Source organism: Dasypus novemcinctus, chromosome 13, assembly GCF_030445035.2.
Source record: "Dasypus novemcinctus isolate mDasNov1 chromosome 13, mDasNov1.1.hap2, whole genome shotgun sequence".
NCBI classification, from domain to species: Eukaryota; Metazoa; Chordata; class Mammalia; order Cingulata; family Dasypodidae; genus Dasypus; species Dasypus novemcinctus.
In genome coordinates this window covers 5,013,196-6,166,628 of record NC_080685.1, presented here as the reverse complement: position 1 = coordinate 6,166,628, position 1,153,433 = coordinate 5,013,196, and the positions used below count along the sequence as shown (strand labels likewise).

Genomic DNA, 1,153,433 nt, shown 5'->3' with positions numbered 1-1,153,433 from the left:
TGGGGGAGCTACCCACAGGGCCAGACCCCTCTCCAAAGCAAGGCCAGGCGAGGACGCGCCTGGGAGGCGTGAGGAACCTGCAGAGGATGGAGCTTGCATCTTTCCCCAGTGACTGGAGGGCATGTCAATGCGGAACCTGATTTCCCGCGCGGGTGTCTTGAAGGTGACGAGCCAGCTTCTGGGCTGAGCAACGCAGGCGGCCTCGAGGCCACTGCGTGTGCCTTGGTGGGAACTGGCCCCGGTGGCCGCCGCGCCGCCGCCCAGCCCAGCACCTGCTTCACGGGCACCCGCATTCCCGCGCACGGGTGTTCGGCTCATTGGCCAGAGGATAGCCTCGGCTTCACGGATAGCACAGGCTAGCCCATTTTCAGCGACACCACATCGCTTCCTGAGAAGAGGGGGAGTCCGCTGAGAACAGAGCCCTGAAGACAGGTGCTTGTGCTTGCTGCCCCGGCAAGCTACTTCGCTATATTCCAGAGCTGGCCTCTTTTTATACCCAACTCCGTGCTGATGCCCAAACGCCAAAAGCCTGCGCCTTCAGGGAAGGGAGCCCTCCCGGCCCAGCTGCCCGTCAGGGGCAACCCTAGGCTACTCGCTTTTATTTTTCTTCCCTCACCCCTCTTGGATGACACCGTGTGTATCGAAGGTGCTTTAATGTTTAGCCAAATATTAAAAATGTGACCTAATGATATATAAATTAGCCTGCTTTGTCTATTTATCATGTAAATGATAAGATGGACTTATTTTATATGGAATGAAAAGAGAGAAGGAAAGGACATTATTGAGTATAAAATAATGTTTCAGAATAATACATGCAGAATGACGATATTTTTAAAAAGAAAAGCACACACCAATAATATATATCCATATGCATAGAAAAATATCATGGGCAGACGTCAGATTTAAAACAGTGATTGTTTCTAGGGAGTTGGAGAAGGCACTTAAATATTTACATAAAACTTTATCTTTATTTTTAATGCTTGACTTTATTATAAGAAGAATTGATTCATATATTATCTGGGTAATTAATTTTGAAAGGGGCAGAAAATTATAGCAACCAGGACATTTAAGCTAATTTAAAAATCACAATTTTTTAAATTATTTTTTAAAATATTACATTCAAAAAATATGAGGTCCCATTCAACCCCACCGCCCCCACCCCCCACTCCCCCCACAGCAACACTCTCTCCCATCATCATGACACATCCATTGCATTTGATAAGTACATCTCTGAACATCACTGCACCCCATAGTTAATGGTCCACATCATAGCCCACACTCTCCCACATTCCATCCAGTGGGCCCTGGGGGGATCTACAATGTCCCGTAATTGACCGTGAAGCACCACCCAGGACAACTCCACGTCCGGAAAACGCCTCCCCATCTCATCTCTTCCTCCCATTCCGCACCCAGCAGCCACCATGGCCACCCTTCCCACACCCATGCCACATTTTCTCTGTGGACATTGGATTGGTTGTGTCCATTGCACATCTATGTCAAGTGGGGGCTTAGATTCCACATGGATACTGGATGCACTCCTCCTGCTTTCAGTAATCACAATATTTTAAAGGATACCTTTTAGCTATGGGGAAACATCACTTGCTATGATCAGTCTATTTCCTAAAAGGAAAAAAAATCATAAATAATCATAATTGAACCTTAATTCAGTTCACCAGTAGGTATTGAAAGAACTCATATATGCTTGTGAAACATAAAGAGTTTATCAATTCTTTATGGGTCCTGGTTGACTGAAATTAAAGTGGAAAACAAATTTTAGAGTTGACAATGGAAAAAGATAAGCAGGACAAGAGTTAATTAAAATTGATTTGGTGTCATTTTCCTTACTATTAGCCAATGTCTCTTTACTAGTGATCCCAGGGTTGACATTCATTGTAGGAGGAGCTTCAATCAGCTTTGGAGGACTTTATTTTTAGCTAATCAAAAATTTTAGCCTAAAGTTTAATATGGTAAGTCCACATTAAGGTCTTTATGAGCCTCCCTGTTTCATGCTTACTTTTGACAATAATCATGTGATCAAATTTGACATCCACTCAGAAAGGTTTTTTGGACTTCTTTTATAATTTCTACAGAACTGTACCTTTATGGCCCACATGCTCCCAAATAAATGCTCTCTTTTGCTAGAAAGGATCACTTAATGATTAGGCTTAGAAAAGATGTGTTTTCCTGTTCAAATCTAACTGGTTAATTGTACTTTATATTCTTTCTCTGAATGCATAATCTACAAAAATTTTTCAGTGAAATAATAAACTCAATATGCAGGATTCAAGCTTTTATCCTAATTTTGTGTTAAAATAAATTCATATATATATAATTTATATGCCCAAGACTAAAAAATACAACAATGTCATCAATGAAGAATTATAGGTATAGGGGTGAGAAGATTATTTTAAAATCTGGTACAACAAGTATGAATGACACAGACAATCAAAAAATTATTTGGGAAGCAGTATTTTTTGTAGTAGAGGTAAACACCTAGTTATACTTAGTAGAAAGTAGGATTTGCTCTGACCTGTTTGATAAGAATGTAGTGACACTGGGAATAGCTTTAATCCATGGACTGTATCATCTCTAAGTAGAAGTTTTTGTGAGACTACAAATGTGCTTGAGTTTTTTATACCATCACAGGGTGACAATCCAACACTTGGATCAGGGTTTAAAGTTGGCTAATGTATTTCCCTGAAAAATATTTCCCTTATTGTGTTGGAGTTCAAATTATAAAACTAATCCAACTTCATATATCCTATTTGTCTCCCACTCACCCCCTACCAATTCTTGGCAACCCAATCCCTGATGTAGAAGGGAGCATCTTTCCAAGCCAATAGAGCCAGCTCTAACTTGTTACTCTTTTGTGACTTGGGCTTTTTAGAACGGAATTTTCTCCTCAGGTCTATCTCTTATACATCTATCTCATACAGGTCTTATACAATCAGGTCTATCTCATACAACAAAGTATGAGACATTTGATAGCATAATCTCCTCAGGTCTATCTCTTATACATCTATCTCATACAGGTCTTATACATACAGGTCTATCTCATACAACAAAGTATGAGACACTTGATAGCATAATCTTTAAGGTCATTCCTAGAGTTTGCCGGGGTCCCATTAATACTGGAGTAGTGGATTATATGATAATTACCTGCTTGATTTATTTACTTAGTTAAGAATTTTGCACAAAGCTTTTCAAATAATTGAAATGATTGAAAATATGTTTCTTAGCTTTTAAGCTCAGATGTGGTCAAACAAATGGTTATTTCTTGTTTATATGCAGTAAACAGATTAATTGAAAACTGTTGAGTGCTTCCTATTGTTTCTAGAGATCTATTTTCCCCGTATCAAAATGTGGATACTTGGTTACCCTTATTTGTGGACAAATTTGTTGATTCAACCATACAAATTGAATACCTACAAGGGGGAAGTTTCTATTTCAGGTACCAGATAAAGAACGTGTTGTCATGGAGCCAGCATTCCATCAGGAGATACAGACAATTGTCACACAAATCAATAAAATAATTCCAGCTAATGATAAAATTATGAAGGAGATAAAACAGGGAAATGGTGCAAGAGTTGGAGCTTTGTCAAGTAAGTGCGGTAGGGGGAGAGAAAGGACCTGAAAATATTTACGAAAGAAGAGTTATAATACTGGACCATGGAATTTAAACTGGTTTAGCAGAAGCCGCTAGCCATTCAACAAATCCATGTCCATATCTTATTCCCCCAAATCCAGCTAGACCTTGGGGAAAAACCATCCCAGTTTTCCAGGGACTGGGGCATTTTCTGGCATGCAGCGCTTGTAGTGCTAAAACGGGGAGAGTTCCATGCAAAGCAGGGTGAATTGGTCATCCTGGAACTGTATTTCCCAGCCTTCTTTGCAGATTCGTAGGGCCATGCTACCGAGATCTTGCCAAGGGGATGGAAATGGAAACAAGGGCTCCCACTTGCAGGCCTGACTGATAAGAACTCACCACACGCCCTCTTCCAGGCACCTTCCCTCCCAGTTAGTCGGGATAGGGACAGCTACGGTAACCTTAGGGGCATGCGTTGCCCATGGCAAAGTGTCTGCCAGCCTGAGTTCCAGAAGAGCTCTGTGGATGAGTGCAGCCCCTGTTAACCAGTGACGTCCTGCCTTGGATCATTACATAGTAGAGATATCCCTCCATGGTGTTGTGAGAGCACGCATTTTTCAGTAAATTAGTTATTGGAGCTAGCTGGGAAATAAAGGAAGAGAGGATTTGCGAAGAGTGGTAGACAGCAAAAAGGTGGTTAAAATAATTGAGTTTCTACTGTGGTCAAAAGACAGCTGGACTCTTGAGGGATCTTGAACAAGGGGGTGTCCTGGCAATAGAACGAGGACTTTGAAAGATTTCTCAGTTGGAGCAGTTGTTGGTCAGTATGGGGTTTTCTGTGTGACTGTGAAAAAGGTGAGCGAGGTGGGTATACAGGCAAGCTCATGGAGCTGAGGAAGACAAGGAACCGAGAGATTGTCTAGGTGGATGGATGCTGAAGTCAAAAAGAGTAACAGCACGGGAGATGGGAGAGAGAAACCCAGGAGGAGAGGCCATGACAGTTGATGAGAAGGAAGAATCGGCAAGTGGTAAAACCTGATTACAGGCACTCACACACTTCCAAGGAGGTCATCCTTTTCTTGTGACGTCTTTGATTCCAGGCAAAGCAGCAGAGGATCCTCCAATGAAATCCTGTAGCGTCATCAACTTGGAAGGTCGTTTAGAGAGTTGGATTAAAATTTTCATCTGCAGAGGTCCAAGTCTATCTAGAGAAGCCGGAATCTTCATGTCAGTCCTGAAATCAACACAGTGAGAAAACAGTCCCTCCACCGGGCTGGAATTCTCCGAGTCCCTAACCTACTGACTTACACACGTTGACATGCCCCTGGTACCGCGTCTTGTAGAAGACCCTCATTACAAATTTACTGCTTCTGTTACGCTTGCCAGGAGCACACGGCCTTTTCTGCCCACACGACGAGTAGTATTCTGGATGTGAACAACTCTTACGAGTAGTCACTGGGGGCACAAGAAGAAAAGCAGGAACTTTTCTATCTACGGAATATAAAAAATAATTTAAAAAATCTTGCTAGTATTTTCTATGTGCACAGACAGTGGCTATGTTACACAGTTTCTTTTACCCCAAAGACAAGTATTTCAAATGTTTAACCATTTTGTGATGTTAGTGGTGTGCTATCCCCCCAAAAAAATCATTGAAAAAATAAAGGCAATTTATTTGTCTCTTCAATATAAAGGTGACTTTGGATAAAGAGTAAGAAAAACTAATTTTCAAGAGAAAAATCTTACACTATGATGAGAGCATTTGAAAACTGATATTTGGAAACATTTCCATTGTTATAAAATTTTGTTACTAAAAACCATGTATGTCACTTACAAGGTCTCTCGTTTCTGCACACTTAAATGTGGAAACCACATCTTCCACCTGTTAAAAACAACCTTCCAAATGAAGCATTTCAGTGACTTTTGAATTTATTGGTTAGAAATATCGTAACATAGTACCTTCCAGTGCAACACCTTCCAATTAGTTAGCTTGAACAACTGATTGACATATGGGAAGATGGAAATTTACGAGGTGAGTTTCAAGAAAAACATACATAATTAAAGGATTTGATTGAAAATAAGTTTCATGATTTAGTACATTCATCTACTGATGCCCTGCTTCTTTTTGAATCTAGGAATCTGTTCAGTATCTTCTCTAGCCATTATTATCGAGCATTGAAATAAAGTGAACTTAGGATAATGTCTACCAATTGCTACAGAAGAAAATGTATAACACAAGATTTTCAAGTATAATAAAGCAAAACCACATTGCCTTCCCTAAAAGTGTGATTAATCATAAATAAAACTAATTTTAATTTTAAATATTTAATTTTTATCTCATCTTTCAAAACAGCACGCATCACATATCAGTAGAATAGTATATGCAGATAATTTGTAAATAAATATATGTATACATTTTTTTTCACTACTAGATATTTGTGATCACAAACGTTTGGTGACTTCAGTATTAGAACGCTTTTCTTTTTCCACTCAGGACTCAACCCAATAAAAAATAGTGATAATTGCACTTTAATATGCCCTTTCATAGTTTAGAAAAACACTTTACATAGATCATTTCATTTAGATCTCCTTACTATGTTTGAGAAAGGTCAACTGGTTATCATTAAGCCAAGTTTATAGATAAGAAACAGACTTGAAAAATAAGATGTTAGTACGTGGTAGAGCCAGAATTTGAATTTTGGTCTTCTGACATTTTGTAAAGCCTTTCCCCCGCCAAACTTCCGCCCAAGCCAAACGTCTCTTCACAGCCCCACCCTTTCGTCTAAATGACCCCATCTATCTGGCATGGGACACAATGACTCGAGCTGGGCGCCCATCTTCGTCTTCTGACTGTTGAGGTAACGAAAACACCTCAGATTTTTCAGACCAAACCAAGGCTATTCTCAGAGCCCAGTGTTTGCAGGAGGCAATCAAGAGCACCAGGCTTGTCCACAGGTAGCATTGCTAGGTCTGGTTTTCCTATTTGGACTCTCCGGGCTCAGTTGAACCCCTTACGAATTGCCTCTTCATCTTCTCCAACTCCCAAGGCAAGGAGAACTCTCTCCCTGAGGTAGAGAAGCCAAATTCTCTCCTGGTGCTCCTTCCTGTTCCAGCCCCAGGCCTGCAGGCCAGACCAGGTGAGCCCTCTCGCCTCCGCACCTGGCGGGGGCTCTGGCACCCAACCTTCTGAGTAGGACACAGGGACGGTCCAGGTGCTGGGCTGGCTCTGAGGAAGCCGCGTATGGATTGTGCCACCTCGAAGGAAATGCCAAGCTCGGGAGTTTCCTCAGGGAGGAAGCACCCCCAGGTGTACCTTTCAGCAGCATCACCTGGTTCATTTATGTCCCCTGGTCCTCAGCAAGAGCACATCAACAGAAGCAGCCCCCCTGCTGAAAAGGCCTTGTTGGGCAAACTCTGACGTTGCTTGGCCTTCACCTGGGCCTACAGTCAAGGGGCAAAGCGAAAGCAGATGGAGTCCTGGGTTGGAGCCCAAGCTCAGAATCAAGGTCAGTGGCTTCAAAGCGAGTGCCGGAGGGCCCCTGTGCTAATATCCCTCCCACACTACAGGCGGTTCTTCTCCCTGCAGAAAAGTCCTCTCTGCTCTGTCTATACAAAAGAGAGACCCACACAAAAGGTAGGCACCAACCAGGAGAGAGAAAAGAAAGGCACTACTGAATTGAACGGAAATTTTAAAACAGACAAGTTTCCTTTACCCCAAGATTCAATCGATGCTTTAATAAACGAGCTATCACTTTTGGGGGAAAAAAGCATCTTGCTTCCTCTGAACCTAATTGCCAAGATTTGTTGGCTCTTCTACAAAACCGGGTTTTGCCTCAACTGACCTTACTTCAGATCTTCTTAAAGGGTTGGCTGCTGAGTGGCCGCAGGCTTAGCAGCACCTCTCCTGGGTTGAATTCTACCTTAATTTCTAAAGTGGTCTGCGTATTATCCTCTCCACACCTCTCTGAAGCCAGGGGATAATTATGGAGGAAAACCATGGAGAAGGTTAAGTCCAGTCTCCTCCTGAGGGTCCCTCGTTTTCCTGACCTCTGTCCTGCATAGGGTTCACCAGATTGCTAAGAAAAAAAGCTGATTTTAGTTCATCGCCCACTGCCCCATTCGCTGCTCCTTCGGGGACCCCGGCTATGATCCAGAAGCATAAAATAGAACATATTCAGATGTTCATCTTTGCATCCCCTCTCCCCCCAATTTGCTGGTGCTTAAAAAATAGCTAGAATATGCTAGAAATAGCTAAAAATAGCCAGAATAGCTATAATCCAGACTTCGTGGCAATGTTCCAAAATGTGTTTATCAATTGCAATGAATGCACCACACTGATGAAAGGTGTTGCTCATGTGGGAAAATGTGGGATGTGTGGGGGGGAGGGCCATATGGGAATCCCCTATCTATTCTCTGTAACGTTTATGTAATTGAAGTATCTTTTCAAAAATTAAAAAAAAGTGAAAAAAAGCAGCCAGAATATGGTCCCTAACGATTTCATGTAACTCACAGAGTTACCATAGTAAGCTTAGCAATAGAAGGGAGAAGCAATAAAAGAATGCGCTAATTTATGCGCTCTGTGTAACAGCATTGGCAACTAATGGTCTAGAATTCTGCCCAATTTGTTGATTACTCTGATTCGTTCCCCCCAAGAGGTGAGAGTAGCTGTTCCTGCAGGGGGCAGGGCCAGCCCAAGGCTTCCCTGCCAGCCCCCCGCAGCCCCCTCCACGCGCATCGTGTGCTTCAGCCCAGGCTGAATGCTCTTGTGCCTTTCCTTCAAAGCCAAGTCCCTCGCCAGCTCCTCATTTCCCACCTCCTGCCGGTGAGCCCAGCACCCACTTGCTATTTGTGCCTAAAACGGTCACAGGTGCCTGCCTTTCTTCATGTCCTCCAGGGTGGCCGTTAGCCGCTGGAACAGCTATTTACTAACAGGCCTCGTTTCAGTCATCTCTTTTGAGATGTCTCTGCACAGTCCCATGGAAAGACAGAAGGAATGCCGTGACAAATAAGTTTTATTTAGCGCATGCCATCAGATCCTCCTATCTGTGAGCAGTACACTTACGGAATGGGGGAATGGCACAAAGAAAGCCGAAGCAGTGTAGATGGGGAAATCACCATGTAGTTGTTTCAAAGTGAGGTGCAGCTACTGGGGTGGTGGGATGAATGGAACTCTCTTTTGAGCAAAAGCTGCAAGCAAAAAAACTCACAGCAGGGAAGACTGTGGTCAGGCTGGCCTGGCAAACTCCTCTGCGGGAGTTCAAGAGAGAGTTCGTGCTGCTGGTGTGGACGAAATACAGCAGGGGAGTGAGAAAGGTTTCGTGTAGAAATTAAAAGTCCTAGGGTATAAACCAAAAGGCACAGCCTAAGACAGAGGTTCAGTGATGAGGCTTTTATCCCCAATTCTGGCTCTGATTTGAGATCTTTCTTCTCTTACCTAATCATTTTCAAAATCCTACCACTCATCTTTCAAGGACCAGGCACAGTTCTTCCCCTGGCCAGCCTTCCTTTACTGCCACCACTGAAAACCAGAGCATGCATTCCTTTTCTTTAATTAGAGAAATTGTAGGGTTCTGGAAAAACCATGCAGAAAATGCACGGTTTCTATATACTCACACCCCCCTGTTATTAGCACCATGCATTATTGTGGTACATTTGTTACAACTGATGAAACAAATTTTTTCAGTCCATGGTGTATATTAGGTTTCATTGTTTATGTTGTGTCCTTTGTTTTTTAAGTTTTTATTTTAGTGACATATATGCAACCTAAAATGGTCATATGCATTTTTCTTAATTATTCATTTCGTTCTTCTCTCAATATAATGTGTTCTTGCTATGTGTATATATACATAACCCATGCTTAAATAGATAGGCATATCTATCTTATTCATTCATTTGTTTGATCCATAAATATTTTGAATATCTGTTATACATAATGTTGAAGACACAATAGAAAATAATATTTGCCCTCAGTGAGAGAGTCAGAAAAGGAAATAAACAATTTCAATACAGTATGAAAAATGATCTGAAAAGATAAAGACAAAATTCCATGGGGAACACAACTTCCTAAAAGAATCTAGTCTAAAAGGATCTGAAAATGCTTTCTGGGACAGGTGAAATGTATGCTAAAACTTGCATTGTCCAGTGAGAGAGCATTTATCCCTTCTAAAAGACTAGGTCACCTTGACCCACCACTAATTCTCTCATCCCACATGCCGAGCATCTCCTTTTTGCCTCACCCAGTGCTTTCCTGAACTCAGCCATTACCATGTAGTCAAGAGTTTCTGCATCTCTTCTAGGAAACCCTAGGTAACTATCACCTTTAATTCTCCACTGAGAATTTGTTACATTAAATCGTGTAGGCATAAAACTCTTTCTGTACAATCAGCATGATATCAAATTACATATTTTTGGTACTGTCCAAGTTTATTAAGATGACAACTCTGGGGGCTCTGTCGTGGTCCCTAGGGGAGCAGTGGCAGTCCCCCAGGTGCAACGATAAGAACCAGTGGGTTCCTGATACTAATGACTATGCTTGTGAGCCTATATGCCTGAAATAAGAACACGGCCTAGAGCAGCATTGTGCCTGGGAGTTTCCTCCTAACAGCCTTCATGTTACTCAAATGTGGCCAGTCTCGAAGCCAAACTCAGCATGTAGATGCAGTGCATTCCCCCCAGCATGGGACATGACACCCGGGGATGAGCCTCCCTGGCACCAAGGGATCACTACCAAATACCAGCTGAAGATGCAACTAGAAAATGACCTTGAATTAAAGGTTCAATGCAGATCAGCAGAATATCCCTGTCTACAAATAATAACATGACTTTAAAATGCTGTTTGACCTAATGTAAGGGGGAAATGGAAAGGAGAAATGAGTTTATATGGCTACGAGTCTCTAAAAAAGAGTCTGGAGGTTGTCAGAAGGATTGCCCTTATGCACAACTGAGCAGAGTCTAAGAGACAGATAAAGTAGATACAACCCCAGGTATTGGTTCTTTTGAGGGATAAAGAGACCCACGGGTTCTATGGTCATGGCAGATGGGGTTCACTGCCATGTCAGATGGCCCTTCTTTGGAGCTGGTGTTTCTGCGTGATGGAACTGGACTCAGATGGGATCTCTTTTCACAAGACTTTCATGCTACTTTACTGGAATTGTAGTTGGTGTTGGGGTTTAAGATATATTTAAGGGATTTGAATCTCTGGGCTGACAATATGATAGCCAGGCCCTGAGCCTCAACAGACTTCAGCTCCTATGCTCTGATTTATTGGACTTACCCCACTCAGCTAACATGGAGTTGAAGAAGGTCAACCACCACACCATGGAGCCTAGAGTGCCTACAACTGAAAGTAGGAGGATTGCATCCAGTATCCATGTGGAATCTAAGCCCCCATTGACATAGATGTGCAATGGACACAACCAATCCAAGGTCCACAGAGAAAATGTGGCACTGGTGTGGGAAGGGTGGGCATGGTGGCTGCTGGGTGTGGGGAATGGGAGGAAGATATGAGATGGGGAGGCATTTTCAGGACTTGGAGTTGTCCTGGGTGGTGCTTCACAGACAACTACAGACATTGTAGATCCCCCCAGGGCCCACTGGATGGAATGTGGGAGAGTGTGGGCTATGATGTGGACTATTGACTATGGGGTGCATCGATGCCCAGAGATGTACTTACCAGGTGCAATGGATGTGTCATGATGATGGGAGAGAGTGTTGCTGTGGGGGGAGTGGGGGGTGGGGGCGGTGGGGTTGAATGGGACCTCATATTTTTTGAATGTAATATTTTTTTTAAAAAATGAATTAAAAAAAAAAAAGATGACAACTCTGGCTATCCCTTCATTTGTTTGCTTCCTTATGGTTTTTAAAGTAAAGAGTCTGCTACATAGGAAGTGAAACCCATCAGTAGGCTCTTGGATTCCTTCCAGCAAAGAAGCTTTCAACAATTCTTTCTACCCTAGGGGCTCATTTTGAAAGGACAAGAGAGATCATCAGTGTCTTCAGATTTTGTTGCTAGATTCATAAATTTGGAATTGGATCCTAAAATAGAATACTCCATTTGTTCAAAGCATATTCATATTTTCTTTTAAAAGTCAATATTTAAATAAAATGCTAATGCAAATATACAGTGTATTCAAATAGATTAATCAAAAACAAATTTATGTGTTAGGACCTTAGATAAAATATATGTGGGCTATAATCAAGCCTCGGTGGAAAATATCTGATAGTCAACAGAGACCTGTATTTTCAGAAACTCGCATGGATCTGTCCTATACTTATTAAATTCCCTGAAGGATGTAATTAATGTGGAAACGCCCTCGGCTTGAGCCTCTGCCTTCCATAAGCCAAATTCATTGGTACACGTATGCTGTTTCATGTGTGGATTGATTCTTCCTCTAGGAATGGATTCTGAGAATCGATCATCGTTTAAAATGTGAGAACAGGAAAACACTTAGCGTACAAATATACCTGATTAGATGTTCTAAAAAAAGATACATACCAGGTTCTGCACACAAATGGGTCTACAAATCAGCACTGTGGTTGAGAAATCAGATTCTAGTCTGAGTTGTATCACTGTGTGACTGTGGCAAATTACTTAATGCCTCTGAGCCTCAGATTATTTATCTATATAAGAAGCATTTGAACTGGAACTCCACAACATTTAACAGGTCTTTGAACTAAAACCAAGGTGTTTTTCTATGACTGTTTTCCTTTATTTACTACCTTTGTTGCCTCCTTGTTCCATTTCTTCCATAAAAGGTAAAACGAGAGAAAAATTATATACAGGGCTAAATAATTTTGAAATTTAGCAGCAGTATCAATATATGTATCATTTATTGTCTGGCCCTTTGCCTGAGTGTATTGCCATCTTTCTGGGCATAATATACTCAAGAAGAGGTGAAAATTCATGGGAAATCAACAAGTATTTATTATGTCTCTATTATGTCAGGCCCTTTTCCAGCAGTGAACAAAACAAACCTGAAATTCTCCTCTCACAAAGCTTATATTCTGGCAATGGAGAAAATTGTTCAGGCTTGAGCAATTGGATTGCAACATTTACTGAGAAGGGGGAAAAAGAGGTGAGGGGGGAATGCAAGTTGGTAGAAGGCAGACTCAATTATTCCATTTTGGGAATATTAACTTTGAGGAGCCGATTAAGGATGAGTTAGACAAATGAATCTGAACTTCAGGAGAGAAGGTAAGGATGGTACTTCAATTTGGAAATCCTCAGCCTCGAGGTGGATTTTAGAGCATTGTGTCTAGAGAGAGTATAGACTGCCAGGAGGGTTCTGGTGAGGCACTCTACTATTTAGAGGTCAGGTAGAAGACACGGAGTGAGCATAGAAGACTGAAAATGATCAGCCAAAAATATAAGAAAATTGGAGAGTGTGGAAGAGAGGAGAGTGCTAGAAGGAGTAAATGTTCAACTGTGTAAAATCCTGCCGGAGTGAGTGAGAAGGCTAGAAAGGTGTCCACTAGATTTGGCAATGTGAGAATCACTAGAAACTTCCCTCGCAGAATTTCAGTTGAGTGGTGGGGAAGAAACCAAACTGGATTGACGTGAAGAGTGAATGGAAAAACTAGAAATGGAGACTTATAATCTAGTCAACTTCTTCAAGAAGTTTTGTTGAGAGGGTCAGGGAAAAAAAGGTACAGCAGATAAAGAAGGATGAGATGCCACAAGAGACTTTCTCTTTGAGACACTGGAGGGTGTTTACATACTAAAAGGAATAATCCAGTAGAAGGACTGATTTATGCAGAAAAAATTTAGAACCACTGATCCAAGACCCTTTGAAGGCAAACAGGGATGGATTTCAGAGCCCACATGGAAGAGTTCTTCCATAGTAAGAGGAGAGGAGTAAAGAAGATGTATAGATGTGCAAATAGTTTTTGCACTTGAAGGTAAAAAGATAGTTTCAAGGTCTTATGTTTTTTTTCAGTCAAGTGTGAAGCCAGATCACCAGCAGAGATCTAGTGGGAGAGAAGGAGTGCAGAATGTTTGAGAAGACAATATATGTTATGAAAAAGTCTTCTCAGAAAATAAGAACACAAACGAATGAGGGAAACAAGATTGGCTGACAAAGTGGCTCACCTGTGGAAGTTTGTCATCATAAATTGCAAGAGAAACCAGCAAAGAGAGGGCTGTTACTTCCCATACCAGCACTCCATTCCACGGAGAAAGAGGAAAGTTCAGGTAACAAAGCTGGTGTTTCCCAAGGTGAGGATGATGGTGAAAATGATATAACAACAGATAATGGATTCTAAGCGGAGAAAAGAGGAGAATAAAGTAAAAGAAAGAGGGATGGCTCACTACATTGATGAGCGCAATGGGATTGCAGTGGATGTTGGAGAGTAACTTCTGGGCCAGAAGAAGAGGTGATGGTCAGAGAACAGGATGTTTGAAATGAAGCTGGTGCATTTAATGATGGTCACACAGTCCAAGGCAGTGGGTGCTAAGTTTGTGAGTAGAGAGAAAAAATTAAATCAAAGTGAAAAAATCAAGGGCCAGGTAAGGTGGGGCCATCCCAGGTAGGCACTGAATTCACCTCGAAGAGGACAGTCATAGGGCTAGGGAAGTGCCCTGTGAGCTCAGAGTTAGTCACCCTTGAATAAAAGAGAAGGGACAGGAAGTCAGAGATGACAGTAATGGAGAGGGTGCATGAGTCTCCAGGGGATGAGGGTTTGGGGGGAGGAAGAACCAAAACATTGGAAAGAGGTATGAGGACTGCAAGGACAAAGAGCCTCCAGGTGAGAAGGCAGTAGGTTAAGTGGTGGCATTGAGGCTTCAGTTACACGCTGGGTTCAAGGAAAAGTTCACGTATGTCCTGGAAGGTCCCACACGGTATATGGAGAATCCAGTTGCAGAACTCTGGTCTTCAGACTCCAATCCAGGGCATTTTCTACTTTGTCCCGATTACTGACCAGTAAATAGAATTTTTTTCTTTTAGATTACTTTTGAGATTTTGGTGATGTTTCTTGACAAACGTGGAAAATCACTGAAGATGGCCCTGAAATAGGTATATAAAATATGAGATTTAGATCTTGATTGCTTTCTGGCAATGTATACATTTATGTTCTCTCTTTATAAAAAGAAATAAGCTAACATAGGAATAATTAAAACCGTTTTTTATGAGCCTGATTCTGATTTAGTGAAAAAGTGTCTACAAGGTCAAACATTTGCACCTTTCCCGTTTCTTTCCTCATTTAATCACGTTACCCCTCTGCTTAGACATTGATATATGAATCCTCTCCGACTCCATCAACTGTCCTTTTACTTGCCCTGAAATCCTTTTTCCTTGAGCCCTTATTGTATTCCTTTTCACAACATCTGTGACAGATCCTCCTGATATGATACATTATTAGGGATTTAACAGGCCAAAGTAGTGGAGATATATGTTCTGTCTGCCGCTCTCTCTCTCTCACAAATGCACATACAGACAAGTCCAGGTTTTGCCACTTACTAGCTATGTGAACTTGGCCTAATTTCTCAACTGTTCTATAAAATGAAAATGATAAAAGTACCTGTACCATAGGATAGTTATGGGAACTAAATAGGGAAGCAGACATAGAGGTTGGTCCAGAGTGTGGGCCCCAGTGAGAACTCAACACCTGCTAGTCCTGATGTGTATCACCTGGAGCTGCCTATGTAAATTCACACATGAACACACACCTAATGAGAAAGATAGACTTCTGAATTACAGATGTGTAAGTGAAGGCTCTTCCTATGAACTTTTCTGTCTTCCTTCAAAACAGTATTCACAATGAGTCACACTCTGGAGATGTACAGCATCTAATCATATGTGGTTTCCCACACTCAGGACAATCCATCATTTCCTTGACTCCTTTTTCCAAATTTTTTTCAAAATCTCTTTTTCCTTCCATTCCTCTAATCCTTAGTTAGGGTTTTTGCTCCTAGATTCTTAACTATTTGAAATCCTAATTGAAAAGATAGGCTATAACTAATGTGATAAAAGAAAAAGCAGAGTTTACTACTGATACTTAATACATTTCTTTACAATGAATCATTTATTAATAATACTTCCACCAAGATTGAAAATTAATTTCTCTGTTGGTGTTTCCTTCTGACACCTCCTGGTGAAAACAGTCATCTAATTCCATGCATCCTTCTCACTCACATGCCTTGCACTAAGGCTCAGATAGGAAATGAATAGATTCTGGGTGGAAATAAAACTTGAACTCTAAGAACACTTCAAAGACGACATGACCATCCTAGAGCTCCCATCCTAGGAAGTTGCCAACCTTAAATTAAACTCTTAATTCACTGGTCTTACATTTATCCCTGTGAAAACAGCATACTCTTACCAGAAACTGTCAACGATGCTCAGATAACGTACATAGTCCATTAAACCGGAGGCATCGGTAAGTGACTGGTATCTGAATGGTAAACCGAAGTTAACCACCTAGAACTTGATACTTAGGTGAGTTTTAAATTGGTCAAAGTGAGGTGATTTAAAGTACTTTTGTCAGAGGGGAGTTGGAATTCCTCTCATTCTAACTTCTCCCCAAAGAATACACCCCCAAAATCAGTAGTACTGCTTGCCATGCCCAATGAAGGTCTTCAGGTAAAGCAATTGCTGCAGACTGAGCCTGTAGAGAAGATATTGACCTAGAGATCAGAAACCTGATTCAGACAAAAGAAGGGAAGGGACAGTTGAGGGCAAAAGTCAAACATTTGACCTCCTAGACATGCTTTTCCTAAATCAAAATCAGGTGAATCAAAAATGAATGTAATTCTACCTGTTTTAGAATCTTTCTATGCATCATGCTAAATGGAGTGTATAAATGTGTATCACAGCCAAATGCAGTGAAGATCTGGGTTCTACTCCCAGCAATACTGTGATGTTGTGACTTAAAATAGTACTGAGATTCAGTTCTGTTACCTATCATCGTATCTATTTCTTCTTTATGAAAAATTGAGATAATAAGAACTGACCCAACAACTTCACTGAGTTGTGAGAATCAAAGGAGATAATGAATGTGAAATAACTTTACAAACCACAAAATATTAGTCAAATGGAAACACTTCTTATTATTGTTCTAAGTCACAGAAGAGTTAAGTAGGTTGTCTAATAGGACACCGTGAGTACGTGGTACCTCTTCATTTCCCAAAGAGAGCCCAGCTCATAATAGAAGCTCATAAAATATTTCTGAATAAATGAATATGTGAGCTGGGATTTGAGTGCAGGCTGCTGGCCAGAAGCTGGAAGTTTAACCAGCATGCCCCCCATACCATATCTGCCTATAAAGATCATTGAAGGTAGCACTGGAGATGAAATGAAGCAATTCTACAGGATTAGGACTGATTTAATTCAGCGCAGTGGAAGCAGAGGGCACCACAATAGATAAACCCTGAGGCACTATTCTACTAGAGAGACACTTCATAATGGGAGTAAATTTAATGGGTTGAATACTTTTGAGTTGGGCACTTGTAAAACATTCTCATGCTTAAGCTATTGTAGCACAGTAATGTTCTTCCTCTCTCCTAGGAAAGGGAAAATATAGAGATTAAACTGTAATTATTTCCTCAAATGCTCTAACCCATCCCTGAGGAGGTAGTATATTTACAGGAAGGAAAACAATGCCAGGGTCTGTGCCCCAGAAAAGAGAGGTCGAGGTAACAGCGGAGCTCGATAAAGAACAATTAAAGGATGTTCCAGTTCATCCGACTCCCAAAGCTCATACCAAAGATGCTGAAAAGACCAACATGATCCTCGTTCTCCTCCGGTACTGCTTACGCACACAGTCTGCTCCTGTGCCAATGGCATAAGATACTGAAAGTTGACCTCCCCACCAGGAGTCAGCCAATAGCCTTTAATCCAGTCCAGACTAAACCACTTGCGCCCTAAAGTTTTCTAGCAACTTAACTCTTCTTTAGCCTCTTAAATATACTTTACTAAAGCATTATTTTTTAAAATAACATGTCTTTTTACTGATCGTTAAAGTAAAGCATTGCTGACAATTTTTAACCTCTAGAATGTATCTTCATCACTTGAGTCAATCACTCTGGTGCATTTCTTTCCTATGTGTATGTATATGTGCATAATCCCAATTCATATTCAAAATGTGTGTATCGTACTTGTATATGTTTCACATATTTAAAAAGCATAATTGTGACTTTATTGTTTAAGATAATACCTTTTAAAATTAATATTACACTGGTGCCACATTCCTATGTGATGAAATATTATTTTAAAACAGGATTTTTAGGAACTCTTCAGACTGAAATAGAGTAGATTATATTAAACCAATGAATAAAAATACTGGAATTACAGCTGCATGAAGGCATTGGAGACTAATGCAGCCAGGTCTTGAGGAACCTGAATCCTAGACTGAAGGAGAGCTGGGAATTCTCTCTCTAGATGCTGAAATCACTGCCCCTTTTAAGGCCTTCAACTGATTGGATGAGATGTCATTCATTGCTGATGGCAGTCTCTTTATTTGATGGTAGATGTAACCAGCCATCTATGCAATCAACTCACTGATGATTAAAGTCCATGAAATGCCCTTGTATTACAATTAGCCCAGTGCTTGCTTGACCAGACAACTGGGCACCATTACCTGGCTAAGTTGACACATTAGCCTAACCAGCACATTCTAATACACAAGTGAGTAGAGTCCCAGGATGAGAGTAAAAGAAGAATGGGTAAGTGATATTCCAAGCAATAGAGGACAAGAATTTTCAAAATTGATGAAAGATATCAAACTAGATACCTAGAAGTAGCATTATAAATACCAAGGATCATAAATACAAAGAAAACCAAATCAAAGTATTTTATAGTAATACAGTTAAAACTGAATAACGAAAAGGAAAAGATGTATTTTTGCCAATAATAATAATAATAAGACCGAGGCTGAATTCTCAGCAATGATAAATGGAAGCCAGAAGAAAATTGGGTATTATCTTTAAAGTACTAAATTAAAGGCACTGTCTTCCTAAAATTTGATATCCAGAGAAAATATTCTACATAAGTCAAAGTGAAATAAAGACAGTTCAGACAAACAAAAACTAAGAAAATATATTGCTGGTGAACTAGTTTTTTTTAAAAAATGCTACAGGGATGTCTTCAGGCAGATGGAAAAACTGATTCTATATTGAATTTTTTTTTTAATTTTTTTAAACTGAAATGGTAAAAATGTCAATAAGAATAAAGTAATAATGACTTGATAAATACTAGTAATGTTTTGTAGGGTTTTACATGTCCATAGAAATAATGACAAAAACAATAAAAATGGAAAGAAGAAGATAAATAAAAATAAAATGTTCTAATGTTCTTTCATTTTCTGGAAAATGATAAAAATGCTAATTTATTGTGATTAAATTAACATGAAGATGTATGTTTTAAGCTTAAGGGTAACCATTTGAAGAAAATGGAATAATAAAAATATTACTAACCCAATAGAAGCCCAAAAAAGGAGGAAAAGAGAAAATAAAACAGATTAGCCAAATAGAAAACAAATATTAATAGTAATGTGGTAGGTGTGAAGACAAACAATTATATCAGTAATTGCACAATGCCAATGAACCACCTACTTCAGGTAAAAAGACTTAGAGAAACCGACTGGATTAAAAAAGAATACAATACTTTATACTGCTTTCAATAGACACACATTAAATATAAGTATACAGAGAAGTTGAAAGTCAAAGGGTAGAGAAAATATACCATGTAAACGCTGACCGAAAGGAAAGAGTTAGCTATATTGAAATCAACAAAGAAGACGTTAAGAGAAGAAGCATTAGCAGGGGTAACAGGGACATTTTAGAGTGCTAAAACGTTCACATCAATAGGAAGATATAACAATCCTATGTTGTTATGCATTTAATAATATTGTCTGAAAATACTTAAGTGAAACCCTATATAGCTAAAAGGGAAATAAATAATCCATGCTCAAAGTAAGAGATATTGAAGTACCCTCCTAACTATTAGAGAAAACAGCCAAAAAATCAGCAGAAATATAGAAAAGTTGAAAAACATAATTTTAATTGGCATAATTCACACACATGGCATGCACATAAAATACTAGGCGCTGGTAATGTTCTATTTTTTAAATCTGGGTGGCAGCTCCATGGGTATCCTCACTTTGTTAAAATTCATAAAACTGAACAATTATGATTTGCGCAATTTTCTTTTTTCTGTTTTTAAAGTTCACTTAAAAACATGTTTTTCAGGACTATATAATATTTCATCATATTGGATATTCATTGTTTATATAAACTTCTCTGTCTTTTCTGTTAAGATGTTTTCTATATTTTACTATTATAAACAATACTTCATTTTGTTTACAAAGGACATATTTTACTTTTGTGATCCAAATCTCTGACAATTTTCTGAAGATAAATTCCTAGAACTAGAAATCATGGGTCAAAGGGCAGACACATTTAAAGACATTGATTACCTATTGGCAAATTGCCTTACAGAAAGTTCATCTCACTATTACAGCACGGAAAATCATTCTGATTCAAGACAGACTTAAATGTTCATAGCCCTTATCCTGCTTGATTTTTACTATATTTGACACTGTCAACCACTCATTCTTTCATAAAATGTTATTTTGCTTTGCCTTTGTTGCCCCTTCTATACCATTCTTTTCTTCCTCTTCCTTGTGCCCAAATGCACCCCAAATTTGAGGTCCTAGCTCTTTATTTCTCTTTCTTCTTTAAAGGACCTAGCAGTATCTTGTGTTTTTATTGTCACCTCCATGTTTGATTCACCCATTCCAGTTTCAACCTTATATTTTGTGCTGCATTTTCAACAGCCGAATCTTATCTGTTTCCACCTTGATCACTATCTCAAATGTAATTAACAACGGTTTATGAGTTATTAAATATTGAAAGGGTAGAAAGAATGAGCGATAATATTCTGAATCTCAAAGATCACATGAATTGTTGGACCTGTTCTCAAGTGAGCATTCCCGTTGACACCAAATGACATGACTCTCTTCCTCTTTTCTCCCTCTCCTTTTTCTCTACTTTTTCACTGCTTTCTTAAAATCTCTTACCGTTCTTTGCTCATGCCATCATGGTTTTTTTCTTCCATTTTATTGTCTCTCCGTACTGAATTGTACCAAATATACCTGATTTTTATATTTTAATTTCCTTTTAGAGTAAAGTTGTATGATCCTGTTTTTTTCCAATTAAGAATCACTAAAAGGATTGTGGGAAGATGGCAATGGATTAACAGGCAGAGCTGAATGCTCTCACAAAAACAACAGAGAAAGAGCTAAAAGCTGTCTGAGGGACCTGCTTTGGGGTCAGCAGACCAGGGAAGTGCTACACAACTCCCAGGAGGGCAAGGGACCGAGAGATGAAGAAGTCGAAACAATAAACCTGAGTTACCAAGCCCCTGTGGTGGCCAGGAAGGGCTTCCCTTCTTCACCCCCAAGATATTAAGCTGGGGTAAAACCCCTGGCTCTCTGCAGCTGACTGGGAGGGGAGCAGACATCGTCATTGCTGTGAGCTGTTTCAAGGGAAAAGGGAGGGGGAGTCAGGGGCTTTTCTTCAATGAATTCAGCCTGTAGAGACTGCTTTGAATCTCTGCTCTGGAGATTCAACACAGGAACAAAAGAAAGTCCAGAATGAAATACCTCCATAGAAAGGTGCACTGACGATTGTCATTTGCTGACCAGTCTAGAAATTGCGTGGACAAAAACTGTTCTCTGTTCTATCTATATCCTAACCTCTGGGAGAAAAATCTGTGCCACTTTAGTGAGTCCCTGAACCAATTTTGATTAACTTAAACTGGGCAATTTTAAAGATGTAGAATAAGTTGAACCAAATATCAAAGAAGAGCTGTGAAAAAAAATAAGGGAGAGAAAATGGCCACCAGAGTAAATTCACCAACATAGTGAGATGCCTAGACATCAGCAAAAAATTACAGGCCATAATAGGAAAAAGGAAGAGATGGCCCAGCCAAAAGAACTAACCAAATATCCTGAAGAGATACATGATTTAGGACAATTAATCAGTAATAATCATGCAACTCTCCAAATCACTCCAAAGAATTGAAAGAAAATATGACTACAGAAATAAAGGACATTTCATTGGGTGAGCATAAAGAACAATTTGAAAAGCATGCAAAGAAAAGTAACAGACTCTATGGGAATGAAAGACATGATGGATGATATTAAAAATATATTAGATGCACATAAGAGCAGATTCAAATTGTTTAAAGACTGAATTAGTGATTTCAAAAACAGAAAATTTGAAATAGAAAGACAGGAGAACAGAAAGAGAAGAAAAAGAAAAAATGGAACAGGGCCTCAGGAAACTGAATGGCAATGTGAAATGCACAAACATTTGCATTATTGTTGTCCCAGAAGAAGAAGAACGGAAAGGGGGCAGGAAGAATATCTGAGGAAATAATGACTGAAAAGGAGATAGCCCTCAGCAGTGAGGGAAGTTTCCTCATCCAAACATTTGGAAATCTTAAAAACCCAAACTAAGGAGTCCAGAAGTCAGAAAGAAGATTTCATGTCTCTCTTTTAGCCACCAATCTACTGGGCAGTTCAACTTCACCTTCATTGGAGTTTCCAACATGTGGCCTCCCCTATGGAATTCAGACTTGCCATTCCTCCCTGTCACATGAACCAATTCTATAATAAATCTCTTAATATTTCCATATAAACATAAACATACACATCCTCTCTCTGGCTCACTCTTTTTTTACATTTATATGTATGCATATCTCCTGTTGGTTCTGTTTCTCTGGAGAACCCTGACTAACACAGGGTTCTACAGTTGGAAATTGGAGATGGAAGAAGAGTGGTTATGCCAATTGTTTGTTTTCTAGACTGCTTAAAGCAAAAACCGTGAGATAGGTTGGCTTTAAACACGGGGGATTTATTAGCCTACAGTTGAGGCTGTGAGAATGTCCAAATCAAGGCATCACTAAGGAGATGCTTTCTTCCCTAAGACAGGTTGCCAGCAATCCTTGTTCCTCTGCCACATGACAAAAAACATGGTGGTATCTTCTGTCTCTTCCTTCTCTTCCAAGTTTCATTTATTTCAACTTCTTGCTTCCATGTCTTTCTCTGTTTTTCTGAATTTCATTCTCCTATAAAGGACTTCAATAAGAAGATTAAGACTCACCCTGGGCCATGCCTTAACTGAAGAACCTCATTAAAAGGCCCTACTTACCATAGGTTCACACCCACAGGAATGGATCAGCTTTAAGAACATGATTTTCTAGGGTACAAACAGGTCCAAAACACACAACAATATTTCCCCAGATCTCCAATAGTTGGAAAGTATAGTTAATATACAGGATCATAGCTTGTTTATTGCACTTAACAGAATGGTAATTATTCGTTTATATTTCCTACTAGCAAGTGGTAGACCTATAGGCAGATTCTTTGCTTTGTTCACACTTTTACCCTGTCACCTAATTGAAAACTGGAACAGAGAAGATGCACAGTGTCGGCCAAATGAATACATGTAGGTGGAAAATGAGTCTCATCCATGAGCCACTGAGACAAGTCAAACTCCTTAGTGTTATTTTCCCTACAGAGAAAACAAAATAGTAATTTTAAGCTCTTCGTGGGTGCCACAACACCCTTTCCAGTTAGGGCTTCTCTTTTACCCCATACAGAGAGTTTATAACATGGCCCAAAGTTCCCTGCTCAGTGCTGCTACACTGCACATCCCAGCTGGGTCCCTGGGAAATTTACTGAACAACTGGCAAGCTGTTAGCATTGTGAACACCTTCCAGAATGCAGTCTCCGGGGGAAATGATGACTATGAATTATGTCCAGATTCTGTTTTCTTAACTGGCTCACAGACATAAACATTTTGGAGTTAGTGGTACATTTCTTTGAAATGCTGTATCAGAGCAGAGTACAGCTGAAAACAAAGCAGCCGTTCATTTATCTGTGCCACAGAGCTGAACTGGAGCCAAGGCTCTCAGATGGCTGGTACCACACTTCTGCTATTGATCGAAAAGACTTTCTTGCAAAAAAAAAGGCAAAAGAAGACAGGACTGGAATATTTAAACCTAATTCCCTTAAGAGTATGCCTTCATAATCAAAGGTTGTTATTGCTTTCCTCTGAGGCCCCAACTCCTGCAGGGAAGCTTGCTTTCATACTTTCCTTTTAAATTTCAAACCAAAAAGCAGTTTCTGGACTGACAGGTAAGCCACGGAGCAAGAGAGTAGGGGAAGCCGAGGAAGTTCGTGTCTTAAGACTTAATCCTGTAAGACCAAGAGGGCATGCATTTGACTGCATCTCGCAGCAAGAGTAGAAAGGAGAAGACCTCCAGCCTGCGCCGTTCCTGCAGCATTCCGTGGGGGACGCAATACCGGTCCTGCACCCCAACAGGCAGGGCAAGCAGCTGTTTAACCAACCCCTAAGCAGATTTGGGGAGCAGAAATGGAGCCTAGGAGGGGGATAGGCTGGGATAGCCCAAAATGCGAAGGGGGAAGGATGTTGGGAACCCAGGAGAGGACTTGGGCAAAATTTAAATTTGGTGAAACCCCAAGCCTTGCTTTGTGCTCAGTGTTCCTCCTCACCCCACTCATGTCCAGCCTGCTCTCAGGAAAGACCGACTCAGTCACTGTCCTCTCAGAACTTAAGCCAAAGCCTTCCCTTGGCATTTGAACCCTGTCTTCTAATTGTGGATTATGACTCTGACTCCTTCATAAAGAGATGTAAGCTGTCAGGCAGAAGGTAAGAGAGACTTTGGTGCCACCTCCCCCAGCCAGGGTAGGCAATGGCTCTGACACAAGATGGTCTTTCCACTAAAAGGTCATCCTCTCTCATGTCTACCCCAGGATGACTTCAGGGCAGGTTCTTCAACTGTCTCTTGTAAAACTGCTTTCTCAGATTACAATTAGTTACAACAATAGATGCAAAATCAAGTGTTCTTTGAATGATCCATGAACACCTTGCCAAACACTTCAGGTAAGAAAAATGCTTCATTCACTCATTCATTTACTAGATATTTACTGAGGACATTAACTACAAGCTATTAACTATTAAGTACTGGACTAGATACTGGAAACTGATACTTGCCATCACTTACAGATTTAGTGGTACCTTGCTTTTTAGCAGACTAAATGTTTAGTAAGGATGAAGTACTCATTGTGATCTGGTTCAATCTTAAACTGTCATATTGCTTTATTCAGGCATTCAAACATTTAGCAAGTTGCTACCATGTGCCAGTCACACGGAAAGTGATTAAACAGCCCAGGCAGTCTTGCTCTGGAATCTACTACAGGCTCTCCAGGTTTAAGCCTGACTTTTCCACTTACTAGCTGTTATTTATTTATTTTTTAAAGATTTATTTTTTATTTATCTCTCCCCCCCCCTCATCCCCCCCTCCCCCCCCCCCCCCCCCCCCCGAGTTGTCTGCTCTGTGTCCATTCACTGCGTGTTCTTCTGTGACTGCTTCTATCCTTATCAGCGGCACCGGGAATCTGTGTTTCTTTTTGTTGCATCATCTTACCGTGTCAGCTCTCCATGTGTGTGGCGCCATTCCTGGGCAGGCTGTACTTTCTTTGGCGCTGGGCGACTCTCCTTATGGGGTGCACTCCTTGCACATGGGGCTCCCCTACACGGGGGGCACCCTGCGTCTCACAGCACTCCTTGTGCACATCAGCATTGCGTGTGGGCCAGCTCATCACATGGATCAGGAGGCCCAGGGTTTGAACCACGGACCTCCCATGTGGTAGGCGGATGCCCTATCCATTGGGCCAAGTCTGCTTCCCTATTAGCTGTTATTTAAACCCTTGATTTCCTTACCTTTCAATCAGACATATTAATAGTATTTATTTCATAGGTCTGTGTTAAGTATTTAATGAGATAATCCAAGTAGAACGCTTAGCACAGGATCAGTGCTCAATAAACATCAGCCCTTTAGCTGAATGTAACAAATGATGCCTGTAGGTATTTGGAAGAACAACCCTGGAATTCAATTTATGTGTCAGGTCTAAGGGATATTGCAACAAAAAGAGTAACCATTGGAGGCCCATGCACTTAGAGAAACAGAAGGTGAACTCCACTCCATCAGCTGTAATTGATCCTCAGGGACACTTGGCAACAGTGGCACTGTGCCCAGGAGAACGATCATCATCCCACCATCACCTCAACCACCACCACGTCTGCTCTCACCAACCAATGCCGCCACCACCACCTTCACCATCACTACACCATCAGCATCACCGCTACTATTACCACTCCCAGCTGCACTCCACCAACCTCTACCATCAACACCGCCAAGGTCACCTCCACTGTCTCCAGCTACTGCCCTCACCACCACCGCCTGTGCCATTCCCAACATTGCCGTTATCACAACCATGCATCCCAGTATTTCTCCAAGATGGTTGGTTCATCACCACCTGATTCAGAATCCCCTGGACTTCTTATTAAAATTAGGACCACTGTGTCTTACCACAGGCTTACTGAATCAGAACCAGTGGGCACTCTCTAGAAACTGGCATTTCAAACATGTTCCCAGGTTATTTGCAGGGATCTAAGCTTGGAGGATCACTGTTTTTGAGGGTATAGGACTCCAGTGATCCAGGTACACAACCGGGGATCCTTTAAGCCTCTACTGGGTGTTTACTTGATGAGGGCCTGAGGTGTGTTAAAAATTAGGGCAAAGGGAAGTGGATTTGGCTCAATGGATAGAGTGTCTGCCTACCACATGGGAGGTCCAGGGTTCAAACCCAGGGCCTCCTGACCCGTGCGATGAGCTGGCCCATACGCAGCACTGATGCACACAAGGAGTGCCGTGCCACACAGGGGTGTCCCCACATAGGGGAGCCCCACACACAAGGAGTGCACCCCATAAGGAGAGCCGCCCAGCACGAAAGAAGTGTAGCTGCACAGGAGTAGCTCCGCACACCCAGCGAGCTGACACAGCAAGATGACACAACAAAGAGACATGGATTCCCCATGCCACTGACAAGAATACAAGCAGACACAGAAGAACACACAGCAAATGGACACAGAGAGCAGACAACTGAGGGGGGGGGGCAGGGAAGAGGGGAGAAATTATTATTATTTTTAATCCAAAAAAAAAATTAGGACAAAATTAAGTGCATGAGTAAAGGCTAAATTGTGGTAAGACAAGGGTTCAAGCATTCCAGGGAGCTGTAGCTGAACTTCATTTCTCTAGCCTTCAGAGCCTTGACTTATAAAATGAGGACATGCCCGAAGTCATGAGGTTGCTCATGGCCGAATCATGACTAGAAGCCGTATTTTCTGACTCCTGGTCTGGTATGGTTGGTTTTTCAAGAAACTGCTTTAGGGGAAAGGGAGGCAAAGAAAATAGTAGTAAAATCAGATTGTTTAGGGGCCACCTGAGGCTCAGCCCACGGGCAAGATCTAGTGTGTAAGTGAAGGTGGTAATGGTGTGTAAGCAGGCACCGGCCTGCGTGGGAAACAGAGAGGAGAAAGTTGTCTCTGGACATTTAATTTCTCTCTTCCATTTTCTCCTTTTCCTTTCATCCTCCTCCTCACTCTCTCCCCTGGTTTTAGGTACCTGAGCTGCCATCACACAGCCACACCACAGGTTGAGCTAGGAACCTAAACCACAGGAACGTGTGGCTTAGATTGTGAAGGCTGGAAGCCAGCTTCCTCGCCAGCTCAGGAGTCTTCTGGTGCTGGCTTGCCACAACCCTCAAGGTTCCTGGGCTTGCAGCTCTTCCCTCTGTCACACGGGGATGTCCTCCTTTCTCCTGTGACTTCCAGGTTCCCTGTATAAGACCTCCAGTAATCCAGATTCATTCATTTCGGCCACACCTTAATTAAAAGTACCATCTTCCAAGAGCTCCCATTTACCATGAGTTCACTCCCGCAGGGACATGGATTAAGAGCAGGTCGACACTGGGGTACGTAATTCAACCTACTGCACGCCCCTTCTCTCCAACACCCACAGGCTAGTTTCGTCAGCGCCTACCCTCCCATCCAGACCGGATGCGTTGTCCTACGCGCTCTTCTCTCGAGCACCCCGCAAACCTGTGTCGCCCCCCTTCCCTGCACCCTGCTCCCGGCCCCGCTGGACTCCTTCCCGTATTCCTGGGCCACATGGGGCCCTTCCCACGTCAGGGCCTTCCACCCCCTGGCTGTTCTGCCGAGAGAGCTGCCGGTCTCTGTCCCTCACGTCCTTTCAGTGTCTGTTCAAACGACACCTTACAGAGCTCTTTCCTGACACTGTGAGAAACTAGTAATACCCCACCCTCGTCCCCCTGTCCTTTTACCCTGCCTCAGTTTTCAACGTCCAGCACATTATGTAAATACTTGTTAGCATGTTTCTCTCTCTTCCCACACCAGAATGTGAACTTTCGAGAGCAGGGGATTAAGGTCTGTTTTACTCAAAGAGCGCCTGACACCTCCATAGTAGACGCTCAGTTAATATTATTTAAATAAATGATTCTCGCACGGATAACTTAAGGAATCCCCATTCTGCTGGGGTGCCGAGCTCCACGAACACGTGCAATGGTTGATACCTTACCCCTTTCAGGCAATACATTGTGCTCGGCCAGGACTTTCAGGAGAAAATGCTTCAGTCCAAAGAAACCATTCTAGTGGTAGGTACTGCAACATTCGGGTCAGTCCAGAAGTTGAAGTTTTGAAGCACACTCAGCCCCCCTAAAATTACCCTAAATCACTGTTCATCGCTGTGAACCCAGCACCTGCTAGCCCAGGGCCGTTGTTCAGTAAGCGCCTGCTGAGCTCACGTGGGAGGCTGCCTTGCCCACACAGGGCCCGCCCGCTGAGTAACAGTCCAGTCGTCGCTTCCAAGAGGCTTTCTCATTTATTGCCGCTACCCCTTTTGCTTATAAAACTGTACTTTCCCAGCTGCCCTGAGAGCTGGGCACAAATTAAGACCCTGCTTCTCTTTTTGCTGAGGACCCCGTGGTCTGTTATTGTGGTTTTAGTACGGGTAACCTATAGACAAGCCAAGAGATAATCTCGCAAGGAACAGAGACTTTCTTTAGGGAGCAAATCATTACCGAGGTTCACGGGCCTTCAGGAAGTCTGGGATCAAAGGGCATGTCTTTCTCCAGACTTAAAGAGTACACTGGTGTTTCCCTGGGGAAAAAGAAAACAGCTGTGCCAAGCAATCGTGCCTCAACCCATCTTGCAACTCAAGGATTCCGTTTTTAATCAGTGCTAAATTTATCAGATCTCCCCTGAATTTGCAATAGAACAGCTGCCAAGCACACCGTGAAGGAACAGAATGTGTCAACATTCAGCAGAAACCGGCAAGGAAATCCTCCCTAATCAAAACCGGCCGTCACCCACCGTCAAAACTAGCATATCCTGAGCCATTGCCTCTGACAAATGGGACTCCCTGCACCCAAAGCTTCTGCAAAGCACGCCAAACTCATGGCCAGGAGCAATTTTTCACCTATACCAAAGAATTTCCATTCTTTAGGGGGAAAAAAAAATGCCATCATGGGGAATCCATTTCGTGCCTGCATCTAAAGTCCTTTCAGTAGTTAACTCACTCTTGCCTATAAGGTTTTCCCATTAGAAAGTCTTGTTTTCAAGACCTTGTCCATTTTCTCAATTACCTCATTTAATGAATATCTCTGGTGACCCAATTTAAATGTTTAAGCCCCTCAATACTCTCTATCCACCTTTCTCATTTAATTGCCCTTCTGAGAAGTTAGTGTGATCTAACATACTATTTTTTACCTACTTATTTTATTTAGTATCTATATCCTACAATCCACTCCCCCCAACCGAACTGTGAATTTCACAAGGACAGGGATATTTGTCTGTTTTGCTTACTTAGAACATGTCTGACCTAAAAGCAGTGCTTAATAAATATCTTTGAATGAATGAATCAATGAATGAACAAATGAACAGTGGTTAAGAATGTTGACTTCAGAATCAGACAATCTAGGTGTAAACCCAGGCTCTACCACGTGAGGGGGATGTTTAAACTTTTTAAACCCTAGTTTTCTCCTCTGCAGAACAGGAATGATGATGATGATGACCACCATCATCACTATATTAGTCAACCAAAAGAGGCTGATGGAAAATACCAGGAATCTGTTGGCTTTTATAAAGGTATTTATTTGGGGTAGGAGCTTACAGTTACCAGGCCATAAAGCATAAGTTACTTCCCTCACCAAAGTCTGTTGCCATGTGTTGGAGCAAGATGGCGGCCAATGTTCAGCCTTCATCTTCCTCTTAAGGCTCCATGGTCCCAGCTTCTTCCAATATCAGCTATAGGCTAGGATAAGTCTCTTTTCTCTCTTGGGGCTCTGGTCTCCCCACATGGTCAACTGTAGATTATCAGGTAAATGGCTCATCTCTCTTCGCGAGGCCTCTACTGTGTCCAGTTGGGCCTTCTCTCCTTCCTCTTCCTGCCTCTCCGTGTCTTTATTTCCCAGGCTCTAGGATCAAAACTCCAACTCTCTTCTCTGCCGTGTGATTTTTCTCTGTGAGTCCCCTGTGTGTCCCCACCCACCATCCTACTGACATGGCCCAATCAAAGACTTAATCATTATTTATTCATGTAAAAGTGAAAACTCTGAATCCAATATAATCTAATATGCCCAGAGGAACAAACCAGTTCACAAGCATAATCTAATATCTATTTTTGGAATTCATGAATATCAAACTGTGATTCTCATCATCATCTCATAGTGTTACGAGAAGAAAGGAAGGTTACCTGTGAAAAATTAGCAATGTTCTCTGCACAGAGGATGCCTCTGGTAGAGGTGGCTGCTCTTCATGATTTTTGTGCTCCACTGTGCCAAGGGGAATCTACCTGGAGGCCTTGGGGTTGAAGTCCCATGCCCCATACAAACCTGTTTAAAACTCTATTTTTAAAATTTTTCATTTCCTTTTAATTTGTTTCTAATTCCAGGTAAGATTTCATTTGAACAAAATGTGTTCTACACTTAGAAAAAGTTTGAGGTCTCTTGTCATCAATAATTACAAGAGAGAAAATCCTTTCAGCAAACATTCAGCTTCCACTTTCTAGGATTGGGAGTTCATGTTTTGGATTATGACTTTGCATCTGTCTAATGGGTGCTGTTGTCCATTACAGTCTGGAGGACAGAAGGTATTTGAAAAGCAGTTTGCATCGAGAAGGAAAGAGAGTAAAGTGAGTTGGTTTATGTTTCTTGCCAAGTACAATTCCAGGAAGGTAACAGGTATTCAGGAGACAGCAGTTCCCATCTCTTTCCTTAGGGTTGCATAAGGGAGCTGACAGACTAACATCCCAAAGATGAGCAACCTTTCTCCCAGTTTCATTGCGAGGAATACCTGTCGTTTTGGATCACTCATAGCCTAGCTCCCATGCATAGTGAGAGCTAATAAATGCTTCGTGATTTCTTGAAAACTATCAGGAACCTAAGTCTGATCCTCCCCTTTTCACTTGTTTTATCTGTATTAACTGCTAGAACCAACAGAGTTCCCATAGAAGCAGGTGCTCATCTGCCAGCCCCATAGCCAGAGGCAACTCTGACCTTATCCCCAGAAGAGCCTGCACCTGCTAGCACCTTAATCATCATTGGGAAGACAGCTGGCTCACCCCTGAGACTCCTTCCTAAATAAGTGCTTCACCACAAAGACGAAATTCGGATGTAAATACGTTTGCCATAGAAAGCCCCCCTCCTAGAATCAACAGCCACGCCCATTAATGCCTTTGCATAGCTGTGATCAGCCATCTCAGGAAATTAAGGTTCCAGCGCCAGGTTGGATCTCTCCCTGGTTGCCTCCTCATTGCCATATTCTGAGGTTCCAGTGAAACAGAAACTTGACAAACAGCACAGGGAGGAAGGAATAAGCATGGGGCCAGCACACTGCAACTGGGAGCAGGGCGTGGAGAGACTGACCTGAGGATTAGGCAACCACGGGCTTTGGGACACAGGTTCTGTGTCTGGTTGACAAAGAATGAGATCCAGGAAGTAACTCAGGGCTCCTTCCCACCACGAGGCTAATTCAGAACTGGCAGAAGGGAGCATGGAGGGCGTCTGAAAATGAGAGTAATGAAGAAAGGGGTGGAGAGAGCAGGGAGGAAGGTGGGCCATGAGATATCTTGGACAAGGAAAAGCAGAAGCAACGATGAAGAACCTGAATCCTGAAGCTCAAGTCACAGATTTACCTTTGCCAGACTTAAATCTCTGAGCCCCAAACTTGGCCTGATGCTAACCCTGTGTTCACGCCGAGTCTCGCTTTGAACACGGCTCAGTCCTTTGGTGCCCACTGACGCCCACCACGAACCCCACCAAGGTGCTGTCCACACGTGTGCTTATACCAGTGCCTCCCAGGGCTGAGCTCCCAGGCGGAGCTCCTGGCGCTGCCCCCCGTCGCGAGGCTTCCTGCCTTCCTCCGGCCTCAGTCCGCCTCCCTTCCTCCTTCCCTCCATTCCTGCCTCTTGTCCTTTAAATTGTATTTACTGAGACCAGTAGGCCAGAAATTGTGCTAGGAACGCAGCCAGGAATAAGATTCTATCACACATTCCAGGTTTTGACTTAGTGCAGTGTTTTCTTAAAAAACTTTTATAATTCAATTCATAGTCACAAATATATTTTACATCATGAGTCAATGAACACATGCGGAAATATACTTATACATTATTTATTCATGTGTAAAAAACAAAACAGTTACGATTTCACAAAACAGTACTTAGGAAAGAGCCATCAATGAGATTAGAGCAGAGGTAATTGAAATAGAGAAGAGAAAAACAATGGACTCAACAAGACCGAAAGATGGTTTTTTTGGAAAAGATCAATAAAATCAACAAATCTTTAGAAAGACTGACAAACAAAAAGAGAGGACATAAATAAAATCAGAAATGAAAGTGGAGACATTCCTACTTCCTTACAGAAATAAAATAAGAGGGTGCTGTGAACAATTATATGTCTGAGAAGATGTTTTCAGTCCAGACCTCAGCTTCCATGATTCTGCCTTTGAAGTTATTTTTCTTCAATCAGCTCCTTTTCTGTCCCTTTTTGTCCAGGCTGGCAGGGGTTCCATTGATACAGATTTTGCAAAAAGTTTGTCAGTTTTGCACATAGTACACAGGGGTCCAAACATAAGCCAGTAGGGCTTTCCACATATCCCCCTGGATAACTGTACCTCCAATCCTGACATGCACTGAAATGGCTAACTGGGTCCACGTTCAGTTAAACCCTCACACAGATTAGTATTCTCTGGGGATTCACTCTCTGGAAGCTCAAAATATTCTAAGCCATCAGTTTCTGGTTTCCTTTTGCCCAGGCACTCAGTTCTCAGCTTATACCTTTCCTCCAGAATCTTACTACGAGCTGCAAGGAGAAACCAGGCTGCACTTTCTGCACTTAACTTGGACATCTCCTCAGCTAAATAGCCAAGCTCGCTGCATTCAAATTCCACCTTCCATCGGACATCAGAACTAAATTTTGCCAAGTTCTCTGCCACTTAAAAACTATGATTTTCTTTCAGTTTCCAGTAACACTTTCATCACTTCTTTCTAAGGCCTCATCAAAACTACTTTTAGTGTCCATATTTCTACCAACAGTCTCCTCAGAGTAATCTATGCCTTTTCTATCAAAGAGTCCACAATTCTCCCAGCCTCTACCCATTAACGAATTCCAAAGCTGTTTCCACATTTTTGGTATTTCCAATAGCAGCACCCCACTCTCCTGATACCAAACTCTGTTTTAGCTTCCTAGGCTGCTGAAAGCAATACCGTGGGTTGGTTCAGCTGAAGCAATGAGAATTTAATTGCTTATGGTTAGAGTCTGGGGAAATGTCCACATCAAGTCATCATCAGGGCGATGCTTTCTTCCTTAAGACTGGCTGCCGGTGAGCCTTGGCTTCTTTGCCATGTCATAAGGCACATGGAGCATCTCCTGGTCTCTTCCCTCTTTTCTATGTTTTGTTGATTTCAGCTTCTTACTTCTGTGGCTCTCTCTCTCTCTCTGTATTCATGCTGATTACAAAGGACTTCAATAATAGGATTAAGACCCATTCCGAATGAGGTGTGTCACCCCTTAACAGAAGTAGTTACATCAAAAGGTCCTATTTATGGTTTACATCCACAGGAATGAATTAGATTTGAGACATGTTTTTCTGGGATACGCATGACTTCTATCCACCACAGTCACAGTGTATAATCCTTTTAATATACTGTTGGTTTGGTTTGGCAGTATTTTGTGAGCATTTTTGCATCTGTATTCCTAAAGTATATTGGTCTGTATTTCTCTTTTCTTTTGCTATCTTTATCTGGCTTTGGTAACAAGGTTTGCTTCATAAATGAATTAGGAAGTAATCCCTCCTCTTCTAGTTTTTGGAAGAGTTTGAGAATTAATTCCTCTTTAATTCCTCTTTAAATATTTGCAGAATTCATCAGTGAAACCATCTTGTCCTGAACTTTCTTTGTTGGGAAGTTTTTGATTACAAATACAATCTCTTTACTTGTTATAGGTCTGCTGAGATTTTCTATTTCTTCTTATATCAGACTGGGTACTTTTTTTGTTTCTAGGAATTTGTCCATTTCATCTAGGTTATCTCATTTATTGACATATAATTGTTCATGGTACCCTTTTATAATTCTTTTTTTTAAAATTTCTGTAAGGTAGTAGTAATGTCCCCACTTTCATTTCTAATTTTAGGTAATGTCCTCTTTTTTTGTCATCTGTCTAAAGATTTCTTGATTTTATTGATCTCTACAAAAACACAATTTTTGGTTTTGTTGACTCTATTGTTTTTCTCTTCTCTACTTCATTTATTTCTTCTCTAATATTTACTATTTATTTTCTGTGGGTTTAGTTTGCTCTTCTTGTTCTAGTTTCTTTAGGTGTGAAGTTAGGTTGTTACTTTGTGATTCTTTCTTTCTTTCTTTCTTTCTTTCTTTCATTTTATTTATTTATTTAATTCCACCCCCCCACTCCCCCTCCCCCCCTCCCCCCCTCCCCCACCACCGGTTGTCTGTTCTCTGTGTTTATTTCCTGTGTCTTGTTTCTTTGTCCGCAGCACGGGAAGTGTGGGCGGCGCCATTCCTGGGCAGGCTGCTCTTTCTTTCGCGCTGGGCAGCTCTCCTTACGGGGCGCACTCCTTGCGCGTGGGGCTCCCCCATGCGGGGACACCCCTGCTTGGCACGGCACTCATTGCACGCATCAGCACTGCACATGGGCCAGCTCCACACGGGTCAAGGAGGCCCGGGGTTTGAACCACGGACCTCCCATGTGGTAGACAGGTGCCCTAACCACTGGGCCAAGTCCATTTCCCGTGTGATCTTCTTTTTAATGTAAGCATATAGAGCTATAAATGTCACTCTGAGCACTGCCTTCAGTGTATCTCATAAGTTTCAGTAGATTGTGTTTTTGTTTTCATTTGTTTCAATACTGTTCTTAATTTCCCTTATGATTTCTTTCTTGACCCATTGGTTGTTTAATATTGTGTTGTTCGATTTCTACATATTTGTAAATTTTCCAGTTTTCCTTCTGTAATTGGTTTCTAGTTTCATTCCATTGTGGTCCAAGAAGATACTTTGCATGATTTCAATAATTTTTATTTTATTAAGATTTTATTAGTAGCCTAACATGTGGTCTGTAGCAGTTTGCTATGGTTATGAATTCCAAAAATAGATATTGGATTATGTTTGTAAACTGGTCTGTACCTGGGTGTGATTGAGTTATGATTAAGGATTTGCTTGGGCCACGTCATTAGGGCACTGTGTCTCTGCCCCTTGGTGGGTGGGGACTCACAGATAAAAGGCATGGCAAAGGACAGAGTTGGAGCTTTTGATGTTAGGGTTTTTAATGTTGGAGTTTTGATGTTGGAATTTGATGCTGAAGTCTTAAGCTGGAGCCCTGGGGAAAGAGACAGAGCTATTCACCTAATAGTCTGCAGCTGGCCTTATGGAGAGAAGCAAAGTCTAGAGAGCCTCATAGTCTACAGCTGACCTTGTGGAGAAAACAGAGGAGCTGAGCCCAGAGGAACCCAGGAAGTCCAAACCCTGGCAGACATTGGCAGCCATCTTGCTCCCACATGTGAAAATAGACTGGTGAGGAAAGTAACTTATGCTTTATGGCCTGGTATCTGTAAGCAACCCTTTATAAAAACCAATCAGGCAGCAGACTTGTCCCAGTGATTAGTGCATCCATCTACCACAAGGGAGGTCCGCGGTTCAAACCCCAGGCCTCCCTGACCCATGTGGAGCTGGCCCATGTGCAGTGCTGATGCGTGCAGCGAGTGCCGTGCCATGCAGGGGTGTCCCCGCATGGGGGAGCCCCACGTGCAAGGAGTGCTCCCCGTAAGGAGAGTCACCCAGTGTGAAAGAAAGTGCAGCCTGCCCAGGAATGGTGGTGCACACACGGAGAGCTGACACAACAAGATGACGCAACAAAAAGAAACACAGATTCCCGTGCCGCTGACAACAACAGAAACGGACAAAGAAGACTCAACAAATAGACACAGAGAACAGACAACTGGGGTGGGGGGAGTAAGGGGAGAGAAATAAATAAATAAAATAAATCTTAAAAAACAACAGCAATCAATTTCTGGTATTTTGCATCAGCACCACTTTGGCTGACTAATACATGGTCTATCCTGGAAAACATGCCATGTGCACTTGAGAAGTATATGCATTCTGTTGTTGTTGGGTGGAGGGTCTAATTGGTTAATAGTATTGTTCAAGTCTTCTATTTACTTATTTTATCTTCTGTTAGATATCCAAATGATTATTTAAAATGATTTATTGAAGTATCCAACTATTAATGTAGAACCATCTATTTCTCCCTTCAAATCTGTCGATTTTTGCTTCACATATTTTTGGTCATTGTTATAAGGTTCATAGTATTTATAATCTTTATATCTTCTTGCTGGATTGAAACTTTTGTCAATATATAATACCCTTTGTCTCATGTAAACTTTTTGACTTAAAGTCTTTTTGTCTGCCAAGCAGAATAGACTAAGAGACCTATAAAAAGACACATTATAGCAAAATTATCAAAGTCTAAGGACAGAAGATTTTGAAAGCAGCAAGAGAGAAGCAACTTGTCACATACAAGGAAGCAATATTAACAGTGGATTTCTCATCAGAAACCATGGAGGCCAGAAGACAGTGGGAAGGCATCTTTAAAGTCCTTAAAGAAAAAAAACCCTATTAATCAAGAATTCTATATCCAGCAAAATTATCTTTTAAAATAAAGAAGAAATTAAGACATTTATAGATATACAAAATCTGAGGGATTTCGTTATCCAAAGACCTGTCCTATAAGAATTGTTAAAGGAGCCCTTTAGGCTGAAATAAAAGGACACTAGGCAGTAACTTCCAGCCATAAGAAGAAACAAAGAATATTGATACAGGTGATTACATTGATAAATAGAAAATCCTGTATTATTGTACTTTTGATTTGTAACTACTTTTCCCCCTTCTATGACTTTATAGATGAATGTATAAAATAACATTATAAATCTATGGTAGTAGACATACAATGTATAAAGATGTACTTTGAGGCAATCATGATATAAAGGAGTCAGATGGAGATATATAGGAATAGAGAGTTTGTTTTCTACTGAACTAAGTTGGTACTAGCCAAACTAGATTGTAACTAGTTCAGGATGTTCATTGCATTTACACAAGTAAAGACTAAGAAAACAACTAAAAATATAGAGAAAAGAAAAGAAGAAATGCAATCAAAATGGTACACTACAAAAAAAAATTTAACTATAAAAAAAATCCAAAATGGAGTAATTGATGAATGAACACATACAAGACATACAGAAAACAAATAGCTAAGTGGCAGAAGTAAATGATTTCTTCTCAGTCATTACCTTAAATATCAATGGATTAAAATCTCCTATTAAAAGGCAGAATTTGGAAGATCAAATAAAAAAGCATGATCCAGCTGTAGGCTGTCTACAACAGACTCATTTTAGGTACAAAGACACAAAGAGGTTCAAAGGAAAAGGGTAGTGAAAGATATTCCATGCAAGCATTAATCAAAAGAGAACTGAGGTGACTATATTATTTTCAATATGGTATTTATTAGAAGGGGAGATAAAATAGAATCAAAAGACTAAGATGGAACAATGATTTGGCAAGTTTCTGTTTTCTACTCTTCAGCCTTATATTCTAGTTTCAGGCTTCTGGAATAGAATGAATTCCAGACTAGAAGCCCTCTTGAGGTCCACTTGGGAAAAGTGAGGGCAGAGGGAAAGTGAGTGTGCCAAGGTCACCTGGTAAGGAGGCAATTACATAGCAGGACATTTTTGTGTCTAAATGTACCTCAGAATTTGTGATATTCAACATGGTAGTCACTAGAGCCTTGTGGCAATTTCAATTCAAATTTAATTTATTAGAGAAGATATAGCTCCGTGATTGAGTGCCTGCTTTGCATTGTACAAGGTCTCAGGTTCAATCCCTGATACCTCCTTAAAAAATTAAAATAAAATAAACTTAATTTAAATGAAATTTTTAGTAATTTATTTCTTCACCCATACTGACCATCTTTCAAGAGTTCAATTGCCACATGTATCAGGTATAGTATTAATAACATTTTCATCATCATATAAACTTCTGTTGGATATTACTGCCTTCGATAGTTTCTTTCAGTCATATGTCAGATCCCTCATCATATCTCACTACTTACATACTCTAATGCAAACTGGAGTTAGTGGGCCATCCTTGTAGAACAGTCTCATGTCTGCTTCACTCCAAATTGTTTCCAGTGATTTTTGGCAATCTTATGTTTGAACCCATCTCCCAAGGCTCATGTACTTTCTTTATTCTCTCATTTTCTATTGTCTCCTTCCCCATCTCTCTCTCTCTCTCTCACACACACACACACAAACTCACAAATACACACACACAAATCTTGTATTGCAGATTGAGATTTTTTCTCTAAAAAAAAAAGTGATAATCCAGGCCATAACAAGTGTGAAGAGGGTTTGGGATGCTCTTCCCTTTACCAACAATTTATAAGGATAAAATCAGGTTAAAGTGAAAATTCAAGGCATCCTTGATCAACTGACCCTTCCGAGACTCAAAATTAAGAACAATACTCATTAGAAAGACATGTTACAGAGGGACAGTATCACAAAAGAGGAGCAAAATGCCAAAGGGGGCAGAATGCTGTTTCCAATTACACTTTCCATGACTGGATTTGTCAGTGTTCCCCTAATGCTTGCTCAGAGGACTAATTCGCTCAGCTGGGAAGGTTTGTGAGCTTTTCCTGGCCTCTCCAAAACAGACAGCACATCAAACTCATGGGACCCACCATTACACTGTGCGGGTCCCTCCTCAACCACACCTGGAGAAGCTGAACTAGAGTTTGTCACTGGATTCCAGTTATTGAACATGTTTCACAGATGAGGGAATTATGGAAGGGAAATGGTTTGTTAAAGACTGCATGTTAGAAGGAATAGGAACCATCATATAGTGTTGGTGGGAATGTAAAATGCTGCTGCCACTGTGAAAAAAGTTGAGGTGGTTCCTTAAAAAGTTAAACATAGCTTTACCATACAACCCTGCAATTCCACTCCTAGGTATATACTCCAGTGAATTAAATCAGAGACTCCAACTTGTACGCCAATGTTCATACAACATTACACACAATAGCCAAAATGTAGAAACAGCCTGTGTCCATCAACAGATGAATGGATAAACAAAATGTAATATATATACACACACACACGTACATAATGGAATATTTTTCATCCATAAAAAGACTGAAATTCTGGTACATATTACAACATGGATGAACCTTGAAAACATGCAGAGTGAAATAAGACAGACACGAAAGAACAAATATTGTATGATTCCACTTACCTGAAATATCTAGAATAGGCAAATTCATAGCAAGAGAAAGTAGATTAGAGGTTATGAGTAGGCTGGGAGGGGGAGGGGTGCTGCTTAATGTGTATAGAGTTGCTGTTTGGAGTGGCGAAAACTCTTTGGAAATATATACAACGATATGAATATAATTAATGCCACTGAATTGTTCACTTAAAAATGGTTACAATGGCAAGTTTTATGATATATGTGTGTACTACCACACTAATTTTTTTGAGTTGCTTGCTTAATAATGGCAAGGCAGGGCCCGGCATGCGGGGCAGCCAGATAGCCAGTGCAGTGCTTTTCCTGTGGATGCCACAATGCTTCTCATCTTATAAAATTATGCACACTATTAACTTAGAAGAAAGGTTTCTTTTCTTCAGGGACAAAAAGAGAACAAGTAAAGTGCCACTTGAGAAATACACACATAATCACAATTAACGCGTATTTCTGCTATGCAGTGAACAAATTGCACCTATGAAAGTCCTCTTACCGTGTTTTAGAGGCATTGGTTAACTGGCTGTGTGGGCTAAGAGTAAGGCCATGCTTCCCTTGGTGACCCTGTGGTGGAATTGAGAGAAAGAGAGAATTTTATATTCAGACTGACCTGGGTTCAAATCCAGACTTGTCCATTTTTTAACTGGGGCAAAATAAATTTTAGTAAAATGTGTGTGTATGTGTGTGTGTGTGTATATGAGAAAGCACCTATGGGGCAAATTTATAATAAATAATGCAGGTCCAACAAGAGAACACTATAAATTAGTTGTTTTCTCCACTTTGAAAAACTCATATCCATTCATCATTAGTATCTCCCATGAGTGATAAAATATGAAAACATGTCTGTTTTGCATTAAAAAGCTGCACAAGGTGGCTACCACCTTCTCTGCCCAGTGAGATGGCACTTGTCCCACAGAACAGTTTCTTAGACTGGATGAAAAAGATGTTCTGAGCCCTGAAAGAATGAGAGAAGGCCATAGGCAGATGGGATGGACAGTTCAAGATTTTACCAAATACTGCAACAACTTAGAAATCCTTATAGTAGCAAAATAGAGAAAAGAAAAATCTGCACTGAAAGAATATCTGTTTACTCTAACAATCTAGCCTGTTACAAGGAGCATAAAATGGAATACCTGAAGAAAAGAGAAGAATTCAGAAAGAAACAGAATTCCTACCTAGAAAAGGTGAAGGAAGCTTCCCACCAGCAGGTAGACCCATATGCAAATAACACGCAGGAAATCTAAGATCATTCACAGAAGCGCCATCACCTGAAATAATGGAAGCAAAATAAGGAAGTGCCTTTGCTTTTTCTTAAATTATGGAGATGTCAATTTTATCTGAAATAAAGATAGAGCTTTTTTAAAAAAAAGCTATACAATGCACCCTTAAGACACAAGTCCCCTGATCTCATCGTTGTTCCTTCACATGAATATTCTATGCTTTTGTCAGATTTCTTACGTTGCAGGCAGCACTGACTGATTCCACAGCCCTGCTGTTCTTACACTAACCGAAGCACCAAAGGTGTGAGTTAGGCTGGGAGGGATGAAATGTTTACACCCTGAAGGCTGCAGCCACAGCTTCCAGCTACGTGTGCAGTAGGATCTGAGCAGGAGGAAGCAGCGAGATGAAATTGCAAGCTGCTTCTGGGCACTGCCTGGCCCCAGCCGCCAGAGCTCTAATGACGCACTTGTGTTTCCCAGAGAGGGAGGAGAGAGGGAGGGTGCTGGTGACAGCGGAGCAGCAAGGGGATTTTGCCTCCAGAGAGCCTCTCCAGGCAGGCTCCCAGCTTCTCTTCTCCCAGGAAAGGGTATCCAGGCCATGGAACGAGGTGACAGAAATCCATGCCCGTGCTCTGGGTGCGTTGCGGTCCTGCAAAACAGGAGCAAGCACCTTTGCCAGCCTTAACAACAGCGCCAGATTGCTGCCGCTCCTAAAACTCAAAGTAAAAGCAAATAAAGTCTTCTGGTCTTAAAGGGCAAGGCTAGGAGAGCAAACATCTTGACTTTCTCCAATGCACTACCCACTACCACTGCAGCTCGCTTTATTTTCTAGCATCTTATTAAGATCTCCTCACTCTGTTCACAGGTTTCCATTTATTGTGCAGGCTGTGATGTCCACAGCATATAGGGTTTTCTGTCATTTCTGAGACATAAACACGATTTTAGATTTTTCCGTTTGCCGTGACAGTTTGAAGTAAACGAATAGAACCAGGGTGTGATTTATCTTTTGGATGGATAGATGGCAGGCCAAAGAACACGCGGATGCCTTGGCTTCAACCTGCCCCTGGCAAGGGATGGAAATGACAGGGGGAACCGAAGCTCGCTCCGGCCTTCTCTGTCCCCTAGCGTCGCTGCTAACCCCAGCAAGATGTTCCAGAAACGCCCACCTTCTGGACTTTCTATGAAGATGGAAAATTTAAACAAACAAAAAAGAGCAAAAAGCATTTACCTACTTCTAGGCAGTCTTTTTCAGAATTTTGAGCTCCCTGCTAACATCTGTATGAAAACAGATGAAACATTTCCCACTCATTAAAATATGCAGAAAGACGGCAAGGAGCAGCATTTTAATACCAGCGCCAGGCTCTTCTGCGCGCACTTGCTTCTGCGAGCCGCAGGCACACGAATCTAAAGCAGCGTCCACTTCCCCGCAGCCTGAGGTTCTCGCTGATGCCCCACAAGCCCAGGCCCCGCCTGGAGGGTAGAGCAGGGATCACGTGGGCTGTGGCGTATTGACTTTCCCTGCCTGGAGATAAGGAGCTCGTTGTGCTGTGGAAGGGTGCAGAGGGTCGCAGAAGAGAGCTTCTGAGAGTGCATGCCTTGTTCACCAAGGGCCTTGGGATCTTCTCAAACAAGTTCATTCAGAACTTCAGATACGAATGGACGATGGCCAGGTGCCCCTGGGGGAAGGACTGCAGCTGGGGAGTGGGGGACCTGGTGAGCAAGCACCCTTCTGCCCGTTCTACCTGCTCTTTGGGCAAAAGTGCATCTATCAGGTGCTCCGTGAGTCATCGGCCACCGCAGTGATCTGGGACTTAAGAGGCCGTTCCTTCCTTTATGTTTTTTAGGAGTCCGGGCCCTCTTTCTAATCGCTTGCTCTGTGGTCCGACACTGGCGTCTGCTGGGGTGGCCTCCCTCTGCCTCTGATCTGTTGGTCTGGGCCAGTCTTCGTCCCAGGGTTCGAGTTTTCTTCCCTAACCACAGTGCCCTAAGGAACCCCAGGGTGAGCATGAGGCGCCGTGGGATGGACGCCACTGCCCTAAGAAGGACATTTCTCCACTGAGTTTCCCATTGAAGACACAAGGTAAGCAGCTTAGGTCTAGAAGTCTGCTGCTCCCACAGCCCAAAGAAGGAGAAACACGCAGTCCATTCTGGACAGGTCAAGGGCACTGAGCGCCTTTTACAATAGCAGTGGAGGAGTGAAAGAGCAGTTGGAATGGGCAGTTCTGTTGCCCTCGACTGGAGCTGTAAGATTTAGCATTTTTTAAAAAATGACACATATGGGACACACTTATACTAAAAAATGATTTGTTGCTCATCTGAAATTCAAATTTAGCCGGGCAACCTAAATTTTATCTGGCTGCCCTATCCCCAACACCTCCTGCCCTCTGCCTCCCACTGCAGCTGCTCTACTATTATCTATTTCATCAATTGAGGTTCTATTCTACGAAATATCTTTTTTAAAAGGGTTCTGATGTTTTGAAAAAATCAAGGAGGAAATTACTGAAAAATCACCAATACACTGCAGCAAACAGATTTTATCTCTGTGCATAAAAGACAAGAATAGAGTGTTCATATGCTGTAGCATCATGGTGAGAATTTTTAAATTTTATTTTGTTAACATTTGACATATTCCGACAGAAGCCACATGTTTTAGATTGGATTATTGGCTTCAATTCTTCACCCTTTCCTTGTACCCATTCCCTTGGCAGCTCCTACCACAAGAGGCAGAACATATTTCCCTGCTATTTGACTTTGGACTCTGCCACATGTCTGCTTTGGCCAGTGGGATATTAGCAGATACCTTGATTAGGCTTGACCTTTTGCACCCTGCCATTACTGAGAAGAACATACCTTGGGGTTTGTCCAATTGTCCCAGAAAAATGAGACACTTGGAGCAGATTTAAACTGAACACATGGCCTAGAGCCAAGTCCAAGCTGAGCACAGCCAAGATGACTTACATATTCATGAGTTAGAAATAAATGTTTTTTGTTGTATGCCCTGAATATTTGAGGGTGGTTTGTTACGCAGCATTACTGTGGCAAAAACTGATTGATACACTCCACCTCATTACCCTCAGGGTGCTCTCAAGGCTGCCAATTCCTTCGAGAGCTCCAATTCACACTAATACACATGACACAGACTTTTCCATTTAAATAATCAATTTTGGAGCAGAAAGTTTAGAGGCAATGAATTCCCAGGATTTCCCAAAATTCACAGAGAGGCCACCCACTAAATGAAAATTACCACCCAGATTGCTAATATTATCATCTGCTCAACTTAAAAACCAAATATTCTTTCCAAGATTTTTAAAGCATTTCAACGACGGGAATGTAGACCAACCACCATGAGAAATTATAAAACTGAACAGCTGGGCTGCCAACTAATTTATTAGAGTAAACATTTAACTAGGCAGAGTGGTGATTGTTAATTTCCCTTCAAGGTATTTTATATTCCAGATATATCTTTCATTAAACTTGTTCTTTAAAAAATAAATTCACTAGGTAACATATGAGAAAGTTAGAGAATGAATTTTTTAAATTTTAGTCAGTGTTTTGGTTTTTTTCTAGAAATGCTTGCCACTTGTATTAGTCAGCCAAAGGGGTGCTGATGCAAAATATCAGAAATAGGTTGGTTTTTATAAAGGCTATTTATTTAAGGTAGGAGCTTACAGATACCAGGCCATAAAGCATAAGTTACTTCCTTCACCAAAGTCTATTTCCATGTGTTGGAGCAAGATGGCTGCCAGTGTCTGCCAGGGTTCAGGCTTCCTGGGTTCCTCTCTTCCCAGGTCTCACTTCTCTTTCCTCACAACCAAGCTCCTCCATGTACTTACTTTCCAGGGCTCCAGCTCAAGACTCCAGCATCAAACTCCAGCTCTGTCCTTTGCCATGTCTTTTATCTGAGTCCCCATCGTCCAAGGGGCGCGGACTCAACACCCTACTGATTACAATTTAATCACGCCCAGGTCCAGACCAGTTTACAAGTGTAATCTAATATCTATTTTTGGAATTCACGAACCATTTCAAACTGCTACACCACCCAATCTTCTCCCTCTAGTCCCTTCTTTGAAAAATATGTCAAAACTCCATCTCAATTTCTATGCTTTGATAAATCCAAATATTTGTACTAATATTTCTAAACACTGTTAAAGGGGCAGAAATCTTTAAAAAAATCACACCATAAACTGCATTATGCAATCGGCTTACTTTTTTTTTTAAGATTTACTTATTTTTTATTTCTCTCCCCTTCCCCGCCCCCCCAGTTGTCTGTTCTCAGCATCCATTCACTGTGTGTTCTTCTGTGTCTGCTTCTATTCTTGTCAGCGGCACCCGGAATCTGTGTCTCTTTGTTGCGTCATCTTGCTGTGTCAGCTCTCTGTGTGTGCTGCACCACTCCTGGGCAGGCTGAACTTTGTTTTGTGCTGGGCAGCTCTCTTTATGGGGTGCACTCCTTGCACATGGGGCTTCCCTATGCGGGGGACCCCTGCGTGGCAGGGCACTCCTTGCGCACATCAGCACTGTGCGTGGGCCAGCTCCACACGGGTCAAGGAGGCCCTGGATTTGAACCATGGACCTCCCATGTGGTAGGCGGATGCTCTATCCATTGAGCCAAGTCCAATTCCCCTGCTTAAATTTTGAAATCAAATTGAATTCTTAAATGGGAGACTGAGAAGGGAATTCTAATCAAGTACCCACTGCAAGAAGGCAGCTCCATAATTTTTTAGCACGAACAGTAAAATCTATGCACTGAGAAAGAACATCAAGCTAAATTAACCGAAAACACAATGTGGTTTCAGAAACACAATGTGGTTTTCAAGAGTTAGTGCACAGGAACTAGAAATCTTGCTGGGACATGATAACGCTCATTCTCAATTATAGTGCCAAGTACAGGATGGCAGATTATTGAATTAAAGTTGTGTTTCTCAAACATTTTTACCAAAAAAATTCCTCAGGCACAAGGCAGAGAGCCTTAAATGGATCTGATGGCAGCTTAGCCTAAAATGGCTTACTGAAAGCTAGATGCTTATCTTCACAATACATATGAATTTCATTGTCTACCTCACAACTTCTCCATGTTGCTCAACATAAAAATAACATTTCCAATTGCCATCAGGTAAAACAAGTTTTTTCAAGGCTCATTGGTTAATAAGGAAAGCTCCTGTGATCCTGCATTTTTCAAACTTGGAAAACTGGGCTGCATTCAAGAGCCTTAAATATGTATAATGGTTAATCCATGTGGCTGTCTTTTAAAGTATCCCTGGTTTAGTGTTACAAGATTTTGAGAATTCAGAATCACATAAATATTGAGATACAAATAAGAACAGTGCCTTCACTCCCTTAAAAATCTGTTGTGGCGAGAAACGGCTGATTGGCCTCAAGCACTCATGCCCTTGCCCCCTCCCTTGAAATCCCCCGACTCAGTAGAGACCTAGGGAGTCTGCGCCTTCTCATCGCATTTCCCTCCAAACAGGAAGCATTGACTTCAAGAGTCGTTCGGTGGGAGGCTAACTGTGGCGCTGGTGCCTGCGGCCCTCAGCCCTCTTCTTTCCCTAACCAGGAATGACTCACGAATGAGGTGTGGCCTTCAGTCAGAGGGCAGGACCAAGACCTAAGAAAAGAAAAAGAGAAAATGTGTCCATAGTAACCCCAAATTGAAAACGTTTTTCTCATACAATTTTTAAATTGAGATATAATTTACATACCACTGAAATCATTCTTCTAAAATGTACAATTCTGGGGTTTTCAGTCTTAAGTAAAATGCAATAGACACTTCTGGGAGAAGACCCCTTTCCAAGAAGGGTTTTTCCAAAAGAGAAAACAATTGACCTGCAGGAGTTTTTCCAGAAAATGGAACATACTCTTCAGGGTTGCTGATAAGCAATACCTGGTAGTTTTGGCTCAGTGGAGACAGATTATCAGAATGGAGAAGCATGCCATGCTAATTAAAGTGCATCTGTCTCCCACTTTCTAAGACCCTCCTATGTAAGATGGAAACAATGCCAGCCAACCAGGACATTTTCTCACTGGCTTGTGTTCACCTTATGTGAGTGCCCTTTCCCACTTGCTGGGCAGAGGTCTTTTCTATTTTCCAAATGGGATGCTGCCCGAGCAATGAATTTCTCAATAAAGCTGTGAGATCCTAAACTGCACGAAAAGTTGTCCTTTTATCATTAGTATTTCAATCATCACCACGATTGAATTCCAGAATATTTTCATCACCCCCAAAAGAAACTGGCACCTATTAGCAGTCACTCCCTCTTTCCCTATCTCCCAGTCCCTAGCATTCACAAATCTACTTTCCATCTCCATGGATTTGCCTACTTTGAACATGTCTTATAAATAAATCATATAATACAGGCCCTTTTGTGCCTGCTTCTTTCACTTGCGTAACATTTTCAAGGGCCATCCATGTTGTAGCATGTATCAGCATCTCAATCAATTTTATGGCTGAGTAATATTCCATTTTATGGTTTTGCCACATTTGGTTTATCCATTCATTAATTGATGGACATTTGGATTATTTCTATTGTTTGGCTGTTATGGGTAATGTTCCTATAAATATTTGTGTACAAGTTTTCGTGTGGCCATATGCTTACAGTTCTTCTAGAGTCTTTATTTACAAGTAGAATCTCTGGGTCACAGGGAATTGAGGAATTGCCAAACTGTTTCCCACAGTGCCTGTACCATTTTACATCCCCACAGCAATGTATGAGCGCTATGATTTATCCACATCCTTGCCAAATCTTGTTTTCATCTTTCTTAAATTTTTTTTTATAGCCATCCTAGTGGGTGTGGTTTTGACATGATTTTCCCTAATGACTAATGATGCGTAGCACCTTTTTATGCACTTATAGGACATTTATGTATCTTCTTTGTAGAAATGGCTGTTCAAATCCTACACCAATTTTTAGATTGGACTATGTTTCTTTTTGTTGTTGAGTTATTTATATATCTTTATCAGATATATGATTTGCAAATATTTTTCCCATCCTGTGGGTTTTCTTTTCATTTTCTTGATGGTGTTCTTTGAAGCATAAAAGTTTTTAATTAGATGAAATCCAATTTAACTATTTTTATTTTTGTTTTATTTTTGTGCGTTTGATATCCTATCTAGGAAACCATTGCTATAAATGTTTTCTTCCAAGAGTTATGTAACTTTAGCTTTTAAATTTAGATTTTTTATTCATTTTGAATTAAATTTATATATGGTGTGAGGTAGAGGTGCAACTTCATTCTTTACATGCGGAGGCCTAGTAGTCCCAGCACCGTTTATTTAAAATACTATTCTTTCCTTATTTAATTTGCTTGGCAGCCTTGATGAAACCCAATTAGCCATTCTATTGATGTATAAGTCAATCCTTATGTCAATACCCCACAATTTCATTACTGTAGCTCTGTAGTATGTTTTGAAATAATGAAGTTTGAATATTCCAATGTTGTCCTTTTTCAAAATTGTTTTGACTATTCTGGGCTCCTTGCATTACACTTTTTCATAAGCCTGACAATTTCTGCAAAAAAAAATTTTGAAAGACAGCTGAAATTTTGATAGAGATTGCATCGAATATGTAGAACAGTTTGGGGAACATTACCATCTTAAGAATATTGAGTCTTCCAGTCCATTAACGTGGGATGGCTTATCATATATTTAAATCTTCTTTAATTTCTTTCAATGATATTTCCATTGTACACAATTTTCACTTCTTTTGTTAAGTTTATTATTTAGCTTTTTATTTTTTTTTGTTACTACTGAACATGGAATTGTTTTTTTTTTATTTCATTTCCATAGTGTTCATTTCTAAAGTATTGTGGCAGCTTGGTGTAGTTTATGAATTCCAAAAATAGATATTGGATTGTGTTTGTAAATTGGTCTGTTCCTCTTGGTGTATTAGATTGTATTAGATTCAGAGGTTTCATTTTTACTTTATTAAATCAAGATTAGGGCTTTTATTTGACCATGTCATTAGGGCATGTAGGGTTGAGTCCCCATCTCCTTGGTGGGGATAAAACAGACTTTCACATGGCAGTAAATACACGGAGAAGGAGAACACAGAGAGTTTAGTTTTGATACTGGAGCCCCAGGAAGAGAGTTGAGCCGTTTGCCTGATAGTCTACAGCTGACCTTGTGAAGAGAGCAGAATAGCTGAGCCCAGAAAGAAATGAGCCCAGGAAAGAGAGATGAGCCTTATGTCAGCCTAGAGCTGAGATCAGAAGAAGCTTGGACCAGACATGGAGCCTTAAGAGGAAGGAGGAAGGCTGAATCCTCACAGAGATCGCCCGCCATCTTGTGTCAACACTTGGCAACAGACTTTGGGTGAGAAAGTACGTCTTACGGTACCTCGAGGTGGACTTTTTAAGGCCTGGTAACTGTAACCTTCCACCCCAAATGAATACCCTTTATAAAAGCCAACAGAGTTCTAATACTTTGCATCCGCACCCCTTGGGCCAACTAATACATGCTTAGAAATGTAGTTAATTTTATATATTGTTATAAATATATAAATATATAGCTTTTTATTGTGGTTTCCTTAGTGTTTTCTAGATTCAAGATCATGTCATCTGCAAGTAGTTTTGTGATGGATTGAACTTTATACCCCAATTTAAACATATTCTAGGTCATGATCCACACTCTTGTGAGTGTGAACCCATTGTAGTAGGATCTCTTGAAGTGTTATTTTAGTTATGGTGTGGCCCAAATGAATGAGGTCGGGCCTTATTCCAGACCACTAGAGTCCTTTAGAAGTGGAAGAAATTCAGACAGAGAGAGAAAAAATCACAGGGAGGTGCTGGAAGCTGGAAGTCCATGGAACTTGGAAGAGAGAGGAGACATTATCATGTGATGGGAAAGCCAGGGAATCCAAGGATTGCTAGCCAGACAGACTTGATGACCAACCACAAGAGGAACGGGCCTTCTACCTCTGAAACTGTGAACCAATAAATTCCTATTGTTTAAGCTAGCTCATTGTGTGGCATTTGTTATAGCAGCCTGGGAAACTATGACCATTTTCTTTTTCCTTTCCACTGGAGGCTTTTTCTTCCATTTTTTGGGTAAATTGTGCTGACTAGGGCATCCAATACAATAATACACATATTTGTCTTGTTTCTGATCTTAGGAGAAAGCTTTTAATCCTTCCCCATTAAGTATAATGCTAGCTGTGGGTTTTTCATAGGTGCCTTTTATTGAGTTGAGAAAGTTCCATTTTATTCCTACTTTGAATGTTATTATGAATGGATTGTGAATTTTGTCAAATGCTCTTTCTGTGTCTATGGGAATGATCAAATGGTTTTTGTCCTTATGCCTGGTAATAAGGATATTACATTGATTGATTTTAAGATGTTGAAACAACCTTGTATTGCTGTGATAAAATTCCACTTGGGCATATTATATACTCCTTTTTGTATGTTGTTGGATTCAGTTTGCTAGTATTTTGTTAAGGAATTTTGCATCTATATTCATAAGCACTATTGGTCTTAGTTTTCCTTTCTTGTGATGTCTTTGCCTGGTTTTTGTATTAGAGTAATATTACTCTCACTGAATGAGCTGGGTGTGTTCCCTCATCTTCTATATCTTTTGGAAGAATAGAATCAATTTTTTAAAGGTAAGAAAATAATTAAAAGATACAGAAAATATAGAGCATCTTGAAATGAAAAGTAAGATTGTAGAAAAACTCCAAGTATATCAATAATCAAGAGAAATATAAATTGATGAAACTCTTTTCTTAAAAGAAAGAACTTGTTAGGTTACATCTAAAAAATAATCATCTTTAATCTGTTTGCAAAGGCTGAAAGAAAAAGGATGTAAAAGATACAGCAGGAAAACTCATCCTCAATAAAAACTGGTTTTGCAATATTTATATTAAAAATATAGACTTTCAGACAAAAAGCACTATTTGAGATAGAGTCAGAATATAATGAAAAATCTTTAACTCATTAAAAAAATATCAATTCCCAGCATGTAACTATAATACAAAATAGTAAATAAAATAGTAATATAACCACAGGGAAAAAATGGCAAGTCCAAAAGAAGGAACACTGAACTTCTTCTCCAGGAAAATGGAGTAGTTATACATTTTCCTATTCCTTACACAAAGTACAGATAAAAGTCCTGGGCATTATATATATATGAAGCATAAGAAGATTCTGAGACAGACTGGCAGGGAATCTCAGGATCCAAGGAATGAAAAGATGGTAAGTTCCCTGGGCTTTCCTTTTGTCCCATACCTCTCCTATTTGGAGTTTAAAAAATGTGACAACCTGGAAATGCCAATAGAAATAGACAAAACTAGCCCCAGCAAAGGCCTAATCTATCTAATGGACTAGAAAAACAGCCATGTACAAAGGCAAAAGTACTTTGGACAATAACTACTCTATTCCACCAAGACACACAAGTTCCCACCCATACCAGGAAAGTCCTCTTTAGGCTGTACATAGGCTTTCAATCCCCTGCTAGAGAAGAGCAAATATGAAGCTGAGGCTTTTGACCTTGCAAGATGGTAACAAGCCCCATCTCCACATCCACAGTGCTCCCAGAGACCTTGTAGGGATCCTGGACTCCCATGTCTACCTGACAGTAACATGGCGACCCTTCCCCAAACTCCTGCGGACGTGTCAGCCAAGGCCGATGGGGAGGTAGAACTCCTACCACCCAGCAGTGCCAAGAAACACCCTCCCTCAGGTGGCAATGGAGACTGAATGGGAAACTTAAACTCTTACCCCCATCTGGTAGTAGCAAGGTGGTGCTTCTCCTTCCCCTGCCAGGGCAATGTTAGAGGATGCTGAAAGAGGTGTCTAAATATGATCCAGAAACTCATAACACAATACCCACCATATCCAGGCTTCAGCTGGAAATGAAATTTTTGTCATACCTAGAACCAAGAAGATCTCAAACTGAATGAAAATAGACAATCAATAGATGCCAACACTGAGATAACAGTATGTTAGAATTTTGACAAAAATTTTAAAGCTACTATCATAAAAATACTTTAATGAGCACTTTCAAAAATGCCTGAAACATGTGAAAAAATAGAAAGTCTCAGAAAATAGAGGATATAAAGAAAAAATAAGTGGAAATTTTAGAAGTGAAAATTACAGTAATCAAAATAAACTCAATGTATGAGGAAAATAGCAAAATGGAGGAGACAGAAAAAAGAATCAGTGAATTTGAAGACAGAACAATAGAAATTACCCAGCCTGAACAGAAAAGGGGGAAAATTGACTGAATGGAAAAATGAGCAGAACCTCAGACACCTGTGGCTCAATAATCAAAGATCTAAAATTTGTCTCAGCAGTGTTCAGAAGAGAGAACAGAGACAGAGCTGAAAACAATGCTCAAAGAAATAAAGATTGAATACTTCCAAATTTGGCAAAAGACATGAACCTATATAAATTCCAGTAAGATTTTTTGTTGATTGAGATGAGATTATTCTAAAATTCATACAGTATGGCAAGGGAAATAGAATAGCTGCAAAAAAAATTTTTTTGAAAAGGAAGTGTGATGGTTTGAAGCTGTATGTACCCCAAAAAACACGTTCTTAAATTCAATCCATTCCTGTGGGTGTGAACCATTGTAAATAGGACCTTTTGATGAGGCTACTTCAGTTAAGGTGTGGTCCACCTCAATCTGGATGGGTCTTAAGCCTATTATTCAAGTCCTTTATAAGAGATGGCATTCAAACAAAGAGTAAGAAAGCCACAGGCAGTGAGAAGTTGAAACAGAACCCAGAGGAGAAAGAAGAGACCAAGAGATGCTGCCATGTGCCTTGCCATGTGACAGAGGAACCAAGGATCACTGGCAGCCAACCCAAGAGCGCCATGGTCTTTGGGGAGAAAGCATCACCTTGATGGTGCCTTGGATTGGATATTTTCCTGTCCTCAAAACCATGAGCAAATAAATTTCCTTTGTTTAAGCTGAAACATTTCATGATATATTTGATTGAGGCAGGCTAGAAAACTAAAACAGTTAAGAAAGAAGAAAGAATACATACACAACATTTCGAGACTGATTATATAGTTCCATTAATTAAGACTATGGTGTTAGCAAAGAAGCATATTAATATCTATCAGTGAAACTGAACAGAGAAACCAGAAATAAACCCACACAAATACGCCCCACTAGTTTTTGACAAAGATTCAAAAACAGTTCAATAAAGGAAAGATAGCCTTTCAACAAATTGTACTGGAGCAACTGGACAGTCCTAAGTCACAAAAGGGGACTTTTGTAAGTCTCACACCTTACACGAAAGGTAACTCAAAATGGATCATGGACTTAAATTTAAAATATACAACTGTAAAACCTCTAGAAAAAGACACAGGAGAAATTCTTCAGAATCTAGGGCGAGGCAAAATGTTCTTAGACTTAACACTAAAATCATGATCCATAAAAGGAAATCGAGAAATTGAACTTCATCAAAATTGGAGATCCCAGAAAAGATCATGTTCTTGGAGCTGGTCCATTCCCCCAAAGCGTCAATATAAAATGCACCCAATGGCTAAAATTAAAAAGACCAGTAATAGGGAAGCAGATGTGGCTCAAGTGATTGGGTTCCCATCTACCTCATCTCCTGGTGAGGGCAAGCTGGCCCATGCCCTCAGAGAGCTGGCGCAGCAAGATGACACAACAAAGGGAGAGAAGCAGACACAGAAGGACACACAGTGAATGGACACAGAGAGCAGACAGCAAGCAAGTGGCAGGGGTGTGTGATAAATAAATAAAATAAATCTTTAAAAAAATTAAAAAAGACCAACAATATCAAATATTGTTGAGCATGTGGGGAAACTGACTCTCTCATACTATGCAGGTTGGGGTGTAAAATGATACAACCCATTTGGAAACTGTTTGACAGTTTCTGCTAAAGTGAAATTTATACACGCTGAGATCTCCCATTTCTATGTATATACCAAAAGAAATGAGTACACATGCCCACTAATAGACATGTATATTATTATTCTTAGCAACCTTCTACACACTAGCCCCCAAATGGAAACAACCCAAGCGCCCATCAACAAAAGAACAAACAAATAAATAATTTTGTATTTCTACAATGAAATACAATACGGCAGTACAAATGAATAAGCAGGCAACAGATGTGACGTGAGTGATTGGGCACCTGCCTCCCACAAGGGAGGTCCCTGGTTTGGTTCCTAGTGCCTCCTAAAGAAGATGGGCAGACAACAAGCAGACCCAATGAGCAGACACAATGAGCACACAACAAGCAGACAGACAAGGGAGCCATCTCAGAGGCATAAAAAAATGAACAAGTGATGGGTACATGTAACAGCAGTGATAATCTCTTAGCTTATATTAAGTGAATGAAGCCAAACAGAAAGGAAAACATAAGAGATTCAAAACGAAATTTTATTGATGATGATAGACATCCAAACAGTGCTTACATCTCAGGGGCTGGGGGCCAGCAAATAAACATGGAAAGGGCCAAAAGGAAGTTTTTTGGGTAACAGAAATATTCTGTAATTGAATAGGCATGCTGGTTACACGGGTGAAGATATATGTTAAAAAGCATTGAACTGTAGCCTTAAGATCACTGCACCTTATGTACTATATGAATGCTATCCCTTGGTTAAAAATTTTTTTTAATTATTTTTAAAAATCTATAGTAATTAAGATACTCTGTTCTTGCTTCAGAGATAGACAGGTTGACCAACTGAGACAGATTTAAGAGTCCAGAAACAGTCTGTGGATAACTTTTATTTATATTCAAAAAAATTGGCATGGAAGACACTTCAATAAATGAAACTGGGGAGAAATGGTTATCCATAAGGGAGGAAAAAGAGAAATTGGATTCTTATTTTATACCAGTAATGAAATCATCTCCAGATGGAGTAAAGGTCAAAATAAAAACTAACTCATTAGTAGAGATACAGGTAAATATTTTCTGACTTTGGAATAAGGAAATACTGATAAGGCAAAGCACAAAAACTTAGAGAGTTCATCTATATTATTGCAGAACATGAAAAGATACTAAATTTAATTAGTAATCAGAGAAATAAAAATCAAAACAAGAATTCCCGGATTGGCAAAAATCAATAAGTTTCCTCATACCAAATACTGAAAGGGATATGCATCAGCAAGACTCACATTGCTGTGGGAAGGTAAATTGATTCAACCACTCTCTTTTTTTTGGATTTTTTATTTTTATTTATTTCCCTCTCCTCCTCCACCCTCCCTACCCCCTGCCCCCCAGCCCCAGTTGTCTGCTCTCTGTGTCCACTTCGCTGTGTGTTCTTCAGTGTCTGTTTATATTCTTGTCAGAGGCACCAGGAATCTTTGTCTCTTTTGTTACATCATCTTGCTGTGTCAGCTCTCCGTTTGTGTAGCACCACTCCTGGGCAGGCTGCACCTTTCTCATGCTGGGTGACTTTCCTTACGGGGCGCACTCCTTGCGTGTGGGGCTCCCCTATGCAGGGGACATCCCTGAGTGGCACGGCACTCCTCGTACACATTAGCACTGCACGTGGGTCAGCTCCATACGGGTCAAGGAGGCCCTGGGTTTGAACCATGGACTTCCCATGTAGTAGGCCGACGCTCTATCCGTTGAGCCAAATCTGCTTCCTGATTCAACCACTCTTGAAAATAATTTGGCATTATCTTCTGTTAAACATTTGCAGATCCCTCAACCCCAGTTATACCACCCTTGGGTACAAACCCAAGAAAAATTTTTGCACCCATACACTAGGCATTTGTTTATAGCATTCTTCCAACTCCACAATGCACATCAAGAGCTGCCTAGGTAAGTAAATGGAAGTATATTCAAACGGTGAAATATTATATTGTAACAAAATCGAACTCTTGCTACCTGAAACAGAATGGAAGCTTCTTCATCATATGGTGAGTGCAAAAAGCAAGTACCAGGATGACTGCATAGAGCCCAAAAGCCTTTTAATACATTTTTACAAATAAAACAAAAAAATATGTTTTAGGTGTGCAGGTATATGCTTCCATTTTCTAAAAAGCAGGGAAGCAATAAGCACAAAATCCAGTGTTAAGGAGGAACCAGGAGATGTGATAGAGAAAAGCTCATTTGAAGATGTAGGTTGTAACTAATGTTCTGTTCTTGGATTGGGTGATAAATTCATGGGTATACATCCTATTATTTAAAATACTTTAAATAAATAATAGAAGAGCTTTATGAGTAGATTAAAGATGGCGGTATAACTTGAAATGGCTGATGATTCACCAATATTGTGCTCCTGAGTTCCAATGAGGGAAACAAAACACATTCTGGCAAACACGTCTGCATAGCTAAGCTGCTCACATCTGCGCAGTACCTTCAGCTTTCAGAGGTATTTCTGGGTTTCTGCTAAATTTGATTTTAAAAGATGAAAATTTTAAGCAATGGATCTTTAGGAAAGTAATTTAATTTATGTTAAATTGAACATCCCCATTGAGCACACTGAAAGAGCAGCACACTTTCTGAGGTGAGATGTAAAATGGCTGCCGGCTGTGTGGTAACAGTCTTGGGATGGGCTCTTGCTCTCCTCAGCTTTGCCCTTCACAGATTTAGCTCCATCTGTGCACATGGCCATGCATTTTTAAATTGACACAGTGCCTGCTAAATACCTCACACATCTTGTTGAAAATGTCTTCACCAGATATTTTGCCAAAAGTCCATTTTTAAGTTAACATCTTCACTGACAACATCGTTATAAATGTGGTAACCCAAGGCCAATAAAACAAGCATCTTATTCATATCCATGCCTTCAGCCATCTGTAATGGAAAGAATCGGCTCAACTCCAGCCCCTCGGCCAGATGTTTAAATATATGTCTTATGAGCCCATTGAAGTGCATCATTTAAAAGTCATTTAATAATCGCCTCCTTCTGTTTATCAGCCATTTTAGACCCAAAATGGATTCAAGGTTTCACCAAAAGATTTCAAGTGAGGGGAACCTAGAGAAAACTCCTGCACCTGACCACAGAGGAGACTTCACAACACTTCCTCTTAAAAATGATTTGCTTCCTAGTAGTACGTCTCATTGTGTGGTATCAACCAAGACTTTTTTCAATTGCAGGTATTTTTTTTTTTTACATAATATTACTACTTTTTAACGAGGGGTTTTATGCGGCTAGTGCTATAGGCTTTCTTTTTAAATTTTTTTTATTTTTAAAGAAGCTTTAGATTACATAAATGTTACATAAAAAATATAAGGAACTCCCTATGTTTTTCACATTTTCCCCTATTAATAACGTCTTTCATTTGTATGGTGTATTTGTTACAATTGTTGAACACAAACTGAAGCATTGCTGCTAACCAAGGACTGTCATTTACATTACAGTTTATACTTCGCACTGCACAGTGTTATTGGTTGACAAAATATATAATGGCCTGTATCCGTCATTGCAATATCATGCAGAACAATTCCAATGTCCCCAAAATGCCCCTTGTTGCACCTATTCTTCCTCCTCCTTCCCCTGCTAAAGAAGAACAAATATGCCCCGTGCTCTGTCCATCACGACCTTGAGCATTTCCTCCGGGTCCAAGCTAAGGCTTCAGACTTCCTGGTTGGGGCCACAGTTTTGTGTCCCTAATTGAAAATATAATGTGGAAAGCTATTTCCCTTTTAAATGATAAAAAGTGCCACAAATTTCTGAGAAAAGCAAACTTTGGGGCTGAGATAGTACTGGCAAAGTCAATGTGTTAGGAAGTAGTCTGGCTTATAGTTGCAAGCTTGTCAACCAAACCAACAGTTTATTGTAATCCAGGAAGGAAAGTTGGACTGACATATGGTAGCTGATGGCTTTTAGTGCACTTCTATGTTTTTAAGAAATCATTTATTTGTGTAGTAAAAACTCATTAAAACAAACATGAAAAAACCAAAGCCTAGTGTTCCAACTTCCAGTGTCTCTCTCTGGGAGAGCTGATATCCTAGCCCTTTCCTTTTGAAAGCACAGCAGCTTGCACTAGCAAAGATCATTTGTCTTCATAGCTCTTTTATTACCAGCAGGGTTAAGAGTACCAGATCACCCAAGGATCCACATCAACCAAATTCACACTCACTGCTCTGTATGATTTGGTCAAAATGTGGTCAACAGTATGCTGAATTTCCTTCCAGATGCATGTTTCCAAATATTTTAAGGTCATAAGAATTCAAATCTTTGTTTTCCCAAAATTTCAGGTAAAATTAATTCTCCAAGAATATGTACCATGTCCATCTGGTGCTTCTGCTTACCCTTAGCTTAACCAATATGTGATGCATAAGATTAAAGGACTGGCATATATAACTGCACACTCTTTCTAAAAATCATCTTGAAAATGGATAAAATAGAAATTTCCAAAGAAGCAATATTTTCAAAAACTCTGAAAATCCTAAAGTTTAGAACTTAAGATAATTACACCTCACTTTATATCATACATGCTGTTCTGATATATTTCAAAGTTAATTTTGATAAATAAGAACATTTTTTAAATGTCCTGGAGAGGTGATTTTTAAAACAATGAAATCCTGTGGCAAATAAAAAAGACTCCAACATACTCACTGTACTAATTATCTAAAACAGTATTACTACAAACTTAGCAGTTTAACACAACACACATTTATTATCTCAATTTCTATGGATCAGGAGTATGGACATAGTTTAACTGGTATTTTAGTTTGCTAGGCTGCTCAAAGGAGATACCATGAAATGGGTTGACTGAAATAATGGAAATTTATTGGATTACAGTTTCATGCTGAAGAAATGTCCAAAGCAAGACATCGTCAAGGTGATGATTTCTTCCTGAAGACCAGCTGCCAGCGATCCTTGGCTCCTCTACCAAATGATAAGACACAGCGCAGCATCTGCTGGTCTCTCCCTTCTCTTGGGAGTTTTGTTGCTTTCAGCTTCTTGCTCATATGGCTCTTTTCTCTCTTTGTATTCATTCTGTTCATAAAGAACGCCAGTAAGAGAATTAAGACCCATCCTGAATGAAGTGCATCCCTACTTACAATAGGTTCACACCCATAGGAATGGATTCAACTTAAGAACATGTTTTTCAGGGGTATATCCTGTCCCAAACCAGCATAGCTGGGCCTCCTACTTCAAGGTCCCACAAAGCTGTAAACAAGATGTCATCAGGGCTGTGATCTCATCAGAGAGTTGCAAAGTGGCCAGATCATATATTCCTGAAATAATATGTCTGAAACTAAACTTCTGCTCTCCCCCCACCCCCCAATCAAACACTCTTCCTGTGTCTTCCCCATCACAGTTAATGGCAGTTCCATTCTTCAAATAACTCAGACCAAGAATGTTGGAGTCCTCCTTAGTTCCTCCTTCTGTTACCATAAGACTCTATTTTGAAAATGTACCCAACTGCTGGCCACTGCTCACAACCTCCACTGCTACTATCCCAGTCCAAGCCACCGTCATCTCTCATGGAAATTATTGCAACAGTATTCTAAATATCTCCCTGCATCTGAACATGTTCCCTTCCTTCTATTGTTAGTATAAAGGCATTATTTCTGCTCAAAACCTACTAATATCTTGTCACTGCATTCATATCAAAAGCCAAAGCTCTCAGTATGGCTACAATGCCCCACAGTTTCCATCTCCCATTGCTTCCCTGACCTATTACCTCTGACCTTAACTCCTACAACTCTCTCTGCTGCTCACTCCACTGGGACACACCAACCTCCTGGCTATTTCTTGACCACATCGCAGTCCCACTCCCATATCAGGACACTTTCATTGGATAACCCTCTGCCTGGAGTACCCTTCCCCTCGGATAGCTTCATGGCTGGGCCCACTCCTCCTTTTCAGATGCTACTTTCACCCCCTTCTCAGGGAAGTCTTTCTGCATCATCTTATTTACAATTTCACCATGACTATGCCCAGGAAGTCCTTTCCCCTTTGTGTGCTTTATTTCCCTCTACAGCATTTATCATGTCCAACATCCCATAATGTTCTACTTAACTATTTTTTAATTATCTGCCTTATTCACTAGAATGCAAACCTCATAAGGAAATGCTTTTAATTTGTGTTCAGTAATCTTACCCCAATAACAAAAATAGTATCTGTCTCATATTATGTACTCAATATTCTGTTGAATGATAAATAAATGTAGAACCTCTCAGGGCATGGTATGGTGTTTGAATTGTTAACTAATTGAACCAAGAAGTCAACAAAGGGTCTTAACTACTCAAGGAAATGACAGTATTAAATTTATGCTTTAACAAGATTTTTGTGACTGTTTTGTGGAGACTTGTTCAAAGGAGCAAAGACTAGAAGTAGAGGAAACAGGCATCTATTTCAGTGGCCCAGGTGAGAGATGATGGTGGCTTGATCTAAGTTTGTAGCAATATGGATGGTAAGAGGCTGGATTCAGGATGTATGTTGAGGTAATGCTGACCCAAACTTGCTAACAGATATGCTATTGGGTATGAGAGAAATGTGGTATTAAAGTTGACTTCTAGATTTTTGACCAACCAAGGACACTAAAGAAGAGAAATGTGTGAGATAGATGGAGAACCAGAAAAATATGTAGCCTCAAGAAAAAAAGCACTTAAAGAATATGGGAGTGATCAACTCTATCACCTATGTCAAATGAGATATTGTATAAGGAAAGAACAGAGAATTGACATTGGGCTCTGTTATGATGGAAGTCTTCGGTCTTTGATAAATGGAATTTCAGTGAAATGGTGATTGGAGTTCACAGCTCTATTGGAATGGAATGAGTAAGGAATATGAAAAAGATGAGATTATTTGGTCACCTTCCATAAAACGTTTTATTATGAGCAGAAAAAAGTGAAAACACATGGGTTCAAAGAAGCTTTTTCAACAGGAGATACGAAGACATGTTTATATGCTTATAGAAATGATCAAGAAGAAAGAAAAAGAACTGATAGTGCAGAAAGGAGATTGTGGAGGAAATGCAGTAATACAGGTCTTGAGAATGGAATGCTAAAAGGAATTCAAAGTGCAAACTGGAGAGGTTGGCTTTTGATAGAAACAGAATAGATCACCCAAGGTAGCAAGTGTGAAAGTAAAACAGGAGTGTACTGATGCAGGTGAACTGCTGAAATATTTGGTGGAAAGATAAGGGATTTCTCATATGAGTGCTTCTATTTTGAGAGTTACAGGAGAGGCTCAGCGATTTAAGGAGAGAAAAAGTGTGAAATAGTAAGGAGAATGAGAGGGATGGAGGATTTTCAGGCAGTATTGAATACCCATAGGAGATTTATGATCGTCAATTATAATTTGACCAGTCAGTCTGGTTTTGTGATTGTCTTCAGAAATATCCAGCTACTCAGCTGTAGGTACTAGGTAGGGAGAAGGTTAGACAAAACCAGAATCAGAATTTTTCAAAGAAAGTAAAATGGAGAGGAAAAGATTCAGGGGAATAGAAAATAGATGCCAGGGACTGATATTGCTGAGTCATGGTATCTTGCAGGTGGAAGAAGTGATGTAAGGACGTGAGGGGAGAGAAGAACTGAGCAAAAAACAAGGGTCAATGGACTGGAGGTTGCTGTGGCTTGAAAAATATCTGGGGAAGGGATTTTAGAGGATGAGTGCAGAATGGTTAAGTGGTGGAAGCCAGAAGGATGCTTCATATTATGATAACTCACCTGGAGAGTCTCTTAAAAATAATACCCTTGGAGAATCAGATTCTGTAGACCTGAGATGTGGCCTGATCATCTGTGTTTTTCATAAGTGACCAAGGCGATTCTAACACTGTCTGTCCAAAGAAAGATATGTGGGAAACCCTGAAACATCATAAATATGAGAGTGCCCATGAAAAGGTATTATCACAAAGGGCCCAGGTGTGAAGAAAAAAACATTCACAGAAGAGGTGGGACTTGAGAAGTCACTGACATATTTACTGATCCACTCTTGTAGTCCATGGTAAACTCAAGTGGACAATTTCCCTGGAAATAAGATCCTTGGCTATTGGATTACACAAATTTCTTCAGGCCCAGAGAAAGAGAACAAGGCCCAGAGAAAGAGAACATTCAGAACAATCCCTAGAAGGCTAAGAAAATTGATCCAATTCCCATGGACACAAAAAAATATTAAATGATTCACCCAGACTCCCCAACAGAGAAGACAATTACCGCTTCAAGGGTATTGTACAGGAGTCAGAATATCTCAGGTGGGCCTTGGCATTTGTTCCAACCTGAGATTCTGTTGAAAGGTGGAGACAAATGCTTTTCTCTCTGTGAAGCAATTTCCTCCCTTTGTGTTCGGATGTCATGAAACTTTTCCCGGGCCCACGGCTGCTCTGCCTTACACGGAGCTTATTGTTGGCAGTGAATGCTGATACAGGACACGTGAATGCTGATACAGGACACGGGAGGAGAGAAGATAAGCAGCTTTTCACTCCCTGCCAGCTGAAGTTGGAAAGTGTGGTTTTTTCCTGACTGTAAGTATACACTTAAAAAGAACTGCCAGGTTTATCAGAAGGGCCAGGCCAATTTAAGAAAATTGTTTGGTGCAGAGTGTTGACTTAATAGTGTCTAAAAGAAGAAAGCAGCATGCCAGCAGAGTTTGAGAGAAATAAACAGGTGTTGCCACTACAGGAACACATTAACCCTGGAGTTATCAATATTGGCCATTTCCCAGTATTATAAATGGATGCACAAAATTCTAGAAGGATTAGAAAATACAAGTGACACAAAAGAAAGTGAATATCATTTATAGATGGGTCTAACCCACGTTTCCCTAAACTGTGGCTAGTGCACAAAATTTTCCAGTGATAATAGGGGCAGATTGTGACAAGGGGGGCAGTAAAATATGGTAAAGAACTCAGATTTTCTGGGTTCAGTTCAGACTTTGTCACTAAGTAGCCTTATAAACTTGAGCAAATTATCTAACCAGTTTTCTTATCTGAAAAATACGTTGATAAAATAATATTTAGCCCATAGGATTATTTTGAGAATTAATTGAGCTAATCCATGGAAGGTTCTTAGCACTGTATCTGGCTGATAGCAAATGTTCAATATATGCTAAATATTATGAGGTTATTTTTCAGTTTAGTGTCAATCTCACAAATTCATCCCAAGCATGTCATAGCAAATTTTAACATCAACATGCTGCATTAACATGAGAGAAGCAAGGACGTGTACAGAAACAGTTTACTCAACTCTTCAAGAGGAATGTTGTATGACCTGGAAGTCAGCAAGACTGAGACAAGAAGCTTAAATAGCCTGCAATGCAGGAAAGAGAAGGATTTTTAAAATGACGAAATGAGAACAAAATAAACACCAGGCTTTTTGATTCAGGAAGTGTCTAGATCACTTACTATAGATCCACAATTTAGAGTTCCCACAAACAGAGGCCCATCTTATCATCTACTTCAATTTGGCAAGCATTTTCCCACTCTGTCTAAGTTACTTTGTAAAAATTGCAGAGGACATCACAACAATGAGGGGAACATGAGTATAATAAAAGAATACAACAGAATGAGGTGGTCGAGAGCATATCCAGTGGATTCTGGGATTATATTGAAATTGTGCAAGTTGACCTAAGTCTCCATTTCCCCATCTACAAAATGACAATAATAATAGTGCTTATCTCGGTATCACGGTTTTATGACTAAATAAGATGAGAAATACAATGCATTTGCTACAGTGGGGTTATTATCATCAATGGTGATAAATAAACAGTGCCTGCCTGGAAGTTGGGGTATGTATAATTGGAGGATCGAAGATAAGGAAAACCAGCTTGCAAACAGCCACAACATTAATTTATTCAACAAGCATTATTGTTTTAGAAGCTGTTGGTGTGATGGTAAGTAAAACAATCCCCCAAAGTAGCCTAAAGACTAGTGGGAAGGATAGATCAGTCAATGGGACAATATGATAGGGTTCATCGTGGGGTACTATGGGAGCATTTAGGAGGAGCCCCTAACCAGTTATTATGGAAACCTAAATAAGGTTCAAATTAAAGCTGAAAAGCAGGAGAGAGAAAGCAAAGTCCCCCGATAGTGTATGAAAGACTGGAAATGAGGCTTCAAGCAAAAGAAAGAGAAAAATTTTATATGTAATGATCAGAAATTAATGGACACGCCACTGTCATTTCTAATGGAAAAATTTAATAAATGATCCATAGGATGATATTATTAACTTTCGATAAAGAACATCTATTTCAAACCAGGAAATAACATCAAAATTAATAGAAAGAGATGCCCACCAGCAGATTCCTCCAGAAGTTCCATCCAGTATCACCAGGTATGGAAAAAAACAGAGAAAATGGCGAATTATTATCTGCAGAGATGCTATGTTATTTACCAGCTGTGCAGGTTAGGCTATTGTGTCAACTTGGCCAGGTACTTGTGCCCAGTTGTTTGGTCAAGCAAGCACTGGGCTCACTGTAAAACAAAGGCATTTATGGACTTTAGTCACCATTGACTTTACTACAGTGGTAAATCATAGATAGCTGATTATAGCTACATCAATCAGGGAGATTGCCATCTGCGGCAAGTGATGCTTAACCCAATCAGTTGAACGTCTTAAAAGTGAAGTGATTCCAGTATTGAATGAGAATTTCCCATCTTGTCTTTGGACAGCCAGCATCTCCCAGAACTCATCAAGAACCTTCACTGGACTTTCATTGCAGCCCTGGGTGCAGCCTGCCTGCAGAACCTGGACTTGTGCCTCCCCTCAGTCACATGAGAGACTCTTATAAAATCACATGTTATTGACAGATATCTCTTGTTGTTTCTGTTTCCCTAGAGAACCCTGACTAATACACCAGGGAAACAAGAAGTAGCCTAGAAAAATTACTGGATTTGATGGCATCAGTAAAGTGACTGGATAAAAGACAAGTCTCCTATACCTCCCTTAAAAATTCACTTTTTCACGTATTTTCCTTTGTCTTTAAATCTGCCATACCCCTTCCTCACCACCTACCTGATGACTCACAGCCTGCTTCCTTGATGGCATACAGGCAATCACACGAGTACGCCTTCATGTTCCCAATAAACCCGGCAAGCCGCCCTTGTCTGTAGCCACCCACTCCACCTTCCTCCTGCCACAAGGAAGTAACTGTCCTGCCCCTTGCCAGTTGTGCTCTGCACACTTAGCTCTCATCTGCTCAGAGTCTGTTCTTCCAAAGATCCCTTGCTCTAGCCTGTCCCATCTGTTTCTTCTTGCCTACAGGACAATTCCCATTATTCCATTAGCATATCAACAGACTTATTGACACTCATCTTTTCAAAAATTTAAAATTAAATAAAAGCTCTCTGTGGACTCTGTGTCTCCCTCTAGCTACCACTTCATTTCTCTGTTTCCTTTAGGAGAAAAATTACTTGAAATTGTTTATTACACTCAAGCTCCACTTCCTCATTTTCCACTCTCTCTTCAACTTCTAACTACATTTTTTGTCACCCCCCTCCTTTTTTAAAGCAGTTTCATTCACACATCATACAGTTCATCCAAAGAGTACAATCAATGGCTCTCAGTATAATCACAGAGTTGCACATTCATCACCACAATCAATTTTAGAATATATTCATTGCTCAAAGAAACAAACCCACAAAAAACCCCACACCCATTATCCTCTTCTGATGACACTTAGCATTGGTGGGGTAGCTTTGCTACTATCGATAAAAGAGTATTAAAATATTATTCTTAACTCTAGTCCATAGTTTGCATTAGGTGTATTTGTGTCATCCCCTTTTGTCCCACCCCCAACTCCCACTGAAATAGTCATTTTCAAGGTCACCAGCAAGCTCCATCCAAACGGAACCTGTGGTCAGTTCTCTGCGACCACTGACAGGCTGCTGACTCCCTTCTCATGGAACATTTCTCCAACTTCCTCTCCAACTTCCTCAACTTCTTCTCCAACCCTGCGACTCTCCCTCTCCCCATTTTCTTTCCAACTTGCTGGTTGCTCCATCTCTTCCTCCTTGGCTGGATATTCTTTACTCACGCTCTCTCTAGATGATCACATTCAGCCCCACGGTTTTTAAATACTGTCCGTATCTATTCATGCTCTCTAGACGATTGCATTTAGCCCCATAATTTTAAATACTGACCATATGGTATTGGCTCCCAAATCTAAGTCTCTAGTCCTGACAGGACAGCAAACAATAAGAGAGCACAAATGAATAATCAAGGCAGGATAAAGGGGACATAATATGGAGCCTTCCAAGATTAAAAAGATAAAATAAGAATATTATGAACAACCAGATGAAACTTAGTTGAAATAGACAGATTTCAAGAAAAATACAACTTTTCGATCCCTTACCTTAGTGTAACATAGAAACATTGCATTTTCTTTGTGTCCCAGGACAACAGCTCCACGTGTGAACGTGATGAATCTCGTAAACATAATGTTGAGGGAAAAAAGCAAGTTGCTGAAGTGCACAAACAGTATGGTATCACATACATAAAATTCAGAAAACAGGCAAAAGGTATCATTTTAAAGGTAATAAAATATAAAGATGTGAAAGAGGAAAATATACTTAAAATGCACAAGAAAGATTGCTGGAAACAGAGAAAGGGACAATGTTTGGGAGGAAGAAGGAGTGCTGATAACTGTTGACATGCCACAGTGCTAGCTGCATTTTGTTTCTCAATCAGGGGGATGGGGAGAGAATGGTTTGCTTAATTATCATCCTTTATAAAGAATATTTATTAATATTTAGTATATCCCATGTTGCTTACTTTTTAGGAGTAACCTATATAGCAAAGTATACAAATTTTAAGTGTATACCTTAGGAAGTTTTTACATGTATATGATGTGTATGTATACTTGTCATATTCTTTTTATATGAAAGATTTCATAATACAAATGATTTTTTTAAAAAAGAGTACTTCTGAAGTGTATCTGTATTTTGGACATATTTAGGTTTGTTTATTTTTTACCAAGGTCACTAAGAATAAATCCAATGCCACTTTATTCTTTGTTCTAAGGAAATCACTGACCTAAAAAGAGCTCTAATTTAAATTCCTATTAAAATTCCAGTGTCACTAAGAGCTATGAGCTCAAAAGTGACTTCCTCAGAAAGGAACCCTTTTTCATGCTAAAATTAAAAGTTGTCTACAAATATGTCTTTTTATAAATGGTCTTTCTCCAAGATTGATGTGGAACGTGCTGTAGGAAGGTCTCCCAGACTCCCTAAGGAAGAGCCTTTGAGCAGCGGAACTCTCCGGTTTTTGCAAGGGCTACAGAATTTCAAATTCCCCCCACACGCTTCCCATACCCGCTGCGTTTGGGCAGGCAGGCTTTCTAAATCGCATACACCTTCTTAGTCAATCACGTAACCATTTTAAAAATGAACTGTTATTTACGGCAGGGAAAGCATAGAGAGGGTGAGAGGTAATGAGTTTGGTTGGTTGGTTTTGTTTTTTATTATTACTATTATTACTGGAATAATGAAAATACTCTAATAAGGATCGAAGTGACAAATGCACAACTATGTGATTAAAGCAAATACCATTTCTTGTATACTTTGGGTGGATTTATGCTTTATTAATATGTATCAATAAAATAGATTTGTTTGAAAATTTGGTTACCCTTTCAAAGTATACTGAATGTAATACAAAACTCAATTTTTAACATAATGTCCTGTGTGTTTCCTGAGGAAACCTTAACACAACTTTACCCCAAATTGTCCGTCTATATTAAACTTGGATTGCATAATTATCACAATTGTACACAGCTGGAAAAGGGGGGGCATAATTTAGGCAATCTGACAGCCAATAAGACTTGAGGTAAGAAGAGATGAGCAATGAGGAGTCTCTGGAGGCCATACCATGTAGAGAATCAGTAGAAAGAGAGAATGAGTTATTTTTATGCTGACATTATTGTCCTCGTGTGTCAATTGCTTCTGTTATACATATCCCATCCAGCCTTGGACATTTTTATAATGGGGAAAAAGACATTTTTGTTCACATGCAGAAGAATAAAGCATGTCTCCTTTCTTGCTATGTTGGAATGAGGGTAGAACTCCTGGGAACTTCCAGATCATGTGCTGCTCACGCCTTTAATTTAGGAAAATTTTCTACATAACCTAGTCCTGTGAAATTAACTACTTTCATATGCTTAAATTGTAACTTGCTAATACCTTTAGTTAAAGCCCATATTTCTTTGTATCCTCCGCAACACATAGAAAAGTATTTCTTACATAATGGAAGTTTAATACATATCTTGTTGAGGCATTAGAATACAGCTCTTACAAAAGATGTCTGCTGAGGGATAACAGGGTGGTCCCATGTTGTCCCAAGAATGAAAGCAAAGGGCAAAAGTGTTAGGTGGAAGGAAAAGCAGCTGACTCGCACATCATCACCAGGCACCGTATCAGACAATTAAATGTTCTTTGCAATTAATTCATACAAACACTAGGTGAGGTGGGAATTGTCCCATTTGCTATGGTTATCATAGCTGTTGTTCTTATTTTAACTGATTGGTGAACAGGAATTCAGGGAGGTTAAGTTAATTGTTTGAAATCACACAGTCACTTGGCAGAATTCAAACCACGAATTTCTGGCTCCAAATCTTATGACTTGACTTGGTTTCGATTCTCATTAAAATTCTGTTTCCCTATTTGTTGTCTGTTTTTATCAGAGTCTGCATGAGACAAAATCAAATTCCATTGTGCTCTGGTTTCACGCAGATAGACTGAGAGTGGGACATGGTGCATTTTTATTGCTGGGTCATGGTACCTCTACATGGCAGAGTCTTCCAAATAAAATTGCAAATAACGACTTCATGCAACTCCAAACAGCCAGGACTCAGAGACTTGATGACGAGATCTGCTTTGTCTGAGAATATCGAGGGAGGAAAATGTATACATTTTGGATGGGGTTCAGTTCCACAATGATGGATTTTGCCAAGATAATGAGAATAGCTATTAAGACAGAGGTCTCGTTTTATCTACCTCTTTGCCAGGGTTGAAAATGATGTTGATCATTAAAACATGAGTCAAAGCATGGAAAAGGCATTAATTAGCCCAGGATCACAGAATCTTGTCCATTAGAATTGATCTGCTTAGTAATGCATCTGGCTTACATGAAGTTGTCAAAGATGTCAGAAAGTGCTTGGAAGTAGTGAACGGTCTAAAGAATTTGTTCAAGGATTAAGCTACATGTGATTAAATCCAAAGTGCAAATCAGTCTCAGGAAGGTCACATAGGGTCTCCTAACTTCAAATGATGGGATTTCCTTGAAAGTCCTGCTACTCCTTTCCTTTACTGATTTAAGAATTTATAGTATTAGAGCCTCATCTGACTGAATCAGGTTCTATCTTTTCCCAGTAGGTCTGGATTAAGTATAATTATCTTAGGAGAGATTGTACACTAAGTTCCTTGTAACATGAGGCTGTGTTTGTCAAGCCTTTATCCTGACTGGAGGGAAATTCCTAGTTCTAAATTGTTAAAAATGGGAAATAGGATGGGCGAGAGTGGTGCTGTAAGTTGAATAGGTCATTTCCTAAAGAAAGACTTAACAGTACTTATAGATCTAACAAATTAAGGAGAGGATCTCTATGCCGATTACTATAAAACAGTGATGAAAGAAAACAATGAGGAACTAAGTAAGTGGTGAGACAGATCATGTAAACAGATTGGAAGCTTCACTTCTCACCACGTTGGGCTACAGATGTAATACAATCCAATCAAAATCCCAGAAGGATTTATTGTAGATATCAACAAGTCGATTCTAAAATTTACATGGAAAAGCAAAGAATCTAGAACAGCCAAAGTAATTTTATAATAGAACCAAGTTAGAGGACTCAGACTACCTGATATTATTACTTCAGAACTACTGTAATCAAGATAGTGTGGTGTTTGCTAAATATAAACATACAAATCAATAAAAAAAATTATAATAGAGAAATTGTCACACCCTTCCATAACTGACAATTGTTATATTTTTTTCTTTTAATTAGAGAACATTCAGAGTTGGCTAGACATGGAAACAATTGAAGCTCAGGTTGTCTATTTTCCTTGTGTGGCCAGGGGCAGAGGAAGATTCCCAATTTCAGCCTAAGCAGCATTATCCCGAGTAGAGGGCTGAAGTTATCCCATTACCAAACCAGTAATCAAAGTTATTCTTGTAAGTCCCACACAGAGCCTGTTTCCCCAACCCGTCAATGATTTTGAGCCATATAAATTATGTAGAAGAGGTATGAATTCTGGGTTTAGTGAGGTAGCAGTGTGGGAGTGCGTTTATTGTATTTAGACGTCTTACCTATTCTTTGACTATGCTCCTCAAAGGCACCAGAAGATGCTCCACTCTTCCGCAGTCTGGAAGGACATAGAGGCAGAGAAGGGCAATTTCCCTGCAAAGTACTTTAGTGACTGTTCTCTGGAGGTTGTCTATAAAGGTTGCCGACGTTACCTTTGAAATGAGCTCCCTAAGTTAAAATAAGAGAGAGTCCTGGGGTGGCCAAAATCACTTCACAGCACTTAATTGCCAGTAGCAAGAAGGGCTGGTCTCTGCAACAGGCAGGAGGGCCAGAGTGATAATCACAACTGGTTGTGTGTGCATGTGTGTGTGTATGATCTTGTTAAGAAATAAATGCTCATAGGATCACCCGGACAAAAATAGATGAGAATTCCACTACTACCTGACTTCGGGCCCTGTGGGCCAAATCTGCCCCTGCTCACAACTTGGCCCATTTGCTTCCAGGTTGCCTTTCTGTACCGCATGGGAAGAAAGAAGTCATTGCAACAGAAACTGCAGCCCTGCAAAGTCTAAAAATATTTACTACCTGGAACTGTGCAGAAGTCTGATGATCTCTGCCCTAAGTCATGGTACTCAAAAACTCCAGGTGAGGGCAGAGCAGCTTGGCTTGAGCCACCACACCTAAGTCACAGACCTAAATGGATTCACAGGCTCAGAGCCTCAGAATGAAAGGGACAAATTATGCACCCTTGGGAAAGACCCCTGAAATGCTATTTCAAGCATGTAATGTCAATCTTTTGCCACCTTTCCCTAAAGGTATTGTACTCATTTCCAAGGGTAATTATTAATTGGAGAAATGGAAATGTCTAGGCATTTCGGGAATTAGGGCTTTGAGCTCATTCTCATCCCTGGTGGCCTAGGATGTCATTGGGCTATTGGTGGAGGGGTTACATTGGTCATGTGATTAGTAGAAATTTGACCTGAGTATCTCTCACATTTGGGTATGCAGCCTCAGCTTCTGATAATTTCCTCAGTTTCCAGCAACCAGCAGTATATCCACTTTAACTCCCTGATCCATAGAAGGAAGGTTCTTATGGTAGGAAGTTCTAAGTAGAAGCCCCTATACCTCCCACTTCCTACAAAAAATTGTACCAAAAATTGTAGATCAATAATATTACTGCATGCCTGGGGGAATTTCAGAGATTAACGCAAGATGTGGGGGTGGTGAGCCCCACCAAAATAGTGAGCCAGGCCTTGGCCAAGGAGAATGGTGTTTGGGAGGATGACTATAGATTAGCTACATAAATTTAACCCTGGAGTAACTGCAGCCACGGGTCCTGATGTGTACTCTACCTAAGCAAATCACCATAGCTCCTGATAACCAGAATACAGCTATTGATGGAGACAGTGCTTCATTATGTCTCCAATAGACAGACACCCAGAAACTGCTTGCTTTCACTTAGCAGGACTATAACTATACCTTCACTGTCTAGAGTCAGGCTCTGTTTACTTTCTATTGAGATTTAATTTGGTTTGGGGAGACTGTATCAGTCAGCCAAAGGGATACTGATGCAAAATCATTGGTTTTCATGAAGGGTATTTATCTGGGGCAGAAGTTTAGTTACCAGGCCATAAAGCATAAGGTACTTGCCTTGCCAAAGTCCATTGCCACCTGCTGGAGCAAGATGGTTGCCAACGTCTGCCAGGGTTCAGGCTTCCTGGGTTCCTCTCTTCCCTGGTCTTGCTTCTCTTTCCTCACAACCAAGCTCTTCTGTGTGCTTACTTCCCAGGGCTCCAGCTCAAGACCCCAACTCCCTTTTCTGTAGTGCAGTTTCTCTGTGTGTCTTTGGCCCTACTGACATGGCCCAATCAAAGCCTTAATCATTACTTAATCAAGTAAAAGTAAAGCCTCTGACTCCAATACACTCTAATACACCCAGAGGAAAAGACCAATTTACAAACTTAATCTAATATTTCTTTTTGGAATTGATCAATAATATCAAACTGCTACAGTGGCCTTGTGTTTTCCAGCCACAGGACATCATGTTGGTATGCTACACTGATGCTGTGGTGGATTGAACTGTGAACCCTAATTTGGGCGTGTGCTTGGTCCCACATTCTGGAAGTGTGGACCCATTGTAAACGAGAGCTTTTCAAGGAGTTTCTTCAGTTGAGATGAGGCCCAGCTGAATCAGATTAGGCTTTATTCCAGCCTAACATGGACTTTTATAAACAGAGTGAAAGTGAGATAAAAGAGAGAAGCCACTGGGAGCTGCCAGGAGATGGAAGTCAATGGAACCAGAAGAGAAGGGAGAAGACACCACCATGTGCATTGCCATGGGACAAAAAAACCAAGAAACCCAAAGAATGCTGGCCAGTCAGAAGATACCAAGCCTCATGAAGCAAGACTTCTAGCTTCTGAAACTGTGAGCCAATAAATTCCTGTTGTATTATTATTTGTTTTAGCAGCTAAGAAGCCAAAACAAATGGTATCATGAAATGGAAACTGAAAAGTAGCAGAAACCTGCATACTCAAATAAGTCACATATGAGGGGATGGGAGATAACTTCCTAAAAACTCAGAGGCCTGTATGCCCAATGAAATTTCTTGTGGTTTAATGATCAGGGACATTTTAGGATATTACCTCCAAGGTACAAGCCAAACTGCTCTTCCTTGCACCCACAAATTGAGCAGTATAACAGTGGCTAAGAGTGTGCGCTCTAAAATCAGAATCCTTGTACTCATGCCTAAGCCCCACGCATACTCACTGCAAATCCTTAGGCAAGTTTCTTACTCTTGGTGCCTCAGTTTCCTCATCTATAAAAATGATAGTTTTACTGATACTTACCCTCATAGCATGTGTTCCTTTTAAAGGTATTTTATAACTCAGACTCTAATATAACCTGATATAGTACTTCCTTGAAAAAAGAAAAGGGAATCTTAACTGTTTTACAAAATCAAATTATTAAAAGTAAGACTGTATTGGCAAATATACCTAACCAAATTATAAAAGCATATTATTATTTTAAAAGAATAGGAATGAAACTGAACTTCTTAAAAGCAACTGAAATAATTTATGTCTTAGGACAGCAGTTCTCCAAGTGTGGTCCAGGGAACCCCAAAGCCCTTCCAGAGGTCCATGATAATACTCATTTCATAATAATACTAAAACATTATTTTTCTTTTTCACACGTTGACATTTGCACTGATGGTACAAATTCAGTGATGTTTCAGACTGCTGACATCTTAGCATCAATCAAGAGAGATGCATTAGCAGGTAGCATGTTCTTCATTACCATGCACTAACGGAAAAAGAAAAGTCAGTGTCATATAACAATATCCTTGAAGGAGTGGTAAAAATTCAGTTTCTGAACTTATAAGTACATTGTTTTCAATATTTTGTCTGGTGAAAAGGGAAGTAGAAATAAAAGACTATTCTGCATACTTAAATTTAATTGTCTTAAAAAGCACTTGTGTGAATTCTCAAGCTGTGAGTTGATCTATCCACTTTTCTCATGGAACACCACTTATATTTGAAAGATTGATATAGACTGTGGTTGTTCAGACTTGGCTATTTGGCAGACTTTTTTTTGAAAATAAAAAGGGAGTCAGCAACTTCAAGGAAGACAACTGACAGTATTTGTTGCCAATGATAAAATTCAATTTCTCAAGTGAAAAGTTAATTTTGGAAAACTTGTCCACCACTGTAAACTTGGCAACTTCTAAATAATTAAAGACTTTCCTGACGAGATTGGTGGTAATGTTATTAAAATGTGATTTTTTAAAAAAAATTGTATATTATATGTATCAATGTTTAGAAGATCTGCACAACTCAGTGAACTAGTATTTTTTTCCCAAGTGACCCAACACAGGATGTTATAAGACAATGCATGGATAAAAGATCCATCCAGATTGCAAGACAGAAGAATGGATTTTCATTTAAGACAGTTTCATTGACATGGTTTCATATTCCACATTGCAACTAACCATTAAGAAGCTTCCACTTATGGAGTTTTAGTTTAGTATCAAAGACAAATATCTACATTTAGTAAAAGAAAAGGCTATTTTTAATGAAAATACTTCTCCCTTTTCCTACTAGAAACTTTCATATGCTTTAACCAAACCAAAAGATGAAATGCAGAAGCAGTCATGAGAATTCTGCTGTCTTACATTAAGCCAAACATTAAAGAATTTTGCAAAATGTAAAACTCTACATTTCTCACTGATTTTTTGGCAAATATAGTTTTTCTCATCAAAATGTTATTTTTTAAAACACAGAATGGATTTATTATTGCTATCTTAAAGTTAATAAATAAATATTTTTAAAACTTTTTGTTTTAAATTTCAGATGGGATAAAATATTAATTGATAAAACACATATACAAAAGCTCATTGGATCTTCAATAATTTTCAAGATGAAAAAAGGAATTCTAAACCCAAATGTTTATGAATCACCATCTAAGAAGGCTATGGGTATAGAAGGGAAAGTTACTGGAAATAGGGACAATCAGGGACACTTTTGGAAGAACAGGACACAAGTATGTGGTTTTCTTCTCTCTTTTTGTTTTTTGACCAAAGAAATCAGGCAGATAAGTAGAAGCTTGAGGCAGCTTTTGCTAGCTGGCTGTGTTCCAAAGAGGCTTGAGGCAGATGTTGCTAGCTGGCTGTGGACCCTAAATCCTGGTTTTATCCTGGTGACAGTGTGCCCAGCGCCAGGAACTAAATCATATTTATCTAAACCATCCATTGTGATCCCATTGTCCTCTGGCAGAAATCTGCTTCCCCAGCCTCCACTATAGCTAAGAGGGGTTATGGGACATGAACCTTGTCAAAGAGACATTTCTGGAAGTCTACTGAGGAGCTTCTGAGAAATATTTTGTTTCTTGTTAAGAAAGTCCAGCCTGTAAGAAGAATTTGCTAGCGAAGCAATCCCCTGCTTCCTGCCTTCAATGTGGTGGGAGGATGTGATGTCTGGGACCATGTCCACCTTCTTGCAACCACAGGGAACAAGTTTGAAGCTGAAGAACCAGCCTGCCGAGGGTGGCAGAGTAGAAAGCTCAAAAGAGTGCAGTCCTTGAAGATAACGCTGAGAGTTGCCACTGACCTCTTGCCTTCTTGTTATGTTACTGAATTAAATATCTTTATTAGTTAAAGCACTTTTATTTTTCAACTTTGACACTGATATGGCCCTTGATATCAAAGAGCTAAAAGCTAGTACTAAGAAGTAACACCCTGTGGCCACTCTCTAAGCAAAACTCAGCTTATAAATGTATTACCCTCCCCCCAGCACGGGACATAACTCCTGGGGATGAGCCTCCCCAGTGCCCAGTGCCAAGGGATTGCTGCCAAGCACTGGCTGATGATGCAACTGGAAAAAGGCCTTGAACAAAAGGGGGAAATGGTAAAGACAAAGGAGTTTATATGGCTAAAAGACTTCAAATTGACTTGGGAGGTCATCAGAGGGGTTACATTTATGCAAACCTTAGCAGAATCCCAGAGACAGTCAAAGTAGTTACAACCTCAGGTACTGGTGCTCCTGAGGGCTACAGAGACACCCATGTTCTATGGTCATGGCAGATGGCTCTGGAGTTCAGTGCCCTGCCAGTGGGCCCTTCTTTGGAATTTGTGCTCCTGAGTGTGATGGAGTTGGACTCTACACATACCTCCTCTGTCTCTTTTATTGAAACTATGGTTTGCGCTGGGGTTGGAGTGTGCCCGGGAGACTTGAAGCTCTGGGCTGTCTGTGTGCCACGGGGCCCGGAGCCTCAGCGGAGTTGCATCACCTCCTCTCCAGTTCGTTGGACTTACCCAGGTCAGCTGACAGGGAGGTGAGGATGGACAACCACCACACCAAGGAACTGAGAGAGTCCACAACTGTGGACAGGAGAGTCCTATCCATCAGCCATGTGGGATCAAAGGCCCCTCTCAGTTGAAAGGTGGAGTGGGCATCGCAATCCCAGAGTCCTCAGGATGGGGGAATAAAATATGGATTAGAGTGGACTTACCGGTTTTCTATTATAAAATTATTGTGACTCTAGCAATGGAAATAATTTTATCATTGATGTGGAGACAGTGGTTACAGGAGTTGCTGAAGGCAGGGAGAGGGAAAAGGAGGTGTGATATGGGGCATTTTGGGAACTTGGAGTTGTCCTGAATGATATTGCAGGGACAGATGCTGGACATTATATATCCTGCCATAACCCACTGAATGGACTGGGAGAGAGTGTAAACTACAATGTAAGCTATAATCCATGCTGTGCAGCAGTGCTCTAAAATGTATTCATCAAATGCAATGAATGTACCACTAATGAAAGAAATTGTTGATGTGGGAAAAGTCGAGGATATGGAAAGTGGGGTATATGGGAACCCCTCATAACTTTTATTGTAACATTTTGTGTGATCTCTGTATCTTTTAAAAATAAATTAAAAATGTATTTTTTAAAAAGTAACACCCTCACCTCTGAGAAGTCAAAATCAGATACATACATATTTTTGTAAGGGATCAAAAACTAGGGAAAAGTTACTTGGAAGCACTGATGACAAGTGTCTTTAAAATCTTGAAGAGTCACTTCTAGGCCCTTCCATTAGGCTTTTAATGTTCAACAAAGTTGAAGGTAAGTTATTCTCTCTCAAGCCTGGCAATAAAACCATCAGCAAATGAAGAACATTGGCATTTTGGTAAGCTGCCCACTTAGCTTCAGTTCTTTTTTTCCCATCTCCTCTTGGCCGAAGCAATAATTCTGTGCAAGCAGACCATGAAGACGTGCTAATAATGAAAATTACCAACCGGTATATTTCCTGACAAAAGCGTTTGCTGGGCCCTGGCCTCAAGAGTAAGAGAAAACTCAGGGGAACTGGTCCTGAGTATCATCTGAATTAAGAAGGGACAACAGGCATCACAGCCTTCAGACTGAGTGGGGAGATCACGAAAGGAATTATTGCTCAGATTGGCAATAGTTCAACTTGAGTGGAATTTTGGAAGGCCAGAATTGGCTAGGGTTGAAGAAATTGCGTTTGTTGATAAGAATAATTGTGTTTAAACTAAAGGCTGTAAGACTCTTAGCTCGGTTGTCTTCTTTGTGTGAAGAAGGATGTTTGTGTGAAACACTCTGGGGAAAGAGGAGAAACGAGCAGTTCAGAACATTTCTTTCTTGCCTTGCAAACTCAGATCTTGACAATCCTTCCACTCAGAAAAGCTATCTACATTTCTATTCCTTTCATTGGTGTTTCTACGTGTACAATAGCTCATCTGTGAAAACCAATCCCTCTTACCCTTCACCGTCTGCTTCACATTTCCTAATCCCCCTTCTGAACCAGCTCCACATCTCTTTCTGGAAGTCTACCCTAACCCCCCAGAGTAAGCCACATCTCCTACAGAGGTCCTCACAGTACCCTGCGTGTTGCCTTCACAGCATAGGATATTTGTAATGACACATTTAATTCTGTAATTTGTTGCTTAATGTCTGAATCTCCAAAGAATACAAGTGCTGGGAGTCCAAGGATCCTGTCTATCTCCTTTATCACTAAATCTTATTATCTTGTACTTAACAGACACAATAATTACTTAATAAATGCTTAGTAAAATGTCGAGTGTGAATCCAGGCTCTCAATGAAGCTAAAATCTGTATGTGAATTATTCAGGCCACAGACAAGAATATGGTGAATCCTCAATAAATATAAGTTTACTGCATTTTTGAGCCTCATGCTAACCCTGGGATACAGGTAGGGCAGATATCATATTATATAACATCCTCATATTTCCAGTAAGGAAAAGTACTCAGAGGGGATGTGACTTGCTCAAGCTCACAGAGCTTAGAACAAGGAGAGCCTGACTCAGCCCGAAGCCATCTCAATCCCTGCCCCAAGCCCTTTCCATTGAACTGAATTTTAAAGAAAGTACACCTGGGTGACTAACGGCACCCATATTTCTATCACCTACTCACTGAAAAAATCCATTTCAAGCGTCCTCAGTGTCCAGCCCAGAAGCAGATATGGATGCAACTTTGTCCCTTCCTCACTGTGGCAGAGGTTGCTCATTCCCATCTGTATTAGTCAGCCAAAGGGGTGCTGACACTAAAGACCAGAAATTGGTTGGTTTTTATGAAGGGTATTTATTTGGGATAGGAGCTTACAGATACGAGGCCATTAAGCATAAATTACTTCCCTCACCATTGTCTATTTTCACGTGCTGCTGACGTCTGCGAGGGCTCAGGCTTCCTGGGTTCCTCTGGACTCAGCTCCTCTGGTTTTCCACAAAGTCAGCTGTAGACTATGAGGCTCCCTAGACTTTGTCTTTCTCCACAAGGTCAGCTGTAGACTATCAGGCGAACGGCTCTGTCTCTCTCACTGGGGCTCCAGCTTTAGCATCCAACTCCAACATCAAAACTCCAACATTAAAAACCCTGAGCTCTGTCCCTTGCCATGCCACCAAAGGGTGGGGACTCAACACCCTACTGGCACAAGAGGTTTACATAATTACTTAATCAAGTAAGCCTATGAATCTGATGTAATCTAATATGCCCAGAGGAAAAGATCAGTTTACAAACATAATCCAGTATTTATTTTTGGAATTCGTCAGTAATATCAAACTGCTACACCATCCAGTGCCCATTCTCCCTGTCCTTAAGAGAGAATTATAGGGAAGCGGACTTGGTCCAGTGGTTAGGGCATCCGTCTACCACATGGGTGGTCCGCGGTTCAAACCCCAGGCCTCCTGGACCCGTGTGCAGCTGGCCCATGCGCAGTGCTGATGCGTGCAAGGAGTGCCGTGCCACGCAGGGGTGTCCCCGCATAGGCGCAAGGAGTGCGCACCATAAGGAGAGCCACCCCATGCGAAAGAAAGTGCAGCCTGCCCAGGAATGGCGACGCCCACACGGAGAGCTGACTCAATAAGATGACACAACAAAAAGAGACACAGATTCCCGGGACCTCTGATAAGGATAGAAGCGGTCACAGATGAACACACAGTGAACGGACGCAGAGAGCAGACAACTGGGGGGCGAGGGGGGAAGGGGAGAGAAATAAAAATAACTCTTTAAAAAAAAGAGAGAGAGAATTACAATTTTCATTTAAGACAGAGGCACTCAGATAAGAAATCTATTTTTCCCAGCCTCCCTTGTTTCTAGGTGAAGCCATGTCACTCAGTTCTGGCCAAGGAGATACAAGTGCAGGAGATATGCGGGTATTCAGGAAAGCTGCCTACAGAAGTTGCCTCACCTGGGAAGAATGCCCTTTTGTCCCCAAAGACCCACATAAGTAAAAAAAAGGCCACCCATAATGACGGGCAACCCAGCAGTCCCACTGGACAATGAAGTGACTTTGAGATTGGAAATGATAATCTGTAGATGATGAAAAAGAACCAGAGGCGCCTGGCTGCTTGCTCACTGCACCTGCCACCCCAGCCTGAACCGCCTACCTAGGATCTCTTTTGTGGAAGAGAGAAATACAGTGCTAACTTATTTAGGCTTCTATTATTATTTTTTATGCAGCCAGATGTAATCCTAACTGATATGGTCACTTTCCAAGCTTTGAAGAAAAGTGGCGGTTGGGCCCATTGTTATATTTTGAGTCTCCAGTTGAAAACTGCTGAAAATACATACTTTATGAGCTGTATTTTAAAGCAAGCCTCTCAGATTTTGAGTTGCAAATATTTCAAGGTGTCACCTCAGTCTGTGTGAAGTATGCCATTTTGGAACTCATTAGAGTAAGACTTATGAGATAATTTGGGGTCACATTTGTCTGTTTCAAGCTTTTAATCAGCTGCATTTTTGGCACAGATTCTTTAGGCAAACAGTAAGAGAATTTCAAAGCAGCTACTTCATTTGTAAAAGCTGTAAATATAGTATTTTAAGGCAAAAAAGAACCAAGAAATAACCTACTCTGCTTATTTTAGAGGTAAGTGAACTGAGGAATAGTTATTATAAGAAGATTTCTACAACCTTCTCCCTGTTTGCTTTAACTGCCACTCACCCAACATTTATATAGAAGGAAAACCCACCAATTTAATTATCAAGGCTTTCAGTGTGGCTCCTTCACTAATGGATGGTATCGTGAGGTGCTGAATGTCACTGCCTGCCTCTTCTGTGTATGTCAGTGGTAAAGTACACCAGGCCTGGTCCCGTGGGCAGGAGAATGGAGCATCTCTTCCTTTCTCTTCTTTGACTTCTCTTTCTTTTGTGTGTTAATGAAATAGAGGCTGCTTTCAACTTTGGGTGGCGGGGACTGCATGCTCCCTGAGTGCTGGTGTGTAAGCCGTGCCTCTACCACAGGGGTCCCCTGAAGGTGGGAAGGTCCTAGAGCTTCAATTCAGGCTCAGGGTCACGTGGGCTGCCAGTCTGCGCTTCATCCTCTAACCGAGCTTTTACCAGTCCACACTGAAGCACCTTGCTTAGCACCTTGCTTCTCACTTGCTTCTGCTCCTTGAGTTCCACTCCTCAGGCACTGGGGTTGTACCTGGGTGGGACTAATCAGGGGAGGGAGCAACAATGAATAGTTGGCCAAGATTTGGGCATTTCAGGGTCCCTCAATATCACGGAACATTGTCGAAATTCTAATATCACCCCCCAAATTAGGGTCAGCTCAGCTACCTGCTGATATTTGATCACTGGAATAGGTCAGTGTAGATGCGACTGAAATGGAATCATCCTTTAAAAGGCGCATATTTTCATCTCCCTTATTCTATCTACCTCTTCCCCCAAATAATGCAGAGATGAATAAGACAAACCAGCCAGAGTCAAGGATGCCCTTCAACAGTCACCTCTTTTCTTCCTCATCCTCATTTCCTTTTCCCATTCACCGCTCTGTCCTCTGTCCCTTGCCCTCCCCAACTCATGCTCTTGGCCTCCCATTAGGATTCCAGAGAAATCCTCTGAGCTAATAGCATTGCTGGACCTCGGTAGATGGTCATGAAGCTTCAAAGCCAGATACCCACTGTCCTCTCCCCACCACCCTCCTCAAACCTCCTTTGACTCAAGAGGCTAAGCCCTGGCTGCCACATGCCACCACCCACCACAACCTATCTCAAGAGCACAGGTAAGCTGTTAGGGGGTGGGCAGGGGTCAGGTGGTCATCCACACCGTCCTCCCCCTTCTCCACCCTCATGCAAGGGATAATTCAAAAACTTCAGCAACCTTTTATGAGTAGATATTTTAGGCTCTGCCTGCCATCCAGTCTCTGACTTAACCACCCTACTCTGGCATTGTAGCATGAAAGCAGCCATAGACAATATGTAAATGAATGAGCAGGGCAGGGTTCCAATAAAACTTTATTTATGGACACTGACATTTGATTTGCATATAATTTACATGTGTCACAGCGTATTGTTTTTCCCCTTAAAACCATTTTAAAATGTAAAAGTCATTTTTTGCTTACAGGCTGTGCATAAGGAGGCAGTGGGCTGGTCTTGGCCCATCGGCCATAGTTTGCTGACCTCTGATACACATCATATTCATTTGCAGTCTCTTCCAAATGCATTTTTTGTTATCTGCTTGCCTTAGAAATTCAGGTACTCATACTATATTGTCAAATAATTCAATAGCCTTATAAGCCAGCTCAAATCAAGCCTGGAACAAAAGGGAGTAGAAATAAAATAATCTAAATAGACTCATTTTTGTGAAGAAGAGCTACTAAATTTCTAATTCCACCGTGTAAATTTTGTACACAAATATTCCTCTTGGGGATTTCAGTCAAGGCACATGGTGCTAAGCGCAGCACTGGCCTGCTCTCCATAAATGCCAGTCCATATAGTAGCTCTTTAGATCTCTTTAAAATGCCTTTTGAATTCTGGCATGTCATAATCTTTATGGGCCTAAATATTTCCCTTCCCACCTTCTTCCTAGTAGTAAAGCAATGCTAAAACAATGCTCAGGGCCCTGAGGAGAAACGTCCTGTGGAAACAGATTGTATGATAGACTACCGGAATTCATTAGGAATACTTCCCAAGCCCTTAAATATCCCAAATACATAAATACCACCACAGGATACATTTTTCCCATAAAATGTAATAAAATACAGCTGAAAACTCTAAGTAACACATTCAGGTACTCTACACAGAATAAATATAGGGCTAAGGAAATGAACAAAGCTGTTCACTCCTTTCATGAGAATTACTGTGAACACTAAGGGGAGAAACATCAAAAGTGAATGCTGGTTTCCTGAACGGGTCCACTTACCAGCCAAGTGGCTCAATTCTACACACCGGTCTAGCAGAAGACATTACTCAAGTGAATGTCCTGGCAAAATCATGAGTTAGGCCATTTCCTGAAACTTTGAGGACTGTGGTGAAGTTGTCTGTGCTAAAGTAATGAATGTCGGGTGCTTCTGTATTGGAGCAGCCAGGAAAGACGGCGTGCCTGCAGTAGGTTGGGCTACAGAGGGGTTGATTTCAGACCAATCTGAAGAAGTGACAGCGAGAGCTGGAAGGGGCCGCCTGGGAAGGGTGTGAACTTGTTCCCAAAGGGCTGAGCAGGAGCATGAGTGAGCGAGAGGATCCAGAAGCCAGAGGGCTGGGAGAGCCAAGAGTTTCTCAAAAAGGAAACCCCTTTTTAAAAATCCTGGATGAAATCCTAGAGTCACACCAGGGTTTCTAAGACTCCGGAATAGGTGGTCTATAATGCCCCTCCAGCTCTTAGATGGTATGACTGATATTATTTGGCTGTAAATGAGAAGAATCAGTTCAAAAGGCAGCGACTAATCCAGAGCAGAGCGGCTTTAGATGCCCCTCACTCTCCACCCCTGTCCCCACCCCAGGGTGGGACACAGACAATCCAGCGCTGGTCCTCAGCAAAAGGGAGCGAGGTGAAGTCGGTGCGGCCAGCCCTGGGCACTTCAGCTTTTACTTCTAAATAAGATGTGGCCTAACACCAGCATGTCTTCTGGCAGCTGCAAGATTTTGGAAAGGTTAAGTGCGAAGCGGGGAAGCTGCCCTGACACCTCCAAGTGGCATCCCACTCGCATGGAGCACTTCATCTCGCCCCGATGGACTTGCGGTCACCACCACAGGACATCGGCCCTGGGAATGTGCCTTTGTTTGAAATAGGGTCTGCAGGTGTGTTCAAGGCACCATGAGGTCAGACATGCCAGGGTGACTTGTGTCCTCCTCAGAGGAGGGAAGGAGAGACAGGCGCGGAGCCTCCAGAATGCAAGAGAAGTCTCTTCTTTTGAAAGCCACCAAATTGGGAGATTCGTTACGCAGCACTAGGAATCCACTAACGCCCCCAGGCACTTCATGGCCCAGAGGAGCATCCACTCAGAACTCCATGAATACTTTCCAGAGGGCTTTTGGTAATGGGCTGGGGTGGGGGGAGGCAAAATGGCACAGCCTCCCTACAATTTTTTAATGCTAATATTTAATATTAGACAGTCGTTGTCTTTAACTTCCTCAGCCATAACCTCCACCAAGCAATCATTTTCTGGTCGCCCCTGAATGCTACTCTATTGTTGGGTCATTCTTTTACCTCAATGTACATGTCAGAATACATTTCAAAAAGTAGAAAATGCATTGGCCAGGTTCTTGAATTACTGGACACTAAAATCAGTATAGGAAAGCTTAGGAGGAAAAAAGTATCCCCTTGGAAATTTATAATTATCCCCAAAATAAATGAGAACTAAAAGAAGAAATTAGGTGCTATTTAGATATCTCATGGAAAGTAGCCAAAGAAACATTCACAGGAATAATTATGACCATAAAATGAATTTTTTAGAACCTATGATAAAGATAACTAAACTGGCATTTAAAAATGAAAAACAAAATAAACTTAAGGAAAGTAGAATAAGGAATCTGTAAAACTAAAATAAGAGATTAATGAACTTTCTCAAAAAAAAATAAGTAAAAGCAAACTTGTTTTTCTGAAAAGTCCACTAAAATAAAAAAGTTTCTGATATATCTGTTTAAGGAAAAGAGAGAAAATACAAATAAGCAGGATTAGAAAGGAGAAAAAAAGCCTGAACTACAAGTAGGAAGAAATTTTTTAAGTGGAAGAGAATACTGGGTACAAATTTATAACAGCATAGTTGACAATAGGCATGAAATGGACAATTTGCTATGAACACATAAATAGTCAAGCTTACTCAAGAGGCAAGAAAACTTAAATACACAAATATTTCTGGAAAAATCATAACTTATACAAAAACCTCTCTTATTAAAACAAAGAGCAACAAATAATAAAAATAAAACACCAGAGAACCAGCAAGATGGTGGCAGAATAAGCAGCTCCTAGAGTCAGCTCCTGCTACAGGGCAGTTAGTAAACACCCAGAGCTCTCTGAGCTAACTGAAGCACCTATTTGGGAGCTCCAGGAGACCAGAAGAGCATCCTGCCATTCCTTGAAGGAGTGGAAAGAGGAGACTGCCCACCTGCAGAGAAGACTCGTGAGTAGAGGCTCCACGCCCTAGAGGCAGGTGCCCATCCTCCACTGGAGGCACAAGCCACCTCAGGAGCTGTTCTGCAGCTAGAATTGAAAGCTACACTTCCCAAAAATGGGGAAGGAAGAGACACTGGGCACCAGTTTCAGCAACTGATGAGTAAATTGAGCGGTCTAAAATATAATCCTGAGAAGGGCTAAAGTTTGAGCCTGTCCAGGTCAGAGGGAGGCCGGGAGCCACCATCTTAAATCCACACCTGGCATGAGGGGAAGTGGGGTGGACTGAAAATGCCATTGCTGGTGGAGTCAGGCTTCTTTCCATCCAGGTCAGATTGCAGCTCTAACCTAGACCCCAGCACCACCTCCAGCATGGAGAAAGATGGGGGGACCTGTGCCAGTCTCTCTAGGAAATTACCAGCCAAGCTATGGAGGCCAGTGATTATCCTACTCTGGCAGTACAAGCTGCCCCAGGAGCTGTTCTGTGGCTGGAAATGGAAGCTCCGTTTCTCAAAAACAGGGAAGGAGAAGATGGTTGTCTGCTGATTTTGGCTACTGATTGGTAGACTCAGCTGGCTAAGATAAAACCCTGGGAACAGCTGGGGTGTGAATCTGCCCAAGTCAGAAAGAGGCCTGTGGCTGCCATTTTGACTCCACCCCCAGCCTGCGGGAAGCCAGGATCAAAAATCACAGTGATGGTAGGAACCAGTTTCTTTCACCCAGATGAGCCTGCAGCCCTAGCCTTGGCTTCAGCCCTGCCTTAGGCAGGGAGGAGACTGGTGGGCCCTGTACCAGCCTATCCAGGTAACTGCAGATAACTTTGGCTGACACAGACTGAAAATTGGAAGTCTACTGGAGCAACTGCAGTCATCTTGGACCCACATTGCATAAATTGCTGCCCACACCTGCAGCTCCATCCCCACCCCTGGCAGGGGAGAAAGAGGCGTGAAGCTTCATCAGTCTTTCTGGGCAACTACAGTCTAGGCCTGCATGACTTGGATTATTCCACACAACTGTGGCTCTGTCCCTACCCCTGGCAAAGGAGAAAGTTGGAAGAAGCTTCATTGGTCCCTGGCATAATGAGGGCAGCTTGAGCCTCCACAGCTTACTGCACATGCTTGGCTCCTACTGCACAACCAGCAAAGGAGAAAGAGTAGGAAGCCCTAAACTAAAGAGAAAAACTGTACTCAGAATAAATACTCTAGTAAGCCAGATGCCAAGACATCAACAAAAAATTACAGTCCACACCAAGAAATAGGAAGCTATGGTCCAGTTAAAGGAATAAGATAAGTCTCCAAATGACATAAAGGAGGTGAGACAACTAATCAAGATGTTCAAACAAATCTCCTTAATAAATTCAGTGAGATGGCTAAAGAGATTAAGGATATTAAGAAGACACTGGATGAGCACAAAGAAGAATTTGAAAGCATACATAGAAAAATACCACATCTTATGGGAATGAAAGGTGCAAACAATGAAATTTTAAAAACATTGGAATCATATAATTGCAGATTTGAGGAGGCAGAAGAAAGGATTGGTGAGCTTGAAGAAATGGCCTCTGAAAGTGAACATACAAAAGAACAGATGAATAATAGAATGGAAAATATTAAACAAGATCTCAGGGAACTAAATGACAGCAAAAGGCATGCAAACATATATGTCATGGGTGTCCCAGAAGGAGAAGAGAAAAGAAAAGGGGGAGAAGAAATATTTGAAGAATAATGGTAGAAAACTTCCCAACCCTATTGAAGGACATGGATATCCATATCCAAGAAGCACAACATACTCCCATCTGAAAAATCTGAATAGACCAACTCCAAGACACATACTCATCAGAATGCCAAATGCCAAAGACAAAGAGAGAATTCTGAGAACAGCAAGAGAAAAGCAATGCATAACATATAAGGGTTATCCAATAAGATTAAGTGCTGATTTCTCACCAGAAACCATGGAGGCAAGAAGACAGCGGTCTGGTATATTTAAGATACTACAAGAGAAAAACTTCCAGCCAAGAATCTTATATCCAGCAAGACTGTCTTTCAAAAATGAGGGCAAGATTAGAATATTCACAGATAAACAGAAACTGAGAAAATTTCTAAGCAAGAGACCAGAATTTCAGGAAATACTAAAGGGTGAGCTAGAGCCTGAAAAGAAAAGACATGAGAGAGAGGGCCTGGAAGAGAGTCTAGAAATGAAGATTATGTCAATAAAAGTGATTAATAGTGTCAAAAGAGTGGTGTAAATAAAATGTGATGATAAAAATCGGTCAGGAATAAACTTAACCAATGATGTAAAGCACTTGTATTCTGAAAACTGCAACTCAGTATTAAATCAAAAAAGCCCTAAATAACTGGGAGAACATTCCAAGCTCATGGATTAGAAGACTAAATATCATTAAGATGTCAATTCTACTCAAATTGATAAACAGATTCAATGCAATCTCGATAAAAATTCTATCAGCATTAAAGAAAAAATTGAAAACATGATCACCAAATTTATTTGGAAGGGTAAGTGGTCCTGAATAGCCAGAAACATCATAAAAAGGAAAAGTGAACCCTCATCTCCAGACTTTAAGTCATATTACCTAGCTATAATGGTAAAAACAGCATGGTGGCACTGGTCTAAAGACAGACACATAGAACAATGGAATCAAATTTATGGTTCAGAAACAGATCCTCACATGTATGGTCAAGTGATTTTTGCCTAGTCTGTCAAACCCATGCAGCTCAGGCAGAACAATCTATCAAAAAATGGTACTGAAAGAATTGAATATCCATAGCTGAAAAAAGGAAAGAGGACACCTATTTCACACCTTATCCAAAAATGAATTCAAAATGGATCAAAACCTAAAAATAAAAGCAAGAACCATAAAACTTCTAGAAGAGATTGTAGGAAAATATCTTTAGGACCTGGTGGTAGGTAGTGGATCCTTAAAGGAAGTAAGAGGAAGATTGAGTAGACTACTGATGTTTAATGTATGTAGAAGTTTTAATTAGCTTTACTGTAAAAGTGTGGAAATGTATAGAGTGGATGGTAACACATAGTAACAGCTAGTTTATAAATGGGGATGTGACTGAAAAGAGTAGTCTAGGTATGTAAATGTCAGTTGACCAAATGCTAGAGAATAATCTAGGAACGGAACAGCACAAGGGTGGATGATAATTGTGGTTGATGGTACAGAAGCAAGAGTGTCCTTTGTTAGCTAGAGTAAATGTACAGCACTACTGCATGGTGTTGGGAATGTAGAGAAGCATGGGAAAAATACAGCTGGAGTGACGTATGGACTGTGGTTAGTAGTAATAATATAATACTTTTGCATCTATGCAAAAGATATACTGTGTTGATACTGAGGCAGTATGGAAAATGTGAGACAAATGTACACTATGGACATGGAAACAATCAGATGATATTATCTTATTTGTAGCAAATATTCCACCACAGTGTGATGTGTTGATGGAGGGGTGTTGTTTGGGAATTCTGCACATGTGCATGATTGTTTTATAAGTTTACAACTTCTGTCATAAAAAATATATTTAAAAAAATAATAGGGTGGGTTGGGGAAAAAACACACCTAATGTAAGATAAGGACTATGATTAGTAGTAAGATTTTGACAATATTCTTTCATAATTTGTAACAAACATCTCATGACAATGTAAGGTGTTGGCTGAAGGTTGATGTATGGGACCCATGTATGATGTTATGCATATTTGCTTTGTAAGTTCACAATTTATACTATACACTTAATTGTTCATGTATGTTCATATATAAATGATAAAAAGATAATAATAATAGGCTGGTTGGGGAAAAATACTTTGGTTAGTCGTAATATTTTGACAATGCTCTTTAATCATTAATTTAAAAGGTTTAACAACAATGCAAGTTATTGGTGGTAGGGTGAGTTATTAGAGTCCTGTATGATGTTATATATGTTTGTTTTGTAAGTTCACAACAATTATTATACACTTATTGTTTATGTATGAGTGATATACTTCAATAAATTAATTTTAAAATAAACAAAATAAAAAAATTAATGAAACACCAGACCCAAGCAAATTCTATCAATTCAACTAGAAAAATTTTTTTCTACATAATGTAAACTTTTCCAAAATATAAAAAAAGATAGAAAACTTCAAACAGCACAAAAATATGCATGTAAAAATTATTTTTATAATTGGCAGTTCAATATAACACTGCACAGTGTATTCATCCCAGGAATTCAAGAATTGCTCATTCTTTTGATAGGCATGATTTTTCTCCTGTTGAGAATGAATCTTTTTCACCTGCACCCTTCCTACCTTCTTTTGGTCAAAGTTCCACATTCCTTTAAAGAGTTCTTCACACTCCACAACAGCCCTATCACCCCTTCTCTACAATGGAGTAGACATGTGACCAGGTAGATTCTCTCTCTGCTTAAACTCCAGTTCTTAAAAAAAGGTGAAAGATGCAGAGGCAGTTGGGGTGAAGTTACACGCTGGCACAGAAGCAGGAAATAGTCCAGCAGTTTCTGTTGCTCCTGGGGTCAGCCCTGGTTGCTGCCCTTCTTGAGCTCTAATCATTCGGCTCCTCCTTTGCTTCGGTGAAATAACCCCACTATATCTCCAGCACATGCTTTTTGATTGCTATTGCATGGCTATTCGTCATTGCTCCCCACCAGAAAAATTCAGCTAGAATAATTAAAGTATCGATAAATACAATTTATGATGTTAATAGAAAACTGAGCTGGGAAGTGGGTGTGGCTCAAGCAACTGGCTCCCACCTACCACTTGAGTTCAGTTCCCGGTGCCTCCTAAAGAAGACAGCGAGCTGGTGTGACAGGCAGGCATGGCAAGCTGACGCAACAAGAGACACAAGAAGAAAAACATAATGAGACACACAACAAAGCTGGGAGCAGAAGTTCCTGGTATTCGAGCTGGTGAGACAAGATGATGTAACAAGAGACACAGAGGGAAAGCATAATGAGAGACAAAACAAAGCAGTGAACAGAGGTAGCTAAAGTGATTATGTGCCTCCCTCCCAATCAGAGTTCCCAGGTTTGGTTCCCAGAGCCTCCTAAAGAAACAAAGAAGATGAACAAAAAAGATGCACTTTTTTGCAAGTGCAAAAAACAATGAGGGGGTGAGGAGAGATAAATAAATAAAATTAATCTCTAGAAAAACTGAGCTATCAAAAGAAGCTACAAGAAAAGCACTTACAAAATTCAAGCCTTACTTCCTAAAATTAAAATTAAAAAACCTAATAATTGAAAAACAGAAGGGAATTTTTTCAACTTAATGAATACATCTGACAGAAAATAACAGAAAACATCATAATGTGATGGTGAAACATTAAAAAGATAAGGCAGTGCTCCTCCTATCAGCACTATTTTTAGCACTGTCTTCGAGGCTCTAGCCAGCACACTAAGATAAGACAATTAGATAGAGAGGCGAAATTATTTGAGATTATTTGAAATTATTACAATGACCTTGTCACTAGAGTAGAGCCTTTATTTGTGACGAGTGGTATTAAATTAGAGCCCAGGAAGAAACCACACACCTCGTCCACCCAGGGACCACCAAGGCCTCGGGCCAAAAGCCAGCCAGGTGAAGGGTGCCATTTCCTTGGGGTGTCACCTCAGCACTGGACCCTTAGATTCCAGGAATTTGGCGACAGTGATCCTCAGGACACCTCCCAGATAGAATAGCTCGAAGGCACTTCCCCTAGGATGAGAAATAGAAGTTGAGCGCCTGATTTCGGGTTAGCCTGGACTTTGGCCACCTGGGTCAGCCAAGTCGCTTCCCAGGCTTCGCCCCTGGGGCTGCAGGACGTCAACGGGAGCCCTGGCAAGCGCATCCTAGGGAGCATGCTGCTTGCTGCCCGGCTGACGAGGATGAGAGCCTGCAAGGCTCTATCAGCATTAGAAGAGAAGCTTGTCACGTGCAGTTTATCTCTGCCAATTGTCTTACCTGTTTTCTTCCCCGCAGTTGAGAGAAAAGTATCTAACCTCTTCAAACCCACTGTAGCTCAATAGATGGGACTGAACCACCAAGGCAGGAAGACCTTATCTTCTCCAGGTTATCTGAGGATCCTTGTGCCCTTATATTTTATACACGTGGTGTGTGGAAAAGTACAACTTTTCATTTTGAAATAATTAAAGACTCAAGAAGTTGCAAAAATTGTAGACAGAGTCCTGTGTGTCCTTCAGCCAATTTCCCTGAGTAGTGACTTTGTAAATAACCATAGTACAGTTAGGATTTCCAGACATAATGCGAGCTGCTCAAACCTGAGCTTCAGGTAACCAACAAATAATTAGGTATAAGCATGTCCCCAAATTATCTGTTATTTAGGCCTCCTGTATTTTTATTTGCTGAGTCCAACAACCACAAATACGATATCAAAACCAGGAAATGGACATAGGTCCCGAACTGATACCTAGACTGCAGGCATCATTCAGTTTCCACCATTTTTACATGTATTCATTTGTATGTGTGGATGTAGTTAATAAGGCTTTTCGATATTTTCAAAAATAACCTAAAGCATCTGAGACCCTTGCACTGCAGTCGCCACAGCTGCGCCTGACCACTGCCTGATCTGCCACGGCAATGGGTGACCCTCCAGGAGCCTGGAAAATGAGCTCCTGCCAGCAGCAGGGCTAGCAGAAACCAACAGGTTTGGTTTTGCCCTCGTCTAACTCAATTAGCGTTCCACCTGCCTGGAGAAGGTCGTCCACTTGAATGCCCCTTGCTTATTGTCCCTAGACCACGATTTCCTGTGTGAATAGCCATGTCCGTGCTTTATAACAAGAGGAAGAACCAAATTCCCTTCTTCCTGGGATATAGATTATGTGCTGCTCCCAGGGATTTGATATTCAGTCCCTTGGATGAGTAACTTTATTTTCCCTGTGAACGGTGGTACTGAAAATAAGAAAGGAAATTGATGCAGGGAAAACAAATCAGACCTCACCCGCGTCAGCCATGCCGATGAGGCAGCTTTCACAAAGGGCTGCTGGGTAGCGCTGGCAGCAAGGACGACCAGAGCTTGCTCCATTTAGAGACTCACACCCCCTTGAAGGAGCTACGTCAGGCTAGCTCAGCACCCCATAGCCCCTCAGAAACAGGCATACTTTAAATTCATGGGGTATCACTTGCCTTTCGAAGAGTTAGAGAAATTTTTATAAAAAATATATTTCACTAAAATGGTACCCTGAAACACAGGGAAAGAAATATGCAGGAACTTTATCTTATAGCTGGGGAGACCAGCTATGGCAGTACCTGCCTAGATGCTTGCCCTGTGTGGAAAAGAATCCTTATGGTTCTCAAAAGTTATTCCTCAAACTTGTACAAGCTAATGATCAAATTTTCACAGGTTCCCATAGAAAAGAAACAAGGGAAAGTAGAATTCTATAGTCTGATGTTCATAGAGTTAAATGTTTCAACTGACTCTAAATCAGTGCTTCTTAACCTTTTTTGTTCCATGGACCCTTTTGCCAGTCAGGTGAAAACCATGGACCCCTTACCAAGTCCACATCGTAATGTGTATTATTTAACAAATACATCACACCAGCACCAATATGTCCCCACAAGATTAATGTGTGTGTGTGTATGTTTTTTATCTAAATTCAAGGCCATTGACCCTTTGTTAAGAACACTTGGTCTAAATTATATTCTTCCTGCTTTTTCCTAATAAGAATTTCTGCCTGGTATAAGATGATGGTAATAATAAGTGAGAGGTTTACCCTTTGCTGTTCTTGCTTGGCAAATAAAATAAAATGTTGTGTGTCTATCCATTAGAGCCACAATAATTGTACACAACACACTACCCAAAACTCAATGACATGCAACAATATGCATTTACCTCTTGTTCACACATCTATGGACTGAATTGGCTGGGGCAGCTCTGCTCTGCATTCCTCTCCTCCTCCTGGGACTGAAGGGCTCTCAGGGCAGGTGCTACAAATGGCAAAGGCAGAGGAGCAAGAGGGCATGGCCAAGCATTCCTTTGGCCAAAGCAAGTCACATGGTTGAGCCCAAAGTCAAAGGGTGGAGACCCATGCTTCACCCTCCCTCAAGTCATGGTTGTGCGTGCGTAAACAAAGGAGCGGAAAATTGCAAGTAATCGTTCAGTCTACTACCTGTGGGTAATAATTTCGGCCCCATTTTATCCCCAGTATGTGCTGAGATGAGGAATTCAACAATTTGAGAAGCTCGGGTTCAAAGTATATCTGACAGGAAAAAAACAAAGACAGAAAAACAAAACCTAACAATAAAAGGTGGATTAGGAAGATCAGGTGACAGAGACGTAAGACTGGAACTTCTCTTCAACCCTCTACTGGCCTTCATTGGCCATTGATTCTCCAGCTGTGGATGGGCTGTTCATTTTGTGAGAAATGATACTAACCTGGGGCAATTTTCAGTGACTGTCCTGTGCCTGCCACATTTTTAAGGTATCTGTAGCAGTTTGATATGGTTGATGAACTGCAAAAGTAGACACTGGATTATGTTTATAAACTGGTCTTTTCCTCTGAGCATATTAGAGTGTATTGGATTCAGAAGTTTCACTTTTACTTGATAAAATAATGATTAAGGCTTTGATTGGGCCTTAGTAGGGTGTTGAGTCCCCACCCACCAAGGGGGCTCCTAGAAAAACTGCACCACAGAGAAGGAGGTTGGAGTTTTGAGCTGGAGCCCAGGGAAGTAAGCACACAGAGGAGCTTGGTTGTGAGGAAGGAGAGAAGGTCCTGGGAAGGGAAACAAGCTGATCACCAAAGAGTCTATGGTTAGTCTTGTGGAGATAATAGAGCAGTGAGCCCTGAGAGAGGCAAGACCTGGGAAGAGAGGAACCCAGGAAGCCTGAACCCTTGCAGACGTCAGCAGCCATCTTACTCCAACATGTGACAATAGACTTTGGTGAGGAAGTAACTTAGGCTTTATGGTCTGGTCACTGTAGGCTTCTACTCCAAATAAATACCCTTTATAAAAGCCAACAGATTTCTGGTATTTTGCATCAGCACCCCTTTGGCTGACTAATACAGTATCTTTGATATAGCATTTAGTGTTTTGTTTCCTTTTCTTATGACCATTGGAAATAAACCAGAAATCTGTGTGAGACCATAAGCAATCAATTCACCTTGCCAAACCCTCCCTGTGCATGCACCATGGCTCCAATTTCCATCCTAGGACCTTAATATCATTAGTTCATTGTTAGTTCAACATCCAAATTGCCCCTTTATGATGGAATTTACTCTAATTTTCAAGCTTATTCAGGTTCACCTTTGCTGATGATATGCTCAGTGCTTTTTTAAAATTTTTATTTCCTAATTTAAAAATGTGCCCTGGAAATCCATAAACATATCCCTAAGTCAGAACATTTGATAAAGAAATAGAAAATTTCAAGACATGCTCAGAGCATTTTCAAAAATAATCTGCTCACTGATACTGCCTTCCTATGAGACCTAGGGTCTCTAGGAGAATCAACTAAGACAAATGGTTCCAACTTTGTTCAAGATCTTTCTCTGACTTGCTGAGTTATAGTCGGTATATTAATTATTTTATATTTAATTTCTCCACTCCTTTAGTCCTACCCTTACAAAAATAGAGGTGGGATTTAAATATGCGTTTGGTTGTGTTTCAAAAGTTCTTTAGGAAAAAATGATGTAATATCTAGAAATCACCTCATAGTCTTAGAACAGTGTTGCTAAAACCTTAGCACAAAGTCAGGGCAAAGCAACACCGCCCTCCCCCAACTTAGCAGGGACAAAAACCCACTCTTCTTTCTCAAAAGAAACCACTGCACAGTTACCTGCTTCCCAGCCTGAATGCTGAGTGCAATCATGTAAGGAGGAGATAAAGGCCTTTTGTTTTCCAACCAGCTGCATTTGTCCACAGGTCCGTCAGAGGTCTGCAAAACAGTGTGTGCCGTATAGTCCCATGGTACTCAGCTGGGCTCCCTAGCGCCTCGGTTTCACAATGTCCAGAAGTTCCTGTCTCCTTTAAGAAAATGTCATTTGGATATAATATTCTCAACCTTTACCATGGACCAATCCAAAGAGACTTTGGTCAGTTTGCATCAAGTGCAAAGAACTTTTGAGAGAAGAGTAAGCAGTGTGGAAGGAAGGGGGGAGTCCTGAGCTTGGAGAGTCTCTGGGGCTCATAAACCAGGGGATTGAGTTCTTCCCATTAGGTGAGGGTGGTATCTTACACAGCATCAGATAGCTTAGGTGCTCAGCTGACAAACCCCGGTAGAAGGGCAAGCCTAGAAGCCACAGGAGTCCATGAAGCTCTCCAGGATCTCAGGAATTGGCAGTTCTGAATATGTCTAGAAGTGTGGTGACTGTGGAGCTGAATCAAGAGGACTGGACAGAGGTCTCTTAGCAAAAACTAGAACCACAGATATCCTCCCAGCTCTACCCCTACCTGAACCAAGCAGTGCCCCTGCCTGAACCTGGCAAGAAGACTTTGTTCTCTGATAGAGTAGAGAGAGGCATGGCTGAGGGCACCAAGTCCTGCTGCAGGTTAGAGGTGCTCCAGTCCAAACAGAGGCCTTAGGTAACAACCATCTTACATTTCTATTTTGAAACCTCCTCCAACACCATCCTTTACCCCACAATATTCCTCACCTTCTTGAAAAGGCTAGCAATTAGATTGACATCCTCTAGGCAGGATACTAGAAGTGTTGTAGAATTTGAGAGAAGTTCAATTATTTGAGTATAGAGAGGCCAGGACTCAGCAATGATTTTGAGAAGGAAAAATGGTTTTTTGAGAAGGAAAAATGGTTTATTGACCGCCGGCCGAACTCGGGAACTTCTGTTTGAATCCCGAGCCCCGAACAAGATTTTCAAACGTCTTTTATACAGAGAGGAAAGGCCAAATGGTCCCTTTGTTTCATTTCTCAATAGGCTTCAATTAGCATATATATCTTCCACATCTTAGGTAAGCTTTTAGCATGGACTCCAGATATTCTAGATAAGCTTTTAGCATATTTACTTTTTGCATTTCCCCTAAATACTTAAAGTTTATAGCCCTTGCATTGTTAAACTGTTTCCTGGGACTGGAGCCTGTTGTCATTGTTCCTAAGGGCAGGACTGCAGCCTCTTACCGTTCCACACCCACAGCCTTCAGCTTAGGTTATCTCTGAAGAGACAAAGAGCCCTCCACCCATAGCCCACATCAGAAGGGCCTCCTGGGAAGAATCTGATCCTTTAAAGGAAAAGACTCTAAGGTACTGACTTTGAAGATTGCCGATTAAACAGACTGCTCAGATCATCCCACAATGCACTCATAAGTAGGCAAACTCTACCATATGCACAGAGCTTCCATCAGCTTTCTAGTGGGACAATCTTAAAATTACAAGCTCAAGGTACTCACAGACATTTGAGTGAAACTTCTACTAAAAAAGGCAAAAGCCAAAATATACCAAAAGAAAAAAGCAATTTGGAAAAAGCAACAAGTAAGCTCAGAAAGGAAATAAACCTTGCAAACTATTATTTTTTCACAATCAATGGGGAAAGGATGGACTGTTTAGTTGACTGGGGGGGAGGGGAGAACTGTTTTTACAATTTTGAGAAGTTGGTTCCCAACACAATGCCACAAACAAGGGAGGATTCTAGAAGGATTAAAGGCCTAAAATTGAAAGGCAAAGCTCTAAAATTAAAATAGCAAGAGGACAGGAACCCCAAAAGAAAATAAATGGACAGGAAATATGAATAAACAATTTATAGAACAGGAAACCCAAAAATGTGTACAAATACATGGAAAAAATGTTCAAAATCATTAATAATTAGAAAAAGCAAATTAAAACAACAAGATAACATCCTCAACCTATTAGGCAAAAATTAGAATGCTATAAGATAAAGTATTGCAAGGAACTGGGAATACTAAAACATTCATGAATGCCATGGACATGAAAGCTTGTACAACTGTTCTTTTTAACAATATATATTTAACAATATATATTTAAGACAAGTTAAATATATGGATTTTCCCTGAGCTGTAGTAATTCCCGTCTTGGATATATGTCCTAGGAGAATTTTCACACAGTTGTATGGGGCAGCATGTATGAGAATGCTCATTGCAGGGTTGTTTTTGGGGAGAAGCAGCAGTCAAGGTGCCCATCGCTGGGACGTGGAGAGGTGAAATAGCACGGATGCATGCTGTGAACAGTTATACAACAATTTGAAGCCTAAATTTGATTAATTCATAACAACATGGATGAATATTTAAAATATACTGCTGCTGAATTTTTAAGAAGAAACAGACATTGGTATGTGACACAATAACATTTTCATAAATTTTAAACATGTGCATGCAAAACTACAATGCTCAATATGTAAGAAACAATCACAAGAAAATATATACATTAAATATAACAGAATGGTTGTTTATAGCTATAGAAGGAGAACTGCAGTGGATCCAAGGATAAAAGGAATAATCAAAATTTTAAAACTATCATTTTTATTACATACATAAAATAAAAACATATTTCTTTAATTCAGAAAGAAAAAGAAGAGCTTTGGACATCAAAAATATGACAGCAGATATATATGAAAGTCTTAGTAGAAAGGTTGGAATAAAAAGTTGATGGGATTGTCCAGAAAGAAGAGAAAAAGAGGGATGGAAAATAGGAACAGATTAAATGATAATTACAGGGTCATTCCAGAAGGGCCAATCTCCACGTAACAGGAATACAAGAGAAGGGAAATCACCATAGGAAGGAAATCACCAAGGAAACAATTCAAGAAAATTTCACAGTATTGAACATTTAAATTACCATACAAGAGCGGCTATTAGCTGCCCAGCACAAGGGATAAAAATAGACCCACATTGAGTCACAAAATCATGAAATTTGAGAAAATTAGGAAGAAAGAGAAGATACTAAAAGTTTCGAGAGAGAGAGAGAGACTAAAATAAATGGGATTCGTACAAAAGGACGAGAATCAGAATGGCTAGACTTGTCCACTTTAATGTTGGAATCTAGAAAACAGTGGAGCAATGGCTTCACAACTGTGAAGAGAGAAGTTTTGGAATTCTATACTCAGTTGATCTATCAATCAAATGTGAGAGTGATGTGGGCTATGGGTGGAAGGTTCTTTGTCTCTTCAGAGATAACCTAAGCTGAAGGCTGTGGGTGTGGAACGGTAAGAGGCTGCAGTCCTGCCCTTAGGGACAATGACAACAGGCTCCAGTCCCAGGAAACAGTTTAACAATGCAAGGGCTATAAACTTTAAGTATTTAGGGGAAATGCAAAAAGTAAATATGCTAAAAGCTTATCTAGAATATCTGGAGTCCATGCTAAAAGCTTACCTAAGATGTGGAAGATATATATGCTAATTGAAGCCTATTGAGAAATGAAACAAAGGGACCATTTGGCCTTTCCTCTCTGTATAAAAGACGTTTGAAAATCTTGTTCGGGGCTCGGGATTCAAACAGAAGTTCCCGAGTCCGGCCGTCCGTCAATAAACCATTTTTCCTTCTCAAAATCATTCCTGAGTCCTGGCCTCTCTATACTCAAATAATTGAACTTCTCTCAAATTCTACAACAAGAGTAGATGTGCAAGTGTGCTTCAGGGAACAAGGGACCCAACACAAAAGAGAGGCCAAAAGAATCCCCAGGGTAACAAGGAGAGGAAATTTACAACAGGCCCAATCCAGATTAGAGTAGGCTGGAAGGCTTTGGGAGAGACATTATCGAAAAGATGAATGATGCAAAAATGCTTAATGTATTTGAACTTTTTGGAAAGTTTATATTACTGGAATAGAAATAAATATAAATTAGTGAAAAGCACCAGAAAGCTAAGAAAATACACAGAGGACAATCACTAAATTTAGGGAAGACAAGTTGTCTAGAAAGAAAAATAACCAAAATATACCACACACATAACCACACTAGGAGGACACAAGTCCTGAGATGTGCGTGGTGGAGGCAGAGGACCTTGTGTGTGAAAGCACTAAACCTTCACCCTCCACAGATGCAAGTGAGGTTGAAAGAAGGCCTAAAATTCAAACATCAAGAACTAGAAGTATGAATGTATTATTTAGTGAAAATACCAACATAATTAGATAAGAGTTGAAAGTGCTCTCAGCTCCTGTCACAATTCCATGTGATTTCAACATCTACATAGATGCCCTTCACAGAGCACCAATATTGGTTCAACCAAACTTTCCTCTTGTTAGATACCCACACTCATGACAAGCTGAATGCCACTGGAGAGAAGCACACAACCTCATGGCTCATCTCACTTTTCACTAATGAACAGGAATCTAAGTGTTCCCTTAGAGCCACCTGGCAATCAAAAAGTACCACCCTCATCCAGTCACACTTGCACACTTCCCGCCAACCTCAAACAGCTCTTCCCACACCCACATCCTCAGCTGATGACACTGCTTCATTTTCCACTACGAAAATTGAATGGATCCGGAAAGAACTTGAATAGCCTCCTGCCACTTGCCGCTATCTGTGTCAGTGTGCCTACTCTCCACGTTCCTCTCCGTCCTTTGGATGAACTGCCAGTGCTCCTGAAGATCTTCCCCTTCACTTGTGAAGTAGACCCCATATCCTCTCACTTACTCCAGGACATCTCTGCAGTGAACGTACACTTTCTCTCCTGCACTATCACTGTTTCCATCTCTACTGTATCATTCCCATCAGCAAATACCCCCAAACACTTTTTTCCATTTTAAAAGCACCCTCTCTTGACCCCACTTCAACCTAACTTCTCTGCTCCCCCTCACAGAAACACCTTTCAAAACAGTTACCTAGACTCCCTGTTGCCAATTCCTCTCATTCTCTTTCTAAATTTTTAGCATGTAATATTTGATTAATACAACTGAACATACATGTTATGAAACATAATATAAAATGAACACAAATGAACTTTCTAACTCACTTCAAAATGAGAAAATCATCAATTTCATTGCATCGACCTATGTGTTCCTTTCCTATTCCATCACTCTGCCCTTTTCCCCCAAATGGAAAAGCTGCTACCTTACATTCTGTTTTCATAATTCCCTTCCATTTTATCATGCTTTATCACACATTTGTATTCCTAGAAAAAATATACGTATTAAGATATGAGGAGTGCAGAGTCACTATATCTTCTCTTTCTCTTCCAGGCATACACAAACTATCAATAAATCCTGTTGGCCCTACCTTCAAAATATACTCAGACTCCAACCACTTCTTACATCTATGCTTTCACCCTGGTCCAAGCCACCATCATTTCTGAACACAATTCATAAAAGATACAAGTAACTGCATCCCTGTTTTTGCTCTTGTCACCCTACCCTGATATCTAACACAGCAACCAGAAGGAGTACTTAAAAATCCAAGGCATACTGCATTACTCTTCAAGTTACCACTGTGCAATGACGTTTACCTCAAGAAGAATAAACATTCCGAAGGTCCTCCATGCTCTGGAACACACCCACTCCCCTCACACAACTTTGCAGCCTTCCTGTCCTACAGTCTCCCTGAGGTCCACTCCTTTTCCACATTCTGGCTTCCTTGAACAAACAGGCATCCTCCTGTCTCAGGACCTTTGCCCATGCTACCCCTCTGCCTGGAAGGCTCTTTCCCTGGATATGCCTCTGCCCAGATGGCTCATTCTTCCTCACCTCCTTCGCTCCTTAAGTGCCACCATATCAGCGAAGCATTCCTGCACCACTCTATTTTAAGTAGCATGCTTATTCCCACCAGCACACCTTATCCCCCCTGCCTGCTTTATTTTTCTCCCTAAAACTTACCATATTCTGAGAGACCATATTGTTTGCTTGCTTCTCTGTTGCCTCCCTGAAGGCAGGGATTTTGTCTGTTTTGTTTGCTGCTCTATCCTGTTGGGAGCAGTCAAAATAAAGTACATGCCGAACTCAGCAGAGCCAGCAGCATGGCTGCCAGAGAGGAGCCAACTTTCTCATTTGAGTAAACTATAATTAGTTCACCACAACATGGCGGGTCCCACATCATGGCAGAACTCAAATCTGCCCTGTCACTTCCTTGTTCTTCTCCCTCCCTGCTCCTTTGTTCTCCATTTCCCGCCACTGCCCAGACTGATAAGATAGTGCGCAGGTGCAAGACGTGAAACTGAAGTCCGCCTTCTACCTCAGCAACAGAAGTAGCCAATCCCTAGCTTCCACCTCCACCCACCACCCTTCCCCTTCCCAAGAGTATATATGCTTTGTTCCCTCAATAAAATTCGCAGCTTGATCAGAACCCTGTCTTGCTGTCGTTCTTTGTGTCTCTTGTCCCACCATTCTTTCTCGGCAGGTTTCGAGCCCTCGTTGCCGTCCCGCAGGTCGGGGCAGTCTGGCGCCTGATGTGGGGCTCGACGATTCCCTGTAATCGAGAAAAGAACGCCACTTCACCCAGGAAGGGAGTACTCCCAGCATATCAGCTGATGAAAGGCTCCCAGCAGCGGAAAGGGAACAGCTCTGCACCAACCCGTAAATCCTTCAGTCATTGGCAGTGGCCAAGCGGGTAAGTGAAATACTCTATTTCACTTCAATTCTTTATAATCATGGGACAAGCAGAATCTTCGCATTTATTGTTTATTTGCCAGGTAAAAGAGGCACTCAAGACACGAGGAGTTAAGGTTAAAAAGAAAAGTTTAACTGAGTTTTTCAAGTTTATTATCAAAACCTGTCCATGGTTTCCCGAGGAGGGCACAATAGATGCAAAGTGTTGGAGTAGAGTAGGTGACTGTTTAACTGACTATTATAAGACTTTTGGACCTGAAAGGGTCCCCGTCACCGCCTTTAGCTACTGGCGGCTAGTACAAGATGTACTAGGAATCACCCCCCAACCTCCTGATATAAAGAATTTAGTTACAGAAGGGGAGACTGCTTTAAAATTAAGTTCTCAACCCTCTTCGGGCTGCAGTAAAAAGTCCGAACCTCACTCGCAACCCCACCCCTCGCGCCCGGGCTCGCCTCTTAGCCTAATCTCCCTCCACGATGTAGATACTGAGCACCTAAGCCCTGCCATGCCTTCTGCTCCCTCTCCTGAAGATGGAAATGGCGAACACAACCCAAAGACTCTTGATAAGAACATGGAATGCAACCTTGAGCCGCTCCCACTCCCGCCCTTTAAACCCCCCCCCCATATGGAATCTCTTCCAATCTAAATCCTCCATTTTTATATCCTTTGGCTTTAATGCCTTCTCTTACAAACCTCAAGCAACCTCCCGCTCTTTCAGGTTCTTCTGAAATTAGCAAACTTTGCACCGAAATGTGCAGCATTCGAGAGCTCACCCAGACTCTCATAAGTGTTTCGCTTCCTAAAACCAGGGACAAAAACCCTCAGCTCGCCTTCCCCATTCTGGCCAGAATAACCCTTTTCAAAGTTTGTAGGCAAATTGTGCACGGCTGCAGAAAAACTGTTTGGCGATACCAACACAGAAACAGACTTTGTTAAGCAAATTGCCTTTGTAAATGCAAATGCGGCTTATCAGGCCCCAGTTAGACCTTACAGAAAGTAGGAGAACTTGTCTGGTTACATCAGGCTTTGTTCTGAAATTGGCCCTGCCTATCAACAAAGCCAGCCTCAAGCCCCAAAATCCAAACAAGCTTATAAGGCAATCAACTCTGTTCCAGCAAACTGCCCACCCCTTTCACAACTCCTCGGGCTCCCTACTATCTACATGACAATGTAGCTCTGGGCTAGTGAAGGCTAATACAGTTAATCCACTGGTATGAGAGAAAAACGTGGCAACATTTGTGTTTTGTTTTATTTCCATGCTAATTCTGATTGGGCTTATTTAACCAAGATAATAAAATGAGTACAAAATTTTTATCAAGGTCTAAAAGGAATTTTCAGTTTTAAATCAATAATTATCTCCAGAACTTAAAGTCTCAGTATAGTCTTATAGTAATTATCCAAAAATGTGTGCTAATGGTCTGCCTAACTGCTGCTCAAGTTATTTTAACTGATTGCTAATAACTAATAAAAATGTTTCCAAGCACAAGCTTTCATATTACAGGCAACATGAATTCCAGAAGAAATCTTGAAGGGTATAATCTATGATATGCTATATAACAGAGGATTTAAAAGCAGCTATACCAAGAAAGTAAAGAATTATGAGTCGATTGTAAATAAATTGTATGTTTCTGTTAATGTGTTGTAATTGTTTTGTGTTTGTCTGTTCATTCAATGTCACTGTATATTGTGATACCTCCGGATGGTAATATAAATTAGTAAAAAAAAAAAAAAAAAAAAAGAGCTCTATTCGAATGGCCAAAAATTAAATAAGCGCTTATATTAATACTTAAGTTTATTATATTAATACATAAGTTTAAATGTTAATAAGATATCTACAATGATAAAAATTGTAAGTCTTGATTAACAAAATTACTATGCCTTTTCATAAAAAATGGTTCTTGCCTAGATTGAAATGAATAACTTATTTTTCTTCACAGGATAATATGAAGGATATAAAACTTAAATGAATATTTGGTTAAAAGTTTGTGAAAATGCTAACTGAAATTTAATAAGTCTTTGCAAAAAGGTGTTTTGTCCTAAAATAGGATGGCTAATTTTTCATAAACTCATGGAACTTAATTTGCATGTGGCGAGTTGTAGAAGGTATTGTGGTAACTTTAAGTAAGGGAATGTGTTCTGTGAAGGTAAAAGATGTCTTAAAATAATATGGTCTATATGGTTATGGATAATTATAAGAAGTTTAATGAAGCATTGTTTAAGGTATTTAAATGGCTAATGCCAAAAAGTCATTATTAAATATATATAAAACTGAATTGATGATGATAAATAATAAAAGGTAATTTTATAACAGTAAAACTTGTTGGTGGCTAGTCTTCCCTGCAAACTGGCTTCTAGGGGACTGTTTCTGGTATTACATGCTACTAAGTATTTAAAGTGAAGAAAAGTTCATTATTTTAACAAGCTCATTTAGTGTTGATGGCAGTGATATGTTGTAAGACGTTTGCCTGGTAACTTAGAATGTGGGAAATATGGAATGTGTTTTTATTACTAAGGAAACAGGAGATGATTTCATCCTGAAATAAAATGATTGATTATTGAGAAAGAGTAAAATGTGGGACAAATGAATACTGAAAGTGTAGAAGGTTTGTGGAAAGAAAATTTTATGGTTAAAGTTAAGTAAGATTTGATGGGTCTGTCTATAAAGTTTGAAAAAGCCTTAGTATCAAGTAGTATGTATCAAAGTTAAAAATATTGTTCTTTTTCAAAGTCTCTGAAATCATTAGTCTGTTTTTGTGAAAGTTTATGGAAAGTTTATATCCTGAATAATTAGTATACAAAGAGTCTGTTTTATCAAAACAGCTTCTTATGCTTTAACCTCATCATTTCCTCAGTGTTCAAGGAAGAAAGGGTCTTATCTCTTTTAAAGGAAATAATGTTTAAACCTGCTTTCTAAAAATCAGATCCTGAAAAGCAGCTTTTTATTTCAAACTAATTACAAGAGGTTTGTTCTTTTACCTTGAAAGAAAAAAGTTAAGTTCACTTAATATGTTATAAGTTGAGAGTGTTTAAAAGTGTTATAAAATTAAAAGGATTTTTTAACCCTCTGTTAAAGTTGTATGAGTAAAAGATTCCTATGAATGCTTAAGAGTGTATAAAGTTACCAATATTTCAGCATAATATTTAAAGAAAAGTACAATGTGATTGATTATGGTTTTAATTATTATAAAAGAGTATATGTCACAAAAATAACCTCTTATCATAGATTAAAGTAACAACACTAGTATGCAGCAATCCCAAATACTGCTAGTTTGTTGCAAAAAGTCAAAGTCCAGCTGTATTGCTATCACTTTGTTTTAAAACTTGCTGAGACTCTCTTTAGTGTCTTCTTAGACAAATCAAGCCAGCTGCATTCCTCTATCTGTAAAAAACCCAACAGTAAACTTTTGCAGTGCTTTTCAAGGCTGTGTGCATAGCCCAACCATCCTGTACAGTATTTACTGATAGTAATAGTAATGGAAAAGCAGCATACGTTACTTCTCAAAAAGAACAGGTTTAGCCAACTCCTTATTCATCTGCTCAATGCACAGAGCTTTAAGCCATCATTAAGGTTTTACAAATGTTTTAAGAGCCCTTGAACATTGTCTCTGACTCTAAATATGTAAGTCTTACTGTCAAGCATATTAAAACAGCTCATATCTTTGCTACTGATGAGTTATCTCAACTTTGCGCTGACTTGCAACATCTCATTAGGTTAAAACCTATTTACATTATTCATATATCTCTCATGCCTCTTTGCCTAGTCCTATGACATCAAATAATGCTCGAGCTGATTTATTAGTAAGGTGTTTACAAAGTGCCTGTAATTGCCATGCTTTAACTCATATTAATGCTAAAGGCCTGTGAAATATCAAAAGTTAACAAAACTACAGGCACAAGGAATTATCTGTACCTGTCCCACCTGTGGACCCTTAACTACAGTGTCTTTTCAGGCTGGAACTAATCCCAGAGGCCTGACTCCTAATCAATTAAGGTAGATGGATGTTACTCACATATCATCCTTTGGTAAACTACAATATGTTCATGTTTATATTGACACTTATTCTCATTTTATGTGGGCTACTGCTCAAAGTGGGGAACGGTTTCATCATGTTCACTCACACCTCTGTTCTGCTTTTGCTGTAATGGGATGCCCTCTGAAAATTAAAACTGATAATGGACCTTCTTACATTAGTAAATCCTTTGAATCTTTCTGTTTAAAATATGGTATTGAACATGATACCAGCATTCCTTATGATCCTACAGGTCAAGCCATAATTGAATGCAGCCATCATACCCTAAAAACTATGCTTTTAAAACAAAAAGGGGGAGATGATGGTATTATAACACCAAAAGATCAATTAGCTAAAACTTTATTTACTTTACATTTTCTTAATGTTTATAATTCATTAACACCTGCGGAATGTCACTCTGGAAAATGTCAAACATCTACAGTAGATACAGGAAATGAAGATCAACCAATATTCTGGAAAGATATTTTAAGCAATGTATGGAAAAAAGGCAGGATTATAGTAAGGGGGTGAGGCTATGCTTTTATCATTTCAGAAAATGGAGAACAAATTTAGTTATCTGCAAAAAGGATTAAACCCCAGAATGAAGAGATGGAGTCTTCTACAACTTCTGATGATGGTGATCGTAAGTAATAAGGAAGCTGCCAGTAATTACACTTATTAGGCCTATATACCTAACCCCTCATTACTTAGAGTGTTAACCTGGAAAAGCCCATTCTTTCATATATATCTGAATAAAACCCATATATTCCCTATACCAATTGATAATCGATTGCCAATTAAACCCTATTAAGAAAAAGAATCGATAATCTCATATTACCATTTGATTATCAATGCTTATGCATTGGTAATCATCCTTCCTGTATGTATGTTAAAAATCGGGCCATAGCTATCTTCAAAAATAATAATACTCAGTTTATTGTGACTTTATTTCCCTCTTACGATTTAATCATGACTAAAAATCCTACTTATGATTGTCCACAAAAAGACAGTAGGGATAAAGAAGGATGGCAAGAATGCCATATAGGAAGAAAATCTGTCATTTTTAATGATTCCTATGGAATAGTGTGGGAAAGTGCCCCTATGGGGAGTCCCATTGAATATAATGACAGATTTATTTGGCACGGTCTAAATAGTAAAGGACAACAAAAAATAATTTTTACTAAAAATAATAGTGTTTGGAAACAGAAAGGGAAATGGATCCCTTCTCCATGGTGTAATATCACATCTATACACAAGCAGAAGTATCTGTGAAAAGTTTTTCTAGGAATAGCTCCTACTCTAGAATGGATTGGGAATAATAGTAAGAATAGTCAATATCTGCATTTAAATCAAATTCATCTTCAGGCATGTGTAAGAGATCCTTATGTGTTTGTGGTTGGAAAATTACTATAACCCAAAAATGTACTATTCTATAAAAATGAGGCCTTGCATCCTAGTAGCCATTACCCCACAACTAACATACTATGGAGAAGGCAAACTAAAAAATTTTACTATCCCCATCTGTGTCAAAGAGAGCCGCCTTCCTCCCTATAATGGTAAAAAATTAGCCTCACAGGTTCAGTCGCTGCAGCTGCCACAGCACGTGGTGCTCTTGGTCATGGCCTCATCAGCTTGCAATACTTTGAACAACAACGACAAATTAGCCTAGAATCCAGTGCGCAGTCTCTTAACTCTATGCAGCAGCAACTAACATCCCTCGCCCAAGTAGCTTTACAAAACCACAAGGCCCTTGACTTACAGCTGAAAAAGGGGGAATCTGCCTTTTCCCCAGGAAGAATGTTGCTACTATATAAATCTGGTATTGTTGAGCAAAATGTTAAAATACGAGAATCGCGGGAAGGGATACTGCCCTCCCAGTCATCCTCCTCCCCGATGTTAGTGTTATTAATGGAACTGAACCTGTACCTATCCCCAGCATGAACTACATTGCCGGCCACTCTAGAAGAGCTGTGCAACTTACCCCACTTTTTGTTACCTTAGGCATTTCTGGAGCCCTAGCCACTGGTACTGCGGGGTTAGGACTCGCTTTTACCCAATATACAAAATTATCTAAGTAATTAATGATGTCCAGGCTTTGTTGAGCACTATACAAGGTATTCAAGATCAAATAGACTCTCTAGCTGAGGTAGTGTTACAGAACAGAAGAGGGTTAAAGCTGTTTACAGCAGAACGTGAAGGAATATGTCTAGCTCTGCAGGAACAGTGCTGCTTTTATGCCAACAAGTCTGGCATTGTTCGAAATAAAGTTAAAAGGCTTCAAGTGCAACATTCTTAATACCCCATAATAATACAAAATGGCTGTGTTCCTCCACCGGCCTCACCCCACGTCTTAGCGTCCAAGCCCTCACCACCACCCGTGAAACCTGCGTGCTCGCTATTATACTCCCCTGCATTTATTTTTATAATGATAACCACTTCTTTAACTCCTGGCAGCGCCACCTCCTACCAGCCTATGTACAAAAAAGAGAAATCATCACTGCCATCACAATCGCTTCACTTTTAGGTCTCGCTGGAGCCGGCACTGGAGTAGCAGCCCTAACTACACAACAAACTTCTTTCTCCTCTATCAGGTGAGCCGTCGATGAAGATATAGCCCGCATCGAAACCTCCATTTCCCATCTAGAAAAGTCCCTAAATTCATTATCTGAGGTTGTCCTCCAAAACCGCAAAGGGCTAGACCTCCTCTTCCTTAAGGAGGGAGGGATTTGTGCAGCATTAGAAGAGGAATGCTGCTTTTATGCTAATCATTCCGGCCTTATTAGAGATAACATGGCTCAGCTCAGAAATGGACTAGCAAAGCGTAAAAGAGAAAGGGAAGCCCAGGGAAACTTCTCCTGGGGATTCAATGGAATCCTTCCTTACATCCTCCCTATACGAGGCCCATTAATAACCATACTTCTCATACTGTCTCTCGGACCTTGGGCCATAAAAAGAATTATTCAGCTGATTAAAAACCAAATTGCCTCCGCTCTTGGCAAGCCCATACAGTGCATTACCACCAGCTCCACCTTGCTGATCAGGGTATGGCTCCACCTTGCTGATCAGGGTATGGCTCCACCTTGCTGATCAGGGTATATCCATGGACCATCCAGACTGCCTCCCCTACTAAACCAACTCTCCCCACCAGTGAGCAGCTGAGTGCCAGGCACAGCACTGCAAGAGACAGTCAAAAGGTAAGCACAACCTAACTGTTCTCTGAGAAGCACGCCTCATTCTTATAGGGGTTCGCTCTGCTTTTAAGGGTCGCTAAGCAAAATGCTTCTCCAGCTGGCAGCCAAAGACGGGTAAGATTTCCCGGGAGACAACCTAAGACAGGCGCAGCTGTATGGCTCAAACCAAGTTCAGTTGGCAGCCAAAAATAGGTAATAAGACCTAGAAGGCAACCAAAAACAGGCACAAACTCGTATCACATTGTGTCTGTACAGGGTGCTGAAGGCAGCCTACAGGCGCAACTGTGGGGCCAAAGAGAATACCGCATTTACCTATGCAAACCCCCCATAAAATCCCTTCCCGAAAAAATCAGAGCCGTCTACATCAGGGAAATGAGGCCTCTACTTCCCTCAGCTAGCCGTACTGTGCTAATAAAAGAAAAAGGGAGGAGATGTTGGGAGCAGTCAAAATAAAGTACATGCTGAACTCAGCAGAGCCAGTAGCACGGCTGCCAGAGAGGAGCCAACTTTCTCATTTGAGTAAACTATAATTAGTTCACCACAACATGGCGGGTCCCACATCATGGCAGAACTCAAATCTGCCCTGTCACTTCCTTGTTCTTCTCCCTCCCTGCTCCTTTGTTCTCCATTTCCCGCCACTGCCCAGACTGATAAAGTGCGCAGGTGCAAGACGTGAAACTGAAGTCCGCCTTCTACCTCAGCAACAGAAGTAGCCAATCCCTAGCTTCCACCTCCACCCACCACCCTTCCCCTTCCCAAGAGTATATATGCTTTGTTCCCTCAATAAAATTCGCAGCTTGATCAGAACCCTGTCTTGCTGTCGTTCTTTGTGTCTCTTGTCCCACCATTCTTTCTCGGCAGGTTTCGAGCCCTCGTTGCCATCCCGCGGGCCGGGGCACTATCCCAGCAATACCTAGTGCATATTAGGTCTCAATAAATACTTTTGAATGAATGAATGAATGACTATACTCTTCTCACTTCCTTCTTGTCTTTTACCAGTTATACATATCCCATCCCAACCCCATATCACTTGTCCTTACATACCCACAACCCAACCCAAGTCCAAATTAAAATGGTGGTTACCCCAGCCTCAGGAATTTTTAGATGGCAATTAAAGATTTCTCTCTCCCACCTCTTGGAGGCTTAGGACATGTGCCCCACAATTTTTGCCTCTTTCTCCTCCCGTATCCCTGAAGACTGAGTCATAGAATTGGAAACTTCTGAATGTATTCTTCCACAACTAAAGGTAAAATGCTGTTTTTCCACATAACCTATTTGTCTTCCAGCACTGACATAGGTCCATTGTTTATTATAAGGATATTAAAGCCGGCAGCCTAAGGCCTATGGGTGAAACATCCAATTTTTCAGTTTTATTTTGCTTTTAAAAAGCAGTGTGGCATATTTGGATTTACTGTTACCCTTAGGAAAATGAAAAGAGAAAGACCAGATTCCTTTTACCCTACATCCTTCCTCTTTCTCAAAAAATCTTACACCAGAAGAAACTAAATTGCATGAAGCTAACAAAATTAATTGCCTCGTGAATAAATGGATTTATTATACAACATGCTGGGAAGTATATTTTATTATTCAGTAACCTTGGAATAAAATATTTGAAATGTGGGATGAAATATTTTCAAGCCGTTTCACAAAAATCAGGTGTACTAAAAAGAACACTTACACATTAACATAAAACATTCATTAGGAGGTCTACCAGTAGCCTGGAAGGGAAATTACTACATTTTTATCATTAATAATTACTAATAAATGTGTGGTTTCCAGCCATTTTTACTATATTATGCTCTGGAACTTACCTTGCATAATGGGAGCTATCTTCAGAAGTCTTATAAACTATCCACTGAAGAAGTAAAATCTTAACGGAAATGCTCTTAATAATTGGAAAGATTTGAATGGCCAGACAGCTTAAAACATCAATAGGTGTTTTGTTTAAGAATTGAAGTTCAATATTTCTATAACCCACAAGCTTTGAACAAATATAGCAAGGGAGAAAAACTGTTTTCAATTTTTAATTATCTTGCTCAATTCATATTTCCTGGCTTATCTCTGAGCTCTCCTCATCTCCTCCCTTAGAGCCTGGCATTGTATGAAGCAGTGTTTTATCAAGGTCAAATTCCAAAGGCAAATCATCTGCTTCAGCATTTGTCTCATAACATTTTCAATAAATGTTGGACCCTTAGGGTCGTAAAGCAAAGCAAGATATATATTTTAAAGTTTTCTTTGGAGGATAATAACAAGAGTTTCAAGTATCAATGAATTTAAAGCAAAGTATTACAAAGAAGAAAGAAACTTAGAATAATAGAATCTTCCCACTTGAAGAAACTTCCTTTTATAAGTAAATACAGAGGAGTGAAATGATTTTCCTAGTATCAAAGAGCCAGTTAGTTGCAACCTTGGAATTGGAACCCAGTTCCCTGACACAGAACCCTGAATTTTTATTCTCTTTTGACATCATGGTCTGAATAAGTCACTTATATCTTCCTTGTCTCTGAATTCAGTCAAACAAAAAAATCCCATCTTTCAACCTCAGAAATTTCTCTATTTTCTAGAGAGGATCGTGGGAAGATAACAAAGTAGGAAGTTCTAGAATTCACTCCTTACCCATCACAACTATTAGGTAGGCAGGAACTGTCTACAACAACTACGTAGAAGTTTCAGAGGCCAGAAGAACAAGGTACAGCATCCAGGGAAGAATGGGAGGAAGAGGCTGATAAATTATGGCAAAGACTAGTAAATTGCTCTCTCCATCCAGGGAATACCACCTCCCATCCTCCACTCATGTCAAGCCACCATGCGTGGCATAAAGGGAGAAAAAAATCCTTTTCCCCATGAACAGGGGTGGGCACAGACCGTCACTGCTCACAGCTTTTGACTAGTGACTTCAGATTGCTGGGGACCTGGTTCTGAGGGTGGTCATTGTTCCAACCTGCCCCAGACGGAGGAGACAGAGGAGACTTACAGATACTTTGCTTCCTCAGGGCTGTGGGGGATAGTTAGTTGCAGGGCTGCCTTTGCTGGGCAGGCCAGGAAAGATCAGCTTTGGGAACCACGGAAGAAGTTCCTGGAGCCCTTCTGTTCCCCTCCCCAGGGCACTTTGGAGCTAGTCTGTACTCACTTCATGGTTCCCTGGCCCTATTTGGGTTGAGAAAGTCTGATTTGGGAAACTCCTCTCCAGAGTACACCCCTTCCCAGGATTTGTCCTCCAAGTAAAAGCAGAGCTTGAGACAATGAAAAGAGTGTAAGAAACTATAGCGGTGGACAGTCTGGAATAAAGGTTGGCCTGCTTTAAACAGCCAGGAGAGGGAGGTCTGTGTCCTGGGAAATAAAAGAGCACTCAAACTACTGTAAACAGGGGAACTCCAAAACAATTAACAAGCAAGCTCCCAGGATAAGACACAGACCCAGAAAATACAGGGGAAAGCCTGCACACTGCATTGACCTTGGGCAGACCTTCCTGATAGGAGAGCTAAAGCTCCAGAAAACCCCTCTCTTAGCACTACTTGGTTACAAAATCAAGAAACAGACAGTTCAAGGAATAAATCCCAAAGTTAACATGTTAAAATATTAAAATTGTGTGTAACAAAAGAGTACAAGACAAAGAAATAGGAAAGGGTGGCCCATCCAAAGGAAGAAGATAAAAATCCAGAAAACATCAATAAAGAAGAACAAATGGGGATATACCAAACTTAAAAAATGAGCTTAAAAAATTCTCAAGGAGACAGATAAAATACAGAGAAAGAACTAAAGGATATCAGGAAAACAATGAATGAGCAATATGAGAATCTTAGAAAAGAGATAGAAATTTTTAAAAAGGAACCAAACAGAACCACTGGAGTTGCAGTCCACAAAAACTGAAATGAAAAATACTCAGGAGGGTTACAACAGCAGATTGGAGCTAGCAGAAGAAAGACTCAGTGAACTCAAGACAAGACAACTGAAATGAGTCAGGTGGAAGAGCAAAAAGAAAAAAGAATTATAAAAACAAAAATAGCCAGAGACACCATCAAGCATGCCAATATACACATTATAGGAATCCCAAAAGGAGAAGAAAGAAAGGGGCAGAATAAAGAGTCAAAGAAATAATGACAGAGAATTTCCCAAACTTAGAAGAAAGATGTAAATATGCACTTCCAAGAAGCTCAGAGAATACCAAACAGGATAAACATGATGAAGAATATGCCTCATCATAAATTGATTACAATATTGAATGCAAAGGACAAGAAGAGATTTCTGAAAGCCACAAGAGAAAAGCAGTGTATTATGTACAAAAGGGCCCCAATTAGATTGAGTGTCAATTTCTCATCAGAAACCAGGAAGGTAAGAAGGCAGTGGGTTGAAATTCTTAAAGTCTGAAAGAAAACAACTGCCAACCAAGAATTTTATATCCAGTGAGATTTTATTTCAAAAGTGAGAAGTAGATCAAGGCATTCTCAGATAAACAAAACCTGAGGGAGTCCAGCACCACTAGACCTGCCCTACAAACAATGCTAAAGGGAATTCTTCAGACTGAAAAGAAAGGACACGAGACAGTGGTTCAAAGTGGCAAGAAGGAATAGAGATTGCTCTCAGTCAGATGGAGCATGGAGATGCTTCCGGAAGAACCACATGATGGCTGCCTAAGGAGAACCCCAATTAGTTTAAATTGTATTGGTTGGTGATGGTGGTACTGGAAAAACTACTTTCATAAAAATTCATTTGGATGGTGAATTTGAGAAAAAGTATGTAGCTACCTTGGGTGTTGAGGTCCATCCCCTCATGTTCCATATCAACAGAGGACCTATTAAATTCAATGTGTGGGATACAGCTGGTCAGGAGACATTCAGTGGATTGAGAGATGACTATTATATTCAAGCCCAATGTGCCATTATAATGTATGATGTTACTTACAAGAATGTGCCTAATAGGCATAGAGATCTGGTATGATTGCCCAAAAATATCCCCACCGTGTTGTGTGGCAACAAAGTGAATATTAAGGACAGGAAAATTAAGGTGATACCCATCGTCTTCCACCAAAAGAAGAATCTTCAGTACTATGACATTTCTGCCAAAAGAAACTACTACTTTGAAAAGCCCTTCCTTTGGATTGCTAGAACACTGACCCTAACTAGGAGTTTGTAGCTATATCTACTCTTGCCTCACCAGAGGTTGGTCATGGACCTGGCTTTGGCAGTAGAGTATGAACATGACTTTGTCAGATGAGAATGACAACCTGTGAGAAAATGAAGCTGGAGCCCAGTGTCAGATCTAGTTTTATAGGTGACTATCCTGTGATGCCAGTGGTGCATGGTGTTTGCTACTTTATTATATAGCTAGGAAGAACATGTGTTTAATCTTTGGGATAGGAGATGAATGGACTTTGGAGTGAATGTAGCAGTTAAAAAAAAACCCTGATATTCAAATAAGTTAATAGCAAACCAGATATGATTGTTATATATTTAGAATGTTAAATTTTAAATTCCATGTTAATCACAAGGAAAATATATGAAAAACATGTCCAGATAGAAAAGACAGGGCACTCAATATGGTACAACCCAAAAAATCAAATAAATATAAAAGTAGGCACTAACAGAAAAATTAAGAAACAATAAAGATGTAAGACTTATGCAGGCTAAGTAGAAAAAAAGGCAGAAGAAAGGTCAGCATTATCAGTTGTGACTTTAAGTGTAAATGGATTAAATCCCCCAGTCAAAGGGCAGAGATTGACAGAATGGATCAAAAAAAACATGACTCAAATAAATGCTGTTTAGAAGAGGCTCACCTGGGAACCGATGTGGCTCAGTGGTTGAACACTAGCTTCCCACATATGAGGTCCTGGGTTCAATCCCTAGCCCTGGTACTTCAAAAAAAGAAAAGAAGAAGAAGAAGAAGAAGTACAACCTTAAATTTAAAGGTACAAGGAGGTTGAAAGTGAAAGGATGCAAAAATATATACCATGCAATTAGTAACCAAAAGAGAGCTAGGGTAGCTATACTAATATTGGATAAAATAGACTAAGTCAAAAACATTTACTAGGGAAATACATTGTCATTTTATACTGATAAATAGATCAATTCAACAAGAAGATGTAACAATTAAAGATACATATGCATCTAACAGCAGAACACCAAAGTATATGAAGCAAATAGTGGCAGATTTAAAGGGAGAAGTACAGTTCTACATTAATATTAGGATACTTTCATATACCACTTTCAATAATGGACAGAACATCTAGTCAGAGCTCATTAAGGAAATAGAACACTTAAGCAATACTCTAAGCCAACTAGACCTGACAGACATATATAGAACATTTCACCCAACAACAAGAGAATACAAATGGATCATTTGCCAGGACAGACCATATTTTAGGTAACAAAACAACTCTCAAAATTTAAAAATATTGAAATCATACAATATTTCTTTGACTGCCCGAGAAAGAAACTAGAAATCAATGAAAGAGGGAAAAATGGGAAAATCACAAGTGTGTGGAAATTAAACAACATACTTTTTAAAACAATTATTAAAGAGGAAACCACAAGGGAAATTAGGATATATCTTGATGTGAGTGAAAATGGAAATACAACATACCAAAATTTATGGGCTGCAATGAATGCAGTGCTAAGAGGCAAATTTATAGCTCTAAATGCTGATATTAAAAAAGAAGACTTCAAATCATAGAAAAGCCTTAAAACTGGAAGAACTAGTAAAAGGGGAGCAAGCTGAACCCAAATCAGGCAGAAAGAAGGAAGTAAAACTTTAAGTGCAGACAAATGAAATAGAGAAAAAAGAGCCAATCGAATTAACAAAACCAACAGTTGGTTCTTTGAAAAGATAAATAAAATTGACAAACATTTAGCTAGACAGAAAAAGAAATAACAACTGTATGCCAATAGATTAGATAACCTAGATGACCTGGAAATGCTTAGAAACACTGAAAACTACCTACAAGGACTCAAGAAGAAATAGAAAATCTCAACAAACCAGTTACTAATAAAAAGATTGAATCAGTAATCATAAGCTTCCCAAGAAAGAAAAGCTCAGGACCAGATGGCCTCACAGGGGAATTTTACCAAACATTCCAAGAAGACTTAAATCCAACTCAGCTTAAACTCTTCCAAAAAATTGAAAAGGAGGGAACATTCCTTAATTCATTCTAGGAACCCAACATTGTCTACATACCATACCCAGAAAAAGATACCACAATAAAAGAAAATTACAAATCAGTATCTCTTATGAATTTAAATGCAAAAGTCTTCAACAAAATCTAGGAACTGAATCAAACAGCACATTAAAATATTTATACACAATGATTAATTAGCCAAGAAGAAATAACTATACTAAATATTTATGCACCTAACCTGAGTGCTCCAAGATACACAAGGCACACATTGGCAAAACTGAAGGGAGAAAGAGATGTCTCTACAATAATAGTTGGAGACTTCAATATACCACTCTCAAAATTGGCTAGAACATCTGGACAGAAGATAAATAAAAAGAAACAGAGAGCTGGAATAATATGATAAATGAAGTAGATCTAACAGACATCTATAGAGCATTGTACCCCAAAACAGCAGGATATACATTCTTTTCAAGTGTTCCTGGGTCCTTCTCCAAGATAGACCATACATTGGGCCACAAGACAAGTCTCAATAAATTTTAAAAGATTGAAATTATACAAAACATTTTCTCTGATCATAACAGAATGAAGCTGAAAAGTAATAATGGGAAGAAAAAGGGAAAATTCATAAATATATGGAGATTAAATAATCAGTGGATCAAAGAAGAAATTGCAAGGAAATTCAGCAAATATCTGGAGACAAATGAAAATGAGAACACAGCATATCAAAACCCATGGGACACTGCAAAGGCAATACTGAGAGGGAAATTTATAGCCCTCAATGCTTCTTTAAAAAAAAAGAAAGAAAGAAAGCACTAAAATTGAAGCTCTAACTGCACACCTGGAGGAACTACAAAAAAAAAAAAATGCTAACTAATCCCAAATCAAGCTGAAGGAAAGAAATAGTAAAGATCAGAGCAGAAATAAATGAAATTGAGAACAAAAATCAATAGAGAAAATAGAGAAAATCAACAAAACCAAAGGTTGGTTTTTTGAGAAGATCAACAAAATCCACCAACCCTTAGCTAGGCTGTCAAAGAAAAAAAGAGAGAAGATGGAAACAAGTAAAATCAGAAATGAGAGGTGGAACATTACCACTGTCCCCACAGAAATAAGAGAGATCATAAGAGGATGCTATGAACAACTATATGCCAAAAAAACAGACACTGTAGATGAGATGGACAAAGTCCTAGAAACACACGAACAACCTACACTGACCCTTGAAGAAATAGAAGAGCTCAACAAACCAATCATAAGTGAAGAGATTGAATAGTCATCAAATCCTCACAAAGACAAAAAGGCCAGGACCAGATGGATTCACAGGTAAATTCTACTAAACATTCAAAGATAATCTGATACCAATCTTGATCAAGTGCTTTCAAAAAATTGAACAGGAAAGAACACTACCAAACTCATTCTATGAAGCCAACATCACCCTAATACTGATACAAGATAAAGGTACTATGAAAAGAGAAAATTACAACAATATCCCTAATGAATATAGATGCAAAAGTCCTCAACAAAATACTTGCAAACAGAATCCAAAAGTACATTAAAAGAAGTATACACCACAATCACATGGGTTTTATCCCAGGTATGCAAGGGTGGTTTAACACAAGAAAATCCACTAGTGCAATAAACCACATTGATAAATGGAAGAAGAAAAATCACACGATCCTCTTGATTGATGCAGAAAAGGAGTTTGACAAAGTAAAGTATCCTTTTTTGAGAAAGACTCCAAAAGATAGAAATGGAAGCCTTCTCCATATGGCAAAGTGCATGTATGAAAAACCCACAGCTAACATTGTACTCAATAGTGAAAGACTGAAAATTTTCCTGCTGAGATCAAGAACAAGACAAGGATGTCCACTGTCACCATTGTTATTTAATATTGTGGTAGAAATTTTAGCTAGAGCAATTAAGCAAGAAAACGACGTAAAGGCACCCAAATAGGAAAGGAAGAGGTAAAACTTGCACTATTCGCTGATGATATGATCCTACACCTAGAAAATCCTGAAAATTCAAAACAAAGTTACTAGAACTAATAGTAGATGAGTTCAGCAAAGTGGCAGATACAAGATTCACACAAAAACATCAAGAGCATTTCTAATATGCTACTGATGTACAATTTGAGGAGGAAATCAGAAAAAAAATCCATTTATAATAGCAACTAAAAGAACCAGCTATTTAGGAGTAAACTTAACCAAGGACATAAAGGACCTGCATTCAGAAAACTACAAAACATTGTTAAAAGAAACCAAAGAAGACCTAAATAAATGGAAGGACATTTTGTGTCCATAGATTGGAAGACTAAATATTGTTAAGATGTCAGTTCTACCCAATCTGATTTACAGATTCAACACAATCCCAATAAAAATCCCAATAGACTTTTTTCCAGAAATGGAAAAGCCAATTATCAAATTTATTTGGAAGGATAATAAGCCCTGAATAGCCGAAAATGTCTTTAAAAAGAATGAAGTTGGAGGACTCTCACTTCCTGACTTTAAAGTCTACGACTTAGCTACTGTGGTAAAAAACAAACAAACAAACAAACAAAAAAACAGCATGGTAGTGGCATAAAGACAGACAGATTGACCAAAGGAACCAAATTGAGAACTCAGAAATAGACTCTCAAATCAATAGTCAAGTGATTTTTGACAAGGCTGTCAAGCCCTCCCAGCTGGTCCAGAACAGTCTATAGACAAATGGTGCTGGGAGAATTAGACAGCTATATTAAAAAGAAAGAAAGAGGACCCCTATCTCACACCTGATACAAAAATTAACTCAAAATGGATCAAGCACTTAAATATAAAAATGGCAACGAGAAAACTAGAAGAAAATGTAAGAAAACATCTTCAAGATCTTATTTAGGCACTCTTGTGGTAGACTTTACACCCAAAGCCTGAGCAACAAAAGAAAAAATAGATAAATGGGACTCCTCAAAACTAAACACTTTTGCACCTCAAAGGACTTTGTGAAAATGATACGAAGGCAGCTGACTCAATGGGAGAAAACATTTGGCAATCACATATTTGATAACAGTTTAATATCTATGATATATGAAGAGATCATTCAATTTAACAATGAAAAGACAAACTACCCGATTAAAAATTGATCTCCCACCTACTACATGAGAGGTCCTGGGTTCAGCTCCCAGTGCCTCCTAAAGAAGACAAGCAAGACAGTGAAGTGACATGACAGGCTGGCGCAGTGAACTGATGCAACAAGATGATGAAATACGAGACACAAGGAGGAAAACATAATGAAAGACATAACAAAGCAGGGCACACAGGTGGTTCACGCAATTAGGCACCTCCCTCCCACATGGGAAGTCCCAGGTTCAGTTCCCGGTGCCTCCTAAAAAAGGAAAATGAGCACACAATAAACAGATCCAGTGAGTGTGAAAAACAAGGTGTGGGGGGTGAAATAAATAAAATAAAATCTTAAAAAAAAATACATTAATACTTAAAAATAAAAAAATAGGCAAAAGACTTGAAAAGATAATTGACCAAAGAAGCAATACAAATAAAGAAAAACATGAAAAAATGTTCAGCATCACTAGTGATTAGGGAAATACAAATCAAAATTATAATGAAATACCATTTCATACTTGTTAGATTGACCACTATTAAAAAGTCGGAAAACTTAAGTGTTGGAGAAGTTGTGGAGAGATAGGAATACTTATTCGCTGGTACCATTCCACATTCTCACCAACAGTTCCTGTTTGGCAGTTCCTAAGGAAGTTGATTGTACACTTTCCATGAGACCCGGTAATACAAATAGTAGGTATAAACCCAGAAGAACTGAGAGCAGAGATATGAACAGACATCTGCACACCAATATTCAAAGTGGCATTATTCATGACAGCCAAAAGTTGGAAACAACCCAGATGTCCATCTATCGATGTAGTATATACACATGATGGCGTATTAAGCAGCTGGAAGAAGAAATGAAGTTGTGATGCAGATGATGACGTGGATGAACCTGGAAGACATTAGGTTGAGTGAAGCAAGACAGGCACAAAAAGACACATACTGTATGGTTGCGCTATTATGAATTAAATATGTTGTGTAAACCTGTGGAGTTAATAATTAGAATATAGGTCACCAGAAATTAGAATGAGGGTAGAGTGGAAAGCCAAGGGTTAATCTGTTCAGAATTGGTTAAAAAAAGAAAAGCTTGTAAATCTTTGGAAATGAATAACAATGGCAAAAGCACATTTTAGTGTTTGTAACTAGCAGAGCTATTATATGAGTATGACAGTTGTTGAAAAGGTAGGCCTAAGGACAGTATAGTACTAGGAGGAAATCTAAAGAATGTAACATGGGACTGTCTGACATGGTGAAGCCTCATGTGAAATACAAATATGGGTGATATTGCATATATAAGACTGTTTTTATGAAATATAAACACAAACAAACTAGAGAGACGGAAACAGAATAGCAGCTATGTGTGGCAGGGTGATGATTTTGTTTATTAGTTTGTTTCTTGTTTTTCATTTTTATTGGAATAATGAAAATGCGGTAAAAGTGATTTGTGATGAATGTACAACTATGTGATTATACTGAATACCATTGATTGTACACTTTGGATAGATTTATGCTTTACTAATATGTATCAATAAAATTGATTTGTTTTTTAAAATAGATAAGTAGGATCTCATCCAAATTAAAAACATTTGTGCCTCAAAGGACTTTATTGTGAAAGAAAAATGACAGTCTACACAATGGGAGAAAATATTTGGAAACCACATACCTGATAAAAGCTTAATATGCAGAATATATTTTAAAATCCTTCAATTTAACAATAAAAAGACAACCCAGTTTTAAAATGGGCAAAGACTTGAGTAGACATCTCTTCAAAGAAGATATACAAATGGTCAAAAGCACACAAAAAAATGCTCAACATCATCCGTTATCAGAGAAATGCAAATCAAAACTATAATGAGACACCATTTCACACCCATTAGAATGACTGCTATTAAAAAAAAAGAAAATTACAAGTGTTGGAGAGGATTCAGAGAGATGGTAACTCTTATTCATTGCTGCTGGCAATTTATTACGTAAAGTGTGCAGCTGCTGTGGAAGATGGTTTGGCAGTTCCTCAGAAAGCTAAATACAGGATTATCATATGACTTGGCAACCCCACTGCTGGGTATGTACCCAAGAGAGCTGAAAGCAAGGAACTTGAACCGATATTTGCACCAATGTTCCTCGCGACATTTTTCACAATTGCCAAAAGATGGAAACGACCCAAGTGTACATCAACCCATGAGTTAATAAATGAAATGTGGGTTATACCTGCAATGAAATATCATTCAGTCATGACAAGAAATGTAGTTCCGACACATGCAAAATGTGGATGAGCCTTGACAACATGGTGTTGAGTGAAAGAAGTCATACACAAAAGGCCAAATATTTTTTTTAGTGGTCCCTTGCCACTTGTTTGCTGTCTGCTCTCTGTGTCCATTCCCTGCGTGTTCTTCTGTGTCTGCCTGTCTCCTTTGTTGTGTCATCTTGCTGCACGGGCTCTCGGCAGGTGCAGGCCTTCAGCGCTCCGTGGCACCGGCCAGCTTGCCTTCACAAGCTGCACTGCACAAACCCTTGCCTGGGTTCGGTTCCCAGGGCCTCCCATGTGATAGACAGGAACCCAACCACTTGAGCCACATCCACTTCCTGGAAAGGCCAAATATTTTAATGCCTGCATTAAAAAAGAAAGAAGACTTCAGATTAGAGAACTAACCTCATAACTGGATGAGCTAGGAGAAAAAAGAGCAAACTAAACCCAGAGGGAAGAGTGCCAATTTCTCATCAAAAAGAAATAACATGCATACAATGGAATATTATTCAGCCGTAAAAAGGAATGAAGTTCTGATACATGTGACAACGTGGATGAAACTACAAGACATTAAGCTAAGTGAAATAAGCTAGACACAAAAGGACAGATATTATATGATCTTACCTGTATGAAATAATTAAAATAATCAAACTCATAGTGTCAGAATCTAGAATATAGGTTATCAGGGGCAAAGTGGGGATAGGGAATGGGAAGTCAAGGCTTAAAACGGTCAGGGGTTCCTGTCTGGAGTGATGGAAATGTTTTGGTAATGGATAACGGTGGAAGGCAGCACAACATTGTGAACATAATTAACAGCCCTGAAATATATGTCTAAATGTGGTTAAAAGTGGAAATATTAGGTTGTATGTATGAAAACAGAAAAAAAATTTTTAACTCCAGAGAGCTGCCTGCACAAACCCTAGTTAAGCAATGGACTATAGTTAATAGCACAATTATTAAAATGTGCTTTTATCAATTGTAGCAAATATTTCACACAATGCAAGCATTCATAATAGAAGTTCTGTATTTTAAGCATGATTGTCCTTTAAACCCACAACTTCTTATAAAAGAAAAGACCCTTTAAAAAGTCTTTATTTTCTGCCCCTCTCCCCATCCCTCCCCACTGCTTTACTGCACCCGCTCCTGCCTGGACCACTGCAGGAGCCTTCAGCCCAGCTGGGCTGTCACGGGCTCCCCTCACACCAGCGCACACTTGTTCTTTGTGGTGCCATGAAATCCCTCCTAAAATAACAGCTCTGATCATGCCATGTTTCTATTAAAAAAACAACAACAACGACTTCATTTGGCTTCCTATTGTCTCTGAAATGAAATCCAAGCTCTTTAATGTCGTTCACAAAGTTCTCTGCAATTGGGGGAGCCCTGGTTCGCCCAGTTCCATCCTCATGAACTCTACTTTAGTCCCAGTGCATATCTCGTGTCCGTTTCCTCTGCCCAAAATGAGTTTTGACATTCCTTACCCACCTGGCAATAAACCCTGTCGGTTTGATTACGTGATTCGTGGGAAACTCCGAATCATCAGATGGCACTTCCTCTCAGCCGCTGTAGCACCTTGTGAAAGGGTCCGTCTCCCTTCAGTCTCTTAGTAACTGCCCAGCCCCCAAGCCCTCCCTGCAGCATTGCTCACCAGCCACTTCAGCAGTTCAAGCCTTGCTCTAGCTCTAGCTTCCCCAGTTGACTCCCCACTTACTCTCTCCTCCTGCTCTGCCCCTCTTCAGGACACAGACCGTTTCACTGCTTCCTTCTCATGGCTGCCGTTTGTTCTGAGATAGGGCCTCCACAACTAATCGAGCATGTATTATGACCCCTCCCCTATTTGCACCTGAGACCCCTGACCATATGCACTCCACACTGGTTTCTTCCCCCAAAAGCACTCACAGCAGGCATGGCCGGGTACCAGGCAGTACAAGATTTACAGAGTTCTCCCTGCAATGCCCTAAGTAACCCACATGCTTGTCTACCCCGTAGATTGTGAGCTGCTTAGTGTCTGGGGCTCCCTTATCTTTTCCAATGCCTAGGAATGTTCCCATATATAGCAGGCATTCAATAGCCATGAATTGGCAAGGATAATAATACAGCACAAGGAAACGAGCAGAAAATTTAGAGGGGTTCATTACAGTATAGATTCCCTTCAATCTGAAGAATGAAAGGTTTGGATAATATCGTGATTTGGATAACAGAAGTTGGAATAAGAAGCTAATTTCTTTTATTTTTATGATAGAATACAGTCAGCTTGCTCTATTTTTCAGGACTAGCTAAGTTATGCTGTAACAAAAAATTCCAAATCTCAATGAGTCAAAATGGCAAGGATTTACCCCTCCCTCTGCATGCCCCATGCGGATGGATAAAGGATCTCTTCGTCAATGTCACTCTGCTCTGTGACTTAGTCTGATGGAGACTTTATCTCATAAAGTGCTTTCAGGATAGCTGGAAAGTCTTGGGCCAATAATTAAAGCACATCATTTCCACCTAAATCCATTTGTTAGCATCAGTCACATGACTATTCAAAGGGACACAGACAATCCTAGCATGCACCTGGAAGGAAAAGGAAAAAGTGCTGATATCTACCACACTCCACTCCTCGGGTCACCACATATTCAATTCCATCTTCTTCCCTCATATAGAACTACTCTCCATTGTTGCAGTGATATGTACTGACTATCTGTGTGTGTGTTGCAGGAGGGGGTGGGCGATAACACTTCATTTAAGCATTATTACATATCATGCAGAGGTCATGGATTTTGAGCTCAGTGCCATGACCAGGCAGGACTTTTGTGTTGACCTCCTAGGGAAGGGCGTTTATTTGCATGGGTGAAAGACAGTGAACCAAACATTTGGTGTCTAGAACAGGGCATATGGTAGACATCAGTGCTCCTGACCAATATTTCCCAGTTATCTTCCATCTAATCAAACAGTCAAATTATACCTCCCTACACCCAAGAAACTAGGTGGGACCACTTGTATTTAAGAGTCAAACCACAATTCTCCACCTTTCCTTTATGTGCTGTGTTTAAAGCAGCTTTCCAGATGGCAAAATTTCTGAAATGAAGATCTTGGAGTGAAGACAACATAAAGAATCCTGCTACGTTGACCCATACTTGGCATGCAGCACAAGTAATAAATAAACGAATCTTTGTTATATTAAGCCACTGAGTTGAACATTGAACATGTATATACTCTATGATCCAGCAATTTCACCATATATAAAAATTCTGGTACATCTTCTCCGGGGCAATAGATTCAAATATTTTTAGCAGCATTGTTTGAGTGAAAATCCAATCCAAATGTTCATTAATTGTAGATTCAAATAAGAAGTTGTATTATACCCTTGAAGAAAATACTATGTAGCAATGAAAATAAACACTAATAATGAAAAGAAATTCATTACAGCTATAAAAATCAATATAGATAAATTTTAAGAATATAACTTTAAGCAATCATGGGAAAATGCATAGGTTTAATTCCAATCATATAATACAATCAAAATTAGTCAATACATTTTTTAGGAATACAAAATTATGTAGTGACAACAATGCTTTTGATTTACTTTTATAAAGACAAGGCTGGTTTAGATGTATTTACAGGATTAATGATTTCTCTGCTCACATACCTCTTACACTAAAAAAAATTTTCCTAGATTCTTTGACTTCTTCCTGAAGCGTTCTTTTTAAGTTCTTTTAGTGAGGGTCTATTGGTGGTAAACTCAACACATTTTTCTTCTTGCTAAAATATCTTTATTTTGCAATAGTTCCTAAAACAGAATTTTTTCAATATATAATTCCTGCCTAATAGTTATTTTCTCTAAGCAAATAAAAAAATTATCCCTCTCTTTTTAAGACTCCATTGCTACTGTGCAGAATTCTGCCAGTCTACTTGCAGTTTCTATTCAGGTCATCTCTCTTTCTTTTTACCTGTTTTTATGCTCTTCTCTTTGTGTTTCATGATGATTTATGGATTTTTTTATTTCTTCTGTTGTATAGACATTGCTCTAGGAAATTTTCAGCCATGATGTTTTCAAATATTGCCCCTACATCATTATCATTATTTTCTCTTCTGCAACTTCAATTAGATGTTTGTTAGATCTCCCCACTCTGTCCTCTATAGCTTTTAATCTCTCTTTCAAAAAATCTTCAATTCTATTTCTCTATCTGCTGCATTCTGGGTAAGTCCTTCAGAACTGTCTTTGTCTCACTGATTTTTTAAAAATTGCATCTAATGTGCTACTTAATTGAGCTTTACTAATTTCAACATTTGCTCTTTTTTTTTTAATCTATTCATTTATTTCTTTCTACATCCCCCCCATCCCAGTTGTCTGTTCTCTGTGTCTATTTGCTGCAACTTCTTTGTCCACTTCTGTCATTGTCAGTGGCACGGGAATCTGTGTTTCTTTTTTTCTTTTTTTTTTTTAAATTTATTTATTTTTTTATTGACTTTGTAATAATATTACATTAAAAATATATATATATGAGGTCCCATTAAACCCCACCACCCCCACCCCACCTCTCCCCCCCCAACAACACTCATTCCCATCATCATGACACATCCATTGCATTTGGTAAGTACATCTTTGGGCACCTCTGCACCTCATGGTCAATGGTCCACATCATGGCCCATACTCTCCCCCATTCCATCCAGTGGGCCCTGTGAGGATTTGCAATGTCCGGTGATTGCCCCTGAAGCACCATCCAGGGCAGCTCCATGTCCCAAAGACGCCTCCACTTCTCATCTCTTCCTGCCTTTCCCCATACCCATCAGCCACCATGTCCACTTTTCCCAATCCAATGCCACCTTTTCTATGTGGACATTGGATTGGTTGTGTCCATTGCACCTCTATGTCAAGAGGAGGCACAGATTCCACATGGATGCTGGATGCAATCCTCCCACTTTCAGTTGTAAGCACTCTAGGCTCCATGGTGTGGTGGTTGTCCTTCTTCAACTCCATCTTAGCTGAGTGTGGTGAGTCCAATAAATCAGATTGTAGGTGCTGGAGTCTGTTGAGGCTCAGGGCCTGGCTATCACATTGTCAGTCCAGAGATTCAAATCCCCTAAATATATCTTAAACCCCAACACTAACTGCAACTCCAGCACATTAGCATGAAAGTCTTATGAAGAGAGATCCCATCTGAGTCCAGATTCATCACACATAAACACCAGTTCCAAAGAGGGGCCATCTGACCTGGTAGTTAACCCCATCTGCCATGACCATAACTCCCACGGGTCTCTTTAGCCCTCAAAGGAACCAATACCTGAGGGTTGTATCTGCTTTATCTGTCTCTTAGACTCTGCTCAGTTGTGCATAAGGGCAATCCTTCTGACAACCTCCAGACTCTTTTTTAGAGACTCGTAGCCATATAAACTCATTTCTCCTTTCCATTTCCCCCTTACATTAGGTCAAACAGCATTTTAAAGTCATGTTATTTTATGTAGACAGGGATATTCTGCTGATCCGCATTGAACCTTCCGTACAAGGTCATTTCCCAGTTGCATCATCAGTTGGTAGTTGATAGTGATCCCTCGGTGCCAGGGAGGCTCATCCCTGGGTGTCATGTCCCACGCTGGGGGGAATGCATTGCATTTACATGCTGAGTTTGGCTTCAAGACTGGCCACATTTGAGTAACATGAAGGCTGACAGGAGGAAATTCCCAGGCACAATGCTGTTTTAGGCCTTGTTCTTATTTTAGGCTTATCTGCTCACAAGCATAGTCATTAGCGTCAGGGGCTCACTGTTGAACCCTCACTCCCTCCCGGTCCCCGCCACTGCACCTGGGAGACTGTTGCTGCTCCCCTAGGGACCACAACAGAGCACCACTGGCCAGGAACCCAGTACCCCCCCTGCTGTGGTTTTTAATTGTTGCCACTATGAGTATATCCAAACATTACCATGCACCCTGGACATATGTTCTGTACAGCTCCCTGTCAGCCATATATCACCTATCAATGGTATCCCATACCAGTATCCCTCCATTGCCATTGTTGAACCACTCTGTGATCCAGCACTCCCTGAAATTTGAAGCCCAATATAATGTCAGGGTCCCTTACTAGGAAATGGCATATAGCGATGAGTTTAAAGGTTAGATAAAGAATACGTGTTGACTTGGAAAAAATTCTACATCCTATCTTTTTCTTTTTTTTTTTTTTTCCCCCTAATTATTGAACTTCTCTTCACAGGAGCCCTAGACCACAGCAATGCATATATATAATATACAGCACTCCCATACATCCACCACAAAACCTTTTCCCTTCCACAGCAATACTCTTACACCCTATTCACATCATATTTACTTAACGTGATGTACAGAGTCTGAGACAATAGCTTTCAAACAAGGTGACATCTGTGCTTACATTGTGGTGCATACTTTAGGATACACAGTTTTCTAAATTCTTAGTTATCCTATGTTTTACATTATGGTTTACATTATCAGTCTGTCATCTCCAATATGTTATGGTGTAATATTACATGTTTTATATCCATCCTTGTGTACTCTCAAGAAACTCCTCTCTTACCCCCCATTTACTTTGGTTCCACACATTTAACGTCCATTTTCCCTTCCACCTTGGTGCCCACAGGGACAGCCAACCTCCGTTTCCCAAGGAGCCACGTCCAGAGATAGATGGAGTAGTGTTCAGGGCCTAACTTGCTCAACTGCCCCAATGCCCTGGGAGCCACCCTTTCTCTCGAGGGATACAGTTCCCTCTATTTGATGGCATTAGTCCTCCCCAGGATGTGGGTCCACCCCCACTCTCACTACTTGGGTTTCTACCCCATGGTGTCACCCACTCTGGCAGAATGAGCATTTAGACATTCCCCAGGAGCCCGTACCGCATCAGACCATCCCCTCCGAGCATTCTAAACAGAAAACCCTCTTAATTATATTTTGATATGATTTTCTCGGCATTTTACTCTCCACCAACACCTGACACTCTCCTATGTTCGTATGCTACCCCTCCCTCCCCCCACTTTTGGGCAATATTACCCATCCGCCCATCCCCAGCCACCCTCAAACCTGCAAAGCCCCAACCAAAGGCAACCCCTTGCCCCCATTTTATCTCTTCTTTGTGTTCATACTTACCACCATCTCGTCATAAATTCCACCCCTGCAGACATCGGCTCACATCCTTCCTCCACCCTCCGATTTCCTGTAAGCCTATCGTTCAGTCTCTTGCTATCTAGGGCAGCTTGGTTATTTCATATCATTGAGGTCATGTAGTATTTGTCCTTCAATGTCTGGGTTGCTTCACTCAACATAAGGCTCTCAAGATTCATCCATGTTATCACATGTGTTTGTAGTGTATTTGTTCTTAAAGCCGAGTAGTATTCCATTGTGTGTATATACCACATTTTATTGATCCACTCATCTGTTGATGAGCATTTGGGTTGATTCCAACTTTTGGCGATAGTGTACAATGCTGCTATGAACATTGGTGTACATATATTGGTTTGTGTCCTTGTTTTCAGTTCTGCTGGGTATATACCCAGCAGTGGTATTGCTGGGTCATATGGCAAATCTATGGCTAGTTTTTTGAGAAACCGCCATACTGTCCTCCAGAATGGTTGGATCCTTCTGCATTCCCACCAGCAGTGTGTTTCTTTTTGCTGCGTCATCTTGTTGTGTCATTTCTCTTTGTGGGCGGCACCATTCTTAGGCAGGCTGCACTTTCTTTTGTGCTGGGTGACTCTCCTTACTGGGCATACTCCTTGCGCATGGGACTCCCCTACGCGGGGGACACCCCTGCCTGGCGTGGCACTCTTTGTATGCATCAGCACTGCGCATGGGCCAGCTCCACACGGGTCAAGGAGACCAGGGGTTTGAACCGTGGACCTCCCATGTGGTAGACGGACGCCCTAACCACTGGGCCAAGTCTGCTGCCCAACATTTGCTCTTTTCATTTCCAAAATTCTATTTGGTTTTATTCTAGTCTGACTAGGCATTTTTTAAAAAATCTTTTGTTGCTTGCTTGTTTTTGTAAACCCATTTTTAATTTCTATAAACTTCTTATCCATAAATACTTTATATTTTGTATTTGGTAGTTCCAATATCCAAAGTCATTGGGATCTAAATGATTTCTGTTCTACTTATTCTCTTTCCCTATGTGCTTACTGATGGATTGTGAGTTAGTATTCCGTTGATCTCCATCCACAGGAATCTTTTCTTCCAGAAGGATTCATGTTTTCTTTGTCTAGATTCAGGAGACAGCACTGGCAGATGCCACCTTAATCCTTCTTACAGGGACCCAGGATTAATGGGGATTCTCTGGCCCTGCTCTCCCACTCTGCTGGTGGCCCAGTCACAAGGATGATGCTGAAATTTGCTCTCAAAGAAAGTCCACCTTTCTTGTTTGTTATTTACTCCATATCCCTCCTTCCTCTGGTTAATTCATGTTTTGGTGGGGAAAATTGGAGGCTGAAGAGATTTCTTTATGTTTTGTAAGCCTAGCAATGCATTATTTTAGCCCAATGGCTCATATAGTATAGGTTATTTCACTATACTGTCCTCTAAATGTGTTCAGTTAGTCTTACTCTCATCTCTGAAAAATAAAAGGGTAAGTTAGTTTACTTTGCTTTCTTTGAAAGTATAAGAAGAGCTCCCAAGTTTCTTGGGGTTTATATTCAGGTGGGCTTTAAGTCCAACAGTGTTGGATTCTTCAGGGGCTATTTAACACCTGATCTTTGACCCCTTGGATAATTAGTCTGTTGAACAATTTTCCAAGGGTACAGAAGTAGCAGGGACCAGAGGTCCATTAATTTTGGATAAATAGAACATACTGATGTGGTTTCAATTTCTTGCTATTTTAAGTATTATGGCTACCTATTTTTCTGTCACAAACTGCAGATATTCAGACCTTAAACACTAAAATGTTTAAAGTCTTTCCTGCTGGGCCTCTCTGCTATAAATTCTCTCTCCAATATTAAGTTGTAACTTAATTGCAAAATCTATCTTAAAACACCACTTCTGAATTAGGGCTCAAGTGAATTCTTAACTGAGAAAAAATATCTAGGCTTCTCTGATTAGTTATGTACATTATACTTATTTCACCTATAATAAGTCATCCAGATCTTTTCCCAATGACTTACAACCCAATCTTAAAGAGAATAAAAATGGGATCTCTTCCTTCTCTGAGTCATGTTTAGGTGAATTCTCTGGAATGTTTTGGTTCTACCAAATGCACCCACCATCTTCACTCTGCATTTTAAGAATCACTTTTTATGCCCCTCTTTCCTAAATCGAAATCCTTCTTGTTCTTCATGTCTGCCTCAAAATGCACTAGATTTGCCACATTACTTGGTGGCTTTATTTTTTTCTTCTTTTAAATATGATTTTTTATTTTTATTTGTTAAAGAAACTTAGATTACACAAATGTTACGCAAAAAATATAGGGGATCCCCATATGCCCTGCTCCCTAGCCCTCCCACATTTGTCCACATTACCAACATCCTTCATTAGTGTGACACATCTGTCACAATTGATGAACACATCTTGGAGCCTTGCCACTAAGCTCGTATTATAGTTTACAATAGAGTTTGTACTCTCTTCCATACATTTTTGCAAGTTATTACATGATATACAATAGCCTGTTACTGTCATTGAAATGTCATTCACAATCGTTCCCAAGTCCCAAAAATGTCCCTAAATTACACCTACTTTTCCTTCTCCTTCCCCTAAGAATCTCTGGTGATCACTGCCTCCATATCCATGAAAAAGTTCTTTCATTGTTAGTAACATAAGTCTACAGTAGAAAAACTGTTAAGTCTACTCTAGTCCATCATCCATTCCCCAATCCTGAAGATTCCATGATGGTGATGGTGATTTCCACTCCACTTCTAATTAAGATGGGGTTTAGGTCCCATGGGGCAGATGGATGGGACTTTCTTGCTTGCAGATTCCCTCTGTTCCCCGAGATGGTCATTGTCAGCCATAATCTCCTTTTTGGTTGTCCTGGGAGAGTCCAATGCACTAGAGAATAGATCTGTTGAGATTCAGGGCCCAACTGGCACATGAACAGCCCAAAGGTTTAAGTCTCTTGGACATAGAACAATCAACTTTAATACTAACAATAGGTTCAAATAGAAGGGCAGCAGAGCCCTGTGTAGGGAAACCACAACTGAGTCCAACTTTATCACACTAGGGAGCATAAATTCCAAAGTAGGGCCCACTCACAGATTGCCAAACTCCTGAGCTGTCTGCCCTACGTATAGTGTCTGGATGTCTCCAGTGTCCTCAGGGGCCCCACTATTTGAGGTAATATTTACTTTGGCAGTCGATGAATTCCTGCTGAGATGTGCATAAGCACAACCTCTGAAATGACCTCCTGACTCGCTTTGAAGTCTTAGCCATATAAACTCAATTGTCTTTATCCTTTCCCCCTTTTGGTCTAGATCTTTTTCCAGTTGCATCACTGGTTGGTGCTTGGTAGTAATACCTCAGTGCCAGAGAGGATCATCCCCAGGAGTTATGTCCCACACAGAGGAGAAGGTAAATGCATTTATATGCTGAGTTTTGGCTTAGAGAGAGGCCACATTGAACAACAAGGAGGCTCTCAGGAGGTAATGCTTAGGCACCCTATAATACTAGGCTAAGTTTCAATTTCAAAAGTAAAATTTCATAAGCACAGTCATCAATATCAGGAACCTATCACTGGTCCATCCTCCTTAACTAATCTTTGCCCCTGTGCTCAGGGGATTCTTGCTGTCACATTAGCTAATGCAAATTCTCTAATGGGAATTCAATATTTCTTTGGTTATTGTGTGGATTTCCACTCACTGTGACAATGCCCTTTGAACACTTGAGCACATCCATATGCTTATAGGTATGCTCCAGGTGAACCTCCTCCTGTGCAGCCTCCTCTCTGACACTCTGCACCAATGACCTTCCCCTGCCACAGTTGAAACTCTTCTGTGATCGAAAATTTCTTCAAAAGTAAAGCCAACAAAATAACCAAATGCAATAGGGAAATTCTATAATAATGCTGATTTTTAAAATAACAACTAAAATAGAAAAAAATTTTTTAACTTTGAAATGATGAAAAAATAAAGATAAAAAATTTTAACATTATGTCTTTCATCACTGTAACATCTGTTGTCTTGCTTGTACAGTGACACTTGTTTCCATTTATTTGCCCAGAGACTAGTTTTTCATGTTGTTCAAAGAAGCTTTGGGTTACAAAAAAGTCACGTACAGAATATAAATGATTCCCATATACCCAACATCCTCTACTTTTTCCCCTTTCCCTTAATAATAACATTTTACATGTGGATGGCACATTTGTTAAAATTGATGTACAAATATTGAAACACTGGTACTAACCATGGTCAATGATTTACACTATGGTTTACATTTGGACCACACATTTTATAGATTTTGATGAAGTTTGATGTGGCCTGTATCCATCCTTGCAAGAGCATGTAGAACAATTGCATCACCCCAAAAATGCCCCATTTTCCATCAATGTTATTCCTCCCTCCCTCTCCCCTTGGCACCTACAGTAACTACCAAGATTACCTCATTGTTGGAGAGGAAATTGCAGACATATGCAAAAAGATAACAGATATGATGGTGATTAACACCACAGTTCAAGAAATCAAAAATACACTCTCAGCAAATAGCAGCAGATTAGAAGAGGCAGAGGAGAGAATTAGCGACATGGAAGACAGTACATCTGAAATCAAACAGATAGTAGAACTGATCAATAAAAAGATAGAAAAAAATCCAGCTGGGACTTAGGGACCTGAATGACAATGCAAAATGCACAAACGTACTATAGGCATCCCAGAAGGAGAAGAGAAGGGAAAGGGGACAGAAGGGATGTTGGAGGAAATAATGGCTGAAAACTTCCCAAATCTACTGAGAGAGATGGATGTACATGTCCAGGAAGCACAATGCACCCAAAACACAATAAAACCCAACAGGCCCACCCAAGACATATACTTGTCAAATTATCCAATGCTCAAGGCAAAGAGAAAATTCTAAAAGCAGCAAGAGAAAAGAGAACCATCACATACAAGGGAGGCTCCATAAGATTAAGTGCTGATTTCTCATCTGAAACCATGGAGGCAAGAAGGCAGTGGTATGATATAGTCAAGGCACTAAAAGAAAAAAATTTCCAACCAAGAATATACTACCCAGCTAAACTAGCATTCAAAAATGATGGAGAGCTCAAAATATTCACAGATAAGCAGAAATTAAAAGAGTATGCCAACAAGAACCCTGCCCTTCAAGAAACACTAAGGGTAGTTCTGCAGGAAGAAAGAAAAAAACAGGAGAGGCAGAGATGGTGGAGAATGTAAAAGCAACAAAAAAGACAAAAAGAGAAGGAAAAAAACAAACAAACAAAATATGACAAACAAAATAATTCCAAACAAAATATGGCTAACATAAATAATTCCTTGAAAATAATAACACTGAATGTCAATGGATTAAAATCACCTGTCAAAAGATTCAGACTGGAAGGTAAGATAAGGAAATATGACCCATTTATATGCTGTCTACAAGAAACACATGTTAGACCCAGGGATTCATAGAGGTTGAAAGTGAATGGCTGGAAAACAATCTTACAAGCAAACAACAACCAAAAAAAGGCAGGAGTAGCTATATTAATATCAGACAAAATAGACTTTAAATGCAAAACAATTGTGAGAGACAAAGAAGGATACTACATATTAGTGAAAGGGATAATCTTTCAAGAAGAATGAACAATCATATATATGCTCCTAACAAGGGTGCCTCCAAATACATGAGGCAAACACTGGAAAAACTAAGTGAAAGAATAGATGCCTATACAATTATAGTGGGAGACTTTAATACACCACTATTAACTTTGGACAGAACATCTCAAAAGAGAATCAATAAAGAAACAAAAACTTTGAACAGTATATTAAAGGGGCTGGATCTAATAGACATATACAGATCATTACACCCAAATACAGCAGGATATACATTTTTCTCAAGTGCACATGGATCATTCTCCAAGACAGACCATATGCTAGGCCACAAAGAAAGGCTCAATGAATTCAGAAATATCGAAATCATACAAAATAATATCTCTGACCACAGTGGAGTGAAGCTGGAAATCTGCAAGGGCCAGAGGCCCAGATTTCACACCAAGATATGGAAATTAAACAGCACACTCTTAGAAAAACAGTGGGTCAAAGAGGAAATCTCAAAAGAAATCAATGACTACCTTGAAACAAATGATAATGATAAGACAACATACCAAAATTTATGGGATGCAGCAAAAGCAGTACTGAGAAGGAAATTTATAGCCATAAATGCATACATCAAAAAAGAAGAAAGAGCAAAAATTGAAGAACTAACTGCACATTTGGAGGAATTAGTAAAAAAACAACAAAGTAACCCCATAGGAAGAAGAAATAAATAAATAACAAAGATAAGAGCAGAACTAAATGAAATAGAAGAAAAGAAAGCACTTGAAAAGATAAACAAAACCAAGAGCTGGTTCTTTGAGAAGATCAATAAAATTGACAAACCCTTAGCTAGACTAACAAAGGAAAAAAGAGAGAAGATGCAAATACACAAAATAAGGAATGAGAAAGAAGATATCACCACTGACCCCACAGAAATAAAGACTATCATAAGAGGATTCTTTGAAAAACTATATTCCAACAAAAATGACAATTCAGAGGAAATGGACAAATTCCTAGAAACACATAAGCAGCCTATATTGATGAAAGAAGAAATTGATGATCTCAAAAAACCAATCACAAGTAAAGAGATAGAATCAGTCATTAAAAACCTCCCAACTAAGAAGAGCCCAGGGCCAGATGGCTTCACAGGTGAATTCTACAAAACATTCCAGAAAGAACTAACACCAATCCTGCTGAAACTCTTCCAAAAAATTGAAACAGAAGGAACATTGCCTAACTCACTCTATGATGCCAACATTACCCTGGTACCAAAGCCAAACAAAGACACCACAAGAAAGGAAAATCACAGACCAACTTCTCTAATGAACCTAGACACAAAAATCCTCAACAAAATACTTGTTAACCATATTCAGCAACACATTAAACAAATTATACACCATGACCAAGTGGGATTCATTCTGGGTATGCAAGGATGGTTCAACATAAGAAAATCAATCAATGTAATACACCATATAAACAGACTGAAGGAAAAAAAATCACATGATTATATCTATAGATGCAGAAAAAGCATTTGACAAAATACAGCACACTTTCTTGATAAAAACACTACAAAAGATAGGAATACAAGGAAATTTTTTGAACATGGTAAGGAGTATATATGAAAAACCCACAGCCAACATCGTTTACAATAGAGAAATCCTGAAATCCTTCCCTCTAAATTCAGGAACAAGACAAAGAGGCCCACTATCACGTCTTCTATTTAACATTGTCTTAGAAGTACTTGCTCGAGCACTGAGGCAAGAACCAGATATAAAAGGCATTTGCGGTCACCCCTCGGGCTGAAGTGTGGTTTGCTGGCCTGGCGGGGGAGCAGCCGCGGCAGGCCAAGCCGCTGCCCCCATAATAGGGTGGCTGGTCGGACTCACCGCCACCCCTGAAGGGAGCTCGGCATGGGCGCAGAGTGCCCTCGGGTCTCCCCTTCTCAGCAGCCATGCTTCCGCGGCCGCCCCTCCTCCCAGGTGGCGCCACACGATGCCTGTGGGGCAGTACCCTTCTTCTTCCTTCTCCCTGCGCAGGCGCAGGGCGGAAAATTCCAGTCTGCCCTTTTCCCCTCCCCCGACAGCAGCAACAGCCAGGCGTGGGCGGAAAAATCCAGTCTGCCCTTTTCCCCTCCCCCGACAGCAGCAACAGCCAGGCGTGGGCGGGAAACTCAAGTCTGCCCTCCACCCCAGCAACAGCAGCCACCAATCCCTAAACCCTGTCCCTTCCCCCAGCAACAGCGACAGCCAATCCCTAACCACCACCCCTCCCCCGTCCAGTACCGCCCACTGACCTTTCACCGGCAACCAATCAGAACAGGGCGTGGCTTCGACCAATCCGCCTTCCCCAGCCCCTATAAAACTGTTGCCTCTCCCTCAATAAAGTGGACTTGCGTGTTTACCTTGTCTCCGCGGTAGTTCTTCTGCCGTGCGCCCCCCAGTCCTGAGAGCCCCCGACAAGGGCCTGGCCTCCCTTGTCCCCAGTTCGTCGCCTGCTTCTCCGGGCGACCCCTTCATCGCCGGCTTCGCCGGGCGACCCCGTCAGCCGAACCGCGCAACCCCTTGTGAGACCAATCCCTCGTCTGCTGCCGGACCGACCCCTCGTCCCAGGTGGGACCGACTCCTCATCCCAAGCGGGACCGACCCCTCGTCCAGAGCTGGACCGACCCCTCGTCCGCAGCCAGACCCCACCTCTACCGACCGAGCAAGCCGCCGCAGTTGGCGCCCAACGTGGGGCAAGGCAACTCCACCACAGCCTCACTCCATAACCTGGCGGCCCCTCCCCCCCCTCCTCCCTTCTCACCGTGGGGCTTCTCTCGTGCAACATTGCTGCTACCTGAGCCTTGGCTACCTCATACGATCCACGGCGGTCTGGGAGAATCACTGGATGGCTTTCTCCTTCCATGTCGGGGGCTTATACCGACCCGCTATGATTAAGAGGAGCCTTGGATTTCTCGGGAGCGCGCGCTTGCACGTCTGAAGTAATCCTACCACAGCCCTACGCCCTCCTCTCTTCTCACCTTGGGACTTCTCTCGTGCAACATTGCTGCTACCTGAGCCTTGGCTACCTCATACGATCCACGGCGGTCTGGGAGAATCGCTGGATGGCTTTCTCCTTCCATGTCGGGGGCTTATACCGACCCGCTATGATTAAGAGGAGCCTTGGATTTCTCGGGAGCACGCGCTTGCATGTCTGAAGTAACCCTACCATAGCCCTACGCTCTCCTCTCTTCTCACCCCTATCTTTTCGCTCTGCATTGCTGCTCCTGAACCTTGGTGACCTCATACGATCCACGGCGGTCTGGGAGAATCGCTGGATGGCTTTCTCCTTCCATGTCGGGGGCTTATACCGACCCGCTATGATTAAGAGGCGCCAATAAAACTCTCAGGAGCACGTGCCTGAGCATCTCCACCCCTGCCTTCACCTCTGCCTCCTCCCCTCCACGCTTGCTCCCCTTTGCCTTGCTCCACTGCTTGTCGTCCCGCCCTCCCCTCGTCGGGGCCTTCTTTTGGCCCGCGACCACCGTCGGAGTCCCATCGGCTCCGACCCCTCGTCTCACCGCGCACCTCGGCTCCCATCGCCGTGCTCTCAAGGTAAGGGCCCCTTTTCTTATCGGCTCCAAAAGGCCATTAGCAATGGGTAACATCCTATCTGCTAAGCAAGCCCCGCAAGTTCGGGCCCTCGCCGGTCTCCTAGACACTCACCGGTGTAAGATCTCTTTGAAACAGCTCCGAGTATATTGGGACCTTCTTCTCCCCTTTAATCTGTGGCTTACCACGTGTCAGCTTTGGGACCCGGACACCTATACTCGCCTTATAGATAGGGTCACTTTTGCTGTGGAGCAGGAAGGTAAAAGATTCCCTCCTGGCTTATTACAGGCAACATGAAGTCCAGAAGAAATCTTGAAGGGTATAATCTATGATATGCTATATAAAAAAGGATTTAAAAGCAGCTATACCAAGAAAGTAAGAATTATGAGTCAACTGTAAATAAATTATATATTTCTGTTAATGTGTTGTAATTGTTCTGTGTTTGCCTGTCTGTTCGTTCAATGTCAACATATATTGTGATACCTCCGGATGGTAAATATAAATTACTAGAAATCTTTAAAAGAGCTCTATTCAAATGGCCAAAAATTAAATAAGCGCTTATATTAATACTTAAGTTTATTATATTAATACATAAGTTTAAATGTTAATAAGATATCTACAATTTAAAAAATTGTAAGTCTTAATTAACAAAATTAACTGTACGTCTTCATAAAAAGTTGTTCTTGCCTAGATTAAAATGAATAACTTATTTTTCTTCACAGGATAATATAAAGAATGTAAAACTTATATGAATATTAAAAAGGTTAAAAGTTTATAAAAATGCTAACGGAAATGTAATAAGTTTTGCAAAAAACGTATTTTGTCCTAAAGTAAGATGGCTAATTTTTCATAAACTCTTGAAATTTAATTTGCATGCGGCAAGTGTAAAAGGTATTGTGATAACTTTACGTAAGGGAATGTGTTCTGTAAAGATAAAATTTATCTTCAATAGTTTACATTAAGGTATTAAATGGCTAATTCCAAAAGGTCATTCTTAAATATATATATATAAAACTAAATTAATGATAATAATAAAAGGTAATTTTATAACAGGAAAGATTAACAGCAACCAAGCTCCCCTGCCAACTTGTTTTTAGGAAACGGTTTCTAATATTGCATGCTACTAAGTATTTAAAGAAAAGTTATTCTTAAGGAAACAGAAGATGATTTTGTTTTCGCAGCCATTGTCTATTTAGCAACACCCCTCGCTATCGGCCTAGCCACTGTTGCGCCGGACGATTGGAACCTTAAACAAAGACTCCTCCTCACTGTCATCTTCCTATCTATCGTTACTATATTTACTGCCCTCATTCTCCTTCGTTTATAAAGCAGTCTCCTACAAACCACAAAGCTTCTGTCTTAAACATACCATTCTCAACCCTATCCTCTAAATGATCTTCTCACTTCCCCCACAGCCTTTAATACTTTATTTCTTCCTCATAACCTTTGCTTTCTTGATAATATTTTCCGCCATCTGTCTAGCCGCTACCGCCCCAGAAGATTGGAACCTCAGCCAACGAATTCTACTCTCCATCGCCTTTCTGTTTATTATCCTCTTTTATGCTTTACTCCTTATCTTCCTCCCATAATGACTTCACCAAGCCTCCTCTTGTCCAAAACCATCACCCTTCTTTTCCTCACCCTCCCCATTGCACTCACCAACCCCAGCCATCAGCCTTTTAATTGGACAGTAAGCCTCTGGCAGGAAAAAGTAATCCTCTCCTACAATGTCTTCGCTGCCAAGGAGAGATCAACTACCTGCAACGCGCTGTCATCCTGGACTTTTAACAACAGATGGATCTTATAGCCGCCGAGATCAACAAGAATTGGACATTGGCCACCCTTGCTTGCAATGGCAAGATACCACCCCCTAAATTGTACATTTATATCCCCATCATACTCACCTCCCTCTTCAGCCCCGCTTCCCTCATTGCTTACTGCCTCTTGGGCCTCGGCTACTTGTTGCTGCTGCCATCCTGGTCCTTATTTGAAAAGAAGGGGGAAATGCGGTCACCCCTCGGGCTGAAGTGTGGTTTGCTGGCCTGGCGGGGGAGCAGCCGCGGCAGGCCAAGCCGCTGCCCCCATAATAGGGTGGCTGGTCGGACTCACCGCCACCCCTGAAGGGAGCTCGGCATGGGCGCAGAGTGCCCTCGGGTCTCCCCTTCTCGGCAGCCATGCTTCCGTGGCTGCCCCTCCTCCCGGGTGGCGCCACACGATGCCTGTGGGGCAGTACCCTTCTTCTTCCTTTTCCCTGCGCAGGCGCAGGGCGGAAAATTCCAGTCTGCCCTTTTCCCCTCCCCCGACAGCAGCAACAGCCAGGCGTGGGCGGAAAAATCCAGTCTGCCCTTTTCCCCTCCCCCGACAGCAGCAACAGCCAGGCGTGGGCGGGAAACTCAAGTCTGCCCTCCACCCCAGCAACAGCAGCCACCAATCCCTAAACCCTGTCCCTTCCCCCAGCAACAGCGACAGCCAATCCCTAACCACCACCCCTCCCCCGTCCAGTACCGCCCACTGACCTTTCACCGGCAACCAATCAGAACAGGGCGTGGCTTCGACCAATCCGCCTTCCCCAGCCCCTATAAAACTGTTGCCTCTCCCTCAATAAAGTGGACTTGCATGTTTACCTTGTCTCCGCGGTAGTTCTTCTGCCGTGCGCCCCCCAGTCCTGAGAGCCCCCGACAAGGGCCTGGCCTCCCTTGTCCCCAGTTCATCGCCTGCTTCTCCGGGTGACCCCTTCGTCGCCTGCTTCTCCGGGCGACCCCTTCGTCGCCGGCTTCGCCGGGCGACCCCGTCAGCCGAACCGCGCAACCCCTTGTGAGACCGATCCCTCGTCTGCTGCCGGACCGACCCCTCATCCCAGGTGGGACCGACCCTTCGTCCCAAGTGGGACCGACCCCTCGTCCAGAGCTGGACCGACCCCTCGTCCGCAGCCAGACCCCACCTCTACCGACCGAGCAAACCGTCGCAGGCATTCAAATTGGAAAGGAAGAAGTCAAAATTTCATTACTTGCAGATGACATGATCCTATATATAGAAAACCCTGAGAGGTCTACAACGAAGCTTCTAGAACTCATAAATGAGTTTAGTAAAGTCGCAGGTTATAAGATCAATGTGCAAAAATCAGTAGCATTTCTGTGCACCAATAATGAGCAAGCTCAGGAAGAAATCAAGAAACAAATACCATTTACAATAGTCAATTAAAAAATCAAATACCTAGGAATAAATTTAACTAAAGATGTAAAAAACTTATACACAGATAACTACACAAGACTGTTCAAGGAAATCAAAGAAGACCTAAATAAATGGAAGGATATTCCCTGTTCATGGATAGGAAGACTAAATGTTATTAAGATGTCTATCCTACCAAAACTGATCACACATTCAATGCAATCCCAATAAAAATCAACACAGCATTCTTTAAGGAACTAGAAAAACTAGCTATGAAATTTATTTGGAAAGGAAAGAGGCCCCAAATAGCCAAAGACATATTGAAAAAGAAAAATGAAATTGGAGGAATCACACTACCTGACTTCAAAACATACTACAAAGCTACAGTAGTGAAAACAGCATGGTATTGGCACAAGGAGAGACACACAGACCAATGGAACCAAATTGAGAGTTCTGATATAGATCCTCATATATATGTCATATAATATTCGATAAAGCCACCAAACCCTCTCAACTGGGAGAGAATGGCCTATTCAACAAATGGTGCCTGGAGAACTGGATATCCATATGTAAAAGAATGAAAGAAGATTACCATCTCACACCTTACACAAAAATCAACTTAAGATGGATCAAAGACCTAAATATAAGAGCCAAGACTATAAAGACTTTGGAAAGCAGTGTAGGGAAGCATATACAAGACTTTGTAATAGGAAATGGTTTCATGAACTTCACAACAAAAGCACAAGCAACAAAAGAACAAATAGATAAATGGGACTTCCTCAAAATTAAAGCCTTTTGCACCTCAAAGGAGTTTGTCAAGAAAGTGAAAAGAGAGCCTACACAATGGGAGAAAATATTTGGTAACCATATATCTTATAGGAGACTTATAACTTGCATATATAAAGAACTCCTATATCTTGAAAATAAAAAGACAAACAACCCATTTTAAAAATGGGAAAAAGATTTAAACAGACATTTCTCCAAACAAGAAATACAAATGGCTAAAAAGCACATGAAAAAATGCTCAAAATCTCTAGCTCAGGGAAATGCAAATCAAAACTACAATGAGATACCATCTTACTCCACAAGAGTGGCAGCTATGAAAAAAACAGAAGGCTACAAATGCTGGAGAGGATGTGGAGGAATGGGAACACTCATCCAGTGCTGGTGGGAATGCAGAAGGATCCAGCCATTCTGGCGGACAGTTTGGCGGTTTCTCAAAAAACTAGCCATAGATTTGCCATATGACCTAGCAATTTCACTGCTGGGTATATACCCAGTACAACTGAAAACAAGGACCCAAATCGATACATGCACACCAATGTTCATAGCAGCATTGTTCACTATTGCCAAAAGTTGGAATCAATCCAAATGCCCATCAACAGATGAATGAATAAATAAAATGTGGTATATACATACAATGGAATACTACTCAGCTTTAAGAATGAATACCCTACAAACACACGTGATAACATGGATGAATCTTGAGAAACTTATGTTGAGTGACGCAACCCAGGCACTGAAAGACAAATACTACATGAACTCAATGATATGAAATAAGTAAACCAAGCTGCCTCAGAGAGCTAGAGACTGGATGATAGGCTTAAAGGAAATTGAGGGGTAGAGGAAGGATGTAAGCTGACACCTACCTGGGTGAAATCTATGATAAGCTGGAGGTAAGTATTTGTACAAGGAAGGGATAAAATGGGGGCATAGAGTTACCTTTGGGTGGGGCTTTGTGGGCTTGAGGGGGACTAGGAATGGGAGGATGGGTAATATTGCCCAAGAAATTGGGGGGAGGGTTGGGCAACATAGGAACATAGGAGATTGTCAGGTATTTGGTTGAGAGTATACTGCTGAGAAAACTTTTGCAAAATTATAACATCTTCTGAGGGCTACAGAGACCCACAGGTTCTATAGTCATGGCAGATGGAATTCAGTGCCATGTCAGTTGGCCCTACTTTGTAGTTTGTGTTTCTGTGTGATGGAGCTGGACTCAGATGTGATCTTTGTTCACAAGCCTCTTTTACCAGATCTGTAGTTGGTGCTGGGGTTTAGTGTATACCCAGGGGACCTGAATCTCTGGACTGACCATGTGGTAGCCAGGCCATGAGCCTCAACAGACTTGCAACTCCTACACTCTGGTTTCTTGGACTTACCCCACTCAGCTAACATGGAGGAGAAGAAGGTCAACCACCACACCATGGAGCCAAGAGTGCCTACAACTGAAAGCAGGAGGATTGCATCCAGCATCCATGTGGAATCTAAGCCCCCTCTTGATATAGATGTGGAGTGGACACAACCATTCAAAGGTCCACAGGATGGAGGAATAGAGTGTGGATTAGAGTGGACTTACTGATATTCTATTCATGAACTATTGTGATTAGTAATCAAAGAAAATGTGGCATTGGTGTGGAGAAAGTGGCCATGGTGACTGCTGGGGGTAGGGAGTGGGAGGAAGAGATGAGATGTGGGGATGTTTTCAGGACTTGGTATTGTTCTGGGTGGTGCTGCAGGGACAGTTACCGGACATTGTATGTCCTCCCATGGCCCACTGGGTGGAACGTGGGAGAGTGTGGGCTATGGTGTGGACCATTGACCATGAGGTGCAGCGGTGCTCAGAGATGTATTCACCAAATGTAGTGAATGTCCCATGATGATGGAGGTGATTGTTGTTACGGGGGGAGGAGTAGGGTGGAGGGGGCGGAGGGTATATGGGGACCTCATATTTTTTTAATGTAATATTAAAAAAATAAAGACCAAAAAAAAGATTACCTCATTGAAGGACAAGATTCATAGTTACTTGCAACAACATTGAGAGCTTGACATTCTGACCTGTCCTCCCCTCTTAGGCACTGCCCATGCTCTCAAGAGACTCCTGACTGCCTATTTGAGATCATAGCAGGACTCCCCAGGATAGGAGTCTAAAACCTTCCTGCCATTATGTGAGTCTTCATCCCTAATACAGCACACTGTGACAAGATGGATGCTACAATTCCCTAGAAGCCTGCCCCAAGTACGACCTGTCCTATGTGTGTCCCAATTCCAACACCTAAAACCAGTAACTCTCCCCTGATGTATTTGCCAAAAGAACATTCCCAACATTGTAATTTCAACAACATACTCAAATTCCAAGAATTCACATGCCCCCTCCCCCAACTCTCCCCCTAATTCCATAGACAGTTCAACCCAGTGGATGAGGGTTCCCATTCCTCCACATCCTCTCCAACACTTGTAGTCCTGTTTTTTTAGCAGCTGCCCCTCTAATGTGTGTAAGATGATATCTCCTTATAGTTTTGATTTGCGTTTCCCTAAGATCTCGTGATGTTGAGCATCTTTTCCTGTGCTTTTTAGCCATTTGTATTTCTTCTTTGAAGAAGTGTGTATTCAAATCTCTTGCCTATTTTTTAAATGGATTGTTCATCTTTTTATTTGTATTTTATTTATTATGTAGGATTTTTTATATATGCTGGATATTAGGCTCCTCTCAGATATATGGTTACCAAATATGTTCTCCAATCGAGTAACTGCCCTTTCACTTTCTTCATAAACTCCATTGAGGTGCAAAAGTTTTTTATTTTGAGAAGGTCCTAATTCTCTTTTTTTTTCCTTTCTCATTGCTCATGCTTTGGGTGTAAAGTTCATGAAACCATTTCCTAATACAAGATCCTGTAGATCCTTCCCTATATTATCTTCTAGGACCTTTATGGTCTTGGCTCTTATATTTAGATCTTTGATCCATCATGAGTTAATTTTTGTATAAAGTGTGATATGGTATTCCTCTCTCATTCTTTTGGATATGAATATCCAGTTCTCCAAGCACCATTTGTTGAAGAAACCATTCTCTCCCAGTTGAGTGGGCTTGGTAGACTTGTCAAATATGAAGTGACAGTGTATGTGGGGATCTATATTAGAATTCTCAGTTTGGTTCCATTGGTCAGTATGTCTATCCTTATTCCAATACCATGCAATTTTGACCACTGTAGCCTTGTAGTATGCTTTAAAGCTGGTAGTGTGATTCCTCTGATTTCATTTTTCTTTTTCAATATATCTTTTGCTATTCAGGGGCCCTACCTTTCCAAATAAATTTCATAGTTAGCTTTTCCAATTCAGTAAAAACTGCTCTGATAACTTTTCTTAGGATTGGGTTAAATCTGTAAATCAGTTTGGGTGGGATAGACATCTTAATGATGCTTAGTCTTCCTGTCCAAGAACAGGGAATATTCTTCCATTTATTTAATTCTTCTTTGATTTCTTTTAACAGTGTTGTGGAGTTTTCTGCATACAAGTCATTTACATCTTTAGTTATATTTATTACTAGGTATTTGATTCTTTTAGTTGCTATTGTAAATGGGTCTTATTTTCTTGATTTCCTCCTCAGATTGTTCATTATTGGTGTACAGAAAAGCTACTGATTTTTGCACATTGATCTTATAACCTGTCACTTTACTGAACTCATTTATAAGCTCTAGAAGCTTTGTTGGAGATTTCTCAGGGCTTTCTATGTACAGGATCATGTTGTCTGCATTAGTGAAATTTTCACTTCTTCCCTTTCAATTTGGATGCCTTTTGTATCTTTTTACTCACCTAAGTGCTTGAGCAAGTACTTCTAACACAATGTTATATAAGAGCAATGACAGTGGGCATCCTTGTCTTTTTCCCTCTCTTAGAGGGAAAGTTTTAGGATTTCACCATTGAATATGATGTTAGCTGTGGGTTTTTCATATATACCCTTTATCATGTTGAGGAAGTTTCCTTCTATTCCTGTCTTTTGTAGTGTTTTTATTAGGAAAGAGTGGTGTATTTTGTCAATGCTTTTTCTGTATCTATAGAAATAATCACGTGTTTTCTTTCTATCTATCTGTTTTTGTGGTATATTACATTGATTCTTATGTTGAACCATCTTTGCATACCAGGGATGAAACTGACTTGGTCACACTGTGCAATTCATTTGATGTATTGTTGAATACAATTAGCAAGTATTTTGTTGAGGACTTTAGCACTGGGGTCATTAGAGAGATTGGTCTATAGTTTTCCTTTCTCGTAGCATCTTTGTTTGGCTTTGGTATTAGGGTGATAATGGCTTCAAAGAATGAGTTAGGCAATGGTCCCTCCATTTATACTTTTTGGAAGAGTTTAAGTAGAATAGGTGTTAGTTCTTTCCAGAATGTTTGGTAGAACTCAACTGCAAAGCTGTCTGGTCCTGGGTTCTTCTTAGTTAGGAGGTTTTTGATAATATATTCAATCTCATTACTTGTGATTGGTCTGTTGAGTTCATCAATTTCTTCTTTCATCAATGTAGGCTGTTTGTGTGTTTCTAGAATTTGTCCCTTTCCTCTAAGTTATCTATCTTGTTGGCATATAATTTTTCAAAGTATCCTCTTATGATACTCTTTATTTCTATGGGGTCTGTGGTGATATCCCCGTCCTCATTTCTTACTTTATGTGTTTTCATCTTCTCTCTCTTTTCCTTTTTTAGTCTAGCTAAGGGTTTGTCAATTTTATTAATCTTCTTGAAAAACAGTTTTTGGTTTTATTTTTTCTAGTGCTTTCTTATTTTCAATTTCATTTAGCTCTGCTCTAATTTTTTAAAAAATTTCTTTCTACATCCTTTGGGGTTAGTTTCTTGTTCTTTTCCTAAATCCTCCAGGTGTGCAGTTAGGTTTTTGGTTTTAGCTCATTCTTCTTTTTTAATATAAGCATTTGTGTCTATGAATTTCCCTCTCAGCATAGCTTTTGCTGCATCCCACAGGGTTTTTTTTTTCCTAAACAAAAAAGATTACTTTTGTTACATAATTTAACTTAGTTTACTCACTAAAACCCACTTCAAAATCTGCAATGAGAAAGCTGCAGGATAATTGATAAACACCTTCAGCCTGACAAGCTCCACAGAGGCTTCAGAGGGAAGTCAGGTTTTTCTTTTTCTTTTTCTTTTTTTTCATTTCATTTTCTTTTTTTATTAAATTGTCTTTTTTTAAGGTATGTAGATCACAAAAAAAAGTTACATTAAAAAATATAAGAGGTTCCCACATACCCCACACCTCAGCCCCTACTCCTCCCACATCCCGGGGTTCACAGGATGGAGGAATATAATATGAATTAGAGCAAACATATTGGTATTCTACTATATAACTGTTGTGACTAGTAATGGAAAAAACTGTAGCATTGATCTGGAGAAAGTGGTCTCAGTATTTGCTGAGGGCAGGGAGAGGGAAGAAAAAGATGTGATGTGGGGGCATTTTTGGGACTTGGAGTTGTCCTAAATGATATTGCAGGGACAGATGCTGGACATTATATATCCTGCCATAACCCACTGAATGGACTGGGTGCAAACTACAATGTGCAAACTACAATGTGAACTATAATCCATGCAGTGCAGCAGTGCTCCTAAATGTATTCATCAAAGGCAATGAAAGTGCCCAGAGGTTTTGATATGTTGAGTTTTCATTTTCATTCATTTCAAGGTAGTTACTGATTTCTTTTGTGATTTCCTCCTTGACCCACTGTTTGTCTAAGAGTGTGTTGTTTAACTTCTACATCTTTGTGTCTAATCTGGTTCTCTGCCCCTTACTGATTTCCAGCTTTATTCCATTGTGGTCAGAGAAATTAGTTTGTATAATTTCAATCTTTCTGAATTTCTTGACAGTTGTTCTGTGGCCTAGCATGTGGGCTATCCTGGAAAATGATCCATAGGCACTTGAGAAGAAGGCCTTCATATCCCACTGTATTTGGGTATAATGTTTTATATATGTTTATTAGGTCCAGATCCCCTAATATATTACTCAAAGTCTTTGTTTCTTTATTGATTCTCTGTCAAGATAGTCTGTCTAATGGTGATAATGGTGTAGTAAAGTTCCTCACTATAATTGTAGAGGCATCTATTTCTCCACTTATTATTTCCAGTGTTTGCCTCATGTATTTTGAGGCACCCTGCTTATGTGCATAAATATTTATGATTGTTCTTTCTTCTTGATAGATTATCCCTTTTATTAATATATAGTGGCCTCCTTTGTCTCTTACAATAATTTTGCATTTAAAGGCTATTTTCCCCAATATTAGGATAGCTACTCCTACCTTGTTTTGGTTATTGTTTGTTTGTGAAATTGTTTTCCAACCATTCACTTGCAGCTTCCTTGCATCCCTGGATCTAAGGTGGGTTTCTTGTTGACAGCATGTAGATGGTTCATATTTCCTTAGCCATTCTGCCAATCTGTGTCTCTTGACTTGTGAGTTAAATCCATTAACATTCAACGTCATTAGTGTCAAGGAATTACTAATCAGTCACATTTTTTCAGGTTTATGTATGCCACAAGTTGTTTTTATTTCTCTTTTTATCTCTTTAGTTGTACTTACACTATTCTCCAACTGTCTTGTCTCCTGTTTTCTCCTTTTGACTTGCAGAATTCCCTTTGGTATTTCTTGAAGGGCACGTTTCTTATTGACAAACTCTTAATTTCTGTTTATCTGTGAATATTTTGAATTCTCCCTCATTTTTGAATGTCAGCTTTGCTGGATAGAGAATTCTTGGCTGGAGGTTTTTTTTTTTTCTTTTAGCACCTTAGCTATGTCATACCACTGCCTTCTTGCCTCCATGGTTTGAAATGAAAAATCAGCACTTAATCTTATCAAGCTTCCTTTGTATGTGATGGATCATTTTTCTCTTGCTGTTTTCAGTATTCTCCCTTTGTTTTGAGCATTGAACAATTTGACAAGTATATGTCTTGCAGCAGGCCTGTTGGGATTTATACGGCTTGGGGTTCACTGCACTTCCTGGACATGTACGTCCATCTCCCTCAATAGGTTAGGGAAATTTTCAGCCATTATTTCCTCCAACAGCCCTTCTGTCCCCTTTCCATTCTTTTTCCTCTGGAATGCCTATAATGAATAATATGTTTGTGTGTTTTGTGTTGTCATTCAAATCTCAAGTCCCTGTTGGATTTTTAAAATCTTTTTATCAGTCTGTTCTATTATCTGCTTGATTTCAGATGTACTGTCTTTCACATCACTGATTTTTTCCTCCGTCTGTTCAAATGTGTTTCCAGTGTGTTTTTGATTTCTTGCATTGTGCCATTCATCACCATCATATCCATTATCTTTTATATATGTTTAGAGTATGTTCTCCCAGTGTCTCCTTAATATTCTTAATCTCTTTCTTCACTTCATTAAGTTGTTTCATGGTATTTGTGAGGACATCTTTAATTAGTTGTTCCATGTTCTGCATCTCCTCCTGGTTTTTAATTTATTCATTGGACTGAGCTATGCCTTCCTGTTTCTTAGTATGGCTTGTAATTTTTTTGTTGGTATCTAGGCATCTGTTTATCTTGATGGGTTTATTCAATCCATTAACTTCTCTCTCTAATCTAGGGTTTAATTTGTTGTTGTTTGTGTGTGTGTGGCAAGGTTTCACTTTGACACTTCATTCCTCTTATTCTATTCCCTTTCTGTTGTCTATGTTCCCTTGAAAAAAAATTAGGGCCAGAGAAAAGGAAAGATATAGGAAGAGAAAAAGTGAAAGGTATGAAAGTGACCATATAAGATATAGGAAAATGAATGATTAGTATGAGTAAGAAGTACTGAGGAATAAGATTTAATAAGTGGGATAGAAACAATTAAACAAGAAACAGAATAGAGAAAAATACATAGACTGAATTAAAAGGCCAGAATAATGGGAAGAGAGGAAAAGAATAAAGAAAAGAGAGAAAGAAAAAAGTTTTAAAAGAAAGAAAGCAAAGAAAAAAGGAGCAAGAGAGAAATAAAAACAAGAATAACTGAAGACCAAACAAAAAGAGGTGGAATGAAAGAACAACAATAGAAAACAGAAGACAGAAAGATGAAGGAGAGAAAAGAAATAGTCTAAGTAGAAAAATTTGCTAAATGAAAATGAAAATTAAAAAAAACACAAGGAAACAAAGGAAGGGGAAACACAACAAACAGGAAACAATACAGCAGCAACTCATTTTTGAAAAGGAGAAAGAAAGGAAAAAAAGAACAAAAGAACAAAAATAAATACAGAAAAACAGCCCTCCCTTTTAGACCCTGAGACTGTCCTCTCAGGCTGCTGGTGTTGATCAATCAATCACCCTGCAGCCAGCCCTCTGCAGGTTTTGAACTAGGTTTTAATGAGTAAAATAAGGAAAACTTTTTAAAGGAACATTAAAAATAATAATAATAATAGATCCAAGAAAAGCTAATATAAAGAGAATGTTTGTATGTTCCCTGTCGTAAAGTTTCAGCTGGATGCCTGATAAGACAGTGGATCACTTCTCTAAGAAGAGTTGTCCTAAATGTCCTAAATGATATTGCAGGGACAGATGCTGGACATTATAGATCCTGCTATAACCCACTGAATGGACTGAGTGTAAACTACAATGTAAGCTATGATCCATGCGGTGCGGCAGTGCTCCAAAATGTATGCACCAAATGCAATGAATGTGCCACAGTGATGAAAGAGGTTGTTGACATGGGAGGAGTGGGGGGGGGGGGGGGAGAGGTATATGGGAACCTCTTATATTTTTTAATGTAACATTTTTTGTGATCTATGTATCTTCAAAAAAATAAAAAATAAAAATAAAAAATAAATAAAGAAGAGATGGAAATCAAACCAGAGGCCTTGTAAATGTAAGGCAGGAATTCTTCCTCGGAGCTAACCTGCCTCTCCAGGTTAGTTAGCTTTTCAGAAGGCTATCTGCCCCCTTTCCCTTGGGTAGGTTAGATTCCCTGCAGTTTACCATAGCCCTGCTTATTTGGTGCCTGTCGCTGCCTCCTCTCTAATAGCTGAGTGTGACAGCCTGCCAGAGGAGAGTGCCCTTCTCTCTCCCTGTCGAGTCAGGTCAGGATCCCTTCCGATATACAAAAGGGGCTCAGCTGGCCAAACTCACCACAAAGAAACCACTTTCCACTGTCCCAGACCCTTGTCCCCCCAGGGAATTAGCGCTCACCCGCCTTGGGCCAGGGAGCCAGCCTTTCCACCCGGGCTACTTGGCCTGAGGATGGACATACATGCCTCTTCCAGCCAGAGGTGAGCAACTCACAGTTTTCCTTTGGCTTTTTTTCTTCCCATCACCCGCCTAGATGACTCAGCGCCCCTTCCTGTTCTATATATATCCAAAGCAGCTGGCAAGGAGGAAGACATCTGCTCTCCTTTTAGTTAGACACAATTCGCCAGGGGTTTCACCCTCGCTTTATAACTCAAGGGTGGAGGAGGGGGCCCTTCCTGGTGGCCAGGAGGTTTGGTAACTCACTCTTTGCTGCTTTTGTTCCTTCATCTCTCTGTCCCTCACTCTCCTGGGCATTGTGAAGCACTGTCCTGTTTACTGTACCACAAAGCAGGTCCCCAAGTCAGTCTTTGGCTCTTTCTCCATCATTTTAGTGAGAGTTGAGCCTTACCTGCATAACCCGATGGTCATGTTCCCACGCACTTGGTGGCTTTAGCTTTTATTATCCTGTGGGCAGAATAAGACTTCAGGGATTCAATGGCATGTTCAAAGCTGACTCCAGGCAAGTTTTTATTGTAGTTCAAGTTTGTCTTTCAGATTTCCCATCCCTCCCTGGAACTCCTTTCTTCCTTCATCCTCACTAGACCCAACAATGCAGGAAATAGGTCCATCAATGGGCTAAAGACTCTCCCCAAGTACTATACATGTTCCAAAAATCTTTTTTATTCTTCTCAACCAAATTCTCATTCTTTCAGTGATGTTAACCATGAAGAAAGTGGAAAGGAAAATTACTTAGCAGCTAAGTTACACTAATGTGGAAATAATTAATAACTTCTAAGTTCTCAGGAGTTTTTGAATTATAAAACTGGGTACTTTTTAGACTAAAGTATTCATTTATTGGTAGGATTTTAGGATGTATAGATAAAATATTTTGCTTTTTCATACCTTCATTTCCTTCCCCATTACCCTGTTTCACAAGAAGATTGATGTAGAGAGATTTATGGGTAGATGGATAGTTGGATGGATAGATACATGATAGATAGGTAGTTAGATAAAGAGAAGAGAAAAGAAAAGGCATAGTGAAAATAAGATGATTAGGAAGAACAATAATACCATAACTTAGAATAGAGCTTAGAAAATAAGAAGCAATCAGCAGATGCCTGATGGATGATAGTAAGTGTATAAGCTAAAATGTAAACAAAATTTAGAAAATTGTACCATCTAAAATATAAACCATAATGTAAACCAAAATGGAACCATGTTTAGTAGCTATGTTTCAGTACCTGTACATCAGCTGCAGCAAATATAACATGAACATGTAAAAAGATCATTGCTGGGGAAGGGGGGAAAGGGTTTGATATTAGATATATGGGAGTCCCCTATGTTGTATATGTGACTTTACTGTGATCTAAAACTTTTTGAAAACAAAATTAAAAATTTTAAAAAAAGGATGTAGACACTGAGAAAGGAATGAAAGAAATTGCTTTGCCACTGTACACACAGAGCAACACCTATTAGAATGATGAAAGGCAAAGCATCCAAAACAAAGTGTTATGATATTTTTCATATTTTAATAACTGAATTTATTATTTATTTTAGTTTTTCTGAATTAGTATATATTCTATTTCTAATCTTTAAACCTATCATTACTATGTCATTTTCCTACTAATAGAATTTGGTAATATACTAGGCTTCATTTTTTAAGAAGTTTTAGAACACAGAGAGGTTCAGGTATGGCAAGGGAGGAACACTGGTGTGGGGTGTTATTGATGGGGGACCCATGGTTGGGAAGGAGTTTTCCAGGGCATGTATATAGGATATATAAAAATGTTCCGATATTGGTTGGGTATTTTCATAGTAGTTGCAATTACAAACAACTACTGAGAGAGTGCTGAATTCCTAGGCAGGGGAGCACTGACACATTCCACAATAGAACAGCAACAATCCCCCAAGAGCAAGGGCAAAGACCAGTGAAGGATGGCCCAATAATGAGCCCTTGATACTTATGACTATGCTTACGAGCCTGTGTGTCTGAAATTTCAACTAGGCCTAGAGCTGCCAGGGTGTCTAAGAGGCTCATGTGAGCCTCCATGTTGCTCAAATGTGGCTACTCTCAAAGCCAAACTCAGCATATAAATGCATTGCCTTCCTCCCAGCATGGGACAAGATGTTGGAGATTTGGACCTGAAAGGTATCGGGAATGAAAGAAAGAGAAAAGGGAGAGTGAAAGAAAGAGAAAGAAAGAACAAGAGAGCTGGAATCAGGGGGTCTGCGAATAGAGACTCATCAGACAACTTTATTGTTTACAAGGGGCTCTCTATATACCCCAGTCTACCTGTCAATAAGCAGCAACCTGTAGCCTACAGGACAACAAGCAGCAACAAGCAGTTAACTATCTGCATTACTAAGGAACTCTAAGGAACTAAAAAAATCTTATCTCAAGGTACAAAGTCTAAGTGTTCTATTTACTACAAAAGATATGTGCTCATCTTTTCTTTCAGCCTTTAACAGCTTCATCCCATTTGCCAGGAACTCTTAATTACTGCATTCCTTAGGTTGCAAGCGTAGCCATGGAGACAGCACGTCTCTCCTTGTGAGGCCACTGTGCCTCAGTTTCCAACAACATGACTCCTGGGGATGGGTCTCCCTGGTGCCGAGGGATTACTACCAATCACCAGCTGGTGATGCAACTAGGAAAAGACCTTGAATAAAAGGGGGAAATGGTAAAGACAATGAATTTATATGGCTAAGAGTCTTCAAAAAAGAGTCGGGAAGTCATCAGAGGGGTCGCACTTATGCACGTCTCAGCAGGATTCCAGAGACAGCCAAAATAGATACAACCCTGGGTACTGGTGCTCCAGTGGGCTACAGAGATACACAGGTTCTATGGTCATGGCAGATGGCTCTGGAGTTCAGTGCTTTGTCAGTAGTTCCCACAGTGGAATTTGTGTTCCTGAGTGTGATGGAGTTGGACTCAGATGTGACCTTTCTACACATGCCTCTTCTGTCACTTTTATTGAACCTGTGGTTGGTGCTCGGATGGGTGTATACTCAGGAGACTGGTGTATACTCTCTGGACTGGCCATGTACCGGCTGGGCCCTGAGCCTCAGCAGAGTTGCAACTCCTACTCTCCAGTTCATTGGACTTACCCAGGTCAGCTAACAGGGAGGTGAAGATGGTCAACCACCACACCAGGGAACCAAGAGTGCCTACAACTGCAAGCAGGAGAATCACATCCATCAACCATGTGGGATCTAAGCCCCCTCTCGATTTAGAGGTGGAGTGGACATCACCATCCCAGGGTCCACTGGTTGGAGGAATAAAATATGGATCAGAGCAGACTTATGGGTACTCTACTATGGAACAATTGTGACTAGCAATGGAGGAAACTGTAGCATTGATGTGGAGAAAGTGACCATGGTAGTTGCTGAGGTCAGGAAGAGGGAAGAAGAGATGTGATGTGGGGGCATTTTTGGAACTTGGAGTTGTCCTAAATGATATTACAGGGACAGATGCTAGACATTAAATATCCTCCCTTAACCCACTGAATGTACTGAGGGAGAGTGTAAACTGCAATGTAAACTATAATCCATGTGGTGCAGCAGTGCTCCAAAATGTATGCACCAAATGCAATGAATGTGCCACAATGATGAAAGAGGTTGTTGATGTGGGAGGAGTGGGGCGGGGTGCGGTGTAGGGTATATGGGAACCTCTTATATTTTTTAATGTAACATTTTTTGTAATCTATGTGTCTTTAGAAAAATACAATTAAATTTTAAAATATTTTTAAATGAAAAAAAATACAATGGGGGGTAGGGGAGAAGGACTAAAGCAGTAAGCTAGGATAGAACTTGCATACCAGCTTATAAATGATTTTCAGTCCACTCTCTCCCCTCATTTGGAGGCTCTTCTTGTGCTGAGAAATTCATACATTGTATTTCTGCACTCATTCTGACTCTATGACCTTTAGAATCAGAATGATCCATCAGAGGTCTCTGGGGAGAAGGTGCTAGGATAAAAGAACATTACTTATTAAGCGGAAAGAGGTGAAAGCAAAATAAACTCATTCTTTAAAAAGTACCATTTAAAAAGAGCAAGTTCAACATGGAATCATGTACTTTTGTTTATAATAGAATATAAAATTGAGATCAGCTGAAATGCCCTTCAGTGGGGATTAATTAAATAAACTATAGGGTTTCCCAACAATGAATCATTTTACCTCCATTAAAAAGAAAGTTAGAACTATATGCATTCATATGTGAGATTTCCACAACACTAAGCTCAAAGAACAGCTTATAGTAACATAATTCCAAACATAAAAAAATTATAAAAAGAGAGAATGTTCTCCAACTCCTTTCATGGTGCTGGTATATATCTTCGATACTAAATTCAGACAAGATCAGCACAAAAAAGAAAAGTTACAGACCAATGATATTCATGAAAATACATGTCAAAAATCCCATACAAAATAAAAGATATTACATGGTTAACAAGTTTAAGTGATTAAGAGAGGAAAACAGCATGATTATTTCAATAGAAGTGGAGGGGTGGGCATGTAATACTCTGCAAGCATTCATGATGGGAATAAAAGAAAATAAAACTCATTAACTTGGGAATTTATGGGAATCCCTAAACCTAATAAAGGATCTCTACTGAAAACCTGCAACAAAGGTCGTACTTAAATGTAAAGTGTTCAAAGCAATCCTGGAAATAAATAAATAAATAAGCAAAGCCAAAGGTGCCCTCTTCAACAAAATGCCAGGGATCCTAGTCAGCACAGTAATAAGAATTTAATTAAGATTAAAGCTATTAGGATTGGAATGAAGCAAAACTGTAATTATTTGCAGATGATGGCCTATGCAGGAAATCCTAAAATCAACAAAGAAATTATTAAAATTAATAACAAAATTTAGCTAGGGTATTAAGATGGGTCACATGGATTTGACACCAGGATTTGAACCCAGTCAGTTTGACACAGAGTCTGGGCTCTTAATAAATACATTATGCTATGGTTCATGTGTTGATTTTTAAATTCTTTCTGTGTACTTTTCTGAAGTGTGTTTTGTCATAAGCACATTCTACAATTAAAATCAGATATTAACTTATTCCATTTTCAAAAGCAAAGACTTGGCATTCACATAAAAAGCCAATATACGCTTATTCTTCATTATATCATTTATACTTTAGTATTTGGCTCTTTATATTTAAAAGCTCCAAATGATGGTGCTTCTACAGCTTACTTCTCTTTTGTTGCACTTCTATCCTGGTTCTTCCTGAGATCACATCTGGAGCAAGGGACCTAGTTAAACCTTTTATTGTGTAGAATATCTTTCTTCCCTTCTAATGTTGGTATTTTCCAGCAGAACTGTCCTATTTCTCTACAAGGAACAAATAAATTGGCTACAGCTCTAAATCTTCAGTGTGTTAAATTCTTCCAAAGTCACCTAAATGCCAAGTCATGGGATAGGTAATTTTAAATCCTAATTGAACAGCTCTACAGATGAGCCAGAGAGTCCCCAGAGTTAGATCGTGACTCAGTGTTGTTAGAGAAATGGATGCCTCCTGCTGTCTTGTATTAGTTCATTTCAACACACACACATCTATATCTATATATATATATTTGATTATTGGTTTCTAGTTTAATTTCATTCCATTTAGAGAATACATTGAGTTTGATCAGTCCCTTTTTTTAATTTTTAATTTTTAATTTTTTATTGAAGTGTATCATTCATACACGATCAACACTTACTTTAATGAGCATCTATGGTGTGCCAAAGACTGTTCTAAGCACTAAGAATACAGCGGCAAACAACCACATGTCCTGTTCTCAACAGAAGGAGAACTTCAATCTGCTAATTATGGGATTGCAAACTCAAATGCCTACCAAGGCTAGGCAGGTGGCATGAGTAGGATGTAAGTGGAGAAGCAACAGCTGGAAAGAGAGAAAAGGGGTTGCCATTAGCCATCTCTAGCAAATCATTTCCATGATGAAAGGTGATACCAGTTTCCACATCTCTAATTTTTCAAAAGAAACCAGATATTCATGCTTTTATAATAAATACCCTGTTATGTAGTATAAAGCTATTCAAAGTTGTTTTTAAAATAATCACATGCAACTTAAACAAAATGCATCTTAAGGGCAGATAGGCCACACAGACTGATTTTGCATCTTTTGCCACATAACTTTCTCATCTTTCACCATAGAGCCTGATATGCCTCCCTGGGTTCAAATCTGAATGCTATACCCAAAGCAAACTGGGTCAAACTGCCAGGTTTCGGGGCTACCAGGCAGAGTTTCCAGAGGTGACAGGCCAATGCTGTTACCTTGTCCTCATTTCAAATGCACACACACAGCCCATCCCTTGTCGACAAGACCCTGTATAATCCAGCCATCTCAATGGCCTTGACTTTTAACATTTTCCCTATTTACTCTTTGCCCTCCAGCCAAAGAAGCCACGCTTGTGCCAGCCCATAGCCTTTGTATAAGATATTCTTCTACCCAAGATACTACCTTTCCTCTGTGCCTGGTTAATTCCTACTCTTCCTTCGAATCTCAGCTCAAATGTCTGTTCTTTCAATACTTTTCCTGTAACAAAATATTAAACTTTCCTTCCAGAGGAGTCCTGTTACTTTCTCAAATAAGATGGCAGAAAAGCTCTGGAATATACAAGTCTTCCCTAAAACAGGAAAACAGACCAGTAAGCCAAGTCCTTGATTTTAAAGCTTGCACCTATGAACCTTATTCCCATAATAATGAAACTAAGCCTAAGTATAATTAATGCCTAAGATTTATCTCCTGAAAACCTCCTTGTTACTCAATTGCAGCCTCTCTCTAAGCCAAACTCTGCAATTAAACTCACTTCCCCCAGTGTGGGACATCACTCCCTCTCTGGCACCAAGGGATTAGTACCAAGTGTCAACCAGTGATGAATTGAAAGAAAGAACAAAAAGGGGAAAATATTAAATAAAATAGAGTTTTTACGGCTAAGAGATTTCAAAGTGAGTTAGGAGGTCCCTATAGAGGTGGCACTTATGCAGGTCTCAGCCAGACTTCACAAACTGGCACAGTAAACGAAGCCTCAACCGAGTGCTCCTGTGGGCCCTAGGGCTGTCGGGACACCATCGGCAAGCTGCACGAACCTATGAAATCAACACCCCCTCTACAGGCCTCATCTGGGGATATATGAAAATCTGTTTCCCCAGTATAGCATAAGTATACTCATTTAAATTCTCCTTATCATGATTATTCTACTCCTTTTATCTGAACCTCTAATTTTCAATGTGCCTGTGAAGGATAGTTCTCAGAGACTTGACGTCTTCAGATTGTTCCTATGCTGGTGGAGCCCTGACACCTAGCAGAAATGCAGCCAAGTCCTATTGTCCAGTTCCTAGGGCCTGCCCTGGACAACCAGCAAAATGATGACGATGAGTCAGCCCCACCCCAAAAGCAAGGAGTATCTTCAACTGCAAGCAAAGCAATTCCATTCCGCTCTCCCGTAATATCTGCATGCCTTCTTAGGCTGAAGCAGCCAAAGTGGACATTGTCCCAAATCCCTCAAAATTGAGGAATGAATGAATATGGGGAGGAGGGGAGCATAACCACTAACCAAAGCAATTTTGACATTGTAATTGCTATCTTGTGTTAACTGCATATCTTGTAATATTGATATAAAAAATAAAATTTTACTTAAAAAAAAAACTTTTCTAGCTCTCAGCCTAGATCATTGTATTAGTTTCCTGTGAAGGCTGTAACAAATGAGTAGACTTGGTAGAAATTTATTCTCTCTCTGTTCTGGAGGCTAGAAGCGCAAAATCTAAGTGTGGACAGGACCATGTCCCCTCTGAATGCTCTAGAGAGGATCCTTCTGCGCCTCATCCAGCTTCTGGTGGCTCCAGCATTCCTTGGCCTGTGACTGCACCACTCCTGTTTCCACCTCCATCGTTGCATGGCCTTCTTTGTGTCTGTGTTTTCTCTCTTCTGTCTTTCATAAAGATACTTCTCATTGGATTTAGGGCCAACCTGGAAAATCCAGGATGGTCTCATCTCAAGATCTTCAACTTAATTCTCCTCGTGCTTCTGTCTTCTGTCTTTTATAAACACAATTCTGGTTGGATTTGGGACCCAACAGAATAATCCAGGAAGATCTCGTCTTAAGATGCTTGATTTAATTATGTCTCCAAAGATCCTTTTTCCAAATAAAGCCACATTCACAATTCTGGGGTCAGGACATGGACATATCATTTGAGGGGTAACAATTCAACACACTATAGCCATGTTGCCATATTATACAACTCATGGCAGTGGGCAAGGCCATCCAGCCACTGGTGAGTATAGGCGTGCTTGTTGTGATCAAAGACTGTAGACTTATTTCTTTGTAAATAATAAAGAGCCCAGATTTATGAAAATCTCTATGTAGAGTCACTTAGCCAGTACCAACCTAAGGCAGCCAAATACATGTTCACAGAAAGGCATGAGACTCCAAAGCCAAACGCCACTCAGAATTTCAGTGAAGATGAACTACTTCACAAAATAGGGTTCTACTTCAACTAGTCCAAACCCTTCATTTTATAGAGGAGGCAACCAAAGCTTATTTCAGACAGATGACAAAGAGAAGATTCTAACAAAAGCATGAAGTTACTTCAAAGAGAAGGGGCATACTTCTCTCTGCTCCAAAGAGTTGCTCCAAGTAGATCAGGAAAGAAACTGGCTACCCTTCTTAGTGCCTAAAATGATGCGCACCAAATAAATTTTAGATCCAGGACTAGAGAGGAAAAGTAAGCCTTAGGCTACCTCAAAAACTGAGACTAATTTGAACAATTTGGTCTTTACAGTTATAAGGGAAAACACACACACACACACACACACACACACTGCTGCCATAACAAATTACCAAAAACTTGGTGGCCTAAAACCATAGAACTTTATTTCCTTACAGGTCTGGAGGCCAGAAATCAGAAACCAAGTTGTCATCAGAGCCACGTCCCCTGCAGAGGCTCTGGGGCAGAAGCCTTCCTTGCCTCTTCCCCTGGCGGCTCCAGGTGTTCCCTGGCTTATGACAGCATAATTCCAACCCCTGCATTCATCTTCACATGGTCTTCTCACCTCTGTGTCTTAGTCTCAAAAATCCCTTTGCCTCTCTCTTATAAAGACACTATCTTTGGCTTGAAGCTCACCAAATCTCATCTCAACATTGTTAACTTAATTATATCTGCAAAGACACTTTTCCAAATAAGGTCACATTCACAGGTTTGGAGGTTAGGATGTGAGGATATCTTTTGGGGGCCACCGTTCAACCTAGTACACATACCAAGGAATTTTATTTTCCTTCTGTTTTGCTCCCCAGTTTTATAGTGTTCACTTACCAAATAGCCAAGCTTCACACACTGTACCTCCTGCAGTCCCCAAGATAGCAACACTGAATCACCAGGAGGCAGTGACTAGAATTCAGGACCATTCGGGGAGCAGCTAATGCCCCCAAGTTTCCAGCATCTCAGTGGGGGTGGCCATCTTTCTTGGACCACTGGTTGTCTCTGCCTATTCTCTTTATTTCCTGAAGCAGTGGTTCTTAAAACTTAATGTGCATCAGAATCAGATGGGAGCTTATTAAATGTGCCATCCCCTAGGCTCTGTGGACTCTGATGCAGGAGGTTTGAGAGCTCTACCTTGAGAACGACTGGCCTAAAGCATGACTGGAGTCAACCCTTTCCCTCATCATCACATGGTCAGACTCTGGAGCTTGTGCTGGGCTCACCTCTAAGGAGAAGAGGTTTGTAGGAAGAGTAACCAAGTGTATTAGTCAACCAAAGTGGTGCTGATGCAAAGGACCAGAAATCTGTTGGCTTTTATAAAGGGTATTTATGTGGGGTAAAAGTTTATAGTTACAAGGCCCTAAAGAGTCCAACTCAAGGTTGCTTTCTCACCAAAGTCAGTTGCCACATGCTGAAGCCAAATGGCAGGTGAGCTCTGCCTGGTCTCTCCAGCCTTCTCAGCTTCTCAGCTTTCAGCTACAAACTATCAGGCAAATGGCTCGTCTCTCTTCCCAGGGCTCTTGCTGTTTGAGCTCTCTCCTTTCTGTCTCATGGCAGGACTGAAATGACCAAGTTCTCTCTTCTTCTGTGTGTCTTCTTGAGTGAGTGTCCACTTATATAGGCCCATCAAAGGGGTGGGGACACAACCGTAGTCATGCCTTACTGACATGGTCAAATCAAAGCCCTAATCTTAGCAGGTAATTTAATCAAGACATGTCAGCTGAATCTAACACATTCAAAGGGTATCACACCCAGAGGATTAGATTTGTTAACAAACATAATCTTTCCCTTCTTTGGGATTCAAAAAATAATTTCATACTGTCACACCAAGGTTGCAGTCTCAAGTATAGCTCTGAGGGAAACTGTTGTACCAAACTCAAAAGTTGTGTGGCAGCTGGTGTAAATACCTGGTATGGTTTTACTCTATGTCACCAGAGTGCCACTGGATGGACTTTTCTCTTATAATATGACTGCAGATCATGCAAGCTAGAAGCTAAGCATCTACTCAGCAATAATTCATAATAATCTGTGTTGCCTGGGAAATTTATGAATTATTAATCCAGAGGAATCTAAAATTTCTCTTCCATAAAAAGATAATAAGGATTTTAGGGTTATTTTACTTTTTACCTTTTAAACCTTCCTTTCAAACTCTTTAAAATGAGTGAGGGATAATCCAGTGAAAGATAAATCAGAAGACCTTGGCCAATATATCCTTACAGTATCACCCAAGTCTTGATTGTTTCCTATCCTATTATGTTCTCTGTGAGGCAATATCAACTAAAAAAATGTCAATGAAAAAATACGTTATTATTTGCAAAATGATGTATCTCTTACCAACCAAACCAATCATGCATTTACCTACTTTAAGTCCTACAGACAACTACATAGCGAGGAGGAAAGGCCTTCTTAAGTAGTTAAGGCATGGCTCAGTCCTAATTTAACTCCTCTTGTATTCTTCTACCCTGAGCTAGCTATGTGGACTCCTGCCCTCAAAAATCTTGTTTTCATTTTAAAATCATAAATGTGGCATTCATCTCCTCTATAAAAAAGTATGAGGACACACAAGCATTTATTCCTTTCTTACCTAACTGATCACAACTGTTCTTTAATCTGGGAGAAAAAACTGTGGTACATAAGAGAATGGTAGAAGACATGAACTGAATGTGCTAAGGAACTCTTCAGGTCCAGGAAAAACAGACACGCATTTAGAGTTAGTCAAATCATAAATGGGAAAATAAGAATAAAGTGGTTTCTAAATCACCAAATGTTGTGGGGCTTTTTGCATTTCACTACAAGCTTTCTTTCAGCATCTCTTTTCTAAGGTGCAAATCACTAAACAATGTGATATTAATTAGATGCAATCATAGACCAGAGAGTGGATTTCCATTTCCTTGTTATCAAGCAGGCATTATCTTCTGTGGGCAGTAAGGCATCCACCCCAACATATCATTAGGTTCATCATTTCAGTGAATCAGCTCTGGCTAATAGCTAAAAATTGGTTAAATGGGATGTTCTCTGATATGCAGCCCTGGGAGTGATGAGAAAATAATGGGTCTCTTCTTTAGGCAAAAGAATAATTAGCAATAAGGAGTTGCCCAAATCCAATTAATTAATGATTTTCCAACACAGTGAGTGACACATTAGAATACAGAGAATCTAGTTCAGTCTAGATCTGAAGCAAAATGAATAAGCAAACCCAGACACAAGGGTACGCATACACTGTTTATTCTTTCTGTCTTTAATCCAACCTCAAGGCATTTGCCAATCAAATATCTTACCTACCTTAGAGAGCAAAAATGAAGATATTCTACTGTCTAAAGATGTGGGTCTTTAGGCAACAGCTCAGGTCTTTGAAGAGTTTGCAAATCTCATAGATTTATTAGTGACTCCCAAAATATTTTATCAGTAAAGCTCATCCTATAAACACTGTATTAGGAGACATCCTAATCAATCTAGAACAGCAGGAAAATATCAGGTGTATTTTTAATAAGATCTCAAGTTAGCTGGCAAAGCTATTTCCCTAGTTAGAGGATTCCTTCCACCAAGACCAGAACTGACTTACTGGAAGTCCAAAGAGTTGACCAAAAACACCTAATCACACCCACCTGAGCATGTCAACGTTTCCATTTCCTTTGTGTGTGTGGAGATACAGCCTCCTTATGCTACCAGATTCCCTCTAGGGTCCTGGCTATGTTACATAACTGCATTTAAGAACATGCCGGTTTAGTTAGACCAGTAGTTCATTAAGCAAATAAAAGAAGAGAATAGACATGGGGAATAATTGCAAAGAGGTGTACTTGCAGGCTGGTCCAGGCAGAAAAGGGAAAACGGGATGCTTTTGCCTCCGTGCGTGCTTTTTTAACCATTAATTCTTGCTCCCACTTGCTAATGTTCAGGGGAGGAGTCCCAGTTGTTGCTGTTTTGACTGATTACCCCATTCATCAATTCCCCTGGGAGTGGCCCAGTGATAAGGACCCTTGAGAATATCTGGGACTTTTCCTTGATCTCAGACGATCAAGGAAAATTCTCATGGGTTCTTCCAGCTGGTTCCTGGTGGGTGTCTTTTTCTCAGGGGATTTCCAGGTAGAATTCCAAGGCCACGTGTTTCACAGCCCTGTTTTTCTACCAGGTCCCAGATTCATCTTTTCATTCCCTAAACAAGCCTGCCTCGCTTATTTTCTACGGGAGCAAGAAATAGGTGAAATATGCTGTTTTGTAGATTAATCATAGCACCTATACCAAATATTTGGTCTTCTCAGAAGAAAGATGCTCTAGGATCAGGTCAATTGTCCCTAAATCTGACTCATCAGTAGGAACAGCTGGGAAGCTTCTTAAAAATAAATTCTCCAGGCCAGGGCTGCACGAGCTTTAATATCACGCATAATAAGCCCCCTGGGGACAGTTATTAAACTGCACACTCTGGTCCTATGGGTCTGGGTTGGAGTCTTAATTCTTCATTTCTGACAAGCTCCCAGTGGTGCAGCTGATGCTGCTTCACAGCTTGGGAATCACTACTGTAGGCATTGCTTTAAAATGAAATAATTCTTGTGAATGCACTTTGGAAATGCTAAAGCATTACATAAACTGAACTGTACCAATTTACATAAAGTAATAAACAGGGATTGTGTTATTTAAATGACAATGTTGCCACCCATTTTAGATATGCTGTAATGTGAGCTGCAAAATGTTTCCTTTTATCTATTAATTGCTTAGTGCTTTTACATTCAATCATTTAGCAAATTCTGTCAGTGCTTCATTCTGTGACTTGCTCCTTTCACTCAACATCAGCATTGTAAGACTCATTCAGTTGTGCATGAGTTCATGTTGTGCACACAAAAATTTTATCTTGATATAAAAAACATAAATTTAGATTCCAGCCTCACACCCTACTTGTATTAGTCAGGGTTCTCTAGGGAAATAGAATCAACAAGAGATATCTGTCAATAGTTGTGATTCTATAAGAGTCTCTCACACAGCTGTGGGGATGCACAAGTCCAGGTTCCGCAGCAACCAGGGGCTGCAATGAAAGTCTAGTGAAGGTTCTTGATGAGTTCTGGGAGATGTTGGCTGTCCAAAGACCAGCTGGGAAGTTCTCTCTCAATGCTGGAATCACTTCCCTTTTTAAGGCAGTCAACTGATTGGGTTAAGCATCATTCATTGCTGATAGCAAGCTCCCTGAATGATGTAACTATAACCAGCTATCTATGATTTCCCACTGCAGTAAAGTCAATGGTTACTTAAGTCCATGAATGCCCTTGTATTTCAGTTACCCCAGTGCTTGCTTGACCAAGCAACTGGGCACAATTACCTGGCCGAGGTGACACAATAGCCTCACCATCACAGTCCACCCCTTGTCAACTCAGCAACCATACACATTACCTTCAACCATACTTAGTCTCTAAGTAAAAACAATAACAGACATGCATATATATATATATATTTCTGCCTAACAGTGTTCAACTGTCCTGTGAGCAATAGGAAACAAATTAATTCCATACAGAATAGGGTGCAAGTTCTTGGGTAATTTTCACTCTCAAACTTGACATCCTCAAATATTATGACATGAAAGAGATACAACTTGTTATACGATAAGGGGAAAGTTTGGGGAAGAAGACAAAGAAATTCATTTTGTGTACATATACAATCATCATCATAATGAAACAAGGAAGAAAGGTTTGTGACCATGATAGTCCTCTTTTCTGTACCTGGTCATGTGGTCAAAGTTCATATTTATCACTACCTTCTTGCACTACCCATTCCACGTTGCCATTACCCTTAGCAAGCACTTCAGCTGGCCATGGTTCTTTGCCTGGTAGAGTGACCCAAACTTTCATCTCTGAAGATTCTGGGCCATTGTTAGTCCTGCTTGGATTGGGTTGTGGCAATTTTCCATTGACTTTAATCATAGGACATGACAGTACTAGGAGATGTCCTAGAGGTCTCTTATATTCCAGGCAAACTCTTCTTTACCCCCATTATGTAGATGCAGTCCTATTTCCCCTCAATAGTCAGGATCTATCACCCCAGCCAGTACAGTAATTCCCTTCTTTGGCTGTTGATTCAGAGCTAAGAGGAACCCAAAGTGGCCAGGGGGCAGTTTTAACTTCTTATTCAGTGGAATCATTGTTGTGTTCCCTGGTAACAGCACTCCTCCTTTAGAGACTAAAACCTGTAGACCAGCAAAGTGTGAGGTTGCAGGGATGGGAAGCAAAAATTTTCCTAGTGGGACACTAGGGGAAATAGTGAGTGGTGCCACTCCCATTTCTACCCCTTGATTCTTGGACCCATGGATCCTGGTTATGGAAGAAACAGCACCACAGAGTGGACTCTGATTTAAAGCAAGTTTAAAGCCTCCTGGAGAACATTGCCCCAGCCCTGCAAGGTATTGCCACCTAGTTGGCACCATAATTGAGTCTTCAAAAGGCCATTCCACCAGTAATAGGGAACATGGTAGCATTCTCATGCAAATGCAGTGGATTTCATGGGCATGTGCCCATTCCCACACATCATTTGCTATGAAATGGGTTCCTTGATTGAAGCAATGCTCTGTGGAATGCCATGGAGTAGATAAGACATTCGGTAAGTCCATGAATGGTAGTTTTGGAAGAAGCATTGCATGCAGGAAATGCAAACCCATATCCGTCGTATGTGTCTATTCCAGTTAAAACAAATTGCTGCCCCTTCCATGGTGGAAGTGGTGCAATGTAGTCAACCTGCCACCAGGTAGCAGCCTGGTCACCTCAAGGAATGGTGCCATATCAGGGTCTCCGCTGCGGGCAGATTGAGCACTCATCAGTTGCTGTAGCCAAGTCAGCCTTGGCAAGGGGAAGGCCATGTTGCTAAGCCTATGAATAACCTCCATCCCTACCTCCATGGCTATTTTGTGCATGAGCCCACTGGACAATGACAGGAGTGACTGGGAAAGAGCCTGAGCATTAGACACAGAGCAGGTCTTCTTATCCATTTGATTATTAAACTCTTCCTTTGCTGAATTTACCTTCTGGTGAGCATTCATGTGGGAAACAAAAATTTTCATGATTTTTGCCCACTCAAAAAGGTCAATCCATATACTTCTTCCCCAGACCTCTTCGTCACCAATTTTCCAATGATGTTCCTCCAAGTACCTGACCATCCAGCCAAACCATTGGCAACAGCCCATGAATCAGTGTACAAACACATCTCTGGCCATTTCTTCTTCCAAGCAAAATAAACAACCATGTACACTGCTCAAAGTTCTGCCCACTGGGAGGATTTGCCCTCACCACTGTCCTTCAGCGATGTCCCAGAAAGGGGCTCCAGTGCTGCAGCTGTACACTTTCTGGTGGCGTATCATGCAGAACCATCTGCAAACCAGGCCTGAGTTTTCTCTTCCTCAGTCAACTGATTGTAAGGGACTCCCCAAGAGGCCAAAGCTGTGGGCTGTGAAAGAGAAGGTAACATGGCAGGGGTGGTGACCATGGACATTTGGGCTACTTCCTCATGTAATTTACTCATACCTTCAGGACCAGCTTGAGCCCTATCTCATGTATACCACTTCCACTTTATTATGGAGTGCTGCTGTGCATGCCCAACTTTATGGTTTGGTGGATCAGACAATACCAAACTCATGATAGGCAACTCAGGTCTCATGGTAACTTGATGGCCCATAGTTAAGCATTCAGTCTCTACTAAAGCCCAGTAGCAGGCCAAAAGCTGTTTCTCAAACTGGGAGTAGTTATCTGCAGAGGATGGTAGGGCTTTACTCCAAAATCCTAAGGGTATAAGTTGTAATTCTCTTATAGGGGCCTGCCAAAGGCTCTAGACAGCAAATCAATTTGCCACTGAAACTTGCAGTACCATTGGATCTACTGGATCATATGGCCCAAGTGATAGTGCAGCTTTCATAGCAGCCTTGACCTGATGTGGAGCCTCTTCTTGTTCTGGTCCCCAATCAAAACTAGCAGCTTTTCTGGTCACCTGGTAAATGGGCTGAAATAGCACACCCAAATGAAGGATGTGTTGTCTTCAAAATTCCAAGAGACCAACTAAGTGTTGTGCCTCTTTTTTGGTCATAGGAGGGACCACATGCAACAGCTTATCCTTCACTTTAGAAGGGATATCTCAACATGTCCCACACCACTGGTCACCTAGAAATTTCACTGAGGTGGAAGGACCTTGTATTTTAGTTGGATTTATCTCGCATCCTCTCTCATGCAAATGCCTTACTAACAAGTCTAGAGTCTTTGCAACTTCTTGCTCACTCATTCCTATCAAATGGTATCATCAGTATAATGTACCAGTGTGATGTCTTGTGGGAGGAGAGACAATCAAGATCCCTGTGGACAATATTATGACATAGGGCTAGAGAGTTGATATACCCCTGAGGCAGGACAGTGAAGGTATACTGCTGGCCTTGCCAGCTGAAAGAAAACTGTTTCTGGTGGTCCTTACTAAGAGCAATTGAAAGAAAAGCATTTGCCACATCCTCAGCTGCATACCAGGTACCAGGGGATGTGTTGATTTGCTCAAGCAATGATACCACATCTGGGTCAGCAGCTGCAATTGGAGTCAGCACCTGGTTAAGGTTACAATAATCTACTGTCATCCTCCAAGATCCATCTGTTTTCTGAACAGACCAAATAGGAGAGTTGAATGGGGATGTGGTGGGAATCACCACCCCTGCATCCTTCAAATCCTTGATGGTGGCACTAATTTCTGCAGTCCCTCCAGGAATCCAGTATTGCTTATGGTTTCCTATTTTGCTAGGTAGGGGCAGTTCTAGTGGCTTTCACTTGACCTTTCCAACCATAATAGCCCTCACTCCACAAGTCAGGGGTCCAATGTGGGGATTTTGCCAGTTGCTGAGTATGTCTATTCCAATTATGCACTGGGGAAATAACCACAGAATGGGTCTGGGGACTCACTGGTCCAACTGTTAGACAGACCTGAGCTAAAACTCCATTCATCACCTGACCTCCATAAGCCCCTACTCTGACTGGTGAGCCACAGTGATGTTTGTATCTCCTGGAATTAATGTCACTTATGAGCCAGTGTCTAATGATCCCCAAAATGTCTGATCATTTCCCTTTCCCCAATGCATACTCTGGTAAAAGGCCATAGAACTCCTTGGGGAAAGGTGGGAGGAAGATTAAGAGTATAAATATTGGACAGTTTAACAAGATCCTTCCCCAAGGAGACCTGACCTCCTCATCATTCAAGGGGCTCTGGGTCTGTAAACTGTCTCAGGTCTGGGAATTGATTAAGGGGCCATGATTCTCTGCATCTGAAATTTGAGTTAGGGCTTTGTTCACTTGACCTAGAACTCTTCTGTTTATACAGATCCAGAAGAAATTTAGTAGACGCCCCCCCCCCCCCATCTATTTCACTGCTAGGTACCCATGATGTATCAGCCAATGCCATAACTCTACATGACTCAGACTACTTTGAGTGCTTTTCTGAATCTGCCTTTCATTGCAGTAGCCACGCCCACCTTGACTTTGGCGATTAACTGCTGATGCTTGATTTTTACCAGGCTGACCTCCAATCATCCCCATAATGTTTAAGGATTCTAATTCCATCACAGCCCTCCCTACAGTAATATCTGGACTGCAGAGAAGAGCAACCACAGAGCTCTTCAGGGAAGATGGAGTTAGTCTTACAAATTTATTCCTCACAGTCCTGGTTAAAGGTGTGTCCTCTGGACATTCCTGGGGTGGGTGGGCAGCTCTCAAATGGTAAATCCATTCTAGCACTCCAATCTCCATAAGCCTTTGAATTCCCTCTTCTACTGTGTACCAGGGCAAATCGGGCATCTCAGCCTCAGACATGCTAGGTCATCTTTTGGCCTATGTTTTAATCAACCACCCAAACAAAGGGTTAGAGCCCTTTCTAACCCCTCGAGCTACAGCGTTGAATCCAGAATTTCTGCTTAGTGGGCCCATATCAATAAATTCAGCCTGATCCAACTTTATATTCCTTCCACCATTATCCCATACACTTAGTATCCATTCTCACACATATTCCCCTGATACTGGTCTATAATAAGTTGCAAAACTCACGTAGTTCTTTCTGAATATACCTTACTTCGTCATGGGTCACACTTTGTATTTCACCTCTCAGACTTGTGATCTTAGTCTAGTAATAGGTCTCAAAGACAAGAGGGGTGGTGGAAGTGGGTAAGGAGATGGATTAGAAATGCCTTGCAAGCTACTGACATCAGGGCATTCCCTTGCATTTTCTTCTGATGAGACAGGATTAATCTCTTTAGGCAGGGGTTGGAAAGCAGTTTCCTCAGGGCAGACTGGAGGCTTGGCAGTGCATGCTGTAGTTTGGCTGGTACGTGCCTCAGGGCTGGGAGGAGGTCCAGACTCCCTGGGGCAGGCTGGAGGCTGGGAAGGGCAGGCTTCATTTTGGCTGGTACCCACCTCAGTGTTGGAAGTTGTTTCAGACTCCCAGGGGCAAAATGAAGGCTGGATCATACAAGGTTGACTAAGTGTGGTCTAGACAGGGCAGGCCATGGCAGGCTTATGCAGTAAAGTCTCAGCAGTATTCAGGGTTCCGATGTCTCCATCAATATCATCATCATCCCATATGTCTCAATCCCAGTTCTCTGGATTCCACTCTTTTCCAATCAATGCCTTCACTGCGGAAACCCTGTGGGGTTGAGATTTTAGTTCCCTTTGTAACTCAGGTACTCATACGATGAGAGTCTGAATTTGGTTCTCAGATATTTCGAGCCTGTGGCTACAGGAAACAAGATTTTCTTTCAGAGCACACATAGAAACTTTGCATCATCGATTCAGTGTTTAAGTTTCAAATTTGAAGCCTTTAACTCATCTCTTTCTTTTGTAACAGCATCCAGAGTATCTAGGAGGAGCCAGCCAACAGCATTATACAGTTTGACTCCACATATCTTTGTGAAGGTGTTGAAAACACTCTCACCCAGATCCTTGCTTCTTATAAGCAAGGAAGTAGGGGAATCCAGTGATGCTATTTTGTATATCTCTATTGCCAACTCATGCCATGGACTGTTAGCAGCCTCTTCGTTAATGGAAAGGGAGTTGTCAGTACTCTTGAGTCCAATTAGAGTAGAGAGACAATTGCAAAACTCCCAGGACCACCTCAGACACTCCAAGTTTAAGATTTTGTTCCTTAAGAACCATCCCCGGTACCAAGCTGTGTTAGTCAGGGTTCTCTAGGGAAACAGAAAAAACAAGAGATATCTGTCAATAGTATATGATTCTATAAGAGTCTCTCATGCAGCTGTGGGGATGCACAAGTCTAGGTTCTGCAGGCAGGCTGCAACCAGGGGCTGCAATGAAAGTCCAATGAAGGTTCTTGATGAGTTCTGAGAGATGTTGGCTGTCCAAAGATGAGCTGGGAAATTCTCTCTCAATGCTGCAATTACTTCCCTTTTTAAGGGATTCAACTGATTGGGTTAAGCATCACTCATTGCTGATGGCAATCTCCCTGATTGATGTAATTAAAACTAGGTATCTATGATTTCCCACTGCAGTAAAGGCAATGATGACTCAAGTCCATAAATGCACTTGTGTTACAGTTAGCCCAGTGCTTGCTTGACCAAACAACTGGGCACAATTACCTGGCTGAGTTGACACAATAGCCTAACCATTGCACTACTCAAAAACAATCTCTAGATCAGTTTTTAAAAAGCAAATTTGTGGAAAGTAGAAAATAAAGCAGAATACGTTTATAACTCCAAAATAGGAGAGGGTTTCTTAAGACCAAAAAGTACAAATCATAAAGATAAACACCGATCAAATTAATGACATAATTTATGTTGTCAGCTATGAGTTTTACAAATTGACACAAGTGACAATAGTTATAGCATATATAACAAAAGATTAATATCCAGAATTCACAAAGAACTCTTATAATTTCATAAGAAAATGATAAATTACACAATAGAGAAATGGGTCAAGAATATTAATAGGCAAGTCACATGGGATGAAAAGTAAATAGTTAATAAACAGCAAAGATGATTGCCCACACTGGGATAATCAGATAGCATTAGTTGAAACATTAAGATATCATTTCATATGCATAGGATTGGCAAAAATTAAAAGTCTGACAATGTTTTAGTTTGCCCAAGGCTGCCAATGCAAAATTACCAGAAATGGATTGGTTTTTGTAAGGGGATTTATTTAGGATAAAAGGTTTGGTTCTGAGGCTGTGAAAATGCCCAAATCAAGGCACAGTCAGAGATGCCATCTCACCAAAGGTCAGCAGCTAGCAGATCCTGGAGGCCTACCACGTGATGAGGCAAAATGGCTGGTCTGCCGGGCTCACCCTGCTTTCTCCTTGAGCTCAGCTGTGGGCGATCAGGCATCTCTCCTTGAGCCTTGTCTCCTTGAGCCTCTTGGGGCTTCTCTGCTTTCTGCAGCTGTAGGTGAACCTGGAGTCCTCTCTCTCACATGGCAGGGTCAATATGGCTGAGCTACCTTTTCTGTGCACCTCCCTCTAATTTCTCCTCCAATTTATCTTATATTAGTCCCAGCAAGAGGGCAACCATTCAATCTAGTCCAGGTCTCACTTATGTAGTCCAATGGAAAACCCAAAAGGGATCTAATCAGTGCTCTAACCAAAGGTCCTTTAACTGAATTTAACACAATCAAAGGGCCCCACATCCACAGGAATGGCTTAGTGCAACATAATTTTTTCTGGGAGTCACAAAATTCAAACTGTCACAGACTCTAAAATGTGTTAGTAAGAACAACACTAGTAAGTGGTATGGCTACAAATGGGTAATACTGTTTTGGAGAGCAATCTTGACATTTCTAGTAAAGTTTCATTCCCTTTGGCCCTAAAATGCTACTTCTAGGTAAGAAAACATGCAAATGATTATTCATTGCAGGATTGTTTGTATCAAAGGAAAGACAATTAGCACCATGGTGACCAATGAGGAGCTTATTTACATGCCAGGTAAGGGAAAACACACAGTCAAGAAATTCACTGAGAGGTTCTCTAAGTGGAAAAAGAGAGAGGTTTCATGAAAGCTGTGCTGATTATAGATTGAAGCTTGTGCCCTAGATAAGGTAAATGACTCTATTTCCATGCAGTTGATGAAAATCAGACAGCAGAAAATGTTGAAGGAGAAGAACATCACTGAGTACCTGGAACCAAGGGACAGTTAATACTGGTAAGACACAGTCTCATTAAACTCATCTCATATATAAGATGATAAGATATGAGATAACTTTATATAAGCTCATCTCATATATAAGGTTCTTCACCAAGTGTTTACCTTGGGTAGTGTTGGCCATAGAGACAGGAGCAGGTTGATGTTGCTCTAAGAAGCATGGGTTGTGTTGGCTACAGAAGCACATTTGGTGTTCACTGTAAAGGAGGAATGGAAACATAAGCCTCAGAAGTACAGTAACTGGAGTGAAACCAATGCCCGTTGGCCAACTTCTAAACCCGGAGGCTGCCACTGATTGGCTGGCTTTCATCCAAGCTGGAGTGAGTTACCAGAATGCTGAGTTTTAATATCATTTCTACTGTTTACTTGTTAGATGGCTATTGTAGCAGTTTGATTTATTTATGAATTCCAAAAAGAAGGATTATGTTTATAAACTAGTCTGTTCCTCTGGGTATGAGACCCTTTGAATGCATTAAATTCAGCTGAGATATTTTTTATTAAATTACCTGTTAAGATTAGGGCTTTGATTTTATCATGTCAGTAGGATGTGACTCGGGAGTGAGTCCCTACCCCTTTGGTGGGCTGATATAAACAGACACTCATTCAAGAAGACACCCAGAAGAAGGCACAGGAAGAAAAAGATCTCCATAGACACAAAAGAGGACAGAAATTTCATCCTGCAGCCCTGGGGAAAGAGATGAGCTCCACGTCAGCCAGGAGTTGAGATCAGAGAAGCTGGGACCACAGAGCCTTAAGGAGAAGAAGGAAGGAGAGCCCAGGCAGAGATCGCCCGCCATCTTGCTTCAACATGTGGCAACTGACTTGGGTGAGAAAGTATGTCTTATGGTACCTTGAGTTAGACTCTTTGGGTCTTATCATTGTAAGCATTTACCTCAAATAAATACCCTTTTAAAAAAGTCAACGGATTTCTGGTACTTTGCATCAGTACCCCTTTGGCTGACTAATACAGTTGTAGATCTATCATTGATTGAATAAATAGGTTTAAAACCAGTTCTGCTACTACTTATTACTTGTGGAGATTGTTTTTAATACTATCAGAAGGATTTACTCTTCAGTTAGGTCTCTGAGAGTCTGATGGACCTAAATCACTCCAAGTTTATGGTCCCCAATTAGCTTTAGATGGTTAGCAGCAGGCGTAGTGATACACAGCATTTAGTTTGATATTTTCTAAGCAGGGGTTGCAGCAAGTGTAAAAGATTTTATATATTTTTAGTAGGCAAAAATTGAAGATCAAATACACATATCAATAGAAGAATGGATAAATTGTGGCATATTCATATTATTAAATACACTACAGCTGTTAAAATAAATGCAATAGATTCTCATGTATCAATATGTATCAATATTTAAAACAGAACATTTGGTGAAGAAAGAAAACAGCAGAATATTACATGCTATTTAGTAGTTGTGTGGTGGGGAAGGAAACCCAAAGACTTTGAAGCAAATGTTAGTATTTGTTTATTTAGAGTGATTTGTTTTTTATGTTTCTGTATATCCCACATGAATTTAAAATAAAATAAAAATAAAGAAAACATGAGACTTGAGTAATCATTCTGCTTCTTCTCTTCAGCCACTGCACAGACAAAAATCAAAAGAAAAATTTGCTAAAACTACAATTTGTTCTGCTTCAATATAAACACAAAGCTGGGGCTGACTCTGCACCACTGCTATAAAACTACAGAAAAGGGAAGTTTTAAGTAGCGTGATGACCACTTGCCCCTTGTATTATATTTTAGTTCAGTCAAATTCTGACTGATGTCTCTCTCCTCAGTTTCTAGGATCACCACGTTAATAGAGATAAATACAGCCTTCTTTGAAGTTTCCCTGCTGGATTTCTCTAGGAAAAGACAGAAGACACTAGAGGCAAAAGAAGAGTAGAATAAAAATAATCTCCCCCACTTTTATTGAAATTTTTATTGATCTAACTGAACATCACATACAGTTGTAAGAAATAATGCAGAGAACCCATGTACATTTTACCCAATTTCCTCAATGGTAACATTTTGCAAAACCATAGTATAATATCACAGTGATGATAATGACATTAACGCAATTCACTGATCTTATTCAGACTTCCTATTTTACTTGCATGGCACCATTAAGTCACACATGTGAGCTTGTTCATATATTCCCCACCACAGGAAAGACACTCAACAGTATTCTAAAATTTTGTCTTTTCAAAAGCTATAAAAATCCTAAGGTAAGAGTCTGTGATCTTTGAGGGTTAACTTTTGTCACTCAGCATAATTCCCTGGAGATCCATCCAAGTCGACAGTCAGTTTCTTTTTCTTGCTGAGCAGTATAGCGCGGTGTGGCTGTACCACCATTGGCTAAGTGTTCACCCACTGGAGGACATCTGGCTATTTCCAGTTCAGGGCCATTGTACATGAAGCAGCTATTTGTAGGTTTTTGTGTGAACCTAAATTGTCGTTTCTCTGAGATGAATGCCGAGGAGTACAGTCACTGAATCACATAGCAGTCGTGTCTTTAGTTGTATGAGAAACTGTCAAATTTTCCAGAGTATCTGAACCATCTTACATTCCCATCAGCTATGTAAGAGCTCCAGTTTCTCCATATCCTCACCAGGTTTGGAGTCGTCACTACTTTTCGTTTTAGCCATTTCATGTGTAGTGCTGTCTCATTGTGGTTTTTATTTGCACTTCTCAAGTGGCTAATGATGTTGAAGATCTTTTCATGTGCTTATTTGCCATCTGTATATCCTCTTTGGTGAAAGGGCTGTTCATGTCTTTTGATTGTTTGTTTCATTAATGTTGAATTTTGAGAGTTCTTTATATATCCCAGACACTATTCCAAAGCAGGCTAGTAAAACAGGGAATTGATTGACAGATCTGGAACCCGGCAAAAAGTCCACATGGACATCAATACCCCCAAGACGGCTGCTGCAAGCCCTCAGGAGATTCTGCCATTCAGAAGATTTCCCCCGGAAGCCAGGAGAAGTGCCGGGTATCCTCCAGGGGCCTTACCATTGGGCCCTCCTGGGGGATTGACGGGTGGGGTAACCAATCAAAACAGCAAATAGCTGGAGCCCCTCCCCTGCCATTAGCAAAGGGGCAGAATAATTGATGGTTAAAAAACAAGCCCAGAGGCTGCGCTTGCTCTTGACTTTGCTCTGTCCCTGTGCCTGTTTGTGCTTTATTCTGGCTTCTTTTATCCTACCTGGATCAACACATGAGTAAAACCTGGGCATTTATAATCTATAATGGGGAATTGTAGCCTGTAAACCAGCCCACTTTATCACTCTTCAGCTCCTTCCTCTCTACCTGGGACCCATAATCTATCATTTTCTCCCTTCTCTCTTCCCTCCCTACCTGAATAAATTACTGGCCTAAGTAACCCTACGTGCTCTTGAAATTCATTTCTCATAGCATAGTCAAGAACCTAGACAAAATCTGGCAACTATTATGTACATGGATATGTGATTTACAAATATTTTCTCTATCAGTAGCCTGTCTTTGCTTCTTCTTCACATGGGCTTTCAAGGAGAAAAATATTTTAACTTTAATGAGGTCCAATTTATCATTTTTTTTCTTTTTAAAGAGCATGTTTTTGGTGTCAACACAAAGAACTCTCTGCCTAGCCCTAGATCCGAAAGATGTTCTCCTATTTTTCCTAAAAGTTTTAGAGTTGTACATTTACATTTAAGTTTGTGATCCATTTTGAGTTACTTTTTTAATAATGTGTGATGTTTAGGTCAAGATTACCTTTTTAAAAAACTAAATTTTCCCTACACACATACACATACACTAAAACCTTAAATTTAAATAGAAGATTTAACTCAATCAAAGGAGCAAAGGGTCAAACAGTTGTTTGTCGTTGTAGAGACGAAACTACCAGGTGATAAGTGGCGCTGCTCACTCTTCCTCCAGTTCTGACATCCTGGGACATCATCCTCCAAGGGGAAATTGAACATATAATGGCAGCGCTCTGGCCTCCCACTTTCCCATGCCATACGGATTCAGGGTCTTCTCTTTCTTAGGACCATACACCTGAACTCTAGTGAGAACCCAGCGGTCATGTATTTCTTCCACAAGAACATCCAGGACATTTCCTTTCCCGGGCACTGAGCTGGCTCTTGGGAATACAGAGGTGAAAATTCAGCTTCTGGTTTCAAGTCTCTCACATGGCTGGAAAGCAGTGAGTTCTCTGACAGAAGCGAGTATAAGATATTGAGAAGTCAAGAAAGGAGCGCCCGGGGAAACAGACGTGGCTCAACTGATAGGGCGTCCGCCTACCACATGGGAGGGTCTGGGGTTCAAACCCCGGGCCTCCTTGACCCACGTGGAGCTGGCCCATGCGCAGTGCTGATGCACGCAAGGAGTGCCCTGCCACGCAGGAGGTGTCCCCCACGTAGGGGAGCCCCACACGCAAGGAGTGCGCCCCACAAGGAGAGCCGCCCCACGTGAAAAAATGCACAGCCTGACCAGGAGTGGCGCTGCACACACGGAGAGCTGACGTAGCAAGATGATGCAACAAAAAAGAGATGCAGTTTCCCGGTGCCGTGGAGAGTGCAAGCGGACACAGAAGAACACACAATGAGTAGTAACAGAGAGAAGACAAAGGAGCAGGGGAGGGAGAAATAAATAAAATAAATCTTTTAAAAAAAGAAGGGAGCACCTGGCTCCTTGGGATGGTGTGGGAAGTTTCCCCAGGCAGGGGGTGGTGAACTTTCAGCTGGGACGTGAGAGAGAAGCATCAACGTAGAGTGTGAGGCGGAGGGGACAAAAGTTGAGGACAGTTTTGGAAGGGGATGTCAGAGCTGGGAGAGTGGTTTTAAAATGGCAAGAAAATGGCACTGTAGAGGTTGTGAGTGGAAAGTGATATAGACAGGTAGTATGAGCAGCTGTTACGCTTTCTCTAGCCTCAATTAACTTAAAAGCTCCAGTCCCACTTTTTTATTATTGTTGCCTTATTCATTCTAATTAAAACAACAACAAAAAATGTGTTTGAAATTTTTAGAAATGAGGTGGGTATGCTAATGTAGACTACAATTGCATTCATAATAGATTAGAAACTCCATATGGGGACTCTGGAAACCAAGGCTGTACCCCCAGCTTAGCAACCAACCTGAGGAAAGTCTAGCAGATCACAGCTTCAGGATTTGTCTGTGCTCTTTACAGATGGGATTAAATTGCCTCAAAGGGTGAGTCTTCATTAATAACCTTTTTTTAAAAAGATTTATTTTTTATTTATTTCTTTCCCCACTCCCACCCCCCAGTTGTCTGCTCTCTGTGTCAATTCGCTGTATGTTCTTCTGTGACCGCTTCTATCCTTATCAGTGGCACTGGGAATCTGTTTCGTTTTGTTGCGTCATCTTGTTGTGTCAGCTCTAAGTGTGTGCGGCGCCACTCCTGGTCAGGTTGTGCTTTTTTCCACGCGGGGTGGCTCTCCTTGCAGGGCGCACTCCTTGTGCGTGGAGCTTCCCTACACGGGAGACACCCCTGCGTGGCACGGCACTCCTTGCTTACATCAGCACTGCGCACTGGCCAGCTCCACACGGGTCAAGGAGGCCCGGGGTTTGCACTGCGGACCTCCCATGTTGTAGGCGGACACCCTATCCATTGGGCCAAGTCCACTTCCCTTCATTAATAATTAAATGGGGGAGAAGGAAAGAAATTCTTCTGATCACCCAATTATCAAAAATAAATACAAAGAAAATGTCAACAATATGATAATTAAACAGATACAGATAAATGGGTATGTTGAATATTTCAGAATATTCTTTCACTTGTATTTTTAATCCAATAAACAGGATTTGGGTTTACAGCCTAGCCTGCGAAGCAGTGGAGCTCAGATTTTTGGGAGTATCAGCCAGCCTTGTGCTGCTTCACTCCAGGTTCTTTTCTTTCCTCTGATGATTGTTTTTGTTTTGTTTTGTTTTGTTTAATTCTGATTAAATATCACAGGAGTTTGTTAACCTTTAGCTTATACTCGCGCTGTTTTGAGCTGAATAGTTGATTCTTTGTGAAACAGAGTTGCCAACAGCCCTGAAGAAGTCACCTACAAAGTGTGATTTGAGGCTTTCTGGCAGGGTCCACCCCTCCCAAATCTGTCCATAAGCTTTTACCATGCCCCAGCCCAACACGAGGGCCCTGGCCCAAGGGCAACGTGCTTCCAGAGGCCCTGAGTCAAGCTGCTCCTGGTCTGAGCCAGAGTGCCAGCATATCTGAGTCCCTTAGTGCCCCTTAAAGCTGAGGAAGTTTACATTGGAGGAAACACTGGAGTCCTAAGAAGAAGGCTAAAGAGCTCCAAAGCAAATGTTCTTACTTCGGATTGGGTTGAGAGCCAACCGTGAGGATCAAATCAATTCACAAATATTGACTAAGCAATGTGTCCACCAGATTTACCTAAACACTGAGATTCCAAAGGTGGATTTGACATGCGCCCAGTCCTCCATGGAGACCCTGATTCAGATCTCCACACCGCCATTTCACAGCTACACGCAAATAACGTTTTCTTTTTGTACTCTTTCCTCATCAGGGAAATGAAGATAATAGCAGAACCTGCCTCATGGGGATGGGGAGGATAAAATAAGATCGTGTTTTAAATAAGGTTTCTGACACACAGTAGAGGATCAGGACACAGCCTGAGCCAGATTAGAAGAATCAGGGAAGACTCCCCGGAGGAAGTGATGCCTACACTGAGCCTTGAATTCTAAAGCAGCGTCATGCACATGAATGGGGACAGGAGGAGGGATGCTAAAGGAACAGAATACACTGAGCCTCAACAGGGAGAGAGGACAAAACGTGGATGTGGGAAGGAAGAGGGAGCCTAGGAAAGGGAAAGGGGAGACTGAAGGAAGGATGTTCAACATGTTTGGAGCAGAGAGCATGATGGGAAAATGATAAGAGATGGTGCAGCACTGGGCTGAGCTCCATGCAGGTAGGACAAAGAAGTTTGAACTTTGCCCCTAAGGGTGTGTGGGGAGTCACCTCAGGATTTTAAAGTAAGGGAGCAAGATAATCAGATTTCCTCTTAGAATTATTACCAGGCAGCCATGTGGGAATGAATGAGAAGGGCAAGCCGAGGCAGAAGTCTCAGTCGGGAGTGATGGAAGTGGATGTGGCTCAAGCAGATGGGCCACCATCTACCACATAGGAGGTCCAGGGTTCAATGCCCAGGGCCTCCTGGTGAAGGCAAGCTGGCCCACGTGGAGTGCCGGCCCACGCAGGAGTGCCAGCCAACACGGAGAACTGGCCCAGCAAGATGACCCAACGAAAAGAGACACAGAGGAAAGACAATAACAGACGCAGCAGACCAGGGAGCTGAGGTGGCGCAAGACAGTGATCGCCTCTCTCCCACTCCGGAAGGTCCCAGGATCAGTACCTGGAGCGCCTAATGAGAATGCAAGCCGACACAGAAGACCACGTAACAAATGGACACAGAGAGCAGACAACGGGGGGGGGGGGGGGACAGGGAGGGAAAAAAAAGAACACGCACTTCCAGATACCTGGTTTATATGACTAAGTAGATGGTGTGATCAACTGAAACTAAGAACATAAGAGGACAGTAGGTTTGGGGTCAGAGAAGGAAGCAGCAGTGAATTAATTTTGGTCTATGCTTGGTTTGCAGAACCAGCAAAACATACCAGTGAAGCTGTCCAGCAGAAAGTCAAATAGAAGGGTCTGAAGCTTCAGACAGCAATTTAGGAATGTAGAATTCTGACACCATGAAAGGTCACTCCAAGAGAATGCATCAAATGGGCAGACCACCTGGGAATATCAACACAGAAAAAGACAGTCCAAAACACTGGAGCGCAAGGAGAATGAGAACCAATCCATTGAGCTGGAGGTGATGAATTATTTTAGATGCTGGCAATCACAAATAAAAGCACCAGATATTGATACAGATTTAAAGATATAGAGATATTTCCACACATATTGGCAGCAAATATTAACATCATCCCAGGTTAGTGATGAAAGAGGAGGAAACTAATAGCTGGCAAACTCAGAAAATAGTAAGACTAAATGTAACAGTTATGTGGTATGAATCACCAATGTGTCCATTTTCTGGGATTTGCAACTTGAAGAGCGTACTCTATGTAAGGTTTTGGATGAGTAGCCCTAGAGTGTCAACACTGCATCCAGTTCACGCTGCCTACACATGCCCAGTGCTGATAAAGTCTGGGAGGTCCAGTGAACTCTAAACTCTACCCCATTTCCTAAGAGGGGACACTGTTTCCAAAAGCAGTGGATGCTTTTACAACGGTGAGCCTCAGAATGCAAGGAGAACACTCCATTGAGCTGCAAGGGGAGGCACACCTTGTCCTGTAGCATCGAAGTGGGTGGCAGGCTGAGAATCTGTTGGATAATCAAATGTCAACTGCACAGGGAAGGAGGACATTATATGCTTCTGTTATTCCTGGCAAATTAGCCTGTTTAGGTTTTCTGAAAATCATTTAGAAGGGAGGCCAAATAGAATGATTAAGAACATGAGTTTTAAAATCAAACACACTCAGGTTTGAAGTCCTGGCTCTACCTCTTAGCATTCACTGATGTTTACGGAGTGCTTTCTAGGGGGCAGGTACTTTAACAGTTAGAATTATTTGTATTAAGTTATTAAATTCTTACAGCAAAGATGAGAAGACTGAGACAGAGAATGATTACGTAAATTGCCCAAGGTCACACACTTAGGAAGTGGCCAAGCAGGCATTTGCGCCCAGACAGTCTAATTCCAGCGCTCGTGCTCATTACCCACTACGTTTTTCCACCACGTTATCCATGGGACTGGGAAGTCACAAACGTTCCAAGACTCCTTTTCTTCAATTCTGAATTGAATACACTAGTACCTACCTTGTTCAGTTATATTGAACAGAAATGAAATGATGTAGCAAAAAATTACCATAGTACCTAGAGTATAGTAAACTATGCTTCACTCAATTATAATTTCCTAAAGAAAAAAAGTACACTTGATATTAAAAAGGGGAGGCTAAGGCAAGTGAGGCTAAGCCAGGTCAAATTCAGATCTCTGCCACAAGCCTAGTAGGGACAACATGCCAGGTTTCTCAATACCTCAGGGTTTTAGATGAACAGATACGTTATGTTCCCATCCCTTGAACACCTTGCTTTATCCATCAAAACCTGGCAGGCAGATTAACTGAGTGTGAATGATCTATAACAAGCAGAATCCATCAAGGTGGGAGCAGTAGAGATGGTGAGAAGTAGTTGGACTCTGCACATATATTGAAGGTAGAACCACAGTACTTTCTAATTAATTGGTGTAGAAGGTGAGGAAAAAAGAGTTCAACAACCAAGGTTGTCAATTCCATCAACTAGAAGAATGGGGTTGCCATTATCTGAAATGGCAAAGGCTTATAAGAAAAAAAAACCAGAAGCTGGACTTTGAACATGATAAATCTGAAATACCTATTAGACATCCAAGGATATGTCTAACGTGCAATGGGGTATATGAGTCTGGAATTCAAAGAGAAGTCTGAGCTACAGGTAAAAAGCGAGGCTTCATCATTATGTAGATGGTATTTAAAGTCATGAGACTGAATGAGCTCATCAAGGTAATTAGTTTAGATACAGAGGAGAAAATAAGTACATGAACTAAGTTCTAGACCCAAATATATATTAACGTGTACCTGAGTTTTTATAATTGTACTCTAATTGCCTGGAATATTGAGTGCCTATTGAGTCCATGCTCAATAAATATTTATTAAATGAATGAATGAAAGTATATTGGGTTTCTGCCTAAGTTTTCATTAGAAGAAAATGGTTTAATCAAAATGGTTTAATCATTTTTTTTTTTAAGTTTTAAAGCCACTGTACTTAGGGATTATATGTTAAGGGGAACTTCAGTTTTTTTGAAGAGTTCTAATATTATAAAACTTTACTCATTTATTAGGTGTCTATTAGAACTAAAAATATGTTGAAAAGAAAATGAAATACCATATAACATGAGCACCATATCAAAATAAGGAATGGTTAACATGCCAAATGTCACAGAGTTTTAAAAAAAATGACTGAAAAAATTCTCTTGAATTAGATAATTAGAAGGTCATTGATGACCTCAGAAAGAACTATTTCAATGAAATAAATGAGTAAATTAAAACTGGAAAATCTTGACTGTGAGTGGAAAGAGAAACATCAGCTGCTGGCTTAAATATGGTAAGGTAAAGATCATGTCTATATGCTGATGGGAATGAAAGAGAAGAGAGGGAGAGGCTAGGGCTACAAGAGAGGGAATAACCGATATAATTTAGAGCCTGTCGTTATGAAGATAGAGCCTTAGTCTAACTGGCATAACTTGCCTTCCATCAGAGTAGGAAATAATGAATTTTAAATGCAGGCTCAAGGACATTTTTTAGGGGGATGGTCAAGAAATTAGGTCACATTTTCTGTATAAAGTAAAAAGTATGTCAGAAAGAAGGAGCAGGAGAGGGGATTTGAAAAGGGAGATTTAAACAGACAGTATAAGGAACCGTCAAGAAACTCCCCTGAGGCTGGTAAGGCATCATGCAGGGTTTGCCTGGGATCAGACACAATGACATCCTAATGACACCAATTCACATCGTTTTGTGATGTTCCTCAGAAATCCTCTGCAACTCGGCACCTCAGGAGGGATGGCCAGATTGATCCTCAGGATCGGGGTCAAGGCAAGGGTGCTGGAAGATCGAAGAAGAGTGGCTGAACCAATAAGCCACTGGATCTAGAAAAATGTGACAGTTTAAAACTGTTTGCTAACTGGAAGAAAAATATGAGATTAAGTAACTAAAATTGGCCTGAGATCGGAGAGCAGATATAATAGGAAATGAGATTGGGAGAGCTGGAAATTTGTGAAATTGTCATCAGAAAATATGATGTTACAGTTCAAAGTGATTTAAAGTTCTGGGCAATGACAGAATCCAGGGAGTGCCCAAGTGAGTTAGTATGGATTAGAGATGAAGGAGGTTGTTGTTGAAGAGCTCACGTATCTGCAAGGATGTTTGATGGGTCATTTAGTTCCAACAGCCATGTCCACGTGGAGGGCTAGAGGGAAGGGCAAAATTCTTGCTAGACAGGACAAGAGTGGAAGAGAGAGTCTGAGATCAATTTTCGAGCTCTTTGGGAATGCCTGTACAGAAAGAAGTTTGCAATGTCTGAAGGGGCCAGAAACATAAGGACTATTGGGTTAACTGGCCTCAAAGATCAGAATTGAATCTGGGATGCTGATGTGACTCAACAGATAGAGAGCGTCCACCTGCTATATAGGAGGTTCAAGGGTTCGATACCCAGCCTCCTGGCTCATGTGGTGAGCTGACCCATGCACAGTGCTGCTGCACACAAGGAGTACCGGCCCCCGTGTAAGGGAGTCCCCCACGCAAGGAGTGGCCCCTGTGCATGAAGAGCCGCCCCGCGTGAAAGTGCAGCCCGCCCAGGAGTAGTGCCACACACACAGAGAGCTGATGCAGCAAGATGACACAACAAAAAGAGTCACAGATCTCCAGTGCCGCCTGATGAGAATACAAGTGGACACAGAAGAAAAACACGGCGAAAGGGCACAGAGAACAGACAATGGGGGGTGGGGGAGAGAAAGAAAGAAAGAAATCTTTAAAAAAAAAAAGAATTGAATCTGATGTAATGTTGTCCATTACTCATAGATGTGGAAGTCCAGGCATCTGCCAGATGACCAGTGTAGCAGTTTGATACAACTGATGAATTCCAAAAAGAAATATTGGATTATGCTTATAATCTGATCTGTACCTGGGCATGACTGAGTTAGGATTAGAGCATTGGTGGGTGGGGACTCACAGATAAAAGGCATGGTGAAGAACAGAGGTCGGAATTTCTCATGTGAGAGTTTGATGCTGAAGACCCGGGAAGTCAGCTCCCAGAGGAAAGAGAAGCCAGCCCCAGGAAGAAGGAAACGTGAACCCAGAGAGAAACAAGCCCTAGGAACGTAGGAACCCAGGAAGCCTGAACCCTCACCGACGCCGGCAGCCATCGCTCCAAATAGACTTTGGTGAGGGAAGTAACTTATGGTTATGGCCTGGTATCTGTAAGCTCCTACCCCAAATAAATACTCTTTATAAAAACCAACCGATTTCTGGTATTTTGCATCAGCACCCCTTTGGCTGACTAATACACCCTGTGATATTTGCCTAAGCTTCTAAATGGAATAGGTATCAAAAGGCGTCTCGTGGCCTCTGCAAAGGGCCAGTGACTGGTAGGAAAATATAAGAGAAAGGAAGTCAGAGCACCCTCTGTGTGCCAGGCTCTGTGTTAAGCATTTTACATCAGTTAGCTCATTTAGTCCTCACAGCAATCCTTCTATAACTTTATTGGTATTATTATTATCATCATCATTGTTATTTTACTAGAGCTCGGTGGCCTTCTGGTCCTGGTTTGCATAGTCCTTGAGATTCCCTCCTTTGTGTCACATGGAGACATCTCTCCTTTCTCTTCTTGTGCATTGATTTCTGCCTTCTGGCTCTTCCCTTTTGTTTTCTTTCTCTCTGGCTTCAGGGTTCTTCTCTTTATAAGGCCTCCAGGAGTAAGATTAAGACCTATCCTGATTTACTTGGCCACACCTTAACTAAAATAACACTCACAGGAATGGAATTAAGATGAAGAACGGGTTTTTACTGAGGTGCATAACTAAATCTGCCACAGGAAGCAAAAGCTAGTAGCATTTATGTGACTCACAAGGTCCACACAGCTCTTAGGTGTTTAAGATGAGGGATGAACCAAGGTCTTTTTATTCCAAAGACTAATGCTTTTTCCACCGCCCAATTTAAGAAGTACCCATTGGAGGAGCCGACCCCACCCCCACATCCAGAATGGGCCCTGATTGACTAAGGCCAATGTCATAGTGCCCTCACCCCAGCCAAAGCGATTGGCTCAGGAATTGGCATATGATCCAAGGGAGGCCAGCAAAGACTACTAAGATGCAGTTCCAGGATTAAGCTTGCGGGTTTCCTGCATCCTTCTGGACACAATCCAGGAAGATTGTGGCTCCAGAAACTCTGGGCAGGAATCTTGGGACCACAAAGGAGGAATCCACCTTGAGCTAAACACTGGGAAGTGGACCTGGAAGTGAAGGGGCGAGGAGGCCTTGGCCTGTGTGCACCGAGTCGCGGGGGCGCCAGGCTTTCTCACAGTGCCTGTTCTGTTCCGTGAGCCAATCATTTCCTCTTTGGGGTAAGCCGGTGGCAGCTTGAAGCATTTTGTGGACCCCAGTGAAGAGCATGTTTTGGAGCTAAGCCAGTCCAGCAGGTGCGGGGCCCTTTGCCTGCAGCGGAGTCGGGCGGCAGCCTTTGATTGGGTGGCTTCCGTGAGCCATGACCCAGGGTGAGTCTTGGTCCTCTTGCTGGAACCCTTTCTAAGTGGGAAGCAGAGACACACGGAGAAAAGAGAGAAACCCCCAGAGGCTGGAAGACAAGAGGCCGGCGAAGAGGGCAGAGATGAGCCATGTGCCTGCTGCCCACAGCCGAGCTCGGGGAAGCGGTGCTCCTGGCCCAGACCGGGGAGCTGCCTTGTGGAGCCCAGGCCACCAGCCGCCGGCCTTGCATGAGGCGGCTCCTCTGCCGATGCCTTGATCAGGACGTTTTCACAGTCCCAGCACGGTAAGCTTCTACCCTGGTAAATCCCCATTATAAAAGCCACCCCAGTTCCCGTGTGTCGTTTCTAGCAGCTTTTAGCAAACCAAGACAGTTCCGACCTGATTGAAAGCCGAAATATGAAATATAAGCATTTGCGAGCCAACCCAAGCCTTAAAGAAATATGTAGAGAGCAAAATTTGCTTTGAGTATGGTGATCCCTCCCTTTCAGCAGCCCCCATGTCCTCTGATGATATTTAAAGAGTTTAGAGGTAGTCCTATTATTTTTTCAGGAACAGGGATCTTAGACACAAAACCTAGCAGTCTCCTCTTCTGCCTCTTTCTGGGCCTTCCTCTCTGAACACTCGTGATGGTTTCCGTCACAGCCAAGGTGAATTCAGAAGCAGTTTCTTCTCAGTCCTGAGTTGACATCCTGCCAGCAGATCCGTCTGTCTGTGAAGCTTGAGTTTCTCACACCTTCTTGGAGTGGCTTGTTTAGAATAAGTTGAGACAGTAATAAAGCTAATACACGAGCTGGTGTTTGAGTGCTAAGATTTAGCTTCACTAGGTGCTAACGTGTGTTTAAATGTACTTTGTAAGTACTGCATTTAAAGGAGAGGGGCAAGAAAAAGAAATGGACTTTTCTCCAGAGGAAGAATTCTTTTGATTTGGGGAGAGATTTCCAGAGATATTAACTAAAGGAGTTATATTTAGAAATTATAAATATACAACCACGTTTGAAAATACCTGTAAATACACTTATCAAAAATTTAGATTTTGGGGAAAGCAATCCAAAAGCTGGTTCAGTATTTGTTACAGTTTGTGGTCTTACTTGTCAGGCAGTCAGAACGTGCTTGCTGTGTTCTGGCCACTGAGTTTATGGGTCGAGAGAGAGGCCTTCTCCTGAACTTAAACTACCTATAAACTTTAGGAATCCTGAAAGCAAAGAGAATTATAAGGTGAGTCAGGAATTGCAGGAGAGATGGAGAGGCAGAGATCATTTAATCTTAAGAAGGTTAAACTTGAGCTAATACTTAAAGGAGAGGGGTGCAACGTGACAAACAGAAAGAAACATCTGAGGAATCTATGAACTTGAGAGTACAGCACGCTCTGGAGCCAGAGGCACAAGTCGGGCTTGCTCCCCAGCCTTCCCGGTGCCTCTTGTACTTGGTGCTCGTTTTGCCTCTCTCCTCCGCCGTGGGACATCTCCTTCTAAGGCCCAGATGACCGCTGTGAACTCCATACCAGCTCCTGGCCATTCTGTGATCTGAGTCACGTGAGCAGCCTCACTGCCGCTGGAGCAAGCCTCACCAAGGCCGCAAATTACCCCCCAAGACAGAACCCTGAATGATATATAAGCGTTTACGCAGCTAATAAGGATAGAGATGTACTCGTCTAGATAACGCCGTGCCTGGTGGGAATGAAGGAAGGGGCCCCTCAGGCCCCCAAGCCACAGAGGTCCAGCAGGCGGCAGCAGCCGCTGCCCGCCGCGGCCTGCTCAGGAGCTGGCTATTTTTATCATCCACTACCATCTATAGTTGGCAATGGCTTGCTACCGTGTGGGAGTTTCCTCACAGAATTCAGATGAGTCATTTTTCCCCAGCCACAATTCCGGAACAAACATTCTCCTACACACTTGCGCGGCACAGGAATTTCATCAGGAGTCTATCCTCTGGGTGTGTGCTTTGGCCCGCCGCCCCTTGCGGGCTCCGGTCTGGAGTCAGAACCCTGGGGTCTGGTTCCTGCGGCCTCTCAGACCAGCTGATGAAAACAGCTGCATCCCTTCTCTCTCTCCCCTGTCGAGAGCAGGTGTCGCTCAGAAGAGTGTCAACAGATCTAGAAAACGGTAACTGCATTGCTCTCTAATCACATCTATCTCTCTAATGACAAGTATATATTGTACAGGTTTAGATATTTATAAACCCACAAAGCAAAACAGACGTAAGTCCAGGAAAACATCACTTATACCCTGGCTGTTTACTTCCATTCCTTGCCTGGAGGATATGTTATGTGTTTTGAGCCTGTAAGGGAAATTTGGTTAAATTCACAAAGTATTTTTAAGCTTCTGATGATTTTTCTTGCTTTAAGCTGAAGTACAGGCTCTGTAAGACATCTACTACCCTAGAAGACTAGAGAAAAGCACACAAAATCATTTATTCTTTTATTTAAGTGTTTATTAACACTTAACCATCTGCATAAAATGCCTTCAAAGCATTTTCTGAGTGCTCCACATGAGCGGATTTCTATCCTCTTATTACCGATGAGATGCCTCTTCGCAGAGCAGTCAAGATGGGCTGGCCCAGTTCCTATGCCAATTTCTTGACCAAAATCCTCAACAAAGCCCAGATGGAGATCCAGACTTTGTTATAGAAAATAGTCCTGATTGTCCCAGAAAAAGCCGCAGCCTCAAAAACACAAAGACCTTTTGTTCCCTAAGGACCATGCCACTTTTGTTTTCCAGGTTTACAGGACGAACAGACCTAATATTCTCAAAGGTACAAGACAGCTCGGGGTAGGAATGTAGATTAGGGTTAGATACAGATGCACATGCACAGGAAAAAGAGAAAGAAGATACAGCAACATAGTGATCACTGCATTCTCACTGGGGTATCTCTGGATGTTGAGGTCAGTTGTTTTCTTCCCTTTTTTTCTATTTTTGCATATTTTCAGGAAACTTTTATAATAAGAAAGGCCAAAAGTGCTTCTCCTGCTCCCCTTCCCCCCTGAACCCCTGATGCCTGGAGCCACCTGGCAGGGCCCAGCAAGGCGGGCAGAGAGCAGTGGGAGCAGCCACAGACGCTCACTTGGGCAGGGCACAGCCTCTGGTAGGATGATGTCCGGGGCATGTGGGGCCCAAGCAACGCAAGGATGGGCCCATGAGATGTCAGCTCCCAGGAGAACTGAGAGCAGAAGCTCTGTGGTGGAGCCCAGGCTCCAGAGTCCAAGCCCCTACTGAGGGGCACAAGGGGTCATCAGGCAAAGGGAAGGAGATGACTTGGGGAAGAGGACATCTGCACCAGGGGGCGGCCGGCATGGAGCGTGGGAAACCATGGGTGGGTGCAACCAGTTCAAGAGATTAAAGCCCGAGGGGCGAGCGCCGTGTCCAGATGAGCAATGGGGTAGGGGGCAATGGTCAAGAACAAGGGGTCAGAAACCAGGTGGCAGGAGGAGAGCAGGTCGTCGGAGCCGAGGACCCGGGCAGAGAGGCACTTCAGCAGGGGGAGTCTGAGCATGAGTAGAATGAGGGGCGGGTGCAGCTGGTCTTAGGTGCTGGAGCCCTGGCTGTGTCCTAGCAGGGGATTGAGAGCCTGAGCAGGGCGAGGGGACCTCGGAATGGAAGAGGACATGGCTGAGACGGGAGATGGATTATAACAGAGGACAGATCAACGAAGGAGAGGAGGGGAAGAAATGAGGAGCTATGTTTCTCACTGTTGGAGGGAGGAATTGCAAATGCTGAGGGAGAAAAACAGTATGAATGATATTGGATTTAATTTGGAAAGGTTGGTGAGAACACATGGCCTGAATGTATATATAGACACATAAAGAATAAATTCAGGGAAGCAGAAGTGGCTCAACTGAAAAGAGTGTCTGCCTGCCATATAGAAGGTCCAGAGTTCGATCCCCAGGGCCTCCTGACCCGCGTGGAGCTGGCCCACGCACAGTCCTGCTGCATGCAAGGAGTGCCGTGCCACGCAGGGTGTCCCCCACATAGCGGAGCCCCACGCACAAGGAGTGCACCCCACAAGGAGAGCCTCCCTGTGCAGAAAAAGCGCGGCCTGCCCGGGAGTGGTGCCGCACACAAGAACAGCCGACATGGCAAGATGATGTGACAAAAAAGAGACACAGATTCCTGGTGCCACCGAGAATGCAAGTGGACACAGAAGAACACACAGCAAATGGAGATAGAGAGCAGACAACTGTGGGGAGGGAGGAAGGGGAGAGAAATAAAAAAAAAATAAAATGAAAAAGAATAAATACAGGTATAAATATTGTCTGTGTGTATATATGCATATATAGAGATATATACAGGTATATGTTGTGTGTCTCTGTGTGTGTGTGTGTGTGTGTATTCTCTAACTCTGTCTACTGGGAGAGACTGGAAGTAGAGACACTCCAATAACAACGAGCACACTTAGTGGCCGAATAGTGGCTTTTAATTACCATTCTCCATTAAAAGTTCTCCTTGGAGAATTGCCTGATTCCAGGTCTGGGTTAGGGGGGAAAAAAAGACAAGCCTGGAATATGTTGCTATGCAAGAAAGCAAGGACATGCTCACAGAATGATGGGGACATGTCAGTAGGACTTGGGAGCCAGCTTGAAGAGCTCTCCCTAGACAAACTAGACACAACTAAGCTCGAAATTAACAATGGTAGTATCAGATCGAATAAAGTAAGAAACCGCAAGTCTATACAGGTATAAATAAATGAATAAACTGAAAGTTTAATAAAGAATGGATTATTAAATAGTTTCAAAGTACTTCCTGACAAAATATTTATTAACTGAAAAGCAAAGAGTAACTTTACAGAGAAGCCTGGCAGAGAGCACTTTAGTCAAGGGAGCAGAGTTAATGTCAACAGTAATGGGGAATAATCAAAATGACAAGCCCCCGAGTTGGATGCAAAGAGAAGAATACAGCTCTAGAATTCTATGATATCCCTGCCCAACATGCATAGCCCTAATCTAATCATAAGGATACATGTAGACCCAAACTGACATTCTGAAAAAATAACTGACCCATAATCTCCCAAAGTATCAAGGCAACGAAAGTCAAGAAAATAATAAAGAACTATTTCAGACTGAAAGAGCATGTAGACATAGCAATTACATGCAATTTGTGATTCCAAACTGGATCCTTTTGCTAGTAAGAAGAATATTAGGACAAGAGGCAAACTACATTGGAGGCTGAAAGTTGAAAGGTAGTAACACACCAGTGATGATTATCTGATTTGGATGTTAGTTTTGTGGATATGAAGAGATATCCTGGTTTGTAGGAAATAAAGACAAAGTCTTAGTGGACAGCGAGGCATCAGCTTGGCAACTAACCATCAAATGCTACAGAAACAACAGTCCCTTGAAATTTACGTAAATCTTTTCTTAAAGTTTGTGATTCCTTCAAAATAGAAAAAATGATAATGAAATTAAAAACCATACTACAGCAGCACTTAAAGGGAAATATATAGCTTTAATCATTTATACTAGAAAGGAAGAAACATCTAAACTCAATAATCCAAGTTTTCACTTTAAGAAGTTAGTAAAAGGAGAGCAAATAAACCCAAAGTAAGTAGAAGAAAGAAAATAATAAAATCAGAATATAAACCAATGAAATAGAAAACAGAAAAACAATAGAGAAATAAAAAAACAAAAGTTGGTTCTTTGAAAAGATCAATAAAATTGCTAAAACCTTAAGTTAGACTGAACAAGAAAAAAGAGAGTGTAAGAAAACACAAATTACCAAAATCATGATTAAAGACCCTACATAGATTTAAAGGATTACAAGGGAATACTATGAACATTTTTTTGCCAATAAATTCAACAACTTAGATAACATAGACAAATTCTTAGAAACAATTGGCACAAGAATAAATAGAAAAATCTGAATAATATTATATCAAGTAAAGACATTGAATTAGTCATTTTAAACCTTCCCACAAAGAAAAATTCAAGCCCAGATGTCTTGTCTGAAGAATTCTGTCCAACACTTAAGGAAGAAAAAAATACCAATTCTATACAAACTGTTTCAGAAAATAGAGAAGGGAACATTTCCAAATTCCTTTTATAAGGCAGAATTACTCTGTACTGGAGCAAAACAAAACTATCACAAGAAAACGACAGACCTACAGCACACATGGACATGGACCAGTGGTGTTCTAGTACATGTTTAATAATCAGCTCTCTGCAGGGGGGCAGCGTTGAGGCAGGGGGTGATGGGGAACCCTGATGTGTAGCATCTGCCAGTGACCATGTGTAACTCCTCCAGCAGAGCTTATTTCAACCTGCCGACCGATGTCACAGACCGTGGACTTGAGGACAGATGTGCTTCATTTCCGCCCACGAGTTGGTGCAAGCCAGTTCTGAACACTGCTGTTGAAGATGCAAATGTCACCAACTATTCGCAAGTTAATCCCAGTACTGGATTTTACTCCATATCAAGTAGGGCTTAGCCCAGGAATGTAAAGTTGATTTAACACCTGAAAATCAAAATCGAGTAATGTAATGTAATTAATAGGAAAAAGGACAAAAACCATATGATCATCTCAACATATGCAGAAAAAGCACCTGAAATCCAACATCCCTCCTCCTCCTCCTCCTCCTCCTCCCCTCCACCTGTACCTCCTCACTCTTATTCTTCACTGTACCTCTTGGCAAACTAGAAGTAGAAAGGAGCTTCCGCAAAAGGGTTAAACATTTTTACAGAAACTGTAGCCACCATGAGAGATAATAGTGAAAAACGCACTACTTGCCCCGACATCTGGGAACAAGGTAAAGTTCTTCACTCTCACCATTTCTAGTCAACATTTTTCTGGAGATTCTAGCCAGTGCGTGAAATAAGAAAAAGAAAGTAAAGGTATAAAGACTGGAAAGGATAACAAATAAAAACTGTTTTGGTTTTTTTTCCCCGGAGGTACCGGGGTTGAACCCAGGACCTCATACCTGGGAAGCAGGCACTCAACTACTGCTCCTCTAAAACTGTTTTTATACAAAGATAACATAATTTTGAATATAGAAAATGCTAAAGAAATCCACAAGAAAAATTACTTGGACTAAAAGGCAGGTTTATCAAGGCCTTAAGATACGAAATTGATAGTGAAAAATTAATTGTATTTGTATATACTATCAGTAATGAATCAAAAATGAGATTAAGAATCAAATTCCATTCAGATAGCATCAAAAAGAATAAAATCCTTAAGAATAAATAAAACAAAAAGAGTACAAGACTCATGCCCCGAGGCCCTGTGTGTTAAAGTGGGCTTAATCGCTCTGATTATTCCCAGGGAGGTGGTATCACTTTTGATTTCCTGTGTTACGAGATGACTGCTCCGGGGGTTTCCACTCAACCCTTCTGGCCGCGGCAGTCCTCACACCACTAACCAGCATTCCATACGGGGCTCCTCCCTGGGCTCATCACACCTTTTCAAGCTCTGTATAAGGGGTTGGGGCGTAGCCACAGGGCCCCATTTTCACCTAAGAGACCTGGCAGTCTTAAACCTCAACAGCTGCGGAAATAAGGCTTTCCTCCTCAATATGGCATGCATATATTTCAACTCTTTTTCTAATTTTCTCTCTCTTTCATCATTATTTCTCGTTAGGCCATGTTGCTGGTGATTTATCTTCAATTGAAGTCCATAAAGCTTACATAATATCAAAGCAGGTTCATCATAGCAAAGTACTACTCCCAGTGATCTTAGGCTTGTTGTTTGAGGCAGAAATTAATTACATTTGAAGTGCCAATTTCTGGTTTTACAGAAGAATTTTTACATTATGTTGGGGGAGGCATGTGTTATATTAGAGGTGCAAATTTTGAAAGAGTGTGTATTGATCTTAGGTACCCAAAAATGTGGACTACGGTAAGCATTCGTCTTTTTCCTTTCTCCTTCCTTCCTTTCTAATTTTCTTCTTTCTCCCTTCTTTCCTTCCTCCTTCCCCCTACCCTCCCTCCCTTTTTTGTTCCTTCCTTTCTATCTACCTTTTGTTTATTTCTTCCTTTTTCATTTTTGGCTATCATCTTCTAAACCTGTGTCCTGTGGCTGGAGAATCCGTCTTGTTGGGAGGCAGCATTTGCCTCCCATTAGAGAAATTTAAAACAGCAGATAGTTATTTCTAGGCACCCTTACAAGTGGAACAGAGATATGTGACCTAGACTATGCCAGTTTGACAACCCACCCTCAGTTTTGAATCATCATTATCATCATCGTAACATTAATAAAAACAGTTAACATTTTTTTTAATTGACTTTGTAATAATATTACATTAAAAATATATATGTGAGGTCCCATTCAACCCCACCCCCCCACCCCCCCCTCTCCCCCCCCCCCAACAACACTCGTTCCCATCATCATGACACATCCATTGGATTTGGTAAGTACATCTTTGGGCACCTCTGCACCTCATAGACAATGGTTCACATCATGGCCCATACTCTCCTCCATTCCATCCAGTGGGCCCTGTGAGGATTTACAATGTCCGGTGATTACCTCTGAAGCACCATCCAGGGCAGCTCCATGTCCCAAAGACGCCTCCACCTCTCATCTCTTCCTGCCTTTCCCCATACCCATCGTCCACCATGTCCACTTTTCCCAATCCAATGCCACCTCTTCTATGTGGACATTGGATTGGTAAAAACAGTTAACATTTATAGAGTGTTTATTTGTGCCTGACATGCTTCTAAGTACTCTGTCTGTATTTACATGTAATCCTCACAATTCTATGGGATGAGTATTAACATTACTGCATTCTACAAATGAGGACTCTGAGGCACAGAAAGATTAAATAATTTGTCCAAGATTACACAGCTCAGAAATGGAATCAGAACCCCATATTGCCTCTCCAAGAAGGAGGGAGAAAAGAGAACCAATTCTGGTGTCAGAAGGTCCCGGCAGTGGCAGCCAAGGCAGCACGTCACTTCCAAGGGCAGCAAGGGCAGCTGGATAGGGCAGCATCCAGTGTCTAGTGCCAGAAGTCCTGACAGTGCCCTAGGAGCTCAGTGGTGCCCTCACTGGACCAGGTCTGAGCTGTGATTTTGGCTGCAGCCCTAACTACATAACCTCCAAACCTAGTTCTCTTGCCTTCTTTGTAATTCTGTCATCTGAACATCCTTTCAGTTAATTCCTTGTCTCTTTATGTTAGTCAGAGTCAGCTTCTATTGCTTGTGACTAAGAAGACTGACCAGTATCACATCCAAATTCCATCTTCCCAAATGGACCTGGGGGCCCAGAATCAGCACAAAACATCCTCTAGCAGACCACTCAGTTTAGTTCAACTCACATCAAACTGCAAATACTCCTTGAGACCTCTGTGGTAGGCACTGAGGTTACAGTGAGGAAGGAGCAAAGCTGATTCCTGCCCTCGGGGGCTTATTCTGAAAAAGGAAATGACCATGTGAGTACAGGACATGGCACTCGAGTGGGGACAGAACACTGGGGGCACGTCACCCTGCTTTAGGAGCCAGAGAAGTGTTCCCAGAGGAGCAGATGTCTGATTTAGGGTGATAAGTAGGACTTAGCCAAGCAGAGGTGTGGGAGGAGACAGGAGGCTCGGGGCAGCAGGCGGCCGAGCGTCCTAGGTGGTGGGTTTAGTTGTGCCTAATGGTCTAGAGGCAGCAAGCAGATTTGAGGAAGTGAAGCGCACTCTGTAAAGCAAGGACGTGGGGTACAATGGGGGAAAAGGCAGGACATCAAGTTGAGATGGGAGCAGGGCCAGGTCTGGAAAGGCTTTCAGAGCAGGTTGGAGAGTTTGAACTTTAAGAGCAAGGGGAAGCATGGGGCGATGCGATCATGTTTTGATGGGGCAAGATGGCTCTGCTGGGAGTGCTAAGAACAAGTTACAAGGGAGACGAAGACAAAACTGGGGAAGGACTGTAAGGAGACGCCGGTGGCCTTGACCACGTGGTTCCTGTGGGGGTGGAGAGAACGCAGCATTTCAGGGCTCTCTCTTCTCTGGCCACACTGTAAAATCAGCAGGATGTGGCAAAGGATGCACCATGGAGACCACTGTGTCCTCATACAGGAATGCCTCCCATAAACTAGACACTCGGCAAATATCTTTGAACGAATATGCAAACTTATAGCAATAAGCGTGTACCGACATTGCAAAATCATAAAGTCTATCCCCACATGCAAGAAGTTCCCCTTACACACGCACGTGCATGTGCCATTTGCATGGATCCTGTTTATTTTAACTCAACTAAGTCCTGAAAACCTACATATGCTAAAAGCTTAAGCACTTCCCAAATCAGCCAGGATTCCATCCAGCACTCAGTGGCTTGATAGTTAGGGTCCAATCATCGTTAGGGGCCCTGAGAGAGGAGAGATGTGCTGTGACCTTCAGCTAGAATTCCTGGGGCCATGATAGTTTTAATCATCAGTCCCATTTGTCCCTAGAAATCATACAAACATCTTGACAATGCTAATACATCAACATCCAAATTATATCTCCCCCAAAAAGAGAGCAATGAAGTAGATTTGGGTTAATGTCAACATGACATTGAAAAATAAGAAAATCTGCAGTAGAAGTCATTTCATCCTAAAAACTTTTCAAGTTGTTTCCCAATAAAGGTCTGTCACTTTTCATCTGGTTTTTTGGTCACAGTCTCTTCCTTTTCTCCCTGGGCTTGAAGTAAAGCCTCGTCAGCCGTGAGATGAGGTTTGTGAGCTCATGTGTGCCACACTCTGCATTCATACTGAGGCAGAACAAAGGCCATTTGATGCCTGGCTCACCCCACAGGGCTCTGATAAAAGAAGCAGGCCTTGGAAAAATCCAGCAAACCCAAGACAAACGTGCCATCCCACCTTGACTCCCCTGCCCACAACAAGTGCCAAGAATTGGACAAATACTCTTTCCCGCCAATGGCCCAGAACTGTTTTCAACCCAGGTCTCCAATTGGCTTTTACCAATCAGTAGAAGCTGTGACAGAAGATAACTTAGACTTGCAACCTTGATATAAAAATAATGGAAATTCTTGCTTAACATGAGCTACATTTTATATTTAGGAAATGAAAGCACACCAAAAGAGCAAAGAAGAGAAGGGCTGGAGGCAGCGAACTTGGCCCAGAGGTTAGGGCATCCATCTACCACATGGGAGGTCCACAGTTCAAACCCCGGGCCTCCTTGACCCGTGTAGAGCTGGCCCATGCGCAGTGCTGATGTGCGCAAGGAGTGCCCTGCCACGCAGGGGTGTCCCCCGTATAGGGAGGTGCCACACGGAGAGCTGACACAACAAGATGACGCAACAAAGAGAAACACAGATTCCCATGCGGCTGACAACAACAGAAGCGGACAAAGAAGACGCAGCAGATAGACACAGAGAACAGACAACCAACCGGGGTGGGGGGGGAAAGGGGAAGAAATAAATAAATAAATCTTTAAAAAAAAAAAAGGAAGAGAAGGGCTAACAACAACTATGAAAACATTTTAAAATCACAGAATTTGTCAGGTGCAATTCCTGACAAACTAGACATCAGTCCTACCCAGCACCAAGGAATGCTGTTAAGTGCCTGTTTGGTTTACACTGGAGGAATGAAAGAATCACAGGGATCGGAATCATCTGAGTTTCCCGGTCACGTCAAAAGCGAAGCCCACGCCACTTCCCCCGAGACACATTGGCCTTTTCTAAAACCAGTGGTTGTACAGCCAGGCAGCATCCGGGAGGCAGCTCCTCTGAGCACCACCATCTGTCTCAAAGCCCCAGGCGCAGAGGAACACCGAGGGCTGGCGAGGGAGGAAAACAAGAACACGTCAGGATGGTCCTCTTTGTGAACTGACGAGAATATCTATTAATGGTATGCAAACTTTTAGTAACAATAGTAATAGCTATCATTCATGGAGAAGGTATATACAGTTTGGACACAGTGCTAACTACTTGAGGGGCATTATCTCATTTAATACTCTTTGGCTAAGGAGGTAGCTACTGTTTTTATTTCTATTTTACAAATAATCCACTATGGCTTAAAGGGGTGAGTAATTTGCTCAAAGTCATGCGGCACTAGGAATCAAACTCTGCCTGACTTGCAAGCACGGGTCCTTAACACTATGAAAAATTGCCCCTCCACCCCATACAAAAATTGCAGTGAAGAGAAGGCAGATGCAGATGACATCTGGGATATTAAAGCTCCATTGCTCAAAAAACCGGCGTTTGCTTGGCAGGTATTTATCTTCCATTGGAAATTAAATATTAATTTATGTGAGACTGCTGAGCAAAATAGAATGATAAACACTGTCTTCAACAAGGTAAATGTCTTTATACAGGGAATGGGAAGGGTTTGAAGGTAATTATCTCCTCTGAAAGGTAAGGTAAACAAAGCAAGCTTCATAATCCCACTGCAAAGCTCTGTTGACTTTTGGCAAGCAGAATTGTAAACAGATATCCCCAGAGCTGGAGGGAAGTAGCCAACACTGGTTCTTCAACTAGCTTATAACTAGCCAGACGGATCATGGAGAGGGTGAAATACAACTGCACGTTGAGAGGAACAGAGAAATAAATAGCACTAGAAGCCTAATGCAAGTTTTGAAGACTGCAGGGGAGAGACACAATCAGGTATGATGTGAAAACCAGTGGTTCCAAAAGGAGGATTTGAGTGGGATATGTTCTAGGACAGACTTTAAAAAAGATTGCAGAGGAAAAGACAAGCATGGGGGAGAGGAATAAACTAGCAAGGGCATGAACAAAGATTCAGAGGTATTCAAATGAATAGTTGGAAATATAGAATTATTTCCCCCTCTTTTATTTATGTGAACCAGGACAACAATAACACAGAGGCAGAGAGAGGATAAGTGGAATTTAACTGTTCTAAGACTATTGCATTGCTTAGAAAGTGGTAAAAATATTAATTGAAAATTTATGGAATTAAGTGAAAGATGCAAGTTGTAATCTACAGTAACCACTAAAAGATTATGAAAAGATGTCATTTAAAAGATTATAAATGAGACAAAAACAAATATTTAAAAGTTGTTTATGCCAAACAAAGATACAAAAGGAGAAACAAAGGAACAAGAACAGATGTGACAAATGAAAAACAAATAGCAATGTGGTAGACCTAAATACATCTACATAAGTCATTACATTTAAATTACATTCACATGGCCTCAAGACTCCAATTAAAAATCAAAAATTTTTCAGGCTGAACAAGAAACAACAAACCCCAATTATATTTTATTTACAAGATACTCTTTAATTGTAGGGATGTATAGGTTGAAAATAAAAGAATGGAAACATATATACCATAAATACATTAGCAAAAGACTGCTGCTATGACCATACTGATGACAAAGTCTACTTAAGCCAAGAGGTACAATATAGATAAAGAAGGATATCTCACAGTGATAAACGGATCATGAAGGAAGGTAGTCCTGAAACTGTATGCACCTAATAATATAGCTTCCAAATATGTAAAGTAAAAATTGGCTGGCAAATAAAGAGAAAGAGATAAATCCACAATGATATTTGGAAATGTTAGCATACCTCTCTCAGAAACTCATAGAAATAGACACAATGTCAATAAGGACATAAAAGATTTCAACAACTCAAAAAATCAAATTGACCTAAGTAAATTTTTTTTTAAGATTTATTTTTTATTTATTTCTCTCCCCTTCTTTCCCCCTCCCCCAGTTGTCTGCTCTCTGTGTCCATTCACTGTGTGTTCTTTGACCACGTCTATCCTTATCAGAGGCACTGGGAATCTGTGTTTCTTTTTCTTGCATCATCTTATTGCAGGCTCTCCGTGTGTGTAGCGCCATTCTTGGGCAGGCTGCACTTTCTTTCACGCTGGGTGGCTCTCCTTACAGGGTGCACTCCTAGTACGTGTGGCTCCCATACGCAGGAGACACCCCTGCATGGCATGGCACTCCTTGCACGCATCAACACTGCACATGGGCCAGCTCCACATGGGTCAAGGAGGCCTGGGGTTTGAACAGTGGACCTTCCATGTGGTAGGTGGATGCCCTATCCATTGGGCCAAGTCCACTTCCCAGATCTAAGTAAATTTTATAAAACCTTATATCCAATAGTAGCAGAATGCATGTAGTTTCAAATCCATGAGGAACACGTACATATATGTATGTATATGTAGTCTCATAAATGTGCATTTATATGCATACATGCACACACATACAAGGTCTTGTATCCAGAACTCTTTTAAGTTGACAAAGAAAAGACAACCCAATTTTAAAAAATGGGCAAAGACTTGGACAGGAACATCACAAAAGAGGAAATCCCAATGGCAACCATATGAAAAGGATCAGTCTTCATTAGGGAAATGCAGACCAAAACCATGAAGATATAAGCCTGTCTCCCCATCAGAACGTCAGCAATGAAAAAGACAAAAAACATCAAATTTGAGGAGAATGTGAAGCAACTGGGTCTCTCAACATTGTCGGTGAAAATTGGTTCAACCACTTTGGAAAATAATTTGCATTATCTACTATAGTTAAACATATGCCTACTCAGCAATTACATTTCTAGATACATACCTGAGAAAAGAGTGCCTACACTCATCAAAAGAATGCTCATACAAGCTGTGTTCACATAAGAGCCCAAAAATTGAAACAAAGCAAATGTCCATCAACAGGAGAATAGATAAATAGATTGTGGTACACTCATTGAATAGAATGCCACTCAGCAATTAAAATATAAATAAAATGATGAACGACTGATAAATGTATCAGCATGGCTGCATCTCACAGACATAGTGATGAGTTAAGGAAACCATCTACACAAGACTGCATAATGTATACTTACATTGCTACAAAAGTCAAAAATAGTGAAAACTACTAGATAGTGATAGACATCAGAAAAGGGGGTACCCCTGGGTATGTGATACCGACTGGGAAGTATCATGAGGGAACCTTCTAGAGCTCTGAAAATGCCCTACATCTTCATGTAGGAAGTGACTGCATCTGTGTGTGTGAAAAACTCATTAATTGAATAGTCAAATATTTTCATACCCCACTAAACATGGAATTCCTTAGTTTAAAAAAGGTGAGAAAAAGCAGTCAATTGAGTGTCTTCGATGTACTGAACTTCTCATTTATCTCCCTTTACCCCTTCTTTAAAGTTACTTGCTCCACACCCCTTGGAGTGCTTATTATTCTAAAGATAAATCTTTTCCTTATGAAAACTTCGTAGTGAAATAAATTCTGACCACAGTCACTGGGGGTTATGGGAAGAATGTTTCCTTCCATGTGGAGGGATTTTGATGATACTTCTAATCTCTCCCTGCCTCTCATTTAGCTGATTAGTGGGTTTGGGAAGAGATACTGGGAATGGTTGAGCTAGCTCCTCTCTCCTCTTCTTCTTGGGAGCTGCTCCCACAGGAAGCACAGGTTCTCTCTGCTCCTCTAGGAACTGACTCTGCCCCTGACAGGGATTTCTGCCTCTGAGTGCATGGGAAAGCCTGTAGATCTTGCATTCAGCATTGGAAACCTGCATTCCCCAAAGTTGCCTTTATCCATAAAAATTACATTTTGGTTTCCCATTTGCCTTACTCTTTAATTTTTTTATTTCTCCATCAAAACAGGATTCAGGAAAGGAAGAAAGATGCTCTTTTTTGGGGCCACTTTGAAACCCAAAGCCTTTAAATCCCTCTGATCCTCTCATTGTCCTATTGGAATTTTAATTCTTACTTCCAACTATGGAATGGAAGGCTTAGCCACATGCCTTAGCTTGCCAGGGCTACTATACAAATGCCACAAACAGGGTGGCTGAAGTGCAGCAGGAATTCCTTGTCTCACAGTTTTGGAGGCTAGAAGTCCAAAATCAAGGTATGGGCAAGCCACACTTCTCCAAGGTCTGTAGCATTATGGAGGTGGCCGGCTGGCAGCCCTCAGCCCTGTGACAGTCTGTCCCCTCTGTCTCCTCGCACCTCCTGCTCCTACCACAGTGTTCAAATTCTATTTGTACGCAAGGACTCCCATCCTACAGGATTCACTTGGTCTCATCTTAGCAGCACCTTTTTTTTTTCGTCTTTGTTTTTTAATGTTACATTAAAAATATATGAGGTCACCATATAGCCCCCACCCCCCTCACCCTACTCCTCCCCCCATAACAACAACCTCCTCCATCATCATGAGACATTCATTGCATTTGGTGAATACATCTCTGAGCACCACTGCACCTCATGGTCAATGGTCCACACCATAGTCCACACTCTCCCACAGTCCATCCAGTGGGCCATGGGAGGACATACAATGTCCAACAACTGTCCCTGCAGCACCACCCAGGACAACTCCAACCCCCGAAAATGCCCCCACATCACATCTCTTCCTCCCACTCCCTACCCCCAGCAGCCACCACAGCCACTTTCTCCACACCAAGGCCATGTTTTCTTCGATTACTAATCACAATAGTTCTTGAATAGAATATCAGTAAGTCCACTCTAATCCATATTCTATTCCTCCATCCTGTGGACCTTAAAATGGTTGTGTCCACTCCACATCTATATCAAGAGGGGACTTAGATTCCACATGGATGATGGATGCAATTCTCCTGCTTTCAGTTGTAGGCACTCTTGGCTCCCTGGTGTGGTGGTTGACCTTCTTCACCTCCATGTTAGATGAGTGGGGTAAGTCCAATAAACCAGAGTGTAGAAGCTGCAAGTCTGTTGAGGCTCAGGGCCTGGCTACCACATGGTCAGCCCAGAGATTCAGGTCCCCTGAGTATACACTTAACCCCAGCACCAAATACAGATTAGTTAAAAGTAACAGGAGAGGCTTGTGGACAAAGATCACATCTGAGTCCAGCTCCATCACACAGAAACACAAACTACAATGTAGGGCCAACTGACATGGCACTGAACTCCATCTACCATGACCATAGAACCTGTGGGTCTCTGTAGCCCTCAGAAGAACCAATACTTGGGGTTGTATCTACTTTATCTGTCTCTGGGACTCTGCTCAAGTGTGTATAAGGGCAACCCCTCTGATAACCTCCCAGCTTTTTTGGAGGCTCATAGCCATATAAACTCATTTGTCCTTTCCATTTCCCCCTTTTATTCAGATCAAAAAGCATTTTTAACTCCTGGTATTATATGTAGACTGAGATATTCTACTGGTATGAGTTGACCATTTTATTCAAGGTCATTTTCTAGTTACATCATCAGCTGGTACTTGGTAGTAATCCCTCAGTGCCAGGGAGGCTCATCCCCAGGATTCATGTCCCATGCTGGGATGGAAGAAAACACATTTACATGCTGAATTTGGCTTCGAGACTGACCACATTTGAGCAACATGGAGGCTCTCAGGAGGTAACTCTTAGGCACCCTGCAGCTCTAGGCCTTGTTCTTATTCCAGGTGCACAGGCTTACAAGCATAGTCATTAGTATCTAGGGCTCATTGCTGAACCTTCCTTCTTTTTTGGTCTTTGCCATTGCATGTGGGGGATTGTTGCCGCTCCTTTAGAGCACCCTGGCTAGGAACTCAGCACTCCCTCAGTTGTTGTTTTTAAATTTGTAACCACTATGAAAATACTCAAACATTTTTATGTACCCTGGATATATGCTCTGGAGAACTCCCTGCCAACCATGTGTCCCCTGTCAATAACATCCCTCACCAGTATTCCTCCCCTGCCATTGTTGAGCCTCTCTGTGATCCAAATGTTCTTCAAAAATGAAGCCCAATATATTGCTAGGTTCCATTAATAGTAAAATGGAATATAGTGATGAGGTTAAAGGTTAGATATAGAATACATATTAATTTACAAAAATTAAGGTAAAAATAAATTGGGGTATCAAAAAATTTAAAAATGCAAAAGCTTTTTTTAATAACATAGGTTATTTTTTTTTTAAGATTTATTTCTCTCCCCTTCCCCCCTCCCTCCTGCCCCAATTGTCTGTTCTCTGTGTCCATTTTCTGAGTGTTCTTCTTTTTGTCTGCTTCTGTTGTCAGTAGCATGGGAATCTGTGTTTCTTTTTGTTGCATCATCTTGCTGCATCAGCTCTCCGTGTGTGAGGCGCCATTTCTGGGCACCTTCTTTCATGCTGGGTGTCTCTTCTTATGGGGCACCCTCTTTGCGTGTGTGGCTCCCCTATGTGGGGGACACCCCTGCATGGCATGGCACTCCTTGCATGCATCAGCACTGTGCATGGGCCAGCTCCACACGGGTCAAGGAGGCCTGGGGTTTGAACTGCGGACCACCCATGTGGTAGATGGATGCCCTAATCACTGGGCCACATCCGCTTCCAAAGCTTTGTTTTTGATGTTTTGCCTTCCATCACTGCAATAAGTGTTGCCCTGTATGCATATTGGCAAGGCAACTTCTTCCGTCTTTTCCTCAGTGTCTACATCCTTTCTTTTTCTTTTTCTTTTTTCCTAATTATTAAGCTTATTTTCACAAAAGTTTTAGATCACAGTAATTCATATATATAATATACAGTACTCCCACATATCCAATATAAAACCCTTTTCCCTTCCACAGCAATAATCTTTTTACAAGTTCATACTATATTTACTGAAACTGAAGTACAGATATTGAGACAATACTTTTCAAATAAGGTAACATTTGGGTTTACATTGTGTTTTATATTATAGACTATACAATTTTCTAAATTTTTAGTTATCTTATGTTTTACATTATGTTTTACATTTTAGCCTATCAGCCCCTATACATTTTTGGTGTAATTTAACATGTCTTATATCCATCCTTGCATAATCTTGTGGAACATTTCTATTTCCCACACAGTTACGTTGATTCCATCTATTCAATACTTCTTTCCCCCTCCCCTCAGGGCCCACAGTAACAATCCATCTTCATTGTTTGAAGGGCCATGTTCAGAGATACTTGCAACAGTGTTGAGGGCTTGACATGCGCAACTGCCCTAATGCGTTGGGAGCCCATTTCTCTCGAGAGATACAGTTCCCTCTATTTGAGAACATCAGTCCTCCCCAGGATGTGGGTATACCTTCACTCTCATTATATGGGTCTCTATCCAATGATATAACCCACTATGGCAAAATGAGCACTCACACACTCCCTAGAAGCCTGTCCTGTGTCAGATTATCCCCTTTAAGTGTCTTAAACAGGTAACCTTCCTTATTATATTTTTGAAAAAATTTTCTCAGCATTATACTCTCAACCAAATACATGAAAATCTCCTATGTTCGTATTTTCCCTCCCCTTCCCCCAATTTCTTGGGCAATATTACCCATCCTCCCATCCCTAGCCCCCCTCAAGCTCACAAAGTCCCACTCAAAGGTAATCCTATGCCCCCATTCTATCCCTTCCTTGTACAAATACTTACCTCCAGCTTATCATAGATTTCACCCAGGTAGGTGTCAGCTTACATCCTTCCTCTACCCTCCAATTTCTTTTAAGCCTATCATCCAGTCTCTAGCTCTCTGAGGCAGCTTGGTTTACTTATTTCATATCATTGAGTTCATGTAGTATTTGTCCTTCAATGCCTGGGTTGCTTCACTCAACTTAAGATTCTCAAGATTCATCCATGTTATCATGTGTGTTTGTAGTGTATTCATTCTTAAAGCCGAGTAGTATTCCGTTGTATGTATAGACCACATTTTATTTATCCATTCATCTGTTGATGGGCATTTGAGTTGATTCCAACTTTTGGCAATAGTGAGCAATGCTGCTATGAACATTGGTGTGCATATATCGGTTTGGGTCATTGTTTTCAGTTCTGCTGGGTATACCCAGCAGTGGAATTGCTGGGTCATATGGCAAATTTATAGCTAGTTTTTTGAGAAACTGCCAAACCATCTCCCAGAATGGCTGGATCCTTCTGCATTCCCACCAGCACTGGATGAGTGTTCCCATTCCTCCACATCCTCTCCAGCATTTGTAGTCTTCTGTTATTTTCATAGCTGCCAGTCTTATGGGAGTAAGATGGTATCTCATTGTAGTTTTGATTTGCATTTCCCTGATAGCTAGAGATTTGGAGCATTTTTTCATGTGCTTTTTAGCCATTTGTATTTCTTCTTTGGAGAAGTGTCTGTTTAAATCTTTTTCCCATTCTTTAAATGGTTGTTTGTCTTTTTATTTTCGAGATATAGGAGTTCTTTGTATATGCAGGTTATAAGTCTCCTATCAGATATATGGTTACCAAATATTTTCTCCCATTGGGTAGGCTCTCTTTTCACTTTCTTGACAAACTCCTTTGAGGTGCAGAAGGCTTTAATTTTGAGGAAGTCCCATTTATCTATTTGTGCTTTTGATGTGAAGTTCATGAAGCCATTTCCTATTACAAGGTCCTATAGATGCTTCCCTAAACTATTTTCCAAAGTCTTTATGGTCTTGGCTCTTATATTTAGGTCTTTGATCCATCTTGAGTTGATTTTTGTGTAAGGTGTGAGTTGATAATCCTCTTTCATTCTTTTACATATGGATATCCAGTTCTCCAGGCACCATTTGTTGAATAGGCCATTCTCTCCCAGTTTAGAGGGTTTGGTGGCTTTATCGATTATTATATAACTATATATATGAGGATCTATATCAGAACTCTCAATTTGGTTCCATTGGTCTGTGTGTCTCTCCTTGTGCCAATACCATGCTGTTTTCACTACTGTAGCTTTGTAGTATGTTTTGAAGTCAGATAGTGTGATTCCTCCAATTTCGTTTTTCTTTTTCAATATGTCTTTGGCTATTTGGGGCCTCTTTCCTTTCCAAATAAACTTCATAGCTAGTTTTCCTAGTTCCTTAAAGAATGCTGTGTTGATTTTTATTGGGATTGTTTTGAATGTGTAGATCAGTTTTGGTAGCATAGACATCTTAATAATATTTAGTCTTCCTATCCATGAACAGGGAATATCCTTCCATTTATTTAGGTCTTCTTTGATTTCCTTGAACAGTGTTGTGTAGTTCTCTGTGTATAAGTTTTTTACATCTTTAGTTAAATTTATTCCTAGGTATTTGATTTTTTAATTGACTATTGTAAATGGTATTTGTTTCTTGATTTCTTCCTGAGCTTGCTCATTATTGGTGTACAGAAATGCTACTGATTTTTGCACATTGATCTTATAACCTGCAACTTTACTAAATTCATTTATGAATTCTAGAATTTTGTTGTAGACCTCTCAGGGTTTTCTATGTATAGGATCATGTCATCTGCAAATAATGAAATTTTGACTTCTTCCTTTCCAATTTGAATGCCTTTTATATCTGGTTCTTGCCTCAGTGCTCGAGCAAGTACTTCTAAGACAATGTTAAATAAAAGAGGTGATAGTGGGCCTCCTTTTCTTGTTCCTGATCTTAGAGGGAAAGATTTTAGGATTTCTCCATTGTAAACGATGCTAGCTGTGGGTTTTTCATATATACTCTTTATCATGTTCAGAAAATTTCCTTGTATTCCAATCTTTTGCAGTGTTTTTATCTTTTTATCAAGAAAGTGTGCTGTATTTTGTCAAATGCTTTTTCTGCATCTATAGATATAATCATGTGATTTTTTTCCTTCAATCTGTTTATATCATGTGTTACATTGATTGATTTTCTTATGTTGAACCATCCTTGCATACCCAGAACAAATCCCACTTGGTCATGGTGTATAATTCGTTTAATGTGTTGTTGAATATGGTTAGCAAGTATTTTGTTGAGAATTTTTTCATTTAGGTTCATTAGAGAAATTGGTCTGTATTTCCCTTCTTGTGGTGTCTTTATTTGGCTTTGGTACTACGGTAATGTTGGCATTGTAGAATGAGTTAGGTAATGTTCCTTCTGTTTCAGTTTTTTGGAAGAGTTTCAGCAAGATTGGCATTAGTTCTTTCCGGAATGTTTTGTAGAATTCACCTGTGAAGCCATCTGGCCCTGGGCTCTTCTTAGTTGGGAGGTTTTTAATGACTGATTCTATCTCTTTACTTGTGATTGGTTTGTTGAGATTATCACTTTCTTCTTTCATCAATATAGGCTGCTTATAGGAATTTGTCCTATAATTTGTGTTTCTAGGAATTTGTCCGTGTCCTCTGAATTGTCATTTTTGTTGGAATATAGTTTTTCAAAGTATCCTCTTATGATAGTCTTTATTTCTGTGGGGTCAGTGGTGATATCTTCTTTCTCATTCCTTATTTTGTGTATTTGCATCTTCTCTCTTTTTTCCTTTGTTAGTCTAGCTAAGGGTTTGTCAATTTTATTGATCTTCTCAAAGAACCAGCTCTTGGTTTTGTTTATCTTTTCAAGTGCTTTCTTATTTTCTATTTCATTTAGTTCTGCTCTTATCTTTGTTATTTCTTTATTTCTTCTTCCTATGGGATTACTTTGTTGTTTTTTTACTAATTCCTCCAAATGTGCAGTTAGTTCTTCAATTTTTGCTCTTTCTTCTTTTTTGATGTATGCTATATGGCTATAAATTTCCCTCTCAGTACTGCTTTTGTTGTGTCCCATAAATTTTGGTATGTTGTGTTATCATTTTCATTAGTTTCAAGGTAGTTATTAATTTCTTTTGAGATTTCCTCTTTGACCAACTGTTTTTCTAAGAGAGTGCTGTTTGATTTCCATATCTTGGTGTGAAATCTGGGCCTCTGGCCCTTGCAGATTTCCAGCTTCATTCCACTGTGGTCAGACATATTATTTTGTATGATTCCGATCTTTCTGAATCCATTGAGACTTTCTTTGTGGCCTATCTTGGAGAATAATCCATGTGCACTTGAGAAAAATGTATGCAAACAGATAGTAGAACTGATCAATAAAAAGACAGAAAAAATCCAGCTGGGACTTAGGGACCTGAATGACAATGCAAAACACACAAACATACATATTATAGGCATCCCAGAAGGAGAAGAGAAGGGAAAGGGGACAGAAGGGGTGTTGGAGGAAATAATGGCTGAAAACTTCCCAAATCTACTGAGGGAGATGGATGTACATGTCCAGGAAGCACAACACACCCCAAACACCATAAATCCCAACAGGCTGACCCCAAAATATATACTTGTCAAACTATCCAATGCTCAAGACAAAGAGAAAATTCTAAAAGTAGCAAGAGAAAAGAGAACCATCACATACAAGGGAGGCTCCATAAGATTAAATGCTGATTTCTCATCTGGAACCATGGAGGCAAGAAGGCAGTGGTATGATATGGTCAAGGTATTAAAAGAAAAAAATTTCCAACCAAGAATACTCTATCCAGCTAAGCTAGCATTCAAAAATGATGGAGAGTTCAAAACATTCACAGATAAACAGAAATTAAAAGAGTACGCCAACAAGAACCCTGCCCTTCAAGAAATACTAAAGGGAGTTCTGCAGGAAGAAAGAAAAAAAACAGGAGAGGCAGAGCTGGAAAAGAGTGTGAGAGCAACAAAAAAGACTAAATGAGAAGGAAAAAAATGAACAAAATATAACAAACACAAGTCCAAACAAAATATGGCTAACATAAATAATTCCTTGAAAGTAATAACACTGAATGTCAATGGATTAAACTCACCTGTCAAAAGATTCAGACTGGAAGATTGGATAAGGAAATATGACCTATCTATATGCTGTCTACAGGAAACACATCTTAGACCCAGGGATTCAAGGAGGTTGAAAGTGAATGCTGGAAAACAATCTTACAAGCAAACAATAACCAAAAAAAGGCAGGAGTAGCTATATTAATATCAGACAAAATAGACTTTAAATGTGAAACAATTGTGAGAGACAAAGATGGATACTACATATTAGTGAAAGGGATAATCTTTCAAGTAAAACAAACAATCATAAATATTTATGCTCCTAACAAGGGTGCCTCCAAATATGTGAGGCAAATACTGGAAAAACTAAGTGAAAGAATAGATGCCTCTACACTTATAGTGGGGGACTTTAATATACCACTATCAACTTTGGACCAAACATCTCAAAAGAGAATCACTAAAGAAAAAAACTTTGAACAGTGTATTAGAGGAGCTTGACCTATTAGACATACACAGATCATTATGCTCAAATACAGCACCTTTGAAGACCCCATTTACTAATGAGTTCCCACCCACAGGACCAGGCTGACAACTTGAGCATGGCTTTGTGGGGGACATGAGTCAACCAGCCACACCTCCACTGAAGCCATCTTATGACTCTTTTTTTTTTTTAAATTTTTTTATTTTTTATTGACTTTGTAATAATATTACATTAAAAATATATATGTGAGGTCCCATTCAACCCCACCCCCCCACCCCCCCTCTCCCCCCCCCCAACAACACTCGTTCCCATCATCATGACACATCCATTGGATTTGGTAAGTACATCTTTGGGCACCTCTGCACCTCATATACATTGGTTCACATCATGGCCCATACTCTCCTCTATTCCATCAAGTGGGCCCTGTGAGGATTTACAATGTCCGGTGATTACCTCTGAAGCACCATCCAGGGCAGCTCCATGTCCCAAAGACGCCTCCACCTCTCATCTCTTCCTGCCTTTCCCCATACCCTTTGTCCATTATGTCCACTTTTCCCAATCCAATGCCACCTCTTCTATGTGGACATTGGATTGGTTGTGTCCATTGCACCTCTATGTCAAGAGGAGGGTCAGATTCCACCTGGATGCTGGATGCAATCCTCCCATTTTCAGTTGTAATCACTCTAGGCTCCATGGTGTGGTGGTTGTCCTTCTTCAACTCCATCTTAGCTGAGTGTGGTAAGTCCAATAAATCAGATTGTAGGTGCTGGATTATGACTCTTTTAGAGGTGGTAGAGTCTTTAGGGCATCTTTACATCCATACGTCATGAGACAGGTTTGCCTGGAAACAGACTCTGAGAGGGAGATTTGTACACAAGATGTTGATTGGCATGCACTCAGGATCAACACTTTGTTGGCAGGGTGGGAAAGGGAGGGAGGAGGGAGTGAAGGAATCAGAAATCAGTTTCGGTCAGAGGAGGATGCTAAACTGGATGCAGTGTAACAGAGACCTAAGTTTACCCCACAAGGAACTCCAGAACTGAAGGGAACCTTAAAAGTTGATGCAAATTGAGATTAGGGGATCAGCTATGTTACTCCAACATCAACTCCTCATTGGATATGAGTTGGCCTTAGAAATGCTGTGCCTCAAGGCCAGGTGGCTCTTTTCAGCCAAAGGGAATTTCCTGAGTGGGACTCAGCTGAACATTGTCCAAGCAGCTGAGGAATAAGACCTTCAGTTTTGAAGGGAAGATCTGGGCGGTAGACCGCAGCTTTCATTATGCCCTGCCTAGTCAGAATAACAAAGTGTGGCCCTCAGACTACAAGCTATCCCCAGAAAATCCTGAAAATCTATCAAGTTGTTTAGAGGTGGTTTAGCAGTTTTAGAGAAAAGAAATTATGAAATAACTTTATTGTGTATATATTTTATATTAGAAATATAAAAATTGATTATGATGTTCACAAAAATCTTTTGTTTTTAATAATTAATATATTCTTAAATTATATGTCTATGTTAAAAGGGCTGAGTGAATCAGATAATTTTGATTAACATTTGACTAATAGGTCCTGGGCATCTTGGCTAATGTATGTTCATGTTACTGGCATGTAATACTTTCTTCATTTAATTTATGCTTTTCTTATTATTATTTTGATGCATTACATCCCTAAATGACAAAAGGGGATTGCTGGCTCAAAAACTGTACTTTAATGCATAAAGTAGTGGTGAAACTAGAGCCTAAATACAACATCTCAAAATAATGTATCAAATATGAAGAGGGAAAAGGATTCCAGAGAATTCTGAGACACGAAGATTTTGTAACAGCTGATAAAGAAAATCATAAGAAGGAAATACATATCAAATATATGAAGACTGGATGTTACTGCTTATCTGCTTCTAGTATGCTGTCTGTAATGGTGCTTTCTCAAATATTGGTAGAAGGTCACTGGAGAATTGTGTATCATTTGAAAAGACAGTACCCTGTCTAGTAAACCAATGGGTTTGTCCTGGAACAACCGCAAAATAATTGCTTTCAGTACAAAATTAATGAGTTTAGTCACTAGAAGTGAAGAAGAGACCAAAACCACAAAGTCATCATTCAAAGTTGCATTCCTCATAGCAAAAAATAGACTAAGCTACATAATTGCCAAAAATCCTACAAAGTAGGAGAAAAGTTGATGAAATTTTGCTATTGGCACAAATTCCTTCTGAAATGAATCTTTAAGCAAAGTAATGGCCATCAATGTGGAAGAATCGTTATTATCAGGTGTGTGTGCCAGGAAATTGTTTGCTTTAGTGATGAACAGGGCTGCTAACATACAAAGCATGAATCAGCTCTTGGCAAATGTACAGTCAAGAGAGAGACTTTTATCAGTGAGATAGAGAAGAGAGCTAGATAGATAATATTTCGTTCTTCACTCTAAAGAGATACTTTGCGTGGAGCCAGTAGTGGCACAAATCCATATCAAGAAGAAAGCATATCACCTCAATAAGGGGATTAGAAACTCTGTAATTGGTACTCAGGCTTCACTTCTTTCATGGCCATACAGGATTCTACAATTTCCAATCCCTGGGACAATGAGATGTGAGCAGAGGTATTGTGTATCGCTTCTGCGCTGAGGAAATGCAAACTCCCTGCAAAGACCTTCAAGTTGTTTTGTTTTGTTTTCTGCTCTCATGGTGACCAAGAAGGCCATCTATTGAGGTTTCAGTGTATCCATCAGCCTGGGTCCCTGAGGCACTCTATAAGGAACATTGAACATGCAGTATGAACAAGAAATTACCTATTACCATGTGAAGAAACAAATTTGAGATTTATTTTGTTACTACAGTTTCCCCTAGCCTATCTTAACTAATATATGTCTAGTTGTCATCATTTATGGAGAAAATATATAACCACATTTTCAAAAATATGCTACCAACACTCCTCCATCCTCTTCTTGATCCAAAAATTAAAATCAGTCTCTAATATATAAACCAAGAGCCCATATTTTATTTATTCTGGAACAAAATGTTGCTTTATTCTAACTTACGACTTCTTTAAAAATCTACAGGTATGATGAAGGCCTACCTTTCCCGAAAGATCATCTGCCATGGAATCACTTTTCTGATGCTTGGTTTGAAATTCTCTGAATTTTAGTTTCCTTGTCTATAATACAGAGATAGAAATATGTAAATATTACCCAAGAGAGCATGGCACAGACCTTAAGCCTTGTCATCAGACAGATGACAGACTCATTTCAAATATAAGTTCATAAGTTCACTCATGGTTGTTCAAGCACAATGAATCATTTAGAATGTGCCATCCACTGTGCTGGGATGATACAGAACAAAAAGACACGGTCCCAGCTGCTCTCCACAAGCTCATAGCCAGATAGCTGAGCCCTTTTACATTCTACCTTCTTACCCTACTCCTTCCTCCTTTGGAAAGGCCAATCCCTATTCATCTGTAATGTCACAGCATAAATTCACTTGCAAAAGGAACCTTTGCATAATCTCATGGTGGAATAGGTGTCCCTGCTATGTGCTCTTTCATAAACGCAATAGGAAGTCCTTTTAAGTTCACTGCTACATCTGCCCACCTATCTCCATCACACTGGTCCACAGGATCATCATCTCTTGCCCAGCCTTCTTTGACAGCCTGCTTTTTGCTCCTTTTCCTCTATTGCTCCTCAAATCCAATTGGTACCCTGCAGCCATAGAGTACTTTTCAAAAATCAAGTAAAAACTCAAAGGTTATTCAATGTGCTATGACCCACACTCACCGTAAAATCTTTCAGTGCCTTCCCATCGCCCTAAGGATGGAGATAAAAAGCCGTGCTGTGGCCCGATGTCTGACTTTTACCTGTCCTCTCCCTATGTGCTCCAGCCACACCAGCTCTATTCTTCAACCTGCCTGGCTCCCTCATGTAAGGCACCTTGCTCAACAGTGTTCAGTCTGCCTGGAAGACTCTGACACACCCTACCTCTTCACCTGGTATATCATCACTTCCTGGAGGGGGGCCTTATCTAAGGGGTCAGTTCTCCTAGCACTCTGCATCCTTCCTTAATGTTTATCACCGTTCTAATTTTACCCTTTGTTTTTAAAAGTGGCTTGATTTCCTGAGGAATGGCTTTCCTCCCCCCACCTCCATACTCGCCTTCCAGCCCCAGAGCAAGGGCTGGGATTGGTTTACTCCTGCTCCTGACAGAAGAGGGCTCAGTAAGCACCTGACTAAATCAAGAGAAGGAATTGAAGTGTTTTAGGTGGCGCTGGTGGGGAGGGCTTGGAGCACAGCACGGAGAGAAGGGAGACCAGTGAGGACATCATTACAATCGGACGTGGAAGATTATGGTAGCTTGTTTGGAGGATGATAGTGGCAATGGGTGAAATGTATGGATTTGATAGCTATTTAGGAATCAAAATTGACAAGCCAAGGTAATGACTTGGCTATTAGAGAGGACGGTATAAAGGACGATTCACTGGACTCTGACTGAGCGATTCAATGAGAAAAGTGTCAATCATTAAGACAGAAAACCTTGGAAGAGGTCCAGGGTGGAGATATTTCTCTAGGGAGGGGGCCTCGAGGAAGCTGCTTAGGTTTCTATGTGTCCATACTGAGGACTTCAGTAGTCAGGTTTAAGGTTGTAGAAGACATCATTTTTTAGTCCCAGCATGAGGGGACTAAAAATTCCTTGTGAGGTAACTTTCTGTTGTTTTTAAACTCATGGTGGTTTGCAAAACTGCCAAGAATCTTGGAATACAGTGAAAATAGCCTTCAGCACAAAGTGCCAGCATTTATTGCCTTAACTTTTTCACAGAAATTGGTAATTGAAACATATTAACCTCACACCAATTTATTTGAACTGCCTGCTGTCAAGGGCTGTTTTCCCAACTCATTCCTCAATTCCTGGAATACTGGATAATTAAGAAGTGTTTGATCCTCTGTTCCCTTGGTGTCCTGACAATAACAGTAACCATAAAGTCTGCTTTGGAAAAGAATAAACTAAGGTGACCTTCCTTATACTGTGACCCAACTGATTTTTTTCCTAATAATCCCTGAGAAGTTCTCACTTGATTTTCTCATTGGTTCTCCCAGTTCTACATTTTAGACCAAAAAAAAAAAAAAACAAAAACCCACTGGTATTTGATGTGTTGTGGTTATAAGGAATGTATCACATACTCTTAGAAGAATTTGAAAATAAAGCTCCAACTTAGAGTGACGCTAATAAAAACTTCCTCTGACAAATGAGGTTATTGATTGATAAGGATAATTCCAGCGATGAGCTGTCAGTATGCAACTGACACAGTTTGGGAACACTGAAAATTCCCTTCTCAGTGGCCAGGGACTGAAGCTTAGCAAGCCACAGGTAACTGACTATCTCCTAGTGCCCTGTCAGGAGAAGGCCTCTGTGAGCACATCAGAATTCAGCCTAGAGCCTTGAGGGAAGGCCAGTCAGAGAGGAAACATTTGTTATTGGGGCAGGGAGGGAGTCTATGTCAGAGGAAAACAAGGACCATTTTCTAACTTTGTAAACAGCGGACCCTTATTTTTCTAAATGAAGTCTTTAAAAGAACCCCAGTGAAGAAAACAAATACAAGCAGAGATGTAGAGTAGGACCTTAAGTGGAGGCTTCCTCTCACCCACCTTCTCCTAATTCTTTGGTAGGTGTATTTAATGACAGTGGAATCAGAAGCAAAAGCTCTTGTAGAATGTGATGCTAACCATTATACTCTCCAGTTAACTCCCCTTCCTCTGAGTCACCAAGAAATTTCCTGGTTATATTCTGTATTTCCCTATAAAATTCCCTTCAGGGAGAGATTGTTTTGTTAAGAAGATTCAAGGGCTAGGCCACTCAACACCCATCTTTCTAGATAAAATATCGTGTATTGATGTTCCACTTTGCACCTCAATTCCTTCTGAGTTCGTCTCTCGTACAGTCAGTGCCCCAGAGCCCTTTCAATTCTTGGTGCCTTGGCCAGATGGGGACTCAGGGACAACTCAGCTGAGAAGCATACCCTAAGGTGGTCATGAGGTGACGGCCACCCAGGAGGCCTGGCTTCAGTGGCCGTCAGGACTCTGACCTCTGCCTGATCCCCACCAGCTGCCTGAGTACTGGAATTTATGTGCTAGAGGCTTCCCAATAGCTGCTCCAGAGCCCTGGCATTTTTTGTTTCAAACTCCCACTGTTCTAAATCAGGGTCTCTCAACTTCTGCACTATTCGTATCTTGGCTAGACAATTTGTCAGGAGGGGAATTTTCTGTGTATCACAGGGTATTTAGCAGCATTCTTAGCCTTTGCTTACTAGATGACAGTGACACTCCTCCAAGTTGTGACAACAAAAAACGTGTCCAGACTTTGCCAAATGTTCCTGGAGGGGGGTAAGACTGTGGGAAGACTCCGGAGCCAGAGAAATTTTTACTTACACTCCGTCCAAAAGAGGTGGTAGGTCAAAGGAGAATTGGCAGAGTCCTAGCATGGAGTACTTCTTAGCAGGACATTTTTCCAAGTAGTTTTAATCCTGTGAAGGATTTCACCTCACTGAAGGTAAGGTAAATATCTCCTGAAAATGTTGCAACATTTCCAAGAGCACTGGAATCTAAAAACACTATATTCCCTGATCTGAAGTTCCTCTACTTATGATAGGCTTCCCAGAGGAAGTTCCATTTGAAGTGGATTTTGAAGGATGAAACTTGCCAGAAAAGGGGATTCTAATCAGAAGGAAGAGATGATGTAAAATATGGGGGCCTGAATTTTAACTGCTTACGGAGACAATTTGATTACTCCTGCTGATTTCAAACAATTCATTCAATTGACTTTTTAATAGAATTAACAAATGAATTCCATCGAAAAGGCATGACCCATCTAAGCCCGCGCTCTTTCTATGCAAAGTGGGAGAGGACAGGCATTACAGGAGGTGTACGAGATAGCAACCATGAGCACTGGCTCATCTGCACAGACGAGAGCTGCCTCTATATTACTATTGATGCTACTTCTTGGGCCTCAGAAGGTTACATTTTCAATAGCTTTATATAATGCTGGCTAAGTTTTCTTCCCTAATCTATCTGGCCTCACTGCTTATTAAATGCATTAGAAGGTATTTATTGTGATCCCGGGATGGCATAAGGAAATCTCATTACCTTTCTGCAATAAAAATCTTAAGTCAGGAGCAAATGAGTTTTCCCCTGCAGTTTTAATAAAATAGAAGGCAAAAAAGGTCGGTTTCTGTACTAACGTATGCTTGAGGAGCTGGCAATCAAAACGGGACTTACGAAACTGATTTTAGTAGCAACTGTGAGCAAGTAAAACTGCGGACGAGCTGTCTTTCTAGAGCAGGAGCTTTAACAGGAGCAGAAAGAGCCCAAGCACCATAGTGCCATGCCGAAAAGGTCTTAGGTTCCTTAACTCCATGTTCAAGCTTGAAGAGATACTTTGTAGTCTCCATATAGTTCACAAGATAAATAATATTTAATTTCACTGAAATTAAAGGGAAACCGTAAAACTCAAACTCCATTAGTATTCAGTGGTGGCACAAAGGCTTCTGAGAATGCAATAATGACATGTGAGGTTCTTTTTTTTTTTTTAAGATTTTTTTTCCTCTCCCCTCCCTCCCCACCCTGGTTGTCTGTTCTCAGTGTCTCTTTGCTGCGTCTTGTTTCTTCATCTGCTTCTGTTGTTGGCCCAGGAATCTGTGTCTCTTTTTGTTGCATCATCTTGTTGTGTCAGCTCTCCGTGTGTGCAGCACCATTCCTGGGCAGGCTGCACTTTCTTTCGCGCTGGGCAGCTCTCCTTACGGGGCGCACTCCTTGCACGTGGGGCTCCCCTACGTGGGGGACACCCCTGCGTGGCCCGGCACTCCTTGCACGCATCAGCACTGCGCCTGGGCCAGCTCCACACGGGTCAAGGAGGCCCGGGGTTTGAACCACGGACCTCCCATGTGGTAGGTGGACGCCCTAACCACTGGGCCAAGTCCGTTTCCCAGTGTGGCTCTTTCTCATACAGGTAGGGTGGGAGCGTTCTTTCCAGAGCGAGCTTAGTGAGAAAATGCTCAGGATCAACTGGAGAGAGAAAGAAGCTTGGCTGCAGTCACAGCTCTGAAGGATGGCACGTGGTTCATGGTAAGGCATAAAGCTATGCTATGTCTTCCCAGCACCAACACACCAACTACTTCAGACAAAGCACTGAAAACTCGGTACTTTCTGCATGATGTAAACTTTCAATTTCTCTAATAAAATTTTATTAATTTTTAAAAGTCAAACAGATTATTCCATTCCTTGCAGACTGCATTAGTCAGCCAAAGGGATGCGGAGGCAAATTACCAGAAATCTGTTGGCTTTTATAAGGGGTATTTTTGGGGGTAGAAACTTACAGTCACAAGGCCCTAAAGAGCCCAACTCAAGGCACTGTAAGAGGTACTTCCTCATCCAAAGTCTTTTGCCACATGTTGAAGCAAGATGGCAGGCGATGTCTGCGAGGGTTCAGCCTTCCCCTTTCTCCTAAGGCTCCGTGGTCTCAGCTTCTTCCAATCACAGCTGTAGGCTGGCATAGGGCTTGTCTCTCTCCCCAGGGCTTGCTTCTTTCCAGGTTCAGCTCCTCTGTTCTCTTCACAAGGTCAGTTGTAGACTACAAAGCTCATCTCTCTTCCCAGAGTCTCTGCTATGTCTAATGAGCTGTCTCTCTTCCTCTGCCACGTCTTTTTCTGTGTGTCTACCCACCAAGGGGGTGGGGACTCAATGCCCTATTGATGTGGCTGAATCAAAGCCCTAATCTTAATTTAATCAAGTAAACTGAATCTTTGAATTTAATACAACCAAAGGGTATCATGCCCAGAGGAACAGACCAGTTTACAAACACAATTAATATTTCTTTTTGGAATTCATAAATAAAATCAAACTGCCACATAAACAGAATAACTAGCTCACTGAATTTTTCCTAGTAGCCTGTAGCAGATACAGTGTTCTATACTTGGACCCTCAATAGATTTTCTGATGCTCTTGATGTTGTCTAGCGTACTTTGTTTTATCCCCTTCAAGCCTTCCCTAATGATAAAGACTTTTCTGACATTCAGCACCTGACAGATTGGTTTCCAGTTCCAAATTCAAGACACAACCTATCCTTCTTTGAATCCCACTGTGCATTCAAATGGCTCATTCAGTGTATGCTCACCTCTCTTCTACTAAGAATTTAATTGATCCAGATGCTCAGAGTATTTTGACTAATTTAATATGCTGATTCACTCTGGATTGGCCAGAGAATTCTTTTTGTTTCAACCTGTGTGGTTAAAAACATAGCTAAACAGTGTTCACATTTTTGCTTAAGTATTAAGAAATATTTTAAAAAGAAATACAAAAGCTCTCTCCTGGAAATAACCTTTCTTTCTGGTATTCCAGAAAGAAGTTTCCATTTAGGTTTCAGTAGGTGTACCATTTTCTGAATCCCCCCCCCCTTTTTTTTTAATTAGGGAGCTGTCCGGTGCTGACCTTTAGAAAGCAGCTGGCCCAAGGCTTTAATCTGTTTTTTTAACCCGTCTGCTTTTCTTCCCTCCCTTGTTGTCTGCTTTGTTTTTTCTTTAGGAGGCACCGGGAACTGAACCCAGGACCTTCCATCTGGGAGGTGGGTGCTCAACTGCTTGAGCCATATCTGCTCCCCATTTAATCAGTTTTAAATACAGGCCTAAAGTTTATTTATTCAATCTCCCCACCCCCACCCCAGTGTTGCACTCTGACCACCTTTAAATTATTGTCTCTTCTGGTCTGAAGTAATGTCTACATGGAAAAATCAAATAAGACAAATCTGACCTTTTCCGAGTTTTTTTGGTTTTTGTTTTGGTTTGTCTGTGTATACTGTTCATAAACCTAGGCTTCGGTTTATCAAGCTGTGTGTAAGTGATAGAGTGGAGTTTACTGAAGGTCAGATGGAGACATACTCTTCTAATTATTTTAAATGGAGAATAAATAACTGGGTAAGACAATTAGACTGGGAAGTAGGAGACACAGTTTCTTGTCCCCACTACTTATTAGGTTGAGATTAAGAAGTTTTCTCTCTATCTCTAAGCTTCCTGACTTACAGAAGGTAAGGGGTTTTATGATTATATTGCTGTAACATTTTATGAACCCATGAACTTCAGCAACAGTCAATCAACTGGGAAAATATTGATTGCTGATTAAGACACGTTTCCAGGAAGGATTTCAATCTTTGCAAAAACTAATGTCTCATCCTACTCATAGAACATATTATGACTTTTATTTATTCCTCTGTTAAAATTTTACATCAGCCAGTGACATCTTGTCAAATAACCTTTATGATACTTTTTTTTTAGCAGCAGTCCTTGGTTAGAGGGAGAAACCCCACAAATCCTAGTGATCAGAGAGATAATTATTTCATAAAGCAAAATTTGGATCATTTTATTCCTCACATATTAAAAATTCCATAAATTTGACAAAAGCATAATTGCATTTAAAAGTAGCCTATTTGGCAGATTCAAGTGAGTGCTGAACTGAGGACATGGAATCATTTATACGCTATCTGCTGTCAGAGTTCGGAAGAATCAGTAGACAAATGAAGGTTCCATTTTTAAGCAACCAATGGACAAAGAATATTAGGAACTATTCTGGGGCAAAGATAGGAAGTTACTATTTTCAATCCTACTCACAACTTTATAAAAATTATGAAGTCATGAAAAAATAAGAAAAGGCATTTTTATATACCTGATCATTACTCAGTGTTGTGACCATTTCATATATATATTCCTTGAGGAAAATATATTTTACAATTATTTTATCTTCATATTCCTGAATTCAAGGTGGTGACGTGTTATTAATTAACTACAATATAAAGACACCAAGTGAATATCTCTGCAATCATGATTTTTCTGGTGAGTTTCTTGGGGTTTCTTTGGTTTTGATCCCCACATTTGGTAGGGTTGGGGCATATGTCATGTTCACAGTGTAATACAATGATTTGTTGACTAGAATTCATCATTATACTCTTACTGTTATTAATTTTTAAAAAAAACTCCTGAAATAAAACCTTGCCTTAATGCCTAATCTCTCTCACACACACATGCAGGCAGGCAGGCACGCAAGCAGTTAATAACTCCTGCATCTACCCTTCCATATCTGAGTTTATGACTAAGTAAAGATGAAGTTTTCCACCAGAACCATATTACTGGACTATCATTTCAAGTCACTCCACCAAGCAGGAGCAGGGACAGAAAAAGCATGAATTGTCTTTCAGGTGACCTTAATTTATATTCAGTCTTCTTCCTTGGAATATTGCACATCTTCTCGTTTTGTTTTGCAATTCCTTTAATATCTTTTAAAATGAAGAAGCTCAAATCTCATTTTTCCATTAATAGCTATTTCTTCATTTAGATATCTGCCTGTTTTTTTCTTCACCCTCAAACATGTTCTTTTATGTATAAAAATGGGTCACAGAAAACTGTTACTGTCAAGCCATTTGTTATCTATTAATTCACTTTTTAGGGCTTAAGAAGCAATATCTGACATTACCAGGAAGTAATTTCAGGTATTCTAGAATATTTCCCTAAGGAAATATCTCTTTTAGTAGAAACTGGGTAATTTTAACTATTGCACTTGTTTTCAATGGCTTAAAAACCCTGAAATTTTAGGCTCAAAAGATTAAACAAAAATTAAACTTAATTATTTTATGTGTTACCTGATGAACAATTTTGCAAATGAGTGTTTAAAAATGCTTCAGACCCAGAGCAGTGTGAGGAAACACCACAAGCACTGAGTTCAGAATCAGAAAATCTAGATTCTACCCCTGAATCTGCAACCAATACGCCATGCCAGTCACATACTTTATTCACTGCATTTTCCTCTTTGCACTTAGCTCTCACCTTCTTACTACACACATTGTACATCTATACACACACACATACATGCTCACGCCATCTCCTTACCATAAAATGGCAATTTTCAGTCCTATCCAGTTATCCAACACCCATCATATTCTAACCTCACATGGCTAAAACATATCTGTTTGAAAGGCCAAATTCTTTGGTATGAACTGGCAGTAAGAAACATGACTGAAAGCCCTCCATCATAACTATAGAGAAGCAAGCCATTTAAAAGCTATGTCCAGTTGTAGGGGAAAAGGGAAAGCTATTTCAGATAACCATGTCTAGAAGAACATGGCCTTCTTGCACTAAAATGACCCTACCATTTTTAATGTCTAATATTTTCTGAAATTTAAATAGCAGATCCTTATTGTTTCAGTCTAAAGTATTACTCCCTGAGTCAAAAGGTAAACCTTCATGGTGAAGGTTATATGCTGTGCCTTTTCCAACCTTTAGCTGTTTGGTGTGAATTAACTTATCCAATTATATTTTCTAGCTAATTGAGAGCAAAGTGCAGCAGGAATTGTCCAAACTTTTTTTGGTATAAGTGGGGACTTTGGGTGCTGTGGTGGTTTGAAGCTGCACGTACTGGAGGAAAATATGTTCTTAAGTCTAATCCATTCCTGTGGATGTAAACCCATTGTAAACCTTTCAATGAGGTTACTTTAGTTAAGGTGTGACCCACCTCATTCAGGATGGGACTTAATCTTAACTGGAGTCCCTAATAGATGGAATGAATAGAGGAAAAAAGAGAAAGCCATGGAAGCAAGAAGCTGACATCAACAAAACCTGGAAGAGAAGGGAGAGACCAGCAGGCGCCGCCATGTGCCTTGCCATGGGACAGAAGATCAAGGATCACTGGCAGCCAGTGTTTGGGAACAAAGCATGGCCATAATGATGCTTTGATTTGGACATAAATCAGATAAGCCAATAAATCCCCGTTGTTTATGCAGAACCATTTCATGCATCTGCTTGAAGCAGTCTAAGAAACGAAAATACGTGTTAATCCTGGCAGAGGTTCTGCAAGCGGCCTGGGCTTAGGACTGGACTAGGCTGAGGGCTTGGAGGGTGGTGGCCAAGGTTAGAAATAGGAGATAATATCTAGAGGCAAGGGGCAGTTCAATATGTTAGTGTAAGTCAAAAATGGACTTCTGCTGCACTACAGTGTCATTCAAGAATGACTCTGAAAGATCATGATGGGCAGATCTTCAGAAGATGCATCTAGTGACTCTTTTTTGCTGAAAGAAAGAAAGAATTTACATAGGTTACAGCCTGCTGGTGAAATGATTACCTGATTTGCCATAGGGCTGTAAGGAGCATGATTTCAAGATCAGAGACAAGGAGGCGTGGGAAAGAAATATGCAGATGGGAGTGAGCACAAAGTGCGAGTCTCTTAGCACTGCACATAAATGCCTACTGGACATGTCCATTATAGAAGAGGCACTAAATAACCAGGTGGATGGGATGACTCATTGAGTAAACATCAGCCAGTCTCAGTCTTTGGCTTCCCCAGTGCTTGCAAAATTGGCCAACAAATAGATTAGTATATTTATGCTATGCACTGGCCCAATACCAAAGGTCCTTCCCCAAAAAGCTTATACAGACACTACTGCATATCCAACCTGTAGCAGGACAAATCAACACTAATATGGGAGACCAACCAGCCAAGGTGGCAAGTCGATTTCATGGGAACTCTTAAGCCCTAGAAAAGACAACAATTTGTCCCCACTGGGACATAGGTCTGATATAGGTCAGTCTTTTCTGCTCTTACTGACTCAGTATTCAGTATAGTACTATACAAAGTCTCACAATGTCCAGTTGCCAGGCAGGGATCCTGAATATCATCACCTCAAACCAAACGACCCACTTTTCAGCAAAGGACAATGCAACAATAGACACCGGTCATGTATTCCGTGGTCCACACATACTGTGGACCATGGCAACATTTTGGACAACAATTTACTGCACCACACAGAAGGCAGAAGGTGGCTGCCTGAGAGCAATGCAACAGCCTTGGAAGGTACAGCCAAGGCACTGGTCTGGAGATGATATCCTGCAACAATGAGGCACTGTCCTTCAGGATGCAATCCCTGCCATGAACCAGTGGTCCTCAAATGGTTATGTGTACTTACTGTGCAGAATACATGAGCAAGCGAGGGGTGGAACTAGAAGTGGCCCTATTCATCACTATTCCCAGTAGCCCACCAAAGGAATCTGTGCTTCTTGTCCTCAAAACTTCAGGGTCTGAGGATTTAGACTACCTTGTTCCCAGAAGAGGAATAGCTCTACCATGTGACACAGCAAGAATCCCTCTCCTCCTAAATCTCTGCCTGCAGTCTGATCATTGCATGTTTTCTTTGTGGTAGACCAGCAGGCAAAGAAGTCATGATATTGGCAGGGGTAATAGAACATGATGATTCGGTGGGTTTAGGGTTGCTGCTACATAATGGAGCATAGAGGAATGTTTTTGGAACTCAGGGTGTTCAGTTGTGCATATTTTGGCATTCTCATGCCCAGTTTTAACTGTTTCAACAAGCAATTAAAACAACCTGACAAGGTTATGGTAACCAGGGGCTCAGGTCTGTCAGGGATAAAGAGCTAGGCCACCTCACCAGGCAAGTTATTAGACCAGTGCAAGTGCGGGGAACCTGGGATGGGTGGTAGATGAGAGAAGTTACAAATATCGATTACGGCCATGGAAAGAACTGTAGTAGTAATAGCAACTGCATCAGCTTGTCCTGTAAACACTTCTTTTGTAAAATGTTCCCCAGAAATTGTGCCCAAATGCCTTCTTAACACACCTGTGACAAGATGGAATGAACTTGCTGACGTGCGGCTGTATCTGACAGTACAAGAGGCGGACAGTGATGGACAATGTCGATGCTCCACCCATGGCCCCCTTGTGCTCCTTGTTGCTGATTTTGTGCACCCACCCTCCTCCGGCTTCAGTGTGTTTTTGTTTCCAACATCTACTACCTTCGGTCTCTGGAGGACTGCTCTCAGCTCTGCTCACCCAAGCAGGGAGCTTGGAAATTTTCTCCCGCACTCCACACCTCATGTGTTAGGTGGTTACTAGGGACTGTAAGTGAACCCCATGTCTCTGGAAGAGAACAGGGAAGCCCTGGCCCCACACGTGGAACCTGAGCTGACGGTCCCCTTCACCTAGTTAGCCATCCAAACAGGCGACAGTCCAAGGGCGCGAAATGCAAGCTACTGTTTCCTTTGAAAATTATATGCCCCAAAAGAAAACTTTTCACCAGAGTACATTGATATATCAATATAACTTCTGTGTTTCTGCCAAAGAGGATGATTAGCCAAAAAATATCCCTTTTTTGGAAGATTTAGATGTCAAAGACCACGAGGTAAATGTAGCACATGCAATGATAGGTTTTTGCTTGATTGATCGAAATAAAAAACAAAAGGGGACATGGGCACCCCGTTTATGTCAGATGGAAAAAAGCAGACCCTCTTTTTCCCAGCAAAATCTGTGTTTCAAATCTCTCATTTTCAGTGCCAAGAGCCTATGTGCTCTCTATAATCGTTGATCTAGTTCTGTGGAAGTTCTAGCGTTTATCTCCAATTTGGTCACTTCTCTTTCCTCAAAATCTTTCAGTTTCCTTATCTCTAAAATAACCCACTCTGATTATTTTCTATTTTGGGGGTAGGAGGAGGAAAGATGGCTTATCTCTATTTATTTAAAGATTTATCTACTGTGTGCTTCCAGGACCTGGGACCAGCTCACAGTTTTAACTCGTAGCACAAAGGCACGATAGAACAGTAAACCTGGAGCAAATAAGGAAAGGAAAGGAAAGAGTTGGTGCTACTAGACGCCACACACCGAACACATTTGGGCAGTGGTTGTGGGTTTATTTTTCTAGGCACTGCAGGCAAAAAGAGAAACCTGTCTTGGTTCCCTGGCTTTAGTTTCATCACCCCATTAAGCTCATAAATTTCTCTTCAGAAAAGCAATTATCCTTGAAACCACAGAGAGCCCTCTGGAAAACAACGTTAGTGCTTTTGAAGTCCTGTGAATGTGAAAGCTCCTCGGCATCATTTCCACGGTGTGGGCTGGGTGTTAGCCCATCCTCCCTTCACTGTCTCACAACACCTAGGCCCCCAGGGGCAGAAGACAGACATTGTTCACTGCGGAAGGACCGTCTCCAGACACCAAAAGAGCCAGAGGACTGTGGCCCAGAATCAAAGAAGGGAGAGTGCCTGGGAGAGCGGCGGTAGAGCAGAAGCACTGCAGTGCAGGCACTGGCTTCCTCCATGGAGCCAACCTGCTCTTTTCTCATCCAGGGGGTAGCCAGATGCCATGCTTGAAGTTCTGCCCTTTATGAGAGTTTTCTCTCACCGCTGTCTCTCAAGCCCACCTTGGAGGCACACTGTAGGGCCACTGCTGTTTATTTTGGCCTGTGCCTACATACTGGGCGTTTTCTTCTTCTTGCAGCTGGTCATAAGGAATTCCTCAAACATCTGTAGATGCAAGTCAAGCGAGAGGTGCTGGTACAACAGTGATGGATCATGGAGCCCGGGTTACTTGCTCACGCCGCTTGCTTGTGCCCTTTGGTCCTGCTTAGGCTGATTCAAGATGCAGCACTCTATCTTGGAATAGACTGTTGCTGGGACCTCTTGACTTGATGAGTCTGTGGGGATCCAGATGATGGTGAGCAACTCCAGCCACGTTTCCTTTGTTGTTCATGGTCAGGGCCATTTTCTGGTTTGTCTATCTCTACCAGGGCTCAGCAGCATGCCAGGAATTTGTTTTTCAGAATTCTCTACTTCAGATGGCACAGCTTTGCTCCAGAACTCCAAGGGCCTGCGTTGTGATTCTGCTATGGGGACTTGCCACAAACTCCACGCGGCATCTTTTTCCACCCCTGGCACTTCGATGGCCCCATCATCAGGGCGTCTTGTCACACAGCTTGGACCTGCCATGGAGGTCTTCCCACCCCAAAGCTGCCAGCCTTAGCTTCATCCAGGGTAGTATGGAGCACGCTGCCTTCAGGACACAAAGAGGTCCACCAGGCTTGGTGCTCCCTCCTCAATAGAAGGTACTAGATCCATTTATTTGTCTTTTAGTTTGGAGGGGATTTCCCAGCATGCCTGTGATCCCTGAGCCCCTAAAACTTTAACAAATCTCCTTCCCTCCTCTGGCATATATGTATTTTCCTGAGGATCCCAGCTTGCTCACCTTCTCTTGCTTGTCCAGACTGATCAGCACAATTGTTGAGATGTGATGGATGTCCAGGTGATCGAGAGCTCTTCAGACTTCACCAGCAGAGGACAGGAGAGTTCACAAGGCTCTGCACCAAACGGACATATATATTGTCCATTCTATTTGATTCGAAAATGTTTCTGTTCCTTTTTTCTCACGGAGATAGAAAGGAATGTGTCAGCCATAGCAATTGTAGCAAAGACACTACAGTAGAATGGCAGCTGGGATTGAAGCTATGATTTAGTTGAGCTTGCAGGAGCCATCCAGTTTCTGCAGGGGCCAGACAGATGAATTAAACCAAGATAGAAAGAGGACACCACCCCTGCCTCCTTTATATCCTTAAGGTTGTTACTAATCTCCGCCATTCCCTCCAGGATGTGATCTAATTTTTATTTACTAGCAGAGTCAGGGACAATAGTTTCAAAGGTCTCCATTTGACTTTCTGCCCTAAAACAGCACTCACTTCCTAGACCAATGACCCAAAACGGAGGACATGCCAGGCGCCAAGTATACCACTCCCACTTACACATTTAGGAACTAGCAAAATATCACCAAGTGAATCCGTGGATTCTATGGACACCCTGTCAGCTGGGCCTTGGTCAGGAATCCATCTATTCAACCTGGTCCAATATGGCCCACTCGAATGGGGTGGGTGGGTATGATGACACCTCAAGTGTCTTGTTATTGATGTCAAAGCAGACATTATATCTAACACACTCCAGATGTCTGTGTGTTCTCTTTCTCCCAGGGCAGTTATTTAAGCAAATGGCCATAGGTCCCTTTGGCAAGGACTGAAGAATCATCATTTATAATGTCGATGGTAGTACCAGCTACTTCCCCTGGGGCCTTGGCCACCTCATCAGTCAATAGATTCTGGGAATGAAAGCCAGCTCAGTTCCAGAAACAGGGCAAACGATGGTGCCATTGTATTGGGGTAACCACAGCTAGCCTTCCAGTCATCTATCCTTGGTATGAGCTGTCCATCTATTTTGCCCCTGGGGACACTGTTTGATCACCCAGGACCCTGGACATAGAAGACCTCCGTTGGTGGGGTATTTCTTAACCTTTGAAGTTCTACTACTCTGCTAAGCTTGCTCTTCTGTGTTCTATGCCCCCTGCTGCAGGAGAAGGAGGCTTCTTCATATGCAACCAAAAAGTCTCTGGACTTCACACCTGGATTTGAAATTCCTGTTACCTTCCCCAGTTGCTCATAATCCTTTTGGAGCACATCAGTAATCAGCAATGGTCATCTCAGGCCATTCTCTTATAGCTAATATTCCCTGCATGTATCTCAATTGCCTGGTACATTATGCGCACTAGTGCATGGTCTCACACTCCCAATTTACCAACAGTGCGAGTGTCCACAGCTCTGCACCAGCATTGTGTCCTGGACACTACCTGCACCTCACCTACCATCCACGACAGGGGCCAGTGGGAAGCAGTGGTTCAAAATCCCATCTTATGACCTGCTAAAGGGCTACGTTTCATACCAAATGTTGCAGAATGGCATCTCTGGATTAAGATGCTTAGGGGATGCTTAGGATACAAAGTGTGTATTAAGGATCCAGACTTGTGGAAGTTCCAGGGAGGTCTCAGCCAAGCCACGGGGATCTCAGGAACCAGTGATGCCATCAGAATAGTCCCACGTGGGACAAAATGGCCCAGGATATTCAGTCATCAAATGCTGGCTGCCTTGGGAAGGGGGTAACCTCAGGCACGGCAAGTCTCCACAGCAGAGGCTGACTGGGAAGGGGCTGACTGCTGGGGGCTGCAAACCACACTCCCTCCAGCCAGGACAAATCTGGCTTGAAAGGGTACCTGGACAGAGCAGATCCCTGCCTCCAACAGGTACCAGGAGCCAAGTCCACCTCCCAGGCAGGACAGTGCCCAACCTCATTCCAACAGTTGCTAAAGCCACTGGAATCAGCAGCGATCCTTGTCTGAGCCCTTATTATGAATCAGGCAGTGTGTGTGAGCCATTTCATTTGGAGGCAATGAGGAAAGTGAGGCTTTCAGAGGTGAAATAAGTTGGCCACAGTTCCACAACCAATGAATGGTAGCTCCAGGGCATATTTATTCTTTCTAATCTGTAGCATCTTGTAAAATAGCTAAGATTTAGCTGCAATGCCAAAACTACGTGAACAAATGCGTGGTGATGTAGGAAATAACTACATTGCTTTGCATTTGCTCCCCGATTGATAATGTGAAGAACTGGGTCTGCTTTGTCATTTCATTATCAGTTAATTATTCTTCATGCTTTAATTCTAATGTAGGAGAATGGCCCTGAATCTTTTTTATTCCCTTTATTTAATTAGAAACTACACCGTGGTTTCTATCCTCTGGTAAATCCTGGAGTGGTGTCACATGAGCCCCGTGTGAATGGGGATAAGTCAATCTCTTATTCTCAATATACAAAAAGCAGGGGAAATAGGCTGTGCCTTCATTTTTCCCCCACAAAGTTCAAAATGGCATCTCTCCCAGCTCATTATATCCCTAGGAAGAAGACTACCAAAGAGTTTTCCTGTTTCAGAGTGAAAGGAAAGTTAGTGGATGGAAAGAGGAGTAATGGAAAATGCAGGAAGAGCTCTTATTAGAAACAAGGTGTCTGCCAGTGAGGAAGCTAAAATAAGATCTTAATCCAAGTCGGATAAGGAGAAGATTTTTCTTTTGGGGGACAAGTGGGAAAGGGCATGCAAAAGATACTTTGATCCAATATTACGGTGAAACAGTATTAAAGTTCCAGGAATCCCATCTAATTCTATAATACTTTTATACACTTTCCATTCAACTTACAACATATTAAATGAACTCAATTATTTCGTTACTTTACTTTTTTTTTCAAGGTAAAAGAACAAATCTTTTGAAATAGTTTGAAATGAAAAGATACTTCTCAGGATCTGACTTTGAGAAAGCAGGTTTGAACATTTTGTTCCTTTAAAAGTGATAAGGCTTGCTTCTTCTAAAAAAAACCAAGGAAACGATAAGGTTAAAGTACAAGAAGCTATTTTGATAAATCAGACTTTTTTTCTTTAAATACTGATTATTCAGGAAAAAGCTCTTTATAAACTTCTACTAAAACAGACCAATGACATTAGGGAAAACTTGTTTTTAATCTACAGAGAAGAATTTGCGGATACCTGGATGTTTGTTAAATTATTATCTGTGCCTTCCTGTATTTTTAGCAAAATCAAAAGAAAATAAAATCAGAAAGAGAGGGGAGGAGAGGGGAAGGGAGGGGAGGGGGGAAAACATGATTTCTACACATTCTAAACACAGATATCTCTTCATCCTAAAAGAAAAGAAAAAATCCTTTGGATCGATTTATGAAATTGTGGAGGAAGCTTTTCCTCCGCTACTACCTCCCAAATGTAAAAGCAAACGTGGAAAGCATCCCCATTCTGCATAGTCCGAGCTCCTGGGTCTGTTTTGTTCTCTCTCTGACCTGGTGGTCCCTGAAGCAGCTCGAGGAGGCTTCCAAGCCCTCCAGACTCCTGGGGTGTGGGACCCCATTGCCGGTAAACAAAAGGCGGGTAGTGAGGGGCAAGAGGGACACGCACGGGGCGTTTCCACAGACAGGAAATGAGAAGGAAAAAGCAACCCTCTGCCAGTGTAGTGAGAGGCCGCCTCGCCCAGGGTTTAGGGCAGCACAAATGGGTTCTCCTTCATTTTTCATAGTCTGCTGGTAGAAGGTTTGCCTGAACAGAATGGGAAAGAAAGCGCCCCAATATGCGAAGGGAGGATAGCAAGACGAATGCTAGGTATGAACCAGCACAGCCATGCTCCTGAAGAAAGGGGAACAGCTTTGCCAGCATGCTTCCTTGAGGGACCCCCTTGGCGACGAACGGCCTCTACTATCCGTGGAAAGGAGAAAAGCAACCCCACCTAGAGCGGATTCCTGCTCCATGGGTGCTACTCATTCCTCACTGACTTGCAAGCTGAGCGCAGGTGTCGCAAACTGGCTGCCAAACCCTCGTCCAAGATGAGCCCAAACCTTTCTTCCAACCAAGATCCTCTTCCCAAGACTAGATTAAGGAGCAATATTACTTACCTCTAAAATACCCTGTCATTTTTCTTCATTGACACTATGCAATTTCTTGTGCAATTATTTGTTTGATGTGCGTTTAACCAACATGCTGGTTTTTATTTCTTTAAAATAAATAATAAATTGATTTCATTTTCCACTCACTGTGCCTTTAACTGTATTCTCTTGGGGTCTTTTTCTTCCCCCACCCCCGAATGAAAACTCCCTTAGCCTCCGTGTCCTAACAAAAGCTCCCCTGGGGATCAATTGAAACGCTGTATTGAAAACGTCTCCACACCCAGGTGTCTGCCCACCTCCGGGCTGCAGCAGGCAGGAAGGTTGCCCTTGCGGATGCTTCTCTCTGCCCTCCTTCTAGCCCTCCGTCCTCTTAATAATCTGTTTCCAGCTCCACCAGTGTGGGAGCTTGGGGAGAGAGAAGAGATATGGGGAACAGAAAAGACCCTGGTTGGACGGCCCTTTTGGACCCAGGCACGACTTGAGTGACAGCCTCTTGGGGAGAACACGTTCCTCTGGCTGGTTGGTTGCCACCTCTCTGCAAGTGTTGTCCGGGGAGCCTGCAAGGTCAAAACTGTTAATAATTGTGATCCAGGTAATTGTCCCCAGTTATTTGGTCAAGCAAGCACTGGGCTAACTGAAATGGGTGTTTATGGACTTTAGTCATGATTGACATTACTGTAGTGGTAAATCATAGATAGCTGGTTATAATTACATCAGTCAGGGAGATTGTCATTAGCAATGAGTGGTGCTTAACCCAATCAGTTGAATGCCTTAAAAGGGGAAGGGATTTCAGCATTGAGTGAGAATTTCCCAGCTCTTTCGACAGCCAACATATCCCAGAACTTGTCAAGAACCTTCTTTGGGGAGCTCTATCACAGTCCCTAAAGGAACAGCAACAATCCCCCAAGTGCAACGGCAGAGACCAAAAAAGAATGAAGGTCCAACAATGATACTAATGACTATGCCTGTGAGCCTGTGCACCTGAAATAAGAACAAGGCCTAGAGCTGCAGGGTGCCTAAGAGTTACCTTCTGAGAGCCTCCATGTTGCTCAAATGTGGCCAGTCTCGAAGCCAACTCAGATGTAAATGCGTTGCCTTCCCGCCAGCATGCGACATGACTCCCAGGGAGCCTCCCTGGTGCCAAGGGATTACTACCAACTACCAGCTGGTGATGTGACTAGAAAATGACCTTGAATAAAAGGGTCAACTCGGACCAGCAGAATATCTCAGTCTACATATAATATCAGGAGTTAAAGTTGCTTTTTTACCTGAATCAAGGGGGAAATGAAAAGGACAAATGAGTTTATATGGCTATGAGTCTCCAAAATGAGCCAGGAGGTTATCAGAGGGGTTGCCCTTATGCACACCTGAGCAGAGTCCCAGACACAGATAAAGTAGATACAACACCAGGTATTGGTTCTTCTGAGGGCTACAGAGACCCAAAGGTTCTATGGTCATGGCAGATGGAGTTCAGTGCCATGTCAGTTGGCCCTTCTTTGGAGTTTGTGTTTCTATGTGATGGAGCTGGACTCAGATGTGATCTTTGTCCACAAGCCTCTCCTGTTACTTTTAAGGGACCTGTAGTTGGTGCTGGGGTTTAGTGTATACTCAGGGGACCTGAATCTCTGGGCTAACCACGTGGTAGCCAGGCCCTGAGCCTCAACAGACTTCAGCTCCTACACTCTGGTTTATTGGACTTACCCCACTCAACTAACTTGGAGTTGAAGAAAGTCAACCACCACACCAGGGAGCCAAGAGTGCCTACAACTGAAAGCAGGAGGATTGCATCCAGCATCCATGTGGAATCTAAGTCCCCTCTTGATATAGATGTGGAGTGGACACAACCATTCCAAGGACCACGGGATGGAGGAATAGAATATGGATTAGAGTGGACTTACTGATTTCTATTCATGAACTATTGTGATTAGTAAGCGAAGAAAATGTGGCATTGGTGTGGAGAAAGTGGCCATGGTGGCTGCTGGGGGTAGGGAGTGGGAGGAAGAGATGAGATGTGGAGGCGTTTTCGGGACTTGAAGTTGTCCTGGGTGATGCTGGGACAGTTGTTGGACATTGTATGTCCTCCCATGGCCCACTGGGTGGAACGTGGGAGAGTGTGAGCTATGATGTGGACCATTGACCATGAGGTGCAGCGGTGCTTAGAGATATATTCACCAAATACAATGAATGTCTCATGATGATGGAGGAAATTGTTGCTATGGGGGGAGGAGTGGGGTGAGGGGGGTGGGGGGTTATGGGGACCTCATATTTTTTTAATGTAATATTAAAAAAATAAACAAAGACAAAAAAAAAAACAACAATCTTTTTTGGACTTTCATTGCAGCCCTTGGTTGCAGCCTGCCTGCGGAACCTGGACTTGTGCATCCCCACGGCTTTTTGAGAGACTCTTACAAAATCACATACTATTGACAGATATCTCTTGTTAATTCTGTTTTCCTAGAGAACCCTGACTAATACAATAATAATAAGATACAATGTGGGGTTTTTTTTCACTTTCTTTCTCTCACGCATGTACAATGGAGTTTACCAAGGGTTGCATGCCATATCCACAAAAACTGAAAAGTCTATTGAAATACTCCTCCCTTCCAACCTATACACCTGTGTGAGGCCAGACTTTCTTCCTGAACTTCAATGAACACAATATATTGCAACAGATTGAATGCAGACGCAGATATTAGAATCCGGCTGTCATCTAGGAACCCCAGCATTAAAGAGGTTTGCCAAAATATAAAATGTCATTCTTCTTACTATTTCTAAGTTTTAGAAAATTAGTTGTTTTTCTATTAAAAATGTTATTTATTTTAATATATAGTAAGTTTGTTACTATTTTTAAATGAATTGATAGACATTTTTATGTTTTTCAAATTTAATTTGTAATACAGTAAGTATTGATACCTATAACCAATTTTTTAGAAAAAGCTCTTTGGGATCCTCAATTATTCTTAAAGGTGTAAATGGGTCCTGATACCAAAAAATTTAGGAGCCACTTCTCTAGCCCTAGACTTGTAGCACATTCAAATTTTTTCTTTAACAGAACATAAGAAAACTTCATGTCAGCTCCCTTGCATGGCCCATACCCTGCCCATGGAAAATTCCTGGCTTCAGCAAATCAGTAATTCAGGTCGTACTCACCCATTTTCCTTTTCTCAGCAGCTGCAGGGAAGCCAGCTTGCCTCTGAGGTCTTCATCATTTATCTGTCATCTGTCCCTTTAGATTTCTTCTAGATTATTGGTAAGGAAAGTGAAGCAATGCTACAGGAAAGTTCAAGCAGATTGTGCCAGCAGTCAGAGGCCAAGCTTCACGGTCCACATGGGATTCTTGAACGAGGTTTTGGTGGTGTAGGCTGATCCAGGGGAGGTCACTACAAGGCCAAGGCAAGTTACTGATCACACCCCAGGAACAGGGACACATTTATCTCCCATTATGCATAAGGTGTGTGCAGTCACAGAATCATTGACCATTTGTGTAAAAAGAAACTTCAGGCATCTTCTGGTCCAACCACTCATTTGCTTGGGTCCATTGAGTCAACTAATGATGTATTTTATTTTTGTTCATATTATTTTGTGTTTTCTTTGATATTTACTTCTTTAGAATTTTGAAACATTTATAGCCTGTGTTGAGTTGTCCTTGGGTTTAGCCTTACACTTTAAGTAAAATGCTTGAAGCTACATTACTCAGCACCTCAACTTCCAACATAGCAAGGAAATAGTCAACACAAAACTCAGGAGAGTGATTTTCTTTGAGGGGTAGGCAGCAGAATGGAAGAAGTATGGTGCATCCAGGTAAAGGCAAATTATGGGTATTTTTTTCACACTCCTGGGTTGAATGGTAGACACCAGACATGAATTGTATTTTTATGCTGAATAACTTACGTAAATGCTATTTATATTCTCATGTAAATACCAAATATTATTTTTAAATGGAAATCTAATTATCTAAAAATCATGGCTATTGATTTCCTTGACCCCCTTCCCTGTTATTTCCCTATCAGAACCCCCTCCCTAATTCTCAGCACACCAGTGTTTATTGTTACTCTCTTGACTTTTTGTCTTATCTGTTTTAAGTAAACTACTATTTAGATACTATGTGGCTTCTAGTTAAAGAATACCAAAACTAAAATGACATGGACAAGAGGATTGCAATGATACTAAAAAATACTTAAAATGCTTGTAAACTGGGTAAAAGATAAGATATAAAAATGAAAATATTTTATGTGATTGTTGTGGAATTAAGTATGACAATTTTTCCCTGGAAAAATTGGTACATCATTATTTGAATTAAAATGTCAGAAAGAAACAATAAATATAACAGTATAGTCTTCTGACATATGCAGTGATGAAAATATACTATAATTTTTTAAAATTCTGTGAATTATGTTACTCAAAAGTATTTTAAGTTTTCAAGAGAAAGTAGAAACAGTCTCTTCAAATGAGGCTTTAGATTATAAAAGCCTAAATTATTGCCAAACTTGCACCTAAATAAAGTAATTTGATGCTAATTAGCTATTTAAAAATGCAGAAGAAAAGTGAAGTGAGAAAAGGGGATAGAGGAGAAGATCAAATGTGTCTAAATTGCAACAACACACAAGAATAACAGAAGATCTCAGAGTGATGGAATTAAACCATTGCTCCATCTCAGCCCAGAACTTGGACCACAGAGGGGTTCAACTATGGCAGGGAGGAACACTGCTGTGGGGTGTTACTGATGGGGGAGACATGGTTGGGAGGGTGTTCTCCAGGGCATGTATATAGGGTATATAAAAATGTTCAGATATTCATTGGTGTTTTCAGAGTAGTTACAGTTACAAACAACAACTGAGGGAGTGCTGAGTTTCTAGCCAGGGAGCACTCTCATTCCCCAATGGAATAGCAACAATCCCCCAGGTGCAAAGGCAAAGACCAGTGAAGAAGGATGGTCCAGTGATGAGCCCTTGATACTGATGACTATGCTTATGAGCCTGTGTGCCTGAAATTTCAACTAGGCCTAGAGCTGCAGTGTGCCTAAGAGTTACCTCCTGAGAGCCTCCATGTTGCTCAAATGTGGCCACTCTCTAAGGCAAACTCAGCATGTAAATGCATTACCTTCCCCCTGCCATGGGACATGACTCCCACAGATGAGCCTCCCTGACACCGAGGGATTCCTACCAATCACTAACTGGTGAGGCAATTAGAAAAAGACCTTGAATAAAAGGGGGAAATGGTAAAGACAAATGAGTTTATATAGCTAAGAGTCTTCAAAAAAGAGCCAGGAGATCAGCAGGATCCCAGAGACAGCCAAAGTAGATACAATCCCAGGTAATGTTGCTCCTGAGGGCTACAGAGACGCACAGGTTCTATGGTCATAGCAGATGGCTCTGGAGTTCAGTGCCTTGTCAGTGGGCCCCACTTTGGAATATGTGTTCCTGAATGTGATGGAGTTGGACTCAGATGTGACCTTTGTACACATGCCTCTTCTGACGCTTTTACTGAACCTATGATTGGCGCTGGGGTTGGTATATGCCCAGGAGACTTGAATCTCTGGACTGGCCATGTGCCAGCTGGGCCCTGAGCCTCAAAAGAGTTGCAACTCCTACTCTCTGGTTCATTGGACTTACCCAGGTCAGCTAACAGGGGGATGAAGTGGGTCAACCACCACAACAGGAAACCAAGACTGCCTACAACTGCAAACAGGCAAATTGCATCCATCAACTATGTGGGATCTAAGCCCCCTCTTGATATTGAGGTGGAGTGGACATCACAATCCCAGGATCCATGGGATGGAGGAATAAAATATAGATTAGAGTTGACTTACTGGTATTCTATAATAGAACTATTGTGACTAGTAATGGAAGAAACTGTAGCACTGATATGGAGAAAGTGACCACGGTAGTTGCTGAGGGCAGGGAGAGGGAAGAAGAGATGTGATGTGGGGGCATTTTTGGGACTTGGAGTTGTCCTAAGTGACATTTCAGGGACAGATGCTGGACATTATATATCCTGCTATAACCCACTGAATGTATTGGGGAGAGTGTAAACTACAATGTGAACTATAATCCATGTGGTACAGCAGTGCTCCAAGATGTATTCACCAAATGCAATGGATTTGCCACAGTGATGAAGGAGGTTGTTGATGTGGGAGGAGTGGGGGGTTGGGATATGGGCTATGTGGGAACCTCTTGTATTTTTTAATGTAACATTTTTTGTGATCTATATATCTTTAAAAAATACAACAAAAAAATGGAAAAAAAAACAGGCTGAGGTCTCTGTGCAATTCTGTAAAAGCTTATCTGCTAAACGAATTGCATTTTAGAAATTCTTTCACATGTACAATCAGCTTCAAATTAGCATATGAGTCCTCCTACTTGGAGGGGACCCAATTCCAGTCTAACATGAAAACGCCTGACGTTTTAGTTAGCCCTGGCAGCCTTGTCGTGGAAAAAGGTATCATTTCCTTTGAGATTTCTGAGGCGAGCAAAAGTGCCCTGGTCTCACAGCCCAAGGTTAGAATGAGAGGTGAGGATGGACTTGGCAGATCAAACTTCCTTCAGCAGGAGTGAGTATCACCTAGACTTTGAGGCTCCTGGGAAAGCCCAGTGCATGAAACTGGTGACATTTTTAACCCTACTCTCCCCTCCAAATACCAGTGGCCCTCTGGAAGTTGTCAAAATAATTTACGAGCTCTTTATAGAGAAACTTGGGGTCACTTTTGTCAATGTCTTCAACCTGAGAAATGGAGAACCCTCTGTCCTGCCAGGCTTCTTGGAGTCATCATCATTCTCTTCCTCGATTAAGCCCGGTCCATAGCAGAGTGGAAGAGGAGCCTGGCATTTGGGGGGTGCCTCTCAATCTGGCGCCTGTGAGCAGAACCTCTGCTTGGCTCCTGACGTCCTGCCCTGACTCCTAGGCTCTGCCACTTAAGGGCCTTCCGCGCTGCCCCCGTGGCTGCTAGAACCACGCACGTTGGCGCCATTTGTTCAACCTGCCTTAGTGAGCCCCAGGGATACAAGGCACGGTGCTAGGTCTCCAGAGGATTTTAAGGAGAATCTTAACTGTTATACTTTGGCTAAGGCACTTGCCCCTGTGCTGGCCTTTGGGCTTTCCAATTCTGGGGCACCAATTCCACCAGAACCCAAACCCACATCTGCCGCCACCACCCACACCACCCCAGGCCACACCCAAGACCCGCAGCTGGTCCCAAATGAAAAGCCACCCCTCCCCACCAACATCGGACCCCCAGGCCCCTTCCCTTATCAGACATGTTTGCTTTTAAACTAACCAATTCTTGACTCCTGTAGGAAAGCTACTATCCTGCACCCCAACACCACAACCCAGGCACAAGCCTGTGGGTGTCCCTCCCTCTGCTTGTGTGCTCCCCACCTGCTGCTTGAGCCACCCAAGCCACCCAAGCCAGTCATACCTCCCTATGACCCCATGGCACCCCTCTTTCTAGATGAGGAACAAACCAATTTTTTCGTGTGTTATAGCTTGGGTCTCCCATTGTGTCACACCTGACCTCCACCCTGACCCAAATTTAAATCCAACTTTACTAATCCGGAATAAGATAAAATAAGTAAAAAATCCCAGCACACACTAACTAGTGAGGAGAGGATTAACGAGAGTACTTTGGGTATATGGGAGCAGGAAAAGATAGTTTTGGGGGGAAATAGGGCATATGCCTTGTAGGAAGTTGTATTTTAGAATGGGCAGAACTCAGAGAAAATGTTGGTGGATGTTGCTCAAGGAGAGGGAACAGCAGGTAAGGATTAAAAGTCATATAATACTGAGAATGCTCAGTATGTGGTTGGTGAAGAAGGGGTTGCCCAATTTAGCTAAACTGTAGGGGGCTCTACGGGAAAGAAAATAGGGCAGGTGTAGCATATATTATGCAGTAGTAAATGTTTTAGGTTTCCCAAGGTATATTTAGGAAGTTGGTCCCATGGAAGTTCAAAGTTACCTCCCCCCTTCATTTTAACAGTGCTACTTGCCCAGGGTCTAATTTTGATTCTTCTCTTTGAAATAAGTAAGTGTGGAAATGACCAGTCAGTTTGTAAGGGCCCTGCACGACTTTCTCAATGGACTCAGTGTAATTTGATTTAGTGCAATTTTCCATGGCCATTCTCCAGCTCTGATGGATTAAAATGACCTTTAACAGGAGATAATGCAGCTGGCAGGGCTGTACTCCAGAATGATGATATTATTAACTGCCATCGCAATCACAATCAAAAGACAATGCAGTCAGGAGGAGGAACTGCAGTGCAAGGTGGCCTGTGGAAACATTCAACGCGCATAAGGATGGACCGTGGTTTCACGTGCTGGCCAGTTACGTGCGAAAGACCGGTGGCCCTCCTCCAACTGTGAAGCTAGAGAGAGCAGCCAGGGAAAGGGAAGACAACGGCGGTTTTGGGATCCACTCTCAGAAATGGGGACTGGACGGTGATAAGAAAATGACCAGCAATAAAAGTGGCTGTTTGAGATGTGTTAGGAAAGATGAGGATAGTTTAACATGAGCTACGTGAACATGCAGCAAATCTACAAGTATCTAAGCAGGAGAAAAATGTGCTTTGTGATAACTGTCCTATAGAAATGGAAGTAGGGGATTTTTAACATCATCAAAAAATGTTTTTCAAGAAACTACATGTGTTACATTAATTCTATTTCTTTTTCTTAAAAAGTATTATAGAAACTGACCAAACTCTGTTCAGGTATTCATATTTTGTATTTAGAAAGTATTAATAATAAATAGTACAACTTATTTTTTCATTTCCTCTAAAGGAAGATAAGAACTGATGACAGCTTTTTACAAATGTTTTCCTGTAGTACAGATGGTGATGACTCATTTATTCACTTATTCATTCCACAGGGATTTATTGAGAACACATTTTGCTAGGCATTAAAAACATTAAACTAAGTTAAAAATGTCCCTTCCCTCCAGTACTGTGTGAAACACATAAACAAAGACAGGTCTGAGGTGGCATGATAAAGGGGTGTAGGAGAGGCTCTGAGAGCATAACAAATATCTAATATGGGGTGGAGAAAAACTGGGGCAATGAGGCTTCCAGATGAGATTTGCCCAAGGCCAAGTCTAAAATAGGTGTGCAACAAAGACAAACTTTGCCTTCGATGCCAAATAAACGGTCGGGATTCAAATCCAGGTTTGACCACTGATTGGCCGTGTCAACTTGAGTGTGGTAGGTTGAATCATGAACCCCAGGAAAGACAAACTCTTACCTTAACCCTCATTCCCGTGGGGCTCATTGCGCAAAGGCCCAGCTGAGCCCGGTGTCTTCACCCGTATTACCAGAGGCCCTAGAAAGCAATGTCAGGAAAAAGCCAGAGAGAGGCAGAAACCGGAAACCAGCGAAGCCAGCAGAGCAGACACGAGGAGAGATAGGCGGCCACGGCACTGGAGACACCACCGCAAGCAAAGGAACCCCGAGGACTGCGGGAAGCCAGCCCCAGAACGCCACGGACCCCTGGGGGAAAGTGCGGCCACGGCCATGCCTCGCTGTGGACCTAGAGCCTCTGAAACCTTGCCAGCCCGGCGTGTAGCATCTGTCATAGCAGCGGGGTAAACCAAGACATTTAACTTGGGGGCGAAAATAACCTCGGAGGTCCCATTCCAAACTCAGATTTACAGCTGAGCTTCTGGCTTCAGCATCCCCCTGACAGGAAGGAATTCATTCTGTCAACAAATATTGAGAGCCCACCAGCCGCAGGTAGCGATCCGGGAGCGGGGCATTCCACAGAGATGGAGAGTCCAGGCCCTCGCAGAGCTTACAGTCTAACAGGCAAGATCATGAGAAACTGGTGGACGGGCTCAGGCGTGGCCGGGGGTGCTGGGTCCTGTGAGAAAGGGCGATGGCGTGCTAGGGAGAGCCGGAGTGGAAAGCTACGCAGAGACGCAGAGGGAGAGGGACGGAGCCAGCAGGGCCTAAGCTTCCTGGCTGCCTTAACAGTACCCCAGACAGGGGGCCAAAAACAACAGAAGCGACTGTCTCACAGCTCTGGAGGCCGGAAGTCCAAAGTCAGAACGTTGGCAGGCCCTGCTCCCTCGGAACCCTCCCTGGCCCCTCGCTAGAGTCTGGCAGCCCCCCGGGTCATTCCTTGGCTTCACCTGGACCACTTCGGTCCCTGGTTCCACATGGCCTCCTTTCCCCATGTCTGCCTGCGTCTCTTCTCTCTCCTTAAGAGGACGTGTGGGGAAGCAGACTTGGCCCAGTGGATAGGGCGTCCGCCTACCACATGGGAGGTCCGCGGTTCAAACCCTGGGCCTCCTTGACCCATGTGCAGCTGGCACACGTGCGGTGCTGATGCGCGCAAGGAGTGCCCTGCCACTCAGGGGTGTCCCCCTGCAGGGGAGCCCCACGTGCAAGGAGTGCACCCCGTAAGGAATGCTGCCCAGCGCGAAAGAAAGTGCAGCCTGCCCAGGAATGGTGCTGCCCACATGGAGAGCTGACACCACAAGATGACGCAACAAAAAGAAACAGATTCCTGTGCCGCTGATAAGGATAGAAGCGGTCACAGAAGAACACACAGCAAATGGACACAGAGAGCAGACAACTGAGGAGGGGGAAGGGTAGAGAAATAAATAAATAATAAATAAATAAATAAATAAATAAATAAATAAATAAATAAATAAAAAGGATGCGTTATCCTGGAGTCAGAGCCCACCCTAGTCCAGTATCACCTCCTTGTAGCGTCACTAATTCCACCTGTAAGGACCTTATTTCCAAAGGAGACCACATTCCTTGGGACCAGGGGGAGGACTTAAACACGTCTTTTAAAAGGGTGAGACACTGTCCTAAACTCTACTTGGAAAAAGTCTCCCAATCCTCATAAAAATCCCATGGAATAGGTGCTGTGATGATCCTCACTTTACAGATAGAGCTAAATAATATGCCAAAGTAACCTCTCTAGTAAGTGGCGGGCATGGGGTTTGAACCCAGGCAAGCCGGCCCGAGCTCACACACCTACTTGCTTACCCACAGCTTCTCCGAGGCTGGGACCCTTGAGGTGGAGGAACCCAGCTTTAAGGCATCGGCCCTGCAAGCAGAGGTCTGAGGAGGCCGCAGGGCCAGATCCTGCAGGGACCTGAAGGCCACCGGTGGACTCTCGGTTATTCTGAGTGACAGCATGACCAATGGAGGGTTTTGAACAGAGGAGAAACATGATCTGCCCAGGATTTTCAAAATTTCCATCTGGTTGTTGGGTGGAAAATAGTTCTTACGTTGAGTATATTAGTTTCCTATGCTACAACAACAAATGACCGTGCATTTGGTGACTTACTGCAATTTATCATTTTACTGCTCTGTGGGTTAAAAGACCAATACCCTCTCAATGGGCCAAAATGAGAGTGTTGGCAGGGCTGCAGCTTCTTCTGAAGTCTCTAAGGAAGACCCTGTTTTCTGGCCTTTTCTGACTTTTAGAGGCTGCCCACATTCCGTGGCCTGTGGCCAACTCCCACCACTGACAAAGCCGGCCGTGGTAGGTCTGGTTCTTGCCATATCTCAATACTCTGACCTCCTCTTCTGCGTCCTTCCTCCACTTTCAAGGACCCATAAGGCAGCAATGGGCCCTCCTGAGTAGCCCAGGATAATCTTCCCATCTCAATGACCTTAACCACGTCTCAAAGTCCCTTTGCCATGGGAGACAACATATTCACTAGTCTCCAGGGATCACAGTGTGGGTGTTCTCAGGGGTGACTCTGCCTTCTACTGTGGGCAAGAGTGGAAGTTGAAGGCCAATTAGGAAGCTATTGCAGACATTTGTTCTTGACTGAATGCATGGCATGCACTAACATATGTTACTTCATTTAAATCTTGTAACAGAAGTGCCAGGTAGGTATTAACATCATCCCAGCTTTACAGATGAAACAGATGGGAATTACAGCTTGTCCAAAATCACAGAGCTCATGTGCGACCATGCTGGGCAAGGACATGGGCTTGCTTGCCTCCCTACTCCCATGCCTCCTCTACTGTACCACACTAGTGCGATAATAGATGCGAGGACAAATGGTAATCAAAACCATCTTTGTACAACAAAGCTACAGGAGCTAATAAACAAGTTCAACCAAGTGGCAGCATACAAGATTAATATGCAAAAATCAGTAGCATTTCTGTACATAAATAATGAGCAAACTGAGGAGGAAGTCAGGGAAAAAATCCATTTACAATAGAGACTAAAAAAAATATCAAATATTTAGGAAAAAACTTAACCAAGGACAGAAGAACCTTGGATTCAGAAAACTATAAAACAATGCTAAAAGGAACCAATGAAGATCTAAATAAATGGAAGGACATTCTGTGTTCATGGATTGTAAGAGTAAATGTCATTAAGACATCAATTCTACCCAAATTGATTTACAGATTCAATGCAATCCCAATAAAATTTCCAACAGGCTTTTTTTTTGCAGAAATGGAAAAGTCAGCTATTAAATTTATTTAGAAGGGTAAGAGACCTCAAATAACCAAATATATCTTAAAAAAAAAAAAAGAAAGAAGTTGGAGAACACTTACTTCCTGACATCAAAGCATATTTCTTGGCTACATTAGTAAAAAAACAAACAAACAAACAAACAAAAAAAAACAAAAAAAAAAAAACAGCATGGTCCTGGCATAAAAATAGACATTTTGACTAATTGATTGTTCAGAAACAGACCCTCACATCAATGGTCAAGTGGTTTTTGAAAAGACTGTCCAGCCTACCCAGCTGGGCGAGAACAATCTAATCAACAAATGATGCTGGGAGAACTGGATACCCATCACCAAAAGAAAGAAAGAAGACCCCTATCTCATACCTTATATAAAAATTAACTCAAAGTGGATCAAAAACCTAAATATAAAAGCAAGTTCCATAAATCTCCTAGAAGAAAATGTTGGGGAACATCTTCAAGATCTTGTGGTAGGCAGTGGTTTCTTAAATCTTACACCCAAAGCATGAGCAACAAAAGAAAAAAGATAAATTAGACCTCTTCAAAATTAAACACTCTTGTATTTTGAAAGAATTTGTCAAGAAGGTAAAAAGGCAGCCAACTCAAGGGGAGAAAATATTTGGAAACCACATATTGATAAGGGTTTGATTCCCATGTTATGTGAAGAGATTATACAACTCAACGATAAAAAGACAAGCAATCCAGTTAAAAAATGGGCAAAAACCTTGAAGAGACATTTTTCCAAAGGGGTAATGCAAATGGCCAAAAAGCACATGAAAAAATTTTCTATGTTACTAGTTATTAGGGAAATGCTGATCAAAACTACCATGAGATATCATGTCACACCTTATAAAATGGCCATTATTTTAAAAACAGATAATTACAGGTGCTGGAGAGGATGTGGAGAAATGGGAACACTCTTTCACTGTTGGTGAGAATGTAGAATGGTACAGCTTCTGTAGAAGACAGTTTAGTGATTCCTCAAAAAGCTAAATATAGAACTGCCATATGATCAAGCAATGCCACTACTAGGAATATATTAGGAAGAACTGAAAGCAAGGACTGATATATGCACACTGATGTTCATAGCAGCATTATTCACAATTGTCAAAAGATGGAAAAAACCCAAGTGTCCATCAACTGATGAATGGATAAACAAAATATGGTATATGCTTATGATGGCATACCATTCAGCTGTAAGAAGAAATGAAGTTGTGATGTATATGACAACATGGATGAACCTTGAGGACATTATGTTGAATGAAATAAGCCAGACACCAAAGGACAAATAATGTACAGACCCACTAATATGAACTAAATACAGTGAGTAAACTCAGGTAGTTAAACCCTAGAGTATAAGCTACTAAGAGATAGGATGAGGGTTGAGAAGGGGCAGCTTATGTCTAATGTATGCAGAACTTTTAATAAGCTCAACTGTAAAGGTGTAGAAATGGAGAGAATAGGGAAGTGGACTTAGCCCAATGGATAGGGCGTCCGCCTACCACGTGGGAGGTCTGCGGTTCAAACCCCGGGCCTCCTTGACCCGTGTGGAGCTGGCCCACGCCCAGTGCTGATGTGCACAAGGAGTGCCATGCCATGCAGGGGTGTCCCCCGCATAGGGGAGCCCCACGCGCAAGGAGTGCGCCCCGGAAGGAGAGCCGCCCAGCACGAAAGAAAGTGCAGCCTGCCCAGGAATGGCGCTGCCCACATGGAAAGCTGACACAACAAGATGACGCAACTAGAAGAGACACAGATTCCCGTGCCGCTGATAAGGATAGAAGCAGACACAGAAGAACACACAGCGAATGGGCACAGAGAGCAGACAACTGGGGGGGAAGGGGAGAGAAAGAAATAAAATATAAATCTTTATTAAAAAAAAGAAATGGAGAGAATAGGTGTAACACATTATAGTATCACTAACATTGTACATTTAAAATTCGATTGTGTTTGAAAGGGGTAATCTAGGGAAGTAAATGTCATTTGAAAGAAAGCTAGAGGATAAAATAGGAGCTGTATAACAGTGAACTCAGTGGCGGATGAGGTTTGTGGTTAATAGTACAAATACAAGAATGTTCTTCTATGAACCAGAACAAATGTACATCATTAATACAAATTGTTAAGAATGTGGTGATACATGGGAAAAATACAACTAACGTAACTTATGGAATATAGTTAACAGTAATATTGTGATATTCTTGCATCAGTGGCAAAGAAGGTCCTTTGTTAATGCTAAGGGTCAACAATCAAGGTATGGGACATTTCCTTTTGGAGTAATGAAAATGTTCTAATATCACTGAGGTGATGACAGCACAACTCTGTGATGAAACTGAGAACCACTGAGGGTGCACTCTGCATGGAATGTATCAGTGAACGCTGTGGTTAACAGGACAAATACGAGAGCGTTCTCTCATGAATGATGACAAACATACAATACTAATACATGGTGTTAATAATGGGGTGGTTTATGGAAAAAATACACTAAATGTAAGCTATAGACTAGACAGCAGGAATATTTTGATAATGTTGTTTAATCGTGTGTAACATATTGTCCACAACAACACAAGGTGCTGGTGGGGGGGTGGTGTATGGGGAGTCCTATATGTTATGCATGATTGCTTTGTAAGCTCACAACTTCTCTAATTAAAAATAAAATGCAATGAAATCTTTGTTAACTTGGAGGGTATGGGAGGTACGCATAGTAAGAGATGGAAGAGCCTAGAAATCTTCATGGGTGAATTGATTTTTAAGCAGGGATTTGAAGAACAGTGTCAGGAGCCCTGCAAAGAAATCAGCCTGACTTCCCAGCACACCACACTTCCAGACAATTCTGTCATGTTGAAAGCCATTATCTGCGAGCGTCATTGTTATTTGTGTTAATGCTCTAATGCTAAGAGACCACAGAATTAAAGCTTTCTGGACAGCACACCGGATGCAAAGGATGGATGGAGAGTGAATATATATAGATTTTTCCCTTGACCTAATTCTAACAAGGCATCTATTGGATATTTCAATAGAAAACTCATTAAGGATTTTCTTCCCCCAAAGACCTTTTCCATTTCTTCCTCTCTGCCTAACCCGCCCCGTTGCTCTAATTCACCGTTGTTAAATATGTTCAGGCTTTAGACTGTACAGCTACCCAAATCAGATCAAATAATGCCTCAGTCACTCATTTTTGGAGCCGTCCTAATTAGGACACTTATCTCCTCTCCACAGAAATGCACCATTAGTGCGCTTGTTTCTTTTCCCATCAAGGAAGCCCTAGAGGTGACTGTGGGCAATCTGGCCACAATTCCTGTTGTGTGTGGAAAGCAGTGCTGTTGTAGAAGACTAGGAGGGGGCAGCAGTTTGTTTGGCTGCACAATATTGCTTCTGCTGTGGGCATGGATAGATCAAAGGGTGTAAGTCCCACCTGATGCTGCTCTTCATTTACATATTTCTACCCCCAAGGGGCTTGGCGAGGAGATGGCTCCACTGAATCTCAGGGGCAAGGACTCTCTGGTTTAAACAAATGACTGCAGATGATTTAGAAAGCCTTCAACTCCTGCTATAGAGTAATTCTCATTCTTCAAAACTAGAGTCCAACCTGACTAAATCATGGCGGGTGGGAGCTCTTTGAGGATCTCTTTGGGCAGCATAATTCATCTTCTCTCTGGTGCTCCCATGGAAAGTCTGAATGGCAGGGTTTCCCTGACCCAAAGAACTAGACATCGCATTCCCAGAACTAGCCTGGAGTGGCCAGGCTGAAGTCTGCTGCTTTGTCTCCCTGGGTTGCTCCTTTCCTTGGCCATAGAAGACATCTCTGAAGCGCAACGTGGGTGGGTGCCTTCAAGCTCACTATCTTCTTCCCCCAGTCTTGGGGTTGAGTTCAGTCTTCCAAGTTCGGCTCAGACCAAACTAGAAACAATCCCTTCCAAAAGCTCTCTGCTTTCAGTTCTAAGAAAATTGAGAACTACAATCTAATCCAGAAATCCAGGAGACAGAGAAGCTCAATTTTATATGTCTTAAAAGCAGCCAGGGGAAGCGGATTTGGTTCAATGGATAGAGCATCCGCCTACCACATGGGAGGTCCAGGGTTCAAACCCAGGGCTTCCTGACCCATGTGATGAGCTGGCCCATGCGCAGTGCTGATGCACGCAAGGAGTGCCATGCCACGCAGGGGTGTCCCCTGCATAGGGGAGCCCCACGTGTAAGGAGTGCACCCCATAAGGAGAGCCTCCCAGTGCGAAAAAGGTAGAAGCCTGCCCAGAAGTGGCGCCACACACACACAGAGCTGACGCAACAAGATGATGCAACAAAAAGAAACACAGATTATCGGGGCCACTGACAAGAATACAAGCAGACACAGAAAAACACACAGTGAATGGACACAGAGAGCAGAAAACTGGGGGGGAGGGGCATGCAGGAAAGGGGAGAGAAATAAATTTTTAAAAATAAATCTTTAAAAAAAAAAAAGCAGCCAGATGCTCACACACATTGGACTACAATGGGTAGTTTTTAATTTGTCACGTCTTGTTTGCTGGGCCACGAGAGTGAAAAGAAAAGGTCATTGCTTACAGAAGCCTGTGCTTCAAAGACAGAGCCATGTCAGCGTAGGTAAGGCAGGCTGCATCTATTAACATATTTTAGTTGAAGGAGATTCCTTCCTGGAGGAAGAACCGGTAGAAAGGTGTTTCAACTTTTCATTTTAATATATTACCAGTTTCCATGGAGACCAAGGTAAAGCTGCTGCACAGATTTTCCCTGTAGAAGCCCGAATGGCAGCATTCTGCCTGAGGAGGCACCTGTGCCTCTGTCGTCCTGCCTCCTCTTCAAGCTACTGCCCCTCGTCGTGCCCCTCTCAGGGAAGGGGCCCTGGGTTGAAAGCTCACAAACTCCGTAATTTTCAGAACCTGGTGCTACATGAAAAGGCGGGGCCCCTTGTTCAAAACACAGGACAGAAAGTGCCATTAGAGGAGCTGAAATATAAAGATTTTTCCTCTCCTCCACAGTCACTCTCTTAAATCACCATGGTGCTTTTTATTTGCTTTTTAATGTTCTAAGTAAAGAAGAATTAAACTGTTAGATGTAACAGTTTACAGTAATGAATTTTACTGTTCACCTTTAGGTAGTTCATTGTTATAAAGCCAGTATTAAATGTAAATAATGCAGAAACACCACACTTACACAATTCATACTTTATAGCTTGCACATGCATATGTATTTTGTTCTTACCTGAATAGTGGAAATGCTGCAAAAAGTAGTTCAGCTGTCTTTTTTATTTTCACTTCTTGATGTGTGTACATTCTACCAACCCTCTCCAACTTCCACTTACTGATGAGAAGGAAGCACTGAAGGAAAAGAATCTATGGGTTGTCCTAGCTTCCTCTTTCTTTTTATGGCCTCATTTTTAGCAAAAGTGGGTGGTTAATACAGGGAAGTAACACAAGCAAGAAAGGACATGGTAGGGCTCCTTGGTCACGGGTGCTTCTGAAAAGGTCATTTCCTTCTTTCTGTGTTCAAAGCAAGTTCTGGTTCAAATAGAAAGTGTGGCATCTCCGGGCTCTCATCACCCCTGCTCGCTCAGTCATGGACCAAACATACTTACCTTGAGGCTCATGAATGCATTGTGGATCCACCCGAATTCTGTAGTCATGGGACATCAGGACTATGATGAGTGACGGTGGTGGCAAAGAACAGTGGACATGCGACTTCTCTCCTCTGCTCACACCCATGCTCCCTGTCGCAAAGCATGAGTTCAGAGATAAAAGGGCTCAGGATTTCAGGACAGAATCAGCCGAGCGTTGAACCAGGAAGCTGGCCCTGAGTCAAGTGATCTGGGTGTAAGTTTTATTCTTCCTCGTAGGCTTCATACAGACAAGCCAAGTACCTACTGAAGCTTCCCAGCTTTCCTCTACCAGCTGGGAGCAAAGCCTTAGCTCCTAGGTGACATCCGACATAAACATTTTCTGCTTCTGGGATGATGTTAACCCCAGCCCTGGAAACTGCTTTAGATGGCCCAGAACACACGATTTGAGGGAGCCACTGCCTAGACATAGCTTTGAGCAGTTTTGCTGGCTAGACATTGAGGCTTTTGATTCCTCTTCCCACAATCCAATTCCCATTACAGTTCTGTTTTCCTAACTTGCCTGGCATAAGACACTCTGGAATATTTGTTTAAAATAGAATTCTGAGGCCCTTCCCTAGGTCACATGCACTAGAAGAAGGGCGATTCTTATCATCAGTCAAGTTTGAGAAATCTGTCCTCTAGTTAAAAGATTTAAGCAGTGGTGTTTTAGTTTCCCAGGCTGCTTAAAGTAGATACCGTGAAATGGGTCAGTTTTTAACAATGGGAATTTTTTTTTAAATTTAATTTAATTTTTTAATTATCTTTTAAAAAAGTTAATAGATGACAGAAACGTTACATTAAAAAACATGAGGTTCCCATATACTCCAGTCCCCACCCCCCAATCCCATCAATTTTTTAACTGTATTTTTTTTAATATACATAGATCACAAAAAATGTTACATTCAAAAATATAAGAGGTTCCCATGTACCCCCACCCCCCTCACCCCACTCCTCCCACATCAAAACCTCTTTCATCACTGTGGCACATTCATTACATTTAGTGAATACATTTTGGAGCACTGCTGCACCGCATGGGTTATAGTTTACATTGTAGTTTACACTCTTTCCCAGTTCATTCAGTGGGTTATGGCAGGATATATAATGTCCAGCATCTGTCCCTACAATATCATTTAGGACAACTCCAAGTCCCGAAAATGCCCCCACATCACATCTCTTCTTCCTTCTCCCTGCCCTCAGGAACTCCCGTGGCCACTTTCTCCACATCAATTGTACAATTTTTTCCACTACTAGTCACAACAGTTCTATAGTAGAATACCAGTAAGTCCCCTCTAATCCATATTTTATTCCTCCATCCTGTGGACCCTGGGATGGTGATGTCCATCCACCTCTATATCAAGAGGGGGCTTAAATTCCATGTTGATGATGGATGCAGTTCTCCTGCTTGCAGGTGTAGGCGCTCTCAGTTCACTGGTGTGGTGGTTGACCACCTTCACCTTTATTAGCCTGCAGTCTGAGGCTGTGAGAATGTCCATATCAAGGCTTCACTGAGGTGATGTTTTCCTCCCGAAGACCAGCTGCCAGCAATCCTTGGCTCCTCTGCCATATGGCAAGGCACATGGCAGCATCTGGTGGTCTCTCCCTTCTCTTCCAGTTTTTGGGGTTTTCAGCTCCTTGCTTCATTCCACTTATAAAGGTCTCCATCTAGCAATGGGAAGAAATTATATCATTCACATGGAGACAGTGGCCACGGGAGTCGCTGAGGTCAGGGAGAGGGAAGAAGAGATGTGATGTGAGGGCATTTTCGGGACTTGGAGTTGTCTTTAATGATATTGCAGGGACAGATGCAGGACATTATATATCCTGCCACAACCCACTGAATGTACTGGGAGAAAGTGTAAACCACAATGTAAACTATAATCCATGCTGTGTAGCAGTGCTCCAAAATGAATTCACCAAATGCAATGAATGTACCACACTAATGAAAGAAGTTGTTGATGTGGGAAAAGTGGTGGGTATGGGGAGTGGGGTATGTGGGAATCCTCTATATTTTTTTTAAGATTTATTTTTTATTTATTCCCCCCCCCCCAGTTGTCTGCTCTGTGTCCTTTCGCTGTGTGTTCTTCTGTGTCTGCTTGTATTCTTGTCAGAAGCACCAGGAATCTGTCTCTCTTTTTGTTGTGTCATCTTGTTGCATCAGCTCTCCATGCGTGCAGTTCCACTCCTGGGCAGGGTGCACTTCTTTTGTGCTAGGCGGCACTCCTTATGTGGTGCACTCCTTGCACGTGGGGCTTCCCTATGTGGGGGACTCCCCTGCATGGCACAGCACTCCTTGCGTGCATCAGCACTGTGCATGGGCCAGCTCACCACATGGATCAGGAGGCCCTGGGTTTGAACCCTGGACCTCCTATGTGATAGGTGGACGCTCTATCAGTTGAGCCAAATCTGCTTCCTTGTATTTTTTACTGTAACATTTTGTATGATCTATGTATCTTTTTTAAATAAATAAAAATAAAAATAAAGGACTCCAGTAAGAGGATAAAGACCCATCCCAAATGAAGTAGCCTCATCAAAAGATCCTACTGACAATGGGTCCATGCCCACAGGAATGGATTAACTTTAAGAACATGCTATTCTGAGGTACATACAGTTTTAAATTGCCACAAACAAGCAATAGAAAATACATTAAAAGGTGCCTATTTTAGCTAAAATCTGACATCTCACCTAATAAAAAGACTGATATTTCAGTTTAACATTCACAAGTCTCCTACAGTCTGTGGGATAGAGGCTACAAACAGGAGAGAGGCTCTGGGTAGGCAAATGCCCTGTGGTAGAAATGAGCATGACTTATTAGCAGGACAGGAAGAGAGGCTTAAGAGTTGCAAGGTTAAAGCTGGCCTCAGTCTGTGGCTCACAAAGAAAATAGAAGATGATATTCTCAAGTGCTTCCAGTTGACCAGTATGGTAGCTTAGGGTGTTCCAGGGTACCATTACCCCACAGAGTCTTTGAAGAACTAACAAAACCTGACAGAGCCATCTTCCTCAAAATGCCAGAAAACAGTTCAAGGGTTGCAATAACTGGGCAAGAGTCATTTGTTAAAAAGCAGCTTTAAAAAATGTAGGAGAAGCTTATGGTGCCCTAGCTCGTCTCTCTCCCAACCTCTCCCAAGCATGGTGTTAAGATAGACTGTTCTACCATTGTGGGCCCCTGGCCCTGTTCTAGAAAGAGCAGAAAAACCCCTAAGTGCACAAGGGGGGGGTGCCTGTATGACAGTGCCAATCTATCAGATAGCAGCCTGAAAGACTGAACCAGCAGACTCCTCTGTGCACTCTAGGGTATTTGTACATCAGCACCAATTTATTCAGGCAGCAGCCTGGAAGACTGAACCAGGAAACTCCTCTGTACATTCTAGGGTGTTTGTACATCAGTGCTGGTCTATCAGGTAGCAGCTTGAAAGACTGAACCAAGAAATTTGTCTCTGGCTCACCCTCCCAGAACAGGCAGAAGCATTTCACATTCATCTTGGGCTGATCTTTTCTTTATTTCTCTCCCCTGCCCCGCCCCCCCATTTTTTTGCTCTCTGTGTCCATTAATTGTGTGTTCTTCTGTGACTGCTTCTATCCTTATCAGTGGCACTAGGAATCTGCATTTCCTTTTGTTGCGTCTTCTTGTTGTGTCAGCTCTCGGTGTGTGTGGTGCCATTCCTGGGCAGGCTGCACTTTCTTTTGTGCTGGGCAGCTCTCCTTATGGGGCGTACTCCTTGCGCATAGGGCTCCCTTACACAGGGGACACCCCTGCATGGCATGGCACTCCTTGCTTGCATCAGCACTGCAAATGGGCCAGCTCCGCACAGGTCAAGGAGGCCCGGGGTTTGAACTGCGGACCTCCCATGTGGTAGGCGGACGCCCTAACCACTGGGCCAAGTCCACTTCCCTTGAGCTGATCTTTTTGATAGGAAGTCTCAACTCTGAAGGACTGCACCAATCAATGCAGAACAAATTGCAAAGACTGTGAAAGGTGTTTTTACATTGGAAAAAATCAATTTGTTTATTTTTGTTAGCACGAGGCACTCAAGGAAATTTCTGATGTATGACTAGCTGATTACAAATTTAAGGAGCACACAGCTCAGGGACTAATCCCATAGTTAAAATTTCAAAATATTAAAATGTACAGTGTGCAAAAAAAGATTATGACACAAAAAAATAGGAAATGATAACCATTCCAAAGGAACAAGGAAAAATCCAGAAACCATCAACAAAAAGGAGGAAACTTTGGACATACTGGACAAAGACTTTTAAAATAAGTTTCACAATATGTTCAAGATAAAGGAAAATACAGAAGGAGAACTAAGAGGTACCAGGAAATCAATGAATGAACAATATGAAAATCTCAATAAAAGAGATCAAAATTTTAAAAAGGAGCCAACAAAATTACCAGATTTGAAGACCACTTAACTGAAATGAAAAGTTCCCAACAGCAAACTGGAGCTGATGGAAGATCAATCAGTGACTTCAAAAACAAGACAATTGAAATTATTCAGGCTGAGGAGGAGAAATAAAAATGAATTTTTTAAAAAAAGAGAACAGAGCCTAAGAGACTTGTAGGGTACCATCAAGCATACCAATATATGCATTATGGGAGCCCCAGAAGGATAAAAAGAAGAGAAAGGGGCAGAAATACTATTCAAAAAAGTTATGGCATAAAGTTCCCAAGTTTAATGAAATATATGAATATGCACCATCAAGAATCCCAATGAACCCCAAACAGAATAAACTCAAAGGGAACCATGCCCAAACACGGTCAAACTATTGAATGCCAACAACAAGGAGAAAATTCTGAAAGCTACAAGAGAAAAGCAACATGTTATGTTGAAGGGAGTCTCAATAAGACTAAATGCTGATTTCTCAACAGAAACCATGGCAGCAAGAAGGCTGTGGGATGAAATATTTAACATGCTGAAAGAAAACAATTGCCAACCAAGAATTTTATATATAGTGATACTCTATTTCAAAAATGAAGAGAAGAGTAAGACATTCCCAGATAAACAAAAGCTGAAAGAATTATTCACCACGAGACAGGTCCAACAAGCAATGCTAAAGGGAGCTTTTCAGACTGAAAGGAAAGGAAACTAGATGGTAGATCAAAGTGTCATAAAGAAATCTAGACCTCTAGTAAAGGTAACTATAAGAGTAATTATAAATACCAGTACCATTTTATTGACTCTTTTGGTATGTAACTCCACTTTTTCATTCTTACAGGTTCTAAAATGCAAATGCATAAAAAGAAACAATAAATCTATGGTTTGGGGCATACAATTAATAAAGATAAACTTTGTAAAAAAGTACAAAAAAAGTTAGGGGAACAGAGGAGTATAAGGACATTGTAAGTGTATGCTATTAAAGTTAATTTGGTACCAAATTGAACTTGATTGTTGTAGATTTAGGATGTTGAATTTAAAGCACATGGTAACCAGAAAGACAATATATGAAAAATATATTCAGAAATAAATGAGGAGAAATTCAAAATGGTACAATACAAAAAATCAAATAAATGTGAAAGTAGGCATTAATGGAAGAATTGAGAGGTAAAAAGATATAAGAATTATGAAGACCAGATAGCAAAATGGCAGAAGAAATTCACACATTATCAGTAGTTACTGTAAGTCTAAATTGATTAAACTCTCCAGTCAAAAGTCAGAGATTGGCAGGATGAATTAAAAACAAACAACAATTAAAAGACAAACTATCTGATTTTAAAATGGGCAAAAGACTTGAAAAGACAACTATCCAAAGAAGAAATACAAATGGTGAAGAAATACACAAAAAAATGTTCAAAATCACTAGCAATTAGGGAAATGCAAATCAAAACTACAATGAGATGTCATTTCCCACCAATTTGGCTGCTGTTAAAAAGTCAAAAAACTGTAAATGTTGGAGAGGATGTGGAGCAATAGGCATGCTTATTCACTGTTGGTGGGAATGTGAAACGGTACAGCCACTGTGGAGGACTGTTTGGCATTTCCTACGGAAGTTGAATATAGACTTGTGATGGAACCCAGCAATACTATTGCTAGGTGTATACCCAGAAGAACTGAGAGCAGTGACACAAATAAATATCTGCATGCCAATGTTCTTAGCAGCATTATTCACAATAGCCAAAAGCTGGAAACAGCCCAGGTGTCTTTCACTTGATGAATGGATAAGCAAATTGTGCAGTATATACATGATGGAATATTATTCAGCTGTAAGAAGAAATTAAGTCATAAAACATATGACAACATGGAAGAAAAGGAAGAACATTATGTTGAGTGAAGCAAGCCAGACAAAGGAAAAATACTGTATGATTTCTCTATTATGAACTAAATATATTATGTGAAATATAAATACATTGTGTGAAATGTGAACATGGGTAAAACTGCATATATAAGACTGTTTTTCTTTGAAGCTGAACAAATACAGGTTAATACTATCAAATGTTAATATCAGACAAAAAATATATACTAAGTGAAGGAGACCAGACACAGAGTACTACATACTGTATGATTTCATTTATATAAAATGTAAATATGAATCAATTTATAAAGATGAAATTTGATTAGTAGTTATGTAGGGCTGGGGAAGGAATGCTAAGGGCATAGAGTGTTTCTTTTTGGAGTAATAAAATTGTTCTAAAACTTTTGAGATGATGAATATACAACATTATGATTATACTAAATGCCATTGATCATACATTTTGGATAAATTGTATAGTATATGAATATATCTTTTTAAAAAACTGCTTAATAAACAAATAAATAATTGTGTAAGAATAGCCAGAAATAGCAGCTATGTACAGGAGGGAAACCATAGAGAGATTGAGAGGTAAGGAATTTTCTCGTTAGTTTGACTGGTTTCTTTTGTTTATTATTATTACTGAAATAATGAAAATGCTTGAATAATGATTGAAGTAATGAACTCATAACTATGTGATTATACTAAATACCATTTATTGTACACTTTGGATGAATTGTATGCATTATTAATATGATCAATAAAATTGATCTGTTTTTTTAAAAAATGACTCAACTATTTGCTGTTTGTAAGAGGTGAACCTTACATTCAAAGACACAGGTAGGTTTGGTAATAAGTAAACCATGCAAATAGTAATCAAAAGTAGGCTGGGTTAACTACACTAATATCTGATAAAATAAACTTTAACTCAAAAACTGTTGCAGAGGACATTGAATGTTAGTATATAGTGATTCAATTCAATTAGAAGACAGTAACATTATAAATGTATATGCACATTATGGCAGAGCCCCAAAACATATGTGGCCAATATTAACAGACCTGGAGAAAAAGTTCTACATCAGTAGTAGGCAATTTCAATACATCTCTTGCAATAATGGATAAAACATACAGAAAGAAGATCAGTAAGGAAATAGAAGACGTGAACAATACTCTAAATCAACTAGACCTAACAGACAAAAATAGAAGACTGCACCCAACAGCAGCAGAATACACATTCTTCTCTAGTGCACGTGGGTCATTCTCCAGAAAGACCATAATTTAAGTCACAAAACAAGTCTCAATAAATTAAAAAATATTGAAATCATAAATGTATCTGCTCTGATCACAATTAAATGAAACTAGTAATCAATAACAGGGAACTGGGAAATTCACAAATATGTGGAAATTAAACAACACACTCTTACATAACTGATGGGTCAAAGAAGAAATTGCAAGGGAAATTAGGAAATCTCTTGAGGTGAATGAAAATGAAAACACACCAAAACTTATAGAATGAAGCAAAGGTAGTGCTGAGAGAGAAATATATAGCTCTAAAGGCTTACATTAAAAAGAGGGTAGACTTCAAATCAGGGACTTAACCACTTAATTAATGAATCTAGAAAAAGAAGAGCAGAAAAGGCATTTGAAAAACTCTAGCACATCTTCTTGATGAAAACACTTAGAAAATTAGGACTAGAAGGATCTTCCTCAACATTACAAAGGGCATATGTGTAAATCCCATAGATAACATCCCACTCAACGGTAAAAGACTGAAAACTTTCCCTCTAAGATCAGGAAAAAGACAAGGATGCCCACTGTTGCTAGTGTTATTCAAAATTGTACTGGAAGTTCTAGCCAGAGCAGTAAGACAAGAAAAAAAAATTTAAAACATCCAAATTAGAAGAAAAGAGTAAAACTTTCCCTATTTGTAGATGATGACATAATCCTATACACAGAGGTCCTGAAAAATCCACAAGAAAGTTCCTAGAACTAATAAATGAATTCAGCAAAGTAGCAGGATACAAGATCAACACCTAAAAACAGTAGTGTTTCTATTCTACTATAAGCAATGAACAATCAGAAGAAGAAATTCTTTAAAATTCCATTTGCAAGAGCAATTAAAAGAATCAAATATCTAGGAATAAATCTAACCAAGAATGTAAAGGAGCTGTATGCAGAAAACTACAAAACATTGCTAGAAGAAATCAAAGAAGACCTAAATTACTGGAAGGATATTTCTGTGTTCATGGATTAGAAAATGAAATACTAAGATGTTAATCCTACCCAAAATGATGTATAGGTTCAATGCAATCCCAATCAAACACCAGCAAACTTATTTGCAGAAATGGAAAAGCCAATCATCAATTTTATTTAGAGAAGTGTAAGGGGCCTGAATAGCCAAAGCCATCTTGAAAAAAGGAATGAACTCGGAGGACTCACAATTCCTGAACTTAAAAGTTATTACAAAGCTATAGTAATCAAAGCACCATAATGTAAACCATAATGTAACCAAAAATTTATAAAAGTGTGCAGCCTAAAATATAAACCATAATGTAAACCGTTAAAAAAAAAAAACCAGCATGGTACTGGCATAAGGGATAAACATATAGAACAATGAAATTGAACTGAAAATAAACCCTAATTTCTATGGCAAATTTCATTTTTGACAAGTGTGCCAATTCTACTCAATGAGGGAAAGAATAGTCTCTGCAACAAATGGTGCTGGGAAAACTGGATATCTATATGTGAAAGAATGAAGTGGACCCCGACCTCACACCAGATACAAAAATCAACTTAAAATGACTCAAAAAACTAAATATATATAAACTATAAGACTCCTAGAAGAAATTGTGGAAAAGCATCTTGAAGACCTTATGTTAGGGAATGGATTCTTAGGCTGTACATCAAAAGCCCAAGCAACAAAACAAAGAAACAGATAAATGTAATTTCATCAAAATGGAAACTTTTGAGCATCAAAGGACTTCATCATGAAAGAAAAAGGACAAGCTACAGAATGTGAGAAAATATTTAGAAATCACATATCTGATAAGGGTTTAATATTCAGACTATATATAGAAACTCTAGAACTCAACAATAACAAAAATAAACAACCCAATTAAAGAATGGGCAAAACCTCTCCTGTCCCTTTTATTTGAACCTATAGTTGGTGCTGGAGTTGGTAGCTGTACATCCAAATGACTTTCTCTGGGCTGTCCATGTGCCAGCTGGGCTCTGAGCCTCAGTGGAGTTGCAACACTTACTCTCCAGCTCATTGAACTCACCCAGGACAACAAAAAAGGAGGTGAGGATGGACAACCATCGTACCAAGGAACTGAGAGAGTCTGCAACTGCAAGCAGGAAAGTCCCCTCCATCAGCCATATGGGATCAAAGACCCCTCTCAATTGGAGGGGGAGTAGGCATCACCATCTCCCAGAATCCTCAGAATTGGGGAATAGAATATGGACTAGAGTGCATTTGCTGGTATTCTACTGTAGACTTATTGTGATTTTAGCAATGAAGAAAATTGCATTATTGATGTGAAAACAGTGGCCACTGGAGGTGCTGAAGACAGGAGAGGGAAAAAGGGGTGTAATATAGGGGCATTTTCGGGACTTGGAGTTTTCCTGAATGGCATGCCATGACAGATATAGACCATTATATATCCTGCCATAACCTACAGAGTTGAGTGGGAGACAGTATAAGCTACAATGGAAACTATGGTCCATGCTTGGTAGCAATGCTCCAAAATATGTTCATCAATTGCCGTGAATGTACAACACTGATGAGAGAGGTTGTTAATGTGGGGAGGGGTGGGAGGTGTGGGGGATGGAGCATGTGGGAGTCCTTTGTATTTTTTGTGTGTAACATTTTGTGTAATCTAAGTATCTTTTAAAAATAAATATTAAAAAAATTAAAAAATAAAAACAGAGGAAAAATTACAAAAAAAAAGAATGGGCAAAAGATGTCCACAGACCTTTGTCCAAGGAAGATACACAAATGGTCAATAAATACATGAAATGATGCTCAATGCCATGAGACATGAGGGAAATGCAAATCAACACCACAATGAGATACTACTTCACACCCACTAGAATGGCTACTATTTCAAAAACAGAAAATAAGTGTTAGAGAGGATGTGGAGAAAGAGGAACGTTAATTCATTGCTGGTGGGAATGTAAAATGGTGCAGCCACTATGGAAAATAGTTTGGCAATTCCTCAAAAAGTTAAACATGAAATTACTATATGTCCCAGGAATCCTACTTCTAGGTATATACCCAAAAGAATTAAAAGGAGAGATTCAAGTAAATATTTACACGCTGATGTTCATAGCAGCATTATTCACAATAGACAAAAGGTAAAAGTAATTCAAGTGTCAATGGGTGAATGGGTAAACAAAATGTTGTATATACAAACAATGGGATATTGTTCAGCCATACAAAGGAATGGAGTTCTCATATATGCAACAACATGGACAAACCTTGAAGACATCATGTTGAGTGAAATAAGCCAGCTTTTTCACTCACAAATATTTTATGAAAATGTGGTATATACACACAATGGAATACTACTCGGCTGTAAGAACAAACACACTACAAACACATGTGATAACATGGATGAATCTTGAGAACCTTATGTTGAGTGAAGCAACCCAGACATTGAAGGACAAATACTACATGACCTCAATGATATGAAATAAACAAGCTGCCCTAGATAGCAAGAGACTGAACGATAGGCTTACAGGAAATCGGAGGGTGGAGGAAGGATATGAGCCGATGTCTGCAGGGGTGGAATTTAAGACGAGATGGTGGTAAGTATAAACACAAAGAAGAGATAAAAGGGGGGCAAGGGGTTGCCTTTGGTTGGGGCTTTGCGGGTTTGAGGGTGGCTGGGGAGGGACGGATGGGTAACGTTGCCCAAAAGTGGGGGGAGGGAGGGGTAGCATACGAACACAGGAGAGGGTCAGGTGTTGGTGGAGAGTAAAATGCCGAGAAAATCATATCAAAATATAATAAAGAGGGTTACCTGTTTAGAATGCTCGGAGGGGAGGGTCTGATGCAGGACGGGCTCCTGGGGAATGTCTAAATGCTCATTCTGCCAGAGTGGGTGACACCATGGGGTAGAAACCCAAGTAGTGAGAGTGGGGGTGGACCCACATCCTGGGGAGGACTAATGCCATCAAATAGAGGGAACGGTATCCCTCGAGAGAAAGGGTGGCTCCCAGGGCATTGGGGCAGTTGAGCAAGTTAGGCCCTGAACACTATTCTATCTATCTCTGGAAGTGGCTCCTCAGGAAACGGAGGTTGGCTATCACTGAGGGCACCAAGGTGGAAGGGAAAATGGACGTTAAATGTGTGGAACCAAAGTAAATAGGGGGTAAGAGAGGAGTTTCTTGAGAGTACACAAGGATGGTTATAAAACATGTAATATTACACCATAACATATAGGAGATGACAGACTGATAATGTAAACCATAATGTAAAACATAGGATAACTAAAAATGTAAAGAACTGTGTATCCTAAAGTATGCACCATAATGTAAGCACAGATGTCACCTTGTTAGAAAGCTAATGTCTCAGACTCTGTACATCACTTTAAGTAAATATGATATGAATAGGGCGTAAGAGTATCACTGTGGAAGGGAAAAGGTTTTCTGGTGGATGTGTGGGAGTGCTGTATATTATATATATACATTGCTGTGGTCTAGGACTCCTTTGAAGAAAAGCTGAATAATTAGGGGGGGGGGGGGAAGAAAAAGAAAAAGATAGGACGTGGAATTTTTTCAAGTCAACATTCTTTATCTAAGTTCTTTATCTAACTTTATCCAAGTTCTTTATCTATCCTTTAAACCCATCGCTATATGCCATTCCCTAGTAAGGGACCATGACATTATATTGGGCTTCAAATTTCGGGGAGTTCTGGATCACAGAGTGTTTCAACAATGGCAATGGAGGGATACTGGTATGGGATACCAATGACAGGTGATATATGGCTGACAGGGAGCTGTACAGAACATATGTCCAGGGTGCATGGTAATGTTTGGATATACTCATAGTGGCAACAATTAAAAACCACAGTAGGGGGGGTACTGGGTTCCTGGCCAGTGGTGCTCTGTCGTGGTCCCTAGGGGAGCAGCGACAGTCTCCCAGGTACAGTGGCGGGGACCGGGAGGGAGTGAGGGTTCAACAGTGAGCCCCTGATGCTAATGACTATGCTTGTGAGCTGATAAACCTAAAATAAGAACAAGGCCTAGAGCAACATTGTGCCTGGGAATTTCCTCCTGTCAGCCTTCATGTTACTCAAATGTGGCCAGTCTCGAAGCCAAACTCAGCATGTAAATGCAATGCCTTCCCCCCAGCGTGGGACATGACACCCGGGGATGAGCCTCCCTGGCAACGAGGGACCACTATCAACTACCAACTGATGATGCAACTGGAAAATGACCTTATACGGAAGGTTCAATGCGGATCAGCAGAATATCCATGTCTACATAAAATACCATGACTTTAAAATGCTGTTTGACCTAAAGTAAGGGGGAAATGGAAAGGAGAAATGAGTCTATATGGCTACGAGTTTCTAAAAAAGAGTCTGGAGGCTGGCAGAAGGATTGCCCTCATGCACAACTGAGAAGAGTCAGAGAGACAGATAAAGCAGATACAACCCCCAGATATTGGTTCCTTTGAGGGCTAAAGAGACCCATGGGAGTTATGGTCATGGCCGATGGGGTTAACTACCAGGGCAGATGGCCCCTCTTTGGAAATGGTGTTTATGTGTGATGAATCTGGACTCAGATGGGATCTCCCTTCATAAGACTTTCATGCTAATGTGCTGGAGGTGCAGTTAATGTTGGGGTTTAAGATATATTTAGGGGATTTGAATCTCTGGACTGACAATGTGATAGCCAGGTCCTGAGCCTCAACAGACTCCAGCACCTACAATCTGATCTATTGGACTTACCACACTCAGCTAAGATGGAGTTGAAGAAGGACAACTACCACACCATGGAGCCTAGAGTGATTACAACTGAAAATGGGAGGATTGCATCCAGCATCCATGTGGAATCTGAGCCTCCTCTTGACATAGAGGTGCAATGGACACAACCAATCCAATGTCCACATAGAAGAGGTGGCATTGGATTGGGAAAAGTGGACATGGTGGACGATGGGTATGGGGAAAGGCAGGAAGAGATGAGAGGTGGAGGCGTCTTTGGGACATGGAGCTGCCCTGGATGGTGCTTCAGAGGTAATCACCGGACATTGTAAATCCTCACAGGGCCCACTGGATGGAATGGAGGAGAGTATGGGCCATGATGTGAACCATTGTCTATGAGGTGCAGAGGTGCCCAAAGATGTACTTACCAAATCCAATGGATGTGTCATGATGATGGGAACGAGTGTTGTTGGGGGGGGGGGGGTGGGGTTGAATGGGACCTCACATATATATTTTTAATGTAATATTATTACAAAGTCAATAAAAAAAAAAAAGAAAAAAAAAACAAAAACAAATATTTTATGATGTCACTGATATGAAATAACTAGAAAAAACAAATTCATAGGGTTAGAAACTATAAGATTAGTTACCAGGGGCCAGGATGTGGGTAGGGAGTAGGGAGTTAATGATTAATTAATACAAAAATTTCTGTTTGGGGTGATGGAAAAGTTTTGGCAATGGATGTTCATGATAGTAGCACAACATTTTAAATGTAATTAACAGCACTGAATTATAGATTTAAATGTGGCTAAAAGGGGGAATTTCAAGTGGTACATATGCTACTAGAATAAAAACGTTTTAAAGCATAAGGTTTGTTTCAGTGAGCCAAAGGGGTGCTTATGCAAAGTACCAGAAATCCGTTGGCTTTTATAAAGGGTATTTATTTGGGGTAAAAGTTTACAGTCACAAGGCCCTAAAGAATACAACTCAAAGCTGCTTTTTCACCAAGTCTGTTGCCATGTGTTGAAACAAGATGGCGGGCGATCTCTGCCTGGTCTCTCCTTCCTTCTTCCTCTTAGGCTCCATGGGCCCAGCTTCTTCCAATATCAGCTGTAGGCTGGCCCAGCACTCGTCTCTCAGGGCTTCCTGTGTCAGTCTGGCATAGGGCTCATTTCTTTCCAGTCCTTATTAGCTGCTCAGCTGCCAACCATCAGGCAAACATCTCATCTCTCTTCCTGGGATCACAGGATCAAAGTCCTCTCCTCTTCCATGCCTATGGAGCTCTCTCTCTTCCCGTGTGTCCTCTTGAGTGAGTGTCCATTTCTATGAGCCCACCAAGTGGACGGGACTCAACTTGAGTCATGCCCTACTGACATGGTCGAATCAAAGCCCTAATCTTCACAGGCGATTTAATCAAGGCCTGTCCCTGAATCTCATGCAGTCAGGGCCACACCCAGAGGAACAGACCAGTTTACAAACATAATCTTAAAACATCATTTTTTGGACTTCATAAATAATATCAAACTGCGACAGGGCTGAACATTACAGTGAACCTTAATGTAAACCACAGACTATATAATAGTGCAATTATAGAAATATTCTTTCATCTATTGTAACAAAGTTACAATGCTAATAACGAGTTGCTAATAGGGAAAACTGTGTGAGTGAGAGGGAATATATGGGAACGCTGTATTTTCTGCATGGTTTTCCTATAAGCCTACAACTTCCATGATATAAAATAAATTTGGAAATTAAAACCAAACTGGCTTCTGGCATTAGCAGCATAAGAACTTGAAGGTTTATTACTTTCAATCAAAACAAAACTCAAGCGAAGTTTCTTACAGGTAAACATATTTCTTACAGGCAAACAATCCAATTGTCCAACGCCTTTTCTTCTCTTTCCTTGATTTGCCTGGTAGGCAAAACCTACCCTGTCTAGTGTCAATTCCAGCAAAATTCAAGCTTTCTAGAGGAGCAAGTACAGTAAAGTGGGTTACTTGTTCCCACTTCTAGAAATGGAGGCCCATTGATTGAATGTTTCACTTAGAACCAGTTGTAGAGACCTCATGTAGACACAGCTTCATATTGTTCTTTGCTAATGCCTCTTCTCAGCTGGTAACGCCACCAGAATACTGAAACCTATTTCCAAGAAATCAATATTGAAAAATGAAAAGAACAGCGATAGAGTAGAATGTATTAAAGTAGAAAGTACTCTACTTACACAGTTCCTGAACAAAGGACAGACAGACTAGAAACTTGATGAGTATTTTAGACAGGATCTTTGGCCACCCAGCTTCGCCAGGTAATGATTCTCTATGAAGTCATGTCAGAGAACTTGCTGTAAGAATACGTCTTACCGGTTTGGAAATAGTGATGGTGTTTGTTTCTTAAGGGAAAAACAGCTATGCCGACTGTGCATGGGTGTGTCATTTCATCAAGGACAGAACGGATGGGTCATAAAGAATGGTTGCAGATGGGAGATAAAAAGCAAACCCGCAGGCAAATTTCTTTTGTGCTTTGTGAAGATAAAACTCCGGTCTTTGACTGAAGATAAAATTCACCCGTGGAATCCCAAACACAACTTGACCTTTGTCAGTCAGAAGTAGAGACACCCAAAGGGATACCAACCCACTCCAACACAGGTATCAGGATTGTCGGTAGAATGACTCACAATAGAATGGCCCACACAGCACTGGAGACAACAACGTTCTCCTCACGTAGAGAAGAGATGGAGCACAGCCAGCCTCCCCAACGGGGCTGTTCCCCACAGCCAGCGGCTCTCGATCCGTGGCCCAGGCGAGGAGATGCTCCACACGCGGCTGTGCACTTGTGGGCTGCCGCATGCAGAAGCCCATTCCCTTCCTACCAGGGACAGACACACCGCAGGGGCGTGAGCGGGACATCATAAAGCATGCCCAGCAGGGTCGTGTTTCCACATGGTCGGGACAGTGGGGGAAGGAAGGTTCCAGCAGTGGCCTCGTCTGCTAGGGGCATGTCCTCCATCCTGCGAGGGTCCTGAGCACAGGAGGTATTTGTGGGCTCCGGGGAGAGGCTCGAGGACTGTCCCCACCACAAGCCTTGTCAAAGAATCCTGACTCCTTTTGCACCTCTCTCTTTGTTCTTAGAGAAGAAAAAACTCAGTAGTTACAGATATCAACAATATAGCAATAACTGTGCTCATTTGTGCTTTAAGATCTGACCTCTTTTGCCTAGCTACAAACTTGGAGCTGAAATTTATGGGAAACAGAAACTCGCAATAAAAAGAGAGGCTTATTTTTATCACTTGGTTTTACTATATTACCCAAGGAATGAAAGTTATCTCAATAAATTTCTACAGTTTGGCTTTTGTATTAAATAGTAAATCAATATTATGAATTTACAAATACTGACTTTGGCATAAAACTTCCACAGCCTGGTACTTGGCTTAGCGTCAAATCTGCTGATTTTGCTATGACTTTGTGCTTTTGGAGAATAACAGTACATTCCTGCGTTTACTCTATCTGGGGACCTGTCATAGCAGCTTAAATCCTTAAAATAATTAAATTTCAAGGTACCCTTCCAAAGAGCTGGAGAATTATTTCACCTGCTCAATACTTGAATTTCACTATAAATTCTAACCCAGTTTCCTATCCCTGCCACTGCTCATCTTTGAAAAGGTAAATGTTGGGAAGTAGACGTGACTCAACCAGTTGGGCACCCACCTACCACATGGGAGGTCCTGGGTTCGGGTCCTGATGCCTCCTAAAAAAGATGAGCAGACGCCTGCACCTGCTGCAACATGCTAGATGCCGCACCCTGCCACAATGAGCAGATGCCTAAACCAGCAGATGCCACAACCTGCTGGGAGTGGATGCGGCTCAGCCCATTAGGCACTGGCCCCCAGTGTTGGAGGCCCCGGGTTCGGTTCCCCATGCCTCCTGGAGAAGGTGAGCAAACAATGAGCAGAGAGACGAGAGAACCAGCTGGGGGAAGGAGAAGATAAAAAAAACACAAATGTGGAGGACCTACTATGTGGCAGCTGCTATTTTAAAGACTGCAGGAGCATCAAGGATGAACAAATCAGATAAAGTCCATTACAATCTAGTGAAGGGAGACAAAATTAGCAATTACACCAACTGGTTAATTTCAGGTAGTCATAAATGCTATGGAAAAATAAGAGAGGGTGACACCTGCAGTGCCTCCCACGACACACTTGCATTATGACGTGCATAGAAATAAATTATCTCCGCAGGCCACTGGAGGAAACAGACAAGGCCAGGCATCGTCGAAGGCCACCTGTGGACTCTGCACGCCCAGGCCTTCCCGGGGATCGAGGGGTCACTGCCACAGCACGCTTTAAATCCATGAGCAATGCACCGCTGCGGTGGATGGTGACGAGCGCCCCTTGCAAGGAAAGAGCACGTGCAAAAGCCGAGGCAGACGTACCTGTTTGGTCTGGTCACGTGCCGGGTGAGCCCTGAATCGCAGCAGCGCTGCAGCCAACCCCTCCCCTCCAGGTCATCGGACTCACCCAGGACAGTAACAGAAGGATGATGACGGACAACGGCCATCCCAGAAAACAGAGTATCTACAGCTGCAAGCAAGACAGGGCCACCCACCTGCCCCAGGGCATCTAATCCCCTCTCGATCAGGTGCAGAGTGGCCATCACCGTCCTAAAATCCTCAAGATTGAGGAATGAACAAACATAAGGGGGGGATGCAGCTACGGACTAAAGTAGACTTATGATTATTCCAGCAGCGGAAGAGCTAGTGATACTGATATGAGGACAGTGGTCACCAGAGGCTCTGAGGGAAGGAAGAAGGAAAAATAAGGATAACATGGGGCATTTGGGGAACATGGGAATTGTCCTGCATGACATTGCAGTGGTGGATACAAGCCATTACACATTTCACCAAAACCTATAAAACTGCGCAGTACAAAATGTAAACTGCACTATTCACTACAGGCCATGCTTAGTCACGATGCCTCAGAATGTGTTCATCAGTCATAACAAAGGTACCACATTAAGGAAAGATGTTAATGGGGGAAAGTGCGGGCGGGGAAGAGGGTGGGGTATATGGGAATCCCCTATATTTTCAATGTAGTGTGCAATCTAAAGCTCCTCTAAAAATAAACAACCCTGAGGCCAAAAAAGAGCGTGGCACATTTGGGAGACAAAGACCAACGGTGCCAGTGGGTAGTGGTCAAGAGGGAGAAAGGCAGGTGGGAGAGGGAGGCAGAGGCCAACAGAGACCCATGCGCTCAGGAAGTGGGGAGCCCTTGCAAGGACCTGGTAGGGCTCCAAGCAGCAGAGTGACAGGATCTGATTTACATTTCTGGAAGGTCTCTCTTGCTACTGTATGGAGACTAGATTGAAGAAGGGCAAGTGTGGAAACCCGGAGGCCAGTTAGGAAAAGATTACCTAGAATCCTGTCTCCTCTGCTAAATTTCCCAAGATATTTAATGACTATGTGTTCGTTTTACAAACTATAAAATGAGGCTAACAACAAGTAACTTACCAATCTACAATAGGTATTATTAGAATCAAATGAAATCATGTGAGAGGACTTTGAAAAATACCAAGGGTGGTGGTTTGAAGCGATATGGGCCCCAGAAAAGTCTGTTCTTAAAGTTAATCCAGGGAAGCAGTTGTGGCTCAACTGATAGAGCATCTGTCTACCATACAGAGGGTCCAGAGTTCAAACCCAGGGCCTCCTTGACCCGTGTGGTGAGCTGGCCCATGCACAGTGCTGATGCGCACAAGGAGTGCCCTGCCATGCAGGGGTGTCCCCCGCGTAGGGGAGCCCCATGCAAAAGGAGTGCGCCCCATAAGGAGAGCCGCCCTGTGCGAAAAAGTGCAGCCTGCACAGGAGTGGCGCCGCACACACGGAGAGCTGACGCCGCACACACGGAGAGCTGACGCAGCAAGATGATGCAACAGAAAAAAAGAGACACAGATTCCTGGTACTGCTGACAAGAATGCAAGTGGACCCAGAAGAACACACAGCGAATGGACACAAAGAGCAGACAATGGGGGGGAAGGGGAGAGAAATAAATAAAAATAAATATTAAAAAAATAAAGTTAATCCATTCCTATGGGTGTGGACCCATTGTAAGAAGGATCTTTGGTGAGTAGGATCTTTTTTATTTTCATTTTCAAACGTCTTTAAATTTAATTTTATTTCTTAATTATCTTTTTTTTAAGTTAATAGATCACACAAAACGTTACATTAAAAAACATAAGCTGTTCCCATATACCCCACTCCCCACCCCCAACCCCATCATTTTTTTATTGTATTTTTTTGAAGATACATAGATCACAAAAAATGTTACATTAAAAAATATAAGAGGTTAAGTAAGATGTGACCCAGCTCATTCAGAATGGGACTTAATCCTCTAACTGGAGTCCTTTATAAGAGAATGAAATTCAGACAGAGAGAGAGAAAGCCAAGGAAGCAAGAGCTAGAAGCAAGAAAACCTGGAAGAGAAAGGAGAGACCAGCAGACACTATCATGTGCTGTGACATGTGACAGAAGAGTCCACGATTGCCGGCAGCCAGTCTTCGGGAAGAAAGCATCGCCTGATGATGCCTTAACTTAGACATTTTTCTCAGCCTCGAAACTGTGAGCTAATAAATTCCCAGTGTTAAAGCCAACCCATGTTACGATATCTGCTCTCGCAGCTAGCAGACTAGCACACAAAGCAGTTTGCGCACCCAAGGGTTACTAATCTCCAGCCAGCTGCCCTGTAGCCCCACAGCTGATCCCACTTCTGCCCCTTTTATCCCCAGTCCACTAAGGTGTATTCTTTTGGAGCAGAATGATGTGCTGCAATAGAAAACATAGTTTATTTTGTAAACTGTTTTGATGGAAATACAGAATTGTAAAGCATAGTCTCAATTTGCACTGCTTGAATTATATGCCTCTGTCAAGAATGTTTTCAGCAAAGTTAGCATTTGATGACCTCTCCTCCACATAGAGACTGGATGACGCCCAAACACTGTTTTTAGCCGTGAACTATGGGAAACACATACACACACACCATTCGTACACACATTCCACGTAAAGAGATTTCTTAGAGCTCCAGAAAAGTAAACATTTCTTTAATAATTCAGATAAGTGGCCTCCTTACAACCAAAACAGAACTGTCTAAAGAAATGGTCACTATCAGAAAGAAGTCCATAATGGCTTAGCCTAGTTGTCACTAAGGGAAGCTCAAGGCTCACTCATCTGCAAATTCATTCATTCAATCAACATTGAATTCTGTGCCCACTTTGCCTAGTGTTTTCTCACACAACACTGCGCCTTGTCATTTCCCCAAATGTCTGAAGGCTTAGAGAGGACAAATGACTTGTCAAAAGTACACTACTGGGAAGTGGCTGTGGCGCAATCAGTTGGGCTCCCGTCTAGCATACGGGAGGTCCTGGGTTCGCGTCCCGGGGCCTCCTTGTGAAGGCAGGCTCGCCCACACGCCGCAGAGAGCGGCCAGCCAGCAAGCACCACGGAGAGCCGCCCCACCCGCAGACACCATGGGGTGCCGCCCGCCCACAAGCACCACGGAGAGCCGCCCCACCCGCAGACACCATGGGGTGCCGCCCGCCCACAAGCTCCGTGGAGAGCCGCCCCACCCGCAGACACCATGGGGTGCCGCCCGCCAGCAAGCTCCGTGGAGAGCCGCCCCACCCGCAGACACCATGGGGTGCCGCCCGCCAGCAAGCTCCGTGGAGAGCCGCCCCACCCGCAGACACCATGGGGTGCCGCCAGCCAGCAAGCTCCGTGGAGAGCCGCCCCACCCGCAGACACCATGGGGTGCCGCCCGCCAGCAAGCTCCGTGGAGAGCCGCCCCACCCGCAGACACCATGGGGTGCCGCCCGCCAGCAAGCTCCGTGGAGAGCCGCCCCACCCGCAGACACCATGGGGTGCCGCCAGCCAGCAAGCTCCGTGGAGAGCCGCCCCACCCGCAGACACCATGGGGTGCCGCCCGCCCACAAGCACCGTGGAGAGCCGCCCCACCCGCAGACACCATGGGGTGCCGCCCGCCCACAAGCACCGTGGAAAGCCGACTCAGCAAGGTGACACAACCAAAAATAAAGCGGGGGAGACAAGCAAAAAAAAACAGAGACGAGCACGCAGCGAATGGACACAGAGAGCAGACAGCACACAAAAAGCCACAAAGGGGGGGATAAAAATAAAAGTACCCCACTAGTAGTGGGAGCACCGAGAACCAAGCTCAGGTCCCCCAGCCACACTCCGTTTGTATTCATGTACGCTGTCTAAGCTCTGCTTCAGCTGCCTGTCACTGCTGGTGGGGGGGGGAGGAGGAGGTGGAGGGAAACCCAAACTGAATTTCAAAGCGAAGGAAAAATCCAGGCCAGAGGAAAAGCAAGAAAAAAGAATTCGTCTTTCAGATAGGCTGTTGTGCGTTTCTCCTTCAATGTGCACAGGTAACTGGAAGAATCTGAAAATGAATGAACCACAGTTACGCAGCTGTAAAGAAAATGTAATTTATTTCACATTGGCCACAGTCTCCTTTTAAAGTAAGTAGGCACGGACAGAAGCTTGGGGAAACAATACCGTACAAAATCGTGGGTGGATTTTAACACAAGCCTCTCAGGATGGAGGGACTGGCCCAGCATAACCCGGCACCTCTTACCCGGAGAGCCTCACGCTGCTCGGCCTTCTTCAAACGTCCAGCGCGAAGCCCACAGGCCCAGCACCCAGGCCAAAGCCAAGTCCGCCTTCCACAACCCTGCCCCCTGCCTTGGGTCCTCCTCCCTCTCCCGGGGACATTCTTACGGCTCAAACCATGAGACCCCCACAAACGTCTTCTCCCAGTGGCCTTCTGCGCTCTCTGGAGGCAGAGCTTTAAAGGAATTACCTTGCTTGACCAGTGAGAGGAAGAAGGATGGCGCAGCGCGGCCGAAGCCTGAGGAACCCGTGAGAGCCTTCGCTGTAAGCAGCGACCCCTGCGAGTCACCAGAGCGCCATCCCGCCTCCTTTCCAGCAGGCAAGTCCCTGAGGACTCGCCCTCACAGTCCTCGCTCATCCGCCTAAATCCACCGTCGAGGGCCCGCCCTCCGTCCTTCCTGAAAACAGAACAATTCTCTCTCTTCCCTCTCTCTCACACACACCCATAAATACCACAGTTGTTTCAAGGCCCTCAATCGATCCTTCTCCAAGCCAAGACGCCTCATTAAATTTCTCCACAGAAGAGGAGAACACAGTAAGCCACGGCCTCGCCATGGGGCGAGCAGGATGGCCTAAACCTTCATCACTCAGCGACGACAGAGCGTAGAACGCACAGGCCGTCTTGGGCAGCATCCGTCACTCTGAGTTATTTCAGCCAAAGGCTAGGTCAAAACTGCCTTCTAAAGTTCACCACCCTAAGTTCTTGTTTGTGACCCACCTTTGATCACTAGGAGTTAAAGAGGCAAAGAAAAGTAGTAAAAGTAACTCTAAAGACCTCAGGGATTGATATTTTGGCAATTTTACAGCCATCTAGTGGCCTCAAGTCTCAATTTCTCTATGTTTTGCCCAGGCCTTTTAAAAAGATACAGGACATATCCCTTAATGACAAAAACTGCCATTAGTCATGTCACTTGAGAAAAGTGTGCAGGGACAGTCCTGAGAATCTCTTTCCCTTGTGTAACAAGCATTTCTGGATAATGGCATGCTGCCCACCATTCCCTCTTACCCTCTCCCATTCCATTCCAGCACAGAACAGCTCTTCTGTTTATTGTTTCCAGGGGGCTTCCGTCACTTTCCTTGGCATATAGGAGCCCAATTTGGCTGTACATGCTTTCTCCCTCCTCTCAATTCAAAAGGCCAGTTTTCAAGATAAGGCTTTATGCAGGACAATACACGCATGGCTCCTCTTGGCTACTGCTCAGTCCTGCTCCCCACCTTCACCTCCAGCCTGCTGAGCCAGCCCTTCATTCACTCCTTCAGTCGTTCCGGAAAGCACTCAATGGGCCCTCGCCTGTGGCAGAGGCCTGGCTGTGGCTGTGCAGATGGATCATCTGTGCCCACCGGAAGCTCGGCGCTAGCTTAGGAGATGGACACGAAACTACCGCGACAACCACACAACACGATGGGAAAGACAGACATTTCCAGGGATGCTATGGGAACCCAGACGAAGAGAAATTAAAACCATCCGGGTGAGTCAAGAAAGTTCTCAGAGAGACGCTAGTAAGAGAGGGCGGTGTTTGTCTGGGGCTGAAGAAAGAAGGCACATTTACCAGGTGGAAATGGGAGAGGGGAAGGGACGTTGAGGGACAGCTGCTGGCCGCCAAGCACTGGGCATGCCGCACACGGAGATTCATTGATCTGTCCTTTCAGAAAACCCCTCATTTAAGCAGGAAATGGCTGTTTATTTGCAAGGCCATTAGGGTGTTCGTGGGTTTTTTGTTCTCTCCCTCTCCACTCCAAAATAAAACAAATTTGTTCTGAGAGCAACCCTATTCTTTAAAGTATCCCCTGCTGAAAGAAGAGCAGCCAAACATCAAACATTTGTGGAATACAAGAGAAACACCATCTCAGCAATTGGCGTGTGTGCTGGCTTAGAACTGCAGACCCCAGAAAAACACGTTCTTAACCTGCATCCCCTCGTGTGGGTGTGAGCCCTTGTAGACAGGACCTTCTGGTGAGGTGACTTCAGTTCAAGTGGGGCCCAGATGAATCAGGATGCGTCTTAGTCCTATTACTAGAAGCCTTATAGGGAAGGCCACAGAAAGAGAAGAAGCCAGCAGCTGGAAGTCATTGGAGCCAAGAAACCAGGAGGGGCCGCCATGTGCTCTGCTGTGTGACAGAGGAGCCAGTACCAAGGCTCACAAGCAGCCAGCCCTGGAATGCCATGGTCTTACAGGAGAAAGCATCACCTTGGTGACATCTTGATTTTGGATTTCTCATAAGCTCAAAACCTTTCCATTGTTTAAGCCAACCCATTGCAAGGTATTTGCTTTAGCAGCCAGGAAACTAAAGCAGTATGTAAGCCATTAATCTTATATCATAAATCACACCAGCACAGGCCGAAATAAGTAAAATTTGAATGCAAAAGTATGGGTGTTTTTTTCAGAATCACTAGTATGTACCCAGTAGTGAACTAGTATCACTTAGGAAACTATAGCCTAGAACATGCTCCCCATGGCCAGAGAGCTGGGGTCTAGGACGGCAGGTCTCAACCAACTCCAATGAGAAGCCCCGGGGAGCTCTTTCTAACAGGGCAATGGAAACCAGAGTCTGGAGGGGGCCTGTGACTCCCCCCGGCAGTTGGGAGCCCTTGGCCTTAGAGAACGCTGGCCCCAGAGTGAGAAGGAAGAGATGTACTGCTCTTGGATTGCCAGGGAGAAGGTCACTCTTCTCCACTGAGCACTGGTTTCCTGGTCTGTGATTTGAGAAGGATACCTGATGACCTCACAAGGTGTTGTCTGAATCATGAGACATAGTTTAGGTAGCAATCGTGGTGGGGGGCAGTCCTAGGACAGCCTCCGCTTTTCCCTGGGACCCACAAATACATGCCGTGCTCAGGACCGGGTGGGCTGGCCTTGTGGGATGAAACACACTCCCCTAGTAGACGAGGGGACTGCCAGACCTTCCTTCCCTTAGTGTCCCCAGCATAAGGAGACATTCACTGGCTCCCCTCGGACTGTGTGGGACCATGTTTTAGGACATCCCGCCCACCCCATGGTGTAGCTCTCTCTGGTGGGGAGGGAGCAGGGCTCCTCCACCACAGCACGCACCACACACGAGAGAAGAACTGCGTGTGGAACAGCTCCCTGCATCTGCCAAGGATGGAGACCCGCTGGCTCTCGGGAGACACCCGCTACTGAAGCTGGCTGTGCTCTGTCTCTTCTCTGTGTGGGTAAAATGCTGTTCCATCCAGGGCTGTGTGAGTCATGCTTCTGTTGGAAAACCGTGGAGCGGATGGCTTCCTCTAGGGCTGAGTTCCTGGTAGGAGGCATTGGTATGCTCTTGCCACCTCCGTGTGGTGAGACTCAGCCCCTGGAGGTGATAATAGGTGTTTTTCTTTTTGACCAACAGAAGTACTTTAAAATTTTCAAGAATACCTTTTATTTAAAAAAAAAAAAAAAGTAGCTCTGTTAGTTAGTAGTAGCTATTTAATTTCTCTATTGGGTTATGGGGACATGAATTTTCAAGTTGCTATCTGTGTATTAGTTTACCTCAAACATTTTGAAGCATCTGGTGCATTAATTAAAGTAACCAAAAGAGAGGAGCATGTTTCTGTGGGGAAGTTACTGTAGTAGATTGAATTATGTGAGAAAAACCTGTCTTTAATCTCAATCCCATTCCTATGGGTGTGAGCGCATTGTAAACTGGATCTTTTGAAGGTGATCTTTTTAGTTAAGATGTGGCCACCTGACTCAGGAGGGGTCCTAATCCTGTTATGGTTGGACTTATAGGAGAAAGCCAGGGAGAGCCGCCAAAGCAGGACGTCACAGGGAACCAGAAGACAAAGGAGAGGACATGACCACGTGATGAGGAGGCCAAGGAACCCCGGGACTGACAGCCCACCAGAACGCCACTGAGCCCGGGAAGAAGCAGACCTTCTAGCCTCTGAAACCATGAGCCAATAAATTCCTGTTGTTAAGCCAACCCATTGGGTGGTATTTGTCTTAAGACAGTTATCAATTTAAATTTTCACCTGTTAATTTTGAGATACAAATATATAGGCAACCGGGCAGTTTGGAAAAGCAGACCAGAGATTGACAGAGATTAGGGCTAAACATATAGATCGGGTAATAACCTGTGTGGAACTCAGATAAGACTGTTACCTGTAGCCCACATGTCTGCTGCGTAAATGTCTTGCAAGTCTTCTAGCCTTTTCTTTAATATTTAAATAAAATGAGTAAGGTTGCCAATGCATATACTAGGGGAAACCTACTGTGCTCACCAAGATTTCTCTAGCTTCCCAAGGAATGGGGAAGGGAGGAGTGTGAGTTTACATCCTCATTGTACCTTTTCCTTCAGCTGAATTTTCTATGACCCTCCCTTCTGCTGTGTCTTCACTTCCCAAAGCACCACTAACACAAGACTATAGTGTGTCTCACACTTTTACTGAGGAATGGTGGTAATGGAGGAAAATAAAGCTAAGATAACAACTTAACCTCGTATTGGACATCCCCACCCCACCACAGAGAATTTCTCCCTTCGGTCCTTGTTTGGTTCACTGCTGCTTGATCTCTCTCCTCACTTCCACATTCTACTCATGCTCTGAAATTCTCTGAACTTTCTGCTTTTCTTTCCATTCCTTCTTCTTGGATTGCCCACTGAAACTCAAAATTCCTCTGCCTTTGCTATGCAGATAAATTCAGTTCTATCTTGTACTTAACCTCATCCAAACAGGCTGTGCCAAGAGAGCTTCACTTTTCTGCCCATAAAATGTCCCTCAAGCTCCACCAAGGCATATTCTAAACAACAGAAATATCTGCCCATAAGATCAACTAGGCCTCTCCTGTATATGGCAACAGCAGCTACCATTATCTTTTAAAAGACATATTTTCTTCTAGTTTCATAGAGAAAGAAAAGAAGAAGGATTATTAGCGATTATTTTAGCCATCATTTTTAAGTACATTAAATATGCTTAGCTAGGTACCATAATTGTCTTATATGCACTCCATTGTTTGAGCCTCACAAAAAAAGCATTTTACAGAAGAGGAAACTAAGGGATGGATAGACTAGGCATGATGCCCCAGATGGCAGAGTTGGTGCACAGAGCTGCAATCTGCTATGTTGCTCTCCCGTGCTTGGACCCTTAGCACTGCACTTGGTGGTGGGCTGGCAATGTTCAACAATTAGCTCCACAGGAGGGAAACTCCTGGTTTGTAGAGTTTATCAACTTCCATGATGAAAATAGTCCCACCAAGTGTTACGGTATCTCTCTGGATTCTGGGCTTCTAGGTTCTGGGCTTATGTCACATAAAAGAATTTAAGGACACACCATAGGGTAGGCAAGGGAGTAAAGAGTTTATTAAGAGACGAGAAAGTGAGAAAAGCACATGGTATGAGGTGTGGACTGCAGGCATGCTGCAGAATGAGGCACATGCAAGGGGCCCTAGATCAGGTCTTTTCTACATATATATATATATATGTATATTTTATTTATGTTTAGAAAATACATAGATCACAAAAAATGTTACATTAAAAACTATATGAGATTTCCATATGCCCCACTCCCCACATCCCCACTCCTCCACATCAACTTCTTTCATTAGTGTGGTACATTCATTGCATTTGATTAATACATTTTGGAGCACTGCTGCACAGCATGGATTATAGTTTACATTGTAGTTCACACTCTCTCCCAGTCCATTCAGTGGGTTATGGCAGGATATATAATGTCCTGCATCTGTCCTTGCAATATCATTCACGACAACTCCAAGTCCCAAAAATGCCCCCATATCACACCTCTTCTTCCCTCTCCCTGCCCTCAGCAACTTCTGTGGCCACTGTCTCCACATCAATGATATAATTTCTTCCATTGCTAGAGTCATAATAATTCTATAGAATACCAGTAAATCCACTCTAATCCATATTTTATTCCTCCATCCTGAAGCCCTGGGGTGGCGATGCCCACTCCACCTCTCAATTGAGAGGGGGCTTTGGTCCCACATGGCTGGTGGATGGAATGCTCGTGCCCGCAGCTGTAGACTCTCTGGGTTCCTTGGTGTGTAGTTGTTCATCCTCACCTCCCTGCCATCTGACCTGGATAAGTCCAACTCCTTGCCAGTGGGCCCTACTTCAGAATTTGTGCTCCTGAGTGTGATGGAGTTGGACTCAGATCAGGTCTTTTTAAAGTCTTTCCTCCTCCCCCTTTATAATGTTGGGGTAGAGGCCCCAGCTATTTGCTGTTCTGATTGGTTGCCCTACCAGCCAGTGTTCAGGGGGTCAAGGATGAGGCCTTTTGAGGGTATTTGGAGCCTTCCCTTGACCCCAAATGGGATTCTCATGGCCCGAATCTTGTGGGATCCCTGAGGAGGTTTCCAGGCGGGGTCTCATGGCCATGTGGTCTGCCGGCCAGGTTGTCTGCTGGCCATGTTGTCTGTCGGCCATGTTGTCTGTCAGTCATGTTGTCTGCTGGCCATGTTGTCTGCTGGGCTTTAGCTGCCTTCCCCTTTTCACTGTACTAACCTGCCTCACAAGGCTGATTTCAAGCTACCAACATGACACCACTGAATGGAGAGTTGGGAAGAAATGCACAGTAGAACACCATTATGTAGTACTTCCACCAAACGACACAATAAATTCAAGAGCATAGATCATAGTAAAATGTATTAAATAATTAGGAAGTGATGAGTCTTACATGTTGCCTTTGTTTTTCTATAATTAATTCAATAGTAAGTTTACATAATTTTAATTTTTAATAATGGCTGTGTTTAGAAACTAACTTTCAAAATTCCTGAAATTCTAGCAAATGGCTCTAAAAAGCCGGTGTAAGCTAGTTCTAGCATACTGTGGACCATACTCGACACAGCTACTTGAAAGAAATCTTAAACAAAATCCAGACTCAAGAGGAAATAGGAAAGGAAATAGCATCAAGCTAGAAAGAAAATCAGAAACATCTTTTATCAGGAAGGCAAAATAAATCAAAGAAACTGAGGCTGGAGACTGAGAGAGAAAACATTTGCCGTTAAACAATATGACACTCGGACACCGTGGTCATGAGTTTTAGAATTTGGTTCAATGGACAAAATGATTAGGAGAAACCATAAGGCTGCTTGTTTATTGCTAATTGTAAAGTTATACGTAAAATGTGAGCCTAATGACTTCTCACAAAAGGAAAAAAGTTCATGGAATAATAGGCAATGTCACTGCTTTGGGTTTAGGAAAGGTATGGCTTGGTTTGGGCAAATAGAAAGATATCAGGGAAGTGGGCTTGGCCCAATGAATAGGGCATCTGCCTACCACATGGGAGGTCCAGGGTTCAAACCCTGGGGCCTTCTTGACCCGTGTGGAGCTGGCCCACGCGCAGAGCTGATGCGTGCAAGGAGTGCCGAGCCACGCAGGGATGTCCCCCACGTAGGGGAGCCCCACGCACAAGGAGTGCACCCTGTAAGGAGAGACTCCCAGCGCGAAAGAAAGTGCAGCCTGCCCAGGAATGGTGCCGCACACACGGAGAGCTGACACAACAAGATGACGCAACAAAAAGAAACACAGATTCCCGGTGCCGCTGACAAGGATAGAAGCAGTCACAGAAGAACACACAGCGAATGGACACAGAGAGCAGACAACTGGGGGGGTAAGGAGGGGAAGGGAGAGAGAAATAATAAAAATTAAATCATTTTAAAAAAAAAAGAAAGATATCACATCCACATATCTTTGGATTCACCATCTATTTTTTATTAGGTACCTGGGGCCAGGGAATGAACTAGGAACCTTGACTGTGGGAAGCCGGCATTCAACCACTGAGGCACATCAGCTCCCCTACTGGTTTTTTCACTTGTTTTGCCTGTTGTTTGTTTGTTTTTCTTTTAGCAGGCGCCAGGAACCAAACCCAGGACCTCTCACGTGGGAAGCAGGCACCCAAACGCTTGAACCACATCCATTCCCCCACCATCCATTTTTAAATATTTTCATATCACAACATTCATACGAGGATTTCATAGTTTCTACAGAGAGCAATTCCCCAAAACTTTGCGTATCAGTTCCTTCCTGGTGTGGAGAATCAGAGAAAAGGGCCACGTATGCAATTCAGCTGTCATACCTAGAAAACTCAAACCAAGAGGAGCTAATGCTGCCTTATAGAATCAGGACAGGCTCAGACACACAAGCCCTGGGTTCCAGCCTCTGTTTTTTTCCCCTTACTGGATTTTTAACTTTTGGACATTTTCCTGCCTCAGTGTGCATGCCCCCAAAATACTGAAAACCATACCTGCCCTATCTGGCTGCTTAGCACTACGATAGTTGTTACAGTGATAACAGAAGCCAAAGGAATCCAACCCACCTTGAGAAGCACTGATTGAGCACATAGCTTTTACTGTGGTGCTGGGATCACACTAGGAAGCCGGACAGATGAGGTCCTGTCTGCAAGGAACTTGTAGACTACCAGCCAATCAAAGGCTGTCTAGAGAAGTAAAAAATCTATATACAATGTATTAATTCTATTGTTGTCTCCTGTTCAAGAAAGTGGAGAATTGAAAAGAAGCCATGGGCATTCTAGAACTTGCAGGAAAATCTTCACTCCTGAAATCCATTCAGCATTACACCATCAGGCTGGAAGAGCTCTGTTTATGTAATTAAAAGAAAAGGACAGAGTTACACTGAGATAATGAGTTTCGTAATAAAAAAGACCCATCATTAGCACAAGACCCAAAGCCAAGATAACTTCTACTTCTTGAAAGCTTTTTTTTTGTTATTTTAAGAAACTAAATAGACGGTTCCATTACAAAAAGACAGCATACAGAAGATAATTACATGGTGAATAAAAAAGCCAAGATGAATGCCTAAAAACCTTTTCCATACCTTCTTACATGGCTAATATTGGCGACAACATCAGATTTAAGCTGGATTCAGAGTATTTAACCTTGAATGTCTGGGTTTCATTTGCATAACAATAAGTTCTGGTTACTGTATACTCTGTCCAAAAATCTAAAAATCTGTTATTACTTGGCTTAATGGCCTGTGTAACCTAATTTAAAATGGGAAAAGTGAACTTCAGGGTTTCTCTCTTCAGTTTACCGTGAAGTTGGTATTAGCATATCGTTGTCGTCTTGGCCTTCGGTTAGCTTTTATGGTTTCTTAAGGGGAGAAGAACCTGCTGCTTCATGGTGTTTGGTTCAAAGGTAGCTGGTGAGACTTACCCAGGGAAGACAGGGGAGCACGGTAAAGCTAGAGTCAGAGGGGGTGGGCTCTTAAAGGCACCGAATTCTACATTTTAATCCAGGTTCTATGCCTTGCTCCTGACTCACAGTGACCTTGAGCACTTAATAGGGTTGACCTTCATTTGCCTTGCTGCTAAAATAAGTATAGTGATTACAGTCGACAGCTTCTGCTGAGGCTGCCTTCTCTGCAAACACAGCGACGTGTGTCCCCATGGACCTCACCAGGACTGTACACCACGACTGTGTCACATAATTCCCCGCCCCTGCCATAACCGACTCATGCTAAGGCCACCGCCGGCTCAGTCTAAGGGTCTTTCCTGGCCACTGGATGTACGGACAGCGGCACGCAAATCCGGGAGTCTAGACACAGCAGTAAAGTAAACACAGCTAGGGTGTGATGGGCCAGCCACCGTCCTAAGCCCCCTCTCAGGGATACGTCATCTGCAGCCTCAGAACCCATCCGTGAACTAGGTCCTAGGAAGCACGATCACCTCCATTTAACAGATGAGGAAACTGAGGCCCGGCGCTGGAGTCGAAGTCACATGAGCGGAGTCATTGGGGTCCTGATGGCTACCCAGGTCCCACCCTTTCTGGGTCTTTGTGGCCCGAGTCTTTGGACTCCACAGGAAGTCTCAATGTCCCTTGAAAAATTCCACCTTTCCCTAAAGTTGGTCAGAGTCAGTTTGTTTGCAAACATAAATGGTTGTTAGCAAGTATAACAATAAAATCTTCATTAATGGGATACTCACCATTAGGGTTGTTAGAAATAGTTTATATTAACAGTTAACAAAGTGCCCAGCACAGTTACAAGAGAAGTTCTGAAAGGATTTTGCCCGTGAACCATCTCAACTCTCCAGGGTCCTCTACAGCCCCACACCCCTCAGGCTATGGCTACAATACCATGAAGAGTTGAAGTCATTGACAGGTTGTCCCCTGACCGGCCTTGTCTCATGGGGGCCTCAAAGGCCTCTGGGAAGGAAGAACTTTCCTGGAGAAAGCAGTCCTGGTTCTTTTCACAGCCTCCTTTCTGCCCCTTCCTCCCCACTGCAGGTGAGTGTGTTTTCTTTTTTAAAAAACTTCGCCTTACTAGCTGGAGACTCTTACAGGAGCTGACCAGTATTAGCAGAAGAAAAGTCAGCTTGACTTGTAGTTGCTGCAAATTACAGAATGTAAGCGCCCTGAGACCAGGCCTATCTACAGAAGCTGGAACCCCTGGTGCCCCCCGAAGCGAGCTGGGGCCCTGGGAGCGGGGGGAGGCGAAGGAAAGAGATGGGGGGGTTGGGTTCCCCCCGACAGCACACAGTAAGGAAGTCACCTAGATGCCCGGCCAGAAGCCACAATGGCTTCCTCTCTGCCACGGATGACCAGAGCTTCGAGAGGCAGACGAGGGTTCCGCCAGACGAGGAGACTGGTGAGAGAGGGCAAGGCATTCGCTCACAGGCACACAGCTAGAGCGGTCGAGCCAGCACTGGAGCCCGGGCTGATTCCTGAGGCTCTCCAGGATACACCTTCTTTCACGACATGGAACGACCGGTCGTGCTGGGCTCTGTACCTGGGGCTTTCCTCGACCTGGGTTTGCTCACACCAGTTCCCAAAATCTCTTTGCAGTCTGGCTCAGTCTTCGAGGCCAGGTTCAAATGGCAGCTTTGTGGGGTTCAGCCTTTCCCAGAGCCCCCGACCTCAGCCACCCTCTCTCTTTCTGACCCCCACAGCACCTCATCTCTCGGATGGTCTAAAATGGACTCTGCCAGGCAGCAGGCCTGGGTGGATGTGTCCAGTCTCCTGGAACGGAGGTCCTCAAGGGCAGAGGTGGTTGGCACAGGCTCCCTGCGTCCCCCCACCCACCCAACACACAGCCCGCAGCCACCAGCAGGGCAGGGCCTTACAACGCCCCCAGGAACAATTAATCGAAGGGGGCTGGCGTTCAGAGGCTTCAGACAACACCGACACACCCCGACCTCAGAGAACGTTCCAGAGGCGAGCCTTTTCTTCAGCTCCACCCCGCAGGCTACGAGGCCAGCCTCACTCTTGGAGTCAGTGGGTTTCAGGAAGCTTCTTCCAAACATGGGATACGGCAGCTTAGGAATGTCATCAACTCAGCTTAGGAATGTCATCAGCTCGCATTCATTCATTTGACCTCTAATTTGAATGCACAGAAAAAACCTGAAGGTAGACGGGACTTTTGCTCCCCTGGTGGAGCCCAGGGACGTTCCCACGTTTCCTCTGCTCATTTCCCTGCTGCCCGGTTGGCGCAGGCGAGGATCTCCAGGCAGCCCGGCCCAGCGGGAGCAGCGCCCCCTCCAGGTGAGCAGCGGGCCGGGAGGGCCCACCTGGTGTGGAAGGTCAAGTCTCTCACAGCAGCGTGGGAGGAAGGGGGGCACTAAGCAGGGACCCCTCAGGCCACCACCACCAGGGTCCGCGAGTGTGCTCTGGTGAAAAACAAGCCCAAATAAAATAAATACAAAATAAATACAAAAACATAAATTGAAAACAAGCCAACAGCCGGCTGCCAGCTGCAGTTTTCACCTTTCCTAACCATGCTGCTAAATTCACACGCCCATTTCCGGGGTAGTGATTGCAAAGCAAGAGAGAAACCGAGACGCAGTGGGAGCCTTTCTCCCTGTGGGCCTTTGCGGTAAAGTCTGGACTTTCAGAAGAAGCTGAGCTCAGAGTAGATTCCTCCTCCTTGCTCCAAGCCCGCGCGACCCACCGCCTGAACGCAGAATACCTGCTGCTGTGGGTGTTGTTTTCTAAAAGCTCGCTGAAACGTTTATGCGCTCAAAGCTCTTGAACTGGATCAAGTTCTTTCCGTTTTCTCCCACTTACCTGACGTGGGGTTGATGCAGGCTTCTGCAGAGAGGAGCCTGCCTCACCTTTTTAGGTCCTTGGAGATTTCAGGAAGTAAACTGGCCTCTTCAAGGCACACGTTTTCAGTCTGTGGCTAACCTACAGGTGCCAAGTATACCGGCTCTCTAATTCCTTTCTTTTGAAAACAAACAAAAATCCCCAAGTCCAGTAGCTGGGATTTGCCTTCCATGAAAGAGCTTTCTTATAACCCTTTCTCATCATCTCAAAACTCACTTCTCCAAACCTAGGATTATCTATTTGCATCATTTCGGAGAAAACGTCATTCCTCCCTACCTTGTGTGAGCTCTCTGCCAGGGAGAAGGCAGGCAAATGCAGGTGCCGTGACGGTGATTCACAAGTTATGGAAGGATTACTTTTAAAAAATTTTGTCGAGGCACAGTTTATCTTATTTAATCGTAAAAACAAACTCAAATTTTCCCAGTGTTCAAAAAGATTAATGAGCACAGATTGGTTAAATGATAAGATTATGGTCTCCTTGTTAATGAAGACAAAAAAATGCTTGATCATATTCATATCTCATAAAACTAAATTCCATATTCTTTTTTTACCTATAGCATTGATACAATACCTTCTTTGTCTTTTCTACAAAAATATTACAATATTTCTCTTACCTATAGTATAGACTTAATGTATAAATTACATTAGTTGTATTTCATTTCATCTTTTCATTTACTCTATTTTCAAGGAGATTTCATCATCATTTTCTTCCTATCCCCTCTACTGAGATGATGACTGTTTTGGTTTGCTTTGTTTCATCATAGCTCTCAGTTCTTTTATGTCCCAAGATCTTTTGGTTTTCCGAAAGTACCTTTTTTAGAGGATTGTTTCCCTGATTCATGGACATAATATCCTCTTTTATCTTTTTAGGGAAATTAATAATAGAGAAGATTTGTTTTTACATTTTCTTTTCCTGATTAGAAATCTCTTGTCTCTTTCCTCCGTGCTTCTTTGTTCTGTTTGTGTAGTTTTATTGGGGGGTGGGGGGTGTTGCATTCTGTCTTTTATATTGCATATTATAATATGAAATATTTAACCCAAATAACCGACAACCTTGACTGCAAATATTTCAAGGGGATCCTGAAGAGCTAGTTAGAAGCTCTTGTACATACACAAGACTTCCTGTCCATAAGCTTCCCCACAAGGTAATCTATCTGGGCCATTTCCTTGGAAACCCCAGGTCAGTATCATCTCTTTTCTCAAACCAGTGAAATTTCTCAAGAGAGAGCTTTTCCAGTGTCCTGCCTGGAGACTATAAGTTTGGCTGTCAAATATTGGAGAACTCAGTGGAGTCCCAACATACTGTATGTAAACTTTCACTTACCCCCATTTTCATTCGTCCCTTCCTTCAGATGTGCCAGTTGTTCCTTTAGTCTTTACCGTCTCCAGAGAATCAACCCCCACCCCCTGCAGAGGTCAGGGAGAGCAGTCACCAGCTACATGGAATGGGGGATTCCGTTTGAAGGTTTATTTGTTTATTAAACACACTTCCAATATTTTTTCTGTTTTCTGGTGACTTCTGAGCCATTGCCAGGTGGGGCTGAGGACAGGAGGGGTGCCTGCAGCTTAAACCAGATGTCTCTCCACTTCCCCCAGTGCCAGCCTAGAAGTCAACTTTTTCTCATGTCAAGTCAAATATCACTCATCCAGCTGCGTTCCAGCATCCAAATTTGTGTCATTGTCATCTTTTCTGCCACTTTCATTATACTGATGGGTTTTTGCCCTTTTATTTAAAGTTTTTTAGTTGTTTTAGTGGGTTGCTTAGAAGGAAACACAGATTAATGGGTAAGCTCAATCTGCCATTATTTTAGAAGTTCTACAATTAATTCTTTACACACCACCCAAAGTGATCTTTTGAAAATGCAAATTGGATCATGTTTTGAACCTATGTCCTACGATGGTTTTTTAAATCACCATTATAATAAAATCCAACCTCCTTTTTCTGGCTTAGAGTTTTCAAAAATGGACCCTGCCATATCTTTGACCCTATCCTCAATCCCCTTGCCCTTGGTCCCTAAGTTCTAGTCATACTGGCCTTTTCATTACTCCTGCCGTGCTCAGCCCCACCTCAGGGCTTTGCACTTGCTATTCCTTCTGTTCAGACAGCTTTCCTGCCCCCAGATTTTAAGGCAGGATCCTTCTGTCATTCATGTCTCAAGTGAAGTGTCACTTCTTTAGAAAGACCTTCCCTGACCATCCAATAGACAGTCACCTACTACATCAGTCCATTTCAATTCTCTGCACAGCAATGATCGTTATTTGGCATATTTCTTGTTCACTTGTTTCTTTGCTTTGTTTATTATCTGTCTCTTTCAACAAGAACACAAGGTCAGTGAGAGAAGGATCCTCATTTTCTTACTCACCCCTTTATCTTGGTCCCTAGAGCAATGCCTGATATCCCATAAGAATTAGATAATATTTGTTGAAAGAACCAATAAAAAAAGAAATTCTCTCATTTGTGGACTAGCCGAGATAGACCCTATTCAGATGTTCAGTAACTGAAAGTCAGTAAAGACTGGCTTCTTGGCCCCCCTCCTGACCCACTGACATGCTGCTTCTACCAAGAATCCCCAACTGCTTGCAAATTTTGCTCTGCCTCTGCTTGGCCTCATGCCTAAGACCATTGCTCTCCCAGGTTCACAGCCCTTGCCTTGGCCCTGCCACCATCATAAACGCTTGATAACTTGCTCCAGAGCCTGGCTTAATTGTGGGTGCCAGTTTCAGCTGAGTAATCTCCTGCCCAAGCTAGGCATGGTCCATGGAGCTGGAGAACAGCTAATGGAGGGAGGGTTTGGTTTTCCTGAGTTTCAGAAGGGGCCTCATTTAGTTTTATCAGGGATGGAAGGAAACCTTCTGAGCACGGGAGGTTTAAAATGATCAGAAGTGATACTTCCATGCTACTGTGGACCACAGCATGACCTTGAAAAGTCCACCCTTACAGCTCTTCCTGAAATTATTGCCATAATCATCTATCCTCCATGATCAGAGAAGTCTCTGGTTGGCAGGGCAATTCCCATGATGCTTTCTAAAAAATGTGTCACACATCAGTTCCTTTTTTCCAGGATACATTTATGGAACTCCAGCTCCTATGGCTGTGTGTGGACTGATCAAAGCAGTATCATCTAGTGATAGTGATATTTTAGAAGAAATAAAAAATCATATGCAGCTGCAAGATCATAACTCTTTAGTTTGGCAGGATGCTGTATTAGCATTCTCCAGGGAAACAGAATTTAGAGGAGATATCTGTAAATAGTATGAGATTTTATAAAATTGTATTATACAACCATGGGGATGCACAAGTCCAAATTCCACAGGGCAGGTTGAAAACCAGGGGCTCCAGTGAAGGTCCTAAGGAGTTCCCCCAGAGACTCTGGCTGTCCAAAGTAGAGATGAGAATTTTCTTTCTGAATGTTGAGAACATTTCCCCTTTTAAAGCTTTCAACTAATTGGATGAGGTGTCACTCATTGCTGAAGGCAATCTCCTCAGTTGATTGTAGATGTAACCAGTCATCTATACAATCAACTCACTGATGAAATGTCCTTGTATTAAAATTAGCACAGTGCTTGCTTGACCATTCAACTAGGCACCATTACCTAGCTGAGTCAAAACATTAGCCCAACCATGGCTGTCCACCCCTTGCCAACTTGGCAGCCAGACACATCACCTTTAACCATACTAAGTCTCTAAATTAAAACAATAACAGAGACAGAGTTCTTCCTAACACTACTCAACCGTCCTGCATACAACTGGAAGGAAACACAGTAAATCCTTCCAGAATAGGATGCAAGTCCTTATGTAATATTCTTTTTTTAATCTTGCACAGTAATTTATTTATTTTTTCAGCAGTTTTATTGAGATATATTCACATACCATACAATCTATCCAAAGTGTATAATCAATGGCCATTAGTATAATCACAATGTTGTACATTCAACATCACAAAAAATTTTAGAACCATTTCATGACTCCAAAAAGAAAAACTCCACACTCCTCAGCATGCCATCTGCAGCCCTAATAACCACTAATCTAATTTCATCTTTATAAATTTATTTATTCTTATATTTTATGTGAATGGAATCATACTATATGTTACACAGTCTATTTGGTTTATAGTAGTGCAATCATATAGTATTTGTCCTTTTATGTCTGGCTTGTTTCACTCACCACAATGTCCTCCATTTCACGATGTGGTCACATGCTTTATGACTTCATTTCTTTTTTCAGCTGTATAACAGTCCATCATGTGAATACACCACAGTTTGTTTATCCATTCATCAGTTGTTTCCAATTTGGGGCAATTGTCAATAACGCTGCTATTAACGTCAGTGTGCAGATGTCTGTTTGTGTCACTCTTTTCAGTTCTTCTGGGTATATACCCAGTACTGGTATTGCAGGTCACACGTCAAATCTATATTCAACTTCTTTAGGAACTGCCAAACAGTCCTCCACAGTGGCTGTACCATTCTACATTCCCACCAACAGTGAATAAGTGTTCCTATCTCTCCACATCTTCTTCAACACTTGTAGTTCTCTGTCTTTTTAATATTGGCCATTCTGATGGGTGTGAAATGATATCTCATTGTAGTTTGATAGGCAGTTTCCTAATCATTAGGGATGTTGAACATGTTTTCATGTGGTTTTTTGCCATTTATATTTCTTCTTTGGACAAATGTCTATTCAAGGCTTTTGCCCAGTTTATAATTGGGTAATTTGTCTTTTTATTGTTGAGTTGTAATATCCCTTTATATATCATGGATATTAAACCCTCATCAGACATGTGATTTCCAAATATTTTCTCCCATTGAGTTTTCACTCTTTTGACAAAGTCCTGTGAGGTGCAAAAGTGTTTAATTTTGAGGAGCTCTCATTTAACTATTTTTTCTTTTGTTGCTCGTGCTTTGGGTATAAGGCCCAAGAAACCACCACCTACCACATGGTCTTTAAGATGTTTCCCTACATTTTTTTCTAGTAGTTTTATGTCTTTATGTCTTTAATCCATTTTGAGTTGATTCTGGTATCAGGAGTGAGATAGGGATCCTTTTTCATTTTTTTAGTTATGGATATCTAGTTTTCCCAGCACCATTTGTTGAAGAGACTGTTTTGTCCCATTAACATAGCTTTGGCAGTTTTGTTGAAAAACAATTGACTATATAGGTGTGGATTTATTTCTGGGTTCCTAATTCTATACTACTGATTGATGTGTCTATCTTTATGCCAGTATAATGCTGTTCTGACCACTGTAGCTTTGTAATATGTTTCAAAGTCAGGCAGTGAAATTCTTCCCATGTTGTTCTTCATGTTTAGAAAGCTTTTAGCTATTCAGGGGCACTTTCTCTTCCAAACGAATTTGGTAATTGCCTTTTCTATTTCTGTAAAGTAGGCTGTTGGAATTTTGCAGTGAATCTATAAATCAGTTTGGGTAGGATTGAAATTTTCATGATATTTAGTCTTCCCATCCATGAATGTGGACTGTCTTTCCATTTGTTTAGGTCTTCTTTGATTTCTTTTTGCAGTGTTTTGTCATTTTCTGCATATAGGTCCTTTACTTCTTTAGTTAAATTGATTCCTCGGTACTTGAGTCTTTTTGCTGTTATTGTAAATGGAATTTTTTCCCTCATTTCCTCCTCAGATTATTTGGTCCTAGCATTACTGATTTTTGCATGTTGATCTTGTATCCTGGCATTTTGCTTAACTCATTTATTAACTCAAGTAGCTTTGTCATATTTCAGAATGTTCTAAATACAGAATCGTATCATTTGCAAACAGTGAGAGTCTTACTTCCTCTTTTCCTATTTGGATGCCTTTTTTTTTTTTTCTTGTCTAACTGCTCTAGCTAGAATTTCTAGTACAATATTGAATAACAACAGTGACAGTGGATATCCTTGTCTTGTTCCAGATCTTACCAAGGAAAGCTTTTAACCTTTCTCCATTGAGTACAATGTTGACTGTGTGTTTTTCATATACGCCTTTTATAATATTGAGGAATTTTCCTTCTATTCCTATTTTTCAAAGTGTTTCTATCTAGAAAGGATGCTGGATTTTGCCAAATGCCTTTTCTTCATTGATTGAGATAATCATGTGGTTTTTCCCTTTAATTTGTTAAGGTGGTGTATTACATTGACTGATTTTCTTACGTTGAACTAGCCTTGCATACCAGGAATAAATTCCATTTCGTCATGATGTATAAGTCTTTTGATATGCTGTTGGATTTGATATGCTGGTATTTTGTTGAGAATTTTTGCATCCTATTCTGGAAGGATTTACTGTGTTTCCTTCCAGTTGTATGCAGGACAGTTGAGTAGTGAAATGGAGGACATTATGTTAAGTGAAACAAGCCAGACATAAAAGGACAAATACTCTATGATTGCACTACTATGAACCAAATAGACTGTGTAACATATAGTATGATTCCATTCACATAAAATATAAGTATAAATCAACAAAATCAACAAAATAGAGATTGGTCTGTAATTTTCTTTTCTTGTAGTATCTTTATCTGATTTTGTTATTAGGGTGATGTTGGCATTATAAAATGTGTTGGGAATTTTCACTCTTCAATTTTTTGGAAGAGTTTGAACAGGATTGGTGTGAATTCTTTTTTAAATGCTTGGTAGAATTCATCTATGAAGTCATCTGGTCCCAGACTTTTCTTTGTTGGGATATTTTTTTTTCTTTTTTTTCTTTGTTGGGATATTTTAATGTAATATTAAAAAAATATGAGGTCCCCATATAGCCCCCATCCACCTAACCCCACTCCTCCCCCCATAACAACAATCTCCTCCATCATCATGAGACATTCATTGCATTTTGTGAATACATCTCTGAGCACTGCTGCATCTCATGGTCAATGGTCCACATCATAGCCCTCACTCTCCCGCATTCCACTCAGTGGGCCATGGGAGGACATACAATGTCCGGTAACTGTCCCTGCAGCACCACCCAGGACAACTCCAAGTCCCGAAAATGCCCCCACATCTCATCTCTTCCTCTCACTCCCTACCCCCAGCAGCCACCGTGGCCACTTTCTCCACACCAATGCCACATTTTCTTCGCTTACTAATCACAAGAGTTCATGAATAGAATATCAGTAAGTCCACTCTAATCCACACTCTATTCCTCCATCCTGTGGACCTTCGAATGGTTGTGTCCACTCCACATCTATATCAAGAGGGGGCTTAGATTCCACATGGATGCTGGATGCAGTCCTCCTGCTTTCAGTTGTAGGCACTCTTGGCTCCCTGGTGTGGTGGTTGACCTTCTTCAACTCCATGTTAGCTGAGTGGGGTAAGTCCAATAAATCAGAGTATAGGAGTTGCAAGTCTGTTGAGGCCTGGCTATCACATGGTCAGTCCAGAGATTCGGTCCCCTGGGTAAATATTAAACCCCAGCACCAACTACAGTTCTGGTAAAAGCAACAGGAGAGACTTGTGAAAAAAGATCACATCTGAGTCCAGCTCCATCACACAGAAACACAAACTCCAAAGTAGGGCCAACTGACATGGCACTGAACTCCATCTGCCATGACCATAGAAACTGTGAGTCTCTGTAGCCCTCAGAAGAACCAGTACCCAGGGTTGTATCTACTTTATCTGTCTCTGGGATTCTGCTGAGTTGTGCATATATGTTTGGTTTGTTGAATTCTTGTATTTCTCGTTGAGTCAATGTAGGTTGTTTGTGCTTTTCTAGGTATTCATCCATTTCATTTAGGTTGTCTAGTTTGTTTCTCATAATACAGTTTCTTATAATATCCTCTAATGTTCTTTTTTATTCTGTGGACTCAGCCATAACTTCCCCCCTTTCATTTCTGATTATATTTATTTGCATCTCCTCTCTTTTTTTCTTTGTTAGTCTAGCCAGGGGGTTGTCAATTGTATTGATCTTCTCAAAGAACCAGTTCTTGGTTTTTGTTGGTTTTCTCTATTGTTTATTTTTTCTCAATTTCATTTATTTCTTCTCTAATCTTTATTATTTCCTTCTGCTTGCTTTGGAATTGGTTTGATGTTCTTTTTCTAGTTTCTCCAGTTGTGTAGTTAGATATTTTATTTTTGCTCTTTCTTCTTTTTTTAAAAGCATTTAGAGATATAAATTCCCCTTTCAAGACTGCTTTCACTGTATCCTATGAATTTTGATAAGGTGTGTTCTCATTTTCATTTGTCTCAAAATATTTACTGATTTCACTTGCAATTTCTTCTTTGACCCACTGATTGTTTAGGAGTATGTTGTTTAACCTCCACACATTTGCAAATTTACCTCTTTCCTGTCTATTATTGATTTCCAGTTTCATTCCATTGTGATCTGAGAAGGTGCTTTGTATAATTTCAATCTTTTTATATTTATTGAGAGCTGTATTGTGACATACATGTGGTCTATCCTGGAGAAAGATCCATTTGCACTTGAGAAGAATGTATAATCCACTGAGTTTGGATGCAACTTTCTGTATATGTCTGTTACATCTAACTCGTTTATCATATTGTTCAAGTTCTCTATTTCCTTGCTGATCTTCTGTCTAGTTGTTCTGTTTAATAATGTGAGTAACTATTTTTTGAGATGTCTATTTTTCCCTTCAGTTTTGCCAGAGTATTTTGGGGGACCCTGGTTAGGTGCATAGATACTTATGTTATATCTTCCTGGTGGAAGCACTCCTCCTTTTCATACTAAGACCTGTAGACCAGCAGAGCTTAAGGTTGCAGGAATAAGCAGCAAAAATTTTCCTAGTGGATCACTTGGGTTAATAGGGAGTGGTGCCACTTCCATTTCCACCCCTTGATGCCTGGATCCATGAATCCTGACTCTGTGAGAAACAGCACCAGAGAATGGATGCTGATTTAGAACATACACAGCCTTCTGGAGAACATTACCACAGCCCTGCAGGGTATTGCCACCTAGTTGGTGCCAAAATTGAATCTTCAAAAGGCCATACCACCATTCTGTCAATCCAGCTGCTACAGAATGAGGGACAAGATAAGACCAGTGAATTCCATGGGCATGTACCCATTCCCACACAACATTTGCTGTGAAGTGAGTTCCTCGACCACAAGCAATGCTGTGTGGAATAACATGGCAGTGGTTAAGATATCCAGTAAGTCCACAGATGGTAGTTTTGGAAGAAGCATTGCATACAGGGAAGACAAACCCCTATCCAGACCATGTGTCTATCCCCATTAGAACAAATCACTGCCCCTTCCACGATGGAAGTGGTCTAATATAGTAAATCTGCCACCATGTAGCAGGCAGGTCACCTCAAGGAATGGTGCCAAAGTGGGGGCTAAGTGTGGGTCTCTGCTGCTGGCAGTTTGGGCACTCTGCAGTGGCCGTAGCCAAGTCAGCCTTGGTAAGGGGAAGTCTGTGTTGCTGAGCCCAAGCATAACCCCCATCCCTATCTCCATGGCCACTTCATTCATGAGTCCACTGGGCAATAACAGAAGTGGCTGGGGAAAGAGGCTCAGCATTAGCCACAGAGTGGGTCATCTTATCCACTTGATTATTAAAATCTTCCTCTGCTGAAGTCACCCTCCGGTGAGCATTCACATGGGACACAAATATTTTAATGTTTTTGCCCAATCAGAAAGGTCTATCCATATACCTCTTCCGCAGACCTCTTTGTCACCAATTTCTAAATCCCTGACCATCCAGATAAACCATTGGCAACAGCCCATTAATCAGTGTACAAACACATCTCTGGCCATTTCTCCTTCTAAGCAAAATGAACAACCAGGTGCTCTGCTTGAATTTCTGCACACTGGAAGGATGTGCCCTCTGTCCCTCAGGAATATCCCAGAAAGGGGCTGAAGTGCTGCAGCTGTCCACTTTCATGTGGTATCTGCATATCATGCAGATCTATCTGTAAACCAGGCACAAGTTTTCTCTTCCTCAGTCTACTGATTGTAAGGGACTCCCCAAGAGGCCAAAGCTGTGAGCTGGGAAAGAGAAGGTAACATGGCAGGGGTGGTGCCCAAGGGCATTTGGGCCACTTACTCATACAACATACTTTGCCTTCAGGACCTGCTCAAGCCCTATCTCAGATATACTACTTCCACTTGGTGATGAAATGCTGCTGCGCATGCCCAATTTTATAGTTTGGTGGGTCAGACAATAAGCAGCTCGTCATAAGCAACTCAGGTCTCATGTAATTTGATGGCCCATGGTTAAGTGTTCTGTCTCTAGTAAGGCCCAGTAGCAGGCCAAAAGCTGTTTCTCAAAAGGAGAGTAATCTGCAAAGGATGGCAGGGCTTTGTTCCAAAATCCTAAGGGTCTGCGTTGTGATTCTCCTATAGGGACCTGCCAAAGGCTCCAGATGACATCTCTATTTGCCACTGACATTTCCAGCACCATTGGATCTGCTGGATCATATGGCCCAAGTGGCAGTGCAGCTTGCACAGCAGCCTGGACCTGTCATAGAGCCTCCTCTTATTCTAGTCCCCACTAGAAACTGGCAGCTTTCTAGTCACTCAGTAAATGGGCCAGAGTAACACACCCAAATGAGGAATATGTTTATCCCCAAAATCCAAAGAGACCAACTAAGCATTGTGCTTCTTTTTTGGTCATAAGAGGAGCCAGATGCAACAGCTTATCCCTCACTTTAGAAGGGATATCTCGACATGCCCCACACCACTGGACACCTAGAAATTTCACCAAGGTGGACGGTACCTGCATTTTTGTTGGATTTATCTCTCATCCTCTCTCCTGCAAGTGCCTTACCAATAAGTCTAGAGTAATTGCTTTGTGCTCACTGGGTCCAATTGGCATATCATCAGTGTAATGGACCACTGTGCTGTCTTAGAGTGAGAGATGACCAAGTCCCTGCAGACAATATTATGACATATTATATGACATAATATGACATAGGGCTGGAGAGTTGATATACCCCTGAGGCAGGACAACGAAGGTATATTGCTGGCCTTGCCAGCTGAAAGCAAACTGTTTCTAGCAATTGAAAAAAAAAGGCATATCCCAGATCAATAGGTACATATCATATACCAGGGGATGTGTTGATTTGCTCAAGCAATGATACCACATCTCAGACAGCAGATGCAATTGGAGTCATCACTTGGTTAAGTTTATGACAATTTAATGTCATCCTCCGAGATCCATCTGTTTTCTTCAGAGGCCAAACAGGAGAATTGAATGGGGATGTGGTGATCACCACCCCTACATTCTTCAAATCCCTCCAGGAACCTGGTATGGCTATTGATTTACTGTTTTTCTAAGTAAGGGCAGTTCTAGTGGCTTCTACTTGGTCTTTCCAACCATAATAACCCTCACTCCACAAGTCAGGGATCCAATTTTGCATTCTGGAACTGAGGAAATAACCACAAAATGGGACCTGGGACCCACTGAACCCACCATGAGACAGACATGAGCTAAAACTCCATCAATCACCTGACCTCTATAAGTCCTTATTTTGGTGGACCACAGTGATATTTTAGGTCTCCTGGAATTAATGTCACTTCTGAGCCAGTGTTTAATAATCCCTGAAATGTCCAATCACTTCCCTTCCCCAATGCATAGTTACTCTGGTAAAATGCCATAGGTCTCCTTGGGGAAAGCTGGAAGGAAGATGAGCAGTATAAATTTTTGGCAGTGTAACTGGATTCTTCCCCAAGGGGACCTGACCATCCGCTATTTCAGGGCTTTGGGTCTATAAACTGTCTCAAGTCTGGGAATTGATTAAGGGGCTGTGACTCCCTATTTCTATAATTAAAGGTAGGGTTTTGTTCACTCAACCTAGAACTCTTTTGCTTATACAGATCAAATAGGAATTTAGTAGACTGCCCATGTTTTTTTTTTTAAAGATTTATTTATTTATTTATTTCTCTCCCCTACCTCCCCCCCACCCCGGTTGTCTGTTCTCTGTGTCTATTTGCTGCATCTTCTTTGTCCACTTCTGTTGCTGTCAGTGGCATGGGAATCTGTGTTTCTTTTTGTTGTGTCATCTTGTTGTGTTAGCTCTCCGTGTGTGCGGCACCATTCCTGGGCAGGCTGCACTTTCCTTCGCACTGGGAGGCTCTCCTTACAGGTGCACTCCTTGTGTGGGGGGCTCCCCTACGCGGGGAATACCCCCGCGTGGCAGGGCACTCCTTGCGCGCATCAGCACTGTGTGTGGGCCAGCTCCACACGGGTCAAGGAGGCCTGGGGTTTGAACCGCGGACCTCTCATGTGGTAGACAGATGCCCTAACCACTGGGCCAAGTCCGCCGCCGCCATGCTCATGTACTTTACTTCTAAGTACCCCATGATCTATTAGCCAACACCACAGGTCTATGCAACTCAGACTCTTGATTGCTGCTTTGAGTCTGTCTTTCATTGTGGTAGCCACACCCACCATGTCTTTGCCAGTTAAATGCTCCTGCTTGGCTTCTGCCAGCACAGGATCCAATCATCCCCATAGTGTTTAAGGATTCTCGTTCTATGACAGCAGTTCCCACAGGAATATCTGGACTACAGAGAAGAGCAACCACAGAGCTCTTCAGGGAAAGTGGAGTTAGTCTCACAAATTTATTCCTCACAGTCCTGGTTAAAGGTATGTTCTCTGGACATCCCTGGCATGGGTGGGCAGTCCTTAAATGGTGAATCCATTCTAGCATTCCAATCTCTCTAAGCCATTGAATCCCTTCATCTACAATATACCAGGGTAAATCAAGCATCTTGGCCTCAGACATGCTAGGCCATCTTTTGGTCCATGTTTCAGTCAGCCCCGGAACAAACCACTAAAGCCCTTTCTAACCCCTGGAGCTATAACATTGAATCCAGAATCTCTGCTTAGTGGGCCCATGTCAATGAATTCTGCTGGATCCAACTTTATATTCCTTCCACCATTATCCCATACTCTTAGTTTCCATTCCTACACATATTCCTCTGCCTTCTGTCTATATAAATTGGAAAATTCATGCAGCTCTTTTATTTTTTTTTATTTTTTTTGGGGGGGGGGGTTGTCTTTATTTATTTTTTTAATATTACATTCAAAAAATATGAGGTCCCCATATACCCCGCACCCCCCCCACCTCCCCCCATAGCAACAATCTCCTCCGTCATCATGAGACAGTCATTGCATTTGGTGAATACATCTCTGAGCACCGCTGCACCTCATGGTTAATGGTCCACGTTATAGCCCACACTCTTCCACCTTCCATCCAGTGGGCCATGGGAGGACATACAATGTCCAGTAACTGTCCCTGCAGCATCACCCAGGACAACTGCAAGTCCCGAAAACACCTCCACATCTCATCTCTTCCTCCCATTCCCCACACCCAGCAGCCACCACGGCCACTTTATCCATATCAATGCCACATTTTCTTCGATTACTAGTCACAATAGTTCATGAATAGAATATGAGTCAGTCCACTCTAATCCATATGCTATTTCTCCATACTGTGGACCTTGGAATAGTTGTGTCCACTCCACATCTATATCAAGAGGGGGCTTAGATTCCACATGGATGCTGGATGCAATCCTCCTGCTTTCAGTTGTAGGCACTCTTGGCTCCATGGTGTGGTGGTTGACCTTCTTCAACTCCATGTTAGCTGAGTGGGGTAAGTCCAATAAACAGAGTGTAGGAGCTGAAGTCTGTTGAGGCTCAGGACCTGGCTATCATATGGTAGTCCAGAGATTCAGATCCCCTGGGTATATATTAAATCCCAGCACCAACTACAGTTCTGGTAAAAGTAACAGGAGAGGCTTGTGAACAAAGATCACATCTGAGTCCAGTTCTATCACACAGAAACACAAACTCCAAAGAAGGGCCAACTGACATGGCACTGAACTCCATCTGCCATGACCATAGGACCTGTGGGTCTCTGTAGCCCTCAGAAGAACCAATACCCGGGGTTGTATCTACTTTATCTGTCTCTGGGACTCTGCTGAGGTGTGCATAAGGGCTCTTTTTTGGAGATGCATAGCCATATAAACTCATTTGTCCTTTCCATTTCCCCCTTGATTCAGGTCAAAAAGCGTTTTTAACTCCTGGTATTATATGTAGACTGAGATATTCTGCTGTTCTGAGTTGACCCTTTTATTCAAGGTCATTTTCTAGTTACATTATCAGCTGATACTTGGTAGTAATCCCTCGGCACCAGGGAGGCTCATCCCCGGGAGTCATGTCCTATGCTGGGGGGAAGGCAATGCATTTACATGCTGAGTTTGGCTTCGAGACTGGCCATATTTGAGCTCTTTTAGAGTATATCATACTTCCTCATGGGTCATACTTAGTACTGAATCTTTAGGGGCTTATTGTGACTTTAGTCTAGTCATAGGTCTAGAAGAGAAGAGAAGTCATGGGGGTGGGTAAGGAGAAGCATTAGAAGTGTCTTGCAAGCCAATTACCTCAGGGAATTCCCTTGTAGTTTCATCTGGTGAGACACTATTAATCTCTTCAGGTGGGGGTTGGATGACAGACTCCTCAGGGCAGGGTGGAGATTGGGTAGTGTGGATTTGAGGTTGGGTGGTACCCTCCTCAGAGCAGGGAAGAGGTCTGGACTCCTTGGGACAGGCTGGCAATTGGGTGATGCAAGCATGACGTTGGGTGGTCTCCTCAAGGCAGACCATTAAGGATTTATCTGGCAAAGTCTCAGCACAATTTAGGGTTTCAGTGTCCCAATTCTACCACCATCAACCCATATGTCTCTATTCCAATCCTCAGGATTCCACTCTTTTCCAATCAATGCCATACTTTAACAGCAGATACTCTACAAGTTTGAAATTTTAGTTTCTGTTGTAACTCTGCTACTCATACAATGAGTCTGTTTTTCAGAGATCTCAAGTCTGCAGCTCCACAAAATAGGATTTTCTTTCACCACACGCATAGAAACTTTCACATCATTCATGCAGTACTTAAGTTGCAAATTTGAAGGCTTCAGCCCATCCCTTTCTTTTGTAACTCTATCCAGCATATTTAGGAATAGCCAGTCAACATTGTTGTAATGTTTAACTCCACAAAACTGTTTAAGGGTTAAAAATACTCTCACCCAGATCCTTGCCTCTTATAAGCAGGGAAGTAGTTGTATCTAGATGATATTTTACATATCTCTATTGCCAGCTCATGTGAGAGCCTGTCAGTGGCCTCTTCATTATTGTAAACAGAATCATTAGTGCCGTTGAATCTAATCAGAGTAGAGAGTCAATTGCAAAAATCCCAGACCAATTCAGAAATTCCATTTTTAAGATTCTGTTTCTCAAGAACAGCCCCCCTTCTAGTACCAAATTGTATTAGTCAGGGTTCTCTAGAGAAACAGAACTTATAGGAGATATCTGTAAATAGTATGAGATTTTATAAAATTGTCTCATATAATCATGGGGATGCACAAGTCCAAATTCCATAGTGCAGGTTGCAAATCAGGGGCTCCAATGAAGGTCCTCAGGGGTTCCCCAGGAGATGCTGGCTGTCCAAAGTAGAGATGGGAATCCTCTCTCTTAATGCTGAAATCACATCCCCTTTTAAGACCTTTGACTGATTGGATGAGGCATCATTCATGTTAAAGGCAATCTCTTCAGTTGATTGTAGATGTAACTAGTCATCTATACAATCAACTCCTGATGATTAAAGTTCATGAAATGCCCTTGTATTACAGTTAGTCCAGTGCTTGCTTGTTCAAACAACTGGGCACCATTACCTGGCCGAGTTGTCACATTAGCCTGACCATCACAGTCCACCCTTTGCCAACTTGGCAGCCATGCACATCACCTTTAACCATACTTAGTCTCTAACTAAAAACAATAACAGACATATATATACATATATATATACATATTTCCTCCTAACAACTCTCAGTTGTCCTGCATACAACCAGAAACACTGTAAATCCCTCCAAAATAGGGTGCAAGTCATTGGGTAATATTCACTCTTAAACTTGACATCCTTAAATACTACGACATGAAACTAATACAACTTACATCATATGACAAGGGAAAAGGTTAGAAGAGAAGAAAACAAAAATATTCATTTTATGCACATACTCAAACATACTCATAGTAAAACAAGGAAGAAATACTTGTGACTAATACAGTCCTCATTTCTGTAACTGGTCATGTGGTGGAAGCTCATATTTATTACTACCCATTCCATGTACACTTTACCCTTAGCAAGCCCCTCAGCTGGCCGTGGTTCTTTGCCTTGTGGGGTGACCCAGACTTTCATTCCTGAAAATTATGGGCCATTGTTAGTCCTGCCTGATTAGGTTGTTGCAGTTTTCCATTGACTTTAATCACAGGGCATGGTAGCACTAAGAGATGCCCTATCGACTTATTGTGATTCTAGCAAGGGAACAACTGTTATTATTGATGTGGAGACAGTGGCCACTGGAGGTTCTCGGGGGAGGGAGAAGGAAAAATAGGTGTAACATGGGGGTATTTTCAATTTGGGAATTGTCCTGAATGACATTGCAATGACAGATACAGACCAGTATATATCTTGTCATAATTTACAAAATTATGTGGAAGAGAGTGTAAACTACATGTAAACCATAATCCATGCTTAGTGGCAATGCTCCAAAATGTGTTCAATTGTAACAAATGTACCACACTAATGAAGGATGTTGTTAAGGTGGGAAAATGTGTGAGGGGGAGGGAGGAGGGATATGGGAGTACCCCCTATTTTTTATGTAATATTTAGGTAATCTAGGTATCTTTTTAAAAAATTTTTAAGTACGTTATTAAGAAAAAAGCGATGCTGTAGGGGATCTCTTCCTACCTTTCCCCACCTAACCTCCCCCAGCATAAACCAGTTAGAAGAGATAGTGCTTACCTTGGCAACCAGCAGACATTGTACAATGATTGTAGTGTACCTTGTGCTTACGGTTGCTCATATCCCACTGAAGATAGAATAAATCAGTGTGCAACCCCTCCCCTACAACTTAAAATTCAGAATACACTTTGCTCACTTTCCAGAAGTAGTCACGTTTTTTATTTTAAAAATATAGTTTCTTCTTTCAGAATCTTCACATTTCACAAGGAAATTGCTGATAGTCATTCAAAAAGAATACCCTATTCTCCAGCTCCTTATTTCCTACAGCACCTACTTTTTCAAAGCTGAAAGTCAAGGCCATTCATTTATAAGATGCATATCCAATCAAGTTCCAAATTTTTGAGCATGTGAGAAAAATGCAGTTAGGGGCTTAGATCCACCCTCTCTCTTGAGCCTGGAGTTTACAAACATATAGACTCTTATCTCGTTGAGGCAGCTGAGAAGTTTCAAAGGAATTTTTTAACTTCCTAGGCAGTCTGCACTTGTGAATCCTGTCCGTAAGAGAGTCCCTTTTGGATTGGAGATAACACTTTGCTTTCTATTTTGACAAGAAAGCAAGACTACTAAACTTGAACTTAAGCGTGATGGCATAGACTTCCAGCTCAGAAAGTCATCTTCAGTCATGCATGCCTTCTAAAGTTAGCTAAGGCCAAATAACATGCAGTTCAACTTACAAAGAACAGACGTAGAACCTTTCAGTGAGTAAGAGTTTCCGTGGGAGAAATCAGTGGGCTAGGGGCCCGTGGCAGCCCACGCTCACGGGGGAAGTTGGACTTCTCAGTCTTGCTGCCTGTGGCTGCTTTTAATGATCTGTGCACGTAAAGCAGAAGGACAGCCACAGATACTTTATTTAAAACCCTGCCCTTTCTCAATTCGTGCTCTCCAGAACATTTCACCTTGCTATGACTCAGCACAATTCGCGGTTCTTTCCCTCTTCCTTAACTCAGTTGCTAACAGATTGAAAAATAGCCAGAGGAGGGGAAAATGGAGGGAAAGGGAGTTCAAATGAGAGTAGCTGGCTACTTGCCCCTCGAAAAAGAAGCTATTCTCTCAATGAGTGTAAATGCAAATGACTTTGAACTCATTAACTGTACCTTACCTGGCTTCTTCCCTCAGATAACTGACATGTCAAGCTGTGATAGCCACAATCTGTGTACAGGTAATTCAAGGGTTCCTACTGCTTCCCTCCCTCAGAGAAAGACACCAAGATGGGAAGATTTAGAGAGAGAGGGCAGATCAGAAAACGATCTTCAAGCAAGCAAATCTTCTAAAAGCCAGCCTAGCTAGTCCCAGAGTAGATTTCAGCTTTGTCTGAAATTTTCTTACTAACTTAGAATGGAGGAAAGGGTGTTAGCAGGGAAAGCAGAAGAAATTCTGCCTCCTCTATTTACGTGAAATTAGAGCACTAACCTCTTCCACTCTTGTGCAGAGGTATCCAAAATGCCAGGAAGCTCCCAGGAGGAGCTGGTTGGCAGAAAGACAAACTTACCTTGGCCAAGAGCGAAGGAGAGTTCTCTTTGCAGAACTTGCAATTTCAAAGCTAATTCTGTGCTTAATACACAGAGGACAATCACTCAATAAATGCTATTGACTACCAAATAACCCAAAAAGTAGGCTAGATGCTCCTGAAATTAGTGGTTGCTTGACTCCTTTCAAACTGTCCCAGGGCTGGAACTTGAAGCAGCACCCCTGCTCCTCGGGATCTGTCTTTAGAAGAACTTAGTGGGGCCTTGGTGGCCTCTTTAAGGCCTTTGAGGTGACTTATAATTCGTTGACCTCAAAGGCTGGGGTGAGCCCACCTGAGGTCACTAATGAGAATGTGGGAGGCATGCCTTCTAAGCTCGAAAGCAATCCTCCTTCCAACAGAGCTGACTGTCTTTGAGTACCCAGGGCACTAAGCCTTCCTTTCGCTATTTCTAACCAGGCTGTCCTTGGTAAGTAGCAGTTTCCGAAAATCCCCGAGTGACGCCCACCTTCTCTTCCCACAAGTGCTGCTACCACCAGTCTAATCCTCCCACCTGTAATCTTCACATGAGTTAAGCTGTGTGTCCAGAAAAATAACATTACAGCCTCTTCTCTCCTCTTCTTCCTACTAAAGTTAATCCTGTCTTTGTGAGCATTTTTTGGTTGTAGAGAAATAGGACAAGGAGTGAGAGGGAGAAGTGGCTGAATTGATTTACATTGGAAATGGCAGAGAGTTATTGGCCAGAGTGTAGACCAGACACAGAAGATGAGCTAGGAGGGGCAAAACAACAGGAAAGAGGCATGTTTTCTCGTGCAGGGAGAGGGGCATGGGGGAGAGTACTGGTAAGAGAAGGGAGAGCTATCAGGACAGCTGTCATGTCCTTGAGTTGCTGGGAAAAAGGCAAGTGAGGAAAAGATTTTAATAAGCTCTTCTCTATCTTAAGAATGGTTTGGGGAAGCATTCACAATATTGAAATTGATTTCAAATATTTTTGTGGGATATAAGGTTGACGTTCCTTCAAATGCCTCCCTGTGCCAAATTTGGACCTGCAGGGAGCTGTGCTTTATAGGAGCTCCTGGGGGAATCACAGCCCTGCTCAAGTCTAATCTACCAGCTGGGAAGGTATTTAAATGCATCATGTCTTTTTACCTGACTCAACATTGGCTAATAAGAAACTCCTCCTTAGAAGTTAGGTCCATAGCCTCTGAGTGCTGGATGGGACGTTAGAGTAAATCTAATCCAATGAACTTGATTTTTTTTCAATGAAGGTGCAACCTTCTGTGATTTTTGGAGGCTTTATTGATTGATTTTAGAATCTGGAGCAGGACTTTATATGTCTATTTCCTATACAATAGACTCTATTCAAATCCCAAAACTCTCCAAGTATTCATTCTTTTTTTTTTTTTCATAACAACTTTATTTATTTAGTTGTCCCAGCATCATTTATTGAGAAGTTTGTTCTTTCCCCATGGAATTTTCTTGGCACCCTTGTGAAAAACTCACCTGATCGTGAGTGTTTATCTCTGGACTCCCTATTCTATTAATACCTCATGGACCCCTACGCCTACCCTTATGCCAGACCCTCACTGTCTTGATACAGCTGAGTTATGATATTGAGAAGTATGAGCCCTCCAACTTCATTCTCTTCCAAGATTGCTTTGCCCATTCAGTCCCTTGACTTTCCATTGGAATGTTAGTATCGGCTTACCAATTACTACAAAGAAGCCCTGGGACTGTGATAGGGATTGTACTGACTCTGTGGATCAATTTGGGGATCATTGCCTTCTTCACAATAAGTCTTTCGATTCATGAACAAAGGATTACTTTCCTTTCCATTTACTTTGGTCTTCTTTGATTTCTCTCAATAATTTTTTTGTAGTTTTCAGAGTACAAGTTTTGCATTCCTTTTGTTACATTCATTCCAAAATATTCTTTCTGGTGCTATTGTAAATGGAATTGTTTTCTTAGTTTCCTTTTCAGATTGTTCCTTTTAAGTGCATATTGATTTGTATATGTTCATCTTGAATCCTGCAACCTGGTTGAACTCATTTATCAGTTCTAAAAGATTTTTTAAATAGATTCCTTAGGATTTCCTACTTTCAAGATCATGCCATCCGCAAGCAGAGAGTTTAATTTCTTCCTTTCCAATCTGGATGTTTTTTCTTTCTTTCTTTCTTTATTTTTTATTAATCCCTCCGCTCCCCCCACCCCTCCATCTGCTCTCTGTGTCTCTTCGCTGAGTGTTCTTCTGTGTCCACTTGCATTCTTGTCAGCCACACTGGGAATCTGTGTCTCTTTTTGTTGCATCATCCTGCTGGGTCAGCTCTCCACGTGTGTGGTGCCACTCCTGGGCAGGCTGCACTTTTTTTGTGTGGGGCAGCTCTCCTTGCAAGTTGCATTCCTCGTGCGTGTGGTTTCCCTACTCAGGGGACACCCCTGCGTGGCACGGCATTCCTTACGCACATCAACACTGCACATGGGCCAGCTCACCACATGGGTCAGGAGGCCCTGGGTTTGAGCCCTGGACCTCGCATATGGTAGGCGGATGCTCTATCAGTTGAGCCAAATCTGCTTCCCCTGGATGTTTTTTCTTCCCTTTTCTTGCCTGATTGCCACAACTAGATCCTCTGGCGCAATGTTGAAGAGACACAGCGAAGCAGACATCCTTGTCTAGTTCTTGATTGTTGGGGAAAAGCATCCAGACTTTCACCATTAAGGATGAGTTAGCTCTGAGTTTTCCCTAGGTTCCCTTGATCAGGATGAAGTTCTCTTCTGCTGGTTTGTGGAGTTTTTTAAATTATGAAAACCTGTTGGGTTTTGTCAAATGTTCTTTCTTCACCTTTTGAGATGATTATGTGTTTTCTAGTCTTTAGTCTATGGATGTGGTATATTACATTAATTGATTTTCAGACATTAAGCTGATTTTGCATCACTGGGATAAATCCTACTTGGTCATGGAGTATAATCATGGATTCGGTTGGCTAGAATTTTTTAATGTTTTTTTGTGTCTGTTTGCATAAGCTATAATGGTCTGTAGTTTTCTTACGATGTCTTTGACTTTGGTATAAGGTAACACTGGCCTCAGAATGAATTGGAAAATGTGCCCTCATCTTCTACTTAGTGGAAGTTTTATAGAGAATTCATGTTACTTTTTCTTTAACTGCTTGGTGGTGATTCATTGATGTTTTATTCATAAATCTTCATCCAAGTGCGAGCACTGTCCTGGGCTCCGATGCAGAGGTGGGTGAGCTCGGGCCCTCAAGGGCCTAACATTACTGCCAGTTTTGAGAGACTGTATTATTTAGCTGTAAAAAGTGAATATTCCGTTTCTTTGGGTCATTCCCCACTTGAACTTCGGGTTCAACAAGCAACAACCAAAAGCATGCGGGAAGGACACTGGTGATTTCAGTGCTTTGATTTCCGTGTATTCCATTTAGTGTAAAATCGTCTCTCTTGGGCGCATTCTCGATTTTTCTCTCCATCTTTCTCTTGCTCTATCCCTCTCTCCCACTCTCACAGTTTCTTTCTTCCTCTCTCCCCTCTCTCTCTCCCTATCCTTCTTAATTCTAACTTCCCACCCCACCCCCGTTCCCTGCTTCCCTGTAAACACCTACTCCCTCAGTCTAACACAAAATTTTTGAAAACAAGTTTACATTACCTACAATCACCCGTACTACGGTGCTGTTAGCAGATGTGCTGCCTTCTCAGACAGCAGCGCTTCAACATGGGAAGAACTGCAGGGCTGTGTCTCCTGGGAGGTGTGGGGCAGGGGCCAGCAAGGCTCACTTCATCCCTCCAATCCCAGCGTCTTGAGAGTTGCGACTACACGTGTGACTTGTTCCGACCTTGCCTACGCGGCCTCCCCTCCGGGGATTCTAGGAACGCGTTGGTGTTCAAAGCAAGACAGCTGCATCGCTGCCACAGAGCCCGGGCTGGGCAAGGTTACCTGGAACCACGGAGGTGGTGAGCGGCCCTCCGGATGGCCACCCTGACAGGCAGACGTGGTTTGTCCTGCTCCCAAGACAGAGCTGCTCCACCCAAGGCGATCACCCGATCCCCTCTGAGAGGCGGATTTAATGCTCTAGGCCAGACTCCTCCAGACGGTGCGATCATCAGTGTCTGACCACAGTGACAATAAAGGAATCTTTAGAAACGGCCTCCGAGGAGGCGGCACCTCAGCGCTGACCGCTCACAGCTCTCCTGGGCACAGGCTTGGTACTGGTACGACTCAGTCTCTGGTGAGTCTGCCACAGACATTATTGACCAATGACTCTGTATCAAAAACCTGTGAGTAAGAAGAGACTCTGCCCTCCAAGAGTGCAGACTTAGAGGGGAGCTCCCAGGGCAGTGGAGGTGCAGGAGGGCGCACCTGCTACCCCTTTAAACTCCCCACGCCCCAGAAGACTGGGCAAGGAGACCCTGAGGAGGCCTGAAGTTAGGAGATGATGCAATCAAAATGATATAAACAGGAACAGTTCCACGAAGCTTCTATATACCCCAGAATTCCACAATAGACTGAATAAATATCTGCAAGCACCTCCATGCGCCAGGCATTGTGTCAACTGTTAGAAGACAGGGTGGAGTAAGACACAGTTTAGTCCTTCGAACAGGCTAAACGCAGTTCAATAACTCAAGATAGAGCAACTCTGCTAAAAGTGATGGATTTCTAAAAAGCCACAGAAAACTGTAAACCAAAGCAATGACTCTTACAAAAATAAACTAAATCCCGTGTAATGTCAATTTACAAATAAACAGTGTTCCAGAAAGACTCAAGCTCTCCCTCCATCTCCAAACCAAGTGTTGAATTACCCTCTGATTGATCTGTTTCTTTTTTAACCAAAAGCAATTTCCATAGCACAGCTGTTCAATTTTTCTAATAACAAGGAAGAAAACAATGTAAAATGAAACCCCCTGTAGACCAAAAAACTTATTTGTGTTAGTCCATGGCTTTTTCTAACTCAGACCATTAGTCCCAACATTTGCCTTGCAGCCAAAGATGGTACCGCGTGCTCAGTGCTAGGCAAGAGCAAAGAAAACAGCCACATGAGGAAGCTCCAGCGTGGGATCCTGCCCCAAGAATCTTAGTCTAGAGAGGAGTGAAAACATAACCATAAATAAATTTTTAGATAGAAAGTAAGTCCTGATTAAGTTCTGTTAGGGCCAGGAACTCACAAAGGAAGATATGAAGTGTGATCAAAACATTGATTCTTCTACGGTTGTAACTGTATTCTTAGACTTAAGAATCCCATCTCACATGTGAGAAGACTACATGAAATAGAAATAGGACATGCGATCCAAATCCTCAAGGGAACATATACACGTTTCTAGGGCTACTAGAAGGATTGCCCACTTGAGCTTGAGCCAAGCGCAAGCTTGGCAAGAGGGGGACTTGGAAAGGACCCCTGGACCAGAAACCACAACCTCGAAGGAGTGGGTGAAACTAGAGGGGAAAGGTTGTCAGTGAAGAAAGCCTCATCCCTCCCCACCACTCTTCAGCCAACCCTGCATGCTCACTGCCACCCCCCAGCCACACTGGCTTTCTTCCAGTTCCTGGAATGAGACACTCTCAGCCTTTAGGATCTCCACACATGCTGCTCCTTCTAATGGAATATTCTTTCCCTTTCTCTCCCCTGGCTAATCCTTTCAAAACTCCTTTCTCTGAAACTTCATTCTAAACAGAATGCATCTGCTGGTCTCTTCAGGACATTTGATTCATTCCCTTCAGAGCATGTATCACTGCTGTTAGATATTTGTGATTATATATATTCATTCACCTGTCCCCAACACTAGGCAACTTAAACGAGGGCAGGAACCACTTCCATTTACCCGCTGCATGCCTAGTGCCTAGTGCATGGTAGGTTGCGAAAAGATATGTGGTAACTAAATAATAAAGTATAAGAGAAATTAAAGAATTTGCATATACCAGAGCTAAGACCAATGGAAAGAATATGCCAAGGCTATAAATAAGAATTTTTTTATTTCCTTATTATATTTTTTTACTTACATTAATCCATCATAGAAATGAATCGTAACATATTTCCTAAACTATATGTCCTAATCATTGGACTATCTAAGTAAGGAACTTCCTATGTCAATAAGTAATGAGTCTTGGGAAGCAGCTTTGACTCAACCAATAGAGAGTCCACCTACCACATGGGAGGTCCAAGGTTGAAACCTAGGGCCTCCCTGACCATGTGGAGCTGGCCCACGTGCAGTGCTGATGCACACAAGGAGTTCCGTGCCACACAGGGTGTCCCCTGCATAGGGGAGCCCCACACACAAGGAGTGCGCCCCGTCAGGAGAGCCGCCAGCACGAAAAAAGCACAGCCTGTCCAGGAGTGGCGCCGCACACACGGAGAGCTGACGCAGCAAGATGACATAACAAAAAGAAACACAGATTCCCAGTGCCACTGACAAGAACACAGGCGGACCCAGAAGAACACACAGAGAATGGACACAGAGAGCAGACAACTGGGGCAGGGGAAAGTGGAGAGAAATAAATTTAAAAAGTAAATCTTAAAAAAAAAAAAGTAATGGGTCACTAGAAATATTTGAGAGGAAGCAAGCTGATCACTTTGATTCTGAAAACAAGATCGGTTGAGCATCCCCCATATGCCAGGTACATTGCAAGATGTTGAGGATACAGAAATAAATAAGGCTCCTGATCTCAGGAAGCTCATAGTTAAGGAGCATTCTTAGAAAGAGCATTGACATGAAAAGATCCATAGTAATCCCAATAAGAATGTGGTTGTCAGATTACCTTGGCTACGGGGAGACTGACCTCCCAAGACATCCGTTGTGATGGGTGCTGGGAGTCTTCCCTGCTTCCCCAGTGCCTGTAACAGCCTCTGTGACCCAGTGTCAGGCAACAGGCCCCTCTAGACTGAATTAAAGAATAGAAACAGCTTCAGGTGAAGCAGTGCTGTGGGGGAGACCTGGGCGGTCAGAGGGAGCAGAGGTCCCTGGGTGGGGAGAGTGGGGGTGTGAAGAGAGGGTCAGAGGAAGAGAGAAAGCAGAAAGCTGCAGACAAGCTCACATTGTTGGCAGTTTTCGTGTAGCATCAGCTTGGTCCTTCCCCCTTTGTCCTGTCCATATTTAAACAGTGCTACTGCCCAGAAAAGCACAGAACCCCAGAGAAGCACTGAGTCCCACCCCAAGTTCATCAGGGAAGCAGTTCCCAGCAGCCGGTTCATCAACAGAACAACAGAGTACCAGGGCCCACCCCGGACCTCTGAATTAGGAATAACTAGGAGTTACAAGGAACCTGTATTTTTGTGAATCTCCCCAGATATGTCTGAGATCAGTTAGTTTGAGAACTACTACTTCTGACCTTCTGGCAAAATTAAGCAGTTTTCACAGGAATAAAAGGGTGTTGTGCCTTCTCCAATTAACTCATTTTTTTTTCTTTTTTCTTTTCTTTTTTTAAAGATTTATTTATTTATTTAATTCTACCCCCCCCCCCCCGGTTGTTTGTTCTCTGTGTCTATTTGCTGCGTCTTGTTTCTTTGTCCGCTTCTGTTGTTGTCAGCGGCACAGGAAGTGTGGGCGGCGCCATTCCTGGGCAGGCTGCACTTTCTTTCGCGCTGGGCGGTTCTCCTTACGGGGTGCACTCCTTGCGCGGGGGGCTCCCCTACACGGGGGACACCCTTGCGTGGCTCGGCGGCACTCCTTGCGTGCATCAGCACTGTGCATGGGCCAGCTCCACACGGGTCAAGGAGGCCCGGGGTTTGAACCGCGGACCTCCCATGTGGTAGACGGATGCCCTAACCACTGGCCCAAGTCCGTTCCCGTCACTTTTTTTTTTACCCTCAAATAAACTCTGCAGACAAATATAGGTAACATAATCACTTGGAATGAATTAAACTCTGCAGACAAATATAGGTAACATAATCACTTGGAATGAATTTTACCAGTAAGGTTGCAAAAAAGCTTGAGGCAAAGCTAAAAGAATTTACATTCATTCATCCAATCATTTATTATAGTCATCCCCTTATCAATTGTCACTGAGTACTAACTATAGGTCAGGCTTGGACTTGGATGCTGGGGTTGGAGTGATGGACAGGATATGGGCTCTACCTTCAGCCCCATCCCATATGTTTCTGTGCGTAAAGCCACACAGTCTGAGAGGATGCACTGTGATTCTTTAGCTTCTGGCTGCTAGGTTAGGTTGAAATTGGCCCAGTTTGAAAGTCAGCCATAAATCATGCTCTGGTTGACAGTGCCCTTAAGGAATATATTATACCCTGGTCCTTGAGGCTGGATGATGTGCTCAAGAAGGACATTAAGCCAATCCTCCCTGGAATCCCACATCTGGGCAGTGTACAAGCCTTCTGGCTATGAGTGAATATACCAAACTGTCTAAAGGACAGCCCTGGCTCAACATAGCTTTTCCAGGAGATTTTTCAATGTTCTCTGGCATCTGTGGACCTGTTTCCAACTCAGGTCTACGGGTCAACAACAGGCCTGATTAGTTGGCCTGAGAGAAGTAACCATGAGCCTGGTGTGTCTGACTGCAGGTCTCTAGCTCCTTTTTTTTTTTTTTAATATTTATTTTTATTTATTTCTCTTCCCTTCCTCCTCTCCCCCCAGTTGTCTGCTCTCTGTGTCCATTCGCTGTGTGTTCTTCTGTGTCCACTTCTATCCTTATCAGCAGCACTGGGAATCTGTGTCTCCTTTTGTTGCGTCATCTTGCTGTGTCAGCTCTCTATGTGTGTGGCACCATTCTTGGGCAAGCTGCACTTTCTTTCGTGCCGGGTGGCTCTCCTTACGGGGTGCACCTCTTGAGCATGGGGCGCCCCTACTCGGGGGACACCCCTGCGTGGCAGGGCACTCCTTGCGCGCATCAGCACTGCACATGGGCCAGCTCCACATGGGTCAAGGAGGCCCGGGGTTTGAACTGCGGACCTCCCATGTGGTAGGCGGATGCTCTAACCACTGGGCCTAGTCCACTTCCCATCTTAGCTCCTTCCCAGTGGTTGGCAGTTCAGCTCTAATTGTGCCAACAGCAGCAGACATTAAGATCCTCTTGATCCTTAAAGACTCCAAAAGGAGGAAGAGAGCCTGAAACACAAATTGGCCTTCCTGGGATATGCGCTTTAGATGAGCCCCATTAATGAGCTGGGTGGAAACGGATGGCCTTGGGGGTTGAGATTTTTTCATTCCAGTCCAGTTGATGCACACAATTTGGAGATTCTTTGAGATTAAGCAAACATGACTTACTCATTCTTATTTTGGCCCATGTTTATTCCTTAGCTCTTCCCTTGTCTTATGAAGTAGATCTTATTTTTCAACAACTATATTCCAACCTGCCTCTACTTTGGGGTTTGCCAAGCTTTCTCTCCTGCCTTTCTCCACCACTTACAACATTATTTTTCTTGCTTCTCTAACATGTGTATCCCTATAATTTATATGACTAGGTTTAAAAAAATCTATTTAGCCTTCAGTCATTGACTCTAGAGGATCAGAAATTAACACCAGAAATGCTGTTTGTCTTTGCTTTGGCTGAGCGCTCTTTGTTTTTTTGACCCTCAATGGACCAGAGAAAACAAGATTGCCAGTAGAGCCCAAAGAATGTGAGCAGGACGGTAGTTCATTGATGATTAGCTCTCACTGTGTTCTCAATGAGCAATTTGTTCTCCTCTCTCTGCTCCCTGTTTGATTCAAATACTTCCCCCATATCTGGGAAGATAGTTGGGTCCTTGAGATAGGCTGACATATTCAGACATTATCCCACCTAGTACTGACAATGATGTACCATCACACATAAGTCACTTTCAACTCCCACACACTCTCTGCAGATCTCTAATCTCAGTATGAAATTACAGGAATGGAGAGCTGTCCTCTCTAAAGGTATTAAATGAGAGATTATTAACAAGTGGAAAGCATAATTACTAGTTAAATTTATTTTTAATCTGAGTGCTCCTTTCATTATCAAGTGTTTGGGTTCAGGAGACAAAAAGAGTCAAAGAGGTAAAGAGAGGGAAGAGGATAAAACTGGAGAAGGACTCTACCAATGCTGAATCAAAGAAAAAGAGAGAAAACACACACACACACACACAAAGGTAGGAGATCTGCACTCCAGAGCTGCCAGTCCAGACCACCCCCGCCCCCAACCCGGTGGTACACAGCTTGAGTCACACAGGGGCTGTGTGGCCCGGGGACCTCCTGCCAGGGGCGCAGACCACAGAGCCACTCACAGCAGTGCATTAGAACCCCGCACATATCTAAGCCCTGAGGGCAGCACACCAGCAGCTACAAGTGGGTTTATACAAAAAAGCCCCCAGAAATCAGCAATCCCGTGGCAGTTCTGCTGGCAAGAGGAGCACATCCTGGATCCCGTCTCTGACTGCCAGATTACCTGGACAAAAATAAATAAATAATTAAAACCAGACCTTTTTGGGCATCAGGATATCCTAAAGGGAAACTAATCCTCACAGGAAAAAAAAGAAGGGAGGAAACTGAACTGCTGTAAGGCACTGAGTGAGGGAGAGGAGTCAAATCACAGGAGCTGGAGAGAAGATTCTGCACAAAAACAAAACAGATACAGATCAGGATTCACAAAGAAGGAATAGAGGAAGGTAAGCTTTCTCCTGGAGGTGAAACAATTGCACATGAAAGGGGAAATCTTAAAGTTGTCTGCATGTCCAGCATAAGAATTAGATGCAGAAGACCTGATAAAATGGGCGGCTCTAAAGGTCCAGTGTAAGTTGGACCAAGTGTCAAAGAAGAGCCATAACACAGTAAAACCTTAGGCAAGAGTGAGAAACTGACCTTCAGAGTTAGGACATCAACATAATCAGATGCCCAGACATCAGCAAAGAATATCAAGCCATACTAAGAAACAGGAAGTTATGGTTCAGTCAAGGGAGCAAATTAAAGCTTCAGAGGGGACACAAACTTTGGAACAACTAATCAAACAATTCTGAAGATATCTACATCAGTTCAAGAAGATGAAGGAAAATATGGATAGAAATAAACTAAGGGTTTATTTCAGTCAAGGGAGCAAATTAAAGCTTCAGAGGGGACACAAACTTTGGAACAACTAATCAAACAATTCTGAAGATATCTACATCAGTTCAAGAAGATGAAGGAAAATATGGATAGAAATAAACTAAGGGATATAGAGTTGAGGATATTAAGAAGAACGTGTGAGCAAAAAGAAGCATTAGAAAGTTTATAAAGAAACATAATGGAAATTATGGGGATGAAAGGAACAATAACAGAGATTAAAAATACACTAGAGGCATACAATGGCAGATTTGAACAGGCAGAGGAAAGAATATCAAACTAGAAGAAAGAACCATCTAAATCATACAGTCAAGAAAATAGAAGAGAATAGGAAAAACTGAAGAGTGCCTGAGGGACCTGAGTGACAGCATTAAGCATGCCAACATACACATCGTGGGAGACCCAGAAGGAGAAGAGAAGAGAAAAGGAGCAAAAAGAATATTTGAGGAAATAAAGGCTGAATATTTCCTAACTCTTAAAAAGACATAAATATACATGCCCAAGAAGCACAACATACTCTAAATGGAATAAACTTTAATCCACCTACTCCCAGGCACACACTAATCAGAACGTCACATGCCAAAGATAAAAGAGCATTCTGAAAGCAGCAAGAGAAAAGTGATTCATCACGTGCAAGTGATCCTCACTAAGACTAAGTGCTGACTTCTCATCAGAAATCATGGAGGCGTGTCTTGTTTGCCATAGGGCTGCCAATGCAAAGCACCAGACACGGGCTGGCTTTTACAGTGGGGATTTATTAGGCGGAGCTCTTACAGTTCTGAGACTGTGAAATGTCCAAAGCCAGGCATCAGCAGAGATGCTTTCTCACCAAGCATCAGCTACTGGGTGATCCTGGCGTCCTGCCACATGGCAAGGCAAGATGGCAGCTCATCTCAGCAGGGTTCCTCAAGGGTCCCATCTCCCAGAGCTCAGCTGTGGGTGGTCAGGCATATGGCTTTTCTCTTTCCGGGCCTACTTTCTCAGCCTTAGCTTCTCCACTTTCTCCCCGAGCCCAGCAGTGGGCATCAGGATTGGCTCATCTCTTCAGCTTTGAGCTGCTCGGCTGGGCCCAGCCTCTTGGAGGCTTCGTGCTTCAGCTTCAACTGCTAGGGATCCTCCAGTCCTCTCTCACATGGCAAGGTCAAATAGCAGCTTTCTTTTTCTGTGTCTCTTTGTGTGTTCTCAGTTTATATAAGACCCAGCAAGAGGGTGGAGACCCAACCTGAGTCACACCTCACTGACATAGTCCAATCAAAAGTGATCTAATCAAATGATCTAATCAAAGTCACTTAACCAAATCTAATGTAGTCAAAGGCCCCACACCCACAGGAATGGATTAGTTCAAGAACAATCTTTTCTGAGATTCACAAAATTCAAACTGTCACAAGGCAAGAAGGCTATGGTATAATATATTTAAGATGATGAAAGAGAACAACTGTGAACCAAAAATTTTTTATCTGGCAAAACTAGCCTTCAAAAGTAAGGGAGACCCACGTAGGGGAGCCCCACATGCAAGGAGTGCATGCATTGCCCAGCACGAAAGAAAGTGCAGCCTGCCCAAGAACGGCACCGCACACATGGAGAGCTGACACAACGAGATGACGCAACAAAAAGAAACACAGATTTCCAGTACCGCTGATAAGGATAGAAGCGGCCACAGAAGAACACACAGCAAATGGACACAGAGAGCAGACAACTGGGGAGGGGGCGGGGGGAGAAATAAATAAAAAATAAATCTTTAAAAAAAAAGTAAGGGAGAGTTTATAACATTCACCAATAAACAGAAACTGGGAGAATTCATCACCAAAAGATCTTCCCTCCAAGAATTGCTAAAGGGAATTCTTCATATTGAAAGGAAAAGACAGGAGAGAGTGACTTAGAGCAGTATGATGAGGTGAAGATTGTGGCTGCAGGCAATCCTAGGGTCCTCTCTCACATAGCAGGGTAAAATGGCGGCTCCCCTTCTCTGTGTCTCTGCATGTTTCTCTCATTTATAAAAGACTCCAGCAAGAGGACCAAGACCCACCATGGGTCACACCTTACTCTAATCATAGTCCCCCATCTGAATTCAATCCAAAAGAAGGGTCCCAAACCCACAGGAATAGACCAATTTAAGAACATGTGAAAGACTCAAACAAACACAAATGGGGACCCTTATCTTACACCATAAACAAATAGCTGAAAATGAATCAGAGACCTAAACATAAGAACTAAGAGGTCTATAAAACTCTCAGAAGAATATATAGGAAACTTCTTCAGGATCTTGTGTCAGGCAATGGTTCCTTAGAGTTTATACCCAATATAGAAACAACAAAAGAAAAATAGATTAATGGTACCTCCTCAAAATGAAAAACATTTATACCTCAAAGGACTTTATCATAAAAGTGAAAAGAATCATACTCCATGGGAAAACCACATATCTGATTAGGATTTAATATCCAGAATATATAAAGAAATCCCAAAACTCAACAAAAATAAGACAAAAAACCCATTCTAAAAATGAACAAAAGACTTGAATAGACATTTCTCCAAAGAGGGTATATAAATGGCCAAAAAGCACATGAAAAGATGCTCAACATCATTAGCTATTACAGAACTGTAAATCAAAGCCACAGTGACTTACCATTTCACACCCACTAGAATGGCTACCATTTAAAAAAAGAAAATTTCAAGTATTGGAGAGGATGTAGAGAAATAGGAACACTCATTCATTGTTGGTGGGAATGTAAAATGGTACAACCACTGTGGAAGACAATTTGTTAGTTCCTCAGAAATTTAGGTATTGAATTACCATATGACCCAGCAATTCCACTACTAGGTATATACACAAAGAATTTGAAAGCAAGGACTTAAACAGATATTTGTACACCAATGTTCATGGTGGCATTATTCACAATTGCCCATCAACTGATGACTGGGTAAATAAAATGTGGTATATACATACAATGGAATATTACTCATCTGTATAAAGAAATGAAGCTCTGATACATGTGACAACATGGATGAACTTTGAAGACATTAGTTGAGTGGAATAAACCAGACACAAAAGGACAAACATTGTGTTCTCTCATTTCTATGAAATAATTAGAATAAGGAAAGTCATAGAGTCAGAATCTGGAATATAGGTTACCGGGGGATGGAGACTAGTGAGTTAAGGCTTGTACAGAGCTTCTGTTTGGGAGGATAGAAATGTTTCGGTAATGGATGGTGGTGATGGTAGCGCAACATTGTGAACATAATTAACAACTCTGAATTATATATGTGAATGTGGTTAAAAGATGAAATTTTAGGTTGTATCTACATTACGAGAATAAAAAAAAATTTTTTTTAAGGAACAAAGAAAAAGCATGACTGAGATTATATGAACGAGTCTAAGAAGGTAATAAAACAGTGTAATAAACTCCCTCGCATTTAATATTCAGAAGGACAGTTGCAATCTCAAGGATGAAAGAGCTCAGGAAATTTCCTCTGAAGAGTTTGCGAGTGCCCTCAATCAAGAACTGTGGACTTGGGCACTCTTTTGTATTTTATTGTGACATAGGACAGTGTTGCTTATAAATTGAGAAAATATGCCATACTCATAGGTGCCAGCTGCAGAATAAAACTGGGCAAACAAACCAATTTATATTTGCCATTTTACATGAAATGAAAGCTTTCAGGAGAGCAACTGGTTAATTTTTTTGTTTTGTTTTTCTTTAGGCTTTTCTAATCACAAGGAAAAGCAAGAAAGTCCTTGAGGGACAGATCACAAGATCCTCAGGACCATGTTTTTCTTGCATGTGGCCATTTTCACACAACGACACCCTCCTGGATTTGATCTCTGCTAGAAAGTGTAGCCGACCTGGTTACTAACCAGGGAGCATAGAGTGGATGGCTGAGAGCCCGGCCCACCTAGTCTCAAGGCAATCTCTTTCGAGATACTCACTTCTTAGGCGGTCCTCCTAGCTGGGCTGCTGTGAGGCTGATATCTTTTTCCATGAACCATCTCTCAGCCATGGTCACCAAGGGGTAGTGATTTTTAACAGGGATGTTAAGAAGAGGTCCACAGAGACTTCCACTTTTATTTAGGATGCAAAAAGTTGCAAGAAAACATCACTCCCACTCTAACAACCAGAACAAGCCTTAAAGTCTACAAAAATACAATTTTTTTCGAGCATCTCCGAGAGTCAAGTTTGCAAAGTAATCTAAGAGTTAAAATCAATGCCCTTCTGAGGAGAGAGAGGACGGGCATCTATTTCACTTCAGATTGGCAGGCAGAGGGAGGAGGCAACTGTCCTACAGGTGGGAAAAAGAATCCTGCAAGTCTAACCTACATTTCCAAACTCCCCATCTGGATAAGACATTTTTAAAAATTCTATTAGTCATTCAACAATTGTTCACTGATAAGTAGTAACAGTGGCTAATGTTTAGTGCTTGTTCCATACTTTACACATTTCAATCAACTACTACAGTAGATAAAACCTTTTTAATAGATGAGGAAACCAAAGTGAAATAATTTGCCCAGTGGAATCCAGGTCTCCTATTCTAGAAAGCCTTTAGTCAGGGCCACGCCATTCCTCCATTCCAGTTTATAATCAGTGGAAATCAGGGGGTGCTTATAAATTGTCTGAGTATCTAGGACAGATTTTTTTTAAGACCCAAGAAGTCATTGTGACAATCCCAAGAAAATAGAAAAATGTGAAGTCTGTTTAATATAGGCATACTTCCGATTTAACTAAGCCAATTATGTGAATTCTTAAAGGAACTGCACAGAAAAATTAAATATACATGAAGACTAAATATTCCTTGAAAGGAATATTCCGATGCCTAAGCTCATCGTTCCGTAATTACTCTGGACATTTTTTCTGAGGTGGTATATTTCTTAAATTAGTATAAAAGTTAATAAAAACATAGAATTCAAAATGTAAATATTCAGGTCACACAATTTTTCACACAGGAATATAACAAACATTTAAAACAAGAATAATCTATATTAGCAATGGTATTTGATGCACTATTGATAAAGCCTTAATATTTAGGCTCTAACCCAATTCTGATTTGAAGAAACTACATAGGGCAGGGGTTCTTAACTCCTTGGTTCCACGGATCCCTTTGCCAGTCGGGTGAAAACTATTATCCCCTTCTCAAAATGTAGTGGTAGATAGTTTTAGGACACTCAACTAGCCTCGGCTCTAACAAATACCATAATTTTGAAGTATGGATGAGCATAAGTGATTTTTCAAGATATGCAACAACTGTAATGTACTATGAAATGAATACTACTGTAATTTATTGCATACACTCATAAGTGAAGGACAGGATAGATTTCAGTTAGAGGTCAGAGAAAATAAAGATAATAAGTTGTTTTTTTCAACTCAAGCTCACAGACCCCCTGAAATCTTTCCACGGAAGCCTTGGGGGTCCGTGGACCCCTGGTTAAGAACCCCTGACACAGTGTTGTTGCCTGCCCTTTTCACTTGCACAAAACTTTAATTGAGACTGTTCCAAAAAGGGGAAAACCTATTTCCTAATGAGAGACTTGAAGTTAGGCATTATATGCCTCTTTTAAACAGGTGTGCTTGCTTAGCAGCTACCTATTTTCATTGTTGTCATCACCGCTTCCCATTCTTTGCCAGGAAACAAGGACTTCTCCGGGAGTTACTCAGAATGTGAGCTGGCCCTGCCAACTCCACAGTGAGGAAGACGCCATCTTGATGGTGATGAGGTCAAGGCAGATAGCAATGAAATATTCGCTAAGTACTTTACATAGATGATCTCATTTAATCATCACAACAGCTTTGTGAGGAAGATTTTTCCCCAACTTTAAAGGTGAAGAAATAGAGCAAAAAGTACTTAGGTGATTTGCCCCACACACAGCTGGGTAGTGTGTGAGAGGCGAAGCGCAGCCACCGACTCCTGTCGCCCAGCTCCGCAGCCTTCTCTCTCCTCCACCTGTCTCTGAGCCACTAGAACTCCCCAGGCTGCAGAAAATCTCTGGAACTCACTTTCATATTCTGTTAAACAAAGCCTTTGGACTACTGGGTTGAAATTCCAGGATCCTATCAAGTCCCATCCCTGGAAATGAAGTGATGAGTAAGTAGAATGCCTTGTATTCCCCTCACTCATGGGGAATACACGTCCACAAACATCTGTTGCATGACAGCAGCCTCGAGCTGGGTGCTGGGAGGAATGCTCTGAGTTCAAATCTTGAGCATCTGCTTAGAAGTCTTACTACTATTTTGCAAATTAGAAGTTACACGGAGATCCTTTCTGAAGTAAATTTGCGTCTTCAGAAAGACATTCAAACGCTCAGATCTCCAGTGTTAGGAAAGATATTTTTTAAACATAACCTTGTCCTTTAAATCAAAAAAAAAAAAAAGGTTAAGCAGTCATGAACTAATATCTGATCTTGGGTCACACAGCTCTCTACTCCAAACTACCCCACTCGAGATCATTTTTAAGCAAACCCCAGGTACTAAATTAGTTCATTTGTAAACATTCAAACATGATGAGGAGAAAAGAAAAACAGCTAGAATCTCATTATTACTCTTAAAAAGTAAATACTTCCTTAATATTATCAATTAGCATTCAGATTTCTCTGATTGCCTCTTAATTTTTTGGTAGTCTGTTTGAATACCATCGTCTTCTTTACACTTACAGGTCATCATTTTCCCAAGTGTCTTCCCTGAGATACTAAAGATGCTATGAAATTTTTAAAAAATATTTTGTGGGCCAATACATTTAGAAAATCCTGAATTAAAGTTAAACAGATTTCTTTACTACAGGACCTTCCTAAGCCTTCAGTATATTAAGGTGGGATCTGGTTGAACATTTTGATTTTGGGTGTTTGGTGGTTTTGATTTTTTTTTTTTTCCTGAAGCATGCCTTAGAAAATCCTGAGTACATCATTTAATTTTTATCTGTTTTCTTCCCCCTGTGGGAAATACAATGGGGTTTCTTTTGTCCTGCTAGAAATCTTAATGGAATCGGTATCGTCTCTGCAAAGTGTGGATTCTGTTAATTAACTGGCAGTTTCGGAACAAGGATTCCCGACAGAGTCAGCATGAGTAGAGCAATGGCCTCCGTGTTTTTGGAAACAGAATTTCATCAGTGTTGGACTCATCCGTGGTCTGAACCCCTGAGCTAGCAAAAGAGCAGAAAATTTAAAGCAGCCCAGTTCTGGAACCCCGAGCACTGTCAGGCTTTCAGCTCCAACACAGCTGTGCCCTAGCAGGGGAACACCCGTTCTTGCTAGGCAACACCTTCCATGTGTTTAGGGTTTCCTAAAGTTAGTAGAACCCATAAATGGAAAAGGATTTTTGCATTGCAGAACTTGGGGAAAAGCAATCTATAAAATAGAAATTAAATTTTGAAATAAAGGAATATCTGGGACCTTTTATCAGTTTATGGGAACAAGGCAGAATGTCTGAGATGAGGAGTCTGTGGACTTTAAGCACAGAATGGCCTCATGAATTGATCTCACTGAAGCACTTGCTTTCTCATTTCTCCTGAGGTACATGTTATATGTCTAGCACTCACCCCATAATTCAAAAACCAATACCTGTCGAGAAAAAGTGACTCACCTTATATTTCAGCATGAAGAAAGCTCTATTGGCAGAGACAGTTCTTTTCATTTCCTGCTCCTGGGGACAAGGGACGAACGGCAGGCTGAGAACACTAGTATATTAGGAGTGCCCTTAGTTGGCCCAGGTCACCCTCACACTGTTGTTCAACTACCAGGAGGAATGCAGATGTGGCTCAATTGATAGAGTGTCTGCCTACCATATAGGGGGTCCAGGGTTCAAACCCACGACTTCCTAGCCCATGTGGTGAACTGGCCCATACGTAGTGCTGCCGCACGCGAGGAGCGCCCTGCCACGCAGGGTATCCCCTGTGTACAGGAGCCCCACGCACAAGGAGTGCACCCCACAAGGAGAGCTGCCCCATATGAAAAAAGTGCAGCCCACCCAGGAGTGGCGCCGCACACACAGAGAGCAGACGCAGCAAGATGATGCAACAAAAAGAGACACAGAGTCCCGGTGCCACCAAGAATGCGCATAGACACAAAAGAACACACAGCGAATGGACTCAAGAAAGCAGACAACTGGAGGGAGGGGGAAGGGAAGAGAAGTAAAATAAAATAAAATAAATCTTAAAAAAAAAAAACTACCAGGAGCTCGCTCTGCACTTTGCTCCTCTTTGAAAGGCCCCGTTTGTAACGGATGCCACACACCTGCCAGAAAACTTGCCACAAGCCCGGATATTTCAGGACAGTAATAAGACTTGGGTGCTTTGTCTCAGGGTTGGTTTCAGGATTTTACCGGGGCTGGTGGCATCAGCTTTGCCAGAGGCAGCCAGGGACGGGAGCAGTGCTGAGCAGGAAGCAACCTGGGGTGCGATGCTTCCTATTTCCTTTTGCAGGAACTGCTCTGGGAGCAAAGTGGGAACTTGACAGCAGGAACCACCCACCCCTTTCCAAACCAGGGCTGTGAAGAGAAAAGGACGTCAGCATCTTCCTCCATGCCAGGACATTTCTGGAACTTCTAGTCTGCAGACATTTCTCTACGGCCCCTAATGAATGACTCAATACCTAATTTGAGGCATTATCACCAAAACCCCGTGAAGTGCTGGGTATTGCATGTGATACAGAAGCCACAGAGGGGCCTAGAGCTGAGGGACCTGCATACCAGGCTTATTAGAGAGACAAAGCTAAGAGAATAAACCATGGCACTTGCAATCAACTTCCTTTCCTAATTCTGGCTACAAAAACTGTCAATAGGGAGGAAGTCTGAAAGCATAGCACACTGAGCCCCACGTAGCCATCACCTTGCTAAAGACCTGCCTGTGCCATTTGCATTGTCACCATGTGTGTGTGTGCATGTCACATGGAAAGCTGTGCAACTTAAAAGGAAAGTACAGGGATCAGGACACTCAAAATGCCTGAGTAATACAGCCACAACTCCTAAAAAGAACATTCTCCTGTTACCTCCTAAGAGCCTCCATGTTGCTCAAATGTGGCCACTCTCTAAGGCAAACTCAGCATGTAAATGCATTACATTCCCCCAGCGTGGGACATGACTCCCGGGGATGAGCCTCCCAGGCACCAAGGGATTACTAGCAAACACCAGTTGGTCATGTAAATTGAAAAAGACCTTGAATAAAAGGGTCAACTCAGACCAGCAGAATATCTCAGCCCACATGTAGGATCATGTGTTAAAAACTGCTTTTTGGCCTTGAATAAAAGGGGGAAATGGCAAAGTCAAATGAGTTTATATGGCTAAAAGTCTTCAAAAAATAGCCAGGACATCGTCAGAAGGGTCATGCTTACACACTCCTCAGGAGGACCCCAGAAACAGTCATAGTGGCTACAACCCCAGGTACTGGTTCTCCAGAGGGCCGTGGAGACCCACAGGGATATGGACATGGCAGATAGCTCTGAAGCTCAGTACAATGTCAGTGGGCCCTACTTTTTAATTTGTGTCTCTGAGTGTGATAGAGTTGGACTCAGATGTGACCTTTCTACACATGCCTCTTCTGTCACTTTTAATGAACCTTTGGTTTGTGCTAGTGTAGGTATATACACAGGAGAATCTCTCGACTGTCCATGTGCCAACTGGGCCCTGAACCTCAGAAGAGTTGCAATCCTACTCTCTGGTTTGTTGGACTTACACAGGCCAGCTAACAGGGAGGTGAAGATGGTCAATCACCACACCAGGGAACTGAGAGTTGCCTACAACTGCAAGCAGGACAATTGCATCCATCATCCATGTGGAATCTAAGTCCCCTCTCAGTATAGAGGTGGAGTGGACATCACCATCCCAGGCCCGACAGAATGGAGGAGTAAAATATGGATTAGAGTGGACTTACTGATATTCTACTATAAAACTTTTGTGACTACTAATAGAAGAAATTGTATCACTGACAGGGAGAAAGTGGCCACAGTAGTTGCTGAGGGCAGGGAGTAGGAAGTAGGAAGAAGAGATGTGATGAGGGGGCATTTTCGGGACTTGGAGTTGTCTTAAATGATATTGCAGGGTCAGATGCTGGACTTTATATATCCTGCCATAACCCACTGAATGTACCAGGGGAGAATGTGAAATATAGAGTAAACTATTACCAACATGGTGCAGCAGTGCTCCAAAATCTGTTTGCCAAGTGCGATGAGTGTGCCACAGTGATGGGGGAGGTTGTAGGTGTGGGAGGAGTGGAGTAGGGGGATGGGAGGTATACAGGAACCTCTTATGTTTTTTATAATGTAACATTTTTTGTGATGTATGTATCTTCAAAAGAATACAATTTACAAAAATGGTGCAGGTAGGGGAGTGGGGTGTGGGTTATATGGGAACCTCTTATGTTTTTTTAATGTAATGTTCTATGTGATCTATTAACTTTAATTTTAAAAGTTTTATTTAAAAAAATTTTTAAAAAAGAACATTCTCCTATTTAAACACAATGCTAATGCCAAATCTAAGAAAACTTATCATAATTTACTAGTATTCTCTAATATCCAGTGTATGTTCAAATCTCCCAACTCATCCCCAAAATGTCTTTGGAGCTGTTTCAGCTGAGAAGGATCCAATCAAGATGCACACGTTAGATTTGGCTGTTAGGTTTCTTTAGTGTCTTTTAATCCGAAACAGCCACCGTCCCCCTTTCTCCTAGGACTTCCTCTGACTTTATGAAAAGACCAGGCTGTTTATAGAACGGCCCTGTTTCTAGACTTGTCCAATTGCTTCCTCGTGGTGTCCTTGAACTTTGTTCTCTATCAGTGCTTCTTGTCAACTGGAAGTTAGGTCTAAAGACTTAATAGATAAACCTCATGAGGCAAGAAAACTTCATATATTACTGGTAGGAATGTAAAATGGAACAGCTGCTTTGGAAAACAGTTTGATAATTCCTCAAAAGGTTAAGCATAAGGAAATGAAATCCCATTTCCACACAAAACCTTGGGTATGAATGCTCATAGCATGACTGCTCATAACCCAAATGTAGAAACAGCCCAAATGTACGTCAATTGATGGGTAAACAAGTGTGGTATAGCCCTACAGTGGAATATCATTTGACAATAAAAAGGAATGAACTACTATGCAAGGGGAAAAATCTCAACTGGCCTTTTCATCATTATATCCCTAACACCTAGAATATCACCATTACATAATTCTCACTCAGTAAAAATGTACTGAATTGAATCAACAAGTATAAATCTATATGTATATGAGTGTATAAATATGTGTGTGTGTGTTATGAAAAAATAGGGAGGATGGGAAGCAGACATGGTTCAACTGATGGAGCATCTGCCTACCATAGGCATAGGGCCCGGGGTTCGATACCCAGGGCCTCCTAGCCTGTGCGGTGAGCTGGCCCACATGTAGTGCTGCCATGCACAAGGAATGCCCTGCCACACAGGGGTGCCCCCAGTTGGGGGTGCCCCATGCGCAAGGAGTGCGCTCCACAGGGAAAGTTATCCACATGGAAAAAAAAAAAATAAGGGGAGCAAATGTGGCTCAGTGGTTGAGCGCCAACTTCCCACATACAAGATCCCAGAATCAATCCCCAGCCCCTGGTACCTCAAAAAAAAAAATTAGGAAGGCATGTCATTTAGGAGATCTGCTTGCAACCCAACTCAATCTATTTTAAACAAGAAATGGCTTTTATTAATTCACATAACTAGAATCTCACATAAGGGATCCTTTTAAAATTTTTATTTTTTATTTCTTAGGCAGTACCAGGGATTGAACCCAGGACCTTATACATGTGAAGCGGGTGCTCAACCACTTGAGCCACACCCATTCTGTGACTTAACGGTTCACTGATGGGAAGAGCTGAAATTGGCAGATTATTCCAACTCCCAGGGAATTAATGGGAAAATCAGCACCGGGGAGATTTAGAAAAGTCCAAATCACGGGCCCATCAGGGTCTTCTTCCGGAAGACTGGTGCTCTGGGGTCTTCTGCCAGTGCCCCTTGAGCCTTGGCCTTTTGGTCACGTGGCTGTGCACATGGCGGCCCGTCCTGGCCTCTCCCTTCTTTTCCAGGTCCTGTCGGCGTCCGGCTCCTGGCCGCTGCCTCTGTGGCTCTTTGCTCTCCGCACGGCCTTCACTGTGAGGCCTTCAGAACAGGATGAAGACCCAGCTGGGGTCACCCCTGATCTGAAGAAGCCTCATCAAAAGGTCCCATATGCCCAGGTCCACAGCCCCAGGAACGGGCTAAATTTAAGGGCATGTTTTGCTGCGGTCCACAGCTCCAGGCGCCGCCGGCCTTGCCTCCTGCAGCCCCCCGGCTTCCTTCGTTCATGCCGGCATGGAAGGAGGAGCTGCCCTCTTCGCTGAGCCGTGGACAACGCCGCATTTCTGGACCCCTCGGACTACTTGTCTCCACGGTTCAGCATCACCTGAAGCCTCAGCGCAGGTGGCCGGCTGTCGCCCACAGTGCACACCTGGAGGAAACACACAGAGGACAAAAGCGTGGCGCTGACCTTGAGCCACCAGATTTGGCTCTGAAAACGTGCTCCCCGATCTGCTGGTTCTGTACAAATTATCTCAGTTTCCTCATCTGTAAAGTGAAGGTTGTAAGGAAGGGTAAGGAGACAAAGCATGTCAAGTCCTTAGGACAGCGGATATGTGACTTTTTGAAAACAGTCCCTACTATTTTGAGTCACGGATGGCTTACTGTGTTGCTCCCATGAAAGTTATTCTAGCTTTCTTTTGTTGTTTTCTACGCTTCATCTATCTACAACTTATCAACAAGCATATGGCCCAGAAAAGAGAATTTGTAGGGGGAAAAAAATTGAATATTTGATTGCAAGAGGGTCTCTTTGGTGCTTCTAACTATACAATATTAAGCATATATAAATGTGTATGTTACATTTATGATGGGGAAGTATCCGATGGAAAACTCTAAGTTTGGCATATCCTCAGCTAGACATTCCATATCTAATATACTCCTTCTTCACGATGTCCAGGACTTAGTAGGCACTGAGTCAGCAAAGAGAGCTGGTTAGCTGACTGACACTACAATCCATAGTGTGAAAGAAGTGTGGGAAAAATGTCTCCAAGGTATTCTGGAAAAGCATAGTGGTTTTGTTTATACTGGATCTCCAGTGCCTAAAAAAGGGCCTGGTACAAGGAAGGTACTAGATAAACATTGGGAGCTGTGGAGGTTTGAAAATATGTCCACAATTCCTTGATACTCTTCCCTTCAAGAGATGGAGCCTAATTCTCCCCTTGAGTACGAGCTGGATTTAGTGAATTGCTTTCTTTTAAATAACATCAATTCTTATTGATACATATTATTAAAGCATGCAGTTCATCCAAAGTGTACAATCAATGTTACTTGGTATAATCACAGAGTTGTGCATTCATCTCTTCAATTATTATTAGGCCATTGTCATTATTTCAATAATAATAATAATGAACAAAAAACAAACAAGAAAATTCTTTACCCCTCAATATCTCTGTTTCCCCTGCTGCACATAGCTGCTATTTCTATTTATTTGTTTGTTTTAACTAATCTTTATTTATTTGTTTGTTTGTTTGTTTGTTTCTCTCCTCTCCCCCCCCCACCCCCCATTGTCTGCTTTCTGTGTCCATTTGCCATGTGTTCTTCTGTGTCTCCTTGGATTCTTGTCAGCAGCACCAGGAATCTGTGTCTCTTTTTGTTGTGTCATCTTGTGTGTCAGCTCTCCATGTGTGCGGCGCCATTCCTGGGCAGGCTGACCTTTCTTTCATTCTGGGTGGCTCTCCTTACAGGACGCACTCCTTGCACGTGGGACTCCCCTACATGGGGGACATCCCTGCGTGGCACGGCACTCCTTGCGTGCATCAGCACTGCACATGGGCCAGCTCATACACAAGTCAGGAGGCCCTGGGTTTGAACCCTGGACTTCCCATGTGGTAGATGGACGCTCTATCCATTGAGCCAAATCTGCTTCCATATTTATTTGTTTACTAAGCAGTTTTATTGAGATATATCCACATACCGTCCAATCTATCTAAAGTATATAGTCAATGGCTCTTAGTATAATCACAATGGCTTTTAGTATAATCACAATGCTGTGCATTCATCATCACAAAAAGTTTTAGAATGGTTTCACTTCCATGAGCTCTTTTAATGAACAGAATAAACCAGAAGTGTCAGTGTGTGACTTCAGGAACTAAGTCATAAGAAACACGGAGGTTCCGCCTTGCTCACTCTCTCCTGAACGTCTCACTCTGGGTGACATCAGCTCCCATGTCACGAGCAGCCCTACGGCAGGGCCCACGTCATGAGGGCCGAGACGTCCAGCAGCCGTGTGCGCAGCCTTCTTGGCGCAGGTCCTCCGTCGCAGTGAAGCCCTTGGGCAACCGCAGCCCCAGCCGACATCTCTCAACTGCAGCCTCAAGGGAGACTGAGGCAGAACCATCCAGCTGGGCCATTCCTGGATCTTTAGAAACTTTGCGTGGTTGATATCATAAGCCACTTAGATCTGGGGAAAATTGTTATGCAACCATAGGTCACTAATTCAGATGCATAAATGAATGAGTAGAAAATGTGTTGCATGTATAGGTATTTGAGTTAAGTCAATAGCCAGACATCTTTCTTTTTAATTCTCTCAGTTAGAAATTTGGGAATTCTAGCAAACTGGAGGAAAAGCCCTGAGAAATCACCCCTACAAGAGAAAAAGATACTCTTCTGTCTTCGTTTGCTAAAAGCTTCCAGTGCCATTCACCAGCAATGGGTTGGCTTGTGGAATGGGAATTGGGGAGGGTACAAGCTTACAGTTCTGGGGCTGTGAAATGTCAAGGCACCCCAGAGAAGCTGCCCCACCGGAGGCGGCTGGCGAGCCTGGACTCCCGCCACATGGTGAGGCACACGGGCAGCTCTGCTGAAGTCCCTGCCTTCCCTGCAGGCTCCCTCTGTCCCCGAGCTCAGCAGTGGGGCCTCAGGCACATGGTGTGTCCCTGCTCTCTCCAGCTCCCTCTCAGCCTCTCAGGGTTTCTCCACCTCTGCTACTTCTTCTCTGTGTCTGCTTTCAGCCTATGTTTATAATAGACTCCGGCAAGAGGACCAAGACCCACCCTGGGTCATGCCTGCTGGAGCCATCCCTTCAGAGGCCACCTGACTCCAATCCAGCCTAAGGGCCCCACCCCCACGGGACTGGATTAGCTCCAAGAACACGGTGTTTTCTGAGATCCACAAAGTGCTTCAAACTGTCACACCCTTCTTTACCTTTTCTACACTCATACATAAGCTGCCGATCCTTGCCCCCTTCTTTTTTAGAGGGAATAAAGTTGTTTTTCTCTGCGCCTTCCTTTTGGCTTAGAAAAAAAAAACAAGCTGTAGATTTTTTAGTAGCAGCAACCTGCTGGGGAATAAGCCATGTTATCTAAGAGCGACAGGGACTTTTCAATCAGGGCTAAAATGATTTCTTTAAGGATAAGAGCCAAATATATCTCAAATGGAATTTTCCAGGAAAGGAACATATTATGAGTCTAGCTCCCAAGCTAGCTCTCCCGCTAGTAGACAAGAAGTCAGGATCACTCATTTCTCTTTCAGGCTAGCTCGGCTAGTTTGATTGGTTTCAACATGATGTAAATAAATCCAAAGCTCCCAGTTTAGTCATTGCAGCGTTAAAGGTAGCACTCCCTGCATCTCCAACAAAACGATCAACCCCAAAAGGTAAAATGACTCCAACATAGCAGCAGGCTATTGTCCACTTGCTCTGCTGGTGGCTCTTCTGAGACAGGGACTCGGCCCCTTGCACCTTGTGACTCCAGCGTCTTCAGCACACGTCCTTGTCCTCGTTGGCACCAAGCCAAGAGATGGCGAAAGCCCAGGAAGAAGTCCAGGTTGGAGAATTTTATAGGCCAGTCCTTGAAGAGCACGCATCAATTCTGCTCACATTTTCTTGGCTAAACCCCAGCCCCCTGGCCTCCTGACTGCAAGCAGGCCTGGAGTGCCCAGGATGAAAGGGGAGGGAGATTCTTGCACAACTGGGCGGCCAGTCTTTGCCACGGCAGTGGCACCTCTCACCTCTGCACAGCCACAGCTCGCCTCCTCTGCTGAGGCCCACCTGCACCCTACCTGCATCCCCGACTCACACCAGCTTAAGTCCCCTCCCCTCGGCTCCCAGAGAGCCTGGCACCTGTCTTCATCATCTCAATTATCACCCGGTTACCGCCGCTTGTGAATCTATTCTTCTGTTACTCTGTAGTATCCAGAAAGAAGAGAACTTTTCTCTTGTTTGTATGCCCAGCAAAGAATAGGTACCTGTTCCGTGGGACAAATGGATGCATTAATGAATGAATAAAATACTATTCATAATAACGCCAAGCAAGGGAAGGCGGATAGTTACGTGCGGTGACCAGTCTGGAATGTAACGTGAAGAAGATTGTAAGTAGCTCAGCCACGCCATGCTCATCAACAAAGAACAGCTCTTCTGATTCCATAAACTATCCACTGAGTACTTACACATGCCAAGAAAGAAAGCAAGAATCCTGGCATTTACTATAGTCTGATAATGGGCAGTATGAAACTGCACTTCAATATTCATGGTTTAAAAGTATCCAGTATTTACTGCCAGGGGATATGACAGGGAGAAAGTTGGGCCCACAGGGAAAAATTACTGGAAGGAAGACTGGTACAGTTTAAGAAAGGAAAGAGCACTGGAGTAGATGACAGAGGCTCTGTGGTTCTAGTATTTTTCCTGCTTTTAACTTGTGGTACAACCTTGAATAAGTCATTTATTCTTTCCGTGCCTCAGGTGTCTAACCTGTGAACTAGGGAGGACTAAGTGCTCTCTCTGGTTATTTGAAGCCATAGGCACCCCTGAAAATCATTCATGTGGTCGTGAGCCCCTTGTAAGTAGGACCTTTGGATGGGGTTACTGCAGTTAAGGCATGGCCCGGGGTGTGTCTTAATCTTTTTACTGGAGTCCTTTACAAAAGAAAGACATTCAGACAGAGAGAGAAAGCTGTAGAAGCAAGAAGCTGAAGACAACAAAACCTGGAAGAGGAGGGAGGGACCAGCAGACACCGCATGTGCCTCGCCATGTGACGGAGGAGCCCAGGATGGCCGGCAGCCCGTCCTCAGGGAGAAAGCAGCTCCTCGATGATGACTTGAGCTGGACATTTTCCTCAACCTCTAAACTATGTTTGTAAACTAATCAATCCCCATTGTTCAAGCCAATACAGTTCGTGGTCTCTGCCTTCAGCAACCCAGCAAACTAAATCAGCCTCTCACCTCTAGGACACCGAGCACTGGAACGAGAGTTCAAGCTCCTTTTTGAGGTAGCCAGCTTGCCACCCCTGAAGGCGTTTCGCAAGGGCAAGAGGACCTTCATCATAATAAGGGAAGTGGACGTGGCTCAACTGATAAAGTGTCCGTCTACCACGTGGGAGGTCCGCGGTTCAAATCCCGGGCCTCCTTGACCCGTGTGGAGCTGGCCCATGCGCAGTGCTGATGCGCGCAAGGAGTGCCGTGCCACGCAGGGGTATCCCCCGCGTAGGGGAGCCCCACGCGCGAGGAGTGCGCCCCACATTGAGCTGCTCCACACAACAAAAGCGCAGCCCACCCCGGAGTGGCGCCGCACTCACGGAGAGCTGATGCAGCAAGATGATGCAACAAAAAAGAGACACTGATTCCCAGTGCCACCAAGCATGCAAGCGGACACAGAAGAACACACAGCAAATGGTCAGAGATCAGACAGCAGGGGCAGGGAGAGAAGGGGAGAGAAATAAATAAAAATAAATCTTAAAGTAATAATAATAATAGCCCCATGTATGAAATGCTCACCATGTTCCCAGCAGTGTGCTTGGCACGCCTTTGCATATTTCTCCTTAGGAACCCTCGAAGGGAGGTACTGTTAACATCCCTACTTTACAGCTGAGGACACTGATGCTTACGGAAGTCGAGAAACTTACTGAAAGTCATCCTGATGCCACATGGTGGACGCAGGCTAGTGCTCTCCCTCCGCAGGCTGGATTTATGAGCTTGGGTTCAAGGTCTGGATGGACGGGCCCAGGGCTACCTCCTACTTAAAGATTCCAGACACTGAGAAATTGAGTGTCTGACCTTGGAAGGAGCCGAGGGAACCCCCGACCAAAAGCACTTCGAGATTTCAGGATCCTAGGATCGTCACTGCGCTTCAGTTATCAGGCAGGACTATCATGAATCCAGGATGGATTTCTAAGCCAGGAGGAGCAGTCATTCTGCAAATGACAGGAGCTCTGGAAAGTTCTCTGCACAGCAACCGTCTGTGGAACAGCTTGAACTTGATTTAACTCAAGAGAGACCAGCAGAACACTGGCCATGGCTCTGTGTGTTTCAGGGGCCCGTTTAAAGAACTTGCCTTCTAAGGGAGCCACAGGTGACAGAGCAGCTTGCAAGCCAGCACAGCAGTTTTCCTGCCCCGTTTCTGAGCTCTCCAGGGACATGACAATGAGCAAGTGGCCCTCAGGGAGCCAGGAGGGGCCTGGGAAGAGCCCCGGCTCTGGGGCTGGACTGCTGGCCTCCTGTCTCGACGGCGGGCTTAGGACAAGTGCTCACCGCTCAGCACCTCGCCTGGCTCACCTGCAAAGAGGAGCGGTGACGGGGCGCGCTGGGGCTGCGGGGGTGACACGAGTCAGGGCGCGCTGGCACGCAACACGTACTTTCCGTGGCCATTCCATTCGCGTTCCAGCGGTTCAGCTTGGTGAATGGTATCGTGGCCTTTTTTCCCCCCCAACTTGGGACCAAGGAGGTTTGGGGGGAAAATCAACCCACAGTCAGGACGTGACAGAGTGACGGCGTGGCAGGTACACACCGCCTGAGCCGCGCATGCTGCCAGGAAGCCAGGATGACCACAGGGCCCTGGGGTCTCGGCCTCACGCCAGCCCCCGACCTGCCAGGCCTACCCCCGGCTGAACCCCGAAACCAGGATGACCCCTTGCGAGGCGGTTTACAACTCAGCAGGGCCGGGTCTGTGTTTATAGGTGCGCCCGCTGGACAGGCAGCATTGCTGGGGAGCTACAAGGAAGTCTAGGAGCGTGGTAATAAGGACAGGGTGGGCAGGCACGGGGCTATGAAAGAGCGCGGGCACTTCCCGCGCGGGCCCACCGAGGCAGGATCGCAGACTCCTTCCTGGAGGGGGCTGGCCCGCTTGATTGTGTTTACGTAGGCTCAGAAGTTATTTCTCAGGTGAGCGATAAAGTGATGCTTTATTCCATCAGCTAGAACCCAGACACACAGAGGGACCCCGTTTCCCAGAGCAATAAAACCAAATAAACCTTTAGGCAACCAATGGAAACGCCTCCTTTGGGGAGCAGAATCCGGGGCCTCTCAGGAGCGCAGGCTCTGCGCGCTCAGCTCACAGCTCAGTCCCCGAGAGGAATGCAAGGACCAGCTCCCGCAGCTATTTCAAAGCCGGTGGCCTTCTGTTGGTGGTGGTGTGCATGTCATTTTTTTTTTAAATTTTTATTAATTTTTTAATTACATTTTTTGGAAAGTACATAGATCACAAAAAATGTTACATCAAAAAACATAAGAGGTTCCCATGTACCCCTCACCTCATCCCCACTCCTTCCACATCAACAACCTTCTTCATCACGGTGGCACATTCATTGCATTTGATTAATACATTTTGGAGCACTGCTGCACCATATGTGTTATAGTTTACATTGTAGTTTACACTCTCCCCCAGGACATTCAGTGGGTTATGGCAGGATATATAATGTCCAGCATCTGTCCCTGCAATATCATTCAGGACAACTCCAAGTCCCAAAAATGCCCCCAATATCACACCTCTTCTTCCCTCTCCCTGCTCTCAGCAACTTCCGTGGCCACTGTCTCCACATCAATGTGCCAGCCTGGCCCTGGGCCTCAGCAGAGTTGCAGCTGCTACTTTCCGGTTCGTTGGACTTACCCAGGTCAGCTGACAGGGAGGTGGGGATAGACAACCACCGCACCAGGAACCAGGAGAGTCTACAGCTGCAAGCAGGAGAATCCTACCCATCAGCCACATGGTGGCCCTTGAATTCATTAAGAATTAACTGGAAGACTCAAGACAGGCCACGCTGCAGTGACATCACACCCTTAATTCCCTGAAGACACACTGGAGATGATGATTTTGCCGATGGAAACCAAACGTCTCGCTGGCTTGGACAAATGCTAACTCCTGTGCCTGGTGTGGGAGGCCCAAAGCCCCTTCGCCGGTCCCCCTTCCCCGGCAGAGCCAGCTCCTCTCTGGGTACCACTATTCCCGTAGCCAAGAGCCTCCAGAAGGTGGCGGAGTCCTGAGCCCCTTGTATGCTTAGCAGTGGGGCCAGAGCAGCAGTGACCTGACATTTGCCAAAACTCTCCTGGCCTGGCCTCACTGGAATTTTTTCCATTTGTTTTGCAAAGGCCATTGATTCTATTGATTAAAAACACAGTGAGTCCTTTGGTGAGTTAAAGAAAACCGATCATTTCCCTAATGGAACGGGTAGATCTGGACTGGGAGCCCGACCCCTTCCTTATCTCATCACCCAAGCAAAAACAAAATAAAAAACCCACCTCCATGGCCCACATTATGCACGGAATGCAAAGGAGTTTAACATCCACTTCTGGAATCTTCTCGCTGGCTCGGAGGCTCCAGTGTTTTAGTCTGATGGGCATTCTCTGTCAATGCACTTAAAATAATTGAATCAGTAATTTGATGTGCTGCTTTCTGGAAGATTCTAAGGAGCTCCGGTGAGGAACTATACACAGTTGTATTTCCGCCGATGTGGCCCCGTTGTCCACAACCACGCTGGGCTCTCTGGCAAAAGCACCAGAGGTGGTCCCGCTGATGACCCTACATGTCCAGCAGCTCGCGAGGGATGGGTGGGCCTGAATCTGTGGCCCCGTGCCCAGCACCTCAGTGCCTCCAAAGCACCACAGCTGGGGACCCTCCGAGGCCACCCCCACAGAAGAACTGGGATCCCCCACTCTCCCTGACCGCCTGAGTCATCATATCGCCACCCTGAATCCATCCTTCACCCAGCGCTGGGTGCTCCCATCCCAGGAAGATGGGAGATTCCTGGGATGCCAGGCTGTCAGCCCCGTTTTCCAGACTTCTGCTGCCACAGGAAAGGGGTCCATTCCGCGTGTCCCTGGACACAACCTCAGGGGCCCTCGAGGGTTCCAGTCCACGCTCGATCTGCCCCCCCACCCCCACCCTCTGCAGCGAGGCTGGGAAACCTGTCACCTGGTGGAGACAAACCCTTTGCCCTAAACTCCAGGGAAAACATCCACGCTTGGCTCCTCCGGTTCCTTGGAACAGTCGAGCTTCACGCACTGGCAGGCCTGGCCCACTGCACCACTGAAGGCCTAAGCCTGTTCCCAGCCGCCGGCTCCGCAGCTGCTCGCTGGAAGGGAGCTGAAGCCACGTGGCCTTCGCTGGGCACTGCCAGGGAGCGCGGCCACGGCCACGGCCGCCGCAGCCCACTTGCTGGTGGTGCCGGGGCACAGGCCTGATGGTGAGTCGGGGTGGCCCCTCGTTTACCTCTGGGCTGATTACCTTCGCCCGGCGGGGAACACGCCCTGTCCCCGCTCTCTGTGGAAATATGTCTCATCCCCAGATGGGAGAGAAGGGTCACCGCAAGCCCCTCGCCAGGTGGCGTGATGCTGCTGGGCGCCCCCCTGGAATCCCGTCCTGTACCGAGGTAGGCTCCCGGCTGCCGGGGCCCGAACCCGCCCCGGTGGAGGGCGGGTAATCGCGGAAGGCTGTGCGGTGAGCCTGGGGCTGTCGGGTCAGCTTGGCCCTCGGGAGGACACGGGAGCTGGGCGGGCCCAGATACAGGAGCTGGCCCACAGGGCTGCGCCTGCGTCCCAGCAGCCTCTGCGCAGAGAGGCCTAGGTGGACAGTTGCCCTTTGGGGTGGCTCAGCACCCATCCTCCCTCCATCTGGGAGAAGACTCAGTTCTCAGGTGGGGCGCAGCCCTGGCCCCACAGGTCTGCGGGTGCTTGGTGGAGGGAAGCAGGGCCACGCCCGGCTCCAGGAGTGACGTGGCTGAGACCTGGTCCGTCAGAGCCCCCCATTCGCCTGAGCCCTGGGCCCGGCTCATGACGCACACGTGCTCCCATTGGCACAGAGAGATGCCGGGACACGTGGCTGGGCTTGAATTTTCCATACCAGAGCCTGAGAGGGCAGAAGGGCTGGAGCCCCTGGGACCGCTTGGTGAATAAGGCTCAGCCCCGCTGAGGACGGAACCACCGTGGAGAGAGTGCAGCCACGTGTGGAGGCAGAGACAAACGGCCGCCTGCTGGGACAACGTGAGCCCCTGGATCAAGCCATGCCTGAAGGCAGATTTCCCGTTTTACCAAATTCCCTTTTTGCTGAAATCACTCTCGACTGTAAGCAGAAGTGCACCAAAGACAAAAGGGGCCCAAGATGACGAAGACGGTGAGGGGGAGTGTGCAGCCCCGGAGGCCAGGCCACCAGGAGGCCGAGGCGCAGGCAGCATTGCGCGGCGTGTGCCCAGCCTCCAGGCCCTGCTCCGCGGTACTCGATCGCGAACGTGCAGAAGAGCCGTGTGTGGGACTTACGGGCAAGGCGCTCAGCCACTCCCGCAGCCAGTTCCATCATAGGATGGAAGGGGACCCCGGGATCTAGCGCCTAACCGTGTTCACAGCCTGGAGGCAGACGGTGCAGGGAGCACAGTGAGACGCTCCACACGCAGGGCCGGGCGCTAACAGGGCAGAGCCCGCGCCTGGGGTGGGGCAGCAGCCGGAGCAGCGGGAGGAAGCAGGGCCCAGGGAGGGATGCAGGCAGCAGGGCAGGGTCAGGCTGGGGCCGGGCAGCAGGGCAGGGTCAGGCCAGGGCCAGGCAGCAGGGCAGGGCCAGGACAGGGCACCTGGGCAGCAAGGTAGGGCCAGGACGGGGCACCCGGGCAGCAGGGCAGGGCCCAAGATGGGATGCCCGGGCAGCACGGTGGCGTCAGGGCCCACCCATGATCCTGGCACACAGCCAGCCCACAGTGCCAGCAGTGGCTGGGGGGCCAGGGCGCCACGCAGCAGGTTGGACAAGCAGGCACGAAGGCTGACCCGACGTGGGCTGGCGCAGCTCCAGCTCTGCCGCGGGGGTCCCAGCTGCTTCTGCCGCGGCCGGCGAGCCACTGCTGGTCAGGAAACTAGCCACGAGCGTGCCTGCAGTGCCCGCACAAATCGCTGCGTGCCTCCTTGGCCCCGTGGCCTGGACCTGGGGCCCGGTCTGTTGGCGCCAAACCCCACAGTCCTAAAAGAAGTCCTTCTTCAGGCCAAATCGGACCAGCACCAGGGAAGAGGCTGGGTCCCCGTACAGCCACCTGCCCGCGGGGACAGGGAGCAGGGGCAGAGCGGGTGGAGGTCAGGGCAAGGCCATCGGCTGGGGTCCAGGGCATTTCCACGCCGGGGCCCCCTCAGCTCATGGTGACCCGGCACGGGGCGGGCACGAAAGCTCACCAGCCTTTGGGAGAAACGGAGCTCGTGCTCCCTCATCCCTGCACACCAGCACCTGCCAAGCCCCAACTCTGCTCCCGACTCTTCCCTAGAGGAGGAGAGAGTCGGGCTCTGCCCTCGGGGGGTTGGCATGGGGCCCAGGACCCCCCCAGCCCTCAGCAGGGAGACCCCTGCGTGACCAGGCCCTAAGTTCAAGGCTAACAACCTTACGACAGACGGTCTTGTAAGCCACCACCTTCCCAAAGCGGCGACGTCCTTCCTGTGAGTGGGTGTAGTGAAAGTGCCACCACACCCCTGGGCGCTTCACGGGCCGCGCGGAGCTCTGTCCTCATCCCCCGTGGAATGTCCTTGTGCTGAGTTTCCTTCTAGCACCCCTCACCCACCACCTCCATTCTCCGACCCCCGCCATTGCAGAGTTTCTCCTGTCCTTAAGTCCAAACAAAGCTGGCGTCCGACTCGGTGCCAGGTGCGTTCTTCGGGCTCGCAGTGGCCCCAACCCGGGTCCCCCAGGAGGTGGGCTGGAACAGCCGGGAAGCAGCCTGCCCCCCAGCGACACGGTGCAGCGGGAGAGCCGGATTCCGCCCGGTGCCGGGTAGATGCCCAGCTGAACGACAAGTTTTTCTTGAGCACCTACTCCGTGCCCAGCACTGTGCCGGGATGTGGGGTTAGAAGATGAAGGAGAGACGGCTCCTGCCCTGGAAGCGTTTGACTCGGGGAGCATGGAAGAGGGACCACGAGGCAGTGCAGCGAAGTGGGGGGACGCAGGGGGCCAGCAGCCCAGCCAGCAGGTTCCAGAACGTTCCTGAGGCGAAGTCCCCAAGCTGCGAGCAGAAGCCAGTGGAGGAGCCAGAACGAGCACGAGGCTGTGAGGTTAGAGCCGTGCAGGGTCCACCAAGGGCGGCCCCCTCCTTTGGAGGGCAGCCTAGAACCCACCAGCTCCCGCACTCCCGCTGAGACGGGGAGTCGCCCAGCCTGACCTGGGCCCCGCCCCACTGGGGCCTGCCAACGGGGCCCTGCCCGTGTCCACGGAGCTGGGCCCTTGCACATAAGCAAGGAAATGGGGCGCACACCTGTGATAAACTGACCTGAACAGCATTTTCTTTCTCCATTAAAAATAACCCCCCCCCAAAAAAATTAGTACTGAGCCAACATAAGAAGAAGAAAAAAGTCCCTAAATTTCATCACCTCAACTTAGCCATGGTCAGTATTTTGCTTTAAGTCCTTCTAGGTGACTTTTGTTTTAAAAAAAAAAAAAAGTGAACATACTTATTAACATTAAAACATAGCTTTTTAATAAACTGCCTTTTATACTTAACTCTTTATTGTAAACATTTTCCATGTCAAATATATAAATGTAATATCATTTTAATGCTTTAAGAATACTTCATGCACCATCAAGCAATTTCTTATTATTAAATAGACTCTTTCCAGTTTTGTACCACTGTAATCTTTGGATATAGCCTTAATTACACCCCTAGAAATCTTATCTTAAGGTCATATGCAGTGCATATTTGTTAAACTTCTGATCTATATTGGGAAATTGCCTTTCAGAAAGATTGTAACAGTTTTCCCTGGTCTCCAGCAGAGCAAACTCTGTAGGAAGTACCCCGTATCTAATATTTAACTTTGAGAGATATGAACCTCTACCTTCTTTTTCATTCAAAATGTTTTGTCGCTCCCACTTATCAGTGTTTCTTCACACTAAGACAATTGGCAAATGCTAACGCTTCACAGTTTGCAAAGCACTTTTCCGTACTTTTAATCCTCCTAACAGCTGTGAAAGATAAGACTACAATTCTTATCCCCATTGGTAAACGAGGCCCAGGAAGGTGGGGATTTACCGAAGGTTTCACGGCAAGGATCCACTGGCCACAAGGTCGCTTACCTTCCAAGCCAGTTCTCCCTCCATGTGGCAGTTCTGCCCTTTAGAACTCCCCTGGGGAGGCTTTTACCATGCCCCACGTCCAAGTCCCGTCCTCCAGAGGCTCTGATTTAGTTACGTGTGCATGTCTGTGACAGGCGAGCACACCCAGACCTTCTTGGGAATCTGATGAAAATGATGGATCCTCTTCCCAGAAAAAGGCACAGCCTGTGTGCACACAAAGAACTGTATCACAATTTCAGGAGGGAGTTGTCATAGTCAGCCAAAGGAGTGCTGATGCAAAGTACCAGAAATCTGTTGGCTTTTATAAAGGGTCTTTATTTGGAATAGGAACTTACAGTCACCAGGCCATGATGCTTAAGTTATTTCAATCACCAAAATCTGTTGCCACGTGTTGGAGCAAGATGGCAGCCAACATCTGCCAGGGTTCAGGCTTCCTCTTCCTCTGAAGGCTCTGTGCTTCCAGCTTCTTCCAATATCAGCTGTGAGCTGGGATAAGTCTCATCTCTCTCCAGGGCTTGGCCTCTCTCTGGGCTCAGCTGCTCTCCTCTCCCCACAAGCCCAGCTGTAAACTCTCAGGTAAATGGCTCGTCTCTTTTCCCGGGGCCTCTGCGTGTCTAAAGGACTCTGTCTCTCCTTCCTCGCATACCTGCTTCTCCTGTGTGTTCACTTCCCAGGGCTCCAGGATCAAAAATTCCCAGCTCTGTTCTTTGCCATGTCTTTCCTCTATGAGTCCCCACCTACCAAGGGGTGGGGAATCAATGTCCTACTGATGTGGCCCAATCAAAGCCTAATCATAACTTAATCAAGTAAATGTGAAACCTCAGACAGATGAGTTTACAAACATAAAATCCGATATCTATTTTTGGAGTTCATAAACAATATCAAACTGCTACAGGGGTCAAAAACAAGTCCCATAAAGAGGCCCAGGGCCTAAGGACCCAAAGGTAAACGTTACCTGGTAGGTTGTTGGTTCACACTTGAGTTATGTAGTAGGCTGTTGATTCACACTTATGTAGTAGGTTGTTGGTTCACACTTGAGTTATCTGGTAGGTTGTTGGTTGACACTTTCGTGGTAGGCAGGCTTCCAAGATGATAGCCATTGACCCTGGCCCCTGTAACCCCCCTCCCCTCTGAGTGTGTGTGGCTTCTGTGCTCACTCCTTGGATTATGTTATCTTACCTGGCGAAAGAGAGGTTGCCCCGGGAGGGCCTGAGCTAATCATGTGAACCCTGTGCACCTGGGTCTGGAGGTCAAGACCCAGGAAGTCCGAGGGCAAAGCCTGAGAAATTCCACGTGCGAGAAATTCTCCTCCTGGGTTTGAAGATGGACGGGGCCGGAACCTGAGAGCAGCCCTCAGGAGATGAGAGCATGTTTTAGTTTGCTAAATCTGCTGGGAGTAAAATAGCAGAAATGGGTTGGCTTTTACAATATGGATTTATTAGGGTAGACGCTTACAGTTCTGGGCCATGAAAATGTCCAGATCAAAGGAGCAACAGAGATGCTTCCTCTCTAGGGTTGGCTACAGGCAGGATGGAGGCCATTCCCTGCCCCGGGCGCTGCCTTGCCCTCCCGGCTCACTTTCTCCCCAAGCTCAGCCCCTGCCGTCAGGCACGTGGCTCTTCTCTCCCTCCTCCTCGCCGGCTGCCCCGCCATTCCAGCCGCCGCCGCTCTCAGCCCCTTGGGGTCCCTCTGACTTTCTGCAGCCGTAGGTGGTCTTGGCGTCCTTTCCCATGGCAGGGTGAAAGTGGCAGTGGCTCTCTTTTTCTCTGTGTCTCGTTAGGTAAGACTGCAGTAGAAGGATTAAGACTCACCCTTGGGCCCGCAGCTGAAGAGCTCCAGTCAAAAGTGATCTAATCCAAAGGCTCCTTAACTGAGTCTACCCAAGAGGCCCCACATACGATAGGCTCCCCGGCACAGGAATGGGTGAGCTGAAGAACACGATTTTCTGGGGTCCACAGGAAAACTCCAACTAGGACAGAACAACCCGCGGCCGACAGCTGGTAAGAAAGCATGGCCCTCGGTCCTGCAAGCACAGGAGAGCGGATCCTGCCGGCTGGCGGGGAGCTTGAAGGAGAGCACAGCCACGCCTGGATGTCAGCTTTCTGATACCAGAGCAGAGAATCCGCCTCGCCCTGCTGAACTTCCCACCCACTGTGAGCGGACCGATGGGTATTGTGGCACCCACTAAATGTGGGGTCAGGTGCTCCAGAACCAAAGGAAACACATCCAGCTTGATGGAGCCGAGAGCCTCCTGGATGACGGAGTCTCTTACTAGGGATGAGTAGATGCTTTAGAGGCCTTAGACCTTCCGCCCTGCCTCGGTGAGCCCCTTACACACACGTGCACACACATGCACACACTCTCACTGACCTAAGGCAGGCAGCTGCTGAGCGCCGAGCCCCGGACTCCACTCCCTCTCCGTGGGGGGCCCGGGAAAGGAGCGCATCTGACAGCTTCTGCTCTGTGCAAGGCCCTCACAAGCGAGAGGCCTGGGCCTAGCTCTGCGGGAAGCAGAGGTGCAGCCTGGCCTAAAGCAGAGGTGCGGCCTGGCCTGAAGCGTGGGCGTGAAGCAGGGGTGCAGCCTGGGCCTCAAGCAGGGGTGCAGCCTGGCCTGAAGCAGGGGTGAGGCCTGGGCCTCAAGCAGGGGTGCAGCCTGGGCCAGAAGCACAGGTGAGGCCTAGCCTGAAGCAGGGGTGCGGCCTGGGCCTCAAGCAGGGGTGCAGCCTGGCCTGAAGCAGGGGTGAGGCCTGGGCCTCAAGCAGGGGTGCAGCCTGGCCTGAAGCAGGGGTGAGGCCTGGGCCTCAAGCAGGGGTGCAGCCTGGGCCAGAAGCACAGGTGAGGCCTAGCCTGAAGCAGGGGTGCGGCCTGGGCCTCAAGCAGGGGTGCAGCCTGGCCTGAAGCAGGGGTGAGGCCTGGGCCTCAAGCAGGGGTGCAGCCTGGCCTGAAGCAGGGGTGAGGCCTGGGCCTCAAGCAGGGGTGCAGCCTGGGCCAGAAGCACAGGTGAGGCCTAGCCTGAAGCAGGGGTGCGGCCTGGGCCTCAAGCAGGGGTGCAGCCTGGCCTGAAGCAGGGGTGAGGCCTGGGCCTCAAGCAGGGGTGCAGCCTGGCCTGAAGCAGGGGTGCGGCCTGGGCCTCAAGCAGGGGTGCAGCCTGGGCCAGAAGCACAGGTGAGGCCTAGCCTGAAGGAGGGGTGCGGCCTGGGCCAGAAGCAGGGGTGCAGCCTGGCCTGAAGCAGGGGTGTGGCCTGGGCCTCAAGCAGGGGTGCAGCTTGGCCTGAAGCAGGGGTGAGGCCTGGGCCTCAAGCAGGGGTGCAGCCTGGGCCAGAAGCACGGGTGCAGCCTGGGCCAGAAGCAGGGGTGCGGCCTCGCCTGAGGCAGGGGTGTGGCCTGGCCTGAGGCAGGGGTGCAGCCTGGGCCAGAAGCACGGGTGCAGCCTGGCCTGAGGCAGGGGTGTGGCAGGGGCCTGCAGAGCTGCTGGAGGAGGTCCCTTGGGCGCCGCCACCGGGGGAGCAGGCCTGGAGAAGAGGTAACTCAGGGCCTCGCGGGCCCCAGGGCCGGTGGGAGACAGGGAGAAAGCAGGTTGCGGGGGCCGAGCCTCTGAGTGCAGAGTTGACCGCACCCTGGGCAGGGCGCTTTCTCGAGGTGGGCTTCGGGCAGGCTGCAGCTGGGTGGGCAGTGGGGGGACCCCTGCCTCAGCTGATTGGACCAGCTGCTCCAGGCATATCCTGGGGCTTGATGGGGCAGGAGAGGCAGGCCGAGGGCGCCGTGGCGTGGAGGCGGCCCTTCCCACCTCACCCCACCTCTGCTAAGTCCTCTCGGCGTGCAGGGCCGTTCCCAGGAGCCCCCGCCTGTGGCCCCCTTGGCGTCCTCCTGCAGGCCCAGCCCTGCTCCTGCACCCTTCGCCCCGGGCCAGGGCGGCGAGGGGCGTTGAGCTCTCGGCCACAGGCCTCGGCGGGGAGCTACCCCTGCTGGCAGGGCCCTGAGAGCCCCTCTTGTCAGCCCCCTCCAGCACTATCCCCCTGGCTTAGAGAGGGAAGAGCCGCCCTTCAGGGCTCCACCGACAGTGCTCCTGCTGCAGGTTTGGGCTCAGCGCAGCCTCTAGATGTCAGTGCCAGGGAGGGCGGGGACACCTCAGGCAGGGTTGCTGCTGCTTTGGGCAGCCCACCTGTCAAGGGCAGCAGGTCCATGAGCAGACAGAGGAGGGTCCGCCTGAGGTCAAGGTCCTCTACTATTTTTTTTTTAAGATTTTTTTTCTCTACCCCCACTCCCCCCAGTTGTCTGCTCTCTGTGTCCATTCGCTGTGTGTTCTTCTGTGTCTGCTTGTATTCTCGGTGGCACCGGTAATCTGTGTCTATTTTGCTGAGTCATCTTTTTGTGTCAGCTCTCCGTGTGGGCGGCGCCATTCCTGGGCAGGCTGCACTTTCTTTCGTGCTGGGCGGCTCTCCTTACGGGGCGCACTCCTTGCGTGTGGGGCTCCCCTATGCGGGGGACACCCCTGCGTGGCAGGGCACTCCTTGCGCGCATCAGCGCTGCGCATGGGCCAGCTCCACACGGGTCAAGGAGGCCCGGGATTTGAACCGCGGACCTCCCACGTGGTCGGCAGATGCCCTAACCACTGGGCCAAGTCCACTTCCCAAGGTCCTCTACTTAACCCTCCCAGCCTCCTCCAGGGCCGCCCCGCGTGGCGTAAATTGCCCGCTGGATGTTCAAAATGAACGCCGCCACTCGTTTCTGCTCAGCGCGCACCGTCCCGCCCCCTTCGGGCTGGGGGGCCGGGGGAGGGGGCTGCCTATCCTTTCCGAGCCTTGGTTTCCCCCTCCATAAAATGGGAATAAGCTATAACTGAGCCCTGCTGCGCTGCAGGCTCGGCGCCCTCTCCCACTGGAAGGCCGCATCATTGACCATCGCCCGTAAGGCAGGTGGTGTTCACTGCACAGAAGCGCAGGCCTGTGCCTGCTGTATACCAGGCCCTCAGCCCCTGTGTTGGTGGGTTTGTGAGGCCCACCCTCAGCCTCCCGACAGGACAGTGGTGCTCCGCCTGTCTGAACACCGGAGTCACCCGGGAGAGTGTTTTAAATTACTAACGCCCAGTCCCACCCCTTCCCACCCACAACGTTCTGGTTTAACTGGTCTGTGGTGCAGCCGGGGCATCTGGGTTTTTTCGCATCTCCCCAGGTGCCTCCCACGGGCACGCAGGGTTTGAAAGTGCACAGGTGCGGGGGGTAGCAGTGCCACCGGGGGTGACGGGACGGTCAGGCGGGGGTAAGGGGCCTCACCGGACTCCTGGCGTCGGCCTCAGCAGCACCCACCTGGAACCTCGGCCCGTGAGGAGGACCAGGCGCCAGGCCAGGGAGCGCCGCTCGCTCGAGCGGCGAGGGGACACTGAGAAACGGGGACCCAGGCCGGAGCGGGGCTTCAAGGCCGCGCTGCAGGTGCACAGGCCTGGCCTTAGCTCTCTAGATCTTGCCCCCATGGAAACGAGCCACCTCCCTTCCCCCTGCCTCTGCACAGCCTCCCGCCCGGGGGCAGCAAGCCCTGGCCTTCGGTCCTGTTCTCAGAACCAGGGGAACTCCTGACGCAGTGAAACTGAAAAGTGGATATTTAGAGGACCCATTAATGAAGCAACAAGCCAGCAAAAAGTTGGAGTAAGAAGGAAACAGCAAGTGCTTTCCAAAGGGTCGCGTCCCAAAGCGCCTGGAAACGGAGACCTTTCGGCCTCAGGGCTTTGCTGCTTCCTTTGGAGCCGTGTCACCACCCCGGTCCTGCGGCAGGTGAAGCAGCAAGCAAGGAGTGGGCTCAGTTATCAGGTGATGACCGCCAGGCCTCCCCGCTGAGGTCCCGGCTCTGCAGTAGGAACGCTGATGGGGGAGCGTGAACTTGAACGCAGCAAATTCAGGCCAAGGTCATTACGGATGCCATCAAAGTGCACGAATCACTTCCGTTCTCTGCACAGTCGCTGCTCTGAAGCCACCTGGGTGAAACGCCAGCTCCGCCCCACGGCGCTCCCCTCCGTCCCTCCCAGGGCCGGCGATGGGACTCACGCCCTGCGTGTGGCGGCCAGCAGCAGAACCGCTGCCCGTGGCCTTGGCTGCCCCTGCCTCCTCTTCTCTCCGCCAGACGCCAGCACGAGGCACGGCCGAGGTTCCCTCTCCCCCTACTGCTCCAGGCCCCGGGAGGCACCGCCAGGGGCTTGGAGGGCGGGGAGGCAAGGGCAGAGCCCCGGGCAGGAGGCCGCGGCGTGGACGCTGTGTCCCTCGGGCCTGGCTGCCGCCCTAAACGCAGCTCTTGGGCTGCTTCTGCGTCCCTCCCATGGGAGTGTAAGCTCCCTGAGGGCAGGGGCTTCATGGCTTGTCCCAAGGGCCGAGGACATGGTCGGTACTCAGTAAGCGTTTGAGACAGTTAAGAAGGGGGGTCACCGTGTGACCTGCACGGACTGTGGAGCCAGGTCGACTCAGGTTTAAACTCTGTCCTAGCTGCGCAAAGGAGCGTGGATGGCTGATTGGATTTGTCCGGGCCTCTTCTTCATATTACCAGTGACCTGATGGGGCAAGGTAGTACTACATGAAGAGGTGCTGGCACGGGCCTCTTCTTCATATTACCAGTGACCTGATGGGGCAAGGTAGTACTACATGAAGAGGTGCTGGCACCCTCCAAAGCTTGGGCACCAGTGACCGACTTCATAGCAATATTATTATCAATAATAAGTAAAACTCTCCACACTCCTCATAGAGGAACGGGCTTGGCCTCTGTCAGCGCTGGGCTCCGTTCACCGTGCCAAGGTCCTCTGTTTATCCAGCAGGACGCTTTCCTGTTTCCAGTGTAGTGAAAAGCTTCATCTTTCTCTTTACGCTGTGCTGCCTGCTTTGTTTCTCCCACTAGGGGTCCCATCCTTCCTGCCGGCACAGATATTTCAGCAATTTCACCTCTTTCCAGCCCCCAGGACCCACCGGTCCAGGACCCTCTTGTCTGGAAATGAACCTCATGTTCTCCACAACACACCCTGCTTCTGTCCTTTTCACTTCTGACCAGGGCGCTGGATCCAACAATTCTCCCAGAATTTTTCACTCTTTGATTGAATCATCAAAGCATAAAATTTCAGAAAATTGAAGCATACTTCTGAAGCATATACTGAGCACGTGTCAGAAAGCAGAGCACGGTAAGTGTCTTTCAAAGGAGAATTTAAAGAATGAAGATTTCCATAGCCATTCAAGCATGACAGGCTGAAGTAAGTTTGCTAATTTAGAGACTGACTGGTTGATGGGCTGTGGAACAACGAGGGCTCTTTCGGGGCAGTAAGTCTTTGCCTCTTGACCAGACAAAAACCTACAAGCTGATATGGAGGTCTGCAGGGGCTGGTCATTCGTAAATAGTAGGTCAAACCAAAGCCCTTCTCCTAGATAATGAAATCATCTTTAGGTGGGCCTGGTGGGCAATTGTCCAGGAGAGCATTGGAAGGACACGCATTGTCTTCTTTTTTTTAACTTCCAAGTTTTGGATAATTTTTTTAAACAGAACTGACTCACCCTAATGGATACCACCGAAGGATATAAAAATGACTGCTCTGCTTAGAGCCTCCTGCTAGAAACGGGCTGGCCCATACCCTGGCTGCAGGTTTCACATTGCCAGAAGAAGGTATCTGTCCAGATTACGCCATAGAAAGCAGAGGTTGGTAAGTTTCTCTCAAAGGTGAATTTAAAGAGAGGGTGAAGAAGGCACCCATTTCAGTTGCTTTGTCAAAAACTGCCAAGACCCTTTGAAAATGCGTGGTCTGGATTACAGCTGCGGGGTAGAGCTGCTTCTCCAAGAAGGCAAATGGGCTGGGATGAAGCAAAGAGTGGAAAGAAACTACAACAAAGAGGGAGCTGCTTTCCTCCCAGTCGGGGCAAGTGGCCTTGAGAGCGAGCCCCATGTTTGCCCAGCAGGCTGGGTGGGTGGGGAGCCCGGGTTGCTCCTCGCCACTCCTGGGGGTAGGCTGGCCTCCCACCCAGCCCAGCAGAGGGGGTGAGCCCCCCAGGAGAGAACCCCCGCCCCCCGGTGCTGCAGGAACAGATGCACAAGTTCCATAAACCTGTTACTGAAGTCACCGTTTAGAGGGTGACAGAAAAGGGGTATTTCTGGAAAAAGAACAGGGCACGCGGCCTTTTGACAGTCCCCAGTGACCAGCACTTACCAGCAGCCTTTTTATCTTAATGTAACTAATGGGCCTCTTTTGAGTAAGGATACACACACATTCTTTTGGGATTCCAGGAGATAGAGACGTGCAAAGCATAATTACAGATTCACTATCGTCCCCATTACCTCCAATCAGCATATCTTTCTCAGTGACAGTTCCTGGGCTTAATGTTGGGAAAGTGTCATCTCTGCTGCAAACACAAGCCACCGACTCTGCCCCCGACCCCTCAGGACCGTGGAAGCAGGTCATTGTCTAGACCCCGTTGTTCCTGGATGGCCAGAGAGCACCGTTTCCTTCTGTTGATAGGAAGAAACGGAGCCCCTCGAAGATGCTGGCTAGCGCCGTGACTGCGTGCACAAGAAGCGGGTCAGTTCAGGGCCACGGGAAACCTCGTCGACGGGGACGGCTGCTGTGGACACCCCAGACAGCTAGAGCCCCACAAGGATGCCAAGCAGAGGGGAAGGGCCTTTTCATCTCTGACCCGGCACCGTTTAATCCAGACCACGCATTTTTCAAAGGCATTTTTTAATATCCAAGCGTCCAAAAACAGGTGCCGCCTTAGCCCCTTCCTTAGCCCTCTGCTCGACTCAGGCCTCGGTGAGTAGGAAATGGCAGGGAGGAGGAGGTCGTGTGGTGGAAATCAGCAAAGGATTTGGGGTCAGACAAACTCAAGCTCAAAATCTCTCAACTTCTCTGATCTTCACCTTTCCTTATTTGTAAAAATGTCTTGGTAACGGAGGTGGCTTAGGCAGTTGAGTGCCCACCTCCCACATGAGAGGTTCCGGGTTCAGTTCCCAGTGCCTCCTGAGAAAGGAAAACAAACAACGAACAAAACAAATGAAAAAAACAACTCAGGGAAGCCGCCGTGGCTCGGTGGTTGAGCACCAGCTTCCACATATGAGGTCCCAGGTTCAACATCCTGGTACCTAAAAAAAAAAGTCTTCATGGAAGTGTTAGCATGAGGATTAAATGAAATTAAATGGCATGACTCACGTCAAGGATTGAGCAGGAGCTGGTGGAGAATAAGCAGTTAATATGTTGTGGTTATCATTATCGTTAGCCTCCAAGGGGAGAACAAGTGTTCAAGAATGGCAGGGGAGCTGCGTTTCCCCACGTTCTCTGATCCTGAGTGGAGGGAAGGGTGATTAAAAAGTCGGGGAAAGAAAGGAGAGAGTGGGCACAAAGTGCCCCCGGCCCCGCGGATGCTGAGGTCTCCGTGTCTGTGTTCTCCCACACCAATAACTTCAACCTGGACGAGTCATTCTCGCTGCGCTCCCATGGCTCTGCACACGCCACTTCCAGCGCCTGTGAAACGCGCCGTTTATTGGGATGGCCGCGTGTCTCCCCAGGGAGGCGAGAGCCCCTGGAGGAGGGGGACAGAGCCTTATTGTCCCTAGCCCCAGGCCCTGGCTGGTATCTGGACTTACTAGACAGCAAGCGTCTTTTGAGGGCGCGGAAAACGCAAATAGGAAAAGCACATCTGCGGGCCCCTGGGGTTGGAGTGCGAGGCTTTCTCTCTGAGATTAGGCCCACGGGTTTATAAACCCAAATCCCCAGAGAATGCCAGGCTTCCGGCTCTGCAGAGCCCCCGGACACCAGGCTGGCCAGTTCCTTGGGACCCTCCTTTCACGCCCCCGGGTCATACAAGACGGAGCTCCCAAGATGGGCCGCTCCGGCCCTGAATTATCATTTGCTTTTCAGACGTGAACTACTGGAGCGGTGGTGTTCAAATTGTGTCGTCAAGCGGCTAGCGTGCGGAGGGCCCCTCCGTCCCCTCACCTTGGGCAGACAGCACCCATCAGTGGGTCACAAACGACTCATCCTCCTACGACTTCCTCAGAAGAGGACTTAAACACTGAGCCAAAAAGACCGCTCCCTCACACTCTCCAGGCGGCTGAAGACCTCAGTGGCAGGACGCTGGAGCCTCCGCTGCCCTCCCTGGCCACGCACGGCACTTCCTGCCCCGTGGCCTTCACGGCCGCCCGCCAAGGTGGGCGTAAGTAGCTCCGTGCCGCAGATGAGAAAACCAAGCAAAAGAGGGGATGCTTATTCCAGGCTCAAAGGACCTCCCAAGAGCTTAGAGCTGGTGTTTGATCCCAGGTCTAAAACAAAGAGGAATGAGAAAAGGAGAGAAGAGGAACAGAAATTTTGTTGTCTATGAAAATGCTAACTGTTTATGCAGCCCGTGTTTTTGTCAAAATCAAGACCATAAAGACCTTGGGAAACAATGTAGGGAAATAGCTACAGGATCTTGAAATAGGAAATGGCTTCATGAACTTCACACCCAAAGCACCAGCAGCAAAAGAACAAATAGATAAATGGGACTTCCTCAATGTTAAAGCCTTCTGCACCTCAAAGGAGTTTGTCATGAAAGTGAAAAGAGAGCCTACCCAATGGGAGAAAATATTTGGTAACCATATATCTGATAGAAGACTTACATCCTGCATATATAAAGAACTCCTATATCTTGAAAATAAAAAGACAAGCAACCCATTTAAAAAATGGGAAAAAGATTTGAACAGATACTTCTCCAAAGAATTAATACAAATGGCTAAAAAGCACATGAAAAAATGCTCAAAATCACTAGCTATTAGGGAAATGCAAATCAAAACTATAATGAGATACCATCTTACTCCCATAAGACTGGTAGCTATCAAAAAAACAGAAGACTACAAGTGCTGGAGAGGATGTGGAGGAATGGGAACACTCACCCACTGCTGGTGGGAATGTAGAAGGATGCAGCCATTGTGGAGGACAGTTTTGTGGTTCCTCAAAAAACTGGCTATAGATTGGCCATATGACCCAGCAATTCCACTGCTGGGTATATACTCAGTAGAACTGAAAACAAGGACACAAATCGATATATGCACACCAATGTTCATAGCAGCATTATACACTATTGCCAAAAGATGGAATCAACCCAAATGCCCATCAATGGATGAATGGATAAATAAAATGTGGTTTATACATACAAAGGAATACTATGCAGCTATAAGAAGGAATACAATACAAACACATGTGATAACATGGATGAATCTTGAGGACCTTATGTTGAGTGAAGCAAGCCAGGTATTGAAGGACAAACACTACATGACCTCAATGATATGAAACAAGCAAACACAGCTGTCTCAGAGAGCTAAAGACTGAAAGATAGGTTTAAAGGAATTTGGGGGGGGGGAGAGGAAGGTTGTGGGCTGACACCTACATGGGTAAAGTCCATGATAAGCTTGAGGTAAGTATTTGTACCGAGAAGGGATAAGATGGGGGCATAGGGATACCTCTGGGTGGGGCTTTGTGGGCTTGAGGGGGGCTAGGGTTGGGAGGATGGGTCAGATGACCCACAGAATTGGGGGGAGGGCTGGGGAAAACAGTTGAATATGGGAGAATGTCAGGTATATGGTTGAAACTATACTGTTGAGAAAACTCTTTAGAAAATATAAGGAAGAATCACGTGTTTAAGGTGCTTGGAGGGGGGGACATCTGGTATAGGGGCAAGCTTCTAGGGAGTATGAGTGCTCATTTTGTCATAGTGTGTTATATCATTGGGTTATATCCCACATCCTGGGGAGACCTGATTTCCCAAATAGAGGAAATTGTGTCTCTCGAGAGAATTGCTGGCTCCCAATTAGTTAGGGCAGGCTATTATGTCAAGCCCTCAGCATTGCTGCGTATCTGTAAATCTGGTTCCTCAATTAGTGAAGATTGATTGTCATGCTGTGCCCTGAGGGGAGGGGGAGAGAGGTGCAGCATGGATGGACGCAGGGCAACTGGGGGGTGATGGAAGTGCTCCACAAGATCATGCAGTGATGAATATAGGACATGTTAACTTACATCAAAACTGTATAAAAGTCTATAAGCTAAAATGTAAACCATAATGTAAAACATAAGGAAACTAAAAATCTAGAAATTTGTACAGTCTACAATATAAACAATAATGTAAACAAAACTAGAGCCATTTTTGATAGCTATGTTTCAAAATCTGTACATCAGCTGCAGCAAATATAACATGAACATGTAAACATGCTGGGGAAAGGGGAAAAGGGTTTGATGTTGAATATCTGGGAGTCCCCTATATTTTGTATGTGAATTACTGTGATCTAAAACTTTTTTGAAGATAAAATTAAAAATTAAAAGAAAAAAGAAAGAAAGAATGTAGACTGAGGAAGAAATGAAAGAAAGTGCCTTGCCACTGTACATATAGGGCAACACCTATTACAGTGACAAAAGGCAAAATGTTAGAAACCAAGCTTTATAATATTTTTCATTTTATTAATACACCAATTTATTTTTATTTTAGTATTTCTAAATTACTATGTATTCTATTTCTAAACTTTAAACCCATCACTATATTTCAATTTCCTATTAATTGAATTTGGCAATATATTAGGATTCATTCTGGAAGAAGTTCTGGGTCACAGAGAGGTTCAACTATGGCAGGGGAGGAACTCTGGTGTGGGGTGTTATTGATAGGATGCACATAGGTGGGAGGGAGTTCTCCATGGCATGTATATAGGGGACATAAATATGTTATATGTTGGGTATCTTTATAGTAGTTACAGTTATAAACGTCAACTGAGGGAATGCTGAGTTCCCATTCAGGGGAGCTCTGTCACATTCCCCAAAGGAACAACAATAATCCCCCAAGTGCAATGGCAAAGATCAACAAGGAAGGATGATCCAATAATGAGCCCTTGATACTGATGACTGTGCTTATGAGCCTGTGTGCCTAAAATATGAACTAGGCCTAGAGCTGCAGGGTGCCTAAAAGTTACCTCCTGAAAGCCTCCATGTTGCTCAAATGTGGCCACTCTCTAAGCCAAACTCAGCATGTAAATGCATTACCTTCCCCCCAGTGTGGGACGTGACTCCTGGGGATGAGCCTCTCTGGCGCCAAGGGATTACTACCAACAGCAACCTGGTGAAGCAACTAGAAAGAGACCTCGAATAAAAGGGTCAACTCAGACCAGCAGACTATCTCAGCCTACATGTTGGATCAAGTGTTAAAAACTGCTTTTTGACCTTGAATAAAAGGGGGAAATGGCAAAGACAAATGAGTTTATATGGCTAAGAGTCTTCCAAAAAGAGTCGGGAGGTCATCAGAGGAGTCGTGCTTATGCACACCTCAACAGGACCCCAGAAAAAGCCAAAGTAGTGACAACCCTAGGTACTGGTTCTCCTGAAAGCTATGGAGATCCACAGGGTATATGGTCATGGCAGATGGATTTGGAGTTCTGTGCTATTGATGTGGGCTATGGGTGGGAGGCTCTTTGTCTCTTCAGAGATAACCTTAACCTAAACTGTCTGTCCTCACTTGTGGGTGTGGGACAGTAAAAGGCTGCAGTCCTGCCCTTTGTGACCATGGCAATGACTCCAGTCCCAGGAAACAGTTTAGCAATGCAAAGTCTATAAACTTTAAATATTCAGGGAAAATGCAAACCAAATGTGCTAAAAGCTTATCTAGAATGTGTGAAGTCCATGCTAAAAGCTTACCTAGGATGTGGAAGATATATGCTAATTCAAACCTATTGAGAACTGAAACAAAAGGACCATTTGGCCTTTCCTCTCTGTATAAAAGGGACTCAAAAATCTTGTTCAGGGCTCGGGATTGAAACAGAAAGCTCCCAAGTCCAGCCGGCCATCAATAAACCATTTTTCCTTCTCAAAATCATTCCTGAGTCCTGGCCTCTCTATACACAAATAATTGAACCTCTCTCAAATTCTACAACACTATGGCAGAGGGCCCTACTTTGGAATTTGTGCTCCTGAATGTGACAGAACTGGACATGTGATGTGACTTTTCTACACATGCATCTTCTGTCACTTATACTGTTGTGACTTTTCTACACATGCATCTTCTGTCACTTATACTGAATCTGTGGTTGGTGCTAGGGATGGTGCATACTTAGGAGACTTGAACCTCTGGATTTCCCATGTGCCAGCTGGGCCCTGAGCCTCAGCAGAGTGGCAACTCCTACTCTCTGGTTTGTTGGTCTTACCTAGGTCAGCTAACAGGGAGGTGAAGATGGTCAACCACCACACCAGGGAATCAAGAGTGCCTACAACAGCAAGCAGAGGAATTGCCTCCATCATCTGTGTGGAATCTAAGCCCCCTCTTGATCTAGAGGTGGAGAAGGCATCACCACACCAGGATCCACAGAATGAAGGAATAAAATATTGACTAGGGTGGACTTATGACTATTCTACTATAAAACTATTGTGACGAGTAATAGAAGAAAGTTTAGCATCGAGGTGGAGAAAGTGGCCACAGTATTTGCTAAGGGCAGGGAGAGGCAAGAAGAGATGTGATGTGGGGGCATTTTTGGGATTTTGAGTCCTTAATGATATTACAGGTCAGGTGCTGGACTTTATATATCCTGCCATAACCCACTGAATGCACTGGGGGAGAGTGTAAACTACAGGGTAAACTATTATCTATCTAGTGCAGCAGTGTCCCAAAATGCATTCAACGAGTGTGATGAGTGTGCCACAATGATGCAGGAGGTTGTTGGTGTGGGAAGATTGGGGTGGGTGGGCGGGGGGTATACAGGAACCTCTTATATTTTTTAAAGTAACTTTTTTTGTGTGATGTATATATCTTCAAAAAACTACAATTTATAAAAATGATGAGGTGGGGGGTGGGGAGTGGGTTATATAGGAACCTCTTATTCTTTTGTTTTCTTTTATGTTTTTTAATGTAACATTCTTTGTGATCTATTAACTTCTTGGATGCCACTCCAATAAAGGAAGAACTTAAATGAAAACCAGGAGATGGTTTTTGACCCACCATGTGTGTACTTTCTGAGCCAAATAGATTTGCAAAGGAGAACATCAGAAAGAGTCAGCTGGAGGAAACTGACAGGCACGCGGGGCTCAGCTGCAGTGTGCTGACCTCCGATGACAACGCTTTAAGATATTGCCTTCAGCATCACTGTGGCTTAGGGAGGAAGTTGGTTCTCCCTAAACCTTCCCCAGGGCCTAAACAGTAATCGTTACCGTAACTGTGACAGGGAGATTTCTTGAATTCATAATATTCTGACCGCTCCCACTTCAGGATTTCTTAGTAATAGAAGTGCACCACCAGGCAGGACTTTGAACTGGCACGATGGCTGAGAACGGATCCGTAGGAGTGCTCGTTAATGCTCTGACCCCACTCCCCAGACTAAGGTCTATGAACAGTGAGGTTATTTCCCCGTTACAGGACTCAGTCTTTAACTTTGTAAAGGTGTGTTTCTCAGTACACTTTCTGTCGTACTTGTAGTAGACTGAATTATATGCCTCAGTTTAGTCATGGTCTTAATCTAATTCACATTCCTGTGGGTGTGAGCCCACTGTCAATAGGACCTCTTGAAGATGATATTTTTAGTTAAAGTGCAGCTGAAATGAATGAGGGTGGATCTTAATCCTATTACTAAAGTTCTTGTACAGAGAAAGCAATGGAGAGGAGCCAGAATTCCTTCGGAAGTCCACAGAACCACGTGATGTGCGGGACAGAGGCAGGCCAGGCTTCCTAAGGCTTGCAGCAGACCAGCCCCACTGTACAACCGCCCCAGACCCAGAAACTGGGATAATCAATCCCCAGTGTCTAAGCTGAAACCTGTTTACAGTATTTGTGATAGCAGCTCTAGCAAACTAAGACAGTACTTAAATTCTGTCCAGAACTGCACTAAAGGAAAATCCTGTGAGCTAATGAATTCAGGAAACACTGGGCATTAGATATTTGCAATAGCCACTTAGCTTACTACATACTAAGTAGGCACTGCAGTACTAGCTCAGTTTTTGAGCGGTATCTCTTACTATCTCTGAAACGAGTATTCTATGGAATCTACTTTGGGTAAACCTCTCACTAAAAGAAGATTCTGAAGCATGAAATCTATGTACAAAATCCATTCACAAAAATCACACCCAATATCTGAAATGACATCAAAAAGTTTCTAGCAAGAGATGTGATGTGGGGACGTTTTGGGGATTTTGATTTGTCCTTAATGATATTGCAGGGTTAGATGCTGGACTGTATATATCCTGCCATAACCCACTGAATGTACTGGGGATGAGTGCGAACTACAGGGTAAACTGTTATCTGTGTAGTGCAGCAGTGCCCCAAAATGTGTTCACCGAGTACGATGAGTGTCCCGCAATGATGGGGGAGGTTGTTGGTGTGGGGTGGGGAGGTGTGGGGAAGATACAGGAACCTCTTATATTTTTTAGTGTAACTTTTTTTTTGTGATGTATATATCTTCAAAAATATAAAATTTACAAAAATGATGTGGTGGGGGTGGGGAGTGGGTTATATGGGAACCTCTTATGTTTGTTTTTTTTTAATGTTTTTTAATGTAACATTCCTTGTGATCTATTAACTTTAATTAAAAAAAATTTTTTTAAAGAAAAGTAAATAGAATTTAAAAAAAAAAAAAAAGTTTCTAGCAATAGGCTGAATTCCCCGCTTTGGAAATAGGGTGATTCCTTTGTAGTAATGGCCACTGATGAGTGAGCACTTATTTTCTCATGGAATCCTGGGATTACCTCACAAGACAGGTACAATTCTTCTCATTAAGCCGGTGAGGGAGGAGGACCAGAGAGGCTAAGTAACTCACCCAAGGTCACACCACTGGGAAGAGGCAGAACCAAACCAAAAGGCTTCTGGGGCAGACCCGCCCCCACATGGTCCAAACTACAGACCACCCTCAGCAGGGTCCAGCCAGGACTTTGCCTCGGGACAGCTTCAAAGCCAGCCAGGCACAGCCTGGGCAATGCCAGGTCTTCCTGCATCTTTCTCTGCCCGAATCAAAGCACCAAGTACCTTTCCAAGCTTGGCTCCTTCCCCAAGAGGTGCCAATGAGGACGTTTCGAGTGGTGTCCACCCCGTGCTGGGAGTTTGGGGGGTGGAATCAGGCACCCCAACCTAATGCTCTTGGTCTCGGCCTGCGACGCCATGGGGTGTGCCCGTGTGCATGGGCTCTTGAAGAGGTCCTTCAGATAGCGAGTAGCCCCGCTGCATGAGGCTGCACCTTCCTCTGATGACCCAAGTCCTCTACAAGCAGAAGAGGTTCAGACACAGTGAGGAGCCAGAATTCTGACGTCGGGGGACCCAGCAGGAAAGCCAAGGAACCCAAGGATTGCTGCCAGGCAGAAGGCTACCAAGCCCGGGAGGACGCCAGTGCCCTTTAAACCAACCCACAGCGGGTATTGGTCACGGTGTCCTGCGAAACCAAAGCAGGATCAGGTCAACGCGCTTGGGGTAATGTCTCTGGCCGTGTAGTTTTGGTTGTCAGGTCACGGTGGGGCCCTGAGGTCCCAGTTCACACCCTAATTCACAGGCCCTGCCAAGAGCTGCTGAACTCTTCTATGCTCATTGTATTCAGTTCCCCTGTCCTCAGGAGACTCAATACTCATCATCATGTAATAAATCCTTAATGAGTCCCTAATATCAATGAAGCACCACTGTAGGTGCTGAGACTAAGAATGACTGTGGCAGGGGATGTCCCTACCCCGATATGAGCATCCTTTCCCATTGGGGGGCAGTTAATACACAAATGGAGAGTACATGACAATGCCAGCTGGTAACAAACACTTGGAAGAAAACTACAGCAGGTTAAGAGGGAGGGTTGCCGCAGGGCACTCAGGGCAGGCATCTAAAGAAGACCCCTTGTTTAGGCAGAGAGGCGTGAGTCAGGTGATGGATGGAGCAGGAGGCAAAAGACACCTAAAGAGAGAACTTTACACGGGCCCTTCTCGGCAGCGACTAGTACAGCCGACAGGTTGCCTGCCAGTTAGCTGGCTCAGCACAGCCGTCTTGGGGGCTGGCCTAGGCTGGCAGCGAATCTGCGGGAGGGCGGTGGGCTAAAGGCGAGGAGGGAGGAGTGTATTATTGCTTTCTGGCCCACTCGTCTATTGGTTTGGGAGTAAGAAAGGCAGGGAAAGCTAGAGCGTCACGATGGAATCCAGTTGCCGAGGCAGAGCTCCATTTGATGGCCTTTAGCGTTCCGTGTGGTGTAGACCATCTAGACTCTTTTTTGTTGGGTTGGGCTCTAGAGCCGGGTTTTGGGTTCTAGTTGCCCCACTCCCAAGCTTGGCAACCTTGATCATGTCACTTTACCTCTCTTGTCTCAATTCCCTCATTTGCAAAATAAAAAGAGTAGGGTTATTCTGAGGAGTACATGAGCTAATATATGTAAAACATTTAGAAGCAGTGTCTGACACATAAAAAGTGCTGAAACAACACCGGCTTTTTATTAGTCTCCTGTGTCTATGTCTGAGTGTACATGTGGTGGTGGGGGGGGGGTGGATAAGCCAAATGATCTCTAAAGTCTCTTCTGGAAATAACTTGTTTTTCAATCTCATGGTTTTTCCAACATTTCACATTAGGAGCTGTATTGCAGATTATCAGTGAGACCTGTCAGTAGGTCTTATTTCTGTTTTCCCATCACATTTTAGAAGAGAGAAAAGGGAGGCACGGTGTAGGCATACTACTCTCAGGAAATTAATAAGTATGTTGGTAATCACTGCGATTATTTGAAAAGCAGCATCAAGACAAAATTGAAGTCATCTGAAGTACAGACGAGTGATTTGCCACAGTTAAGAAGAAGGTCTCTTTATTTGCTTCTGCTAATTAAAAATTAGAGCTAAAGATACTTAAACACTACAGTTTAAATGGCAGGGCTCTACAGTGGTTTAATGAATTCTCTTATGAAATCAACTCAAAAATGCTCAACATCGTAAATCATGGCAACCTTCCTCGTTCTCTTATGAGATTTTGAGTTAATGTCAAAGATCACAGTGTCTATGTTCCGTTCCATGGGTTGTGCAATGACCTTTAGCCAGAAGAAATAAAATTCTGGATTTCAAACTGGTATGTGTTTGCCCCTTAAACAAAAAGGGAAGTAGGTTTTATTTCCAGTTGACAACTATGGGTGGTCTCGATTTTAGTGTAAGTTCCCTCTGACTCTGACCCTGGGCTAGGGCAGCTACCAGGAGGCAGAGAGAAGAAGGAACCAGGCCACCCACCTGCTCTCTGGATCTGTTCTCTTTTTTTTTTTTTAGCAGGTGCTCAACCACTGAGCTACATCTGCTACCCAATGAGGGTTGGTTTTTTGTTTTGTTTGTTTTCAGGAGGTACCAGGGATCGAATCCGGGACCTTGAACATGGGAAGCAGTCACTCAACCACTGAGCTGCAGCCACTCTCTGAACCTGTTCTTTCATCACGTGGAGCACTCGGGTGTTTCAAATTCCCAGGGTTCCGCAGCGAGCGAGCTTGCTTACCAATGCGCGCACTGTTTGCCTCCACCCCCAGAAGAAACCCTCCCGCCACGAGGCAGCACCCTGAGCCCGGGGCCATTTCTGGGCAGCTCCACGCGTCTCACTGATCCAGGCTCAGGGCAGCAGGTGCAGGTGAGCCTGAGGAAGAAAATAGGTACTTCCCAGAAGCCCCGAGCCCAGAGACGACAACTGTGAGGACCCTGGTGTAATTTCAAGGAACAGCCCGAGGGCGCTCGGCACACAGGGTCTGCTCTGGGCCAGGGCCGGTCACCTTGGGAGCCAAGCCTGCGCAAGATACTCGAGGACAGATCAGGGCAGTGGTGCCAGGGCCGACGTGAGCGCGAGTCACCAGGTCAGCTGTGCTTCTGGCCGAGCATGGGATGGAGGGAGCGGCCGGTTAGTACCCTGCCGGTGGGCGCCCCCCTCCCCCGGAGCCCCAGGGGAAGAATGGCACTGCGCCCCACCTCGCGGCAGCCCGTGTGGCCCGCAGCATGCGGACGGCTACCCAGAGGAGGAGGAGAATGTTTAATAAATGCTGGGAGGGAAGCAGATTGGGCTCAACAGATGGAGCGCCCGCCTACCACATGGGAGGTCCAGGGTTCAAACCCCAGGACTCCTGACCCATATGGTAAGCTGGCCCATGCCAGTGCTGATGCGCGCAAGGAGTGCCGTGCCACGCAGGGGTGTCCCCGCGTAGGGGAGCCCCACGCGCAAGGACTGCGCCCCGGAAGGAGAGCTGCCCCATGCGAAAAAAGCACAGCCCACGCAGGAATGGCTCCACACACACGGAGAGCTGACACAGCAAGATGACACAACAAAAAGAAACAGATTCCCGGTGCCGCTGACAAGAATGCAAGCGGACACAGAAGAACACACAGCGAATGGACAGAGAGAGCAGGCAATGGGGGGGAAGAGGAGAGAAATAAACAAAAACTAAAAAATCAATAAATAAAATAAAAATAAATAAATAAATGCTGGGAGACTGACAGGCCCTAGGAAAACGGAAACTGCAAGAGGGAGAAGCCTCCAGAACCCTGCCGCTGCTCTCGTCCTTGTGCGAGGCCGGTGGTGCCTGGAAACGGAGATTTCCTTGAGGCCGCCGGACGGATGAGGGCGGAAGGCAGCGGCTCTGAAGCCCCCTCGCCCGCGCGCTGGCCGTGGAAGTGGGGGCGGCGCTTCCCAACGTCTCTCCTTTCCCCGTGTTGGGGGATAAAGGCTGGTGATCTCCCTAGTGGCTGCTGGTGTGAGGAGATCGTGCGGGACAGATGCAGGGAACCATCAGGCACCACCACGGTGGGTTATGAAAAGAAATGGCTTTTTCAGCTGAGCAATAAATCAGCTCCAGCGGCCATGCCGCAGGGCACGTCCGGGCCCGGGGCTGCCAAGGCTCACACACCACTGCTAGGATGGAAACAATGCCCCAAGGCCTCGGGTGGCTACCACGGTCAGATCAGCAGCAAGCTGCAGACACAATAGGCAGTCAGTGGGCGCCTTGTGATAGTTTATCTTTTTTCACATTACAGTAGCAGTTATAGGCTCCAGCAGACTCGGAGGGGAATGAGTTTGGTTTTAGATAGTCTCCCTAAAAGAGAAAATAAATTAGCAGACTAGTCCCCAATGAAAGCAAAGCTGCCGACGTGATCGAAATTGCATGGGCTGTTGTGCGTGGGCGTGTATATATTTCTAGGGACCGGGTGGTGAGAAAACAAGAAATAAAGGATAAGGATAAAGTGGCTTGGTCTGAGGCATACCATTTAACAGGCGGTGAACTGGAGGAAACACTCCTGCTCCCTTTAGCCCAAACTGTATTTGAACCCAACACGATATTTTCATAGTGACACCTTGTGCTTGCTTTATGCCACCTTTTATGTTCTTCCTGGACAGTCTCAGAACCAGCAAAAGCTAACCACATGTCCCCAGCTTTCAGGAGTGATGCCATCAGCAAGTTCTGTGTTCTGAATGAAGCTTGGTTATGTTTTGTCAGAGCAACAAAAAAAATCATACCAAATCATGGTTTCATGCTCTATTGACTTGGCCACCAACTTGTTTCCATGCTTAAACAAATTACTATATAATTAAATTAAATTGTATTGAGGCCACAGTTGTTTTAGTCTCAATTATGTTGAAAAGTTGTTTAAATTTTTCCTTTGGCCTACTTATTCAAATATTAACCTTGGTTCTCAGTATTTCTTTTTATTGGGTAGATTGAGTCCATCAGTAAGAATTCCATTGTGTCTACCATGTTAGAGTTGCAAAGTATATCATTTAAAGGAAACTTACCTTTATTTCTTTCCATTTAAGAGCTTCCTGCCTTAACATAGAAAATATAGGAATATAGAAATATAGAAAAGTCAGACAAAGAGGGAATACAGAAAATTCCATGAAACAAGTTCAATGTGTGTACCGTGGTAGTGATTAGCGTACCGGGTACATGCTAGCATTATACTTCTCCATCATCTTTGAAGTGTGGCATGGCCAAATGAAATATGAACAGAATTGATGTTACATTTCCAAGTGAAGCTTTAAGGGCCTTTGGGCTGTTCACACTTTTTTCCACTGCTGTTGAGTGACCATGATGGGCAGGGGTCCCTGTGTTAAGCCATGGATATTTGGGGGCTGTTTGTTTATACAGCATAAAATAGCCCATCCTGACTGATCCTATGTGAAGTGTATAATAAAGAAGTCTGTCAATGCTGAAGGAAAACACAGCAGTTAGGGTGCAAGGTTGCCAGCCCCCAAACTTACTCTGAATATTCGGGATAGATTTTAAAAATCAGGATTTCCTCGAAAGGTTAAGTGGAAAGTCTCCCAGAAGTGAAGGGAAGTTGCAGAACCAGGCTGAGAGAACAGGTCACAGTAAAGGGATCCCCCAAAGAGCTGGGCAGGAGAAAGCACAGCCTTTCAGGGGAGCAGTCTGGTCCACCTATGCCTATGGAACGAGTCTGCCCGTGTCTCATTCACCATTCACAATCCCATAGAGAATGTCCAGGTGGTCAAGACTAAGTCACATGCCTTCACTTACCTCAACAAAGCAGCCCACAGTAAGGAATTTCTGATGAATGGAGATCACTGTGCTAATGGTAATTGTGTGGCTGCTTCAAGGCCAAAAAATGGCAAATATACACGGAAGTTGCTGAAGCAGAAATTCTTGAAGTTGAGCAACTTCTAACACCCAAGTTTCCCAATCTCCTATCATCCCATCTTAATCTAACAGAAGTAATTTTTGAAATGCTTCTTAGATTTATCCCCCCACCCTGAGATGTCTCCCTCATCTGTTTGCTCATTGTTTTTTGCTCATTGTCTGCTTGTTGTTTTTTTCTTTAGGAGGCACTGGGAACCAAACCCTGGACCTCCGTGTGGGAGGCAGGCGCTCAACTGCTGGAGTCACATCTGCTCCCTGCTCATTTGTTTTTGCTCATTGTCTGCTCATTGTTTACTCATTGTCTTGCTCATTGTTTTTGCTTGTTGTCTCCTCATTGTCTGCTTGTTGCATTTTGCTCATTGTCTGCTCATTGTTTGTCTTCTTTAGGAGGCACCAGAAACCGAACCCAGGACCTCCCATGTGGGAGGCCGGCATTCAATTGCTTGAGCCACATCTGCTCCCTCTCTGGATTGTTTCTTAAACCAGGTCTTACCTTCGAAACCGTAGCCTGCCAGGTGACTTCTAGGAGAGACCACTCTCACTTTTATCCTTCCACTATTGCTGCTGACTTATTCTAGCTTCTAAAAATCCTCTTTAACCAAGAACCTCAACTCTAGAAAGGGCAGGCATGGAATTTAGTTTGCTCAAAGCTACCAAAAGCAATCTACCAGAAGTGGGCTGGCTTTCACAACGGGGATTTACGATAAGTGCACTGTTCCGAGGCTGAGAAAAATGCCCAAGTCCAGGCATCAGGTATGCTCTGTCCCCAAAGACCAGCTGGAGTCCTCCTAGACCCAGCTGTCACATGGGGAGACACGCGGTGCTGCCTGCCAGTCTCTGCCTTCTCCTCCAGGCTCCGGTGCTTCCAGCCTCTGCTGCTCCATCTGTGGCTTTCTCTGTTAGTTTCTGGGGGTTCCTCTCTGAGCTTCTGTGTTTTCTCTCTGTATTCATCCCATTTATAAAGGGTTCCAGTAAGAGGATTAAGATCCACCCTGGGCCATGCCCTACTGAAGTGACCTAATCCAAAGACACTCCCCCTACAGCAGGTTCTCACCCATAGGGATGGATTAGCCGTAAGGACACCATCTTTTCTGGGGTTCACAACAGCGTCAAACTACCCCATCTTACAAGTGCTCTCAGGGGGCTGCCTGGGCACAATCAAGAGGCCAGAGGCAACAGAGAGGAAGAGAAGCCTCAGTAATGTTCTAGCAGGGCAAGTTAGGACACCAAGGTTAAGGCCTTCGTAAAATGCGATTTTCTGTTGGCATTCTCTTCTGCACTAGACTCAGTGACATTCAGTAGATATCAATTGACCAATGCAACAGCTAAATGTGATCACTTGACTTCATGAAGAAAGGGACTCCGTAAAAACTGAGGGATGCCCTCTCCCTGTCATTTAATACATCAGAAAATGCCTTCTTTGAAAGAAAGCAGAGCTGCCTTAATTACAATCAGTGTAGGAGAGAGGCACTGATGTCTTAGTGCAAGTTTTTTAAAAAGTGAACTTCAATGGATTTTTGTACATGTGATAAATAATAATCAAGTTTACTTTACTGCATTCAGGGAACAAATTCTCTCAAGACCCTTACAGAAAAATAAAGTGCCACTGTCGTAGCTCCAGTAGTCTTGACAGTACAGTGCTTCTTTTTGTTTTTTAAGAGGTACTAGAATTTAACTTGGGCCCTCGTACACGGGAAGCAGGCACTCAACCACGTGAGCTACATCCACTCCCCAACATGCTTTTATAATCATGCGACAGGTGCCTAAACGATATCATTTAGCCATGGGGATTGTTCCATGCTAAATCTGGAATATAACGCCAAATATTCAACGCTGATGCTTTCAGCCGAGAAGAGCACTTAGCAAATTCATAAATTAGGTGCTTGCTTGCTCTTCATTAGTCAAATATAAACATTTGTTGAAAGATACTTTTCTTTAAAAATGTCTCCCAGGAAATAAAAAAGACCTTGGAACTTCCACCGTGCCTCTTGAATGCCACGCCATTCCCCGATGCCAGGGGCCCCGCCCCGGCCGTAGAGCTCCGTGGAGGAGTACTGATTAATAGCCCACTGAAGCGGGGCTGGGGGTTTTGCTGGAGCCACAGGGCTCTGCGCGCCACCACGCACAGCCCAAGCTTTGATTAGAAAGTGTACAGCGAAGTCAGCCCCGTGCGGGGCTGGTGGGCAGATGGCCGGGGGGCCCTTGGGCAATTCTTGGTCAAGTTCCGGCTCTCAATCCTGTAGCTGCAAAAGTTGATTCATCGACACCTAAGAAGGAGGAGCGTTTTCTGCACCTGCACTCGTCACGGTAACTAAACTCACAGAGTCTAACGTGAAGAGCCAGGGAGCCGAGTTCTCAGACGACGGGGAGGCATTTGCTTTCCCGTGCGCTGGCATATTAGCCTCGTCACACCCAGCACACCCTCTCCCTGCAGGTGGAATTACAGGGGATGCCAGATTATAACCAGGGTAATGCTTAGTGAGCAAGGAACCCCAAGAAGCAGCAGCAGAGCCGCTGAAAGATTACCAGGGGTCAAAAGAAGGGCCCAGGGAAGTTATTTTTCCCCTTTGCGGGACTTGCAGGGCAAGTCACTTGCCCTCCCCCACGCAGGCGGACAGCCCCAGCCCCTCTCAAACGGCATTCTCAGTTCCCTTCTTTCTTTTGGGATCGCTCACACTGCCTTCCTGTCCTGTCCACCACAGCCACCATTTAGTAAGTGCCTATTGCGGGCCAAGCAGGGCCAAGGGCTCTTGCAGATGCTTTTTTTACCTCCCGTGGCATTTGTCAGCCATTCTGCCTGTCTCGTGGAAGAAACGGAGGCTCAGGGGCTCTAAGGAACTTGTCCAAAGTCGCAGGGCTAGTATTTCCAACCAGCTTGAGCTCCTCCGGATTCTGTTTTTCCTCGTGATATTCTACTGCCTCTCCATGGATGGACTTGGAGATGACATCTTCCTAAGACCCGCACACCTGTGGCCGATGGCTGGGGAGGACCGAAGACCACGGCTGGTGGTACCCAGCTCCACGTGCTCTCAGCAGCCTGCCGCGATTAGCGGGCACCCACGAGAAGCACTCCCTGGGGGCGAAAGGGACAGCACTAGAGTTGGGAGGCAAAAAACTAACAATCATGGTTTTACAGGGCAGGATTCGGGAGCTCCCGGGGAAGGCTCGCTGAGCACTTCCTCAGCATCTAGGGGCCCGTGGGGTCCCAGCAGCAAGGTCCCCTCTAAAGGGGTCCAGCGGAGGACAGTTTAGTGAAGGGACCATTTCCAGGGCAGAGAGATCTAACAAGTGGGGGCGCATCCAGAGACCAGCCCGAGCTTGAAGGGGTAAGGGGAGGGGAGGGTGTTACCAGATGGCCGGAGCCGGATCCATGGAAAATGGGGTTCCCAGAAGGAATGGAGGCCAATGGGAGAAGGGCACAGCCACTTGTTGTTTTTAAAGGACCCATATCTCTTTATTCTTCCCCTGAAACTTCTGCCTGGTACCCCCACTGTAGAGAGCAGGGGAACTGGGCAATCAGCAGAGGCCGGTCTCCCAGGCCATCTCCTGGGGGGCGACGGAGAAGAGCTGCACATCCACGCCCATGCAGCCAAGCGACGGGGATGCCGGAAGGCAGGCTAATGCAGTCCCGGGGTCTGTGGTCACGGGGCCTGGGTCTCAGCCCTGCCATCCCCCCACAGACCAGGACACACTGGCGGTCACGTTCAACCACGTTCTCCCCAGAGAAGGAAACTTACAGGCAAGGAGCGTGTGTAGCGGAAGAGAGCTGGTGCGTCACCCCTTACCAAAAGGAGGGTGTTTAGGGTAGAAAAGACAGAGGAAAGACGTGGCTGGATTCCAGCTCGTGTGGAGGTGAACTAGTTGTGGCAATCCAGAAAGCAGGCATTAGACACATGCAAGAGAGTTCTTGGGAAGCAGAATTTATCTCAGGAGAAGCAAGTCAGTTCCTGAGCTCTAGAACTATCCATCAGTGACGAGGATTGCCATGGGAAAGAGCAATCCCCTGCCGCTTACAGGATTCCTGCCAAGACAAGCCTGCCACCTGCTGTTGGGGCCACTGTGGAAGAGTCCCTGCGCTTGGCAGAGCATTGGACGGAGCAGTTCTTTCCCCTTCCGGCCCTAGCATTCTGACTCGGTGACGGGATGCCAGTTCTAAATGCACCAATCCCCACTAAACGAATGACAGTCCTTCCCACTCAGAGCTGTGGAGTCCAGCCTCCAAATTCTGAATCCGGTCAGTTGTTCACAAAGGCACTGAACTATGATCCCTCCATAAACACTCTGAATTCCGTCACTTCTCAGAGAGGCTAAGGGGAGGGTGCAGGACTCTTCTAAATCCTCTCAAACACCAAATACTCGAAAGAGAACAGTTCTGCAGTTCACATTAGACCTCATCTTATGTCTCCTTTCTGGGCAATAACTACAGCCAGAATGGCGCTTTCCAACAGGCAGTGTCAGGCCTGTTGAGTACGGGGTCTGCAGGTAGAGGAGGAGACACCAGATGCTAAAAGGTCATCGTCTTAGACTGCCACAGGGCTGCAGGGGCAAAGGACCAGAAATGGGTTGGTTTTCATCGTGGGAATTCTAGTTAGGGTAAAAGCTTACAGTTCCCAGGCCGGGAAATGTCCAAATCAAGGCACCAGCTGAGATGCTGTATCACCCAAGGCAGCTGCCAGGTGGGGAAGCGAGGAGGTGGGCCAGCTCGGCTGAGGCCCCTACCCCCCCTCCAGGCTCACCTCCTCTAGAAGCTGAGCTTGTCTCTTTCCAGCCTCCTCTCTCAGGCTCGCCTGATCCGCTTTCTTCCCGAGTTCAGCTGTGAGCTACTGTTACCGGATCTTGTCTAGGTTCTAGACTGTGCTGCAGAAATGAATTTCAAGAGCACATCGGGTGAGTTAGGCCAGTCGTTTATTCAGGTAGGGAGGGAAGAGGAATGGGAGAAAATAACAGAGCAGGGGTCCCAGGTAGAGAGGAAGGGGCTGAAGAGTGATAAAGTGGGCTGATTACAGACTACAATTCCCCATGATAGATTATAAATGCCCAGGTTTTACTTGCATAATCCTTGCGTGGGGACACGGTGAGAGCAGAGCACAGAGGGCAAGAACAGGGGTCCAAAGGCAAGAGAGCACAAGAGAGAGCATTCAGCCTTTGTGTTTGCTTTTGAAACCATTAATGATCCCGCCCCTTTGCTAACGGCCTGGGAGAGTTCCAGCAGTTTGCTGTTCTGATTGATTAACCCACCATCAATCCCCCAGGAGGGCCCAATGATAAAGTCCTTGGGGAATGTCCGGGGCTTCTCCTGGCTTCCAGAGGCAGTCTTGTTCTGAATGACCGAATCTTGGGGGTGAGGGGGAGTCTTCCAGCAGCCATCTCGGGGTTATTGACATCCACGTGGACTCTCTGCCAGGTTCCAGATCCATCTGCTGATTCCCTCTCTCACTAGCCGGCTTCACGGTCAGGTCTATTGCGGCGGCTTGCTCGGTCGGTAGAGGTGGGGTCTGGCTGCGGACGAGGGGTCGGTCCAGCTCTGGACGAGGGGTCGGTCCCGCTTGGGACGAGGGGTCGGTCCCACTTGGGACGAGGGGTCGGTCCGGCAGCAGACGAGGGATCGGTCTCACAAGGGGTTGCGCGGTTCGGCTGACGGGGTCGCCCGGCGAAGCCGGCGACAAAGGGGTCGCCCGGAGAAGCAGGCGACGAAGGGGTCACCCGGAGAAGCAGGCGACGAACTGGGGACAAGGGAGGCCAGGCCCTTGTTGGGGGCTCTCAGGACTGGAGGGCGCACGGCAGAAGAACTACCGCGGAGACAAGGTAAACACACAAGTCCCTTTACTGAGGGAGAGGCAACAGTTTTATAGGGGCTGGGGAAGGCTGATTGGTCGAAGCCACGCCCTGTTCTGATTGGTTGCTGGCGAAAGGTCAGTGGGCGGTACTGGACGGGGGAGGGGTGGTGGTTAGGGATTGGCTGTCGCTGTTGCTGGGGGAAGGGGCAGGGTTTAGGGATTGGTGGCTGCTGTTGCTGGGGTGGAGAGCAGACTTGAGTTTCCCGCCCACGCCTGGCTGTTGCTGCTGTCGGGGGAGGGGAAAAGGGCAGACTGGAATTTTCTGCCCTGCGCCTGCGCAGGGAGAAGGAAGAAGAAGGGTGCCGCCCCACAAGGCATCGGGTGGCGCCATCTGGGAGGAGGGGCGGCCGCGGAAGCATGGCTGCCGAGAAGGGGAGACCCGAGGGCACTCTGCGCCCATGCCGAGCTTCCTTCAGGGGTGGCGGTGGGCCCGACCAACCACCCTATTATGGGGGCAGCGGAATTAGGCCTACCGCGGCCACTCCCCTGCCAGGCCAGCAAACCACACTTCAGCCCGAGGGGTGACCGCAGTCTATGGCTGGGCTCACCTCCTGAGCCTTGAGCTGCCCCGTGGGTCCAGCCCCTCGGGGGCCTCTTTCCATGCCTCCGTGCTTTCTGATCCCCGACTCTGGGACCTCTCTCAGCCCTCGGGGCTTCTCTGTTTTCCTGCAGTCCTCTCTCTCATGTGGCAGGATCAATATGGAAGCTTCCTTTCTTGTGTCTCCCCTTGTATCAGACCCAGCAAGAGGGCGGAGACTCAAGCTGGCTCACGCCTCACTGACGTGGTCCAATTAAAAGGGTGTCACACCCACAGGAATGGATTAGTTCAAAAACATCGTCTTTCTCTTTTGGGGGTTCATAAAAGAACTTCAAACTGTCATCGTCTTCAAGGGGGAAATGTGGGGGTAATAACATAAATAACTGTTCATAACATATTCAGTGAATAAACTCATGAAAAAGTATATATAGCCTGGCACTGTGTGTACATGTGCACAGTATTCATAAAGAGTTGAAGTTATATACACCCAAACAAATAATGTTTATCTTTGAGTAGTGGGATTATAGTTTCTTTGTTTGTTTGTGGGGTTTTTTTGGTCCATTTATATCATCTATAAAGAACATTTATTTTTAACAAGGAAAAAACTTTTTCAATTGTGTTTTTTGTTAGTTTGTTTTCTGTTTTGTCTTCCTTGGTTTAAGAGAGAGGGAGCTATGTAGCTACATGGCTGTAGAAATTTAGAAAAAGCTGGCCACTTTGGAAAGTTGTCACATCCCTATTTCTTCCACAGGTTGGATTCTGACTTAGAGGGGACACAAGAACGTTGGCCAGCGCCTCGGCTCGGGTGTACCATTTTCACTGCTGAAGCAGTTTCATGGATCGTGATCTGACAAAGTGACTTCAGCAATAAGAGCAGTGAAAACCAGAAGCACAGGTGATCCCAGACAGAGCGAGAACAAAGCGAGCCAGGAAGGGCAGCGGCCTTTAAAGAGCACAATTAACTTTGAAAATGAAGCTGTCCTCCACGGTGCCCCCAAAGTCCCTTATGCAATCACGCTTAAAAATCTAGAACCAAAGCCCCCAGAGTCCTCCCGTGATGTGCCAAGGATGTGGCAACGGGGGTGATCAGCCCAGGTGGAAGCAATACGGCAGCGTTTGCAGCACATTTAAAAACAATAAGAAATGGAGGCACAGCATGTCTGCTTTGTAAAAATCACTACGCACCCAGCAGCTCTCAACGAATTCACTGCAGAGACAGACCTCTGCCCCACCCTGGGGACCCTGCTGAGAAGATCATAAATGCCCCGGCGGAGAATTAGCGGATGGCACAGGTGACAAAATAGTATTTTGTGCTCTTCCGTCTACACCCGTCTCCTTCTTACTTTTGCATTTCCTTCCCTCTCTTAACTCCTCTTCCCCTTTTTCTTTTTGGACTTTTGGGAATACGTATTCCTTAACTAGAAATAGTGTCAGGGGATCCCCTGTGTCCCAAACCATGGCAAGGGACAGATTTCGAGCTTGGACAATTTCTGTTTGTTACTTTCATTAGCACAACATTCCATCTTAACTGGATTTTAGGATTGTAGTCATTTGATATGGCTATGAATTCCAAAGGTAGATACTGGATTATGTTTGTAATCTGGTCTGTACCTGGGCATAATTGAGTTATGATTAGGGCTTTGATTAGGCCATATCATTAGGGGGTTGAGTCCCCACCCCACAGATAAAAGGCATGGCAAAGGACAGAGTTGGGGGGTTTTGATGTTGGAGTTTGATGCTGAAGCCTTTAGCTGGAGCCCTGGGAAGTAAGCTCACAGAAGAAAGAGAAGCTAGGCAGAGAGGAACCCTGAGCCCAGAAAGAAGCAAGCCCTGGGAAGAGAGGAATCTTGAACCCAGAGAGAAGCAAGACCCTGGAAGGGAGGAACCCAGGAAGCCTGAACCCTGGCAGACGTCGGCAGCCATCTTGCTCCAACACGTGAAAATAGACTTTGGTGAGGGAAGTAACTTATGCTTATGGCCTGGTATCTGTAAGCTCCTATCCCAAATAAATACCCTTTATAAAAACCAACCCATTTCTGGTATTTTGCATCAGCACCCCTTTGGCTGACTAATACAAGGATCATTTTGCATTTTCTCTATTCAGTGACAACATTTGCCCAAAAAAAACTTCCCTTGGTTCTTTGATGAATTCGTTTTCTTTCTGCTTTTATTTCTTCCTGCATTTATATGTACCTCTTCTACAAATGTTGGGGTTTGATCATCCAAGCACAAGCACTTCTGAGGTAAAATTTATTTTTTATATGCTTTACATTGTTTTCCAGGTGTCCAGTAATAGCTTTATGCTAATCAATTCAATAGCATTGTGTTACTAACTTTGTGCCACCACACTGGAATGCTAAGCACTTTCCATACTGTATCTCCAATTGTATAAGAATAACATGCTTGCAGCTTTCACAGGACCTGAACTATCTTTGAAAATGTATGCTCTCTGTTTTTATTCATATAATATTTTTAGTTTTGAAATAATTTTCCGTTAAATGTGACTCCCAGGTACGCGCTGAGCAATTCCATTTTATAATCCTATTGCTCTAGTTCAGCTGGGTTTAACTCGTTTGAGCCACGATGGAATCTAGACAGAAATGAGTATTTTGATTTACTGTAGACTCACACCATCTCCAGCATTCAGACATTTCACAGAGAGCAGCGGGAAAGACCAAGACAGTGAAAATGCTAGTGCATGAATTCCAGTATACATGATCCAGTTGTAACTCACTTGAAAATAAACTTTGAAAGCACTTTTTGTTGCCCCAGCATTCCTTAGCGGTGACGAGCTAGACGCTGCCTGGTGTTTAACGCCTTACCAGGTGTAAAGGGAGGCGACGAAGAGAAGTGCAGTCACCTCGTAGGTCTTTGAGCTTGTCTCGTTCATTTTCACTCCATTCTGAAAACTAGGAACACACAGTAGTACAAAGTAGATGTGTTTTTTAAATGGCGGTCTCCTGGATTAAAAGAAGATCTCATTGTCCACCGAGCACTAGAGTTCACAAACTTCGCATTCTGAGAACTGCTGGTGGTTGCAGTATAGTCAGCCACGAGAGTCTGCACCAAGACTTCTAGAAGTCTTGCCTTGCTTTCGTTATCGGATTTTCATAAGTTGTATATTACTGGCTTGAGGCTTTACTGAAATGTCCATAGAAGAAGGGAATAAATCTTCCACTTTAAGGGGGTTAGAAAACACAACAAGCCCCCCCTACCTGCTCTACGTACACATACACGTGTACGCAAAAAGGAAATCTTTTTAAAAATTACTTGAACCTAAGTATATTATAGTAATTTGGCTTGGGCAGACTCTAATATTTCTTTGTGCTGAAATTATCTTCCCAGGCAACCGTCCATCCTCTCCCTGGAGCCTAGCACTGTCAGAAGGGCAGGGAGCTTTCCCTCAAATAAAAACAGACGCCACCCTATGAGGCCACTCTCCAAGGCCAGCAAACACAGGGCAGGCATTCTATACTTCCCGGCCCAAGACTCAGCCTGACCACTCTCTTCCTAAATTAACGTTCTGAGATGGGCCGGCCTGCAGAGCTGACCTGTTTAAGCCAGTTCCCCTCACACCCTCCACTTGCTCCTGCTCCGAGCACTTGAAGATGCCCTGAGCCGTTCTCACTGGCCAGTGGCTCAAGAAGTCTGAGTTCACGTGGAAAGATGGAGCCCTGCCACGTGTGGATGCTCGTGGCTTTCAGGGAAATCTGAAGTCTATGCCCTTCCTCCAGACTTAGCTGAGGTTTAGTGTCCCTTCCCCATGCTCGCCTCCCACGCACTGGCAGCCATTGGAACCCGGGCCCCGTGCTCGGGCCCCCAGGGTCGTACCAGCACAATGGCAACCACCTGTTCCTGCCATCACATTGATGGCGGGTCTAGAAACATCGGGGTTTTCTTCCTCTGTCCCCGCCTGTCTGATAGGAAATAGGTGAAACTGAGAGGACGGCAAAGGATTGTAGTTCATCTATACCTCCCGCGATTATCACCAGGGCTATACGGCCGTGTAGAGTAATATTACTGTTATTTAGCAACTACTCTGTGCCAAGCACTCCAAATGTGCTTCATATGTGTTACCTAATATAATTTAACCCTCTTTGCAACTCGATGAGATAGATGTTATTATCATTCCCATTTCACAGATGAAAAAACTGAAGCACAAAGAAACTCAGTAGCAAGCCCATTTCATAAGAGGCCAAGTTAAAGCTCCAGAGTTCTTGTTCTCAACCCTCCCCGGGCTCACGGCCATACCACGTGGCAAGTGCTGTAACTGCGTTTGTGTGAAGTCCCATGGGAGTATCAAGGATGATGTGGAAGGCGTAAAATGCTCCCTACGGCCAGGATGCCCACATTCAAATTCCCAGAACCTGTGTGTCTATTGGGCTACATGGCAAGAAAGCATCAAGATTGCAGAAGAAATCAAGGCTGTTTATGAACTGACCCTAAAGGAAAGAGATTATCCTGGATTACCCAGGTGAGGCCAGTGTTATCACAAGGGTCGGAGGAAGACGTGATGATGGGCACAGGTCAGAGAGATGCTAGGTTGCTGGCGTTGAAGGTGGAAGGAGTGAGCCACGAGCCAAGGAGAACAGGCAGCCTCTAGAAACTGGAAAAGGAAGGAAACCAATTTTCCCTGGAGGCTCCAGAAAGGTACACAGCCCTGCCGACGCTTTGCTTTTGGCCCAGTGGGACCCACCAGACTTCTGATCTAGAAAACTGTAAGAGCATAAACTGTGTATTGCTTGAAGCCACTAAGTTTGTGATAATTTGTTGTAGGAGCCACAGAAAACTCCAGATGCCTTGTCCTGGGTGGTGAGGGAAAGAGAGAAGATGACGTCTGAGCAAAGTTGGGAAGGACTTGTAGCAGCTCCTGGGCAGGGAGGAAGTGCAGAGGACATTCTCAGCAGAGGGCAGGGCAGCGCCAAGGCTCAGGGCGGTGGAGAGGGACCGGTGGGTTCCCTGCAGGGCTGGGCCCGGGGCATGTGCAGGAGATGACTCAGTGGGTCTGATGAGCCAGGATACAGGAAAAGTGGAGATTTTCTCTTAACAATAAAAGTGTACCCATTCAAGGATTTTCAAGCAGAGATGTGACATGGACAAATTTTCATTTTACGAGGAGCACTCTGATTACATTGTTCAACAATAGCCATCAGATATTTATTTAATCTAGAGAATGGACTAGAGGGGGGGACGCTTAGAGACTAGGAGAAATATTAGGACACTCTTGCAGTTCTCTGAACAAGAGAAGATGAAGGACAGGGGCAGCAAAGCTAGAGGGCATAGCAGAATTGGAAGATATTCAGGAAGTACAATTCATGGCTTTGGTGCTTTGTTAGACATCAACAAGTTTTATTGCCTGAATATTAAGATTTTATTGCTGTTAGCCAAGATAAGGAGGGAAAAGGATGCAGCCTACATTTGAGAGGAGGAAGCTATTTTGTTTTTGAACATAATAATAATTAAGATGTGTTAAGTGCCTACTATGTGCCAGCCCTGTATATATATACATGATCTCTTATAATACCCACAGTAACACTATTATTATTTCCATGTGTCAGATGGAGAAAGTGAGGCTCAGAAAGGCTAGAAAAAACTTCTCTATGGTCACAAGAGATAATGTTAGAAACAAGACTCAACTCTAGTATAGGAACAAAGCTTTTTCTAATTTTGAACCCAAATTCTTGTTTTCCTCCTACTATTCTCCATGATGCTGACCAAGAGACAATTTAAAATCAAGTCTGGGGGAGCAGATGTAGCTCAGTGGTTGAGCACCAGCTTCCCTCATATGAGATCCCAGGTTCAATCCCTGGCCCTGGTACCTAAAAAAAAATCAAGTCTGAAAGGGAGATCTGGACTGGAGTTTTGAGTTTTGTTTTGTTTTGTTCTGTTTTGTTTTTAATGAGCTGTCTTCAGCACACAAATGATTGTGAAAATCCTGGGCATGGCTGAAATTGCTCAGACTAGGAAGATAATGCAGGAATCCAGGAGAACATCTTGTTTAAGGGATGGACCAAGCCAGGTAAGCCAGTGCACGAGGCCAAGGTGTGCCCTAGACCCAGGAGGAAACCCAGGGCTTAGTGACATCACAGTCACAAGGAGTGTCACCAACGGCATGGCTCCTGCCCCCAAATGTGGATGAGGTGCCTCCAAGAATTTAAGTGAGGCAGAGATTGAAGTAAGATTTGTCTGCTTTGGTTCCGGTTTTTTAAGGCTTAGTGGTCAGAAAGCTAGAGGCTACCATAGGCTGAAGAGTGAACGCATGAGAGGCAGCGAGGACAGCCTGTTGATGGACTTGGTTCAGGAAGAAAACTCGGGGGGGTTAAGGCCTCTGCCGGGGGGATGTAAGGTCTGTGTCGGGGATTTACTAAGTCGGTTCAAGGGAGTGGAAAGGACCCGCTGCAGGGACCAGGAAGGTGGGGGGATGGGTTGTGGTTTCAGAGGAAGGGAAGGCAGGGGAGGTCAAAACCCAGGTAGAGGGGTTCGCCTTGGCCAGGAGGACAGACAGACAGCTCTCCCATTGCGTCCAAGGCATGGGAAACAAAGGAGGAGGAGGAGAACTGGAACAGGCAGGTTTGAAGAAAAGGGTAGAGGAAACTGAGTGTGTTTACATTTCAAGTTCACTGTAGCCTCTAGGAAACTGGAAGCAAAGAGCTTCACTCAGAGTAGGATGGTAGCTCAAGAAATTTCAGGGAAGGTAGTGCAGTCCTGCTGTGGATTGAATTGTGGCCCCAAAAGAGAAGGTGAAGTCCTTATGCCCAGTCCCACTGGTGTGACCTCCTTTGTAAATTGGGTCATTGCAGATAGAATCAGGCAGTCAAAATGAGATGATACTGGAATAAAGTGGGTCCCTAATCCTATGACTGGTGTCCTTAGAAAAGGAAACCTGGACACAGAAAGAGGACGAGAGAGTATCAGGGATTGCTAGCAAACCAGCTGACGCTCGACAAGGCACGGCTTCTTCCCTCTGAACTTCAGTTGGAGAATGGCCCTGCCAACTCCTGCTTTGGGGCTTCTGTCTTCCAGAACTGTGAGGCCCTGCATTTTGGTCATTTTAAACCACCCAGTTTGTGGTACTTTGATACAGAAGCCCTAGCAAACCAAGGCGGATACCTTTAGTTTAAGAGCCAGAGACCTGAGTCCGAGCCCCAAGCTGCCAGCCTAGAGTGATTGTGAGCTAAGGACGTGCTCAACACAACACCTGGCAGTCAGTAAATGGCATGGGAAGAACAAAGACCACCCAGATGAGGACAAGCAGCAGGTATCTAACAAAGCTTGCTATGGCGCGGGAGTTGCCATTGTTTGGCAGAGGCAAGGAGAGGAGTGGGAAAGCTTTATAGTGGAAAAGAGGGAAGACTTGAGGTGTGCCCTGAAGGAAACCTGCTGGCATGGGGAAGCTGGAGGTGGTCTAACTAGAAGCAAGACATCCTACATGATTGGTTAGGGGCGCACACTTGCCTTTCTCCAGGTGGTCCTAAGTTGGAAGTGAGGGCAAACATATGGGACACTGTCAGTCGCTGATCAGCTCCAGACATTTTGGGTGCTACTGAGAGAAGCACTCAAAGTTCAGGCTACGCCTCGAGATCATGGGCAGATGCATATGCCCTTTGGAGCAGTCCCGCCCTGCTTGTATCCTAGGATTCTTCGCAAGCGTGTGGCTCCCTCGCTTTCTGCCACAAAATGGTGGCACCTTGGTCTCCAGTTTTGTGTATGTATCTCTTTTGCTTACGACATATCAAGAAAACCACAGGGAACTTCTACAAATGACAGGCAATTTAGTTAACAGTCAATTTAATTAATTTAACAAATACATTAAATCCAGCAAAATGTCCTTTACACAAAAACACCTGAAGTTCTCTCTCCAGGAAGGAAGTATGCCTTCTAATGCCCAAAGCTTTTATGAAGATTAATAGAAGATGTCTTAAAAGGTGGATATACTCTATATAATATTTTTAGAAATTTATAAAGATTTGCATTAAAGAAGTAATTACTTTGGACCCCCCAAAAATCAAACTCTTCAGCGGCCCTGTTTTACACAGTAGCTACTTACACTAGCCATGTGTGGCTACAGAGAACTTAAAATTTGATTAGTGTTCCTGAGGAAATGAATCTTTTAATTTTGCTTGACTAAAATTTAAATTTAGGGAAGCAGTTGTGGCTCAACTGATGGAGCATCTTCCTACCATATGGAGGGCCCAAGTTTCGATACCCAGGGCCTCCCAACCCGTGTGGAGCTGGCCCACATGCAGTGCTGCTGCATACAAGGAGTGCCATGCCACGCAGGGGTGTCCCCCACATAGGGGAGCCCCACGTGCAAGGAGTGCACCCCGTAAGGAGAGCCGCCCAGTGCGAAAGAAAGTGCAGCCTGCCCAGGAATGGTGCCGCACACACGGAGAGGTGACACACAAGATGACGCAACAAAAAGAGACACAGATTCCCGGTGGCGCCGACAAGAATGCAAGCAGACACAGAAGAACGCACAGTAAATGGACACAGAGTGGATGATGAGGGGAAAAGGGGAGAAAAATAAATAAATAAATAAATAAATAAATAAATAAATAAATAGTAAATTTAAATAGCCACATTTGGCTAGCGGCTGCATATTAGATGATGCAGCTCTAGAATGATGACAAAATAGGAACATTTAATACTTAAAGGCTCAGGCCCATGGGAAGGTCCTAAGAATAACAACAATAATAACACTTATTATAAATATATTTAACATCTAGAGCAGTTTTCCAAAATTGATATTGTAAATAACACTTGTCCCTCAGGAAATATTAATTAGGTCCAAACAGTTTAGGAAAATATCTGATTAAACAAAATTAAATGGACTTGTCAAATCTCTTAGTATTAAAATGCATTATGATAATAAATAAATATTAAAAAAATAAAAATAAAAATAAAATGCATTATGAATATCTTAGTAAGACATAGTATATAGTCTTTTTCAATGTTTCTCCAAAAACTTATTTACTCTCAGAAACACTCTTGTCCACAAATGACACAGAACAAAAGGGGGTTCTTTTCTTCTGATGTGGCTTTAAAGTTGAATTCCTAAGACACGGGGGTTTCAAAGAGAGAGTTTTATTGGTTAGCAAGCAATGATGCACAGTGGCCCTCTGGCCCCCGCTACCTCCCTGGTCTCCAGCAATTCTGGTATTATATACCATCTGGGTGCCAGTGAATGCCCTGGGGTGGAGCTGGACACAGGTTCCTTCCTTAATGAGCATTAAGGGGTTGAACAAGCTGGACCCCAAACCAGGGACAGTTACAGAGTTGCAATTATTTTCAGAGATCAAGGTTCTGAGATAGGAAAGTGCAGAGTTGAGGTCAGTCCCAAGGTTTTCCATATGGATATTAAACAGAGGAGGGTGGAGGGGTTACTATTCCAATAGTGAGCTTGCACACGGGTGTGTTCAATCCAGAATGACCATCCAATAGTGAGCTTGCACACGGGTGTGCTCCATCCAGAATGACCATCCAATAGTGAGCTTGCACACGGGTGTGCTCCATCCAGAATGACCATCCAATAGTGAGCTTGCACACGGGTGTGCTCCATCCAGAATGACCATCCAATAGTGAGCATGCACACGGGTGTGCTCAATCCAGAATGACCATCCAGTAGTGAGCATGCACAGGGGTGTGCTCAATCCAGAATGACCATCCAATAGTGAGCTTGTACACGGGTGTGCTCAATCCAGAATAGTGAGCGTGCACAAGGGTGAGGTTAAGTCTAGAGTCATCTGAATCGAGGGGTGGGACCACTCTAGCCAGCTTCAGTAATTTCAGATATTACCCTTTTGCCATTTTATAATACAAAGCAAGGGTTCTTAATCTTTATTGCTCTACAGACCCCTCTGCCAGTCAGGTGAACACCATGGACCCTTTCTCAGAATGTAGTGTCAGAGTTTTATGACACTCAACATTGGCATGTCTTCAAGTTAAATTTTAGGATTATTCAAAATACGTTTTACAAGTTTCCCATAATTTCAATATCTGATACCCTAACACAATTCAACATCTGTTCAAACAGTCATTTCCGGCAAACTTTCAGGAATTTGAGTTTTCCCACAGCGTCATAAAGCCATCTCCACCATCCTTACCAACTTTTTTGCAGGCAGTTACCCACCGCACTCAGAACACGCTACATCAAAATAAAAACCATAGTGAAGCCGGCTAGTGAGGGACGAAACGGGGTCCCTGTTATGGGACGAGCAGGGTCCCTGTTGCGGGACAAGAGGGGTCCCGTTGTGGGACGAGAGGGGTCCCTGGCGTGGGGAAGAAAGCCTCGTACGGCCGCTGAGGCTTCCCTCGGGGGCTCCAAAGGCGTGGAGGGCACACGACCCAGGAAGGAGTCGCGGAGACAGGCTGATGGCACAAGTCTGGTTTATTGTGGAAAGGGATGCAGATTTATAGGATTGGGGAGTGGTGTGGCGGGTTCTGATTGGCTAGGGCAAATGCTGTTTCCATATAAGGCAATGTTCTGGCATTGGGCTAGTGATTGGCCAGTAGAGTATGTGCTAACTCTTGATAGGCTGACACTGTTACTAAGCTGATAGGTGGTTGTAAGCTGTTGCTGGGCAAACAGTGTACTAAGAGATTAGGTTTAAGGGAGGGGGGAGGGGAAGTGAGAGCTGGGCTAGGCGGGAGATAGGAAGGGGGAGGGCGGTGCCGGCTAGCCGTTAGCAGCAAAGGCCTAGTCAGGCGTGGTCACCTTGTCTAGGCCCAGTGGGCAGCGGCGGTGTCACCTCTTGCCGCACTGTTTGCCACTGAGGCAAGCCGGGTGCCCCTCCTCCCACAGGCTAGTGAGACAGGGAATCAGTAGATGGGTCTGGAACCTGGCAGAGTCCACGTGGTCATCAGTAACCCCCAAGATGGCGGCTGAAGGACCCCCACCCCAAGATCCTGCCATCCAGAACAAGACTTCCTCCAGAAGCCAGGAGAAGCCCCAGTACTCCCCGAGGACTTGATCACTGGGCCCTCCTGGGGGATTGATGGGAGGTAATCAATCACAACAGTGAACACCTGCAACTCTGCCCCTGCCATTAGCAAAGGGGCAGAATAATTAACAGTTCAAAAAGCAGGCGGGAGGCCTGAATTCGCTCTCGCGCCTTTGGGCCCCTGTTCCTGCCCTCTGAGCCCCGCTCTCGCCGTTTTTCCTCGCCATGATGGCCACATAAGTAAAACCTGGGCATTTATAATCTATCCTGGGGAGTTGTAGTCTGTAAATCAGCCTGCTTTATCACTCTTCAGCCCCTTCCTCTCTACCTTGGACCTATGATCTGTTATTTTCTCCCATTTCTCTTTCCTCCCTCCCTGAATAAATTACTGGCCTAACTCACCTGACATGCTCTTGAAATTCATTTCTGCAGCACAGCCAAGAACCTAGACAAGATCTGGTAATGATAGTAAGTCCTCACTATACTGTGTATTATTTAATAAATACATCACACCCACACCAACACGTCCCCACAAGAATAATAATTTTTTGAATCTCAAGTCACGCTCACAGACCCCCTGGAATCTTTCCACAGACCTCCACAGGGAGTTAAGAACCCCTGATATAAGGCAGCTATATAATGATTTAGAAATCAGAATTATTTGTTAATTCTTGCCCCTCAGTTTCACAGAGTGCTTATTTACATCTCCTGAAACTTGTGTTTTGGAAAATCTCTTGAAACAGTTTGAGAAATGCAGGTATGGAGAAAAGAGCCACAGTGAGGCAGGCTGAGGCAGGGACCCCCGGGGCAGGGCGGAGAAGCCACGCAGCCACACCAACGCCACCTGCCAGGAGACTCGGCGACGGCCTGCGGCTGGCACCAGCCACCAACTCCCACAGCAGGTGACAGGGCCACTCACAGCATCGCAGCGGCTGCTGGAGGGGCGCCCCCCACCTCGTACTGTTCCTGGGCAGCAGCCAGAGGGCGATCATCGCCCACAGCAACCCCGAGAGAAGCAAAACCCCCCAGGGAGTCTCCCCCGCTTTGTCCCAAACACGCGATCCACGCAGGCCCTATGCCCTGGGGGCCCCGTAAAAGAGGGGCGCCCGGCACAGGGGGCGCGCCTCCACTTGCGTCCGCTGCACTTGGGTCTGAGTGCTCTGTCTCTACTAAACTCTGGTCTAGGCTTCTCGTAAATGGGGTGCGTCGTGGAATTCTTTCTTATGACCTAACCAAGAACCTGGATGCCAAGTCTGGCTACAGCAGTAAAATTTAAATCTTGAGCCTGCAAATCACTGCTTTCAAAATGGGCATATGTCAGGACACAGCATTAGGACTTAATGCTCTTCATTACTTTGGGGTTGCTGTCCTTTTTCTGTCACTATTTTTTACCTCAGTCCTTGTCCCTCAACTGCCCACCCCTAGATTCTTTCATGACCACCCTAAGAAACAGTTGCCATAATAGAGCCTAGAGGAGTTGTTGTTTTTTAATTTTTTTTAAAGCATAAGAGCACAGTTTTTCCAAAGCAAATTCTTATAGAAAATTCTACAATCTCTCTATATGGCAGAGAAAACACAATCTTATTTCTATAAGTATGTTTAAGCTATATAAATTCATATTGACTTGTCAAGGTAATTAATTAAAATAATAAGAACATTTCAAGATGCAAGGTATGGGCATGAATAGTCATCTTACATCCTTCTCAGCATGTAATTGATTTTTGAGTTTTGTTTTGGTTGTAAAAGTATTTTAAAAATCACGACCTACACATATAAGTAATTGTTGGTGGTAACAGGGTTTTTTGTGTATTTTGTTTTATTCTGGTTTGGTTTTTTTTTTAGTAGCTGACTTGCAGTAACAGGATAATCTTAGGTTAAATAGGCTTAGCAGAACTTCACCGCAAAACCAGTTTACCTGAGATTTCCATTTCCAGCTGAGATGCAGTAACAGGGAGCAGATTTAGCCTTCCAAAACAACTCTAAATCCAGACAAAATCTACAAAACTACAGTTTTCAGACACTGGGTTGAGGAAGATGGAGTCAGCATTGCCCTACCTGCCAAGGTCTCTTTTCCACATCCAGACCTTATTATACCCCAGAATCATGCCTTTTGTTTCTTCTCCCCTCAGTACTTTTCTTCTCCAATGCTGGAGTTTGGGTAGGAGGCATCTGATCAGGCAACTCTATCAGTCAAGGTCACAAAGAGGTTGTAAAACTGAGAGACCCTGTGCAATTGTAGGAGCTGTTAAGCAGTCTTTGAAAGGTTCTGAAGTCTATAGGGCAAGCAGTCGGCAAGAGAAGATGGACGTAAAGTAGGGAGAGCAAGAATCAAGTAGAAGCCATAAGCACAAGCTGGAGCCCAGGGAAATGGGCTGAAATCCCTTTAGATCTGACTTTGACAAGTGTGGGTATCCTGCGGAAACCAAGACTTTCATCCCAGACCTAAACACACAGCCTGGCCCAGGAGTGGGAGCAGCTGAAAGAAGATGCAGGGGAAGGTGGAAGCATCTCAGGTCCACATGCTGCCTCCTGCCAATGAAGTGCTTATGCCCGCAGGTAAGTGACAACATGTGTAAGCTACAAATGGCAGCAGGTACACCTCGGATCTTCCGTAAGAATCTCTCTTGTGGATTCCCCTAACCAGAAGCCAACAGGAAGGTGAGTTCTTGGAAATGTAACTCAACGTAGCTAAATGGACACATTGGAAACCACTACAAGAAACTCAAATAGCATTTGTTTTGATGGCAGAGAATTCCAATTATCCATATTCTCTGGTCCTAATTAGCACTGATAATCACAAGTATGTATGTGGGTGGTCTATCCAAATTTATTGCCTAATGAATCATTTTATAATCACCTTTTACTTTATTTAGAAATTCCGCCAGAACACTGGGATGGATTCAACATGTGCAAGTGGCCCAAGCTATCATTTTAATGAATAAACCACACATTGGATAAAAAGATTTCAAATCCACTAAAGAATGCCAAAGAAAGATCACATCACTAGAGAACTTTCTGAGGTCTCAGAAAAGAAGTGATAGTTTCTGTTCTCAGGAAGGAAGATACTAGTAAACTTCACAAAGAGCCAGGATGGAATTAGCTAATGAACTTGGATCTCAGCTGCCCCTAAAGGGTAATCCTCCAAGCATGAGCTCTAGAGCTTAATTTAGTCTGAGGTGAAAAAGAGCTCAATGGTGGCAAAACAAGTGACAAAATCTTTCCTGGGGATGGCCCAGAGGTCATTTTCCCTGGAGAGGGGAAGATCTAGAAACAGCTTAAGTAGGACTCAAAGGGTTTCCAGGTACTGCAAACTGGTGGGAGCAGCAGCTGAGTTCTTCACATAGTGGCCAAGGGGCTCCTTTAGTGAGAACCAAACAGACTTCATGGGCTCCAGCAGCTGCACCTTGAAAGCAGTGCTTGGCTGCCTGAGAAGGGGCACCCAGCGTCGGGCAGAGGAACATTCGAGTGGCAGCAGGCCCAGCGCGGAGAGCAGCTGGCAGCAGAGGGGGGTGGGCTTCAGGAGCAGGGTGGCTGGGAACCAGCCGGGAAAGCAGGTGTACTCAGAAGGGGCCATGGCGGTGACCATTACCTGCTAAAGGGAGAAGGGAGCAGGGCCCGGCGAGGGCCTCCAGTGCTCAGGGCTGACAACACTTGGCACTTCTCTTTCTGCTTTATTTCCCCTCATTAAGAAGATCATAAATCATAAAGATGGAGCCATCGTCTATGTTAGGTAATTCAAGGACTACCGAGTTCACAGAAGATCCCAAGAGCCTTGGGGGCGGTTTGTGTTATTGGACTGCACCTTTTATGCTCCAAACTCAGATGGTAGATGTGCTTTTCACTTTCTTATTTTTGGGGCATTCAGGAACTCCTATTTCTGCCTCAACTTCCTGATCTTTGTGATACTTATAGAGTACCCTTTTCATCCTTAAGCACTCCTCTGAAGTTTTGGGTTGTCAGGATGTGCAAGCTGATAAGGGCAGCTAAGTGATGGAGACATGCTGAAGATAACTGTGTGGTGGGATGGGAAGAGTTATCAGTCAGCACCAAACAAGGAGCTCAGGAGCCCATCTCCAAAACTTGTATGGGCTGGATGCCTGCACTTAAGATATGCAATGTGCTTTGTGCCTGTTGGCATAATTTGCATCTGCTCAGGAACAACTCATGGTTTCCTCGTATGAGGAGATTGTAGTAAGATGTGAGCAGTCTGTTTGGGGCTAAGAACTGAAGAGTAACAAGGGTTTAGGGCCATTCACCAGGTATTAAATCACAAATGGGTCATTTCTAGACATAACTACGTCAGTGCTTGGAGTTCATGTCCACTCTCCAGGTGCAAGGCCATGGCCAACCACTGCTTTTCAATGCTCAGGCAAATCCCAGAGAATGTGAGCACCAACAATAGTATTTTATTCTCTCTTGCTTGTAACAGTTTGAGATCATTTTTGTGAATCCCAAAAAAAGGAAGATTATGTTTGTGAACTAATCTGTTCCTCTGGGTGTGATACCCTTTGATTGTACTAAATTCAGTGAGAGGCCCCTGATTAAGTTTACTTGATAAAATCAATGAAGGGGGAAGCAGACGTGGATCAACTGATTGGGCTCCCGTTTACCATATGGGAGGCCCTGGGGTCACGTCCCACACACACGGGAGAGCTGGCACAGGAAGATGATGCAACAAAGGGAGACAGGCAGACACAGAAGAACACACAGTGAATGGACACAGAGCAGACAGCAAGCAAGCTGCAAAGGCGGAGATAAATAAATAAAATCTTTTAAAAAAATCAATGTAGGCCTTCTGACTGGGTTATGTCAGTAAGGCGTGCCTCAGGTTGAGTCCCCGCCCCCTTGGTGGGCTGATCTAAATGGACACTCACTCAGGAAGACCCTGGAAGAAGAGAGAACTTTGTCATTTTGATCCTGCCATGTGACAGAAAGAAGAAGGCTCAAACAGCAAAGGCCCTGGGGAGAGATGAGCCACTTGCCTGAGAGCTGACAGCTGACCTTGGGAGGAGAGCCGAGACCGATATAGAAAGCTGGGAAAGAAACAAGCCCTGTGCCAGGAGCAAGAGGAAGCCCTGAGAGAGAAGCCCCGGGCCAGCCTGTACCTGAGAGGGGAAGCCCCTGCAGGGGGGGAGGCTGCGCCCTCGCAGAGGTCAGCGGACGTCTTGCTGCAACACGTGGCAGCTGACCTCAAGCAAGCAGCCCTGAGCTGGACTCATCAGGGACTTGTGACTGTAAGCTTTTACCCCAAATAAATACCCTTTATAAAAGCCAACAGATTTCTGGTACTTTGCATCAGCTCCCCTTTGGCTGACTAATGCACTGCTTAAAACGACTTCTGGCCCTTTGTGTTCTTATATTTGGTTTGTTAATGTTAAGCATGTCAAATGTTATGAATTATTGGCACAGTCTTCATCAGGCACACAAATAGAGTTTATAATTAGTCTTAATTTAGGCATCCCAATGAGTCCACAATATGAGAAATTCACTGTCATGTTGAAACGGTTTGGCCATCCTAGTCCCCCAATTTTGCACTCCAGGATGCATAAACTTTACTTCTGTTCATGAATTCACTAACTGTAGGAGATCAGATTACTGGCCCCAAGTGTTTGTCCCTCCCGAATCTGTACTTTTTGCCATGCCATGTGAATGTCCATTTCCCCAGCCCATAACTTTGGGCTTGGCCGTGAAACTGCCTTTGTCTAACTGAAGGAGGCAGAGGTGGCGGTTTCCAGCTCTGCACATGACCCCTAAGAGGCTGCCTGCATTTTCCACTTCCTACTGGACTCCTGCAGAGGCCCTGAGAACAGGCAGGCTGTCGAGACTTTGAGGATTTTGGAGTTGACCACCAGATGGCAGGAACACACAAACTTTATTCAGGTGGCCTTGGGACAGGTTGCCTGGGAGGCCAGTCCCTCTCAGTGGTGGACCTTCCAGAGGCTGCACATGATGGACTGCCCAGAAGGGGAGACTGACAAGGGGCTCCTGGGGGAGAGGGTAATGGGAGGGGGCTTAGTCGTGTAGATGCTCTCGGCCAGCATGGTGGAGTCTCTGGGTCCGAAAGGCAGAAGTGGCCTGAGGTCTTTGGAGCCCCAGGGATTTATCTTATCTATGGCTAGCGGACGTTAGGTGCAGTTCAAAATGGCTAAAAGTTGCTTATAGCTATTTTTAAAGCAAGAGGATGTGTGAGAATTTGAGTTTTGCACCAGCAGGCTTGAGTCCTGAGCCCACCATGACGAAGGCACCAGGGCACAGTCGACACACAAAGACCATTCCAGGGCTGTGACTGGAAGAAAGAGCAGGGCGGCCAGGGAAACAATACGTCTCTGTACAAATGCTGCAGCAAACAGAAGGCACTGCATGATTTTAGAGGGGCACAGGCAAGCACTATGTGCTTGCAGATGAAATTGTATTTACCGAAATGCAAAGGATATATTTTACAAGGACTTTGGATTTTACAAAAAAATTTGCCATAAGATTCCTCTAAACAGCAGTTTTCCTGATTGAATTAAAATTGTGCAGGAAATGAATGTGGCTCAAGTGATAGGGCCTCCGCCTACCATATGGGAGGACCCGGGTTCAATCCCTGGAGCCCGCTGGTGAAAAAAAAGAAGACAAAGCATGTCTGCGCAGTGATCCAGTGCCCCATGGTGAGCTGAGTGCTTGTGTAGTGAGCTGAGTGCCCGCGCAGTGAGCCGGTGCCTGAGCGAGTGAGTCACGCAGCAAGATGATGATGCAACAAAAGAGAGACAAGGGAGAGTCAAGGTGAAGTGCAGCAGAAACCAGAAACTGAGGTGATGCAACTGACAGGGAAGCTCTCTCCCCATAAGAGGTCCCCAGGATCAAATTCCGGTGAATCCTAGAGGAGAAAGACAAGAAGAGAAGACAAAAAGAGAAATAGATACAGAAGATCACACAGCGAATGGACACAGACAGCCAAAACAGCAGGGCGGGAGGAAGGGGGAAAAAATAAACAAATCTTTAAAAAAAAACTTTTGTGCTTCTAAGGGGTTTGTCAGGAAAGTGAAAAGGCAGCCTACTCAATGGGAAAACATATTTGGTAACCATTTATCTGATAAAGGTCTCCTATCCAGCATATATAGAGAAATCTTACATCTTGAAAATATAAAGAAAAACATCCCATTTAAGAAATAGGCAAGAGATTTGAATAGACACATCTCCAAAGAAGAAATACAAATGGCTAAAAAGCACATGAAAAGATGCTCAACATCACTAGCTCTTAGGGAAATGCAAATCAAAACTACAATGAGATTTCATCTTACACCCATTAGACTGGTAGACAGAGGACTACAAGTATTAGAGAGGATGTGGAGGAATGGGAACCTTCATCCACTGCTGGTGGGAATGTAAAATGGTGCAGCCATTGTGGAGGACAATTTGGCAGTTCCTCAGGAAACTAACTATAGAACTGCCATAAGATCCAGCAATCCACTGCTGGGTATATTCCAGAAGAATTGAAAGCAGAGACACGAACAGATATATGCACACCAATGTTTGTAATGGCATTCTTCACTATTGCCAGAGTTGGAAGCAACCCAAATGTCCATCAATAGACAAATGGATAAGCAAACTCTGATACACACACACACACACACACTGGAATATTACTCAGCTATAAGAAGGAATGCAGTATTAACAGATGGGACAATATGGGTGAATCTTGAAGACCTAATGTTGAGTGGAGCAAGCCAGTCACTGAAGGACAACTATTATATGACCTCACTGTTATGACTTAAGCAAATTGAGCAGACTCACAAGCTAGAGTCTGGAAGAGAGGTTATCAGGAGACAGAAATGGAGTAGAGGGTGGTGAGCTGATGCTCAACACGGGCAAAATCTCTGATAAGGTGGAAGGGGGTGGTTGGGCAGTGGAGAAGAGTGGTAGTGTGCAGGGATGTGACTGCATTCAGTGCTGCTGGTCTGAGAGGGGGAGTTGGGTGGAAGGATTGGGTTGGACTATCCATGGAACTGGGGGGAGGGCTAGAAGAAGGAAGACTGGGTAAACACTGGGGACATGTGGGTCTGTGGTTAAAATAACAATGGTGGGAATGCTCTCTTGGCAAATATGGTAGGAGAGGGTTACTGGTGCAGGGCATCGGGGGTGGGGAGATATGCAGGATAGGGCACACCTGGGGCATGCCTCTATGGAATATGAAAGTGTTCATCTTGTCATAGTGTGTTATCTCAGCAAGTAGAGACCCACACAATAAACAAGAAAATATTAAGCTCCCATCCTGGATAGTCCTGCTTTGTTCTCAACTAGAGGGACAAGAATTTCTCCAGGACATAGGCAGTGCCTAATAAAAGAAAACAGACCAATATGTCAAGCCCTCGATATTATTGCTAGTAACTATGAATCTAATTCTTCAAAAATTGAAACTTAGTGATTACCATAGGTTCTGAGGAGAGGAGGAGAGAAGAATAGAATAGATTCTTCTGTTCTACATGAGTTTGCAATGATGGATCCAGGCCATTATTAATTGTGTCAAAACCTATAAAAGTGTACAGTGCAAAATGTAGACCATAATGTTAACCACTGACCATGGTTAGTAACAATGCTTCAATATTTGTTCATCAATTGTAACAAACGTACCCTACTCATGTAAGATTTTATTAATAAGGGAATATGTGAGAGGTGGAGGGGGTGGGGTATATGGGAATCCACTGTATTTTATATGTGACTTTTCTGCAACCTAAATTCTTTGAATAAAAAGCAAAAAAATAAACAAACACTTGGGGAACACACAAAAGAAATTGTCACTGTACATAAAAGATAACATGTCTTATGGTGATGAAAGACACAATGAAAACTTTTATTATTTTTATATTTATTTATTATTTTGGGGGGTTTTTAATTAATTTTTTTGGTTTGCTTTTTAGGGAAGTTTTAGATGCAGAAGGGTCACAACTGTGTCAGGGGGAGGACCACTGGTGTGGGGTGTCAGTGGTGGGGGGAATTGTGGGGAGGGGCGCATCTGGGGCATGCCTCTGTGGAATATGAATGTGTTCAAGTGTTCATGGGATGTTGTCTCGGTAGGTGAAGATCCACACAATAACCAAAAGAATATTGAATTCCCATCCTGGGGAGTCCTGCCACATTCTCTAATAGAGTAGCAAGAATCCCTAGAGCACATGAGAAGTGCCTAAGCAAAGGAGGACAGTCCAATACATCAGGCCCTTGATATTGTTGGTTGTACTTACAAACCTTGTTCTCATGAAATTGAAACTTAGCCTAGTAATATATATTGCCTAAGAGTTACCTACTGAAAGCCTCCTTGTTGCTCAAATGTGGCCTCTCTCAAAGTCAGACTCAGCATATGAACTCTCTACCTTCCATGGGACATGACTCCTGGGGTTGAGCCTCCCTGGCACAAAGGGATTTTTACCAAGAACTAATGAGCAATGTATTTGGAAAAAACCTTGACCAAAAGGGGAAAATACTAAATGCAAATGAGTTTTTATGGCTAAGAGATTTCAAAGTGAATTGGGAAGTCATTCCAGAGGTTATGCTTATGCACCTCTTGGGGGGCTCTCACTGACTGCCACAGTAAACAGTGCCTCAAACAGTGGGGCTTCTGAGGGCTTTAGAGACATTTAGACACTAGAGGCAGGGCAGACAATCTCAGGAATTTGACATACTGTCAGTGGGCCTTGCCTTGGAACATATGTTCCCCAATGGAACAGAATTAGATTCATTTATAATTTTCCTACACATGACTCTTCTGCCCCTTTTATTTTATTCAAACCTATAATTAGCACTATACTCATTAAATACGTTTCCTAGAGACTTACCTCTTCTGTCTCTTCCTATACCAGTTGAGCCGTGAATCTCAGCAGAGTTGCAGCCAATACCTACCTTCCAGTTCATCAGACTCACCCAGGACAACTAACTAAAGGATGATGATGGATACTGCCCATCCCAATAAACAGAGAGTGTCTACAACAGCAAGCAAGACATTTCCATCCATCTGCCCCATGGGATCTAAGACCCCTCTCAACCAGAAACAGAATGGGCATCACCATCCCCAAATCCTCAAGATTGAGAAATGAAAAAACATAAGGGGGGAATGCAACTATGACCTAAAGTAGACTTATTACTTAGCAATGGAAGAACTTATAACATTGATATAAAGGCAGTCACCACTAGAGGTTCTGAGAGGAGGGAGAGGCAAGAATAGGTATAACATGGGGTATTTTGGGGACATTGGAACTTTTCTGCATGACATTGCAATGACGGATGCAGGCCATTATATATTTTGTCAAAACCTATAAAATTATGTGGTACAAAGTGTAAAACCATAATGCAAACTATAGACCATGGTTAGTAGCAATGCTTCAATATGTGTTCATCAATTTAACAAATGTACACTAATGAAATATGTTAATGAGGAAAAGTGGGGGGAGGGGTGATGTATATGAGAATCCCGTTTTTGTTAAAAAAAAAAAATTTATTTCTACCCCCACCCCTCACCCCCTGTTGTCTGCTGTGTCCATTCACTCTGTGTTCTTCTGTGTCCACTTGTATTCTCATCAGGTGGCACTGGGGATCCGTGTCTCTCTTTGTTGCATCATCTTGCTGTGTCAGCTCTCCATATGTGTGGCTCCACTCCTGGGCAGGCTGTGGTTTTGTGCGGGGCACACTCTCCTTGCGCAGGGGCCACTCCTTGCACGGGGGCACCCTTATGCAGGGGCATCCCTGCATGGACTGGCACTCCTTGTGTGCAGCAGCACTACGCATGGGCCAGCTCACCACACAAGCCAGGAGGCCTTCGGTATCGAACCCTTGGACCTCCTGTATGGTAGGAGGATGCTCTATCTGTTGAGCCACATCTACTTCCTCCCTTATTTATTTATTTTATTCCTGCCCCCCTCCTCCCGCAGCTTGCTTGCCATCTGCTCTCTGTCCATTTTCTGTGTGTTCTTCTGTGTGTCTACTTATTTTTATTTATTCCCGCGCCCTTGTGGCTAGCTTGTTGTCTGCTGTGTCCATTCGCTGTGTGCTCTTCTGTGCTTTTACTTGTCTCCCTTTTTGTTGCATCACCTTACTGAGTCAGCTCTCCACGGTGCTTGCAGGCCGGGCAGCACTCTGAGGTGCTTGTGGGCCACTGGCTCTCCGCTGCGTGCAGGCGAGCCTGCCTTCACAGGGAGGCCCCGGGTCGTGAACCCAGGGCCTCCCATATGATAGACGGGAGCCCAATTGATTGAGCCACAGCCGCTTCCCTTCACCTATGTTTTTGATGAGACATTTGTGTAATCGAAAGCTTCTTTAAAAATAAAGATTTCCATTAAACATGTAATTTGATCTACCACAATTGATTTTACATGAATTTATTGGGTAAAGGATGTCACTTCATAATCTTTTGGTCTCCAAATCTGCATTAAGGGATAATGTAAAGCAGCATCCTAAAAAGGAAGAACTACAGTTTTGGAGGGACCACTAAATAAAGATTAAGATCTTTCTTTCAAGCTGTTGGCTTTTGGGGTGGTTTGTTAAAGAGCAAATCTAACTGATGAAGAATTTATTGAGTTCCCACAAGTATTCCAGACACGGGTTTGGAGCAGTGCATGCAGAGCTACATAAGACATACATCCTTGCCCTCAAGAACGTCCCATCTCACCTCAAGGCTCCTTCAGTCCACAGTGAGACCACTTCTGACCAGAGGCCAACTGCCACCTTCATGGGCAGTATCCTTGTGAACCATGGCGGCCACAGTGCCAGGAGAGAACTAGCTAATGGGGTGTGCGAATTCTTATTAAAGTTTGGACTTAAATTTTAGCAGCTACTTTTCAAAGAATATTTCTTAATTTACAAAAAGAAAATCCACCAAATGGTTCCTTTAAATTTGTGGTTTTCTATAAGCTGAATGAAAATCGCTTTGGAACTTTTATTTTCTTTATAAATGCTCAGGGATTCTGAATCAGTATGTGTGGGATGAAGCACTTAAATAAGCCCTTTATGCCTCCCCCGAGGTCCTTCATCTCATGAAATAATGGTGCAGTGAGTCTAGAGGCCACAGGTTGGGAAGTCCTACTCTAAGGCAACATGAATTTTCATGTACCCTGTCCTAGATTTCTTATCACCCTAGATTTCTGTCCAGTTGCTACATTTCTGCCAGCTTCTTTGCTCCATTAGTCTGATCATCTCACCCTGTCTCCTGATACCTGACTCTTGATCTGATTTCCCCAGACACGGGATATTGCCCTGCACTTAGTAGGTGCTCAACGAGCATTGTTTGAATGAGCCATAAGCTTGCCATCTGCCTGTGCCTCCATGCCCATCTGACTCCTGCGGATGTGAGCACTGGCCTGATCTTCCTTGCCCCTTTCCAGCTGGTTTCAATCAAGATTCTGAATCCTCCCCATGCCTTCCTCCTCCTGGGCTTTCCCTGGTCTGCTCAGGGTCAGGGTGGCCATCTCTGAGCTCCATGTCGTTGAGATGGATAGCCAGTGGAAGACAGAGACCAGACCAGACCCACTGCTATTAGTGAGACTGGTTTGAACAGCCATAGCTTCAACATCTTAAGGGAGACGGCGGGCGAACTTGTTAATACCTATCAATAATGACTGCCACCTGTGAAGAGGCGAAGGGCAAACCAAGTCAAAGGCCTCTCGGGCAATTCTAAGTCATTTAGAATTACTGAACTGCAGTTGAGGGGACTAATAATTCCAGCACATAGTGAAATGAAAGCTCTGTGCTGCCATCTGGAACTTGGTGTTCACGTGCTGATTAGAAACCAGTTACCTGATGTCATTATATTTTCCTCTGCCTATTTTAAAAGAATTTCATGCCATCTGAAGGTATGAAAGAAAAAAATAACCCACGTAAGAGAAAATGAGGTCTGCATGTTTAGGAGGTACTCTCAGAAATAGAACAGGAATTTGTTTTGCTTGGTTTTTGTAAATGGAATTCTTTATTCAGTGGCCCCTCCAAACCTGGAAATTTGCCTTTTTAAGATACTGCTTTATATTAATTATCACTTAAACTCATTGCAAATTTGGGGACAAATAAAAAGAATACGAAGTGACATCCTTTTCCCAATAAATTCATGGCTGAAGAGCTGCATATAGATTCAATTATGGTAGATCAAATTACACTTTAATTCAACCAGGAAGGTTGCCATTTAGAAGAAAGCCATGGCAAATTCTTTTGTAAAACCTAAAGTCCTCTTAAAATATATAAACAATAATTATCTTTTATATCTGGGTAAATGCAAGTTTCATCTGAAAGTACACAGTACTTCCCTCTATCTTTCTAGGATTGTGCATTGCCTTCTATTTGCTCTAGCATTTGTACCTGTATGTAGATAGATCCCAATCTGGCTAGTCTATGCACTCTTCCACCTCCCTAGTATCTAATTCCAGGCACTAGTATCATGCCAGGAGCAAAGTAGGCTCTTGCATTTGCTAAATAATCAATTACTTAGAGGGTACAATTTCTATTCTTTAACAGCAGCCAGAGTAGAGATACCTTGCTTTAGTGCCAAGAGATGGCACCAACTGAAAATGAGAATGAGCTCTGAGAAGGGTTTAGCTATGCTCAAGAATGAAAGATCCATGTATTATGAAAATGACATTGCCCTGCATTTTTGAGGACAGAAACATTTTATCCCATAAAATGTTCCTCAGTGTCATTGTTAGAGGAGTCTGAAACTATGGACAAAAATATTTCAACAAGTGTTTCTTGTGTTTACTAAGCCTCAAAATCATTCATGATTTCATTAGCTACAAGTGCAAATAACCTGTAATTATTTCCTGCAATCTAGAAAACCTGTCCTTTCTCAGTCCATTCACTGCTTTATCATCTAGTATTTTACTTTGTGTTTTGACATTTCCCTTACGGTATATAAATCTTGTATTTTTCTAACTCCTTGAAGCCAGGTACTGCCTTAGGGTTTTTTGGTTTGGTACTATGCTCTTTATTACATGGATTATCATGGTTCTGTGTGCAAAACAGACATTTGAGGGCCAAATTTATGGATTTGGTGAAATTAGCTGAGCATACATCATGGGGATTTAAAAAATTTAATCATTGCATTTACATGACTGGGATTATTTTTTTCAGTGCCATGGATAGTAGCCAGCATTCTGATCTTGATCATATAAAACACCCCTTAACTATTTTTGCAAAGTAGGAAAGACATCAGGTACCACTACAAACATAGAGTCATTGTGAAACTAATGCTTGAACATACAAAAATGGGATACAGCCACAAGGTATTAGTGTTAAGAGAGAATTCTCCACGAGTCTCCTGCATTTGTGCACATCTTGAGCACAGGTACCGTCTGCCTTTTTTTAGACTATCTTTTCAAGGTTGTTTGTGTAGCACTCAGTTTTAGAAGAGAGAGAGAGCATCTCCCTCTGGAGCAAAAGACGACTTTTCTTAAAGCCTTGGAAAACAGAGAGCAGTGGGCCAGCATGCTTATGTCAAGTCTAAAAGACTAGGGTTCCAGAAGCACGGGATTTCCCCTTGTGTGTGCAGGTGCTACCCGGCCCTCTTTGAATTGCCCTGTGGGACCTGAGGTTTGGAAAACCAGCTCAAGAAAATGTCCCTCCTATGCCCATTGCCATTGTGGTAATAAAGTCTTTGCCTCGTAAACTTCCTGCTGGAGTTCAGGGAACTGTGGTGGGCTACCTTCTTCTCGTACAATAGGGTAAAATCTCATCTTCACAGTTCTTGATACTAAGTGGCTAAAAGTTTCTATTTATATCCTGGCCCTGTCTCTTCATAGTTGAGGGACATGGGTGAAGACAATTCACCTCTCTGAGCTGGAGTTTCTCTTAAATAACACGGAGAAAATAATAACAATAGCTATTTTAAAGAACGACAACATGGACGTTTCTTACATGGTCTTTGGTACACTGAAAAGTACATAATGAGTAGTTGCTATTTTCACTTTTCTGAGTCAGCCTTGCTCAGAAAATGCAGTCAAATATGTAGCAGGGGGTGAAGCAGTGCCCTGCAGGTGGGAGTTGAGCAGAAGTGTCAGTAAATGCCTTTTAAACCAGAATGGAAGTCTGCCTGATTTTGTTAAAACCCAAGCAAGCATGAGCAGCAAAAGAACAAATAGATAAATGGGACTTCCTCAAAATTAAAGCCTTCTGCACCTCAAAGGAGTTTGTCAAGAAAGTAAAAAGGGAACCCACACAGTGGGAGAAAATATTTGGCAACCACATATCTGATAAGAGACTTATAACTTGCATATATAAAGAACTCATATATCTTGAAAATAAAAAGATAAACAACCCATTTAAAAAATGGGAAAAAGATTTAAACAGACACTTCTCCAAAGAAGAAACACAAATGGCTAAAAAACACATGAAAAAATGCTCCAAATCTCTAGCTATCAGGGAAATGCAAATCAAAACTACAATGAGATACCATCTTACTCCCATAAGATTGGCAGCTATGAAAAAAACAGAAGAATACAAATGCTGGAGAGGATGTGAAGAAAGGGGAACACTCATCCACTGCTGGTGGGAATGCAGAAGGATCCAACCATTCTGGAGGACAGTTTGGCGGTTTCTCAAAAAACTAACCATAGATTTGCCATATGACCCAGCAATACCACTGCTGGGTATATACCCAGCAGAACTGAAAACAAGGACACAAACCGATATATGCACACCAATGTTCATAGCAGCATTGTTCACTATCGCCAAAAGTTGGAATCAATCCAAATGCCCATCAACAGACGAGTGGATCAATAAAATGTGGTATATATACACAATGGAATACTACTCGGCTGTAAGAACAAATACACTACAAACACACGTGATAACATGGATGAATCTTGAGAACCTTATGTTGAGTGAAGCAACCCATGCATTGAAGGACAAATACTACATGACCTCAATGATATGAAATAAGCAACCTGCCTCAGAGAGCTAGAGACTGGAAAAGAGGCTTACAGGAAATTGGGGGGTGGAGGAAGATGTCAGCCGACGTCTGCAGGGATGGAATCTATGATGAGCTGGCGGTAAGTATGAGCACAAAGAAGGGACAAAATGGGGGCAAGGGGTTGCCTTCGGGTGGGGCTTTGCTGGTTTGACGGGGGCTGGGGATGGGCGGAGGGGTAATATTGCCCAAAAAATTGGGGGGAGGGAGGGGCAACATACGAACATAGGAGAGTGTCAGGTGTTCGTTGAGAGTAAAATGCTGAGAAAATCGTATCAAAATATAATTAGGAGGGTTACCTGTTTAGGATGCTCGGGGGGATGGTCTGATGCGGGACGGACTCTGGGGGAATGGCTGAAGGCTCATTTTTACCAGGGTGGGTTGTATCATTGGGTAGAGACCCAAGAAGTGAGAGTTGGGGTGGACCCACATCCTGGGGAGGACTAATGCCATCAAATAGAGAGAACTGTATCTCTCGTGAGAAAGGGTGGCTCCCAGGGCATTAGGGCAGTTGAGAAAGTCAGGCCCTGAACACTGCTGCAAGTTATCTCTGGACATGGCTTCTCGGGAAATGGAGATTGGCTGGCGCTGTGGGCCCCAAGGGGAGGGGAAAATGGATGTGGAATGGATGGAACCAAGGTAAATGTGGGGGCAAGAGAGGAGTTTCGCGAGAGTACACGAGGATGAATATAAAACATGTAATATTACACCAAAAACATATAGGGGATGACAGACTAATAACGTAAACCATAATGCAAAACATAGGATAACTAAAAAATTTTAAAAACTGTACATCCTAAAGTATGGACCACATTGTAAGCACAGATGTCACCTTGTTTGAAAGCTATTGTTTCGGAATCTGTACATCAGTTTCAGGAAATATGATATGAATAAGTTAAAAGATTATCGCTGTGGAAGGGAAAAGGTTTTATGGTGGATCTGTGGAAGTACTGTATATTGTATATATGAATTACTGTGATCTAAGACTCTTCTGAAGAGAAGCTCAATAATTAGAAAAGAAAAAGATAGGATGTAGAAATTTTTCCAAATCAAAATGTACTCTAGATCTAACCTTTAAACTCATCGCTATATTCCATTTTACTAGTAAGGGAAACTGACATTATGTTGGGATTCACTTTACAGGAAGTTTTGGATCACAGAGTGGTTCAACAATGGCAGTGGAGGAATACTGATATGGGATGTTATTGACAGGCTATATATGGTTGACAGGGAGTTATACAGGGCGTATGTCCAGGGTACATGGTAATGTTTAGATATACTCGCAGTGGAAACAATTAAAAACAACAGCTGGGGGGGGGGGTACTGGGTTCCTGGCCGAGGGGGTCTCTGTCGTGGTCCCTGGGGGAGCAGCGGCAGTTCCCCAGGTGCAACGGTAAGAACCAGGAAGGAATGAGGGCCCAACAGTGGGCTCCTGATACTAATGACTATGCTTGTGAGCCTATACACCTGCAATAAGAACAAGGCCTAGAGTAGCATTGTGCCTGGGAGTTTCCTCCTGACAGCCTTCATGTTACTCAAATGTGGCCACTCTCGAAGCCAAACTCAGCATGTAGATGCAGTGCATTCCCCCCAGCGTGGGACATGACACCCGGGGATGAGCCTCCCTGGCACCGAGGGATCACTCCCAAATACCAGCTGAAGATGCAACTAGAAAATGACCTTGAGTTAAAGGTTCAATGTGGATCAGCAGAATATCCCTGTCTACATATATAATAACATGACTTCAAAATGCTGTTTGACCTAATATAAGGGGGAAATGGAAAGGAGAAATGAGTTTATATGGCTACGAGTCTCTAAAAAAGAGTCTGGAGGTTGTCAGAAGGAATGCCCTTATGCACAACTGAGCAGAGTCTAAGAGACAGATAAAGTAGATACAACCCCAGGTATTGGTTCTTTTGAGGGATAAAGAGACCCACGGGTTCTATGGTCATGGCAGATGGGGTTCACTGCCATGTCAGATGGCCCTTCTTTGGAGCTGGTGTTTCTGCGTGATGGAACTGGACTCAGAGGGGATCTCTTTTCACAAGGCTTTCATGCTACTTTACTGGAATTGTAGTTGGTGCTGGGGTTTAAGATATATTTAAGGGATTTGAATCTCTGGACTGACAATGTGATACCCAGGCCCAGAGCCTCAGCTCCTACACTCTGATTTATTGGACTTACCCCACTCAGCTAACATGGAGTTGAAGAAGGTCAACCACCACACCATGGAGCCTAGAGTGTCTACAACTGAAAGCAGGAGGAGTGCATCCAGTATCCATGTGGAATCTAAGCCCCCACTTGACATAGATGTGCAATGGACACAACCAATCCAATGTCCACAGAGAAAATGTGGCATTGGTGTGGGAAGGGTGGCCATGGTGGCTGCTGGGTGCAGGGAATGAGAGGAAGAGATGAGATGGGGAGGCGTTTTCGGGACCTGGAGTTGTCCTGGGTGGTGCTTCACGGACAATTATGGGACATTGTGGATCCCCCCAGGGCCCACTAGATGGAGCATGGGAGAGTGTGGGCTATGATGTGGACCGTTGACTATGGGGTGCAGTGATGCTCAGAGATGTGCTTGCCAGGTACAGTGGATGTGTCGTGATGGTGGGAGAGAGTGTTGCTGTGGGGGGAGTGGGGGGTGGGGGCGGTGGGGTTGAATGAGATCTCATATTTTTTGAATGTAATATTTAAAAAATAAAAACAAACAAACAAACAAACAAAAAAAAAACCCAAGCACTAGTGTGAGACTAAAAAATGAGCAAATATTAGTGGTTCTGAATGGAGCTATTTTTGCAGTGTGAACTTATTACTCCTTTGATAATAAAAGCATTTGGCACCTCTTTAGAGAGGTCTTTAATTTTGCACCTGAAATGACTTCATTAACACAACTGATGCCTCAGTGGACACACTGAACACCTACCACGGGCTGGCCCCTAGGAGCTCAGATGTAACTCACAGTCTCTGCCCCTGTGGGCTCACATCATGGGGAAGAGAATCAGATAAACATCTAGGCGTGCTGCAAAGTCACAAATCCATAACATTTGCTTTTGGACTTGGTAGGGAAAATTCAGCATGCCTGGCAGCATCAGGAGAAACTGTGAAGAGGGAGCAGTACTTGGTGGAGACCCCGCATGCAGTCGTGGGGGACACGCTGGTTGGTGCAGCGCTTGCGCTTCATTTCTGTGCAACCTCTTCCTGGCTACCATGTTTCTGCTCCGAATGACCCAACTGCTGGCGCTTTCAGGGACTGTCCTCAGACTCCTGGAGCTGCTATGCCTTCACATGCAGAGAGCTGCTAGTCTGCAAGTTCAAGTGCCCCTCAGGGTAGCCCTTAGCCAGTGGCTGATGGAGTCTGCAGGACAATGAAAGTACAGATCCTAGACTTAAAATAGATCAACTGCAGGGCATGATTTATCACCGAGTGCTCACCTGCAGAATCCAGCTGAACTACCTTCTGTGGGGCTTGATCTGAAATCGCACCTTAGCTGGGCTCTTTTCCCTTCCCTCCGGGCTCCTCCGCTCTTAGCAGTTCCTCTTAGGAATGTTTCTTTAATAAATCCCTTGCACACGAATTCTCATTTCTAGGTCTGCTCTGGGCTACTAGCAGAAGGCATGTGGGGAAGAGAACTTTGAGGAGAACACAGATAACATATGAGGATTCCAGGCAGAAGGAACGCCAAGCACAAAGGTTTCCTTGGAGGCATGAGAGAGACAGGATGGTGTTCTGTGACTTGAGCCCAGGCCACACTGTGACATTTGGATAAGACAAGAAAAATGAGCAGAACCCACTTGTGAAGGATCCTGCATGCCATGTTCAGGAGTTTGTGCTTTGGCCTCAAGGCGATGCGAGTCAAGGAGCTTTGCCAGCAGGAGACACCGTAAGGAGTGACCGGTGAAGATCTCAGTTTTAGAAAGACACCGTGTCCTCCTTTCGTTCTTACTAAAAATGCTTTAATGAGCCATGATGTGAGTGAATGTCGTATTCCCTCAAATCTCAGATGCACTTTAAAAAAACTAATGTTCAATCCTCATGGTGCAGGGTGAGCTGAACATACATCTTCCAGATTCTGGTGACTGAAAATTCCTTTAGGTTGAAATGATTGAAATTCAGAGATTGAAGAAAACTACCCTAATTTTTAAATGCAGCTATTTCTGGAGAAATGTGTCCCATTTAAAGGAAGACTGAAGGAGCACTGATTGGAGAGGTCTAAATGAGGCAAAGCTGTTGGTACATTTTCTTACATTGCAGGCCCAGCATTCTAATACAGAAGGAAAATATCTAGTATTATATAAAATATTTTTATTTTGCTGAGCTTTTCTAGTTAAATTTTCAGTTTAAACATAGTAGTTTTCTATGTAATGCTCACAATATTCACGCCAATTTTATACCATTCAAAAATAGGGCTGTACTAGAGAGAGCAGCACAGAAAGACAACCATTACACAAGCACTTTCAATAAAAATGAGTGTGTCAGGGAAGTGGGTGTGGTTCAAGCAGGTGGGCACCTGCCTACCACATGGGAGGTCCTGGGTTTGATTCCCAGTACCTCCTAAAGAAGACAAGCAAGACAGCGAGCTGATGCGACAGGCAAGTGCAGCAAGTCGACACAACAAGATGATGCAGCAAGATGATGCAATGACCAGACACAGTGAGGAAATACAATGAGACACAACAAGCAGGGAATAGAGGTGGCTCAAGTGATTGGGGACCTCTCGCGCACATGGGAGGTCCCAGGTTTGGTTCCCTGTGCCTCCTAAAGAAAAGAAGACAGGCACACAAAGAGCAGTGACTGCAAACAACAAGGAGGACAGGGGTAAAAATAAATAAAAATAAATTTTAAAAACAATGAGTGAAATTACAGTGTGAGGTAGGGAAGTCACAGGCACCTGAAAAGGGCACTGCCCAGATCTCCCCAACCCCATTCCTTCTCTAAGCAGGCCATGCGCACACTCCACGCAGCCATCCTCTGCTCTCCACTCCCCCTCCCCCAATGCAGTTGGCCTTTTTTCCAAATAAGGTCACATTCTGAGGTGTTGGGGGTTAGGATTTCACATATCCTTTTGGGGAATAAAATTCAACCCATAACACAGGTGACGTAGGATGTTAACAGTAAATGAAGCTAGGTAAAGGATATATGGAGTTCTCTGTACTATGAATCGTACATCATTCCAAAAAAGTTCATTTCTTAAAAAGTGGATCAGTAACAAGTACAAATGAAAAAAACACACTATCTCCTCTAGCTGTTGGAAAAGACAAAAACGGTTTTCATTCATCTGTTTCTGCAGTCATTTATTGACTGCCATGTATCAGATGCTGTTATGGGTACTGAGCATACAGCAGTAAGACAGAAATTTTTGTACTCTGGGATCTTGCATTTTAATTGTGGGAGAGTTACAGAAAATAAACTAAAACACAAGCAAATAAGCATATGTCTGGTGATGACATATCACCAGATGATAAATGCTATGAACAAAACTAAGCGGGGACCATCTTGGGGAGTGTGTGGAGAAGGCCTCCTGAGGAAGTGGCATTTGAGCTGGAGGAAAAGCAGCGAGCCAAGTGGACACTCAGGGTGGGACGTTCCGAGTGAAGGGGCAGTGGGAGCAAAGGCTGTCCTGAGTCTAAAGAATCTGTTACATAAGCATAATATACACTTTTTCTTTCATTTAGACAAACATCATTTGATCCTTTGAGGTGTTTCCAATACTGGGCTAGTTGGAGTTCAAAAACTAAGTGGAGGGAAACGGACTTTGGCCCAGTGGTTAGGGCGTCCGTCTACCACATGGGAGGTCCGCGGTTCAAGCCCCGGGCCTCCTTGACCCGTGTGCAGCTGGCCCATGCGCAGTGCTGATGCGCGCAAGGAGTGCCGTGCCACACAGGGGTGTCCCCCGCGTAGGGGAGCCCCACGTGCAAGGAGTGCACCCATAGGGAGAGCCGCCCAGCGCGAAGGAGGGGGCAGCCTGCCAAGGAATGGCGCCGCCCACACTTCCCGTGCCGCTGACAACAACAGAAGCGGACCAAGAAACAAGACGCAGCAAAAAGACACAGAAAACAGACAACCGGGGGAGGGGAGGGGAATTAAATAAATAAAAATAAATCTTTAAAAAAAAAAACAAAAAAAAAACTAAGTGGAGGTCTATATTTCCTTGTCAAAACATTCCATACGCCCCACCCCCCAATTTCTCAATTAAATTTCCTGCCTCCATTTCCTCACTAACTCTTCCCCAACTACAGGCTAAAAAAGCAATCTGGACCAAGTGAAAAAAAAAAGGAAACTATTATTTTTTGTATTTTCACTTTACTATTCTATCAAAGATTAGGCAGACTCTCTAGGCACTGTTGACTAGAAGTTCTGTTTTGAAATTCTCAGTCCTACTCAGGTTCTTCTTTTTTATTCACTTGGTGATATTTTTAATTGCATAAAATATATATCATAGTTAAGTGCTAGCCAATGTGCCAAGGTTTTAGGTATATTATGATTTCATTAATCAGTCTTATGAAGTACATGTTATTAGCTCTATCTTACAGGAAAGAAAATTGAATAACAGATTTCCTAACTTGCTTAAGATTTCATAGCTAGTGAGAGGCAGAAGAGGGATTCAAGCACACGGCTGCCAAATTCTAAACTTTTTCTTCATATTCCCTCTCATCTGTGCTCACAGCTTCCTCTAAGACTCTGTGTGAAATAATTCCACATTATATCGAGGGCTGAACTCCTTCGAGAATTTCCATCATTTTGAACCAGTAAATGCTCACTTTTAAAATGCAGTGTCTAAAAAATATTGTCATCCTCTCAAATTAACTTCTTCCCAATTAGTCTTAATTCTCTCCATGGTATTACCTTCCTAATGACCTGGGCTAAAAACCTGGAGTTCATGTTTGACTCCTCATAACTGTGACAGCACCTGGTACCCGACAGGCCTTCAGTAAATGTCCTAGTGCTTCTCTCCTCCCCCAGTGTACTCTCTTCATAATGTCTTTCATTTCACCACATCCATTCATTCTGTCCTCTCTCACCCTCAGATGGTGATTTTTTTCACAAAGGACTAGACTTACATGTAGGATTTAAAATAATTTTGGAAGAGGTAACACTTAGACCTAATGAAATGAGCGGGTAGTAAGGTACAGTCCCAAAAGTCACTTTTACGTAAGAGGCCACTGAGGGAAAAAACACAGGGGAGGTCTTGAAGAGGGAGTAGAGTACAGAAGGACGATTTGCCCTCTGCTGTTCTTCATTCTTGCTACTAAAACCTGATCTAAGAAACCTATCCTGTTGGGAAGTTCACAGTAAAGCTTTTCTAACACAAAAGGTCCTAATTTCATATCCACCCTAGAGTTTGTTTTAAATTTTAACAAGTAGCACATGAAGATGCTCAGAAAAATGCAAATAAAACCACAGTGAACTCTTAAGGTGGGGATGCAAAATGATGCAGCCCCTTTAAAAAACAGTACGGCGATATCCCATATAATTAAAAATATACTTGCCATGTGACTCATAAATCCCACTCCCAAATATCTCCCAAAGAAATGAAAACAAGTGTCCATAAAAAAACAATTGAAGATAAATAATTGAACATAAATGCTCTATAACATTATTTATATTAGCCAAAATCTATAAACAACCCAAGTGTTCATCAACGGGTGAATACGTAAACAAAATATGGCACACCTATACTTTGATAATAAATAGAAACAATATTACTAACTCAAAAACATGGACCAGTTCAACATTATTGCAGGGAGCAGACATGGCTCAAGTAGTTACTTCCCACACAGGTTGTCCTGGTTTGGATCCCCAGTGCCTCCTAAAAGCAAAAAAAAAAGAAAAAAGCAAAAATAACAAGCAAACAAAAAACCAACTCAGGGAAACCAGTGTGGTTCAGTGGTTGAGCACATTTCCCACATATGAGGTCCTGGGTTCAATCCCTGGCCCAGGTACCTCAAAAGCAAAAAAAAAAAAAAAACAAAAAACAAGAAAAACATTATTAGTAAGTGAAAGAAGTCAAACACAAACGACTCATACTGTATGACCCCATTTATATGACCTTCTAGAAAGGCAGAAGTACAGAGATGGGAAGAGCCGTGGTTGCCTTTGGCTGGGCTGGGGAGGACTAGTCGACTGCATGTGCCATGGCTGGCCGAACCAGAGATGGAAATTCTTCCTGATTGCTGAAACCATCAGTTCTCCCTTTAAGGCCCTCAAGTGGAAGAGACATCTCCCATTGTTGAAGGCAGTCTCTTTAGTTGACTGTAGATGTAATCAGCCATAGATACAGTCAACTGACTGATGATTTGTATCAATAAAGTATCCTCACAGGGGAAGAAGATATAGCTCAAGTGATTGAGCTTCCGCCTACCACATGGGAGGTCCCAGGTTTGGTTCCCAGTGCCTCCTGAAGATGACGAGCATGACAATGAGCTGGCACAATGGGCAGGGGTGGAGAGCTGATGCAACAAGGACACACAAAGAGGAAAGACAATGACACAAAAAAGCAGGGAGCAGAGGTGGCTCAAGCGATTGAGCGCCTCTCTCCCACATGGGAGGTCTCAGGTTTGGTTCCAGGTGCCTCCTAAAGAAAAGAAAAGCACACAGTGAGTGCAAAATGGGGGGTGATAAATAAAAATAAATCTTAAAAAGAACATCCTTACAGTAACAATCAGGCCAGTGCTTGCTCGACCAAATAACTGGACACTGTTATCTAACCAAGTTGACACATGAACTTACCCATCACAGAGAACAACTATGTGAAGGCCACAGAACATACACATTACTATAACAGGGAGATACCTTAGAGATCAACTTGTGTCAATTCCCCTCATTTTACAGATGATTGTGTGCCATAATAAAAGTGACTTTCAGGTGAATTAAGAGATTGTGGGCCACCTAGAGCAAAGAGGAAGAGCCAAGGGGAAAGCGCAGGTTGGAAGCTCAACAAAGAAAATTCTTAAAAACCAGAATAAAAATGTCACTGAACAACAACTATTGAGCAATCTATATTTTCAAGGAACTCAGTATATTAAGAGTGATAATTATGCAAACAATTTACTAGAAGGTAAGTCAAAATATGATCTTTATCTGGCATTATCTATTTAACTAAATTTTTATTATCTACCGCCTATCTCCAGAATCTAAGGTCTGGAGGGCAATGGCCGAATTCTGTTCACAGCCACTAGAATAGTGCCTGACATGTGGAACATATATGTTGACTACACATGATCTGGGATACAGTTAAACACAAGATGTTATAGGAACATGATGAGAGGAGTATTTTATATGACAAAGAATCAGAGAAGGCTTTTGGAAGGAGATGCATTTCATAAAGTTTTAAGCCACTTGGACTGAAAGCAACTTGAAGGCTAATTTAAAATGATTCCCTCATTTTGCCAATGAAAATACAGAAGGATATAGTTTTGGCTAATAAGAATGAACGTAGATCTCCAGTTGTCAAATCTCGTTTCTTTTCTAGAAGTTAGCATCCTGACAGGCAGAGACATGGCAAGCTCATCCAAGGCTAGGCATAGGAAGCAAAACAGCACAGACGTTTCAAAGAACTGGTCTGTCCAGGACACAAAGAACACTTCAGTAGCTAGAAGAGAAGAAACATGTATATGTAAGGCAGAAGGGGAAGGGAGGAGAGGATGCAAGCATGTGGCCTGCCCAGCAAAGTGGGGAGCTTTATGAGAAGGCTGGGGAGTCCTTGAAGAATGGAAGGCATGCCTCAGGAAGGGTGGGGAAGAGGCGGCAAATGTGCTGAAGGGTGAAGAGGCCTAAGGTGCCCAAGAAACTGGTAAATGGAGGTAGGGATTTATTAGGTGCACACATACAGGTAAGAATAGGCCAGATCATGGAAGGCCTCAAATGATCAGGCGCAGAAGTTTATTTTTTTATTTTTTGAGGTACCGGGGGCTGGGGATTGGTATCCAGGACCTCGTATGTGGGCAGCCAGCGCTCAGTGAGCCACACTGGCTCTCCTGAATCGGTTTGTTTTTTGTTTTTTAAGGAGGTCCTGGGTTCAGTGCCTCCCATGTAGGCACTCAACCGCTCGAGCCACGCCCGCTCCCAAGCGGAGAAGTTAAAATGCTGAAGAGTAATGGAAATATTCAAGACTCTTGAGCATGAATAAGATGAAAGAAAATGAGTCCAGACTGACTCAAATTTAAAATGGCCAAGGTAGATTTTAAATCTCTACTTTGCTCCTGAAATATATAAAGCTTTCTGATGATCCAAGGTCAGCTAAACTTAAAGGCCTGGTGTGTGCACATTACATTACAGCATTAAGAGAATTATAGTCACAGTAATTTGCTAAGAAAATACTTCCTTTAATAGTTAAAATTATAATATGGTAAGCAGATGTGGCTCAAGTGATTGGGTTCCCATCTACCATATGGGGGGTCCTGGGTCTGGTTCCTGGGGCCTCCTGGTAAAGGTGAGCTGGCTCGAGATGCAGGGAGCTGGCTTGTGCCACAAGCTGGTGCATCAAAAAAGAGACAGGGGAAAGACAATGAGACACAGAACAAACCAGGGAGATGAGGTGGCTCAAGCGATTGAGTTCCTCTCTCCCATGTCAGTCCTGGAATTGTTTCCCGGTGCCTCCTATAGAGAAGACAAGCAGACACAGAGAGCAGAAAGTGAGCACAGGTGGCAAGAGGATGGGTGGCTGGGGGGAGGGGGCGAGTAAATAAAATAAAATAAATCTTTCAAAAAAAAAATGAGGTTTTACAATGATCACATACTAATTAGAATTGATGGACTGATTCTGACTCTATTTTTTTGGTTAAGTCTTGGAAAATGTCTTATAAATAGCTATTTGGGAAACTGATGGAATACTAGCAATCTGGGTGGTAGAAGAAATAAAATATACAATCACTGTATAAAGTTCCAGAAACACTTTATTTAAAAATGGAGTTGTAAATGCATAACAAAATAACATAAGTAATAAATGTAACAAAAATAAATAAGGAGAATCATGTATTCATACAAAATAAAAATAACATAGTAAAAGGCCAAATGTTTACTACTGAACAAAACTATGTAAACACAAACAATAATGTAAGTAGAGTAGATGCTAACATTTTCCTAAACAACTCCTTACCTTCTACTTCCATGTGGATATAATCAGTACCCAAAAAATTACATAAAAAAGGGAACAATGTGTGACTTTTTGTTCAACTTTTTCTTCGGATGACTTGACCCTGTTTTAATGTTTTATATATTTCTTCAAAGCATTTATAGCTTTCCATTCATGCTCTTTAAAACCTTTTTCAGTCTTCCTTTATTAGACAGAATGGGGAATTTAGCTTTACAAGAAGAAGAGTTCATTTATCTTTCTTTTAGCTTAAAGAAAAATATGAGATCCATTATATAACAGACTTTTGTTTTTATATCTTTACAGTCTTTTGCATCTGATCCAAACAGTCTAGGCTTTTAAAAATCCTGTAATGTTTGAAATGCACAGAATTAGTTTGTTTTTTTAAAACAAATGTAGCACAGGATCACTGCTAAAATATTAAAGACCATTTCATAAAAGTTGCTAAAGTTGAAGTTTTAACCTTCTAGATCAGGGGTAAAATCCAGGTCAACAAATAATATTTAATTGAATTAAGATTTGACCCAAATTATAGTGTTCTGGAAACACAAAGGTAATTACTTTCTTTTAAAACTTATCCAAATGTCAACCTACTGGAAAGAAAAAAACAAGTTTACAGAAGACATTTTTCATAGGCTTCCTGTTTAGTAGCACAGGCCCAAAGCCTTTGTTGTCGTCATCTTCCAGAATCCTTATAATGTCTCTAAGACTGAGACAGGAATTACTATTGAGTCCTACAGGGAGACATATAGAAGCAATTTATTGCTTGGGAGTGAAACTATCAACTAATTTTATGACTACTGGTTCTCCAAGTCTCCTAATGAAGAAAATTTAAACCTCATGATCATTACTTCAAGGGAAATTTTTTTCAATGGTCACAAAAAAACTTGGTAACACAGGACCAATATACATGTTCTTAGTTTTAAAAATATACTCCACCTAAACTATCTGTCTAGTTTAATCTTCCTAGTTATCATTTGACCTAAAATTATAAAGAAAAATCTTATTTCCATTAGAAAACAATGAAAAAAGTGCCAAATTGATCTTTAAGAAAGTGGAGTAAAACACTGTGGGGTTAAAACAAATACGGAATTATCAATCTTCTATGTACAGAAAAGACGATTAGTCCTTACTGATATACAGATATGTCCGCCTACCACTCCCAGCAAATCTTAGTGCAAACATAATAGTTAATCTCCGTAAACTCTAAGACAATTTACGTAGCAACAAAGTTATATAAATCACATATATGTTGGAAAATCTGGGGACACAAAAACGAATGTTTTGAAAGGTATGCTTTACTGTGAAGAGTAACATGTCATTGTATCCAATGGAAATGAATACTAATATAAATCCTATTATTAAGAAGCAAATGTAACTGTTTAACAAATCTGTACAGGTGAAGAGAAGGTCCATTTCAGGGAGCAGCTTGGCACAGGAGACATGGGGTTTCAGAAATGTTGGGTATTTAGTTTGCTTGTAGGTCACGGCATGGCTTAAAAAAAAAACAACAAAGATCTATGAAGGGAAAGGATGTAATTATTTAATTCAATTAGAAAAATCATAAAACCACAAAAAGGCAAAACTGCCACAATCTGCTTTTCCTATATATGCATCAAATGGTTATCTAAATGGCTTGAAAGGATTAATATGACACATTATAGGTAAAAAAAAATAAATAAATAAAATTAAGAAGACAAGGATAACAAACTTGAGTTGACCAAGCTGTCTTGTTTTGTACAAGTCAACACTCTGCTGTTTCCAACAGTCCTAGTCCTTCCACAGGTATTATTTTTTACTAATCAAGAGAAAGTCACTCATGGACTGTAACGTCTTCCTCCTCCCCGTCAGGGTTGAACCTATTGAAATGTATACTGAAATCAGCCTCAGACTCGGCATTCTCAAATTCGGCTGAGGCTGACAGGGCAGCAGCATGAAGAACCCTAGCTTCGGGCGGGCAAAGTGTCGGTGTCTGACCCGGGCTGCCGTGGTTATTCACGGGACTGGACTTCTGTTTTGGCGGAGATGGCAAGATAGCACTGGGAAACCCCATGTTGTTTAGAGCCTCCAACGTTCCATCTGGGTCAATCATAGCATTGATCGCTGAAGGAAAAAGAAAACAAGGAGATTTGGAAAAGGATCTAATTCTAAATGCAGTTAGATTTGGATATGAACATTGCTTATGATTTGGATAACATTTCAACTATTGGCCCTTCTGTGATTTTAAATATAGCTAATCTTTCCAATACAGTATTTAAAATCCCACTCTTAATAATTCTGTGGCTGAGCTATATTATAGATTACACAGTCCCTTGGGCAGGCTTACTTATGGGCATTTCAGAGCCTGTTAGAAGACAGGGGTTGGGAGATGTGGAATTGAAGATAGACCTTTCTGAAATTTGCTTTCCTCATTGTGAGAGGACAGCGAAAATATTGGTTGTGATTTAAATATACACTCCCATCCCTAGTTATCACTCAGATAATTGGTGGTTAGTTACTACCACATGGTTCAGAGTAGCCCGAAGGTCTGCAAGGTGAAGAACATCAGCATACTCTGAACGCTGGCACAGCAGGTTGATGTTCACCTGGTGACAGTGCTAGGACATCAGACATGTGCACCTGCATGTTTACCACTGAGCCACAGGTCCCTCACAGCCTAGACACGAATAATCCAATGGCAGCACTAGCAGGCCAAGCAGACCTTCTACCTCCCTGGGAGGAGAGCTGAAGACTAGCTTTCAATCCAATAGACCTTTGGGTGGACGAGGGAAACGATTTTCAACTTGGCATTGGGCAGAGTAGTGAACTACCATACCAAGGAAACACCATAGATGTAAGATAAGATGAAAGAGTACTTAGGAGGTCCCTTTAAAAGTACATCCCCAGTGTACTTCTACCAGTGAAGAATCAGTGTGCTAGCAAGCCACTTGTACTCATGGTGGTATATCATTGCCTTTAGGTGTGTGGGGCCCCCAAAAAGCTAAGAATCTCTTAGCTAGGCCTCACATATGAAGCCTATTATAATTCAACCAATAAGGACTGAGTACAATTAGCAGGTGGCAGAGTTTTTTTCTCTTCTCTCCTTCCTCCTCTGGTACCTATGACCAATATGTACTCATTTCTTATAGTCCACCCAAGCAACTATTCTTTGGATAAGAATATACGTTCATTTGAACTTAGACCACAACATAAGAATTTTCAAATCAAATAAATATTGCTAATTATCAATATTACAGTAAGACATTAACAACATGTATGTGTTTTTACAAGTAGAGGCAGCAGGCTGGATAAAAGCATTTTCAGCTATATACATATACTTTAATATGTTATTTTACATATATTATATAGTACATAATATATATAATACTGTGAATTAGTTTATAACATCTAGCTGCTTTGCAAATCTAAGCCCTAAAACATGCCTCAAATTTACTATTTTTTAAAATTCTTTATATTGGATTTTAAAACTTGCTTTTAATTAAGAATTTGGATAGGTAGAACTCTATCAAATAATAATATCAAATAATATCCTAATATGCTATCAAATAATATCAAATAGTATCCTAATATGAATATTTTAAGAAATACCACATAGAATACACTTATTCTAAATTGTTAGCTCTTTATCCTTAATTCAGAAATAAATTTACCCTGTAGTTGCTTTTCAACTCTTTTCAGCTCCTGTAAGATAGATGAAATCTCCTGCAGGGAAAACAATAAGAATTTGCTTACTTTAAAGTATTTCTGACAAGCAATGAATCTCATTCTAATTTTATTTGTGACACTTGATATTATCTTCATGTACTACTTTACTAGCAACATGATATGAAATAATTATGCTAGCCAGTAAACAAGATTCAAAGTATAAAATCTTTAATGCTGAAATAAAATAATTTAAAAAATAAGATAGCAGAAGCGGAAAAGTTCAAGGTGATTTACCACCATATGAGCAAAGATTCCAAAAAAACTTTTGATCATCTCTGCAATAACTTTGTAAAAGTGCCTAACAATTTCCTTTGGAAAAAATGTATAAACTGCAATCTCAGCATTAGGATGATTCTCTGAACAACGAAAATTTGTTACAGTTCTTGAGAGGAGACTCTTATTTCAAAATTGCTTACTTATATACCTATGTACAAGAACAAGAATATATAAAAATGAGAAACATAAAAGTTTCTTTCTTCAAATCCTTGTACCTTTGTAGCAATTGACTTTTTTTTTTTTTTAAAGGATGTACCAGGGATTGACCTCAGGACCTCTTACATGGGAAGCAGGCGCTTAACCACTTGAGCTACATTCGCTCCCCTAATTAACATTATAAGCACCTATGAGAGACACTTGCCGACATAAAATTCCCCAAATTTGTGTATTTATACCTACTTTTATAAACATAAGTTAAAAAACAATTAGAAAACAAATATGTTGGCCCTGCCTCAATGAAGATGGTGGAATGAGAAGCTTCAGAGCTCCAAACACCCAGAGGAATTTTGAACAACCAGTAAGAAACTTGCAGGAACATCTTTCTCAAAGGTCTATAAAACATTTAAAGGACTACAGTAATAGGGAGAGCACCCAATCAAGGAAAAGGCCACTTAAAAGCGGTAGGATCTCTGGGCACCTGGCTGGCTCCTCCCCATCCCTCCGGGGCTCAGAGTGGAGCTGGTTCCTGCTCCCAGTGCAGACCCCCGGTCCTGGTTCCAAGGGAGCAGAGTGGCCTCATGCACATACTGGGAGCGTGTCTGCCTGGCCCAATGTGCCTGGCGGTGGCCTGAGGGACCTGCTGTCAAGTAGAAGGCCGCTCACAGAGCTCTCCTACAGAAGACTGTGGGAGAGTAGTCAGGTCTTGCTGCTTGGGGCAAGGGACTGCTGGTATAGGATATGCAATGGAGTGCCTGGGACTGGGAGGAAACTTTCTTAAAAAAGAGGGGGTATTCAGACCTGTGTAAATGGGGGAATTCCTAGGGCCAAACATGCATGCCCAAGACAAGATGCATGTGCAGAAAGGCATATCATTGCATAGATAAGCACTGGAAGGGAACTGGCATAGGTCATTCTAGAAAGATTGGGAAAGTTGTTTTTGCTTTTACCTTCTTTTTTTGTTGTTGTTAGTTCCTAGCATTGAAGGAAAGCTCTGACATAACACTAACTGGATACAAGCTTAAGGAATAGACAACTCGGAGTCCAAATCCAAAAACAACACCTTAAATTTTCAAAATGTCCAGGTTTCAACAAAAGATTACAAACCATACACAGAAACAGGAAGCAATGGCCTAGGCACAGGAGAAAATTAAAAGCATTAGAAACCATCGATAAGTAGGATCAGACCTGGGGCATACCAGACAAGGACTTTTAAAAAACAATCCTAGGACGCGGATGTGGCTTAACCAGTTGGGTGCTTGCCTACCACATTAGAGGTTCCAGGGTTGGGTCCCAGTGCCTCCTACAAGAAGACGAGCAGATGCTGCACCCACTGCAACAAGCAGATGCCTAAATGAGCAGATTCTACAAGCCAGCAGACACCGCAGCCTGTGGGGAATGGATATGCCTCAGGTCATTGGGCACTCCCCTCCCACGTGGGAGGTTCTGGGTTTGGTTCCCAGTGCCCCCTGGAGAAGGAGAGCAAACAATGAGCAGACAGATGAGAGGACCACCTGGGGTGGGGGAGGGGGTAAATAAAGAAAAATAGAGTAAATAAATCTTAAAAAAAAAGATTCTAAGTAAGCTCTAAGAGCTATAGGAAAATATGGACTAAGAAATAGAGGAAACTAGAAAAACAATGGATGAACACAAAGAGAATACAGACTCAGAGATAGAAATTCTGAAAAGGAATCAAACAAAGCTGAAGACCGCAGGAACAGAAATTTAAAACTCTCTAGAGGGAATTCAAAAGTAGATTGGAGCTGCGCAGTGCTGATGTGCGCAAGGAGTACCGTGCCACGCAGGGGTGTCCCCCACGTAGGGGAGTCCCACGTGCAAGAAGTGCGTAAGGAGAACCGCCCAGCGTGAAACAAAGGGCCCAGGAGTGGTGCTGCACACATAGAGAGCTGACGCGACAAAAAAGAGACAATTTCCCAGTGCCGCCGATAAGGACAGAAGCAGTCATAGAAGAACACGCAGCGAATGGACACAGAGAGCAGACAGCTGGTGGGGGTGGGGGTGGGGGGAAGGGGAGAGAAATAAAAAATAAATCTTTAAAAAAAAGTAGATTGGGGCTGGCACAACAAAGAATCAGTGAACATGAAGTCAAAACAATTGAAATTATCCACTCTGAGGAGTCGAAAGAGAAGAAAAGTGAACAGAGGCTGAGAAACCAGTGGGATACCATCAAGTGTACCAATATACAGATTGTTAGAGTATTAGAAGAAGAAAGAGAAAGGAACAGGTGGAATATTCAAGGAGGTAATGGCTGAAAACTTCCCAAACTTAATGAAAGACAGGAATAGATATATCCAAGACGCTCAACAAACTCCAAACAGGATAAACTCAAATAGACCCATACTGTGCCACATTCTAATTAAACTGTTTAATGCCAAAGATAAAGAGTTCTGAAAGTTGCAAGGGAGAAGCAATGTGTCACATTCAAGAGTCTTAAAAAATTAAGTGCTGATTTCTCACTGGAAACCACGTAGGCAGAAAGGCTGTGGGAAGACATACTTTTGCTGAAAGCAAAAACTGCCAATGAAGATTCCTTTATCTGGCAAAACTGTCTTTTAAAAATGGGGGAGGGATTAAGATATTCCCACATAAACAAAAGGCGAGGGATTTCATCACCACTAGACCAGACCTACAAGAAATGCCAAAGGGAGTTCTGCAGGTTAGGAGAGGACACCAGAAAACTTACTGAAGCCATGTGAAGAAATAAAGATCTCTGGTAAAGATGATGACATGGGTAAATACAAATACCAGTACTATTGTATTTCTTAAATGTAACTCTACGTTTTACTTCCTACAGCATCTAAAAGGCAAATGCATAAAATGTAATGATAAATCAAGGGTTTTAGACTTATAATGTGTGAAAAGAACTACACAATGGTGGGGGGACAGAGGGATATGGAAACATTTTATGTAAGCTATTGAAGTTGTTAAATTGATAACAAAAGAAATAAGATTGCTATAGATTTAGGATGTTAAATTTAAGCCCCATGATAATCACAAAAAAATCTCAGAGAATATAAAAACTCATAGAGATGGTAAGTAGCTACTAGGGATTGGGGGCAGGGGCAATGGTGAGTTAATGCAAAATTAGCGTAGGGTTTCTGTTGGGGTGAAGGGAAAGTGATAGTCATGGATGTTGCTGAAAGAAATACAACATTGTGAATGTTGATTAATCCCACTGAATAGCATGCTTGGGAGAGGCTGAGATGGGAAGATTTATATTGTATGCATGTTTCCACAATTTAAAAACAAGATAAACCTGAAGAGAAAATGACAAATGCAGTACATGATGCTGAATAGGATTTAAGATTGGAAGAAAAAGGCTCAAAAGGACATTATTGGGGTATTAGAAAAATTGGATTATAGAATATAAGCCTTATATCAATGTTAAATTTCTTAAACTTGATAACTGCACTTAAGGTAATTACATAAATGAATATTCTTGTTCACAGAAAACATCCATGGAAATACAACCTACTCTGAAATATTCAGAGACAGACAGATGACTGACATAGAGAGAGAGATGATACAAAAAGGTGGCGAAATGTTAAAATTGGTGGGTCTAGGTATCTGGGGTGGAGTGGGATGGGTGTATGCTGGAATTCTCTGTATGGAGGTTGTATTACTTTTGCAATTGTAATGTAAGTTTGAAATTATTTAAAATAAAATAACTATGTTATCTCTCCCTTAACATAAAACCCTGTTATTGAAATGTTTTAATCTTCAAAAAAAATTTCCCATACCATGCTTGAAGTTTTCACAATAGGGACTTCACTTTCAGCTCTTAACTTGCTTTCTATTTCATCCCAATTCCGATCTTTGTCTTTAAATAAAATTCTATAAATCAAGAAATACAAGCATTTTACTTTCTATATTTTAAACATTTATCACATATTTGTTAATGATAATACCAATAACAATGACACTTTAAGAATCTACACAAGCTAATACGGTGTCTTGGATGGGATCCCAAAACAGAAAAAGGACATTAGGTAGAAATTAAGGAAATCTGAATAAAACATGGGCTTTAGTTAATAAGAATTTATCAATATTGGTTCATTAGTCCTGGCAAATATGCCATACTAATGTAAGATGTTAATAATGGGCAAAGCTGGGTATCAAGTATGTGGGAACTCCCTGTCCTATATTCACAACTTTTCTGTAAATTGAGTACTATTTTATTTATTTTAATGCAAGGTTTATAAAAACTGAGGGGGAAAAAAAAAAAAAAAGGATCTACACAAGGGAAAAAAAAATCCAAATCTAACCTTTGCATGAATTGAGAATTAAATACTGGGTCACTGTTACCAATAAACTCATGTATGTGACAGATCTGTACTGAAAAAGTAAATGAATGGTTACTAATATATGCACAAACCTTTATTATTTATCTTTTTAAAAAACCAAATGTAAAACAAACACAGATGACATAATCCAAATTATTTAATATTTTAACACTAAAACCATCACATAATAAAATACAACTTTGTTCAGATAAAATATATGTATTATAAATGCTTAGATTAAATTAAGATGAAAATAGGTTGAATTAGTTATGTACAACTATGTCTCTTAAGACATCTTTATAAAGAAAAGGCATATTGTTGATTGCAAAATACGAATGTTATTTTGAAGGTTGAAAACTGGAATACTCACTATGCTTTTCTTTAAAAAAAAACCCACAACAAAACACACACCTAATTCATGTTAGTACCTTTCTACATAGTAACTTATTAGGAGTTAAGATGTTATCATTTTGATAAAAACAACTGACAATAAAGATTATCTTTATGTTAGAAACTAAATTCAAGTATCTTAACTAGTAAGATAAAGATGTACCACAAAATTTTGATTTGTCTTTCAAATGTGGCATACTTCTCTCCTCAATATTTTAAATACTATAGGCATATCTTGGAGATATTGTGGGTATGGTTCCAGACTACTGTAAAAAAGCAAATATTGTAATAACGTGATTCACACCATTTTCGGTTTCCCAGTATATATAAAAGTTGTGTCTATACTATAGTGTATCAAGTATGCAATAGAATTATGTCTAAAAAGCAATGTACAAACCTTAATTAAAAAATATTCTGTTGCTAAAAAAACTCTAATCATAATTTGAAAGTTCAACAATTTGTAATCTTCTTGCTGGTAGAGGGTCCTGCCTCAATATTGATGACTGTGGCAATTTCTTAAAAGAAGACAGGGCAGTCTGCCATATTGATTGACTCTTCCTTTCACAAAAGATTTCTCTGTAGAATGTGACACTGTTTGATAGCTTTTTACCCATAGTAGAACTTTCAAAATTGAAGTTAACCCTCTCAAATGCTTCTGCTGCTATATCAATCAAGTTGATGTAATAGTCTAAATCCTTAGAAGTCATTTCAACAACATTCACAGCATCTTCACCAGGAGTAGATTCCATTTTAAGAAACCACTTTCTTTGCTCATTCTTAAGAAGCAACTCCTCATCCATTATAGTTTCACCATGAGATAGCAGCAATCTTTAGACTATACTTCTAAGTCTAGTTTTCTTGCTATTTCCATCACATCTATAGTTATTTCCTCCAATGAAGTCTTGAACCCCTCAAAGTCATCCATAAGGGTTGGAATCATCATCTTCCAAACTCCTGTTACTGTTGATCTTTTAATCTCCTCCCATGAATCATAAATGTTGTTAACAGCATCTAGAATAGTGAATCCTTCCCAGAAGGTTTTCAACTTACTTTGGCCAGATCTATTAGAGGAATTACTATCTATGGCCTTATGAAATATATTTCTTAAATAAATAAGACTTGAAAGTTGAAATTATTCCTTGGTCCATGGGCTGGAGAAAGGATGTTGGGTCAGCAGGCATTAAAACAACATTCATCTCACCACCCAAGCTCTTGGGTAACCAGGTGCAATGTCAATGAATAGTAATATTTGAAAGGAATCTTTTTTTCTGAGCAGTAGATCTCAACAGTGGGTTTAAATTATTCAGTAAATCATGTAAACAGATATGCCATCATTTGGGTTTTCTTATTCCATGGACAGAGAACAAGCAGAGCAGATTTAGCATAATTCTTAAGGGCTATGATTTTCAGAATCATAACTGAGCACTGGCTTCAATTTAAAAGTTACCAGCTACATTAGCCCCTAACAAGAGAGTCGGCCTGTCCTCTGAGGTTTTGAAGCCAAGCACTGACTTCTCTCTAGCTAGGCAAGTCCTGGACGGCAACTTCCTCCAACATAAGACTGTTTTATCTACATTGAAAATCTTCATCACCTTCATCAATCATCTTAGCCAGATTTCCTGGATAATGTGTTGCAGTTTCTCCATCAGGACTGGATGCTATTAAATTACAGAGATAGCTTCTTTCCTTAAATCCCATGAACTACCTGTCTGCTAGCTTCAAACTTTTCTTCTGAAGCTTCCTCACCTCTCAGCCTTTATAGAACTGAAGAGATTTAAGGCCTTGTTCTAGACTAGGCTTGGCTTAAGGGAATGTTGTGGCTGGTTTGATCTATCTAGACCACTCAAACTTCCTCCATATTAGCAACAAGGCTGTTTCACTTTCTTATCATGCATGTGTTCACTGAGTAGCACTTTAAATTTCCTTCCAGAACTTCTCCTTTGCATTCACAAGTTGGCTGTTTTGTTGCAAGAGGGCTAGTGTTGGGCCTATCTAGGCTTTTGATATACCTTCCTTACTAAGCTTAATCATTCCTAGCTTTTGATTTAAAATGAGAGACATGTGACTCTACCTTTCACCTGAATACACAGAGCCAGTGCAGGGTTATTATCTGGCCTAATTTCAATATGGTTGTGGTTCAGAGAATAAGGGAAGCCTAAGGAGAGGGAGAGTGATGGGGGAAGGGTCAGTTAGTGGAGTGGTCAGAGCACTACATTTATCAATTAAGCTTACCTCTTACATGGTGCAATTTGTGGCCCCAAAACAATTACAATAGTATCAAAGATCAGAGATCACAGATCACCATAACAGATATAATAATAAAGAAAAAGCTTGAAATATTGTGAAAATTACTAAAATGTGATATGGACACATGAAACAAGCCCACATTGTTGGAAAAGTGGCATTAACTGACTTGTTTGACACAGGGTTGACACAAACCTTCAATTTGAAAAAATGTAATACCTAAGAGGTACAATAAAGTGAAGCATAATAAAATAATTTGTGCCTGTAATCATCCTTTGGACTTTTTTCAATTTTTTCATGGAGTCTGGAAATCTAGTTGAACTACCTTAAACAAACATCAAAACTATAGAACATTAAGAAAGTAAATTATTATTATTGGGAAGCTGATTAATATTTAAGTAGTAAACTAAATTAACATTCTTATTTGTATTTCTTCAAAGGTTAATATAATAGGTTCACCTTGTGGAAAAACATGAAATTCATTAACATCAAATCAAGTCAAATATCTGCAATTACATATAGCCATCTTAAAAAGGCAGTAATGCATCTAGAATCTGATAAAAGAATACTCTTCTAACCTACTAGTTCATTTTCCATACTGAAAAGATGAAATATCCTTGCCAGCCATCTTACTAAGAGCTGCTATCTTAATGACTATAACATTAAGGCATAAATACATTATTACATGCTTTGTAAGAGTCCTTGTAGCATTAGGACTGGTAGGAATTAAGAAAATAGTGACCATTTCATGGACTACCTTAGAACCCTAACAGACTTATTCAATAAAGAAAGTTTGTGGGAAGCAGACTTGGTCCAATGGATAGGGTGTCCCCCTACGACATGGGAGCTCTGCGGCTCAAACCCCGGGGCCTCCTTGACCCGTGTGGAGCTTGGCCCATGCGCAGTGCTGATGCGTGCAAGGAGTGCCATGCCACGCAGGGGTGCTTCTGCGTAGGGGAGCCCCACGTGTAAGGAATGCGCCCCGTAAGAAGAGCTACCTAGTGTGAAAGAAAGTGCAGCCTGTCCAAGAATGGCGCTGCACGCATGAAGAGCTGACACAGCAAGATGACACGACAAAAAGAAACACAGATTCTTGGTGCCACTGATAAGGATAGAAGTGGTCACAGAAGAACACAGCGAATGGACACAGAGAGCAGACAACTGGGGGCGGGGGGTGAAGAGAAATTTAAAAAAAGAAAGAAAGAAAGAAAGTTTATGTTTAGCCACACAGTATTGAAAATTTAGTGATTTTTGCCAAAGGATGGTTACTGGGTATTGTGCTTTGGCTTTTAAAATTGTCAAATCATATACATTTCTTTTTGGTGAAAATTGCTTAGAATGGCCACCTAAGGTCCTGACTCACCTATAAATGTCCCCAAAGTTCAGACATTGGAGGGATAAAAAGCTTATTTTAAAGTCAATTAGAAATATTATGGTACAGATTTAAGAAATCAAACATTTTGACTTTATGAAATGAACTCTAATATAATATTTAAATACTAAGGAAGCAGAAAACCAGATCTAAGAAGGCAATATGTTTTTTGGGAACTTGACAGCTAGGTCAGAGTTTATTTGGCTTCATATGTACTTTATATTCAATTTATCAAGCAGTTCCACCAATGGCAATAGTGAATGGCCATTCTTACTAGGGAAAATGAATGTGGAGACAAACTTACTGGGTAATATAGTTAAACCTTTCTTAAGCGAGACAGCATTTTAGAAACAAAGTTGAAGATACCTTTGAAGATAATACAGCCCAGCAGTTCTTAAAGTTTAGCACATATCATAATTACCCAGAGGGCTTTTTAAAACACAGATTGCTGGGACATATCCCCAGAGTTTTTGATCTGGTGTTGGGCTCAATAAATTTGCATTTCTAACAGGTCCTATGGGATATGGATGTTGACTGTTAGTTCAATGTTCTCATCCAACAAGAGAGATAACAAGCCTGGATTTACTAAGTAATTTGTTAAAAGTGAGAGAAATGCTTCCAACAAGCAAACAAAAAGTATCCAATAAGCATTGACTAAATAAAGCATGATGATAAGAACCAAGTTTTCCAGGTTTGCAAACTAGACATTTATTTTACTGTATGCTTTTCTTCCCACTAGCACCAAGTAGAACATATCCCTTTCTAACTCGTGTTTAAAAATTACAAAGAGCAAAAATGTTATACATATGTTATTTCTTTTAATTAATGAGGTGTTTCAGTTTTAGAAAGTTTAAAATATGATTTACTGAGGACAATTTATCAACTTATTTGAGAACATGCTCTAATGGAAAGAGCAGTAGGTTTGGGTCCTGAAACCCGGAACAAGATGAAACCTGGGACAAGGCATTTTACCTCCACGGCCATCAGAGGCCAAGTGAGAAAATGGAGAAAACAATTTCCACGTTTTCTAGCTTTCAGGGATTCCAGGACTCTTTTGAGGATCAAATTAGATGACATATATTTTTTAAATGGTTGGTCTTTTAAAATACCTTAAATACAGTAATTTAAAAAGATACTTCTGAAATAGTTTTGAAAATAATTTATATTAATGACTTTTCTTTTAACCTTACAATTCAATAAAAATGATGTTCAATGTGTTTTTACAATGTTTACTGGTACTCATCAAACACTGATGAAATGTATTATTTCAACACATAAAGCAATATAAAATAATATTTGTATGGAATGTTATAAATCACAAAGCATGTTAAGGCATGGTTTCATTATATTTAACTTTTTTTTTTTTAAAGATTTTTAAAAAAAATTTCTCCCCGCTTCCCTGCACCCCCCCCCCCCAATTGTCTGCTCTCTGTGTCCATTTGCTATGTGTTCTTCTGTGTCTGTTTGTATTCCTGTCTGTGTCTCTTTTTGTTGCATGATTTTGCTGCGTCAGCTCTCTGTGTATGTGGTGCCACTCCTGGGCAGGCTGCACATTTTTTGTGCAGGGGCGGCTCTCCTTACAGAGCGCACTCCTTGCGCGTGGGGCTCCCCTATGCTGGGGACACCCGTGTGGCATGGCACTCCTTGCGTGCATCTGCTGTGCACGTGGGCTCACCACATGGGTCAGGAGCTCCTGGGTTTAGACCCTGGACCTCCCATGTCGTAGGCAGATACTTTATTGGTTGAGCCAAATCCACTACCCTATTTAACATTTTTAATTACAGGAGCTGGAAAGAAATTAAGCTATAGCATCAGTGAATTTCTGACAAATTTTTATATAAACAAGTTAATGTTTTGAAGTTACTAATTAATTTAAGGTGATAAAATAGTACTTGATAGATATTTACTTGGGGGCTAAACTTTTGTAAGGTAACTATATTCTATTTCCAAAGATGGAAATTTAATTTTGAGAAAAATAAACAGAAAACAGAGTGGTGATATTATTATAGTTTAAAAAATATATAAGCTAGATACATATATTTGAAAAACATTTTTCTCTTCTTTTCCCCTCAACAGCCCTATGAAATAGTGAAAGTATACTTATTCCTGTTAAGATTATGAAAATGGGGCTCAGAGACAAGAGATTGCTTGTTCAAGGTCACAGAGGAGCAAACTCCTTCACAAGACTGTCAGCTCTCTGCCCTTTAGGCTAGCTGTCTTCTCTCTACACGTCGTTAGAGTCTCTTTCCCCCAACCGTTCTTCACAGTGCAAAACCTCATTAATATAGTCCTCACTTTCTTCTGCCCTCTTTTCAATGACTGTTTTCTCCTACTAGCAAAGCTAAAAAGGAAGAAAGCTCATTTTTTCTTCCATTCAAGAAATATTTATGGAACACACACTTGATGGCATGGTATTGAGGAATATAAAGTTCAATATAACAAAGAATAGTCTTTATCCAAAAGAATCTAGGCTAGTGAAGGTATCAGACATTGAAAAAATTACTACAACCCAATATAAATTAATGGCAATAAAAAACATGAAGCTAAAATTGCAGTCTATGGCATTTTAATTTTGAGGGGGGCTGTTACATAAATTTTCTCTCTTGAGTTTCACCAGAGTTAATATATTGCCCCCATTACCAATCAAGAAGATGAAACTAAAGTTTGAGGTCCTATAAAAGAAGCTCCAAAAGTCCATTCACTTAAAACATTTACTATTAATATTTAGAAAAGCAAAAATGTTTCAGGTTATCAATAAAATTAATCTAAGTGATTATAGCTACTACTTCTCAATTATGAGGGAGCTGATCATTCTAAGATATTTGTCGTTTTGTCTCTTCACAGGGTCAGCCTATGGTTATTACTTACTTGCAGAAGTAAGGAATGTGGCAGTAGTAACAGGATGAAGACTCAGTTTCACTGACTGAACTAGTACCTAACAGCTATGGTAGCAGCTTAAAAAAAGTGGAACAAGTGACCGTTACTACCTTAAGCAAGGATGTTTTGAGTCATAGAATAGTACCTGATCTTTCCAGCTGTTTTGTCTATAGATTGCCTTATCTTCCTGGAAAACTGAAAGACAGATGACAGCAGCAGATTATCTCCCATGACCTGAAACATCCAAAGGAAAGGGTAGACATTAAATTATTACCACAGCGTGGAGCAGATGTAGCTCAGTCATTGAGCACATGCTTCACATGAAGGAGGTCCAGGGTTCAATCCCTGGTACATTCCTAAAAAAAAATTATTACCACAGGATTGTATAACCACTAGGAATTCTAGTTACAACTCACTATATTTAGGGGCATTTAGTATCTATTATAATTTTAATAAAATATCATTGAAGAATATAATCAGTGTAATGTATAACTAAAGTGAGAAAGAGAAATAAATATTAACTTTATTAAATAACTTGTCAAGTTTGCATTTTTTTATTGTTTCTATATTTAAGGGGAGAGCAAGAACACATTATTTTGGTCATGACATTTGAAAAGAAATCCATTTTATGCTGTCTCCACTTACGATCCGATCCTTGCCATTCATACCTCAAATTCAAATTATCTCAAAAGGAAAGATATTGTTTAGAGTACTAAATTTATTATTCATTCTTTCACCAAATAAGCTGAATATAGAAATCAAGAAGAATACTTTTTCTTGTTCTCCAAGGCAGTCTAGACAGAGAGAGTAAAAGAAAATTTCCTCATAATAGTAAGTTTTGATAATGGGGAAGGTACTAAACCAGTTGTGATTCAACAGTTAAACCAGGGATCAGCAAACTTTTGCAGAGTGAGACAGTGAAGAGTTAGGCTTTGAGGGCCATATGATCTCTATTACAACTAGTCAACACTCCTGTTGTAGAGTCAAAGCAGCCATAGATCATATGCAAATGAATGGATATGGCTGTATTTTAATAAAACTTTATAAACAAAAACAGAAAACAGATTGGATTTGGCTTGAGGGCTAAACTGTGAAAGGCACAGCTAGTGCAGTATGCTAGAAAAAGCACTGAAACTGGGACTAGACGTGAGTTCTAAAATCAGCTCCTTATATGGTTAGAACTTATCAGACTAGGAAATCCAGAAAATAAGATATGGCTCTGGATATTGAGAATTCTTAAAGACCAGCGCAAGAGACAGCAGTAATGTATAGGAAATACGATTAAATATTTTATAAGGTTTGTAAATAAGTGTTAACTTCTGGGACTTGGTGCTGTAAGAGTTCTAATGAAGAGAGTTCAGTGAAATGTAGCATAAATAAGGAAGACATGGAAAAATTGGAACTTGAGAATGACAAGAATTTGAATTTAGTGGAGGATAAAAAGTCATTTCAGATGTTAAAAGTAACATAAATAAATGCAATGAAAGGATAATGGTATTTTATGGGCCTTGAAGAAACAAGCCAAATAAGGGAAATAAGTGGAAAAGGTAGACAATGGTGCCTTCCTCACAGGGTTGTAAGTATTTAAATGATCTTCTCCGTTTTTACCAATCTCTGCAAAGCCTGGAATACCTGTTGATAGCTTCCCCTCCTCCAGGGAGGTGTCAGTAACTATTTAAAAAGTAAACACATTACTGTTTCCTAACTAGTACTCTTTTTTGAGTCACTACTTTGCTTGACACACTTGGCATGGCTTACTTACTTCATCCCTGCTCCATGTTCTCCGCCTTGTAATTGTCAGGGGATCTGGAGTCTCTGCTGGTTGAGGCCTGGAATCATTAGAACGACAGTTGTTTCCTTCTGGAGGTTTAGAATGAACTAATGGAGGGATCTTTCGGAAGTTGAGGCTTTCATCAAAAACACGATCAACCAACTAATAGGACAAAAGCAAACCCTTATGAGAACACAGTAAGGTGATAAAGTACAGATCCTGGCATTACAATTTTTATGTTTAGACAGAAGTTATTCCATACTCAAGTAGTAAAAGAAGCATGATATCTTCAATAAACCAATTACTCTTTTCTTTTTACAAGCACTTCAAAGATATTTGCTTTATAAAATAGATGTTCATCTCCATAGATTTTATTTTCAAAATCCAAAATCTTTAATAACTATGTTAAATTTGATTCTTCTATGGAGAGTTTCTCCCATATGGAAAACAAATAGTAAATTTTAAAAAGTTGAGCCATATAGATGGACAATGAGTTCATTTTACTCCTACTGCCATACCAGTATAAAATGCTTTTTTTTAGTTTCCTATCTCATTCCCAAACCCCCCCCTTTCCCCTGAATCCAGGTGCCATTTTTCCCACAATATGCATAAATTTCAAGTTCCAATTAATTTTATAACAGAAAAAATTTGAATTCACAAGATAGGTATTTCAATATTAGATAAACTTTTAACAAGGCTAAAGTAATTATTTATTCTAGTAAAAATGATCGTCTGCCATCTACAGGGCAAATCATACACATACAATCCAAAGTAACTCAGGTTTACTGAAGAGGAAATAAACTCTAGTACAATATTCTGAAATAAAACAAAAATGAAAAATGGAAGTCCACTGAATGAAATGTTAGAATAATTTTGCTGGGTCAGAGTGAATATATAATCATGTTAGGAATATTCAATTAGACAGGTGAGAAAATAATATCTTCATCATTTTAAATATACCAGAAGAATTGTGTACGTCTTGCCACCAAGAAAATTCTTTTGTTTTTCCCAATAAAGATAATTTTATATACATTTACAACTGATCATTATGGTAACAAAACTACACAGACTGACAAAACATAATTTACTAAATTAGGCAACACATGAAGAAAAAAAAAACACTTAAAAAAAAAGTGACTAGTAAAGAACTAGGAATGTGACAAAAAGCAACCAAAGAAAATATCAGCACAATTTACCAGAATTAAATTTGTCAAAAGGCTAGTAATTTTTGGCTACTATTTACAACATTATTCCTTACAAAATTAAGGAAGTGGACAACTACATTAGAGGCTGGCAAGTTTTTCAGCCAAAGGCCAGATAACAGTTTAGGTTTTGGGGCCATACTCAATTCTGCTGCTGTAGCACAAAAGCAGCTTTAGATGATTTTAAGTGTGGCTGTGTTCCAATAAAATTTATTAATGGGCACTTTAATTTGAATTTCATATAATTTTCATGTCATGAAATATTATTCTTTCGATATTTTTCAACCATTTAATAATGTAAAATTCATTCCTAGCTTTGGAACTATATAAAAACAGATGACAGGTTATAGTCTGCTGATTCGTAAACTACAGAAATTCATTCTTTCACATGCCAATCCTTTGCTTTTATTTTTGTCTCAAAGCAAGATAGCCAGAATGGCCAGAGAGTGCTTTTCAGTTTGCATTATATGGTAAAGGCACCTTCTGGGGCCATGTTGTGTGATGGTGCCTCCAGGAGTTGTGCAAAAAGAGGTCTGAGTTTTGGATCAGGAACAGTTTATATATGCTACCATAAGTTCAGAGTTCACAAGGATATTTTGAGACTGAATTTATATGTATTTGTGTATATATAGTTCAATTTCAATGTGTCCTTATGTATAAAGGTATGTATATATTCGTATATATGTTCACCAACAGAATTAAAGTAGTGAAAATTGTAGAATTTTTCTTTCTTTGCTATTAGAGATATTTCTTAGTCAACTGGATATGAAAATACCTTTCAACTGTTGTATTTTCATAGTCAAGCTTTACTCAATTATTTATTAAGTTTTGGCTTGCTTTTCTTATATTCATACTTCAAGTGAAGCTATGGACTGGTAATGAACAAAGTGCTTATGTCTAAATAATTTTACAGCTTCATGTTAATAGTAGACCAAACATTAGCCTTTACTAGTTTTGTTCCAAAAATGTAAAAAAGTATTTGGTAAAGAAAAGTTAGAAAACGTAGAGCTTCATGCAAACAGGGAAGGTTGAGATAACTAAAATAAACTAAGCAAAAAGCTAAAAGCAAAAGAAATAAAGAAAAGGAAGAACCTTATGCATTTCTCCATGAAGATCTCCTACCTCTTCTCTAGTGTCTATGGCAGAGCCAGGGGTGGTAGCGGCAGTGCTTACTGTGGTACTAGGGGCAGTGCCTGATGAAGTCACTGAATCTATTTCTCCTGCTACATCGTTGATTTCCCGAGCAATGAGAGCAAGATCTTGGCTGATCCTGGTAATAATTTTAGAAAAAAAGTTTAATCCCTTTCATATAACAGCTTGAGAAACAATCATTTATGACAGAATCAGTTACACACGTTGAATATCAAATTAAAGAAGATTGGTACCCCAAACTTAAAATTCTTTGTAAATGCTATTTTGATATTAAAAGTCTTAAAACTTTATTTTCACAAACTAATATTAATGAAATTAATTCCAAATAATCTACAAGATACCACCTTGAAAATATTTTTAAAATACCCTGAAGTAGTGATGTCTTTCTAGGATTATATACCACAGGTGTTTTTAAACTTGGTTGGTGGAGAGAATTCAAGGGGTTTTGAAATTGGAAGGAAAAAAAGTCTTACAACTTTATTTTCACTAACCTTTAACTGAAGTATAGCGTTTCTTACTATTAAAAATATGGGCAACAAACCACAGTGGTATTACCAATACTGGTGATTTCTGTCACCAAAAGACATCACATTACAGTTGCTACAGGTATCTCAAAATGTAATTTATGCTCATCATTACTTCAAGATTTTGCTCATTAAACTGACGACAATATTTTATTTAATATGCCAATAATTGTATATTACTAAATCATATTTTGGTAACTGAATTTCAATATAATTGGACTCCTTTATAATAACAAGTATTTTATATTTATGTACTTAGAAACATTATTCTCAGAAATCCATAAACTTCCCCAGAGTGCCAAAGGAGTCTATGGTAAAGTTAAGAGCTCTGACACAGTACTTTATTCTATGCACAGCACTTTATCAGCACATGTCACTTGAGGTTCATAAAGTTCTAGTGAGGCAGGACTTACCTTACTGATTTTATGAATGAGAACACATTCTCAGAGAAGCTGAGTGATGTGTAACTTAAACCTGGCTGAGGGCCAGATCCCATGGTTAGAGCTCATCTCTATAAAGTTACTTGTGTTTGCAGCTATATGGACTAAAGAAGTAAATAATTATTATCAGTGCTAATCAAAGGAGAAAATACAAATTTTCTTTTAGCATTACTTTTAAGAAGAAACATTTTAAAAAGTCTATCATTCATATTCTTGTTTTTCTCAAAAAAGTTACTTCAATTCAATGAGACTTGAAACCTTCCATGTTACACATCCACTGCATATGAACTCAATTTGGCTACTTCAAAAGGGAAGATTCCAGAATATAGAATATACTTAAAAGTACATGTGAAAGATTCTGCAACTTTAAAATACAAAGTAACATTTTAAACTTATATATAATGTGACTTTGAAAGGCTTTCAAGGAATGCAGTGACTGCATAAAAATTTAACTACAGATTTAAAAAGAAGTTAAAAGTTAAATTGAAGCTTATGGCCAAACAGAGGCAATCTATGGCCAATTAATATATAAAGTTTATTTAAAAATGACAGATTGCTAATTCATCTTTTCTCTCCTAATTCAAAAAGGTAGCAAGAAAACAAACAAATTTTTACTGAATCCTTATTATATGCCAGGCAAAGTTTAGGCAGAGAGGGCCATGGCCCTCTTGGAGCACAAAATAAATATAATGAGCACTATTTCAAGAGACTTTATATTCATTATGCCATCTAATTCTCACAATTACACTATAGGAGATATTAATCATCTCATCTTACAGATGAGGAAAATTAGATTTAAGAGAGGGCATATGACCTTTTTATTGGCAAAGGTAACAAAGAATAAATGGTGAAACTGGGTCTTTATTATTACATGCTACACCTCACATTATTTCTCACATATATATACATATAAATACATTTAATTTTTAAAAAAAAAACTAGTTAACTGTTGCTGTTATTCTTTTGAGAAAGGTTTTAAAGAGTTCCTTAGATAATATATTCAATTCTTATAATTTCCTGAAATAAATGAATTAGGATGAGAAACAGAATTGCCAATTTATTATGAGATAAAAAATACATAATAGCTTATAAAAAATATTTTCCTTTAAAACGTTTCGTGCAGACATTTTACACAATGAAGCTTCTGATATTTATGTAAAGTACTGTGAATTAATTAGAAAAAAAACAGGAAGCAGTAATGTAAATAATGTGTTATGTACTAAAATGAAAATCTCTTTTAATATATACACAAACGTATATTGTTCTGTCACTGAGCACCCCAAAAAACCCACATTCTTTTAATTTACAATTCTGTTGTGTATATCCTAGCTATTTCTTTGCATGGCAATTCCTATTTTAAAGATGAATCAGTAACATAAAACTTTTAAATTAGATTAAATGCACATTGCTTAAAAATCTCAGTACCTACTAAAAACAGTATTAGTAATTCTAAAAGGTAAACACAATTATCAAAGAAAAAAATAAACATAAGAATATCTTCTAAGGAGAAATATCAGATTTATGATTCAATACAGAGTATGACTTTATTGATAAGACTATTAAAATAAATCTAAATTTAAAATTAATTTCATAATGCTTTTAGATTACAATTATTGGAATACTTTATGTGTTTGCTTACATCTTTTGTATTTGTGTCCTTTAAACTCCAAGACACAAATAACCTCCTGTTCCTATTTTCACTGTCTGTCTCTTTCAATTTTGCTACAGGAAGAAATTCTAAAATAACAAACATTTTATTTTTAGTTTTACAATCTATCTGCTTCATTTGTAATACCAGTAAAAATTCAAGCTTGTCAACTTGAAAACCTAATATAAAATTTTTGTACTTAATTTCACTTTCTTTATTAATAATTTAGATGAGACAATAGTCCCAAAGTAGTGAAATATTAAGGGTTAAGTTCTATAATGTTAGTGTTATGTCAGACCACTGATCCAATTTCAAAAATTTTGAACAAATAAGTATGCATTATCTATAAAAAGGTGAGATAATACGGAGGAATTTTAAGTCATGAAGTTTATGATTTTCTTATAAACTATCTCAGTAATAACACTCAATTGAAAGATGTTTTTTTACTGAACAACTGTGTGCAGGGAAAAATTGTTTTAATATGTACTGAGTTTGAGCATATTAAAATTCAAATGGAGTAATACATGCCCTATTAACATGTAATATTTACAATTGTGATCTGATAACCATTACAGAAACAAACTTTCAGACTGTTGATTTAAACTGCCTACTAGGGAAGTGGACTTGGCCCAATGGATAGGGTGTCTGTCTACCACATGGGAGGTCCGTGGTTCAAGCCCCGGGCCTCCTTGACCTGTGTGGAGCTGGCCCGTGCGCAGTGCTGATGCGCGCAAGGAGTGCCCTGCCACACAGGGGTGTCCCCCACGTAGGGGAGCCCCACGGGCAAGGAGCGCGCCCCATAAGGAAAGCCGTCCAGTGCGAAAGAAAGTGCAGCCTGCGCAAGAATGGCGCTGCACACACAGAGATCTGACACAACAAGATGATGCAACAAAAAGAAACACAGATTCCCGGTGCTGCTAATAAAGATAGAAGTGGTCACAGAAGAACACAAAGCAAATGGACACAGAGAGCAGACAAGGGGGGCAGGGGAGAGAAATAAATAAATAAACCTTTAAAAATAAATAAACTGCCTACATAAGCTCTTTTAGGCTTTAAATTACTTATGAAAAGATAAAATCTGCTTTACTTTTTAAACAGCATATAAACTTTCAAAAGTTTTTATAAGTAATTAGAGTGCCAAAGGATATACATATAAACCATTAGAATCAAGTTTCCTCTGACATAATTAGAAAAAAGCAACTGATGGCCTACTAATTAGGTATACTTAAGTTTTCAAATCCTAATTGAAGCCAGTGAGAGCAAATCAAACCTCCTATTCCTTAACATTGGCTAAGAGATCATAACTTAAATTTCTAAGCTTTTAAAAATCATATAGTTTAGTTTTGAAATGACAAGAATGATAAAATCTAAAATTAGTTTAAGGAGAGATACTTAAGGATCATTTGAGAAAAGATTATGATTTCCATACTCTCTAGAAGGATTTGGTAAGGAAAAGTTTTTTAAGAAGGAAAAGGAGAGGTCAGCTGATAGATATCAGGGGAAAACTGACAGAAGAAAATAAAAGACTAAGGGCAGCATAAACGTCAACTTGAAATAAACATTGCACCCTATAGCCAGATGCATTCAAGCTGTTGAAATGAGCTTCACTCCGGGGTCTTGAAGCTTAGAAGAGTGGCTGGAAAGGCCTTGTTCTCTTTGTAATGGTCTAACTGTTCTCTAAGGGACTAAGACAATTCAAAGATGATTCAAAAAATATTTGAAAAACTCAGATTTGCTAACAGCTATGTGTTTAAAATACACTGAATCAATTAATGTGTGTATTCTGAGTAATCTCTAAGTTTTCATTCTTTCAAATTATCCAGACACTAAGTTCTATCAAATTCTTCAGTGTTCCCTTATCTATTGTTTTTTTTTTTTAAAGATTTATTTATTTTTATGTATTTCTCTCCCCTTCCCCCCCACCTCGGTTGTCTGTTCTCCGTGTCTATTTGCTGCGTCGTCTTTGTCCGCTTCTGTTGTTGTCAGCGGCACGGGAATCTGTGTTTCTTTTTGTTGTGTCACCTTGTTCTGTCACCTCTACGTGTGGGCGGCACCATTCCTGGGCAGGCTGCACTTTCTTTCGCGCTGGGCGGCTCTCCTTACGGGGTGCACTCCTTGCACGTGGGGCTCCCCTACGCGGGGCACATCCCTGCGTAGCAGGGCACTCCTTGCGCGCATCAGGACTGCGCATGGGCCAGCTGCACACGGGTCAAGGAGGCCCAGGGTTTGAACCGCGGACCTCCCATGTGGTAGACGGACGCCCTAACCACTGGGCCAAGTCCGCCGCCATCTATTGTTCTTCAGTTAAATTCTTCATCACCTTTTTCCTTGTTCTCAACTTCTCATGAATTTATCAGTGCAACAGACTCCTAGCTTATTTTGACCATTCTTTTTTTCCTGAAAGCATGTTGAAATATGAAATCAAATATTCCTTAAGGAACAATTTCAAGTCAGTTACCTGATAAAATTTCAACTCAATCCTTGCTTTCCTCATTGTTTTTCAGAGATTTAAAAGTTTTCTTCACCAGTCTTCAATCTCCCCTCATCACTTTTTTTTCCTTTTGTTTTTAAAGATTTATTTTTTATTTATTTCTTTCCCCTTCCTCCCTGCCCCTGTTGTCTGTTTTCTGTGTCCATTTGCTGCGTGTGCTTCTGTGTCCGCTTGCATTCTTGTCAGTGGCACCGGGAATCTGTGTCTTTTTTTGTTGCGTCATCTTGCTGCATCAGCTCTCTGTGTGTGCGGTGCCATTCCTGGGCAGGCTGGACTTTTTTCTGCGCTGGGTGGTCCTCCTTGTGGGGTGCACTCTTTGCGTGTGGGGCTCCCCTTCGTGAGGGACACCCCTGCATGGCACGGCACTCCTTGCACGCATCAGCACTGCGCGTGGGCCAGCTCCACACGGGTCAAGGAGGCCCGGGGTTTGAACCGCAGACCTCCCATGTGGTAGGCGGATGCCCTATCCATTGGGCCAAGTCCACTTCCCTCTCATCACTTCTTATTCGTTCTCATTACACACACTACTTTAGTCTTAGACTTCCACTGCCCCCCACATACACACATTTTGGGCTGTGTCTTTGCATATTTATATGGACACCTCACTGAATGTCCTCCCTTCTGCTACCTTCCAAGTTCTATATATCCTTCTGAGCTTGTTCACGGGTTCCTCTGTGAGGTTCCCCCACTACTCTGTTATTCACTGATCTCCTGCTCTGAATTTCATTAGTGCTTAGAATCTGTACACAGGGCTTAGCTCAATACTATGCTATTTAAGCATTTTGCTGTTTTTATGGATTAGCTTTTAATCCCCATCTTGATCAAAAACTCCTTTAGAGCAGAGGCTGTATGTTTTGCCTTTGTTCTCCCCAACAATGACAAGTACATGGTAGGTGACCAATAAAAATTACCTGATTCACATAGTGTATACCAGGAGAATATCTAATCTGAAAAACAGTAGACATTATGATAAAGCAACATGGACAGAGAAAAGGAGAATTTACTAATTCCTCCTCCTCCAATCTCTAAACTATGATGAAAAAGCCATTAAACAAAATAATAGTCATGGCTCTTTTTGAGAGTCAAGGAGCATGTGTTGGGCACCAAAATTTCAGAGGCAGTAAAGAAAATTATGTGGTATACAAGCATGTGGTTAAAAAGGCTTCCTTTCATTAAATATTTGTTTTCACTTTTATTTTTGCTTCCAAGTGACTAAATCCCCCATCCTCCCCTCACACATGTAAAAAAAGCATAATAAGTACAATGGTTTAGGGTTTACAACTTGAAGTAAAAACAAAGACAAAAAACAAAACATGAGACATTTAGCATATCAATTCACGAAGATTTTTACTATTTATAACAATTTAGGAAAAAAACACAGAGAAGAAAACAAAACCCCTCAAGTTTAAAAGTACCCAGATGTGGCTTTGATATCATGAAACTATTAATTTTAAACAATTTGCTTGGTTTTTAAGTGCTCACAACTACATGTGCCCTTAAGTCTTTTCCTGGTTTTGGCCCATCAATTTGCAATTACTTCTCTCAGCTATTAAAAGCAATGAACATAACAGTTACACTATTACTTTGTTAGTTAACTGAATTTCTTCTTTCTTGATTAGAAAACACAATTTTGGTAAGATTTTTCACTTGTTGTGAAGCCATTTCTCCATCTTTAGTTTTTTTGTTGTTGTTTTTATTCACCCTTGTGGCTTCTTGCGTGCTGTCTGCTCTCTGTGTCCATTTGCTTCATGCTCTTCTGTGTTTTTGCTTGTCTCCCTTTTTTGTTGCATCATCTTGCTGAGTCGGTGCTCTGCAGCACCTGTGGGCCAGGTAGCTCTCTGCAGCGTGCAGGCGAGCCTGCCTTCACAAGGAGGCCCCGGGACGCAAACCCACAGCCTCCCACATGGTAGACGGGAGCCCAGTTGATTGAGCCATAGCCACTTCCCAATCTTCAGTTCTTTTTGCTATGCCTTTCATACAGGAGACGTGTTATCACTGTGAACTGCACAAGCTGAACCTAATACACTTCATTTAAATTTTCCTAGAAATGTAATTCAACATCATTTCTCTACTTTAAACTGACTTTTAAAATAAGCTAAACTATTTTGTAGTAAGAGCAACATATTCCGTGCATGGATATGTTGATTCTTGTAGAGTGCCATCACTGGATGATCTCTTCTTATATATGAACAATGCTATCACTGTAAGGAAGAATTTTCCCCATCCTATCCTCTTTCCAGAAAATAACTGCAGCAAGGTAAAATTGGGTCTGCATTAGTCAGCCCAAGGGGTGCTGATGCAAAGTACTGGAACTCTGCTGGCTTTTATAAAGGGTATTTATTTGGGGTAGAAGCTTACAGTTATCAGGCCCTAAAGAGTCCAACAAAAGGTACAAGAGGTACTTTCTCAACCAGATTCTGTTGCCGTGTGTTGATACAAGATGGCGGGCAATGTTTTTGAGGGTTCAGCCTTCCTCCGTCCTCTTAAGGCTCCATAGTCCCAACTCCTTCCATTCTCAGCTGTAGGCTAGCATAAGGCTCGTCATTCTCCTCAGTGCTCTTTTCTTTCCGGGCTCACCTTCTCTGGTCTCTTCACATGGTCAGCTGTAGATGACCAGGCTCATCTCTCTTCCCGGGGCCATGTCTATGGAGCACTCTCTCTTCCTGCATATCCGTTTCTGTGTATCTACTTCCATGTAAGAGTCTGTTTTATCATCCAAGGGGCCTGGGACTAGATGCTGAGTTGCACTCTAATTACATGGTTGGCTCAAAGCCCTAACCATAACACAATTTAATCAGCCTTCTCAAACTGAATCTAATACAATCAAAGGGTTACCAACGGGGTGGGGACTTAACCCTGCACGCCCCACTTACTAGTCAATTAAAAGCCCTGATCTTGATTTAATAAAGTAAAAGTGAAACCTCTGAGTCTAATACAATCTAATATGCCCAGAGGAACAGACTAGTTAACAAACACAATCCAATATCTATTTTTGGAATTCATAAACAATATCAAACCGCTGCATGACCTACCATCACGGCTTCAAGTATTTTCTCTTTGTAAATGACTTACCTAACTAGGTGTATTAGTCGGCAAAAGTGGTGCTGATGCAAAGTGCCAGAAATCTGTTGGCTTTTATCAAGGGTGTTTATTTGGGGTGAATACTTACAGTTATAAGTCCCTAAAGACCCCAACTCAAGGTTACTTCCTCACCAAGTCTGTTGTCATGTGTTGAAGCAAGATGGCAGGCAACCTCTGCTTGGTTTCTCCTTCATTCTTCCTCTTAAGGCTCTGTGGCCCAGGTACTTCTGATCTCAGCTGTAGGCTGGCGTAGGGCTCGTTTCTCTTCCCGGGGCTTTAGCTATTTGAACCTTCTTTCTGTCACATGACAGGAATGAAACTACCAAGTTCTCTCCACTTCCATATCTTCTTCTGTGTGTCTTCTTGAGTATCTGTTTATACAGCCCACCGAGGGGGCAGGGCTCAGCCCTGAGTCACACCCCACTGACATGGCTGAATTAAAGCCCTAATCTTGATTTAATCAAGTAAACATAAAACCTTTGAACTTAATACAATCAAAGGGTATCAAGGCACAGAGGAACAGACCAATTTATAAACATAACCAATATCTTTTTTTAGAATTCATAAATAATATCAAACTGCTACACTAGGATTCTTGCTCTAATAAGCTTCCTATATTTCAGAACTACAGTTCAACTACTTGCTATCACATGGCTTTCCCATAAGTACCTTAAAGTCAGTATGTCCAAAACAGTTGTTTTTTTCTCCTTGCAATAAATACTCTTGCTTTTTATACTGGTTGGTGACAACATCAATCTCCCATCTGAATAACCAGTGAATCATTTTAAATTCTATCTTATCCTTCCACATTCTGGCAATCATCAATGTGATAGACTGTTACACCTCTATATCTCTCTTGTTCATTATTTCATTTATACTTCACTATCACTGTTCTTTCTCAGGTCTTCAAAATCTTGAAGAAAATTTTGTAAAGTCTACTAACTAGTCTTTCAATCTCTAAGTTCTCTTTCCTGTCAAATAATTCTGTACTACACCTTCAGAGCTACTTTCCTTTAATTTAGATCTGAAGTTACCCTCCTGCTCAAAAATCTTCACTGGTTCATCAAAGTACATAAAAGAAGAAGCACATTCCTTAGCTGGCATTCAAAATCTTATTTAGCCAGTTTTGCCTGCCTTCAGTTAGGTTATCAATTAATTACATACATTCCTACCATATAATTGAGCAAAACCTCATACTTTCTTTTAACCTCTATTATAGCACTGCCTTACATCAGTTATATACATCTCTGTTTCCTTCCTTTGATTCTGAACTTCCTGAGAATATCCCTGTCCAAGTCTTTGTCACACTTTTCTCAGGACTAAAACATCAGGATATACTCATAGGAATTGCTTAAAAATTCTGAGTTGATAGGGTAAATGTGTATATATAATATGTATTTGAAGAGCTTAAGTAAATATAAATTCAGTTCCAACAGCACTGCAGAGATATATATAGCAGTAGGACATCACCACCTCTGCAGATAATACGTTCAGCCAATATTAGGATAAAATATGACATTGTCTTTATCCTCTAAACCTCTAAAGTAAAAAACCTAAAACAAATGAGTTGTTAACCCTTAGAAGAAGGTGCTGTTATTAGAACACTTATCTTTAAAAAAAAAAAAACCATTTTAATGGTATAAAAATATGTGTAACAATAAATCTAAAACTGAAAGACCTTTGAGTGCCTTCATTTAAAAAAAAAAAAAAAGACTTATTTTATTTCTCTCTCCCTACCGAATCCGGGACCTCCAATGTGGGAGGGAGGTGCCTAATCACTTAAGCCACTTCCATTCCCTATTTTGTTGTGTCTCTCTTTTTGTTTTTCTTCTTGTGTCTCTTGTTGCATCATCTTATTGTGTCAGCTTGCTGCGCCTTCCTGTTGGACCAGCTTGCTGTCTTCTTTAGATGGCACCAGGAATCGAACCTGGAGCCTCCAATGAGGTAGGAGCTCAATTGCTTGAGCCACATCTGCTTCCCTAAGTGCCTTTTTTTTTAATGATAGGTTTGTTTTCTTTGAATTTTTTCTTCCTCTCCCCCTCTTGCTCCTGACCCCACCCTGCTGTTTTTGCTGTGTCCATTTGCTGCGTGATCTTCTGTATCTATTTCTCTTTTTGTCTTCTCTTCTCATCTATCTCCTCTAGAATTCACCGAATTCGATCCTGGGGACATTTGATGTGGAGAGAGGTTCCCTGTCAATTGTGCCACTTCAGTTCCTAGTCTCTGTTGTGCTTCACCATGACTCTCCCCTTCGTCTCTCTTTTGTTGAGTCATCATCTTGCTGCACGACTCACTTGCATGGGCACTGGCTCACCATGCAGGCACTTAGCTTGCTGTGTGGGCTCTTGGCTCACCAGGCGGGCACTGGCTCGCTGTGTGGGCACCCACATGGGCATTCAGCTCATCACATGGGCACTCGACTCACTGCATGGGCACTCAGCTTGCCATATGGGCACTTGCGTGCCATGTAGGCACGCTTTCTCTTTTTTCCCACCAGGAGACCCAGGGATTGAACTCAGGTCCTCCCATATGGTAGGCAGAGGCCTCATCACTTGAGCCCTATCTGCTTCCCGCTAAGTGCCTTCTGATTCAAATGGAAATTATATAATCTTTCAGTAAAATTTGCTGGTTAAAAATACTTTATTCGGTCATCTATAAACATGGTATTGTAGGTGGCACTACTTTGCTTACCCTAATATTCATAAAACCAGTATAATCTACAAAAGCCCTACCAGAAGGAAATTCATGCCTATGATATAATAAAATCATTTTGCACATTCTATTTGGCAATTCACAGCTGTTTGAAAATAGCCTCATGTTAAGCCAACTTACCCCTGCCTGTACATTAACTTTCCTTTCATTCTTTGTTTCTTCTTCTTCCCCACCCCCAACATTTTATCCTTTAAAAACAAAACAAAACAAAAAACAAAACAAAACAAAACTTTTGCTTTGAGATTTATGACTGAAAAAGAAATCTTAAAAAATTAATTCCCAAAGGAAGAGGGAGAAAAGCCATAAAATAATTATAGGTTAAATTGCCAGGCCTTAAATTCCCTTTAGATATAACAAAAGCACATAATCACAAAATTGAACCCAGTGCAAAACATTATGTGTACCCTTCCCTTGCTTCTCCCTTTATATTGTAACTCTGCTCTGTTTGGGGAAAGGGTCTCCAGTGTGACTCAGAAGACTCTGTCTAGTGTGGTGTGGACAGAGCTTGAGGGGAGGCAGATCTACACTCTAGTCCCCTCAGGAACTACCCGAGCTTGTGCAGCTGGACGAATCCTCCATGGAAACGGGAAAAGTGGTGAGACAAAAGCAAGGCCTGCTGTTGCCAGCTGTGCCCAGAACAAAGAATGTATGAGGATTCTCCCCCTAGAGGCATTTTGTGACAGCCCCAATGATACAGGGTTCCCAGAGCACACGTGTGCCCTTTCTCTAACCAGAACAACTGACTTAAAATGTTTTAAGAATTATTCAAAGAAAGAAGCACATATTTATATGCTAAAATAAAAATGTTTTAAGCAGCAAAAGGAGTATAAAAAGGCATGTTCTCCAAGAATAAAAGCAATTACAAGTGAATAGTCATTAAAACCAAATCAAACAAAACAAAACAAAACTACCAAGCCAGAGTAAAGAAATAAACAATAAACTACGGTAAAAGTTTTTTTTTTAAAGCATCTATGGACTGTTGTATAAAGTTATTTGATAATGTGACCAAGTATGAAAATGTTTAGGTAACATCTCAAATACGGTATATTTTCATAAATTATAACCTCCTATAAACTTAAAAAAAAATCTTTAAGTACTATTAACATCTGTTTAAACATAACTTCTCTTAAATGTTCAACCACAATAAGCTTTCAATAAAAAATTGCATTTACAGTACGACTTTTACTTATTTTACAGAATCTAAAGGTTTTAACAGATAGTTAATATTCAAAAGAAGCACATTCTAATTATTAAAGAAAAAGGACTGAACTGTACATAATGAACCCTTAAAGGTACAAGTAAAATCTACCTAGACTGATTCTTCCTGGAGAACATTAGGGACACATCTCTAACAAGTACACTATTGTACCTTTGAAAGGTAAAAGGAATCATTCATCTGCATAATTCTTAATTATGTAGTGATGACACTGCCTTTCAATAATTTTACTACCTCATCAGCCTCTAGAAATAAAGATAAAGATAAAAGGAAAAAAAAAAACACAATTATTTCTACAGTATGTTAACACTAGCATTAAAAAATAAAATGAAAAAAAAAAAACTGGATGGAACATACTACTACCAACAAAATTGTGTTAAGAGTTATTAGGGGATTTCATTTCTTGGACTTTTAATATGATTCAAATAAAAACTAAACTTTGTTAACAAGTTGAAATGTATCCTTTAACACCAACCTCGCGATCTCTTCTCGATGAGCAGTCCAGTCTCGGATGTAGTCTTCCTGCTCTTTGATCCGATGCTTGAATGAAGAGCTAGTAGGCATTGCTGATCCGGTGCTCTGCAGTCGAGTGGTTTTCAGGGCTGGAGAAGTACGTAGACGGGTATGTTTAGGGGAATTACGGTTTGATCCAAATTCATCTTCTGAGGTGGAAGCATAATCAGTAGGAAAGCGCCTCCATCTTGAATTTACTAAATTAGTTTAATTATTAAAAAAAGAATTATTATGTTATCTTTTAAAGGAGATAAAATAAAAATCATGATTTCCAAACACCATGAGAGCACACACAGCACAATTTTCAATAACTGACATACACATACCTCACAAAAACCATAACCATACTACTTCTTAGATAGAAACATTACACTTTGGTGAATTAAAAACAATGAATAATTAAAAACAATAAGAAGACCACGTTATCCATAGTGTGGTGGATAAACATTCAGATGAAAACTCTCACTAATGATAAACAACTAAGCAAGCTCTATTCATAAATGTTTAACATGGGTACTTTTAAAATGCAAATATTTATTCTCATTTGAGTGAAGATATGGATTGTTAAAATGACAGCAACAACAACAACAGAAATAAAAACACGGGAAAAGATTTCCTCATGCCACATGGACTTTCAACACGGAGATGGCAAAAACCCTCTTTTCCCAACATACAAATGTGCATAATTCCTGCTGTGGAAATTATGCCTTTATGGCAGAAAAAAAACATTACCTCTGTCATTCAATATCCTGTTATGCTATGGTTGGGAAAAACTTTTTACATGGTAAAAAACACAACAAAGCATCTTCAGTACAACTTTGATTTTTTGACACTGAAAGCATGTGGTGAAAATAGACAATGGCATAAAAACCTACAAGGAGCAGACCTCCACAAGCTATTCTCACAACCAATGACATTTAAGGCACAGAGGATACAGTGAGCAGCCAATTAAAGTACGTGGCAATCACTTTCTTATTTAAGATTAGTAAAGACATTTAAAAAATGGCATTGCTGACACGTTTGGAAAATCAGAAGACAAGTTAATGCAGACAGTTCAGTATTATGTTAGTATGAGAATCAAAGATACAGATAATTTGTAAAGCATAAGTTTGCAGCCTTACAAACAGGGAGATCAATGGTTAATTCAGGGTAAACTTCATAAAGGCAGGAAGCATGTCTATTTAATCCACTCATGTACACCTAGAACTTAAATGAGTATTTGGCTAACAAATGTTTAGTATGTTTACATAAGTGATAAATTCCTCGATACAGAACCTCTGCTTTACTCCAATAAGCAAAAAACTAGGTAGAAGTATGAGATGTTTTTAGTGGTTAAGGTGAGGCATGGATTAGCACTTATTAAGGTAAGTTCCAACTACCATTAATACTAGAATAGTTCCCCTACAACCCCTCCCCTTTAGTAGAAATTTACCCTGAGCAGCATCCAGAATTTCTTCCTCTTATGCCAATAGAATTTTTTATCTTTCCAGTCTTTACCCACAAAGCTACATTTTTGCCTAGGGCTCTCAAAGGCTGAGGTGTCTCTCAGATAACATTTACATACATTGCCAGAGGCACTAGTATAAAAACAGAGAAATATGTCATAATTAGAGCCTATCCATTTGTTCTGGTTCACACCCTACCTGTTTGGCCCTATCTGGAACTCCTGGGGGTTTGGAACTAGATTCATGACTATGAGAGAACAAACATAACCATTTTTGTGCTTTTTGCTGGTGATTTCGGCTGTTTACAATGCCTCTCAGGAGTAGCAATGACGTGCTCTCTAGTGTTCCTAAGTGCAAGAAGACTGTGATGCGCCTTATGGAGAAATTATGTATGTTGGATAAGCTTTGTTCAGGCATGGATTATAGTGTTGGTGGCCATGAGTTCAATGTTAATGAACCAACAATATATGCTAAATAAAGTTTTTAAAATGAAACAAAATAAGGTTATGTACTAATTGGTTGACAAAAATGTGTGACCAGAGGCTTGTAGGAACCTAAATCTGTATTTCTCCTGGGAGCAGTGGTTGGGTATTTCCTAATTAAGTGTTCACAGCAACTTTATGGAATATAATGATCACAAAGAATGAGAAATGACTATATAATTTCTGACTTTAACATTGTAAAGTAATTCATTAATATAGATAATACTTTTACCATGATAGAAATTTAGTCATTTCTAGATATTTAAAAGTTCCATGACTGAACTGAGTCTTGAAAACAATAAAGGAAAATAAGTTGAAAAGTCTTATTTATAAAATGAAAAATCTCCATGTATTAGTTTGTATATATTTTAGAGCAATAATTAAAGTTTAGAAACAAGCAAAGAGATTTTAGAAAAAAGTAAAAACATGTAAACAAACTAGTGATTTAAACTTTTCAATAAAGGCATTTCATTAAATGAGAAAAGTGTGTATATATGTTTTTATACCTAGAATATTTTTCATAAAAATAAATACATAATAAGAAAACAAGTATTTGTTAAATTAAATTTCCTAATTTTTGGTTGGGAAACTATAGTCACAATACCTATAATGGAAAATTGTTTAGAGAGGAAATAAAACCAATAATAGAGTTTTAATATATTGTAGCAGTTAAGAAAACAAGCAAATATGATGGAGCCATGTAAGTTAATTTAGAGGTATTTTAGAAATAGCACCAACAACAGATAAATTTCATGAGTGGCAGAGTACATGAAAGCAGAATGAGAAATTGGGTAACATGTTCTATTAATTACCATTAAATATCAGGTGAAAGTATCTAAGTAGAGCCACTCTAGAAATCACTCGTAATAATCTGAATCTTGAGACTGGAAAACAATGACATTGGGAAGTAAAAGAAAAGGTTCTTTTTCAAAAGAAAGTCATATTTTTCCTTACTGTTAGAGGTTGATCTAGAAGCCAGTAAGAACAGTGAAGCTTTGAATAACAGTTTCAAAAAAGAAAAGCAACAAATAGAATAAATCCTGTTTAAAAATGGAAAGAAAAGCTCTTTAGGTTTGTTCTATTAAAACTGAGGGCAGAATGAGAGGACAAAATATGAAAGAATATGAAAAAGCAGGGTATAGAGGAGAAATGAAAATATGATTAATAAATCTTCAAGTTTTTAAGGGTTAGAAGAAAATATATCGCACGTGGTCCACTATGTATCAAAACTGAAGATGTACACTTCAAACAGCAAGGTAGAAAAGGGATTGGGAAAGCAAAATTTAAAGGCATGGCCTCTAACCTGATACCAATTTCTCAAAGAACTTTTTTTAACACTTTTTGCTCTCATGACAAATACTTTCAAACTACAGCAGCTATAAATTTTTATGTGAAGAAAACTGCCTACAATCTGTTGGTTAATGTAGATAAAACTTCAAGTTAGAATGTTTTAACTTTCTCCAAGCCTATGTATATTATAAAAAATTAGTTGTGATGGTTAGCCTATTGTGTCAATTCGGCCAGGTAATTATGCCCAGTTGTTTGGTCAAGTAAGCACTGGGCTAACTGTAACACAAGGGCATTTATGGACTTTAGTCACCATTGACTTTACTGCAGTGGTAAATCATAGATAGCTGATTACAATTACATCAATCAGGGAGATTGCCGTCAGCAATGAGTGACGCTTTATCCAATCAGATGAATGCCTTAGAAGTGATTCCAGCACTGAGTGAGAATTTCCAGCTTGTCTTTGGACAGCGAACGACTCCCAGAACTCATCAAGAACCTTCACTGGACTTTCACTGGAGCTCCTGGTTGCAGCCTGCCTGTGGAACCTGAACTTGTGCATCCCCATAGTCATGTGAGACTCTTACAAAATCTCATATTATTGACAGGTATCTCTTGATTCTGTTTCTCTAGAGAGCCCTGACTAATACAGTTGTAGAATGACCTTAGACATTAGTCCAAATTCTTTATAGAGAGGCAAGAGGCCCAGAGAGGTCTTGATTTATTAAAATCACACTGTAAGCCAGGTCTACTGACACTGAGAGTTGAAAAGTCATTCCTTGCTCTTGCAAGTGGGTTACAATTATATGCTAGAAAATCTTTTATTTTTTTTACATTTCTAATTAATTTTTTAAAAAGACATCTTAGATATTTCATGGAATGATGGTTTTTAAATTTCTACCCATGAGAAATGTTGAATAAAAATTTTACTTCTTCCTCTTGAATTTTATTCCTCTTAGAAAAAAATCATTTCTAGAATTAAACTTAATTTTATATAACTAGGCTTACTTGATAGTAGATCAGTATTACAGGCACTTCAGATAGATCCTTAGGTTGAAATTTTGTACTGAAGGTATTTGAAATGCCAATCTGTTAAGAGGTTTCCTCGTGAATACTGGAAAGTGCAGCCTTCCTCATATATTAAAATGAAAGTTCCAAGATGGGATTAATTAAACTTTCGGCTCACCTGAAACTTATTTTAGTTATTAATTATAAAATGTATTTTAGTTATAAAGTTAGGCAATGCTCCTTCTTGTGGAAGTACTAAACTACTATATTCACTATAAAAACATATTATCATCCATGATATCTAGAGAATTTAAAAAAAAGAAAACATTATCTGTGAATGCCCCTATTTCTTTTAGTGTTAACCAAAACTTCCTTGGCATTATACATATTTACATCTACAGATTTAACAAGCACCGTTTAAGAAACAAACATTACATCTTTAACTTTCTATCAATATTTTAGTGGGAAATTAAACTACAAGCACTTTTACATGAACATTTTAGTGCAGGCAGCAGTAGGGTTTTCCGGGGAAAACAACCCTGACAAAGTTTTCTACCAGCCTTTGACATGGAGGAAAAAATAGCTTTGGCCATGCATGTTCAATATATAGTTCTTACCATCTATATATTTTGAAGATTAGAATAAAAAGAGAAAGCAAACAATCTAAAAAAATTTTAAAGACATTACCATAATGTTTCTGTTTTCTAGAATGTGTGCTTAAAATACACTGAAAGCCAACTGCTTTATTTTGATAATTTAAGGTACTTAAGTTTAAATTTATTTTATAAAAATAAATTTGTAACTTCTTCCTAAATTATGCTTATTTTAAATGTTTTTCTTTATTAATCAATAATTTTAGGAACTTTAATCATAATAATAATTTCTAAATAATGCCATAATAGTTTTTTATTAAAACTTGATATTGAAGGAACACTGAAAGAATATTTGGGGCAAAAACAGCTAATAAACTCTTAAAATCATGTAATCAGGGCTAAAAAAACATAAAAGAACCTGAACTCTAAATTTTGCTAAATTAGAGATTTCCTTTCTTCTATTTTTGTCAAACACATTTCTTTGAAAAAAAATTTAGACATAGTCTAAAATATGGAATTTGAAACATTACACAATTATTTTTACATTTTGGATAATATCACAGGCTCTAGGATTAGACATTTCCAAGATCTTCAAAGTTTATAGTGGGCATAATAATGACCCTTATGATTTCATATTCCTTTTTCCATTCAAGATATTATACTTGTCTGAAATAGAAATGTCATAATGTCAAAGACATCTCAATTAGGAAAATCAAAAAGGTGTTTTTTTTTTTTTTTTACAATCTATCCAATGCAACTATTTTAATGTATTCCTTGTGGAATGAAAGACCTTGGCCATTGTTCTTCCATACTATATAATGGTGTAAAGTGGGCATTTTGAGAAATCTGAATAAACAGTCTTGGATCACATACGGCTTTAAGCCCTTAAGGGAAAACAGAGAACATGAGCGGCATTTAACACCAGAATTACAAAGATTATAGTGAACAATACCAAAGCCTTTATATTTTATATTGACCTTGTATAAAATACTCCTGATAATAATCCAACAGATTCTGGCTATCTTCTGGAAGCTTGCACACAAGTAGGCACTTTGAGGCTATTTTTCAGAGCTAGAATAGATGTGGTAGAAAAAGCACTGGCTGGAATTAGAGGGGTCTTGGATTCTTATCCTGCTCCTGTCTTAGCTACATGACCAGGGTACATTATTTCCTCTATTGTCTTCAGTCCCCTCACTGAATAACTATCAGAGAAAACCTATGTATCCAGTTCTTAAATTCCATAATTTCAATTATTTATATACTGCATGCATCTTTTGGCCAAAATCATGTATCTCAATCTGCTTTAGGAAATTTCAATAAGCAATCTGAGGAACTTTCTGGATAAAGAAAACTGAATGTTAATAAAGTTCTGTATCGAAGATGCAAAAAACAAACTTCATCTTTAAAGACATATACAGAATATAGCACATTTTAACTGTTACTTAGACTTGCTGAAGTAATAATACTTGGTTTGAACCTCAAATAAGCACCTTGTGTTAAACACTGAGGAATAAAACCAGATCACTTATGAGTTAAGTTAGTCAACTAGTACAGAGGGAAGAACTGCTCCATGCTACCTGGTAACATACAATTTAAGTTACAGCTTATGTGAAGTTGGCAATATTTAAATATTGCAATGTACTTAAATGGAAATGAAATGACTAAACAAGCAGAGTGGCAGAAGAAATTTTGTCAGGGTACACACCACAGAACGCAGCACAAAGGAAATGTGAATTGAAGAGGTAGAGCCATAAGGAACAACAGAGTAACAACACTGGATAAACATAAACCAGAAAATATCTTAAAAATACTTGGCAGTAAGTCCACTAACCCCCAACTAAAACCTGACGTGTAGAAACAAGAAGAATTAGGGTAATAAGGAAGGAAGATGCCCTCTATCCTTTCCGGATCCATGATTATAAGCTATCTTCAGCCTACATCCTTTCCTTCCACAGACTATAGTAATCATCACCACACCCTCTGATTAGCAGAGAGAAGGAAAGGTGGGTTGGGGGAAAACCACAGTGAAGAAAGGAGGGAAAAAAGTGAAAACAAACAAGCAAAAAACCCCACATGCTGAGTACCGTTAGGTTGGGGTCTTCTAGGATGTACTGTGGTAAATATAAACCAACTCCCCCCAAAAAAGATGGCATACCAAATTTCTTCCACTCTTAATTCAAGACCTAGGGCTCATTTAGATGCTTGGTGCCTGACAACAATCTTACATCTCCAAAGTCTTACAAAGATGGGCTCCTCCACTGGCCTTTTCAGCCACACCCATGCATGAGGCTGATTGTGAAGTAATGAGACCATACTTGCAGGATACACAAAAATATCTGCCTCATTACTCTCTGCTCACACGTATTCTTAGTGGCTTCAGCTCTCAGTATGAAGTACATGAACAGACATGTATGTCCAAAGCAGATAAATTCTTGTGGGTGTAAGTAGTTTTTCTAATTATTGTATTTAATTACATCTAATTATTACATTTGCATGCTACAAAAGCACTTCAAGAGCTAAAGCTCAAAGTTCAGTTAAATTCCTAGAGCCCAGTTTGACCCACATGTGCTGAGTGATTGCTCGAAGAATTCATCTCCTTCCACTGAAATAAATTAAGGGTTAGTTTCACCTGCTCTTACCATAAACAGATCTAACTTTAAAAAATATAAATAAAAGACATGAGATTTGAAAATGAGCAGGAAAAAGGGTAAAATATAGATTATTTCATTTAGTTCTGAAACAAGTGATAGCTTATTCCAAGGGCACTGTTATTTTTCTTCAGATTCATAAAGGCTCTGAATTACGTGAAGATATTTAAAGGTTAAAAACATGCTTTTAGAAGCATAATGTTAGTTATTATTTAAACCAGATAGTAATTCCTAATCTAATTTTGATACATACATCTAGCTACTTTGCTAGGACAGTAAAAATTCCTAAATCAATTTTATGGAATTCTAATTTTCAAATTACTATTTTTTCCTAAGACATTAATTGGAAGTCTGTATAACTGCTGAATTTTCTTTTTTAAGCTACATAAAGCAATCTTTTTTTATTTATAGGAAAAAATCCCTCTACACCATAATCTTTCTGCTGAACAGTCTGGGAAGACAAAAACTAGACATTTAATTAAAAAAAAAAACACAGAAGAAATATGCTAATGTAAAAAGTCTGGATCCAATTTACCTGAAGGAGAGCCATGTGTTGAGGTCATACTTTTGACCTTAGAGTCTGACAGTCGAGAGATACTGTTAGCTCTAATTCTAGGAGAAAATTTATCTGATGGTACTAATCTGGCTCCACTTCTAATGATGGCTTCTGCAGTACGTGAAGAGGCACTACTTCTAGATATCGTTGCTTCAGAGTCACTACGTGCCGATAATGAACCAAGCCTTGTTCTACGAGGCTGAGCTAATAAATCAATCCTAGAAATGCTACGTCTTCCTGTAGGAGGTTTTGATGTAGAACTTGTTGTGGATACCTCAGAAGCAACAGATGCTTTGTCAGCATCAGCAAGTTCACTGTCTGAAGCTTCACCCAGTCGTGCTCTGCGTAAGAGGGAAGTCCTGGTAGGTCGAGGCCTTGGAAGAGTGGTTGACTTACTGGATGAACCAGATGCTACAGGAGAAGTCTTAGATTTACTTACTTTGCTTCCTTCCAGCTTGAAATGGCCATGTTCATCAGTTGAGGTAAGTGGAGTCCTTCCGTGAGATTTACAAGGATAAGTTTCCTGATCAGATGACATAATGTCAGAGATAGCAGAGTGAGGTACACTTGAGGTTTGGTCATCATCTGTTAAATCCACTGAGGGCTGCCTTACTCTTCCACTGGATTGCACAAATTTACGACCATCTGCCCTTGAAGCTACATCTGTGGAACGACTTTTCGCTTTCTTTTCAATCTTCTCTCTAGCACCCGAAGATGCTTTTGTAACATCTTTGGAAGGAGAACCTGTGGAACACCTATCTTTATAGAGGCTGGTGAAACTCTTTCGCTTCTGGGTTGACTTTCTCTCAGTTTCTCCAGTAACCAGACTGATTGTACTAGCTGTATCCACATCAGATTCTGGTGAAATAGAATTGTCTCTATTATAACTGGGAGTATCTGGGCCTTCATCGGTTTTATTGTCTTCACGCAGTTTAGCTTCTAGAAAAGCCATGACTGCTTCCGTATCTTTTAGAATAAGGGTTGTATCCATACTAGAATCAGTATCCATGGAGTCACTTCTTTCTCGTATTCTACTTGCAGACGTTAATGCTAAAGAAGGGGGAGTAGATGATGTCTGTTTATTTATATGGGGAATAAGTTCTATGGGTATGTTTGGGCTCGGTTTTTCTATAGTGAAGCTTCCTTGTCGTACTAATGGCTTGGAGGATTCTTTCTTGTCTCCTCCCTTTGAAATCTGACATTTAAGAATTTCTTCAGCTTTTCTTCTGTGGCCTTCATTTTGCACAACTCTCTCTCCCTTGCTTGGAGAATGTCCTGGAATTTTTTCTTGAAGTTGTGACTCTTGTTTAAGAGAGTCCTCTCTACATTTATCTATTTGACTGAAAGCATTTTTTGAGGAAGACAGTTTAGTGGGTGGCCATGGTACCTGCTCCTTTGATTCCTGTTGCTGAATTTTAGCTAAGGTTTGCTTTACCAAAGAAGCCTCCTTACCTGCTTCACTCCTCTCCTTCCCAGGAGAAGTGCTGCCTAAGTGAAACAGGGCTTTATCATCTCCGCCAGTTTTAAGAGGCTCACCATTTACTGCCCTGCTTATTTTATTCAGGGCTCTGTCAGCATCTTGTTTATCTTTCTGGGATACCTGTGTTGGTGTTTCCTTCTCCTGAAGTTCTGTGTCTTGCTTTTCTCCTACCTCTGACCTCTGTGTAATTGCCTTTGCTCTGGAGCTCTCGAGAGACTTTTCTTCATTTGGAAGCTGGGGAAGGGTTCGTCTCCTTCTCTCTCCCTGACTAGGCAAGGAAGTTGCTGAGCCAGTACTTCTTGCTGAAATGCGAGATTCACTGATACCGGTATCTATAAAGTAAAAACCACAAAGAAGGAATTCATTAGGGGAGAAAAGAATATTATATTACATTAGATTTTGAAGTATAAGCTCAGAAATGAACTCAGTATAAAAGAAAAAGACTTTTACTAAATAAATGAGATGACATTGTGACAAACTGGTTTAAAAAGCAAGGACAATCCCAAACTGCATTAATAGGCCAATTATTAATAAAAGAGTCAGGAAAGCACATTGTATGAGATGAAAATTAGGGCCATCTGATCTTAAACCTACATCTCTTGTTCTCTTTTTCTTTTAATGTGTTTTATGGAAGAGCATGTCAATGCTTTGGTGGCTTTTCCCATCCTGGAGGTTTTGCTCAAGAAAAGAGATCAGAACTAGTTATCTAGTATAACTAGTATCTGCTATACTCTCAATTACACAGTACAAAATAACATATCTAGCTTTTAATAAGCATTAGTATCTATGCGAAAGAATGACAAGTTCGGACTTCCTAATTAAAACGGAAAATTCAAAACATTAAGAAGGGTTTAAAAAATTTAAGGGTGATTAAAACAATGTCTTAAAAACTGTATGTATGAAAAAAGGCAACAGGCCATAATATAGTTTTACAAACAGTGATTTTTAAATTACGGTGTTCTGGTTTATTGGGTATCACATAGGAACAGATGATCACTTTCTTTTGTTTCATCTAAGCAGAAGCCAAAGAGAAAATATATCATTTGATTTTCCCATGTGAGGGAAGTCGAGAATATTTAAGAAGGATTTTCTTGAATGTTAAAAACTGAATGGATTTCTGAGAAAAAGGATACATATTCTCTGGAAATACAAATTAACATATAAAGCATTTTAATCTTTTAGGGATAAGTGGGGAAAGATACTCTATATTGCTTAGCTGGGTATTTTTATTCTTTATAGTTCTAAAAGTTTAACATTCAAACTTTATGGCAATTAAGTGGTTATGATGTAGGAAAATCCCTCCAAACTTACCAATTTAATTTAAATTTAGCAATTAATCATTAAGTTATCTTACTAAGTTATTTATTTTTTTCATGGGTATTCGACTTATCTCCTTAGAAGTAAACACCTAAAATACAATAAGTATTTTATCTTTTTGTATTTTTCTAGCATTTCTCACACCTTCTGTTGCAAACACTCAAAAATACATATTTAACAAGAGCATTTTAGGATTTAGGTGGATTTACCGGCTTATTTAAATTATTTACCTCAATAAATTCACGTAGAACAGGAAACAGGAATAAGATAATGAGAGTTGTGGTTTATTACTTTTTTTAAGAAATAGAATTTTGGCTTTCACTGCTAATACTTAATTACTTCTAGTTTCTATGATAAATAAACAATATAGATTTTCTTGTACACTGCTATAAGCTGTTTCTCAAATACTTCCTGACTAATGTTTGTAATATTCTTAAAACAGATTGTAGTCCACCACAAGCCAGAAACGAAATAAATTTCCATTTCTATTTTTTTAAATGTAAATGCCTGACTAAGATAAAAAAAATTATTAGAGGCATATAATTGGGGGTGATTTTTAAAAGAAACTATATTTCCACATCAGTTCACAGAAATATAATTAAAAGGTTGTTAAAAAAAAGTCACATTACATATAATAGATTTGCAAGAGATGTACTAAGTAAATTCTATCTTATTGAATGTATGGCACAAAGTAAGTACTTAATAATTGTTAGATATACTAATTATTGGGATATTTTGGATTGTCTTAGTCTTATTTTAAAATTTTCATTTACCATATGCTTCATCTACTTCATCTCTTTTCCTTCTTTTTATCTTCAGTTAGGATTACACATTAATGATACAGCATTATTAGTCAAAATAAACTCTCATTTCCTTGAATGAGCATGAGAATAATACATGAACAAGGTTTAGGTTTAATTTATTTTGTTCTTGAAAAACTGTGATGGATGGAGGGAGGGAGGGAGGAGGGAGGAAGAAGGGAAGGAAATACCATTCTCTAAAGGAACAGGTACAGACAATTCCATTATCCTTTCTTCTTGATCATGCCTTGTGTGATTAGCAGCCAAACTAGCCCATTGTGAAACCCAACGTTTGCTTCCAGATGAAGATGTACATTGCTAAAGAACAATGAGAGAAGGAAATGACGTAGGCTGGTCAAATCTGATTCTCATGAAACAGAATTCCATTTAGTCACATTAACCTGTTATAGAAAGCAATATTTAAACCTCATATTACTATATTATAATTTATTAAAAATCCTCATATATAAAGTTTCTCTAAAGACCCTCTTAACTATGTAACATTCCATTATTACTATGAATATAGCATAATTTTCTCTACTAAATACTATTTTACTGGGCTATTAGATAAGCTCAGATGTCAATAATAGCTTTGTGGCTAGACCAATGAAGTTAGTTCTACTCCATTTCAATGTTCAGGGAGTACAGAGGTTGAGTTCCAACTTGCCCTCTAGCCCTTTAAAATGTCTCTAGGCAATGACATTGGCTCTAGAGTCTCTGGGAGTAATAAATCTCTAAGATCATGTCTTCAGGGATTTCAAAAACAAACGCAAGTCTTTAGACTTCTCTCTACAACACATTAATATTTCCAGAAGGAGCTAGAAATTATTCAGTTTCTAAGGACCTTTGTATAACTAGTCTGAATGTAGACCTTTCCATGTCTAGATCCTTAAAGCAAATGCTCTTTGAACACTTACAATCAAGTGTGAAAATGAATTTAATTCATGATCTTGTCCCCACAGACTTATGATCATTAAAAGCGGGGGAATCTAGACATTTAATATGAAAGATTAAGAGGTACATAAAAAATTGTTCCCTCTTGCTAAAATTCTAAGTCAAGGTTTAATACTGAAATTGGAAATGATAACTAGGGAACGGAAAGCTATGACTAAATCATTATTTTATTCAACAAGTATTTTATTACATGTGTAAGATTCACTGTATTAATAACAGGGCAGATATTGATGAAGTAAATATTTCATGTAGGCTATGATTTCAAAAACTGTAGATTAAGATGATAAGTATACAAAATGCTGTACATATAATGAAGCCTTTGGGATACCATCCTTCGGGAGTAAACCATACCTCCTCTGGTAGTACTAGAGCCATTCCCACCACGCTAGGAATACCCACAATAGAGTGGGTTTCATTGATGTTCTCTTAATTTTGATCAATTGGCCTGTTTAGGTGACTCCAACATAGGCCCATATGTACTGGGGTGACATACATATTTTACTTGGCACAGGTTGAAGGGATAGAGTAAGGAAGAGAAAGTCTATTCGAGTTCACATTCACCAGAACTCCCCAGAGAAGCAGAACATCTAGACATGACCTGGCATGAACACCACCTGCTTTCATTAAGTAAATTAAACATCTTTTAAAAATGGAAACCAGAATAAAAATTCTCCAAGATCAAGGAAGAAAAAAAAGAACAATGAAGTACAATAATTGCTCTGATAGTTTTCAGGAAATGGCAGACCATAAAAGGACCATTTTACTATTAATACCCAAACACAGATCTATTTACTTGTCTACAAAACAAGTATTTTATATTTCATTTTACTTATGTTTTATTTTATCTGTGCCTTAAGATTTTATTCTGTTTCTATTTTATATTATGTACAATTTATGTTTTAAAATGAACTCATTTCCTGAGAGTCAGTATAGCACAATGAGTTGAGAAATCAAGGCTTCTTAAGGTTCACATCATGGCTCCATGAGGTACTAGTTGTGACATTTTAGCCAAGTTAATCTCTATGTATTTCAGTTTCATTGTATGTAAAATGGCATGCAGAAAATTCTCATTGAATGTTAGCTCTTATTATCTGGATAAATTATAATTAATACTTCTGAGTTATAAATGTCTTGCTGCATTTCTTTTCCAGACATTAGTGTGAAATGAAATTAGTATAATTTCCCATAAGGAAATAAACCTAAATCTCTGGCAGGTACTATGCTGGGTACTTCATGTACTTCATTAAACAACCTGTAAACAGGTTTTACCAAATCCCAGTTTTGTAGATGAGGAAATTGAAGATAAGAGAAGTAAAGTGACTGACCCCAAGTAACTCAGTAGTGGCAGCTCCAGAATTTGAACTCAAGTCTCTCTAGCTCTACTACACCACCCAGACACAATACCTGTATTAACCAAGTTGTCCTTAATGATTTCCCTTATTTTAATTATATGCTGGGTTGTAGTGCTCTGGCATTTATTTATGTAAGTTTTACCTATCAGCACTTTCTTTTACATGTCTCCTGGCATGATATACTAGTCTTTCCATTCCAAAAATATGACCTCCTAGAAGGAATCTGCAGCAGACGGTATGTCTTCCTTTATCTCTTATGCCAATTACAGCAGTGAACATCTAGCTCAATAACTGCTTACTTAAGTTTAAGATCTTTCTTAATGACTAAAGAATATTAATTTAAAAAAACAGAATAAAAAGTAAAGCTGAATTACTGCAAAATTGCTTTCAGCTTTCACATAAGTGATTTGTGAAAATCTGGTTTTAAGAAATGTTTTACAAGGGCATATATCAATTACTTAATATATTTAACAAATTATATAAATTTATATTTTACGTAAATCTATGTACAATATGAGGAAGAGCTGTATACCTCTGAGTTGTGAAATCCAGGTGTACTCAGTGGTTTTCTTTCTTCCATTACTATTGTAGCAGAATTGAGAGCCCAATCTTTTACCAGATCTTTATGTTTTTCATTGATAATAGGCCTATTATAATCCTGATTGTCATCTACTCCAAAGACCTAGGAGGAGAAAATTATTAAAAAAGAAAGTGGAAAGCCTGAGCACCAGATTAATATATTAATACTGTTAATTCCATAGGCAAATAGGAATATTCTAAATTAATTTGAGTAGATAATTTCAATAATGAGGGAAACCTTTAATGACAGGCTAACAGCCCAATTGGAGTGATGGCTGGAGAGAAAAATAGGACGGTGACAATTTATATAAATGTAACTCTCCTTTTTAATATATAGCAAAATACAGTTTGAGAACATAAGAAATAGTCAGGATATTACATTTGATTTGTTTAAAGATGTTAATAATGTTGTTAAACATCATAATAATGCAGAGGGCCAGGAAAGAGGACCTCTTAGTTTGTTTTCAGTTTAGTTCTATATTATATTTGAATTTAAAAAAAACTATAAAGGTATGGCTGATTTTACTTTCTTCTATAACAAGTGTTTACTATTATATGAGTAAATTTATACAAATAATTTTCCAAGTTCCCAAATAAAATATTTTATTGTATATTTGTATAGTGTATAGCATAATTCTCAAACTTCACTGTACCTAACAATCACCCATAGACACTGGCTTCAAGTGCAGATTCCTGAGCCAAGTCACACACATCAGCATTTTCATTAAGTAGGCTGTCTATGGTGAATACTTTTGAAATATTCTTAATGCAGAGACTTTTCTTACTTGTGTACTTTTTATAAGGGCAGGACCTGAGTCTTATTTATTTCCTGGTATATAACAGGCACTGCAAGTAGCTGAATAGGCTGGAGAAACTTTAACATTCCATTTTACTATTCCCTACTTCCTTCCCAATGCTTATTCTTTACAGCTATTAATTGTGGATCTGATTACTACAATTAAGAAAAGTATTATGTATTTAAACAAGCAATTTATAGAAAGAATCTTTAGGACATACCCCAGAAGCCTTCATTTTCTATAAGAAAGGAAAAATAACTTAGGCAAAACTATTTTCTAGAAATCACATAATACAGCTAACTGATAAATTCTGAAGTCCACACTTAGTAGAGACCAGATTTTCAAATTCACCAAATTTGGAAATTTTACCACTAGATGGCCTTATTATTTAATAAGTTAATTCACATAACTACAGTTTTCAAAATTTATAAGATTTATTATTCTGTTAAACAAATATGGTTTAAGAGTAAACTGTACATTATTTTTAGATCAGTTTTACGGTTTAAGAGTGAATTGTATATTATCTTTTGATCAGTTTTAATAGTACATGGGAGCACAGTGAACAGAAGGGAAATAACTAAAACTGCTTGATTTTGCTCAACATTAGAATGAGCTAAAGTGAACAATGCCACTGAAAAAACTGAGTACACCTTCCTGAGCGCAGTCTTTAATCCCATTTGTAAAGAAAGCTAATTAGAAGTATGTAAGTTATTTCAATGTCTGTCTTAATAAAAAGAAATTAGATTGTTTCTAATGTAAGTCACTCCCCACCTCACATACATATTTACTGAAGTCTCTTTCCTTATTTTTATAATTACTAGAAAAAAATCTAACTCAATTTTGGAAGTAAAATAAACCCCTGTGATTATGTGCATTATTGCATTTATCTGGCATGTTAATTTAGACATTACCTGAACTGATTATCTGACTTGGGGATTTTTAATTCTAGTCCATATTCAAAATCTGATGTCCTCAAACATCTCAGCTCTAGCTTTTTCAAATAAAATCTAATAAATTTCACCAAATCACTTCTGACACTACTTTCAAATGACAACAAAATACATACACACAAATACCTAATGCTTTTGGGGAAAGGAAGCTAAAGTACATAGAAAGGGCACTCAAAAGACTTACTACAGATTTCTTTCAAAGCATTAAAAATAGCTATACCTAACATCTGTTAGCAAAATAACATTTATTTTACAGATAAGAGCCTGAAATACTAATATACAGAGAAAAAGAGTCTTCAGAATCCACAACAGATTTTTATACTGTTTTGAAAATTGATAGCAGTAATAGCTCAGCTTGAAATCTGTATCTAATCATTTTTGGGTCCGGTGCAAAAACACCCGTTTGTGACCACTTTTGTGTGAAAAAGAGAATGTAAACAGCTTGAATCTGTCTGTATACTTATTTATTTCTCTCCACTTCCCTGCCCACCCTCAGCTATCTGCTGTGTCCATTCGCTGTGTATTCTTCTGTGTCTGCTTCTATTCTTGTCAGTGGCATGGGAATCTGTGTTTCTTTTTGTTGCGTCATCTTGCTGCATCAGCTCTCCATGTGTGCGGCGTTGTTCCTGGGTGGCTTTCCTTACAGGGCGCACTCCTTGCGGTTCCCCTACACAGGGGACACCCTGTGTGGCAGGGCACTCCCTGTGAGCATCAGCACTGTGCCTGGGCCAGTTCCACATGGGTCAAGGAGGCCCGGGGTTTGAACCGCGGACCTCCCATGTGGTAGACGGACACCCTAACCACTGGGCCAAGTCTGCTTCCCTGTTTGTATACTTTAAAGCTATCATATTTTTCAAATTTAAAGTACACATGATCTATGATCCAATAATGGTTCAGAATTGTCTTAAGAGTCGAAGCCAAGTTTACAAGATGTTCTCATCTTTCTCTTCATTCTGTCCCTAGGTGATTTCTTCCATATCCAAGGCTTCATTTCAATTACCAAGTAGATATAGCTCCTTACCTGTTACCACATCTCCAGATGAGTCAAAGATGTTAACTGCAGTATGTTAACACTAGGCTCTTGATTCTCTTCCCGTCTACCCAACCCTGACCTGCTCCCAGTCAAAACTCCAAACTTGATATACTACAAAATCTTGGTCTCAAAGGATTATGGGAAGATGGCAGAGGAGGAAGCCCTGGAAATCAGTCCCACCACCAGAATGACTATTAAACATGCAAGAAAAGAACTGTCTTAATCATCTATTTTGAAACTCTGGAGTCTAGTGGAACATAGTGAAACATCCAGGGAAGGGGGAGAAAAAAGCTGGTAAATTGCAACAAGTACCAGTGAACTGCACCCTCCACAAAGCAGCTACAGTTACTTATCTCCTGGCATCACAGCTGGCAGCAGTGAGGTACTCAATCCTCACCCCTGGTGCAACTTGGTGGTGCCAGGGAGGGATATAAAAGACCTAGTGCCCCAAGATCCTGGCTGTGTGTGGTCCAATTATTTCAGATCACTCGGGGCCAGCTCTGAAAATGGCTAATGTTCTAACCCTTTCTGGGCAAACATGGCAGAGGAGTCTTAAAGATAATACCTTTCCTCAAAACTACAGAAAATGGTTAAAAAGCCTGCATTTACTGGAAAAGTGCCAAATCAAGAAAACAAACATTCAAAGAGCTGTAGGTAAAGATTCTAGCATCCTTGCTGGTGCCTCTTTTTCTTTCTGTCCAGGGAAGAGAGGAGCTGGCTGGCACTTTTTATGGATCCCTGGGTGGGACTGACCTAGAATATTTCTCTGCAGCTCATCCCCCTCTTTCCAATTATGTTCTTCAGGCAAAAGTAGCTTGGGACCTCTAGAGCAGTATAAGAAACAACTGAGTTAGGCAGCCTGAGGCAAAGGCTTACCAGCTTTAAGTCCTGCAGGTACAAGAAGAGGGAAATGATCTGTTTCCTAGGAAGCAGAAAGGGCATTCAAATTCCTGTGAACAGCTCCTAGGGCCACTAGCAAGAAAAAGCCAGGACAAAACAACAGGCTCAGAACACACAGGGAGGACTCTGCACTTTGCATTTGCTGCGGGCTGACCTTCATGACTGGAGGTCTGAACTCTCTGAAGGAGAACATCAAACCAACAAAAATCAATTTGCAAACACTGTAAAAGGTTTTTATTGCATTGGTTTTTGTTTGATTTTGTTAGCTCCTGGCACTCAAGAAAGACTTTGTCATATCACTAGCTGGATCAAACTCAAGAAACAGACAGCTCAGGGGCTAAACCCCAGAGTTAGCATTTTAAAGTATTAAAATGTACAGTGTGAAATAAAAGATTACAAGATAAAGAAACAGGAAATGATGGCCAATGCAAAGAAAGAGGTTAAAATGCAGAAAACAACAAATAAAACAAAAGCAGACTGTGGAAATACTGGACAAAGACAAAAAAAATATCTTCAATATGCTCAAAGGAAAGAAAGAAAATACAGAGAAAGAACTAAAGTGTATCAGGAAAACAATGAATGAACAATATGAGAATCCGAATAAAGAGATAAATTTTAAAAAGGAACCAAAGAGAACTACTGACACAAAAAATTCTCAGGAGGGTTTAAATAGCATATTGGAGCTGGCAGAAGAAAGAATCAGTGAACTCAAAGGCAATAAAATTGAAGGGATTCAGGCTGAGGAGAGAGAGAAAAAGTAATAAGAAAAAGTAAAAAAAGCCTAAGAGACCTGTGGGATACCACCTGCCTTATCAATATATGCATTATGGGAGTCCAAGAGGGAGAAGGAGAGAAAAGAGCAGGAAGAAATATTCAAAGAAATAATGACAGAAAACTTTGTAAACATGGCAGAAGATGTGAATATGCACATCCCAGAAGCCCAAAAACCATCAAACAGGATACACTTGAAGAGAAATACACCCAGACACATGGTGTTCAAACTGTCAAATGCAAAGGACAAGAGAGTTCTGAAATCTGCAAGAAAAAAGCAATGTGTTATGTACAAGGGAGTTCCAATTAGATTAAGTACCGATTTGCTATCAGAAACCATGGAGGCTAGAAGGCAGGAGTTGAAATACTTAAAGTGCTAAGATAAATCAATTGTGAACGAATTATTTTTTTTCTGGTGAGACATTCTTTCAAAAATAAAGAAGACTGGGCGGTGGACTTGGCCCACTGGTTAGGGCGTCTGTCTACCACATGGGAGGTCCGCGGTTCAAACCCTGGGCCTCCTTGACCCATGTGGAGCTGGCCCACGTGCAGTGCTGATGCGCGCAAGGAGTGCTGTGTCACGCAGGGGTGTCCCCTGCATAGGGAAGCCCCACACGCAAGGAGTGGGCCCTGTAAGGAGAGCCGCCCAGCGCGAAAGAAAGTGCAGCCTGCCCAAGAATGGTGCCTCACACATGGAGAGCTGACACAACGAGATGACACAACAAAAAGAAACACAGATTCCTGTGCCACTGACAACAACAGAAGTGGACAAAGAAACAAGACGCAGCAAATAGACACAGAGAACAGACAACCGAGGTGGGGGAAAGGGGAGAGAAATCAATCAATAAATAAACCTTAAAAAAAAAAGTTTACGCATCTGGCCTGCAGAGATGTATCTACTCTTTAATAAAAATAAAGGAGACTGTAAGACATTCCCAGGAAAATGAAAGTTGAGGGAGTTCATCACCACTAGACCTATGCTACAGGCAATGCTAAAGAGAATTCTTCACAATGAAAGGAAAGGACACTAGACAGTGGAGCAAAGCAGCATAAAGAAATATAGACCTTCAGTAAAGGTAACAATATGGGTATTTATAAATGCCAGTACAATTATTGTATTGTATCTTTCGGTGTGTTACCCCACTCATTACTTCATACAGGTGCTAAAATGCAAAGGCATCTAAGTAATAATATATCTGTGGTTTTAGACATATAATATACAAAAATATAATTTGTAACAAGTACAAAAAAGGTGGGGAGTATGAAGGGGCACGGGAATAGTATATGTGTATGCTATTGAAGTTAAGTTGGTATGAAAAAAAAAAATAGGATGATACATTTTAACCCCATGGTAACCAAAAAGAAAATACATAAAAAATATACCCAGAAAGAGTGAGAAGAAATTCAGCATGGTACAATACCAAAAAGCAAATAAATATGAAAGTAGGCATTAACAAAAGTATTGAGGGTTAAAAAGGTTTAAGACTTACATACACTAAAAGGCAGAAGAAAGCCCCGCATGATCATTACTTACTTTAAATGTAAATGAATTAAACTGTCCAATCAAAAGGTAGAGAATAGCAGAATGGATAAAGACACATAACCCAACTATATGGTATTTACAAAAGACTCACCTTAAATTCAAAGACATAAATAGGTTGAAAGTAAAAGGATGGAAAAAAATATGTACCATGTATGTAGTAACCAAAAGAGAGCTGGGGTTGTTATAATAATATCAGATAAAACAGACTTTAAGTAAAAAATAGTTACTAGGGATAAAGATGGTCATTATACAACGATAAAGAGGCCAATTCAAAAAGAAGATGTAAAAATTATGAATATATATGTACCTAACAGCGGGGCCCAAAAATATATGATGCAAAATATATGAGAGATAGGGAGGGAGACACTGAAGGGTCTACATTAATAGAAGATCTTAATACACCACTTACAATAATGTATGGAAGGGAAGCAGACTTGGCCCAGTGGATAGGGCATCCGCCTACCACATGGGAGGTCCGTCGTTCAAACCCTGGGCCTCCTTGACCCCGTGTGGAGCTGGCCCATGAGCAGCGCTGATGCGCACAAGGAGTGCTGTGCCATGCAGTGGTATTCCCTGTGTAGGGGAGCCCCACACGCAAGCAGTGCGCCCCGTAAGGAGAGCCGCCCAGTGCGAAGGGAAGTGCAGCGTGCCCAGGAATGGCGCCGCATATGTGGAGAGCTGACGCAGCAAGATGACGCGACAAAAAGAGGCACAGATTCCCAGTTTCGCTGACAACAACAGAAGTGGACGAAGAAGAGAACACACAGCAAATGGACACAGCGAACAGACAAGTGGGGCAAGGGCGGAAAGGAAGGGAAATAAATCTTTGAAAAAAATGTATGGAACATCTAGGCAGGTGATCAGTATGGAAATAGAAGACTTGAATGATACTTTAAATCAACTAGACTTAGCAGACATATGTAGAACAATTAATCCAACAGCAGCAGAATACACATTCTTCTCTACTGCATATGAATCAGGCTCTAGGACAGACCATATGCTAGGTCACAAATTAAAGTTGGTTCTTTGAAAGGATCAATAAAATAAGCAAACCTTTAGCTAGACTGAAAAAGAAAAGAGGACACAAATAACTAAAATCAGAAATGAAAGAGGGACATTACTATCAGCCTCAAAGAAATAAAAAGTACTACTAGAGAGGATACTATGAACTACTGTATGCTAACGAATTAGATAACCCATATGAAATGGACAAATTCCTAAACACACAGTCCCTATACTGATTCAAGAAGAGTAGAAGATCTCAACAAATCAATAATTAGTAAAGAGATTGAATCTGTAATCAAAAACCTTTCAACAACAAAAAGCCCCAGGACCAGATGGCTTCAGAGGTGTATTTTACCAAATACTGCAAGAAGAATTAACACCAATCCTGTTCAACCTCCTTAAAAAAACTGAAGAGAAGGGAAAGCTCCCTAACTATTCTATGCAGCCAGCTTCATCCTCATACCAAAGCCAGATAAAGATACAAACAGAAAATTACAAAACAATATCTCTCGTGACTGTAGATGTAATAATCCTCAACAAAATATTAGAAAACTGAATCCAATGGTACATTAAAAGAATTATACACCATAATCAAGTGGGATTTATTCCAGGTACGCAAGGGCGGCTCAAAAAAAAAAAACATACACCATATTAACAGAATGATGGGAAGAAAATCCCTACTACCATCTCACTTGACACAGAGAATATATTTGACAAAATCCAGCACCAATTCTTGAAAACTAAGAATAAAAGGAAACTTCTTCAACATGATAAAGGGCATATATGAAAAGCCTACAGCTAATATCATACTTAATGATGAAAGACTTAAAGCTTTCCTCTAAGATCAGAACAAGACAAGCCTGTCCAATGTCACCACTGTTATTTAACACTGTAGAGGAAGTTCTTGTTAGAGCAGTTAGGCAAGAAAAAGAAAGGAATCCAAATTGGAAAGAAGTAAAATTTTCCCTATTTGCAGATGACAAGATCCTACAGGCAAAAATACTGAAAAATCAACACCACAGTTCCTAGAGTTAATAAATATCCAGAATATATAAAGAAATCCTACAACTCAACAACAGAAAGACAGACAACCCAATTAAAAAATGAGCAAGAGAACAGACGTCTCTCCAAAAAAGATATACAATGCCAGAAAGCACAGGAAAAGATGGTCAACTTCAATAGCCATTAGGGAAATGCAAATTAAAACCATGAGATAAAATTTCACACCCACTAGAATTGCTAATATTTTTTAGACAACCAGAAAATTACAAGTGTTAGAGAGGATGTGGAGAAATAAGAACACTCATTGATTGGTAATACGTAAAATTGTATAGATGCTGTGGAAAAGTTTGATGATTCCTCAAAATGTTAAATATACAACTGCCATATAACCTGCCAATCCCAACTCTAGGGATATACCGAAAAGAACTGAAAGCAGGGATCTGAACAGATATTTGCACACTGATGTTGACAGCAGCATCATTTACAATTGCCAAAGATGGAAGCAACCAATGTGTCCATCAACTGAAGAATGGATAAACAAAATGTGGTAAATACACAAAATGGGATATTATTCATCCATAAAAAGGAATGGAGTTCTGGTACATGGAACAACATGGATGAACCAAGAAGATATTATGTTGAGTGAAATAAGCCAGATGTAAAAAGGACAAATATTATATGATTTTACTGATATGAAACAATTAGATTAAGCAAACTCATCTAGTCAGAAACCAGAATATAGGTTATCAGAGGCCAGAGTAGGGGTAGCAAATGGGGAGTTTTTGCTTAAATTGTACAGTTACAAGTCTATAGTGATGAAGAGGGTGAGGTTAGAGTTCTTCCTATTTTTATGTTCCTCTTTAGTAGAATCCCCCCATCTCAACTTTACTAGTCATTTTCTGTTTCTTCCAGAGTAGGAGAAAAAGGAAGGCAAAGTGGTATAAGAAATAGAAAATTTAGTTTTGAATTTGTACTATCTTAGCTCTCTAGAACCGGCTGTTTAAAGACAACTCATTCCTCTTGGGGGAGAGTGGTATCTTTCACATGCCCTCTCCTAAGTTAGTTTCCTTGATCCAGAAAGCTGCATCTTTATTTGGGAGAGTTACCTGTGACCTCTCTCAAAGTCTCTAGGCTTGTGGTAAAAAGAAAGCACCATCCTTTCCATTCCACTCCAAGAATCCATGGAACATGAATTCAATCTTTACCTTTGAGTAATTCCATGTGATGATTTGGTATCTTACTTTGGGTTTTCATATCTATATCTCAGTGGCAACTCTAAACATAAATTTTTAACATCTTGTTGAGTTATGGTGCTTACTATTTGTAAGATACTGGGTGAGTCACCACAGGGGATTATATATAATCCCTTAGATTTAATATAAGAACTCATTAAAAAAGAGAAGGTAAGCTCAAAGAACTATGTAAGGGTACTCTTAAAGTTAAAACTAAATTTATATGTGATCCAGGATATATTTTTATATTTTAGTTTGAAATTTAAAGTAAACATTCTCTAGACAATAAAGGATCAGTATATATAACAAACCCAGTCCATGAAAATTTTTTTATTTTTAGCTAGAATATCATCATCATCATCATCATCACTATATTATTAAACAGTTTAGACTGTTCATAAGAAGTGCACAATTTTCAATTTTGAAACTGGAGAGGTGAGAAAGTAGTGGTGTATCAGAATACACAGTGGTAAATATCCCATCTATTAAATACTTGCCAAGATAGGTCCAAGTTATATTTGGCAACATCAGATATAAATGCTTATGGGGACAGAAAGTAGGGCCTGGTGTGAAAAGGTATGAGGGAGAGGACTTAGGCATACAACTGTGTTAATACAAATGTAGAGCAAAACATCAACTCAATAACAATAGTCCTTAATTTGTCAGTTAAAAAAATCTATATCATTTGAATTTCAGAATACATCTTCCCACAGAAATGAGAAATACAATGTTGGTTAAAGATCAAGTTTGTGTAGGTTTCTTTTTAAATAACTGAAAATCAGTACTGCATTAGTATTTCAGTCACATCAAGCTTTCTAAGTGAAGATGCACTCATGACCTGAACATCTCTTCTCAAATCGGCAGTGATGGCTCTCATGGTATAAAAACCAGATGACACAACCCCAGACCTCATATGTGGGAAGCTGGTGCTCAACCACTGAACCACATCAATTCCTGAGTTGTTTTCTTCATTTGTTTGCTTGTTGTTTGCTTTTTTGTTTTTAGGAGGTACTGAGGACTGAACCTGGGACCACCCCCCAAGTGGGAAGCAGGCACTCAATTTCTTGAGCCACATCTGCTACCTCTAATTAACTTTTTAAAAAAACAAAAATTCAGACAAAATTGTCAGAGAACGAGAGAACACAAAAATGGGTAGGAGAGACATTTTATACTTGGATAATAAATCATGGTGGGAAGCAGACTTGGCCCAATGGATAGAGTGTCTGCTTACCACATGGGAGGTCCACGGTTCAAACCCTAGGCCTCCTTGACCCGTGTGGAGCTGGCCCACGCACAGTGATGATGCGCACAAGGAGTGCCCTGCCACGCAGGGGTGTCCCCTGCGTAGGGGAGCCCCGTGCACAAAGAGTGCACCCCGAAAGGAGAGCCGCTCAGCATGAAAGAAAGTGCAGCCTGCTGAAAGAACGGTGCCGCACACACGGAGAGCTGACACAACAAGAGAACACAACAAAAAGAAACACAAATTCCCGGTGCCACTGATAAGGATAGAAGCAGTCACAGAAGAACACACAGCGAATGGACACAGAGAGCAGACAATTGGGGGGGGTATAAATACAAAACAAATTTTTAAAAAAATAAATAAAATAAATCATGGTACTCAAACACACACATATACACACAGGTTTCACAGCAGCACTATTCACAATAGCTAAAAGGTAGCTATGCATACAGTGGAATATTATTGAGCCAAGAAAAGGAATTAAGTACTGATACATGCTACAATGTGGATAAGCCTTAAAAATGCCAAGTAAAAGAAGCCAGTCTCACAAGGCTTGATTCCACTTAAATGAAATATCAAGGATAAGCAAATCCATAGAGACAGACAGTACATTAGAGGTTAAGGGAGGTGACAGAAGATCCTGCTTAATGGCTATAGTTTCGATTTGGCTAATTGAAGTTTTGGGACTGGATCATGATGATGGTTAGCATGACATTGTAAACTTTAATTAATGCCATTGAACTATATACTTAAAATAGTTAAAATGTCAACATTTGTTTAATATTAGTTTATCACATTAGATTTTTTTTTTTTTTAAACTTGTAAACTAGTTTCGGCATTTAAAAATGGAAGGAAACTCTTTGTGGGGATGTATTTGGATTTAATCAATCTATATATTCACTGAAATAAATCAGCTAATATATAGTTAACCTCATGCAAATACTGAAAAGAATGAAAAAGCTAGTCAAATTTTTCTTTCTAATTCTTTTACTGAGTGCCTACTACCTGCCAGGTACTGTTCTAGGGACAAGGAATACAAAAATGATTAAGACAAATAAGGTCATTCTAGAGGAAAGAGAAAATAAACTAGGTAGGGGTGAGTTCTATAAAGAAAGCAAAACGGATGGTAATCTGATGGAGAGGTGAAAGAGGTGTATGCGGAGATTACTTTAATTCAGGTGATCAGAAAAAGCCTCTTTTAAAAGATGACATTTAAATTAAGAACTGAATGATGAAAAGAAGCTAACCATGCAAAAAACACAAAAAGAGCTTACAAGACTGAGGGAACAGTAAGTGGAAAGTCCCTTAAGCTGTAAAATAAATCCCATTAACGCAGATTGTTTTTGGGTTGGCAGGAACAGACAAAATGTTAAGTCAAAATTAAACTACTGTCTCTGTTCCCAAGGTCTTTTCTTATTGCTCATGGCTCTTATTTGATGTCCTACTCCTTTCGTCCCCACACAAAGCCGATTTTAAGTTTGAGTTGACTTTGGACATGCTGTCTTCCTCTGGATTCTACCTAGATGTGACTCATTTATCGTGGTTCCCCTTACTCTGACTTCCTTCCTTGGATCTAATATAAAATCTTGCCGTGATCTTCAGATTTTGGAATATCCCTACATTCCAAAGTGCTTACAGCTGGATCCAGGTCCTCAGGACTGACCTTCCAGGGCTATAGGATATTCTTCCTCCTGTGTTTCCAGGCTTGTCACAGTTCTCCTGATTCCAGATCCTTATCGATTACGTGTTGCCTAGGGAACTAACACCAACAGAAACAAGACCCGATGGGGGAAGAGAATATGCTAATAAGAGGCATTTTGTGGAAGATATGTTGACATTGGAGAGGAATCAAAACTCAGGACAGGGAAATTGTCTGGCACTGTTTATCTGTGATATGAAGTTTATAAGTTGGAGAAATACCTTCAAAAGGATAGGGCCTCAAGCCCTCTGCTAGGAACAAATGTTTCTTGTTCATGTACGTTTTGCTTTCTGTTTTCATTACAAAAAACTACAAGTTTTCCTGATTTAGTTTGAAAGGCTGGGAGTAAGTCCTGACAACACCATTCCCTTCCCTCAGTAGTGCCTATTTTGATAGCAGAGTGGGGGAGAACACACTGGTACTATGGTGGGTTCTCCAGGGAGGGAGATATCACAGGAAGGAAGGTCCAAGGAGGGGAGTGGGGGCAGACAGTTTACTCTTGTCATGGCATAAGATTACCTTTAATCCAGGCAGTCAATAACACCTTTTTATAGCACTCCCCTCGGTGTAAAGCTTAGGTATAAAACTTAGAGGTCTTTATCAATATCATCAGGCATTTGTATTGATACTATACATGGTCATATAAAAGGATATTAAAAAGGTGGGGGCAATGCATCAAGTAAGTGTATCTATTGACTGACATACACCACAAAAATTAAGAACAAAAAGCTGTAATCCTACAACTTGGGGTTTGAGGAAATATGTATAGTAGTACTTTTAAAAAATATATATTTATTTACCACCCCCCCCCACTACTTGCATGTGCTGTCTGCTCTCTGTGTCCATTCACTGTACATTCTTCCGTGTCTGCTTGTCTTCTCTTCTTGTCATCTCTTTAGGAGGCACCAGGAGCCAATCCTGGGACCTTCAGATGTGGGAGAGGGGCACTCAATAGCCTGAGCTACCCTAGCTCTTTGGTTTCTCGTGTCTCTCTGTCCCTCTTTTTGTTGCATCATATTGTTGCGCCAGGTCTCTGCACTGCGCAGGTCAGCTCTGCGCAATGTGAGTCAGCTTGTTTTTCACCAGGAAGCCCCAGGAACTGAACCCAGGACCCCTACATATGGTAGACAGGAGCCCAATCGCTTCAGCCACATCTGCTTCCCTAACAGTACTTCTAAACTTCTACCAGCACAGAAAAACAAGGACGTGGCATTCAGCCGGATCATCTCTTTGAAAAGATTGTATTTTAATTGTGTACACCTTCTGAGTTAAGATATAAATACATGTTTTCCCCATCTTTAGACCCAGAGATACAATGTATTTTTGGGGGAAATTGATTAAGGCAGTCACAGTGCTTACCTTATTTTATCTATGTATCACTTGACATTTGTGCTTAACTCTTTCCTTTTTGACTCTTTTGATTCTCAAAAGACTATTATCTCTTGGTTTTTCCTTACTTCTCTGTTTGATCCTTTTCAGTTCTTTATTTACTCTTAATCTTTTGTCCATTCTATAGATGTTGGTGTTGCTAAGAATTTCATTCTTTTGCTCTTCTCACTTTAGTTTCTCTAGATGATCTCAACTCTCATTTTGCATCAAACTACCCATTTTCTAATAATTCCCAAATCTGTATTTTTTTTAAAAAGATTTATTATTTAGGTATTTATTTCTCTCCCCTTCCCACCCCATCCAGTTGTCTGTTCTCTGTGTCTGTTTGCTGTGTCTTCTTTGTCCGCTTCTGTTGTTGTCAGTGGCACAGGATCTGTGTTTCTTTTTGTTGTGTCATCTTGTTGTGTCAGCTCTCCGTGTGTGCGGTGCCACTCCTGGGCAGGCTGCACTTTCTTTTGCACTGGGCGGCTCACCTTACGGGGCACACTCCTTGCGCGTGGGGCTCCCTTACACGGGGGAAACCCCCGCGTGGCACGGCACTCCTTGTGCGCATCAGCACTGCGCATGGCCCAGCTCCATGCGGGTCAGGAGGCCTGGGGTTTGAACTGTGGACCTCCCAAGTGGTAGGTGGACGCCCTAACCACTGGGCCAAATCCGCCGCCCCCAAATCTGTATTTTTAGCCAAGACCACTTACCTAAGATCCAGACCTTTATATCCAAATTACTACTTGGACATATGTCAGTGGTTTTCTAATTGCCTTCTCTGCTAGTCAGCCTTTCCAACTTACAATCCATTCTTTACATTTTTGACAGTTATTTGATCATGTAACTGCACTACTTAAAATTCTTCATTGATTCCCCACATCCTCCAGCATGAACTAATCTAAAGTCCTTAGTATGATACCTAGTATCTTCAATGTTTTTCTTATTCCATCTCTTCAAAAGTAATTGTGGTCCTCTGAACAAGCCTGCGGTCTCCCACTACTGTGCTTTTGTACAGGCTGTCCTATATCCTACCATGCCCGCCTATTATGGGATTAATTCCACATGCTTCAAAGCTGGTTTATTAAATTTAACATTTTTTTTTTTAACACATTTTCTATGCAGGCACTAGATTCCTGCAGTGATGAAGTTGACAATTGGGAGGAGAAGGGCAGAGAGAGTGGACAGACAAATAAAACGAAAAACTATTCAGTACTGATAAGGCCTATTTAAAATGAAACAATTTGATTTGACAGTGATTAGGTAGGCTCTTTTAGACTGGAGCTAAAGACTTCTCTGAGGAGGGGATATGTAAGTTGCAATCTCCTCTTGGAAGTTATTGGTACTCTTCCTCTAATAACTTATTTCTACAAAAGCATTTAACATATTGTTTTTAATATATCTGTTTTAATTTATTTGTTTCTACTTATGTGTTGCCATCCCACTACACATTTCTTGAAGAGAAGAATTATCTCTTTTCAGTTTGAATGTTCCTCTCCTAATACAAAGCCTGGCACATAGCTGTTGCTGAATAAAAGCTGTTATGTGGATGAATCAATGAAATAACCCAGGTCTCAAATGATGGTGTAACAAGGAAAAAGACTACGTGCAAGACTTTGGGACCAAAGAACATTTAAATTCAGATGGACAACAGTCACCCCACACACCCAAATTTCAAAGGGGGGAAATGGATGACAGGATTCATCCATGCAATTTCATGTATCTATATCTACTCTTACCTTCGCCAATCACTTGTGCCTTGATTCTGGCTATTACTGGCCTTTGTTTTTTCCAAACCCACAAATTACTTCATTTTATCAGACATTTGATTCCTGCTTCCCTGGTTTTGTCTCCCAGAATCTGACTTCAGTTAGCCTGAATGTGGGTCACAGCTTTAACCACAGCTAGTGGAAATCTCAGTTCTTTTTCACTGGTATTCACAAGATAATGCAGTGACTTTGGCTTTTCCTATGGTTATGGTATCAGCTTTGTTTTCAGGTTTATAAAAACCAAGAATGACTCTGAATTATCTACTGTTGGGAACTGATTTATGCTCCCCACAAAAGGAATGTTCATGTCCCAACCAGAGGACCTTTGAAGATGTGATTAGTTAAGGTGTGCTCAAACGGAATGATGATGGCTGGCCTTAACCCATATGGCTAAAGTCCTTATAAGCAAAGGAATTTGGATGCAGAAGGAGAAGCCACAGAGAGCAGCTGGAAGTCAACTGAACCTGAAAAAATATGCTGCCATGTACATGGCCAGTAATGGAAAAACCAAGGACCAGAGATCACAGGCAGCCAGCCCGAGAATGCCAAAGTACTGGGGGAGAAAGCATCACCCTGCTGATGCCTCAATTTTGGACTTCTCCTACCTTCAAAACCATGAGGCAATAAATTCCTGTGGCTTAAGTCAACCCAGTGGATGGTATTTGTTTTAGCAGCTAGAGAACTAAGATATCTACCAGTCACATATTGCCATTACTCTGAAATGAATCCTGCTTTTTTTTTTTTTTTAAGATTTATTTATTTATTTAATTCCCCCCACCTCCCCCAGTTATCTGTTCTGTGTCCATTTGCTGCGTCTTGTTTCTTTGTCCACTTCTGTTGTTGTCAGAGGCACGGGAAGTGTGGGCGGCGCCATTCCTGGGCAGGCTGCACTTTCTTTTCACACTGGGCGGCTCTCCTTACGGGTGCACTCCTTGCGCGTGGGGCTCCCCTACGCGGGGGACACCCCCGTGTGGAGGGGCACTCCTTGCGCGCATCAGCACTGCGCATGGGCCAGCTCCACACGGGTCAAGGAGGCCCGGGGTTTGAACTGCGGATCTCCCATGTGGTAGACCGACGCCCTAACCACTGGGCCAAGTCCGTTTCCCGAATCCTGCTCTTAAATCTTGGGTTTCTCTAGCCACAGTGTGTCCATATAATTTGTCATGAAAAGTAGATGTGATTAATAATTACACTCAGAGAAAAGGTAAACTAGTTTTATGGTCACTCTTCTCTATTTAGCAGTGTCCTAAAGAGGTTCATCTGCAACAATGTCTTGCTTCTTGGCTTTCTGCTGGTCTGGTTGGCTGGTCCCTTGCACTGTAACTTCTACATGGGCTTCTTATTTGTCCCCTTCAGTACTAAAAGCACTTTCCAGGATTTATTGGTACACACTATAAAGACTCATATGGAGAAATCACTAATTGTAATAATAAATGAAGCTAACATTTATAGAGCTCTAAGTGTTGTGCTAAGTCTCTTACATATTTTATCAAATTCTTTTAATAACAGTGAAATTTCCCCATTTTATAGATGAAATAACTAAGGCTTAAAGAGGTTAATTTACCTAAGGGCACATGCTAGTAAATCAGAGCTTATACTTGATGCCAGATCTGTCTCCCAGAAAAAGTCCATGTTCTTAAATACTACAACATAATCCCTAACTATAAAATAATCTATTAGTAGAGAAAACATTGATCTTTATGAATGAAATATCCATTACACTAAACAAGGGTAGACTAGGTAGGATAAAATTAATATTAATCTAAATTTTGAAACTCTTTACCATTTCCTATTTTGAAAGCATTTTCTTTTATTTTTCATTTGACAGTATTTAAGTAGCAACGTACTTCTTCTCAATAACCAAAGAGGGAAAAATTCAAAATAATCTGAAAGACATGCCATAATCAATCCTCACTGATAAAAACAAACCAAAATAGTTAATGATAATTTTCTGTGCTAACACTGTGCCCTCAGAAATCTTTTTAACACAATCAAAAAACCTGTTTCATTCATCTTTCTCAAATCCTGTATTTCTTCTTCTTAATCATTATAATACTGTTGCTTATATGACATCTATTTCCTATACTAATGGAAACTAGCACTACTAACGTTTAGAAATTATATATGTGTAGCATATACATGTACCAATGTAGTAATACATGGCATACATTACAGAACGTAGTATGAAAGAGAAACAAAATATACGAGATTAAAAGCAAATATAAGCCTTAGTAATTTCCTGTATCCCAAAGGATTTTCTTGCCAACTCACTGGGAGACCATTCTGGAAACTCGTGATCTAAATTATTATATTTCAAACATGAATTTGCATACAATTACCTGTGCATTTTTTATCATATTCTGATTTAGTATATTTGGAATGGGCCTGAAATTCTGTATTTCTAACAAGTTCCAAGTGATGCTAAAGCCACTCACCTATGGACCACACTTAAAAAGAATTAAAAGATCTATGTTTAGCCAAACTTAAGTTACAATTTCCAAGGGCAGAAAATAAATAGATGACTCAAATCAACTTTTCATCACCACAAGAAAAGTTGGGAAAAACTACTTTTTGAATTATACTATATATACAAACGATTATCATCAAAAAAACACATCTGAAATGTAGGTCATCATCATTACTAGGTATATACTTGGCTGAACAGAGTATCATAAACAAACTAGTTTTGTGTGCATATGCTTTTATTCTATCACCAAAGATAGCAGTGAGTGGAAATTAAGAAAAGCAAAAGGGACCAAAAAAAAAATTAATTAAAAAAATATGTATTTTCATCTGCTTCCAACATGAAATTTAGTAGACAGGAAACTTATGGTTAAATATTATCAGCAAAAATTATATTATGTTAATCGTCATAGCAATCTGCCTTGGCTTTGCTTTTTGATTAGCAAGACTGTCCAAATAAAGTATACTATTTCTAAATCCTATATTAAATTTTCACAATTTTAAAAGGTCCAAACAATTTAAATGAACAAAATTTTAAGTATGAAAGTCAGGTAAATTTTGAATATTATCAAAATGAAATAAAAAGGCATTTTGGTCTTATTTTAAGTCTTGCAGTTGCCTACAAATACCTAAAGTTCCAATACCAGACTTCATGAGAACACTGCATGCATATTGACTCTCCAATGATTTCCAACAGTCAAAAACACACTGTGAAAATTAACATACACACATTTCAGTTATTTACCTTGTCGATCATTTTTCTTGCTTCTACTTCCTCACTGTTGGGATTCTCTAACTCAATTGTATAAGTGCCCTTGTCACTTTGGTCATCATCATTATCCTTTTCAGAAGCAGCAGAAGTAGCCTGATTTTTTAACATTTTATCCATCTCCTGGTTTGGTCTGTGCCCAAGACTCCCTGAACTTCTTAATAGTGCTGTTTGCAGGAAGGGTATTGAAACCGACGGCTCCTCTGACTTCTGCTTTAATAATTTCCCATGTGGAACACCATGCCCCCCTCTGAGATGCGAAGAGCTAGTCTGTAAAGACAAAGAAACCACTGTGGCATCTGCAGTTGGAGATTCTGCTTTTTCAAGTTTTGTATGTGTTGCTGAATAAGTAGTTTCCTGACACAAGGTTCCTGCACTTTGAGTAACAGAATCTGACCGTCTTTTTCTGGGTTTGTTTTCATCAAAGAATGCAATCATGAAAGCAGTTTGACTCACAACAGCTTGGTCTTGATGCTTTTCAGGAGCCTTGGCCTTCTGGAGCTTCTTCTGCTCTGAATGGTGGCACCTGAAGTGCTCCTCAGGAGTCGCCCGTTTGCTCCAACGTCTGTGAGCCCCGGCATTCTCTGAATCACTTTGTGTGCCATCATCATGCTTATTACCTGGACACAAAAAGAAACCACATAATAGACAAGGGAAAAATCCCATGTAGACAATTAGAAGTACATACAAAAGTGCTATTTGTTTGCTTCCTCCCCCTTTTCAATCAAGTCATATGTTCTCCTCAGTAACAGGCTCTGCAAACTTCCCTCAACTGCAATGCTTACATTCAAATTTATCAACCAACAATGTGGTCCTTTATAAACAATTGAACTGGATTGCCATTCTTTCTTCAAATTTTAACCTTATAATGATTCATAAATGACCTAACAGATAAGTAATGCTATATCATCTGTGATAACTAGTTTTCATAACATCAATAAGCATTAGAGAGGAAAAGAAATAATATATAAAATATTACCAGATAGAAATCTATTTCTGTCTTCTCCAAGAATTATACACAGTTAAATTAGAATACAATTGACTTCTGAAATATCAGTTTCCTAACAGAGGTAATTCTGTATCAGTAAAAACCATTAAGTAATTATCTTTCATAGTACTGATAGTGATTAGATTTGAAACTTTATGAAAATTACTTGACTTTTCACCAATTTAGAAATCTTATAACCTAAAAAGAAGTACATTAAAAGATATAATCAAATAATAATTATAGCATTACATCATAAAATTATTAGAAAATCAAGAGTTATTTATTATGTGCATGTTTTAGATCATTTCACAAATCAGGGCTTAAAGGATAGCTTCTTCAGAAGAAAGCTATAAATGAATCCAGTCAAACAGGTACTTTCCAATGTTTCCAGGTCAAATCTGATATTCAGATTTCCCTGTGCCACAAATCTTAATCAGAGCACCTGCTGAATAATATGTCATCAAAGAGGATGATGATTTAGACCTGAAAGACTTGGAGGTTCAAGACTTGGAAGTGGGGGAGGAAGCAAAGGACATATGCCTCATGAACAACAATGTTTTTAATGGGTTTCTTTCCAATGGATTTAGAGCAAGCTATTTTATGGCAGTGATTTAACACAACAGCACTAGCTGGAGAAAATGTGGTACATAAAATGAGTAAGAAGACTCAGAATAGAGAATAGCACAGAATACAGAAAAGGGTAACATTTTGGAAAAGTAGGAGGCAAGTGGCAAAAAGGGAATGAATACAATCAAAATAAAGGGTGCTGAGGGAGTACTCCCGTCACAGCAATAATGACTAAGATAAAAATCAGATACAAAAACAAATCTGAAAATCTTTCTTCAAATGAGCAACTATTTAAAATATAACCAGAAAAGAAAAAAAAATAGGTATTTAACTAGTAGAATTCCTGCGTTAGAGAATTAAGCTACGGATCACTGAAAGAAGGAAAGCAAAACCCAAACAAAACCACTAAGTTCAAATAAAAAATTTATTAAAAACATTTTTATAACTGATTTGTGGATATTCTGAAAAGGTACCCAGTTTGTAACAGCTGAAAAAAACTAAATTATAATATTTCTAGCATAAGAATAAATAACCCATATTACACAAACACACAGAATTTTTAATAAAAATACCATCTTTAGATAATTAAATTCTTGTATCAACATATAATATTTACACCAAGAGGGGCGTTGGGCCCATTTGGTATCTTTCTTATAAGTTATAGTTTAACTCCTCTTATATACTAACCAGTACAAGATATTTTATCTAGTGTAAGAAATACAACTTCTCACGCTAGATAAAATATCTGATCAGAATTGCAATTTTCTGTTATTGTTTCTACTCAAAAAAGATTACGAAGAAATTTGCCTCATCAAATTTCTTTCATTCTGTTTTGTCTATCATTAACCATGTCAAAATATGATGAAATTCCTTTAGTATTTAGGGTAGATTAGCATTATCGAGTACGTAGTTGTGGCCAAAAGAAGCTGCACTCTCCTAAAAGGTGAAAGTATATGGGCTTTGTGAACATTATTGTCCTTACTATACCAAAGTATAAGCACTTTACTCTTGTAGGAGAAAGGTTTTTTTGCTTTTGCTTTGCTTTGCTTTGCCTACTTTCAAAGTTTCTGACTTATCAAAATGCCTACTGAAAGTCTAATTATTATTAAGTTATTATTATTTAATATAATTGCACTTATTTAAATTTTGGATATCTAGGTTTGATATGCTCAACTGTGGAAAACTTTATCTAATAATGGGGTCTGGCTTTTAGCAATGTCAAATGTCATTTGTTAATCAGTCTGGAGAAATAAAATTGATCTAACTTCGATTAAAAAAATTAGTCATATCCATAGAGACAAGATGGCTTATAAAATCCGAGGGTTCTAAACCAACTTTAAGCAATGGCAACATACTGGAATATATGTGTACCTACAAATCAACTTTGTAGGATAACAGTAATTTTATTATATAACTTCTGGGAAGGCTTTTAAATAATCATTACTGAATAGATATAGAGTATGTATGCAGACATCAATGCCCCTTTTGAAATCAGAATGGCTTATCAATGGGCTTTATTCAAGAGCTGAATCTTAAAATGGTAGCTTAAAAATATCATTCATAAAGAAAAATGTATAATGAATTTAAACTTAAAAAATAAAAAGGTTTAATAAATGTATTTTTTAAAGGTACCTTTATATTATAAGGATCTTTTAGCTTATTTTTTGTATATTTACTAAGAGTGGTTTAAAAAAGACTAACGACTATTCCTAAACTTTCAAGGTTCACACTTCCTCTTTAACTAGCCTATCAGTATTTTTATATTCATAAAAAGTTAATTTACCAACTGGTAAATTTGTCAGCTTTAACTTATACAAACATATAGTTCTCAATTATGTATTTAAAAATTGTCTAGTAGGAGTAAAAGATAACATAATCACAACTCAAGAATACCTGCCAATTAACTGTTGATAACTGTATCTAAAAATATTAATTGCCCCCAACAAAGAAGTAGGCAATCACACTATCTCACTGTCCTGAAATGTCTTAAAAGCAAATCCCAGGGCATAAAGTGCCAGTTAAGCCAGGGTTAGTCTTGTCACTGATGGTGGAGTCTTTCATTGTTTATTCAGATTACTGAACACATAATTCATGTGTTCACATGTTGATCCCTGGTAAGGTATGAGGGATACAAGGTAAGTAATAGTCTTAACTTCCAAAAAGAGTATTTAAAGCCCATCAACTCCTTGTATAGTAATAGAACAGTCAGATGAGCATACCATCACAATTGTTCAAAGCCATTTCACTCAAAGATTGCTTGTTAAATAAAAACAAGACAGAGTAATACATGTCTGTAGTCAATTAATTCTAAACAAATTTAAATGGCAAATCCAATGGGGAAAATCAATCAGCTGATACCCTGATGTACAGCTACAAGGATTTTACTATTCTGGTGAAGTATTACACTAATATAGCAAATATAATAAGTATTTTACAAATGACCATTCAACTGTGATTTTCATAAAAGTCTTAATTGAACAGATTCCTAGTAAACAGCTCTAAACCAAAAATGTTTGTTTTATGAGTAAAAACTGAGAACAGTTTGAAACACTCTATCAATATTGTGACTATATTACCAAAGTAGAAATTTTGGCCCCTATCAATTGGCTTAAAATTTCTATCACAATCTGGATATAGACATGACTGGAAGTATCACAATAGAGAAGAATGGAATTGAATATGTATTTTCCTCTAACAAAGAAAATGATGTGAATTGTCTTCTAGGGAATTCCACTGAATGAATGAACTGAATAAAATTTATATTTCTCTAGGAAAAGAGTCCTATTTAATAACGTAAGTACAAATTCACAAAACCAATCCTGTTTTGGCAAGAAAACGAAGAAAGACTATTCTGAATGAGTATGCTGGACATGGGAAGTGAAACTTGCTTCTGAGCTTTAAAATGAAACAAAAAACCACTGAGAAAGCAGAAGTTCTACCATATAATAATTTAAGAAAGAGAGACCCTGGTAACTGTGAAGATCAGATTTTCTTTACCATAAAATAGGAAGTTCCAAAATCATCAATTCACTTTACCTTTCAACCTTTTCAAGTAAACTGGAACATCACTTTTAATACTTTTGGAATCCTCTTCTGTTCTTTCCCATACCATTTGAGGAGGGTTGTTTTGTGCTAGCCAGTCAGCTACTTTGTTTTCTGGTGCCATCATTCCTGTTTGAATCCCTGGCAGGTCTTGAGTTCCAGGAGAGGACTTCTTTGACTTGTGGCGCTGATCAGAAGTAAATTTTGTCACATGGTCTCTAATAGTTACCTTTCCTGGGGTACTGTCATCAAATTCAATGGTAAATGAAGCATGCCCTGCACCTGTTGTATGGGAACTTGGTGTATCTTTTGTTGGGATTTCATGAATAGTGCTCTCTGTTATTTGTGACGGTTGCTGAAATTCTTTTGTAGGGATTTCAAAATAACTTGGTTCCCTACATAAAGGAAAAAGGATTTCTTCATTTGCAGCTGCAGACTGATCTTCAATTTGCTTGGCATCTATGCTGCACCCTAATGAGAAAAATAAGAGAAAATTCAAAATATTTGGGGGCTTCCAGCACTTGAGGGAGTCCAGTAAAGGCCATTTGTATTACTCCATGAGAATGAGAAGGCAGATCATAGTATGGATGAAAAACATCAGAGAATAAATGTCACAGAGAAGAAAGAATCTTGGTTATAAGCACTCCATGCCTGATAGTATGCTTAATGTGAATCTGTTGAAACCTATGAAGTATTCAGTTTTCAGCAGGAAATGCAAGTTAAGCAGCAGCAATGGAAAAAGGACAGCAAAACAGTTAGGAAATGCACCTTGTGTGGCTAGATCCATATTTTTTCCAACTTGGATTTAGAAATCATCAAGGTACAAAAGAACAGAAAGCAAATGCTGAAGGAACAAATGTTTAATGTATATATCTAGAATGATAGAAAAAGCATGAATTTCTTTATTAAGTCAGCAGGATGAGATTATCTGCAGTATCTATAAATACAAGTAGGGCTCCAAAGGAGAACAGATGCTCAAATGAGGACATAAGCATGAACTAAATATGTGAGCAATGTTTTAGAAGGAATTATTCCACTTACCATTCTTCACTATCACATTCAGTAACATTGCTTTTATAATGACACAAAGTAATATTACTGATTTCTGATCCTTGCAAGAAGATGGATACATTTTATGAAGAATAAAAGAATGGTTAAGGATAAAACATGTGGTTTGCTTAATGCATTGGAACCCAAGCAGCAGTATGAAAGAAATAAGGTAAAAACAGAAATTAAATTGCCAGCCAAGAAGTCCTGAGGAAAACGAGAAATCCTTGGGGGAAAGCTGAATTACAAATTTCAGATCAACAAAGTATGGCTGAAAGAGCAAGCAACTCTTGAACATTATCATAATTCTTCTGTTGCCACAGAAACTAATATACAGGTATAAAAATAAATGCATTTACAAATAAAACATTTGAAGATGTATAAATGACAAAATATTTTCTTTTCTTTTAATTAAGATTAAACTGCCCTGGTGTTCAGGAAGCTAAGGAATCATGTCTATTATCAAGATGGTAAAGAATGAGGTCAAAAGAAACATTTTCCCTAAAACATAAAAAATGCATTTGGTTTTACAACAGACTAAGAAAAAAATCATTTGCAGAAGAATTTATTAGGAAGAAGAGGCTGTTTCCAATCATTTTCTAACTGAAGTGATGCCTTTGATTCATTAAGTGCTATAATTTTCCTAACTGTACAATCATAAAAATATTGGCTTTTAAGTTATACAGGAAAGAAATAACAACATCTGTTTAAAAAATGTGTGGGATAGAGCATTCAGAAGACATCAAGCTCCGTTTCCAAGTAAGATAAACTGTCAAAAAATATCTCAATACAGGGCAAAGAGAATATCTAACAGTAACAATTTTGGATGTAAAAACTATCATTTTCAAAATCTTGTTTTCCTTAAAACTAAAATTGAAAGAATAATATTTTTAAAAACTCTTTATTATCAGAGCAATAATTTTACATACTATTTGGAAGAAGAACTTAAACAACATGACTTTTTAAATTTTTTTTTTATTTTTCAGGAGGTACCAGAGATTGAACCCAGGACCACATACATGGTAAGCGCGTGTTCAACCACTTGAGTTACATCTACTCCCTATAATGTAATTCTTAATAACCTAAAGGTAAGTTTTAAAAATGTCTTTATGAAAGAACTAATTTATCTTTTTCTTAATAATAAAATGTCTACTTGAACTTTGAGTGTTTACTTGGAAGGACTGTCACTTAAAATTTCCAAAAGAATAAAATGCGTCAACTACTCTTCATATATTAATAAACATCAATAAATGCTTTACGCTTTCAGAATTTATTTACTTTACTATGTACAGTGTATACTGTAGTTGATCAATTCCACACTAAACAACTGGTTTGTAAATCTATTCCATCAATCTTTTTGTTGCTTTGCTCATTCTTCAAGTAGCAAAGTAATGCTGGGGACAAGGGGTGGGAATTTCCTGCCATTACTACCATCTTGATACCAAAATAAAAGTGATGTGGCTGAAGCAAAAGCCTCAAAAAGCTGGTTCAGGGTGTAATATTTATCATCCACTTGTCATTCATGTTTCAAAGGAATATTTCCCCATTTATCTGCCCTCATGAAAGAAAAGTTTACAGTTACTACTGACCCAATTTCAACTTGATTATTAACAAATTAATTTCTAGATATTTTAAAGTATTAAATAACTTATTCTGCTAGAATTCTGTACATATAAGTCAGAAGAGCACCTGGTGATATTCTACTTATGTTTGGCATTTTATGATCAGGTGACCCTGCAGGGATATTTATGAGTAACCCAGAATGAATGTTCCCTTCATTTTTCTATATTAAATTAAATAAAATATTAAGCTAATTAGAGATGACCAAGACTGTATTATGAAGGCTCATTCTGTTTAAAACATCCATCCAACCTAGTCTCAAGTGCTTCAAATTATGAAGACTGGGACACCCTTTTTGTCAAGGAGTTACAATTTGAAAGTTTCCAAAATTAGTCTGATTCAATTAAAAATCACTGTAAAAATATATATATAGTTCTCACATTTGCTCATTCATGAACACCTATACAACATTTGAAGTCCTTTAATTGTAACATGGATATATGTTTAAATCAAGTTAGTAAGTAGGAGAGAGAATATATCTGAGTACAGCTGTAGCTATATTGAGGGCAAATTTCCCTTCTTAGTAGAATTCAAAATAGATACACAACTGCAGAAAAACTTTATTGCTCAGATGTAGATCATTTGCTTCTAAGGTATTTTGGGCTACATAATAAACCTTTAGAAGATTGTACATATGTAGACCCACAGAGAAGGACCTAAAAATTTCCTAAATAGCAAACACTTTATTTTCCTTTCTAGAATGCTCACCAATCCCTAATTAGTCCTGATTTTTAAATTCTAAAAATTGATAGCCAAAAAAAGAAGTGCTTTGTTTTTACCTAGAGAGCATGCTTAGAGCATAAATTATTAAATGAATCATTTACATTACATAATTTGAAACATATTTTTTAAAACCAAAATGATCAAATGAAGTGAGATCTTACTGTGATATACATTTTCAAATCTAATTCTACAATTTCTTTGGCTTCATAAATTATCTAATGTCAGTAAATTCTTTCCCTCATCCTATATTTAAAAAAACTGCAAATGATAAAAATGAAAGATTAACAAACACACTAATATAAGAAAGTTAAGTGAAACTTTCATAAGTCTATTAATTACCTACAACTGGCATGGGACTTTAAGCTATTTAACACAAGATATATATCACTTAACTCCTTGCACAAAAATAATCCTAAAATTATGAGACAGCTTTTGGTTATCTAGCAGAAATACCACTCACCGAGAGAGGTCACACAAGCTAACAACCATTTAAGAATTTAGTATCATTCACATAGATGAAATTACTGCTGCATACCACACAGTCTATAACTAATTTTACTATACTGAGGTATGAGGGATCAAATTTTTTATGCCTATTTTTAAAGTGTTTGTTTAAATCTTTATACCCTGTAAGTACACATCCTTTTGAAGTGAGTATGCATGTATTTACTTATAAGAGTAGTGATCGCTAAAATATCAACTACTTGTAAAGAACATGAACTCTGGAGTCAGGTTGCCTAGATTCAAATCCCAGCTCCACCCAGCTGGGTGACCTTGGTAAGCAAATTAACCTCACTATACCTCCACTTCCTTATCTACAAAATAAGAAAAATAACATGACTTACTGTGTTGCTGAGAGGATTTAATGAACAATGTATGCAAAGCATTCAGGAAAGTGTCATGTTAAATTAAGCTCCACAGAAATGGTAGCCATTATTTTAAATAGGCTGTCTAGTAAAAAAAATTACATACATACTTCACTGTATTTTAGAAATTATGTATTTCAAATTTTAGAAGTTGTGTTTTTTTTTGGGAGGAAGACTAAATGTTTAATGGCTAGATAAAATCATTACCACAATTATTTTCAGAATTTGGCAGTATTAGGTAATATATTAGACCAATGAGATGAAGGGAAGGAAGACACAAAGCTTTCAAATAAAGCAGAATTCTCGACTGTTTTCCAGCATCCATTTCCTGTTCTTCCCTCCAAACAAGACTCCAACATTCTAAGGTACCTACTCTTCCCTGATACAGCTCATGTGTCTTAGGGGAATACTAACACTGTACTTAGCTTCAGGGTGGGCAAGAGTGTTTAAGGATAATCTCATATTCCTTGCCAGGGATTGGTTCTGAAACAAGCAGGTGACCTACTCCTACACCTGTAAGAGGTCAATGGGATGAGAGGTGTGTTGAGAACTTTTGGGAAAGTTCTTTCATCTTCTGGGAGGCCTTTTGGAAGTAGCTTGTGTTCTTTTCTGCTGGATGTGATCAAAGTAGCACAATGGTAGGCAGCCTATGACTAGGAGGGGAAACTACCACAGGATGCAGCCACAGTGCATAGCAAGGCTAGGAGACTAGGTATTTGATGATACTGTTGAGATGCTGGTCTTACTAACCCTCCTGGTTTTGTCTCTGAAAGGAAAGTTATTTGCATTCAAAGGCATGCCAAATAATAGTAAGGTTCTGAGCTTGAGCATGAAGAAAACTGTGTTGGTGACAGAAACATGAAGTTGTGGGGGGAATATGCAAAGTTAACCACTTCACTTTGGGACACTATAAATCAAGTGATAATGCCAGCCTTCTCAAATTGTATCCTGGTATAATTTGAGCATTCCTAAAGAACCAATGTTCATATTTCCAGCTAAGGAAAATATCTTGTTTATCTTGTAGGACGAGAGTCATAAGGAGAAGATTGAGAAGCTCTTATGGAAGCTGTCCTTGCCTCAGACCTAGACTCATTTTCCATAGTGATCCCTGGTCCCCGTATTTAATTTGTCTGGTCCTGGATCCTTCTCTACTGTTACCTCAGAAACAAGGCGCTTCATTTTTCTGTTTTGATGTCTTTGCCAGATCCTTATATGCTAATAGGTACTGCAGTTATTTATATGGAAATCTTAATTTTCTAGATTGAGAACACTTAGGTACCATTGCACCCCTTCAGCAATATGTTCCTTGACTATTAATCTGAGAATCTGACTCAGAACTACTACTTCAGACTATTGAAATCAGCTAATTTTATTATCTTATCCCGATGTACTGGGCATACTGAGGTTTTAAAGAAATTGTGTTTTCAAATCACATCATCACCTTTCTGAACCCAACAGAAACTCATTTAAAAATGGCATATGTTTCTAAACCTAATGAAAACACACAAAATTACTCTGCATCTTTTATTTGCCTCTACCTGATATTAATACATTCAATAATTACTTTAAAATACTTAAAATATCCAATAGTGTTATTAAGCTAATCAAGTTTTAGCAATCACAAACTTTTAATAAAAGTACATTTACAAAGATATTACATTATGAGAATTACTCATAATAAAGAAATGAAATTAAAACAGCATTGCCATTAGAACATACATCAGCTTTCTTTATCAAGTTATTGAGTTCTAGATCTCTCTTTTCAGGACAGATTTTTGCTGAGATTATAAATTCTTCCCCAAATATCCATTTAATATAATGGTCATGGAGATATTTTACCTGATGTTCCAGTTTCATGATTTTTCTCTTCAGGTTTGCCATTTGACTTGAAAGCACTTTGTTCATCAACCTCATCATCCCCCCACCATGATGGCTGACCATACAATGGAGTACCACGGGGCATAGCAGAAATATCTGGAAAGACGCGGGAAAAATCTGTGTAAAGCAGAAAAAAATACACTTTCGCAGACTGCTAGAATTGCTTGGTTTGTTTATTAAATGGAAAAACAAAGTACTATAGATAGTTGAAAAGTACTCTAAACTGAATAGCTATTTGTATAAGACCTTATTTAATGTTGGATATGACAAAATAAATGAAAATTTGCCCTGGCAATTATCTAAGTAATGCAACGTGCTACTCCCCAACAGCGTTTTGATGGAGTGCATACTTTCTCTGGTATATAACCGAAACACTTGTAACAAATGGATTTTGACTGGAAAATTTAGAGAAGAAATGACCTCAGCAGGACAATTTTGAAGAAATTAGGCAATAATCAACTAAAGAAGAATGAAGTAGTCTTCAGAATTGGTTCATTAAGTCTAAATATAAAAGGCAAAATTAAATTTTGGTATGAGCCACCATTTTTAATTATTTAAAGCCCAAGAGCATTCACTGTACAATAACCAATGTAAACTAGTTGTTAGAAGGATGAACACATTTGTATCTGAGCAAATTTGGTAATGTCCAGCAGTTAATTAAAAGTTGCTTTTGTTTCAATAAAATTATGTATTTTTCACAGTGCCTAGAAGATGATAAATATGATAATTACAATGAAGTAGCATGATTAGATATTTTAAATTTTTTCTTTCAAGTCATTTGAGTTATTATAAGTCAGAAAAAAAAGCAAACACACATGAACTAGCAAAAATACTGTAAGGTAAACTATTTACTTCCCTCAAATATTAAAACATATTAAACATACTTATATACAAATGTTATATATAATTATGTGCTTTATAGTGCTTTCTAATTAAAGTGCTGGCTGCATTAAAACCTACTCAGAAAACATCATTATAAAATTATTTAGGGGTGAGGAATTTTGTTTGTTTTTTCATTTATTATTGAAATAATGAAAATGATCTAATAACGACTAAAGTGATGAATACATAACAGTGATTATACCAAATACCACTGATTGTACACTTTGGGTGAATTGTATATTTCATTAATATGAATCAATAAAATTGATTTGTTTAAAAAAAACAGAAACATGAGTTACAACAACAACAAAAATTATTTAGTTTAACAGGACATGGCCATCCTTTGAGAACAAAGCATGCAATTTCTTCATAATTATGTATAAATAGAGTGTTTTCAAAGTAGTTAACTTACCCATGGCTTTTTCCTCAGATTTTAGTGCTTCTGTAGCTTTGTGCTGCACTTCTGTTGTTACAGCATCTGCTCCCTTAGAATCTATGCTTTTGGCACATGCAGATTTTGATAATTCTGATTCTGAAGATTTTTGGGACAACTGAAGCTGAATGGTAAATTTCTCATGCTATAAAACATTTGAAAATGGAAGTGAAACATCCACAAGTGAAATCTACCCTAGTCAATGGTAGAGTTACAAAAGAATTAAATAAAAACTTTTTTTACCTTAAGTGCTTCTTCAGGAACCCTCATTTCTCCCCGCACTACAGTGAAAAGATTTGTATGTAAATAGGGCTAAGGAAGGATATAATTTCAAAGTTGTTAATTAAGCTTAAAATGATCAAAGAAATTCAGAAATTATTCTACTCTCAACAGGTAATCACAACAGAATTATTATATTCTCCTTGGTGGCAAAATGTTAAAATATCACAAATATAAAATTTTTCACAAATATAAAATTTTTCATATAAAAATATGAAATACTAAAATAAATAACCTTAAAATGCAGAAAGTATTTCTAAATTTAGGTAAGAATGGCCTTCAAAAAGCAAATAACTGAAATATTAGTAAGAGCACAAGAGACATTTTCAGTTTTCACTAACAACTAGATGATTACGATGAAGGAAAAGCAACTGGATTAAATTATATTTATAGCTAATCATAAAAATGTAAAAGGAAATATCTCATCAGTTATTACCCAGCAGCAAATCCTAAAGGAATTTGATTACTCAGACTTCACAAGCACTGAAAAAAATGAAGTTCACTTAACAAGTACAAAAGAAATGCTATAATTAGGGTCCTTACAGCAACCATAACCACCCCTTTTCCCCACAAATTGCAATCAGGGTCATATTACATTATCAAACAACTGACTCTGTACAGATTAGAACCATGCTAGATACAATGAATGCTTTCTTTATTATACCAAAAAGAACAATGCCCCTGTATATTAAAAAGATCTATTCACTAAACAGTAGAGATCACATTTCCCGCCATAACTTAACCCTGTAGTGAAAGGACTTTTTAGAACCATGTACTAAATTTTGTTCTTCATCCTTTCAGAACACCCAAGACTTCACAGCTAGAAAGCTGTAATTACACTACTACATAGGAAGATAAAAAGACTCCTCTAGCAGAAGGGAAGTAAACAAGGAGTCTCCACTCATTGAAATAACAAAAACTCAGAATTTTTTAGAGTTGTAAAGTGCTTTTGAGAATACCCTATTCAAAACCACTGTTCTGTAAACTTGGGGATTCTTTATCCTCAAGACAAAGGCAGATCCCAAGACAAAAATCTAGACAACCAAATCTCAGTTCAGAGCTTTCCTACCACTTCAGATTGCTTCTGTATGTCTTTAACATAAAATCCCTCCTTTTTTGGATATGTACATATGCTGGCATATTTGCTACTGAAATACATATTTTAAAACTAAGTTTATTTAATGAAATATCAAAGTCTAATAATTTTGTGTTCACCCCTGAGAAACTCATTACCAGATGGAGAAAACTCATAACTTTCCTACTTTCCAGAGGAAAAAAGTAAATTCACAGACATTTCTACTTTTTCAATGGTAAACTTAAATGGTGTAAGCCTGCAGTGAAAGTTCGTGGTGTTTCAGGTTTACCTTCTTGGAGTCCTTGAAGGCTAGTCCCCAGGGCTAGTCTCAGGTATCCTTTCATGCTAAAGTTTCAGGTCATAGAAAACTGGAGAGGGGCCATTACTCATAGATTCAAACATCTGTCCTTCCAAAACCTGTCTGTAGGCTTCAGTGTTCCTGTATATGGGAATGACGGAGACCTCAAGAATCCTTGTTTAGGTTATGAATTTACATGAGGACTCTGGTAGGACTATGAGATTTTGAGGCTGCCCTAACCCTAGATTATACCTCCAAAGCTACCCTCTTCCTAGTGGTGCTGACACAGGTAACTGTTTTAAACCCGCTAGTCAAAGGAAATGACAAAGTGAAGTACAATTACTCATTATGTCAATAAGTTGTGAAAAGTTTAAATTATTGCTTATTCATAAAAATAATTTTATATAAACCTATTATTGCTACTCTTAAATCATAGCTATTCTAACATCCCTATGCTCGAATTATTTAAAAAATGTTTATCTAAGAGTAGCACCTGGAACTCATATAAATACTAACAGTGCTCTAAAATATTCCACTTTATTTTACAGTAAAGGCTGAAAAGAAAGCAAAATTTTAAACAGATTTATTCATTCCTGGGCCTTAAACCACCAACTGTCATGTGTCACTGTGAACAAGTTTTTCCTTTATAAAACTAATTTAAGGTTCCATTTGGGAAGATACAATATACACTTAGTAGAAGAAATGGGGAAAAAAATTTAATTGTCCTAATGTTACAGAATGGGCTCTAGACACTTGGGATAAGATCTCCAGTGAGACATGGTTTCAAAAAGTGCTATATTCTCAAACAATTTAGTTGGGGATTAATGTACTAGTCTCTGAAAAATAACATTAATAAATAAATGAGATGCCCCTTGGTGTTGAAGACACTTAAGTCATATGAATGACAATACTTGAATGAAATTATTTTATACTATTAAAGAAGGGGGAAAAGCATTTTTCTAAATTATACTTATGTGATTTAAAATAAATATATAAGAAGGGTATCCTTAAAAATTATCCTTAAATTATTATATGTTCAAATTATCAAGCATATCTAACTTTTCTCTTTGGTTCTTCTCATGAGCAAGATGGGAAGTTCCCTTTTATTTGACCATATTTAATAATGAAATATACAATTATGCTATATTAAGATTCCGAAAACTTCCAAGGGGAAAAATTTGTTAGCTTAGTTTTATCTATACTTCAAAAAATATATATCATTTTATTTTAGCAGCTGAATCCCTTGTCCAATTTATAGGAACCCAGTTTTTTAACAACTGATTTTAAGTTCTCTTGTATCACTTCATCTTTAATCCAATTGCTCATATCCACTAATTTCTTAAATTTAATTGTTTTAGTTTCCTAAGCTGCTCAAAGTAGATACCATGAAATACACTGACTTTAAAAATGGGAATTTATTTGCTTACAACCTTACAATTTTGAGGCTGAGAAAAATGTTCAAATCAAGGCATTTTCAGGTGGTGCTTTCTTCTTCAAGACTGGCTGCTGGTATCCTAGGCACCTTTGTAACAAGGCAAGGCACATGGCTGCATCTGCCGGACTCTCCCTTCTCTTCTGGGTTTGGCTGCTTTCAGCTTCTTGCTTTCATGGCTTTCTCTTTCTCTGTATTCATCTCTTAATAAGGGCTCTAGTAGAGGATTAAGATCCACCCTGGGCCACACCTTAACTGAAGTAACCTTATCAAAAGGCCCTTTAGGAATGGATTAGCTTTATGAACACGATTTTTGGGAGTACATACAACTTTAAACAACCACAAGTTCTTTTGAGAAATGTTCTCTATTTTTGAGATTTGGAAAGTATGTTCATTATGAATTATTGTGTGGATTTCAACCATATTAATCAGGAAAAAAAATTCTCTGAATAAACCTTAAGTTTCAAGTATGTTTACCCTCCTTGGTCATTTTAATGGCCATTATCTATACTGCCAAACTATAGGGTTCCAAGTATAGAATAATGACTTTTAGATGCTATGAAAATGGTTTTTTTTATCTAATTTCAAGTTGATCAACTCATTTTTATGGGTCATTAAGGGGGGAGCAGAAAACTACTTTGTGAAGGGTAATTCCAATTAGAAAATGAAGGTACTAGGTTATTTAATTATAAAGACAGACATGAATAGAATGGTGAGGAGGATAGTTGGAGGAACTGAGATTGAGATTTATGTGATGTCTGCCACTAAATGTATCCCTGCCTATACCACACTTTGATTTTCCTCCTAGCCTGGTAGTGGTTCCTTCACTGTTCTTTTTTTTTTTTTTCCTACTGGTTCCTCATCTCACCTACCTGTTAGTATTAGAATGAGTCAGGTTTCTGTCCTTGGACCTTTTACCTATCTATATTCACTCTTTTGGTATCTCATTCAATCTCAAGGTTTTAAATAGTATTGATATAATGACAATTTCCTAATTTTGTTTTAGCATATACCTCTTCCCTGTATTCAACTTGTATACCCAACATGTCCAAAATGAACTTGGACTTCTGCTTCTGGCCAGTCTGGAGTAAAATGACACCAGGTAACAAGACAGTCATCCCTCAAAGAAGGGTAAAATATCAAGAGTCCAATGACTGCCCTAGCTCACTGCCTTTAGTTTCAAGGTCATGGCACAAGGAATAGTAATCCACACAAATCAAGGGAGACTCCCTGAGCTGGGGAGGAGACTGAGGTGACAGCGAGCAAGACCAAGATGGCTAGAGTTCACAGGACAGAATAAGTAAAAGGAGAGAGCTGTAGAGAAATAGAATTGCAGAGATCTTCAAAAGTCTTGCTCAAGTATTAAGCTGAGTACTGATTATCAGCACATGCATATGAGAAAATGACCCAGGGTGGAGGGCAAGAATCACTTGAAAATATTAAAGAGGGAATAGTGCCCAGATCTTAAACAGGGCCAGGAATAGTGCCTGCTCCCAAAATTGGGACTAGAAAGCTTTCATGATTCGGGCCATACTGGGTACAGCAGAAGTGGATATATTTTTCTATAAAGGGCCAGATAATAAATATTTTAGGCTTCCTGAGCCACATGATCTCTGTTGCAACTACTCAACTCTGTTGTGGTAGTGCAAATGCAGTTATAGACAATATTTAAATGAATGGGCTAGCTTAATTTCAGTAAAACTTTACTTCCAATAAAATCATCTCCCTGGCTTGGCACAGAGCTGGCCTGTGCTACCAGAGCAGGTCCTTGAACCCAGTTCAGGAGGGAGCAGTGCACCCCTCCTGCACATAATGGGAGCATGTATGTCTGGCCCAGACTTCCCCACTGGCAGCCTGTGGAACCAAACCAGGGTGCTTGTCTCAGGCTTGCCATCTGAGAAGTTGACCTCCCTGTAGATATAGAATGCTGTGGGAGAGTAGTCAAGTTGTGGCTGCTTGAGGCAAAGAATTGCTGGCTGTATGATAATATTGTACAGTGCTCTGGATTGTGAGGAAACTGTTTCCTAAGCAAAGCGGACACTCATATCCACATAAATGTGGGAATTCCTAGGGCCACACATGCACGCACAAGATAAGATAAATGCAAGGAAAGGACCAGGGAGGCCGCTATGCTAGCTATTCTCCAAACTCATTATATGGATAAACCCTGAGCAAGAGCATTTGCACAGGTCAATCTGCAAAGACTGGGAAAAATATTTTCTCCTTCCCTTTTTCTTTTTTTCTTCTTGTTTTTTCGTTAGCTCCTGGCACTCAAGGTAAGCTCTGCCATAACACTAGCTGGATACAAGCTTAAAGCGCAGACACTTCAGCGTCTAAATTCCAGTGTTCACAGATTAAAATACCAAAATGGCCAGGACTCAACAAAGATTACAGAATATACAAAGAAACAATAAATGATGACCCAGGCAAAGGAGATGATTAAAGCTTTGGGAACCATCAATAGGGAAGGTCAACCTAGGACATACCAGACAAGTCTTTCAAAAAATGGTCCTAAGTATGCAAAGAGCTAAAGGAAAACATAGACAAAGAACTAAGAAAATTGGGAAAATGATAGAGTAACATTCTTTATTGATACTGAACACAATATCAAAAGAGAGATGGGAATTATGAACAAACTGTGAAGATCACAATAAAAGAAATTTAAAATTCCCTATCAGGATTCAATAGCAGATTGGAGCTAGGAGAGAAAGAGTTAGTGAATTTCAAGATAAGACAACTGAAACCATCCAGTCTGAGGAGCAGAAGAATGAAGAAAAATGAATAGAACCCGAGGAACCTGTGGTACCAGGTACCACATCAAATGTACCAACATAAACATTATGGGAGTATCAGGAGAAGACAGAAAGGGACAGAAAGAATATTCAAAGAAATTAAGGCTGAAAAACTTACCAAACTAAAGATATGAATATACACATCCAACATGCTCAATCTAGACAGACAAACACCATGACATATTATAATCAAATTGCTGAATGACAAAGATAAACTACAAGAGAAAAGCAAAGTATCTTGTACAAGGAGGCCTCAATAAGACCAAGTGCCAGTTTCTCATCAGAAACCATGGACACAAAACATGGATGAGTTATTTAAAGTACTGAAAGCAAAAAATCTGCCAACCCAGAATTCTATATCTGGCAAAACTATCTTTCAAAAGTAAGGGAGAGATTAAGGAGTTCTTTATTACCAGACAAACCCTACAAGAAATGCTAAAGAATTTTATATTGAAATGAAAGAACAGGCAATAAACCAAAGCTGAGGAAGAGAGGATGTTTAGTAAGAGTAACAACATCGGTAAATATAAGCCAGTACTATTGTACTTTTGGTTTCTAACTTCACTTTTTATTTCCTACAGGATCTAAAAAGCAAATACATAAAATGGAATGATAAATCTGTGATTTTGGACTATATAACTACATAAATATGGGAGGTATGGACAGTTATGGGAACACTGTTTATGATTACTAATGAAGTTTATCAAAGCAAAGTAGGTTGCCATAAATTTAGGATGTTAAATTTAAGCCCATTGTTACTACAAAGAAAATACTGAAGAATATGCAAGTTCACAGAGAAAAAAGTAGAATACACATTAACAGAGGCAGGGGGCAAGAAGAAACAGGGATTAACGCACAACAAATATAGGGTTTTGTTTGGGGAAATGGTAACATTTTAGTAATACAAGGTGGTAAGGGTACCAAAACATTGTAAATGTGATTAATCCCACTGAATGTAATGCTTGGGAGTGGTTAAAATAGGAAATTTATGTTGCCTTTATGTTCTAACAATTAAAGAAAAAAGAGTGCACAATTAAAGAGATAGTAAGAATGGAATGCAATTCATGGTCCCTGACAGGATTTATTAGGAGAGATGAAAATGTTCAAAAGGATATTGGATCACATGGAAAAAATTGGATTATAGACTGTAAGCTTTATTATTAATGTTGAATTTCTTTAACTTGGTAACTGCACTCAAGGTGGTTACATAAGTAAATATTCTTGTTCTTAGGAAATGCATATGGCAGTATTAAGTGCTCAGAAAATAGGCTGAAAAATAGTCATATCCACTGATAGACTGATAGAATTATATGGTAAATGTGGTAAAATGTTACTGTATTGGTGGATCTGGATATCTGGGTGAACATGAATGGGTTGGAGTTCTCTGTATGGGGTTTGTGTAACTATCTTCCAAGTTTGAAAGCATTTCAAAATAAAAAGTTAAAAGAAAAGAAAAAAGAGACTACATTTCCTGCCAGACACTCCATATTACCTTCTCAACCTGCACACTTTAATGAAACAGGCTGACTGACATGTCAAGAGTTGTCCACCTGAGAAGGAACTAAGGTCAAGTTTCCAGCCAAATTATAGCTAGGAACTGAGGCTTTCAATCCAACAACACTAAAAGACCTGAATTCTGTCATCAACCATGTGAATGTGGAAATGGAACCTTCTTCAGTTGAACTCCAGCCCTGGATGACACTTTGATTGCAGCTTTGTGGAAGACCCTGGAGCAGAGAGACCAACTGACAGTTATACAACACCCTACCCCAAAACAGCAATATGCAAAAATTTTTTCAAGCACACCAAGAACACTTACAAAGATAAACCATAGTCAGGAACACAGAAGTCTCGATAAATTTAAAAGGATTTAAAACATACAAAGTATATTCTCTGACCACAAGGAAATTAAACTAGCAATCAATAACAGAAAGATCTCTAGAAAAGTCTCAAACTTATAGGTACATAAAAAACCTATAAATGAAATCAAAGGTGAAATCAGGAAGTAGTTTGAATGTTAAAGCAGTACTTGTGGAGAAATTTTATAGTACTAAATGCCTGTATTAGAATAAAGATCTAAAATGAAAGAGCCAGCTTCTACCTTAAAATATGAAAAGAGCAAATTAAACCCAAAATAAGTAGAAGGTAATAATAAAGACAGCAGAAATCAAATCTAAAACAGAACACCATTAGAGAAAACTTAAAGAAACCAAAAGCAGGTTCTGTGAGATTTTTCCCATTTTATCTACCAAAGCTGCTCTACTCACAGAATTTTGTTAATAACAACTTATTTTTCCAATTGCTGAGGCCAAAATCTTGCACTGATTCTTGATTTCTCTCTCTCACTTTCCACACCCATTCTAACCAGGATTGGCTCCATCTTTGAAATATATACAGAACCCTTTCAGTTCTCACTATCTCCACTGCTCTCACTGAGGTCCAGACCTCCATTACAGCTCACCTGGGCTACAACAACCTCCTAACTGTTCTCCCTCTTCCCACTCAAATCCAGTCCCACCAGGTCTTCTGTGAACAAGACCTTTTTAAACAAGTTCTACTATATCACTCCTCTGATCAAAATCCTTCAATGGAGTCCCCATTTCACTTAGAATAAAAGTCAAAATCCTTACAATGGCCTATTAGGGTGCATAGATTCTGTCTCCCTATCTTCTTCTTGGCTGGCTCCAGCCATGCTGGCTTTTAATACTATTCCTCAAGCTCATTAAACATGTTCCTGCTTCAAGTCCTTTGCGCTTACTCTTCTACCTGCTTGTAAAGCTCCCTCCTAATATCTATATGGCCAACTCCTTCACTTTCTCCACAGCTTTGCTCTAATTCTGGTTTCTGGTCTCCCGTGACCATCCTTTAAAAAAGTGTTTATTTACCATTCACGACCACTTGGTTTCTTTATTCCCCCCTCACACATTTTTTCCATAGAACTCACCACCCTCTAATATCCTTATTTTTTTGTTTGTTGTCTGTTCATCCCACCACACCTCATTTAAAGTATAAGCTCCAGGATGACAGGGATTTTTCATTTTTGTCTGTTTTATTCACTACTGTATCCTTAGATGACTGGGACTGTGTCTGGCACATAGTAAACATTTAATAAATAATTGTGAAATGAATGAAATTAGGCTTGCTTATGTGCCACATTTTTGGCCATTTGGAGATTTATGAGCTCTTTCTTAAGTTTTTCTCAATTTCAGCATTTTAGAAATGGTTTTATTCTTTTTTAATTCCTCACGTTCCTTCTCTTCACAAGTGATTCTTTACACTCTCCCATGTGGTAGAATATAGCATGTTCCTGTTTAGTTCTTAGAATACTACTTTCAAAGAAAATAATTTGTAAAATATTCTAAATGTTTAATGCATTAATCAGGGAGCCTTGGACTTAAAAGTCACAGGATGTTGAAAAGTTTGAACAGGAAACATAAATCTAATACATAAAATGGGGTCAAGGGTAGAGATGGAAGGAAAAGGTAGGTTGATTTGTGCCATGTTTAATCACCTGAAAATAATCCCTGGAATGGGCTAAAATTATCTCTATTTATCTGTTATCTCTATAGTCACATCCTTTGATATCTAAATTACATAGGCAATAGCATTGCAGGAAGACCTCTGACAAATCTATCTAAATGGGGGTGGGCGGAGCTGAGTCCCTCAAATTTTCCAGGATTATTTTTAGGAACTGGCATAATAACCAAAGAAAAAAATTATTTTTAAGTATGTATTTTACTATGGGAAGGCCCTCAAAAGATAGAAATTTCTAATACACCTATATTGTGAATTCTTATGTCTCAAGAAATGTTAATTTACACCAGAGTAAAAATTTTTAAATTGATTTAATAAATGCACAATATCATATAAGGATATCATATCCAAATCTCAGCTTATCTTCAAGCTTCAAGGTAATGTAAGTCTGTTCTGGAATTCTTACATCGTTGACAAAAGTCTACAAGAAAAAAAAAGAAGTTAGGTTAAAAATGAAGTATTAAATTATACACCTCAGGCAAGCAAATTCTCAAACATGATACTTATAAGTACATATAATTTGGTGGCTAAACAGCTAATATCAAATGTGTCACGCATTCTATAGGCTGATAAATGCCTTCATACTAAGCCCTCTATCAGAATTATAGGTACCACAAAAAGAACCAGGTTTTAGTGCCTCTAAATCCACCAAGCTGCCAAGACAAATTTAGGTGGCTAGAACAGTTCCAAAAAGATGATGCCAAGAAAAGCTCCTAATCCAGAGTTGGCAAATAGCAAGGAGGAAAACAGCTAACTCCCAGCATGTCATCAGGGTTCCCTGAACCCAATTTTAGCATTATTTGTAAAGATTGGTATTTCATTATTTTACTCTTAGAATTCTTCCAAAGAACAAATAGAAAATTTACTTTAAAAAATAGAATCAAACTTATTCTACCTTCTGCAATTACCAAATGGGTCCTTTAGACCCTTTTATGACTTGAACATACATTATGGGAGATTTATGATCTTATTTTTTCTGTATCTTGAAACATTCTATTTCATCTTCCTAGTAATTATCTGATAACTACTCATGAATTATTTCTGATTATGCTAAGAAGACTAAAATAATAAAAAAGTGAAGAATAGGGAATACCTAGAACAGCATTATCTACAGAAATACACTGCAAACTACAGATGAGTACCACTTATATGATGATAAATTTTCTAAGGAGGCACAAAAAAAGGTGGAAAAGGGAAATGGACTTGGCCCAGTGGTTAGGGCATCTGTCTACCACATGGGAGGTCCGCGGTTCAAACCCCGGGCCTCCTTGACCCGTGTGGAGCTGGCCCATGTGCAGTGCTGATGCGCACAAGGAGTGCCCTGCCATGCAAGGAGTATGCCCCGTAAGGAGAGCCGCCCAGTGCAAAAGAAAGTTCAGCCTACCCAGGAATGGTGCCACACACACGGAGAGCTGACACAACAAGATGACCCAACAAAAAAATAAACAGATTCCCATGCCGCTGACAACAACGGAAGTAGACAAAGAAGAACACAGCAAATGGACACAGAGAACAGACAACCGTGGTGGGGGGGGAAGGGGAGAGAAATAAATAAATAAATCTTTTTTTTTAAAAAGGTGGAAAAAAGAGGTGAAATTAATTTTAATATTTTTATTTAACCCAATATATCTAAAATCTTATCATTTCAATATATAATCAATATAAAAATTAAAGTATTTTATATTTTTTGTACTAAACCTTTGAAATTTAGACTAGTCATAGTGCAAGTGCCATGCATGGTTAGTAGCTACTGTGGTGGAAAAGACAGATGTAAAAGAATGACTCAATGGTGAAAAAATCATCACTATTTCACCACTCCCTTGGATTTTCTTACTGCATTGCGCCAAATACTGCATCTTCTTTCAAAAAAGATATAAAAGACATCTGGAGATATTATCTCCACTTTTTTTTTTTTACTACCACTGAGCACCACTGAGAATTCAAAATTTTTCATTTAGAGTCCATAAAGGCAAAGAGAAGAAAAGTAGCAGAGATTTCATAATGATGACTACAAAAAGACAACCGTCTAGTTAACGACGACAGTAAAACTAACAGTGTAAACAGCATATGCCTGAGTCTTCAGATGAAGAGTTCTAGAAAAATTTTCTCCAACACAAGAATTGAGAGAAGAACATGTTTCTAAGGACAAAAAAAAAAATATGGTACTTTCAACCAGTTAGTTATTCAGTAAGAAGGTCTTCAAGCAAAATTTTTCAAAAGAACCTGAACATCTGTTTTTCTAAAGGAATTTTAATAGCATACTTTCATTGTTTCTATGTTTATATTCCCAAACTTATTTGACAAGGTTTCTAAGTGGACAAATGCTCAAGACCCAGCTATCTCTACAAAGGTGACTGGAAGGAAATAGATGATATAGAAGTAAAACTATTGGCTTGATCTCATAGTTGTTTATATAAATTTAAAAAATGAGAACTGTTTTACAATTATGAAACAAAGAAGATGGCCATCCTCTAACAAAATTATAAACTGTTAAAGTTTCCAGTAGACTATGCAAGGGCAAGAAGAACCAGATACAATTTTAAGCTAGAAACAATTTGAGATGTACCTAAAATCTGAAATCAACAATATTAAAATGGATTCATATATCCTAAATAAATGCATGGCAACCAATGAGCAATTAGTTGCATTCAAAGAATACTGTCCATTTTATTTATTATATAACTTTCTAAACTAGGAAAATATGAAATAAAATTTTGAGTTTGTTACACATAAAATTTTACTAAAATTTCAAATTGATTTTCACCATCTATTTTTACTTCTGTAAATTATTCATAAAAATACTTAAAAACATATATAAAAAATAAAAAGTGTCCATCAGTGACAGATGATAAACAGTGGCGACTGTTTTTCCTGGCATAAGTTACAAAACACAGAACAATGCTGTTAATTAACTGCCTGATATCATACAAATATCCAACAATTTTTCCTTCGATACACTGAAATTTTAAAAACTACTTATTTTTTTCCCTTTGAATTCAATCTGTCTACCTTCTACTCCATTAGATTTGAATTGGTCATAGTTATTTGGGAAGGCTCCTTCCATGGTGAGGAACATTAGAAAGGGTCTTAAATAATGTGCAGTAGAATAAAGATATTTTGTTATTGCAGTCATATTCTCAAACTCCTATGCACAATTTGTAATGTCATAAAATACCAGTTTCTAAGTCTATTAAAAACTGAAAATTCAGGTTCACTTTCAAAATGAACATTTCAAAGTGTTTCAAAACTTACATCTTTAATGTACCAAAGTATATCAAGTACAATTGCAAAACAAAAAATCTGAAGAAAATGACAGCAAAGGAAGCAGAAGAATAAAAGATAAAAGTAATTCGCTGACATTTGGTAAGCAGAAGATTAAAGACTGGGTATACTAGGCAAGAGGAATTTTACTGAAAACTGTCTCTAATAACCTAAAATACCATAATTAATCCACAAGGGCTAAGATGACCTATGACATCCATTTAAAGCTTAAGACTGCATAACTCTTAAATACTAAACACATCTACATTAGGTATTTAGCTCATGTACTAGGCACTTTCAGAGATCAAGAAACAGAATTCTAACATGCTGGCATTTATGACAGAAATATTCCCTAAGGTCTAAAGAGGCTTATGAAATATTAGTCAGAAACAAAGTTTCAGCTCACAAAAATGCAAGTGAAACATGTGAAAATCGACTCCTGAAGGTCTAAAGTTACAAAAGGAAGAGAGAAAATTTCAAAGAATCATTTTAGAAAATTTTAATATAAAGGATTTAATAAGTTGGGAGTTGAAAGAAAACCAGGTTTTGTTTCTTGCATCTACTCCATCTGATCACAGCTCTACCTGGTAGGTAGAACTGAAAAGGAAAATGAGGCACAGAGAACTGATAATAATCAAGATCATGAAATTCAGCAGCACTAATGCTGGGATTCAAACTCGGATCTCTGAACTAGAGAATCCCTATGATTCTTTCTGTATCAAGGAAGGTTAGGAGTCCAAGACAGGCCAGCTCCCAGTACTCCTGTCCGCCATTCAAACCACTAACTCCCCAGAAGCAAACCAAACTAGATAAATACCTACTTAATTTACATAACTTATTTACATAATTGATGGTATAAAATCATATCACCACCTTATATTATATTGATGTACTGGGAAACTGAATGGAGTGGCCAAAGCACAGCCACCTTCATTACTTTGCCAATGATGAGAGCATCCTCTTCTCTAATCTTGACTTTCATATCTTCAATGAGGACTCTTCCCCATTCTATTCTGCATTGGTTTGATGCTGGCAAGAACTCTCCAATGTGAAAAAGGGCATAAAAGGGGCTAAAACATGAGTAGCTGAGGGAGTCAGCCTACGAACAAAAGGCAGGGTTTGAATGGGATGGGTGTGGTAGAAGAGAAACCACAGCTGCTATCAGAGAGGCATGTGCTCCAGTGGAGAGAGAAGGCTGCAGGAACAGAAGACAAGCAAAGGATGTCATAGGCAAGTTTCAGGGGCTTGCAGGTAAATGGCCCACTATAGCATCAGCAACTGAACAGCTCCAGTTTCCCCAGGCAGAACAACCTCATTTCTGGGGACAATAACATAAAGTATACAGCTAGGTTCCCTGGGAGTGTATTTTGGGGTGGGAAGATATGGAACAGGCGTGGAAGTGGTCATAGGTAGAGTTATTTATAAGGTGAATTTACCAAATAAGTGATTTTCTCTAAAATATAAGTGTTCACTAAAGGTACAGTATGTAACTCCACGCCAGTATGCTAAACATCTCTCAGCTGAGTATCTGACCATAACAACAGCAGCAAAAGTTATCATTTACTGAATGCTTAATGTGTACCAAACACTGTTCTAAGTATTTAAAATGAACTTATTTATATTTTCACAACAACCTGTGAGCTGAGTTCCATAACATCATCTCCATTTTACAGTTGGGAAAATTAAGGAACAGAGAAATTAAGTAACTTTCCCAAGGCTACATCACTAGTGTAAATATTCAAACGAGGCTCATAACCACTACACTGTGGCACCTGCTTCTGAAATTACTACTTTAATCCAGATGGTCCAAATTTCTAGAATCATATGAATATTAAGAATAAAGAGGCTGTGAATAATATTTTATAAGTTGTTCTGTGAGTAAACTACAAGATAGTTGGTAGTTCATAGATGTTCGTCATTATTCTGGCTACCCAAAGTCCTTTCTGGCATTTCTCCTAGGCTGTCATCTGAGTAACAGTACCTTTATAATTTGTGTAATACATTAAAGTTTTATAACAGGCACACATTCACATCTACTTTCATAGACACAGATCTGGGATTCAGGCCAGGGCCTGATTTCAAGTCCAAAATGCAGATGCTACTTTGTAAAAGTAATCACATTTCATAAAATTAATGAATATAACTGAATTACGAGGAAAGTCAGCCTACAGAAATCTGTATGTTCATATTTCACCTGATAAATGTATTTTTTAACAACCAGCACCAAATTTTTATATTTGATCAGTCTTTTTTTTGTTTGTTTGCTTTTAGGAGGTACCAGGGATTGAACGTGAGACCTTGTACATAGGAAACAGGTGCTCAACCACTTGAGCTACATCACTTCCTTAGGCACAGTCTTTTGAAATACTGAAACACTGTGATATAACTCTCACTCAATACTTTCCAAGATAATTTAAAGGCACGTTGAACATTGTTGTGGTCAAGGTGAAACTTTCTATGTTTAAAAGCAAAATATGTTATTTTTAAAAAGCAGAATATATAATATTGTTAAAATACTTCAAACACAGAAGTAAACATTTTCTCTATAAATCTCTTCAGTTAGGAAATTAAGTCAATCCCATTCAAGAAATTTACTGGTTTCATGCACTATGCAGATCTCTGTGCTAGGGACTGTGTCTATTTACAGAAGAATAAGGTACAGGGGGCTGCTCAGGAACTCATAATCCAGGGTGATAAAACACCCAAAATAGGGATTAAAACAAAGGTTTATGAATGCGGAGAAGGGAGTAATGCTGGCAAATGGGAAATGGGAATCAAAACTGCCTACCTATGTGCCTTGTGTTACAACATTTCTATACCTAGCACGTCTATCTCTTTCCACTTGAATCCACTAAACATGATAACAACAGCATCAGCAAGTTAATATTCCTAAATACAAGTGCCTTCTGTTTGCTTCCTTTGCTCTAGTTTTAAGAATAAGTACAACGTTTATAAATGGCATAGGAGGGAGAACTACCAGGCAGAAGAAAGCTTAATACATTATTTGGAGAATGGAGACTGTGTAGTAGGAAACCTACTGCTTTGGAGGTAGCACACTGAGTTGTCTGTAGATGGAAGCACCTGAAAGGTGAACGACAAGTCTGTAGAATCCTTTATTGAAAGGAAGTATCATTTGGTCACAGGAAGAACAGACTGAGAACCACTGAACTTGAACTTAACAGTCATTTATTAAAGACTACAGTGTGAAGCTTGCAGCCTAAGTCTGAAAAATGGGTCAATGGCAAATGTAAGGAATTTCAACACAAAGCTGAAAAATTAGATTTAATTAAATATGCTGAGAAACAAAGGCTTGGAATAAAACAGAAAAACATGCTACAAAAAGGGTATCTCAAGGAATAAATATAAAAGTCCTTCAGTAGCAGGACAATTTCGAACTTAAAAAATGTTTTACTGCATTTGCCAAATTTCTGCATATGTTTTTTCATATAATGCTGTAACGTATATGAAAAGCAATAGAAGTTTGAAGTAGTTGGGATACATTTAGTTTCTTTTAAATTCATTGCAAGAATTTCAACAGCATAGATATGAACAATAATATATTTATATTTGCTTGTCCTGGTAAAGTATAAGGTAATTGAGAAACTGAAAAAATGATACATTATTCAGTATTTCAGCATACTCCTATATTCTGTGGCTACTTAGTTCTGCTAATGTGGAAAGATCAAATAAAGAAATAGGAAAAAGTCACTGGAGTAACACAGAACTATCTTCGAAGAAGTAATCCAAGAAAGCAATAAATAATGAAAGTTAGTGACTAGTTCATACATCATATTTATTAATGTAAGTGGAGGACTTTTACCTCTTTTTATCCCCTGAAGATCCTCCCCACCATCTGGCACCAAATCAACTTTCCACCTTTATTTTCCCAAGTTGACACACATTTTTCTGTTTCCCAAGAGTGCAGTCTTGCATTTTTATTGCCATGATTTTCCACTGTTTCTCCCCCACATATAAATTCAATATAGAGTTCAAACTTGGTCTCTTCTCCTTAACAAAGTCTTCTTTAACCATTATAGATAATAACAACCAAATCCTTTCTGAAATCCTTAAGTATTTATCGCCTATACAGTTTCTTGGGAACACTGAATAGTTTTATATTCCTGTTATATGCTTCACAGTGCTAATTACCTAGTAAGCATGTAAAAGTAAAATACAAACTAAAATATATTACAAACAGGGAATATAACTGGATTTGTCTTCTTCCACTATTAAACAAATGTTCACCTAAGACAACAAAAAACAAAAACAAAAAACTTTTCACTTACCCCATTTAGGCTGCCTAAATCTTTCACCAAATGCTCATCTGCAGAGGCATCGTAATTGATTACAGCATGCTGCTTATCCACACTACGAGACTGCAAGAAATTTTTGATGTTAATAAATATAAGAAAATACAAGAAAGAAGAGCAAACAAAGATTTTTAGATACCTAATATTAAGAGAGCACTGGATAAAAAAAGGGAAATTGCATAGAAAAAGTGGATTAAATGAGATTTAATTTGTGCTTCTATACAGTAAAATTTTGTAGTACTCCTCCACACAGAAAGTAGCCTTATTTTCAAGATACTCTTTACTATTAAATTCACATGCTACTTTTGAGAGAATTTAAATCAGCTTTGTTGACTATATCAAATGACAGTAACTTTTTTTTATCATTTCAATCAGTTATAAGAAAATGAGTTAAAATTTTATAAAGTTTTGTCCTATTGTAAAAAAAAAATAACATACAGAATTTTTCTCTCACTACTAAAAACTGTTACATAAATTATGTAAGGAATCCAAAGATATAGAAAAAGGGACATCATATATTTCTGAATGAAATTATCCTCACTTAAAACATGTGCTCTAAAACTGTACTTTGGAGGCAGGATTCTAAGAGGGACAGAGGACAAAGGGAAAAAAAAGTATTATAATGGAAACCTATGGTTTTTGCTTTTATGTCTCTTATATTTCCTAAACTCTGCCTGTATTACTGCCATATAGACTTTTTAAAAGTATACACATACACAGAACACATTGAGTTGTCTGCAGATGGAAGTACCTGAAAGATGAACTTTAAGGCTGTAGAAACTTTTATTGAAATGAAGTATCAAGTTTAGTCACAGGAAGAACAGTCTGAGAACCAGTGAAATAGAACTTAGCCATTTATTAGAGCTTACTGTATGAATCATGGTATATTAAAAGCAAAGGGAATATCCAAAACGGGGAGAGGAAGGTCAGCAAATAACTAAGACAGCAATACAAATTCCATGTTGGAATGATATTCTTTCCAAATACATATTACTAAAAAATTAAAATTAAAAATCCCTTCCCCAATTAGCTTAACATTCCTTATTGAAAACATTTTACTCTTTCCTTCTAGGACATAAAACTCTATGTTAAAGTAACTGCCATTAGGAAGAAACAGAACATTACCTAAAACGTTCTGCCAATAAAACCTAAACACTAATCATCTACTCTTGTTTCTCTTTGGAGTTTTAAAGGTTTTTTGTTGTTGTTTTGATTTGTTTTCTCTGAAACCTTCACTCCTCTAGACTAGGATGAATTGTTAATCTCAAAATTAAAGGGAACAGTATGAATAGTAGTGCCACTTATTTATAGCTTACTAAAAAACCATGCATTGTGCCAAATTAAAACTGCCACCATTGTAAAACATCTGCATTAAATCCAAAATTACTTAAAATTATTTTGTTACTTTTGTTTTAAATTTTTGCTGTTTAAACCAATGAAGTACTAAATTCAGTTCTTTGAATGTTAAGAAGTAAATATAGTATTACCAAGAGAAATAATTTTGGCCTATTGTGGATTAATCAAGTTGGTTTAGTTCAGGGTAAATATCTCTACACATTATAAGGCAAGTGAGATTTTAATTATATTTGTGGGTGCTCAATAAATAATGGCAGAATCTTCTTAAATAATGTCTCTGTAAGGAAGAGAGCACAGATAAAGAGTAGAAGTCCTTAGAGTAGTGTATAGAAATTTCAGGAAAAAAATCTACATGAGGGTTTGAAAGGGATACTCACAAAGGGAAGTGATATATTGCTGTCAGATGGGGGAAAGGAGGAGTGGAATGGCTGCCCTTGAAGCCATGAAAAGACAGTGTTCTAGGCGGAATGGTGAATGTGGATCAGAGATATGAAAAAGAATGGTTTGTGTGAGGAAGCAATTCAGTATTGATCACTAAGTTCACAATTTTCTAGGATATTCTAAATCTGATAGGCACTCTGCACTCAAATTCTTTAGGCGAGTAGGTAAGTACATGAACACCTAACAACAAAAGGTAGAGAACAGTTGAGACATAAGAGACTGACACAGTCCATGGAGTAAGAAACCGTTTCAACTCAAGGCAAGGAAATCACATCAGTTTAGAGCTCACAGAACCAAATCATTCTCATTTGTGTAACCCTTTAAAAAAAAACACCTAATGAAATCAAATAAAAATTACTATGTTTTGACTTATTCAATGTATTTATATAAATATGTTTCAGTATCAACTACAGGTATTAAGCAGAAAACCAGGATTACAGAATATAATATCTATAGTGAATGGGCAAGAACCACCGAGGGACAGGAAGGATATTATTTACATGTAACCACATAAGCATTAAGCTATTTTCATTTCCTAACAACAAAATTCACATTTCCTCTAGGTTAAAGTGAGCCAGGAGAAAGTGCATTATAGCTTAATTTTCACAATCCATTTGGATATTTCAATGAAAATTTAATAACAATCTCTCAGAAACATAAAACTGGAATCCTGACAAAGACTGCTGACTTCATTAAGTCTCTGATACTAATGGAAAAAACTTAAGCAATATAGGCTTAGAAACTCAAAGACAGTCAATGCGACATGTCTGTTATTCCTTACACGATAGGTCTTTGGTCAGAATGTAAGACCCTCCATTACTGTTCCCTTATAGGATGTTTTCCTGTAATATATTTCTCCTCCTCCAATTTTTGCTTCCTTTAAGGACTCTTTTCCCAAGGTTTCACACTGCAGACTTGAGAACCCACCTTCACTGAAATGCTTCTTTATTCTCAAGCTCTTCATAGATGATTACCTCCTACTTCCTTCCTTTAACTGAAATCTGGCTCCACATCCCTCACCCCCACCCCAAGAACACTATTGCCCCTGCATTCCTTTAAAGTGGATACTGCCCTTCTCCTAAATCCAACATCCTACTGAGTTCAAATGAATTCTTCCAGTTTACTACTGTGGTTTCTAGACCATTACTTTTACCCTTCACTGAATAGCTCTTTACTCTTTTTGGATTTCTTGTCATCCATCAATACACATAATAGCCTCTCCTCAGTTGTTGCAATCTTCCAGATTTGTGGCTGTTCTAACTACCCACCGCCCAAATTTTCACTCTACTTTAAAAAAAAAAAACTTTATTTACCACTATTTACAAATATTTGATGGGTAAATCAAGCAATAGCTCTCCCTCCCCCTAATGGCATCCCCTAATGGTAACCTCAACTATTTTCTGCTTCTACAAATTAGTTATTTCTAGATATTTCACATAAGTGAAATCACAAATCATACAGATTTGTCCTTAAGTGCCTTACTTATTTCACTAAGCCTATTTTCAATGTTCGATCATGTTCCATGTTATCAGAACTTCATTCCTTCTTATGGATGCAATAATAGTCCATTGTGTGAATGTACCATTTTTTTAATCCATTAATTCTGTGGTAGTTTAAGTCTTTTGTGGAACCTAGAAACTTATGTTCTTAAACTGATCCATTCTGGTGGGTGTGGGACCTTTGAATGGACCAGATTCACAGGTCAGGTTCCACTGACTTGGAGGAGAAAGGAGAAAACATTGCTGTGTGTACTGCCATGTAACAGAAAAACCAAGGACCAAGGATCACCAGCAGCTAGCCCCAGAAAGACTCAGTCTTTGGGGAGGAAATCGCCTTGCTGATACTTTGATTTTGGACTTCTAGCTTCAAAAATCTGAGCCAGTAATTTCCGGTAGTTTAAACCAACCCACCGTATGGTAATTGTTTTAGAGCTGGGAGATTGACTCAGCAGTATTGCAGAACAGCAGCTAAAAGTACAGGTGCTTAAGTTAGAAAGAAATGATCCAGTCATTTACCAGCTATTCAATCTTAGTGAAATTATTCATCTTTGTTTAATCATCTACAAAAAAGATATACATACATCATAGACTTTTTTTGTGAGGATTCAATGAAATAATGCACGTAAAGCAGGAGGCAAGGCAGTACTACTCTGCTTTAAAACTCCTCAGTAAAAAAATACAAACAAAAACCAACAAAAAACTCCTCAGTCTTCCTACTGCCTAAAGTAAATTATATAGTCCTTAATACAATATACAAGGCCCTCCAAGATCTGATCTCTGATAACCTCCAATTCTTAGTCTCTCAAAATGTGCACCACCACATCCTATACTTAAATGACAAGGAACTCCCTGAATTACCTGAACAGCTACTGAAAGACACACTATCTTGAATACTCAACCATACCCTAACCTTTCAGAAACCATTAACTCAGCTTTTAAGATTATTAAGCTCAAGCCATGTCCTCTATGTTTCCTGATGTCTTCATCATCATATACTCCTGCAAGTAAAACTGACCAATCTCTCTTTTGGATACCCAGTATACCCCACACAAATTCTCATCATTGTTCCTTGCCTCACTGTTTATACTTACATAAAAGTCTCCTACAAGACTCTAAGGTCTCAAAGATAAAGCAATCCATCTGTGGACATGTGGATCCCCAGCACCTATCTTAGGCTTTGCACATGGGTGATACTATTCTATTAATAAAGGTTTGTTGAAAATAAAATAATATTTGCCATTTGACCAATCTCATTTCACAAAGAATGGAGGTAGAAAACTTTCCCAGATAATAAAATAGCAGTTGTTCTGAAGTTACAAAGTTCAAACGAAATTCTAGATTAGTTCCAAGTTACTGAAGTACATTTCTCAAAATGATCACTCTTTAGTAGCCATAACTGAAAAAACAACAAAGCATTATTTTCTGAATCTGACAAATAATTCTCCTCTGGAAGAAAATAAAATTGCAGGAAATAACCAAGATAGTCAACTACAGGAGCAATTCACAATCAAGAAATAGTATGATTGGTTTTCTATTACTACTCAAATAAGTATTATCATAAATATCTGAAAATGCTTTGTACTATTCAGAAAGAATGGATTTTACATAGTAGACAAAAAAGATAGCTGTAATATCTTTATTTAACATCCAAGTGAACATCAGTTATTGCCAGGTTTCTCCTCTCTTTGATGGGATAGTAGTCAAGTACACCAAAAATCTAAATATCAAAGACACAAAGATGGAAGTAAAAGACACTTTCAGAATTTATTTTGTAACTGGTGACACCTCCTTCCCACTCCCACCTCAACTCAATTATATGGTTATGCTGTCTATCTAGTTCCTTTTGGTTTGGGGTATCTTAGATAAACAGGTTTCTTCTGTACCCATTAAGGGTATAGACACTCAGGGCAGAGTGAGAATTGCTCCTCTATACCAGTCAGCTGATCTCCACTGTCCCTGTTTAGTTCCCTATTCATCCTGCTTTGCACATTCCTGAAGAGGATTCCTAGAATGATTCAAATCTGAGATCTTGAAGCCATGTTGACCACTGATCTTTTACCAGATCTGCAATATACTTATTTTGTTTTTTAAAAATTTATTTATTTCTCTCCCCTTTCCTGCCATTGTCTGCTGTGTCCATTTGCTGTGTGTTCTTTTGTGTCTGCTTACATTGTCAGGTGGCACTGGGAAACTGTGTCTCTGTTTTGTTGCATCATTTTGATGTGTCAGCTCTCCGTGTGTGCAGTGCCACTCCTGGGCGGGCAGCACTTTTTTCACGCAGGGCAGCTCTCCTTGTGGGGCGTACTCCTTGGGTGTGGGGCTCCCCTATGCAGGGGCACCCATGCATGGCACGGCACTCTTTGCGTGCATTAGCACTGCGCGCGGGCCAGCTCATCACATGGATCAGGAGGCCCTAGGGATCGAAACCGGGACCTTCGATATGGTAGATGGATGCTCTATCAGTTGAGCCACATCCGCTTTCCTGCAATATACTTGTTAAATCCGTTGTGATGTGCTGCCCTCTCAGTGGGGTAAGCTGAGAATGGGGTAAGATCTAGCTCTGAAGGCATTTCTCCACATTCCTGCAATCTTCTTGCCAAATCCACTCGCCCTACACCCTTTTTCCTTTACTGTCAACAGAGATAAAAGCATTAAGCTCTGTTCCAGTTACTACTGCTGTATAACAAATTCCCCAAAATTTAGCAACTTAAAACCACCACTAAGCAAGAATTCAGACAGATACATCTGCAATGGTTTGTTCTCTGCTCTCACTGTCCAGGGGCTGACAAACCTCAATGGCTGTGGATGACTCAATGGCTGGGGGTTGGAACGTTACCTGGAGGTCACTCATACATCTGTCAGCTGATGCAGGCTATCAGGTGGAACCTTGCCTGAGGATTTCGAAGCAACTTACGTGGCCTCTCTATGTGGCCAGAGCTATCTCACGGCATGGGCCTCTGTATAATCAGAGTTTTTATACGATGGTCCAGAACTCCAAAAGCAAGGGTCCCACCAAACAAAGCAATACTCTGCATCACCTTTCTGACCTAGCCTCAGAAATCACCACCATCACTTCTGCTGCATTCTACTGGTGACAATCAAGTCACAAGCCCACACAACTTCAAGGGAGGGAACATGGACCCCATCTAGCAATGTTAGGAATCAAGATCACACTACAGAAGGGTTTGTGGGATGAGATGCTACAGCCATCTTTGAAGACTATAATTCAGCCACTGGTTCTACAAAGAAAAATCTGAACCACCAAATTCTGCCATATCTGGTTCTATTATAGGCTAATCTCAAATAGTATTATCTGTCCCTGAAGGTTAAGAAATAGGGTGTTTTTTTTCCCTGAGGTTTTACCTCTGTCTCTCAGGCCAGTTTTTGGCCTTTCTTGAGCAAAAACCTTTATTCCAGCTTTGAAATGGAACCGAATCCCTCAATTTCAAATTGGCTTTTGGAATTAGTGTCTTTTAAAAATGACATCTAAGTGGAACTGAAAATTTCACATGAGAAAATCAACCTCACTCTCAATTACAACTAAATCCCACATATTTCTGACACTTTTCAGAAATAGAAGAAAATGCAGTTCTTCCTTCAAAGTACACATTGCTTAATACAAGAAAGCAAAACAAAAAATGTCTGGCTCTGAAACAATTGTAAAATCAGGGAATTTTGGAAGGACAAAAACTGAGAAACAAAACAAAAACAACTTTTTATTTATTTAAGAAACACTTCCTTCCCTGCACATGCATACATGTGCATGCACACACACAAACACACACAGAAAGAAAAAGCCTGCCATCTAGTAAAGTCAAACTGAAAATAAATTTAAAAATTCACAATAAAGAAGTATCAAGGACTCAAATCAACTAAGGTATAAATGAAAAATAACACAAGGTGCAAATGACTACTGGATGTGTGTCAGGCTTTGAGCATGAAATAATCAATGCTATTACTGCTAATACTACTTCTTTTTACTACCAAGGAACTAAAAAGGAGAAAAGACACAGAAAGACATAGATACATACGCTAAGAAAAATATAAAAAGAGAAAGAATTCCCCTGTATGTCATTACCATTTAAAAAAACTTTTTGTTAAAAAGATACTATAGCTAGAAGACTATTTAAAAGCTCAGATGCAATTTTACAATCGTAGGAAAAAAGAGAGATTTATACTTTGCTATATATCCCAAAGGATGGATGAAAATAAGTTTCCTACAATCTTTAATCATATTCCAGTGTCCTCCTAAGGACTGATCCTACATCAGTATGAAAATTAAAATATTAAAATAGTAAGTCAAATGATTTCATTATACCTTCTATTGTACATCAGAAAAAAACGCCTAATTGGTATGATGGTATTGCTCTATACAGAATTTAAAATTCAAGTATATGAAATTCAAGTAATTGAAAATTTCATAAAGATAAAATAAGAGAATTTAGATATGAACTTTTTTGATCATGGGACTCTATTTCAGCATACAGGTATCCACTATACTATAGCAAATGTTTGGGCATGTTAATTAACCAGCATGAGAATTAAACCAATTATCAAATCAGTTTTAGTTTACATGCATGCAACAGCAGCAACGGAATTGTAAAACAAAAAGATCATTTGATTCTGAGTCAGAATACTGAGGTTCTAAGTCCAGCTTCTGCCACTCAATGTTTGTGTGGATCTTGACCAGTCACTAAGTCTTCATGAATCTTAATTCTATCATCTGTAAAATGGGGATAACCATATCTTTCAGAATACTGTTAGGAGGAACAACATATAAATGTACACTGAGAACTAGAAAGTATTATTACATGTAAGGTATTTAAATGGTAGTAATAATATTAATGTATCGCTCAGAACAAAAGAATTAAAATTTTTATTTAACAATTATACTTTGAACATTTCACTCATTTTTCTCTAAAGATTAATTATGCTGTGCATTGTAGGATGTTTAGCAACATCCCTGGTCTCTACACACTAGATGTCAACAGCAACATTCTACTAACAACTATGGCAATCAAAATGTCCTGGACATTGCCAAATGTCTCCAGGGCAGGGGAGGTGGGGGAGCAACATCACCCCTAGTTGAGAACCAATGGGCTAATGAAATAAATATTGTTACTCTAAGTTCGTGTTTACAGTTATTAACAAAAAACTAAATAAATAAAGGTGGGGGCAGCATAACAAATTTAATCTAGACTGCCCTGAATGTCATATTTACCTCTTGATTCACTATATAGGCGAATTCAAATAAGGATATACTTAGCTTTATCCTAATATTAAAATAACTAAACCTTCAAAAATTTAAAGATCCATTTTTCGGCTAATTACTTTACTCGAAGATATCTTAAAAATATATCTTTTAAAAGTAACTGCTTTACATATGAGTCAGTAAATACCAATAATCTTTAAGTAGGCTCAAACTATTAAAAGGCATCATAATGAATATCTCTAAAAGAGTCAGTAAATTAATTTCAGTACCACTTAAGTAAGCAGGATTAAAATTCCATTTTACTCCATGCCTCCATGTATGCTTATTTATGAATTATTTGCAAGTTTTATCTTAGAAGTGTATGATGCAAAGTCCTTAACTTTTTTTTTTAATATTACATGCAAAAAATATAAGAGGTCCCCATATACCCCCCATCCCCCTACTCTGAGCCCTCATTTTTTCACTTCAAAAATACAATCCCCAATAGTTAGAACTTATTTTTAGATGATTCAAGGGGTAGAAATTTATTGAAGTGGTAGCCAGAGCCAAAGAGAGAGAGAGAAAGCCAGAAAGTTCACATCTAAATAACAATGTTCTCCAAAGGAATAGTAAAATACTTTATGCCAATCCCAAGTTCTGAGAAGACACATGCAGAGGCTGGCCCCTTACCTGCAGCATGAGCTCACAGTCATCTCTTCCAACAAAAATCATTTCCCGAGGCAGCCTATGGCGAGTGCCTCCACTGCTCACCAAAAACCAGGATGTTAAGCTCATTTTCTCCTTAACTTCTAAGTTTTTGGCAAAGCTACGTCATCCTGCAGAGAAATATGAAGAACAAAATACAAATATTTTTAGCTTTTTCTCTTCTCTAGTCCCTAATTCTGTAAGAAGATGTATGAACAGAATTACATTCATTAATATGACTAAATGAACTATCCACAGGTACCAGTCAATGATACAGCTACCAGATTCTCATCAGTAAAGTAAACCCACAGAGCCCAATTAAAAAGGAAGAATTTGTCATATTCCTGACAGGCTTTTAGCATAGCTAATAAAAGTCTATAATCCTCAAGTTAACGATCATGTTAGTATCAAGTTAACATCAGAAAGAAATGGTAATGTTATACAAATAAATGTCTAACCCATAAATGGTTTGAGAAAGACAGACTGAATTCTAAACGAGCGCACGTGAAATCTGATTAAGAACTAAAATGGAGGTGGCGGACTTGGCCCAGTGGTTAGGGCGTCCGTCCACTACATGGGAGGTCCGCGGTTCAAACCCAGGGCCTCCCTGACCCGTGTGGAGCTGGCCCATGCGCAGTGCTGATGCACGCAAGGCGTGCCCTACCACGCAGGGGTGTCCCCCGCACAGGGGAGCCCCACGCGCAAGGAGTGCGCCCCGTAAGGAGAGCTGCCCAGGAATGGCGCCACCCACACGGAGAGCTGACGCAGCAAGATGACATAATAAAAAGAGACACAGATTCCCATGCCGCTGACAACAGAAGCCGAAAAAGAAGATGTAGCAAAATAGACACTGAGAACAGACAACCGGGGAGAGAAATAAATACATAAATAAATCTTAAAAAAAAAAAAAAAACTAAAATGGAGACCAAACTGCTGCTTTATCTACCATGTGTAGGATCACTGAATGCAACAGTAATATTTTAAAAACAAAAAGTTTCTCTTTTCTCACCTGTACTTTACTTTCTTGAAACATTTTCTTTGAGGAGCAAATCTTAAATTTTTTGGTCTTTGGAATCTATTACACTCTTTAAAAAAATAAAAAATAAAACAAGACTCCAAAGAGTATATATCTTTACATGTGTTATAGGTATTAATGTTTACTATACTAGAAACTAAAAGTGAGAAAAACTGGTAAATATTTATTCATTTAAAATAACAATAACGATAACAAACCAATTTCACGTAAACACTACTAACATTTTTATGAAAAATAACTATATTTTACAAAACAAAAATAGTGAGACTAACCATACTTTACATTTTTCTAAGTCTTTTTAATGTCTGGCAATAGAAAATTCTCATACCTGGCTTTGCATTCAATCTGTTGCCATAAATTGTTTAACTTGATTTGGAATATGTACTTCCTGGCCAAGACAACAAATCAAGATAGAATTTTACATGAAGAAAAAAAACCCAATCTAAATATAATATATAATTTCCATACTACCTTTTTGAGGAAGGAAAATTTTAAATCATCTACGTTAATAAGTAGATAAATAGTTACACACTTATTCCTACAGTAAAGAAAAACAGCAGTGACAAACATGGGCTAGAGGAACAGCTCAATATTTTCAAAATCTCTGTTACACATAAGCAGGGGTTCTTGACCTTATTTGTTCCACAGACCCCTCTGCCAGGTGAAAACCACGGACTCCTAAGATCACACTATACTGTGCATTATTTAATAAATATATCACACCTGCATCAACACATCCCCACAAGAATAACATTTTCTTGAATTAAATTCAAGCTCACCGACCCCTGGTTAAGAATCCCTGTATATAAACATTATTCATATGCTGTAAAAGTATTTACACTAAATTGACTATTTAATATATATAAACATGTAATACACAGTCCTATAATATAAACATGCAGTAATGATAACAAAATAGTGATGTTTTATATTTTTCATTTTTACTTTCAATGAGGCTTAAAAAGGAACTAAAAGAATAAATATTTTCTGAAAAACAAGAACAAAACACAAAATCCTCAAGATGAGATATGTTTTGGAACGGGGCAATACCTTGAGTCCTCTTATAGTTTCTCTACAATGGGTGGGAATGTAACATGGCAGAAAGTTATTGTCTCTTGGGTTGCATTTGGGACCCTTTTCCTATCTAAGATGGCATTCTCACTAGTTGCTCAGTCTAGGGTGCTCTTTTCTTACCTATTGAGTACTTTTGACACCATGTGAATTAAACTGAAATCTGACTGGGGGTTCCTTCAGTGGCTAAGGAATATGTTCCTGTTCAGCTTCCTCTGAAGGTGGGGTTCTTAACCTTTTTTTGTTCCATGGACCCTTTTGCTAGTCAGGTGAAAACTGTGGTCCCCTCACTAAGTCCACACTATACTGTGTATTATTTAATAAATATATCTCACCTGTACCAGTATGTCCCCAATAGAATAGTGTTTTTTAAAATTTTAATTCAAGCTCATGGACCCCTGGTTAAGACCCCTGCTTTAAAGGTTAGGGAAAGGGGTCTTTGGGTTTGCAACGTATACAGAATATGCTAAGGTCTTGACCAGATGTGACAGCCGTTACACTTCTTCCCAGAGTTTGTGGATTAGCTGAGAAGACCTAAGTCTTGGAGTAGACTCTCTGAGTTAAATAACTTCCCAGCCCCTCCTACTTGATAAATGAATGTAAAAAAAAAAAAAAAAAGTACACAATGTGTCTGCATTTCAGGTTTCCTATATGTCTAAAAAAAAAAATAAAGAAAAAAGAAAAAGAGTAGAAAAAAGAGAAGAAATAAACCCTGGGAAGATGTCTACTTCACAGAACTATTTTAAAGATAAAATTAGACACCTAATAGTATCTGGTATATGGAAGACACTCAATTTAAGGTCATTTTCTTTTCTCTTCTCCTAATCTTTTCTGCCAAATAATATCATAAGGTCATAATTTGAGAGTGGAAAGATACCATACCAAACAATAAACATATCTTGGATATTTTCTACCTTAATATGCTAAAAGTATTCACTCGAAGGAATATTTTTAGGGTAAAAATTATGACAATACGGCTTATCATAAAATTAAAAAACATTATAATTTTCATTCATATTCATTTTAACTCTAAAGAAGATTTAAATTGCTTATAAGACCTTCTCAAAGCAGAAGTAGTTTTCAGGTGATATTGGGGATCTAAAGTCTAAATAGTAAATGCAGAGGTTCACGGACATCTGTGAAGGCTACAGTGCCAGACCTATTCAAATTCTACCAACAAATTATATATTAACCCTCTGCTCTATGGCTTGAAATTTCTACCAGGTAGAGGTAGAGTATAATTTCCCACTCCTTAACTCTGGGCTTTGGCTCATAACTTATTTTGGTCAATGGAATGATGACAGTAGATGTGATACAAGCAGATGCATAAATTGTGCTTGGGCAACTGGGCTTGCCCTCTTGCACTTCTCCTATCACCAAAGAAAGAATATGCCCTGGCTAGCCTGTTGGTTCAAGGAGATTGACTGACATGTGGAACAGACATGGACTTAACATGCCGCTTGAAACGAGACCCTTCTCCCAAGAGCAGCCAATTGCCTAGCTGAACAACAGATATATGAGAAGGGATAAAAATGTTGTTTTAAGCCATAGAGATACGGGGTGGTTTGCTACATAGCTGACTATAGTATACAAAAGGTGAACACAGATTAAAATACAATATCTTTTTTAAAAAGTACATTCAGAGTCCAATACACTCACTTGAGTATTTTTAGAAATAATACATAAATGGAATTTTTGTTGAAGTCTTCTTTTTTCTACTTTACTCTTTTCATGATGCTCATTAAACTTAATGCTACTATAGAATACAGAACTAAAAACTGTAAGTAAAGGGAGTTCTAAGCTTACTTTAAGATAGAACCCAACCACCAGAGATTTCAGCAATGGAGGAAGATACAAGTTCACTTTCTTTTTTTTTTAAAGAAAACTCAGAAGTCAACATCTATTGTGTTCTTTATTTCCCCCCTGGATCAGTTCAGTTTATCCACAGAAGAATCCCCCAATCTTTCCTACAGTTGGCAAAAACCAGGCTGCTCATGTTCTAGGATTGGAGCAGAGGAAGCATCTCCTCAGTCTATATACAGAGTTTTCATGTATCAATCCCCAGAGTCTAGCATAGGACCTTATCCTACCCTCCAGGCAGTCTGATAGCCACATGTCTGGAGCTTCTCTGATTTAGTAACTTCAGACAGTAAACTTCTAATCTCCTGTGGGAATGGGGCTTAGGCTTGTGGTTCCTAAGTGATTTTTACAGGAACTTTCAACTGATCTCTATATTTTCTGCCCTATACGTTATCCCTGACTTCCAAGATACCTGGTGGATCAAATATTTAAGCCCTTCCAAGATTCCATGAGAATTAATGTGCTTCTTTTCATTATTCTCCTTAGCAGACACTTGGGTTTCAGTTTTTCCTCCAACAGTCCCCATCTTCTAAAACTTTCCCAATTTCTCTTTCTGGGTGGCTTCTTTTCTTATTCTCTTTGTCTTACTGGAATCTGGGGGAAAGAGAGAAAACTGCAGGTCTAGTCACCATATTTATTTGCTTTTTAATGGAGAGAAATGAGAGTGAAACCACTCCTAGAATAACACTTCACTGGCACTGTTTTAGTTATCCCTTCTGTTCAATAACATGGAGGTAAATAACTGTCCTGATGATTCTGATATGGTGGTTGTCAAAACATGAAAGCCCATGGTTTTCTAGGTTAGAAAAATGATTCCTTTGGCATTAAATTTTGACACAAAACAGAGGAGTGCTGAAATAGGATAGCTATCTAGAATATACTAATATATCCTAATGATAAAAACACTATCTCAATTTTAGAGTCATCATTATTTTTTTCCTTTCTTTTCCAGATTAGATGAAAAAATTTCAGCTACTCTAGAGAACTGAACTCCCAATTTTCTATCTGTTCTCCCTATTTGTAATTTGATTCCACTGAACTCAAATTTCAGGTTAAATTTTATTACTATTGCAAGCCCCAGTTATAATCACTAGATATTAAAGAGGCAAATGTCTCTTACAGTCAAATTAGTTTAACTTGTAAAATGCCTGCAAAGTCCTTAGAGTAACCAGGATAATGTTGCTCACACATGACATGTAAACACGCAGATGAAAAGGCTAATATTCTTAGTAGCTTCATGAATTTGTAAAGAAGTCGGGATAAAGAAAATTCACAGATCAGTCCAGAAACTTGGGTTTTATGAGAAAGTACAGGACTTTGAAAAATATTTGTTATTGATTATTTACTCTGGCCACACCAGGAGAAAGGCACTATTTTAGGAGCTGACTCTTTCCCTCATGGAACTAACATTCCAGTGAAATAATTTATAAATAAATTGAGATGTGTTATCATTTCTTTGGTGAGAATCCTATGAAAGCTACCATGCCCACTCTAGCCCTGATTTTTCTCATTTTAAATTGGAGATAGAGTAAAATCTTGGTTTTATTTTATATTTGGTTGTTGTCTCGCTTAGAAGAATCATTAAGGCTGACATCTGTTTTTTTAAATAAAATTTTATTGAAACACAGATACTCCTATTCATTTACGTATTATCTATGGTGCTTCCTTGTTCTAACAGGACAGATGAATAGGTGGACAGAGAACATTTGGTCCACAAAGTCTAAAAATATTCATTCTCTAGCCCTTTACAGAAAAAGCCTGGCCACCCCCTGTCTTACAAGATCAATACCAGTTTTGGGTTTTATCATTTTGGATGAAACTATTTTAAAATATATTTCACATTTACCTACCTTTTACAACTCAAAATATTGAACACTGTATCTATCTCTTTATTGGTGGGCTCATGATTATTACTACTGTAAACAATTATTATTAAACTATGCTGTAAAACAGTATCTTCAGGATTTAAGGAATGTGGATACATCAGTCCTATTATTACCTAATTTTATTTTTCTAAGACCTTGGTTTTTTGTTTATTTTTTTAACTGTTTTCTCCATTCCTATCAGTAGTCATTTTCATTGTAACCAGCTCTACTCTCTCCTGCAAGCCTTAAAAATAACATAAGGAGGCATACTGGGACAAGCTCAGAGAGAGCAAATAGAATCTGAAGGAGAGAACTCCTGTGACTAAACTACATGTATGCTTTTTTATTCACTGGCTTTAAAACATAAAACTCTTAAGGTTTTTGCTAGTATATTCTTGGGTTTTTAGTTGGTAAGTAGCAGAATTCTGGGGGCAAGATGGTACTGTAAAAACAGGTATCATTCTTCTAAATTAAAGATCATATTAAATAAGACTAGTATTCATTGAATTCAAAGAAAGCAATGTGATACACCCACAAAAGTATTTATTATCTGATTTAACAGAAGAACTCTATTTAATTAGGAATTTAAGAGACTAAAAGAGTAGCCCAGAAATTTATTAGTACGGCCTCAGGGATTAGACCATATGGCCTATGTTGAGCCATTCAACATGAAACACATAATTAACATGTGTATGGTATAAGTTTATACTTAACAATCCACACAGATAAGATGTGGTCTCTGGCAGATAAACTACCCATTCATCATAAAAGACAGTGCTCCTGATGAAATATTCATGCATATTTAACTTCTCTCTCTTTTTTTTTCCAGATGTGTTTTAATAATGTGAAATAATAATCAGAATCTTAAGATTTAAATACATAATTTCTGAAAAATCAAAACTCTAAATATGTGTGTATGTTTTGTTTGGACAAGACCTTTAATTACAAATAATGAAAAAAACAGGAAATCTCACTTAAGAGTTTCAAATATTATAGCCTGTCTAATATTGAGAAGTGAAAATTTTCTTTGCTTTGTCTAACGTGATTAGCAATATAGCTAAAATCAAAAAACAACTAAAAAACCTCAAAACTTTTCAATTTTCTATACCAGCAATCCTCACTGTCTTTTTTTATCACTGCAATGACTTACTAATCTTAAAGGCTACAACCTGAAATATGCAGACAAGACATAATATATGATAATATTAGTCTCTATCGTCTGTGCTTACTACTTCCCGTTTTTCAGAAATCCCAGCGTATACGACAAAATATAAAACTAAGAGACACTGTCTATAAATCTTCCCTCATTTCTCCAGGCACAGTGAGTCACTCTTTTCTCTGAAGCCCCAAATTACTTTTTTCAAACATTAATTATACTATAATTTAAAACACTAATGAAAACTGAGATTGCACTGTGTATATTTCTCTCTAGTTAGTGAGCTCTTCAAAGGCAGGAAAAGCTGTCTTCTTCCATCACTCTCCTTCCTCCTTTCCACAATCACTTACTGAGAAGTCCTAGCAAACCAAGGCCCTCTAAGCATTATGGGCACACAAAAGCAACACAGGCAAACTAAGCTTGAATCAAGGAACCCAGTCCTGTAGGAAAGGCTGGTCAATATGTGCCATGACAGAGATAAGCGTAACATGATTCTGGAATAAGCAGTAGGCTGTCACCAATGTCCTAGACTGAGGTGGGGACCCTGGAGGTGGTGTCTTTTCCAGTCAACACTGGTGCAACGCAAAGAAGTTTCATTTCAGTACATCCTGTGCCTATCTCAATGCTTCACCTCTGCCGAGTGTGCGACAAGCAGTTTTTTTAGAAGAATGAATGAGAAGCTCTGGAGCTGCTGCAGGCTTTTTGAGGTGAAGATAACCAAGAAACTTCCAGTGACAGGAGGGGAGAAGTGAGTCATCTTACTTTTGCTAGAAATGAAATCTAACCATCAAATCCTAATTACCATTCCCCTTCAGTGGTCTCTTTCTTGTTCTTGATTCCCTTGTCACAAAAGACAGCTTTCAGCAGTTATCTGACAGATTTAAAGCACAGACATTTAAAAGGTCAGATGGCAGTTAGACATTGACCCCAGCATCACAGGCCCACTTCTATGATCCTGGTAGCTGTAATCACCTTTACAAACTGACTCTCCTGCTAGATCAAAGTTCATCTCAGGATCTAATGGACTAAAATTGTAATATTTAGGCTTTAAATTCTTTAGAAAACAAAAACACCTCTGCAGAACTCACAACTTCCCTACACTTCCAGTTTTCTACATACATATTACTGCCTTTGTGTACTTACATCAGAAATGTTGCTTCCAGTCACTTATGATTATGATTCAGACTGACAACATCTGGCAGGAAGGGTTTGAGTGATCTTAATTATCATAGTGCTAGAGCTGAAAGAGAGGCAACAATCTTGATATGTAACATTACAAAAGAACTAGAAATAATGCCTCATTCAACCCATGACAAAGAAATAGTTACTCAGATTAGCAGGTTTGAGGGGTAAAAAACCCTGTTACACAAATGATCATCAGTATATGCAATTACTTGAGCTAAAACACATGTTAAGGGTAGTCTATCCTTTGCTTCTGGCAATCAGCTGGATGATTCATCACCAGATGGCCTTACAGAGAATGAACCTCCTCTTACACCACAACCCCTGCTATTGCATAGTAACAAATAACTGGCCTTACATTAGAACTATCAGTCTAAACAGCTGAAAGTGATTTCCTCTAATCGGCGTGTTCCTTATTTTAATAAAGTATTTTCTATTTATGCATTCATATTTCATCATTTCTTCTTAGGAGGCATGAAAGGGTGACAAAGATCCATGGGCTTGACCCAGTATAAATGGAAATTTAAAACAAAAGGGAAAAAAACTGATAAACCTTATCTCCTGAAATTATCATTTGAACCCACAGTTAATCTTATAAAGACTAAAATGAACTAAGTCACTGAGTCAACAGCCATATAGGCTTCTTTGACTTCTTCTATGTCTTTTTATCCCATCATACTAAACACCCAAAAGATAAGTTAATAAATTTAAACAAATGTATAAATTCAGAATCACAATTTCACATTTTTTTCCTTGCTGAGTCCCTAACAGACAATGTCTTCAACATTAAGGTCTCTTTTGACAGCATATCAATATGAAAGGGATAACATTTTAACTAGGGTTGCATTTCAGCTAAGGACTTAGAATCACACAAGGTGTAAATATGACCAAACATGACAAAAGCAGATACACTTATAAATTTCTGTAATATTTTACATATAATACTAGCTAAGACTTAAACCCTGATTACCTAAGAGGATTCTATAAAAATGAATGAATCCATTCTTTTCTTCATTCACAAGCACTTAAATGCTAAGAACTACAGATATCAGGAAGAGAATGATGATCAAGATAGAAAAAGTCTCTCATCTCATAGAAGGAAAAAAAAACAGACAAGAGCTGAATAAATGAAAAAGATTACTTCAGTGACAATGGGAAGAAAAGGAAAGTGAAGAAACAAGGAGAACAGGATGATGAAACAGTTACTGTGATACTCTTTTAGACTGGGTGGTCCAGAGAAACAGCTCTGACAAAGCCATATACACTTCAAACGTAAAAAATTCAGCTCGGCTGAATAATCAACTTGATCTGGGACAGATACCAAAATATATTCTGAGAAAAACTGATTTATTTTGAATCCACACCCCACTGTAACTGCACAGTTAATCTAGAAAATTAAATCCACAGCTGTGCTTTCCTTGGATTCTTACCAAGATACTTGTTCCATGCTCATGTGAACAAACTCTGTACCAAGAAAATTTCTGCTTTCATATATTCATGATTATTTTGGAATGAGTGCTCCAAATGTTTCCTTTATCATCTACTATACTCACTATTAATTAAATATTTTTTAAAAGCAAGGAAAGAAATATGTCTTGAGAAAAAAGTGATTTATAACTTTCATTAGAAATATTAAAATAAGGAAAAAACTCACACAAGTGAAGATGATATTTTAACTACCAATAGTCATTAATTCTATAGCTGTGTTTGTATTATATTTTCAAAAGAAAAGATGTATATATAGTGGGAAAAGACATTTCTGTACAAAAATCATATTAGAAAGTGCTGAGGTATTGTGAAGTTTTCTCTACCAGTCTATAAAAAGTAGGAAGTCTGACTTGCTTTCTTCCATAGAACTATACAACGTTGTTAAAACATAATTTTATTTTTATACCAACAAATCAATCAGAACTTTGATTTCAACATTTAACAAATAACCTCCTTCATGCCAGTAACTGTGCTAGGTGCTTTCACTTTTATTCTTTCATTAACTCCCAAGACAAGCATTAAGAAACATATTTTCCTTAAACAGAGTTGAAGTTCAATGACTTACCCAGGGTCACAAATCTAGCAGGAGTAAACAGGAGCCTGGGTCTTCAGACACCAAGTTCTGGCTTTTCCCAAAACTCTCCTTTGTATTTTTCCCAAATTTAATATAAAATGATGCTGGTGATATCAATTCCTACATCCTCGGATTTGGCTAAAGAGTTTAAGGATGACTGCTAAGAAATATAATTTTTACCTAGCAACATGTCTATGACACTATCTTTTGGGACAAAAATGCTGAAAGTTTATGCAAAAATTCAGTCTATTTTCAAGCTACTTTTAAGCCTCAGGTTTAGCCAACACGATCCTCTTTCTAAGAAGTCCACTGACAAGGAAGAACTAAGATTAGATTAGAATCAGATCAAAAAATCAATTGGCCAAACTAGAGGAATGAGGCAAATTTGGGAAAATGGGGTGAACAGGCATGGATCAAAAAGACAGAATCTGAAAGAAGAGCTCATTATCTCCAGGCTCACTCAACTACAAATCTAAACAACTTTCTCTTTCTTTAATTCTTTCTTTCCTCCTGTCTGGTCTATCCCTCTTTTATTCATCTCTATATTCTGTTGCATTACCACATACATTCTCCAATTACTGGACTCTGTCCTGTTCGTCACTCAACGGGCCACAGACATTACCTCTCACTTCCAGGGCTATCCCTCAATGTCTCTGAAAGTCTCCACTTTCTCTTTTCTTTTTAAACCCTGGGTTTTTAGAGGGCTCCTTCCCTATATGTGATCACTTTGGGAATTCTTTGAAGCCATGGGGCTTTGAATACCATATTAAGCCAGATATCTAAATTTCAATTCGAAACCTCTTTTGTAAGATCCAGGCCTTGCCTCTAATTGCTTACAAATCATTTTCAGTTCAATGTCTTCATAGATACCTCAGATTTAATTTGAATAAAACTGAACCCTCCATCTTCCAAATAAAATCTGTTTCTTCCCATTTCCATGTCTTGGTAAATGGCAGCACCCACCACCCAGGTACTCTCTCTTTCCCATGTTCCCTTTATGTAGGTAAGTCATCATGACTTTCAAATTCCTTCAACCTCCTAATTATTATCTTGACACCTGTCCTCTCTTCCCTTCAGTACTTCCCAATAAATGACTGCAGAACTCTTTTATCTGAATCATACCCTTCAAATCCTTTCTCTACTGTGGATCAAAATTATCTTTATAAAGATCTCTTCTCACAAGACTTGCATGCTACTTTATTGGAATTGTAGTTGGTGCTGGAGTTTAAGATATATTTAGGGGATTTGAATCTCTGGACTGATAATAAGACCCAGGCCCAGAGCCTCAGCAGACTTCAGCTCCTACACTTTGATTTATTGGACTTACCCCACTCAGCTAACATGGAGTTGAAGAAGGTCAACCACCACACCATGGAGCCTAGAGTGTCTACAACTGAAAGCAGGAGGAGTGCATCCAGTATCCATGTGGAATCTAAGCCCCACTTGACATAGATGTGCAATGGTCACAACCAATCCAATGTCCACAGAGAAAATGTGGAATGGGTGTGGGAAGGGTAGCCATGGTGGCTGCTGGGTTTGGGGAATGGGAGGAAGAGATGAGATGTGGAGGCGTTTTCGGGACGTGGAGTTGTCCTGGGTGGTGCTTCACAGACAATTATGGGACATGTAGATCCCCCCAGGGCCCACTGGATGGAACGTGGGAGAGTGTGGGCTATGATGTGGACCACTGACTACGGGGTGCAGTGATGTTCAGAGATGTACTTACCGGGTGCGATGGATGTGTCACGATGATGGGAGAGAGTGTTGCTGTGGGGGGAGTGGGGGGTGGGAGCGGTGGGGTTGATTGGGACCTCATATTTTTTTAATGTAATTTTTAAAAATAAATAAATAATTTTAATTAAAAAAATAAAATAAATAAAATAAATAAAAGTAAATCTAATCATTTTGCCCCCAGATCTTTCAATAGTCCCCCATAGGGTTCAAGACAATACAAACTCAAGTTTTGAAAACAAAGTCTTGCTACTGCCTGAACCCTTACTCTGCTTCTTCCTTGCACCTCATGTTCAACCAAATTATTTGAAGGTTCTCTGAAAATGCAAATTCCATGCTCTTCCAAGACCTCTGATTTTGAACTACTCGGCCATCACCTCCTCTGGAAATACTCCCATGAACTGTCTGTCTCCCAATTCTGATCGCCTACCTTGCTCTTCATATATAACTACAACAGTCCTTAAACATCTCTGCACTATATTTAATTTCTCCATTTTTTTCCCAAAAAACTGAGCTGCTTGAGTAAAGTGACTATGATTTACCAATCTTGGTATCCCCTGCATCATGTACAAAATGTAAAACCTTAGTAATCTTCAATAAATATTTGAGGTATGATATACCATTTTAGTAAAATTTCATCATAGGCTATGTGTTAGCCAGCCAAAGGAGTGGTGATGCAAAGTGCCAGACATCTGTTGGGTTTTATCAAGGGTACTTATTTAGATAGATGCTTACAGTTACAAGTCCCTAAAGAGTCCAACTCAAGGTAACTTCCTCACCAAAATCTGTTGTCATGTGTTGGAAGCAAGATGGCGGGTGACCTCTGCCTGGTCTCTCCTTCCTTTCCTCTTCAGGCTCTGTGGGCCCAGCTTCTTCCAATTTCAGCTGTAGGCTTTCCTGGGGCTTTAGCTGTTTGAGTCTTCTCCTTCCAGTCACATGGCAGGACCAAATTGAAAAAGATCTGTCTTCTTCCATCTCTTCTTCCGTGTGTTTTCTTGAGTGTCAGTTCATATAGCCCACCAAGGGGGTGGGGACTCAACCCTGAGTCATGCCCTACTGATGTGGCTGAATCAAAGCCCTAATCTTAATTTACTCAAGTACATGTAAAACCTTTCAATTTAATACAACCAAAGGGTATCAAACCCAGAGGAACAGACCAGTTTACAAACATAATCAATATCTTTTTTTTGGAATTCACAAATAATAACAAGCTGCTACAGGCTACAACAGACCAATGACCATATTAGAAATCTAATTTATGAGCTCCCCTGAGAATTTTCTACTGATTACTTAGTAATATGACTACAGTCCATTTAAGCCAACATAAATCAGACCTGAATTGGAATAAGCAATCCATATGCTCAGTTTCAATAACTAATTTCCACTTTATCTTCTTATGATTTTTATAAGTTAAGCCCTATTGCAACCTCTTCTCTCAAATTTTCCAAGAACAAGACACTTGGATAAGATCACCTTACTTAGCACTAGCTACATGTTAGATCATTGTGGAGTTGTGTGTATACATACAAAATGCACATGTAAAATATAAACCATTTGCATATACATATGTATGTGTATGTGCATGTTTATATGTTTGCATTAATGTCTAGGCTTCATATCTTAAGACATGAACTCAGTCTCAACAGACCTGGGGTAAGGTACTAGCATCTGTATTTTTAAAAACTTCCACAGCACATCTCCATGGGCACAGACTGAGATGCACTAACTTAAATACTTAAAATTCCATTCTCACAGTGTGGATAATTAAGTTCAAAGTTTTAATAAGGTTTAAATTGAATAGTGAACAGGTGAAGGCAAAATTTTTTCTTTTTTTTTTAAACTTCTTTTTTTTTTTTTAAGATTTATTTATTTATTTTTTATTTAATTTCCCCCCCTCCCCCGGTTGTCTGTTCTTGGTGTCTATTTGCTGCGTCTTGTTTCTTTGTCCGCTTCTGTTGTCGTCAGCGGCACGGGAAGTGTGGGCGGCGCCATTCCTGGGCAGGCTGCTCTTTCTTTTCACGCTGGGCGGCTTTCCTCACGGGCGCACTCCTTGCGCGTGGGGCTCCCCCACACGGCGGACACCCTTGCGTGGCACGGCACTCCTTGCGTGCATCAGCACTGCGCATGGGCCAGTTCCACACGGGTCAAGGAGGCCCGGGGTTTGAACCGCGGACCTCCCATATGGTAGACGGACGCCCTAACCACTGGGCCAAAGTCCGTTTCCCAAGGCAAAATTTTTTCTGTAAAGAAGTCTCTGAACATAAGGATACAAAGAAAATTAATGAAGATGTGTGTTTTAGCTTGCTAAAGGCTGCCAAAGCAATATACCAGAAATGGGCTGGCTTTTACAATGGGGATTTATTAATTCATAAGTGTATAGCTCCAAGGCTGAGAAAAATGTCCCAATCAAGGCACCAGGTAAAGTTCTTCCCTGAAGACACAGTTGCTGGCAATTCTGGACTTCTGTCACACGGCAGGGTATAATGGCAGCATCTGCCAGTTTCTGCTGCTTTCAGCTTCTGGCTGCTCCTTCTGTGGCTTTCTTTTTCCTAGGTTCTGTTGATTTCAGCTTCTGGCTCTCCTGGTTTTCTTTCTCAGCTTCTCTGAGCTCCTGGGTCTTTTCTCTCTATGTCTCCAAATCCATCCTATTTACAAAGGACTCTAGTAAGAGGATCAAGACCCACCCTAGGCCATGCTTTATCAAAGTAATCTAATCAAAGGCCCTTAACTGAAGTGATCTAAACAAGGTATTCCACCTACAGGAATGGATTAGCCCTAAGGACTTATCTTTTCTGGGGTCCACAAAAACCTCAAACTACCACAATGTAAAAAACTTTTTGAGTGAGTTATTTATTAAGTATTAAGGAATATTTGAGTCACAAAGTCAGTTTGAGATCAAGTGAGGAACAGTAACAATGGAAGGAAAACCATTTCAAATTATCAAGATAGCTTAAAAGACCCTTTGGAAATATATTTTAATTAAGTTATTTCTAAGATATGAAAATATTTTCACTGTTTTCCCAATTAATAAGTTAGGATTAGAAGGCAGCCAATGAAGTTTGAAATCAAAACATCTCCAGGAATGAACTATGATTTATGTAGTTTCAAGACGCTATAAATAGGGAAACGGACTTGGCCCAGTGGTTAGGGCATCTGTCTACCACGTGGGAGGTTCGGGGTTCAAACCCCGGGTCTCCCTGACCCGTGTGGAGCTGGCCCATGCGCAGTGCTGACGCGTGCAAGGAGTGCCGAGCCATGCAAGGGTGTCCCCGTGTAGGGGAGCCCCCCGCACAAGGAGTGCGCCTGTAAGGAGAGACACCCAGCGCAAAAGAAACTGCAGCCTGCCCAGGAATGGCGCCGCCCACACTTCCCGCCCACACTTCCCGTGCAGCTGACAACAACAGAAGCAGACAAAGAAACAAGAGGAAGCAAATAGACACAGAGAACAGACAACCGGGGGAGGGGGGGAATGAAATAAATAAATAAATCTTTAAAAAAAAAAAAAAGATGTTATATATTTTCTTAACACAACATTCCCTCTATTTTATTTCAGAGCAAGATTTTTTTTTTTCTCTGTAAAATGAGACTAAGACAAGGACCGCTTCCTGCAATACGCAACCTAGGTAGTTTGGGTAAACTCACTATTGATAGCAACTAGAAAACTAGGAAAAGGTTAATAAAAAAAACAACTATTTTAAGGCATCATAAAAAATGCCGAGGAGGAGGGGTATGGGAATACCTCCAAGGCTTTAAGTTAGGATCCTAAGAGTTATACCTTAGGAATAAGGAAGGACTGGTAAAAACAGACCAGCCATAATAGGCTCTGAAGCCCAGCTTTGAAGAATCTCAGCCCCTAATTAGCTTAAAGTGATCTTAGATTACTGGTGCCCAGGAGCTTAGCTCCCTGGCTGAAATTAAGGGAAATTCTCTTTGGAATTAAGATAACATCCCTCTGCACCTCAAATTATTTCTACAATTCTTCACGTACAATATCCAACATTTAATAAAAATAACCAGGCATGAAAGAAAGTAAAGCAACCAGTTCAAAAATCAAGAGGAACAGTAGAAAACAGAAATAGACTCACAGGGGACCCAGATAATGGAGACATAAGATATGGAATTTAAACTAATTTCATATATTCAAAGAATTAAAAGACAAGATGAAGAATTTCAACAGAGAGCGGAAGCTATAAAAAAAGAACTAGATGGAAATTTTCAAGCTGGAAACTTCAAGTGCTTAGATTAAGAAACTCCACTGGTAAGTCTGACAACAGATTAAATTCAGCCAAACAGACTATGAGACTGGAAGACAGAAGAAAATATCGAGACTGAAGTGCAGGAGGTCAAAAGGATGAAAAATATAGGTAAGACAGTAAGAGACATTTGAAAAACAGTAAAAGATTTAGGGGGGAAAGAGAATGAATTCATGAAAGTGAATTGCTAAAAGTACGAATAAGAGAACTTTTTGTAAATGGAGTTTCATCATTTCAAGTCTTTACAATAAGATAAAGTATATTAATACAGCAGACTCAGGTTACTTAACTATAAACAAATGTCTTCAAACTGCCTTTAAATTAAAGATACTATTATTTAGATATTAATTATTACAACAGGAGTGACAGAGGTGGACAGATTTGAGATATACTTTGGAAGTAGCACTGACAAGAGCTTGTTGGCAAATTTGAGGTAAGAGAGAGAGCAAAGAGGACCCCAGAGTTATTACATAATTCAAATCCTGGCTCTGTAACTATAAGATTTGTGACTCTGAGCCAATTAATTAACATCTCTGAGTCTTATTTACAAAACTCTACATCAAAGGGTTAGTTTGATGATTAAATGAGCTAATAAGTTTGAAGCACTTGGCAGAGTGCTGGTTAATGAATAAATGCTCAATAACTTATATATTATTACCATCAGTGGATGTTTACAAAATGGTGAATTTGCGATAAGGACAAAAAGAGTTTGCCAGTTGCATATACCAACTAATAAACTAGTTCATTTTTTTTCTTTTAATTAAATGCAAGCATATCATTTTGGACTAAAAGTGGTTCAAAGAAATGCACTTCAAGAAAGAAGGGGAGGATTGTAAGAAGATGGCAGAGTAGAAACTGCCAGTAATTGGTCCTTCCACAAAAACAACTACTCAACTGGCAGGAACAGTGTGCATCAACTATTTTGAAACTCTGGAATCTAGTGGAACAGCGTGCAGCAACATCCAAGGATGAGCTGGACTAAGAGGCTGGTAAATTATGGGAAATAACAGCAAATTTCCTCACCATCCCTAGCATTCCCACTTCCGCATAGTGGCTACTATCTTCCATCCCCCAAACAAGTGGCAGCAGAAGTGGGTCCTGCAGCCTGGGGTCCTGATGCAACTTGCCAGAGCCAGGGAGGTCTATAAAGACTTGGTTCTCCAAAATCTGGGGGTGTGTGGTCTGTTGATCACTGTTTTTGCTTTGGATTAGCTTCTTCAGATCAATGCAGGGACAGCTCTGAGGGAGCCCATTCTTCTAACCCCCACTCAAGTAAAAGTGGCAAATGAATCTGGAAGAGGAATTTTTTTGTTTTTCTCTTTCCATTCCCCAACTCAGAGCAAAAATAGTTTGGAAAAAATCACAACAGCAAACAACAACAACAAAATGGAGTGGGAGAACTAGATATCCAGAGGTTTAACAAAATAATATTCAAGTGGCCAATTCACAGCAAAATGTTACAAAACACATTAAGAAATGAGAAAGAATGGCCCATTCAAGGGAAAGGAAAAAATAGGTGCAAGAAACCATCCCTAAGGAAGCTCATATATTGGAATTATTAATCAAAAACTTTAAACCAATTGTCTAAATATGTTAAATGACCTAAAGAAATCCATATATAAAGAGCTAAAGTAAATGAAGACAATACTGTTTGAACAAAATAAAGAGGCGGAAATTATAAAAAGGAACCAACCAGAAATTTTGGAACTGTAAAGAACAGCCATTGAAATGAAAAACTAAGACAGATTCTACAGCGGTTTTGAGCAGGCAGAAGAGAGGATCAGTGAACTTGAAGACAATGGAAAATGTCCAGTGTGAGGAGCAGAAAGAAAAAATAATGAAGAAATATGAACAGTGCCTGAGGAACCTACAGACACCATGAAGTATATCTTCATGTCCAAAGAAGGACAAGAGAGAGAGAGAAAGGGGCAGAAAAAGAATTAAGAGATAATGGCCAAAAAATTTCCCAAACTGAATGAAAGATATGAATATACACATCCAGGAAGCCCAAGGAACCCCAAGCAGGATATTCTCAGATCTTTTGTATACTTATTAGCTTTTTGACTATCTTCTTTGAAGATGTGTCTATTCAATTCCTTGGCCCATTTTTCAGTTGGGTTGCTGAGTTGCAGGATTTTTTTTATATCTTTCAGATATTAAACCCTTATCAGATAAATGGTTTCTAAATATTTTCTATTCTGTAGGTTTATTTTCACTTTCCAAAAAATGCCATGATGCACAAAGTTTTAAAAAAATTTTGACCAAGTCCATTTTATCTATTTTTTATTGTTGCTTGTGCTTTTGGTATAAAATCTTAAAGTCCACTGTAATTTGTTCATTACTGCCTTCTTTTGTATTTAGTTGCCTTTTTTTAGTGTATCATTTTGATTCCCTCCTCTCCTTTTCTCTGTATTTTTATATTATTTTCTTAGTGATTACTTTTGTGATTATAATCAACATCTTAAACTAACAACAACCTGGTTTGACTACTGTCAACCTATTTTTAGTAGTATACAAACTCCAATATATTTCCTTCCTACCCCTTTTATCATTATTGTCTCAGATTACATCTTTATACATTGTATAGTCATTAACATAGATTTAAAGTATTATTTTACACATTTGACCATTAAGTCATATATGCTGGGGGAGGTGGGGGGTGGGAGGGAGCAGTTACAAACCAGAAGTACAATAATACAGGATTTATATTTACCTATGTAGTTACCTTTACGAGTGTTCTTTATTCCTTTTTATGAGTTAAAGTAACTGTCTGTGGTATACTTTTAGCCAGAAGGATTCCCCTTAGCATTTAGATGATGAAAACAGTCTGGAAATAGTGGTAAAAGTTACACAGTATCTCCAATGTAGTTATGTCAAAGAATGATCTACTTAAAATGGTTAAAATGGTTTTAATATTATGTATATTTTACAGTTAAAAATAAACAATTTTTTAAAAAAGAACCCAACCTACCTGAATTTAACAGATACTCCCAGATTTGACCAATATTAAACAAAAAGGCTTTCAAATTGTTATTCTTGGTTTCTTCATGTTAGCAAAGGACAGACAGGTATATGTTTATATGACTTATCAGACTTTCTTCAGAAACAGTGCAAAGGTTAACTTCTGTTCATATCTATTAAAATAATTAACAATTTTCCAACTACTGCATTAAAAAAGAAATCCCTGGACATGTGCAGTGTTGTGTTTTACTTAAAATTTTATCACACCCAGCTCACAGTTCTAATTCTCTGCCCTGATAGCTTAGTAACTTCAATACCCAGCCTGATTATCTATCCAACTAGAAAAATTAAAAAACGGAGCACAAGATTTAGAATCCAAAGACAGCATTCAAGTCCTATCTCTATGAACTACCTGTGTGAATTTAGGTCAGCCATGCAATATATTCCCTAAGTCTCTGGTTACACATCTATAAAAGAGTACTTTCTTGGGGGTACTTTCACGTTCATGGTGGAGATTACATAAAATACTGCATATGAAAGAACTTTATAAGAATACAATACAAATTCAAGTGTTAACCTCCACGCCACCTTCTTTGGTATTTTACATGCTCTAGTAGGTGACCCTAACCAGCCTCCTCCCCCAAACCCCTCTCAAAATACTCATGCTCTTCTGTGCTACCTGCCATTCTTGAAACACACTTTGTTCTTTCCTGATATTAAGATAATCACACCATGTCCTTTTTCTATCTGGAATGTCTTCTTTTTATCAGCTTCTACCTCAACCGTACCCTATCCTTTAGCATTTAGGTCATCTGAGACTTCTTTGCTGACACTTTCCTTTAATATCCCTAGTAGACTGATCTCTATTAACAATTGGTTCACTTCACTAGACTGCACTTACTATATAGTGTCTTATGATTCTATTTCTCTTAGATTTTAAGACCTTTGTGAGAAGGACCATGTACTGTACAATTTCATGTCCTTCACAAAACCTATTTAGTGTCTTGTCCATTTTGAGAGCAAACACTCAATGAAAGCAAAATAACAACATTTAAGAAGAAATTAGATACAGACAATAAAGGTCTACTACTATGTAGATTCTTAATCTGCATAAAAATAATTAGTTTCAGCTCTGCTTTTGAAACTGGGTAATCTGAATAGAGAGAAAAAAGACTAACTCCAAAAATTTTAAGATTCAATCATTTAGAAAGAAAGTGGTCTATAGTTTTCAATGTACATACAATTTTAATTAGATAAGTACATTTTCCCCAGTCAACACTGGGAACATAACAATGACTAATAATTTTACTCAAATGACTCTAAGTGTCACTTTCGATCCAAGCTAAAAATAAACTTAAAAATGTAAATCAAGTGGCCATTACAAATTCATATTTATCAGACATCTGAGTCCCATTAATCCTGATTATAATTCAATTTAAAGTAACCTAAGGATTATGGATCAAGTACTCAAAACTCTAAGTGTGCTGCACATTAAGAGTACAAAATCAGGTATGTCAAAACTAAAAAATGAGAAACTAATTGAATCATTTTATAAAACAATGTTAACAACACCCAGTCCTTTACATACATGCTTTTGTAATTTAAATTACTGTTTTTTAAAAAGAATCCTTGACCTCTAGAAACTTAATGTGAACTGAATTTATAGTTTAAATAAAAGGTAAAAGTATTTAAAAGATAACAGAAAGTAATGGTATGATCAGAGCTATAAAGATTATTTTAACCATATCAGGAAAATGCCTTTTCCAATCCTTCCAAAAGCCCTTTTGACAGGGTGGGGTGACAACATGGAAGGATAGGGATAAGGCGAGTAGGCTGCAATTCTGAAGAACCAAAGAGAAAGAAATAGAAAAAGATACTAGGACACAGGAAATATATTCATACAAGGTGCTGGTGCTGATTAAGAATACAGAGATTGGAGGAGACTACAATCCAGGCTCAAGAACAAGAAAGAAAAGGAAAGAACAAGTCAGACATTAGGGATTCCAGTGACAAAAATAGATACCTGGAAAGCAGATCAAAGAACAAGCTGCCAAAACAGCATTCTTTGATAAATTACTCCTGCCTTTTACTTTATATCCTTGGGGGCAGATGTGATCATAACCTGGAATTAACCTAAAATCCACCAACAAAAAGGTGCCATATTTTATTAATTAATTATGTTCTGAATGTTATTCACAATGATCACTAGACCTGCTCTGCAGGACACCAAATAATCCCGTTCAATAGAGTCCAAGTCATCCTGTTGCCCAAATAAGGTACTAAAATGGACCTTATTGATAATTCTTTTAATTGCATTCTATTTGTTTCTACCACTCCAATTTATCAATTTTGAGTTCTAGGTTTTATATAGATCCTTAACATGGAATTTGTTGAAGTCCACTTAGGTCAAATGGTGCTCTCACCTCAGGCAAAGGCTTTTATTTTTATTGAACAGTTCAACACAGAATTCCTCACATAGGTGAGAGGTAAGGGAATAGTATAAGTGGCAGGTAGTGAGATACAAAATTTAGACTATGTATTTCATTCCTGGATTTGCTACTGTAGGAAACACAACTACTAGCTTAGAGAAACAATGTTGTTTGCTTCAATAGCTCTTCCCTTCAGATAAAAACAAAACTCTTTTAAATATGCCTGCACCCACACAAAAGGGGGGAGGTTCGGTGTCAATTTTGTCAGCTAATTATTTACAGAAACAGTTCAACAATACTTCTGTGCATTTCATTTTCAAATGTCATTTGTTTAATAAAGCAGTGGATGGCTGGAAACATTTCACCATAATTAGCCCCAAATGTGTTAAGATCACTTTACTTATACAGACACACAAATACTACAGGCTGCAATTTACTTTGAAATGCATCAAATAAAGAAGACGGATAGATGAATAGAATGATGACTAGATAGATAGAATGTGATAAAAATTAGTGTAATTAGTAGAATAGAGGTGGTGGGTATATGAATAGTCACTGTAAAGTTCTTTCAATTTTCCCGTATGTTTGGCAATTTTCCTAATAAAATGATAGAAAAAAATCTAGGATACTAACACACATACAAAGACAGCCCCTGGAATTAAGAAAACAAAATAATAAAAAAAACCTTATTTCCCAAATTAACTCTAGTGAAAGAGGGAATTGAAAAATTAGTTTGCAAAGTAAAAACTCTGAGAACACCACATTTAAAATGAAAGGGATGTGCCCAAAGCTGTACTGAGACAATAACTTTATCACCTTGTAGATGTCTTCCACTAAATTTGAAAAAAACAGAAATACACTTATTATTCAATAAACAAAGAGAAAACTATTAAAGGTTTAAAAGAAATTAATAAAAAAACAAAAACAAAAAAGCTGATCCTTTAAAAGAAATAAAGTATTGTAAACCTCTGGCAGACTTTTTTTTTTGTTTCTTCACTCATAAATATTCAGTTGTGTAATAAAAGGCACTGTGACAAAAGGGTATATATGCCTAAATACATTTTAAATAAAGATTTATATGTAAAAATTTGAATAGTAAGGACAAGAAACATTTTTAAATAAAATATTGTACAATAGGATTACTTCATAAGGATAAGGAAATGAAAAATTTCACTATACACATGTTAAAATCTGGGCAAGTGATAATCTGGGAAAAGAATTTACAACATATATGACAAAAAAGTTGTTACAAACGAAAATGATGATTAACATTCCTGTAGAAAAAAATAAACAAAGGGTACATGCACAAGCAATTCAGATTAGAACAACAATGGCCAATGAGCATTATTTTCAAGAAACTGTTCATATGCGCTACTGACAAATTTAAAAGTTTTTAGTTCATCAAATTGGTAAAACTTTAAAAAACATAGGTAATCTCCACATCAGTGAACCCTAAAGAAACACATTCTCATTCACCAATGCAAGTGCATACTAGTATAGGCTTGGGAGCAAATTAATTAGACAAATTTTTAAAAACTTAGAATTCTGCACATTTTTAAAACAATTCCTTGACAAAATATCAAAGAACACATTTATTTGCACAGAAATTCACGTTTAGAAAATAACCGCTGCAGTGTTTATAGTTTTAAGAAACACTCTTAATTTCTATAAATTGTTAGTAAATTACAAGTTTGATAAAATGGACTCCTGTGTTACCATTGAAAATTAGAATTGAAAAGATTAACCTATGGTAAAACGGTACCAGATTAGTATGCCCACTATCCCATAATTTTAGACAAGAATACATAAAATGGTGTCACTGGCTAGTGGGATTATGACTGTGTTCCTCTTCTGAATTGATATTTTAAATTTTTTCTGCATTATTCAGGAATTAGTTTGGCAATATGAAAAAGAAAACGAACGGTATTTTTAAAGAAGTGTCCTTGAAGTTACAATGCATTATTTATCTAATGAGAACTGTATATTGAACAACCAGGGCGAGATATATAGTTTAACGTTGCAGTCCTATTGCAGGATGGTGGGAATGTGGAGAATCATGGGACAAATACAATTAAGGTAACCTATGGACTACAGTTAACAGCAATACTATAATATTCTTGCATCAATGCCAAAGATGTACTGTGTTAAAATTAGTGGAGTATGGGAAAAATATGCCAAATGTTTGCAGTGGACTATAGTTGGTGGTAATAGTCTGATGAAATTATCTCATAATCTGTAACAAATGTTCCACAATGGTGTGATGTGTTGGTGAATGGGTGTTGTATGGGAATTCTACACATGGCGTAATTGTTTTCTAAGTTCACAACTTCTGTAATAAAAATATATTTTTAACAATGTAAAAAAAAAAAGCTTATCACAGAACATCCTCTATTTGCAATGTTCCTTTCATACCAATATAAATATTTTGTTTTACATCTACAACATCAACTAGGCTCATTTCTCCTATTCACTACTAATACTTCTTCAAATCAGTTTCAAATTGGCTGCCTGCAATTCAAGATCTCTTACCAACTACTTGAATTCATATTTTATTTCATGTGACATAAGACTAATCATGTGACAAACTCTTACCCAACCCAGTAGAATAACTTCCAGAAAAACAGCCAGTTAAAAGAAGAGGGATTTCCTTGCCAGCTGGCCTGCTTGCTTTTTTCTGCCTTCAGTCTTTTTATTTAGATACTACTTAGAGTTAAAGGATGTCTAGGATTGAAGAAAGTTGTTATCCAACAGCTTGGTTACATTTTTCCTCTTCCCAGCATCATGCCCTTTTCTCTACTCCCTCCTCCTCTCTCCCTCAACACTATAACATTAAAATAATGTGCAAAACTGTCTACGGGGATGGAATGTACAAGAAATAAAAAAAACTGTTCCTACAGAGTTAGAATGAAATAAATATTAGTCATCCTAGTCAACGTCTGTCTTCAAATCTAACACCATCAGGCTGGCACCATACTTAGGTCAATGGGGGAAGATAGTTAACTCCAACTTTACCTTCCATTTGCTTTTCACCTCTACCATCATTTGGTTTACATAACAAACCTCTGACATAATAGGCCTACTGCTATCCTTATTTTATAGATGAAGCAACTAAGCCTCTGAAATTAAGTGACATGCTCAAGATCCTAATTAGTTAGCACTCATGAGGTGATTCCTGATGGCAAATTCTTTCCATGAGTAGCACTATTTCTCTTCAACTCTCAGGAGCAGCAGCAGCCAAGTCATTCAAGAAGATCTCAAAAGGTGGTAACCATGGCTGTATTCAAAGAAACAAATTTAATGGGGGCAAAGGTAAAATATTGCTTCAAAAACATCACATATAGGTATACCCAGAATGGGAGAGTTTTATGTTAACATAAAAAAGATGATAGGTTTATGCTGACTACATCACTGGTTTCTGGACAAGAAATGTTTGAAAATACAAAATGAGAACCAACATAATGCTGCCAACTTGTTTTGGTTAATTAAGAACAAAACAAAAATCCGAAACCAATAAAAAAAGAACCTTACCACCTAGTAACACTGTCATGTCATAAAGACCATTTTAAACGTTGGAAAAGCAGAAGTATAGAATCTTGAAAGAAAAAAATTCTTAAATTACATAAACATGATTTTAGAAGACATGATCCTGTTTCTTGCTGGGTTTTTAAAAATTTTTTGTCTTTCTCTCAGAACTGGCAAAGATAATGCTGTTGTTAAAGAGTTAACACGAAGGAACAGATGTGGCTCAACCAAGCGGGCTCCCATCTCCCATAAGGGAGGGTCCATGGTTCAATGCCCAGGGCCTCCTGATGAGAGCAAGGTGGCCCATGCTGCAAGATGACCCACATGGAGTGCTGGCCCATGCTGGAATGCCGTCCTGCGCAGGAGTGCCAGCCTATGCTGGCACAGCAGGATGACGCAACAAGCGAGAGAGAAGAAAGAAAATAATACGACGTAGCAGAACAGGGAGTTGAGGTGGCACAAAATAGTAATTGCCTCTCTCCCACTCTGGAAGGTCCCAGGATCAGTTCCAGGAGCTGCCTGTTGAGAAGACAAGAAGACACAGAAGAAAACACAGCGAATGGACACAGAGAGCAGACAATGGGGGGAATGGGGGAGGGGAGAGGAGAAATAAATCTTTTTAAAAAAAAAGAGTTAACACAATTTTAGATCAGAAAAATAGATGTATGGCTCAAAATAAATAAAGTGATGATTTCCCTATACTCTCCAATCAGACCATAACTGTAGAGTTAAAAATGAAAACCAGAGCAAAAAGAAGAGCACTGGCAAAACTCATTAAATCCAGCTGACCATGATGAGACCATATCCTATGAAGTGGCAGGAGTTGTGATGTTTAATTTAGAAAATAGAAAATTTATCATAATCTAACACATTAAGACAAACCTTACTGTATCTTAGTCCTAAGGAAAGAAGAGAAACTAATGGGAAGAAGGTATAGTAAAGCAGATACTAGCTTAATTTAAGATCTTTCTATTACACTTTTCAAAAGCTAAATGTGCTATCCTATGTCCACGGAAGTGTTCATGGAAAAAGTGAATTCAATGAGCTCTCACTATTAGTAGCTGGTGGCATATTGTACTAGATGGTTCCTTCCAAAGTCCCCCTCCAGTTCTAAAATTTTGATTCACAAAGAAGGGATTAAATATTGCCTTTTTAACTTACTGATAAAGATGAGTAGAAACAATTTTGGCTTTAGCCCAAAAGACAAAGTAACATGTGACATGAAAGCAAAGTTATTCACTAACTCTGGCCCCAGAATTTTCAACTTTTATGTGTAAAATAATACCTTCCTTATAAGACTGCTGTCTGAATCTACACAAAGACACACACTATTTGGCACTTAGTGGGTACTCAATATATGATGAGACTTATTCATATATTCAATAAACATTATGTCCTAAAGGGTAATATTTGCTACATAACTCATTATAAATTATTATTCTCTAAGACTTATTCCCCGTCCCCCTCCCCCAAACCTACACCCTGCATGCTTGAGAATATTTTCCAATTCCATGTTTTGTGTAATACCTATTTGTATATGGGTAATTTTTGTAAGGTTCTCTTTAACCTTGCTTTTGTTGGCCTCCTTTCTACCTTTGTTTAATACAAAAACGTGCTTTATCGTGAGTACATATTAACTAAATCATTCATTTTGACAAAAACAATGATAGTGTTGCATAATCAATTCAACTATATTTCCAGTTTAATCAACCACACTCCAGACAGATATTTTCTCTTTCTTTTGTATCTTCCACAATAGCTGACTTATTGAATATTTGAGTAAATAAATCAAACCCATTCACAAGGTAGTTGATTATCAGAAATCTTGGTTATTGAAACAAAGGTCAAGATTCCTTCCTCTCTATAAGAGTAAACCCATTTCTTACTGAAGCAGATCAATATTTAATGCTCCAGTCAATATAACCTACCCAGCAAGCATTTTTCAGGTGGTATGTAATTGTTCTTTTTGTTATACTTGTAGAATAATTTGCAACAATACAGATGTTTTAGTTGACAATTAAGTATCATGCTACTTCTTAGATATTATTATTATTACAATAGCACATTGCTTAACTCTCCCATGTTCAGGAGTAGGAAAAATCATTCGAAATTAATTTTAACTCTAAGAAATTATTTTTAAAACACAGATCTTTGTTGAATAAAAAACATGTTGACATGAAGCTTAGAAACTGACAGTATTTAGTAATAAATGAGTGATATCTGATGACTGTCAGAGGCAACAATAAAACTATTTTTCTTTCCAGAAAATAAAAGGAAATGAGAACCTGATACTTGGAACAAAGAAAACAAATCACAAAACACAATTTTTAAAAATACCTTGAAAGTTGCACTGATAAATATGCAGATGTTTATAATGGAAGTTTCACTAGTCTAATGCTAAGATGGAAAACTGACAGATAGATTTCTTATTTCCATACATAATTATTTTTGAACACCATGAAATTTGCCAGTAATATATTTAAAGTCTGATTTAATATAATCCCACATACTGAATTTAACTGCAGGTTATTTTTCTTTTTAAGTGGAAATTTAAAGAAAATATTAATAAATTCCATAGAAAACACTCGTCTATTAAAGTACAAAATTGAAGGATACAAATTATAGGCCAACATAAAAGCAGATATGGCAAACCAATCCAATAAAATGCCGTACAGTTAAATTCTAAAGAAAGTTCAACATGAATTTTTTCTCAAAAGGTAAATTGTAAACCGTCTAAATTGAAAATATAATTCATTAATTAACTCAAGAAAAATGAACTTCATAGGCTTTTGTTATGTGGCAATTTTATTTTTAACAGTTTAGAGTTGATCTTGGTACTACTGAACACCAAGAAATAATACTGAGAATATGGTCACTAATTAGTAGGAGAGAAAAAATTCCAACAGTTTCTGTCTTTGCGAAGAGCCCACGTTAGGGCAGCTTTTACAGGAGTAAATTACTTTATAAAACTGAATTCCATTTTGGTAGAATCACTAACTTAACATCACCAGGAAAAGGACAAGATTAATGCAAGTTAAGTATCAATGAACTTGATCCTCACAATTCAGAGAGCATATAGCAAAGCTTTCCGTAAATTTTCACAGGGCAGGACGAGGACTAGGGGTACAGACAACACAGGAGGCACAGGAAGGAGCATTCTGTGAATCAGATCCGTAATATTGGGCTCTGCCTTCCTTCAGCATTTTGGCTTGAGTGGACAAATCAGTCAGGCAACATTCCAAGTTTTAGTTTCTTCCACTGTGAAATGTACTCAAGACTCCTGAGTTTCAAAACACCAAAATTCTACAATATCTACAAAGTTGGCAAGAACTGAAAACAACCCTGGTTTCATTTTTTTAGTATAATGGCAGAAAATTACAAAATGGTTGTAATGCGCTCTTCATCATGTGATATTTCTAGCGCTGAGTTCCCAAGTCTTTGAAGCAGGCTCCGCACGGGTTCTATCAGGGAGATCTGGACACTGGACTCAGAATGTTACTCCTTCCTACCCTGTCTCATTTTCCCTCCACCTGCTCCTCCCCATCCTTCTCGCTTCTGCTCGCGCTGAACCAGACACGCCTGCAAATGGTTATAATAAGCATCGTACACGTTTAAGAATCAAGTCATTTTAAAAGGTATTTTTTCGATCACCTGCGTCATTAAATTCCTCCCAAAGAGGTGGATTTTCACCACAAGAATAAAACTACGAGTAAACCACTTCAGAAATATATGAGGACTATTCTGTTGTTTGGATTGCTTTAAAAAAAAAAACGGAGAGATGCAGCCTAATCTATTCCTTTAGGAATAGGAATGCATTACCCACCCAATGGGAAAAAAAAACAAAAAACCCCAACACATCCAATTCTGCTGGTTCATTTCCCTGCTACACAGCAGCTTCATTGTCAGGCCCTTCCTAAACCAGCCCTCGTCTTCATCTAGTCCTCGCACCCGGATCGTCCTCCCGGGGCTTGGTTCCAGCAGACACAGCCCCTGGCTTCCAGGAGCTTACATTCTTCAGATGAATCAGGGAAACTCCACCGCACCCCAAAGACAGAGATTGCGAGCTTGAGAACAGAAACGCCACGTCTCGCCGCTCGGCCTTTGCCCCCTTTATATAAAACGAAGGGGACGGGCCAGGGCCCCGCGATTAAGCCGCAGGACAATGCGGGCGACAGGAAGCCGGGCCCTCCCCCCGGGGCACGCCGGGAGCCGCGCGGGTGCAGGCCCCGCAGGGCGCGCGCCGCCCCGCGCCCCGCCCGGCCCCGTCCCCACCGGCCCCGCCCGAGGCCGCACAAAGCGGCGGGAGCGCGGGCGCGGGCGGCGGGCTGTCGGCCGCGGGGCCGCCGGGCGGGGGGCGCGCGCGGGCTCCGGGGCCCCCCCGCCTCCCGGCCCCGCACCCCGGCCCGCCGCGAACCCAGGCGCTCGGGGAGGGCAGAGGGAGGGCGGGAGCGGCCGGGAGCATCCCTTACCCCTCACGGCTGAGAGCGGGGCCGGAGCGGGGGGCGCGTCCGGGAGTCTCTCGCACGCCGTCCTCCCCCCACCCCGTCGTCGTCGTCGTCGTCGTCGCGGTCGTCGTCGCCGCGGCCGCCGCGGTCGAGCTCCGGGCCCCTCAGCTCCGCTGGGCAAGAGCGTTATTCCACACACGCCCGACACATAGCGGTAACGGCAGAGAGCGCCCGCCCAGTGCGCAGGCGCTTCGGGAAAGGGCGAGGAGCTGGGCCCTGTTCTTTCCTCGGCCCGGGCCCAGAGACCTCGTTCTGCGCAGGCGCCAAGATCAGACAATGAAAGGGGCTGAGCGGAGGGGCTCTCCCACACGCTTTGGCAGCTCCCCACTGCGCATGCGTCCCCAAAGACCCGCTTGAACAATGAAGAGGACCCTGGCAGTGGCGAGGACCGCAACCAGCAGGGACTACAGTTCCCAGAGGGGAGTGCGCCAGCTCCCAGTGGGGGGCGTGGCGCTGGGCATGCTAGGATTTGTAGTATCGGCCGCCTTCACAGAGGCTGCTGTTCGGTAGGTTTAGAGCTTCTTTTCCTTGAGGATTGATTTGGCTGTTGTTACACATGTCACGGCCGAAACAGGATCCCGAGCTTCTTATTGGCGTCCTTGAGAAGCCTCAGGGGTCAATAGCATATGATCAACTTCAGTTACCCCCTTCTGTCAGTCAGGTCTTCCAGGCAGCCAGAGGATGGGAGGAAAGAGGGACTAAATCAGGCCGGGCTGGAGGAAAGGGGCGGAGCCTCCAGGGGGTCTCCTGGCAACGACTATCGCAGCCATACTGCCGAAGCGCGCGCCTCGAGCGCGGTGCCCTCTGGGAGTTGTAGTGTAGAGGGGAGCGTTCATCTGTGTCTCGAGGCGCTAGTTCTGACCCTGCGGACTACAACTCCCGGCGCCCACCCTAAGGGCCGGTGGGTGGGAAGAGCCGCCAGGAGCCCTATCCCGCATTCCATACCCCCCAGTGACAGCCGCGGCAGGAAGCGGGCGGGTGGTCCTTCGGCGCTGGGCCTGTTGTTCTCGGAGGAGAGAACTCTGGACACTTCCTCACGTAGTTCCCATCCCTGGTCCCCGGCCCATGCATGGCGGAGTCCCCAGGGAACTCTGACCTGGAGGAGGTTCTGGGGCACTATCAACGGAGTCTCCGGGGTGAGTTGCTCCGAACCTCTGTGCCTCTGTACCCTGGGTACCCGCGGCCTAGTGGGTGACCAGGTGCGTTTCCTAACACCTGTATCCGACCCCAGCCAGGCTGCGGGGGTAGATGGAAGTTGGTGTGATATGTGAGGAAGGTTGAAATAGTTTTATTTTGTTTTTACAGTTAGGCAGAATTGTTTCCCTTGATTCCCGTAGTAACAGCAAACTCCCTGATGTTGACTTGGGCATTTTTTCTGAGCCAGTGCCCGCAGAATCTCTGGGAAAGCACTATGTCACTTTTACCCAATTCCCGTACTTCGCTCTTTTATCCTGTTCTTGATTCACACTTTACTTTTTGCACATTCAGATTATGGTGTAGTGACTTGAAAGTGATTTATTGGTCCAGGGGAAAAAGAAACAGCGCTAATAATTATTTTATTCACAAATACTTCATTAAGTTGTTGAGGCTATTGAAGTGCATGAGTGCATTTAAAACTTAAACAACCGTTTAATTAATCCTATTTTACACGTGGGGAAATCGAGACTCGGAGGCTTTTTTACTTGCCAAAGGCCGCGCAGGTGATTAGTAGTAGAGCCACAGATTGAATTCAAGTGAATCTGCCTTCAAAGCCCCTGCTTTTCCTGTATAAATATATCACTATTATTGTTACTGAAACTTCATTCGCTTAATTCTGATATTCTTAGTACAGTACCTTGTATCTATGAAAGTGATGGCTGTAGTTGTATCAATTGGCTCTGTCATCTTGGACAACTTACATAAACTCCAGAAACCTCAGTTTTATCATTTTAAAATGGAAATTATAATACTGTCTAAAGCAGGGGTTCTTAACCTTTTTTGTTCCATGGACCCTTTGCGAGTCAAGGTGAAAACCACGGACCCCTTCTCTGAAGATAGTGGCTAATGGTTTTATGACACTCAACCAGCATCGGTTGTAACAACTACCTTAATTTCAAAGTATGCTTGAGTGTATAAGTGATTTTTTGAGCTATGCAACGACTGTAATGTGATATGAAATAAATACTACTGTAATTTATTGCATACGTTCATAAGTGAAGGGAATGCTAGATTTCAGTTAGGGGTCAGAAATAATAAAGATAAGGTGACTTTTTTCCAATTCAAGTTCATGGACCCCCTGAAATCTTTCCACAGACCCCCTGGTTAAGAACCCCTGTTCTACAGGGTTTGTGTAAGGAGCAAATGAAATCCGTGTAAAGAAGGGATTATCAGATTTTTTTTTTTTTTAACAGAATCTTTGTTTCGTTTTCCTCCCCTTCCCAACAGCTCCCTTGTCTGTTCATTGTCTGTTCATTGTCTCTGCTGTTTTCTCTGCTCGTTGTCTGCATCTCTTCTTTAGGAGGCACTCAACCAAACCCAGAACCTCCCATGTGGAAGGTGAGCCCCCAACTACTTGAGCCACTTCTGCTTCCCCAGATTATTATTATTTTTTAATTGTAAGCCATAGTAAGAAATACATTTCCCATGGGACATATGCATATTTATATATAACTAAAAAGTTCAGTGAAGAAAAATTATTTTACTACATGTGATATGCTCTATTTTCTGTGATTCCATTTATGTAACTCTCTAGGCCATGACCCACAGTCTGTCCAAAAACTTACTGAAGGTATTGAGAACATTGACTCATTTATTCAGCAAATATTATTTCAGTTCCTACTATGAGTTAGGCATCCTAGGTGCTAGAGATGCAATAAGGAACAACACAAGCAAGGTCCCTGTTTCCATGGAGTTTCTAGATTAGTGGAGAAGAAAGACAAAATAATTGTACATTGCTGTGTGATAGGGTCATCCTAGCACATACGTGTTCATTAAATGTCAGCTGCTGTTTATACCTGGTATTGGCAACAAAGTAAGATTTTCTTAGGAGATTAGAAAGATTATCTTTAGTGATTCTAGGCTTTGTAAGGGTTATTATTTGTTGTTTACATCTGTCAACAATGTCACAAATTGTCAATGCTCTCAATATTTAAAATGCAGGAGTAAAAGAATTGGTCTTATACCTTCATTACTGATGTTTCAAGAGCTATTAGATACAGAAATAAACTTGAAACTTTTCATCTGAAAGCAAAAAAAAGAATACTGCGTGTAATGATAAGAGTGGTTTTGTTTTATTTTTCAGGCTGGTAAAAAGTTTTCTTCTCCATGATAAGTTTTTCCTAATGCTGCTTCACCCTCTATCTCATTTTGAGCCTTAATGTAAGCATTGGAGGCAATTTAATATTAGGCATTTTGATGCAATGAAGGGGTTAATTGTAAACTATTGTTGTAGTAATATGCTTAATACCAGTGATACTGCTTTCAGTAATTATAGAATAGTTTTCATTCAAAGACAACACATTTTAGAGATTTTTTAAAAATTTCTTCCCCCTCCCCCTCACAATAATAATAATAAACAAAAAGCAAACCTCATCCCCTCTTAATCTCTCTATGCGTCTCCTGCCATGCATAGCTGATAATTCTTTTTTCTTCTTTCTAGTATATTTGTATTTAAATTTTGTAAAAACAGTCATATATGCAGTATCACCCATATTTGTGTTTTACATGAGATTTTACTATCTTTTACAGTGCTATGTTACAGTTTTAGCTTTCCTTCTAGTTATATACATGACCTTAGCCTTTCCCTTTCAACTATTAGCCCTGTGAGTTAAAAACACCATGACATGCTTTCACCATTTCCATTCATTTCCAAAGATTTACAAGCAATCTTTTTACCAATTCTGCACAGGTTAACCTTCACCTTTACATTCTCTACCCTCCTCCTTTTTTTCTGGTGACCTATATTCTAATTATTAACTCCATGAGTTTACACAATATATTTAGTACATAATAACACAATCATACAGTATTTGTCCTTTTGCGTCTGGCTTGCTTCACTCAACATAATGTCCTCCAGGTTCATCCATGTTGTTATATGCTTCATGACTTCATTTCTTCTTGTTGCTTCCTAATATTCCGTTGTGTGTATACACCACAATTTCTCTATGGGTTGTTTCCAGCTTTTGGCTATTGTGAATAATGCCACTGTGAACATCTGCATACATATGTCTCTTCATATCTCTGCTCTCAGTTCTTCTGGGTATATAGCTAGTAATGGTATTGCCAGGTCATGTTGGTAAGTCTGTGTTCAATTTCCTTAGGAGCTGCCAAACAGTCCTCCACAGTGACTGTACCATTCTACATTCCCATCATCAGTGAATAAGCATTCCTATCTCTCCACATCCTCTCCAACATTTACAGTATTCTGACTTTTTGGTCACAGCCATTCTAATAGGTGTGAAATGATATCTCATTGTAGTTTTGACTTCCGTTTCTGTAATCACTAGCTAATGATGTTGAATATTTTTTCATGTGTTTTTTTGGCTTTTATGTTTCTTCTTTGGACAATTGTCTTTTCAAGTCTTTAGCCCATTTTTTAATCAGGTAATTTGTCTTTTTATTGTTGAGTTGTATGATATCTTTATATATCATGGATATTAACCCCTTATCAAATATATGATTGCCAAATATTTTCTCCCGTTGAGTCAGCTGACTTTTTACCCTTTTTTTTTTCAAATTCTACTCAATTTATTCATTTTTTTAAAAAGATTACATTAAAAAAATATGAGGTCCCCATTCACCCCCACCGCCCCCACCCCACCACTCCCCCCACAGTAACATTCTCCTCCATCATCATGACACATCCATTGCATCTGGTGAGTACATCTTTGGGCATCGCTGCACCCCATGGCCTATAGTCCACACCATAGCCCACACTCTCCCACGTTCCATCCAGTGGTCCATGGGAGGACATAGAATGTCCGGCAATTGTCCCTGCAGCATCACTCAGGACAACTCCAAGTCCCGAAAATGCCTCCACATCTCATCTCATCCTCCCATTCCCCGCCCCCAGCAGCCATCATGGCCACTTTTTCCACACCAATGCCACATTTTCTCAATTATTAACCATAATAGTTCATGAATAGAATATCATTAAGTCCACTCTAATCCTTACTGTATTCCTCCTTCCTGTGGACTTTGGCTTGGTTGTGTCCATTCCACATCTATGTAGAGGGGGCTTAGATTCCACATGGATACTGGATGCAATCCTCCTACTTTCAGTTGTAGGCACTCTACGCTCCATGGTGTGGTGGTTGACATTCTTCAACTCCATGTTAGCTGAGTGGGGTAAGTCCAATAAATCAGAGTGTAGGAGCTGAAGTCTGTTGAGGCTCAGGGCCTGGCTATCATATTGTCAGTCCAGAGATTCAAATCCCCTAGATATATCTTAAACCCCAGCACCAAATACAATTCCAGTAAAGTAGCATGAAAGGCTTGTGAAAAGAGATCACATCTGAGTCCAGTTTCATTACGCAGAAACACCAGCTCCAAAGAAGGGCCAATCGACATGGCAGTGAACTCCATCTGCCATGACCATAGAACCTGTGGGTCTCTTTAGCCCTCAAAAGAACCAATACCTGGGGTTGTATCTACTTTATCTGTCTCTGGGACTCTGCTCAGGTGTGCATAAGGGCAATCCTTCTGACAACCTCCAGACTCTTTTTTAGAGACTCATAGCCATATAAACTCATTTGTCCTTTCCATTTCCCCCTTACTTTAGGCCAAACAGCATTTTTAACTCGTGTTATTATATGTAGACAGGGATATTCTGCTGGTCTGCATTGAACCTTTAATTCAAGGTCATTTTCTGGTTACGTCATCAGCTGGTACTTGGTAGTGATCCCTCGGTGCCAGGGGGGCTCATCCCCGGGTGTCATGTCCCACACTGGGGGGAAGACAGTGCATTTACATGCCGAGTTTGGCTTTGAGACTGGCCACATTTGAGTAACACAGAGGCTGTGAGGAGGAAGCCCCTAGGCACAGTGCTGCTCTAGGCCTTGTTCTTATTTCAGGTGTACAGGCTCACAAGCATAGTCATTAGTATCAGGGGGTCACTATTGGACCCTCATTCCTTCCTGGTCCTTGCCATTGCACTTGGGGGACTGCCGCTGTTCCCCTAGGGACCACGACAGAGCCCCCCCTCCCCCCCGGCCAGGAACCCAGTACTACCCAGCTGTTGTTTTTAATTGTTTCCACTATGAGTATATCCAAACATTTCCTTGCACCCTGGACACATGCCCTGTATAACTCCCTGTCAACCATATGTACCCTCTCAATAACATCCCATACCAGTATTCCTCTGCTGCCATTGTTGAACCACTCTGTGATCTAAAACTTCCTGAACAGTGAAGCCCAATATAATGTCAGGTTCCCTTAATAGTAAAAGGGAATATAGCAATGAGTTTAAAAGTTAGGTATAGAATATATATTGATTTGGAAAAATTCTGCATCCTATCTTTTTCTTTCTTTTTTCCCTAATTATTGAGCTTCTCTTCACAAGAGCCTTAGATCACAGTAATTCATATATACAATATACAGTAGTCTCACATATCCATTATAAAACCTTTTCCCTTCCACAGAGATAATCTTTTAACTTATTCATATTTACTGAAACTGATGTACAGATATTGAGACAATAGCTTTCAAACAAGGTAACATTTGTGTTTACATTGTGGTTTATACTCTAGGTTATACAGTTTTCTAAATTTTTTAGTTATCCTATGTTTTATATTATGGTTTACATTATTAGTCTGTCGTCCCCTATATGTTTTTGGTGTAATATTACATGTTTTATATCCATCCTTGTGTACTCGTGTGACACTTCCCTTGCCCTCACATTTACTCTGGTTCCATCTATTCAATGTCTATTTCCCCCTCCCCTTGGAGCCCACAGTGACAGTTAATCTTCATTTCCTGAGGAGCCACGCTCAGAAATACTTGCAACAGTGCTGAGGGCCTGACCCGCTCAACTGCCCTAATACCCTGGGAGCCACCCTTTTTCTTGAGAGATACAGTTCCCTCTATTTGATGGCATTAGTCCTCCCCAGGTTGTGGGTCTACCTTTACTCTCATTATATGGGTCTCTACCCAGTGGTATAACCCACTCTGGCAAAACGAGCATTCACATATTCCCTAGGAGTCTGCCCTGCATCAGGTTATCCCCTTTGAGTATCTTAAACAGGTAACTTTCCTAATTATATTTTGAAAAGGTTTTCTCAGCATTATACTCTCAACCAACACCTGACAGTCTCCTATGTTCGTGTGTTGCCCCACCCTCCCCCCAATTTCTTGGGCAATACTACCCATCCGCCCCCCTCAAACCCCCAAAGCCCCACCCAAAGGTAAACCTATGCCCCATTTTATCCCTTCCTTGTACACATACTTACCTCCAGCTTATCATAGATTTCACCCATGTAGATGTCAGCTTACATTCTTCCTCTACCCCCCGATTTCCTGTAAGCCTATCTTCCAGTCTCTAGCTCTCTGAGGCAGCTTGCTTATTTCATATCATTGAGGTCATGTAGTATTTGTCCTTCAATGCCTGGGTTGCTTCACTCAACATAAGGTTCTCAAGATTCATCCATGTTACCACGTGTGTTTGTAGTGTATTTGTTCTTAAAGCCGAGTAGTATTCCATTGTATGTATATACCACATTTTATTGATCCACTCATCTGTTGATGGGCATTTGGGTTGATTCCACTTTTGGCGATAGTGAACAATGCTGCTATGAACATTGGTGTGCATATATTGGTTTGTGTCCTTGTTTTCAGTTCTGCTGGGTATATACCCAGTAGTGGAATTGCTGGGTCATATGGCAAATCTATGTTTAGTTTTTTGAGAAACCGCCAAACTGTCTTCCAGAATGGTTGTATCCTTCTGCATTCCCACCAGCAGTGGATGAGTGTTCCCATTTCTTCACATCCTCTCCAGCATTTGTATTCTTCTGTTTTTTTCATAGCTGCCAATATTATGGGAGTAAGATGGTATCTCATTGTTGTTTTGATTTGCATTTCCCTGATAGCTAATGATTTGGAGCATTTTTTTATTTGCTTTTTAGCCATTTGTATTTCTTCTTTGGAGAACTGTCTGTTTAAATCTTTTTCCCATTTTTTAAATGGATTGTTTATCTTTTTATTTTGAGGGTATAGGAGTTCTTCATATATGCAAGTTATAAGTCTCTTATTGGATATATAGTTGCCAAATATTCTCTCCCATTGTGTAGGTTCCCTTTTTACTTTCTTGACAAACTCCTTTGAGGTGCAGAAGGCTTTAATTTTGAGGAAGTCCCATTTATCTATTTGTTCTTTCGCTGCTTGTGCTTTTGGTGTGAAGTTCATGAAGCCATTTCCTATTTCAAGGTCTTGTAGATGTTTCCCTACACTTCTTTCCAAGGTCTTTATGGTCTTGGCTCTTATATTTAGGTCTTTGATCCATCTTGAGTTGATCTTTGTATAAGGTGTGAGATGGTAATCCTCTTTCATTCTTCTACATATGGATATCCAGTTCTCCAGGCACCATTTGTTGAATAGGCCATTCTCTCCCAGTTGAGAGGGTTTGGTGGCTTTATCGAATATTATATGGCTATATATATATATATATATATATATGTATATATGAGGTTCTGTATCAGAACTTTCAATTCGATTCCATTGATCTGTGTGTCTCTCCTTATGCCAATACCATGCTGTTTTCACTACTGTAGCTTTGTAGTATGTTTTGAAGTCCGGTAGTGTGATTCCTCCAATTTCGTTTTTCTTTTTCAATATGTCTTTGGCTTTTCCTTTTCAATATGTCTTTGGCTATTTGGGGCCTCTTTCCTTTCCAAATAAATTTCATAGTTTTTCTAGTTCCTTAAAGAAGGCTGTGTTGATTTTTATTGGGATTGCATTGAATGTGTAGATCAGTTTTGGTAGGATAGACATCTTAATAATATTTAGTCTTCCTATCCATGACCAGGGAATATTCTTCCATTTATTTAGGTCTTCTTTGATTTCCTTGAACAGTCTTGTATAGTTCTTGGTGTATAAATTTTTTACATCTTTAGTTAAATTTATTCCTAAATATTTGATTTTTTTATTTACTAATGAAAATGGTATTTGTTTCTTGATTTCCTCCTGATCTTGCTAATTATTGGTGTACAGAAATGCTACTGATTTTTGCGCATTGATCTTATAACCTGCGACTTTATTAAACTCATTTATGAATTCTAGAAGCTTTGTTGTAGACCTCTCAGGGTTTTCTATGTAAAGGATCATGTCATCTGCAAATAATGAAATTTTGACTTCTTCCTTTCCAAGTTGAATGCCTTTTATATCTGGTTCTTGCCTCAGTGCTCGAGCAAGTACTTCTAAGACAATGTTAAATAGAAGGGGAGAGAGTGGGCATCCTTGTCTTGTTCCTGACTTTAGGGGGAAGGATTTTAGGATTTCTCCATTGTAAACAATGTTGGCTGTGGGTTTTTCATATATACTCTTTATTGTTTTCAAAAAATTTCCTTATATTCCAATCTTTTGGAGTGTTTTTATCAAGAAAGGGTGCTGTATTTTGTCAAATGCTTTTTCTGCACCTATAGATATAATCATGTGATTTTTTTCCTTCAGTCTGTTTACATGGTGTATTACATTGATTGATTTTCTTATGTTGAACCATCCTTGCATACCTGGAATGAATCCCACTTGGTCATGGTGTATAATTCGTTTAATGTGTTGTTGAATATGATTAGCAAGTATTTTGTTAAGTATTTTTGCATCTAGGTTCATTAGAGAAATTGGTCTGTAATTTTCCTTATGGTGTCTTTGTTTGGTTTTGGTACTAGGGTAATATTGGCATCATAGACTGAGTTAGGCAATGTTCCTTCTTTTTCGATTTTTTTGAATAGTTTCAGCAGGATTGGTGTTAGTTCTTTCCAGAATGTTTTGTAGAATTCACCTGTGAAGCTGTCTGGCCCTGGGCTCTTCTTAGTTGGGAGATTTTTAATGACTGATTCTATCTCTTTACTCGTGATTGGTTTGTTGAGATCTTCAATTTCTTCTTTCGTCAATATAGGCTGTTGATGTGTTTCTAGGAATTTGTCCATTTCCTCTGAATTGTCGTTTTTGTTGGAATATAGTTTTTCAAAGTATCCTCTTATGATAGTCTTTATTTTCTGTGGAGTCAGTAGTGATATCTCCTTTTTCATTTCTTATTTTGTGTATTTGCATCTTGTCTCTTTTTTTCTTTGTTAGTCTTGCTAAAGGTTTGTCAATTTTATTGATCTTCTCAAAAAACCAGCTCTTGGTCTTGTTTATCTTTTCAAGTGCTTTCTTATTTTCTATTTCATTTAGTTCTGGTCTTATCTTTGTTATTTCCTTTCTTCTTTTTCCTGTAGGATTACTTTGTTGTTTTTTTTCTAATTCCTCCAAATGTGCAGTTAGTTCTTCAATTTTTACTCTTTCTTTTTTGATGTATGAATTTATGGCTATAAATTTCCCTCTCAGTACTGCTTTTGCTGCATCCCATAAATTTTGGTATGTTGTCTTATCATTATCATTTGTTTCAAGGTAGTCATTGATTTCTTTTGAGATTTCCTCTTTGACCCACTGTCTAAGAGTGTGCTGTTTAATTTCCATATCTTGGTGTGAAATCTGGGCCCCTGGACCTTGCAGATTTCCAGCTTCACTCCACTGTAGTCAGACATATTATTTTGTATGATTTCACTCTTTCTGAATTCATTAAGCCTTCCTTTGTGGCCTAGCATATAGTCTATCTTGGAGAATGATCCATGTGCACTTGAGAAAAATGTATATCCTGCTGTGTTTGGGTGTAATGATCTGTATATGTCTATTAGATCCAGCTCCTCTAATATACTGTTCAAATATTTTGTTTCTTTAGTGATTCTCTTTTGAGATGTTCTGTCTAGAGTTGATAGTGGTGTATTAAAATCCCCCATTATAATTGTAGATGCATCTATTCTTTCACTTAGTTTTTCCAGCATTTGCCTCACGTATTTAGAGGCGCCCTTGTTAGGAGCATAAATATTTATAATTGTTCGTTCTTCTTGAGAGACTGTCCCTTTCACTAATATGTAGTATCCTTCTTTGTCTCTCACAGTTGTTTCACATTTAAAGTCTATTTTGTCTGATATTAATATAGCTACTCCTGCCTTTTTTTGGTTATTGTTTGCTTGTAAGATTGTTTTCCAACTATTCACTTTCAGCCTCCATGAATCTCTGGGTCTAAGATGTGTCTCTTGTAGACAGCATATAGATGGGTCATATTTCCTTAACCATTGTCCCAGTCTGAATCTTTTGATAGGTGAGCTTAATCTGTTGACATTCAGTGTTATTACTTTCAAGGAATTATTTATGTTAGCCATATTTTGATTGGAGTTGTGTTTGTCATATTTTGTTTGTTTTTCTTTTCTTTTTGTCTTTTTTGTTGCTCTTACACTCTCCTCCAACTCTGTCTGTCCTGTTTTTCCCTTTCTTCCTGCATAACTCCTTTTAGAATTTCTTGAAGGGGAGGTTTCTTGTTGGCATACTCTTTCAATTTTGTTTATCTGTAAATATTTTGAATTCTCCATCATTTCTGAATGCTAGTTTAGTTGGATAGAGTATTCTTGGTTGGAAATTTTTTTCTTTTAGTACCTTGACTATATCATACCACTTCCTTCTTGCCTCCATGGTTTCTCCATGAGAAATCAGCACTTAATCTTATGGAGCTTCCCTTATATGTGATGGTTTTCTTTTCTCTTGCTGCTTTTAGAATTTTCTCTTTGTCTTGAGCGTTGGATAATTCGACAAGTATATGTCTTGGGGTGGGCCTGTTGGGGTTTATGATATTTGGGGTACGTTTCACTTCTTGGATATGTACATCTGTCTCTTTCAGTAGATTTGGGAAGTTTTAAGCCATTATTTCCTGCAACACTCTTTCTGATCCCTTTCCCTTCTCTTCTCCTTCTGGGATGCCTATAATACGTATGTTTGTGCGTTTTGCATTGTCATTCAGGTCCCTAAGTCCTAGCTAGGTTTTTTCTATATTTTATCGATCAATTCTACTATCTGTTTGATTTCCGATGTACTGTCTTCCACATCACTAATTCTCTGCTCTGTCTCTTCTAATCTGCTATTTGCTGCGAGTGTGTTTTTGATTTCTTGAACTGTGGTGTTCATTCCCATCATATCTGTTATCTTTTTGCGTATGTATGCAATTTCCCCTCCAAGTGTTGTCTTCATATTGTTAACTTCTTCCTTTACTTCATTAAATTTGTCTGTGATATATGTTCTGAGATCTTTAATTGCTTGTGTGAAGTTCTGCTCCCCTTCCTGGTTTTTAGTTTGTTCATTGGATTCAGACATGTTTTCCTGATTACTGGTTTGGTTTGTAGATTTTTGTTGCTGTCTGGTCATTATTTTATCTTGACGGGTTTAATCAGTTCCTTAGCTTCTTTGTCTAGTCTTGGGGATTAATTAGCTGTTGTTTTGTCGTAAATATTGTATCTTCTCTTTGTCACTTTGTTCTTCTTATTCTAATTTCTTATTGCTGGCTGAGTTCACTTTGAAGGAAAGTATTAGGGCCAGGGAATGGCAATTGTGTAAGAAAGGAAAATGTTTAAAGTAGTATTGGTAATAAATGTTAACAGAGCAACAATATGAGATCTGGGAGGATGGATAGTAGATTCATGTAAGTTGTGTAGAGTTATAGCAGTAAGTAGAGTACCTATAATGAGGTAGTCGACTGAATATGGGAGGAATGTGGTATGAATTAATAGGCTAGTGTTTTTGTGAGAGAGGGAAAGAGAAAAGAGAGGCAATAGTTTTTTAAGAATGGATAAAAGACAGAAAACAAAACAAAGGTATTAGAAATTAAGAGTTAGGCAATTTGGGGATCAAAGAAAGGGAGGTGGAATATAGATAGGAGAGACAGTAGATGACGGAGGATATCAAGATGTGGGGGAAAGGGGATAGTGTAGGTAGCCAAAATCAATTCACACAGAAATGAGGCAACGAAGGATGAGGAAACCCAGCAAATCTGAGGTGTTCCCTGCAGCACCTATTGTATAATTAAGATAAAATAAAATAAGAAGAAAATGAGGGACAAGAGAAAAGAGAGAAAAAAAAAAGGGAGAGAAGAAAGAAAGAAAGAAAAGGGGGGGGTGGGTAAAGAAAAGGGAGGGGAACAAGTAAGGAAAAGAAAAGGAGATATAGAACACCAACAGCAGCAACTACAAAAAACCCCTAAATAAATGAAAAAAGAAAAAGTCCTTGGGGGTACAATGGGAGAAAAGACTAGGAAATAATGCAATATTAGCAACCAGGACAATAAAAAATAAAAAATTAAAATTAAAATTTAAAAAAACGCAAACGTTGAGGGCTAGAACAATCAAGGACCTCAGATGGGCCTCAGGGCGTAGTCGATTCAGGGATGGAAAGTCTGTGATATTGCAGAATCAAGAGGTGTGTGTCTCTGGGGTGTGGACCACCAGGGTGTAAGGGACACAGACCTGGCAATGTCAGATCTGGTTAACAGGGAGCCTGGGAGCACCGCAGTGCAACACAGCCTTCAGGGATCCCCACAGCTGGGTGCCAGCCCTTTGGGAGCGGTCACGTCCACAGACTCTGATCTATGTTTCTGAAACCTGCAATTCCCCCTTTCGCTAGGGTCTCTTGTGTGGCTGTATCACCAATTCGACTTCAGGTCACCTCCCACCCTGCAGGCCCCCAAAACAGCCAGTTGGGGGCGCCTCTATATTACAGCCAATTTAAGGTTCACAGCTAGGCTTAGGGGGCGGGGCTCTAGTCGGAAGCGCTGTATCAGTGTCCGAAATCAAAAATCCCATGCCTCGCAAAAAATTCGCCTAATTGGCTTCCAACCATGTCCCACCCTGCCGTCCCCGAAATAGCCTCCTGGTGACGTCTCTTTGCTGCCAGGGATTTAAGGCTGCTGCAGATCGGCAGCCGGCTTGGGGGTGGGGCTCTAGCCGGAAGCACTATTATTTGTGTCCGCAATCAAAAATTCCCCGCCTCGCAATAAAACTCCCATCTATCTCCCCAAATCGGTCTGCAAAGGCCTCCTGCCCTGTTAGCCCCCCAATAGCCTGCTCAGGGCTTATGAATTCCCCAGTACTGCAGAGCCTCCAGGAATCACGGCCACGGTGCCGCAGCTCCGCCCACCCCAGGAGGGAGCGCCCAACGCACAGCCCTCACCTCCGTGTGAGTGAGCCTCAATTTTATCTTTAACACGAATTTTCTCTATTACCTTCCCACGAAATCGATGTGCAGACACCTCCTGACCTGCAAAATCCCAAAACAGCCTGGTCCTGAAGAATTTCTAATGCTCAAAAAACTGTCTTTGAGACCAGCAGAGGCAGCAGCCGGAGCAGCCGCAGCCTGCGCCCTCTCCCACACGCCCCTTCTCCCTTTTTACCCTTTTAACAAAGCCCTTTGAGGTGCAAAAGTGCTTAATTTTGAGGAGGTCCCATTTATCTGTTTATTCTTTTGTTGCTCACACTTTGGATGTAAGGTTTAAGAAACTATTACATACCACAAGATCTCAAAAATGTTTTTCTGTATTTTTTTCTAGGAGTTCTATGGTTGTCACTTTTATATTTAGGTCCTTGATCCATTTTGAGTTAATTTTTATATAAGGTGTGAGATAGGGTCTTTCTTTCTTTCTTTCTTTCGGATATGGATATCCAGTTTTCCAGCACCATTTGTTAAACAGAATGTTCTGGCTCAGCTGGGAGGGCTTGACTGCCATGTCAAAAATCACTCAACTATAGATATGAGGGTCTATTTCTGAGTTCTCATCAGTTCCATTGGTCAATGCATTTGTCTTTATGGCAGTACCATGCTGTTTTTACCACTGTAACTAAGTAATATGCTTTAAAGTCAGAAAGTGAGAATCTTCCAGCTTTGTTCTTCTTTTTGAAAATCTTTTTGGCTTCTAGGGGCCCCTTACCTTCCAAATAGATTTGATAATTGGTTTTTCCATTTCTGCAAAAAAGGCTGTTGGAATTTTTATTGAAATTGCATTAAATCTGTAAATCATTTTGGGCAGAATTGACATTAACAGTATTCAGTTTTTGAATTCATGAACACGGAATGTCCTTTGATTTATTTAAGTCTTCTTTGGTGTCTTTCAGCAGTGTTTTATAGTTTTCTGAATACAGGTCTTTTATGTCCTTTGTAAGTTTATTCATAAACATTTGGAATAATATTTAGGAATAATAGCTGCTATTACAAATGGAATTTAAAAAAAACATTTCCTCCTCAGATTTCACATCAGTAGTGTATAAAAGCACTATTGGTTTTTGCTTATTAATCTTGTATCCAACCAATTTGTTGAACTCGTTTATTAATTCTAGTGGTTTTGTTGTGGATTTTTCTGGAGATTCTAGATATAGGCTCATATCATCAGCAAATAGTGAAAGTTTTGTGCTCTAGCTAGAACCTCTAGCACAATATTGAATTGCAGTGGTGACAGTGGGCAACTTTGTCTTGTTCCTGATCTCAGCAGGAAGGTTTTCCATCTTTCACTGAGTACAAGGCTAGATGTAGGTTTTTAATATATGCACTTTACCGTTTCGAGAAAGCTTTCTTCTATTCTTCTTTTGGAGTGTTTTTTTTTTTTTTTTTAATTAATTTATTGAAATATATCACCCACACACAAACATACATAAACAATAAGTGTATAGTAGTAGTTGTGAACTTATAAAACAAACATGTATAACATCATACAGGACTCTCATAAATCACCCTACCACCAACACCTTATATTGTTGTTAAATCTTTTTAACTAATGATTAAAGAGCATTGTCAAATATTACTACTAAACAAAGTTTTCCCCCAACCCTCCCTATTATTATTATCTTTATGTCATTTATATATGAACATACATAAAAAATTAAGTGTATAGTAAAAGTTGTGAACTTACAAAGTGAACATGCATAACATCATACAGGAGTCCCATACATCAACCCTCCACCAACACTTTGCATTGTGGTGAGATGTTTGTTACAAATTACGAAAGAATATTGTCAAAATCTTACTAATTATAGTCCTTATCTTACATTTGGTGTATTTTTCCTCCAACATACCTTATTATTATTTTTTAAATATATTTTTTATGACCGAGTTGTAAACTTGTAAAACAATCTTACACATGTGCAGAATTCCCAAGCAACATCCCGCTATCAACACACCACCCCATGGTGGAACATTTGTTACAGGTAAGATTATATCATCTGATTGTTACCATGTCCATAGTATACATTTGGCTCACATTTTCCACACTGCCCCATTATCAACACAGTACCTCTTTAGCATAGATGCGAAAATATTATATTATTACTGCTAAACACAGTCCATAGGTCATTCCAGTTATGTTTTTCCCATGCATTCCCAACATATTGCAGTAGTGATATACATTTGCTCTAGGTCACAAAGGACACTCTTGCATCTGTACCATCAACTACAATTCTCATTGATCTCTTGGTTTACTGTGCTATTCAGTTCCTAGATAATTCCGTAGCATTATGTCAATTGGCATTTACATCCCTAGACTACCATTTTCAGCTACATCCCTATTTATAAACTAGCTATTACTATTTTTACCATCCATTCTATACATTTTCACACTTTTACAGTAAAGCTAATTAAAACTTCTATATGCATTAAACATCAGTAGTCTATCTCAGTCCTTTTCTTACCTCCATTAAGAATCCACCACCTACCACCAGGTCTTGAAGATATTTTCCTATAATTTCTTCTAGAAGTTTTATGGTTCTTGCTTTTATTTTTAGGTTTTTGACCCATTTTGAGTTAATTTTTGGATCAGGTGTGAGATAAAGGTCCTTTTCCCTTCTTTCGGCTATAGATATCCAGTTCTTTCAGCACCATTTTGCTGAATGGACTGTTCTGCCCGAGCTGTGTGGGTTTGTCAGGCTAGTCAAAAATCACTTGACCATACATGTGAGGGTCTGTTTCTGAGCCATCAGTTTGGTTCCATTGGTCTATGTATCTGTCTTTATGCCAGTACCATGCTGTTTTTACCACTATAGTTTGGTAGTATGACATAAAGTCCGGAGATGAGGGTTCACTTTTCCTTTTATGATGTTTCTCGCTATTCAGGACACCTTACCCTTCCAAATAATTTGATAATTGTGTTTTCATTTTTTTTTTTTAAATGCTGGTGGAATTTTTATCAGGGTTGTATTGAATCTATATATCAATTTGAGTAGAATTGACATCTTAATGATATTTAGTCTTCCAGTCCATGAGCATGGAATGTTCCTCCAGTTATTTAGTGCTTTTTTTATTTCTTTTAACATTGGGTTGCAGTTTTCTGAATACAAAACTGCATCGTTGTATTCATTGGTTGGTTAAGTTTATTCCTGACTACTTGAGTTTTATCTATCATATTTTATTTTCACCACTCTTTTGATACTTTTAGTTACTTTTACTGATATACTCTTCATTTCTAGACTCCCTTCCAGGCCTCTCTCTCCCCTTTTCTTTTCAGGCTCTAGCACACCCTTTTGTATTTCCTGAAAATCTGGTCTCTTGCTTAGAAATTCTCTCTGTTTCTGTTTATCTGTGAATATTCTAATTTTGTCCTCATTTTTGAAAGATAGTCTTGCTGCATATAAAATTCTTGACTGTAAGTTTTTCTCTCGTAGTATCTTAAATATATCAGACCACTGTCTTCTTGCCTCCATGGTTTCTGGTGAGAAATCAGCACTTAATCTTATTGGGTATCCCTTATATGTTATGCATTGCTTTTCTCTTGCTGTTTTCAGAATTCTCTCTTTGTTTTTGGCATTTGACATTCTGATGAGTATGTATTTCAGAGTTGGTCTATTCGGATTTTTTCGGATGGGAGTACATTTTGCTTCTTGGACATGGATATCTATGTCCTTCAATAGGGTTGGAAAATTTTCTACCATTATTTAAATATTCCTTCTGCTCCTTTTCCCTTCTCTTCTCCTTCTGGGACACCCATGACACATATGTTTGCACATCTCTGGCTGTCATTTAGTTCCCTGAGACCTTGTTCAATTTTTTCCATTCTTTTCTTCATCTCTTTTTTTGTATGTTCACTTTCTGAGGCCATTTTTTTCAAGTTTACCAATCCTTTCTTCTGCCTCCTCAAATCTGCTATTTTGTGACTCCAGTGTTTTTTAAAATTTCATTTATTGCACTTTTCATTCGTAAGATTTGCTATTTTCCTATGCATGATTTCAAATTCTTCTTTGTGCTCATCCAGTGTTGTCTTAATATCCTTAATCTCTTTAGCCATCTCATTGAATTTATTAAGGAGATTTGTTTGAGCATCTGTGATTAGTTGTCTCACCTCCTTTATATCATCTGGAGGCTTATCTTGTTCCTTTAACTGGGCCATAGGTTCCTGTTTCTTGGTGTGGATTGTAATTTTTTGTTGGTGTCTTGGCATCTGGCTTACTAGAGTATTTATTCTGGGTGCAGTTTTTCTCTTTAGTTTAGGGCTTCCTGCCCTTTTTCCCTTGCTGATTGTGCAGTAGGAGCCATGGATGTAATTGGTGCTATAAACTGTGGAGGCTCAAGCTGCCCTCATTGCCCTAGGGACCGATGAAACTTCTCCCAACTTTTTCTTTCCCAGAGGTAGGGACAGAGTCACAGTTGTGTGGAATAATCCAAGTCACGCAGGCCTAGACTGTAGTTACCCAGAGAGTGATGAAGCTTCACATCCCTTTCTCCCCTGACTGGGGTACGGATGGAGCTGCTGGTGTGGGCAGCAATCTGTGCAGTTCAGGTGCAGGATGACCACAGTTGCCCCAGTAGACTTAATTATTCAGTTTGTGCCAGTCAAAGGTACCCTTAGTTACTTTGATAGACTGGTGCGGAGCTATCTATCCTCTTTCTTGCCAGAGGTGGGACTGAAGCCTAGGCTAGGGCTGCAGGCTAATCTGGGTGAAAGAAACAGGTTTCTATCATCACTGTGATATTTGGTCAGGCCGCCTTCCCCTCAGGCTGGGGGTGGAGCCAAAATGGGAACCTCGGGCCTTTTACCAACTTGGACAGATTCACACCCCAGCTATTCTAGGGTTATTCCTTATCCATCTGTGTCTGCTGATCTGTAGCTGAAATTGGCAGCCAACTGTCTCCTCCTCCCCTGTTTCTGGAAAATGGAGCTTCCAATTCTAGCCACAAAACAGCTCCTGGGGCAGCTAGTGCCGCCAGAGTAGGACAATAACCTGCCTCCACGCTTGGCCAATAATTTCCCAGAGAGGCTGGCATAGGTCCCCGCAGCTTCCTCCCTGCTGGAGGTGGCACTGGGGCCTAGACGAGACCTGCAGTCTGACCTGGATGGGAAGAAGCCAGTCCCCACCAGCACTGGGATCTCCAGTCCACCCTGCTTCCCCTCGTGCCGGGCGTGGAGTTCAGATGGCTGCTCCTGGCCTCTTTCTGACTTGGACAGGCTCAAACTTCAGCTGTTCGCAGGATCATACTGAAGCTACTGAATTTCCTCATCATAGCTGGAGTTGGTGCCCAACCATCTCTTCCTCCCCGGTTCTGGGGAAGTGGAGCTTTCCATTCCAGCCACGGAACAGAGCCCGAGGCGGCCTGTGCCTCAGTGGAGGATGGGCCCCAGCCTCCTGGGCTCTTCTCTGCAGACGGGCAGTCTCCTTCCATTGCCCCAAGGACATGGCAGGATGCCCTCCTGGCCTCCTGGAGCCCCCAAACAGGAGCTTCAGCAGCTCCAGAGAGCTCTGGGTGCTTGCTAACTGCCCTGCAGCAGGAGCTGACTCTCAGAGCTCCTTACTCCGCTGCCATCTTGCTGTCCGTGGTCCTCTGCTGTGTCTTTTGGAGTGTTTTTATCAAGAAAGGGTGCTGTACTTTGACATATGCCTTTTCTGGATCAATCAAGATCATGTGATTTTTCTTCTTCAATTTATCAGTGTGGTTTATTATACTAATTGATTTTCTGGTGTTGAACCACCCTTGCATACCTGGGATAAAACCCACTTGATCATGATTTATAATTTTTTTAATGTGCTTTTGGATTCCATTTGCAAGTATTTTTTTGAGGATTTTTGCATCTGTATTCATTAGAGATATTGGTCTATAATTTTCTTTTTTTTGTAGTTTCTTTATCTGGTTTTGGTATCAGGGTGATGTTGGCTTCATAGAATGAGTTTGGTAGTGTTCTTTCCTGTTCAATTTTTTTGAAGAGCTTGAGCAAGATTGATATTGGATTATCTTTGAATGATTGTTAAAATTCACCTGGGAAGGTATCTGATGCTAAGCTTTTCATCTTTGGGAGGTTTTTAATGACTGTTTCAATCTCTTCACTTGTGATTTGTTTGTTGCGGTCTTGTGTTTCTTCTAGGGTCAGTGTAAATGGTTCGTGTGTTTCTAAGAATTTGCCCATGTAGTCTACATTGTTGTTTTTTTGTTTTTGCATACAGTTGTTCTTAGTAACCTCTTATGGGCTCTCTTATTTCTGTGGCATCAGTGCTAATGACATCCCTTCACATTTCTGATTTTTTTGCATATTCTCTTTTTTTCTGTGTCAGTTTATCTAAGGGTTTGTTGATTGTGTTGATCTTTCTCAGAGATCCAACTTTTGGTCTTTTTTTTTCTTTTTTCTTTCTTTCTTTATTCTTTTAGGTTTTCTTGATTTTCCTTACTGTTTTGTTCTTGATTTCATTTATTTTTGCTCTGATCTTTACTATTTCTTTCCTTTGACTTGGCTTGGGATTAGTTTGCTGTTCTTTTTCTAGTTCTTCAGGTGTGCAATTAGACCTTCAATTTTAGCTCTTTCTATTTTAATGTAAGCATTGAGGGCTTTAAATTTACCTCTCAGCACTCCCTTTGCAGTGTCCCATAGGTTATTTTTTTTTTTTAATTTTATTTAATCTCCCCTCCCCCCCCCCCCCCCCCCGCCCCGTTGTCTGTTCTCTGTGTCTATTTGCTGCATCTTGTTTCTTTGTCCACTTCTGTTGTTGTCAGCGGCACCATTCCTGGGCAGGCTGCACTCTCTTTCGCGCTGGGTGGCTGTCCTTACGGGGCGCACTCCTTGTGCGTGGGGCTCCCCTACGTGGGGGACACCCTTGCGTGGCAGGGCACTCCTTGCGCGCATCAGCACTGCGCATGGGCCAGCTCCACACAGGTCAAGGAGGCCCGGGGTTTGAACCGCGGACCTCCCATGTGGTAGACGGACGCCCTAACCATTGGGCCAAGTACGTTTCCCTCCCATAGGTTTTAATATGTTGTGTTCTTATTTTCATTCATCTCAAGATATTGCTAAATTCTCTTTTTTTAATGAAATTTTTTATTGTCTTTTTTTTAAAGATATATAGAGCACACAAAATGTTACATTAAAAAATATAAGGGAAACTACACCGCAGTTTACATTGTAGTTTATACTCTCTCTCAGTCCATTCAATGGGTTATGGCAGGATATATAATGTTCTGCATCTGTTCCTGCAGTATCATTTAGGACAACTCCAAGTCCCCAAAATGTCCCCATATCACATCTCTTCCCTCTCCCTGCCTCAGCAACTCCCATGGCCACTGTCTCCACATCAATGATACAATTTCTTCCATTGCTAGAGTCACAACAGCTCTATAGTAGAATACGTAAGTCCACTCTAATCCATATTTTATTCCTTCATCCTGCGGACCCTGGAATGGCAATGTCCGCTCCACCTCTCAGTCGAGAGGGTACATAGATCCAACATGGCTGATGGATGTGATTCTCTTGGAATTCTCTTTCAATTTCTTCTTGACCTACGGATTATTAAGAGTGTGTTGTTTAATCTCCATTCATTTATGAGTTTTCCGTTTTTCCATCCGTTATTGATTTCCAGCTTCATTCTGTTATGATGAGAGAAAGTGTTTTGTATAATTTCAGTCTTTTTAAATTTATTGAGATTTGTATTGTGACCCAAAATATAGTCTATCTTGGAGAAGGATCCATGAGCACTGTAAAAGAAAGTATATCCCACTGTTTTGGGATGCAATGTCTGTTAGATCTATTTCATTTTACATACTATTCAAGTTCTCTTTTTATCCTCTGTTCAGATATTCTCGCCAATACTGAGAGTGGTGTATTGAAGTCTCCAACTATTACTGTAGAGACGTCAGTTTCTCTCTTTAGTTTTGCCAGTGTGTGCCTCATGTATCTTGGGGCACTCAGGTTAGTCGCATAAAAATTTGCAAGAAATTCTTCTTGTTGAATTGTCCCTTTAATTAATATATAATGATGGTCTTAATCCCTTGTAGCGGTCTTACTTTTGAAATCTATTTTGTCTGCCACCTGTATCCCTACTCCAGCTCTTCTTTGGTTACTATTTGCATGGAATATCTTTTTCCAACCGTTTACTTTTAACCTGGTTGTGTCCTTATGTCTGAGGTGGGTTTCCTGTAGATAGCATCCTATCAGTCTATGTCTTTTGATTGGGGAGTTCAAGCCATTCACATTCAGTGCTATTACTCTGAAGGCATTACTTACTTCATCCATTTTGTCCTTTGGCTCTCTGCTGTCATATCTCTCTATTGTCTGTTTTCATATACTTTAATTTAACCCTTCCTAATAATCTTCTTTTCTAAGCTCTTCTCCAAATCTCTTACCCTTGTTTTTTCCTTTCAGGCTACAGCTCTCCCTTTAGTATCTCTTATAATTCTGGTCTTTTGGTAACATATTCTATCAGTTTTTGTTTTTCTGTGAAGACTTGGAACTCATCCTCATTTTTGAAGGACAGTTTTTGCAGGATCCAGAATTCTTGTCTGGCAGTTTTTCTCTTTCAGTGTCTTAAATACATCATGCCACTTGCTTCTTACCTCCATGGTTTCTGATGAGAGGCCAGCACTTAAACTTATCGAGTCTCCCTCGTATGTGATGCTTTGCTTTTCTCTTGCTGCTTTCAGAATCCTGTCTTTATTTCTGATATTTGTCATTCTGCATAGTAGGTATCTCAGTGTAGGTCTGTTCTAGTTTATTCTGTTTGGGGTATGTTGTCCTCTTGGATATTGATATTTATGTCTTTTGTAAGGGTTGGGAAGTTTTCAGTCATTATTTCGTCAAATATTATTTCTTCACGTTTTCCATTCTCTTCTCCTACTGGCATACCAATAATGTCAATGTTTGTGCATTTTGCATTGTCATTCAAGTCCCTGAGGCTCTGTTTCTTTTTTTTTCATTCTCTTTCTGTTTTCCTGTCTTTTCTAGTTCAGGTGTTCTGTCTTTGAAATCACTAATTCTGTCTTCAAGCAATTCACATCTGCTCTTATGTGCCCCTAATTATTTTTAATCTCATCCTTCATGCCTTTCATTCCTGGTAGGTCTGTTACTTTTCTATGCAGGTTTTCAAAATGTTCTTTATGCTCACCCAGTGTCTTCTTAATATCCTTTATTTCTTTAGTCATTTTTTTCTTTACAGTCTTTGAAGTGATTTAGGAAATTTGTGTGATTATCACTGATTAGTTATTTTAAATCCTGTATCTCTCCAGGATATTTGGTTAGTTCTATTGGCTGGGCCATCTCTTCCTGTTTCCTAGTATAGCTTGTAATTTTTTGCTGATGTCTAGGCATCTGAATATGTTGGTGAATTTACTCTGATGGCCAATTCTCTTTCTTGCCTAGTGTTTTTTCCTCCACAGCTCTTCTTTGAATTTGTTTCAACTTATTCTAAGTCTTTAAAATTGCCCAGCCTAAGTTATTGGATTTGGGCCAGAGGCTCACTAATGGGGCACAGATTTCTCCCAGGGGTTAGGATATAAATAGCCCACAGTTTTTGTTCATGCAGTTTCCAGATAGGCCAGCAGATGGTACTTGTCACCTTTCCACAGAGGTGTTTCAGTCTCAGCTTTCTTGTATTCCTGTGTTGAATCTCTAGAATCTCTAGAATGGAGATTCAAAGCGGGTTCTGCTAGCTGAATTCACTGAAGAAAAGCCCCCTGGCTCCCCCTCCCTTTTCTCTTGAAACAGCTGACAGGGAGGAAGATGTCTGTTCCCCTCTCAGTCAGCTGCAGTGAGCCAGGGGTTTACCCCAGCTTAATATCTTGGCTGTGGAGTGGGGGAGGGGAGAACTTCCCATCCATTGTGGGGGCTTGGTATTTCATGTTTGTTGTTTCGGGTTCTTTGTCTTTCTGTCCCTCACATTCCTAGGGGCTGTGAAGCATTGTCCTGGTCTGCTAACCCCCAAAACAGGTCCATCAATAGCTTTTGGCTCTTCCATTGCATTGAGCTCTGCCTATTAGTCAGATGCCATCTTCTCACAGTCCCCTTCATTGCCTTTTTGTATATCCACCATTCCTTCCTGAAAGTGTTTTGTGAAGTTCATGTTTAAAGGAAGGGTAAACATTCTTCAGTCTTTCCTCCCAAGTTGTTCCTCTGGTTACAGACAGCTGTGGCATGTAAACATTACTAATATCTCTTCATTTATGTATATCCAGGAGGAGCCATATAAAAGTTCAAAATGCTTCCACAATTTTCAGTGATTGTCCTGCCATATCTTAATAGAGTTTCCTCATTTCTTTACTTTAAATACAGTTTTTGATACTACTATGGTAAATTAAGAATTTAAAGCTCTGATGTGAAAAGCAGAGTCAAAGTTCATTTTATTCCCTTAAAACTTGGGTGGAATTCTTTCCTCTTCTCTGCTCTGATGATCCTATAGCAGCCCCAGAAGTAGTATGCCCAGCTGCAGATCCCACATTCACCTCTCACCCTTTCCCCTGGACTTTTCAGATGTGTTCCCTGTCTGTGCCCTCAATGGTATCTCCTAATTTGGGTTGCCTATGCCCCCTCTGCAAGAAATTGGAGAGACTTAATGACTCTTCTTTAAAACGGGAGTTCTGGCCTAAACACTGGAAAACTTTTTTTTTTTTTTAACTCTTTTTTTTATCTTTATGTTTTTAATAATACATTAAAAAAATATGAGGTCCCCATATGCCCCCTACCTCCCTCGCCCCACTCCTCCCCCCATAACAACAATCTCTTCCATCATCATGAGACATTCATTGCATTTGGTGAATACATTTCTGAGCACCACTGCACCTCATGGTCAATGGTCCACATCATAGTCCACACTCTTCCACAGTCCACCCAGTGGGCCGGGCCATGGGAGGACATACAATGTCCAGTAACTGTCCCTGCAGCACCACCCAGGACAACTCCAAGTCTCGAAAACGCCCCAACATCTCATCTCTTCCTCCCACTCCGTACCCCCAGCAGCCACCATGGCCACTTTCTTCACACCAATGCCACATTTGCTTTGATTACTAATCACAATAATTCATGAATAGGATATCACTAAGTCCACTCTAATCCATACTCTATTCCTCCGTCCTGTGGACCTTAGAATGGTTGTGTCCACTCCACATCTATATCAAGAGGGGGCTTAAATTCTACGCGGATGCTGGGTATAATTCTCCTGCTTTCAGTTGCAGGCAGTCTTGGTTCCCTGGTGTGGTGGTTGACCTTCTTCACCTCCATGTTAGCTGAGTGGGGTAAGTCTAATAAACCAGAGTGTAGGAGTTGCAAGTCTGTTGAGGCTCAGGGCCTGGCTATCACATGGTCAGTCCAGAGATTCAGGTCCCCTGGGTATACATTAAACCAACACTGGAAAACTTGATTGTCCCACAGATCTGTACTAATAATCCTACATAATAAATGATCTGAAAATTTCCAGTATTATAAAACGTGGGCATTTCCCAGTATTTTGGGAGTCAATGCAGTTTAGTATAGAAGTAGAAGTGATTTGGGAGTTGTCCTAGCAGTACGGTTAGGTAATGTTCATTCATTCTGTAGGCAGCTGTAATTTAAGACCCACAGAATGCCTGTATTAGTAACTGGGGAGGAAAGCAAAGGCCCCTCCTCTAATTTAAGTATAGCACATCAGTATACAAGGTTGTGAAGTATAAAATAAACTACTTTGTAGCCAAGACAGGCTCAAAAGCCAGAATACCAGGAAATCCAGACTCTCTTAAGTTTTGAAGACTTTAATGTAGAGATATGGTATTATAGGAGGAGAGAACTTGCTAGAAATGCAATGTTCTAATCGTAATACCCGAATCATGTCTGTCTATTGCTGTAGTGCGGGTACGTATACTGTTTTATCAAAAATAGCTGTAAACATGACTCACCTATTCACCTGCTTCTTAGCCAACTTTGGTGGGGTGGATGTAAAGAAAAATGAAACTACTTGCAATGTGACAGGTTCCCATTGTTTCTTTTTATATACATTTCATGTGCTGATATTCCCTTTTCTTTCAACATATTGGTGTTCCAGACTATGGATTGACTTTGTGGGAAGAGCATGATGGAGTCGGGGGAGAGAGGGTACGACCCGGAGGCAAGGCGCTAAGCCCTTTCTCTTGCTTTTGCTGATAACCTTCTGGGTGCTTGTCGGCATTTCTGGGCTTCCTATTTCCTTAAATGTGAGGATATGATCTTAGATAGGAGGAGAGAACTTGCTAATCAAATTTGGATTAATTGTAGGAATAATGGTGAGGCTTATGTCTAAACTGGGCAGTTTAGGCTTTTTCTAAAAACAGTCAAATTTCTTCCTCGCTCCATCCCTCTTCCTTCTTGCTTTTTTTCTCTTCTCCCTTCCACCCTCTGTTGGCCAAGCAAGAACATACCTCAGGGCTGGGTTCAGCCTTGAGGCACCACTCTTTGACCCCTGGATCTCTAATGTCCTTTCCATCAACACTGGGTTTCTACCTTAGGAAAGTGAAGCTGAAGGGTTGAACTAGGTACATAGAAAGTGAGAGGATGAATATGGGAAGAAAATATGTGATTTGGGAGGTGGTCCCTTGTAGGTTAGTATAGTTTCTGAAAACCAATAATGATGCTGATGTTCTACATTTTACTTGTAGACGATTAGTGTATAGCTCCAGATCCTCTAAAGTGTTTTTCTCCTCATAGGGAAGGGCTAACATCTGTAGAAGGGCCGTGTTAATCTTATAGGCCAACAGTTTAGTCAGTGTATTAGCTAGCAATAACTTCATCTGGACCTTTGGCATCCTAAGAAAACACCTTAAGTAAAAATTCTTTTCCTCAGTTTTATTTGTAAAACTTAAATTTCTTCCTCCTCTACCTCTTCCTCCTGCCCATCTTCCTCTCCTCCTCCCCATCTCCCCCTTCCTGCCTCCCCTCTCCTTCTTGTTTTTACCCCGCCATCCTTCTTCTTTGCTTTTCTCTAACATTTTCTGAATATATTTGGTATTCTTTACTATGTATACTATATATAATATATACACATGCATACTCACACACACACACATACACACACATAGATAGATCCTTCACAGCTACTGTGTGTGTGTTTGCTATACCATCAGCCTGGTAAACAATGTAATAAAGCCCTGGAAGCATTTGTTAGGAAAGAGAAAGCCATTTTTGTGCTTCAGTGCAGATTTTTCACAACACTTCTTTTTTTAAAAAATTAAAGAAATGTTTTGCATATCTAATGAGGAACAGTAATGCAAATAGAATTTGTAGGTGGCAGACTTGGCCCAGTGGTTAGGGCATCCGTCTACCACATGGGAGGTCAGCGGTTCAGACCCCGGGCCTCCTTGACCCGTGTGCAGCTGGCCCATGTGCAGTGCTGATGCGCGCAAGGAGTGCCCTGCCATGCAAGGAGTATGCCCCGTAAGGAGAGCCGCCCAGCACGAAAGAAAGTGCAGCCTGCCCAGGAATGGCCGCACACACAGAGAGCTGACACAACAAGATGATGCAACAAAAAGAAACAGATTCCTGTGCCACTGACAACAACAGAAGTGGACAAAGAAGATGCAGCAAATAGACACAGAGAACAGACAACCAGGGTGGGCGGGGGAAAGGGGAGAGGAATAAATAAATAAATCTTAAAAAAAAAAAAGAATTTGTAAACTTATGGGTTTATTTTTTCTGGTAAAATTTAAATTACATGTATTCATTGTTTTGTTTTATATACTTAGGTGTCTTTTCTTAGTAGTTTAATTTTTATCATCATGTCTTTAACCAGAATAACAAAAAGCCAGTCTGAATTCCAGATTTCCTTTCCAGCTAGTGATGAGATACATTAGGCAAAAGACAGGATTTAGTAGCCAGGAAAGAGTGTTTTACAAATTGTCATCCCTGGAATAATCTAGAACTAAATCTAGGTGGTTCTATTTTATGAAATTGTAAGAACATTGTCACTTTTTCTTAAACAGGGATAGACTAAGTTGATATCAAGCTACTGAATTAATTATATTTTCTCATTGGTTGTTTAAAGACTTATGCTCTGATCATTTCACGGGTCTGTGCCATGGTTTTTACCCTTTTACTTAGTGGTACTCCTCTCTGGATCAAAAGGTAGAGAAGGTGGCTTGAAATATGTTTGAGCACTTGCCAAAGCAACCTTGATTTGGGGGGAACTTCATCAAAGCCTACTGGAATATTTGAAGAAATGATTAGTTAGGGTAGCTTAGAAAAATGGTCTTAGGGTAAATATTGCTATATGTGTTAGGCCGTGAAACAAAATGAAGGTAAATACTATTAATAATTCTGATGGATATAGAACTGTTTCCTGGCAACTAGGTCAGAAGTGCCCTGTCATAGTGGGTTTGATGGGAAGTCTACTCAAGACTGAACACTCAACCAGAGTGATTTTGCCACCCAGGGGATTTTTGGTAGTGTCTAGAGATGTGTTTTGCTTGTTGCAACTGTGGATTGAGGGGGTGGGTGCTACTGGCATCTAGTGGGTGAAGGCCAGGGGTACGGCTGAACATTCATAGGGAAGTCTGCCGCACCAAAAAAATGAGCTGAGGTTGAAGACCTGTGATCTTGAAGTAGCAAGGCTCTTCTCATAGTCCTCACTCACACGAATTATTTTTGAGAGTAGTTATACTTAAGGATACAGATTGTATTGGTTGATAATCTTACCTACATTCTACCGTCCTGGCTAGGATTACTCTTAGTCAATAGGAAGTGACAGGTGCATAGGTCCTCTCACTGGCTGCTGAAGAAATATCAGGTGTAATCTTCATAATGCATATAGCCAATCTTGATTTTTCAGCATCTATTCTTCATTAATAATCTTCCCATGACTGCTTTCTGAAGATGTTTACATTTACATGTTCAGATTGTCTTTCATTCATGGTACCAACCTCTTTAGCACATTTTCAGCTGAATGTTCTGATAGTATTTTCTTTGAGATTTTTGAAGCTTCTGCACAGTACTTTTAATTTCTTTCACCAGGTGTAATTGTTATTAGGTTGGTGCAAAAGCAATTGCAGTTTTGCATTGTTGAATTTGCCATTCGATATTGGCATACATTCTTAAATAAATATGGTTATGTTATATGTCATTTTAATGTGCATTTCTTGCTTTATGTTTTTTTGCTAATGACATTACTTGCTGTTTATTTTATATTTATTTTAGACTATGGAAATGATGTTAGACAAAAAGCAAATTCAGGTGATTTTTTATTTGAGTTCAAAATGAGTTGCAAGCAGTGGAGACAACTTGCAACATCAGTTACGCATTTGGCTAATGAACATACAGTGCAGGGGTGATTCAAGAAGTTTTGCAAAGGAAATGAGAGCCTCGAAGATGAGGAGCATAGTGGCCGGCCATTGGAAGTTGATAAAAACCAACTGAGAGGATGTGTCATGATGATGGGAACGAGTGTTGTGGGGGGGGGAGAGGGGGGGTGGGGGGGTGGGGTTGAATGGGACCTCACATATATATTTTTAATGTAATATTATTACAAAGTCAATAAAAATAATAATAATAAAAAAAAACCAACTGAGAGCAGTCATTGAAGCTGATCCTCTTATAACTACACAAGAAGTTGCTGAAGAACTCAACGTCAACCATTCTATGGTCATTTGGCATTTGAAGCAAATTTGAAAGGTGAGAAAGCTCGCTAAGTGGGTTCCTCATGAGCTGACCGAAATTTTTAAAAATTATTGTTTTGAAGTGTTGTCTTCTCTTATTTTATGCAACAACAAACCATTTCTCAATCGGATTGTGATGTGTGATGAAAAGTGAATTTTTTCGACAACTGGCGATGACCAATTCAGTTGTTGAACCAAGAAGAAGCTCCAAAGCACTTCCCAAAGCCAAACTTGCACCAAAAAAGGTCATGGTCACTGTTTGGTAGTCTGCTGCCACTACAGCTTTCTGAGTCCTGGTGAAACCATTACATCTGAGAAGTATGCTCACTAAATTGATGAGATGCACCGAAAACTGCAGTGCCTGCAGCCAGCATAGGTCAACAGGAAGGGCCCAGTTCTTCTCCATGACATCGCCCAACTGCATGTCGCACAACAAGCGTTTCAAAAGTTGAACAAATTGGACTACGAAGTTTTGCCTCATCTGCCATATTCACCTGACCTCTAGCGAATCAACTACCACTTCTTCAAGCATCTTGACAACTTTTTGCAGGGAAGACGTTTCCACAACCAGCAGGATGCAGAAAATGCTTTCCAAGAGTCTGTTGAATCCCACAGCATGGATTTTTATGCTAGAGGAATAAGCAAACTTATTTCTTGTTGGCAAAATGCTTTGATTATACTGGTCCCTATTTTGATTAATAAAAACATGTTTGAGTCTAGTTATAATGATTTAAAATTCACAGCATAACTGCATTTTCTTTTGCACCAATCTAATATTTACAAAGCCGACTTGAGCTGGCCTTGGACTGTGCCATTTGTATCTTGGCTGTGCTACCTGTTGGTCTGTGAGTGAGTGGTGCTGGTGACCTGAACCAGGCAGGCCCCAGTCAATTGTGGGCAGACACTTGTACTTATGTCTCTCCAACTTGTTTTCTGCTTCTCTGCCCTTGTCTAAGCTTGTGTGGGGAACTGCTGTTCATTTCCCAGCTCAGGCTAAGGAGGTACAGTTTATTACGTGGTTTCCCAGAGTCAGCCAGGTGCTCCAGAGGTGTGGTTCCTCCTCTCTGTCACCAGACAGTTACCTTTCCCACCTCCCAGTAGAGATACAGGATGTAGAAATTAGTCATCCACAGACATTTATATATTGTGTTCCTTCCTAGACAGACATATTTGCAATTTGTTCAAAAACTTCTTGATGAGGAGAGTCCCGTCGGTGAGCTAAGAGTTTGAATGTAGGGAAACTGGATTAGGAAAATGAATAATACAGACTTAAATTAGCTGGCAGTCAACAGCCCAAAAACTGTTTCCAGTATTTGTTGAACTGATTGGAGTTTGGATAATGGACTGGCAGAAACAGCATTTATGTGTGTGATTCTGAAGGGCTCAGAGGTCCTATTTGTATTAGTCAGGCAAAGGGGCGCTGATGCAAAGTACCAGAAGTCTGTTAGCCTTTATAAAGGGTATTTATTTGGAGTAGAAGCTTACAGTCCAAGGCCATACAAGAGTAAGTTACTTCCCTCACCAAAGTCTGTGCTATGTGTTAGAGCAAGATGGCTGCCGGTCTCTGTGTGTGTTCAGCCTTCCTCTCCTCCTAAGGCTCTGAGGTCCCAGTGTCTTCCAATCCCAGCTGTAGGCAGGAGGGCTCATCTCTCTTCCCGGGGCCTCTGCCATCTATGGAGCACTCTCTCTTCCTCCATATCTGCTTCTGTGTGTCTATGTCTATGTGAGTGTCTGTTTCATCCCTTCAAAGGGGGTGGGGACTCAACCCTACATGCCCTAATGATGTGGTCAAATAAAAGCCCTAATCTTGATTTAATAGAGTAAAAGTAAAACCTCTGAATCTAATACAATCTAATATGCCCAGAGGAACAGACCAGTTTACAAACACAATCCATATTTCTTTTTGAAATTAATAAATAATGTCAAACTGTTACATGTTCCTAGTAAGGATTCTGGGATGGTCAATTGCAGTGATTTCAGTTGAAGAGTAATGGAATTGCATCTGTCTTGAATCACCTGAGAGTTGTTATTCATCAGGATTAATTCTGTCTGTTATAGTATATCATTATTTTGCTTTGTATATATTTGAGAAGCACTTAGCATGTTTTCAAATGTAGTACTGAAATGACTTAAAAACATTACTTCTTTAGTGAAGGTTTTAGAATGTAGTTCTTGTGAATTACTTCTCTGACTCTAGTAACTGAAGTCAGTAGTGCAAAAAAAACAAAAAAATACACACAAAAAAACCCTTATGGGACACTTCTTTTATTATTTCCTCCTCTTTAGTATAGTTCTTCAACATCTCAATATTTAGCATAACATCCATTTTCACTGTGCAATTTAACATGTAGTCTTTGAATGTTATAAATTCTAAAAGATTAAACAAGTATATAGAAAAGGGTTCATAAAACCCTGCTATCATTGTAACATGATGAAAGGACTCTACCTATAGAGATTTTCAACTAAGCAATTTGTTTTCAGGTTTCCTTTTTTTTTTTTTTTCCCCTCAGTGTAGCTTATTAGCTTCTAGTCAGATTAGATATAAATAAATAAGTATCCTTTGTCTTAAATGTGAAGTCATTTGATACCTCTAGAAAAGACACTTTGATGTTAGACAAACCCTTTGTTTCCTTTCTAATGGATGTGATAAAGATAAGTGCTTTATTCATAGATTTAAGTGCATAAATCTGAAGCTCTGTGAGCTAAATTGCTTATCATATAGCACTTTGATTTTCCTTTTCCATTAACAAGTCTCTTTAGAAAATACTAAGCTCTTGGAAAACTATTGCTACTACTTATTTTGTTATTTTGCTGAAAACAGGAATCCATCTTATCTTGACTTTTTAAAAACTCATAATGAGTAGGAAGGGGCAGAATTGGTTAATCAGCACCAAATTCATGTCAGAAAAAGATCTGTATGGAATTAGTGCTGGTGTAGAGAAAAATATAATGATGAATTCACTAGGTCTCTTGTATAGTTGATTAATAGAGTTTCATTGTTAAATCCTAACCTGAAAGACCTGTTCTCCTTAGTTTAATCAAAGTAGAAAGTGAGTTGCTGTCAGTGAAGAAGTTATATTAGATATTTTGAAACATAGGGTCTATTTTTCATTTTAAATGATATTGTGATTTTTTTATTCCATACTTCGAACTTCGAAAAAATGGACTCAATTTTTCACAGTCCTCAAGAATATGTTTTTATAAACATTTTTCTATAGGATCAGTAACTAAAAGCTATGTGCTTTTGTAGCTTTCCAGTGGTTTCTGTAGGTAGCAAGGAATACGTGCTTTTTCTCTTGAGGACACAAGAAGAAATGGGACTCGATTCTAAAAGAAGGACCTCAGTCGGAAGAGAGTAAGAATTCCATGGCCATCATTGTTATAGGTTGCCCTTGCTTGTGGAATGTACCTTCTCCTCTGAAGATCTTAAAGAATGGTTTAGATAGATTTCTTTTGAAATACTTTAGGTCGTAGTGGTATGTGAATTTGTGTGGGAATTTGCCTTTCTGACATATAAATTTCTATGTTAAATATACATAAATGTTTGGTAAATGAATTAATAAACTGAAAAATAACGTTCAAATGCAGACATCAAAATATGAAAATGGCGAATGAAATATATGTCCCTGCTCTAATGTGCAAAGCATATTTTTATTATAGGTATTATTTACTGGATTAGAACTGGTGAACTTAATCATAAAAGATTACCAGAAACAATGAGAAATTTAAATCTGAAAAAGCAATTGGTCCTTAATAAACTTTCCAATTGATTCTTGTTCAGAAACACTCCAACTGAGTCTCATCGGTTGTTACACAAGTGAAAATATCCGTAAAGTAGGATAGAACTGTCAGCAATGCCAGCATCGGTGTCCTTAGTATAGTTCTGTTCTTAGTGTAGGAAAGACTTGGCTCCTTTGCTCATTGTCCAGAGACGAATTCTCAGCATGCTGACTGAACTTTTTCAGTTCTCTATTCTTGTGCAAAAAACCAGCCCTAAGCTTGGTGATTCCTCTCTCTTAGAGCTGCGGTTGACTGGACTCCACCGGGTAATCCTTCTGGTTTCTTTTTTTTTCTTTTTTTTTTTTTTAAGATTTATTTATTTATTTAATTTCCCCCCCTCCCCTGGTTGTCTGTTCTCGGTGTCTATTTGCTGCGTCTTGTTTCTTTGTCCGCTTCTGTTGTCGTCAGCGGCACGGGAAGTGTGGGCGTCGCCATTCCTGGGCAGGCTGCACTTTCTTTTCACGCTGGGCGGCTTTCTCACGGGCGCACTCCTTGCGCGTGGGGCTCCCCCACGCGGGGGACACCCTTGCGTGGCACGGCACTCCTTGCGCGCATCAGCACTGCGCATGGCCAGCTCCACACGGGTCAAGGAGGCCCGGGGTTTGAACCGCGGACCTCCCATATGGTAGAGGGACGCCCTAACCACTGGGCCAAAGTCCGTTTCCCCCTTCTGGTTTCTCTACTGCGGTTGCAGTTAAAGAGCCTCAGGTTCTGGCATCCTGGGAGCAGTTGGGGAGCTGAGCCCGTTTCCTTTTCCCGTAGTCTCAGGCCCTTTGCCAGCCCATGACCTCTTCTCATAGTGTCTCCAAAAGGGTAGCCAGACTTCTTCCCTAGTGGTTCCGGGCTCCTCAGAGCAAGCCTTCTGAGAGGGAGAAAGCAGACACGGCTCGCTTAAAGGTCAGGCTTGGATCTGGCCTGGCGTAACTTCCACTGCACTCGGTCATGCAAGCCTCAGGCAACCCAGTTGCAATGTGGGAGGGGACTACCTCTGGTCAGGAGTCCCATTTCCCTGGGGGCCATTTTTAAAGATAAGCTTCTACAGTAATAGAGCTTAAAATACTTCATTTTAGACAGGTTGTATTATGTATGTGGTGTTAGTTTAAGCTTGGATTCCAAGGGTAGTCAGTTGCAATAACCAAGAATCCATACATGGGGTACAGACTTACAGCAGGGGCTGCCACAAGGATCAAAAGGAGGGCAGGTAATTGGATATCTTCAGGTGGGGAGGGGAGTCTGGAGCTTGGAAGGGAAGGCAAGCATGCCCCTTACTGCTTATAGTTAGCTGGTACTCTGGAGCAGTCCCCCTTGCTGGTGGTGCTACATTTAGTAACATCTGTCACTGAGGTGGCAGGAATCTTACAGAGCACCAAATCTAACCTCTAACCTATGAACTTATCTCTCCTCACTTCCTCTGCCATGTTCCTTTATAAGCTAGACACAGAACTGCATTTTTCTAGAAAGTGTGTGAAATAATCGCTTCTCCTTTAGAAATTGCATTCTTTAGAAAGCGTACGTGTGATACACCCAAATTTCATTGGCCCTGTCATGTTTGTTGTTGTAGAACGTGCCAATAGAAGCATTCACCAACTGAAGTGTGCCTTGAGAGAAGGTGATGTCATGGCTGGAAAAGATGCACCAGATCCTTCTTTTGGCGCCAGTGAAGGAAATGAGGACACTGACACTGCCTGGCACGAACTGCAGCACAGCCATGCTGGTGTGTGTGAGTGAGTGGATGTCAGTCCTACTGCAGCCCAGGCCATGTGGTGCATGTGTGTGAATGTCAGTCCTACTGCAGCCCAGCCATGTGGCGTTTGTGAGTGGTTGTCAGTCCTACTGCAACCCCGCCATGCGGTGTGTGTGTGTGGATGTCAGTCCTACTGCAGCCCAGCCATGTGGTGCATGTGTGTGGATGTCAGTCTACTGCATCCCGGCAATGTGGTGCATATGTGTGGATGTCAGTCTACTGCAGCCCAGCCATGCAGTGTGTGTGTGTGTATGTCAGTCTACTGCAGCCCAGCCATGTGGTGTTTGTGAATGGATGTCAGTTCTACTGCAGCCCCGCCATGCAGTGCATGTGTGGGTTTTTCAATCCTTCTACAGCCTAGCCATGCAGTACATGTGAGTGGATGTCAGTCTTAGCCTTTAAACTCCTTTTAGAGTATGTGTTGATGTTTGTCCAAGCAGAGCAGTGACTCTAGTCCAGCCCCTAGTGCTAGTGTTTCATTTCTGAGACACAAACCAGGTCATATCATTCCTTTGTTTAAGTTTTTTCCTTTGACTTCCCAATGCTGATAAGTTACAGGTCAAACTCTTTGGTATGGCATTGCAATGTTTTCCTAAGATGGCTGCAGTCTCATTTTTCTATCCTTCTCCTAGCCATCCACACCACATGGCCATGTTCAAGTCATAACAACCTGGCCTTGCCCTTATACCTTTGTACCTGCTATGCTGTCTACCTGAAGCCTTCTCTGCTTGGTGACCTCCTGCTTATCATCTTTGAAAACAAGTCCAATTAGGTGCCTCCTCTTCTTGTAGCACTATGTGTTATTCCAAGTCCAAAATAAACTCATTATATTATTTTGTATCTCTTAGTGTATCTTTCTTGCTCACTGGATTCTTAACTCTTAGGTGGTAGAGATTTTCTCATGTTTATCTTTGTATCCCCCGTGGACAGCACAGTTATTGATGTATGACATGTTTAAACAATATCTGTTGGACGCATGGAAGGAGGGTCGGGTGGTGATAGACCATGGCTCTCCAGTAAGCTTAACGAGCCCATTGCTTTTTGCTCTGTAGTTAATCAGCTCAAAGCTTTGTTGCGTCAACAAGTGAGTAAGGAAAGTGAGATATCTCCATCAAGAAGACGAAAAACCTCCCCCTTGGTAAGTATGAACTTTTGCAACCTGACAAAAGTATTATTTTACGGTGTCATTTCAGCAGTTCCTGCTGTGGACCAGTTCTAAGCAGGATGCGCTGCTAGTGTAAAGCATTAAAAGAAGTCCTCTCCATTTAGGTTATTTTGGCTGGAGAAGAGACTGCCCATAGCAGAAGGAATCCTGATATTTTAAATTTATTATTCACTTGAAAAATGTGTGTGAGAAAACAGTTTGGAGAATTTACTTTATAACTGTCCACAAATATAAAAAGGGAACAATATATAGAAAAGGTAATGTTTTAATCATTTCCTTTTTAGAAGCTTATTTCTGTATTTGATCATTTTAAGAAGTTAATTCTAGGCTTCCTATGCAATACCCTTTATTTTGAATGTCAAAACTGAAATATGTAGTGTTACTCTACATTTAAAAATATACATTATACAATTGTGTAAGATGAGAAGTTACACTGTATTCTAAAACTGATTTTTTTTTTTTTTTTTGCTTTGACAGAGTGTATCATTCCTGATAGAAGTAATGTGATTGCTAAATGTAGAGATAGGTGCGTGTGGGAAGTCTCTGGACCAGGTTTAAATGCCAAAATAATAGTTAGGTCTTAGGTCTATCTGGGATCTGTCACATCCTTTCTACAAGGATCTTATTCCTGTCTTACAGGGTTTTTGCAATAGTAAGATAAGATTATATATTTGAAATTCTTTAGAAGTCTGTGAGGTCTGACACAAGTAGAATATGTCATAACGGCAGTAAGCACATTGCATTTTCAATGCGTGGCAATAGTTGGATACAAAGCCTACATGCTAGAGACTGTGCAGACATGTCACTTTTCCTTAATTTACCACTGAAATGTCTTAATGGTACCCTATATTAATACTTCATTCTAGCCTGACACATATTTTTATGCTTAATCACTACTTTAGATAAATGTGCTTAATACTCTTAGTTATTATTTATAGATTATAATTTTAATAAAACATTTCATCATTCTGTGAATTTATTACTGGCTTCTAGAATGCTCTTAAGCATACAGTGGGTAGAATGCTTTTAAGTTTTTTAGGTGAAGTATTTGTCTCAAGCTCTCCTCTGGGTTCATCTGACTGGTTGACCCTGATTTTCTCTTCTCCTGATTTCCTTTTTTATATATGTGTATTTAAGTCTGATGTTATGGTATATGATTTTATAAGCCACTTCAAAATAACTTAAGGATAACGTAAGATATACATTAAAAGTCAGTTCCAGGAAGGCTGCAGAAGTAAATAGCAATAACATTTTTTTTTCCTGGAAATCTCAGCAGGCTCCTCAGTGAAATGTATTTCACAGTTTGGTGTCACATGTATCTGCTTTGGAGCTGTAGTGCTTGGAGACCTTGTCTCCCAGAATAGAAAAGTCTTGACTTGCCTTGGTACTAAACACTAAAAAAAAAAAAAAAAAAAAGTGTTTTGCTAATGTGCCCTTTATGAGGTGGAATTTTTTGTTGACACACACTTGGCATCAAAAACTAGTCTTAAGAATCCTTTTTAGGGACCTATTCTGCAGTTTTAGCTTGTAATCCTCTTCCATGGCAGCTTCTTAGAAAAAGTTGTCTCCTTGTAACTCAGCATTACTGAAGGGGATGGCTCAAATAACATCCTCGAATAGCAACTCATCCGAAGCCAATTAGACTACCCCAGCATTTTTACATTTGCCATGCACTTTTTATAGTCACTTTCACTTTTCATCTTTAAAATATGATAATAGAGCCCCTAAATCTTGTCCACTTATGGAATTTATATGACAGAGATAAGAAATACCATTAGCTACAGAGTGATCTGTTTCTTCCTATTTGAGTTTGCTGAAGGCTGCCAATGCAATATACCAGAAATGGGTTGGCTTTTATAATGGAAATTTATTAGGGTAATAGCTTACAGTTCCAAAGCAGTGAAAATGTCCAAATCAAGGCATCATCAAAAGATGCCATCTCACCAAGTTGTAGGTGTGGACAGTCAGGCACACGCGGCATCACCTAAAGAGGCTTTCTTTCGGAGCCCGGCTGTGGGCGATCAGCGCGTGGCAGGGCATAATGGCAGCCTGCTCTTCCCTCTCCTCTGCTCTGGGCCTGTGGCTAGTTCTGCCCTAGGCTGCTCTGTCTGTGGCTTCTTTTTGTCACTGCAGCTTTTACTGTTGTGTCTGTGGTTTTTTAGTCTGCTGTTTATGAAGGACTCCAGTAAGAGGATTAAGATCCACCCTGAATGAGGTGGGTCACATCTTAAGATTCTCCTTGCCAAGAGTGCTTACTTTCAGTGAGTCCACACCCACAGGAATGGATTCACTCTAAAAACATATATTTATGGAGTCCACGAAAGAGTCAAAGCAGCACACTTCCCAATGTATATATCACATCAGTGCTAAATTGAGTATGGAGGGGTTATACTGATTCTTTGCTAAATCCAAACATATTTACTTTTTTTGTTTTACCTTAGAGGTCATCAGAATATGAAGACACCAATATGCCTACTGTGCACAATCTTGTTCCTATCATTAATGACCAGTCTCAATACATTCATCATTTAGAGGCAGAAGTCAAGTTCTGCAAGGTAAGTTTCTTCTTACTGTTTTTTTTAATCTGGTTACATCATCATCTTTTTGGTGCGTCTCTTTGCCATGTGGGGGCCTTGTGCCTCTCTGTGCTGTGCAGGGGTCTTGTGCCTGACCATACAGGTCTGGGACTCCTTTTTTCTTTTCTTTTCTTTTTTTTTAGCAGGAGGTCTTAGGGATCCAACCCAGGTCCTCTGTGTGGTAAATAGGAACTCAATTGCTTGAGCCATAGTTGCTTACCGTAAGTTTCTTGTTGAGAGTTTAAACCTACCTAAACTAAAGTTTATCTGAATTATACCTTGTGTAAAACTTTGCTACCATTAATCTTCATGGTCGTAGCTACACATCGACAATTGCTATCTTTGTATGATTGAGAAGAATGTCAGGCATGGGGATAAAGACTCTTGGCCATGCCATTTTTGATGGTTAAATTTCTCATCAGTCTTTAACTAGGCCTAATTATTTGATATTATACTTTTGTGTTTCAGAATTTTTCCTTCCTACTCCATTTACTTTAGTCGGGCTGATGATAAACTCTGTAGAACACTGATTCCAGTCATTCTCCCACGCTTGTTCAGCAAGCATGGAAGCTTGGTTCAACAAGCAGGGACTCTACTCTAGTAGACTAAATCTCCTCTGTTGTCATCGTTAAGGACCTTTCCTGGACCTCAGATGATAAGAATGGCTCATAGGAGATACTTAGAGTAATGCTCTAGGAGCCAAAAGCATCACCTGTGGCTTGTAACTTTAGAAGGTTGGACTGCTCAACTATTACATATGCAGTTTAGTGAGGTCATTAATGCTATCAACCATTTTTTCTGCCTTCTTAAAGTATGTTAGTGTTTTAGTTTTTTTTCCTTCCTTTTTAAAATCAATGTCAGTATATCATTAAATGGTGTGATGTTTTTATAAGAGCTACTGACATCTTTTGCATCATAGATTACATTTTGGCTTCTTTTCTAAGGTGCAGGATCAGTATGTAATTTAAGTAGCTGTGAATGTTTCATTGTCTTAACTTTACAAGAGAGTTCCTGATTTTAGTGTGTTATTTTCTGGTTGTTCTTACAGGATATAATCATTAATAGAGCGGCATTGTTCTGAAATAATCCTAGGAGACATTTCTTTAACAAGCATCTATTAACTCCTAATATGCTATGGCGGTAACACTTAAAATACATAACAGAATTAACTTCGCCATTTATTTGGAAAGATAGTGCTGTTACCTCCAGACACCACCAGCAGCAGCCCAGGAGAGAATATAATGTAGCCCTTTACTCTGTGATATAAACTATGATCTTAGTAAGAGAAAGTTACTGAAAGCTAGTATCTTCAGGTGTGTTTTTTTGGGGAGAGAAAGATCTTGAACCAGTCTTGAAGGAGTCCTGTCATTTACATCAGCAGAAGTGAGATAACAACTTCCAAGGCTGAACAGAACAGTGAAAGGGTATATTCAGGATGAACATGGTTTCTTTGTGAGAGCCGTGAGGCATTGCGTCTATCTTTCTGCAGTGGAGAATGCCTTCTAGAAATAATTAACATGGAACTGGAAAAGTGGAATAGAAACCTTGAAAGTCAGTGTAAAATTTGATCTTTTTAACAGAAGAGTAATGGGGTGAGTGTAATGTTGAAGAGGACTAGAAATATTTTTTAATTATAGCTTTTAATTGCAGCTTTGATTTTTCCTGAATAAAATAATTGAAAGAAATTTGCATATCTTGCATAATAACTTTGATTACACTAGTAATGAAGATGAAGTTAATTATTGTACCATGCATCTATATAGATCTGACATATTTTTTCATAAAGTGAAATGCTGCATGCTGCTCAATACTAATTTAATGTTATTTATTTGTAATTCTTGGTTTTACAAAACCCTGCAAGACCAACGAAACATTCTTTCCAGCGAACTGTTTTACTCACATGGACTGGCTATCCATTTATAGATAATCATCTTAATTTTTTACGTCTTTTTATCTCACAGTGTCTTCCTTTTTAGTTGTCTTTCAGTTTTCAAAAAGTTATTGGCATTTGATCATATGTTGATAATATATCTTACCGTATACTTTTGCAGTCTACCTGGTTCTTAAAAATCCTTTAGTTAAGTCTTTTAATTAAACCCTTTCTGTAAGACTTAATGCCTTGGGGAAACCACATAGTTGTGAGAAATAGCCATCAGCAGGTTCTCTGCCATACAACTTATTGTTTGGCAGCTGATCTTTGAATTGCTCTGTTTGTCTCAGTATTATTGTAGTATTCCAAGAAATTGATAGAAAGTGTCCATGCTTTGTAACATGCTGAGTTCTCTAGTAATCAACAAATAAAAGCAGTTCTTCAAAATGTTTAACACATTTGGTGTTTTTTTCTGCTTTTTATAGGAGGAACTCTCTGGAATGAAAAGTAGGATACAGGTAATTGTACTCGAAAATGACAGGCTACAGCAAGAGCTAAAATCTCAAAGAGGAGAGGAGACAATGAGAGAACAAACACTTCTGGATGCTTCCGTGAGCATTTCTTTTTTAAGATTTATTGATTTATTTCTTCCCACCCCCTCATTGTTTGCACTTGCTATACTTGTTCGTCTTCCTTGTCTCTTTAGGAGGCACCAGGAACCGAACTTGGGACCTCGGATGTGGGAGGGAGGCACCTAATTGCCTGAGCCACCTCTGCTCCCTGCTTTGTTGTGCCTCTCATTGTGTTTTCCTCGTGTCTCTTGTTGTGTCATCTTTTTGCATCAGCTCACCACGCTTGCCTGTTGCATCAGCTTGCTGTCTCGCTCGTTTCTTTAGGAGCCAGTGGACACCGAACCCATGTGGTACGCAGGAGCTCAATCACTTCAGCCATATCTTCTTCCCTGTGAACATTTCTTTAAGCCATATATTATGATCTAAGTTTGCTTAATTGGAAAAAGGTGACAAACCTAAAAATTAGCCTGATAAAAAGTTTACAGTGCTGTTTGAGAGGAAGATTTGAGCCTAAGACAAAAGTATATCTTGTCCCAGTTATGCTTACCTTCCTTCTTGCCCTCTCCTTCACCCTTCTGAACTGTTTAGAGTCTCTCTTGAAGTCTGGCAAAAGTACTAAGCTGGGATTCTCTCGGAGCCTCAAAAATGAAAATTTCAGTGCAGTGGAATGAGTCCTCAAATGCAGTGATGCAGTGCTGCCCAATTTCTACTCCTGTTTCTTTGCTGAGCATACCATTTATGTTTCTTCCGTATAGAAAGAGCAGGTCTGAAAACAGGACATGTGTTCTATTGGAAGGACTTTGAGGCCTTGTGCTACATCCAGAAGCTGTTCAGAACTTTGGGTTTCTGTTGAGTTTCTGTTTCTTAGTTTCTGTTAGATTTCTCTCAGTTTCCCCTGAGCTCTGAAATGCAGCAAGTCTATTAGCAGCATGATGCAGCAGATAGGGATGTTGGCCTCAGGGTCAGGAGACCAAAGTTAGCACGGTGCCGAGAAAACTAGGGTTTAGCAAGTAACTTTGGAGTGCTTTCTCTGGCTTAATCTTGTGGGTCCTCAGTTTCTATTTTGGTAATTTGATAAGATTGACCTATATTAGTAGGCTTTAACATGATATTTACTCAAGGTATTTGTTGGCAGTGCAGATTCCTGGGCTCTGTCCCATGAGAGTCTGAGTCAGGTCACCTGGGTTGAGTCCTAGGAATATGAATTTCTAACACATTCCCCAAGTGATTATAATATTAATGGGTCACATTTTGAGGAACTCCTGGACTATATAGAGATGATCGCTTTAGTTCTTAATGCAAAATTCTTGTGGTGATATTTAAGTAGCATTTAAACTTGGTATTTCCTTATGTCTTCTCCTAGGTACTTTTGCCTCAAAAATGTTTTGCTCTCTTTTGTTATAGGAGGCGGTGAATCACAGCTTGTTCTGCTTTTTGAGACAAATTTGAGGTTCCATGAGGAAGTTTTAATACTTGGCGTGTTACAGCTTTACTTTGCAATTGGCGTTGGTGGTTTTGACTTAGTTGTCATTAGCAAATCAGTTCTTGTAAGAAAACTATGATTGTCTTACTGTTTTAGCTATGTTTCCTCTAACTTTTGTGTTCAAAGTGTTTTGTTTGTTTTTAAACCCTCTGAAACATTTATAAACCTTGAGTTGTATGTATATTGAAATTTGCCATTTAGATGCAGGTGATTTTGTTAACGTTGAATAATAAAGTAATTAGTAGTTTGGTTTATTTCTTAGTAATTATGTTTTAGTTAGTGATCAATAATTTTTCCTCACTATATAACTTTTTTTGAAGATTTAGATAATTATTATTAATGATTAAAAATTCAGTCTCAGTTTATTATGATAATGCCAGTGTGAAGAGGCTATAGCCAAACAGAAAGTGCTTAGGAGTAGCTCATTTTAAAAATAAATAGATTCTTTATATGAATTTTCTTTCAAATTTATAGTCACTTAGCTAATAGTGACTCAATTATTCATAGTCTGCAATATTTATATTGATGTGGGCTATGGGTGGAAGGCTCTTTGTCTCTTCAGAGATAACCCAAGCTGTTTGACTTGTGGGTGTGGAACGGTAAGAGGCTGCAGTCATGCCCTTAGGGACAATGGCAACTGCTCCAGTCCCAGGAAACAGTTTAACAATGCAAGGGCTATAAACTTTAAGTATTTAGGGGAAATGCGAAAACCAAATATGCTAAAGGCTTATCTAGAATGTCTGGAGTCCATGCTAAAAGCTTACCTAAGATGTGGAAGATATATATGCTAATTGAAGCCTATTGAACTGAAACAAAGCGACCATTTGGCCTTTCCTCCCGGTATAAAAGACATTTGAAAATCTTGTTCAGGGCTCGGGATTCAAACTGAAAGCTCCCGAGTCCGGCCAGCCTTCAATAAACCATTTTTCCTTCTCAAAATCATTCCTGAGTCCTGGCCTCTCTATACACAAATAATTGAGCCTCTCTCAAATTCTACAACAATATAATAGCAAAGAAGTAGAAGAAGGGGAAGTGAACAGGAAAGGAAATTATGCAGACAAGTGAATCAGAGGGCAAGAGAAGTGAGTAATGCAAAAGGGGAAGGAAATAGTGGTAAAAGCACACATGTCCTTACAGTATGAACAAAGGAAACTTGCTATAGAAAACTACAGCCATACATTTAGAAAGGACAAGGTTTTAGAGAAGTTTCCTTTCTTTAAAACATTCACATGAACTAAAATGCAGTCCGAACATTTAAGTGATTATTGTAGATATGTCTTGGGACCTTGATATCTTTTTTTTAAATTAGAGAAGTTGTGGGTTTATAGAAAAATCATGCATGAAGTCCAGGATTCCCGTATACCACCTGTGTTAGTCAGCAAATGGGTGCTGATGCAAAGTACCAGAAATCTATCAGCTTTTATCAAAGGTATTTTTATTTGAGGTAAAAGCTTATAGTTAACAAGGCCCTAAAGAGTCCAACTCAAGGTTGTTTTCTCACCAAAGTCTGTTGCTACGTGTTGAACCAAGATGGTGGGTGATCTCTGTATGGTCTCTCCTTCCTTCTCCCTCTTAAGTCTCCAAGGTCCCGGCTTCTTCTAGTCTCCCCCTTAGGCTGGCTTAGGGCTCATCTCTTTCCCGGGTCTTTAGCTATTTGAGCCTTCTCCTTTCTGCGTGTCTTCTTCTGTGTGTCTTCTTGAGCGAGTGTCCATTTTTATAGCCCACCAAGGGAGGGGGAACTTAACCTGAGTTATACTCTACTGATGTAATCAAGTCAAAACCCTAATCTTAACATAATTTAATCAAAGACATTTCAGCTAAATCTAATAAAATCAAAGGGTATCACGGCCAGGGGAACAGACCAGTTTGCAAACATAATCTCTCTTTTTGGCATTCATAAATAATCTCAAAGTGCCATACCATTTTATTATTAACATCTTGCATTAGTGTGGTACACTTGATACAACTGATAAAACCACATGATTATAACTGTACTATTAACTATATATAGTCCATGGTTTAATGTACGGTTCAGTGTTTGTGTTGTATGGTTTCCAGGTATTTTTTAAAAAATTTTTATTCTAGTCACATGTATGCAACCTAAAATTCCCCCTCCCCTTTTTTTTATAGTTAATGCAAACTTTATTTACGAAAGACTCTTAAATTAGTTGCATCATGCCATGCATACATGCAGAATACAGTGACCCTTCAGGGCTACAGGGGTACGACCTCACAGACTCAAAGGAAAACTGTTAAAGAATTTCTAATAGTTAAAAGCTAGGAAAAATTTCCCCTTTTAATCATGTTCAAATATATTGTTCAGTGCTGTTAATTATATTCGCGTGTTATAATACCATCACCACCATCCATTATTAAAACTTTTCCGTAGCCCTGAATAGAAACTTTGTATGTTTTTTAGTTATATTTATTTCTTTTTAATTTTTTTATTAGAGAAGTTGTGGGTTTACAGACTAATCATGCATAGAATATAGGATTCCCATATACCATCTGCAGTTAACGACTTACATTGGTGTGGAATATTTGTTAAAATTGATGATAGCACATTTTGTAATTGTTTTAATTTTTTTTCACATTACCTTTGTTAAAATTGATGAAAAAATATTAAAATAGTACTATTAACTGAAGACAGGGAAGTGTTGGACTCCTCTAGCTTCTTGGCCATTTTGCATAAATGAATTTAAGAACATGCCAGTTTAGTTAGGCCAGTAAAAAGAATGTTTTGGGAAATGGGGGAAAGAACAAAGCTTTCTGTGAGATGGGAGAGAAGGGTGGTGTGGCTCCTCTAGGCAGAGAAAACGAGTCTGCCTTGTGTAGTTACTTTTTAAACGGTTAATTAGTCTTCCCCCTCAGTAATGCTAAGGGGATGAGCCTGTAAATGAGTTTTGTCTAGGTTCTTTTTTTTTATTAAGACTTATTTATTTCCTTCCCCGCCCCCGTTGTCTACTATGTCCATTCACTGTGTGTTCTTCTGTGTCCACTTGTGTTCTCAACAGGCTGCACTGGGGATCTTTGTCTCTTTTTGTTGCATCATCTTCCTGCGTTAGCTCTCCGTGTGTGTGGTGCTGCTCCTAGGCGGGCTGCGGTTTTGACTCTTGTACAGGGGTGCCTCCTTGCACGAGGGGCACCCTTACGCGGGGCATCCCTGCATGGGCCAGCACTCCTTGCATGCCGCAGCACTGCGTGTGGGATAGCTCATCACATGAGCCAGGAGGCCCTGGGTATCAAACCCTTGGACTTCCTATATGGTAGGTGGACTATCTGTTAAGCCACATCCGCTTCCCTGTCTAGGTTCTTGATTATGCTGCAGAAATGAATTTCAAGAGCTCATCAGGTTAGGCCAGTAATTTATTAAGGTAGGGAGGGAAGTGAAATGGGGGGAAATAACAGATCAGGAGTCCTAAGTAGAGAGGAAGGGGCTGAAAAGTGATAAAGCAGGCTGATTTATCTACTACAATTCCCCATTATAGATTATAAATCCCTGGGTTTACTTGCGTATTGATCCAGGCGGGGATCAAGAAGCCAGAATAAGGCACGAACAGGCACAGGGACAGAGCAAAGGCAAGAGAGAGCAAAAGCATTTGCACTTGCTTTTTAAACGATTAATTATTCTGCCCCTTCGCTAATGGCAGGGGAGGAGTCCCAGCTCTTCGCTGTTTTGATAGATCACCCCACCCATCAATCCCCAAGGAGGGCCCAATGATAAAGTCCTTGGTGAATATCTGGGGCTTCCCCTGGCTTCCAGAGGAAGTCTCATTCTCGATGGCAGAATCTCGTGAGGGTCTTCCAGCAGCCATCTTGGGTATACTGATGTCCATGTGGACTCCCTGCCAGGTTCCCAATCCATCTGTTGATTTCTTATTTAGCCTACTTCAGGCCCCAGCTGTTATTGGTTACCCCACCTATGAGGCCTGTTTAGAATATCTGGGGCCAATAGAAGGTCCCTGAACTAAGGTCTCAGTGAGGTCTTGCAGCCATGTGTTGTCAGCCATGTTGTAACTTGTCTTCTCCTTCTTTTCCTGGCTAACCTGCCTCATAACTATTGTCCATACTTTATACTAGGTGTAACATATTCCACCCTATTAATAACATCTTGAATTAATGCTGTACATTTGTTATAATTCATGAAAGAATATTCTTATACTTCTACTATAAACTATAGTCCATCTTCTATAATAGGGTCCCCTGTGTTATACAATCCTATGTTTTATATTTTAATTTTTATTCAGTAGCATATATGACCTAAAGTTTCCCCTTTTAACCACATTTACCTATATAATTCAGTGCTGTTAATAATACTCAATAATGTGCTACCATCACTACCATCCATTTATAATCAACCTAAACAAAAATTCTGTACAAATTAAGCATCAACTCCCCATCCTCTAACCCCAGTCTATCCCCTGATAACCTATATTCTAGATTCTAACTGCATGAATTTGCTTATTATAATTACTTAATATCATTGAGCGCATACAATATTTGTCCTTCTGTGTCTGGCTTATTTCACTTAGCATAATGTCCTCAAGGTTCTTCCATATTGGCACATACAGCAGTATTTCATTTCTTTTTACGGCTGATTAACATTCCATTGTGTGTATATACTACATTTTGTTTATCCATTCATTGGTTGATGGATACTTGGTTGCTTCAGTCTTTGGTCAGTTGTGAATAATGCCACTACGAACATCAGTGTGCAAATATCGGTTTGAGTCCCTGCTTTCAGTTCTTCCAGGTAGGTACTTAGATGTGGGATTGCCGGGTCTTATGGTAGTTCTGTATTTAGCTTCCTGAGGAACTGCCACACTTCCACAGCAGCTGCACCATTTTACATTCCCACCAGCAAGGAATGTTCCTGTTTCTCCACAAACCCTCTAATACTTGTAATTTTCTGTTGTTTTAATAGTAGCCATTCTGCTGAATGTAAGGTACCTCATTGTGGTTTCCATTTGCATCTCCCTAAGATCTAGTGATATTGAGTATCTTTTCATGTGCTTTTTAGCTGTTTGTATGTGCTCTTTGGATAAATGTCTTTTCATGTCTTTGGCCCATATATAGTATAAATAGGTTGTATGTCTTTTTATTATTGAACTGTAGGACTTGTTTATAATTCTGGATATTAAACCCTTATTGGATGTGTGGTTCCAGACAAAGTTTTTTTATGTGCAAAAGTTTTTAATTTTGAGGAGATCCCATTTACCTTTTTTTTATTTTGTTGCTTCTTGCGCTTTGGGTATAAACTCTAAGAATCTTAGTCACTGCCTAACACAAGATCCTGAAGCTGCTTCCCTACATTTTCTTCTAGGAATTTTTTAGTCCTGGTTCTTATATTTAGGTCTTCGATCCATGTTTTTTAGCAAAGCAATTTTTTGATACATATTAATAAAGCATAAATCTATCCAAAATGTATAATCAGTGGCATTTGGTACAATCAGATAGCTGTGCTTTCACCACTTTAGTCATTTCTAGAGCATTTTCATTATTCCAGTAATAATAATAATAAAACAAAAACCAAATAAAAACAAACTCCTCACTCTTCAGTCTCTGTCTCCCCTGCTGTACATAGCTGCTATTCTGTTTCTCTCTCTCAAGTTTATTTGTATTTATCTTATAAAAGCAGATATTATGAATATATATGCAATATTCATATTTTACATGAGGTTTCCCTATGTTATATAATTCCATGTGAACAAACAGTCAACAGTGAATAAGTGTTCCTCTCTTTCCATATCCTCTCAACATTTACAGTTTTATGACTTTTTAATAGTGGTTAATCTAACAGGTGTGAAATGATATCTCATTGTAGTTTTGATTTGCATTCCCCTAATCGGTAGTGATGCTGATTCACATCTCTTTACTAGTTATTCATTTGTTAAGATCTTCTATTTCTTCTTGAGTCAGTGTAGGTAGTTTCTTGGTATCTATTTTAATATTAATCTTCTCTCTTATTTTCTTGTTACAGAATTGTTGCTTCCACTTCTTGTATAGGTAAATTAATTTCAGCAACGCATGCATGTTGCTGTATTAGGGGATTTTAAGTCGAATAAAACTTGTTAGAATATCTTAAATATAATTAGATCAGTAGATACTCCCTTTAAACCCCTTTAAAATTTTTATTAGAGTAATATGTATAAAATGGGAAATTTCCCATTTAAAAGTACTTTCATATGTGATATTAATTGCATGCACGCACAGTATCATGCTATTAACAACAATTATCCATTACAGAAACTTTTCTGTCACCCCAAACAGAAACTCGTGTCCATTAAGCAATAACTCCCCATTCTTTCCTGACCCTAGTCCCTGGTAACCTGTAATCTACTTTCTGTCTCTATGAGTTTACTTATTTCAGGTATTTCATGTAAGTGAAATCTTATAAATTTGTCCTTTTGTGTCTGGCTTATTTCACTTGGCCTGATGTTTTCAAGGTTCTTCTATATTGTTGCATGTATCAGAACTTTCCTTTTTATGACTGAGTAATATACAGTGTATGTATATCACATTTTATTTATCCATTTTTTCTGTTGATGGACTCTTGGGTTGTTTCCACCTTTTGGCAATTGTGAATAATGCTGCTATGAACATTGGTGTGCAAATACTTGTTCAAGTCTCTGCTTTCAATTTTTTTGGGTATACTTAGAAGTGGGATTGCCTGGTCATATGACAATTCTGTACTTACCTTACTGAGGTACTTACTGTTTTGTTTTTTTTTTTTAAAAGATTTATTTTTATTTATTTAATTCCCCTCTCCTCCCCCGGTTGTCTGTTTTTTTCTGTGTCTTTTTGCTGCGTCTTGTTTCTTTGTCCGCTTCTGTTGTCATCAGCGGCACGGGAAGTGTGGGCGGCGCCATTCCTCGGCAGGCTGCCCCTCCTTCGCGCTGGGCGGCTCTCCTTACGGGTGCACTCCTTGCGCGTGGGGCTCCCCTACGCGGGGGACACCCCTGTGTGGCACGGCACTCCTTGCGCGCATCAGCGCTGCACATGGGCCAGCTCCACACGGGTCAAGGAGGCCCGGGGCTTGAACCGGGGACCTCCCATGTGGTAGACGGACGCCCCAACCACTGGGCCAAAGTCCGTTTCCCGGTACTTACTGTTAAACTGTCTTCTAGAGCAGCTGTGCTGTTTTACGTTTGCACTACCAATGAATGAGAGTTCCTTTTTCTCTTCATCTTCACCAACACCTTGAATTTCCCTTTTTCTAAATAGTAGCTATTTAGTGGGTATGAAATGGTATCTCAGTGTGGTTTTGATGGACATTTCCCTAGTGTCCAAAGTTGCTGAGCATCTCTTCATGTACTTATAGGGCATTTGTTTATCTTCTTTGGAGAAATGTTTATTCAATTACTTTGCCCATTTTTTAACTGTGTTTGTTTTTTGGTTTTGAATTATAAGTCTTCTTTATATATTCTGAGTATCAATCCCTTATCAGATAGATGATTTCCAAATATTTTTCCCATTCTGTAAGTTATCTTTTTACCTTCTTGATAATATCCTTTGATGCACTAAATGCTAAATTTTGATTGAACCCTTTTACCCTTTTTTTATAAGTCATTTATAGAGTCCCATTCACCAGCTGTGTGGGATCAAAACCCCCTCTCAATTGAGAGGTAGAGTGGTCATTACCATCCCAGGGTCCTCAGGATTGAGGAATAAAGTATGGATTAGAATGGACTTATTGGAATTCTACTATAGAATTATTGTGACTCTTGCAGTGGAAGAAATTATATCATTAATGTGGAGACAGTGGCCATGGAAGTTGCTGAAGGCAGGGAGAGGAAAGAAGAGGTGTGATATGGGGGCATTTTCAGGACTTGGAGCTGTCCTGAATGATATTGCAGGGACAGATGCTGGACATTGTATATCCTGCCATACCCACTGAATGGACTGAGAGAGAGTGTAAACTACAATGTAAACTATAATGCATGCTGTGTAGCAGTGCTCCAAAATATTTTCATCAAATTCAATGAATGTACCACTAATGAAAGAAGTTGTTGATGTGGGAAAAGTGAGGGATGTGGGGAGTGGGGTATATGGGAAATGCCTTTATTTTTTAATGTAACGTCTTGTGTGATCTATATCTTTTAAAACTAAAAAATATATTTAAAAAATCAATTGCAATGTTATGTTAGATCTTGCCAATGTTATAAATGTTCAGTGTTTTTAATGCCTTCTTTTGAAAAGTAATTGAAATGTTTAATACTGAGAACTGCTATTTAATTATGACTACATGGTTATAATGTGCCCAGCACTGTATCAAGCACTTTATTTACTTTTTCATTTCAATTTCACAATAATCACACAAGGCAAGTGTTACTGTCTCTATTTTCAAATGAGTAAATTAAGGTACACAGTAATTAAGTAGCCTAAGTAACTGGTCTAATGTCAGAAAGATAGAATGTGGCAAAGCAGGGCTCTAACCTGGAATAATAGAATGTGACAAAGCAGAGCTATAGCCTGGAATTGTGTGATTCCCCAGATCCATCCTTCTAACCTCTATTTAGACTGCCTTTTTGCATGTATCAGGAATAGCTTGTCAATATTGAACCAAACCATCTTTGTTTGCCAGAGCTGAAGTTTACCACCAACAGAAGAGAGGACCCTCTTCTTTCTTATCTCTCCATGTTAGCCCTGAGTTTGGATGGGAGCCAACAGGATGTTTAGCTTTTAAACTAGTTTATGACCTAGAATTTGAAGAAACAGATTTATATATATATATATATATATATATTTTAAGATTTATTCAATTACCCGCGCCCCCCCCCCCCTTGCCTCTTGCTTGCTGTCTGCTCTGTGTCTATTCACTGCAAGTTCTTCTGTGTCTGCTTGTCTCCCTTTGTTGCGTCATCTTCCTGTGCCAGCTTTCCGTGGGCTCAAGCTGTCAGCTCTCCACAGACACGGGCCAGCTTGCCTGCACAAGGAGGCCCTGAGAAGCAAACCCAGGGCCTCCCATGTGGTAGATGGGAGCCCAACTGATTGAGCCACAGCCGCTTCCCAGCAAATTATAGTTGAAAACTAAAGCCATGTTAAGTATGTTATATTTCATTCCTGTCTTCATTTTTATAACTTTTCCTTATCAAATTTCTCTTCATTGAAGTATTTTTTCAAGATTTGAAACAAAAGTTATTATATTATAAATATGCTAATTATTTTAAATTTTGGCATATGTACTCATTCAGGGATCTAGGAGTTTTTTTAAGTAGAAAATTTCTGAACCCTTTATTCCTCTCTTGTTGTATATGCTGATATCCAGCTCTCTTGCTTATTTGCATTATTGCCTGTACCTATAGATACTTGAGTTTGCAACACCTGTGTTATACAATATGACCCTAATAGCCTAAAATTAAAATGATTCTTAAGTTGTGGTGTAGAAGCATATGCTTTTTCACTTTCCTTTTAGGTAAGGATCAATATTCCATTTGTAAAATGTGCAAGTTTATTTTAAAGCTCAATGGCAATTGCAATTAGTGGCACATTTTCTTTTAGGAAAACATGCAGAATTCTTGGATTGCAACAGGTGATGCTTCTGGGGTGGATGAAGCTGCCAAGAAACCATTGTTCTACAGCCACACAGAGCTGGTCAAAGATGCATCTGCTACTGAGGCTGAGAAATGGAAGCTGGAACTGGTGAGTATGTGGGTGCTTTTGGCTCACCTCTTCTGGTTATGTTTTAAGATAGAAGGTGTTTTGGCTTTGATTGATGATTAAATGCTAATATTTTATGAGATGTTATTATTTTCATCCACAAATTTAATTGTCTCAAAACTAATAGGAGGGAATCATTTTATTTTGAAGATTAAGATAGAATGTTAATTTATAATTTTAAAAAACTGTCAAGCTTGGTTGTCCTGACTAATGAACTTCCCCTCTAAATAGGAAAACTAACTGGGGAGCTAGGTTATCAGCAGGGTTTTTAAACAGAGGCAGGAGGCCTCTTTTAAGAGTCAAATGATTAATAAGAGTCTGATGCATTTCTTTAAGAATGTACTTGCCAGATATGCTAAAAGAATATGATGTCTCTAGTACAGCATTGTGCTTGGCAGACATAACTTAAAGTTTATGTTTAGATCCAACAATTTTTAAGGATACAGAATTTAGAAAAGAGAGCTGAACTCTCTTTGTGACAGTAAAATCCCACACTGTAAGGGGAGAGGAGAAAGGAATTGAAATTACAAATTCAGTCATCATGAATCCAAGCATTTTTGGTTCACCAGAGTGTCAGAAGAACCAAATGATGTATACAAAAGATAATTTGAATAATAAACTGAATAGTTTTATAACCTTATGAAATCTGATTACTTGTTTGAACTCTGTTCCTCTACCCTCAGATTCTTGGCTGTCTGCCTGAGTAGCATTAGATGTTGTAACATCCATGCTAGCTTCATTTTTAGTAGAAACATTGTTACTGAAAAATTCTAACCCCTCAGGTGTCTGGTCTCTTTAGGTTACCAGTTAATTAACAGTGTATTATTCCGTCTCCTCTCACTTAGGTCCGTTTATTGTTATTCAGTAATGTCCCATCTATTATCTATTCAGTACCTGCCTTACAGCAGTGTCATGGAGATACAGAAATGAGGAAGCCACTTTTGCTCTGCCCTGTAAACTCACAGGCTTATAGAAGAGAAAGACGCAAATAAATAGCAGTAAAGTGAAAAGTGCTGATGTAGATATTGGCACCGTGGTCATGGGAACTCTTGGGGAAGGAGAGCTTGAAAAGCAGGATTGAGGGAAGTAGAAAAGAGGAACTTAATCCAGGAGGAGAAATTACTTGGTATGAATTCTATTTTAATACAAAATGATATTTTAAATCCTTTAATCAACATTACAGACCTTTTCTCCCCTTCTTGCTATCTTGAACCCTTCTGTACATTAAATTTAACATGTCAGAATTGATCAGCAATGATGAAAGAGTAAGAATAACACCGTAAATGGAATGTTTCCAAGAAAAGAGACAACTAATGAATCACAGTTCACCATGCATTCATTAGCCTCAGGCATTAGTTTCCTAAAGGCTCTCTCTCCCTCTAATCTCCCTCTTCTTTCCACACTTTTTCTACTGTCTATCAAATAATACCTTTCTTAAAAATAAACCTAAAAAGACTGAATTGCATCTTTTTTTACAGTTGAATAATTCTATGACAGCTGCTTAATACTGATAGTGTTAAAGATCCATCTCCTGAACTGTCCAGTTTGCCTCAAACTACCTTTCCAGACTCATTTCTCATTCTACTCTTACCACTCTCACAAATCTAACTCTAGGCACTGGAGACCACTCACTACTTGCTGCTTCATAAATGTATTACCCACTTTAATTGCTCTTTGAAGAACTGTTAATTTATGTAATCATCCCGATCTTAAATGTTTCCTTCTCCTCCACTACTTCTCAAAATGTTTTCCAGCCTGCATATCTCCTATTCATCCTTCCCTGATTGCGTACTGCCACCCTCCCTGTCTCCCCCATTAGAATGTCTTCTCTTAGTATTGTGTTTGTGACTGCTATAGAGTCATACATATGGGTTTTTTCTTTTCATATGAAAGGTCAAACTCTGCATTTGTGTGCTCTGTGTCCCAAACCTCTCACTTTTTCCAAGGGTTTCACTCTTGTATATATACCTCCTCTTACTCTTGTATCATTTTTACCTCTTGACCAGGTTATTCTGAGCAGAATGTATGCTTTAGTGGCTTCTACTAAAGTAAACAAACACCAAATATATTGTCTGGACTCTACAGTCCCCTTCAGCTATCACTCTGCATCTTAGCTCCCCTTTGTACCAAAACTTTCCAGTTGTCTGTATTCATGTCTCCATTCCTCACCTGCCATTCTTTCTTCAGCAAGCTTCGATTGGGCTTCCACCCCTGGATTCTACTAAGCCTTCCCTTTTTAAGGTCGTGAATAACCTCCCCCTGTTAGTCTTCCTGAACCTTTGTAGGCATGCAGCAACAGCTCTTCCTGAAATGGCTGATAACGCCAAATGGCGTCGGCTCGCGCTGCCTTCCCTGCGCGCGCCAAACTTAAGTCTTCCTCTTCCCCTGGTAACAGGAATCCAACAGCCTATCGACATCACCACCTTGCCGCAACCTATAAAGATTCGCCACGCCGCAACCTATAAAGATTCGCCACGCCTCACCAACCCCCTCTCCCTGCCCATATAAGCTGTAGCACTTCCTCCGTAAACCAGACCTGCGCCACGAGCCTGCATCTCCAGAGCGGTCCCTGTGTGTGAAAGTCTCTGTGCGTCCTTACCTGCTCAGCTCCTCTTCTGGGCTCTCCTCGGCCGCGGTAACCTCGGCACAGCAGTGCGCCCTCTCCGGTCCGGCTCCTACCGACCCTCTCCACGCGCCCTCTATCTCCCCTGCTCCAGCGGGGTGGAGCAGGCGGCATAAGTGGCTGAGCAGGAAGTAGGCAGCAGAGAGAGCAAACCCGCTGGCCCCGCCTGGCGAGGCCCGGAGAACAACAAACCTTGGAGTAGCATTCTATGATAGGTACATTAGTTGGTTACACCCTCCTCCTTTACATTTTTTAATCACACAATGTAATACACGTTCAGAAAAGTACACAAGACAGAGATATACAGGTCAATGATTTAGCTTCAAATAAACACCCATGTAACTGTCACAGGGTCAAGAAGTGTGACATCTTGCCTCAAAAGATAATGCCCCTCTCAGTCAGTGCCCCTTATGCACTTAAAACTATTACTATTTTGTTTTTTATGGTAATTGCTCAAGCATACATCCATAAATGTTCTGGATAAGTTCTTTTATTTACACATAATATAAATGGAATCCTTTAGTAAGTATTCTTTTGTCAGATTTCTTTTATTCAATATGAGTACAATTCATCCTTATATATATATATATATATATTCAACTTATATAGGTAATGACACTTTTCGAAGGTGGTTTTGTTAGTTTACATTCCCACCAGCAACATATGATTGATAATATTGTTCCACGTTCTTGCCACCACATTATTGTCAGGTTTTCTTGTGAGTTTGTAGTGCTTTGTCATTGTGGTTTTCATTTGTACTGATTACTAGTGTGGTTTCATATCTTCTCATTTATTTTTTGTTTGTTTGGTATCCTCGTTTGTGAGGTGCATGTTCCACCATCCTGCTCATTATTTTTATTGAATTAGTTGACATTTATTTATGGAGTTCTTTATATATTTTGTTTATATGCCCTCTGTTGTTTATATGTATTGTAAGTTTATTTCCCCACTCTGTGGCTTGCCTTAAAACTGCCTTGTTGTCTACTTGCCTGCCTACCTTCCTTTTTCCCTCTATCCCTTCCTCCCTCCCTTCCTTTATCTCATGAATTGAATTTCAATATAACCCAACTTACCTGTCTTTTATTATTTAGTGCTTTTTGTGTTTTTTTTTTTTACAGTATTAAATGTCTATTTTTATTAAAGAGTTATTTTATTTCTTTCTCTCTCCCCCCCCCACACACCCCAGTTGTCTGTTCTCTGTGTCCATTTGCTGCGTGTTCTTTTTTGTCCGTGTCTGTTGTTGTCAGCAGCATGGGAATCTCTGTCTTTTTTTGTTGCATCATCTTGTTGTGTCAGCTCTCCATGTGTGCGGCGCCATTCCTGGGCAGCTCTCCTTATGGGGTGCACTCCTTGCGCGTGGGGCTCCCCTATGCGGGGGGCACCCCTGGGTGGCACGGCACTCCTTGCGCACATCAGCACTGCACATGGGCCAGCTCCACATGGGTCAAGGAGGCCCGGGGATTGAACCACGGACCTCCCATGTGGTAGACAGATGCCCTATCCACTGGGCCAAGTCTGCTTCCCTAAGTGTTTATTTGAGTAATAACAATGTGCTGTGCCTTCTATGATGGATGTGGTCCATTATAATTACCTGGCCACCTAGTTGCTGGCTGATCACTCTAACAATGCTGCCATATCAGGGCACAGTGTTAGTCTCTGTTGCTGGTAGATTGCAGAGTCAGCAGTGGCTATAGTGAAATCAGTTTGCATGGGTGGAAATCCATGATGCTGAGCCCATGTGTAAACTTCATCCCTGCCACCACTTACACCATGGTCATTTTTTTCTTTAACACATTAAGTTATGACAGAAGAGGCTGGGGAAATAGGCTGAATACTATCTAGAGAGTGAATACCCTATCAATTTATTATTTATAACTCTCTGATGAGGACATCCTTTGGTGAACATTGTCATGAGATGCAAACATCTGCACATTTGCCCATTTGGATAAGTCTATCCACAGATCTCTTCCCCCATACCTCCTTGACATAAATTTTCACTCGTGCTTCTTCTATGAACCTGGCCTTTCATCCAATCAATTGCATGGACATGAAGTCACACTTCTGACCTACTATATTTATGGCAGAATGAACAAACAGGTGCATTGTTCATAGTTTTTCCATTTGGAGGGACTTCTCATCACGATTGTCTTTCACGGCTGTGTCGGTGCGCAGTGTGCTCTACTGTGACAGCTTTCATTTTTGGCTTATTTTGTTGGCAGATTCTTTTTATGCCCCTTAAAGCCTTCATCTTCTGATTATTGAATCAAACACTGGTAGGAGGTACCATTTTTCACTGATTAGGATAGGTATAATAAAAGAGACAGTGTTGATAAACATGTGGAGAAATTGGATCTCTTATACATTGCTGGTGGGAATGCAGAACAATGCAGCCCCTTTGAATATAGTCTTCCATTTCTTTTTTTTTTAAATTTTTTTATTGACTTTGTAATAATATTACATTAAAAATATATATGTGAGGTCCCATTCAACCCCACCCCCCCACCCCTCCTCTCCCCCCCCCAACAACACTCGTTCCCATCATCATGACACATCCATTGGATTTGGTAAGTACATCTTTGGGCACCTCTGCACCTCATAGACAATGGTTCACATCATGGCCCATTCTCTCCTCCATTCCATCCAGTGGGCCCTGTGAGGATTTACAATGTCCGGTGATTACCTCTGAAGCACCATCCAGGGCAGCTCCATGTCCCAAAGACGCCTCCACCTCTCATCTCTTCCTGCCTTTCCCCATACCCATCGTCCACCATGTCCACTTTTCCCAATCCAATGCCACCTCTTCTATGTGGACATTGGATTGGTTGTGTCCATTGCACCTCTATGTCAAGAGGAGGCTCCGATTCCACATGGATGCTGGATGCAATCCTCCCATTTTCAATTGTAATCACTCTAGGCTCCATGGTGTGGTGGTTGTCCTTCTTCAACTCCATCTTAGCTGAGTGTGGTAAGTCCAATAGATCAGATTGTAGGTGCTGGAGTCTGTTGAGGCTCAGGACCTGGCTATCACATTGTCAATCCAGAGATTCAAATCCCCTAAATATATCTTAAACCCCTACATTAACTGCACCTCCAGCTCATTAGCATGAAAGTCTTATGAAGGGAGATCCCATCTGAGTCCAGATTCATCACACATAAACACCATTTCCAAAGAGGGGCCATCTGCCCTGGTAGTTAACCCCATCGGCCATGACCATAACTCCCATGGGTCTCTTTAGCCCTCAAAGGAACCAATATCTGGGGGTTGTATCTGCTTTATCTGTCTCTCTGACTCTGCTCAGTTGTGCATGAGGGCAAACCTTCTGCCAGCCTCCAGACTCTTTTTTAGAAACTCGTAGCCATATAAACTCATTTCTCCTTTTCATTTCCCCCTTACTTTAGGTCAAACAGCATTTTAAAGTCATGGTATTTTATGTAGACGTGGATATTCTGCTGATCCGCATTGAACCTTCCGTATAAGGTCATTTTCCAGTTGCATCATCAGTTGGTAGTTGATAGTGGTCCCTCGTTGCCAGGGAGGCTCATCCCTGGGTGTCATGTCCCACGCTGGGGGGAAGGCATTGCATTTACATGCTGAGTTTGGCTTCGAGACTGGCCACATTTGAGTAACATGAAGGCTGACAGGAGGAAATTCCCAGGCACAATGTTGCTCTAGGCCTTGTTCTTATTTTAGGCTTATCAGCTCACAAGCATAGTCATTAGCATCAGGGGCTCACTGTTGAACCCTCACTCCCTCCCAGTCCCCGCCACTGTACCTGGGAGACTGTCGCTGCTCCCCTAGGGACCACGACAGAGCACCACTGGCCAGGAACCCAGTACCCCCCCTGCTATGGTTTTTAATTGTTGCCACTATGAGTATATCCAAACATTACCATGTACCCTGGACATATGTTCTGTACAGCTCCCTGTCAGCCATATATCACCTGTCATTGGTATCCCATACCAGTATCCCTCCATTGCCATTGTTGAAACACTCTGTGATCCAGAACTCCCCGAAATTTGAAGCCCAATATAATGTCATGGTCCCTTACTAGGGAATGGCATATAGCGATGGGTTTAAAGGATAGATAAAGAACTTGGATAAAGTTAGATAAAGAACTTAGATAAAGAATGTTGACTTGAAAAAATTCCACATCCTATCATTTTCTTTTTTTTTTTTTCCCCCCCCTAATTATTCAGCTTTTCTTCACAGGAGTCCTAGACCACAGCAATGTATATATATAATATACAGCACTCCCACACATCCACCAGAAAACCTTTTCCCTTCCACAGTGATACTCTTACGCCCTATTCATATCATATTTACTTAAAGTGATGTACAGAGTCTGAGACATTAGCTTTCTAACAAGGTAACATCTGTGCTTACATTATGGTGTATACTTTAGGATACACAGTTTACATTTTTAGTTATCCTATGTTTTACATTATGGTTTACATTATCAGTCTGTCATCTCCTATATGTTATGGTGTAATATTACATGTTTTATATCCATCCTTGTGTACTCTCAAGAAACTCCTCTCTTACCCCCCATTTACTTTGGTTCCACACATTTAACGTCCATTTTCCCTTCCACCTTGGTGCCCACAGTGACAGCCAACCTCCGTTTCCTGAGGAGCCACTTCCAGAGATAGATGGAATAGTGTTCAGGGCCTAACTTGCTCAACTGCCCCAATGCCCTGGGAGCCACCCTTTCTCTCGAGGGATACAGTTCCCTCTATTTGATGGCATTAGTCCTCCCCAGGATGTGGGTCCACCCCCACTCTCACTACTTGGGTTTCTACCCCATGGTGTCACCCACTCTGGCAGAATGAGCATTTAGACATTCCCCAGGAGCCCGTCCTGCATCATACCCTCCCCTCCGAGCATTCTAAACAGGTAACCCTCTTTATTATATTTTGATATGATTTTCTCGGCATTTTACTCTCCACCAACACCTGACCCTCTCCTGTGTTCGTATGCTACCCCTCCCTCCCCCCACTTTTGGGCAACGTTACCCATCCGTCCCTCCCCAGTCACCCTCAAACCCGCAAAGCCCCAACCAAAGGCAACCCCTTGCCCCCCTTTTATCTCTTCTTTGTGTTCATACTTACCACCATCTCGTCTTAAATTCCACCCTTGCAGACATTGGCTCATATCCTTCCTCCACCGTCCGATTTCCTGTAAGCCTATCGTTCAGTCTCTTGCTATCTAGGGCAGCTTGTTTATTTCATATCATTGAGGTCATGTAGTATTTGTCCTTCAATGTCTGGGTTGCTTCACTCAACATAAGGTTCTCAAGATTCATCCATGTTATCACATGTGTTTGTAGTGTGTTTGTTCTTACAGCCGAGTAGTATTCCATTGTGTGTATATACCACATTTTATTGATCCACTCATCTGTTGATGGGCATTTGGGTTGATTCCAACTTTTGGCAATAGTGAACAATGCTGCTATGAACATTGGTGTACATATATTGGTTTGTGTCCTTGTTTTCAGTTCTGCTGGGTATATACCCAGCAGTGGTATTGCTGGGTCATATGGCAAATCTATGGCTAGTTTTTTGAGAAACCGCCATACTGTCCTCCCGAATGGTTGGATCCTTCTGCATTCCCACCAGCAGTGGATGACTGTTCCCCTTCCTTCACATCCTCTCCAGCACTTGTATTCTTCTGTTTTTTTTCATAGCTGCCAATCTTATGGGTGTAAGATGGTATCTCATTGTAGTTTTGATTTGCATTTCCCTGATAGCTAGAGATTTGGAACATTTTTTCATGTGCTTTCTTGCCATTTGTATTTCTTCTTCGGAGAAGTGTCTGTTTAAGTCTTTTTCCCATTTTTTAAATGGGTTGTTTATCTTTTTATTTTCAAGATATAGGAGTTCTTTATATATGCAAGTTATAAGTTTCTTATCAGATATATGATTGCCAAATATTTTCTCCCACTGTGTGGGCTCCCTTTTTACTTTCTTGACAAACTCCTTTGAGGTGCAGAAGGCTTTAATTTTGAGGAAGTCCCATTTATCTATTAGTTCTTTTGCTGCTCGTGCTTTTGGTGAGATATTCATAAATCCATTTCCTATTACAAGGTCCTGTAGATGTTTCCCTACACTGCTTTCTAAGGTTTTTATGGTCTTGGCTCTTATATTTAGGTCTTTGATCCATCTTGAGTTGATCTTTGTATAAGGTGTGAGATGGTAATCCTCTTTCATTCTTCTACATATGGCTATCCAGTTCTCCAGACACCATTTGTTGAATAGGCCACTCTCTCCCAGTTGAGAGGGTTTGGTGGCTTTATCGAATATTATGTGGTTGTATATGTGAGGTTCTATATCAGAGCTTTCAATTCGATTCCATTGGTCTATGTGTCTCTCCTTATGCCAATACCATGCTGTTTTCACCACCGTAGCTTTATAGTATGTTTTGAAGTCAGGTAGTGTGATTCCTCCAATTTCGTTTTTCTTTTTCAGTATGTCTTTGGCTATTCGGGGTCTCTTTCCTTTCCAAATAAATTTCATAGTTAGTTTTTCTAGTTCCTTAAAGAAGGCTGCGTTGATTTTTATTGGGATTGCATTGAATGTGTAGATCAGTTTTGGTAGGATAGACATCGTAATAATGTTCAGTCTTCCTATCCATGAACAAGGAATAGTCTTCCATTTATTTAGGTCTTCTTTGATTTCCTTGAACAATCTTGTATAGTTCTTGGTGTATAAGTTCTTTACCTCTTTAGTTAAATTTATTCCTAAGTATTTCATTTTTTTATTTACTATTGTGAATGGTATTTGTTTCTTGATTTCCTCCTGATCTTGCTCATTATTGGTGTACAGAAATGCTACTGATTTTTGCGCATTGATCTTATAACCTGCGACTTTACTAAACTCATTTATGAGTTCTAGAATCTTCGTTGTAGATCTCTCAGGGTTTTCTATGTATAGGATCATGTCATCTGCAAATAATGAAATTTTGACTTCTTCCTTTCCAATTTGAATGCCTTTTATTTCTGGTTCTTGCCTCAGTGCTCGAGCAAGTTATTTAGTGCTTTTTGTGTAGAACTTAAGAAACCTTTCCCTACCCCAAGGTCATGAAGATGTTCTCCTATATTATCATCCAGAAACTTCATAGTTTCCCTTTTTTACAATCTATCTGGAACTTATTTACTTATTTTTTAAAGATTTATTTTTTATTTACTTCTCTCTCCTTCCCGCCCCCCAGTTGTCTGCTCTCTGTGTCCATTTGCTATGTGTTCTTCTGTGTCCTATTGTATTCTTGTCAGTGGTACCAGCAATCTGTGTCTCTTTTTGTTACGTCATCTTGCTGTGTCAGCTCTCTGTGTGCGGCACCACTCCTGGGTAGGCTGCACTTTCTTTTGCGCTGGGCGGCTCTCCATATGGGGTGCACTCCTTGCGCGTGGGGCTTCCCTACGCGGGGGACACCTCTGCGTGGCAGGGCACTCCTTGTGTGCATCAGCACTGTGCGTGGGCCAGCTTATCACATGGGTCAGGAAGCCCTGGGTTTGAACCCTGGACCTCCCATGTGGTAGGTGGATGCTCTATCAGTTGAGCCAAATCTGCTTCCCTGGAACTTATTTTTGTATATGATGTGAGGTATCGGGATCACATTTTTTCCCCCCATAGATTATCCATATGTCCTACCATTATTTATTGGAAAGACAGTCCTTTGTCTGCCACCTTTGCATTAATCAGGTGTCTATTTATGTGTGAGGCTGTTTCTGGGCTCTGTGTTTCATTTCTCTATTTTTTGTGGGGTTTTTTTTGTTGTTGTTTGTGCTAATGCTACACTATCTTGGTTATTATAGCACATATCTAATAGACCACGTATACCAACCTTGTTCTTTGTCCTTGAGTGCATTGACTAACTTTAGCTTTTTATATACATTGTAGAATTAATCTGTTAAGGTCTAAACAGTTACTGATAGGGGTTTCCTTGAGACTGACTTCAAGTTGTAAATTATTTGTGGGGAGAAGCAATATCTTTCCAGTAGTGTATCATCTAATCTTTAAGTATTACAAAGTGCTCCGTGTATTTAGGTATTCCTTAATTTGTATCAATTACCTTTTCAGTTATCTGAGTAAAGGTCTTGCACATCTTTGTTGGAATTATTCATAGATCTGTACTTTTTTGATGCTATAATTGATGTATATTTGTGGTTATAAAGCTAAGCATACAGTCTTGTATTTTGACTGACCCTATTTTTTTTTTAGTAGTGTTGGCATGGAGTATCTTTTCTCTGACCTTTTTAATTTTCTATTTGAATCTTTATATTTAAAATGGATTTCATGTGGACAGCATGTGGACAGGCCTTGTGTTTTTTTTTTCAATTTGGAACATCTGCCTTTTTACTTGGTATTTATTGACATTGAAACCTAATGTGATTATTTATATGGTTGACTATAAACCCACTGTCTTGCTATTTGGCTTCCTTTTTTCCTCTCCATGTGTTCTTTGTTCCCTTTTTTAGCCTTCTTTTGAATTGTGGTGTTTTGTTTTTGTTTTTTGTTTTTAATGATCCCATTTTGTCTCCTTTTGTCAGAATATTATTTCTGACACTTACCTGGCTACTCAATTCAGAACCCAGGGTTTTTGTTTTGTGTTTTTAATGTCTTCTCCCCCATATCCATTCAGTCATAAAGTTCTATTATATTTACTCTTTTTTTAAAAAAAGATTTATTTTATTTATTTCTCTCCCCTTCTCCCCTGTTGTTTACTCTCTGTCCATTCACTGTGTGTTCTTCTGTGCCCGCTGGCATTCCCATCATGCGGCACTGGGAAACTGTCACTTTTTTTGTTGCATCATCTTGCTGAGTCAGCTTTCTGTGTGTGTGGCACCACTCCTGGGTGGGCTGCGCTTTTATTGTGTGGGGCAGCTTTTTTACAGAGCACACTCCTTGCACATGGGGCTCCCCTACGTGGGGGACACCCCTGTGTGGACGGCACTCCTTGCACACAGCTGTACTGTGCATGGGCCAGCTCCACACGGGTCAGGAGACCCTGGGTATCAAACCCCGGACCCTCCACATGGTAGACGGATGCTCTATCAGTTGAGCCACAACCACTTCCCATATTTATTCTTAGATAACTCTCTACTAAATTCTTTCTTATCTGTCTTTACTGCCTGATTGCTCATGTTCAGGTGTTTTCTCTCTTATGTAGGAATATGCAATGGCTGTTTTATTGTTCTCCCTTTCTCCACACTGCTAGAGTGATTTAAGATTCAAATCCAATAAAATATTTTCAAATCTGATTTTTAAAATTAATGCCTTTACCACACAAGAACTGCATGAGTCATGTATGCAAAATAAAGGTCTTAATTTCTTCTCATGCCCAACCTCACCCATTAGGCCCATCTCTAACTACTCCTCCACTGAAGCATTTTATACTCTAGTAATACCGAACTACTTGTTCATGCCAAACTTGGCATGCTTTCTCCAGCTTCTGTGCCTTTTTTCCTCCTGGAAATTAGGCTTCAAGTCTTAGCAGTACCTCTGTGAAATTGTCTCTGCTTCTCTTTGCTGAGTTAGGCGGAGTTCCTGCCTTTCTGATTTCATTTTACCTTCCATTTACCTCACTAGAGCTAATATATGAAATTGAAATTGTTCATCTGCCTTTCTGCTTTCTTCCTAGAATGTAAGCCCCAGGAGGTTAAAGTCATTGGCATTCAAGATTTCCAGTAAATACTTGTTGAATGAAAGAATAATTGGGTACCAGCAGAGACTTGTAAATAATGTATCAGTTCAGCCTATCATCATGTGATTCATAACTATATCATTACCCAGTATATATTTGACGTTTATCAGATGTGCACGAGGCACAGTGGGAATTCCCATGTATGCATAAGACTTAATTCTTGCCCTCATGGGTCTTACAGGTTATAGTTGGCTTTTACCAGGAATAAGATCTGATGGATGCAATTTGGAAAAAAAAATTTTTTGTCAGTAATCACGATTTTTGTAACTCAGTAGTTCTTTGAAGGCATTCACCTAAGAAAACTAGAAAAATTTTTATGGCGTCGGAGAAGTCTTAGAAAGGATTCATTGTTTTTCCTCTTGGGCAAAAAGAAAAAAAATTTAATGTTAATATTAAAAATTTGCTTATGTTAATACCAAATGAGGAAAATGTACATATAATTTTTTTTTTTCCTTTTTAAAGGCAAGGCTAAAACTTACTTATGAGGAAAAGAATGAAATCCTGGAATCTCAGTTGAAGTCTCTGAGGTAAAGTAGAATCCATATAAAGTCTTAGCAAAGGCATAATGTCTTAAGAGAGATTATATTTAAGTGTTTTCTGAAATGCCAGTTTTAGTCAGTATCAGAATTATTTGATGTTTTATATTATATACAATATAAAACATTTCCTCACATTATTAAAGGGTGAAGGGGAAAAAATTATGAAGTTCTTTTCCAAATTCAACTTTAAAGAACTGTAGGCTAAAGTGTAAGTTTTATTCTTTCATCGGTTTTTTTTTTAAGACTTTTTATTTTTTAAATTTTTATTATTATTTTTTCTTTTTCTTTTTCTTTTTTTTTTAAAGATTTATTTATTTATTTAATTCCCCTGCCCCGGTTGTCTGTTCTCTGTGTCTTTTTGCTGCATCTTGTTTCTTTGTCCGCTTCTGTTGTCGTCAGCGGCATGGGAGGTGTGGGCGGCACCATTCCTGGGCAGGCTGCACTTTGTTTTGCGCTGGGCGGCTCTCCTTACGGGTGCACTCCTTGCGCGTGGAGCTCCCCTATGCGGGGGACACCCCTGCGTGGCACAGCACTCCTTGCACGCATCAGCACTGCACATGGGCCAGCTCCACACGGGTCAAGGAGGCCCGGGGTTTGAACCGCCGACCTCCCATGTGGTAGACAGATGCCCTAACCACTGGGCCAAATCCGTTTCCCATTTTTAATTTTTCTATCCTTTCCCCCACCCCCGACCCCAGTTGTCTGTTCTCTGTGTCCATTTGCTACGTGTTCTTTGTCTGCCTCTGTTGTTGTCAGCGGCACAGGAATCTGTGTTTCTTTTTGTTGTGTCATCTTGTTGTGTCAGTTCTCCGTGTGTGCGGTGCCATTCCTGACAACCTGAACTTTCTTTTGCGCTGGATGGCTCTCCTTACGGGGCGCGCTCCTTGCACGTGGGGCTCCCCTACGTGGGTACATCCATGCATGGCACGGCATTCCTTTCGTGCATCAGCAGTGTGCGTGGGTCAGCTCCACATGGGTCAAGGAGGCCTGAGGTTTGACCCTTGGACCTCCCATGTGGTGGATGGATGCCCTATCCACTGGGCCAAGTCAGTTTCCCATCATCAGTTTTTAAATATTCATGTTTTCTCATAGAATTAAGAACCACTAGCTGCTTTTATAGAAGTTATTCTTTTAAAATAAAACAGTGAAAATAAAGCAATCTAGTTTTCAGATTACAGGCCAGTAGTTTTTTTTTCTAAGTAGTCTTACTTTATATTAAAAAATGGCAACAATAATATAATAGTTTATTTAGAATATTTCGAAAACTAAACTGTTACTCTCTTATTGATATTTATTATATTCAGAATAGGATAAATTTACATATACATTTTGATGTTTTCAAAAATCCCAATTACACCTATATATTGTAAATTAATCATTAGTAATTTATTATGTATAATGAATAGAAAAATAGACCAGGAATTAATTAATTTTCTGTGTTAAATACTATGTTAAATAGTTGTGATGAAATATTTTCAAATCATATACATTTTAAAATAATTTTTATAACTCTGTTTTTTGTTTTTGTTTTTTGGCATTTAGTAATAATTACCATTTATTAAGCACACACGCACATGCATATATATATATACACACTATGTTCCAGGAACTGTATTGAATGCTTTACATTATTTATCTCAGTAAGTCTTTATAGTAGCTTTGAGAGGTAGTGCTATTCCTGTTTTACAAATGGGAAAACCTAGGCTCAGAGGCAATCAAGTAATTTGCCAAGGTCCAGAGGCTTCTGAGGGCTGCAGAATTATCCATAGTCTATCTCCACTACCTTTTACTTAACTGTTCCCATATGAGTCAATGCCCAGTAAGTACAAACAATCGAATATCCTCATATACATCCCCTTAATGACTTATAATACAGCCAGGAGAGGCGCTGTTGGATCACATTTAGTTTCAATGAGTATTTTCATTTCTGAAATCCTTGCCAACACTTGATACCATCTTCTCTTCTAATTACAGGCATTTGGATAGTTGTGATGTGGTATTCAATGTTTTTTTTTTTTAATTAATTTATTGAAATATATAACCCACACACAAACATCTTAAACAAGTGTATAGTAATAGTTGTGAACTTACAAAACAAACATATAACATCATACAGGACTCTCATAACTCACCCTACCAACTCCACCTTACATTGTTGTTAAGCCTTTTTAACTAATGATTAAAGAGCATTGTCAAAATATTACTAATAACCAAAGTATTTTTCCCCAACCCTCCCTATTATTATTATCTTTATATCATTTATATATAAACATACATAAACAATTAAGTGTATAGTAAAAGTTGTGAACTTACAAAGCAAACATGCATAACATCATGCAGGGATCCCATACATCACCCTTCCACCAATACCTTGCTTTGTCATAAGATGTTTGTTACAAATTATGAAAGAATATTGTCAAAATCTTACTACTAATCATAGTCCTTATCTTACATTTTTTAAAATATATTTTTTATGACAGAAGTTGTAAACTTATAAAACAATCATGCACATGTGCAGGATTCCCAAACACCACCCCTCTATCAACACACCACACTGTGGTGGAACATTTGTTAGAGATAAGATAATATCATTTGATTGTTACTAAGTCCATAGTATACATTTGGCTCACATTTTCCATACTGCCCCATTATCAACACAGTACATCTTTGGCATAGATGCAAGAATATTATATTATTACTGCTAACCACAGTCCATAGGTCTTTCCAGTTTATTTTTCCCGTGTGTTCTCAACACCCTACAGTAGTGATATACATTCACTCTAGCTAACAAAGGACACTCTTTCATCTCTACCATCCACTGCAGTTCTCATCCACCTCTTGCTTTCCTGTGCTATTCAGTTCCTAGATTATTCTCTAGCATCTGTCAATTGGCATTTACTACCTAGACTACTGTTTTTAGCCACATCCCCATTTATAAACCAGCTATTACTCACTATTTGTTACCATCCATTCTATACATTTCCACATTTTTACAGTAAAGCCAATTAAAACTCCTACATACATTAAACATCATTAGTCCATCTCAGTCCTTCTCTTATCTCTGTTAATAATCCACCACCTACCATCAGGTCTTGAAGATATTTTCCTACAATTTCTTCTAGAAGTTTTATGGCTCTTGCTTTTATTTTGAGGTTTTTGATCCATCTTGAGTTAATTTTTGGATAGGGTGTAAGATAGAGGTCCTCTTTCCTTCTTTCAGCAATGGATATCCAGTTCTTTCAGCACCATTTTGCTGAATGGACTGTTCTGCCCGAGCTGTGTGGGTTTGACAGGCTAGTCAAAAATCACTTGACCATACATGTGAGGGTCTGTTTCTGAGCCATCAGTTTGGTTCCATTGGTCTATGTATCTGTCTTTATGCCAGTACCATGCTGTTTTTACCACTATAGTTTGGTAGTATGATGTAAAGTCCGGAGATTAGGGTTTGCTTTTCCTTTTATGATGTTTCTGGCTATTCAGGACACCTTACCCTTCCAAATAAATTTGGTAATTGTGTTATCAATTTTTTTTTAATGCTGGTGGAATTTTTATCAGGGTTGCATTGAATCTATATATCAATTTGAGTAGAATTGACATCTTAATGATATTTAGTCTTCCAATCCATGAGCATGGAATGTTCTTCCAGTTATTTAGAACTTTTTTGATTTCTTTTAACATTGGGTTGCAGTTTTCTGAATACGAGTTCTTTACATTGTTGGTTAAGTTTATTCCTATTTGAGTTTCGTTTCATCTGTCATATTTTATTTTCACCACTCTTTTGATACTTTTAGTTACATTTATTGATCTAATCTTCCGTTTTAAACTCTCTTCCAGGCCTCTCTCTCCTGTCTTTTCTTTTCAGACTCTAGCACACCCTTTAGTATTTCCTGAAAATCTGGTCTCTTGCTTAGAAATTCTCTCTGTTTCTGTTTATCTGTAAATATTCTAATCTTGCCCTCATTTTTGAAAGACAGTCTTGTTGGATATAAAATTCTTGGCTGGAAGTTTTTCTCTCGTAGTATCTTAAATATATCAGACCACTGTCTTCTTGCCTCCATGGTTTCTGATAAGAAATCAGCACTTAATCTTATGGGATATCCCTTATATGTTATACTTTACTTTTCTCTTGCTGTTTTCAGAATTCTCTCCTCATCTTTGGCATTTGACATTCTGATTAGTATATGTCTCAGAGTTGGTCTATTCAGATTTTTTCGGATGGGAGTATGTTGTGCTTCTTAGACATTGATATCTATGTTATTCAATAGGGTTGGGAAATTTCTTAGCATTATTTCTTTAAATGTTCCTTCTGCCCTTTTTCTCTTCTCTTCTCCTTCTGACACGTATGTTTGCACATCTCTTGCAGTCGTTTAGTTCCCTGAGACCTTGTTCAATTTTTCCCATTCTTTTCTTCATTTTTTCTTTTGTATGTTCACTTTCAGAGGCCATTCAAGCTCACCAATCCTTTCTTTTGCCTTTTCAAAGCTGCTATTATATGATTCCAGTGTTTTTTAAATTTCATTTATTGTGTCTTTCATTCTCATAAGATCTGCTATTTTTCTATGCATGCTTTCAAATTCTTCTTTGTGCTCATCCAGTATCTTCTTAATATCCTTAATCTCTTTAGCCATCTCTTTGAATTTATTAAGGAGATTTGTTTGAACATCTATGATTAGTTGTCTCAACTTCTTTTTGTCATCTGGAGGCTTATCTTGTTCCTTTAACTGGTCCATAGGTTTCCCGTTTCTTGGTGTGGATTGTAATTTGTAATTCTTTGTTGGTGTCTTGGCATCTGGCTTACTAGAGTATTTATTCTGGGTGCAGTTTTTCTCTTTAGTTTAGGGCTTCCTGCCCTTTCTCCTTTGCAGGTTGTGCAGTAGGAGCCATGGATGTAATTGGTGCTGTAAGCTGTGGAGGCTCAAGCTGCCCTCATTGCCCCAGGGACCAATGAAGCTTCTCCCAACTTTCTCCTTTCTGAGAGGTAGGGACAGAGTCACAGCTTTGTGGAATAATCCAAGTCATGCAGCCCTAGACTGTGGTTGCCCAGAGAGACTGATGAAGCTTCACATCCCTTTCTCCCCTGCCTGGGGTGGGGATGGAGCTGCAGGTGCGGGCAGCAACCTACACAGTGTGGGTCCAAGATGACTGCAGTTGCCTCAATAGACTTCAGATTATTCAGTTTGTGGCAGCCAAAATACCCATTGTTACCTGGATAGGCTGGTACAGAGCTAGTCAGCTTCCTCCCTGCCACGGGTGGGGCTGCAGGCTGATCTGTGTGAAGGAAACTGGTTCCTGCCGACCCTGAGAGTTGCAGTCAGCCCGGCTTCCCCTCAGCCTGGGGTGGGTCGGAATGGCGGCTTCTGGCCTCTTCCTTACTTGGGCTGGTTCTCACCCCAGCTGTTCCCAGGGTGATCTCTTAGCCAGCCAAGTCTCCCAATCAGTAGCTGAAATTGGCAGCCAACCGTCTCCTCCTCCCCTGTTTCTGGAAAACGGAGCTTCCAATTTTGGTCACAGAACGGCTCCTGGGCTGCTTGTGCCACCAGAGTAGGACAATCACCAGCCTCTGCGGCTTGGCTGGTAATTTCCCGGAGAGACTGGCACAGGTCCCTGCAGCTTCCTCCCTGCTGGAGGTGGCCCTGGGGCCTAGGTTGGAGCTGCAGTCTGACCTGGATGGGAAGAAGCCGGTCCCCCCAGCACTGGGATCCTCAGTCCGCCCCGCTTCCCCTTGTGCCAGGCGCGGAGTTAAGGTGGTGGCTCCTGGCCTCCTTCTGACCTGGACAGGCTCAAGCTTCAGCTGTTCGCAGGATCGTACTGAAGCTGCTGAATTTCCTCATCATAGCTGGAGTTGGTGCCAACCATCTCTTCCTCCCCAGTTTTGGGGAAGTGGAGCTTTCCATTCCAGCCTCGGAATAGCCTCCGAGGCGGCCTGTGCCTCAGTGGAGGATGGGCCCCGGCCTCTGGGGCGTGGAGCCTCTACTTAGGAGTCTTCTCTGCAGACGGGCAGTCTCCTCCTTCCACTGCCCCAAGGACATGGCAGGATGCCCTCCTGGCCTCCTGAAGCCCCCAAACAGGTGCTTCAGCAGCTCCAGAGAGCTCTGGGTGCTTGCTAGCTGCCCTGCAGCAGGAGCTGACTCTAGGAGCTCCTTACTCTGCTGCCATCTTGCTGGTTCTATAACTCTGTTTTAATAATTTGAAATAAATTTTAAAATCTTCCTGGTCATGTTCTGTCTAGAGACAAAACTAGAGTAATGCTAACCAGCAGAGTTCATGGCTTTCACTGCACAAATTATTGTTCATTTCACTTAATATTCTTCATCCAGATTAGAATTATATAAAATGCTTTACTTTTTCACTAAAAAAAGAACACTAAAAGTCATCTAATTTGTGTTTTCTTGCTTTCATCCTGCTATATTATATTTTGATTTTTATTGTGATTTGAGTTTTCAGTTGTCGAAGTACTGTATTTCAAGGTCATTATACTTTGGGAAATGTACTTGTTTTGTCTCATTCAGAGTTCAAACATGTCATCCTTAATTACATTAAAGTATCAACCTTGTAAGGAAATTAGATTTTCATTCCCTGAATTTTTCTTTTCTTCACTTCCTTTTAGCATAATTTAAGATGATTAAAACAGGCATTTTCTTAAAAAAAGAAATAAAATCACTCCTCTCAGAAACTCTGGCTTTATTGGTAGCGATTTCTTTTTAATTTTCTTTTGTTGCCATATCATATAACCAAATCTACTTGAGTGTTTGGGTTTGAGCCTGACAGAAATAGTAATGAAGACCCTTTCACTTTGGATTGTTCTTCCAAAGTTCCTTTTACAAAGCTTTGAAAGTCAGACTTTTTCTACAGAATACTTAAAAGTATCCTGAGAGAGTATCTTCAGGATAGGGCACAAACCCTTTTTTTTCTTTTCAGCATCAGACTGTCATTAGATTAGTTTTTGTGTGTGTTTGCTTTAACCCCTAGGTGCCTGTGGGTCTTCTCCACCTCCCAGGCAGCCTGAAAGCCCCCAAGTACTACAAGCTGAGGCGGTGACTGGCAACCTGGCACCTTTGTAGTTGGCCCCCCCTGCGACAGCACTCAAATGCCGGCAGCGAGTAGACCAGAGATGACGCCCCTGCCGTCCTCCGAGATCCAAGGGCTTCTCCTTTTTGAGTTGGGGATTTGTTTTTCCTTCATGTAGTGGGAAGGGGAAGTCTAGGCAGGGAAACTGTTTCCCAAGATGAGTTTACCAAACTTTGTTGGGGAGAGTGAGAAAAATACAACCCGTATGTTTGTAACTGAATCCTTAAAAGGTCAGCCTGGAGGAAAACATCACCCAGGGGTATCCCACAAAGTTCTCACTCACCCCTCCCCCCCCCCCCCACACACACACACAATTCCCCAGTCCTTTCTTTAGCAAATTGCTTATTTTCAACTTGTGAAATTTTAATGATTGAAAATTTTTCTGTAACTTCTTTTTGTGGCCTATTTTCTTTTGAAACAGCTCTTTGTAGAAGTGGGGGGAGGGGTTAGAAAATTGTTTTTTGTTTTTTTCTTGTTTAGTTCTTGAGAATTGTTTTTTATGTTTTCCTCCTGAAGGAAAACATATAGTAATAAATTAATCATGGATAAAACTCATATTCTTTAGGTGATCCTTTTTTTTTTAAAGATTTGTTTTTTATTTATCTCTTCCCCCTCCAGTTGTCTGCTCTCTGTGTCCATTCCCTGCATGTTCTTCTGTGACCGCTTCTGTCCTTATCAGTGGCACCAGGAATCTGTGTTTCTTTTTGTTGCATCCTCTTGTTGTGTCAGCTCTCCATGTGTGTGGCGCCATTTTTGGGCAGGCTGCACCTCCTTTCGTGCTGGGCAGCTCTCCTTACGGGCACACTCCTTGTGCGTGGGGCTCCCCTATACAGGGGACACCCCTACGTGGCAGGGCACTCCTTGTGCTCATCAGCACTGCACATGGGCCAGCTCCCATGGGTCAAGGGACCTGGGGTTTGAACCGCAGACCTCCCATGTGGTAGGCAGATGCCCTATCCATTGGACCAAGTCTGCTTCCCTTAATGGTGATCCTTTAAGGTACATTTTAAAATATGTCTTTTAATGGATGCTTAAAATATGTCTTTTAAGGGGTTAGCACATAAAGGACATTTCCTTAGTCAAGGATGTTCTGTCATGCCCTCCATTCTCTTTTATTAAGATAAACTATTTATGATTCGTATTTGGAGTTTTGTTTTTGTTTTGTGGATAATATAATGCAATGGTGTTGGGATCAGAATCTGAGCCAGACAAATCTGTGCTAAAATATTACAAGAACTGGGGCTAATTATTTAATTACTTTTTATTCAACATGTTAATTTGGATAATCACACCTACCTTTCCAGGGTTGTGCTACAAATTAATAAGGTATTACATATAAAGAACTTCATACAATATTTGGTACATAAATGATAAAAGTTATCACCATTATAATACATTTGGAAATAATGTGTTTTTTCCTGGCCATTTGCTAGAATTTTATTTTCCATTTTATTTTTCTTTTTAGGAAAGACTTAGCTGAGTGTCAGAAGAATTGTGAAGATCTTAAAGAGCAGTTGAAGCATAAGGAGACTCTTCTTGCTGCTAATTTTTCTAACCGTGTTGGTGGTCTTTGTTTGAAATGTGCTCAGCATGAAGCCGTTCTTTCCCAAACCCATAATCATGTTCATCTGCAGACCATTGAAAGACTGACTAAGTAAGTAATGCTTATTCACTGGGGGTCTGGGACTTTTGCAACATGGAAGATTATGTCTTTAAAGGGACATCATGTCTTTTATCCCCTTGCTATCTCAGATGTGATTAATGTAAGCTTCAAAAAAAATGGATTTTATAAGGTTCCTTCATTGTAGCTTTCTTGAAGATGCGATAGGTGGTTATTGCTCATCATGGGTAAGCATGTCCCTGGGCAAGTTGTTGGTTTAATGCTATTTCATTTATGAAGCAAGAGAATTGATCTAGATCATCTTTACAATCCTGTCCAGTTCTGTGAATTTGTAAGTGTAGCCCTGTTCTTAACAAAATGTGAACTTGAAAGGAATTCTTTTGATCTTACCATATCTTAGATCTGTAGCTTCAGTAGAGTGCGTCTTCATCATGTGCTTGCCGTGAGAGTCTCTGCGTGTGCTGGAAGAAGGGCCCCTCTACTCTGTCCTGATAATAACATTTGAAGATTGACTAGGGGCAGGTTACAAATTAGCTTTTATAGTTTTCACCAAAGCTGAATGCTGCTATTCTTTATGTCTATCTTTTTTGCTCTGTTTGCATTATTTCAGCAGAGCCTTTTATAAACTGTGGAAACTTTTTTATTTAGTGGAAATTGAGAATTATTTTTTAATATACTATCCAATGATGGTTTAGAATATGTGCTTTCCTATGCTCTCTTCTTTCCTCATGCTGAAGGTCCCCTCTTCTGTCCGCTCTGCCCTACTTGTCTATTGAGCCCAAATATCACTTACTTTTTGGAGTGTTTTCTTACTGTCCCCACCACGTTTTATCCTCAATGACTTAGGTTCCTTCCTTCTGTGATTTCATAATAAGTTACGTTGCAGCACCTGTGTTTGTTTCTGCATCCCTGACTCCTAGCAGAGTACCTGTTCTATCGCAGACTCTAAGGAAACATCTGCTGTTCATGTGCCCAGGCATTTTGGCATTTATTGCTTAGCAGTCAGAGTCCACTACTCAGAAATGGTGTGGCAAGGTGAAAAGACTGTGTCATTAAAGCCAAATAGATATTGCTGTACATCTTGACCTTTGGGCAATTTACTTTACTTCTTTGGGCCTTGGCTTTTTTTGTTCACTGGGGGAATAATACCTTCCTTGTGGGGTTTTAGTGAGGCAGCATAACTTTGTGGTTAGGCACACTGGCTTTTGAGTTAGACTGCTTGAGTTCAGATTCTGGTACTACTGCTAACTTACTGTGTAACCTCAGAAAGTTGTCTAACCTCTGTGCCTCAATTTCCTTTATTTTAAAATAGGAATTAAAGGTACTTAATTCATAGAATTAATTTAAGGGGTCATTGAGAAAATTATTTTATAGTGCTTTAAACAGTTCCTGCCAAATAGCAAGTGCTCAATAAATATTAAAAACCCATCTGCATATTCTAACCCATATTCTAAGAGCAATCACTAAGTCTTATAGCCATGGTTTCCATAAATGACTAACCTATTGATTGTGGTTGTTATATAAAAATTAAATTTTTTATAACATCCAATAGTTGTACTATAGTCCTATGTTTTGTAAGCATTAAATGTATTTTCAGTTCCAACTAAAATATAGTGAATATTATTATCTACTGAGGACAGAGCCAGACAATTTGAAAACATAATCCCTTTTAATCATAGGAAAGCATGTGTGAGGAAGATATTACCCACATTTTACAGCTAGGGAAATGGAAGCTCAGAGAAATTAAAAACTTGCCTGTTTATGTTTTGGAAAAATAAATAGAGCCATACCTCACAATTTATATTACTCCATGTAAATTCAGGATCATTTAAAAACCCAGATAGAGGAAACGGGTGTGGCTCAAGCAGTTGGGCTCCCATTTACCATATAGGAGGTTCAGGGTTCGATGCCCAGGGCCTCCTGGTGAAGACAAGCTGACCCACATGATAAGCTGGCCCACACGGAGTGCTGCCCCTTGCGGGAATGCTGCCCCATGCAGGAGTGCCGGCGACGAGGAAAGGTGGTGCAGCAAGATGACACAAGAGACACAGATGACAGACAATAAAAGACGTAGCAGAACAGGGAGCTGAGGGGGTGCAAGAGAATGATCACCTCTCTCCCACTCTGGAGGGTCCCAGGTTCAGTTCCCAGCCTCCTAATGAGAATACAAGCAGACACAGAAGAACACACAGCAAATGGACACAGAGAGCAGACAATGGAGGGGTGGGGTGGATGCGGGGCGGGGAGAGAAATAAATAAATAAATAAATCTTTAAACAAAAAAATCCAGATAGAATTCAGATTATAAACAATATTAAAAGAAAATATAAACAAATGTCTTTATGGCCTTAGTTACAGTCTTCACTATGGCATGAAAGATGAAAGCTATAAAGGAAAAACATGTCATATTTGCCACCATTTAACAAAACAATTTCACTATGATAAAATATTACAAATTAAGAGTGAAAAATTACATAAAAAAGATTGGTATAGCATATAAAGAATTCCCCTTGAAACAAACAGAAAAGGCAAACTGCCCTTTTGCAAAGTGGATAAAGAATAGGAATTGGTGATGAATAAAAGAGGAAGATGTCAGTACACAAGAAGGTATTTAATGTTAGTGTTCAAGGAAATAAAATTAAAAGAGAAAAACTCAACCCATCAAATTGAACAAAATAAAGAATATTGATAACAGCAAGAGTTTATTTGGTCATGAGTAAGAAAGTATTTTCATACCCTACTGGTAGAATTATAAACTGGTACAACTATTTACACTAGCTGTTAATCTATTAATATCCAAATTGTGCATTTCACTTTTCAAAATCTGTCCTAGAGTAATAACTCATGCATGTATTTATTGGGACATTTCTAGAGAATGTTTGTAATGATGTGAATAACCTAAATATCCTCCACAGGAGAATAACTAAACTATTGTTTAGTCAAAGTTGACATATTCTGCATAGTAAAGAAAAAAAGAATGAGGTAAATCTATGCATACTAATGTGGCACAATCTTGAAAATGTGTGCTAAAGATACACCTGGTAGGAACCGTTTGTGTGAACCTGGTATGAAACCATTTGTGTGAAACAAAAAAATCCACATATAACTTACATGCAAAATATTTTCTGTAGGTTCATACATATGCATAAAAAGCTTAAAAAAATACTTGAAAGGATAAACACCAAATATTTAACAGTGATTAACATTGGAAAAATGGAAGAAGGCATTGAAATGGAAAGTATGTGTCAAATATATCTTTACTCATATTGATAACTAATTTTATGATGAGAATGCATTGAAAAAATTAAAGAAAAAAGCATATTCAAAGTCAAACATAAAAAAGGCAGTAATACAAATTAACAAATAAAAAAATAAAAACCAGGGTTTTTTCTTGTTTTATTGCCTTCTATGTTATCCTTATACATAATGAAAAATATTTTTTAAAGGACGTCATAATGTTTACATTGATTCCAAATCTGGTGGTCTTTTAGAAATTAGGTTGTTGTTCAGTTATGTATTCCTTTGTCCTAAATTTAAGCTTTTACCTTCTTAAAGTAGATTTCAGCTTTCTTATTTCAGTTTTCCACTTTGTCAGCCTATCATTGGCTCATGTTTACTATGATAACAGATACAGTGAGAGAGTTCTGCTTCATTGTCAGTGAAAATCTTTAAATATATGATTCCCTTGACCTAAGCTCGTGATGTACTTCTTTCAGCTTATTAACGCAGAATGCTGGATATAGAGGGCTATGCTGACTTTGAAGAGTGGCCCATACTTTCTAGGTTTGGATTTCTAGTTTTATATATAGTTAGAAGTCTGATCCCTGATAAGCTATTGTCATGGTATTTCTTGCATGACTTTCATATAGGATTAAAAGACTATATCCCAAATATGGTAGAAGAGATTCTTGGCTTCTTTTTGGAGATATGATATTGTGACACCATCTTTAAGCTCCTTTGTTTCATCCTTTACCATGTACTGGATTGAATATATTACACATGAATAATCTGTATAATTTGTGTAGTTGTCAAGGAGGGGATCAGGTAAGACTTGGAGACCAGGCCTCTCAAGTCATTGTGGCATTTTGCTAGGACCCTGGGGACTTTTTGTAGTGTAGACTTAGTAACTGTTGATGACATAGGATCTGTTTTAAATAGTTGATACTGAGATCTTGATGTTTCTGAGCTCATGCCTTTCACTCAGGCATCATGATTCCATGAGGCAGGTAGGAGCATTAGTAACCTTTATCTTGCTTAATGATCAAAATATCTTCTAGTGGTAATCAAGATGGAACTGTTATAAATTAAATTCCTCTGTGTAGCTCGCAGTCCCTTAGAGAAGTTTGAGTGTACATTTCCAAGAAGAGACATGGCTATGACTCTGATGTCCTGCGACCTCAGTCCAGCTTACAATTTGGGGATGGATTATTGGCAGTGTTCTGTGCAGTTGGCTTTGGAAGATGATAGCCTGGAACTTTCTGGAAAGGAGAACAAGGACATACTGTTGTCAGTCTTTCTTTGTGATAGTGAGGATATTTCTTATTTACGATACCACTGGTAACAACTATGGGAAACTTAGGAATTATAAGGCATTTCTTAGGCACTCCATATTTCAGGATAAAGCTCAAGCATATATATATGTCAGACAAACTCTTTTTCCTTATTATAAACATTTGGCGGAGATGTTTGAGGGACTTTCTCAGTGCTTTTTCTCTGATTGTTGCCCCAAATTCCTTAAATATTACATGCTCATTAGTACTGTGTAAGTATTGCTTTCTCACCCCAGAATTGGCACATGTGTTTCTTACCTCATCACTCTGCCTCAGCAGCTCTTTCATCTGCATCATGAAACGCTGCCATGTCAATGCTGTGTTGCTTGCTTTGTTTCAAGAAACTCCTCCCACGTTCATCCAAACACTCACATGATGTTTTTCAGCACTCAGAACTTCTGCTATGGAAAATGGGAATCTGTAGAAATGCCCTCTCGCTCGCACGTTGATGCATCACGTGGGTCCATGCATCCTCCTTTCGCAAGGCCCCCCTGCACTGGCTCCAGGCTGGGGTGCTGCGCTGGGGCTCTGGCCAGGCCTGCAGTGGCTGGGTCCTGGCTGGCTGGAATTGTCTGCCTCTGTGGGATGGAGCTGAAGATCCAGAGCCAAGTAATGAGCACAATTGTCAGACCCCTGAGACAGGTGGGGCTGAAAACAGGGGTCATTCAAGAAGGGGGCAGTCAGATGAACATACGGATGGGCAAGGGACAAGGCCTGTGCTGAGGGCAGAGCTGCTATGCAGGGACTGTGCCCCCCCTCCTCTTTTCCATTCTCGCTCTTCAGAATAGGGGCTGGCTGCCATCGGATGTATAATTTAGGGGTTTCTCCTGATCTGCGCAGATGGTCTGAGGGCCACCTTGAAGCATGTAGTATAATTGGCCCTGCACAATGTGGGAATGTATCAGTTCTGAGGTTACACAGATTGTATTAAGCCATTCTGTGGTTTCACTGTTGAACAATTAACTTAACAAGGCATCATTTTTGGGGGTTTATCTTTGATGATTTTCTGCTGTTCAGTAGTCCAAAGTTAGCAAGTTATACCCTGAAATTTTTTTGAACCAGAGCAACTGAACTCTTTAGTTTCCAATTCTAAGGTGATTTTTTAAATTTATATCTGAAAATATAGAATTGCATGGGAGCTTTACTTTATTCTTTTGATGCCCTCCTATGGAAGATTCTTTATTCACTCATTTGTTCTTTTGCCATTTATTTCATTGAGAATCTGTGTGGCAGACACTAATCTTGGCAAGGGGATATTCTGAAAAGGGATTATGTACATTAAACATAGGTCTACCGTGAAAAAGCACATTCGTTAGATTTTGATCCTGCTGTGATCTGTTTGTATCCTTATGAACACTGGAAGTTTTTTGTTAATTCTTTTTATTTGGCTTTGACTATGGTATTGTGTCAGGAACATATATGAGTATCGCTGTTGAATTGTAATTATGTTTGCTTGTCAGTAGGTTTTTGAGGTTTAAGAAAGGTGACTGTATTGACTTGCTAATCCTACACAGTGAAATTTTATTTTCTTTTAGAATCACAGGTCCTAGCTGGATTACATATCCTAGATAAAGCTAGTCCCCTTATGTTATAGGACTTTTTCGGTAAGGAAAATAAACACAAATTTAATTTTTATTGTCTTTAATGTATTTTAACATAATTGGAATAATTTAATCTTGCTTTAAGTCTTTCATTTTTCACATTATCATTTATTTGATTATATCTGATCAAAACAATTTATACTTTTTCATTTCCTTTAGAATAAAATATTTAAGCAAATTAAATTATTTTTCTCAATTTTAAATAGAAGTAAATCGGGGAATTCTAAAAGGAAGCTCATTCTCCCATAAATTTTATATTTGCAGCCATTTTTTCTTTTTTTCTTTTAACAAAAGAGCGTTTATGAAGTTGCTAATAATTACAACTTTGTTCAGTAATACATTTTTTTTTCTTAAAATTTGGCTGCTTTCCAAATACCACAAAGAGTTTAAATTATTTTACCTTTGAAATATTTTTATGTAGTCATTGGCCAATTCTGAGAGCAATTGAAATCAGAGTTTATAACCTTCTAAACTGATTCCTTCAAAATAACTAAATTAAAAATCACAGTTGCCTCTTGGCTATTAGTTTAGAATATGACAATTAAAATGGGAGGTGCAAGCATTTATTTCAACTGAATTTGAAACCACTATTTAAAACTTCAAAGTCTTTTACATATATAACAATCCAACATATATATATATATATATGTTTTGTTTTTGTGGTTTTTTTTTTTTTTTCTCTGTATGTTTAGGAAAAGATATCTAGAAGAAATGAATTCCCAAAATCCTTCCTGTTTCCAAAGAACTTTTTAACACCTGTGACGGTCTTATAATTATTGCTTCTTCCGTAATCAACCATTCCTGACTATTTTGACTGTGTTTTGTGAACTTGTTCAGTGTACATTTTGTCTCAGTTCCTGCTCTTCCTTTGGTTTACTGATCATTTTCATCAATGGATAAATCCCAGTTATCTGGAATGTGTTCTGGGCTTTATTTAACCCATGAGTTGGATCCTTGCTAGTTTACATGCCAGAGCATTTTGGCATCCAGCTCCCATCCACCCACAAGCAAGAGCTCAGCTTAAGGGTACTTCTGCAAATTGCTCAGGAAGGGCAGTGCTGGCAATATCCTACCCTGTGGGGAAAGATTTTGTAAAATTGTGAGTTATATGTCTGCCCAGGGCATTTGATGGGTTCAGTGTATCATAAACAGGTGGAAGACAACATTTAATTTTAGAGGAAGGGCAAAATAGAGGATTATGCAGGAGGCTGGAAAGGACAGGATGCATATCTTGTTCAGTACCTGAGAGGAGAATGGGCAATGTAAACAAAACTGTGTAATTGCAGTCCCCACCTTCCTTACTCTGTTGCTTTTTTGTTTTCCTTTCCAGCCCTCCTCTTTTTGTCTTTTCATTAAATTTTACTCTTCTGGCTCTAATCGGCAGCCCTCCTGGGGCCAGTCCCTTTACACAGTGTCATTGCCCCCCCGATGTGGTCCTGCCACGAATGCGCTCAGCCTTTCTGGCTCCTCCACCGGCATCTCCCCAGGTTAGGGTACAGGGTCCTTCTGGGGGTGCCTGCTGGACTGGCCCCCGGCTCTTCTAACAACACATGAATGCTCTTTGCTTCCTGCTTAAGCGCACACGAAGGCTTGATCATTTCTTGTTTTCAGTGTCCTTTCTTTGCTGACAGAGAGAGAGATGACATCATGTCTGCACTAGTTTCCATAAGGAGCAGCCTGACAGATATGCAGCAAAGAGAAGCGCGTGCTTACGAACAGGTGAAGCAGGCTGTTCAGATGACTGAGGAGGCCAATTTCGAAAAAACCAAGGCAAGTCTCCAAAGATTAATTTAAGGCATGCCATAATTTCTTTCTTCTTCTTCTTCTTCTTTTTTTCTTCCTGGTTGGGGTGTTTCTTTGGCTATTCTTCTATGACTAAACTCTCCTCATAAACTAAACACGCAGTCTGAATACCAATCTGTTAATGCTGACTTCTCTCACCTAAAAAAACTTGCTGTTTGAAGATTTCGTATTCTTTTGTAAACACTCCTGTTATATTACTTTTCACGGAATTTAGTACAATGTGGTAAAGTTAATTGAGAGACTTTTATTTTTTAAAGCTATAAATTAATATTATTTAAGCTAAATTAACAGTTATACAACTCAGATTTCTCAAAATCACCTATTTTCCCACAGAGGACTCCATGGAATCAATTTAAACTAGACTGAAGAATTCTCCAGTCCTAAATATATATTAATAAGTGGTAAAGACTACACTGTACTGTTTAAGGCAGTTTAAACATATTACTCATTATTTTGGAAATGTAACAAATAATGGTAAAATATTCAAACAGGCCGACACTGGTTCCACTCTCCAGAGGTTCCTACTATGAACATCTTCCAGAAAATTTTACATGCATATTCTCTGAGTATGTATATTTATTTATTTTAACCCTTTTTAAAAAAAAATTTTTATTGAAGTATTCATATATGAACACTCATCAGCAGTAAGTGTACAGTAAAGATTGTGACCTTACAAAATAAACATACATAACATCACACAGGGGTCTTATACTTCACCCCTCCACCAACTCTTTGCATTGGTGTGAAACATTTGTTACAAACTATGCAAGAACATTGTCAAAATATTACTACCAACTATATTCCCTATCTTACATTTGGTGTATTTTTCCCCCAACCCATACTATTTTTTTTTAATGTATTTTTGTTGCAGATATTGTGAACTTGCAAAGCAATCATACAGATGTGTAGATTTCCCATACAACTCCATACCCTGGTGGATCATTTGTTACAAATTATGAGACAGTATCATCAGACTATTACCACCAATCATGGTCCACAGCATACATTTGGCACGCTTTTTCCATACACCTCCATTTTCAGCACAGTACAGCTTTGGCATTGATGCAAGAATATTATAGTGTTGCTGTTACCCACAGTCTATTGGTCACACCAATTGTAGTTTTCCCATCTTTCTCCATATTCCCATCATCCTGCAATAGAAATGTACATCTGCTCTAGCTTGCAGAAGGACTCTCTTGCTTTTGTACCCTTAATCACAATTCTCAACTGCCTCTGCATTCACTGTATTATTCAGTCCCTAGATTATTCTTTAGCGTTCTTTCTATTGACATTTACTTCCCCAGACTACCTTTTTCAGTCACAATCCCATTTATAAACCAGTTGCTACTCACTATAGTGTGTTACTATCAACTCTATCCATCTCCACACTTTTACAGTCAAGTTAACTAAAACTTCTACATACATTAAGCATCCATAGTTCTTCTCAGCCCTCCTCTTATCTTCTAATAACTATATTCTAGGTTTTAATCCCATGTGTTTATTATTTGTATTTAGTTCATATTAATGCAATATTTGTCCTTTTCTGTCTGGCTTACTTCACCATTGAGAGATTTTTATGCTTAATCTTCTTATTTGCTGATCTTTGTTAATACTTTGAAAATCTTAACACCCATAGTCACCAGTTTATATATGTTCACATGTGGCTAAAGACAAACATATTTCCTCAATATACAGGAAATTTTGAAAACATCCAACTGTGCCAGAGAAAATAGTATATTTAAATAGTGTTGTTAGAGAAGAGTCTGGATTTAGGTATGTTAAATTGAATATATTTAATAATGGTGATAATGGCAATAGAGTTAACAGTTATTGATAACTTACTGTGTGTCAGTATTCTAAGCACTTTCTATTAGGTTATTTCTATGTGATATTAGACTAGAGGAAGTTAAGTAATAGGAGGTTATTGTGATTCATTTCTGTGTTTGGGGGCCAGACTTTAATCCATTAAAGTTGTTATCTATTTTCCGGGCTATTTAAATTTATGTTAATGAAAATGAAATGAAATGAGAAATTTACTTCTCTAGACACAACTAGCTGCCCTTCAAGTGCTTAACAGCCATAAGTTGCTAGTGGCTACTGTAAGGACAGTACAGATATAGAAAATTTCCATCATCACGGAAGGGTCTATTGGCTAGCACTGGTCTAAATCATATGGAAACATGACTGCTTCGTTAAAATATCAAGGCTGTTTAATTCTCTGTTCGGTTTTGCTCAGTCACAGCATTATCCTTCTGGAATACTTCCCCACCCCATCTCTTCAGAATCCACTGGTATCTCGCTGGTGATAAACCCAGTGTGTCTGTTCTCTTTTCTGTTTGTCTCTGTCCAGTCCATCCCAAACTCATTTGACCCTCATTGCCTTCATTATTAATGCCTTCTGTGCCTTCCTAAACTTATGTCCGGTTCTGGACAAACTTCCTAGCATATTTATTTCCTCAGACTTCCCTCCTGCCTCTTCATTTGTACTGCAGTCCTGCTGCCCCTTGATGGCATCGGGGTCCTCCCCATCTGCACCCAGGCCCCTCTGCCTTTCGTTTCATCTCCTGCAGCCATGATGGAGGGGAGCCAGCTGTCACTTCAGTCCTTCCTGCCTTTTCCAGGCCTTGGTTTTGGCACCACCTTTGATTACCACTCTTCTTTGAAATCGTTATAATCTTAATCAATATAAACTATCATTCTACAATGTGCCCTTTGACCCTTTTTAAGAGCTTTAGAATCTGATCCTTCCATCCCCCAATCTCTTCTCAACATCCTTAACATTTTCAACATCCATGTTGTTAATATATGCATCACTTTAGTCTCAACACACCTTGGCCTCCTTACCTCCTAATAGTTTCCCCTCTTCTAGTATAGCTCCAACATGAGTCAAAGTGTCTGTAAGATCTCAAACTCTGAAACTGCTCTTCCTGATGAGAATCTTCTCTCTTCCCTCCTTATGCCAGGTAAATTTGCTTCATGTCCTCCTTCCTGCCTCTAGCTCTCCAGCCTCCCGTCATACCTCGTTTCTTCTTTTGTATCTGGGCTAGTCTTCTTCCCCTCCCCTTTAAACAGGAATGCTCCAATCCCACTCAACTCATCATTTCACTCCACCACGCTTGCTGCTCTTCCTGTGTTCTTGAGTTCACCAAGGTCACTGAACGGCGCCTTTACCTACTGCTGTGTCCTGACTGGAGAACTGCATGTCGTCCCCTCTCAGCCCCAGCTGCCAGCCAATCACCAAACACAGAGATTACTCTCTCAAGTTTTCTTAAACTCTTTCCTTGCCATCCCCTTTCTTGTTCAGACCACCATAATCTCTGAGCTTCTGCATTACAGCAGTCTCCTAACTGGTTTCCCCTCCTGTATCTATTCTCTACTCTGTAGCCAAAAGGGAACTTTCTTAAAGGCAGGTATGATCATATGACTTTCAAATTAATACTCCTCAGTGATTTCCCACTACTTTTAGTCAGGATGAATGCCAAAATCCTTAACAGTCTTCTGTGGTCTGTTGTAAGTTGGCTCCCTTTACCCGTCCAGTGTCATTCTTATTCCACGTCTCTTGCACCCTGCCCTCCAGAAGACTGAGCTGCCTTCAGTTGGAAAGTTTAGTGGTTGAGCCTGAGTTCGCCAGACCCAGATTTAGCTCCTGGCCTCACCATTCACTAGCTGTATGACCTTGGGCAGCTAATTTAACTTCTCTGTGCCACAGTTTTCCTCACCTGTAAAATGGAGATAATGTCTGCATAATAGAATTGCTGATGAGGGCTACGTTTTGAAATGTATGTCAGCTATCTTGTAGAAGCGATGGCACAAAATAATTCCTTGAGAAATGGTGGTGATGATGATGGCTGTGAATCCTCCTGGTTAGGCCCTGATCTTTCCAGCCTCTATGTCTGTGCCATGTATGCCTTTGTGCATGCCATGCCTGGGATTTTCTCCTCCTTCAGGTCCTAGCCTACCTGCTACCTGCTCTGGACAATCTCTGATCTCTGTGCCTAGATTTGATATACCTTTTACAGGCCTCTGTAGCCGGATTTCTCACCCTTGGCACTATGGGCATATTTTGTTTTGGGGGAAGTCCTGCAAGCTATAAGATTAAGTTTAGCTACCTCCTTGGCCTCTATTACTAGATTCCAGTGGCAGCACTCCCTACGTTTTGTCAACCAGAATGACTCCCCCAGCTGAGAACCAGTGCTCTACAGCATGCTGTGCCACTCACTGCAGTCAAATGCATTATTGTTGCTTCTTGAAGCCTTAAAACTTCTGACAGTAAGATACTTATCTGCCTTGTTCACTACGAATCCCTACACCTTGCATACTGACTGGCACATTGTAGGTACTCAGTAAATATCCACTGAATAAGGGAATTGCAGCTCTCACTAACACTCTACAATTCCTTTCCCCTTATCTTTCCAGTTTACCTACTTTACCTGTGCCCAGTGAAAACTAAGCCCAACCACCCATTTTTTTCTATTGCTACCTTCCACCTACCAAACATTGCTGAAGAAAGTCATTTAAGAAAGCCACTGGGCGGTGGACTTGGCCCAGTGGTTAGGGCGTCCGCCTACCACATGGGAGGTCCGCGGTTCAAACCCCGGGCCTCCTTGACCCGTATGCAGCCGGCCCACGTGCAGTGCTGATGGCGCACAAGGAGTGCCGTGCCACGCACGGGTGTCCCCGTACCATGCAGGGGTGTCCCCACGTGGGGGAGCCCCACGCACAAAGAGTACACCCCGTAAGGAGAGCCGCCCAGCGCGAAAGAAAGTGCAGCCTGCCAGGAATGGCACCGCACACACACAACAAGATGACGCAACAAAAAGAAACACAGATTCCCATGCCGCTGACAACAACAGAAGCGGACAAAGGACATGGAGCAAATAGACACAGAGAACAGACAACCGGGGTCGGGGGGAGGGGAAGAGAAATAAATAAATCTTAAAAAAAAAAAAAGAAAGCCACTGAATGAGTTCCACTGGAAAGTGATACTGTTCACCTTCAATGGCCATTGGTACTGCTTAACACTTCTTTTTTTTTATAGTTGATACCTTTTGTACCTTACTCAGGAGCTCTTCTTAGCCTTTCACTTCCTCGTTCTAAACAGGTGACCGAATTATTACTTGCTGAGATCAAGACTAGCTGACAAGAGCTTCCTTAACATTTCATCACTCAAATGTGTCTTTTACTCATTTTTCCTTGCTTACCTGGCCCTCTGGTTTCCCAAGATGAAACTTTCTCCCTAAGCTCTCCATCTCTCCCCTAGACATTTGTCATCATGTCTTTCTTGCATCTTCATTCCTGCCTCTCTCCTGTCCCCCACCTGCATTCTGTGTGCAGATAATATTCTCGTCTAACCAAACAAAAAGCAACCTTTGTGGGATCAGCTTCCACTCACTTTACCACCTTCTATCCATCACTTTAGTGGCAGACCTTTCAAAGCAGTATCTACCTTTGTAACTTTCCATTCACTCGTCAACATACTGCTGTTAGGTTTCGGGCAAGTTGTAGTCTGGTTTTACACTACCGAATTGCTCACTTCAGGGACATCAGTCATTTCCTGATTACCAAAGCCAGTGACCTCACCTCACTCCTATTCCACTCGAACTCTGTAGTTTCAGGAGCCCATTACCTGCCCTGTCGTGACATTCTCTTTCACTTGATTTCTCTGATAGTTCACTCTTCTGGCTCTTCTTTGTTTGTCTCTGGTCTCTTCCTCTTAAGTCTCTTTAAGCTTATTTTGCATAAACCTTGAATGTGGACATTTTTCAGAGTTACATTCTCTTCCTGTGTTGCCCTGATTCTGAGGCATTTGTCTGTCTTCTCATGGCCAAACCCTTACCTTTATTTGAACAATGCCCACATTACGTTTTTACTCTAACTGCCCTCCTGAGCCCAGACTTATATTTCTTGCTGCTCCTAGACCTCTTTATATGGATGATATTCCTGACTTCTGAACCAAATTAATAATTCTCTCTACCCTTCTGTCTACTGCTCCTTTTTCTTCTACTGGTTCCTGTATTATCTTTTTGCAGATAATAGCATCACTGTCTTACCAGCAGCTTTGGCTTGCATCCTTTAACATTTCTTGACTCCTCCGTATCCCTCACTCTCGACATCTAATCAGTAGCTACAGTCTAATTCGCCCTTCAGAGTCTCTTAAGTATCTGTACTCCACCCTTCCATTCCTGTACTCCTGCCCTGGGTCATTTTTTCTCCTACTCTTACGCACCCTATGCCAACTATTGTAACAGCCTTCCAGTTGGTAGCCCCCGAGTCTCTCCTGATTCTAGTATATCTTTCACTTTGCTGCCATACTCTTCCGGAATTGTGAATCTCCCTGTTCAGGCAGCTCCCTTCTTACAGTAGAATAAAAGACAAATCCCTAGAATAGCATTCCAGATCTCTCACAGTCTGCCCCCACTCTAACTTTTCTAGCCTAATTTTTCTCTACACTCTTTCATATAATCTGTTCTCTTTATAGAACATGGCCTGCACATGACCATTTCCATGAATTTGCTCATCCTGTACTTTCCTGCCCTATATTCATCTGTGAAAAATCTGTTGAATCTTTGAGGCTCAACTCAGATGGCAGTATTTCCTGAAGTCTTCCCCAACCCTTTCTTGTTTGAATAAATCTCGGTCTTCTCTATATTCCTGTTTTTTTTTTTTTTTTTTTCTCTATATTCCTATTGATGTTTGTGTGATTTTGGTTGCTCTTTACACAGCTTTCTTCCCCCCAAAAATGGTAAATCCTTTAAAGTCAGGGTTTGTGACATCTATCATCTATCTTGGTATCCCTCACATGACCTTTCGTATGTTAATTACGTAACAAATCTTTGTTGAATTCAGTTAAAGTCAATTATTGGTTTTAAGTATTAACATGAATTTTTTGTAATTAGTGATTTTTAAATTTTGACAGTTAAAAATAGAAAGACTGCTGTGTATAGTGAATCTATAAAATTTTTTCACTGAATGAATGAATGAAAGGATTGCTAACGAAGCAGCTTATAAAACTTGTTGGAAAACTAGTAGTTTTTATCTTGAAGGTATGTTAAAACATTAGAAATTTTGCTTTTTGAGAGTAGAAAGAAATCAGAAGACGTAGATATTTTAATTTAAAAAAACCAGCTACTTTATTTTTGAGCTATATATTAATGCTTCTTTTGTTTTTACAATTCCTTGACATGTGTTGCCATCTAGTGTGTTTTTTGTATATTACATGCTTAATAAATAGGAATTGTTTTATATTATGTAGTTACAATTATAGTAGATGGAAGTGAAAAAATATGGGGATTTTGTGAGAAAAGATATATATGAAATGAAAAAATTATGAAGTCATACATAGGAATTTCTCAGGAAATCGATCATTTCAATTAATCTGAGATTTAGTTAATTACTAAATTTCTAATTGTTCTTCAGTTACTCTAAGTAGTCCAAATTATTTTTAAATGATTTCTTTATGAAAACACTATTACATGTTATTAGAATGTAATTCTTTATCTTGATGTGATAGTAGGCATTTCTGGTAAGGTAAGTGATCTAAGTCAATTTCTATAGAATTATAGCATATTAAAAAAGAATAATAGTCTTTACTTGGGGGATTTTAATACCGAAAGGAGTTTTGACTGGAAAATAATTAAAGATTGAACTTTCTAAATCCTACCATATACTGTAACAAGAGAGTACCTCTTAATTTTAAATAAGATTCCCTTAGTAAAAAAGAAAATTTTTTTTTCATAGAGGTAGCTAGTATACGTATCGTAAGAGGTAGGGATAAATTCAGGGGTATTGTTAAGTTCCTACTACATTGTTAGGAGAAAAAGGGATTCATGGATTGTATTTGCCATCTTTTGAAGTTTGTCATTAATCTTTCCCACCCTTCCCTTATCCCATTATTATTTAGTGCTGCTATCAGGTGTAGACTTTTGCACAGTTTTAAACGGGGTTTCATTTTCATTTAAAAATTTTCCACTTAGTCTGCTTCACTTTCTGAAGTTAGACAGCAAGGGAGCAGATCACTGTGCTTCTCTAAAGCCTCCTGCTTGGATTATATGTCTTAGGCCACATAGTCATTAGAACCTATTTATCTATCCTAATTCCTTTTGCCTTATTTCAGTAAACATAGACTCTTGAAAATGGAGTCAGGAAAAACTTGACATACTTGTATTGATGAAACAACAGTTCTCTCTCTTTCATCCTCAAGATGCTAATAGAGTAACCATCCCCAGGTCTGCTGAAATTATAGTATATGTTTGCACAATATATACTGCCATATACCTTTCCTGAACGATGACAGCTTTGATTCAAGTATGTGGGAGGCAGTAAAATAAGTTGCTTAAGATATTAAATTCTGGTGTGGGACTAACTGGATCAAATCCCTGCTTTACCACTTTCTAGGTCTTTGATCTTGGGCAAGTTACTGTCTCAAAACCTTAATTTCTTCAACTGAGTGATGAGAACTACTTAAAAATTATTGAGGATATTAATTAATATGTGTAAACTAAGCTGTTTATCAAAGTATCTGGCACACAGTAAGTGCTCACTGTTAATGTTAGTTGTTTTCTTATTTGAAAATTTAAGACATTACAACTGGGAATAAATGAGGATGGAAAAGTAGAGGCTTTTGCAGTGACACTTTAGTAAAGCTACAAGAAACTAATGAAAAAGTTAACCAAGTCTTAGAACTGCCTGATTCTATTAGAAAATAAATGGTTGGGTGTTCCATAAGAGGGCCTGCAGGCATGAAGTAGCCATGAGCATATCCTTAAGGAGGTAACCCTCTAAAGAAAGATTAAAAAAAAACAACCAAGCAAACAAAAAAAACTAATCCAGTAGGTTGAATAAATCTTACCGAAAATTTCATTTTCCTTTTCAACTATCCAGATTATTCTGTTTCTTGGACTACAATGGAATTAGAAAAGCAGGGATTGGAATCCTGAAGATTAAAAAAAAAAATCAGCAAGGCATTGAGCATTTGAATATAAGCACAGGAATAAAAACTAATGCCTCTTGATACGCACATTATCTGCAGGAAAAAAAAAATTATAAACATCTTGAAAATGGGCTATAAAGTTCCTAGTAAGCAAAAGATTATAAATTAAAATAATAGTTTGCATTATTCATAAGTTGAATGCTTAAACATATTGATAATCATTTTTATTTTGAGGCTTTGTTTCATAAGAGTTAAAACGTGTTCTTATGTTTTTAAGTTCACGATCATAAGTATGAACCTTCTATTTCTCATAAGATCTTTAATTCCTAAATCATAAAGAATTGAATCGCAAGGATTTCTAGTAACCTAACCCTAGCAGTCAGAAAAAATTTTATGTCCTAAAATAGGTTTTCTATTTTAAAATGGATTAAATTGATTTAAATTTTGTTTTGGAAGATTTTTTGACCCCTTTAAGATAGTAATGTATATCCTAATAAATTATGAAAAAAGTGTTCATGTGGCCAGTGTAGAACGACCATAAATAAATTTCCTAGAGGGGTAAAGTCCTTTCAGAACTGAGTTTGCTGAGTGGGGGAAAGTGTACTTCTATATAACTCCCTTTCTAAGACCTACAGCCATTTGGAAGAAGGGGTTATGCTCAGGAAGGGGAGAAGCTACCACCTGGGAATACCGGAAAAAATGGCAGTTTCAGACCCCTGATGAGGTGTGAAAATCTATCCTTTCATTACAGTTGACCAGTTGCTAACCTAGCTGTTGAGAATGCTCTAGTATGCCTTTATTGAATGGTTAGATGGGTACAAGCATCTGGGGCTCTGAAAACTGGAAGAGGGAGCCCTGAAGTTAAATAAGAAAACATTAAGGGATATAGTGTGTAACTATCTCTTTAGGAGATCCAAATCTTCTAGTATGTGAGGTCCATTGGAAGAGAAGTATGTTCGGAAAGGTTAAATTACTGTTCTAATTCCTAATATTACTATCCCTTAATATTTTCTTCATTGTGACCAGGCCTATATATTAAAATCCAGTTTTTAACCTAATACATTTATTTGGCATTTTATTACTTTTTTTATACTTACTCATCATCACCCATGCTAATATAGAGAAGACGGTACACAAAGCCGAGGCTTTAGCAATGGTTTATTTAAGTGATTTTCAACTTCTTTTTTTGTGTTTTTGCCTACACCATCTTAACTTGGCATTTAGGCCTTTTCTGTCCAGGATCATTCCTGTTGATTGAGTGCTTGGAGTTGATTTCTCTGTTGCTCTTCATTTCAGCCTGATCTTCAGGTCTTCAGCTGTCCCTTCCACCTTTCCTGTACTTAGTGATGCTGATGCCTAGAGTTTTGTTCAATTAGAAACCTCCTGATTGGATATAAATTGGTTTATATTCGATACTCATTTTATTCATTCATACCTGTGTTATTCATTATATCAGCCAAAGTTATGTACATTTTTATTAGGTTCATATAAAATATTTTTCATACAAGCAATTGCATTCTGAAGCATAATAGTCACTAATTCATAAATATTTCCAGCTGCAAGGACTTAAATTATAGAACAATTTTTACTTTTTCATTTCTTTAAAATCTAATTTAAAATTTTCTTTTCCAGGCATTTTCAACTAGAATTGGATTGGGGACTGACTCCCTAGGAGAATCATCTTTTAGTCATTGTATTTGCTCATCACTTAACCTGAGACATCTGAATTTTACCTTCATACTTTATGCATAGAGCAGAAATTTTCCAGGAGAGTTTGAAAGAAATTGGGGTTTAATGTTTTTCAGATGAAGAGAGGAAAATTCTTGTTTTTCAGATAACTTTTGTCTGTATTTATTGTAGCTTTCACCAGAGGGAAGCATGTCCATACGTAAAATTTACAATATTTACTGAGACCATTTCCATCTCTGTGAACAACAAATGTAACTACCAAAGTTGTAATGACACAATATATAAATCATATGAGACTTGAGTTTATCTCTACTAATTCAGGGGAAAATGGAGGTTGGGTGATTCAAATCGTAGGTAAGAACCAGTTGGAATGAGACTAAGACACTATAAAATTACTCAGATTTTCTGTTACGCATCTTAATTTTATTGGAACTTTGAAATCATATTTCATTCTTGGCTATTATACATAAAGATATCATGAATGTTGCCAAAAGGAGGTTGGAAGGTTTTTTATTTCTGGAAATACAGAGTGGGAAATTTAGACTCAAGGTCAGTTATAGACTTTTTTTTCCCATGTCATTTTTTATTATTATTTTTTTAAAGATATGTAGATCACACAAAATGTTATGTTAAAAACTATAAGAGGTTCCCATATACCCCCACTCCTCACCCTCCCCCATCAACAACCTCTTTCATCATTGTGGGACATTCATTGCATTTGTTGAATACATTTTGGAACACCGCTACACCACATGGATTATAGTTTACATTGTAGTTTACGCTCTCTCCCAGTCCACTCAGCAGGTTATGGCAGGATATATAATGTCCTGCATCTGTCCCTGCAGTATCATTTAGGGCATCTCCAATTCCCAAAAATGACCCCATATCACACCTTTTTTTCCCTCAGTTATAGACTTTTATATGACCTGAAATGGAAGATAACAATTCTCATTTCATAAAACTAGGTAGTGACAGCTGTTTTGAGTCTTTCCTTACCTTAGCTTTTGACTACTACCTAATTTTACATTAGTTATAATTTATGAAAGGAGTGAACTGAATCTGAGTTTTACTTAAGGAGAGTTGATTATTATGTGATATTAAACAATAGATGCTTGTATGTAATGACAAATTCAACGTCTCATTTAAAATTTTTTAATGTTTTTTGTTTAAAGTATTGATGTAATTTTTAATTATGAGCAAATAAAAATAGATAAAATTGTATAGTTATATATTTAGTATTATAAACGTTACATATAATTGAAAATGCTAGAGCATTTTTATTGATTGTCTTTTCTCAAGATTCTAGCTCATATGTGGCTCTCAGCAAGACCCATTGCCTGAATTTCTTCAGTTGATTATAATGTAGCTTTGTGAAAATTGAGATATGGGAATAAATATAGCATTTGACTATTCTTTTAGATCACATAGTGGAGTTGGTAAACAAACATAAAATTACTCTAATGGATTTTACAGTGAGTTTTCACTGTTTAAATAAAACTAAAGTGCCAATGTCTCATTTTCCCTTTAATTTTCCCATTTCCCTGTCTTCTGGCAGGCTTTAATCCAGTGTGAGCAGTTGAAGAACGAGCTGGAGAGGCAGGCAGAGCGACTTGAAAAGGAACTTGCATCTCAGCAAGAGAAAAGGGCCTTTGAGAAAGAGATGATGAAAAAAGAAATAACAAAAGAAAGGGAAGGCATGGAAACAAAGGTACCTAAGGACTTGGTTTGTATCCACCCTTCTAGGAAGTATGTTTATGATGATGTCCTTGATGTTTCTATAGGATGCAGTTCTTGAATGGACTTTGAATTTTAACACCTTATAAGGAGTCAAATTTCTTATGTTAGACTTCATTTTTTTTTTTCTATTTTCCCTTTTAATTCTCAATTACGTTATAGTCTCTAACTTTTTCAGACGAGATAGTTCTTAGAGTCCATGCTATGAAATTATGAAATTAACTTTCTTTTTGCCATTCAGTTTGAATTCCTCCCATGGTGTACCAGAAGAGAGCAGGTGCTTTACAGAAACCCAGATTTTATTTCATCCTTTTTCAGCCTTGGTTAAATCAGGGAGAGAGGACTTTTCCATCTTATCCCCCACCTCCAGATGAATCTTGAGGAAGATAAAGTGCTTGTAAGGAACTGAGTAACCAAACAAAGTGATTATAAATATTTCTATGAAATGATTTCTTAAAAATTATGTGATAATTAATGACCATAACCAGGTGAATTGGTAGGGTGAGATTAAAGGCAATAAAGTGAAAACTGAGTAAAATGTGGTCCATGAGGTAACCAAAACAACTGTGTTAAGTACATTTTTTTAAAAAGAGGACTCACACCCTGTACCCTGAATATAGTATTGTTCTAATATTCCAATGTGTATTATCAACTCATTCAGCAAATAAACACTATCTGCTGTGTGCAAGGCAATATGAAAGCCTAAGGATCTATGAAGAGAAAAAAATCACAAATTCTGTCCAGTGAGTTTTAAATATTGTGAGTTAATGGGGGCAATTAGGATAAAGAGCCTTGTCTTCTTTTTCTTTTTTTAAATTGTGCCTGTCATAATGTAAGCATAGGTCAGTCTAAATTTTCTCTGTCCTGGATGAATGATCTCAGCTGGTAAAATTCTACAGCCTTGCAGATAGCACCTCTGTGTAAGCATGGTCACCAGGGCCTGTGGTGTCAGTACTTTCCAACAATCCTTATTTGCATCTCTCTCTCTAAACATTTACTCAGCATTCCACAGATATTTTTTGTAAGCCTCCTCTGTGTCAGGGCCTGGGGATATGGTAGTGACAGGACCAGTGCAATTCCCCCGTGAAGCCTACAGCCTAAGGATTTTAAATTTTATCCAAAAAGTAATGGAAAGCCATTGAATGTCTTTAAATTGGGTGGTAACATGATGCTATTTATGTATGTGAATTTTTTTCCCCACTGGCTCCAATTCAGTAAATTGGAAAAAGAACCAGAGTAAATGCCTGCAAATGATGTGGGAGGTAATTACAGTAGTTCAGATTGGAAATGATAGTAGCTTTGATAGATTTTTCCAAGGACTATTTCAATCACTTTTTCTCCTCAAATTCTCCACCCTACCACCTTTTCCCTCATTCTCACCAGAGACCCTCATTTACCTAACAAAGAAAATTGAAGCCATTAGGTGGTTAACCACCTTGACAATTTATTTACCCCCTCAACTCTGCCTTAAAATTTCATCCAAGCCTGTCAGAATGAATGAGGCATAATCCTAATCTTTTCTCTCTTATACCCTAGATCCCATCCACTTCTATGACTTCAGGGATCCTTTTATTAATTCAATATTTTCTGAATATTCTGTCTTTCCTTTATTACGGTTTCTTTCTTACCAATAGGAAAGTATTCTCAAGTTTCTCCCACCTGTTGAAAGAAATAGTCTTATTTTCTAATCCATTGGTTCCCAGTTTGGCTGCACATACTCTAAAAATAGCATTGCCCAAGCTGTACCCTAAAATAATTACATAAAAATTTCTGAGAGTGGGATCCAGGCATCAATTGTTTTTAAAGTTGCCCAGGTGAATCCAATTTGAAGCCAGCGTTAGAAATCGCCTCAGTAACGTCATATCCCTCCTTGCTATTCTCTTTAGTAGTTGAGCTGCTTGAAAGTGTTGTCCATATATGTTGCCTTTCTTACCTCCCATTCAATCTTCAGCCCATTGCATTTGAGCTTCTGAGCCCACAGCCATTGGAATTAAAAGCGTTAAGTTCACTATAATTGAAATAACCTCCTTATACTATACTTAGTGCCTATTTTTCAGTTCTTATCCTCCTTTTTAAAAGATTCTCTTTCCTTGATTTCCCAGCATCCATACTCTTGGTTTTGAAAAAAGGTGATGTATGACTTCTGGGTTTCTCTGAGTTTAAAGTTCATTTGAGACACAGAAGGAGACACATCTGGAAAGTGGGTTGAGGGAAATGGACTTGGCCCAGTGGTTAGGGCATCCGTCTACTACATGGGAGGTCCACGGTTCAAACCCCGGGCCTCCTTGACCTGTGTGGAGCTGTCCCATGCACAGTGCTGGTGCGCGCAAGGAGTGCCGTGCCTTGCAGGGGTGTCCCCCACTTAGGGGAGCCCCACGTGCAAGGAGTGCGCCCTGTAAGGAGAGCCGCCCAGCGTGAAAGAAAGTGCAGCCTGCCCAGGAATGGTGCCGCCCACACGGAGAGCTGACACCACAAGATGACGCAACAAAAAGAAACAGATTCCCATGCCGCTGACAACAACAGAAGCAGACAAAGAAATAAGATGCAGTAAATAGACACAGAGAACAGACAACCAGGGTAGAGGGGGAGAGGGGAGAGAAATAAATAAATAAAAATAAATCTTTAAAAAAAAAAGTGGGTTGATAGAAGGTTCTGTAGTTCAACAAGAGCTATAAATTTAGATGTCTTTAGCACTATTTTGGTTTTAATTCAGTTTATGTGCTATTTACTCCCAAATTTTTAGCTCTCTACTGAGCTCCCAAATCAGCTTCTTTACTTATCTTCCCTATCTCAGTTGACCAACTCAGAAATCTTACTGTCATCCTTGTCTCCTTCTTTTACCTCACCCTACTTGTGGTGGTTTGGAACTGTATCCAGAAAATCGTGTTCTTAAAGCCAATCCATTCCTGTGGATGTAAACCTATTGCAAGTAGGACTTTTGATAAGGTTACTTCAGTTAAGGTATGGCCCAGGGTAGGTTTTAATTCGCTTACTGGAGTCCTTTATAGAGGGGAAGAATATAGAGAAAGAGGGGAAGTACCACAGAAGCAAGAAGTTGAAAATAATTGAACTTGGAAGAGGTGGGAGAGACCAACAGATGCCATTAGTCATATGTGCCTTGCCATGTGGCAGAAGAGTCAAGGATTGCTGGCAGCTAGTCTTCAGGAAGAAAGTATCACCTTGATGATGGCTTGATGTGGACATTTTTCTCAGCCTCAAAACTTTAAGCTAGGACTTCTAGGAATATAGTGGATTAGAAAGACTTGGGACTCTCTACTCTCCCAGAAAAATAGCTAGAGGACAAGCCTGGATAAAATGTTCTAGGGTTTAGAACACCAGGGGAAGGCTGGGCACCAGAAGAGAGAGGGGCACAGGAAAAAAAATGTGAACAGACAGACCTTAGGTAAAAGCTGCAACTGTAGCTGCTGGTGCCTTTCCCGCACCCTCTAGGTAGAGATCTTTGAATGCTCTGCCTTCTGGCTGGTGGCTATGGGCATAGGGGCTGCAGGGATCCATCTCCCCAGGAAATGGAAGAGAGAGGGACACAGCCTAAGGCTGACTCAGCTTTTGGCCAACAGATTTGGTCTGCTGTGTCCCATGAGTCTTTCCAGGTCAGGTGGGGTTGTGCGATTTTTTGCCTTGGGAGCCAGCACAAAAGTAAAGAGATCTCACCCTATTAACTGGAACTGGTTGAGGACATAGAGGGGAGTGGAATTATTTCCTACCCAGGGAAGGGGAAGAGGACTGCCACCAAAGGTTGGAGAGTAGCCTCTGAGAAAGTTTGATTTGTGAGGCTCTGAACAGCCTCTAGGCAGGATCCTCTGCACACTGTTGTGGTCTCATACCAGGGTTTGAACCAAGAGGGCTGCGAAAGAGCACCATCTGCTGGTGGGTTGATGAAATGCATGTGAGGAAATTAAAGGTAACCAAGTGAGAGAGGCTTTTTCCTGCCTTTACAGCCTCTTTCCCCAAGGTCCCTGGTAGCGGGTCTGCAACCCATTACTGGGTCCATGGCCCAGATTTGAGCAACTAACAGACAATCCTAAAGACCCAGAACAGGTTGAACCAAGAGTCAAAGAATGGCAGTAACACACAGTCTCCCACCCCGAAATCCCTATGAAAGAGAGAGAAATTGAGCATGAGAGTAAATTCATCATCATAATCAGATTCCTAGACATCAGCAAAAAATTACAGGGCATACTAAGAAAATGGAAGAAATGGCTCAAGCAAAGGAATGTTTCAAAGCCCCAGATGAGACATAGAATTTGAGACAGCTAATCAACAAGATACATACAGATTTCCAAAATCAAATTATTGAGTTGAAGGACAGTATGACTAAAGAGATACAGGACAAGAAGACAAAGACACTAAGCCAGCATGAAGAAGAATTTGAAAACCTGAATAAAAATAAAATAATAGAGCTTATGGGAATCAAGATATGAAAGGTGAGATCAAAAACACATTAGAGGCATACAACAGCAGACTCGAAATGATAGAAGAAAGAATAAGTGATACAGAAGACAGAACAGTTGAAATTGAAGACAGAGACCAGAGAGAAAAGAATGGAAAAAATTTAGCAGGGGCTCAGGGATTGAATGATAACACAAAGTGCAGCAACATACATACCATGGAATTTCCAGAAGGAGAAGAGAAGGGAAAGGGGGCAGAAAGAATATTTGAGGAAATAATGGCTGAAAACTTCCCAACTCTTGTGAAATAAATGTATTTATATGTCCAAAAGTGCAGTGTATCCCGATTAGGATAAATCCGAGTAGACCAATGCTAAGACACATACTACTCAGAATGTCAGATTTCAAAGATAGAAAATTCTGAGAGCAGCAAGGGAGACGCAAACTATCACATACAAGGGATGCTCAGTAAGACTTAATGTGACTTTCTCATCAGAAACCACTGAGTTGAGAGGACAATGGTATGATATAATTAGGATACTGAAAGATAATTGCCAGTGAAGAATTCTTTATTTGGAGAAATTGTCCTCCAAATATAAAGGTGAGTTTTAAAATATGCACAAATAAACAGAAACCAAGAGTTCATAAAAAAGAACTGGCCTTTGCAGGAAGTATCAGAAAGGAGCCTTACAACCCAAAAGAAAAAGACAGGAAAGACAGGCTTAGAGAAGAGTGTAGAAGACAAGAATAGCAGAAAGGATAACCAAAAAAGTAAAAAGACAGATGAAAATAAGATGTGACATATGAAAACCAAAGAGTAAAATGGTGGAAGCAAATAATGTGTTTATAGTAATATCACTGCATGTGAATGGATTAATAACTCCCTAATCAAAAGATATAGGTGGCGGGAGTGGATGTAGTTCAAGTGGTTGAGTGCCTGTTTTCCATGTACAAGATTCTGTGTTCAATCTCTGGTACCTCAAAATAAATAAATAAATAAATAAATAAATGTCGACAGAATGGATAAACATCAGCCATCCATATACTGCCTATAAGAGACTCCCTTCAACCCAGGGGTACAAAGCAGCTGAAAGTGAAAGGTTGGAAAAAGATACTTCCAACAGTAACCAAGAAAAAGAGCTGGGATAGTTACACTAATATTAGACAAAACAAACTTTAAATGCAAAAAAGTTATAAAAGATACAGAAGGCCATTATTTATTAATAAAGTGACAGGCCACCAGGAAGAAATGTCTTAAATTTCTACACACCTAACCAGGGTACCCCAACATCCATGAGGCAAACTCTGGCAAAACTGAAAAACTGAAGGGAGAAATAGTAATATTTACAATAATAGTTGGAGACTTCAGCCCACCACTCACATCATTAGATAGAGCAACTAGACAGAAGATGAGCTAGGAAAAGAGAAACTGAACAATATGATAAATAAGCTAGACCTAACAGACATATACAGAATGTTACATTCCATATCAGCAGGCTATACATTCTTCTCAAGTGCTCATGGATCTTTCTCCAGGATAAACCACATGTTAGCTCACAAGTCAGGTATCAATAAATAGGGAAAGATTGAAATTATGCAGAATACCTTCTCAGATCATAATGGAATGAAACTGGAAATCAGTAATAGATGGGAAAGGGTAAAATTCATAAATGTGTGGGGGCTAAACAAGACATTCCTAAACAATCAGTGGGTCAAAGAAGAAACTGTGGGTAAATTTAGTAAATATATTGAGATGAAAGAAAATGAGAAGACACTTATCAAAACTTATGGGATACAGCAAAGGCAGTACTGAAAGGGAAATTCATAGCCCTAAATGCCTATATTAAAAAAGAAGAAAGAGCTAAAATCAAAGATGTAACTGAACAACTGGAAAAACTAGAAAAAGAACAGCAAACCATTCCCAAATCAAGTAGAAGGAAAGAAATAATAAAGATTAGAGCAGAAGTAAATGAAATTGGAACAACAATAACAAAAAACAATAGAGAAAACCAACAAAACCAAAAGCTGGTTCTTTGAGAAGATCAATAAAATTGATAAACCCCTAGCTAAACTAACATAGAAAAAAAGAAAGGAGATGCAAATAAATATAATCAGAAATGCAAGTGGTAGGGGGAAGCAAATTTGGCTCAACTGATAGAGCATCTGCCTACTACATAGGAGGTCCAGTGTTCAAACTCAGGGCCTCCTGACCTGTGTGGTGAGCTGACCCGTGTGCAGTGCTGATGCGCACAAGGAGTGCCACACAGAGGTGTCCCCCACGTAGGGGAGCCCCATGCACAAGTAGTGCACCCCTCAAGGAGAGCCATCCCATGTGAAAAAAGTGCAGCCTGCCCAGGAGTGGCGCTGTACACACGGAGAGCTGACACAGCAAGATGATGCAGTAAAAAGAAACACAGTTTTCCAGTGCCGTTGACAAGAATGCAAGCAGACAAAGAACACACAGTGAATGGACACAGAGCAGACAACAGGGCATGGGGGAAGGGGAGAGAAATAAATAAAAAAATCTTAAAAAAAAAAAAAAAAAGAAATGAAAGGGGGGAAGTTACGGCTGACCCCACAGAAATAAAAAGGATCATAAAAGGATATTATGAGAAACTATATGGCAGCAAATTAGACAACCTAGATGAAATAGACAAATTCCTAGAAACACACAAACCTACATTAACTGTACACAATATACAAGAATTTAACAAACCAATCACATTTAAAGATTGAATCTGACATTAAAAATATCCCAACAAAGGAAAGTCCAGGACCAGGTGGCTTCACAGGTGAATTCTACCATGCATTTCTAGAAGATTATATAACACCAATCCTGTTTAAACTCTCTCAAAAAATTGAAGAGGAGAGAAAATTACCCAACACATTTTGTGAAGCCAGTATCACCCTAATACCAAAGCCAGATAAAGATACCACAAGAAAAGAAAATTACAAATCAATCTCTCTAATGAGCATAGATGTTAAAATTCTCAACAAAATACTTGCAAATAGAATCCAACAGCATATCAAAAGAATTATACAACTGGTCAATTGGAATTTATTCCTGGAATGCAAGGGATGTTCAACATAAAATGAATTAACATAATACATCACGTTAACAAATTGAAGGAAAAAAACACGCATGATCATTTCAATTGATGCAGAAAAGCCCTTTGACAAAATCCAGCATCTTTTTTTTTTTTTTTAATTTCTTTGTTGTTGTTAGCATCCTTTCAAACACTTTCAAAGATAGGAATTGAGGGAAAATTCCTCAGTTTGATAAAGGGCATGTAGGAAAAAAACCAACAGCCAAGGTTGTACTCAGTGGGGAAAGGTTGAAAGCTTTCCCTCTATGATCAGAAAGAAGATAAGGATGCCCACTGTCACCATTCTTATAAAAGACATCCAAATAGGAAAAGAGGAAATAAAACTCTCACTATTTACGGAAACCATGATACTATATGTAGAAAATTCTGAAATGTCTGTGACAAAGGTACTTGAGCCAATAAACAAATTCAGCAAAGTAGCAGGATACAAGATCACACAAAAGTCAGTATTGTTTCTGTACACTAGTATTGAATGATCTGAGGAGGAAATCGGGGAAAATTCCATTTCGATAGCAAAAAATGTCTCAGATACCTAGGAATCAATTTAACCACAGAAGTACAGGAGCTATATTCAGAAAACTACAAAACAGTGCTGAAAACAAATGAAAGAAGACCTAAACAAATGGAATGACATTCTGTGTTCGTGGATAGAAGACTGAATATCATGATGATGTCAGTCCTACCCAAAATGATTTATAGATTCAGTGCAATACCAATCAAAATTCCAACAGCCTACTTTACAGAAATAGAGAAGGCAATCACCAAATTTATTTGGAAGTGAAACTGCACTGAGGTAGCCAAAAGCACTCTAAAAAAGAAGAGTGACATGGGAGGAATTTCACTGCCTGACCTTGAACATATTACAAAGCTACAGTGGTCAAAAACAGCATGGTATTGGCACAGAGATAGACACATTGATCAGTGGAATAGAATTTAGAGTCCAGAAATAAACCCTCACCTCTACAACCAACTGGTTTTCGACAAATCTACCAAGTCTATTGGGACAAAACAATCTCTCCAACAAATGGTGCTGGGAGAACTGGATATCCTAAACAAAAGAATGAAAGAGAACCCCTATCTCACTCCTTATAAAAGAATCAATTCAAAATAGACAAAGACCTAAATTTAAAAGCCAGGACCATAAAACTCCTAGAGGAAAATGTAGGGAAACATCTTAAATATATTGTGGTAGGTAGTGGTTTCTTGGATCTTACACCCAAAGCATGAACAACAAAAGGAAAAATAGATTAATGGGACTGCCTCAAAATTAAACATCTATAGTTTGCTACATGATCCAGCAATACCACTACTGGATGTATACCCAGAAGAACAGAGAGTAGTGACATGAATAGACATCTACACATCAATGTTCATAGTGGCATTATTCACAATTGCCAAAAGTTGGAAACATCCCACATGTCTGTCAACCAGTGAATGAGTAAACAAACTGTGGTGTATGCACATAATGGACTATTAAGCAGCAGTAAGAAGAAATAAAGTTGTGAAGCACATGACAACATGGAAGAACCTGGAAGGCATTATGTTGATTGAAGCAAGCCAGATACAAAAGGACAAATACTGTATGATTGCACTATTATGGACTACATATATTATGTAAGTGAATGGAGTTAATAGCTAGATTATTGGTCACCAGAATGAGTTTAGAGAATAGAAAGCTGAGGGTTAACCTGTGCAGAATTGGCAAGAAGGTTGTTTGTAAATCTTTGGAAATAATAGAAATGGTGAAAGCACAATCTAGTGTTTGTAACTAGCAGTTCTATTATATTGGGATGACAGTGGTTGAAAGGGGAAGAGTAAGATCATGTGTATTATTAGAAGGAAAGCTTAAAAATGTAACATGGGATGGCATAGCATAGTAAAACCTCATGTGAAATGTGAACATATTGCATATATAAGTCCATTCAGTAGATTATGGCAGGATATATAATGTCCTGCCTCTGTCCCTGCAGTATCATTCAGGACAGCTCCAAGTCCCCAAAGTGCCCCATATCACACCTCTTCTTCCCTCTCCCTGCCCTTAGTAACTCCTGTGGCCACTGTCTCCATATCAATGATACAGTTTCTTCCATTGCTAGAGTCACAATAAATCTATAGTAGAATCTCAGTAAGTCCACTCTAATCCATATTTTATTCCTCCATCCTGAGGACCCTGGCTTGGCAATGTCCACTCCACCTCTAAATCGAGAGTGGGCTTAGATCCCATATGGCTGATGAATGGGATTCTCCTGCTTGCAATTGTAGACCCTCTCAGTTCCCTGGTGTGGTGGTTGTCCATCCTTACTTAGCTGACCTGGGTAAGTCCAATGAACCGGAGAATAGGTGTTTCAACTCTGCTGAGGCTCAGGGCCCAGCTGGCACATGGACAGTCCAGATATTCAAGTCTCCTGAGCATACACTAAGCCCAGCGCCAACCACAGGTTCATTAAAAGTGACAGAAGAGGCATGTGTAGAGAGGTCACATCCGAGTCCAATGCCATCACACTCAGGAGCACTAATTCCAAAGTAGGGCCCACTTTGGAAGGCACCAAACTCCAGAGCCATCTGCCATGACCATAGGACCTGGGTCTCCATAGCCCTCAGGAGCACCTCTCCCTGGGGTTGTACCTACTTTCAGGTGAGCCTTGTTTTAAAGTGGCAGAAAAATTGGCAAAATTGAGTCTTGATGTCTGATGGAGGACAGAATTTGAAAGTGACAAGCCTGTATGTTTAGCTGAGGAGATTTCCAAACTAAATGTGGAAAGTGCAGCCTGGTTTCTCCTTGCAGTTTATAGTAAAATGTGAGAAGAAAGGGATGAGCTGAGAACTGAACTCCTAGGCACAGAGAAACCAGAAAGTGATAGTTCAGAAAATTCTGAGCTTCCGGAAAGCGAGTTCCCAAAGAAGAGTGCTTCATGTAAGGGTTTAACTGAATATGGATCCAGTAAGCCTTTTCTGTGCAAGTCAGGATTAGAAATGCGGTTTTCCAGAAAGGACTTGTGGATGGCTCTTATGTCTGACGGTTTTGACCCCTTAAATGGTCTCCTTGTCTCCTGTTCTCTGTACTACTGCCAGGGTGATCTTTTTAAAATGAACATCTCAATGAGCCATTCTCTAGCTTATAAATCTATCAGTGTCTCCCTGCAACCCCTTGGATAGAATATAGGATTCTTAAGCCTAGCATAAAGATTACACATCATTTGTCTTCTCTTTCAATCTCTAGACTCATCTCCCTCCCCTTTTCCTCCTTGCATTCGTCACCACACTGACTTACTGCACTTTGCCAAACATGCCAGCATGCCAGCCTGCCATTCTATTTGGTCATTTCTGGTTTTTGCATATGCTTTCCCCCTCCCAAGAAGAATCTTGCACTGCCTGTTTACTAATCATTCCGAGTTCCTCTTGATAACCACCTTCTTTCAGAGCCTCCCAAAGCTAAAGTGGGAGCCTCTCCAATGTGTTCCCATAACTCCATTTATTGCATGTGCTTGTTGAATTAACAGTCTCCCCCAATTTTCTCTGAGTCCCTCGAGTATATGCTCTGTTAACATTCTCATTGCTTGGCACATTCATTTCACATAGAATGTGTTTATTATGTATTTGTTTAATCGATGAATGAGTTAAAATATTATCGGGGAAAAACAGGCCGCACACCATTGGAAAAGTATGCCTAAAGTGCTGAGTGTTCAGAGGATCTGATCTGATTTCTCCCTGACTGTGAAAGATTAGGGAAGGCTTTGTGGAAAAGCTGGCATTTTCACTGAGCTTGGAAGAATAGGTAGGATTTAGAAATGAGAGTATGGTGAGAGGACACGCTGACAACACAAGTAAGGCCTGGAGAGACGTAAAGTTGTCAATTAAGTATTGCATGCGCGAGAGAAAGGTATCCATAGCAAAGACCAGCTATTTTTCACATCTAGGAGATTTTAAAGTTCTTGCTGAGTAGTTCCACTATATAAAAATACGTTGATAAGAATTTCTGAGAAGAAGGAAAAAGAAAGTTCTGTGCCAAGCCAGGCAGTGCTCCAGATGCTTTCATATGTAACAGAACCTCTCTCTTATACTGGCAATTGCGTCAGCATATGAGGCTTATATACCGGCTCAATGCATGCATCTTGTAAGTTTATTTTACCTGCTATGAGTCTTGGTGGTCTTTGATCCCAGGACCCAGCTCCCTAAATAAAGATGCATGAACAAAATGCTGAAAGGGGTCCAGGCACTGAGGAAAGTACTCTCACTAAAAAATGGTGAGAGCTTAGAGGCTGTGGCTATAGAGGAAAGTTGGTGACTTTGGAGTAAAAGAAGTTAGGGGTGGATCCAGATTTAACCTCTAACAGTTCACTTCTCTAAGTTTTAGAGGAATAAATAATGGAGTTGATAATACCTCCTTGGAGGAATTGGTAAGATTCAGTGAGACAGTGTTTTCAAAGTATCTAATGTCTGGCTAAGAGAGGGCATTTAATAGATGTTAGCTGATTGCAATTACCAATCTTTACAGAAAGAGAGCAGTAGGGTTATTGGGTAGATTTCTTGGACCTCCATGCTAGTACTAGCAGGAAGACTTGGATATGAAGCACAATTTTATCTTTTATTTATTAGCTTGAATTAACTTGGGCAAGTTGCCTAATTTCTTAAATCTCAGTTTTTTCAACTGTAAAATGAGTCCAATACTCCTTCTCCAAAGAGATTAAGAGAGAGAATGTGCATCAAACTGCCTGGCATAAGAACTGGTCTAGTTAGAAGACTGACTGCGTCACCCCAGGATTGTCAGCGCTGTGTGGCCAGAACGAGGGCAAGCATCCCTGCTTTCCTAGCAGTGTCTTGGTTCCCTTGGGCTGCCATAACTAAGTACCATGAACTGGATGGCGTAAAACAACAGAAACTATCGTCTCACAGTCCTGGAGGCTAGAGGTCTGAGATCTGCAGGCCAGAATCCCCACTTGCCTCTTCCTAGCTCCTGGTGGGTGACATCGGTCCTTGGGCTTATCTGCACCAGTCATCACGCGCCTTTTCTCCCACAGTGCCCCCAGCTCGCCCCTTCCAAGGATGCCGTCAGTCGTACGGCAGTAAGGCCCCTCTGATCTGTCTGGACTCGCCTTGACTAGTGACGTCTCAGGGACCCTATTCCCCAGGAAAGTCATATTCACAGGACCAGGGATTGGGACTTGAACATGCCTTTCTGGGGGGACATGGTTCAGCTCGTAACAAACAGTAGCAAATATGTGTGACTTCTAGATTTTCTTTCTTCCTTTTGCTCTTCTTCTTTTTTTCTACTTCCTTTCCTTCTATCTTTTTTTTTTTTTTGAATTCTATTTGTGTGGGAAGCTCTAGGAGAGTAGATGCTTTCTAACCTAGACAGGTTTGAGTCATTCCTCCATGAGTAATACTTGCTGTAAATCTGTTACCTCAGCAATAGTACTTGGTTGTAACGAGCCATTAAGGTTTGTTAGTTCATTTAGTAATTCATCATATATTTATTAAGCATCCCCTACCTTCAGTCTAGGCATTTTCTCAATTGGGTTCCGTGATGATAGCCCATTGCTAGAATCCTCATTCTTGTAGAATAGCTCTTGTGTAAGGCATACTGCTTCCTACCATATCCAATGCACTAGGGCCTGCTTCAGTGAAGACTTTTCCATCAAGCTCTTCCAGCCTGGGTGTCCTTGTCTCTTCCTTGCCCCTGTCAAAGATTAAGGACTTACCTGATGTCAGTGCCCTGGACGTCCAGCAGTGCTGCAGCTGTGTCTGTGTTACTTCTATCTCTGCAACAGATGTGGATGGAGAAGCTCCTGTGGTGTAATGTTGGCTTCCAGATGGTAGGCGTGGGGGTAAAGGAGGGGTGACAACAGGAAGTGGGTGACGGGAGGTAGCAGACAGATAGTGATGGGCAGTGCGGGCAGAAAATCATAGGAAAGGGATGACTCAGAATTTGTAGTTGACAAAGTATCTGCATATTTACTTTAAAAATAACCCACACAGTTCTAATGTGTACCATCAGATGTATCTTTACCTAAATAAGTAATATATGACTTTTTTTAGCTGGAATTAAGGTTCGCTGCTGTTGCATAGCTCCAGAAAAGCTGTAATTACACATTCATAATATGGATGCTTATGAACTTGAATTTTTAAATTAAGGAAATTAAGTTGTTATTTTTGATCTTTTCATTTAACTTCTTTTGACCTTGAATTTTAGGTTCAGATTGTAATGTGCATAAGGATACCTTGTAGCTTGGTATTAGAAAAATGAATTTTATGTGCAAATTAGACTTGTGACCTCCTCTTGATTATGAGATGGGCATGTAAGCAACCATAAATCAAATATACAGTTCTCCACAATCTCCAGAAAAGTTAATTAATATATTTACTGCCTAAATTCAAAAATAGCTACCAGGACTCATTAGTTTCATATGCTTCGATTTCAGCTATTTATGTAATTTAAAGGTGGTCACCTGTCTTGGCTTTATTGATGTAAACCTCTTTATTCACCCCAAGGTTTTATTCAGTATTGACTTTTGTTCCAAAATATTAGTTACGGATTTCACTTATAAAACTGAATTCATACCCATGTCAGTGTACAATGGTAGATTTCAAATATCATTTCAAATTTGTTGACAATTCTTGGTTTAATTTATACAAACTGATAGGTCTCCCTGTATGTTTTGTTCTGTGGTTGGGTACTGTTTCTTCTTTATTTAAAAACTGCTAATACAAACAAGAAATTAAGAGCCTAAAAAATACTGCAGTTAAACCATAATTTCAAACACAAAAGCTATAAAGAATAAATCTAAGGTCTGGAAAGTGTTTCTAACCCTGAGAAAGAAAACTAAGAACCTTATATTCCCTTAGAAAAGGGATTTATTCTAATCATTCATTCATCTGGCTTTTGGTGCCTCTTAGAGGAATATACCCTTGAGGAATTTCTAGTCTAATGCAGGACTAACAGGCAACTGAACACTGTGTGATAAGTACTGAGGTTGGTATACAGAATTTATTGTGTAATAGATATATACAGAGGTTGTGGTTTGACACAGGTAGACAGAAGTTGTGTAGGAGCATATGCTAGGGTGATATTCAAAATATTAACTAGTCCAGCATGGGCAGCCATTGATGAGAATGAATGCCAGCTGTAAACAGCAGGGGTAGCTGTTGTCCCCATACACATTAGCTGAATAGCAATGCTGAGTATTTGAAGGGTGTGTTTTACTGCAGGCTGGAGGTCAAGGAAGGCTTCCTTGAGGAGAGGAGATGATGCCTAAACTGAATCACATAGGAGGACTAGGAAGTAACTGGATATTGTGTAGGGCTGGTGGGGTTTTACTGGAAAAGGAAACCGCATAGAACCTCTTCTTTATTGGGGATAGGAGGAAGGGGAGAAGTCCTAGCACACCAGGAGCTCTCGCTAAAGAAATCTTCATCTCCAGCCCTCTCAATCATTCTTTTTAGGACCTCCATGTGAGAAAAGGGTTTAAGAGTCGTCTCGTGTCTCAACACCCCCTCTGAAATTTATTCATGGCAGCCACCCCATAACTTACTTGGATGTTTGCTATCTACCACCTTAGGGTTCTAGTCAAAACTTTGATTTTAGCAACTTGTGAAATGTTTTTCAAAAGGACGGTAGAGGCCAAGGGGATGAATAGGAGGGATCCATATTTCAAGTCATGGGGACTAGATGAGCTGAGGGGGTGGACTAAGGCACTATTAATTCAAGAAATTGCTTAGTGCTTATTTTGTCAAATGACATTATTGTTTAAGAATTTTATTTCATTTTATAGGTGATGACCCTGTCTCAGAATATTGCCCAACTGGAGGCTCAGATGGAAAAGATTACAAGAGAGAAGATTTCAGCTCTTAATCAGTTAGAGGAAACTAAAAACCAGCTTGCTTCTCAGGAAATGAATGTCACAACGGTACAAAGAGAGATTTTAATCTAGTAATTGCATGGATAAATATTCTCTTTGAAAAAAAATTTTTTTCTTAATGCACATCAGAAAGAAATTTAGAATTTGTTTTTTAATTTAAAGAATAGTAACAGTCCACTTAATAGTCATTTGACAAACATTTATTTCCAATGGACAGACTCTATGCTAATTGCTGCAAATACAAATATGAATTAGACACAAATAACATCTCCTTGAAAAGCTTACAAATTAAATGACATGGACTCACTTGTAAACAAGCAGGTTATATTACTTTAGTTATTGAATATTTGGTAAAACTTATGTTTCAAAATTAGTTAATTCAGAGGACTAATTTTTGCTACAGATAGCATAGATTTGGTCTTCACAACAATAGTAAAAGCATGTATTTACAATTTAAAATTGTAGTTAACGTGAAAAATTCTCCATTTCCTGTTGCTTTTCAGACCTGGTTTCTAAAATCAAGATTCTAATACTACAAGTTCTAATGTTATTGGTCCTTAAATTTATACTTTAAAATTCCATGGTGTCTATTATGAGCATTACTAGCGTGTAAACCAAGAACTAAAATGTTAAATGGTCTTGATTGGCTAATGTAAGGCCCATATTTAAGAAACACTAGAAAACTAGATTTAAATAGTCAATTGCTTTAAAGTTAAGAAACAAGATATGGCATCCATTTTGTAATAAAATAAATTTAAGTTTCATAAAAAATAAATCTGCTAAATACATAGATTTAAAAAAAAATACATAGCGATTTTATGTTGTATTTTGCTCCTCAACATACTTTCCTTAATGTCGACACCTGTTTAATGCCATCATTGCTTTATAATTCAGTAATTAAAATGAACTCCCCCTTATATATTAGAAAAGGTAGGCTTTTTCTTTTTTTTCTCAGCTTTCTATAATTCTTCATTTGCTTTCTAAAATTTGAGCTAATTCAGAAGTTTGAGAACGTCATATTTGTCATTATACGTTGATGTGCCTGTGTGGGGTGAGGGAGGGGATTGGTACAGGGAGATGGAATTGATCAACTACAATTTAGGGGTGAAAGCTATGGCAAGACAGTTTTTAGTTGAAGCGACTTTCTGTTGAAATGTCATATAGCAAAGAATGAGTTCTCTGTCTCTAGAACTGTCCAAAAGGACTCAAGCATCAGAGGAGTGATTAGACTAAATGGCCTGGAGTTTGCTTCCAACCCTGAGATAATATAATTTTAGGTGAGTTTAATTTGTCAGTGTAGTTGAGATGAAATTAAAATATTATAGATAAACTTAACCAATGATAAGCTAAAATCTTTAAAGCAAGGGAACTTAAAAAAAATAAAATAATGGGCTAAAATAATTTTAAATAGGACCTGACACTTAAGACATTTATTACATAAAAAGTTTGTATTAGTGTTGGGTTTTAGACACCATGGTTGTATAATAATTATTTTCTGATAGTTATTGAATTGGAATGATTCATTTCATTCCTAGACATAAATCAAATAGATTGGAATAGTGAGGAATGAAGACAGAAAATAAGTCAACTCTCACACATGGGAGGCATTTGAATTTCAAATAGAATTTCTACTAATTTAATTCTTGTTCTAACTTTCTGAAGGCCACTGCGGAGAAGCTCATTGAAATGTTTTTTTTCTGTCTTGTCACTATAACTTCTGAACCCAGATTAGTTTATGTTAAAAACCAGTTTTTATTTGAACATAGGAAATACTTATAGCTCTTATTAGATTCTAATACCTCAATAACAGTGAGACTTGTTTCTAAAGTTCCCCAAATCATCCTTCTTGGAGAAAAAACAAAATTGAAGACTTTCTATCAAGTTTAACTATTAGAATACTATACGATTTTAAAAACCTGGTATTTGTATATTAGAAGCAGATTTAGCAGATCTGTATATTGATTTCTACAGGTTCTAAATTTTCTCAAAAGACTCATAGTTTCTTTAGATTTAATTTATTTGCTGTTTGCATTTTCAAAATATACTTGTCTGTAGAGGCCCTGGATTGAAAAAAAATAAAATGAATTGCATATAGAATGATGCACAACACTTTTCAGGTAACATCTGTTCATTGTTTAATGATAGTCATTTCACTTAAATGTATATTTTCCCTTTACATTTAGTGGTACAGTTTTAAGAGCAGTGTGAATTTATTCTAGACTATTACTTTTACCAGAAAATCTTTATTAACTTTTGAATATGTAGTACTGTACATGATAAGATTACATTATCTAGTAAGTTTACAGTAAGTATTGGATGCTGTACACCTAGATATTAATAGTATAATCCATCAGTGGAAGAAAAGAAAAATTCCTTTGTAAGTTTCCTTAAATAAAAGCCTAACTGATGAAGTCTTTAGAGACAAATTTTATTATTTATATTGGCGCAAAAGGAATTGCGGTTTCAGACCATGAATTTTAAATCATTTTAACGAGGCTCAAGCACTTCTTTATTAATCAAAATAGGAACCATTATAATCAACACATTTTTGCCAATGAGAAATAAATTTGTGTATTCCTGTACCATAAAAATCTGTGCTTCAGGATTCAACGAACTCTTAGAAAGCATTTTCTGCATCCTGCTGGTTGTAGAAGCGTTTTCCCTGCAAAAAGTTGTCAAAATTCTTGAAGAAGTGATAGTCGGTTGGCAAGAGGTCAGGTGAATATGGTGGAAAAAAAACTTCGTAGCCCAATTCGTTCAACTTTTGACTTGTTGGTTGTGCAGCGTGCCGTCGGGGGTTGTTGTGGAGAAGAATTGGGCTCTTTGTGATGACCAACGCCAGCTGCAGGTTTTGGTGCATCTCATCGATTTGCTGAGCATACTTCTCAGATGTAATGGTTTCACTGGGTTTCAGAAAGCTGTAGTGGCAGCAGACCACCAAACAGTGACCATGGCCTTTTTCTGGTACAAGTTTGGCTTTGGGAAGTGCTTTGGAGCTTCTGAGTCCAGCCACTGAGCTGGTCATCGCCAGTTTGTGGTATAAAATCCACTTTTTGTTGCACATCGCAATCCAATCAAGAAATGGTTCATTGTTGCATAGAATAAGAGAAGACTGCACTTCAAAACGACGATTTTTTTGATTTTCAGTCAGCTTATTGGGCACCCACTTAGCGAGCTTTTTCACCTCCAATTTGCTTCAAATGCCAAACTACCATAGAATGGTTGACATTGAGTTCTTCAGGAACTTCTTGTGTAGTTGTAAAAGGATCAGCTTTGATGATTGCTCTCAGTCGGTTGTTGTCAACTTCTGATGGCTGGCCACTACACTCCTCATCTTCAAGGCCCTCGTCTCCTTTGCAAAACTTCTTGAACCACCACTGCACTGTACATTTGTTAGCAGTTCCTGGGCCAAATGCCTTGTTGATGTTGTGAATTGTCTCCGCTGCTTTGCGACCCATTTTAAACTTAAATCAGAAAATTGCTTCAATTTGTTTTTTCTCTGACACCATTTCCATAGTCTGAAATAAATATAAAATAAATTGCAAGTAATGTCATTAGCAAAAAAACATAAAATGAGAAATGCACATTGAAATGATGTATAACATAACCACAGTTAAGAATGTATGCCAATATCAAATGGCAAATTTCAACAGTGCAAAACCGCAATTACATTTGCAGCAACCAAATATATAGAGTACGTAACTATAACATAGATAGGTATTTTAATTAATGTTCCTTTGCCAAAATTTGGATGATAGTATATTTTGGATCTTATTATGCAGCAGAAACTTATTTTACATAAAATAATCTTGGGCACATTACTTAAATTCCTTTGTTATGCATTTCTTTATCTGTACTTTGATGTTGTTAGACTAGATAATTCCTGGTTTTGCCTCTAAAATCTAAAACAGGCTGTGTTAAATATTCTAATAGAAAAAGGCATTCTTAGAGAAATCCTACAGTATTTTATTTATATGGCCTCTAGGGGGCACCAAAAGATCTCATTGCAGGCATTGCCTGGTAGTTTCCAGTAGCTATTGATCTTGTTACAATCTAACAGGTGTGTGGAGAAATGCGGTATCAATTGAATAAAACCAAAATGGAGAAGGATGAGGCAGAAAAGGAGCACAGAGAGTACAGAACAAAAACTGAAAGGGATCTTGAAATTAAAGATCAGGTAAGAGATGACACAAGAGTAACTGTCGCAATTAAAGACATAACTAATGTTTTCTCTTGAGTTGATGTGGTTTTATTCTTGTCATTTATTTCTATTATATTGTTTCTAACCAATGGAATGATCAAGTTTATACTATTAAAAGTGTTTCATTTACAGTTGCCTAAAATTATCACCTTTCATATTAGGTGGTGAGAATATAACTGCATGCATATAAAAATCCAGTCTGACAGGTCATAAATATACATTTGGATATGTGTATCTATTACTTACAAAGTAAAAAAAAAAAAAAGATGTTCTAATGCACATTCTGAACTTAAAATATATGTATATAACTTTAAAAGATGCCAACTTGAATCCAATTTTAAATGAAAAGTTTAAAATTTGTAAGATGAGATGGGTTGATATGTAAATATGTCAATCAAATTGATTGTTGGCAGAGTGAAACTAGTTTTAACTAAGATAACCATGAATACTTTTGCTCAGGAAGCCCAAATACAGGGAAGTTAGAAATGTTAGGAGACAAAATGCTGCTTGCTTCAATTTTGGTTTGAACAGATGTTTTATAACTTTGTTGCGATCATGTAACTGCTCCAATTTTAATTGACAACAGGATAAAATTTGTAGAGAGGCAATTCTAATAGGCTGACTTTTGACTTTCAGTTTTTAAGATGCAATACAGACCATTGACAGCTCTCCTTCTTTATCTTTGTTGCAAGCAAGTTGTTGATCTATTCAAGTAATAATGAGATTTTCTCAGTCATTATTTTAAAGAAATCACAATTTATTTGTAGATAGCCCCTAGTAAATTTTATTCAAACATATTTCTAGTTCAAGGCTCTTTTTCATATTTTCCTTTCAACCCAATCAATTCTTTATGATAAATGACATGAAGACAATTGAGAAAAATATTGAAAATAAAAGTAATAATTAAATTTAGTATAAAAAGTCTTACAAGTTATAATTGAAATCCCTGCCACTAAATTAAAATCCAGACAACTAAAATGAAATTCTGCTTTTGTACGACTATATTTAAAGTGTTATAATGAGTTTTAAGTTTCCAGAAGATTTTTCATTGTTAACATGAATAAATAGTGAAACACTTTTTTGATCCAGTTGGGGGCGTGCCTAGTAGTGGAATTGAAAATCCTTTCTATTAGGAAAACCGGTAGCCTAGATGAACCAAATGAAATATAAAGAACTTTTCTTTCCTTATATATATGTGTTTTTTAAAAGGTATCATATTGGCATGCTCATTAGCATTATCGTATAATTCCTGCATAGCAAGAAAGAGTCAGTTATTTTTAAATTACATTATAATATTCTAGAAAGTAAAATCCCACAGGAACAATACAAGTATAATATCACTTGTAAATGAATAACCTGTTTAGAGTATTTGCAATATTTGTCTTCTAACACTATCTCATTCTAATTAACCAGTGATGATGTGGAGGTAAAAGGTACAGGATTTTAGAAGAAGTTTTCATGTGTAAACATTTTCTGATCAATAGTGAAACACTAACAGTTTTTATAATGATTTTTAGTGGTCAGTTTTTAGACAGAGATGTGTTTTCTTAGGCTGTTATCACATTAGATAAAAACCCTGGAGATGCTTGTGAATTGATATGCTTGTTACCATTTTCCTTATACAGAATGTAAGGAAATCTTATAGGTACTCTTTGTAACTATTTTGTATTGAACAGACAATTTCAGAAAAGAAAGTAGTGGTGTCTTGCTCCATGGATGATTTGGAGTAGCCAAAGCAGCAATTGTTCTTTGGCCTTTCAGCCATGACCTGACCTTCTGTCTGTAAGACTGAAGAGCTACTTTGCTTGGCCACCATCTGCACTCGAGAGAAATTTACATTCAACTTTTAAAAGCTAGGCATGTTGAGTATTTATGTGAGATACCTATAATAATAGACAGCATGTTTACTTTTTAAAGTGTTTTGTACCATGCAGTTCAGCATAACAAAAAAATCTCTAGGTCTGCAAACAAGAGGCCCTTTGTAATATAGACATTTTATTCATATTCTAGTTAATCTGAACACATGAAACATTTTTAAAGTGGGAAACTGCGAGATTGGAATGTGGTGAGAACAAGAGCTTTATTGGTGTATATAAAATGGGGCAAATGGTTGAACACCAAAATCATTTTCCTTATGACCTGAGCCATGACTCTGGCATAATTAGAGGAAAGGTTAGGAGAGTAACAATGACAGTCAATTCCTCCCACTTTCTCCTTTTCTTTTTTATATTGTGTCAGGAACCCATGGGCGGATTAACCTTCCCATCAACTCCTTTATATCTCTTCAGCTTTGAGAGCTCCTGTCAACCTCAGAGGATGCTTCTTGCACACACACACACAAAGACATTTGGTATGAAGGAGAATGAGAAATCTGTGCTCTGATTTTTATTAGAAAAATTTTATAGGCGGCAGGGGTGTGTGTATATATAATATATATGTATACATATAAACACACACTATGGTATGGGAATTTTAAAACCTATGTTAGCTTAAAGTACAATTAAAATCAGGAAAATAGGTATATGTTTGTACATTAGAATGCGAAGGTATTACCTTTTTCAAAAGAAAATAAAAGCAACTCTTGGTAAAATTTCAACTTTTTCTTACTACATTTTATACATGTTTTTATTATACTCTGTATTTATAAGATGACTCATCATCATTCTAAAGGAATCTGAATTAATCCTGTAACATGCTATTTGGGTGAAATGGTTACCCTAAAGCATTTCCACTTATATCCAGAAAGGAGTCCCTTAGTATTTGATAACCTAAATACGTAATTAATTTCAGGACCTTACATTTAAGATTTAGGAGTGCTGCAGGAAGTCCTGTTATTACCCTGCGGTTATGGTGTTGGCTGATTCTGACATGGGTGAGGCATAAGTAGAATTATCTTTTCAACCTCCATTTTGGTAGACAAATATCAGAAGGTGATTCCTTATAGCCACTAGCCTTTCATCAGGACCCAGCACAAAACAAACAAACAAAAAGCCACACACACCCCAAACATGGGCCCTTGTTTGAAAAGCAATCCTGTTAAAGGCACTCAAAAATGAAACTTCTTCCTTCCTTCTGTGGACTCTCCCTCTTGACCTTATTTTCTATTTTATGTGAGCTTCCTCCAGGACAGTGACCGTACCATGCTTCCCCTCCCACCAGCTCCTGGACCTGACGGGGATCAGGGGAAGCAGTCTCTCCTTTGAAGGCCCAAAGGACCCCCAAGAGATTACGACTTCCTGAGCTGCCAGGTGGGGCGTGCTCAGCTTGACTCTCTCTGGGTTCACATCCAGGCTCCTGCCAGGGATGGAAGCAACAGAGGAACATGTTCCTCCCTTCTGAGCCTTCCACACCATCTGACCACCAGCCTGGGTAGAGGGCAGCAGGGAGAGGCCAGCAGGAACAGGCAGCTGGAGCTGTGTGGAGGCAGTGGAGTGACAAGACGCCACTTGACCAAGGTCCAGCCTCCCAGCAAATGCTCTGTTGTCCCATCAGACTTTACTTACGCAACACAAATTCAAAGATTAAGTGTGTAGGAAGCTCAAGACTGTGACCACAGAGCATCAAACCTCAAGCACAGGGCCCTTCTGAATATGAGGTCCTGTTTTCCTTCACTGGTCACACACCTGTGAAGCCACCCTGGCTGTGACGATAGGCAAACAGATTTGGTATGATAATGCTTATCTGTACATTTCTACTCACATCCGCAGACATCCATATCTGTTTAAGGTGTCCCTGTATCCCTGAAACAGAGTAGGCAGACTATAGCTCTGTGGTTTGGAGCTGCATATGCTCCAGAAAAACATGTTCTTAAACTTAGTGCATTGCTGTGGATGTGAACCCCTCATAAGTAGGACCTTTGGATAAGGCTCCTTCAGTTAGGGTGTGGCCCAGCTGGGTCAGCACGGGTCTTAATCCTCTTACTGGAGGCCTTTATACACCTAATGAAATTCAAACAGAGAAGGAGAAAGCTACAGGAAACAAGAGGCTAAAGGTCACCAGAGCCTGGAAGAGAAAGGAGAGGCCATCATGTGCATTGCCATGTGACAGGAGCCCAGGACCTAGGATCACTGGCAGCCAGCTCCAGAATTCCAGTGGTGAGGAAGAAAGTATTGTCTATTGAGGCCTTGATTTGTTTTTTTTTCCTATCTTCAAAACTGTGGGCCATTAAATTCACTTTCTTTAAGACAATCCATTGCATGGTATTTGCTTGAGCAATCAAGGAAACTAAAACCCACAGACCACATCTGACCTGCTGCCTGTTTTCTTCAAATAAAGTTTTATTGGAACACAGCCATACCATGAGCTTACATTTTGTCTATAGTTGCTTTTGTGCTGCAGCAGCAGAGTTGAGGAGTTGCAACAGAGACCATGAGGCCAATAAGCCAAAATATTTACTGTCTGACTCTTGGCAAAGTTTACCAACTCCTGCCCTAGGTATAGAAATGCTACATTAAATTTTTTTTTTTAAGTTTCCCCTCTATCACTAGGAAGTGGAGCTTTGAGTGTGAAGACCTATTGATCATAAATTATAACAATGGTTTCAGAGGATTTTGCAGTACAGCACAGTGCCACATCCCTGGTGTCTCAGTTATCTAATGGCACTGCCAAGGGCGGGAATGATGGGCTATAGTATCCTTATCTTACTAGAGGCACATGCTTGGGTGGGAGTATAGAAATACAGACAGTATTGTTTCATTGTTAATTTTGTTTTTAGGTTGGTACCATTTGTTTTTTTTTTAGAGATAAGGGGAATAGCACAGAAGACTTACCAGTTTTATATAAGTTATTAATTTAAGTTGTGGCTACTATTGAGTAAGAAGCATTTAAGTTCAGAATGACCTTATCAGAGTAATCAAAGCAAATATTTGAGTAGAGCATCTATACAAAGGAAATAGATCAGAAAATTTTGATTTGAGGATTGCTCAAACCTACATCATATAATTCAGTTAAATGCTGGCATTAAATATGCATCGTATCAACACAGGAATTGTTTCCTAAATTCAACTGGATTAATTAGATTGTTGGAAGGAGTGTGTCTATTTTGTATGGCTTTGTGTAAAGATGAGAGGAAGCCCTACAAGCTCTAAAAGTAGGGCAGATTATTTAAGGCCAGAGAAATAGCAGCAACAAGGAAAAGATGAATTGTACTTTTTTCCTTCGAGAAGATTGAAACATTACTTCAGTATCTTCAAGGATTTGAGAGATTATTTCAAGGAGAAAGTTAAACACCTGTTCTTGAGCTTCACAAGGGAAAGAACAAGAACAGATTGGTTTAATCACAGCAAGTGGAAACCACAATAGCCTGAAATAAGAACTTTCTGGCAGTAAGAAGATTGAAATAGATTGCTGCATAGGCTATGGAACTATCTTCATGTAAATTTTTTGTTTTAAATAGCAGCAACAATATACTTTACCTGAAGACCCAGCTACCGTACCTCTTGAAGTCCAGTGTCATCTATTAATATTTGACTGTGGAAACCTCCTAGAACCCTATCGTTATCTGTTAAAGCTGGTGCAACAATGGTGCCAGTCTTTTATACTTGTAACCTAGCACCTACAGAGTAAAGGAAAGAAAAACCCTGTTAAGCTTGGTTCTCAGATTTGTGTGTATGTACTGTCTTAATAAGGCTGGGGGGCTATACTGAAACATTGAATGGCTTCTGGAGAACTAGACTTCACAGACCTACCCAGTTACCACGGGCAGCCTCCCTCTCTCCGATAGACGACCGGGAGAGGGGCCACCTGGGCGAGCCTGTAGCCCCCGGGACCGCGCTGTACTGGGGATGGCAGAGAAGCCCTCTGGTGGTGCTCACACCCTCTTTCAGTGTGTCAGGGCTTAGCACATGCCTTTCCCTGCTCCGCACCCAGGCAACCGCAGGTCGACAGGCTGTGGCCACCCAGACCAGGGTCCAGAGCTGTGGGTGTCCCTGGAAGACTGGGGTCCTGCCCGTAGGGAGTTTACATTCTAGCCGAGGAGACAGAGTTCACATTCGAACATGCCTTCAGGATACTTGCAAAGCAGCATATCGACAAGTGCAAATTAATGTAGTGTGAACTTCATGCTGGCTGCAGCCCACGAGAGGAGAATCTGGTTCAGTGTGTGTGATGCAATAACGTGTTTTTTCATAGCATGTTCCCTAAGTATGCCCTAAAGCGTTGTTCAGCATACTTAGATAAATTTGTGTTTTTATCACAGCCTCACTAAGATTTTTGAGAAAATTCTTCAGTCTGGCTTATGTCTAGTAAATCAGCCTCTTTTGTTCCAGTTCTCTTATGAGTACTGAATGGGACAACTAGGGTTTATTGAATTATGAAAATAATTCAAAATGTGCCCATTTAATTAAAGTCTTACATTATTGAGCTTAATTAGTTTTCTAAATGCAATGCCAAATTAGTGTGCTTTAAATCATAGTTGTGTTGGTAAACTAACAAAATTAGCAGTAGAAAGTTAGACTTTTTTTTTACACAAAGAAACAGTTGAGAATCAATACAGTGAAAAATACCAGGCTGTAGATTCTTGGGCATTTAGTAGTTGTGTTAATGATTTGGGCAGTGGTTTATGTGTTTTATGTGGTAGGATGTGCATTACCTCATTCATTGAAACACTGTGCAGAAGTATCATGTTTGAAAAAAGAGTATTAATTTTCACTTGTCGATTAATTTTCCAGCAGAGTAGATAATGCTATTCACAATAACAATTTATTTTAAAAAATCAAATGTGTAAGCAGAAATAATGTATCTGAAAGCAGCAATTTGGGGCTATTTCACAGTTAAGGGCACAAATAGGAAATAAAACAAGCCCATTAGAAATTATATACCTTATGTGATAAACACTGGGAAATAAATGTTTACCTTGGGGTAGGAATATGAAACTCTAAACTGAATTAACGGGGTATTTTTGTGTTTTCAGGAAGTCATAAGGTTCATCAGCTTCCGACCCTAAACAAATATAATTTTTACTGTAATTTAAATTCAGTGGATGATATATATTTTGTTTCTTTTAAAACAAACTTGCATGCTTACTGAAACTTTAAAAGTTTGGATTCACAAGGCCAATCTGCCATCCTTGGAAAGTGTTTTCCAAGGTATCGAATCTGTAATTCTGGTAGCTGCCAGGTGGTAGGTTTCTTTGAATGTGTGCCCATGTAGTTTAGCAGACGAAGGCAATAGACACAGGAAAGCTACATATGCTTTTTTACAGTCCAGAAATATTAGTACCAATATCCACTGACAATATTATTGATTACTACATGTGTGTACACTTTAGCAATATTTACTGGATAAACATAAACACACTCACAAAAGCCAATAATTCCATGACCTAATAGAGCAAATTGTTTTCATTTTTCTATTTTATCTTCTACTTTTTGTCCATATGTGTTTACAATATTTATAGGTAGTAAACATAGCATAGATAGAGTTTTGATTTTGCTTCGTTAACATTATCTTAGGTATTCTGTTTGCTGCCTCTTCTTTGTAATGATTGCTTTAATATGGCCATTCACATGTACTTAAAGAAAAATATCAGATTCTGAAGAGAACAGTCACTGTTACACATTTAGAATGCTTTTGCCCTAAACATCACTTGTTGCTTTAACTCAGCAAACATTTACTGAGTGTACTGTGCTGACCTGGAATGTATTTCTGCTCCTAAGGAAGGAAGTATTTAAGACATATGCAAATAAATATATGTCAAAGAGAACCTAGTATCACCAGCAGGGTTCAAAGGAACATGGCAATTTAGAAGTGAGAGAGATGACATCCTATGTAGCCCAGCATAATGGGCTTCTATTGGAAGGTCCAACGTGGCAGTATGAACAAAGGAATGGGAGGGGGCAGGAGAGAGTGGAATGTGTTCGAGGAACTCATGTGTCTTTTAATTCCATATCATTCTTGTTTAACTGATCTCAGTAACCAGTGCTACGTCTCTGTTACAACAGATTGTCCATAGAAAATGGGCTTCTATAAGGCTCAGACTTTTCAGTATAATCACCCTCTTAAAATATACTTCATGTGCTACAGTTCAGGCACAGAAGTCATATTATATTTTGGGAATGCTTGCCTATTTTTCAGTTTCTTAGTAATATTTTTTGGTATAATGGAAAATTTTGAAGATTTTAAAATTTCATATAAAATGTCATTTTATTAAAAATATTAGGATCAAGATTAGTTTTCTAGAAATAAAGAACTGAAAGTTATCTTAATGATTTATTGGAGCTTTCAATGTAACTAATGATGGAAGGTGAAGCCCAGAATACACAGGTATCTACATAAAGAAGAAGACTTCGTGATTAAGCCTTTCTGCTAACTTCCTGAACAAACCTCTCAGGGTCCCAGTCTCTTTCCCTGTAAAGTAAGAAGCTTAAATAAGCCATAGTTAAGGTTTTCTCTAGCTTTAACTTCCTAGGATTCTAGAATCGTAGGAAATATTTCCCTGCCCCTCTTAATTATGAATTATAACTAATACAACCAGTGGAATTCTATGGAGTATCAAGTGTCATTCCCCATGTTCTAGTTATTCACTCTAATTTTATAAAAATGACAGTTCTATTAAGATTATAATGAAATTTTGTTGTCAACAGCAATTTTAGATTTTTTATGATGATGAATAATAGAACAATAAAACATCTAGGCATTTTAAAAAGTTGAATTTAATTTCTAAACAAACATCCTTTAATTTGTCAAAAGAATGAAAGCTTTACCCAGAATTAAGAATGTATTTCTATTGGAAAGATTTGAGATACCAGCCAACCATCAAAGGCATTAATAGTATTTTGGGGGTAGCCAGCTCTGGACAAACCTGTGATATTAAATATCCTTGGCTAGAGTTTTCACTCATGCAAACTCATGATTCTGAAGAGTACATTGATGGACTTCTCTTTGAGAACTGTGGCATTATGATATTAATAGTTAATGCTGTCACTTCCAGTTTTTCACTCCATGTCCTCATAAATGCAGCCATGAAATAAAATGCTCTGGCAGCTCAGACCCAGGTGACCCAGAATATGCTAATGTTAAAAGGAGTATTTGTTGTCATTAAAATGGAAGCAATATTTTTTTAAATTCTCATAGAAATTTTATAGATCCCTAGCATATTTACCTGCTCTTTGTTGAAGTCCAATGTGAGACAGACTGCTCTATACAGAGATTCTAGATGTAACTGTAGGCTATCATGATTGGTAATACATTACAAGATGTTTAAATTTTCATATCACTATTCTTAACAGATGGTCAAGTTAATTTAACAGCTTTTGGTCCTAACATCTGTACTTAAGTGGATTAGTTTAACATTTAGCTTTTAAGGAAAAGAAAGAAAGCAGCAGTTTCCTTATTTTTGGCCTGCCTTCTGCCATCACTGAGAATTTCTGGAGTTTCCTACGAGGAATGAGAAATTCTCCTCTATATAGAATTTCTCTACTTACAACTGAAGTTCTGATAATTTTCTCTCTCTCTCTCTCTCTCCATCGTAATAAACCATGTAGATAATAGTGTTAGCTTGCCTTCTGAAACCATTAGTCAAATTGTGGTTATAAGTTCCCATTAAAACACAAAGAATGGTCATGATTTCTTAGAAGGAGTAGCATCCAAGGAAGAAGGCGAAGTAAAAAATAAACTTGAAGGGGTATCTTAAGGAGAAGAAACTTTAAGGTATCACTTTCAACTTGTCTCTAAACCTAAGTTGATCATAGAATAATAGGGCTGTCAGGGTGCTGGTGTTTCTTTCTAAATGTACTGAAGGACTACTGTGTTTATAATAATTGGAACTCTAAGCAGGTCTATATAATAAGAACCAGATATGTTTTAGTTGAAAGGCAGAGTCAAAACAAACTAATGGATGGGTCAAATATCTCTTTATATTTAAAAATCTATATGTGGATATATTTTCTTATCTACCTTACTAATATATAATCCAAGAAGTGTGACTTACTGATGATTTTTCTTGAGCAGAGCTTCAAGTATGATATTTCTAAATACTGAATTTAGGATACTTTGACTTATCAGCAGGGAGAGCAAGAAGAATGCCAGGTTGGCCTAGCTATAAAAATAGGAAGAGACTGCTACAACTAAACAACAAAAAGACATAACCCAATTTTTAAAAATGGGCAGAGAATTTGAGTAGACATTTCTTCAAAGATAATGTACAAATGACCAATAAGCTCATTTAAAAGATTCTTAACATCATTGGTCCTCAGGGAAATGCAAAACAAAACCACAATGAAGTCTACTTTACACCCACTATAAGGGCTATTAGTGGAAACTAACAAAAAACAGAAAACAGCGATTGTTGGTGAAGATGTGGAGAAATTGGAACCCCTGTACATAGTTGGTGGGATTGTAAAATGGTGCAGCCACTATGAAAATCAGTTTGACACTTCCTCAGAGAGTTGAACAGAGAATTGCCATGTGACATGGCAACCCCACTGGTTGGGATTTAACCAAAATATTTGAAAGCAGGGACTTGAACAGATAATTTGTGCACCAATGTTCATAGCAACATAATAGTCAAAAGGTGGAAGCAACCCAAGTTTCCATCAACAGAAGAATGGATAAACAAAATGTGGTGTATGTTACTCAGCTCTAAAAAGGAATGAACTTCTGATACATGCTACGACCTGGATGAACCTTGAAGACATCATGCTCAGTGAAAATAAGCCCAATACAAAAAGACAGACTGTATGAGCACACTTATAGAAAATATGTAAAATCATAGAGACAAAGTAGATTACATGTTACCAGGAGCTGGAGGGTGGTAAAATGGAGAACTGTTGATTAATGAATGCAGAGTTTTGTCAAAAAGTTTGGGTAATGGATGGTGGTGATGTAATTATATTTTACATGTAATTAATATTTATACTCCTGAAAGTGGTTAAATTGGGAAATTTTGAGTTGTATGTACATTACTACAGTTAAAAGTAAAAATAGTTAAAAATAGAAGAAAAGAAGAGTAATAGAATAGGAAAAATAAAGTAAAAGAGAAAATGGGAAATGTTTGAAAAGGCATTCCAAAGGTATTTTCCCTAATAAGGAAATCTGTTTTTGCCTCTATTTACTCTGCTTCATATCAAATTGTAATCCAGGAAATTGGATTTGGCTCAATGGATAGAGCATCCGCCTACCACATGGGAGGTCCAGGGTTCAAATCCAGGGCCTCCTGACCCATGTGATGAGTTGGTCCACACTCAGTGCTCATGCACGCAAGGAGTGCTGTGCCACGTAGGAGTGTCCCCTGCGTGGGGTTCCCCCACGCGCAAGGAGTGCGCCCTGTAAGGAGCCGCCCAGTGCAAAAAAAGTGCAGCCTGCTCAGGAGTAGCACCACATACACTGAAAGCTGACGCAGCAAGGTGACGCAACAAAAAGAGACACAGATTCCAGGTGCCGCTGACAAGAATACAAGCGGACACAGAAGAACACACAGTGAATGGACACAGAGAGCAGACAACTCTCTGTTGTGGGGCGGGGGGCAGGGGGGAGAAAAAGAAATAAAAAATAAATCTTAAAAAAAAAATTGTAATCCAGAAGAAGCAAATATGACCCAAGATCCATCAGTATATTTTAAGTATGGACCCACAATGGGATTTTTAAAACTCTTAATAGCTATGATAACCCCAACCCCTTTGCAGCTTGGCATTTTCCAGAGGATACTTTTTAACAGTAGCAATAAAATCTATAAAGGCAATTTTTTTCCTTTAGTCTCCCTTGTTTGAAAGACCATATGTGAAGGACCAAAGGGAAGGCCTCAACTAGGAAAGAACAGTGGTTTGGTGGGCACCAGGAGCGAAAAAGACTGTCATGATTTAGTTTGTTCCCTTCATTTTGTAGATGATTAGACTGTGAGTGAACTGAAAGTAGTTACTTTATCTCTAAGCATTCATTTATTTAAATAATAGTTATCAAAAACACAGGTTATCGAAAACCTATTATATGCAGGCAAAATGTATCTAGTTCTTATTTGGAATGATGGAAATGTTTTGGTAATAAATGGTGATAGTAGCACAACTTTGTGGATGCAGTTAACAGCCCTGAAATATATATCTGAATATGATAAAAAGGGGACATGTAAGATTCTATATGGTAACAATAAAATTTTTTTTTTTAATTTCATCCCCCTTTCCCCTCCTCCCGCCCCAGTTGTCTCTTCTCTATGTTCATTCGCTGCGTGTTCTTTTTGTCCGCTTCTGTTGCTGTCAGCGGCATGGGAATCTGTGTTTCTTTTTTGTTGCATTATCTTGCTACGGCAACTCTCCGTGTGTGCGGCACCATTCTTGGGCAGGCTGCACTTTCTTTCATGCTGGGCGGCTCTCCTTACGGGGCACACTCCTTGTGCATGGGGCTCCCCTACGTGGGGGACACCCCTGCGTGGCAGGGCACTCCTTGCACACATCAGCACTGCGCATGGGCCAGCTGCACATGGGTGAAGGAGGCCCGGGGTTTGAACCGCGGACCTCCCATGTGGTAGACGGACGCCCTAACCACTGGGCCAAGTCCGCTTCCCCTAAAAATTCTTAAAAATTTGTGAAATGACACTACACAAACATTGAACTGTAAGTTAAACTATGGACTTTAATCGTACAGTTATAAAAATGTGCTATCATCAACTGTAACAAATGTTCTATACCAGTGCAGGGTGTTGGTGGTAGGGTGGTATATGGGAATCCTGTATTTTATGCATGGTTTTTCCATAAACCCACAATTTCTTTAATAAAACAATCAATTGGCCATAGATGTGAGGGTCTATTTCTGAACTCTCAGTTCAAATCTATTGGTCAATGTATCTATTCTCTTCCCAGCCATGCTGTTTTGAACACTGTAACTTTGTAATAACCTTTAAAGTCACAAAGTACGAGTTCTCCAACTTTGTTCTTTTTTTTCTAGCCAGTTTTGGCTATTTGGAGCCCTTCACCCTTCCAAGCACATTTGATAATTGGCTTGTCCATTCTGCAAAGTAGGCTATTAGAAGTTTGATAAGACTGTGTTGAATCTATAAATCATTTGGGTCAAATTAATATCTTAAAAATATTTAGTCTTCCTATCCATGAACACAGAGTGTCCTTCCATTTAGGTTTTCTTTGATTGCTTTTAGCAATGTTTTATAGGTTTTTGTGTACAAGTACTTTACTCCCTTGGTTAAATTTATTCCTAGGTTTTGATTCTTTTGGTTGCTATTGTAAGTGGCATTTTTTTTTCTTGATTTCCTCTTCAAATTACTCATTACTGGTATATAGAAACACTGTTGATTTTTAAATTTTGATCATTTATCCACAACTTTGCTAAATTTGTTTATTAGCTCTAGTAGCTTTGTTGTAGACTTTTCAGGATTTTCTATATATAGGATTATGTCGTCTACAAATAATAAAAGTTTTACTTCTTCTTTTCCAGTTTGGTTGCCTTTTATTTCTTTTTCTTGTCTAACTGCTCAGACTTCCAGTACAATGTTGAATAACAGTGGTGACAGTAGGCATCCTTGTCTTGTTCCAGATCTTAAGGGGGAAGTTTTCAACCTTTCCCCATTTTAAGTATGATGTTGCTATGGGTTTTTCAAATATACTCTTTCTCATTTTAAGGAAGTTTCCTTCTATTCCTGTTTTTCTAAATGTTTTTATCAAGAAAGAATGCTGGATATTGTCAGATGCCTTTTCTGCATCAATGGAGAGGATCATGTGTTTTTTCCCCCTTCACTCTGTGTGTGTGTGATATATTACAGTAATTGATTTTCTTATGTTGAACCACTCTTGCATATCTGGGATAAGACTCACTTGATCATAGTGTATAATTCTTTTAATGTCCTGCTGGATTCAATTTGCAAGATATTGTTGGGGATATTTGCATCTATATTTATTAGAGAAACAGGTCTCTAATTTTCTGTTCTTGTAGGACTTTTATCTGGCTTTCGTTTTAGAGTGATGTTGCACACATAGAATGAGTTAGGTAGTGTTCCTTCCTCTTCAATTTTTTGGAAGAATTTGAACACAATTGGTATTAATTCTTTTTGGGATGATTTGTATAATTCACCTGTGAAGCCATCTGGTCCTGGGCTTTTCTTTGTTGGGAGGTTGCCCCCCCCTCCACTTTTTTTGATACATATTAATAAAGCATAAATCCACCCAAAGAGTGTAATCAGTGGTATTCAATGTAATCACATTTGTGCATTCATCACCCCAGTCATTCCCAGAGCACTTTCATTATTCCAGTGTTAATAATAAGCAGAAAACAAACAAAATTCATCACCTTTCAATCTCTCTATGCCTTGCCTGGTGGACAAACCTGCTATTCTTTTTCCTTCTCTCTAGTATATTTGTATTTATGTTTTGTAAGAACTGTCATATATGCAATATCACCCATGTTTGTGTTTAACATGAGGTTTTACTATCTTCTACAGTTGTTGGGAGGTTTTTGATGATTGATTCAATCTCTTTACTTGCAGTTAGTCTGCTGAGATCTCCTGTTTCTTCTAGAGTCATTGTAGGTTGTTTGTGTGTTTCTAGGAGTCTGTCCATTTTATCTAAGTTGTCTAATTTGTTGGCATGCATTGTTCTTAGTATCCTCTTGATACTTTTTATTTCTATGGGATCATTAGTAATATATACCCCCTCTCACTTCTGATTTTATTTGCATCTTATCTCTTTTATCTGTCAGTGTAGCTAAGAGTTTGTCCATTTTATTGATCTTTTAAAAAAATGAACTTATGGTTTTGTTAATTCTATTATTCTCAATTTCATTTATTTCTGCTCTAATCTTTGTTATTTCTTTCCTTCTACCTGCTCTGTGATTAGTTTGCTGCTCTTTTTCTAGTTCTTCCAAGAGTGCAATGTGGTCTTTGATTTTAGCTTTTTCCTCTTTTTTGACATAACCATTTGGAGCCATAAATTTCCCACTCAGGACTGCCTTCACTGTATCCCTTAAGGTTTTTTGTTTTTTTTTTAAGATTTATGTATTTATTTTTAAAATTTATCCCCCCTCCGCCAGATGGTTCTCTCATCTATCTGCTCATTATTTGCTCACCTTCTCCAGGAGACTCTGGGAACTAAACTTGGGACCTCCCACATGGGAGGTGAGTGCCTAACAACCTGAGCCACATCCGCTCCTGCAGGCTGAGGCATCTGCTGGCTCATGGCATCTGCCCAGCTAGGTGTCCGCTCATTGTGGGGGTGTGGTGTCTAGCTTGTTACGGCTCTAGTTTGTTATGGCAAGTGTAGCATCTAGATTGTTGCGGTGGATGTGGTGTCTGCTCATATTCTTTAGAAGGTATCAGGACCCGAACCCGGGACCTCCCATGAGGTAGGCAGGCTCCCAACTGGTTGAGCCTCATCTGCTTCCCATCGCATAAGTTTTGATTGTCATTATCTCATTTTCATTCAGCTTAAGATATTTACTGATTTCACTTCCAATTTCTTTTTTGACCCACTGATTGTTTAACAGTGTGTTATTTAATTTACACATATTTGTGAATTTTCCAGTTCTCTGCCTTCACTGATTTCCTGTTTCATTCCAGTATGGTCAGATAGATGCTTTGCGTAATTTCAGTCTTTTCAAATTTATTCAGACTTGTTTTGTGACCCAACATGTGGTTGATCCTGGAGAATGATCCATGTGCTCTTGAGAAGAATATGTGTCTGATGTTTTAGGTACATTTAGGTACAATGTTTTATATATGTCTGTTAGGTCTAGTTTTCACATATCATATTCAAGTTCTCTGTTTCCTTATTGCTCTTCTGTCTAGAAGTTCAGTCTGTTGATATGAGTGGTGTATTAAAGTCATCAACTGTTATTGTAGAGGTGTCTGTTTCTCCTGTTAGTTTTCCCAGTGTTTCCTCATGTATTTTGAGGCACAGCGGTTAGATACATAAATATTTATGATAGTTGTTTCTTCTTGATGGATTATTCCCTTTATTAAGATATAATATTTTTCTTCATTTCTTATAACAGCTTTTTATTTAATGTCTATTTTCTCTGATATTAGTATAGCTACCACAGTTCTTTTTTGGTTACTGTTTGCATAAAATCTTTTTCCATTCTTTCATTTTCAACCTATTTGTGTTTTGGGGTCTCATATGAGTCTCTTGTAAACAACATTAGTTCAGTCATGCTTTTTTTTTTCACTCTCCTACCCTGTGTCTTTTGATTGGGGATTAATTGGGAATTAACATTAACACCAATTAATATTCAGTATATTACTGTATAGACAGTACTTCCACCACTTTGTCCTTTGGTTTTTGTATGTCATATCTTTTTTCTCTTTCTCTTTTCCTTTATTGGAACCTCCTTTTCTATGTAGTTGATCTTTTGTGATGTATCTGATGGATCCTTTCCTCATTTCTGTTTTTTTGTGTCAGCGCCAGGGAACAAGCCCGGGCCCTTGTATGTGGGAAGCTGGTGCTCAACTACTGAGCCACATTAGCTCCTCTGAGTTGTTATTTTTTTTGTCTGTTTTGCTTGTTTGTTTATTTGCTTTTTTAGGAAGCACCAGGGACCAAACCCAGGACCTCCCATGTAGGAAGCAAGTGCTCAGTTGCTTGAGCCACATCTTGTTTCTGTATTTTTTAAATATTTCCTTTGTTATTACCCTGAGATTTATATTATACTACCTACATCTGTAACCTATTAATTTCAAAAGATACCAACCATGGAAAAGAGGAAGTAAAAGTCTCACTATTCTTAGATGACATGTTTATGTTTAGATAATCCCTAAATATATTTAAAAATCCCAAAATATATCTACAACAGAGCTATTAGAGGTAATAAATAAGTTCAACAAATTTCCAGTATACAAGATTGAACATGCAAAAATCAGACGTGTTTCTATGCACTTGTAATCAGCAAGCTAAGGAGGAAATGAGGAAAAAAAATTCCATTTACAACAGCAACAAAAAGACTCAAATATCTAGGAATCAAATTACTGAAATGTAAAGGATCTATATTCAGAAAACTACAAAACACTGCTAGAAGAAATCAAAGAAGACCTAAACAAATGGAAGGACATACTCTGTTCATGGATAGGAAGACTAAACATCGTGAAGGTATCAGTTCTACCCAAATTGGTTTATAGATTCAGTGCAATCCCAATCAAAAGTCCAACAGCCTACTTGGCAGAAATAGAAAAGTCAATTACTAAATTTATTTGGAAGGGAAAGGGGCCCCAAATAACCAAAAACATCCTAAAATATAAGAATGAATTTGGAGGACTTACACTTCTTGACCTTGAAGTGTATTATAAAGTTACAGGGGTCAAAAAAGTATGGTATTGGCATAAAGATATAAACATTGATCAGTGGAATAGAATTAAGCGTTCAGAAATAGATCCTCACCTCTGCGGTCAACGGATTTTTGAAAATTCTACCTAGTCCACTTTTCTGAGACAGAATAGTCTCTCAAGATATGGTACTGGGAGAACTGGATATTGATAACCAAAAAACTCAGAGAGTTACCCTATATCACTCCCTATACAAAAATCAACTCAAAATGGATCAAAGACCTAAACATAAAAGCCAGGACCGTGTAACTCCTAGAAGATAACATAAGGAAACATCTGCAAGACCTTGTAGTAAATAGAGTTTTCTTATTCCTTACACCCAAAACATGAGCTACAAAAGAAAAAATAGATAAATGGGACCTCCTCAAAATTAAACACTTCTGCACTTCAAAGGATTTTGTCGAAAGGGTGAAAAGAGAGCCTGCTCAATGGGAGAAAATATTTGGAAATCACACTTCTGACAAGGGTGTAATATCAATGATATATAAAGAGATTCTACAACTCAACAATAAAAAGACAGATGATCCAATTTTAAAGTGTGTAAAAGGCCTGAATAGACATTTTTCTAAAAAAGAAATGTGAATGGCAAAAAAAAAACATGAAAAAATGTTCAACATCACTAGCTATTAGGGAAATGTAAATCAAAGGGACAGTGCGATCTTATTTCACACCTACTAGAATGGCCACTATTAACAAAATGGAAAACTGCAAGTGTTGGAAAGGATATGGAGAGATAGGAACACTTATTCACTGTTGGTGGGAATGTAGAGTGGTACAGCCACTGTGAAAGTCTGTTTCATGGCTCCTAAGGAAGTTAGATATAAATCTACCATATGACCCATAAATATCACTACTAGAGATATACACAGGAGAACGGAGAGCAATGACACAGACATCTGCATACTAGCAACATTATTCACGATTGCCAAAAGATGGAAACAATCCAGGTGTCCATTAGCTGAAGAATGGATAAACAAACTATGATATGTATACACAATGGAATAATATTCAGCTGTAAGAAGAAATGAAGTCATGAAGCACATGACAATGTTGATGTACCTAGAGGACATTATGTTGAGTGAAGCAAGCCAGACATGAAAGAAGAAATACTGTATGATTTTGCTATTATGAACTAACTGTAATGCACAAAATCACGGAGTTAATAGTCAGAATGTAAGTCACCAGAGAATAGAATATGGTTAGAGAATGGGAAGCTCGTGTTTGATATGTGCAGAATTGGTAAAAAGCTGTAAATGTTTGGAAATGAATAGAAATGGTGAAAGCACATCATAGGATTTCTCATTACTGTGCTAACATATAGGTATGGTAGTGGTTTTGATTTTTTGTGTTTTGTTTCTGAGTAATGAAAATGCTCTAATATTGATTGAAGTTATGAACGCAAAACTGGAGTATACCTAATGCTATTCATTGTACACTTCAGATAAATTATATGGTATATAAAATAATAGGGTGGGTTATTTTATGAAGAAAAGCTGAGAAAACCCAAACAATTAAACACTGGCAATTCTACAAGGGGGAAATACACCAAATGTGAGATACAGATTATATTTAGTAGCAATACTTTGACAATGCTCTTTTATAATTTGTTACAAATGTTTCACACAATGCAAGGTATTTGTGGTGGAGTGATGTATGGGAGCCTTTATGATTTTATGCATGTTTGTTTTGTAAGTTCACAATTTTTACTATGTATGTTCATGTATGAATGGTATACTTCAATGGATTGTTTAAAAAAAAAAAACTTACCAAGCTTCAATTGCATACTTGTTCTCTGTGCCCATATATCCCTCTGTTTACTCTCTTTATGTTGTTTTTGTTCCACTTTACCACTTTATATTTTGCATATCCATTTCAGGAAATATGCATTTTTCTTGTTCAATTATATTCTGACTCTTCCAGGAATTAAAGAGTAGAATGTATATTGATTACGGTACTATTGGGTTTTTGATTTACCCTTTTAGTCACCCTTACTGAGATCTTAATTTCTTCACACTACTCCAAGTCACTCTCTCCTGTCTTTTCCTTTCAACTTGCAGAACTCCCTTTAGTAAGGGACACTGCTCATTTTTTTCTGTTCTTTTCTCAATGTCCTGTCCTGTAGTTCACTGATTCTTTCTTCTGCCTTTTCATATCTACTCTTGTATGCCTGTAGAGTGTGTGTGTGTTTTAGATTAAAATTCATTTTTATTTTAAGACAACCTGCATGACATGTTTTCTTAAAAACAATGTCTCTGCTACAAATGAATCAGGATCAAAATAAATGATGAGTTAAAGATGACATCAGTCTATCTGTCTAAGTCCTGGTATGGTGTGGATGAAAAGCAGCAGCCAGTTGTGATGAATGGTGGGTGTAGCAGTTTGATATGATTATGGATTCCAAAAATAGATACTGGATTATGTTTGTAATCTGATCTGTACCTGGGCATGAGGGCATGATTGAGTTATGATTAGGGCTTTGATTGGGCCACGTCATTAGGGCATAACAACAGATAAAAGGCATGACGAAGAGAGTTGAGGGTTTTCTGATGTTGGAGTTTTGATGTTGGAGTTTGATGCTGAAGACTTAAGCTGGAGCCCTGGGAAGTCAGCACGCAGAGGAAAGAGAAGCAAGCCCCGGGAAGGAAGGACCTGAGCCAGGAGAAGAACACAGAGGAATAGAGATGGCTACTTAGACACAGCACAATCCCCAGGGAGAGAGACAGAGCTGTTCACCTGATAGTCTATAGCTGACCTTGTGGAGAGAGGCAGAGTCTAGAGAGCCTCATAGTCTACAGCTGACCTTGTGGAGAAAACAGAGGTGCTGAGCCCAGAGGAACCCAGGAAGCCTGAACCCTCACAGGTGTTGCCAGTCATCTTGCTCCAACATGTGAAGATAGACTTTGGTGAGGGAAGTAACTTGTGCTTATGGCCTGGTATATGTAAGCTCCTACCCCAAATAAATACCCTTTATAAAAACCAACCAATTTCTGGTATTTTGCATCAGCACCCCTTTGGCTGACTAATACAGTCGGTCAATCCAGATAAATCATTTTGCATTTAAGTGGTCCAGTCCACAGAACCTGGGTTGAGTGAAACACCTCTTTTTTTTTTTTAAAGTTTTATTTTTTTATTTATTTTTCTCCCCTTCTTCCCCCCCCCCCCCCCCCCCCGCCCACCCCAGTTACCTGTTCTCTGTGTCTATTTGCTGTGTGTTCTTCTGTGACCACTTCTATCCTTATCAGCAGCACTGGGAATCTGTGTTTCTCCTTGTTGCATCATCTTGCTGTGTCAGCTCTCCGTGTGTGCGGCACCATTCCTGGGCAGGCTGCACTTTCTTTCGCACTGGGCAGCTCTCCTTATGGGACGCACTCCTTGTGCATGGGGCTCCCCTACACAGGGGACACCCCTGCGTGGCACAGCACTCCTTGCACACATCAGCAGTGCTCATGGGCCAGCTCCACACCGGTCAAGGAGGCCCGGGGTTTGAACCTTGGACCTCTCATGTGGTAGACAGATGCCCTATCCATTGGGCCAAGTCCGCTTCCCGCAAATACCTCTTGATAACAGTTCTGCTGTAGTTGGTATCTCTCTCGTTTTGTGATTTGACTAGAATTATTTGAAGAAGGCGAATGGTCTGGTTCTTAAACAGAAAAACAAACATATCAGTTGAAACAATTCATGTGGAAGGCAGAACAGAAAATATCAAGCTGTGTGGAGGGATTTAGCTACAGGTCACTGTGCTGTCCCCTGCTGTTGGTGCTATAGTGTTTAAACTACTGACTTCAGTGAAAAACAGTGGTATGCTGAATACGTTTTCCTATGACACAAAAATCTATTAAGGTGAGATGTCAAGAACAGAATGGAAAAGGGGTCAGACAAGCTAAAATGATGTTTGAACGGAAACGATCAAGTTTCAGAGAAATAAACGCCAATGCTCAAGTGCAGGGTAGTAGATAAATGCCGTCAGGAATTATAATAGAATTTAAGTCTGATAAGAGTGCACAATATGACAGTTTGAAAAATATGTAACTCAAAAGATAATTGGCTCTGGAATGATGTCATCAACATGGTGACATAAGACATCTCCTGGAAAAGTCTGCCCTTAGACTCAACCAATAAAAGGACAAACCCTACTTGCTAAGAAAGAACTCTGGAGGATAATGGAGATTGGAAAAGGACTCCATAGACACTGGATCAAGACAAAGAAAACTAATCTCCATTATCAGGTAGGAAATTTCCATCCTGGGCCCAGCAGTCCATACCCCTCCCTGTCACTTGGCCCCATGTAGTGTAGGAGTTGCACAGAGTAGCACGGCCCAGGTCCCTCCAGCTGCGGATGCAGATGATAAGAGCCAGTCACAGCAGAAAGTTAGAACCCCATGCATATCTAGGCACAGGGACTCAAGGCCACAAAAATCCAAGGCAGAACCGGAGCTGCAAAGTTGTGCTGCATACAATGGGGCCTCCAGGGAAAAAGAGAGAGAGAGAAACTAACCACAGCGGGACTGTTATCAAGAGGTGCATGCATTCAACCCAGTGGACTGTGGACTGGACCACCTAAATGCAAAATGACTTATCTGGATTGACCCACCATTCCCTGTTGACTCCATCTGGCACCCCGGGCAGGATACCCTAATGGGGAAGAAACTAGAGGCAGAAAACCTCACGAAAGGTAAGGGGGTGGGGTAATGTGTAGTACATATCTGTTTAGTACAGCTGCAGAGGCAAAATATTTACCTACTGTGTGTAAATAGTATGTTTAGGTACTCTTGAGCTGTGTAACAAGTTTACAGTGATGACAGATAACAGAAATTATAAATGAATGGCTAAGGAATTCAAAGTACCTTTGTAAATGTGGAGCACATTTGTAGTTGACAGTATTTAACCTATGTTGTTAAACTCCCAGTGAAAGAGGGAAATTCAAGTAGGCCTGCCTGAAATTCTGGTGCGCCTGCCAGTGTGTCATCTAAATAATCAGGATAAATGGGCTAAATTGGAGATTTGAGGAAGATGTGTGTAAAAACATTTTTTGAGATTTTGTCCCTTCAATCTAAAGGCCTCCTTCTTCTCACTCCATATGTAATAGGGTTCTTTCCTAGTCATTACCCTATATTTATCTGTTTTATGCCTGTCCTACTTTTTCTTTATGAAAATGGGTGAAAGGAATTATGTTAGTTTTCTTATTGTCACATCATATAAATTCAGTAACGTATATGGGAGTGTTCTCTAAACTATGAAAAGCTGTATACATATGTAAGATTGTCGTGATAGAAATAGATGAATTTACTCCTTTGTTTGTGGAGGCTGTTCACTTAAAAGAACTACACCTGAAATATTTATTCACCAAATTGTCTACTTTGCCTTGGAAGCTGTTTGCTAAAATGAGTTAAAATATATAGGTTATTTTTTAGTTAAAACTAAATAAAATGGATTTTTAATTTCCTCAAATAGAATTTTGCAAAAATATTTATATAACCCAAACCTCTCCATAAGGTGAGATCACGTATGCCATGTCACAGTACAGGTTTTTTTTTTCCAGTTATGTCCCTAAAAATAAACCTAGTTTTGTTGTTAAAATTTGCTGTTTCCTCGTCACATAAGAACATCTCCTGAATGTTAGTAAAAATCCTTCCAATCAAATAAGGATAAATTGTCCAGTATGCCAGTGGAAGAGGATCCATTGTGTGTCACTTATGAGCAGCTTTACAGAATAACGGCTAAGAGGTAAGTTGAACACAAACATGCTGTTTATGTGGTCAGAATATTTTGAATTTGAGCTTAAGTGTTCAGATGAGATCCAGTATGTTTGAATGCTCTAGGTTTGCTTTTAATAATACTCTGTACCTCTCCTACTCTCCTCAGGGTTTTAGAGCCTGAGCATTGGGGTAATTCTTTATAATTAGGTACAGAAGGAGTAACAGAAACTGAGTAGTCCACCTACCCAGAGGGGGTCCTCAGAGAGGACCAGTGAGTGTGTACAAGAAAGAAGAGCTGCTGTTGTCCATCCCTCCTATTAAGGGCTTGCTCTAGATTACAAAGATGGGGGTTTCCTTTCTCAGTCGTTAGGAGTTAGTTTAGCAAAAACTTAAAATATTTCCTATAAAATAAAATCATTCTTATTGAAGTGAAAGACTAGGAGATCTTGAATGGGAACAAACAGAGATTTTATTGGCTTGAAAGAAGAGAAATATAGGGAAGTAAATATTTTATTTTGCCCCTGCATCTGTACTAAACAGTAATACTGTCAAAAAAAACAAAAAAACAAAAATGTATTTTTCCACTAAATTAAAAAATAATATATATGGTTTTAGGGGACTAGTTTAAAAAAAAAGTCTGAGACTTAGATGTGTTCTGATTGTCAGAAAGTGACAGAATTTGACTAATAAGAATACGTAAACGAAAAAGGAATGGAGTAAACTTCTTGTTGAAAAACAGTTGTCAGAGGAAAAACAGATGATGTGTTTTCTTTATTGCATTTTAAAAATTACAATTATTACTAATAGAAGCTTGCCTATGCTTGTAACTGAGCTCGCATTGTAGTTTTGCATTATTCCACATTTGAAGAGAAATGATGTTGGGAAAAACCTGGGTTCTAGTCCGGTTGTGTAGGCTTCAGTGAATTGTGTCCTTCATCTATAAAATGAGTGGATAGATGACGAGGGTGGCTAAGGGGTCTTCTTTACTTAACCATATGTGTGTTGTTTTTTAAAATGCTTATGTTTTTAGTAAAGAAAAACAGCATCTTGATGTAAACATGGGAGTTAACTCTCAAGTGATTTAGAACTCTTTTGGTGGGAGTACACTTTAGAAGAAATATGACCAGCACAAAACTTAAGTAAGAGGAATTTTATTTGCTAAATTTAAAAATGTGCACTGAAGTCTTGAAAGTTAGATGCAAAATAACTCAAGACATTCTTTATATTTTTCCCTTTAGGTATTGGAATACCTAACTATTCAAATAACCCTGAGTTTAAGAGTTATAATTTGTTCTAGTTGAAAAGTAATAAAAATTTGTACATTACCTAAAAGCAAAGATAATGTTTCCGTAATTGCCTGTTTTTCTGGTTAAGAATAAATGGGCCTCATTTCTTTTTACAAAATTTCCTTGATGATATAATAACTGAACTATGTTTACTGTTTGAATAGTAACAGAAACAGTATATATCTAGCTTTTTTTGGAAATTGTGATTTTGTAGTTTCAGAATTTATCTAATCCAAAAAACTTGGTTTTGAAAAGCATACGTGAATATCCTATTGTTATTCCTATAGCTATAAGTTTGTTTCATAGAATATTACATTTGAAGCATAAGAAAACTATAGGGAATTGTTGAAATATCATATTGCAATGACTCTGTACTGCTATTCCTTGAAGATAATAGTTTTAATTTTGAACATACTTTTTAAGTTCACTACTATTTGTTTAATTTAAGATAATAAATGGTGTTCTCATCTCTTTTAAATATTTTTAATCTCATGAGAATCTGAAAGCATTATAAATATATTTAATAATGAAAAAGATGTTTTCTAAACTTGAAATAGATGATACAATTCACATATTTACATTTGCTTATTAAGTTTTCCTGTGGCAAAATGAGATATAACTTGAAATAGTAGTATTTCGAGTTCATTTACTTTCATTTTATTTTTTATAGATAATGAAAGCCTCTTTATCTTACTGTAAAAATTATTTTCCTTCTCTTGTTTATCAAAATCATCTTTGTGTGGCTTGTAGTCATATTTCTACACATCAGGAATGTTGCAGTCTTCTGATTTCAGCAGCAGCAACACTATAATTAGTACTGGGCAATATGACCAAACTTATTTTAATCTAATACTTTGATCAATTTTCAAAATGGAATCATCCTGTTAGAAAATATTAATAGCTTTAATGTACAAAGATAAAATGAACAAGATTATCCCAAAATATAGAAATACAAGAGATAAAATGATAGTTAGATTTCATTTAACAGGATTCCTGGAGCTTTAATATTAATGTCCATAAGACAATTTCTGCTCTAAATTTATTATGTTAGTGTCCCTCAATTTTTATTTTCTCTTATTTCCTGTAGACCAGATGTTTGTAAGTTTGAGGGGGAAATGACATGAAGAATTAGATGTATCATTGGGTTTGCTTTTTAATCAAATGATAGGGAAGAAGTTTAATACTTTATAATAGCTATGAAAGACAGAGTGAGTTTAGTAGGAGAGGAATGGGAAGGATTGGCTATTTAAAGTGTATGTGTGTACATGTCTGGCAAACAGTCGGTACTAAAAATATTTATTGTATTGACTGGAGGACTAGGCAAGGAGTTGTTTAAGGGAAGAAACTAACATGTTGACTTCCCAAGTTGAAACATTTTTATTAAAAAAATATTTTTGGCTTTGGACTGTTTACTCGATTGGTAGTAAAATGATTTTCAAATGGTGATAAACATCAGCCACAATCAACATTCCCTTTATTGTGCAGTGCTATGTTTCCCTGAATTTGGGGTAAATATTTATAGACATTTTTCCTTAGTAATTATTTTGTCTCCCAGTTTTTGTACTTATTAGATTATTCCTCTTTTAATAAGAGAGAAAAACACACTGGAATAATTTCTTGGACTTTGAAAAGACCACTCTTTTCATATGGGATTTTCAAAAGGGATTTTCCTGTTTCTTACAACAGTGGAGTTTGAGAGAAACAATTCCAAATTCATTTTTCTTTTCAGTGCAATTATTGTAGCAAGGAAAGGACTTTTGAAATGCCTCCAAAAATATTGGGTCAGAGTTAGGTTTTTTGTGTTTGTTTTTTTTAAATGAAGCAAAATTTCCATTTGCCATTAAAAAAGATATGGTCCAAGGGAAGCAGATGTGGCTGAAGTGACTGGGCTCCCGTCTACGGTAAGGGAGTCCCAGATTTGGTTCCTGGAGTCTCTGGTAAAGGCGAGCTGGCCCACACTGTGAGCTGATGCAACAAAATGACGCAGCGAAAAATAGACACAGAGGAAAGACAATGAGAGACACAATAAACCAGGGAGATGAGGTGGCTCAAGTAATCGAGTGCCTCTCTCCCATGTTGGATCCTGGAGTCGGTTTCTGGTGCCTCCTAAAGAGAAGGCAAGAAGATAAGACAAGCAGACACAGAAGAATGTGCAGCAAATGGACACAGCAGACGGCAAGCATGAGTGGCAAGGAGGGGGCAGAGAATAAATTTAAAAAATTTTTTTCCATTTTTTAATTTTCTTTTTAAAAAAGATACACAGATCACATAACATGTTACATTAAAAAATATAAGGGAAGCGGCTGTGGCTCAATCAGTTGGGCTCCTGTCTACCATATGGGAAGCCCTGGGTTCGTGTCCTGGGGCCTCCTTGTGAAGGCAGGCTCGCCTGCACGTTATGGAGCGCCATCTGGCCTGCAAGTGCCATGGAGAGCCGACTCAGCAAGGTGATGCAACAAAAAAGAGAGACAAGCAAAAACACAGAAGAATGTGCAGCAAATGGACACAGAGCAGACAGAGAGCAAGCTGCAAGGGGGGAGGGGAAATAAAATAAATACAGACAGAGAAAGAACGCACAGTGAATGGACACAGCAGACAGTGTGCAAAAAAGCCACAAGGGGGGGGGGGGGATAAAAAAAATATGAGATTCCCATATACCCCACTCCCCACACTCTCCCACTCCTTCCACATCAACAACTTCTTTCATTAGTGTGGTACATTCATAGCATTTGATGAATACATTTTGGAGGACTGCTATACAGCATGGATTATAGTTTACATTGTAGTTTACACTCTCTCCCAATCCATTCAGTGGGTTATGGCAGGATCTATAATGTCCTACATCTGTCTCTGCAATATCATTCAGGATAACTCCAAGTCCTGAAAATGCCCCAATATTACATCTCTGTTTCCCTCTCCCTGCCTTCAGCAACTCCCATGGCCACTGTCTCCACTTCAATGATATAATTTCTTCCATTGCTAGAGTCACAATAATTCTATAGTAGTGTACCAGCAAGTCTACTCTAATCCATATTTTATTCCTCTGTCCTGAAGAACCTGGGATGGGAATGCCCATTCCACCTCAAAATTGAGAGGGGACTTAGATCCCACATGGCTAATGGATGGGATTCTACTACTAGCAGTTGTAGACTCTCTTGGTTCCTTGGTGTAGTGGTTGACCATCCTCACCTCCTTGTTGGCTAACCTGGGTAAGTTAAACAAACTGGAGAGTAGGTGTTGCAACTTTGCTGAGGTTCGGGACCCAGCTGGCACATGGGCTGTCCAGAGATTCAAGTCTCCTGAGCATACACCAAGCCCAGCACCAACCACAGGTTCAGTAAAAGTGACAGAAGAGATGTGTATAGAGAAGTCACATCTGAGTCCATCTACATCATATTCAGGGGCACAAATTCCAAAGTAGGGTCCACTGGCAAGGCACTGAATGCCACAGCCATCTGCCATCACTTTAGGACCTAGGTGTCTCCATAGCCCTCAGGAGCACCACTACCTGGGGTTGTATCTACTTTGGCTGCGTCTGAGATCCTACTGAGTCGTGCATAAGCGCGACCCCTCTGCTGACCTGATTCATTTTGAAGTCTCTTAGCCATATAAACTCATTTGCCTTTCCTATTTCCCCCTTTTATTCAAGGTCTTTTTCTAGTTGCATCACCAGGTGGTGCTTGGTAGTAATCCCTCAGCACCATGGAGGGTCATCCCTGGGAGTCATGTCCCACACTGGGGGGAAGGTAATGCATTTACATGCTAAATTTGGCTTCTCTAGAGAGTGGCCACATTTGAGCAACATGGAGGCTCTCAAGAGGTAATTCTTAGGCACCCTGCAGCTCTAGGCCTACTTGAAATTTCAAGCACACAGGCTCACAAGCATAGTCTTCAGTATCAAGGGCCCATCACTGAACCATCCTTCTTCACTGGTCTTTGCCCTTGCCTTTAGGGGACTATTGCTGTTCCATTGGGGAATGTGACAGAGTTTCCCAGAATGGGAACTCAGCACTCCTTCAGTTGTCATGTAAAACTCTACCCACTATGTCAACCCAATGAACATCTGAACATATCTATATACCCTATATGCATGCCCTGGAGAACTCCCTCCCACCCATGCCTCCCCCATCAATGTCACCCCACACCAGTGCTCCTCCCCTGCATAGCTGAACCCTTCTGTGATCCAAAACTTCCTAAAAAATGTAGCCTAATATATTGCCAAATACAATAAATAGGAAAATGAAATAGTAATGGTAGGTTTAAAGATTAGAAATAAAATGCATAATAATTTAGAAAAACAAAGTAAAAAATAAATTGAGGTATTAAATAAAAAATCTTAAAAAAAAAATATGGTCCTGTGTGGTATGCAGGATTGCACACACAACTTTTATAATTAAAGAAAAGAAGACACTATTAATATACTATTAAAATAATATGGATTGATTTGTCAGCAAATACAGGTCAAAGACTCCTCTGCACTGGTGACTCTTAACTTCAGAAACCACCCCCTTACCTTGCCACCAGAGAATTATAGGAAGAATGGAAGGAGTCTCATTTTCTTCTTGGCTCTTTTTTTACCAATGTCCCCAGAACTGTTTTATAGCTCTGAGTAGCATTAGAAATAAATTTGAATATATTATATATATTTAGTATATGCATGCATATATAATACAAAGTATAATATAGATACATAGTTAATTTTATTAAGTTTTTGAAATTTTTAAAACTTTAGCTTTTAAAATGGAAAATAGTTTCCTTTTATTAAGTTGGAATGTCAAGCACATTGCTGATACAAATTTCCTTCTAGAAAATAAAAAAAAAAACAAATTGTTACCTTTGGGGAAGCTATTTTCAAAAGTTTTAACATGTGGCTGTTATAGCATTTTTTTTTTTAAGGTTTATTTATTTCTTTAGCCCCCCTCCTCTCGCTCTGTGCTCCTCTGTGTTCATTCATTTTATGTTCTTCTGTGTCTGCTTGTCTTCTCTTTTGGTAGCACTGGGAACTGATCCTGGGACCTTCCAGAGTGGGAGAGAGGTGCTCAATCTCTTTTACTACCTCAGCTTCCTGGTTTACCGTGTTTCTTATTGTCTCTCCTCTGTGTCTTTTTTTTGTTGCATCTTCTTGCTGCACGAGCTCTCTGCTTGGGCCCGCACTCCTGCAGTGGCCAGCTCTCCACTGGGACCAGCTCACCATGCTGGCCAGCTTGCCTTCACCAGAGGCTCTGGGAATTGAACCCTGGACCTCCCATCTGGTAGATGGGAGTCCAATCACTTGAGCCACATCTCCTTCCCTATTATAGCATATTAAGGAACCCCTTTATATGTACACAGAGCATGGGATTATAGACCAGCATTAGTCCTTTTAGTTATAGTCTCTCCACAAATGTCATTGTAAGACTGTCATAGTCAGTGTTCCATTATAGCATTTTATGTGAGAGAATACGTGCCATAGGATTACTAGCTTGGTAAAAGACATGACTGCCAAAGATGCAAAATGTAGAGTTTATTAACTTTCTTAACATAACTCTTATGATGTAGCTGTGAACAAAATGTAGACTCTTATTTGAGAGTCCACAGGTGCATTTGTGAGTGACTGGACAACCGTTCAAAGGAAGTTTTTATTTAAAGATACATAAAAATAGATCCTCCATTAGTCAGGTGGAGGGTAGATAGAGTGGGGAGGGTGTTAGGGTGTTAGAAAGTTATTTTCAAGTCTTTGAAGTTTCAGTAGACCCTTGACATTTGTGGGGACAAATACCAAGTCCTTCAAAAATGCTAATGAGCAGTAGTCCTTCTGTTAAATGTGGCAATGTATAACTGACCCCTCCAATCTTTAAAATGCTTATAAATATATAGAACTAAAATTACTTGTGAAACTATTGAAATTCTGCTACAAAATAAACTCAGTATATTTATTATAGTGGAGTGACTCATCAGGAAGGGATTACGTTCTAAATTCAGCTTGAAAGGTGAATATTCCATATGGAATAAATTACTCCTGAAAATCTCACAAATCACTCATAATTTACATGTTACACAGATTTGTATGTGTTGATTTTATAAGTGGTTGAGCCCTTATATTCTTGCCATATTGAAGATAGTCATGCCATTTCTAAAAAAATTCAGCTACTAACATTTTATTTCCATTGTTGGCACGAATTGCTGTTTATTCAGACCGGGACCAGATAAATAAATCAGCTTATGTTTAGGGGCCCTTTTGAATGAAAATAATATCGATTTCTTAGCTGAAATTATACTTAGTGTATGGTGAGATGCTCATATCATGGGAAGCACGTGTGTCCTGTGACTGCTCAAGAGCTCAGTAGATTCATGTCTTATTCTTCATTTTCAAGGCATTCACTCACTGAGTTGAATGATGAGCAAAGTCACCCTAACTTCTGCAGTTTCTCTCTTGTTGTTAAATGTTGCAACTCCACCATGTAGCCTTATTGCAGTAACATTAAAGATGAACTGTCTGAGACTGTGACTGTGATGAATGAAGACAAGGATAAAATGTAGCACATAAGGAGGGAAATGTGAGATTATGTCTACTTAGGGCTATTGGGATGGAACTCTAGAGCAGAAACAGGGCCAAGAGGAGAATGAAGGCTGCAGCTTGGGCAGGCAGTGGTTGTGAAGTGGTAGGTTCTTTCTTAACGTCATGGTTTGTGGCTGTCTTTTAATAGTGCACCTCTGAGTGCTCTTATTTATTTCTGTATCCTCAAGATCTTGCAGTGTACTTCACATATAGGAGATGTTCAACAAATTTTCTTTGAGAGGGCTGGGGATTGAACCTTGTATATGGAGAGCCCCACTTACCCACTGGGCCACATTGGTTTCCCTGAGTTGTTTTTTTGTCGTTTGTTTGCTTGTCATTGGTTTTTGTTTTTCTGGGAGGCACCAGGCACCAAACCTGGAACCTCCTATGTGGGAAGCAGGCACTCAACCACTTGACCCATATCTGTCTCAATAGTGTAACTTTTGATTCATTTTCTGATATTTAACCAGTACAAAATTTAGTCTCAGACAGTCTTAAAACTCTAAACCATTGATAGATGATAGGAGGACAATGAACAGATTTGTATATTTGACTCTTTCATTAAAATTAAGAATCTCTCATTTATCTCAATGTTGTCTTCTTTAATTTCTTTGCCACTTTTTGCCCACAATTTTGGGTCATCTTTGCCCATTTCAGTCACAGTACCTTAACCACTATTTTGCCATGCATCATTTGAAAAATTTATCACCTCTTTTTTTCCCCCCAACATTTACCTTATCTAGAGTTATCTTAATATTCCTTCATATTACCAACAATGCTATACTCCTAACATCTTTAAAAAGTCAGACTCTTTATCTATGGTGTTTACAATGAGAGCATGTCAGCATACGATGCTTTGAGTACTGTTAATATTTTACCCTTTTTAAAACACTGAAGGATTATAAAAGCATTAGGGACAAAAGGCACCTCAGTATTTTAAAGAAAAAAATGCAGACTTTATGAATGGCCTGGCGTGTTGTCTATGATGAGCAGAAATTGACCTTAAAATAGTATAAAGTAAGCACGTTCTCCACTTCAGGAAAACATAAAGCATTTACTAAACCAGTCCAAAAAAAAAAGCAGTGCTGTCACTTGAGCTTATTTTTTATAAGCTGACCATAGAGCTGTAATGATTCTTATTTTTTGCCCTTAAATCTTCTGCGTAACAGTAGTGTAAGCATGATTTAACCATAAAGACTATGGTATTGTCACAGTGTAACAGCATCAGCTTTATATCAGATGTCTTAAGTTCTTTTTTCCCTTGGATACATACTTTTAGAAAGGTGCTTCTTTCTGCATAGTCCCATCTCACCTGTTTTGAATACTTGTTTTGGCTGAGAACTGCTCTACCTCTGTGGAAGTGCTTCTGAACTTAAGGGATCAATTGGTGTTCTCAAGCTTAACGTTATGCAGTGAAAAAACTTAAAGAAATTAAATTTAAAAATACTTCCTTGGAGTAAGGATTGATTGAATAGCACCATTAGAAGCTAGTGGAAAACTGCCAAGTTTCACCAAAAAAAAGTTGTCTTTTATTGGAAAGGCTAAAACGTCAAGTCCCATGTTGGTTCTTTTACTGGTTGTTATCATGTTGCAAAAGATGTACACTAACCAGAGGCTAAGCAAATTCAAACTTCAGAGCCTCTCCAAGTTGCTATCCCGATGGTTCATGGAGAAATACTCCTTCACAGTGAGCCCTGGACCAGGTCTGTGCCAGTGATGATCTTTACATTTGAAGGCATGACATTTGATCAGGGCTATTCTGAGGCGCATCTTCTTCCAACGTCTCTGTGTTAATTTTCTCTACTACCCATGCCAAATGGTAGGCCTACAGGTGTAAGTAAGTAGACTGAAGTAGACTGGGTCTTTTCCTTTTTACCTGCTGTTATATCCAGAAAGTAGGTTTAGGAAGACAGAATGGGATAGTGGAAAGATTATGGTGGGATTTGGAATCAGACTAACCTGGTTCTGAATCCCAGCTCTGCCAATTTCTAACTGTATAATCTTTTGTAATTTATTTAACATCTATAAGCTTCAGCTTTCTCATTTGTAAAACAGGAACAAGAGACTAATAAATTCTTACAAGGTTGTCATGAACATAAAATGAAATTTTAAAAATACAAATATGAGAAGTGGATATAGCTCAAGTAGTTGAGCTCCTCCTTCCCATGTACGAGCCCCAGGTTCAATCCCCAGCTGCCTAAAAACAAAACAAACAACAAAAAACCAGCTCCCATTGGGGAGCAGATGTAGCTTAATAGTTGAGCACCTGCTTCCCATGTATGAGGTCCTGCGTTCAATCTCCAGTACCACCTTAAAAAACAAACAAAAAAACAACAAAGAGTTGAGGCAGTGCCTGGAACATGGTAAACACTCAAAAATGATAGATAGTATCAGTGCTACTATTAGGCCCACAATGAAAATTTATCAAATGAGTGCCATGTGCCCTCAACAATGGTAACCATGAACAGAACTTCTAGAATGGAATCAACAACCTTTGACATCTACTGCAACAAAGAAGACAACCATTTTGGCTATTTCTAGAATGACTTATTTGCTAATATTTTTTATTTACACAGTCTGACTATATTTTGAAGAGTGTCAATTAGAAATAATTTTTCTATATTCTAGATCATTGCTATCCAGTAGAAATTTCTGTGATGAAAATATTTTATACCTGTGCAGTTTAATGTGGTAGCCACTAGCCACGTGTGCCTTCTTGAGCATTTAAAATGTGGTTACTGCAACTTGGAAACTGGTTTTTTATTTTAATAAATTTCAATAGTCTCAGATAGCTAGTGTAGCTCTAGACAAAAACTTATTACTGATTAGGCAAAATCATTCTTAACCATGTACAAGTTGGTAAAAGTAAGTGTCAACTGGTCAATACCAAATTTCCACACAGAACTTGACAGAAATTATTTCTCTCTCAAGTCATATGTTGTTATATTTCAATTTCTCCTTATTATCTATCACCTTAATTTTCAAATTACATTTTATGAATTCTTCCATGGTTTTCTGAATAATAGATTGAGTAATAGATTCATGTTGTCAACTTCTGTCAGCTTCAAAATTGCCAAGTTCTTCCCTCTCACTCTGCAAGGTCTTTGCATTCCAGTATTTTTACTGTTCTCTGGTATTTTCTTTTCTCTCCATTCTCTTTTCTCTTTTATACAAATAACCTATTTCAAGGATTATGAAATGATTTTAAATCATCATTGGATTACTAAAGTTTTTGTGTGCTTCTTTTTCTTACTAGGTAAAGTTATCCTTTAAGATTATATGTAATTTTTTCTCATGGGTTTTAGCATACATTCATTTCTTCCATGTATTTTTTCTTAGCTAGGAAACCAGGAAAAATGTATAGTAGAGCTTCTCTTAATATACCTCTTCATTTGATTCTACTTATTTGATGCAGAAAAATATTCTTTTTATTTAATTATCAGTACACCATGCTTTTCAAATTGCAGAGTTCTGAAGTCAGTTTTGTAGATTGAAACCAGGTTTTGTTTTGTTTTTAAGAAGGATTAGAATAGAATAAGAAGGAATAGAAAATATCAGAGTAAATTATACATAGTAGAGATTGATAACATTTCATGAAAAGTTTGTTTTATTTATATATGTATATGTGAGAATGTGTGTGTTTTTAGATCTTGATGTGAACCAAAATTTCAGTGTGAATCTTGGTCAAATTTTTTCTAAGTTTGAAAACTTGTGCCTAATAATTGGTGTGGTTTGGTGGGGGCAACAAAGTCAGAAGATCTGGTTTCAGGCTTGGATCTTCTTTGGACTACCATTTAATGTTTTTGACTTTCAATATCTTATGTATATAACAGGAATACCTGCCCTATGTGTTTCATATAGTTGTTGTGAAGATCAAATAACATTCTAAGGTTATATACAGGTGCAACAACCCTTATTCCTTTGAAGTGTTTTTGTCAGTCACTTTATAGTGAACAAAAGTTGGTGACTTTCAATAGCAAACATTTATGCTCATGTTTGTGAGCCTGCAGGTCAGCTGTGATTTGGCTGACCTAGACTGCCCTTGACCAAGTGGCTGTTTCAGATTGTGGGCTCTCTGGGCCCTGGGTCAATTTGGTTGTGCTCCACAGGTGTGTGTTCTGTGGTCCAGGCTGAAGGAGCAGTAGCTACCCAGGCATGTTCTTGCTTTGGACAATCAGCAGAACAGAAAGCCAGGCTGGGCCACATAAACACATTTATGATTTCTGCTTGTATTGTAGCCATGAAAATTTCTTTGTTCAAACAGGCTGACTTGGGACCCAGAAAACTGGGAACTCCCTCAGGAGCACAGTGTAGGCTTGACCCAAGACAGAATCAACCAGGCTAGACCTAAGGCATCAAGAAGGATGTCAAGGTGAAAAATAATAAACTGGTAATTTATTTGACATGTTTGATTATTTGAAAAAATATTGATAGGTATTTGCTAGAACTCTCTGAACATTTGGAAAAATGTCAGTCATCTAGAAAAGTGAGCTATTTTAAAAAGTAGACAATTCCATTAAAAAAAACAAGAAAATTAATTTAAGCAAGATAATGCTTGTCTCAGTGTAAATTAATTACTGACTAATGATTTGACCAAAATTGTGATGTAACTGTGTGAAAAGACGAAGTAGGAATGTTAGATGGGTGGTATAAGAGACCACAGTTCTTAACTTTTTTAACATGAGTTCAATAGGTCTTGGTTAATACTGGAAAATTGAGAAATAGCCTATATAAGTATGCTCTTCAGAAATTTAGAGATTAATATCAGAGGAGTTAATATGTTTTCCATTGGGGTTAGGCTTGGAGACTGGTGAGAGAACTGCTCTTTGTTTAGGCAACTGAGTACTGTTTGATTTAAATTAGGTCCATTACTCTGATAAGAAAATCTAATCAATCATAAAAATTTTAAGTTACACATGTCTGGAATTAAGAAAGAAGCTCCCTATAGTTTAGAAGTGTGCAGATAAAGAATAACAGTCTGCCTTCCATCATAACCTGTTCCAGGTACAATTCTGAGGTACTGCTTTTAGCAGTTTCTGTTTTTAGTTCTGATGATTACTTTCATGACTTGAAGTGACTCTTTTGATAGAGTGTAAAGCTATTTGGCTTGTCTTTGCCTGGTTAGCCAAAAGGTGGCCAAAGCAAACTGCTTTGCAGCCATTGCAGGTTAATAGTGTTCTCTGAGAGTTGTGCACAATTGGCTATGACTCTTGATGGTCTTTCATCCCTGAACCACTCTATACAGCCAAGGAAGTAGCCCTGACCTAGTTGGGTGAGGCAAGGATTGTCCTACTAGTAGGAATACGCCATTTCCGCCAAGAGATTTCTCTTCCAACTGTTGGAGCTGGTGCCATGGCAGATTTCCTTGACTCGGGGAGTAAGTGCTGATCCACTGGTTGATTTTGCTTATTTCCACCAAAAGCTCTATTGATGGCATGGATGCCTGAAATGGACAGTATGTGTCCATATTCCTCTGTGCTTTTTTGCATTTTGAAATTACAGTAAAGTTTTATTTAGTTTTCACCAAATCGTTGCTTTACAGAGTAGGGAGAATTTTTATTGGATTAAATTGAGAATTCTTCTGTTCTCAATAGCCACATATCCTTAGGCAGGTCACCTTTTCTACTTATCACTTTTATTTTCTTGAAAGATACATAGAGAAAGAAATCAGTAATAATAATAATGGTAATAGCTGCCTTTTGTTCATTTTTTATGACATGCTAGGTACTCTGCGAAGTGCTCATTATCTCATTTACTCTTCCCAGTAGTCTTAGAAAGTTGGTACAGTCACCGCTCCCATTTTAGACTGAAGAAGCTGAATCATAGAGAGAGTTAGAGTGACTTGTCCTTGGTCACAAAGCTGGCAAGTGCCAGTGCTGTGTGTGAAATTCTGATTTGTGTTCACTCTGGGGCCCATGTTCTTTACCTCTGTGTTTGACTGACTTACAATTTGTTATTCAACCTCTTGCTGATTTTTTAAATATGAGAATAAGAAAGCAGCTGATCTGTACTTAAAACCTAATTACAAATATAAGTTTCTTATGTTGTTGAACAGTGCTTATGAAAATTGTTGCACCTTTTCTTTTTAAGAAACTTAGGAATTTTATGTTTTCTATTTCTATAAATTTATCCGCTTAATTGAAACTCTGAAGTCATCCTTGATTTCTCACAATACCTCTCCTTTTATTTCCATGTAAGCACTATGTTCTCTTTACATTTCTAAGTTTCTCTACTCATCAGCTCTAGAATATTGCAAATGTCTTTTCATTCATCGCCCTTCTTCCAGTCTCTGCCACCTTAAATTGATCACATTGATTCAGTTTCTTAAAGTTTAGCTTCTCTCATATTGTATACCTGTTTAAACTAGTAATATGAGTCCCTATTATTTATAAGAAAATATAGCTTTATTAGTATAGAATTCAAAATATTTCATACTGTGGTCTTAATCTCTCATTTCATGAGTCTATGTGCCCTTTACCTTCTTACCACTTTTCTTTTCTTGTCCATGTCAGTTTTACACCTAATCTAGTCATGTATTTTCTCTACTACTCATTTGGTATTTTTCATATGATTGTATTTTGGTAGTCTTTATGTATATATAAATATGCCCCATGTCTGTAACTGAACTGTTAACTCCTGAGTACAGGGATGGTAACTCTGTGAGTCCATCAACAATATTTAGTATGGTGCCTTGCTTATAGTGCTGTGTAAAAAATAAGAATAAATTTCTGAAGTTTTAAAGTCAACATAAAAATTCCAATTTTATGCTTCTTTGCTTTTGTTAATTTCATAAATATTAGACAAGTAAAACTTAACACTTTCTTATTATGTCCTTTCATCTCTTTAATTATGTTTATTTAAGAGATTAGAAATATGTTAGTATAATTTAAAATATTTTAAAGAAAATAAATCAGTTTAATTTAGTATTCCAATCTCCTGAAAGATACAGAAAATCTAATTTGAATGAAAGTGATATACTTGTAGATAAAAAATATTCATAAGTTTTAAAATATTTGATAACTTGTAATAAGGTTTCACAGTTTATTATATTGCTGGCAATACATGACTTTGATGGTGGCTATGAATGTAAGATAAATATATCTAGGAATTGTTTAATCTTGCCTGATGAGCTAAATACTGTTGAAATTGTTCAGAATATTGAGTAATGATATAAGGGAATTTGAAAATGTACTTAAATACTAAGTTTAAAACATTCTACTTAGGCAGGCTTTTGTTTACCAAAAGAAGATTACGTTTTTGTCTATTAAAGTTGCTTCCTGCTTTCTGCTGAATTTTCAAATGTTTCTGCTTTGTACTATCTCTATTCTTATTTTTCTTAGCAGTTTAAATATTTTTTAAAAGTTCATGTTTTTCACTTACTTTTCCTTATTTTTATAAATGTTTTTAGTATAACTATAATAGTTCTACTTCAACATATAAATTATTTCAAACTATGTTCTATATAAGGAATTGTTTGCTTTGAATTATTTCAGCAAGATGAGGATAATTTGCTCCTGAAAATAAATAATAGGCCATCATAAATTTTCACATATTTTTGATGTTCATACTTATGTTTTTAGTCTTAGAGTGTTTTATTGCCTTTTTTGATTATAAATTTTAACGTATTTTAGCCCAGACTCTCATATACTCTGAATGCTTAAAGGTTTTTATGTAGTATTTCTTTCCAACTTATACTGAGCATTATAACGATGCCTTCTTTTACATCTCACATTTTTCTAAAAAAATTTTAATTTCTTTTACCCTCTAATTTTTTTTTTTGAAAAATGAAACAAACACATATTTCATAATAAAGAGTCACAATTACTTGGTATAAATTATTGCATATGTCTTATATAATCTCACAAACAAAAATGTCAAATTTTAAAAATAGTGTTTTAAGTTAATATTATTTTTAATGTAATTTTAAAGGGAACAAGCCTTAAAATGAAAGTGTAGATAATCCATTCTGACTACTCTCATTTAATCATTTCATTTTTAAAATTAGACTTCATCTTATGATCCAAAAACACCTCACTAATGTGCATTTTTGGATGTGTTAATTCCCTTTGTCATAAAATGGAAGCTATCCTTAATTTTCTAATAATTTTTCATCACATTAGAATTCATGGCAAAAATAAAAATGAAGTAATTTTGAATTCAAGTGCATGTGTTTGATATGAATGTTTCCTCCCCCCTTCTCTCTACCTAAGGAAATAGAAAAATTGCGATTAGAACTGAGTGAAAGCAAGCAGAATTTGGAACAGGAGCAGCAGAAGGGAGCCCGAGCCAGAGAGGAGTGCCTGAAACTGACAGAACTGCTGGGCGACTCCGAGCACCAACTGCACCTCACCAGGTACTCCCTAATCCCGTTACGCACCAGAGCACCAATTTCATCCCACTCATTTTTGCCACCGGCTTCCAAAGAGTTGTTAGAGTTTGTCTTAGTCATTCAATTCATACACAGCTTTCAGGCATATTCAGAAAAGTGGAGATGTGGAAAGCAAAACACCCAGGCATGTGAATGATAAGTGTGGCAGAGAATTACTGATACATTACAAAACCTTTCATCTGCAGTGCTCAAATATTTAGGTGGTTCTCTATCAATACAGGCTAAATGACATGTTTTTCCTAGCATCATCACTACCTCTTCTGTTAATTCTATGTCTAATAAAAATGTGGTACTGAAAAATCTGATGAACATATTTAGGAAAATAATCAGATACTGCCAGTGGTGAAAGAGACAAAGTAAAAGACATCCTAAGATGCAAATTGAGTGATGGAAGTGATGCAGAATAAGGAATCTGAATCCTAAGGCAGTGTAGGATTAGGAATAAAACTGATTGGTACTCTTCATGTTCAGACCATTATTAGAATTGTGCATATACCATCATGGTTTCAAATCACATAGTTTCCATCATGAGGTACTGTGATGTGACCCTCATTGCCCTAAACTTCAGTAAACATACAGCACAGCCCTCAATTACCCTAAGACTTTTCAGGTAGCAAGAATAGTGAATTTACATATACACATATATACACCCATATATACACACAGAAGAAAATTTAAAATGGATAGTAGATGTTTCACGTTACCATGTAAATGGTTTCTTCTCACTTTGAGTATTAGTATGATATTTCAGTTTGCAGGTCAAAACTTTGGGTTTGTTCATTTTTCAGAGTTTCTCAATTTTTGGAGAGAACTTTGTCTAAATACATGTATAAGCTTATGCTCTTTGGTTTGGTTCATAAAGTAGAAGAATACTGGTCTTCCAATCATAGTAATACATTGAATTTAAACTAAGAAAAGGGGACTGATCCCTTTTACATTAAATATGACAATGTAATTCCGAGCACGGTACGATAACAGATGGAGAAAAGCACCACTTGAACAGCCTGCATTTGGAGAAAAAAATATTCTAGAGGTTGGTGAACCTCCCAAAGTTTTGGGTTAGTGTTAAGATGCCTCTATTTCTGTTAAAATCAAACTTTGGTAAAAGCATTTTGTTATGATAATATTCCAAATGGTGTGCCAGCTTCCATTTTAAACAGTGAAAGAAAAAGAGGAAAGACAGAAAGATGGAAAGACAGAAAGAGAAAGAAAGAAATGATTTATATATGTGTGATATCTGTAGAAAATCCCAATAAATGAAACACTTTTATGCGAAAAAAAGACTTCCTTCTACAGAATAATACCTGTTCTTTTAATGCATATTCACAGTATTGTCGTTTGAGACCTGGGGATATAATGTTGACATAGAGCCTGCAGTTATTTGGTAGAAGTTGCAGAATTTAGCTTCATCATGAGAATGTTAATGTTTTTTTCCTCTGTCAGACTTCTGTTAAGAACCAGCCATTTGTGTGCTAAGCACTGCTAAACTACAAAAATGGGGCAGCTTTTAATGTCTGCGTGGTTGAGCTTGTCAATAAACAGGCTGCTTTTGCCCCTTTGCCATTCTGCCTTATTCAGAGAGCTTATTCCTGAAGTCAAAGCCCATAGAGAGTTTTCCTGTACAGTATCAATTTGTACTGTCTGGCAAGATCAATTTCTTGCAAGTAGAGCATATTAAAATGCAGGAACTGCTGAAAATGGACGTGTGGTAACTAATTCCTTTGTTCTTAAGAAATACGGTTTTGCTTGGTTGTGTAGAAAGCTTTTTTTTCTGTTAAGCTTTATTTACACCAATTCTAAAAAAATGTAAATCTAGTTTTACAGGAAATACAACTTAATTGCCTATTTTCTAGATGCGGTACTCTTTGTAAGCATTGTACACTTCTTCATTTATGTTCATGTCTTATAAAATTCACAGTCCTAAATTTAATAATGACAGTTTAAAAGGCAAGGAGCAATGCCAGTATATCCTTTGCACTGAAAATGTAACTTGACTGTTGGGTTAAACATGTCTGATATACTTTTTGGGGGGTTTTAGAGTTTGCTTCTACTCACCATTCTTTACTGATTCAGGATACTTAGGTTTATGACTGTGAAACATTATTTCTTTGTTTTCATTGTAAACCAGTTAAAATAAATTATTTCCAGACAGGCGGCTCCTCACCATTTAGTCTGAAACACTTGAATGATACAGTCTAAACAAAAATTTAAAATCTGATATGAAAACCATGTGATAAGGTAAAGATGAAATAAAGATCCAAACCCTCAAGGCAAAAAAAAAAAAATTTTTTTAACTAGAGTATAAACCTGTAGATTTATTTGAAAGATGCCACTTATTTTGGTATTGCCCTTTATGGTCCAATTGGGCTTAAAAATGGAAAATAGAAATTTGGCATATAATTAAGGATGTAATTTGTGTAACGTTCATTTATTGAGCACCTAATATCTTTTAAGTCCTTTTCTTGGCCCTGGAAATAGAGAGAAGAGTAAGCCCCAGTTCCTACCCTTTTGTTGCTCGTCCTCACTGAAAAAGACCAACCAGCATAGAGCAGTGAAAATGGAGTGGTAGGAAGTCCAGAGGTAGAAATGACAAATACCCCAGGAGCTCATAGGAGGAGAGTCCAAAGGGCAGCCAGGCCCAGAGAAGGAGCACTTGGGGTCACTGCTTGGGTTCTTGACCATCCTGAGGGTAATGGGGTGCTCTCGATGCATTCTGAGCCTGGCTGTCCACTCGGCCAGCCCCAGGGGTGGGAGTAAGCCTCGGTCGCAGTGCCAGAGGTGCACAGGGAGACTTGGCATGGGAGGCAGGGCAGCCAGGTCGGCCAGGCCCCGCCTGCCACCCACCATTGTGCAGCCCATGAGCTAAGTCAGGTTTTAACAGTTCTACATTGTTGGGGAAAAAAACAAAAATAATATTTTGTAACATTGAAGGTCTTTTGTGACATATTCATAGAGTTTTATTGAAATAGGCAGGATTTTCCTTTGTGTATTATCTGTGCCTGCTCTTAACCTACCACAGAGTTGAGTATTTCAGCAAAGACTCTGTGACCCTCAGAACCTAAAATATTTTGTCTCGGCTTTGACGGGATGTTATGAAGCCCTGAGTTAGGAGGGTGTGTGTAATTCAAGCATGGAGTCGAGAGAGCCTGAACTAAAGAGGGTCAAATGTGTATTTAAAGAAGACAGTTGAAAAGGATTATGCAAAATACGTTGGTTGAGAAAGAGATTGTTGGCAGGGATCCTGATTAGAATATAAGCACAGGAGTTCAAAGGCATATTAACAAAGTCCTGGACGGTGGCTATGTTGTGAAATGGAAAGCAAGTGGCATATTTGAGAGGCATTTTAGGGCAGTGAATAAGAGTAGGTGGAATTAAAGGTGATCCCAAGGTCACAATGCCTAAGTTGATTAAATGATCCATTAATCCAACTAGTGAACCTAAAAGGTGTGGCAGGGGGAAATAAGGTGTTTTCTTTTGGAAATCAGGCAGGGATGTCCAGTTTAGCTCTGGTAAGAGAAAGGCCATGACTAGAGGCTTAGATTTGGTTGCTTTTCTATCAGGGTGTTAGTTGTAGCCAAGGGAGTAGGTGAAAGCGTTTAGCACCATATTTTAAAAGGGGATTGAAGCAGAGACCTCAACCAAGGAGACTGAAATGGGGCCTTCCCATTACTAGAGAACATGCTTTAAGGGAGCCTTGAAAGGAAAGTGATTCGAAGGAGGCTTTGACGCAGCAATGAAAACTGTGCGTCTCTCTTTGTAGAGCAGCCCTAGGCAGCCCGGAGTGGAGGAAACCAGAGAGTAATATCTTCCCAGGCAATCACTATCTTTGCAGCTTTTGACAAATTACTTAAATGTTTGGTTGGGCCTGCTTACTTACCTGTGAAATAAGGTTAGACTAGATGATTTCTAAGTTTCCTTCAAGCTCTGTTAGTGATTTGCAGCAACTCATTATTAAATTCCTATTTCCAGATGTTAAGCATTTGAATTGTTTGGAGTAGCTTTTATCTAAATGTTTCCTTAGTTTGAATTTCAGAGAGATTTCATAGAAATGTCCCTCATGCCTGCCATTTACATTCATCATAATTTGGGCTCTTCTGACTTCTTATAAAGGTTATAAAAATAGCCTCCTGATACCCCCAGTCTCTTTTGCCATCTATTGCCAAATGAATATTTAGAAAACCTTGCCTCGACTGCGCTCCTCTACTCTCCAAGCCTTCCTGGGGCGGCATTGTCTATTCGAGAGCATCCAAGCCAAGCAGCATGGCATTTTAGGTCGTACCCAACAGGCTCCCAACTTTCCCATCTTATTTCATTTCTGTAAGTCCCCCACATAACTGATTTCCAGCTCAATTTAAGCATTTGTATCCCCCATTGCCCTTTTGGACTTTTCTCTCCATTTACTCCTCTCTATGCCTAGAATATCCCCTTGACCTTCTCTAGCCCTATTACCATCTTATCTTCTCTTCAAGACCCTCTGAAAGCCCGCACTGAAGAAGACCCCTTCTGGAATGGAGTGCTTCTCTCTCTCCGACTCTTCTTCCCACTTGAACTGATGGTACTTCTCTATACGGGCTAGACTATTCAAAGGAGGAAAATGGACATCAAGAAAAAATGAGTTAATACTCCCAAGGTTTTCATATGCACGTTTTTCTTCCCTTCCAGAATATATTATTCTTAAAGTCGGAGGGCAGTCTTAGTAGTATTTTATTTTTCAGAGCACCTAGCTCAGCACTTTACAGAATTGATGTTCAGTAAGTCATTATTATAGGAATAGTTGAGTATTGCACATTTACCCATGTATAAATAATGTCTAGTATCCATATATAAATAAATATATTGGGATAAAAAGCACTTGTCCATATGATAAAGTTCATTTTAAGCTTTTTAAACATGTATGTTTAAGTATAACAGGGTCAAATGATAAACATTTTAGCAGTATAAATAGGGTTGGGAAAGAATACCACACCTCTTGTTTAAACCTACTCACTTAAAAAGCACACACACACACACACACACACAGATGCACACATCTTAAACTAGAGTTCTCTTCTCACAGTGTTTGGCATCAGTGTCTAAGGCATGATCATTAAGCATAGCTGTATCTACCTACACATACATGGAAGCAAGGGCAAGGCTATTTTATTCCAATTATTTCTTCATTATCAGACTTATTCAAGCTGTTTCTTCCTTTTTCTCTAATAAGCTTTCAAATACAGTTTTTATGTCCATATACTTACTCATTACACATGAGCATTTCCTGTTGTTAGACACTGCTAGAGATGATGGGAGACAGAAGTATAAAATAGCCTTAGATGCTGCCTTTTAGAAAAAAGATACCAGACACATAGTTAGTAAGATAAATGATAAGATCCAGAAGGGAGGGTCCAGATAAAGAATTATGGGGCTTTAGAGATGGACAGATTACTTCTTCCTGACCTTGATAGGATTTGGACATGGGAACATGGGAGGCAGAGGGCCTTTCCTGCCGGGGAAACCGTGATACCTGGGGTGCACGATGTGTACACGAGATTAAGTTAAGTACAAGCAACCTGTCACATCAGTTCCTAACAGTATCAGTCTCTGAGGTTGAGAAGACATATACATCTTAATATCTGCCTGGTACAGTGCTACACGTGGTAGCTCTTTGGAAAATAAACATAGAGATAGTAGCTTAACCAGAGTAACTAACATTTACGGAGTCCTTATTTGGTTCCAAGAACTGTTTGAGTGCCTTTCATTTAGTCCTCCCAATAGGTGCAGACTATTATTTTCCCTGCTTGACCTCCGTGGAAACTAAGGCACAGAGACGTAAACTGATTCATCTTAGGTCATGCAGCTGAGAGGTTACGTAACAGGTTTTGAACCCCGGTAATTTGCCTCCAAAATCTATACCCTTATCTGTCAGGCTGTAATTCTATGCAAATTACTAAGGAAATGGATAAATGTGATTATTCCTAAAAAGATAACTGAGAAAATTAGTAACATAGGTTTAAAATAGAAATGTGTTTGCTGCTCCCTTATACACTGATATAAATATATGTCAGGGAATTTTAGTCTTGACTTGGATTTTTCCTAAGGAACAGAGTTTCCTTCAGCCCATCATTTGCCTTAGCCATTTAACATATAGTACAAATGTTATTCTCTTTTACTTCTAAAACTCATTTTTACCTAAAAGGAAAGAGGACTTTGTGTATATAGAAAGCAACCTTTTTTGAATGTTTAACTGCTTTTAAACACTTACTGAGAGAATCACTCTTCTCCAACCTGTTATATGTATGTTGAAAACCTATTTTTCAATCCTGCATCTTTCTCTCAGAGGGATCTGTCTCTGACTAGGGGATAGGGTAGGAGTGTGGTGGGAGACACACTGCGTGAAGATGTCTTTTGTTTCCAGAGAGTTTAGGGTTTGAATTGCCCTGGCTGCAAACGGGAGACCAACCTGCCCATAAACCCACATTGAGGATGCAGCTTCTGTCAGCAGAGCTACCTTTAAAATTATTTTTCCTCTTTTCTATAAAAGATGCTTTCAATGATTTGTATTTTAAAGAATTTCTTAAAGCAAGAATCTAAGTGAGAGTATATAAAACTAGTACTTTGCTGTGACCTACTTTTGTGATCCAAATGGGAAGACCTGACCTGTGACCTAGAAAGAGAACTCTAGTGTTTGTACCTTTTTAAAAATGAGAATGAGTCTAAGAGAGGAGCCACCAGGTTAGCCTGTTGTGATGGGTGGTTTTGGGGAGATATGATCACGTTTCCTTTCCAGAGCTTGTTCGCACTTATCTCCCACCTAAACTAGTGTAAATGCTCTCCTAAATTTAAACCATTGGCTTCTCAAGACTGCCCCTATGAGCCAGAAGTCTTTGATTGAGGTGACCAAAACTCCAGAAGGAAGCCGTGCTTAGTTGTTGTAGCCAAACCTGTGAAGTCAAGGCGCAGCTGCCCTTTGGGGTTCTTGGACCAGAGGCGCAAAGCAGCACGGCTCTGTGGTATGTAGTTTTCAGTCACTGGGCTCTATTTCTGCCTGCATGTTGGCTCCATCCTTCATGAAGACACATCCTTCCATTTGAAACATACTGAAAGAAAGTGACATCGTAGCTTCTCCACTTCCAGTTTCAGAAATCTCAGACCAGCACCCAGACTGGGTCCTGTGCACCCGCAGCCCCTGGTTGGCAGCCTCAGCAGAAGCTCCGAGAGGAAGGGAGGGAGAGCGGCACCCGGGGAGGGAGGGGGCCTCGGGGAGCTGGGGGCAGCAACACAGCAGGTGCCCCCACTGCCTCTGCTTGCTTTGTTTAGCTTCAGTCCCTGATTTTTTCTTTGACAATAGGAATGGTTTGAATTGGAAAGCGAGAAAGAAAGAGCACATCTCTGTTCATGTTGGTTTGACAGTGATATTCTCCACTGCCAACATGGTATAAGTCCAAGGAGGCATAGTTAATTCCTCACAAGGTCATTTTGTTGTTTTATTTAGCGAACTCTCAGAATAGGAAAAGAGAGCTGTAAGGGATGCATAAATGAATATCTAGTCCGTGCCAAGCAAGAACCATGCTTGGTTCCCCATAGCATCAAAATGAGGTCTGTGGTGGGCTGTTTTTTTTAACCAGTCTGGGACAAGTAAGTACAACAATTGAGAGTAAGCATTTGGAAACTTTTATGTCAATTGTAAATTACTGAAAAACCCATGTGCATGATAAGTGGGCTTGTTTGGTAACTTGGAAATTTTCAAAAAATTTTTCTCATTCATTTTTATTGCATTTTATTGCTTTTTTATTTGCATGTATAAAGGATTAGTAATTTAAAACAACAATAGAGCCAACTGACCTTTTACCTCAAGGAGTCTGAGGAGCCCTGCCTTCTCAGTCCTTCTGCAAGCCCTGGAAGGCAGAGCTGGAGGGAGCAAGGACTGAGGAGACAGGGGCGGCCAGACTGGGAACCTGTGCTCCATTCACATGGAAGTGCAAGAAAGTGTTCAAGCTAAACGGAAATACTCTGAGAATTATAAGATCTCAGCTCAAGCGCTAGGAGGCACACCTCTTTCAGCTCTGTGTCCCCAGTACCACGTTTGGCCTCAGCCTTTTAACAGGTTCTCTATAAACATTGAAGAATCTGCCTCAGTTCTTTATTGTTAGGAATAATTCAGAAGGAACTGCACTTGTCTTCAGGTGGCAGCTAGTTTAAGTCAGGCACATATTTTCAGTCTCTGTTCACTTGAAGGGGGTAGTTCAACGTGGAGATTCATTCTTTGGTCTTCCACAGAATATTCAAGAATTTTTAGCCTAACGTTTCCATTTAAAAGTTAAGCTTGGTTTTTTTTTTTTCTTTCTTGTACTCCTTTCATGAATAAATTAAGCAGAGAACGTGTCAAAAATAATTTTAAATGGATGTATGTGCAACCAACATCTTCAAGTCTGGAAATAGATGGCCTTGGTACTGTTTTAAATTGCGTCCTCTTTTCTTTCCCCCACCCGGTATCAGCAGGAACAGGCTGTCAGAGAGCCAGGAAGGAAAAGGCTTCCATTTGGCTCTGGGGGACCCCACAGTGCCTGAGCCCACTCTGCCCACCTGCGTGACGGGCTAAGAAACCTGGCCTTGGTGTGGCCTGGAGGGGAGGTCAGCCGCCAGGAGCCACCAGGATGCGTGTCTCTGCGGGATCTGCTCGCAGGTCCTTGCCTCACTCCCCTCAGCTCTGTGCAGCGTAAATGTGTGTGTGATGAAAATCTACCCCTGGGATGCACTCTATTCTCCCTGCCACGTAGGCCCACAGCCTGGAGTGTGGAGGCAGCCGCAGCCAGCTCATTTCTGAAGAAGCCCAGAGGAAACCAAGGCAGTGCTGCCCACAGCACTTGCCTGACTCAGCAGTGAGCATCAGGTTCAATGGAAGCAGGAAGGAGGAGGGAGAAAAGCAAACCCGGATTTGTTATAATAGTAGCCCTAGCTCAGAGTGGTTTTCAAAAAGAAAGTTCTGATTTCCAATGTTATTTTAAGGTAAAAGGGCAAAAAAACCTTCAATGTAAGAGCTCTTCCTAATTGCATGCTTTCGTTAGGCCACTTATTAGGCCTTCCTTGCTTGTTATTTAATGTTTCCTGATATCCACAAGTGTACCACACAGCGGTTCGTTGACTGATAAGTCCAGGTATCAAAGCGCACATTAAGCATCCTGAGAAAGGAAGCAGCTTGGAGAAGATGCAGTCCCCGCAACACCCCCTCAGTCCACGTTGACAGGGCCCACAGCCCATTGAAATGAACACGTTTGTGTTAAGCAGCTGCCCTGTTAGACGGGCCGCGCAGGGGACACAGGCCCTGGCCGCAGGATCCGGGACGGCTGCGAATGGTCCGAGACGGCCACCTTGGCTCCGTGGGGCGTGTGGTTGCTGCACAGTGGAGGGGCTCACGGGCTGCCTGGGCCACCAGGTGTCAAAGCCGATGCCCAGGGAGAGCGCCTTCTCCAAGCCACGAGCCCCAGGCACTCGTGCCCGGCCTGCCTCCAAGAAGCATTTTGCTGACCAGAAGATTTACCAAAAGAGTGCTCCCTGTTTTGAGGGAGTAATTATTATAAATATAACTGTACCAACAAGAAAAGTCTGTAAAATAATGTAGCACATCGTTGGATGGAGGACATTGGAAGTGGCTTGAGCAGTGTTCGAGATATGCCTGTTTTCCAGGAACTGTTCTGAAAAGTGTTTGCCCAGGCTGGACATCATTTGGTCTTGCTTGACACAGTCCTGGTTCTATTTCCGATTTTCTTCTATCACCTTGGGACAGTCTCCTACTGTACTTTATTTCCTACAGTCCTTCAATGGTTTTATGAATATATCTGAGTAGGCAAAATCATTTTAACTCGTTCAAGAATCTATAAATCTGAAGTACTGCTCATCTGTTCAGGGACTTCAATACTACTAATATAAATTTATGTAAAATAAATTAATTAGCAGTCACAGTGTATTGTTGAAAGCCAGAAAACTTCAGGGCAATTGAAGGCATGATCAAATTACTCAAGCCCTTTGTGGCGAGGGGTTGACAAATTGGGGACACAAAGAAAGTATATTGTTAAATATATTCCTTCCTATTTTCTAAATCTTAAATGTCTCTGTCTGCCTTTAGAGCAAAAACCATCTTGCCATTTCTGATATTAACTCTGTCAAAACAGTATCTAGTGGAAGCAGCTCTGCAAACTAGGGGTTCTTTAAGTTCTGCTTTGTTGCACTCATGGCCATTCGCTATTCATAACCTATTTCTGAAACAAGGCCTTTATTCAGAATCATTCTCTGTTGAATTAGTCGACAGTGTTTGGATTGAGGAAAGATGATAATTATATTAAGAAATCATGAAATTCATCTACAGTGAAAGTAGAACCCATGTCAAAACCACAGAGGCACCGAAATTCAAATCCTGCACCCAGACACATTTGCACAAAGAATTATCTGTTAAAAGTAGAAGAAAGAATGACAGTCTGAGACAACTCATGTAACTAATAAACTTTTTAGATGCCGTTTCATATGTTTGCTTTTCATTAAATTCAGGAATGGTTGCGACTGTGTTGTTGTGATTCAGTCAACATTTATTCCTATCTGTTTTTCATATACAAAGGCTTAGGGATGCCAGAAAATAAACTGTTAACGGAGAATTAACTTCTTTGGCATGCTTTCATACTTATCTTCCAAATTAAAGAAAATGAAATGGGCAGAAACAGAGTGTAGATTACCTCCTTTTTGTCAAAAATGGTGGGAATTTGAAAATTAATAATAAAAAAGGGAACAGATGCAGTAACATGCCAGAGGGAGATTAATGTGGAGAGTAAAATCTGTGAGCAACAAAACTGAAGCAAACTGAATCAGTGGGAGGTGGTTGTACAATCAAAACCAGGATAAAAGAGAAATTACAAACAACCCTGCACTTGTCAAAGTAGTAGTAATGAAATCCTGACTCTGCCAGCAGTGAGAACCTGTGTTAGCACTTTGGGGTAAGGATGGTAGCCGGGTGCCAGGTAGGAGGGCAGTGTTAGGTTGCTGGGCAGCAGCCATCTTGTGTAGAACAGATGGCACCGAAAGCTGGCAGGGGAGGGGCTCCTTAGCAGAACTAATCAGACAGTAACAGATAGGGCAGCTGGGAAGACTGACCACAGAGAGGGAGTCTGCGGGGTAGCCGCGTGCCATGATGTTTGCAGTGGTGTGCCCATTGGTCTGAGAGAAGACCTTGCAATGTCTTTCCCATCTAGGGAGGAACTGAAACTTTTGTTCAGAAAGGAAATTTGAGTTGGATTCTGTCAAAATTGGGGCCAGAGATTGAGAAAGGAAGGATTGTCCATCTCTGAATTTGTTATGTTCGTTTCCAATCCTGGTTTCCCTGAAACTTTGATTTTTGAGGTTTGTTTGATTCTGCTGTTCTTACATACACACATGGCATAAGAAATGACCACTTTTGTATTTTATGCATCAAAGAGTTTGCAGTATCAAAGCTATGGTTAAAATTAGAAGGGACTTGTGGCTGTTGATTTCTACTGCATATGTATTTCGAATATGAAAGCTAAAAGCCAACCGTGCAATATATGCATTTTAACTTAATAATTTTTAAAACCTAATTATGTTTGATTCAGAGCCACTTGCCCTTCTTTTTTTCCCATTTGACTATGGATTGAACATCAAAATGTAAGCATAATTCAGAGCCAAAATATCTTATTACTAAAATAAAATTAAATCAGTCCGAAAGAAATGAAAGAGAAAATGGACCTATTAAATGTATTACCTTATTAAGGAGTCGTGTTTTTAAACATAGAGGTCAGACATTGGTGCTGAAGCTATTACTTTAACAAAGAAATCTGTATCTTCTACATCTGTTTTTGAAATTGTATATTTCCTTTTTTGAGAAGGTTTATAGCTTGGCTCAATTTATTCAGTTTTTTTGGGGGGAGGGGGAACATTACCAGGATTTGAAATAGGTGGTATAACATAGCCATATGCTATTTATGCAGCAGTTTCTGCAATAAATCTAATTTGGTGCTGTCAAAAAATTAGACTTATTTGATATAGCAGCACATTAGTAAATGATTGTGGCAGATTTAAAGTTGTCATTTAGTTTCCTCTACTCTTAGAGTCTCACAAATCCGTTTTTCCCCCTTGATCAACACTCTGAAAATGTCTCAGTTCTTTGTCCTGCAGTCCTGCAAATATTTCCACATCCGAAAGAAGGTCTTGCCTTAAGGTAACTGAGGAGGAAGGGGGTGGAAGAATGAATAACCTCTGTTGTTAAAAGATTTCATGACTATTTAGGCAGAAAAATCAATAAACCAGAGAAAAATAAGAGTTTTTCCCTCCTTATTTTTGTATGTATTTAGAAAAGCAGAAACTGTTGATCTCATTCAGAATGCAGATAAATTAAGGGCGTTTTTTTTTTATTAAAGCGTTTGAATATCTTACCTTCCATCCTGTGCCTATGTGCTGTTTTAGGAAAATTGGGGTTAAAGAGTGTGAAGGACATGAGCTCTTCGTCTTCACCCAGCAGTACCTCCGAACTGGCTTTACTGCTCGAGTGTGTAACCTGGAAACATTGCTTCAGTGCCTCTTCTTTTTTCTATAAAATTTTTGCTTCAGGTATTCATATCAAACTATCAAAACGTTCCCCCAGGTTTTCTATTTAAGAGATAAAATGAGCATATTACACACTAAGCAGATAAATATTAACACTATTCCCTGAATTCCTAAATTAGTACATTCATAAAAATAACCATAACATTGTTTCCCTTTTTTTTTTCATAAGTATTTAGGGAGGGAAAAATTGTATATGTGTGTGCACACTCATGCATCTGTGTGTGGCTGTAAGTGATGTTAAACTGAGTGCTTTTTCATTTGTTTATGTTCTTACCATCCACATTTTCCTAAAGAAGACTGCAAGTGTGCTTTCGAAACACAATTTGCTGAAAATGACGAGTTCCTTCACGGTGATTTAAGCAGCCTCTTTTAAACTAGCGTTTTGCTAATGCTTCTTTCTTTTATCTAGAAATTAGACCGGGGAAAGGCTCAGTTTAACAGTGTTCTTTCAGTGCTGTTTAGGAGCAAGCAGGTACCCAGGTAACCAGACTACTGTCAAGCACAGATTACACTAAAGGGAAAAAAAAAATCCAGAAGGGTATTAATAGACTTGCTGTGTAAAGTAGATAGTTACTTTTGAGATTTTTTCCACATAAACAGAAATTACTTAGAACCTACTTTAGGACAATGGAAAAGAAAGCCTCTCTTAGAATTCATATTCTGAGTTGAAAATCTACATTCGAAATTACAGAAGAATGATTTACAGGATATAGAGTATTTTGGAGGCTAGTGATAAGATTATAGCTAAAAGGAATGTTTCTCTGCACTGGGGATTTAAATTTTTTTAATTTAGCATCATAATAATTTTCTTTGAAGCATCTGAAAAACTGTTTTGATAAAGACTTTAAAAATTTTATACGTATTTAATCAGTCAAAACTTTAATTTCAGTATTCAAATTTAGAATTCTGTGTTTCTGGGCTCCTTTTATTAATAAAATCTGTTTCCAATTTTTTGTCAGTGAAAAAGCTTTCATTTTTATCTTTTGCAAAACACATTTAGAAAATTCTAACATGATTAATTATACTTAATATAAGCATAAGCAATAAGATTAAATCTTGGAATAATCCTTTAAAATATAAAAGCAGCATTATGAATGAAGTAAAAGTGCCATTTGGATAGCATGTAATGTGTACTTTCTAACAGTACTTTAGTTAAAATTTTTGCCACACATTTTCTCCTAAGAAACGATCCTCCTTTTTCTTATGAGAAATTTGAATTGAATCATTGGTTTGCCTTTTTCCTGAAGAATATTCTTATCTAAAATGCTGGTAAATTGTCAAAAGAAGGTGATTCTATTCCCATTTATGAAGGCAGGGTAAGTGCTCAATAGCTATGAATAACAGAATAAGTTCATTTGAGAATATAAATGTCACCTAATTTCTATGAGTTCATTTTTTTTAAAGACTGACCCATTAATACAATTTATATTTCTTTAGGTAGATTATACATTTGTCTGTCTGTGCATATATTTGAATATTATTTAAGCAGAACTGTTTTTTAAATGATGGAATTTCAAATATATGAATTCATTTGTATATACTGGGTTAATTTTTTCAAAGCAGTAACAGAGCTGTGTGTTAATATATAGCTTATCATTGAAATGATACATATTTGTTCATTTTAAGCATTTCAGTGTAAATTTCTTAATTGGATTTCTCTCTCCCTTGGCTAATTCATTAGTGAAAATATTTGCTCCTCAAGTTAATGCAATATAGTAAGAAGCATTTTTTACATAGTGTAAACTTGTTTATGATATTTTGATTTCACTTTAAAACTTTTATTTTGCTTCTTATACATATAGTTCATACTCAGTATAATAAGAAGTGCAGACACACATGAAGAAAATACACATCAGCTGTCTGCTTTTACAAATGATCATTAAAATACCATGTCTTACTACTTTGACTCCAAATTATTGTCTTCCCGAACCCAAAAGTAATTTTCACAAGTATATTACACAACAGAACTTCATCTTCTGCTGTTTAGCAGTACAGGATTTAAATCCATGCCGACAGTTCATTTGACAATGACCTTGAGGGGCTTTGCTTCTTGAAGAAGAAAGCAGAAGCTTGCGGTAAACAAAGTTCACTTCTGACAGATGGATTGAATGACAGAAAGGTTGCGAGTGCCAGAATAGCCCTGGCAGAGGAGGAAATGTTCAGTGGAATCCAACAGGAGAGGAGGTGTGAACAGGTGCAGGGTTGCTGACGGAAGGGGAACCAGATGGAAGGAGCCAGAGCCAGTTTATTTAAAGGAAAAGGCAGAAAACATTGAGAGGCTGTGCGATCGGTGGCTAAAAGTGTTCAGAGAGGAAGGTAAAAATTCACAAAGCAAAACTGCACAGTGGGGTAGCTAGCACTTAGCATAATGGTAGTAATTTGTGAGTTTAGTTTGGAAGTTGCAATGGAAATACATTCATCTTGGCTCTTGACACCATCAAGTATAGATATTTGAAAGTTGTTTATTTTTTTTTAAGTTCCTATCCTTTTTTTTTAATCCATCCATTAATTTAATTTTTCCAGCCAGAAGCTCCCTTGTGATAATACTAAAATTGTATCATCAGCTAGGAAAAGGAGAAAATTTAAAGTGAAGGTTAGCATCCCATTCAAATGTATCTTGTGATGCCTCTGTTTGTTCACATATGGGAAGCACATGCACACACTGTTGGGTGACAGCTGTAATATCTAAGAAATTTGCAATGGCGGGATATGATGCCGTGGAGCGCTTTTGTTGTTTTGAGTCCCGGTGTTCATTTTGTGAAGTCCAGTTCGACTGTTTCGGTAGGAATGATGCTCTCCCAAGTCTCCCTTTGCCTGCCACGAGCTGCATGGTTGATTTCTGCTGCAGGGCTGCCCTGACCTTCCCTGACTCCCAGTGACCTGCCTCTGGAAGGTCACCTACAAATTTAAGATAATATGCAGTAGGAACAGCATACCATGGGGCAAGGAAGGAGGGTCTTCCTATTTTCTTCAAGCTGTTGAAATTGAACTTTCTCCTCTGCAAGCCGCAGACACCCTTTGAGGCTGTGAGGCAGCTTCCCACGCCGTGCCTGTGGCCCTGGGCTCCCGCAGGCGTTTCCTGGGTTCCCCACAGTGAGGAGATGCCAGTGGGGAGGCGCTCTTCTCAGGCAATTACCAGGAAGGGGATGGAAATGCACCCTTATTTTGAGATTTCAAACATCTAGTGATTTCCCCGCAAAAGTTCCAGCACATTTGTCACAAAGATTAAATTTGCCGAGTAAATGAAATGAGCCTTGTGTTCACATTCTCTTTCTCAGAGCAACTGAGATCAAATCGATTTCATTTGATTGAAGCTGGGTTTTTGGAATATTTTGAACTTAGAAATAACATCTAGGATCCATGGCATACTTTTGTCAGCAATACAAAGAACTGAAATTTGATTACCAGTTAAATAAGAAGTCTGTTTACAGACATCTGTTTATGCGGCTTATAGACATTGACACTTTAGGTTCTTTTTTTTTATTCTGGGTGAGGCTGTATACAACAGTATTTTTAAGGAAAAAAGGTAAATCATTTCTTCTCCTAAAAGGAAATTGATAACCTGTACTTAAAAATCAGCTGCAAAATGTCTGTTTCCCCCATTTATTAAGAAATTTTCACTTCATACCTATTCTTACCAATCTAAAAAATGGATTGGCACATTCCTCCTGCTTTATTGTAATGTACTGATTTTGCCATCTTCAAGCATCACGATACTAACTACCTTTATATATGTATATACTGCTACTGGCATAGTGCTCCTTTGTAAAATAATAACATAATAGCCTGAATTATGGGGTTCAAACTGAAAGGTGCTTAAAAGAAACAGCAACAATTAGTGTCCTTGTTAGATATTTGCACCACAAATTAAATTGCATGGTCTTTAAAGGTTTAATTAATAGCTTCCCAGAAATATGTAAATTAAGTTTTGCCCAGCATAGTTTCTTATATCAGAGGGGCTTCAAATTTTTTTGGTTAAAGGGACAATAGTCAACGCTTATTAAACATGTATTCACTCAGTATTTATGGAGCACATGTTCTGTTCCAGCTATGCTAGGCATTGTGTAAATTTTTTAAATGAAGAGGGCGTAATCCCTTTTTACAGGTATCCGACAATTGAGTGGACAAGGTTTCTGTAATTGCATACATGTATGTGTGTGTGTGTGTAAAATCTAGTAAACTGTATACAGATTTATAAACTTTTCTTAACAATGAATTAATAAAATCTGTCCACCAGTCATTATAACACGTGAGAATTCAGATGCAAAGAAGCTAAGTGACTTGCTCAAGGTCAACAGTTATTTAGTGGCAGATAAAATTAGAATCTCCATCCCCTTGCTCTTAGTCTAGTGCTCTTTCCCATATTCCACAATATACTCCTTTTTTTTTTTTAGTTTTTAAAGATTTTATCTTATTTCTCTCTCCTTCCCTCCCCCTCTCACCCCCTCCCACCCACCCCCTCCCCCGTTGTCTGCTCTCTTGTGTCCATTTGCTGTGTGTTCTGTATCTGCTTGCATTCTCGGCAGCACCAGGAATCTGTGTCTCTTTTTGTTGCATCATCTTGCTGCGTCAGCTCTCCATGTGTGTGTGGCGCCACTCCTGGGCAGGCTGCTCTTTTTTTGCGCTGGGCTGCTCTCCTTGCGGGGAGCACTCCTTGCACGTGGAGCACCCCTACGTGGCATGGCACTCCTTGTGTGCAGCAGCACTGCCCGTGGGCCAGCTCACCACATGGGTCAGGAGGCCCTGGGTTCAAACCCTGGACTTCTACGTGGGCAGACGCTCCATCAGTTGAGCAATATCCACTTCCCCACAATGTATTCCTTTATATATGGCTCATGTGAATGTACCTATTAAATCTTTTTGTAGAAGTATCTTTCAACCTTTTGCTAAAAGGGAAAAATCATTTTCCTTTTGGATGTTGGCACATGGTTACTAGTTCTTGAAACAACAAAAGAATGGAGCTTTAGCTTACAAACAGCAGTTACCAAATTGCATTCCTTGGAACATGCCCGGGTGTTGGCCCATTTACACAGCTTACTCTGTAGTAGTTACGCACATTAACTCATTTCATCCCGACAGGACCCTCTGAGGTACATTCTGCCGTGATCCCCATTTTACAGATAAGGAAATTGAGGATATGTACCAAAGTTCATACCTTGACCCAGGTCACAGAGCTACTCAGCAGTGGAGGAGGGGTTCCAGCTTAGGCAGGCAGTTTTAGCCATTATGCACTACTGCCTCTGATAGAGGGTGTTGTGAAAATGGGTTCTGTGGGAAGTTGTTTTAGAGGGCATTAAGCAGGGTATTTGACAGTAGGGCTTCTCAGAGCTTTGAATATGCTAATACACATTGTAACTCTCTTAGAAAGGAAGATAGTTGGCTGTTCCTTTTTGACCATTACTTGAAGAGTAGCTGAGCAGGTAGCCACCCCACAGCATCACTTGACAATAAGTTGGCCATATCTTACTGCCCCAACTTTGCTTTTATGTGTTAATGGTTGAAAATAAATTTTACAATTAAATACCTGGAATGCCAGTCAGTCCATTGAATTTAGGTACCTTTCAAGGTTTGATTCTTTGAATAAGATTTTATAGAATAGACTGTAATCATGAATACATTTGGATACAAATCCTTTTTAAAATCTCCTGCCAGGAATTATTGGCACCGATTTAGAGTATGGGCCTCTAAGTCAGACTCTGATTTTATTCTCCTTCAGCCCGCGGCTTGCTAAGATTCCTTCCTTTCCTGTGCTCTGAAGAAATGGAGCAATTTATGGACAGTAAATTCTAGAAGTGAACTGTTTACCACGCAAAATGTGTTAATTCTCCTCTAAATACACTTGGAGGTGCCTACAATTTGTACTTCAAGCAGCTTCTGCTGGTGAAATTTTTCTTTAAATAATCTTGTAATAATGACGACATCTGGAATTGTGATTCTCACAAGAGCTTACTGTGTGTGGCTCTGGCTTTCTCACCCAGCCCCCATTCTTCCCTCTTGAATTATACTTCTCAACAAGCCAACTCTAGCAATTTTTGTATAAGTTTGAAATCGTTCACATATTTGTACTCCACAAAGTGTAGATTATGTTTTGCAATAAGTGAAAACTACAAAGGCAACAGATTAACTCACCAGGCAGTGGGATAGTTTACCAAACTGGCTGATAGACAGACTGACTGACTGACTAATGCAACCTGCACGATCCTTTTGATGAACTCTGCAAGTGTTTCTTACTAGAAACAGTAATGATCTGAGGATGATTCCTGGATATAATCTGTGGGGAAATCTCTCAGAGAACTTCTTATTTCACTTTTAACAATTATAGAAAGTATATCAAATAATAAAGATATTTCAAATGTATGCATAATAACTTAAAAGCAATATGTATTCCATGTACACAATTGGACATTTTTATTTTTCTGTAATTTGCCCATGTGGCTGTAGGGGATAACTTTTCATATGCTTTATAATTTAATTTTAAATATGAATATATATCTTGGGAGTTGTTTCAAACCAGATCTGATTTACAAAAAAAAAAAAAGGTTCTATCACTTAGATATCTCTAATATGATGTCCACTGTAGTCTCAACTGTTCTCACTTTCATATCAGAATTCTTCGTTTCTCCTTTCAAGTATTTGCAAATGGCATACTTAAATGATAAATTTATGAAGGTAAAAAAATTTCATTTTCATAGTTTTTGCTTTTTATAAAAATGATGAGCTTTGAGATCCTGATGAGACATTTACATTTAGCAGCATGGTTATTTTGATTTGTGGGACATAAGGATTTAAAATGATGCTTTGGTATAAGGCAAGGAGTTATGCTTCACCAGTGCTGTCCAATAGAAATATAATGGGAGCTACAAAATGTGATCCATACATGTAATTGGAAATGTTCACATGGCCACAGTTCATCATATAATCAATATAATGAATTTTCAGTGAGTTTTTTTTTTTACTCTTGTGTTTTTGTACTGTCTTCAAAATCTGATGTGTATTTTACACTTGCAGTACATCTCTTTTTTTCTTTTATGCTCACCAGGTGTCAAGTGCTCAAATAGTCACATGTGGACAATGGCTGCCATACTGAACAGTGAGCCTGAGACCTTTTTAAAATTAGTTTTTCTAGCTTTCTTACAAGGCCCAAGGTAGATGCATTTTGTTTCTAATGAACATAAACCCTGAATTCACTTTCTCCAATAATCGGAATCATTTTAAAACAATGAAAATCATGTCAGTTTTGTCTTTACTATTGGAGCCAGTAGCCAGGACTCACCTTGATTAGTCCTTTTCTGAAGAACCCACTTCCTGGAGAAGGAGGCTAGAGGAAGCTGCCACAGACTACACTAAGTTCTACATTACAACAAGGTCCCGGTATCTTACTGCCACTTCTTTGCCTTTATATGTTAATAGTTGTTGAATGTAAATTTGGTAATTAACTAACTAAATGCCAGTAGTTGAATCTTGGTCCCTTTCTGGGCCAGAAATGGATGGTAATTTGTGTGGCCATCTCATGTACTCCTGATAATACCGTTTTGTAATGTGAGAAAGTAGGCTGGGACTAAGGAGAAGTCCCACTGCAGTCACACAGCTAGGACATGGTGGAGCTACGGGTCAGCCTGGGGCTGGGCGGCTCCAGATCCAAGCTCGCTTCCCCTGTGCAGTACCACATTCTGCAAAGCTTTTAGGAGTAAATTGAGGAAAATTGTTATTCTTTCTTCAAGGTGATGTATCTTTGCGATAATGATATTGATCAATACATTTTTGAGTCATCATATTCTAAAGCATAATAATAATAGTACTAATTGACGTTTTGAACACTTGCTATGTGTTGACCCTTTTCAAAGTATCTGTTATGTATACTTTCCTGATAGTCCTATAAGGAAAGGTATTATCATTAACCCTATTTTGCATCTTAGAAAATGGAGTCATAGAGAGGGTAGACGACCGCCTTAGCACCCATAACAGCCTATAAGTAAAGGAAGTGCAACTCCGCTGCCAAGTCTGGCAGAGGCCAAAGCCTGTGCTCCCAGTGTACAGGCTGGGCAAGCCCTGCTGGGAGAGGAGATTTTATGCTGTAGGCTAAAGGCCAAAAGCAGCCATTGTTTTTAAAGGTTTTGTTAGGATTTCAGCGGCTCATTTTCCTCTTCTCAGGGCATGACTTTCCCTAGTTGGATAGGCCCAGGCAGGCTCCCAGATGGAAATGAGTTTGAAGATAGATTTGGAGTCAAGGAAGAAACAGGGCTTCCGGAATGGAGAGGGCAGCTCTGCAGTGAGGAAGGAGGCTATGAAACAGCTACAGGAGGAGGCAAATCCAGTAAACCTTCTGTTCCTGAGGCAGAGGAAACAGTAGTGAGTGTAGGTAAGACAAGCCAGTGGTAGGTTTTAAAGCCAAATGTAAATAGTATTAAATCATGAAATGACTAAAAGGGAAATTGCTTTGATAAGGAGAATGAACCTAATTACAGGAGCAAGAACAATAACTTTATTAATCAGAGCATGAGACTAGGCATGGTCTGTGGAAAGAATACTGGTTATGGGATTGGACAACTTGGGGTCCGATCAGTGTTCTCATTTGTTAATGCAATGCTTTTGGGCCCCAGAATTGTCTGACAAAATGAAGAGATTACAGAGATCTCCATCAAGCTTTAAAATTGAACTAACCAAACCCAGAGGTGGGTGAGAATTGTGATTAATAGTACTAACACAAGAATGCCCACCTGTAAACTAGAATGGATGTAGTTACTATTACAGGGTAGTGGGAATGTGGAGAAGCATGGGGAAAATACAGTTAATGTAACCTGTGGACTACAGTTAACAGCAATACTGTAATATTCTTGCATCAATGCCAAAGATGTACTGTGTTAATAATAGGGAGGTATGGAAAAAATATGCCACATGTTTGCTATTAGTGGTAATAGAATTAGTGGTAATAGTCTGATGACGTTATCTCATAATCTGTAACAAATGTTCCACAGTGTTCTGGTATGTTGGTGAAGGGGTGTTGCAAGTTCACAACTTCTGTAATAAAAATATATTTTAAAAAGTTTTTTTTAATTGAACCATGTTTGTGTTGTCAAGCCAGGGTTATCAGTCAATCAACCAGTCAATCCTAATTTCTGTATATAGACATGTTGAGTGACCATTTCCATAATAACAAAAATTCTACTATATATATGATAGCACTTCCACACTTATTCAAACTTAGACTTCTGGCAAATTCAGCCATGTGAAGCATAGCCCTAAACTGAGATGTACTTTTAAGAAGCAAATAACTCTTGCAAAGCCTGTGTACTTTCTCTGCAGGATCAATGAAACTATCCCAAGGCATCACTTTTAGACGTTAAAAAAAAACAAACCAAAAAGCATGACAGCCTATCATAGCAAAGCAGCTAATAGAATGTTATCAGAAGCAGATCATGTGTTCCTCTATGCTTTCTGGGACTTTTCATGCAACAGCTATGACTGCATGCCACCTCTGTTTCCTGTCAACGTATTCAGTACCAGAAGATACATCAGTGAGCCCTCGAGAGCTTCCTCTCAGCAGGGAAGAGCAGCAGCAAGTGGATCTCTTCATTTTATGTTCTAAACCTTAGTTATCAGGAAGAGTTTGTTATACCTGATGTATTTTGCCTAGGAAAGCAGATATAAGTAATATATTTGAGACATATTTCTATTGCAAGTGGTCAGAATTCTTTGTGTCTAATATCTGGAAAATTCTCTCATGTGGAATGCCTTATCTTCCAACAATTCCAGGTAGATGGAGCATTACTCTATCACACTTCAGAAATAAAATGTATTTAGTAATTGTAATTCTTACTATCGCAGCATACTACTGAATAAATGTAATGGCCACAATGAAACCAACATATTCTCCCATTTAGTAGATCTTAGAAATTAATTGTAGAAGTATTTTAATAGAATTTTAGTAATAGAATAGAAACTTTTAAATAATAGATTAATAACTATTTTCAGTCAGTTGTAATGCAACTTGACAAAGATGGGTATCCATTGACAGGTTACAAAAATGCCTTTGTATTGTATAATAAATTGACCCTACTGATGTCTGGTTTGAAGGTACCCATCAGCAGGATTAACAGCTAGGAATATGTAAATAAGATTAGGTTTTTTAGAGAGGAAAGGTAAGACTACCAGAGCAACCAGTTTTACCAGCCAGTCCAAGATGGAAAATAGGAATATTTTGACAATTTAAAGGCACAAAAGCAAAATAATTAATTTATTTTGTGCAATAGTATACGTGCCCTTATTCTTTAGCCTGGAAAATTGTACACATGGCATTGTTAAATAGAATATAGAAGTGCTTTGCTATCTCACAGGAACTTTGCATTAGGAACTCCTGAGCTCTTGAAAAAAATTTTAAGGCCAAAAATCAGTGAAATGTACACTGGATGGCTAAGCCTCAGTATCTACCTTCGGCATCTACTATATCTAAAGAAACAGAGAAATTGCCCCTCCTCTTGCTGTATTAATAAGTAGTGTTGTCCCTCCCCATCTGTTCCCACACTGCAGCCAAAGGGACCTCTCTAAAGCGTGAGTGTGATCACAGCACTCCCCTGCCTAGAACCCTGCCTTGGCTCCCTATTTCCCTCAGGATGAAGTCCTTAAAAATAGCTCCATGTTCTGGCTCCTGCTGACATCTCCAGGATCCTCCTTCCTCAGTCTCTCTTCCACCAACTGTTGGCTTCTACCCCACGAGGCGCACGCTCTGTCCTCCGGTGGTGCGGAACCGGCTGCAGGTGGCCAGGGCACCTGGCTCTCTCGGCTTCCTGGGCCTTTCACAGGCCGTCCCCTTCACTTGGAGCGATGTTCTTCTCACTCTTCATTTGGCTGTTTTCTACAGATTTTAAGCCTCTGTTTTCATGAAATCTTCCTTCCCTCGCCTTGCCACCCCAAACCCTGTCTCACCTGCACAGAGCAGAAAGCCGGTTATCCTGTTACTGCCCTTTGTTTCTCCGCCCCCCGCCCTGTGTCCTCACTGCAGGCTCTGAGGGCAGGGCTGTCGTCCTGTAGGCCGCGCTCCCGCCAGGCTTGCGCACAGAGCTGGGCAGGCAGGAGGTGTCGGGGAGCCCGGGCGCGGCCCAGAGGCAGTGCTGCTGAGTGAGCCGGGAGAGCGCGGCCTGGAGGGGGCCGGCGCTGGGACTCGGGCACCCTCGGGGCTCAGGTGTGTCCGGAGGGGCTCTCTGCCCATGGCCCTGCTCAGAGCTGTCGTGGGAAGAGGAGCGTGCCTCCCGGCACGCCAGCTCGGGCAGCGGCAGGGCCTACCGCGTGGCGCCAGTCTGGCTTAGTCTTAGGCACATATGGGTTAGGCGGAAGTGTGCCCGGCATGGCCTCCTTTGCCTTGAAGGTCAGAGTTGTTAAAATTATTCTAGAGGTGCCGTAAGAGAACTTTTTGAAGGAAAATGATTTTTAGGGATGTTTCTATGAAATTTTCCTTTCCTTCGTGATTGTTTCTGTACAAGACGGTGACCTTGCTGTGCCCCGCTTCCTTTCCTAGAAGTGGCCCATGCTCTTGTCCACTAACCGTCTCCCAGCGCTGTGCCCAAAGTTCTGACATGCTTTGCAGTGATGAAAACAGAAGTACTTTGCTTCAGGAAACACGTGTGACGTCAAGAGGTGCCTGACGTAGTTCGGGAAGGAGAGGTTACAGAGTCCTAGTCCTCTGCGGTCCCCTTGCCGGTGCCTCCCAAGTGTGAGAGCGCAGCCCTCCACCAGTCAACAGCCAGGGGCGTCCGGGGTCTTCTGGAACAGAAGGCTTCTTGCTAGCTACCAAGTTTAGGAGGTTTTAATACTATTGTCAGTAATAATAAATTACACTCTACGCCAAGACGGGGATTCTCACGCGGCATCCCCTTGCTCTGGAAGAAGACAGGAGGATCCTTAAACCCTGTGAGGGTACTTAGTTCTGTGCTTTCTATCTCCTAACGTTTCTTCATTCATTAATTCATTCCTCAAACTCTTGGCCACACAACTATCTGCCAAGTACCATTCCAGGCTCTTGGGATAAATTAGTGAACAAAACATACAAAATTCCCCATCCTCAAGGCCTTTATATTCCAGATTTGACACAAATATCTTGTCTTTCTAGGATTCTGTGATCAGCTTGAGATAGGAGATGTGTTTATGTGACTTTCAGTATGGTTTGCAAAGGTCACTATTTTTTTGAGCAAGATACAAATGACTGATGGTGGTGTTATAGGAGGAAATGGTTCAACAGAATATGGGAGAGGAGAAGGCTGTTAAGATGGATAATATAGGAGTGATACGCATGCAGATGAATAATTGAAAGCTCTTTTGCAGCCCCTTCAACCTTCTCTCATTTTTCTGCATCTCTGGTGAAGTAAGAAATTATAGCATAGTGATTCTTACTGTGGACTTTGGAGTCAGGTAGACCTGGATTTCCTGACTCTGCCTCTTATAACTAAGTGACTTTGGACAAATTGTATAACCTCTTTAGGTTTTACTTTCCTCATTTGTGATGTGAGGATAATGAGAGATTCTTCTTCAGAATGGCTTTTCTGAGGATTAAATAAAAGAATACAGTGAAGAGCTTAGCATATCATAAACAGGAATAAATACCAGCTCACTAAAATGATCAGTTCTTTAATGTAGGGGTTTTCTGTCCTGTTTGAAGGGTGAGCCTCAGAATTAAAGTAGTTAAGTTACTTGTCCGTGATCATGTAAGTAATGAGAAAGTAAATGTCATCCTCAGACTCTCTGACTCTGGGTTTCCTACTGTACTCCACTGCCTTTTGAGACATCATCTTCCAAGGACACCAGAGGATCATCTGAAAATGATGCATATTCATTTGTAAAAAACAAAGTAAAGCAAAACTGAAAGCCAGTAAGTAGTAGGTTAGCAATTTTGAAACAGCTTTTTTTGTATTCAAAGTTTGAGCAAATGAGTAAGTATGTTAAAGTTACCGGGAGCCAGGTTTCTCACTGTTGAGGAAGAAAGCACAGTTAGAGAAAGAGGTAAGACTAGGGTCTGTCTCCTGTTTGTTGTTGGGTTGGAGCTAGAAGTGTTAGTATGACTGTGTATGCAGATATACATATTCATACTAACTCTGTTGGCACTTATATTGCCTATGCTGGTTCTGCCTGCTAAGGTGATCCAGAAGCAGTGGCTTCCCTGCAGCAGTGAGCACCAGCTAGCACCAAGTCTTCATTTCTAAATACCACTCTCCACTAGGCAGAAGAGCTCCTTGGACTAAGGCTGTTCCAAGACTGGTGCAGCAACAGTAGAAGAGGGGCCTGCAACATCCTGTGGTGCTAGAAAATCAAGACATGCACACGGTTAATGGAGACCTGTCACACAAGAACCAGCTTGAAAGGGTTCCTCTGGCCAAATCCAGGACAGTTTTACCATAAAAATAATAATTTATAACCCACTAATAAAATGAGACAATTCCATACTAATAGTAATAAATTAATAAATGGTAAAGAAGGGAAAGCTCTTCCTTCCAGCATATTAGCTAATAAATACAGAAGAAATAATGGAGTAGAAAAGTTACCATTGGATGGTAAAATTAGTAGGATTAGTAGGGTGCTATGTCCAAGGAACAGGCAATTCGCATAGTCTCAGTATCTCCTCATAAACTGCTGATTAATTACAAAGGGGAAACAGTTTAACTTTATAGTAGAGAAAGCTGGCAGACACCACCTACCAAGTGTTGTGCTGGGACTAGCTCATACCAGCTCATGAGAGCCAGGTGTGTTTATTTCCTACCAACTCTGTTCCATGATGTCATTTTGGTGGTTTGAAACAGGCCATGGTGGGAATATTTTTACTGACAGTTGGCAAACATTACAAATCAAGTTCCTTCACACAGCCTTCCCTATAGCCCCCCCCCCCCCCCCCCCCCCCCCCCCCCCCCCCCCCCCCCCGCCAAAGACCAGTTCTCAGAATTTTCCTAGGACAACATTGACTTTAGCCAAGTGATCAAAGCTGATATCACCAATATTGGAAGAAATGACTCTCCTGAGTCTTATCTCACAAGGACAGCCACTGTCTCCCTGCTACTTTTGTCCATCCTCCATCAAGAATGAGTCTTGGCTAGTCAGCGCATTAGAATGGCCTGATAAGTTTTGTCCCACCAATATGTTACTGCTCCCCACACCGTGTACCCTGTACTTTAAAGGGAAACACCTTATAACTAAACAGATTGTACATCTAATACTAGAACTTGAGGCGTGGATAAATGGTGAGTAGAAGAAGGATGGCAGGTGGGTTGGCTTAAATCACCACCACTACCAGGTCCTCATTCTCAGATTCAACTTGAAGGTTTCATCATTTTTGTCTCAGATTCATTGCTGAACCTTAGAATTGTCAGAAACCCTCAGTCCTTCAATCTCACTATGAAACTGAAAGTATACTCTAAAAAATTGGTTGGCTAAGCCACCTTTGCTCTGTGATATGCACATTTTAAGAGTAGTGAGTTTAAAAAATAATAAATTATATGCAAAAGTTGAGGATCAGAAATGTAAAGCTAATTCTTAAGTCCCATTTTTAAAAAGTGGGATGGTAAATATCATTGTGGCCATTTGTGGAAAATACACCCAGCCACAAATGTAATTGGAATAAAGGAATGGCCAACTTCCATGTGCCCTTGGCCACGTTTTAGGCCCATCCAGTATTTGTTCACTCCTTTTGACTCTTGTTATCAAGAAAGCATCGACCTGGCCCACACACGCATGGATTACAGGTAGTGTGGGTAGCCAGGGGAAAAGGTGGACATTCCTGTCCTAGTATACCTGCTTTTTTATCGGTTTTATTGAGGCAAATTTGCATACAGTAAAATTCACCAATTTTAATTGTGCAGTTCAGTGTGTTTTGACAGCTGGAATCATCACAATTATGATATAGAACATTTCCATCAAACCCCAAAATTTCCAACTGCCACGCCCTACCAAAACTAATCTACTTTCTGTTACTCTAGTGTTCATGTTTCTAGAATTTCATATGATGGAAGCATAAAAGAGGTAATTTTTTGTCTAGCCTCTTTAACTTGGCAGACTGCTCTCAAGGTTCATCCATGTGTATCATGAGCTGGTTCCTTTTTATGGCTGAGTAGTATTCCATTGTAAGGCACCCCACATTTTGTTTCTCCCTTTAGCAGTGGATGGACATCAGGGTTGTTTCCAGTTCGGGGCTCTTGTGAATAAATCCTTCAGCCCCATTTTAATATCTATCAAGAAGTTCTTCTTTGCCTCCTTTGCTTTTATTCATTCCAATTTGTGGAATAGGGATAATTACAGGTTTGGTTAAATGAGCTCATTGATGTTTTGAGTGAGGATTGAAAAAAAGCTGGTTAGGAGACACTGGTTGAACTATCCTTGTGCAGCTCTCACCCCCCGGCTGGAGTTAACCACCCCTTTCTCTCTGCCTGGCTCACTTTCTGTTTGGCCATTTTGAATCCCCTGCTGGAGACTAAAACCCTCCGGGCACTGACTGTGTCTTACTGATCCTTATTTGACCGACCGCCTGTGTGTCTTTCACGTAGGAGAATTATCAAACATACTTAATGAGTTGATTGGGATTTGTCTCTAGATATTCCTTAGACACCTAAATGAATTTTATTAATTCTTTCAATCCATTATTGCTTTGTATCTATAAAATAGGTTTCCCTAAATCAAAATATTTCAAATCCCGCCTCTGCCTTTAAATCATTTACCACATAACCTTTGAGCAGATTTCTAATCCTTTATGGCTCTCAGTGTTTCAAGTATGAAGTAAAAGGGCTTGACTAAACAAATTTGGGGTTCCCTTTCATCCTAATATTCTGAGGTTTTATGAAGCCAATTAAGTAAAAAAGAAACTGCATGGAGAGAGGGCAACATAGGAAAGGAGGGTGGAAGGCAGGAAAATGCCGCCTTTTTAGGCAATGAAAAACTAAATGTGTAGTTTCTTAAATTGGGGAAGGATTCAAGAACCTAAGGTCATGTCTAACTCAACAGTTGTTGGTAGAGATTTCTTTTAAATTGTTTTAGAAAGAGAACTGTAGGAAGACGGCATTTATTCCCTGTAGTACATTTAGGAGGCCAGTTGCTGGGCAGCTTGTCTTTGTAGGGATGGACTGCGAGACCAACAGCCCCTTTGTGTGGGGAGCCACTCGCACCCGTTTGCACAGGCAGGCCCCGTTGAGCACCGCTGTCTTACACGGTTACTAAGGGCGCTCCTTTTGTACCCAGAGTATTGTCCTGGCAGGTGCGTTAAATGGTCACGCAGGTCTCCCAAACCTGTTCCCTGCTGTCAACCGAGGTCCGACTTGGGGTAGTAACCTAGCCACAGCGAGGGCCTCCCTGACGCAGGCACCTTCAGCAGCATGGGCTCCGGCCAGCCAGCATGCTTCTTTTCTAACATGTCTAAAATTGTTTTTGCCCCATAAAGTTTGAGCAGATTCTCCAGCTTCACTGAAAAACCGCAGCCATCCTTCCCCCTGAGGCATGGGTTTAAGGCTGCCCATTCCCTAAATATTCACTGCCCTTCGTTCATGTGTCAAGTTCTGAGCTCAGGGTCTAGAGACAAAGGTGGCAAATGAAGTGGACCTGCCGACCAGTAACTTAAGTGTGAAGTGTTACCTCAGTGGGATGTACACAGCACACACAGGTTTCTACGTAAAGAAGAGTTAATTTAGAAAAGAGAGGACTGGGCTGGGCCACAAAGAGTGGTGTGCCCTGTGCAGGGCTTTGGGGGGAAGGGGCGGCAACAGGTGCCCTGGATCTGTGGCCAGGCTCGGGAGGCAAGACGAGGCCTGCTGTGCTCACCATTCATTGCAGCCTGTAGTTTGGAACTGAGTGTGAGGCATGACCTTGGACCAGAGCCAGGGGATGCTGTTATTAGAAGTTATCAGAAGGGCCCTGTTTCACGTCGGGCACGGGCCACTGGTGACTCCGTTGGAGTGAGGTGTGGGTGTGTTTTCATTCTGGAATCTGACGCTGCTACATGACCACATGCATTGACCACTTCCATTACAGGCTTTCCTTATTTTCCCTTAGAATTAGAAGCCAGTGAATTGAAGTTCCACAGCGGTGCATTGACGAGTAGTGGTAGCTTTATGGAATTGTTTATTTTTAGTTTGGCAAAGGCTAGGCAGTAAATATCTCGATTAGTAAACTAACGCAGCATGGATGAGAAATGCCCACAAGGAGATCAGGAGTTAGAAATAACTGACTCAGTTAATTGAAGGAAATGCTTGTATTACTTACCCATCGTTAGAGGATAGCCATACTCTCCAGAATGCTGCCAGCAAGGAGGTGCTTTGCATTTCTCAGGTCGGAATTTTTCAGGAAGTTTCTCTCTTTAAAAGCCACTGTACTTGGATATTGACCTATCCCTGTGTGTCAGTAGCCTATCACAGTGGGGCAGGATATTGTATGTGCTTATCGAAGCTTTTTATCCTGCATTTGCTTTTGATGTGACCCAAAAGGAATTTCATTATGAAGTACTGGGGGTAGTTTTTCATTTTTATATTTATATTCACATGGTATGGCCTAATGTGTGAAAATATGTAATGAAAACACACATGTGGCACTGCAGAATCACTTACTTGCCTCAAGCTCAGTGTCTCTATATTATATTTGTGATCTCATTTTAAGTTTGGGAGAAAAAACAGAGGTGATCCACAAAGCTTGAGTTCCAGAATTTGTATTGGTGTATCGAGTCATGCTGCTCCTGTCACTCCAGCATCTTTAGGAAATATGAAGCATTCAGAAGATAAAAGATTGGTGGTACAAAATAAATATTTTAAGTGTTACAGTAGAAGGGAGTTCATTTTTTAAAAGTTAACAAAATGCCATTATTCAGTTGTCATGCTGCTTTAATTTTTCAAGTGTGTGTTTTTGTCCATCTGGACTTATGGCATGCATTTAACATTGTAGGAAAAGGTCTGTTGGAATTATTCCCCCCCCAAAAATAAAAAATAAAAAAGAGGGTGTGTAAAAAGATCATTGTCTCTTTATACTTAACAATTCACCACCGATCAGCTCTCTGTGATCTCTGGGGGATGTGATGAGGATTGTGCATCTGCAGATTAAATTTCAGTATGTCTCCTCTCTGTTTTGTAGGCTGGAAAAAGATAGCATTCAGCAGAGCTTTAGCAACGAAGCAAAGGCCCAAGCCCTTCAGGCCCAGCAAAGAGAGCAGGAGCTGACACAGAAGATACAGCAAATGGAGGCCCAGCATGACAAAACTGGTAGGTGGTAGGGAAAGATTAGAGCCTGGGCACTCGCTCACAAGCCAGGCCCACGCCTTACTGTGAAATGACATCAGGAACACCTGTAACCTTTGGCTGGCCGAAGGGAGCAGCTGCTAACTACACCGGAGATTCCGAATTACATATTAGTTAGCGTTTAAAAGAGAAAATGGAAAGTATTGCCCACTGTCTGTTGATTTCAGAGTGCTGCTCTCACATCTGTTGCACCATCTGGATTATGAGTTTATTTACCTGTGTTCAAGAAACGTAAAGCTGAGAGAGACCACAACAAAGTAGAAAAACAAAGGGCTTGTTTTTGGCTGGGTTTTCAGGCACACATGTTATATAAAGAAAATAGCATCAGAAGCTCTGCGGGAAATGCTCTGAGCTTACAGTTAGAGTCTCCTGAATAGCATTGAACAGTTCCCACAGTACACACATTATAGCTACTCTAAAAGCCTAATGAGTTTGCTTCAGCATCCAAACTGGAGAAAAGCTTTAGCCATTAATCGGTTCTTAATTCACTGTCGCAGCTGGATGTAATTCAGTGGCTCCAAATTGATATGTTCCTTTATTTAATCTTTGCAGCTCTGAACATTTTTAGCATTTGTATGATTTCCCCACCTCCCCCACCCCAATCTAGAGTGATGTTTAATCCTTTGCATTCTTCAAGTTCTCAGAACTGCTGTTAAAATTCACTAATACAAGGCATTGACCACAGCTGGCAGCTTGGCTAAAAATTGCCATCTTTCATCACATTGGCGCTATTCTACAGCCCGAGTTGGCCAGTAACTCTTTACCTTTAATTTGAAAGTAAAATGCACTTTTAAAATAGGCAGTTTGATTTGCTCAGTCGGAGTATTATGTAGTTCCTTTCACTTTTGAGTTGTGTGTTCACAGACAGTGGTAGTCAAAACAAGACAGTGTCAGTCATTACAATTCCTCACCACGCACTCCTAGCTCATTGTACCATTACAACAAAAGTTTAATTGATCCTGTCTCTTCCAGAAAAATGTTCCTTAATTTTGGTGCCTTGATTTATTTTGCTTTGTATGCTCTATGCTTTTTGTTAATCATTATCTATAAGTGGAAAGAAATAAAGGGGCTTATTTAACTTTATACTAAAAAGCAATTTTCCCATGATTTAATGTTTGCTCTATTTGATACACAGTAAAAAAGTTCTTACTCTGTAGATGAAAACTTGCTAACATGAAATTTATTAAATAATCTATTTATTTAGTAAGAGGTATATGTGATATTGACTCACATAATTCCCTCCAGCACTTTCATTTTCAGTAGAGATTTTCTTCTGACAGACGTTGGCCAGAAGAAATGAAAATTCACCAGACTTATAATGTTTTTCCTCTGAAAAGAAAAAAGGGAATTACAGGATAAATTATTGTTTATTCTCACTGCTAATAGGACCCCAGTGATCAGAGAGGCTTGGGCAGAATCTCTGTGTGACTGTAAAACCACCTTAGGAGCATGTCCTTTTATTCCACACACACACACACACATCCAAAATCACTCTCTTCAGTTTCTTTGCTCAAGTGCACATTGAAGCTCCTGCTGCTAACAATAAAATCCACATTCTAAGGAATACTAGGTATTTCATTTTCATAATTAGAGAAGTATATGCGAGATGAGGGGAAGTGAAATATGTGTGCAAATAGGAAACATAAGCCATGAATTACAGTGTGGAAGAGACTTCCTCAATGATTTTAGTTTTCAATTATCTGGTGCTGGTAATTTTTGACACTCTGTTTCAAGTAAAAGAGCCAAAATAAAAATATTTATCATACTTTGTATATTATGAAGATCTAAGCATCTATGACTCTACCTGAGATTTGACAGTTTATTAAAATGTGAGAACATTACAACAAGCCGGAAAGGTCAAAATGTTTCTGGTGTGTAATTATTAAGAAAATGTCTCACAAGATTTAGCTTCTTGCCAAACAAGAGTTCCTTTGCCTTGGGACCTTGAGAATGGCCTAATGGCGCATGAGAAAGGTGTCCTGCCTTAGTGTTTACTGTCTGCGTATGGAAGTACTGCACAACTACATCCACAAGCATCTTATATTGCTGCGGGGGTATTGTTATTTCTAGAAAATGAACAGTATTCATTGCTGACATCCCAGAATACATTTTTGACAAAGTTAAAGGAAGAATGCTGTACCTTAGCCAAGAAACTGGAGCAAATCTCTCAGAAAAGCAGGTAGGTGATACTATACTTTGAGAGCACCATTTGTGTGAATACTATAATTTGTCCTTGAAAATAAATAGCATCTCTACTGTTGTATGGTCTAATGTGAAAACTAGATATCTGCTGATATCCGTTTTCTATGGAAATATTTTCTTAATTGTCCATACAGAAACCTTGATGTTTTTTCATGATTATGTATACATACTGTTATTTTAACTGTTAGAATTGAAAACTATGCAATTTCAGAAAACAAAGGTCAAGCTAAGAATTGTTCTAATAAGGGATGCAGATAAATGAGTCAAGCAGTTTTAAAATCTTGTGCTGATCCGGTTAACACATTTTAATGTATTATCGCTGTGTTATGAACACATAAAAAGCTCTTTTAAGTCCATGAGAATAGATGAAATGAGTATACATAAAAAAGAACATGGGTGATATTTTGAAATAAATAAACTGAACTCCTTTTGTTCTCCTGAAATTGCTTTATTTTAATAGAAAAGCCATCGTTTATTTTATATGTCACTGCTCCATTGATTTGGTTCTTAATGAATCTTTTCCTGCGTGTTTTCTAATCACATTGTCTCAGTGAATAGATTATTTTATACTGGAAATCATGAGAGGCCTGAGTTCTGACCTTGGTTCTGACAGTACCTGTGTAACCTTGGACAGGTTTATTTGACCTACTTGGTAGTTTCCTGTAGTTCCCTCTTTGGTAAATGAATGCAACTGGGCAGAATCACTTTGAATTGAACTGTAAAAGACAACATTCACATAAATTTCTAGATGTCCAATATCACATCAAATGATGACGTACTGGAAAATATCCCATATATAATGGCTTCTGCATTTTTTGAAACTCAAATTTACTCAGACAGGCAATATGGCTCAGCAAGCAAACTCATGACTTAGGTATCTCATTCCTAAAGAATTTCTAGGAGGACCAGAGCATATCTGGTTCCTCTGAGCCCTATTTTGGATTCTTGAGTCAACAAGCTGCCTTAACTTATGGAATCCTCATTCCTGAATTTTTCAGGGAATCAGAGAACTTGTGAGTCCAGTTCTTCCTGCTCACAGGTAGGCACGGCCTCCTATAACCAACCAGAATGTGCTCTGACACATGTACCTTCTCAGTCTTGTTTGTGGGGAGGCGAAGAGCACAAGGTGCCAAAATGCCAGATATTTTCAGGAAATGTGGCAAGGAAAAACCAAATGATTTTGTCATGAGAGAGACCTTCATAAAAGATTAACAGCTAGCTATTCCTAACCAGAAATATTTGATTTGCCTCATATAGATCCAAAAGCAAGTAATTTGTTAAGAACCAATGAACCAGATTGTATAATTTAGGAAATAATGACCCTGACCTGCGGTTTCATAATACTGTGTTGTGTTTAAGATTGCTCTGTGAATAATTATTGAATATCTAGCTCTCTAGAAAATGAATAATTAGGGAAATGAAGCATCAAAAAATACCAAGGCACTAGATGTGCGATATGTATAATTTAATTCTCACCACAGCCTGGGACAGGAATTATTTATCTTTTTGACAGACAAGGAAACCAAAACTCTGAATGTTTAAATAACAGGTAAGTGGCAGAGCTAGAATTCTAACCTAAGTATTTCTGATTCCAAAGCCTATGATCTTTCTTATGATAATTTCAATATTTGATATCTAATGCTAAAGAGAATCCAAGCCAAAGTCATTGAGACTGGAAAGCTTGGGAAAGAAAAATGAATCTTTCAGTTCTCCTAGAGAAGTCGGCATGCTTGGCATGCAAGGGTTGACTTGAGAGCCTGGGTTGGCCTGTGCCCTGGGCAGCTGGGCCCTCTTTTTCCCGCTCTAGATCTACATCTTACTGTGCACTGGTCTAGCGATTTGAACCTCAGCACCCCTCCAGCCCATCACTGTGACTTGGAAGATTGCACTCCATACGGGTTTGTTGGGGAAGGGGATGATGAACAAGTGACACAAACAGGTTTGGTGCTGCACTCCACATCCTGATCTGACTGATTCCAACCTGTGATGACGGGCAGTGTGTAGGAAAGAGCACACTGGAATTCAGAAAGAACTAGGTTTGAATCTTGTTCTGCCCCTTAGCTATATAACCGAGAGTACATTGCCTAATGGCTCCAAACCTCAGCTTCTCCATCTGTAAACAAAAGTCTAAAAACCACTTTGCCAAACTGCTATGGGAAGTAGAAAAAGAAAACACACACACACACAAAGTGCCTGGTGCAAAGCTTGGCACGTACACAGTGGTTGTTATTGCTGGCGCTGATGGCATTGTTTTAAGGGTCTTGTAGTTGGGATACTACCTCACCACGCTATTACTACCTTTGACAGAGAAGTCCGAGTGCCATTCACCGACAGACATAAAGTCTACGCCACAATGAAAACCTTTAAAGGCCAAGCAGGATTGGGAAACTAGGGATCTCGTTGTGTTTCAGATCTGAAGAATTAAAATAGGCATCGACTAGAACTTCACAAGTTGGTTCAAAATGAAGGCCTGGCAAGTAGTAAACACTCAATACATTTTAACTGTTACTACTTTTAAAACTTTTAAAGGCCCCTAAAACATTTTACCAGCTTACAAAATGTGCATTTCATATGTCTCATATGAAAGTGGAGGATGGTTAGATTGTGAGTTTAGGGATTTTCTGTATTTGATTACTCTTTATTTTTTATTTTTATTTTTTTAAAGATTTATTTATTTATTTAATTCCCCCCTTCCCCCAGTTGTCTGTTCTCTGTGTCTATTTGCTGCGTCTTGTTTCTTTGTCCACTTCTGTTGTCATCATCGGCTGGGGGAAGTGTGGGCGGCGCCATTCCTGGGCAGGCTGCACTCTCCTTCGCACTGGGCGGCTCCCCCCACGGGGCGCACTCCCCACGCTTGGGGCTCCCCCACGTGGGGGACACCCCTGCGTGGGGCGGCACTCCCCGCGCTCATCAGCACCACGCATGGGCCAGCTCCACACGGGTCAAGGAGGCCCAGGGTTTGAACCGCGGACCTCCCATGTGGCAGACGGACGCCCCAACCACTGGGCCAAGTCCGTTCCCCTGATTACTCTTTAGTTTCTTGAAGATCCAATCTCATTTCTCGCAGGCTCCCTACATGAAAGCTATGGCATTTTCAGTGACCTATTCATGCCAAATTTAACATCCCATATTAATGTTAGCTTCTGCTTTGAAACTACTGTAAAACTTGAAATTGTGTTTTAATCAAAAGAGCTCCAAATGTTTCTTTTAAAATAAAAACTATAAATGTCTTAAGCCAGCAGTATGGCTTTGCACAACTTATACCAAATTTTGGGGAAAAAATTTCCCCTGTGCTTTGAGGTGAAGAAAATCTGCAAGTTTTTTTGTTTGTTTTGGTTTGGTTTTTTTAGCTTTCTAGTGTCTTGTCATTGTAGAAGCTCAGTCTCCCGAAGAATTATATAACCTATGTGGATGATTCTGGTCCGGTTTTACTAAGGTCGCTTGTGAACATTTTCATCAAGGTAGGCGTATTTATTAATTGATTAGAAATTTAAAAAAAATTTTTTTTGGCCGTCCCTTCCTTGCTGGCGACATTTCTCTAGTTTTTCTGTTATTTGAAGTTCCATATTAAACAAATGGATTCATACCGTTGAAAAGAATCTTTCTGCTCAAGGCGTCGTCCTTTGGTTGAAGCCCGTGCAGAAGGGCTAGGGAAGTGCCAATGCGGGTGCGCCACCCCAGACCCTCTCCCTGGGCCCCGGCCGCCTGGCGCCCTGATTGGAAGTGGCTGGCGCTGCTGAGTGTGCGCTCTGCCCAAGGAGCGCGGAGCCGCGTCCTGGCCGTGACTCTCACTTCTGCTCTCTGGAAGCCTCCGCAGAGATAGCGCAGGACTTCCCTGCCGCACACGACGCCCTGCCCCTAGCCCCCGGGTTTGTGAGCAGCACATGCCGTTTTAAAAACTAAAACTGCAAGTCCAGTTCTCTGCATCTTATATAGCTTGTGTTTGGCCATCAGACAGGAGAATTCATTCCATTTGCTTCTGATTGGCACCGGGCAGACTTGTAGCTGAGTGGAAGCTCAGGTGAACTGTAGGTACGCTTTGGTCTGCATTCCCCAGTACTCTGAGATCGTATTACAGTTGAGGGCTTATTTTGAGGGAGGTAATGGAGCTATTAAAATGTCCGTGGTGTAACAGTGCTTGTCCTGTCTGAACGTGAAGGAAGCATTCCCTCTTCCCCACGCTCAGCTGAACCAGCAGTCAGACGGGGCCCAGTGATCTGCAGTGGATCTGCAGTCTGGCCCTGGGAGGGAGGAGCGGGGAAAGGTAGAGCAGTGCTGGCTAGCTGCGGAGGGGAGACAGGCAGGTGCTGGGTTAGCCTCCCAGCGTCCCAACCTGAAAAGAGCAGTATGTAGTCCATGACCCGGGGCTAAGTGGTTTCGCTGCCTTTTTCCCTTTTCATCATTGTCACTTTCTGGGGTTGCTAGGCTTGTGGATTGATGTCTCACACTGCCCATTGTGTATTTGTGATTTGCGTTTTGTAATTAAGAGGAACAATGGGAGTCCATTGGGTCTCGTTATATATAATGGTTGGTTTAATTTGTTTCACTTCTATCTTGTTAATTGTAAATTGATCATTAAGATTTGAATTCTAATCTGTCACCAGGGTTGTGAGTTTTGAGGCTAGAGCAATGATCCTGGTTTTAATCACTGATGATGAGAAACAAATTTTATAATTTTGGTACATATTGCAGTTCATATATTTTAACACTGTATTTTATGGTGTTATAAATATTGTTAAATGACTTTTAGTATAGTTTTACTGTGTGGACTATAATGTATAAATTACATTACTGTTTTGGCAACAGTAGGTATCCAACTGTGTGAGTTTAATTGAAGTAAAAAACACACACCCGGTTGAACTATTTTTTTTTTCCCCTTGCATTCTTAGATGATGTTAGGTTGGGATATTCTACAAGAGGAGACTGATAATGGCCTCTGCCAATTGTTACCAATAAGTCAAACCGGAATCTAAAATAATGAAAAATTAAAGTGTCATATTTTCTCGTAATAAGTTGCTATTGTAATCCTAATTATAGTAGCAAAATATTATTTTATATTTCATACAGATGCAGTCACACAATGTAACTGGTATATAAAAATGCAGAGAAAAGTTCATGTTTCTGTAAAGTCAGAAATTGCCTAAATTTTCTATGAAAATGGATTAGAGTCAATTATCCTTTTATATGAATCTAGGATAATTGTACAGCCAATGTAATTTCAAGACTGACATTAGAAACTACGAAGTTTACTCTTTGTCCTTTGCATACTACCAGTTCTATGAACATATCATGGACTCTTGACAGATAAAGAATGATGTCTCTTTATCTCTACCAAATTTTTATTGAACAGTTGAAGTTAGCATGCAAAGTACCCTGAAAAAGAAAGTCATATATGTGTACATGAGGAAAAAAACAAACAAACAATTGTTGGATTAACACACATGATAGTAATATGTACTTTAAAAATAATATTTCTATTTTTGTGATTATATAAGTAATACATCCTCAATATATTAAGAGAATTGGGAAGATACAAAGAAGTATTAAGGAGAAAACTTCTTGTGACTTTAGCACCCAGAGATTACTATTGTTACTTTTGACATATTTCCTTTCAGTCATTTTCTATGTGTAAGCAACTGTGTTTATATACATAAATTTATATTGTGATTGAGATTATGCTATATGTACAGTTTTGCATCCTGCTTTTTCACTTGATATGATTCAATAAACATTTTTCTATATCATTACATAAGCTGTAAACATAATTTTAATTGAATAATGTGCATAATCATTTATTAGACACAAGGTATTTCCAATTGTTAACTCTTATGAATAATAGTATAATAACTTTGTACATAAATCTGAATTTTTGATAATTCCCCTTAGGAGAGATGCTTGAAAGATGCCTAAAAGACTTGTGAACCTTTTAAAGACTACTTACTACTTTGCTGACGGGCTTCACTAAATTCTGTTTATTAAATGCACCTATATCAGTGTGTGACATTGAAAAGAAGTAAGAGGCAGTATGGCCCAGTGGGTAGAACAATCCCTTTAGAGCTGGACAGACCAATGTTTGTATTTGGGCTCTGCTATTCACCATTTGGGTGGCCTTAGACATGTAATTAAATCATTTATTTAACTTAACAGAGGAAATGAACGCTCTTTGTACTTTTTTAAAAAGGGGGATGGAGTTGGCGCTTAATTTATTTTTTATAAATGTTTTGCCAGTTCTTTGCATTGGATTTAATTTTATTTCTTGTTTTAAATATAATACATGTCCATTATAAAATCCAAGAGATATGGAAAAGGACAAATAATGAAAAGACAAATCATTCCTAATCCCACAACCCAGAAATAATCAATATTAATATTTTGGTATACATAAATATTTTTGAAATTATAAAATGGAATCACATTGGGCATGCTGATTTTTTAATATTTTTCCTTTCTTGTCAATATATCATATTTTGGGTCAAAAAATAATAGCAAGAAATAACCACATTATCAAAAAAGCATCTTGATATTCCATTGTATAAGTAATGTAACCAATCTCCTATTGATAGATTTCTGTAAACTCTATTTTTTCCCTTGCGGTTTTTCTTTTTAAAAGTGTCCTTTGCTTGCCACCTACCTGAGAATACATAGTCTTCTGTATTTTTTCTCAATCTGGTTTAGGGATTTTTTTTCTTCTTTGGAATTTATTTTAGTGCATGTGTAATCTTGGAAGAGTACTAAATTAGCAATTAAAACTCCCCCTAAATTCTTTTATATTATATGTGATTTGAAAAGAGAAACATAAATCATTATTAACTGATTTAGACTATTTCAAATACAGGTAAATTCTTATTAGAAGTAGCAAGTATAGATTGCTCACTTGATCTGAGCTTGAAAACAAGATAATCCATGCCCTCCTGTATAATCTAGAAAGAAAGATGGGGCATAAAGCACAACTCAAAAGAATAATTTATAAGCTAATGTATGCATAAAGGTTAGAGGTAGTTTAAAAAAACTGTGCTGACACATTGGGAACTGTGAGGTATAATTAGGACAGGCTTCCTTTGAGAGGACACTCGGACCAAGACGAAAACCAAATGAGGAATGAGATGAACTAAAACGAGAGCTCGCTCCACGTGTGTAAAGCTAAGCTAAGGTAAGATTGCCCTTAGTGTATCCAAATCCATTCCTGACCAGGAGAAAAAAGCTATCTTGCCTTAATGGCAGAATACTTTTTTGAAAGGAAATACATCTATATCAAGAATCTTAAAAGTCAGACAACAAGCCACCAATGATAAAGATCTACTTATATTACAATATGTAAGAGTTTTTAAACTTTCAGTTTTAAGTGATGAGTTAATCGACCATGAGGAGTTGGTGACAGAGGGGGCAGTGGGCAGTTGTTTCGAATTAAAACAAGGATAGGGATACAATTTTTCTTAAATAGACATTTTTCTTTTTTTTTTTTTTTAGGATTTATTTATTTTTATTTATTTCTCTCCCCTTCCCCCCCCCCCCCCGTTGTCTGTTCTCGGTGTCCATTCGCCATGTGTTCTGTGTCCGCTTGCATTCAGCGGCACCAGGAATCTGTGTCTCTTTTTGTTGCGTTATCTTGCTGCATCAGCTTTCTGTGTGTGGTGCCACTCCTGGGTGGGCTTTGCTTATTTCACGTGGGGCAGCTCTCCTTGCGGGGCACACTCCTTGCACTTGGGGCTCCCCTACATGGGGGGGCACCCCTGCGTGGCACGGCACTCCTTGTGCGCATTAGCACTGCGGGTGGGCCAGCTCCACACGGGTCAAGGAGGCCCTGGATTTGAACCCTGGTCCTCCTATATGGTAGATAGACACTCTTATCAGTTGAGCCAAATCCACTTCCCAAATAGACGTTTTTCTTATCTTCAAATGCTGAGACTTAAGATAGTGATCTGAGGCATAGAAGAGGTAGCCTGTTTCCTGAGGGACATCAGCTTTCCTCAGAGGACATGTCTGTGATCCCAAATGAAACATGTGAAGACAGAAGTTTAGAGAACTGGTGCCTGACTCAGCAGAGAGGAGGAAGATGAAACCTCTAAGTGTCGACAGAGGGTGACCTGTGTATGTGAAGCAGGCTGATCTGCTCTCAGAATTCCGGAAAAACCTTGGAAGGCGGGGTGAACCATGGGGGCTGAAACCAAAATTGACATTTCCACCCGTACCCCATGCCGCCGGCTGACTACCCCTTCCCCCCTGGGGATACTAGCAGCTTTTCCTCTGAAGACATGAAAACAGTGGGCACCTAGACCACCACAACCAGAGGTCTCCACAAGAGCCAGGGAACTAGGGGACCCTTCTCCTGAGAAACAGAATGGCCCTAGAGAAAAGAATTACTGGTGCAGGTATTTGGAACTCTCCCACCAGAAGAGATGCGTTACTGCTCATCACTCCCACTAAATCCCGCTGGTGTGGGGAGGAGAGAAGTGCACACGTGCAGATGATCATAGTTCAGTACTTGGCTAACAAGGACCAGTATTTGTGTAGTCATTTTAATGTAAACACTGATAGTGATTTGATACATAACTGTGAAATACTGGTAATTCCACTATAAGATGGTGACGGAGGAAAGGGAAGGGGCAGATAAAAGAGTTTAATCTTCCCTACTATGGGAAGTCAGTAGAAACGTTTAAACTGGTGGAACGAGAAATACTGTATAAGCATATTTAGAAATACAGAGGTCAAAACTAGAAGAAATAGCTTTTAAAAAATTTCAAGTATGTGTTGGTGCCTAGCTGGATTGGGGGATCAGGGGCAGAGGACTGCTGTTTTCCTTTATTATGCCTTTTGGAACTATTTGATTTTAACTATGTGCCATTAAATTAGCTATGTTAATTAAAAGAAACAACTCTCTGTTATGGAAATTAGGCCCAGGGTTATTCCTTTAACAGCATGGTGGCTGGCCTATAATCGCCACTCAGTAAATATTTGTTAAATGAATGATAGTCTTTAAAAAAGAGAGCAATCTGATCATTATTATTTTTGTCTTTTCCCTTGGAGAACCATCTCTATTAAAGTAAGTTGTTATTCATTTATCTAACACTTGAGTGCCTACAATGTGTTTATTCTTATACAGACAAAATGCAATTTCTGAAATGTTCTTCTTTTATGTAAAATAATTTTTGTTTACGTTATTAAGCTTAAGTATGGAATTTAGGATAATGTTTATGTTATACGATAAAAATATGCTCTAGTAATAAAAACCTTTAACATCTGTCATTTCTGCTTTCCCCTGTCCAGATCTGAAATAGCTCAGCTCAGTCAAGAAAAAAGGTATACATATGACAAACTGGAGAAGTTACAGAAAAGAAACGATGAATTGGAGGCACAGTGTGTCCAACATGGGAAAGTACATGAGACAATGAAGCAAAGGTAAGAAGAGTTTAATAATCGACAAATGTGCCATATACTGAATGTATTTGATTCATAAACCAAATGGGAATGCCCATGGAATAAACAGAATTCATGATTATCATGCTACTCAAAGAACATGTGCGAAATGCTAATGAGATTATTTTATGTGTTTATGCTTCCTCAGCTTAGGTGGTGGTTATATACAGAGAGGAGAGAATGTCTTCTCCTAACTCGTCTTTAAAAACATAGAATCAGATTTCATATAGAATATTATAGGTATAAGTTGCTAATATTGTAACATAGAGGAGTTTTGAAGCTTCTCTTCTAGAAGAAGGTTTTATATGATTTTTGTAAGATAAAGGTTATACTAGGCCTAAAGGTGTTAAATAACTTATCATAGGTTGCACTGGCAGTATTGCTGGAATGAGGATTTGACTCTACATGCTTTGCTTCTTTCCGGTGGTGTTACTTTGAGCAGGTCACTTAACCCCTCTGGGGGTCAGGTCTTCATCTTCATAGTGGGGCTAAGAAGACTTCCTTTGCCAGTTGGTAGAAGATAAGCTATAGGACTTATAAGAGCCATCTAATAAATTATACCAATGATAATTGCTCTCTTTTTGTAGACGAGGAAACTCAGGCTCACAAATGTGCACTTGTATATTGCCTCAGAGTTGACAAAATGCACCCAGACATACCATCTTTTGTACTGCAAGGTAAACCTGGGAAGTAGTTGCTGTTATCATCTCTGTATCCAGATGGAGAACTGAGGCTCAGAAAGATGAACTTGCCAAATGAAGGTCAAATAGCAAATTAAAGATTCATTTATTCAACAAATATTTATTGATTGCTGCTATGTGCCATACTCTTATTGAACAAATATTTATTGATTGCTGCTATGTGCCATACTCTCAACCATGTGCTGGCAATAAAATAACAAAATAGATGTGGTTCCCCTCTATTGGAGCTTATAGCCTTAAAAGGTAGATGAATATTGACAAAAGAATTCCACAAATATCTAATTTATTACAATAATGGTCATTGCTATGAAAAAAAAAGTTCTTTGTTGTACAAACACATTTAATAAGGAGACTTACCCTGACTAGGAAAATCTGCACTGAGAAAATGACACTTGAAATGAGTCTGTAAGTGATGGGCGAGGGATGATCAGCCTTCTACAATAGGAGCTGGCAAATTGCACCCGGCCCGCAACCCATTTGGTAAGGTCCAGAAGCGCAGCCAGCCGGGTTCACTCATTTGCGTGTTGCCTGTGGGCACTTTTGTGGTGCAAAGACAGTCGAGCGGTTGTGAGAGAGGCCATATGTGCCTCTTGCCCACAAAGCCTAAAATATTTACTATCTGGCCCTTTCCAAAAAAAAGTTTGTTGACTCCCGTAGTAGAGAAAGAAAAATGTGACACTGAAGGGTCCAAGGTAGATACTCTGAGGAAGAGAGAGAAACAGTGTGGTCGACATCAAGAATAAGAAAAGTGGTGTGCGGGGAGGCTGGAAGCCGGACCAGGGCCCAACACAATGCCCCGCCTTCAAGTTTTTATGACAGATTTTTTATTGTATCCTGTAATTAATGGAAAGAAATTATAAAGTTTTGTGAAAACGAAGGAGACTGATGTGATAGGATTTGCATTTTAAAAATAGCCTCCAGAATAGACAGTGGGTTGAAAGAGAGCATAGTGTTGCACAAGTCCAGTCGGAGGCTACTGGGGTAGTTGAGTAAAGTGACGGTGGTGGCCTGGGCTGAGGGGTAGTTGAGTAAAGTGACAGTGGTGACGGGGAGATGCAAACAGGCCGGTGGAGTATCCAGGAAGTAGAATCAACAGGCAACTGATTGGATATGGTAGGTAGGGAAGAAGAACATGTCAAGGATGACACCTGGATTTCGGGCATGAGCAATGGGGGGTCAGTGGTGTTATTTACTGAGATCTAGAGAACACTCAGATAGAAGTAGGTTTGTGATAGAGATGGCCTTGGTTTGGTATGAGACCTGCACTCAGTCCACACTGAACTTCCTATTCAGATGCACTGCACAAGCGCAGGTGGACAGAAGGGACCATTGACATTGGTCTATAGAGGATACTTAAAACTTTGGGAGTAAACAAGGTCACCTAGAGCAAATACTAGAGTAAGAGGAAAAGAGGGTTTACTGAATCTTAAAGAACCAGCGTTTTTAAACACAAGGCGGAGGCTGGCAAACACCAAGACCAAGTAACTGCAAAGTAAGTGGAAATGGAAGAGCAAGTTAGCATGCATGCTGCAGGGTGGGAAGCTCAGGAAAGAGGATGCCCTCTACCAGACGCAATGCAGTAAGAAAACCACAAAGTATCCATGGCACCTGGTGACGCAGACGTGATTGGCTGCTTAGGCGAAAATATTTTTACAAGAGGAGTGCAGACACTGGACTAAGTTATGTTAACTAAGCTAATGTGAGTTGAAAAACAAAATAGCAAACAGAGCACTTTCCATGAGATTGGGCTCTCAGGAAAAGTGGTGGATGCCTGGGGGCACACTGACCAAGTGGTTTTGAGAGGACTTTTTTGGAGGCAGATTTCTTTCTTTTTTTTTCCTCTCCCCTCTGCCAACCCCTCCCCCCACCCACCCCCTGCATTGTCTGTTCTCTGTGTGCATTCGCTGTGTGTTCTTCTGTATCCATTCGCAGTCTGTCAGTGGCACCGGGAATCTGTTGTGTCATCTTGCTGCGTCAGCTCTCCGTGTGTGCGGCGCCACTTCTGGGTGGGCTGCACTTTATTTGCATGGGGTGGTTCTCCTTGCTCGTGGGGCTCCCTTACGCGGGGGACACCCCTGCATGGCACGGCACTCCTTGCGCGCATCAGCACTGCGCATGGGCCAGCTCCACACAGGTCAAGGAGGCCCGGGGTTTGAACTGCAGACCTCCCATGTGGTAGACGGACACTCAGTGCGCTTCCCTGGAGGTGGATTTCGGGACAGGGAATTTTTGTTTTAAGCTGAAGTAGAAGTGAATGTCTTCAGTGCTGATTGTGACAATCCAGTGAAGTTGCGTTTCCCACCTGGTGGTTTGACTCCTGGTACTCACGGAGTTTGTCCAGGGAAGTTTTTAGTCATGGCATCTTTTTCAGTTTCTATTTTGAAAGAACGAATGTTCATTCTCCTGCCCCTCCTGGAAACCCGAACAACGTGGGTGTCCCCACCACAGGCCTGGAGCTGGGAGACCCACCCAGGGGTGTCCTGCACTGCCATACACCCACAGCACCATGTCCCCACCACTAGCCAGCCTCGCTGCTGGTCAAGCATGTGCATTTGCGCTTTTCCCTCTTTTCCTGTACAGTACGTAAAAACCAGTATCCAAAAGTGTGGAGCAATTGAAACATTACAAATTGCAAATTAAAAAATTATTTGCTCAATAAAATCAGTTTTATTTTGAAAATTTTCTTTATTATCACTAAATTTTTTCTACTGGAAATGTGTGGATTAGGTAAGCTCCCTCCCCTAAAGAGGCTAACAGCAAAAATGCTAAATATTGCATAGAGGAAAGAAGGAAATTATGAGAGCCAGGAACAGCTTAGAAAAGTTGGTCTTTTTCCCCTAAGATTATACCAGTTAAAAGCCAGTTGGGGCTCCTAAGCAATCTCTTTAAAATTCTGTTACTCGGCATTATTGATAAATTCTTAAGAGGACTGGAAATCATGGTTTGATTATATTTGATTGTGAAGACCTGTAATTAAATTGCTTTCCTCTCAATAATGGTAGAAATCTACCACCCTGTAGGAAGTAGAGTTTTGATCTGGGAGTAGATAATAAGTTATTTCCAGCAGCCTGTGCAGTTATCAGAGTTAGAAGGCAGGTGCTATTATAATATATAATATTGTGTAAAGCTCACCTGGGAGGTTAGATGGGAAAGGGACCCAAAAGAAAGTTAGGAAAGTGCCAAAGACCTAAAGTAATTACACTCTGCTTAGGCTAGGCGCATTACCCGGAGACGGATATTTCATTCATCAGGTATCTCTTCAGTGCTTCTTACAGTCCACTCTCATTCTTTTCAGTAGTTACCTTATAAAGTTGCTGCGAACACTGACTTAGTGGCTGAGCGACTACTGAACCACTGCTGGTGGGAGAAATACAGGGCGAGGCTCCTGCCCGCCTCTGCCACAGTTTCCTCAGTCGGTCAAGACATGGCCTTGTTTTATGTGGGATTCTGCTTAAAGACGCCTCAGTTGATGTCTGTTGCTGGTCCATTAAGCAGACCTCACAGGAGCCCACCGCTCATGGCAGCTCAGCTAACCGCACCTTTCCTCAGTGAGGCGTCCAGCCTTCCTGGGTTAAGAGCGCTCCGCCTGTGGCCATTTTAAACAGTGAGATCAGGGCTCTAGCCACACCACGAAGAGAACCCGTGCTTAGGACACGGGAGCTGAAGCGAGAAGGCTGGGCCTCGCCGTGCGCCACCTCCCATGGAGCATTCAGCCAGGGGACTCACGGATTTTTGCCACTTTGTGCGTGTTTGCGAGTGACCGCCAAAGCACCGTGAGGATTAACTGGAGGTTACCAATGCGTTTTAGCAGCTAGGCAACTGTGCACACTCAGGCTTTGCGTTGCCTGAGGCCCGAAGGTGTCCTGGCGTGCTTGGGGCAGCAGGAGGCAGCCCTGCCCTCATGAACGTGCATTTTCTCAGCTGTCTTCAGGCTCTCCTCCTCTGTTTTGAAACCCAGAACTGAGAGGGTAGAGGCAACCTGCAGAGTCGCAAAGAGCACGCCCCCTGGCAGCATGTTCTCCGGGCTTCCTGGGTCTGCACCTTCCTACAGTGTGGTCCTGAGCAAGTGCCTTCCTCTTCCTCTTCCTTGCCATCTTCCTCTCGTCCTCATTTCCAAAACACCACTTTATAGGTTGTAAGTTTGCCTGAAGTAGACCACGAGAAGTCTTTAGTACCATGCCTGGCACAGAGGAATGTCTTGTACTACTGTTGAGAAATAAAAAGCATCACCTTGCAGGGAAAAATATCTAACGAGCCACTCCTGCCCCCGCTTCTGTAAATCAGCCCGTGAGAACATGGCCTTGCAGGAAAATATCAGACGAAGAACTCTTGCCCCCCTGCTTCTGTAAATCAGCCCACGACCTTGCACCTGCCTTCTGCTTCTGTAACCCCCGCTTGCAAAATTTCACCTAGCAACGCGTTAGCCCTTTAAGCAAAAGTCCTGCTGATCCCACATAAAATTCTATATAAACCTATGAAAACTGGAAAATGGGGCTCAGAATTTGGAGACTGACCCTCCTCTGGGCCCGCACATAATAAATCTGTTCCTCTGCCTCTCCGAGTGCCGTCTTAGGTTTCTCTGCCATTCAGAACTCCTGGCTTTGCTGCAACACTACTAGGAATTCATCCGACAGAGATTTCCAGGCCCTAAGGTGTAGCGGGCGTTCAAGATTCCGGAGTGGGGCAGGAGCTCCACAAGGTTTCCATCCATCCAGGAAGATTGTTTACATTATGGGTTAAATTTGCTCTTGTGAGCCTACTTGCCATGTTTCCATGGAAACATATTTTCCAAGGAAAAATATTTTCTGGATTTTCAGCAACTAATTTTTGGAACAACTTTCTGGGCCATAACTTGGGATGCGCCCGTGACACTCTCAGCATCCCTGAGTCGGTGAGTGTATGCACGTGTGTGTCTTCTGTTCAGTTGCGGAAATTTTCAACATGACTCTCAAACCAAACTTCAAGAGGGATATCTTTACCTAGTTTTTAAAAAACAACCTAGAAACCAAACCATCTTTTCTGCATAGTTGGGGGAGAGTAACAATCATTTTAAATTCCCGGGTGTACTTTCATCCATTAGGTCTTTTCTTAGAAATGGAGAAAAAAAAGGCTAACAGAGTTTCACTTTCATTCTTTGGGGGGCTTGGGGGGTGGTTTACATCATTTAAAGTTTTTAAAGAAAATTTCAAGAGCATAAGATGCCAAGAAATTTTGGGAGGCAAAAATTCTGACAAACCATCTTTAACCAAACAACTTTAGTATTCTTGTAAGGTTTCTTAAAATAAGCTTGCCTGTCTTACTGTTAAGTCTGGAGAATAAAACAATTTTTTTAAAAAAGTGGTGCACATGCATTAGAATTGTGCAAAGAACCAGAGGCTCTGAGTATTGACATCTGTCTTAGCCAGGGTTCCTGTTAAAGACCAAGCAGGTGAAGTTCTCCTTTTCTATTAGAGGACAAATGTATATTTCCGTGCTTAAAATCCTTTAAAAACTTCTTCCAACGTAAACCTCTTTTACTCAGGGCACTCGTTAAAGCTAAATTTCTCTGATTTTGCCTTTTAAGACGGTTGAGAACTTCTGATTAGCATTTTCATGCTCCTAACCCTTGTATTTAAATCACTTCCCTCCCCTTTGCGACTTTTTGCTTGCTATCTGCTCTCTGTGTCCGTTTGCTGTGTGTTCTTCTGTGTCTGTATTTATTATTATTGATTTATTCCCTCCCCCGTGTGTGGCTTGTTTGCTGTCTGCTCTCTGAGTCCGCTGCTCTTCTGCACTTCACTTGTCTCCTTTTTTGTTGTGTCACCTTGTTGAGTCAGCTCTCCACGGTTCTCTCAGGCCGGGCGACACTCTGCGGTGCTTGTGGACCAGCAGCTCTCCATGTCGTGCTGAGGAGCCTGCCTTCGCAAGGCGGCCCCAGGACGCAAACCCAGGGCCTCCCATATGGTAGACGGGAGCCCACCTGATTGAGCCACAGCCGCTTCCCTTAACCCTTATATTTAAAATGCATTTTAGTGCTTTTAAGTTAAATGCGGTTATCATTTCTGCAGTCATGTTTGTTGCTTTTCCTTAGACTCTGTAATTTAAATATTATGTATTAAATGGGAAAACCTAAACTAGATTGCCAGCTTGTGCTCTGTCCTTTTTTGATCAAATCAATTTTATTGATACATATTAATAAAGCATAAATCCATCCAAAGTGTAAAATCAATGGTATTCAGTATAATCACATATTTTTTCATTCATCACTTCAGTCATTCTTAGAACATGTTCATTATTCCAATAATAATAATAATAAAAAAAACCTCATCACCTCTCAATCATTCTGTTCTTCTCCTGCTGTAATAGCTACTATTCTATTTCCTTCTCTAGAATATTTATATATATAAACAGTCTTTTATGTGCAATAACTCCCTTCCTTATACTTTTTTCTGTAGTTTTTTCTTTTTTTTAATTGTCTTTTTTAAAAAAAGATAAAAAGGGTGCACAAATCGTTATGTTAAAAAACACAAGAGGTTCCCATATACCCCCACTCTCCACCCCACCCCACTCCTCCCACATCAACATCCCCTTTCATCAGTAAGGCACATTCATTGCATTTTGTGAATACATCCCGGAGTTGTGCTCTGTTTTGCATCTTCTAGCTTATTAATAAATCCCTGCATTTCTCATCATGTAGTGAACAGTGGGTATACAGCAGCAGAGGCCATTCTGGTGCACATGGGGTACAGCCACCGTGCTCTGAGGGCACATCAGCCCAGCACCCCGCCTTAGGGAAGCAGTACCACCTGGATCCCAGCAGAGAAAAGGGGTGCATGCTCGAAGCTCCAGGAAGCAAGGAGAACACTCTCTTCAGGAGCCAGCACATGGGCTTTAGAATAGAAAGGGAGGCCACAGTAATTGAGGCTGAGCAGTAAACCAGCATTCAATCTTCCCAATTACGCACTTGTTAGACCATTTGATATTGTCCCATGGGCTCTTGGGCGTACTGTTTTGAACTTTTTTTTCTTCTTCTTTTTCTTTATTCTGCCCCACTCTTTTCTTCTTTGTATTTTAGCTTGCACAGTGGATGCTTTCTATTGACCAGTATTCAAATGTAATGATTTTTCCTCTGCTGTGTCCCTTCTGCTGCTAGGCATCAAAGGCCTTCTGATGCTGCAGCCCCCCGCCCTCCCTTCCCATTTGACTGTCATCGTGGCTCATGGTGGAGGTGGGTTGAGAGCTCCTGCTGCATCCTTAGGGTCAGATGCAGAGGTTTGCTGGGGCTGATTATTAGATTTTTAGAAAATCTGTAGTTCAGATCGTCATGTAGTTTAAAATCAGCCATGATGTGTGGTTTGTTTCTGATCCCGAGTTTCTTGAATTTTTCATCAGTCATTTTTTTATAAATTATTCCTCTAGTTTGAATCATTCAATCTGTTTCCAGGTATATTAACTAATAAGGTAGGTGGTTTCAATGAAGACTTTGCGTTTCCTTCATTCCTCTTGTCTTAGGACCTGAGCAAAGATTAAGGGCAAATGATTAATTTGGCGTAACTCCAGAGCAGTGAAGTTGAACAGGAAGGTGAGGCATGACAGGATGGGAAGCAATATACGCCGGCGCGTTACCGAATCGGCCACTGCTCCGAGGAGGCCCGCTCCTGCACGTGGGTTATGTTCACCAGTCCTTTCAGCAGCTCTTTCCACAGCCAGAACCTCAGTTCCAGGGTTTGACATGTCATTGGACTCACGTGGCAGGAGGAGCCAGTGACTTGAGGTGTAGGCAGTGAACCAGCTGACAGAACCAAGAGGGCCAGCCTGGAATCGGAGCGCCCGACAGCAGCTGAGGCAGGGGAAGGGCCTGCGGGCCCAGGAGGAGCGCCCTGAGAGAACCCCACGAGCCCACGACCTGTCGTGGAGAATAACGGTACATAACGTCGGTCCCAGCGCCAGCCCTCGAGCGATACCTCATTACGCGAGTCCCCTCTGTGCCGCAACTCTTCCCTTCCAGAGCCATCGGTTACCCTTCAATGGTAATGAGCATATTTGCAGGCATCCCCCAGGTGGGACATCTCTTTCTTTTCTTCAGTCTCCTCTTGGACTCTCTACTTTGGCTCCTCTCCTCTCTAGACAGGCCTGGCTGCTGCACACTCCTTAACTCACCTCAGCCAGAGGCAGCAACACCCTTCTCTCCAGGACCCAGGCAGTTGAGCATGTACTTCTTCTCTTCTCACATTCTTTCACTCTCCCCATCTGGAGTGTAAGCTTATTGCAGGTGGGTGTCATGGCTCCTGTGGAAGCCCAGCAAGTTATCCTAAGGCAAGGACTATGTACTCTAGTGCAGTGGTAGTGTAATTAGCTCTCTTACAGTCACGACGTCATGGAATCCCAACATTGGTAAGATGCACGGAACCTTGTAATCTCTAACACAAGACTGCAGTTTTATAATTGAAGACTCTGTTGCAGAGTCTTCAGAGCAATTACATTGAGGTGGTATCGTTGTCCCCTATTTTTTAAATATGGAAACTGAGGCCTCGAGAGGCTATGTAACTTGACAAGGTCCCATAGCTAGTATATGGCACTATGGAATACAGGGTTGTCTGAGAGCAGAGCCCATGCTTGTACCCACAGTGCTCCGTGCTCATCTGAATTTCCCCAGCGAGCCAGTACCTGAGGCTGGCCGTCCGCGTCCCCGAGCTCCCAGTCCATGAAGCTCCCTGGCTGATTTCTCCCATTCCAATTTTCTAATAGCAGAATTACATCCTAGAGGCGAATTGTGTTCTGGGGACTTTCTGGCTAATGTTGTGCCTCAGAGCTCTCACCAGGTTACAGCAAGGCTGAGTGACCTTGTAGAAGGTCTTAAATCACAACGCAGTGGTTAAGAATGCACAGTTTCTGGATCCATCGGCCTAGGTTCTGATCCCATCCCCACCCCAGAACCTGCTGTGGACCTGGGGCAAGTTACTCCACCTCTGGGAGGCTCTCCTCCTGGGCTGTAAAATGAGGAAAGTAACAGCCCCCAGCTTAATGAGTTCAGAACCTGCCTGGTACGTAGAAATCAGTACAGGCTTGTGTTAAAAGAATAAGTTCATGGGTTTTATTTTGTAGTTCAAGTCTAATAGTATATCAATATTTAATTTTTAAAAATCATGTTACTACAATTAAAAGCTAAAAAAATGATCAAAGAAAAAGAAAAACACAAATGAGCAAATGAGCAAGTCTTCCTATAAAACTGAATATGTGCCACTGATAGGACTACAAAAAAACTTATACTTACCTCAGGAAATGCTCTGTTTTAGGCTGCTCTTATGGAGTTTGTTCCTAAAGAACAGACATTCTTCACCTGCGTTGGAAAGGGAAATGAAATGTGTCTATCAGAGAGCCTATTGGTCAGTTAAAGGGAGAATGGCTGGAATGCTCAGCAAGAGCCCGGCGAGGGTGGGGCTTGGGTTGCTTTGCGCAGCCCCTGCCTGCGCGCCGTCGTGCTCCCTCGGCGGGTTGAGGTTACACCAAAGATTGACGTTTAGAACAGTTGAACACAATGAACTAACTCCTTTGTTGTTTTTGACGTTTCTTTGGTGATTTTGAACAAAAAAATTTCTGAGGTGGTTACACAAGGAGAACAATGCCGTATTCCTTTTAAAAAGTGTTTATCTTTGTTTCGTTGAATGCATACATTTAGGGTGAAAGAAGTCATTTCATGTGTTGTTTTGGCCATGCTTAGCATACAGACTATTGTTGATGGAAATTTAACAGATTAAAGCAAATGTTTGCCTTTGTGATATAGTGTTTTCCATTCCCTAAAGTGGCTTTTGAGTCACTCTTTCCCCCTAAGTGCAAATTTTAATGTTTATATGCTAGGCAAATGTGTTGTTAGAAGAAGGCAGGGGGAGCGAATATGGCTCAAGCAGTTGAACTCCTGCCTCCCACATGGGAGGTCCCTGGTTCAGTTCTCAATGCCTCCTGAAAAAGCAAAACGAACAAACAATAAGCAAACTCAGGGAAGCCTGTGTGGCTCAGTGGTTGAGGTCTGGCTCCCCCCATACGAGATCCTGGGTTCAATCCCAGTCTCTGGTACCTCAAAAAAAAAAAAATAGACATCTATCTAGCTGCTAAGTGACGCTCAGACTGTCTGCAAATGCAGATGTGGGTATAGGGAGTGGATGGGTGTTAAGATGCCGAACATGCTCTTCGCACTGAACTCTTTTCTTTGTGTCTGCGCTATTTATCTGCCATTTCTTTGTTGTCTTCTTCTTTGTCTGGTACTCCTCTCTCTTGTACATTACTTTCCTTCTTTCTCTACTGGGTTCTCCTGCTTTGCGTTGGCTCTTCCTTTCTAGAATACCCACTTGTGGCCAGATTTCTTAGACAGTGAAATGGTGTGCCTGGGGTGTGGTATTTTATTAAATTTTGTAATTTGGCTGCTTTATCCAAGCCTTGGAATTATGAAATATGGGATCTTAATCCAATGTCTAGTTGCCAGGAGTTTCTGGGTTCTGGTAATAATAATAGTAAAAAGCTGCAAGACCCTAACCTGCCTTAGACGTCATACTCTCTCAGTGTCGGGGTGGTTTTCTGCAAGCCAGCTCCGAGCTGGAGAAGACCCACATCTCAGCTGTAGTCAGTCATGATGTCTCGCCTTCCTGGGCTTGGTTATGAAATGCCTTGTATTCAGCTTGTTTCTTTAGCATCACTGAAGTTGATTCAAGAAAGTTTGGTGAACAGAAGAAGCAATCGTTACTCACTGGCTCAACGCTTAATCTTTACTTTGTCGACAGGATTTGATGTATATGTCTAGATTAATAGTGCCACTTTTCCAGGGTAGAAAGGGGCAGTCTTTCAATACTGAAATTATTAAAACTTTGTATTCCTAAACTATCTCAGTTTGATAACAGTTAAAATAAAGCTGTGATGGATTGTAGCTGAGATATAAATTTGGCTGCACAGTAAATGGTTCATTGTATTATTCCCAGAGGTGGTTTTTACAGCTGAAACAAGTGTTTCTTGAGACTGAGGGCTTGAGCGAGCTTAGAAAGAGGGCTGGCGATGTGGGCATCTGTGCCCTTAGACCTCTGCCTCCCTGGGGTCACGTAACTGTAGAAATGTTGCAGCCTTCTGGGTACAAAATGTCTGAGGTCTGTACCTGCCTCTTCCAAGTATGGAGGGGAGTAGTTAACTCCACAGATGCCGATTTATGAAAAGGAGACAAGTCAGGCAGTACGTGCGCAGTGTGCCCTGGGATGTGTCTGTCGCCAGCTTCTGGGGAGGCCTCCCCTCAGACCAGCAGGCTCCAGGCTGCTGTGGTGCTGTCTGGCGCAGTGCGTGCCTCTCATGAGCATCTACCTTCAGGGGGACGTCCTGATTTTCAGAGAACCTCATCTGTTGAAAGAAAGACCATTAAAACATTTTCAAGCAGCACAACCTCAAAAATCCTTTCTAGCAGTGTATGGATTTTACCGCCTGCTCCCCCGTCCTCGAAGAGAGGAACCAAATTACAGCCTATCACAGAATCTTCCCACATTGACAGGTGACGGCTGGTTCTTCTTCACGGGAAAAGCCACTTTAGAATCAATCCTTGAGATCACACGGTCCTTCCTGATTTTCAGAATGTTTGGCTGTGTACCTCCACAGTTAGAACCATTAGCGTTTTTGCTGATTTGCTTGGCACTTCTCCAGCAAAATAGTCCATTAAAATTCAAATGCTTTCCCAATAATTGAGACAATCAATTTGCATTAAACAAGGCACAATTATAATTTTATGTACAATTTAAATTCTATAGAAAATAATCAGTGTGCAATAAAGAGGGACACTTATTTTGATGCAAAGGGGTGTTTTTATAGTCTGCATTAAACAAATCTTTCGTATTTTCAAAATAGTTTCCTCATTATCTTTGGTGCAGGGAGGCTCTGTGGTGCTGTATTTTGATGTAGAGACAAGTGTGTCTCCTTGACTGCATATCTGATCAGCAGTGTGACGTTCTCTCAGTGGCATCTACACTGAAAGGGGCGAGATGGAGTAGGCTAAGTACTGCTTGCTCTTCAACGTGTAATGATTCTTATTTAGAAAAGCAAGCAGCAGGAAGGCATGATGAGTGAGCCTGAGGCCTTTGTGCCGGCGTCTGTGAAATGGGCTCGCTCAGTCACGGTTCTTTCCGGAATGGAACAGGTGCCTGTTTCTCTGCTAGGATCTTTTGCTGGTTCCTAAGAGAGTCATTCAAAGGGACTTGGAAAGGATGCTGAGGATGCTGAGGTGGCCATGGTTTTGTGCTTTTGTCCTGAAAAGTCCCTGGGACAGCGTCAGGGCTGGCCAGCTGCCTTGCCAGGCAGCCCGAATCCTCCATCCAGTTTTCATCCTCATTTGCCAGCTCTTCATGAAACTGGTATTGTCAGTCAGGAAGTCCAGAATGCTAGAGAAGTATTACTAGGGAGAATATAGTAAAAATTATGTCAAGAAAGAAAACAAACCCTGTCAGAGCTGGAGCATATACTTGGCTTCTGCTTGCTGTGTCTGTTTCTATAAACGGTCCAGGATAGAAACCGGATGTTTAAAATTTCTCCCTGTCACATGCTCTCCTCCCCCTCCTGTCTTCCTTCCTCTTTAGTATTAGAAGACTTACTATTTTTATTATTTTTTATTTATATTCCTATTTTTCAATATTTGCCATTTGTGTGGATAACACATTAATGTTTAATGAAATGTTCAGTCTCTTGGAACTCTTGGAATAGCTGAATCAGAAAAGAAAACTTGAAACTGATGTAGGCTCCAAGGCACCATATAAACTACTACGCTCCTGCTCTTTTTCCCACTCAAAAATGGCAAATGGTTATTTTTAAAGATGACATATATTTAGATTTAAATCTCTTATCTTTATGAACACATCTAGGTTATATAATTTTTATGGCATAGAGGGATTATTCAGGCACCATTCTAATTATTAGTGTGAAAGAAATATAAAAAACAATTTGTTAAGCAGTGCAGTGATCTCCAATAATTTTCCTTTTACCTAGAAACATTTTTTACAAGCTACATTGCTGGTACAGAAATTTGGTTAAGACTTGAATTGAGTCTTGGGCTTAACTTTTCACTTTAGTTCTGTTGCACTTGTATTGTAAGTAAGGCACTTATTTCTGTGGCTAGTTTATTTTCTCCAACTGGTAATTGCTCCCTGCCCCCCCCCCCACGGCTTTTTTGCATGCCGTCTGCTCTCTGTGTCCATTCGCTGTGCATTCTTCTGTGTCTGTATTTATTTTATTTATTCCCCCCCCCCCACTTGCAGTTTGCTTGCTGTCTGCTCTGTGTCCATTCGCTGTGCACTCTTCTGCGTTTTTGCTTGTCTCCTTTTTTTTGTTGCATCACCTTGCTGAGTCGGCTCTCCGCAGTGCTTGCAGGCCAGCAGCTCTCTGCAGCGCTTGCACATTGTGCAGGCGAGCCTGCCTTCACAAGGAGCCCCAGGACGCGAACCCAGGGCCTCCCATATGGTAGACGGGAGCCCAGCTGATTGAGCCACAGCCGCTTCCCTGGTAATTGCTTTTAACTTTGTATTTGAAAATTAAAATTAATAATGGAATTTATTTAGACAATTTTATATTGCATGTCTTCCCAGAGCTACCCTTGGTAGTCCATTTTGAAACTGTAAACTAATAAGAATAATGTCTTCCAAATGTTGTGTATTCCAGGAAGTATGAACACTCAAGATGCAACATCTTGCAGTTTTTCTCATTCTCCAATTATAAGGATATCAATTGTTAATTTTATGGTAGTAACTTAAATCTTATTTTAGTCACTATATATAGAGAGAAAGTATTTTCTTTTTAATTAAATTTTAATAGTTTTACTTTTCTCAAATTTATTTATTCTCAACATTAACCATGAATTAAAATTTTTCAAATTTGTAAAATCTAATATATCCCTAAAAACTAATAAATGTTTTAAGGAACCCTGCCCTTCCCTTATAAGCTGAATTGCATAGAATGGCATTTTAAAGAGCCAGAAGAGATCTGAAAGATTCTCCTCTCCCCACCTCCCACACACGCATAGACTTTATAGATGTGGAAACTGAGGCCCAAAGAGGTTAGGTGACTTCCAAGGCCATAGTCCAGGTAATGACCAGAATCTCTCTTCTGACTTCTGGTCTGGTGTTTTGTACTGGACCCACGCAGTAGTTTATATATTCCTACAAGCAGGGAGGTGGAGTAGTAATCAAAAGGAAACAACTAAATGGAGGTTTAGCAGAAGCTATCTTACCTGGTAAGATTGAGACCAGAAGTTGAATGGTTAATTAAAAGATCAGGAAATCATAAGAAGTGATATGTATGTTTTGCTAAGACTTTTTCTTTTTGTATGGATCACCTGGTTTGGAGTGCCCCATGATTTTTCCTGGCAAACCATACCCACAGTGCATCTTTCATTGTACCCAGTTTTGGTTTCTTTAAATCAAGTGTGGTAGTTTGGTATTGTGTACGAATTCCAAAAATAGATATTGGATTATGTTTGTAAACTGGTCTGTTCCTCGGGGCATATTAGATTCAGGAGTTTTGCTTTTACTTGATTAAGTCAAGATTAGGTCTTTTATTTGTCCACATCATTGGGGCATGCAGGGTTGAGTCTCCACCCTCTTGGTGGGGATAAAACAGACACTCACATGGAAGTAAATACACGGAGGAGAACACAGAGAGTTTAGATTTGATCCTGGAGCCCTGGGGAGAGAGCCAAGCTGTTTGCCTGATAGTACATCGGGGCCTTGTGGGGAGCACACAGCAGCTGAGCCTGGAAAGAAATGAGCCCTGGAAGAGAGACAAGCCCTAGGCCAGCCTACACCTGAGATTGGAAGAAGCTGGGCCCATGGAGCTTAAGAGGAAGGTGAACCCTTGCAGATGTCGCCTGCCATCTTTCTTCAACACATGGCAATAGACTTTGGGTGAGAAAGTACTTCTCACGGTACTTTCAGTTCGACTCATTAGGGCCTTGTGACTGTCAGCTTCTACCCCAAATAAATATCCTTTATAAAAGCCAACAGAGTTCTGGCACTTTGCATCAGCACCCCTTTGGCTGACCAGTACACCAGGTGAAGACATAAAGACCCTTGTGAAGCTGCCTCCATGCAGAATTCTCTATTTTAACCCAGACCACCCCTCCAATTTATTATCTAGTCCTGTGCACTTCTCTCATACATGCCTACTTTGACAGACTTTTTTTAAGGAAACTTACCTTTGTTGCTTATTTCTAAATCATTCTACTTTGTTTTCATAGCACCAGCAACCCTATTTGTGGCAATCATATTTCTGAGTTCAATAAACTTTGTTTATGTAAGCAGCTCTATTAGTCAGCCAAAGGGGTACTGATGCAAAATACCAGAAATTGTTTGGTTTTTATAAAGGGTATTTATTTGGGGTAGGAGCTTACAGATACCAGGCCGTAAGCATAAGTTACTTCCCTCACCAAAGTCTGTTTTCACATGTTGGAGCAAGATGGCTGCCGACGGCTGCAAGGGTTCAGGCTTCCTGGGTTCCTCTCCTCCAGGGTCTTGCTTCTCTATGGGTTCAGGGTTCCTCCCTTCCTGGGGCTTGCTTCTGTTTCTTCTGTGAGCTTACTTCCCAGGGCACCAGCTTAAGGCTTCAGCATCAAACTCCAACATCAAAACTCCAACATTAAAAACCCCTCCAGCTCTGTCCTTTGCCATGCCTTTTATCTCAATGCCCTACTGACACAAGAGGTTTATATAATTACTTAAGCAAGTAAACCTCTGAATCCAATATCTAATATGCCCAGAGGTTTAAGTTAATTTTAATTAAAATAATATAAATAAAATATTTGTGAAAATTTAAAACTTTACAAATAGTGGTAAGAGGATATGGCATGAAGGGCTACAAAGTGCCCCTCAGGTCTGTTGTTGGTGCCATCACCAATCTAAGCATGGAAATGACCCACTCTTGACATTTCTTAGAAGAGCTGAGATTTTCTGTCTAGCTCTGTGGTAGTCTTTCCCTCATTCACCTCTCCTATTCCAACCCTGATTTTTATTTTCACTTTCGTTCCTTTACCCTCCAGTTTGTGGCATGGTTACCAAGTCTCCAATTCCTAAGTTGTGGGCTGGAGTTCCTGCTCACAGCTGTAGCAGTTGCATATACCTGCACTACTGCCAAGCCTTGGGAGGCCAAGCCTGAGGCGTGATTAATCCAGGCTGCTGGGACTGTGCCAGGGAAGGAAGTGAGACAGAAGTAGGTCCTGCAGGGCTGGCTTAACTCTCTTGCCACCCATCTGGCTATGATGAGCAAGGAGGGGAAACATCCAATTTTGTTCTCAGTTCGTGCCCTCTTTTTTTTTTCAAAAGGTTTATTTATTTATTTACTTAATTCTCTCCCCTCCCCCCCACCCTGGTTGTCTGTTCTCCGTGTCTATTTGCTGAATGTTCTTTGTCCGCTTCTGTTGTTGTCAGCGGCACAGGAATCTGTGTCTCTTTTTGCTGCGTCAGTCTTGCTGCGTCAGCTCTCCTTGTGTGCAGTGCCATTCCTGGGCAGGCTGCACTTTCTTTCGTGCTGGGCAGCTCTCCTTACAGGGCGCATTCCTTGTGCGTGGGGCTCCCCTATGCGGGGGGCACCCCTGCGTGGCACGGCACTCCTTGCGCGCCTCAATACTGCACATGGGCCAGCACCACATGGGTCAAGGAGGCCCGGGGTTTGAACCGCGGACCTCCCATGCGGTAGACGGACGCCCTAACCACTGAGCCAAGTCTGCTTCCCCTCTTGATAAAGGATTTGTTGCCATTATGTTCTTCCTTCTTCTCCAGAATCCAGAATAATTTCTGAATGTATACAGAAGGGAGATTGATGCTCATTCATTTATTAATTTGTCCGTTCACTGCTATGCATACACTCTTCAGCTATTTAGTGAATGTCAACTACGATAACTGGAACTGTGGCTGGCCTTGGGACTGAAAAGATGCAGAAGAGTGCTCAAGGTCAGGAGGCCCTTGCCTATGCTGCCTGTAGCCTGGAGGACCTTTCTCTTCTTTGCTAGAGCCTCTTCTTTCTCAAGAGCTAGGTCAGCTCTCCTCTCGCCAGGGAAGCCTCCCTGGACTCCACTTCTTGCCTTACTTAGCACTTGGCTCAAACGACACTTGGCTCAAACGTAGAGGACACCTTAATTCTTGGACTGTCTAACTATGAGCTCTCAAGAATCGGACACTTATCCTGTGTCTTGTACATAGCACAATGCCGGGCACTCAGAAGGCACCCACTGAATAAATTTGCTGCAGGCTTTCTTATCTTCTGTTTCATCTTTGTTGACTTCTGTTGTTGTGAGCGGCTCGGGAATCTGTGTTTCTTTTTGTTGCGTCCTAAAATGTGAAAGGGAAAAAAATAGGGAAGCAAAAGCAGAACTTGGTGTATCTGTACAACATTTTAAAAAATAACTGTGTCCACTCACCTATAGCCTCACATTTGGAAAAACTACTCAACTTATGTGTGTGTAATTACTGTCATTAAGTAATATAAATCTAAAGTTTTATTATATAATGATGTGCATCTAGTGAGCACTCAGTAAATATTAATCACAACTGTTAAATATGCTTCGATCTCATTAAATCCAGAATGGCTCCCTCACTCCATTTAGGCCATTTAACTACTCATTGTGTTATTACTTCATTCTTATTTTTCAAGGGTTTAGGTCACATTTAATGGAGTTGCTTGTTAAGGTTGTTAGCAGTTACATAAATGACTTTGACTTTACAGAGTTTGTGACAGTCATTAGGAATGAGTTGTATATGTTTACAAGCCTTTGGTTTCCCTAGTGGCCTGGTATATTAAAGAATGATCAAGTTGCAAATTTCATGTTTTGTTTTTTTTAATCGGCTAAATTTGACTTTCTAAATAATGGTAATGGGTTCTGTATCATAGATGGAGGAGATAGCATGGAATCATGGAATTAAGCTGGGAAGCACTTTTCTTCTTTTGCATGACCAGGCAGAACAGCCCTTTGAAGACGATCCTTGGAAAGAGATCATCTTCTCTTCCTCAAACCAAATAGACATAACCTGTTTCCCCTCTGCTTTCAAATTCTAATTTTTAATTCCTGTGGCCCATGTGAAAATGCTCTTCTAGTTCTTCCACCCCTGTGGAAGTGATTCAGTTTACCATCTGTCTCCCTTAAAGCGTTGCGCGTCAGCGCTGCCTTTCCTGGCCTTGCTCTGGAGGATGCCCTCTGTGCTCCGTAGCAGGGCCGCCTCCTGCTGGCCCCCTGGGCCCCCTGCTCCTATGGGCTCGTGCCTAGAGCAGGGGGGCCTGCGTGATGGCTCGGCGGGCAGCCCAGCCCAGCCGGAGCGGCCTCGTCCCACGGGCCCTCACTCCACCCTTAGGGCTCCACGTCCTCCTCGTCCTCCATAGCATTTTATGTCCTTCTATCTTATTAGATTGTGAGACACTCATTGAGAACCATGTGTTTTTTTGTTTTTTTTTTTAAGATTTATTTATTTTTATTTATTTAATTCCCCTCCCCTCCTCCGGTTGTCTGTTTTCTCTGTCTTTTTGCTGCGTCTTGTTTCTTGTTTCTTTGTCCGCTTCTGTTGTCGTCAGCGGCACGGGAAGTGTGCGTCGCGCCATTCCTCCGCAGGCTGCTCCCTCCTTCGCGCTGGGCGGCTCTCCCTATGGGTGCACTCCTTGCGCGTGGGGCTCCCCTACGCGGGGGACACCCCTGTGTGGCATGGCACTCCTTGCGCGCATCAGCACTGCACATGGGCCAGCTGCACACGGGTCAAGGAGGCCCGGGGCTTGAACCGCGGACCTCCCATGTGGTAGACCGACGCCCTAACCACTGGGCCAAAGTCGGTACCATGTGTTTTTAATCTCTGAAGTCCCAATGCATAAAACTTAGTAGATGCTGAACAAAACAACTCAACTCTTTGGGTATTAATATTCTACCTAATAAAAATAAAAAAATAAAAAAAGTATGTTTGGAGGGAAAATAACAGGAACCCAGTAAATGATGAATTAATGAATAATTCCCTATGAACTGAAATTGCTTCAATTTATAAGCTGGTAGCTAATAGTTATGAATCATATATGCTAATTCTCTATGTGTCTTCAGTTATTTCCATCAATTATTAAGATTTTGCTCTTACTAGCTATCTTAAGCTATAGTATATAGTCTCATCCTTCAGGGAAAAAAGCAAATACCTCTTATATGATAGGAACAGTGCCAGACCATGGAGCTAAAGAAGATAAAGTAGGAAAGCAGACTTGGTCCAATGGTTAGGGTGTCCGTCTACCACATGGGAGGTCCGCGGTTCAAATCCTGGGCCTCCTTGACCTGTGTGGAGCTGGCCCCTGTGCAGTACTGATGCACGCAAGGAGTGCCCTGCCACGCAGGGGTGTCCCCCGCGTAGGGGAGCCCCACGTGCAAGGAGTGCACCCCTTAAGGAGAGCCACCCAGCGTGAAAGAAAATGCAGCCTGCCCAGGAATGGTGCCACACGCAAAGAGAGCTGACACAACAAGATGGCGCAACAAAAAGAAACACAGATTCCCGTGCCTCTGATAAGGATAGAAGCGATCACAGAAGAACACGCAGCGAATGGACACAGAGAGCAGACAACTCGGGGAGGAAGAAGGGGAGAGAAATTAAAAAAAAAAAAAGGAAGAAGATAAACTAAATAGTCACTGACTCCTTATGCTTGGCACAGGAGGGAGTACAAAGCCTATCCTGCAGCCAGAGCTCCAGGTGGTACAGACATGAGTAGAGAGATGAACAGAGCAGCACAGGATTCCTTGAAGAGAGGCACGAGCTCAGCACTTCGTGGAGAAAGGGATGTCAGAACGTAGCCTTGGAGGACAACTGAAGGAACGCTGTGGAGGAGAGCAACCTCAGAACATGGCCCAGGAGTACAGACAGCCAGTGTTGGGGAAGTGGAGGAGGGAAGCAGGGAGAGCAAGGAGAATCCACGGCCGGGACCTGGCTTTTGTCCTGTCAGTGTTGGGACTTGAAACAGGGCGTAACAGCAAAGTGGTACTTCAAATAGCTCACTCTGATGGCAGCATAAAGGAGGAATTTTCAGGAGCCACATGAGGGAAACCAGTTAGGAAATGACGGGTAGTGAAATAGGGATAAAGAGTAGAGAACGGATTGGAGAAATACATAGAAGGTAAAATTGACTAGTGACTGAGAGGGTATCTGAGAGGTAAGGAAAAGGGAAATCCAGTGTTTTTTTCCTATTACTCTTAGTTTCTGTTCCTTCGATCTGATTCCCAATGACATTCTTTATATTGCTGTAGGAAGCCTTAGAAGCCTATATTGATGTGGGCTGTGGGTGGAAGGCTCTGTGTCTCTTCAGAGATAACTAAGTTGTTTGACTTGTGGGTGTGGAACGGTAAGAGGCTGCAGTCCTGCCCTTAGGGACAGTGACAGCAGGCTCCAGTCCCAGGAAATGTTTAACAATGCAAGGGCTATAAACTTTAAGTATTTAGGGGAAATGCAAAAACCAAGGCTTATCTAGAATGTCTGGAGTCCTTGCTAAAAGCTTACTTAAGATGTGGAAGAGATATATGCTAATTGAAGCCTATTGAGAACTGAAACAAAGGGACCATTTGGCCTTTCCTCTCTGTATAAAAGTCGTTTGAAAATCTTGTTCCGGGCTCGGGATTCAAACTGAAAGCTCCCGAGTCCGGCCGGCTGTCAATAAACCATTTTTCCTTCTCAAAATCATTCCTGAGTCCTGGCCTCTCTATACTCAAATAATTGAACTTCTCTTAAATTCCACAACAATATGTGAAAAATCGTTTGTCGGTCATGTATTCATCAGGTTTAAATCTTCCGGATGTAAGTCGGCATTTCTATTGTCACATTTTGTGTATCCCTTATTCCTATGTCCACTCAAACTAAATGTACGGTTTTTACAAGGAGTGTTTTAAATCTGAAAAAAAAGGGTCTCATGGATTGTATCAGAAGAGGGATAGTACCTGACTTACTGACCGTTCTTTCTCCAACTACTAACATGGCCAATGTAGAGCCTTCCCTCACCACTCAGTGGGGCTGAACTGTCCTCCCTGCATCATGAAGGCATTTCCCCCCATGCAGTTCATTTCTGAAACCAGTGACAACACAGCCAGCACTGTCCTTGGTGCTGGGTAAGAGTCCTGCCCATAGGACAGACACCTAGATAGATAGCGCAACCCAGCGTAATAGGAATAAGGAAACTTCTCTTTGACAGACCCACCGGTTACAACTCCAAGCAACAGTATGATTTCAAAGAGAAGAACACTAAAAGTAGTCTAAATATCAAAAGTGCCCAATATCAGGCTGCCAGTTACATAAACAGGTTACATAAATTCTAGAATGCCATTAAAATCACTTGTCGAAAATTAGTGTTTATTGACATGACAAAATGTTCAAAATGTACTTCCGTGAGGAGGCAGGATAAAAGTAGTACATATTATGTGATTGCATTTTTGCAAAAGGAGAAACAAATATATACCCAAAATGTCTTCTTCGTATGCTAGCTTGCAGACCCCATACATGTGGACTCAAATTTTGTCCTGTGCCGACTTGTGTGTAAACTCAGCACTCCTTGAGTTACCCCAAAGTATAAGAGTGCAGCCGTGCAGTGTGGCCATAACTAAGGTGTTTTGGAAGGCAGGTGCAGGGTGTTGATTACACGCATACCTCAGAAGTTACGTTCAGTCGCTGATGCTCACTTCTCTCCTCCAGCATCTTTTCCAGGCTGTGTTCCTCCTCTGGAATTACTTCCTCCTTTCTCCTCCCCCAGGCCCTAAGGCAGCATTCAGATTCCTCTCCTTCTCATCCTCCTGGGAACCACCACTTCCTCACCCCTCTAGTGTAACAGAATCCTCCACTCTGCCCCAGCTCTTATCTCAAATGAATATGCGCTCACACTAGTCTGGGACTGGAGTCAGAAGTCAATTGACGTGACAACCTTGGGCCTGAGTGTGCACACATGCTGAAAGAAAGTACCTTGAAACAGCACTTACCCTTACTTTGGGCTCTGCAGTCCTTACTTTCTCATTTTTTTCTCTCTTTTTTAAAAGCTGGTTGTGACCTGCTAAATTAATTTTATGACCTGTTTTGGGTTCTGCCAGAATTTGAAAAACCCTGCCACAGAAGGCTATCTAATGGCCACAAAACTACCGCATGCCCCTTTGAAGTCTCCCATCTCACCCCAAGCAGATTGTTTTAGTTTGCTAAGGCTTCAGTGCAATGTACCAGAATTGGGCTGGCTTTTATAAAGGGAATTTTTTAGGGTAGAAGCGTACAGTTCCGAGGCTGTGAAAATGTCCAAGTCAAGGTGTCGTCAAAGATGGTTTCTCACCAAAAGTCTGCTGCCGGGCGCCGCGCTCCTGTCACTAGGCAGGACGCCAGGGCGGGTCTGCCTGTCTTCTCTGCCCCCGCCAGGCTCACCCTCCTCCAGCTTCGAGCTGCCGGGGACCTGGGGCCCTCCCCGCTTCAGCTTCTCTGCTGCTCGCAGCCTCCGGCCTCTCTCTCAGCCTCTCGGGGGTTTCTCCTGGAGTCTTCTTTCCCATGGCAGGGTGGAGATCCTCCTGGGCTCCTCCTCTGTGTTTCTGCTCTCAGTTCTTGGTTTACATAAGACTCTCCAAGAGGGCAGGGCCCCACCTGGCCCGCCTCCCTGACCAGTCCAGTCTGAGGCCCTAAAGCCTAACCAGGTGATCTAATCCATGGTCCCTTAGTTTTGAATGTAAAGCTATTAAAGGGCCTCACGCCAACAGGAATGTTCTAAGAACATGGTCTTATCTGGGAATCACAAGTTAAGGAACTATCACACAGATCATCAAATTATTCCTTCCAAACCTTGGGGACTACAGCTGTCTGCATATGGTCATGCCTGTTGCACGTGCACACACAGGCACGCCCGCAGAATGTGAGGCAGCTTCTCTCGCTGGGCAGGGGTACTATTAGGAAGTTTTCTTCATTTGCACGTTCCAGTAATAGCTATGCTCTCTGCACTAAGCATGCTGGTACTTTTCATAAAAAGACATGCAAACTGAAAAACCGAGCTCAGCTCAGGTTTTGCCTCTTCTAGGAAACCTTCCCTGACTAACTCCCTCCAGAGTTAGATTCTACTGACTTTCCCCCCCTTTTGTCTTTTCGATTTCTCTGTGCTTATCTCCTTGCCTTTTAACTATCTCTGTTTGCTATCTATTCCACCTCATTCTCAGACCCTTCCTCCTGGGTTCCTTTGGTCTACTGCCATAGACCTCTTCTTCTGTCCCTCTGCAGTGAGATTGTTAAGTTGAAATCCATAGATGGGCTGTCCCTCCAGAAAATGTTTACAAATTTTAATGTTCTTTGTTAACTGAGAAGCAGATTTGGTTGTTTCTCGAGTGCTGACATTATACCAAAGCAAGATTAGAGGTGCTGATTCTTCACCAGACTCTCAAAACATTTAAGAACTGCTTGTATGAGTTCCCTGTGCTCACCCTTTTTGTTGTTTGCTCTCTCTAGAAGGTGCCCTGAGGGAAGGGTCTGGACAGTTCCTGATCTGTTGATAACCTGCTGCCTCCCCAGTGCCTGGAGCCTGGCGGTCACTCCAGGCCAGTCCTGTTTAAACTCTCAGCCATTAGAGTAGGAAGGACATGTGGTAGTGTCCCATGTTTCTAAGCGGGTTAAACTGAGGGCAGGAAGTAATCAAAAGCTTCCAAGAGCCTGGAATCCAGCCGGTCCTGTCAGTAAACTGAACAAGGCTGGGTTTGGCACTTGTCTCATAGATGCACTCTGGTGTCCTAGGCCTTCTGACCAAAGCTGCCGTGTCTCGGCTGGCTCGGGAGTTCACGTGGTGGATGAGGCCAGACTCCTGTCTAGAGGATGTGGCGGCACTCGTGGTTGCCTTCTCTTTTGGCTTCATGTAATGTGGCTCATTTTGTCTTTGAAGGTGGTTTGTTCCATTGAAACCAGAGAGGAGGTGTTTCAGTAGGCTCCTTGTCTCCCTGTGACATTGGCCCATGAGATCTCTAAGAGTGTGACTTGCAAATCCGCTTCTGTATGTTTCTAAGTAGTGGGACTGTTCATGATGGGAAAACCCTGTTAAGAATGATCAGGCTGTTTCATCTTGTCATCAATCATGTTTCGAAATGTTAAGTTGGCAGAATAACTGCTGTTCTTAGGTAAATCGATTCTCTCCACTACAGCAAAATATTTTTAAAATCAAGTAATTCAGTATCGAACCTAAACTGTGTTTGGTTTATTTTCTTCAGACAATGTATATGACCAGGCCCATGTGTTTAAAGTTCAGCTTTGTGTGTGGTACTCCTGTGATCATTTCAGCGCATGAGATAAGTTGTTTACAAAAGCCAGCCTGAGACCCATACTATACAGCAGTTTAGCAGCAAATTTCTACTCTGGGTATTTAACAGTAATTGGGATCTTTCTGTTGGCTTTACATAAACTCAGATTAGTAGTAAAATCTAAGTACCATCCCATGTGGCAAACTCTTACACTTCAGTCCCAAATTTGCTTCTGATTGTGCTTTTCATTCTCACCTAGCTCAGATTTTTGCCTGATGCTTTTTAAACACCTCTAATTTACATGCTGTGGTAAATTTAAAATGAGGACAGATGAAGGCTGCTAAACTCTTCTCTTCCACTGATGAATATGGTATTTTGCTTCAATTCTCTAGCTTTAACTACCTTCAAAATGAGAAATAGCACCTTGTTGTCATGTGTACTGTGCAAGGTGGGTCCTGAGTGTTGTCCGCCTTTTGAGATCATGGTTCTGAGAGGCCCAGAGGCCGCAGAGAGCCCCTGGGCACTGACTGGACTGAGACTGGTTCCAGTTCGGGGGCTCCTACCGCCTCAGCTGGGCAGAGAGGCTCCCCGCCCGGGTGTACCAGGAGCTGCTCTCCCGAGTCCCAGCACGGCACAGCATGTGCGGCCATGGGCTGCCCTAGCCTGCTCAGGGTCGGTGGAGGACCCAATATGGACCTGGCTCCAGGGGAGTGTTTTTACTACGCTGCCTGGTTATTATTATTCATAATAATGACCTTGTCCTCCAAAGGAGCAAGCAGCTAAGTTAGTTGGTGGGCGACTCTACCTGCTTTCCCACTATCTTCCTGGTTGCACGGACCTGCGCCGCCCTCCAGAGTGTGAGCAGATGTGGAAGAGAGTCCTCTTGTTTGTCCCGGTGTCTCGCAGAGGGGGTGGCACAGCACTGGGCACTGGGCCAGCCACTATTCACAGCTTCCACAAACACGGTGCGTGGGCCAGCCGCCACGCTGGGAAATGGGGTGGTCGAGACAACTTTCTAGAGGAGGTGGAAATAGCTGCTCACTGGAGTGAATCGAATCCACCATCACGTAGCTTTGTGACTATATTCACTTGGTTTCAATAACAAAAATCAATATAAACTTTAAAATTATACACATATGCTACTTAGGGTAGAAATACCTCAGTTCATAAGACAATCTAGCACACATTTTGAAAGAGAAGTACAACAGTTTTTAAAGGAGGAAATCTCTATTCAGAATGAAGAAATGAAAACTTCAAAACTGTAACAAAAAATTCCCAGGCAATTTTGAGGTTTTAATTTATGCTAACGTGAAAAAGTGAGCCAGTTACTAAACTGCTATTACTTTACTTTTATCTATCTTGCTCACACTCAATTGTAATGAGACTTGAGGTTCCAAAATTTAATAAATGACCCTAATTCAAAATGCCTTACTTCAAATCCAGCTTGGTAGAAAGCCAAACTGTTCTTACGATATCTCATTTTAAGCAAACCCGATATAGTAAAACCAAGTTTACAAGATGGTTAAGTGGTCATTCTTCACTTAACAATATAATTCATCATAGTAAGTTTCCCTTGTAATTCTTGTAAATGTGATTCAATTTATTAGAACCCACCTTAGGTGCCACATTTCAGGTACTAAATCCATTTGATAATGTTAGCCGGCAAACCAGAAGTGGCTAGTTTGTCAGAATGTTTGGATTTAAGCATATATATTTACGCACATTATTGATGCGTATGTAGACATGTTTGTGCACACATATGCCTAAAATCATTTCTGTAGCACCCCCTATATGTTGCACTGTCCTGGGCCCTCAAGGAACAAAAAATGGATAGAAGGGCCTCTGGCCTCGAGGCCTGTTTGGGGAGCAGGGGGTGAGGGCACGAGGCGTGCCAGGGCCGGGGCGCAACTCCGGGGCCCCATTCTGCTCTCGCCAGCCTACTTTCCCCGCCTCCAGCTCCTTGCCCAGTGGCCAAGCCTGGAGAAAGCAGTTTCTCAGGTGAAAGCCCACCCCTCCGGGGCCTCTCCTTGGTTGGCGGGCTAGAGGGGAAGCCTTCCCAATGAGCAGGCCCAGCAGGGCCCCTGCCTGGGCGGTGGGAGAGCCGAGGGCAGGTGTGACTCGGGCTGGCCCAGGTGCTGCCGACCAGGGCACTGCGGGGTCAGAGCTGAGGAACCTGCAGGTAGATAGCCGGATGAAGAATGTGAGATAGAAGAGCAGAGTACATAGGAAGAAAAAAATGGGTGGCCCCAATTTTTGTAGCATTTGATGAACCGATATGGGAAAATCTGCTTACAGAAAACGTGGTAAGAGAAATCAGAGCTTTTGGCTGTGTTGAGCACTATTTGCATGTAAACAGAAGGAAATCCAGTCTTTAGCTTTTAAAAAAAATTCTAGTAGGCCTGGTTCAAAGGGGATTGTTCCCACCTTAAAAACAAAGGAAGGGGTATTTGTTACTGTTGTTTGTTTGATTGTTTCTTTTTGGTGAAGGGGAGGGGTTGGGTTTTTTTTTCTATTTTGGAAACAGTCTTCCATCTTCATTCTTTCTTAATGTGTTTTTCTTAGACCTTTTACCCTGTTCTTATTTAACTTTCTTTTGTGGAAGTGGACTTGAAGAGCTAGTGTCCAACCTGAACATCTTTTGGTAGATGGTGTAGTCTTAATAAATGTTAAGTACACTCATCATACTGTCATTTAAAGAACACTTGCTTTTTAAGGGTCTTTGTGCATCCATCTGAAAGAAAAAAAAAAGCAAACAAGTCTGTTTTATGCAAATTCCAAATTCTAGGGGAGCAGATTGCTACAGAATATACAATGATGAACTTCCAAAAGGAAAACTTGAGGAGGAATTGCAGGTATTTATCACACATGCTAGATACATTCATGTGTTGTGAGTAATAAATAGACCTTCTATTCTTTTAGTTAAAGCATCCTGTTTTGTAGCAACCAGCTTATTGATTGTTTCATACCTTTTCCTTGTGGAGAAAAAGCTTATAAATATTTATGTTCAGCATGTGCCTTTTCTGTTGATCCTAAAGATATGAAAGAAGTTTCATTCTCTTTCACACCAACAGTGAAAATTAGCATGAAACCAAAAGTATTTCATGCAAACATCCACTTTATTTAATAATTGGTTTTAGACCTAAAGCTTAGGTTTTTCTTCATAAAACTTGGTTATTCAGAGCTGATTATTTTAAATGTAATATAGCAACCCTATGGAAAATCTGTGGAAAGAACCCATCCATTAAATAAAATGTATTGGCAGGAAGCAGATGTGGCTCAAGTGATTGTGCTCCACCTCCCGCATGGGAGGTCTCTGGTTCGGATCCTGATGCCTCCTAAAGAAGACAGCGAGCTGGTACAGTGGGCAGGCATGGCAAGCTGGTGCAACAAGAGACACAAGAAGAAAAAGATAACGAGAGACACAACAAAAACAGGGAGCAGATGCGTCCTACAGGGAGACAAGCAAGACCAGGAGCTGACACGATGGGCAGGCGTGGCAAGCTGACCCAACAAGATGACACGACAAGAGGCATGCAATGGGAAGCATGATGGAAGACACAAAAAAGCGGGGAGCGGAGGTGGCTCAAGTGGTTAGGCACCTCCCTTCCACGTCAGACATGCTGGGTTCAGTTCCCAGGACCTTCTAAAGACTCAAGGGAGACGGACACAGCAAGTGCAAAACAAGGAGGGGGTGGGAGAAATGAATAAATAAAATCAGTCTTTCCTAAAAAAAAATGTATTTGCTTTGCTTGGCCAGTCATTCTCCACATTTGCAGTGAGTTCCCATTATTGACTGCCATCATACAATGAGGAATAGTTTTTCAAATACAGTGTATTTATGTCTGAACTTTCTAATTTATTTCAGAGTTTTGTGCAAATGCGACATTTGTAATGCTGAAGGCTGGTGACAAAGTCCTGTATGTGAGTCCAACTTTTCATTAGTTTCATACAGCCTTTGCCCACAGTACATTGATTTAAGTCACTCACAGATGATTCTTAAACGAGAGCCCGTTGCTGTGGTTACGTAATTGCACCTCAGCTCCGCTTTATGAATTTCGTTTGGCACTCTCCTACTCTCGGTTGAGTGGTCTTGGAGGGTGGTTTTTACCAATTCCCCTATGCAGAAACTAAGAGACAGAGGTTTCTTGACTTTCACTCTGAGGCAGCGTTGCTGCTAGCCTGCTGGTAGGTGTTTCTTCTCTTCTAAATAGATGGACAAATTTGCCTGTAATACCTGTTACTTTTCTCTGTGGGAAAACATAGTCACCAAATACCCTGCTTTGGATAGAGATCTCCTTGTAGGACCCTTTGGGACACATCCCAGAAAGGCGCAGGGAGCACAGACACATTTCTATTTGATCTTGACTTTTGTATGGGTCACAAGGCTAGTATTACACTAAAGCAAGTTCTGCCCTCAATCCCTGGTACCTCCTGAAAAAGGGGTTTCTAATTTAAAGAGCATTCTTCTTATGGAAAACCGCGGCTGTTCAACTTGCAGTCCTAAGATCTTTGCTGTAGAGACGTTCTACGGTTCCTGCAGCCTGCCTCTCCTCTCATTTTGTGCTGCAGAGCTCCTTGGCTCCTGGCGCCCTTGTGTCCCTGGTTTCCTTAGTCTGATGGCCGTTGGGCATTGTGTTGTACCTCTGGCCACTGCGTAAAACTTCCCTGACACTCCTTCCAAAGTTATTACTGGTGTATCATGGTTATGTTATAATAGCAGCAGCTGACTTTAGAGAGGGCTTACTAGGTTCCAGCAACTGTTCTCACCACTTACCTTTACTAACCCATTCAATTCTCATCACGACCGGGGACAAGTGCTAGCATTGTCCCCATTTCTCAGTGAGGAGAACTGAGGTGCAGTGGAATTAAGTAACTGGCTGAAGGTTGCATGGCTAGTATATGACCGAAGTGGAACTTGAACCCAGACCATGTAGCTCCCAAGCCTGTGAAGGAGGCATGATGGTGTGGAGACTCTTAGGAGTATTTTATATCTTACAATAGCCATTTTTTAAGATAAATTCCTCCTGTAGTTCCAGTCAGGATACAGCATCAATTTTGCTCCCAGCTTTTGTACTTTCGGAGCTGCTTTCCCACAGTTAAACTGCTACCGTTGTCCCACCAGGAGCTTCTAATTCAATTCTGTTGCTGTTGGATACATATCTTAGGTCTTGTGTCTGTGAAACACTGTTTTCAGATAGATGGAATAAAATACGATGGAGGTAATACAATATTAAGTTTCAAATATGTTAATTACTTTAAACTTGGAGCAGCTTCATAGAGAGTGAGAAGAAAAGGAAGAGCAATAATTGGAAATAAAAGAATGACAGAAAGTCAGATTCAGTAAAGTCTTTTCTCCCCATAATTAAAAAAAAAATTCCTGGTTATTGGGAGCTTATTGTGCACCTCACTAGGTGCTTTACAACAGGTCTCCAACGTTTACCTCAGTTTACAAATGAGGAAACTGAGGCTCAGCGAGACTAGGAAATATGACAGAGTTACACAGTCCACTAGAGGTAAAGCTAGAATATAAGGAGGTTGCCGGGCTGCAACACCTGCACTCTCTACAATACCACCTGCCTTTCTGCCTCTAGGAAAAGCTGGTCCCCTTGGAGCCAGACACTTAGTGACTGGCACAGGACTTTCAGGACATAGTCCCATGGAGACCTGAGGCTCAGGAACAAAAGTCACTGGAAAACTAGAGAAGAATACATTACAGAATGGCTCAAGGAGAAAACAGAGTTGTACATAAAAGGAAGGAAAATGTACAGTATGAAAGAGCAGGTATAGGGTGGAAGGTGATGGTAAAATATTTAGTAAATTAATAGAAGTTTCTAATCAGTTTGCACTTGCCTTTGAGTGTTAGTACTTTTTATTTATCACCACTCAGTGGTTTTAGTTTTAGGAAAAACTTTGCACCAAATATCACCATCACACCAGTGTTTATTGCCTGTGTGTATATATATATATATATATATATTTTTTTTTTTAAGATTTATTTATTTATTTAATCCGCTCCCCCCCCCCCCCGGTTGTCTGTTCTCTGTGTCTATTTGCTGCGTCTTGTTTCTTTGTCCGCTTCTGTTGTCGTCAGCGGCATGGGAAGTGTGGGCGGTGCCATTCCTGGGCAGGCTGCACTTTCCTTCGCGCTGGGCGGCTCTCCTTACGGGGCGCACTCCTTGCCCGTGGAGCTCCCCTACGCGGCAGGGCACTCCTTGCGCGCATCAGCACTGCGCGTGGGCCAGCTCCACACGGGTCAAGGAGGCCCGGGGTTTGAACCGCGGACCTCCCATGTGGTAGACGGACGCCCTAACCACTGGGCCAAGTCCGTTTCCCTGTATATATCTTATTTTTGCTTATTTTAGACTTGCTCTGCCCTTCTTCTTTCTGTTGCCATGGCAATATTAATGTTATTGGTCTGGGTAGAGCAGGATGTTATTCACCAGCACAGCATAAATTAGATTGTAAAGAATCTATTCCATAGAGCAATTTATCAGGTGTTAATAATGCTTATTATATATTTTATAATTTTTTATTTTTTTCATCACCCTATATAGAGGCCTCAACTTAGGGTAATGAAGAGGCATAATGTTTCTACAAAATACATGGTTTCTTCTTTTAAACACAAAATTTGTGTAGTGAGCACTACTTTGTACAGTTTTGCAATAGTGTGTTTGTCACTTTTCCCTGAGGCAGACTATGGAATGGAATGGGTGACAGGCAGGAATGGTCATTCTGACCAAGACAGGCTCCCACAGTGATCAATCACTTCTTCAAAACTGTAAAAACTGGAAAGTTCCTCTTCTCAGAAAGTTGAAATAGATCAGTCCTGAAGAACATCTAATTGAATATTTTAACATGGATGGAGATCATTCAGACAATGAACAGCTCAACTTTGCACTTTCACAAGCTAAGTGTATTGCAGCTCCAGTTGATTTGTGGCCAAGTGCGAATGATGTGTGTTCATTATGAAGACACAGGAGAAGAGGCTGAAGGTGGAAGCTTACTTCACTTTTAGTCCTAAGGCCATGGTCAAACAAAGAAGCCCCACCTCCCAGTCTCTCTGCAGCATTTTTCTCCTTCCTTTTTCCTACTGGGTGTGCTCCCGCGAGCAACTCCTTGGGCCCTCTGTTCTTCAGGTGGTTGAGTCAGCCTCCCTTTAGGCTGTACCTCACAGCACACCTGAGGAACCACAATTCTTAGCAAGGCACTGCCCAGTTGTATCGTATTGCTTAATTATTCTACCTATTTAATGCTACTTAGAACATTGTCAGCTGTTGAGAAAAGGTAATTACCACTAATCAAATGAAAAACACTTTTTTGGCTGCCTTTCGGATACACATTTCACTGGTACCTTGATACATAATGAAGCCTGATAGCAAAACTTTTGCTTGTCTCTTCTTCAAGCCACAGCTGTTTCCCTGCTAAATTCATCCCATCTGTCTTCCCTTCCATAAAGCTGTAGGCAGTATAGCATAAGTACAGAAGCAGTTCAGTGCTATTTTGGATAAACATAGCTGAAATTTGAATCTTTGCCATTTGCGATGCACACATTTTGTTTTACTGCTGTAAAGAGAGCTGTCAAAATACAACTACATGGATAATTTACTAAAATACAGTCAAATGTAAGGTTGATCAAAGAGAAAGTACGTTGGGTCAGTCCGACTGTTCCAGCATGTGACCTGAGCGGTGCCTCTGACCCCTTGGTCCCATGAGTCCTGTTGGGGAGAGCGGCCTGTGAAGTCTTGGCTTTAATCCTGCAGCATGCTTTCAGAAATTACCAGTTCTCTGTAACTGTTTGTGACATGACTTGCAGAATCTTTGAGAAGCTTTAGGAGTCCACTCTGTTAGTCTCCAAAAATATTTGCATTGATGGAGACTATTTTCTCCTTGGCACATATAGTCAGCGTTGAGCTACGTTACCATTCCACTGTGCTTTGAAATTCATTGCATTGTGACCTGTGCTCCCAGTGGGACAGCCTGTTGTGTTGCCATCTCATTCCTTGTTTCTAGGTTATTGGTGCATATAAATGTACCATTGTGCATTTTCATCAATTATAAATCTATGATGCTTTAGGACCATAGAACTTTTTTTGAATGAATTCCTTTTCTGAATTCTAAAACCACTCTCTCACGCCTGGACCACTCCCCCCTCACACACACTTGTACTGTTTTGTTTGTCCCAGGTACAAAGAAAGGCCTTATCTAGGCCCGAATGGGTTGTGACCTCTTTGAAGGGAGGGCTCATCAACTAATACATTTTGATAGCTACTGTGGCCAGAACCCATTAAATATGTTTTAGATTTTTGTTTCAACAAATTAACTGAAACACAGCATTTTGTGAATGGGACCATTAAATGATTCCTTAATCTAAACTTCACATTTAATTTGCCTTCTCTCCACCATTTCCCAGTCCTTTTCCTAGCTGCAGCCTGCAGTGGAGCCTATCTCTTTCTGTCCATACCCCATTGGCCAGAACGCCCCCATATGGTTCCGCCTAACTGCCGTCTGGGAGACATGGTCTAGAAGAGGAGCCTGGCATTCCCTGCCCCACCACCCCTGGCTCTAAAAAGCTCCCCCAATAAACAAAGTGAAACTCGTGCATAGAGAGCCGTGGCAGAAAGCTCCATCTTTTGAGAAGGGCTATATGGCTATGAAGTGAGAACACTGAGAGATGAGGGTTCTCTCCTAGGGCTTTCATAGAAGCATCTTTGCAAAATTCCCACAAATGTGGATGCTGTTAACAACCGCACAGCCTTCATGGGAGTGTAATTTTGTCTATCTTGTTCACCACTGTATCCAATTACCCCATAGATAAGACATGGTAAGTGCTTGGGACATGTGTGTTGAACAGATGAATGAGCCTAAGTAAAACAAATGAACATTGTTTATTCCCGTTGCCTTAAACTTCCTGCCCTCTGGTCAGCTAGAACACACCAACACCTAGAGTGTACACTGCATTTAAACGGCTTTAGCAAAATCATATATGGGTTCCCAGCTGCTGCCAATGAAACTGTTTTTCTAGAAAGTTCCTAAGGCCTTTCCTGCACCAAGGCACTGCCCTCTCTCGTCTTGTTTTCTTTTAGCAAAACAAATAGTTCAGAATCTTTGGAAGGCATAAGTGACGTGACTGCTACAAATGCAACCAACTCTTTGCTTGAATGGAAGGTGGAAATGGTAGCTTTTGCCACCGGTCCTTTCAAAGCCATTTATATAAAAATAAGTCTTTACATTTACTTCGCAATACCATCTGATCCAACAGGACCAGAAATTGTTTTGGAAGTGTAGTCAAATCCACTGTGGGCTGTCTTTAAAATTCCTTCTTTCATTCCACACTAACATGTGCCAGGCATTGTGCTGGATGCAACGGTACCAGTAAGATTCAGCCCCTGCCCTCATGGAGCTGGCCTTTTAGTGAAGGGAACAGACTTGCAGACAGTCCTGATGCAAAAGATACACACCGTAATGTGGTGCACAGAAGGAGCAAGGGTGAGGAGGCTAGAAGAGGCTCTGTAGAAGAAGGGTGCTTGGCTCCTCAGGAGATGCCAGGTGTCTACAGGGAGCAGAATAGGGCACATTCCCTAATAATACTCTTTGGATGCCACATTTTAGGAGGCCATTTTAGACTTACGACCCAAGATGAGAAGAAGCACGTGACTTCTGGCTGACCGCCCTCCTATTCCTGTGGTAGTTTGAGACTGAATGTACCCTAAAAAAGGTCACGTCCTTAGAGCTTAGTCCATTCCCATGGGTGTGAACCTGTTATAGGTGGAACCTTTAGATTAGTCCATGTGCCAGCTGGGCCTTGAGCCTCAGCAGCCTTGCAACTCCTACCTTCTGGTTCACTGGACTTACCCAGGTCAGCTATCATGGAGGTGAAGATGGTCAACCACCACACCAGGGAACCAAGAGTGCCTACAACTGCAAGCAGGAGAACCACATCCATCACCCATGTGAAATCTAAGTCCCCTCTTGATATAGAGGTAGAATGGACATCACCATCCCAGGGTCCACAGGATGGAGGAATACAGTATGGATTAGAGTGGATTTACTGATATTCTACTATGGAACTATTGTGACTAGCAATTGAAGAAATTGTATCATTGATGTGGAGAAAGTGGCCACAGTAGTTGCTGAGGGCAGGGAGAAGGAAGAAGAGATGTGATGTGAGGGCATTTTCAGGACTTGGAGTTCTCCTTAATGATATTGCAGGGACAGATGCTGGACATTATATATCCTGCCATAACCCACAGAATGGACTGGGGGAGAGTGTAAACTAAAATGTAAACTATTATCCATGTGGTGCAGCAGTACTCCAAAATGTATTCACCAGGTGCAATGAATGTGCCACAATGATGAAAGAGGTTGTTGATGTGGGAGAAGTTGGGTGAAGGGGGGTGGGGGGTATATGGGAACCTCTTATATTTTTTGAATGTAACATTAAAAAAAAATAAAGAGATCGTAGGGGGAAAATCATTTCAGTTAAGGGCCTTTGATGGGATTCCTGCAGTAAGGCATGGCCTGGAATGGGTCTTAATCCTCTTACTGGAGTTCTTATACGTGGGATGAATACAGAGAGAAAACACCCACCAGCTCAGAGAGGAACCCACAGAAGCTAACTAAGCAAGAAAGCCGTGAGAGCAAGATGTGAAATCAACAGAACCTAGGAGAGAGAAAGCCAAAGAAAGAGCAGCCAGAAGCTGAAAGCGACAGAGCCTGGAGGAGAAGGCAGAGAAAGGCAGTGCCATCATTGTGCCCTTCTGTGTGACAGGAGTCCAGGATGACTGGCAGTGTGTCTTTGGGGAGAAAGCTTCACCTGATGCCTTGATGTTGTTGACATTTTTCTCAGCCTCTGAACTGTAAGCTTATAAGTTAATAAGCCCTAAACTCCACTATAAAAGCCACCCATTTCTGGTATATTGCGTTCCAGCAGCTTTTAGCAGACTAAACCAGTTCCCAATATCATGGCATGGTTCCAGGCCTCATTGGGCCTTCTGCATGCCCAGCCAGCTAACCTGGGAAGTGTGCCTGTGGCTGTCCAGCCCCAAGAGCACCCTGACTTAGGTGGATTCTTAGAATGCCAGTACAGCATATTCCAGTCTCAGCATGGGCCTACAGACAGAGTCTTACCTTGGGGAAAAACAGTATAGATAACAAAAAGTGGTATCTACAGTAACATTACTTATTAGACTCACCATTTGATGAGTTTTGTACTTTTTTTTTTGTAATCCATTGATAGCTTCTCCCCACCTTAATGCTAATTCTACAGCCTCTCTCTGCCTTTGACTCTATTTGCATGGAAGGTACACTCTGCCATCTGTGATGGAAGGATAACAAGACCCTTATGCCAAATGGGCACACGCCCACATGGGCTATTTGAATAATGATACCTCTTGGAAATAACTGTCCAGATAATGGATGTGAACTCTCAGGGTTCCTATGAGAATCTGCAGGTGTAGGGGCTGTTGGTTAGAAAGGGTTTCTCAGGGATGGGGGCATTATTCAGAGCCCCCAGAGAAAGCTGGGCTGCCCTGGCCAGGTGCTCCTGACCTGGGGGTGCCGACACGGTTGGATGAGATGGGGTTCACAATGAAACAGGTGGCTATCAATATCTAATGGAACCCTGATTGACATGTGATCCTCAGAGGGAGTTTTATTTTTATAAATTCCAACTTAAAGCACTTGATGGTGTTGGTAGTGCTTTAAAAAACAAAACAACAACTGTAAACCATACTTAGACTTTCCAGTTGTGCCAGTTGTTTACAGGGAGCTTACACACTTGTGCCCAGTCTCTGGGATGGGCTACTTGCTGTATTGTGAATTTTAACTTTCACATCTGCCTCTGTTTGTATTTGTGGAAGGTCACAACTTAGTGATTCTGTTTAGTATTCAAGCATTTAAATAAGTACTTAGTAGATTCATCTAGCTGGAATTTGACTTAATAGGGACAAAAATTAATTAGTAATTGTTTGAGACTTTATTATTTCATTGTACAAGAAACGCCTGCTACCACTTAGTTAACTGGGATGCCAGGGAATTACTAAAAACCATCAAATTAATACACATTATTAAACATATTTACACACACTGAACTATTTCAAACCAGTAATGCTGGAATAAAGACAAAATAATACTGTGTATTTACATAACACCATAACACCTTTCATTAGAAAAATCTCAAGCCTTCGCTGACTGACTAAACTGTGCAACACCCGGTGAGGTGTGTAGGAAGTAAGGTAGAACAATAAACAAGAAGAGGAGAGGAAGGCGAGTGCGCCTGCACCGGGTGAGGAAGACTCCTGCTGGAGGGCTCTTTCGCTTCAAGTTAGGGTTACCGCAGAGTGAGAAAACTCAGCGTGGAAACACCTGTGAGGCCCACAGGTGACAGGAGATGTTAGCACCCTTCCTCGTGCTGCTTTTCTAAGCTCGGCTGAAGCCTGAATTCTGCTTCCCACACTGGCTGCAACAGTTGCCTAATCTGGTCCTTGATCCATTGTTTAACGTTCTCTAGGCCCAACTAAGTACTATTTCCTTTATTTTTTCCTTAGCCAGTTAAAAAAAAAATTTTTTTAACTGAAGTGTGGCAGCCCCTTCTCAGGAAATGCCAAGAGGCAGCTGGGCCCATGCAGGTCAGGGGGAAGGCAGTGCTGAGCCCGACCCGGCCTCTTCTGAGGAGCGCAGGGCCGATGGAGCCAAGGAAAGCCCAGGCCTGCCCCGGTGGCTGCCTTGCCCAGCACCGTCCGGGTATGCCTGAGCCGGGCACACGTTGCACAGAGCACTCAAGACGTCCGGGGCTCCTGGGGCAGGCTGGAGCTTGGGGCAGTAGAGAGCAGCCAGCAGGCAGCTATCCGAACGCAAGACGCTCAGTAGGCCAGTGGAAGAGTGGATTTGCATTTGGAATTTTTAAATAGCCTATATTAGCCTCTTTGAATAAAATTTGAATTTTCTAGTCTATGGGATTTCCAAAAAGTTAAGAGCTGGAACTTAGTACTCATTCAGTTATCTTACACGTTGTATTTTTTAAATCTGATTCTTTGAGGAGGAAGAGGAACTACCCTTCTGTAAATTCTTTTTCTTAGTGAAGTCTCTATCTTGGCTTAACCTTTCAGACTCTCAGATAATTTAGGTGTCACAGATTCCCACGATAGAATCGTTTTCAGACACTATAAGTGTCTCTGCAATGTAATAAATAGAGTTTTGTCTGCGTTTTGGAAACCCTGTTTTCTTCCTAAACAGCTGTTCGTTTGTATTAACAATTTCTCTGTCCCTGGAAGAGCAGCGCTTGCTTTTTAAGCCTCGCCACCCTTTTCTTCGTGTTGGCTGCTTTCGGCTGTTGTGGGCTGACTCCACACCCGACCCGGGACTCCCAGAAGCTCCTCGTCTTGCCCTGGCCTGCTCCCTTCCATGCCAGGGCTTCGTCTAGTCTCCCGCTGTAGCATTGTCTTATTTGGCGCTGGCAAATTTGACTGCCTTTTCAGTGCATCCAGTGCTGTTTTGGCAAAGTGCTGTATGAACCATCCTTGCCCCCCTCTTTAATTAGCAAAGTGGAGGGCCTTTGGCTTTTCATCCTGTGGCCCCATTTAGCACCCAGAGAATGGCAGTTTATGGGCTTGGATGAAAACGGTGACAACTAAAAGTGTATATAGATAATTTGCACCGCTAACAACCCTGTGAGAGAGGTGGGAGAGGAGTTGTTAAAATTCTCATTTTAGTCTGAGGAAATTAAGTCTCAGTAAATGGCGTTGTTCAGTGTCACCAGATTCCCTCGACTAGCTGACTGGGCCTCATCACCTTTCTTGCTTAATGCCAGTGAGACTCGTTGGAGGAAGGGTGGTTAAGAGGGTGAGTTCTGGAGCCAAACTGCTTTGGTTCAAATCTTGGGTCACAACTTCTGTGCTATGTGTTTTTTTTCTGGAGGGGCAAGCTATTAAAGGCAGACCTATACTTCTTCTTCTGTAAATTTATGACAATTATGTCATCTACCTCACAGCATTCTTCTCATGCAGGGGTTCTTAACCAGGGGTCTGTGAAATTCAAAAAACCATTATTCTAGTGGGGGCATGTTGGTGCGGGTGTGATGTGTTTTTTAAATAAGCCACAGCATAGTGTGGACTCAGTCAGGGTAAAGGGGTCAGTGGAACAAAAAAGGTTAGGAACCCTCTTCTGAGGATTAAGGGAGTTCTTACACAGAAAAACTTCCTGACAGCAGCTAGCACCTAGTAAGGGCTCAATAAACAGTACCTGCAGGAGCCACTGAGGCGCTCCCCTCAGGCAGCAGTCACAGGAAACCAGACCTGTTCAGGGTCCAGCTGGCTCAGGGACGGAAGCTCAAGTCTGTTGCGGAAAGGCCCCTCTGCCCAGACTTGAGCGAAGTTGGAGTTCTGGTTACCCCCAGCCCTGCTGCCCCCAGAGACAGTGCAGGCGGCTCGGGGACCTGCTCTGCTCTCCGTAGGCCTGGGAGTGCGGCTCCCGCTCACTGACCAGAGCTGCCGAATCGGCGCCTGCAGAGCCGCTAGCCCCTGGGCTGGAGCCCGCACCTGGCCCTCACAGGGCGCTGGAGTCCAAGGAGCAGCTCTGCGCTCCCAGGCTCCGCGCTCAGGCCCTACGGAATCCGCTCCTGAGCGCCCCTGGAGAGTGCTCACGCCCAAGGCTTCTGAGACTGCGGCGCTGCAGTGGAACTGAGGCTTCCCTTTGTTTCCTTGGCTGGTGTGTGTGTGTTCCTGTGTTTTAAATCCTGTTCCTCTTTGAACTGGATTGAAGTCAGTAAGCAAATCCGGGGCCTGGAAGCAGCGACAGGACGTGGCCTGTGGAAATCCATCCAGGTCAAATCGGATAAGGGAGCTTCCGGGAGGGCGATAGCAGAGGGAGAAGACCCACCTGGGGGACAGCGTTCTTGTCCAGTGACATCAGAAACGACGAGGGGTTCACGGAGAGGCACCGTCCAGTCCAGCACGTATGTGTGCCGTCAACCCAGATTTCTCCATGTCGGCGCCTGGTCAGCAGCCTCCCAGTGTTCTAGCACCCCTTGCAAATGATTTCCATTTGGAGGCCTTCTGTTGATAGTTAATTTTTTTTTGAAAGACCGTTATTCTCTTAATAAGAAATTGCTGAGACTAAAGCAATGTTAAATATAATGGCAGTTTTGTTGGTTCCTGCCATTTTAGAAAGAACACTGCCTTAATTTCAATATATACACACACACACAGAGATATATGTGTGTATGTGTATGTGTGTTTATCTTTAAACTTTTTCTTTTGAAATAACTTCAAACTTATAGGAAAGTTGCAAAACAATACATAGAACTCCAACGTGCTCCCCTACCTGGATATCAAGTTTACCAACTGTTAGGATTTTGCCACATTTGTTATATAATTCTTTCTATCATCTACTTTCTAAATATTTGCGAGTAAGTTGCATACATGAGACCCCTCTAAAACTTAACCCTTCCGTGTACATTTCCTAAGACCACTGTGAATTTCCTCAATATTTAACTATGCTATAAGGAGCACTCCAAATTTGGGCTAAAAATGAGTCTGTGTGAACACACATGGTAAGGTCTATGATTTTTATGCTAGAATGTCCAGTAGTTGTAGACATTTCACCAAGAGACATTGATGCAAATGAGGGAGCTCAGGATTTTAAACAGAAAAATCTGATTTTCTGCCCTGACCTTAGCCTCAGTTTCCTAGTCCATAAAATGAAGCTCACTAGAATATCAATGACACTTTCTTCCAAGGGTTGACGTGAAGATTAGTACATGGCAGTAAAGAGTGCTTAGCACAGAACGGGCCTAAAACATGTTGCTTTGAGCTCAAGTTATTTCTATTCAATCTCAATTACCTCATCATTAGAGAGTAGAAACACGTTCTAATTACAAAGCTGTTTTCAGAATCAAATGATCTAATGTATATCAAAAGCACTTTGTGTGCTCTGACACACTGTATTACAAATAATAATAATGATTGTTCCCATTTATTAGGGAACACTTTATATACCATCTCCAATTCTTACAAAGCCCCTGTGAGGCAGTAGTTCATATTTCATATTACAGATGAGGAAACAGGCTCAGAAGAACTTGCCTAGGATCAGAGCATGGCTGACATTCACGCTCAGATCTGTTTTATTTTAAATTCAAGCTAGTCATTCTGCATAGCCACAGAGCAACAATCATGGCAATCCTGAGAACTGTTACAGTTTGTTGTTCTTATTGATGATAGAATTGGGCTTACATCATCTAGCCTAGGTCGATGTGCCATCTTTGATTAAGATCTCCTCAGCTGCATATATTTCATACTAAAACATGAGATTTCGATGCAATGGACTTAACGTCTAATCATTCATGAACTTGCATATGTTTCAACCCCGAAAGACAGCTATTTGCACCACTGAGCCCAAGGCTAGGGAAGCAGCTCCAGGAAAAGGAGTTAGCAGTGTGCAAAACAAGAGCCATGTGGTTGGGACACATGCGCTGTCCCCAAGGTGGACAGCTGGAAGGGCATGCTTTGTGGATGGCTGGAGCCTGCCATCTTATTGTCATTTCCCAGGCTTTCCTGGTCACTCCTCAAGGTTTTACGTCTATGTTACATGAATTTTCACTTACGGTGTTGAATACAAGTAAGCCAGCTTGCCATTTGCTACCCCGCCTGCCCACTGATGATAGCTGGCTAATTGCGCGCTGGCCCGCAGTGATGGCTGGGACGGGGAGGACAGCGAGGCCGCGTGGGTGAGCTGCCCCTGCAGACCCGGGCGCTGCGGTTACTGTAGTGAGATAAGCCTGGGCTTCTGAGTTTGGCCACTTGCTAGCTTTGGTCAAGTGTCTTGTTTTGTTTTGTTTTAACCTTTCTAAGTCTCACTTTCCTCAGCTGTCAAATTGGAAGGCAGAGTTTCTGGGCAGGTAAAGGAGATATTTCGTGTAATATGCTCAGCACTCTTAAAGCATGCAATTTCTCTTTTCACCCCTCTCTGACTTAAAACATTCCCTTTTGCGAAAATAGAATATCTGCTTGGCTTTTTTGCCATATCGTATTTCACCGAGCCATGGTCAGATGCTCTTACAAGGAGATCAGCCACTCGGCTTTCCACCTGTGGCCAAGATGATGGCACCAGTGGGCCGCCCCAGCCGCAGAGGCCGGGACGCCGAGCAAATGTCCCCGCAGCCGGGACGGGCCTGGGCTGTAGCAGCCACCCCTCGCCCACCCCAGCCTCCCGGTCAGCACACGTGTCTGCCAGTTTCCCCGCAGGTTCCGAGCAGCCCCCCTTGTCGCCTGCCCTTTGGAGTCCCGTCCTGACAGCGCGTCTTCCTGCTGCCCTCCCACCTGGCCTGCGCTCAGAGGCCGCGCTCCGGCGGGCGGAGGCCGTGCCGCTGCCTTGCAGCCTGGGCGGGGGCGGCTTCCCAGGCAGCAGCCGAGCGCCCACGGCCCGGGAGCCAGCGCTTCCACACTGTCACAGGCTTTGCTCATTGTACCAAAAAAGCAGGGTGTGGGGCCGGCTCGCCAGCACACAGCGCGCGGCGCGCTAACAAAGCGGCTCCGGGAAGCCGCCCGGGTGCTCGCTTCCGTGTCTGACCGACAGGAGGAGGAGAAATGACGCTTCGGGAGCGGCGCTGTCCTGCTCCTGTGGCCGGAGAGCCCCACTCTGAGGCCCCGCAGAGACAGCTCCGCAGCGGTTTTAAAAGGAGCGTTCCTCGGGAAACAGCCTCGCTTTGTTTCCTGAGCTGCCTCAGCTCCCTGAGGAGCGGGTCAATGGCGGCGCTGTCGGGTTAAAGGAGCCCGGCGCCCCCAGCCCCGGGGCGTTTTGTTGAGCCGCCTGCCCCGCTTGCCGAGGGCTGGGAGGCTGCGCGGCCGCCGGCCTCTCGGCCCCCTTTGTTGGGGGCTGGCGGGCGGAGCAGCGAGCAGGCAGCTGTGCCGCTAGATCCACAGGCTTCTGCCCGCCATATGGCGTCTTGAGGAAAGATGGTGGGAGCGTCTGGAGGCGCGAGGCGGGTGGGGCGCCATGTGGCGTGTGGGCACAGGCAGTTGTTCAGGCTCCTCTAAACGGCTTCGGGAGGTTGTGTAAGGGAACAAATGGTCCTGGAGCCCCGGAACCGCCTCGCCGCCGCTGGAGCCGCGCGCCCCTCCCCAGTGCGGCGGCCTCGGCCCTGTTCTTTGAACTCGGGCGGGCTCGGAACTTGCCAAGTTAGGGGCACGCCGTGTCTGCGGAACGCTGCTCTCCTTCCCGCCCTCGCGCTAAGGGAGTCGCCCCCGGGCCCCTGCCTGGCCTCCTCCCGCCTGGCTGTCCCACGGCGGCGGCCCTCCGCTGGGAGCAGGGTCCCCCGGAGCCCCAGGGCGCCCGGAAGCCCCGCCCCGCCGCAGCAGGCTGGTCCCGCGCGCCGGCCTCGTTGTGGGGAGCGGGGAGCGGGCCCAGGGCCTCTCGAGGCGGCTGCGCGCGCAGCGCCGGGCCCTCAGGGCCACAGCGCCCGGGGCCTGGGAGCCCCAGCAGGGCCGCTGCGTGGCAGGGCCGTCACGCAGGGCCCGAGGCAGCTGGAGGGGCCAGGGCGCGGGGCCGCGGCCCCCGGGGGTGGCCGCTGGTGCTCGGGGAGCCGGCCAGCCCGCCGTCGGGCCCCGGCCGCCTGAGGGAGGTGCGCGGGCCGCTCGCCCAAAGCCGCCGCCTCCTCACGGGGGAGGCCCAGGAGTGGGCGCCGGGAACCTGCAGCCAGCCGGCCCACGCAGGCGCCGGCAGCCGGGAGATCCGTGCGCCTTAGGCCGCCGGGCAGCCAGGCCACCGCGGCCCGGAAGGGAGACGAACCCGAGAAGGTGCGGCGCGCTCCTGTAGGACAAAAGGCTGTGAGTCGGGAAATCCAGACGTCTCCTCAAACTGTCATTTCTACGGCGACGTGTGGCCGGTATGACCATCTCCAACAGGTCCTCCGAGCATCGTCTGAAGACGCTGCGCCTTCCTTCATGAAGAGCTGTTTCCTGCAAGGGTAGTGATGTCACCCAGAAATTTCAAATAAAGTGCCATTTGATTTTCCTGACTTCTTTGTATTTGTCTGAAAACTATGCATTCTCATTCATGAGCACAGGTTTAAAACACTTCCCTGGTTTTTTCTTTCTTTCTTTCACAGCTATTTCAGTTGAACACATTAAGTGTTAGGATATTTTTTTACTTTGTCTTCTGAGTTTAGGATGGGAGGGGGTAGGAGGTGGGGCCTATGGGAAAAATAATTTTGATTGTTATCATGGATGGCAGCAGTTAGCACTTTAATCCTTTCCCTTTCAAGTGTACATGGCCTCAGATTTGTCAGCATTAGACTCTCTTGAAACAATGCAATTAAACTGCAACATATTTCCTAACATTCCTAATTAAGACAGTGACTGAAAAATGTAGATTAACAGAAGTTACTGTTTTTACCAACATATTTTCCCCTCTCTTTCCCTCCACCATCACATCCCCCTCCCCCACCTCTTTCTTGCTTTAAATGTCTGATGTCAGTTTCGTCCACATGTACATTATGCACATGGCACCGAAGAAACAAAGTAAAAAAAATTCTCTTTTAATTCTGTGCTGCATGCCCAGTGCCACATGCACTGTCTGTTACTTGTCGCTTCTTATAAGGTTCATGCTGGGAGTTTCTTTTTAAAGGCAGGGTGTTTCTGAGCGAAAGAGTTTCTGAAGGAAAGATTTCAGGTCGGGCAGATTGTGTTGGAGAAATCAGTGCCTGCGAGTGGAATTAATACACTGATTATTCTGTGCGGGCGCAAACTGGCAGCGTGCGCAAAAGTTCAAGAGTGTCTGGGAATTGGAATATGGAGGAGAGATTAGGAGAGTGAGTCGAGACAAAGACTTGGAAGTGGGGCTTGGAAGTGAGACCGGGGCTGCTTTGTAAAGGGGGAGGCGTTCGTGTGGGAAGGCTGTGTGGCGGAGCAGGGCTCGCGGGAGCCGGGAGGGCCTCGGGAGCCCTGCTGCCGTGGCGCGGTGCGGAAGTGGCCCTGCAGGCAGTCGGGCGGTGGAGGAGAATGTGGGCGCGGGCCGCAGGCGCCGTGACCCCAGGGCTTTAAGGTGATGGCCAGTGCCCTTACGACCCCGAAATTAAGACAGATTGTAGTATTAGCCAGTGTGTTTTCCCGTTTAAAATTTGAATCCTGCATGATCATCAACACACAATGATTAATTTATTTCTTAGAAGTAAGGAATTAAGAGTTAGAAAACCAAATACATTCATGCAGCACCTTTCTGTCACAGGGAAAGCAAACTTTTTTCTCACTGCTTCTCAAGGGAAAGAAACTGGGACGTGAGCACAGAGTTAATGAAGCTTTCACCCGTCTCCTCCCCTCAGCTGCCATCTCCGCTTAATCTTCTCCTCCTGCCAAAGTCCAGAGGCCCTGCGCGCCCCCGCGGCGTCTCCCGAGCCAGATGCTCAGCCCCCAGCTGCCTCCCGCCCGAGGCACAGCGGCGGGACATGCGCCTGTGCCCGCCCCAGCCTCTGGCCCCCAGGTGCCTGCGCCCCATGGGGACATCTCCCTCCCAGGGCCCCGGGGGGCCACAGCAGGTGCTGACGTGGGGCACGCGCTAGCCCTGGCCCTGCTCAGCGGGCACACAGCCCACCTGCGGGTGGGGGGCCCCGGGGCGCAGCGGGGCCCTGGCTGAGTCAGGAGAGGTGCCCCGCACGCCCACCGCCGCCTCCTGACTCAGCCGAGGTGCCTGGAGCTGCGTTTCGGAGCAGCCAGCGGGGACTCTACCTCCTGTTGGGCAGTTGTTCTTTTCTTAGGCAGATAATTCTCTCCGGGAAGCCTTGGTCCAGCGTGCACCCCTGCTGCCGCGGGGGTCACGGGTTGGAAGGTGTGGGAGCCCTGCCACCTCCTGCCCACGCCCTCTTGGCAGGGCGTGTGCCGCTGCCCCTGCCACACAGGAGCGCCGTGGCCGCCAGCCCCACGCCCTTGGGCCCTTTGTCCTCAGGCAGCTGTGTGCACCTGCTTCCTCACATCCGCCCACAGCTAAGAGGTAACTGCTGCAGGAATGACATAGCGTGTGCCTGCAGGGGACCCCACGTCTACACGGCAGGTGGTCACGGGGGTGGGCCCATGTCGGGGAAGGTGGCCGGCGCAGGTACTGAGGGGCTCAGGGTACAGGCCATAGCGAGCTGTCTGCTGTCACCCAGAGCAGCCCCAAGGACGGTCTCCTTCCATTCTTGTCTGCCCATCTCGTTTCTGGCCGACTTGAGGAACGGTGTGTTTTTGGCTCCATGAGGAACCCTGGCCACATCCCACTGGGAGCCGACGCCGGCCCTCAGGAGACCGGCCTGCGGTGCCCTGCCCTCGAGTTGAATCTGGCGCTCCCCTGCTACCTCAAGGACGATGAATCTTGGGTACATGGATGGTTTCTGCTTGGAACACCTAGAAGTTGATTTATGACAGAGAGCTGTTGCTAGGCTGGCTTATTCCAAAGCAGTCATAACCTGTGTTCTCTTTGCCACCTTCCTCAGGGCCGCAGTGGGTTCCTGGGATGTGTGAGGCATTTTGTTTACATGCCCCACTTCAAAAAAATAAATGGAGCAGGGGAGATTGGAAGCCTAGATTTGTTCTCTTACCACTCCTTAAAATTCAAAATTTTGCAGCTCGACATAAACAGTTGACCTAGCTGGGCCTTCTCCCCACGGTTGCAGACTGGGCAGGATGCCTCTCTTCGGCATTTGGAGCCCACTGGAAAGCACACGAGCCCTCCAGCGGGCCTAATCACTCTGATCTGTCATGGACTTTCTAGCTGGAAGAGTTATGCCATCGTATTATCCCAGCACTCATCACTGTCTGGAGGACCCCCTTTACTAAATGATTTATTACTCTTAGCAGAATTCCTTTGGCTGCAGATTTTATTTCTGAGTCACTCTGTTGGGCTCAATTGGTCGCCTTCAGTTACCGTGGCAACCAGCAGATGGGGTTCTTTGACAAGGGTCAGCAGGGAGACTGCCTCAGTAGAGCTGCAAGAGCAGCTAAGTAAAAAGCTTGCAGCCCTGACAGTTCTGTAGTGGGTGGCCAGGAGCCGTGATCAGGTCATGTGCATTCTAACCTAATTACGGCGTGTGCCAGGAAGGGCCCGGGCGATGATGGAATCCGGTGGCTGAGCTGTCTTGGGCTCACTCTTGCCCAGCCACACCTCTGGGACCAGTGTGGCCCTGCCGAGGACAGTCAAATACAAAGGAGGGAGAGGAGGCCTCACTGACAAAGCAAAGGCCTGTCCAGGCCCACGCCAGGGCGTCTGGGTCTCAGGGAACACTGCGGGGCCCTCCTTAGGACACAGCACTGTGCTGCAAAAACTCGAGATGGCAACTGAGCAAGTTCCCCGTGCATTCTGATAGTTCCCTGTCTGCTTTTGACAGTATGGCTGCTTTCATTGCAAGAAGCATTCGTCATAATAAAGACAGGTCTTTTAACAGTTCCAGATTAAAGGGGACATGGTAAAAAAAAAGGGCAAAGAATCCTTTCTGGAGGGGGAAAAAGGACATTATTGGGTCGATGGACAAAACTGGTAGATTAGATAAAGGGCCTTATCAATGTCAATTTTACTCTAGTTGATAATATACAACGGTCATAGGAGAGAAAATCTTTATCCTTAGGAAATATATACTAAATAGTATCTAGAGGCAAAGGGCAATGATATATGCAACTTACTTGCAAATGGTTCAGAGAAAATATTAGAGTATGATATTTCAAATGAGAGAAAATGATAACATGAATCTGAATAAAAGTGATGTGGGTATTCTTTACAACTTTTTTGTAAGTTTGAAATTATTTCTTTTATTCCCTTTTTTTCTTTTTTTATTACTATTTTTTCTAAAAGAAGTTTTAGATTATGTAAATGTTACATTGAAAACGTAGGGGATTCCCATATACTTCACCCCCACCCCTTCCCACACTTTTCCCCATTAATGTCTTTCATTAGTGTGGTACATTTGTTACAACTGATGAACACATTTTGAAGCACTGCTACTAACTGTGGTTTATAGTTTACATTTTGCACCACAGAATTTTACCAGGTTTTGACAAAATGTATAATGGCCTGTATCCATCATTGCAATGTCATGCAGGACAATTCCAATGTCCCCAAAATGCCCCACGTTATACCTATTTTTCCCTCTCTTTCCCCTCAGAACTTGCATTGACCACTGTCTTTATATCAGTGTTACAAGTTCCTTTATTACTAGAATAATCATAAGTCTACTTTAGTCCATAGTTGCATTCCCCCCTTATATTTGTACATTCCTCAAACTTGAGGATTTGGGGATAGTGATGCCCACTCTGCTTCCGGTTGAGAAGGGGCTTACATCCCATGGGGCAGATGGATGGAACTATCTTGCTTGAAATTGTAGACACTCTCTGTTCTTCAGGATGGGTGCTGTCCATCATCATGTTATTTCTCCTGGGTGAGTCTGATGAACTGTAGAGTAGGTATTAGCTGCAACTCTGCTGAGATTCAGGGTTCAACAGGTATATGAACAGCTGGAAGAGTTTAGTCTCTGGGACACATACTTAATGGGTATAGTGATTACAGGTTCAGATAAAAAGGGCATAAGAACCATGTGTGGGAAAATTATGAGTTCGACTCTGATCCATGGGGGGGATAAGTTATCATATAATCTAAGGCGAGGCCCACTAACAGGATGCTGAGTTCCTTGAGTTGTCTGCCCTGCCTAAGGTGTCCAGGTGTCTCTAGAGCCCTCAGGAGACCCCTGCTTGAAGCACTGTTTACTATGGCAATCACTGAGATCCTTCTAAGACACACATAAGCATAACCTCTGGAATGACCTCCCAACACACTCTGAAATCTCTTAGCTATACAAACTCATTTGGGGAAGTGGATGTAGCTCAAGTAAGTGATAAGGCCTCCGCCTACCATATGGGAGGACCTAGGTTTGATCCCTGGGGCCTCCTGGTGAAAAAGAAGAAGAGAAAGTGTGCCTGTATGGCAAGCCAGTGCCCACCTGGCAAGCTGAGTGCCCATGGGGGTGCCCGCATGGTGAACCAAATGTCCATGTGGTGAGTTGAGTGCCTATGCAAGTGCTCACATGGCTAGCCAAGTTTCCCAGCAAGTGCCTGTGTGGTGAGCTGAGTGCCCATGTGAGTACCTGTGTGGTGAGCCAGTGCCCATGCAGTGAGCCAGTGCCCACACAAAAGGCTAAGCGCCCACGTGGGTGAGTCACGCAGCAAGATGGTAATGCAACAAAAGAGAGACAAAGGGAGAGTCCAGGTGGGGTGCAGCAGAGACCAGGAGCTGAGGTGGCTTAGTTGACAGAGAGCCTCTCTCCACATCAGAGGTCCTCAGAATTGAATCCCAGGGGATCCTAGAGGAGAGGGTCGAGAAGAGAAGACAAAGGGAGAGATGGATACAGAAGATCACACAGCAAATAGACACAGCAAAATCAGCAGGGGGGGGGGGGGGAGGGAAAAAACCTCTTTTGTATTTAATATTTCCCCCTTTTAGTCAAGGTCTTTTTCCAATGCATTACTAGTTGTCACTTGGTAATAATCCCCTAGTGCCAGAGAGGCTCATCCTTGGGAGTCATATCCTATGCCAGGGGGAAAGTAGTGAGTTTATATGCTGAGTTTGGCTTAGAGAGAGGCCACATTTGAGCAACAAGGAGGCTTTTAAGAGGTGACTCTTAAGCAATATATATTACTAGGCTAAGTTTCAGTTTCACAAGAACAAGGCTCATAAGTATAACCATCAATATCAAGGAACTGGTGTATTAGTCTGTCCTCCTTCTCTAGGCACTGCCCATGTACTCTAGGAATTCTAACCACTCTATCAGAGAATATAGCAGGACTCCTCAGGATGGGAATTCAATATTCTTTCAGTTATCCTGTGGGTCTCCACCAACTGAGACAATACCCACGACCACTTGAACACATTCATACTCCATAGAGGCATGCCCAGGTGCAGCCTCCCACACATCCCCCACCACCCACACTCCACCCTGGCGATCCTCCCCTGCCACAGCTGCAACTCTTCTGCAATCCAAAACCTCCCCCAAAACAAAGCAAAAAATGATAACAAATAATACAAAATTTAAAAAAGTAAAATATATACATAAAAAATTTAAAAATTTTTGCATTGTGTCTCTCTTATAAGAGCTGTTATCTTGTATGTGCAGTGACAGTTTCTTTGGTATGTTCCCCCATGGTCTTTTTTTTTTTTTTTTTTTTCTTCAGTTTATTTTCAAAGAAGCTTTAGATAACGGAAAAGTCACATAGAAAATACAGGGGATTCCCATATACCCCACCCCCCTTCCTCCCTCACACTTATCCCTATTAATAACATCTTACACGAGTATGGTACATTTCTTACAATTTATGAACAAATACCAAAGCATTGCCACTAAACATGGTCAGTGGTTTACATTATGGTTCACATGTATACCATACACTTTTATACTAACTGTATCCATCATTGCAAGATCATGTAGACAATTCCAGTGCTCTAAAGATGCCCCATGCCCCGCCCATTCCTCCTTCCTGCTCCCCTCAGAATCCGCGGTGGCCACTGCCAAGGGCACGGGTTTAAAAAGGGGAAGGGGATGCTCAAGTACAGGCTGGGGCTGTGCAGGTGTGAGAGGCAATGTGGGTTTTCCTGCTAGTTTTCTCTTTGGTGGCCTGGATTCTACTTTGCAAAATTGCGGTTTTCAGCAGTTTTTATTTCTCTGCCATGTTTTCTTTGTATAGTGGGCCTGTGCTCACCCTCATTTTATATTTGCTTAAAAACAGAACTGGTTCATGGTAACTCAGGCTTAGGGCAAATAGTGGTCTTTAAGGTTCTTCAAAGTCAAAGATTCTCGACTCGTTAAATCCTGTCCCTCTTGTTCCGTGGTGCTCAGTCATCCCACCACACTGCAGGCTCAGCCTTGGTCGGACAAGACTCAGCACTGTAAGCCCAGGCAAGGCAGCAGGAGGCAGGCGGCGCTAACTGGGCCACAGTGACGCCTCCATCCCAGCAGCACTGCGGGGCCGCGAGAGGCCTGGGCGGCTTCCTGAAGGCGGCCTGCATTGCCACGCCTGCTGCCCTGGCTGCCCGTCCATCGGGGTGTACGCGGAGGGCCGCAGGGTGCTGGGGGGAGCCAGCAACTGGAGTTTCCCAAGCTGGCCTTTGAAGCTTCCCGCACCCTTGACAGCAACCCCAGGCTGTGGACGGCGCCAGTGCTGCCCAAAGTGTGGCTTCTACACCAAGGCCAGGCCTCGAGCTCTTCATTACCACCCCGTGACGAGGTGGGAACCCAGGGCGTTTCAAAACTTCCACAGCAACTGGACACTGCTACGGCATTTTCCCTGCATTTCACAAAAACGTCAGTCTGTAACAGATAAATTTATTAAAAAAGAACAAAGAGCACAACACTGGTCCTTCTCACTAAGTTAGTTTGAGAAGCAAGGTCCTTGGGACTTTCCCCTCTTTTCTCAAAGCCCCAGGTCTCAGAAAAGGTCCCTATGGCAGCCATTTCCCTGTGTGCCTGTTACCTTTCTGAAGCCACTTACCTTAATCATGATTTTCTAGTGTGGGATAGAAGACTTGGTCAGCAGAGGATGGAAATACGTACCGAGATTTGGTGCGGGCTCCCCTAGGTGGAGAGCTTGGGCTTTGGCTTGCGTGGTCACCTGTAAGCTGTGACCTCTTCCTCCCCTTGCTAGTACTAGCGAGGGCCCAGCTGGAACGGGCTGCCCCACCCCTGGTGGGGCCAGGGGTGAGGTGTGTCAGGCCTGTCAAAAAGGATCTTGAAAAGCAATCCTGGATGGACTGGACAGATGTGTGCCTCGGGCGGGTGACTCGTGCCGTCTGGGCCTCCGATTCCCGGAACGGACTTGGATGGAACCATCTCCAAGACGACTCTCAGCTCTCACATGAGTGCTTCTTTGGAGAGAAGAGCAGGGGTCGCTCCTGCCATCACTGACCCTAAGCAGCCCCCGGTCCACCCCCACGGGCAGCCAAGGCTAATCGGGAAGTTGATGGAATAAAAAATTAAAGGGGCAGTTCAGGAGCATCAGTCCTTTTTTTTTTTTTTTAAGATTTATTTATTTATTTCTCTCCCCTTCCCCGCCCCCCCCCCCCCCCCCCCGCCGGTTGTCTGTTCTCTGTGTCTATTTGCTGCATCGTCTTCTTTGTCCACTTATGTTGCTGTCAGCGGCACAGGAATCTGTGTTTTTGTTGCGTCATCTTGCTGTGTGAGCTCTCCGTGTGTGCGGCACCATTCCTGGGCAGGCTGCACTTTCTTTTGTGCTGGGCGGCTCTCCCTACAGGGTGCACTCCTTGTGCGTGGGGCGCCCCTACGCGGGGGACACCGCTGCGTGGCAGGGCACTCCTTGCGCGCGCATCAGCATTGCGCATGGGCCAGCTCCACACGGGTCAGTGAGGCCCAGGGTTTGAACCGCGGACCACCCATGTGGTAGACGGACGCCCTAACCACTGGGCCAAGTCCGCTTCCCAACATCAGTCCTTCTTATTGGAGATGGAAGTTCTCCCCAGAATTGCATGATTCTCAGATGGAATTCCTCTCTCGAAATCATTATTGAACAGAGTGGATTCAGGCAAAGAAAATGGAAATGGTAAAGCAGCGTGGAGCTGCTTTAAGTGTGTGGCGTGGTTACTGCTGAGGAGATGCCAGGGAAGGCTAAACACAGTGCTTAGTCTTGCTGGTTCAGTATGAGCACGATGAGATGAAGTTATTTAATATGTGGCAGCAAGTTTTAAGTGTTGGAACAAAGTGTATTTTGAAGATTTGTTCTGTTTATTTCTCTCCCCTAATCCCGCCCCCCCCCCCCCCCAATGTCTGCTCTCTGTGTCCATTCGCTGTGTGTTCTTCTGTGTCCACTTGCATTCTTGTCGCGAGGCACCGGGAAACTGTGTTGCTTTTTTTGTTGCATCATATTGCTGTGTCAGCTCTCGGTGTGTGTGGCGCCTCTCCTGGGTGGGCTGCGCTTTTTCCGTGTAGGGTGGCTCTCCTTGCAGTGCGCACTCCTTGCGTGTGAGCTCCCTTACGCGGGGACACCCCTGCACGGCACAGCACTCCTTGCGCGCATCAGCACTGCGCATGGGTCAGCTCACCACACAGGTCAGGAGACCCTGGGGATAGAACTCTGGACCCTCCATATGGTAGGAGGACGTTTTATCAGTTGAACCACAACTGCTCTCTACAATTTTAAATTACTATGGTTTATCCACCCAAATTAATTACCTAGAGTAGTGATAGAATAACTGGGTTTTCCAAACTTCAATTTGGGAGACCTAGGTGTGTTGTTATGCCTCTATAATTGGCAATACAGTGTAAGTCTGTAAAGTCATAATATTGTAGAAATTTGGAGCTGGATGAGAACTTTGTCACCTTATAGTCCAGAGGCTGGCACACTTTTTTCTGTAAAGGGTTGGGTAAAAAACACATTAGGCCGGTGGGCCGCACGCACTCTGCCCGCCGTACATCAATGCGTGGGCCCGGCTCCACCAGTACACCTTGCCAGGTGGGCACTGAAGTCTGAATTTCAGGTAATATTCTCATGTCATAAACTACTACAATTATTCTCATTTCCCCCCAACCATTTAAAAACATCAAAGCTGTTCTTTAGTCGTAGATCCTACAAAAACGGGCAGCAGGCAGGCCGCGCTGGGGTGTGAGCAGCAGCTCGCCTACCTGTCTAGCCTGTCGCCTCGTTTTATATCACGCATGATGTAACTGAGGCTGCATCATCACGTGACATGCTGGGGGCCTCCTGACAGGGCAGAGCGTGTGAGGAGCAGACTAGGGGCTGACGGCATTTGTCTAGATGGTCTCATGTGGAGCCACATGAGGTAGGACTCTCCATGGGACCTCGTTTGGCGTGTGTGGTTAATATTGTGGATTATAATACATCAGTGGTTCTCAAAGAGGAGCGGGGCCCTCCCCCAGTTTCTGGGTCAGTAGGCCTGGATGGATTATTTGGTCAGTTTTGCAAATGGAAAACCTGAGGTTAAGAGAGAGCAAGGTTCCTGCCTGAGGTCCAATCACTGGGGACTTTGAGCCCACATCTGGGGAGAATTTTGCAAGGATGAGACCATCAGGCTGTGCCCTTCAGGGCCAGGAGTCCCACAAGGAGAGAGGGATTCCGGCAGCGACCAAGCAGGAGCTGGCAGCAGGAGGCCCGGGCGTTTCTGTGGCTGGCGTGGGGGCGGGGGGCGGTCCAGATGGTGAAGGGCCGAGTCTCCGTGCAGAGCAGCAGGCGCTCTGCCTGGAGCTACAGGGGCCGTCAGAGAGCCTTCTGCAGGCTGCTGTCGTGGGCAGGGCAGCGTGCACTAGAGGGGCGTGGACGCAGGTGCCCCCCGAGCAGGCCTAGCAGGGCTGCGGGTGCGGACTTAAGGAAGGCGGGCGCGGAGGTGGGACGGCCGGAGGGGGTGGACTGGCGAGAGGAGGGCGTACAGACCTGAGAGCTTTGACGTCACTTTTGTCATTGTTTGAGGCACCACAAACCGCACCTGTGTCAGACGGAGCCTAATGGATAAATGTTGGGTGCGCACGACCAGCCGTCCCCCACCGCACGCCCTCTCCTCGGGCACCCTACTCCCCCAGACAGAGATATTGAAGTCAGGCCAGTGAAGAGCCGTACATGGCCTCTGAGTGCTCAGGCGGCAGGAGTCCCTCGCCGCGGCACCCTTGGTGGGTGCAGTCTTCAGCCTCCCGAGCGGGCAGCCCTCCCCGCCCGCGCACCGCCGCAGGCCCAGGTGAGGCCGGGGCTCTGAGGCTGGGCCTGTGGCGAAGGCCACGGGTCCCCGCCGGACCCACGGGGGGGGGGGCCCGGGGCTAGCAGGACTGGGTCCCAAGTGCTCACGGGGCCCCTCCACCTCAAACTCACTTAGACGCCACATATAGTTTCCATGTATCACATACGACGTAATAAAATTTAAATATATGTATTCACTGCTTTCACAGTATTCATAGCAAATGAGTGTCTGAAACACAGGACCCGAGCTGGCAGCTTGCACTGCTTCTGTTTTGCATATTTCCCCAGCCCACGCGGCTCTCTCAAGTTACCTCAAGCCTTGCCTGGGAAAGGGGGCAGGTTCGGCTCCCGCTTGGGGCTGGGGCGCGGTCGCTGGCCCTGGAGGCCTGCCCGCCGCCGCTGGGCTCCCCTGAATTTCCCCGCAGCTGCTGCTCTGGGCAGCCGCCGCGCCTCCCACGCCGGAGGCCCCCCTTGCGCAGGAGCCCCTCCGCTGCTCCTCTCCCCGTGGTCCTGCTCACAGCTCTGCCCCGGGAACGGAAAAGGATGTCCCTGCAGGTCCTGTGCCCCGATCAGGGTGGCAGCGCGGCCCAGGGGCGGCTGGCCCACGTGCCTGGCAGGGCAGGACCACCCCGCAGGGCGTCAGAGCATCACAGCGCAGACCCCGCCTCCCCGGGGGCTCTGGGAAAGGACAGAACCCCGGCCTGTTCCAGAGCCCGAGGATGAGCACCCACCGCTGCGCGGGGAGGCCCCGTGGGGGCGTCCTCACTCCCGTACTCATGGCCTTGGCATTGAAACGGCTAAAGACAAAAGAGACCAAAACAGAACAAGAAATTGCACACCTATCAAAATAACAGTTATGCTGAGACTTGAAAATCAGGCCCTTTCCAGCCCTGTGAAACCAGAGCGGAGCATCCAGACAGGAGGCTGAAGTGCGGGTGGGGGGGAGGGTGCCGGGGAGAAATGCTGGAGAGGGAGAGCTTGGGGGGGGAGAGCTGGGGGGAGGGTGGGAAGGAGAGCTGGTGGGGAGAGCTGAGAGGGAGGAGAGCTGGGGGGCAGAGCTGGCGGGGGGGAGAGCTGGAGACAGGCCTTGCAGGGTTGGAGAAGGGTGTGCACCTTCCAAAGGGTCACATGAAAAGGGCAGTGGCTCAGACCCTGGGATTGCCTGGGACCCTGCACCCTTGGAGGCCCCGCTTCTGGCCTGGCCTCCTCCAGGCAGCCCTCCGGTGGCGCTGCTGCCTTCCGCCTTCCCGCAGCCAACAGTCAGGCCCGCCGCTGATCCTGGCGCAGAGGGCGAGGCTGTGCAGCACGAGCCCCAGCGCCGCCTGCTGCCCGGGCCCCAGAGCAAGGCCTCCGGCCCAAGGCGCCTTCCTCCTGCTGTTTGTTGGAGGAGGTACCAGGGAAGCAGGTGCTCGGCCGAGCTGCCCCCAGCCCCTCCACTGGGAAGCTGCGTTCCAGGGGAGCCCCCGCCCGCCGCCCGCACGGCCTCAGCACGCGCCCCGTCTTGCCCTCCGTCCCCAGCCTTGGCCTGCTGCTGCCCTGGGCCTGCTCTCACTCTGCCGAGCTTTGACCCGAGGGTCGAGGGCTGGTACCTGCGCTTGAGAGAACCACGCTGGCCGAGCGTAGCTGCCAGCCTCGCCGCGTGACTCCTCGCCCCCCTTCCGCGGCCTCTCCTGGCAGCGTTGGCGCTAGCCCGCCCCCCACCCCGCGGCCCAGGGGCCTGCCCAGGTCCCTCCCCGCCTAGGCCGGGCGCCACGTGGCTGCAGGCCGAGGGCCCTGCGTGTCGCTGCCTCCTGAGCCCAGGCCCCCAGGTGCAGCTCGCAGCCCCCCAGGTGCCAGGTGCCCGCTGCCCCCCATGTGGGCATGTCCTGCCCCGGCCCTGCCTGGCCCTCGGCTGGTCTTGGGCCAGTCGTTCGTACTGTTTCTGCTTCAGTGTCCTCATCCTAGAGACGGGGATCCCAGTAGCTCTCCTCGTGGGATGGTTGTGACCACCACAGACCCTAGACCCCGTCGGCGAGCACCCAGTAGGTGCCGACTGTGGCAATGGCGAGCTGCGCACCAAGTGGACCTTTCCATGCCGCCCAGCAGCGGCCCCTGGGCACTGGCCTCGGGGCCTCGGAGCTGTTAGAGTTCAGCCCCCGTTGGTTTCCGGGCCCCTCTCCCTAACGGCTGGGGGCCCCTGAGGACGGGCCGTCTCTGGTCCTCGCTGTACCTACCCGGGCGCTGGGCCCCAGAGGGATGGTGGCCAAGGCCCGGCTGGGGTTCTGAGTCGGTCCGGTGAAGCAGGGGCCATGAGCAGCGGTCAGAGACAGCTGGGGCGCTGCCCCCGGCTTCCTCACTGTGCGCGGGGACGATGGTGCCAACCCCAGCCTCGCAGGCCTGCCCCGAAGTCCCGCTCCAGGGGCTCAGGGCCGCGGGCTGGTGGGCGAGGGCCCCCACAGTGGACTCGGTGCCCCAAGGAAGTGCTCCAGCCTTCGCTGCCGCCGAGCAGGCCGTCGTGCAGTGCTTGGGAAGGGTTTTCCAGAGATTACTTTTTAGTATTAAAAGATGTGTGAGAGCTGCCAAGGGGAGCGGGCCCCGCTCAGGGGCTGAGCGCCCGCTTTGTGTGTACAATGTCGCGGGTAAATAAGAAATAGCTGCCGCTGAAGTGGATTTCCTTAACAGAATTCCCTTCATCTAAAATCCAGTTTTTAATTTTGATTTTTACAAATACAGGTTTGGGTTTGCTGCTATTGGCAGTTTGCCCTTTTCTGGGCCTGTGACTGAAGTCACTGCTGTGTGCAGTGACGAGGGGAGGCCGCCAGAGCAGGGGACAGCGGAGGCCCCAGCGCTGCCCTGGGCGCCCTCCTGCCCGCCAGTGGCCCCGCGGGAAGGCCCAGGCAGCAGGCTTGGGGTTGCTGCGCCCCCGTGCAGGGCCTGGCTGGCTCGGGGTCGGCGGGCCAAGGCCACTCAGCTGGGGGCGGGCACCGCGGGGCGGCTGTGCTGGGCCCCCACGCAGGACCCCCGAGGGGGTGCCCCGAGGGCCCGGAGGACTTCAGGGGAACCCTCGGTCGCCTGCCCCCGGGAAGGGCCGGCGGGTGCCCAGAGGCCGCTGCGGGGTTAGGGGACGCAGCAGCAGGCCTCCAGGCCAGGGGCCTGCGGGGGGCAGGCAAGCCTGGCGGGAGGCGCCTGTGGCCTCCGGCTGGGGACCCGCTGCCGCTCCAGGGCCCCACTCGCTGCGCCTGCTCCTGCGCGGCCGAGGCGGGGCGCCCCGAGCTGGGAGGGGGAGGGCCTGCCTGACCTCTCAAGTCCTTCCCTGGGGAAAGTCCAGGGGACCTCCCCGTGACCCTGCAGACGGAGGCGCTGGGAGGCCGCCGGGTGGGGCACCCAGGGCGGGGCAAGGCGCAGTGGCCGCGGGGCGGGGGGCGGCAGGGGCACCCCCGCGAGGGCCCGTTACCCCTGCCCGCCAGAGCGCCGCCTCCAGGCCGCCTGCTGCCCGGGGCTGCGGGTGCTCCTGCCCTTCTCCCCAATCACGGGGAGCCCTGATGGACGGCCGGGCGGCCCTTCGCCTTGGTGGTTTCCTTGGCCTCCCCCAGAGGCGCAGGCTGCAGGCGCTGACTGGGTGCCGTCTCCCCAGGCTCTGGGGGAGGGGCGTTGACTGGGCGTCCTCTCCCAGGCTCGGGGGCGCTGACTGGGTGCCGTCCCCCAGGCTCGGGGGCGCTGACTGGGTGCCGTCCCCCAGGCTCGGGGGCGCTGACTGGGTGCTGTCTCCCCAGGCTCGGGCAGCTGGACAGGCACAGCCAGGCCGCAGCCCGGCAGCTGGCGCAGCTCCTGCACGAGCAGAACCGGCTTCTCCTGGACAGACAGAGCCCGGCGGACGCAGTACACCCGGGAGCCCAGGTACGGGCCCCAGCCTGCTGGGCTGTCCCCCCGCGGCCGGGAAGAGGCCAGGCCCGGGGGGTCGGGGGGTCGGGCGGGCGGGTGCTGAGCTCGGCTTGGCGGGGGGACGAGGCGGGGAGCGAGCGCAGACCCCGCTGGCCCGCGAGCGGCCACACAGAGCCCGAGGCGGGCGCGAGCCAGGGAGGGGCCTTGAGCTGCCCTGGAAGGTCCGGACCCGACCTGAGCAGGAAGGCGGGGTCCCAGGAGGGCCCACCTCGAGCGGATGCAGGCCACGGGCTCGGACACTGAGTGCTGGCACATGTCCCCGACCCTCGGCCCAGCCTGCCAGGTCGCAGTCGTGGTCTCCCGCTGCACAGAGGGAAACTGAGGCTCAAAGCCACCTGCGCAGCCAGGAAGCAGGGAGGCGGCAGTGCCCCGGGCCGGGCGAGGACAGTGTGCGGCCGAGTCTGGAGTGTGGCATTGAACCTTTGTTCTGAATTGCTCTGTTCCTGCCAGGGAAGCCCTGGACTCTGTGACCCTGAGCAGTCCGTCAGGACGGCGAGGTGGCACGCAGGCCGGCGGCGCTGGCCCTAAATGAGGGGGGCACCCCGGTGCTCCCCGAGCGCCCAGCAGACCCCGTGGGCCAGTGCCAACGACCTGGGAAGGACGCACGCCGACGTGGAAACGACGGGCCACGACCCGTCCCGTTCTCTTCACGACGAGCCCGTGCCGGGTGGGCTTCTCCCCGCAGCCCCCGCCGCTCGGCAGAGCCTGCCTCCTCCCAGACGGGCCTGGCAGTGCCGGGGCGCCGGGCACCGAGCCGAGGCCAGCCGGGGATGTCCCCGCGGCGATGGCTGCTGGCGACCAGCAGAAGAGCTGCCTCCCGTGAGGCAGTGTCGGGGCACAGGGCGGGGAGCTGCCCCTAGGGAAGCTCCTGGGTAATCCCGGGGGACACTGAGGCTGGCGGACCTCTGAAGGGCTTGGAGCCAGGGCGAGCAGAGAACGAGTCGAGGCGGGCGAGTCGCTGCAGCCCTCCTGGCTCGGCGCCTCGTCTGCGCAGGGGCCCTGCCCGCCGGGCGCAGCACCTGGGTGGAAGGTCCTCCTGCTCGCACGAGGCCGGGCACCCCAAGGTGCTGCTCCCTCCTCCCGGGAAGCTGCGGAGCCTTGGGGAGGGGCCGAGGAGGGCCACCCCCCTGGCCGGGGCCACGTGCTGCGAGGCCCGCGGGGAAGCTGGCCAGACGAGGGGACCCGGAGGTGGCGCTGCCGTCGCCTCCGCACCCGCCCCCTCGCAGCACGCGGGCGCCTGGCGCGCACCGTCAGGGCTTGGGAACCTCCCAGGGCTCCGCCCGCTCACAGATGCACTAGAAAGACCCCGGGAAGCGCAGGCCTCCCCTTCCCTGCCCGGAGCAGCAGGCGGGATGGGGCGGCAGCCGGGCTGGTCCGCTTGTCCCAGAGGGACTTGGGGGCACGTGCTACGCTTGTTCTTTTAACGTGGACCTGACAAAAGACCCTGGGTAGAGGAAGGCCGGCTCACAGCAGCCGCGCTGGTGGTCCAGGGGGCAGCCGCGGCACCCTCTTGCCACTGAACATCCTGGAGTGAGCTGAGCTGAGCTTGTGCTGTTGGCACCAAGGGGCTCGTGAGGCCAGAGCTGCGGGAGGGGCGGGCGCTGAGTGCACTCGCGTCCCCTGCAGGGCACAGCCCTGGGCACCAGGCACCGAAGCCTCCGTCTTGCTCAGCCTGGCAGTTTGCACATCAACTTCTAGAAAACAGCTGCTCACCCACTCCCCAGAGGCAGCTGGGGGTCCCCTGCCCGCTGGAGGCCCACAGCCTGCCTGGCACAGGGAGACAGCTGTGTCCTCACATCACAGTGCGGTGCTGCCAGCCAGCGCAGGGCCACTTGCCCGCCCGGTCTTCAGGATGGAGTGGACAGCGGCTTCTCAAGTGCCGTGACGGGCGCTTCCAGTTCTGGTGGGAAAAGGGCGGCCTCAGGGGACCAGGGAGACACATGGCTTGTCCTGGGCAGGAGGCTCCCGGGTGAGGGGCAGAGCAGACGTCGCCTGTCCCGAGAGCATTATCGTAGCTATCTGTGTTGTTCCATCTGTTGACCTCTTTATGTGGAAATGAAAACGGCTCCGACTTCCTCGCTCTTCGTGGTGACCATCAGCCCAAACGGGCCGCGAGGCCCCGTCCACGGGCTTCCGCTGGGGAGCGACTCCCTTTGAGCCTTCCATCTGAATCGCTTTCACAGTTTAGAAAACAGGCTCTGGAACGGGCCTGCCGATGGCGCATCAGCGGGTCCTGTGACTTTCAAGCCTTCTCGGCAGTGGATTTCTCTCTAACCGTGGTTTAAACTCGAGCGTGACTCCAGCAGCCGTATGTGATCACGTTCAAGGCCGTCGACGTCGCCTCATTACACCAGAGGACTTGGCGCAGAGCTGCAACCGGCCCAAGCAGCAAGGACCCGGAGGACGAGCGGTCGGGGGAGCAGAGGGCGGCTGGGGACCGCAGCCCGGAGGGGAAGGAGCCCTGAGGCCCGCCGGCGCCGCGGGCGAGCGAGGCTGGGACGCAGCAGGGGCGCTGGGCCTGCAGTGGCCTCCCCGGCCCTCGGCCCCGCGGGCTCAGGAGCTTCCAGCGTCAGCTACCTGCCAGACAGATGGTGCTCGGATAGAACAGCAAATACGCTGAATAAAATAAATTAAAAAGCCTCCTCCTGAACCAAGATTTTTTGGAAAGAATTCTAAATAGATGAAAACAAACAATTTGATTTCAACCAAATTGTTGTTTTTTTGTTTTTATCCTGATTTTCACCCGAATTGTCAGTCTCAAAAATAAACACTGATACATTCCCAGAAAATATTTTTCAAATAAAAACTGACTCTGTTAAAGTTTGCCCTGATTCTTTCAAAACTGTGTACAAGACACTGTCAACCAAAATGACTTGCATATTTTTTTAAATAAACTTGAACATATGCAGCTAAAATGTCATTAACTCCCTGCTGCCTGAGCGCTTTTAGAGTGACACAAGACCCCTGGTGCTGCCGCGAACGGCAGGGTTAGAGGAACTTCCCACGCGGTGCAGCCGGCAGACAGTTAAGCTTCGCTTTTAACTGAGGGCTCTGCGTAGCTAACACTGAAAAGCACACAGCGCTTCATTTGAGCAAACTTGCTCTTCCTTTAACAGTTCGTTTTGTCCAAGAGTGAATAATTTCAGAATGAGAACCCTGGGAGAAAACTGAATTTTATATTGCTTCACATGCATTTGCTCCGCTTATTGCTTCCCAAGTCAGGCGTTCCATTTTGCAATATAAATTCACAATCAAGATTTTAAAGGGAGCTAAATATTTTAATCCAATTAGACAACTGAACAAAACACTGAATATTACATGTGGTGCCGAGCGTGGCTCTTGCCTCTAGAAGGCTGAGCTCCGGCACGTCACAACCCCGAGTGCCAACGCTGTCTTCCCCGCTCGCGTGCGGCACACGCTCGGCGCCCTGCTGTCGTGGCGCTCGGTCCTGGGGGGTTCCTGGGACTGTTCGCCATAGCAACGTGGTTCTCATCGCACAGACACCTGCCCAGAAGCCCAGAAAGCTGGAGACCCCAGACGCGGGCGTGCTCCGGGCCGGGGCGGCTCGCGCCCTCCTCCAGGGAGGTCTCCGTCCAGCCTGCGATGCTCTTTTACAGGAGCCAAGGCTTGCCCTTCTGCAGCCTCGCTGGCGAGGGTCTCACAGCCCCCCAGTGCGCACAGGGCCAGCAGCCTGGCGAGGGCTGCAGCCTGTGGGCTCCAGGGCTCCAGGGCTGGCGGGGCCTGGCAGGAGGGCAGGGAGGGCGCGGCGGGCTCCGGGTGCACCTGGCATTGACTGCCCGTCGCCTTCCACGGCCCTAATCCGCAAGGGGCCGGCCCTGCTGCTCAGGGGCCCTCCCCGCCTGTGGCGGGAGCCCGGGCCACCCCATTTTGTGCAGGCTGCAGCCACCCTGGGGAGCCGCCGGGTCATTCAGCTTCTGGTCACCGAAAAGCAGGTCATGGCGGCAACGCGCTGCCCCCCTTACCAAGCGCAGGGCAGCGAGGGGCGAGGTGGGCGCAGGAGACCCTGGAGGGCAGCAGCTCGGCCGCCCACGTGTGGCCAGGAACCAGGGCGCAGAGCAGGGAGCTGAGGCAGGGGACGTGGGCGGGCAGGGCGGCTGGCCTGTGAGTAACCCAGCACCCACCGCACCGCTGCCGCGAGCAACGCGCCGGCGGCGGCAGGGCCAGCGCGCCAGGAGCCCGCACGGGGCAGGCGGTGCCTAGGGAGGCCGGGCAGCAGCGGGAACGGGGCCGGAACGTCTCGAGGCCACGCAACCCTGAGACAAAAGACGGGCGGGACCTGGGCAGGGGACGGGAAGGGGGCCGCGAAGGGCTGCCCGGGCGAGCTCGGGGGCTCCTGTGGGCGCCATCCCCAGCCGGGGGCGCAGCAGAGGGGAGGCGCCCACCCCTGCGTGGCTGCCTGGGGACATCCCGGTCCCAGGCAGCCCGTCTCTAGCCTCCGTGTTTGAAGTCTGACGTGAGCACGAGGTAGATCCGAAGGCCAGGCAGTGCGGAGGGTGGAGCGGGGCCCTGGGAGAGCGGGCCGTGAGCAGGGGCGCTGCGGGGCCTGTGGGCATCCCCACCGCCCCGGCACGGCCGTGGGGACGGCAAGGACAGGGCACAGCGCTGAGGGGCAGAGGGCACCGAGGGCTAGCTCCCTAGATGCAGCTCCCTTGCCTCTGGACACACTACGGGGCCCAGGGGGGACAGCCCTGGGGCCGCCTGCGCACGGAGCACCGAGGCCTGCTCTGGGGAGGGGTGCCCCGGCCAGGGCGCCCGAGCCCCACCCCCACTCCAGGCCTGCTGCGGCCACGTGGAGCCACGTCCAGCCGCCCGTCGTGAGGCCCGGCCAGTGGCCCGGCAGGCGGCGTGGCTTTCAGTGCTCAGTACACTTGACCTCTACGGGTCGGGGCCTCCGGCCTGCTGTACGCGTCTGGGTGGGTTTCTAACCCGAGGGCGGTGACAGTCCTTTTGCAGCGTTGTTCCAGGGGTGCTCCTCCGTGAAGTTCAAGGCTGGTCTCGCGAGCCTGCAGCCCAGGTGGCCTGCCTTGGCCTGTCCCTGGGGAGGGAGGGAGGAAGGGTGTGGGGAGGGAGGTCAGGTCCCGGGTGCTGAGGACAGTCGGGTCCCCGCACCCCTGCAGAAGGCCTGGGAGCACTGGGGCAGGGCGCCCACCCACACCTCGCTCCATTGACCTGTGCTGGCACCAGCCTGCCCCCGGCCTAGCCAGGAAACGGCCACGCCCGCGCTCACGCACACGGAAACCCACTTAAAGCGGGAACAGGACTTTGCACTTTACTGAAACGGGCGGCCTGGCTCTCCTGTGCTTCTCTCGCATGAAGTCTGAGTCTCTTTGTCTCGCTGACCGTTCTCAGAACTCGGGGACAAGCCCCCCTGGTGCTCATTTAGGAACTCTAACTGGGGAGTCAGATCCAGCTTCTCGTTCTGGAAGATGACGAAGCGTGGCCCTCGGCCCCTGTGGCAAGGTCTTAGCGGTTGCGGTAGAAACGGACCTGGCACTGCCACCCTGGCTCTCCTCTGGAGTCGCTCCTGGAGGCGAGGGCGATGCCAACCTCATCTTCCCGCGAAGCACGTGGGAGGGGCACGGGCAGGGCTCCAGGACGGGTAACTGTTTGCAGTGGTCTCGGACCCTCCTTCCTGATGGGGCCTGAACTCGTGGACGCAGCGCCGTGCCCGTCATCAGCACTCCCCTAATTGCGACCCCCCAACCCATTATCCGTGAACTAGTTTGGAAATATTTGTATATGTAAAACTAATGGACACATATACCAAATTCTCTCTCGCAGCAAATGAGGTTTCCTGGGAAAAACGCCTTTATATATGTTACAATAAATTGTCTGGAACTAAAAACCAGATGTTAGTTTGCTCTATGTCACCAGGGATTTCTTAGTGACATCAGCCTACAGCCTCTTTCTGTTCTCGTTTAGTCGACTGTCCTGTCTGCACGATTCTCAATAAAGAGATTCCAGCAAAGATCAAGGGAAGACCTGGGTCTGTGGTGATATCCTGACATCAGCCAGGCCCTTACATAAAAGGCACACAAATGTCTGGAATAGTTGTTTTCAGGTTTAAAGCATTAAGACAAAGTCATTTAACATATGCAAAAAGGGCTCTGCTCTGTGGTGGTCAAGTTAGATGCAAACTTTTACACAATTGTACATGTACAATTTCCACATTTTTAACAGTGGAAAATTTTTCTCCAAATGCTTAAGACATAAGAGGTGACTAAACCATGAAATGAGAACACACGCCACTTGAAGAACGTGATAGATTTAAACTGACTTTTTATTATCTTTTTTCCAGTTACCCAGCATGCCACAATCTGATCTCTGACCTGGATGAAAGAGAGTGAAATAAATGATTTACAAGGAGGTATTTACATTCATCTGTTTTGTAGCTGTAAGCCACCACCCTCCACGACCCTGTCGGGGTGACACCATCTTAGACTTGGGGCGGCACATGTCACAGGCGCCCCACTCAGCTCAGAGTCCCTGCACCCAGGACTGGCTGGGCCTGAAGCGCGCCTGGAGATGGAAGGGAGCTCCTTTTAGGTGATTTCGGAAGTGGTTTGCAGTTTATTTTAAAATATGCTCATTTGTGTACTATGTTACACATGAATTTCAATAAATGAATTTTTTAAAGACCTGAATCATAATGTTTCATTTTTAATTTGTAGTGATGAACAAAACACACCAAAAGGCACATAATTTAATTAAGCCAAAGTGCTAATAGGGAACAAATCAGCGTTTTTCCCACCACTCATTTTTCTTTCCCTCATGTGCTACATATCATCCGTCAACTTTATTTGCCTTTACTCAACATCCCACAAGGCTCTGTTATTATTTACTCGCCTACCAGGGTGTACACAATACAGATTCACCAGGAAGCATCATGATTCTCTCCACCCTAATAATGAAACAAAACAAAACATCTTTGGCTCTGTGGTGCCAGATTTTTTTTTCAATATGCAGTACTTGAAAAGAGCCTGTATATGTGTACTTAGTGAAATCAGAAAGTTTACTTAAAAGTATATCAAATTTCTGTACACAGATCATTTTAGTTTAAAATAGTATTTCTATGACACACAGTTAAGCCCTCAAATGTTTTCAAGTAATAAAAATGGACACCGAAAACTTCATGCTGACCTTGAGAATGATGCTAAAACACCAGAGGCAAGGCTGCAGTGGTACAAGTCGCCGACGCAGGCTATTCTTCTCGGCCAGCCAGTGATCTAGCATCCTTCTCCCCTCCTCCTCAACGTGGCCGAGACACAGGGGTCTGTGTGCTCAGCCTGGCCTCGGAACCGGTGTGGCTTGGCTTTGGGGCCCGTGGCGCAATCACCAGAGACCATTTTGGGTCTCCTGGGCATGAAAAGGCTACAGCCTGAAACAGAACTACTATTCAGATTTTAAAGTTTCTAACCTCATCAAATGTGCTAAACACAAGGCTGTCTGTAATGGCCCTTAATTCTGCTTTTAAGAATACTGAGAATAAATTATGCAATATTTTACAAGTAGCACCTTTGAAGAATTATAGAGGTCACTTTTAGTTTCCCGAACCGCCACCCCAGAGTTCTGCGAGAAGAGCTCTGTGTGCCTCCTCGAAGCTGGCGGCACATCACGCGCTCCTGCTTGCCAGCCGCTGGCCCCCCAGCCCACCCTTCACCTGCTCCAGGTACAGGAGCCAAAGCCGGGTCTCTACAGCTGCAGGTTTACCTTGGTGTATGAGGTAAAATCAGAAAAAAATCCATCCAAGATGATTCTAGGTATATGAGACCGAGAGCCAGCTGTCCTACTCTTCCACCACCCACACCTAAGTGTAACTTGCCATGGAGTTTTAAAAACATACTCTGAGAAAGGAAGTGTGCAGAGCAGTACCTCATCAGGAGGACAGTGCCTGGAGCTGCCCCTGCTGAGAATCCTGGGCCTAACCTTGTGGTGTGAGGATCTTAAGGTCTGAGTGGCCCTCCAGGAGACCTCGTCTACCTCTGGCTTCCCAGAAGACCTTTCCTGAAGCCAGCGCCGCGTGTCCCGGTCTCGCTGTGGAAGCAGCCCTTCAACAAGGTTCCGGCCCATCCACACTACTGCAAGTTTACTGACATTATAAAATCATACCGTGCCTTTTAAACTCTCAGGAATTTACATATTTTCCTGACACATGAATACAAGGTAGGTTAAAACCAGGAGGGGCTATTAAAAATATTTTTTCAGAGGAGAATATTTTCTGAGGTTTACAGAGAACCACATCCAACAACAATAAACAGAGAAGTAGCAGATTGACACAGTGCTTTATTTAAGCTGTCTGTACGAAGGAAAATAATGTGCATCCCTATCATATACGTGTAAAAATACTAAGGATGTACAGTGTACAAAAACAGTTTCTTGTGTTATTTCACATCCTCGTGGGTCATATACGGAAGGAAACCAACAGTTTTAGTATGACCAACAGTGAGAGCAATACAGTTTCTTGGGTTCGTGGTTGCGTCTGCATAAAATCCTTCACCAGATGACGAGATCTTGCACGGATCTAATGAAAGAACTAGCAGGTCAAGAAATGTCACAAACTATTAAGCTACAGGGAGGTAATTCAATTACCAATTGAGAGATTTTCTTTTTATTTAAATAAATACATTTCATGCTAGCCTGTGATGCACTACCAGGAGCAGGACGCGGGCGTCGCTGGACAGACGGACAGGAGCAGCGTGTATGCACTGAGGTGGGAGGCCCCGCGTGTACTCGAGGGAAGCGAGTGGCCCCTGCAGGAACGTCAGCTTCAGGAAGCTGAGGAGAGGGATGAGGAGTGGGACACAACACTGGAGGAACGCCATGGTGACCAGTGTGGAAGCAAGCTGTGAGCAACCCTGCCGCCGCCCCCAGTGGGCGCGGCACTGCCCCCACGACGGCCCCCCGTGGGCCAAGCCGGCGGCGGCCAAGCCTGCCATGCGTTCTGAGAGGACTCCAGGTTTCGGGTCTTCTCCCCGACAGAATCCAAAACTATAGCTCAGGGCAACGCGAGGGACGTTCTGGGGACCTCCCTGCGCACGCGGTTTTGTCTCCATCATCCCTCCCTGCCGGCTGAGACCAGGGAGCCAAAGCGGTTCTCAGACTGCGGGCCAAGGGCACACTTGGTAACGGAGCTGCAGAGGGGACAAGTGGCCGCGCCCTGGGCACTGGCCAGGGCTTGAGAGCCAGCTGTGAGGAGTGGCCCGCCTGGGGCACATCAGCACTTAGTGTCCTTGGCCAAGGTCACGGAAACCACCTGAAGGTTAAAGAAAACAAAACCAACCGTCTGTGCAGTCTCCGGCCTCGCCTTCCCTACTTCCCTGCCAAAGTGGAACAGTGTGATTCCGAGTGGAGACAAGGCGAGCGCTACGTGTGAGGAGGAGTGAACTGCCACGCACTGGAACCTCTGCTCAGCGTAAAGGGTGACCTGCACTCAGGTAGGAATAGGACGGATCAGGATAAAACCTAAGTCTGAATAGGTCTTAGCTGCCTTGATAAAATGCCCTTTAAGCCCTCAGCCCCAGTGGCCCACCCACCGCCAGCAGTGGTTTCCCACCTGGAAATCCCCACCTCCAGCGTCGAGAGCTGAGACATCCGCACGAGGATGAGTCACCCCTTGACCAGTCCCTTGCGCTTTGCCACGTTCACTCAGAAGGCTGTGTAGCGCCGTCCTTCCCTGTGGGAGCGGTCACAGTTCCCCTACCGTCCACCTCCACAACCCCCACGAGGCAGGACTGCCTCTGTCGCTGAAGGCGGTCTCCCAGGCGCCTGGCCTTCACAGGCTGCTTTGGAAAACGTCAGCTCCTAGCACCAAAGGGTTTAATCTGAAGATCATTAATGAAGGAGAAAGATGAGGTTTGCATACATGTCCCCATTCAATGAGAAATGTTGGAATTTGGGGACATGAGTATATACAGAAAAAGAAAAGTTGGAGGTGCTCTTTTTTGTTTTGTTTTGTTTTCCCTGATGGCTTAATTCAGTGATAAATGTACCATGATCAAGATAAACACACCAGACTCTTAACCTTTACTGCTACCAACTTGGTATACACTTGAGATGTGTTCATTGTGCCAAGTAAAGTTCATTTCTCATCAACATTCAGGTCTCAACTTCCTTCATCACATTATGTCCTCAAGGCCTCCAGACTGTGTCGATTCTCAAATGAGCAAACATCAACATCCATTTCTTTCATTAACCCCTTGGCATGGACAACTGGGGGTTTTCTCATTTTCAGCACCAAGGGGTTAACTGACAGCATCTCTTCTCCCAAAGCCAAATTCTAACTAATATGTACAATTTCAGAGCCTTATCAAAATTTTTTACATAGAAAAAAAAAAATGCACGATTCTCATCGGCTTGTACATTCCTCACACATAGGTCAAAATAAACTGCAGTACATCTACTTTAGGTGAGTTGGAGCTGCATTTGCTAATGTGACACAGAATCCTCATCGCTAAAAAATAAATACTACTGCAATATAAACAAAACTGGAAAAGGACATTCAAAGTTTTAACATCTGAGAAAGCGAATTCACAAAAAACTGAGAAGTTAAAAAAAAAAAATCAAACAAAGAAGGCAAACACACCTGTTTACCTTGGTCTACAAATTTTGGTGAAAAGCAGCAGGATCTTTATACCTGTCTACATTCTTCAGCCATCAGAGGTGATAAATATCAAGAAGGGAAAAGAGTTTCCAAGCACGGGGGGGAAATGCTCTCTGGTGCAAATCCTCTCGTAAGAGCCTTTAAATGCCTTCCACTCTGCTGTGCAGGTGCCTGCATTTCTTGGAAGAACAGTGTTCGTTTGTCCAGGATGCCTGTGAAATCCTGGGCACCCTCGGATGATAGCGGGCTTCTCTGCATATCCAACATGAATTTAAAATACATCTACATAGAGATATCTCAACAGTTGTCCAGTCCTCCTCTCAAATGCGTCCTACTGAGTTCCAGCCAGGTCTTAGTGGTATATACTTCCTGCATGCACTGAGAGGCTCTACTGAAATTCTGCATCCTTGCACAATTGCATGTTCTCAGTTACAAACTAGATCTTCTTAGTCTAATTAGTTTTTGATTTATCTTCTAGAGAGTTAAAAAATGTACCTAGAATCAATGTATCTCTTTTAGTCTTCACTGTTAGGGAAAAACAAAAACTAAAAGATCGAAAGATGACAACCGGTGCACAAATGGACAGTGGTGATGTGTGACTTCCACAGACGTGGAATTACCTCTCCAGGGTGCTCTAGCGGGAAGCCAGGAGCAGCAGCGTGAGGCCCCGGGCCGGGAGGTTTCATGCAAAAACAAAGGCCGAGAGTGCGTGTGCTCGTGGGGGAGAGCGGCGAGGGTCGGCGGAGGCCCGGCTGCGGCAGGACCAGGAGTCTTCCCGGGAGGAGCGCGAGGCGAGGCCGGGGCGCTGCAGGCCGGCTCACTCGCGGCCGCTGGCCGAGTAGGAGAACTGGGGGAAGTGCGGCCGCCGCTCGCTGTCGGCGCAGTCCATGCCATCCTCGTCGTCTGCGGGAGGGACAGCAGTTAGCGCAGCCCGCCAGCTCCGCCCGCACTCACTACGCCTAAGACAGCGGCCGGCAGGCGCGCCAGACCGCGGCGTGCACCGACAGGACACGACAGCGGTGACCCTCATTTCAACAATTACCACCGAATTTTCATAAACACATGGTGGACTGTGAAGAAATACCATCAAATCACCTCCCTCGAGACACTGACATTTCAAAACTAATGAAACTGGGGAAAAAACTTTTGAATTAAACAGGATTTTTTTAAATAATGAGGAACAAACCACCTCCAATGACTTCTGGTTCATGCGCTTCACACGTCCCAAGTTACAGCAGTCAGTGACTCCTCAAGTGTCAACAGAGGACCCATTACCTTAGCTTTTAAGTGCTTGTATTTTTTTTTTCAATATGCTTTAGGTATGGATGCAAAATAAAGTTTCCTCTGATTTACTTCCATTTGTGTCCTTGATTGGATGTTTAAGGTTTTCCAACTTCTAATATCTGCCTTAACTCCTCATTCCCAATTGATAAAACTTTAAAAAGAGAAGAGAAAGAGTGAAAGATGCCAGCACCTACCACTAGTTCATCAGGAGACAAACAGGAAGAAAAGGCTTGAAAGTGACTAAGAGGCCGTTGAAAACCAAGCTGCCCTCTGCCCTCCTTCCCTGTTTTCTGGTATTCAAAAGCCCATAACTGATCCCCAGCCTCTTCACAAATGTGCTCAGGACACACAGCCCTGCCTGACCGATGCCCTCAGACGGGGCGTGTGCTCAGGCCCTGGGCGTCTTCTCTGGACACAGCTCTGGCCAAAGGCCCTGCCGCCCCCAGACTCTGCACCTAGGGCGAGGGTGCTCGCCTGCTCCCCTCCAAGGTGACTTCACCAGATGCTGTCCTTGCAGGAGAAACACAGGGACAGCTTTCAGATACCCAGTCTTCATCTCCTTGAGCAAAATAATTCCATTTCCTCAAATACACACAGGAACTCCACCACCGAGGCTCAGTTTTCCAGCCTTGGATGGGCATCGAGCCACAGCCCAAGAGAAGGAGTGAAACCAGATCGCCTTCTCCTGTGGGCCCTGCCACCACCTTCCTACCAAGGACGATGCTTCCACCTTTGTCTGAAGTACGAAGAAATGACCACTTCTCTTAGATTCTCAGAGATGCCATTAAATAAGAACTTAACGGGAAGCGGACTTGGCCCAACTGATAGAGCGTCCACCTACCACATGGGAGGTCCAGGGTTCGATCCCCAGAGCCTCCTGACCCGTGTGGAGCTGGCCCATGCGCAGTGCTGATGCACGCAAGGAGTGCTGTGCCACGCAGGGGTGTCCCTCACACAAGGAGTGCGCCCCGTAAGGAGAGCCGCCCAGTGCAAAAAAAGTGCAGCCTGCCCAGGAATGGCGCAACCCACACTGAGAGCTGACACAGCAAGATGACGTAACAAAAAGAAACACAGATTCCTGGTGCTGCTGATAAGGAAACAAAAGCAGACACAGAAGAACACACAACGAATGGACACAGAGAGCAGACACCTGGGGGGGGGGGGTGCAGTGAGGAAGGAGAGAGAAATAAATAAAAATAGGTAAAAATAAGAACTTAACCAAAATTTGTTGGCAACACCAACAAGCAGGAATCAATTGCTCAAAAAGCATTTGAGGCCCCTCCCCCGTGGCCTCACTGGGCTGTGGGGCCCCCTCTCCTCCTGCAGAGAGACGGCTGTACCTGCAGCCAGCACTTCTAGACAGCCCTGAGCATCAGGCAAATCTCTGCCTCCTTCTAGAAAATATTGGTTCAGCACCAAGTAAACGATATGCACTTTTAGATCATCAAGTACCTTCAGCTGTGCCTAAGAGGGTGGGAATGGGGCCCACTGGCGTGGCCGCTTGAGTCAGAGTGTAAAAACTCCAGGGAAAAGCCAGCTGAACTCTTCATGCTCAGACTCCGACATGTGCCAATCACGTTTCAAAGAAACAGTTTTCCTCACCAGCAGCTCTGTTCTGCTGAGGGTGCGTCTGCACGAGCGTGTGGGCAGCGCCCGCCAAGCTCCTTCCCCAGTGGCTCAGGCCAGGCCAGCCAGCACGCAGCAGGGGAGGCCGCGGGGTCTCCTTTAGAAGAGGCTGGACGCAGCTGAGAAGCTTGAGAGGCCGCAGGGAGGTGGATGTGGCTCAAGCAAATGAGCTCCCGCGTGCCCCAAGGGAGGTCCCAGGTTGGTTTCCGGTGCCTCCAGGAGAGGACAAGCCGGTGCGGAGAACAGACAGGGAGTGGACACAGCAGACAGCGAGCACAAACAACGTGGGGACGAGAATAAGTAAATAAATCTTTAAAAAATAAAACACACGAATCTTCATTCTATCGTTTCAGTAACAAATTAATCACATTTCAGAGTAGAAAGAAATCCAGATTTTATAAATACCCGAGTGAGGGCCCCGCATCGTCCTGTTCTTTTAAAGCAGTGGCGCCACCGCCTGGCTCCAGCCCCTTGCCCTTTCTTTCACGTTCGGCAGCAGGGGTGAGCAAACAGGAGGGCACGGCCCCCGAGCACCCCAAGCCTGGGGCCTGGGGCAGGAGCACGGCGCCCTCCACGCAGCCCAGGGCAGGGATGTGACCCGACAGCAGCCTGCAGGCGCCGACCACCCCTGCTGTGAACGGACATGCCTGACAAACCGATGGTCCCCGCCAACTACGCCAGAAAGAAGTCGGGGAGCAGTGGCCCCCTCTGAATCCTGGACCCAAGTCGCATCAGCTCCCTAATGACGCCTATGGCAGCAAGAGCTACCAGATCGCAAAGAATTCTGTTTTTCTGTAAGAGGAAGGCAGAAGACCATTCATGGATGTAACGCAAGAAGACACATTCCAAAATCTGTTCAATTAATTAACACCAGTGAGGACAATCTGGCATGCTACTGCAGCTGTCTGTAGAAAATGGAACATTTTGCCTTTCTAACTGCTGATTTGTTCTAAAAAATAACTCCATTCTGTTTTATCAAAGCAAGGTGGCAAGTGGGAAGACAAATTCTAGTGAACGTTACTACTGTGGACTTGTAGGCACACAACCTCTGGGCTTTAGCAGTTAAGGGCACTGCACTGTTGCTGTTTTTTAACCAGCACCGTTATTGAAGATTACGTTAAATGCAATCACAGTTCAAGGTTTCAAGGATTCTCCCTTTATCTGCCCTTAAGGGAATCCGGGATTTACCCAGGGCTTGTCCCTGGCCCCCACGGGCAGCAGCTGGCGAGGAGAGGCGTGCGCAGGGGTGCTGGGTGAGCCGAGAGCCCGAGAGGCCCACACAGGGCTGGGTGCCGGCTTGGTCGCGCAGGGCTGGGCGTTTCCACCTGACCCCCCATCTGGACGCTCGCTAGGGGACAACGGCCCACCAGCTGCTTAGGAGAGCAAGCCCGCAACACCACCCCCCCCGACTGCCAGGCCCTGTCAGTGAGGACGACGCTGCGCTGTCACGGGCGGGGCCCGGCCGCTGGGTGACAGCCGAGGGGTGCGGGCAGGCCGGCCCCACTGCTCAGGCTGGCCGTCCCGGGCTCCCAGGCGTGCCACCTGGTGCCCACCTGCAGAGGACCAGGGCGCGGGGGCCTCCTCAACACCCCGTCCAATCTAGGAGACGGGCCTTCCTAGACTGGGGCCTCAGATCGCTGGGCTTAAAGTCGTTCCCACATCCAAAATGACACGTGTTCCTTCTCAACACAGAGTTGCTGTTAGTGGTCAAATGGGACATGCCAGGAAAAAGGTTCTGCTGCTGGTGTTAGGCTGCTGATCGCACGCACGAAGGAGGCAGGCTCATGCCGTGTTTGAGAAGCTGCGCTGGAGGACGTACGGACGCCACCTTTGAACAGCCCAGTCTCATTTTAAAGTTCTAAAGCCTGAGGAACAAAAAGCCTAGTAGTGGTGTGTTCTCAGCCTGACAACTGGCATGAGAGCTTGGAGTTAGGGAGAAGGCAGGCAAGGTGAATTTGGAAGAGTTTGGCCCTTGACAGCTGGGGCCTTGAAATTCAAGCCAAGTGTGCAAACGACAACGCGCTAAGGATGTGTGTGTGTCCACACGTACAGAAGCCACTTTGAATTTCACTCTCCGGAGTCAAAACGACTTCCAGGCAGTGTGCGTGCCTTTTCAGCTTCCCGTCTTGGGCCACCTCTTCCCCCGCCTCTGCCCTCACACCCGCGCTCGCCAGCACAGGCATGCTGGCTGACCCCTGCGGAGCCCAGGTGCTGGAGCTCCTCGACAGAGGCCACCCGGTGCTAAGAGGAGGGCAGGTGCCCACAGCCCACCAGCCCTGGGCTCCCCGGTCTACAGGGCGCGGCGCTCAGGCTCGGAGGGCAGAGGGCCCAGCCCACAGGCCAGAACAACCGAGGGGCAGAGAGGACAGAGTGCGACCTTCCCCGGCCTGAGCCCCGGGCTTCTCCAACCTCGCTTCTGTCTCCAAACTGGGATTTTGCTTTTAACTTCCTGAAGGAAAATACCTACTCCCAGCTTTGCAGTAAAGATAAATCCTACTTCTAACACTTCCATTTGTCCTAAGAGGAATCCACAAATGCTAAAAGCTCTTTTTAAGAGAGGAAAATGTCTGGAAGATGCCGAGACCTGGGGGCACCTGTGAGGTATAAGCCCAAGGCCTCTGAGGAGGTCGGCACCCACAGCACCTGGAGGAGGCGGGCCTGGGGCACACCTGTGAGGTCAGCACCCACGGCACCTGGAGGAGGCGGGCCCAGGGCACACCTGTGAGGTCGGCACCCACAGCACCTGGGAAGAGGCAAGGCCCAGGGCACACCTGTGAGGTCAGCACCCACGGCACCTGGGAAGAGGCAAGGCCCAGGGCACACCTGTGAGGTTGGCGTGGCACCCGGTGCTGCACCTGCAAGAGGCCGGCCCTCCTGCCCCAGGCTGCAGGCACCCACTGCCCTCGCTCATCAGCACCTGAGGCGTCTTTCCTGAGGCCTCCGACTGCAGCCCAGCGCAGGGCTGGCTGCAGAGAGGAAGACGACAAAGATCCCTCTGCTCTCCGTTCATTCTAGTGGGAGAAACAGACCCAAACCAGAGGCACAAACACACTAACCAGGAAGAGACCAAGCACAGGGGCCAATGCAGAGCAGAAAGGGGAGAGGGTGTCGGGCTGCCCTTTAGATGGGGGCGGACAGAGAGGGTGCTCTGATGAAGACACGTGAGAGGAGGCGGCACTCATGCAAATATCCAGGAAAAGAACATTCTAGGCAAAGAGAAGAGTAAATAAGCCCCGGAAGGTGAAGTGTGGCCTGCATGCGGCACGGCTGGAGCCCAGGGACGACAGGCAAGACAGAGCAGGATGGGCCAAGAAGGTGGGCAGGCCGCGGGCGCAGCGTGAGGTTCAAGTGCGGCAGGCACTGATGGAGGCCGCGGCTACCGCAGGTCCTGGGGGAGGCAGAGGAAGAACAGGTGCAACAGGGGGGCATTTTCGGGACGTTAGACTTGTCCTGAGTTACACTGCAGTGACAGATACAGGCATTATATATCTTGTCCTAACTGATAAAACTGCAAGGGAGAGTGTGAGCTGCAGTGGAAAGCATGAGCCACGCCTCGTGGCGGTTCTCCAGTACGTGTTCGTCAGCTGTAACGAAGGGACCATGCACACTAACGAAGGCTGTTGTTAATGTGGGAGAGTGTGGGGGGTATACGGGAATCCTCCACGTTTTTAATGTATCATTTATGTAATCTAAGTATCTTTAAAAAATTAAAAATTAAAAAGAAACATAATTAGAGAGGGATGGACCCACTGAATGTTTACTGGGCCTGCTATGTGCCAGATACAGGTACAGACAGGTACAGAATACCTTTCCTCCAATCTGATAATCATCCTTTTTTAGTAAAACCTGACCTGAATGATTAAAAAAATAAAGTGTGCCGCGAGGCACTGGGGTTTCAGCAGGGGTTTTGGCAGGACCGTACCAAGCCGTGGTTGAGCAGTGGACGGCCCAAGGGACGGGCCCGGGGGAGCAGGCCGGGGTGGCTGTGCAGGCCCCCGCCCGCCCCTGCGTCCAGACAGCCCTGGTGCTCCCCGCAGCGCACCGCTGCCGCACGCTGTCCTCTGCTGCTGCGTCTGAGTTGACCAGTAGCACTCGGCGGCGGCACACTGCGCCACCATGGACGCCACACCCGAGGGCCTCAACACCCGGCCCGGCACCAGCTGCACTGAGAAGCCCCGCTCCTGGCCACGCTCCCACATCAGGGCCCTTCAGCAGCCAGACTGCTCTCTGGGCTCCAGTTTCTTCACTCACAGAATCCTTCTTTATGGAAAGCCTCAGTGGCCGCCCGGCGTCCAGTGCTGGGGCTGCCGACCGCACCCCAAGGGGACAAGCACCTCGCGCGCCTGCAGTGCGGATCGGCACCACCGACCAAGCTGCCCGCCCAGACGGCAGCACGGGACACTCCGGGGGCTCCTCCCCGGGAGCCCCTCAACAGCCAGGGCCCAGCAGGTCACAGTAACGGGCAAGAGCCAAACCAGAGCACTCAGCTCTGCGAAGTGGTGGGAGGCGTTGGTCCCTTCCTGGCCACCACCCCATCCCTTCCCTGGGCGGTGGGGGGCCAGGAGGGAGCAGGATAACCCCCCACCCCTGGCACCTGTGTGCGGGAGCCAGTCTAAGGGTGGCCCGAGTGCCTGCAGGTAGAAGGAGCTAGCAGCCAGCGCAAGCTGCCGAAAGAACAATTAAGCCAAAGGCACCTGGGGCAAAGGACTACCTGCTCTAAGTCATACAACAGAGGAACCGAGAGGGAGATGCCACAGCGAGGAGCAGTTTCTAGAATTCCTGGAAACGGGATTCCAAAGGCAATAAGCAAGCACTAACCCAAGAAACAGACAAAGAGGACCCTGCACTCCCATTTGCCTGAGCGGACCATCTTCTGGACAGGAGGGCCAGGCTCTGAAGGAGAGCACCAGCCCAGGCAGGGACAATTTTAAGAGATAGTGAAAGGTGTTTTTTTAATTGGTTTGTTCCATTTTGTTAGCTCCTAACGCTGCAGGAAATCTCTGTCATATCCCTAGCTGGTTACAAACATAAGGGACACTTTGGAGACTAACGCCTAGAGTTCACACTTTAAAATAATAAAATGTATATGGTACGACAACAAAGAAACAAAATGATGGCTCATCCAAAGGAACAAGAAAGAAGTCCAGAAACCATCAATCAAGACCAGACTGGCACATACTGGGCAATGATGCTCCTCAATATGTTCAAAATAGTACACTACAAAAGATTTTTTGAAAATCTGAAAGTAGCCATGAACAGAAGAATTGATGGACAAAAGGGATACAAGATGCACAAAGATCAAATAGTAAAATGGCAGAACAAAGTCCTACATTATCAGAAGTTACTATAAATACAAATGGATTAAAATCTCCAGTCTGAAGGCAAAGACTGGCAGAATGGATAAAAATGCACGACCCGACTATATGTTATGTACAAGAGACCCACCTTAAACTCAAAGACACAACTAGCTTGAAAGTGAAAGGATGGAGAAAACTACACCATGCAAATAGTAACCGAAAGAGAGCTAGGGTAGCTACTAGCTGTTAAGTCAAGAATTGTTCTGAGGGACGAAAAAGGTTACTATATACTAACCAATGGGTCAATTTGAGAAGAAAACATAATAATTATAAACTTATATGTACCTAACAGCATAGCCCCAAAATGCATCAAGCAAATATTGACACATTTGAGGTAAGTGATAGTTCTACATTAATAGGAGTAGACTTAAATACACCACTTTCAATAATGGATAGAACATAAAGATCAATATGGAACCAATTATACCTTACAGACATATATAGAGCACTTCACTCAACAGTAGGAGAATAAACACTTTTCTCTAGTGCACACGTCATTTTCCAATTGACCATATATGTTAGGCCACAAAACAAGTCACAAAGGACTTCAAAATATTTTAAACATTTAAAATCATAAAATGTATCTTCTCCAATCACAAGGGAATGAAGCTAGAAATGAACTAACATAGAGAGAACTAGACAATTCAGAAATATATGGAAATAACACAATCTTAAACAACCAAAGATTCAAAGAAGAAACCTGGAACAATTAGGAAATATCTTGAAAAGAAGGAAAATGAAAAGACAGGATAGGAAAACTTATGGAATGCAGCAAAGGCAGTGGTGAAAGGGAAATTTATATGTCCAAAATGCTTACATTAAAAAAGAAGTAAGGGGGAGTGGGTGTAGCTCAGTGGTTTGAGTGCCTGCATCCCATGTACAAGGTCCAGAGTTCAATGCCCAGTACCTCCTAAAAAAAAAAAAAAAAAAAAAAAAGAAGCACTCAAATCAGAGACCTAACCTCACAACTGAAGAATTAAGGAGAAGAGTAAATTAAACCCAGAGCAAGCAGAAGGAGGAGAATAAAAAGAGGAGAGATGAATGAAATAGAAAATAAAAACAATAAAGAAAAAACACAAAGTTGGTTCTTTGAAAAGATCGATAATATTGATAATATTTTACTTACACAAAGATAGAAAAAGAGAAGACACAAATAACTACAGTCAAAAAGGAAAGGGTGGGGGAACAGATGTAGCCAAGTGGCTGAGCACTTGCTTCCCATGTATGAGGGTCCTGGGTTTGATCTCCAGTACCTCCTAAAAACAAGCAAACAAAAAACCCAACTTTCTTTGGGGAGCAGATTTAGCTGTGAAGCTGAGTGCCTGCCTGCCTCCCATGTATGAGGTTCTGGTTCAATTCCTGGTACCTACTTAAAAAAAAAAAAAAGAAATGGGGGCATTACTACTAACTCCTCTGAAATGAAAAAGGATCAGAGGGGATATTATGAATGATAACCTAGATGGAACAAATTCCTAGAACATACCAACCATCGACACTGACTGAAGAAGAAACTGAAGATTTCAACAGAACAGTAACAAACAAAAAAGAGTTAATGAGTAATCAAAAACCTCTCAACAAAGAAAAACTGAGGACTAGACGGCTTCACAGGGGAATTTTACCAAATATTCCAAGAGAATTAACGCAAATCCTATTCAAATTCTTCCATAAAACTAAAGAGGAGAGAACACTTTCTATCTCATTCTGTGAGGTCAGCATCACCTTAATACCAAAGCCAGACAAAGATAATCAAGACCAATATTCCTAATGAATATAGAAGCAAAACTCTTAGCAAAATGCTGGCAAAACAAATCCAACAGCACATTAAAACAATTATGTACATGATAAAGCTGGATTTATACTAGGTATGCACGGGTGGGTCAACATAAGAAAATCAGTTAATGTAACAAATCACATTAACAGAATGAAGGGGAAAAAATACATATCATTTCATTGAGGCAGGAAAGTCATCTGATAAAATCTAGCAGCGCTTGTTGATAAAAATACTCAGAATATTGGGAAAAGAAGGAATTTCCTCAATATGATAAATGGCATATATGAAAAAATGCACAGTTAACATTGTACTCAATGGGGAAAGGCTGAAAACTTTTCCTCTAAGATCTAGAACAAGACAAGGATGCCCACAGTCACCAATGTTATTCAACATTGTGCTGGAAGTTCTAGCCAGAGCAATTAGGCAAGAAAAAGAAATAAAAGGCATCCAAATTGGAAAAGAAATAAAAAATTCCCTATTTGTACATGATATGATTCTTTAAATAGTAAATCCTAAAAAACCTGCAACAAAGCTACTAGAGTTAATAAATTAATTCAGCAAAGTGGCAGGGTACAAGATCAAAATGCAAAACCCAGCAGTGTTTCTATTCACCAGTAATGAACAAGCAAGCTAAGAGGATATAAAGAAAGGACCCCATTTTGTAAAATAGGAATTAAATTAACCAAATATTCAGGAATAAATCTAACCAAGGACGTAAAGGACTTGTACATAGAAAACTACAAATGATGCTAAAAGAAATCAAAGGAGACCAAAATAAATGCAAGTATATTCCATATCTATGGATTGGAAGACTAAATATTGTTGTTATTATTACCCATTGTGATTACAAATTTAACTCAATTCCAATAAAAATTCCAACAGCCTTCTTTGCAGAAATGGAAAGGCCAATCATCAAATTTTTATGGAAGGGAAAGGGCCCTGAATAGCTAAAACCATTTTGAAAAAGAATGAAGTTAGAGGGCTCACACTTCCCAATTTTAAAACTTATTACAAAGTTACAGTAATTAAGGGAGCATGGTACTGCCACAAGGACAGACACACACCAAGGCAATCAAATTGAGAGTTCAGAAAAAACTCTCACATTTATGGCCAATTGATTTTTTAAAACTATTTTTTTATTACAAAAGTTGTGAACTTAGAAAACAATTATGCACATATGTAGAATTCCCATACAACAACCAACATACCACACCACTGTCGGACATTTGTTATAGACTATGAGATATCAGACTATTACCACTAACTATGGTCTATAAACATACACTTAGGGGAAGCGAAATTGGCCCAGTGGTTAGGGCGTCCATCAACCACATGGGAGGTCCGCGGTTCAAACCCTGGGCCTCCATGACCCATGTGGAGTTGGCCCACGCGCAGTGCTGATGCACGCAAGGAGTGCCCTGCCACGCAGGGGTGTCCCCGCTTAGGGGAGCCCCACGCGCAAGCAGTGTGCCCCGTAAGGAGAGCTGTCCAGCGCGAAAGAAAGTGCAGCCTGCCTGAGAATGGCACTGCACACACAGAGAGCTGACACAACAAGATGATGCAACAAAAAGAAACAGATTCCCGTGCCACTGACAACAACAGAAGCAGACAAAGAAGAACACGCAGCAAATAGACACAGAGAACAGACAACTGGGGGGGGGGGAGGAAGGGTAGTGAAATAAAAATAAATAAATAAAAATTTAAAAAAACAAACAAAAAAACAACAACATACACTTGGCATATTTTTTTCCAAACTCCCTATTGACAAAGTGTATCTTTGGCAGTGGTGCAAGAATATTACAACAGGGCTATTAACTATAGTCCACAGGTTACATTAATTGTATTTTTTCCCATGTTTCTCCACATTCCCACCACCTTTCTAATAGTGACATACATCTGTTCTAGGTCACAGATGGACATTCTTGCATTTGTACTATTAACCACAATTCTCATCCACCTCTGGGTTCACTGTGTTACTCAGTCCCTATATTATTCTCTAGCTTTCTTTCAGTTGACATTTACATCCCTAGACTACCCTTTCCAGCCACAATTCCATTGATAAAACAGCTGCTACTCATTATAATATGTTACCATCAACTCTATCCATTTCTACACACCTTAAGCATCAGTACTCCTTCACAGCCCTCCTCTTATCTCCTAATAACCTATATTCTAGGTTTTAACTCCATGTGTTCATTCTTTGTATTTAGTTCGTATTACTGAGAACATGCAATATTTTTCCTTTTGTGTCTTGGCCAATTGATTTTTGACAAGGGTGCCAAGTCCCCTCAATGGGGAAGGAATAGTCTCTCCAACAAATGGTGCTGAGAAAACTGGATATTGATATGCAAAAGAATAAAGGTGGACATCTACCTTATACCATATAGAAAAATTAACTCAAAATGGATCAAAGAACTAAATATAAAGCCAAAACTATAAAGCTCCTAGAAGAAAATATAGGGAAGTATATTCAGGACCTTGTGTTAGGTGATGACTTCTTACCCTTTACACCAAAAGGGGAAAAAATAGATAAATGGGTCCTCAATCAAGATTAAAAACTTTTGTGCATCAAAGACTTTCTTCATTAAAGTAAAAAGGAAATGTAGAGAACGTGAGAAAATATTTAGAAAGTGCATATCCAATAAAGGTTTAATAGAATATATATAAAGAAACACTATAACTCAACAACAAAAAGACTGCTCAATTAAAAATGGGTAAAAGACATGGACAGACATTTCTCTAAAGATATATAAATGTCCTATAAGCTTATGAAAAGATGCTCAACCTCACTAGCCATTAGGGAAATGCAATTCAAAACTACAATGTGATAATATTTCATACCCACTAGAATGGCTACTACTGTAATTACAAGGCAATCAAAACCACCAAGATACACCATTCCACACCCACTAGAAGGCTACAACTAAAAGAGCAGAAAGTAACAAGGATAAGAGAAGATGCAGAGAAGTAGGAACACTTGCTCATTGTTGGTGGGAATGTAAAATGGTGCAGCTGCTGAGGAAGACAGCTTGGTGGTTCCTCAGAACATTAGACAGAGAATTACCATATGACCTAGCAATGCCACTCTTGGTATATACCCAAAATAACTGGAAACTGCGACTTGAACTGACACTTGTACACCCATGTTCATAACAGCATTATTTACAACTGCCAAAAGGTAGAAATAACCCAAGTGTCCATCAACAGATGAGTGGACAAACAAAATGAGGCATTTACACACAATGGACCATTACTAAGCTTTAAAAAGGAATTAAGTATTGCATGTATCATGCAATGACATGGAATAGCTTTGAAGACATGTTGAATGAAATAAGCCAGTCACATAAGGACAAATATTGAATGCTTTCAATGATATGAAATAATTAGAATAAGAAAATTCAGAGCCAAAAAGTAGAATACAGGTTACCAGGGGCCAGGATGGGGGCAGGAACAGGGAGTTAATGCTTAATTTGTACAGAATTTCTCTTGGGGGTGAAAGTTTCAGTAATGGAGAATGGTGATGGTACAACAGCATTGCTAATGGAATTAATCCCACTGAATTGTTGATATGAATATGGTTAAAAGGGGAAAGGTTAGTTTGTATATATGTGACTATCATAGAATAAAACCCTAAACTACAGACTATACTTAATAGTAAAACTGTAATAATATTGCTTCATAGATTGTAACTTAAATACCCCCCTAATGCAAAGTATTAATAACAGAGAAAACAGTGAATGTGAAGGGGGGGATAATATGGGAATTCAATATTTTCTGCATTATTTTTCTGTAAACCTACAACTTCTCAAAAAAAAAAAAGAAAAAAGGAGAGAAGCAAGAATTGAGAAAAAGGGAGTGTGGAGAAAAGGGGAAAAAAAACACATCTTTTTTCAGCCAAAGGTATGTGACTTGAATTCTTTTAGCCATCCAAATATCACCCTGAAACAATCTTATCCTCATTCCTGACCTAATGATGGCATATACACACCTTTGAGAAGTGGCTAGCAAATGAAACTGCTTATAAAATATACGTTAACTTTTTCTTCTCTAAGAGTCCACTTAATTAAGGTATTTCTCAAAGTGCAGGGCACATACCAGTATACATGGAATGATTTTAAGTGTTACATGAATATTTAGTTTTAATATAGATATAATTTAATTTATAATGTATCAAAGATTACTACCCATTAAGGCTTTAAAATAAACTTTAATATTCTTCAAAAAAATTACTAGTAAATTATGACTTTGCAGATATTATCACTTAAAGTTAAGTAAAAAAGAATTACTCAATTTAAAGTGAATTTGAAAACTATTACGTAAGTAGGATACCAAAAATGGGAAAAGGTCTGAAGATACTGCATGGATGAGCAGAGTCTGGGAAATACTGGAAGTCTCCATAGCAGAACCCTTTCACCGGTGATGTCAAAAGAATGTATTGGAAAACAGTAAGGAAGGCTAATCAGTTTGTAATTTAATTTATAATTCTAAGTTGAAATTCTAGAAAAGCTTTTCATTCAGCTCAGTGTCTTTTGATACTGCCAAACGGGAAACTATACATCATTAAATTGACCAGAATAATAAGTCACTACGGAATTTGACTGTGAAAATATCAAATGATTTTAAAAATGACTGATACCTTCACTCAGAGTTGAAAGTTATCAGCTGTCTTCTAGACTGACTTACATTTTTCAGGAGGTGTTATTGTAATCGTCTGAGCTGTGAATTCTTCATCAAAATATCTGGTGTCTGTTTCAGATGTTACTTGAGGCTTAAAAGGAGGTACAAGCTACAGGAAGAAGAAAAAGAGTACAGTTAAGATTTCAATGCAGAAAAATTTATACCCAGGATAAAGTTAGTGAGCAGATAATTAAATGAGTGAGAGAGGCTCAAACGCTGAGCCACTGTGTAGGATGGACGTGGTGTGCAACTTCCCAGCCAACGATCTGCACAGAACAGCAGGTACTTGGCTGCTTTCTACACACTTGCAGAGGGTACGTGAAACAGAGCAAAAGGGAACCACAGAAAGCATGGGAGGATGTGGAGAAATCTGTCCTAATATTTTTCTCATAACAAACACAGACAGAATCATCTGGATGGCGACGATGCAGTGAAAAGCGGGCTCTTCTGAGTGCAGTGGCTGCACAAAGCCTCTGGCTTCCACTGGCTTCTCCTGTGCGCTGTGCGGCTTACCACCCAAACCACGACTGGGGGAGCCCAGCACCTCAGGTCCCGGGGCAGCGCTGCCCTCACTGCACAGAGGCTGAAGCTGCTCTGCCTACTGGAGAGCTGGGCCTGCAGGACGGCTTGGCCCGGAACGGGCGTTCTGGCAGCCCGGGTCACGGACACACGGTTTTTGTTCTTTGCTGTCATCAGAGCCTCAAGTGTCCATTAACAGGTGGATGGATAAACGAAATGGAGTATGTACATAAATGGAGAATTATTCAGCCATGAAAAGGACTTCTGATAACACTACAACACATGGATGAGCCCTGAACACATCATGACACAAGCAGGACACAAAAGGACCAGGATTGTATAATTCCACGTCTATGAAATATCCAGAATAAGCAAATTCATAGAGACACAGAGAAATATCTAGAATAAGCAAATTCATAGCTGCCAGGGTTAGGAGGAGGGGGAGGGGAGCTAATATTTAATGAGGATAAAGTTTCTGTTTAGGGTGATGAAAAGTTTTGGTAATAGATGGTGGTGATGTAGCACAACATTGTAAATGTAATTAATACCACTTGTTAAATTGGTAAAAACGGTTAAGAGGACAAATTTTGTTATATATGTTACCACAAAATAAAAATAAAATACACAATTGCCTTTAGATCAGTCCATTTCTCCACTCTTTCTGTCACCAAATTTACATTAAATAATAAAGCAAAAATCTTATACTTTAAACAAATCATGTTTTTAAAACTGGGGAATGAATAAGAGTTAAAAGCATATTTTCAAAATAAAGGACCACATTTCAGCTTATGGCACATCTTACAAAACACTTTCCATGTCTTTTCTTTTCATCCTTCTTTTTGTTCGTCCTCAGTATATTCTAAAATATCCCAAATTAGCAAGCACTCTTCTCGGAGGCAGGGCCAGACTCAGCTTCCCCTTACCTGCTGCTGACTGCTAGAGAACAGTGCGCCTCCTTCCTCGGGCCCTGGAGCCCCCACCCCACCTGAAACAAGTGCCTCTGCAGTTTTACGGGAAACCTGCTGCTGTGCCAGACCTGACTTTTCCAGCTGTTCCTCAGGACGCCGTCACATCCCCACGTAGCTCACGCCAGGGATGGGAGCCTCTTTTCCGCTCAGAGCCCAGCACCTTCTCTTCACCAGCACCAAAACGCACACAAAAACCACCAAGGTGAAACACACAGGAGAATTTCTGGTTTTCTTCTCTGAAAAACCAGAGGGGTAAGAACCCTTACCTGGCAGGGAATTGGGAGGCAGCAATTCTGCTGTGATTCTTCTAACTCACCCTTCTACTGATGGTCACAAAGCAGACCATCCTTCCAGTGGAAAATTCACCTCCAGAGATTACTTGAGCAAAAATAAGCTTCTATTCTCGGGCATTTGGAGTAGGTTCCATTTACCTCTGTCCCACCCATACCATCTGCTTCCTTTAGATTTTAAAAACGTAAGTCTGCCTTCAGTTTAGGGATGCTGTTAAATGGTGAAAATGACAAATTTTATGATATATATATATATATACAAATACATAACGACAGTAACCGGCAGGCTGTTCTTTTAGACAATGAGAGAACGCTTATCTATAACTTTAAGAAAACTGAAACACATAAATCCATTTTCAAAAGATGACGGGGGTGTTTAAAAGAGGCTCTGTTCAAATCCCATGTTGTGAAGAGGAGCGATTCCCAGGCGTCCTCCATCAGTCTCCATCACTTCTATCCTTCCACTGCTTTGTTTTTCTTCCAAAGACTTTCCAACATCTAACCCATGCTCTCACTCCCTTACGCACAACATGCATGCCTGCTGATTGCCACCAACTTTATACAACGCCCACCCAATAAAATCTCAAGTTCTGTGAGGGGAAAGACTTTTTTTTAAAAAAATAGTGTTATTGAGATAGAACTGACATAATATAAACTGTAAATATTGAGTGGCCTGTCTCCATGTAACCATCGCCCCCAAGTTCTTCTTGTGCCCCTGAAACGCCTCCATTTCTCCTCTCCCTGCTGCGCAGCCCACGACTGACAGGCTTCCTATCACGAGAGAAGTGTGTGTTTTCTTGAATTTTGTAAGAACGGAATCATCTGGGTGGTTTCAGTCAGCATGGTTGTTTTGACACCCATCCATGTTGCTGAGTGATCAGCATCTCCTCCATTTTATGGCCGTGCGACAGTCCACTGCACAGATGTACCACGCTTCGTTTCTCCATTTGCCCACCGACGGCTGGCCAGGCTGTTTCCACTTTGGGGCTATTACACATGAACTCTCTATGAATCTTCATGCCAGATTTTAAATGTGGCCAAATCACTCTACCACTTGCATTTTTACTAAAAGCAAACGTTGCGTGTTTCTTTTCTGCATAAATGAAAGGAAAGAGAGAAAGTTTCCCTAAAGTCAGTGGCGCACACCACGCCATTCCTGCGGGCACGGCTGGCGCAGGCACAGCGAGGTGGGTGAGGCCTTCGCGGCAGCACGTCCTGCCACCACCAGCTCTCGAGACTCTTCCTTCTATTTGGAGGAAGGAGAGCAGGGCCTTAGCTTGGGGTGACTGCTGACCAGGGCGCCGTGAACGCTGTGTGCATCTCCCTGCTCCGTGCTGGTGCACACAGAAGAAAAATCACCTGAACCGAGAGTCCAGCAGGACAAACGCTGAACTAGTCAACATACAGATTTGCCACAGACAATCATATGCTGCTTTAATTTCCACCGCTTTGAAAGAACATCAGTGAGTAGCTAAACTTAAGTGGGTATTCTCATTTTTGAAGCTCTATTTCTCCTTTGTATAAATATATATATTTCCCTTTGTGTGTATGTGTATATATGTATATTTATGCTTTATGAATATGCACTTGTATATATAGTGGAAAGTGGGAATGTAAATATTTCTAATGAAATCAAGAGGCTTGTGGCATAGTTACTTAATCATGTTATCTGCTAAGCTTACAACAGCAATTAACCCTTCTTGAAACTGAAAACTCAGCTAGACCCTGAAAATTCACCTCAGAGCCTGGGAACATTCTGCTCTTCCTCTCTCTTCCACCTGCTAACACAGGCTGTGTCACGCATCAGCAGCCTGGTAACAACTGCTCACCATTTCTGATTAGAAATACTCAAGAACAAGAGTATGTAAGCTGGGGAGAACTGGGGCACAGATAATTCCCAACTTAAAAAGCAGTTATATTACGAGAAGCTGCATTTAAGATGGAGAAAACACAAACTATCTCAATAGACCAAGAAAAGAAGGCCGCATAACACAGGCAGCCTCCCAGGCAATAATGTAAAGGTCTGTTAAACCTAAAACACAGGGGAAAAGGGCAAGATTAACAATATTAAAGAGCCCAACCTGTATTGATAACATTATATATTTAAGTGAAGATGACCAGAACCCACCTGCTCCCGCCCAAATCCCAGCACGACGTCGTCCACCTCACCACTCTCCCGAGAGAGGACAGTGACAGGGACAGAGGACAAGATGCTGGTGAGAAGGAAAGGCAGGGGCTTGGGAAACGGGGAGCCAGACATGAAAGTGCTGCTTGAGAGAGGAAGGCAGAGAGCAGTTTTTATGATAGTCTAGAAAACTACTGGAAGACAGAACTTAGATTTACAGGGAGCAACTATGTCCAGGCATGTGCTACTTAATCAAGTGACTTTTGGAGACGAACTGCAATTTCAGGAAGGATCCTGAAGGAAGGCACTAAGCTGGGAAGGCACTGGCTCTAGCAAACAACAGCTATAGAGGTGTCACTCCAAAAAGGAAGGGGCAGCAGCACAGGGTCCAGAGCGCAGCCCCCCCCCCTAGCTCCCCAGGTGCCTCCCCACCGCCCAGTGCAGCAGCAGGCTGGTAAATGCAAAGAGATGACAAGTAGCTGGCTGTGAACTTGGTAAATTCCCAACTAAAGGGCTCTAAATTAGCTGAAATACTCTATCCCCTAAAAAGAACAGAGAAATGGGTTTTTTGACTGTCTCTTCTTCTCAAAGCATTTTTATTGAATTATAAAGCATTTGCACTGAAGAGAATCTTATAGATCTTTTCATTTTAAAAAGGAAAAACTGAGGCCACCAATGTTTATACTAGTCAAAGTCATCTCAAAGCATAATATGAGTAAATTTCCAATTAATCTTAGTCCAACCCTGAAGCACAGGCTCCACCACCTAACTCGTGAAGCCCGTCTTAGGGATCTTCAGGAACACGCACTGCGCCTCACGCTGAAATGCTAAGGCTGCCCGCCCAGCTGCCCCTCCTAGACTGCCGGCCACTGAGAACAGGGACCCTAACTTACCGACCAGCCGAGGTCCAGCACGAAGCCTAATGTTTACGGAGCAGATGGGTAATCGATGTTTGTGGACTGAACGCTGGAAAATACTCCTGGGAGAGTCTCTGATGACAGCTACTGACGCCTTCACCACCGAAAGGCGAGGAGAAGGGGGTGAAGACACTTTAGGCAGGGGATGGTGGGAATGGAAGTAAAGGATTGTAGATGTATTTAATACACGAACTGTACACTTAAAATGGGGGAAAGGCTGGTTTTGTTGCTCCTCTCATCTCTTTACTTTCTATTTCATTCACTTTTGACTTTGCTTTTATTGTGTGCTTCTACTTAAATTTCTTTAGGTTTATTTTTGACAAACACAACTCGCCCCCACTAATTTTCTGAATAGGAAGTTTAGATAATTAATATTTGTCTGTTTTAGTTTCTTTTCCCTTCCCAATACAAGTATTTAAGAACCTTTTGGCTGCATCTCACACATGTTCACTGTCATTCAGATTATTTATTTATTTATTTATTTATTACAGAAGTTGTGGACTTACAAAACCACCATGCACATGTGTAAAATTCCCACATAACAACCTTTCACAAACACACCACATCGCTGTGGAACATTTGTTATAGATTATGAGCTAATATCATCAGACTATTACCACTATGGTCCAGTGCATACATTTGGCCATTCAGTTTTAAATGTTTTCTAAATTTCATGGTAGCCTACTTTACCTATAGATTATTTTAAAGTTTATTTTAAAGCTTTCAGACATTTGGGGGTTTGGATAACACTTGTTGATTAGTCCTAATTTTATTATCCTGTGATTAGAGAATATGATTTGGCTTGTATAGATCTTTGGGTTTTATTGAGGTATGCTTTGTTGCCTTTAAAAAAATGCACTCTCTTGGATGCAGGCTCAATATATGCCCACTGGAGAAAATCCAGTTGTATTTGGATCTTTTATATCAGGGAATGACTTTTGTTTTGCTTTTTATGGCCCATGAGTTAGGAATAGTTTTTATATTTTTAAATGGTTATATCTTAAATGGTCACATAAGTACCTTACCATATGGTAACCTCTATTTTGACAACTGTCCCAGGAAACACAAATTTCTGCTAAAACTTCCAGCACAACGCTGAACAGTAGTGGTAACAGTGAACATCCTTGTCTTGTTCTGGATCTTAGAGGGAACACTTTCAGTCTGTCACAATTGAGTCTTGCACTTCCTTATTGGTTTTTTTTAATTTTTTATTCCCCATCCCCCTCCCCATGCCACATGCACTTGCTGTCTGCTCTGTGTCCATTCACTGTGTGTTTTTCTGTGTGCTTCTCTTCTCTTCTCATCTTCTCTTTAGGAGGCACCAGGCACCAATCCTGGGACCTGCAGGAGAGAGGCACTCATTTGCTTGAGCCACCTCAGATCCCTGGTTTGTTGTGTCTCTCATTGTCTTTTCCTCTGTGTCTCTTTTTTGTTGCATCAGCTTGCCATGCAGGCCAGCTTGCCTTCACGAGGAGGCTCCAGGAACCAAACCCAGGACCTTCCACATTGTAGATGGGAGCCCAACTGCTTGAGCCACATCTGCTTCCCCCTTATCAATCCTCCGACTAGATGGCCAATCCATTAGAGAGTGGTATATTACAGTCTTCTACTGTTAATGTAGAACCATCAATTTTTCCCTGAAAATATGTCAGTATCTGCTCCATATATTTTGTGGCTCTGCTGTTAGGTGCATAAACATTTATAATTGTTAGTCATCTTATTGAATTGACCCTTTTATTAGCATATAATGACCCTCTTTGCCTCTCATAAATGTTTGTGACTTAAAGTCCACTTTATCTATTCTACGGTTATCTCATACCTCTTTTGGTTATTACTTGCATGATAATACTTGTTTCTCTCCTTTCACTTTCAATCTACTTATGTCTTTCAATTTAATATGAGTCTCTTGTAGGCAGTATATAGGTGGGTGGTGCTTTTTTTATCCATTCTGCCAATCATTGCCTTTTGACTAGAGAGGTTAATCCAGTCATATTTAATGTCACTGCTGATACTGCAAGGATGTCTTCTACAATTTTGGTATTTTGTCTTTTTATGTCTTATACCTTTTTGGCCCTCCATTCTTCCATTAATGCCATTAATATTTATTTGATTTTTTAAAATTGTTTTGATTTATTGTACTGTACCATTTCTATCTGGATATATACTTCATATATTTTCCTATGAGCATTAAAAGTTAACATCCTACACAACCAGCAAGATGGTGGCAGAGTAAGAAGCTCCTAGAGTCAGCTCCTGCTACAGGGCAGTTAGTAAACACCCAGAACTATCTAAAGCACTCATTTGGGGCTGCAGGAGGCCAGAAGAGCATCCTGCAACATCCTTGAAGGAGTGGAAGGAGGAGACTGCCCATCTGCAGTGAAGATTCGTAAACAGAGGCTCCATGTCCCGGAGGTCGGTGCCCAACCTCTACCAGAGGCACAAGCCGCCTCCAGAGCTGTTCTGCGGCTGGAGTGGAAACATTGCTTCCCAAAAATGGGGGAGGAAGAGATGTCTGGGCACCAACTCCAGCTACTGATGAGGAAATTCAGCGGCTACAGTATGATCCTGAGAACAGCTGAAATTTGAGCCTGTCCAGGTCAGAAGGAGGCCGGGAGCCGCCATCTTAACTCCGCACCCAGCACAAGGGGAAGCGGGGCGGACTGAGGATCCCAGTGCTGTGGAGACCGGCTTCTTCCCATCCATATCATATTGCAGCTCTAGCCTAAGCCCCAGCGCCACCTCCAGCAGGAAGGAAGCTGAGGGGACCTATGCTAACCTCTCTGGGAAATTACCTGCTACGCCATGGAGGAACTATTCTGTGGCTGGAACTGGATGCTCCATTTCCCAAAAACGGGGATGGCGGAGACAGCTGGCTACTAGTTTCGGTTACCGATTAGTAAATTCAGCTGGCTAAAGTATAACCCTAAGAACAGCTAAAGCTTGAACCTATTCAACTTGAAGAGAGGCCGGTAACCACCATTTTGACTCCACCCCTAGCCTGAGAGGAAACAAGGCTGACCAAAAATCACAGTAACAGGAAGAATCCGTTTTTCTTTTTTTTTAAAAGATTTATTTTTTATTTATTTCTCTCCCCTCCCCTCCACCCCAACTCCCCCACTGTCTGCTCTCTGTTCACTGCGTGTTCTTCTGTGTCTGCTTGCACTGTTGCTGGCACTGGGAAAGTGCGTCTCTTTTTTGTTACATCACCTTGCTGAGTTAGCTCTCCATGTGTGCAGTGCCACTCCTGGGCGGGCTGCGCTTCCTTCCCACGGGAAGGCTCTCCTTGCAGGGCGCATTCCTTGCGCATGGGGCTCCCCTATGCGGGATGCCTCCACATGGCACAGCACTCCTTGTGCGTAGCAGCACTGCGCATGGGCCAGCTCACCACATGGGTCAGGAGGCCCTGGGTATTGAACCCTGGACCCTCTCATATGATAGGTGGATGCTCTATAAGTTGAGTCATGTCCATTTCCCAGGAACTGGTTTCTTTCACCCAGTTTGTCCTGCAGCCCCAGCCTAGGCTTCAGCCCCGCCTCTGGCAGGGAGGAGACTGGCGGCCCCTGCACCAGCCTGTCCAGGTAACTGCAGGTACCTTGGCTGGTATAGACTGAATAATCAGAAGTCTACCAGGGCAACTGTGGTCATCTTGGACCATCACTGCATAGATTGCTGCTCAACACCGGTAGTTTCATCCCCGCCCCAGGTAGGGGAGAAGGGGGGCGGATCTTCATCCGTCTCTTAAGGAAACTACAGTCTAGGCCTGCATGACATCGATTACTCTACACAGTTGTGACGCTGTTCCTACCCCTGGCAAAGGAGAAAGTTGGGAGAAGCTTCATCGGTCCCTGGTGCAATGAGGGCAGCTTGAGCCTCCACAGCTTATAGCACCAACTACAACCTTGGCTCCTACTGCACAACCAGCAAGGGAGAAAGGGCAGGAAGCCCTAAACTAAAGAGAAAATCTGCACCCAGAATAAATACTCTAGTAAGCCATGTGCCAAGACACCAACAAAAAGTTACAATCCACACCAAGAAACAAAGATATGGCCCAGTTAAAGGAACAAGATAAGCCTCCAGATGACATAAAGCAGTTGAGACAACTAATCACAGATGTTCAAACAAATCTCCTTAATAAATTCAATGAGATGGTTAAAGAGATTAAGGATATTAAAAAGACATTGGATGAGCACAAAGAAGAATTTGAAAGCATGCACAGAAAGAAAGCAGATCTTATGGGAATGAAAGGCGCAATAAATGAAATTTAAATAATACTGGAATCATATAATAGCAGATTTGAGGAGGCAGAAGAAAGGATTGGTGAGCTTGAAGAAATGGCCTCTGAAAGTGAACATACGAAAGAAGAGATGAAGAATGGAAAAATTTGAACAAAGTCTCAGAGAACTAAACAACAGCAAGGGATGCACAAATATACATGTCATGGGGATCCCAGAAGGAGAAGGGAAAAGGGGCAGAAGAAATATTTGAAGAAATAATGGTAGAAAATTTCCCAACCCTATTGAAGGACATAGATATCCATGTCTAGAAAGCACAATGTACTCCCATTTGAAAAACTGTGAATAGAACAACTCCAAGACACATACTAATCAGAATGTCAAACACCAAAGACAAAGAGAATTCTGAGAGGAGCAAGAGAAAAGCAATGCATAACATATAAAGGATACCCAATAAAGTTAATTTCACATCAGAAACCAGAGAGGTAAGAACACAGTGGTATGATATATTAAATATACTATTAGAGAAAAACTTCCAACCAAGAATCTTATATCAGGCAAGACTGCCTTTCTAAATGAGGGTGAGTTTAGAATATTCACAGAAAAACAGAAACCAAGAGAATTTCTAACCAAGAGAACAGATTTTTCAGGAATTACTAAAAGGTGTTCTAGAGTCTGAAAAGACAGGAGAGAGAGATCTGGAAGAGAGTCAAGAAATGAAGATTATATCAACAAAAGTAACTAGAAGTGTCAAAAGAGTGGTGAAAATAAAATATGACAGATAAAACCCAAATATTCAGGAATAAAGTTAACCAACGATGTAAAGCACTTATAGTCAGAAACCTACAACTTGATGTTAAAAGAAATTAAAAAGGCCTAAATAACTGGGAGAACATTCCATGTTCATGGATTGGAAGACTAAATATCATTAAGATGTCAATCTTACTCAAATTGATATATATACTCAAAGCTATCCCAATAAAAATTACACCACCATTTAAAAAAATAAATGGAAAACATGATTATTGAATTTATTTGGAAGGGTAAGGGATCCTGAATAGCCAGAAACATCTTGGGAAGGAAAAGTGAGACTGGAGGACTCTCATCTCCGTACTTTAAATAATACCACCTCACTAGAGTGGTAAAAACAGCATGGTACTGGCATGGAGACAGACACACAGATCAATGGAACCATACTGATCCTTGAGAAACAGACCCTCACAGGTATGGTCAAGTGATTTTTGACTAGCCTGTCAAACCCACACAGCTTGGGCAGAATAGTCCATTCAATGAATTGTGCTGAGAGAACTGGCTATCCATAGCCAAAAGAAGAAAAGAGGATCCCTATCTCACACCTTATCCAAAAATTAACTCTAAATGAATCAAAAACCTAAATATAGAAGGAAGAATCATAAAGCTTCTAGAAGAAAATGTAGGAAAATATCTTCAAGACCTGGTGGTAGATGGTGGATTCTTAAGGGAGATGAGGAGAACTGAGATAGACTATTGATGTTTAATATATATAGAAGTTTTAATCAGCTTGAGGTACAAGTGTGGAAATGTACAGAGTTGATGGCAACACATAGTGAGTAACAGCTGTTTATAAATGGGGATGTGGCTGAAAAAGGTAGTCTGGGATGTAAATGCCAATTGACAGAATGCTAGAGAATAATCTAGGGACTGAAAAGCACAGTATACACAGAGGTGGATGAGAATTGTGGTTGAAGGTACACATGCAAGAGTGCCCTTTGTTAGCTAGATCAAGTGTACATCACCATTGCAGGATGGGGGGAATGTGGAGAGGCATGGGGAAAAGCAACTGGAGTGACCTATGAACTGTGGTTGGCAGTAGTATTCTTGCGTCTATGCCAAAGATGTACTGTGTTGATAATGGGGAAGTATGGAAAATGTGTGCCAAATGTACACTATGGACATGGTAATAATCAGATGATATTATCTCATAATCTGTAACAACTGTTCTACCACAGTGTGGTGTGTTGACAGAGGGGTGTTGTTTGGGAATTCTGTACATGTGCATGATTGTTTTGTAAGTTTACAACTTCTGTCATAAAAATATATTTAAAAAATAATAGGGAGGGTTGGGGGAAAATATATCAAATGTAAGATAAGGACTATAATCAGTAGTAAAAGTTTGACAATAATTTTTCATCATTTGTAACAAATGTCTCATGACAATACAAGGTGTTGGTGGAGTGTTGATGTATGGGACCCCTGTATGATATTATACATGTTTGCTCTGTAAGTTCACAACTTTTACTATACACTTATTGCTATGTACATTCATATATAAATGATATAAAAATAAAAATAATAATAATAGGGTAGATTGGGAGAAAAGAGTTTGGTTAGTAATATTTTGATGATGCTCTTGAATCATTAGTTAAAAATGTTCAAAAATAATGCAAGGTATTGGTGGTAAGGTGAGGTATGACAGTCCTGTATGATGTTATATGTGTTTTGTAAGTTCACAACTATTACTATACACTTATTGTTTATGTATATGTATGCATAATATACTTTAATAAATTCAAAAAACATCCTAAGTATATAACAATCATGCATGACTTGATACAAACTTGACTTCACTAGTACACACATACATTGTTCCTATATTCCTGTCCCCCCAACCTTTTCTGTGCTTGTTACAAATTATTTCTTTGTACGATATGTCTCCAAAAACACAGATTTATCATAACTTTTTATGCTTCTGAATTTTAGTACCTGTAGGAAATAAGAAGTGGAGTTATATACCAAAAAATACAGCACACTGACACTGGCATTGATAATTATCCATATTACTTTTATTGGAGGTCTTTGTTTCTTTATGCTGTTTGGACCACTATTTAGTGCCCTTTCCTTTCAGTTGCACTGCTTGTAGGGTAGGTCTAATGGTGATGAACTCCATTAGCTTTTGTTTATCTTGGAATGTTTTATCTCTTCCTCATTTTTTAAAGCAAATCTAGCCAGACAGGAAACTCTTGGTTAACAACTATTTTCTTTCGGCACTTCAAGTATTTCAACCCACTACTTTCTTGCTGCCATGGTTTCTGACAAGAAATCAGCACTTAATTTAAGGGACTCCTTGTATACAACATGTTGCTGTTCTCTTGTAGCTTTCAGAACTCTCTCCTTGTCCTTTTCAACAGCAGCTAGTGGTATAACTTCTACCTACATTTTATGGTCAATGTAAATCTTTTTTTTTTTTTTAAAGTATCTCTTTTATTAAGCAATATTATCACTGAATGCTGGACTTGGTTCATTTATTCACCTTGACATTCTGTCTTTTCATTGGAAAATTTAACCCATTTACATTTTAGTCATAACTGATTTTATTTGGATTTCTTGCAACTTATTTTATCCTGTTAGTAATTTTTTATTTATTTGTCTTTTGTTTTATACTCAATCAATTGCATTTTCAATCCTTACTTCTAATCACAAGTATTTAATACGTCCTTTTTAAATAGTTACCCTTCATTTTTAATGCATTTGTAACATGCAAATCCAAGTTAATCAATGTTTATATCTTTCTTAAAAAGTATATGAAACATGAATATCTTAAATACAATTATCCCAGTCAAGTCACATACATTATTCCACCTTGGTTTTAAAATATCTACAAACTTAGCCAATAAGATTGTTCTTGAGTTTTACGGCCACTGCTTATTTAGGTTTGCCAACATGTTTCACAAATTCCTTCATCAAGTTATTTCTTATATCTTACTATTTCTTGGCTTATTATCCTTCTTCCTGAAGTAAAGTGATTAATTTTAGCAAGGGACCTAAATGGTAAATTCTTTATCTGAAAAAAATCCTGATTTCACAAACTCACCCTTCAGTGGTAATATATAACTGGATTTAAATGATTAGGATGAAAGCTATTTTCCCTTAGCACTCTGAAAGTCCTACAATTTTCTGAGTGCTGTTGCCATAACTATAATTGTTGTTCCTTTGTCAGAGATTTGTCTTTTCTCTTTGGTTAATCTCTGATGCTGCTGTGTTTGGCGTTCTGTAGTTTCACTATGACTTCTAGTTATGGATTCATTGTCAGAATTCTTGCTGCTGCCTTTCTGTTTTTAAAGATTTATATTTATTATTTGTTTATTTCTCTCCCCTTCCCCCCCACCTCCCCACCCAGGTTGTCTGTTCTCTGTGTCTATTTGCTGCATCGTCTTCTTTGTCCACTTCTGTTGTCAACGGCACAGGAATCTGTGTTTCTTTTTGTTGCGTCATCTTGCTGTGTCAGCTCTCCGTGTGTGCGGCGCCATTACTGGGCAGGCTGCACTTTCTTTCGCACTGGGCAGCTCTCCTTACGGGGTGCACTCCTTGCGCGTGGGGCTCCCCTACGCAGGGACACCCCTGCGTGGCATGGCACTCCTTGCACGCATCAGCACTGCGCATGGGCCAGCTCCACACGGGTCAAGGAGGCCCGGGGTTTGAACCGTGGCCCTCCCATGTGGTAGACAGATGCCCTAACCACTGGGCCAAGTCCACTTCCCAATTCTTGCTTCTTGAACCTGAAAATTCACATCTTTAAGCAATTTTGGAAAATTTTTAGTTATTTACCACTTTTAATATTTCCTCTCCTTCATAATTTCTATTATCTATTCCTAAAACTCCTTCTAGACATATGTTTGGCCTTTTATTTTATCTTCCAGGCTTCTTAATCTCTCTTGTATATTATCCATCTATTTGTGCTACATTTTTATTTTTTTCAGCTCTATCTTGTAATTAAATTAATTCTGTGTTTAGCGCTACTTAATATGTGGTTCAATCCAGGGGTCAATAAAGTGCCAGACAGTACACATTTTAGGCTTTGCAGTCCACACAGAATCTGTGATGGCTTGACCTTGTATGTACCCCAGAAAATCAGGTTCTTGAAGCTACCCCATTCCTGCCCATATAAACCTTCTGCAAGTAGGACTTTTAAATGGGGTCACTTCAGTTAAGGTGCAGCCCAAGGTGGGTCTTAATACTCTTACTAGAATCCTTTTTAAGACAATGAAATTCAGACGCTGAGGAAAAATTCACTAAAGCCAGATGCTGAAATCAAGGAATCACAGAAGAGAAGGGAGAGTCCAGCAGATGCTGCTGTGTGCCTCACCCTGTGGCAGGAGTCCAGGATCGCTGGCAGCTGCTCTCTAGGGAGAGAGCACTGCCTGATGATGCCTGGATTTGGACATTTGCACAATCTCAGAACTGTAAGCTTGTAAACTAACAAATCCCCATTGTAAAAACCAACCCATGTCTGGTATATTGTCCTAAGTGCTTTAGCAAACTGAATTGGATTCTCTGTTTTCGTATAATCTTTGAAATTATGAAAACCACTGTTTGCTTATGGGTCATACTAAAAGTCTATGAGCAGATTTGGCCACAGTTTGCCAAAACCTGATGTAATCCCTGCCTTTTTTAAAATTAATTACTATTTTTCATTTCAAGAGAGTTCCATTTAATTGTTTTACAAATCTGCCTGTTCAGTTTTTCACTGGATTTGGTCTTTCCCTTTACCTTTTAATATCTTTTATCTCTTTAGTTATTTTTAAAGTAACCATACATTCTTTTATTATCCTACTTCCTATAATTCTTAGGGTTCAAGTCCCTTGTTTTGTCTTTTATTGTGAGCTTTTTTTTTTAAAGATTTTATTTATTTCTCTCCCCTTCCCCGCTGTTGTCTGCTCTCTGTATCCATTTGCTGTGTGTTCTTCTGTGTCTACTTGCATTATTGTCATGCAGCACTGGGAAACTGTGTCGCTTTGTTGTTGTTGTTGTTGTTGTTGTTGCGTCACCTTGCTGCATCAGCTCTCCGTGTGTGCAGTGCCACTCTTGGGCGGACTGTGCATTTTTTGTGTGGGGAGGCTCTCCTTGTGGGGTGCACTCCTTGCACTTGGGGCACCCCTACACAGGGGACACCCCTGCGTGGCATGGCACTCCTTGCGCACATCAGCACTGCATGTGGGCCAGCTTACCACAAAGGTCAGGAGGCCCTGGGTATAGAACCCTGGACCCTCCACATGGCAGGTGGATGCCCTATCAGTTGAGCCACAACCGCTTCCCTGTGAGCTCATTTTAATTAAGACTGTTCACTTGTGAAAATCTTTAGGTGGTTTCTGATGTTGACTTGTTCCTCAAAATTCTTCTACTTTAGCTTCTCTTCATTATTTCAGGATTATCATATTTATGTTTAATTCACAGCTCAGACTCTCCCTCACAATGCATATGGTGTAAATTCAGACTCCAAACGCAGGAAAGGTGCAGAGCTATGGTTTGTATCCATCAGAGCAAACTTGATTTCCCCTACCCAGAGATTTGGCAAACATAAAATCTTTCCCTGGGTTAAAAAGTAGTGTGTTAATAGTTCCTCTTTCACTGTGATTACAATGTTTTGCAAGATACTCAGTCCCAGCTCTTCATCATTCTGAGGTCAGACTTCTCTCATATCCCTTTGTAATCATCAAAATAAAATTTGAGATAAAACCCATTCCATTCATACAGTTACCACAATGGCTAGAGCTGGGTTAATGAGCTGAGGGTTTCCCTTGTTTGTTTTTTTTGGTTATGTTTTAATCCATATTTCTTGTTAATCATAATAGGGAAATTTTAGTTTAAGTAGTTGCTGAATTTCATTAATGTGTTTTAATCCAGATCACTTCCCATTTCCCTTTGATTACTCCACTCTCATTTCCTAGCCTTCTGATTTGCTTGATCTTGCCTTAGGGCCTCTACACTGGCTGTTTCTGTGCCTGGGCTACTCTTGCCCCACATCTTTGCATAACTGGTTTCTTCTCACTATCCATGTCACTTCAAACATCACCCTACAGAGAAGTCTTTCCTCACCCCTCTAAAATAGAACTTTCTCACCCACTAAGGCTCTAGTCCATTACCTTTTTAACTTTTTTTTATACCTCTTACCAAGATTTTTTTAAAAATCTGGATTATCTGTTTTTACCTTTTTAGAGTCTGTCTCTTCTCTCTTGAATGTAAATTTGTCGAGAGCAGTGATTGGAACCTTTCTTGTTCATGGTATTCTTCACGGTACTCAAAAAATGCTTGCACATAACTGTGTTCAATAGATAAATAAATACTGCCAATAAAATAGATTACTAATATTAAACCCATCCAATCTAAGTTTATTAATATTTGGTTATAAAAGTGGTACTTCTACAGTATTTTATTTTTTCTTTCTGTGTTTACTTTGTCAGGCTTGGAATCAGTGTTATGCCAGATGAATAAAGTCAATTTAGAGTTCAGCTTCCTAGTCTGTAAGAGGTGATAGGAGACTTCACTCCCATCCCAAGTGTGAAAAGCTGAGTAATGGAAAAAATCATGAGTCAGTAAAAGAACTACGGTAGAGGGCAATCGACTCCACTTGAATCTCCAAGAGTGATAACCCCCTTTGAAAAGAGATGGGACCGGTGACTCTTTCCACCTCCTCAAATCCAAGAAGAGGTTGCCACCTAAGAAAACAGCTAAAAGTTTAATTAATTCTTAAGGTCACTAGCTTCAGACTTTTTTTAAAAAGTGTAAAAGGAAATGGAATAGAGCCCTAGTGGGTGAGAAAGTTCTCTTAGAATTCTTAGGAACAGCATGGAGGCCCAGCACACGAGCTTGCACTCACGCACAAGCTCTGTCCACAGGCTTCCCTGGGGAGCAGCTGAGAAAGACGATGGCAGGGCAAGAGACTCAGGGGGCACGGACAAGAAACACCACCCACCGCCCCAGGCCCCAGCTCAGAGGCAGTATACCTGGGAGAAGGGGAGAAGATGGTATGCTTGATTCTGGGCAAGGGGTAAGGACCACTCTGTGCCCAGGACCCTGCTCTGATCAAAGCAGAGGTGCGGGGCTGCTAGGGCAAGAGAAACTCTCCCAACTGAGAGCCCCCCAGGTTCAAGGCAGAGTTCCACAGGGGACGGAGAGGAGCACTGCCTCGGCCAGACACTGGGCGGGGGAACCAAAATCCGCCTCGCCCCATGGTGAGCCCACCACCCGGGACCCTGAGAAGTCTGTGTGCAGGCCTGCAGGGGTCCCTGCTACAGGAACACCCACCTGCACAGCACTGAAGGTGACCACAGCAGTTACTAACTGGACTGGGCACTGCCAAGTGCGGCCCCCAGACCAAGCCTGGCCCACGACTGTTTGTGCATGGCCCGTACACTAATCATGGTTGCTATTTTTTTAAGAGGTACAGAGGAAAACCAACAACAAAGAATATGCACCAGAAACCACATGGGGACTGCAAAGCCCAATGGAGCTACAGTCTGGCCTTTGGTCAGAAGTTCTGCCAACCCAGGGACTGCACTGACTCAACTCCGCACAGGAACAGCCTCACAGGAAAAGAGGAGGCCAGCTCTGGCACAAATATGAATCTCATCAGTCATTCAGTCAAAGATAGGAGGTACCAGAAAAGCAAGAAAAGACAACCTGCTGTCAGAGGGAAAGAAAGTAATGAACAGAAGGAAATCCAGAAAAGAGGTGGACGGTGGACAATCTGACAGGGATGTTGAAATGACTCTGATTCTACTAGAAAAAATGGACAACATACATGAACAGGTGGAGAATTTTAGCAGAGATGGAAACTACAAATGGAAAGGCAAGAAATTAAAAAAAACGCCACATTATCAGGGATGGAGGAACCCTAGACAACAACAAAAAAGGGAGAGCGACGAAACCACACCAACCAACCCTAACCAAAGAGAGCAAAGTACTAACTGGCCCGGGAACAACCTCAAAAGTGCTCACACATGGAACAGACCCCAGAGTCACAGCTACTAAATAAGAAAAGCAAATTAAAAAAAAAAAAGATGGATGCAAATAAAAATAAACAAGAAAATGGAGCTTGTAAAAAGAGATAAAAGCAAAGTGCTTTAGAAAGAATAAGGAAAAAAGTGATTGATTCTAACACGGGGTTGAGAGGAAGGACCAGAGAATCTTCATTTCTATCTCCTTCCATCCATGAACCATTTTTTAAAAAATCTGAAACAATTTTAGACTTTCAGGACAGTTACAGAGATTGCACAAAGAGCTCCTGCACACCCCTCAACCAGCCACTCCGTTAGCACCCCACATAACTATAAAATAAAGCTCAAAGACCCCAAGGAAAACCAATCAATCAAATAAATAATAATCCAACAAAGTCCAACAAAAGGCAACACTGTTCGAGCTGATTTTTCCAACAAAGAAGTAGAAAGCCATGACTCGTCAGCAAAAGTTCCACCGCAACATGTGTAGGCTTCTTTAAAAAGGGTCTTCGACACACGTAACAAAAATGTGTCCTCAAACCAAATACTATTCCTGACCATGGATACTTATGAAAATGGAATTCCTAGTCCTCTGTGTCCTCATTCTCCTCTCTACTCATCTCCCTCCTCCGTATGAGGTCGCAACTCTCCTTGTAGTTTGAATTTCCACATCTCCATATCCATTCCTGCTCTCACTGCCAAATGCTAGTGCGGTATTTCCACTTCGGAAATAATTCCAAAGGAATTCAATATGCCCAAACTGACCCTAACCGTCTGCACTGAGCCTGCTTGCTCCTCCTGTGCTGTTGGTCCATGTTGCCAGCTCTCAGCTACTCGCCGTGGTTGTGGACTCCACGTCTCCTTTCCCTCCTCTGTCCACTGCTCTGCTCTGTCACTCCACGGCTGTGTCACTGTGGGAACCTCTTACAGGATCCTCCTGTCCAGACTCTCCTCTCTAGAAGTCTATAAAACTAAACTTGAGGAGGTCCAATCACTTCATGTCATTTTCCTACTCAGAATCTATAATTCTAGTAACGGAATCAAACACGTGAGCAAAACTTTAAAGAAACTACACTACATCAACAGGCTGCCTCCGCATCTTCCTGCACCCCATTTCGGCGTACCACGAACTGCTGATGCCTCCCACCAGCACATCTTCACTCGTGTCACTCAGCACCACGGTTGTTTTTCTCATTTATCATGTATTGTGACACTTGTAATCCATGTGAAAATTGAATGCATGAAAACAAATGCATAAAGGATGGAAGGGAAAAACTGTTGAATGTGGAGTGGTTATAATATTAATTGAAAATATAATGTAATAAGTTAAAACAAATAAATTTCAAACCCTAGAAACAACCTCTAAACAATGAAATAAAGATGTAACTAATAAGACAACAGTGGAAACAAAATGAAATAACTGAAAGAAGAAACAAGCAAATCCACAACCACAGGTGAAGATTTACCAATGGCTTTACAGCAATCGACAGAACACGCAGACAGCAGGTCAGTAAGAACACAGAAGATGGACCAGTACCATCAGCCACCTCGACCTGCCCACACTGAAAGAACATCTTACGTAGTAAAAGCAAAATACACATTCGTTTCCAGTATACATGGATCATACACCAAGATAAACCATACTCTGGGCCAGAAAACAAATCTCAATAAAGTATGTTCTCCAACTATAAGAGAGCTAAGTTAGGAATCAATAACAAAAAGATAACTGAAAACCCAAATATTTGGAAATTAAACAATGGACTTCTTAATAAAGCCAGTGCTCCTGTGTTTGCAGGCAACCCATAAGGCTCATCACCAGTGCACTAAGTGGACTCAGAAACGTCTGCATGCAGCTGGTAAACACCTTGGACATTTACAAACGGTCCCTTCCTTCCCATAAGGGTTCTGACGGTCCTAATACACAGTGCCTCATGAAGAGGAGAGACTCAAGACGTGGGAGTTTAATTGAACTGAACTTCTGAGCAGAGTTGTTGAAAACAGTGCAACTATTTTAAACGTCTAGCTACAAGAAATTGACAGAAAGTCAACATACTCCCTCCATTAAGAGAGAAATGAAGCACTTGCATTACTTATAATACATATGATATCATTCTATCTTTACCTTAGGGCTTAATAGGTGAGAATATTTTGCACAAAACAGGCACTACGTGAATGCTGATTAGTAAATGCTTCAGGAAAAAATATATAAACATGGAATAAATGGAAATGTATGGAATAACTAGAAAAGATAGAGCAATAAAAATTCCAAGGAAATTACTGATTAGATAAAAATCTAGTAACGTTTTCACATAAGCATTTGAAAATCAAAATCAATGTCTATATTAACAATATGTGAAGTCTTAAAAAAATAATTTCTTCACACAAACCTATATAAATAAATGAATAGTAAAGCCAATTCTTCCTTAACACACAAAATTAAAAAACCATGACACAAGAATTGTTTTCCTGGGAATATCGTGACTAAATATCAACCAAAGGCTTACCCAGGTTTTGTGTTAAAATGAGACCAAGATTAGTCTATGTTTAAGAAAAAAAGAAAGAGGATGGAACATACGCAATAATTCCCTATTTCTGAATTTAATAACAAATTGCAGTATTACAAAACAAGTAATAAGGAGATTACAATAAAATCATTACATAATTAGTATTCATTTTGTGGGCAATAAAACTCTATTTCAAATAACAAAGAAGTCCTGAATAAGACAAATAAATGTATTACTTTGATAAATATTAATACTAAATTTCTTTACATTCCTTTTAAAATAAGAATTTTTATAAGTAAATCTGAAGTAGTCATTTGAGATTTAAAGGTATAAGATCAAATAAAAAATTTTTGTATTTTGCTATTTCCTAAAACAATCACATAGCATTGGTTGGCTTTATTTTGTTTTTTATTAAGGAAACAAAGAGGCAAACTAACAAATCATTATGAATATTTTGAAAAGAGAGTTATCTGTTGTTTGACCATGTTGAATAAAATGTCAAAATGCATTATGGGAGTCGAAATGATGGGTAAAATTTTGTATTAAGAAATTCAGCAATCAATGAAACTTAAGAGTCAAATGAAAAGTAACATTGCATCATCAAATCTTACTTTTCAATTTTTTGCCATAAACTGATTTTAGCAGAATAGTCAAATTATATAAACATTATGCCATAAAGATATCCTACCTTTTTATCATATACATCCTGCCAGTTTACTCCGGAAAAGAAGCTGTGTCTCATAATTTCTTTTGCATCATCAGGTCCTCCGCCAAGGCTACGAGCATAGAAATAAAATTAAATGATTATAAAACATTTACATGTCCAATGCCTAATGAAAAAGTTTTCATTTAAGTGTTATTTTCTGTGTGACAAATAGTACTTCTGTTAAATAGCTATAAAATAAAAAGGTGCCATACGATCTAATTCACCTCATATGATATTAAAAAGCTCTAGCTCTAATACGGTATTTTGGTAATAGCACAGGCTTTGAAGTCAGACCGGAAAGACAAACCAACTTTTTCACTTCTTAGGTGTGTGGCAGTGGAAAGCTGTTTAACCTCAGCTTTCTCAGGTCAAGAAGGAAAAATAAAATCAATCTAACAGGCTACTGACATGGGTAACCACCCAGAACAATAAATGGTAGCTTTATCACCATCAATTCTATAAATCAAGTTCCTTTTAAATTAGAAATTCTGAAATGCCACAATAATTTGTTAGAAAAAATAATTTATGGAGCAGCACTATAGAAACTCATGGGTTATTTTCATATCCAAAAAGAATTTCCAATCTCTGAAACACCACTGCCAAGGCAATACAAATGAAAAATGAAAAAACAGCAACCCCCAAATTTTTGAAGGTCCTCTTAGAGAACTGACACCTGAACACAATACTGGTATCAGGTGTTTTCTGGCTTCGAGAGTTTACTTTTACAGATACGTAAGCTCTGGAAATCACAGTTCAGAATCAGACCATGTGATAATTTAATATTATTTGGCATGTATTATGGGCTCTTCTTTATATGCTTGTAAAATCATATACTTTTAAAAGTAACAATATAAAGCATATTAGTCATTAAGGGAGAGAAGGAGGAGGGAGGAAAAAAGGAAGAGAAGGAGAAGAGAAAGAGTGAGGCAGAAAAGAGCAAAAACAAGAACAGAAAGAAAAAAGGAAAGCAAAGAATTTATTTGAATCTGAATTCCACATGGCGAGTTTTATTTGGCAGTGTTCAGGGCCAGGAATGTGGTGTGCTGGTAAATGCTTAGCACCGACTTAATGGAGGGACACTGTGTGTGTATATACACCCATATGCACAGGTATGTGAGTTTATTACATACTGTATGGATATAAACCACATGTAGCACAAAATTTACAAAGAACAATAAAATATACAACGTACTAAATTAGCCAACTTATTCTCACAGAAAATTTTTGTCAATTTTTGCTGAACTTTCATTACAAAGCCAACCTATGGGTATAGCTGCCTTATGAGCAGTTCCAACATGACAACTGGTTGGTATTTCTGTTTACGTTAAAGAGTAAGGTGGAAGTGATACGAGAGACATATGTAAGGACATCACTGGTTTGTCCCGATGGGAGTGGCTGCTCAGTCGCACAGCCAATACTTTTTGAAGAGTGAAAGAATATTTTCTCCTATTTTTGTCCTATTCAAAATGTAGTGGCTATTGACACAACAGGCTTTTAAATTTAATCTGCATCATTTACATTTCCTCTACTTTCTTAAGTCTAAACTATCAATAAAACAAGGAAGCCCCAGTTTATTTTGTTTGCCCGTTTCAGTGATGCAAATACTCTCACCATGGCCAACTTCGCGCTACGGTGTCGTCACTCAGCACAGAGGTGGAAAGAGACACACTGTCATAGGCCACTACGTAGCATTTCCAAACACACACAACAGATATTGTTCATTGCAAACACACAGAGATAATAGGAAAACGAATCAGAATTAAGAAGTGATATGCTTTGAGTATTTACCATCTTTGGTTTTAATATATTTAACTGTAAGTTTGTATGATTTCATTTTGAATAATAACTGTTTAACAGCCAGTTCACAAACCTCCTGAAAACTTATCACTGGCTCTCCTGAACAGGTATGTGCTGGCTCCAACAAACCACTGGATAAGAAGGAAACCAAACAGGTCAAAGAAAACAAGGGACAATTCTAACGAATTCTGGGGTTATCAGGTGTAGGAAACACATGACTGGGGTGGATATCAGATCTTCCAGCATCCTGTCCAAATTGAAAACTTAAAATTTAGCTGACATTTGAGAAACTTTTGTAATGATACGGGGTTCCTGCAACCTGGTATCCTACGCCAGAACCCTATGGAATTCTCTAAATGAACACACCCCTGCTATGGAACTTGTAGAATGGATCAGATCCCTAACACGTGTGTTCCCATGGGAACCTTGGGATGGCAATTATTTATTTAGCTGACACAGCACTCACACCTTGCCTTAGCCCTTTTCACTGCATTTCAAGTTGTGTATGTCTCAATCTGACTTCAAGTCTTTTAAGGGCAGAGATCAGAATTGAATACCCCAAAAGGCTTTCCAAGCTTGTGCTCAGGGAACCAGAAATCAGAAACTCCAGAATACGTTTTTTGGAAGGAATGTACTATTTCAAAGCATTCATCAAAGTAGTCTGCTGATAAAAACCAGAACTTCATTGTAGTTTCTTACACTTACAGTCAATCGCAATTATGTTTTCATTTTGAACTAAGATTCGTAGTGATGGGTGAGAGGAGAATTTGAATGGAAAGCCACAATCATTTTATCATTTAGGGCTTCTAAAGGCTTTAATCCAGCTTTGGTTATTCACTTTCGTATAAGCCCTCAGTTCTCTAGTAAATTTTGGCCTTGGGTGTAAGTATTTAATCCATATTTATCAAATACTTATAAAATTAAAATACAGGCAACAAACACTGTGCAAAGTCTAAGAATATAATCTTAGACTGCCATTTTAGGAGCTGGGAGAGATTCTTTAACACAAAGCTCCTCAAGGTGTGAAATTTCAAAGTCAGTGATTCCCTAACATATACAATTTAGGACTTCAAAATAATATCCAAGTGTTTTAAACTGAGGTATTTATATCTAAGAATACGAAACTCCAACGAGAGAATGGCAAACGAAAACCCCAACTACAATGGAGTCGTCACTATTGGGACATTACAAAGATCATGTTTTTCTAAGTTTTAGTGACTGCAACGTGAGGTTATCCTTTTCCTATAAAGTTAACATAAGAGAAAAACTAACAGAATGACCATAAAGTCCTAGAGAATAATAAAAGCAAAACAGCTGAGCCTGTGATAGGACAGAAATTCAGTAAAGAATGGCAGAAAAACGGAGGCGGTATTCAGACAGCTGAACAGGAGTAAGAAGACGAACCCAATATACACTTCATTGGGTACGTTTCTGAAGAGCCTCTGGGCCCTTCGTGGGCTCTCTCTCTGCTCTACCTCTGAAATGTCGGTGTTTCCCAGGACTCGGTCCTGAGCCCCCCCTTTTTCCCCACCCTCGGCACTGCTGGGCAGCCCTGCTCCCTCCAGGGGTCGGTGGCTACAAACCCTGCGCTCCTCCATGGCCTCACCCCTGAGCTTCTCCTGCTCTGGCACTACTAGGGGTGCTGGGTGCTCACCTGGTGCGTCTGTCTAGGTTTCCTCTGGAAACCTCAGATTCCACACGTCCAGGGTCCACATGGCGACATCCATCAGGCTCTTCCCTTCCCTGGACCTCCTGTCTCTAGAATCGTCCTGCCTCCCCAAAGTAGTCACCCAGGCTAGAAGCCCCCCACGACCTTGCAGTTACCCTTGGATCACTCACAAGGTTCTACCGCTCTTTTCCCATTGCTTCCAGCAGGACAACTCCACACTTACTCAGTGTTAACTGCTTTGCCTGCCTGTTCGTGCCGCTTACTCTTTTAATCCAGCCTCCACAAAGCAGCACAGTTATCATTGCAAAACACAAAATGTATTATACCGTCTCTTGCTTTAAATACTTCAGGGACTTCTCATCTTCTTCTGAATAAAGATTAAATATTTTCTAAGAAACATAAGGTCCTTTACAATCAAGCATATCAGTTTCATCTCCCAATGTTACCCAACTCTTATTCCACACTCCAGTCACTGAACTTATCAAATGCCACGTTCATTTGCAATTCTAGCTGAACTTTACATGCAAACCTCTGTGCTTAGAATGCCACTCTCCTCTCTGCAAATTCCAACTCTTCATAAACCAGCTCAATCTTCTACTCCCCTAAAAGAACTAATAATTTCAACAGCAACCAGTAAAGAACGTGATCAAATCATTTACTATATTTAATTGTGAATGTGTTCTGTGCCTCACATTATTCCACGAATATCTAGAGTAGAGACTTCCCTGCTCACCCTTGCATTCCCAAGATTTAATGCAGCAGTGGCAGGCAGGCTTGATATATCTATTAGCAAAGGAAATGTGAGATAATTGAAAATGATCTCATCACTTCAAACAACAGCTCTAGATGGACAAGCCAACAACTAACATTCTAGAACTTTAACTCACATTTATTCAACCATTACTAAGTTTCAGGTACATGCTGTCCACAGGAAGGGGGAAGGCAATAAAAAAATGTATGGGACATAGACGTATAAACCAGAACTACAATTTTACCAGCCACTCATTCAGGAGTCATAAAGCAAAGGATGCACTGCCCTTGAAGCCCAAATGTGAAAGTCTGAAGTTCTTTCATCAACGCCAAAAGGAGAAAGACCCTGTTTCTGAATTGATTGGGTTCTGTTGGCGCGAGGCACTCCTGGTTAGACCACGTGGTGGCACGAGGCACTCTAGCTGGGTCTGCTATAAATGAGGCAGAAAGAGAGAGAGAGAGAGAGAGAGAGAGAGAGAGAGAGAGAGAGGGAGAGGGAGACACGGGCACACGGAGGAAAGGGAGCCACAGGTTTGACCCTGCTGTGTGAGAGAAAGGACTCCAGGTTCACCCACAGCTGAGCTGCAAGGGGAAAAGTCCCAAGAGATGAGAAAAGAGGCCTGAAAAGAAAGCGGTGCTATGCCTGGCTGCCCACAGCTGGGCTCTGAGCGATGACGCTGGAGGGAAGGCAGGGACTCTGTCAGAGCTCATCTGCCATCCTGCCTCACCAAGTCAGCGGCAGCTGATCCTGGTGAGAAAGCATCCCTGATGATGCTTTGATTTGGAACATTTCATGGCCTCAGAATTATAAGCTTTTATCCTAAATAAAAATCCATTATAAACACCAACCCATTTCTGGTACTTTGCATCGGCAAGCCTTTGGCAAAGAAAAACAAATATTAGATCCCAAAACCAGGTATATGAAATGGAAAAAAATAGCTCAATTTAAAGACGGCCTATCACCCAGTGTAAATCATTTCACTAATTGCGAAATAACCACACTGAATGGACACATTTCAAAAACTGAACCAATTGGGAAATTGATGCACTGTAAATAAGATGTAGGAGAAATACTGAACAGGCACCAGGAGGCTTGATTTCCACTCCGCTTTGGCATGGATTTTCTGTGAGCCCTTGGTTAAATCACTTCAGTGTCTCCCGGCCTCTCTGCTCTCTGCTCCAAGAGAGACAATAATCTCTGCACTAGTTTCTCTAAAGACTGCTGAAAGGAACAAGGGAGTTAACAGTTGTGAAAGTGTTCTGAAAAAGAAAACAAAACCATTTTATAAATATAAAAAAACACCCCAGTTAATATGATTACAAAACAGGTATTAAATGGTTCTTCACAAAGCAAAAAGGTGGTGCCTCTTCTAGTATGCTTGCTTATTTCTCCTGAAGGTAAAATCATCTTCCTTATAAACTGGAAAGCTAGAAGTATGCAATGGAAGGTAAACAAAGCTCAAATTTAGAATTTGTTATTTCTTCATTCACTTACCTAGACTGTCAAAAAGCACATATGGAACAGTAACCACGAAGAGAAGACTGTAACAAAGCAGGATGTGAGGTGCTATGGAAGATTCAACAATCTCTGAAATGGTCCCTACCCTCAAGATGATCACAGTCTAAACAGACTGGCAGATATACAGTGTGATAACAAAGAGAAGGCTGTGCACACACACACACATACACACACATATGAAGATAAGGGACGTAAAATCCAAGCGTGGTTTCACATAGGATTTAGAGAACATATGCATAAATGACTACATAAATACAAACAAAGCCTACTATAGCTCACGGAGCAGCAGCCAAGCTGTGGTGTCCTTCAGGCCACAGCCGTAGCTACGATGACGGCAATGCAAAGTGTGGAAAGACTTTACCCCCATCCTTTTAGCCATGCTAAAAAGAATATTTTCAATGGCAAACAAAAAAGTTGTTAGGTATGCTGGCATGGGTGGGGGCAGGGAAGTGTTTAGAAACAGGTCAATTATTTTACAATATAAATCAGCAGAGACTGAACTATCAAGCCACAGGGCAATGAAGAAATTATTCACACATAATTCAGATAATGAAAATCTCCAGGTCCTCATGTAGGAAAATCTGCCTAAAATTTCATAGCTGGGGAAAAACTGAGTAAAGTTTTTAAATGTTCTGTTATGTGCTAAAAATAAGTCAGTATCTGAGTGGGAAGATGTCTACACCAAATAAATACACTGCTTTCTTGGAGTTAGTTATACTTGAATTAATTTCCATATCACAATCTCTAACCACATTCGTTTGTCACTAACTCACTGAGTGTCATTGGGAGCTCACCGTTTATTTGGATCCTTTATCAAGAGCCCTGAAAGCAATGACTTTGCGTCTGAAGAGAGTGTTCGAGGGAATTTAATATCCTCCATTAATATTAGTTCAAAAAGTTTCTCATGATCCTGGTTGTAGAAAGGCAGCCTGCCACACATCATCTCATACATGACGACCCCGAGGCCCCACCAGTCCACTGCGCGGCCGTAGTCGTTGTCTTCTAACACCTAAAGGGGGAACCAGTAAAAGAGTGCAATCATTACAGGATTCCTCAAAAAACATTAAGGTTTCTACAAAAAAAAAAAAAAAAAAAAAAAAAAAAGGATCGCAACCTCCAAAGCCCAGGCAGGCTGAGATGCTGGCATTTAAAGTATGAAGCATCCTTCAAAAGATACGTGAAATGACCAGAGGACAGATAAAGGGACAGGTCCTCCATCACAACATGCAAAGCAAGGGTGTAAATGCGCATCCTGCGGAGCAGGGCAAGGGTCTGCCCGGGCTGCTGCCCGCAGGCCTATTAATCTCCCGTTCCAGGACGACCGGAATCAGCCCGGACTGGCTAAAGGCATGTCAGGTACTTTGCACTTTCTTGTACTATACAGAAAAACTAAGCAATACAAATTCAACAGTGGAAGACAGGAGCAGGCAATGGCGGGCCACGGAGAACGGTGCAGGGCGGATGACCACCAAAGGAAACAGAGAGCTCCTGGGGCCGCTACAGGGCCAACTCTTCCAGCAAGTATTTAATCAAGAAAGTTAATATAAAAGTTCGGGTTTCAATAAAATTTAGTATCAAATGCTTTAGTCCCTTCACATTAAAAATCTTTGTTACACACAAACAATAGAAACCATGTATTTATCTTTGTGTGGTACATGTCCTTGTATCTCTTTCCCACAATACATTACATGCAAAATAAGTTTAGTAAGAAATTATATGACAGTACCAATTAGGCTATGTTAGAGCAATCTGCTGAAACTGGAATTTATAGCTTGACATTTATCCTGGAAAAAAACTGGTCTTTACCTTTTCATTAGATTTGTTCCATATCCAATGGAATTTTCAATATTTTATTTTAAATAACTATATTTGAATAATTTTAAAGCTTACTTTATTTAATCCTATCATCTTAGGGGGAATGAGATCAATAAAAATAGATGCATGAATTTTTCAATTAAAAACTCATTTTACCTCACTACATAAGAGAGAGAGAATCAGATGCAGAGGAGGGTAAAACTCATGTTCTAAACTGTCTTGGTCTAAATTAATTAAATACTTTGATGATTACTCCTATATAGATTTTATTGAAAATTCACCAATAATTTTGAAAAACTGCAGATAATACTTTTGACAAGTAACATTCTGCATACCTACAAATTCTATAAAAGGAACTTTGGTAGACAGGGTACTTAAAAAAATGTAAGACATAATTTCAAAACCAAAATTACATTACTTTAAAGCTCTATTCAGTATATGTTTTAGGAAAGCTATGAAATGATTCAATTGTATCGTTTATTCTGGACTCGAGAAGACAGGAACACAGGTCCAGTTCCTATGTTTTCACAAAAATCCTTTTATAATTCACAAGCAAAATATTTTCTGTCTGAACAAAACAACAAATTCTAGTTTTCATCTTTAGGCAAAAATATTTCAAATTTCCATTTGTTTGAAAGAAGTAAAAGAGAGCAAATAGAAAACAAGAAATAACCGAAAGCAACAGAAGGAATTCTACTGTGTACTTAAGTTAAAGGAAGTATTGTATATATAATTTTAAAATACCAGTGACTCTTAAAAATTATGATGCTGATTCAAGAACATATCTCACAGCCAGTTAGGAAGAATGTACTGTTTGTGGGCCTTTGTCTTACTGATAAAGGATTCTACCTAACAACAAAAATGTACAAATCTAAGTAACCTTTTACTGCATTCCTACACCACGAACAGAAGAGTGGCACACATGCACAAAGAGCCAAATGTGAATTTTAACCTCTTTTTTCATAAAACCATAAAAAGCATAAAAGCTGGATTAACTGCCTCCCGAACCCACATTTCACCAGCCGGGTTCTCATCCCCAGCTGGCAAAACTGGCAATCCTTTATTTTTGTTTAAATACCTGGTTTGCAGCCAGAAGGGAAAGTGAATACATAAAAAAAAAACCATTTTATTTTTTTACGAGAAATAAGCAACTGACAAAACTGCATTGTAAAAGAATCTGATATTAAAATAAAATATTTTATTCAGCTTTGTAAAATGAACACTGATTCTCAAAATAGGTGGCTTTGCTTCTGAACATAAGTGTTTTCATTGATATATAGATATGTAATGCTATAATTAGAATTGTTAGCTATATCGTTTTACACTGAACGACTTATTGAAATGGAAACTTAAGCAATGCTAAAGAGAAAACACCTTAACAACTCAGCCAGTCCTCTTTACCAGACAGTCTTTGGTATCAATTAAAAAGAAGGATTTTTGCTCAGATACTCCTAACCTCCAAACAGCTAGAAGCTGAAATACACAAGAAATAAAAATAAAATTGATTACAAAATTCTGCACATGGATATATAATATAAAACATGTTCCCACTGTTCATAGAAAATTCTCTCCTTAAATCCAAAGTATTACAAAACACACTACTTTGAATTATTATAAAAATCCCAATATCAAATAAACTAATTCAAATGCAATCACATTTTATATTATTTTTAGAAGTTAATTTTCCTTCCTTACTCAAAGAACTTCTCTTTCCAAAATACCACTACCATATTAAATTTAAATTCATTTATTCTTCGTGTTACAATTCTTCTGCCTACTTCTGGTGATATTTTTTCTAGCAAAAAGGGTAATTTATTTCATGGTTATTATTGAGAGTTGATCCAAAGTAGAGGTACAACAACGGTAAAGTACATGTGAATGCCATTAAAATGCAACTTAAATAACTTGGATATAAATACAGATCAAAACCTGCTTCTGGAGAACTAATCAGTAAAAACCTTGTCTTGAAGAGTTAATACAAAGAAGGTGACTCTTTTCCTTAAAACCAATTAACTGCCTTTCGAATTAGATATGAATGCAGACATTTAGTATTTTCTTTTCTCTCTATTGCCCTTTGTAATCACACAGTTGCTTTACTTTAATATTCACATTTAACACAAATGCCCAAAGATAAAGAATAAGGGGATTTGTAGCACAGAAAGAAATATAAGTGTTGTAAACGATGAGACATCACATCAAATAAAAACCCAAACAGAGGACAAGCTCAAGAAAACACAGTTGCATTTCAATTTTCCCACCAGGAGCCAGAGATGGCTTCACTGTCTGATACAATAAAACCTAAGATTCAAGGAGACCACAGTGATAGTTGAGGTGGACACTTCCATTTATAAAACAAGCAGGTGAATTAAAAAAAAATCACCATGACAGCTTTTGAATAACCATTCAAATAACTAATTAATGAGAAACATATTAAACAAGAAACTATGTATTTTTAAATGATAGCATGGTTTAAAGTTCCCAATATGAATATTTATTTGGCAATTGGGCATTTTCAAAACATATATTCACTTCTGAATTCTGTTACCAATTAGGACTTTCTGGGGCTGAAGGGCACCCTCTCAGCTGCTGGCGGGGCCACACAATGCACCAGGGCAAGCGACTGTAGGTGCCTACCGATGGCCTGCACTGGCTTATTGCTCCATCAATAATCCTGACAGAACAGATGGGGAAATTAAACATCTAAACAAACTGTCTGTACACCTATGTTGTGAAAGTAAACTGCGAACTTGTATACACCAATTTACGGCTAATTCAAAAAAATTTTTTTTCTGGTAACCTTACATTTCAGGTAACTGATAGGTCTGTTTCATATATGAACACACATCTCTACACTGTATCAATTATGGAAGCCCTTCATATAGTCTAAACATCACAGATATTTGCTTTTAAAAAAGGACCTATTAATATTCTAATTCAGGTTTTAACATGCAATTTCAGAAGAAGCATACATTTCATTCATAAGAAGTACTAACTCCCTCTTCTTCGTAAATGTTTATTTTATTACCAGTTTTCAACTGCTCTAATAATTCTTAAGAGACTAGAACTGTAAATGCCATTTGCTGTGGATTAGAATGCTGCAATCTTTATGGGCATTTCCCAGCATGCCTATAACAAATACACATAGCTGACACGATACTTTAAAAAACAAACTCTGGCTTTAACAAACAAAATCTTTGAACAAGCAAAAGCTAAAACTATATAATGCCAGTGATTAAATCATACTTATATCTTCCTAGAGATTTCTATGCTTCCTTTTTATCCTGAAGCAACAGACACTATGGGGTTCCAAGAACCTGGGCCTTTACAAGCCAAGTAAAAACAGCCACAGGAAAATACTACAGGTAATCACTAGTGTTTATACTTAGGTTTAGTCTTGTATATGTGCCCATGCTTCAGAGAATTTAAAAATAAACCTTGTGCCTAAACTAGCATCATATCAAAGAACTGAATGCAACTATTCTGTTAAAACCAAAAGACCATACATACACTTTGGAAAGATCTTTAGAAGAAAAACAGCTACTACAAGAACTGACAGACCTACAGGTAAGTAAAACTGTTACTTACAAGCACTGGTAAGCATTAACATGGAACAAAAATGTTGGCTCATATTTAAATAGCCAATTATGGGACAAAATGGAATGGTTTAAAATATTATCCATCAACAGTATAAAAGAGCACTGTAGTAAAGAAAGAGGTTAAATATATTCAATTCAGTATGAAGCCAGTTTATAAGGACAGTTATAAATCCTTAAATATGACTCCAAACTCTAAGTTCAGATAGATGTATCTGAACTAACCACTATGCTTCTTTAGTCATTTTTCCCCTTTCATGTATTTGATTAGACCCTTTTGGAACTATCAGGAAGATGAGGATTTTCAAAAAAACTTTGGGAGGACAGGTGTTATATGATTTATGAAAAATTAAATAAAATAGGATTACACACAGTTTTAGAACCATTTTTCATTTTACAAAAAGTTTAGAAATTCTAAGACTAACTTCACAATCTGTTGGAATATAGTAGAATTTTGTCTGAGGGCCAATCAAAATGTCACTATGTATGCTACTACTTTTACCTACAGATTAAATGTGCAAACATGTAATTCTGGCCTCATTCGTTTCTTTTATAATGTCCTAAAGAAAATACTGCCAAGGCCAGCAAAATGATACCCTTTTACATTTATTCTTTGTTGGACTTAAAATAAATAAGCAAAATTCCATTTCAGGTATTTAAATCAAGTTAGGTTCTAACTAGTTTCCCCTCTTATCCTACTCTCATACTAGCATTATCTTTACCCTTAATTTACATGATTCATTCAACTTATTCTAAAGAAATAAATGCATATCTCTGCCTTTAAATAGATAATTTAATTTTTATTTGTGCTATTATCTATACAGGATTAAATTACTTTGAACAAATCTTTGTATCAAAATAGTTCTTAAAATACTCTGATCTAACTACAGATATTTCAAAATATTGTATTATACTAAAAATATTAATAGGTTTCAAAAGAAAAACGAATAAAATTATAGCACTGCATGTTTTCTAAAAAAGGTGTTCTGAAAATTAAGAATGCATAAACATTCAATGCATTTTCAATCACTGAAATCAAATAACATTAGACGTAATAAAATTACATTTTTCTACCTAGCAACCAATAACTAGATACTATATATTTCCCAACAATCAAGTCATTTCTTGCAATCTTTTTGTTAGTTCTAACTTGATTATCAAATAGTTTTTATTTTTACACTATTACAGAAGTGCATTTCTCTAGGTTTCCAAAACCACCTTATTCAACCTTCCCCATCTGTCACCATCTGCTTCTTTTTAGCATGTACTTTTTGTGTGATCACATAAGCATGTGAAAAATAACGAACATTCAGATGATTATCTGCTGGTACATTTGAGGACTGGGCATAATAAAAGTGAACTGCCAAAATGTACTTAACACTTTTAATTTTGTTGGGTCTTGCATGTAAGCTACATTTGATTTTCAAACTGTTTTACAGTTGGAAAGTTGATCAGGTACTGCTAACTCAAGAGCAAAGCTGAGACTCAAAATAATTAGCACTGCATAAAATGGTTTGTATTCAATGAGAGCCAAATTAAATAATAAAATTTAACAGTACAAATTTATGTGTAATTTCAAATTTCTTTTATAATTTCTAGGTGTGAAAATACAGTATATATTACAAAAACAAAATCACCTCAAGATATTTTATGGTCCTTAAATTACTGTAGGTCAAGTTTATTTCCTCCTTTTGCTTACATATCTTAAAAGAGAAAAAACACACTCACTTAAAACTGTACATACTAATGCATTTTTTAACAGAGTTTTAACACATTAAAGGCATAATTTATATGCCTGGTAGGACTGTATCTTTGCACCTCAATAAAAACAAAACTTGATTTTTCCTTTAACAATAAATAACAATAAAGATCTGTAACTGTTCCAGAGTTGGGAAATTGCCATGTAAGCTCCATTCTTCATCAAAAGAGGAAACAGAATAAATGCTTTTCTAAATCTTTTTTTTATCAAAAGGCATATTTAAAATATAAGACATCTTTTCTGGTGATCTTTGCACTGAGAAGAAACAAAATAATTTAAGACTTAGGTTTGTTTCAAACTCTATCAATCTGACATGTTGGATATTTAATAAATTGGTTTTCAGCTGATTTCTAACATTTTTTTAAAATGTTTCTTTGAAATACCCTTCATCTATCTTTTAACAGCATTTTCTACCAGACTGAAACTGTTGAAAAGGTACGTGATGACCAGCACTAGATGAGGTGTGGACTCAGCAAGATCCCTACTCCGTGAGTAAAGAAGCTCTACGGAGCAGCAGACAGTGAGGCACTCGCTGGACAGCTGTGCCTGAGTGTGGCTCCAGGCTGGTAAACTCCTACTCTATTACTATCAAGTACAGGCACCAGGATTTTCAGGGTTCACAGGTGGTAAGCATCCCCCTGAAGTAGAGGGGAGAGGCTGGTCTCCACTCCTGCCAGGCCTCCCCAGCACTGGCCAGTGCCTGCCCTCATCCTCGGGATCACATCTCACTCCTCTGCGAGCTGACCCTACCACGTGCCCGTGTGCCCAGACCCAGCTCCCTGCCTCCTCGAGAGCCCTTTCCTCCACTCCAGGAGAAGAGAACTCGAGAGAAGCACATGGCCTTAGTAAACAGCAAGCCACCTGAGCGCAAAATCCATTGCTTCAATCTATGCAGTCCAGCACCTAACATAATGCCAATACCTAGTAAATATTCAATAATATCTGTATAATGAGTAAGTATCATTTGCACCCCAACGGTCCATATGGAGACGAGAATAAAGCAGTTAAAAATTCTTGTCTTTTCAAATGAGGGCAAACATTCAACGTTACCCTGATTTAACAAAAAGAGTATCTGATACAAATATTGAACTTATAAGAATTAAAACTGCAGAGTTAGTTCTTTCAAGATTTGTTTTCCTTGAACAGTAACTGCAGTGATCACTCTCCCATAGGAAGATAAGGTGTCGTTAACTTATGACTCAGCATGTATCAACCATGGGTATAAAAGCTGCCTTTAAAGAGCAGAATTTTGCAATATTAAAAATAAGGAATGCAAAAATGTTCACCATCTTTAAAATGAAATGGATAATTTCTTGTGAACTGTAAACTTTCTATTTAGAAACAATCAGCCTCTTCTTGCACTAAATTCTTGGTTTTGTTCTTCAGTTGATGACATTTGCATAGAAAACAATATCTTTGTTTCTTAGGAGATCATCTGCTTCTGAAATTAGATGTATTTATCTTCTTCAGAAATAATTTCCCCCTAATTGTGACACAACTAATTTTGTTATTCTAAATATGGGATATCATCATCCATGGAAAATGTATAGTAGGGGTAATTGAACTCCAGAGAAACAAAGAATTTGTTTGTCATGACATTCACAAAAACAATCCTATTCTAGAAAATATGATCTTGTATTTGAATAAACAAGAAACAGTGTTTCTAAAATTTTACCTAATTCAGTCATAAAAATGGAGAATTTTAAACTCTAATAGATTTTGAACATGAAAATGTTGTGTTTTCGCAGTCCCAAGAAAGTAATAGTTGAAAATTTACTCTACATTAACACTTATTTACAATAACTCAGCTTTTTTTTTTTTTAAGGAGGTACCGGGGACTGAATCCCGGAACTTGTACGTGATAAGCAGGTGCTCAACCACTGAGCTACACCTGCTCCCCTAACTCAACCTTTTAAAATGTAAATTCAATCCCTAATTATAATAAAAGAATTATTATAATAATAAGCAGGTATGAGTTAATATATGTATATATAAGAAATTCTGGTATTGTGACTTTATTACTACTCTCTTTTGATTACCCTTTTCTTATTGAACGTTTACGAAGCATCCATTTTTAAACTTACAATTAGTTACATCTATAAGTGGCCTTGACACTGATTTTTTTTTGTCCATGACATTGTCAAAACAGTACAAGTGGGCTTTAGAGTCAGATGGACCCAGTTAGAATCCTGAGCCTATCTCAATATCCTTAGCTGTTATGTTCGCTGTGTCTATCACGCAGAATATGTTAAAAAGAAATCTGCCTCTCAGTTCCCTCATCTTTTAAAAAATCAGGTTTAAAACTTATTCCAAATATTAAATGAGCTAATAGATGTAATAACGCACTATAGCATGTGGCACATAGTAGATAATAAACAGCAATTCTCAGCCATCGAAAATTAGCCCCTCCGTGTCTGGCTCTAGCTACACTAACACTGGAATTTGTAGGAAAAATTGAGCGTGTCCCTGCCTCAGGGGTGTGCCCCCACCCATAGGGTAAGGACTGCTTCAACAAGTAGACGGGAGAAACGGTGCATGCCACTGCTGAAACGAGGTCATAAAAGAGACGCACACACAAATGCCCATAGCTGCATTATTAAAATAGCGAAAAAGTGGGAACTACCCAAATATCTAGCAACTGCTGGATGTATAAGCAAAATGTGGCATATCCATACAATGGAATATCACACAGCCATGAAGAGAACGATGTACTGATACACGCTATGACAGGGATGAGCCCTGAGGACATGGTGCTCAGGGAAGAAGTGGACAGGAAAGGCTGGGTCATCCGGGCCCTTTCATAGGAAATATCCAGAACAGGCAAATCCTTAGACAGGGAGGACATCGGGGATTACCAGGGCCTGGGGCAGAAGAGAGGCGAAGGGCGAGAACTGCTCAGGGATACTGAGCTGCTTTAATGCGGTGATGAACATATCCTAGAATTAGATAGTGGTGACCGTCATACAATTCTGTGACTATACTAAAAATCACTGAATTGAACACATTAAAGGGGTGAATTTTAGGGTATATGAATTATACCCCAATAAAACTGTTATAAAAGTATACTATGAAAAAATACATATATATAATATATACACACTTTAATTGCTAAAATACTTCCTGATGGTTTACAAGGGGAAAAGAAGAAGGCGATGCCATTTCCACTTCGTTCCTCGGGACATTCACTTTTAGAGTCAAGGACACAGGGCCCACTGCCCTGCGGCCACTGTGCTGTGGGGAAGCCCAGGCCACATGCCAAGGCTGGGCTGGGTGCTTCTGTGAACAACATTTGCTACGGTCGCACCAGCCCACGTCAGCTGCCAAGCATGTGGGTGAAGCTGCTTCCAGACGCTCCGTGCTCCAGCCTGGCGCTGTGCGCTGTGGCCCTGCACATCACCGTCCCCAAGGTGAAACAGCCCATCCGCTGTCCTCTCAGGATTCCAGACTCAGAGGCTGTTTTTGGGGAGTTTGTTATACAACATTAGTAACTGGAACACTATCGTAAGTAGCCATGACATGGCTCCCTTTCCTTTATTTTGCTTTTTTCTTCTTTATAGCACTTATTCATTACATGACATATTTTTATTATGTCTCCCCATGCTAGAAGCAAGTTCTCTGAGAGCAGGGTCCTTCTTCTGTCTTGTTCCTATAACCACATCACCCAGAATAAGGTGCACAGTATTAGAGTAGATACAGAGTAGATTCACCATACATATTTGCTGAATGAACAAATGAATTGTTGTGGTTTTCTCAGCCTGGGAAGAAGTTAGAGCTTTCTTTGACATGAATTCCAAAATGAACCCACTGTCATTTCATTAACCTTACCAATGAAACAATTTCCTATAATTAAGTACCAAATACAAGCACCAGCAATACTACAAAATCAAAAAATCATTGTTTCTTTTATTCTAAGGGAAGCCCAAGATGATTTATAAAACTGTAATCATTCAATTATTCTATGTTAATGAATGAATTAAAATGGGCATGACCAAGAAATGAAAACTACATGGTCAAGAAATAAAAATTGACTTAATCTACTAATATAGATAGGACCTTCATGCTCATAAAGTTTAGAAAAATTAATTTCTATATATTCTTTCCCCTCTGATACCACATTAAACAACTGGGCAAAAGATACATTTGACTCAGGTTGAAATCCACCTAACCATAGTAGGTACCACAATTAAAAAAAAAATACTTTGCAAAACGTTATGTCAAGATTAATTTTTCCTATGAATGGAACCAAAGCCTACCTCTGGGGCCAGATATTCTGGTGTACCACAGAACGTTTTCATGGTGGCTGCGTCTGTGATCCCTTCTTTGCAAAGTCCAAAATCTGTAATTTTTATATGGCCATCTTTATCCAGCATCAAATTCTCCAACTGTATATTAAGAAAAATGACACAATGTTTTATCGTCTTGAACAACAGAAAAACACTGTTTTGAAAAATGACTGACTGTTGAGTAAGAGTCGTAGTGAAACAGAACTTTCAGTTCCGACAAACCTAGCTTCCTAATTTATGTGTGAAATAAAAAGATGTATCAAATACTTTACAGTGATAGAAGTGCTGACTTTTAAGCCAATGGGGAGCGTGCGGTGTTGAAGAGCCCTCGTGGTGTGTGCTGAGGACTAGCCCCTCTCCAACCTTCAATGCACACCATCGTCCTCCTCGTTGGTTGTTTTTAATGGAATACGATCTAGACAATCCCCAAGAGATGAGCATCTTTCTCTAAATATATACAGACAGTTTCCAACAATTCTCTTGGGAATCTATTGCCATTATAAAATATTCACTTACAAAAATGGTTTTTTTGTGGTGGTTGTAAATCAAACCTAAATCTTATGTTGTAAGGTAAGGTGGTATCCTCTTGTGCAGTTTTGTAATAAAGAAATACCAAGCCTTTAAACATAAAAAGAAAAAGAATATAAAAGTCAAACATTCCAAAGTTAATAAAAATATATAACACAAATGTTATAAAGTTGAATCACTTTGAATCGTTAAAAAAAAAAAAACCAAAGAAAATGCTATAGTCAGTCAAAAGATTTAACCAACCAGCAATATCATATTCTACAAATGAAAATTACGAAATGCAAGGGGGCAGTCTATATAAAACTACCACAATTAAAAAATAACAACAATATAACCATTTTTTTTCCTAGTTTGAACCCTGAGTTAAATTATCACCACACATAAACCAATTTCGTAATTCTACAGACCTGTATACCTGGAGCACCCTTACCTGGCTAATCATTTAGGTTCAACCTAAATGTATACCAAACAGGAAGTCCTCCTGTCCTATGTAAGAAATACACATGTGAAAGATATAAATGAGCAGGATGAATGAAAAAATTAATTTAAGGAGCACGTACTTACTCTAATCCTTAGTATGATGACATTGGAAAGTGCTTACTTGAATCTGAAGTCAGTAGTAAATTTAAAACAGAACTCCATAAAAGAACATGAACAGATCTCAATCATACAAACTGTGATGACATCAAACTCTTTGTCATACTGTCAAATGTTTTATAAACCAGAAAATAAATGAGTTACATCCATTACAGGGAAGATCAGAATAGACATAAGTCCTTTCATATGGTACGCAGTTGAACTAACAGCTCAATAAATGTTTCACGCATACCATACTTCAGAGACAGTAGGAATGAACCCTAAATAAAGTGGTGAATCTTGAAAAATTAAAGTTTTTTATCCAAATTAATTATCGTGCACTTTATGCCTCTCCCTAACCAGAACCTAGGCACACCCTCGCCTGCAGGAAGGCAGGAGTCCGGCCTGAGACAGGGACGGAGCCAGAGTCTGCCGTCCCCGCCCTCCCTGGGTGCTCCTTGCCGAGGCCTGGCTTTCTCTTCCTCATAACCTCTCTCCGTCTCTGACTCTCTCACCTTTTTCCTTTCTCCTTCGACATCGCTCTTTTCTTTCCCTCTCACTCAACCTGCCAGCATGGGAAGGAGAAGTACATACCGGAGTGTGCTGTTTTTGTCGAAGGATCATACATGTCCTGTTCCTCATTTTTTTTCAAGTTTGCTTTAGTATGCTAACATAATTTATAAAATCAAACCCGAGTTCTTAAAAAGTTTTAAGATGTTGTTAAAATATTTGCAAAATCTCTACCACACTACATAAAACATTCTTATAAAAACTTGCAGCATTTTATTATTAAACTGGATAAAGCATGAATGTACTATACACCCCATCCACCTACTCCTTCCGTGTTGGGCACTTACTATGCCGGTCCTCTTTTTGTGCTTGGAAACATAACCTAACTGTGAATACACATTTCGACATGGCCACTTTGAAGTGTCTCATACGAAATATCAAAATGTACAAACAGTTTTTTAACATAGATGAAAAATCCTGACTCCCACCTACTTCTTTACCCCCAACTCTGAAACTCACACCAAGGGTTGAGAGATGAGGGATAAGAAATGAAAATAAACGCGTGGACAGAGTAAGGGTAGGGAGCAGGTGGAAGCTTCCAGTAGGGCAGCCATCAGGTTTCCAAGGACATGGAGATCTTAAAAAGTGCTATTAAAAAAAAAGTGCTAAAATGGGACAGTTTTGGGTTAACCAAGACACTCTACCTGTTCTATAAATCACCTTTTACATTTTAATTACAGTGAAATAGGAAGAAATAAGGTAGGCCTAAGGAGTGATGGAGAAAGAGGGGGTGGGGGCATGGTGATGGGGGAAGGGAGGTTATCACATGGGACACTGAGGAGGGCAAAACGGTTCAGACCATGGGATCAAGTCAGAGCAATTCCATGTGAATTCTAGCTTCATCCCTTACTGTGTGACCTTGGGTATATTTTTAATTTCTGTATGCCTCAATTTCATCATCTATAAAACTAAGGTAAATAACAATACCAATCCAATGTGATGGTTTTAGAGAATTAAATAAGACAGCCAAGGCAGAATTGAACACACTATAAGCCTTCGATAAAAAAACTATTGTAATAAATAAACTATTGTAATAAAAAAATTTTCAAACATGGAAAGTTTAATGGCTGACTCAAAGTTATCAAAATGGTGTGTGCTCTTTTAGGCAACACTGTATTTTAAAGGAAGGAGTGAAGTTCAGTATAGGACCCCTATAAAACACTTTGCCAGTTCAATGACTTCATTAAAAATACTTTAGAAAAAAAAAACTTTCAGTACGCAAAAAGAAGTTTCTTCTGAATAAAATTACAAAACTTGTAAGTACTTCATAATTTTCAAGTAAGTTATTTTATAATAGTGTCCACATTTTTCTCCATCAATTATTTTTCTTCTCTCACCATCCTAAAATGTCATTTTGGTAAGCATGATTAATAAAAACAATTCACCTATGAAAAGTATGGACAAACAGCTAAAGATATACCACCTTAAAAATAATTATTCCCCAAACTAAACTTGCATAAATATAAATTGGGTGGTAACTAAATGTCCAGTCTTGTTATAAAATAAATGATATTTTTCCCCAGGATGGATAAAGTTTCCTTAGAGTACAGTAACCACCGGTGTGGTGATTCACAAACCTGAAGGATGCACAGAATCACCTGGAAGTAGTTTTAGGTGAATCAGTGACCTGGGTATATCAAAACACACCTGGCAATTACTTCCTTAGTGCATTTAATACTAACATATAGAGTGTTTAGCCATACATTTTTAGGAAACCTTCTACTGTGTAAAGGAGAAAAAACATTGACATGGTTTTTCTTTGGTTCTCTCTTCTAAACCTTGTGGCTTTCCTTCTTCCCTGTGTCAGACAAAAAATGCAAAATGCATACTAACACTAACTGTTCAGCGACTCTCTACTTACATCATTTTAAATGCATCTGTTTTATCTCCACTGTTAGTTTTAGTTTCCAAGACTGAGAGCTGGGCAGTATGTTTATGCGTATTTGATGCATCTACTGGCAAATCAATGATCAAGTCGAATAGGAGGTGATAAGAGAAAAATTACATATTTAAAATTTGGATAACACTTACTATATGTTTCAATTAGAAGCTTGTAACCTAACAATTCCTGCTTTCAAGGAGAGAAAAAACATTAGGTTTAGGCCTCAAAGAATTTACACCAAAAACAGAGCATGTTTTTACCCAGTGGAAAGAGACATGCACAATTTGGTGGAGCGTCTTGATTCAGTGTGTATTTGAGGAAACGGTTGATTTTGCAACCTCTTTCCTCTGTGCTTCCCAGAAAGTACTAGGCTCCCTCCTGCTCTTGCTAATACCCAGAATAAAATTAAACTCTAAGAATTCTAGCTGTCTTTATTAATATAGTGCTTCTCCAAATTCTGCATTTCACAGCACAATAAATACTGAAATGTGTTCAGCATCCCTGGATAAACAGATGCGTCAGGAGTGAGTGGCCTGGAGGCCCACTGGCCACTACGCAGGCTGCAGGAGGCTGGGTGTGGGCTCTGTGGAATACAGCTGTGCCCATTCACGGTACCCAGGCAGGGGAGCTGCCCTAATACAGCTGGGCTAGTGAGCAGAAGGCTGAAAAGCAAAAGCACTGCATTGTCACCAAAGGGCATTCAGATCTCATTTCATCCAAATGGCTGACATGCTGCTTGACCAAAAGTGTGGGGGCTCTGGTGACCGTCACAGCAAGATTAATAAACAACCCCTTCACTTACTCTCAGGTGCCACATGGACTGGAACGTGCCAGACTCGACTGAGGAGCCAGGGATGACTCAGCCCAGGAGCGTGGCAAGGAATTCCTCCTTTGCACATGGCAGACTTAGGAACGTGTGCACCAAACCGGCACAACAAGGCAAGCTGGCCTGCAGCAACTGGATGAGCAGAACGAGGAAGGGTGCTGAAGCCGTGAGAGGAGAGCGTTTCCTTACTCACTCTCACAACTCTTAACCTAGAGCAGTGTTCAGAATGTACAACAGTGGCCACCCACGTGGACTGCCAGGCTATTTAAGAATTTGTTACAAATAAGGGACATGGCTCAGTAATGCAATTTAATTTTAAGAGATGGAAAGGGTTCCTAAATAATGGTGGCTTAAAATTTCTCTAAAGGAAAAATCAAGAGTGACCTTCTGGTTAAAAGTGGGAATTAGGGGGGTATGCTTTTTTGTTTAACTTTTCACTTTGAAATATTTTTGAATTAACAGGACAGTTGCAAAAATAATAAAAAACCCATATAGAGGACTCCAATATAAAGCCCTACCTAGATATACAGATCCACCAACTTTTAACATTTTGACACATTTGCTCTTTCCTCTCTCCCTGCCTCCTTCCTTTTCTTATCTATCTTCCATATTTATACAAGAATAGGTTGTAAAAATCATACTGCTTGAACACTCAGTACTTACATGTATGCTTCCTTAGAACAAGGATATTCACTTAAGGAGCCAGGGTAAATACAGTTATTAAAAAACTTTAATGCTGATCTAAGGTTTACAGTCTCTTACAATTTTTTCACATGTCCCAATAATCTCCTTTTGGGTATTTTCTCCACCATTATTAGATTCATTATTAGATCATATACTGCATTTAATTGTCATTGTCTCCTTAGTATTTTTTTTTTCCAACTACAGAAACATTTATAGAACATAAATTTCCCCATCTCACCCATTCCCAGGGGCTCTATCTTGAGGCTGGATATGCACAGTAAGCAGGTTGCTTCCATTTAGACTGTACATTTATTTGGGGTGAACTTCAGGGAGCTGACAAAGATTGAGAGGGTGTAAAAGACTCCCCGAAGCCATCCTTCTGTGCCACCACTGTGTCTTCTGTGCCACCACTGTGTCTTTTGTGCCACCACTGTGTCTTAGAAACTATCTAAAGCAATTTGAAGGTTTCTCAAATTAATAAAGTAAATGACAAATGCTCTCTGACTAGGAAAAAAAACATGATTAGATGTTCCACAAATGGAGTTTATCTGTAATTAATGTATTATTTTCCTTTTTTCTCTCTCACAAACTCTTAGAGAAAATTCTTAATAAAGTCCAGTCTCATTAGATACATCTTTGTGAACCTCCCTGTTCAGGCTACTCTGTACTTAGATGGTCACTGAAAATATAGGTTGTACTTGTAAAATAAGAACGAAGCAGAAAAGAAGTTTTTAAAATGTAATTTGCATTACTGAAGAAGTCTTAGAAGAAATTTCATCAAATTATTACACTATCATGAAGCAACCCCAGTTTTCCCTAAGCCATCAGAAACGTCCTTCATAAAACAAAGTTTGTATCATGACATGCATTGATAAATTAAGCAAACTTACTTTTGAAAGTGTAACAAGGCTTCAGTAATTTATCTGTTTCTATGAACTCCAAGTTATTAGGAAATATGAACTGATAAAATAGAAAATATCTTTAATCTGTATATGAAATAAGGTTTTGCCTCCAAAGCTTTTTGTCTTTTAACCCATTTAGTTGAGAAGCACAGTTACTAATGGCTTCTCAAATGGATTTGCATTTGATAAAAAGAAAAGTCATTAGTAATGAGGCCACAGAAACAAATATGAAACTGGCCAATCAAAGAGGGCCCTAACTCTGTTTTTAATGATGCGGATTCTACTATATCTGGTATAAATATATTTGAAACATTCATCCTGCTGTCTTTGACAGCTTCATTAGAATTTTAGGTTTCCAAAGATCTCTGAGTTAAACCTGTGCATGATCCCATCTAGATTTCATGTCACCTCTAGAAAGGCAGAATGGGGGAAAGCACTAGACCCAGTGCCGGGATCCGTGAGTTCCGATAACCCACCGTGTCACCATCCTGGTCTTTGCTCTGAGTAAGCCACTTACCAGGCTTCTAGGCTTCAGCTACCTCACCTGCAAAATACAGGCCGGCTCTAAGTCTCTAATTCTAAGATTTTACCTAAGGAATCTCATTCTATTCTGCATAATACTGTGCACTGTGGATACAAAGAACATTTGTAAAATTTGGAATGCTTGGCTAGTTCCATTATATGTATTTTTCTTGGTGTGTATTTATATAGTTTCTGTCTTATTTACTTAGATTTTTAAGGTAATGGTATAATTTTCAAAAATAAACTTAAGAGAGCAGACACTACTCAACTGTTTAGTAAAGCTGAGCGGTCTATGCATATGGTAATTACGTGACTCGCATTCATATATAAAGTAGGTACTTTCAATTGCAGTTAGTAAATTAAACCTAATTCCATCATCATAAAGGATAGGAGAAGGAAACTTATTTGATAAATTCAACATACCAAGCATATGTTGATTAATTCAATGAGAAATGATTAACGGAGAATACTGGCCGAGACCACACCAATTACAACACCCCTAACTCAATGACTACAATCAAATAAGCATCCTTTTCCTTATGTTTCTTTAGGTTCATAACCCTAACTTCTAGCTTTAAGCATTTTCAATATGTTTCCAAGTACTTCAAAATCGTTCTTATTTCCTTAAACCCAGGCTCCCCACCCACCTCACCTCTCCTTGCTCCCCACAAACGAGATTCATAAAACACAAAACGGGAGTCAGGGAGGGGCTTAGGCAGAGAAAGCAAACTATAGGGAAAGTTAGCCTAGGTTCTGTCATGCATACAATTAGTTCTTTTTTAAAAATTTTGACTGATGACATTCACACATTACAGGGTTATTTGGCCAAGTAGCCATCAGATGCAGGGACTCTGGAGTCAACTCTATTCCTAGTAATGAAAAGCATCCATGATAAACACAACCTCTCGGCTTATTTACAGTCATCTTTAGGACATTTTAGCAAGAAAGACACTTGGTCATCTAAACCTAATCTAGATGTTTTATAGTTGCACAGTCCGCTTTTCCTTTTTTCCCCTAAATATAGTATCTTACAGTTTCTTTTGAACCTTGGTAAATAATAATATGTTATAAAGCCATGCACACCATATTTCACTGTCATTGTGTAAAACTGTACTGTGTGAACAGGTTACTTGGAGTGATTTATAAGGTAAAAGTACGAGATAGAAATATCTCCAAATAACCTAGACAATGCTATAATTAATTAAATAACTCAAAAAAATTACAGGTGCTTAAAAGGAGCAAGATGGAAGAGGAAAACTGGTATCTTTTATATGCACTAATATACAGATATATCTCATATTATGCAAACGTAAGTAAGAGCAACATGTAACTTCTATTTCTGAAAATCAAATAATATTTTAAATATACTACTAAACAAATAAAGAATTTCCTGTCAAAATAGATAAAGAATACCACATGATTTACTTTTTAAGAAAGCAAGATGGTCAAATTTACAATGTGTTCAAAATGCATCACCTACAAATGTCCTTAATGTAGCCACCTTAATTCCTAAGGGTGTTGAGAATTAGTGTTTCCTTATAGAGCTTCTCTGGAGATCAGCAAACTAAAGCCTGAGGGTGATCCAGCATACTGCTCTTTTTGTAAATAAAGCTTTCTTGGAACAATGGCAGAATGAGTAAAGTTACCACAAAACCTAAAATATTTACTATCTGCCCCTTTTCAGGAAAAGTTTGCCAACCCCCCCTAAGCTATTCTAAGGTTCTCACCAGAAGGGAACTTGGAGAAGTAAAGTAACTATTACTGATAAAACAAAAACAGTGCTTTTTTAAATGGAAAGACTAAACAAATCAATAAAAGCTTATATTAAAATACTTTAGACATTTAAAACCACCAAAGAGTTTATACCAAATAAAGTTTCCTTCCAATTAAACAGTCTTATTTACTTAAAAAGTTTCTTCATAGAACATTACAGGATGTTAGAATATAATATGAAACTTAATTGTGTAAAAATGTCACCTATAAAATTACTTGACTTTTAATCAGATGTTTAACATTGTTGTAATTATAACATTTAAAGACAAATGAAACTATTATCGATAGATCATATTTGATCAGGGAAGTCAAGCAGAAATTATTTTGCACATCAAAAACTCAGACATAAAGGAACGACAAACACATCACTGAATGAAATTTCGTGTCAAATGTAGCAAGCTGCATTTTTAAACAGAGAGTTCTTTTCTCAACTAAACCTGCTTTTTGCAAAACTGTGTAACTCTGTAATTACTTTGTGTTTGTCCCTATAGTCTCTGCAAAAGCAAATTCTGATTACTTCTCTTTTTTTTTTACCTTGAGATCACGGTACACAATCTTTCCGGAATGTAGATAGTCCAAAGCAGAGACAATTTCTGCACCATAGAAACGTGTGCGGTCCTCGGAGAACACCCGCTCTCTCGACAAATGGAAAAACAGCTGCAGGGTAAACAGCAGGGACAGGACTGTAATAATTACTGATTTAGTGGGGGAAATTAACACAAACATAAAACACCTCTCATCACCATATTGTGATGATAGATAGTGTACTCTCAGTGGACACAGCACTCTCAGACAGCAGCTGGCTTATCTTTTCCAGGTTTCCAAGGGGAGACTGCGAGCTGTTAAATCAGCGTTTTAATCAATATACCAATCTTGTTTAAGGCATTCTGCTTGCTACCCATTTAACCTTCAGTTACCAGAGGAAAAAAGTACCTATCATCAGATTGCATGTCCCTATCACCATACTGTTGCTTCACTCTTTCAAGGATTAGGTATCGAGACGTATTATTGAAATAAATGAACACAAGTATAGATGTAGTATTTTTACTTAATTAATTCATTTACATTTGACTTCAAGGAAAGGCCTGGTGACTTGCTGAAACTGAGTTATATGAACGTGTTATATTCTACGACTGTAGATTAATCATGCTATCACTAGGAAGTTTGTCAAAGTTGAAAGTCTTGTTTTTTACGGTGAGAAACTAGGAAGCTTCATTTTAGTAAGCCCACAATGGACTGAGGGCCTCCCATCATACCCCCTGTATTTCTCAACATCTATTCCATTTTCAGTAATAACAAACTATGACTCCAAACTTTTCTCCTGTAGTCACTTAAAATTACAAGCCCACCCATTTCCCGGTAAGCACTTACAAGGTGTGCCATTCACTGGTCAGCATTTACTGGGTGCTCGCTGGGACCAGGCACCCAGCTTCTCAGGGAAGCCAGGTCCTCACTTAAGAACCTGCACAACTCGCCTCTCGGCCCAACGTTTACATGACGAGAGGAAGGGGCAGGTTCCAGGCATGAGGAGCAGGCATGGGCCTGAGCTGTGCTACTTCACACTACGAAGAAATCTGTCAAGAACAAGGGGCTCCACAGTGCTGAGGGGTCTGCCAGGTACCATGGGGGGCAGCCACTGCATGCCTGTAAGGAAATGGACCGCCCAGCGAGTTAGTGCCCTCAACTGCGTGATAAGACCTTAACTATACATTCATATGGGTCACTGACTCTTAACACCTATACAAAATCCGCAAGAAACCTGGCTAACTAACATTTGTTTGCGATACACCAAATCAGAATCTCAGTACAAAACTGGCTCCCTCAAGAGTCCCTCTTTCCCTCTCCCACCCACACCTTCACTGAGTTTATGCCTTAACAATCTACCATTGTTTCAAGACAAACTTTATACATGGCCCACTGGTGGCATAGTTAAAGAAAATGAGAGAGAGAGAAAGGTGGGGAGAAAGAGAGAATGAATCATCTATTGCCATAAAAAAAGGCTGGCTCAACATTTCTATCAAAACTAGGAATACTCATTCATTGCTGGTGGGAATGTAAAATGGTCAGCCACTGTGGAAGACAGTTCAGCAGTTCCTCAGAAAGTTAAGTATAAAATCTCCATATGACCCAGCAATCTCAATTCTGAGGATATGCCCAAAAGAAGTGAAAGCAGGGACTTGAACAGATATTTGCATATTAATGTTCACAGCGGCATTATTCACAATTGATGAAGGACGGAAGCAATCCAGGTACTCATCAACTGATGAGTGCATAAATAAAATTCAGTATATAAACACAATGGAAAATTATTCAGCGTTAAAAAGGAATGACATTCTGATTACATGAGACAACATGGATCAGCCTTGAAGACACAATGTTGAGTCAAATAAGCCAGACACAAAAGGACAAACATTGTCTGATCTCACTGATATGAAATAATCAGAATACGCAAACTTACAGAGTGAGAATCTAAAATATAGGTTACCAGGGAATGGGGTGGCGGTAGGGAATAGGAAGCTAAGGCTTAAAATGTACAGTGTTTGGGACAATGGAAAAGTTTTGGTAATGGATGGTCGTGATGGCATCACCACATTGTGAGCATAATTAATAATGTTAAAGTACATATTTGAAGGTGGTTAAAGGGGGAAATTTTTAGGTTGTATATATATATATATATGGTACTAGAATAAAATTTTTTTAAACAATCCACAGAACTGTATAACACAAATAGAGAACACTAAGTTAAACCATGGGCTATTGGTAATAGTACAGTTACAAACATGCTTTCATCAATTGTAACAAATGTACCACACCAATCAAGTTGCTAATAAATCCCATATTTAATGCATGATTGCTCTGTAAACCTAAAATTTCTGATAAAATTTCTCTCATATTTTAACTAAAATATTTGCCATAAAGTCTCAACTTTAATTACTCTCTACTATACTGTCATATTTTATCAAGTTGAAGATGTTATTATGACTGTCATTTTATGAAATGAAAACACAATAAAAACTATAACACTCTATCAACTGTAAAATATTTTGACTATTTTATAAAAGTATTCAATGTGTCTTACAAGTAATCAAATATAGAATACCATAATTCGAACCAATTTATACAATTACTCAGGAACATTTTTCAAAATGTATTCATTTATGGGTAGATATATATTATTGATGCAACTAAGACAGGGAGTAGGAAAAAGCACGGACAGTCAGCAAACCATTCCAAAAAATTTCCAGGCAAAGAAATGTCTGCCATGCTTTATACAAGATATTAACTACCTTCATGACAAAACCTCTGTGACCCCTCTCTATGGAGATTTAGGGCAGTCTTTTACTGGGATGAAAACAGTGGTTAGGTTTCTAAATTTTCTTACAAGAATGTCAAGCCTACTTACCCACTCATTTACTTTACAAAGGCTATGGATCCTCTCTAAATCAATTACACATGCAGGGTTCTAGATCTTTATTTAGACCATAGATCTTCAAATTGTCTGCCACTCAATTTCTACAAAAATAGCAGATAAAATTATATTTAAGGGGAAGAATTCTACTGCCATGTGATGTCCACATTAAGGACCTTATGCTTGTTACAATGACCAACAAAGCTTTTATTGCCAACTCCACTGATCTATTTACAGTCGCCACTTTTTCTTCCCATCTGGAGCTCAGATTATCACCTATTACCTTTCTCTTTCTTGAAACATGTTCCTGGGCCTTGATAAAAAAAAAATTTCCTATCACTGTGTTAGGAACTGGGAAGAGAAAATGAAGGGATACAATGATGAAGGTATCATCCCTGTCCTTAAGGAACTGCAAGCCAATAAAGGAAAGAAAAACAAAAAGAGATATATTGCAATGGTTTAAGAAGTGACTATGAGTTAAAAGTAGAAATGGTAGAACTCCTTCAGAAAAAAAAATGGATGAAACTATCTAAAATATTATTGAAATACAATACAGGAAAACGTTTGTGGCAAAAAAGTGAAAAATACCATAAAGATAAAATTCAAGATATAAAGATATAAAGGCATAAAAATACAATAAGTATACAAATCGAATAAAAAGTCAGTGAAACCAGGCAGCCCAGATACAGGTTAGTTTATATTATAAGACTTCAACACATGATAAGGTGATGATGATTGTATATTGTAAAAGTATATGTGAAAGATGATTATCCAATAAATAATACCACAATAACTGCTTAACTTTGGAAAGGAATAAAATTAGATTTTTCAACTACACCATAACAAAATAAAATTTCAGTTATAGTTAAAAATAAAGTATGAAAGCTAATGAAGAAAAACTAGAAGAAAATGTGAATAAATGCTTTTTGATCTGAGCATGAAGAATTTTCCAAGTAGAAAAGAAATGCAACAAATGACAAAGAAATGGTAGAATTAATTATATGAAATATAAAAAATTTGAACAAAATATTTACAACAATTATGACAAAAGGTTCATTTGAAAAAAATCATTTGAAAAAAACAGACTAAAACATAGGAAAAAAGGGGAAAAGGGCACAGAGGAATAGCATGAGAGGAATATAGATTATTAGAGTATAGGAAAACATGCTATCTTATCATAATCAATGCAGCAGAGATAAAAACAATAAATAGTACAATTTTTATCCCACCAAGAAATAAACATGGACAGTGAAAGTGGTGAGATGAACACCTTTACACACTGGGGCGATGAAAAACTCTTTGGGGAATGATTTGGAAATAAAGAGCAAGATAATTTTAATCCTCAGTAGTTCTCTTTCTGGGAATTTCCTTAAGATAAAACAAAGGGTAGATGTCTTCCATGAAGGATATTCTCTACAGTACCATACATGACAACAAAAGTGTGAAAATAGCCTATCTTTCAATCATGAAATAAATGGTCCTGGATTTTCCCTTCTGCTCTAAACAACTGGATAGAGACACATAAAACAACAGGAAAAAAACTGGACAAACTATACAGAACTGTTTCTTTTAAATACTGGACAAGAGGCAGTCAGGACCCTGATCCCTAGGAGAGCAGGAGTGCTACGATGACCACGTTTTCTGTCTTAGGGCACTCTCCGAAACCCTATGCAGGAAAGGAAATCCCAAGCATAACTCAGAGGGTCTCACCGTTGGACAGAGAAACATCAGATTTTGAGGTGGGTGAGATACATATAATTTGCAGGGCAGAATACTAGAGAGGAAGAAGCCATATAGAATCTGCATAGTGAATCCACTGCTAGATGCTAAGTAATAGATGCATAGGGTTAAGCTCCATGAGGATAAGAAGAGAAGGAATGGGGAACTGCATGACAAAAAATTCTCAGAGTTGACAAACAGCTGGGAGATGTCTGATTTCTCATCAATCAAAGTAGACAGTCCTCACTGAATGAATAGCCAGGCATTCAACAGAAGCCACGAAAAAGACAGGCATTATTTGAGGGCTAACTTAGCTCAGAGTAAAAGCTAACTATAAAAACTAAAATATCAATCACACAAATAATAACTGGCAGAGCAAGGTTTCACACTCTTTGAAGGAAGGCAACAAAATCCACACTCAACAACATAAAAAACAAGTTGTCTAGCATTCTAACAACAGCAAACGCACAACAAGATAAAAGCTCATGAACACGCATACATGTAGGCTTGAAACACTCAAATTTCTTAAGAACAAGTAAATTAAGAGAAAACTCTCTAAACATTCTGAGAAAAAGAGACATGTTACGTACAGAGGAACAAATAGGGGAATGTCCTGAGATAACTTCTCAGTGACTGCCTAAGAGGACAATGAAATATCTCCAAATTTCTAAAGTTTTAAAAGGCAGTGAAAATATCATAAAAATGAAGCTAAGAGATCTTCTACTATGACCAAGATTAAGTAGCAGGCCAGATTTACACTCTATTCTTCAACATTTAGAAAACCATATAAAATGCATGAAACAAGGATTTTCATACACAAAACAACAGGCAGCAAAGTACTGTGACCTCAGAAAAATTAGAAACAAATAAGGTGGTAACTATGGCTGCCCAGCTTGCTACGTGCAAGAGTAGAAAGGCTCCAGCAGAGGGAGAGAAAACAGAAAGAGAGCCTGGCTGGTGGAACCCCTGAGTTGCAGATAAATCTGATGTAGGGGAGCTCAAGATGGCTAGAATTCATGCAGCACATAACCACAGAAAAGACAGCTCCAAAGATAGAGTGCACCAGAGATCTGCAATGGACTAAGTTCAAGTTCCTATTGATCAGCACAAATAAGACAGGAAAACCCTGAGGTCAGAGAACGAGATCAGGTGGAACCACTCCAGGCTCCCACGCTAACAACAGGCATGCATCCAACAGAGTCCTCAAAGGTACTTACTGCCTCAGTAGTGAGGCTCTATCGGCCCTACACAAAAAGTTATCTTAACCAGGCTAATTAAGCTTAAAAATAAGCCCTGAAAGATCCATACTGTTTCTAAGAAATTTAATGGCATACTAGAACGAACCCAACATATTTTTAAAACTTGCAAAAATTCATAATGTCTGGCATCCAATAAGAAATTACCAGGATCAAAAGGAAATGGAAAAATAATAATAACCCATATCCCGTAGGAAAATCAATGAATAGAAACAGACTAAAAAAATGGCTCAGATGATAGAATTAGAAAACCATGACAAAGCAGCAATTAAATTTAAGTATAAAAATTCAAAAGGTAGAGGGAAGCATAATAAGGAAAGAAATTGAAGAAATTTTTAAAAATCCAAATCAAACATCAAGAGAAAGAAAAATAAATTGTCTAAGGTGAAAAATAAACTAGATAGAATTAACAGAAGTTTAGACACTGGAGAATGAAGCACTGTAAACTTAAATATATGGGAAAGAAACAATCCAAAATGAAAGAGGGAAAAAAAGGCAAGAAGAATGAACAGAGCATTAGTGAACTGTTGGACAATATCAAGCAATCTGACGTGTGTAAGTGGACCCCGAGGAAAAGAGAAGAGAAATGCGAAAACAGAAAATACTTGAAGAATAATATCCACATGATGAAAACTAGAGATCTTCAGCTCCATAAAGGCTTAAAGAACCTCAAACAAAACAAATGTGAGGAAAACCATACCAAGGCACATCCTAATCAAACAGCTAAAACCAATAGTAAGAGGAGGACTTAAAATCAGCTGGGGCAGGGGAGTGGACATGGAGTGAGAGGTGAGAAGACATATTAAGTTCAAAGCAAGAAAAACAAGAATAAGAGATTTTGAGGCAGTCCCATTTGTCTGTTTTTTTCTTTTGCTGCTCGAGCTTTGGGTGTAAGGTCCAAGAAACCACCACCAATGACAAGATACTGAAGATGGTCCTCAACATTTTCTTCCAGAAGTTTTATGGTTCTAAAACCATAAACCATTTTATATTTAGATCCTTGATTCATTCTGAATTAATTTTTGTATAAGGGGTGAAATAACGGGTCCTCTTCCTTCCTTTCAGAGATGGATATCCAGTTTTCCAAGCACCATTTGCTCAATCAGCACTTCAGATTCAGCTAAGTGGGTCTGACAGCCTTGTCAAAAATCACTTGAGTTTGTGTGGCTAAGAGACTTCAAAGTGAGTTGGGAGACCATCCCAGAGGTAGCACTAATGCACATCTCAACAGGATCTCATTGACCGCCAAAGTAGACATGACCCCAAATAGTGAAGCTCCACAGGGCTATGGAGACATTCAGACACTGTAGTCAGGGAAGGTAGCTCAGGAATTTGGCCCCTTGCATTTATGCTCCCCAGTGTGAAAGAGTCAGACTTAGCAGTGGTTTCCCTATGCGTGACTCTTCTATCCTTCTATCTGACCCTGCAATTAGTACTAGAGTTGGTAGGTGTACATCCAAGAGACTTAAATCTTTGGGCTGTCCATTTGCCAGCTAAGCCATGAATCTCAATGGAGTTGCAACACCTTCTCTCCAGTTCAGTGGACTCACCCAGGACAACTAATGGGGAGCAGATGATGAACAACATCAAGAAACCAAGAGTGCCTACAATGGCAATCCAGAAAGTTCTATCCATCAAATGTATGGGATCAAAGTCCCCTCAATTAATGGGGGAGTGGGAATCACCATCCCAGAGTCTTCAGGATTGGGAAATGAACTATGGACTAAAATAAACTTACTAGTATTCTACTATAGATTTACTGTGATTCTAGCAATGGAAAAAATACCATCGTTGTGGAGACAATGACCCATGGATGTTTTGGGGTCAGGGAGAGGGAAAACCAGGTGTAACGGGGGGCATTTTCTAGACTTGGGAATCATCATGAATGACGTTACAACAGATACAGGCCATTATATACCCATCCATAACCTACAGAAACAAATGGGAGAGAGTGTAAACTATATACAATGTAAACTATAATCCAGGCTTACTGGCAATTCTCCAAAATGTGTATATCGATTGCAATGAATGTACCACACTGATCAAAGATGTTGCTAATGTGGGAAAATGTGGAAGGTATGGGGAGTGGGGCATATGGCAATCCCCTATATATTCTCTATAACATTTATATAATTGAAGTATCTTTTAAAAAATAAAGAAGTGAAACCAAAAAAAAATACTTGACCAAAAATGTCTATTTCTGAACTTTCGATTCAATTCCACTGGTCAATCTATCTTTATGCCCAAATGATGCTGTTTTTACCACTGTAGTTAGATAAAATGCTTTAAAGTCTGGAAATGAGAGTCCTCCAACTTTGTTCTTTTTAAAGATATTTGTGGCTATTCAAAGACATTTACCCTTCCAGATAAATCTGATAATTGGCTTTTCCGATTCTACAAAGAAGGATATTGCAATTTTGATAAGGATGGTGTTATATCCATAGATCAGTTTAGGTAGAATTGAAATCTTTTTTTTTTTTTTTTAAGATTTTTTATTTATCCCCACCCCCACCCCCACCCCGGCCCACGTTGTCTGCTCTCTGTGTCCATTCGCTGTGTGTTCTTCTGTGACCACTTCTATCCTTATCAGCAGCACTGGGAATCTGTGTTTATTTTTGTTGTGTCATCCTGTTGTGTCAGCTCTCCATGTGTGCGGTGCTATTCCTGGGCAGGCTGCACTTTCTTTCGTGCTGGGCAGCTCTCCTTACAGGGCACACTCCTTGAGCGTGGGGCTCCCCTACACGGGGGGACACCCCTACGCGGAGGACACCTCTGTGTGGCAGAGTACTCCTTGTGCACATCAGCACTGCGCATGGGCCAGCTACACATGGGTCAAGGAGGCCCAGGGTTTGAACCACAGACCTCCCATGTGGTAGGCGGACACCCTATCCTTTGGGCCAAGTCCGCTTCCCAGAATTGGAATCTTAATGATAATTAGTCTTCCAACTCATGAACACACAATGTCCTTCCATTTACCTAGATAATTTTTGGTTTCTTTTAGCAATCTTTTACACTTTCCTGAGTACAGGCTCTTTATGGCCTTGGTTAATTTTATCCTAAATATTTGATTCCTTTAGTCATTATTGTAAACAGAAATTTTTTTTCTGGCTACCTCCTCAGATTACTTATTAGTAGTGTACAGAAATGCTATTAATTTTTGCAAACTAATCTTATATTCCAACTTTGCAGAAATTGTAAGTTCTAATAGTTTCATTGTGGATGTTTCAGGATTTTCCAAGTAAAGTCTCATATCATCAGAGAGTAGCTGCAGTTTTACTTCTTCCTGTTCTGTTTGGGTGCCTTTTCTTTTTCTTGCTTATTTGCTCTAGCTAGAACTTCTAGCACCATACTGAATAACAGTGGGGAGAGTGGACATCCTTGTCTTCTTCCTAATCTCAGTGGGAGAGCTTTCAATCTTTCTCCATTGCATACAATGCCAGCTTGGGTTTTTCATATAGGCATTTTATCATATTGAGAAAGTTTCCTTCTATTCCTGTCTTTCTGAGTGTTTTTATCAAGAAAAGATGCTGCATTATGTCAAATGCTTTTCCGCAGCTACTGAAATAATAATGTGATTTTTCTTCTTCAATTTATTAATGTGGTATATTACACTGTTTGATTTTATTCTGAGCCAACGTTGCATAGCTGGTATAAAGCCCACTTGATTGTGATGCATAATTTTTAAAATGTGTTTCTGATTCAATTAGCAAGTATTTTGTTGAGGATTTTTGCGTCTATATTCATTAAAGAAATTGGTCTGTAATTTTTTTTCATAGTATCTTTATTTAGCTTTGGTATGAGAGTGATGTTTAGCTTCAAGAATGAGTTTGGGGAAGCGGATTTGGCTCAACGGATAGAGCTTCCACCTACACATGGGAGGTCCAAAGTTCAAACCCAGGGCCTCCTGACCCATGTGATGAGCTGTCCCACGCGCAGTGCTGATGCGCGCAAAGAGTGCCATGCCATGCAGGGGTGTCCCCCCCATAGGGGAGTCCCACGCACAAGGAGTACGCCCCGTAAGAAGAGCCGCCCAGCGTGAAAAAAGTTCAGCCTGTCCAGGAATGGCGACGCACACACAGAGAGCTGACATAACAAGATGAAGCAACAAAAAGAAACACAGATTTCCATGCTGCTGACAAGCAGACAAAGAAGACGACACAGCAAATAGACACAGAGAACAGACAACTGGGGTGGGGGGAGGGAAGGGAAGAGAAGTAAATAAATTTTTAAAAATAAATAAATAAATGTGTTCCAAACCTCCAATTAAATGTCATTTAATTATCTCTATTAGAAAGTAAGACCCAACCATATGATGCATATAAGAAAGAGATGAATATTGAAAGGATGTCCTAAATGACATTGCAGGGACAGGTACTGTATAAGCTTTGATATATTGTGTTCTCTTTTTCATTTGGCTCGAGGTATTTATTGATTTCTCTTGCAATTTCTAATTTGACCCACTGATTATTTAAGAGAGTGTTGTTTAATCTCCATATATTTGTGAACTTTCCCCTTTTCCACTTGTTAATTTCCAACTTCATTCCATTATGATCAGAAAAAGTGTAGCAGTTTGATATTATTTATGAATTCCAAAAAAAGAGTTATTATGTTTCTAAACTGGTCTCTTCCTCCGGCTGTGATACCCCTTTAATTTATTAAATTCAAAGGGTTTATATTTACTTGATTATGTTATGATTAGGACTTTGATTCGACCATGTCATTAGAGCGTTCAGGGATGAGTCCCTGCCCCCATGGTGGTTTATAAACCCATATCCAATCAAGAACACAGAAGTAGAAACAGAGAAGTAGATACACAGAAGAACACAGAGGAAGAGAGATAGCTCGACAGACATGGCAGAGACCCCAGGAAGAGAGACAGGCTGTTTGCCTGATAGTTTTTGTTTACAGCTGACCTTGTGAAGAGAGCAGAGCAGCTGAGCCCAGAAAGAAACAAGCCCATGAAGAGAGACGAGCCTTATGCCAGCCTACAGCTGAGACAGAAGAAGCTGGACCCACCGAGCCTTGAGAGAGAAGAGGAAGGCTGACCCCTCGCAGATAGCACTTGCCATTAACACATGGCAACAGAGTTTGTTTAAGGAAGTAACCCTGAGTTGGGCTCTTCAGGGCCTTGAAACTGTAAGTTTTTGCCCCAAATAAGTGCCATTTATAAAAGCCAAAAGATTTCTGATACTTTGCATCAGCACCCCTCTGGCTGACTAATAGAGAAAAGTGTTTTGTATAATTTCAATGTTTTTAAATTTTGCAATCTGACTTATGTCCCAGCATATGGTCTATCATGGAGAAATATCTATGGGTACTTGAGAAGAATTTACATCCTGCCTCAAAATTAAACACTTTGTATTTCATATGATTTTGGTAAGAAGGTGAAAAGGCAGCCAACTCAATGGGAAAAAAAAATCTTTGGAAAACATTTATCTGATAAGGGACTGATCTCCGTATTATAAAGAGACTGCACAACTTAATGAGAAAATGACAAGCAACCCAATTTTAAAAATGGGCAAAATAAATGAACACACATTTTTCCAAAATGTAAATACAAATGGCTGAAAGATGTAGGAAAAGACGTTCGACATCACTACTAGGGATATGCAGATCAAAACTACAAAGAGGGAAACGGACTTGGGCCAGTGGTTAGGGCATCCGTCTACCACATGGGAGGTCCATGGTTCAAACCCCGGGCCTCCTTGACCCGTGTGGAGCTGGCCCATGTGCAGTGCTGATGCGTGCAAGGAGTTCCCTGCCACGCAGGGGTGTCCCCCGTGTAGGGGAGCCCCACGCACAAGGAGTGCACCCTGTAAGGAGAGCCGCCCAGCGCAAAAGAAAGTGCAGCCTGCCCAGGAATGGCGCCGCCCACACTTCCCATGCCGCTGACGACAACAGAAGCGGACAAAGAAACAAGACGCAGCAAATAGAGAGAACAGACAAACGGGAGAGGGAGGAAATTAAATAAATAAATCTTTAAAAAAAAAAACAAAAACTACAAAGAGATACCATTTCACGCCATACAGAATGGCCATTATTAACAAAACAGAAAACTACAAGTTGGAGAGGATGTGGAGAAATGGGAATACTACTTCACTATGGGTGGGAGTGTAAAATGCTGCAGCCTCTGTGGAAGATGACTTGGCAGTTCCTCAGGAAACTTAAATTAAGAACTGACATATGATGCAGCAATCCTGCTACTAGGAATACATTCAGAAGGACTGAAAGCAAGGACACCAACAGGTATCTGCACACAGCTGTTCATAGTGGCATTATTCACAACTGCTAAAAGATGGAAATAGTCTGAGTCTTTCGATCAATGAATAGATAAACAAGATGTGGTATATTCATATGATGGATTATTATTCAACTATAAGAAAAAATCAAGACAATATGGAGGAACTTTGAGGATATTACATTGGATGAAATAAGGCAGACACAAAAGGACAAGTATTATATGGTCTCACTGCTATGAATTAAATAAAATGAACAGACTAACGGAGTTGAACTATTAAGTATAGGTTGGTGGGAAAGGGAATGTGGGATGAGAAGGTGTAGATGATCCTGGATGTATGCAGAATATTTAACAAGGGCAAATATAAATATGTGGTAATGGTAGGAATTGATGGTAACACATTATAATGAATGTAACAAATACTGTTTACTTCTGGATGTGATTATGGCAAAACAAGTAGCTTAGGAAGATTAATATTAGCTGGAGGATAATTTTGGGAATGTATTAACAATGATTATGGCAGTAGATGAGGATCATGGTTAATGATATAAATACAGGAATGTTCTACTACTACAAGGTGTTAAGAATGTGGTGACACTGGGGGAAAATATAACTAATAGTGTAATGTTAACAATAGTGTAATGTTCTTGTAGCAAGAACAAAGTTGGTACTATATTAATGGTAACGGTCAAAAAAAATACAGGGTTTGGTTTTGTGAGATATGAATATGATCAAGCATGTTTTCCTCTTCTTCATTTTTTCATTAATAAGGAGATCTTGGCTGTGTCATTTAACTAATCTGTGTATCTTTCTTAATACTAGAGGAGCAACTTATTTAGTAGTTGGAATTAGGTGAGAGAAAAGTGCCTGGGCAGGACATTTTATTGGAGTAATGCTTCCATAACTTGTTGAGCTGCCTTTTTCTGGTTTTTTTTTTTGAATTTGGAAAGAAGTTTGAATTTTTAAAAAAAGAATGAGAGCAGATTTCCTATGCAAAATTAAGCAAACCCAAAGACAATAAAGCGATACCATTATAAAAGTGAAAGAATAACTGCCAAATTAGCATTTTATACCCAGGTAAAATATCTTTACATAAAATGATAGCACAATATAGCACTTTTAAACATACAAACGGTGAGAGAATTCATCACCATAAAAACTACACTATAAGAAATGTTCAAGGAAATGCTTTAGGATAAAAGGATGTGACACCAGATAGAAATATGGATCTACATAAGATAAAAAGAGATATTGTAATTGTAATTATTTGGGTAAATATATCCCTTTAAAAGAAAGCTCACTACTTAAAAAATAATGCATTATCAGGAAGCAGATGTGGCTCAACTGAAAGAGCATCCGCCTACCATATGGGAGGTCCAGGGTTTGAACCCAGGGCCTCCAGGACCATGTGTTGAGCTGGCCCATGCACAGTGCTGCCGCGCACAAGGAATGCCGTGCCACACAGGGGTGTCCCCTGCATAGGGATGCCCCATGTGCAAGGAGTGCGCCCCACAAGGAGAGCCGCCCTGTGTGAAAAAAAGTACAGCCCGCCCAGGAGTGGTACCACACACGTGGAGAGCTCATGCAGCAAGATGACACAACAAAAAGAGATTTCCGGAGCCGCCTGACAAGAATGCAAGTGGACATAAAGGAACACAGAGCAAATGGACAAAGAGAGTAGACAACAGGGGGTGGGAATGGGGATGGGGGAGGAAGGGGAAGAAGGGGAGAGAAATAAATAAAAATATGCATTATGGGATTTATAACATGTAGAAATAAACTATATGATAAAAACAGCATAAAGTTTGTGGCATGGAAAAACAGACTGGTATAAAGATCTTAAAATATTATGTGAAGTGGTATAATAAAATGAGCATGAAATGGGTAAGTTAAAGATGAGTTTGCATTTTAAAACAATCCCACAAAGAAAACTGCAATTCCCCAAAAATTCGATGGTGAAATCTATCAAACAATTAAAGAAGAGATAACAATTTATATAAACTCTTCCAGAAAACAGAAGAGAATATTTTTCCAATACATTAGATGAGGCCAGCATCACCTTAACACAAAATCAGACAAAAACATTACATGGAAAGAAAAGATAAATATCCTTCATAATTACAGAATTAAAAAGTCTTAAAACTTCAGCAAATCAAATCCAGTGATATATAAAGAGAAAAATATATCATGGCTGGCAAGAGGTTAATCCTGGCAATTAAAGATTTGTTTAACATTTGAAAATTCAATGTACTTTACTATTTAAGACTAAAAAATAAAAACATGATTACTTCAATTGAGGTAGAAAAATAGGAATAAGAGAATTCCCGCAACCGAATAAGGGGTATCTATAAAAAACTTACGGCTAACATCATACTTAAGAATGAAAACCCGAGTGTTTTCCCTCTAAAATCAGAAAAGAATAAGGATGTTCACTATCACTATTCAACATATTACTGGAGTCCCTACCAGTGTTTTGAGGAATAAATAAAACAAGCATCATACAGATTGGAAGAGATGTAAAATTATCTAGCAATGAGAAATGGAAAATTTTTGGAATATATACAGATAAATCTGAAAATGAGAAGTGCAAGACAAAAATAAAATTTAAGAAATTAGAGAACACAGAGATATATTGGGTGCATAAATAAGATTCAATATTGTTACGATGTCATTTCTTCCCCAAACTGATTTATACACTCAGTGTAATTCCATTCAAAATTTATATGAAATTGCAAAGGATTTAGAAGAGCAAATAATTGTGAAAAAGAATAAAGGTCCTCCTGATTTCAAGATACACTCTAAAGCTACAATAATGACGACAGTGTGGTACTGGGTCAGGAGAAATGCACAGATCAGTGGAACAGAACAGAGAGTCCAGAAACAGATGTGTAATCGAGGGGAAACCAATTTCAACAAAGGTGCTAAAACCATACACTAGGAGAAAGGATACATTTTTCAACAAAAGATGCTGGAATAACAATATCCACATAGGAAAAAATTAAATGAATCTCAACTCTTACCTTACCACATATATAAAAATTACCTTAAAATGGATCATAGACTTAAATGTAGTAGGGAAAACTATAAAATTTATAAACTAAAATATAGGAAAAAATACTGTGGCCAGAAACAAACCAAGATTTCCAATACAGGACACAAAAAGCACAAAACATAAAAGATAAAAATTGAGAAACTAGTCTTAAAAATGAAAAACTCTGTTCCTCAAAAGATTCACTGAGAAAATGAAAAGGTAAGCTACAATCTGGAAGAAATTATTCCATATATATAAGTATTTGGAACCAGAATATGAGGAACTCTTACAATTAAATATGATGATAAATTCAATTAATAAACAGCAAAATATCTGACTAAACAATTCACAAAAAAACATAAAGAAATGAGCAAAAGCATGTGAATAAATGTTTAATGCTATTACTCATCAGAGAAACACAGTTTAAAATCACTGTAATATTCTCCTAATCACACATTTGAATGGTTAAAATTTAAAACTCTGACCACTCTGAACACTGATGGGGACACAGGACAACTAGAGATCTCATAACACACTGCTGGCAAAGTAAAATGACAATTCTACTATGGAAAGTAGTTTTGGAGTTTCTTGAAACATAAATACATGCTTACTGTGTTAGTCAGCCAAAGGGGTGCTGATGAAAAATACCAGAAATCGGTTGGTTTTTATAAAGGGTATTTATCTGGGGTAGAAGCTTAGCGTTCCCAGGCCATAAAACATAAGTTACTTGTTTTAAGTTACGTGTTGCCATGTGTTGGAGTAAAAACTTGTATATGGCTGTGCAGAGCTGTTTTTTTCTTATTAGGTAGTAACTGGAAAGAATCCAAATGTCCATAACCAGCAGGCTAGAGTGTATACCCATGCAACATAGCATGAGTCAGCAATAAAAGGTACAAATCACTGAGAATGGCAACAAAACATAGATAGATGGTAGAGGTTCCCCCTCACCAGGTTTACAATAATTCACAAGCTGTGACTCAGTTCCCCAACATGCATTGAGGAAAGACAAACCCCCCACCACATAAACTCACGTGTCTCAGCGCATGGCACTTCCCCAAGGGTTGAACAAAGAAACCGCATGAAGACGGGAGTGAAGGGAGACAGAGACCTTCACCCCCTCCAGATCAAAGCGCTACCTGCTCCCCTGCATTCCAAGAAAACCTACCTCCCTACCCCACTGCCCTCCAGGCCTACAAGGGGAATTTTCACCTCAAGGGCTTCCTACTGGCTCCTGCACCTCACTCCGACCCTCAACAACCTGGCGCTATCATTTCCCGGCCTGGGAATGTACTGTATAAACTCACATGTCCCCTTCCGGGGCGGGCTGAAGCCTGTTCTTCAGACCCCCTTCCTTGGGAGAACTTCCCAACACGCTTTGTGCCTGTGATCATCCGTCTCACGTCCCAGTGAGCGGCCCATGTTCTCCAACAATATGACTCTCAAAACCTTTATGCTGAGCAAATGACACACACAGGAGAGCACATACTATATGACTCCATTTCTACAACATCTTAGTAACAGGGAAATCTACTCTTTGTGCTGCAGAGCAGACGAACGGCCGGGGGTGCGGGCAGGAGGAGGACTGACTGAAAGGCACGGCCGACATCTTCACAGTGACGGGGGCTACCTGTGGATGTAAGCCTGTCAAAAGCCATCAAACTGTCCACTTAAAATGAGTGTCTTTTAGCACATGTAATTAGACTTAAATGTGATTTAAAAACTGGAAATACTCTAAATGTTCAAATGTTGGGAAAGGTTTAATAAATTACAGTATACAATACCTAATGAATAACTAAGCAAGTAGTACACAATTTAAGATAATAATAAAGTGCAAAATGAGTATACTATAAAATTGGGAAACTAGATTAACATATTGGTAAATTTTGCTAGATGAGATTTACAGTGGTTTTTAATCATCCATTTTAGAACACGAAAATTACTTGTAATAATTTTATAGCCATTCCCCATTCTCATTAAATGCAGAATCCATCTCCATGTCTTCTGCATGAAGTATACTAAATATATAGCACAGAGACTGGCATATAGCAAGTGAACAACACATAGGTTTTCAATTGAACTGAAATGACTTTTTTTACTTTTTCAAGTTCTCTTCAATGAACATATATTTTTTCTTTTATAATTAGAAAAAAATATTTAAAGGATTCAAGAAAGCATCCTGGTGATCCATGCACTGATTTTGGCTTATGACAAATTTAATCCTCTATTAAATTCTTCTTTCCCTTAGCAGAGAGGCACAGGGATAAAAGTAAGACTACGTGAGTATCCTTCATTTTTGCATCCTCAGCCAAATGCCTAGTAATGCCACATAGTATGTGCTTACTCAATATGTACAAAAAAGAATAGTTAAAGTCAAAAAAATTGGCCAACAAATTATAAGTTGGGCTTAAAATTTTGAAGGTAAAAGGTTTTTACTAGAAACATGAAGACCCATATACCATAAATAAGTGTCTTTTGTTCAAAAAGAAAAATGAGTTATTTGCTACTCAAACAAGGTGCATATCTTTAGAAAATGAAATCCCTTTCAGCAAGGATTATAAATTCTATTCTTTTGCTTTATGATTTACGATTGCTCTAGGAATACAATCATGTAAGTAAATTATCTCAAACTATTAAATATACATATCTCTTTTATCACATCCCCAGAATGCTTATATTGAAAAAACTGCTATATTTTGCAAAAGTTACATACTTAATGTAACAAACCTTCCAAAGTACTAATGAACTAGACTTTTAAAATGTTCTGAGAATTATTACAACAACCTAACTTTTTAAACTCAGTTATCTATTTTCTCAACCCAATTTTTAATCATTCTTTTGTAATGGTAAAAGATTGGCTAGCAAGAGAAAAACAAAATATGTTCACTACAAGTCTCAATTTCAAAAGTTAGATTCATTAATTATCATAATATTGACTGAGCTTAGAACCTGAGTGTACCAAAGACAGCTAATTAATTAAGCAATTAGGGTAGTCTATTTCAATAAACCATACGATTGGGCATACAAAAATCCTTAAGCTGAAGAGAATGGCTCCAGTTCACCTAAAGGGAAGTTAATCATCAATACTGAACTACAGGGAAGCAGATTTGGCCCAACGGATAGGGCGTCCCCCTACCACACGGGAGGTCCAGGTTGTTCAACCCCGGCCCTCCTGACCTGTGTGATGAGCGCCTGGCCCACACGCAGTGCTGATGCGCGCAAGGAGTGCCATGCCACGCAGGGGAGCCCCACGCGCAAGGAGTGTGCCCTGTAAGGAGAGCCACCCAGCGCGAAAAAAGTGCAGCCTGCCCAGGAATGGTGCAGCACGCACAGAGAGCTGACACAACAAGATGATGCAACACAATGAGACACAGATTCCAGTTGCTGCTGACACAAGAGGACACAGAAGAACACACACCGAATGAACACAGAGGGCAGACAACTAGGGCGGGGGGGTAGGAACAGAGAACAGGAGAGAAACAAATGAAAAAAAATTAAAGAATAAAGTATTGACAATGTGAAAGCACTAAAAATAAACACTGAACTACAAATTATAATAGTATAGTTATACTATAAAATGAAAATTAGAATACTTATCATTAAAAATTTAAAGAGGGAAACAGACTTGGCCCAGTGGTTAGGGCGTCCGTCTACTACATGGGAGGTCCATGGTTCAAATCCGGGCCTCCCTGACCCATGTGGAGCTGGCCCATGCGCAGTGCTGATGCATGCAAGGAGTGCCCTGCCACGCAGGGGTGTCCCCAGCGTAGGGGAGCCCCACGCGCAAGGAGTGCACTCCGTAAGGAGAGCCACCCAGCGCAAAAGAAAGTGCAGCCTGCCCAGGAATGGCGCCGCCCACACTTACCGTGCTGCTGATGACAACAGAGACAACAGAAGCAGACAAAGAAACAAGACGCAGCAAATAGACACAGAGAACAGCCAACCGGGGGAAGGGGGGAATTAAATAAATAAATAAATCTTAAAAATAAATAAGTAAATAAATAAAAATTTAAAGAAAATATTCTTATTTATTGAAGTATTTCCAGATAATTCCTACCACTTTCACATCTGCACTCATACTCTCAGCATATTTTATCAAGCAAAATTAATGCTAACCTTACAAATTTACATTTAGTTTTTGAAGTAAGACTATTTCAGAAAGGATAAGGATATAAGCACAAAATACAAAATAAAAAGTGCCGTATCTTACCACAGGTGAACGAAAAATTTCTTAAAAATATAAATTAGGGGAATGGATGTGGTTCAAGCATTTGAGTGCCTGCTTCCCACATGGGCGGTCCCAGGTTTAGTTCCTGGTACCTCCCAAAAACAAGGACAAACAACAAGAAAACAAAAAAAATCAACTCAGAGGAGTCAGTGCAGCTGAGTGGTTGAGTGTTGGCTTCCCACTTACGAGTTCCAGGATCATTCCCCAGTTCCTTAAAAATAAATAAATAAAAAATAAAAAATATATATATACACACACACACATATATAAATTAAATACAGAAAAAATGGAAGATGCTATGGTCAGAATTGATAAACTCTGAAAAAGTTGTTTGGTGGGTGGAAACTGCATTAGCTATAAATATTGTGTATTCATATTTGGTATTTGTAATTACTTTATTTTTAATTTTTTATGTGTTTAAATGTTTTTATTTTTAAAATATTAAAGACCTACACGGCACAACTTCTTCCCAGCAGAGTTATATTTTAGCTTTACCAATTTTAATACAATCACAACCAATAAATCAAGGACAGAGTAAGGCTTCTGACTCAAACTTAAAAAAGGGCCACTTCAAACAAAGTTAAAAAGTGCTTCAAAAACTTTTCAGTGTAACTGCAAACACAACTGTCCTATACTGGCATTCCATTTCCTGCCATCTAAGTAAGGCGGGAAAAGGTAGTGTGGATTACAGAAAAATCATGTAGAAAATACAAAATTGCCATATATTCTCCTCATAGTCTTCCCAATTACTAACAATTTACATTACTGTGGTACTTCATTATGACTGATGAAACAATATTCTTGTAATTACACATTATCTATAATCTGTTTATGTTGTATAGTCCTGTTTTTAAAAAATTTTTAAATCTAGTACCAAATATACAATCTAAAATTTTCCCTTTTAACCATATTCAAATATATTATTCACTGCTGTTCAGTACATTCACCATGCTATGCTACCACCACAACCATCCATTACCAAAAACTTCTCTCACACAGAACAGGAACTCTGCACCAAATAAGCATTAACTGCCCATTTTCTAGTCCCACCCCTGAGCCCTGGAAATCGGTATTCTAGTTCTGACTCTGAATTTGCTTATTCTATTATTTCATATTTCTTACATTATATAATATTTGTCCTTTTGTATCTGGCTTAGTTCAGGCAACATGATGTCTTAAAGGTTCATCCATGCTGTCACTTCTATCAGAATTCTGTTCCTTTTTACAGATGAGTAAGATTCCATTGTATGTATATACCACATTTTGTTTATCCATTCATCTGGTGATAAGACCCTTGGGTTACTTCTATCTTTTGGCAATTTTGAATAAGGCTGCTATAAACATTAGTTTACCAATATCTGCCAGTTACAGCTTTCACATTTTACAGGTATATACCTACAAGTGTGACTTCTGGGTCATATGATAATTCCACACTTACTTTTGGAAGGATTGCCAAACTGTTTTCTACAGCAGCTGCAGCCATTTTACATTCCTACCAACAAAGAACAAGTATTTCTATTTCTCCACAACCTGGTCAACACTTGTTATTTTCTGTTTTTTGAACAGGAGCCATCCTAGTGGTGTGAAATTTGCATTTTCCTAATGGCTCATGACTGAGCATCTTTCCATGTGCTAACTCAACATTTGAGTACCTTCTTGGAGAAATGTGTATTCAAGTCTTTTGCCCATTTTTAAATTAAGTTCTTTGTCCTTTCAATTTCTTTATATAGTCTGGATATTAAACCATTATCAGACATATGCTCTCCAAATAGTTTCCTTACATTCTCTGGGTTGTCTTTTTACTTTCGTGATGAAAACAAAAGTTTTAATTTTGATGACATCCCACTTATCTGACGTTTACTTTGTTGCTCATGCTTTGGTATATGAGGTCTAAGAAATCACTGCTTAACAAAAAGTCCTGAAGATGCCCCCCTATGTTTTCTTTTAGGAGTTTTACAGTTCAGGTTCTAAGATTTTGGCTCCTGGTCGATTTTGAGCTAATGTTTGTACATGCTGTGGGGCAGGGTCCACTTTCCTTCTTTTGCCTGTGGATATCATTCAGTTTCCCAGCACCACTTGTTGAAGACACTATTCTTCCTCCCACTGAATGGACTTGGCACTCTTGTCAAAAATTAATTGGCCACAGTTGTAAGAATTTATTTCTAAACTCTCAATTCAGTTCTATTGGTCAAGATGTCTCTCCTTGTGCCAGTACCATGCTGTTCTGATTAATGTAGCTTTGGAATGAGTTTTAAACTTAGGGAGTATGAGTTCTCCAACTTTGCTTTTCTTTTTCAAGATGGTTTTGGCTATTCAAGGCCCCTTACATTTCCATACAGATTTTCCATTTCTGCAAATAAGGCTGTTGGAATTTTGATTGGGATGGTGTTTAATCTGTAAATCATCTAATCCCTATAAAACGAGTCCTCCCCCCTCCCACTCCCCCTCCTGCAGCCCCTGCCCGGCTGGACTGGCCCTGATGCCCAGGCGCCCCAAGGGGCCCCACGGAGGGGCTGCTCCAGGCAGAGCAGGGCCAGAGGCCACACCAGGAGCACAGAGGGCTGGAGGAGGCACCAGCAGGAATGCCACGAGTTTCTCCTCCTGTTTTTAAAGCTGTGTTTTCTTGATCCAACATGAACCAAGTTACTACAAACCTTTAACGAATTTTGGAGTTTTAAGAAAGATGTGTCTGCCAATTTTTGCTTGGAAGACAATACTGTTAAAATGTCAATTTTCCCCAAGTTGGTCCACTGGGCTTAACAAAATTGATATCCAGTAGGCCTTTATGTAGAAATCAACAAGTTTATTCTGTACTTATATGAAAAGGCAAAAGTAATAGGGCTGCCAAAACAATTTTAATAAAGAAGAATGAACTGAGAAGACAAACTACATGATTTCAACCCAAAGTCTAAAACAAAAGTGCTGAAGTCAGTGTGGGGCATTATGATGGATAGATCTAGGTCAGTGAAACAGAAGACAGTCCAGGAAGAGACGCACTCATCCACGGCCAACTGATTTTCGACAAAGAAGTCAAAGTAACCAATGGGAGAAAGGATAGTCTTTTCAACCAATGTGCTGAACAACTAGATATCCACTAGTAAAACTGTAAACTCTAACCTGTATAGCACCACATACAAAAATTAACTTGAAATGTAAGAGAACTGTAACACTTCTAGAGGAAATCACAGCATAAAATATTAATGACTTTTAGTCAGGGAAAGATGTTTTAAATTAAACACAAAAATTCATCTATCACAAAAGGAAGAATTGGTAAAGTGCATTTCATCTAAATCTACAAGTTTTGCTCTTTTAAAAAAACTGGGTAAGAAAATGATACCAGTGGTTTCCAAGGCTGGGGATGATGGCAGGAGACTGTAAAGGGGCAGGAGAATGGTAAAAACTTTGGGGTCATAGAAACCTTGCATATAAGGACTAGTGATGGTAAAATAATTTAATATTTGTTAAAACTCATTGAGTTGTACTCTTAAAATTGATTGGTTACACTGACTATAAATTTTAGATTTAAAAAATTTTCAACAAGAATATCATAGGAAAAATTCTGTTCAAGAAAAATGGCAAATGATGGGCTGGAAGAAAATATTTGCAAAACCCATGTATGATAAAGCACTTGTGCCTACAATACAGAAAGAAGAAGTTTGGCAACTTAATATTAAGACAAACAACCCACTTTAAAGTGGGCAAAACATTTTAAAGAATACTTGAAGAAATAAATTATATAAATGGCAAATCTTCAGAGGAAAATGATATTAAACATCATTAGCTGTTCCAGAAATTCAAGTTAAAACTATAAGATACTACTACACAGTCACTAGAATGGGTAAAACGAAAAAGACTAACCACATCAAGTATAGCGATGAGGTTGAACGTTATCCTGGGAATGCAGTATGATTTGGTTGTTTTTCATGAAGTTAAACATACACTTACCAAATGACCTAGAAATTGCCTTCCTAGGTATTTATCCAAGATTTGTACTTAAATATTTACAGGAGATTCTTTCATACTAGCCCCAAACAGCAAAGAATCCAAATGATCATCTACAGGTGAGTTTATAATAAACATTAAAGTACATCCATAAACAACCATACAATATATCCATAAAAAGAATAAATTACTGATATATGCAACATCAATCGGTTGTAAAAGTGTTATGTTGGGTGAAAGAAAATGAGCACAAATGACTATATACTGTGTTGGTGGGTTATAGCTTTAAATCAATATTGTTTTGTGTCGTCATCCTGTTTTTCATCTTCCAAGTCTCCAATTACACATATACTGCCTCTTCTGTTTTTGCCCTCTTGAAATGTGCACTCTGGGGTAATCCAGCCTCTGTGTAAGAACCTGACTACTCTGAAATTGCTCGCTGTGCCCTAACCATACGGAGAGGAATCGCAGAAGGAGATGCCTGTTAAGCCTTTGCAGTGCCAAGCACCTCGCCTGAGATTCCCGGTACAGGAGGAAGCACGGCGGATGCTCTGCTAGTCCAGTCTTCCGGCTACTCCAGCCCAATCTGACACCCAACGCAACAGCATGAGAGACCCCAGTGAGAAGTGCAGTGCTGAGGTCAGCCAAACCCCAGACCTGCGAGATGACAACACTTGTTGTTTTACGCAGCCATGGGGGGGGGGAGGGGGGATGTGCATCAACAGTAACCAAAGCTCCACCCCATCTCTGAAGGGCACCCCTCCTCTCCTTTCCACACAACTTCTGCCCAGCAGGAGGGCTTCTCCAAGGTGCTGTCGACAATCAGGCCGGCTTTTAAGGTTTGTCCTTGCAATAAACACTCTGAGCCATCAGGATGCTTCTTCAGGATTTGGGAATAAAAGACTTTTGTTGCAGTGCTGATTTTTAGCTAATCTTAGGCATGCTCTTGACCTTGCTGTACGTTCTTCTTTGCAGACTTTCCTGACAGCCTGGGAAGCTTTTGGACTCCCCAAAAGCTTACAGGAGAAGCATGAGAAATAACTCACTCAGATCTGATGTTTATTTTTTCTGGTAATTTGAAGTTTGGACATTCCCTATCTCTAAGATATGTTGAGGGCATGTATTTTTGCATAGTTTCATCTTTTAATCATGTTCTGCATTGTAACTTTAGACAATGTGGGAGGATTCCATTTTACCTAACCACCAGTACCTTGCCTCATCTTCTTTTTCCTTAATGTATTAATCAATCACAATTCTAGAAATAAGTTATTTAATACAATCTCACATATAAATTTTAGTATCTTTCTGCTATGACTGCTTTAAAAAACTCACATTACTTTAGTTTAATGATTCATTTTAGGCAAATGACCTTGAAATATTATAAAATTTGATACTATAAATTCTCTCAACTTTATCTGACCTTGAACTTCAGATGTTAATCTGAACGTTGTAATGAATATTTCTTGGTGATTTTTGTAAAAGCTGAGTGAAAGTAACAGAATTCTGATATAACCTACATAATATATTAATAACTAAAACATCAAGAAAACTAGCTTGTCAGATTCCTGACATAATGATATTTTTATCTCTAAGAATTTAGGAAAATTTTTAAAATCATCACTATGAATATGAAGTGATATTTTTAATTTAAAAATCACCCAAATCACACCTCCATAAATTAGTACGTAGAGCTAGAATGCTGACTGCCGGCACTTCTGTCTTAATGTGAATTTAAAATGAGAGGATTCTGGTTCACTGAAGACAAAATGTCAGCCAAATAATGAGAAATCTGAAATAAGTATGAGAGGATCTCAAGAATGAAAATGAAAGTCATATGGAAAAAGTAAAATAAACTTTATCAATTAAATTAATATAGCTTGTACAATGAGCTAAATATGGACACAAATAAATAACGGAAACTGTTGTGTTAGGCTGTACCCAGAGAGACTATTCAGGAATGTTAAGAATTCATCAGATGGGTAACATCTCTATACAATGATTTTCCCTTATCTCCCCCAAAATTTCTAATTTCAAGGAGATTCCAAGCTTTTGAGAGATTTATAGAAGTCCAACTTACAGGTCTGAAATATACATGAGGCTCTGAGTAAGATTTGGGGGAGGAGTCTTAAGTCGAGACTTTCTAAACCAAACTTAGAAAATGTCAGCAGTAACTTAGTCAATTTTCTTTTGACCTTTTCCTGAGAATATCTTTCTTCTTCTCATAGAAATTTAATATTACCAAAGCTACAAAAAGAGAGCACACTGGACACGTTAGGGAAGAGTGACTGGTCCTACTGTGAGAGCCTTACCATCGGCTCTAGAGCCACGACTCACTGCGCACCATGGATGTGCAGACCTCGCCTGCGCAGCCTGGCTCCACCAGGCTCCACCCCGGCCAAGCCCGAGTACAGTCAGGGCATGTCCCCGGCACCATCCGTGAAAAAAGGGAGCTACTAGACGTCAAGTCCAATGAGCATTTTTCAGCTGTTACCTGCAGGATTCAAAATACTCTGCTGCCCTTAAAATGCTGGCCCTTCTCCACTCCTGGCTTCTGCTCAGCTCCCCCTTCTCAGGACGCGCCTTTCACCAGCACCATGTCCAGCGCTGGCATCTGCAGGCGCCGGCCTGGCCTCTGATGCTCCCCTTCCAAGTACCTTCTCTTGCTAGGCATTCCTTCAGTCTCTCAGCACTGTTGATGATTCCTACTTGGAACTCCACCTGATTCTCTTGCCCTCTTGATATCCCCACTGGGAACCTCAAAAATGTAAGATGACCCGAGAACTCATTCCTCTTCCTGTTTCTTATCCTTATGAATAGCACCAGTATCTACACAATTCCCCAAACCAGCACATAGGAAATCACTTAGTGTTTCTCTCACTCTCTCTCCACCTCCCTTTCTCTCCATTTAGTCATTAAGCACTGGTGGATTACTATCTAAACATCACTGCAACTTGATTCCTCCCACTGACTGTGTCTCAATTAATGCCTTTATCATTTTATAACTGGATTACTAAAAACCTCCTGTATCAGCCAGCCAAAGGGGTGCTGATGTAAAATACCAGAAGCCTGTTGGCTTTTATGAAGGGTATTTATTTGGGGTAGGAGCTTACAGATACCAGGCCATGAAGCATAAATTACTTCCCTCACCAAAGTCTATTGCCACGTGTTGGGGCAAGATGGCTGCTGCCATTCCGCCTTCCTCTTCTTCTTCCTCTCAAGACTCTGTGGTCCCAGCTTCTTCCAGTATCAGCTGTAGGCTGGGCTAAGACTCATCTCTCTCCAGGCTGAGCTGTTCTGAAATCTCCACAAGGCCAGCTGTAAACTATCAGGTGAGTGGCTCGTCTCTCTTCCCAGGGCCTCTGCCACATCTAATGGAGCCTTCTGTCCGTCCTCAAGTATCTGCTTCTCTGTGTGTTTACTTCCCGGGGCTCCAACTCAAGAATTCCAACTTTCTCCTCTGCCATGTCATTTTCCTATTGACATGGCCCAAAGCCTTAACCATTAATCAAGTAAAAGGGAAACCTGTGAATCCATTCCAAGCAAATATGCCCAGAGGAACAGACCAGTACACAAACATAATCCAATATCTATTTTTGGAATTCATAAACAATATCAAACTGCTATACCTCTTAAATGTAAGAACCTCCCGAACAGTTTTCCCTGCTTCCAATTTGTCCTCATCAATCCAAGCTTCATTCCCATTGCTGCAAAGTATTCTTTATAAAGCATTCCCTTGCAGGAATTCTTCTGTGATGCTCCATTGCCTTCAGCATAGAATTCAAATTCCCTGGGGAGTTGTGTCCCAGCATGACCCTGACTCTCGTCGAGACTCCTCCTGCTCTCCTATTCAGGACAAGTGCCGGGCTGACCCTGACTCTCTCGCTGATTTTCCTCTGGCTCTCCTCGGCAGGACAGGTGCCTGGCTCATCCTGTGCTGTGTCAGGCAGGGGTGCACAGTGCACACTTCTGCACGCCTGACACATCCTCTTCCTCTGTATGGGAATGCCCACCTTTCACCCATACTGACCCAACTTACAGCTACCCTCTAAGCCTTGGCTTAGCAATTCACCTAAAGCAGGGGTTCCAGCCCTGGCATTACCTCGTTCCTTTCTCTCACACTGCTAGATGGATTCAACTGCCCCTTCTCTGTCATCCCATACTATTACTATAGTAATAATGTCACTATAAAGTAGATGCCTGTTTCTCGTCTATCTCCCCAATTAAACACTCATCTTCTTAAAGGAAAATGTCATATTTTTCTTATTTCTGTAACCCCCAAGGCCCAACTCATAGTAGTTACTCAATAAATATATGCTAGATGACTAGACAGTAACAGGGTAGGTTTTAAAGTTAACACAAAAAGTCGATGTTAAGTATAACCAAAATCACTCTTGAAAATTCCTTAGGAATTTTAGGAAGATAGTACCATGGAGACTAACATACTGTTTCTCAATAGAATTAGGCTCAGCACAGCTTTCTTTTTGGCAGTGTAACAAGCACATGGTTTCGTTAGATAGACAACTGTAGTTATAATGAATGCAATGACCATGTTCTATGAAAACTATGTATTTTAAATTCCAGAATTGTATCTCATGAAGCTCTAAGGACGGCAGGTAGGAACTGACATAGAGTAAAAGTATAGCAAGATGTTTCTTATCTTGATATCATTCATCACTCAGTGAGTGTATACACTCATTGAGAAGAATGGATGAATCACTGTATTATTTAAACTACCTAAGCTATCTCTTGCTAAGACCACTTCGCTGAATTCATATAAACTAAACACGAGTATGATGTTACTCCATTGTACTTATATACCTATAAGCAGCCACTGTTGATTTTTCATAACCACTGTTTTCCTCACAATCCTCTTCTACTGAGATTATCCAATGCTTTGAATAATACTGGCAAAGATAGGGATAACAACAGTAAATAATTTAGTCCTTAATGTACAGGACATTCCTAAAACACAAATTATGAAAAAGGAGTTTCAATGCTAAAGGAAATCATTTAGCTAGTTTGAAAATCTTTTTATGTGTAAAACATTTTCCACAACTATCAATTAATAATTCTCATAAATACTGAAGGTTTACAAACAAAGCGCAAGTGCTATCAGCTCCCTTTAGGAAGCTTCCCTACCACACAGAATTCCTCTCCTTCTCTCTTGGGTCGTCCCAGGGCCCTTAATCTGTACTTTTGATATAACTGATACTTATCATTTCATATTTAGTATAATTTTTCCCTATCTTCCCCACTAGACTGTGAACTCTTGAGGTTGAGATCTAATTTAACTCAGATCTGTGTGCCCCACAATATCTACCCAGAGCACATTGCATGCAGACTTAATAAATACGTATTTTATAAATACACTCAAAATCCTCCCTCCTGAATATACATGTTCAGCATCTTTTCCAAAATAAACAACATAGTCCATTATTTTCTATTTTTCTCCCTACTTCTCTGTAGTTTCTAATTTATCATTTTTGCCAACATCTCTTATCCTGTTCTCTGATGAAAATAATAATTTTCTTATCTAGTTATTTATTAGTTGATCCATTCAAATCATCAAATACATATTTACCAAGTACCTACTTTGTGTCAGGTAGTGTGCAAGGTGCTGAGATTATGCCAGTGAACAAGCCCATTAGGGGACTAAGAGTCTAGTGGGAAAGAAAAACAAGTAAATAGGTAATTATAAAACAATCTGGTAATTTTTCTTCATATTATTCTCTCTCTGGTCATTCATCCATCCATTTCTTTCCATTTTCATCTATACAAAAGACATGTTCAAGTCCTATGAACATGACCTTATTTGTAAACAAGATCTTTTAGGATGTTAGTTAAGATTAAGCCAAGATTAAGCCAAACCAGATTAGGGTGGGCCCTCATCCACCATGACTGGTGTCCTTTTAAGCAGAGAACTGTGGACACAGTGAGTAAGAAGAGAGGGAGAGGGAGAGAGAGGGGGAGAAGGAGGGAGGGAGGGAGGGAAAGAAAGAGGGAGAGAGGGAGAAAGCGCCATGTGGTGAAGGCAGAGACTGAGCTATGCAGCCAAAGGCCTCCGGTGGCCTTGGGGTGGCTGGGTTGTCAGCCACCCACCAGACACCTCTAAGAGGAGGTGTGGCCCTGCCGACCCCTTGATTTCAGACTTCTAATCTCCAGAACCACAAGCCTGGGTTACTCAGTTCAGCAGCCCTGGTGCAAATGAAGGCTCTATCACATCTATCTTATCTATCTATCTAATCTATCTTTATCTATCTAATCTATCTTTATCTGACTATATTCCTTCAATTTTTTAACAAACAATACATGTACGTGTATGGTACAAACTACGAAAGCTGCAAAAGAGCACACAAGTGAAAATAAGTCTTCCTCTTATCCTGTCCCCAGCCACCTGTTCACCTGCCCAGAGGCAAGTATTAATTTCCAGTGTATAATTCCAGATATTCTATGAATAGAGAAACACACATATACACATACATACACACGTGCATTTGGTCTTATTTTCTTTTACCACAAATAGTAGCATACTTTATACTCCACCTGCACCTTGCTTTTTTCATGGAGATAACTTATCTCAGAAATAGTTCAATATTGTGCTGCCTCATTCTTTGCAATGGATATGTAGTATTACATTGCATAAATGTGAACACTATTTAAGCAGTCTTCTTACTGAATGCTCATTTAAAATACAACAATACTGCAAAGAATATATTTATCCATATTATCGTTCTGCTGGTGTATCTCTGAATATGCCTAGGGGACAGATTCATAGAAATGAAACTGCTGGGCTCAAGAATATGTCCGTGTTTAATTTTGATAGATATTGCCAGAGATATTTTTAAATTTTCTTTCCCATGGCAAATTCATCTTCCCCCAAACTTAAATAATAACCTTTATGGGAATGGCTCCACATCTGTATAGCTACAGTTCTGACCCCTTATTTACTCTCAGCAACATTTCAACATATATTTCCCTGGAACCTTAGGAAAACTTTTTCAAAACTAAATCTATAATCTTTACTCACAATATATTGTTCCTAACTTTGCTGTATCTGTTAATTCTCCCCGAATCACTTTTGAATTAGTTATGAAAGTATTTGTTAAGTGCTACTAATCCCACAGGTGCACAATGTCCATCTTCGCACCTTCTTAGCCAACCTCTCTGCATGTCTGGGCAGTTGTCATCCAACCACTCCGGCTCTTCGTGCCTGGTGCTCATCCTCCCAGTGCTCCCCACTTGCTCCATCCTCTCTGCCCGCCTGAGGTGCCTTCTCTAATCTCTCACCCTGTTGAAGCCTCACTAAGCACATTTAAGGCCTAGTACCCTAAATGCCAGATCAACCATAAAGCATTTTGAGAATTTACTTAGTACTGAGGTCTTTGATAACACATTCTAATTTATAATACAGTCATAAGATAAATCATAAACTACTTCAGAGCAAGGAAAATGTCTTAACGCAGTTTCATAAACCCATACTCCCCGGGCGCTCAAAATGTGGTTTACCAAATGAATGATAAATTTTTGCAAAAAAGTAATTTCTACAAATCAGGTGATTTCATAGGGTAAAATAGTCTATAGAGAATATTAATTATTTCTTTTGAAAAAACAGGACTATTTTACATCCATGAGACACAAGCCCCTATATAATAATTAAATTTATTTCAGAAAGCCAACAAGGTAAATATTTCAGATTAACTATTTCCATAAATTACATTTTCCCTCACATTAATTTTGATCAAAAGTAGGGAGGAGAATGAACAGGGAATAAAAGAATAAAGCAAATGTACCTCTAAATCAACAAGATCCCTTACACCTCTTAAAGACAGTCATGCGCATGCTGCGCACCACGTGGAGGGAAGACTCAGCCACAGTGTATCTACAGGTGAGTGACTGTCTGAGTTTAAAACGAGTAAAACAACTTTTTGCAAATTTTACAAAAAACCTACTGAAGAAAAATCTTGAAAAGCTTCATAGATGCTTTAGTTCTTGTTTTCAAAGTTTAATAATAATAATACATGGTCTCAAAAATCATACTAGTGGTAAAACTTTTTATATTTAAAATACAGGAAAAAGGAGAATGACTACACCTCCTAATAGATGGAAGTAATTACATAAGAAACAAACGATCACCATTACATTTCCTTAGAAATTAGTCAGCTCTCATCTACTCACCTGTATAAAGAGCCATGCAAACCCCTTTTAAGAAGTGGAGAACTGCTATATTATAACTTGGATTTTAAAAAATTAGTTTTCACGTAATGACAATACCACCATGCAAATGCAAGTGCTGGATTCACTTCTTTGACTCACCTCTCCCCCATTAACATATTCCATCACAAAACACAAACGGTCTTTTGTCTGGAAGGAATATTTCAAGGACTTGAAATGAAAAAGAAAAAATGTTATATTATAATCCCACATTCTTATAATTATATTGGTACCAAAAACAGAACACAGAACTAGTAAAGCATGATTGATGAAATGAATTTGCTTTTGTTCCTTAAGAGCCTACTTACAGCACTTAAGTAAGAGGTTATGAAAAATGAAAACCTTTTTGTTTGGTTAGCAATGGATCTTAGGGGAAAAAATTAAAATTTTAAGTAAAAGTGAATTTAGTCATTTATTGTACCATCTATGTGAAACTGGAATTCTGTCCAAAGTTCTCGTCCGTGTTACCAAGTGTACCCTAAAATTACTTTCTAGAGGAAGCCCCTTAGGAAAGCAGTTAGGGCAGTCACGCCTCTTAAATTCAGGTTTCCAAAATGGCTTCGACAACACTTTCTGCATACTGGGTATGTAACATGACCCAACTGCTGTTTCATACAATTTTATAGATTACAAAAGATATGAACATTTTAGGGATGTTTTACTAAACTGGACAGTAAATACACTGTAATGTAAGAGTCAGTTTAAGTATCTAGTGATACGTCTGACAACTTTTAGTATAAATAATCCAAAACTCTAAAATGTTCCTCTTTGGAAAGTGTAAGCTATTACTGTTAATCTTAACATAAGTCACTGGACCAGAAACAGAGAAACTTGACAAACGATACCTCTGTTATAAGGAATCTAAGAACATGACTAAAAAATCAGTTTGTCTCAAAACAACTAAGTATTTTGCATATAAATGACAATTTATGCTTTCTCTAGTGAAGAAAATGTGTCATCACTTATCCTGTCTTTAAAGCATTCAGTATTGCTGTATATGTTATAATACTCTATATCTCTAAAAGACACCTCAATTTCTACAAAAAGATTCAATAAAGATTTCTGCCCTTCATATTTGAAGAAAATGCTACCCAATAATTCAAATACTGATCTGAATCCAATTTACAAAACAAAGATAAGAACTTACATGTAATAGTAAAGATTCTTTTTTTAAGTCTACCCTTTTCTCAGTGGTCTCCTTAAAATGCCACAGGTGATTTATTTGCTTTATGGTTTTTGTTTTTAAAGGTAATGAAATTCATGAAAGAAAATAAAGTTTCAAAAAAAATAGGTGTATAACATTAATGTGGTGGAATTACAAAAGCATACACATTGATACATTCCAATAATTTCAAAGAAATTTCCACCAAAGAAAATGGCATATATAAGTGAATGCTATTTAAAATGTTATTGTTCATAGCTTAGTTTCTATAATAAAATTCCCTTAAATTTAAAATGTTATGATTGTAACATCTGTCCTCTGATCACTTACGGTTAAAAAGGGATGTCTAGTGTTCTTTAAAACTCGGCTTTCAGTTAGAGTGTGTGCCACTTCATCCTACAAAAGAAAAAGGCAAATCTTTAGTATATTTTTAAGCACTTATAATAATAAAAAAATTTCACTCTTTCTCTAAGACCAGAAGAAGTGAAACTCAGAGTTAGAAAAATATTTTGAAACACAGTGGCATGCTTCCTTTATTGCTAAGTTTCCCCTCCATAGGGAAAAAAAAAAAAAGAAGATGGCTATAAAGTACATTTGACTTAAAGTATGTTAATAATGACGTAAAAAATGTTCAGGGACATAGAAACTGAAATAGTACTCTCTTCCCTTTGAAGGAAACACCTTACTATGATAGTCAGGCTGAAGCAGTTAATATTTCTATGTCTGGAACATTCAGGGGATGTAAAGGATACATTTCGGTACAGATCACAGAATCTGTAAGGTTCCTACTTAAAAGAGAAATCAGTTACTGAAAATGGGAACACAAGAATACTCGTAAGATTCAATTCTAATTTCAAAATCTGAGAAACAAGAACAGAGTAAAAAATTATATCATTTTGCTTATGGCTTTTTAAGATGTTTCTTTTTTTCAAAAAGGTCACAACCTTCCTACTCCAGGTGACAATTTTAAATTTGGGGTGTGTGATTTAGATTTCAAACCAAATACCTACAAAACATTTATTTTTGACCAATCCTCTTACAAAGCAAGAGTGCATTTCCCCAATTTTGTATATAAATCTCATCTTGATATCAAAAGCAAAACCAGGAGAGATTTTTCTGAACATTCGGAGAACCGAAAAAGTGTTTCATACTTTAGAAATTTCTTCATCTTACAGAAGAAAGGAAAGGAAGAAAACTGCTGAAACTAACACAGCATCTCTGTTCTCTAGTTCTGGCAAGATGCTCAACAAAGAAAGCCCTTCCTGGACCAACTTCTTAACACTGTCAGCAAATCAAAATTAAATTACAAGTAAGACAATGAGAGCAAAACATCAGGGCACACTGTCTTCCACTTATCATCTTTACAGAAGCATTGCCCTTAGATAGTCCTAGAGAATAAATGAGAAAAAGACTGATCCAAGAAGCCGAGATCCCAAACCCATTCCAAGCGGGGGAAGACCTAGGTCTGAACATTCAAGTCAAGTGTAATTAACAATCCAGTGTTTAAATCCAGTGAATAAAGCATAAGCATGACATCTCTCCAACCGAGTTTAATCTGTTTTCTAGGAGCCAGGCTTAAGTGCTCAAACAATTTGAAAGCTAGTTACATCACACCATAATCCCTAAATTAATTAGAGGAACAGCAAACATCTTTATATGAAATAAATGAGCAGCAGAAATAGCACCCTAGCTTACAGATTTCCGTACTGCACAGTGCCTAGCACAATGCTAAGCACACAACAGATATTCCATAAATGTTTGTTGAACTGAATTGTTTATCACAGGGATGAATTCCAAGATGGGAAGGGAGGGCCATTCTCTCACTCACTCAACAAATCCATAACAAATACACGCTGGTATTGTTCTGGACACTGGATATGGAATAATGAACAAAACAGACAAAATTCCCTGCCTTCATGGAGCTTTCATTCTATTCTGTCAGATGGCGATCAGGGTTAATGGAAATAAATGAAGGAGAAGGGCATAATGTAATTCATGATCATCATATGACAAGTATGAAATATTAATTAAGCATTACGTAAGCAGATTTTTATTTGTGATATACAGAACCAAATTCACTCATTAAAAAAAATCCTTAATGTGCACTTACTAAATGCTAAGGAGAGTGCAGGTGTAAAGTGGTTTAAAAAAAAAGACAAGGTCCCTTCGTTCATGGAGTTCGCAGGCTAGTGGAGAAGAAAGATAACAAACAAGTGAATATCCAAGTTAATAAATACTTACCAATTCTGATAAGTGGTACTAAAGAAAAAGGGAAGTCTCCACTATTTCTGATGGATAGTGAAGGGAAACCAAGGCAATGGGAAGTTATGGGAAGAGCGTAAGCTGAGCAATGTGACGTGGGGGGGAGGGGGGACGTGGGGGGGGGTGATACAATTCATAGTACAAGTTCATGCAGGCTCTTCTGAGAACAAGGACAGCAAAAGTAGGAGGAATCGGCTGGGAAACAGTTACAGTGCCTGAGACCAATGACAGCGGTGCGGACTACTACAATGGCAGCAGGAAGAGGTACAAGGGGACAGGTTTTAGACATTTCTGAGATATAAAATTAACAGTGATAATCTAAAAATGTTATGCCTCCAACATGAGCATAAATCAAAAGAAACACTTCTTTACAGGCAGTCAGAAAGAGATTCACGAAAGAGGTAACATTTACCTGGTATGCTTTGGGGCGCTAAATGTCTTGGGACAGTAAATTAGGAAAAGAATAAAGAAAGGAGGTATCAAACCCATCCGGAAACAGAAAAGGGATGCTAGCACTTCAGAAAATATTTCTGTGGGTCATTTTGTTCTATTTTGTTAAAATAGGACCAACACATAAAATAATCAATAGTGATTTTACAAAATCATTTAATAAGTCCCATGAGAGAAAATCATTTTTTTTCTGCTAAACTTTCTAATCTGCCTAAGTACATTGAAGGAGCCAAGTAAAGGTGTGTGGAGGCAAAGATAAGACAATATTTCTTTGCTGTAATCATGGAGTTAGCATTAATACTATGTACATATCTTTCATATATGAAAATTCATTTTCCACCATATCTTACATCTGATCAGATTAGAATTTTCCCCACTAATGCAAATTTATAATGGCACTGTATTTCACATACTAATTAGTTTCTACTATGAAGATAAGGTATGCTCAAGTTAAAAAGTAAACACAGATGCCAATAATTTTTAATTACAGTTAAAAGTAACATGTTAAAATAGAAAGTTAAAAATAACAACTATAAAACTTAGTGGCTAAAACAATGAGATGCTTTTTATAAAATCCCATTTGTTTACCATGATTATAAACAAAGAGCGATAAAATGCTTGTGTATACAATGTATAAGTATAATAATAGTTTCATGGAAAAGCTTTTGAAACACAGATTCACATATATCCATTCATGGTGAAATACTAAAAAATGGATAGGTTTTTTATATCTAATTTAATAGAAAGCAGCTTTATAGGGAGTGGGATTTTATTTCTTGAGAATATGAGATAGAATTGTCCTCTTAATTATTTTCCCAATTCTCTCCAACTTATATTCAACTTCTACTACATATGTTCTAACGTTCTTTACTTGCTGTACTCACTATTTTGCATTAGTTGGGCTTTGGGAGAGGGGGCAGTGGAGCGGAAAGGATGGCCAAAAAAAGAGGAGAACGAGAATATCTCCACCACATGATCAATTGGCAAGGTAGGTTATATTATCCCCATTTTATATGAGGAAACTGAGTTTCACTGAAATTAAACTGTTCAAGATGTGGATGAAAAAATGAATATCAATCTCACATCTAAATCCAAAGTTAAGGATCATTTCCACTTCACAACATTGCCTTCCATCTTCAAAGGTTAACTAGGTACTTTTATTCTGTTTACATTATTTTCTCCATCTTGACCTCAAGACTGTAGTGACTGACTCTGTAAGAAGCCAGTTGAACCCAGGATGTAGTATGTCTAACTCACTTCCTTGACCTACCCAGAGTCACAAATAAGGACCTAGAAGACACAAATGGAGTGAGAGAAGAGGAGGGCAAGAGGCGAGCTGTTACACAAGCATACTTTATTCCTAAACCACAATGACTACGAATGACCACTCACTCTTTCTCTGCTTTGTCAAGCAATACTGGAAATCTATATTTTTTTCCAGAGGAAAGATGTCACAATTACCAAACTCTAAAATTCTGGGCTCTACCTCTTTCCTTTTGAAAACATGAGCATTAGCCCAGATGTTGACTTCCAATATTTCGCCCTCCCCAGTTGTCAGACGGTCTTCTCGTTGATCCGTGATTGATATTTCTAGTCTCATATGTGGAGATTTTTCTCCTTGATGAAGAAAATGAACACAATTGTTTCCTGTCATCTACTAATACTCTATCTCCTCTTTCAGGTATTGTTTCTGGCATGTTCCTGGTGCTCCTGCTCCAAACGTGACTTGGATGGAGGACTACCTGAACTGGCTTACCTGTTTGTTATTGTAAATGTTACACCTGTTAAATGTTGCAGTTGTTAGATGTTGCAGTTGTTCCCTGTTATTGTAAATGATGTTGCAGTTCAGATAGCAAACAGCTGCTTGGTAGTGTCCCAATACATGCAATGGGAAAACTAGGGTTCAGGCTCTCAGTTCCAGAAGCTGTGAGTCCCCTGGTCCCAGGTTTGTCTCCCCTCTTGTGTCTCTACCTTTATTTCTGCGTTGCCTTCCCTTCGAGCCAACCTATTGTGGGCTGAATGCAGCTCACATTTCAAGAAAAATAACCACATAAACTTATTGACTAGGGCCATTACAATTCTCCCTCCAGGTCTATCTGATTTTCAATCCCAGAAGCTTTTTCACTAAAGTAGTCTCTCTTTATCGCAGCCTCCCTTCCTCAGACTTTTTACTCAAAGAGAAGTCTCTGACACCCCCTGACACGGCCCAGCCCTCCCTCCTCCTGAGAGCAGGCTCTTCTCTGGGCTCCTGGACACCGTACCCTCTTGGTGATCGTCCGCTGTCAGTCTCTGTTGCTGCCTCATTCCTTGTCTCCACACTCTCGTCCTGCTGTCACCAGGACCCAGTCCTTAGACGCCCTCTCTTTTCGAGGGACCCTCACTCCCTTGTCGATTCCGTTCAGACTCATGGCACCACCATCCCCACCTCATGTAATATTTATGAGTTATATTCCTTTAAATTCCTTAATGTGTGCTTTTTTTCCCCTTAGTAGACCTTTACCTACACCTAAGCCTCTGTGTTTGTTTCCAATTGCATTAGCTTTAGGCAGTTATCAGGTCTTCCCTCTAACAAGACTTATCTGCTTTGTCCATTGTTTGATTTTGAAAACTGAACACCAATGTAGGAGAACCTGTAGCATTTCAATTAAAATACAAATCATTCACAGCAAGATAAAAAAATTTGTTAATCTACATCAGTAAATCTATGCTCCTCAAAGGAAAAGGATTCGACGGTCTAGATCAAACACTTGAATCATTGTCCTTAACTATTCCCTTAATATTTTCCATTTCTTTACTTTGGCTTTTCATGATGAAATATTCTCCAAATGTTTCCAAACTTACTTGATTTTTTATTCTAATAATCATATATTAAATATACAATTACTCTTTCTTGTGCTCAACTTTTTTCAGACCATTCTTGCTTGATACATACAGTATATTTTCCTCTCTCTCCACAAATACTGATTGGAAGTTAGGTAATCTTTTGTTCTCTATTTTCAACAGATTTAACTATTCTTTTGTTCCTCTTAGTCATTCTATTTTACACTCTTCAGATTTTTCTCATCTGTTTAATGATCTGTTCATATTCTTGAATGATGAACAAGGTGATTAACAGAATTTCGGTCTCCTTACCGAATGGGAAAGCTAACCATAAGTTCTGCCTTCACAGACTGGGAAAAAGATGCTGGAACACATTTTAAGAGTTTGAGGTGGGGATCTGAAAGTCAATTTGCCTGCTCTGCTCTGAACCTAAAAATGTCCAAAAAAAAGAAGGTGGCAACCCCCACACTCAGGATCCTAACTCTCCTGAAAGAGACCAATAACTCTAAAGGACAGCTCTGTTTTTATCCTAATGACATAAATATTAATGACATAAATATTATATCCAGTTACTCTGTATGGAAGGTGATAAAGTAAGTAAAAAGTTCTGTATTGTGTTGCATTTTCCACTTCCACTCTCGGGGACTGGCTAAGTAACAGCTTGGGGGTCTCTGTGGAGCTGTACCATGTAGAAAAGCTCCCACCTCAGTTTCACTCCTTTCTTTTGTCTGTTCTTGACTGTGATATTCTCCTCTCTATTTATGTTACTACTAGACCATCTGCTTTTAATATCCATAACTTCACAAAATATTCTCACAATATAAAACAAGGAATTCAATATATTGCTCCTTGGAGAAGGACTTGATTCCAAGGCTAGAGTAGGGAAACTACAAGATGAGTATAGAGACACTTGTGGCACCAAAAAGTCGGATGCTAAAAAAAGGATGGGGTTTTGTCAAAGGGCACAAGAGCAACCCGAAAGAGCTCCCAATCGCCAAACTAGAATAATTTTAGCAATTACATGAATAAAAAAACATGGGAAAAAGAACAACTCCTCCTTTCTGAATAATTCCAATGAATAAATGTAGTAGGAATGCAAAATAATAATTCACCATAAGAACACCACAGTAATAATTGTTGCAGACAAAATCCACTGATGGTTGCTAAAATTAGTGGGTAAAATTTAACGGAAAAGCAGGATATTTGCCTAGCCTCAGAGTATTACCCCTAAGATATTAATTAGAAAGGAAAAAATAATAAGTTTATAGTGGAGAAACCCATGAGTAACTTCAATCAAGTGATCACAGTGACTATCACCAATAATAAGACATATTTAACCACTTTTACCCTCTAATGTGATGCACTGAGAAGGGCCCATCAGGTCTTGTCAGACTCCAAAAATTCATACCATTAATCATTCACTATAAATAACCATATTTTCTTTCAAGACTTTGATAAAGGGATTTGTTGGGGAAAACAGTATGGAACTATATTCTACCATTTGTGAAATATTCCTAATTCTATACAGTTATTCAAAGAAAGTGTGAGTTATCAGTGCAGTAAGACAGAGCCTAATGGGACAGTCTCATGCCTGATAAACAGAAATTAAGTAATGGGAGTTCAAGGGAGGATAACAAAGAGTAGGAGAAGGCAGAGCAGAACCTCTATCTACTGATGTTTGATACACAGTAGGTGGTAATAATAACATCAATAATAAGAAAAAGTTTTAACAATACATTTTTATTTAATACTATTTTAACTCAATTTAATACTGCATTTATAGCATTAAATTCACTTAATGATTATTTAATAATGATAATGAAGACACATATTTAATCATTTCACCTTGACAACAACCCTAAGGGTTGGGGACTATTATTATCCCCATTTTGCAGATGAAGTAACCAAGGAATAAAAAGTTGAATAATTTGCTTAGGATCATTTCCTAAGGGGCAGAGCCATTCTGACTCTAGAATCCATGTTCTTAACCGCTATGCTATACCTCTCAGAAAATATAAGTTTAATTAATAACCTGGACCTGGTACGATGGTGAACACTTTACATATCCTAATCTTCATAGTACTCTTGTCCAGTAGGTTTTTTTCTACCTATTTTACAAGTGAAAAAACTAAGGTGTGCTGGACTGCTGTTCACACTGAGGATATTCAGCATGTTGGGCCTCTCTACCTGATAACGCCCAGGCATTGTGATAACCAAAAATGCCCCTAACAAACATTTCCATATACCCCTAGGAAAGCGGCACTCTCCAGAAACTGATGAATAAGTCACCAGGTGATAAGATCCAAAGCTGGGCTTGGAACCCAAGCTGGTTTCTAATCCCAGACACTGACTAGTACAGGAGTTGAGAATTCAACAGAGGAACAAAGACAGGGGACATGGTTTCACAGACGAATAGAGCGATTCATTCCAGATGAGGAAAATGGAGTTGTAAATAATTGAAAGCCAAAGAGTCCATGAGGTATAACTGACAGTCTATATCATCTGTAGAATTAAGCCAGACAATAAAGCACAGACCAATTTGTAAAGTACATCAAATTTGTCTCTTGAAGGGATAGGGATTCAATTCAGAACTCAGTTAGAATGGGTATCATTAAGCTGTTATTTATCTGTATAGGTCTAAGCTGAACAAAGTGATGGGGGTCGGAGGGGTTTATAAGGTGTCCTGAAAAAATTTCAAAGACTATGATTCCTTTCAATTGAGCCATGCTAGGATCTTCAAATCTATCTAGGTTCTTTTCCATTCTGTATGTGAGTCTACCATAAGCTCTATAATTTATGTGTAAAACCATTTATGTTATTCTAACAACTCTTTAATAGGAAGAAATTCTTAACTATTAAAAAAAAAGGATTAGGATAATTAGTGATATAGGTCACAAATATATAATAAAAAGATTCTCCCAAACACATATTGTAGCATAAACATCTCTATTTCTACAAATGAATAAAACAGTTTTACTATATAACATTCAGATAATATTATAAACTTTCAAAAAAAACTAAACATTATAAATAAATACTTACACAGGTAATACTATAGCAGTAGCCTGCAATCAACATTTTGGTCCTTTAAAGGAATTCTACACTTTAACATGTGTATGCATGTTATGCACATATGCACATATGCAGTTGCAAAGAAAAATTTAGGAATCAACTCTGGTATTCAAAGTTACCTTTGCAATAATAACTTCTTTCTTCAGAATCTTCATAGCATAATATTTCCCACTTGCCTTCTCTCGAACCAAAATAACTTTACCAAAAGTGCCTTTACCTAGTAGTTTCAAATAGTCAAAATCATTCATTGTCTGCAAGATACAAATTTAAAAATTTAATATGAAAATTTTGATGCAATTTCCTTGTAAATATTTATGTATATATTTGCAATATTCACTCAAAGGCAAATCTCACCAATTTCTAAGTACCCTTGAAGAATAAGATGCTGACTGGCTTTGGCTGTCTCATAAGTAATCATGGATTCTGGAAGTTATTTAAGCAATTCTCGGATACTGGCAAAAATGATTTTGAACCCAGAATTCCTCAGCCAGTCAAATTATCAGTCAAATGTTAGGGCTAAAGAAAAAAAAAAACATTATCGTTCATTCTCAACAACTCCAACTTTCAAGAACTTAGTAGTACCCCTCTCCCTTGACAAGATGATTAACAAAAATGTCCCCCACAAACACTTCCAAATGCACCGCAGGAATAATGCTTTTGGAGAGACCTAGTAGAGAATGTTATCCAACAAAACAAGGATGGAATCCAGGAAAGAGAGATTTGTTTATAAGAAACATTGACAACAACCCTGTAGCCCAATGAAGAGAAATCAAGGAAGACAACAGCCTAACTTCTGAGAAAGCAAATGGTACAATTCCGAACAGGAAGTCAGGGACCTTTAAGAAGAATGTCTTCAATTAAGCTGCCTGTTTTCAGTTTCACTTCATATTCCCATTTCTAAGTCAAGTGGTTCCTTGGATTCTAGCAGGCCCTCATAAGCTATCTGCCCTGGTCTCTTCTGTGTGGGCTTTTCCTGATCTACTTTCACTAGCAATATTCTTCCACAAGTTTCCAAAACTTTGAAATTACTTGTCCACCAATTTACACCCCACCCCCACCACCAGTTTTTTCCATTTTGGGGGAAACTTGTTCTCTCTTAAAATTCCTTTATTATCATTTTGATTGGCTTTGGAAAGAAGGGGAAGTAAATGCATGTGTGTGTGCTCAACTCAAATTTGAATTTAGTTTAGAGACTCCCTATTAACAAGTTAAAGAATTTGAATTTCACCCTACAGATATAATCACAAGTCCTTCAAAAATTCTATGACATTTTATAACTATTTTCTTCCTGTTTACCACTCATTTAAAGTGAATGTCAGAATGTTCTCAAATCAATGATCTTGACTTCCACCTTAAGAAATTAAAGAAAGAAAAGCAAATTAAACCCAGAAATGCAAGACAAAAGGAAATAATTCAGAGCAAAAATTAATGAAATTTTAAAAAGAAAGAACAGTAGAGAAAATAAACCAAACTTCTTCTTCAAAGAAAATAAACTTCTTCTTTGAGAAAATCAATAAAATGGATAGACCTCTAGCCAGATAGTCCTGGAGAAAAAGAAGAGAGACGACACAAATTACTAATATTAGGAACGAGAGAGATATAATGACTAAAGACTCTATAAATATTAAAAGGATCATAAGGAAATATTACAGACAGCCTTACGCCAATAAAATCAATAACTTAGATGGAAAGAACAAATTCTTTTAAAGTCTTACACTACACCAAAGCTCATCTAAGAAGAAATAGATGTCCCGAATAGCCCTATAATTATCAAGGAAATTGAATTTGTGGTAAAAAACTTTACAATGAAGAAAATTTCAGCTCCAGATGGTTTCACTGGTAAAGTTTAGAAACATTTAAGAAAGAAATGACACCAATTCTACATAAACACTTCCAAAGAACTGAAAAGAAGGAAAAAGTTTTCCAATTCCAAAACTACAGACCAATAACCCTCAAGAAGATAAATGTAAAATTTCTAAAAATTTTAGAAGTGAATGCCTGTATTCATTTTCAGAATTCCTTGCGACCTATAATTTGATAATTTCCCCTAAATGGCAAGTCATAATGTCTGAACCATCAATAAAAGCTCTAATTCAAAAGAAAAGTAACAGAGATACCAGGGAAATTTTTTTTTTTAATTTGTTGTTTCAACTAAAAATCAAACATGTAACACTAAACACATGGAATAGTAATAAGAAAGTGTCATTTGAACAAATAATAAGCTATTAGGTAGACTTCAATTTCGCTGGTAGATTTTTAAAAAATGGTCTCCAAAGATGCCGGCCACTTCTTTCTCCCCTCCCCTGCCATCAAAAGCTGAAGGCTACTCTTCCTCTCCCTGGGCTGACTTCGGGTCTTGTGTGCAACACAGAGTGTGATCAAAGTGACCCTCTGCCTGTTCCAGGCCTGCCCTGGAAGAGACCTGGCAGTTGATGTTTTCTCCGTCTTGGAAGCCATCTCTTCCGTTGTAAAGAAGTCCAGGCCATCCAGCTGGAGAAGCCTGGAGGATGAGAAGGAGAACTAGGGCCTGCGTCCATGAGAGAAAGGCTCCCCTGGATTCCCAGCCGGCCCAAAGGCCAGCCAAATACGGCTGCTTAGGAGAGCCGTGTGAGAACAGCAGTCACAAGGCAGACAACAAAACTGTGAGAAACAGTACGCCAGGGTTAGTTGAAGTTATTGGGCTGGCAGTAGTTTACTCCGTGACAATAAATAACCAAGAGAATATTATTCTCAGCACCAGCCCATAATGCCATTTTATAGTTCAAAGTCATTTGAGCAGTACCTTCCTCATTTTTACCTGAAAGCAATAGAAAGCAATAGAAAATGATAACTTGTTATATCCTAAAACTAAATATCATATAAAATGCAACTGCATTCTTGGGAGAAAGAAACAGAAAATACTTTGCAAATTGCTTTAAGACATTTTCAGATGAACTGCAATATATAATTATAGAATATGATTATATTTTTTAAAAAATGTAATTCTTAGGGACAATGAGGTTGGAAAAAAGTACGACAGCCTTAACTCAGAATTTCACGGTTCTGTCAGTTTGACTGTCAACCTTGAAAAAAATAAGAACTGGAATTTGCATGGAAAATAATTAGTTAAAAGCATTCTATGTGATAAAATCAGAAACAGATTTCATATCTATTTTGACAAAACTTCAGAAAATTTAAAAAGTATCTTTAATACCAAATGCTTATGTTCAGCTGAGTATACAGTGATTATCTGGTCTTTACAAATGAAATGCAATTTATTACAAAATGTTTTCATCTTTTGGATAGTATTAAGGGAAAAGACACAATAAGACTTTAATAAAAAGTGGGAGCATAGCTATTCTCCAAAAGAATTAATTTTCCAAAATCTGATCCTAAGAATTTTATTGGGGAAATTTTTACAGAGTTATAGACTCTTTCCCTTTATATAATTTCTAACATATAAATATGGCTTTTTTTAGGTTAAGTGATGTATATATAATAAATGCTCAGTGAATGCATAGGAAGAAAGACTGTCTACATGCAGATTAAAAAAATGAACAAAAATGTCATATGTTGATTAGGGACCTCCAAAAAAGAAATAACAGGTATTAGCATATTTGGCCAAAAGAGAAATTCCAGATATTCACACTTGCAAAGTAAAAGCTAAACCCGAGGGACAATAAGTGCAAAGTGCAGAAGGGTTCTCATGGCCAGATGATGCCTCTGCCCGCTTCCTCTCGTGCTCTTTCTCAAGGGAAAAGGAGGCGCTCACCTGATTCCTCAGCTTCTACAACACTCATTATGCCTTTCCACCCTCCATGCAGTACGCACAGCCACGTAGTGCCAGACTGTGTCATTTCACCAGGTTCTTCTGTCTTTTCTCCGCTCTTTTTCTCTGCATGCTAGCCACTGCTTTGAGCTGCTGTATCCTTTTTTGCAAATGTCACTTTTTACCATATTTCTCCCAGACAAATAAATGTAGTACTGAGTAAGGGAGTAAGATATCCATGTTTTCTACCTTTCTTTTATGATGAGTTGTGGAAGCATCCATCTCTTCCTCCCCTATGTTATCAATTTGGGACGTTGGACTACAATTCATTCTCTCCTCTTCTTGCCTCTGTAGTCTGTCTGCTACGGCCTGGATAGCTTCTGTCCATTCTTCCCTATAAAAATGAGTGAAATTATTCAAATATTTTCCATTTATAAAATATAAAATTAACACAAATATAGTCTATTTCTGAATAAAACATACACACATGCACACATACATGCACTCACACAAACACATGCACACTAACACATTCTCCCATTCAGTCACAAGATGAAAATAATCCTAAAAGCATTTTACATTACAAGGCTAAGTTTTCAATAGCATTTATGTTACAGAAAAAGGGAAGGAAAGGATTATTAAAAAATAAATCCCAGGGAAATTTTATTTGCATGCATTCTACCTATAAAGTATACAGAACACCAAAAGTTTCCTGTCAATTTTCAAAATGTTTTTTTAAGTCCATCATTGAAATACTAAGGATTTTTGCTGTGGTCCACCCGAAGTTGCTAGAAATGGTTTTCTTCTAGGAACTTTTCACTGTTTCCAGATCATAAGTTTAATAAATAAATAAATAAATAAATAAATAAAGATAGGCATGGTTTGAAGCTTAAAAAACTCTCAGGAGCATCTATGTCAAGCTTTTATTTATTGACAGTTGCATTGTCCTGTTAAGAGTCATTTGTTTTCCATATAAATTTTTAAATTGGCCTGTCATTCCTTGATAAAGTCTGTTAGGGTTTTAATTGGAATTGTATCTAACCTTTAGCTCAATATGTTGTGGGGAGCTGCTATCTTAATGAATTGTCTTCCAGTCTATGAACATGGTCTAACTTTCTCATATATTTATGAGAAACAAGCCCAAGGCAATGTTTTGCAATTTTCTGTCAAAGGTTCTTGCACATCTGCAATTGAAACTTTTCTTAATTATCTTTTGGATGGTACTGGGGCAGTTTCTATTTAAAAAAAAAATTTTTTTTTTAACTTTATTTTCTTACTATGTAGGGATACAATCGACTTTTGTGATTTGATACAAGATCCTGAAGCATTACTAAATCCAGTTATTAGTTTTGGTAGCTTCTATTTTTGTGGATTTTCTACCCACACAATGAAGTTGTCTGAAGGCCAACTTTACTTATTCTGTTTCAACTGTATGTCTTTTATTTCTTTTTTTGCTTTATTGTCCTAGATCAAACCTTCAATACAATGCTAAATAAAAGTACTGAGAGCAGACATCCTTGCCTTGTTCCAGATCTTAGGGAGAAAGCACTGAACCTTCCCCCACACCTTTGTACTTCATGTAAGCTGTAGGTTTTTCTACAGGTACCCTTAAACATGCTCAATAAGTTCCCTTCTATTTAGACTGCTGAGAGATTTTGCTATGAAAGGATGTTGAATTCTATCCAATGCTTTTTCTACAATTGTTGAAACGATAATTTTATTAATGAGATGAATTTTGTTGATTTATTTTCAGATGTTAATGTATTCCTGGAATAAACCTCATTCGGTCATGACATATTATCTTTTGAACAGGTTGCTGGATACGATTTGTTAATATTTAATTAGGAAAATTTGCATTTATGTTCACAAGTGATCCTGAACTATAGTTCTCCTTTCTTATGACAGCCTTGTTTGATTATTGGAAGGAGGGTAACAGTGGCCTTATAGATTGGGAAGTGTTCTAGCTAGCATTAACTAGTTATTGTTAACTAATTCAATTCTTTTCATTCATATAGGCTGTTCAAGTTTTCTAAATTTGTCTTCAGCCAGCATTGGTAATTTATGTTTTACTTCTTTTTTTGCCTTTATCAATCTTCCTAGAAATTCCTCATTATATTAATTTTTTTTTCCAAAGAACTAGCTTTGATTTCATTAATCATTCTCTATTATTTTTCTGTTTTCTTTTTCATTGATTTCTGATCTTATCCTATTGGTTCCTTCTTTCTGTTTGCTTTCACTTTAATTTGCTCTGTTTTTTTTCGGTTTCTTAGAAGGGAAGCTTAGGTAGGATATTGACTGGAGACCATTATTCTTTTCAAATACACGCACTTAAGGCTATAAATTTCACTCTAAGCACTCCTTTAGTTACATCCCATAAATTTTTATATGTTTTATTGTCATTATCATTTATTTAAAAATATTTTCAAATGGCTTAGCTTATTGTTTAATTTACAAATATTTCAAATATTTTTGGTTATCTTATTATTTATTTATAATTAATTCTATTGTGGTCACAAAACATATCCTGTACAACTGAAAATCTTTCCAAATTTATTGAGACTTGTTTTATGACCCAGAATATGGTCCACCCTGATGAATGTACCAGGATCACTCACAGAGAATGTATATTCTGCCATTTGGGGGTGTAGTGTCAATAAATATCAATATATCAAGGTGGTTAATAGTACTGCTTTATGGTTTTGCTGATTTTTTGTCTAGCTGTTCTATCTATTGCTGAGAGAAAATTTAAGATTAACACCTATGATTGCAGATTTATCTATTTTTCTCCTTCTAATTTTATATTAGACACATGCATATTTATGATTCCTATACTTTCCTTTTCAAATGATCATTTTATAAAGTGTCTCTGGCGATCTCTAGTACAGATTTGTTTTGAAATCTGTAATTAATTTAGCCAGTCCTTACTTATGTTAACTGTTAGCACAATGTAACTTTTTCAATCCATTTATTTTCAGGGTAGCTTGAATTTATATTTGAAGTACATCTCTTCTAGAGACTATACATGGGTGTTGTATTTTCATCAATTCTGACATTCTGTGCCTTTTGATGGAATATTTAATTCATTAGTATTTAACACACTTACATGGCTGCATATGGATCTACCATTTTATTGTTATATAGTTGTCTCCTCTTTCTCAATTTATTCGTCTTTTCCTTCCAGTTTTTATCTTATTATTTTAAACTGTTTTCAGAATTGCTTTGTAATTTTCATCTTGGCCTTTCAATCATTTTTCTTTGTATCATTTATATGCACCTTTTAATTTTACACAGTTCACTTACACAAGGTACTCTGTATTAATTATTTTTTATGATTTCATCTCTCCTACTATTAGCTTGGTAGTAGTCAGACTCTCTTCCTCCTTTTAGCAATTATGCTTGAAATTACAACATGCATCCTTGAGTCAATAAGCTCTACAATGTGTAGACTTTTAACTCTTCCTAGAAAATGGACTGACCTTATAAAGCATTAATTCACATTTTTCATTCCATCTCAATTTATATATATGGCTGGAAGTTCTAGCCAGAGAAATCAGGAAAGAAAAAGAAATAAAGAAGAAGTAAAACTTTTACTATTTGCATATGACATGATCCTATATATAGGAAGTCCCAAAAAATCCACAATGAAGCTACTCTAGAGCTAATAAACAAATTCAGCAAAGTGGTGGGATACAAGACCAACATGCAAAAATAGTGTTTCTATACACTAATAATGAGCAATCTGAGGAGAAAATCAAGAAAAAATTCCATTTACGATAGCAACTGAAAGAATCAAATATTTACATAAATGACTTGCATACAGAGAACTACAAAACATTGGTAAAAGAAACCAGAGAAGATCTAAATAAATGGAAAGACATTCCATGTTCACGTACTGGAAGACTAAACATTGTTAAGATTTCAATTCTATCCACAACAATTAGAGATTCAATGCAATATCAGTCAAAATTCCAACAGCTTACTTTACAGAAATAGAAAAGTTAATCATCAAATTTATTTGGAAGGGTAAGGGGCCCCAAATAGCCAAAAATATCTTGAAAAGGAAGAATCAAGTCAATGACTCACAGTTCTTGACAAACTTAGTACAAAGTTATAGTGGTCAAAACAGGATGGTATTGGCACAAGGACAGACATAGAGATCAATGTAATAAAACTGAGCGCTCCAAAACAGACCCTCACTTCTATGGTCAACTGATTTTTACAAGGCTGCCAAGTACACTCAAATAGGAAAGAAAAGTCTCTGAAATAAGCGGTGCTGGGAAAACCAGATATCCACATGAAGAAGAATGAAGGAGGACCCGCATCTCAAACCATATACAAAAAATAACTCAGGATGAATCAAAGACCTAAATATAGGAAGCAGGACTATAAAACTCCAAAAAGAAAACATAGGGAAGCATGTTCAGGATCTTGTGTTAGACCATGGTTTCTTAGACTTTCCACCCAATTCACAAACAAAAAAAAGTTCATAAATGGGACCGCATGATAATTAAAAACTTTTGTGCAGAAGACTACCATGATAGTGAAAAGAAAACCTAGTAAATCAGAGAAAGTATTTGGCAACCACATATCTGATAAGTACTTAATATACAGAATATATAGAGAAATCCTACAACTCAACAATAAAAAGACAAACAACCTCTTTAAAAAATGGGCAAAAGACCTGAACAGACATTTCGCCAAAGAGGATATATGAATGTCCAAAAAGCACATGAAAAGATGCTCAACATCACTAGCCACTAGGGAACTGCAAATCAAACCTACAATGAGCTATCTTTCACACTCACTAGAATATCTGCTATTAAGAAAAAAAAACCAGAAAACAAAATTGCAGGTATTGGAGAGAATGTGGAGAAACAGGAACCCCTCATACACTGCTGGTGGGAATGTAAAATGGTACAGCCACTGTGTAAGACAGTTTGGCAATTCCTCAAAAAACTAAGTACAGAATTACCCTTTGACCCAGAAATCCCATTACTAAGCATATACCCCAAAGAATTGAAAGCAGGGACTCTAACAGGTACTTGTACACCAAGCACTGTGGCATTATTCACAATTGCCAAAAGATGGAAGTAACCCGAGTGTCCATCAACTGAGGAATGGATAAACAAAATGTGATATACACACACATAAATATATATACAATGAAATATTATTTAGCAGTAAAAAGAAATGAAATTCTCATTTATGCAACATGGATGAACCTTCAAGACATCATGTCGAATGAAATAAACCAGATAGAAAAGGACACATATCACATGATATGACTAATGTGAAAAAATTAGAATAAACAAACTCATAGAGCTACAATGTAGAATACAGGTTACCACCGGCTAGACTCAGTGTAGGAAATGGGGGGTTAAAACTTAAATTGCACAGTGTTTTTATCTGGGTTGATTGTGAAGTTTTGGAAACGGACACTGATGATGGCAGCACAATATTGTAAAAGTAATTAACAGCACTGAATTACATACGTGAGTGTGGGAAAGGGGGAAATTTTATACTGCATAAATGTTAGTAGAATAAATATTTTAAAACACTTAACTGTACAATGTAACAATGAACTCTTATAAACTATGGGCTAGTTATATATAGTTATATAGTTAATAGTACTATATATTATTATAGTTATATATAGTTAATAGTACAATTATAAAAATGTTCTTTCATGACTTACAACAAATGTACCACACTAAAGCAAGGTTTAATAATAGGGGGGTATATGGCATTTCTGTGTTTTATGTATTTTATGCATGATTATTCTGTAAACCTATAACTTCTCTAATTAAAAAAAAAGTGCTATACTCCAAAAAAAAAAATTAGTAAGAATTTTCTTTAGACCTTAAAAAAATAATCTAAATTCACCCAGAAGAATACACTAGAATAGTCAAGAACCACTACAACCTACTTGAGATTTTAGAGAAATAGAACAATTTACTTTTGGAAAAGAAGAGTAATAAGAGAAGAATGGCTCTACCAGAAGTTAATGTTCTATAATGGTACTGTAATGGTCAATTTTATGTGTCAACTTCGCAAAGTTCTGGTGCTCACTTGTTTGGCCAAACTCTAGTGCAGACCGCCGTGAAGGTACTTTGTGGACGTGACCAACGGCGATCATGGGCTGACTCCAAGCAAGGCGATTCCCCTCAATCCCTAGGCCTTAAGAGCAAAGACTGAGGGTTTCCCAAAGGAGCAGGATGGGAGGGGGCAGGGACGGCCCCTATCTCACACCATATTCAAAAATTAGAAAGAATCAAAGACCCAAATACAAGAATCAAGACTATGAAATTCCTAAAAGAAAACAAGGGGATGGGGAGGAGGCGGTGGAGGAGGTGGAGAAGAACTTGCACCTCAATACTGCGCGGCTGAAACCCTGTCTCAGTTTCCAGCCTGCCGTCCTGCCCAGCAAATTTTGAACTTGTCGGCCCCACAACAGCATGAGCCAACTCCTTAAAATAAACCTCTTAAAAAAAAAAAAAAAAAAAAAAAAAATATATATATATATATATATATATATATAGAGAGAGAGAGAGAGAGAGAGAGAGAGAGAGAGAGAGAGAGAGAGAGAGAGAGGTATACACAGAGAGAGAGACAGAGAGAGACATATTCTAATGGTTCTGTTTCTCTGGAAAACCCTGACTGAGCTACTCTAATTAAAAGGGTGTGGTGTGGTGTGAGTGCTAGAATGACAGAAAGTTCAAAAAGGAGAAAACAAAGTCTAAAAGCACAAGTATCTATGTATATAAATCACTGAAAAAAGTACGGATTTTCAATAAATGCAGCTCAGACAACTGGTTCACCACTTAGGAAAAAGTTGTTAAGAGTCCAACCTTGCACCATGCACTGAAATAAATATAAGATAGATTAGAGATAGCCTTACAGCTGCTACAGAGTTTGGACTGGAAGGCACAATATAGAAAAAAGAATATTTAGCTCTCACTAAGTCAACCAAAGTCTTCACTGACAGTGGAGTAAAGTCATATAAAAATCTCCAAACAAGCAAGATGGCGTCACATTAAGTGTACCCACATGATCTCTCTTGCAGAAAGCGGCTGAATGGGGGCAAAATCCTGCCTGAGTGAGCTCTTTTGGGAACCCACAAAGCAGGAGGCTTCAGGGCATCGATCTGGACAGAGCAGGACAAAAAGATTGACTGCTCCAAATAAAACCATGAGTTTCTAGGGCTTGAGGCTGGAGCTGCGGGGCGCTGAGCCCCACCCTCAGGGCAGGAAGCTGGGGTGATCCCCAACTCCTGCCGGTCACCCAGCTTGTGGAGGCGTACACTGAGAGCAGAAGGGTGCTGGTGGGGGGGGAGAGGGACCTCCCATGTGCTGGCTTGACCATCTGAACCCCCCTTTTCTGAGCTTTGAGGAACATACCAGCTGGCTTGAGGAGAAACCAGGAAGAGAGAAGAGGCAAATGTACTGAGGCAGCGTGATTTACTTAACCGCCTTGGGATAGGGAACATCTGTCTGGGAGAAGGACTAACTAGTCCTGTGCAGCTCCCTTAAGGGAGCCGGACAGTAGGAAGTGCTTAATAAGCTTCCAAGAGCATTTGCTGGGCTCCCTGCTAGGAGTGGGTGGTCTCATGACACAGAGAGTAATTTTATTTTTCCTGAGGAGAGTTGAGTCACCAGGGTCCCATTTGAATTTCAAAAGGGAACTCATCCACACTGCTGCCAGTCCTGTCTCTCTGGGACAGAAAGCAGTTAGAATAAAAAGGGGGAAGGGCAGATTCCTAATCAGTTTATCCAACTGCAAAGGGTCAATCCTGCCGGAACGAAAGGGATTCTGATAACTTTCTGAAGAGCTAACCAACCCAACAAGAAAGTTTAGCTCAGTGGAGGGTCTCTGCCTTGAATATTCAAGGTCTCTAGTTCATTTTCCTGCTCCTATTAGAGTAACAACCTACCTACCAGGATATGAAAAAACAGGAGAGAGAGTTGGAGGAGAGTGTAAGAACAACTAAAAAGACAAAAAGAGAAATACATAACCCCAAAGAAAATATGGCTAATGTAAATAATTCCTTGAGTGTAAAAAACTGAATGTTAATGGATTAAACTCACAGGTTGGCAGAATGGATAAGGAAATATGACCCATCAATATGCTGTTTACAAGAAACTCACCTTAGACAAGGGATTCAAGGAGGTTGAAAGTGAATGGCTGGAAAATAATCGTGTAAGCAAACAATAAACAAAAAAGGGCAGGAGTATCAATACCAGACAAAATAGAATTTAAATGCAAACTACTGTAAGAGACAAAGATGAACACTATATAATAGTAAAAGGGTAAACTTTCAAAAAGAACAATCATATACATTTATGCACCTAACCAGGGCACCTCAAAATACATGAGGCAAACACTGGGAAAACGAAGTGGAGAAATACAAACCTCACTACAATTATAGTGGGGGACTTTAATACATAATTATCACCATTTGACAGAACATCTCAAAAGAAAATCAATAAAGAAACAAAGACTTTGAATAATATATTAGAGGATCTGGACCTAATAGACATATACAGAACACTACACCCAAATACAGCAGGATATACATTCTTTTCAAGGGCACATGGATCATTCTCCAAGACAGACTACATGCTGCATCACAGAGAAAGCCTCAATGACTTGAGAAAGATTAAAATCATACAAAGTAATTTCTTTGGCCACAATGGAATGAAGCTGGAAATCTGTAAGGGCCAGAGAACCAGATTAAGCACAAAAGATATGGAAGTTAAGCAACATACTCTTAGACAAACAGTGGGTCAGGTAGGAAATCTCAGAAGAAATCAGTAAGTACCTTGAAACTAATGAAAATGAAAACACAACAAATCAAAACGCATGGGATGCACCAAAAGTTGTACTGAGAGAGAAATTCATAGCCATAAATTAATATATCAAAAAGAAGAAAGAGCTAAAATCAAAGACCTAACTGTATACTTGGAGGAAATAGTAAAAAAAAAAACCAACCCCACAGGAAGTAGAAAGAAAGAAATAACAAAGATCAGAGCAGAATTAAATGAAATAGAAAATAAGAAAGTACTAGAAAAAATGAACAAAACCAAGAGCTGGTTCTTTGAGAGGATCAAAAAAATTGACAAGCCCTTAGCTAGACTAACAAAGGAAAAAAGAGAGAAGATGCAAATACACAAAATAAGAAATGAGGAAGGGGATATCATCACTGACCCAACAGAAATAAAGAGTATCATAAGAGGATACTTTGAAAAACTATACACCAAGGAGGACAATATAGGGGAAATGTACAAATTCCTAGTAACACATAAGCGGTCTTCATGGATGAAAGAAGAAAGTGATGATCTCAACAGACCAGTCTCAAGTGAAGAGATAAAATCCGTCATTAAAAACCTCCCAACTAAGAAGAGTCCAGGACCAGATGGCTTCACAGGTGAATTCTACCAAACATTCCAGAAAGAACTAATACCAATTTTGCTTAAACTCTTAAAAAACCTGAAGTAGTAGAAACATTTCCTGACTCATTCTATAATGCCAACATCATCCTACTACCAAAGCCAAACAAAGTCGCCACAAGAAAGGAAAATTACAGACCAATCTCTCTAATGAACCTAGATGCTAAAATCCTCAACAAAATACTTGCTAATCATTTTCAGCAACACATCAAATGAATTATACACCACAACCAAGTGGGATTCATCCCAGGTATGCAGATGGTTCAACATAAGAAAATCAATCAATGTAATACACCACATAAACAGATCAAAAGAAAAAAAAATTACATAATCATAAATATAGATACAGAAAAAACATTCAATAAAATACAACACCCTTTCCTGATAAAAACACTCCAAAGGTTGGAATGGAAGGAAACTTTCTGAATACGACAAAGAGTATATATGAAAAACCCACCGCTAACATCATACACAATGGTGAAATCCTAAAATCTTTCCCTCTAAAATCAGGAAGAAGATAAGGATGCCTACAAAGTGGGCACTCAGCAGTGTTAGAAGTATTTGCTTGAGCACTGAGGCAAGAAGAAGTTGTAAAAGGCATGTAAATTCAAAAGGAAGATGTAAAAATTTCACTATTTACAGAGAACATGATCCTATACTTAGAAAGCCCTGAGAAATCTACAACAAAGCTTCAAGAACTTATCAATGAGTTCAGTAAAGTCGCAGATTATAAAATCAATGCACAAAATCAGTAGCATTTCTGTACACACACCAACAACGAGCAATCCAAGGAGGACATTAAGAAACAAATACAATTTAAAATAGTAAATGAAAAAATCAATACCTAGGAATAAATTTAAATGAAGATGTAAATGACTTATACATAGAAAACTATACAACACTGTTAAGGAAATCAAAGAAGACTTAAATAAAGGGAAGAATAGTCCCCGTTAATGGATAGCTAAAATAAAGATCATTAAGATGTCTATCCTACCCAAAGTAATCTACAGATTTAACACGATCCCAATAAAAATCAACACGGGGGAAGTGGGCATGGCTCAACTGATAGAGCATCTGCCTACCACATGGGAGGTCCAAGGCTCAAATCAGGGCCTCTTGGCCCATATGCTGAGCTGGCCCAAGAGCAGCGCTGCCATGTGCAAGGAGCGCCCTGCCATGCAGGGGTGTCCCTCACATAGGGGAGCCCTATGCACAAGAAGTGTGTCCCGCGTTGAGAGCTGCCCCACGTGAAAAAACACTGGCACCGCACATACAGAGAGCTAATGCAGCAAGATGACACAACAAAAAGAGACACAGATTCCCAGTGCCACTGAGAATGCAAGTGGTCACAGAAGAACACACAGTGAATGGAGAGAGAGCAGACAATGGGGGAGGGAGAGAGAGAGCAGGGGAGAGAAAGAAATAAAATAAATCTTTAAAAAGAAAAAAATCAACACAGCATTTTTTACAAACTGGAAAAATTAACTACGAAATTTATTGCAAAGGGAAAGAGGCCCTGAATAGCCAAAGACATATTGAAAAAGAAAAACAAGTCGGAGGAATCACACTACTTGACTTTAAAACATACTACAAAGCTACAGTGGTCAAAACTCTATGGTATTGGTACAAGGATAGAGATACTGACTAATGGAATCAAATTGAGACCTCTGATACAGATCCTCCCATATACAGTCATCTGATATTCGACAAGGTCACCAATCCCCACTCAACTGGGAGAGAATGGCCTCTTCAATAAATGGTGCTTGGAGAACTGGATATCCATATGCAAAAGAATGAGAGAGGATTACCACCTTATATCTTACACAAAAATAAATTCAAGATTGATCAAAGATCTATACATATGAGCCAAGACCATAAAGACCTTGGAAGACAATGTAGGGGAAGCATCTACAAGTCCCTGTAATAGGAAATGGCTTCATGAACTTCACACCCAAAGCATGAGCAGCAAAAGAAACAATAGATAAATGGAACCTCCTCAAAATTAAAACCTTATGCAACTCAAAGGAGTTTGTCAAAAAGTGAAAAGACAGCCTACCCAATGTGAGAAAATATTTGGTAACCACATATCTGATAGGAGACTAATATCTAGCATATATAAAGAAATCCTATATTTTGAAAAGCAAAAACAACTCATGTAATAAATGGGCAGGAGAGCTGAATAGACACTTCTGCAAGAAAGAAATACAAATGGCTAAAAAGCACAGGAAAAGATGCTCAACATCATTAGCTATTAGGGAAATGTAAATCAAAACTAAAATGAGATACCATCTTACACCCAACTTACATATGGGTATAAGGACTACAAATGTTGGAGAGGATGTGGAGGAATGGGAACACTCAACCACTGCTGGTGGGAATGTAGAAGGATGCAGCCATTGTGGAGGACAGTTTGGTGGCTCCTCAAAAAACTAGCTATAGATTTGCCTTATGACCCAGCATTTCCACTGCTGGGTATATATCCACAAGAACTGAAAACAAGGACACGAACCAATATATGCACACCGATGTTCACTGTAGCATTATTCATCATTTCCAAAAGTTGGAATCAACCCAAATGCCCATCAACAGATGAATGGATAAACAAAATGTGGTATATACATGCAATGGAATACTACTCAGCTGTAAGAAGGAATACAGTACTAACACATGGGATAACATGGATGAATCTTGAGGATCTTATGTTGAGTGAAGCAAGCCAGGCACTGAAGGACAAATACTGTATGACCTCTCTGATATGAATTAAGCTGATTGAGCCATCTCAAAGGGCTAGAGTCTGGAAGATAGGTTTACAGGAATATGGGAGGACAGGAAGATTGTGAGCTAATGCCCGCATGGGCGAAATCTATGATAAAGTGAAGGTATGTAGTTGTGTAGTGAAGGGATATAATGGAGATAGGGATATTATCAGGTTGGGCTGTGTAGGCTTGACGGGGGCAAGGGCTGGGAGGAGGGGTCAAAAGAGTCATGAAATTGAGGGGAGGGGAGGAGCAGGTGAACACCGGAGATTGGTGGGTACTTGGATGAAACTATTATGTTTAGACAATAAGGTAAGGAAGGGTTGCTGGTTTTGGCTGCTGGAGGGGGGAAATTTGGCACAAGATGCACCTAAGGCAGGCTTCTAGGGAGTGAGTGCTCATCTTGTCACAGTGTGTTATATCAGTGGGTGGAGACCCATACAACAAACGGGAAGGTGTTGTACCCCCATTCTGGGGAAGCCCAATGTTCTCAAACAGAGAAGGGTGTCTCCTGAGAGTGAGGGTGGCCCCTAATGGAGGAAGATAGTCTTGTGTATCAAGCCCTCAGCATTGAATCCTGTTCTTCAAGCAGTGAAGCTTGGTGGTCAGTGTGGGCCCTGAGGGGAGGGAGGGAGAGAAATAGAATAGATGGAAGAGGAGACAATTGAGGAGCAATGGAAGTGTTCTGCATGATTGTGCAATGATGGATGCAGGCCATGTTAAATTTCACCAAAAATTTATGCAAGTGTGCAGTCTAAAATGTAAACCCTAATGTAAACTACTGACCATGAACAGTAGCTGTATTTCAATATTTGTACATAAGATGTAGCAAATGTAACATCCACATGTGAAAATATCATTGTTGGGAAAGGGGAGAAAGGAGGAAGATGTTGGGTATATGGGTGTCCCCAATAATCTGTATGTGACTTTACTGTGACCTAAAACTTCTTTGAAGACATAATAATGAAAAGGAAGAGGTAGGACCCTGAGGAAAAAATGGAAGATGATTGCCTTGCCACTGTACATACAGGACAACACCTATTACAGTGATGAAAGGCAAAACATCAAAAAAATTTTTTATAATGTTTTTCATTTTTTTAATACCCCAATTTTTTAAAATTTAGTTTTTCTAAATTACTATGTATTTTATTTCTAATGTTTAAACCTATCATTACTATTTCATTTTCCTATTAATTGAATTTGGCAATATATTAGGCTTCATTTTGAAAAAGTTTTGGATCACAGAGGGGCTCAACGATGGCAGGGGAGGAGCATTGGTGTGTGGGGTCACTGATGGGGAATGCATGAGGGGATTTCTCCAGAGCATGCATATAGGATATATAGATATGTTCACTGGGTATTGACACAGTGGTAGGGATTCACACAATGACTGAGAGAGTTCTGGGTTCCCATCCTGGGGAGCTCTATCGCATTCCCCAATGGAACAGCAATAATCCCCCAAATGCAAGGGCAAAGAATGACAAGTGAAGAAGGATGGTCCAATGATGGGCCCTTAATACTGATGACTATGCTTATGAGCCTGCTGAGCTTGGAATCGCGACTTGGCCTAGTGTTGCAGGGGGCCTAAGGGCTACCTCCTGCAAGCCTCCATGTTGCTCAAATGTGGCCACTCTCTAATCCAAACTCAGCATATAAATGCATTACCTTACCCTCAGCATGGGACATAACTCCTGGGGATGAGCGTCCCTGGCACTGAGGGATTACTACCATGCTCCAGCTGGTGAAGCAGCTAGAAAAAGTCAATGAATAAAAGGGGGAAATGGTAGAGACAAATGCATTTATATGGCTAAGAGACTTCAAAATGAGTCGGGAGGTCATCAGAGGGGTCGCACTTATGTATGTCTCAGCAGGATCTTGGAGACAGCCAAAGTAGATACAACCCCGGGTAATGGCATTTTCAAGGGCTATAGAGACAGACACCCAGGTCCTACAGTCATGGCGGATGGCTCTAGAGTTCGGTGCCTTACCAGTGGGTCCTATTTTGGAATTTGAGCTCCTGAGTGTGAGGGAGTTGGACTCAGATGTGACTTTTCTACACATGCCTCTTCTGTCCCTTTTCTTGAACCTGTGGTTGGTGCTGGGGTTGGTGGATGCCCAGGAGATTTGAATCTCTGGGATGTCCATGTGCCAGCTGGGCCCTGAGCCTCAGCAGTGCTGCAGCACCTACTCTCCAGTTTGTTGGACTTACAGAGGCCAGCCAACAGGGAGGTGAGGATGGACAACCACCACACCAAGGAATTGAGAGAATCTACAGCTGTGCGCACGAGAGTTCCATCAACTAGCTATGTGGGGTCAAAGCCCCCTCTCAATTGAGAGGTAGAATGGGTGTTGCCATCCCAACGTCCTCAGGATGGAGGAATAAAATATGGATTAGAGTGGACTTACAGGTATTCTACTATAGGATTATTATGATTCTAGCAATGGAAAAATTAGATCATTGATATGAAGACAGTGGCAACAGGAGCTGCTGAATGCAGGAAGAGTGAAAAGAAGGTGTGATATGGGACATTTTTGAGACTTGAAATTTTCCTGAATGATATTGCAGGGACAGATGCTGTATATTATATCCTGCCATAACCCACTGAACGGACTGGGAGAAAGTGTAAACTTCTATGTAAACTATAATCTGTGTTGTGTTAGCAGTGCTCAAAAATGTACTCATCAAACACAGTGAATGTACCACACTAATGAAAGAAGTCATTGATGTGGAAAAAATGGGGGTGTGGGGAGTGGTGCATATAGGATCCTCCGATATTGTAAATGCAACATTTTGTGTGATCTATGCATATTTTTAAAATAAATAAAAAATATCTTAGCATAAAGGAAAAAAAAAATCTCCAAACACCAGATCCTAGGTAAAGCTAGAAAAACATGATCCAATGACAAATATAAATATACTGTTTTTTTTTCTGAAAATTGCTTTCTTCTACTTATAAAATGCAAATGAAAACTGATTGTTCAGAATAGTAGTGTGATATTATTACAAGAAACAGTATAGAATTTTACAATCTTAAAATGTGGCTTAAGTTCAGCTTTGCAAATGGCAAAATGGATTATGTTTCAATAGGATGTTATAAAATCACTAAGAATAATTTTCAAAGAATAGTTGCTGACATGGGAAAAGTTCCATTCACTCAGCAAGTTTACTGTACCTGGTCCTGATGATGTGCTGCAGAGAAAAAAATGAGCAAGGACAGTTTGACCCTTGCTCTCAAGAATCTTATAGGGAAACGGACTTTGGCCCAGTGATTAGGGCGTCCCTCTACCACATGGGAGGACCGCGGTTCAAGCCCCGGGCCTCCTTGACCCGTGTGGAGCTGGCCCATGTGCAGTGCTGATGCGCGCAAGGAGTGCCGTGCCACACAGGGGTGTCCCCCGCGTAGGGGAGCCCCATGCACAAGGAGTGCACCCATAAGGAGAGCCGCCCAGAGCGAAGGAGGGAGCAGCCTGCGGAGGAATGGCGCGACACACACTTCCCGTGCCGCTGACGACAACAGAAGCGGACAAAGAAACAAGAAACAAGACGCAGCAAAAAGACACAGAAAACAGACAACCGGGGGAGGGGAGGGGAATTAAATAAATAAAAAATAAATCTAAAAAAAAAAAAAAAAAAGAATCTTATAGTCTAGTGAGAGAGGTGAACAAGGATATCAGTTGTAATACATTTGATACATAACGTACACAGAGATATAATCTGACATCGGAAGGACCTTCCCAGTCTACAAGAGCGGAAGAACATTTTGCAGGAACAGTGACATTTTAAGTTCATCTTGAAAGGACATGTAAGCAGTAGTCCAACCATGGTTAAAGGTGAAGGTATAAGCAAACAGTGGGTGGAGAACATGGTAAGGCAAAGATGGTGGGGGAGAGACACAAAAGTATACATATATTAGAGATCCAAATATATTTTCATAAAAGGGTATTATCAAAGCTTAATTCTAATTAATAAAATCAGAATTATGTAATCTCTAGGTTTTTTTTTGCAATATTTGCTAAAATAATCACATATTACTACTTACAGTTCACTGATCAAAAAAGTATAATTAAAATAATACTTTCTTATTCATTAGGTTTATGTTTTTTTTCCCTCTGACAGTCAAATCTTAAAATTTAATTTATTCATTTGGAAAACAAAGCTAATAACATTTAACTTAACAGGGTTCCTGAACGGGATCAAGTATGATTATACATAATGCAGGAAAATGATTTTATAACAGTGTTTCTTTTACTCAACTCAGAATCAGAGGCACACCATATAAAATTGTATGAAGACAGAATTGAGGACTGGCGGACAGAGGGTGGAGGTGCCAGGAATTGATATGGATCAGGAGGGAAGATGAAAAACTGGCCCTCAAAAAGTTGGTTGAGATGGTTACACCGGTTGAAGCTATGAACCCCAGAAAAAACCGGTCCTTAAACTTCATACACTCCTGTGAGTGTGAACCCATTGTCAGGGAGAAAGCCAGAAGGAGCAGCCAGAAGCTGAATGTCAAGGGGACCCAGCAGAGATGGGAAAGGTCAGGAGAGGCCGCCATGTGCACCGCCACGTGACAGAGGAGACAAGGACCCAGGGCCACCAGCAGCCAGCCCGGAACTCCAGCAGCCAGCCCGGACCACCAGCAGGCAGCCCAGAACTCCAGCAGCCAGCCAGGAACCCCAGTCTTCTGGGAGAAAGCATCGTCTTGACCGTGCCTCAATCTTGGATTCTCCTGGCCTCAAAACTATGAGCCAATGAATTACCATTGTTTAAGCCAATCCATTGCAGGGGGTTTGCTTTGGCAGCCAGGAAAACTAACACAGTCACCTGGCTGCCACTCACCTCTTATGCACTGGTAACAACCAACACCAATAAACCCAGATATTTTTTTTCCCACTGAATTTGCCCCCAATCTCAGAATCCTTCTCAAGATAATACTTGAAGCAGACGCAATTCATTTAAGATGGCATGTTACTTGAAATGGTTGCTAACACTTGCCTTGGAATTTCAAGTATGAATACAACCAATTCTAAATTTTTTTTTTAAAAAAGGTAGTACAGGGAAGCGGACATGGCCCAGTGGTTAGGGCATCCGTCTACCACATGGGAGGTCCGCGGTTCAAACCCCGAACCTCCTGCGGTTCAAACCCGTGTGCAGCTGGCCCAGGCGCAGTGCTGATGCACGCAAGGAGTGCCCTGCCACGCAGGGGTGTCCCCGTGTAGGGGAGCCCCTCACACAAGGAGTGTGCCCTGTAAGGAGAGCCGCCCAGCGTGAAAGAAAGTGCAACCTGCCCAGGAATGGCGCCACACACACACGGAGAGCTGACACAACAAGATGACGCAAAAAAAAGAAACACAGATTCCCGTGCCGCTGACAACAACAGAAGCGGACAAAGATGCAGCAAAATAGACACAGAGAACAGACAACCGGGGCAAGGGGGTGGGGAAGGAAAGGGAGAGAAATAAATAAAATAAAATAAATAAATCTTAAAAAAATAAAATAAAATAAAAAAATAAAAAAGGTAGTATGGTTATAAAAATGTTTTAATTTATGTGGTTTTTTTTTTTAAAGATTTATTTATTTTATTTCTGTTCTGTTCTCTGTGTCTATTTGCTGCGTGTTCTTCTTTGTCCGCTTCTGTTGTTGTCAGCGGCACAGGAATCTGTGTTTCTTTTTGTTGCATCATCTTATTGTGTCATATTGTTGTGTCAGCTCTCCATGCGTGCGGTGCCATTCCTGGGCAGGCTGCACTTTCTTTCGCGCTGGGCGGCTCTCCTTACAGGGCACACTCCTTGCGCATGGGGATCCCTTCATGGGGACACCCCTGCGTGGCAGGGCACTCCTTGCGCGCATCAGCACTGTGCATGGGCCAGCTGCACACGGGTCAAGAGGCCCGGGGTTTAAACCGCGGCCCTCCCATGTGGTAGACAGATGCCCTAACCACTGGGCCAAATCTGCTTCCCTTAATTTATGTTTTAATTTTTAAATGTTATATTTCCTGTTAAATATATCTCACTTTAAAAATATTTATGAAGACATTTTAAATTAAACAGGCTAGAAATGGATCTGAAACGTGTTTCAAACTCATGTGAACCTTTACGCTTCACTGAATAAATTATTGTAATGAGGCTTTGAAGTAGAATCACTATGTACTGGCCAGGAATGAATCTTAGAACATACGCATTTTAGAAAATAAATCAGTATATTTATTTTCTTTGACAAAATATGCCTAATCATCATGTAAAGAAAAGCAGGATATCTGAATCAAGTATTCATTTATACTAAATTTTTAACACTTTTAAAGCTTTTAATTTAGTATTTCATATACCCTTGTTATTCACCTATTAGACCAGGAACAGACTGAGGGACTACAGCATTTTACAGACATATTTACATATATGTACAAATAATGAAGATAAAATGTGTTTAGATTGTTGCTTTTTCACAAAATTGAAAACGTTTCTTACCTTTCCTCTGGAGTATCTACATGAAATGTTCTCTCTATAACAGTGGTCCACTGGAGACATCTGATAATAAATGTGTTTGGCTTTGGCCGTTCTGTTTTCATTAACTGGCATTCTAGAAATAAGATAAGTTAAACCAAGAAGTAAACACTTATGAACTGTAGAGTTCTTCTGTAAATAAAATGAACTGCAGCCTCCCAGCTTTCTGCAGACATCTTTCAAGGCTGTCCTCAACCTGCCCTGGTGTTCCTTTCCAATCCCCTTGACAGCTAGGTCCACAGGTGCAATTAACCCACCAGGCTGGATGACTCAAACTTCCCCAAACACACCTTGCTCTTTGCTACGTCGGTACTTTTCTTCCAGGGATTCTTGCTCTCTGGAATGCCTTCCATCTTCCCTGACCACATGCAACCACCAACAGCCAAAAACATACCCATTTTTAAAGCCTTTTATAACAAACAAACCCTGCCTGACAACTTCCCCTCTATATTTTCACTACTTTTTACTGAGTCACTTGTTTTTCACTTTCCATAGATTACCTTGTATCATTACTTATCATTTTAAGAAAATACTCTTACCTCTACCTAGATGAAAAGCCTTTTGAAGATACAAACTGCCTATTATTCTTAGTATCCATAGTTCCTAGAGCCTGTCAGTTGAGAAGTAACAATTTCTGTCAAGGAACATCTAGGAGGATGTCACATAAAAGGAGCATAGTGTAGTGACTAAAAAGTATAAATTCTGTTATCAGTGGGCTTAGGTCCAATTATGTTTTCTGCCATTATAAACTTGTACAATGTTAATTAACCTCTCTGGGCTTTGACTATTAAATGGGAAAAAATAAGAATATGTTAAATGGGAAATAATAAGAATGCCTACATCATAGAACTGGATGGAAAATTAATAACAAATTCATGAAATACTTAGTAAGGTGGTTGCCATAAGTTTTCAATAAATGCTTAATACTATTAGGTAGTCATCTGAGCTGATCACTGAAGGATAAATGTATTGGAAAATAAAAGAAGATAGGGTAGGGTTGTCAAATGAAAACGTTCTCTTCAATAAAACTGATTTATCCCTAGAGCTGACAGAGTCAACAGCCTTTTCACAGTGCTTCTCTTTCTTTTCCTCTTTCCATCACTACCCACTAATTCTTTACTGACGCTACACTGAAAGAGATCAGTCACCCAAAGGTTTATACTTAGTCTTTTTCTCTTTTCTAACCACCTTCTAAGATTTTAGCCATCATCTCTCAGTCCACAAATATCAATTTCCAAATTTCTTTCCATCTTAGACCTCCATTTTAAAAAACACGTGTTTCACTTCTGAGTAGATATTTCTCCCTCGTTGAAATACTAGTACCACACCTTAAAACAGCTCAACATCTTTCCCCCAAAACCAATTTCTTTTTATGGCTTTCCTAATTTTTCCATTCATCCAAAATGAAGACCAGATTGAAATATCTACAGTATGTGACGTTTCCACTGCTGCTATTCTATATCAGACTCTCATTGCCCAATGCCTAATCCTTCCCAACTGCCGTAGAATCAATATCTTCTTGTTTAGAGATGTTGAGAGACTGGATAATTTACCTAGAGAGAAGCTGTGTTCTAATTGACATACCAACACATTCAAAAGTGAATTCCTAATCTTTTCCACTATGCTCCGCAAGAACCTCTACCTAGCTATCTCATATGATGACAAACTCTTTCTTTTCATTTACTCAAGCCAAAAATCATGGAATTATCCTTGAATCCTCTCTTCATTCTCATGGCATTCACTACTTCTAGAAATCCTACTGCCAATACTTTCAAAACCTAGTGAGCTTCTAGGAAAATGGAGGATTGGAGAGACACAGGACTCCTTGCTCTACCAGAAAAACAGCTAGAGGACAGGCAGAAATGGCCTGGAAAAAATGTTCTAGGACACAGACAACAGGGAAAGGCTGAACACAGCCCAGAAGAGAGAGGGGCAAAGAAAAAGAAAAAGAATCTGGACAGGATAACTCAGTGAGTAGAAGGCAGGTGAGGCTGCAGGCACCCACCCCCTACCCTGCAAGCAGACAGCCTTGAACTCAGAGGGTTCCATAGGGGAATACCTCACAGGAGGGAGGAACAGAGGGACACACCTAGGGCTGACTCAGCTTTCAGCCAAAGAATTTGGCCTGCTGTGTCCGACAAGCCCTTCCCAGCCGGCGTAGGGGACACACCGCTATTTGCCCTGGGAGCCGGCGGGGGACAAGAGGTCCGGCCATCTCAATCTTCCGCCTTACTGACCAGCGAGGACATAGAGGGGAGTGGAATTGCTCCTAACCAGGAAAACAGAGGGGGCTGCCAGCAAAGACTGGAGAACTGCCTCTGTGGAAGGAGGAACTGTAAGGCCTCCAGGAAGGATCCTCTGACACATTGCAGCGGTCAGTGTTGCAGCGAACACACACCAGCCAGGCTGTCAACTGCAAACGCTGTCTGCAGGCAAATCTGGGAAGTGCATTTGGCAATATTCAAAATAAGTAAGAGAGGCTTTCTGCAGCCTTTACAACCTGCCTCCTCATGGCCCTTACTGGGTGCAGGGCCTGTATTTGGCCAACTAAACAGGAATAATCCCCAAGACCCAGAACAGGCCGAACCAAGAGTCAAAGAAAAGCAGTAACACACAGCCTCCCACCACTAAATAACCACAGAAGAGAGAAACTGAACATCAGAGTAAACACAGCATAATAATGAGATGCCTAGATATCAGCAAAAAATTTTAAGTAATACTAAGAAAATGGAAGAAATGGCCCAAGCAAAGGAATACACAAAGCCCTAGATGAGACACAGGATTTGAGACAACTAATTAGCGAGATGCATACAAATTTTCAAAATCAAATTAATGAGTTGAAAGGTAATATGGTGTGATGGTTAGACTATTGTGTCAACTTGGCAACCAATTTCTGGTATTTTGCATCCCCACCCCTTTGGCTGACTAATACAGAATTATTACAGAGCTTGTCAACATCCAGATCCTTGATGAGGGTGGTACCAAGAAAATGGCCATTGGGCAAGACTGTAACAACGGTGGGTTCCCATAAGGACCCAAAGAGAAAAAAACATCTTCTTAAGAATGACTCTTAGACTTTGAAATCGAACAGAGGATTCCCTGCAGGTCTACTGAACTGTAGAGAAACCATGACTCATGTTTCCCTCCCAATTTCTCCTTAATGTAATGAAAATGTTTATCCTTTGTATGTCCTAATGTAATGAAAATGTTTATCCTTTATCTGTCCATTTGTGTATTGGAAGCAGATGAATTGTTTTTTAAGTTTCAGAGGTCTATAGCAGATGGGGCTTTGTCCCAAGACAAACTACATCTCTTTAAATTGATTGTGATATGATTTAGTACTTGTATTGTAACTGATTGAAGGTTTTTGTTTTTTTTTTTTAAGATTTAGTTTTATTTATTTAATTCCCCTCCCCTCCCCTCCCCCGGTTGTCTGTTTTCTGTCTTTTTGCTGCGTCTTGTTTCTTTGTCCGCTTCTGTTGTCCTCAACGGCACGGAAGTGTGGGCGGCGCCATTCCTGGGCAGGCTGCTCCCTCCTTCGCGCTGGGCGGCTCTCCTTACAGGTGCACTCCTTGCGCGTGGGGCTCCCCTACGCGGGGGACACCTCTGTGTGGCACGGCACTCCTTGCGCGCATCAGCACTGCGCATGGGCCAGCTCCACACGGGTCAAGGAGGCCCGGGGCTTGAACCGCGGGCCTCCCATGTGGTAGACGAACGCCCTAACCACTGGGCCAAAGTCCGTTTTCCTGAAGGTTTTTATTAATACTGTAATGTCTTTTTGAAATTCAGAAGGTGGAGTGCAGTAGTTTGATATTATTGAATTCCAAAAAGAAATATCAGATTATGTTTAAAAATTGATCTATTCCTCGAGGCATATTAGATTATATTGGATTCATAGGTTTACTTGATTAAGTAATTATGTAAACCTCTTGTGCCTGTAGGGCACCTCAAAGGGTGGGGGCTCACAGATAAAAGACACGGCAAAGGACTGAGTTAAAGGGTTTTGATGTTAAGAGTTTTGATGCTGAAGCCTTAAGCTGGAGCCCCAGGAAGTAAGCTCACAGAGGAAAGGGAAGGAAGTCCCAGGAAGGGAGGAACACTGAGCACAGGAACAAGCAGGAACCTGGAAGGGAGGAACCCAGGAAGCCTGAACACTCACAGACGTTGGCAGCCATCTTGCTCCAACATGTGGCAATAGACTTCGGTGAGGGAAGTAACTTATACTTTATGGCCTGGTATCTGTAAGTTCCAACCCCAAATAAATACCCTTTATAAAAACCAACCAATTTCTGGTATTTTGCATCAGCACCCCTTTGGATGACTAAATACATATGGTTAAAGAGATGAAGAGTATCAGGAAGAGACTGGGTAAGCAAAAATAAGAATTTGAAAACCTGATTAGAAATATAACAGAACTTATGGGAATGAAAAGACAGAACAGATGAGATTAAAAACATATTAGAGGTCGGCAGACTTGGCCCAGTGGTTAGGGCATCCGTCTACCACATGGGAGGTCCGCGGTTCAAACTCTGGGCCTCCTTGACCCGTGTGGAGCTGGCCCACATGCAGTGCTGATACGCGTGGGGAGTGTGGTGCCACGCAGTAGGAGGGCCCCATGCACAAGGAGTGTGCCCCATAAGGAGAGCCGCCCAGCACGAAAGAAAGTGCAGTCTGCCCAGGAATGGCACCACACGCAGAGAGCTGACACAACAAGATGACACAACAAAAAGAAACACAGATTCCCGTGCCACCGACAACAACAGAAGCAGACAAAGAAGACGACGCAGCAAATAGACAGAGAGAACAGACAACCGGGGTGGAGGGGGAAGGGGAGAGTAATAAATAAATAAATAAATCTTTAAAAAATAATAATAAAATATTTTAAAATTAAATAAATAAAAACATCTTAGAGACGCAGAACAGCACACTCAAAATCAGAGAAGAAAGAATAAGTAATGTTTAAGACAGAACAGCTGAAATTGATGTACAGAAAAACAGAGAGAGAAAAGAATGGAAAAAATTGAGCAGGGGCTTGGGGGTTAAATGACAACATGAAACATAAAAACACATATGTCATGGGAGTTCCATAAGGAGAAAAGAAGGTAAAAGGGGCAGAAAGAGTATTTGAGGAATTAATGGCTGAAAATTTCCCAGTTTTCATCAAAGAAATGAATTCAAATTCCCAAAAAGCTCAGAAAACTCCAATCAGAATAAATCTAAACAGAGCTACTACAAAAGACACATAATACTCAGAATATCAAAAGCCAAAGATAAAAGAAAAACTTCTGAAAGCAGCAAGGGAGAAGCAACCCATCACATAAACCATCACATACTGGAAACCCAGTAAGACTTAGTGTGGATGAGAAACCATGGAGAAGACAGTAGTATGATATAATTAAGATACTGAAAGGGAAAAACCAACAGCTGAGAAACACTGGAAAAAGACATCTCATGCAAACAATACCCAAAAAAGAGAAGTAGCTACACTAACATTGGACAAAACAGTTTTTAAACGCACAAAAGTTACAGGAGATACAGAAGACTATTAATATATTGATTAAAAAGACAATCCATCAGGAAGTAGTAACTGTCATAAATATCTTCGCATCTAACCAGGGTGCACAAAATACATGAGGCAAAATCTGGCAAAACTGAAAGGAGAAATAGACATCTCTACATAATAGTTGGAGACTTCAACAGTCCCTCACACTTCAAGAGATAGAAAAACTAAAGAGAAGATCAACAAGGAAACAAAGAACTTGAACAATATGATGAGCTAACCTAACAGACATACACAGAACTTCACATCCCACTCAGTGGGTTTATACATTCTTTTCAAGTGTTCATGGCTCCTTCTCCAGGATGGACCACATGTTGGGCCACAACATAGCTCTCAAAAAATATAAAAATACTGAAATTATACAAGGCACCCTCTCAGATCATAATGAAATGAAGCTGGAAATCAATAATAGACAAGAAAGGGGGAAATTCACAAATGTGTGGAGGCTAACAATATACTCTAAAACAATAAGTGGGCCAAAGAATAAATTTGTAAGAGAAATTAATAAATATCTCAAGATGAATGAAAATGAGAACACAACTTATCAAAACTTATGGGATACAGCAAAGGCAGTGCTGAGAGGGACATTCACAGCCCTAAACACCTATAGTGAAAAAAAGAGAAAGAGCTAAAATCAAAGACCTAACTGTACACCTGTAGGAACTAGAAAAGAACAGCAAACCAATCCCAAAGCAAGCAGAAGGAAAGAAATACTAAAATTAGAGCAGAAATAAATGAAATTGAGAATAACAACAAAAAACACCAACAGAGAATATCAACAAAAATAAAAGGTGGTTCTTTGAGAGGATCATAAAAACTGGCAAACCCTTAGCTAGACTAACAAAGAAAAAAAAGAGAGAAGATGCAAATAAAATCAGAAATGAAAGAATGAAAGGTGGGATGCTACAACTGACCCCACAGAAATAAAACTATTTATAAGAGGCTACTATAAGAAACTGTATGCCAACAAATCAGACATTTTAGATGAAATGGACAAATTCCTAGAAATGCACAACCTACATTGACTCTACAAAAAATACAGAATTCAACAAACCAATCACACTTAAAGAGACTGAATCTGTCATCAAAAATCTCCCAACAAAGAAAATTCCAGGACCAGATGACTTCACTAGTAAATTCTACCAAGCATTTTGAGAATTAACACCAACTTTATTTAAATTCTTCTAGAAAATTTGAGAGGAGGGAAAATTACTTGTAGCAGTTTAGTATTATTTATGAATTCTAAAAAAAGATATTCGATTATGTTTGTAAACTGGTCTGTTCCTCTGGCTGTAAAAGTTTGTATTAAATTCAGAGATTTCACTTTTACTTGATTAAATAGTGATTAAGGCTTTGATTGGGCCATGTCAGTAGGACGCTGAGTCTCCAGTGGGTGGGGACACTCAGAGAAAAGACAATGGCAGAGAACAAAGGTGTGAGCTTTTAATGCTGGAGCCCCAGGAAGTAAATACACAGAGCAGCAGATATGTGAGGAAAGAGAGAAGGTTCCATTAGACACAGCAGAGGTCCCAGGAAGAGAGACAAAGTGTCTACCTGACACTTTACAGCTGGCCTTGTGGAGAGAACAGAGCAGCTGAGCCCAGAAAGAAATGAGCTCCAGGAAAGAGATGAAACTTATCCCAGCCTACAGCTGATATTGGAAGAAGCTGGTACCACAGAGCCTTAAGAGGAAGATGAAGGCTGGACCCAGTTAGCAGCCATCTTGCTCCAACACATGGCAACAGGCTTTGGTGAGCTAAGTAACTTACACTCTATGGCCTGGTCACTAAAAGTTTCTACCCTAAATAAGCATCCTTTATAAAAGCCAACAGATCTCTAGTATTTTGCATCAGCTCTCCTTTGGCTGACTAATACATTACTCAACACATTTTATGAAGCCAACATCACCCTAACACCAAAGCCTAATAAAGACATTGTAAGAAAAGAAAATTACAGGCCAATCTCTCCAATGAACCCTAGAAGCAAAAATTCTCAAACAATACTTGCAGATAGAATCCAACAATATATTAAAAGAATTATACACCAGGATCAAGTGGAATTTATTCCTAGTATATAAGCAAGGCTCAAGATAAGAAAGTCAATTAATGTAATACACCACACATTAACAAATTGAAGAGGAAAAAAACCAGACACAGAATAACCGTTCAAAAAAATCCATCGTTTCTTGATAAAAAACACTTCAAAAGATGGGAATAGAAGAAAAATACCTCAATATCATAAAAAGCATATATGAAAAACCCACAGTCAACATCATACTTAATGGGGAGAGGTTGAAAGCCTTCCCTCTAAGATCAGGAACAAGACAAGGATGCCCACTACCACTACTGTTATTCAACATTGTACTAAAAGTCCTAGTTAGATCAATTAGACAAGAAAATAAAATAAAAGGCATCCAAGGAAGAAAAACTCTCACTATATGTAGATGTCATGATCCTATATTTAGAAAATTCCTGAAATGTTCAAGAGAAAGCTACTTGAGCTAGTGAGTTCGCAAAGTGGCAGGATACCAGATTAACCATGCAAAAATCAGTAATTTTTTTTTACAGTAATATTGAACAATCTGAGGAGGACATCAGGAAAGAAAAATTCCATCTACAGTTGCAACAAAAAGACTCAAACGCTTAGGAATCAATTTGAACCGAAGATGTAAAGGACCTGTATTCAGAAATCTACAAATAATGCTAAAAGAAATCAAAAAAGACCGAAATAAATGGGAAGGCATTCCATGTTCATAGAAAGGAAGAGTAAATATTGTGAGGTTGTCAATCCTACCTAATTTTAGATTCAATCAAAATCCAATAGCCTAGCTTACAGAAATAGAAAAGGCAATTACCAAATTTATTTGGAAGGGAAAGAGCACCTGAATAGCAAAAACATCCTAAAAAAGAACAATATGGGAAGACTCTCACTGCCTTTCCTTGAAACATATTACAAAACTATAGTGGTCAAAACAGCATGGCATTGGCATAAGGATACATACTGAAAAATGAAATAGAATTGAAAGCCCAGAAACAGACCCTCACCTCTTATGGCCAAATGGTTTTTGACAAGCCTACCAACCACATTACTGGGACAAAACAGTCTCTTCAACAAACGGTGTTGGGAGAACTGGATATCCATAACCAAAAGAACAAAAGAGGACTGCTATTTCACTCCTTATACAAGAATCAACTCAAAATGTATCAAAGACCTAAATATAAAAGCCAGGACCATAAAACTCCTAGAAGATAATATAGGGAAATATTTTCAAGATCTGTTGGTGGTGGAGGTCTCTTAAACATGAGCAATGAAAGAAAAAAATAGACAAATGAGAACACAAAATTAAACACTTTTACACCTCAAAGGTCTTTGTCAAAAGAGTGAAAAGGCAGCAACTCAATGGGAGAAAATATTCGGAAATCAAATCTCCAATAAGGGCTTAATATCCATGATATATAAAGTAATTCTGCAACTCAACAATAAAAAGACAAAGTCCTAATAAAAATATGGGCAAAATACCTGAACAGACATTTCTCCAAAGAAGAAATACAAATGGCAAAAAAGCACATGAAAAAATGTTTACTATCACAAGTCATAAGGGAAATACAAGTCGAAGCCATAATGAAGTATTACTTCACACCTATTAAAATGGTCACTTAAAAAGACAGAAAACTACAAGTATTGGAGAGGATATGGAGAGACAGGAATGCTTATTCACTATTGGTGGGAATGTAGAGTGGCATGGCCACTGTGGAGGACTGTTTGAGAGTTCCTAAGGAAACTGAATATAGATTTGCCAAGTGACCCAGCAATATTATTACTCAGTATATTCCAGAAAAACAGAGAACAATGACACAAACAAACATCTGCATACCAATGTTTGTAGTAACATTATTCATGATTGCCAAAAGATGGAACCAACCAAGGCATCCATCAACCAAGAATGCATAAACAAATTGTGGTATATACATACGATGGAATATTATTCAGCTCTAAGAAGAAATGAAGTCATGAAGCATAACAACATTGATGAACCTGGAGGACACTATGTTGAGTCAAGCAAGCCAGACTCAAAAAGGACAAATACTATATGCTTGTGGTATTATAAACTATATTGTGTAAACACATGGGGTTAATAACTAGAATATAGGTCACTAGAAAACAGAAGGAGGTTGGAAAATGGAAAGGTATGGTTTAATCTGTGCAGAACTGGTAAAAATGTTGGTAAATCTTTGGAAATGCATAGTAATGATGAAAGCACATCACAGTGTTTGTAACTAGCATTGCAAACATGTGGGTATGACAGTGGGCAAAAGGGAAAGTCTTCCAGGAAGGAAGAAAAGCTAAAATAATTTAACACAGGACTGCATAACATAGTGAAGTCTCCTATCTTTGAAACAAAACAAATGTATGGTAATAATACAAGATGTTATTATCAGACAAAAATACATCCAAAGCAAACTTTGGGCAGCTAGCATATAGTAATCTATTGACAATCCTGATTAAGGGTTAAAAAACAAAAAAGGAAATATACTAAGTGAAGGAAACTAGACAAAGGCACTACATATGGTTTGACTCCATCTATACAAAATATAAATACAAATAAATCATAGAGATGGAAATGGAACAGCAGCTAGGTACAGCAGGGAAAGATCGATTGAGAAGTGATTATTAAGGGGTAGAGCTTTTTTTTGCCTTCTTTTCTTTATTATTATTACTATTGGGATAATGAAAATGCTCTAATATTGATTGAAGTGATGAATGTACAACTCTGTAATTACACGAAAAACCACTGATTGTACATTTGAATGGACTATGTTTTATTAATAGCTATCAATAAAAACTGATTTTTAAAAAACAACCACACCCAGTATCTGATCACTCTGACCACCTCTACTGCACCTTGGATCAAGCCGTCCTTATCTCTCACCTGATGACTCTAATAACCTAAGAGCTCTTCTCTGACCTTTATTGCCATATATTCCCACAGTAGTAGTTATAAATCTTAAAATGAATGCCTACCAAGAAAAATTGTCATGTTTCCAATTCACTAAGAAAAAAGACAAAGGTCTTCAATGTCCTGTGAGATCCTGTAAGACCTGGTTCTCCCACCATTCCTTTAAGTTTCTGACCTCCTGCCATAGTACCCTGCCAGCCCCAGCTGGGTTTCCTGCATTTCCTCAACAATGCACGGCACTCTCCCTGCTTAGGGTCTTTGGTCTACCTGTTCCCTTTATCTGGCATTTTCCCCCTCCCATTTCCCCTGGCTAACTCCATTACCTCCGTCAAGCCTTAGCTCAAACCTAACTTGAAATCTACCTTGACCATTGTAGCATTTTGATATTATGAATACGAAAAATAGATATTGGATTATGTTTGTAAACTGGTCTGTTCTTCTGGGCATATTAGATTATATTGGATTCAGAGGTTTCACTTTTACTTGATTAAATAATGATTAAGGCTTTGATTGGTCCTTGGTAGGTGGGGACTCACAGAGAAACTGTGCCACAGAGAAGGGAGGTTAGAGTTTTGACCCTGGAGTCCAGGAAGTAAACAGAGAGAGGAGCAGTGAGGAAGGAGAGAAGTCTCCATTAGACACGAGAGAGGGCCCAGGAAGAGAGAAACAGTTCAGAGAGAGCTAGAGAGAGCTGAGCTCCTGAGCCTGGAGAGAAACAAGCCCCAGGAAGAGAGGAACCCAGGAAGCCTGAACCCTGGCAGATGTTGACAGCCATCTTGCTCCAACACATGGAAATAGACCTTGGTGAGGGAAGTAACTTATGCTTTACGCCCTGGTATTTGTAAGCTTCTACCCCAAATAAAGACCCTTTATAAAAGCCAACAGGTTTCTGGTATTTTGCACCAGCACCCCTTTGGCTAATACAACCATCCTATTCAGTACCTGTATTCCTCACCCAGGACTCCTCAAGCCCTCTTAACTGCTCTATTTTTTTTTTTTAATTTCCCATAGTCCATTTCTACCTTCTAACATATCAAATGGCTGACTTATTAATTATCTTTCTAGTTTTTTTGCCTGTTTCCCTAACTAGAATGTAAGTTCCACTAATATATTCTTAGCATGTGTAACAGTACCTGACACACAGTAGACAATATATATTTCCAAGTGAATGAATACTGATAGTAAAAGGAAAATAAAGAAGGGAATTTTTATGAGGTAGGAAAAAGGAGAGAATATCTGGAGTTATTTCCTTCTCAGGGCAAGAAGGGATGGGAGCTTCTGGGTAAGAAGGAATAGACACAGTTTAATGAGGTAAAAGAAGAGAAGAAAGGGCCCAAGTGCAGCTGGGGCTACAGATGCAAGCAGGAACTTGGAGAAATCATCTATTTTTTTTCAGTGAATTAGAAAGTAAATCTTCATCAGGCTGGAAGAAGATACACTGGGATTTTGAGAAGAGAGAGGATATACACTGGTCCTCTAGGAGAACAGAAAAGTAGACAAGACTTGGGGAATCCAGTGCAGTGCTGCTACATTTCATGATCCAGGATTTAAAGAAACACCAGGGAGCCCAGTCATGTGCTTTTCTTCGGATATGTTCCGCTGTCAGGAAGTAGGTAGAATATACAGAGGACTGGATTTAAACAAAGGTGAGATTTAACCACATGACTCTGACGCAGTAAGAAGGTAAAATGCATAGGGGATGCAAGGCAAGAAGAGAGTGATTATGATAAGTCAGGAATTTTTTATGAAGGAGAGAAGTGAGAACACAGTGAAGGGCAACAGGTGTGAGATAATGAAAAGGTGGAATCAATAGATCATAAAATCTGTCCTTTCACAGTTAAACTTTGTAACACAATGTTAAATATTTTCTGAAATATGAAAGTTAAAGATACCAAGTATAGAGTACCAATTTATACCGTTTGTTTAAAAATTTTAAAATAGTCAACACATTGTACCAATTTCTACCAATAAGGAACACACACATTTCTCTGATTTACTCTTCCTTTAAGGTACAGATGTCTGATTCTCTTTGAAACACACTGTTCCTTCCCAAGATAATTCTTTCTTTTTAAACTCCTATATGGTTATAGCTCATAGTTCACTATACTGTCTTATACTTATAAGCATATTATATGTTAATTTGATCTTCAAGCAAAATGAATTAGTTGTAAGTTGGCAATTATGCATACAACTTAACCTCACAGGCCCTAAGACAAGGGTGCATAGTAAATACCTGATGATTGATCAAATGACTGGCTGACTTTTAATGTAAAGAATGGAGAACAAACACTTAAAAGAGGTGCGAGCCTAACAAAAATACCAAAAATGAACTATGGGATACAGGAAAGCAAGAGGAGAAGAAAAGGAAAGAAAGAATGCCCAGCTTATATAAGGTTTATTAAACTATTTCAGTTTTACTTAAGTTTCCCACTGCGGTGATACTCAAGGTAGTAATTAAGATAATGGGCTTTGAAAATAATACCAGGGAGCATGGCTTTGTAACTGGAATTAAAATACTAGGTTCAAATCTGTAGAAGAGAGTAGCTACCAAAAGCTGGCTCAGGATATTCAAGCAGTAGTTGGTTCACTATCAAGACAAGAGAATACTGTGACACAATGTCTTAATATTTGTTGCTGTTCATCAACTAAAAAGGGCTGAATCTCAAACTCAAAACAGAACTCTAAATTACCATGTAGAAAACCATAACTTTGGGTTCTCACATGAGAGCCATAAGAAGAATCATAAACATTCGAGACCTCTCTGTGAAAGAACAAAAAAAAGTGTGCTATGAAACTTCTAAATTTTTACATTATGTTGGTTCATGATTTGAAAACTCAGATTCTGAAAGAGGATGGTTAATAGAGAGATTAGCTAATACTTCTTTAGAAGATATTTTCCTTCTAGTTATGTAAAGATTTCCAATTAAAGCTAGGCCAATTCAAAAATTTTAAACGAAAGTGTCAATTTTGAGTAGAAATTCTAAAAAGCTATTAATTAATAAGCAAATGACTACAATCGTTGGAATCATTTAATATACATGAACAAAGTAAGCATCCTTACACAACATTTGAGGTAACCTTTTTTTCTTTTTTAGGTACCAGGGCCAGGGATTGAACCCGGGACCTCCTATGTGGGAAGAAGCACTCAACCACTGAGCCACATCCACTCCCCTCAGGTAACTTTTATTTCATCATAAGAATAGAGTCTTCAGCAAAGTATATCTTATGCTGGTACTTAAATTAGAGTAAACTCTCCTGAGCAATTTGAACTACAAGCTGAATTTCAAATGTTCTGCTTATTTTACACCATTCTGAACCACAGATGACAAAGTTTGTTAGAAGCTGTAATTACTCTGCAAAGCCTAAAAGCCAATTAGAGGCCCTGCAACATGCCAGTTCAAAAAAAAAAACAAAAATAGCAAAAAGAATTTTCTTTGGAGATCATCTGTTCAGATTCTATTTAAAAGTTTATGATTTTATTTCAACCCCTTTAACCCTTTAAATACTAATTTCATTCTTTTTAAAATACCACTAAAATTTAATATGAAAAAAAGGCATTAAAAACAGATTCTATTCATAATTAAATCAAATGAAAATAATGCTGACTGCAAGTTATAACGACCACAGAATGCTTATTATTAAGATCACAAATATAATGTCATTGTTGGATATTCTTTAAAAGGGGCAAAAAGCATCTTCCCTTTTTTTAATGTTTTTACTATCTGGAGACAAAAAGCAGAGTCCCCACGGAAAGACCCAGCACATCAATACTAAGGAGGGACATGCCGTGGTGTGCGGGCAAGTCCAGCAGAGAGCCATCCAGGGGTGACCTGGGCCAGCACCACATGTGCTAGGTGGTTCGTAAATGGCAAACCTAGGAAGTAAATGTTAGGTTATTACCCCCTTTTTATAGATGAGCACACTGAGGCTCAGAGGCATTCAGTAAGTGGCCCCCAACAAACAGCTGTGAATAACTGTAGAAAGATCCATTCCAGGTCCATCTGAGTCCAGATTCCACTCTCTTTCAGTGAGGACACAGGGCCAGACAACTGCCTTACAAAATCAGATTACCTGTGAATACAACAGGACCGCATCCTTCCTTCCACACCTTCCCCCAACCTTCCCTGTGTTTGGCCCTCCTTCAAAGCAATCCGGGAGGATTTCACCTGTCACTGTGCTGAGGGCGGGCCCAGATGTGTCTGCTCCTGGCGCTTTCTCGTGCAGTGGAGTGTGGGAAGATGCAAACCCATCAAGTTAGTGAGGATAAAAATGTCCATTCACTAACGGGGGAACACTGTTTCCTAAGCTTGCAGGGATCCAGCCCCACTTTTCACGTTATTTGTGTCTGAACCATTTATCTATTACCCAAGAGTCAACACATTTTTCTCCAGGTAAGCAAGTAGGAGGGAAAACAAAGAAGTTCTTGCAGTTCATTTAATAACATAAGGAATTCTATAAATTAGGGGAGTATTCATTGGGTTATTAACATTTTATTCTACCCTAGAATATATTTATGACTCTATGATCCAAGATCTAAATTCTAACAGTTTACTTACCATAGACTTTAACTACATTAAAATTGAACTTGAAATCATGACATGTTAATGTGAACTTCTCCTAATACATTTTTCTTTAATGAATATGGTCACCATAGATACCACTATTTGCCAAAAGTAAATCTTCAGACCCAACATTTTTCTCATCAGTGTTTCTCCACCTTGTCTACTCACCAAATCCTGCCTCTAATTAAATAAACACACACCTAAACAGTCTTCAAAAACAATTGTTCACTGCATACCCTCTGCATATTTGAAATTTCAAGTAAAAACACAGTGGTCACTGTAGGACAACAATGATGAAAATAACATAAAGCACTGACTAACAGAGAGAGCTATAAGCTGCACACAAACATCTAATGGACTCAAAAATATATGACTAGGCAAGGTGACCTTTATTAACTTTTATAGCACAAATCTTCCATGCTTAATGTGGAAAATTTCTGAAGTATATTCAAAAAGAAAAGGAAAAAACACCCATAAACCCACCAGGTAAAACCACTCCTAAGGTTCCAATGTCTGTGTATTATTTCAGATATTCGCTAGGTGTTTAAAAATAAAAATGAATCCACACAATATATGGACTATATTACATTACTGCTTTGCTTACTTAATATATTTAAATGTTTTTCATGTCAATAAATAAAGACCTACATTATGATATTTAATGGTGGCATACAACTTCATTGTACTCATATACCAGAAAAGGAATTTTTAATAATCATAATCCATGAAGCAAATACAAGTGAACTGCCCACATGTTAACAGGATAACTAATCATTCTACTGCATAGTACATTATTGAGTAACATGTTAAAAATCAGAAAAGCAACTGTAAGCACTATTTTTCCTTTAATTAAATAAGAACTAGTCTGTACTTGATGCATGATAAAGCTGATTCAGTAACAAAATTCTAAAACAGTCCAACAAGAATGTACATTTGATAGCAAATTTCCTGAGGGTAAAGGCCATACTATTCAGTTGCCTAATATTGTGTCTAAACAGAGGAGGTATCAAATAAATTTTTAAAAAGCAAAAGAATAAATGACTAACACTTGCCAAATTCAATAATGGATTTGTGCCTTGGCTAACTGAAACCACATTTAAAATAAAAGTTGAAAGAAGACTACATTCAATAGAATAATTCATTCATGCAAGAATCATCAATGGGTGCTAACATTAGGGAAAAAAAAAACTGATGAAGAACTGAATATGTGCATGGCATCAAGGTGCCACCCCAAATTACCTGCCAGTCTCCAGGATGAAAACCTAAGCTATCAGCACCATAACCTAGCACCATTGATAGGTGCTTAACCAAAAATTAAGCACCTCCTGAAACGAAGCAATTTAAAGTACATACAAGCACCAATGAAATGGTCTTGGTAGGAATACTGAAACTTGTGACAGATTTGAAGTTTTGTGAATGTGAGAAAAGATCATGTTCTTGAACTAATCCATTCCCGTGGGTGTGGGGCCCTTTGATTGCATTAGATGCGGTCAAGGGACCTTTTGATTAGATCACTTGATCAGGTCGCTTTAGGGTCTTTGATAGAGGAGCCCCACCATGTGTTTGATGGCCCACAGCTGAGTGCTAAGTGAAAGTGGCTGGAGGAGAAGGCAGAGCCTGAGGCACAGAGCTGCTATTTTTGCCTTACCACGGGCAGGAATCCAGGATCTGTCCAGCAGCTGACCTCTGATGAGAAAGCATCTCTGATGATGCTGAGATGTGGACATTTTCACAGCCTTGGAACTGTTAAGTTTTTACCCTAACAAATCCCCAATATATAAGCCAACTCATTTTTGCATTGGCAGCCTTTAGCAAACTAAAACAAACCTGAATCTCATGGAGTCTCTAACTTACATTTACAGAAATAAATGGCTTGAGGAACAGATCAAATGACAACTCACAGAAATAATCCAGAAGAGACGACTTTCTACATGGCAATGTCTTGGTCTTTTTAATAAGTGAATTACCAAAAAGGCATGGGGGAGGAGGGGGTAGACAGAGCATGGAATTGTTCTCAACTAAAAGAGACTTAAGGGACATAACTACTAAATGAAATGTGTGGTCCTTATGATACTGGTTTAAACAAACCAACTGAAAAAGATAATTTAGGGGATAACTGGGGAAATCTGAAAATGAATCAGGTACTATATGATATTGAAGTATAACTTTATTAAGTATAACAATGGTACTGTAATTATGTAGGAAAATGTCCTTATTTTAGAGAATTAATAACGATATTTTAGCCTTGCATTTTTCAGTATCATATTTTTCTCTAAAATATTTTAAGAAGAGGATGATGCAAATATGGTAAAATTAAGGAAAGCTTAGAGAGTTAATTTGAATGTGAAATAATTATTTTTAAAAAATAAAATTATAATATATAGACAATATCTTCTTAAAAAGACAATTCTAGTTCATGAAACTCCATTAACTCAAGTTAAACTTAAGAATATTTCCCTGGGTACTGAAGTTTAAAGGTATCACTGTGGGGGGAGTCAGTTTACTTAATATCAACTCTAACTCACAACTTACTTTCCTCAAGTTTATATATGTATCAATGGGACAGTTTATTCTCGTGCCTTTAAAGGTGCTTATCAGTGAGTATGAGACTGAAATAATAAATGCACACAGAGCCAAAGATGCAAACATCAAAGCCCATGTTTAAAGCACCTGCCCTACTCTCCTGCTTTCCACACCCTTAATTACCCACTTCTCTCCTTCCTTTCCTAGAGAACTATTCAAAATTATTGTCACTGGAGTGCCCTTTATGTGCTTTAATTAGTTAGCTAATCGGTGAATTCTGCCCCTCTCCTGGAACCTCCTTGTCATCAGGCATCTTCTCCTTGCCCTTGTTTTCAAGTCTCTGCTGCATTTGAAGGTTCTTGGCTCTGACCTTTTGACTCAGCCCCCCTTGATTTTCCAGGCTGAGGATTTGCCTGGGGTTACTAGCAACTCTCTGACCTTTCACTAGTCTTCTTTCCTAGGGCCTCTTCCTCCAAGTGAGTTGCCTGCTTAGGCTCAGGTCTTTGGGTAATTCTGCCCTTAGTAAATTCAGGCACTCATTAAACAAACACTTACTATGCACCCACAATATGCCAGGCACTGAGGATGCAGCAGTGAACGAAGTCCCTATTTTTCTTAAACGTTTTATTTTATTGAGGAGATGGGTGGTCAGACAGTAAGTTAAAAACTTAGTTTATAACATACTAGGTGCTATTAAAAACTAGGAAGGGTAAGGAGGGTTGACAGGAGGCAGGGCTATCTTAGAAAGAGAAGTTAAGGGGGCTTCTGACTGAAAGGAGGGACGGAACAACAGAGGTGTCTGTGGAGGGAACACTGAGTGCCAAGACCCGCGGCTGAAGGTGGCCCGGACACCCGAGGGAGGACCGGCACGGCGCCGCCGGGACAGGAAGAGCAGAGGTGCAGCCCCGCCTCAGGCGTGCTTTCCAGGGAAGGCGGGAACTGGCCCCAGCCCTGCCCCAGCCCCTCCCTGGAGGCGGGCTGGCATCTCTATAGAGGCCCTGTCCTGACTGCAAGCTCAACGCACCCGAAAGGGTTTGTTTCTGTTTTTCAATCTTTCAAGCTGAGAATTACCATACCAGTGCAATTTTTCTATCCATTTTCTCTCTGTATCATTTTCCTAATTACCCAAGAATCACATCCCCGTCCTCTCTGACACGTCCCTATCTTTCAACCAACATGGCTAACCCAGCAACCGTCATGCTAACAGATCTTTTCTAGCATCTCTTGGAACAATCCATTCTTTTCACTGCTGACACCCAACTCCAGGAATTTATTACCAAAATCTGGATCACTGAAATGGCTTCCCAGATGGTCTCCCTTTCTTCAGGCTTCTCCCTCTCCAAGTTGTCCTATACACTACTTGCCAGATTAGTCTTACTCAAACTCTTATTCCATTATGTCACTCACAGTCTCAAAAATATAACTACTCTCTGCAGGACAAAGTTAAAATTCCTTACTCGTCTGACTATTCATAAGCAAGCCCGAATCTTTTTCAAACTTTATTTCTCACCGCTGAAAACTATGAACGCTTTCTGCATATAAACATATCTTTTCAATGTTCCCTAAACATACTGCTGATTATTCTTAACTTCAAGACTTAAGGCATGCTGTTTTCCTCACCTGAGGCTCTCTCTTTCCCTTCTACCTAAATTCCAACCATTCGAGATTTTCTCTAATTATTCCAACCCATCTTTTCGACCCCTGAAGATCTGCTGCAGTTCACATCTACACCCCATAGTCTGGTACGTGACCACAGGCCGTGATCTGACTGCTTAGCGCACACCTCCTTAACTATGTTGTAAGCTACAGGGAATCTGCAATACTTCTCATATCTCTTTACTATACATCACATTCTATGTATATAAAGACTGAGTACAAACAAACAAACAAAAAGGCTTCAGGAAATATTCCAGATAAAATATAGTTTATCACTACAAATTCCCTTTTTCTCTTAAAATAACCTAAATATTTTAAGCTAAGTATTTTCCTTCAGAAACAAAGTTTACTTTATGATCTCTTTTCCCCCAAAATCTGACATACCTATTTTTTCAAAATCTAAACTGTCCAGTTTAGACCACCTCTGAGAACATTTAGGAATAAGTATCCCAGAAGAAAACTATATGCTTAAACCATAAACATATATATTTATGTACATCCTAATAATATCAGAAGCCTAGTCACATTCTTGGCTTCAGAGAATCTGCTCTAACACTTAAAAATATCCTTCTTTCTTTCCCTAGGGAAAATGGTAAAAAGGATTAGATGTATAGAAACAAAAAGTAGGCCTACCCATCCAGAAAAAAAACACAGAATTGTCCAAACAATGAATTCTAGAGATTATGAACATCAAATCCTAATAAATAATTTAATCAAGAAAATATTTAAAGATAATCCAAGACTAGTTATTAGAATCTGCTCTGATTTCTTGACATTTTAAGAAGGTGAATTTTTCCCCCCTTTTGGGAAGTCTGTCTCCGAATAAGTTAGCCTAACTTTAAAAGGTTTCAAGCACAGCTAAAACAAGGACTCTGGGTCTTTCCTATAGCAAGAAGAAGATTTATTTTATAAACTAGTTTAACTGGTGCATATCAAGCAAAATGCAGAAATTACTTTAGAATAATCGGCTCATTCATCTCTAGAAGAATAGGGGAAAAAAAAAGTATCACTTTAAATCTTTTGCCAGTTTAGGTCAGCTTTCCATTATATCCTCCAAAATGCATTCTTTTTAAAGAATTAACTTCTAAGAAATAATTTCGCCCTAGTATCGGTTGTTTTACTACAACATTAAGATTCCATATATATCTTACTTAATTCTCCCAATCAAGTTTTAAAATAGTTTAGCTTCCATTTCACAAATTAGAAAATGGAATCTATATGATTTTTAAGTTGCTTGTTCAAAATCACAAGGCCATTAAGACGGTAAAACAGAGTCTCAAATTCAGGTTTTCCAGCCCTAAATTCCAGATTCTTCTTACTACATCACATATTGCTTTAGGAATGTTAGCTGCTTGCAAGAAAGGTATCAAGTCTGTTCCTTTATAATAAGCTTTATATAGTTCACTTTCTAGTTTTGTGCAAATAAAGTGATGATAAAAACAGGTGACATGTAGAGTATTAAAATGTTTTCCCCAAAGAAAATTGATCAAATTTATTAATTAGTATTCATGCCCCTCAAATTGCCATCTACTTTTAAAATATTACATTTATAAGTACCAACGAACTTTGATATGATTACAAGATAAACCAAAGTTCTATGTGACAGAGAGGCTGAAAAGAAACACTGTTTCAGAATTTCTTTTTAGAAATTATATCTAAAAAATCGTTGTCAATATCAGATTATTGTTACAAGGCTGAGAGTATGTGTGAAATATTTATTGAACACATGTTAAAAAGTTAACATGAATTAACATAACTAAAGTTGCCTGGGCACTGATATCAGAACTTGTTCAGGTTTGCCAATCTATGATAGCTTTGCTGATTCCTGTATCATAATAAAATAAACTTTTGATAAGAAAAAAAAGTCATTAATAGGATGAGATCAGAGATGAAACTTCCTAAGGGTATAGATATCCCCAAAGAATCTACGAGGTAAACAGTAAATCTGTAAATAGCACAGTTTCACAAAAATATTTTAACAAAATGTCTATTTCTACAGGATGATTGTGAAGCTTGAAGGAAGTAATGCCAACGAAATAATGCTACAAGAAAGGAATATACACTTATTTTTTAATTAACTTATAAAAATACTCCATAGAGAGAGAAACTTTATCAGGGTGCTTTTGGAAGCAACAACTGTTGCTGGTTGGATGACTCAATTACCATGAACTGTTCTGGCATGTTTCAAAAGCTTTGCCATTTTAAAACATAAAAAATGTCTAAAAATGCAACCATAGTGGGTGCGCGGGGAGGGGGGGGAACAATGACAAATTGGTCCAAAAGGACACTGAGGCCTCATAGTTGGAAGACTATTGTGCTGACAATTAGTAACACAGGAAGCAGAGCACAAAACAAATGAATGAAAAAAGCTGAACTTGCAATGAAAGACCTTATTATAGTGCAGAAACATTATTGTAATAAAGGGGCAATGTACTCTCCCTATAAAACTTTCAAACAGGCACCCTTGTCTCTTTTCTCTTCCTCTGCATTTCGTTTTTTTCATTAGCATCTGCTTGATTATGTATTCTTTCCAACCCAAAAGAATGCCTCTATATCTTTTCTAAATTTTGAGGCTTAAAGGTCCTTCCTTCCACTGTGGCCTTGGGCCTCATTTGACTTTATCAAAAACATAATAAATTAACATTTAGAAGAAAAAAATATGGAAAAGTAGTTATTTAGCATAAAACACAACTGTAGAGGTAGCAACGCAAGCGCTTGATTCCTCTGCATTACGCTTCAGTATCTTTAAATGAAATAGCCAAAGGCTCTGAAACATATCCTCAGATGCTTGTTGAGAATAACGAGATCTGATCAATGACAGCGACAGGTAAAACGAGCCTGGAGGCCTGGAATACGCACAGGCTCTGAACTGCCCGCACCAGCAAACCCTCCTCCCTCCTTCCCCCCCCCCCCCCCCCCCCAGCTCCGAGAGGGGCCAGAGAAGCTGTGCTCAGTAGAGCTGTGGCAGGAGCCTGGACACCTGAACCCTGTGGGTTTCACGCCCATCTCTGCTGCTTGACACCTGGCACGGCCCCTGGTGAATTCCATGAGCCTAGTTTCCAGCTATAAAGAGATATTATTTATCCTTCAAGTTTGTTAAAAGGATTAGCTCCATGTGAAATGCACATAGCACAAGGGTGCTCAATAAGAGATAACATGACCACTACTGTTTCAAGAAATTAACACGTGCTGCTGATGGGCAAATCACCACACCTCCAAGAAGAAAGGACTGTAGAGATCCTTCCAACTCACCCCCTCACTACACAGGTGACCAAACTCGGAGTCCCAGCCCACTATTACGTAGAGAAGTCTCCAGCAAACACGGGACCACTTGACTACGACCTCCCCCTTGGCTCCAGCATAAACAGGAATCACGGTTTCCTAACACCTCGCTGAGAACTGTGACTCTGAGGCTACCCTGGCAGGTCACCCAGCTTTGGTGGGTGCTGCCGGAACACTGCTTCAAGAAAGCACTCGTCTCCGAGCCCCGCCTGTGACCGCAGGCACTGCAGCCACACAGACTTCAGAGCAGGGCCTGAGACTCGGGAAAGTTTCTTAATCTCTCTAGGTCTCACATTATTTAGTTTAGTTTAGTTTTGTTAAAAAGATGACAATATCTACTTCATGTTGCTCCTGTGACGGCAGAACGTACTTCTACATTTTGAACTGCCAGTTCTCCTCCCTTATTTCCTTAAACCCCTCCTAAATGCCTGCGTATTAATCACAAGGAAGGTGGGGACTAAAGTACCAACTAATGGGCAACCATTTTTCTAATTACAGTTTTAGAACTATAATTACACAAAATCCTCTACTTCCTAGAAACTAAAAATTTAAGAGAAAAGTGATATACTAAAAGTAAATATTAAGTAAGTCAGATCAGTGTCTACATTTACTTTAGCCAAAAAAGAATGATCTGTGCCTTTAATCAAGTAATAAGTGAGTAATGTCAGAAGGCATGCAGAAGAATTATTACTCATCAGATGCAGGCCATGGAGGAAAATGCTGAGGTCAGTAAAAGGCAAAACAAGAGTACAAGGATCCTTAGCCTCAGCACCGAAGGCTGCTGACATTTTTATCTGAAGAACTGAGATACGCAGACTTATTAATACTTAGTTTAATACAAAGAAATTATACAGTAAATCTACCCTAGCTACCTGATTACACGCAGGTGTAGGTGGTGACCAGAAACAAAGAACCAAAGCAAGCCCTGGGCACACACAGGCGCGCCAGCCCACGCGCCCTGGCGGGCCAGCCGCGCCTCCCCCACGTAAAAGGAGCCGGCGCTTTCCACACAACCACATAGAGCGCTAAAGGGCCCTCTTCCAAACCAAAAGCTATACTTTAAAACATTTTTAGTTAAAGGAGAAAATCAAAAGAGTAACTTTTCATTGTAGTAACATACACACAACTCAAAATTTTCCATTTTAACCCCTCTCAAATATATAATTCAGTAGTATTAATTACATTCACAATATTGCACGATTATCACCAATATCCACTGCCCCAACTTTTTTCATCACCTCAAAAGGAAATTCTGCACCACCTCCGACAACCTCTAATCTATCTGTCTCTATGAAATATGTTTTTCCTAGGTATCTAATATAAGCAACATCATACAATATTTGTCTTTTTGTGTCTGGCTTATTTCACTCAATATGAGTCTTCAATATTCGACGTCATTTATGACGAATAATTTCCCACTGCAAGTATATGACATGTTTTGTTGATACACTAAAATGCTGACAGGCACTTGGGCTGCTTCTACCCTCTGACTATTGTAAATGAGGCTGCCATAAACACTGGTACACAAATACCTGTTCAAGTCCCTGCTTCGGATTCTTCTGGGTTTACGAGCAGTAGGATGGCTGGGTTATATGATCATTCTCTGATTGCAAACTTTTTGAGGAGTACCAAATTGAATTCCACGGTGGCTGCAGCATTTTTAAATGCCACCAGCAATATACAAAGGCTCCTACTTCTCTGCATCCATGCCACCACTTACTATTTTTTGGTGTTTCCTTTTTTTAAATAACAGCCATCCTAGTAGGTGAAGACCAGTAACTTCTAAGGCGGGACTTTAAAATGGAATACTTGAGTCAGTAAAATTCTTCCCTATTTCACTGAGGAAGATGCACAACAATGTTGTTACAGAAACTGCATCTGAAATGTCAACAAGTTTAGCAGGGGACCCAGAGCCTGACTCTGTGTTTCATATGATCACAGCATTCGGTTAAATATTTCAAGTGCCTTATTTATTCCTATCATTTATTCTTTTTCCTCTTTTTGATATTTTTCGCTTTATATCAGGGATAGGAAAATAACATACCATCTGGAGCTTTCAGTCATGTCTAAGGATTTCATACCCATTTAACTCAACAATAAGAGACTCATCCAAAGTTCCTCTGAATTATTTTCGCAAATTAATGCTATTCCTGCTCTCTGAGTGTATTCATCTTTTCAAATCGCACCTATTTCTCCACAGGATTTCAGCTCCCCACGACGTGTTCCTTGGTGCCCCTGTCCCTAGCCTCACAGGCCTCCCCCGAGCTCGAACCACGCAAACCACCTGCACAGCTCACTCCAGAAGGAACCTCGGGACAGCCCCAGGCCCGGGCCCGGGTCCCCGGCGGGACCCCCGTTCCCGAAAGCCAAGGGCTGCTTCACGACCCGTGAACGAAGCCGCGAGAGGGGCTCCGAGCCGGCGGGGCCGCCGGGCCGCGGGCCCGACCGCCCTCCCCGAGCCGGCGCCGCCCGCGGGGCCCACGCCGCCCGGCCCGCGTCCTCCCGCCCTGCCGCGGCGCAGGCGCTCCCCCGGCCCCCGCCCGCACGCACGGCGCGACTTCCCGCGCGCGGGAAAACCCGCTTCCGGCCCGGCCGCGCCGCCGGCCGGGGCGCGTCTCCAGGGCCGCGTCAGGCGCCAGCCCGCGCCGGGCAGGCTTTCGTGAAGCGGGCCTCAGAGGGCCTCCGGGGAGGGCCTGGCCCCGCAATGCTCAGAAAGGGGGTTCCCTCCTGACCGCCTCTCGCCCCTCAGACCTGGCACAACGCTGAGCGCGCAGCTACACTCGAGGTACTGACTGGGACAAATTTCCCAAAAGGATACTTAAATATTAATTTTCGGTAACTCCTGTGTTTCCCGATTATGTTACTTTAAATTGCCCCACACAGGACAGGAAATTCCAAAGAGGATTACGTGTGTGACATTGTTATTTGGGATGACTAGCCAAGAAGTCAAGGAAGGAGTCAGGTAAAAATATTTAAAAATAATATTTACATGTGAGCACTCCTTTACTTGGGCATTTTGGACACGCACAGGCGATGCCTGAACGAAAGGGAAACTGAAAAAGAGAGGAGGGCAGGGGGGAGGGGGGGAGCCGCTGCTCCTGATCCCCGCCTGCGCCCCCCAACACCAGCCCCTCCGCCCCCCGGGGTCCCGCGGCGGCGCCTGGGGAAGCGCCCGCCGCGCCCCGCGCCCCCCGCCCCCCGGACAGCGGCTGCTCCCGGGCTGCTCCGGGGCGGCTCGCGGTGTCGGGGCGCCTGCTCCTCCGCACAGGAGCGTCGCCGGGCCCCGGACGCGCCTCACGCGGCCCCGGCGGCAGCTGCGACGAGCGCCTCCGTCCTGGACCCCGCATCCCGCCCCGCACCCCGCCTCTCTGCGAATGCTGTCTCCACTCCCGGGAGCGCGGCCACCCGACACTGTCCCCTGCCCTACGTGCCGGTGCAGAAAGCGCAGGCCGGCTGCGCGCCAGGCGCGTCTGGTCGCAGGGGCCGGCCCGCGGCCTTCAGGAGCGGGCTGCACGCAGAGCAACCGCCTGACGGAGAACCAAATCCCTTCCACCCCCCATGGGATGCTAACCGAGGATCAGACCCCCTTAGACTAGCTGAGGATTGTATTATTTTTCTTAAAAAACAAAACAAATAACACCTTCTGATGAAGAATGGGTAAGCAGAGTAACACGCGCTTTCTTCCGCCTGCAGAAGCTTTGTCTTCAAAAGGCTAGGGTTTTAAGACTTCAGTCTGTGCCCAGTTTCTCCACTGCCCAGTCAAAGCCTTTGGGCCAGGTTAGTCGGGCTGCCCCCTGACCACAGTGACAGAGGCCATGGGCAGGTTTAGGGGTCTGCTTTTCACTTCAGTCATAAGGATTAGCCCTACAGATCAAAGGTTCTGCATTAAATGAAACTGGGATTTACCCCATTTTCAAGCAAGAGTAGCTGGCCTCAACTGCAAGAGATTGTTGTAAACTGGCTCTCCTTAAAGCTTAAAATCATCTTTTAAAAGATGTGGTTCAACTGATAGAGCGTCCGCCTACCACATAGGAGGTCCAGGGTTCAAACCCTGGGCCTCCTGACCCGTGTGATGAGCTGGCCCACATGCAGTGCTGATGCATGCAAGGAGTGCTGTGCCACGCAGCAGTGTCCCCCGCCGTAGGGGAGCCCCAAGCAGGAGGAGCGCACGCCCTCAAGGAGAGCCACCCAGCACAAAAAAATAAAGTCCAGCCCGCCCAGGAGTGGTGCCGCACACACGGAGAGCAGATGCAGTAGGATGACGCAACAAGAAGAGACAGATTCACAGGTACTGCTGACAAGAATGCAAGCAGACACGGAAGAACACACAGCAAATGGACCCAGAGAGCAGACAACTGGGGCGGGGAGAAGGGGAGAGAAATAAATAAAAAATAAATCTTAAAAAAAAAAGTCTCAGTAAAACAGCTTGCTTCCTACTCCAATGTAATTTAGCCAGAGAGGAGTACCTGCCATTTAACTCAATTCAACAAATATTACTGAATATCCTCCATCTTAACATTAATACTAACTTTTATTTCCATAGCATTTTATAATTTACAAAGTATATACATGTTATCATCTCATTGAATCCTCACTGTAAAACTATAAAGGATGGTTGGGTAAGTGATCAATAAATCCTTTTAAAACCAATTACTGTGCTCTCTCATAATCCACATATATTTATATACTATATATTTATAGTATTTTCAACACTATCATTTCTCTAGGGTTATTCTAGATTTATTAGGTTTTATTGTGTATTACATACAATTAGGAGACAAGTCATAAGCTGCTCCTCTTTGCTCATTTACAGCCACAGAAGTATCATTAACAGGATTTTTCTACATAACTAAACTTTGAGTCTAATATTTATTCAGAGGTAAAGATGCTTCTTGGTGGGCTTAAATCCTGTAACTTCCTTATTTTCTTTCAAGGAGAAGAAGAAAAAATAGGTTAGAGAATAAACATTGCATTTCATTGTTTTAAACGGTTTTGAGAAATGCCAACTGATCTTTTTTTTTTCCAAAGAGATTGATGAAACTGTTTTGGGAAGGGAAGGGATATTAGCAAGATGGGCCACTTTTTACAGCACAGAACGAGGTAAAATTCTAGTAAAAGGCTCTGGGGACACAGGCCGGCATTCTTCTCTCCTCGACGCAGAACGTAAGGAGGACCTGGTCAAAACCCGTGAGCTCCAGGACAAGGGCGAATGGGCACACCATCCACGGAGGCATCACTGCCCCTTCTGAGCTGGGGACGTTAGTAATAATGGTCAAAATGTTAATAATGAGCCCGTGACCACTGGGCAGACACGATATTGAGCTCAAAGAACCTGGAAACACAGCCTTGCAACAATTTTGGTGTGTATTGTACATTATGTTTCAGTCAAAATGTAATGCTTTCCACCCACAGATGATCTCAACCTAAATGCATTAGCAAACAGCCAAACCACTGAAAAAACTCTCATTTTCACTTACATCTTTACAATATATTTACAAGGCATTTTCACATATAGTTCTTATTTGATCCAACAAAAGGTCAAATATTATTATCCCCATTTTGTAGGGCTTGGGAAGTTTATACATTCTGGCTGGGAAAAGATATCTAGCTGGGAAGAGGACTTGGCCCAGTGGTTAGGGCGTCCGTCTACCACATGGGAGGTCCATGGTTCAAACCCTGGACCTCCCTGACCCGTGTGGAGCTGGCCCATGCGCAGTGCTGATGCGTGCAAGGAGTGCCATGCCACGCAGGGGTGTCCCCCGCGTAGGGGAACCCCACGCACAAGGAGTGCGCCCATGAGGAGAGCCTCCCCGTGTGAAAACGGAGAGCTGACACAGCAAGATGATGCAACAAGAAGAGACACAGATTCCGGGTGCCACTGACAACAATACAAGCGGACACAGAAGAACACACAGCAAATGGACAGAGAGAGCAGACAACTGGGGGGGGAGGGGGGCAGGAATGGTAAGAGAAATAAAAATAAATAAACCTTTAAAAAAAAAAACAAAAGATATCTAGCAATTTAAGTGCTGTCACTCAAAACCAAGTTCAGGTCTCTTGACTATAAATAAATATAATGGAAACGTAGCAAGGGGGGGGTAGAGAATAACATTGAAATGAGAGCACAGAGATTTGGGTTTTAATCTTTTATTTGTTTCTTTTGCTTGTTTGTTTTTGTTTCTGTTTCTTTAGGAGGCATCAGGAACTGAACTTGTGACCGCCCCCCCACGTGGGAAGCAGGTCCTCAACTTCTTGAGCCACAGCTGCTCACCAGGGTTTTAATCTCGATATTTAAGTACCACTGCCTAGTACGGTGACCTCAAATGGGTCTCTGAATTTTTTAAGGTCTCATTTTTCTCATCTAAAAAGTAAGAAATCTGAACTAGATGTTTTCAGACATTCACTCGTAAACAATTATTAAGCCCTAAAGTATAGGCACAGGGAGATGTAAAATAAATGACACTAAGCTCTTTTCCTAGGAACTTTATAAATTAGTGAACAAGACACACCTGAACAAGATAACCAAGAGACAATGTGGTAACCACACAGGAAGGCAGCTCGGGAGAAGGCAGAGGGGAGTCATTCAGCAAGGACTGGGGTGGGCATTCCAACCTGAAAGAAGTCTTAAGGGATGAAAGAAAAAGATCCGGGCAACAAAGGAGAGAAGGGCATTGCAGTCAGAGGAAACAGCGGGAGCGAAGCCTCGGTGGGGGAGCAGCCCGTGTGTGCACTGCTCTGGGGAGAGCGCGGAGGGGAGGAAGGAGGCGCACGCTGACAGCAGTCTAGACTGAAGAGGCCCTCGTAAGACATGTGAAGGAAGCTGGGCTTCATCCCACAGACGAAGGGGCCCCCAGCAGGGTTTTCACAGAGGAATGGCACAGTGAGGAGTTTAATTCCAGAGCAATCACTTTGACAGACGTGAGGGAAGAACAGGAGGATGAGAAATTAGCATCAGAGCGTCTAGTTAGAAACATGTACAGGAAGCGGATGTGGCTCAAGTGATAAGGCCTCCGCCTGCCATATGGGAGGACCTGGGTTCCATCCCTGGGGCCTCCTGATGAAAGATAAGAAGAGAAAGCGTGCCTGTGTGGAGAGCCAGTGCCCTGTGGTGAGTCAAGTGCCCATGCGGTAAGCCAAGTGCCACGTGGTGAGTCAGTGCCCATGCAAGCAAATCACGCAGCAAGATGACGACGCAACAAAGGAGAGGCAAAGGGGACAGTCAAGCTGAAGCGCAGCAGAGACCAGGAACTGAGGTGGCGCAGCTGACAGGGAACCTCTCTCCACATCAGAGGTCCCCAGGAGCAAATCCCAGTGAATCCTAGAGGAGAGAAAATGAGAAAAGACAAAAAAGAGAAATAGATACAGAAGATCACATAGTGAATGGACACAGACAGCAAAAACAGCGGGGTGGGTGAGGGGGGTGGAGAGAATAAATAAGTAAATCTTTAAAAAAAAAAAAGAAAAGAAACCTATAGGAGAGATGATGAGGGCTCATTCCTGGGCAATTTCAGGAAGGAACATAATAGGCTCAAGAAACGAGAAGTAAAATCAGCAGGACTCAAAATGGATTGGCAGTAGGTTAACAATGAGAAAGGGAAAAAGGTCATGAAATGGGGCCAGGGTACTGCTCAGGTGGACACAGAACGGAGACCCTAAATCTAGGGGGGAAAAAGAGACAAAACTATCTTGAGGTCAGCTCTGGGCATGTCAAGTCCAGGTCATTTCTCGGTACGAGTGTCCAGCAGTCGATGGAAAAGAGGCATCCAGTGTGCAGGAGAGAGGTCTGGCCCGTGTGGCGGGAAGGTTGGAACTAAAACGTGGAAGCTGAGCGAACCGCCAGGAGACGGAGCACCAGGCGAGGCCTCGGCCAGGACCCTGCTAAACACACCACAAGGTACAGGTGAGGTCAAAGACGACGCCCAGGAGGGAGCAGAGCCCAACCTCACAGAGGAGATCAGCCGAGAACCCAGTGGGGACTAACAGTAGGAAACACAGCCTAGAAGAAAATCCAGAAAAAACAAGAACTGAAAAATGTCTACTAGGCTTAGCCTAAGTGGTCGCTGGAGGCCTTGTTAAAGAGGTTTTAATCCAGGGAATAAGAGAGGACGCTAAACCGCAGGGAGCTGGAATGTAAAGTGAAGACAATGAGTACAGACTATCTTTTTGAAAATTATGAATCAAAAGGGAAGGAATTTGAAATTTAAGGAAGACAGGAAAAATCAATTCTAAAATGTTTTCCAGTTCTCAAGCTCTGGTTTTTTTTTCATACGGACAAAAAGTCTATTTCATAAAATTCCATTTAAAAACACAGATTAAATTTGAAGTGGCATTTTTAATTATGTGAAAAGCAGGGACCCACATTGTAGCTATCAATGGAACATATATGTATATATAACATTTCTCAACATACCAGAGAAATATCTTGTAAAGAGGGCTAGCCCAAAAGGCTAAGGACTGGTGGAGTACTCCTCTCTTGCTCTAACTCTCACTTCTCTCAGTGCCTCATGAAAACACTCTTTGGCCCCCTCTGTCTGGAATGTCCTTCTCTTCTCTTTTAATTTGCTTAACACCTACACACTCTTCCAGGACCTGCTCCAGCTCCACCTCCCAGAATCACAGAATGTTAGAGACAAAAAAAGACCTTACAAATTCAGTGGATTCCAGGATTTTCAATATGCTAATGAAGGGACTACAGATCAGTTTCAGAGAATAACCTGCCTGAAGTTACACTCATACCTTGGGGGCAAGGCCGAAATTTGAAGCATTTCTTCAAACAGTGCCCATTTCACTACACTCATTATTTCCTCAGATACTTATCATGTATAAAGTTTAAGTTTGAAATAGGTCAAACTTTAAGGATAATCAATTTAAATTAGTGTAAGATTAATGTTAATAACACTTCTGAAAACTAAGGACTGATCTACAACTCACTTGTTAGCTTCAGTCAACAATCTACAACTACTTGGTTATACAAGTAAAGATTACAGATGTAGACTAATATTTATTTTGTGGATAGGCTGACTGTCAGTCACTAAATAGGATCGCTCCCCGAGTACAGCATTTATTTTAGCCTCTGCCAGTGGAAGTGTTGGAGCAGATGTTGGCAGACTGTGACATACAGTATGTCTTTAAAACTTGTTGGGGTGTGAAATTTCATAAGGTTAAAAAATACTGCATTTTAATCAGCACTTATAGGAGTTCTGTACTGTTATAAATTATTTCAGACCAATAGCATTTGCTAGTAAAATGGACAAAGGAAGAAACTACACTGGCTTTAGACAGGACATGATAATGCCTGCTGCTAATGTGTTAAAAGCCAGTTTCTACCACTTAAAACAAATGCTCACCCAAAAGCTCTTCAGAATGAAAATGTGTTCTCCAGTCAATACAAAATATGTTATTTCAATTGACAGTAGGAATTAAGAACCATTTTCTACTGAAAGAACACCATTAATAGCTAATGGGCATTTAAGTGAGTAAAAAGATGTTTACCTTAACTAATATATACATATATGATGGTGATCGCATTTAAAAAAAAAAAAGAAAATCCCTGCATAAGTATCCACTGATACAAACAGGTTGGTCCTTATCATTCAAATAACTTCATATTTGATTTATTGTTTTGGTTTATTGTTTTGATTTTCCTTTAAAAGAAAAAAAATAAGACAGTATCCATTCTGACCTATTGAGAAGTGTTAACCTGCATAAAATAACAGGAATGAAAAAGGGAGGGAATCTATATATAATGGTAAAATGAATTTAATAAAATTCAAGGACTTTTGTTTTCTTGGATTTGTTGCTGTTGTTTTATTATACTTTTTATGTTATACTTTGCTTCAAAGTTGGGGAAATTTACTTCGTATCTTTTCCACATGAGGGTAAAAGACAACAACATACAACCAAAATCAAAATTAAAGTTGTCTAGTTAATGGTTTTATCTCAGTGGTACGACACTAGCTCTTACACAAGTTATTATTAATACACTTTTAAAATGCTTTAATTCTAAATTAATATAGAAAGACCCTTTTCTTAATCAGTAAATGTGAACAGCCAGAAGAGGCTGATCATAATATAACAATAATAACCTCCACTATCATCATCTTTCAGTTTTTGTACTATGTTCAAGCAGATAATCTCTAAATAAGTTTAAGTTACAAACAGTTTTATAAAATATTTATAAGAATGAAAAACTTGACTAACAAACATAAAATATCCCCAAACGTCTAATTAAAATCCATTATTTCTCAGGGTGTAATCACTCAAAAGCGCTAAGGTTAAATAGGAGATTAGAAATGCACTAAGTACTCCAACATCTTATAATCAAGTTTAATCGAGCCACCCAGTTCAAAAGTCTTTGTTTCCATTTTATAAAGAAAAACTTGAGCCACATTTGGGGAAACATATTTATCAAAATTTCTAACTATAAATATCCTAAGCTGTACTGTACTATACAAAGAACATGTTATCGATAATCCCTATGCTAAGGAATTGGAATTCTATCAAAGCTGACAATGTCTGTTAAATACAAACTCAAACTTCTTCACAGCCTTTTCATAGATACTAAACAATCAGACATGTAGGGTCTTAGAAATTAATAAATACAAGGTGAATCAACAATTATAATTAACTTACTTGCCACTGAAAAGTTGTTGAGGGGATAAGGTAGATCGACATCTTGAGGTTTCTCTTTATATCCTATGAATGAGCCATCTGTCTTCAAAAGGAAATACCGTGGCCTCCAGTTTTTTATATATTCTCCTACATGAGGAAAGCACGCATGTTAATGCTGGGGAAAAAATGAACAGCAGCTTTTATGTGAAAAATAAATTATGGTACAATGTATGTCCTACAACACTGGCCTCCCAAAATTTCGTTAAGCAATTTTCTTTTAACTTAGCTTACAAAAGAAAATACATAAGCCTGCAATTAAGATTCAATAAAACCCAAACATGTTTTGTTTTAAATGATTTCACACTTTGATAATTCATTTGCACCATTATTTCTTCAAAGAATCATTCATCTGAGTACACATTTTGTTCAGTTTTTCGTATTATCAGATGATTGTTAGAGCACAGTTTCAGCTATTTAAAAAGCCTTGGTAAATCATCTACACAGTATCAATGAATTCCAATGAAAAACACTTGTCATAAGAGGAACATGAACCACTTACGTACCACTAATTAAATCACTTTTTTTAAAGAAAGGAAAAGGAAGTCTATTTTCATTGTTAAATTGTGTTCATAACCTGTTGAGACCATATTTTATTGTTCTGCACAGAAAAATAATCTTTCATACACTGTTGTAAATAAATCTTGAAAGCAAAAAGAGTAGGGGTTAGTACAGCTTAAAACCACACATATGTGCACGTGCCACATGGCCCAGTGCGTAAGTGAGTAAATGTGCTTTATATCAGATTCTGATATAAACTAACCACCAAAACAGAAATTCTAAGTAACCAGATCACCACCACTTACTTACCTAATAAAGCACTCTAACTATGAGCATCAGAGACTCCCTATGGTATAACATGTACTGCAGGGCTACTCTGGGCTCAAATTTCAGTTCTCTACTATGTATTTCTACCTGTATTCTATCTCAAAGGCTTAAATTAAGTATACAACCACAAAAAATCTGAAAACAGCTGAACTTTTCCTGCAAATCAGTTTCTTTTCTTGACTCCTACCTATCATTTAAGCTCAAACCTGACATTTGACTGCTCCCTCTCCTTATCTTATCAGTTGCCAAGTTAAGAGAGACCTCCCCAGTCTTTCTCTTTTAGCCTGAGCTAACAACCCCGGCCCTCAGGACCTCTGTTTGCCCTTCTGCTAAAGCTCTGTAACTGCTCTCCCCATTTGACTTGTCCTTCCTCCCATCCTGATGTATCTATCATCTCCAGATTTTTACTTACTTGTGTACTACTTTGATTATATCATTTTTCTGCTCAAAAATATTCTATGACTACTTATTGTTTACTGTAAATGTCTTTTTGGAGGTACCGGGGACCAAACCCAGGACCTCATACTTGGGAAGCAGGTGCTCAACCACTGAGCTACACCCCTCTCCCCAACATATACTTCAGATATGTAAGCATTCCTATGAATCAGTATTTCTCAGTTCTATCTGAGAAACTCTATATATTCTAAAGTATTACTGAGAACCCCTAAAGAGTTTTGTTTATGAACATTGTATGTCAATACTTCCTGTATTAGAAATTGAAACAAAGTTTTTCATTATGCATAACATGTAACAATTATTTTTAAAATAACATTTTTGTGAAAAATAACTTCTTAAAAAAAATTAGTGAGAAGCAGCAGCACTGCTTTCTGTTTCTGCTTCTATAACCAATCTCTTGTAGTATATTTTGGTTGGAACATAGGAAGAGAATCTGGCTGACACCTGAAAAGGGAGGAGTATTTTAATAGACTTTCAGACAGTTTTGAATATCCTCCTTTGATACTACACTAGAATTCAATAGGAAGTAGTTTCTAAAAGGTAGCTGCAATGTGGAATTTGAAACTACAGCAATGAACTTTTCATACTTTAAAATGTGAAAATCCATCATTCTATAGTGCACATTGAATGAGTCTTTCACACCAAGCATGATTTTGTAAAATCATGTTTTGGTCACTTGGAAAATACTGGTTATCTTAGTTATGCTGATCTTCCAAATGCTGACACAGTTCATTATAAAATCACATTTGTTACCACTACCAATCTCATAAGAAAAGTCTTCAAGCACTGGGAAGCTGTCAAGCTCGTGGTGACAGATATGGTTTTCAAAAATTCTAATTTTTGCTTGAAAGCTCAAATTTCATCATTGGCAACAAATACAATCAATTTTTCCATGCAGTAATGTACTAAAGTGCCTAAACCTAGTAGTGCCTACCATGTGATCGAGGCACATAATAATTTATTAAACAACCGATTAAATGGAAGATATGTGTAGGAACATCTGCACACGTGGATAAGCACTTTAAATTACTTATGTGTTCTTTTTCTAGGTCCCTCTTAAAGGAAAAAGAAAAAGAAAATCTGGCACGCATTCCCCATCTAAATTTTTCTGAAAATGAAATGTGGACCTGATGTAAACAAACACAACTTAATAAACCAAATTTATAGAACCAAAACAATAAACTCACAGTTTTCATTTAAAAATAAAATTGCTACTCTCTTGACTACTCTTTATTTTTCCATTTTTATTTACATATTCCTCTATATGATTTGTAATCATTAGATACTAATTTTCAAATTAGTAATATAATATTTAGACTTCAAGTGCTGTTATAAATGAATAAAAGATTAATATTGGTACCATGTTTATAATCTGTCAAGTCAATTAACAGTAAGAATTTAACAATTATACCAAAGATAAAATGAAATTTAAATTCATTTGAAAAATCTAGGAGAAAAAAACAAAATGAAGTAATACCATCTCTATTTTATAATAGTACTGGCATATTTTCCCAAGAAATGTGAAATTAAATTTTTGAAAATTTCCATTGCTAAGGATAATTTCTCTTAGTCTCATATAAATCTTATATTTTTTTATTTTAAAAATATAAATAAATTTAAAGTATTTTATGGAATATATAACAGGATTTCTGGTTGCTAAAAAGTTCTTCACAAATAGATCTCCGGGGAGCGGATGTAGCTCAAGTGGTTGAGTGCCTGCTTCCTCTGCACGAGGCCCTGGGTTTGATCTCTGATACCTCCCAAGAACAACTGACAAAACCAACTCTCAATCCCCAGTACCTTCTAGAAAACACAAACAAACAAAACTGATGTTTTCCTTAAGTAGACTACATCATACCAAAGCAGTGAGAGTGAAATAGTCATCCAGAGGGAGAAAAACCCAAAAGTCAAAATTTCCCTTTCTGATAAAAGAAAGTCTCATTTCTTATCAAATTCTGTTAATAATTTTGAGCTGGCCCAATGAAATCAATGCCAAATGTCCTGCCATGCTAGCCACGGCACCTGGAGACTCCAGTTCCTGCCTGTACGCAAGGTCATGGCGACCCCCAGCTCGCACCACAGTCACCCCGGAAAGACCCCAGCACGAGCTCTTCACAACTTTCCGTCTACCAGGATGGGTGCTTCCACCCACTTGAGGTAGCACCTACAACTATCCTAAGGTATGCTCTTCTCAAAGTAACAAAACCCTTATTTTGCAACAATGAACCTGATATTTTGGCTTCTGTAGTGGACTGAATGGTGCCCCCTGCCCCCCCAAAAAACCATGCATACATGCTAGTCTGCAGAGCCTGTGAATATGACCTTCTACGGCAAAGATGGGATTAAGTGAAGGATTCTGGGAGGAGGAGCTCGCCATGGGTTAGGAAAGCGCGGCAGAGGAGGACCCCGACCCTCAGAGAAGAGGCAGTGGGGCCTGGAGGCGGCGGGTGAGGGGACCTTGCCACGGGGCCGCGACTGCCGGGCTCACCAGACCTGCGAGAGGGGAGGACCCTCCCCTGGAGCCCTGCCAGGCGGCAGGGCCTGCGGACACCTGCCTCTCAGGCGCCTGAAGAACTCAGAGGAGACATTTCTATCATTTTACGCCACCCTGTTTGGGCTAAATTGTTGCGTCAGCCATATAAAACTATTACAGCTTCTAAGCAGTATAACCAAAGAGGCTGGTTTACTAAAAGAAACCAAAACAAACAAAAACTACTGATTAAGGGACTGGCAGTGGGTGGTATGAAGACTCACAGTAAATACCTTCTGAATAGAAAGGAAAAAATCCACAGCCCTACAAATGGTGAAGATTCTCATTTGGGAATTGTGAGGTCAGAAGAAGCTGTTTACCAGAATTCTCAGTTTTATTATAATAAATTTAGATTCTGGGCCGTTGCCTATTTTCTGACTTTCCAAATTATTTCTTGTAATTTGTTTAAAATAACAACAACAAAAATCCTCAATGTTTCCGAGTGAATGTTGGCCATAGAAGACATGTACAAATGATATTTCATTCAGCACATGTACAAATGATATTTCAGTTTGGTTCCTAGGCTTAATCTTTAATAATAGCCTGAGATGGAAAAATGGTACGGGCTTAAATTCATGTTCACTTCCCCCAAAAAATTTTGATAGAATATTCAAATGGATCATCTTTATCAGATGATATACATTCAAATCAGGGCTACCTAATGAAGTTGACCGTGCTCATTTCCTGTTATTCATCTATTTTCAAATGGCATTTCTATTCTGTAATCTTCAACCTTCAATTAGCCCCTACACACTGCAGACCTTATTTTCAACATTCATTAGTACTTTATCGAGAATCACACTTGGGCTTTATAAAATAAGCTGAAGTCATCAGAAAGTGCCACGCAGGAGCCAGGAATATCGACCTATGGACTAACGACTGACTAAAATATTCAAATGGGTTTACATCTACAGTAACAAGAGACTGTCTATAGAGTTGTTCAGACAAGCAAATGGAGAAGACTGTTGGAAATACTTCAGCCCAGTGTCCTCACCACTAGATTACACTGATGAACATCTGACTCCATTTTAAAGCGAGGCTATAGTCCAGGCTACTCCTAACCCTAACCTCATGAGGGCAGGAAGTTATGAGGTAAAGCTGTGAGGTCAAGTATGCAATGGTTGAGACGTGTGAATAGACAGTCATTTCACCTACTGGAAACCAATCCTCAACCATAATGCTCCATGTTAAAGACACAATTAGATTAACTGAGATGCTAGGAAACAAAACAAACATAGACACAATGCAACTGAAAAGAAACTTAAACAATGGTAGCACTATTTTTCATAAGTCCCATAAAACCATGACCAGCTAGAATTAACTAATCCTTTTTAAAATGTGCTACTTTCCTAAGACAAAATGTGAAGAACATTTAAGGCCCCGGTTACCAACAGTCATAAACCAAACAAACTGAAAGTCGACTTTGTCTAATGGATACATAAAATACAGCTTTTAAATTCACCAATGGTCATTCTTTCAAAAGCTAATCACTACCCTAAGGAAGAGGGTGGAAGCATTCTTATTTCTATGTCAGGAAGAAGCATTATCATTTTACTAGATCACAAAGCTGAAACAATTGAAAGCTTACTTTTCTGACAATAGAGTTTTTAAATATTTTATTTCTGTTCCATCACAATCCAGGTTTTCAAGATGTAGTATTATTAATCTTTGCACGTCTCTGAAGATAAATGAATGGTAACCATGTTTAAGGCATATATTAAAGACAACCTCATGTAAAACCGTCATTATTTACAAAGAGAGCAAGTCATTAGTGTTTATGCAAAAGAAGATGAGCATAATGTCACTGCAATAAAACATGAGGCCACATATTTAGAACCAAAAAAAAAAACCTTTATTTAAAACAAGTATGTTGTATAATAAGTTTAAAAAATTACTGTAGTCAATATGAGGTCAACAGATTCCCAAATTAAACCTCATATACAAGGATCTTCAATAAGTTTAAGTACTGATTTCTCATCGGAAGCCATGGAGGTAAGCAGGCAGCAGTATGATATATTTACGATACTGAAAGAGAGAAACTGCTAGACCAAAATTCTTTATCCAGCAAAACTGTCCTTCATAAAGGAGGAAGAGTTTAAGATATTCACAGATAAACAAAAAGTGAAAGAGTTTGTCACCAAAGGCCCTGCCCTAGAAGAACTGCTAAAAGGAGTTCTTCCAGTTGGAAAGAAAAGACAGGTGAGAATGGCTTGCAGCAGTATGAAGAAGTGAAGATCTTCATTAATGGTAAGTAAATAGGTCAATGCAAAACCCAAATAGTACTGTATCATCAGGATATAACTCTACTCTTTATATCCTATAAGAGCTATAATATAACTCAGTGAGAAATGATCATATTTCCTTATAATGGACATGCAAAAGACGAAGAGGTAATATGTGTCAAAAACAACATAAAGGGAAAATGGAGAGATATGGGAGCAGAGAATGGGTATGATATTGAAGATAAGTTGGTATGTTTTCAAACAAGTAGGTTATAGACTTAGGTTATTTAATACAAATCCTAGGATAACCATAAAGAAAGTATTTTTAAAATATACAGAGCCAGAAATGAAAAATGGATCAGTTACATAACAGAAGATCAAATATACACAAAAGGAGGCTTCAAAAAAGGAAAAGAGAAACAGAAAGGATGTAACATATGAAAAACAAAGGGCAAAATGGCTGAAAAAAGTCCTGCCTTATCAGTAATAACACTGAATGTTAAAGCATTAAATTCCACAAGCAAAAGGGATAAGAAAAGTATGATCAACCTCAGACACAAAGACACAAATAGATTCAAAGTGAAAGGAAGGTAAAAGATATTCCATGCAAATAGTAAACAAAAGAGAGCTGGGGTACATATACTAATATTGGAGAAAACAGACTTTAACTCTGTTACAAGAGACAAAGAAGGGCACTATATATATTTTAAAAAGGGTCAAACCACCAAGAAGAAATAACAGTAATAAACATGTGGGAAGCGGACTTGGCCCAGTGGTTAGGGCGTCCGTCTTCCACATGGGAGATCCACAGTTCAAACCGCGGGCCTCCTTGACCCGTGTGGAGCTGGCCCACGTGCAGTGCTGATGCGCACAAGGAGTGCCCTGCCACACAGGGGTGTCCCCGCGTAGGGGAGCCCCACGCGCAAGGAGTGTGTCCCATAAGGAGAGCCACCCAGCACGAAAGAAAGTGCAGCCTGCCCAAGAATGGTGCCGCACACACGAGGAGCTGACACAACAAGATGACACTACAAAAAGAAAACACAGGGAAGCGGACTTGGCCCAATGGATAGGGCATTCGCCTACCACATGGGAGGTCCGCGGTTCAAACCCCGGGCCTCCTTGACCCGTGTGGAGCTGGCCCACGCGCAGTGCTGATGCGCGCAGGAGTGCCATGCCACACAGGGGTGTCTCCCACATAGGGGAGCCCCACGCGCAAGGAGCGCACCCAATAAGGAGAGCCGCCCAGCGTGAAAGGAAGTGCAGCCTGCTCAGGAATGGCGCCGCCCACAAGGAGAGATGATGCAGCAAGATGATGCAACAAAAAGAGACACAGATTCCCGTGTCGCTGACAACAACAGAAGCGGATAAAGACGAAGACGCAGCAAATAGACACAGAGAACAGACAACTGGGGCAGGGGAAGGGGGGATAAATAAATAAATAAATAAATAAATAAATAAATAAATAAATAAATAAATAAATAAATAAATAAATCTTTAAAAAAATAATAATAATAAACATGTATATACCTAACCACATTGCTCCAAAATACATGAAGCAAACAATGGCAAAACTGAAGGGAGATACAGACATCTCTACAATAACAGCTGGAGACTTCAATATACCATTTTCATCAATGGATATAACATCTAGACAGGAGATCAATAAAGAAACAGAGAAATGGAACAAGGTGATAAATGAACTAGACCTAACACACATATACAGAATACTGCACCCCAGAACAGCAGGATACACACATTCTTCTCAAGTGCACATGGATCATTCTCCTGGACAGAGCACGTGTTAGGTCACAAAACAAGTTTCCATAAATTTTTAAATGTTGAAACTATAAAAAAGTATCTTCTCTGACCATAAAGGTATAAAGCTAACAAAGACTGGAAAATCCACAAACATATGGAAGTTAGACAACACATTCCTAAACACCTAATAAGTCAAAGAAGACAAGGGAAATCAGTATATAATTTGAGATACATGAAAATGAAGAGACAACCTATCAAAACTTAGGGGACACAGCAAAGGCAGTGTAATTTGGAATGATGGAAAAGTTTTAGTAATGGATGATGGTGATGGCAGCACAACACTGAGAATGTAATCAACAGCACTGAATTATATATATGGATGTGGTTAGAAGGGGAAATTTGGGGTTGTATATATGTTACTGGAATAAGAAAACAACATTGAACTGTAACAGCACAAAAAGTGAACCCTAATATAAACTATGGACTATAGGTAATAGTATAATTCTAATAACACTGTATTATCTATTGTGACAAAGGTACCACACTAATGCAATGTATAAATAATAGGGAAAACTAGGGGGTAGGAGGTGCTTTAAGTCTAGAAGGTAACTGTTAAGAATGATGAACTGGAGAAAAGTGATAGTGGGAGCAATTAAAATGTACAGTGGAAATGCCTTCCTTTCTTTAATCATTCTTATTAATCCAAGAAGTCATAATGAGAGATGATGGTAATATCTCCTATTCCTTGGTGTTTCCAAATAGTATCTAATGTGACTAGCAAAAAAAAGTGCCTATTAGTATTGGTTGGTTTGATGCCTATTATGGGAAAAGGGACTGGGAGGAAGATTAGCTATGATCTCTCAATAGTTCATGTAAGAATTATGTTTTGCTACCATGTTGATTCCACCACAAGGCACCCCACCTATTCCTCTTTTATAGCCTTATGACAATACAAGCAGAAACTTGGTGTATTAGTCAGCCAAAGGGATGCAGATGCTAAGTACCAGATATCTGTTGGCTTTCATAAAGGGTATTTACTTGTGGTAAAAGCTTACAGTCACAAGACTCAAGGTTAGTCTCTCACCAAAGTCAGTGGCCACGTGTTGAAGCAAGATGGCGGTCAACCTCTCTTGGTCTCTCCTTCCTTCTTCCTCTTAAGGCTCCGTGGGCCCAATGTCTTCCGATCTCAGCTGTAGGCTGGCATAGGGCTCATCTCTCAGGGCTTCTCAGCTGCTCTGTTCTCTTCACAAGGAGCAGCTTCAGGCAAATAGCTCAGCTCTCCCCAGAGCTTCAGGACAGAAACTGACAACGTTCTCTCTTCTTCTTCTGTATCTTCTTCTGTGTGTCTTCTTGAATGAATGCCTGTTTATATAGCCCACCAAGGGAGGGGGACTTAACCTGAGTTACATCCTACTGACGTGGTAGAATCAGCACCTTCATCTTAACATAATTTAATCAAAGACATCTCAGCTGAATTTAATTCAATCAAAGGGTATCACACCCAGAGGAACAGGCCAGTTTACAAACATCATCTCTCTTTTTGGAATTCATAAATAATCTCAAACTGCCGCACATGGTAAGATAGCTTCATGATGCTAATTTCATGTGGCGTAACATGTAACACCTTAGCTTTGCAGCTATTAAGAGGTTTTATGATTTCACCCAGGTTGTCTGGTTACTGTATAAGATCACTGAGAGATTCATCTACTCTGGTACTGGTCAATGTCACCACTGCAACTGGCTAGAAGGAATGTGTTTACAATTTTGGTGATTTTGCACTATGCTTCCAAGATGCCTTAAAAGATTTCCAGATGCACCCACATTCCTCTGCCTTACCACATATGCTCCTTCATGATTATTTTGAAAAGTATATTATAGTTAAAAATTTTCGCTTCCACTGCATAATGCATGAACTTGTCATTTTTATATTAAGCATAGTTTTCATATCTACTTCCTAAAGAAGGCTATGGTCCATGTTTTGCTTTGAAACTGAAGCAATGATGAGAAAAATACCTATGTACTGAATATCACAAGATGTTAGAATGCCAAATGTTCTCAGATCTCAGAATGGCTGGTATGTTGGTACTTTATCTCCTTTAAAATTTTCTTTTGGAATCCAGAAAACTGTACAATTGCCATCTATCTTTAAGCATTCTAATACTTGTGTCATGCTAGTCTGAAAACCTGGTTCCCATATATTTTTTTAGAAAATACATTACCCTCCAAAAAATATATACTTATTAATTATTCCTTCAAAACACAAGAACATCTTAAAACAGAATTACAGGATTTTTACTCTGAGAGAAAAGCAAGGTAAATGGAGAGAGAAAGAGAACACAAAGCATCCACACAAACAGAAAAATAGCCAACAGAAAAATAGCATCTTGGCAATTTAATGAAGAATAAACCATGAATTTAGTTTGCATAGCGGTAGATGTGTTGTGGAGAATTACTCAATCTGTACTCAGCTTCCTGCTGGGTTAAATGTGAGCTAAATTATTATTTTGCTTGCATTTACGCCCCTGTAGATTGCAAAAGCAGTGCTTTCTTTTTTATCTGCTTTGTGCATTATAGCAAAAAGTCTAATTCCACACACTGTATTGAACACAAGTAGTTCATGCACAATTCTAACAAAGTAACTGTGGTCATAGAATTTTAAAGTATTTCAAAGAAATGAGCCAATTTTTAAAAAGTTAATTTCACTGGGAATTTTATAACTTCTTAACTATACATATTTTCTATTTCACCACACCATACACTCTAAATATTTAAGTCAATATAGCATCCTACATTATACAGGCACTGCAGGAAACAACCTTAGTGAATATCAACTAAGGAGGAAGGAAGCCTGTAACATAAACCTTACTCACCCTGTGTCTCCAGCACTCACCACAAGGCCAGGCACAGAGCACGCTCGCAAAGCCACTAATGGGCTAGATAACAAGGGCTCGGCTCAGGTCCGCACGGCTCCCTCCACAGCGAGTCTCAGGACAGCGCGGCCTGCGCAGCGGGGTCTCCTGATGGCCCTGCCGGACGACACCCCTGCAGGTGGGCTTGTCCTCAGGAGGGGACCTGGGCCATTTAAAACCCTGAGGTGCTCCAAACCTCCCCTCCTCAGGGGAAAGTCACCGCCTTATCGAGTAAGAGTCGATGAATTAGAACAGGGTTTTCTCAGACTGTCAATGGCGGTTCTTTCCTGTCCAGTGGGACTCTAAAACCACCCTTCAAGCCACAAATGCTCCATTATTCTGAGGGAGAGTCACGGTTTTGAACAACCCACGGCCTTCGTCGACCCCCCCTGCCCCCACCGTTTCATTTTCCTTACACAACATTCGTAGTGAGACTTGGACGGCAGCACAAAAGGGGTGAAAGGAAGTAGTAAAAGCAAGGGAGGAAAGGCTTAACGTGCTCAGGCTTCACCCAGGGGAGGCCTGCAGGCGGGGCTGCGGCCCTCACTTTGCAGAGCCATGCTGAGCTCAGACTCTGCCAATGCCCAGGCGAGGGCGAGGCCAAGCGGGAACCTGAACAGAGAGCCACTTTAGTCACGAAATCCCCCTCAGCCACACACTCCACGGTTCCACATGGCCGCACAGCACAGTGGTTAGAGCCCACACTCTGGAGCCAGGCCACCCAAGTCCAAACGCCAACTTGGTCGCACACTAAGCTGTGTGGCTGTGGACACACCTCTCTGTGTCTCAGCTTCCAAATCGGGAAAATGGGGTTAACAATAGTCAGTAATAATACTTACCCCATAAGGCTGTTATGAAGAAGAAATAAATTAATATTTGTAAACCACATAGAATAATTCTTGGCTCATAGTAGGCAATATGTATTTGTTAAATTAATAAAACATCTTTAAGTAGGGCTAAGGAAACCAAGAAAGATTTAGTGAATGCCTAACACGTACAACAAAAAAGTAAACTGAGTGTTTAAAATGGAATTTGTTCATTTCATTTGTCCAGATTATCACTATTCCACATTAGCTTAGAAAAACAGGTGCTGGTTTTTGTGGATAAAATTTCAACTTTTTTATTCATTTTGCTTATCTGCCCTGTTTCTACCCCCCAGGGTTTACTGATAATCATGAACTGTGTATCATTTATGCTAGATCAATTAAAAGACATATACTAAAGCTCTCAATTCTGCTTTCAAATGATCTCATAAGAAACTTACTACATATAAAAAGAAAAAAACCCAAAAAACAAAAACAAAAGCATATATTTCATTAATTTGACATCAGGCCTTCCCCACTCCTTTTTTATATTGTACAAGTTAATCATAAATTAATCTTGAATGCTCTGAATTCAGAAACATGCTAACACACACACTAATACGAGACTTTTGTAAGTACAGAAGTAACAGTATATTTCAACTTCTGATACGTTTTTATTTACATGAATGACTGCATATCCAGTGAAGTAAATTATTCTTGATTTGTATTGTATTTTAAAGATGATTATGTTTAACTTAATAAAACTGAAGGGAAAAGATACTTCCGTTTCAAAGACTATTCCAAAATGTGAGTACAAATGATTTTAAATATGAGAATATCTGTTATAAAAAAGACAAAAAGTAAAACATACCCAAGTAAAACCACCCTAACTTTCCTAGGTAATTTTCTTATTCTCTTTGTGAACTAATCTAATTTGGCAATTGGTGGCCAGTCATCTATCATTTTCTTAGAGAAGAACTGAATGGGCCTAAATGTTATCATCAAATTGAAGTCCACACTACATCTAACATATTTAAAAGGGCAGAAGCAATTGAAGAAATGGAACCACAAATCAAATAATATTCAATTTTTCAAATAAATCCATTTCTCCTCCCAAAAGCAAGCTTATATAACAGATAAGTACCAGAAAAACTGCTTCTGAATGTTAAAAATGAATTTACTTACCTTGGCCCTCTGAGGGCAGTATTACCTAACACAAACACAGAAATTCCAGAAAACAATCACTACTACCATTCTAATAAAAAATTTTTTTTATTTTTAAATAAATCAGAAATGGGCATTCCGTTCATCATATATATGTCTTACTCCATCATTATCCATATCTGTAGAGGCAAAATAATGGTTGTTTTCAAATGTCCCCAGTAACTTTGAAAGGAAAGTGTTCCTAAAACCAAGGCATCATAAAGGAAATGCCTTGACATCTCAATATCATATAAGTCACTGAAAATACAATGAAATAAAAAAACATAAAAAATGATTCTGCACTGTGAAAATTCCCTACTACCTATTACAATATTCTCTGTGGAATAATTTGCTTTTTAAAATTGCACAACATCAGAACATTAGGATCTTTTGGTACAAGATAAAATAATTCAAAGAGATTAACATTCAGCCCAAAATATAGGTGATCAGGATTCTAATTAAAAGCTGTCAATAGCCAACAGGCTTATTAGTTATAAATCACCCACGTACTAATAAAAAACAATATAAATACAAGTAGGCAACATAGGGTCAAAGCATCCACTTATTTTCATAATGGTTGTGAAATTATAAAAATCTTAACATAGCATAAGGATTATCAATTTATCTTCTGGAATCTAAGTCAATGTGCACTGGATGCTTCATTCCTTTTCTTCTCAAGGTTTTCATATTTCACACAAAGTAGAAAAAAAGTTTTCGCCAATTCGATTACCAAAGAGTTTTTGTAATATACAAAACTCTAACTACCTCTATATAATCCAACAGCATGACAGACCATTAATATAAGAATATAAAAAAAGCTTCTCAGAATTTTATGTATAAATTAATCAGTGATTATCCAGAATAAACTCCCCCTCCCCAAAAGAAAAGGAAAATCTAGACTAAAAAGAGTTTACAATGCAAACAGGGAATCCTAATGCAAACACTGGGCTATGGTTAATAGTACAATTGTAACAATATTCTTTCATCAAATGTAACAAACATACCACACAAATGCAAGGTATTAATTACTTTACACAGAGAAATTATCTGGCACATGGCTACCATTTAGTACCAGAATTTGCATATACTTTTAAGAAAAGTTCTTGCTTCTATAACTTAAGATATAATTCTCCACTCAGGAACAATGTCCTTATATAGCATAATTGTGAGTAAACCAGGTTTTTAAGATTTGTTCTACTGGCATTAAACAATTTTATTCTTTCTAAAGAGTATAATACCATGGAAATTAAGCCAAAAAGAAATTTTAAAAATTAAATTCCAAAACTCTTTTTGCTAAAACAAAAAATACAGTGAGCTACCGTAACAGAGTCAGATGAATATAATGCAAATGCAGAGAAGAGAAAGAAGGTCATTTTATGAAGTTCCTTTTTGTAATAAATATATATATATTTAAGCTTAAATATCTCTTCCCAAAGATGCCAGGAAACAACAGCTGGTGTTCTATGTGCTTTCACTTAAAGTATAAAATTATGAACTTTGATGCTGTGTTCCAGTCTCAAGCAAATAAGTGACTTGCTTAGCCAAAAAAATCTACACACTTCACGGTTTATGCCTTTCCTGCCTTTGTATCTTAATCATCTTCTGTTCTAAAAAGTGCTACCAAGTTTACCAACATCTTTAATCAGATTTTCTTGAAACTAAAACACATTAAAAATTTTAAGCCAAAACATTTAGCAAGATTCCTTAAAGAATATGTCAGACAGTGAAATACTCTTCTGTTTTCAACATACTGGCCAATATTTTTAAAAATTACTATTCATGCAGGATTTTTCTGAGGCACAATTCAAATATATCTCTATACCATTAAAGCTAAAAGTTTTTTTTTTTTTAGTTATCCTGGAAATATACCAAGTACAGTTACATTCTTGAAAATGCCCTCATAGTTAAATATAGTTTCATCCTAGGCTGTGATTTCATAGGCTACAGGGATAGTTCCACTTCTTTGGTACTGCAAGTTGTTTTTAGTAAACACGATGCCATTATTAAAAATAGACTGGAACCTTTAACCATGTACCGTTAAATATTAAAAATCCTCGTATGAAGCTAGTATTGCATTTTACATCATTCGGATTAAGGTTTCTTTTTCCTAGCATAGCCAATTTATTCACGGACACCAATATGGAAGCCTCTTCTCACTATACCCAGTCCTACTAACCACTCTTGGAAACTGTTCAGGCTGCTCTCCCAGGCGCTAGATCTCGACCCTTCACCCCAAATTACTGAAGATTATTTGGTAAAGAATGAATGCCTGATGGAAACACAAATTTTAAAAGAAGAACTTTAAGAAACACCTACTTTCTGTGTGGGACTTAATCATCCTATATTGCATTTACTGAGTTTATTGGGTCATGCAAAGCCATTTCCTCTTTGCTCCAAGAAAACACATCCATCAGCTCCCAGCACTGTCATCACTATAGGAACTTGATGAGGTTCTTCATGTACAAATCAAATAATACTTCAAAACTCCATAGGAGGCGAGTATTATATTTCATAGTGTTTGCTCACTATAATTACACTTTTCGTTTATTATAAAGTATTCCAAAATCTTATTTTAAAAATAATTATAACCCCAAATACAGCTTAAATATTGACCAAACAGGAAAACGTTGTTAAAAAATAATTTTAACTTAGTGCTAAATTAAAAGAATAAATTCTTCAGAATCCCATAATGAATTTTTAAGTAGAAAAGTTATTTTATAGGATAATATATAAAAATCTTAGTTATTGTATACCACTCAAACCACATCCTCAAATTCAAGTTTCATTTATAGTCTTCTCTCTAAACAACTGATTTCCCTCCAGATTTATTAAGTAATAGTAAATTACTAAACAAATCCAAAGTTCTAAGAACACAACCATATTTTGGTGACCATACTTTTAAATGGCCCCAATAACTTCACATGCGGACTCTGAAATAGGTCAGAGCATTATCTAAGTGAGGCCGCCACAGTTACAGACGTCTAGACCAACACCTAACAAAAATAATTAGTACTAACAGCTACTACTGAATACACTCCAGACATTCTAAATATGTTATTTCATTTAGTCCTAACAAGATCCTTGAGCAGCAGTTATTGTTCCTTTTTTTTTTTTTTTTTTAACAGATTAAGACTGAACATTAAAGGTTGACAAGAATAAAGGACTTTCCCTAAGGTTATTCATCTGGTTAAGTGATAGTCAAATCTGGTCTGTGTAACTAACTTCAAAGACACTCTGCCTTTAACATTTCAATCACTTTAATATGTATATTTCCCTGTACTACAAAGATTTGGAAAATGGCTCCAAAAACCTGAGAAGAAGTATGATATGATGAATCAAGCCTAGAAGTACAAGTTTGCTGTTGTGAAAGCTTGCTTTTGTTCCGCCACTCACTAACACCTTGACTGCTGGCAAACCATACACTCAATTTATTAATACCTGGAAAACAGCATGCTGCTTGCCCCCAAACTTAGCAGGAATATAAGGACTGACTATGAAACTATAAATATATGTACATAACTCTACACACAAAAATCTCAACAAATTTGTGGCCTTCCAAATGGAAAAACAAAACAAAGGAAAGCTCCAATGTAGCTGATGATTCTCTCCACCTTTTCAGCAAGTATAAATTAGAGTCACTTACGGAAAAACTGATACAAAGTTTTTCTAGACTGACTCAGTCTCTATTTCTTTATGAAGAGTAGAAAATAAGAGAAAACCTTCCTTTAACTCTTTCAGAAAGACACTACTTGGATGCAAAGCTCGGTCAGTATGGTTTGCTTTTCAACCATGCTGTAAGCATTTTCGCTGAACAATTATGCAACAATACCCCACAGGTTTTAGGAGGGCTCAAGTTTACCAAAAGTCAAAATATAAACTCTGTTTTTCCACACATCTTTTTTGTAATAGAAATTCAAATGGCAATAAAGAAAAAAAGAATGAAAGGAAAAGAGAAAGAAAAGTGTTAAGAGACTTATCTTTTAGGTTTTTTGTTTTTGGTCATTTTACTCACACTGTGACTGGTTTTGAAATTTTACCCAAAGAGTTGAGATGTTCTAGAAAATAAGTACCTTGGAAAAATTTTAACTAACATCACTGTTTCTTCTCAATTATTTAAGGTCAAGGTAAGCAAAAAGATATCAAAATAAACATATTCACTTCAACCTAAATAGAAAAATTGCCACAGCATTTAAAAACATACCAGATACATCACGTCTCTAATACCTAATGACAAGAATGGATCATAAGGAAAATACCACCAACTGATCAGTGCATGATGGAAATACATGCAGCCATTTACAGAAACAACACACCCAGAGGGGAAAGCTTCGACCAGCCTAGCCCAGGTACAGCGTAACTCTGTTTCACAACTGGGAGCATCTCAAAGTATGATGGAATTACTTAGTGAAATAAACTTAGTACTCTCTCTCTCTCACCCCTAGTGGTAGACTATAAAACAAATCAATTCAGTTTCAGCTAATAGTTTACACACTGCCTGCGTTCAGCTGTTAATACATGCGTGATGAGCGTGGCAAGGCACCTGACTTCCTAATCAAAACCACCTCTTACCAGCAGTGCACGTGGAAATTCACCAAATGGATTATTAGCCATCATCTACAAAGAGCAATCAGAAAGCTTGTACTGCCGTCTAAAGGAGGTGTTTTCTAAAACTGGATATGAGTAAGCAAGGAAAGAGGAAGTATGAAACTCCTACGCTAACTAGCACAGCGCGGGGCGGGGCCCGCGGGGACACTGGTAACTCGGGCGGCCCCTCGGTTACCCAAGCCCGCACACACACCCCTCTGTATGTGCAACACAGCAGCGGCATCATAAACCGTCTCAAGTCCTAGCCATTATTCAGCTCGACATCTGCACATGTTTATGCGTCTCTCCAAACAACCTCTTGAACACCCTGCTGGAGCTGTCATTTTTTTCTTCTCCCTATCTGGCAGATGGCAAGTCAACAATCGGCATCAACAGCAGCCGAATATCTCCCCCTTCCTCCTCCCCCCCTCAACAGACACAATAATAACTTCTTTGTGCTTCCCCACAATGCAGCTGCTTAAACCATTTCGCTACAAGGCTGCTTTGCCTTAATAAAAAAAAAAAAATCCCTTCTGTCAAGTCTAAAAAGCAGCATAATGTTAAGCAAGCTAAAGCCACAGCACAGCTGCAAACGGGCAGACACGTTGACAGCTCCTCCCTTAACAAAGCCCTGTGAATGGAAAGGGGTTCATCTGAGGCTCACACAGTAATTAGGATAAAAAAGTCCGACAGCCTCTATTATGCTAAGGGGAAAAAAAACTGGACAGAACTGGGCTGCTGTTTTGCGTCAAGAGTTCTGCTGCAGAGTAGATAAATCATGTTGGGTTTTTTCCTCTCTTTTTAAAGACAGTAATAAGGAGGATGAGAGAAGCTAATTTGAAAACTTGGACACAGTAATTGTACCATATGGTGAGCATTTATCCTTTCTGAAATGCACGCTAACAGTCACTTACATGCACACTGCTTTGTTTTACAGTTGTTATTCTCTCTACCATATTCATAAAATGGATTTGAATATTTGATACTCAAGAGAAGTTGTGTGTAATTAGCAACAGAACTGCCTGGGTTTAATTTATTGGCCTTACACTACAATCTAGAAAATGCAAAACAAAATTAAACAATGTGTCCACTTTGTGAAATGTTTTTATTCTTTAGCTGAATAATAAATGAATGGATACAGGTACACTGGAGTGTTTCTAAGTCAAGGTATAGTGTATTTTAAAAATTCCAAAAGAATAAGCTATAGTTGTTCATATTTCTACTGGCCCATTTCAAAGATACAGTATCACCATGAGAATGACCTTTCATTAAGACCATCTGGATCAATTTTCTATCTGACTGAAACAGATGTAACTCTTCTTCAGATATTCAGCAAACATACACTTAAAATGTCCTTGTATGTGCCCTAACAAATTTTTCAAGAAATGTTGTCTGTTATTAAATAGTTAAGTACTATGTGCCAAGAACCATGCTAGGCACAGAAAGGAAGTATGACATCAAAATATTTCACATTTCTAAAATAAAATCTAAACATGAACTGACTTCATATAAGGAATTAATAACAGTCCAGAACTCAAGAGCACCTATTCAAGCTTGAAGTAATCTGTGCCTTAATAAAAATAAGTGCACTGCTGATGATAATACCCAAATGCCACCCCAGAAGGCTGCGACCTCGCCCCGGAAGGCAGGCCCAGCTCCTCGGGGAACAGCCGGATCCTGATCCCCCACGTGTCCCCGAGGGCTCGGCTCCGGCCCCTGGGCGGCAGGACCATCCTGTCCTGACGTGCAGGCACTGCCCCCTGTGCTCTGCTTTGCTCACCAAACATCGTCATGTATTAAAATAGGTCGTAAAGGCTCATTGCGTTGGTTTTGATATATGCAGATGTTTTGTTTGGATATGTGACCAGCAATACATGTTTGTTCTGAATACTTTCAAACCAGGTGAATGGTACTGTATTAACATGATCTTGACACGATCTAGTGTTAAACAATAAAGGGCTCAGTGTACAGAGGTGGGATGAGGGAAACTACCTTTTTCTAAAAGTGTGTCGAGAAACTATATAGCAACTATCCTGGTTAACTGAAAAATGACTAATAGTGTTAGGAAGGTAAATTCAAAGATGTTAACCATCTAATGACTGATCGCTTTACCATATAAAGTTAAATCACCACTCTTGGTAGAGAAACAAGAACTTAATTCCATTCAGGAAAATCAAGTTGAAGATACATTTGTAAGGTGTAAGCTACATTGAGTTATAATGCTGAGGGTACTGGATCTTCAAACTTAATGGAATAATGATGGGCTTGACTTCAGAAAAGGTGTTGTTACATCACTTTAATCAACAGTTTTTCTGAGCTAAAACAATCAACAATTTTCAAACTATCTGAAACTGTTTTTTAAGTTTTACTGTGATAACATTCACAACATAAAATTTACCATTTTAACCATGTAAGTGTGTAATTCAGCAGCATTAATTGCATTCACAGTGTCGTGCTACATTCACCACCATTCATTACCAAAATTTTCTCCTCATCCCAAACAGAAACTCTGCACCCATAAAACAGTACCACCCAGCCCCCACCCCCAGCTCCCAGCCCCCAGCCCCAGCCCCCAGCAGCCTGTGATCTGCTCTCTGTGTCTATGAATTTGCCTGTTTTATATATTCCATATAAAAGGGATCATACAATACTTGCCCTTCTGCATCTGTCATTTCACTTTAGCACACTGTTCACAAGGGTCATCCAAGTTGCAGCATACATCAGTCTGAAGCCACTTTGCATTGTTAATGACAATGAAAAAAATCAAATTGTCCACAGGAATAAATCAGACTATTTTAAAAGCTTCTTCTAATAAGAAACATTTGATAAGAGTAAAAACTATTTAAAGAGAAAGTTTCTTTAGTATAATTACAGTTGTGAAGACTATTCTTTACCCTAAGGGGTGATGAGAACTAACTTCTGATAGAAGGATTTTTTCCTCAATGTTCAAATTCAGATGGAACAAAGCTCTAAGGAAATGGTCATAAATTAGAATTATAGAACCAAGTGCTAATAGCATTTCTGGTGCACATTCTCATTTCTATTTACTCCACATCTTCTAAGAGCTCATATATGCCACAGACGTAAAAAAGCTGATGTGCTCTTGTTAAATGTGAATAACTGAAGTCTTTCCAACAAGTTCAACAGGTACCAAATATGATTTCTAATATATGGATTATTCTTAAATACTTGCAAATACCAGGTTAAAGACTGTAATGTACCATTAAGGAAATAGTGAGGACTTCGAAATTCAAGACGACCATATTCATATGGACTTAGGAGAAATGCAAGCAATGCATCAGTTTACAAACAAACTTTTCCTTTGTACAATAAGCAAATCAAGAAAAAACTTTTTTCATAAAATTTCAGAGTAAGAAAGTCTAGAAATTAAAAGGGAATGATTACTTAGTATTTTGTTTTAATGATATGGAAACGGATGGGAAGAAGAGGGACTGTTTTTCCAACAGTGGTCAGAAGCAGGCCTCAGCCAAAGACGTACCTCTGACCCTTGACTTGACCCTTAGCGCTCTAATAGGGTGCACTTGGCTGCAAGGGACCCGCGGAAGCGAAGGCGCAAAGACACAGGTGCCTCCCGGTGAGGGCACTGCAGCGCACCTTCCGAAAGGGGAGCTGGAAAGTGACAGCCACGCCCTTCGGCCCACCCAGGAGTCGCAGGCTTCGCAGGCTTCTCCTCCAGGGTCCTCCCCGTCGCTGAGCCGCGTCTCAGCCAGTCCACGGCCTGCCCCCCCACCTCCCCACTGGCTCCGGCTCCCGCCCAAGGACAGCCTGCAGTTAGCCCAGAAGGGCAATTCCAGCTCTGACGCATTATGGCTTCACTTCCCATTTCTTCACTGCTTCAGTCTTCCATCCTCTTAATTCCTTAAATGAGCTCTTGGGTTAGACACCTACCTAAGAGCTTGACTGGGAGTAGGGGTGATGGTCTACTTCCAAACCACGGAAGGTAAGAACGGAACCACTTCCCTTAGAAGGGGTGCGGGTGGAGCAATACATCACTGCATCTTTAGTATACTTAGACGGGGGGGGGGGGAGGCATTCAATGAACAGATTTCTAGTTTACTAGATTAAGGTGTAGTACTTGGAATAAAATACTAATAATTAAAAGCCTCATGGAGTAAGTCACTGAATTTGTTTAAAACAACTTTTTAAAATTTATGATTTGTATGACCATTAGACAGAACAATTCAGGCATACTTGAGTGTACCATTCTATGTTAGTTAATCAAACAGTCTTGTTTTTACACTAATGAATATATTTTAATAATATATTAAAAAATAACACTACTCTTATGTACATAACTTCCATATAATTTTAATTTGTATTACATTATAGTCTTTGCATTCTGCTACTTTACACTTGACAACCTAAATGTCCTCCCGAGATGAGTCTTCTCCCATGGTTTTTAAGTTGTGGGTCAAGATTTTAATTTTCAAGGACTAGGTACTAACAAAAGTACTGGAAGTACTGGTAGATTTCATATGACCAAAAGGCTGGGTTCCAAATAATAATTTAACGGGAATTTACAACTAACATGGAGATTCTACTCCAAAGTTTCAAAAAGCTGGCTATATGCACCGGATGAAGGAAGATAAGGAGATAATAAACTCCTTCTCCCTGGAGAGCCACATATCAAAGACATAATAGAAGAAACAGGAGTGCAGGTGAAAGGGTGTACCAAATTGCCCTACAGGTCACTGTCAACACCAAGACTACAGGATATTAAGATTTTACAAATTAAGGAGCCAAGATTTAGAGTTGTTAAGAGACACACCGTGGCCCAGTTCCTTTGACTTCAAGTCCAGTGCTCCTCCATCTAATTTATACATCATAAAGCATACACTCTAAAGTATTGCTAGTATTTGTATTAGCATTTCTATTTTAAAAATGAGTTTTAAGTTAGAATCCAGGCCACTAAATACACAATAGATCTGTGATCCTCTGTAGCTACTGAAGCATAGGAATACGTGTGAGGTGAAAGAAGGGGACTGTATTCTTTATATCCTGGATTTTACACACAGGAATAAAGACAACTTTCTCCTTCTATCAGAGGTAGCTACTGCTTCCACAACCACAAGGCCAAAGACTCAGTAGAGAAGTTCTCTTACCACTTGGTTAAAAGGGAATTTCATCTGCAGCTGAAGCAACTGTGAACAGTGGGTAAGAAAATCTCCCCATCTTACACCACGATCATTGCCACCATACTTGGGAAATGGGTGTTCGTAAGTCAGTGACTGCACATATTCTCTTCGTCATCATTTAAGAAAGGAAATCAAAATCAGAAATATCAGGTCAGTCATGTATTCTATTTTAAATTTTTAGCTATTATTAATGCTTCATTTTTAAAGCTTTTTAAAAAAAGCTATCTAGGTCACACACATTTTACCAATCAGCTTTCTTTATTGGCGAATAAAGTCCAGTTTTAAGACCCAACAAGTTAAATGGTATCAGTTTAAAATATGAAGAGTAAATTTTAGTAAAATGAATTGAAGAATGTTTTCCTGTATAGTCTATGCAGTATTTTATAAGTCCAAAACATACAAGGTAAATTTCACCTATAAATGGCATTATCAAAATACAGTACACTGAATTTCATATAGGCATAAAAAATGGCATAGTTCAATTCTTTCATGTACTCATTAGGGAAATAATTCTGGTAATATATCTAATGTCCCAACACACAGACATACAAGCTTGCAACACTGTTCATTTGAACATGCTACCTTTTACTGAATACCATGTTTGTCAAGGTATTAATTAAATCTGAAATAAGCAGAAAATACATTTGCAAATCACAGGTAGAATGAGGCAAAATTCCTTTTTTTAAAAATCAAGTGCTTAAAATTGTAACCCCCGCTCAGAGATCTGAATTTCTTATTTCACAATATCCCCTCCTCCTCCATCTCCCAAGGACTGCTCTTCTAACTTGCTCATACCACAACTCCCTACTTTCTACAAGTTTTTTGTATCACTTTCCAAATACAACATTCCAAATTTTTCTCAGTATTCTGTATTCATCTCCCCTCCACCGAGACTGAGTTTTCCTCCAATTGGTGTCGCACCCAATTTCTTACTCCCCAATTTACTTTTGTTTTCTTGACTTCTCCTACTTCCAATTCCTAAAAACTGATGATTAAATTTAGAGTAAATTAAATTATTCACTCTAGCTAGTGTTGAGTATACCCCCAAAGGTAATGCTAGTGGCCAAAAGATACAAACCATGAGATCTTAAATGAGGTAACATAATGGAAGATTTATTTACAGCTCATATAAAGTCAACACAAATTGGCTCTCCTTCAAGAAGTAATTCCTTCCATCTAGAGGCTCTGCCACCGTCTTGGCCTTGTGACTGCCACCAGGAAGAAAAGAGAAAGGCTAGTGTGTGTGTGTGTGGGGGGGGGATTTAGTGAATAACTAACCAATCTCTACTATGCTGAACATCTACTGTAGTTCTAAATAAATTCTTACTTAACTACCTTGGTATTATAAGAGTTATAAGAGACACATAAATAAAAGCAGCCTCTGGCACGAAGCTTAAAACCTTTCTGGTGAGACCAAATAGATATACTGGAGGCGGGGAGCCAGGCTCAGTAATATCAATTACCTTACCTCAAGAGTTCAGCTTTAACCAATTAAAGAAGTACTCTTCTCAAATAGAAATACCTTTTAAAATGAAAAAGTAGATAAACATTAAGGCTTAATGCAATAAGGGCCCAATCAAAATGCAATTGCCTCTTGCTCTTCTCCTTTTTATTCTTTCCACCTTCCTGGATGTTATTCCTATTTCTAAAAGCTGTATACCCCTGAAAAATAATCATGTAAACCATTCTTTTATTTTCCACTGGAAAATAGGGTTACCAAAGATAAAGAAGCCATATCCTTATAATTCCTATATTTTCTTACTATTTTTTACATCATGGAGAGAAAAGGGAATTAATAATTATGAGAAATTTATCACTACAAGGTAACCCTATCTATTTGGTTCTTTTTAAGTAAGTATCAATACGCAGAATCAGAAGGTGGGCACTAAAAGGAAAAAGGTGTTAGTGTAGTATTACCTGCCTCTTTCTGTTGCTCCTGGACAAGGAAGAGGTGCAATTACCTACAGATAACTTTTTTTAAAAGAGAGAAGAAACCTAGGCATTATGGTACTTTTAGGTTTTATGTTAGATTTAAATCTTTACATATTACATAATAAAATCTTTAAAAGAAGCAAGCATAAAACATTCTGAATAATTTCCAAATTTTGGAAGGAAATACATTTTAATTTTATAGTCATTAAAATTTACATAGCTTAACAGGTCAAAGCAGGAGTTATATTATCCTCATGAACAAAATGTTTTACATTAAGAACAATTCATACATTTTGACACATCAGCTATATTCATGCTGCAAGTACTAGACTGCTAACTTAACTTTTATTATATTATGCTTACATTTGAACATGTTACCATAAAAGAGAAACACAGTATAATACCAAACTTTAGGAACAAAAGATACATAAATTGAAATGGCAACAACCTAAATTTACTTAGTAATATAAAGTCAGAATTCCATCACAGCAGTTCCATCTAATTTTTTTTAACATTTCTAAAACATATTCTAGTCATCCTTCTGAGTGCAGGCACATGAATAAAACCCTAAGGAGAAACACACCATGACTACCAAAATTTATTTTACAAGAGGCACCTCCCAGTCACCCAACTTCATCATTCCAAGGGGCCATCTCATTCCCAGGCCAAAGCCTATAAGAGTCAACAGAAGGTCCTTACCCTACATGTGGAAGATCAACAAATGCAGATGACCAAGAAAAACAGAATCCAAACTCGAGAATGAGAACACTGGATGGATGAGAGAACCCTGCCCAATCCCCAATGGGAAAGAGGGAAAATTTCTTCCTGATTGCAGAGAAATGAAGGAGGTATTCACGTCTTCAATGAAAACATCAACCATGTTCAAAATTATCAAAGCTACTTTCCATTAAACAGTTATTTTCATTTAAAAGGTTAAAGGTAAAATTGTTGATATTACTAGTAATAACAAGGACTGAAAAACGATTTATAAAAATGATAGATGTTGTTATGCTCAAAATCAACAAACACTAAATAAATATTGTACCCAGGTCTCAGAGGTCCTTTATCAATGAGCATTATTACAAAGCAGCTGATAACTTCACCCCACAATAAGAGGAGGAAGTTGGCTGGCACAGGAGAGTGTTCCGAAGTGCTTGAATACCTCAGTCTCACACTCAAATCAGGAGCATCTGTCCGCCAACTGTCAAGATAACGGTTGAGCCTAGGAGTTTTCCTGAATTCATCACTATTCATGGATGCCTGTCACTATTCAAAAAAGAAGAAGAAAAAGAGAGAGGGAGGGAGGAAGAAAGAACTTTCAAAGCCATTTTCTTTTTCTCTGTGTCCTAGTGGAGGTAAACATCGAGTTGATGACTTTGAAGCTAGCCTACTCTGACTCAAGCCCTTCCATCGCCATACCTGAGAACGCAAATGAAATATTCTCTAGAAATCTTATAAAACTATTTCACATTAATACCTCTCACCCTAGTTTACTACAGACTCAAGACTCTCATCCCTATATCCAAAGCCACTATCTCACCATTAATTTCACAACTGGATGTAAGATAACTTCACAATCCAGGCGTCAACCTTTAGGAAAACGGCACCAAACGGTACAGTGTGTTTTCACTGGCTTCCTTTTAGATGACTACTAAGTTCGAGGTAAATAACGGTGACCCTCTCAAGAAATTCCACTTAAGGTTGAGTCCTATGAAATGCATATCCTTTTCTTCCAAGTCAGACGCAATAAATTCCATTTAATAACATATATGTACTCTTCAAGTTACTCGAGAAACAAAACAGGCACACTTGTCTGGACCACTGTGCCAACACCCTGTGAGACTAGAAGGGAAGATGGCCCTTGTCCCGGAGCACCTTGGAAAAAGTCTACACCCAAGGGAAACTGGGGTGATTTAAGGCAAAACAAGATCAAGAAGAGCTAGGCACTCAGAGAGAGATCAGTCTACTCCCTACTGAGGGTGCAGCTGTACTATTTTCTTCTTTACAAAGAAACAAATTCATTTGGTTATATCTTTTACTTTTAGTTGTATAAAACCTACACACATTAGACAAACTATTACATGAACAAACACTGTCACCAAGGCCAAAAATTAAGAATCAATAAGAAAGTTAGCAGCCAAAGAAATATTTTTTTTAAACCAAAAGTCAAGAAAAGTTTTCCACATTATAACATATACTGTACTTTATTGTTAAGTATTATACATTTCTGTCAAAATTATGTATAAACATCTCTAAATTGAAAAAGGTTTCTTAAGAGAATGAGTGTTAAATTTTAGCGTAGGGAAGCAGATATGGCTCAACTGATAGAGCGTCCGCCTACCATACAGAAGGTCCAGGGTTCAAACCCAGGGCCTCCTGGCCTGTGTGGTGAGCTGGCCCACACGCAGTGCTGCCGCGCACAAGGAGTGCCATGCCATGCAAGGGTGTCCCCCGCATAGGGGAGCCCCATGCGCAAGAGGTGCGCCCCACAAGGAGAGCTGCCCCATGTGAAAAAGCACAGCTTGCCCAGGAGTGGCGCCGCACACATGGAGAGCTGATGCAGCAAGATGACGCAATATAAAAGAGACACAGATTCCAGTGTTGCCAAAAGCAAACAGACACAGAAGAACACACAGTAAATGGACACAAGAGAGCAGACAACGGGGCAGGGGGCAGAGGGCGGGGGAAAGGAAAAGAAATAAAAAATAAAATAAAAAATGAAATAAAATTTTAGTGTAAATATGAATCACCAGGGATACTTAACACAAATACATCTATATACCAAGATCCTAAACCTAGACGTTCTAATTTCAGGTTCTAGAAAACTGCATTTTTAACAAGCATATCAGCATTCCTTTTGAAGGCTACTTTGGCTTTTTCAGTATACAGTTCAAATATATATCATTCTTCCAAAACACCACTGCCATGAAAAACTAGAGCAAATGGTAATCAGTTGATATGATGTAATATATTAATGAAAACTGTGTATGTGCATCGTATATACATATATATAAATAAATATACACACACCACAAATACGTGGCCAAACAATGTCACAATGGGTTAAAAATAACTAAGTAGCCCATATTATTACAACTTTCAAAGTAGTAGCTACAAGTTATTGTAGTCAATCATCTATCACTTAGTAGAAATTCAATTAAGCTACTGCTGCCTTTTTATAAAAGGTATCTTCATGAAGGTCTTGTACAGGGCAGATCTGGAGTTTACACCTTCACTGCTCATGTTCCCCTTATCCTGGTGAGTGCTAATTGCTCAATTCCCTTTTGATTACTCTGCTGCAGGGCATTAAAAGGAATCCTAAGTTTGATGAATTTGGAGTTCCAATTGGGCTATAATTTACAATACATAGGCCAAATCCATTTCAATTATTCATGAAAGGTAGATTAATAACAAAGCAATACTAATTACATATGTGCTAGAGGAAAATTAAGTAAATTCCAGTGGCAAAATCTGGGAAAAAAATCCCTGGGTAAATAATGACAACTGCTTTCTGGTTCTGCCACTTACTAGCAAATGAATTAGGACCCATCACTTAACACTTTGAGACTTCATTTCCCCTCAATTAAAAAAGAAAGAAATAGCATAAAAAAATGAAAAATGTTTATGCTTCAGTTTTTAAAAATCTGTCCAAAACACGGGCTCAATATATAAAAATATTTTATAAATAAACTCAACTAAAATAGGTAACAAACTAAAAGTAGAGCAACCATTAACATGATCTTTAGTAACACCGAAGTTCAGTTTCTACAACAACTTACAAAAGCAGATTCTCAAAACAGCAAACATCATTTCTCTTGTAAACCATTCTTTCTGCAGAAGAACCTTCGTAATCTATGAATAAGGGCTCAGCCTCACAGCTACCAAGACTACACTTTAAGAAGCTGTCAACACAACAGAGGGAAAAATGAGCCAAAGGTCAGAGATTATCTATCTATAGACAAATTTGAAAATGGTCAGAATGTTCCATTTAAGAGTCAAAGTGTTCTCTCTTATGGTTCTCACCGCCCTTAAAAACCAGGATATCCTCATGGGGAAAAAAAGCAAGGAACTTGTTAGGAGGGATTGAGAGCAAAAAGGAACTCATTTTACCCAAACACCTGGCACCCTTCAACAAGTATCAGAAATATAAAGTCAATGCAAGGCAGAGAAGAGGCTGCCAGCCCCATCTGGTCTCAGGCCTTTTAGGCAGTGGCACAGGTGGGTTAGCCAAGGCTCCCTGCCTGAGCTGAGGAGCGTCTTCGACAGATTCTCTCCACGCCCCCAGGTTATGATAGAAAATGAGCAATTCACGCAAATACAAATGTTTTCAGTTACTGCGAACACACTCACACTTAGAAGGAGCCAAACCTACATCATGTATACAGTGGCTAAATACCAAAGAGCAGTCACAGCATGCAGCAGGACAAGGCAGTTCAACCTGACATCTGTTAAGGAAAGAAAAATAAAGGGCAGACAACTGACAACAGTTAATTTTTGGGACAGTCTCCTTAAATCAGCCTGCAATAGCAAAAATGTACTATCTTGCCTTTAATTAATTTAGAAGTTAAAACACACAGAGGTGGAAAGCCTATTCTTCTTGAGACAATAACCCAGGCTTAGTTAGAACTCATGAAATCAAGTCTCACATCCTCGTACTCCACAACAGAACGGGAACTCCTCCCTCATATTTCAAATTACTTACAGCAAAGAAAAAAAGTAGAACCAAGAAAACGAAGCATCATGAACTCTTTTATAAACATCAAAGTCAAAACTTCAATGACAAGAGATGGATCTGAGCTGCGGAGTAACAAAAAAGAATGAGAATTATAATACTGACTTGATAGTCACCCATTAGGAATGATGACTTTTCACATGAATTGACCTGTTACATGGCACTCAGCTACATTTCATTAAAGGAAGTAAAAAATCGCCATTCCAACACCTTGCAAGTTTTGCTACTTTGGCAGCAAATACACCAACAGCTTGATATTAAAATGTTGTAATTCTATTGCATTACTAGGTTAAAAGAAACCACACACAACTTGGGCACTAAGACTGAAACTAAACCAACTCTAAACAACTTGCTGCCTCCATCAGCATTACTCTGCTATTCTAGGAGACTAGCAAATGGTTGGGTTGTTCGTTAAAGGAAGTGGGTGGAGAGACCCACCAACTATTCCCCAGAAAGCATCAACAGACGGTTTGTTCCCTGTGATTTCTTTGAATCCCTCCCCTCAAGAGCCCTCACCATGCACTTCCACCCACCCTGTGAGGATCCCACCCGAGTCGGCACCACAGTCCACCCCAGCCCAGCCCTGCACACACTCAGAGACCTAATGGAAACCACACCTCTCCTTCGCAGGAGCACGGCCCTTGCCTTCTTCCCTCCCAGACAAGCCAAAACTCTGCCAGGTGGTATTCTCCCTTCCTGGGTCATTGATAAACTTAGCTTCATCTTATCAAGAGGTTGTATTGGTGACATCCGGGGAGCCAGAATTTTACACTATGCTGGTCATAAATTTTAGTCATTTTGGGAAAAAAGTGACGGTTCTCATGAACTTTCAGCTTGCTACTATATCACACTAGCCCCTGTGAGTTTAGATCAACTTATTATTTTACCTAAAACTTTACAAAACAGGGCTACATGAGCAGTAGCCATGTTCAGGTCATACCATTGTCAAGTCTTCAAGGACTCAAAACGACAACCAGGTAAAATAAAGTCCCCAAACCAAAAAGCTTAAAAGCTTAAACTTTTCTAAGACTAATGGTTTTAAGTACCAATTCCCAAATTATTATGTGAGACTTCCCAGGAGAAGGGAGGCATTATTAGGGAAACATACTTAAGGGAAACCTGGCTTTTGTGGGGTTTTTTCCCCAAAGATTTATTTATTTATTTCCCCTGTCCGCCGCGCTCCCCGCCCCCACCGTGGCCTGCTCTGTGTCCTCTCACTGTGTGTTCTTCTGTGTCTGCTTGTCTTCTCTTTAGGTGGCTCCAGGAACTGACTGGGACCTTCCAGGGTGAGAGAGAGGAGATCATTCTCTTGCGCCACCTCAGTTTCCTATCTGCTGTGCCTCTTATTATCTTTCCTCTGTGTCTCTTTTTGTTGCGTCATCTTGCTGAGCCAGCTCTCTGTGTGGCCAGCTTGCCTTCACCAGGAGGCCCCAGGAATCAAAACCTGGGCCTCCCATTTGGTAGAGCCACATTCGCTTCCCTGACTTTTCTTTAGAGAAGAGGACCACAGAATGAGTCACAATCATAAAGTTGTCCAATGCTTACAGTTCAAGAACCATTAAAAGATTAAAAAAAAAATACTAAGGTCAGGTGTATTACTAGAAGGAAGGCTAAAAAATATAACATGGGACTGTACAGCATAGTAAAATCTCATGTAAATAGAAGTATGGGTAATACTGCATATATAACACCATTTTTATTTGAAACAGAACAAATGTGTGTCAATGTCACAAGATGTTACCATCAGACCAAAAAAAACCCGCATTATGGTGCGAGAAACCAGACACGAAGTACTACTTTTTGTATGACTTCATTTATATATAATATAAATATGAATCAATTTATAAAGATGAAATTCAATTAGTGCTTATGTAGGGCAGGGGAATGAGAGAGGAATTGAGAGTTGACTACTAAGGGTGTATTTTTATTTTTGGAGTAATGAAATTGTTCTAAAATTTTTTGTGGTGATGAATACACAACATTGTGATTGCACTAAAAGCCACTGATTATACACTTTGGATAGATTGTATGGCAAATGAAAATATCTCAATAAAACTGCTTTTAAAAAATTAAAAATGTACAAGAGTAGTCAGAAACAGCAGCTATGTACAGCACAGTGAATGTGTTTTTTATTATTATTGTTGAGATAACAAAAGTGCTTTACTAATAATTGAAGTAATGGATGTACAACTGTGACTATACCAAACACCACTGATTGTACACTTTGGATGGACTGTATGTTTTATTAATATGCATCAATAAAACTGGTTTAAAAAAAAAAACAAATTTTTAAAAATTTAAAAATAGCAGATGAGTTGGGAAAAGCCAAGATAAGAGACTGTTTCAAGAAGGACAGAGTTGCAACCAGTGCTGAATGCTGTTAGGAGGACAAAAGCAGAAAAAAAATGATCACTGAAATAGGAAACATGAATTTCAGTGATTTTGAAAAGAGCCTTTTCAACCAAGTGGTGAGGTGAGACTTGTACAATTAGACTAGAGGGGTTTAGGAAAGTTAGCCATGAGGTGAGAAAGTGTAAACTGGAGTACAGACAAATCATTCAGGACATTTTATTGAAATTGAAGCAGAGAGGGGAGCAGGTGTAGTTCAGGGTTGAGAACCTGCTTTGCAGGTAACTCAAGTTTCAATCCCCAGGACCGCCAAAAGAAAAATGGAAGCAGAGAAATAAAGATGCCAAAGAAGAGCTTTTCAAGATGAAAGATACTAGTGCATATTTATATGCTAATATGGATGATAAAATAGTGAGGGAGAGACTGGTGATGCAGAGAGGAAATAACTAAAACTGTGATGTCTTTAAGAAGATGAAGAGGGATAAAATCGCAAATACTAGTGAAAGGAAGAACATTCGTTGAGTTAAATGTATCAGAATATGGTGGGAACATAAAGTGGCACAGCCTTCCCAGAAAAAAATCAAGTGCTTTATAGATTACAAAGAGCTTGCAAAATAACCACATTCCTTAAGCCAGAATTTTTACTTATAGAAACCTATCTTTAAAAAAATCCAAAATGTATCTTAACTCTCTAATGATTAAAGAGAATTGCAAGGCAAATTACAGTATAAAATGCTTATGAAATGGCCTTAATGAGACAGGAAATGTTTATAGTATTATGAGAAAAAAGAATACAAAATTTCAAATGTCAGATTTCAAATATATAAAAATGTGACTAGACAAAGATGAAAGAAACACAAAATGCTAACAACTTATTTCTGGAGAGTAAAATTATAGAAGACTATAATTTTTTGCTTACGTATATTTCAATTTTTCTCCAATAAGGATGGATCATTTTTAAAACAAGAATAAAATAATTTACTTTCATTTGCCTGTATTTTTAATTTCTCTTTCTCTACTGGCTCCTAAGAGCATTATTTATAATTTTTTTTTGGAAATTTTTGGATTATTTCTATCTTCAGTATAGATATTTCTATATAAATTTATATGTAAGTCTCTGGGACATCAAGATCAATCCACCACAAGTCAACATGAAACCAAAAGAACATAGTGATCCACTGTAGGTATGTATTAATGTTGTTGTAACAGACCATTCGTGCTTTCTATAAACCATACTTTTAAGTTAAATGATACCAAGCAAAAGCAGGGTTTGTTGCCTTATATGCTTCATTAATGGTCAATTTCTGAGACATCGGGGTTTCAAAGAGAGAAAGAATTTATTGCCAGCACATAGCATGGAGCTCAGAGGCCTAACCGCCTAAAATCTGCCTCCCAGAATTTGAGTTTCGGTTTTTTATGGATTCAAATGGGAGGGTGGAGTGGTTTCCATGACAATGGCAAGTACACAGAAGGGTAAGCCTAGTTTGGTTTAACCACAAACACAGGTAAGATCAGTCTAGCAAGTTTCAGTAATTTCAGGTATTAACTTTTGGCTATTCCATAATATACTGGAAAAGTAAGAAAAACGCATCTCTACATCAGTAATCATCATTTGGTAATTCTCAACTCTTGGTACAGAATGGCATGGTAAGAGCGTTGATGGTGAAGCGGGTCATTCAGCAGTAAGGAGAGTGGGGGGAGAGGAGAGGAGCAGTCCCTGGAGGACCTCAGCAGGGCAGAAGCAACGAGGAGGAGCCGAGGCTCCTCTAAGGCACAGTAAGGCCATTTCAAAACCAGGAAGCAGAGAGCCACAAAGGAGAAAACTAGCCACCACTGATATTTAAAAGTCAAAGGAACGATTATTTTTAAGCTGCCTTATCCAAGGATACTCTGTGATGAAAAAGAGAAAACAAAAGTGGACACTAACAGATAATTTTTACATAGCCAAGTATCTCAGCTCCTGGAATTAGCACATTTATAAACTAAGGATTCCTGTCTCTGCTCAGAGTAATGTCTTTCTTCAGAAAGCTCTGGGTTAGAATTCCAGACCCGCTGTTGACTAGCTGGCCAAACGGGGGTCAATTACTTCACTAAACTTCAGTATTGTCATTATTTTTAGTTTGGGGATTGTCATATCCTATTTGTAGGGTTGTTAAGAGGATGAAATAAAATATGGAAATCATCTAATAAAATGCCTAATACATAATTATAGTTTAATAATTTTAGTTATCTTCTGTTAATTTCATTCATATACCAGTATCACAATTTTTGTTATATCCCCATGCTATCTGTATTACTTATTATTAGTTCACTTTTTCTACTTCAGTAAGTTTCGACTCACCTTATAATACTACCCACTGAGAGAATGAACACACCAACAATGGTCCCTTGGTGACAACAGAATGGTGACCCACCACCTCTGCGGCAACCAGCCCTAGAGGCCAAGCCGCAAGCTGGCTGCAACTGGACCGGACTGCCAGTGACTGCCAGCTTCCCTAAGTTCTGCCCCAGCTCCCAAGTCCAGACCAACTAGAGAAAGCCAGACATGCTCCTCACACCAGTGCCCTAAGACCGCCGCTTGGCCTCCCTGGCCAGCAGCCTCCACGAGCACTGTGACGCTGCCCCTTGCCGGCCGCCTCCGTGTCGCAAGAACGGCGACTGACGGCGCCTGGCTCCCCGCTCACAGCACGCGCTGAGCAAGCAGCCTCTGTGTCCTCACCTGCGTGCTGGTCATTTAAGGTTTGTTACGCTAGTCACATTTTTCTAATACATAAAAATAGAGTTAACTATTAAAATGAAAACAGTCCTCCATGGACAAACCAAAGTAATCTCAAAAATCACACTTTAGGAAATGCTGCACTGGACTATTGACCACCCGGAGGACTGCTCAAACAGGCCATTAACCTCGTAGGGAGAGCGAGTCAACCAACTTCCTTCTCTCCAGAAAGTGCCTTCTTTATTAGCACTTCCAGATCAGAAATGCTCAAGTCGGACAACGCTCTCAGAACGTTTTATGGAAGAAGGACAGCCACTTAGACCTTAGACCTCTAGCGCAGGACGCTAGTGAGTGGCCATCTGCCCACAGCTGGACAGGGGATAAGGCAGAGCAGTACAAGTGGACATGCGTGTGCAGCGAGGGGGCAGGAAAAACAAAAGCAGCCTGATAGCCTTTAAGGAAGGCTGTCTGAAATGCCTGTGGACCTCCTCTGCATTCCTATCTCAAGAAGCAAAGTGTGAGGTCTGAACAGTCCCACAAGACGGCTTCTCAACAATCTGATGTAAAGCTGGAACCTTAGGAAATAAGACAAGGTACTTTGTTTCTTTGCTTTGGGGCAGAGCTACCCATCTTAAACTTTGTGGGTTTTTTTGTTTGTTTCTGCTCAGTCTTTAAAAATCCACCAGTGTGGATTAAGTTGTGTTTAGCTACACAACAAGTATGCAGTCTTTGGAATTCTCAACCTTTGGAATTATTATATATGTGAAATGTGTTTTTAATTAATAACCTCAGATGATAGTCTAGAAATCTGCAACACTAGTTATTGGCGACATCTAAGTGGCACTGGTTCACTAAAAGAAACAAGAAAAGAGCGTTTGTGTACTGATAAAAACAACTGGAGTTCAGAAAAATTAAGAATAAATATCAATGAACCAAAAATAAGTACCCTCAACAACTATATGGTGACACATCTATTGTTACATGATTTTGCCAGTCTGTATTGTTATGGTTCTACAAAGAATCCAGTGTACCAGGCTGTAGCTAATTATGTATATGCAAGTGATTAGCAAGCACTTGTTGCCTCTTTCACACCACCCTCCAAACAGCAGCCTTTGGGAGGAGAATAGACTGCAAATTTATTGAGAGAACACTGTTAATCCTTTGGGGAGAATGTAAATGTAAACAGGACTACTCTACATCAAGGTGCTTTGACAACAACAATCATCTGCATAAACACATGCTCAACAACAAACAGGTGTTCTATTTCACAACTAGCACCCATCTGATGCTTTCAAGTAAGCACTGCGCACAAACTGTTAGAAGTACTTTGAAACCAGCTGCAATTACTGTAATTAGCAGCTTTCCTACACTTTTTCTTTTACCTGTTCAGACCTGTGTTACATGCCAATTCATAAACTCCTAGGAAAATGACCATTTCAGGACTTCCACACTTCAGGTATGGAAAGAGGACAGACTAGAGTCAGTTTCAGCCAATTCGATTTGAACTTTCTGCAAAAGGGCCCAATCAAAAATACTAAAGGCAAAACACAAAACTTCTGGTTTAAAACATAAAGGAGACAAAAGATAGTGACTTAAAGTTTGACTGAAAGGAGACCCAAATTGTATCAGTACTGTTTAAATTGAAAGGAAAGGGGGAAATATTCTAAAAGCCCATTAATAAAATAACAAATAAAAAAATAAAAGGTAGTGTGGTATATTTAAATGGAATACTATACAGCAGTTAAGACATGACCTACCTATCCATAGCTGAAGCTAAAGCTATAACTACATGCCATGGATAGAGTGTAAAAACATTAACACTGAATGACGGAAAAAAAAAAGGATATTTCAGAATGCCAACAAGTAAAAGCTAACCATCATAAAAATACACAGTAACTTCCAAATCAGTATCTATATAACCATAAACATGATTCCAAAAGCTAGGATTTTCAACTGTCTTAATAACTGTATCAGTACAAAGCACAGAAAATACAGAAGCCAAACATGGCAGGACCTCTCAGGAAAAATATGGCTGGACCAACTGTCCTAAGTCCAATCCAGCGGTAACAGTGTCAAGCTCCTGAAGGCAGGGGCTGGGCCAGTCCTGTGGATGCATCCAGCATTGTGACAAACAACAAGAATTTCATCAGTCAGGAATGTAGGAAGTAACGAGTGAGTGACTAAGCGCACAAATGAAGTTCATAAATAACTGAAGTGCTGGGACACCAATTGTGTAAAAAATTTAAAAGTTAAGTACAAATAGGAAAAAACCAGGTATTGCTTCTTTTTTTTTAGAAATTTGTAAAAATAAGGTTTTAATAAATTATTTGAAACTCTGAGGCCACTCACAACTGAAAATAACTAGTAATATTATTTTACAGCTGGAAAAATATTTTATTCCATTTCCCCGAATAACATTTTTCACCATTTTCTTCATGATGAGAGACTATTGCAGCATACCCAACAGCCTTCAGCTGGAGGGGCCAGGTCTTATCACCATCACTGTCCTTGCCATTATTACTAGGTGCCCAGCTCTTTCCATCCTTTCTAATGAGACAGAGCTGCAGGCTTGGGCATAGGGTTGACAGAATCACATGTGAAAAACAAACTTGGGAGCTAATGTAGCTCAGTGGCCGAGCACCTGCTTCCCATGGTCCCAGGTTAGATCCCCCACAGCTCCTAAAAACAAACAAACGAAAAAACCAACTCTCACTGGCGAGTGGATGGAGCTCAATGGTGAGCGCCTGCTTCCATATCCAAGGTCCTGGGTTCAATTCCCAGTACCTCCTTTAAAAAAAAAGTGTTGGGAAGGAGAGGGAAAAAAGGATGACGACATGGGAAAATAAGTAGAAAGGCAAGATGAATATATGGATGCAAATAATTCAAATGTTATTAAAAAGTGAAATGATTTTCTTTTGCTAGCTCTGAACATAAAATTTGTCCTAATTAAATACTTATTAAGTACAGTGGTAGGTATCTTAGAAGGAAATATGGTTAGCTTTGGTTATGTTTAGCCTATACATATTTTTAAGTGTAAAATAAGAAAATGCAAGTACCAGACAGAAGGCTTGTGATGATGGGAAAAATACGTGCTTTGTAGTCACCTGAGTTCAAATCTTGGCTCTGTCCTTTATGCTCAGTGTAATCCTGATTTATAGTTAATCCCTCTGAAATTCCATCTCTTTCACTATAAAACTGGGTAATATAATAATGCCCACCACAGAAAGCTGTTAAAAGATGTAAGTTATATAATGTATACAAAACAATAAGCACAGGGCATGGTACATACTGTAGTAAGCAATCAACATTAGAAATTATAATCACCAATCATTATCAACAATAATAATCAACATGCAGCTTACAAAAAACTACGGTGAAGGAAAAAATCGAAAGGACTCAAATGGCTACAATGGAAGCACATTGTTAGTAGACTTCATTAGAAAGGAAAGGTCCAAAAGAAGGTTGAATGAAGCAAAGTCCTGGAAGAAAACAAAAAGAATTAGGAAGAAAATGGCTCTATGGTAAGTCAGGAAAACACCAGCTGTACTAAAGATATTTCCAAGCCAAAATAAAACAAGAATGGGGAATATAGTATTACAGGAAAATCTTAAAGAAATCAGAAGCCTTGGAAAGTGCTAAGTGCTAAGGTGAAAAAATGGAAGCCAGTGATGGTTAGGCTAATGTGTCACCTCGGCCAGGTAACTGTGCCCAGTTGTTTGGTCAAGCAAGCACTGGGCTAACGGTAACACAAGGGCATTTATGGACTCTAGTCACCAGTGACTTTACAGCAGAGAGAGCTGATTACATCCACATCAGTCAGGGAGACTGCCGTCAGCAATGAGTGATGCTTTATCCAATCAGCTGAATGCCTTAAAAGGGGAAGTGATGTCAGCATTCAGAGAGAATTTCCAGCTTGTCTTTGGACAGACAATGTCTCCCAATTCATTGGAGCCCCTTGTTACAGCTGCCTGTGGAACCTGGACTTGTGCATCCCCACGGTCACGGGAGAGACTCTTAGGAAATCTTAGTGTTGATTCTGTTTTCCCTGGAGAACACTGACTAATACAAAGCATTAACTACAAAATGAGAGGGTCAGGGCATACATGAATTAAACAAAACAAGGGAAGCAGATGTGGCTCAACCAGCTGGGCACCTACATACCACATGGGAAGTCCCAGGTTTGGGTCCTGGTGCCTCCTAAAGAAGACAAGCAGATGCCCGCACACACTGCAACAAGCAGGTGCCATAAGCCAGCAGACGTGGCAGCCTGCAGGGAGCGGATGTAGCTCAGGCCATTGGGCACTTGTCTGCCACATGGGAGGTCCAGGGTTTGGTTCCCAGTGCCTCCTGGAGAAGGTGAGCAAACAATGCAGAAAGATGGGTGCACTATGGGGGTGGGGGGTGGATAAATTAAAAAAAAAAAAAACAGAAAGAGGTACAAGTTTGTTCATTATTCAACTATTTTAAAAACCCTGAAGTCCATCTGATTCTATTCAGACAGATACCACCCAGCATTTTCTTTCCACCTTCCCAATAGATAGTGCCCAAGTAACTCACACTTTGGAGACACCTACAAACTATTTGCCAAGTAAATGAACCACTGAACACCTAAACTACATATGTAAAATAGTCTATCTCTCTCCAGCATAACTGCTCGCGTCCCTTCCTTAGACTACCTCCAGGACCACAGAGCTACTTTCACTGCAAGAAGGTGCCACATTCCATTTCCTCACACTTCCTTGTGGGTTCCTCTTCTAATAGCCTGATTCCCTTTATGTTGTACCAGTTAACTTTTTTTTTTAACTTTTTATAATAAACTTTATTTTTAGAGTAGATTTAGATTACAGAAAAGTTACATCAAAAGTATAGGGACTTCCCATATGACAACCCACCCACCCACACGCAAACAGTCCCCCCTATGATTAACATCTTACATTAGTGTGCTACTTGGTTACAACTGATGAACCAATATTGAAGCACTGCTACTAACCAAGGTCTATAGTTCACACTATGGTTTACACGTTGCACTGTACTGGTTATAGGCTTTGACAACTATAATGTCATGTACCTATCACTGCAGTATGATACAAAACAATTCCAGTGTCCTAAAAATGCCGTCTCTTCCACACAGTCATCTCTCCTCTTCCTCTGAACCCCTGGCAACCACTGTCTTTGTACCAATGTTACAGGTTCTGACTAGAATGACAGTTGTTCTACTGCAGACTTGTGATCCTAGCAATGGAAGAACTTTTGTCATGGACGTGGAAGCAGTCGCCCTGGAGATTCTGAGGGGAGGGAAAGGGAATAATAGAGGTAATTTGGTAGCATTTTTGGGACGTGGGAATTATTCTGAATGATATACAATACATGCCATTGTATATCTTGTAATAACGTGCAAAAATGTGTGGGAGAGAGGATCAACTCCAATGTAAACGATGGTCATCGTTTAATGGCAATGCTCCAAGATGTGTTCACCAATTGTGACAAAGGTACCACACTAATGAGGATGTTGTTGATGTGGAAAAGTGTGGGTAGGCTAGGGAATGGGGCATATGGGAATCCCTTATATTTTTTGTATAACATTTATGTAATCTAAATTTCTTTTAAAAAATAAAAATATTTTAAAAAATTAAAAATAAAAAAGATAAAAGTTACAGGTTCTTCCATTAACACAAGACAATAACTGCAATAACAATAAAGGTACTGTGGTCCGGGGTTCCGCTCCCCCTTATGTCTGCACACTCCTCGGTCGGTCTGGAGGGGTCTGGGATGATTGCGCCCCGACTGCGTCCGGCTGACAGCAGGCTTAGATTCACGGGGCAGAGGGAAGGAACTGCTGTGCTTGCAGCTGCAGCTTCTCCTTGTGCTTAGGGATGGGGCTTGCCCAGCACCATCGTTTTGTCGGTTGTCCAGGGCAGAACTGGAGAGGAGGAGCTGGCTGCTACTCTGCTGGGATTCAGGGCCCAACTGGCCTAAGAACAGGCTGAAGATTTTGGTCTCTGAGACATATATTTAACAGGTATAGTGAAAATTACAGGTTTAAATAAAAGGAGTGAAAGAATCATGAGTAAGGAAATGAAATTAGAAATGAGTACAACTAGGTTATATTAGGGAAACAGATTATCATATATTCTGAAATAGTGTCTGCCAAGGGATGTTGATCCCATGAGGCTGTGTGCCTGGCCTTTGGTGTCCAGGCATCCCGACAGCCCCAGGGAGCACAGCTTTTTTTTTTTTTTTTTTTAAGGAGGTACCAGCAATCAAATCTGGGACCTCATATGTGAGAAGCAGGTGCTCAACCACTTGAGCCACATCCACACCCCTGAGGAGTACTTTTTTTGAGGTTTGGTTTACAGTGGCAGTTTGAGAAATCTGCCTAAGTGTAAATCTGGAATGACCTCCAACTCACTTTGAAATAATTTAGCTGTAAAAATTCTTATGTTTACCGCTTATGGTCAACGTCTCTTTCCAATGCATTCCTGGCTGGCGCTAGGTGATATTCCCTTGGTGCAAGGGAGGCTCATCCCAGGGCATCATGTCCCACATCAGGGAGGAGGTACGTGTTTATTTTTAGAGTTTGGCCTAGGGAGAGGTCACATTTGAGTAATAGGGAGTTTTTCAGGAGGTAACTCTTAGGCATTAATTATAATTAGGAAGCAGATGTGGCTCAAGCCCTTGGGTGCCTGCCCACCACATGGGAGGTTCCAGGTTTGGTTCCCGGTGCCTCCTAAAAAAGACGAGCAAGACATCAAGATGACAAGATGGGCTGGCACAGTGAGCAACACAAGGAAACGCAACGAGATGGCACAACTGAGGAAACACAAAGAGAGACACAATAAGCAGGGCATGGATGTAGCTCAAGTGATTGGGTGCCTCCCTCCTACACAGAGTCTTGGGTTCAGTTCTTGGTGTCTCCTAAAAAAAAAGAGACAAGGAGGATACACACAGTAGATAACAAGCACAAACAATGGGCAGGGGAGGGCAGGGGGGAGGGGAATGAATAAATAAATCTTTTTAAAATTATAATTAGGGTAAGCTTCATTTCTACAGCAGTAAGGTTTATAAGTAATTTTGAACATTAATTTTGAGGGCTTGGCCTATTGGTCTGTTCTCTACATATTCCAGAGATACTTGCCTTTTTATTTGAGAAAGCAGCATGACTCCCCAGGACGGGAGTTTATTATTTTCTTGGCTAGTGTATGGGCCTCTATATATGAAAAAACATACCTTCACAGTGTGTTACATCATTGGGTGGGGACCCATACAATGAGTGTGAAGGTGTACCCACATCCTGGGGAGACCAGACCTAATGTTCCCAAAGAGAGGGAATTGTGTCTCTCGAGAGGATCACAGGCTCCTAATTAGTTAGGGCAGTCTAGTATGTCAAGTCCTCAGCATTGCTGCGGTATCTGTAACTCTGGTTCCTCAAGTAGTGAAGATTGAGTGTCACGGTGTGCCCTGAGGGGAGGGGGAGAGAGGGATAGCATGGATGGAAGCAGGGAATTGGGGGGCAACGGAAGCGCTCCACAAGATCATGCAATGATGGATATGTCAACTTACATCTAAAGTGTATAAAAGTCCATAAACTAAAATGTAAACTATAATGTAAAACATAAGGAAACTAAAAATTTAGAAATTTGTACAGTCTAAAATAGAAACAATAATGTAAACCCAAACGGAGCCATGTTTGATAGCTATGTTTCAAAATTTGTACATCAACTGCAGCAAATATAACATGAACATGTAAAGAGATCATTGCTGGGGAAAGGGGAAAAGGGTTTGATGTTGGATATCTGGGAGTTCCCTATATTGTGTATGTGTATTACTGTGATCCAAAACTTTTTTGAAGACAAAATTAAAAATTAGAAAATAAATAAATAAATAAAGGATGTAGACACTGAGGAAGAAATGAAAGTGCCTTGCCACGGTACATACAGGGCAACACCTATTACAGTGATGAAAGGCAAAACATTAGAAACAAAACTTTATAATATTTTTCTTTTTATTAATACACCAATTTATTTTTACTTTATTTTAGTATTTCTAAATTACTATGTATTCTATTTCTAAACTTTAAGCCCATTAGTGTATTTCAATTTCCTATTAATTGAATTTGGTAATATATTAGGATTCATTGTTGAAAAAGTTTTAGACCACAGAGAGGTTCAACCATGGCAGGGGAGGAATTCTGGTGTGGGGTGTTATTGATGGGGCGGGGGGGGGGGGGGTTCTCCAGGGCATGTAGAAAGGGAACATAAATATGTTACGACATATGTTGGGTATTTTTATAGTAGTTAGAGTTACAAACGTCAACTGAGGGAGTGCTGACTTCCCACCCAGGGGAGCTCTATCACACTCCCCAATGAAACAACAATAATCCCCCAAGTGCAACGGCAATGATCAACAAGGAAGGATGGTCCAATAATGAGCCCTTGATACTGACGACTATGCTTAGGAGCTTGTGTGCCTGAAATATGAACCAGGTCTAGAGCTGTAGGGTGCCTCCTAAGATCCTCCATGTTGCTCAAATGTGGCCACTCTCTAAGCCAAACTCAGTATGTAAATGCATTACGTTCCCCCCAACGTGGGAAATGACTTCTGAGGATTAGCCTCCCTGGTGCCGAGAGATTACTACCAACAACTACCTGGTGAAGCAACTAGAAAGAGACCTCGAATAAAAGGGTCAACTCAGACCAGCAGAATATCTCAGCCTACATGTTGGATCAAGTATTAAAACCTGCTCTTTGACCTTGAGTAAAAGAGGAAAATGGCAAAGACAAATGAGTTGATATGGCTAAGAGTCTTCCAAAAAGAGTTGGGAGGTCTTCAGAGGGGTCACGCTTATGCATACCTTAGCAGGGTCCCAGAAAAAGCCAAAGTAGATAACAACCCTAGGTGCTGGTTCTCCTGAAGGTTATGGAGGTCCACAGGGTATATAGTCATGGCAGATGGATTTGAAGCTCTGTGCCATGTCAGAGGGCCCTACTTTGGAATTTGTGCTCCTGAGTGCGACGGAGCTGGACTCAGATGTGACTTTTCTACACATGCCTCTTCTGTCACTTTTACTGATCCTGTGGTTGGCGCTAGGGATGGTCCATACTCAGGAGACTTCAATCTCTGGACTGTCCATGTGCCAGCTGGGCCCCAAGCCTCAGCAGAGTGGCAACTCCTACTGTCTGGTTCGTTGGTCTTACCCAGGTCAGCTAATAGGGAGGTGAAGATGGTCAACCACCACACCAGGGAATCAAGAGTGCCTACAACTGTAAGCAGAGGAATTGCATCCATCATCCATGTGGAATCTAAGCCCTCTCTTGATCTAGAGGTGGAGGGGACATCACCATCCCAGGGCCCACAGAATGGAGGAATGAAATATGGACTAGAGTGGACTTACTGATATTCTACTATAGAACTATTGTGACGAGTAATAGAAGAAATTTTAGCATCGAGGTGGAGAAAGTGGCCACAGTAGTTGCTGAGGGCAGGGACAGGGTAGAAGAGATGTGATGTGGGGGCATTTTTGGGATTTTGAGCTGTCCTTAATGATATTGCAGGGTCAGATGCTGGACCTTATATATCCTGCCATAATCCATTGAATGTACTGGGGGAGAGTGTGAACTATTATCTGTGTAGAGCAGCAGTGCCCCAAAATGTGTTCACTGAGTGCGAAAAGTATGCCACAATGATGAGGGAGGTTGGTGGTGTGGGAGGAGTAGGGTGGGGGGTGGGGGATATACAGGAACCGCTTATACTTTCTAGTGTACCTTTTTTTGTGTGCTGTATGTATCTTCAAAAAAATACAATTAACAAAAATGATGTGGTGGGGGGTGGGGAGTGTGTTATATGGGAACCTCTTATGTTTCTTTTTTTTATGTTTTTTAATGTAACATTCCTTGTGATCTATTAACTTTAATTAAAAAAAATTTTTTTTTAAATGAAATGACTGTTAGATATCAAGTGGAAATTCCAAGTGGGTTCCAAATGGAATAAAAGTATAACTTTGTGCAAAAAAAATAAAATAAAACAAAAACCTATGACAACACGAACACATTCATTTCCCAAGGAGTATGCTTTCGGCAGCCTTTTCCCCCGTATACCACCTCCATCGACACCCTGTACTAGTGTGCACCTTTGTTGTAGATCCTGAGAGAACATTCTTGCAATTTCTGACCACAGTCCTCAGCCACCGCAGAGTTCCCTGAGCTGCGCAGGTGCCCTTTTTACCATCTAGCATCGCAGGCAGCCCAAACCTGCCCCTCTCAACCATGTTCACACTCACATGTCAGTGCCAGTAATGATGCCCGTCACTCAAGGGCATGCCGTGATTTCACTGACAGGTTCCGGTGACACTTCTCTTCCTTCAGATGTCAGCTTCAGCTTCACAGCCACTGGGCAGCCTACACTGCCTTTCGCAAGACATCCAAGCGCAGACAAGCCACTTTACTTCTCTTGTGCCTCAGTATACTCTTCTGTAAAATGAGGATAAGAGCAGTGCCTACCTCATAAGGCTGTTGTGGGAATTAAATGAGATTATTCATGTAAGGCTTAGACTAGTGCTTGACATGTAAAAAGTGCCCCAAAAAGCACAGCTCCATCAGCGCTGACTTCTAAGGCCACATGAAGACAGCCTCAGTTACGATGCCCATCACATCCCTTTCCCTCCACGGCATTTAGGGAAGCGTGCTCCGGCTCTGCCCACACTGGGACCAGCAGCGCCTCGGTGCTGTTTATCTTAGTATCATCGGCATCATCGGCGGCCTGCACAGTGTCTGCACATCATGCATATTCAACCAGTATTTGTTGAATGAAAAAATGGGCAAATTACTTAAAACGGACTTCTTTTCTGTGACCTCATATTATAGTATCTATGAAACAGAAAGTCTACATCCCACAGTCCTAGGCATGACGGTTTTCTATTTAATTTAAAACAGTAAAACTAAATCAGAATGCAAACCCTCTCCCCCCGCCATTAAATTAGTCTTAAAAGTAAGAGTGATGTTCTATTTCTTGTCAGTCTTGATGACTAACAAGCCTACCTAAGTGGAGAAAAAGCTCCTAAGAGAAAAGCAAAAGCTCTGAGAAAAGACAGTTCACTTAGAATTTCTATTAAGCCACACAACAATTGAGTCTAAAGTCCTCTACAAATGGAGGATAAAGGTGGGGATAATCAAGGAAAGAACAAAGGTGTGAAAAGAGTTGTGGTGAAAAGACTAAGTACAATACTAGGATAAAACAAATTTGAAATTATCTCAGATCTTTTATTGAAATATCTGAATTTACTTAAAGCATATTGCTTAACTGCTCTGTTCACCAGTTTCCTCATGTGTAAAATAAAGATAATAATGATACACTCCATAAAACAGTTACAAGGAGTAAACAGTTACAAGGAGTAAATTTTACCATTGTAAAATTCAGAAGAGTGCCTGAAATATAGTAAGAGCCTAACAAACATTAGTTATTATCAAATACACGCAACATAAAAATGTTTCTATTTCTCTAGGAAAGCCATTCAACCCATAAAAGAAAGATCAATAGAACATCACACTGAAGCAAACACAGGTTAATTTAGGAAACAAACAGTTCCTGAAATGAGATTTGAGGGTGTGGGGAACTGAGAAAGGCATGCGAGGGATTTTAAGGCGTACCTGATTCTTAAATTCAAAGCAGGGCACCTCTGCGTCCACACCTGTGAAGGTCGCCAGCGAGCCCCACACTGTTCAACCCAAGCCACGGTCTCCGTCCTGCTCAGCATCTCAGCTTCACGGACCAGAAGATGACTCCCTCCAAGACAGCCTTTTCACCTGGCACCCAGGGCACCACCTCTCTCGAGCTTCCTGCCCCCACCTCTGAACGCCAGAGACCGGCAGAGCACAAGCCTCACACAGCTTCTCTGCATATACGCACACCTGGATGAGACATTGCTGGCCCCGAAAACTATCTAGAGGTTGACAGCTCTAAAATCTGTAGCTGCAGCCCCATCTTTCCTATTGATGCCAGACAAATATGCCCCACTGCCCTTCTGACATCTCCACTTGGCTACCTAATAGGCATTTGTATTTAACAGTCCAAAATTGTATTTTTAACTTTCTCACTGAAAACCCACATCTCTTCCTCAGGGGAAAAGGCACCAACCATTTTACAGCTGGCAAAGCCAAAACCCTAACTTTATTCAGGAGTCTTCTCTTTTTCTTATATCCCGTCTAATTTATTAGCAAATCTCTACTTAAAAACATATCCCAAATCTAACCACTTATTTTTTTCTCTTCCCATTCCCTGCCCCCTATCCTGCCCTGCCTTTTTTGCTGTCTGTGCCCATTTGCTGTGTGATCTTCTGTACCTATTTCTCTTTTTCACATTCTCTTCTCGTCTTTCTCCTCTAGGATTCACAGGGATTTGGTCCTGGGACCTCTGATGTGGAGACAGACTCCCTGTCAGCTGCGCCACCTCGGTCCCTGGTCTCTGCTGCGCGTCCCCTTGACTCTCGCCTTTGTCTGCCTTTTGTTGCGTCGTCATCTCGCGTGACTTAACCTGCACAGGCACTGGCTCACCGCGCGGACACTCAAGTGGGCACGTGCTCACCACGTGGGCACTGGCTCGCTGGGCCGGCACACTTTCTCCTCCTCTTTTTCAGCAGGAGGCCCAGGGATTGAACCTGGGTCCTCCCATGTGGTTGGCAGAGGCCCCATCACTTGAGCCACACCTGCATCCCCAACCACTTCCTAACTCTGCTCACATCCTTAGCCAAGTCACAGTCGTTTCCTATGTGCTAGCTGCAGGGCTTCAAACTCTTCTCCCACCCCCTCACTCCCAACAATCTAATGCCACACTGGAGTCAGAGCGAGACTTTCGAAACATACGCCTTGTGAGTCGCTTTCCTATTGTCACACCTCCAGTGGCTTTTCATAGTACTCAGAATAAAATCCAAAGGCTTGGCAGACAAGGCCTCCTAAAACCTCTCCAGCTTTTCCCACCACCGTGGTTTACACTAACTCTGTCCCAGAGACAGTGACTTCCCAGCTACTCCTCAGTCACAGCGAACACATCCTGACCCCAGGGTCTTTGCATATGCTGTTCCACTACAGGGAACATCCCCACTCCAAACATGCACATGGTTTACTCCCACTCTTCTTTCAGGTCTCTGAATAAATACCACCTTCCAACGAGGTTGTGCCTGAGCTCTCTATGAAGATAACCAGCTGCAGCCACTTTCCACCCTCTGCCCTTCCTCATTTCTCCTTGGTAGCCCTTGCCTATTACGATCTGGCCTTGGGCACCCATTTGTTGGTTTATCCCACGATAATGGAAGTTCCAGGAGGCCTATTATGCTCCCGTGAACTGCCGGTGCCTAGAAGAGCAAGAGCCTGGTTAAAGGTTTAAAGGTGAAATGAGCGACAATGGGAAGAAGAGAGGGAGGAATGGGGAAAGATAATATTTTATTATTTGTGGGCATGCAGCAAAGTACAGGAGTTAAAATCATGGGCTCTGGAAATTGCCTGGGTTTGAATCTCAGCTCTAAGTCTTGGACAGCTTCTTTTCAACCTCAGGGCACTTCAGTTTCCACATCCATAAACAGGAACAAGAACCCAGTCTCCCAGGGTTGCTGTAGGACTCAGTGAGTTGAGACAGGTAATGCACTTAGTACAGCTTGGCACAGGGAGCCAAAGCTACTGTCACCTCTCTTAAAATAAGAGTGCCTTGATGGTACAGACTCTGTACTTCTCGTCTTTCTATTCCCGTCCCAGCACAAAGATTTGTTAGCCAAATTCAAGTATGAACAGATTTTAAATAAATACATTTATTTTAATATATCCTTCAACTCCATATTATACTTTGCTTGCTAAGAAAGATGAAAAGTAGTAAGAGAAAAATTAAAACTAAATAGAGATGGAAAGTAAAAGGAGAAGTAGGAACTCAACACAGGGATGATCAGAGTGAAAAAGAAGAGGGAAAGGGTAAACTTTTTAATAAGACATTAGTAAACTCTAACTCCCATTTTCAGGATTTCAATAGCTTTACTCTTGAGCCTACAAAGATTCCACCCTAAGTAAGACAGCTTTGAGAATCCCCTGGCAGAAGTTATTGGGTAGCAATGACTGAGAGTAATATTTTGCTATTAATCTGATGAAATAAAATCAAGGGTGAAAAGGATTCTTTTTACTAATCCAAGAATGAAAAGGAAATCACATGTAAAAACTGATGTAGGTTAAAGTAGGACATACTTGTAAATTATGAAGATTCCAAAATACTGAAGTACTTGGTCTTTTCCTACTAATTAGCTATTCATTTTAGAGTAATACAGACTAGTATCATGACCAGTGATTAAGATAAACTAATATACTTAAATCAACTGCACCAACCGCATCTATGGCCCTGAGAAGTTAAACAGAAGAAAGTAACAATGAATAGACTCTTCACCAAAAAAGAAATGTTTGTTTTTGCAGGTTAGCGCCACCATTTTCTCCACATTTGCATCCTAATAGTTGTACTTGGTCTCCCCATTATGCAACAGCTCTTCACAGGCAGCCAGCTCCCCTGACAACTGGGCTGCTCTGCCAGAGGGGCTTTGTCTCCATCCTCAAGCTGGGCGGGCCCCGCCCGCGCCGGCGCTGCCGTGACCCGCATGCCAGTGACGAGCACAGGCCCTGCTGCGCAGCAAGCCGGAGACGGAAAGGGCTCTTCGGGGTCAACACACTGTCTCGACTACTTTCATACGCTGAAGAGACTGGAAAATGAAGCCAGAAATGCATCTTACTTCTTAGGAGGACAATGGGGGAAAGTATTAAACGTTCAACATTCGTCGGATACTTGAGAGCTTCAGCTTCTCATAGGGAGGGGTCCAGTGAACCTTCCCAAGGGAACAGCCAGTTTAAATAGGAACCATCTTCAGCTTAGAGGAAAAGCGCACATCAGTTCTGTATCCTGCCCAATGTGAAAATAGCTTGAGAATGTATCACTCAGTGTTAAATAAAAAGCCCTGGGCCCTGCTTCCCACCTGGTACCCGGCTGAAGGACACAAACCGACAATGACAACAAGGAAATAAAAACAGGAAACCATTACATCGTCAAATTTAGCGTTCCACTACCAATTCAAAAAATGCAAAATTATAGAACTGTAAAGAATCACGTCATAGGCTTTACTTACTAAACTGCAAAAATTTTAATGCTAAAAAAAGAAAATCCAATGGTAGAAGTAGAATCGTTTTCCTTTACCTGGATATTTATTTGAAAGTTCCACAAAACACAGTATTTGTTGTAAGGTCCATGATTTCTTTTGCATTTTACATTCACCTATTTATCTGCACACAATCCCACCCCCCACCCTAAGTTCATCCCTACTCACAAAATTGGTCTGAGGTCTGAACGCCCAGCGAATGTAAAAGGTTTCTTTCAGATGCCTAAATTGTACCTTGATTGTACTAAATAGTTTCAAATACTAGTTTCGGCCAGGGATACTATCATCAATTTTCCACGTTCCAAACTCACTGTCCCCTCAAGAACATTCTTTCAGATCATACTACCAAATTTCCTTCTTAGGTAGGCGGGCACAATCAAGAAGGCACTCTCTAGTGATTCTCTAATAGAGAAGTACAATAGGTATTTTTTGGCAAAAGAGAATTCTAGAAAGCAATTTCTCCATAATTAATTTACAAAAGGAAATTATGACAGGCTCAATCAAATTCTCCAGAATTTGGGCAGTCTAGGAGCAGATCTTGTCTAGATTGCTCCAAACAATTAGTCTAGGTTACAAAAATATTCAATCTAGCTGTCAGTTACCAATATCGACCTGCCCACTTTTTTTTTTCAGAGTTCCCCATATAAACCGCCCCCCCCCCACAAACAGTTTTTCCTATTAACATCTTTGCATTAGTATGGTATCCTTGTTGTAAGTGATGAAACAGTGTTATTACACCATTAACTATAACGCACAGTTTACATTAGGGTTAATTCTATGTTGTACAGGTCTATGTTGCTTGTTTTTAATTCTGTTCACTTACATACAACCTAAAATCTCCCATTTTATCTGTTTTCAAATATACAACTTAGACGTTTTAATTACATTCACAAAGTTGTACCTCCATCACCACCACCCACTGCCAACACTTTACCATCACCCCAAACAAAACACCAACAATTAAGCATTAACCTGTCCTTCCCCACCTCCACCCAGTCCCTGGTAACCTGTACTCTTGTTTATGACGTCATGAATTTGCATATTCTACTCATTGCATGTAAGTGAGCTCATACAATATTTGTCCTTTTGTGTCAGGCTCATTTCATGCAACATGCCTTCAATGTTCACCCGTGCTGTTGCATGTATCAGAACTTCATTCCCTTTTACGGCTAAATAATATTCCATTCTGTGTATATGCCACGTTTGGCTTTTCCTTTCATCGGCTGATGGACACTTGTACTGCGTCCACCTTTTGGCACCTGAGAATAATGCCACTAACAACATTGGTATGCAGATATCTGTTTAAGTCCGTGCTCTCAATTCTTTTGAGTACATGTCAAGAAGTGGGATTGCCAGGTCATATGGTAATTCTATACTTACACTTTAATAGGTCCTGCAATAGAGGATTCATCTTTTCAAGCCTCATTTCACTCCACCTTTCCCCTCACTTTCTATGGACCTGTCAAGCAATGCTTCTTCCAGACCCTGGATCAGGCTGAGCTCCAGCCCCTCTGGGACATGCTGGCAGCTCCACCTGCGTGGATTTCGGCTCCCCCATCCCTGTCAATTCACCATCATTCGCATTCTTCAGGTTTCGATTTAGATATTACTTCCTCTTCTCAGAGTCCTTGCTCATTAGCCATACAAGAATAAAACTTGTTTACTCTTGTTCACCATTGCATCCCTAGCATTTATCAAAATACCTGGTACATTGTAGACACTCAAACATCAATCAGCAAAGAAATCTGAGCTACCTTAAGCGGGCTAAAGGCATGCTTGCTATGCCATCGTGTTGCCATGGAGATAAGGGTCCCCTGATCAGCTCATTACATGGTTTCCTATCACTAGCCAAAAATAAACTGACCATAAGAGAAACTGTTCCAAAATTAAAGTGCAAACACAATACCCTCAAACTTCAAATATTCAGTACAAAGCTTGACTAACACGTTCTTGTAGGCCCACTGGAAGACAGTATACCCAAAGACTAAGTAAATTCTAGCATCAAGCAGCTAGTGAGGAATGCTTCCCGACCCACACCAGCCTCCTCTCCTTCATTCTCTAGTTCTGGTGAGACTGAGTAACTTACCTGGTGGATTAATTTGGGGAAGACATCTTGGCTGTGGATCTTAGCTTAGCTCTTTTTCTCCCTTTTGAAGCTAGTCTTCTGCAGAACAAATTTGCCTTTGTTCTTCCAGGTAAGGGATCAGCAGAGAACAGAAGGCCTGCAGCCTGTTTTCTAAATAAAGTTTTATTTGGAAAAAGAGCACACCCATTCATGTACCTATTCTCGATGGCTGCTTTCCCACTACAACCACAGAGTTGGGTAAGCTGCAATTGCAACAGAAATCATATGACTCACACAAAGCTGAAAATATTATATGGCCCTTTACAGAGAAAAAACCCCTGCTCTACGCCATAGACTTACTGTATGGCTTGAAATGTGGTTGGGTAAATCTGCTAATTCTGTGACTCAATGTGCAGGCCCATTTGATTCTCACACTAAGACCTCCAATTTAACCTTTATCATTAATAAAGGTAATATTTTGGCCTCTATCTTTACTCTTTATTTTAATTCTAATGTTGTATAGAAGGACAGGTAGGAAAGAGTTTTTATAGGATGCCCTCTAGAAACCTCAATATTTATGTAAATTTTCCAGGCATTAAATTCTAATTTTTAAGTAAATTTAATCCTAAATTTTAATTCTACAGTATAAAATTTTGGAGGTGTGGGTCTCAGGCAAGTATATATTCCAGCTATGAAATACCTGGAAATCTGCCTTTAAAAGGAAATGACATCCCTCCATCAGGGACATTTTCATCATCAATGCTAACTTCATCATATATGTAACTATATATTCCTTGTATTAATTTTAAAAAAACTAGCAATTTAAACTCTAGCTTATGATGTTTTCATGTAAGATTCTTTCTTTTATGAAAACATATACCTGTATATTCTGTAAAAACCTGGTTAATATTCGAACATTAGTGATTTTTGTTTCCTTGTCTTCACTCTATATAAACAATTTATAATTGAAAGCAAGTGGGTGTGCCTCCTCCAACAATTCTTTTGGAAAAGGATAGTATAACTTTAATTAGGCAATAAGAGTGCTGCATATTCTAATCACATCTTTTTTTATCTTAAACTCATTTTATAGTTTGAAATATAGAGTAGTTTCATTGAGACAGATTTTTTTAAGTTTGTGATTGTGATACAGTCATACAATGGAATATTATATAGTAATGAGCATGAACAAAGTATTGCTATATGCAATAACATGGATGAATCTTACAAGTATAATGTTGAGTAAAAGATGCTACATGATTCCTTATTCAAAAGTAAATCTTATCTATGGTGTAAAGTCATCCTGTCATCTTGGGCAGGAAAAGAAAATGGGGTAGGAAGGGCAAGAGGTGAAGGCTTGTAAGGAACTAGTGATATTCTCTTTTTCTTATATATATTAGTTATATGAATGTGTTCACTTTGTGATTATTATACAGTTTATTCTTAAGATTTTTTTTTATTTTCTGTATATATCTCAAAAAAAGTTTACCTTAAAATTATTACTGGTAGCAGAAATTGATTCTCTGGACTTATCATATTTAACACCATCTATTAGTTCCAGTATCCCTTACACTATGTTCAGTGGTAATTTCTGAAATGGTTATTCTCTTCACCATTAGGAAATCTTACTTGTGAGAACTATATTCTTCATTAGTCATTGTTTATTTTAAAATATATATTCTTATTACTCTCTGACAAAGATGTTTCCTTTATAAGTCAGAGGTTTTAAAATTTTATGTAATAACCTTTTTGAAGGTCTCAGTTGTTAAAATAGAGACAAGAGGCTTACCAATTTTTGAAAATATGAAATAGAAAACTAAAAACATTTATTTTAAAATATCACAATGCATGTTAAAACATGTCAGGATCTTAAGAGACGATTTAGGTCATTCCCTCTTATTTTAGAGAAAAGACGTAAAGTAACTTGTCCAATGCCACAAAGTACTGGAAAGAGATGACATTAGGACTCAGCTCTACAGAATAAGAGCTTTTTACTCTTCCCTCTAGACAATGCTCCTGCCCATTTAATCACTGGCACAAGGAACAGAGGTTTTACCACGCAAAAGGATTTACTATAGATGCCTCTGAATTCAGACTTAATTAATTCAAGACACATTTATTATATATAACGTGAAGGCCGACAGTACCAACATATTCATTTTGGAAAAAAAGAATTCTGCAAATCTGCATTGATAATAGAACACAACTTTAATCCAAGTATCAACAAACAAAAACACAAATTTCCAATGTTGAACCAAAATGCAAGGCTATTTCAGGTTCACTGGACAAATTTACACTTGGTGTTTTTTTTTTTTTCCCTATTTCCACGTGACCTAAACTTAATACTTATTTTACTAAATTTAAATATAGGTAATACTTTATATTTTCACATGTTTCTCTCTGTATATTTTTTCCAGGAGTTTTAACATCTGTTTCTAACTTGGTCTAACTTCTAAGTTTATGAATATGCTTAGAATAGAAATGAAGTACAGAGAATGAAGGCGGCATCAGGAATTTTCAGTCCTGTGTTTTACCTCTGGAGAATTCCTATTGTCACGAATACCATAAACACGGGTGGGGGGGCCACACGGGAGCAGAACAACTGCACGCTGCCACGCGGAGTCGAGAAACAATCACCAAAAGGGGCTCTGGGAGTTCACCAGCTGCAAAGTTTTTGTATTAGACTGTGATTCCATTAGGAGGGTGGGAGACCCTAAATAATGATGTCAAAAGGGTTTTTACACGCCCAGGAAGCTATTTCAAGCAAACAAAAATCTACATTTGTTCCTAATGGAGGTTAAGGCCTTTCAGGATTAGAGACAGAGTAGAGATAGCTATTGTCTAAATACATTTATTGTTCTTAGCACAAAAAAGGTATGCATTTCTTAAAAAAAGAATATATATTTTCTTTCCATTCTAAAACTCCAAAGTGACATGAACACTTTTTCATGAAATGCAAAACTATCAGAAAGAAGCTTCGTTTTTAAAATTATATGGCAAAGCAAATTTAAGAATAAAAAAGGAATTACAGAAAAATTCCAAGAGGAATTTCATAAGTGGAGTATTTTGTATATTTTAATGTATTTTCAGTCACACAAGTTGTAATTCATAAAAACTGGTTCAACACAATTTTAAGAAGGACAACTACAATTTCACAGCTGGGCACTTTTTACTGACTTCACTCCCTCCCCCACTGCCCTCCTGTTTTAATATTTTACCCAGCAGATCTCAGTAAATGCAATACTTTCATGTTTTCTTGTCAAAGAGAAAAATGATTTTCCCCCAAGAAACAATGAAGAGAATAAAAATATTTTCAATTAGCAACCCAAAATATTACCTAACAATATCTAGCCTTAAAAACTAATGAAAAAGTATGGTTTTCTTCCCAGTCAAGAGGAAGTCCTTAGTACAATTCTCAAAGCAAGGTGCAGTGGCACTTTGCTCTGCTTTCAATTATTCCAAATAAGTGATTTCTTTTCTCATTATGGGTTACCAAATTTGTTACAGGATCTGTTTCTGGCCAATGGATACAAAAAGGGCTTTCTTGATGAATATTTATTTTTATATAGATTATAAAGACATTAGCAAACAGATACCTTTCCACATCAAAGTTTTACAAGTGGATAGGTACCTAGAACAACAACATTAAGATATAAACTAAGCTGGACAATAAACACAGTAAAATGCAACAGGGGGAAGATGATGTGGCTCGAGCAGTTGGGCACCCACCTACCACATAGAAGGTCCCAGGTTTGATTCCCGGTGCCTCCTAAAGAAGACAGCAAGACAGCAAGCTGATACAACAAGATGACGCAACAAAGAGACACAAGGAGGAAAACACAATGAGAGACCCAAAAAGCAGAGAGTGGAGATGGCTCAAGTGATTGGATGTCTCCCTTCCACATGGAAGGTCCTGGGTTCAGTTCCTGTTCCTGGTGCCTCCTAAAAAGAAGACAGACAGAGAGCACAAACAACAAGGGGGGGGGGGAATAAATAAATAAAATAACTCTTAAAAAAAAAGTCAACAGTGTTGGGGAGCAGGTGTAGCTCAGTGGTTGAGTGCCTGCTTCCTATATACAAGGTCCTGGGTTCAATCCCCAGTACCTCCTTTAAAAAAAGAGAGAAATTCAACAGAAATAAATTTAATTCCATTCCCTGAAGTAGAAGGCATAACACAGGTTTTCTGCAAACATGGCTAAAAATGATTTAAGATCATAATGGATCACAAGCTAAGTAAAAGTAGCAATGAAATAAGTAAAAATTTAGTACTGGGATGTATATTTCGGCAAATCACATGCAGAAAATACGAGTCTATACTTCTACAATAATGATGTTCAAATTGCTTTATGCTGAGCACCCATTCTTTTGCATCTCTCCTTTGTCAAAATGAAGAAATAAAATTAACAAGTGAAAACATATAAGAACATAAAGACATAAGTGCCCCAAGTATTGCTTATATATGCATTCTAGTTCATTAATTTGTTTTTTATTTGTTTGTATATTTATTTACTAAGTATATTGTATAGCTGTGCAAAGCTATTCAGAGTTTGAAAGATTCAGGGTGGAAAAAGTTGTGGGTAGGTAGAAAATCTGAGATTTTCTAAATATGACCCTTAGTTTGGACAAACTATTCTTGGTAATACTATACATCTGGTTGAGAGAGAAAGCAAGGATGGAATAAAGCGTTGCACTGACACCCTATTTTTCCTTAGAGCGCAGCGCAAGAGGTTCACACAGAATGAAGACTTATAAGCACAGCTCAGGCGTCGACACGCACAAACCTGACCACTTAGCTTCACTCGGGCCGATACAGCCAGAGCCAACTGAGCAGACAGATATATTACTAAAACAATATTAAGGAAAGAAAATAACTTCACAGACTTGAATGCAGAGAAGTACTAGTATTTACTGTGATTAACATGGTTTTAAAAATATCAACTATTAATTGTATGAACTTTTTCAGGTTTGAAGATTTGCGTTTTTTTAAAGGAGATATGTTCTCAAAATTTTGTTATATGAGTAAGATACTTAGGTAAGAACGAGTAGATCTGCAAGAGCCCTTGAAGACTGCTTGTTTACATATGTCTAATTCTCAAAGCCATGTATCATGAAGAATTTACGTCAAGGCTAGACTTGCCATACGAGTCAGAGTGACATCTAGTGGCCACTCCATTGAACAGTAAATACTGGCTTTTCACTTTTAAGTATAAATGAACGCTACCTAGCACAGGGCAGGCAGGCAAAATACTGTCGCATGCATAAACCACTTTCCTGAAATGTCTGGAACTAGTATTTGAGTTTCTTCATTCCTCCTAAACGTCCTCTCTCCTCCTCCTTACCCTCTCTAGTCCTCTGATCTATTTTCCTGGTCTGTAAGTTCCCCTGTCTGCACCTGCTTATCTCATCGTCTATGGAATCCATGGCCAGGCTGTATTCTTCTACTTTTTCTTTCACTACTCATTTTATCAATCTCCATCCTACATGCATCATACAATCTGCTGTGTACCTTTCCTGCACAATGTTGTATTTTATTATGAACCTAAGCCAAATGAATTCACCATAATTCATGCAGCCCTGGAAAGCTACTTGATAGAATGATTACTTACCAAAGCAATCATGTCCACTCTTCCTTACCCTATCCAAAAGCCCCTTTCTCCTAGCCTCATTTCTCTCAGTCTATTAAAACCTTACCTCCTAGAAAACATGGAAACCACTGAATGTAAATAACTCAACTTCCCAACTCTCCATTTGAAAGAGTCTCTTTATTTGGAATAGCCTTTCCCTATTTCAAAGACACATACTCCTCCTCTTCAAGGGAAACCCCTTCTCTTGGTGTCGCATTTTTATTGCCATTTAAGATTTATGTCAATGTTTATCTCTCTTGAATCTTCAGAATCTCTCGTTCTGCATTTTTACTCCTTTCCTACAGTCTACAAACATGCTCAATACACTCTTATCCAAAAACCATTTTTCTGGGGCCCTGCTGCAATCTCTTTTCCCTCCTATTATTATAACGACTCAGAAGAACTTATAATGGCTATCTCCACTTCTTGACCACCCGTCCCCTCCTCAGCTCCTGGCACGCGGCTGTGGCTCCTCGCTCCCCGGCCATCGGCAGCCTTTCCCAGCCTCCTCCTGCAATCCTCTGTGACATTCACTCACTGCTCTCCCTCCTGGCCATCCTCCTACCTCCTCCTCACTCCTCCCTGCCCACCCCTTCTCCCCAAGCTGCCTCAGTGCAGCATGGCCTCAGGTTTTCTTCAGGAAAACAAAGAGGCAAGAGTGCTGTTGCTGTGGAAAAAAAAACAAAACAGTGGAGTCAGTAAGTGGGAACTAATTTGCCTGTAAACTTGGCTCAAGTTTACATTCTGCTCATCTATCCTCCCTTCTTTCAAAATTGTTTTGAACATACTTCCTTTAACCTTTCCCTGATTATTTCCAACCGTAATTCTTAACGTACCACATTTCATGCTGTGCAATGCGTGTGCTTACTTCCCACCGTAGAGTTACCTGCAGGAGCTGCCCGCACAGCTGGCGGCACGCCTGCCCACACCGCTGGTCACGTCACGAGGGCAGCAAACACCACGCCCTCGTCTTCCACATCCAGGTGGTCCAGGTTTTTTGAAGCTGAACTTACTATGTAAACAGTAGGGTCTTAGTAGACGTCGAAGTTTAAAGCTAATGCTTGAAAAACTGGTCCATTCACTAAAAAGAAATTGTAAAATCATATGACAGAAAGCTGACTTTCCTCTGATTTTTCCTGTTGATACTGACAGTATTAGGTCATAAACACATGTAAGAAGTCAGATAATGGTGATACTACTTTGGGGGAAAAATTAACTTTCTAACTGAGGTATCTAGCCCATATTTACTAGTGCAAATTGCTCTATAATATCATTTGTCACAACTCTAATTCGCAACAAACCAGACCTAAATATTTTAAATATTTCTGATTTTAAAAAATGATTACTACTGGGAAGAAAAAACTAAAAAATAATCAGTATGGAAACATGAAGAACAACAAAACATTGTAAGCACCTATGCAACTTTTATAGTATGAAGATATTTGTCACAATGCAACTTATAACATGTATAAAAACCCATTTGTAGACCAACTCTGGCAGACTGTTTAAAATATACCCAAGGCAATGATAAAGAAGTGGGAGAGGTGAATTTTCTTGTTTATTTGCTGGTCTGTTTTTCGCTTATTACTACTGAAAGAACGACAATGCTCCAGTAAGGACTGAAGAGGTACATGGACAAGGCTGTGATTGTACCGAGTCCCAGGGCGACACCTGGAAGAGGTGCAGCGAGCCCCAGCCTCCGGGGAACAAGGCCGGGGCTGGGGCAGGCAGGACCCCCGCGGGCTCACAGCTGAACTCCCAGGGATTCCGAGAGTCCGGAAAGCCAGCTGGCCTCCCGGACCCTCGGCGCTGGAGCCCACAAGGGCCGAGGACCACGGTGATTCGACAAGTGGCTGCTCCCGCCGACGGCTAACCAAAACCCCAGGCGCAGAGAAGGGCGAGGGCACCGGAGGACGGAGGACGTGGGGGCTCCGCACGGCCAGCTGCTGGGCACAGGGCGGGCGCGGCGCTCTGGCCACCGGCAGAGCTCTGCTTTGTCACTTCACATACTTGAAGTTTTCTTTACTTTTGATACAGAAACAAAAGTCATCGGGTGAGAGGAACACTTTTAAGACTTTTTAAAACCTACTCAGTACTGGGGAAAAAAAAATTACACAGATTCAATATCAAATATACAAGCATCTGAAAGGTGTACCTATTAAAGTGATATGGCATAACAATTTTAAATAGTACTGAAATGCTGAATTAATTATAGTAACCATGAGCAGTGCTTTCCAAACAGCTTTGATTCTGAAATGAACATTCTTTGTATTTGATGACACTAATTCAGCCTTTTTGTGGTTGATGCTATAAATGTTACGGAAATTATGTACTGCCCATGTTCATTACCTCATTTTTACATAATAATAGGTTTGTTAAATTAATTTTTCCCTAAAATAGATAAACAATTACTCCTTATTAAGGATTAATCACTTGCCAAATTTAATTTTCTAAAACAACCTCATTTCAATTATACACAAGTCTTAGATTTGGTATTTTCAACTTCATTTTTTCAAATTTTAACATAGTTTAACATTCCTGAGACACTTCAGCGCTGGTCTGTAGCTAATGGGTGATCCAGGCTCTCCAAGTCCGCCAGCAGCTTTTGGGTACTCCGGGTACTTTCGTCCAAAGAACAATGCTATAAATAGCTGCTAAACTTGAGGCTATCTTCATAAAGGTCTATTTAACTCAGTTAAATAGTACTAGTCAGTACTGGCTAAACCAGACTATAATTGTAGGTCCTTGGAATAGTACGGTGGAGGGAAAAAAGCTCAGGTTGCCATCCCTCTTCCCAGGCACAGAACTGACCCAAGCAAATGCTTGAAATGAACAAGTGCACCTTTGGCATACTTCCTACCTTACTTCCCAATACACAGCCTTCTCCCATACCCTGTGGCTCTAGCGCAGCCACTTCTCAAGGTCTTCATGCCTCCTTCGTCATGCAGCATCACCTTGAAACACCTTTCCCAAAAGGCCTCATATTTTAAAATTTACAATCTTCCCTGCACCACCATCTGATTTCAGCCACATAACAAGAAGAATGCAAGCTGATTCACAGGAATAAATGAAACTACGTCCCTAAACTTCTTAAAAGGTAATTAAGGGGGAGCAGATGTGGCTCGAGCACTTGGGCACCCGCCTCCCACACGGGAGGTCCCAGGTTAGGCTCTCGGTGCCTCCTAAAGAAGATGAGCAGATGCCGCAATCAGCAGATGCTGCCATCACCACAACAAGCAGATGCCACAACCGGCAGACGCCGCAATTAGCAGACGCTGCAATCGCAGGCACCACAGCCAGCAGACAGTGCAACCAGCAGGTGCCGCAACCAGTAGAGGGCGCAACCAGCAGGGAACAGAAGTGGCTCAAGCAGTTGGGTTCCTGTCTCCCACATGGGAGGTCCTGAGTTCGGTTCCCAGTACGTCCTAAAGAAGACGAGCAGACTCACAAGGGAGCCATTGGAGGTGCGGGGGATAAAAATAAATGAATATTGTAAAAAAATAAATAAATGAAAAAATGCTTTTAAAAAAGGTAAACAAAAATTTTAAATAGCATGATTACTAATTTAAACAAACATGTAGAGTTTTCTTTTAAAGATTTATTTATTTATATATTTCTCTCCCCTCCCCCCCTCCACCCCAGTTGTCTGTTCTCTCTGTGTTCTTCTTTGTCTGCTTCTGTTGCTCTCAGCAGCACGGGAATCTGTGTTTCTTTTTGTTGCGTCATCTTGCTGTGTCAGCTCTCCGTGTGTGCAGTACCATTCCTGGGCAGGCTGCACTTTCTTTCACGCTGGGCGGCTCTCCTTACAGGGCGCGCTCCTTGCGCGTGGAGCTCCCCTACGTGGGGGAGACCCCTGCGTGGCAGGGCACTCCTTGTGCGCATCAGCACTGCACGGGGGCCAGCTGCACATGGATCAAGGGGGCCTGGGGTTTGAACCGCGGACCTCCCATGTGGTAGACGGACGCCCTAACCACTGGGCCATGTCCGCTTCCCCTTAGAGTTTTAAGTAGTATTAGAAATTAAAATAAACATTTACAAAAGAAATCAGGGAATATAAATATATTTTGATGCAGAAATTTCCTACATAAGCAGACCAGCCCTGACCTGAAAGCTGTAAATCTTTTTGCATTTTACAGTTTCAACCCTTCTTTTCCTAAACATAAAGATTCTTAAAATACCCTAGCACTTTCATAATTGTCCCTAAAAACAACACTGTGTATTCTTTAGGGATATATACACAGGTGCTACAACTAAAAGTAAACTAGGTAAGTTATCACCACCAAAGTCAGGAGAACATTCTTGTCTAAGAAAAGGGTACATAAAGACAGTCGCTGGGCACTGCCACCAAGGTTCTGTTTTTCCCTTACATGATGCCCAAATGGGAATTCACTGGATAGCCATCTCTCACACTGTGAATCTAGGTCTGAGGCACTCTTCTGGTCTGAATGTATTATATTAACATTTTTTTAAAAAGAGAAAGAATATTAAGAGATGGGGGAAAAGAGGTAGTACCAGAGCACAAGCCATAAGTAGCTATAAAGATGGTAGTTTCATGTATAACTTAAGAACACTGGTTTCTATTTTACCATCACTCCTGCCAGCAAGGCAGTCACCGTTTTGCGATATGAAGGAAAGTATTCCTACAAATTAAGCATTATTTCTTCTGCTAGTGGTATTTCAGACGTAAACAGTATGGCTGGACTGCGTCCTCTTCACTGCAAGGTACCTGATTTCACACCGCAGCACGTCTGGACAACCCAACGGAATTCCGGGCACCTGATCTGGGCTTGCCCATCGGGTGGTCTTGCCTGTCCGCGGGGGGGGGGGGGGGGGGGGGGGGAGGGGGCAACCTGCCGGCAGAGGCAACAGCATCTGCAGGGAAACCTCAGGGCTGCACGCACCTCTGCTCGCTGCCTGTTCACACCACAGCCCCGACGGTGGGCTCCTGGAGGTGTGGGCTCTGCTCACAGAGGTCACCATCACAGCAGGGCACCTTCACGGGGTGCTGCAGGCCACGGCGAAGCACAGGCTGCCAGCCCCCAGGGAAGCTCAGGGACCCACGCGTGGCCTCGACGCCAGCCAGTACCAGCAGCTCGCAGTGCAGGCCCACGCCCGCCTCGCCCCACCAACCCTGCTACTTCACATCCCTGCTCCCCACTTTAACTTTCCTCTGTTATTACTGAACATACCATATGCTTTATATATTTATCTTCTTTTTTGGCTAGTCTCCCCACAGACACTTGGAAGTAAGCTTCATGGCCAAGAATTTGTGATTTGTTCCTACCTGTAGTATTAGAACAGAACCTAGTGTAGAAGAGGTACTCAATAAATACTTCTTAACTGAATGGATATGTGAATAGATGGTGTGTTAGTCAGGGTTCTCTAGGGAAACAGAATCAACAAGAGGTTATCTGTCAATAGTATGTGGTTCTGTAAGAGTCTCTCACGCAGCCGTGGGGATGCAAAGTCCAGGTTCCACAGGCAGGCTGCACCCAGGGGCTCCAATGAAAGTCCAGTGGAGGTTCTTGACAAATTCTGGGAGATGCTGGCTGTCCAAAGAAGAGCTGGGAAATTCTCTCTTAATGCTGGAATCACTTCCCCCTTTCAAGACATTCAACTGATTGGGTTAAGCAGCACTCACTGCTGATGGCAAGCTCCCTGACTGATATAATTATAACCAGCTATCTATGATTTACCACTGCAGTAAAGTCAATGATGACTAAAGTCCATAAATGCCCTTGTATTACAGTTAGCCCAGTGCTTGCTTGACCAAACAACTGGGCACAATTACCTGGCCAAGTTGACACAATAGCCTCACCATCACAGTCCACCCCTTGTCAACTCAGCAACCACACATATTACCTTCAACCATACTTAGTTCTAAGTAAAAACAGTAACAGACATGCATATATATATTATATATATTCCCACCTAGCAATGTTCAGCTCTCCCATGTACAACTGGAAATGCACTAATTCCATACAGAATTGGATGCAAGTTCTGGGATAATGTTCACTCTCAAACTTGACATCCTCAAATATTATGGCATGAAACAGACACAACTTGTTTTACGATAAGGGGAAAGTTTGGGGAAGAAGACCAATTCGTTTTGTGTACATACACAATCATCACCATAATGAAACAAGGAAGAAAGGTTTGTGACCATTACAGTCCTCGTTTCTATGACCGGTCACGTGGTTGAAGTTCACATTTCTCACTACCTTCTTCCACTACCCATTCCATGTTTGTATTAGTTAGCCCAGTGCTTGCTTGACCAAACACCTGGGCACAGTTACCTGGCAGAGTTGACACAACAGCCTGACCATCACAGGTGGAGGACAGCTGCTGAGGCCAGACTGCTCCAGGGGACTGAAGAGAAACCCTTCTCCCCATCCCTGCTTCAAGCACTTACTGAATCCCAGCAATTACACGGAACGCTTACGTGTTGCTAGAATGTTGCCCCTGGCTCCTAAAAACTCAGTCAGGCAAGGAGCAGCACTCCAGAAGGACTTCCCACGTCCCTGGGCTCATCTGGCAATCGGCTGCGGGAGGAATGCACACCAGGAAGAGAGACCATCCCATGACCAAAACTAGGAACTGAACGGCTTTCTCTGCTCTATCCTTAACCACCACTGAAACACTTAAACGGCATACAACATGCAAAGCTTCCGCGTTCGTTGTGTCTCTCATCATCTTTCCTCTGTGTCTCCTTTCCATTGCGTCATCTTGTTGCATAAGCTCTCCGCGTGGGCCAGCTCTCCGTGCGGGGCAGCTCACCTTCATGAGGAGGCCCTGAGAATTGAATCTGGGACCTTCCTTATGGTAGATGGGAGCCCAATTGCTTGAACCACATCTGCTGCCCAACATTAAATTTTTAATGGGAAATAATATGAATGTATTTTAAGAAATATACATACATTTTTTTTAAGTACGTATTTTGTTGCTGAAGCAAAAATGCACACTACTTGGGTTCCTTTATCCTGAAACCTCTTCTTAGCTCAACTATTAATAAGTAATCCCAATTCAGTTAGGTTAATTTTCTAAAAATCAAAATAACAGATTTTTGTCAAGATACCTGGCAATCATAAATGAATAAAGCATCTATAGTTGCCCCAAATTTCTGAAAAATAAGTTTATCATCATCATAGTAATTCTGAGTTTCTGAGAAGGTTTTGACATGTAGTTAGTGACTAAAAACATGAAATGGATATATTTTTAAATGTTTATTAAAATTAATATTTCATTCCTAGAGGCAAAAAGGAATCATTTATTCTCAGATTAGATTGATCATCTGTTCTTAAAATTTCTATGTCAACAAAAAAATATAAAATAAAACCAGTCAATAACATCTTTCTATATGGTTACTAACAGCCCCCTTTGAAACTCCTTGTAATGGCTTTATCATGCTAACATGCCATTTTACAGAAGCAGGGTATTTAGGGAAGAAAAGATAATGTCAAAATTACCTTTTTTATCTGACTGGTGTATCATCAATGATCCACCCTGTACAGATGGCTATGAAAGCACCCAAAAAAAATGTTTCTATGGAACAGTGTATACTGGGCCACAAAAGAGACTGTTCTCCATACTACTAAAAAGACTATTAGCATACTTTCTCTCACATCCTTTTTTTCAGTAAGTCTGCAAGATTTAGGTAAGTAAATAATTTGAGATAGTAAGACATGTGAATGGTTAAAACACTGACCTCAGCGCATCTGGCAATGCAAATTATGCATGGCAAGGTAAAGATTACTGACACTGTATTTAAAATGTAAATCTTCTAATCTTCCAAAATCATTTACTCACTATTCCAAAAACATTTTTTAGAATAAACCATAGCTTTCAGGAATGGAGCCCAATATTTTATAGTGAATTTTATTTTACACCTTTTTTTGAATTAAAGTTAATAGATCACAAAGAAGGTTACATTAAAAAATATAAGCGGTTTCCATATAACCCACTCTCTCACCCTCATCATTTTTGTAAATTGGTGTTTTTTTTGAAGATATGTACATCACAAAAAAAGTTACATTAAAAAACATAAGAGGTTCCCATTTACCCCCCCATCCCACTCCTCCCCCACCAACAACCTCCCCCATCACTGTGGCACACTCATCATACTCGGTGAACACATTTTGGAGCACTGCTGCACCACGTGGATAACAGTTTACCCTGTAGTTCACACTCTCCACCAGTACCACAGTGAATTTTAATACTGGCTTATAGATCTGATATCGGTCACTTACTTACTTTACACAGAAAGGCAGATTAATCTGAATAGAAAATATTTTAACAACTCAGGAAATTTTGTAAATGCTATTTCTAAGTGTAATTACCTAGTTAAGAAATCAAATCAAAGATCAAATTTTCTTACTGAATGAAAAATTATCTTTATATTCTTTATTAAATATTTCCTACCAGCTATACAGAATTATAGAGCTTATTACTTTCATAAAAATGATCCAATGTACAGTTTATTATTGTTGATAATTAATAAACTAAAACCAATCTGTCAATTTCTAAATCATTTCACTCTACTGAAACCCCCAACGTTTTTTAAAGTGAAAAAGAAGCCCATTCAAAAGAATTTCATTTCTGGAGATTCTAACCATTTTAACGACCTATCGATTAAATTATTTAAAGTTTATACCACCAGGAAAAGCCTGTAAAGTCATTTTCAGCCTGGTACCCTCTACACAAGGGCTCCCACTGTTCTTTAACCTGCGTTCACAGACCATCAGGCATTAATCCAGAATTTCCGAATGTTATTAAATGAATGAAAAGCTAGTGCTTTACTATGAATCACTTAAAAATTTACCTTTATTATTTAACTTAAGGCCTGAGTTCACCTGGAAGGAAATATTCCAGAAGCCAGCAATGGATATTTGTGTTTACCAACATTAGCTAAAAGCAAGTCATCTGACAGGGAAAATTTTGCCACAGATTTAGAGCAGATACCACCAAAATTCTTTTTAGGATACTGAAATTTAAATGAAAACAATTATGGCAATATCAAGGAAATTTGTAAATGAATTTGGAAGTTTGCAGACTTACTAGAACCTCATAACCGTATATGGATTTTTAAAGTTAAGTATTCTCAAAAACACAGTAATATTCTAAATAGCGTCTCAGATTAAAAACCAATTGAATAATGATGGTTATCTCCTTAATAATTCCAGAATTTACGTATCATTCTTCCTTGAAGATTACAATTATATTGCCTTTCAGTTTATTTCAATTTTAGGGACAAATACTACCTTTTGCTTTGATTTAATTTCAGACCTCTTGTAAATGCACAGCCTTCACTTTACCAATCTCATCAACAGAATGTTAGGACTAAGAAAAGTTAACTTCAACACCCTCCAGTGGCTGGCTCTGTAGCACAAGAGAAAACATTCTACTCCTGAACTCTTATTTCACTATGGATATTTTTACATGATAGATAGAAAACTTTGGACTTATACACCAGATTACAAACATATGAATACACTTTGGGGAAAATCCAATTTTTAAAATACGAAGACATGAACTATACTACTTTAAATTGTGAAAATCTTATTTCAAAATTTCCTCTAAAAAAATGTTAGCTATTATTTTAATAACAGACTGAAAATAAATTTTAACCCTTTTTTAATCTGCTGTCATAATCAAGCAATATTCAGAAAGACTGCAATTCTACAAAGGGAAAAGTGACTAGAAAGAAATTAGTCAATGCAAATAGTATATGCTCATGAGAGAAAAAATATGAATTTTAAAATATATAATTATATCTGTTATATATCGAAGGTAATTGTATAACATTTCCTGGTCTTTGTTCAAGAGTATTCTGACTAAAACAATGTCAAATACTAAAAGTACAATTCCCCACACATTTAATTAATTTAATCATCCAAGTTTAATATAATACATATGCTGAGGGAAAAAATTAACTGGCTGTATTTTTAAGAAATGAAATTTTATTCCTTTTACAATGAAATTTATGCCAATTTAGGATGGAATTATATGTTCATGTTAACACTTTAAATATAAGTCATCAAGTATGGACCGCTGACCTCTTAAAAAAAAAATTAGTTTAAAAATACAGAGCAACAAAGAATAGTAATGAAAGAAAAGAGACCAAAAAGTCTATATTTAACTAGCTGCTCAGTCATTAGAAAGGTGCCCCATAACTACCATATGTTACTCAAATATGTTATCACACCTACAATTTCATCATATGTCTCCCAAGAAATTAATTAGCTCTAACTTTTTCAACTTTGACAAAAACGTCTGCATCAGTCAGATTACTAGCTGTTGCAAACATTTCAAAATTCAAAGCTTTCTTCAGCTTATATTTAACCTTTTAATTACTATTAATCATTTAGCAACATTTAGAAGAGCATTCATTAGACAGATGTCTAACTCTAAAATTTTGAATAATGCAAAATCATTTACACATATATTTACTCTTGGAGCACAACTGCTTATTAATCTTAAAAAAATAAAATTAATCTAAGGTCTAAAACATCATTTACTTATACACCATTTCTAGCTGCATTTAGGCTAAAGAGAAAAATACCTAAAATTTTCATTCTCTCTTAAAATCTAAAAAGTTATAAGAAGTTGAGGTCATTTGAATCAAGATAATAAACTATAAAATTTATTTAAATTTAAAAATAGAAACCTAAGGGCACATGTTAATTTTCAAAAATTTTACAAGCTACTAGAAATAAAAAGAAAAATGACTAAAAACAGAATTATAATATCCCCTTTATCACCAAATTTTTCAAAAGAAAATGAAAACTATTGCAATTTGATTTAAATTCATCATCCAAGCTATCTTTAACCATGGAAACTAGTTTCCACCCCGCTATTTTATTTAAATTACTCTCTAAAGGCTACCAATGACTTCCTAAGAATTCACTCAACAAACATTCATTGAGCAATGAACAAAACATATCAAACTCCCTACTTTCATGAAGCTTACATTTCAGGAGGAAGGAAACCATATAAACAATGGGTAATCCAGAAAACAATCTCTGTCTAGTAAGGAATTATATAAATTCCAAGGTAATAAGAAAAAGGGAAGCCTAAGAAATAGCAAAGAATATCCTGTTGGTAGTCATCAGTCATCAGTCTTTGGTTGCCATTACCCAGCTTTTCGCCCACACACACATACATACATACGTGGTAACTGTGAGTCGTGGAATTTTTGAGTGAGGAGGAGTTCAGAGGCAGCAGGGGTTCTCTGTGAAGGCTTGCTTGATCCCTCCTAGGAGAGGGATCATTTCTTACTCTTTATTCCCGGGTTCTATAAAAGCAGTAACGCTGTTCTGATCATCTTAGCATTCCCAGAGCCTATCATTAACCCGGCAAGAAGGTGTTTGACTGCATTTCTCATTAATAAAAATATTGTTTTAGAAAGATCAGTCTGGTAACAACAAAGATTCAGAATCTAAAATTTGTAACTGTTGTGAAATTATTTACTTATGCGTATATACATCCCTCTGCAACTGGAAATGCCCAATCATTTATTCAATAAAGGTTCAGAGGACCTACTATGTACAGGGTTATGTTAAAGGACAAAGAAATGATTAAGAATGACATGGTCCCACCATCAAAGTGGTTGCATTCCATGGCATAAGGCCAGAATGAAAAAGAAAATAGCAATTTCAGATTACCGTAAATTCAGTAACAGATAAATACATACACCGGGTACTTTCATAAAGCCTCTGTTGCTTTCAGGAGATTCTCAGAGTTAGGATGGCTTTATACAGGAAAGGTGGCAAAGGAAGCAATTGCAGGATTACAAGTAAAGAGATGAGAAGTTTAATTCAATTAACATTTAATGATTACAACGCTTCATGTACTAATACAAACATGAAAAACCCTACTTTTAATTTTGTGGAATTGTATAAGAGTTTGTATTCTAATGAGGGAGAGACACAGAAATCATCCTAACTCTGGAAATGCTGGGATTTATGGCAACACAGAGAAAGACACTTAAGCTGAGCCTAGAAATAGTTAGGAAAAATTTCCTAGAGGAAGAAACTGTCTAGAATTGGCAGAAATAATGAAAATGCAAATAAGTGCCATATTTTGAAGGAAGAATTAATAGCATAAGGTAGCAGCACGTGCGGACGGGACTGATGGGAGAGGAAGTCATGAATATTTCTAGTCCGCGGATCTGAAGAAGTCATCTACTGTTTTGTCAGCAGAGGAAAGATGAAGGGGAATCAGTATTAATGAGGAAGAAGGAGACTCGGTTTTGAATATCTTGGAATGTTTTAAATAGTCAACTAGAATACTAAAAAGAGGTCCATTCGAGAGTTTAATGAACGTTTGGGATTCAGTCATATTCAGACAAGACTGGCGACCCCTGACAGCTCGAGAGAGTGCCTGGAGTCTGCACAGAGGGCAGGCGCAGCCCAGCACAGGGCAAGGATGGAACGGAACTACATGCACGGGTCTCCAAGAAGGGGTGTCCGCAAAAGGGCACTCAGATGCAGCGAGCAAATCAAGAAAGTCAACTACCAAGGAAGCCAAGGGATTTCAAGAAAGGAGTGAGAAACCAAGAGAACACGTTATCATTTCACAGCAGTAAACAACACAGGCCCACCCAAAGGCAAATGCGGAGGAAGGTCCTGCATAGGGTAAAAGGAGGTCGCTGATGGCTGTGCAGACGGCTTTCTCGTGTTTAAGTCCTACTCAACCCTAATTCAATCACAACAGTGAGTTTAGGGACGAATACATGGCCGCAACCAAACCTATTGTTTATTAGAAAAAATGTGTAAGTCAATTAAAAAGTATAAAAAAAAGTACCAAGGTAAACTATTCATTCCCATTTATAGATTAAAACTTTAATATTTTCATTAAAAAACATACTCAATAGAGTATGTCTAAAAGTAAAATAATTCTTATCATTTAAAAATAAATAGCACATATGGCATGATTTGACATCTGAGATTTGCTTTCAAAATAATCCAGGAGTGAAGGAGTAGTAGCTGAATAAGCCTGACCACAAACTGATCAATTTCAAAGCTGGCAATGGCTACATGGGACTTGATTCTACTATTTTCTCTTTTATACATGTTTGCCATTTTTTCTTAATATAATCTTTTTTAATACTTAGTATAATCTTTTTTATCACCTATCATAGAAATAAGTATTTCGGTTTATATTGACAGTAAACAATGTTTACAAGAATCCAAACTTAACCTCAAACTGTCAGAAGAAATGAAAAAAGTAGAACTCTATAGAATGGAAGGTTAGAAATTTGCCTTATAAAATATATGAACAGAGGAGAGAAAAAAGTCTTGCATAAACAAATTTTTAATTTTAGCACTGGTTTCACAAAAAAAAAAAAAAAAAAAACAAAAAACACCCCACGAAACACTATACCCTGGGAGCAGATGTAGCTCACTGAACACTTGCTTCCATGTATGAGGTCCTCGGTTCAATACCCAGTTACTTCCTTTAAAAAAAAAAAAACCTGCCATAACTGAAACTTAAAAATACTTAGAATCAAATTATGAAAAATAAATGTCCCATCTTCCCCAGGAGATATGCAAATTTTTATAATAAACATTATTATGTTGTTTTGGTAATCCATGACTAGACCTTTAATTTACTTAAGGCAAAAATCTTTGACAATCTTACACAGCAAGAGAGGTAGAAGTTTATCCCGTTAGAGCTTTAAGCTGTTCACTCTAATCTATCCTTTTCTGTTTCCTCATTTCCATTGCTATCCCTCTTTTCACCTAGATACTGCCAATTCATTCTTCAGGTTTCCATTTAAATATGATTATCCCCATCGTCTGCCCCTAACCCCACAGAGGAGTACAGAGAGTCTTAGTGCATCCTCCAGACGACGACCTTCTTTCTCTACTATAAAAGGTTCATTTTAGCAATCATCATCACTAATTTCAACATTTTCACCCCCCTGAAAGGAAACCTGAACCCACACAGTGACTGCCGGTCCCCTGACCCCCGCCTCTGGCTACCTTGACCACCTTCTTTCCATCTCCTGGACTGGCCTGTTCTGGATTAGGAACTGGAATCGCACAAAATGTGGCGTGTTGTATCTGGGTGCTTTCGATTAATTCACGAACTAGCATTTTATCCATTTTTTGTTACTCTTCGGGCTGAATAATACTCCATTTTATGGATATACCATATTTTTAACCATTGAACAGTTAATGGACATTTGGGTTGTTTCCACCTTTTGGCAAGTGTGAATAATGCTGCTATGAAGGTTCAGTACACGTTTTTGTAGAACATGTTTTCAATCCTGTTGAGTAATACCTAGAAATGGAACTGCTGGGTCATCACAGTCACTGTGTTTAACTTGGAGGAAACGACAGACTGTTTTTCAAAGCAGTTGCACCATCATCATAGAATCCTACCAGCAGTGTATGAGGGTTCCAACTGCTTTACCTTTTCACCAATAATTGCTATTATCTGTTGTTTTCATTATAGTCATCCTAATGACTGTGACGTTGTATCTCATTGTGATTTTAATTTGCATTTCCCTGATAGCTAACGATATAGAGCATCTTTTCATGCATTACTGGACATTTGTACATCTTCTTTGGGGAAATTTCTATGCATATAGTTTATCCACTTTTTAATTGGGTTATCTGTATTTTTATTGAGTTGGATAAGTCCTTCATATGCCCTGGATACTAAATCTGTATCAGATATATGATTTGCAAAATTTTCTCCCATTCTGTGGATCATCTTTTCACTTTCATGACTGTACCCTTTGAAGCAAAAGGTTTTTAATTTTGAAGACCAGTTTATTTTTCCTGTGCTTGCTTGTGCTTTTGGTATCAATCTAATGAGGATTTCTATCTATATGTTCCTCTAAAAGTTTCATAGGTTTAACTCTTAAATAGGTCTTTGATTCACTGAGAGTTAATTTTGCATAGAGTGTGAGGTAGCTTCCAAATTCATTCTTTTGCATGTGGATACACAAATTGTCCCAGAATCATTTGGTGAAAAGAACATTCTTTCCCATTGAATGGTCTCAGCATCCTTGTCAAAAATCAATTAACCACAGATGTAGGAGTTTATTTCTGGATTCTCAATTCTATCCCATTCACCAATATGTTTATCCTCCATATGTCTTTTCCACTGCACCCAGCACAGGGCCTGGCCTGTGGGACGCACTCGCTAAAGAGTCGTATTTGAATAAACAATCCTGTCAAAATAAAATGACAGGATTTTGGAGCTGAGAAACACCTTGGCATGGGAGAGAACTCTACTATTCCACTACTCATTAAACAAGGAAACCGAGGCCTGTAAGAAGATAGTATCAGTGTTACAAGTTACTCATTTAATGCAAGGTAACTACAATAACAATGAATCTGCTTTAGTCAGTGGTTACCCTCTCCCCTTATTTTGGTTCACTCCTCAGTCTTGAGGGATCTGGGACCACATCCACTCTGAATGCTTCAGGCTGAGAAGGGAGGTAGCTCTTATGGGGCAGGGAAATGGAACTGTTTTGCCTGCACTTGAAGATACTCCTTGCTTTGCTGAGGAACATTTGTTGCACATGATGAAAGAAGAGACTCAAAATATTACTGCTGTCCGTAGCTTGTAATTGGTGTATTTTTTCCACACACCACCCGATTATTAACACCATGTATTCGTGAGAGAACGTTCTCATATTTGTTCTGTCAACCAGAGTTCACCACTCACCACAGGGTTCACTGCGGGATACAGTCCCACGTCTTGTACAATCCATCCAAAGTGTACACTCAGGGGCTCTCGGTTTCAACACAGAGTTGTGCTCTGCCATCACCTCAGTCAACTTTAGAACATTTTCATTAATCTGAAAGGAAGAATCCCACACCCCTTGCGCCCCACTATTGTTGACCCTTGGCACTGATAGAGTGCCTTCTTTGTCACTGACGCAAGAATATAACAATATTACTGTTAACCATAGTCCATAAATTATATTAGTTGTATTTTCCCATATATCACCGTATTAGTCAGACAACGGGGTGCTGATGCAAAATACCAGAAATCTCGTGGCTTTTATAAAGGGTATTTAGGGTAGAAGCTTACAGTTACTAGGCCATAAAGTTTAAGTTACTTCCCTCACCAACGTCTATTGCCATGTGTTGGAGCGAGATGGCTGCCGACGTCTGCCAGGGTTCAGGCTTCCTCTTCCTCTCAAGGCTCCTGGTCCCAGGTTCTTCCAATATCAGCTGTAGGCTGGGATAAGTCTCATCTCTCTCCCTGGCTCGTTTCTCTCTGGGTTCAGCTGCTCTGCTCTCTCCACAAGGCCAGCTGTAGACTGTCAGGGCAAAGAGCTCGTCTCTCTTCCTAGGGCCTCTGCCCTGCCTAATGGAGCCTTCTCTCTTTCCTCACATGTCTGCTTCTCTCTGTATTTACTTTCTGGGGCTCCAGCATTAAAACTCCATGCTCTGCTCTGTGGTGTGGTTCTCTCTGTGAGCCCCAGCTCACCACAGGGGCAGGGACTCAACGTCCTACTGATGTGGCCCAACCAAAACCTTAATCATAACAATCAAGCAAGAGTGAAACCTCTGAATCCAATACAATATAATATACCCAGAGGAACAGACCACTTTACAAATATAACGCTATATCTATTTGTGGAATTCGTAAACAATATCAAACTGCCACATATCACTGTATTCTTAATACCATGTAATAGTGACGTACACTTGTTCTATTTCATAGAAAAACATTCTTGTATTTGTATTATTACCCACAATCCTCATCCACCACACTTTTACAGTCAAGCTAATTGAAAATTCTACATACATTAAGCATCAGCTCTCCCTTCTCATTCTATTTCTAGATCTTAACTTCATCAGTTTACTCATTGTATTTAGTTCATATTAATGAGACCACTCAATATTTGTCCTCTTGTGCCTGGTTTATTTCACTCAACATAATACCGTCAAGGTTCATCCACATAGTTATATGCCTCCAAGACTTCATTTCTTCTTACAGCAGCATAGTATTCCACTGTATGTATATACCACATTTTGTTTTTCCTTTCTTCAGTTGGTAAACACTTGGGTTGTTTCCATCTTTTAGCTATTGTGAGTAATGCTGCTGTGAACATCAGTGTGCAAATATCAGTTTGCATCCCTGCTTTTCCATTCTTCTGAGTATGGACTGCTGGGTTATATGGCAGTTCTATATTAGCTTCCTGAGGAACCACCAAACTGTCTTCCACAGAGGCTGCACCATGCTACATTCCCACCAACAGTGAACGAGTGTTCCCATTTCTCTACATCCTCACCAGCACTTGTAGTTTTCTGTGTTTTTAATAATGGCCATTCTATAAGCGTGTGAAATGATACCACATTGTAGTTTTGATCTGCATTTCTCCAACGGCTAGTGGTGTTGAACATCTTATCATATGCATGTTGGCCAAAGAGGAAAAACAAATGGCCAAAAAAGCACCAGAAAATATGCTCAGATTATTCTTTCTGTTTTCCTTCCTTCCCCCTCCCTGCTGTTTTTGCTGTCTGCGTCCATTCGCTGTGTGATCTTCTCTATCTGTTCCTCTTTTTGTCTCCTCTTCCTGTCTTTCTCCTCTAGGATTCACTGGGATTCAAACCTGGGGACCTCTGATGGGGAGAGAGGTTCCCCGTCAACTGCACCACCTCAGTTCCTGGTCTCTGCTGCGCTTCACCCTGACTCTCCCTTCGTCTCTCTTTTGTTGCATCATCATCTTGCTACGTGACTCACTTGGGCGGGCACTGGCTCACAGCATGGGCACTTGGCTTGCTGTGCAGGCACTCGGCTCGCCACGCAGGCACTCACACAACCACTCGGCTCACCACACGGGCACTGGCTCACTATGCAGACAGGCTTTCTCTTCTTTTTTCACCAGGAGGCCCCAGGGCTTGAACCTGGGTCCCCCCATATGGTAGGTGGAGGTCTTATCACTCGAGCCATATCCGCTTCTCTCAGATTTTTCTTAATAGAAGAAAACAGCTTATGTGACAGTAAAAATGGTAAGTGATCAGATGCTTACTCCACCACCCTGCTTGCTTCACCGTTCCCATCACCATCGTGAGCCCTCCCTCCCTGACAGCACTAATTTGACTTTCCTTTCCCTCCCAGAAGTGAGTCTGCCTCCTTCCAAAGACCAGTACAATGGATGAGCCAGAAAGCAGAAAAGCAAAGGAAAACACATGTTCAGCAATAAGAGAAACCTTCAAGAAGATAGAGGGGGGTAGAGTAGGGGTGACACACATGATTAAGTATGATGTAAGAAAGGGGAAAGGTGGTGCCCAAGCCTCATACTGCATTTCTTTGTACATGTGAGGGAAATAATGTGTGTACACATAAAAATACATAACTTACGAGCAGACTATAAAATGTATAAGGCAGCCATGAATTTTCTCATAGTCAAGAAAATATTTGTGCTTTACTTCAAACTACAACTTCTAGGAATCTTTCCCTGAATCACCCAAACACAATTATCTATTCCTTTCCCAGGGCCCCCACTCTTCCTTCTACAAACCTCTCTAAGTATTCTAGTATATTCTAATAGTTAAATTACATGTTTGTTTCCCTTCTAAACCATCATCTCATTGAGGGCAGAGAACATGTGTTTTCAGTGTTGTTTTCAGCGTAGAATCTAGCATAGCCCTGGCACATGGTAAGCACTTTATAGCTCTTTGTTGAATGAACATTTTCAAACTGTAATACTGAATACATCTGTTCAAAAGTGTCAATAACAAGAAATTTGTTAATTCTTTCTATGATAATTCCCAAACATTACAGTTCACACATAACTCGCCAATACTTCCTTACTCTAAGCACAAATTTCAAAGCTGGCCAGTCTGCTAACAAATACACATACACACAAACTCAAAATATTGAAAACTGAATGTTGCACTTGTCTACCATCACTGCCAATAAGGCGTTTCTATACTGCCAGCCAAAACCACACCAAAAGGTTCCACTGAGACTAAGGGCCACAAGCAGCACAGTACACGTGGCAGTGCACAAAGGCACAGGGGAAAACATCTCAACAGAGGCATGCAAGGATTTCTTGGGGGAAGTAAAGAGAGCTTTATGTTCATCAAAAAGAAGAATGTGTTAAAAAAAAACAAAACGAAACAGTGAAATACGGGTCTAGCGATGAAGGCAAAGGTCTTACAGTGTCGACGCTGTGACTTTCAGATGTGCCCCCACTGTGACCTTAGGAAGGGCACTGCATCTCGCCGTCTTCATCTTGCTCTTCTGTAAAATCTAAGCCTGTCTCACAAGCAAACTACAATAAGCAAGCGACACTGTACATAGGAACACAAATACTCAGACACCAGCACATAACATAAATAATAATGTTAATTCCCTCCTACCTGGCAACAGGTTGTGACTTAAGACACAGGGTCTAAAATCTCTCTATATTAAAAATATCTCCCCCAACGGGTATCAAATGTTTGAAATTTTACCATAAGTTAATGTCTGGATCTCTGAGAGCCCCAATTAAATGTTAAATAATCCACCAATACTTCAGTGTGTCAATTCTTCTTTTTGGAAGTAACCTGTAAAGGCCCAAAGGTAATAGGGACCCTTTGTAAGAGAATGGTCTAAAGATGATGACTAAATGAGGAGGCTGAAGGCACAAGAAAAAAACAGTACAATGGTCCTAAAGACAAACTTTTTTTACTTTATGCAATTACTTATAATCAGTCCCATCTAAAAGAATAACCATTCTGCATCATAAATTCATCAGTAAAAACCAGCACACCAATTTATTTTTATATTGAGAAATACAAGCACTTGCCACAGATTCAGACCCCACAGACTTTTTTTTTATAAGTTCCATTTTTTTAGACTCTACTCCTTGTCTCATAGTCCTTTCATGAATATGACTTAATGCCTTTTTCTTTTGTTTATATTATCTTCTTGCAATACTGATTTTGTTGTATAAAATCACAACTTTAAATTTATATAATATATACTATAACAAAGTTGATCTTGGGCACACACACAAAAAATGTTTATCACTTGATGACTGTTAATACTAATTAGAGGCTGTTTCCCTATGATTTTTCTTATTTCTTCTCTCTCAAGTTTGATTTCTGTGGTTCAGGAAGTTCATCTGTCTGCTTATTATAATTAAAATACTATTTATTCTTTAGAAAGAGAAAAAGAATATTATTTATCATAAAGATTAAAAAGTACGTTATTAAAAACAAAAAAGAAAAACCCCAAATTGCAATTTAATACTGTATCTTTGGCCACTATCACCAAAGACATGAAAATCTACTTTAGGATATATGGTTTGTTATACATTTCCCCATGCATGCCAAGTCACTGTGTGAATTTTGATAAAATCATAGTACAGATGGCATGATAGCTATGCCATAAGTTATTAATAAAACTAACATAAAGAAGAAACCTCAAAGCCATTACATTGTCTTGATAGACATCAAGACAGTGCAATGTCCAAATTTATACTTCAAATTTTATTCCTCTTGTTAAGGAGCAACCACTGACACTTTTTTCCCCAAGTCTCCGCCCAAATTCTCAGTCACTCACCCGCCCGCCATCTTATGAATCCTGTGCTTCCTCTCCTCCTGTGGGCTCCACCAAAGAGGGCTCTATAAAGTAAATGTGGAGACAGTTATTGCCAAGAGTGAAAGAATCAGGTATTCTTAGTACCTTAGAAAGGTTAATAAATTAATCCTTTATTCACTAATTTAGAAGAACATCTAAACCCAAAACCTAGAGTAGGAATAGATTTTACCCCAATTTTAAACTTTTTATAAAAATATCTAAGACACAAAATGTTTAAAATAGAACTTCTCAATATCCAGCAAAATGAATTAGTATCATCTATATATAAAAATCTATTAATAAGTGACAATACTGCTTTCCAGGCTCACGTAAAACGCCATCTTATCAACGAAATCAGAGAAAAGAAAAGATTTGAAAGAAAACAAATTAAGAACTGCATTTTACAGGTTACATATCTATGAAGAACATTCAAGGGTCTCCTACTCTTAGTGTAGCTATGCTCTATGTATCTATTTCTATAGCGCTATGGCCTTCACAGCCATCTTCTCCATCTTTCCTGATTTAGTGAACAAAGCATCTTTCAGCCCCCCACGAAGCCCATTCTTCTTCATCCACTTCCTTCAATTAATGTCATCACATACTCTCAATCAGAGAAGATCAAAACCACCAAATTACTTCTAATTTTCCCTATTACTCCATAAGCAAAATTCATGCCAAGCCCAAATAAATAATGATAATGATGATAACAGCAGGTTAAATAAATACGGCACTTCTATGCTGAGTGTTTTCCACAAAATATTTAATTCTCATAACCACCCTACAAGGTAGGTGCACTATTATTTCCCACCTCACAGATGAGAACATTGATTAGGTAGGTTAAATAACCCCTCCACAGTGGACCCAGGCTACAGCGAGAGCCAGGATTTAAACCTGGCTTTTCACCAACACTGTTCCACCAATATATCTTACATTACTGAGTGCCGAACACATATCACTGACAGGGCCAAGTGCAAAGGATAAAAATAAGGTTGCTCTTAAGAACTCATACCTAATTACACAGTACAGACAAAACACACGGACTGCCAGAGAAGGGCTGCCAGAATGTAAGTTCCTTGAGGTCTGGCTCTCGAGAAACCTTCAATGAGTTAAACAGAAAAAACATGAAACAATAACACAGTGTGATAAGTGTTATATGAAGGGATCAAATGAAGTAACGCAGGCATTGCCAGGAGGGGGGTAGTTAATTCTGGGGGCGATTACAGCAACACCAATAAGATGAGGTAGAGTATAAGAAAAGTCATAAAAGAAATATAAATGAAATGCAGTCAGAACAGGGTACAGTTAATTACAATTGGAAGGAAGTTATCAGGGAATACTTTCAGAGTATTCTAGCAGAATGCCTTTTTAAAGATGAGTAGAATCTCACTGTTGTAATGAGAGAGAGTTCTAGGTTGAAGGGACGATATGGACAAAAACATGCAGTTTGAAAATGTGGCTGTCTGTTCCTTTTTTAAGCCCACAGTCAACACTACAGTTTACAGTATAAAATATCTTAATAAGTGCCCCTGACTCTCATCTCTTCCTCTTTCATATCATATACAAAGAACCCAAGCACAGATCCGATCATGCTGATTCCCTGTTCAAAAATATCTGACAGGCCCACTCTGCCGACGAGGTAATATTTAAATTCCTTAGACTGGAATGCTATCCTTCCCACAATCTGTCCCCGTTTCTCCTTCTCTCCCCAGTTCACCTTGAGTCATGAGTCCGCTATGCTGAAGCTATACCAGGTTACTTGCTGCTCCTGATCAGGCCCCGTCACAGCGTCTCCACGGGGCCTCTGGCCTGTCTTCAGGACCCGTGCCAAGGACTTCTTTTGGAAGTATACCCTTTCCACGTGCCCACTATCCCACTCACTGCCCTCTGTCTTACGTCGCATTCCGGCATGTCTGTGTCCAGTCAAGACTATGGGCGATTTGAGGGATGGCTCCTACCCTGCAGGCAGGCATCAAAGAAAACCCATTAAAGCAAATCTGAGTGTCGCTGTCCCGGCGCTGCAGAGGAGCTGGTCGCTACGATGCAATATGAAAAGAGCAATAACAAACATCAACACTGACTACTATTACGAGAGGCTCCCTAACAGCCTGCAGAGGCTCAGGACAGTTTCCCAGGGAAGATGACACCAACTCATTCTTACAAGACGAATGTGAAGAAGACATAGGTAAAACAAACACAAATACGAAATAGTGCCGAGCGTGAGGGGAACGACAAGGAACGTGAAGGTGCTAGAACGTACACTCTGAGGCTGACGGTGGCTCAGTACGAGGATGAAATGACAGAGGGCTTTACGTACTGTGATAGGGAACATAATCCACAGGCTAGTGATTCAGAACTACAAAATATTAACTCACACTGTGTCAAAACCAAGTTAAGTTATAGTGGGAACTAGTTTTAAATTTTAATTAAACAGGTAATGCATTCACATGTCAAAAATCAAACAAACTGAAAAGGTATGCTGTGACACACCTCACCCCCACCCCTATCGACTGCCCAGTTCAGAACCTGCTTCCCTGGGCAGAGTATTCATTTGCAGTTCTTCCTTGCAGAGTTCCTTTGCCAATATAAGCAAATACAACTGTATACTCTTACTTCCTCCTCTTTTACACAAAAAGTTTGTCTAACATGTTCTCACATTGCTCTTTCCCTTTTTTCCTGTGATTTTTCAATATAAATGCATCACTTCCTATTAATTTTCAACTATAATATTCCATTGTATTGCCCTACCATAATTTACTTAGCTGATCCCAATCTCTTACTGATGGAGGTTTGGGTTTTGCTCCCCTCTTCAGCAGTATGTTGTTTTGGTTGGCATATGTGAAGAAAATCTAGTTTCATACAAATATAAGTAGAGAGAAGGAAGAATATGTTAGTAAACTTTTCAGATTACTGTGGATAATCTTCAAATCTTCTGGCATTACAAACAATACTCATCTGAATAACCCTGCACACATCATTATGGACATGCATACGTGTACCTTCAGGGTACACTCACAGAAGTGGGAACAGCTTTTGCAACTTTGATATATTTTGCCAAATTGCCTCCAGAAGGATGAAATCAATATACACTCATCCAACAATATCTGACCTTTGACAGTGCCTGGTTCCCCAGAGCAAGGGCGACTCCTGTAGAAGTCTACCCCTTAAAAGCAGACTCCTGGGGAGGTCTACCCTTTAAAAACCTAATGAAGGGAAAAGGATGTGGCTTAAGTGAATGAGCTCCTGCCTACCACATGAGAGGTGAGGTGACAGGCAGGCACGATGGGCTGGCGCAGCAAGCTGATACAACAAGAGACACAAGGAGGAAAACATAATGAGCGACACAACAAAGCAAGGAGCAAAGGTGGCTCAAGCGATTAGGTGCTTCCTCCTACAGCAGAGGTCCCGGATTCGGTTCCCAATGCCCCTAAAAATAAGACAAGCACACAACAGACATAGCAAATGTAAACAACAAGGGGGTGAGGGGAAATAAATATTTTTTAAAAAACAAAAACCTAATGAAGGTAAAGAAATCTAGGGAAACGGACTTTGGCCCAGTGGTTAGGGTGTCCGTCTACCATATGGGAGGTCCGCGGTTCAAACCCCGGGCCTTCTTGACCCGTGTGGAGCTGGCCATGCGCAGTGCTGATGCGCGCAAGGAGTGCCGTGCCACGCAAGGGTGTCCCCCGCGTGGGGGAGCCCCACACGCAAGGAGTGCGCCCATGAGGAAAGCCGCCCAGCATGAAAAGAAAGCAGCCTGCCCAGGAATGGCGCCGCTCACACTTCCCGTGCCGCTGACGACAACAGAAGCGGACAAAGAAACAAGACGCAGCAAAGAGACACCAAGAACAGACAACCAGGGGAGGGGGGGAAATTAAATAAATAAATAAAATCTTTAAAAAATAAAAAATAAAAAAAAATTTTAAAAATTAAAAAAAAAAAATCTAAAAGGATAATGATATGAACAAAGAGATCAAGAAAAAACAGGAGAGTATTGAATCCTAGAGGACAAGCAAGAAAGAAGGATTGCTCTCCAGTGTCAAATATATTGCAGAAAAATCTGACAAGATAATTAACTAAAATATAAAACTAAATTAATCAAAGCAAAATAGAATGGATCAGGACAGCATAGGAAGAAACCATGCAGTAATGAAGACTAAAGGAAGGTAAGAATAGAAGAATTAAGAAGAAAGGAAAAATAGTATTATTCTCCACTAAAAGGAACCAGAAGTCCCTGGAGAAATGATTCTACACTGTGATAGAGAAAGTCTATGAAGAGCCTAGAATAATATCTTGTGCTACAAAGTAAGACAATCTTCAAAAATTGATGGGAACATATTAAAAGAATACTGGAGCTACTCTGAAGGAGTTTCTATGGGCTAAATTAAGGATAATTTCAAAATAAATAAAAAGCATTTCAAAATAAATAATGATAAAAAATTATAACAAAATGAATAAGATAGAATTCATGAAGGAGCAAGAAATATCCTCGTTATAGTAAAAAGTCAACTAAAAGATGAAATAAGAATGACAGAATTGGAAAATCACCATTATTCATTAATAACCAATTCTAACAAGAACCATACATTTGCTGAAACTAACAGGTCAAAGTTTGAGGAGTAACTAAACAACTATACTACAAGGTTCTTATTAATTACAAAGGAAGTAATAAATTTACAATGGAGAAGAAACTTCATTAATCCCACAAAAATCAAGTCATTAAAATGAACATCACCCGAATCGGCAAAATCAGTACCATCTGCATCCTGATTAAAGAAGATTAGAAGGACAAATGAACTCAACACCTAATGATCCAGATTTTGGGCAGGGGAGGGCTCTAAAGGCCATCATTGGCAACATCTGGATAACTGCAGGGCGTAGATGTTAACTCCCTTTTGACACCTGTTTTTTAAATATGTAAGATACAGTCCTGGTTTTAGGAAACCCATACACCTACAGTCTTCAGTGGTAAAGGGGGCATCGCACCTGCAATTTACTCTCCAATCCTTCTGATAAAATGATTTTAACATAAATAGGTTTAAAAATCTTGCTATATAAACAACGTATTTGAAGTACATATATAAAGAGAGGGTGGAACAAAGGGAGGAAAGGAGAAGAGAGAGAATGAGGGAAAACGTTAACATCTGAGGAATGGGTATATGGAAATCTTTGTAATTCTTTTAACTCTTCTGTAGGTCTGACATTATGCCAAGATAAAAACTTTAAAAATAATGGAAAGATTACTTCTCAAAAAGACAGAACTACAGTCATGAACAAATCAGTGGCTGGCAGGGGTTAAGAGTCAGGAGTCGAGTAAGACTACAAAAGGATAACATGATGGAGTTTTTTGGGTGAAGGAACTATTCTTTATCCTGACTACAGTGATATTTACACAAATCTAGACATTTTAAAATTCACAGAATTGTACAACCAGAAAGATCAATTTTACAATAAAATTTTTAAAATTTTGGATACGTGGTTCACACACTGAGGGAGAAAAGTCACTTTTGATCAACTCAAAATTTATCTTTCCTTTATTCTTAATTCTTCTATTCTTACCTTCCTTTAGCCTTCATTACTTCCTGGTTTCTTCCTATGCTGTCCTGATACATTCTATTTTTGCATGAGTACTAATATTGCTTTAATTAATTTAGTTTTATATTTTAGTTAATTATCTTGTCAGATTTTTCTGCAATATATTGGACACTGCAATATAGTTGATCAATTTTGATCAACTATGCATAAAATAAAATTTTAATCTTTAAGAGTAAATATTTTTAAAAATTTAAAAACAAATCATTTTAGGAAACTGGTGTAGCTCAGTGGTTTGAAGCGTCGACTTCCCCTGTACAAGGTTTCGGGTTCAATTCCTGGTGCCTCCCTTAAAAATACATATCTATATCTATAAATGAGAGAAGAGTCTTCAGAAGATCCAGGCCCTGCCCTCAGGCTACCCCAACTGGTCTGGGAAGAACAGAGATGTCCCCACCAAACCCTGCCAAAGTCACTGATTTGTGAACAAAATTAACATTGTCATTAAAAAAAAAAAAACATTTTTAAAGAGTATAAAATAGAACCAAATATCTATCAAGCCATCTAGAGTAGGAAGAATTATCTGATTGAAAGCAAAAGCAGACATCAAGGAGACAGATAAAAGAAGGGGGAAGAAGGAAGAAGGCAGAGAACAGATTTGCCTATATGCAAATTTTAAAATTCTTTAGGTTAAAAAATAAACCTGCAAGCCAAAATCAAAAGCCAATTAAAAAAAAAAGAATTCTCTATGGCCAAAAACAACCCAGAAGTATATAAAATCCAATGATAAATGATAAGCAGATTCGGGAAGATTATTTACAGAAATGGTGACAAAACATTAATATGTTTATCATAAATATAACCTATAAAAGTAAAAAGTAAGTAGGATAAATATACAAAGAATATGAAGAGAAAATTCTAAAGGAGGAAATACACTTCTGTAAAGGAAAAATATTAGAAAAACTACAAGTTAAAACCAAAACTGAATATTTTATACATCAAATTAGCAATGCTTCTAAGACAGCAATACTATGGTTACCCTGATGTCTTGTAGACGAGAGGGTTAACAAGTGGCACACTATTTAAATTAACTTAGCAATGTATAAAAAGCCATAATTATTCATACGAAAAAAAATAAAAATAATAAGGCTACAAATATTTTCATTAAAAAAAAAAGGACAGCTAAACAATCAAAATGTCCATCAACTGATGTCCACTGGTCGTTTATCTGTTTCTTGATGATTTATAGAAACACAGTGTATACTAAGAATGTTAACCCTTATTTTTCCCAATATACAAGGCCTTTTGCTGTAGAAATTTAATTTTTACCAAATCAAATCTGTACAGCTTCCTAAATGCCACAACAATGGTGATATTTGGGTGCTATGCATAATTTTTTCAAGATTTTTTCCCTACTTTTTTGTATTTCACAAATCTTTAATGAGCATCTATTACTTTTTTAATGAAAAAGGAAAGGTTACATTTATATATTCCTTAAAATAAACAAATTTCACAACAGGATTTTTCATGGCACATGAAAAACAGATTCTAAAATTGAGACGCATTTTTTTAACCATTACCCTCTTAATGGATATATAAGGACCCTTTGGAGATAAAAGTGAAGCCAATCATGAAGAAGGAAAAAAGAAAACAGAGATTTTCCCTATAGAAATCAAGACCTGTGAAGTGGCAGAGACATGGCAATAGAAAAATGGCCTAAAGGAGAACAGAAAACCCAGAAACAGACACACACATACAGAACACTGAAAAATGACAGGGCTAGCATTAAAGTGGGGGGAAATGGGGAAATAAATGATGGATGAGTCAATAAATAGGATTGGGACAATTATAATTCCTTCATAGGAACAATAAGGTTAGATTCCATTCCTAAAACTGCACACACACAATTCCAAATGGATTAGAGCCCTAATCCGACTCTGGAGCTAACCTCCAGACGGCCCCCTGCTCCTGGCTCGCGGGAGCTCAAGCCCCTGTGCACGCGCCTTCCCCAGTGATCAGGCTGAGCGGCAGTGTCTGACGCCCACGACGGGGTCAGAGGGAGCGTGTTCCGCGCCGTCCTGTGGCCCGCCTCCTCTGGGGAAAGCCAGCCTGCACATCCCCAAGGCAGTCCAGCACCCGAGCAAAGGGCCACGTGGCCAGGCACAGAGGCTTCCTGTCCACCGACAGCACGGACGTCAGCCACCTGAGGGGCTGTCTGTGAAAGCAAATCCTCTCGCCCCAAACTCTGAGAGGGCTGCAGCCCAAACAAACATCTTGACCGCAGCCTCACAAGAGGCCAGACCAGAACACTCAGCCAAGTTGCTCCCACAGTCCTGATCCACAAAAACTGAGAGATAATAAATGTTTATTTAAGCAACTAGTTGTGGGTTGTAATTTGTTCTGTGGCAATAGATAATAAAGAGACTATCTTTATAACCTCAGTGCAGGGAAGGAGATTCTTAAATAGGATCTAAAAAGAAAAACCATAAAGGAAAAGACCAGTAAATTTATCTCTATTAAAACAAAAAATTTTGTAAAGGGAAAACCAGCACAAAGATAATTAAAAGGGTAAGTACAAAGTGAAAGATCTGTGCCATGCAAATAAAAAATGACTAAAATCCAAAATAGTCAATGAATTCCAACAAATCAATAAGAGAAAGACAAATCACCTAATATAAAAAAGTGAGGGGAAGCGGCTGTGGCTCCATTGGTTGGGCTCCCGCCTACCATATGGGAGGCTCTGGGTTTGTGTCCCGGGGCCTCCTTGTGAAGGCGGGCTGGCCTGCAAGTGCCGCGGGGTGTCACTCAGCCCGCAAGCACTGTGGAGAGGCAACTCAGCAAGATAACGCAACAAAAAGGGAGACAAGTAAAAAACGCAGAAGAGCGCGCAGCAAATGGACACCGAGAGCAGACAGCAAGCAAGCCATGGGGGGGCGGGGTGAAAAAAAAAACTGAGGGGTCAGGGAACACAATGAAGGATAGAAAAAGCAATTTACAAAAAAATTAAACGGCCAATAAACATATGAAAACAAACCTCACTATTAACCAGGGAAACACAAATTTTAAACACTAAATACCATATCTTAAACACCAGAATGATAAAAAATAATGTTTAGCAAAACAAAGTGATGGCAAAGACATGGAGAAATAACTCTGTTATACCAACTTTAGAAAGCAACATGACAAAATGTGGTAAAGATAAAGGGAGGGCACATTCTATGACCTCACAATTTTCCACTCTCCGTTAGAAATCCTAGAAGAAATATTTTGTGTATATACCAGGACATGTACAAAACCTATTCACTGCACCCTGTTTACAAGAGGGAAAAGCCTGGCAACCACCAAGAGGCGCTCAGCAGAATAAAGTTCAATAAAGCGTGGTTTCTTCATGCAATACCACAGAGCAGTAAAAACAAAGAAATCAGAGCTCTGAGGGGCAATATAAATAAATCTTAAGAACATACCGCTGAGGAAAAAAGGTTGCAAAGGATGGTATTCAAGTTTGAAAACAGCCTATTTCTATTGTTCTATTGTTTATATATGCATTAATGCACAGGGAAAAAAATGTAAAAATATAAATGCATGAAAAACCTAAACCCTGAGCTTGGTATACCTCTGGGTAAGTAGAGAAAAGGAGAGGGAGTAAGATTTGGGAGGGATGCACAAGCTTCAAGTGTATATGTAATGTTCAATAAAGAAAAAAGGAGGATCAAATGCTAAAATATGACAAAGCTAGGGGATGGGTACTTGGGTGCTTATTTATTATTATTCATGCTTTTCTCTTTGAATATTCTACAACGAAATATTTTAACCAAATTATAATGATAGATAATAGACAACCAATACTTGTAGCCGAAAAGATTAAAAAAAGAATTTATACAAATTGATAAGATAAACCAAGATTCCATTCAGTGAATACACAAATGACACAAAAAATCAGCAAAATAAGAAATAGCACCACTAAATAAATACAAGGAAAACATGTACAAGCTCAAGCTCACTAGTAATTTTTTACTCAACAAGTATCTGTTCAGTGCCTTCCATAGTGCAGGCACGCTTCCAGGTTCTGGGATCAGAGCAGCAAACCACGCAGCTCTCCTGCATTGAACTTAGACGCTTAACAGGATAGGTAACCAATAAAGAGCACGGACAAGCGTCACACGGTGTGAGTGCTGCGAGGCAGAGGCGAGGAGGAGAGGCGAGCCTACTCGGCTGGTAGAAGGACCTCCTGACTGAGAACTGCGTGGGAAGAGCCCTCCCAGCGCTGAGCCAGGAGGAGCACAAGAAGCCTCGCAGAGAGCACACGCTCCACCGACGGAAGAAAAAGGGCACTGCGACGAGCAGTGGCAGGGGTAAGTGCGCGCAATGAGGCTGAGGCGGCAGGAAAGACGAAACAAGGTTCTGCAGCAAATGCTAGATTTTTAAGACGGCACTAGGGTATAGGCCAGATAAGAACCGTCCGTTTGCCAAGGCATGCACCGTGACACAGTAGTCATCTTCCTCTTGAACAGGTTACACCCATTCTCGCTCTCAGCCTCCCCTCCATTCAGTCCCACTCCAGAAGTTTCATGAGAAAAAAAGAAATGTTGTGTCAAGGAGTGAAAAACTTCGCAATGTATAATTGGTTTTTTTGGAATGATGTACACAATTGCATTTTGTATACTTTTGTACCCCCATGATACCCACTTTTGAGAATTCTACATTAAAGAAACTTATTTAACTTGTTTAGTCCAAGTAGTTCCCAAATTTTCTCAATGACAGAGCTCTCTTTTGAAGGAACACCCACCTATAAATGATGCACATTTTGGGAAACGGTACACAGATGGTCTAGATCCTTGAGGCAGGGAGAATTCTTATCAATCTTTGCAAATCTGCAGTACCTTGCATGGCAAGAGACAAAGAAACAACGTATGCTGAAACAATTATTCACAAGCTTTGTGCATTAGTAGGAGCAACATACTATGATCAAATTCTAAAAGCTCTTCTAAAATACTAAGGATCACCCGAGATTTATTATAAAAATTATTTACACACTTCATGTGAGCACAGCTACTCTCCCAACTCCAGTGGATGGAGCATATTTCTCTTGGCTTCCAAATCTAAGTCCATCCTAAAAATTCAACATCCCTGAAAACGACTCTGACTCATATGCCTTTGAGCAATAGATTATATTACTCAAAACAGAGAATTAAGTAAAATAAAGTGGCTTTGTAGAAACTATAAAGTAACATAGGAGTTGTTATTCAGAATGTATGTTACAGTATGAACAATGGATGAGAAGCATACACTCTACATTAATGACAAAAGTTAAGAGAAAGGAGAAGCAAAAGGTGAAGAAATCTTTTTTCTTCTCTCCTAAAAAAGTCAGAGGAACCTAAGTAAAGGGAGTCATTTTATTCCAGTCCCCTTCACTCAAGAGGGAGGAAAGGAAGAAAAACATCCTGCCATTGGGTGGGGTGAAGGACACACTGCGCCCCTCCAGGCTCCACTCAGCAGCTTTGCGCCTAATGAATCAACACGGTTATCTACTAATACAGCAGAGCTCATGTCAAAGTGTTAACACACTTGAAAGGAAACTGGTAGCTTTAGAAAAAAATGGAATTAGTAAAAATCAGAAAGTTTTTCTTTTTTTTAGCAAATTTAGGTAGGCTTTTTGTTTATGAAGACCAAACATTAACAGAATACACCTTTCATCAAGTCAAAATGTGTATTACTCAAGAAGAAAGATTTAAGGAAACAGGTTCTGAAACACTTAATATAAGAGTCAAGGACAGACTGGTTCCTTGGTTCTGCGAACAGTTTTTAAAAGTTGCTTCTGTACTAGGGAATGTTCACTGTTCTTGCCCAAACCATACTAAGTTATTTATGCAACCACCTTGTTATCCCTTCTCTTAAACTCACTGGTAATATGAAAGGCTACATCACAATTCTAGGAAGCATTTTGAGCTTTTATTTACCAACGTATTTCTACCATTTATTATCTATGGGGGAACAATGTCAATTTAGTCATTCATTCAAAAAGGATGCCCTGAATACCAATTATGTGGCAGGCATTATAGATATGTCAGCCAAAGAGAGGTGGTCACAGCCCTCACAGAGCTGTCATCTAATCTGGAAAAAAGATATTATGAAATTATATATATATGTAATCCAGACCATGAAAAGGGGAAAACACCTTGCAAGCAAATAACATAATCTAGTCTGGGTGTCAGAGAATACAGTGACATTTGAGCTAAGGTTAGCTTCACAAACATTAAACATGACTTAAAACATACATGCATGCTCCAAATCATCCTAGGAATAAGAATTTCCACAACTATTGGGGAAAAAAGGGAGTCTCTAAGGCCAAGGGTAAAATCCACATGACTGAAAATGAAAGGTGATGGTTTCATGTGAGCAGCACCAAGAGATCACTTATCCCTGTAGGAAGAAAAGCGGTGGCCACTTCTGGTATATTTTGACTCAAAAATAAGTTTCATAACTGGAACTATTTTCTGATAAAGTCAAACATCAGCTATCAGTACAGTATACTCCAATCACCTCAAGTCCTCCAAAAACATTAAGCTGAGTTATAACCCTTAATGTAACCCAAACTTAACACCCCATAAAACCAAGTCTCAAAAAGATGTCTTTAGCTTCACAGCTCATTGGATCACGTAACAATGAATTAGAAATAAACTTTCAGAAATCATGCAATCGCACACTGTCATTTTGCAAATCGGGAATACGACATCCAAGAAGGGAAGTAATTTACACATATCGTATATCAGGGTAGTATATAGAACAAGTCCAGCCAGACCCCAGATCTCCTGAGTCGCATTTTTACAGCATTACAGTGACAAACTTATTGAATGCCAAGAAACACACATGTTGTAAATAAATAAGGAAGAATTAAATAACACAGGGATTCCACTTCAAGAATTTCATATACCTTCAATTGGCCTGCATTTGGGATCAAAAAAATAATGTTCCTTTCTTTCCACATACCACATAGGAGGATAAAAGTGAAAGAAACTTAACATTTATTGAGCCCATGATGTCTAGGAAATGGGTTGAGAGCTTTATCTATTTTAATTTCACTTACTAATCACTACTACCCTTTGAGTTATATAATACTAATCTCATTTTATGAGACTCTAAACAATAATTTACCCAAGCAGAAATACGGCAGAAGCAGGATTTGAATTTAAGACTCTCTGACTCAAAATCCATGTATGTAGCCACTTCATCACAAAAAGAAAGCATTTTCTTATGGCAAATATTATCCAAAGCACTTCAGTCTCCCAGAGCTCACCAATGCCCATTTAAGAGCTGATGAAAAGTCTTTCAAAGTTTGGTCTGGGAATCTAATCATCATTTACCACATTATTTTAGAAAGAAGTACTACGTTTTAAATAACTGCTTTATAAATGAAATTTAGAACGAATTCCTAAGCTGAATATTGTTTATATTTTCTTTTCCAGGATTCTACTCATGCCCATTGTCACTGCCATCCACAAAAGTATTAGCCATCCATTCCTACGAAATGCTGCTTCTCACACAACTAGAAGGGTGCTAATGCACAATTTAAGAGAACCATTAGAAAACAAGAACTGCATTTTAATAATTCTGATTTCTTCACCGATAAATAGCCTATTAACAGCTTGAACTGGGAGAGATTATAATAGTAAGTAGCCACCCAAATAGAGCAAAGCACATCACAAATTAAAGGGAGACCTATTTCTGATTGGGTACCATGGGACGAAGTATCCTTCTCAGCTGTTCTAGCGCAGTTACCACCCATCCATTAGCTTTCAGCTTCTAAAATTTAGCGGCTATCTTTTGCCTGCTGTGGATGTTCATCTAGCTACTTCTTTTTATCCTCATAAGTTTTTAAGCTTTTTGATTCTCTCACGATGACTCTGGTGGGGAGATAAATCCATGTAAAATGTGGAAGCCATCCGTCACTTGGTCCAAGCCCTGACGAAGCTGTCTGGACCTCAGCCACCTCGGGGCACTGGCCTGGGGGCCCCGTCACAGTCTAAATGAGCAATAGGCCACGGGGACGCAACCGCCAGCAGCCTGGCTGGGCTGAGCTCCTGTCTTTAAGGGACCATCAGGCTGTCACTCCATACGTAAACATTTCCAATAGGTAGCTTCCTCCTGTGCGGAGAATAAACCCCACGGTCTTTCAAGCCCTAAATGATACAGCCTACGCCCACCTCTGACCCCATGTAACACCGTCCTGAAATGTGGGGGTTGACAACTACTTTCTACTTTGTACCATTCTCTGTGCCGTTCAGTCCAAGCTGGCAGTGCTTCTGCCGATTCACTTCACTTAAAAAACACGTGGGTCTCCTGTGATTCTTACTAAGCTTCATGCCGTTAGAACAAGGTCACATCCACCGACCTCTTGGAGCTACACCCTTCTCTATGTTGGACTTCTGCTAACTAGCTGAGGGAAAACTCTCCTACAGCTCTTAGAACCCTGACTGTTTTACTAAACGGTTCTGATGCAACTCCTCGGATCTCGCTGCGGTCTTAAAAGGATTTTAAGGTCTCACTCTCATTGTCACCTTTAGAGTATGTTTTCCTGAGAGTACCCTGGAATTCCTTTTCTCCCCTGGCCACATTGGCCTCAGTCTCCTCCTTGGCCCCAGTAAGTTTCACTGCCACCGCAGGGCCGCTGCACTTGCTCTTCCCTCTGCTTGACGTTCTTCTCCTAAATCTTTCTATGGCTCCTTCTCATTCTTCAGGTCTCAGCTCAAAGGTTTTCTCTTCAAAGAGTCTTTTGAAAATCACCCTAAGCAAAGCTGCCTTCCTCCTCCGCCAGGGTAACTCTGGTACATGCCATGGTTTACTTCCTCCACAGCACTGCATGAAATCCTTGCGTATTTAACAGCGTGGGTACTGTCGCTGGCCCCGCTGAGGGAGGAGCACGTGGTCGTGTTCTAGCCCCACCTGCACAGCATGGACACAAGAACGCGGGAGGAAAGCAACAAACGTTTGTGGAATACATGAGTTCATTGGTTTCTAGGTCCCCTACTGGAGTCCTGGGATTCTCAGACATTGATTTACAAGAACAGAAAATGTGCTGTTTATAACCCATATAGCACCCTCAGGCTGTCAAGGCAATTTGAAGAATATGACCCATGAAACAGATCATTTCTCATTTCTTACCATATGCTTTTGATGGGAGAGTCGAACAACAGAGAAAAAAAGTGCGGATAAAAGAGGAATTTCTAATATTTCCATGTAGAATACCAGAAAACATGGCAATGTATGTATTTTAATATAATTCTTTCAAAAAGTGATTTCTGCACACGTTATTAGAAGCACTTTTGCATCATACAAATGTCTAATAATCTACCTTATGTAATTCAAATCTTAGGACAGCAAAAGCAAAAACGTTTCTTTCTACTTATGTCCTTAATATCATCTTTCTAACCTTGTTCAGGAATCTGTTCTATTATGTTCTCTCTCATCTTTGAACCCCACCTCACCAGGTCTACAGCTCACTTCTAGGCAGCAAACACCCATCTCCCCACTCTAAAATATACTTACTTGATCTTACAGTATCAACCTACCATCCTACTGCCCGTCACCACGAGAAGCTTCGTGGAAACCTACTTTCTCATTTCCCATTCACTCAGCCCTCAATCCCCCAGCAGCTCACACGGCTTCGCCCCCTTAACACCGCAGCTGCCTCTGGCAAGCACCAAAGGCCACCTTTCTTTTTGTTACGCACCGCACCTCTCCATCTGTTTTTTGTTTGTTTTTGTTTTTTTTCAAATATAGGGAAACATCTTTTTTTTATTTCTCTCCCCCTCCCCCTGCCCCAGTTGTCTGCTCTCTGTGTCCATTCACTGTGTGTTCTTCTGTGCCCACTTGGATTCTTGTCAGCGGCATGGAAAATCTGTGTCTCTTTTGTTGCGTCATCTTGCTGCGTCAGCTCTCCATGTGTGCGGCGCCACTCCCAGGCAGGCTGCGCTTTTTTCATGTGGGGCAGCTCTCCATGTGGGGCGCACTCCTTGTGCGTGGGGCTCCCCTACGCGGGGGACACCCCTGCCTGGCAGGGCACTCCTTGCGCGCATCAGCACTGCGCATGGGCCAGCTCCACACGGGTCAGGAGGCCCAGGGTTTGAACCGTGGCCCTCCCATGTGGTAGGCGGACGCCCTATCCGTTGAGCCATGTCCGCTTCCCTCCATCTGTTTAAGTTCTGCTCCTCCCTCCTGATGTCTTGACAGGCCTGAGTTTCTTGCGGGCAGGTACTACTTCTCTCTCCTTCATCTCTGTATACCTGAGCCTGCAGTGCCCTCTCTGAAAATAGCAGGCCCTCAATGATGTTTGGGGACGGTGTGGAAGGAAGGAAGGGAAATAGTGGGTAATGGGAGGGAGGGAATAATCTTTCTATCCTTAAGTACAAAGCAGAAAAGTTGACCATAAAAGAACCTTAATTAACGTTTGGAGAATATAATTAAATGCATATATTCTATCTTTTTACTGTATTTTTTTTTGCTTGTTTTGTTTTGCTTAATTTCACTGAATATTTATACTAGAGAATTTCATATTTAGCTTTGGTTGTAAAAACCACACTAGAGATAAAAATAAATTGCTAACTTATTAATAAACAAATTCGTATTTTTAGAACTTACCACTGAATGAAGAAAAACACTTTAGCATTCCTCAATTTCCAGAAGGTACAATGGGAAAAAAGCAGTGAAGTTGGATCGACATGAAATGTGGAAACAGAGGAATAACGAAGTTCTGAAGATGGGGTGTTGAAAAAGCCCCACAAAATTCCTAAAATTAAATCCATGGAGAAAATTCCATAAATAACTTAGGATAGGTTTTTAAAAACTTTTCTAAAAAAGTCTTGATCCTGTTAAAGAAAAAAATGTTCCTAAATTGAAAAACAGAGTACACATACATAAATTATTTTAAATAAATGTTCTTTTATGATAATTCAAGAGAAAACTACTTAGAACTTTTTGGTATTTATTAAACAGTGAAAAGGAAAATGTTTCTTTCTAGTTAAAAGAGGATGAGGAAAATTCTTGATGGAAAAAGTTCAAAATCACGAATTCTACTTTATATATATAGTATGTATGTATGTATATACACTTTTTTTCTTTTTCTTTTTGTGGTACTGGGTATAGGGATTGAACCTGGGACCTAGGATGTGTGAAGCCGGTGCTCAGCCACTGAGCCACGTCGACTCCCCTGAGCTGGTTTGTCATCTGTTTGCTTGTTGTTTTGTTGTTAGGAAGCACCAGGGACTGAACCCAGGACCCCCCATGTGGAGGTGCAGGTGAGCGTATGGGGCTCAGGTCTCGACCACTTGAGCCACAGCTGCTCCCCCATATAAACTCCACTCTTCTCTTGTTAGCTCTGACTCTGCCTTATTTCCAGGTTTCAGTGCCCTCTCCTTGCTTTCCCGTTCCTGCTCTCCAGGGCTCTCGCCTCACTTCCCTAAGGCATGTTCCCTGAGCCAGCTCACCTAACCACAGCAGTGGAAGCGGAGGGGCCCGCCCGAGGATCCTGCTGAACCCTGGGCCCGCTACGCCCGGGGGGCCCTCGGACGAGTGGCTCCACCTCCACCCCTGTCGACTCGTCTGTAAAACAAGGGTAAAGCAGGACCTGCCTGACAGGGCTGCACGAGGACCGCGGCGCTGCTCACCAAACGCTGATGCCACCTGGTGTGCCGTCACGGACCTCCGAGGACAGGGCGGCCCGGGGCGCGGGTCCGCGCCTCAGCACACAGCCCCTGCGTGACCCACCTAGGTTAAAGGTCGAGACCCTCTGGAGGGGGAACAATGCATGGATGGCACCGTGAGCCAAAACCCCTCAGAGCAGTACAACCTCACTCCCGGGACACGTCAGCAGACCCCACCCATGCCGCCATGGCCCAAGCAGGAGCTCTGCTCTCATCATTGCACGCCCCTGTCCTGAGACCCTGTGGACCAGCCCGCAGTTTCAACACTGGACGCCCTCTGCTGTCCCTAAGTCCAAATAAAGCCCACGTGTGACTCAGCGCCGAGTGGCTGGTCCCACGGCGGCCCCAGGCGTGGCCCTCAGGAGCTGGGCTGGAACAGTCGGCGAGCCACGAGCCAGGAGCCCGAAGGCCCGCCGTACAGCGGGCGTGAGCGCAGGGAAGGGAGGTGCTGGGTCAGCCGAGAACGCCCACGTGGCAGGGGGGCTGCCCTCTGGACGAGGGGGGCCACCGGCAGAGTTCAGGGATGCCCTAAGAACTCCAGCAGGTGGACTGGCTGTGCTGGCGGGGAGCAGAGGAGCTGCACTTGGGTAAGAAGGGAGGCTGCCCGAGAGCCGCAGCTGCAGCGTGGCCCGCTGGGAGCCTTGCGGTGGCTACCGAGGCAGAACAAGGGTGAGGCCTCTGTGCGTGGCTCAGAAGGAGAGCTAAAGTTAGAGAGGGACGTGCACCGTCACCTGCCGAGATGAAGGGCTCCTTAGCCGGCAGCCCGTGCTGAGCTAGGGAGTTAGAAACCCTGGCGTGTGGATGAGCTCGAGAGAGGGGCTGCAGGCTGCCCGAGTCCAAGTCCGGAGGATATTACCCACCCCTGGGGGCCCTGAGGCTCAGGATCCTATGGACCCCTCTTCAGACGAGGAGGACAGGGAAGCAGAAGATGAGCCCCCAGAGCGCGCCCTATAAATCGACACAAGTGGAAGGCATTGCAGCACGACCCCCGGGGTCCGGCATTTCCAAGCCCCTGAGAAGTTCCACGTCACCCCGAGGGGCTGCACCGCTGCTGAGCTGGTGACGTGGGCAAAGGCCCAGGCAGAGACGTGGAGAGCCTGCCTGGCTGGCCCCACGAGCACAGGACACTGAGCGGAAGGAGCTGTACCGCACGGGGTGGACGTGAGCAAAGGGGCACCCGTCACCACCCGCCCTGCTCCTCACCAGTGTTCACACCCCACCCCGAGCTCAACAGAAACAGCATGGCCACTGGGACGGCTGGTGGATGGGTGCAAGGCTGCCTGGCAAACACGGGCCTGCTTCCATACGGGGACATTAAAAAGCAATTTCCACACAACTCACAAGGTATTAATTGATTTAACCAAGTATTACCAGTGCAAGTTAAAAACACAGGGAAAGAGCTCGGGCAACTATAACCCCACAGATTTATAAACGGAAAAATCTACTTTTACAAAGAATAGACCCAGTAGTCACCTCCTGATCAAGTATACATAATCATCTTTGTGGTATTCTTACCACAAAGGGTTTAACCTAAATCTAATAAGGAAAACTCAGACAAATCAATAATGAGGGACACCTGACACAAAAACCTGCATATAAAGCCTTCAAAAAAAATACTCAACATCATGAAAACTGAGTGACATAAGCAAATACAGTGTATGAATCTTCACGGGACCATGGATAATAAAAATAATAATAAATGACTTTTATAAACTAACATATTAGATGTGACTACAGAATATAATAATTTTCTTACTTGTGTTAATGGTAGTTATGAATACCTTGTTATTCAAGATTCATACTAGAAGAACTTAAGAATGAAGCATCATGATTATCTACAACTTCCTTTCAAATGGTTCAACAACAACACAAAAAAGGTATATATAAAGCATTTTGGCATGTTTATGTGTTCATTATAATATACTCGCAGTCTTTCTGTATATTTAAAATTTCTAAATAAAAAGTTAGGAGTGAAATTAATTTCCTCTTCTTCCCATTCTTTTCTTTCAGGAGGTACCAGGAATTGAAACTGGGACCTTAGCATGGAAAACGGGCACTCAACCACTGAGCTATATCCGCTCCCTTCCCACTCTCTTTAAAGATTAGTAAATCGACAGGAGCCGAGTGTAGAGCCCTATTGTATCTACCACTATTTATTTTAAATAATTTTATAAAATAAATAAGTTAAAGTCATTGTTTCAAAACAATGCCAGGTGGTGGTGGTGGTGGAGCAATACATGGGAGCGCTGAATGATGATATACATGCTTGTTTTGTAAATTCACAAATTTTATAATAAATTTACTGCTTATGTATGTTCATCTATGAATGCTATACTTAAATAACATTTTACTTTTTAAAATAATCAAAGAAGAACCATAAAACAAAACCAAACTACTATAAAATCCTAGACAAGCGAGAGTAACTGACCATCTGTGTAAACGTACCAACATAATCAGAAGCCTAACCATCAGCAAAAAACTACAGGTCATACTAAGGAACAGGATGACATGGCAAGAAGAACAAACTAAAAATCCTGACAAGACAAAGATTTAAAACAACTAATTTATGATGTTCAAACAAATCTCCAGAATCAATTCAAGGAAATGAAGGAAAGTATGACTAAAGAGAAAGAGGATATTAAGACGACACTGGGTGAGCATAAAGAAGAATTTGAAAGCTTGTAAAGAAAAGTAAAGATATTATGGGAATGAAAGACACGATGGATGAGATTAAATATACATTAGAGGTATACAATATCGTACTTGCAATAGCAGAGGAAATGATCAGCGAATTAGAAGACAGAGCATCCGAACTTGAAAAGACAGAAGAACAAAGAAAACAATGTACGAAACCGAACAGGGTCTCAGGGACTTGAACGCCAGCGTGAAGAGCACTAACATGCACGATGGATGTCCCAGGCAAGAGAAGAATGGAAACATGACAGAAGGCATGCTTGACAAAATAATCACTGAAAATTTCCCAACTCTTAAACAAAAGACAAAGTATTGATATCAAAGAAGTGCAGTCTACTCCAAGCAGAATAAATCCACACAGACCCACTCTGAAACACATACTATTCAGAAGGCCGAACACCAGAGACAGAGAATTCAGAAAGCAGCAAGAGAAAGGCAATCCTGACATACCAGGGAGGTCCAGTAAGACTTAGCGTGGAATTTCCTCAGGAACAACAGGGCAAGAAGGCAGTGGTGTGATATATTTAAGATGTAGAAAGAGAAGAACTGCTGCCAAGAATTCTTTATCTGGAGAACTGTCCTTCAAAAATGGTGAGGAAACAGACATGGCTCAACTGACAAAGCATCTGCCTACCACTTGGGAGGTCCAGGGTTCGATACCCAGGGCTTCCTGACCCGCGTGGAGCTGTCCCACGCACAGTGCTGATGTGTGCAACGAGTGCCATGCCACGCAGGGGTGTCCCCACACACAAGGAGTGCACCCCCGCAAGGAGAGGTACCCCACATGAAAAGTGCAGCCCACCCAGAGCGGCACCGCACACACGGAGAGCTGACGCAGCAAGATGAACCAACAGAAAGAGACACAGATTCCCGGTGCTGCTGACAAGAATACAACAGGACACAGAAGAACACAGAGCAAATGGACACAGAGAGCGGGCAACTGGGGCGGCGGTGGGAGGGACAGGAAGAGAAATAAATAACAATTAATCATTAAAAAAAAATGAAGGTGAGCTTCCTGGAAGAAATTCCCCTAGGGTGTAGGACGCCAGGGAAAGTCCAAACACCGCCCAGAGGAGAGGGGGGCAAAGGAGAAGAGCTGCAGCTGCAAAGCGGTGAGCGGCAGGCGGCGGCACCCTGCAGCGCCTGCCCACACTGCAGCCACTGGAACACTCAGGCCCTGCGCCACGGCGACACACCAAGGGCCCCAGGAGCCCACCTCCCTGGGAAGGGCAGGGAGAGGGACACGGGCCCAGCTGACCCAGCTCTGGCCACAGACCTGGTCTGCTGTACAGGAGCCCCCAGCCCACACCACTGTTGTGGGAGCCAGCATGGGACGAAAAGAACCTGCCCTCTCAACTTCCCTCCCTACTGCCTGGGACCGGTGCTGAAGAGGCAGAAAGGAGCAGAATTATTTCCTACCTAGGGAAAGTGAGGGGGCTGCAGAGAAGGCTGGAGAAGTGTCTCTGAGAAAGCTGGAATTACAGGTCGGTAGCCTCTGGGCAGGCTCCTCTGTCACACTCACCTGCTCCCTGCTGCACAAACTTGCTCCAGCCAGGTCTGGAACCAAGAGGGCTGCCAAAGCCCGCCACCTGTTGGTGGGCCGAGGAAGTGCACGTGAGGAAGTTTAGGTAAGTAAGAGAGGCTTTTCCCAGCCTCAGAGCCGCCCCCGCAAGGCCCGAGGAAGGGGGTCTGAAACCCCTTACTGGGTCCAGGGCCCAGTTTTGAGCAACTAACAGACAATCAAAAAGACCCAGGTTGAAAGAAGAATCAAAGAACTGAAGCAACACAAAGCCTCCCGCTGCTAAATCCCTATGAAAGAGAAATTGAGCATCATAGTAAACTCACCATCCTAATCAGATGCCTAGAAAGCAGCAAAAAATTATGAGCCATACTAACAGAATGGAAGAATTGTGCTAAGAAAAGGAATATATCACAGGCCTAGAAAAGACACAGTATTTGAGACAACTAATTAACAAGATGCAAACAAATTTCCAAAATCAAATTAAGGAATTTAAAGACAATATGGCTGAATAGACAAATGACATCAAGAAGACATTAAATGAACCCAAAGAAGAATCTGAAAACCTGAATGAAAAGGAACAGAGCTCACAGGAATGAAAGACACAATAGGCAAGATCAAAAACACATTAAAGGCATACAATATCAAACTCGAAATGACAGAAGAAATGCTAAGCGATACTGAAGACAGAACAGCTGAAATTAAAAGGAGAAAAGAACAGAGAGAAGAATAAATGGAAAATATTGAGCAGGGGCTCAAGATGTTGAATGACAATATGAAATGCAACAACATAAGGGTCATTTGAGTTCCAGGAGAAGAAGATAAGGGAAAATGGGTAGAAAGAATATCTGATGAAATAACAGCTGAAAATTTCCCAACTCTGAAGAAAGAAATGAATTTATATGTACAAGAAGCACAACATATGCCAATCACAATAAATCCAAATAGGCCTACTCCAAGACACATACTATTCAGAAAGTCAAACATCAAAGATAAAGAGAAAATTCTAAGAGTGCAAGGGATAAACAAACCATCATATACAAGGAACATTCAGTAAGACTTAGTGTGGATTTTTCAACAGAAACCTTGGAGGCAAGAAGACAGTGTATAATATAATTAGAATACTGAAAGAGAAATACTGCCAGCTGCCAGCTGAGAATCCTTTATCCAGCAAAAATGACCTTCAAATATAAAGGTGAGTATAAAATATTCACAAACAGAGAAGCGGAGGTGGCTCAAGCAAATGGGCTCCTGTCTACCATATGGGAGGCCCCAGGTCCAGCTGCTAGAGCCTGCTAGTGAAGGCAAGCTGGTCCCTGCCACAGGGAGCTGATGGCCCATGCTGCAGAGCAGAGAACTGGCACAACCAGATGATGCAACAAAAAAGGGAGACGCAGAGGAGACACAGCAAGAGACAGAGCAGACCAGGGAGATGAAGTGGCTGACGCAAATGAGGGCCTCTCTCCCACACCGGAGGTCCCAGGATCGGATCCCGGTGCCTCCTAAAGAGAAAGATGAAAAGACAAGACAAGCAGACATGGAAGAACACACAGCAAATGGACACAGAGAGCAGAAAGCGAGCACAAACAACAAGAGGGGGAGGAAACAAAAATAAAAATAAAATAGTCACAAACAAACAGAAACTAAGAGAGTTCATAAAAACAAATCCACCTTTGCAGGAATTATTAAAGGAAGTCTTAGAACCCAAAAGAAAAAGATAGGAGAGAGAGGTCTGGAGGAGAATATAGAACAAAGGATAGAACAAAGGATAGTCAAAGAGTAAAAGGACAGACAAAAATAAGATATAGGAAAACCAAAGAAGAAAATGGTGGACCAAATAATGCATTTACAGTAATATCACTAAATGTGAATGGATTAAACTCTTAAATCAAAAGATATAGGCTGAGAAAATGGATTATAAAAACATGAGCCATCCATACACTGCTTATAAGAGATTCACCTTAGACGCAGGGATACAAACTGGCTGACTGTAAAAGGTTGGAAGAAGATATCCCACACAAACAGCAACCAAAAAAAGAACAGGGGTACCTATACGAATATTGGACAAACAGACTTTAAATGCAAAAAATCTGTAAGATACAGAAAACCATTATACATTAATAAAAGGGACAATCAACCAGGAAGATAACTGACAACTGGAAAAACTAAAAAGAGAAGAGCAAACCAATCCCTAAGTAAGCAGAAGGAAAGAAACAATAAAGATTAGAGCAGAAATAAAACAAATGAGAACAAAAAAACACTTGAGAAAATCGACAAAACCAAGAGCTGGTTCTTCAAGAAAATCAATAAAATTGACAAACCTCTAGCTAGACTAACAAAGAATAAGAGAGAGAAGATGCAAATAAATACAATCAGAAATGTAAGGGGGGAAGTGATGACTGACCCCACAGAAATAGAAATTATCATCAGGAGATAAACTCTATGCCAACAAACTAGACAACTTACATAAAATGTACAAATTCCTAGAAATACACAAAAACCTACACCAATACTACAAGAAAAACAAGAATTTAGCAAACCAATTTCATTTGAAGAGATTAAATCCATCATCAAAAATCTCCCAACAAAGAAAAGTCCAGGACCAGACAGTTCCACAGGATTAACACCAATCCTGTTTAAACTCTCCCAAAAGATTGAAGAGGAGGGAAAACTACCCAACACATTTTGTGAAGCCAACATCACCCTAATACTAAAATCAGATGAAGGTACTACAAGTAAATTACAGGACAAGATACAAAAATTCTCAACAAAATACTTGCAAATAGACACCAAAAGCACATTAAAAGAATTATACACCATGATCAAGTGGGATTTATACTGATATGCAAGGCTGGTTCAACATAAAATCAATCAATGTAGTATACCACATTAATAAATTGAAGGGAAAAAAAACACATGATCATTTCCATCAGTGTAGAAAAGGCATACAACAAAATCCATCATCCTTTTTTTTTTTTTTAAAGATTTATTTATTTATTTAATTCCCCCCCCCCCCCCCCCGGTTGTCTGTTCTTGGTGTCTATTTGCTGCGTCTTGTTCTTTGCCCGCTTCTGTTGTCGTCAGCGGCACGGGAAGTGTGGGCGGCGCCATTCCTGGCGCCTCCCTTCACGCTGGGCGGCTCTCCTCACGGGCACACTCCCCGCGCGTGGGGCTCCCCCACGTGGCACGGCACTCCCCGCGCGCATCAGCACCGCGCATGGGCCAGCTCCACACGGGTCAAGGAGGCCCGGGGCTTGAACCGCGGACCTCCCATGGCAGACGGACGCCCTAACCACTGGGCCAAAGTCCGCTTCCCCATCATCCTTTCTTGATAAAAACACTTCGAAAGATAGGAATAGAAGAAAAATTCCTCAATATGATAAAAAATATATGTGAAAAACCCAAAGCCAACATCATACTCAATGGAGAAAGGGTGAAAGCTTTCCCTCTAAGATCAGGAACAAGACAAGGATGTCCGCTATCACCAGTGTTATTCAACCCTGCCCTAGAAGTGGTAGCTCAAGTAATTAGTCAAGAAAACAAAAAACTAAAGGCATCTAAATAGGTAAAGAGGAAGTAGAACTATTTCTAGATGACATGATCCTATATTTAGAATTACTATGACAAAGCTATTTGAGCTAATAAATGAGTTCAGCAAAGTGGCAGGATCCAAGACCAACATACAAAAATCAGCTCTTTTTCTAAAAACTAGTATTTAACAATCTGAGGAAGAAATAGGGGGGAAATTCCATTTACAATAGTTACAAAATACCTAGGAATAAATTTAACCAAAGAAGTATAAAACCTGTATGCAGAAAGCTACGTAATAATGCAAAAAGAAATCAACAAAGACCTAAGCAAATGGAAAGACGTTCCATGTTCATGGATTGGAAGACTAAAAATCGTGACAATGTCAATCCTACCCAAACTGACTTATAGATTCAAAGCAATACCAACACCCTACTTTACAAAAATAGAAAAGGCAATTACCAAATTTATTTGGAAGTGAAACTGCACCTGAATAGCAAAAGCATTCTAAAAAAGAAGAGTCCATTGGGAGGAATTTCACTGCCTGACCTGGAAAATATTACAAAGCTACACTGCTCAAAACAGCATGATACTGCCATAAAGCTATATAGACACATCAATCAGCAGAAGAGAATTGAGAGTCCAGAAATAAACCCTCACCTCTATGGTGAACTGGGTTTTGACATACCTACAAGTACATGTTAACGGGACAAAACAGTCTCTTCGACAAATGGTGCTGGAAGAACTGGATATCTATAATGAAAAGAATGCAAGAGGACCCCTATCTCACTCCCTATACAAGTCTCAAAATGGATCAAAGACCTAAATACAAAAGTCAATACCATAAAACTATTCAAAGAAAATGTATGGAAACATTTTAAAGACCTTGTAGTAGGTAGTGGATTCTTGGACCTTACACCCAAAACAAGCCCAACAAAAGGAAAAAATAGATAAATGGACCTCCTCAAAATTAAACACTTTTGCACCTCACAGGACTTTGTCAAATGGATAAAACTGCAGCCAACTCAATGGGAGAAAATATTTGGAGATCATATGTCTGATAAGGGTTTAATATCCATGATATGTGTTACAACTCAACAATAAAAACACAAACAACTGTATTTAAAAATGGGCAAAAGAGGGAGCAGATGTGTCTCAAGTGGCTGAGAGCCCACCTCCCACATGGGCAGTCCCAGGTTCAGTTCCCGCTGCCTTCTGAAAAAATAAAACACAACAAAACAAACAACAAGCAAAACAAAGCACCAGCTTTCCACCCAGCCTCCGATACCTCAAAAAATAGAAAATTTTTTAAAAGGTAAAAGAATTGAATAGAGATTTGTCCAAAGAAGAAACACAAATGGCAAAAAAACACATGAAAAAATGTTCAACATCATTAGGGAAATGCAAATCAAAACTACAATGAGATATCATTTCACACCTATCAGAATGGCCATCATTAAAAAGACAGAAAACTACAAGTGCTGGAGAGGATGTGGAGAAATAGGAACACTTATTCACTGTTAGTGGGAATGTAAGAATGGTACAGCCACTGTGGAGGACTGTTTGGCAGTTCCTAAAGAAGTTGAATATAGAGTTGGCACGTGACCCTGCAATACCACTACTGGGTATACTAAGTATACTACATAACGTGTGTATGATTCCATTTATATAAAATGTAAATATAAATCAATTTATGAAGATGAAATTAGGGAAGTGGATGTGGCTCAGGCAACTGGGCTCCCACCTGCCATATGGGAGGTCCAGGGTTCAATGCTTAGGGCCTCTTGGTGAAGGCAAGCTGGCCCACGTGGAGTGCCACCCTGTGCAGGAGTGCCACCCTGTGCAGGAGTGCTGCCCCGTGCAGGAGTGTTGGCGCAGCAAGATGACACAACCAAAAGAGATACTGAAAAGAGATAATAAGAGATGCAGCAGATCAAGGAGCTGAGGTGGCACAAAAGAATGATTGCCTCTCTCCCACTCTGGAAGGTCCCAGGATCGGTTCCCAGAGCTGCCTAATCAGAATACAACAGACACAGAAGAACACAGCAAATGGACACAGAAAGCAGATAACAGGGTGGGTAGAATAGTGGCAGGGAAGGCATGGTAAGGGGTGTGGGGTTTTTCTTTCTGCAATAAAGAAATTGTTCTAAAATTTTTTGTGGTGATGAATGCACATTATCATGATTATACTAAAAGCCACTGATTATACATTTTGGAGAGATCATAGGATATGTGAATATATCTCAATAAAACTGCTGAATAAATAAATAATTGTGCAAGAATAGCCAGAAATAGCAGCTATGTAAAGCAGGGGAAACAGAGAGAGATTGAGAGGTGAAGAATTTTCTTGTTTACTTGTCTGTGTTTTTGTTTTTATTATTTAAATAATGAAAATGCTCTAATAACGATTGAAGTGATCAATGCACAACTATGTGATTATACGAAATACCACTGATTATACACTTTGGGTGAATCATATGCTTTATTAATACATACCAATAAAACTGATTTGTTTAAAAAAAATGTAATGTCAAATTTGATGCCAAGAAAATAAAGTAAAAAAAATAAGAGTAAAATAGAATAAAAATGAAGGTGAGCATAAAATTTTCACAGATAAACAGACATTGACATAAGGTGTCACCAAGAGATTAGTTCTACAAGAAATATTAAGGGGAGGCTTGTAGCCTAAAAGTAAAATAGAGGAAAGAGAGGAAGGATAAGAATATAGAAATGAAGATAACAGCAAGGATAACTAAAAGAGTTAAAAGACAAACGACAGAAAGATATGACAAAGAAAAGCCAAAGGATAAAAGGGATAAAATTAAGTAATGTTTTTATAGTAATAACCTTCAATGTCTCTACAATAATATTTGGAGACTTCAATACACCGTTCTCATCACTGCATAGATCTAGAGAGAGGATCAATTAAGAAAACAGAGAACTTGAATAATTTGATAAACAAACTAGACCTTACAGACATATACAGAACTGTACCACAAAACATTAGGACATACATTCTTCTCAAGTGCTCGTGGATCTTTCTCCAGAATAGACCACATGTTAGGTCACAAAACAGATCTCAATAAATTTAAAAAGACTAAAATAATACCAAACACTCTCTCTGATCATAATGGAAAGCTGGAAATCAGTCCGAGAATAAGAATGGAAAAATTCACAAATATATGGATGCTAAACAACACACTCTTAATGAGTAGGTAAAAGGAGAAATTTCAAGAAAAATCAGTAAATATCTCAAGATGAATGAAAACAAGAACACAGCATAACTAAATTTCTGGGATGAATCAGTTCAGAGAGGTAAATTTAAAGCCTAAACAAACACATTAAAAAAAGACGAAAGGGAAGCAGATGTGGCTTAAGCGATTGAGCTCCTGCCTACCACATGGGGGGGGGTCCCTGGTTCCACTCCTGGTGCCACCTAAAGAAGACAAAGAGCTGGCACAATGGGCAGGTGCAGCAAGCTAAGGCAACAAGATAACCCAACAACAGACATGAGAAGAGAAGCATAATGGGAGACACAACAAAGCAGAGAACAGAGGTTCTCAGAGCTTCCTAAAGAAGAGGAACAAGACAGTGAGCTGACACGACAGGCACAGCAAGTTGACACAAGAGACACAAGAAGAAAACATAATAAGAGACACAACAAGGCAGGTAACAGAGGTGGAGCAAGCAACAAGGCGCCTCCCTCCCACATCAGAGGTCCCAGGTTCAGTTCCAGGTGCCCCCTAAAGAAACAAGGAAGACAAACAGATACAGCAAGTGCAAACAACAAGGGGGTGGGGAGAAATAAATAAGTCAAATAAATCTTTTAAAAAAAGAAGAGCTAAAATCTAAGGCCTAACAGCACACCTGGAGGAACTAGAAAAAGCACAGAAAACTAAACCCAAAGCAAACAGAAGAAAAGAAAGAACAAAGATTAGAGCAGAAACAAATGAAATTGAGGACAAAAAGCAATAGAGATCAACAAATCAACAAGCCCTTAAGATAGACTAACAAAGAACAACTGAGAAGATTCAAATAAATAAAATCAGAAATGAGAAGGGAGACATTACTACTGACTTCACAGAAATAAGATTTTTAAACGATACTATTAATGACTGTATGCCAAGAAATTAGACAACTTAGATAAAATGGACAACTTCCTAGAAACATACAACCTACCTACACTGACTCAAGAAAAAGAAAATCAGTCTCGCTAATAAATATAGATGCAAAAATCCTTTTTAAAAAATACTCACAAATCAAATTCAACAGCAAATTAAAAGAATTATACAGCATGATCAAATTTTATTCCAGGTATGCAAGTGTGGTTCAACACGAGACAATCCATTAACGTAATACACCACATTAACAAATGAAGGAGAAAACTCATACGATCACCTCTATCGAGACAGGAAATGCATTTGAAAAAACCCAGCTTCCTTTCTTGATAAAACACTTTGAAAGATAGGAAACATTAGGAAAATTCCTCAACACGATGTGAAAAACCAGGGCAAACATCGTACCCAACGGTGAAAGGCTGAAGGCTCTCCTGGAGGACTGGGAACGAGACAGCGACGCCCACTGTCAGCCCTGTTATTCAGCGCTGCGCTAGAGGCTCCAGCTAGAGCAAACAGGAAAAAACAAATAAATAAAAGGCATCCACATTGTAAAGGAGGAAGTAAAAGCTTCACTACTTGCAGTTGGCATGATCCTATATACAGAGAGTCAAAAAATCTATGACAAAGCCACTGGAGCTAATAAGCCAATTCAGCAACAGGGAGGGACACAGGTTCCACACGCAAGTCAGGACGGTGTCCACACACTGCAAACGAACATCTGAGAAGGCAATCGGAAAACAAATTCTATTTACAACAGCAGCGAAAGACTCAAATATCTAGGAGAAAATATAACCAAGGATGTAAAGGACCTGTACTCAGAAAGCTACAAAACATGGTTAAAAGAAATCAAAGAAGACCTAACAAATGGAAGGACATTCCGTGTTTATGATTAGAAGACTAAATATCATTAAGATGTCAATTCTACCCAAATTGATTTATAGATTCAATGAAATCACAATCAAATTCTAACAGCCTACCTTGCAGAAATGGAAAAGTCAAATACCAAACTTATTTGGAAGGGAAAGGACCCTGAGAAGAGCCAAAAATATCTTACGAGAAGAATAAAGTCAGTGGACTCAAACTGCCAGACCCCAAAGCATATAACAAAGCTACAGTGGTCAAAACAGCATGGTATTGGCATACAGATAGATGTATATATCAACAGAATCGAATTGAGAATTCAGAAAGAGACCCTCGGCTCTACAGCCAATTGATTTTTTTTTTTTTTTGAGGCACCACGGTCTGGGGATTGAAGCCAGGACATCATGTGCAGGGAGCTGGCACTCAACCGCAGGACCACACTGGCCTCCTTGAGTTGGCTCTCCTGTTTGTTTGCTTGTGATCTTGTTCTCTCAGGAGGTACCAGGAACTGAACCCAGGACCTCCCATGTGGGAAGCAGGTGCTTAAGCACTCGAGCCACATCAGCTCCCTCAACGGATTTTTCACAAGAATACCAAGACCATTCAACTGGAACAGAACAGTCCCTTCAACAAATAGTGTTGGGAAAACTGGATATCCATATCCAAAAGAGGACCCCTATTCTCACACATTATACAAAAATCCACACAAAATGGATTAAAGTGCTAAATATCAAAGCCAGGACCAGAAAACTCCTAGAAGATCGTGGGGTAGAAAGTGGTTTCTTAGACCTTACACCCAAAGCACGGGCAAGGAAAGGAAAAACAGATAAATCAGTCAACAACCTCCCTCACCCTCAGTCCCAGGTACCTGATGATCTGAGCTCTTTCTCTGTATTTTTGCCTCTTCCAAAATGTCATATAAATTTAATTATACAGTTTGTAGTCCTTTGAATCTAGTTTTATTCACTCAGCATAATGCATTGTAGCAGTTTGATATGGTTATGAATTCCAAAAATAGATACTGGATTATGTTTGTAATCTGATCTGTACCTGGACCTGATTAAGATTAGGGCGTTGAGTCCCACCCCTTGGTGGGTGGGGACTCGCAGATAAAAGGCAGGGTTGCGGGTTTTTGATGTTGGAGTTTTGATGCTGAAGTTCGATGAAGTCTTAAGCTGGAGCCCCGGGGAAAGAGACAGAGCCTGATAGTCTACAGCTGACCTTATGGAGAGAGGCAGAGTCTAGAGAGCCTCATAGTCTACAGCTGACCTTGTGGAAAAACAGAGGAGCTGAGCCCGGAGGAGCCCAGGAAGCCTGAGCCCCCCCAGACGTCGGCAGCCATCTTGCTCCAACACGTGGAAAGAGACGTAGGGAAGTAACTTACGCTTTATGGCCTGGTAACTGGAAGCTCCTTCCCCAAACAAATACCCTTTATAACACCCAGCAGATTTCTGGTGTTTTGGATCAGCATCCCTTTTGGCTAATATATGCATTTTTGAGGCTCACCATACACACCCATATTGCATGCATCCGTATTTTCCTTTTTATTGCTGAGTAGTATTCCATAGTATGGATGTGCCAGTTTGTTCAGTCATTTCCCCACTGAAGGGCATTTGGATTTTCACAAGTTATCAGCAATTAGGAACAGAACTGCTATAAATTTTCATGTAGAGTTTTTTGTGTGAAACGTGAAAGACGAAATGCACTGGTCAATTAAGGAGATGGTTATAATGAGGCTACTGAAATAGGAAGAACGTTCATTAATGCCTAACATTTCAAGGAAAAGGAGGGGGCCTGCGGATGACAGAGGCAGGCAAGTGAGGGAGTCACCTGCGGTCTTACGGGAGTTGCACAGTAAGATGGCACAATTGAGAAAGAGTGGAAGTGGCTAAAAAAACAATACAGAAATGGGACGTTCTCAAAACTTAACGCTTTTATGCTTCAAAGGCCTTGAAGGTGAAAAGACAGCCTACTCAATGGGAGAAAATATTTGAAAAACACACTATCTGATAAGGATTTAATATCCATGATATATAAAGAGATGCTAAATTTAATGATAAAAGACAAACAACCCAAACAAAAAATGGGTATAGTACTTAAATAAGACATTTTTTCAAAGAGGAAATACAAATGGCAAAAAAAAAACCACCAGGAAAAAAATGTTCAATATCATTAGTTATTAGGGAAATGCAAATCAAAACTATGCGATATCATTTCACTCCTATTAGAATGGCCACTAATAAAAAATAAAAAAAATCAGAAAACCTTAACTGTGAGAGAGGATGTGGAGAAATAGGAATGCTTATTCACTGCTGGTGGGAGCAGAATGTAGAAAGGTGCAGACACTGTGGAAGACAGTAGTTCCGCAGGAAGCTAAGCACGGAGCTGCCGTACAATCTGGCAATCCCACCCCTAGACATGCCTCAGAAGACCTGCAGGCAGGGGTGTGAACATCTGCACACCAATGTCCACAGAGGCATTACTCACTGCGCCAAGAGACGAAACCACCCAGGTGCCCACCAACAGAAGAACGGATAAACGAAATGTGGTATGTGCACGAGATGGAGCAGTATCCAGCTGTAAGGAAAAACGGAGCTGTGATGCCTATGACAACAGGAGCCTTGAGAACACGGCATTGAGTGAGACAAGCCATACACAAAAGGGCAGCTATTGTATGAGCTCACTAACAGGAACTAAATATGATGAGCAAAGTCATGGCATTGATAACTAGAAAATCGGTCATCAGAAGACAGAATGAGGACAGAGAACAGGGAGCTGAGACTTATCGTGCAGAATTTGTAATAAGGTTTACCGGAAATGTTTGGAATTAGAGAAGAGGACAGCATATTAGAGGGAATGTAATTAGCAGGGCCAAAATGCAAATATTGTGGCTGAAAGGGAAAGTTTAGGGCTGTGTGTGCCACTAACAAATGATGAGTGTGGTTAATAGTACATATATAATAATGTTCTTCCATGAATCAGAACAAATGTACGCTAGTATTATAAGACTTTAATAATAGGTGGTAGCAGAGCAGATGTGCCTCAGTGGCTGAGCACGTGCTTCGCATGTGCAAGGTCCCAGATTCAATCCCCAGTACCTCCTTTAAAAAAAAATTACTATTTGTGGAGTGGGTATAGCTCAGTGGTTGAGCACCTGCTCTGCACATATAAGGTCCTGGGTTCAATTCCCAGTACCTCCTAAAAATAAAAAACAAAAATAAATGAATGAATAAAGGAGGGAAGGAATTAATGAATAATCGGATGGTATTTGAGTGAAAGTGCACCTAAAGCAAACATATGTAATATATGAATATTTTTTCATCAACTGTTTAAAAAAAATTATTAGTGACAGATCAGACACAAAGCACTGAATATTGTTTGATCCCACTGATATAAATTGTAAATATAAATAAAATTATAGAGACGGAATTAGATTAGTGGATATGTACGGCAGGGGAAGGATAGAGGGATTAAGAGGTTACTGCTAAGGGGTGTTTTTTTTTCTTCTTGGAGTAATGACAATGGTCCGATACTGACAGCGGTATGATTATACCAAAAGCCACTGAATGTACATTTTGGATGGACTATATGGTAGGTGACTGTATTTTAATAAGACTGTTTTAAAAATTTTTAAATACACAGGACTATACAACACAGTGAACTCTACTGTAAACAATGGACTATAGTTAATAGTACAATTATAAAAATGTCTTTCATGAACTGTAACAAACATACCACACTAATGCAAGGGGTTATTAACTGGGTGGCATATGGGAAAACTCTGTATTTTATGCACGATTTTTCTGTAAAGCTACAACTTCTCTAACATTAAAAAAAATGAGTGGATTAAAAGGACAATAAGCCTATATTATGTCAAAATTTATGTGGGTCTTCACTTCAGGAGCAATGACGCAGAAAGCATGCCAGGACAGAAGAGGAAGTCATCTGTCCCTGGCAGTGCTGAAGACCAGGAGGACAGAGGCGGGCCCTGGTTGTGACTCGGGCCCAGGGCTGCCCTGAGCGCTCGGTTCTGCCTTCTGAGTCGGCCTTTCTTTTCCACGAAGGGTAGCTGTGTTTGAAGCTGTGTAGTTTTCTCAGCATGCTTCTTACAACAAGAAATGTGGGGGTTGACAACTACTTTCTACTTTGTACCATTCTCTGTGCCATTCAGTCCAAGCTGGCAGTGCTTCTGCCGATTCACTTCACTTAAAAAACACGTGGGTCTCCTGTGATTCTTACTAAGCTTCATGCCGTTAAAACAAGGTCACATCCACCGACCTCTTGGAGCTACTCCCTTCTCTATCTTGGACTTCTGCTAACTAGCTGAGGGAAAACTCTCCTACAGCTCTTAGAACCCTGACTGTTTTACTAAACGGTTCTGACGCAACTCCTCGGATCTCGCTCCGGTCTTAAAAGGATTTTAAGGTCTCACTCTCATTGTCACCTTTAGAGTATGTTTTCCTGAGAGTACCCTGGAATTCCTTTTCCAGCAATTCATTTATTAATTTTATTTTCATTGGCCAACAGTACTTCCTTTAGTTTCTCTCTCCTTTTGCTTTTTTTTAGGAGGTACCAGAGAATGAATACAGGACCTGGTGCAGGGGAAAAAGGAGCTCAACCACTTGAGCTATACATCAGCTCCCATGCATTTTTACATATTGGTGAGTTCTAACAAAACCACTCCTGGTACCAAACTCTGTACTGATTATCTACTGTTACATGACAGAAGTTCGTGGCCTTAAATACGATGACCTTTCCTGCACGGTGTCTGTGAGTCGGGAGCGGCTGGGCTGGTGGCTCTGGACCAGTCTCTCCTGAGCCTGCAGGCGATGAACCAGGCAGGGCGCAGCCACCAGAAGGCTCGGCTCCAGGCAGAGCTTCCGCTCCCCTGATGCCTTATTCACACGGCCAGCAAGCTCACGCTGGTTTCTGCTTACGATTCCATACTCTCGGCATAAAAAGAGCTTAAATGCCATCACAACTTTACCCAGCTCTGGACAATGCTTTTCCAAGTTAAGCACCCGTTTGGATTGCTTCTTCAAGTAGCATATCAACAGCTTATCCTAATGTTTTAAATCACCTTTATGAGCAATTTGTAATTTCACTATAATTACATGAGAAACCTGCTGGAAACATTTTTACAGTATGTAAAATCTCAGTACCTATTTTTAAAAGCTAAAGTTGTCTCAGTCAAAAAAGGTTCTCTGGGGGAGCAGGTGCGGCTCAAGCGGTTGAGCACCTGCTTCCCACACGGGAGGCTTGTTGCCCAGGGCCTCCTAAAAAGAAAAACAAACAAGCAAACAAACAACAAGGAAATACCTCAGGGGAGCTGATGTCACTCAGCAGTTGAGCACTGGCTTCCCACAAACAAGGTCCCAGGTTCAATCACTGGCACATCAAAAAACAATAACAACAAAAACTGACCATCTTCCACTAGATCCCTGAATCAAAAGGATCCGGAACCTTAATGTCAACAACAAAACACGGCAGGTCCCCCTCCTGTCTCGGTGCTACATTTATTCTTCTACCACCTCCATCTATGATTTACGTTCTGAATGAAAAATTTTGATAAATTCCATAAATTTGAGATGAAAAAAGACAAAGAAAAAGAAGATGAATAAAATATGGGCTAGATTAAAAAAGAAAGACTAGAAGAGCATGCAGGCAGGCAAAGAACAGAATGGAAATCCAAACTGTAGAAAGTAAAAGTTTACATCAAAACAGGAATTTGACATTGTGAAATAGAAGACAAACTGAAAATTCACTAAGAAGGAAAAAATGAAAAGATAAAACTTAGAAGGGGAGAAATGATAGATAAGGAGGACAACTGCAAATAGTCAAAGACAATAAGGTACTATTCTGTGTGGACTTAAAAAAGGTCACAAGTTCTTTGCTGCTCTTCCCACCAGGAGACAGAGTCTTTTCCTCCTCCCCCTGACTACGCGCTGGCTGCGTTTGGACCAATAAAAGGTGCTGGCGGTGGTGCTGGCAGTCCTGGAACCACGCTGGGGAGCCTGCCGGGCTCGGCGTCTGCTCCGGGAAGCCAAGCACAGGCTCTGAAGACATCCACACTACCCGCTGGGAAAGACAGCCTGCCCCAACACCGTCCCAGCCCAGGCAGCACCAAGGCCCCAACACGGGAGCAAGGCCTTCTCGGGCCTTCCGGCTAAGCCACCCACCTACCTGCAGCCAGACGAGCGGCTCCAGGTGAGGTGACCAGAAGAACCACCCAGTCAAACCACAGAACCTCGAGAAATAACAGCCACTGTTTCTAAGCCACTGACGTATACCTGATGTAGCTGCACTGCTATACAACAACACAATACCGCCGAAACACATGAATATAGACGTGGAGTTCGCAGTCTAAGATACCTGCTTCCCAAGTCCTTGCTAGAGCCCAAGTCCTTGCTAGAGAATACTGTCTTAAACTGTTTGAAAAGCCAGCTTGTTTCACAAGCCTCCTTTGCAAGTAAAAGCATTTCCATTCCTTAAATTATCTTCTGTTATTTACTCACTGATAAAATATTCTAAATTCTATTTCTGGGTTAAGTCAGGCATGGAAGGTTGAACACTGAATTTTAATAATATATCAAATGTTACTGACATCTACTTTAAGATGTTTTAAGAAACAGTCTAAAATTCCACTTGTGTAAGTTTATTCCTTCTGATTCATTAATCATTTATCAATTTATTCAATAAACAGTTTTTGAGGACTTAATACACACAAGGCATTAGACCTGCAAAGACAAACAAGGATTATGAAATGGGAGGGCAGGTAAAAATTTTATCACTCTCCTTGCTTTTCCAGAAAGTCAATCCCTACTTAGTCTGTGCTCCCAAAGCACACGTAAAAATCTCTATATTGTAGAAATACAAATAAGAGCAGCTAGTGTTTAGGAAGCAGTTACCATGTGCCAGGCATAATTCTAACCCTTTCATATGATTTAACTCAGTTAATCCTTACAACCCTCGTGAGGCAGCTAGGTACTTTCATCCCCATTTTACAGATGAGGAAATTGCTTCATCTTAAGAGTCTTTTCCCTGCCACTAATTCTAGACTCCCTAATACCGCCTAAGTGTCTGTCTTGCATATAAGATATTGTGCTATGTGAAAATTAGTTTGTCCAAGCATGAGAAATGAACTTGCTCATTTACTTTTACAAGTACAATTTTTCACTCCTCATAAGCCATATCGTCTCTTTGGACTAAAATAAAATTATTTTGGCTAAATAAGTATGTCTGTTAAGAAATACTTATATATGATAAAAGTTTATCAATTCATTGATAAGCATGATTACAACCTAAAATTTCATAAACAAGTCAAACCCAATAGTAAGTCACTTATTCAGCACCATTTTGATGCTGAAGTCTATATAAGCCTGCATTTTTAAAAGTATATTTTGTCAATGACAGAAAGAGTAAGAAAACAAGAGATAATATCCATTAAAAGATGTGGATACAAAAAAAAAAATCCAAGTAAATATAACACTTAACACTTCAAACTAGGTAACCTGGGTTTTTGTTTTTCTCCTTTTTTTTTTTTTTTTTTTGGTGACTCAGCATTATTTGAGTTGGTAGAGTTAGAATCATCAGCTATAAACCTGTGGCTACTTTCACTGCATACTCTGACTTCAAAAACAAAACAAGAAACCTTACATAATGACTTGATACACTACAAAAAACCATAGTCCTTATAACTTGGATTCTGCAAAGAAAATAAAGGCAAATTGGGGATGGGGATCATTTTACAAGCATACCCCTATTTCACCATCATTTCATAATACCAAACTATCTTTTTTTAATAAGAAAGCACAAACCCCTAAAACCAGACAAAATGGCTACATTTAGAGTAATCGCCTCAGGACTAAATTTCACAATGTTCATGTGCCAAATTTTCAACCCAACCCACTGAAAGGCTGTTGTCTCTCCTGGAAATCTGATGGAGCACATAAATACAAGCATTACAGATAGATTTATCAAGAAAAGGCTGGGGCAGACACTGCTGGTTGGCTGCCACCAAAAGCAATTCCCAACCCCCTTTATCAGCTACTAGCTTTCACAAAGCGAAGAGTGACCACATAACCTTCTGGACAACAGGACACTGGTAAGACTGATAGTGAGCTTCTGAGAAAACGGGCACTGTGGCTTACACCACCCATCTCCCATTTGTCTGCCTTCAACAGAAATATGATGCTTCTTACAACAGCCATCTTGAAACCTTGGAGCAGTAAGAATGAAAAAACAAAAAAACAGCCAGCAAGGAAAAGGTGATAGAGCAGAAAGAAGAGAAGAGAGAACAAAAAGAGCTTGGGTCTTTGATGATTTAATCCTCTTCTGCTAACCAAACAGCAACTGCCCATCTTTCCCCATCTCTAGTGAAAAAAATTAATCCATATTTGTCTGGTTACTGTTGACTGAATTTCCTGTTATTTTCAAATATTTTGAGGATATAATGTACACTTTCTTAAATTTTAAAAAAGCTATATTACTTGTTTAAATAAAGCAAACGTACTCATGCCAAAAAAAGTGCAGCAAATTAAATACAGGAAGTCCTAAACATTTTCCCTTACTAATTCCAATTTTTATACATGTATCAACACACAAAATTACTCTACTTTTATAAATTATATCATTATATCATTATTATTATATCATATTTTATCATTATATCATATTACTATATGATAGATATCATATATCATATATAAAAACCGACAAAAATGACTAAAAAGTGTAATTTTTCAATAACTTTTTAAAAACAAATTTATACTAAATGCAAATATAAATAAATATAAAGATGAACTTTGATTAGTGTTATATAGGGCAAGGGAATGCATGCTAAGGGTTGTGCAGTTTTTCTTTTTGGAGTAATGAAATAATTCTAAAGCTTTTTGTGATGATGAACGCACAACATTGTGATTATACTAAAAGCCACTGATTATATACTTTATATAGGTTGTATGGTATATGAATATATCTGAATAAAACTGCTTAAAATAATAAATAATTGTGGAAGAACAGCCAGAAATAGCAGCTATACACAGCAGGGGAAACAGAGAGGTTGAAGGGCAAAGAGGTTTCTTGTTCGTCTGCTTTTTGTTTATTAGTAGTAGTAGTAGTGAAATAATGAAAATGCACTACTAATGACGAATGATGGAAGTGATGAATCCACAACTATGTGATTATACCAAATACCACTGATTGTACTCTTTGGATATACTGCATTTTTTATTAATAGGTATCCATAAAATTGATTTGAAAAAAATAAACAGCAAAAACTTAAAACTAGCACAAGAAGAAACAGTTTAATGCAACCATCTCATCATTCCACTGGCTCTTCACAATAGCTCCCCCCGCCCAGAAACTTAACAAAACCTCACTAACAAAGAAATACAAACTACAGCAGCAACAAAATGACAAAACCTGAAAATACTCAGGGATGTTTATGGCATGAGAAAGCAGAAACCTTTACATACTAGTGATAGTGATGTAAATAAGTAAAACCTGGAGAACAGTCTGGAATATGTAAATGATTTTTATAATCAAAATATAATAAAAGTTTCCTTAAAGGGTAAAACTGAGAAGAGTGAATGCAGTCTTATATTGCACTAATAACCAATCACGATGGATTGTGGGGAGTTCACTTTTGGGCACCGCATTTTAAGAGAACTGACAGAAGGAGGTATTTCCAGCTGAACACCAAAACTATGTATGAGAGGGCTGGATACCGTGTCATATAATAAACAGAAGAACTGAGAACACCTTGCTGATAAAAGGAGATTTCAGAGAAGATATATTATAACAGCAATCTTGAAATACCTGAAAGCTTAATACATGAAATACGGGGGAAAAAACGTGTTTTATATTGCTCAGGAGGCAAGAACAAAGACCACCAGTGCTCAGAGCTGTTAAATAATGAAAAACAAGTATGTCTTACATAGTGAGACTTTATTTACCAACAATATTTGAAATGAATGATCCATCAGAAACACGAGAGAAAAAATTCTTCTTATAGATATAGAGAGTTAGGTTTTAAAAACTCGAGAGTACTTTCCAGTTCTAAGAATAAAGAGTTTCCCTTAAAACTTTAATTTATATACCCGAGAGATAAATATCAAAATATAAATAGTGGCTATCTCTTGTCTCTAGACTTAGATTGGGAAGATGGACAGGGAGGGAAGATGATTGGAGAAAGGAGACCTTCAGATTTTACTTAATACAATATACCCAAGTGTTACTTGTATACATAAGTAAATGGATCTAAATGATTCTGTGCAATACAACATTTTAGAGCTTATCAAGCAAATATATCTGGATGCTGCAAAAGAGGCAAAAGGCGGCAATATGTGCAACAAAAATGCTATTAGCCAAATGAGGAGGTCCCTGAATTTTCCAACCTTCCACAACCTCTCTATTTAAATTTTTAAAAAACACCCATCTGGGGAGCAGGCACGACTCAAGCAGCTGAGCACCTGCGTACACACAGGAGGTCCGGGTTTGGTTCTCGGTGCCTCCTAAAGGAAACAAACAAGCAAGAAGCAGACAAGGAGCAAAGCAACAAGCAGACAAGTAAACAAACAAACATAAAATGAGTAAAACAACAAGGAAGCAGACAAGTGGGCTATCTCAGGGGGTAGGGGAAATCAACTCAGAGAAGTCGACGTGGCTCAGTGGTTGATCACCAGCTTCCCACACACAAGGTCCCGGGTTCAGTCCCTGGCCCCCCTTACATTAAAAAAAAAAAAGACAAAACACTTCTCAGGGGGAAAAAAAAGATGACTCAGAAACCAATTTATTAGTATTGAAGAATTAAAATAAAACAACTGAAGTCCTCTAAAACATATTTACAACAAATTCTGATTCTTTATCAAGAATACCTCATACCACACCAATTCCAAGAAAAGTATAAAATTTTAATGCACAAAGAAAAGTTACTTTTACTTATTTTTTTAAAAGATTCATTTATTTATTTATTCCCCCCACTGTCTGCTCTCTGTGTCGATTCGCTGTGTGTTCTTCTGTGACTGCTTCTGTCCTTATCAGCAGCACTGGGAATCTGTGTCTCTTTTTGTTGTGTCGTCTTGCTGCATCAGCTTTCCATGAGTGCGGCGCCACTCCGGGGTAGGCTGCGCTTTTTTTGTGTGGAGCAGTTCAATGCAGGGCGCACTCCTTGCGCGTGGGGCTCCCCTATGCGGGGGACACCCCTGCGTGGCAGGGCACTCCTTGCGAGCATCAGCACTGCGCATGGGCCAGCTCCACACGGATCAAGAGGCCCTGGGTTTGAACCCTGGACCTCCTATATGGTAGGCAGATGCCCTATCAGTTGAGACAAGTCCACTTCCCTCTAAGTTACTTTTAAAACTAGCCAAAGGTCTACATAATAGTGCTTTCCCCTTTTTAAAAAATATTGCAGGGAAGCAGAGGTTCCTAGTACCTCCTAAAGAGGACAAGCAAGACAGCAAACTGACGCAACAAGATGACTCAACAAGAGACACAAAAAGAAAAACACAATGAGAGAGACAACAAAGTAGGGAACTGAGGTGGCTCAAGCGATTAGGCTCCTCCCTCCCACATCGGAGGTCCCGAGTTCAGTTTCCGGTGCCTCTGAAAGAAACAAGGAAGACGAACAGACACAGCAAGTGCAAACAAGGAGGGGGTGGAGAGAAACAAATGAAATAAATCTAAAAAAAAAAAAAATACTGCAATTAAGTTCCATAATCCATATTATAATAAACATCCCTCCCCAAGTTCTTCTCCAAAGAAGAATATTTCAGGCAACTGCCTGCAATTCTCTACATTGGAAGACTTATATTTCTATCTAATAAGACTAAGAGGGTTCTACGGGGGCAATGGTTTTTGTATGGTTTTTTGTTCCCTTCTTCATCATTAGTGTTCAAAGCTTATCTGAGTTTCAGTGATCTACCCAAGGAGACACACTCTTAAGGAGGAATGAAGAACAGTTCTTTGGATTACAAATGTATCTCTCGTGCACAAAATAAACAAGTCTCTGGGGTGAAACTGTACCCTGATTCTACAGCATAAAGAACATTTCCCTTTAGTCAGCTGTTCTATCAAATTCAAAGTAAATTATCTAAAGTGTTCAAGAATTAGGAGACTTGGAAATGAAGGTAGCTGACATATCATACAGCAAGATTAAGTTATAACTAAGCTCTGTAAATTAAACTTCTTACCATCCAGGTGAAGAGGAAGGAAAGAAATTCCAGTAGTGACCTCTGATTAAGACTCGTCTTATAACTAGTTCCTGTTAACAGATCTATAACACCTGGCACTACTTCCTGCAAATACAAAGAGAGAGAAGCTTGGGAGAGGACTAGAAAGACAAAGGACTCTCTTCTCCCCCAGAAAAACAGTGAGAGGAGAGGCAGACATGCCTTGAAAAAATCTTTTGGGTTTAGGACAAAAGGGAAAGGCTGGACCATTGCCCAGAAGAGAGGGGCAAAGAAAAAGAATCACGAAGGCAAAACTGTGAGTTAAAAGCTGCAGGTGCCTGCAACCTGCCTCACCCTATAGACACTTCTGAATTCTCGGGCCTTGGCGGCCAGGGACTACAGACAAAAGGGGCCCCAGGGGCCCACCTGCCCAGGAAAGGGGAGAGAGAGGAACACAGACTAAGACTGACTCAGCTTTTGACCCACAAACGTGGTCGGCTGTGTCCCACCAGCCCTTCCAGGCTGCATGGGGCTACCCCACTGTTTTGGGGAGCCGGCAAGGGACTAAGGAGATCCACCGTCTCCATCTCCCTCTCGACTGACCAGGACTGGTTGCTGAGGACTCAGAGGGGAGTGGGATTGTTTCCTACCTGGGAAAAGGGAGGGGGCTGCTGGCAGAGGTTGGAGAACTGCCTCTGAGGAAGTTTAAACTATGAGGCCACTAGCTTCCAGGTAGGATCCTTACACAGTAAGCAGGTCCGCATTGCACCAAACACACTCCAGCCAGTCACTGAACCAAAGGGGCTACCAAAGAGGGCCATCTGCTGGGGGACCAAGGAAGTGCATGTGAGGAAATTCAAAAGTAAATAAGCAGGGAGCGGATGTAGCTCCAGTGGCTGAGCACCTGCTTCCCAAGTACCAGGGCCCTGGGTTCAATCTCCCGTACCTTAAACAAAGAAACAAACAAAAAAAGCCAACTCTCATTGGGGAGCATTTGTAGCTCAGTGGTTGAGCACCTGCTTCCCAAGTACAAGTTCATGGGTTCAATACCAGGTACCTAATTTTTTAAAAATGTAAAATAAGCAAGAGAGGCTTTTTCTGGCCTTTAGAGCCTCCCTCCCCAAGGCCCTAGGAAGCAGGTCTGCAACCCATTATTGAGTCCAGAGCACAGATGTGAACAAATACAGGGCCAATCCTAAAACCCAGGACAGGCTGAATCAAGACTCAAAGAGCAGCACACAGCCTCCCACCACTACATCCCTAAGAAAGAGACAGAAATTGAGCATCTGAGTAAACTCACCATCCTAATCGGATATCTAGATATCAGCAAAAAATTATGAGCCATACTAAAAAAATAGAAGAGGAAAACAGACTTTGGCCCAGTGGTTAGGGCGTCCGTCTACCACATGGGAGGCCCGCGGCTCAAGCCCCGGGCCTCCTTGACCCGTGTGGAGCTGGCCCATGCGCAGTGCTGATGCGCGCAAGGAGTGCCCTGCCACGCAGGGGTGTCCCCCGCGTAGGGGAGCCCCACATGCAAGGAGTGCACCTCCGTAAGGAGAGCCGCCCAGTGTGAAGGAGGGAGCAGCCTGCCGAGGAATGACGCCGCCCACACTTCCCGTGCCGCTGACAACAACAGAAGCGGACAAAGAAACAAGACGCAGCAAAAAGACACAGAAAACAGACAACCGGGGGAGGGGAGGAGAATTAAATAAATAAATAATAAATCTTAAAAAAAAAAAAAAAAATAGAAGAAATGGTCAAAGGAATATATAAAAGCCCCAGAGAGACAATGGACATCAGGCAACTAATCAACAAGATGCATAGAGATTTCCAAAATTAAATTAAGGAGCTGGACGACAATATGGCTAAAAAGATAAAGGACATCAAGACAACACTGAGTGAGCACAAAGGAAAAGTAGAAAACCTGAATACAAAAGTAACAGAGTTCATGGGAAGGAAAGTCACGATAGGTGAGATCAAAAACACATTAGAGGCATACAACCGCAGACTAAAAATGATAGAAAAAAGAGAAAGTGATACCGAAGACAGAACAGCTAAAACTGAAAAAGAAAAATGAAGAGAGAAAAGAATGGGAAAAAGTTTAGTGAGGGCTCGGGGAGTTGAATAACAATACAAAATGCAACAAAATACGTGTAATAGGAGATCCAGAAGGAGAAGAAAAGGGAAAAGGGGAAGAACAAGTATTTGAGGAAATAATAGCTGAAAATTTCCCAACCTTCATAAAAGAAATGAACTTACATGTCCAAGAAGCACAGTGTATTCCAGTCAGGATACATCCAGACAGACCTATCCCAAGACACACACTACTCAGAATACCAAATGTAAAAGATAAAGAGAAAATTCTGAGAGCAGTGAGGGAGAAGCAAACCACCACATACAAGGAACGCCCCAGTAAGACTTACTGCAGAATTCTCATCAGAAACCATGAAGGCAAAGGGACAGCAGTATGATAGAATTAGATACCGAAAGACCTCTTGATTCAGCAAAACTGTCCTTCAAATATGAAGTGAGTTGAAAACATCCACAAATAAACAAAAACTAAGAGAGTGTGAAAAAAGAATCCACCATCGTAGGAGGGATTAGCATGATATGCCCCTAAATAAAGACACAGGCTTAGAGGAGAGTGTGGAAGGCACAAATAAGAGAAAAGATAACCAAAAGAGTAAAAACACAGATGAAAATGTGACATATGAAAACAAAAAAATAAAGTGGAAGAAATAATGAATTAATGGTAATAACATTGAATGTAAGTGGATTAAACTCCCCAATCAAAAGATGTAGGCTAAAAGAATGGATTAAAAAAAAGCATGAGCCATCCACATGCTGCTTACAAGAAACTTACCTTGGACCCAGGGATATGAACCAGCTGAAAGTAAAAGGTTGGAAAAAGATACCCCACTTAAACAATAACATAAACAGATGGGGTAGCTAAACTAATATGGGACAAAATAGACGTTTAATGCAAAAAACTTATAACAGATACAGAAGGCCATTATAAGGCATAAATATCTATGCACCTAACATGGGTGCCCCAAAATACATAAGGCAAACCTATCAGAACTGAATGGAGGGGAAGCAGATTTGGCTCAACTGATAGAGCATCTGCCTACCATATGGGAGGTCCAGGGTGCACACATAGGGCCTCCTGACCCATGTGGTGAGCTGGCCCACATGCAGTGCTGATGCATGTAAGGAGTGCCCTGCCATGCAGGGGTGTCCCCTGCGTAGGGGAGCCACACGCACAAGGAGTGTGCCCTGCAAGGAGAGCCACCCCACACAAAAAAAACACAGCCTACCCAGGAGTGGCGCCGCACACACGGAGAGCTGATGCACCAAGATGACGCAACAAAAAGAGACAAAGATTTCCAGTGCCGCTGACAAGAATGCAAGCAAACACAGAAGAACACACAGTGAATGGCCACAGAGAGCAGACAACGGGGGGGGGGGGGGGGAAACAGAGAAATAAATAAAAAATAAATCTTTTAAAAAAAAGAACTAAAGGGAGAAATAGGCATGTCTACAATAACCGTTAAAGAGACTTCAACACCCCACTCACATCATTAGATAGAACAACTAGATGGAAGATCAACAAGGAAACAGAGAACTTGAACAATATAACAGACCTATAGAGACGTTGCGCCCAAACTCAGTGGGTAATACAGCCTTCTCAAGTGCCCAAGAATCATCAGTAAATACAAAAAGACTGAAATTATATAAAACACTTTCTCAGATCATAACAGAATCAAACTGGAAATTAACATGACGAAAAAGGGGAAATTTTGCAAGTGGAGGCTAAACAACACACTCCTAAATAATCAGTGGGACAAAGTAGAAATTGAAAGGGAAATCAGTAAATATATTGAGACAAATGAAAACGAGAACATAACTTATCAAAACTAATGGAATACAGCGAAGGCAGACCTGAGAGGGAAACTCATAGAACTAAATGCCTATATTGAAAAAAAAGCAAGCTAAAATCAAAGATCTAACTGAACAACTGGAGAAACTAGAAAAAGAACAGAAAAAAGCAAGAGGAAGAAAGAAATAAAGATTAGAGCAGAAATAAATGAAATTGAGAACAAAAAAATAACTGAGAATATCAACAAAACCAAGTGTTAGTTCTTTGAGAAGATCAATAAAATTGACAAACCCCTAGCTAGACTAACAAAGAAAGAGAGAATATGCAAATTAATAAAATCAGAAATGAAAGGGGCAAAGTTAAAACTGACCCCACAGAAATGAAAAGGATATTATGAGAAACACTATGCCAAAAAACCAGATAACCTAGATAAAATGAATTCCTAAAAATGCACAAACAACCTATACTTACGCCACAAGAAACATAAGAACTCAAAGCAAACACATTCAAAGAGATTGAATCTGTCATCAAAAATCTCTCAAGAGAACCAGCAAGACGGCAGCAGAGTAAGGAGCTCCTGGAGTCAGCTACAGGACAGTTAGTAATCACCCAGAGCTGTCTGAAGCCCCTGTTTGGGGGCTCCAGGAGAACATCCTGCAACATCCTTGAAGGAATGGAATGAGGAGACTGGCCATCTGCAGAGAAGACTCATAAGAAGAGTGCTCCATGCCACGGAGGCCAGTGCCCATCCTCCACTGAGGCACAAGCCGCCCCGGGAGCTACTCAGCGGCTGGAATTGGAAGCTCCACTTTACAAAAACACAAGAGTTGTGCATCAACTGCAGCTACTGATTAGTAAATTGGGCTGGCTAAAGTATAACCCTAAGAACAGCTAAAGTTTGAACTGTCCAAGTTGGAAAGAGGCCAATGGCTGCCATTTTGACTATGCCCCCATCAAGAGGGGAAGCCGGGCTGACTGAAAATCACAGTGACGGTAGGGACTGGTTTCTTTCACCCAGATCGTCCTGCAGCCCCAGCCTGGGCTTCAGCCCCGCCTCTGGCAGGGAGGAGACTGGCGGCCCCTGCACCAGCCTATCCAGATAACTGCAAGGAACTTCAGTTGGCGCAGACTGAATAGTCGGAAGTCTACCAGGGCAAATGTGGTCATTTTGGACCTGCCCAGCAGATTGCTGCCCACACTTGCAGCTCCATCTCCCCAGCAAGGGGAGAAAGAGGCGTGATGTGAAGCTTCATCAGTCTCTCTGGGTAACTACGATCTAGGCCTGCATGACTTGGATTATTCCACACAGCTGTGACTCTGTCCTACCCCTGGCAAAGGAGAAAGCTGGGAGAAGCTTCATCAGTCCCTGGGGCAATGAGGGCAACTTGAGCCTCCACAGCTTACAGCACCAATTACATCCTTGGCTCCTACTGCACAACCAGCAAGGGAGAAAGGACAGGAAACCCTAAACTAAAGAGAAAAACGGCACCCAGAATAAATACATCTAGTAAGCCAGATACCAAGAACCAAAAAAAAATCACAGTCCACACCAAGAAAAAGGAAGATATGGCCTAGTTAGATGAACATGATAAGGCTCCAGACGACATAAAGGAGTTGAGATACCTAACCACAGATGTCCAAACAAATCTCCTTAATAGATTCAATGGGATGGCAAAAGACATTAAAGATATTAAGAAGCAGATGTGGCTCAAGCAACTGGGCTCCCATCTACCATATGAGTGGTCCAGGGTTGGATTCTGTGGCCTCCTGGTGCAGGCAAGCTGGCCCGCGTGGTGAGCAGGCCTGTGTGGAGAGCTAGCCCAAACAGAGAGCTGGCCCAATTGCAGAGCACAGCCTGCACAGGACTGATGGTCCACCAGAGAGCTGGGACAGCAAGATGACACAACAAAAAGAGGCACCGATAGAGACAATAAGAGACACAGTAGACGAGGGAGCTGAGGTGGCATAAGAGATAGAGGACGTCTCTCCCACTCCAGAAGGTCCTGGGATCTATTCCTGGTGCTGCCTAACAAGAAGGCAAGCAGACACAGAAGAACACACAGCAAAAGGACACAGAGAGCAGAAAGCTAATGGAAAATGTGGGAGGGGAACAAAGAAATAAAACTTTACCCAAAAAAAAAAAAAAGACATTGGATGAGCACCAAGAAGAATTTGAAAGCATACCTAGAAAAACGGCAGATCTTATGGAATCAAAGGTGCAATAAATGAAATTTTAAAAACATTGGAATCATGTAATAGTAGACTTGAGGAGGCAGAAGGAATGATTGATGAGCTTAAAGAAATGGGCCCCTGAAAGCAAACATACAAAAATACAAAAGAACAGATGAAGAATGGAAAAAATTGAACAAGGTCTCGGAACTAAATGACAGCAAGAGATATGCAGGTTTACATGTCATGGGTCCCAGAAGAGAAGGGAAAAGGGGCAGAAGGAATAACTGAAGAAATAATGGTAGAAAATTTTCCTACCCCATTGAAAGACATAGAAATCCATGTCCAAGAAGAACAACGTACTCCCATCCAAATAAATCCAAACAGACCAACTCTGAGACACATAATAATCAGAATGTCAAATGCCAAAGACAAAAAGAGAATTCTGAGAGCAACAAGAAAAAAGCAATGCGTAACATATTAGGGACATTCAATAAGGTTAAGTGCCAATTTCTCATCAGAAACCATAGAGGCAAGAAGGCAGTGGTATGATATATTTAATATACTGCAAGAGAAATACTTTCAGCCAAGAATCTTATATCAGGCAACACTGTCTTTCAAAAATGAGGGCAAGTTTAGAATATTCACAGATAAACAGAAACTGAGAGGGTTTTTAACCAAGAGACTGGCTTTGCAGGAAATACTAGAGGGTGTGCTACAGCATGAAAAGAAAAGACAGGAGAAAGAGGTCCGAAGAGAGTCTAGAAATGAAGATTATATAAAAAAAAAGTAACCAGACGTGTCAAAAGAGTGGTAAAAATGACTGGCCCGGGGGGGGGGGGCGCAGAGGTTGACTTTTTCCTTCTTTCTTTCTTCTGTCCTCTTGGCTGCCCACAGCCAGAAAGCCAGGACCAGCCGAGCTGGAGGGGGAGCAGGCAGGGGGGGAGGTCGGACAAGCCGCCCTGATTCGCCAGCAAAAGAAAGCGCTTTCTAGAACAGCCTATGGGAGCCGCCTGCGCTCCGTGGGCACCACGCGCTGCTGCCGAGCATTCGCCAGGCTGTGTGAGCTACGGCAGGACGCGGCGTCTGTGGAAGGAGCTCTATAAAGGAAAACAAAACAAAACACAACAACGTTTTTCAATATAGCAAAATCAAACAAAAAAAGAAAAGAAAAGAAGATGCCAACAGTGCGAAGTCTAGCCTTTTGTAACCTTCGTATTGCACACTAGGACTATAAGCCATTGCTAGCTCATTTTGAATTTTAACGTGTAATTTTTGTTTTATTTACTTTCAGTGGGGAAAACAATGCTTGATCCACCAATGCTGTTTTTAATGTTTTATACCTATGTATGTGTATATATATAAATATAAAGTAACATGTATGCACATATGTGTGTGTGTATATCTATATGTATATATATATAGAGAGAGAGAGATATAGAGATATATAGAGAGGTTTTGAGACCAAAAAAATGCAGAAAGTGAAAACAGAACTGAACAGTATGTGCTCTGATTACTTGAATCTGGTCTCCTCAGCACCTGTGTTATTAAGAACTGAATATTTTTCCACTTGAATTTAGTGCTATTAGAAATTTAATATATGTGTTTTATTTATTTGATTTTTTTTTTTGCATGACTGATGCAAGGTTTGACATTTTCGCTCAATAAAAACTGGAAAAAAAAATAAAATAAAAAAAGTGGTAAAAATGAAAAAGGACAGATTAAATCCAAATATTTTGGAATGAACTTAACCAACAATGGAAAGCACTTGTATTCAGAAAACTACAACTCACTGTTAAAAGAAATCAAAAAAGGCCTGAATAATTGGAAGAACATTCCGTGCTCAAGGATTGGAAGACTAAATATCACTAAGATGTCAGTTCTACTCAAATTGATATATGGATTCAATGCAATCCCGATAAAAAGTCCACCAGCATTTTTTAAATAAATGGAAAACATGATTATCAAATTTACTTGGAAGGGTAAGGGGTCCTGAATGGCAAAAGAGACATCTTAAAAGAAAAACAAAGTTGGAGAACTCTCATTTCCAGACTTTAAATCATATTACCTAACTAGAGTGGTAAGAACAGCATGGTGGTGGCATAAAAACAAACACGCAGACCAGGGGAACCGAGTTCATGGTTCAGAAACAGACCTTCATATCTACTGTCAAGTGATTTTTGACTAGCTTGTCAAACCCACCCAGCTTGGGCAGAACAGTCCATTCAACAAATGGTGCTGGGAGAACTGGATATCCATAGCCAAAAGAAGGAAAGAAGCGCCCTATCTCACAACTTATCCAAAAATTAACTCAAAATGGATCAAAAACCTAAATATAAAAGAACAATAAAGCTTCTAGAAGAAAATGTAGGAAAATATCTTCAAGACCTGGTGGTACGTGGTGGATTCTTAAAGGAGATAAGAGGAGGACTGAGATGGACTACTGCTTAGTGTTTGCAGAAGTTTTAATTAACTTTACTGTATAGTGGGGACATGTATAGCACTGATGGTAACTAACATCACTATCAAACCATAGTGACTAACAACTGGTTTATAAATGGGAATGTGGCTGAAAAGGGTAATCTGGGGATGTAATTGTGAACTGACAGAAAGCTAGAGAATAATCTAGGGACTGAACAGCACAGTAATACCAGAGGTGAACAAGAATTGTGGTTGATGTCCTTTGTGAGCTAGAGCGGATGTGCATCACTATTCAAGGATGGTGGAAGTGTAGAGAAGCATGGGAAAAATACAACTGGAATGACTTATTGACTGTGGTTAACAGTAATAATGTAACATTCATCAATCTATGCCAAAGACATACTGCGCTGATAATGGGGGAGTGTGGAAAAAGTACAACAAATACACTCTATGGACCTGGTAATAATCAGATGATATTATCTTATCATCTGCAACAAATATGCCCACCTTGGTGTTGAGGGGTGTTGTCTGGGGATTCTGCACATGTGCATGATTGTTTTGTAAGTTTACAACTTCTGTCATAAAAATACATTTTAAAAATAACAATAAGGTGGGTCGGGGGAAGAAATACACCAAATCTAAGATAAGGACTATAGTTAGTGGTAAGATTTTGACAATATTCTTCCATAGTTTGTAAAAAATGTCTCACAAAAATGCAAGGTGTTGGGTGATGTATGAGACCCCTGTATGATGTTATGCATGTTTGCTTTTTAAGTTCACAACTTTTACTATACACTTATTGTTTATATATGTTCATGCATAAATGATATAAAAATAATAATAGGGTGGGTTGGGGGAAAATAGTAGTAATATTTTAAGGATGCTCTTTAATCATTAGTTAAAAATGTTTCACAACAATGCAAGGTATTGGTGGTAGGGTGAGGAATGAGAGTCCTTATGAAGTTATGTATGTTTGTTTTGTAGGTTCACAACTATTACTATACACTTATTGTTTATGTATGAGTGATATACTTCAATAATTTTAAAAAGTCTCCCAACAAAGAAAAGTCCAGGACCAGACAGTTTCACAGATGAATTCTACCAAGCATTTCGAAAGGAATTAAGACAAATCCTGTTTTAACTCTTCCAAAAAATTGAAGAGAGAAAATTACCCAATGTATTTATGAAGCCAACATCACCCTAATGCCAAAGCCAGGTAAAGACCCAACAAGAAAATATTACAAACCAATCTCTCTAATGAACGTAGATGCAAAAATTTTCAACAAAGACTTGCAGATAGAATCCAAAAACATTATCAAAAGATTTGTACATCACAACCTAGAGGGATTTATTCTTGGTATACAAGGCTGGTTCAACATAAGAAAGTCAATTAACATAATACAACAAATTAACAAATGGAAGGACAGAAACAGAAGATCATTGCGATGAATATCTAGGTTTCTTTATTGATAAAAATGCTTTGAAAGACAAGAACAGAAGGAAAATTCTTTAATATGATAAAAGGTATGTATGAAAATCCCACAACCAACATCATACTCAATGGGGAAAGGTTGAAAGCTATTGCTCTACGATCAGGAGCAAGACAAAGATGCCCACTATCACCATAAGTTCTAGCTAGAGCAATCAGTCAAGAAAAATAAAAAAATCAAAATAGGAAAAGAGGAAGTAAACTTTATTTGCAGATGACATGATCTTAAATTTAGAAAACTCTGCATTGTCTATGACAAAGTGACTTGAGCTAATAAATGAGTTTGGCAAAGCAGCAGGATACAAGATCAACACACAAAAATCAGTAATGTTTCTGTACACTAGTACTGAACAATCTGGAGAAAATCAGGGGAAAAATTCCATTTACAATAGCAACAAAAAGACTCAAATACCTATGAATTAATCTAACCAAAGTGCAGGCCCTACATGCAGTAAACCACAAAACAATGCAAAAAGAAATCAATGAACACCAAAACAAATGGAAAGATAGTCCATGTTCATGGATAAGAAGACTAAATATCATGAAGATGTCAACCTACCCAAAATGACTTATAGATTCAATGCAATACCAACTGTAGCAGTTTGGCATTACTTATGAATTCCAAAAATAGATATTGGATTATGTTTGTAAACTGCTCTGTCTCTCTGGGCATGATTAAATTATGATTAGGGCTTGGATTGGGCCATGTCAGTTGGACGTTGAGTCCCCACCCACCAAGGGAAACCATACCGCAGAAAAGGGAGGTTGGAGTTTTAATGCTAGAACCCAGGAAGTAAGCACACAGAGAAGCAGAGAGAAGGCTTGATTAGACATGGTAGAGGTCCCAGAGAGAGAGATGAGCCATTTGCCTGAAAGATTACAGCTGGCCTTGTGGAGAAGCAGAGCAGCTGAGCCCAGAGAGAACAAGCCCTGGCAAGACAGGACTCCAGGAAGCCTGAACCCTTGCAGACATCTGCAACCATCATGCTCCAACACATGTCGACAGACTTTTGTGAGGGAAGTAATTTATGCTTTATGGCCTGGTAACTGTAAGCTCCTACCCCAAATAAATACCCTTTATAAAAATCAACTGATTTCTGGTGTTTTCCATCAGTACCCCTTTGGCTGACTAATACACCAACCAAAATTACGAAAGCCTACTTACAGAAATATAAAAAAAGGCAAATACCAAATTCCTTTGGAAGGAAACTTACCCAAATACCTAAAAGCATTCTTAAAAAGAAAAGCAAACATGGGAGGAATTTTACTCCTGACCTTGAAACATATCACAAAGCATATCAAAACAGCATAAAGATAGACACATCAACCAGTGGAATAGAATTCAGAGTCCAGAAATAAACCCTCACCTATATAGACACTGGCTTTTGACAAACCTACCAAGGCCATGTTAATAGAACAAAACAGTCTCTTCAACAAATGGCGCTGGGAGACCTGGATACCTATAACCAAAAGAATGAAAGAGGACCCCTACCACACTCCCTATACAAGAATCAACTCAAATGACTCAAAGACCTAAATATAAAAGCCAGGACCATAAAATTACTAGAAGAAAATGGAGGAAAACATCTTAAAGACCTTATCATAGGTGGTGGATTCTTGGACCTTATACCCAAAACACATGCAAGAAAAGAAAAAATAAAGGGGATTTCCTCAAAATTAAATAATTTTGCACCTCACAGGACTTTGCCAAAAGGGTGAATAGGAAGCTGACTCAATGGGAGAAAATATTTCAAGATCACTTATCTGTTAAGAATTTAATATCCATGATATATAGAGATGCTACAAAGCAACAATGAAAAGATAAAGAACCCGATAAAAAAATGGGCAAAAAACCTGAATAGACATTTATCCAAAGAAGAAATACAAATGGCAAAAGGACACATGAAAAAATGTTCAACATCCCAAGTGATTAGGGAAATGCAAATCAAAGCTATAATGAGATATCATTTCACACCTATCAGAATGGCCACTATTAAAAAGAGAAAACTACAAGTGTTGGAGAGGATGTGGAGAGAAAGGAACACTTATTCACAGTTGGTGGAAATGTTCACAGTTGGTAGAAATGAGGAATGGTACAGCCACTGTGGAGGACTCTTTGGCAGTTCCTAAAGAAGTTGAGTACAGATGTGCCACATGACCCAGCAATACCACTACTAGGTAAATAGCCAGGAGAACTGAGAGCGGTGACACAAACAGACCTCTGCACACCAATGTTCATGATGGTTTTATTAGTCAGCCAAAGGGTACTGATGCAAAATACCAGAAATTGGTTGCTATAAAGGGTATTTATTTGGGGTAGGAGCTTACAGATACCAGGCCATAAAGCATAAGTTACTTCCCTCACCAAAGTCTATTTCCACGTGTTGGAGCAAGATGGCTGCCGACGTCTGCGAGGGTTCAGGCTTCCTGGGTACCTCCCTTTCTGGGGCTTGCTTCTCTTTCCTTGGTGTGCTTACTTTCTGGAACTCCAGCTTAAGGCTTTGGCATCGAACTCCAGCATCAAGAACCCTCAACTCCGTCCTTTGTCATGCCTTTCATATGCGAGTCCCCACCCACCTAGGGGCGGGGGTACTCAATGCCCTACTGACACAGAGGTTTACCTGATTACTTCATCAAGGAAACCTACGAATCCAATACAATCTAAAATGCCCAGAGGAAAAGACCAGTTTACAAACATAAGCCAGTATTTCTTTTTCGAATTCATCAATAATACCAAACTACTACAGTACTGTTATTCACAATTGCCACGAGACAGAAATACCCAGATGTCCAACAACCAATGAATGGGTAAACAAACTGTGGTGTTACAGCTATGCAGCTGTAAGAAGAAATGAAGTCATGAAGCATATAACAATGTGGATGAAGCTGGAGGACGTTACGTTGAATGAAGCAAGCCAGACACAAAAGGACAAATACTGCAGGATTGTGCTACTATGAACTAAATATATTGTATAAACTCATGGAGTTACTAACTTAAATATGGGTCACCAGAAAACAGAATGAGAGTAGAGAATAGAAAGTTGAGGGTTAACTTGTGCCGAATTGGTAAAAAGGATGTGTTATTCTTTGGAAATGAACAGAAAAGGTGAAAGCCCAACAAAATGTTTGTAACTAGCAGTAATATTAGATGGGTACAAAAGTGGTAGAAAAGAGAGTCTAAGGTCACATATATTACTAAATGAAAGCTAAAAAGTATAACATGGTACTATAAGCATAGTAAAACCACATGTGAAATATGAATATGGGTAAAATTGCATATATAAGACCATTTTTCTTTGAAACTGAGTAAGAAGTTACTACAAGATGTTAATATCAAACCAAAAAAAAACCCATTATACTAAATGAAAGAAATAAAACACAAAGTACTACATATTACAGGATTCCATTTATATAAAATGTCAATATTAATCAATTTATAAAGATGAAATGAGATTAGCAGTTATGTAGGCCTGTGGAAGAACTGCTTAAGAGGTGTGGAGTTTTTATTTCTGGAGTAATGAAATTGTTCTAAAATTTTCTGTGGTAATGAATGCACAGCACTGTGATTATAGTAAAAGCCAATGACTATAAACTTTGGATAGATTATATAGTATGTGAATGTATCTCAATAAAACTCCTTAATAAATAAATAGTTGTGCAAGAATAGCTAGAAATTGCACTTATGTACAGCAGGGGAAACACAGAGAGACTGAGAGTTAAGAATTTTCTCATCCGGTTGTTTTTTGCCTATTATAGTTATTACTATTATTATTGAAATAATGAAAATTCTCTAATAACGATTGAAGTTATAAATGCACAACTATGTGATTATATCAAATACCACTGATTTTACTCTTTGGATGAATTGTATGCTTTATTAAATATGTATCAAAAAAACTGATTTGGGAAACGGACATGGCTCAACTGATAGAGCATCTGTCTACCATATGGAGGGTCCAGGGTTCGATCCCCAGGGCCTCCTGACCAGTGTGTTAAGCTGGCACACGCACAGTGCTGCGGCACACAAGTGCCCTGCGACACGGGCGTCCCCGTGTAGGGGTGCCCCACACGCAAGGAGTGCGCCCCGCAAGCTGCTCCGTATGGGGGAAAAAAAAAAAAGGGCAGCCGGTTTAGGAGTGGTGCTGCACACACGGAGAGCTGACGCAGCAAGATGATGCAACAAAGAGAAAGATTCCCAGTGCCACCAGATAATGCAAGCGGACACAGAAGAACATACAGCGAGGAGACAGAGAGAGCAGGCAACAGAGGGGAAGGGGAGAGAAATTTCTTAAAAAATTTTTTTAAAAATTGATTTGGATAAAAAAAATACAAGGGAAGCAAATGTGGCTCAAATAGCTGGGCACCTGCCTATCACTTTCCAGTGCCTCCTAAAGAAGACGAGCAAGAGAGTGAATTGACACAGTAGGCTGGCGTGGCGAGATGACACAACAAGGAAACACAATGAGGAAACACAAAGAGAGACACAACAAGCAGGAAGGAGAGGGGGATCAAGCCATTGGGCACCCTCCCACATCAGAGGTCCCAGGTTCAGTTCCTGGTGCCTCCTAAAAAAAAGAAGATGAGCACAGAATGAACAGGCACAGAGAGCAGACAGTGAGCACAAACAACGAGGAGAGGAGAAATAAATAAATCTTCAAAAAAACAAATACAACACCCAAATTCACTTTCTTTTCCTACAGAATCTCCCAAACAGAATCGCAGCCTGTTTTGCCTTACTATCCTTTGTTCTCTGCATGAACCAATCTTCCAAAACCACGAACACGATCATATTCCGACTATCATATCCCAGTCCTCCTTACCTGACTGTGGTACCTTGTATGCTCACCCATTCTGGGGCCATCCGGGTACTACCCAGACAGCTTCAACAGGGATAACCATTCGATTAGGTCCACCAGTTTCCATCCCGTTAGTTCCATTATGCTACACACAAAAACCTGACAGATGTACAGCACAGTTCCAGAACTCGAGCACTGCCCTTACCAAAACCCATGCTGGATATAGTCTGCTTTTAGCACTCTGACCTCTTTTGTGTTCCCTGCCTTGCCTCGGCTATCCCAATTCTTGTTCCTTGCCTCGTCCTGAAATCAATTACATACCGATTTCTAAAACTGGTATTTTCTTTTTCTTCCTCATTCGCTCATCAAATGCTGATTAAAAGCTTACTTGGTCAAGGTACTGCTAGATCCTACAGGGGCAAGAAAACAGTTATATTAAACACAGTTCCTGCTATCAGGAAGTTTACAATTCACAAAGAGAAATAAAAGACTTGGGTTAATAATTATTCTATATAAAGCCGTAAGGAAGCAAATACATGAGAATATTAAAATATTACAGAGAAATCATTCCAACTTTATGGCTGTGATCTGGAAAAATAATGAAGAGGTGATAATAGAATTTGGCCTTAAAGAACTTAAGAGATTATCAATGACAAAGACCTAGGGAGAAAAAGATTTCCTAGGGTGAAAAAATTAACAACGTAAGCAAGAACATGTGTAGAAGAAAATATCATGATAGGTAGATGGTTATCACATCAGGAAGATCATTTGACTGATGGAAGAATGCAAAAGATAATTAAAGTTTCTCTATGTCAAAAATATATGGAAACAACTATTCCAAGGAAGAAAACACTGCAAACTCAAGAGACACAACTTTCCAGGTCGGCTCCACAGGGAAGCAGAGAAATGAATGATTCCGCTCAAAACAGGAGGATCCCCCGGCTGATAGAGTCTCTGCTTTCCCATTCTCAGAGGATTTTAAACCATCCTGACGAACAGTTCTCAGCCTCTCCCCAACCAGTTACTAGTAACAGATTTAAAAAGAGAACTCCAACGTCTTCTTCAGTGTTTATGTAAAGATTAAATTTCCAGGAGCCGAAGACCCAGGCTTCAGAGAGTCTAAAATCCATCCCTAGTAGCAGGCTGGCAAAAAGAACCAAGATAGATAAAGCTATAAATGTAGGTTAGAATAATTCTTCAACGTTTTTGAACATATGATGCTAATTTATGAAGATAAATCTAAAAGTATAGGAAGACAAATAACAAATACTAAAGCAAGCACTTAGGTCCTACTGCCTCTAGGTTTAGGTGTCAGGTACCTGGCGGTACCTTTCGGAGTCTTAAGCAGCACACACAAACAGCAACCACAGAAAGAGCATTTCAGGGCCACACATGTGCCATCACCACAACTAAGTCCAATTAGCTCCTCACACCCCTTTATTTTCCCAGTTACTACCCATGGCTTCACGCTCCTAAATCAAAACTCCAGGTTCAACTCAGATTAAGCTTTGGCGTCTCTGATTCAAACTTCATGTTTAAATCTCAGCTTTATCCTTAAGTTCACACTTACTACTTGGACTGAGTAAGACTCTTACCTGTTCTTTTTCCAGTACAAGGCCTACCAATGACCACGGTTTCAATATTTCTATACTCCTAATGTCCCAGAAATGATATTATACACGAGAAAACAAAAAATGGAATTAAGGTGTTGGCAATGGAAATAAAAAACAAAAGATACTTTGAAGGCAGAACAAAAGAAGTTTATCTATTAAGTCCTTCTCTGTATTCTCTCCTTTCCTTTTCAGTTAGCACACTTTCTTTCACTTCTTATCCACCCCCTATTTCCTTCTTTCCTTCCTATCTTCTCCTATCTCCTTGGGCCCTTAAAATAACTAGAATATTAAAGTTGAAAATAATTTTTCACCCATTGGGAAAAAACCTTTTGTATCTTTTCTTAATATAAAAGTCAATTCACTGAAAACTTCATACGTTTCTAAAAAAATTATATTAAGTTGTTTTTCAAATACAGACCTCAAATTATTTTCCTTTTGTCTTACTTTTGTAAAGACAAGATACCCTATTCTTAACAACTTAACAGATCACAGCCCTAGTGTAGACAATAGTAAAGGGAGGCAAATAGATTTTTAGAGGACAGTTAAGAAGAAGAAAATACAAAGTATCAGAAGATCAGCAATAAAGAAATCTCAGATACTGCCCCTTACTGCGAACATGATTTCTATTTTCTAATCTGTAAAATGAATGGGTTGTGGACTAGATTTCCATAGTCCCTTCTACTTTGAAATTCTATAAATGTGCCTGGAGAAAGGACCTGCTGTGTTTCCAGGTAAATGGCTGAAATTCAGCTGTTTTAAGTCTTTGGTTTCCTCAACTATCAATGTAGATGAAATTTCTACCCCTCAGAGCTGATTTTGAGCATTAAATTAGATAACTAACGTTACATGAATTATAAAGTATAAAACAAAATTTTATATCTATATATTGAAATATATATCTAGAAGAGTTCCACTTTTAATAGTGATGTAGAACAGCACCTTGTAAAAGACTAACCTTCTGGCGGTGGACTTGGCCCAGTGGTTAGGGCGTCCGTCTACCACATGGGAGGTCCACAGTTCAAACCCGGGGCCTCCTTGACCCGTGTGGAGCTGGCCCACGCGCAGTGCTGATGCGTGCAAGGAGTGCCGTGCCACGCAGGGGTGTCCCCCACATAGGGGAGCCCCACGCACAAGAAGTGTGCCCCGTAAGAAGAGCCGCCCAGCGCGAAAGAAAGTGCAGCCTGCCCAGGAATGGTGCCGCACACACGGAGAGCTGACACACCAAGATGACGCAACAAAAAGAAACACAGATCCCCGTGCTGCTGACAACAACAGAAATGGACAAAGAAGACGCAGCAAACAGACACAGAGAACAGACAACAGGGTGGGGGGGGAGGGGAGAGAAATAAATAAATAAATCTTTTTTTAAAAAAAGACTAACTTTCTATTTACAAAATTATAAACGCTGTACAAAATGTTTTTTTAAAAACACTATTTGAAGGCAGTAGAAGCACCAAAAGCAGGCAGTTAACTACAGGGAAGTAGACCCTTGATAGAAGATAACTGCACTGGGTGAGATTGGCATTTACGTGGCTTTTTGCCTGAGAGCTCCCTCATTCCTTATTAAGACTGGGATAGAGGGGCGAGAACTCAAGCAGAAAGCCAGTCTTACAATGACTTAAGGAGTCAAAGAATTGAGTTTAGAGCTGCTAGAAAGGTTGAAAAGTACGGAAGCTATCCTACAAGAGAAAGAGGGAGCCCCAATTCTTGGCTAACTCCTGAACCACACGTGCATAGGGGAGACTCCAATAAGCACAACAGAAAGGGAAGAAGAAAAACGAAGCTTTCAGCTGCTGCCCACACAGAGAAAACAAAGTTCTGAGTTAGAATAGAACCAAGGTAAGTACCAGCTAGATCAAAAATTAACACTCTTGAGCAGAGGACAACAGCAGCAGGTGCAGCTCAGCGGTTAACTGCCTGCTAAGCATACATGAGGTCTTAGCTTAAATACCAGAACCTCCCACCAAAAAAAAAAGAGAACAGCACCCGAATGAACTATATATCACCAAAAACTACCTGACGAGAAAAAAACAGGAAAATGCAATCAAAGACAAGCACACTCAACAAAAACTCTGATAGGGAAGCGGACTTGGCCCAGTGGATAGGGCGTCCTTCTACTACATGGGAGGTCCGCGGTTCAAACCCCGGGCCTCCTTGACCTGTGTGGAGCTGGCCCATGCACAGTGCTGATGCCTGCAAGGAGTGCTGTGCCACACAGGGGTGTCCCCTGCATAGGGGAGCCCCACACGCAAGAAGTGTGCCCCGTAAGGAGAGCTGCCCAGCACAAAAGAAAGTGCAGCCTGCCCAGGAATGGTGCCGCACACACGGAGAGCTGATGCACCAAGATGACGCAACAAAAAGAAACACAGATTCCCGTGCCACTGACAACAGAAGCGGACAAAGAAGAACGCACAGCAAAATGGACACAGAGAACAGACAATGGGGGTGGGGGGGAAGGGTAGAGACATTTTTTAAATCTTTAAAAAAAAAAAAAATTAAATTGTTAACAAAAGATTACCAAACTCACTAAAGTCAGTAATGATGAAATAGGATTTATTCCAAGAATGAAAGTAATTCACCATATTAACAAAATAATGGTTGTTTCAATAGATGCAGAAATATCTTTTGAGAAAAGTCCTATACACATATGATAAAAACTCCCAGCAAACTATGATTAGAAGGAACATTCTTAACCTGATAAAGGACAGCAATTAAAAACCTACAGCTAACATGATTATTAGTGATGAAATAATGTTTTCCCCAATGGCATGCAAAATTAGGCAAAAATGTTCATTCTCACCACTTTTACTCAACATTGTACTACAGGTCCTAGCTAGTTAAATTAGACTAGAAAAAGAAATTAAAGGCATAAAGATTGGAAAGGAAGAAGAGTGGCTCTCCACAGATGACACAGCTATGCTGAAAATCCTAAAAGTAACTAGTGAAATCAAGAAGTAAACTCAGCAAGGCTACGGAATAACACAAGGTCAATACACAAAAATCAATTGCTTTATGGGGAAGGGGCAAGTATGTGTTTGTGGGTGTTTTCATTTGAATATTTTGGCTAAAATTTTCCAAACAGATATATTCAACTATAAGAAACACAATTTTTGCAGCATTTTTATAAATTCATTAGTTAAATCTCAGAGTTTCAATGTCATGAAAATATATTTAATTTTCCCATGTTTATTCTCCATTTATAACAACCTCAACAGTCAAAGTGAGCTCTAATCTATCATGTGGTTTACAAAGTCACTACCAAAGCTCTTTACTCTCTATGGAAAAAGCCTGCTGCAGGGTAGTAAACAGGAAATCATACTGTCATTTCTCTTTCTCCTTAATCACTTTATAATTTAGTTCAAAAGTCACGTCATAAATAGAACATGAACAAAAAGCACACAAGTACATACAAAGTAAAGGAGAAGGAAAGGCCTAGCTTTAGGAAAGCACCAAAAAAAAAGCATTTTGTTTTGTATAGTAACTTGTTAAATTTTACTAGATCACAATAATTACACATTAAAAAATCATCAAGCTCACAATTTATATGTTACAAAAGTATATACTGCATAGCAGAATTAAGCTATCTTGTGAGAATACTCACAGACTTTTAAATTTTTCAACTTGGAATTACTGAACACTAAACAATAAGACAAACATAATTCAAAGGACAAAATTTATCGATATCCCTGAACTGGAAGTTTAAGTACAAGACAAACTAGGTGGAAAAAAAGTATTTAAAAGAACAAAATGTCTTCACAAACATACAACAAAAGAGTTCAATTTGTTAGGTATTATTAATAATATAATAAAGACTTTAAGAAATGAACACATTTGCAGCATTTTCATCAATCAAAATCTTTTAGTGATAAAACCATGTCTCAGATTTGCACCAACTTCAAAACAGAAGGTTATGAACTTATATACTGTAGAGTTTTAACTTGTTAAGAAGGAACTGGCTCTCCACATTTAAAAGTGAATACTTAGGTTAAGAAACAATATTAAGCCAATGAGTTTTAAATAAACCCTTGATTTACATTATGCTACTTATTCCATAACTTAGGCTTTTGATACAGATTAAATTTCAAACTTTTTAATGCAGTAAGTTTCTTCATAGCCAGTATTACCACTCTCTGTAGTAGAACATTCTCTAAGAAAGCAAAAATTCTGGCACCTAGTTTACAGATTTAGAGTCACCTAGATTATACCTACAGACTGGTCTTGGAACAAAATAATATAGTAAATCTATAATAGACATGCAAATGCCTCCTGTGCTGATTAACAGCCAAGTTCTGAGGCTCTCTCCCAGGGCCATCCAGGAGGAAAATCCAGGAAAATACTTTTCTATGTTTGCTCTACGACTTTTCATTTATTGTTATTTCTAACACCAACAATATTATGCTGATATGTTATTTCAATTAATACTATTTTCCAAGCACTCCAAAAAATGTATAGAAAAAAAGTTTCACTATTGATATACCAACTATAACCAGGTTAGAAAAGTATTTATTATGCAATATCAATATTTTTCTTCAATTTCCTTTTTTCTTTTCCAGGGAAATATACTGAAAAACATCTTATTCACATTAGAAGTACAAATAAAACAATATATCTGGAAATGAGCAATCAATAATTTACTCATAAATAGAGATTTTAAGATAAAGAACTAATATTCAAAGTAAGGGCTATCCTATTACTTGTTTTTACAGTAATACCTTCTACTGATAAGAATACATTAAAGTTTAAAAATATGGCTGGACACATTATCCTGTAATGCCTACAACTACTCTATGAGATAGGAAAGACAGATATTTTCATTTTCATTTTCAAGTGAATATACCAAAGTTCAGGTGTATACAGTAGTAAATAGAAATGCTCTTTTGGAAGTAACTCTGTGAACTAAAATACAGTCAAACAACAATGGCTATATAATGAAATGTACTTGATAGAAACATAAAATCATAATTAAAATAATTCTGAAAATCCATCTCTGAAGGAATAAGTTAAGAATGGTGGAGGAAAAAGAATGCCAGTTTTGGCTTCCCCTAGTATTTTAATTAGTGCTGTCAATTGATGTCAAACATTTTCATCACGAATCCTCATTTAGTGAATGAAACTTCCCATAAATTATAGGAAAAATAAGTCAACTGTAAAAACAGAGAATAGAGTTAGTAGCGGGTCCAACACAGCAGAAGAAACTAACAATAAACCTTGTCCATTCATTAATATAAACAGATAAACAGGGATCACCAGAAATCTGAAAAAAAAAAAATGCTAAAAAAAAACCTGCCACAGCGCGCACGCACACACACACATACAGAGAGAGAGAGAGAGAGAGAGAGAGAGAAAGAGAGCGAGCACCAAAATAAAGTAAAACGTTGTCAAAGAGGAGGGAAAAAAATTAAAAACAAAATATAATTGGTATACTGAGATCAAGATTATATCTATAAAATAAGAGCAGGCAGCAATGGACTAGAAAGAATTCCTTGAAATAGTGATAGCTGAAATAATTGAATAAGAGACCAGAAGAAAAGTTCAAGGAAACCTTCCAAAATAGAGGGAAGAAAAAAACAAAACAGAACAAAACAAATAAACAAAAAAACACAAAGACCTGGAAAATGAAAGAAAAATTAAGAAACAGAAGATTGAAAGAAAAACTCCAAGAAACAAAAAGGGATGGTGAAGGGGATACTACAGAGAAAGAAGAAGGGAAAAAATACAGAAATATAGGTTTCTCAGAGCTTTAATGAAAAACAAAAACCTTCATGCTCACAGGGCCCAACAAACACTTTACTGGAGGAATAAAAAAAAAAGAAGCATAACTCATGCTTATTAAATTTCAGAATACCAAAGATAAAGAGGAATTGATATAGAAAGCTTCCAGAGAAGAAAAAGTTTATCTACAAAGAAATGATTCATATTCACATCAAACCTCTACTAAAAGACAATAGAGGGCGGTGGGCTTGGCCCAGTGGTTAGGGCATCCGCCTACCACATGGGAGGTCCGCAGTTCAAACCCCGGCCCTCCTTGACCCGTGTGGAGCTGGCCCACATGTAGTGCTGATGAGCGCAAGGAGTGCTGTGCCACGCAGGGGTGTCCCCCGCGTAGGGGAGCCCCACGCGCAAGGAGTGCCACCCGTAAGGAAAGCCGCCCAGCGCGAAAGAAAGTGCAGCCTGCCCAGGAATGCGCCACACACACGGAGAGCTGACACAGCAAGATGACGCAAAAAAAGAAACACAGATTCCAGTGCCGCTGACAACAACAGAAGCGGACAAAGAAAAAGCAGCAAATAGAAACAGAGAACAGATAACCGGGGTGGGGGGTGGGGGAGAGAAATAAATAAATAAATCTTTTTAAAAAAAAAAAGACAATAGAATACAACCTTCAAAATTCTGAGGTAAAATTATTTTAAACCTTAATTCTATATCCAGTCAAGGTATACACCAGGTGTGAAAGTAAAGGATATTTTCAAACATTATGTTGACAAGTACCCACACATACTCTTTATGAAAAAATTACTTCAGGAAGTACTCTAGAAAGCTACAAAAGAAATCTAAAACAAAAAGACAATAGACACAAGACCTAGGAAAGCACAGAATTTGTTTAAAGATGCAATGAAATAAAATGTTAACTCTGCATCAGCTCAGAAAGAAATTAGTTCCTATTAAAGGTTCAACAAATAGTATGATTAAAAAGCTGGATAACCCAGTGATAAATGATAAAGAAGGCATGCACTCTTCTACCAATAAGGAGAAAAAATGGCATTCAGAAAATCCAGAAAATTATCAAGTCATACTGTCCAAAGTAATACCTAACAAAGGAATGGTTTGAACTTGAGTATCAATCCAGGATAAGAAACCCATTTGTTCTCTACGGATCCCATCATACCACTTGGTTTAGTAGCAAGTATTATTTATATAATCACAACATTGTTTTCTGCTTCTCAGAATCAACAAATGTAATTACTATTAACCTTGTCAACATAAACCAATGTTAAAGTGGACATAAATTTGGAAGGGAGTGTGAAGAATTCAAGGTAAAGATGGTGACGGGGAGCTTCACAGCAGGAGGACTCTAGAGATTGCTTAAGATTGATTAGTCAAAAACTAAAGTTTAGAATATTATATAAAATAAAAATAGGACAAAAAATCGGAAAATCCAGAATTAAAAAAAGGTTTAAATGCTACCTCTGAGGAATGAAACTAATTGGAAGAGGCAGAGGGTGGAAAGATTTTTCTTTTGTTTTTTATTTTAAGCCTCTGTACTATTCAAGTTATTTTTATGTGACATTAATTCCTGAAATAAACACATATACACACATGCACACAATCATTACTCTCCCTTCCCTGACCCATGCACGAAACACACTGAAATTCTTTCTCATTTACTATTTTTCCCATTTTCCATGCACTACACAACAATCTTCCATTACTGTAGTTCAGACCAGATACAAAAAATTAAATAGACTCAAGAGCCACCATAACCCCTTGATAAAATGTGGAGACAGCAAGAGCTTACATTTGAGTTAGAATTGTCAGGGCATATTCACATCCATCATCTCATTTAATCCTCAAAACAATCTTGAGAGAGATTTTAAAGATTAGCAATGTAAAAATCAAAAAGGCTTAAGTGATTTGCCATTCCCCCCCCACCCAAAAAAGTAGGAACAATAGACAGTTAAAAAATAGCCTGAAAAAACTTTACACAGCACTGAAATCTGAAAATGCTTTACAAATATGATATGAGACTAGCACACAAAAAAATTAAACTTACTACAAATGGTTCGGCAGTTTTCATGAAGTTAATCATACACTTACCATACGACGCAGTAATCTCATTCCCAAGTCATTACCCAAGAAAAACGAAAACACATCAGCACATACAGGAAGGATATGTACACAAAATGTTCAGAGCAGCTTTATTCATAATAGCCAAAACCTGGAAACAATCCAAATGGCCATTAACTGATGGACAAATACACAAAATTGTGGTATATCCAGACAATGGACTACTACTCAACAACAAAAAGGAACGAACAACTGATACATACAGTACTGCGGATGACTCCCAAAAGTATTATAGGAAAAAAAACAGACGAACACTCAGTACTGTATGATTCCACATATAGGAAATCCCAGAACATTAGATAACAGAAGGCAGATCGGGGGTTGCAGAGGCTGAGGAAGAGGGCTGACTGCCCTGGGCCCCCCAGAACCTCCTGGGGAGATGGCAACGTTCTCCTGCCAGGACCATCCTGCTGGTGCCGTAGCAGCGTGTGCCAAAATAACATCAAACTGGGCACTTAAAATTGCTGAATTTTATTGTTTGTAAATTACACTTCCCTAAAGCCAATTGTTAAAAACTCAATAACTAATAATCATATTTAACTACTGCCAACAGCTTCTAACACTATTAAATCAATATGTCAGAAGTAACCTTTAACCAGAAAACAGATATGCGGGAACTAAGAATTAAGCCCAAGAATGGTACAGTTCTTACCCTACTCAACATGGCCATGTGGGTAAACAGTCGTTGTCTAGCAACTAGTCAAAGCTCTCAATTTCTAATAAACACATTTACCACATAAGCAGATGACCTCACAAAAGAGAAACTAAACTGTACATTGAGTTCTTCCTTAAAAAAATCATTAAAAAATGAGTGAGTTATTTATCTAAAGAATGAACAGGAAATCCTAAAAATACATTATGAAAAATAAAAACACAACATTAAACATAAACTTTCTTAAAAATCCTCTTTTCATTACTTGGCCGTCTACTTTAGGACTTTACTTAATCTGTGGGATTGTTTAACGCATGAGTTTGTGAGTGAACCCACCCCCTTTTGCTCCTTTAAGCCCTTCCCTGCCATGACCCAAACTGGCTGAACATAATTAATTTTACTTATGGATTTACATGTTTTCTTGATGCATACGAGGCAGATACTTCTCTGGATATTAAATTATTCTAAGGACATCTCTGTGGATGGCAGAATTTATGAATACTGCAGGAAAAACACAACACTGACTTTCTGTAACACGCATTCAACACCATATACCAGAAAAGTCAAACCTGCCTTCCTAACCCGATTTTAAATTACCAAAATCAAAAATGACAAGGCAGCCCCTCAGCCACACGTTCAATGACACCTGCCTCCGTCCGGGCGCAGCCGGCCGCTGCAGGGTCACCCCCCTCCCCGGCACGCTCCCCCGCTGCACGCCCGCGGGCCGCACTCACCCCTCTTCTGTACCCAGCCTTCCTTCACGATGGTGACATCGCTCATGGTGGCGCCTCCGCCCCGACCTGGACAAGTGGGACTCTGTGACACGGGCTTGGGGTGAGGATTGGGCTGCTGCCTTCCCACTGGAGTGATGACTCAGCCTGGAAGGAAGTATTGAAGAAAGAATTTTTTTTTTCCATTCTTGCAATTCACATAGCAATAACAAACAACTAATTCTTTGTAAATGTCTTCAACTGGCCTGACCTCACACAAAAGTCTGGCCCATCAGACTGGGGAACTTATTTATTAAATAGTTCAATAATGAATGCACTTCCCTGGTCTTGTGACAGTTTCAAAGGATGCCGAAACTTTTAGCATAAGAGGTAGCAAAAAAACATGTCTTAAGAAAGCCAGTATCACACCTACACAAACAATACAGAAAATCTGTATTCGAGGTGAAGGGCAATGAAATTTAAGTGGCCTAAAAGTAAATTCTTCATGTATGCCTATTTTCAAAATCCCTGTGATTTCAGAAATATTCACAGCAAAAGCAATTGTCAAAGTTTTTAATTGCTATATTTTATGTAAAACGTAAAGTGCCAAGAAATCAACGTTTATGTATCCTTTTTCCAAGAAGCATTTTAGGCAGATTGCATTAACACATAATATAAAATCAATTTTGTTTAAGTAGATGAAGAAAGTGAAAAAAAAAATGTGAAAGTGGAAAAAATAGAGTATTCAAAATGTATCAAAAAACAGTTATGGGTGCTTGTAATTTCAGGTAATTTTGACAACAATCCTGTGAGGGTACCATTGAAACTCCACTTTACAGATAGGGAGACTAAGGCTGAATTTCAACACAGCTAAGAAATGAAGAAGTGAAGATCTAAACTCAGGCTGTGACTCTAGAACCTGCATTCTTAATTTCAAAAACTAGACTGCCTTTAAGTGTAAACAAAAGAAGACAAAGTAAGACTCCACATATCTGCAAAAAATGGGCCAAAAATGTGATACAAAGCTTTTAGGAAAACAATACAAAGGGAGGTGATACAATCCATTTCATTATTTACAGTCTCCATGACTTTACAAAGAAAATTAAAAAACAGTTGCTCAGATGGAATACAATTTTTCCTGGGACAAAAATCTGAACTTTATCACATGGATTTTCATAAGATACCCTGTAGTGTAATAAACAAAGTCTTCACAAACATCTTCACATACATAACAACAATGAATTCCACATGGCTATTTATTGTTCCTTTCAACTAAAAGGCCAATGCCAACATACAACTGAGTAAAACCACTTCCATGTAAAGGGACCAAAGTACGTGATCCAGGAGCATGGCATAAACTTTAAATAACCAGAAAAATGGATGGACAAACTGCTTAACTGTATCATTCTCTCAACTCAGGTTCTGATAAATAGTGCATAGCAGTAAATTCAAAGTTAGAATCCCTGGTAAGTAGCGAACTAGATTAGGGCTCTTTCTCAATTGCAAATTAATTGCAGAACCTAATCATTTAGCAGTCAGCAAATCTGGAGTCAAGACTGATGTTCTCTTAAGAAACCCTGATGGATGGATTGTACGGTATATGACTATATCTCAATATAACTGGAAAGGATGGAAAAGGAGGGAGGGAGAAGGGAGAGGGAAAGGGAAAGGAAAAGGAATAGGGAAAGGGAAAACTGAGCTGGCAAGGCTGTGTACCCGAAGGGAAAAGCAGCCTCACGTGGGGCAGCCCTGAGGGCCGTGTCTACAGGCCAAGACTTTGCTAACGGTCACTGGGTCTGCTGCGATAAAAAGGGGAGACTAAAATCCGGGTGTTATTTTCCCAAAATATGTCTCTTAGAACATTACATTAGAGAAATCCTGGAGTAAAAAGAAGGAAAAGAAATGAAAAAACAAAATTCTTTGGTCAAATAAGTTTGGGTAATTCTATAAACCAAGTTTTTCTTTTGAAACATCACCATTAACATATTAAAGGTCCTGAAATAAAGAAATATGTATAACCTTATTTATCTCAGCAAATCCTGAACTTATTTGAACACACAGGATCCCCCCCTTCTTTTTTCTTTAGTAACATCTGTTGGTATCCAGAAGAACACACTTTGGGAAAATTCCATGAGATATGGCAGCTTAATTCAAGATAAGACCCATTTCACTGCTAGAAACATGGGGAAATTTTTTTCAGTAAAAAATGCAGACAACATTTTAATTTGATGGACATAAATTTTCCTAAAGAAGGCAACATGGTCAAATGGCTCCATAATACAGTTAGATAACTAAAAGGACTAATTTACTATCCTACATGGGATAAATAATAAGGAAATTAAATATTGATGAACACTGCTGCCTGCTGCAAAATGATGTCTTAGAATGCTGCACTGGCTGCGGACTTGGCCCAGTGGTTAGGGCGTCCGTCTACCACATGGGAGGTCCGCGGTTCAAACCCCGGGTCTCCTTCACCCACGTGGAGCTGGCCCACGTGCAGTGCTGATGTGCGCAAGGAGTGCCCTGCCACGCAGGGGTGTCCCCCGCGTAGCAGAGCCCCATGCCCAAGGAATGTGCCCCGGAAGGAGAGCCACCCAGCACGGAAGAAAGCGCAGCCTGCTCAGGAATGGCATCGCCCACATGGAGAGCTGACACAACAAGATGACGCAACAAAAAGAAACACAGATTCCCGTGCCGCTGACAACAACAGAAGCGGACAAAAACACAGCAAATAGACACAGAGAACAGACAATGGGGGAGGGGGGGGGAGGGGAAATAAATAAATAAATAAATCTTTTTTAAAAAAAAAAAAGAATGCTGCACTGTAGCCATTCTCTTTGGTAGTTTGCTGCAAGGAATCTCACATCTATGCAGACCATTCGTGGTTTCTGAACATAAAACTATATAATATATGTAAAAGGGAATTCATATCTTTCTATTCTTGGGAGTGGAAATGGAAGAGGGATCAGGATTAAGAGTTTATTAATGACTCAAAAATAATATATATCTAATAAACATACAAAATATATACTTTCCCTAATATATATCTAATAAACATATAAAATACATACTTTCCCACAGAAATAATTTGCATTATAATATCCTTATAACAAACAAAAGTGTTCTCAAAATTGATTCTATTTTTTAAAGTGGACATTTAGTTGTTTGCACTCGCTGTCTCCTCTCTGTGTCTGCTCGTCTTCTTTCAGGAGGCACCAGGAACTGAACACAGGAACTCCTTGTGGGGGGAGGTGACATATCACTGAAGCCACATCCACTCCCTGCTTATTGTCTCTCTTGTTGTGTCTTCTAATTATGTCACATAATTGCGTCATCTAGTTGCACTAGCTCATCTTCTTTAGGAGGCTCCAGGAACTGAACCCAACCACCCCCCATGTAGTAGGCAGGCATCCAGCTCCTTGAGCCACATCCACTTCCCTTCAGTGCATTTTTTATTTCATTTATTGTGCCTTTCATTCCCATAAGATCTGTTCTTTTTCTGTGCATGCTTCCAAATTCTTCTTTGTGCCCATCCATTGACTTCTTAATATTCTTAATCTCTCTAGCCATTTCATTGAATTTATTAAGGAGATTTGTTTGAACATCTATGATTAGTTGTCTCAACTCCTTTATGTCATCTGGAGGCTTATCTTGTTCCTTAACTGGGCCATGTCTTCCTGTTTCTTGGTGTGGATTGTAATTTTTTGTTGGAGTCTTGGCATCTGGCTACTAGATGTATTTATTCTAGGCGCAGTTCCTCTCTTTAATTTAGGGCTTCCTGCCCTTTCTCCCTTGCTGGTTGTATGGTAGGAGCCATGGATGTTGTTGGTGCTATAAGCTGTGGAGGCTCAAGCTGCTCTCATTGCCCAGTGACCCATGAAGCTTTTCCCAACTCTCTCCTTTGCCAGGGGTAGGGACAGAACCACAGCTGTGTGGTATAATCCAAGTTGTGCAGGCCTAGCCTGTAGTTGCCCAGAGAGACTGATGAAGCTTCATGTCATGCCCTTTTCTTCCCTGCCTGGGGTCGGATGGAGCTGCGGGTGTGGGCAGCAATCTACGCAGTGTGGGTCCAAGATGACCACAGTTGCCCTGGTAGACTTCCAACTAGCCTGTGCCAGCCAAAGGTACCTGCAGTTACCCGGAGAGGCTGGTGCAGGGCTCGTCAGCCTCCTCCCTGCCAGAGGCGGGCCTGAAGCCTAGTTGAGGGCTGCAGGACAATGGGTGAAAGAAGCCAGTTCCAAAACTCACTGTGATTTTCAGTCGGCCTGGCTTCCCCTCAGGCTGGGGGCAGAGTCAAAATGGCAGCCACGGGCCTCTTTCCTACTTGGACAGGCTCAAACTTTAGCTGTTCTTAGGGTTATACTTTAGATAGTCGAATTTACGAATCAGTAGCTGAAATCAGTAGGCAATCTTCATTCCCTCCTCCATTTCTGGGAAGTGGAGCTTCCAATTCCGGCCACAGAATAGCTCCCGAGTGGCTTGTGCCTCCATTGGAGAGTGGGCACCCGCTGTGGTGTAGAGCTCTCTACTCACAAATCAGCTCCGCAGATGGGCAGTCTTCTGCTTCCATTTCTTCAAGGATGCTGTAGGATGCTCTTCTGGTCTCCTGGAGCCCCCAAACAGGTGCTTTAGCAGCTCCAGAGAGCCCTGGGTGATTACTAACTGCCCTGTAATACGAGCTGACTCCAGGAGCTCCTTACTCTGCCACCATCTTGCGTACTGTCCTTTCAATCTATTTTTCTGTTTATTTCACAATTTTACAATATAGGACTTTTTAACAACTAAAAAAAAAGCCACTGATTTTACACTCTGGATAGATCATATGGTATGTAGGTACACTGCAATAAAACTTTAAGAGACAAATACCTGTAAAAGAATAGCCAGAAATAGCAGCTATGTAAAGCAGGGGAAACAGAGATTGAGAGGAGAGGGGTTTTCTTGTTTGTCTGTTTTTTATTATCATTATTGAAATAACGAAGAGGTTTTGATGATTGAGGTGATGAACACACAACTGTGTGATTGTACCGGATGCCACTGATTGTACACTGTGGATAAACTGTATGCTTTGAAGATGTATATCTATAAAATTGATTTTTAAAAAAAAAAAAGGGAAGCAGATGTGGCTCAAGGAATTGGGCTCCCATCTACCACAAAGGAGGTCCAGGGTTCCATACCCAGGGCCTCCTGGTAAAGGCAACCTGGCCCACGCAGTGAGCTGGCCCATGCGGAGTGGGAGCCCACACAGCAAGATGACTCAACAAAATGAGACACAGAGGAGAGGCAATAAAAGACTTAGCAAAACCAGGGAGCTGAGGTGGTGCAAGAGAATGGTCGCCTCTCTCCCACTCCAGAAGGTCCCAGGATCAGTTCCTGGAGCCACCTAATGAGAATACAAGCAGACACAGAAGAACACACGGCAAATGGACACAGAGAGCAGACAACAGAGAGGGGGAGAAATAAATCTTTAAAAAAATACATATATTTGTTGACTTATCACAACTAACCATTCATTTTAAGCAATAAACTTCTTTAAATTCTTCAAACATCTTTTAAAAATGTCATTCACTCAAAAAATGTCTATCATTCACGCAAAAAAATACACAATTTATGTCTAGTCAGTCGATGAACACTTACTGTCTATTCTATGACAGGGACCACACTGAGTCTACAAGGTGAGTAAAACAAAATAGTTTTTTAAACCTTTTCCAAACCTATACTAATTTATCAAAGTGCTTTCACAAGAATCACTTCACTTGATTCTAAACTAAATCTGTGCAATATTTCATCTGCAATTCTGAAGCTAAGAAAAGCATGGGGATTATTTCCCCACAGCTACCATACTAAGTTAATGGCAGAGTGACTACCTACAATTCCATTTATCTAATAGTTTGGTATGCTCTCTATCAAGTAACATGACATAAACTCTCAAAATATATAATAATTTACAGTTCCAAATAATTCTGAACATTTTTTCTGACCAGCAAAGCACAATGTTTTCAAATAACTTAAAAATTAAATACAACTATCACAAACAAAATTTTAACGATGGAAGACCAAAAGCAGGTTGGCATTAAATTAAAATGTACCCTCACAACTCTCCTTTTTACAAAAAAAGAAAACTCACAGGTTAATAACTTCCCATACTTCACTTCTAAGTTAAAGACCACAATACAATTCTATAGTCTAACTTTCTCTAAACTTTAAACTCTGGCTGTAATTGTTACGTAGAATATACTTGCTCTGTACCACAGTTTAGAATATACTTGGAAGATGCTGGCCAAATTGAATTCACACACAATGTCCAAGTACAACAGAACACTGAAATACAAGTAATGCCAAGGGTAGGTTACTAAGATATAATTCTTATGGCATTTACTAATTTAAAGAGGCAAAACCAATATACCATAATAAATGCAGAGGGCCTTATCACCCTTTTTAAAAGGGTTTACAGGAGAGGAAAAATACCAAAGTGGAAGAGAAATTCAAGGCAACTTATTCCGCCCTTGTCATGATTCCCAGATAGTCTGTTCCTTTTAAGAATTACCTGGTTAAAGCATGTCACGTAGGGAAGTGAGCCACACAAACGAAATATTTAAGATACCTTTCCTCTCTTCAGAATACAATATACTTTGCAGGATTTTCTTAAAAGACAATTATTATCTTCACTGAGTTTTGCACTATAGCAAAATAACTGAATAAACACAGGCGAAACTTTTTAACTTTTTATGCAAAATATTAATCTTTTCAAATTACCAAGTTCTTAAAAAAATCAACTTTATACATTTTAAAATATATGTGCAAAAAAAAAGCACATTTCCTCCTCTTCTCTGTTTGAAACATTTGAGTGTCGTTTCATCAATATGTCCATTATTAACCAAATACCAAAGCAACTTGTATTGGGTGATATATTTAATTTCCTAATTTGAAACAACTAGGAAAATGCTTCTTAGATTCCTCTGGTTGACCCTAAACTACAGAATAAGCCACTGACAAATTATCCATTCTTTTCTCACAGAGAGTGGCGCCTCTGTGAAGGTACTCATAACCACATGGACAGGTTGAGGACTGCTGCTACTAAAAAGATGTGGACTGCAAGGTTGGCTATGTTTTTCCCATATACATGTAAAAATCCTTCAAAAATGTGCCTTGGCGACCTCCACAATTATAAAGTGAAAAAAACCACACATATCAACAAACTACAACCGGGATACAGTCCATTAAATGCCAAAGAATCATCTTGAGAGGTTTCACCCGATTACCTTGACAGCTGACGGACAGGCCCACAATCCTACAACAAAGCTCATCAACGGACAGGCTACGAAACTTGGGTGCTTGTTCCCAACTCTACCACCCAAGAGAGCATGCAGGTCACTTGAACACCTCTGTGCCAGTTTCCTTGTCCATAAAAATCCAGATTATAAATTAGATGAACTCTAATAACCCAAGAGCTCTTCCAGAGCCAATATTTATGATTCTACAAGTTTAAATCTACTATCTGCTTCACGTAGACATAGCATTATAGGGACAGTATCATGATTATACATAGTTCCTATCCTCGAAAAGTTAACATGCAGTTTGGAAGATAAAACTTGAAACCATTTAACTTGGACAAAAATTTGGGTTAAAAATTGGTACTGGCAAAATACTATCTTCCACCTCTCATTCCCCACCCCTTCCCACAACAAAGTAGGAGGCTCTCTTAACAGAGAGGAGGATCGCAGTGAAAATCTTCCAGAAAATCTTTTTACCTTTCCCTCTAAATGTTAGCAAAAACTATTCCTTTAGAAATGATAAACATCTGTAGTTGGAGATAAATATAAACAGGACATTGAAAAGAAAATGAACTAAAAATCAAATCTACAGGTCAAAAGGCATATATTAATTTATGTATCAACTATTATTTGGAGATCTAACTTGCAGCACCACAGTGCCACAATAAAATATGTAAACCTCTGAGTCACTTAATTTGGCATTTGAACAACTGAAATGAAAAGGAATCTTAATGGATCAGTCCATAACATCAAGACACCTTCTGGGATTGTATTAATGTGATTCTGTGGAAATTACTGTACTAGATTATCCAAATGTAGCCTTGTCACTGCGAACTTTAATAAAAGGTACACACAAGTAGGAAAAAACCATGAAAACAAAAAGTGTCTCAAAATCAGGAATGTTAAAATGAAGGGGATTTTGATAATGCCAGAATAAGCATTTTTCTCTAGTGAAGGTCACTTTGAAAAGTGCAGCAGGGGTTGTTAAGATTAATTGATATTAACACAGGTAAAGCACATATAACAGTCTCTGGACCAGGGCAAGGGCTCCCAGGTACAGGTTAGCACTGACTCCAAACTGAATCTAGCCCTATCCCACCTACAAGACCATAATAAATTATTTTTAAGTTAACACCAGATGATGCAGGGCTATATTTCCAGGTGACTAAAGAGACCAGGATTTAGAATATTAATGCACACTCTGGAACCTGGAGTTAGGAACACAGCAGTTTTAAATGATTTAAATATTCCAACACAAACCTACAAATATTAAGTATGCGCATTAACTTATGAAAAATAAAAATGCAAGTCATATTACAAAACTGATGGGTCAAAACAAAATGAAAGTGTTTTTTTTGTTCTTGCTTTTTATGTTATCCAAATCAAAATGGTTTTCAAATTCTGTACTTTTTTTTAGTATTTGAAACTTAATCACACTATAAAGAGCCTATCAAATCATGATAAAAATCCAATTAACATTGTTAACAATAATTGCATTATCTTCCCAAGGGTGAATTCCTGAACAAAAGAAAATGCAGCTAGCTTTTCACACAAGCATGCAAACTTTAAGTAGACTAAACTTCCACGAAATCCATTTGCAAAGCAGGTTCCTCTTTTTAAAGAAACCCAAACAGTTGGAAATTTCCAATGAAGTTTTTTGAGAAAGAAAAATTCTCGTATGTATGAATCAAAGGCTAGATATTTTTTTAAATCATATGCTAAGCTTATTTGTCCCACAATAAATTTAACCAAACATGCTTATTTAGATTTGCAATGATTCTGAAACAAGTTCTTTCTAATGATAGCGATCTTCTGAATGACAATATTAAAAATTTTTATTCAAACCAGCACTTAACACACAAGTTCACACTCAAATATCTGAATGAAGAAATAAAGATTCAAAATATTTTAATAACTCTAGGATTACAAAAAAAAAGTCCAAAGCGGAACCAACTCTTAAAAATTGATACACGTACACACCTTGAACAAAGGGTCAATGTCAAGACTGTTAAATCTTAAAAATTAAGGTAGCTTTTAGTTGGAAAATAGTAAAGTAAACCCTTAAGGGAAGGCTAAGCGTGGGGGCCAAAAATGAAAAAAAAAATTTTCGTAAATATTTTCAGATTTACATTAGATATTTTTAAATATTTTAAAAGTAGTATGTTTTATACTGCTGGGAATCCAAAATACAAACTGAAACTGAAAACTAAAACAACATTCATCTAAATTCCAGTGCTTTTCTTCATATAATGTATGGACACACTCAATTTAAAATTGGAAGGTCAAGCCAATCAAAGACATTGGGGTCAACCTCAGTTTTTAAAAAATGTATATAAATATACACACACATATATAAAGAGCAGACCTTTAAATACAATTGACTTTGTAAACTTTCAGCATTCTTTAAGATGACAGAACTGACCCAAAAAAATCCGTAGCGCTGATACATATCTTGCATGTCATTGTGTATTCAGTCATTTAACTTGGAAAAGTAATAATCTAATTAGTAGATGTTTTGATAATAAATACTTTCAAGTGTTTTAGGCAACCACTTCCTGGGTATTAATTGGATTTCCACCAAACCCTAAACCCTACAATTGTCTAGTGATTTGTATCCTACAAGAAGCTAAAACACACCCGTACTTTACCAGACACCGAGCCCCTGTCTCTATGGCTGATTAGAGACAACTGCCAACGTACACGCTTTAAAAAGTCAGGATTTTTGACCCTTGGGCTTCAAGATGCCCAACACCGAGGTGTGAGCGTTTAATCGGGAGGAATTAATCAACGTCCACACAAAGGTTTAACTGACAGCCTAGGGGGGCTTCCAGCCTCCCGACCACCGAGGGCAGGAGGTGGTTTTGTTGACCTAACACTGCTGGGAGGGAGGAAACGGGAGCCCAGCCTTGACCGTGGGCGAGCATCGCCTCTGCCCGCGAAGGCGACCCGAGCGCGGGCCCGGCCTCGGACAGCCCGGCCCCGGGGGAGGGGGCGCCCGTCGCCTCCACGCAGGGGGCCGGGAGATCCGCAGCACCGGGCGCCCCGGGCCCGAGCCAGGCCTCAGCCCCGCGCGGGGGCGGGCGCGGACCCCCGCGGGGACGATCGGGCGCGGGGCCGGCTTGTTTACCGGCGGCGGCGCGGGGCCGCGGGGCGCAGCATCTTCCGCGCGCTGCTATTCTTAGCCCGCCGCCCCCGGGGGCGCGCGGCCCCGCCGCTCCGGAAAGCGCAGGCGGGCGCGCCGCCCCCCGCCCGCCGCCGGCCCCCGCCCCGCGCCGCCCCGGGGACCCCGGGGACGCCGCGGCCTCCTCGGCGGCCCCACCCCGCGCCGCCAGCCCCCTCCACCCCACCCAAACAGCCCGCCGCCGCCGCGTTACATAACCCCGCGCCGCCCCCTCCCCACGCCCGGGCCGAGGGGGCCCCGCTAGGCCCGGAGCCGCCCCCTCCCCCCGGGGCCCGCGCCCCGCCGCCCCCCGGCCGGAGACGGCCCAGGGCGGCCCCCGGCCTCGCCGCACCCCCGCCGCCCACGCCCACCTCCCCGGCTGTCACCTCCCCGGCGCCCCCGCCTCCCCCCCGTCCCCGGCCCGAGGGGCCCCGCAGGGAGGACCCGGCCCGGGGGGCGCGCGGAGGGGCGCGGGCGGGGGGCGGCGGCTGTTACCTGCAGAGGCGGCGGCCCCGCAGCTGCTCGGGCGGCGGCGGCTGGAGCCGGGGGGGCGGGGGGAGGCGAGGGGGCGCCTCGGGGGCCCCCTCCCTCCGCCTCCCCGCCGGGCCTGCCCCCAGCCCGCAGAGCCCCCGGCGGCCCGAGCCCGAGCCCGCGGCGGACGGGCGCAGGGCGGCAGGGCAGGGCGGCGGGAGCCGGCCGGGCCGGGCCGCGGAGCTGGCGCGGGAGGCGGCGGCGGGGCGGGGAGGCGGAGGGGGCGGAGCCGGCGGCTCGGAGCGCCGCGGCGGCGGATTCCAGGCGGCCCCGCGCGCCGCGCCCGGGCGGGGGCGGCGGCGGCCCGGGGCGCCTCGGGGGGCCGCGGCCCGCGCCGGGGGGCGCCGCCGCCCCCGCCGCCCGGCCCCGCCGCGGGCCGCCCGGGGACTTGGAGGAGAACTCCTGACGTCAGGGACCGGCGGGAGCCCCTGCCCCGCGCCCCGGGCCTGCCGCCGCCTGCGCGCCCCCCGCCCGGCCGGGCCCTGGGCTCCCCCGCGCCCCCAAACCCGCGGCGCCCCCGCGCCTTCTCTCGCGAGAACATCCCCCACCCCGCCAGCCGGGGCCGGCAGAGGGGCCCGGGGCTCGGGGACTCCGCGGGGCCCGCCTCGGGCAGGGCCCAGGCCCCTCGTCGACCCCCGGGGCGCCTGGGAGAGCTCGGGGCGCGCCCGCCCCCTGGAGCCCCGGGAGAGGGGCCCCCGGCCAGCCCTCAACACCCACCCGGCCCCCCTCCCCTGGGAGACCGGTACCGTGCGGCCCAGGAACGCCTCGAGAGCCACCCACCGCGTGCAGGGGCGCACGGGGCGCGGGCGCAGCGCAAGGCACTCCTAAAATTACCCCCTCTCGAGGGGTAGGAGTTGTCATGGACATTGGGGACGCCATGATTTATGACTTCCACCACGAAAATGCCAGGTCTCTGTTTCTGTGGAAGTTCCCAGCTCCTGGGGAGGTTTGCAGTGGTGACGCTTTGCAAAATGGCAATGTTTTACCACACGTCACGCTCCGGAAAGTTATAGAAAGTTGCCCAGGCCCTGTTGTAGGGGTTCTGGAAACACCAAGCACAAACCCCCATTATTTCGCCACATGGCTCTTCCCTGGCCGTAGACCTACTGTGCTCTCCCAGTGCACAGTGACTGGTCGTGCCTTGGGCTTCGTGCTGTAGAAGAAGCCACTTCCTCGTCCGCTTTTCCGTGTCCTCATGCTCAACAGCGGGGTCAAAAGAGATCTCGCAGCGATCCTGGAATGGCAATGCTGTAATGGTAGGCACTCTTTTTTTTACTATATCCCGTCGTATTTATATAGCGAGTTGTCTTCATACATATATGTCTATATCTTTTAAAGAGCGCACATTATTGGGATTATGGGTAGGAAGAAGGAACCCTAATCCGAAAAAACGTTTTTTAAGAGGTCAGTTTTCTCCATCTGTAAGGGATACTCGGTTCCCTGACCATTCCAGAAGAAAGTTCACCATGTGAAGAAGCACAAGCCATCTGAGAGTGAAGTTCTTGTCTGCTGCCGCCCCTCCTTCCCCGTATTTCCCAGCAAATCATGAACTGATTAAGTATACCTGGGTCCTAATTCTATTCAGTTTCCTAAAGTATAAAATATCAGTAAAGTGATGCCAGTAGTTATCAGACTTTTAACAGGCCCTATGGGCAGAACACTTCCCTTACAGATTTCTTACCGTGAAACACAAAAATGGGTCAGACTTTTATTCTACAGTAACCCCAACCCACTTTTTTCTTAAAGAACATAGTCCTTTATGAAACCAACACTAGAAAGTGTCTGCAATGCTCTTTTAAACACATAACTCTGAGAGTTGTTGTGGTATTCAGAATTACTAGATCTCTTACCAGTTAGGATTTTCATTTGTTTCCCATGTTGACATCAAAATATTTGTGAGAACTTAATTTATCTTAGGAACCATGCTACATCGAAATATTTCTCCTGGTCTCATCCGGTAATATTAAATCTTAAAAAGATTGAACCATCTTATGTAAGTATTGAATAAGCTGCAGAAGAGTCTGTGTCTTGGACTTTTTTTTTTTTTAATGCAAACTTTTACTTTTGCACTGTCTGGCTCTCCTATAAGAATATTGCCATAAATTTCCATAATGAAGTATGTCAGGTCATTGTACCATGAGTTATTTAAACGGCATTGTTCTTTCTTTGTTAGACCGTACCATAGCGTTAGCAGAATCTGCTAGCTGTGACATGACAGCCCTCCACGCCATGTGTATACTAGATGGCTCTTCATTCTCATCACATCTCAATACATGGTTCATCAATGACAATGTCCCTTCTAAACTGCAGAGAAAGCCCTCATTCTTTATGAAGCCAAGTATTTCGAAAGCCAGCATTTAAGAAAGATACTCACTGGTCTTGACTATTTAGGTTCGATTTAACAAACTTCCAATGAGTAAATTCAATGCAGAGAGAGATTTCTTTGTACTTCTACTATTTCTTCATAGCAGCTTAAACTAAAAACTACCTTTAGAATTTCAGGACCTTAGGCAACAAAAATTAAATGACTATTTTGTCTCAGTAGGAAAGGTGTCTTTACTGCAGTGCCTAGGAAAGAATGTGGCACAAAGCAGGTGCAGAGTGTTTGTTGAATAATTTAATGAAGGAATGAAGGAACAGGCAAATAAATCAACGAAAAACTGTGCACTACCAGCAGTATTTTCTTCTAGGAAGGCATAATGGTTTATGGGAAAGAACATAACTGCTTTAGAGTATTGCAGACCTGAGTTCAAATCCTCTCTCTGCAGACTGACCAAATATGTCACCGCAGGCAAGTTGTTTCATTTTTCTAAGCCCTCATTTCCTCAATTATAAAATATCAACGACAGCCACTGCAACAGGTCATTATGACTATTAAATATGATGAAATATTAGAGTGTGCCTGAAAAAATGAGTAGGTGGCAAACTAGAGCTCCTTTACCTCAAATGTGAATATATGTGTAAAGGTACACATAGCTGCTACAACAAACACAAAAATACATACTGGCAAAAACAAGTCAAGTATATATTTCTCATTATGTGAAGTCGTCTAAGTAAAAATTCAGGGGCAGTAGCTTCTTCCATGTCAGGACTCTGACCTTTTCAACATATTCCGGCATCAAGCTGGCGTTAGGGGGAAAAGCAGGGACGATCTCTCATGGAAGTTTTAGGCCCATCACTTTCACGCATATTCCACTGGTTCAAACTCTCAGGAACCTCCTCACTGCAAGCCCAAGAAATGAAGACCAGCCCAGGAAGGAAAAAAAAAGTTTTGGTGACAGCCAGTTTCCGCCACAGTTTGTTTCTGAAATAACCATCTAAGTTTGCAGCTCTAATCAGTGAATATCCTATATAATAATTATAGAGCAATTTTCAAAAAAAGCGTAACAAATCCAGGTATAAGTAGTAGCAGATTTGGTTGCAATGGTTATCAGTTCTAATTTTCTTTTTCTCTTTGCCACAGATGTCTTTCTTAAGGTGTAAGTCAAGTAGCCATGTAGTAGCATATTAGAATATCTGATGAACAGACATATCACAAATCTAGTGCCACATGAAACTAGGGTCCTGAAAGTCTGTGGAAACCTGTGGAATGTCATTGTCAGATTTTGTTCCTTCTATGATACTAGAGTATGAATGAAACAATCCTTGTGCATATTCTCCCTTAGATAGCAGAGTCTGTCAGTAACCTAAGCAATGTCTGAACATTATAATTAATGTTTCAAAACTCTCAGGTCACTGAGTTACTGGCCATGGTTCAATAACTGGCAATGCAAGCTAGAATTCATGTTTTAATTCCAGAGCAACAGACATGCAGAATTATTATTTACTTGCTGTGCAGGAGAATCATAATATGCAATAAAACTAATACCCACACACTGTAATCCCAGGGCCTTATTTTAGTCCATAATTTTAACTTCCTGAGTTGGTGTGCATTTCTAGTTGCTTCAGAATCTGCTCTGTGGGGCCCGGACTTTCTATAGCAAAGCACAGCAGTGAAGTTATAACAGAAAGTTCCAATCCATAACTAGATATTACCTTAACTCCTTCCTCAGTTATCTCATGGAGATACAGTCCAGAAAGTTCCCCCATCCATGTTTAACCACAATTTCTTCTTATAATGGGAATACTTTCATTATGAATTGGAAGGGTTCAAATATGCACTTGACTTACTTTTTACCTGTTATGAAGTCCGTAATTGTTGAATCTGTACTATTTCTTTAAAGAATACTGGTTTGTGGAAAAGAATAGTCTCTTCAACAAATGGTGTTAGGAGAACTGGATAGCCATATGCAAAAGAATGAAAGCAGACCCCTACCTCACACCATATTAAAAAAAAATACCTCAAAATGGAGTAAAGACCTACATATTAGAACTAAAACTATAAAACTCCTAGAAGAAGACATGGGGAAACATCTGTTAGGCAATGGTTTCTTAGACCCAAAGTACAAGCAACAAAAGAAAAAAATCAGACAATTGGAACTTAATCCAAATTTAAAAGTTTTGTGCATCAAATGTGTTTTAGTTTGGTGAGGCTGCTAGGAGCAAAATACCAGAAAAGTTTTTGGTTTTCATAGTGGGACTTTGTGAGGGTAAGGCTGCGAAAATGTCCAAATCAAGATATCATCAGAGATGCTTTCTCACCAAAGGTCAGCTTCTAGCAAACCTGGACTCCTCCCACATGGCAACACAAAGCGGCAGCCGATCTCTACCTCCTCCTCCAGGCTTACTTTCTCCCGGAGTTCAGCCATGGGCAGTCGGGCAGATGGCTCATCTCTCCCTGGACCTCAGTCCCTTCAGCTTCAGGCTGCTCCATGATTCCAGCCTCTGGCCTCTCTCTCAACCACTCGGGGTGTCTCTTCCTGTGGCAGATACTGGAGTCCTCCCTCACATGGCAGGATAAAAGGGGCAGTGGCTCTCTTTCTCTCTGTGTGTCTCCATTTATATAAGACTTCAGCAAAAGGATTAAGGTGCACCCTGGGTCCCTACAATCTAATCGAAGGCTCTTAACAAAAGCAATCTAATCAAAAGGTCCCTACCGGAATTTAACCAAAAGATTAGGTTTTTTGTGTCTTTGTTTTATAAACTTTATTGGAAAGGCTGCAAACTTTGTATTGCCACTGCGTTTCTTGCTCTTACAGTGATTATGGGGGAGTAACTCTGGATGCAAAATGACGATGCTATTGTATCTTGCCCAGGCTGGTTATGAAATAATTTTTGTGCAATGGTGGTAGAGTGGATAGGGCAATAATTTAAACCTCATAGGCCTTGATCAGTGTCGGAACACTTTTTTTTTTTTTCAGGTTCTAGCAGACCTAGAAATAAACTACAAGTGCTACATTTAGGTTCAAGGATGGCATAATACAATTTAAAATTTTAGTTTTCATTTTTCCCCATTTGCTCCTTTACAAATGTTAAGCATGCAGCTGAGTTTTTTCTCAAATAAGTGTCTTCTAAAAAATTTATCTATTTGGGAGTAAAAAGAAGGTAAGAATCAGAAGACGAAAGGAAGAGGAGCATAGCATTCTTTTCTTAGTAGTTTTACCTAATTTTTTTCATACTTGCCTAAGGAGTCTTACTTTTCTAAAATATTAGTAAAGCCATCACTGCTTCCCCCAATTACAGATATTCAAGTTAATGGACCAGAGTTAAAGATTTAACTGAATATTTAATGAGCACAGAGCATTTTAACAGGTTCTATGCAAACATGGTTCTCCTCTTGATTTGATGTTACCTTTTTCTTTAAAGGGGGAGAGGAGGTGTAGCAGTTTGATATAGTTATGAATTCCAAAAATAGATACTGGATTATGTTTGTAATCTGATCTGTACCTGGGCGTGATTAAGTTATGATTAGGGCTTTGGTTGGGCCATGTCAGTAGGGTATTGAGTCCCCACCCACCAAGGGGTAGGGACTCAGATAAAAGACCTGGCAAAGGGCAGAGTTGAGGGTTTTTTGATGTTGGAGTTTTCATGTTGGGGTTTGATGCTGAAGCCTTAAGCTGGAACTCCAGGAAGGAAGCTCACAGAGAAAAGAGAAGCCACCCTAGGAAGAGAGGAACCCTGAGCCCAGGAAGAAGCAAGCCCTGGGAAGAGAGGAACCCTGAACTCAGAGAGAAGCAAGACCCTGGAAGGGAGGAACCCAGGAAGCCTGAATCCTGGCAAACATCAGCAGCCATCTTGCTCTAACACGTAAAAATAGACTTTGGTGAGGGAAATAACTTAGGTTTTATGGCGTGGTATCTGTAAGCTCCTGCCCAAATAAATACCCTTTATGAAAACCGACCATTTTCTGGTCTTTTGCATCAGCACCCCTTTAGCTGACTAATACAGGTGGTCCAGAGGCTTAGGTCTGCCTGGCCAGGTGCTCTGGATTATAGCTTAGGCGTTATGTAACTTAGATGTCCTTGGCTGATATGTGTTCTACAAAGGATCAATTGAAGTGATAAAATGTTTGTTTCTACCAATATATTGAGCTTTCCTTTGTCCTTTAAAACTGTGAAATGGGTGCATAAGCTTCAGGTCAATGGGTTTTTAAGGCCTGACTGTTCAAGAACCAGAACTAAGGATACTTTCTCCAGTTTAAGGATGCATTTAACAACTCAATATATGTTCTTCTTCCAAAAATGTGGCACAAGAATATTTACACTGTTTTTTATTATCGTGTTTCAAAAACCTTCCACAAGATGGTAAAAAAAGAAAAAAAAAACACCAATAAAACCAAAAACACAAAAATCTTTTCAACCACAGTTAATATTTTTCCAGCATTCCCAATCAGCTCCAAACCCACTATATGCAAAGCCCGTTTTCCATACATCTAAATGATACATGCTATGAAATTCTTTATCCTGTTTGTAGCAGCTTACACAAATACAGCCAAACACAAAGCTTGAGGACAAATTGTACACAAACTTTACAATGTGGGATTTGAATACAATATGCTTCTATGACAGGAATGGCTTAGCTTAAGAACATAATTTTCTGGGATCCACTCAAACCAGGATAAAAAGACTTTATCAAGAAAGTAAAAATAGTAAATAATGGGAGAAACTATTTGGAAGCTATACATCTAATAAAGGTTTGATATCCAGACAATATAAAGAAATCCTACAATTCAACAATAAGACAACAACCAAGTTAAAAAATGGGCAAAAGACTTGAATAAACATTTCTCCAAAGAAGATATACAAATGACCAATAAACACATGAAAAGATGCTCAATGTCATTAGCCACCAGAGAAATGCAAATCAAAGCCATAATGAGATGCCATTTCATATCCATTAGAATGGATATTTTAAAAAGAGAAAAACGCAAGTGTTGGAAAGGATGTGGAGAGATAGGTTCAACTTGCAAATTGTTGTGGGAATAAAAAGTGGTATAGCCACTGTGGCAAACAGTTTGCAATTCCTCTGAAAGATATTTATAGAACTACCTTCTGACAAGGCAATGCCACTCTAAGTTTATACCCAAAAAATTGAAAGCAGGGACTTGAATGGCTTTTGCACACTGATGTTCATAGCAGCATTGTTCATAATTGCCAAAAGGTAGAAGCCACACAAGTGTCTGTCCATCAACAGATGAATGGACAAACAAAATGTGGTATACACATACGACAGAATATTATTCAGCCATAAAAGGGAATAAAGTTCAGAGGCATATTACATGGATGAACCTTGAAGACATGTTGAGTAAAATAAGTTAGGCACAAAAAAACAACTATCATATGATCTTATGTGAAATATGTAAAATATGCCAGTTCATCCCTTTTAATCCCCTTCCTCACTACCTGGGACCTCTGCTCTGTTATTTTCTGTTATTTTCTCCCATTTCTCTTCCCTCCCTACCTGAATAAATTACTGGCCTAACTCAAAAAAGAAAGAAAGAAAGAAAGAAGCTAGAGTCTAGTTCTGCAGTGGCCGGGTAGGAGTGGGGAGCAGAGAGTTAACGTTTAATTGGCATGGAGTTTCTGTTTGGGGTTGGTAGAGTGTTGGCAATGGATCATGGCGCTGGAGCTGCTGCATCGTGTATTTGACAGTGGCTAAAGTGGGAAATTTTAGGTTGTATATAAGTGACCAGAAAAGAAAAAAACCCATTGCACTGTACAACACAGAGAGTGAACCCTAATGTAAATTATGGGCTATAGTTAACAGTGTAATCATAGCAATGTTTCATCAATTATAACAAAGATACCACACTAACGCAAATTGCTAATAGTGAAAACTGCACGTGAGGGGGATGTAAGGGAACTCTGTGTTTTTTGCATCATTTTTCTGTAAACCTATGATTGTCTAGTAGTAATAATAATCTAAAAGAATACTGATTTGCTTATTATCATAGGATGCGATCCAATCTCAGAATTTTTCTACTAACCTGTAGGTATTGGACAAAACTGTGGCCACATTAAATTGCAAACACCATCTCAATTCAGTCATTAGATTTCAATCAAAACACCGAATGTGATTTAGAATTAAACCTTTTCCTTGCCCCCGTTCCCCTCTTCTTTAGGCTAGAAGCCTGTAGGAAGAAAAGGAGGCAGGCTCGGCTTTCCTGTCTTGCTTTTCTCTTCCACCCTCGGGACGAAATGGTCCTTTTACCCAAGAGTGGACCATTATCATCTGGCTCTACACTCTCATCCTGGCATGCGGGACAAGCTACATAACTGCAGGGTCCAGTGTAAACTGAAAACACGGAGCCCCTTGTTGAAAAAAGAATTAAGAACTTCAAAGCCACGACAGCAGAGCATTAAACCACCCAGTGGCACAGGCTGCGCTCCCTTGAAGCTCTTCTTGCTGGCTGTGTGGAAGGCTGGCTCTCTCCACGGTCTTTGGAGAGTAGCCACTGGACTCCTCTGGCTGCAACCCCTGGAATTTGGACGAGGCACCTTTGCCTTCATCTGACTACCCAGGATCACCCCTCAGCGTCTGTTTCCTCAGCTCTGTGGGAGTCTCCCTCTCACAGAAGGTGCCTCCAGCAGCAAGTCTCCAAGGCGCCATTCAACATGGCTCCTCTCTCTCTCTTGGGACTTAATCTGGCCCATTTAACACGGACCTTTATCCCGGAAACATTCATACATCCTTTGTCTGGCTGCCCATTCTCCCTCTCGGCTCTACCACCAAAGCAGTTGGGCAGCCTGTTTCCCGGGAGTCAGTCAGAGCAGAAGTTGCATTGAGCACATTCCAAGCTCTTTCCATGGAAGCCCCTGGCAGACGGTGGAGAAAGGTCCTCCTCCACCCAGTGGGACGGGGTGGGTGAGGAGCTCAGCTTTCTCAGTCCAAGCTCTTCACACATCTCCTGTGTTTCACATTTTCTCCCCTAATTTATATTCTTAGAGTGGACAAGAACACCCAAGTCAGAGAACAGAGTTTGAACTAGTTCCTTCATAATGGTACTCTAGCTTGAAATGTCTTATCTTTCGTCTCTTGGGACCTCAGTTGAAACTTCAACGTAAAAATCCAGTCACAAAGCGTATTCCCTCAGTAGTGTAAGTATTTTCCCGGTTTCTTATTTAGATGTGTCCTCACATGTATAAAAACAGTATTGTGTGAAATGGGTATACCTCAGTGGTCAAGTGCCTGCCTTGCATACATGAGGTCCTGGGTCCAATCCCCCATAACCCCTTAAAAAAAAAAAAAGACTTTCAAAGGTAACAAAACATGTATATGCTTAAAAATTATCAGCTCTTGCCAAATATAATATATTTAGGTTAACAGGTGTTCAGGGCACAAAATTAATTCTTTTAGTATCTTCTCTACATTTGTTTGCATTTCTGTTTGACAAATATGTACCAACAAATTGCCTTTTCATACCTTATTCCCTATATTAATGATATTAAATATTTTTAGACACACTTGCCCTTTGTTAATTTCTAAAATTTTTTCCTTTAAAAAATAAGAGTAGAACATTATGAAATTTTCTCTCTGAAGACCCAATGCCACAAAATCAAGAACAAAATACAAATACAATCTGTACCAAGAGTTGGTTGCTTGGACAAGTGTTACACTGAGCTATGAAAACCCCTGGATCCAGGCATGAGTCTCAAATCAAATGAACTGAAAAAAAACAAAAGCAATGTTATAGCTGCCTTAACTTCCGTTTGACAGCCAAAGAGGAGTTGCCTTCCTTCATTCTATATCAAGGCACACAAAAAATCCTTAACCTTTTCCTTGCTCCATTCAAGGTGCTCTACAAGCCATGAGCATATGCACCAGAGAGTAGTTTACTAAACATCTGGCATGCTTGACTACCTTAGGTCTCTTTCCACCCCTCATCCTCTAAAAAGTTACTTCCTTATTGCTGTCTTCTTCTTCCAATTATCTGAGAAAGTCCTCAAGTTCCATGACACATAGCAATCTTCTTTATGAGCAGAAGCTTATTTAGATAACTTACTTGGGAAAACTTATAAAGGGTGAGGGGGAAAGCACAATCTCCAACTTTTGCTGTTTTCATGCACTTTCTCCTTAATGGATCGTCACAACCCCTTTTTCTCAAATTCCCAGTCAGCGTTTCATAAAACATATTTGTACATTACCTGGTCTCATTTTCATCCCTGATAAAAGACTTTAAACCTCAGAGCATACAATTCACATTTCAATATTCAATTCATTGCCATAAATATTTGTTGATTATCTATCATGACAGAGGTCTAGAGAGAGATATGAGTACAACGTGGTGCCTACCTACAAGATGCTCTGCCTGGGAGGTCAGCATAAATAAGCAGGGATAATATGAATAATAGGAATATGTATAAATGGACATGAGAACACACCATGAGATCAATTAATTCTGGGCTCAAAGGAACTGAGTCAGGTTACTAGCAGAGGCGAATGGCATTTTTGCTGGATCAGAAGTTGATGAAGCAGGGAGAGGACATTCCAGGCAGTGAAAACAGCACAAAGGAAAACAAGAACAGAGGAATGTCAGGGACTCTAAGAAAATGGGTGCAAGGAAGATTTCGGTGAAGGGAGGGCATTTGAGCTGGTCTTAAAGAATAATCCTGAGTTTCGTGAGAGGATGCCCGATCAGTGGAGAGGAAGAAGAAGAGTCTCCAGTGTTTTATGAGGTGGAATCAAGAGGACTGAGTGGGCAGATGATGAAAAGAACAAGGAATCAAGGATAATGCCCACAAGTTAGAAGGGAGAAAAAAGCAACTGACCTGCATTTCAGTTGTGTTAAAACTGAAGTACACCTATGGGATTTCCAAGTTCATATAGTAATAAACACCGTAGCTAATATTCTCAAATGCTTACCCTGTCAAGTCTTGTACTAAGCACTCTACAGGAATTAACTGATTTAGTATCAGCGGCATTTGGGGATCTGAAAATAGGGAGGACTAACTAAAAGATTTGGTCAGAAGATAAAGATCGACATCAAACCGTGGTGAAGGTAGCACCAAGCCTCAGTGTGTGCACTAATAGAAGGAAGAACTGAAGCTTGGAAAATCCTAGTCACTGAGATCAAGGGAGATGAAGGAAAAATAATGATGAGGAGACACAGAAGAAAGGAGTTTTGAAAGTAGAGGTAAGAGAGTTCCAAAAAGGAGGGCATGTTTGGCAGTGTGAAATGCTGCACAGAAATCAAATAAAAGATAAACTATGATAGATGTCTATTAGATTTTAAGTTGGAAAGTCATTGGCTACCTTTGCAAATGTGATTTCATGATATAATGTGGTTGAAGGCTCAGTGGTACTGAGTTGAGAAGAAAATGTCACATTAAGAGAGCGTAGTGGAATGATGAGGAATTAACTCTCATTTATTGAAATTCACCATGAAGCTAAAAAAAAAAAGAAATCCACTATGAGCTAATTTTGTGCTAGGCACTTTCCTTAAGTGGGATGGGACACTATTTTGAAATATTAACTATTGTTTTCTTTCTCTGGGGGCTCTGGATTCCCCTTCCAGTGAGCTAGGAGATTACTTCCTCAGGAAAGAGATGACAGAACAGAGAGAAGAGGTAAGCAGGCTTTTGTGGTTTTTGACTTTCAAAAACCTAGCCCTGGGGAGGGGGGAGGAATGGAAATGACTTTGGGACTTAAAACAGCAGATCCGGGAAGCGGACTTGGCCCAGTGGTTAGGGCATCCGCCTACCACATGGGAGGTCCATGGTTCAAACCCCGGGCCTTCTTGACCCGTGTGGAGCTGGCCCATGCGCAGTGCTGATGTGCAAGGAGTGCTGTGCCATGCAGGGGTGTCCCCCGTGTAGGGGAGCCCCACACGCAAGGAGTGCGCCCTGTAAGGAGAGCCACCCAGCACGGAAGAAAGTGCAGCCTGCCCAGGAATGGCGCCGCACACACGGAGAGCTGACACAGCAAGATGACACAACAAAAGGAAACACAGATTCCCGTGCCGCTGACAACATCAGAAGCGGACAAAGAAGACACAGCAAATAGACACAGAGAACAGACAACCGGGGTGGGGGGGGAGGTGAGAGAAACAAATAAATAAATCTTTAAAAAATAAAAAAAATAAAACAGCAGATCTGGGAGAATGTGTGAAGCTGCAGAGAACAAGGTTTTCCACACTCACACAGCGCACCACACACACTAGGAAGAGTCCTCTAGCCCGCAGCAGGGAACCCACCGGTGGCTGGTTCCTGGAGAAGGACGGTCCCCACACCCTCCCCCACCAGGTTCAAGTTAGAAAAAGAGTTCACAACCTTATAGGCTTCAGGATTCCAGAAGAAGACAGAAGTTGTGCTTCCTCCCCTTGCGAGAGCCTGCATGAGGGAGGACCAGCGGTCGACCAGTTAACCCAGGCGCCCGGGCTCCACAGAGTTCCCCGGTGCCCAGCATGACATGGGTAACAACAGGACTCCTGGGCGTTGAGTAAAACAAAGAGCCGCCCACATTGGATGAGGCGGGAGAGGATCCCTTTATGAGAGGGGCTTTTCCAGAAGACAAAAACCATCGACTGCAGGGGCTTTCCAAGAAAATGAGCACACCCTACAGGGTTGCTGATAAGCACACCTGTTGACAAAACTAGCTTGGGTCCAGCTGAGATAGCTTATCAGATGGACAAGCGTGCCCTGCTAATCAGTGTATACCTGCTCCCCACTTTGTAAGACCCCCCCCATGTAAAATGGAAAATGTCACCCAACCGGAGCACTTCCTCACTTGCCTCCACGTTTGCCCACGATGAGCTTCCTCTCTGCACTCCCCTGGTGGAGCTCACTTCTGCTTTTGGAATGGGATGTCTCCCGATTCAGGAATCACTCAAGAACGCTGCAAGAGCCTGAAGTGCATGAAAAACTTCATTCCTTATGTGCGTCCAGGACTTCTGCAAGTGCACAGGGCGTTAGGCAGACTTGCAAGAACGCCCTGCTCTGTGAGGGTGCAGGGTTGGCATCCTGTTTCCAGCACACCAGCAAATGGCAGCACAGGGACTGCCAGTCCCCTCGGTAGTAACCTTCACGGACTAACGGCGTGCCATAGATAGACAACTGCCAGTGCAGCCAACAGAGACCAAAACCCCCTCTCTCCCAGTGAACTGCAGCTAGGTAAACCGTTCCCCAACTCGCCTTCCCCAGAGCCCTCGTCACAGCCCCAGGCAGAAAATCAGTTTCTAATCATCCAGCAAAATGAAGGCCCAAATGACATGCTATGTCTTGTTACAAGATATTTAATTCTCTTTACAACTGCATCAAATAGAAATTCCCATTCCTACAATCCGGATGATGAAGTGGGTTTCAGAGTGGTTAAGAAATTTCCCAGGCTGGCAAGTGACAAAGCCAGGACTCCCGCCCAGGTCTGCCTCACACCCCAGCCAGAGTTCTTCCCACTCTACCACTTTGTTCTTTCAAAGGTTTGGCAGAGAAGACAACAGTGAACGACAGCCAGAAGGGGATTCAGGGTCATGAGACATGTTCCCTCTTCCAAGAGTGAGAGAAACTGGACAATATACTGGGAGAAAGGGAGGAGCGGTTGGAGGCAGCAGAGGCTGAAGAGGAAGGAAAGAGAGCGTTCTTGATTGAGGAATGATCTCCAAGAATGTGGAGGGAGGATAAACCTGGAGAGATAAACCTGGAACAAAAGGTGGGTACCTCTCCAAGATAAGGGATATGGAGAGAAGAGAGCTAGAAAGAGGTCTTCGACAGGAGGACGTCTTTGACAGCTTCATTCTGCATGCCACGGAGGAGGACGGGCCAAGTGGCGATCCACATCAGAAGAACACTGAATCACAAGGCCTTATGTTTTAGTTCCTCAAACCAAAGGTTCTACGTTTCTTGCATTTTAGATCCTTCAACATGTCGTGGGCACTGCAGTCACTGCCCAGGTCCACCAGCCCCACGTTCAGGTAAGGTCTACCAGCCCTTGCACCAGTTTGGACAAGTCTGCAGGACATTCCCCGCTCCAAACTGTACCCCAGCACCCCCACCTCCCTCCCACCGAGGCCTTTGTTGGCTGGCTCCCCACTTCTCTTGGTCCCTCACTCTCCCCAGGTATTTATCCTCAGGCACTCCCCGTGAAGTTCCTGCAGGCCAGTGGCCATCTAAGAGTCTAGTTCACTGGGAATCCAACCTGAGAAAAAGCGTGACCTCTGAGAGCTCAGTTCCTTGAGAGCATAGCCAGAGCTGCAGGAATGAACAACAGCACGGCTTGGGAAAATCAGAGTCCAACGAAGGGGCAGCTTTGTGCTGGGACAGCCTCCTTTCTCCTGGCCCTTTGGTTTCCATGGGGCTTAGAGTTAAACTCCTGGCCTCTGTCCATCCTGACACCTCCTCCCGACGGACTTCCCTGATTGGGGACTTTGGGGGTAAATAGGGACGCTTAGCCATTTCTGGGTTCTTCTTGTTTTAGGGGGAAAGTCTGCCCACATAATCTCCACTAAGCCCAAAGAGGCCTGCCCTGCAGGTGTGGCCAGCAGTTTTCTGAATATGCCAGTGACTTCTGGCTTAAAGTATTAGCAAGTCCACTTGTTTGCAGGCCTAAATGCACATTTTTCCAATCCAACTTTTACTGATTGAAAGTGGATATTATTTTTTCCCCCAATGTCATTTGTATCTCATTTCTCAGTTAGGACCCAAATTGATATGGGGGGAAGCAGGTGTAGCAATTTGATATTGTTTTTGAATTCCAAAAATAGATATTGGATTACGTTTGCAAACTGGTCTGTTCCTTTGAGCATATTAGATTGTATTAACGTCAGAGGTTTCACTTTCACTTGATTAAATTATGATTAGGGGTTTGGCTGGGCCACGTCAGTAGGACATTGTCCACCAAGGGGGCAGGGACTCACAGAGAAAACCACATGGGAGGGAAGAGAGTGGGAGGTTTTGGATGCTAAAGGACTGGGCAGTAAACACACAGAAGAACACAGAGGAATAGAGACAGCTCCAAGGACACAGCAGAGGCCCCGGGAAGAGAGACAGCTTGACAGTTTACAGCTGGCCTGGTGGAGAGAGCAGAGCCACTGAGCCTGGAAAGGAACAAGCCCAGGAGGGAGATGAGACTTATCCCAGCCAACAGCTGATATTGGAAGAAGCTGATAAGAGGAAGGGGAAGGCTGAACCCTTGCAGATGTTGGCAGCCATCTTGCTCCAACATTTGGCAACAGACTTTGGTGAGGGAAGTAACTTATGCTTTATGGCCTGGTAACTGTAAGCTTCTACCCCAAATAAATAGCCTTTATAAAAGCCAACTGATTTCTGGTACTTTGCATCAGCACCTCTTTGGCTGACTAATACAGGGGGGATATTTTACTTTCTGAAACTTTTACCTGTACAGTATTTTTGGAAGGAAAGAAATACTGCTTCAGTGTTTGGATGACTATTTTGGGTGGGCAAATGATAAGTAAAGAGTGACTAGGGATGTGAAAAATGAAACATGATGTGAAGTATGAGATAATGATAAATACATAAATGGTTTCAATATTTAGAAAATGCCCATGAACTGTTATTCTATATGCAAAGCAGTTCTCCATGAGAGAAAGAATAAATCACTGGCAGAATCTACCCAGGCTTCTGTGTCGTTAGATTTAAATCATTGTTCTTTTATTTGCCAAATTTTGGGCCTAATTCAAAAGACTCACAAAGAACCAAGAGTGCAGCAGTAAACGTTGGCTCTGTTACAAAGAAGAACTGAATCAGCCTTTCACTAAAACCAGTTTTACTCTTAACTTAATTACATTTCATTACCAAAAGGAAGTATTCTAAATGGATCTACATATCAAAACATCTATTATAGGTTTGCAGAAGTGATAGTAAGGATGACACTATTTTTATTAATGTCTGTTTTTAAATTACTTTAATTTGACCTCATTTTACATCAAATTACCAATGAAATAATTTTTTAGGCTCATTCCCAAGTTAAGGATGGAGCTGAAACTTTTCTGTGGCACAAAGTTAGGTAAAATTTGGTTCAGATTGAGACTAAACAGATGAAGAAAAATTTCCATTTAAGAAGAGCAGGTAAGTGCCTTTGGTGTCATCCTTTACAGATTTCACACACAATATAATTCTAATTCTGATATTAATTTTTATTGCTCCATAAACTAACCAGAAATAACAAGGTTTCTCATCTATTTGGGTCAATGTTATAATTTCTAAGGTACCATTAAGTATTGATGAAGTGAGTCCGGAAATCGTTTTGCTTCTTGCCAGCGATATTGCTTATCAGTTGTTTTTAAAACTTCGAGATTTTGTATGAAAATGGCAGCTATGCAATTGTGATTTCTCACCATCGAGCATTACATGGGGGGTGCAATAAGTTGGGGGGGACAGGGGGCATTTAACTTCTCCATCCTCTTGTAATATCCTTTACCATATACGAGTTGAAGAGAGTAGGAGATAACACAAGGGCACATCCCTCAGAGATGAGGATGGGATTGCTCTGAGCTATTGACACGCATACCTGAGCCTCTTGTGATCAATGACACACAATTTGGAGACGGCTGACTGGGGTTAATGGTGCAATCTGTGGCTTTGGAACAGAGTTCTTCTCTATGTGAAACTAATTGGCCATATGGGGATTAAACTGGTAACACTGTCCTCATTTGTCAACCCATCTACTCAGTGTTAGAATCTGGTTGTGTTTGAGTACTGCCCCAAATATCATCAACGTGCTTCCAAATCATGATATCATAACTTCAGAAAGAGGAAGAGGTGATTTTTAGGATACAAACTATTTATCAAACCAAATCACTGTAAGAAAGATCATTACAAACCAAAATGCTAATTATTCTAGTACCAATTATGCTTAAATGAATATCCCTCTGTGGTGGGAAAGAGAACAGGAGAAAAGTCTGCTTCCCATAAGTACCTTATTCTACTGCAAATTTCGGAATTTCCTTCTAAATTGTCAAGACATGCTTCGGACTCCCTCTTGACTGCCCATTGATTACTGAGAGGGTTGCAGCCCCAAACTACCCTCTGCTCTTTCCCAAAAAGTCAGGTTTGAAACTGGGAAATGAAATCCTTCTTTCCTTCACTTTATCTTTCTTTGTTTCTGTGTTCATCAGAAGGCTTTCTTTAATCTCGACTCCAGAATAGTTTCTTAAATTTATTTGCCAAGTGCATGATTAAAGTTCCACTTGAAAAAAAGCATCATTTGCCATAAAATTGAGGTCCATCCTTTAACTCAGACTTAAACAATACAGCATATTTAAACCCAAAACATCCTTTCAGATCAACTTAACATCTTTCCCTATCAAGTTTCTTCATGATTACCTTGTTGGCTTTCTCCAATTCATCGGCTATTTAAAATATGACTAATACATGTGAAAACAAGACTAAAGTTGTCAGCGAAGCTCGCCCTACGATAGAGCCTAGAGCACAGTGCCCGTGAAAGGGTTAAACAGGAAGCCCAGAGGGCATGGGTAATGAAGTGCCCGGTGTCCCTGGGGACCATGTTTATATCCAGTGCTTAACAACCCCAGCTAGAAAATGACTTTTTTTCTGGCAAAAAGATTACAAATAAAGTTTTAAAATTAATACTTATTTTCTATTTCATGAATTGATGCTATCTTTATTACTTTTCTTTCCTCTGCTTTGTTTGGCTTTATTTATTTTTTAAAAATGTATTTATTTCTCCCTCCCTCCCCCACCCCCCTGCCCATTGTCTGCTCTCTGTGTCCATTCGCTGTGTGTTCTTCTGTGTCTGCTTGCCTTCTCTTTAAGTGGCACCGGGGACCAATCCTGGGACCTTCTGGAGTGGAGAGAGGCGCTCAATCTCTTGAGCCACCTCAGCTCCCTGGTCTGCTGCGTCTCTTACTGCCTCTCCTCTGTGTCTCTTTTTTTGTTGCATCATCTTGCTCTGCCAGCTCTCCACTAGGGCCAGCTTCCTGCACAGGTAGCATTCAGCATGGGCCAGCTCTCACACTTGAGCCAGCTCGCCACACAGGCCAGCTTGCCTTCACCAGGAGGCCCCAGGAATCAAACCCTGGATCTCCCACATGGTAGATGAGAGCCCAATTGCTTGAACCACATCCGCTTCCCTGTTTGACTTATTTTGTTTCTCTTTTCCTAACTTTTTGAGATCACTCATTAACCCATTTGTTATGTAGTTAAGGCTATACATTCTTCTCTAATGACTTCTTTTTTTTTTAAAGATTTTTTTTCTCTCCCTTCTCACCCCCCCCCCCCCTTTGGTCTGCTCTCTGTCCATTCACTGTGTGCTCTTCTGTGTCTGCTTGTATTCTTGTCAGTGGCACCGGGAATCTGTGTCTCTTTCTGTTGCATCATCTTGCTGCATCAACTCCCCATGTGTGTGGCGCCACTCCTGGGCAGGCTGCACTTTTTTCATGCTGGGCAACTCTCCTTACGGGGCACACTTACGCATGGGGCTCCCCTATGCGGGGGACACCCCTGCGTGGCATGGCACTCCTGGCGTGCATCAGCACTACACATGGGCCAGCTCACCACACGGGTCAGGAGGCCCTGGGTTTGAGCCCTGGACCTCCCACGTGGTAGGCAGATGCTCTATCCGTTGAGCCAAATCTACTTCCCATACCAGCTTTCTTTTGGTTGATATTTACATGGAGCATCCTTTATTGTTCTTTTTGTATACATAGACTTTGTATGGATTTTCTTTCTCATTTTTAAAGTTTATTATTTTCTTTCCTCCCCCGCCCCCCCCCCCCCAGACGGCTCCCTCGTCTGTCTGCTCGTCTTCTTTAGGATGTACCAGAACCAAAGCTGGACTTCCCACGTGGAAGGCAAGTGCCCAACCGCTTGAGCCACTTCCTCTCCCGATTTTTTTTTTAATGAAGTCTGACAATTTCATCTTATGACCCAAGGATTTAGTTCCTTTACATTTAATGTATTGATAAAATTGGGTTCCGAAACTCTGCTTTTCCATACGACACTCTCTTCTCGTCCTACCTGCTCTAGGCTTCTGTTTCCTGGTTCTCTCCCCATAAAGGTGTGGCATCGAGCCACCCTCACGCTGGCAGCGTAAGCCGCGGCTGACTCGGGATCATAGGTGGGTGGGTGGATACAGGGCTTCTGGCAATACCCGCGGCTGGCATCTGGGGCCCCTCCTTTCTCACTAGACCTTCGCTGAACCAGGCTGTCTCCGCTCTTAGAGAGCCCAGGTGGCTCCCCTGCATGCTCCCAGTTTCCCCCAAGGAAGAAGCATAAAGACTGGTGCGGCGCCAGGCCCTTCTCCAAGCGTGCCCGTCCTTGGGATGGTGAGAAACGGGGCTAGAGGCTTTTCAGCTGCTCTCGGCTGAAATGTCGCCTTAATAAACCCAGCTTTACACAGACCTGGGGAGCTGGCCCCTCGGCCCAACACCTCTATAACTTTCTTACCTCCTCTTTAAATTTTATTTTATTGATGCATATTATTAAAGCATACAGTTCATACAAAATGCTCAACCAGTGGTATATGATATAATCACATGGTTGTGAATTCAACACTTCAATCATTATTAGAGCCTATTCATTATTTCAATAATAATAATAATAAACAAAAACCAGGCAGACAAACAAGACAATTCCTTACCTCTCAGTCTCTCTTTCTCCCCTGCTGTACATAGCTGCTATTTCTGGCTATTCTTGCACAATTATTTATTTGTTTATTAAGCTCTTACCTTCTTTTTGACTGATTATTTTTTATTACCCTTTTTTGGGGAGGGAGTTCTATTTGTTTGACAATTACTTTTTCTATCCATTCTTTTTGTAATTACTTTTGAAATTAAAACATGCAAAATTAGTGTACCAAATGTACCAATATGATGTATTTTTGCTGATGTGCTGTTCATTAAATCACTTTAAAAAAATCCCCACAAGACATCATTAATATTGTACCATCAGTGATTGTTTAATGTGTCCAAATATTTACCATCTTCTTTGGTCCCCATTCCTGTGTGTGTCTTGGAGACTCCATGTGGCATCACTTTCCTTCTTTCTCAAGTGCGTCCTCTAGCCTAGTGCTTCGTGAATTAAATGCAGTCAGGGCCTGTTTTATGTTCCCTTTTCATTGTCTCAGGGTAATATTTTTTAAAAGCCCAACAGGCATGAATTGGCAGAGCCCTCCATGTTTTCATGAGTGACACCTTGCTGTCACCATCCCAGATCAAATGTCGCCTTTTCTGGGAGACTCCCACCACCCAATCTAAAGTGGTCGTCTGTCCCACCCCTCCCCCCTCTCTGTTCAATAGCTGTTCCTTTTGCTTTCATGACACTTAACACATTATTAATTTATTGTACACTGATTGTTATATATTGTCACAGAATTGGAACTTCTGTTATTACATTGAGATTTTGTATGTGGAGAATCTTTAAGGTGGATTAATTCTTACTTTAGGAATATATTCAGAACGTCAGTATAATTTTTATCAAGTTCCAAATTTGTTGAATATGGTAACTCTGCAGCACATATGTGTATGCATATTTATGAGTATAACAATTTACAGATAAATTTTTATATTTGTCTTATTAATAAATATTACTTTTCCATTTGATAAGCAATTCTTTTTCCAGTGACCCAACTTCATTGGTGTAGTATGGAGAAGAAGCGCTTTTTCTGAAGATAAAATATTAATTAATTACATAATATTTTATGTTTTTTTATTCTTTAGATATGTAGGTTAGAAACTGTGCTATCATGTTATGCTTGTTCACAGAATATGACACAAAGGAAAAGTAATACTGTAAGTACGATATGAGGGAACTCACTAAAATATTCCCAAGGACAGAAATTTGGATTGGGGAGAGATTTAATACAAGGAACCATTAAATATTTGGTAAATTAGGATTCAACGAAGGTATGTTGATTCGCATTGTTCTTCCTTTTGGAGGTTCCAAGATTCCTTCTTTTGTCATTTCCCTTCTGTTTAGAGAACTTCCTTTAGCCATTCATTTAGGGCAGATCTGCTGGTGACATATCTCTTATTTTCCTTCTTCTTTGATTTCCTCTTCACTCCTGAAGAATACCTTAACTGGGTATCCAGCTCCTCTTGCCTCCATGATTTCTTTTTATTTATTTATTTAATTTATTATTTTTTTTAGCAAATTTTTTAATTGTCTTTTAAAAAAAAATACATTGATCACACAAAATTTTATGTGAAAAAATATAAGATGTTCCCACATATCTCACTCCCCAACCCCCCATGCCTCCCACATCAACAACCTTTTTCATCAGTGTGGCACATTCACTGCATTTGGAGAATACATTTTGAAGGATAAAATATGGATTAGAGTGGCCTTACTGGTATTCTACTATAGAACTATTGTGACCCTAGCAATGGAAGAAACGGTATCATTGATGTGGAGGCAGTGGCCATGGGAGTTGCTGAGGGCAGGGAGAAGGAAGAAGAGGTGTGATATGGGGGCATTTCCAGGTCTTGAAGTTGTCCTGAATGATATTGCAGGGATGGATGCTGGACATTATATATTCTGCCATAACCCACTGAATGGACTGGGGGAGGGTGTAAACTACAATGTAAAATGTAATCTATGATTTCTGATGAGATGTTCCTGTCATTCAAATGATTTCCTTCTATGATAGGATCTCATTTCTCTCTTGCTGGTTTTAAGACATTTGCTTTTAGTTTTTAGAGGTTTGACTATGATGTGTCTTGCCATGAATGTATTTGGATTTATTTTACTTAGGATTTTCCCAACTTCTTGAATGTGTCGCTTTATGTCTTTTGCCAAATTTCAGAGGTGTTGAACCATTATTTGTTTCAATGTTTTTTCAGCCTCATTCTCTTTCTCCTCTCCTTCAGGGACTCTGATGACACAAATTGGAGTTTTGTTCTTATAGTTTAATAGGCCTCTGAGACTGGTGTTCTTTTTGTTTTTCATTTTGTTTTTTGTTTTTTTTTGGGGGGGGTTGTATTAGTCAGCCAAAGGGGTGCTGATGCAAAATACCAGAAATTGATTGGTTTTTATAAAGGGTATTTATTTGGGGTAGGAGCTTTCAGATACCAGGCCATAAGCATAAGTTACTTTCCTCACCAAAGTCTATTTTCATGTGTTGGAGCAAGAACCCTGTGAGGGTTCAGGCTTCCTGGGTTACTCTCTTCCAGGATCTTGCTTCTCTCTGGGCTCAAGGTTCCTATCTTCTCAGGGTTTGTTTCTTCTTGGGCTCAGGGTTCCTCCTTTCCTGGGGCTTGCTTCTCTTTCCTCTGTGAGCTTACTTTCCGGGGCTCCAACTGAAGGATTCAGCATCAAACTCCAACGTCAAAACTGCAACATCAAAAACCCCCAACTCTGTCCTTTGCCATGCCTTTTAGCTGTGAGTCCCCACCCACCAAGGGGCGGGGACTAAACACCCTAATGATGTGGCCTAATCAAAGCCCTAATCATAATTTAATCATGCCTAGGTATAGACCAGATTACAAACATAATCCATTATCTATTTTTGGAATTCATAATCATATCACACTGCTACAGAGGGAATATTTTCTCTCTGTTGGATAATACTTATAATTCTATCTTCACCAATTCTTTAATACATCCCTCCCATGCTGTTTTTAAGGCCATCAGTTGAGTCTTTCCTTTTGTTTTTTATGTTTTTCAGGTCTAAAATTTCCATTTGGTTCTTCTTTATATCTTCTTTATCTTTACTGAGATTTTCAGTTTCTTTCCTGAGACTTTATATTTTTTTCCTTTGCTTTAAGTGTGTTAATAATTGCTGATCGAAGAATTTTTATCAAGGTTGCTTTGAAATCCTTATTAGATAATGCTGACTTCTCTCTGCCTTCTGGTTCAAGGCCTGTGTAAATGGTCTTATTCAAGTCAAGGTTTCCCTGGTTCTTGGTATGGTGAGTGATTATTGACACCTGCATGTTTTGCGTATTCAGTTTTGAGATTCTGGATCTTATCTAAATCTTCTGTTTTAACTGACCTCCTCTGGCACCACTTGGTCGGGGAAGGAGGAGGGTTGCTTCATCATTGCCGGTGGGAGAGGAAGTCCAGGCTCCCCGCTTGGCCCCGTTGATGGGGGAGCTCCTCACTACTGATGAATGGGCGCGGGCCTCCCCCAAGGGCTCTTCTTATGCACCCTGCCTGCAAGGGGCAGGGTGACCCATTACTGCTCCCCATCTGGCTTCTACTGGCACCTTTGGGGGTGGCCTTATTACACCTGGGGGCATGTCCAAATCCTGAGTCTCCTCTGAGCTCCTCTGGTTCCACCCTGGCAGGAAGAGGGAAGGGCGTGTCATTATCACTGGGTGGGAGTGGGAGTCCAGGCACCTCGTATGGTCTCCACTGACACTCCAAGGAGCTGGGGGAAGCAGGGCTTTGTTACTCCCCGCTGAGGGTGAAATTCCTAGCTCCTCACTTGGTCCTCTTCACACCAGCCCTGTGGAAGGGAGCCGGAGGGGCGCGTTGTGGCTCCTTCATGCAGTCTGGCAGAAAAAGGTCTAGCCTCCAGCTCATCTTTACTGGTGGGGGTGTGGATGCGGATGCAGTTTTTTCTGGAGAGTGTCACTGGAATGGAGTGGTTATTGCCTAAATGTCCCCTTGTGAGGCTGCCTCTTTCCCGGGCCTTTGACTAAGGAGAGCAGGATTTTACTGGGACCTTTTGTTGTTGGTTTGTTTTATGGGGGCCTTTTTTGACTGTGCCCATTGGGGTTTTCAGGTTGCCAGCCTCTTCAGTGCCCAGGACACAGGAGGTAAAAGAGGGAACACCCTGTCGTGGTATTGTCTGAAGTTCTCTAGCCAGCCAGCCTTCTTCTCACTACCATTCAGAGTCTTCCTGTGTTTGCTGTATAGATCACATTCAAGGTTTTTCATTCTTCATAGTGGGAGGAATCGGGAAAAATACAAACATCTACTGTATCTCACCATTCTGTGGGTCAGCCCGACAGTTCTTTGGGATTGGGCTGGCTTGGCTGTGGCTACATAGCTTGGAGACCCTCATTAAGCGGAGGTCTCTGACCTGTGGTCTCCCAGGCTCTTACAGGCCAATTCAGGTTTAATCATATGGTGCGGGCAGTGGCGGGCCTCCAGGAGGATCGGCGCGGTTGGCCGGGCGGGCTCTCCGGACGGGGGCTGCCTCGCGGTCGAAGGAGAGGAGGCGGTTTGGCACGAAGCCGTTGGGCCCTCGCTCTCTCCGCTCAGGCACGGGGGACGCGCGGTGCAAGCAAGAACACCACGGAGACAAGGTCTAGGCACAAGTCTACTTTATTGTTGAAGGGGACATGGTTTTATAGGGTCTAGGGATATGTAAAGGGACTTGATTGACGCCGGCGGGTGCTGTTGCTTGCGTAGGTGGTTACTGGACAGTAAGCTGGCTAAGAGGTTAGGAGCAAGGGAGGGGAAGGGGAAAGTGTGGGCTGTCTAGATAACGGCTAGGCGCAAGACGGAGAAGGGGAGAAGGAGGGGCAGCGCCGGCTGCCAATACTGGGCGGGAAGGAGACGGGGACAATTGCTCCCTTTTGTTTAAAAGTATGTGCTTCGGGGGAGGTGAACTGGTGGCAACAGGGGCAGTATGGGACGGGGTACTGGGGTAAGACGAGGGGAGAAGGGAGACCACGAGGACCAGCTGGTGGCGAGAAGCAGAGGGCCCTCCCAGCTGCTCTCAGCTGCAGAGGACACAGCGTCTGGCCAGGACGCATGTGCCTGCTGCTGGGGTCGGCGCACGCCGGCGCCTGGCGCGCTCCGAGCTCTGCCAGCAAAACGGGGTCGTGATGTTCCTGAACCCCTCGCCCGGTTGGGGGAGAAGGAGGGAGATGAGTGAGGAAAGGGAGACAGGAGGTTACAGGCATGCGGTTTGGTGTTTGCGGCGGGGGCGGGAGGAGCGTGGCGGATGGCTTGGTGGTGGCTCTTTAGTGGCGAGGCGTTGATAATGAACCTGCACAAAGGAGCTGAATACCGCGTTGGCTTGGTCTTTGGCGAGGCGGACTATTTTTTTGACGGCCCAGGGTCCTACAGTGAGGGCTAAGATGATGATGATGAGTGGGCCTAAAAATGGAAGGAGGTATGGAGGGAGGGTATGGAGAACACTGGAAAAATAGTTCGCATTTTCTCGCTCTTTGCGGCGCTTATCCAATCCCTCCTGGACCTTTCTCAGGTTGTCCTCGACTAAGCTGGTGGAGTTGGCATATACGCAGCACTCCTCTCCAAGGGCGGCACAGAGACCCCCTTCCTTAAGGAGGAGGAGGTCGAGGCCGCGGCGGTTCTGGAGGACTACCTCAGAGAGAGAATTGAGAGAATTTTTTAGATGTTTTACAGCATTTTGAAGGTAGGTGATATCTTCGTCGACGGCCTGTCTGAGAGAGGAGAGGGCAGAGGACTGTGTGGCGAGGGCGGCGATCCCTGTGCCTGCCCCTGCGAGACCTAGAAGGGTAGCGACTGTCAGGACTGCGGTGACAGGCTCTCTCCTTTGTAAGTGGAGGGAGGTTTGTCTGCTCAGCACGCGGCGGAAAAATTCGTGGTCAGAATGGTAAACGACTCGAGGAGCGAGAAGGATGAGCAGGCAAGTCTCATGGGTAGCGTTGAGGGTGGCGACATTGAGGCAGGGGGTTAGCCCGGTGGAGGTGCAAAGCCATTGGGAGGTGTTAAGGGGGATTAAGAACTTGGCGGAAGCGCTGGGAGAGGAGTAGTTAGAGCAAGCACTAAGGGAGGGGTGGGAACCTTGACGAGAATGAACACAGCGTCCTGTGGAGGAAACAGATTGAAAGGTTAGGGGGACGCAGGAAGTGTTCCAGTTGCACTCGGCTGGGTATACTGAAGTGGATTCGTTGAACGTGAAGTTAACGGCGACAGGCTCATAGATAGAAGGGAGGGGGAGAGGCAGAGCCAACAGTTCTTGGTGAGGTTGGGGTGAGAAGTATTTAGAGATAAGTAGGATGCATAGATTAACGCGAGAAGGGGACTGGAATACTTGGTAGGGGGGGCCATGGCTGGGGAGCGATGGACGAGGGGGGGGTGCCGCTGGAAGTGGGGGGAGGCGGGGGGATTGAGGACTTTATTGGGGCCAACGGCGAGGGGTGGGGATTCAGGCGTGGGCAGTAGTTTTCTGATGATGAGGAAGGCTTCCTCTTGCCAGCACTGGAGGGTCCAATTGGAGCGTTGATGGGCCGAGTTGACAACAGCCGGGGAGATGAAGGGAAGCATGACGATGAGAGCAATGGGAAGAACGGAACTACCCGCGTGGCGGCGAATCATCTGTGGAGACAAAAGAGAGAGAGAAAACTACAAAGGAAACAGCGATGGGAAGGAGGCAAGTTAGGTAGGCAACTCATTAGGAGGATCCTCGGCGGTGTGGGGCTTGATGAGACGTCCTGGGACCCAGATGGGCTGCGGCTCTGATTCAGGGAAAACGCAGGCGAATCCCCGTCCTTGGGCTAAGAGAGGGGCAGGTCCATGCCATTGGGTAGTCTGCGGGTCACGCCAGAGGACAAGCGGTGCAGGGGTGGGCCGGAAGGTAGGCCCCCAGTGCATGTGGACCGGTGAAAAGCCTTGGGCATTGAAGGTCATCAGGTTGTGTCGGATCAGGGCCTCTGTGACGACGTCGCGAGGGGTGCGACGCAGCTGGTCGGCAGATGTCTTGAGAATGAGGGTTTTGAGAGACTGGTGAGCACGCTCTACTAGGCCTTGTCCCTGCAGATTGTAGGGAATGCCGAAGTGATGGGTGATGTCGTAGAGCTTGAGGAATTCGGCAAAGGAGGCGCTCCAGTAGGCAGGTCGTTGTCTGTCTTGATGTCCCATGGAACGCCCATGAAAAGCATAGATTCTCTGAGCACTTGGATGGCGTGCTTGGCCGTTTCTCCGGTGAGCGCGGTTGCGTAGCAGAGATGAGAGAAGGTGTTGATGGCTACATGGAGGTATTTCCATCGGCCAAACTGGGGGACGTGAGTGACGTCCAGTTGCCATCTGGAATTGGGGCGGAGCCCACGAGGGTTAACTCCCTGCGGTTGGAGCGGCCCCAAGCGCAGCAATGGAGCGCACGTTCGGCATGACCGCACAAGGTGTTTGCAGGTATGGATTGGGAGGTCTGGAAAGAGTTTGTGGAGGCCAGCTGCTGAGAAGTGAAATCTGGCGTGCAGCAGCTTGGCCTGATTGATGAGGTCTCCAACTGCGACGGTGGTCTCGGCTGGAAGCAGGTGAACGGCCTGATCAGCAAGGTGGTTGCCGTGGGCCAGGGGCCCGGGAAGGCCGGAATGGCTGCAGATGTGAGCGATGAACCAAGGCTGTCGGCGGTTCTCTATGAGCTCTTGAAGGTCCAGGAGAGCGACGTTGATGCTTTCACTCGCTGAGTTGTCGGGCAGAAAAAACGCAGAAAAGGCGATGACTTAGCAGACTTGTAGGCAGTAGAGGCTGTCTGTAAAGATGTTCAGTGGACAGTGGGGATGGGTTTGGAGTGCTAAGATGACAGCACGCAGTTCGGCCACTTGCACAGAGGATTGATGGAGGCGCACATGTGAACGTGGCTGGTGCTCGCTGGGTGCGAAGACAACGGCGGCAAACTTAGTCTTGGAGGCGTCTGTGAAGATGATGGTGGTGTCTGGAAGAGGCTTGCTGGACGGAAAAGGGAAATGGCCGGGGGCGGCGATTTCTAGCAGGGGAAGGCCCTGCAGTAACCGATGCTGTGGAAAGTGGTTATCGAAGTCCCCTCGGTAGAGTTCCATGAGCGCCTGCATATCTGAAGACTCCCGCAGCAAGGTGGTAGTTTGTTGCACAGTCAGTGGCCACACGAGAGTGTCCGGCGGGTAGCCATAGTGGTGGGTGGCCTGATCGACCAGGGTGGTAGCGAGCTGGACGAAGAGGGTGGTTTGCGGGCAGATCTTTCTGAGCTTGCTCTTTGCCATATGTACCCAGAGGAGGGGCCCATCCTGCCAGAGCAGGCCAGTGGGCGTGCCCCGTGTGGGGAGAACCAGTCCCAGCAATGTCTTATCGGGGTCGTAGCGCTGAAGTTGGCAGCGCTTGAGGGCCTGGTTGAGCTGTAGTAAAGCTCCCTTCGCCTCTTCGGTGAGGTGGATTCTTTTGTTGGGGACCGATGAGAGCGGACCACCGGAGCACAGGAGCCAGAACAGAGGCTGGAGCTGCTGGGTGGTGATAGGAAGCGCTGGGCGCAGCCAGTTGACTTGACCGCAAAGTTGCTGTAGCTCATGGAGCGTGAGCACATCGGGGATCCTGATGCTGGGCGCTTGTGGTGCCACGGTGGAGGTGATGGAGAACCCCAAGAATTGATATGGTGGGTGGGTGGTCAGTTTTTGTGGATTGACCTTGAGGTTCAAGTCTTCCAGGTGGCTCAGTAGGCGGTCGAGCACGGTGTGCAATCCCGATTCGGAGGGATGCGCAACAAGCAGATCGTCCATATAGTGGATGATGTTGGCATATTGCGTGAGCAGCTGGACGGCTTCCCGAATGTATAACTGACAGATGGCGGGGCTGTTCCGCATGCCTTGAGGTAACACGCACCACTGATATCGCTGAGCTGGTTCCCGATGGTTGGTTTGAGGGACCGTAAAGGCAAACTTCGGCCGATCGGCCGGGTGGAGCGGTATAGAGAAGAAACAGTCTTTGATGTCCAGGACAGCGACGAACCAATGCCGAGGGACGGCTGTGGGATGGGGCAGGCCAGGCTGTGGCGACCCCATTGGTTTGATGTGCTTGTTGATCTCTCGCAAATCCTGTAGCAGGTGAGGCTTGCCACTTTTCTTTTGAATGAAGAATATTGGTGTATTGTAGGGGCTGGTGGAGGGCTCGATGTGCCCAGCTCACAGCTGTTCGCTTACCAGTCCCTTGAGAATGTCCAACTTAGGGATTGAGAAAGGCCATTGTTCCACCCAGATGGGTTCCTCTGTATCCCACTGCAGAGGAACGGGTGCCGGAGGTTGAACGCGAACAATGGCCAAAGCTATTGGGGAGGCAGCTGTGGCGGCGATGCGGTGAGAACGACCCCCAATTGATGCAGGATGTCACGGCCCCAAAGCACTTGTGATATTTCCTTCAGGACGAGGGGGCGGAAGGTTCCTTGGCGACCCTCTGCGTCTCTCCAGGCGATGTCTTGTGCGACCTGCTGGGAGGGTGCTTGACCGGTGGCTCCGACTACTAGGGGCCCATCAGTGAGGGGAAGGTGGCCGGCCTGTTCGAGCGGGATGCAGGAGATTTCTGCACCCGTATCCAGCAACCCGGTGAGCCAGCGGCCCGAAACTTGAATGGAGAGAAGAGGTTTGGTGGAGGGTGCAATGGGAACGGACCAGAGCACCTTCAGGGGCGGGGAGGCTGAGTCGCTGTGGCCTCTTTGTCACGGGGCTGAGGCTTGCCCCCACGGCCGTTTAAAGGCTTGCGAGTGACATTGGGGACGCGGCAGTCGCGGGCCCAATGGTACCCCTTTCCACATCGCGGGCACGGGGTAGAAGGCGGCCGAGGTGGATGGCTCATCTCAGGCGGGCCTGGATGAGGTCGCGACTTGTTGGGGCACTCGCGGGTGTAGTGACCAACCTCGCCGCAGCGAAAACACTCGTTGGAGGCTGAGACAGCGGCAAGGATGGCTTGGGCCATGGCGGAGGCCTGGACGTTGACGCTGGAGCAGGCTAGGACTCAATCGTGGAGGGGTTTGTCCCTCAGTGGTCTGATGATTGCCTTGCATGTTGGGTTCGCGCCTTCCTGCAGGAGGTCCTTGATGAAGGATGTTTGGGCCTGCGTGCCGACTACCTTGCCCTCGGCAGTGGCCTGGACGCGCGCCATGAAATCGGTGAAGGGCTCCTCCGGCTTTTGAAAGAGCCGGGTAAGCGGCTCCGGGGCGGAGGCCGCGCAATTACGGAAAGCCCGAAGGGCGCTCTCCCTCAGTTGGAGAAAGAAGCCTTGTGGGAGGCCCGCGTATCTAAGGGGCGCGGCGTAACGCCCCAGTCCAAGGAACGCGTTGGGAGGGTAGGGGGTGCCGTCGCGGGCGTTTTTGGCGATTTGCCTTTCGTTTTCGGCGACGAAGTGTGCGCGCCAGTCAATGAACTGCCCCGGCGGGAGGGTGCCCCTAGCGAGAGAGATCCAATCGTATGGGAGGCAGCGAGCAACGGACATGCGCTCGAGCAGGTCCTGCGCATGGGGGCTGGCGAGCCCGTCTTCTCGGATGGCGGCACGGAGGGCCTGCCTATCTTTGGGCGAGAATGGGACCCACACTTGGGGATTAGCCGCAGAGCGGTTGGGGTTTAGTGGGTAAAGATCAGCGAGCGGGGCGGTGGGAGGCTTCAGGAAGGACTCATCAGCGCACGGGGAAGGATAGTCCCGGTGGGGGAGGGGCTGTGGCGGCGCATAAGATGGCGGCCGGTCACCCTCGTTATCTAGGTCATCGTCGGAAGATGGCGGACATGGCACTTCCGTTTCCGGGTTAGGCGGGTAGTGGTAAGATGGCGCCGAGACCGGAAGGGGAGGGTATAGAGACGGAGGCTCCTTCCGTGAAGAAGCAGGAAGGGGCGGGGAGTTGGGCTTCTTCCCCTTTTTCGAAGAAGAAGGAGGAAGTGCGTCATCTCGGGCGGACTTCGCACCATTTTGAGCCGACTTCCCCTTCTTCCGCGAAGAAGAAGGCGGAAGTTCGCCATCTTGATCAGAGTCAGAATCCACCGCACGTGGGGGGTCGAGCTCGAGCGCGGCCTCCAACTGGGCTGAGAGTGACTCTGTGTCACTGTCCGCATGGGAATCGTGTTCGGCACAGGCACCGCTTCCGCGGGAGTCGCAAGGGTAAGTCTCAGCCGCGGGAGTGGGCACGCCCTGCAAGCAGGCGCGAATGGCCACAAGGGCAGGTAGAAGACCGGGAGGAAACATTTTCCCCTCATGGCGGAGGTGACCCGGTCAATTAGTTTAGCGTAAGTCTGGGGGCTCCAGAGTGGGCAGGTAGTGAGCCAGGGATTGAACGGGAGGAGCAAGTCCCAGTAGCGCTGGAGCTGTCTGACGGAGACTTTGACTTGGTTAGTCTCCAAGAGGGCGGCCAGGGCCCGAACCTGCGGGACCTGCCGGGAGGAAAGCGAAGCACCCATGTCGGGTATTGGACGCCGAAGAGTCCCTACCTTGAGCAGAACGTGGGGGGGGGGCGTCAGAAGCGGGCCCCCACGTTGGGCGCCAATTGCGGGCAGCAGCGGGCCTCCGGGAGGGTCGGCGCGGTTGGCCGGGCGGGCTCTCCGGACGGGGGCTGCCTCGCGGTCGAAGGAGAGGAGGCGGTTCGGCACGAAGCCGTTGGGCCCTCGCTCTCTCCGCTCAGGCACGGGGGACGCGCGGTGCAAGCAAGAACACCACGGAGACAAGGTCTAGGCACAAGTCTACTTTATTGTTGAAGGGGACATGGTTTTATAGGGTCTAGGGATACGTAAAGGGACTTGATTGACGCCGGCGGGTGCTGTTGCTTGCGTAGGTGGTTACTGGACAGTAAGCTGGCTAAGAGGTTAGGAGCAAGGGAGGGGAAGGGGAAAGTGTGGGCTGTCTAGATAACGGCTAGGCGGAAGACGGAGAAGGGGAGAAGGAGGGGCAGCACCGGCTGCCAATACTGGGCGGGAAGGAGACGGGGACAACATGGTGGTTGTCTTCATTTCCTAGCTGCTAAACCAGGTACCAGTCAATGGGTGGGCTTACCAACAGGAATTTATGGGTTCGTGGGTTCAGAGGCTAGAAGACTTGCTTCTTCCTGGGATTTGTATTTTCTGGATGGCTGGCAGTCTTTGGGGTGTGTTTTAGTTTCCTAGGCTGCTTAAAGCAAATGCCATGAAATGGTTTGCCTTGAACAATGGGGATTTATTAGCTTAAAGTTTTGAGGCTTAGAAAATGTCCAAATCAAGGCATGATTAGGCAATGCTTTCTTCCCAAAGACTGGCTGCCAGCGATCCTTGGCTCCTCTGTCACAGAGCAAGGCACATGTTGGCATCTCTCTTCTCTTCTGGGTTCCATTTCATGTTCTTGCTTCCCTGGGTTTCTCACTCCTTGTCTGAATTTCATTCTCTTATAAAGGTCTCCAATGGTAGGATTAAGACTCATCCTGAATGAGGTGGTTCATACCTTAACTGAAGTAGCCTCATCAAAAGGTCCTACTTACAATGAGTCCACACCTATAGGAAAAGATTAAATTTAAGAACATGTTCTTCTGGGGTACATACAGCTTCAAAGCACCACAGCATTCCTTGGCCTTTCCATCACATGGCAGTGCACATAGGAGCATCTTCTCCTTTCTCTTCTGGGTTCCATTGACTTCCAGCTTCTGGCTGCTCCCTCTGCCTTCTCTAAAAGGCCTCCAGTACCAGGATCCAGACCCATCCTAATTCAACTGGGCCACACCTTAACTAAAGTAATCTTATCAAAAGGTCATGTTTACAATGGGTTCATACCCTTAGGAATAGATTAAGATTAAGAACATGTTTCCTGGGGTCCAAGCCACTCTCAGCAGTAAGAGAGGGCAAGTACCAACGAGCAAATGAGCAAACGTTTCTCAAGTCTCTACTCGTGTCACCTTTTCTAATGTGCCATTGGCTAAAGCAAGTCAAATGGCCACATCCACATTCAGGAATGGAGAAAGAGACTCCATTTCTACTTGGGGGAGCAGTAAAGTCTCATCACAAGGGGGCGTGTATGGAGGGACGGGAGGAATTTATGGCCATTTTTGTGATATACCATACATGGTTTCCTCTTTGTTTGTGAAGTCCAGTGCCTTCTGACTTATATTACTTTTCTTTTTTTTTTTTTTCTTTTTTTTTAAAAGATTTATTTATTTATTTAATTCCCCCCCCTCCCTTGGTTGTCTGTTCTTGGTGTCTATTTGCTGCGTCTTGTTTCTTTGTCCGCTTCTGTTGTTGTCAGCGGCACGGGAAGTGTGGGCGGCGCCATTCCTGGGCAGGCTGCACTTTCTTTTCACACTGGGCGGCTCTCCTCACGGGCGCACTCCTTGCGCGTGGGGCTCCCCCACGCGGGGGACACCCTTGCGTGGCACAGCACTCCTTGCGTGCATCAGCACTGCGCATGGCCAGCTCCACACGGGTCAAGGAGGCCCGGGGTTTGAACCACGGACCTCCCATATGGTAGACGGACGCCCTAACCACTGGGCCAAAGTCTGTTTCCCTATATTACTTTTCAATTTATGTTTCCTTGCAGCTGTCAACTGCTTGGTTTCAACCTATTTCCTAATTTTGACCTGTGCTCTCTGTGACAGGGACAACAAATCTTCCCCCATAGTGTCATGCTTTCCGTTCCATGGTTAGAATTGTTGTGGGGAAGCAGCTTCTTAGCTGAGGTCTCCATTTCTAGTCATTGCATCTACATGAATCATGTGATTAGTTGGTACCAGTGGAACACAAGTGGAAGTGATGTGTTACTTTTTGGCCAAGCAGTTAAGTATGTCCTCTCTACCCTCTCTTTTTTTTTTCATATGGTTTTTTTTTAATTATCCCCTCCCCTTGTGGCTTTTTTGCGTGCTGTGTGCTCTCTGAGTCCATTGGCTGTGCATTATTCTGTGTCTGTGTTTGTTTATTTTATTTCCTCCCCTCCCCCACCATGGCTTGCTTGCTTTCTGTTCTGTGTCCATTCGCTGCATGCTCTTCTGTGTTTTTGCCTGTCTCCCTTTCTTTTTTTGTTGCTTCACCTTGCTGAGTCAGCTCTCCGTGGGCATGTGGGCCAGTGGCTCTCCGCAGAGCTTGCAGGTGAGCCTGCCTTCACAAGGAGGCCCCAGGACGCGAACCCAGGGCCTCCCATATGGTAGACGGGAGCCCAACTGGTTGAGCCACAGTCGCTTCCCTCTACCCGCTCTTTTCTTATTTGTTTGCTGAAGTAGAGGACACCAAGCCTCGACATAGGCCTAAACCACAGCATGGAAGGACCTTAGATCCCTGAATTACTATGTGAAGGCTTCCCACCAACCAAGAATACCCTCCACGTACTGGAGTGAGCAAGAAATACTTCTGTGTGTGTGTGTGTGTGTGTGTGTGTGTGTGTGTGTGAAGTCATTGGCATACTGGAGTTTGTTTGATACAGCAGCTGATATTTCTTTATCTCCTTATTTGTTTGCCCCAATAAAATGTTGCGAGCCTGATTCTAAACTTCTACGAGGCCTTCTTTCAGGTGACTTGCTCTTAAGCCAGCCCCTTCACCTGTATTGGCACTGGAGCAGGGCAGCATTCTAAGATGGCCACCATGCTCTCCTCTCCTCATGTGACTCCTTTGATTATGTTATATGGCAGAAGTGATGGGGCCAGTCTCTCTTGGGATTCCATTAGGCCCCATAGCATGCTGCCTCATCAGAATGGGGTGAGATTCTCTTGCTGCCATGTGGTGAGAGGGCCCTGTGACAAGGAACTCTAGGTGACCTCTAGGAGCTGAGAGCAGCCCTGTTGACAGCCAGCAAGAGAATGGGACCTCAGTCCTATGGAAAGAAAGAGCTGAAATCTGCCAGAGAAGAGCACAGCTTGGTGACACCTTGGCTGCAGCCTCGTGAGACCCTGCAATGAGGACCCAGCTGAGCCATGCCCAGCCAGACTCCTGACCTCGGAAAACCACGAGATCATAAATGTAAGCTGAAAAGTGTGTGGGAATTTGTTATATGGTGACAAAAAACGAATACAGCACTCCAGTTTCCAAGTCTTTCCTTTATATCTGTGATCTACCTTTCCCCTGTTCTACATACCACATCAAAGACATAAACGAGCGGTAAATACAAACAATTTTGGACATGCTTCATGATTTATCTGCAACAGGAGCTCACAAAAACTTAATACATTTCTTGTCATTTGAAATAAGTGGGCTTATTGGAGAGTAGTCTATTCTGCCAAAAGTTGGAGGAGCAACAAGGGGAAGTAAAATTTAATATCTGCAGAGAAGGTAACATATGGACTGTAGGCTTTTAAAAAATGAGTACTGGGATCTCTAAGGTGAACAAATCCTTTATGACTAAGAAATGGAAAACAGATTTCATAAGTAGAGAGCAAAAAGAATAAGCAAAGTCAAACTATCCTGTAAGAGATTCAAAATTAAAAAGTTAAAAGGAACATACCTATAATTAGCATCAAGAAGTACATCTGTGCCAGGGAGTTAATCAAAGAATAAAAGGATAAGGGAGATAGCCGTGATAAAATGTCTCATGTTAAGAAACATGAAAGGCAAGACAAAAATCACAACGGAGCAAATGATAATGCTGGCATGGGTGCTAAACTGTCACCAAGTAATGAGTTTTCAGTCCAGAAGTACAAACATGTCAGTTACTTCTCATCCATTTTAGAATTCCAAAAGAAGTTGGGTCCAAGATACAGCATGATTCTCATGCTAGCCAAACATCATATTATTTTCTCCTCAATTAAATCTTCTTGGTGAGCCACAAATGTTTCTTTTGTCACTAACCACTCCAGGTGGGCCTTGTTAGCTCTCGGTTTCTTGCCAGATTGTTAAACCCACTGCTCAACTGAGTGCTGTCATTTCCTCCTCTTCCCACATTTGCTACCTCCACTCTCTTAAATCACAACTGCTTACCGCTCCCACTCTCCCCTTCTACTTCCACCTCCTCATGTGCTTCCACATGGCCCTGTATGGTGGAAATGCAATTCCTTTATCCATCTGACATCACCTTTCTCCTACATACTCCTCCAGAAAAGCTTACCTCTTCTGGGAAGGCAGTTCTGAAACCATTTTAATGACAAGTTTAAGTAGCACAGAATCTACTTATCAAAATAATTTACCGTTGACCTCCGGGAGAGCCATACTTCCCCCTCAAGCACGATCCCCTCCTTTCCATATGTCCCTGAGTCTTGACTGCTAAGAAAATATGAATTGTGAGCCCAACAGGCAGAGACTAAACCCAGAGAATGTTCTAGGTTGTATCTCTCCCAGTTTTGGAGAACAGCAAATGTAATTCTCAGGCGACTAGTAAAAACACGTTATTGGGAACCTAGCCTTCAGTTCTGAAGATGACATTAATTAATTAGTTGATTCAATTATTAATTCAACAACAACAACAAAAACATCTTCCAGGGTGGGAGACCATTAACAATAAGAAAAGCGCAGACTCTAGGAAGTGTTTTGAAGAAAACCAAGAGAGTTCTGTGATGGGGAATAAGGTGAGAGGAAGTAGGGTGGTAGGGAAGACCATGCAAAACTATTGTCGTGACATTTTTGCTATGTTCCTTTTATAGGACTTCCAGTCCTATTCCATTTTCATGCTCCTAATCACTGCCACTTTTCTCTCTTTATGCCTCAGAAGACAGAATTTACCAGACCTTGTATTCCCAAAAAGATGAGTTTATGCTGTGTGGTCCTGGACAGGGTGAGCTCTGGTGTCAGACCTCTGCCTGGAATTCTAGCTCTTCCACTGTATCCGTCAAGGTTTTCCAATGAAACAGAACCAACAAGATATATGCACACCAATCTATCTGTCTATCTATCTATCTATCTATCTATCTATCTATCTATCTATCTATCTATCTATCTATCGTCTATCTATATCTCTTCTATATCTATAGCTATATCTACATCTACATCTACATCTACATCTATCTAAATAGTAAGAGATTTATTATAAGGCATTGGCTCATGAGATTTTTGGGGCTGACAAGTCCGAATTCCACTGGGCAGGCTGGAGGCTGGACATTCTGGGAATAGTGATGTTGAAGTCTTGAGTCTGAATTCCTCAGGCTATAAACTCAAGAAGGAGTGGAGGGTGTGGTCTCAATTCCTTCTGATCCCTGGAACCTTGAGGGCTCACTCATCAGACCTCCAGCTGATTGGATGAGGTCCAGTCACATTATGGAGGGTCATCTCCTCTACCAAAAGCAACTGACTGTAGATGCTGCTCCCATCTGAAATACCTGCATAGCAACCACCGGACTTCTAGATACCGTAACCCAGCCGAGCTGACACATGAAATTAGCCATGACATCCACTTAGCTCCTCCTATGTGATCTTGGGCAAATTTCTTCTTGATTTCCTTAGATGTAAGGTGGAGATAATTATGGTGTCTACATTCTAAGGTAGTTGAGAGAATTAATTAAAATGCAGCATGCAAAAGAGCCTAGTGTATAGTGAAATTAGGGACTGTCACCTGTTTGGCCATTTCATTTTGCCCGTACTTAAGTTGCTCCGGTATGTACATGCATGTGGATAGGGTATTTTGTTCATGGTACCATGGCCCAAAGATCCAAGCATCCCCTAAGGATAATTCACTGAGTCAAAGAGATTATTGGTTTCAATCACATATACTTTATACAAATATATTTCTTTATTGCAAGGGCTTTGCACACATGTTAAAGAACGATACACTCCGTTGGGCTACACTAGAGAAAAATTTAAAGAAATGTAAATACCCAGGCAAATACAGCACCTTTCTGATTAATCTATGTGTAATCACTATTTATCTCAGCCCCGGTTTTCCTTTAGAATTCAACCACAGCCAATAAAGCAAAGGAAATCAAACTGAAAGGCTCCAGGAGTCAGACCACTTCTCTGAGAGTTCCAGGACTTCAGGCCAGGTTGGCGTGAGGGGGTTTCTGGGCGATGTGCCTCAGCTGCCCTGCTTGACAGGCGACTCCACTGTTCTCCTCTGCGTGGGTTGCTGTAAGGTCCCCTTGGGCTTCTACACAGTTCCTGGGTTTTGGAGGTAAAGTCCCTGCTGACTTCTTCACAGTGCTAGTCACGCGCTCTCACCATCTCTACCTCACTTTGCTACTACAGTAATTCCCTGAGGAATTTTAGTGTCTTTCCTTTCGTACCTCCACTTTTCTCTTCAAGAGATGGTTGTCGCCACGCTCTTCATCTCCACGTCGGTCACAAGAATCTCAGTGCTTTTATTTTTTAAAAAGATTTATTTTATTTATTTCTCTCCCCTTCCCCCCCCATTGTCTGCTCTCTATGTCCATTCACTGTGTGTTCTTCTGTGT

The 1,153,433-nt window shown here is 41.0% G+C and overlaps 3 protein-coding genes, 3 long non-coding RNA genes and 1 pseudogene across 85 annotated transcripts; 4 read left to right on the top strand and 3 right to left on the bottom strand.

The window, feature by feature from the left end:
• Positions 1-58,180: 58,180 nt before the first annotated feature.
• Positions 58,181-99,972, bottom strand: LOC131280841 (uncharacterized). The gene is made up of 2 exons (XR_009188485.1): positions 99,667-99,972; positions 58,181-58,412 (listed from the first exon to the last, which is right to left on the bottom strand). It is a non-coding gene; the product is annotated as an uncharacterized lncRNA (long non-coding RNA).
• A 12,248-nt stretch (positions 99,973-112,220) lies between these two features.
• On the top strand, positions 112,221-112,811 carry LOC101446384 (GTP-binding nuclear protein Ran-like; annotated as a pseudogene).
• Positions 112,812-402,258: 289,447 nt separating this feature from the next.
• Positions 402,259-535,762, bottom strand: CEP170 (centrosomal protein 170). Of its 50 annotated transcripts, none has more exons than XM_058309455.2 (21): positions 535,409-535,732; positions 505,797-505,942; positions 496,596-496,685; positions 489,391-489,469; positions 479,882-479,940; positions 479,618-479,783; positions 478,285-478,419; positions 472,184-472,660; positions 468,049-468,212; positions 467,569-467,862; positions 449,002-449,151; positions 446,355-446,481; positions 442,546-444,378; positions 434,510-434,744; positions 421,893-422,040; positions 419,560-419,730; positions 417,943-418,031; positions 410,372-410,465; positions 406,124-406,175; positions 404,451-404,576; positions 402,259-403,968 (listed from the first exon to the last, which is right to left on the bottom strand). In XM_058309455.2, the coding sequence occupies exons 2-21, from the start codon at positions 505,899-505,901 to the stop codon at positions 403,958-403,960; spliced, it is 4,605 nt and encodes a 1,534-aa protein (XP_058165438.1). In that variant the 5' UTR covers positions 505,902-505,942; positions 535,409-535,732; the 3' UTR covers positions 402,259-403,957. The 50 variants fall into 50 exon arrangements, with proteins under 50 accessions (XP_058165438.1, XP_058165435.1, XP_058165431.1 ...); XM_058309452.2 differs by having other exon boundaries at positions 421,863-422,040; positions 535,409-535,725; XM_058309448.2 differs by having other exon boundaries at positions 421,863-422,040; positions 478,285-478,440; positions 535,409-535,722.
• A 615-nt stretch (positions 535,763-536,377) lies between these two features.
• On the top strand, positions 536,378-796,403 carry SDCCAG8 (SHH signaling and ciliogenesis regulator SDCCAG8). Of its 6 annotated transcripts, none has more exons than XM_058309409.2 (19): positions 536,378-536,580; positions 560,891-560,956; positions 570,657-570,809; positions 571,892-571,977; positions 574,446-574,559; positions 576,936-577,061; positions 588,007-588,147; positions 600,951-601,015; positions 609,561-609,749; positions 617,498-617,636; positions 629,843-629,995; positions 645,307-645,441; positions 649,454-649,570; positions 688,573-688,715; positions 719,418-719,545; positions 721,652-721,760; positions 731,048-731,179; positions 789,570-789,693; positions 796,058-796,403. In XM_058309409.2, the coding sequence occupies exons 1-19, from the start codon at positions 536,514-536,516 to the stop codon at positions 796,085-796,087; spliced, it is 2,217 nt and encodes a 738-aa protein (XP_058165392.1). In that variant the 5' UTR covers positions 536,378-536,513; the 3' UTR covers positions 796,088-796,403. The 6 variants fall into 6 exon arrangements, with proteins under 6 accessions (XP_058165392.1, XP_058165394.1, XP_058165393.1 ...); XM_071207328.1 differs by lacking the exon at positions 560,891-560,956 and adding an exon at positions 572,109-572,261 and having other exon boundaries at positions 536,383-536,580; XM_058309411.2 differs by lacking the exons at positions 789,570-789,693; positions 796,058-796,403 and adding an exon at positions 731,785-736,506.
• Positions 778,867-1,116,056, bottom strand: AKT3 (AKT serine/threonine kinase 3). 26 transcript variants are annotated; one of them, XM_058309423.2, is made up of 15 exons: positions 1,115,183-1,115,290; positions 1,104,281-1,104,424; positions 1,036,549-1,036,610; positions 958,957-959,082; positions 925,749-925,860; positions 907,331-907,475; positions 903,453-903,584; positions 895,060-895,125; positions 893,670-893,738; positions 862,071-862,193; positions 853,244-853,372; positions 842,618-842,832; positions 836,071-836,158; positions 815,081-815,183; positions 792,996-794,794 (listed from the first exon to the last, which is right to left on the bottom strand). In XM_058309423.2, exons 5-15 carry the CDS (start codon positions 925,847-925,849, stop codon positions 794,619-794,621), a joined length of 1,347 nt encoding a protein of 448 aa, XP_058165406.1. In that variant the 5' UTR covers positions 925,850-925,860; positions 958,957-959,082; positions 1,036,549-1,036,610; positions 1,104,281-1,104,424; positions 1,115,183-1,115,290; the 3' UTR covers positions 792,996-794,618. The 26 variants fall into 26 exon arrangements, with proteins under 26 accessions (XP_058165404.1, XP_058165406.1, XP_071063430.1 ...); XM_058309426.1 differs by lacking the exons at positions 792,996-794,794; positions 1,115,183-1,115,290 and adding exons at positions 798,023-801,262; positions 1,115,965-1,116,027; XM_058309425.1 differs by lacking the exon at positions 792,996-794,794 and adding an exon at positions 798,023-801,262 and having other exon boundaries at positions 1,115,183-1,115,225.
• Positions 950,926-961,460, top strand: LOC105744704 (uncharacterized). The gene is made up of 3 exons (XR_001117695.3): positions 950,926-951,109; positions 951,208-951,286; positions 961,326-961,460. It is a non-coding gene; the product is annotated as an uncharacterized lncRNA (long non-coding RNA).
• LOC131280840 (uncharacterized) lies at positions 1,115,827-1,125,060 on the top strand. Its single transcript, XR_009188484.2, has 2 exons — positions 1,115,827-1,116,474; positions 1,123,719-1,125,060. It is a non-coding gene; the product is annotated as an uncharacterized lncRNA (long non-coding RNA).
• The last annotated feature ends 28,373 nt before the right edge of the window (positions 1,125,061-1,153,433 follow it).

Bases quoted from the DNA above. Each gene is read 5' to 3' on its own strand.
- AKT3 (XM_071207329.1), bottom strand. From the start codon at position 1,104,326: ATGAGCGATGTCACCATCGTGAAGGAAGGCTGGGTACAGAAGAGGG. The intron at 925,861-958,956 runs GTAAGTTAATTA...TCTTATTTCTAG, and splicing joins CAACAACTTTTCAGTGGCAA to AATGCCAGTTAATGAAAACA. The intron at 895,126-903,452 runs GTAACTTTGAAT...TTTCTTTTGTAG, and splicing joins AAGAAGTTATTATTGCAAAG to GATGAAGTGGCACACACTCT.
- SDCCAG8 (XM_058309409.2), top strand. From the start codon at position 536,514: ATGGCGGAGTCCCCAGGGAACTCTGACCTGGAGGAGGTTCTGGGGCAC. The intron at 617,637-629,842 runs GCAAGTCTCCAA...GTCTTCTGGCAG, and splicing joins CCAATTTCGAAAAAACCAAG to GCTTTAATCCAGTGTGAGCA. The intron at 645,442-649,453 runs GTACAAAGAGAG...ACAATCTAACAG, and splicing joins AGGAAATGAATGTCACAACG to GTGTGTGGAGAAATGCGGTA.
- CEP170 (XM_004463310.5), bottom strand. From the start codon at position 505,901: ATGAGCTTAACATCCTGGTTTTTGGTGAGCAGTGGAGGCACTCGCCAT. The intron at 422,041-434,509 runs GTTGGTGTTAAA...AATTATTACCAG, and splicing joins CATCGAGAAGAGATCGCGAG to GATCAGCCAAGATCTTGCTC. The intron at 410,466-417,942 runs GTACTATTCTAT...CTTGATTTATAG, and splicing joins AAAACAGCTGGAAAGATCAG to AATTTTATTTAAAGACAAAG.